The 1,026,635-nt window shown below is 38.6% G+C and overlaps 11 protein-coding genes across 26 annotated transcripts; 7 read left to right on the top strand and 4 right to left on the bottom strand.

Moving 5' to 3' along the window:
- Positions 1–22,842: 22,842 nt before the first annotated feature.
- Positions 22,843–28,834, top strand: LOC137253377 (dynein intermediate chain 3, ciliary). Of its 2 annotated transcripts, XM_067790172.1 has the most exons (3): positions 22,843–23,427; positions 23,488–24,429; positions 27,997–28,834. In XM_067790172.1, exons 1-3 carry the CDS (start codon positions 22,843–22,845, stop codon positions 28,531–28,533), a joined length of 2,064 nt encoding a protein of 687 aa, XP_067646273.1. In that variant the 3' UTR covers positions 28,534–28,834. The 2 variants fall into 2 exon arrangements, with proteins under 2 accessions (XP_067646273.1, XP_067646272.1); XM_067790171.1 differs by having other exon boundaries at positions 22,843–24,429.
- On the bottom strand, positions 28,553–45,175 carry hdm (hold'em). Its single transcript, XM_067790174.1, has 3 exons — positions 44,251–45,175; positions 29,124–29,277; positions 28,553–29,051 (listed from the first exon to the last, which is right to left on the bottom strand). The coding sequence occupies exons 1-3, from the start codon at positions 45,146–45,148 to the stop codon at positions 28,664–28,666; spliced, it is 1,440 nt and encodes a 479-aa protein (XP_067646275.1). The 5' UTR covers positions 45,149–45,175; the 3' UTR covers positions 28,553–28,663.
- Positions 44,924–48,932, top strand: Dnai2 (dynein, axonemal, intermediate chain 2). Its single transcript, XM_067790173.1, has 5 exons — positions 44,924–46,459; positions 46,510–46,688; positions 46,750–46,987; positions 48,346–48,565; positions 48,634–48,932. The coding sequence occupies exons 1-5, from the start codon at positions 45,389–45,391 to the stop codon at positions 48,681–48,683; spliced, it is 1,758 nt and encodes a 585-aa protein (XP_067646274.1). The 5' UTR covers positions 44,924–45,388; the 3' UTR covers positions 48,684–48,932.
- A 4,472-nt stretch (positions 48,933–53,404) lies between these two features.
- On the bottom strand, positions 53,405–58,392 carry LOC137253382 (uncharacterized). 2 transcript variants are annotated; one of them, XM_067790177.1, is made up of 6 exons: positions 57,763–58,392; positions 57,390–57,466; positions 57,137–57,319; positions 56,794–57,084; positions 55,023–55,165; positions 53,405–54,356 (listed from the first exon to the last, which is right to left on the bottom strand). In XM_067790177.1, the coding sequence occupies exons 5-6, from the start codon at positions 55,087–55,089 to the stop codon at positions 54,106–54,108; spliced, it is 318 nt and encodes a 105-aa protein (XP_067646278.1). In that variant the 5' UTR covers positions 55,090–55,165; positions 56,794–57,084; positions 57,137–57,319; positions 57,390–57,466; positions 57,763–58,392; the 3' UTR covers positions 53,405–54,105. The 2 variants fall into 2 exon arrangements, with proteins under 2 accessions (XP_067646278.1, XP_067646279.1); XM_067790178.1 differs by lacking the exons at positions 53,405–54,356; positions 55,023–55,165 and having other exon boundaries at positions 56,716–57,084; positions 57,763–58,376.
- Positions 53,620–62,509, top strand: LOC137253381 (WD repeat domain phosphoinositide-interacting protein 2-like). 2 transcript variants are annotated; one of them, XM_067790175.1, is made up of 5 exons: positions 53,620–53,805; positions 59,698–59,924; positions 59,981–60,197; positions 60,332–60,736; positions 60,796–62,509. In XM_067790175.1, exons 4-5 carry the CDS (start codon positions 60,472–60,474, stop codon positions 60,960–60,962), a joined length of 432 nt encoding a protein of 143 aa, XP_067646276.1. In that variant the 5' UTR covers positions 53,620–53,805; positions 59,698–59,924; positions 59,981–60,197; positions 60,332–60,471; the 3' UTR covers positions 60,963–62,509. The 2 variants fall into 2 exon arrangements, with proteins under 2 accessions (XP_067646276.1, XP_067646277.1); XM_067790176.1 differs by lacking the exons at positions 59,698–59,924; positions 59,981–60,197 and having other exon boundaries at positions 53,625–53,805.
- A 19,334-nt stretch (positions 62,510–81,843) lies between these two features.
- On the top strand, positions 81,844–92,719 carry Dph1 (diphthamide biosynthesis 1). Of its 2 annotated transcripts, XM_067789111.1 has the most exons (3): positions 81,844–82,938; positions 86,340–86,444; positions 90,864–92,719. In XM_067789111.1, the coding sequence occupies exon 3, from the start codon at positions 90,868–90,870 to the stop codon at positions 92,263–92,265; it is 1,398 nt and encodes a 465-aa protein (XP_067645212.1). In that variant the 5' UTR covers positions 81,844–82,938; positions 86,340–86,444; positions 90,864–90,867; the 3' UTR covers positions 92,266–92,719. The 2 variants fall into 2 exon arrangements, with proteins under 2 accessions (XP_067645212.1, XP_067645211.1); XM_067789110.1 differs by lacking the exon at positions 86,340–86,444 and having other exon boundaries at positions 81,848–82,938.
- Positions 92,720–97,853: 5,134 nt separating this feature from the next.
- On the top strand, positions 97,854–126,079 carry Pldn (Pallidin). The gene is made up of 6 exons (XM_067791896.1): positions 97,854–98,020; positions 98,223–98,334; positions 100,022–100,197; positions 100,253–100,337; positions 118,823–118,909; positions 123,817–126,079. The coding sequence occupies exons 1-6, from the start codon at positions 97,995–97,997 to the stop codon at positions 123,940–123,942; spliced, it is 612 nt and encodes a 203-aa protein (XP_067647997.1). The 5' UTR covers positions 97,854–97,994; the 3' UTR covers positions 123,943–126,079.
- Sugb (Sugar baby) lies at positions 124,009–178,471 on the bottom strand. Of its 5 annotated transcripts, none has more exons than XM_067786883.1 (8): positions 178,270–178,471; positions 177,472–177,654; positions 172,127–172,306; positions 159,741–159,879; positions 151,430–152,279; positions 149,703–150,170; positions 149,442–149,634; positions 124,009–131,293 (listed from the first exon to the last, which is right to left on the bottom strand). In XM_067786883.1, the coding sequence occupies exons 3-8, from the start codon at positions 172,188–172,190 to the stop codon at positions 131,220–131,222; spliced, it is 1,788 nt and encodes a 595-aa protein (XP_067642984.1). In that variant the 5' UTR covers positions 172,191–172,306; positions 177,472–177,654; positions 178,270–178,471; the 3' UTR covers positions 124,009–131,219. The 5 variants fall into 5 exon arrangements, with proteins under 5 accessions (XP_067642984.1, XP_067642983.1, XP_067642981.1 ...); XM_067786882.1 differs by lacking the exon at positions 124,009–131,293 and adding an exon at positions 137,896–138,209; XM_067786880.1 differs by lacking the exons at positions 124,009–131,293; positions 178,270–178,471 and adding exons at positions 177,831–177,929; positions 178,003–178,113 and having other exon boundaries at positions 147,889–149,634.
- An 8,909-nt stretch (positions 178,472–187,380) lies between these two features.
- TfIIEalpha (transcription factor IIEalpha) lies at positions 187,381–192,505 on the bottom strand. 2 transcript variants are annotated; one of them, XM_067792430.1, is made up of 4 exons: positions 192,279–192,505; positions 188,496–189,166; positions 187,998–188,434; positions 187,381–187,915 (listed from the first exon to the last, which is right to left on the bottom strand). In XM_067792430.1, exons 2-4 carry the CDS (start codon positions 189,149–189,151, stop codon positions 187,722–187,724), a joined length of 1,287 nt encoding a protein of 428 aa, XP_067648531.1. In that variant the 5' UTR covers positions 189,152–189,166; positions 192,279–192,505; the 3' UTR covers positions 187,381–187,721. The 2 variants fall into 2 exon arrangements, with proteins under 2 accessions (XP_067648531.1, XP_067648530.1); XM_067792429.1 differs by having other exon boundaries at positions 187,384–187,915; positions 188,496–189,194.
- Positions 192,506–279,878: 87,373 nt separating this feature from the next.
- On the top strand, positions 279,879–981,133 carry LOC137252177 (F-box/LRR-repeat protein 16). Of its 7 annotated transcripts, none has more exons than XM_067787530.1 (7): positions 290,915–291,076; positions 302,735–302,847; positions 325,109–327,075; positions 401,308–401,481; positions 401,626–401,743; positions 941,810–942,005; positions 980,439–981,133. In XM_067787530.1, exons 3-7 carry the CDS (start codon positions 325,660–325,662, stop codon positions 980,734–980,736), a joined length of 2,202 nt encoding a protein of 733 aa, XP_067643631.1. In that variant the 5' UTR covers positions 290,915–291,076; positions 302,735–302,847; positions 325,109–325,659; the 3' UTR covers positions 980,737–981,133. The 7 variants fall into 7 exon arrangements, with proteins under 7 accessions (XP_067643632.1, XP_067643631.1, XP_067643627.1 ...); XM_067787526.1 differs by having other exon boundaries at positions 290,915–291,550; XM_067787531.1 differs by lacking the exons at positions 290,915–291,076; positions 302,735–302,847 and adding an exon at positions 279,879–279,955.
- On the top strand, positions 868,776–870,132 carry LOC137252729 (uncharacterized). Its single transcript, XM_067788797.1, has 3 exons — positions 868,776–869,155; positions 869,397–869,753; positions 870,001–870,132. Exons 1-3 carry the CDS (start codon positions 869,090–869,092, stop codon positions 870,130–870,132), a joined length of 555 nt encoding a protein of 184 aa, XP_067644898.1. The 5' UTR covers positions 868,776–869,089.
- Positions 981,134–1,026,635: the final 45,502 nt, after the last annotated feature.

Here is a 1,026,635-nt window from a genome sequence, read left to right as displayed (position 1 = left end):
CCACGAATCCGAAAGCGGAAATTGAAAATTTTATTTCTTTCGAGAGATATTTGCAAACCGTGACATCTCATTCACCACAAATCTGAGACGAACTCTGCACCTTTATTTGTTCAATCTATCGCATCTATTGTATGCCGATGTTATCATCGCATTCCTTGACAAAGACTAGCCGGACAATGGCACCACTGCCCTCAATGGACCGGAAGTGAATGACCTCTGATCATTGGGGTTAAAACTTTTGTCATGGCCAGCGTCAAAAGTGGCAGTAGCCGGGGCTCTTGTGGTTGTTTGGTTGGTTGCCTAATATACTCTGTGGGTGTTTTACTCAAACCGTTTGGTTTGCTGATGTCCTTTATGGAGCATTTTGATTCCGCCCTTTAACCGGGTTCCCTGTCATTGAAGGGCCAAGTTTCCTTCGTGTGCCGTTTCTGCTTCAGAAATGTTTAACGAAACATCGGCCTTCAATAGTCCATCCACCTTTTCATTGCCGTCAAATGTTCCTGTGACCCAGTGAGTGTAATAGCTGCAATTTTTCTGCTGTGGGTACCGCCCTCTTACATCTATCACCGCTTATATGATTCTCTAATAGGAAATTACATGCACTCTAAGCCAAGTAGCTTTACTTTTGTTGTTATTTGTATGTGTCGGGTCCACGCCCAGTACATTGTACCTTTGTATAGTGATCCGATTGATTTATAAGTCAGCCGCCCATGGAGGTATTTTCTACGTGAATGACGATCAGAGGATTTTCCACTTTTGTGGAGAGAGTGGTATGACCTATAAAGATCAGCTTGCTAATATCAAATCGTTCCCGAGATGGTCGTGCTAGTACTTTAATGGTACTAGATACCTAAACGTACCGGAACTACATCCTGCAAAGGATAGTATTCCCCAAAACCCTCGGGGAATGTCTTTATCATCAAAACAACAACAACTTTCGCTATATAATGTAGACGTAATGCTAGTTTTAACAACGCTTCTCCTATAATTTGCGTTGTACTCATATTTGATGTTTCCTACAAATTGGCAGGACGGCACTTTCAATGTTTGTGGCAGAAATACTCTCGGAGTGTTTGTTAAATCACTGCCCCGTTTAGCAAAACTTTTCTAATTGAAAAAAACTTGTTTCCAATGTTTTCCCAGGATCTCCGGTGTGGTAAGCGGAGTAAGCTACCACCACACCACCGCGGCCGCCATTGTAGCAGCTCCCTTGATATCTTTACTTTCAGCGAAAGCTAGATGTGTGGACCGGTGACCGATGCTCCCCTTAGATTCAGACTCCCTGCCTACAGTTGGCCTTTGCTTCGAACTTGAGAGTGGATGACAAACAATAGATATTCCGAGTCATCTCAGGTTAAGGGGTCAAATCCAGAACATCAGTATCCCATCAGTTTTATAGACCTGTTGCCTTTTTAATTCTACTGTTATGTGTGGTTTTATTTTGTTCACCCAAAATGTAATATAACAAAAATTACCTTTTGTATGATTGGTTTCATTAATACTGCAGGAGAAGAGTTCTAAAATACGTGTAAAAATATTGGAGATAGGATGAATTTAAGTACTATTTTAAAAATGGGGCCCTCTTTTATGCCCCCATTCTCTTGTAATTCCAAAATACAACCTGGAGCTCACTGGAGGCGGTCGACATGATAGCTGCCAAAACTTCCGCCACCTTTATGGTGGAATCACCAGGTGAAGTAAATAAAAAAAGACAGAAGATGTACGCTATCTGAGACGGTAGTGATGTATTTTCGACGGTCAGAAGAGGGTACAATTTTTACCCGCTTTGAAGAAATAGGAGTAGAAAAATATATACCTTGCTACGAAAGCCATTACAGAAATTGCTGTTTTCAGCATATCAGTGCAAATTGCATACAAAGGACCAGTGCGAGTTAACATTACTTTTAGGATCGAATAAAAATAAAAAAATCAATTTGGCCACTTTAACTGATCTCAATTTCAACTGCAGTTGAAACTTTCATTGAAAACCGGACATAAAAGAAACATGTGTTATTCATATAAATTACATGCATATGTACGTCAGTTATTTAGTTGTACTTTTCTGCCTTTGGCGGAAATGAAATGGGTTTCGGGTTCGATGTGATCGTGATAGTCTTAAATGTGTTTCCGTCCTTTAAAATTCATTGACATGTTCATCTGCTTTATTGATTTCTCGTTGAGAGTGGGGATTAAAAAATATGATCTTCTAATATATAACAACAAACTTAATCAGAAGATCCCCCAAGCATTCATGATGTATTACTACGCTGAAAGAAAAAGACTGGTAAAATCAACCGAAATACGAGTCATCTCAACCGAAATGTCTGTCAATTTGTATCCATCGCAACAAGATGTTGAATCAACTGCGCACAAATCGTTGATTCGTAACTGACCGTTTTAGTAGTCGAATGAACAAAAAAAGTTGTTGCGACAGCTTTGTACGAAAGTACCTAGTTGCGGCATTTGCAAGGCAGATGAGTTTTCACTGAGATCTTTTCATGGCAGAAATACACTCGGAGCGCTTGCCGAACAGTGCCGAGGCGCGATCCCGCTTAGGAAAATTGTCTTCTAATTGAAAAACCCTTTTTCTAATATTTTTATGTTGCTTTGTCCGGGGTGTGAACCCAGGGTCTTCTGTGCGGTAGGCGGAGCACGCTACCATCACACCACGGCGGCCGCCATATACATACGTAAATATTTGCATACATATAGTACGCAGCATACATAAGTACAAAGTAGAGAGCGCAGTGAGCGTAAAATTCTCTTTGAAATTTGCTCATGTATTGACTGTTGATCGCAGTTGAAATGACCAGTGAGATCAGTTGTGTTAACAAAAAAATCAGTTAGATTGATTAGGAATCTGTCAATTTTGTTAAATTAAGAGCGAAAATTTATCTTCTGTTGAAATTACTAAACTAATTTGTTCGCTTGACAAAGAAATCAAGAACAACAGAACCGATTTGTTGATTTTACTAGCACAATTTCTTTCAGTGTAATGTTACCAAGTTATTCAACCATATTCTTGAATCCATCGTATGTCCGATTTTCGTAGATTCTACGAAAGTCCGTTCACTGAATCCATCGTAAGTTCGAAATTCGTAGAAAGCCTTCACTGAACTCACTCGAACTGACAAATCGTAGAGTTTCGTACAAATTTTCTACGACGCGTATCAGCTTGCGGAAAAAAGTGAAATTATCTCAAATTCAGAATAAAAAGGAATATTAAACAAATAAAATGTAAGTATATTATTAAAAGTGATATTTATACTAATTAAATTGCAATATATTGTTATAATAGGTCCAAAATTGTCACAACTCGCCAACAATGTTCCCGCTTACTTAACCTATTGCAGCAGCACCCTGAAATGGTGCTAGGCTTTACAAAGTGCCCAAAGGAGGAGGTTAACAAAATTTGGGAAAACATTGCAAATAGTATTGCGCCACCAACCAAAGATGCAACTACCTAGAAAAAAGTAATGGTTTCGTAATATGTATGCATATCGGCAACAGAGCTTCACAGATTTGGAAGAAAGCTTAAAAGAATTAAATTAAAATTAAATTACTAAAATATTTATTTAAATTTTTAAGGGTCTTATAATAATGACAATTATTACAAAAACTATAAAACATGATTACACATTGAAATCTATATTTTTCGTAGAAATCCCTTTTTACGCTACGTTTCTCTTCGTTGGTCATATCTAAGTGTATCAGTTGTGGACATAGCCGCGTTTGGAAAATTAGTAAGGCATCTTTCAAAACTTTGGAAAATGTGGTCTGACACATCGGAGAATCAAAATCTTTTCCAACTCCGTGCTGATAGCTACCTTCCGCAAAAAAACACGTAATACCGATGCTACGCGTATTATAGGAGTATTTGAAGATGACCCACCGAACGGTGTACTTCCTTCATTTATAACACCGAGCACGTAGGTAAACGCAGCCTTGTTTAGGTGGAAAGTTTTTATAAAACACAATTTTTTAAAACCTTTATAAGTTCATTAAAACACGGATCCTTTCACATACATAGCCTCTTCTAATTTCAAGACTCCTCGCAATTTTTAAATCACGCCTTTCTTGCTCATTTTCTTCTAACAAAGCTGCAAATGATATGGAATCCATTTTAAGCACTAAACTTTTAATTTTAAATGATATAATGCAATTTTAAACTAAAATTTAAGTTGAAATTTTTTATTTACAATCGCTCAGCTGACTTCGAATAACCAAAATTTGACATTTTATGTTGGCAGCACTTTTTTCGGTTTCACATGAGTTCAGTGATAGCAAATTCTTCGTATTCGTAGCGGAGGGTTGTATTCGTAGATTTTCTACGATGGATTCAAGAATAGGGCTGATTATTTACCAAAATATATCACGGGATAGACTAGCCCGGTGGCATTCGGCCTAGAACGATAAGATGCTGATCCAAAGCGAGCTGGATTCATATATTCTAAATTACAATCCTTAAGTGTAACATTCCTGTTGTTGTTGCGGCAGTCCTTCCTCTCATCTAAGCGTTCTGATTTTTAGGGCCAAACAGCAACAGTGAGTTACAATTTTTTGTATATTTAGAATACCACGGTTTAGCCGAAGTTTTTTCAAAATAAGGTATAATACTACAATTTTGGGTTTCTTGTAGGAATGAGAAAAACATTCTTTCTTCGAAAGTCTTCACTAGTACTGTACAGGGGAAAATCCTTGGTTGAATATGACGTGAATGCAAATAGTTTGTTTTAACAAAGTCCTTTTTAAATTTTTTTGGGAACAAATTAAACATATGTATATAATGATAATATCAAAAATATGGAAGTATTAGTTTAGCACGGCCTTACTTATGGAAGAGAACACCAAGGATACCCTAGCTGATGAATTTCTGTAATTAAATCTATTAAAGGCCCATCGATATTCACCTAATAGTTTGTGTGAAAAAAGTACTAAAAGTGGCATATTTTACTCCTGAAAAATGCAAAAAGCAACACTTTTCGGGGACAACATTGGTGAAAAATTTTCAGATAGCCGAATGACAGAACAAAGAAGAATTTAGAGCGAGACAATTGACGGCTTACTTAGGTGACTGACCCATGGTGGAATAACCAGGTGAAGTAAGCCGTCAATTGTCTCGCTCTAAATTCTTCTTTGTTCTGTCATTCGGCTATCTGAAAATTGTTCACTAATGTTGTCCCCGAAAAAGTGTTGTTTTTTGCATTTTTCAGGAGTAAAATATGACAGTTTTAGTACGTTTTTCACATAAACAGTAGGTGAATATCGATGGACCTTTTCCGGATTTAGTTACAGAGATTCATATTTGGGTATCTTTGATGTTGGCTTCCATAAGTAAGGTCTTGCTTAACTATTACTTTCATATTATTGATGTTTCCATTATATAAGTATGTTTAATTTGTTCCAAAAAAATTTTAACAGGTCTTTGTTTTAAACAAACTCTTTGAATTCACGTCATATCCAACAAGGATTTTCGCCTGTGCAGCGCTACTGAAGACTTTCGAGAAATGTGCAAGAACACCAAAACTGTCGTATTACACCTTATTTATGTAAACACTTCGCTAAAACAATGGATTTCTTATTACAGTTACAAATAATTGTTACTCACTGTTGTTATTTTGGCCTAAAAATTATACTACTAAGATAAAAGTAATGTACAGTTATGGATTGTAATTTAGAATATATGAATCCGGCTCCATCGGATTAGCACCTTCTGGTTCTAGGCCGACTCCTATTATATCCCCTGACATATTTTAGTAAATAGTAACTTGGGAACATTAGTAATACATCATGAATTAAACTGTCAAGAGCTTTTGGGAGATCTTCTGATCAAGTTTGTATGATATATGTGTTAGAAGGTCATATTCTAACGAATTTACTGCAATTCCCCTTATTTGCAATCTTCTGCCAACGTTCGTATCACTAAACTGTTGAATAAATAACTTCAATATTGAATAATGAAAAAATGGCCTTTATTAAAGTACTTCACAATAACACTTATACTTTGCAACGAATAGCTTGCTTAATAACCAAACTGATTGATAGCTCAAATGAAACTGATCTCTCGCCTCCACTGTTGTCGCCTTTTTATACTGTCCGACCTCCTCGTTGCATATTTCTAGGCTTTTCTAATTCCAGAACTTACTAGTTAGTTATAAATTTCTCAGCTACAACTACAGATGTATAATTATACTCAGTTGAGCAGAGCTCACAGAGTATATTAAGTTTGATTGGATAACGGTTGGTTGTACATATATAAAGGAATCGAGATAGATATAGACTTCCATATATCAAAATAATCAGGATCGAAAAAAAATTTGATTGAGCCATGTCCGTCCGTCCGTCCGTCCGTCCGTCCGTTAACACGATAACTTGAGTAAATTTTGAGGTATCTTGATGAAATTTGGTATGTAGGTTCTTGAGCGCTCATCTCAGATCGGTATTTAAAATGAACGATATCGGACTATAACCACGCCCACTTTTTCGATATCGAAAATTTCGAAAAACCGAAAAAGTGCGATAATTCATTACAAAAGACAGATAAAGCGACGAAACTTGGTAGATGGGTTGAGGTTATGACGCAGAATAAAAAATTAGTAAGATTTTGGACAATGGGCGTGGCACCGCCCACTTTAACAAGAAGGTAATTTAAAAGTTTTGCAAGCTGTAATTTGGCAGTCGTTGAAGATATCATGATCAAATTTGGCAGGAACGTTACTACTATTACTATATTTGTGTTAAATAAAAATTAGCAAAATTGGATGAAGAACACGCCCACTTTTTAAAAAAAAATTTTTTTTAATTCAAATTTTAACAAAAAATTTAATATCTTTACTGTATATAAGTAAATTAAGTCAAAATTCAACTCCAGTAATGATATGATGCAACAAAATATAAAAATAAAAGAAAATTTCAAAATGGGCGTGGCTACGCCCATTTTCATTTAGTTTGTCTAGAATACTTTTATTGCCATAAGTCGAACAAAAATTTACCAATCCTTCTCAAATTTGGTAGGAGCATAGATTCTATGACGGTAACTGTTCTCTGTAAAAATGGGCGAAATCGGTAGAAGCCACGCCCAGTTTTTATACACAGTCCACCGTCTGTCCTTCCGCTCAACCCTTAACACAATAACTTGAGCAAAATCCGATATATCTTTACTAAACTTAGCCCACGTACTTATCTGAACTCACTTTATCTTGGTATAAAAAATGGCCGAAATCCGACCATAACCACGCCCACTTTATCGATATCGAAAATTACGAAAAATGAAAAAATGCCATAATTCTATACCAAATACGAAAAAAGGGATGAAGCATGGTAACTGGATTGGTTTATTGACGCAAAATATAACTTTGGAAAAAACTTTGTAAAATGGGTGTAACACCTACCATATTAAGTAGAAGAAAATGAAAAAGTTCTACAAGGCGAAATCAACAGCCCTTGGACCCTTGGCAGGAATACTGTTAGTGGTATTGCATATATAAATAAATTAACAGTACCCGACAGATGTATTTCTGGATCACCTGGTCAAAATTTGGTCGATATCGCGAGAACGCCTTCACATATACATCTAAGGGCCACTCGCTTTTAAAACCCTCATTAATACCTTTAATTTGATATCCATATCGTACAAACACATACTAGAGTCACCCCTGTCCCACCCTATTGGCGATATCTCGAAAAGGCGTCCACCTATAGACCTAATGCCCACTCCCTCTTAAAATGCTCAGTAACACCTTTCGTTTGATACCCATATCGTACAAACATTCTAGAGTCACCCCTGGCCCACCCTAATGGCGATATCTCGAAAAGGCGTCCACCTATAGACCTAATGTCCACTCCCTCTTAAAATGCTCAGTAACACCTTTCGTTTGATACCCATATCGTACAAACATTCTAGAGTCACCCCTGGCCCACCCTAATGGCGATATCTCGAAAAGGCGTCCACCTATAGACCTAATGCCCACTCCCTCTTAAAATGCTCAGTAACACCTTTCGTTTGATACCCATATCGTACAAACATTCTAGAGTCACACCTGGCCCATCCTAATGGCGATATCTCGAAAAGGCGTCCACCTATAGACCTAATTCCGACTCCCTCTTAAAATGCTCAGTAATACCTTTCGTTTGATACCCATATCGTACAAACATTCTAGAGTCACCCTTGGTCCACCTTTATGGCGATATCTCGAAAAGGCGTCCACCTATAGAACTAAGGATTACCCCTTTTAAAATACTCATTACCACCTTTCATTTGATACCCATATCGTACAAACACATTCTAGAGTCACCCTGGCCCACCCTACTGGCGATATCTCGAAAAGGCGTCCACCTATACACCTAATGCCCACTCCCTCTTAAAATGCTCAGTAACACCTTTCGTTTGATACCCATATCGTACAAACATTCTAGAGTCACCCTTGGTCCACCTTTATGGCGATATCTCGAAAAGGCGTCCACCTATAGAACTAAGGATTACTCCCTTTTAAAATACTCCTTACCACCTTTCATTTGATACCCATATCGTACAAACACATTCTAGAGTCACCCTGGCCCACCCTAATGGCGATATCTCGAAAAGGCGTCCACCTATAGACCTAATGCCCACTCCCTCTTAAAATGCTCAGTAACACCTTTCGTTTGATACCCATATCGTACAAACATTCTAGAGTCACCCCTGGCCCACCCTAATGGCGATATCTCGAAAGGGCGTCCACCTATAGACCTAATGCCCACTCCCTCTTAAAATGCTCAGTAACACCTTTCGTTTGATGCCCATATCGTACAAACACATTCTAGAGTCACCCCTGGCCCACCCTAATGACGATATCTCGAAAAGGCGTCCACCTATAGACCTCATGCCCACTCCCTCTTAAAATTCTCAGTAACACCCTTCGTTTGATACCCATATCGTACAAACATTCTAGAGTGTCCCTTGGTCCACCTTTATGGCGATATCTCGAAAAGCGTCCACCTATAGAACTAAGGATTACTCCCTTTTAAAATACTCATTACCATCTTTCATTTGATACCCATATCATACAAACACATTCTAGAGTCACCCCTGGCCCACCCTAATAGCGACATTTCGAAAAGGCGTCCACCTATAGACCTAATGCCCACTCCCTCTTAAAATGCTCAGTAACACTTTTCGTTTGATACCCATATCGTACAAACATTCCAGAGTCACCCCTGGCCCACCCTAATGGCGATATCTCGAAAAGGCGTCCACCTATAGACCTAATGCCCACTCTAAAATGCTCAGCAACACCTTTCATTTGATTCCCATATCGTACAAACACATTCTAGAAACACCCCTGGTCCACCTTTATGGCGATATCTCGAAACGGCGTCCACCTATGGAGCTAAGGATCACTCCTTTTCAAAATACTCATTAACAGCTTTCATTTGATACCCATATCTTACAAACATATTCTAGAGTCACCCCTGGTCCACCTTTATGGCGATTTCTCGAAAAGGTGTTCACCTATAGGACTAAAGCCCATTCCCTTTTAAAATACTCATTACCACCTTTCATTTGATACCCATATCGTACAAACACATTATAGAGTCACCCCTGGTCCACCTTAATGGGGACATCTCGAAAAGGCGTCCACCGATAGACCTAAGGCCCACTCCCTCTTAAAATGCTCAGTAGCACCTTTCATTTGATACCCATATCGTACAAACAAATTATAGAGTCAGCCCTGGTCCACCTTTATGGCGATATCCCTAAATGGCGTCCATACATAGAACTATGGCCTACTCTCTCTTAAAATACTCTTTAATACCTTTCATTTGATACACATGTCATACAACCACATTCCAGGGTTACCCCAGGTTCATTTTCCTTATTTTGTCTCCATAGCTCTCAACTGAGTATGTAATGTTCGGTTACACCCGAACTTAGCCTTCCTTACTTGTTTTTATATGGCAAACTCAATATGAAACCCACACATTGGTAGCATTTTCTTACACATACAAAAACTGCTAAGTTTTATGTTTCCATTCCATACCATTTGCACCAACACCAATACACAGATTTTGACAATTTGAACAGACATCCCTTCAAAAAACGCGAGTACTCCATAAATAATGTAAGGAATACTCCTTTGGGAGTATAGGAGTAATCCAAAACTAATCTGTATTCATACAAAAAATGTGCTCCAATTAACATTGCGATGTACTAGGAGAGGAGTAGGTGATCCCACTCTCGTTTTGTTTGTGAGTATTCCATAGAGTACATACGTGAGAGTACTTTCCAAAGTACTTTCACTGTAGTACTCCATGGAGCACCCACAGAGAATCATATGCCAAAGTACTAAAGAGGAATTGTGTCGGAAATAAATATCGGAGTGAATTTAATTTAAAATGAAGGTAAATGAAGAAAGCAATACAACTTTTATATTTTTACTACGAATATTCTTATGTTATTTAGCATTTGCGTGAATTAAGAAACTAATATTTCTCTATACTATAGTATTGTAACGAATTTCCTGCAAATCCTCTTATTTGCCCTTTTGCTAGGATCGTATCGCTAAACTGTCGAATAAATAACTCCAATATTGAATAATGGAAAAATGGCCTTTATTAAAATACTCCACAATAACACTCAAACTGTGCAACGAATAGCTTAATAACCAAACTGATAGCTTAAAGAAACTGACTTTCAAAATAATAGTGCTATTGCTCGCTAGATATCGTCTTACTCGTAACTGCTTGACAATTCAAATCAAACTGAATTACTTCTTACTCGCCTTTGCTGATGTCACTCATAATCTTTGTTCGTTGCCTTATCAGATCATGTATTCCTCTTAGCTCTTCTTCCAAATCACTAGTGGATTTCCTGACATTTCTCTCCGCATTGGCATCTATCCCAAACTTCAAATCAGCTGGCAGTCTAAGGTCATTGCCAAAAATTAATTTTGCAGGGGTTTGGCCCGTTGTCTCATGCACTGCCGATCGGTAAGCCATCAAGAATAATGGTATGCGGGTATCCCATTCTTTATGGTACTTGTCTACTACTTTTTTTAAGTGCTCCTCCAATGTTCTATTGAATCGTTCTACCATACCATCGGATTGAGGATGCAATGCAGTTGTCCGTGTTTTTCGAATGCCCAATGACTTACACATTTCCTGGAACACAGCTGATTCGAAATTCCTGCCTTGATCTGAATGTAACTCCATTGGTACACCATACCTTGCAACCCATTCGTTTTTAACCACTTCTGCTACTGTTTCTGCTTCTTGGTTTGGGATTGGGTATACCTCTGGCCATTTACTGAAATAATCCATAACCACCAGTACGTATTTGTTTCCGCGGTTACTGGTAGGAAATGGACCTGCGACATCCATGGCGATCCTTTCAAATGGCGCACCTGAGTTATATTGCTTCATCTGGCCATGACTTCGTGTTCTGGGCCCTTTCGCTCTGCTGCAAACCTCGCAGTTCGCAATCCACTCAGTGACCGACTGACGGCAACCAACCCAATAGAATCTCTGTTTAATCTTCTCGAGCGTCTTCGTGATTCCAAGATGACCTCCGCTTGGACCATTATGCAGCTCGCTGAGCACGTCAGGAATCCTTTTTCTGGGAACAACTATCAGTTTATTCTTGTATTTACCATCCTCACTCTCCCATACTCGATGAAGGCAACCGGATATCAATTCTAAACTGTTCCACTGTGCCCAATATGACTTCGCAATGGGACACTCTGCTGACATCTCTTCTCTGTTTGGTCTTTCATTTCGTTCGAGCCCTTGCATAACACGTGACAGATCTGCATCTTCTAGCTGGCACTTTCTTAGCTGTTCCTTGTCCCATTCATCTGTACATGTTATATTCATTAGCCGGACATCTATAATGTCTTCTTTAGCCTCGGCTTTTGAACAGTGCTTGCATTCCAAACTACATGGTCTTCGTGACATTGCATCAGCATTTCCATGGGTACTACCTTTTCGATGCTCAATGGAAAAGTCGTAGCTTTGTAGTCGCTCGATCCACCGTGCCAATTGTCCTTCCGGATTACGGAACTGCAGAAGCCATTTCAACGCTGCGTGATCTGTCCTGACACGGAATCGCTGGCCGCAGAGGTATTTGTGAAAATGTTTAATGCAGTCTACCAATGCCAACAGCTCTCTCCGCGTAACACAGTAGTTTCTCTCTGGTTTTCCAATCGAACGGCTGTAATATGCAACTACCTTCTCCTCTCCATCGACCAGTTGTGATAAAACGCCTCCTATAGCATATCCACTTGCATCTGTATCTAGAATAAATGTTGCTCCTGGAATCGGATATGCTAACATTGGGGCAGTGCACAAACGCTCCTTCAATGTTTGGAAAGCCACTTCTTGCTCCTTCTTCCATTCAAAAGCTTTATTTTTTCTTGTAAGCTCATGGAGGCTATGGGCTACGCTGGAAAAATTTTGTACAAATCGGCGTGCACAGCCCAAGGAAACTTCTTAATTCATGTAGGTTCTGTGGTCTTGGCCAATCCTTTACAGCCTCTATCTTTTCGTTCGCAGTGCAGATGCCCTCTGTCGTTACCTTGTGACCCAAATAATTTACTTCCTTTTTAAACAGCGCACACTTTTTGGGACTTAACTTCAGACCAGCGCCAGCTATTCTTTGGAAAACTTCCTCCAAGTTCTTAAGATGTTCATCGAAATTCTTGCCCAATACGATGATGTCGTCTAGGTACACCAAGCATGTTTTCCAATGTAGTCCTTTCAATACCTGATCCATGAGTCTCTCGAAAGTAGCTGGTGCATTACATAGTCCAAAGGGCATTACTGTAAATTGCCAAAGACCATCTCCGACGCTGAAGGCTGTTTTCTCTTTGTCTTCCTCCTTTACCTCCACTTGCCAGTAGCCGCTTTTCAAGTCCAGTGTGGAAAACCATTTCGTACCAGAGAGCGAGTCCAGAGTGTCGTCAATTCTTGGCAATGGGTAGCTATCCTTTTTCGTAACGTCATTCAACTTCCGGTAGTCCACGCAAAACCTCATTTTTCCATCCTTCTTCTTTACAAGTACTACCGGTGAGCTCCAGGGACTAGCTGATGGTTCGATGACGCCGATGTCGCTCATTTATTGTATAATTTGACTCACAACTTCCCGCTTCGCCAGTGGAACACTACGGGGAGCTTGACGGATCGGCCTCGCATCTCCAGTGTCAATTTGATGTTTCACAACGTTGGTGCGGCCTGGTTTAGAACCATCCTGGTCAAATATGTTCGCGTACTTTAGGAGCAGTTGTTTTGCCTTACTCTGATATGCTTCCCCTAGCCCCTGCGTCCATGCCGTGATGTCATTTGAAAGATTAGTATTACTAGCTGAAACGTGTTCCTGGAGCTGTTCACAGTTAATAACTACTTCAGCCTCTTGGCATCTTCCCAAAATAGCTCCTTTTGTCAGTTTGAGTGGTGAATTGAACTCATTGAGTACTCTTACCGGAACACGTCCATCTTGTTTTGTCATAGCCAGGGTTTTTCCTACAAGTATGTTCAGTGCTGATTTGTTTGCTGCTTCGACAACCCACAATTTGTTTGTCCCACAATCTCCATCAACCTTTGCCCAGATGACTGCTTCGGATTTTGGTGGTATTCGCTGACTCTCTTCCACCAGCACTCGTTTACTGCTGTAGCCTCTCTCGTAGCCGAAATTAAGTGGTACATCCATGTTCTTATATCGCATCGTCTTGCTTTGCATGTCGATCTTGATGCCCTGGTCGATTAAGAAGTCCACTCCAATTATGATTTCATCAACAATCTCTGCCACTATAAAATTGTGTACTACCGTGACGTTCCCAATTGCGACTTCACATGATACTTCTCCTAGAACCGTGCTGTCTTCTCCAGTGGCTGTACGCAATCTTGCTCCATGCAATGGTGTTATCTTCTTGTTGACTAAATCCGCTCGAATGATGGAATGAGATGCACCCGTATCTACAGTCAGTAAACGTTCCTTTCCATCCACATGTCCTCCGACAGTAAGATTGTTTGACCTTCTTCCAATTTGTGAGATAGAGATTATGGGGCATTCAATTGAGGGAGCCAGCTGTCGCCCCTTGCGGCTGACTCGCTTTAGTTTAACGATTGAGTGGACTTGGAGATTTGCTCATCTCCTTCAGCTCTGCGTTTACGGCCACCCACATTGTTGGAGCTATTGGGACCGGTGCTGCAATATCGTGCAATATGACCTGGGTTGCCGCACTTGAAACATTTAATAACTCCGGCATTTTTCTGTTGTGATCCCTTCAGTGCTTCCAAAATTGTGTCTACCCATTCTGGTCTGTCCACTTCCACACGATGAGCTTTGTATGCTGGTTTACTCAATAGTGAGGCCGTTTCCTGAGTCAATGCATGTGATATCGTTTCAGCAAATGTCAGCTTTGGGTTTGCGTATGTAGCTCGCTTCGTTTCCACGTCCCGTATGCCATTTATGAAACTCTGGATTTTTACCCTTTCAGTGTATTCCACGGGTGCGTCGGCATTTGCAAGATGAGCCAATCTTTCAATATCTGAAGCAAACTCCTGCAATGTCTCATTTGCTTTTTGGTAGCGGTTTTGCAACTCAATTTGGAATATCTGTTTTCTATGCTCGCTTCCATAACGTCTCTCGACAGCGGCCATCAATGCTTCATAGTTGTTCCGCTCTCCTTCGGGAATCGTCTGTAGGATTTCGGCTGCTGGCCCTTTCAATGCCACGAACAGAGCTGCAACTTTATCTTCAGCATTCCAGTTGTTAGCTGCCGACGTCTTCTCAAATTGTAGCTTAAAGACCTGGAAAGGAACAGAACCGTCAAAGGATGGTGTTTTTACCTTTGGATTGCTTGCTGAAACAGCTGGGCGGTTTAATTGCAACTCTTGTATACGACCTCTCAAAGCATCCACCTCGGCTTCGATTTTTTCCTCAAACTGCGTTATTTTCTCGTCCATACGTGCTTCGAGTTTTGATGATATACGCGCCTCTTGCGCTTCGAGTTGTACTGTTATGCGTGCCTCTTGTTCTTTCAGTTGTGTCTCCATCTTTGATGTAATCTGTGTCGACATTTCTACCATACGCGTTTCTTGTGCTTCAATCTTCGATGTAATCTGTGTCGACATTTCTGACATACGTGTTTCTTGTGCTTCTAGTTGGGATGATATATGTGACGACATTGATGATACTGTCGATGTTTGAGCAGCTATTGCAGCCAATATCATGTTCAAGTCTGTGCTCGTAACTGTCTGCGATGTTTCATTTTTCTCTTCAATTTTTGTTGTTGTCTCGTCCCCATCAGGATAAAAGGCATACTCGTCCACATCAATTCCTTGCGACTCCATTACCTCTCGTAGCCGTGCTTGAAGTTCGATCTTATTGCCGGTTGTATTTAATCCACGGTTCTCCAACTCCTTTTTCAGTTGCTGGATCTTCAATTCACTGAACTTTGCCATGTCCAAGTTGTATTCCCAATCTTCGGAATTTATTCAACAATTCCTCTTCTGACACCAATTGTAACGAATTTCCTGCAAATCCTCTTATTTCCCTTTTGCTAGGATCGTATCGCTAAACTGTTGAATAAATAACTCCAATATTGAAAATGGAAAAATGGCCTTTATTAAAATACTTCACAATAACACTCAAACTGTGCAACGAATAGCTTAATAACCAAACTGATAGCTTAAAGGAAACTGACTTTCAAAATAATAGTGCTATTGCTCGCTAGATATCGTCTTACTCGTAACTGCTTGACAATTCAAATCAAACTGAATTACTTCTTACTCGCCTGCACTGCTTTTATAGTTTACGCTGCATACTTCTAGGCTCTTCGATTTCCAGAAGTTACTAGTTGTTTCGGCTACAAAATCGCCAGCCACAACTACGTGCACAAATTATTGCCCTCTCTTGTGACCACTGAGATAAGATATATGCATGTGTTTGTGCATTGCCGCTCCGCTGCTCGTATACGTACATATGTGTAGATGCAATTATTTATTCGTTTATGTAAACACATAAAGTTTGAATTATTGATGTGAATGTTTGTAGTTTACAGTCTCTCGCGCGCACATAGCCGTATAAGTAAATGCATCTGTGTGTGACATCTCTCTGGGCTGCCTTATATATGTGTATACTTGATTTGATTATTAACGTAAATACTGCTTGGCATGGCCTTAGCATCGCCTTAGTGATGGGATAACTTAGGGGTGGTAATATCCGTGACAATATTAACGAGAAACCGAAAAATTACCCCGGGTCTCTCCGAAACCGGCGGTGTTATTTATATTTTTTGTGCTGAGCGCCTTTCTCCGTTCTGCGGTCCACCAACGGGCTTGGATCAAAACTAAATCCGTGCAAATCCCTTTGTACACAAAATATTTTCTTATGTACAATATTACAACAGCCACATGAAAATGTCTATTTCCTTTGCAAATATATCCGCATATAAGCTAAATTTTAATATTCGCGATCCTATGTCCAAAACGCAATGATAATTCCACTTCTAAATCTTGGGAAGCCAGCTAATAAAGGTGAGTCATATCGACCGATATCACTCCTTTCGCCAGTTGCGAAGACAGGGGAACCCGTCCTTCTTCCTCATTTTACTGCGAATCTTCGCTTAGCCCCCCATCAGCATGGCTTCCGCAAAATGCATAGCATTACCGCCGCGCAAAATGCCATAAACACCCAGATAAATAACGAACTGAACTAGAACTAACCCCATCAACTACGGCACGTCACTCCAAGACATAGAATGTTCACTCCATCCCCTTTGTCTTAAAAATGGACCGCAAATTATCTGAATGGTCAACAAGCGGCGGTCAATTACGCGATACACAACCGCAGTAAAATCCTCAAATCGCTTACCGGCGGCACTCGGGAAAGAGAGAAAGAAACATTGCTAACCAGTAAAAAGCGATCGTGTGCTACGCGTTTGGCAGCCTGGTCCTAAAAACACACACTGGGAAAGGATGCAGACCTGTCAAAATGATGTACTCATAACTGCCCCAGCATAAAGAAATGCGGACACTTTTTGCTTAGTTGTCACAAACCTGGACACCCTAGCAAACAACTGCTTGATCTATCCCCGCCTGAAATAGGCTTAAGGGAACATGTTCATAGCACTATGATGAGATCCGGCACCTGCCAACACAGTCGTTTGATCCAGACGAGCATAAGCAGGCAAAACCACACAGAATTGGTAAACTCTTTTGCCAGGATGCGCCCGGCGAACCACGTTATCAATATACACTATCCTACCCTTTCAGAAGAAGAGAGCAGCAGAGAGATGTGCCGAATCAGGCACCACCAGCACGAAGGCTTTGAAAAATGAATTATTAAATGTTCATCAGCTTATTAAAATCGGGACGAGACTTTTGCCCCCTAAATACAGGCCAAGCGTGGCGGCGAAGTATCTTACCACAAATCTGACATAAAGACTGCGTTTTTCAATTGAATGGCGATGGTGTGAAAACATTTACCAACCATGTTGTGGCACCATTCGCGATAATGGTCCGGATATTTTAAGTGTATGACCTCAAATCGTATGCCTTAAAATGATATACTCGGTCAGCACCAAAAAGAGTGGCATTATCCCAGGCTTTGTTTCATTTCAATGTCGTTTTATGAGCCATCATAAGCCCAGTACGGGGAATTCTAAGTTGAAAGTATTAAGCGGAAAGAAAGATTAGACGCACGGTCCCAACCTCGTGTCATCTGTTGGCCTATAGAATATACCCGACCACGGAAGCGCTACTTAGGAGTGACTACCGGATTGTAATTTAATACATGCGCTATATAAAGTAGCACACGCATTATTATGGTCGTCAAATGCTATTCACCCGCAGGACGATGTCCCGGTCAATCTAATGAGAAATTGAAGCAGCTAGTTTCATATCTTCACAATAAGCGAAAGCTTGGTTAGATGTGTGTGTCCGAAGCTATTTTTGACTTTGGGCCCCTGCCCACAGTTGGCCTATAAGCATATTGATTGGAGGATAAACATAGGCTCATTCCATTTCAAGACACCCGGTCCGCGCAGGACATGATTTTTGATTTCGATGAAATTTCAATATGTTGTTCTTTGGTCAAAATAATGAAACACCTGTATTTTTTTTGCTTCAAAAAAAATTTTTTTCGGATTTATCGGCAATTGAATTCCATAAAATGCAGTCGGTATTTTATTCACCTATTTTTTCAACTGTCAATAACTTTGTCAAAAATTAACCGATTCTCATGATTTTTTCTATGAAATGTTCGTTATTATATTTACTTTTATATAACTTTATAAACAATAGCATATAGTTTAAGAAAAATTTTTGTTTAGTGTTTAGTAAAAATTTATGACTTTATTCAAAAATAAATTTCTCAAAAAACCTTATTTTTTTTTGTTTAAACTTTTTCTATATTGAGTGAACAGTTCATGTTTCAACTTGGCTAAATGCCTATTAGCCGAAACTTGTTGTTTTCGAGATATGAATTTTTGAATATTAAAATTTTTTTCCCCCCATTTATTGATACAATGCATTACAGCATACAATAACTTTGTCGAAAATTAACCGATTTTCATGATTTTTTCTTTGAAATGTTTGTTATTTTAATTTCATATAAATTTATAAACAATTGCATATAGTTACAAAAAAATTATTTTTTTAGTATTTAGTAAAAATTTTTGAGTTTTTTTTCAAAAATTAATATTTCAAAAAAACGGTTATTGTTTTTTGTTTAAACTTTTTCTATATCGAGTGAGCGGTTTATATTTCAACTTGGGTAAATATCCATTGGCCAACGGTCGTTGTTTTCGGAATATGAATTTTTGAATATTAATCTTTTTTTCCAATATATTAATGCATTGCATATCAGCATACAAGGCGATCAATGCTTAAAATTAATTAAAATATCACATTTATTTTTGAAAACATTCATTTGTTGTTATTTTTCAGAATTACAGTGATTTTGTAACAGGACATGGCAAAGGCTCTTGTGACGGCATTGTAGGTTTAGTGAAATATTTTGCCATATTCTGAAAAATAACAACAAATGAATGTTTTCAAAAATAAATGTGATATCTTAATTAATTTTAAGCATTTTGCATTGATCGCCTTGTATGCTGATATGCAATGCATTAATATATGGGAAAAAATGTTTAATATTCAAAAATGCATATCTCAAAAACAACAAGTTTCGGCTAATAGACATTTAGCCAAGTTGAAATATGAACTGTTCACTCAATATAGAAAAAGTTTAAACAAAAAAAAAGTAACGTTTTTTGACAAATTTAGTTTTGAAAAAAGTCATAAATTGTTACTAAATACTAAACAAAAAAATTTTTTAAACTATATGCTATTGTTTATAAAGTTATATAAAAGTAAATATAATAACGAACATTTCATAAAAAAATTATGAGAATCGGTTAATTTTTGACAAAGTTATTGACAGTTGAAAAAATAGGTGAATAAAATACCGACTGCATTTTATGGAATTCAATTGCCGATAAATCCGAAAAAAATTTTTTTTTTAGGGAAAAAATACACGTGTTTCATTATTTTGACCAAAGACCAACATATTAAAATTTCATCGAAATCAAAAATCATGTCCTGCGCGGACCGGGTGTCTTGAATTGGAATGAGCCCATACAGAATTTCGCATAATCATAAATTAGCGGGACCTGCACGCTGTATGCCAACTCCCAAATACCCTCAAAGCATTTATTAAACCATTGCGTCGTTAAGTAAAAATTTGTTTCTAAAGTACTTTGAACTAGCTGCAAAATTATTTCCTTATGGTTAACTAGCACATTACCTAAATACAGCGGCGGTCACTTTAACCTTTATCCACTTCTTATTTTTGCAAACAAATTACAAAATATAATTTTCGCTACTATTTTGAATTAAGTGCTTTGCTAAAAAAAAGTGATAGATTTAATACTATTTCAGAAAACGGCCTCTTCTGTTCTTCCCCTTTCTCTTATCATTCGCTTTGTATGGGAGTCTTCAAAATGAGCTGTCACTACATATACCACATTGTCTTTATTACATCATGACCTGGTTATTCCACCATGGCCATGATTCAATTACTACAGGTTTGTTCTCCAACGATGACAGAGCTTTGACACTCCCAGCTTTGAAAATCTGGACGGGTTGCTTTTACGAAGTATGGAAAACGGGGAGCAATTCAACCCCCCTCAGCGAAAATTGTAGTAGAAAAGTACCTTTAGTAGTATATTAATAGTGATAATAAATTTGTAAATGCCAACAGATTTTGAAGGAAATAATTCATTTTCTACTAAATATTTCGTGAATAGATATATAGTTACGTTGGTTTCCTCATTATTTCAGAATTTGTTTGAAGAATGCTATCTCATAATTTGTTTTAAAAACTCCCTATCTGAGCATAAGTTCAATGCATTTTGACATAAGAGGGATTAAGGAAAAGCATTCTGCCATAAGGCGTTCTTCAACCTAATTATGATATAGGGCGTTTTTGTGACAAATCCTGAAATGGGAAATTTTTGAAAAGTATTTTTAGATAGGACGATTTAGAATTGGCAGTCGGCATGGGCTGATACTGAACTGACAAAAAAATAAATTCAAGAAAATGGCTTATTTTCTTAGAACTTTATATTCCAGCCTTGAGTTTGGTAGAAGAGGTAAGCTTTTGTGCGGTCCTGCTACACAGGTAGTATTTACATTTTAATTAGGAAATTTCCGTTTAAGTATTAATGGGAGGGTTCCGGATATACCGTTAATTTAGAATATTCGAAACAAGTTCGCTTGACACTACCTCACGAGGTCCGCATATATACATAATATTCCAAATCTATAACGACTCCCCAAATTCTTAAATGCAGACGAATGTTCGGGACATACGGAATGAATAAGTTAACATGCTCAATGAGCACATTTCGTTATGGCAACTCCATTATTTACTAATTACATTTTTACGTGAATCGATTTACCAGTTAGGTTTATGAGAGTGCACGATTTCTTCGTGTCCTCACTTTTCATAAAATTACATATGTTCAGCCACACTAATAGATCATGGTATGGTTAATAAACTAATCATAAAATTAAAAAAATTTTTCCAAGGGATTAAGTAGTTCAGTACTTATCGGGTATTTGTAAACTGATTGCTTTCTATTTCTACTACTAATATTTTTCGAAAATTCACAAAGAAACAACACAGTTAACAGATGTCAATGCGATTTGGGAGCAAAATGGCTGCAATTGTCAAAAAATGTGTCAGCCGAGCAAACCTCTTGTGCCCTACAAGAACACTTACTATCATATGACTATCATCTGATTGTCAGCAATGTCAACCTAACGATCAGCGCCTCATACAAACTTTCTATCACAAACTTAAGGGGACTTGCGCCAATGTGATGTAAACAACTGTGTACGTGTGAGTTTTTGTCTCCTTCTTATACACCAACATGGCCTACTGATTAAGTATATAGCCGTACTGCTCACTCTCATTCCTTTTCCTGGATCAGTGCTGACACTCTAACTATCAAAAATTGTCATAAATGATAGTTTAGTGTAGATATCAGGTTTGACCGTTATACTATCATAAATGACCATTGTTATATTCCACCAAAAATGAAACAATGCTTTTTGCTTTTTATTTACTTTATTTCATTACGTTTTTAATTTTGTACGTGATAAAAGCATACGTGTTTCTTATTTCTTTAAAATAAATAGTTTTATAAGAATTCGAGTTCAAAATGTTCAATTTAAATTCAGAAAATAATAAAACAACAGAAGAGCGCTTTCCTCATGCGGAAACACATTTAAAAAGGAATCACCACTAACCACTATTATTTTTCGCGTATCAATTTTTTGAGTGCGCCCCATACATTCTGCCAGCTTTTGGTATTTTTTAATATTATTTTCGATTTTTTTTCTTTTAGCATGGAGCTTTGAAATGCTCTCTTTTTCATTTTTTAAACTTATTTTTTATATGGTTTTCGTCGGTTGAAAATGGCGGAATTTAAAAAATAACAAAACAACCGTGATAATCATTTGATTGTCATATGACAGTCAGTAGTGACAACATGATTAAATCGGATAATCTGTTCTCGCATACATACAATTCCGTTGAGAATTATGTATCTGTCTCACATGCATTATGGTATCTGCTGTATGTTCTTTTGTTCTGTACCAGGTGTCCGAAGCCTTCCCAGTTTCAGTCCTTTTTCATGATTATATGCTGTCGTTGGGAAAATGCGGACATGCGTGAGCGAACAAAGGAACATACATAAATTTGAGTATCAATGTTTACGTCATCACAGGATCAGCATTGTCAATTACAAGTGTGAGTGTATTAGTAAAACTATCAGCGTTTCTTGTAGGGTGATTGAATCATGCACCATGGCCACCTTCCACCACCATGGCCACCCATGGTTCAATTATATGGTTGGCTCATCTCATCAGCTGATTTTATTTATTTCATTGCATGGTCGATGGGATTGTCAAAAGGAGATGGCAAACTCAAAACGAAACCAACACATTGGCAACATTTTCTTACACATACAGAAACTGCCAAGTTTAAGTTTCCATTCCATACCATTCGCACCAACACCAATACACAGATTATGACAATTTGAACAGACCTAATTTGTTGGTTTACCATGATGGCCACCTTTCATGATTGAATCATGGCCACCATCTATCATTACATTATGCACATATATACGCATATCTATTTCAAAATTTTGTTCTCTTTATGGAATGTCAGAAATGGAAGTTCAAACAAAATTTTTCCAACTGCCAACCGTTATATATTTTTTTATATAAAAATCGTTATATCTGATTTCGCTCTTGTATTCTATAACATCCAAGTTATCTTCTTGACCTGTGCTAATGTATCATAATCAATATATCTATTCACGCGAGCGTCGTCGCTTTGGGCGACAGCCTTTGCTTAGTGATCGCACACAGCTAATGCTCAGTATACAGCCAAGTCAACGTATTCGACAATCGTACATCTTGCGTAATCCGATGGATCGCACTACACAATTAAGCGATCAAATGGCCTATAGTTGGGTAGAAACAGACAATGTGACCTACGCCGAACACGGTATGTACCATTACGAAGGCGGTTGGCCACGTGAAGTCAACATAAACGATGAAGAATCAACGTTGCGTTACCGCAAGAAGATCGAACGTGAAGATAATTGGGGTGTACAAGTTATGCATTTAATACACACTTCAATGGATGTGACCGCACAAAATAGTGCTGTAAATATTTATCAAGAATTCTTTATTGATCTTCCACCAGAACTGGGTAAAGATATACGTATGCCATTGGAAGCGCGCCAATGTAACATTTTCCATGATTCGCAAAAACCTGTACGTCCGGTCATAGTCATCGACTGGATGCCGAGTGAGCAAAGAAAGTTTTTATCACAACCCACAAATTTTCATAAGGGCCCACCTTTGCAACCAGTCATGGAACCTACAACACATTTCTCAGCATTCGATATAGAAGGTCTACAAGCAAAAGAGACAGATCGAAGTAAACTTGATTTAAATCCAAATGCATTTTATATTTGGAATCAAAGGAATGCCTTGAAACCGGAAGTAATATTTGATTCCACAGAGCCCGTACGTCGTGTACATTTTTGTCCACGCGATGATAACTTTATAGCTGCCGGCTTGCAATCGGGCATGGTTGGTTTATGGGATTCACGCACAGGAGGTAAAGCATTGAAAACGTCACCTTTAGAAGTGGCACATCGTGAAGCCGCAGCAGCATTGTGTTGGGTACATTCCAAATCCAATTCTGAATTTTATAGCGGCTCCTTTGATGGTTCCGTTAAATATTGGGATGGACGCGATCTCGATACGCCCATACAGGAGATTCTAATCGATCCTGAACCAACGGATGATCAGAAACGTGAACGTGCTCATGGTGTCACCGTGTTAGAGTTTGAATATACAATACCAGTGCGTTACATTATTGCCAGCGATCAGGGTTTTGTATTTATTGGTAATCGTAAAGGTATGGTGCCCACCGAAGTGTTACTCTCTAACTATCGTCTTTTCGCGGGTCCTATACGTACCATTGAACGTAATCCGTTTTTTGTTAAAAACTTTCTTATCGCTGCTGATTGGTGTGTTAAAATTTGGGCTGAAGAATGTAAAGGTGCACCCACAACACTATTAATGAAGAAGAAGAATGAAATGTTATGTGGCACCTGGAGTCCCGCACGTTGTTCGTTATTCGTTACGGGCGATGCTCGTGGTGAAGTTGATTTTTGGGATATTCTATTACACCAGCGGAAACCGATTTTTACCTTGAAATTGAGACGTGCCATTAAATACGTAAAATTTCGCCCGGATGGAAAATATTTAGCTGTGGCACTCGAAAATGGTGACGTACAGCTTTTTGAGCTCGATCCTGCTTTGAGGCAAAGTGCTGCAAAGGATAAAACTCTACTAATGGCGGTGAGTAAATAGTCCGATTACGGGAGATTTAGGCAACAGCACTAACCCAAACAACAATACTTTGGACTAACAAGGCAAATAAAAAGCAAAGTCCGATCTAGGCAAACAAAAATCATGCTGTACAAGTCACTTATCGTACTCGTTCTGATATATAGCGCAGTAGCATGAACACTAACAACATCTGTTGAGGCGGTTCTGGGAGTTTTTGAGAGAACAGTTCTTCGGAAGATTTACACGTAGGCTACAGCGAAATATGATGCTCTAGCTAAGAGTTTTTATCGGAACCTCTCTATGAAAGCGGAGGAAGAGGGCAGCCCTCACTCCACTGGAAGAACCAGGTGGATAAAATTTGAATGCCCTTGGTGCTTCCGCTTGGCGCCAGTAAGCTTAGCGAAGAAGCGACGGGCGCGACTTGTTGAGCGGCCAAACCCGTTTAAACAGTTATGCCCGAATTGAGTAAGATTTATTGATATCAAGCCCTTGATAAATATCCAAGTCAATTAAATGAGATATAAGAAATATTTAGTTTTTGTAAAATTAGTTCTCCCTGCTTAATGAGCACCACAGTTCGGAGAATTCCCAATCCTCTAACGGAAGTTGTAAGAAATCGGTAACTAAATTGATTATGCAGCAAAAATGGGAGATAGGTCCGCAAAGCACCGGTTTCGCTATACAGGTTTAATGACCACCTAAAAACTGGTGTTAGCCGAATATAGAGCGGGACAGTTGGTAGCTACACTTTCTCAATAGCGCTTAAGTCTGAGCTATATGAATTTCACTGAATGAACTACTCAAAAACGCATTCAAAAGGTCTGCAAAGGGGGACAGCTGCCATTTTGTAGGACATCACAATGGTTGAAGTTAGAATTAGTTTTGAACTATTGCGATTCGCGGCAGGGTAGCTTCACATCACAATTAAACAGTTCTGTAGGGAGCTAGTGGGTACACTCCGCCAGACCTGTTAAATAATGCTTAACAATTTTAATGATTATTAATTATAATGAGTTTACCTCAGCCAATTGTTTAATGATTAAGTGCCAGTAGGTATGCCCTTTTAATGATTATTAATTAATTATTTTCATAAAAAATTTTAATTAATTAATTAATTATTTTTAATTGCATAATTAATACAAACAATGTTGATTATTTTTAATTATTTTTTCGTTTGTCTTATGGAATGATAAACATAATTATTTGATTGTTTTAATTATTTTTGATTATTTTAATTACATAATTAGTATAATTATTTGATTAATGTCAATTAATTTTGATTGTTTAAATTACATAATTAATACAATTAAATGATTATTTTTGATTAATTTTTATTATTTCTGTGTTTTTCACGCATCGCAATATATTCAACAACGTAAAGAAAATATTACAAGGATATTTATCTCTGAACCTACAGCATAGTAACGTAAAAGAAATACATAGATACATAAGAATAACAAACAAGGGAAAAAGTACATTGTTTTATTAAATACCAACTAATTACACAATATTACACGACATATTGGTTCTATTTTTTTATTATTAGGTACAAGGAAGGGGATTACATATACACAAACAAGTAAAGCTTATATAAGCGTGTTAAAAAAGATTAAGTGCTGTTTGCATTTGCTTTAAATAAAACGAGTTTTTCAAATGAAAAATCCATCAAAGATTAACGCCTTGGAGAATTTATAATGCCTGCGAAATGGAATGGAATTATTTCGATCGCGATGACGTTTGGTTAGTGTTCGTATCGTCGACTTCAAATGAAAGTTTGCCCTGTTGATCATACAAGCATATGGTTGATACAACTCTTTCGTATATAAAATCTTCGAGCAAATCACTGTTTATCTTCTGCAACACCAGTTGACTTTAACATCTGGTGTTAAAACAGAAGCAGATATTGCAATAGTTGCTTCGGGAGCTAAAGAAAAGGAAATATTGAAACGTTGCCTTAACTGCTCTCCTAATTTTTGCGAGCTTAAAAATTTATCGTTTCTTCCACTAAGTTTCTTTAGTTTGTTGCTTAGTGTCATGCGCACTGGAAGCAAATATCCGTACACAACGTTTCCTTCCCCTTGCAAAAAATTAAGAGCTTCTGCTATGGACTGCATTATACAGATATATAATTGTGAATACCCGAATATCAAATTACAGGAAGATTTGCTTGAAGATGATGCGGAGCTTTCGAGCTTGCTTTTTCTTTTGATCCGTTTTGGTAAATAAGTTGGATCACGAACAACGTCGTCCGCAGAGAGATCCGCCATATTTTCTTCTCCAACCATGTTTTCGAGATAATTTTTTTCTGCAATAATTCATAATGTGTAGGCTTATTGAATGGTCAACAAATTTATACAGATATATACTTACGTCTGTGGTGTAATAAGCCAAAATGTACGCTCTCTAATTTGGTTTTTAAAAGTTTTCACAAAAAGCAGCGACACTTGACAATATCAGTAAGAATACATATTTATCTTATATTTCTTGAGTTAGCACAAGTATGTACATACAATACATTTGGTTTCAGCCACTTATTTCTTACTTCAAACATTTTCTTTTTCATGTTAATAATTCAAAATAATCATATAATTAGAAATAATTAGATAATTAAAAATAATTAAGTAATTGGAATTAATCAAATAATTAAATTTAATTATTAGTTTGATTATTTTAATTTTTTGATTACTTTTAATTGTTTGATTATTTTTAATTACTTAATTGTTCTTAATCATATGATTGTCTTTAATTTAAAACAATGCGTACATTTTTTAATTATTTTTGATTATTTTTCTAATGGCAAATAATCAATGGCCAATTATTTTTAATTATTTTTTTAATTAATTAATTATTATGGTGCTGTGGAAAAAATTAATTAATCATTAAAATTAAAAAGGGAAACGAAAAACAGGCCTGCACTCCACATGCAGGACATACATTTGGTATGACTAGCTTTAGTCTAGCTAGATAAAAATCTATTGTAATCATATATATGATTGTAATACCGAGGTCGGTTTAGGGACAAAGTACCGCCCGCTATGATTTTACTGAATTTAAATTGACGGTCCGCTGGTGTTTTCGCGGATCGAGCAAATGTTGTTGTTGTAGCGATAAGTACACTCCCCGAAGGTCTTTGGGAGTGTTATAGATGTTGATGGTCCTTTGCAGATCCGGTACGTTCCGGTAGCAAGCACCACTAAGGTACTAGTGCGACCATCTCGAGAACGATTTTGTATGACCACATGAAACCTCCTAGGCCATACCGCCCACCCACCCCTAGATCCATCAGGAGTTCGGGGTCGCCAGAGCTTCGTCTGTTAATGAAACAGCATTCGCCACCGGTAGGTGATGTTGACAATTGGGTTGGAGAAGCTATATATTGCGCTGGCCACCCCTTGAGAGGGTTGCGCTACACAACCCCTTGAATCAATTTGATATTTAGTAGCATTCATTTCACGCAAGCGTAGGGTAAAATCATCCAATCTATCGGGCTCACGGGAAGAATTTCCACAAAATAAATACAACAACAACTACAATTATTTTGGAGTTTAGTTGAAGTTTTTTGTTAATCATTTTCAGCTCTTCGAGCGTGAACTATCTCGTTGTAAATTATTGGAAGGACGCGTGGAGGAAACTAAATTGAGACGCAAAACATCTATGATGGAAGCTGATGCAAGGAGACAGCGCGAAGCTGCTGCGTCGATGATAGCACATCTGGATCCTGATGATCCCGATCAATTTTTGCAAATAATTGAGAGTGATACAGAATATAAGGATATGTTAAAAATATTCAAGGATATCACCTTTAATATTGATAAGAAACGGCAGGAACGTCAATTTGTTATGGAACGTACTGACTTTGAGAAACTTGAAGGTGAACTGACTGAAGCTGATTTGGAGGGGCTTACACCATCACAGATAGCCACATTACAAGCTGGTGGTAATCTTGGTGGCTCAGCACTCCCGGAAGGAGTTGCAGATGCAGGTGGAACTGGTGGTAAAAGTGGTGATGCTGCAGATGGTGGTGCTGGCGCATCTGATGCTGACCAAAAAGACGCCGCCCCTGGCGATAAACGCATTAAAGTCTTGAAGCGTATGGCGGATAAAGACAAATAACATGTAGGTACTTCGCATGTCCATATGTATGTATATTTTTTTAAGTAAGCCAGCTTTACGGTATATTTCTATTTTGAATACTTACATACAAACATAAATAAATGTATTTCTTTTATACTTGTATCAACTCCTAAAAAACGCACATCTTTGCTGCCAATTCGGGTATTTCCACAGGCTTCATATCCACCACAATTACGCTCATTTGTCGCCTCACAGCATTTGCTTTACGCACAAGCAGCTTCACTTCGAAATGATCCATCAAAAATTTCCATTTATATTTTTCCTTTTCATCATCATTCAAAATGCGATACTCCTGTGGCGTTACGGCGAGTATACGTTCGGCTACAGCACCGCAGAGTCGTGACTCCAATAATGTGCCCGTATGATCGCTAAACTGCATATTGATATTGAAGAAATACTCGAATTTTTCACCATCGTGATTAATCGAAAATGCCAATAGGCATGAAGCTGAATCGCAACTGGTTTGATGACGTGTAAGTAAGGCTTGACAGGATTTGCTGAATAAAGGAAGAGCGCAATAAATTAAAGTAGACTTGGCATGCAGTACGAATTTACTTTTCATATCTTACCATTTGCGGCTAACAACTTGCCCGGTGCCATCGAAATCGAAAAAGGTTAACATGGCGTAGAGAACAGCGGTAAAATGCTCTGCATCATCTTTCAGGTGACCCTCGGCGCGTGCGTACAGCTGCTTTACCGTCATTTGTGTTGTGATTAAATTGGCTGAAATGGTGAACAGCAAAACAATAATAAACAAGTAAAGGTGTCTAAGTTCGGGTGTAACAGAACATTATATACTCAGCGTGAGCTTCAATTGTAGATTTCATTTCAGATAAATTAATTTTCTACATGACAGTGGCGCCACCCGTTAAAAAAAAATGTCTCGCCATATCCTCTTACAATAAAACTTGATAAGTGAAATATCATTGATTTAAAACTATTTTTTGCTAAGTTGTAGCTTATTATTCTAGTCTACGACCCTTTTAAACTTGTTTTATATCTAAGTTGCCGTGGCCTTTAACCGATCCCGTCCATTTTTTATTATAAATATTTTCTGCTATAAGGAAATCATGTGTACACAATTTCATTACGATATGTTAATTTTTCTTCGAGTTATGGCTCCCGAAACACAGAAAATTGCTTAGTCAAAAAAAGGGCGGTGCCACCCCATTTTCAAAAATTTTAGTGTTTTCCAATTTAATGTTATAATTCAATTTAGAAAGAAAAATTCTATTGATACAAAGCTCTTTTTCGCTAAGATATAGCTTATTATTTTCGTCTACGACCCTTTAACCGATCTCGTTCATTTTTTCTAGAAATATTTCCTGCTATGGGGAAAATTTTATTACGATCCGTTAATTTTTCTTCGAGATATGGCTTCCGAAACATAGAAAATTGCTTAATCATAAAAGGGGCGGTGCCACGCCCATTTTTTAAATTTGATGTTTTTCCTATTTACTGTTATAAATACACTTGGGAACGGAAATACCGTTGATATAAAGCTCTTCTTTGCTAAGATATAGCTTATTTTATTCGTCCAGGACCCTTTTAAAAATCTTTTATATAAAAGTGGGCGTGGTCCTTAACCCATTTCGTAAATTTTTCTTCAAAGCATTCCTTATGGCAAAGGCAACCTCTCTGCCGAATTTTGTTACGATAGGTTTAACGATTTTTGATTTATGATTAATAATATTTGTAAAATTGATTTTATCACAAGTGGGCGGTGCCACGCCAATTTTAAAATATTTTTTCAAATTTTTATCGAGAGTTTCAATATCAGTGCACACGTCAAATTTCAACATTCTAGGTGTATTATTTACTAAATAATCAGGTTTTTTGTGTTTTCCAAAATGTTATATATATAAAAAGTGGGCGTGGTTATCATCCGATTTCGCTCATTTTCAATACCAATATATTCTGGGTCCATGTAAGCTCATGTGCCAAATTTGGTGAAGATACTGACGATTTTGATATATGGAAGTCTATATCTATCTCGATTCCTTTGTACCTGTACAACCAACCGTTATCCAATCAAAGTTAATATACTCTGTGTGCACTCTGAGTATAAAAATACATACATACTAGAGTACCCGGCAGACTATGTCCGGCCGAAATTTGGTTTGCTAACATTTAAAATTTGGGCCTCACTTCACCTCTTCACTATCTATCCCATTCTCTTCTACTCTATCGTTCAATTTTCTTATTATTCTTGCCCATCCCTTATTCCATTCTCCATGTTTGATGACTGTTTCTCCTCCATATCTTTCCCCTTTTACATTCTCGATTTTCACTTTATTTTCTCTCCCTCCCCTTCATCACCTTCCTTTTAAATGCTTCTTCTCCATCCCATCTTCACCACGCACTTTCTTAATTTTTATCTCATTTTCCTACATACACTTTCTTTCTTCCCCTCACCCTCCCTTCACTTTCCTCACCACCAATTCCCACTCCCATATCTTATTTTACTTTTTCGAACAAAACATTTCAAACAAATCGCGCCATAAATAAGATTTTTCGGAATAGGTTAGTCCCTGGAAAGAAAGTTTTCCAAATTTTAGGTTTTATGAAGAGGAACCCCTCAGTTATTTTTGGAATGGGGTGATCCCTGGTCCACTTCCAGAAAGAAATGTTTCTCATATAAAGAGCTAGTTGCGGAAGTACCACTATACCAAATTTCAAACAAGTATCACCATACACTATTTTATTTAAAAAAGGTCTGCCCCTGGTCCACTTCTGGGAATGAAAAGTTTCTCAAATAACACCTTTGTCAAAGAGGTACCCAGTTCCGAATTTTCAGCGAATCGCACCATAAATAAGATTTTTTGGAATAGGTCAGCCCTGGCCCACTTTCCGGACCTCATTGTAAATCTGAAGCATTCGCAAAACCTCTTGAACACGCATACAAAATGTCATCAAAATCGGTCCAGTCGTTCATGGTGAGTTCAATCACAAGCACATGTACAGAAGAAATATATACATACACAAAGCCTCAAACTCACTGAGATATGGGTACACGTCGAACGATTAGACCCGGAGTTAGATCCTCGATAACATTTTCAAATATAATAAAGACGTATCTCTAAATTCAGAAAGTTATTAAGCAGCGCAAAGCCTCAAAACCATTAACCTTCGCAGAATCTCGCGACTGCCTAGCCCCAAGTGTATTGGTTTCCCCACGAGGAGCGTTTGCCGACTTTTAACATTTCTGTATTATGACAACAGTCGAACGTGGTAAAATATGGACAGATTTTTCGTTACATACGTGGATGGCGCGATGTCGGTGCCCAAGAACTGCCAAACACCCCCTAATGACAGGGTACTGTGCGAACCGTACCTATTAAATTATATTCACTGTATTTGAACCTTACCGATACCGGGCCATCCCGAGAAACGAACATTATTACCACAGCAATGGCCGCTGGTATGGCTTTTGATACTTGTACACATGTTTAACATTAGACTGCTGAGCTCGCCGCATCGGGTAGGTGGTCATACGACTAAGATTAGCTCAAGCAGTATCCGCGGGTCGCGTTGCCAAGCCGATGCTTAAAAATCTTGGCAATGAGGGATCCATATACCTGGCTCTTGTCTTCAATCTGTCTCTCCCCACTTTCGTCATCCTTGAACAATGGAAAAGGGCGAAAGTGGCGCCGCTACTTAAGCCTCGGAAAGCACCTAACGTAGGAGACTCATGTCATCCGATGTCTCTCCTATCGCCAGTAGCCAAGACACTTGAAGCCGTTCTGCCGCCTTATTTCACTGCAAACCTGCGACTTGCAAACCATCTTTCGAAAATTCCTTAGCACTTCCACCGCCACAAACGCCATCACTACACAAATTAATTGCAGACTGAACCAAGAACCCCACCACAAAACAGTACCCGTAGCAATAGACTTGTCTAAAGCTTTTAACACGGATAATCAAAGCACGTTTCTGCAAGACTTGGAAGGGTCTACTCTTACTTCTAGTCTCAATATGTGGACTACAAATTATCTGTATGGTCGCTAGGCATCGGTATAGTTCAGGAACGTAACTTCAAGAATTAAACAAGGGCGGCTGCAGGGGATGTGCCCTATCCCCACTTTTGTTCAACTGGAAATTTCGAAGCTCCCTACCAAACCAGAAAGAGTTTAGAAGCTCCCTTTCCAACCAGAAAGAGTTACCATTGTGTTCTACTCCGATCACTCTCCCATCTTCGTAATCTTTCCAGTTTTCTCTGAGCTAAGGAAAACACACTGAAAGAAACGGCAGGCCTTTCAAAACACCACGCTTAGAACTGCATCGGGATGTCTTCATATGTCACCTTCATGTTTTACGACGACTCCGAACTGAGAGGCTTTCAGTGGCAGAAACGTACTCGAAGTGCTTGCCAAATCCCTACCGAGGGGCGACCCGGCTTAAAGAAACTTTTTTCTTATTAAAAAACGTGTTACTCAATTTTTCATTATGCTTTGCCCGACGGTTGTACACAGGATTTGTAGGAAAAATTAAAAAGAGCACGATGCAAATTGAAAGAGAAGAGCGGCCTTATGTATATCTCATCAGAAATTATCGCGTTGCATTTATTTATTTATTTTAAGGGTGCTTATGCCTTGACTTCGTTTGTCTCCGAAAAGATGAAAGAAGTGACGAAGCAGTGCCCAAATGCGGTACTAATAGATTGCAACAACCCTCATGGGCAGATGCCGAAATGTGAGCCAGAATCGTACAATGGCGCTAAATTGATGACATGTAGCAATAACGCGACCGTAGAATAGCTGGAGGACTTGTTCCAGATATTCAAAGAAAATGCCCAGGCGCACGACTTAAGGTGGTGTATAGAGCACTCATCCTCACGATACCAAACGCCACGTATGGTAAAGGCGGAGGACGCGCTGAACCTCTTGCAACATTAGAACCCTTATATACTGACACTGGATTGGAAGAAACCGAGAAATATGTTTTAACTTGGGAGAATTTCCCGGACGCGGATATGTATATGCACCTTACAAAGCGAAGTACCAAGAGCAAAAACCGTAATACGTTAAAAGCAGGGCAGGTAGAGAATGACTGCAAGCCTGATAGTAGCGGCAAAAAATCATGGCGTACGCGCAGTGGTGCAGGTATTGGAGGGGTACAAACAGCTAAATTGTGCTGCAAGTTTAAATGGTAAACAACCAACACAGTGAAGTGGCATCGAGCGAGCTCCTCTTAACTCTTGCGGACGGTTCGTTCAATGTGGTGCTGAAAATGGAGTCAACTCTCACCTGGTGGTGGGGTTTTTTAGCTCAGCCCGTGCGGGTTCGGCGTTTATTACGTGTGCAGTGTTACAGCTGCAGTCATGATAATAAAACATCTTTGTTCGGGTATGCTACTTAAATTGAGCACTAAGCATTATAGCGGGTAAAAGAACAGTCCTTCATCCTGGTGTCGTACAACATGGCTCGCAATAGGGAAGTCAACTGAAAAGACTGCGAGGGAACGATATAAACGATAGAGGTGAGTTTTTGAATAAGATGAGTAGTCTGAATAAGATAGTAGGGGTAGTATTCCCACATATGTTGGGCCAACGTCAAATAAATACACAGCAACAGAAATCCGAGATATTCAGCCCAATTCTAAACAAAAATTCCGTGCGAGGTTTTCCCTTCTGCCGTTCCTCGTATCTATATATATATAAAATGAAATGATGTTCGTTCCTGTCCATGTTTTGGGGCCGATACAAGGCCAATTTTATTCGTCCTCTTTTCATATTATAGGGATCAAATAGAGGAAGGTTTTTAGCACAAAAAAAATTTTAAGAATTTCTAGGGTCTTGAGATATAGGTCAAAATGTGGACCCGGATAACCCTACGATGTGTTTATATAACATGGGTATCAAATGGAAGCTTCTGATGAGTACTTTAATATGGGGTACTTTTCGTACCCCTATGTGACAAGGGTCTCGAGATATAGGCCAAAGTGTGGACCCGGGTACCCCAATAATGTGTTTATATAATATGGATATCAAATGAAAGCTGTTGATGAGTGCTTTAGTACATGATAATTTTTCGTACCCCTGGGTGTCTAGGGTCTCGAGATATAGGCCAAAACGTGGACCCAGATAACCCCTAGAATGTGTTTATACAATATGGATGTCAAATCAAAGCTGTTGATGAGTTCTTTAGCAGAGGGCAATTTTCATACATCTGGGTGACTAGGGTCTCGAGATATTGCCAAAAATATTATCGGTATCGATATCGAGATCGTTATCGCTATCGAAATCGATATCAAAATCGTTGTCGACATTATTACCCGTACCCATCCATACCCTACATTTTACATTTTACATCTTACATTTAACATCTTACATTTCACATCTTACATCTTACATCTTACATCTGACATCATACATCTTACATCCTATATCTTACGCCCCCCATATCATATCAATACCATCCTCCATATACATACCCATACCCACCCATACCTTACATCGTACATCTTACATCTTACGTCTTACACCTTACACTTACATTTTACATATCACATTCAAAATTCCCCCATACAGTGAGCAAATATGTTTACACATCAAAAATATTCACATATGATAATAATCTCACAAATGTGATTTTTTTTAATTCAGGCGCAGAAAAGAAAAAAAAAGTTAGCGCTATGAATTATTATTCATATCGATTAATGATTCGTGAAAATGAAGAATCTCACATTATTAAATGCAGAAGATTAGTCCACCAATTTGTCGTGGATATGTATGCAAAAATTTTGACCGAGCGCTTAAACTATATCAAATTCAACCAGACTAAGTTACGCCTCGCCTTCGCTATGACAATTAATAAGGCGCAAGGACAGTCGCTACAAATGTGCGGTATTAATTTAGAATACACAATTTTTTCTCATGGACAATTGTATGTAGCTTGCTCACGAGTAGGCAAACCATCGTCATTATTCATTTACGCGAAAGATGGAAAAACCCAAAACGTTGTCTACCAAGTGTTACAATAAAGTTCGAATGAAATTGTAGTTATCAAAGAATTTGCTTTGTTTCGTATTAATTTTTTTCTCTTTCAGCAAATCATTGAACTTATCGCCCAGCGAAGCGGGCGAGGGCACGTTAGTTCTAAATAAAAATTCCTTGTGAGTTTTTTTACTTTTCCCTTTCCTCCTATTCTGAACGATGTTCGAAAAAGCGGAAACCGGTTATGGGAGAAAAGTAGGTATTATGAATGTGAGTGAGAGGGAGATTTCTCTGTCATTTCTTAGGAGCTTTTTCACTTTGGAGAAACTTTTTCTTATTAAAAAACGTGTTACTCAATTTTTCATGTTGCTTTGCCCGACGGTTGTACACAGGATTTGTAGGAAAAATTAAAAAGAGCACGCTGCAAATTGAAAGAGAAAAGCGGCCTTATGTATATCTCATCAGAAATTATCGCGTTGCATTTATTTATTTATTTTAAGGGTGCTTATGCCTTGACTTCGTTAGTCTCCGAAAAGATGAACGAAGTGACGAAGCAGTGCCCAAATGCGGTACTAATATATTTCAACAACCCTCATGGGCAGATGCCGAAATGTGAGCCAGAATCGTACAATGGCGCTAAATTGATGACATGTAGCAATAACGCGACCGTAGAATGGCTGAAGGACTTGTTCCAGATCTTCAAAGAAAAAGCCCAGGCGCACGACTTAAGGTGGTGTATAGAGCACTCATCCTCACGATACCAAACGCCACGTATGGTAAAGGCGGAGGATGCGCTGAACCTCTTGCAACATTAGAACCCATATATACTGACACTGGATTGGAAGAAACCGCGAAATATGTATTAACTTGGGAGAATTTCCTGGACGCGGATATGTATATGCGCCTTACAAAGCAAAGTACCAAGAGCAACAACCATAATACTGTAACGAATGTTAGCAGCACTAAGCGATGCTATCGTCTCTAAGCCGATGCTAAGCAGTGACGTGAATTCACATCCATAGATCAATCATTATGTATCTACATAAACGAAACAATAATTGCGTCTACACATATGTACCATGTACGTATACGAGCAGCGGAGAGTCAATGCACAAACGCATGCATATATCTGAGATACTCCTATAAGTATGCAATGAGAAAAACTATAAAATTGTGCAATTGTAGTTACAGCTGAGAAGTTTGAGAGCTGCTGGACTAGTAGATTCTGGAAGCGCCTAGAAGATGCGAAGGTTGAAATCAAAGAGTATAAAAGGCGGCAATTGTGGAGACGCTGGAATTCAGTTTGATTTGAGTTGTCAAGCAGTTTCGACTAAGAAGCTATCTAGCGAGCAAGAGCAGTATTATTTTGAATAGAAGAGTTTCATTTGAGCTATCAATCAGTTTGGTTATTAAGCAAGCTATTCGTTGCACAGTTTGAGTGTAAACAACCAACACAGTGAATTGGCTGTAGGGTCTTTATTAAGTTGTTTATTTTATTTATATTAATACTTTTACTCGTTTCTTACTTGTGATTTTTCAATTGTTTTAAAATAATAAGTTACCTTTTTTTAAATGAAAATTTTTGAAGTTATCAAAATAAGAAAATTTTGGAGTTTATAAAATTTTGTTAAACAAACTGATTTTTAAATAATTAAATAAAAATATTTATATTAAAATAGTTTATTTTAAATACTAGCTACATATATATGGCTATCCTTCCATCGAACCAAAGGAATTGTATAAAAACTATCCTCGAACCTTTTAGTGTACTGCGTATTTTCATTAATATATTTAAAACTTGTGTGCGATAACAATGCATCCATCTTATACTACAAGTTGATTGCTCGCTGTTCGTCATATTTAAATACCCTATAAACTATAAATGACGATCTTCGAACCTTTTAATATAGTACGTAACTAATGAACATGTACCAATGGCGAACAAAAGTGAATATATAAAATACCAAGCAAAATAGTAGGGGGACTCATGATAGCATATAAACTTATAAGGTGTAAAATTATATCCATTTACACACTCGGTTATATGAACGCACCTAGTAATACTCTTGATAAACTTGATTGTTTTTCAACTGTATTATTTCCAAAAAATTTTTTTTGATTGTTATACAAATTAAAAAATACCAAGATTAAGTGAAAAATCAAAACTAAAAGGCCTTTACTTGCTGATGTTGGAGATTTTTGATGAAAATTCCATCTGTAATGTCTGCAAGGTTGCATTCCTTTCAGTTTACCGCGTTTACACAATGAAATGTGCGCGTAAATTTATACAAATTGTGTAAATGATTTTTCATACAAAATTTGACAGCTCGTGCGTAAACTAGATAAATTTATACGTTTACACACTTTATAAGGCATTTATACGGTTACATGAGTCCCCCTAGTGTAAAATGTAAAAATAAATCGACGTCCAAGCAACTCATTCGTTACAACAAAACAAAACTAAGCAGACATTTTAAACTTTTTATCTAACAATTAAATATATTGTTATTTACAACATTTAATACAATATGCTGTTTAAGTTAGTTCAGTTATGAGAAGCAGAAATCACCGGTCCTAAATAATTTAATTAAATAAATATTAAATCAATTATCTTCCAATTGAAACAAATGAAAATTAAAGTGTATAGTCCATTTGAAAAATATTTGCCAAAATTAATTCATCTATACATGGGAACAAACTAACCTATCCTGATTTACTGCAAAAATAAGAGTTAATACATATTAAACAGTTTCAAAGGTCTCATCTTCAAGTAATATTACGTCACTCTCAAGTACTTCCTACCTATAAACGACTCTTTTATTCGTTTATTTATTATTTTTATTGCTGTTACAACATATGCTTCCTTTTGTTTTTATTAATTAATTACGCATAATATCGACGTCTAATTTTGATCTAAATGCGGATGATCTCATACAGCAGTTCTTTGAACGAAAATTACAATGAACTTTTTATAAATGAAAGCCATTGCAATACCAACAATTTAAATATAAATAATTTATAAATATCACTGTATGTAAGTACGAATATAAATATATATTGTTATATGAATAAAAATTTTTAATCAAAATTAAATAATATTAAATTTATATATATATATATATATATATATATATATTTATATTTATTTATAAACAAATTATTTTAATTTATTATAAAATTTTATTATTTTTTTTTTGTTTTGTTTTTAACTTTACTTCACGTTAAGTATTAGTTTTTCTCTTGTTAACTTCCTTTCCAGGGAACAATTGCATTTTTAGATTTTAATGGTTTTACGTTCACCAATTAAAACTCGTTCTTTTACATCTTCAGAGAATTTAAATAATAACTCGAATAACGCAATGTCTTTAAATCAAACACAAAATACAAACATTAATACTACTCCAGACACACATTCAGACAATTCTACACAAGGAGATAGCTTTAGATTCCATTCAAATAAATCCCTTAAATTACCTCAATTTTGGTCAGATTGTCCTGAAACATGGTTTTTACTTATTGAAGGACAATTTGAAATAAATAACATTATTGATGATAATATCAAATTTCAAAATGTTCTTATTTCACTTCAACAAGAAACAATATCCAAAATTGTTGATGTTATCAATCCTCCTCCCTCTATTAATAAATATGATACAATTAAAAAAATTCTTTGTGAAAGATTTTCTCTAAGTGAAGAAAAAAGACTTGAAAAATTATTTTCAAATACTGAATTGGGAGATCGATCTCCATCTGAACTTTTTAGATATATGAAATCACTAACAAGTTCATCATTTATTTTTAGTCAGGACTTACTTTTCAAATTATGGATCAGAAAATTACCACAAGATATTCAAATACATTTAACTTCAAGTAATATTAAAAATATTACTGATATAATTTCACTTGCAGATAAACTTTTTGATTTAATTAATAAACCACATTCTTCTAAAATTTCTTCAATAGCTAGTATTGAAAACAATGTTCGTACATAATGTGTAAAAAATTTAACTGATTTAACTACTACAGTTTTTCAAAATTTAAATCAAATTACTACCGATATCAATGAATTAAAAATTCGATCTAGATCAAGAGAAAGAAATCAATCTAACTTCAGAAATTTTTCTAGATCTAGAAGTTTTAATAATGATAATAATATATGTTGGTATCATCGAAAATTTAAACATAATGCTTACAAATGTATTAAACCCTGTAATTTCAATGTAAATAAAAATAATCTAAATTCAAAATCAAATTCTTTAAACTAAAAAAATCCGTTATGACTGTGGGTAATAATGGAGTTAATAATCAATCGTCCCACCGTCTATTCATATTTGATAAATTCAATAAATTAAATTTTTTAATTGATACAGGTGCTATAGTTTCAGTTATTCCTTCTTCAAAATTTAAAACTTATAAACGTTTTTCTGACCTTAAACTTTCGGCAGCTAATGGATCTAGCATAGAAACTGTTGGAACAAAACTTTTAAAAATTGATTTAGGCCTTAGAAGAGATTTTGAATTCCCTTTCATTCTTGCAGATATTTCTACTCCCATTATCGGTGCAAATTTTTTAGAAATAGATATTAAAAATAAAGAAATTACAGATTTGAAAACAAAATTAAAAGTTTCTGGATCTTCTGGTTTTTGCGATATATTTTTCCTTAAGATTCCTATTTCAGAAAATAAATTTACAAATATTTTAAATGAATTTCCTCTTATTACGTGTGAACCTAATTATACTGAAAAAGTACAACACAAAACAGTTCACCGAATAGAAATAAAAGGAGTATCTCCTTTTTCTAAACCTCGTCGCGTAGATCCTATTAAATTAAAAATAGCAAAAACTGAATTTGAATCTTTAGTCAAAACTGGTATATGTAGACCTTCTAACTCTCACATCGCTTCTCCACTCGATCTGACGAGCATATTAGTAGCTAGTAACAATGAGGAAGAACATATAGAACATTTAAAAACAGTTTTTAAAAGACTTGAGAAATATAATTTAAATATTAAACCTACAAAATGTATTTTCGGAGTTTAAAAATTAGACTTTCTAAGTTATGAAATTTCTAGTGAAGGAATCAGGCCTTTTTTTGAACGAGTTGAAATAATTTCTAATTTTGAAAAACCTCTCTCAATTAATAAATTACAAAAATTTTTAGGTATGGTGAATTATTACCATAGATATATTAAAATGTTAGCAAAAGAACTTAGTCCACTACATGAAATGCTAAATGTTGCTATCAAAAATAAACTTAAAGAATTTAATTGGACAGAAAAAACTATTTCAGCTTTTGAAAATGTTAAGAAACTTTTTACACAAAAAACACTACTCACTCACTTTGATAAAAATGGTCAACTATCACTTGCTGTAGATGCATCAAATGTTGCAATTGGAGCAGTTCTACAACAAATAAGTAACAACTCCTTAGAACCACTTGCATATTTTTCAAGAAAATTAACTCAAACTGAAATAAATTATTCTACTTTTGATAGAGAACTTCTAGCAATATACAACTCTATTAAACACTTTAGACATTTTCTTGAAGGAAGAACATTTACTATATACACTGATCATAAACCTTTAACACATGTTTTAAATTCAAAAACAGACAGATCACCTCGTCAAACTCGTCATCTTGAATACATTGCACAATTCACCAATGACATTCAATACATTTCTGGCAAAAATAATACAGTAGCTGATACTCTCTCACGGATTCCAGATATTAATACAATTTTAACAAAAGATATTAATTTTCAAACATTATATGATGAACAACAAAAAGATAAAATTCTTAAAAAATTAATTTCAGATCTTAGTTCCAAAAATAATTTAAAAGAAATTAATATTCCTCTTCTAAATCTCAATATTTGGTGTGACATTACTCAAAAACCTTTTAGACCATATGTTCCTAATTCAATGAGAAAAATTATATTTGACAAAATTCATTGTTTATCTCACCCAAGTGTTCGAACAACTAGACGTCTCATACAATCTAAATATTTTTGGCCAGAAATGCGTAAGGAAATTAATAATTGGGCTATTAGTTGTATCAATTGTCAAAAATGTAAAATTTTTAAATATACGAAAAGTCCTATTCAAAAAATTGATATTCCTTCAGGACGATTTGAACATATACATATGGATCTAGTTGGTCCACTACCTATATCTAAAGAAAATCGGTATATATTGACTATTATCGATAGACATACACCTTGGCCAGAAGCATATCCATTAAAAGATATTTCAGCAAAAACAGTATCAACTACATTTGTTCAAAATTATGTTCCTCGTTTCGGTATTCCACTCAAAATTACAGTAGATCAAGGTTCACAATTTACATCTAAATTATTCACTGAATTAACTGTTTTATTAGGGGCTAATAAAATTCACACTTCTCCATATCACCCACAGTCAAATGGAATGATTGAAAGATTTCATAGAACTTTAAAAACTGCAATTACAGCTTCGGACGACTCCACACATTGGTCAGAGATTTTACCTTGGATACTTTTAGGTTTACGAACTTCTATTAAAGAAAATTTGAAATGCTCTTCCGCTGAACTTGTATATGGACAAACAATTAGACTTCCTGGTGAATTAGTTGTTTCTAATTATAATAATGAAATTGATAACACAAATGAAACTCTTACTAAACTTAGAAAACATTTCTCAATTGTTCGATCAAAAATAACTCATCATATCAAAGAAAATGATTTTATTCCCAAAAATTTAGACACTTGTGAATACGTATTTCTTAAAGTTATTCATAAGTCTAATTTACAACCACCTTACGAGGGACCATTTAAAGTTATTTCCAGACAAAATAAAACATTCAAAATTCAACATGGTAATACTATTAAAACTTTCCATAGATTTACTTAAACCTGCACATACAATTATGACTAATACACGAAACAAAAATACACTACACTCCACAAAAAAAATTTCATTTAACATTAATTAATATTTAATTTTATTGATTGTTTCACTGGAGGGGGAGTAAATGTAGGGTCTTTATTAAGTTGTTTATTTTATTTATATTAATACTTTTACCCGTTTCTTACTTGTGATTTTTCAATTGTTTTAAAATAATTAAGTTACCTTTTTTTAAATGAAAATTTTTGAAGTTATCAAAATAAGAAAATTTTGGAGTTTATAAAATTTTGTTAAACAAACTGACTTTTAAATAATTAAATGAAAATATTTATATTAAAATAGTTTATTTTAAATACTAGCTATAGTGGCATCGAGCGAGCTCCTCTTAACTCTCGCGGACGGTTCGTTCAATGTGGCGCTGAAAATAGAGTCAAGGCTCTCACCTGGTGGTAGGGTTTTTTAGCTCAGCGCGTGCGGGATCGGCGTTTATTACGCGTGCAGTGTTACAGCTGCAGTCATGATAATAAAAAATCTATGTTCAGGTATGCTACTTAAATTGAGCACTAAGCATTATAGCGGGTAAAAGAACAGTCCTTCATCCTGGTGTCGTACAACATGGCTCGCAATAGGGAAGTCAACTAATAAGACTGCGAGGGAACGATGTAAACGATAGAGGTGAGTATTTATTTTGTTATATACTCGAGAGTAGTCTGAATTAGATAGTAGGGGTAGTGTTCCCACATATGTTGGGCCAACGTCAAATAAATACACAGCAACAGAAATCCGAGATATTCAGCCCAATTCTAAACAAAAATTCCGTGCGATTTTTTCCTTCTGTCATTCCTCGTATTCTAAATAAAAATTCCGAGTTGTTTCACTTCTCCCTTTCCTCCTATTCTGAACGATGTTCGAAAAAGCGGAAACCGGTTATGGGAGAAAAGTAGGTATTATGAATGTGAGTGAGAGGGAGATTTCTCTGTAATTTCTTAGGAGTTTTTTCACTTGTTAAATTAAAGGGAATGCATCAAAATAATCAAAGGAATTGGTTCTTTTAAGAAAGAACACTTTTTTTGTATAAATGTGTGCTAAAGTATGTACATTCTATCACAATATTCTTTATTTTAAGTCGAAAAGTATGTCATAAGCAACGGAAGAGCTCTTGGTATATTTGGTGCAGCCATGCAGAAATTGCGCAAGGATTTTTTAAGGCTTTAATAGATTTTGGAGTCATAAGCCACCTTTTCATAGGCCTGATCACATATGACGAAAGACGAATTCAACTCGACTTGGCCACCACAAAATTGCTTTGCTGAATGGAAGCAGTTAACTCCGGCGGATTTGTGTTCCTCTGTTGATGCTGCTGTGGCAGCAATTCATTCCTCATTTCAGTGAATACCACATGAAATGCAACACTGTGCATTGTACATATTTATTTCTTAATTTCAAACAAATTTGCAACAATAAACTTTTAAATTTTTTAAACAAAATAAGAAATGCGCAACGAACTTTCAATTGACAAAGCAGCTGACTTCGAAAATTCGAAATTCCTGTTCCCCAATTATTGTTCTCCCTAGGAGAAATGTATTGAAGGAATTTTTCCGCGGGAATAAAAAAAAATCCGCGAGAACAAAATTCCGAGGGAATATTTAGAATACGGCTGATTACGTTTTTAAATTCATACCTACGTACCATTACTTCAATGCTGTCAAAATTTGGAATTGAGAATGTAATGTGCCTTGATTGTAAACTTAAAGACCCTTTCCTGAAAAACTAGCTATCGACTAACGACAGAAAAATTGATGGTTTTACAAAAATGAAACTATTGATACTATGGATAGTTTTGCAGCTCTACTTTGTTGTTGTTCAAATTTTATCTTACCATCTTGCATGTTATTCATCGTAAATGCTAACGAATCCCATGATTTATTTGCCGTAGTTTCAGCAAACTGCATGATCGCATCCACCTCTGGACCTATTGGATTTTCATAAGCCAATGTGCGCCCCGTAAATGACAAAATTATGGACTTGTAAAACTCGGAATATCCAAGCTTAACTTCTATTAAATGTATAACAGTACGCATTGCCTCCCAGTAATGCTGTGCGCGGTGTATCCAATCTGGTTGCCAAATTGTGAGCACAATTCCATCAGCATAACTACTATCGATAACAATTAACTCTAGACAGCTAAGAGATTCGCCATTACGTTTACTGCGCAATTCCTTAACAGGACGTTGAGCAGCCACTAAAACCAATAGATCCACAAATTGTTCTTTTTTATTATTCTCTGAGCTTATACTGCGCACATCTTGCAATTTCAATGAACTACACAAAGGTTTATGTGATACGCGACGTAGATTATGTAATTCACAAAAGGCATCCATATCACGATAGTGGTGTTTATCCAATCGCCCTTGCCCTTCATTCAACACCAATGAAAATGGCACTGTGGGCAAGGGTTGAAAACGCGAATAATTTCCGAAGCTTGATTGATCATGCACCAAAGTAGGAACAATGCTAGGCGCAATAATATCGATTATGTCGTAAATCTTCACTTGGCTATTGTAGCTAGAAACTTGTTCTTTGGTACCCCAAACTTTACAATTTATTATGTGCCGCTTTGAGTCGCGTAGCGTAAAACTCATAACGCTGCGATATTCGTTGGACTCACGCGAAAGAAAATGATTTGGTGTAGTTTTAGTCAGTACTATGGCTGTAATTAAGGCATTTGTAATTTCTGCGGTGAGTTCAGATATTTTTTTAGGTAAAGCGCCGGCCATTATCGGGAAAAAAACTTCACAAAAGCACTTGCCTAATTATCACTGAATAACTAACGGATACGGAAAAAGTACGTATTAGCCGTTAGCAACAGATTAGTGCAGCCAGGTTTGCTATAGTGCAGCATGTTGCCAAGCTGCAAATTTTGATATCGATTTATTAATTTCTAATGCTATAGTGATAATACTGTTGGTAACACCGAAATATAAACACTTGTGGAAATAAAAGAACATTATAAAAAAATGGAGTATATATTCAAGAAAGAACGGCGTACATTTGGCGGCCATGTTACTTTCAGCGACAAAGATGAAATTCTTTTTTCCGAAAACTCATCACAAGAAATCGCCAAGAGCTATATACTCAAAAATCCAGTAGATCGTGCAACACATTTCAGCCGTCAAATGGCGCTTAGTGAAGCCAATACTGAACGCGCCACGTATAAGCATGTAGGCATTACACATAATGAAGGTGGCTGGCCAAAGGATATAAATATGTCCGATTCCGAGCAAACGGTGCGTTATAAACGTAAAATTGAAAAAGAAGAAAATTATATAACACAAGTAAAGAATCTCACTAAACCAATGGAACATTATATACATCAAAATAATGCTGTTAATATTTATGAAAATTATTTTGAAGATCTGGAACCTGCACCCTTGCCTGAACCATGTCGTTCACGTACGGTTAATGTTTATCGTGACCCTAATCCCATTAAGGTGCCTGTTACACACCTTTCTTGGTCACCGGATGGTGGCATAAAAATGGCCGTTAGTCACTGTGATATGAAATTTCAGGGTGATAAAACAGGTCAACGTTTCAATTCGTATATTTGGGAAATAGAAAACCCTAATGAGCCTTTTCTCACACTCGAGCCAAAAGTTGGATGTGTGTGTTTAGAATATAATCAAAAAGATCCTACAAGTTTGGTAAGTGGTATGTATAACGGCCAAGTGGCCGCATGGGATACCCGGCATGGTAAATATCCCGTTATGATAACTGAACGTGAAATATGCCATCGTGATCCGGTAAACTCAATCAAGTGGAACAATTCTAAGAGTGGTACGGAATTCTTCTCAGGTGGTTCAGATGGGCAAGTGCTGTGGTGGGATACGCGAAAATTAAGTGAACCTCTGGATAAGCTATTAATGGATCCAGTTCGTACCGATGAACAAGATTTGAGTAGATATTTTGGAGTTTCTGTGTTAGAGTACGAAACTACTATACCAACACGTTTTATGGCTGGCACCGAAATGGGTATGTTGTTCTCGTGCAATCGCAAGGGTAAAACGCCGATGGAAAAAATACAAATAAGGGTACTAACTCTTAATAGCAGGAGTTCTTTTCTGATGCTTTATATTTTTAGATGATGTGTCATTCGGGTCCAATCTACGCTATAACACGAAATCCTGCTTTCGTGAAGAACTTTTTAACCGTAGGAGATTGGTGTGCACGCATATGGTCTGAAGATTGTCGTGAGAGCTCCATAATGTGGACCAATAATAGTGATGCCATGTTGACGGATGGCGCTTGGAGTTATACTAAGTAGAATGATTTAAAGACTATTTTACCCAGTGACAACATCTCAATTATTAATCCTTTACAGAGTATCACAATTCTTTATTACTCGTATGGATGGTGTCCTGGATACATGGGATTTATTGCAACAACAAAATCAGCCAGTGCTAACTGTTAAAGTATGCGATGAACCACTTCACTGCGTGCGCACAAATGAAAATGGTAAATTCGTTAGCTGTGGCAGTGAACTAGGCGCTACTTTCCTTATTGAAGTATCAGATAATATGGTAATGTCAGCAAAGAATGATAAAGCTTTACTTACAGCGGTGAGTACATTATTTCAAATACATTAAGTTGAAATAATCGAAATAGGTTTGAGTGATAGCCCATTATAAAATATTTCCCAAAGCTGCAACTAACTTACGTACCTAATTAACTTTTATCTATGAATACCCCACGCATAACCGATATTTTTATATTTTAATCTTGATTAATTGGAAATAGTTCTTAAGCTTTTGATCACATGGAGGTTTTCGTTTATATATGAGGTGTTCCTTCCCATTTCGACCAAATTTGAACCCGACCCCTTTAGAATTGGCTGAAAGTTTTTCTTCTTTTTCTAGCTTACGAAAGACGTTTTTCAGAATTTTTTCAAATTTATTCATCCAACTCAAAAAAAGTTATGAATTTTTAAAAAAACACCGTTTTTGTTTTCAAAATGTTACAACTTTTTCAAAAATTGACCGTTTGGGATCTTTTTTTTTATATTTGTTTTTAAATCTACTTTTCGGAAAAAATACAAAAAAATTTTTAAAGTTTTTTTTTTTAATTTTTCAGTTTTTCGAGATTTTTCGAATTTCGCCATTTTTTTTTCTCATAAAAAACTTCAATCAATTCTGCAATCATCCCCACTAATCCCGGAGTGGGCCAATTTTTTTTTATTTAATTGAAAAAAAAAATATAAAAAAAAAATTTTTTTATCAATTTTATTTATATAACCAAAAAATGTAAGAAAATGATTTTTAAGTATTCTTTTCTTTATATATTATGGTAATCTACGATTAAAATGACTCGCTTTCGCTGTCCAGTAACCGCATTAGGCCGGTATACACATACACTCGTATTCAATACTTATATACGTTACTTAAAAATCATTTTCTTACATTTTTTTGTTATATAAATAAAATTGATAAAACAAATTTTTATTTTTGAAAATTTTTTTTTTCAATTAAAAAAATTTAAAAAAAATCGGCCCACTCCGGGATTAGTGGGGATGATTGCAGAATTGATTGAAGTTTTTTATGAGAAAAAAAATGGCGAAATTCGAAAAATCTCGAAAAACTGAAAAATTAAAAAAAAACTTTAAACATTTTTTTTGTATTTTTTCCGAAAAGTACATTTAAAAACAAATTAAAAAAAAAAAGATCCCAAACGGTCAATTTTTGAAAAAGTTATAGCATTTTGAAAACAAAAACGGTGTTTTTTTGTTAAATTCATAACTTTTTTTGAGTGGAATGAAAAAATTTGGAAAAATTCTGAAAAACGTCTTTCGTAAGCTAGAAAAAGAATAAAAACATTCAGCCAATTCTAAATTAAAAATTGGTCGAAATGGGATGGAATACCCCATATGTATGTAGCTTTACAAAAAATATACTTACATTTGTATATACATGTTAACTTCTAGATGTTTGAACGTGAAAATAGACGAGAAAAAATATTGGAAGCGAAATCTCGTGAAATCAAATTAAAGGTGAAGTCTAATCAGGGCCAGGATCAAGGAGATTTAACAATGCTCAATGGCCGCATAAATTTTGCACCATTTAAAGACGCATGTGAACAGGCGGCTGCAGAATATTTTGCTGCTGTAGAACAGGAACGGCTGAGACGCATCCATGGTAACAAGCGTATGTAACCAATTTTAGATTTTAATTTGTATAGTAAGAAATTTATTAAATTTTTTTTTGTTTGACAGAGGATGCGGAAGAGGCTGAAGTATGTGAAATCGATAGTGCAAGGACGTAAAACTCGGAAAACAAATTACGGAATCGAAAGTTCGATAAAACTATCATGATTATCTGATCTAAGTACACATCGTACGATTTGTTTCTTACAGTTCTAGTACGCATTTTGAGTTCTTGCATTCAATTAATTAATTAAGGCTCAATTGCTGAATTTAAATAGAGCGCTTCATCCAGTACATCACATTGACAAATGATTTCAATGCATACTTTAGGTGCGGTCTATAGTGAGGTTGTGGACATGAAGCGCGGCAAAAAGTTCAGACAGTTTTTAACTTACCAAGATAGCAATGGCAACCCTGACGGGAAATCAATTTCTTTCGATCAAGATTTCTGGTTCTGAACTAGACCTAAAGTACCAAATAAGTTCGAATGGGACTAGATTTTCTCTAGTACAAAAGTCGACATTTTGAGTTTTCATAACTAACATTTATCTGATAAGTAGATAATCTACAAAAAATATATCCTTTTATAGCTTTAAGGAGCTTTGACAACGAGTATGTCTTCCTTCCCTACACCTTAACATGTGAATAGAAAAGTATATAACCTTAAAAAGACAACGACATTATTTTAGCTAAATTCGACTTTATTCATCAAGACAGTCTCCTTCGAGAGTGATGCAATCAGTTCAATACTTCTTTAATATTTCAATACCTTGTCTGTCAAGGCCTTCTTCTGACAGGCACTCGCTTAAGTTAGCATAACGGGAAAATTTAGGCTGCCATTATTGTTTCGTGTAGGGACGTAAAAGATTGAAATAGGATTTATGTAGTCACAAAAGTGTTGCTCCTGTTTTATATCAATGGGAAAATTGTTGAGTTCAGAGTTATTGATTTTCATTAAAAATTAAATGTATTACATGAGGTTACTCCTCTAAGTGTAAAAAGCATAGAAAACGTACAGTTTTTCAAATTATTGTGAAAAACTTTTTAAACACGGCAACAAAGTATATCGGTGAAATATTTTCTAGGATTTCTGAATTTCTGTACCCAAGTTCATTATATTTGTGTAATACAAGAATCTGGGAACAGCTTTTTTAAATGAAAAAACAACAATGTTAAACGTGTGGCGCTTTATATTCTGTTAAGTTTCTCTAGACTTTTTTTACTCCAATTTAAATAAATTTTGATTTCCGTATGTTTCCGCATTGTTGAAGGTTACAAGTCTTCTATTATTTATATTTCCGTAGAAATATATGTAACTATTTCATCTGTAAATACTACAGTTTTATTAAACTATCAAATGCAACTCAGCTTAAAGTACTCTTAAGTACCAAGAATGCAACTCTAGACCTGAGATTTGTATCAGGTGAGCGAGGCTGTTTGTAATTTGGACATTTATCGCTTAGTTGACACACTTGGTATTGTACACAATCGATAACAGTGAGGCAGTAAAGGCTCCATTACTGATACTTAGCATAGACTTGACTTGACTTCGGAACTGTCACTTACAGTTCTGTTAAATGAACATTGCATGTTACTGATTACTGAAAACTTGGCAACACTTAACTTGACTTAGAAGTCTGTTGAATTTTGATTTTCTATGTAAGTTCTAAGTGACGTTTACATTTTGAGATGCCATTTGTTTGTTTCCATTTCATTTTGACATTTTGTCATACAAATTGACATTTATTTAAAAATAAATTTCAACGCTGATTATGATGCCAGATTGTATGTGCCAAGTGGAGTATAATCGTGGCTAAGTTGCCAAGTTTACGCCAAGGCAAGTCAAGTCTGTGCTAAGTATCAGTAATGGGGGCTTAATTCGAATTCAGTTCCGACAATTTTCCCATTACTATGACCCACTTTTAGGATTCAAATATTTCATCAAGATTAAAATATCTTCTTCCAGTTTATATTAATGCATGATGAAATGAATATTCAGGTGTTCTCATCCCTTTGACGTTTTCTCTTATTCTAACAAGTTCGGCATGCATAATTTAGAGGGTTGTCTGTCATATATAGCTGCCTTTGAATTCTACTACGATCGGAGTAGATTTTACTATACGTTTAGAAATATAATAACTATATAAGCAGCCAGAATTTTTTAGACATAAACATAAACGTAACTTTGTATTCCCCAAAAGATTATAGACAAAATTTTGCAGAAAACTTAATTTTTTGAGGAAATTTGTACGAAAAATGTAGGTAGCAATAAAAATTTATTACTTTTGTAGTACAAGTAAATACTAGCAAATAGAGCTGCCGAAAAAGTGAGGTTATGTTTTTGACATCACCTTTATTATTTCATCATGATATTAACAGGGAGGATAGATATAAATTGGCGGCCACCGTCGTGTGATTGTAGCGTGCTCCGCCTACCACACCGTATGCCCTGGGTTCACACCCCGGGCAAGGCAACATCAAAATTTTAGAAATAAGGTTTTTCAATTAGAAGGAAATTTTTCTAAGCGAGGTCGCCCCTCGGCAGTGTTTGGCAAGCGCTCCGGGTGTATTTCTGCCATGAAAAGCTCTCAGTGAAAACTCATCTAGCTTGCAGATGCCGTTCGGAGTCGGCATAAAACATGTAGGTCCCGTCCGGCCAACTTGTTGGGAAAATCAAGATGAGCACGACGCAAATTGGAAGAGAAGCTCGGCCTTAGATCTCTTCGGAGGTTATCGCGCCTTACATTTATTTTTTTATTTATTTTTATAGATATAATAAGAGACGCCATTTCAATTTTTATTTGTAATGTACCTGATTGGCAGGTATTAGGAAATTGCCTTCTACACATTTTTAAGAAGTTTATATTAATATATATTTTTGATTGTTGGAAAGAGGATGAATTGCTTAATTAATACGATCCTTTAAAACAATCAAAATTACCTCATAAAAATGTGTAGAAGCTATTTAAAATTACCCCACAAATGGGACATACAAATAAATTTCGCAAAAAGTATGAAATGACGTCTCTTATTATATCTATCCTCTCTGATATTAATAAATAATAAAATATTCATTTTTTAACATAAATTCAAAAACGATCATTCACAAAGAAATTTTAAATTAACAAGTATAAAAGAACAAAGTTTAAATTCACTCCACACTTGTGACACGGACAAGCATTAGTGTGAAATATAATGCACACGTTATTTTGATATCTTTGTTATGTCAGCATCTCACTCAAATTCTTTTTAAAATCATTTCGAACAGTTTTCCGAATTTTTTTGTATGTTTCCTGGAGTAACTGCTTCATTTGGACGCCAAGAGCGTCGTACATCAACGGTGTCTGTACGACCGCATTTAAATTCAGAATACCAATAACAAATGCTTGGTTTTGGTAGAGCCGAGTTCCCGCAACAGTTTTCAAGCCATTGCTGAGCTTGAACGGTATTTTTCCCCAGCAATGATAAATTAACACAGGAATTTGCTTTCAATCCATGTTTTCAAAAATAACAAATATTGCTTCACTTAAACCACTGTGACTTGTAAACAAGTGAAGGAAATGCACAAATCACACACAGAAGATCGCGCATTCACGAGTTAAAAATTGCTTCGTTCTGCGCAACTACGTCAGACTTGACTGCTTGGGCGAATGAAAGAAATCCCTACAAGAATACTGACTATCATATGACTATCATCTGATTGTCAGCAATGTCAACCTAACGATCAGCGCCTCATACAAACTTTCTATCACAAACTTAAGGGGACTTGCGCAAATGTGATGTAAACAACTGTGTACGTGTGAGTTTTTGTCTCCTTCTTATACACCAACATGGCCTACTGATTAAGTATATAGCCGTACTGCTCACTCTCATTCCTTTTGCTGGATCAGTGCTGACACTCTAACTATCAAAAAGTGTCATAAATGATAGTTTACTGTAGATATCAGGTTTGACTGTTATACTATCATAAATGACCATGTTTATATTCCGCCAAAAATGAGACAATGCTTTTTGCTTTTTATTTACTTTATTTCATTACGTTTTTAATTTTGTACGTGATAAAAGCATACGTGTTTCTTATTTGTTTAAAATAAATAGTTTTATAAGAATTCGAGTTCAGAATGTTCAATTTAAATTCAGAAAATAACAAAACAACAGAAGAGCGCTTTCCTGATGCGGAAACACATTTAAAAATGAATCACCACTAACCACTATTATTTTTCGCGTATAAATTTTTTGAGTGCGCCCCATATATTCCTACAGTTTTTGGTATTTTTTAATATTATTTTCGATTTTTTTTTCTTTTAGCATGGAGCTTTGAAATGCTCTCTTTTTCATTTTTTAAACTTATTTTTTATATGGTTTTCGTCGGTTGAAAATGGCAGTCATATGACAGTCAGTAGTGACAACATGATAAAATCGGATAAACTGTTCTCGCATACATAAAATTCCGTTGAGAATTATGTATCTGTCTCACATGCAAAATGGTATCTGCTGTATGTTCTTTTGTTCTGTACCAGGTGTCCGAAGCTTTCCCAGTTTGAGTCCTTTTTCATGGTTATAGGCTGTCGTTGGGAACATGCGGACATGCGTGAGGGAACAAAGGAACATACATAAATTTGAGTATCTATGTTTACGTCATCGCAGGATCAGCATTGTCAATTACAAGTGTGAGTGTATTAGTAAAACTATCAGCGTTTCTTGTAGGGAAAGGGAGAAAAAACAAGAGCTAAAGGAAAATGACGTAAATTGCCCATAAAAAACAGCTGCTCTTTTGTTAACATGCGCAATGCGCAATCTTGTTTGTGATTTGTGAAGGAAATAGCTATCATCCGGTGGCAAAATCCAGAGCCAGATAAATAATTTTGCATGTAAACCCTGCAAAAATCGTGTGACCAAAAACGCACACATTCACTTGATTTTTTTGACAGTCACAAACACACCCAGTGTACGTGTGAGAATTCGGAACATAGAATTCAGAAAATGAAATAGCATGATGAAATATTTATTTTATATTTATTATCTCACTCTTTTTCTCACATTATATGCATATAGATGGTGAAATTTGAAAATTGTCAGCCGTAGTTACGCGCCATTTTATTTCTTCGACTTTATTTCTTCTAATTCCAATTTTGATTTCAAGTGCGCATCAGCTCAGCGGTGGGAAAATTTACAAATTAATTAAAAAAATTCTGCGGAGGGACCCAGTGAAGAAGTACCACTTAAAAATCAAATATTCCGGTAAGTAAACAGTTTTAGAATACACGGATGCCATGAAAATTTTGCCAAATGCCTCCAGTGCAGAAAATATTCTCCGCATGTTTTTGGTTAGGCGTACATATACCTGACTGGTCAGCATAGTGCATGTCTTAGCCAAATCGTGAACTGCCGCTGTCGAGCTGTTATCAATCGTTGTTGTCGCTGCCGCTGAACTGACTTGGCGCTCGACAATGCTGGAGGCATCATCACTCGGAGCTTGTGTAGCACTATCAGCGGTTGTGCTGCCGCCCTGCATTGTGGACACTTTCTTCCATAGTGCAATTATTGAGAGCCAGTGTCTGGTGTTGCAACATGCATCGAACTGCTGGCTAAACGTGATTTCATTTGATTGTCTACTTGTGATTGTGCAGGGACAGCTACTGCCCGATTTCTGTTCGATAAATTATTATGTTGTAACAACACATTTGACGTGCTACTACCGCGACGCGGACTCATATTAGGACTGCATCGCTCTGTGGTATTTTGTTTCATCAAAAATGGATTACGCATCTTTGGTGAATTGAGTTTATTATCTAAAACAATTTCAATATCAATAACACGAATTATTATAAATAACAATGACCCCAGCGGGTCAAGGGGAGAAACCTTATCGCTACAACAACAACACCAAACTAAATTTGTGGACATCATTTAATTTTTATTTGAAGTACTCAAATTGGACCACCAATGTGCAAGATGAAGCTTGGGAGAGTGTTTCCAGCCACTTCGACATAATATAAGAGAGTACGGGTTTTGAGGAGTATTACCGATGTTTATGGGGTTGTGCCCGATATACATACAGCACGTTTTGGTAACAAGTAACATTAACGTAAAAGCCCGACCAACTCGGGAAGGATTTATTAATAGGATCACATTGAAACTTCTGAGCCATAAAGTGGTATCTTGATTGCGAGTCATACCAAGGATTAGAAACCACTTCTTCAAACAGAGAACATGCTGAGGTATTGTAAAACCATTTCCTCCCCTTAGTGCTACTAAGAGCCAACGGTAATAACGAAAGAGAAACGTATATTTGTTGGTACAGGCCAAAATCGTCTAAACTGTTCAGTGCCAATTAAAAAAAAATATCAGCTAAATTAAAAATTATACAACACGAGTTAATGAAAATTATTTTATACATGGAAGCAAAATTAACACACAATACTACAATTGAAAAAGGATTATTTTTTTACACTTACCTAAATCGGCCAGCGGTCTAGTCATCTCTCTTATTTCTGCGTCTTGCCGCTCTAAGCGGAAACCCATTTCAGCCAGTGTTAATGCAAGCTCTACTTTTTCCTGCCTGAACTGTTCTTGCTTTTTAGCTTCATTATTGGATTGACTGAGGAATAATAAAAAGATATAATTTTTATTATTTTCTCTCGTTTATCGGGATTCAAATATCAGCACTACAGCGCCTATCACAAATATAATCGCCTCTCCAAGCAAACTAGCTCCTAGCTCTATTGCCATGGCCTCATTCAGTGGGGGAACTGTGACTGGTTTACCTAAATTTAACGCCCACATTTTCGTCTTCACTTCAACCCAATTGTAAACTGTAAAGTCAAGAATCGTTAGTGCAGTTCCAACTAGAGATGATATTTCATTAATTCTAATCTCAAGCTGTACCGGGTGTTAAATAATATCTTGCCTAAGAAAATGGTAATTTCATACATTATTTTCTTATAACTATAAAGTGATGTCATTTCCAATTTGCTAACTCTGCTCCTCGCGCCCAGTTTCACTTAATTTATGTGTTAATATATTGAGTATACGGTAATAGTCTAGTTGAGGGGTCGACTGCTAATACGCTACCAAAAATATCGAGAGGGTGTCGCGTATTAATCTCGAGAACAATAATCCGAAGGCGGAAAAGAAAAATTTCATCTCTGTCCGGTTATTTGCAGTTGAAGTTGGCGATTTTCATGTGGTTGTTGTTGTGTTGTACCCACAAAAAAAATTGTGCATCACCGTGGCGGTAGCCACGGTTATACCACACACTCGGACTTGGCATGGCGTAGCCCAGGGTTATTTTTTATAAGCGCGACCGAAGGCCGCCAACGCAGAAAGGTGTTCTGCGCAGAAATACTATGGATCCCACCCCCGGTTTCGGAGGTACCCGTGGGTCTTTTTTCGGTTTTTCGTTAATATCTTTTGAACGAGTTAAAATTTTAATTTTCCGCCTTCGGATTATTAATACTGATGTCAAGACGCGTCGTTTCGAAAACGTCCTATCGCAGAAATGTTGTATAACGCCCAATTTCAAATTTCAATTCAATTTCTGATGTTTTCGAAACGGCAACCGAGATAGGGTGATATTCCATTCCACTGATTTGATATAACCTTTTCCAACTTTGCACTGAGTAGGTGATTGCATGTAAAGTCCTCTTTTGACAAACCAAGATCGTCCTCTGCAAGTCGCTTATCGTTCCCGTCCTGTTATATGGTGTAAAAGTATGTACATTGACAACATCATATGAGGAGGCTCTGGGTCACCAAGCGGGTTAGGGCTTCAGAATATACCCGCGGTAAGTATGCCTGTCGTAAGAGGCGACTAAAATACCGGATTCAAGGGGCTGTGTAGTGCAACCCTTCAGGTTGCCAGCGCAATATACAGCTTCTCCAAACCCAATTGTAAACCTCACCTATCCGTGACGAAACCTGTTTCATTAACAGACGGGGCTCTGGCGACCCCAAGCTCCTCATGGAACTTGGGGGGAGGAGGGAGGGATATTCTGAAGGTTTAATGTGGCCATATAAATGTTACCGGAGCGTACCGGATCTGTATCCGGCAAAAGACCATCACATCGATAACACTCCCCAAAGCCTTCGGGGAGCAAACTTATCGCTACAACAACAACAGCAACATAAATAACAATGAAAAACCTAAAATTTTCCAAATATTTATCTTTAATTTTGAAATTGCCAATTTAGAAAAAAGAAAAATTATTGACATTTGAGTGAAATCACCTTTGTTTTTATGTGTTTTAGAATTTTACAATTGTGTATTAATTGCGTTGACGGTGACACGTTGTGCCACAACGGCGGGGCATACATCCGGGCTCATTAAAGTTTCTGGTACTGGTACCATTTTAGAGGCAGCGGCCAAAGGTCCAACAACGTTGGTAGGCATATTTGCATAATTCTGATTTGTAAATGAAAGTTATTTTGAATTTTGTGGGTATGTTAACACTTTCGTGTACGTTAAGCACTACAACGAGTTGCAATAATAGACAGGCAAATATTTTCAAAATTAACAATCTGACAAAAAAAACATATATATTATAATGAATGCGAAAAGCTAATCCCTTACCATTATAAGGATTTGGTGTTATCGTGCGAGGCGTTGACTCATGTGCGTTGTTCGAACGTGTATTAGTGTTACTACAGCCGCTGGTTGATGAACCTTCCGAAGTTTGTGACAATAGCATGGCATCATATTTGATATTCTCTAACAAAGACGTAGGTGCTGCATGATTATTAACACAAATTGGTGCTAAAAATATAAGAAATGATAATGAACTTGAAGACGATATATTGCAAAAACTTCACTTTTAGCAATTTACATGTTTTAAGAAATGTGAACGTAGTAACTTTTCCGTTGCAAAATACTCGAAGCACTGATTGCATTGAAATTCATGCGCTGTAAATAAAACCAATGTGAAATGTTTGGTGACCCATACATATCTGTGGCAATCCATAAACGGCTAGTCTTCATAACTTAGCACATTTCTATGAACCCATGTGCTCTAGGATATGAAAAACAGTATTGGCGGACTTTGAACAGATCTTAGTTAATGAGCTTAAATATCACATTCATGTTATGTGTAGCTAGTTTCCTCTTCTGCAAACATCAAAAGGTTGCCACAGATATACATAATTTCGTTAGGAACATTGTATGGTACACTCCCAGTAAACTTTATATGTATATAAACTTACTATTATTTTCCGGTTGTCTACGTAGGTGATCAAACAGTGTAGTTTTAGTACGGAAAATTTCACCACAATTGTGGCATGCCACAAACTTTCTGTTTGAATGTGTCTGAATGTGCTCAACCAACCTACGACATGTACTCCAATTGCATTGTACTTTTGGTCTGGTATCATTTGGTGATTTTTGAATTTCATACTCAAATGAGGCATTCACATAAAAAATTATTCTTTAGATCGGGCAGTTTGTCTATTAGCGTAGGTAGCGCACTACATTTAGGTATACTAGGATTTTGTTCACATTCATATTTTCCTCTTATTAGAAGCGCAGTATAGTATCCATGATAATATACATACATGTCTTCTGATTTCCACAGAATTATTTGTTTCAAAGTTTCCGATGATCACCGAATAATGCGCTACATTCTTTCTGATGACAAGGTACGGGCGGAAGCATCAATTTAATCTTTTTTTTAGAAGCCATTTCAACTTTTTTTTTTAATTTTCAGCTTGCTTTTCTTGCTTTTCAACTGTATTGCAATATAATATAATATAAAGCAGCTGACTTCGAACTTTGATTATATGAAAATGTCAAATTGAAAGTTCAATTATTTTAGGTCCGTTCCCCAACAGTGTGAGTTTCATCAGTTATCAGAACATTGTACCCTACAAGCATTGAGTTATATGCACATTTGTTCAACTATCGCATTAGCAAAAATTTCTGACAATTAAATCACTAGTGATATGAAAACTATATGTTTTTGTAGCAGTGCTTCGCCCCATTCAATAGGTGCGACCAGTCACAAATTGTCATCAATATCCTCTAACAGGAGTCCAAGGAAACTTGCCGTTTCAACACGGGTGGACCATAATGTGAGGGGTGTTAGAGGCGTTGGTTCCACATTACAATTAAAGAAATGGTTGGTGCCATGTGGGGACACATTGCAAGCGGGGCATACATTTTGTATGTCGGGGTTGATTGTGGATAGGTAAGAGTTTAACCTGTTACAGCATCCAGAACGAAGTTGAGCAAGAGTGACACGCGTTTCCCTGAGGAGTATGCGTTCCTCTTCCGCGAGTTTGGGATAATTTTCTTTAAGTACTGGATTCCCCGGGCAATTCCCGGCATAAAGGTCCGACGCCTGTTTATGGAGTTCGCTGAGGACCTGCTTGTGTTTTTTGGCTTCATACGGCTGAGTTCTCATTATGTAGATGGTGTTCTGGGGACATAAGAAGACAGCCCGTGGCGATTCTGAGAGCAGTATTTTGGCAGGCCTGTAGTTTCTTCCAGTGGGTAATTTTTAGGCTTGGCGACCATATGGGTGACGCGTAGCACGTAATCGGCTGGCCAACTGCTTTGTAAGTAGTAATGAGCGTTTCTTTATCTTTTCCCCAAGTCCTGCCAGCAAAAGATTTGAGGATTGTATTACGGCTCTGGATTTTCGGTACAATTGCGGCTGCAAGGTCACCAAAATATAGATCCTGATCAAGCGTCACACCCAAGATTTTGGGGTGTAGGACAGTCGGTAGCGTAGTGCCATCGACGTGGATGTTCAAAATGGTCAACATTTGTGACGTCCATGTTGTAAATAAGGCCGCAGAGGATTTATTTGGTGATAATGCAAGGTTTCGCGAGGCGAAAAAACTGGAGAGATCAGGGAGGTAGCCGTTTATTCTGTTGCAGCTCATCGATCTGCGGGCCTGTGGCCATTATTGTACAGTCATCGGCGTAGGAGACGATAGTAACTCTTTCTGGTGGCGAAGGTAGCTTTGATATGTAGAAGTTAAAAAAAAAAGTAATGAACCTTATAGTAAATTGACTCTTTTAAAGCTAATACTTACTTTCCCATAGTTCAACGTGATCTAGGCATACACATTTTTTTCAATCTTTTTCTTTTAACGACAATTTGAAATAATTGTCTTCTGTTCCCTTTTTCTTTTTAGTATCTCTTTCGTTATTGGTGACATATAGGAATCATTTATAATTCAAAATATACAACTGGTTAGTAAACGGAAATATACAATATGAAGCGTTCAGTTTATAATGAAGTGAGCAAACAAAAGAAAGAGTGTGAGCAAAGCGCGGAAAATTATAAGCGTTTATGTTCATTTGCTGAGATGGAAAGTGAAAAGACTGTCAGCACTAAAAGTTGTGAACGTTGCTTTATTCGGTAATGCATACAATATCTTTGGCAAGGAGATATTTATTTTAAATCGTGTTTTGCAGAAATTTTTAAGTTACAGGGCAGGATAAAGTTTGAGGACGACCTCCGAAAATACGTAATCCAAAGTCACAACAGATGTAAACAGAGGCGTTACCTACAAAAAAAAAAATAGTAAAACGTAAAACACACAGAACTGCGAAAACCGCACCAGCCATCACAAAACCTACGAGGTGTCTATCGCTAATCCAAATTTAAAGTTATCTGCTGCAACAATCTATGGTATTTATCATTCACTCACCAGGACAAAGCCGCTGAGACTTTGCCATACTTTAACATACAATACTTTACCCCTTTTTAGCACAACTATTATTTTTGATTTTATTAAATTTTATAAATTGTTTCTTCCTCTACAGTTCAATTTCCGTATTGGATGGTAAAGATGACTTTCGCATTTTGTCCATCAATAACTGTGACAAGGTGGAAGATATCTATGCGCGTAAATCGCAACATATTATCTTGGTCGAGCGTTTCTTCAATAGCTCCCTAAGGGGTGATGGTGACAGCAGAGAAACCCAACTGTTTACAAATGTTACACTTCAAAAAGAATCAAAATATCTGCCATTGCGTCTACGGCTCAAATATACACAGTATACGAATGAATCGAACGAGCCTAACGGATAGTTTACATATTCATGATATACGAGACTTGAAAATGTTACATCAAATCGAAAATAATGCACCAAACGAACTGGGTCTGAATACTGAAACAGTACACATATTCAAAATCGATGAGAAGGCTGTGATGATAGCATTAGACGGTGAGTTATTGAATAACATACGAAAACCATTTTAACCCATTTATTTATTTGCATTACAGCTTTAGCTTTACAAGTAGCAAAAATTGCTTCCGCCAGGCAATTGGAAAAGGCAGAGAAGCATTCATCACACTTTGCGGATGATGCAAAGTCAGAAACTGCTGTTGTAACTGCTGCCACCGACACAACGGTCATCTCTACTTCGCCGAGTAGCGGCTGTTCCGTCTAACTATCGAAGACAGTATCATCATATCTTTTGCCAACACAGGTCAGCGATGTGCTTACGCAGGACCGTGCCTTCGCTACTTTATGATGAATGTCAATTCCCACCAATGGCTATTGCGGCGCGCAATTGACCAACAAGACGACGGCGCAGTATAGATAAAGAACGTTTGACTGCCGCAGCGAGAGCTTAAACAATTTTTTATTGAACATGAAAAAGGATTATGTATTTTTTTACTGGTTTAGTGTAGGCTGTTGCGGCTGCGTTTGAAGTGTGAAATTTATTAAAATTTTAATTTGGCAGTAAATTTAAAACAAAAAACGCTTAAGCTTTATGAGCATTGAATTATTATGAATATAATATAATGTAATATAACAATATTTTGCTACAGTGCTGGCCACTTAGACGACGCTGCAGCAATATAGCTCAAAGCAACTAATATATATTTTATGTTATTATTAAAGTACATACTTACTTCGTTTTTATATGAACTGTATTAATTTAAGTTACAATTTCATGTAAATATATAATAAGGTATGTCGTGATCCGATTGCTGTTGGAATTGAATGATAAGATTTAGTACAATAATAAGACTCAATCACTAGTCCTACATTTTTAAGTTCATACTTTACTTTATTACCTTCAAATTCAATTACGACAGCAATCGGATTCCACGACACCTTTGAATATTCTCGATCTGAAAAAAAGAGTAAATCTTATCTGAATTTCTACTTAGCTTTAAGTTTTAAATTGATTCAAATAATTGGATTTTTTTCTAAAGCTTAAAATTATTTTCTGTTCGCTTGGAAAAGATTTCAATTGGAAAACAAAAACCAATAATGCGAGTTTATTTGTTATTAAAATAATTACTTTTCTTTATATCAACTTATTAATTTAAGTTACAATTTCATGTAAATATATAATAAGGTATGTCGTGATCCGATTGCTGTTGGAATTGAATGATAAGATTTAGAACAATAATAAGACTCAATCACTAGTCCTACATTTTTAAGTTCATACTTTACTTTATTACTTTCAAATTGAATTACGACAGCAATCGGATTCCACGACACCTTTGAATATTCTCGATCTGAAAAAAAGAGTAAATCTTATCTGAATTTCTACTTAGCTTTAAGTTTTAAATTGATTCAAATAATTGGATTTTTTTCTAAAGCTTAAAATTATTTTCTGTTCGCTTGGAAAAGATTTCAATTGGAAAACAAAAACCAATAATGCGAGTTTATTTGTTATTAAAATAATTACTTTTCTTTATATCAACTTATTAATTTAAGTTACAATTTCATGTAAATATATAATAAGGTATGTCGTGATCCGATTGCTGTTGGAATTGAATGATAAGATTTAGAACAATAATAAGACTCAATCACTAGTCCTACAGTTTTAAGTTCATACTTTACTTTATTACTTTCAAATTCAATTACGACAGCAATCGGATTCCACGACACCTTGAATATTCTTGATCTGAAAAAAAAATAAACCTAATCTGAATTTCTACTAAGCTTTAAGTTGTAGATTATTCAAATAATTGGAGTTTTTTCTAAAGCTTAAAGTTATTTTCAGAAAAGAATTCAATTGGAAAACAAAAACCAATTAAGCGAGTTTATTTATTATTAACGTACTTACTTCTTTTTTATATCAACTGTATTAATATAAGTTCCAATTTCATGTACATATATAATAATATTGAAAATAATATTGAAAATTCAATTTTTTTGGTTCATATTTTAATCATATGGTCGCTCCAGGTAAAGTAAATCTGCAGGTAAAATTCATGTTATATGGCGGTTATATAAATGGTAAAACCGCAGTAAAATTGATTGTCAAATGACTCGAAAATGTAGAGTGAAATGACGGAAAAATGACCGCCATTTGACGAGCATTGTGACGTGTGTGAGCAGCACAGTGCTATGCTCACATCCTATAAGTGGGAGCGGAATGCACGATCACATTAATAGGAACGAAACGGAAAATTTGGTCACAAAAGTTAATCACGCCCATGCAAACGTGACTATGAATATAACCGCTGCAGAAAGTCACAATGACCGTAAAATGACTAGTAAAATGACGTGGAGCATTTTTGCAGGGAATGCAACAACAACGATTTGAGCCAGATAAATCCAGATAGAAGTCTGGTTCAATTTGTGAGCCAGATAATTTGTTAATTACTTCTTTTTAGGTTGGCAACGCGGCCTTAAATATACCTACTTTTTCAAAAATAGATGTCGCTGTTTAGCCTTTCGCCGTATGAGTTAAATGAAAAACAGCGGCGACATCTGCCTATCACATTTCACGTGTGCGAAAATTTCACGACATCTGCTTCTCAAGTCTCTCAATGATCCAGAGCATTCCCGTGAGAATTGAGCGTGAGCCGGAGCTGTAAAACTCACTGAAAGACGGCAAATAACATGAATTTCAACAGCTGTGACGTTTAGTGGCCACAACACAACGAAACTACTCAAGCACATGAGTTTTGATTCAAAAGCGAACATTGTCACCATTGTAAATTTTACCAAGTAGCGCAACTAACAGCTGATCGGTGAAAATTCGAACATTCACACGCACAGTTCTCGACTCAGTTTCAAAAAAAAATTTAGATTATTTAACTCAAATTTTAAAGTGAGATAATCCTTACGAATTTATGTATATAGAATATATAAGGCGTTTTTGTTGTTATTAAAACAATAGTTTTATTTATATTAAAGCTTTTATCATTTTTGTTTAAAACATTGAAAAATCTCCGAACACCATTCCTTCATTATATGACATTCGACTGCCTAGTCCACTGCCTTCCACTCTATTCGCAACATAACCTCTGTTTAAGCTGCCAAACTATATAGTAAACAATGATTGTCACAATCGCACAAGATATTGCGTTTGTAAATATTAAAGAACTTCAGACTTAGCTGATTCGGCTTGCACATTAGCATAATAAAAATTAGCGAATCACTGTTATAAACATTCTCAATATACAAGAAAAAATAGTAATATTGCCAATATATTTTGTCTGCTATAAATTTGTTGAAATTCAGTTTTTAATTGTGAAAAATGTTAGAAAGGTACCAAGGAGTGGGAAAAATAATTGCACTTGCAAAGTCTAAAAGCACTCTTAGCCAAAACAAATATGAAATTCTTTTGCTTTACTTGCAACTGCTTGGCTGCTTTTACACTTCAAATGGCTGTGGTTATGCTCTATTTGTCGCTCGTTATACAAATACATGCAATATACTCATCTGTCAGCGCACGATGTTGCATCAGAAATTGTTTCTGACGGGGCCTTAAAGGTGCATACTTTCTAAAAATAATAAATAGGGTGTTTCCACGAGCCATCAACTCCATTGTGGAATAGACGTCAAAATTACAAATAGAATGGATCACCTGATTTTTAATTGACTATCGCTGTCTCATTTTGTACCTCTTTATATCAACCGCTGAAGATAGCTGTCCCTATGCGCCGCCATATTGAACACCCTGTCAAAACGCTTCCAAAATCCTTGTACAGGTTTACAAGTATGATATGTTTCAGAAGGAAACAATTCCTTTCTTTTTCTAACACACTGCCGTTAGCATTGTAAATTTTACCAAGTAGCGCAACTAACAGCTGATCGGTGAAAATTCGCACATTCACACGCACAGTTCTCGACTCACTTTCAAAAACAAACTTTAGATTATTTAACTCAAATTTTAACGTGAGACAATCCTTACGAATTTATGTATATAGAATATATAAGGCGTTTTTGTTGTTATTAAAACGATAGTTTTATTTTTATTAAAGCTTTTTATGATTTTTTTTTTAACTTTGAAAAGACTCCGAACACCATTCTTTCATTATATGACATTCGACTGCCTAGTCCACTGCCTTCCACTCTCTTCGCAACAAAACGTCTATTTAAGTTGCCAAACTATATAGTAAACAATGGTCGTTAGACACTTCGGTCAGTGTCAAACTAGCGTGGAACCTGCGTGGAACATGAGTTTGACACTGAACGAAGTGTCAAAATTGCCGGGGTTGCTTCGTCGAAAGCGACGCAGGAAAACAAAAAAAGGAGCGGAATATCAGATATGGGTTGCTGTGATGGTAAATTTTTTGAACGAATTTAGTAAGAAAATGTAAAGTGCACCTATATGGGTCGTACAATAAATTATACAAAAGTTTTCAATTGGGGTATCTGAGGACGCGTAGTTATTCCAGCATTAAGAATACAATCACGGGTGCTAAGTTTTTCTACCCGTTCAAAAGTTCTCCGCGAAAAACAGTTTGAAGCCGTGTTCGACTGCAATAACCCGTCCATAAATGTGGAAAGAGATATCAAAAACGCGTTTTGTTCTGGTATCAATAATCCAAAGGCGAAAAAGTCATCGAATTATTGGAAGCAAGGCAAAAACGCGTCTAATAATACCTACCCTGACGGTTTTGGTCGTGTTTTAAGCGCCAAATACACGACACGAACATTTCCGCGAACATTCCGTAATCTTGTTCGCAGCTTTGGCCGTACACCATACGAACTTTTGGCCGAACAATAGTTCTCTTTCAGACAGCGATGAATACGGACAACAATTGTGCTGCAGCAATATTGCTCGCTGTGGCAATTAAGCGTAAAAAAAGAGAGAAGATCGCAAAAAAAGCATTTGGTGCAAAGAATGGTTTAAAAAACGAGCAGTTCTTGGACAAAGTGAGCTTATTAAAAACTGGAATTCACGTCACAAAATGATTTTAAAAATTACGTTCGTATGAGCAAGGCAACATTTGACCAACTTTTACAAAAAATTTTGCCACTCATAACGAAACGGGATACAATAATGAGAGAAGCGATTCCCCCTCATCACCGCCTTGCTTTATTCATCCTCAGCACCACCATCAGACTTCAAACTATCTCTCTTTTTTTTTTTGATTCACGCCGGTATTGCGCCCGCAAACTACTTATTTTTTTTTATAACTGTATCCTTTGTGGCATCAGGATCTAATTCTTTTAATTTTTCGATTAAAGTCGCATAATCATTGTTCTTTTTAATTCTATTACAATAATCTTTGCTTTTTACTTGCCACAATGATGGCAAAGATTTATACATTTCAATAAATTCACTCAGAAATTTTTTATTGTCCATTTTACTTTTCTGCGCACGTATGTTCCGTTCAGAAATTACTACGATTATGAGCTATTTCGCCATACACGCACGAACAGTTCGCGCAAATGTTTTTGGCGAACATTTGCGCGAACTGGCAAACACCACCATACACGACAGAAAAGGTCGCAGAAACATGACATAACGGGAATGTTCGCGGAAATGTTCGTGTCGTGTATTTGGCGCTTTAGAATGTTGTTGTTGTTGTAGCAGTGATTCGCCCCACCTAACAGACGCGACCGATCACAAACTGTCATCAATATCCTCTAACGGGAGTCCAAGGAAACTTGCTGTTTCAACAGGGGTGGACCATAGGGAAAGGGGTGTTAGAGGCGTTGGTTCCACATTACAATCAAAGAGATAGTTGGTGTCATGTGGGGACACATTGCAAGCGGGGCATACGTTTTGTGTGTCGGGGTTGATTCTGGATAGGTAAGAATTTAACCTGTTACAGTATCCAGAACGAAGTTGAGCCAGAGTGACACGCGTTTCCCTGGGGAGTATGCGTTCCTCTTCCGCAAGTTTTGGAAACTTTACTTTGAGTACTGGATTCACCGGGCAATTCCCGGCATAAAGGTCCGACGCCTGTTTGTGAAGTTCACCAAGGACCTGCTTGTGTTTTTTCGCTTCATACGCCTTGCGGAAGGCACGCTCCCCTTGGCGGGCATCAGTCGGGATAGGGAGGGCAGCAAAGAGGTTGTCTGTAAAAGATTTATATTCTTCCCACTTTCCTTTTTTAAAGTTTATGAAAGTGCGTTTTTCGGTGACAATGAAGTCGGCGGTACGCTCGAGCGAAATAAGTATAGGCAGATGGTCGGATGCCAATGAAACCATCGGCTGCCAGTTTACGAGCACTGCGCTCACGATTGAGATATCTGGCGAACTGTGACAGCTTCCTACCATACGTGTGGGGGCGTCTCCGTTTATTGTGCAGAACGTCGTTTCTTCTATTTGATCCGCCAACATCTCACCCCTACTGTCCGCCCGCAAATTTGAATGCCATATTTCCGAATGAGAGCGGAACAACTATGAAGCATTGATGGCTGCTGTCGAGAGACGTTATTGAAGCGAGCATAGAAAACAGATATACCAAATTGAGTTGCAAAACCGTCACCAAAGAACGAATGAGACTTTGCAAGAGTTTGCCTCGGATGTTGAAAGATTGGCTCATCTCGCAAATGCGGACGCACCCGTGGAATACACCGAGAGGGTAAAAATCCAGAGTTTTATAAATGGCATACGGGACATGGAAACGAAGCGAGCTACAAACGCAAACCCAAAGCTTACATTTGCTGAAACGGTATCACATGAATGGACTCAGGAAACTTCCTCCCTATTCAGTAAACCAGCATATAAGGCTCATCGTGTGGAAATAGAAAGACCAGAGTGGGTAGACACAATTTTGGAAGCATTGAAAGGTACACAGCAGATGAATAATGATGCAGTCAAATGCTCTAAGTGTGGAAAGCCAGGGCGCATTGCGCGTTATTGCAACACCAACGCTAACAATTCCAACAATGTGGGTGGTCGTAAACGCAGAGCTGAAAAAGATGAGCAGATCCCCAAGACCAATCAATCGTTAAACTAAAGCGAGTCAGCCGCAAGGGGCGACATCTGGCTCCCTCAATTGAATGCCCCATAATCTCTATCTCACAAATTGGAAGAAGGTCAAACAATCTTACTGTCGGAGGAGACGTGGATGGAAAGGAACGTTTACTGACTGTAGATACGGGTGCATCTCATTACATCATTCGAGTGGATTTCGTCAACAAGAAAATAAGACCATTGCATGGAGCAAGATTGCGTACAGCCACTGGAGAAGACAGCACGGTTCTAGGAGAAGTAGCATGTGAGGTCGAAATTAGGAACGTCAGGGTAGTACACAATTTTATAGTGGCAGAGATTGTTGATGAAATCATAATTGGAGTGGACTTCTTAATCGACCAGGGCATCAAGATCGACATACAAAGCAACACGATGCGATATAATAACATGGATGTACCACTTAATTTCGCTAAGAGAGAGGCTACAGCAGTAAACGAGTACTGGTGGAAGAGAGTCAGCAAATACCACCAAAATCAGAAGCAGGCATCTGGGCAAAGGTTGATGGAGATTGTGGGACAAACAAATTGTGGGTTGTCGAAGCAGCAAACAAATCAGCATCGAACATACTTGTAGGAGAAACCCTGGCTATGACAAAACAAGATGGACGTATTCCGCAAAGAGTACTCAATGAGTTCAAGTCACCACTCAAACTGACCAAAGGAGCTATTTTCGGAAGATGCCAAGAGGCTGAAGTAGAAATTAACTGTGAACAGCTCCAGGAACACGTTTCATCTAGTAATACTGATATTTCAAATGACATCACGGCATGGAGAGAGGGGCTAGAGGAAGATTATCAGAGTAAGGCAAAGCAACTGCTCCTAAAGTACGCAAACATATTTGACCATGTTATGGATTCGCATCGTTGATGGAGCAGTAAGGAAGGCAGTCGGCCTGATCTGGGGGTGCTCTGTGGCTAGTCATGTCGGCTGGGCGGGGTCCTTGCCAACCTTACTGTTCCTGCGCCATAACAAAAAAAGTTCCTATCATGCCTTTTAAATGGTCACACAGCGCAGAACTAATTCAAAACGCTGGAAATTCAAATTAAAACAACATCCCGCCGAACCGGCTGTCACGGACAGACCGTTACAACATTCAAAATTTAAAATTCAAAAAAAAAACAGAAATTCAAAAAAACTTAAATAAATAAAAAAAAATAAATGTAAGGCGCGATAACCTCCGAAGAGATCTAAGGCCGAGCTTCTCTTCCAATTTGCGTCGTGCTCCTCTTGATTTTTCCCTACAAATTTGCCGGACGGGACCTACATGTTTTATGCCGACTCCGAACGGCATCTGCAAGGCAGATGAGTTTTCACTGAGAGCTTTTCATGGCAGAAATACAATCGGAGCGCTTGCCAGACACTGCCGAGGGGCGACCCCGCTTAGAAAAATTTCTTCTAATTGAAAAATCTTATTTCTAAAATTTTGATGTTGCTTTGCCCGGGAGTTGAACCCAGGGCATACGGTGTGATAGGCGGAGCACGCTACCATCACACCACGGTGGCCGCCAAAAAAAAAAAAACTTAACCGAACCGGAAATGACCGGTTACTACTACTGGAAATCAAAAAATAAACTGAAAATTATAAAAGGGGGATAAAAAAAGGCCGAATATATTTAGGGGGCGCCGCGGGTGTTCTTGCGACGCCCGGTGCTTGTCCCACCCTCAAAACCATGGCCACCGACGCACCTAAATTTCGGTGGCCCCTTACCTGGATTACCCTAGTGCCTTCGAAATAAAAAGGACTGCCAGCATTCCCATTTATAACTCAAATTTATTGACAATTCATTTCCTTAATTTTTTAAGTAAAAAAAAATGTTATGGCTAATAAAATTAAATTTTTTTTTTAGAACTTTTTAGTACTTATACCGCACCTCAAATATGGAGCATATTTATAGCATGCGCTAAGACTTAATTTGACAATACAAAAATTTTAGAACAAATTTAGTACAAAATATATTTTTTTTGAACTTTTTGAAAATCAGAGAATTTACTCGTATTCAAATAGCACGCGCTAAAAATAAGTTTGTTAATAAAATTTTGTTAGAACAAACTTAGTACTGAAGCTGAGCTGGGCATTATTCGTGTAAATTTGTATACATATTTCCTTTAATCTATACTCAAATACATGTAGTTCTTGTTTTTTTGGTTTCTGTTGCTTCATTGTTTCGTTTTACGTGATCTGAACACGATATTTATGTAACTTAAAAAAAAAAATATATTCAATTTATTTTTCCAGGTGGGTCTATTGACAATATCTCTAGTAACGTTACGGACATTCGCTTTATCTAAGAAAAATGTATATAAAGAAGTATATATTAATAGATCCTGGATTTAATCTAGATTTGTTTTCTTGCTTATAGGCTATATTGTCGTGCATCATGTTATTATTATTTTTTTTATATAACAATGACAATGAGATTTTAAAATGATCCTGCACATTTTCTTAAAATATTGTAACGAATTTACTTGCAAATCCTCTTATTTGCCCTTTTGCTAAGTTGGTATCACTAAACTGTTGAATAAATAACTCCAATATTGAATAATGGAAAAATGGCCTTTATTAAAGTACTTCACAATAACACTTATACTTTGCAACTAGCTGGCTTAATAACCAAACTGATAGCTTAAATGAAACTGACTTTCAAAATAATACTGTTATTGCTCGCTAGATAGCGTCTTAATCGAAACTGCCCATAGCGCCTCTACCGCTGATGCTTTTATACTTTGTGATTTCCTCGTGGCATCTTCTAGGCGCTTCCAGAATTTTACTTAGTTAGTTATAAATTTCTCAGCTACAACTACAGATGTGAGTAATACTAGCACAAATTATTGCCCTCTCTTGTGACAACTCAGATTAGATAAATGCATGTGTTTGTGTGCAGTCGGGTGGCTTCGTGACACACGTATTTGTTGTCGGCTACACGTTGATGAAAATCAAAAATTTTTGATTTTTTCATTTGACGCTAGCTTATTTGATAGTCGCGGGGTGTGATTGACAAAACGCAGTGTTGTATTTAGTTTGTGCCGACATTCAAAATGAACAAGTGCGCGGAAGAAAAGCAATTCATATTAAAATTTATTGAAAATTATCAATATTTACCAGATTTATGGAATGTTAAGCTTTTATTATTATTTAATAAAATTTGTATTAATTTTTTTATTATTTAATAAAACTGCTGTAGTTGCAAGTAAAAAAAAGTCATCATCCGATGACGACATATTCACGTCCGAACGCTACGGTTTCTCAATGCAAATGTTGATTGATGGCTTTCTATTTGATAGTCGCGGGGCAAGTGTCAAATACCCGACACGCACACATACAAGAATTCAGTCAATCTGGTTGTAAATCGCGGAAGGCTTTTAGCGGCGCCAATAATCGATTGCATTGATTCTCATAAGGTTGGTCGAATTAGCTGTTATAAGGTTACCGATAAAGCACCAATGTCTCAAGCTTAATGATTGAATTATTGATGTGCATACAAATCACTGTTTAGCATCGGCTTAGAGATGGCAATACCCTTAGTGTTGCTAATATTCGTAACAATATAATTACATGTTTTTGGTGTTTGCGACTTTGAAAATTAATTTTCTTCACTCTTAATTACTACATATTAAATGGCTAGGTATCTACACGCATAACTTACAGCACAATTCAACAATTGATACCTTTTTCAATAACCAAATTTTACATTAAGTTTCAGCGCAAGTTAACGTACACTTCCGAGTTAAAAATTAGCACCAACGATTATCTGCAGATTCAAATGCATTTTCTTCCTCTTTTTTTTTTATTAAGAAAAACTTGGATGAATTGTATACCAGCTTCTAAATAATTTTTGGGAAAAAATTCGAAATTTTACTTCAGAACCTTATTTAAATGTTTGAGTATGCAGCTTTTTGTAATTCACTAATTTTTTAGGCTGGCATTACAAGGTTGTAGTCTAACCGAATTCCCGATGATTTTTGACAATTACAATCGAAACTTTAGCTTACGATTGGAAAATTATTTCTATATGGAAGAAAATGTTAAAATGCGTACTCGCAAAGTTTGCAGATATTCTAAGTGTCTACTTAAGATTTTCCAATCTCTTGCCAAAACATTTTTGACTTTCGTTTACGTAGCTTTCGTTAAACATTTGTTTAACGTGTTACAGAAGAGAATAACTAGCAATATGTGTTAATACCTTTTGCAGCTGTGAATTTACTTGCAGGTGTACATATGTACATCGGACCGTATCGGAAAAAACAAAAGCAGCAAATTTCGAGAAGGAAAAAAATTTCAATCCCCCCTTTTTCTTTAAGGCTTACGGCCGCATTAAGTACCCACAAAAAGGAACTAATACTAAAGATATAGTATTCCTAACTAGTCCGCGTCACGGAACGCACTCACCCTGTTTCCGGTCGTTGTTGGCGTATGTAGTGTTGCAGCAGGCCTATGTTCGGGGCCCTGCTGTTGTTCTTGTTATAGCTGGTGTTTCAGAACCACTCTGCTGTTGATAGTTAGGTTGTTTAGGAGCATACGCACCGTTAGCATTACCTCCCGCTTGATAATTTAATGGATTGCTACGTTGTTGACGTGGTGGTTGGCCTTGTTGTTGCCTACGACAATTATTGTTACCATGACCATTCGCTGCTTAACATTATGATGATGATTGCAATGAAGTAAGGTCGTATTGGTATTGACCCCTAAACGAGATTACGACGAAAGTAAGATCTTCAGTAGGCGCAGAAATCGCGGAAGTTGTCTCCTCGTGCCGAATAACACATTGTATATATATTAATATTTGAACGATTGTTTTACCGTGGTGGTGCTTGTGTACGAGGCTTTAAAAGGGATGGAGGCTCGTCATTATAATCGGGTTTACCCTTTTATCCGGAAATTAAAGCAATTCCAAGCACGTCATTGTTATTGAGCTAACTTAATATATTTGGCAATGGTTTATTATTCAAACATTGCCAATTACAATTTCTTCACGCTTGCGGAAAACGGAACATCAAGAGCAACGCCAAAAGGGAAAACGATATGCTTCTTCGATTGGGGTTTTTTTTGCTTTTTCTGCGGCTCCAGTTTTATGTTATTTTTTTTCACAATTACTAGCTAACGCGTTTGCCAATTGGTTTTTCGTTTATGTGGCAATGCTTTTTTCCCGAAATTTTAGGTAAATTTAAGGAATATTTAATTTTTCCTTGCCGCGATTTTTCCTGCCTGCTGGCGCTGCCAATTTTTTTCTTCCATCTCTGGAAACAGCGTGTTTTCTTTAGCGATCATCATTTTCGCGGCCGTGGCGACCTCTAGTGTCCATTTTCGATTAAAATTGCCATGGGTCCTTTTCTTTGCCATCACTAGCCACTAGGTACGTTCCAAAGGTGACTATCCCAAGCGGACCATAACAACCAGGATGGTTCCAAACCAGGCCGCACCAATGTTGTGAAACATCAAATTGACACTGGAGACGCGAGGCCGATACGTCAAGCTCCTCGTAGTGTTCCACTGGCGAAACGGGAAGTTGTGAGTCAAATCGTACAAGAAATGAGCAACAGCAGCGTCATTGAACCATCAGCTAGTCCATGGAGCTCACTTGTGGTACTTGTGAAGAAGAAGGATGGGAAATGAGGTTTTGCGTGGACTACCGCAAGTTGAACGACGTCAGGAAAAAGGATAGCTACCCATTGCTAAGAATTGACGACACTCTGGACTCGCTCTCTGGTACGAAATGACTTTCCACACTGGACTTGTTGTTCTCTATTAGGATTAATACAAGGCGGTGGCGGCTCAACATAAATTTGAATAAACATACAATTACATTGCTTTTGTAATTTACTGAATATTTTACAATTTAATATATTAAAAGAGAACAGAACACGCTTATTTATCCAAATAAAGTGATGCTGGCAAATATTTGGAATTTTCATTTTTATTTAGACGCAGTCTTTTGTCATCTTCTCTTCCATTTCCTTCTCTTCCCTTTAATCTTCTCTCCTCTTCTCTTCCCTTCTGTTTTCTTCTCTCCACCCTTTCTTTCTCTTCATTTCCCCTTCCTTTCCTTCTCTCCTCTTCTCTTCTCCTATCTTCTTTTCTATTCTCTTCCCTGCCCCTCTCTTAAATCGTGCGATTTTTTATTCCAAATTTTCACCTACGACGCTTTTTTCGTTCAATGAAAAAATCTCTTTGATTCTTTTCATTTCGCATCATAAAATATAAATCTTCGCATGTACGGTTTGTTTAAGTTTAATGAATAGATTTTCGGCTGCGGCGCTTTGCTTCGATAATTTAAAAACTTATCTCATTAAATATGTATATTAAATTGCAAATTCTTCAACAAAAGCAAAACCTTAGAGTATGGATGTTTATCTGAATTTATGTCGCCACCTTGCATTGTTCCGACTAGAGAAAAGCATAAGTAATTTCTATTGTTGCTGAGCTGGCATCACAATTCACCTCCATTCATGTGTGTTCATGTGTTTAACTGCAACAAAGAAATAGGCGAGGTTTTTGATATTTGGGTTTCCTTAATAAGAATAATTGGCGGCCACCGTGGTGTGATGGTAGCGTGCTCCGCCTATCACACCGTATGCCCTGGGTTCAACTCCCGGGCAAAGCAACATCAAAATTTTAGAAATAAGATTTTTCAATTAGAAGAAAATTTTTCTAAGCGGGGTCGCCCCTCGGCAGTGTTTGGCATGCACTCCGGGTGTATTTCTGCCATGAAAAGCTCTCAGTGAAAACTCATCTGCTTTGCAGACGCCGCTCGGAGTCGGCATAAAACATGTAGGTCCCGTCCGGCCAATTTGTAGGGAAAAATCAAGAGGAGCACGACGCAAATTGGAAGAGAAGCTCGGCCTTAGATCTCTTCGGAGGTTATCGCGCCTTAAATTTTTTTTTTTTTTTAATAAGAATAAATAAGTGAAATTCAAAGTTATTTTTTTAATAATTCGTGTATATCAAATTGCATTAATATACCAAATATCGGAATTGAGTTGATTGATGTGCCTACAGTAACGTAATTGTGCCGGAACAAAACGTGTATAATGGAACAGTTTTTCGCGGATAACTTTTAAACCGGTAAAAAAGTTAACTTCGGCTTGGATTCTTGATCTAGACAACACGTCTTTTGATACCTCACTCGAAAAAAAGGCCCAATTTTAGGGAGGGGACCTAAACTGCACAATTACCCTTTTTTCGACTTGCTGTGAAGGAAATTTCGCAAAGCACGGCTATTTTCCCACTATACAAGAAAAATACTTGCTAATATATTGCGACGAATATTAGTGACACTAAGTGATACTCACATCACTAGTTTGATGCTAAGTAAATGAAGCCACAACATCAATAAAGCAGGCAGTCACTTGTATCTACATAAACGAATCAATCATTATGTCTACATATATGTACGTACACACAGCGGAGAGAGATGCACAAACACGTGCATATATCTTACCTGAGATTCTCCCAAAAGTAGGAAATTATCTGTGGAAGTATCACTCACATATACACGCGCATATGAGAAGCTACAACGTCATCTACATCTGTAGTTATGTTATAGCTGCTAGTAAATTTTAGAAATAGAAGCGTCTAGAAGTATGCGAACGAGAAATCACAGAGTATAAAAGGAGGTAAAGCTGAGATTCAATATTCAGTTTGATTTAAGCACGCTATCCGTCGAGAAGTAGTAGTGTTATTTTGAAAGTAGTCTAATAAAGACCAATTCGAATTATCTCCCCAAAAAAGGCTCAATGTTATGCACTTCAACGCACGCAGCTTGAACTCTGAAAAAATGGAAGTCGTGAGAAAAACATTTGAATATTCATCTGTGGATATAATTTGTGTGTCGGAAACCTGGTTTCATTGTGATATGAGTGACTCGCTTTTTGATATTAATAGCTACACGCTCTATCGTAATGATAGAAAGAATAGAAAGGGTGGCGGTGTTGGTGTTGGTGTGTATTGCAAACAATATTTAAAAACTAAAGTAGTTTTTCGTTCATCCGGTACCAATTTTGAATTCTTGCTCATTGAACTGCCTTGCCCTACATATAAAACACTTGTATCCTGTGTTTATAGCCCCAGTAAATATTGCAATATTAGTGAATTGTTTAATGTCCTGTCCTCTTATGCTGTTGACTATGGTCATATTATTGTTTGTGGTGATTTCAATGTCAATTTGCTATGTAGTAACTTATGTACTTCGCGTCTTTTGGAGGAAGTCTCTAGTGTTGGTATATCGTTTGTAAATGCTAATGTTCCGACGAGGTATGGGAAAAACTATTGTCCAAGCCCTATTGATTATTTTATGGTATCTGACCGTAGTATTGTCTTAAAATTTGACAAATTGTCTTTTGTATCTGACCATGACATGCTTTTCTGCTGTTTCGATATCCACCCTGACCATAATGTAGTGAATCGTCCGTGCAGTTTCTTTGACTATAGCATGTTGAATGTTGACTGGCTGGTAGATGATATTTCCCAAATTAACCGGGCTGCATGTTGGGGTCTTTGCTCGGTTAATGAGAAGCTTATTTTTCTTAATGATAACATACTACAAACTTTTATAGCTCACGTTCCGATGCGCACGAGTGTCCGCAAGGCCCTTCTTCCCCATGGTTTAATAAAGTAGTCTTGAACGCAATCAGAAAGTGCAACAAATTGTATTCTGCCTGGAAGAGAGTACGCACGGTAGAGAAATTGAGGTTATTTAAAGCAGCCAGAAATGAATCCACTCTCGTCATCAAGCAGGCAAAACGTAAATATTTTTCAAAAAAGGTGGACCCTGCACTTCCATGCAGTGTTTTGTGGCGAAAGCTTAAGATACATGCTAGTCGCAATATTGAGTGCTCGCTTGAACCCGCCCTTATGAATGACGCATTTGTTAGCCGTGCCTCTCCCTCTCGCTCTCCCACCCCTCATCCGAGCTATTCGTGTCGTGTTAACTATGCTGGGCAAATGTTTGAGTTTAGTGCTGTGTCTGAATTGGATGTTGCTAAATCTGTGTTTAAAATACAATCTAATGCAGTTGGGGTGGATGGAATTCCTATTAAATTTATTAAAATTATTCTGCCTACTATCCTACCAACACTCACACATGTTATAAATCACATCTTTACCACATCCTGCTTTCCTGATGTGTGGAAAATTGCGACGGTGATTCCTGTTGCTAAATCTGTCTCTGCGTGCAGTTCTAATGATTTCCGTCCTATCAGTATTTTGCCCGCATTGTCCAAAGTAGTTGAGTCCATAATGTCTGAACAAATTTATAGCCGTTTAAATAACTCAAACTTGCTATCTCCATTTCAATCTGGCTTTAGAGCCAAACATAGTTGTGCTACCGCCATGGTTAAGATACTTGATGACATCCGCATACCATTTTACAGGAACCACCTTACTCTGCTTTGTCTACTTGACCTCTCTAAGGCATTCGATTCGGTAAACCATGCACTGCTGTGCGCTAAGCTTGTGAGATTCTATGGTTTTAGTGAATCCGCGGTACGTTTAACGAAGAGTTATCTGGAAGGGAAATCTCAGTGTGTGAAAGTAAGCTCGGTGACTTCTGATCTGCGTCCTCTTTCGGTTGGTGTTCCACAAGGCTCTATATTGGGTCCACTTTTGTTTAGTATGTTCGTCAACGATGTGTTCTCCGCGTGTTGCCATGTTCAAATGCATGCTTATGCAGATGATATACAATTGTACATGTCGCGGCCTCTTGATAAGATGGATGGACTGTGTGCTGATTTCAACGAAGACCTGTCATCTATCGAAGCATGGGCTTCGCATAATGGTCTTCGTCTGAACTGCGCCAAATCATATGTGCTTCCAATATGTAATAGACGACTGGACTACTCAGCCATTCCACCACTGTTTATAGGTCATGAGAGTGTTCGTTTTGTATCAAAAGTGACAAATCTTGGCTTTATCATAAATTCCGGCCTAACATGCACTGATCACGTACGTTCTGTTATACGTAAAGTTTATTATGTCTTGAGGAACTTGCGATATTCTTCTCCTACACTCCGGTTACTATTAGAAGAAAGCTAGCCATACAACTTATCATGCCGATTATCTGCTACCCGGAACTCATATATAGCAAGTGGATTCCCTATCTGCCAATAAAATTGAAGTGGTATTCAATAATGTCACATGATATGTATATGGCTTGTCAAGATATGAACACATCTCCGACTGGAAGTCTCGCCTCCTAGGATGCGAAATACTAGAGTATTTAAAAGCTAGAAATTGTATATTTCTTTTTCGTCTTATAACTGTGAAGCAGCCTAGTTACCTGTAAGAAAAACTAATTTTTCCTGGATCTTCCCACATAAAGGACCTTATTGTTCCTACCTAGTCTCTTCTTTCCTCTGCAAGACTATTTTTCGTCAATGCTATTCGAATTTGGAACTCTATTTCGGCATCTATTCGGACAAATCTAAACAAAGGCAACTTTAAGAAAATGTTATATTCGCATTTTCGTTGATTTTGTTTTTTAATTATTACTATTATAATTTTTCCGAAAGATTTGCTCTCTAATCTTATATGTACTACATTAAGTTATTATATTATAAGACAGTTAATTTACTGAATTTATATAACAATCTTACATGTATTATGCATTTCGTTTGATAGTTCTAAGAATCTGTGCATGATTTACCTGACAAATGTTAATACTTAGTTTTAAGCTCTTAATGAAACTTATACAATTCTGTCTATACCAAACTATTGTGCTATAAAAGATCATTTTTTCGATCTTGTTGCACTAATACACTGTTCTTTAAATAAATTGAATTGAATTGAATTGAGTTGAATTTATTCAACAGTTCGAACGTTAGCAGAAGGTTGCAAATAAGAGGAATTTCAGTAAATTCGTTACAAAATAATATCTCCTATTAATTTGTTAGAATCAAGTTTTTATAACCAAAACAAATATCAAATGCTTCTTAAGAGCCCATTACTAATACTTAAGCCCCCCATTACTGATACTTAGCATAGACTTGACTTGACTTGGCGTAAACTTGGCAACTTAGCCACGATTATACTCCACTTGGCGCATAAAATCTGTCATCATAATCAGCGTTGAAATTTATTTTTAAATAAATGTCAATTTGTATGACAAAATGTCAAAATGAAATGGAAACAAACAAATGGCATCTCAAAATGTAAACGTCACTTAGAACTTACATAGAAAATCAAAATTCAACAGACTTCTAAAGGCTCCATTACTGATACTTAGCATAGACTTGACTTGGCTTGCGAACTGTCACTTACAGTTCTGTTAAATGAACATTGCATGTTACTGATTACTCAAAACTTAGCAACACTTAACTTGACTTAGAAGTCTGTTGAATTTTGATTTTCTATGTAAGTTCTAAGTGACGTTTACATTTTGAGATGCCATTTGTTTGTTTCCATTTCATTTTGACATTTTGTCATACAAATTAACATTTATTTAAAAGTAAATTTCAACGCTGATTATGATGCCAGGTTGTATGCGCCAAGTGGAGTATAATCGTGGCTAAGTTGCCAAGTTTACGCCAAGTCAAGTCAAGTCTATGCTAAGTATCAGTAATGGGAGCTTTAGTCAAGTTAAGTTTTGAGTAATCAGTAACATGCAATGTTCATTTAACAGAACTGTAAGTGACAGTTCGCAAGCCAAGTCAAGTATATGCTAAGTATCAGTAATGGAGCCTTTAGTATAGACTTGACTTGACTTGGCGTAAACTTGGCAACTTAGCCGCGATTATTCTCCACTTAGTGCATACAATCTGGCATCATAATCAGCGTTGAAATTTATTTTTAAATACCCTGCAAAAATCGCGAGTACTCAATGCATGCATGTATGGAGTACTCGCTATGGACCAACCGAGTGCTCCAAAATTAACCACAATTCATACAAAAAATATGGTCCAATTAACATTGCGATGTCCTAGGGCTGGACCATATACTCCAGCTCCGCATTACATCAGAGTAATCCATGGAGTACTCACAGTCCAATAAACATCGTGTATTGATTACAATCGTTAAAAACGAGCAATGATCGGCTTACAATATCCCTGCAAAAATAGTTGGATCATGTGGTCCACTGGAGTACTTACCAGTATACTCCACTGTAATGCAGCAATGGACCAACTCATGTTTCTACACGAACATACACAGGACAGCGGAGACACAACCCTCTGATTGTCGTAGGGTATAACATATAGCTAAATCAGTTCCGATGAATTGTGGACACACATAGAATACATAGAATTAGTGTAGAGGGTGAAACAAAAACACATATTTCAGTTACATCTGAGTATAATGCGTATTGAAATTTAGTAGTACACATTTTATGCGCAGCAATTTCAGAGGTGTATTTAAAGTTTGACGCTTAGCAGTCCGTATAAAGTTTAAGCGTATATACGTTTACGTGTAAAAAAAACACAGCTATTATATTAGTTTCTTTATTCACTTATGCGTATGCGTATTATATTAGTTTCTTTATTCACGCAAATGCTAAATAACATAAGAATATTCGTAGTAAAAAATATATCATTTACTTTCATTTTAAATTAAATTCACTTCGATAATTCTTTCCGACACGATTCCTCTATAGTACTTTGGCATATGATCCTCTGTGGGTGCTCCATGGAGTACTACAGTGAAAGTACTTTGGAAAGTACTCACACGTATGTACTCTATGGAATACTCACAAGCAAAGCGAATGTGGGATCACCTACTCCTCTCCTAGGACTTCGCAATGTTAATTGGAGCACATTTTTTTTATGAATACAGATTAGTTTTGGAACACTCCTATACTCCTAAAGGAGTATTCCTTATATTATTTATGGAGTACTCGCGTTTTAAGTAAAGTACTTTCACTGTAGTACTGCATGGAGCACCCACAGAGGATCATATGCCAAAGTACGCCTACGCGAGCTTTAAATATCTGTAATTTTGGTGGTTGGTTTTTTAACTATATGTATGTCTGTCTTCGGGTGTAGGTAGGTGGTAGGTTTTGTTATAGTATTGTAACGAATTTACTTGCAAATCCTCTTATTTGCAATCCTCCGCTAAGTTCGAATCACTGAACAATGGAAAAATGGCCTTTATTAAAGTACTTCACTTATACTTTGCTACTCGCTGGCTTAATAACCAAACTGATTGATAACTCAAATGAAACTCTACTATTGGCCGCCAGATCGCGTGCTTAATCAAACTGATTGATAGCTCAACTCAAACTGAATTCCAGCGCCTCTACATTTGTTGCCTTTTATACTCTCAGATTTCAACGTTCGCATCTTCTAGGCGCTTCCAGAATCTACTAGTCCATCAGCTCTCAAACTTCTCAGCTGTAACTACAATTGCACGATTTATAGCTTCTCCCATTGCATACTTTCAGGAGTATCTCAGATATATGCATGTATTTATGCATTGATTCTCCGCTGCTCGTATACGTACATGGCACATATGTGTAGACGCAATTATTGATTCGTTTATGTAGATACATAATGATTGAATTATTGATGTGAATTCACGTCACTGCTTAGCATCGGCCTAGAGATGGCAGCGCCCCTTAGTTTTGCTAATATTCGTAACAGTATTATATTTTTGATTTTAGCTGTGTTGATCGGAGACCAATACATTCCGACAGCTTAAAATACAAATATAATTGAAAAATATAAGTTCCAAATTTTGTTGCCTTAAGCTGGGAGCCCTGGAGGATTGGAAACGCGTCCTTTCCAACCTTCCTTAAATGACTGGCTCCCAGACTCGTCCGTTTGTTACGCCAGTAAATATGCTGATCGGAATCACATGGCATTCCAAAAGCATATTCAATAGAAATAAATGATATAATAATGAATTGTACTTAGTAGTTTAAGTTTTAGGCCTAAACAGCCGTAATAATAAATAAGTTAAATTAAATTAAATTAAATGTCGTATATATGTTTAATAGTAACCGTGCAAAATGGGAATTAAAACGATTTGGTTTTCAAATGGAATATTTCTCTATAGTATGTATACATAAAACCAGTTGCGCGATTGCATTTTATCAGAGTTACCCTAGTAAATTTTATTATCAGTTATTTGTATGCAATATTTTACTTTTGGAAACTCTGTTCGATCGTCATCGTGTCGTGATCACGGTCGGTTAAACACGAGCAATGATCGGCTGATGGTGGTCTGCAAACGCATTGCAAAGGAGTATTGTTAGAGTACTCCAACATGAAAAAAAAGGAACACGTAATCCAACAATTTTTGCAGGGAATCTTTCATGTTGGGCTTATCATGCTGCTGGGTATAGTGGTTTTTCGATTCCCTATGCAGCACTGATATCTTCTTATCAGCGACAGTTTGTTTTGACAAGTCATTTCGCCAGTAATCTGCTTCCCAAAAAAAATTTTTACGTATTTTAATTATCTCAAAATATTTTATTGAAAGTTGATAGAAAATCAAAGCATAATTAGTTTGCTGCGTATTTTCATGAATATGTTTGTGTAGTGCATTAATACATACATCCATCTGATGTTACAAGTTGATTGCTCGCTGTTCAACACATTCAGGTGCCTACGTGACTCGTGAACATGTGCCAATGGTGGACAAACCTCAATTTGCAACAACACCAGGCAACATAGCAATAACAAAAGAAAACACAACGAAGGTAAACAATCAAAAATACACCACCAAAACCAGCCAAAGAAAAATAAAACGACGTACAACCAAAATCAATCGCAACAGCAAAGCAAACCTAACCAGACGGTTTAATTTTATATCTAGCAATTAAAGAAATTTTTATATACGTTTGCTGGTGAAGGTTGAATGGATTTGAGTTATTTTTATTAAAATGTCATAAAAGAATTGTTAACACTTTTTTTGAAATACAAGCAATCTGCTGTTTAAGTTGGTTCAGTTGTGAGAAGCAGCAATCAACGGCTCGCGAATGTTATTTTAATTAAATAAATATTAAATCAATCATTTAACGGTTTAAACAAACGAAAATTAAGTAAAGTGTATCGTCCATTTGAGAAATGTTTGCATTTATGCATAAAACCAAAGTCCACAAAATCGTATAGAGGTCAAGAAGAGTTCACTACAAAATAGCTTGTTGCGAAAATTGCATCAGAAATAAATACATATATATGCAGAGAAATATATATTTATTTCTATGTGCATAGAAATTAACTTAAAAACAGACTAGCCTATCGTGATTTACTGCAAGCCAAACAAGAGCTTGTACCTACATATTAAGCAGCACAAAGGCCCCATCTTCCAGGTAAGTTTTTCTCCAAAAAATGCTTGACATAATTTTAACTAAAACAACATTTTTACAAACATTTATAAGTAGGTATGCATGCGTGTACATAAATAAATATATGTATACTTATTTATTTCTTTCAAACTTCATGTCTCACCACTCACTTGAAAAATTATTTAGTAATAGTGCAGTTTACGGTACCCACCGAAATTTGGGACAAAATTTTTGAGTGAGGTATCAAAAGGCGCGTATTCACGTCTAGATCAAGAATCCGAAAGCGGAAGTTAACTTTTTTTGGTAATAGTGCCGTTTACGGTACTCACCGAAATTTGGGCCAAAATTTTCGAGTGGGGTATCAAAAGACGCGTATTCACGTCTAGATCAAGAATCCGAGAGCGGAAGTTAACTTTTCACATTCAAAAGATGTTAACGAAAAACCGAAAAAAGACCCGCGGGTCCCTCCGAAACCGGGGGTGGGATCCATATTATTTTTGCGCAGAACACCTTTCTGCGTTGGCGGCCTTCGGCCGCGCTTATAAAAAATAACCCTGGGCTACGCCATGCCAAGTCCGGGTGTGTGGTATAACCGTGGCTACCGCCATGTTGATGCACAATTTTTTTTGTGGGTACAAACACAACAACAACCACATGAAAATCGCCAACTTCAACTGCAAATATCTTCGGACAGAGATAACATTTTTCTTTTCCGCCTTCGGATTATTGTTCTCGAGATCACAACTCGTCTTTTGATACCTCACTCGAAAATCTTGGCCCAACTTTAGGGTGGGTACCGTAAACTGCACTACTACCAATTATTTATATTTTGAAGGCTGTAATATAACTTAAAAATATTTATGGGTGTACGAGTTGAATATCCTAATGTATGTAAGCCGAGCCCCTTTTTTATTAAACTGTGCCGGCTGATTTACATTTTGAGTAGTTACTTACAGATGCGCTGTATACATTAATGTTATTGTCAGTTTTGTACCTGCAGTTTAAGTCTGGATATATATGTACCTACTTCTTTGTCATGTATTTAGAAGTTTAGTATACTATCATCACGTAGGCCACATGGTTCCTGAGCATTTTCCACCGAGGGTATTGTGTTGGGTATGCACTTTGTGTTGGGTATGCCCTTTGTACATATCGAGTCCTTCCCGCAATTTAAGTGTAACCAAAAAAAGTAAATTTTACAGTAGAAGGCTTTTTGTAATTATCTTCTGACAAAAAATAGCTACTATCATGAAATTTGGTATGTGTATAAAATATTTCTTTAGCCTACAATTAAGACTTCGGTTTTTGACCACACTGTACCGAAAGTCCTGTTATCTGTACTTGCGTGGTTTTTTGCTGTCATGCTGGCTCACTTTCCAAACACTCTTTTGCTGGTTACCTTAAATTTTAAGTTATTCAATTATATTTTTGAGATTACATAGGGGCACATTAAAGGCGTATTTATTGTAATTTTTTAGTACATACATACATTTGAAATTAAGGGAAACTTATACAATTCCAAATTTGAAGCACAATATATTAAACATTATTGTTGTAAACAAAATAATTCAGTCATCTCCGTCTGTCTCAGGCAATGTATATTTTATTTTTTCCAGTATGGGATAAGCTAATATATTCATAGTAAAATTGTTTTGGTATGAAATTCTTTTCGCAAAGAGCTTTTAGGTCGTTATATTTGCAAGATAAAATGTGTAAGAAGTGATTAAAGTAACAGGACCCTTACTAAGTATGAGAGAATTTCGTCTTGACCGCACAATTGTACTGAGATCGTATACCTTTTTTCGCTGTCGTCAAAATAACCATAGTGTAGTTTAACCAATGGAGAATTTTTTTTCGAAAATAGCGCAGCGCTAAGACGTAAATGATATTTTAACTAAAGCTGGAATCAAAGCTTGAGAAAAGTGTTCCAATCTTTAAAATCCGAAATATGAATTGAAAGCACGTATAATTTTCTGGTATAGTTCTTGCGTTCGAAATAATTGTATACGATTCACTTCGAGCCCGAACATTTCTATCGTGAATAAAAGACTCAATAGTGATATGTATGGAGTCCACGGGCATCATGGTATGCCCAGGCAACAGGTAAGTTAATTTAATGTGTTTTATGTTAGCAGCCTTCTCTAAGAAATATATTATCATTGCATAGCTCTGTTCCTGTTCTGCCCAACACAACTCTCACAACTACGTTTTCCATCCGATTCACCCCATAAAAAGCAATAACCGTTTCTTGTACCATTTTCGTAAACGCTTTCATTATAAAAAGCACATTTTCTTGAATAGAAAAGGTTTATGCCTTTTCCGTGTGGTGTATTCAATACTTTCTGAAAGTCGAAGCTGGCGCAGATATATGTCCCATTCTCTTTGCTTTTTCTTTGGTCCTGTGCATTTTATGTTCCTCAGTTTGTTGTAAAAGGTTTTGTGCTTCTCTGTCCGAATTCTTATACTTTGCAAAAATAATACATGTGTCCTTTTTTGGCAAATGGAAGCCTATATGGTATTCATTTTTGAAAATGGTACGAAAAACTCTTAGGGATAACTTAGCTTTCTCCTGATTTGTATTTATCTAGTGCTGCGTGTAACACCTATACAAAGTTGGCACGTTTCGAAAGTACTGTGGAAGATATAACTTAGTACTATTGTTCCTACAATAGTGGGAAGGAACTGCTGGTAGGTGTTCAATGAATGATTTCAAAGGAGCCACATTTATTTCGCCAGACTAATTATGGGGAGGAGGTCTTTTTTGGTTAGGCAGGAGGTATTTGAAGAGTTATGTTTTTTTCTAACACATATTAACGTGGTTTGGGAAATATTAAGTGTTTTCAGTAAAAACTGCTGACAAACTTTAAAACGCTTTTCGTTATAGGTAATGAAATATGCATAACTCCACTGTTTTTAGGCTATCTGATGTTTTTTTTGAACGCATTTCCTGGTCATGCACGATAGAAGCCAATCTCTTTGTCGTATCTTGTTTCTAAGCCCCAAAAGTGTTCATTTAGCACCAACCGATCTTGCTCACTAAGCATTTCACAACACTTGTTTCCACACTTTTTACCTCGGCAGGGACTTGATTTCACTTCATACAGCTTTCGTTTTTTACACCGAAGTCTTTTAGGAAGTTTTCGTTTCTTCTTGTACCCTCTTGTTCCAACGCATATCTCGTTTTCCAATTCCCCAGAATATGTCTTTTCAGACTCAGTATCGCTATATGGCACCAGTGAGTTATTCTTGATCCTTCATTGGTATAAAAACCCATTTTTGTTATTTTATTTTAAAGATAATATAAAATAATTTATCACCTTATTTTTAAAAGGTCCATATTAAAATAATAAAACAATTTTATTGGATTTCACGACCTTAAGCAGAAATGATTTGTATCAAACTAAAATATATATTTTCGTTTTCAGCCATATTTTTTTATTTTTGCAAAATGGTTTGGGAACAATATAAATATACGCGATAAAAGTGAAAATATACATTACTCGTAAGATAGCACAGGGAACACTTTTGAGGTAAGTAGCAATTTGCGGTCACAAAAAAAGTAAACAAACCTCAAAATTCACTTACACTAAAATTACTTTTTGATTTAGCTTGATAACGGTACTATTCTCTATTATAACAATTAGTGAGATGATTCAAAACATACAAAACTATCGGTTTTCAGCAAAAAACTAATATCTGTATTTTTGTTGGTTACACTTAAATTGCGGAAAGGGCTCGATATGTATGCACATACGTGCTGCCAGCAGTGACAACCGAAAAAGCAATTTATGAATTTGTTTTTTATAGGCACTTAACATTAGGATGCCTTCTAAAAATTTACAAGTTTTCAATAATCTTTGTACAGTGGAAAACGAAACTAGAGCACTAAAATTTCCTTCAGAAAATTTTTTTCAAAGCACTCGGAGAACATACACCTACAAGTTGTTTAAATTTTCAAATAATAAAAACAGAATGTTGTTCTTGTAGCGATAAGGTTGCTCCCCGAAGGCTTTGGGGAGTGTTATCGAAGTGATGGTCCTTTGCCGGATACAGATCCGGTACGCTCCGGTAACACAGCACCATTAATGTGATAGCCCGACCATCTCGGGAACGATTTATGTGGCAGCATTAAACCTTCAGGCCACCTCTCCCTCCCCACCCAAGCTCCAAGAGGAGCTTGACGTCGCCAGAGCCTCGCCTGTAAGTGAAACAGGTTCCGCCGCGGATACGTGATGTTGAAAATTGGGTTTGGAGAAGCTATATATTGCGCTGGCAACCTGAAGGATTGCGCTACACAGCACCTTGAATGTGGTATTTTAGTCACCTCTTACGACAGGCATACCTACCGCTGTTATATTCTGACACCTGAGAGCATCAAAGTCACTTGTACTACTAAAAATAGGGGACAGTAGGCTCATGATGGGTATTAAGACAGGGTACTGCCTTCTGGCGTCACATGATTTTAAATTAGGCCTCGTCAATGATAGCAGTGTGCTCGTGTCCAACGCTCGTCAGACTACGACTTCAGTTATTAGATTTAGAAGCAGCAAGTAGTATAGGTGCTAGAATACTTCTAGTTTCTAGGGTATTTCAATTGAATCGAAAACAAACTTCTAGTTACACTTGGCACACATTCAGGCTACTTTAGGTTCTCAGGGACGGTCCAGCTCAACCTTACCTAAGATTAAAAGGCATAAATTCACTTTCTAAAAAATTAAAATTAGAAAAAATGTCTCACCATAGTGACAGCACTTTATTATATGCAAAATTCAAAAAAAAAAAAATCGAGAAAACTTAGAGTTGGGAAGAACATTAACAATCCCGAATGAAACGTCAAGATTACCAAATAGTATACCTGAATCTATGAGCTGTGTACTTTATAAAGTAAAGGGGAAAGTAAGGAATACATTTTATTTTGAACCAAACGACACAATTTTTTTGTGATTTCTAATTCGGTTTTTGGATTTTAAAATAAATTCTGGTTAACAGCCCTGTTGTTTAGCAGGTACATGTCAAAAAATGGAGAGCTAATAAAATTACCTAACATCTAAAGCTTATAAAAATAGAAAGGATAGAAAGGCGGAAAATCATTGTTATAAGGCTCCAAGTGCATTTAATGACTATTCTATGTATTAAAGCTTTTATATGTATGAACTTACTAAACGGAAGCTTACTTTGGCATTGGCCACCGTGGTGTGATGGTAGCGTGCTCCGCCTACCACACCGTATGCCCTGGGTTCACACCCCGGGCAAAGCAACATCAAAATTTTAGAAATAAGGTTTTTCAATTAGAAGAAAATTTTTTTAACGGGGTCGCCCCTCGGCAGTGTTTGGCAAGCGCTCCGGGTGTATTTCTGCCATGAAAAGCTCTCAGTGAAAACTCATCTGCCTTGCAGATGCCGTTCGGAGTCGGCATAAAACATGTAGGTCCCGTCCGGACAATTTGTAGGGAAAAGCAAGAGGAGCACGACGCAAATTGGAAGAGAAGCTCGGCCTTAGATCTCTTCGGAGGTTATCGCGCCTTACATTTATTTTATTTTTTTATACCAATATCATATAGAACAAGGCACACAAATTAATATGATCCAATCCACTCATTAGGCGGTCTCAATATACGTTTTGTTAGTATGGTTCCAAATTAGAGCGCACCTACATATGTACTTACACGTTGTTTCATATGATTCATATACTGTGGTTATCTTTTCCAGTAAGCTGATTACAATAAAACATACATAAAACCAGTTTTCTGCAACTACGCAAGCGCCTTTGAATGTCCATCATATTTACAAATTTAAGAAGGCGCGCATACCTACCTATCAAAGTTATTGCGAAACTTCTAAGAACACTAGGCTATATAATAATTAAAGAAAATAGCAATTGCTTTTTCTAAACATTTTTTCTTCGCATGTAAAATTTCTGAAATCTTAAGAACCTATTTTTTTTTAACTCAATGTTTATTAAATTGTAAATATTAATAAACAAACCACTAAGATTTCATACAGTTATAGTACGAAGATGTTTTTTAAAACGGATTTTCAAAAATAAATCCCACCTTAGAACAGTAGTTAAGCGATAGACTTATCAAAAGCTTTTGATACAGCAATTCACGGCACCTTACTGCAAGCCTTGGAAGGATCCACCCTTCCTTCCGGATTCAAAATATGGACTGTAAGTTATCTGCCTAGATGGCAGGCATTCCCCCCGCGTTAGTAGGCTTAGAATATACCCGCGAAAGGTATACATGTCGTAAGAGGCGACTAAAATACCAAATTGTGTAGCGCAACCCTTTCAATGTGTGGCCAGCGGAAAATAGTGGGAGGGTGGTATGGCTTTGAAGATTTCATGTGGTCAAACTAAACCGTTCGCGAGATGTTCGGGTTGGTGCCTTAATGGTGCTTGTTACTGGAACGTACCATATCTGCAACAACAACAGGCAGGCATCGGTGCAATTCAGGAACGTGACACCTAATCCCATAATAATAAAACAAGGACTGCCATAGGATGGTGTTCTGGCTCCGCTTTTGTTTAACCTCTATATGCCAAAGCTACTTTCGCCATCTGCAGGAGCTACCTTTGTATTCTGCGTCGATGCCTCGACTATCTACCTAGTCTCTCCAGTTTCTTCGCCTCGTGAAACCTGACATTGTCACCGACCAGATCCTCGGTGAACTTATTTACAACGTGGCCAGCACATATTTCGACCATATTGAGCATCAGCGGGTTAGGGGATCAGAATATACCCGCGGTAGGTATGCCTGTCGTAAGAGGCGACTAAAATACCAGATTCAAAGGGCGCTTCTCCAAACCCAATTGTCAACCTCACCTATCCGCGGCGAATCCTGTTTCACTAACAGACGAGGCTCTGGCGACCCCAAGCTCCTCATGGAACTTGGGGGTATGGAGGGAGGGAATGGCCTGAAGGTTCAATGTGGCCACATAAATCGTTCCCGAGATGGTCGGGCTAGCACCTTAATGGTGCTATGGTACCGGAGCGTACCGGATTTGTATCCGGCAAAGGACCATCACATCGATAACACTCCCCAAAGCCTTCGGGGAGCAACCTTATCGCTACAACAACAACAACAACAACCATATTGAGCATCCTCGTCGATAGCATTACGCTACCGACTGTCTTGCATCTAAAAATACTGAGTGTTACGTTCGATCAGGATCTACATTTTGGCGAGCATGCATTTGCCATTTTACGATAAAATTCAGACGCGTAAACAAATTCTCAAATCGCTTTCCGGCAGCATTTGTGGGAAAGATAAAGAAAAGCTCATTACCACCAGAGATGGGGCTGGTACATTAATGTACCAGCCTTGATTGGAAATCAAAAAATATCTATATCCGGCAAAGAACCATCAACATTGATACACTCCTCAAAGCCTTCGGGGAGGGTCTTTAAGCCGTATGAAGCCAAAAAACACAAGCAGGTCCTCAGTGAACTCCACAAACAGGCGTCGGACCTTTATGCCAGGAATTGCCCGGTGAATCCAGTACTCAAAGAACAGTACCCAAAACTAGCGGAAGAGGAACGCATACTCCCCACGGAAACATGTATTTGTATTTGTATTTGCATTTTTTACATGAGTCACTCTAGCTCAACTTCGATCTGGATATTGTAACATGTTAAACTCTTACCTACCCAGAATCAACCCCGACATACAAAATGTATGCCCCGATTGCAATGTGTCCCCACATGACACCAACCATATCGGTTATTAACCGGATCTTCATGAATCCGGATATCCGGATAGTTTCACAACGGAATATTAACCGGATATCCATGCCGTCCGAATTGTATCCGTGTCAACGGATATCCGTATGGATATCCAGATATTCGAATATGTGGATAGTCCCAGCCCTACTACATACTTCATACATAAATATATATTTATTGGAAGCCTATTAACAATATATATTCGTTTGTTTTTTCTTCTTTTCAGCCCAATGTTGGACGTAATACAACCTGTCAACATGGACTTAGCTTCCAAAGCTCCGGCCTCTAACGCACTAACAACCAACAATGAAATTGTTGTGATACGTGCCAAACCAAAGAAAGTGTTCAAGCCAAAAGCTCGCATTAATCGTATCCCACAATCATTACTTGATGATCCGGTGCTGCAGAAAGCAATCGATCGTCTACCTTCCAACTATAATTTTGAGCTGCACAAAACCATTTGGCGTATACGCGATATGAAAGCCAAACGTGTAGCTTTACAACTACCTGAAGGTTTACTTATGTACTCTATGATAATTAGCGATATAATTGAACGTTTCACCGATGCCGATACTGTGATTATGGGTGATGTTACTTACGGTGCTTGCTGTGTGGATGATTATACAGCAAAGGCTTTGGGTGCCGATCTCTTAGTGCATTATGGACACAGCTGTCTCATACCAGTTGATCAAACGAGCGATATTAAAGTATTATATATTTTCGTTGATATCAAAATCGATCCACTGCATTTTATTGATTCGGTAAAATTAAATTTCAAACCAACTGAAGGCCAAATAGCGCTAGTGAGTACAATACAATTTGTGACCACTTTACAAGCAGCATCGTCAGAGCTGAAGGCAGCTGGATATGATGTTATTGTACCACAAGCAAAGCCACTGAGTCCCGGAGAGATACTAGGTTGCACATCGCCCGAGTTGCCAGCTACAACAAAAACATTAATTTATCTCGGCGATGGACGATTTCACTTGGAATCTGCCATGATTGCAAATCCGAAATTGAAAGCGTATAAATACGACCCATATGATAAGAAATTCACCATAGAAGAGTATGATCATCGCGCAATGCAGTCCATACGATATCGCGAAATCGAACGTGCCCGAGCAGCGAAGAAATTTGGTATTATTGTTGGTACGTTGGGTCGTCAAGGTAGTAGTCGGGTACATCGTTTCCTTGAAAAACGTTTACAATTCAAAGGTTATGCCACAACGACGATTTTGCTCTCAGAGATCTTTCCACAAAAATTGGCTCTCTTCAAAGATATCGACGCATTCGTGCAGATCGCATGTCCCCGCCTTTCCATCGATTGGGGTTCAGCATTTGACAAGCCCTTATTGAATCCATATGAATTGTCGGTTGTTTTGGATGATGTCGAGTTTACACCACACAATAATCCACCCAAAAATACTGCATATCCAATGGATTTCTATGCCAATGGAAGTCTTGGACCATGGACGCCTAACTTCAAACCACCAGCTGTAGGTGAATGCGATAATAAACCATCGGAAGCGTGTTGTGGTCGTTGTGTGCGCGCTGAATTGGAAAAAGATGATAGTGATGCTGCGCTCTTGGCAACAATAGAAGATATTTTAGATTTCAAAAAGGGATAAACTAATTAACAAATATGGTATCTTACTTATAAAAGATAAATATTAGACTTAGTTTTAGTTAGTTTTTTAGCAGAGTGTTGTATGAGATTAAAGGCACATGTGTTTATAGTTTCCTTTAAATTTTAAGGGATGCGAAGATGAATAAAATGTCGTTGATTAAAATTTAACTTAACTTAATTGCATACAAATACTTCTTTTGTAAGTTATTTTAATTTATAGATTGCATTAATTACATAATATTTGCATTTGCCTAAATACTAGAACATTCAAGTTTGTAATCAGCGGTAATACTTGTGTGCATATGTAAATATCGTTTTATTTAGTTTGATTCATTTATTTAATGATTGGTTATTTTTTTACATTTAAAAAAATATGAAATAAAATTATTTATAACGAAAAAATTATATACCCAACGTAATATCATGCCGAATAAAAAAATTTAATTTAAAATTTATTTGCATTGCTTTAATTCTCTTTAGAATAGTAATTGAAGACCCTGGCAAAGTGCATATAGTTGTTGTTGTTGTAGCAGTGCATAGCCCCTTCCAATAGGTGCAGCCGATCACAAATTGTCAGCAATATGCTGTAACAGGGGTGGACCAGAGTGAGAGGGGGTTTAGGGGCGTTGATACCACTTTGCAATTGAAGAGATGGCTGACAAAGAGGGATTTAAATATCTACCGATTGTCTTCAACTTGTCCTTGTCCACCCCGAAAAATGGAAAATGGAAAGGGTGGATCCGCTAATAAAACCTGGGAAACCAGCTAACGTAGGAGATTCTTATCGTCCGATATCTCTCCTATCGCCAATAGCTAAGACAATTGAAGCCATTCTGCTTCCCTATTTCAGTGCTTTGTAATAAAATAAACGAGCTGTCTCCCTGATCTCTTCGGTTTGTTCGCCTCGCGCAACCTGACATTGACACCGATCAAATTATTCGATACTTTATTTACAACATGAACAAGACAAATGTCAACCATATTGGGCATCCACGTCGATGGCATTACGCTACCGACTGTCTTACACTCAAAAATACTGGGTGTGACGTTCGATGAAGATCTACATTTAGGAGAGCATACACCCGCAATTGTACCTAAAATTCAGAGCAGTAATAAAGTCCTCAAATCTCTTGCACAGTGGAGTAAAGACAAAGAAACGCTGATTACCATTTACAAAGCAATTGGCAGGCCGACTGCATGCTACGCGTCCCCTATATGGTCGCCAAGCCTAAAGGTTACTCACTGGAAGAAAATACAGGTCTGCCTAAAATACCACTCTCAGAACCGCGACGGGTTGTCTTATGTCCCAAGAACAGCACCTACAGGAGTCATCTCAGTAAACATTATGAGGAAATGCGGCACCTGAGAACTCAGCCGTATGAATCAAAAAAGCACAAGCAGGTCCTCAGTGAACTCCACAAATAGGCGTCGGACCTTTATGCCAGGAATTGCCCGGTGAATCCAGTACTCAAAGAACAGTAGCCAAAACTTGCAGAAGAGGAACGCATACTCCCCAGGGAAACGCGAGTCACTCTAGCTCAACTTCGTTCTGGTTACTGAACAGGCTAAACTCTTACCTATCCAGAACCAACCCCGACATACAAAATGTATGCACCGCTTGCAATATCTCCCCACATGACACCAACCATCGCTTTAACGGAACCAACGTCTCTAACACCCCTTTCATTATGGTCCACCCCTGTTGAAACAGCAAGTTTGCTTGGACTCCCGTTAGAGGATATTAATGGGAATTTGTGATCGGTCGCACCTATTAGGTGGGACGAAGCACTGCTACAACAACAACAACAACCACCTACAGAGGGCGAGAGTACTCCCCATTAGGCAGGGAAATGAAAGGCTCAATAAACAGTTTCTGCTGAATACCCGGAAAGCTGGGAATTCTACCAGGCATCTGATTGAAGAGGCTCTTATATCATCTCCGCAAGCATTATGATGTGCCGTGTACCTGAGAACACAGCCGTATGATGCAAAAAAAAAAAAAACAAACAGGTCCGCAGTGATATCCACTAATAGGCGTCGGACCTCTTTGTCAAGAATTGTTCTCTATACTTCGATGAAAGCTTTTCTTGGCAGAAATGCACTCAGAGGACCTGCCAAGTCACTAGTGATGTAAGTTGTCTCTTGAGTTTGGGACCTTTGTTAAATTTTGCGAACACACTACCTGTTACCCGGCACCACTATTTAGTTTAGTTTATTCGGTCTATGATCAGCGATCTTACAGACTAGGTACAAATATATTAAGATTAAATATTTAAAACAAGTAGAAAGTAAAATAAATTAAAAATAAAATGTAAAAATTTCAAAAAGTAGTTATATGAATGGATGACTTGAAGGCATCTCTCGACATGGAGTAATCAATATTTTGACTCTTATAGTACTTACTTCCTTATTTAATTGGCGCTTAGCCGTCTAAACGGTTATGGCCGTCCAACAAGGCGCGCCAGTTGTTCCTTCGCTCCGCCAACCGGCGCCAATTGGTCACACCAAGGGAGTTTAAATCGTCCTTCCAACGGAGTGGGGGCCGCCATCTACCTCTGCTTCCATAGGCGGGTTCCGATAGAAACACTTTCTTGGCCGGAGCATCATCTTTCATTCGCATAACATGGCCTAGCCAGCGCAGCCGCTGCGCTTTAATTCGCTGGACTATGTTGATGTCTGCGTATAGCTCGTACAGCTCATCATTAAATCTTCTTCGGTACTCGCCATCGCCAACGCGTAGAGGTCCATAAATCTTTCGAAGAACTTTTCTCTCGAACACTCCCAAAGCCGCTTCATCTGCTGATGTCATGGTCCATGCTTCTGCCCCATATAGCAGGACGGGTACGATAAGTGACTTGTAGAGTATGATTTTCGTTCGCCGAGAGAGGACTTTACTTTTCAATTGCCTACCTAGTCCAAAGTAGCATTTATTGACAAGATTGATTCTTCCCTGGATTTCAGTGCTGATGTTGTTGCTAGTGTTGATGCTGGTTCCCAAATAAACGAAGTCTTTTACTATTTCAAAAATATGGCTGCCAACAGTAGCGTGGTTGCCAAGGAGCGTATGCGCTGACTCTTTGCTCGATGACAGCAGGTACTTCGTTTTGTCCTCATTCACCAGCAAACCCATCTTTACCGCTTCTTTCTCCAGTTTGGAGTAAGCAGAGCTAAAACCGCGGGTGTTTAGGCCGATGATATCAATGTCATCAGCATATGCCAGTAATTGCACTGCGGTGGAGCCGTGTGTAGAAGTCCACGAAAGTGGGGAAAGCTTCTGACCGCCATTCACCTGGGAATGGCCAGAGCGATTCTTTTGCATGCGGTTCAAGCAGCTCACTACTGCCGGTCGCTTGCGGCCAAGTATCCCCTGGGTAGCCGCTAAACATCCGTTTAGCGGTAAGCTAATGTGAGAAGGCGACAACCTGGCTAGGCCACTCTGACATAATCGGTTTAAGGGCTAGCTAGAGGAAATCTCATCGGCAGCGTCTGTACACCTCTAGGTGCGGCTGCAAGCGGGCGTCTGTCTTGGAGCAAGCGGCTCGCTATATAAACGTGTAAGTAATATTTTCACCCCCGCTGAGCGGGTTGTGCGCTTGACTTGGGACCCGCCACTTAAAACCATACTCCAATGAAATATAACAACAAGCCTCGGATAAATACACTCTCTATTGACTCTTATAGAGCTTATTAAATTCAGACAGAGCACGGAAAATAGGTTTAAATTGGAGATAATTGGCTCTACAAGCACGTAAATAAAAAGGTAAAAAGGAGCGAAGGGATCTACTAGGTACGTTACACGATATCGTTTCAAGGAGAGGTGGACAGGCAAGAGAGTCAGCGATAAGGTCATAAACAAACATGAGCAATTTGAGAACCCTCCTTGTTTCGAGTGGTTGCAGATTGATAAGTTTACACTGAGCGAGATAAGAGGGAATCGAATCAGCAAAATTGAGGGAACTTAGGCCAAGCGGACAAACTTTCTTTGAGCCCTTTCTATTCTCGCTGAGTGACAGCTATATAAAGGATTCCAAATGATACAGGCATACTCTAATTTTGAGCGTATTAAAGAGATATATAGAGATTTTCTGGTAAAAGGATCCAAAAAAGTCTTTTGCACACCTGCGAAGGAAAGCAAGATTACTATAAGCCCTTGGAAGCACATAACATATGGTGCGTATGCGAGAAGCTGGTATCGAAAACAACCCCTAAATCAACATACTGATTAACTGAGACCAAATGGCAGCCTAAAATATCGTAGAAAGGTGAAAGAGAGCTAGCGGACTTAGAAAAAGTCATAAAGCAGCATTTTTTAACATTTAGAAATAGGTTATTTGGCATGAAACCAATCAGCAAGATTATTAAGGTCGTTCTGCAGAAGCGCGAATTCAGATGGGATATTAATTTTGCGAAAAAGCTTAAGGTCATCAGCGTACAGAAGAAAACTAGAATACTTAACGCAGGAACCTATATCATTTATGAACAGATCAAACAGGAGAGGGCCAAGAATACTACCTTGAGGAACCATTGATGTGGCTATAAACGGACGAGATTTACAGATTTCGATTTCGACACACAGGAGTCTATTCGTCAAATAAGATTTCAACCAACAAAAAAAAAAAAAAAAAACAGAGTGGATCATTGTGCTCAAGTTTATGTATTAAGATATGATAAAACGTCCAGCGACGAAGCCATGTTGGTGGGGCTCTACAAGGCTCTTGGTCACAAACGTAAATTTTTCTTTTACGGTTTTTTCGAAAAGCTTCGAATAAACTGAAAGTCTAGTAACAGGCTTATAGTTAGCGACATTATTTTTGTTACCAGATTGGTAAATCGGCGTGATCGTGTCTGCCTTCCATTTATCAATAAGAACCCCAAAGGACAGAGATAAGTTAAATATGTGATATAGAGGTCAACATAAAGATAAGCAACAATGCTTTAAAACGAAGGCACAAATACCATCACTGTCACCCTTTAGTGAAGGCTTTAGTGTGAGCATGGCATTCCTTACGTCAAACTCGGCGATTGTGAGGGCTCCAAAATCTAATCCTCCGGGTACACATGGTCGCGAGTGCGGGACTTCAGAGCCAACTTCATAATTAGATTTGAAAAAATCAGCGAAAAAGTTCAACCGTGTCATTTATATCCTTTGAACGTTTACCATTCAAATTCATGCATTCCGGAATATTAGAACAACCTCGTTAGATCGAACAAAATTCCAAAAAGCCTTTGGATTTTCCTTGAGTTCTGATTCAAGCGTTCTCATGTATTGATTATAAAGAACCTGATCCAGTATATTAAATTGCTTAACACTATATAAATATTGGTCTTTTAGTCTTGGATCCATTGTATCTGCATTATATAGCTTATTGAATTTGTTACGCTTATTTTTCAAGTTTTTATTGTACCAGGGGAGTTTATGAGGCCTGGCTCCACACAGGGGCACCTTACCATAAAATATCTCAGCCAACTTTGTTAAGAAAGTTATAAATTACGGATTTGAAAACTTATTTCCGTTTTCCTAAAAAAATGTCTACCAAGGCATTTTCACCACACTACTCTCCAAAAATCACATGTTTTCGGTTATCTGGCATCGCTTGTCATATGTTTCTTGTTTACATTTTTTCCTTTCTATCTTTCTTAATCATTGTTAAAATTTTAATTAAGTTTAAAACCGTAGTTTTGCTAATTAAGTAAGTCCCAAAGTGTTGAGAATAAGCCACGTTTTTGAAAATGCTGAAAAGTAGCAATTTAGAAAGGTAAGTTAGGCAATTAAGTTCAAAATATTTTGCGTAAGCAGAACGAAAGATGGACTGGCCAGCCGTCATTGCTACCCAGATAACGAGCAACAACAACAAACGAAAGCATACAAATGTGTCAAGGCAGATAGCGATAACTCCACCAAGATAAATCAAATACGAGTATTTTTGTTTAACTATTTGAATTAAAATTTACCTGCAGTATTATAAATGCAGTTGATGCGGAAGGCCAACAATCATTACCAGATGATTTGCCACAGTTGGAATTTGTTTTGTGTAACGACATACTAGACATTGGTTCGACTACGACTTACGTATTTTAAACATGCTAACCTTTAGCCAGGTAAGCAAATTAAAAAAAAAACGCAATATGTAGGCTACACGAGAACGGAGACGTCGAGTAACCAAAACAAATGCGTTAAACAAATTCGTACACGTTATTTATCAATTTAACTCTAGAATTAAAGGATATACAACGAGAAACAACGTTTGACAACTTTTAAACAGTTTTAATAACTATCTCAAAAATTATCGCTCTGATGCAAACAACTGATGAGTTATCTACTTAAATTTGATGAACAAAACGACTTACGTATTTTAAACATGCTAACCTTTAGCCAGGTAAGCAAATTAAAAAAAAAACGCAATATGTAGGCTACACGAGAACGGAGACGTCGAGTAACCAAAACAAATGCGTTAAACAAATTCGTACACGTTATTTATCAATTTAACTCTAGAATTAAAGGATATACAACGAGAAACAACGTTTGACAACCTTTAAACAATTTTAATAACTATCTCAAAAATTGTCGCTCTGATGCAAACAACTGCTGAGTTATCTACTCAAATTTGTTGAACAAAACGACTTACGTATTTTAAACATGCTAACCTTTAGCCCGGTAAGCAAATTAAAAAAAAAACGCAATATGTAGGCTACACGAGAACGGAGACGTCGAGTAACCAAAACAAATGCGTTAAACAAATTCGTACACGTTATTTATCAATTTAACTCTAGAATTAAAGGATATACAACGAGAAACAACGTTTGACAACCTTTAAACAGTTTTAATAACTATCTCAAAAATTATCGCTCTGATGCAAACAACTGATGAGTTATCTACTTAAATATGATGAACAAAACGACTTACGTATTTTAAACATGCTAACCTTTAGCCAGGTAAGCAAATTAAAAAAAAACGCAATATGTAGGCTACACGAGAACGGAGACGTCGAGTAACCAAAACAAATGCGTTAAACAAATTCGTACACGTTATTTATCAATTTAACTCTAGAATTAAAGGATATACAACGAGAAACAACGTTTGACAACCTTTAAACAGTTTTAATAACTATCTCAAAAATTATCGCTCTGATGCAAACAACTGATGAGTTATCTACTTAAATTTGATGAACAAAACGACTTACGTATTTTAAACATGCTAACCTTTAGCCAGGTAAGCAAATTAAAAAAAAAACGCAATATGTAGGCTACACGAGAACGGAGACGTCGAGTAACCAAAACAAATGCGTTAAACAAATTCGTACACGTTATTTATCAATTTAACTCTAGAATTAAAGGATATACAACGAGAAACAACGTTTGACAACCTTTAACTATCTCAAAAATTATCGCTCTGATGCAAACAACTGATGAGTTATCTACTTAAATATGATGAACAAAACGACTTACGTATTTTAAACATGCTAACCTTTAGCCCGGTAAGCAAATTAAAAAAAAAACGCAATATGTAGGCTACACGAGAACGGAGACGTCGAGTAACCAAAACAAATGCGTTAAACAAATTCGTACACGTTATTTATCAATTTAACTCTAGAATTAAAGGATATACAACGAGAAACAACGTTTGACAACCTTTAAACAATTTTAATAACTATCTCAAATATTATCGCTCTGATGCAAACAACTGATGAGTTATCTACTTAAATTTGATGAACAAAACGACTTACGTATTTTAAACATGCTAACCTTTAGCCAGGTAAGCAACAAATGTGTTCGCAAAAAATAATAACGATTCCAATAAAGCCTCTCAAGTACAAGTAATTTACGCGAACAACCAAACGACTGATTCATTGGCCACCAAACAGTTGACAGAAGGTTTGCTTCAAATTTTTGAGCCACCGCTAGATAAAGCACGTGGTCAGCTGAAAGAACTCATGTAAGTTTCATTGAATAAAAATGTATTCAAATCATTAATATTTGCTTTCTTAAAGTGGCAAACAGAATAAAATCTACATTGATTTATCGGAGGAGAAATACAAATTAGATAATGCTGAAACGGCGAAGCTGCAGGAAATGGTGAGTTCTTGGTTACAAACAGCGATTTACTTAGAAGACCAATAGATTGTACGCACTTATGCGTGTTACTGCATAAATTAAGGTGATATCCGTCACGTTAATCTTTGTACGTGATTATGTAGAAAATCCATCGGCTTGATAGATAGTTCGAGAAACGAAACTAACAGCCTCCTATAGTCTGATTAAAGAGATTAACGAAGTGTGTTTGGAGGTTAATGAGGACAAGACTGCGTATTTGCTGTTTTTTTTTTTTTTTGTTCAAACAGTACTAAAGTACTCATTGAAATTTAAGTTTACGGCTAACACCCAAGTTATTCATATACGCCAGAAAATAAGACGGCCCTGCTTTTAAGCAAAGCTTTCTTCTTTTTAAGACTAACAAAAACGACTACGAGCTGCTATGGCTATCAGCTCAGGGTGATTACCTAGAAGGTTGAAACTGACCATATCTCATAGTTTCTGTGATAATTAGGCTGTTATGTTAATGTCTCTTTAATCCTGTTTCATTAACAGCCGAGGCTATGGCGACCCCGAGAGGGGTGGGAGAGCGGGAGGGCCTAGAAGGTTGTTGTTGTTGTAGCGATAAGGTTTCTCCCCGAAGGCTTTGTGGAGTGTTATCGATGTTGATGGTCCTTTTCCGGATGCAGATCTGTTACGTTCCGGTAACAAACACCATTAAGGTGCTAGCCCCTAGATCCATGTGGAACTTGGAGTCGCCAGAGCCTCGACTGTTAAAGAAACAGGCTTCGCAACGGGTAGTCGAGGTTGACAATTGGATTGGAGAGGCGATATATTGCGCTTGCAACCCCTTTAAAGGGTTGCGCTACAAAACCCCTTTAATCAATGGTATTTTAGTCGCCTCTTTCCATAGGCATACCTACCGTAGGTATATTCCAATCCCCCTGTTGTTGCTGTAGCGATAAGGTTGATCCCCGAAGGCTTTGGGGAGTGTATGTATGTATGTATGTATGTATGTATAATTTATTCAGTCTATGATTAAACAATCTTACAGACTAGAATACAAAAGCAAATTAAATACTTAAATAATTAATCAACTGAAACCACAACGAATAACGTAAGTAACATGACTAATGAAAACAAAAAATAAAAAGATAATGCAAGTAAAGATATAGGCACTCTTGCAAAGTTGACTTGAAGATGCTTCTCGACAAAGAAAAATCAATAAAAAACCTCCTTGAGAGTCTATTAAATTCATTTAGTGCCCGAAAAATTGGGTCAAAATTACAATAATTAGCCCTGCAAGCACTCATGTAAAATGGAAAAAATGTTCGAAGACTCCGATTAGGTACATTAAATGACACCTTCGCTAAGAGAACTGGGCAATCAAGAGAGCCAACTATTAGACCATAGACGAACATTAGCAGATGTTCTATCCTTCTGGATTCGAGAGGTTGGAGATTTATGAGTAAGCAGCGCGAGTGATAGGATGGAATTGGGTCGTCAAAGTTGAGTGAAAATAGACAAAAACGAGTAAATTTTCTTTGAACCCTTTTAATTCTGGCAGCATAGCAGCTATAGATAGGATTCCAAACAATTGAGGCGTATTCTAGTTTTGAACGAACTAGAGAGGTATAAAGAACCTTCCTTGTATAAGGATCCTTAAAGTGTTTTGCATATCTACGAAGAAAGGCAAGGTTTCTGTAAGCCTTGGGAAGCATTTAAGAGATATGATTGACAAAAGAGAAAGAGGAATCAAAAACAACACCTAAGTCAATAAATTCATTAACCGAAACCAGTCGAGCACCTGCGATATCGTAGAGTGTGGAATATAAGTTAGATGATTTAGTAAAAGGCGTGTGGAAACATTTATTCACATTGAGGAAGAGATTATTGGCATTACACCATTCAATAAGATTATTTAGGTCATTTTGTAGGAGTAGGGAATCCGACTCGCCATTAACTCTATGAAATAACTTTAAATCATCTGCATATAGAAGGAAAGAGGACGAAAAAAAACAGGAACCAATATCATTTATAAAAAGCACAAACAACAAAGGCCCGAGAATGCTACCCTGAGGAACTCCAGACGTTGCATAAAAAGGTAGGGACTTGCAGCCCTCGATTTCAAAACATAGAGACCGGTTCGATAGATACGATTTTAACCAAGATAAGAATACAGAGTGAAATCCAATATACTCAAGTTTAGATAGTAAGATTTGATGTGAAACTTTATCAAAAGCCTTTGAGAAGTCGGTATATATGGTATCAACCTGGCAGCCATCCTTAAATGCAGAGATACAGAAATCAGAAAACGACCCTAGATTAGTGACAGTAGAGCGACCAGCAACAAACCCATGTTGACGCGGGTCAATCACCCTTTTAATGATAAAAGACAACTTCTCCTTTATGATTTTTTCGAAAAGCTTTGAGCATACTGTGAGTTTGGCAATCGGCCTATAGTTAGAGATGTCATTTTTATTGCCAGATTTAAAAATAGGACAAATTGAGCTCCTTTTCCATCTATCGATAAAAGTTCCAGAGGACAGAGATGAATTGGAGATATGGCAAATGGGAGCGCAGAGAGTTAAACTACAGTGCTTCAGTACAAAGGGGCAAAGACCATCAGTGTCACAACTTAGCGAGGGTTTAAGGGAAAGCATAGCATTGCGAACATCATCCTCTGAGATAATGAGGGAGCCAAAATCAATCTTATAACAAAGTCCCGAGCGCGAATGAGAGCCAGCCAAACCTACATCGGCATCATCAAAGTTAGATTTAAAGAATTCTGCAAAAAGCTCAACTGTTTCAGTTAGCGACTGGGAGCTTACCCCATTAAAGGTCATACAGATCGGAATATTCGTTGAACCAATTTTGGAGCGGATAAAGTTCCAAAAGGCTATTGGATTTTCTTTAAGCTCATCTTCGAGCCTACGCATGTAGCGATTATAAAGAAATTTATCGAGAACATTAAACTGCCGCACACTATTAATGTACTGTTCCCTAAGATAAATTGCGGTTTGAATCAATACCCCCACCATAGAACAGTACTCGTAGCGCTAGACCTATCAAAAGTTTTTGATACGGTCAACCATGGCTCGCTACTGCAAGACCTGGAAGGGTCTACCCTTCCCCCATGTCTTAAAAGGTGGACCGCAAATTATCTGGGTGGTCGGCAGGCATCGGTGCAATTCAGAAACGAAACATCAAAACCAAGGAGAATTAAACAAGGGGTGCCACAGGGTGGTGTCCTATCCCCACTTTTGTTTAATTTCTACATATCTAAGCTACCTTCACCACCGGAAGGAGTCACAATCGTTTCCTACGCCGATGACTGCACCATAATGGCCACAGGCCCAGGCCCAGAGATCGATGAGCTATGCAATAAAATAAACGGCTATCTCCCTGATCTCTCCAGTTTTTTCGCCTCGCGAAACCTGGCATTGTCACCGACTCAATCTTCCGCGACCTTATTTACAACATGGACGCCCCAAATGTCGACCATATTGAACATCCACGTCGATGGCACTACGCTACCGACTGTCCTACACCCCAAAATCTTGGGTGTTACGTTTGATCAGGATCTACATTTTGGTGCGCACGCAACCGCAATTGTTCCGAGAATTCAGAGCCGTAATAAAATCCTCAAATCCCTTGCTGGCAGTACCTGGGGAAAAGATAAAGAAACGCTCATGACCACATACAAAGCAATTAGCCAGCCGATTACGTGCTACGCGTCACCCATATGGTCGCCAAGCCTAAAAACTACCCACTGGAAGAAACTACAGGCCTGCCAAAATACTGCTCTCAGAATCGCCACGGGCTGTCTTCTTATGTCCCCAGAACACCATCTGCATAATGAGGCGAGAATACTCCCCATCAGGGAGAGAAATGAGATGCTGACCAAACAGTTTCTGTTGAATACCCAGAAACCTGGGCATCCCAACAGACATCTGATTGACGAACCAGCACCGCCTAGGGGCCTAAGGAGTCATCTCCGTAAGCATTTTGAGGAAATACGGCACCTGAGAACCCAGCCGTATGAAGCGAAAAAACACAAGCAGGTCCTTGGTGTACTCCATAGACAGGCGTCGGACCTTTATGTCGGGAATTGCCCGGTGAATCCAGTACTTGAAGAAAAGTATCCAGAACTCGCGGAAGAGGAACGCATACTCCCCAGGGAAACGCGTGTCACTCTTGCTCAACTTCGTTTTGGATACTGTAACAGGTTAAACTCTTACCTATCCAGAATCAACCCCGACATACAAAATGTATGCCCCGCTTGCAATGTGTCCCCACATGACACCAACCATCTCTTTAATTGTAATGTGGAACCAACGCCTCTAACACCCCTTTCCTTATGGTCCACCCCTGTTGAAACGGCAAGTTTCCTTGGACTCCCGTTAGAGGATATTGATGACAATTTTTGATCGGTCGCGGCTATTAGGTGGGGCGAGCATTGCTACAACAACAACAACAACAACAGAAATGTTATCCCTATTTACCTTATATAATTTATTGAATTTTTTACGCTTGTTTTTCAACCTCTTAAGCGTTATATTATACCAAGGTAATTTATGCAACCTAGGCCTAAAACGAGGCACGGTACTATGAAATATCTCAGACAACTTCGATAAGAAAAGGTCATAACACATGCTGACGTCATTAGAGAGAAATATATTTGCCCAGTTAAGAGCAAGTAAGACATTGTTCAACTCACTGAAATCAGTAAGTCGAAAGTTAAAAGGAGAGTTATCCAATGGCGTCAGCGTAGGGATAGCAGCAAAGGTATTTAATTGAATGACAAGCGGTAAGTGATATCTATCGGATGGACACACAGGAAGAGTACTCTCAGAGAGATCAAATATTACATTCTCATCGACAAACACTAGATCAAGCAAACTCGAAAGAGTATTAAATAAATTATTGATTTGAATCAAATTGCAACTTAAAATATTATCTATAAGATTGATTTCATAAGAACGGGTGACATTCGTAGGAGTTAGAATACCATTACATTGAAAGTCTGTCCAAACAATATTAGGCAGATTGAAATCACCAAGTATGCAAAAACTCGCGTCAGGGTGGCTTTCGCATAGATTTACGATGTTCTCGACATGAGATGAGTATAAGGAATCACCACTGTTCGGCGGTATGCACGAGCAACATATGAAAGTTGAACTAGAGGAACTGGAAATACAGACGCACAGCTGATCTAGTAATGAATCATGATGTAGAAGTTTAAACCTCGATGAATGCAGGTTTCTGTTAACTGCAATCAACACTCCACCCCCTTTCTTTTGACCAGTTTACACGGAGTCTCGATCTTTCCGGAAGGTTAGGAATAACTTAGAGTCAAAGTATTCTTCATCAAAGAAGTCTTCATTGAGCCACGTTTCCACAATGACATAAACGTCATAGTCCATACGAGACGAAGACAAAAGAAAATCATTAGATTTGGTGCGCATGCCGCCGACATTTTGAAAGTAGACTCTCAAACGTGCATTCGATGAGCAAGTGTGGATATTATGATTGTTGTTGAGTTGATCATTACGTAAACCTACGATACCGATGGGTTTTCTCCGATTTTTGGAAAAAACCGAAATGGCTTGATAGTGACATTAGAGGGCCACAGAGCAGGATCAAATAGCTTATTATAATCTGCTGAGCGCACACGAACTTTAAACGAAACTCTCACCAGAGAGTTGATGTCAGCATCCCTCCTTACTAACTTAAAACAAGCCAACGCAGATGTATCAATTTTGATATGCTCGGATATATATTTAAAAATTTTTTCCTCTGTGACCGAGGGTCTGAAAGATGAAATATGGATCCATTTATATGGTACAAAAATATCCAGCTCAGCAATGTTATTATTGCCATTAACATTTAATTCGTTTGGAGCACGTGCGCTTCGAATAACTGTGGTAGGAGCCTTAGGTGATTTGCTAGTAGGGCAAGCAGTGACAGTGGCATATGATAGAGTATTTACTGACTCACTATTAGTAGCAATTGTCGAATAATTAGAATGAGTAATAACAAATCCGCTCTGTATGGAATCGCCCGCTGGGGGTGCAGAACCTTTCGATCTCACCTTATTTTTTGTTGACGTATTTGAAGAATTGATTATGTTAGATGTCAGAGCATTTGACAATGATGATTGTGTAATAGTTGCAGGTGAAGAAGTAAATGCATTATTAATGTTGGTTGTAAGAACATTTGACAATGTTGACTGAGGATTAATTGTAGGTGAGGTTGCCAATGTATTTGACAATAATGATTGTGTGATAGTTGCAGGTGTAGAAGTAGATGAATTGTTAATGTTAGTTGTCAGAGCATTTGACAATGATGATTGTGTATTAGTTGCGACTGTAGAAGTAGATGAGGCTGCCAATGTATAAGTGGATTCAGGAACAATTATAAGCCAGAGCAAACGAAGATTGTGTTTGTTTATTTGCAAATGTAGATGTGAAAGAAGTTGGATGTTGAGAAGAGGCAAATGTAGACAGAGCGCGAAAATTATTAGAATAGGAACCGTTTGATGGCTGCATAGAAATTGTTAGTGGACTATGAACATTAGAGTTGACATTATTTCTAATGTTCAGATCCGGAGAATATGCAGGAACACTCAAATTATTGTTGGACGAATGCAAAGAATTGATTAGTTCTTCCTTTAGCGAGTCAAATTGTTTAGAAAACTAGGAATTTATTATCAATAGCACTTGTGATTAGCTCAAAACCAAGCTTTTGAGCGGTGAGCACAGAATCAAGAGCTTTACAGAGCTTATCCGGCATATCTACACACTCTTCACACACGTACAACAAATGACGATTAGATTTAATTAGTCTAATATCATATTCAGAGATATTTTTGCAACAAGCACTTTGCACAGAAATCATCCATGACAAAAAATACAAACAATGAAAGTAAAATTGAGAGAGCGGTAAACAAAAACACGACCGCACACAACTAACATGAACTTCCAAGTGTTATCGATGTGATGGTCCTTTGCCAGATACAGATCCGGTACGCTCAGGTACCACAGCACCATTAAGGTGCTAGCCCTACCATCTCGGGAACGTTTTATGTGGCCACATTAAACCTTCAGGCCATTCCCTCCCTCCCCACCCCCAAGTTCCATGAGGAGCTCGGGGTCGCCAGAGCCTCGCCTGTTAGTGAAACGGTTTGTGACAGTTTAGCAAAAATTCTCTGTTCAGCAATTTACTAATGTTGAGCTCTTTGGCCTCAGGTGTCATAAGGAGACATCCCGTGGCATTTCTGATTGCAGAATTGTGACAGGCCTGCACCCCTTTCCCTTCCTTTCAGGTGACCAAACTATTGACGGTAGCAAATGAGCGGCCGGTTAATTGCTTTTCCCCAAGTGCTGCCGGCAAGCGACTTGAGGATTTTGTTGCGACTTTGCATTTAGATATAATTTCGGTGGCATGCGCTTTGAATGTGAAAGTATTATCGAACGTTACCGTTAAGATCTTTGGGTGACTAACAGTCGGTAACATCGACGTGAACGTCCAATATTTGTGTCATCTATTCCTTTCACGTTGTAAACAGAGTTGCCCTGAAGAAACTAGAAAGACCGGTGAAGTAGCTGTTTATTCCGTTACTCGTCGGCATAGGAAATGAACCGACGGTTGCCGTCCATTTAGATAATTTGCAGTCCATCCTATTTAACAAGGGGGAAGGGGTGAGCCTTCTATGTCTTCGATGGGGGGTCCTGTGATGGGGGTTATCCTGATTTACTCCGAAATTTATCTGAGTGTTTATGGTGTTAACCGCGTTGGTAGTGCTATACATTTTGCTGAAGCCATGTTCATGAGTAGCCCACCCCGTGGTTCCATGAGAATTCGTACCGTGTGAGTGGATTCGGCTAATATCAATATATGACCATATGAATATAGGTACTTGCTGACATCAAAGTCAATGTTGTCGTAAGTAAATTCGACAAGCACTTCATCCATTTAGGAACAAAATGGAGCAGAGAATCCCTTGGTGCTACCAATCTTCATTATCGTGTGGTAAAAGCCGTTGAACGCCAATAAATCATGATAAGATTAGTCAAAGAGGCAACGAGTGCTTAAAGAATATTAAGTCCAGTATTAGTCAAGGTAGTCAGTCGCCCCTTCGTTGTTTATTCTTTATTGTCGAGGCACAAGGTGGTCATAGTCAAATACAATCAAACAGTTTGCGGCACTAAGTTATCATAATTTTTTTTGAACATAATTAGCCTGCAAATAAAATAAAGATGCAAGACTTTTAGATTGTTGTGACATTGTGAAAAGTCTTGCTCGCGTTCAGCGCAGAAATGTTTGCTCTTGTGTGATCCCCGCTTAAAAACTTAAATAAAATAGACAACATTGGTGTTAATTCGTTGTTGTTATATAAATAGAATAAAGCAACAACCCCAGCGGGTTAGGGGGTCAGAATATACCCGCGGTAGGTATGCCTGTCGTAAGAGGCGACTAAAATACCACATTCAAAGGGCTGTGTAGCGCAACCCTTCAGGTTGTCAGCGCAATATATAACTTCTCAATTGTCAACCTCACCTATCAGCGGCGAATCCTGTTTCACTAACAGACGAGGCTCTGGCGAGGGAGGGGATGGCCTGAAGGTTTAATGTGGCCACATAAATCGTTTCCAAGATGGTCGGGCTAGCACCTTTATGGTGCTGTGGTACCGGAGCGTACCGGATCTGTATCCGGCAAACCAGGGTCTTAGAGAGAAAATCCGGGCCCGGGACTAAACAATTTACGGGCCCCCTATAAAAAATCCACTAATACATTTGATTAACTTGAATTAATGACGGTCTCATTCATGAATCATTATTGATGGATTACATAAAAAAAAATTTTCCCCCATCAACTAAATGATTTTTGGACTAAGAGCTGACAATAAAATTAACACAGAATGTTGTTGTTGTTGTAGCAATGCTCGCCCCACCTAATAGCCGCGACCGATCACAAATTGTCATCAATATCCTCTAACGGGAGTCCAAGGAAACTTGCCGTTTCAACAGGGGTGGACCATAAGGAAAGGGGTGTTAGAGGCGTTGGTTCCACATTACAATTAAAGAGATGGTTGGTGTCATGTGGGACACATTGCAAGCGGGGCATACATTTTGTATGTCGGAGTTGATTCTGGAGAGGTAAGAGTTTAACCTGTTACAATATCCAGAACGAAGTTGAGCAAGAGTTACACGCGTTTCCCTGGGGAGTATGCGTTCCTCTTCCGCGAGTTCTGGATATTTTTCTTCAAGTACTGGATTCACCGGGCAATTCCCGACATAAATGTCCGACGCCTGTCTATGGAGTTCACCAAGGACCTGCTTGTGTTTTTTCGCTTCATACGGCTGGGTTCTCAGGTGCCGTATTTCCTCAAAATGCTTACGGAGATGACTCCTTAGGCCCCTAGGCGGTGCTGGTTCGTCAATCAGATGTCTGTTGGGATGCCCAGGTTTCTGGGTATTCAACAGAAACTGTTTGGTCAGCATCTCATTTCTCTCCCTGATGGGGAGTATTCTCGCCTCATTATGCAGATGGTGTTCTGGGGACATGAGAAGACAGCCCGTGGCGATTCTGAGAGCAGTATTTTGGCAGGCCTGTAGTTTCTTCCAGTGGGTAGTTTTTAGGCTTGGCGACCATATGGGTGACGCGTAGCACGTAATCGGCTGGCTAATTGCTTTGTATGTGGTCATGAGCGTTTCTTTATCTTTTCCCCAGGTACTGCCAGCAAGGGATTTGAGGATTTTATTATGGCTCTGAATTCTCGGAACAATTGCGGTTGCGTGCGCACCAAAATGTAGATCCTGATCAAACGTCACACCCAAGATTTTGGGGTGTAGGACAGTCGGTAGCGTAGTGCCATCGACGTGGATGTTCAATATGGTCGACATTTGGGGCGTCCATGTTATAAATAAGGTCGCGGAAGATTTAGTCGGTGACAATGCCAGGTTTCGCGAGGCGAAAAAACTGGAGAGATCAGGGAGATAGCCGTTTATTTTATTGCATAGCTCATCGATCTCTGGGCCTGGGCCTGTGGCCATTATTGTGCAGTAATCGGCGTAGGAAACGATTGTGACTCCTTTCGGTGGTGAAGGTAGCTTAGATATGTAGAAATTAAACAAAAGTGGGGATAGGACACCACCCTGTGGCACCCCTTGTTTAATTCTCCTTGGTTTTGATGTTTCGTTTCTGAATTGTACCGATGCCTGCCGACCACCCAGATAATTTGCGGTCCACCTTTTAAGACATGGGGGAAGGGTAGACCCTTCCAGGTCTTGCAGTAATGAGCCATGGTTGACCGTATCAAAGGCTTTTGATAGGTCTGGCGCTACGAGTACTGTTCTATGGTGGGGGTATTGATTCAAACCGCAATTTATCTGGGTGCTAATGACATTTAGCGCGGAGGTAGTGCTATAGAGTTTTCTGAAGCCATGCTGATGCGGGGCTTGGAAATAAGGGAGCAAAATGGCTTCAAGCGTCTTTGCCACTGGCGATAGGAGAGATATCGGACGATATGACTCACCTACGCTAGCTGGTTTCCCAGGCTTTAGTAGCGGGACCACCTTGGCCATTTTCCATTTCTCGGGTATGGCAAAGGTGGAGAGAGACAGGTTGAAGACATGCGCTAGATATTTGAAACCCTCTTTCCCTGGGTTTTTAAGCATCGGCATGGCTATGCCGTCTGGGCCCTCTGCTTTGGATGGTTTAGCGCGACCAATGGCGTCCTCAACCTCTCTAGCGGTGATGGTGATTGGTGACGCGCTGAATTTGTGTTTATGTGCGTGTCTATTGGCTCTCCGTCTATCTTTGTCGACCGTAGGATGCATTATATATTGTCGGCGGAAAGCACTCGCGCATTTTTCCGCATCCGACAGCACCTTATCGCCAAAGGCGATGGAAACTTTGTCTTTGTGCTTAGTCGGATTCGATAGAGACTTTACGGTGGACCAAAGTTTACCTACACCGGTAGAGAGGTTACAACCTCTTAGGTGCTCTTCCCATTTCGCCCGCTTGTGTTCGTCCACAAGCAATCTGATGCGTTGGTTTATATCCTTTATTTGGGGGTCGCCTGGATCAAGCTGTCTTATAAGGCGCGTTCCCTCGCTAAGCTCGCGGCCTCCGCCGGGAAGTGGGGCCGGATTTCGGGAATTCTCCCGGCGGGAATGAAATGTGCTGAGGCGGATTCAATGACCTTACGGAAGGCACGCTCCCCTTGGCGGGCATCAGTCGGGATAGGGAGGGCAGCAAAGCTGCTGTCTGTTGCAGATTTATATTCTTCCCACTTTCCTTTTTTGAAGTTTATGAAAGTGCGTTTTTCGGTGACGATGAAGTCGGCGGTACGCTCGAACGAAATAAGTATGGGCAGGTGGTCGGATGCCAATGTTACCATCGGCTGCCAGTTGACGCAGTTTACGAGTTCTGCGCTCACGATTGAGATATCTGGCGAGCTATGACAGCTTCCTACCATACGTGTGGGGGCGTCTCCGTTTATTGTGCAGAACGTCGTTTCTTCTATTTGATCCGCCAACATCTCACCCCTACTGTCCGCCCGCAAGTTTGAATGCCATAGGTCGTGATGGGCATTGAAATCGCCTAAGATAATGCGATTGTTGCCAGTGAGTAAGGCCTCGATTTTAGGGCGGTATCCACTGGGGCAACTGGTGACAGGAGGGATGTAGATGTTGATGATTTCTAGATTTGCATCGCCTGACCGGACAGATAGGCCTTGACGTTCTAAGACATTGTCCCTGCGGTCGATGCCAGGATCAAATATATGATATTGCACAGAGTGGTGTATAATAAACGCGAGGCCGCCTCCATTTCCGCTCTCGCGGTCCTCCTGTGGACATTATACCCAGAGCAGGTCTGCAATGCAGATCTTGCTGTGAGTTTAGTCTCTTGAATCGCAGCAATGCGGATGTTGTGCCGCTTCATGAAATCGACTATCTCCGTAATCTTCCCAGTTACTTACTTACTTAATTGGTGCCTAACCGTCTAAACTTCCCAGTTAGTCCATTACAGTTTAACTGCAGAATTCTGAAGTGCATGAGGGGTGACGCCGCCACTCTAGGGGTAAATGACGGGTGACTACGCCTAGGTTGTGGAAGGCCAGGACGCAATTGCTGTTGTGGCCTTGGGACTGGGCGCCCTTGGGCAAGCATAGGGGTACCCGGATGATTTGGGTTTGCGACCTGGCAACATGGCGCGATGAAACCCGTCGAGGGGTTGCCGTCGCGGAGACCAGAACATCTAGGAAAGTGGCCACACCCAAGGCAGGAGCTGCATTGAGCGGATGTCGCAAACCTATATATTCTGTGCTGGCAGACGGTGCAAACGGAGGTAGGGACTAAGAGTATGTTTCCCTGAGCTGCACGATTGCTGCCAGAAAAGAGGGGGGAGAAGAAGACGGGGGCAGGGGCTGATGCTCAGCATTGCTACCAGCTCTACTACGAAGGTAGTAGTTATGAGTGGTATCAGCTGTTTGAGTTGTTAGCGCCGTGGGGCGCGAGCAGCAGCGGGTACTTGTTGTGGCTTGCTGAGCAGCGAGGCTGCTGGAAGGTAGTGGAGGGGCGCTTAGGCGTAGACTACGGGACGCCCTTGGGCGTGAGCAGCAAGGAGCCACAAAAGATTTATAAAAGTTACGTGGACGTCGGGTTTTGGGATCAAGCCCAGAACAACCTGTCCGATGCAACCATCCCTTGCACGAGACACACTGAACAGAGTGTGAGAGAAAAGATTCTTTTCTGGCAAATGCAGCAAAACCATTTCTCAGGACCGGGGTCAGGAGACGGACCCGGATTGGGTTCGATACCTTCCCGGAGTAAGAGAATATGTAGCAGACCTGCTGCAAGGAGCTGCTGGGAGGATGACAATTTGTGGGAGGGACGAAACAAATTAAATGGGGTCACACTGAAATGACAGTCCTTGGTCGGGAAAAATCCCGAGTCGCTCCGGTACATAGAACCGACTGCCTTGGGAAGCGATTAACACAGAATATTTATTATTTATACTATTTTATTGCAACGTAGAAATAAAATTCTCTTTTAACAGCCATATATTATTTTAAATAATCTGTTCTAGTTATTTGATAACATTTTAATACATTTCTGTTTAATTTAATGATGATTATAAATTTTAATTATTCGATATAGAAAGTTCGGATATCAAAGAGTGGCTTTACTTGCTTTTTCCGCTGCAAAATTTTTATAATAATATCAAAATTTAACTGTCTTTCCAAAACGGATTCAACACCAAGCGTGGCAAGTCCTGAAACTCGCTCTTGAGATGAACACGATCTATGAAAGTTTTTGATTCTTGAAAGGACGCGGAAGGAACATTCTGCACTAGCTACAGTGACAGGTATAGTGCAAAAGATACGTAAAGAAACACAAATGTTGGGGAAAATCGTATACAGATTTTGAACATATGTAGATGGCATTTAGCAATTCCAATGGTGACAGACCTTTATCAAAATTTGCTTCGTAAATGTGTTTCAAGTGAATTATATCGCATACTAAGCTTTGAGAAATGCCCGACTTGTATTTTTCGACAATTTTTCCTGCACTCGCCCGAACCGTAGTTTATACATGTCTTCAAATTGCCACAAAAAGGAAAACGTCTCGTTCAAATTTCTCATAGCTGCAAATCGTTCAGTAGTGTCAGCGATTATCGAATCGACGATCACCAAGAATGTATTGTTTTTAAAATCAGACTCTGGATCATCCGTAATCATCTCATTTCCATTATCTTCAAAACGTCTTTTGGGTTTTCTATTTCGAATGTTCGGAAATTTTGGCGAGATGTTCAATTGAATAGCAACTGTTCTGCATTCGTTTAAAATTTTTTCCCATTGGTTCCTGATCAACTTCAAATCAGATAATAAGGCATCAACATGTCGGACCTCAACATCTATGGTGGCGTCTCTAGCTTGGAGGACCACGTTTTTTCATTAATGGTAGTCAGTATTTTGAACCAAATTGAGGACAGCAAGATACATTCGAACTTATTGATGTACTTGAGAATGCCGGTAACATCTCCGTATGCTTGCGCAGTCAAATTTGGCTTTTGGCTGAAAGACTATGAAGAGAGCTCGGTAGATTTTTTTGAGGATGTCCCATCGTTGTGGAGTGCTGCTGAAAATAGTAAAACATTTTTGTAAAACTCCGAAGAAAGTAATTGCAGCCGTACAACATTCATAAATTGAGACTGTGGGTTGCACAAGGCGAGTAATCAGCATTCGAGTTTTTGTAGAGAATGTGACATAGTGCTCCGTTGTAAGCTCATTTCATATTGGCGCCGTTATCGTACCCTTGTGCACGACAATCTTTTAGAGTATGGCAAATTAGATCAGCGATTTTCTGATCAGTTTTTTCGTTACAATTCACGTAAGCCAAAAACCGTTCTTGAATTTTAAAATTTGTTGCTTTCAAATTGAAATGGAGTTAGCGAAAAATGAACGTAGTCAACGTGACTAGCATCAGGCATAGCATCAACGATAATAGCAAAATACTTGGCTTTCGTGCCTTGATCTAATATTGTTTCCCTCAAGTGCTTTGCACAAATTTCTATAAACTCGTTCTGAATGTCTGGGGAAAGATAGTGAACTTGTAAACGTTTGTGCTGCTGTTGTGAAATCCTAATTTTCGCCAAATGATCTCTAAGTATCGGATCATAATGGCTTATGTGATCTTAGATTCCCCAAAAATGTCCATTGTTTCGTTCACCAAGATATATACCTTCACCTTGAAAGCTAGACATCTTTCACGCAAAAATAAAATAGTGTCCAAAATTCTATAGAAAATTTATCGTATAGCTTCTTCCATACCTGGAATTTCGAATATCCGCACGACAAATTTTAGGTCGATTTAAAGTATTGGTGCTTAACAGACGACATGGTATGCAATAAAAAGCATTGCTAGTCACGCTCCACATTCCCTCCATTTGGCAAGATTCTGTTTAAAAACGAGGTAGGAAATGTCTCGTCATGACAATCACGTGGAAAAATAACAACATTTTTGATAACCTCGACGAATTATTTCGTTGACTTTTTCGGATCGCAAAAACTCATTATTCACAGTACCGATATCGAAGTCGTTTAAATAATCTGGACTTTGATACAGAGTTGGTGGTATTGTTGGAAGACTTTTTGAAGATGAAACTTCATCAGTGTCACCACGAAAACTTTACGATTTCGGATTCATGTAAACATACATTTTTGTTTGATGTTTTTATTGTCTCCTCAGGCCCAGGGAAAAAATCATTATCAATAGTCGTTGCTTTTGAAATTCGGCTTAAAATTTGCACATGGAACAACTAAAGACTCTCCTGAATTAAAAAAAAAAATGTCTTAGTACCTCTAATTCGCGGGCCCCCTGAGACACCCCGGGCCCGGGGAGAATCCCCCCATTCGTCCCCCTCTCGTCGGGCCTGACAACCACGCATACCTTTGAATACCACTATAGATTATTTAATTCGTTCAGTCTAAAAGTACATGCTTTCTTACAGACTAGTTAAAAATAGAAAACAATTCAAGCTTAAACTTATATAAGCTGTTATTAAAATTAAGAACACTACTGAATCGATTTGCTAGATGTATAGTCCTAGTTATAGGTTCATTCATAGCATAATTCGTTTTATGAGTTATTTCGATAAATAATCTGTTATGCAGAAGATCACGCAGTGGAATATATGGAATGGACATTATTACATTACAGGCAAACATGAGTGAGATTCAAGTTCTTCTGTCGTGCAAAGCCTAAAGACCAAGCAATTTGCGCCTGCTGGTATATGATGGGAGGCCGTCTGGACAGTGAAACATCCGTAAAGCAATTTTCGTAAAAATTTTTTGAACTCTCAATTTTATAGGAGTTAGATTCATAGAAAGGATTCCATATTATTGAACAATATTCAAGGTGACTTCTGACCAAGGAGATATAAAGTGCCTTCAACGTCATAGGGTCCTTAAAGTTTCGTCTAATGAACCCAACCATTGCAAAGGACTTTGCAACAATGAAGTCAATATGACTGGAAAAAGAGAGTTTCGAGTAAAAAATGACACCAAAATCTTTAATCTCTTGACAACGATTAAGAGATTTTGCATTTAGTGTGTAGTTAAAATATGCCGCAGTTGTTTTTTTGGCATAAGACACAACGCAGTATTTGTTTGTATTTAAAAATAAATTATTGTCTGCGCATCAACCGGCAAAAGAGTCCAGATCAGATTGCAAGTTAGTTCAGTCAGAGCTATTACGGATCGTCAGAAATAGTTTGACATCGTCCGCAAGCATCAAACGTTTTCCGAATTTGAATTGCTGGGGCAAAACATTAATGAAAATTAAGAATAATAGAGGGCCACAATGGGTACCCTGCGGAATATCTGACCATGTGTTAATATGTAGAGATGACTTGTCGGCTCCAATTGCCACATAGAGCTTTCTATTCGAAAGAAAACTCGTGAAGAATTTCAACAAGTTTCCATTGATTCCATACTTGGCTAACTTGCGTACTAGAATAGTATGATGAACCTTGTCAAATGCTTTCGAGAAGTCAGTGCATATGACGTCGAGTTACTCAGAGTTCTCTAAAGCACCCACAACTGGATTAGTAACTAAAGCTAAATTTGTTCAAGTAGACCTACCTGGGAAAAATCCATGCTGGCACTCCTATAGCCTTTCCTTCGTAATCGAACAATTTACGTTGAAGTACGTGGTCGAATATTTTTGCCAGAGTACTCTGTTTAACAATTGGTCTGTAGTTGCAAATGTCATTGCGGTTATCAAACTTAAATATGGGATTTATGGAGCATAATTTCCACGAGTCCAAAAAATTCCGCTGTTCAAGCAATTTTGAAAGAGATGAGCTAAGGGTTCTGCAATGGAGTTTGCGCATATTTTGAAAAAATATCGGAGAAAACCCCTCAGTATCTGATTTTGCTTTACTTGTCAATTTAGAGATTGATAGAAGAACATCATCTGCGGTAACACGAAATTAGAAATTTGGCATTGAAACCTAGAGGGAAATATAGGAGTAGGTGAAGAGGTAAACTTTAAGTAAACTTTTTGGAATGATTTAGCAAATAAGTTGCAGGCATCCTGTGGATTACTGGACTATTCGCCATCATATTCCATGGTCGTTGGAAAATCATTGGTTTTTCTTTTGTAGTTAATAACCGACATAGGAGGCCTCCGGGTTTCCGGAGAAGTTAAGAAAGGTCCAATCAGTAGCTAAGAAGAACTCGTTTATCACCACACGATCGGCCGTGAAATAATTATATTCGAATGTACATTCGGCTGGTTTTTTGTAAGAATCTTAAAAATCAAAATTTATAGCCAAAGCGCTATGGTGAAAACTATTTTCCAAAATTGGAAATGGACACTCAAGGCAGCAGATCCAAAAACTAGATCTAGGAACCTGCCATTCTTATTCGATTGAGAGTTATATTGCTTCAGACCGTATGAAAATAAGGTGCTAACAACTAGCACATCGATGTCGGATTTAATATTTGAAGGTAAAGTATTACAATCATTAGACCAAGATATATTACTTAAATTGAAATCGCCTAAATATATAATTTCATCAGACGGATTAGCATTATTGACAACTCGACTTAAATTACCTATATGCTTCTGATACATTATCCTATTAAAATAAATAAATGTAAGGCGCGATAACCTCCGAAGAGATTTAAGGCCGAGCTTTTCTTCCAATTTGCATCGTGCCTTTTTTTATTTTTCCTACAAATTGGCGGGACGTGACTTACTTGTTTTTATGCCGACTCCGAACGGCATCTGCAGATGAGTTTTCACTGAGGAACTTTTTAATGGCAGAAATACACTCCGAATGCTTGCCAAACACTGCTGAAGGGCGACCCCGCTTCGAAAAAATTTCACCTAATTGGAAAGACTTGTTTCTAAAATTTTGATGTAGTTTTGTCCGGGGTGCAAACACAGGATCTTCTGTGTGGTAGGCGGAGCACGCTACCATCACCACGGCGGTCGCCAATGTATATTATAATTCTATTAGTATCTCCATGTCACATTCAAACTTCATTTATCCTCTTTGCCTTTATATGATAATTGGTGTTATTAGCTGTGTTTTTTTTTTTTTACATCTATAGACGCTTACGTTTAAACTTTATATGGACTGCTAAGGGTCCATCTTTAAATACACCTCTGAAATTGCTGCGCATAAGATTTGTCCTAAATTTCAATACGCATTATACTCAGATGTAACTGAAATATGTGTCTATGTTTTACCTCAACACTAATTCTATGTATCACCTCTTAACATGGGCGTGTCCACTATTCATCGCAATTGATTCAGCTATATGTTATACATTATGGCCACCAAAGGTTTGTGTCTCCGATTTTAGGTACACCCTAGCTAGTATTTAACCACTGCGGCTAGATGGGTCTCCTAAGCATTATCTAAGCGAGGATAAGTGTTTTTTTACGCGCAGACGTAAAAAACACAGATATTAACATGAATATTTGCTTTTTCTTCTATTTTAGATGAACAACGTTAAAACTTATCGTGAAAAATTGGTAAAGATTAAAAAGCAAATGCAGAATATTTATCAGCGCACCAAAGTTTTGAAGGTAAATATTAGGTACTAGCCTTTATCCCCGGCTTCGTCCGATAAAAGTATTGCGATATAGCCCCTATATGAAAATAGTTTTAAAACTGTCCAAATACTAATCTTCAAACATAAATCTAAACTAATTAGAAGATAAATCGAAATCTGCAAATAATACCAAAAGGAATCTGGAGTAGTACTGAAATCCCGAAATAGTTCCGAAACGACTCCATAAATAGCCGCCACATAGTTCCGATATGAGATCAAAATTGGCTCGAAATGATCCGGAAGAGAACACAAAAGAGCTCGAAATATAAAAAGAAGTCCTGAAAAGGTTCAGTGCATAGAAAGTGCAAAAATCATACCGAAAAGATGCCAAAAAATACCGAAATTATCCATAAAAAATGGTATACTTTTTCAAAATTCTCTTTGAAGCATGAATTATATATTATTTATCTGAAAGTTAGGAACCTTAGACATCGGGAGATTTGCTTCATACTGCAGCGATAAAAAAAATCCCCGAATGTTTTGCAGAGCTTAATCGATGTAGATTGGCCAAATATATATGAGCTACGCTCCGTAAAATAGCATTATTGAGGTAATAGCCCTGGGAAACGATTTGATATGACCACATTAAACCTTCTATGTCATCCAATCCTCCTTTAGTGAGAAGCTTGAAATGGCTCCGAAAACAGTCCCCGTGCGTGATGTTGTTGTATTTGTTGTAGCAATGTTTCGCCCCACCTAATAGCCGCGACCGATCACAAATTGCCATCAATATCCTCTAACGGGAGTCCAAGGAAACTTGCTGTTTCGACAGGGGTGGACCATAATGAAAGGGGTGTTAGAGGCGTTGGTTCCACATTACAATTAAAGAGATGGTTGGTGTCATGTGGGGACACATTGCAAGCGGGCATACATTTTGTATGTCGGGGTTGATTCTGGATATGTAAGAGTTTAACCTGTTACAGTATCCAGAACGAAGTTGAGCCAGAGTGACTCGCGTTTCCCTGGGGAGTATGCGTTCCTCTTCCGCAAGTTTTGGTTACTGTTCCCTGAGTACTGGATTCACCGGGGAATTCCTGGCATAAAGGTCCGACGCCTGTTTGTGGAGTTCACTGAGGACCTGCTTGTGCTTTTTGCGTTCTCAGGTGCCGTATTTCCTCATAATGCTTACGGAGATGACTCGTGTAGGCGCTGTTCTGGGGACATAAGACAGCCCGTGGCGGTTCTGAGCGCAGTATATTAGCAGGCCTGTAACTTCTTCCAGTGGGTAGTTTTTAGGCTTGGCGACCATATAGGGGACGCGTAGCACGCAAACGGCTGGCCAATTGCTTTGTATGTGGTAATGAGTACTGTTCTATGGTGGGGGTTTTGATTTAAACCGCAATTTATCTGGGTGTTGATGGCATTTAACGTGGTGGTGGTGCTATGGAGTTTTCTGAAGCCATGCTGATGGCAGGCTAGCTGCAAATTTGCTTTGAAGTAGGGGAGCAAAATGGCTTCAAGCGTCTTGGCTACTGGCGATAGGAGAGATATCGGGCGATATGACTCTCTATGTTAGCTGGTTTCCCAGGCTTTAGTAGCGGGACCACCTTGGCCATTTTCCATTTTACGGGTATGACAAAGGTGGAAAGAGACAGGTTAAAGACATGTGCTAAATATTTGAAACCCTCTTTCCCTAGGCTTTTAAGCATCGGCATGGCTATGCCGTCTGGGCCCACTGCTTTGGATGGTTTAGCATGACCGATGGCATCCTCAACCTCTTTGGCGGTGATGGTAATTGTTGACGCGCTGAACTTATGTTTATGTGCGTGTCTGTTGGCCCTCCGTCAATCTTTGTCGACCGTAGAATGCATTATATATTGTCGGCAGAAAGCGCTCGCACATTTTTTCGCATCCGACAGCACTTTGTCGCCAAAGGCGATGGAAACTTTGTCATTGTGCCTAGACGGATTCGATAGGGACTTTACAGTTGGCCAAAGTTTACCTACACCGGCAGAGAGGTGACAACCGCTTAGGTGCTCTTCCCATTTCGCCCGCTTGTGTTCATCCACAAGCAATCTGATGCGTTGGTTTATATCCCTTATTTGAGGGTCGCCGGGATTGAGCTGTCTTATAAGGTCACGTTCTCTCGCTAAACTTGCGGCCTCTGCCGGGAAGTGGGGCCGCATTTCGGGAATTCTACCGGCGGGAATGAAACGAGCCGAGGCGGATTCAATGACCTTGCGGAAAGCACGCTCCCCTTGCCGGGCATCAGTTGGGATAGGGAGGGCAGCAAAGCGGTTGTCTGTAGAGGATTTGTATTCGTCCCACTTTCCTTTTTTAAAGTAATTGAAAGTGCGTTTTTCTGCGACGATGAAGTCGGCGGAACGCTCGAGCGAAATAAGTATAGGCAGGTGGTCGGATGCCAATGTTACCATCGGCTGCCAGTTGATGCAGTTTACGATCTGATTCTGCGCTCACGATTGAAATATCCGGCGAACTGTGACAGCTTCCTACCATACGTGTGGGGGCGTCTCCGTTTATTGTGCAGAACGTCTTTTCTTTATTCTAAAGGCCAGAACGCGATTGCTGTTGTGGTCCTGGGACTAGAGTCCTTGGGTAAGCATTGGGGTACCCGGTGTATTTGGGTATGCGGCCTGGCAACATGGCGCAATGAAACCCGTCGGGGCGTTGCGGTCGCGGAGACCACAACATCTAGGAAAGTGGCACCGTCTATGGAAGGAGCTGCATTGGGCGGATGCCGCAAAGGTATATATTCTGTGCTGGCAAACGGTGCAAAGGGAGGTAGGGACTAAGAGTATGTTTCCCTGACCTACACAATTGCTGCCGGAAAAGAGGGGTAAGAAGACGGGGCAGGGGCTGATGCTCGGCATTGCTCCCGACTCTGCTACGGAGATTGAAGGTATGAGTGGGAGCAGCCGTGTGAGTTGGTGGCGCCGTGGGGCGCGAGCAACAGCGGGTACTTGTTGTGGCTTGCTTAGCAGCGGGGCTGCTTGAAGGCAGCGGGGGTGGGGGGCGCTAAGGCGCAGACTACGGGACATCCCAGGGCGTGAACAGCAAGGAGCCACAAACGATTTATAGAAGTTACGTGGACGTCTGGTTTTGGGGTCTAGCCCAGAACAACCTGTCCGATGCAACCATCCCTTACACAAGACACACTGACAAGAGTATGACCGTCCTAAAAAGATTCTTTTCCGGCAGATGCAGCAAAACCATTTCTCAGGACCGGGGTCAGGAGACGGACCCGGATTGGGTTCGATACCTTCCCGGAGCAAGAGAATATGGAGCAGTCCCGCTGAAAGGAACTGCTGGGAGGATGAAAATTTGTGGGAGGGACGCAACAAATTAAATGGGGTCATATTGAAATGGCAGTCCTTGGTCGGCAAAAATCCCGAGCCGCTCCGTTACATAGAACCGACAGCCTGGGGAAGTGCCTGTGCGTGATCTTTCCAGTTAACCCTTTACAGTTTAACTGCAGTATTCTAAAGTGCAACGGGGTGGATGTTGTCACTCTAGAGATAGGAGACAGGTAATTGCGCCTAGGCTGTATAAGGCTGGGATGCATGTGCTGCTCAGGCGCCGGAGTACCCGATGTTGTTGGGTGTGCGGTTTGATAGCACGGTGTGACAAATGCACCCGTCGGAGATTTCCTTCGCTGCGCCCAGAATATCTAGGAAAATAGCATTGTCCAAGACGGAGCTCCTGGAAGGTAGATGGGGGGGGGGGGGGGGGGCGCTAAGGCGTAGACGACGGGACGCCATAGGGCGTGAACAGCAAGGAGCCACACAAGTTTTGAAAAAATTCGGAGGTGGGCGGATGTTGGGATCCAGCCCAGAACGCACCGTTCGATACAAACATCCCTTGCACACTGACATTAGTGTGACCGTCCTAAAGACTACGGGCTAGGGGGCTAAGATTATACCCGCGTCAGGTATGCATATCGTAAGAGGCGACTTAAATACCTAAGTGCCTGTGCGTGATCTTTCCAGTTAACCCTTTACAGTTTAACTGCAGTATTCTAAAGTGCAACGGGGTGGATGTTGTCACTCTAGAGATAGGAGACAGGTAATTGCGCCTAGGCTGTATAAGGCTGGGATGCATGTGCTGCTCAGGCGCCGGAGTACCCGATGTTGTTGGGTGTGCGGTTTGATAGCACGGTGTGACAAATGCACCCGTCGGAGATTTCCTTCGCTGCGCCCAGAATATCTAGGAAAATAGCATTGTCCAAGACGGAGCTCCTGGAAGGTAGATGGGGGGGGGGGGGGGGGCGCTAAGGCGTAGACGACGGGACGCCATAGGGCGTGAACAGCAAGGAGCCACACAAGTTTTGAAAAAATTCGGAGGTGGGCGGATGTTGGGATCCAGCCCAGAACGCACCGTTCGATACAAACATCCCTTGCACACTGACATTAGTGTGACCGTCCTAAAGACTACGGGCTAGGGGGCTAAGATTATACCCGCGTCAGGTATGCATATCGTAAGAGGCGACTTAAATACCTAAGTGATTTAAGAAAATGTGTAGCGCAACCCTTTCAAGGGGTTGGTAGCGCAATTTATAGCTTATCCAACCCAATTGTCCAACTTAGCAACCCGTGGCGAATCCTGTTTCTTTTCAGTCGAGGCTCTGGCCCCATGAAACTTTGGGGTGGGGGAGGAACGGCCTAGAAGGTTCAATGTTGTCATACTAAATCGTTCCCGAGATGGGCGGGCTTGTATCTTAATGGAGGTTGTTACCGGAACGTAACGAACACTGCCCGAAACCTTCGGGGAGTGTCTTAATCGCTACAACAACAACAGAGAAGATGAGATGGTTCTTGGAGTGTTCGAGAGAAAAGTTCTCCGGAAGATTTATTATATAATCAAAAATAAAAAAGAAGAGTTTAATTGAAGAAAGTTGATAAAATTATTTTTTTCGTCAACCAGAAACGCGCTGTCAACGTGCAGTCATCTAAGCAGAAGGAGCTGCAACGTAAATTGCATAAGCAACAACAAGAGGAGGCGCTAATTGGTAAGCAACAGCAACAAACTCAACAAGAAGCATCGCTATAGGCTGGATAACTAACAAATGTGAGACCGGTATGACTAACGGAAATTTTACATGCAGTAGAAAAATATATACACATACATATAAATATATAAATATAAAGACTTGCATATTGTATTTAGTTGAATTTTATATGAAATATACAAATTATAAAAACAATTTAAAGAAAATAATGCCCTTTTAACGCCTTAATTAGAAATAAATATATAAAAGTATATATGTAGGAGGTGTATACTATAAATATGTGCTTATATAGTATGCTAGATGTAAAACTAATACATGTATAATAATTTTAATATCTTAAAAAATATGCATATTTAGTTCTTAGAACAACACATTTATTTGAAAACACAATAAGATGCTTTGGTTTTGTAAATTCGTAAAAGCAGAAGGTATTAAAGTGAGCTTATATTTCTATGTAACTTGAACTTAATTGTAAATATTTGTTAAAATTGCATATCCGTTCTCTTAATTCGCCCAGAATTAAAATAATTGAAGAGATATTAGAAACAAATTGCAAAAACTGAAGCTTCCCTAATTTATCAGCTGACAAGCTTTTATGAATATTGCAGAAACCCTAAAAGATAGAAACGTTTAGCGGGGCTTACTGTAAAGGGAAATGTTTATTTCAAACGAACAATAACACAAGTACTTGATACGCGTAATTTAGGCTAAAATTATTCGTGTAGGGTAATCAAAATTTTGTGGCAAAGTTACCAGTTCACATCTTCATCTTCATACCACATAATAGACTATTTGTTAGCACACTATTTGTAATCATCTCTTCAATTGCAACGTGGAACCCACGCCTCTAACACCACTCTCACTGTGGTCCGCCCCTGTTGAAATTGAAAGTTTCTTTGGACTTCCGTTAGAGGATATTGATGAAAATTTGTGATCGGCCACGCCTATTGGATGGGCGAAGCACTGCTACAAAAACAACAACAACAACCCTTTAATTAATAACAATATTCTTAATTTGCGCTTAGTTAAAATTTCAACCAGTGTTCTCAATATTCTGCTTGCCTACCCAAGGTATCTTAGCTGATGCGAACTGGCAACTCTCACTCGTTTCTTCGACAGCAATAAACAAAGTTAGCATAGTGACAAATCTTTATAACTTATGTCACACCTTTGGCTGACCTAAAAAGGGAGAAATAAAATGGGGCAAAGCCTTTGAAAGGAACAGGTTAGCCCTGGGCCAAACTACTGAGACGATTGCAATTTTGGCAAAAGTATTACATATATACATTAAAAAACTCACATATTATTGTTGAAGTGCTTCGCCCTATCCAATGGGCGTTGTCATCAATATCCTGTAGAGGGAGTCCGAGGAAACTTGCAGATTCAACAGATTTGGCTCAAAGAGATATGGGTGTTAGAGGCGTTGGTTCCACATTGGAATTGAAAATATGGTCGGTATTGATGTGGGGATATGTTGCAAGGGTACATTCATTGGATATGTCGTGGTTGATTCTGTATAAGTAAGAGTTTAAGCTGTTACCTATAATCTTCCCGATCGAAGTTGAGCTATAGTGACGAGCGTATATCATGTACGTGGCATAGTAATTTGACGACTTTTTTTGAATGGCTCTGAGGGCCTTTTTGTGCTTCTTTTCTTCACACGGCTGAATGTTTGAGTGCCGAATTTCTTTATAACTCATGTACTATTCATTTTTAATAGAGCGTTACCCAAATGAAACACTATCAATATTTAGGCTCTAAAAATTATTTAGTTCGAACTTATGCCTTGAGCTCGATTCGAACCCGCGGTCTTACGAATCAGTAGGCCGATAAAGCAACAAAAACTGTTACAACTTAACATTACAAGCATAGTATCAATCAAGAAGGCAAAAACTGGTTTGCCAGCAATGAATCATATTTTTGGTGAGTTATCAACTTAACCGTAATCTGACCGTATAACAACGTTTTTTGGATTTTAAAACTCCAATATTTGAATATTGTTAACAAATATATTATTTTACTTATTATAGGCGTTGATAAACTATTATAATTTCAATAAAATAGAAAAGTTAACTGTGATCCTTTTTGTTTCATTTTATATCTTAAAATTGAAATCTCGAGAAAATGTTCATGCTTATTTTATGTGTTACTTTAACTTAACTAAAAATACATATAAAAGGTCTCTGGAATAGAAATTATGCATTTAAAGAGAGAATCATGTTTCTTTAAAAGCCAAGGCTCTGGCGACCCCAAGTTCCCCATGGAACTAGGAGGTGGAGAGCGAAATGGTCAGTGTGGTCATATTAAATCGTTCCCGAGATGGTTGTTGGTTAATGGTGTTTGTTACCGGAACGTACTGTATCTATATCCGCCAAAGGACCATCAACAACGATAACACTCTCCGAAGCTTTCGGGGAGTGTCTTTTTCCGCTAAAAAACTAAAATTAAGTCTTTGTGCATGTGCGATATGCATATAGTAAGTTTACTGCGTTCTCTCAACAATCCGTTTTTACAACTTATCTGCACTACTATGCACAAGCGGAGCCATCCGCACAACACCAACGGTGGTGTAATACTGAACCTACAACCCGTAGATATAGTAGGCATAAAATATGCAGCACGTGCAGCTATTAGGCTGAGGAAATTGACCACTTGATCTCACTGCAACCATACTGTAATTCTCGACAGATTCTGCTTACCAGAATGGATGGAATTCTGCAAACCACATACAAACTTTAACAAATGATACGAGATATTAATCCCTGAGAGGGAACAGTGAGTAAATGACGCATATTGGCCCACTGACAACATTCAGATCTACACAAATGGATCTAAACTGGATAACAGGGTCGGAGGTGGTGTCTATTCGGAACGATTGGACATAAAAAGATCGTTTCGCCTTCCGGATCACTGTAGCGTTTTTCAGGCCGAGCTTGTGGCCATACAAGACGCTGTGGACTGCCTTTGGCAGAAGGCAGTCTCTCAGAAGCACACTTATATTTTTTAAAACAGTCAAGCAGCACTGAAAGCCCTTGACTCTGTACAACTAGTTCTGAAACTGTAGTAGGCTATCGCAGATTACTTAACGTGGTGGCTGAACAGTTTACTCTGCATCTGGTATGGGTTCCGAGACATAAGGTCATACCAGGTAATGCGATGGCGAATGAGCTTGCAAGAGAGGGTACCTCCCTTCCACTTTCGCCATCCTGGAACAGGTTGGGTATGCGCCGCTCTCCACCTGCAAGCTCAAGATAAAGAAGGCTTTACTGATGGAAGCGGGAGCTAGGTGGAAGCATCATGATAGATGCCACACGACAAAACTCACATGGCCGGATTGGAATGACAAGAGATCGCGAGAGCTTCTCACCTTCCGTAAGAGAGATCTTTCCTTAGTTATAGGTCTTCTCACTGGTCATGTTTGCATTGGACCGCATGCGGAAAGGATTGGCGCTCCATTTAATGATTATTGTAAAAGCTGCGGCAGCGAAGAAGAGCCTGAAATTGTTAGGAATCTACTTTGTGAATGTCCAGCGCTCGGTAGAAGAAGGCATCGTTTTATGGGCACGATGTTTCTCGTAGATCTGACTGATATAGCTGAGGTTAATACACGACGCTTAATTAGTTTCACAAACTCAACGAAGTGGTTTGATTAAGAGAGTAGGAACAAATCCGTGTGGTTTCACAATGGGCTTATAAAGGCCTGAGTGTGCCGCTCCAATGCGGACGGCAGCCACTTGAACCTAACCTAACCTACAACTTATCGCTCTTAAGATCTAGCTGACCGATACATAAGTGGCTAAAAGAGACTTTCTAGCTAGTTTCGTTTGATTTTTACCTTATAACCATTACCATTAAAAAATTATTGTAAACATAAAGGCGCATAATCATAGTCAAAATAAAATAGGTTTTAAATTTCGTATTCTATGCGCTATGTGCTATCTGTCAAAAAAGCTGCAACTAAATTTAAAACCTATTTTATTTCGACTATGAATATGCGCCAAAAAAAAAACAAGCCAACTTAATTTTTGATCGTAGATTATCGTACCGATTCTTCAGTCTGGGCAGTGCAGTTGTGTTGTCCAGTCAGTTGTTCTACGGTGAAGTAAAATCCTGTTAATAAAGTATGTGCCCATTTTTTTCGAAGACTGGTCATTTACAGTAAAATAGTTAATTTCAAAAAAAAAAAAAAAAAAAAAAAACAGCATATGTCGGAAAGTTACAATCAATATGTCAGTTTTAGTAAAAACGTAGATGCCCACCATGATTCAATTACTAGAGGTTTGTTCTCCAATGATGACAGACCTTTGACACTACCAAGTTGAAAAATCTGGACGGGTTGCTTTTACGAAGTAAGGAAAACGGGGAATAATTCAATACCCTTCAGTGAAAATTGTAGCAGAAAAGTATCTTTGGTAGTATATTAGTAGTGATAATAAATTTGTAAATGCCAAAATTTATTGGGGAAATAATTCATTATCTACTAAATATTTCGTGAATTGATAAAGAGCTATTTTGGTTTAGAATTTTATTCAAAAATACACTATATCAAAACTTGTTTCAAAAACTCCCTATATGAGCATAAGTTCAATGCATTTTGACATAAGAGGGAGTTAATGAAAAGCATTCTGAGATGAAGCGTTCTTCAATCTAACTCTAATATAGGGCGGTTTTGTGACAAATCCTGAATTGGGAAATTTTTGAAAAATATTTTGAGATAGCACGATTTTGAACAGGCAGCCGACATGGGGTGATACGCTACTCAGCAGCCGCAATGAACTCACAAAAACAAAAATAAAAGAAAATGGCTTATTGTCTTAGAACTTTATATTCCTACCTTGATTTTGACAGTAGAGTTAAGCTTTTGTGAGGTCCTGCCACACAACTAGAATTCACCTTTGTATTCTGAAATTTCGGAAAGCTCTTTTCCCTTAAGTATTCATGGAAGCGTTCCGGATAAACCGTTAATTTAGAATATTCGGAATACGTCAATTTGATACTAGCTCACGAGGTCCGAATATATCAAATAAGTACATACATAATATTTCAAATATAAACCGATTCCCCAAATTCTTAAATGGAGACGAATGTTCGGAATATACGGAATTAATAGAACAGAAGGTCGATTTTTAATACGCGCCTAAAAATATCCAGAGAAGTGTCAAAAGACGCGTTTTGACCTCGATAACAATAATTCGAAGGCGGAAATAAAAATTTTAGCTCGTTCAAAAGATATTGACGAAAACCCGAAAAATTACCCCGAGTTGCGTTGGCGGCCTTCATCCGAGCTTATAAAAAATTACCCTGGCCGGTCCACCAATGAGGTGAGATCAAAATTAAATGCGTGCAAAATCCCTTTGTACACAAAATCTTTTTCAGTTCACAAAAACATTACAACAACCATATGAAAATTACCACCTTCAACTGCAAATATCTCCGGACAGAGATACAATTTTTCTTTTCCGCCTTCGGATTATTGTTGTCGAGTTCACCTCTCTCGATATTTTTAGACGCGTATTAGCAGTACACTCCTGTTCTAGAGTTTGACCTGAATAAGTTAACATTCCCAATGAGTACATTTCGTTATGGCATCTCCAATATTTACTAATGACATTTTTACGTGTATCAAGGTTTTGACGTTGAACGATGAATTTTGAGTTGGTTTAGGTGTGGTATATTCATAGGTTTACGAGAGTGCACGATTTCTTGGTGTCCTCAATTTTCACAAAATTACTATGTCTTCTTTTTCTTACCAAAATTAAATTGTACGACGTTAGTTAAGTTAAATAGATTGTCAATAGTTGTGCGGCCTATGCGAAAGCCAGATTGGAACTTGTAATGATCCTATTATGGTCGATCCAGACATTGATGCGACTCAACAACCAAAGATGACTGAACAACAACCGAGTAAATATTTTATACAACGTGTCCAGCAGGAATATGCTCTTTTAGTTAGAAGTCACAAAGGAGTCGCTCTTCTCGAAATGAGTAATAATTGCCGCCTTGCGAAAAAAGGTAGTTTCTGTTTTGCGAAAAATAGAATTATATAGTGATGTCATTCATTAGATGTTTGGCGAAGTCTCGCACAACCTCGAGCATCTAGTCTACCAACAAAAAATAAGTCGACGTGTGTAGCATCCGTTTTAAATCGAATTTACATAACCACTTTTGACGTGTTGCTTTGCTTGGAAGCTTTAAAAGTGCCATAAGATAACCATGAAAAGCCTTGCCGTTTTGCAGCGACCTTAGCGCTTACGTAAACCCGCCTTTAGTGTTCCTGCAATGTTGGTACCGAATGTACCCAACTGCTTAAATGACGCAAGAATTTGGGCATGCTTATACATTTACAAATGACACTATGTAAACAAAAGATGTAACTAAATACACTACTTATATATAAATAAACATATCATTGATTAAATGTAGAAAGGTCCTAAGTATTTTCAAATTTCGAGTAGATCCAAAAACACATTCAGCCCAATTCTAAATAAGTAATTTTTCGCAGAGTTTTTCCTCTTTCTCATACTCAAATAGTTGAAAAAAAATCGCCAAGCCATATTTAGAATTTGCCTGATTATATTAATTTACTAAAAAATCGGAGGAAAACTCATTTGGAAAGGCATGTCAGCGCTATAAAGTAACAATGAACCAAAGCGTTTATGTAACTCCGCCTTTAAGAGCCTAACAAAGTTGACTTAGTGGCCTAAGTTTTTCAGTTCGAGTTGAAACTATAGTTAAAGTTGACTAGACTTGAACCTTGTCACTTTGGTCGATAACATTCCATTTCACTGATCATCTCAGCTTAGCGATCGAAGTAGTGGGGTTAAACTCTAGTCGACTTAAACTGGAGTTTAAACTCGCACTGAAAAACCGGACCTTAGTCATAATGCCCATTTGTTGGCTATGGTTGTGGCTTTAGCGTTATGGTATGGCACCATTAATCGATTACATTGATTTCCATAAGGTTGGTTATATCAGCTGTTTTATCTGGTTATGGTTTAGTCACCATCAACTGGCCCTTAAGGCATTATGACTACGTGAACTTTGCCAGGGTCTTTAGCAACTTCAACATTTTGTCAACGATATGTACTTATTACAATATACTACGTTAAAAATACTATGTAAGTCCTAGACATTTTACATATAATAAAAATTATTATATTGAAAGCAAGAGAAGGCAACCATCACATACTTAAAATTATGCACCACAGCCGACTGGACTCATGTCATAGCAAACCCAAAGATATTACGTTGGCAGAATAGTCCAGTTGAATGTATTCTTTCTTTGTTTTGCTTAGCTCATTAAATCTAAATGTCTTACTTAAGCTACAATACTGTATTCTTGTTCGTTGAGCATATGCATCGCATCGTTGGGTGTCAAATATTTCACAGCGCCTGTAATTGTGTGAAATTTAAGTAAGAAATACAAGTAGAAGAAATAGCAGACGAAACAATAAAGATAAGTTTAACATTTAAATAAATTTAAATAAACAACAAAGACTACTGCGTTATATACATACATATATAAATGCATACATAGTGAATCAAAATAAGATGTTATAAAGTGAACAAACTCTATATACGTTCATGGATACGCCATCTTGTTTCCCTGTATTGGGTTTTAGAATAGATGATTGTCGTATTTCGCTTTAAAAAGGTTATCCACTTCTATGCACTCTTCAGGACTGCTATCGCTTCCATTTATTAATCTAGTCAACCCAGCACTAAGATATATTTTTCACAAAAGACGTCCGACGACATATACCGGTTCATGGCCCATCTTTATAATGCTATAAGATACTTTATATTATTGTTGCTGACCACACACATAATAGATGAGGCGGCTACCCATCTCATGTAAGAACCACGTCAGATTACTGCCTTGCCACAGCTATGGAAATACTTAGGCCTGGTTTTTCAGTTCGAGTTTAAACTACCCTGCAGAGAAAGTGGGAGACAGTCCCACAAAGCGATAACTTCCTACTACAGCTTGATGGCTATCTACGAACTGGTGCATCGGATGCAGAGCGGGACAGTTCGTACACCGAAAGAAAGGAAGTTAGTAAAATCAAAAAACCAGGCTTGTTGTTCTTGAATTAATAGATATACAGTAAAATTGATGGAACTAACCGAGTTTTAACTGATTTCAGTTCAGAGAACTGATTGCTCATTTCAACAGCAAACAACCGTAAATAATTTGCAAATGCATGACATTAATAACTGTTAGTTAACAGAGCAGAGCTAGACGGCCACCGTGGAGTGATGGTAGCGTGCTACGCCTATCACACCGAAAATTTTAGGTTAGAGCTCTGGAAAAAGCAACACCAAAATCATTAGAAAACGTTTTTTATATTTATTGACTTGGGAAACAAGAAGCATAACATTATAATTTCCGAGGATATAGAGAAGGCTTTTGACAGAATCATATACACGCACGTCATAAAAGAGTAAGAACAATAGGCCTGCCAAAATACCGCCCTCAGAACCGCCACGGGTTGTCTTCTTATGTCCCCAGAACACCATCTACATAATGGGACGAGAATACCCCCCCTTAGGGAGAGAAATGAAATGCTAACCAAACAGTTTCTGTTGAATACCCAGAAACCTGGGCATCCCAACAGACATTTGATTGATGAGCCAACACCGCCTAGGAGCTTAAGGAGTCATCTCCGTAAGCATTATGAGGAAATACGGCACCTGAAAATTCAGCCGTATGAAGCCAAAAAACACAAGCAGGTCCTCAGCGAACTCCACAGACAGGCGTCGGACCTCTATGCCAGGAATTGTCCGGTGAATCCTGTACTCAAAGAACAATACCCAAAACTAGCACAAGAGGAACGCACTCTCCCTAGAGAAACGCGAGTCACTCTAGCTCAACTTCGATCTGGATACTGTAACAGGTTAAACTCTTACATATCCAGAATCAACCCCGACATACAAAATGTATGTCCTGCTTGCAATGTGTCCCCACATGACACCAACCATCTCTTTAACTGTATTGTGGAACCAACGCCTCTAACACCCTTCTCATTATGGAACACCCCTGTTGAAACAGCAAGATGATAATTTGTGATCTGTCGCACCTATTTGGTGGGGCGAAGCACTGCTACAACATTAACAACAACAACAGAGTTAGAGCTCTGTGGCGTTCCCCAAAGGCTATTAAAGTTAATTCATTTATAACTTCACATAGACAGATCACCGTCCAAGTAGACGAGTAGACGGATGCTTTTCACGCTCCTTTACTCAACAATTGTATCCCACAAGGGTCACCTCTGTCAGTATTTCTCTTCAGCGCATACACAAACACACTTGCCAAACTACTTAACAGCACTCCCGGCGTAAGCTTCGTTGGTATACATACATATATGCACTAGCTTCATGAACCGAAGCGGAAGTATAGCAAAACTTAACTACTTTGGGCGGAAAGATACAAAATTGGGTAAACATGACTGGGGCAATCATCCCGCCTAAAAAGGTAGAGACCCTGCATATATGTAGAAAAAGAAACTGTCATGCAAACAATATCACAATTAGTAACACCACGATACCATTAAAAACAAATATGAGAATTTTAGGTTTCACTTTCACAAGAAAGGGCCTATGGAATGACCACGTCAACAAACTTATCAAAGTCTATAACGTACTGAAGATAATATGCACAAGGAAAGAAGGTCCGCACACAGATACAGCACTCGCAATATGCCGATCATTAGCCGAAGAAGCAGTTCAACATTGTGTGACCCTCTATGGATGGACATCCGAGGCAAATAAGAAGAGAATAAACACAGCCATGAATAACTGCTTTAGAACCGAAGCTCGACTGCTAGTACCAACACCGATAGACGTCACCAGAGTAGATTTCGACTGGCTACGAAATGCTATGTCCATAAATATGGCGGCGTAAGCTCTCACATCCGTTACGGTAAACGTCCCTATCCGTTTGGGAAAAATCAAGATGACAAAGGAGTTGCATATGTTCCATCAAGCAGGAAAGGCGTGAAGCGCGGGACTGCAAAAGTTCTTACTTACATATGCAAGGATGCGCATTTCTCCAAAGAAAGAAGATATAAGTCACACGATGGGCATACCAACTGGACACTGCCTTCTGGCGTCACATGTTTATATGTATTTAGGCCTCGTCAGCAACAGCAGATGCAGGAAATATGAGCTGCAGAAAGAAACGGTTGATCACGCTTTGTATTCGTGTCCTACACTAGCCAGGCAAGGCTTAAAAAATAAAACTTTGCACTGCACAATTGCAGCACTCTTATCAGCTTGGGTATAAGCAAAAAAAACTATCAATTAGTTAGAATTGTTACAATACTGCCTACACACCCTGTTTTTAATGATAATGTTCGTTCCTGACATAGAATCCGCCCTTTTTTCAATTCGATTTTTTTTTTCAATTAGTGAAATAGGCTGTTGCTTGAATTGATGTCACCAGGTTTTTGTCGAATAATCAGCGGAAGTCGTGAAAATCCATTGACATTTAACTTTTCTATAGAACTAAGATCTATATATATATTTTGACGGTGGAAATGTTTCTACATATGTCACTGTTACAAAAGGCATCCCTCCAATTGTTATTAAGCCCAAAGTGAAACAAGCCATTGAGAAAACAAAAACGGATTTAAACAAAATAGATCCATCCCATTTAAATATAGGAAGGGTACAAAACAAAAATAATGGCACCATAATTATAAGCGCTAATACAGCAGGCGACAAGGACAAAATTAGAGATACGCTAACAGAAAAGTTGGATAAAAATGTGTATAATATAGCTGAGCCAAAAGTGTATTTTCCTAGAGTTGTGGTAGCTAATATTAGTGCAGAGCATACCGAGAGCGAAATAGTTAGCCGGATCCTTGCGCAGAATGATACACTGAGGGAAGCTAAAATTGAATGTATTACAATTAAACGCGCTAAAAAAGAAAATAGAGGACAACATATTAATGCAGTTATAGAAATAGAGCATAAATATTATGAGGCTATCCTGAGACATAGGAAAATTAATGTTGGATGGGATCGCTGCCCAGTTTATGACGGTCAAACTGTAAAAAGGTGCTACAAATGTTTAGGGTTTAACCACATAGCTGCCAATTGCACCCTGAAACAGAGGTGTAGTAAATGTCTTGGAGAACATGGGGCAGAAAACTGCAAGGAGAGCATGCCCATTAATAAATGTGGTAATTGCGTAGATGCCAATAATCAGTTAGGTTTTAAGCTCAATATAGACCATAACATAATGAGCCATGACTGCCCAGTTTATCAAAGGAAACTTAAACTGGAAAAACAACGAGTTGGTTTTTAGCAACCAAGACGTACAAGCCCAGTAATAAATGTTTTCGATTTGAAATGTGGCTACTTGAATATTTGTAGTTTGTTAGCAAATAAAGCAGAGCTCGAAAAAATGATAGAAGAAGTGGATCCGGACATTGTTTTATGTTCAGAAACACGCATAACTTCAGATATTCTTGATTCTGAAATTAATATTGCACCGTATACATTAATTCGCTGCGACTCTCATAGTAGACATACGGGAGGGGTCGTTTTATTACTGAAAAAGGAAATCAAGTACAAAGTTAGATTTAATCGATCAATTGATAGAAATGTATGGTGTGCTATAGTAAAATTAAAGCAAGTGGACATTAAGTGGCAAATAGGTGTGTTGTACCATTCCCCAAGTTCTAGTGACAGTGAATTTTTAAATCACGTAGAGAGTATTTTATCAGAAGTATTAGAATCAGGTACGAATTCACTTCTAGTTGGAGATTTCAATGTAAACTTAAATATCAACTCTACGAGTAGCTACAAACTGAATGAAATTTGTACTCGTTGCGCAAGAAACAAAAAATAAATTTCAATACAAGAGTCGCGGAAACTTCTCAAACAAAAATAGATTTAGTATATGCAAACGCTGATATACTGTCTTGTGTAAATCTTGAAGACCACAGAATATCCGATCACGAAACTATTTCATTTTCTATAAAAGTAAGTAATTCAAACCCGTTACGAGGAGTCATTTCATCAACACCTTGGCAGAATTATTCTGCCGATAACTTGACGGCTCTACTGAGGAATTGTGAAGATGTGTGAATGAATGTCAACGACATGGTCAACTATATAAATACTTGTTTACTAGATTGTATGGGAGTACTAACGTTTGAAAAAAACAGTACGGTAAAGTTAAGAAATAAATGGTATTACCAAGAATTGACAGAATTGAATAAACTAAAATACCGGTTGCACTCACAAGCTAGAGCAACGGGTGACTATCGAATATAACATGGTCGCGAAGTACTACAAAAAACTAATCAAATTTAAAAAGATTAAATACATGGAGAATAATATTGATATCAATTGTTCAGATAGCAGGCTAATGTGGAAGTATCTTAAGCATGCTGTAAACTTAACGGGGCCAAAAGAAAAGATATTGAGGGTGATCGTAAAAGGTGTGACATATGATACACCCCGCGATATTGCTGAAGCATTGAACTCCTTCTTTATAGATAGCATTCTTGATATAAACAGGGAAATTGAAGTTGTTCAGAGTCAGAACGACTTCCAATTTACAACTAGGTCATGTTTAAAATTCGAAGAAATTACGGTTGAGGATGTTATACGTATAGCAAAAAGGTTCAAAAATAAAACTGGGGGGAAATATTTACTTTCAGAAGGCGTAATTAAAGGTTCGGTATCGTACATGGGTTTCTTCTATGCAACCGCTATAAACAAATCCATGACTACTGGAATAGTGCCAGACATGTGGAAAATTTCGACAATAGTACCAATTAGGAAAGTAAAATATTCAATAATGGCAGAGGAACTAAGGCCGATAAATACATTGCCGAACATAGAAAAAATTCTGGAAATTGTAATAAAAAATCAACTGCTTAATTACTTAGAAAATAATAAAATCAATATAAAGGAACAATCCGGTTTCCGAGAAAGGACTCTTGCGAGACGGCGTTAAATTACGTCATATCTAGCTGGAAGGAAGAGCTGAGCCTAAAAAAACATATAGTAGCAGTTTTCATTGACCTGAAAAGAGCGTTCGAAACAATTGATAGGAATATAATGCTCGATATACTACAAAAAATTGGTATTAGGGAAAATGAATTGCAGTGGTTTAGAAGCTTCTTATCAGACCGGAAACAAAGAACAACCATCGAGTCAGTAGTCTCATCCGAGGCACAAGTGGACATAGGTTTACCACAAGGGTCGGTACTAGCACCAATCCTATTCAACATTTACATAAACGACATATCATCAGCACTGAAATATAGTAAAGTCAGGTTGTTTGCAGATGATGCGCTACTTGAAGTAAATGAAACGGACATTTCAATAGCAAGGAGCAAAATGCAAGAAGATTTGGACTCATTGTATAGATGGCTTTGCACTAATAAACTCAAGCTTAACGTTAACAAAACTAAGTTCATGGTTTTATCTAGGACGACCAATAGAGAATCACTTAATTTTGATCTAAAAATAATGAATACGAGCATTGAGGATGTCAAAATATTTAAGTACTTAGGGATCCTGATTGACAATACACTGAGGTTTACAGATCATATTGATTATATTGTTGCCAAAATGGGCAAAAAAATTAGATTTTGGAAGAGATGGTGTAAACTTATTAGTAAGAAATATAAGTTGAAAATTTATAGATCCATCATAGAACCACACTTCTTATATTGCCCTACAATATTATTTATTGCCAATGAAACACAAGTAGACAGGTTACAAATTATGCAAAACAAAGCTATGAGATTTATATTGAAAGTGAGGTACGAAACTTCCATAAAGAGTATGCTTGATGCACTAAACTGGTTGAGTGTGAAACAGTTCATATTTTACCATAGTATGAAATTTTTATTTTATATCAAGCATGGTAAATTACCAGCCTACCTAAGTGAAAAACTTGTTTATGTGAATGAAACCCATTCTTACATAATCAGGGAAAAAAATAATTTTAGATTACCTCTTCTCAAAACAGAAATGGACAAGCAAAATATATTTTACAAAGGCCTGAAATGTTTTAATGAACTACCTAATCATGTTAAAAATTGTGAAAACTTAAACACCTTCAAAAAAAGTTTATTAGAATATTGCAAAACCATTCCAATAAGATAAAATATTTTGTATCTGTATTTCATGTTACTGATCCTTGAGCGTACATGGCAATCCAAATAGACACAGAGGAACCTTATGCATCAGGGCAAATACATATATCGCTCGCAATCAAATTGGGAAAGAATTCCTGAAAATATCGTCCCAGACAAACAGTTCATGTGAATCACGTATACTCCTACAACAATGATATATTATAATTAATTAAAAAGCTGGTACAGGGAGGATTGGAAGCACGTCGTTTCCAACCGTCCGATAAGAGTGGCTCATTCTGCTGAGCTGCTGGCTTTTGGGTTGACCGGAATCAAATGCATTCCGACAGCACACATAATAAAACTGTAATCATATGTCTTGGAGTAGGGCAGGATTGTGAACATGTCCTTCCAACCTCCCAATGAGATGACTCCAAGACTCGCCCGTTGGGACCACCAGTTCCCGTGCTGATCGGAATCTCATGCATTCCGACACCCCAAACGCTAGAAATACTATTATAATTAAAATGTATTTATAATTTGTAATAATCTAAGTTTTAGGCTTAAAACGCCGTAATAATAAATAATAATAATAATAAAAAATGACAGTGCAAGGCAAATGTAAAGAATTTTTGGGGAGTTATTCGCACTGCCATGGAGAGTAAAGCCTCAAACCCATGGCGGAACGATACAAGGTGGCAGCATGGTGACATACCTACAAACATAAATAAAAATTCCATGTACTTTGTTTTTGTAAATTCGATGGACAAATGTCAAAATCGCACTGCGCCGTAAGTTGATGTATCAAATCAAATAAAAAAGTTTGTAAGTCAGCTGCCCCATGCTGCCACCTTGTATCGTTCGCCATGCTCAAACCTATGTACGTGTCAAATTAAATAATAAAAAAAAACATTTTTAGGTAAACGGTTTTATTGAAAACAATACTTACATTAAGTAATAATAATACTGTTACGAATGTTGGCGGCAGTAAGGGGTACTGCCATCTCTAAGCCGTGCTAAGCAGTGACGTGAATTCACATCAATAATTCAATCATTATGTCTACACATACGCGTGCACGCGGCGGAGAAGCAACGCACAAGCACATGCAGATATCTTATCTGAAATGCTCCTAAAGGTATGCAATTGTGATTGTGGTAGTGTCGCTCACACATACAAGCGCATGGGGTATGAGAAAAGCTATAAAAATTATACATCTGTAGTTGTAGCTGAGAAATTTATAACTAACTAGTAAGTTCTGGAATTAGAAAAGCCTAGAAATATGCAACGAGGAGGTCGGACAGTACAAAAGGGCGACAACAGTGGAGGCGAGTTTCATTTGAGCTATCAATCAGTTTGGTTATTAAGCAAGCTATTCGTTGCAAAGTATAAGTGTTATTGTGAAGTACTTTAATAAAGGCCATTTTTCCATTATTCAATATTGGAGTTATTTATTTAACAGTTCAGTGATTCGAACTTAGAAGAGGGTTACAAATAAGAGGATTTGCAGTAAATTTGTTACAATACTAAAAGCTAGAAAATAATTAGGTAGGTCCTAGGTACTAGTCATTACACACTCCTCATCAATCTAGGGCGTTGATCAGACAATTAAATAAAAGCGTTGGGCGCGTCAAATTTCTATTTATAGCCATAAGTAAGACCAAATTAACCTTAATCAGGTTATGGTACGCCTCACTTTGTAGAAATTTCATGAGCACAACGCTTTTATTTAATTGTCTGATCAACGCCTTAGATTGATGAGGAGTGTGATGACTAGTACATAGGACCTACCTAATTATATTCTAGCTTTTAGTTTTATTATTACTTAATGTAAGTATTTTTTACAATAAAACCGTTTGACATACATTTTTTTTTTTATTATTTTATTTTCAAGTTTTTAGTCTTTATTTATTTGCCTATTATTTCTCATTCTATTTAGTTCATTTAGTGACTCATTGTTACAAGGACTCTTTCCTGACAATTTGTTACATTCTAAGTCCTCGAGCTCCAAAGTATGTCACTTCTACCGGACTGTATGTAATATTTGTTCCAAATATGAGCCAAAACGGACCGCAAACACGAGTATTTTTAATACCTCGATCCTTGCCGCACCTAGCGGAATTTTTTTTCCTAAAGCGATTTCTATTTCTGTATGTAATATGTGTTCCAAATATGGGTCAAATAGGATCACAAATACGATTTTTTGAAATTCGATCCATGCGCCACCTATCGGAGTTTTTTTCTTATTATTGCATTGTCATCGGGTTCTGAACTATATTCCAAGTTTGAAGCTTGTAGCTTATAGGGAAGTAACTCAAATTTTAATTACAAAATTCGTGCCGCCCGGCCTGTCAAGTCAAGCTAAATAAAGCCGTTTAACAAGAAAAGAAGATAGCTACGAAGGTAACATGCGCATAACTTAAAAGCTATTTTTTCAACAATATAAAAACTTTTGAACAACATTAAACTACAATATGAGTGGCATGCAAATATTCTTTATTAGTTAATGTAAACTTTCAATTACCTGGAGAGAAGTAATGTGAAGCATGACAGACGAATATCCTTTCTGAGACAATACAATTTTCAAGAGTAAAAAATTACCAAAAGTAGTAATTTTTTTGACGTTCAAGTATATGGGTTATTTTTTTTACTGGGAATGGCAAGACTACTTTTCGAATTACCCACTAAACTCCTAGAAGAAATTGTGAAATTAATTGAAAAACTACAAGTTGAGTCGTGCATAAAAACTTACTCCGGTTGATGTGGGCGAATTTTTTATCAGGTTTTTCTTGTGAGTGGTAACTAAAGACATTTGACTGCACAAAGAATATAAAATCATTATCCTCTTCATTTTCCTAGCTAAGTAAGGGCATCCTCTTTCCTCCTCTGTCAAAGACGGGTTGCTGCAGGGATGCAGCACACTAACATTTTTATGAAAACTACATAGCACTACCACCATAATAAACGCCATCAACACACAGATAAATTGCGGGTCAAATCGAACACCCCACCCCAGAACAGTACTCGTAGCACTAAAGTTATCAAAAGCTTTTGATACAATAAATCACGGGGTGTTACTGCAAGACTTGGAAGGGTCCCCCTTCCTCCTAGTCTCAGAAGGTGGACTGCAAATTAAATTTCTGGTAGGCAAGCATCAGTGCAATTAATGAACGTAACATCTGAACTCAGAAGAAATGAACAAGGGGTGTCGCATGGTGGTTTTATATCCCCGCTTTTGTTTAAATTCTATATATCGAAGCTGGCTTTGCCATCTGAAGGAACCACTATTGTATCACACGCCGATTACAGCACGATAATGGCAACAGATGCAATAAATAAACGACTGTCTCTATAATCTCTCCAGTTTCTTCGCCTCGCAAAACCTGACATTGTCACCAACCAAATCCTCGACAACCTTATTTACAACGTGAACGTATTACGCCACCGACTGTCTTACATCCAAAAATACATTTTAGCGCCCATGCATCCGCAAATGTAATTACAATCCAGAGCCGTAACAAAATCTTCGAGTTTAAGCGTAGTTAAACTGACAAAAAGGGCGCATCCCTTGAAGTTTGCGCCGTAGACGTCCCAATTAGACTGGGCGAGATTAAGCGAAGGCGAGAGGTGCACATGTCGACCAAGCAGGAAAGGCGTGGGTTCGAGCGAGGGGCTGCAAAGTGTCGAAGATTATGTGTAGGTCTTACAACCTAGACTAACAAAGTTCCTTCTATCATTAAAAGGAGAAGACTATATACTCATGACGGGTATTCTGACTGGACACTGCCTTCTGGCGTCACATGCCTTTAAATTACGCTTGGTCAGTGATAGCAGATGTAGCAAGTGCGGGCTGGAGAAGGAAACGATCGAGCACGTCTGTGCTCGTGCCCTGCGCTTGCCAGGCTAAGACACCAGCTATTAGGAGTGATACAGCTGTCAGATATAGAAGCAGCACGTGGCTTAAGTCCTAGGAAGCTTCTAGTATTTGCCAAAAGGACGGATGTTTTTTATAACAAGGGTCCTGGTTTTTGATAGGGTTTTTCAATTTGGTCGTTAAAACAAACTTCTGGTAACACTACGGACTCATTCAATCTATGTGAGGTCCTCATGGACCGGCCAGTTCAACCTAACATAAACTGACAAACTGAGTTGAACTTGTACTGAAAAAGCGGACTTAAGTGCTAGTTAGAGGGAATAATAATAATTACCTGCAATAACTACAAAAATATTTTTTATACTAAGAATTTTTGAATTATTTGGCAATTTCTTTAAGGAATGGGAAACACCTTATTACTCTTGGCATATCTTGTAATGTAATTGAAAAAATTTAAATTCCTTTCGAATTTAGGCAGAAGCCACATTTGCGAAAACGATTTATTTCATGTTTTTCAATTACATAAAAAAACTTTGTTGTATTCCAGCCCCGAAAAAACGAAAATACTTTTGGTATTTTTGAGCAATTGAGATGTAATCAATTCTTTTGCTGTTGAGTAAAGGAATTGATTACTTTTCCCAAGTACTTGTTTTGGGGAATTGGCTGTAATTTAATTCCTAAAGTAATGTTGTTGTTGTTGTTGTAGCAGTGCTTCGCCCCACCTAACAGACGCGACCGATCACAAACTGTCATCAATATCCTCTAACGGGAGTCCAAGGAAACTTGCTGTTTCAACAGGGGTGGACCATAGGGAAAGGGGTGTTAGAGGCGTTGGTTCCACATTACAATTAAAGAGATGGTTGGTGTCATGTGGTGACACATTGCAAGCGGGGCATACATTTTGTATGTCGGGGTTGATTCTGGATAGGTAAGAGTTTAACCTGTTACAGTATCCAGAACGAAGTTGAGCCAGAGTGACACGCGTTTCCCTGGGGAGTATGCGTTCCTCTTCCGCAAGTTTTGGATACTTTACTTTGAGTACTGGGTTCACCGGGCAATTCCCGGCATAAAGGTCCGACGCCTGTTTGTGGAGTTCACCAAGGACCTGCTTGTGTTTTTTCGCTTCATACGGCTGTGTTCTCAGATGCCGTATTTCCTCAAAATGCTTACGGAGATGACTCCTTAAGCCCCTAGGCGGTGCTGGCTCGTCAATCAGATGTCTGTTGGGATGCCCAGGTTTCTGGGTATTCAACAGGAACTGTTTGGTCAGCATCTCGTTTCTTTCCCTGATGGGGAGTATTCTCGCCTCATTATGTAGATGGTGTTCTGGGGACATAAGAAGACAGCCCGTGGCAATTCTGAGAGCAGTATTTTGGCAGGCCTGTAGCTTCTTCCAGTGGGTAATTTTTAGGCTTGGCGACCATATGGGTGACGCGTAGCACGTAATCGGCTGGCTAATTGCTTTGTATGTAGTCATGAGCGTTTCTTTATCTTTTCCCCAGGTACTGCCAGCAAGGGATTTGAGGATTTTGTTACGGCTCTGAATTCTCGGAACAATTGCGGCTGCGTGCTCACCAAAATGTAGATCCTGATCAAACGTCACACCCAAGATTTTGGGGTGTAGGACAGTCGGTAGCGTAGAGCCATCGACGTGGATGTTCAAAATGGTCGACATTTGGGACGTCCATGTTGTAAATAAGGTCGCGGAAGATTTAGTCGGTGATAATGCCAGGTTTCGCGAGGCGAAAAAACTGGAGAGATCAGGGAGGTAGCCGTTTATTTTATTGCATAGCTCATCGATCTGTGGGCCTGGGCCTGTGACCATTACTGTGCAGTCATCGGCGTAGGAAACGATTGTGACTCCTTCCGGTGGTGAAGGTAGCTTAGATATGTAGAAATTAAACAAAAGTGGGGATAGGACACCACCCTGTGGCACCCCTTGTTTAATTCTCCTTGGCTTTGATGTTTCGTTTCTAAATAGCACCGATGCCTGCCGACCACCCAGATAATTTGAGGTCCACCTTTTAAGACATGGGGGAAGGGTAGACCCTTCCAGGTCTTGTAGTAACGAGCCATGGTTGACCGTATCAAAAGCTTTTGATAGGTCTAGCGCTACGAGTACTGTTCTATGGTGGGGGTTTTGATTTAAACCGCAATTTATCTGGGTGCCAATGGCATTTAGCGCGGAGGTAGTGCTATGGAGTTTTCTGAAGCCATGCTGATGGGAGGCTAGTTGCAATTTGCTTGGAAATAAGGGAGCAAAATGGCTTCGAGCGTCTTTGCTACTGGCGATAGGAGAGATATCGGACGATACGACTCTCCTATGTTAGCTGGCTTACCAGGCTTTAGTAGCGGGACCACCTTGGCCATTTTCCATTTCTCGGGTATGACAAAGGTGGAAAGAGACAGGTTGAAGACCTGCGCTAAATATTTGAAACCCTCTTTCCCTAGGCTTTTAAGCATCGGCATGGCTATGCCGTCTGGGCCCACTGCTTTGGATGGTTTAGCGCGACCAATGGCGTCCTCAACCTCTTTAGCGGTGATGGTGATTGGTGACGCGCTGAATTTGTGTTTATGCGCGTGTCTGTTGGCCCTCCGTCAATCTTTGTCGAACGTAGAATGCATTATAAATTGTCGGCAGAAAGCGCTCGCGCATTTTTTCGCATCCGACAGCACTTTGTCGCCGAAGGCAATGGAAACTTTGTATTTGTGCTTAGTCGGATTCGATAGGGACTTTACGGTGGACCAAAGTTTACCCACACCGGTAGAGAGGTTACAACCTCTTAGGTGCTCCTCCCATTTCGCCCGCTTGTGTTCATCCACAAGCAATCTGATGCGTTGGTTTATATCCCTTATTTGGGGGTCGCCTGGATCAAGCTGCCTTATAAGGTCACGTTCTCTCGCTAAGTTTGCGGCCTCCGCCGGGAAGTGGGGCCGGATTTCGGGAATTCTCCCGGCGGGAATGAAACGTGCCGAGGCGGATTCAATGACCTTGCGGAAGGCACGCTCCCCTTGGCGGGCATCAGTCGGGATAGGGAGGGCAGCAAAGAGGTTTTCTGTAAAGGATTTATATTCTTCCCACTTTCCTTTTTTAAAGTTTACGAAAGTGCGTTTTTCGGTGACGATGAAGTCGGCGGTACGCTCGAGCGAAACAAGTATAGGCAGGTGGTCGGATGCCAATGATACCATCGGCTGCCAGTTGACGCAGTTTACGAGTTCTGCGCTCACGATTGAGATATCTGGCGAACTGTGACAGCTTCCTACCATACGTGTGGGGGCGTCTCCGTTTATTGTGCAGAACGTCGTTTCTTCTATTTGATCCGCCAACATCTCGCCCCTACTGTCCGCCCGCAAATTTGAATGCCACAGATCATGATGGGCATTGAAGTCGCCTAAAATAATGCGATTGTTTCCAGTGAGTAAGGCTCTGATATTAGGGCGGTATCCACCGGGGCAACAGGTGGCAGGGGGGATGTAGATGTTGATGATTTCTAGGTTTGCATCGCCTGACCGGACAGATAGGGCTTGACGTTCTAAGACGTTGTCCCTGCGGTCGATGCCAGGATCAAATATGTGATATTGCACAGAGTGGTGTATTATAAACGCGAGGCCGCCTCCATTTCCGCTCTCGCGATCTTTTCTGTGGACATTATACCCAGAGCAGGTCTGCAATGCAGATCGTGCTGTGAGTTTAGTCTCTTGAATCGCAGCAATGCGGATGTTGTGCCGCTTCATGAAATTGACTATCTCCGTAATCTTCCCAGTTAGTCCATTACAGTTTAACTGCAGAATTCTGAAGTGCATGAGGGGAGACGTCGCCACTCTGGGGGTAAGTGACGGGTGACTACGCCTGGGTTGAGGAAGGCCAGGACGCAATTGCTGTTGTGGCCCTGGGACTGGGCGTCCTTGGGCAAGTATTGGGGTACCCGGATGATTTGGGTTTGCGACCTGGCAACATGGCGCGATGAAACCCGTCGAGGGGTTGCCGTCGCGGAGACCAGAACATCTAGGAAAGTGGCACCACCCAAGGCAGGAGCTGCATTGGGCGGATGTGGCAAACATATATATTCTGTGCTGGCAGACGGTGCAAACGGAGGTAGGGACTAAGAGTCTGTTTCCCTGACCTACACGATTGCTGCCGGAAAGAGGGGGAGAGAAGACGGGGGCAGGGGGTGTTGCTCAGCATTGCTTCCGACTCTACTACGAAGATTGTAGTTATGAGTGGTAGCAGCTGTTTGAGTTGTTGGCGCCGTGGGGCGCGAGCAGCAGCGGGTACTTGTTGTGGCATGCTGAGCAGCGGGGCTGCTGGAAGGTAATGGGGGGGGGGGGGGGGGCGCTTAGACGTAGACTACGTGGCGCCCTTGGGCGTGAACAGCAAGGAGCCACAAAAGATTTATGAAAGTTACGTGGACGTCGGGTTTTGGGATCAAGCCCAGAACAACCTGTCCGATGCAACCATCCCTTACACGAGACACACTGAACAGAGTATGACCGTCCTAAAAAGATTCTTTTCCGGCAGATGCAGCAAAACCATTTCTCAGGACCGGGGTCAGGAGACGGACCCGGATTGGATTCGATACCTTCCCGGAGCAAGAGAATATGGAGCAGTCCTGCTGCAAGGAGCTGCTGGGAGGATGACAATTTGTGGGAGGGACGAAACAAATTAAATGGGGTTACACTGAAATGACAGTCCTTGGTCGGGAAAAATCCCGAGTCGCTCCGGTACATAGAACCGACTGCCTTGGGAAGCGCCAAAGTAATCATACTACCCAGCTCTGCTTACGAATAAATGTTCTTCTGGATTAAAAAAAATTTCAGTATTTATTTCAAACAAATTTTTTTCCATACGATGTATAAAATAAAAAAACTTACTCAAAAGAATACCAATGATGACATAAGCCGTTTTTCTTGAGAGTGACATAAGACCACTTTTTTGTTTTGAAATTGTCTTAATACTCATTTTGGTAGGTGGAATAACTGATTGCATAAAATTTGCACCAGATTTTCACTATAAAAAACCGCTCATATCATACAAATTTAAATTTGTATATAAACAATTATAAATTGGTTTTTTGAAATATTTTAAAAACTATGATTATAAAAAAAGGAACATTAACTTTGTGCACTTTTTTTGTTGATTTCAACATAATTGTTTTAATTGAAAAAATACTCAATAAGCATTCTTTGAAAGGATAAAAAAGTGCCAAGTTGACGGCTCACAGCCGAACGGATAAAAATTCTAGGTGGACAAAAGTTATCTATCTCTCGCGTCTAGTTAGTCCAAATTCCATTCCACCAAAACTCAAGCCACTTTCGTAAGGAGTTTGGAATAATTGTAGGTAGGACTGAGACTGGTCTTCGAACTTCGAATTTGGGACTTTTGTCGACCTAGAATGCTCATTAGTCCTACTGAGTGGCTTCAAAAGCTATGGTATTTTTTATGGCTACGAATGTTTACTCGATACAAACTTTAGAACCTGCTTATCAAAATCTACTTTTAACGGTTTTTTTTTTGTTTCCGTTTAAGTTTCAAACTACATTGTACTACAAAAAATAATCAAATGAAAAGAGGTGGCGCTACTTTTCCTGTCATAGTGCATAAATCAAATGAGAAATTTTTTAAACGCCACAAAATATTGAGTTTGATTTTAGTTTTAGCAATATCATTACAAAAGCAGCTCATAAATCATTTTAATGAGAAAAAATAACTAAAGATATTCACATTATGTGACTTTACATAGTACAATTCTAACGAATTGTGATTGCTTTATAATTTTTTATTGCGAGTTCCCTATTTCGATACTAATTTAAAACGACTAGACCTAAAAGAAAAGTAACACCACCTTTCGGGCCAACCTAATAAAAAAGCACGACTTTTTCTTTGTTCCAACCAAATTAAGCATGCGTTGCGACAATGGACGCTTTCAGCGAACACAAGTCTTGATCAATCGTGATCATTTTTTGTAGTTTTGATCCACTCAACGGCTGCGATTATAAGTCAAATCACTGATCATTTTTATATATGAGTGTTTATTTAATTAATGAAATAAGTTAATTGTTACATTTTAAAGTTAATGCTTCAAAGTATATCAATTGAAAGATAAAAAAGTAATAAAAAAAAGATAAAGAATGTTCTGGCAACACAGTTGCCAGATGTATATATAAATAATTTATTGTCGTGGCGCTGCCATCTCGTTTCATACATAACATTTTTCCCTTCTCTGAAAGGGCTAAGGTGAGTATCCGACAGGTGCCCTTCTCTGTCTGGTTGATCGCCGTGGAATTTGAGGTATCCTACTTGTTTCGGGTGTTGTATGCGGTGTCGATGTAGGATTTTGCTCTATTATACTATTGGCCGAAGCAAAGCCTTCAAAATCTTCCGATCGCCACGATTCGTTTTGCGCCGTTTCAGTAACCACCGGTTGCGTTATTGCTTCAGTGTCATAGCTTCGAGAATCATAGCGTACTCAGCAAAAGAGGAAATTTTATATAAAGCAAAAAATGCTATTACTTAAGTTGAAAAAATTTAATTCCCAACTTGTGGTTCTCTAACTGGACTCAAATGTAAGATTCCATATGGAGAATGAAGTTGGATATCAACTCAAGAACTATTTGGTTTAAGAATAATTAAATAATGATGTTGGATATCACTTGCGGAACTAGATATATATTTCGCTGGAGAATTTTGTTCCATGTTTGTTGGGTAAACAAAATCCAGCTCTTGCCGTATCTACAAATTATCTAGATAATAAAAAAACTAATGTTGCCGCACAAAAAAGCATACCCCAAAGGCGGCCTTAAACTGTGACTGAAAAACTGCTCAGTAGTTTGACTTGTGTTTAAATTTGACTAAAGTTTAAGCAAACTTAGTTTAAGCTTAGCAGAACTAACTACTGAAAAACCTGGCCTAACTAACAGTTCTTCGACATTTTAAAATGTTGGTTATGAATACAATTTTCCTCGTAATATTATGGTGAAGTGTGAAGAAATAATTTAGAAATCCTTTTCCTCAAAATTAAAAAATAATTATTTCATTTGGCAGATGGCTCAACTCGCCGTTCAGGGAACCAATTTTCTATCACTCAACTGACGGAAACATGTTTGCAACGTATAAACAAAAATAGTGTTCGCTAAAAGTGCCCAATATGAGGCACGTTTGCAAATGTTAACAAAACTTGAAAATTTAGTTAGCTTTTTACGCTAGTAAATTACAATTGTATGGGCATGAGACCATTTTGACAGAAAACTGCCGCAGTACGTTTTTATTATGTTGGCCTGTTTTTTAGTGTAACACAGTGTAATAGGTTGTTATTCAGTATGAGCCTCTAAAAAAATACTATTTTTTTTTATATTTCAAATTAAGGCATGCCCTTCTTAAGTACTAAATATGTGTGAATATGATTGTGACTCAAAAAAAAAAAAAAAAAAAAAAACAAAAAAATCAGCTTAAATCCACATCTTTAAATTCTGTCTTAATACCATTCGGTGTTGTTGTCCATAATTTACCATTTTCAGGTGGTAAATTCTGTACTTCGTTTCTAATATTACTAGACTCCTTTTGCTTACCATTTGGATCAACGTCATATTGTCCACTACGTTGCAAATATAATTGCACAAGCACGTGCACTATGAACGCAACAAATGCAAAAACACCGAAAATTAAAAATGTACCGCTACCGCTGACAGCAGCAAAGAGATAGCCAGAAATAAGACTGCCCATTGAAACGCCAACACCTTCGAAAATTGCGCCAACTAAACCCTATATAACAAGAAAAGAAAAAATTGAAAATATTGTGATGCCGTAAATACCATTTGCCCTTTACTCACTTGCATAGTTGCATCTGTGCCTGATGGTGCTACTATACTCGCGTATGATGCCATTGTCGCGTAAAAGATACCAAAAGTAAGACCATTCAATAGCTCTATGGGCAGCACATACCATGGATTCACCAACTGCGAATATAGCACTAAGCGTAGACCGAATGCAAAAAGTACTAAACTCATTGCGTTCACATGACCGATTCTTTTCAAAATCCAACCAGATAAAAAGAAGAATGGTAGCTCGCCACCAAAACATTGTATACCCATAGCTATGCCTTCTAGTGTTTTCATTGAGTTCTGACATCCTTCGAGCTTTTCACCTAGCGCATCTAAATGCATAAAGAGAAAATTCCAAATAAGCGCCGTGCAGAGCCCAATTGAAATGCACCAAATAAAGAATATCACACAAGGAACGGAGAGAAACATTTTTCCAATGTCTTTGATAATATTAGTTGATAAGTGAGTCTGTGTGTGCTGGGAAAGAAAAGAAGGAAACAATATTTGAGAAAACAATGCATCATACCTAACGGTTATAGCTTAATAACTTCATCGCAGGATAAAAAAACTAACCTTCCGAGAGGTGGAGATTTTGCTACTGAGGGAGTTTTAGCAGAATATTCAATCTATCAAGTCTCAATACCGAGGCTCTCGGCTCCACTCCGTCTGAAGCACTTAATACAATGCTACACCTTCCAACTCTTGACCCGGTGGCGAAGGAAATAGCGGTCATCGCCGCTCTACGCATAAGGGAAACAGGTCTCTGGTCAAATGGATCTAGTGGACACGCAACAATCCTGAGCACGAACGCCCCAGTCGCTATACCGGTACGCACTGACTACTGCACGCCAAAGAACGTTTTCGTTAAAAACTATAGTATATACATATATACAATCGCGACAAGACTAGAATACCAGACAACATACGGTGCCGGGCGCCATCAACATATTCACGGATGGTTCTAAGCTTGACGGGAAGGTGGGAGCAGGCCTCTTTTCACCGGATCTGGATCTAGAGGTCTCTTTTCGCCTACCTGATCACTGTAGTGTTTACCAAGCGGAAATGCTGGCAATACACAGGGCTGTGAATCATCTCGGGTCTATGCCTAAGGATGGTAAAGGGTTGGTTATTTTTTCAGACAGCTAGGCCGCTTTAAAGGCCCTGGACTCATTCGTCGACAACGCAAAGTCGGTCACTGAATGCCGCAGATCTCAGCAGATATGGGTAGTAGGCGTAGGTTGGCCATCCTTGGTAAACCTTCTCTACATGACCTTGGTGAGGTCTCTAGTTATGAAGTCAAGGCTCTGGCAAAATATATAAATCCCAGGAAGTGGTTCGACCCGCTTTAGGCAGGGTAGGGGTCCTCTTTGAGACTATATAGGGTATTAAAATGGGCCCATTGGCGGCCTAAGTAGTGAGCTGTTACCATAGTGTTCAGCTCAGCCCTCGCAACCTAACCTAAGTCTCAATACAAATTTTTGGCTATTTGAGGTTTCTACAAATTCACTGATTTTAAATAGTTTTTTTTTGTTTTGTTTTTAAGCGATTTACCATCATCTTAGTTTTGGCTCGGATATAAAAGTTTCCCGTTTTGTACAATACTAGGGCTGGAGAAGCATAGCTTATCTAAATCACACAACTTAAAAGATAAAATAACGCTAACTTTTAGTCGATGCTTGAGGCTAGTGTCATCAGTCTAGCGGATTTGTGTTTTCTGTTTTGTCTTACGTACATACCTTCAATTTAGTTGATGCAAATAAATCAAAAGCCATTATCATGAGCGTCATCCAAAACGCAATTGTATAGTCTTTGCTCGCACCGTCACCAGACATTTTATCTACCAAAACACCGGCCACAATGGAGGATACCCCAAAACCAATAGAGCCATACAAACGTTGTTTACCGTACAAATGATGACGCTCGCCCAATATTGTAAAGCATATGGCATCTCCGATGCTCACCACCACTGCCATGCCAATCCAGCTGACAATCAACATTAAAAAAAAGTACCAAAATTGATACATATTTGTAACATCGCCGTTTTGAATTGGTTTATATTGCATTAGTTGATTATTTAAGTATGCATCAGTACATTCCATTTGGCATGTTGTATTAAATTGCTGTTGTGCACCTGGACAATTTAACGTTACATTTTGATCATTTATTTGTCCACGATCATGGGGTATGACAAAGAATAAATAGTGGCCCATTATTTCCATGTTATTTATATTGACGAAGGTTGTGAAATTTAATTGCGAGCTACTACGATTTGGACATGTTGCATTGCTTGTATTGCTGCCAGTACTGTTATTATGTATCCAGTTATTGCAAACAAAATCTAGTTTTGAAGGATCAGCTTCGCAATAGAGATTGCATGATACATCGTCATTGCCATAATATGTTTTGAGACTATTTTCTATACATTTATCAAAATCAGAATGATATTTTATATCAGATGCGCCACCATGGCAATGAAATTCTACTGTGGGCAGTGGTTGAGGAATGCTAGGTGTAAATTGTATGAGGAAAAAGGCCACTCCGGTGAGTATTTCGCCGATGAGGAAAAGTGTGCGATGCCGTCGATAACTAAAAAAGAAAATTCGAGTTCTTAATATTCTTAAACATGTGTATAAACAGAAATCTTATATAGAACGTTTTGAGAATGTCAGTGCTTTTCTCCGTCTCCAAGCTATATTGAGTAACAACAAGTAGGGGTGTCTAAGTTCGAGAGTAACCGAACATTATATACTCAGCGTGAGCTTCAATTGTACATTTCATTTCAGATAAATAACTTACGTGGCACCGCCCGTTAAAAAAAAAAAATATCTCCCCATGTCCTCTTACAGTAACACTTGATAAGTGAAATATTATTGATTCAAAACTATTTTTTGCTAAGTTATAGCTCATTATTCTAGTACGACCCTTTTAAACTTGTTTTATATCTAAGTTGCCGTGGTCTTTAACCCATATCGTCCATTTTTTCTAGAAATATTTCATGCTATAGGGAAAATTTGTGTACCCAATTTCATTACGATATGTTAATTTTTCTTCGAGTTATGGCTCCCGAAACATAGAAAATTGCTTAGTCATAAAAGGGGCGGTGCCACACCCATTTTCAAAAATTTTAGTGTTTTCCAATTTATTGTTATAACTCAATTTAGAAAGTAAAATTCTATTGATACAAAGCTCTTTTCCGCTAAGATATAGCTTATTATTTTCGTCTACGACCCTTTTAAAAATCTTTTATATAAAAGTGGGCGTGGTCTTTAACCGAGTTCGTCCTTTTTCTAGAAATATTTCCTGCTATAGGGAAAATTTGTGTACCCAATTTTATTACGATCCGTCAATTTTTCTTCGTGTTATGGCTCCCGAAACAGAAAATTGCTTAGTCATAAAAGGGGCGGTGCCACGCCCATTTTTTAAAATTCGAAGTTTTTCCTATTTACTGTTATAAATCCACTTGGGAAATGAAATACCATTGATATGAAGCTCTTTTTTGTAAAGATATAGCTTATTTTATTTGTCCACGACCCTTTTAAAAATCTTTTATATAAAAGTGGGCGTGGTCCTTAACCGATTTCATTAATTTTTCTTCAAAGCATTCCTTATAGTAAAGGCAACCTCTCTGCCGAGTTTTGTTATGATAGGTTTATGATTAATAGTATTTATAAAATTGATTGTATCACAAGTGGGCGGTGCCACGCCCATTTTTAAACAATTTTCCAAATTTTTATCAAGAGTCCTAATATCAGTCCACATGTCAAATTTCAACATTCTAGGTGTATTATTTACTAAATTATCAGGTTTTTGTGTTTTCCAAAATGTTATATATATAAAAAGTGGGCGTGGTTATTATCCGATTTCGCTAATTTTCAATACCAATCTATTCTGGGTCCAGATAAGTTAGTGTACCAAATTTGGGAAGATATCTCAATATTTACTCAAGTTATCGTGCCAACAGACGGACGGACGGACATGGCTCAATCAAATTTTTTTTTCGATACTGATGATTTTGATAGATGGAAGTCTATATCTATCTCGATTCCTTTATACCTGTACAACCCACCGTTATCCAATCAAAGTTAATATACTCTGTGTGCAAAGCACGCTGAGTATAAAAATCTTACATATAACGCATGAGTCGCTTTAAATGGTGATCTATATATCTAATAATATGATCTCATATCTTTATAGCAACCCATCCTTTGCATATGCCTGTACGCGTGAACAGGCAATCTTCTGTGTACTCGAAATAACATTGAATTTCACAATTATCTGCTCTCTAATCTCTACCACACAAATTCGGTATTACTGCAAGTATAAAGCCTTCATATTAATCAGCTATGCTAATGTTTAAATATGTATGGTAGTTCTGTGAAGTTTTCAAAACTGTATTTATATATTTAGCATCACAAGCGCCAAATTGATTGGGCAACCCGCTATCATTTAGAATCACAAGAGTCGTACTATATGTATGCATTTGATCCCTTTTCTAGTCCAGCCCAAAACGGTTACTCTGGGAACACTTATGATCAGCTCGCTAACTCAGAAATGTCGGATTGGTAATTCTATACGACAGCATGACACTGCTAATACGCGTCCGAAACCGGAAAAAAAATTGTATCTCTGTCCGGAGATATTTGCAGTTGAAGTTGGCGATTTTCATGTGGTTGTTGTAATGTTGGTGTACCCACAAAAAAAAAATTGTGAACATAAGTGTTTTGCGCGGATATAGTTTTGGTCTCCAAACCGGTGTTGGACCCACCCAGGGTAATTTTTTATAAGCGCGGCCGAAGGCCGCCAATGCAGAATCGTGTTCTGCGCAAAAATACTGTGGATCCTACCCCCGGTTTCGGAGGGACCGGGAGTTACTTGGGTGGTAGAGCGCAACGAGTGAAGGTGGGATCGCAAGTCTCTAGTCTTAAGATGTTATCTAATGGACACCAAGGTATTAATGTATTATGTATGCTCAAATGCATGCTTATGCAGATGATATACAACTTTATATGTCTGGAACACATGCGCACTAGGGCGGGTCGATTTAAAAATCAGGGATATCAGATTTCGTTTTAGAGGTATGGTTCCTTCGGCAAAGTTTCTTATTTTGATCCCTAGAATATGATTTTCACGCAGCAATGGGCGATTTTTTTGTCTCCCCACAAATCGACCCGCCCCAATGCGCACGTTTCTGAACTTTGTGCCAAGTTTAATAGTGATTTGTCAGCTACTTCGTCTTGGGCGCAAAAAAATTATGTTTCCCTTAATAGTGAAAAGGCAAATTAAACAGTTCAAATCTACCAGCTTTATACATCAATAATAAGTGCCTTAAGTACCTGTCTAAAGTAAAGAATCTGGGGGTTGTTATTAACTCTAGTCTGTCTTGTGATGATCATATTAACGCTGTTATCAGTAACGTTTACTACACTCTACGTAATCTACGAATGTCTGCCCTCTTCACCCCACTTGGAATAAGGAAGCGGCTTGCTATACAACTAATACTACCAATTATCTGCTATTCGGAATCTATATACAGCAAATTATATTCAAAATCGGAACATACGATTGATGTCGCATTTAATCATGTCACGCGGTATGTCTTCGGGTTGGCTAAGTATGATCACATATCTGCGTGGCGAACGAGTCTCTTGGGTTGTGAAATATTTGAGTATCTTAAGACAAGAAACTGTATATTTCTGTGTCGTGTGATTGCTGATAAAATGCCTACTTGTTTATATAACAAGCTAACATTCTCTAGATCTGCTTGAATAAATGATTTGATCGTGCCCAGCTACAATTATCTAAACTCTGCAAGGCTTTCCTTTGTCAATGCTATCCGCATTTGGAACTCTATCCCCAACTCGGTTAGCAATAGCTTAAGTAGAAGCAACTTTAAGAATGTTATATTTTCTTTATTTGGTGAGGTATATACAAATTAGAATCTGAGATTAGCCACTTATAGCCTAGTCAATCATTGTTGCTAAATGTCCTTGTCACAATTCTTGTTAAACTTATATATTACCAATGTTATTACTTTATTCTTACATGCTTACATGTTTTTTAAAACTGTACATGGAATAATATATACATTCTTAAGTTTGAAGTTTTAAAAATTATAACCATTGCTATTTCAACTGTTTTTTCTTTGTAATTTACAAACATATCTCTACCATTTCTATATTCTTATACTAGTTTCTTTTCACCTTTCTATAAAAAATGACTTGCATTTTCAAAAACTGTCAGGTAAAAAGCGAATCCGAACGTTTTCTCTCTTGTTGGCTTTGCGATGGGCTCGCCCATGGAAAGTGCGTGGGACTGACGGCTAGAGTTGTTGACACTGTCAATGATGGGGAGAAGGGAGTACGTTGGTCATGCATTAAATGCAGATCAACTGAGGTTGACCTATTTAAACACGAAATGCGTTTTCTGATATTGCTAAAGAGTTTTCCATAATCACGGAAAAGTTCAATCAATACGATAGCTTGTTCAAATCCTTCAAGTGCTTGGATGAGTTACCGCATTGTTTAAATAGAAATAAAGACAACCGCGATAATAATCAAAAACACTCTGAAGACTCACCTAACGCTTTGAATCTTAATCCTGCTCAGAAGATTAATCTTCCGCAAGTGGAGCTCATAGACTTGGCTTCCCCTAATCCGCAATCTGTGGTTCCATCCACTTCTAAGGCCGCGGAAAAAACCTTAGAGCCTCAAACTGTAACTTCTGAAACTGTAACTTCTCAATCTGTGACTTCTTATTCAGTAGCACCGGCTAAGAAGCTGGTTGTAGTCCCGCTCAAAAAATCGATTTTTGTATCTCGCTTCGACAAAGACACTTCCGTTGAGGATATCAAGTCTTATGTCACTTCGAAAATTAAAGCTGAAGGCATGACTTTAAGAAAATTTAAATTTAATTACGAAAGAAACATTTATTCATTTAGAATTGATGTCTACTCGGAAGATTTTGATAAACTTCTTACTAGACCGGGGTCATATTTACTTAGCCGTTTGCTATATTCCACCGTCTTCTGATCTATCAGTGTATATGCACCATATTTCACTGTTACAATCAGTCAATTCGATGATAAAGTCCACGGACTCAATGATTGTTTTAGGCGACTTTAACCTGCCACATATATCTTGGAATACCGTTGATCACAATATTGTCCCCGTATCATCCAAGACGCATAACAATGACTTTTTGGATGGAATTACTGATCTTTGCCTTAATCAGATCAACTTCTTTCCAAATAAGTATGGAAAATTCTTAGACTTAGCATTTGTTGACGACATATCTAAATTCTCTATAAATCGGTGTGAACCTCTTGTTTTGCCAGAAGACGCTTACCATCCTTCTCTTGAAATAACTTACGAAATCATAAGCAACGAAGTCGGCTGCACTAACAAAACACGTGTCTCTACTAGATGCTTTGATTTTTCCAAAACTAATTTCAACAATTTAAATAAAGAGCTTTCTGAGATAACTTGGCCTCGATATAATGAGGATGTAGAGGAAAACGTTTTACATTTTAATAAAACCATTTATACTTTATTTGAAAAACATGTGCCCCAACGCAAATGCTCGTACATTGAACCAGTGCAAGCCTGGTTTACTAAAGATTTAAAAGCTTTAAAAAATAAGAAATCACGTTTATTCAAATTATATAAGAGAACCGGTTTACATTCTCATTATGCACAGTACGCTATTTTCCGTCATAAGTATTTTGAACTTAATAAAAAGTGTTATAAAGCTTACATATGTAAAATTAAAAGAAACATTATTTGCCACCCGAAGTCTTTTTATGATTTCGTTAATTCTAAACGCAGAACTAACGGATTTCCTTCTGCCATGAAGTTTAGAAATAGCATTTCCAGCGACGATCAAGAGATTGCAAACTTCTTCGCTCAATTCTTTCACTCTAATTACTCTGCTGTGGTTGATTCATCACCTACAAATTATCCGTATGAGCTCCATTCTAGTAACTCAATATATGCCCCACATTTGCTGCCTGAAGATGTTCTACTACATCTAAAGACCCTAAAAGAATCCTTCAAATACGGTCCCGATTTGATCCCAACATGTTTTCTTAAAAAATGTGCGGAATACACTTACCAGCCCCTTACTGATCTGTTTAACCTCTCTTTGAAAATGGCATTTTCCCGACGGCTTGGAAGGAATCTTTTCTTATCCCACTCCATAAAAAAGGAAGCAAGTCGTCTATTGAAAACTATCGTGGAATAGCAAAGCTCTCCGCTATCCCTAAGCTTTTCGAAGCAATCGTTACTAATCACCTTACATTTTCGATTTCTACATTGATAGATAGTTCTCAGCATGGCTTCTGTAGAGCCAAATCAACCACAACCAATTTGCTTGAATTTACAACTCACGTCTTTAATGGGTTTAGAAACAATCATCATACCGACGTTATATACACTGATTTCAGCAAAGCATTCGACAAAGTACGCCACTCATTACTTGTTTATAAATTCGAATTGCTTGGTTTTCAACCTGGCCTAACTCGCTGGATCTCCTCCTATCTTTGCGGTAGAACTCAAAGAGTCATTTTTAAAAAAAATTGTTCGAATGTCATCGATGTTCCCTCTGGTGTGCCTCAGGGCAGCCATCTCGGTCCTATTCTGTTTTTGATCTTTATAAACGATGTTTCCACAACTATAAAATATTCTAAAATTTTAATGTATGCCGACGACGTAAAACTTTTTAAGTCATACGCGTCGGTTGAAGAACGTTCTGTACTCCAGGCGGATTTAAATCGTTTAGTTACTTGGTGTTATGCGAATTTTATGCCTCTCAACATAGAAAAATGTAAATCCATGTGTTTTTCACGTGGGAACATACAGCCAGCTTCCTACACAATTAATGGCCAAACTCTGGGAAGCGTTGATGTTTTTGTCGACTTGGGAGTTACAATGAATTGCAAACTTAGTTTCAACCCTTATATTAATGCCACAGTCAATAAAGCGAGAGGAGTTTTAGCATTTGTATAAAGATGGGCAAAGGAGTTTAGTGATCCTTACGTTACAAAAACCCTCTTTACATCATTGGTGAGGCCGATATTAGAATATGGATCGATAATTTGGAATCCGCGTTATCAAGTTCATGGGGATAGACTAGAATCAATTCAAAAACAGTTTTTACTGTTCGCCTTTAGAAATCTTCAATGGGACGCTCCGTATAATCTTCCTCCTTACACTAATCGATTAAAACTAATAAATATTCCTACCCTTGCAAGTCGTAGAGAAATGCTAGGTGTACTATTTATGGCTAGACTTTTAAATGGATCGATTTCAAGCCCATTTCTATTGAACGAAGTAAACTTGAATGTTCCATGCCGAGTTTCAAGGCATTATAAACCTATAATTCTTAAACAATGCAGAAGCAATTTCCAACTACACGAACCTTTTCTATGTTTGTGTGAAGATTATAACTCTCACTCGAGAATAATTGATGTTTCGGACTCGCTCTTTGCCATAAAAAATGAATTACAAAAAAAAAACAAAAAAAAAAACCAGGATTAGCCTGGTTTCATCGGGCCACTTGAGGGCAGTGCGCTGCCACAACGTCCGAGAAAAAAAAAAAAACAAATATGTAACCATTGTTGCACTATAAAAGATCATACAAGATCTTATTGTGCTAATACTGTCAATAAATAAATGAAATGAAAAACTACAATAAAAGTGACAACTCGGCCAATTCGCCTTATATCGAATAAATCCTCAATGTCATTGGGGCGCTTCACCCAAATATCATTTCGTGCCTTTCCACTATAGCAAAATATTGTCTCTTCTATAGGTTCAATATGAGTGAGCCCGACCGGCCCAGTATGCTTCCAACTGTTCTTGTTGTTGTAGTAACAGTACTTCGTCCCGTTCAATAGATACTACCATTCGGAATGAGCGTTGGTGTCATATTACAGCAGTTTCCTACTCTTTTTATGCATTTTGTAGAAGGCTATTTCTGAAGAAATCCTGTTTGACCACACCTCACCTTCATGTTACTCAATTAGAACTTCTTTCCAAGCCATGTACTTACCGATCCGCAATAAAGCCAAAAAATGGCTTCGCCAACATACCAATAATTGGTAAAATGGTATACATAGTACCCACAACAACTGTAGAGAAGCCTAATTGACGTGCCAATGTAGGCATGAAAGGCATTACGGGTGCCGTACCTAAAAAAAAGGTATTAATTTTTATTATCAAAAAGATGCGGTTATTATGAGCGTTAAAAAAACTTATTATAAAAAGATATTGAGATCTTTAATTATTTTCCACGGATTGAGAGTTAAACAATAACTGAACACAACTTTTCTTGTTGATCGTTGTATCGGAAGTTCTCCATTTTTTTTTTAGTCTTCTACTTCATATTTCCTAGCCCCAGAACACTTTGTAATTTGCAGTCGCGAGACGTAATCTTGTAGAGTATTCAAGGCATCGGAGGCATGTTCGCGTATAGAAGTTAAATTTCCTTCAGCATGAAGACATAATTTAGTTTATAAATGTTCTGTAAACTCATCTACAACTACCTAGCTCAGACAAATCCTATATTCCGAGTATGACCAATATTCCGTTTACATAAGAAGTCGCTGAATTCTAATTAAAATATCAAATGTAGAAAAAACAAGTAAGGAAGGCTAAGTTCGGGTGTAACCGAACATTACATACACAGCTGACAGCTTTGGAGGCAAAATAAGGGAAAATCACCATCAAAATGAACCTAGGGTAATCCTGGAATGTGGTTGTATGACATGGGTATCAAATAGAAGGTATTAAAGAGTATTTCAAAAAGGGAGTGGGCCTTAGCTCTATAGGTGGACGCCTTTTCGAGATATCGCCATAAAGGTGGACCACGGGTGACTCTAGAATGTGTTTGTACGATATGGGTATCAAATTAAAGGTATTAATGAGGGTTTTAAAAGGGAGTGAACCTTAGTTGTATATGTGAAGGCGTTTCGAGATATCGGACCAGGGTGACTAAGAACATCATCTGTCGGGTACCGCTAATTTATTTATATATGTAACTAGCGGTACCCCGGTGTGTTTCGCTTCACGAATAGAAATATTGGAAAAAGAATAAAATATTATAGAATTTTTTTAATCTTTATTTCAATGCGTAATCCACAACATTTGGATACACTACATTTTTCGTTTTTCCATCTGGGATATGAATAAACAAACAATTTGGAATACCTACTCTGGAACAGGCAACGTATAGCTGTCCGTGCGAAAAGCACGGTTCCTCCAAATTCAATCCGCATACTCGAAGCGTTTGTCCTTGCGCCTTGTTGAATGACATAGCAAATGACAGGCGCACTGGAAATTGCAAACGCTTGAATTCAAATGGCATGTCTGTTCGTATCAGTGGGATTCGCGGTATAAGCACAATTTCACCTTTCGCTTTTCCGGCCAGTATTGTTGCTTCAATTAAATTCGTCGTCAACTTTTTTACATTCAGTCTTGTTTCATTACACAATTTTGGTGCATTTAAATTCCGTAATAAAATAACTGATGAGCCGACCTTCAAATTTAAACAATGCGGTGGCATACCAGACGATTCCAATGAATGTTTGTCGAAAGTAACCTGACAATAAAATTAAAGCACCACCAAAAAGCCTTCGGTTTCCACGAAAATCTTGCATCATTCGATTTAATGCTTCCAATGATTTTTTGTTTGCCATTGTACACTCATCCCATAGAATTACCGCTGCTTGTTGCAAAACTTTTGCCATCGCTGAATTTTTGGATATGTTACAGGTTGGAGTTTAAATCACCTGTATATTCAATGGCAATGTTAAAGCTGAATGAGCTGTTCGTCCTTCATCCAATAAAGTTGCCGCAATTCCAGAAGAAGCGAGTGCCAAAGCAAATTTCTGTTGCGATCGAATAGTTGCTAAAATCAATGAAATCACAAATGTTTTTCCGGTGCCGCCAGGTGCATCCAAAAAATATTATCCACCAGTGTTATCAGAAACAGCTTGCATGATTTTGTCATATATATAATACAAGTGCTACAATCTCAGTGGAGAGACGTGTTTTTATTCGCTCCGAGTATCGGTTGTTTTTTCTCAGTTTAACTTATTTTTATACAACACAAATTGCTTACAGTGCAACTGAAGACATATTATTGTTTCCCTTCTTACATATTTGCAAGCATAACGAAGAACTTGGTGTATAATTTACAATTTAATCAATTTATCAATTCTTTTATCTGTGCGCTTAATACTTCATACATACAAAAATATAAACATACGTTTTTTCTGTTGAAATGTTGGCTACCGCTCAACGCACTCTTAAGCGTCGCGCCAGCAGAGAGTCACCATTCGCGAAAGCCGCTAAATTTGATGAAAGCAGTGCTGTCTTGGCCGCTGTTAAAGATTAAAGCCGGAGTCATTGGTGCCGTATGTCGTATCGCTGTATCCGTATCCCTAACGTAATCAGCTGTTTATCGTTACGACGGTAAACCAAAATCCAATTGGTTGGCTACGATACGGTTACGACCTTAGCGGCACCAATAATCGATTGCATTGATTCTCATAAGATTGGTCGAATCAGCTGTTATAAGGTTACCGATACGGTTACCGATAAAGCAACAATGTCTCCAGCTTAAGAAGATAAAATTTCAGCTGTGACAGAGCAGCTTAACACCCTCTTCGGTAATCTCTCTTCTAAGCTAACTGAATTAGAGAAGCAGCTGGTGAAGCGGATTGACAAAGAAATTTCTGTGTGTGTGTGCAAAATTGACGAGTCCGCGATGAAGATTAGAGTGCTTGAAGATGAAGCTAAAAAACGTGATGGTGAGATTGCAGAGCTGCGGAGGCTTGTTGAAAACACGCTGTCCTCAAAAAGTAATTCTGTGGAGTTTCCAGCTGATGCTGTTGCGTTCGGGGTACCGTTAGTGGAGGGGGAAAATTTAAGGCATTTTTAACCAGATTTGCCTGTCGATTGATTTTATGGTGCCGAAAATAAGTGACATTTTCCGCAAAAAAAATTCTTCTGGTCAGCCTAATAATGCAATTATCATTAAATTTTACTCTCCGCATGATCGAAATAAAACTCTTCGTGCTTTCTCTGCCTTCCGTAGGAACAACAACTCGACCATCCCGCTTAGTTCCGTAGGATTTGACGGAAATTTAATTTTATATGAGAGCCTCCCTAAGTTTAATCGTAAATTGATGCAAGAGGCCACCAAATTAAGGCGAGATGGCAGGGTGCGGGGAGTATTTACTGTTAATGGAGTTGTTTATGTGCGATATGAAATTGGTTCTCCCCCTATCAAGATTTGCTGTGAAGATGAATTGGTGCGATTTCGCTGACATTGTACATATCTTTATATTTATGTTATTCTTTTTACGTATGGTCTCCTTCATTTTAATTTCTCCTATGGCTGTAAAGTTGGCCCTTCTCTTTAGTGCCTTTAAAACATTATTTGCAGTATTGGTTGCTTTTGTTTACTTCTCCCATGGTACTAAACGATAGGTACAATAGTGCTGACGAATTTGGTCCTGCTAAGCTTAATGTTTTATGCAGTCAACAAAGTGGTTTAAATATTGTGCATTTTAACGCTCGTAGCCTGAATGGGGAAAAATTAGATTATGCTAGATCTGTATTTGAGAACTCACTGATAGATATTATTTGTGTCAGAAGCTTGGTTTGATGCTAGGCTAAGTGAGGTCCTAACTAGTATAAAGAAGAGGTGGAGGGGTTGCAATATATTGCAGATGTGATTTGCATATGAAACGGTTGCACAAGTCTACTGGAAGCGGCACTGAGTTTCTTTTTGCTGAAATATCAGGAGAAAACTTTAAAAACCTTGTGTCTTGTGTATATACCCCCATAAATACATTAATTTGAACCCGATTTTTGATGTTGTGTCCTCGTTCCTAGGTGAATATGGCAATATTATTATATGCGGAGATTTTAATGTCAATATTCTTGTACGTTGTCAATACGACTGTGCCAACAAGATACGCTACGAACTGCTCTCCTAGTCTTCTCGACTATTATATTGTTTGTGATTTGTCCAGTGTTATCAAGTTTGATAAAATATCCTTTGTAACTGACCATGATCTAATTTTTTGCTGCTTAGAAATAAACAGAGATCTTAGTCATCTAAGCCGGTCCTTTACCTATCGTGACTTCCGCAACGTAAACGAAACTGGCCTTTTTTCTGATCTTAGTATTATTGACTGGTGCTTATGCTGGATTCTTGAACTATTGGCGAAAACCTTGATTTTCTTGTAAGTGTCCTTAAATGTGTTTTTGACAAATATGTGCCTGTACGTGAAGTCTCTGTTAAGTGCTCGTCTTGCCCCTGGTTTACGAAGAATGTTCAAATTGCTATCAAAGAGAGTAATAGGTTGCATTCTACGTGGAGAAGAAGACCTACGCAGGAAAATTGGCAAGCCCTCAAATTTTCTAGAAATAGGGCTCGGCTTGGGCCACGAGAAATTATTTGTGCCTTAATAGTGATAAGTCTTACATCACCCCGATATCTAAAAAAGCTATAGCTTTCTCAAATATCCTCAGTCCTCAGTCACAAGACGAACAGACTACATGATTCCCTACCTGCACTTTGAGGGAGATCTTAAGGCCACAATAGAGGTGGACGGTTGGCGCAAGGGTGCGCAAATGGCGGACGAGGCGATACATGTGTACACCGATGGTTCCAAAATAGTGGAAGGAGTAGGGTCTGCGGTATACTGCGCTGATCCGGAATTAAGCAGATCCTACAGGCTGCCGGATTACTGTAGCGTTTTCCAAGCGGAAATATTAGCCGTAACCAAAGCAGTAGAAACCCTGGAAGAGAATAGCTTAAGCTGCAACCGTGTTAACTTTTATATTGACAGTCAAGCAGCAATTAAGGCAATAATCTCGCATAGCACAGCATCTAAATGCGTGTTAGAGTGTAAGCAGTCTCTGGAGAGAATCGGGACAGGGAGAAGCATACATCTATATTGGGTCCCAGGGCATATGGGAATAGATGGGAATGAAAAAGCGGACGAATTAGCTAAAAAGGGCGCATCCCTTGAAGCTTGCTCCGTAGACGTCCCAATTAGATTGGGCGAGATTAAGCGAAGGCGAGAGGTGGACATGATCGACCAAGCAGAAAAGGCGTGGGTTCAAGCGCGGGGCTGTAAAGTGTCGAAGATTATGTGTAGGTCTTACAACCTTAGACTAACACAGTTGCTTCTATCATTAAAAAGAGAGGACTGAAGGCTCATGACGGGTATTCTGACTGGACACTGCCTTCTGGCGTCACATGCCTTTAAATTAGGCTTGGTCAGTGATAGCAGGTGTAGGAAGTGCGGGTTGGAGGAGGAAACGATCGAGCACGTTCTGTGCTCGTGCCCTGCACTTGCCAGCTCCAGCTATTAGGAGTGATACAGCTGTCAGATCTAGAAGCAGCAAGTGGCTTAAGTCCTAGGAAGCTTCTAGTATTTGCCAAGAGGACGGAGTTATTTTATAACATAGGTCCTGGTTTTTGATAGGGTTTTTCAGTTTGGTCGTTAAAACAAACTTCTGGTAACACTACGGACTCAATCAGTCTATGTGAGGTCCTCATGGACCGGCCAGTTCAACCTACCTACCTTTCTCAAATATTCATCATTTATATTTTGGTGGTAATGTTCTAAAACTGGTGCCAAAAGTGACCAATCTTGGCTTTGTCATCAACAGTAGCTTGACATGCGATGATCATGTAAACTCTATTGTCTGCAAAGTATACTATATATTAAGGAACTTTCGAAAGTCAGCGGCATTTACTCCTCCCCATGTTAGGAGAAAGCTTGCAATACAGCTAATTTTGCCGGCTATATGCTATCCCGAACTGGTATGCAGTAAGCTGAGCTCGCATTCTGCCCATAAGATCGATGTAGCTTTCAACCACGTTACACGCTATGTGTTCGGGTTAGACAAATTTGACCATATTCCGAATTGGAGAACACGATTACTAGGGTGCGATATAGCTGCTTACTGAAGGCCAGAAATTGTATTTTTCTCTGCAGACTTATTATATGTAAGGAACCTAGATATCTTTATGATAAGCTAATTTTTCCCAGGTCCTCACGGACGCATGATCTGATTGTACCAAGCTATAACTACCTTACCTCCTCGCGGCTATTCTTTGTCAATGCCATTCGTACTTGGAACTCGATACCAATGTCCATTCGAAGTAGTATTACTAAAAGCAACTTTAGGGAAGTTTTATATGCTTATTACCGGTAAAATACATTAATACTCTCTAGTTGATTTGTTCACAAGTTTCGCTATCTAAATAATAATTTGTATGTGATTAATGACTTCATGCTTTACTTTTCTATATCTGTATTTGTTTTTTTTCTTGTGTTGTGATCTTGCCTAGATTTAGGAATTATCTGTATTTTTGCTGTTCCATATACTGTTGTACTATAAGAGATCATAGATCTCATTGTACTAATGTAACCTATCAATAAATAAAAAAATGAAATGAAATATATAACAAGGCTAGAGAAACGCAAGTATTATGGTTCCAAGCTGAATACAACACTCCCTACTAGCGTCCTGTGGCGCAATATTAAAAAGTTACAAGTTTATAGCAAGGAAAAGGTAGAGTGTGCTTACTCCCCTGATGTGGTAAACAATACCTTCCTTTCAAGTAGCACATCATGCGTTGCAATTCCTCCGCTTGTACCCAGTGAAGCTAGTTGTTTCCGAGGACCGCAGTTTGAATTTTCCACAGTCTCTGAATATGATGTGGGAGGGTGTGTATTCAAAATACACTCCAATGTCGTAGGTGAGGATGGGCTGCCGATCAGGTTCATTAAACTGGTTTTACCATATATTGTTGGAACCCTTACCCACATCATCAATCATGCCATTACCACCTCTTGCTTTCCTAGTCTGTGGAAAGTGGCAACTGTTTTACCTGTAGCTAAAAAAAGTGGTGCTAGATCTCCATCTGATTTTCGTCCTGTTAGTGTCCTGCCAGCTCTTTCGAAGGCTTTTGAAACAATAATGCATGATCAGGTTTCTAGACATATTAATGAGCATAATCTACTTTCCCCCCTCCAGTCAGGCTTTAGAAAAAATCATAGCTGTGCAAATGCAATGCTTAAGATCTTGGATGATCTGAGAACTCCTTTTGACGATAATCATTTAACGTTGTTATGTCTGGTTGATTTCTCCAAGGCATTTGATTCGGTCAATCATACGCTCTATCCAGGAAGCTGAAATTTTACTTTGGGTTTAGTAATCATGCTCTGAGCTTAATGAATAGCTACTTAACATTCAGATACCAGCGTGTTCGAATTGGTTCTGAGATGTCACAACTGAAAGAGCTGACTATGGGAGTACCCCAGGGATCCATTCTTGGCCCTCCGATTTTCAGCCTCTTTCTTAATGATATTTTTGGAGTGTGTCAATATGTGAGACTTCATGCGTATGCGGATGATATCCAGCCCTATTTATCTGACTCGTTCAAGCAAGTTGACCGTCCTTCTGTCACATCAATGATGACTTGTCAATGATATACAAATGGGCGACTGAAAATGGTTTGTTACTAAATTGTGATAAGTCCTTTGTGCTACCTATCAGTAAAAATCTTGGGTCACTTGACATACGAGTACACATAAATAATGTGAACCTGCAAGTTGTTGATAAAATCAAGAACCTAGGATTTATAATAAATTCTAAGCATTCGTGCAAAGACCATATAAATTCGGTTGTCAGCAAGGTGTATCTAACCCTACGCAATCTGCGGCAGTCTAGTCTATATACCCCTACTAGCACAAGGCGTCAACTTGCTTTGCAACACCTTTTGCCTATAATAACGTCTTCTGAGCTGATATATAGTAAGCTGGATTCTCCTGTTTAATAACATCACGCGTTATGTATATGGTGTGCCAAGGTTCGATCATAGTTCCCCTGGAGACACCGTCTCCTTGGTTGTGGCATCTTAGATTATTTGAAGGCAAGGAATTGCATATTTTTACTTAAACTCATGATGTCGGCCACGCCGAACTATTTGCATACAAAATTAGTTTTTACTAGGTCAGCTCGTCTAAGTGACTTAATTGTACCACAATTTAATTCGGTAACATCAGCAAGACTTTTTTTCGTCAACACTATTCGTCTTTGGAACTCATTTCCGTCAAGTATAAGGAATAAGGTAAACAAAAGCAACTTTAAACAAACGCTTTATGCATATTTCAGTAGCCTTACTCCAGGAACATAGCAGAATGGCTAGCTATCTATTTTTGTTGAAACCCTCGCTAGTAGTTTAAAATTTTATTTTATTACTATTCATTATTTTAACTCTAACTCTTACTTTTTAATTTTTATAAATCGCAAGCTTTATTTTAATGTGAATTTGTTTATGAATGCTGTTGTGCTATAAAAGATTTAAAAATCTTATTGTACTGATATATATTGAAAGAAATGCAATACAATACAATATATCCTTTTGTTGTTTGTTCAATTTGGTGATGTTGGATTTAAAAAATGTACGTAAATCGTCACAATCGAATTGTTGTTCATGCTGCAACTCTCGATCACATAAATCATGCATGGACGATTTGGTGAAATCAAAGCTTACTGCCCCAATGCTTTATTGGCAATCGCAAGACACATACCTTCAATTATTATCAAAGCTTCATTGTACATTTCCAATGTAATCAGCAAATCAGGATCCATTGCTCTACGACGCATCCGAATTAAAATATCTTCAGTCATGTAATCTTTATATTTGCATGCATGTTGATATTATAATCGAAAATAGCATTCGTATTTGCTGTGGATGAGATGAAATCGATGCATCATGAAGTGTTGCGTCCCAATGAGTGCCATTTTCTAACAAATGCAAGAGCTCACGTGCTTCGCGATATGTCTGACAAAAATGACCGTGAACTGTTCTTAAATGCCGAAATGATTTTGGTCCTCGAACGTTTACCAAACATTCGCAAATAGAAACATTCAGCATTGTTGGGATGTACCGAATACATCCTGCCCAAAGCATCTGTTTGGAAAATACCTGGATGACCATCAACTGGTGTTCCTTGTTTACGCCGTTGAAATTTTTTCGATAAAGCATTCCAGGTGTCATATTGCGGTATATCAACATAAATCAAATTTCTGGCAAATGTGTCGATTTCACAGAATTGAAAAAAAGCAGTTAAAGTAGTTGCTGGTGGTTGTGTTGCTCTCTGCTGTACATTCTCAGTAGTGAAATAAATTCGTTGACCATTCTCCAGATGAACTGCCAAATGGACAACAACAGGATGTCTTTCGTGCGAAGGAAACGAAAAGATACGCCAAACTGCTTCATTACTATTTATGTATCGCCCCATTTGATATTGAGTGATTTCATCATTTCTATTTTCAATATCTACTCTAAAAACAGCCATATCACTTCCTTTATTCACATATTTACAAATGTATTTGATACACTTTACTGAGTTACAGTACTCAACATTTATGTGAGCCTGAAAAACTTTTGACAGTATCGGTGAATATGGCACGACCCAGCGATTGTCAACTTGGATGTCTTGATTGCGCACTCTTATTATCGCCCTTTTACCATTATTTTCAAATGATCGACGTCGATAAATAAATAAAATAAAAATAAATAATAAATAAAAAAATACAATGGATATCCGTCATTGCCTGTTGTGGTATCGGAAATTAATGCTCTCGGATACCGCTTTGAACATTTCCCATCGATCATACATGGTGAATTCATATTTATTCCACCGCATGGACTGTTAATAATGTTTTTTGTTACTACTTCGAATAATTATGGATCGATGGTTTGATTTGGTATTTCGGCTGATATGACGCTATCAATCTCGTCCGGTGTTATTTTACGTACCAGCCATATCAATATGTGTGTGTGTGGCAAACCTCTTTTTTGCCATTCAGTCGAGTACATCCAACATTGTACCTTGCCAAAAACGCTTTATTTCACAATTAAATCCATCAGTGCCTTCAAATTTTGCCGGAATACACGTGCTGTAACATCGTGTCTGTTGGTGACTGACCGTCGAAAAAATTATTTTTTATATCGTTCCACATCGGATTACACGTAAACGTGATGAAAAGATCTGGTCGGCCGTATTTTCGGACATATGACATAGTATCTTGTGCATATTCGTCCATGTGGCGTGGACTACCAATATAAGAAGCTGGCAATATCGTCAGACGTCCGATATCATTCACATTTGCATCATTCGCTATTGCATCTTGCAAATGTATGTACTCTTCAGATGCAATTTGGCTTGATTGAATCGGATGAAATTGAGACGTTCATTTTCAATTTTTGCATACATGTCTTCAATGTATTGGTGAAAAAGTTTACCATATATCAGAATGTAATTTTGTTCTTGTGCACGAATCATCAATCGATAAGAATAATAATTCATCGCACGAACTTTCTTTTGAACATCTGGACCTGTAAAAAATATGTTCATTCGATTTTAAATTTTAGTTTTTATTTAATATCTGATTAATATAATTAGTATATTATATACCGGTTCTTGGATCTATCATTGGTATATTAATGTGATAACCATCATCACCTTTCCAATGTAGAATTGGATATTGTAATGCGTCGTAACTGCGATGAAGCTCCGAAACACGCTGTAATTGTTCATTTCTACAATGAAGTACAATATCGCGGGATTGAAACTGATCGCAAACAATTACAATTGCCACTTCATCAATCGTCGGTACATTAAATCTTCTGGCATGCTCACCAAAAGGCGTTTTATCCGCTCTGATTATGATTTTGTGATTATCAGATGGCATACAATCGAGAGCGGTTTTGAACAATTTCACCTAATTCATTGTTCTGATGAAAAAATCTTTGGAGATCGCAAATAATCGCTCGTTTTGTATGTGGGCCAATTGTGCCACGTTCATCCAACTCAAATTTTCTTCTCCAATAAAATATATTTGCAAAAATTGATGGTTAGCGTCAGGAAATGGTAACAATGTACCCACTCGATGATAAATATGACCTTGAATATGTAATATGTATGCAATGCAATTTGATGTTGGATTAGAATCCTTAAAAACATTGTAGAAACTGTTACTTAGATCTACAGAACAATTAGATATTCCACATGAAGTAATCACCTTAAATGTCGGCATAAAATTGTCTTATAATTTTTGTAGCACCAAAAGATGTCATTTGAAATGATGAATTGTATTCTTGTATATGATTCATAAAATGCTTCGACATTGGTGATCCTCCAAAAACCAATGGGTGCAATGGATCAGGTGGAGTTTTAAATGTCGGCAATTTCATTTTGCCATTAGCACAACACATGCCAGCCGTTTCACCCAGAAACTTAGGTGCTTCACAATGTGGACATATCGCACTCATTAATTCAATATATCCATGCATACTGTAATCAATTTTTGAATCGTAATTAAAAGCAGCACGATACATATTTTCTAGAACACGACGTCGTATTTGTCTTGGTCGTGCTGGATTTCTTTGCCGCTGTGGTTCTGCATATCTATTTCGTGCATATCGTTATAAGTACTTTCAATTGACGGAAACATGTTTGCAACGTATCAACAAAAATAGTGTTCTCTGAGAGCGCCCATTGTCCCAAAACTTAACTAAAACTAAAAATTCCGATTCCGGCTACGGCACATAAACTTACGCAACATCCCTAGTCTGTACGACTCTAATCAAAACCAATTGGTATTCTTAACTCTCAATTTTTAGGTACATTAGTGAATTCTTTTTAGTTGGTAGCACTTTTTATTTATCGTTTTATAATATTTGTACCATGAAGGCTTATGTATAATTATTTAGCATACAAAAAAAAAAAAAAAAAAAATATAGTCCAATGTTTGCACAGTTGGGTGTAATTGCACAGTATTATACTTTACGTGGTGATAGCAAAACTAATTTTGGAGTCAACGCTATTGCTCGCTGTATTGAGTAATGGCAGATGTGAACAGCAAGCCGCTCTGGTATGGTGGTAGCTCCTCCACCTTTCACCCCGAACGTCCTGGGGTTAAGTCCCGACCGAAGCAGCAATCACACTATTTTAATATTAATAAAATTTAAATTCTATTTTTTAGAATAGCACTTCTTGGGGATGAAATTCACACTATTTTGGTTTTTCTATAAAACAACACCACAAAGTGTGTTTTTGTGTGTAGATCAAAAATAAGACATTTTCATTTTGGTCGCAAGAATCAAAGTTAAAACTGCTCTATGGAGATTTAAAAATTGATATATGAAGACTCCACAATCATTTTTTATCGGGACCAAAATTTATGTGATACCGCACCTATAGTTTTTGTCGTATGCAATAGGGACAGGCATACCTGTCGCGGGTATATTATAAGCCTCCAACCCACTGGAGTATAAGGACCAACCTAATGTAGAAATATATATGAAAGGTACTGCCTAAATTTTATTCATACCTGCATTAAAGAAAAAGTAGTGCGCCTTCATTGGCAGCAGCTCTTTGTCAACTTGTGGAGCCATTCCTGCACGTTGTTGGTATTCGTCTTAAAGGCGCAAAACTCCAGTCAAATAATCGTTGCAATTTGTATATTATCGCACTTTAATGGATTGATTTAAATAATCCAAAACAGCAACACCTGTTGAGAAAACAAATTTGTTTAAAATCTTCACAAAATTTCTAATATAAAAGTAAATAGGGTATTCAGAAACTTGCTAGGTTTGGTTAGGTGGTAGCTGCCCTGATAAGGATAGCTCACTTGGACAAAACGAAGGTCCATTGTGATACCGCATACACCAAAAATAACGGTGACTTAGATCTAGCTACTTAGAGAATCGTTGAGTAGCAACGATAAAGCTCCGAATGATACCGATCTCAACTTTGGATAAATCCTCGGGAGATCCAAGTGAGTCGCGACCGAAGTACGTTCGCCTAGTTCTGGCAAAAGCTGGGCAATCAAGCATAGTGATTTGGTGATTTCACCTCATCGTCCTCCATACAGCTGCAGCAGGATGGAGTTTCCAGTATATTGAGACGTACCGCATGGATACGTATCGGACAGTGCCCTGTCAAAACCCCAATGACCATTGATAGGTGAGCCTTAGTGAACCCAACTATTTCAGCAGACCTCCTGCCATCCAATTTCGGTCAGAAAGATCTTGCTACCCTGCAAGACGTGGTGTTCACCCAACGTTTGCTGAGCTGACTCGAGACCCAGCTATGGAGGAGCAATCCACAGGTGGCCAGCGGAATCCCGAAATCCCTACAGCCATCTTCCGGTTCAGTTGTACCGATGCGGGCTAAGAGATCCGCTTGACAGTTACCCGGGCTATCACTATGGCCCGGGACCCAGATAATCTTAATTGTAAAATAATTCGATGCAATCGCAAGCGAGGTCAGGCACTCCAAGACCACCCTCGTTCGCACTGTAGTTGAGCTCAAGGCCTTGATAGCCGCTTGGCTATCAGAGTAGATGTTAAATTCCCTAACCGTAGTTGCACTGGATAGCATTCCATCCACCGCATCCTTAATCGCAGCAACTTCCGCTTGGAATACACTGCAGTGATCAGCCAACTGAAACTTGCGGCTTAAATTTAGCTCTTGACAAAAGACCCTCCTGCCAACCTTTCCGTCCAAATTCGACCCATCCGTGAACAAGTTAACCGGTCCCATGCCCCAGATAATTCCTCTTTCCCACTCCTCCCTCAGGGGAACGACTGGGGTGAAGGTTGCATAGGGAGCGGTCATCGGCATACAATAGTCCGTCCTGTCCGGGATAAAGTCGAAATTAGTAAGAAGTCTAGAGTGTCCGAAGTCAGAAAGCCCATAACCCATATCACGAAGCCTGACCAACGACCGGGCCGCGCCTGTCTTTCCCGCAATATCTACTGGATGTTTGTTTCAGCATGACATTCAGTGCCAAGGTAGGTGTTGTTCTCAGAGCGCCACTGATACCAATAAGCGCCGTCCGTTGCACTGACACTAACATTTGGAAGGTGCTCGCCGTGTCCAGTACTTTCCACCAGACCAGCACCCCTTATAGCGGTTTGACCACCATCTCATAAAGCTAGTGTACTACTCCTGGCGAGAGTCCCCATCTCTTTCCGATAGCCCCTCTGCAGCAGTACAAGGCAACGGCCTTCCTTGCCCGATCTTCCACATTGGGTCTCCAGGACAGTTTCTTGTCCAAAACAATCCCCAAATATTTACCCCTATCAGAAAGTACCAACGGTACCCCCCAATCGAGGGAGTTCTGAAATCTGACCTTGTAAAAAGAACCAATTCCGTTTTTCCCGGGTTGACCGCCAATCCACATGATTCAGCCCACCTAGCCACATTAACCAAGTAGCCCTGCAGAACATCGCCCAGGGTGGCCAGAAATTGGCCTCTGACTAGGATAGCGAGGTCATCTGCATAGGCAACCACCCGACAACGATTGGTCTCCAGCTCCACAAGAAGCTCGTTGACTACCACAACCCAGAGCAGATAGAGATAGATCACCCCCTGTGGCGTGCCCCTGCACACCTTCCTCTTAATTATGGCCCCTCCCCATTTCGCTGCGATAATTCTGCCGTATAGAAGTTTGTTAATAAATTCAACCAGAGCGCCTCGACTCCTAAGCTCACCAGAGCTCTTTCGATTGCCCCCGGTAAGACATTGTTAAAAGCCCCCTCGATGTCTAGAAAGGCACCCAGAGCATACTCTTTGTGTTCTAGGGACCCCTCTATTTGCTTTACAATCGAATGGAGAGCCGTTTCCGTCGATCTGCCCTTGCAGTACGCATGCTATGAAGCCGACAGTAACCCCGAGGTATCCTTTCCCGTAGGTACAGGTCAATCAATCGCTCAAACGTCTTAAGAAGAAACGAAGAGAGACTGATTGGCCTGAAATCCTTAGGTGATACATGAGAGCTTCTGCCGTCCTTCGGAATGAAAATTACCCTAACCGTGTGCCAAGACTTCGGGATATAGTTAAGCCTGAGGCAGTTAGTGTCGATGATGGCCAACCAGCGGCAGGAAGCCCCCACAGACTTTTGAAGTTGCGCAGGAATGTTTCCAATCGGGCCCGGAGACTTATAGGGCTTGAACGACCCTATAGCCCAGGTTATTTATTTGACTTTCCCGTATTGGAATGGCAGGCACTTCTGCATGGCCAACGCCCGCCGACCATGCAGGCGAAGATCCCCGCGCAATTGGGACATCGGGAAAATGATTATACAGTAAAAGGCCTAGGGACTCCTCGCTTTTCATCGACCAGTCCCCACCATCATCTCTCAGACACCCCATAGGAGCGGGATTCCTATAGAGTATTTTTCTAAACCTCGCCGATTCATTGCAGCCTTCTACGTTTTCGCAAAAGCTTCGCCATGAATCTCGCTTGGCTATCCTTATTTCATATTTATAAATCCCCAGACTCACCTCTAGAGCTCCCAGTCCGGGGGTAGTTTACTCCTCCTGGCTCTGTTGAAGAGTCGCCGACTGGACGCTCTTAGGTCGTCAAGAGAATCCGACCACCAGGGCGGCTTGCCCTTCCCCCTGTAAGTTTTCAATGGACAGGACAGTTGAAAGGCGCTATTGCTTGCCGAGGTGAAGCTTTCCACCAGAACGTCTATCTCAGATTCGGACAGGTCCGAACTAACGGTAGGCGCCGCAGGCAACAGCTCTCCCAGCTTCCTACAATACAAGTCCCACTTAGTACTTTTAGGGTTTCTAAAAGATATTTTACCGGGACGTTCTTCGTTCAGCGAGAACTGAATATATCGGTGATCAGAGAAAGAGTGCTCGTTGAGAACCCTCCAGCCAGATATCCGACCTTCCAGCTCTCTACTAACCAGGGTGCGGTCCAGGACCTCCTCCCTTACCGTAGTAATAAAAGTCGGGTCATTCCCCCTATTACATATACAAAGCCCCTCATATACAATAAAAGTAAATAAAGACTCGCCTCTAGTGTTGGTATCCGAGCTTCCCCAGATGCTATGATGGGCATTAGCATCGGCACCGATGATCACGTCAACAAAGTCCCCCCTCAAGGCCGCTATCCGGGGCCGATTGTGTAGTCGCCCTTCAACGATCTCGTGGTTATCTATGCTACGCAGGGAGGCCACGCGAGGATTGATACAGTACCTTATGGGTAATGCGTTCAGAGCCAGACCGGACGCAAAGCGGGAAATTTTTCAACCGCACCTACACCACCAACTTAACGGCGACGGAGCCGGAATGTACCTTGAGGCCCGCCACGGTTTTAACGGGACGTGGGCAGGTGAAGCATTAGCCTACCAGCCATTTCACTAAGGTTTCACCCCGACCTACTGAGGTGGCAGAATACCGCACCTACTTGCTAACAAATCAAGCATTATATTCAAGGTTTTAAGTACAACAATATTATTTTAAAATTTTGTCTAATTTAAATAAGGTCGTCTTCTTCTTCTAGCGATAAAAGACACCCTCTCGAGATTGTACTTTGCTGGATATAAATCGGGAACATTCCGGTAACAAGCACCAAGCACCTCGGGAGCGATTTAATATGACCACGTTGAACCCTATAGGCCATCCCGCCCGACCCCTTAGTTCCACGAGGAACTTGGGGTCGCCAGAGCCCGTCTGGTAAACACATATGTGTATGATAGATTCATATTTGTAACACGATTCCCTTCGGGTAGATGAGGTTGACAATTTGGTTGCGGAAGCTGTGAAGCTATGAAGCTTTGTATTGGGTGAGGCAGGAAAACTTGACCTTTCTTGGAGCTCCCAACTGACGTCAGCTATCGCGAAACATTGATCAATAATTTTACGGAACAGACAAAAAAGCTTAAGCGGTTATGCGCCAGTTAACATTGAACATTTTCGTCAACACCCAACAAACATCGGAAAAATATTTCTCCAGACTTTGAGAAATACATATATATTTCTCAAGTTGATATTATATAACCTAACAAAATTTTTAGAAATGCATAATTAAGAGCAGGCGGCAGAAGTTATTATTCATTCGATTGCAGACTGACATTGTCTTCGTTGTTAATTCTGGTTCCCAGATATACGAAGTATTTTGTTTATTGAAATTACATATATCTGACAACAGTGACGTGAATGCTAATGTCTAGTAAATAAGCCGGTAATAGTCTAGTTGAGGGGTCGACTGCTAATACGCTACCAAAACAATCGAGAGAGGTGTCAAACGACGCGTCTTGACATCAGTATTTATAATCCGATGGCGGAAAATAAAAATTTTAACGCGTTCAAAAGATATTGACGAAAACCCGAAAAAAGACCCACGGGTACCTCCGAAACCGGGGGTCGGATCCATAGTATTTTTGCGCAGAACACCTTTCTGCGTTGGCGGCCTTGGGCCCCGCTTATAAAAAATAACCCTGGGCTACGCCATGCCAAGTCCGGGTGTGTGGTATAACCGTGGCTACCGCCACGGTGATGCACAATTTTTTTTGTGGGTATGAACACAACAACAACCACATGGAAATCGGCAACTTCAACTGCAAATATCTCCGGACAGGGAGCGTATTAGCAGTCGACCCCTCAACTAGACTATTACCAATAAGACACGCGAACTAATCTGAAAGCTTGACAGGATAAAATAAATAGTTCCCGCGACTGTGTGGCTCGATGGTGCGTACTAGCAGCGAGCACCGGATTCACTACACGGTAACACTAAACTTCTAAAACAACGACATTGATGGTGTATAGATATTACATATTTACATTATTCATAATATACCTAAATACTAAATACTAAATCATTCCGCCCACCAAAATTGTTGCACAGTATTAGTTTGAAATTAAATTAACTCACCGTTGATAATACAGAATCTTCTAATGGATTTTATAATGATTAGTGCGTAGATAAACGTAGTTAGATTTTACTGGCTTTGTTTAAATTGCTATCGCTTTAGACATTCCAATGCTATATTCATATAATTTTGTAGATATGTTGTTATTGTTATTTGCGTTGTGCTACGACTACTCCAACGACTTTCTGTAAATAGACACCAATCTTTTTTTGCTGAGTAGATAAGAATTTTTTTATTAAGCCACTTTAAAGATATTAACATGTACATATTGTATGCATAAGTATGTATGTACGTATGCAGTTTAGTATTCAAATTACTTATCTGTACTGTCAGATGGGCACATTTTTGGAGCTTTTTATACCTGTTTATATGTTTATGCTGGCCTGTTTTTCGTAAACAATCTAAAAGTGATTAGCAGGCGGAAATTCGCCACATGTGGCGTAATCATATGCACTTTGAGCTTTGTTGAAAGATTTGTGAAATCAAATTTTAGTTACGTCTTTTATAACAATAAATATAATAAAATAATGTACCTAATGTAAAGAGGTATAACAAAGTCGCTGGTAATCGCAAAATTATTAAATTAACTAGACCCGCTACGATATACTACTTTATGTACTTATATGCCACCTTTAAAAATGCAACTGAGATAGGTAATTTCATATGAAATGTGCCGACTGTCATATTCTTTATCTTACATAGGCTACAAACAATTAATTACAGACGCTATAGCACACTTTAGTGTGATAATTACACTTATCCATCCCTAGGAAGTGCAATGTAAAGTAATGCACACTCACACATACGCACGCTTCCTTTTAATAGCCGTTTCCTGTTTGTATTAATATTTAAAGAGCACTTTGTGACATCATTTCACTATTTAAGTGTTTTATGCAAAAACAAAATACGTATATCAAAAGTGACATGAAGTAAATAAACTTTAATTTACTCCGATATTTCCACATCTCATGATTTTACAAAATGCAATAACGAAAGTGAATAATTAAAAATCGCCGAAATGTCAATTTCAGGAATGAAATGTCATTGAATCAGATGCTTCGTGTTGCTAGAGTGCGTGGTGAGTAAAAAGATTGCTGAGCACCAAGCAACATGCTGCTGTGACAAAGCTCAACACGAAATTACAGTAACGGCAGCAGTGGAGGGTTCAGATGAATTGACTTTTGTGGACGAGCAATAACGGGCGTTTGATTTACCGGCAGCTGCGTGAAGTGGCACAGACCTGGACACCCTAGCCACCAACAGCTTGATCTAATCCCGCTACCAAACGTGATAAGGAAACATCTCGATGATCACTATCACGAGATTCGGCACCTAGCTACACATCCATTAGAACCAGTTAAGCATAAGGAGGTCCTAAGCAAAATCAAAACAGAATCGGTAATTACCTTTGCTAGGTCGCGCTCGGTCAATTCCGTTATCATGATATACTATCCTACCATTTCAGTATAAGAAATCAGACTACCAAGGGAGACACGAGTCTCCCTGGCCAAAATCTTTCTGGATATTGCAACGGGTTAAACTTTTACTTGTTCAGGATCAACCCCGACATACGCAATGAAAGTCCTGCTTGCAATGTGTCCCCACATGACACCAACCATTTTTCCAATTGGAAGGTGGAACGTACGACTCTAGCAGCAGCTTCCCCATGTATAGTTAAGATAATAACTATTTTTTAAAATATTATTTTATTTGTTGAAAATCAATCTCACAAAAATTACTTATTTTCACATTTTAAAAATTCTGAAATAACTAACTTATAAATTTTCATTTTGAAAGAATATTAAAAGTAAAGTAAATTAAAAATAATTTACAAAAATACAGTATATTTAATTTAAGTTGATAACCCTACATTTACTCCTCCTCCAGTGAAACGAAAAATTTATTTTTTTATTTGAATTTTGTGTTAGTTGTGTTAAAAGTTTATGTTGGTATTGATGTAATTACTCAATTTTTTGATTATTTGATTTACTTTATATTTTGTTTTTAGTTGTTGTTATTGTTTACTTATTGCGTTAATATTTTATATATATTAATATTTGGTTGTGTTATTGCTATGTTGTTTGTGAAATATTTTTATTTATCATGATGTAATAGAAGAATCTAGAATTAGGTTGAGTAATAGTAGATGGCAACTTTGTGTGCACAATTACTCAAAAATTAAAAACTTGTATTATGCAGAATGTGTTCAATATATAATTGTACTCTGTATAATGTATGTCCAAGTTGTTGATAAGGAATGAAAAGTTGAATATTTTATTCGTTCATGGGTTATATGAATTTATCATTAATTGAGTCATGTTAATAGGTATATTGTTGAGTTTTTAATATGATTTACATTTCAATGTGAAATATTGATATTTAGGAAAACATGTTAAAATTTATTTTAAAAAATCTTTAGATATTTTTTTAAAATTGTAGAAATTTGTTTTTCTGTTTTTTTTAGTGTTTTGTGTTATTTTCGAATTGAAAATGAGGTTATTGTTTAAATATTAATTTATTCGTTTTGCGGAGTTTGTATATCTCTTGTTGTAAAATTTCGTGTACGAATGGATGATCGATACATTTTAAAACAAATTGGAGAAGGGGTGTACAAAAGTAAAAACAAATTTGAAAATATTTAATTGAATGAATAAAAATCCAACTCAATAAAAAGGTAATCAAGACAAAATATTTTTTTTAAAAAAAGTTAAATATTGATAAAATATTAAAGTAAATAAAAAATATGATTAAATAACTTGTTGTGAATTTCAATTAAAATTTTTATAATTGATTGTTGTTGCTGTCAAGGAATCTTCAAAGATGTTGCAATGGTTTTAAGTCTGATTATTGATTGTTGTTGTTGTCGAGAAATTTTCAAAAATGTTGCAATGGCGTTAAATTGGTTATTATTATTGCATACGAAAATCGTTTGGCGTAAACTGTTCCAATATGATTTGGTGTTGCACTTAAGTTAATTATTATTGCATGTATTTTGACTCAAAAAATACCAACGGAAATTTCGGAAAGTTGTAAAGTTTGATGAAAAAATTTAATTTCGTGAAAGTGATACTAATGATTTTGCTGTTGCATATAATGGTAGTTGTAGTAGCTGAAGTTGCATTAAAATTTGAATGATATGTTCCTCTATGAGTTACTTTTTATATTTTCTGCGTTATTTTGTCATTTAGATCAGATACATGTATAGATTTATTTGTCTATGAATGTAAAATATTGCATCTCACAGATAAATATTATAAATTCGCGTGAAATTATTCAGCATCTTTTGAAAAACAATTTAAGCACGGTTCGCCAATATATTTGGTGGTTAACCAAATATTTAAATATTTATTTTTAAAAAATATTATGTTATTTATTTGAAGTATAAAATATTATTTTTGTTTATTTTTGAGTTTTGATATTTTCCAACTAATTAGAATTTTCTTTTTTTTGAAGTTATTCAAAATTTTAAGTTAACACGAAAACTCAATTAAAATTATTTTAAAAATTAAAGTAAAGAGTACAAAGTAGTTAACACTATACCATGATCCACCCCTGACAAAACTGATAGTTTCCTTGGACTCCTATTAGAGGACTTTGATGGAAATTTGTGAGTGATCGCACCCACTGACTTGGGGCGAAACACTGTTAACACAACAACAACATCGCTTGATTTTTTAAGAAAATATCTTGGTCTCATCCTCTGCCATTTTCTATAACCCCCTGAATATAGCCGGCCGTGTGCACCGCCATATTGAACATCCTGTCAAAAATTCTGCTAAAATGAAAACTCTTGGGTATTCTCCAAGTTAGTGTTACGGATAAGATATCACACTTTTTTTGTACACAATCGAGTTGAATGTTAGTGCTACTACTTAAGGTCCTGGGAGACTTAACCTTTTTCAGGCGGGAGCACTTAATTCCTATTTAGATTATTATGCACGCAAATTTTCGTTTGAGGGCAGCATCAACACAACCCTTCCAAGTAGGAATTATTTGAAAGGGGGTAAGGTTATAGCTAATAACGGCATTCAAGTGCCCACCGACGGTTCAAATTACGGTTCGAATTATTTAAAGATTTCTACGTCATCCAAACTGCCACCACATTGCAGTTTGTTTCAAGCAGGAGTCCTTTCGATTTGGCAAGCCAGCAAACCACGTCGATATCCGGAACATAACTGGAACGGTAGGGAGATACAAACCCCATTTTACCTGCATTACTCAACTCTCTGGAAATATTCATTATATGGGTGCTATGTCGTAAGCGAATCGGATCCAATGATATGGTTGATGAGCTGGCACGGAATTATAATAGGGAATAACTAGCACAACCCTAGGCCAGAGCAAAGAAATCCATTCCATTTAAAAAAATTATTTCTTTGATTGCACTTGAGAAGATTGCAATACTTTGTCTTTATTCCCGAAAAAAATTTAAGTCAGCTTACCGGAGTAGCTATTGCCTTCTTTTTATTCACTGGACTGCATTCCTTGGATTGCAATATTGGAAATAATACACTTCGCAATTCTTTTCAAGATTATAACTACACTAATATGTGTCTTCTTCAATGCTGAAATAACATTTAATTCGAACAACTACTGTAGTTCGTTGCTGTATACTAATGGATACATTTAAACATAGTTTTTTTTTAAATACTGCTCACTAACTACGCAAGACCGTTATAATTTGATACAACTTACATATATTCCAAATATATAATATTATTATTATATTATATTAATATACATATATATTAATAATATTAATATAATATTATTATTATATTATATTAATATACATATATATTAATAATATTAATATAATAATAATATATATTAATAATATATATATAATATTACATATATGATATATTCGTGGCGCGGCAAAAATTCTTTCCATATGTTGTAAAAATCAAGGCTCGAACTTTCCTTCAGTTTCAACCAGATATGCACACTGTTATTTCTTTTATTATAAAATTCCTTCAGAAAAAATTGTTTCCGGACATTTAGTTTTTTAGTCCGAAAGAAATGATAAAATCTAGACTTTTATTTTCTAAAGCGGGAGTCATTGGTGCCGTATGTCGTATCGCTGTAGTCGTATCCCTAACGTAATCAGCTGTTTTTCGTTACGACGGTAAACCAAACACCAATTGGTTGGCTACGATACGGTTACGACCTTAGCGGCACCAATAATCGATTGCATTGATTCCCATAAGGTTGGTCGAATCAGCTGTCATAAGGTTACCGATACGGTTACCGATAAAGCACCAATGTCTGCAGCTTAAGTCCGAAAATCAAAGCTGAATCCGAACTTTTATTTTTTAAGGACTGAATAAAAGTCTGGCCATAGAACTATGTAACGGGGTTGACCGCCATCGCGGAGAAGACGGATATGGACTTGCTTACTAAGAGGTCCCAAATTGGACCAGGCCTAAGCTACGAGGAGTGACCCTGCAGGAGAAAACTCTCACAAAATATCTAGAAATCATTTTACGCAGTGAGTTTTCGTGGAAGGTCAACGTGGAGGAGAGAATGCAGAAGGCCTCGACGGCACTTAATGCATATAAAGGATGCATCAAACTCAAAATGCTTTGTATTTTTGATACTTTTCCATTTCTGTTTGTTTTGGTATTATTATTTAATCAATTACGTCAGTGCATTTTCTTGCGTGAATTTGTATTGCAGCAAAGGGTAAAGGCTTGGTTTCCTCGGAAAACGGTGCGGCTATATTACGACCGCTAAAGCGGGAGTCATTGGTGCCATATGTCGTATCCCTTACGTAATCAGCTGTTTATCGTTACGACGGTAAACCAAAAACTAATTGGTTGGCTACGATGCGGTTCTAAGCGACACCAATAATCGATTGCATTGATTCCCATAAGTTTGGTAACCTTATAACAGGGTTACCGATAAAGCACCAATGTCTGCAGCTTAATTAACGGTTGCTATACTCATCGTAATTAGCGGCACCGCTTTTTTGTAAAGCTGGAAGAGCTTATCCAGCCGATTCCATCGATGATATTTTGACTAAATTGATCCCTTTTCCCGTTTTTTTGCTTGTTTTCTTTTTTTATTTGTAAATATGTATTCGATAATAAATTTGAAGTCTGAATATTTGTTTATTTTTGAGATATTTGACAAAACTTTCACCGCTTTCAGAACAGCGGTGGTGAAAGACGTTGATGAACGAGTTTCTACCGTCATGACGGCCGTAATATTTTATGCCCTACCGCTATATTACGTTACGGTGAGCTGCGCCGTCTTCTTAGTTCCTACGTAATTACTTTTATATTGCAGCATTTTTGGAAACGTACTCTTCCACTATGTAGCGGCCGGTATATAGCGGCACCGCTTTCGAGGAAACCAAGCCTTAAGCGAAATGCGAACGAGGCCAATGTAACCGCTTTCAAATATCTCTTTTAGAAGTACGCATTTGAGACCAGTGTAAATATAGTATAACTCCTGAGGAAGTCCCTATTTTCATTATAGTTATATTGCTAATAGAAAATGCTCGCAATGAGTTTTGAATTCGAATAAAACAAGACAGCAATACACAATTTTTATAATTGTAGTAACGTAATGCCTGGTTTTCCAGTGCGAATTTAAACTCTAGTTAAAGTGGACTAGAGTTTAACCTTGCTCCTTTGTTCCATAACATAAAATTTTGCTGCTGATCTCAGCTTAAGCGGCCGAAGTGGCAGGGTTAAACTCTAATCAGCTTTAACTTTAGTTTAAACACGCACTAATGCCCGGTCTTTCAGTGCGAGTTTAAACTTCAGTTAAAGTTGACTAGAGTTTAACCTTGCCACTTTGTTCGATAACATAAAATGTTGTTGCTCATCTCAGCTTAAGCGGCCAAAGTGGCAAGGTTAAATTCTATTCAACATTAACTGTAGTTTAAACTCGCACTGATAAACCGGGCCTAAGTGTTTTGAGAAAATATATATGTGTACCTAATACTGTTTTCACACAGAAACTTAATGATCTCATTTCACCTGCTAATGAAATCGTAAATTTTTTGCTTTCACACAGAAGTAACTGCTCGATTAGTATGAAGGATGAGACAGGCAATCATGGCGGAACGATACAAGGTGGGAGCATGGTGACATACTTACAAACAAACACCCCTATTCTGCATTTCGATTACGTTCCCGTTCTACGCTCCGCTTCAATCGAAGTTTGGTATTCTGCATTACGACGGAATCGTAAAGAGAAGAGGAAGAAGAGCAAATGATTTTTCGAAATCAGCTGTTGGTACGGAATGTGTGAACATTGGAACAAAATAAATTAAAGAAAATTTCTAAAAAAAACACTGAAAAACGGTAATATTTTATTATCCACGCCATTTTGTACAAAAAAAAGCAATAGAATATATTGCCGCAGTGTTATATTTTTTTGAGTGAAGTGCTTTCATAATTGTAAGTGTGTTTTTGTCGTTCTTTTGGCCAATTCCCTGCCGTGGCCACCAAGTTTTGTTAAAACGGATTCCTGCACGAATATAGTTGACATTTTTTGAATTTTAAGGATGCTAATTTCATTGCACTGGCCTAAAATACTTTTTAAAGGTTTATTTATTCTTTCCGTAAGGATTGTTTATGTTTTCGCTACACCTTCCTCTACGCCGGCAGCTTGCTTTGGCATATAACTGGACCCAACGAACAGACACAAATTATAGCTATTATAATGGAATCAATAGCCGCGGTATTTTTTGTGGAGTTGGAAAGCAACGCATACGAAAATGGCCAGGAGAGAATGGAAAGGCAAATATTGCGAGATTTGTGTAATCCATTTGAGATGAGTGACGAATTGTAAGAAATTGAACTTAAAAGTGGTAAAGTTTAATGACTTATTTTCTTATTTAGGTTCAAAAAAAAACTTTCGACTTAACAAGGATGCTTTCAAGTATGTGTTAGATACTTTTGCGGGGTAAATACGTCCAAGGACTTTGACATCGACATGTTGTTTTTGACCTGGAAACATATAAAAAACAATCATCATCAAGCCTTCTACGTTTCTTAACAAGTTTTACTTACATTTTTGTTTAAATTCTGTTATAAATTAATAAAAAAATAAAAAGAAAATATTTTTCCTCCAACTAATTTGCAACTTAGAAAATTCGGAACTACGATCGAAATGCAGAATACACAAAATCGAACGATTCGAAGTTGGATCGAAAGAGATTGGAACACAGAATACCAAAATTGCCAAATCGAAAAAATTCCAATCCAAGTCGAAATGCAGAATAGGGCTGAAAAAAAAATTCCATGTACTTGTAAATTCGATGGACAAATGTCAAAATCGTACTGCGCCGGTAGTTGATGTATCAAATCAAATAAAAAAGGTTATAATCAGCTGTTCGATGCGGCCACCTTGTATCGTTCCGCCATGCTTTGAAAACTAAGAAACGGAAGCGGAACGCTGCCAACAGAGTTGCATTGTGCTTTTGACTTCATTAGGCATTCGATTAGCTACTAATGAAATAATAATAGATTCGAATTTTGTAGGGAAGATTGAGCTCAATAAGCGTCTTAATGTAGAAAACTGCCTTTATTATTCAATAAGCCGTCTGTGTGAAAACAGTATAAGCGTGTAGAAGCAATATACATATCCATATATTATCTGTCAATTACGACGCTCTTGGCAAATCGTTCTTTGTAAACCGGAAACATGAAAATTGTTAAATTTTAATATGAAATTACATCTCAATTTACCGTTTCGACATTTTTTCAGTGGAATGTCCAATTATTGGATATCACTTGCAATGTTTTTCCACTAGGCAAAGCATCATTCATGATGGATTTTAAAACATTTGTAATGTTACCTCTTCTGAAGCGATTTTTGACTTCACATTGGGTTTAATTGCTTCCAGTAAATCTTAACTTTTTTCTTATGTTATTTTGCCAATTACCTCAATTATTTCTCGTTTCTGACCCTCGTTTGCACTTTTCAATAATATTCGACATTGCCATTTTTATTATTTCATGGCAAACTTAAAACCAGAGATGCAAACTAAACTAATAATATCAGAACAAAAGTGATGAAACAAAACCATCGTTTGTGTTTAAAACTAAATAAATAACTGTGTTTGTTGATGCTGTTGAAGCCCATCATCATTTATATGGCTTTGTGCTTGTCTGAGACTGGTGGGTTTTCAAGTTAATCATACATCAACCACACATTACTGCTCGTGTCTTCAAAATTAACGACTGGACTTTGTTTATGTTGAAAAAGAAATGATATTTCGTCATATGTATTTAATTAGCGAGCTTTTCTCATATTGCTTTATACAATGGTTTTAGAGACCAATTGTAAAAACCATTGTATAAAGCAATATGAGCAAAGCTCGCTAATTAAATACATATGATCATATTGATATAATAGTAACAGCGGAAGTATTAAAAACAAATACTGTAAAAAATCCGAACAAATGTTACTAAGCTTTCAAAAAGCTCGCCTAAAAATCATATCCACACCATTAGGAATAAACTACATACAGAGTGTATGTGCCTACATGGTGATCAAAAGGAATATAAACAAAAAGGCAACTCTTAGAGACCAATTGTACAGCGAACAACGGGACATTCATATGGCTCAGCAGCTAAAGGCATCAGCCTTTGCACTGATGTGAATGTTGGAGATTCGAGTTCAACGCTCAGCTCCCGAAAAGCTAGCTGATGAAGAAGTGAAATTCAGAAGCATGTCCTAGTAACCATCGCCGTTTGTAAACTTACAATTTTTCTCTAATATCAATTACAGAAATGATATTTCGTTCATTACCTAAACAATGAGTCGTAATCGTTTCAATAGAAACGATTGATTTTTTTGGTACACGTTAAAATTAACGTAACGATGTAGTAAACTCTGAAGCAATCGAGCTAGCTAGACAAACTATCCGTCTACCTAAATATTAGCCTAGTACTTCTTTTTTCTTTTTAATTAACTACTATTTATACTTATTTTTTCTTATCCCGGATTCATTATTTTATTTCTAATATCTTATCTTGTACAATTATAACAGTTAGTTTATTTCTTTTAAATATACATACCTCTTAATTTCACTTTTTTTTTATTTTGAAATGAGTTTCCATTCTTCCTCTATCATTATAAAATACAAATTTATGATCCTCTAACAGCTAATAAAACAAAATGAAATAAATTGCAATAAAAGCATGTAATTGAAATAAGATTTAACTAGTAAAAAATATAATGTAAAAAAACCTACGACCCAAATACATGCCACATCTAAAAAAAGTAAATTTTAATCGTAAATATGGCTGTAGTGCTGTTGGTAAACGTGTATATAGTTTTCCTTTTCTTGTTGCGTCATCTGTGCTATAAGCTCATCGTTGATTTGATCAATTGGATGTGGACGCCCGGAAACATGTACTGTAGGGACATCATCATCCTCCTCCTCGGATTCAGAGTTTATGAAGTTATTGTAATCAACTTTAGCTAGAAAAGGAAAAAAAAAACAATACATTTATTAAAATTGCCTTTAAAATATTCGCCACCAATTTTTTTCTGTTTCACTTACGTATTTTTATATTATCGATGTCGTTATCATCATCACTCGAGTCAGTGGAGTTTGCATTCGAAGATCCATATTTAAGACTTTTTGTTTGGACATCTTTTTGATTTGTTTGCTTCTCGTGTTGCAACAATACCGACATAATATCTTCACTTTCCTTTTTACTACGATTATTTGTTGCACCACCAACACTTATCGTATGTTGTGTTGACGATTGAGCAGCTTCGTTTAAGATGGCATCCGTATCATCATGATTATATTCCGATATGACTGTACTTTCGGTCATCCAAACTGGACGGGCCTTACGTTCGGTATTAGCTTCTGGCAGCTCGCCACCTATACTAATATCGACACGGGCCTCTTCCACAGCGAATCCTTGATTACGTGTCGCTTCACCCGACCACTGCTGGCCATCAGGCCTTTGAGCGAGTGGTTTAGTAATACTGAAAAAGGAAATTATGAATTATTATAGGACCTACGTAACATGGTCATATCCGCACATACCCTCGTATAGTATCTATGTCCACGGGCTCGGGTTCGAGAATCTCTGGTGCTAGCTTAATGCCCTCCACTTCACGTAACAGATCGTAAAGTGGTTGAAGCTGTTCATTGAAACGTGCCAGCATTAAACGAGAGTCTTTCTTTGGCATTGCGGAGCTATCCTCCTCTACAGGGCTACCACAATAGGTACAGCGGAATTCGCCGGTAGTAAAATCAAACAATTGATCAGCTTCGAGATCAGTAAATGTCTTATCGCAGTTTATACATTTGAAGCTGGCACGACTGGTTGCATCACGTTCCTCTGTTTCCATACGTTTACGCATAAGATCTAATTTATATTTTACAACATTCACAAATGTCTTATAATTAATGAAGTAATAGTTGACTTTCTGTGCTTTGCCATCGGGGCCGGTTTCCATTTTCAAACGTATCTGTATAAATTTATCGTTGCGCAAAGTTGAGATGCGTGCCCGCATTTGTTTTTTTTCGAAACGTAATAACTCTGCTATGTCGTCTTCCTTCATACATGGATTGCGCACCAACATATCAATAATGAGCGCATCTTCGATGGAATAGAAACCACGAACAACTAGACGAGCTAATTGTTTCAGACTGCTCGGTACTTCGGTTACATATTTGGTTTCGGTGGAATTGGCCATTCTGGTTTCGGAGGGCTATGAAGTAAATGCTTCCTGATTTAGGCTGAAAATTTGTTAATAATTGTATGCATATTTTATATTGCTCTGTCTGTCCATATTGATCTTAGTTTTGTTTAATAACAGCTTTTGCTAAGGGTCTAGTTTGCCGCTATTTTATTCACCACTATCCTGTCCGTCTCTCATTAAATAACAAAAACTATACCTTTATTTTGAGGCGTGGCACCACTAGCTTGTACTGCCGTCTATAACAGAAAGGCAGCCAAATACAAAAAGTGAAATCAGAGAAATATGAAGGGCGAGTTACATTTGTTTCAACTAAACAAATGGTTTTATTGAGTACATGGGGAGTCACTACCATGTGATTCTGGCGATAGTAGAATTAACAAACGTAAAAGTCTAGAACAGGGGACGACTGCTAATACGCATCCAAAAATATCGAGCGAGTTATCAAAAGACCGCGAAAAATAATCCGAAGGCGGAAAAGAAAAATTTTATTTTTTTAATATTAAAATTTTAATTTGTAAAAATGTTCTTCATATTCAGTTTGAATAAAATCTGCTATTCCCGATTTAAATTAGTATGGACGCTTCTCTCTGCTATAATCATCTCCGTAATGATCAGCATTTTAACAATGTATTTCGTGCTTTTTGTAACCTGTATGTATTTAATTAGATCTGACGTCGGTATGCCCTACTTTTAATGGTTTTCTTCAAAATTATTGTTTCCCAACTAGTACTGAGGATATGATTCTTCATTTTAATGCCATGCGTCCAAAATCCGCCCTGATCTGGCCAATCCCAATCCCTTTTAGAAACAAATATGGTGGAAAAAAGCTTTTGTCGGAGGGGGTATTTAAAGATGCCATGATTTACATTGCTCACTTCTACAAAGATATAATAAATGAATCAATAAACAGTAGCATTGTTCCAAATTGCTGGAAAGTATCAACTATAGTACCTGCGGAAAAAGTCAAAAATACAGTAAGGCCAGAGGAACTGCGCCCAATTAATACGCTACCCGCAGATGAAAAAATTATGGAAACGGTGGTTAAAAATCAATTAGTGGCATATCTAGATAAATACCAAATTATTATACCTGAACAATCTGGGTTTAGGAAAAGCCATTCTTGCGAAACCGCACTGAATATGGTTATTGCGGAATGGAAAGAGGATATAACTGATAAGAAAGTTGTGATCTCAGTCTTTTTAGACTTAGAACGTGCTTTTGAAACTGTGGATAGAGAGGAACTGCTGAATGTTATGTTTAATAATGGGATAAGAGGAAAATCCTTGGAATGGTTCAGAAGCTATTTGAGTAATAGAAAACAGAAGACGATAATTGGAAGTGCAGTTTCGCCGGTTGCTGATGTACATATTGGGCTACCGCAAGGTTCAGTATTGGCACCGCTATTGTTTACAATATATATTAACGATATTAAAGAATGCTTGAAATATTGCAATATTCGACTATTTGCGGATGATGCATTGATAACCATTAGTGAAAGAAGTGCGGGCTTTGCGGTATCGAAAATGCAAGAAGACTTAGACTCCCTCTACAAATGGCTATGCCATAGAAAGTTGAAAGTGAACGTGGATAAAACCAAAAGTATGATATTTTGCAAAAATCAAAGCATTATGGGTGCCAATAACCTTAGCAATATTACTCTGAAGATAAGAAATGTTGAAATTCAGCAAGTAGACAAGATCAAATACCTAGGAGTCTGGATCGACAAAAACCTTAGATTTGGAGAACACATAAGTTATTTAGAAAACAAAATTGGAAAAAAAATTGGTTTTATGTACAGAACTTGTAAATATATTAGTCAACGACACAAATTATTAGTGTATCGATCAATTATTGAACCGCACTTTATCTATTGTCCAACAATCCTGCTATTAGCAAATGACACACAAATAAAAAAACTGCAGATACAACAAAACAAGGCAATGCGATTAATTTTAAAATGTTCGCTTAGAACACCAAAAACTACAATGCTAAATATGTTAAACTGGCTCAGTGTAAAACAGTCGATATATTATTTCACATTGAAATTTATACATCATATGAAATTAGGAATAACACCGAATTATCTCAACGGGAGAATACATTTTAATCATGAAATACATAACTATGGAACTAGAAGCAGCGGAAATATAAGACTGCCTAGAGTAAGAACGGAGTTCGCGAAGAAGACTTTAGAATATATAGGTTATAAAATGTACAATGAATTACCAAATGCGATAAAAGACTGTGAAAATATTAATAAGTTTAAAGCAAAATTATTTTTATACTGTAAGTCATTAAGCATGTAATGTATACAATTTATTTATATATATATATATATTTTTTTTTTACCTTGAACTAGGTCTTAAAGACCGTAAATAAATAAATTATTATTATTATTATATTATAAAGCACATAAATGACTCCGAAAAGAGTCATATAAGAAAATAATCAATTTCTGAGCGTAATGGGAGGGTGATCAGACTCCTCTTTAAGCTCACATATTGTATGAAAAAGGCTCATATCAGGAGACCATGGCAAGAGGAAAATACACTCATTCCGGACACATAATTAGCGTAAATGGCCTGAATTAGGACGTCTTTCTGACTTTTTTTTGACTACGAAGGTTTGCTGGGACATAAATACGGTTTAGAAGTAATGTTGTTTAACGAATGATTCAGTCAGCTAAAATCTAAAAAAAGATTTGCGCGAAAAGCCATTTAGTCAAACAAGGAAAGTTCTATCGCTAGAACAAACTTAAGTAAGAATAAAACTGTATGCTAAATTAAAGGAAAAATCATTATCTAGTCAGACACAAAACCAATATCTTTTAACTGCCTTAGTATTTCCGTTTAATTTTTGGTTTTAGTTCTGTGCTCACATGGGGATACAATACCCCTTGGATGACCCCACGAATGCTTGTGATACTGTTGTTAGAAACATGTTTTCTGCGTCTGCGCGCGAAATTCACCAAAATATCCAGATGTTGCGGAAACATTTGTTTTCAACACAGCAATTACTTTCCCACCGCTTTGCAACATGACAGGGAGGTGGAATCCGAACAAAATTTTAGTTCTGTGACGCGCGCATTCGGGTGAAAACAAAGAAAATTCGTGAAACTTACCTCGCTCGTCGATCTTCCGAAAATGTGCCGTAAAATTTTCGCCTTCAGAAAACACACTTTAAGCTGGTTTATTCAATGAATTTCATGAAATCGTTGTAATACAATACATTGTGTTTTCAGATGTCCTTAATTTGTGTAGATCGGTGGATTAAATCTCAAAAAAAATTTAATTAAAATTGCAGCACGAAACGCTAGTACGCCGTCGTCGAAAACAGGGTATCATAGGGGCATGGAGCTGTCAATGCGAATGTGCTATTTTTGGATGGTTCGCATTTGACATTTGGCAGTGTTCACTGCGATTTGCTGTTGAAAGCACAGGGGGTTGGTATATGATTAACCCAGTGGCCGAGCCACAATCCTCGTGTTCCAATGGTACATGAACCAGATACGGATAGAGATTTAACATTAGAGTTGTGCTTTTTCGTTCATTTCAGAGATTCGAATCTTTTGTTCTTTTTCTGATGAACGAACAAGTTGTTCTTTTTGTTCATCTGTTCTTTTTTTTTTTCAAGCAAATTTGTTCAATGCTTTGTGTAGGTATATTTAAATGTGTTATGAATAAATAAGGGTAATAGTCTAGTTGAGGGGTCGACTGCTAATACGCTACCAAAAATATCGAGAGAGGTGTCAAACGACGCGTATTAATCTCGAGAACAATAATCCGATGGCGGAAAAGAAAAATTTTATCTCTGTCCGGAGATATTTCCATTTGAAGTTGGCGATTTCCATGTGGTTGTTGTTGTGTTTGTACCCCCAAAAAAAATTGTGCATCACCGTGGCGGTAGCCACGGTTATACCACACACCCGGACTTGGCATGGCGTAGCCCAGGGTTATTTTTTATAATCGCGACCGAAGGCCGCCAACGCAGAAAGGTGTTCTGCGCAAAAATACTATGGATCCGACCCCCGGTTTCGGAGGTACCCGCGGGTCTTTTTTCGGTTTTTCGTTAATATCTTTTGAACGCGTTAAACTTTTTATTTTCCGCCTTCGGATTATTAATACTGATGTCAAGACGCGTCGTTTGACACCTCTCTCGATATTTTTGGTAGCGTATTAGCAGTCGACCCCTCAACTAGACTATTACCTAAATAAGTTAATATATATGTATAATTAACTTCAAAAAAAGTTACACATTTCGGAAGATCCAGGAAATTGAAAGAGTACAGACACATATTGTAAATAAGAACTTTTCAAGTTTAATAAATGTGTTTGCGTCGACTTTAAATAAATAAATAAAATAAAAATAAAAAAAAAAATTAGTTTCTTACAAAACATGTTTTTCATAAATAGTACATACATATATTGTTGTGGCAGTGCCACACACAAAGTGACCACACATAGATAGATAGATAGATAGATTGATATTTATTATTAATATGTTTACATATTTTTTGATTTCACAATAAATTTTAAATATCACAAATTCATTTTCAATTCACAGACGTGTATGATATATATATATATTAAGTAATAAAAAGTAAAAAGTAATAAAAAGTATTTTAGCCTCGAATAAGATCTATACATAGCCGTTTAAAATTCATAATATTATTCTCTCGTTTGATATAATCAGGTAACGAGTTAAATATGTTAAGGCCCTTATATAATAATGTGTTTTGGGCTGCAGTAGTCCGCTGTAATCCTAGTCGAAAGTCATTCGCATTCCGCACAGCATATTGGTGTGTATCTCTAACATACTGAATGCAACTTGTTAAATACATCGGCGCCCTGTTCTGTTTAATTTTAAAAATCATTATTAGTGTATTGAGCATCAGTTTTTGCTCAATATTTAGCCATTTCAATGTTTCAAGCATGTGACTTATTGGGGTGTATTTGTGGCATTTTATTATTGATCTCATACATTTGTTTTGTAATTTCTGTATCCTTCCTATTTGTGATTGGTTACAAGATGTGTACAGAATTGTGGAACAGTATTCAAAATGTGGCTTTATGATTGTATTGTATATTTTTATTGCTGTTAAAGTGTCTAATTTATTTCGTATTCTTCTAAAGAAGTAAATCTTTTTTGCAGCTTTTTTACACAAATAGTCCACGTGATTGTTAAATTTGAGCTCATTGTCTATTATTACACCTAAGTATTTCATATTGGTTACTTGCTCAATACTAGTGTTATTTATCTCTAAATTTATTTCGCTATTTGTATTTATCACCATTACTTTTGTTTTCTGTTCATTTAATTTGACCCTATTCATTTTAAGCCATTTCATAATTTCATCTATATCACATTCTAACCTTCGTTTACATTCTTCCACTGTTTCTGCTTCTGTATATACCAATGTATCGTCTGCATACATTACCAATTTGGATTTTGATATCACTTTTTCTATATCATTTATGTAAATTATAAACAGAATTGCTCCCAGAAGAGATCCTTGGGGCACCCCTGTATTCACATATGAAAAACTTGATTTTGTGGATTTTATTTTCGTTTGCTGTCTACGATTTGTAAGGTAGTCCTTAAACCAAAGTAGCTCTTTTCCTCTTATTCCATACATATACAGCTTTTTTATTAGAATACCTCTGTCTATTGTTTCAAATGCTCTTTTAAAATCAAGAAATAGAGCTGCTATTATTGTTTTTCGTGGACGCTTCTTCCACTCACTTACGACGAAGTTTATTGCACTTTCACATGAATGATTCTTACGAAATCTGGACTGGTTTAGAGACAGTATATTATTAGTTTCTAGGTACGTTTGTAGTTGATTTTTCACAACACTTTCCATTATTTTTTCAAATATCTTAAGAGTATCATATCTTTAGTGTAAGTGGCATCATCGACATTCGTGCTCACTGTGAATTTCTGCGTATGGATGTATGAATTTACAATGTTCGCGAACGAGAAGAGAGAGAGAATAACATTAGATAAAACGAACTAAAAGAACAAATGAACTAAAAGAACAAATAGAACCGAAATCGAAGATCTAGTTCACTTGTTCAGTTGATAGACCCGGTCAATTGAACAAGTTCAGAACGAAACGACCCAACTCTATTTAACATGCAAATGCAACAATAGGGCCGATCACATTCAACACGGCGTCTACAGACCACAACCACAATAAAGCAAAGCTTGACGACAACCGTAGCCAAGCATTGGCTTCTTGATTACTTTGAAAGCGGCAGCTACCAATATAAATTACAGCAAACAGTAGCGAAAAATTTAGAAAAAAATATTAATTATGTTTAAAAAATGTCCAAAAGAATGATTTTAGCTTTTATTATCTGTTATTTACTTCTATTCTAGTTTTTATTGACAAAATAAGGACGCCACTCACTGTCGCTGCCATCAGCACCCAGATAAATTGCGGTTTAAATCAAAACCCCCACCATAGAACAGTACTCGTAGCGCTAGACCTATCAAAAGATTTTGATACGGTCAACCATGGCACGTTACTGCAAGACCTGGAAGGGTCTACCCTTCCCCCATGTCTTAAAAGGTGGACCGCAAATTATCTGGGTGGTCGGCAGGCATCGGTGCAATTCAGAAACGAAACATCAAAACCAAGAAGAATTAAACAAGGGGTCCCACAGGGTGGTGTCCTATCCCCACTTTTGTTTAATTTCTACATATCTAAGCTACCTTCACCACCAGAAGGAGTCACTATCGTTTCATACGCCGATGACTGCACAATAATGGCCACAGGCCCAGGCCTACAGATCGATGAGCTCTGCAACATAATAAACGGCCACCTCCCTGATCTCTCCAGTTTTTTCGCCTCGAGAATACCTGGCATTATCACCGTCTACATCTTCCGCGACCTTATTTACAACATGGACGTCCCAAATGTCGACCATTTTCAACATCCACGTCGATGGCACTACGCTACCGACTGTTCTACACCCTAAAATCTTGGGTGTGACGTTTGATCAGGATCTACATTTTGGTGAGCACGCAGCCGCAATTGTTCCGAGAATTCAGAGCCGTAACAAAATTCTCAAATCCCTCGCTGGCAGTACTTGGGGAAAAGATAAAGAAACGCTCATGACTACATACAAAGCAATTAGCCAGCCGATTACGTGCTACGCGTCACCCATATGGTCGCCAAGCCTAAGAATCACCCACTGGAAGAAACTACAGGCCTGCCAAAATACTGCTCTCAGAATCGCCACGGGCTGTCTTCTTATGTCCACATAAGATTTTGGGGTGTAGGACAGTCGGTAGCGTAGTGCCATCGACGTCGATGTTCAAAATGGTCGACATTTGGGGCGTCCATGTTGTAAATAAGGTCGCGGAAGATTTAGTCGGTGATAATGCCAGGTTTCGCGAGGCGAAAAAACTGGAGAGATCAGGGAGGTAGCCGTTTATTTTATTGCATAGCGCATCGATCTTTGGGCCTGGGCCTGTGGCCATTATTGTGCAGTCATCGGCGTAGGAAACGATTGTGACTCCTTCCGGTGGTGAAGGTAGCTTAGATATGTAGAAATTAAATAAAAGTGGGGATAGGACACCACCCTGTGGCACCCCTTGTTTAATTCTCCTTGGTTTTGATGTTTCGTTTCTAAATTGCACCGATGCCTGCCGACCACCCAGATAATTTGCGGTCCACCTTTTAAGACATGGGGGAAGGGTAGACCCTTCCAGGTCCTGCAGTAACGAGCCATGGTTGGCCGTATCAAAAGTTTTTGATAGGTCTAGCGCTACGAGTACTGTTCTATGGTGGGGGTATTGATTTAAACCGCAAATTTATCTGGGTGCTAATGGAATTTAGCGCGGTGGTAGTGCTATGGAGTTTTCTGAAGCCATGCTGATGAGGGGCTAGCTGCAAATTTGCTTGGAAATAAGGGAGCAAAATGGCTTCAAGCGTCTTTGCCACTGGCGATAGGAGAGATATCGGACGATACGACTCACCTATGTTAGCTGGTTTCCCAGGCTTTAGTAGCGGGACCACCTTGGCCATTTTCCATTTCTCAGGTATGACAAAGGTGGAAAGAGACAGATTGAAGACATGCGCTAAATATTTGAAACCCTCTTTCCCTAGACTTTTAAACATCGGCATGGCTATGCCGTCTGGGCCCACTGCTTTGGATGGTTTAGCACGACCAATAGCGTCCTCAACCTCTTTAGCGGTGATGGTGATTGGTGAAGCGCTGAATTTGTGTTTATGTGCGTGTCAATTGGCTCTCCGTCTATCTTTGTCGACCGTAGGATGCATTATATATTGTCGGCAGAAAGCGCTCGCGCATTTTTTCGCGTCCGACATCACTTTGTCGCCGAAGGCGATGGAAACTTTGTCTTTGTGGTTAGTCGGATTCGATACGGACTTTACGATGGACCAAAGTTTACCCACACCGGTTGAGAGGTTACAACCTCTTAGGTGCTCCTCCCATTTCGCCCGCTTGCGTTCATCCACAAGCAATCTGATGCGTTGGTTTATATCCCTTATTTGGGGGTCGCCTGGATCAAGCTGTCTTATAAGGTCACGTTCTCTCGCTAAGTTAGCGGCCTCAGCCGGGAAGTGGGGCCGGATTTCGGGAATTCTCCCGGCGGGAATGAAATGTGCCGAGGCGGATTTAATGACCTTACGGAAGGCACGCTCCCCTTGGCGGGCATCAGTCGGGATAGGGAGGGCAGCTAGGCGGCTGTCTGTAAAGGATTTATATTCTTCCCACTTTCCTTTTTTGAAGTTTATGAAAGTGCGTTTTTCAGTGACGATGAAGTCGGCGGTACGCTCAAGCGAAATAAGTATGGGCAGGTGGTCGGGTGCCAGTGTTACTATCGGCTGCCAGGTGACGCAGTTTACGAGTTCTGCGTTCACGATTGAGATATCTGGCGAGCTGTGACAGCTTCCTACCATACGTGTGGGGGCGTCTCCGTTTATTGTGCAGAACGTCGTTTCTTCGATTTGATCCGCCAACATCTCACCCCTACTGTCCGCCCGCAAGTTTGAATGCCATATATCATGATGGGCATTGAAATCGCCTAAGATAATGCGATTGTTGCCGTGAGTAAGGCCCTGATATTAGGGCGGTATCCACTGGGGCAACAGGTGGCAGGAGGTATGTAGATGTTGATGATTTCTAGGTTTGCATCGCCTGACCGGACAGATAGGCCTTGACGTTCTAAGACATTGTCCCTGCGGTCGATGCCAGGATCAAATATGTATATAATATTGCACAGAGTGGTATATGATAAACGCGAGACCGCCTCCATTTCCGCTCTCGCGGTCTTTCCTGTGGACATTATACCCAGAGCAGGTCTGCTGTGAGTTTAGTCTCTTGAATCGCAGCAATGCGGATGTTGTGCCGCTTCATGAAATCGACTATCTCCGTAATCTTCCCAGTTAGTCCATTACAGTTTAACTGCAGAATTCTGAAGTGCATAAGGGGAGACATCGCCACTCTGGGGGTAAGTGACGGGTGACTACGCCTGGGTTGTGGAAGGCCAGGACGCAATTGCTGTTGTGGCCCTGGGACTGGGCGTCCTTGGGCAAGCATTGGGGTACCCGGATGATTTGGGTTTGCGACCTGTCAACATGGCGCGATGACACCCGTCGGGGGGTTGCCGTCGCGGAGACCAGAACATCTAGGAAAGTGGCACCACACAAGGCAGGAGCTGCATTGGGCGGATGTCGCAAACCTATATATTCTGTGCTGGCAGACGGTGCAAACGGAGGTAGGGACTAAGAGTCTGTTTCCATGACCTGCACGATCGCTGCCGGAAAAGAGGGGGGAGAAGACGGGGGCAGGGGCTGATGCTCAGCATTGCTACCAACTCTACTACGAAGGTAGTAGTTATGAGTGGTATCAGCTGTTTGAGTTGTTGGCGCCGTGGGGCGCGAGCAGCAGCGGGTACTTGTTGTGGCTTGCTGAGGAGTGGGGCTGCTGGAAGGTAGTGGGGGGGGGGGGGCGCTTAGGCGTAGACTACGGGACGCTCTTGGGCGTGAACAGCAAGGAGCCACAAAAGATCTATAAAAGTTACGTGGACGTCGGGTTTTGGGATCAAGCCCAGAACAACCTGTCCGATGCAACCATCCCTTGCACGAGACGCACTGAACAGAGTATGACCGTCCTAAAAAGATTCTTTTCCGGCAGATGCAGCAAAACCATTTCTCAGGACCGGGGTCAGGAGACGGACCAGGATTGGATTCGATGCCTTCCCAGAGTAAGAGAATATTGAGCAGTCCTGCTGCAAGGAGCTGCTGGGAGGATGACAATTTGTGGTAGGGTCGAAACAAATTAGATGGGGTCACACTGAAATGACAGTCCTTGGTCGGGAAAAATCCCGAGTCGCTCCGGTACATAGAACCGACTGCCTTGGGAAGCGAGAATAAGCCACTCTTATCGGACGGTTGGAAAGGACGTGTTTCCAATCCTCCCTGTACCAGCCCCTATGTAAACACAATTAATTACAATACATCATTGTTTCAGGAATATACGTGATTCATATGAACACTCCAACTGGTTGTCTGGGACGATATTTTCAGGAATTCTTTCCTAATTTGATTGCGAGCAATATATGTATTTGACCTGATGCATAAGGTTCCTCTGTGTCTATTTGGATTGCCGTGTACGCTCAAGGATCAGTAACATGAAATACAGATACAAAATATTTTATCTTATTGGAATGGTTTTGCAATATTCTAATAAACTTTTTTTGAAGGTGTTTAAGTTTTCACAATTTTTAACATGATTAGGTAGTTCATTAAAACATTTCAGGCCTTTGTAAAATATATTTTGCTTGTCCATTTCTGTTTTGAGAAGAGGTAATCTAAAATTATTATTTTCCCTGATTATGTAAGAATGGGTTTCATTCACATAAACAAGTTTTTCACTTAGGTAGGCTGGTAATTTACCATGCTTGATATAAAATACAAATTTCATACTATGGTAAAATATCAACTGTTTCACGCTCAGCCAGTTTAGTGCATCAAGCATACTCTTTATGGAAGTGTCGTACCTCACTTTCAATATAAATCTCATAGCTTTGTTTTGCATAATTTGTAACCTGTCTACTTGTGTTTCATTGGCAGTAAAGAATATTGTAGGGCAATATAAGAAGTGCGGTTCTATGATGGATCTATAAACTTTCAACTTATATTTCTTACTAATAAGTTTACACGATCTCTTCCAAAATCCAATTTTTTTGTCCATTTTGGCAACAATATAATCAATATGATCTGTAAACCTCAGTGTATTGTCAATCAGGATCCCTAAGTACTTAAATATTTTGACATCCTCAATGCTCGTATTCATTATTTTTAGATCAAAATTAAGTGATTCTCTCTTGGTCGTCCTAGATAAAACCATGAACTTAGTTTTGTTAACGTTAAGCTTGAATTTATTAGTGCAAAGCCATCTATACAATGAGTCCAAATCTTCTTGCATTTTGCTCCTTGCTATTGAAATGTCCGTTTCATTTACTTCAAGTAGCGCATCATCTGCAAACAACCTGACTTTACTATATTTCAGTGCTGATGATATGTCGTTTATGTAAATGTTGAATAAGATTGGTGCTAGTACCGACCCTTGTGGAAAACCTATGTCCACTTGTGCCTCGGATGAGACTACTGACTGATAAGAAGCTTCTAAACCACTGCAATTCATTTTCCCTAATACCAATTTCTTGTAGTATATCGAGCATTATATTCCTATCAATTGTTTTGAACGCTCTTTTCAGGTCAATGAAAACTGCTACTATATGTTTTTTTAGGCTCAGCTCTTCCTTCCAGCTAGATATGACGTAATTTAACGCCGTCTCGCAAGAGTGCCTTTCTCGGAAACCGGATTGTTCCTTTATAAGGATTTTATTATTTTCTAAGTAATTAAGCAGTTGATTTTTTATTACAATTTCCAGAATTTTTTCTATGTTCGGCAATGTATTTATCGGCCTTAGTTCCTCTGCCATTATTGAATCTTTTACTTTCCTAATTGGTACTATTGTCGAAATTTTCCACATGTCTGGCACTATTCCAGTAGTCATGGATTTGTTTATAGCGGTTGCATAGAAGAAACCCATGTACGATACCGAATCTTTAATTACGCCTTCTGAAAGTAAATTTTTCCCCCCAGTTTTATTTTTGAACCTTTTTGCTATACGTATAACATCCTCAACCGTAATTTCTTCAAATTTTAAACATGACCTAGTTGTAAATTGGAAGGCGTTCTGACTCTGAACAACTTCAATTTCCCTGTTTATGTCAAGAATGCTATCTATAAAGAAGGAGTTCAATGCTTCAGCAATATCGCGGGGTGTATCATATGTCACACCTTTTACGATCACCGTCAATATCTTTTGTTTTGGCCCCGTTAAGTTTACAGCATGCTTAAGATACTTCCACATTAGCCTGCTATCTGAACAATTGATATCAATATTATTCTCCATGTATTTAATCTTTTTAAATTTGATTAGTTTTTTGTAGTACTTCGCGACCATGTTATATTCGATAGTCACCCGTTGCTCTAGCTTGTGAGTGCAACCGGTATTTTAGTTTATTCAATTATGTCAATTCTTGGTCATACCATTTATTTCTTAACTTTACCGTACTGTTTTTTTCAAACGTTAGTACTCCCATACAATCTAATAAACAAGTATTTATATAGTTGACCATGTCGTTGACATTCATGCTTCTTATTAAACTGAGATCGCAATTCCTCAGTAGAGTCGTCAAGTTATCGGCCGAATAATTCTCCCAGGATGTTGATGAAATGACTTTTCGTAACGGGTTTGAATTACTTACTTTTATAGCAAATGAAATAGTTTCGTGATCGGATATTCTGTGGTCTTCAAGATTTACACAAGACAGTATATCAGCGTTTGCATATAATAAATCTATTTTTGTTTGAGAAGTTTGCGCGACTCTTGTATTGAAATTTATTTTTTGTTTCATTGCGCTACGTGCACAAATTTCATTCAGTTTGTAGCTACTCGAAGAGTTAATATTTAAGTTTATATTGAAATCTCCAACTAGAAGGGAATTCGTACCTGATTCTAATACTTCTGATAAAATACTCTCTACGTGATTTAAAAATTCACTGTCTCTAGAACTTGGGGAATGGTACAACACACCTATTTGCCACTCTATGTCCACTTGCTTTAATTTTACAATAGCAGAAATGAGATGCTAACCAAACAGTTCCTGTTGAATACCCATAAACCTGGGCATCCAAACAGACATCTGATTGATGAGCCAACACCGCCTAGGGGCTTAATGAGTCATCTCCGTAAGCATTTTGAGGAAATACGGCTCCTGAGAACCCAGCCGTATGAAGCAAAAAACACACGCAGTTCCTTGGTGAACTCCACAAACAGGCGTCTGACCTTTATGTCAGGAATTGCCCGGTGAATCCAGTACTCAAAGAAAAGTACCCAAAACTTGTGGAAGAGGAACGCATACTCCCCAGGGAAACGCGTTTCACTCTTGCTCAACTTCGTTCTGGATACTGTAACAGGTTAAACTCTTACCTATCCAGAATCAACCCCGACATACAAAATGTATGCCCCGCTTGCAATGTGTCCCCACATGACACCAACCATCTCTTTAATTGTAATGTGGAACCAACGCCTCTAACACCCCTTTCATTATGGTCCACCCCCGTTGAAAAAGCAAGTTTCCTTGGACTCCCGTTAGAGGATATTGATGACAATTTGTGATCGGTCGCGGCTGTTAGGTGGGGCGAAGCACTGCTACAACAACAACAACAACTACTCACTGGTAGAAGCTACAGACCATCTAAATAATGAGGCGAGAATACTCCGGATTAGGGAGAGAAACGAAATGCTATCCAAACAGTTCCTGTTGAATACCCAGAAGCCTGTGCATCCCAACAGACATCTGATTGATGATCCAACACCGCGCAGGGGCTTAAAGAGTCATCTCAATAAGCATTATGAGGAAATACGGCAACTGAGAACACAGCCGTATGAAGCCAAAAAACACAAACTACAACAACAACAACAACAAGCAGTGAACTCCAAAAACAGGCGTCGGACCTCTATGCCGTGAATAGCCCGGTGAATCCTGTACTCAAAGAACAAGCTTGCAGAAGAGGGACGCACACTCCCTAGGGAAACGCGAGTTACTCTAGCTGAACTTCAATCTCGATACTGTAACAGGTTTAACTCTTACGTATACTATCAACCCCGACATACAAAATGTATTCCCCGCTTGCAATGTGTCCCCACATGACACCAACCATCTCTTTAATTGTAATGTGGAACCAACGCCCCTAACACCCCTTTCATCACGGTCTACCCCTGTTGAAACAGCAAGTTTCCTTGGACTCCCGTTAGAGGATATTGATCACAATTTGTGATAGGTCCACCTATTGGATGGGATACAGCACTGCTACAACAACAACAGCAACAACGTTCTGGGCCATCCCCAAAAAGACGCGTATTGACCTCTACAACAATAATCCGAAGGCGGGAAAGAAAAATTTTAGCTCGTTCAAAAGATATTAACGAAACATCGAAAAGTGAGCTCTGAGTTGTCTATGGCACCTCTACCGATATTTTTTGACACGTATTAGCAGTCGACCCCAGTTATACAATATATATATATATTCATTCAGTATTTACCATATATATTCATTTTAAAATCATGCTTTAACAAAAATATTAAATGGTTGTAATTGTTTACTTATTTTCGTTTTAGGAAAATACTGTTGCAGGTTTCAGTTATACGCAGACCAGCTCCTATATGGAAGAATATGACGATAAAGCTATACTCCAAATGTTAGAGCTATTAAAAAACATCGGTTCTAGCAGTGCATTCCCATAAGCCCGTAGAAAGTTCGTTCTACGTCTGACATCGCTCCGACATGGCTTGAAGCTAAGGACACGTAGCGGTACTACACTTTGCTCACTTTTTAACATATTTGATGAACTTTGTCGCTCATTTTCGCGCCACGCTGGGAGGGAATTGCTTCATAGGAACGTATTCAAAGGATTTTTTGTAGAGTAGCTTAAAAGTACTCAAAACGGCCGTTCGGGGAACGCAACTATTAATCAACCGCTTATGCAACTTATGGCGCTGTCACAGCAGTATGCAAATCCGGATTAGTAATAACCCTGAAAGTTTTCTGAATGCATCGTTTAGTATTTATGATACATCCAAGTTTGAATTTTACCTCGAATTACTGAGAAAAAAACATTAACACTCGAAGGGATTTGAACGGCTTTGTGCAAATATTAAAAATGAAAGACCAGCGATGAAAAACATATTTATTATGAATAAAAGCAAAACACATGTGCAAAAGTGTTGAAAAACTGGCTGTAGAAACAGGACCTATATTTTTTCCCCCTAAAATACCGACACTTTGATATACAATAAAACGGGGACACCTTGGTTTTTCCATTAGAAGGCATACGACATCTTTCATTTAAATGTGGACACATCATGCTATGCAATTAAGCGGGAGGGGGGTGTGCTCGTGCATTTCAGCTAATATTGGATCGAAATCCGACAATCCCTTCCGCTTAGGCAAATATGGCACAGATGGGCAGAATTATAAAGAATACACAGATAATCTTTTTGCTGCCCTCCCAGTCCCGACTGTTGTCCGACAAGGGGATCATGCTTTCCACAAAGTCATTGAATCCGCATCGGCTCATTTCATTCCCGCTGGAAGAATGCTTGAAATCCGGCCACATCTTCCAACGGAGGCCGCAACTTTAGCAAGAGAACGTGACCTTGTAAAACAGCAAGACCCTGGCAACTCTCAATTCAGGCACATAAACCTGCGCATCAGACAGCTTGTAGACAAACACAAACGGGAGAAACGCCTAAGGACCCGCAACTTTTCTGCCAGTGTAGGTAAACTTTGGTCAGCCATTAAGTTCTTCTCACAACCGACTAAGCACAATGACAAAATATCCATCGCAAGTGGCCAAGACCCTTGAAGTCGTCCTATTTTCTTATTTCACAGCAAACTTGCGACTTGCCAATCAGCATCGCATCCAGAAATTACATAGCGCCACCACCGCGCTAAACACCAGCAGCACACAGACAAATTGTGAACTGAATCAAGAGCTCATACCGCTAGACCTATCAAGAGCCATTGATACAGACAACTATTGCCCGTAACTGCAAGACTTGGAAGGGCCCACCCTTCCTCCCAGTCTCTAAAGGTGGACGCAAATCATATATGTATGTTGTCGGCAGGCATAGGTGCATTTCAGGAAATTAACATCTAAACTCAGAAGAACTATCTACTAGTCTTTACAAGGGTCCGTATTACGTTTAACGATCAGTGACTGAAACCATTCTCACTCAAACGATAACTATGCAACTGTCAAGCTATGTATTTAAAAAAGTATAATAAGTACTTTGTGTGACTGGTTCACGTATGTATGTCATTAATCCGATCCACCATTTTAGAGCTATTGTGATTTAAAAAATGAGTTTCGATCACGGATTGTAAAACGTAATATGGGCCAAGTATTTTTCGCCTCGCGTAATCTGACGTTGTCACCGGCCAAATCTTTGGCGACCTTATTTACAACGTGGACATGGCAAATATCAACCACATTGGACATCCACGTGTATGCCATTACGCTACTGACTGTCCAATATCATCCAATAATACTGGGTGTGACGTTCGATCGGGATCTACATTTTGGCGAACAACTGCCGCAATTGTACCTAAAGTCCAGACCCGCAACAAAGTCTTCAAGTAGTTTTCCGGCAGCACTTGGTTCAAAGATGAAGAAATGCTAATAACCATCTAAAAAGCAATTGGTCGGTCGCTTGTATGCTACGCGTCCCCAATATGGTCGCTAAACCTAAAAGAAACGGATGAAACTGCAGGCCTGTCAAAATACCGCACTCAGAACTGCCACGGGATGTCTTCTTATATCCCCAGAACATTACCTTGAGATATAAATGAAATGCTGAACAAACAGTTTTGAAACTAGCAGAAAGCGTAGGCCCTTGTAATTCTTGCAGTAACGTGATGTGATTGACTTTTATTGTTGTTGTTGTTGTAGCACTGCTTCGCCCCGTTCAATAGGTGATTGACTGTGTAAAACGTTTTTGATAAGTCTAGCGATGCAAGTACTGCTCTAAGGCGGGGGTCGGTATCATTCGCTTTGCCAAGCTCGACCTTAATTCTGCTTTCTGCGAGCTGTATAAAGAAGCGAAACAGGTGGGTCTCAATTGTTTGGGGATATAAACTAGAATAGGATCCAAATAATTTGCTGCCTCGAAAGCTTCACAGGCACTAAATTTACTTTATGGCCATCCTGTGGTGGACTTTTTCAACTAAATATATTTACAAGCGAGCGCTTTTTGCCGACAATATGTAATGCATTCTACGGTTGACAAAGTTACACGGCGGGCCAACAGACGGCCACACAAGCATAAATACATTTCGTCCCCAACTACCATCACCGCCAAACAGGTTGAAGATGCCATCGTTCAGGCTAAACCATCTAAAGTAGTAGGCCCAGACGGCATAGCCATACCGATGCTTAAAAAACTATGCAAAGGGGGATTTAGTTATCTAGCGCATGTCTTCAACTTGTTCCGAAAATTACATAGCACTACCACCGCGCTAAATGCCATTAGCACACAGATAAATTGCGAATTAAATCAAAACCCTCAATTTACCTTCACCACCAGAAGAAGTCACTACCGTTTCCTACGCCGATGAGTGAACAATAATGGCCATAGGCCAAAGATGACAGGCAACCTGAAAGGGTTGCGCTACACAGCCCCTTGAAGTTGGTATTATAGTCGCCTCTTACGACAGGCATACCTACCGCGGGTATATTCTGACCCCTTAACCCTCTGGGGGAGTTCTGGTAACAAGCACCGATAAGGTACAAGCCCGACCATCCCGATAACGTTCTAATTTGACTAAGTTTAACGTTCTAGGCCATCCCGCCTCCACCCCCTACTTCTATGAGCATCTTGGGATCGCCAGAGCCTCGGCTGCTAAATAAACGGGATTCGCCACGTGAAGGTGAGGTAGACAATAGAGAAGCTATAAATTGCATTGGCAACCCCTCGAAGGGGATGCGCTACACAACAGCTTGAATCATTTGGGTATTTTAGTCATTATAAATTTTACCAAGTAGCGCAACTAACAGCTGATCGGTGAAAATTCGCACATTCACACGCACAGTTCTCGACTCAGTTTCAAAACAAAACTTTAGATTATTTAATTAAAATTTTAAAGTGAGATAATCCTTACAAATTTATGTATTATAATTCCGGTTTATTTGTAATAATAATGCCAAGGTTGGGTTTTTTTATGTATATCCGTTCGCATTCAGTGCTCTATTCTCAATCAATCTTCTTTCTTTTTTTTTTCGTGTCTACATCATTGCCATATTTTCACACTTTTTTTTAAACATCTTTCTTATAATATGTTACCGATGTTTTCCTACAGAGGGCTGCGTCAGCTAAGCAAGAATCAAAGCGAGCACCTGATTGGCTGATCGCCAGATTCTTGCCTAAAAGACAGCGCTGCCATACTTATATTTTTCACATTACACCTTCTGCTCGTGCAACCGATCTGACTGTTAGATGGCGTTGGCTGCAATCCATCCAGTGACTATTAGGGCTGGCCCACAATTATTACTAACGACGAGTGTCAGTACCTTCATTTCTGATGGATTACAGCTTCGGCCAATCTGACACTATAATCTACCACGATTATTAAGTCACTTATTTCTATTTGTAACTATAAGCTAAATTGTTCTTACTTAAAATAAACACAATATACTTGAAATACATGGAGTGTCGCCTAAACGGCAGTTGAGAGGCATTCAGATGCATCGGCAGACCACATTCTAATGCGCGATGCTTCTATAATACCATCATAGGGTAACTGGGTTAACTGGCAATTTTCTATGTCTCTTATTACGTATCGGTCATGTGGTAATACCTTATGAATTACGTATGGGGCTCTATATTATGGTATAAACTTTTTATTAGAACCGGCCGATGTATCTACATTACGTGTGACAACAAAGTCACCGACACTGTATGTCTCAGGAGGCTTGGAGCGATTGGAAAAGTATTTTGAGTTATATTCTTGTGACTTTTCTATAGCAGCTAAGGCAGACGCACGGGTAGCCTCAAGGTCACGAGACGCACTGTAGTGGTTTTTATCCTCTAGGTGTTCTGTCAATTCATCGATTGTCGCTCCTCTCTGTTCCACACCGAACAGCAACATACTTGGTGCGTAACCAGTGGTGGAGTGTATGGTATTATTAAGACCGTATTCTACTTGACCTAACTTGGCTGACCAGTTGGCATGGTTAATCGGATCGGAGATTTTATTCAACATGGCCTTGATTATTCTATTCACCCTTTCTACTTGTCCGTTTGCTTGTGGGGAAGCTGTGGCTACTTTCACGTGACATATGTTGTTTTTTAACAAATACGCGTCGAATTCGAGAGAAGTGAAACAAGAGCCGCGGTCAGATATCAGCCTCTTGGGTCTGCTGTAATAACTGAAGTATTTGTCTAGGGAAGCTATGACTTCTTTCGTACTCGTTGAATTTACTGGATACAAACGAACGAACTTCGTGAATGCATCAACAACCACTAAAATATATTTGCGCTTCGAGTTAATGGAGGGCAGAGGGCCAAAGTGATCGACATGTATGGTGTCGAATGGTATCGGTATTTTAGCAATGCTATGCATATTTCGCTTGTTCACGCGGGCTGGGGCTGAGTACATGATGCATTTAATGCAATTTCGAACGAAAGTTTTCTACTTTATCTTTCATCTTGGGTAGCCAATAGTGTTTCTTTAGTTGATCGCACGTCTTATCGATGCCTAAGTGACCAATTTTCTCATGAACCAGTCTAATAATGTTATTCTCCATCTCATTCGGGACGTACAACTGTAGCCTCCCCTCCCCCTCTTTCCTAAAGACGAGACCGTCTACTAATTCAAAGTTCGGCACGGGACCTGTCTCTAGCTTTTCTCGTAATTGTTTTATGTTATTGTCGCGGTATTGTGTCGCTTGGATGTGAAAATCTGCTTCGTCAGCTTCCGCGGCGAAGACCATTTCGCAAAGTTTTGTTATTCCCGCAGGCTTCTTGTCGATAGTAGCGACGATTGATTCGGATTCATCGACAGTTCCGGCTTCAGGGCAGCGGCTAAGCGCATCAACGTGTCCCATGTTAACTCCACCTCTGTGTTGAATTGTATAGTTATAATTTTCAAGCTCTAGAGCCCATCTGGCTATCCGCGGGTTAAGTTGTTTTTTACTTAAAGTCATCGTAAGGGAGTTGCAATCTGTGACTATCTTGAACGGAATTCCTTCCAAATAAACTCTAAACCGGCGTAGAGCGTATATGACGGACAGGGTTTCCAGTTCGAAGCTGTGGTATCTTGCTTCCGCGGGTGAGGTGGCTTTTGAAAAGTACATAATCGGGTGCAAACGACAATCCGTTTGTCTTTGGAGTATGACCGAACCGAAACCTGCTGAACTTGCATCGCAGTGCAACTCAGTTTGTTTCTTCGGATCGTATATTGCAAGCACTGGGGCGGACGACAGTTTTATTTTAAGTTCCTTAAAGGCTCGTAAACAGTCTTCTGACAGTTCGAATTTAACACCATCTCGTGTCAGTTTTTGTAATGGTCCAGCTATTTTAGCAAAATTCGGAATAAACCTTCTGAAGTATGAGAAGAGGCCTAAGCAGGTCTTAAGTTCTTTACAATTTTTCGGGAGCCTATATTTTTTGATTGCTTCTATGTGCGCATCGCTGGGGCGAATGCCATCCGAACTGACTGAATAGCCTAAATATTCGAGAGTATTAAACCCGAACATACATTTATTTAGCCTAAGTTCTAAATTCGTTTCCTTCATTATTCTAAGTACTTTGCGGAGGATCTTAACGTGGGTTTGGAATTCTACCGTGGCTACAATTAAATCATCCATATATATCATTATCGATCCATCGTCAACCAAATCTTTGAAAATGTTGTGGACATATCGCTGGAATACAGCGGGGGCGTTTTTTAACCCAAACGGCATACGCATATATTCAAATTGACCGTAAGGCGTTACAAAAGATGTATATTTAATGGAATCTGGGGCCATTTTAACATGGAAGAACCCGTTTTTTAGGTCTAGTGTTGAGAAACATTTTTTTCCGCCTAGATAGTCGAGGCAGTCTTCGATCAAGGGGAGCGGGAAATTGTCCCGAACTGTTAATTTATTCAGCGGTCGGTAATCAATACATTTACGAATTTCGCCATTCTTTTTTTTTACTAATACAACCGCAGAGGCATATGGTGAATCGCTTGGCCTAATGATACTATTTTCCAATAATTCATCCGTTATCTTTCTAAGTTCAGCTTTTTCATAATGAGAAAGTCGCCTTGACAACGCATGGAATGGTTTATCCTCAACTAACCTTATTTTCATCTCGTAATCATACGGTATAGATTCGATATTTCTTTGCCTCAAATAGTTATCTTCTAAGGTCTTTCTCAATACATCAGTACTATTTTCTTCTAATTCTTGATTTATATTAATTTCAGATATGCAGGCGGCCTGTTTATTAAAAATATTCTCACTAAAATTTTGATCAAGTGGGCATAACCCATCGCTGCAAGCCTCATGAGACACTACGTTTATTTCTTCGAGCTCAACATCTTCTACCCGTATACTGCTATTTGGTACAGAGATTTGTAATTCTGAATGCCTCTTTTCACCCTTAAGACTAGGTATATTATTCAAGTTAAGCGCACAGAAATAAGAAGTGTTATCTGGCACATCATTATTTTCTTGTTTTGTATGTTTAATTGTCGCATCACCTAATAACCATAAGCAAATATGAAATCTTTTTAAAAAAATCTCTGCCTAAAATTAGAGGAATCTCCATAGTGTCATCAGGCACCACATTTAAAACAAATTCATCTTATTTTATTTTTAAATTTTATTTCGCATTTAATTTTTCCAAAAATCATTAATTTGTTATTTCCCAATCCTCGATATTTTGACTGCTTGGCGACTCCGCTCACATCAAATGGCACGGCCGACTTGCGAACAAAGCTAGTTGGGCTGCCAGTATCAAAGAGAGATAAACAATCCATAAATCTTTTGCACTTAACTTGTTTTGTTACATAGGCGACACTTACCATATTCATAGATCCTAACATTCGGTAGCAACGTTCTTCATCCCCATCTTCAGTGTCGGTCCCGACTGCAGCAACGGTTTTCTTCAAGTTTAGTACCTTTTTTGAGTTAGTACAACTGCGGTGGTCATGGCCCATCTTCCAGCAACGGAAACAACTTCCCACCGGCCTTTTTTCGTATGGGCATTTGCTCTGAAAGTGTCCCATTTGGGTGCAATTGAAGCAGCGTATTTCTGCTGCATCAGTTTCATCGTTCTTTGGCGTATTTGATTTTGATGGTTTCGGTTTTTGAACGTTGTCGTATATAGATGGGCGAGATGAGCGACGACGCTCGTATAGGTCAAGCGATTGTTTGAATTCTTTCATCGTCCTTGGGTTTATTAGGATATATATTTCCGGGGACCTGTCTTGGAGGCCATCAACTATAAAGTTGATCAGTTCAAATTCGTCGACATAGTCACAACGAGCAGCGATGTTTTCCATTTCCAACACATATCGGCGAATGCTCGCTTCCCAAGGCAGTCGGTTCTATGTACCGGAGCGACTCGGGATTTTTCCCGACCAAGGACTGTCATTTCAGTGTGACCCCATTTAATTTGTTTCGTCCCTCCCACAAATTGTCATCCTCCCAGCAGCTCCTTGCAGCAGGACTGCTACATATTCTCTTACTCCGGGAAGGTATCGAACCCAATCCGGGTCCGTCTCCTGACCCCGGTCATGAGAAATGGTTTTCCTGCATTTGCCAGAAAAGAATCTTTTTAGGACGGTCATACTCTGTTCAGTGTGTCTCGTGCAAGGGATGGTTGCATCGGACAGGTTGTTCTGGGCTTGATCCCAAAACCCGACGTCCACGTAACTTTTATAAATCTTTTGTGGCTCCTTGCTGCTCACGCCCAAGGGCGTCCCGTAGTCTACGCCTAAGCGTATCCCCACTACCTTCCAGCAGCTTCGCTGCTCAGCAAGCCACAACAAGTACCCGCTGCTGCTCGCGCCCCACGGCGCCAACAACTCAAACAGCTGATACCACTCATAACTACTACCTTCGTAGTAGAGCTGGTTGCAATGCTGAGCATCAGCCCCTGCCCCCGTCTTCTTCTACCCCCCTCTTTTCTGGCAGCAATCGTGCAGGTCAGGGAAACAGACTCTTAGTCCCTGCCTCCGTTTGCACCGTCTGCCAGCACAGAATATATAGGTTTGCGACATCCGCTCAATGCAGCTCCTGCCTTGGGTGGTGCCACTTTCCTAGATGTTCTGGTCTCCGCGACGGCAACCCCCCGACGGGTTTCATCGCGCCATGTTGCCAGGTCGCAAACCCAAATCATCCGGGTACCCCAATGCTTGCCCAAGGGCGCCCAGTCCCAAGGCCACAGCAGCAATTGCGTCCTGGCCTTCCACAACCTAGGCGTAGTCACCCCTCACTTACCCCTAGAGTGGCGGCGTCACCCCTCATGCACTTCAGAATTCTGCAGTTCAACTGTAATGGACTAACTGGGAAGATTACGGAGATAGTCGATTTCATGAAGCGGCACAACATCCGCATTGCTGCGATTCAAGAGACTAAACTCACAGCAAGATCTGCATTGCAGACCTGCTCTGGTTATAATGTCCACAGGAAAGACCGCGAGAGCGGAAATGGAGGCGGCCTCGCGTTTATTATACACCACTCTGTGCAATATCATATATTTGATCCTGGCATCGACCGCAGTGACAATGTCTTAGAACGTCAAGGCCTATCTGTCCGGTCAGGCGATGCAAATCTAGAAATCATCAACATCTACATCCCTCCTGTCACCTGTTGCCCCAGTGGATACCGCCCTAATATCGAGGCCTTACTCACTGGCAACAATCGCATTATCTTAGGCGATTTCAATGCCCATCACGACCTATGGCATTCAAACTTGCGGGCGGACAGTAGGGGTGAGATGTTGGCGGATCAAATAGACGAAACGACGTTCTGCAAAATAGACGGAGACGCCCCCACACGTATGGTAGGAAGCTGTCATAGCTCGCCAGATATCTCAATCGTGAGCGCAGAACTCGTAAACTGCGTCAACTGGCAGCCGATGGTAACATTGGCATCCGACCACCTGCCCATACTTATTTCGTTCGAGCGTACCGCCGACTTCATCATCACCGAAAAACGCACTTTCATAAACTTCAAAAAAGGAAAGTGGGAAGAATATAAATCTGCAACAGACGGCAGCTTTGCTGCCCTCCCTGTCCCGACTGGTGCCCGCCAAGGGGAGCGTGCCTTCCGTGGGGTCATTGAATCCGCCTCGGCACATTTCATTCCCGCCGGGAGGGTTCCCGGGGTCCGGCCCCACTTCCCGGCGGAGCCCGCTGGCTTGGCGAGGGAGCGCGACCTTGTAAGACAGCTTGATCCAGGCGACCCCCAGATAAGGGATGTGAACCAGCGCATCGGATTGCTTGTGGACGAGCACGGCGGGCGGGGTGGGGGGGGGCGCCTAGGAGGTTGTAGCCTCTCTACCGGTGTGGGTGAACTTTGGTCCACCGTGGGGTCCCTATCGAGTCCGACTGGGCACAAAGACAAGGTTTCCGTCGCCTTTGGCGGTGGGGTGCTGTCGGATGCGAAAAGGTGCGCGGGCGCTTTCTGCCGACGGTGTGTAGTGCATCCTACGGTCGACAAAGATGGACGGAGAGCCGGTAGACGCGCACATAAACACAGACTCGGCGCGTCACCAATTACCGTCACCGCTGGAGAGGTTGGGGACGCCATTGGTCGCGCTAAGCCATCCAAAGCAGTGGGCCCGGACGGCGTGGCCATGCCGATGCTTAGGAGCCTGGGGAGGGAGGGTTTCAAGTGTTTGGCGCATGTCTTCGCCTGTCTCTTTCCACCTTTGTCATTCCCGAGAGGTGGAGGGTGGCCGGGGTGGTCCCGCTGCTGAAGCCTGGGAAGCCAGCTAGCGTGGGTGAGTCGTGTCGTCCGGTGTCTCTCCTGTCGCCAGTGGCAGGGACGCTTGAAGCCATTTTGCTCCCTTGTTTCCGGGCGCATTTGCGGCTGGCCCCTCATCGGCGTGGCTTCGGAGGGCTCCGTAGCACTGCCTCCGCGCTAAATGTCGTTGGCACCCGGATAGGTTGCGGTTTGAATCGGTATCCCCGCCATGGAGCAGTGCTCGTGGCGTTGGACCTATCAAGGGCTTTTGATGCGGTCAACCATGGCTCGTTGCTGCGGGACCTGGGGGGTCCACCCTTCCCCCATGTCTTGGAAGGTGGACCGCGGATTATCTGGGTGGTCGGCGGGCATCGGTGCGGTTCGGAAGCGGAACGTCAGGGCAAGGGGAATTGGACAGGGGGTGCCGCAGGGTGGTGTCCTGTCCCCGCTTTTGTTTGATTTCTGTATATCTGGGCTGCCTTCACCACCGGAGGGAGTCGCAATCGTTTCCTGCGCCGATGACTGCACAGTGGTGGCCACAGGCCCGGGCCCGGGGATCGATGGGCTGTGCAATGGAATAAACGGCTATCTCCCTGATCTCTCCGGTTTTTTCGCCTCGCGAAACCTGGCATTGTCACCGACTAAATCTTCCGCGACCTTATTTGCAACATGGACGCCCCAAATGTCGACCATATTGAACATCCGCGTCGATGGCACTACGCTACCGACTGTCCTACACCCCAAAATCTTGGGTGTGACGTTTGATCAGGGTCTACATTTTGGTGCGCACGCAACCGCAATTGTTCCAAAAATTCAGGGGCGAAGTAGAGTCCTCGAGTCCCTTGCTGGCAGTGCCTGGGGGGGGGGGGGATGAGGAAGCGCTCTTGACCACATACAAAGCGATTGGCCAGCCGATTACGTGCTGCGCGTCACCCATATGGTCGCCGGGCCTGGAAGCCACCCACTGGAGGAGGCTGCAGGCCTGCCAAAATACTGCTCTCAGAGTCGCCACGGGCTGTCTTCTTATGTCCCCAGAACACCATCTGCATAATGAGGCGAGAATACTCCCCATCAGGGAGAGAAATGAGATGCTGACCAAACAGTTTCTGTTGAGTGCCCAGAGGCCTGGGCATCCCAACAGACATCTGATTGACGAGCCGGCACCGCCTGGGGGCCTAGGGAGTCATCTCCGTAGGCATTTTGAGGAAGTACGGCACCTGGGAGCCCAGCCGTATGAAGCGGAAGAACACAAGCGGGTCCTTGATGAACTCCATAGACAGGCGTCGGACCTTTATGTCGGGAATTGCCCGGTGAATCCAGTGCTTGAAGAGAAGTATCCAGAACTCGCAGAAGAGGAACGCGTGCTCCCCAGGGAAACGCGTGTCACTCTTGCTCAACTTCGTTCTGGATACTGTAGCAGGTTGAACTCTTACCTATCCAGAATCAGCCCCGACATACAGAATGTGTGCCCTGCTTGCAATGTGTCCCCACATGACACCAACCATCTCTTTAGTTGTAATGTGGAACCAACGCCTCTAACACCCCTTTCCTTATGGTCCACCCCTGCTGAAACGGCAAGTTTCCTTGGACTCCCGTTAGAGGATATTGATGACAATTTGTGATTGGTCGCGACTATTAGGTGGGGCGAGCATTGCTACAACAACAACAACAACATCGGCGAATGCTGCTTTTTTTATCCCATTTATGAGTGGCCAACGCTTTGTATACTTCGTGACGGCTCACCACCCGACCAAATTCTCTAACCAAAAGCGATTTTAAATCTTCGTAATTTAGAACGTCTCTATACAGTAAAAGTTTAGCGTCACCGTAAAGAGAATTGCACAAGCAAGTGTACATAAAAATGTCGTCTGCATTTACCATCTGCATGACTATCAAAATTGCGAAGAAAGTCGTGCACGCTATATGCTTTATTTTCACCGTCAAATTTTGTGATGGTATGTTCGATGTCCCGAAAAGTTAAACCATTTGGGATTTGTAGCCTACCGTTACCAATGGGGGTGTCGTTTCGTGCGTTTTGGAATTCACGTTTTAAGTCCGCAACGGATTTTTCCAACGTCAGGATTTCTTTTTCCTTTCTTAGGATTTCTATCCTTTTGTTCAGTTCATCTTTTATATGTTGTGGACTTTTAGGCATTTCCCCGTATAATATGCCTGCAGCTTCTTCAGTGAACTCGGTTGTGGTATTGGCTATAGTGGCAGCGGTGGTGATGGCGTCGGTAGTGGCAGTGGCAGCGGTGGTAATAATGGCGGCGGTTTCATCGTCGGGAATGGCGATGACAGCGGCGGTGGTGATGGCGTCTGTAGTGACAGGGACATCGGTGACAGCGGCATCGGTTACGGCAGCATCAGCAGTGCCGGAAGCACCAGAAATGATAACATCATTGGTAATGTTTTGGTTATCCGCGGCAAATGAATCATTTGTATTAATAGCTGAAGGAACGCGTATTGCAATATTGGTGGAAGGGATTTGGCCAGTCCCAACCACGTTTTTAACAATTTCCGCAACTGCGTTGTTGTAGCTGTTTGTGGAAATTCCACCCCAGCATCAGCCAAGATATTGGCCATTTCCTCACGAATGTTCATTTTTCAATTGTTTTTGTGGTACGTAAGTTCTTTTTTTCACACCTGAGCTATAATTCCGGTTTATTTGTAATAATAATGCCAAGGTTGGGTTTTTTTATGTATATCCGTTCGCATTCAGTGCTCTATTCTCAATCAATCTTCTTTCTTTTTTTTCGTGTCTACATCATTGCGATATTTTCACACTTTTTTTTTAAACATCTTATAATAAGTTACTGATGTTTTCCTACAGAGGGCTGCGTCAGCTAAGCAAGAATCAAAGCGAGCACCTGATTGGCTGATCGCCAGATTCTTGCCTAAAAGACAGCGCTGCTATACTTATATTTTTCACATTACACCTTCTGCTCGTGCAACCGATCTGTCTGTTAGATGGCCCCTACAAGAATACTGACTATCATATGACTATCATCTGATTGTCAGCAATGTCAACCTAACGATCAGCGCCTCATACAAACTTTCTATCACAAACTTAAGGGGACTTGCGCAAATGTGATGTAAACAACTGTGTACGTGTGAGTTTTTGTCTCCTTCTTATACACCAACATCGCCTACTGATTAAGTATATAGCCGTACTGCTCACTCTTATTCCTTTTCCTGGATCAGTGCTGACACTCTAACTATCAAAAAGTGTCATAAATGATAGTTTACTGTAGATATCAGGTTTGACTGTTATACTATCATAAATGACCATTGTTATATTCCGCCAAAAATGAAACAATGCTTTTTGCTTTTTATTTACTTTATTTCATTACGTTTTTAATTTTGTACGTGATAAAAGCATACGTGTTTCTTATTTGTTTAAAATAAATAGTTTTATAAGAATTCGAGTTCAGAATGTTCAATTTAAATTCAGAAAATTACAAAACAACAGAAGAGCGCTTTCCTCATGCGGAAACACATTTAAAAATGAATCACCACTAACCACTATTATTTTTCGCGTATCAATTTTTTGAGTGCGCCCCATACATTCCGCCAGCTTTTGGTATTTTTTAATATTATTTTCGATTTTTTTTTCTTTTAGCATGGAGCTTTGAAATGCTCTCTTTTTCATTTTTTAAACTTATTTTTTATATGGTTTTCGTCGGTTGAAAATGGCGGAATTTAAAAAATAACAAAACAACCGGAATAATCATTTGATTGTCATATGACAGTCAGTAGTGACAACATGATTAAATCGGATAATCTGTTCTCGCATACATAAAATTCCGTTGAGAATTATGTATCTCACATTGTCAGTTTTATTTCATATAAAATAAGATTTACTGGAGCACTTACATAAATGAAATGTTAGATTTCATTGTTTGATTTACTTACATTAACTTTTTCTAAATATGTACATTTTAAGAGCTTGAATCAGCCAAGGAAAACCTTCCGTGCTTTTTGGTCTGCAAATATGAAAATTGCCTATTCCAAACTAATGCTGCGAGCAAGGCTGGACTCCAACGCCAATGTTCCAAGGCTTGTCAAGCGATTTTGGCTCATAGTAGAACGTAAAAAATTTTTCACGCGGGACAATAGACTAAAACAACGCTCCCCTTTCAGCCACGCTGACTGGAAGTGTGCAAAATATTCTTAATGCTATGCAGATGTTCGAAATAATACCTCCATCTTCAAGTCATGACATTTGTTCAGAAGTTGATATGGTAGCAGCGAATCACACCTCAAATTTGCTAAGTGGATGGCTTTGAAATGAATGATTTCATCTATTAGATCCGTAGAAATATCGATACCATAAATCGTGCAGAATGCCGCTGCCTTTTCTCTGAGCTCTTCTTCCGTCAGATCTTCATACTTCCACAAAAAGTAAATTAAATCGCAATATCATTTACGGCTTCGAAACGTCTTGTCATGTTACCAATCAAGCAGTCCAAAAGAAGGTAAAAAACTTGCTATTTGAATTAAGTTTCGGAATCACACTCCGGTGATTCGCCAGGTAATTCATCGAACTGGCGCTTTCTTATCTTCCTTCTTTTCTCTGCGAAGGTATTCACAACTCCTATACTCCCTGCCAGAACCTTACATTCTTAAAGTATGATAGACCATTGATCCCTGAACTTCTTCAACTCATCAATCAGGCTACGTATATTTTCTGTTTCCACGTCCAGTGTGGCATTTCCAGCTTTCAGTACCAGATTGCGATGGTTGATTACCATCAACACTTTGAGCCAAATGTAGGCTAAGAGGATACACTCAAATTTCCCCACATATGCTTCAATACCTTTCAAATCCGTTACTGTTTCTGAATTCAGATTCAAAAGCTTGATTTCATCAATAGCTTTCAATATTTGGGCAATGTGAGTTGCGAAAGGTTTCACACTATCCACACGAGCAGACCATCGTGTTTGTGACATGCTTGAGAATTTCCCATCTCTGAGGGCTTGCGCTAAGATATAAAATGTCAGCCTAATACCGAAAATTGTGATGACTTCTGCACAACATTCAGCAGCTTGCACCACATAAACTTAAACTATGACAATCACAAGGTGCAAATATTGCCAGGGAGTTATCACTCAGGATATGACTCTGCGCTCCTTTGTAATGACCGCTCATATTACTGCCATTATCATACCCTTGCCCACGCAGTCATCCAGTGGAATTTTGTGCTTTTTTAGAGTGCTACGAATCAGCTCAGCGATAGATTCTTCTTTTTTTGTGTTACAATCCACAAACTCTAAGAAGCGTTCTTGGATTTTCCATTTTCCGGAGTCCTGTCTAATAAAACATAACGCAATATAAAAACAGTCTGCTCAATATGCGCCGAATCAGGGGTTGCATCCACTATTACTGTGTAATACTTGACGGAATTTCTATCGCTTTCTATCTTTCTAATTACTTAACTTGCACAGATTTCTATGAACTTATTTTGTATTCCATCAGACAAATAATGTGCTTAGAGACTTTTCTTTTTCGTTTGAGATTCCCTCACCTTCTACAAATGTTCATAAAATAGGGGGTCGTAACTACTGATCAGTTCCAAAATACCAAGAAAGTTTCAATTTTTTGGATTTCCAATCAATAAATTATCCCCTCTAAATGCCAATCCTTTTTCTCCAAGAAATAAAACAACATCAAGAATTCTGCGAAGTATCTCTCTCCTGCCAGCTGCTTCATTTTTAAGGGTTTCCGCTAAGAGAAAATCCACTGAACTTGCATTTCGAATTCTCATTTCATATTGGCGCCACTCTATAAAGCAAGTTTTATGATTTTGACATGTTCAGGAATTCTGTCGTGTAACCTCTTCCAACCTTTTTCTTTAGAATGAGCTGAAGACTTTGTCAAATCTGATCGGGTATTTTCGGAAATTTTGCTGAAAAGCCGGCATGGAAAACAAAAAGCGCTTCTTTTGTTGCACTCCAAACGAGCCAATTACGCTTTACTTTTTCTCCGTTTTTTTAGAGTAGTATGATTTGAAGAAATGGCGACCACTTAAATCGTTGGGAAGTCGAAATAAAATGTGTTTTTAAGTTAGTTTAGGCATGTTTGAGAGATAGCGCTTATAAAATTGTGTCAAAAACGTTTATATATATTAAAATCACATTTTATGTCGACTACGACTATGCCCCATAGTATTTGATCGGATGCTTATGATTTTAGTTAAGTGCTTTTCAATTTTAAAACAAATTTTTTGTAGCAACAAAATATGTATGTATCTATGAAATCCTAGTTGGAGTACTGTCAATACTGCTTTGCCTTGCCGGGCCCCCAAAAACCTTCCGGGCCCAGGGCAATTGCCCTGGCTGCCACCCCTCTCCGTGGCCCTGCAGCCAACCAATTGGTTTTTGGTTTCTCGCCATATCCATAACCTAAAAATATTTGAGTTGGTGAATTTAATAACTTTTTGTAGATTTTATTCATTGTTTTGAATACGTTATGACTAAGAGACTTATTTTTTTTGGAATATGTTTGTAATTTTTTGCGTTTTCTTCATTTTTGTGAAATTTTCACGATTTTTAGGTTAAGACACCATTAATCGATCACATTGGAGATGGTTATGGATATGGGTATGGTTACGACTATGACGTTAGGGTTAAGGAAGTTTAATTGGCCCTTTAAGATGGTTCTAAATTTAGAAAAAAAATCGGCACCTCTAAAATTTGGTGATAATTACCGATTATCGACGTGAACAATTCAAATGGACATAACTAGACTGTAATTACCAACTAAAAGTTAAGTACGAAAATGTAGATAATCTCGTTATATGTAAACTAGGCCTTAGGTTATCATGAAAGGTTAAACCCATACAATTTTGACCAATTTTAAAATTGATTGTAAGTTAAAAAGTACTGCAGTGATAGCATACAAGAGCAGTCGACTGCTAGGTTAGATAAGATTGAACTGGTTGGTCAATAAATACCTCTTATAGACTGAGTGTCTCCAAAGTGTCGCCAGAACTGATTTACGGATCCAATGGAAAAACCCCAATTTGGTATTAGGACTTATGCTATATAATAACTCCGGCAGCTGAAGCCTTCACATCGGGAGCGCAAGACACGAACACAGAACGTGCTTAACCGTTTCTTCCTGTAGCTCGCCCTTCCTACATCAACGGTTACTGACGAGGCCTTAGTTATAAGCATGTGGGGCCCCAGGGCAGTGTCCAGCTAGTGTGCTCATGGTGAGTCTTCCATTTTGTTAGATGTGTGCAACTGTTGTTGCTGTATTATGGATGATGTATCGGATATACATCCGGCATGTTCCGGTAACAAATCACCATTAAGGTACTAGCCCGACCATCTCGGGAACAAATAATATGGCCAAATTAAACCTTCCAGGCAATACCACCCTCCCCACCCCTAGTTCCATGAGGAACTTGGGTTCGGCAGAGCCACGCCTGCTAAATATGTGCATGATAAATTTATATTTGTAACAGGATGCCCCTCGCGTAGGTGACGTTGGCAATTCGGTTGCTGAAGCTTTGAAGCAATAAAGCTTTATATTGCGCTTATCAACCCCTTGAACCCCAATATGAGCAACTGTGTGAGTCTTGTCGTAGGATTTACACATGCTCTTAGAAATTTTCCAGCCCCGTGAAGCTCAGTCCGGGGACCATGCAGTCGACCTATATTTAATGGCGCTATACTTCTTTGGCCATACGGCCTGCACTCAATCAGCCCCGTGGCCTTGCTACATTTGCAAGCGGTATATTTTTGGTCACTAGGTCTTCAGAATGGCATGCAATGCTGCTGTCGGGATAATTTTCAGGGCTATCGTGATGCTAATAATTTATAATCTGCATACTCCTCAATTTTTTTGACATACTTATGTTTTTGTGTCGCTGTCCATGAAACTAGGACCTAAGTAAAGTATGGACTTGACAATTACCGTAAATTCTGAATGAGAGGGGTGATAGGCTCCAATCCACTGAGTATTCCTTCGCTTCTACTTACACTCGCTGTCCATCAAACTAGGACCTAAGTAAAGTATGGGCTTGACAATTACGGTAAATTCCCAATGAGAAGGGTGATAGGCTCCAATCCACTGAGTATTTCTTCGCTTCTTCTTACACACGGAGTTTCCACGGCAACTCGCTATCAGGTATAATTCCTAGATATTTCGTGCCGTACTCTTCTTGTTAGGTTATGCCTCCCAGCTTAGGCTCAATCCAAATAGGATCCCTATACTTCCTAGTAAATAATACTTCATCGGTTTTTTCTGCGTCGGCTGGTAACCCGACTACAGACGCACATCCATCCATCAGAGAGCTGATTGTTGGTAGACATCTGCCGCTTATGACGACTTTAACGTAATCTGCGTACGCCGTAACTTTAACGGGTCTCCCATAAAACCACCTGAGCTATTGGTTAATTATCAGCGTCCCACCCCACCTTGTGACGTTTCTCTGTTTACAGATTTTATGGCCTCGCTACCCCATTGCGACGTGATCATTCTGCAGCTAAACATGGAGCCGATCAAATTTGTTAAGACCGAATGTACTTTAATCGAGTTGAGATTGTCGATGATTGCTCGGGCTGAAAGCTCCGTCAATGTCAAGAAAAATACCTAAGGTATATTCCTGATGTTCCATGGCTTTCTGCATATTCATAACCACGCTATGCAATGCAGTATAGACTGGTCCCGGGACTGATATGGGCAAACTATGTGTAGCGCAACGAGTAATTTTTTTTAGTTGAACCAAAATTCGTATGATATAAGAGCAAACATTCACTCTAGTCAGTGATAGTTAACATGAGCGCCTTTGTGGTTCCATGTGGTCATGCTAAGTCGTTCCCAGGATGGTCGCGCTGGTACCTTAATGGTGCTTGTTACTGGAACGTACCGGATCTATATCCGACAAAGGACCGTCAACATTGGTAACACTTCCTTCCGAAGCCTTCGGGGAGTGCCTTCCAGAGCTGCCTCATTTGATGTTGTCAGCGTAACACATTTTTACACCACTTAGCAGGATGTATACGGTTAATGACTTGTAGAGCGTGATTTTCGTTTGCAGAAAAACTTTTCTGTTGCCTCCTCAGTCCAAAGATGGATTTGTTTGCTTGTGATAATACTGATCCCAGATAAACTAGGCCCTTTACTATTTTGAAATTATTTAACGGCGATTTTCCAATCGTTTTGAAATAAGCCACTATGATTTTAAAATAATAATCTATTTATGAAATGTGTTTTACTAAGAGAGCAGGTGTCAAGCCGAGCTGCGAAATCATTGGCATTCTATTGCGACACAAGAACAAACTGTTTGCTGGTCTTTTAATCGGTGGACATGGTGAATCCATTTTTATTTAAGGTAGATATGATCTTGTTCCGGTTACCGATAAAGTCGATCAACCTCAATCCATTACGTGACTATTCAGCGTAGAGGCTCAACTTTCAACTGTTGAACCAAAAATACGTTATTTGCCCACCCTGGTATCGAAGTCTCCAAACACGACTTTTATATTGTAGATCGTATAGCGCATCCTTCCCTCGTTTCTCAATGGGTAAACTAAGCCACTGAGATGTCAAAGGATTCAGACAAATAACCCTTTCTTCTCTTAATCCAAAAACACAGAAGTTACTTATTGATCTGCTTATATGTTATGGACAACGCTAACTTTCGAAACGATCGGCAGTAGTAGGTTACGCACACAACTTAATTACCCTGAGCACTGATGAATTTCGGCATTTCACGGGGGACTGGATGTTATGGATACGCATTTACAGTGGAAGCAGTAAGGAAGGCGGTCGGCATGATGTGGTGGTGCACAGTAGGTAGTCATTGTCGGCTGGGGCGGGTCCTTGCCAACCTTACTGTTCCTGCGCCATAAACAGAAAAAAGTTCCTATCATGCCTATCAAAACTAGCAGCTGTCAAATTCAAAAACAAACTGACAGAAGCGCAGAGACCGACTCAAAACGCTTAAAATTCAATTTAAGACAACATCCGGTTGAACCGGATGCCACGGACAGACCTTTAAACATTCAAAATTTAAATTCAAATTCAAAAAAAAAACTACCGAACCGGACATGGCCGGTTACCAACCATGAAAATCAAATTCAAAAAAAACTGTTGAAAAATAAAATTGCAAAAAAAAAAAATAAAGAAGAAAAGGGCCGAATATACATAGGTGGCGCCGCGGGTGTTGTTGCGACGTCCGGTGCTTTGTCCCACCCTCAAAATCCATGGCCACCGACGCACCTAAAATTTCGGTGGCCCCTTACCTGTATGCCCTAAGTGCCTTCTAAAAGAATAGGGTAGTCAACATTCCCATTTTAATTACAATATTTATTCACAATTCATTATAGAAAAAAAAATATATATAAAGTTCTAGCTAGTTTTGGTTATCATCGTAGGGGGTTGGTGATTGTGTTGGTGTTGTTGGTTGCGAGTGTATATAAGTTACATACATACATACTTGATCTATGCACATACTATTTTAGTGTTGTATGGTTTAGCCCCTTACTCATTTTGCCCTTACATTAGTACGTTGTTACAATAATCACTTATTATATGCTTTGTGGTAAAACTTATTTTTTTGAGGGTACTTAAATATCAATTTGGTATAATGCGCATATTATAAGGATAATAATAATATGTAATATGTACTAAGAAAATTTGTTACAAAAGCAATAAAGATAAATTTTATATAGCACTATGCAGTATATGCACGTATATTACCTTCTTCTGGTTGTTCGAACAATATTGTTAGCAATAGTAATTCATATGTGTAGATATATATATACATATATATATATATATAATGTACTTGAATGATATAAGAAAAGAAAGTTTAAATCTTCTAGCCGATTCGTGCATAAAATTTCCTTTTTTTTTCTAACATTTTATGGGTGAGCTCCAAAATGAATCGCTAAGACGTTTCACGTGATAGCGCCGGCTTATTATTCATAAAATGTATAGCGCTAAATTTAGACATCTTAAGGTGACAAAATATATTCTAAAAATGATCAAAAAAAAATGTATGTTTTTCTTTTTATGTAAAGCTAAGGCTTAGGTAGGCATTAGGTAAATGGAATTATTCTCGTAAGTTGCTGAATACAACCTTGGTTATATCTAAAGAGTTTGGTTCCATATAATGTAAAAAAAGGTGCATTCACAAATAAACGGCGTATGTCGGAATTAGTGTTAAGCGTTCTAACAGGCAGGTGCTACTTGACCTGACTGAGATAAAACTGCCTGTTTCTTTGTGAACAAACCTTTAAAATGGGTAAATACACTAAACTGTGGTTACATTCTTTAATATCTTGTTAAGTTGCAAACATGAGTGTTCATGTGGTAATTCTTTTGGTTAGATAAATCTTACAAGCCAAATTTAAATAGTGGCAATCATTTATATTTCTTCTATAGTACGTTAAACTATCTGTTCATCTTGTATGTTTATAATTCAAAAAAAAGGAATGTCGTAATTTTGACCAAAAAAAAAATCGATCCTTGTCGAATGGTTTACCCGGGCTATATGAAACCCTCTAAGTACCACGCCGTTTGACCCGTTACTATACAGTCATAGGTTATGTTCTTAGTCACATTTGCATGGCGTGGGTAAGTTTCATGAGCAGAATTTTTTGTAGGGTAATTACATCTAAATTAATACCGTGCTGGTACTTACATGGCCGACAGAGTACGTACCATGGGTCTCTGCCGGCGTGTTGTCGCTGGTGAAGCCGACCTTGCCGGTGAAGTTGACACTGATGTTGGTTGTGGTGCGCGGTCTTGGGCGCGCTGTACTGGTACTGTTGGTGGCTGCTGCGCTCTGGTCCGAAGTGATCGATTGAACCTGGTGGCAATGAAACCTCTGGATGATCTGGCGCTACTTCCGGCTTTCGTTGTATTATGCTGCAGCGTACTGCTGGCCCTGGAGGCGGAGGTGGTGTTGGATGTTTTTCCAAAGGTGATATTGTACTTCGTGAACGTAGAGAAAGGGGTGTATCTTCGGATACCAATGGTTCTCATCACATTTAGCTCAGTGCCGTCCGAATCCGTATCGGAATCACTAACACTTTCCTCACTGCGGGTGGCTGTGAAACGCCGACCTACTTCACTAGATATTATTTACGTTGCGCTTGTGTCAACACGACACCACCGTGAAAAGGTCTATTCCCACTTGTTCGTACTTCTAGTAGTTGGGCCTGCAATTCCTCGTTACAGCCTTTTGGTTCTTCCACAATGCTCGTTGAATATGCGCACAGCACGGCGAGGGTGTTTTGCGAGGAGTTGAATATAGTCGGGGATGTGCAGTTGATGTAAGCAATAGCGAAAATGACGCAGGACTAATTCTTGCGTTTTTTTTTTGTTTTTTTTCCCCGGCCGGACAATCGTAGACCGTAGCAGCAGACCGTAACAAACCTGCTTCGCTTTGAAGACCTGACGATGAAGCGAACAGGAAACCGGATCATCTGTGGGAAGCTACTGCCAGGAATCTTCGACGACAAGCAACGTGGGGCACGACTCACCCCTGAGATAAGAGTCTCAAAGTCCTACTACGAAGCTAGCCGGGCAACATAGGTCTATCAAAAAAAAATTAAGTCAAGTTGGGAATAATTTCTGTTTCCTAGTTATAAGGGATTTGCGGCAATTAGACATATGTTATGGAGAACTCGTCAAAACTCCGAAAGATGATTCCTAGTGGTTATCGCTCCCACCGGAATGCAAAACAAAACAAAAGGTGTAGACATTTTGATCAGGAGAACTCGTCCAAACTCCGAAAGGCTAGTCCGACCTAAGCGTGGACTGCCAGGGTGTTCACGGTCCTCGGTGAGTACGCGTGTGAACATCCTATGAGGTCAGTGCTCGGGGAGAATACTGGGCGAGATGTCCCCGACCGCCAAAACGCCCAGACAAAAAAAAAAGGTCCAATTGGTGGGTATAGAAAAAAAAATCAAATTGTAAATTGGCAAAAGAAACGCCCTTGTTGGTTCATTGCGGACGAATATCCGAAGCATGGAAGCGACCTATCAATTTCCCGTTTAGGTCTTCGAGATCGTACAGTGCATTGCCTATTTTTCGAAGCACGCGACACTTCAGGTATTTGGGTAGGAATTTGGCGTTAATGCCCTGTTTAAAATTACTTAAGGCAAAGTTTTTTTCGGAAAACTTCCTGACCTTCCTTGTAGTTGACCTGTCTAGAGCGCTTGTTATAGGTGGTTACTCCCCTATCCTTGGCCTGATCTAAATTTCTACGGATCTGCTCGCGAATATTAGTCAACTTGTCAGCTCGGCTTACTACCGTAACTTGGTCTTCCCGAAGGCTGCCGAGTTTCCATAAAATGTTGTACGTTGAGGCATGTTGGACCATATTTTGGCCATATAATGCAAAGTATGGAGAACACTGAATCGCCGTATGAAAATCACTTCTCAAAACTGATAAAATCTCGGGTATATGCTTATCCTAATTGGTGTGGTCAGGCCTATTCTTCAGGAAAATCCTAATCTTAGAAACAATTTCTCTATTGACGCGTTCGGATGCGTTTGCTTGGGGAGAATATAGCCCCGTCCTCACGTGCGTCACCCCGCAATTTACTAAAAATTGGTTCATTTCCTTCGAGATAAATTCAGGAACCCCTACAGTCGGAAAAATTTCGGAGGCGAAGTAATTTACAACGTTAACAGTGGTGGCTCTTTGCATGGGCTTTAGCCAAACGTATTTTGAAAAATGGTCTAGTACTATGAAAAGAGATTGATTTTGCCGTTTAGATCTCGGATACGGCCCTAGAAAGTCGCAATATAACCGCTGAAATGGCCTTTCGGATTCAAAGGTACTCCCTATAGGTGGTCTCGACTGCTGATTGGTGGGTTTCACCGTTTTGCAGGTGTCACAACGATGGACGTAGTCCCTGACGTCCTTAGCCTGTTGCGACCAGAAGTACTTCTGCCTAACACGTTCTAAGGTTTTCTGCCATCCGCCATGGTAACTCCGGTTAGCGTCATGTGCTAATCTCACTGCTTCCTCGGTCAACCCTTTTGGCAACCATAAACGCCACAGCGAGTCTTCTTCCCCTTCCATCCCCTTACGAAACTTAACTCTTTTGAAAATTACACCGTCCACAACTCGTAAATCCGGAAGTGATTCCTCGTTTTCGGTGACGGTCCGAATTAAGTCTAAATACTCGTTGCTGCTAAATTCGGGAGAGACTAAATCTATTTCTCCGGGTGTGGTAGTGAAAGACAACTCATCGGCATCAAAACGCGACAGCGCGTCTGCTACTACATTCAGGGTGCCTTTACGATGCTCCATTCTAAAGTCGTATCTTTGCAGTAAGAGTGACCATCTCGCTAACCTCCCGCTTAAGTCTTTCTGTGTCATCAACCACTTCAGACTGGAGTGGTCCGTAATAATCCGAAAAGGTAATCCTTCGACATAGGGTCGGAAGCGCTTCACGCTGATTATGGCTGCAAGACATTCCAGCTTGGTTACTGTATAATTGCGTTGAGCATTATTCAGCTTTTTCGACACGAATGCGGTTGGATGCTTCGCGCCCTCATCATCGACCTGGAACAACACTTCGCCAACACCTACTTTGGAAGCGTCGCATTGTATTACGAATTCCCTTGAAAAGTCTGGTTGGGCCAAAACAGGGGCGGAACTCAAGGCTACTTTTAGCTTTTCGAAGGCCTCTATAGCTTCAGAGGTAAGCTTGAACGGGCCTGCTGACTTACGACGACAGTCGGTCAAGGGACCTGCCAAGTCAGCAAAATTGGTAATAAACGCCCTGTACCAATTCGCCATGCCCACAAACCTACGCACTTGCCGAGGGGATTTAGGGATCGGGAAGTTTTGCATTGCTTCTATTTTTCCCGGATCCACTTTTAGACACCCGCTGCCTATCAAGTATCCTAAGTAGCGTATTTCCTTCTGAAAAAATATACTTTTTTCCACGTTTATTGTCAGACCTGCGTCTCTCAAACATTGGGCCACTTCCGCTAGCAATTCCAGGTGATCCTCAAAATTAGTGCTACATACCATCAGATCGTCCAGGTAGACAAAGACGTTCTCTCGCAGGCGCGAAGGGATTGCCTTGTCCATCAGCCTACTCATAGTCTGCGGTCCATTGCATAGACCAAATGGCATTACTTTGAAGTGGTACAGAGGCCTCCCCGGAACTGCGAATGCTGTTTTTTCCTTAGAGGACTCTGTCAATTTGATCTGGAAGAACGCGCCCTTCAGATCAATGCCACTAATAAAATGCGTATCCTTCAGTCTGTTCAATAAGCCGTTGATATGAGGCAGGGGGTACGAGTCTTTCTTAGTAACCGCGTTGACCTTCCTGGAATCTATGCACAGCCTAACTTTACCTGGTTTCCGGACCAGTACTACAGGACTACACCACGGGGAGTTGGATTCTTCTATAACTCCTAATTCGAGTAACCTGTCTAGTTCTCTAAAAGCTTCGGCTTGCCTCGGTGGCGAAAGAGGGAAATGTTTGCTTTTTATAGGTACAGCATCACCGGTGTCTATGTGATGCTCCACTAATTCCGTTTGTCCTAGGCCTAACTTCTCGTACGAAGGGAACGTCTCGATGACCTTTTGCAATTCTGATTTTCGTTCTGGTGACAATTCGTGCAGGTTAAGTTCTTCTTCCTTCTCAAGTCTAACCTCTAAACACTCTACGCTTGGGAATATTTCGGGAGCTAACGCAAATGCTCTCCAAAAATCTACCCCAAAGTATGCTTCTTGGAGAAGTGAGGGGACAAGGTAAAAACGAATAACCTTTGTGATATTTTTAAAGGTGACCGGTAGAGATACTGAGCCTAAAATTTTTTGCTTGTTGCCGCCCGCGGTATATACGAACGCATGTAAGGGCTGATATTCAAAGCCGTTATCCTCTAGGAATTCTACTCCGTTTTTCCCTAAGATGGAGACGTTGGCTCCCGAGTCCAACAGCCCTACAAGGAAACTATCCTTAATTCTAGCCTTTACTAAAGGCCTTTCATCCTCGGTAAGCGTTAACGTGGTGGCTTGCAGCAGTCTACGCTCCTGTACTCTCCTGTGGTATCTCTTCCTACACTTCAAAATATTTTCCGATACCGGATATTGTTCAACAATAGTATGTCTTATTTGTTTATACCTATGTTCCCTTTCTTCTAGGTTTGGTGAAAGTTGCGTTTGGCAAGCGACATCCCTATGCTGGTGTCGCAGAATTCTAATGGGCTCGCTCATCGCGGATGAGGACGTTTGACTCTCGGATTCAGAACTATTCGAATTGTCAGTACTGTCAGGGAAGGTTATTATCACGTTTGAGGGCTCTTCTGCCAGGGTACTACTGCACCTCGGAAGCTCACCACCTCCATGCCTCTGGTTCAGCGCACGGGACGACGCCTCGAGCACTGGCTGATGTGGGAGCTATGAAGCCGAACGAGGTTCCCCCGCCTTCTCGCTCGAGTACTGGTTTCCCTGCCTGCGATTGTCCTTAGGGCATTTAGGAGTGAATACACCCTTGTACCCACATTTAAAACAAAAAGGATTTTTTATGGGTTCCTCACAATATATATAGGAGTGCCCCATTCCCTGGCAATTCCAGCATTGGATTCCCGAGTAGTCCGGTCTTCTGCTGCGTCGATATTCCAGCGCCTCTATCTGCGGATCCATTTCGCCGTCCTCGTTTTCCTTCCTCATGTCCGGGGTTGTCACGCGTGCTTCGCTTACATGCCGTCCTGGGTAAGTAGCTCCCAACAGCTTGCTTTCTTTCAGCACTTGTTCACCTCTGCGTGCTACATCCGTAAATCATGAAGGTTCCTTACATCTGCGTTGAAAAGCATCAGCTTAAGGCTACTGTTGACGTTTCTTTTTATTATGTCAATCAGTAAAAGCTCCGACATTGGCTCCCTTAAGCGCGCGTTCAAGGAGATTATGTCCGCGTGAAACACGTCATAACACTCACTTGCTTTTTGCTTCCGCATGGAGATCTCCATCATGATCTCGTGGTCCGTCTTCAAAGTGCCAAATTCCCTTTTCAGTGAGTAGCACAAAAAGGCATATGTCGTATATGTATGGGTTTTGTTTTGTGAACAGCCAGTACCATTCTTCGGCTCGTCCAGAAAGGAACAAGTGGAAACTAGCCATTATCTGTTCGTCAGGGCATTGTGTGCGCTCACACAAGGTGTTCAGTTTGAAAAGGAAATCGGCTACGCTCCCAGTGCCGTCGAATGAGATTTTCCACTCCTGCGGTTTTACTGCTGTGCTGCTTGGAGTCGGGTACATTGTGGTACTCCCTTGGAAATGGATTACGGTCCAACCTACTTGCGTTCCTGTTTTGCTGATTTGCTTGCTGCGCGGATTCGAGATCAGCGTTGAGCTGGGCCATATTGGCTCTAATTGAGCCCATCTCTCTCCGCATTTCCTCCTGCGAAGCCTGGAACAGTTGGTGTAGCACGTCCACCCACGAGCCTCAACGAGTAGCTTCGTTCTGGATCCCTGGAGTATTCGTCCGGTCACTTGCAGCTTCTCTTATATTCCCCATTCCATAATTAGGCGGTAAAGCACCAGCTCCTTCGGGTGCATAGATCGATGCATTGGTTATTAGCCCCGAGATATCATGCGCGTTTAATAGGGGCGCGTTCAATTGACTGTTGCTTCCCGGTCTGCCCAATTTTTCGCGAGGGTCAGTCAGGTCCGGGCCCATATTCGGCCCCGCGGGATCTACATAGGGTCCACCTACTGGGGTGTGCACCACCAAGGGACGCCTAGCCTTGGGGAAAGCCCCCCTATTACTACCGCCCCGGTTCTGGCTCCCACGGAAGCTTCCCGCACTCCCAAACGGAGTAGTTCGGCCCGGTTGGCCGAAAGCCTGGTCGCGCGACATATTAAAAAAAAATGGTCAAGTCGTAGGTCAAAAAAAAAACTTTTGCCACGTAAGGCAGTTAGGAATTCAAACAAAAAGGTTTTTGTATATAAATTTATACGCAAAAAAAAATAAATAAAACTTTCAAAAGTTGAAAAAAAACAGAAGCGATTAAGCAATTTAAATGTATCGTGCAATCAATGGGAATGCTGACATTCCCTTCCCGAAGGCACTCGGGCTACAGGCGAAAAAAGAAAGAAAAATTACATAAACTCATTCATACTTGTCCCTAGTGCTCCCAACCGCAGTGCGAGGGGGTCTTAAGGCCCCCCTCCGAGACTGGTTGGGGTCACTAGGGTCACTTCAGGCACACACGGGTTGGTCTCAACACGCCCAGCCGCAACGCAGGGGCAGTCTCCAGGGCTCGCCCCTGGGACTGGTTGGGGGTGTTGAGGCCTCCCGTCCATTCTTACTGGACACCCCCCCTGCCTCCGCCGCAATGGGTGGAGCGGTTTCGGAACCGCTCCCCCAGTCTGGTGGGACAGGAAGGAGTGCCACTCTGGATCCCAGCTCACCCCGTCACAATCCAGGTGGCACTATGGGTTGCCACCTGAGACGTGGGATGAGCTGGGGTCCTATCAACACATACACACACTCCAGACAACACAAAACAAAACAAATTCGGCAGGTAAAAGAAAAAAAAAAAAATTTTACATTACAAAAAAAAACCCAATTAGCGGACATACTATCACCAAACCGACTAACGGACAACATTCCGGAAACAAAAAAAAACCCAATTACAAAGAAAAATTAAGTGCGTGCAGCACTGCCTCATCGGGTGAAATAAAAAAAAGTTCCGTATAACTTGACGTTAAGTCGCGTGGATCCCTCAGCTACCGGAGACGATGATCACTTCGGACACCCTGATCCGTCGAACCATCCCACCGCAACGCAGGTGGCTGCTCCTGCGGCTGCTCACCCCGGACTGGCGGGATGGTCAACTTCACAAGTTGACCTGGAGTGACCCTCGCACCCAGCGCCTCAGGAACCACGTTGGGCGCCATCTGTTATGGATACGCATTTACAGTGGAAGCAGTAAGGAAGGCGGTCGGCATGATGTGGTGGTGCACAGTGGCTAGTCATTGTCGGCTGGGGCGGGTCCTTGCCAACCTTACTGTTCCTGCGCCATAAACAGAAAAAAGTTCCTATCATGCCTATCAAAACTAGCAGCTGTCAAATTCAAAAACAAACTGACAGAAGCGCAGAGACCGACTCAAAACGCTTAAAATTCAATTTAAGACAACATTCGGTTGAACCGGATGCCACGGACAGACATTCAAAATTTAAATTCAAATTCAAAAAAAAACTACCGAACCGGACATGGCCGGTTACTAACCATGAAAATCAAATTCAAAAAAAAACTGTTGAAAAATAAAATTGCAAAAAAAAAAAAAAATAAAAAAGAAAAGGGCCGAATATACATAGGTGGCGCCGCGGGTGTTGTTGCGACGTCCGGTGCTTTGTCCCACCCTCAAAATCCATGGCCACCGACGCACCTAAAATTTCGGTGGCCCCTTACCTGTATGCCCTAAGTGCCTTCTAAAAGAATAGGGTAGTCAACATTCCCATTTTAATTACAATATTTATTCACAATTCATTATAGAAAAAAAAAATATATATAAAGTTCTAGCTAGTTTTGGTTATCATCGTAGGGGGTTGGTGATTGTGTTGGTGTTGTTGGTTGCGAGTGTATATAAGTTACATACATACATACTTGATCTATGCACATACTATTTTAGTGTTATATGGTTTAGCCCCTTACTCATTTTGCCCTTACATTAGTACGTTGTTACAATAATCACTTATTATATGCTTTGTGGTAAAACTTATTTTTTTGAGGGTACTTAAATATCAATTTGGTATAATGCGCATATTATAAGGATAATAATAATATGTAATATGTACTAAGAAAATTTGTTACAAAAGCAATAAAGATAAATTTTATATAGCACTATGCAGTATATGCACGTATATTACCTTCTTCTGGTTGGTCGAACAATATTGCTAGCAATAGTAAATCATATGTGTAGATATATATATATATATATATATATATATATTGTACTTGAATGGTATAAGAAAAGAAAGTTTAAATCTTCTAGCCGATTCGTGCATAAAATTTCCTTTTTTTTTCTAACATTTTATGGGTGAGCTCCAAAATGAATCGCTAAGACGTTTCACGTGATAGCGCCGGCTTATTATTCATAAAATGTATAGCGCTAAATTTAGACATCTTAAGGTGACAAAATATATTCTAAAAATGATCAAAAAAAAATGTATGTTTTTCTTTTTATGTAAAGCTAAGGCTTAGGTAGGTATTAGGTAAATGGAATTATTCTCGTAAGTTGCTGAATACAACCTTGGTTATATCTAAAGAGTTTGGTTCCATATAATGTAAAAAAAGGTGCATTCACAAATAAACGGCGTATGTCGGAATTAGTGTTAAGCGTTCTAACAGGCAGGTGCTACTTGACCTGACTGAGATAAAACTGCATGTTTCTTTGTGAACAAACCTTTAAAATGGGTAAATATACTAAACTGTGGTTACATTCTTTAATATCTTGTTAAGTTGCAAACATGAGTGTTCATGTGGTAATTCTTTTGGTTAGATAAATCTTACAAGCCAAATTTAAATAGTGGCAATCATTTATATGTAACTTTTCTTCTATAGTACGTTAAACTATCTGTTCATCTTGTATGTTTATAATTCAAAAAAAAAGGAATGTCGTAATTTTGACCAAAAAAAAAAATCGATCCTTGTCGAATGGTTTACCCGGGCTATATGAAACCCTCTAAGTACCACTTGGAAGTTCGTTTAACTACCCTGCAAAAATGCTCTAGTCATTCCACGCCGTTTGACCCGTTACTATACAGTCATAGGTTATGTTCTTAGTCACATTTGCATGGCGTGGGTAAGTTTCATGACCAGAATTTTTTGTAGGGTAATTACATCTAAATTTATACCGTGCTGGTACTTACATGGCCGACAGAGTACGTATCATGGGTCTCTGCCGGCGTGTTGCCGCTGGTGAAGCCGACCTTGCCGGTGAAGTTGACACTGATGTTGGTTGTGGTGCGCGGTCTTGGGCGCGCTGTACTGGTACTGCTGGTGGCTGCTGCGCTCTGGTCCGAGGTGATCGATTGAACCTGGTGGCAATGAAACCTCTGGATGATCTGGCGCTACTTCCGGCTTTCGTTGTATTATGCTGCAGCGTACTGCTGGCCCTGGAGGCGGAGGTGGTGTTGGATGTTTTTCCAAAGGTGATATTGTACTTCGTGAACGTAGAGAAAGGGGTGTATCTTCGGATACCAATGGTTCTCATCACATTTAGCTCAGTGCCGTCCGAATCCGTATCGGAATCACTAACACTTTCCTCACTGCGGGTGGCTGTGAAACGCCGACCTACTTCACTAGATATTATTTACGTTGCGCTTGTGTTAACACGACACCACCGTGATAAGGTCTATTCCCCCTTGTTCGTACCTCTAGTAGTTGGGCCTGCAATTCCTCGTTGCAGCCTTTTGGTTCTTCCACAATGCTCGTTGAATATGCGCACAGCACGGCGAGGGTGTTTTGCGAGGAGTTGAATATAGTCGGGGATGTGCAGTTGGTGTAAGCAATAGCGAAAATGACGCAGGACTAATTCTTGCGTTTTTTTTTTTGTTTTTTTCCCCGGCCGGACAATCGTGGCCTTTTCCTTTTAAGTTTTTTTTCCAAAATTTTCTGTCTTTATGGGTGTGTATACGACCGGAAACTCAATGCTTGCTTTTTTTCGCTGGTGATGGCAGGTCTGTCTTTTTCCGGTTTTCGATATTTTTTTATCGCCACTTTCACCACATCGCTAGGTGTGTTCGCTTGAACACGCTCCCAAGTGGATCATGGCCGTAGACCGTAGCAGCAGACCGTAACAAGGACTTAGCAAATCATATCCTATTGTTAGGAATACCAGCTGCTTATGTGAAAAAATATATACATATATACATATTTGGTTGACTAGTTTGGCATTTTTACTATTTGTAAAGTTGTTTTCAACTACATTGTTGTTGCAGCATGCTTACATATGTACATATTAAGATGAATATGAATATATGTGTTGCGTGCTACACTCGTACTGGTGGTCATGATGTCATTTTTTACTACTGCTAAAACACCAAAGCAGCAACAACATCAACAAAAACGTGGCTTATGTTAAATAGTACTACCTGGCTCGAAAATAGCTAAGGCTTTACCAAATAGAAAAATCTTACGAAGTGCTTAAAAGAAAGTCGGAAATCGAGTTGTCGGCTCTGGGCAACTTCAGAGTAGAGTGAGTACTACAGCAAAGACGAATTCTGTACCAGGTGTTGTTATCCCAACAGCTGATTGCTTCTTGTTGATTATTTTCCATACAGTATCAAGGTGGTGCGAAAGCCAATTCAACCAATTCGCCGTGCAGAATAATGTCAAGTTAAAAGAAAATTTTCATTCATTTCGATTAACTGACATATTGTTGTACAATGAAAATTATAACGAAGAGAAATCAGCTGTTGGGATAACAACATCTGGTACTGAATTCGCCTTGTATGTCATTCAATCCAAGGCGAATTCAGTAGAGGTGGTGTTATCCCAACAGCTGATTGCTTCTTCTTGATAATTTTCCATACAAAGCCTTGTACAACAAAATGTCAGTTAATCGAAATCTATGAAAATTTTCTTTTGACTTGACATTCGCCTGCACGGCGAATTGATTCAATTCGCTTTGCCACCACCTGGTATAGATTCGCCTTGATTCAATCTAAATCAATAAAAATTTTCTTTAGCCCTGACATTCTTCTGTACTGCGAATCGGTTAAATTAGCTCAAGGCGAATATATGCAAGGTGATGGCAAAGCGAGGTCAACCGATTCGCCGTGCAAAAGAATGTCAAGTCAAAAGAAAACTTTCTTTAATTTCGATTAATTGACACATTGTTGTACAAGGCGTTGTATGGAAAATAATGAAGTAGACGTAATCAGCTGTTCGAATAACAATACCTGGTACTGAATTCGCCTTGAATTAGCTTATCACCTTGCATGGATTCGCCTTGCCTACAGCGGTGCACAACGCAAGCAGAGCTTCGAGTACAAATGCAACTTTCTTGTAGTTGTGTGCGTATGCAAGGACAATGTTTAAGTATAAAATTCACGCATGAGAAAATTTGTCATCAAACTCTATTTTACTCTAACTAAAAACAAAATAACGTCAGTGGAGATACCGAATGGGCCAGATCCTTCTCTACTACCTTTTTCACAGCTCAATTTATACTGCCAACCGACGCCGTCGTAAAACTCAGCTTTAAATAAACATACATATAGATATATAGATCTAAATCCTTCAAGGAATAATCTAGAATACCCCAAGGCTCATTTTTGTGGAATATCATCATCGTTCGTAAATTCGTAGACATGATAAAAGAATTATGGATGTGATTATGATTCTGATCTTCGAACGGGGATTTTATACTCAATATACTGAAAGTAGCACTTGTGATTTTTCGTCGCATTGTTTCACTGACATCATTTTTGGCATAAAGAATGGTTTCTACACTGAAAGAAATGGTGCTAGTAAAATCAACAAATCGGTTCTGTTGTTCTTGACTTAACGGAGATTCGGTGAAATTGATCGAATTATGGTTAATTCGACCGAGTTCTTTGTCAAGCGAACAAATTAGTTTAGTCATTTCAACAGAAGAGAAATGGTCGCTCTTAAGTTAACAAAATTTTGTAAAATTGACAGATTCCTAATAATTCTTCTGTTAACACAACTGATCTCACTGGTCATTTCAACAGCGATCTACAGTCAATACATGAGCAAATTTTAAAGAGAATTTTACGCTCACTGCGCTCTCTACTTTGTACTTATGACGATGGTGCCACTTGTTAAAAAAACACCAAAATAAGAAAACCACCAAATCGAAAAAACACACAAAATGGGAAAACAACAAAAAACTAGTTTTTCAGTTATCAATAAAAAACGAAAAACCCTTTTTTGAATTTACTGTGCAAAAAATTATGATATACCGGGACATCTATTTATCGGGTACAATTTTTCAACTTCTCCCCCAAGCGAAATGCGAAATTGCGCCCTCTTGTTGCAAAAGTTTTGTTTGAACGAACAGGATTTTTCCAAAGTTAGTAACATTTTGTTAAAGTTTTTACGTATTTTCACTCACGCGAACGTATCTAATAAGATAATAAAAAACATCCTTTTTTAATGTTGATGTTTCTGACAACATAAAAGTTTGAGTTGTTTTGGAATCGTTTCAACTTAAAGTGTTACGAAAATTAAACTTCGAATTACATGTAAAGTTACTCCAGTGGTGAATTACCTTCCTGCGATTTGATTTTTTACTTTTCTATAACTTACAAGCTCTCTATTTAAAATGTTATGTCAAACATTTATACTACAAGTTTTGTTCGAAACAATCATGTGTGGCAAGTACATGCGATTGAAGAAATTGAGAATGAGCTGTGCTGCAACTGAAAGAATTGAGAATCAGTTTTGTGACTACTATTTTCATTTCTATTTGCAAAGCGATGTTCAAAACTATAAATTAAATAAATAATAAAATATAAAATTTGGTGAAAGTGCGTTTAATAAAACAAAATAATAAAGCGTATAATGTTTAATGTGTGCCAGTATATTTGATGTAAGCCCAATTGAAGTTCGGTTAGTAAGTGTGTACATGTGTATGGATATGTAGCAAGCATGTGTATTGCTGTATTCACATATTTACGTATGTATGTATATGGCCACCGTGGTGTGATGGTAGCGTGCTCCGCCTGCCACACAGTATGCCCTGCGTTCGCACCCCGGGAAAAGCAACATAAAAATTTTAGAAATAAGGTTTTTCAACTAGAAGAAAATTTTTCTAATCGCGGTCGCCCGTCGGCAGTGTTTGGCAAGCGCTCCGAGTGTATTTCTGCCATGAAAAGCTCTCAGTGAAAACTCATCTACCTTGCAGATGCCGTTCGGAGTCGGCATAAAACATGTAGGTCCCGTCCGGCCAATTTGTGGGGAAAATCAAGAGGAGCAAGACGCAAATTGGAAGAGAAGCTCGGCCTTAGATCTCGGAGGTTATCACGCCTTACATTTATTTATTTACTTATATGGCAACATAGGTACTTTCATACAAAGCTGTCGCAACAACTTTTTTTGTTCATTTGACTACTAAAACGGTCAATTACGAATCCACGATTTGTGCGCAGTTGATTCAACATCTTGTTGCGATGGATAAAAATTAACAGAAATTTCGGTTGAATTGACCCGTATTTCGGTTGATTTTACCAGTATTTTTCTTTCAGTGTATCTGGTTTTAAATTTGTGGCGTTCTTCGCTGGTCGTAGTTTTCGCCAGATCGATTTATCGGGTTCTTTATGATTTCCAGAAAAGCTAATGATGAACCTCTAGCGGGTTTGGGGCTTGGAATATACCGGCGTCAGGTATGACCGTCGTAAGAGGCGACTAAAATACTCAAATGATTAAACGGGTTGCCAGCGCAATTTACAGCTTCGTAATTGTCAACGACACCTACTCGTGGCGAATCCTGTTTTTTTAGCTGGCGAGCCCAAGCTCTTCATAGAACTAGAGGGTGGGGGTGGGATGGCCTAGACCGTGGTCTTATTAAATCATTCCCGAGATGGTCGGTCTTGGGACTAGTGTCCGAAATGTACTTGGTCTGTATTCGGTAAAAGACAATCAACATCGATCTTTATCGCTACAACAACAACGACATATACTTATTTATCTTCAGCAAACAGCAATGGTTAATATACTTCCTGAGGGTTTAGCGGAGTGTTACCAACACAGGCCGTTCCTCAGGTTTTCTTACCCTGATATTTGTTCTTTAAAAAAATTTGAGAGTTAATGGTGATAGAAGCTTCTGTCCCACTCAGCATTTAGGTGATTCAAATTGGGATTTCCCTACATATCAGTACAATTTGATTACTCTTTCTGACTAAATAATGAGTTATCATACAAGTGAACAAAAGAACAATAAAATGTGAATACTTTTGATGATCAAAAACTGAATACAGTTCTTCAATCACATTTTAGAATCATATTTGAATCAAATGTGTTTACTTTAGGTGATCAAACATTTTTAATCATTTTTCAATCAGCTTTCAGAATCTTTTCCGACTATCTTTGTTGACTGAACAATAAATTTTATACTTGCTAAAATTTAAATTTTCATTGAAGATCTTATTTTTTCACGTGTGCACATTTTTCAATCATGAAGTTAGAAAAAATATATAATTTTTTTTTATTTATACAAAAGATATAAATGCTGCTTGTAACCGATGATGCCCCCAATCATTTCTTCACCTTCGGCTGCCAAGAAAATACATAATGGTTGGACAATACAAAGTTTGTGAGCTATTTTAACCCCAGGTAAGTGCAAATCTCTTGACATACCTGAATATGCTTTCAACATCCCGTACCTTATCGTTTTTTAAGATATTGACGATCATAACTGATGTTGTATTCGCAGGTGTATATCCGTCAAGTTTATTTGCGAATTACCTTTGCTTCAAATAGCTCACTTCCGCATGCCTTCTTCCCCTGATGAAATATAATTATCATGTAGTATCTTATTTTGTATGAGATATGAAGAATAAATCATGATAATCGTATTCAAAAATGATTCAAAAATCTCAACCAAAACGATTGAAATATGTTCACGAATATGACCGTGAAAAGCAGTCAAATCTCTAAACTACTCTATCTCTAAATACTCTAAAACAATTAAAGTTCAATTTTACAATGATATCAAATATGAATAAAAAGTGTTTCGAAACATGAATCAAAAATGATTATTCAAGAATAATCACATTTGTGGTACATTTTTCTCTCGGCGATACATTAATTTTCGAATAGAAAATACCTTTAAATTTGAACGTTTTTAATCATCTTGGAGTATGATATTTCAATATTTTATGATCAAAATTTACAAAAAATTCCTGGCTGGGGTATTTAACAAAATAAAATTAATAAAGGCTCGCTCTTTCAATTCAGGGAATTCAATTTCTTTGGCGCAAGTCTAATAAATTATCCAAATCAAGTATTTACATCTCTATTTGGTCTATTAAAATTGGTCACAATCGGTATAAATACCATACTCATACCGTCTGCTATTCCTGCATTTGTGTTTTAATTTATAAATCCCTTTCAGGAGCTTCAAGCTGCTCCCATTCTCTTGTTATATATAGACAACTTCATATTGATGTTTTTATTGTTGTTCTCAGCTGTGAGCTCTGTGTGTCATATTATTCCATTTCATTGTTTGAAATATTGATTTTCCTGAGGCAATTTCTAACAGCGGCACTAATACAGGAACATTATGACGCACTATGACTATGTACATATATGTGCATTAGGCCGTTTTGGAAAATAACATTTTTCTTTTCTTCTTTCATGAAAACATATAAACATATTCAAGTACAAAGCTGAGCTATTCTAGTCTAAAAGCGGTAAGAATATTTATCAAGTATCTTGATATAAATGAACATCTCGTTTTCTTGTAAACAGTTTGTCGAAACGCTCGGTTTATGATATCTATAGGGTATGATCAAATCAGTGCTGTGATTGAAAGACAGGTAAATACATAGGATGATGAACCTTATACAGCTTGGTATTCATAAAGCTCACTCGACTGCAATCTATTACAACACTGCCGCAAATGTGACGATAGGTCAAGTAACCGATTTGTATATCCATGCCGTATTTTATGACCGCCAATAATGCCAAATGACGTCGAGAAAAACCACCACCTCCCCAAGGATTCGGAGGGAACTCTCCGAGCCATTGGAAACCACACGAGGATTCTAACGAAACGGCTTCCTATCGAACACTGGTACAATCTATTATAGTAGCGTACAATTAATGGTGTATGCTGATGAGATGATATATATGGCCGTAAGTTCTGCTTTCTCTGGATTGAATAAAGAGACAAAAAAGTTGGCCTTGCGATGATTGAGGACAAGACGAAATAATAACTGGCGCATTCCTATCTTGGCGGGTATACATTCGAGATTGTAGAGGGCTCAAACTGAATGAAAGATGACGCTCTGGCTAAAAAGTGTTTTTATTGGTATCCGCCTATTGAAGCAGTGGAAGAGGGCGACCCCACTCCACTGGAAGGACTAGGTGGAAAACGATTTAAACTCCCTTGGTGTGACCAATTGGCGCCGGTTGGCGGAGCGAAGTAGCGACTGGTGTACCTTGTTGGACGGTCATAACCGTAATTGGCTCTCCGTCTATCTTTGTCGACCGTAGGATGCATTATATATTGTCGGCAGAAAGCGCTCGCGCATCTTTTCGCGTCCGACAGCACTTTGTCGCCGAAGGCGATGGAAACTTTGTCTTTGTGCTTAGTCGGATTCGATAGGAACTTTACGATGGACCAAAGTTTACCCACACCGGTTGAGAGGTTACAACCTCTTAGGTGGTCCTCCCATTTCGCCCGCTTGTGTTCATCCACAAGCAATCTGATGCGTTGGTTTATATCCCTTATTTGGGGGTCGCCTGGATCAAGCTGTCTTATAAGGTCACGTTCTCTCGCTAAGTTTGCGGCCTCCGCCGGGAAGTGGGCCGGATTTCGGGAATTCTCCCGGCGGGAAGGCACGCTCCCCTTGGCGGGCATCAGTCGGGATAGGGAGGGCAGCTAGGCGGCTGTCTGTAAAGGATTTATATTCTTCCCACTTTCCTTTTTTGAAGTTTATGAAAGTGCGTTTTTCAGTGACGATGAAGTCGGCGGTACGCTCAAGCGAAATAAGTATGGGCAGGTGGTCGGATGCCAGTGTTACTATCGGCTGCCAGTTGACGCAGTTTACGAGTTCTGCGCTCACGATTGAGATATCTGGCGAGCTGTGACAGCTTCCTACCATACGTGTGGGGGCGTCTCCGTTTATTGTGCAGAACGCCGTTTCTTCTATTTGATCCGCCAACATCTCACCCCTGCTGTCCGCCCGCAAGTTTGAATGCCATATATCATGATGGGCATTGAAATCGCCTAAGATAATGCGATTGTTGCCAGTGAGTAAGGCCCTGATATTAGGGCGGTATCCACTGGGGCAACAGGTGGCAGCAGGTATGTAGATGTTGATGATTTCTAGGTTTGCATCGCCTGACCGGACAGATAGGCCTTGACGTTCTAAGACATTGTCCTTGCGGTCGATGCCAGGATCAAATATGTATATAATATTGCACAGAGTGATGTATGATAAACGCGAGACCGCCTCCATTTCCGCTCTCGCGGTCTTTCCTGTGGCCATTATACCCAGAGCAGGTCTGCTGTGAGTTTAGTCTCTTGAATCGCAGCAATGCGGATGTTGTGCCGCTTCATGAAATCGACTATCTCCGCAATCTTCCCAGTTAGTCTATTACAGTTTAACTGCAGAATTCTGAAGTGCATAAGGGGAGACGTCGCCACTCTGGGGGTAAGTGACGGGTGACTACGCCTGGGTTGTGGAAGGCCAGGACGCAATTGCTGTTGTGGCCCTGGGACTGGGCGTCCTTGGGCAAGCATTGGGGTACCCGGATGATTTGGGTTTGCGACCTGACAACATGGCGCGATGAAACCCGTCGGGGGGTTGCTGTCGCGGGCGCTGGCAGACGGTGCAAACGGAGGTAGGGACTAAGAGTCTGTTTCCATGACCTGCACGATCGCTGCCGGAAAAGAGGGGGGAGAAGACGGGGGCAGGGGCTGATGCTCAGCATTGCTACCAACTCTACTACGAAGGTAGTAGTTATGAGTGGTATCAGCTGTTTGAGTTGTTGGCGCCGTGGGGCGCGAGCAGCAGCGGGTACTTGTTGTGGCTTGCTGAGCAGTGGGGCTGCTGGAAGGTAGTGGGGGGGGGCGCTTAGGCGTAGACTACGGGACGCCCTTGGGCGTGAACAGTAAGGAGCCACAAAAATTTATAAAAGTTACGTGGACGTCGGGTTTTGGGATCAAGCCCAGAACAACCTGTCCGATGCAACCCCTGCACGAGACACACTGAACAGAGTATGACCGTCCTAAAAAGATTCTTTTCCGGCAGATGCAGCAAAACCATTTCTCAGGACCGGGGTCAGGAGACGGACCCGGATTGGATTCGATGCCTTCCCAGAGTAAGAGAATATTGAGCAGTCCTGCTGCAAGGAGCTGCTGGGAGGATGACAATTTGTGGGAGGGACGAAACAAATTAGATGGGGTCACACTGAAATGACAGTCCTTGGTCGGGAAAAATCCCGAGTCGCTCCGGTACATAAAACCGACTGCCTTGGGAAGCGAGAATAAGCCACTCTTATCGGACGATTGGAAAGGACGTGTTTCCAATCCTCCCTGTACCAGCCCCTATGTAAACACAATTAATTACAATACATCATTGTTGCAGGAATATACGTGATTCACATGAACACTCCAACTGGTTGTCTGGGACGATATTTTCAGGAATTCTTTCCCAATTTGATTGCGAGCGATATATGTATTTGCCCTGATGCATAAGGTTCCTCTGTGTCTATTTGGATTGCCATGTACGCTCAAGGATCAGTAACATGAAATACAGATACAAAATGTTTTATCTTATTGCAATGGTTTTGCAATATTCTAATATACTTTTTTTGAAGGTGTTTAAGTTTTCACAATTTTTAACATGATTAGGTAGTTCATTAAAACATTTCAGGCCTTTGTAAAATATATTTTGCTTGTCCATTTCTGTTTTGAGAAGAGGTAATCTAAAATTATTATTTTCCCTGATTATGTAAGAATGGGGTTCATTCACATAAACAAGTTTTTCACTTAAGTAGGCTGGTAATTTACCATGCTTGATATAAAATACAAATTTCATACTATGGTAAAATATCAACTGTTTCACGCTCAGCCAGTTTAGTGCATCAAGCATACTCTTTATGGAAGTGTCGTACCTCACTTTCAATATAAATCTCATAGCTTTGTTTTGCATAATTTGTAACCTGTCTACTTGTGTTTCATTGGCAATAAAGAATATTGTAGGGCAATATAAGAAGTGCGGTTCTATGATGGATCTATAAACTTTCAACTTATGTTTCTTACTAATAAGTTTACACGATCTCTTCCAAAATCCAATTTTTTTGTCCATTTTGGCAACAATATAATCAATATGATCTGTAAACCTCAGTGTATTGTCAATCAGGATCCCTAAGTACTTAAATATTTTGACATCCTCAATGCTCGTATTCATTATTTTTAGATCAAAATTAAGTGATTCTCTATTGGTCGTCCTAGATAAAACCATGAACTTAGTTTTGTTAACGTTAAGCTTGAGTTTATTAGTGCAAAGTCATCTATACAATGAGTCCAAATCTTCTTGCATTTTGCTCCTTGCTACTGAAATGTCCGTTTCATTTACTTCAAGTAGCGCATCATCTGCAAACAACCTGACTTTACTATATTTCAGTGCTGATGATATGGCGTTTATGTAAATGTTGAATAGGATTGGTGCTAGTACCGACCCTTGTGGTAAACCTATGTCCACTTGTGCCTCGGATGAGACTACTGACTCGATGGTTGTTCTTTGTTTCCGGTCTGATAAGAAGCTTCTAAACCACTGCAATTCATTTTCCCTAATACCAATTTTTTGTAGTATATCGAGCATTATATTCCTATCAATTGATTCGAACGCTCTTTTCAGGTCAATGAAAACTGCTACTATATGTTTTTTTAGGCTCAGCTCTTCCTTCCAGCTAGATATGACGTAATTTAACGCCGTCTCGCAAGAGTGCCTTTCTCGGAAACCGGATTGTTCCTTTATAAGGATTTTATTATTTTCTAAGTAATAAAGCAGTTGATTTTTTATTACAATTTCCAGAATTTTTTCTATGTTCGGCAATGTATTTATCGGTCTTAGTTCCTCTGCCATTATTGAATCTTTTACTTTCCTAATTGGTACTATTGTCGACATTTTCCACATGTCTGGCACTATTCCAGTAGTCATGGATTTGTTTATAGCGGTTGCATAGAAGAAACCCATGTACGATACCGAATCTTAAATTACGCCTTCTGAAAGTAAATATTTCTCCCCAGTTTTATTTTTGAACCTTTTTGCTATACGTATAACATCCTCAACCGTAATTTCTTCGAATTTTAAACATGACCTAGTTGTAAATTGGTAGTCGTTCTGACTCTGAACAACTTCAATTTCCCTGTTTATATCAAGAATGCTATCTATAAAGGAGTTCAATGCATCAGCAATATCGCGGGGTGTATCATATGTCACACCTTTTACGATCACCGTCAATATCTTTTCTTTTGGCCCCGTTAAGTTTACAGCATGCTTAAGATACTTCCACATTAGCCTGCTATCTGAACAATTGATATCAATATTATTCTCCATGTATTTAATCTTTTTAAATTTGATTAGTTTTTTGTAGTACTTCGCGACCATGTTATATTCGATAGTCACCCGTTGCTCTAGCTTGTGAGTGCAACCGGTATTTTAGTTTATTCAATTCTGTCAACTCTTGGTCATACCATTTACTTTACCGTACTGTTTTTTTCAAACGTTAGTACTACCATACAATCTAATAAACAAGTATTTATATAGTTGACCATGTCGTTGACATTCATGCTTCTTATTAAACTGAGATCGCAATTCCTCAGTAGAGTCGTCAAGTTATCGGCCGAATAATTCTCCCAGGATGTTGATGAAATGACTTTTCGTAACGGGTTTGAATTACTTACTTTTATAGCAAATGAAATAGTTTCGTGATCGGATATTCTGTGGTCTTCAAGATTTACACAAGACAGTATATCAGCGTTTGCATATAATAAATCTATTTTTGTTTGAGAAGTTTGCGCGACTCTTGTATTGAAATTTATTTTTTGTTTCATTGCGCTACGTGCACAAATTTCATTCAGTTTGTAGCTACTCGAAGAGTTAATATTTAAGTTTATATTGAAATCTCCAACTAGAAGGGAATTCGTACCTGATTCTAATACTTCTGATAAAATACTCTCTACGTGATTTAAAAATTCACTGTCTCTAGAACTTGGGGAATGGTACAACACACCTATTTGCCACTTAATGTCCACTTGCTTTAATTTTACAATAGCAGAAATGAGATGCTAACCAAACAGTTCCTGTTGAATACCCATAAACCTGGGCATCCAAACAGACATCTGATTGATGAGCCAATACCGCCTAGGGGCTTAATGAGTCATCTCCGTAAGCATTTTGAGGAAATACGGCTCCTGAGAACCCAGCCGTATGAAGCAAAAAACACACGCAGTTCCTTGGTGAACTCCACAAACAGGCGTCTGACCTTTATGTCAGGAATTGCCCGGTGAATCCAGTACTCAAAGAAAAGTACCCAAAACTTGTGGAAGAGGAACGCATACTCCCCAGGGAAACGCGTTTCACTCTTGCTCAACTTCGTTCTGGATACTGTAACAGGTTAAACTCTTACCTATCCAGAATCAACCCCGACATACAAAATGTATGCCCCGCTTGCAATGTGTCCCCACATGACACCAACCATCTCTTTAATTGTAATGTGGAACCAACGCCTCTAACACCCCTTTCATTATGGTCCACCCCCGTTGAAAAAGCAAGTTTCCTTGGACTCCCGTTAGAGGATATTGATGACAATTTGTGATCGGTCGCGGCTGTTAGGTGGGGCGAAGCACTGCTACAACAACAACAACAACTACTCACTGGTAGAAGCTACAGACCATCTAAATAATGAGGCGAGAATACTCCGGATTAGGGAGAGAAACGAAATGCTATCCAAACAGTTCCTGTTGAATACCCAGAAGCCTGTGCATCCCAACAGACATCTGATTGATGATCCAACACCGCGCAGGGGCTTAAAGAGTCATCTCAATAAGCATTATGAGGAAATACGGCAACTGAGAACACAGCCGTATGAAGCCAAAAAACACAAACTACAACAACAACAACAACAAGCAGTGAACTCCAAAAACAGGCGTCGGACCTCTATGCCGTGAATAGCCCGGTGAATCCTGTACTCAAAGAACAAGCTTGCAGAAGAGGGACGCACACTCCCTAGGGAAACGCGAGTTACTCTAGCTGAACTTCAATCTCGATACTGTAACAGGTTTAACTCTTACGTATACTATCAACCCCGACATACAAAATGTATTCCCCGCTTGCAATGTGTCCCCACATGACACCAACCATCTCTTTAATTGTAATGTGGAACCAACGCCCCTAACACCCCTTTCATCACGGTCTACCCCTGTTGAAACAGCAAGTTTCCTTGGACTCCCGTTAGAGGATATTGATCACAATTTGTGATAGGTCCACCTATTGGATGGGATACAGCACTGCTACAACAACAACAGCAACAACGTTCTGGGCCATCCCCAAAAAGACGCGTATTGACCTCTACAACAATAATCCGAAGGCGGGAAAGAAAAATTTTAGCTCGTTCAAAAGATATTAACGAAACATCGAAAAGTGAGCTCTGAGTTGTCTATGGCACCTCTACCGATATTTTTTGACACGTATTAGCAGTCGACCCCAGTTATACAATATATATATATTCATTCAGTATTTACCATATATATTCATTTTAAAATCATGTTTTAACAAAAATATTAAATGGTTGTAATTGTTTACTTATTTTCGTTTTAGGAAAATACTGTTGCAGGTTTCAGTTATACGCAGACCACCTCCTATATGGAAGAATATGACGATAAAGCTATACTCCAAATGTTAGAGCTATTAAAAAACAACGGTTCTAGCAGTGCATTCCCATAAGCCCGTAGAAAGTTCGTTCTACGTCTGACTTCGCTCCGACATGGCTTGAAGCTAAGGACACGTAGCGGTACTACACTTTGCTCACTTTTTAACATATTTGATGAACTTTGTCGCTCATTTTCGCGCCACGCTGGGAGGGAATTGCTTCATAGGAATGTATTCAAAGGATTTTTTGTAGAGTAGCTTAAAAGTACTCAAAACGGCCGTTCGGGGAACGCAACTATTAATCAACCGCTTATGCAACTTATGGCGCTGTCACATGAAAGACCAGCGATGAAAAACATATTCATTATGAATAAAAGCAAAACACATCTGCAAAAGTGTTGAAAAACTGGCTGTAGAAACGGGTCCTATATTTTTTTCCCCCTAAAATACCGACACTTTGATATACAATAAAACGGGGACACCTTGGTTTTTCCGTTAGAAGGCATACGACATCTTTCATTTAAATGTGGACACATCATGCTGTGCAATTAAGCGGGAGGGGGGTGTGCTCGTGCATATCAGCTAATATGGATCGAAATCCGACAATCCCTTCCGCTTAGGCAAATATGGCACAGATGGGCAGAATTATAAAGAATACACAGATAATCTTTTTGCTGCCCTCCCAGTCCCGACTGTTGTCCGACAAGGGGATCATGCTTTCCACAAAGTCATTGAATCCGCATCGGCTCATTTCATTCCCGCTGGAAGAATGCTTGAAATCCGGCCACATGTTCCAACGGAGGCCGCAACTTTAGCAAGAGAACGTGACCTTGTAAAACAGCAAGACCCTGGCAACTCTCAATTCAGGCACATAAACCTGCGCATCAGACAGCTTTTAGACAAACACAAACGGGAGAAACGCCTAAGGACCCGCAACTTTTCTGCCAGTGTAGGTAAACTTTGGTCAGCCATTAAGTTCTTCTCACAACCGACTAAGCACAATGACAAAATATCCATCGCAAGTGGCCAAGATACTTGAAGGCGTCCTATTTTCTTATTTCACAGCAAACCTGCGACTTGCCAATCAGGATGGCATTCAGAAATTACATAGCACCACCACCGCGCTAAACACCAGCAGCACACAGACATATTGTGAACTGAATCAAGAGCTCGTACCGCTAGACCTATCAAGAGCCATTGATACAGACAACTATGGCCCGTAACTGCAAGACTTGGAAGGGCCCACCCTTCCTCCCAGTCTCTAAAGGTGGACGCAAATCATATATGTATGTTGTCGGCAGGCATAGGTGCATTTCAATTAACATCTAAACTCAGACGAACTATCTACTAGTCTTTACAAGGGTCCGTATTACGTTTAACGATCAGTGACTGAAACCATTCTCACTCAAACGATAACTATGAAACTGTCAAACTATGTATTTAAAAAAGTATAATAAGTACTTTGTGTGACTGGTTCACGTATGTATGTCATTAATCCGATCCACCATTTTAGAGCTATTGTGATTTAAAAAATGAGTTTCGATCACGGATTGTAAAACGTAATATGGGCCAAGTATTTTTCGCCTCGCGTAATCTGACGTTGTCACCGGCCAAATCTTTGGCGACCTTATTTACAACGTGGACATGGCAAATATCAACCACATTGGACATCCACGTGTATGCCATTACGCTACCGACTGTCCAATATCATCCAATAATACTGGGTGTGACGTTCGATCGGGATCTACATTTTGGGGAACAACTGCCGCAATTGTACCTAAAGTCCAGACCCGCAACAAAGTCTTCAAGTATTTTTCCGGCAGCACTTGGTTCAAAGATGAAGAAAAGCTAATAACCATCTAAAAAGCAATTGGTCGGTCGCTTGTATGCTACGCGTCCCCAATATGGTCGCTGAACCTAAAAGAAACGGAGGAAACTGCAGGCCTGTCAAAATACCGCACTCAGAACTGCCACGGGATGTCTTCTTATATCCCCAGAACATTACCTTGAGATATAAATGAAATGCTGAACAAACAGTTTTGAAACTAGCAGAAAGCGTAGGCCCTTGTAATTCTTGCAGTAACGTGATGTGATTGACTTTTGTTGTTGTTGTTGTTTTTGTTGTAGCACTGCTTCGCCCCGTTCAATAGGTGATTGACTGTGTAAAACGTTTTTGATAAGTCTAGCGATGCAAGTACTGCTCTAAGGCGGGGGTCGGTATCATTCGCCTTGCCAAGCTCGACCTTAATTCTGCTTTCTGCGAGCTGTATAAAGAAGCGAAACAGGTGGGTCTCGATTGTTTGGGGATATAAACTAGAATAGGATCCAAATAATTTGCTGCCTCGAAAGCTCAACAGGCACTAAATTTACTTTATGGCCATCCTGTGGTGGTCTTTTTCAACTAAATATATTTACAAGCGAGCGCTTTTTGCCGACAATATGTAATGCATTCTACGGTTGACAAAGTTACACGGCGGGCCAACAGACGGCCACACAAGCATAAATACATTTCGTCCCTAACTACCATCACCGCCAAACAGGTTGAAGATGCCATCGTTCAGGCTAAACCATCTAAAGTAGTAGGCCCAGACGGCATAGCCATACCGATGCTTAAAAAACTATGCAAAGGGAGATTTAGTTATCTAGCGCATGTCTTCAACTTGTTCCGAAAATTACATAGCACTACCACCGCGCTAAATGCCATTAGCACACAGATAAATTGCGGATTAAATCAAAACCCTCAATTTACCTTCACCACCAGAAGAAGTCACTACCGTTTCCTACGCCGATGAACAATAATGGCCATAGGCCAAGGATCACACATCGATAAGCTTTGTAATATAATAAACAGCTATCTCCCTGATCTTTCCAGTTTCTTCGCCTCGCGAAACCTCATCGGCGACCTTATTTAAAACATGGACGCTCCAAATGTTGACCATATTGAACATCGACGTCGATGGTATTACGCTGCCGACTGTCAAAATACTGCCCTCAGAACCGCCACGGGCTGTCTTCTTATGTCCCCAGAACCCCCCATTAGGCAGAGAAATAAAATGCTGAACAAACAGTTTCTGTTGAATACCTAGAAACCTGGGCATCCCTACAGACATCTGATTGATGAGGCTGTACCTCCCAGGGGTTTAAGGGGTCATCTCCGTAAGCATTATGAGGAAATTCGGCACCTGAGAACACAGCCGTATCAAGCAAAAAAAAACACAACAGGTCCTCAGTAATATCCATATGGAGGCGTCGGACCTCTATGCCGGGAATTGGCTGGCGAATCCAGTACTTAAAGAAAAATACCCAGAACTAGCCGAAAGGGAACGCACTCTCCCAAGGGAAACGCGCGTGTCTCTAGTTAAACTCCGATATGGGCACTGTAACAGGTTAAACTCTTACCTATCCAGAATCAACCCCGACATACAAAATGTATGCCCTGCTTGCAATGTGTCCCCACATGACACCAACCATCTCTTCCATTGTAATGTGGAACCAACGCCTCTAACTCCCCTCTCACTATGGTCCACCCATGTTGAAACAGCAATATTACTGTGACTCCCGTTAGTGGATATTGATGACAATTTGTGATCGGTCACACCTATTGGATGAGGCGAAGCACTGCGACAACAACAACCGTTCTTGAGTTATAGTGTAACTAACACCACTTTCTTTTATATATATAGATTTTTCACGGGCAAATGCAACGGTGAAAAAATATTCGTTAAATGAAAAAAATTTGACAATAAATATCACTTTTTTTTTAAACTGAATCGCATATCAGATGAAATGGTGAAAAATGCTTTTGCTAACTTCAGGCCATCCGTCCCTCCCCACCTCCTAGTTCCATGTTGAGCTTGGGGTCGCCAGAGCCTCGTCTGTTAGAGAAACAGGATACGCCACGGGTAGGTGAGGTTGGCAATTGGGTCTGGAGAAGCAATATATTGCGCTGGCAACCTGAAAGGGTTGCGCTACACAGCCCTTTGAAGTTGCTATTATAGTCGCCTCTTACGACAGGCATACCTACCGCGGGTATATTCTGACCCCCTAACCCTCTGGGGGAGTTCTGGTAACAAGCACCGTTAAGGTACAAGCCCGACCATCCCGATAACGTTCTAATTTGACTAAGTTTAACGTTCTAGGCCATCCCGCCTCCAGCCCCTACTTCTATGAGCATCTTGGGATCGCCAGAGCCTCGGCTGCTAAATAAACGGGATTCGCCACGTGAAGGTGAGGTAGACAATAGAGAAGCTATAAATTGCATTGGCAACTTCTCGAAGGGGATGCGCTACACAACAGCTTGAATCATTTGGGTATTTTAGTCATTGTAAATTTTACCAAGTAGCGCAACTAACAGCTGATCGGTGAAAATTCGCACATTCACACGCACAGTTCTCGACTCAGTTTCAAAACAAAACTTTAGATTATTTAATTAAAATTTTAAAGTGAGATAATCCTTACAAATTTATGTATTATAATTCCGGTTTATTTGTAATAATAATGCCAAGGTTGGGTTTTTTTATGTATATCCGTTCGCATTCAGTTCTCTATTCTCAATCAATCTTCTTTCTTTTTTTTTCGTGTCTACATCATTGCCATATTTTCACACTTTTTTTTAAACATCTTTCTTATAATAAGTTACCGATGTTTTCCTACAGAGGGCTGCGTCAGCTAAGCAAGAATCAAAGCGAGCACCTGATTGGCTGATCGCCAGATTCTTGCCTAAAAGACAGCGCTGCCATACTTATATTTTTCGCATTACACCTTCTGCTCGTGCAACCGATCTGACTGTTAGATGGCGTTGGCTGCAGTCCATCCAGTGACTATTAGGGCTGGCACACAATTATTACTAACGACGAGTGTCAGTACTTTCATTTCTGATGGATTACAGCTTCGCCCAATCTGACACTATAATCGACCACGATTATTAAGTCACTTATTTCTATTTGTAACTATAAGCTAAATTGTTCTTACTTAAAATAAACACAATATACTTGAAATACATGGAGTGTCGCCTAAACGGGAGTTGAGTGGCATTCAGATGCATCGGCAGACCACATTCTAATGCGCGATGCTTCTGCAATACCATCATAGGGTAACTGGGTTAACTGGAAATTTTCTATGTCTCTTATTACGTATCGGTCATGTGGTAATACCTTATGAATTACGTATGGGCCTCTATATTTTGGTGTAAATTTTTTATTAGAACCGGCCGATGTATCTACATTACGTATGACAACAAAGTCACCGACACTGTATGTCTCAGGAGGCTTGGAGCGATTGGAAAAGTATTTTGAGTTATATTCTTGTGACTTTTCTATAGCAGCTAAGGCATACGCACGGGTAGCCTCAAGGTCACGAGACGCACTGTAGTGGTTTTTATCCTCTAGGTGTTCTGTCAATTCATCGATTGTCGCTCCTCTCTGTTCCACACCGAACAGCAACATACTTGGTGCGTAACCAGTGGTGGAGTGTATGGTATTATTAAGACCGTATTCTACTTGACCTAACTTGGCTGACCAGTTGGCATGGTTAATCGGCTCGGAGATTTTACTCAACATGGCCTTGATTATTCTATTCACCCTTTCTACCTGTCCGTTTGCTTGTGGGGAAGCTGTGGCTACTTTCACGTGACATATGTTGTTTTTTAACAAATACGCGTCGAATTCGAGAGAAGTGAAACAAGAGCCGCGGTCAGATATCAGCCTCTTGGGTCTGCTGTAATAACTGAAGTATTTGTCTAGGGAAGCTATGACTTCTTTCGTACTCGTTGAATTTACTGGATACAAAGGAACGAACTTCGTGAATGCATCAACAACCACTAAAATATATTTGCGCTTCGAGTTAATGGAGGGCAGAGGGCCAAAGTGATCGACATGTATAGTGTCGAATGGTATCGGTATTTTAGCAATGCTATGCATATTTCGCTTGTTCACGCGGGCTGGGGCTGAGTACATGATGCATTTAATGCAATTTCGAACAAAGTTTTCTACTTTATCTTTCATCTTGGGTAGCCAATAGTGTTTCTTTAGTTGATCGCACGTCTTATCGATGCCTAAGTGACCAATTTTCTCATGAACCAGTCTAATAATGTTATTCTCCATCTCATTCGGGACGTACAACTGTAGCCTCCCCTCCCCCTCTTTCCTAAAGACGAGACCGTCTACTAATTCAAAGTTCGGCACGGGACCTGTCTCTAGCTTTTCTCGTAATTGTTTTATGTTATTGTCGCGGTATTGTGTAACTTGGATGTGAAAATCTGCTTCGTCAGCTTCCGCGGCGAAGACCATTTCGCAAAGTTTTGTTATTCCCGCAGGCTTCTTGTCGATAGTAGCGACGATTGATTCGGATTCATCGATAGTTCCGGCTTCAGGGCAGCGGCTAAGCGCATCAACGTGTCCCACGTTAACTCCACCTCAGTGTTGAATTGTATAGTTAAAATTTTCAAGATCTAGAGCCCATCTGGCTATCCGCGGGTTAAGTTGTTTTTTACTTAAAGTCATCGTAAGGGAGTTGCAATCTGTGACTATCTTGAACGGAATTCCTTCCAAATAAACTCTAAACCGGCGTAGAGCGTATATGATGGACAGGGTTTCCAGTTCGAAGCTGTGGTATCTTGCTTCCGCGGGTGAGGTGGCTTTTGAAAAGTACATAATCGGGTGCAAACGACAATCCGTTTGTCTTTGGAGTATGACCGAACCGAAACCTGCTGAACTTGCATCGCATTGCAACTCAGTTTGTTTCTTCGGATCGTATATTGCAAGCACTGGGGCGGACGACAGTTTTATTTTAAGTTCCTTAAAGGCTCGTAAACAGTCTTCTGACAGTTCGAATTTAACACCATCTCGTGTCAGTTTTTGTAATGGTCCAGCTATTTTAGCAAAATTCGGAATAAACCTTCTGAAGTATGAGAAGAGGCCTAAGCAGGTCTTAAGTTCTTTACAATTTTTCGGGAGCCCAAAATTTTTGATTGCTTCTATGTGCGCATCGCTAAGGCGAATGCCATCCGAACTGACTGAATAGCCTAAATATTCGAGAGTATTAAACCCGAACATACATTTATTTAGCCTAAGTTCTAAATTCGTTTCCTTCATTCTTCTAAGTACTTTGCGGAGGATCTTAACGTGGGTTTGGAATTCTACCGTGGCTACAATTAAATCATCCATATATATCATTATCGATCCATCGTCAACCAAATCTTTGAAAATGTTGTGGACATATCGCTGGAATACAGCGGGGGCGTTTTTTAACCCAAACGGCATACGCATATATTCAAATTGGCCGTAAGGCGTTACAAAAGATGTATATTTAATGGAATCTGGGGCCATTTTAACATGGAAGAACCCGTTTTTTAGGTCTAGTGTTGAGAAAGATTTTTTTCCGCCTAGATAGTCGAGGCAGTCTTCGATCAAGGGGAGCGGGAAATTGTCCCAAACTGTTAATTTATTCAGCGGTCGGTAATCAATACATTTACGAATTTCGCCATTCTTTTTTTTTACTAATACAACCGCAGAGGCATATGGTGAATCGCTTGGCCTAATGATACTCTTTTCCAATAATTCATCCGTTATCTTTCTAAGTTCAGCTTTTTCATAATGAGAAAGTCGCCTTGGCAACGCATGGAATGGTTTATCCTCAACTAACCTTATTTTCATCTCGTAATCATACGGTTTAGATTCGATATTTCTTGGCCTCAAATAGTTATCTTCTAAGGTCTTTCTCAATACATCAGTACTATTTTCTTCTAATTCTTGATTTATATTAATTTCAGATATGCAGCCGGCCTGTTTATTAAAAATATTCTCACCAAAAATTTTGATCAAGTGGGCATAACCCATCGCTGCAAGCCTCATGAGACACTACGTTTATTTCTTCGAGCTCAACATCTTCTACCCGTATACTGCTATTTGGTACAGAGATTTGTAATTCTGAATGCCTCTTTTCACCCTTAAGACTAGGTATATTATTCAAGTTAAGCGCACAGAAATAAGAAGTGTTATCTGGCACATCATTATTTTCTTGTTTTGTATGTTTAATTGTCGCATCATCTAATAACCATAAGAAAATATGAAATCTTTTTAAAAAATCTCTGCCTAAAATTAGAGGAATCTCCATAGTGTCATCAGGCACCACATTTAAAACAAATTCATCTTATTTTATTTTTAAATTTTCTTTCGCATTTAATTTTTCCAAAAATCATTAATTTGTTATTTCCCAATCCTCGATATTTTGACTGCTTGGCGACTCCGCTCACATCAAATGGCACGGCCGACTTGCGAACAAAGCTAGTTGGACTGCCAGTATCAAAGAGAGATAAACAATCCATAAATCTTTTGCACTTAACTTGTTTTGTTACATAGGCGACACTTACCATATTCATAGATCCTAACATTCGGTAGCAACGTTCTTCATCCCCATCTTCAGTGTCGGTCCCGACTGCAGCAACGGTTTTCTTCAAGTTTAGTACCTTTTTTGAGTTAGTACAACTGCGGTGGTCATGGCCCATCTTTCAGCAACGGAAACAACTTCCCACCGGCCTTTTTTCGTATGGACATTTGCTCTGAAAGTGTCCCATATGGGTGCAATTGAAGCAGCGTATTTCTGCTGCATCAGTTTCATCGTTCTTTGGCGTATTTGATTTTGATGGTTTCGGTTTTTGAACGTTGTCGTATATAGATGAGCGAGATGAGCGACGACGCTCGTATAGGTCAAGCGATTGTTTGAATTCTTTCATCGTCCTTGCGTTTATTAGGATATATATTTCCGGGGAACTGTCTTGGAGGCCATCAACTATAAAGCTGATCAGTCCAAATTCGTCGACATAGTCACAACGAGCAGCGATGTTTTCCATTTCCAACACATATCGGCGAATGCTGCTTTTTTTATCCCATTTATGAGTGGCCAACGCTTTGTATACTTCGTGACGGCTCACCACCCGACCAAATTCTCTAACCAAAAGCGATTTTAAATCTTCGTAATTTAGAACGTCTCTATACAGTAAAAGTTTAGCGTCACCGCAAAGAGAATTGCACAAGCAAGTGTACATAAAAATGTCGTCTGCATTTACCATCTGCATGACTCTATCAAAATTGCGAAGAAAGTCGTGCACGCTATATGCTTTATTTTCACCGTTAAATTTTGTGATGGTATGTTCGATGTTCCGAAAAGTTAAACGATTTGGGATTTGTAGCCTACCGTTACCAATGGGGGTGTCGTTTCGTGCGTTTTGGAATTCACGTTTTAAGTCCGCAACGGATTTTTCCAACGTCAGGATTTCTTTTTCCTTTCTTAGGATTTCTATCCTTTTGTTCAGTTCATCTTTTATATGTTGTGGACTGTTAGGCATTTCCCCGTATAATTTGCCTGCAGCTTCTTCAGTGAACTCGGTTGTGGTATTGGCCATAGTGGCAGCGGTGGTGATGGCGTCGGTAGTGGCAGTGGCAGCGGTGGTAATAATGGCGGCGGTTTCAGCGTCGGGAATGGCGATGACAGCGGCGGTGGTGATGGCGTCTGTAGTGACAGGGACATCGCTGACAGTGGCATCGGTTACGGCAGCATCAGCAGTGCCGGAAGCACCAGAAATGATAACATCATTGGTAATGTTTTGGTTATCCGCGGCAAATGAATCATTTGTATTAATAGCTGAAGGAACGCGTACTGCAATATTGGTGGAAGGGATTTGGCCAGTCCCAACCACGTTTTTTAACAATTTCCGCAATTGTTTTTGTGGTACGTAAGTTCTTTTTTCACACCTGAGCTAAAATTCCGGTTTATTTGTAATAATAATGCCAAGGTTGGGTTTTTTATGTATATCCGTTCGCATTCAGTGCTCTATTCTCAATCAATCTTCTTTCTTTTTTTTTTGTGTCTACATCATTGACATATTTTCACACTTTTTTTTTTTAAACATCTTTCTTATAATAAGTTACCGATGTTTTCCTACAGAGGGCTGCGTCAGCTAAGCAAGAATCAAAGCGAGCACCTGATTGGCTGATCGCCAGATTCTTGCCTAAAAGACAGCGCTGCCATACTTATATTTTTCACATTACACCTTCTGCTCGTGCAACCGATCTGACTGTTAGATGGCGTTGGCTGCAATCCATCCAGTGACTATTAGGGCTGGCACACAATTATTACTACGACGAGTGTCAGTACCTTCATTTCTGATGGATTACAGTATACAGAATATATATGGGGTTTTTGTTGTTATTAAAACAATAGTTTTATTTATAATAAAACCTCCGAACACCATTCCTTCATTATATGACATTCGACTGCCTAGTCCACTGCCTTCCACTCTATTCGCAACATAACCTCTACCATGGCGAAACGATACAAGGTGGCAGCATGGTTACATACCTACAAACATATATTAAAATTCTATGTACTTTATTTTTGTAAATTCGTTGGTCAAATGTCAAAATCGTACTGCGCCGGAAGTTGATGTATCAAATCAAATAAAAAAAGTTTATAATCAGCTGTCCCATGCTGCCACCTTGTATCGTTCCGCCATGACCTCTACTTAGGCTGCCAGACTATATAGTAAACAATGATTTTAGTCGCCTCTTGCGACTGGCATACCTACCTGCCGCGCGTATATTCTGCCAAAATCAGTTGTAAAAAGATAAATTTTGCTTAAAAACTGCGTCAGGTTTGTGCCAAACAGCTAATAAGAGGTAAGAAGCGTAGAACAGAAAACGAAATAGTTACTGCAAAGTAAATGGAACATAATATAAAAGCCGAGTGCAGTGAAGTCAAACTGGAAATGAAAAAATTGCACGAGGAAATCGGAAAATTTTAACTGGTAGATTGGCTGCCTGTTAATCGTGTGGCAGCGCTCCTTTTGTAATCCATTCAAAGTAACACAAGTTGACATTTACAGTTAACACATGTCAAATATAATTAATTTCGAAATACTACTCTACGAAAAATGTCTGCGCAAGTTTTGTTGCGCTTCAGTGAAAACACAATTTACTCACCACCATAAGCATTGTTTACTATATAGTTTGGCAGCTTAAGTAGAGGTTATGTTGCGAATAGAGTGGAAGGCAGTGGACTAGGCAGTCGAATGTCATATAATGAAGGAATGGTGTTCGGAGTTTTTTCAATGTTAAAAAAAAAATGATAAAAGCTTTAATATAAATAAAACTATTGTTTTAATAACAACAAACACGCCATATGTATTCTGGATACATAAATTTATATGGATTATCTCACTTTAAAATTTGAATTAAATAATCTAAAGTTTTTTTTGAAAGTGAGTCGAGAACTGTGCGTGTGAATGTGCAAATTTTCACCGATCAGCTGTTAGTTGCGTTACTTGGTAAAATTTACAATGACCATAAGTGAGTACCTCAAGAAAAAAAAAGAGCAATGAAAACTTATTTTAACATCCGCCCCCACACACGCATTACTTTCCATGCGCAGGGTTGCTCTTTCGCAAAAATTCCAATAACAAACACCTGTGAAAGACACATTCGTGTACAATTTGAAAATAACAACAAATGCATTGCGCATGTCTGAAAATTTTAATTTTTATTTCTTTTAGAAAAATTCAGATTTTCTGCTGCTCACTTTACTCTTTCGAACATAATGTTGTTCGGTTACTTGAATTTCGAAATTGTGTCTTTTAAGTTAACAAAGCATTTTCTGAATGCAGTTAGAGGTCGTGCACCAAGATATTCGGGTTTAGTCAATTCTGCGATAAGTGAAAGTGACAAAAATTAAGTAATAAAATAAAATAAGAGAAAAAGAAGCATTTTTGTAGAACAAATTATTTAAAGCAAAAAGAAAAATTATTGGCAACGCAACGTTTTGAGCAAAAACGGTAAACGGAAAATGCCATAAGCTAGAAAATAGTAGTATCTTTTTAACTGAAACATAGGTACCTACATATATAGGCTAACAAAAAAGTTGTAATAAAGAAATGCAACTGCAAGTGTGGCCTTTTGTGCTGTGTCAGATGCGTTAATATAACCAACCAAATATTTTTTGGGGTGGTAAGGCCTGTGGTTGTGTTTGTGTGTGTATATGTGTACGTAGAGTGGCGCAGAGGCAAACATTTATTCGTTTTAAAGAATTTTTTTATTATTCTGCTCAATGTAAACAACTTAAAACGGAAAATGCATAATAATTAAAACTTCGTTTGTGCAATAAAAAATAATTTTTTTATAAATTATGCTTACCATGGCGTATGAGTAACGATTGTGCATCAGATGAAACCAGCGACGCCGACGTTTATAGCAGCTACCTGCATAGATAGTAATAGACACGCTTTTTGACAAGTCGGTACTTGAAAGTATGTTGAAAATCTACCCCTTTTCCTAATATTCGTCTTACAGTACATACATAGAAGTGTGTCTCATAACTACAGCGCACATTTTTTTTTAAAGAAATCTTGCTGCTGGGCATGCTTTATGTCGTACTTTAGTACAGGGGCGGAAACTATTATTCCTTTTATAATATAATTCCTTGCAAAACTATTAATTTTGGACTTTTAATATATTCGGATCAAGATAAAAATTATTTTCCGATTTTTATTACCTGAGTTCGATAGAACTAGATAAAAGCGGACTTTTAAAAATAAAAGTCCGGAAATAAAAAATAAAATCGGACTTTTATTTTTTAAGGCCAAAATAAAAGTCCGGCTTGATAACAAAGAAACGGCTTATCCGAATTAAAAAAATTTTTATTAGAAAATTATTAAAAAATTTAATATTAAAAATACAGATTTTACTTTTATATGTGGACTTTTATGGAAAAAGTTCGAAAAATAAAAAGGATGCATGGTTCGATATGATATTGCTATAGGGATACCTGAGACCTCAAACATTTTCACCTAGGACAATTTTTGACCCGGACTTTTTCGACTCCGAAAAAAAAATAATTATTATTTTCCGTCCCTGCTTTAGAAACCTAAAAAAAGGCATGGAAGTACAAATTTTTATTGTCTAATTTTAGCAATTTTTTATAATTCATCTCTGCTGTTAATACCTATATGACACTGCCGGGCTCCTGGGACAGTTCGCGTTTACGGCCCCCCTAAAAAAAAAACTTAATCCAGTAAAAAAATAACATAACATACATAAATTTTTCAATTCACATTGTCAGTTTTATTTCATATAAAATAAGATTTACTGGAGCACTTACATAAATGAAATGTTAGATTTCATTGTTTGATTTACTTACATTAACTTTTTCTAAATATGTACATTTTAAGAGCTTGAATCAGCCAAGGAAAACCTTCCGTGCTTTTTGGTCTGCAAATATGAAAATTGCCTATTCCAAACTAATGATGCGAGCAAGGCTGGACTCCAACGCCAATGTTCCAAGGCTTGTCAAGCGATTTTGGCTCATAGTAGAACGTAAAAAATTTTTCACGCGGGACAATAGACTAAAACAACGCTCCCCTTTCAGCCACGCTGACTGGAAGTGTGCACAATATTCTTAATGCTATGCAGATGTTCGAAATAATACTTCCATCTTCAAGTCATGACATTTGTTCAGAAGTTGATATGGTAGCAGCGAATCACACCCCAAATTTGCTAAGTGGATGGCTTTGAAATGAAGGATTTCATCTATTAGATCCGTAGAAATATCGATACCATAAATCGTGCAGAATGCCGCTGCCTTTTCTCTGAGCTCTTCTTCCGTCAGATCCTCATACTTCCACAAAAAGTAAATTTAATCGCAATATCATTTACGGCTTCGAAACGTCTTGTCATGTTACCAATCAAGCAGTCCAAAAGAAGGGAAAAAACTTGCTATTTGAATTAAGTTTCGGAATCACACTCAGGTGATTCGCCAGGTAATTCATCGAAAAAGTTCGAAAAATAAAAAGGATGCATGGTTCGATATGATATTGCTATAGGGATACCTGAGACCTCGAACATTTTCACCTAGGACAATTTTTGCCCCGGACTTTTTCGACTCCGAAAAAAAAATAATTATTATTTCCCGTCCCTGCTTTAGAAACCTAAAAAAAGGCATGGAAGTACAAATTTTTATTGTCTAATTTTAGCAATTTTTTTATAATTCATCTCTGCTGTTAATACCTATATGACACTACCTTAATTTGTCTTGAATTCCAAGGTAGAAACACAGACGAAATTTTATCGAAACATAAAAATACAAAAACAATTTCCAAAAGGAGAAAGCGAGAGCAGTATTCCCTAGAAATAAGTGAGTTTGACAAAATCACTGTTTATATTTGAAATTTTATTTTTCACAAACTTTTATTCACAATAGAAACAATGAAAACAACACGGAAAAAATATTTCGCGAGCTCTTGATTCACTTATTTCATAAAAATGTTGAATATAATACAGCTGATCGAACCTACCTTATGGAAATCAACGTAATCGATTAATGGCGCCATACCATAACGCTAACGCCATAACCATACCATAGCCAACCAGAGCCGCAGAGAGCCGAGCCGGGCTCCTGGGACAGTTCGCGTTTACGGGCCCCCCTAAAAAAAACTCAATCCAGTAAAAAAATAACATAACATACATAAATTTTTCAATTCACATTGTCAGTTTTATTTCATATAAAATAAGATTTACTGGAGCACTTACATAAATGAAATGTTAGATTTCATTGTTTGTTTACTTACATTAACTTTTTCTAAATATGTACATTTTAAGAGCTTGAATCAGCCAAGGAAAACCTTCCGTGCTTTTTGGTCTGCAAATATGAAAATTGCCTATTCCAAACTAATGCTGCGAGCAAGGCTGGACTCCAACGCCAATGTTCCAAGGCTTGTCAAGCGATTTTGGCTCATAGTAGAACGTAAAAAATTTTTCACGCGGGACAATAGACTAAAACAACGCTCCCCTTTCAGCCACGCTGACTGGAAGTGTGCAAAATATTCTTAATGCTATGCAGATGTTCGAAATAATACTTCCATCTTCAAGTCATGACATTTGTTCAGAAGTTGATATGGTAGCAGCGAATCACACCTCAAATTTGCTAAGTGGATGGCTTTGAAATGAATGATTTCATCTATTAGATCCGTAGAAATATCGATACCATAAATCGTGCAGAATGCCGCTGCCTTTTCTCTGAGCTCTTCTTCCGTCAGATCCTCATACTTCCACAAAAAGTAAATTTAATCGCAATATCATTTACGGCTTCGAAACGTCTTGTCATGTTACCAATCAAGCAGTCCAAAAGAAGGTAAAAAACTTGCTATTTGAATTAAGTTTCGGAATCACACTCAGGTGATTCGCCAGGTAATTCATCGAACTGGCGCTTTTTTATCTTCCTTCTTTTCTCTGCGAAGGTATTCACAACTCCTATACTCCCTGCCAGAACCTTACATTCTTAAAGTATGATCGACCATTGATCCCTGAACTTCTTCAACTCATCAATCAGGCTACGTATATTTTCTGTTTCCACGTCCAGTGTTGCATTTCCAGCTTTCAGTACCAGATTGCGATGGTTGATTACCATAAACACTTTGAGCCAAATGTAGGCTAAGAGGATACACTCATATTTCCCCACATATGCTTCAATACCTTTCAAATCCGTTACTGTTTCTGAATTCAGATTCAAAAGCTTGATTTCATCAATAGCTTTCAATATTTGGGGAATGTGAGTTGCGAAAGGTTTCACACTATCCACACGAGCAGACCATCGTGTTTGTGACATGCTTGAGAATTTCCCATCTCTGAGGGCTTGCGCTAAGATATAAAATGTCAGCCTAATACCGAAAATTGTGATGACTTCTGCACAACATTCAGCAGCTTGCACCACATAAACTTAAACTATGACAATCACAAGGTGCAAATATTGCCAGGGAGTTATCTCTCAGGATATGACTCTGCGCTCCTTTGTAATGACCGCTCACATTACTGCCATTATCATACCCTTGCCCACGCAGTCATCCAGTGGAATTTTGTGCTTTTTTAGAGTGCTACGAATCAGCTCAGCGATAGATTCTTCTTCTTTTGTGTTACAATCCACAAACTCTAAGAAGCGTTCTTGGATTTTCCATTTTCCGAAGTCCTGTCTAATAAAACATAACGCAATATAAAAACAGTCTGCTCAATATGCGCCGAATCAGGGGTTGCATCCACTATTACTGTGTAATACTTGACGGAATTTCTATCGCTTTCTATCTTTCTAATTACTTAACTTGCACAGATTTCTATGAACTTATTTTGTATTCCATCAGACAAATAATGTGCTTAGAGACTTTTCTTTTTCGTTTGAGATTCCCTCACCTTCTACAAATGTTCATAAAATAGGGGGTCATAACTACTGATCAGTTCCAAAATACCAAGAAAGTTTCAATTTTTTGGATTTCCAATCAATGAATCCCCTCTAAATGCCAATCCTTTTTCTCCAAGAAATAAAACAACATCAAGAATTCTGCGAAGTATCTCTATCCTGCCAGCTGCTTCATTTTTAAGGGTTTTAAGGGTATATAGCAAGTTTTATGATTTTGACATGTTCAGGAATTCTGTCGTGTAACCTCTTCCAACCTTTTTCTTTAGAATGAGCTGAAGACTTTGTCAAATCTGATCGGGTATTTTCGGAAATTTTGCTGAAAAGCCGGCATGGAAAACAAAAAGCGCTTCTTTTGTTGCACTCCAAACGAGCCAATTACGCTTTACTTTTTCTCCGTTTTTTTTAGAGTAGTATGATTTGAAGAAATGGCGACCACTAAAATCGTTGGGAAGTCGAAATAAAATGTGTTTTTAAGTTAGTTTAAGCATGTTTGAGAGATAGCGCTTATAAAATTGTGTCAAAAACTTTTATATATATTAAAATCACATTTTATGTCGACTATGACTATGCCCCATAGTATTTGATCGGATGCTTATGATTTTAGTTAAGTGATTTTCAATTTTAAAACAAATTTTTTGTAGCAACAAAATATGTATGTATCTATGAAATCCTAGTTGGAGTACTGTCAATACTGCTTTGCCTTGCCGGGCCCCCAAAAACCTTCCGGGCCCAGGGCAATTGCCCTGGCTGCCACCCCGCTCCGTGGCCCTGCAGCCAACCAATTGGTTTTTGGTTTCTCGCCATATCCATAACCTAAAAATATTTGAGTTGGTGAATTTAATAACTTTTTGTAGATTTTATTCTTTGTTTTGAATACGTTATGACTAAGAGACTTATTTTTTTTGGAATATGTTTGTAATTTTTTGCGTTTTCTTCATTTTTGTGAAATTTTCACGATTTTTAGGTTAAGGCACCATTAATCGATCACATTGGAGATGGTTATGGATATGGTTACGACTATGACGTTAGGGTTAAGGAAGTTTAATTGGCCCTTTAAGATGGTTCTAAATTTAGAAAAAAAATCGGCACCTCTAAAATTTGGTGATAATTACCGATTATCGACGTGAACAATTCAAATGGACATAACTAGACTGTAATTACCAACTAAAAGTTAAGTACGAAAATGTAGATAATCTCGTTATATGTAAACTAGGCCTTAGGTTATCATGAAAGGTTAAACCCATACAATTTTGACCAATTTTAAAATTGATTGTAAGTTAAAAAGTACTGCAGTGATAGCATACAAGAGCAGTCGACTGCTAGGTTAGATAAGATTGAACTGGTTGGTCAATAAATACCTCTTATAGACTGAGTGTCTCCAAAGTGTCGCCAGAACTGATTTACGGATCCAATGGAAAAACCACAATTTGGTATTAGGACTTATGCTATATAATAACTCCGGCAGCTGAAGCCTTCACATCGGGAGCGCAAGACACGAACACGTGCTTAACCGTTTCTTCCTGTAGCTCGCCCTTCCTACATCAACGGTTACTGACGAGGCCTTAGTTATAAACATGTGGGGCCCCAAGGCAGTGTCCAGCTATTGTGCTCATGGTGAGTCTTCCATTTTGTTAGATATGTGCAACTGTTGTTGCTGTATTATGGAGGATGTATCGGATATACATCCGGCATGTTCCGGTAACAAATCACCATTAAGGTACTAGCCCGACCATCTCGGGAACAAATAATATGGCCAAATTAAACCTTCCAGGCAATACCACCCTCCCCACCCCTAGTTCCATGAGGAACTTGGGTTAGGCAGAGCCACGCCTGCTAAATATGTGTATGATAAATTTATATTTGTAACAGGATGCCCCTCGCGTAGGTGACGTTGGCAATTGGGTTGCTGAAGCTTTGAAGCAATAAAGCTTTATATTGCGCTTATCAACCCCTTGAACCCCAATATGAGCAACTGTGTGAGTCTTATGTCGTAGGATTTACACATGCTCTTAGAAATTTTCCAGCCCCGTGAAGCTCAGTCCGGGGACCATGCAGTCGACCTATATTTAATGGCGCTATACTTCTTTGGCCATACGGCCTGCACTCAAGCAGCCCCGTGGCCTTGCTACATTTGCAAGCGGTATATTTTTGGTCACTAGGTCTTCAGAATGGCATGCAATGCTGCTGTCGGGATAATTTTCAGGGCTATCGTGATGCTAATAATTTATAATCTGCATACTCCTCAATTTTTTTGACATACTTATGTTTTTGTGTCGCTGTCCATGAAACTAGGACCTAAGTAAAGTATGGACTTGACAATTACCGTAAATTCTGAATGAGAGGGGTGATAGGCTCCAATCCACTGAGTATTCCTTCGCTTCTACTTACACTCGCTGTCCATCAAACTAGGACCTAAGTAAAGTATGGGCTTGACAATTACGCTAATTCCCAATGAGAAGGGTGATAGGCTCCAATCCACTGAGTATTTCTTCGCTTCTTCTTACACACGGAGTTTCCACGGCAACTCGCTATCAGGTATAATTCCTAGATATTTCGTGCCCTACTCTTCTTGTTAGGTTATGCCTCCCAGCTTAGGCTCAATCCAAATAGGATCCCTATACTTCCTAGTAAATAATACTTCATCGTTTTTTTCTGCGTCGGCTGGTAACCCGACTACAGACGCACATCCATCCATCAGAGAGCTGATTGTTGGTAGACATCTGCCGCTTATGACGACTGTAACGTAATCTGCGTACGCCGTAACTTTAACGGGTCTCCCATAAAACCACCTGAGCTATTGGTTAATTATCAGCGTCCCACCCCACCTTGTGACGTTTCTCTGTTTACAGATTTTATGGCCTCGCTACCCCATTGCGACGTGATCATTCTGCAGCTAAACATGGAGCCGATCAAATTTGTTAAGACCGAATGTACTTTAATCGAGTTGAGATTGTCGATGATTGCTCGGGCTGAAAGCTCCGTCAATGTCAAGAAAAATACCTAAGGTATATTCCTGATGTTCCATGGCTTTCTGTATATTCATAACCACGCTATGCAATGCGGTATAGACTGGTCCCGGGACTGATATGGGCAAACTATGTGTAGCGCAACGAGTAATTTTTTTTAGTTGAACCAAAATTCGTATGATATAAGAGCAAACATTCACTCTAGTCAGTGATAGTTAACCTGAGCGCCTTTGTGGTTCCATGTGGTCATGCTAAGTCGTTCCCAGGATGGTCGCGCTGGTACCTTAATGGTGCTTGTTACTGGAACGTACCGGATCTATATCCGACAAAGGACCGTCAACATTGGTAACACTTCCTTCCGAAGCCTTCGGGGAGTGCCTTCCAGAGCTGCCTCATTTGATGTTGTCAGCGTAACACATTTTTACACCACTTAGCAGGATGTATACGGTTAATGACTTGTAGAGCGTGATTTTCGTTTGCAGAAAAACTTTTCTGTTGCCTCCTCAGTCCAAAGATGGATTTGTTTGCTTGTGATAATGCTGATCCCAGATAAACTAGGCCCTTTACTATTTTGAAATTATTTAACGGCGATTTTCCAATCGTTTTGAAATAAGCCACTATGATTTTAAAATAATAATCTATTTATGAAATGTGTTTTACTAAGAGAGCAGGTGGCAGAGCCGAGCTGCGAAATCATTGGCATTCTATTGCGACACAAGAACAAACTGTTTGCTGGTCTTTTAATCGGTGGACATGGTGAATCCATTTTTATTTAAGGTAGATATGATCTTGTTCCGGTTACCGATAAAGTCGATCAACCTCAATCCATTACGTGACTATTCAGCGTAGAGGCTCAACTTTCAACTGTTGAACCAAAAATACGTTATTTGCCCACCCTGGTATCCAAGTCTCCAAACACGACTTTTATATTGTAGATCGTATAGCGCATCCTTCCCTCGTTTCTCAATGGGTAAGCTAAGCCACTGAGATGTCAAAGGATTCAGACAAATAACCCTTTCTTCTTTTAATCCAAAAACACAGGAGATACTTATTGATCTGCTTATATGTTATGGACAACGCTAACTTTCGAAACGATCGGCAGTAGTAGGTTACGCACACAACTTAATTACTCTGAGCACTGATGAATTTCGGCATTTCACGGGGGACAGGAGTTAGCAAATCATATCCTATTGTTAGGAATACCAGCTGCTTATGTGAAAAAATATATACATATATACTGTCACGGATATTAGCATCACTAAATTATACCATCACTAAGGCGATGCTATGGCAATGCCAAGCAGTATTTACGTTAATAATCAAATCAAGTATACACATATATAAGGCAGCCCAGAGAGATGTCACACACAGATGCATTTACTTATATGCCTATGTGCGCGCGAGAGACTGTAAACTACAAACATTCACATCAATAATTCAATCTTTATGTATCTACATAAACGAATAAATAATTGCGTCTACACATATGTACGTATACGAGCAGCGGAGCGGCAATGCACAAACACATGCATATATCTTATCTGAGTTGTCACAAGAGAGAGCAATAATTTGTGCACGTAGTTGTGGCTGGCGATTTTGTAGCCGAAACAACTAGTAAGTTCTGGAAATCGAAGAGCCTAGAAGTATGCAGCGTAAACTATAAAAGCGGGGCAAGCGAGTAAGAAGGAATTCAGTTTGAGTTGAGCTATCAATCAGTTTGATTAAGCACGCGATCTGGCGGCCAATAGTAGAGTTTCATTTGAGTTATCAATCAGTTTGGTTATTAAGCCAGCGAGTAGCAAAGTATAAGTGTTATTGTGAAGTACTTAATAAATGCCATTTTTCCATCATTCAATATTGGAGTTATTTATTCAACAGTTTAGTGATTCGAACTTAGCAGAGGATTGCAAATAAGAGGATTTGCAGTAAATTCGTAACAATTGGTGTCAGAAGAGGAATTGTTGAATAAATTCCGAAGATTGGGAATACAACTTGGACATGGCAAAGTTCAGTGAATTGAAGATCCAGCAACTGAAAAAGGAGTTGGAAAACCGTGGATTAAATACAATACGAGAGGTAATGGAGTCGCAAGGAATTGATGTGGACGAGTTTGTCTTTTATCCTGATGGGGACGAAACAACAACAAAAATTGAAGAGAAAAACGAAACATCGCAGACTGTTACGAGCACAGACTTGACCATGATATTGGCTGCAATAACTTCTCAAACATCGACAGTGGCATCTCAGCTGGAATCGCAGGAGACACGTTTAACATCCAAGATGGAAGAACAGAAAACGTATATGTCATCTCAACTAGAAGAACAGAAAACGTATATGTCATCTCAACTAGAAGAACAGAAAACGTATATGTCATCACAGATGAAATCCCAAGAGACACGTATAACATCAAAGATTGAAGCACAAGAAACGCGTATTTCGGAAATGTCAGCACAAATTTCAGCACAGATATCATCTCAGATCTCCACACAACTAGAAGAGCAGGAAGCCCGTATATCATCTAAACTGGAAGCGCATATGGAAGAAAAACTAACTCAGTTTCATGAAGGCTTCAGTGGTCGACAGGATAAAATCGAGGCCGAGGTGGATGCTTTGAGAGGACGTATCGAGCAGTTACAACTAAATCGTCCAGCAGTTTCAGCGAGTAATCCAAAGGTAAAAACACCATCCTTTGACGGTTCTGTTCCTTTCCAGGTCTTTAAGCTACAGTTTGAGAAGACCGCAGCAGTGAACAACTAGAATGTGGAAGATAAAGTTGCAGCTCTGTTCGTGGCATTGAAAGGGCCAGCAGCCGAAATCCTACAGACGATTCCCGAAGGAGAGCGGAACAACTATGAAGCATTGATGGCTGCTGTAGAACGACGTTATGGAAGCGAGCATAGAAAACAGATACTCCAAATTGAGTTGCAAAACCGCTACCAAAAAGCAAATGAGACATTGCAGGAGTTTGCTTCAGATGTTGAAAGGTTGGCTCATCTCGCAAATGCGGACGCACCCGTGGAATACACCGAGAGGGTAAAAATCCAGAGTTTTATAAATGGCATACGAGACGTGGAAACGAAGCGAGCTACATACGCGAACCCAAAACTGACATTTGCTGAAACGGTATCACATGCATTGACTCAGGAAACTGCCGCCCTATTGAGTAAACCAGCATATAAGGCTCATCGTGTAGAAGTAGAAAGGCCAGAATGGGTAGACACAATTTTGGAAGCACTGAAGGGATCACAACAGAAAAATGCCGGAGTTATTAAATGTTTCAAGTGCGGCAACCCAGGTCATATTGCACGACATTGCAGCATCGGTCCCAATAGCTCCAACAATGTGGGTGGCCGTAAACGCAGAGCTGAAGGAGATGAGGAAATCTCCAAGTCCACTCAATCGTTAAACTAAAGCGAGTCAGCCGCAAGGGGCGACAGCTGGCTCCCTCAATTGAATGCCCCATAATCTCTATCTCACAAATTGGAAGAAGGTCAAACAATCTTACTGTCGGAGGATATGTGGATGGAAAGGAACGTTTACTGACTGTAAATACGGGTGCATCTCATTCCATCATTCGAGCGGATTTAGTCAACAAGAAGATAACACCATTGCATGGAGCAAGATTGCGTACAGCCACTGGAGAAGACAGCACGGTTCTAGGAGAAGTATCATGTGAAATCGCAATTGGGAACGTCACGGTAGTACACAATTTTATAGTGGCAGAGATTGTTGATGAAATCATAATTGGAGTGGACTTCTTAATCGACCAGGGTATCAAGATCGACATGCAAAGCAAGACGATGCGATATAAGAACATGGATGTACCACTTAATTTCGGCTACGAGAGAGGCTACAGCAGTAAACGAGTGCTGGTGGAAGAGAGTCAGCGAATACCACCAAAATCCGAAGCAGTCATCTGGGAAAAGGTTGATGGAGATTGTGGGACAAACAAATTGTGGGTTGTCGAAGCAGCAAACAAATCAGCACTGAACATACTTGTAGGAAAAACCCTGGCTATGACAAAACAAGATGGACGTATTCCGGTAAGAGTACTCAATGAGTTCAATTCACCACTCAAACTGACTAAAGGAGCTATTTTGGGAAGATGCCAAGAGGCTGAAGTAGTTATTAACTGTGAACAGCTCCAGGAACACGTTTCAGCTAGTAATACTAATCTTTCAAATGACATCACGGCATGGACGCAAGGGCTAGGGGAAGCATATCAGAGTAAGGCAAAGCAACTGCTCCTAAAGTACGCGAACATATTTGACCAGGATGGTTCTAAACCAGGCCGCACCAACGTTGTGAAACATCAAATTGACACTGGAGATGCGAGGTCGATCCGTCAAGCTCCACGTAGTGTTCCACTGGCGAAGCGGGAAGTTGTGAGTCAAATTATACAAGAAATGAGCGACAGCGGCGTCATCGAACCATCAGCTAGTCCCTGGAGCTCACCGGTAGTACTTGTAAAGAAGAAGGATGGAAAAATGAGGTTTTGCGTGGACTACCGGAAGTTGAATGACGTTACGAAAAAGGATAGCTACCCATTGCCAAGAATTGACGACACTCTGGACTCGCTCTCTGGTACGAAATGGTTTTCCACACTGGACTTGAAAAGCGGCTACTGGCAAGTGGAGGTAAAGGAGGAAGACAAAGAGAAAACAGCCTTCAGCGTCGGAGATGGTCTTTGGCAATTTATAGTAATGCCCTTTGGACTATGTAATGCACCAGCTACTTTCGAGAGACTCATGGATCAGGTATTGAAAGGACTACATTGGAAAACATGCTTGGTGTACCTGGACGACATCATCGTATTGGGCAAGAATTTCGATGAACATCTTAAGAACTTGGAGGAAGTTTTCCAAAGAATAGCTGGCGCTGGTCTGAAGTTAAGTCCCAAAAAGTGTGCGCTGTTTAAAAAGGAAGTAAATTATTTGGGTCACAAGGTAACGACAGAGGGCATCTGCACTGCGAACGAAAAGATAGAGGCTGTAAAGGATTGGCCAAGACCACAGAACCTACATGAATTAAGAAGTTTCCTTGGGCTGTGCACATATTACCGCCGATTTGTACAAAATTTTTCCAGCGTAGCCCATAGCCTTCATGAGCTTACAAGAAAAAATAAAGCTTTTGAATGGAAGAAGGAGCAAGAAGTGGCTTTCCAAACATTGAAGGAGCGTTTGTGCACTGCCCCAATGTTAGCATATCCGATTCCAGGAGCAACATTTATTCTAGATACAGATGCGAGTGGATATGCTATAGGAGGCGTTTTATCACATCTGGTCGATGGACAGGAGAAAGTAGTTGCATATTACAGCCGTTCGATTGGAAAACCAGAGAGGAACTACTGCGTTACGCGGAGAGAGCTGTTGGCATTGGTAGAGTGCGTTAAACATTTTCACAAATACCTCTACGGCCAGCGATTCCGTGTCAGGACAGATCACGCAGCTTTAAAATGGCTACTGCAGTTCCGTAATCCGGAAGGACAATTGGCACGGTGGATCGAGCGACTACAAAGCTATAACTTTTCCATTGAGCATCGAAAAGGTAGTACCCATGGAAATGCCGATGCAATGTCACGAAGACCATGTAGTTTGGAATGCAAGCACTGTTCAAAAGCCGAGGCTAAAGAAGACATTATAGACGTCCGGCTGATGACTATAACATGTACAGATGAATGGGACAAGGAACAGCTAAGAAAGTGCCAGCTAGAAGATGCAGATCTGTCACGTGTTATGCAAGGGCTCGAACGAAATGAAAGACCAAACAGAGAAGAGATGTCAGCAGAGAGTCCCATTGCGAAGTCATATTGGGCACAGTGGAACAGTTTAGAATTGATATCCGGTTGCCTTCATCGAGTATGGGAGAGTGAGGATGGTAAATACAAGAATAAACTGATAGTTGTTCCCAGAAAGAGGATTCCTGATGTGCTCAGAGAGCTGCATAATGGTCCAAGCGGAGGTCATCTTGGAATCACGAAGACGCTCGAGAAGATTAAACAGAGATTCTTTTGGGTTGGTTGCCGTCAGTCGGTCACTGAGTGGATTGCGAACTGCGAGGTTTGCAGCAGAGCGAAAGGGCCCAGAACACGAAGTCATTGCCAGATGAAGCAATATAACTCAGGTGCGCCATTTGAAAGGATCGCTATGGATGTCGCCGGTCCATTTCCTACTAGCAACGGCGGAAACAAATATGTACTGGTAGTTATGGATTATTTCAGCAAATGGCCAGAGGTATACCCAATCCCAAATCAAGAAGCGGAAACGGTAGCAGAAGTGTTTATAAACAATTGGATTGCAAGGTATGGTGTACCAATGGAGTTACATTCTGACCAAGGCAGGAATTTCGAATCAGCTGTGTTCCAGGAAATGTGCAAGTCATTGGGCATTCGAAAAACACGGACAACTGCATTGCATCCTCAATCCGATGGTATGGTATACCGATTCAATAGAACATTGGAGGAGCACTTAAGGAAAGTAGTGGACAAGTACCATAAAGAATGGGATACCCGCATACCATTATTCTTGATGGCTTACCGATCAGCAGTGCATGAGACAACGGGCCAAACCTCTGCAAAAGTAATTTTTGGCAATTACCTTAGACTGCCAGCTGATTTGAAGTTTGGGATAGATGCCAATGCGGAGAGAAATGTCAGGAAATCCACTAGTGATTTGGAAGAAGAGCTAAGAGAAATACATGATCTGATAAGGCAACGAACAAAGATTATGAGTGACAAGATGAAAGCCAGATATGATAAAGCAATTAATTCAGAAGGTTTTCAGGAAGGAGATTTGGTGCTGTTATACAACCCACAACGTAAAAAAGGTTTGTCCCCGAAATTGCAGTGTAATTGGGAAGGCCCATACAAAGCTGTAAAACGGATCAACGATGTAGTGTACCGCATACAAACCATCGGTAAACCACGAACCAAAATGAAGGTGGTCCATTTGGAAAGGCTAGCAACGTCCCGATCAGACTTAGGTGGAGGGCAGTGTCACGGATATTAGCATCACTAAATTATCCCATCACTAAGGCGATGCTAAGGCCATGCCAAGCAGTATTTACGTTAATAATCAAATCAAGTATACACATATATAAGGCAGCCCAGAGAGATGTCACACACAGATGCATTTACTTATATGCCTATGTGTGCGCGAGAGACTGTAAACTACAAACATTCACATCAATAATTCAATCTTTATGTATCTACATAAACGAATAAATAATTGCGTCTACACATATGTACGTATACGAGCAGCGGAGCGGCAATGCACAAACACATGCATATATCTTATCTGAGTTGTCACAAGAGAGAGCAATAATTTGTGCACGTAGTTGTGGCTGGCGATTTTGTAGCCGAAACAACTAGTAAGTTCTGGAAATCGAAGAGCCTAGAAGTATGCAGCGTAAACTATAAAAGCGGGGCAAGCGAGTAAGAAGGAATTCAGTTTGAGTTGAGCTATCAATCAGTTTGATTAAGCACGCGATCTGGCGGCCAATAGTAGAGTTTCATTTGAGTTATCAATCAGTTTGGTTATTAAGCCAGCGAGTAGCAAAGTATAAGTGTTATTGTGAAGTACTTAATAAAGGCCATTTTTCCATCATTCAATATTGGAGTTATTTATTCAACAGTTTAGTGATTCGAACTTAGCAGAGGATTGCAAATAAGAGGATTTGCAGTAAATTCGTAATAATACATATTTGGTTGACTAGTTAGTTTGGCATTTTTACTATTTGTAAAGTTGTTTCCAACTACATTGTTGTTGCAGCATGCTTACATATGTACATATTAAGATGAATATGAATATATGTGTTGCGTGCTACACTCGTACTGGTGGTCAAGATGTCATTTTTTACTACTGCTAAAACACCAAAGCAGCAACAACATCAACAAAAACGTGGCTTATGTTAAATAGTACTACCTGGCTCGAAAATAGCTAAGGCTTTACCAAATAGAAAAATCTTACGAAGTGCTTAAAAGAAAGTCGGAAATCGAGTTGTCGGCTCTGGGCAACTTCAGAGTAGAGTGAGTACTACAGCAAAGACGAATTCTGTACCAGGTGTTGTTATCCCAACAGCTGATTGCTTCTTGTTGATTATTTTCCATACAGTACCAAGGTGGTGCGAAAGCCAATTCAACCAATTCGCCGTGCAGAATAATGTCAAGTTAAAAGAAAATTTTCATTCATTTCGATTAAGGCAAGGTGCACACGAGGCTACGCGTCATAGACGCGTACAATATATTTCATATAGCTACAATTTCTCTACGCCTCAAGATCTGCACACGAAACTACTTTCGAGCGTCGCTACAAAAAAGCAAACAATTATTGAAAAAAATAAAAAATTTAATTTCTTCAGCTGTATCCGTCCCCGAAACCAAAGGAAAATAGGTATTAAACGCTGTTTGCATCCCCGTGCCTTTGTAAATTATAAAAGGCAATTTTAAACCACCGCGGACTAGAGAAAAGGGTGATTTCTAGTTTACAACACTTTTTAGCCTTTTAAACGCTTCAACAATGTCTAACCAAGCTGTTGAGGTGTTTAATACTCTTTTTCGCTTTGTTAATATACCTTTCACGCACTTTTATTAACTAAAGTAACATTTTTTAACTAATTACACAAATTTGTAGACAAAAAAATGTAAACAAATATTTTGTTCTTCCTTTTTTTCAAGCGTACGTACGCTCATCGACCAACATTGCTGTACGCTTAGCTACACGAAAATTTCATGCTTTGTCGCTTTCATGCAGCTGACGCCTCGTATGCAGCTCTCCATTCAAATACATGTGTTCGGCATCAAAGCGTACAAATTTCGCCTGCAGCGTCTATGACGCGTAGCCTCGTGCATAGTACAGGTCTACAAGTAGGATATGTAGCAGCGCGCACATACACAGCCACGCTCACCTGATAAAATGCTTGTTCTTGTTAGTTTTTTGTGTGGATGCTATTTGGCACTGTTGTACTTCTTAGGTCCAAGAAAAGTGTAGTAGCTGCTAACGAAAACTGTGTAAAATTTTTATTGCAAAATTACAAAGAAATATCCTTATTTATTTTCAAAGGAGCACTTAATTACATCTCTCTTTAAAATCCATATGTTTTGGATAATTATAATTAACAAATTGTGATACTTTATTACCGGGGACGATTGCCAAAACACGACCAAAACCGTCGGGGAGGTATTAATAGACGCATTTTTGCTTCGCTTCCAATAATTCGAATACTTTACCGCCTTTGGACTATTGATAACAGGACAAAACGCGTCTTTTAATTTTTCTTTCCGCTTTTTTGGACGGGTTATTGCAGTCGACCTCGGTTTCAAACTGTTTTTCGCGGAGAACTTTTGAACGGGTAGAAAAACTTAACTCCCGTGTTTCTATTCTTAATACTGGAATAACTACGCGTCCTTAGATACCCCAATTGAAGACTTTTTTTATAATTTTCTGAAGGACCCATATGGGTGCACTTAAAATTTCCTACTAAATTCGTTCAAAAAAATTGACCATAACAGCAACTCATATCTGATATTCCGATCCCTTTTTTGCTTCCCTGTGTCGCTTTCGACGAAGCAACACCGGTAATTTTGACACTTCGTTCAGTGTCAAAACTCATGTTCCACGCTAGTTTGACACTGACCGAAATGTCAAACTGCCGTGTGTTAGAAAGGGAAAGAAATTATTTCCCTCTCATACATATCATACTTGTAAACCTGTACAATGGCCTCGTGTGCACCTCGCCTAACTGACATATTGTTGTACAAGGCGTGGTATGAAAATTATAACGAAGAGAAATCAGGTGTTGGGATAACAACATCTGGTACTGAATTCGCCTTGTATGTCATTCAATCCAAGGCGAATTCAGTAGAGGTGGTGTTATCCCAACAGCTGATTGCTTCTTCTTGATAATTTTCCATACAAAGCCTTGTACAACAAAATGTCAGTTAATCGAAATCTATGAAAATTTTCTTTTGACCTGACATTCGCCTGCATGACGAATTGATTGAATTCGCTTTGCCAGCACCTGGTATAGATTCGCCTTGATTCAATCTAAATCAATAAAAATTTTCTTTAGCCCTGACATTCTTCTGTACTGCGAATCGGTTAAATTAGCTCAAGGCGAATATATGCAAGGTGATGGCAAAGCGAAGTCAACCGATTCGCCGTGCAAAAGAATGTCAAGTCAAAAGAAAACTTTCTTTGATTTCGATTAATTGACACATTGTTGTACAAGGCGTTGTATGGAAAATAATGAAGTAGACGTAATCAGCTGTTCGAATAACAATACCTGGTACTGAATTCGCCTTGAATTAGCTTATCACCTTGCATGGATTCGCCTTGCCTACAGCGGTGCACAACGCAAGCAGAGCTTCGAGTACAAATGCAACTTTCTTGTAGTTGTGTGCGTATGCAAGGACAATGTTTAAGTATAAAATTCACGCATGAGAAAATTTGTCATCAAACTCTATTTTACTCTAACTAAAAACAAAATAACGTCAGTGGAGATACCGAATAGGCCAGATCCTTCTCTACTACCTTTTTCACAGCTCAATTTATACTGCCAACCGACGCGGTCGTAAAACTCAGCATTAAATAAACATACATATAGATATATAGATCTAAATCCTTCAAGGAATAATCTAGAATACCCCAAGGCTCATTTTTGTCGAATATCATCATCGTTCGTAAATTTGTAGACATGATAAAAGAATTATGGATGTGATTATGATTCTGATCTTCGAACGGGGATTTTATACTCAATATACTGAAAGTAGCACTTGTGATTTTTCGTCGCATTGTTTCACTGACATCATTTTTGGCATAAAGACTGGTTTCTACACTGAAAGAAATGGTGCTAGTAAAATCAACAAATCGGTTCTGTTGTTCTTGACTTAACGGAGATTCGGTGAAATTGATCGAATTATGGTTAATTCGACCGAGTTCTTTGTCAAGCGAACAAATTAGTTTAGTCATTTCAACAGAAGAGAAATGGTCGCTCTTAAGTTAACAAAATTTTGTAAAAGTGACAGATTCCTAATAATTCTTCTGTTAACACAACTGATCTCACTGGTCATTTCAACAGCGATCTACAGTCAATACATGAGCAAATTTCAAAGAGAATTTTACGCTCACTGCGCTCTCTACTTTGTACTTATGACGATGGTGCCACTTGTTAAAAAAAACACCAAAATAAGAAAACCACCAAATCGAAAAAACACACAAAATGGGAAAACAACAAAAAACTAGTTTTTCGGTTATCAATAAAAAACGAAAAACCCTTTTTTGAATTTACTGTGCAAAAAATTATGATATACCGGGACATCTATTTATCGGGTACAATTTTTCAACTTCTCCCCCAAGCGAAATGCGAAATTGCGCCCTCTTGTTGCAAAAGTTTTGTTTGAACGAACATGATTTTTCCAAAGTTAGTAACATTTTGTTAAAGTTTTTACGTATTTTCACTCACGCGAACGTATCTAATAAGATAATAAAAAACATCCTTTTTTAATGTTGATGTTTCCGGCAACATAAAAGTTTGAGTTGTTTTGGAATCGTTTCAACTTAAAGTGTTACGAAAATTAAATTTCGAATTACATGTAAAGTTACTCCAGTGGTGAATTACCTTCCTGCGATTTGATTTTTTACTTTTCTATAACTTACAAGCTCTCTATTTAAAATGTTATGTCAAACATTTATACTACAAGTTTTGTTCGAAACAATCATGTGTGGCAACTACATGCGATTGAAGAAATTGAGAGTGAGCTGTGCTGCAACTGAAAGAATTGAGAATCAGTTTTGTGACTACTATTTTCATTTCTATTTGCAAAGCGATGTTCAAAACTATAAATTAAATAAATTATAAAATATAAAATTTGGTGAAAGTGCGTTTAATAAAACAAAATAATAAAGTGTATAATGTTTAATGTGTGCCAGCATATTTGATGTAAGCCCAATTGAAGTTCGGTTAGTAAGTGTGTACATGTGTATGGATATGTAGCAAGCATGTGTATTTATGTATTCACATATTTACGTATGTATGTATATGGCCACCGTGGTGTGATGGTAGCGTGCTCCGCCTGCCACACAGTATGCCCTGCGTTCGCACCCCGGGAAAAGCAACATAAAAATTTTAGAAATAAGGTTTTTCAACTAGAAGAAAATTTCTCTAATCGCGGTCGCCCGTCGGCAGTGTTTGGCAAGCGCTCCGAGTGTATTTCTCCATGAAAACCTCTCAGTGAAAACTCATCTGCCTTGCAGATGCCGTTCGGAGTCGGCATAAAACATGTAGGTCCCGTCCGGCCAATTTTTGGGGAAAATCAAGAGGAGCAAGACGCAAATTGGAAGAGAAGCTCGGCCTTAGATCTCGGAGGTTATCACGCCTTACATTTATTTATTTACTTATATGGCAACATAGGTACTTTCGTACAAAGCTGTCGCAACAACTTTTTTTGTTCATTTGACTACTAAAACGGTCAATTACGAATCCACGATTTGTGCGCAGTTGATTCAACATCTTGTTGCGATGGATAAAAATTAACAGAAATTTCGGTTGAATTCACCCGTATTTCGGTTGATTTTACCAGTATTTTTCTTTCAGTGTATCTGGTTTTAAATTTGTGGCGTTCTTCGCTGGTCGTAGTTTTCGCCAGATCGATTTATCGGGTTCTTTATGATTTCCAGAAAAGCTAATGATGAACCTCTAGCGGGTTTGGGGCTTGGAATATACTGGCGTCAGGTATGACTGTCGTAAGAGGCGACTAAAATACTCAAATGATTAAACGGGTTGCCAGCGCAATTTACAGCTTCGTAATTGTCAACGACACCTACTCGTGGCGAATCCTGTTTTTTTAGCTGGCGAGCCCAAGCTCCTCATAGAACTAGAGGGTGGGGGTGGGATGGCCTAGACCGTGGTCTTATTAAATCATTCCCGAGATGGTCGGTCTTGGGACTAGTGTCCGGAATGTACTTGGTCTGTATTCGGTAAAAGACAATCAACATCGATCTTTATCGCTACAACAACAACGACATATACTTATTTATCTTCAGCAAACAGCAATGGTTAATATACTTCCTGAGGGTTTAGCGGAGTGTTACCAACACAGGCCGTTCCTCAGGTTTTCTTACCCTGATATTTGTTCTTTAAAAAAATTTGAGAGTTAATGGTGATAGAAGCTTCTGTCCCACTCAGCATTTAGGTGATTCAAATTCGGATTTCCCTACATATCAGTACAATTTGATTACTCTTTCTGACTAAATAATGAGTTATCATACAAGTGAACAAAAGAAATAATCAAATGTGAATACTTTTGATGATCAAAAACTGAAAATCAGTTTTCGATCACTTTTTGGAATCATTTTTGAAGTCCTTTGTGGTTCCATTAGATTTTAATATTTCATAAAAATCAACAAAAAGAATAATCAAATATGAATACTTTTGATGATCAAAAACTGAATACAGTTCTTCAATCACATTTTAGAATCATATTTGAATCAAATGTGTTTACTTTAGGTGATCAAACATTTTTAATCATTTTTCAATCAGCTTTCAGAATCTTTTCCGACTATCTTTGTTGACTGAACAATAAATTTTATACTTGTTAAAATTTAAATTTTCATTGAAAATCTTATTTTTTCACGTGTACACATTTTTCAATCATGAAGTTAGAAAAAATATATAATTTTTTTTTATTTATACAAAAGATATAAATGCTGCTTTAACCGATGATGCCCCCAATCATTTCTTCACCTTCGGCTGCCAAGAAAATACATAATGGTTGGACAATACAAAGTTTGTGAGCTATTTTAACCCCAGGTAAGTGCAACTCTCTTGACATACCTGAATATGCTTTCAACATCCCGTACCTTATCGTTTTTAAGATATTGACGATCATAACTGATGTTGTAGTCGCAGGTGTATATTCGTCAAGTTTATTTGCGAATTACCTTTGGTTCAAATAGCTCACTTCCGCATGCCTTCTTCCCCTGATGAAATATAATTATCATGTAGTATCTTATTTTGTATGAGATATGAAGAATAAATCATGATAATCGTATTCAAAAATGATTCAAAAATCTCAACCAAAACGATTGAAATATGTTCACGAATATGACCGTGAAAAGCAGTCAAATCTCTAAACTACTCTATCTCTAAATACTCTAAAACAATTAAAGTTCAATTTTACAATGATATCAAATATGAATAAAAAGTGTTTCGAAACATGAATCAAAAATGATTATTCAAGAATAATCACATTTGTGGTACATTTTTCTCTCGGCGATACATTAATTTTTAATTAATTAATTCGAATAGAAAATACCTTTAAATTTGAACGTTTTTAATCATCTTGGAGTATGATATTTCAATATTTTATGATCAAAATTTACAAAAAATTCCTGGCTGGGGTATTTAACAAAATAAAATTAATAAAGGCTCGCTCTTTCAATTCAGGGAATTCAATTTCTTTGGCGCAAGTCTAATAAATTATCCAAATCAAGTATTTACATCTCTATTTGGTCTATTAAAATTGGTCACAATCGGTATAAATACCATACTCATACCGTCTGCTATTCCTGCATTTGTGTTTTAATTTATAAATCCCTTTCAGGAGCTTCAAGCTGCGCCCATTCTCTTGTTATATATAGACAACTTCATATTGATGTTTTTATTGTTGTTCTCAGCTGTGAGCTCTGTGTGTCATATTATTCCATTTCATTGTTTGAAATATTGATTTTCCTGAGGCAATTTCTAACAGCGGCACTAATACAGGAACATTATGACGCACTATGACTATGTACATATATGTGCATTAGGCCGTTTTGGAAAATAACATTTTTCTTTTCTTCTTTCATGAAAACATATAAACATATTCAAGTACAAAGCTGAGCTATTCTAGTCTAAAAGCGGTAAGAATATTTCTCAAGTATCTTGATATAAATGAACATCTCGTTTTCTTGTAAACAGTTTGTCGAAACGCTCGGTTTATGATATCTATAGGGTATGATCAAATCAGTGCTGTGATTGAAAGACAGGTAAATACATAGGATGATGAACCTTACACAGCTTGGTATTCATAAAGCTCACTCGACTGCAATCTATTACAACACTGCCGCAAATGTGACGATAGGTCAAGTAACCGATTTGTATATCCATGCCGTATTTTATGACCGCCAATAATGCCAAATGAGTCGAGAAAAACCACCACCTCCCCAAGGATTCGGAGGGAACTCTCCGAGCCATTGGAAACCACACGAGGATTCTAACGAAACGGCTTCCTATCGAACACTGGTACAATCTATTATAGTAGCGTACAATTAATGGTGTATGCTGATGAGATGATATATATGGCCGTAAGTTCTGCTTTCTCTGGATTGAATAAAGAGACAAAAAAGTTGGCCTTGCGATGATTGAGGACAAGACGAAATAATAACTGGCGCATTCCTATCTTGGCGGGTATACATTCGAGATTGTAGAGGGCTCAACCTGAATGAAAGATGACGCTCTGGCTAAAAAGTGTTTTTATTGGTATCGCCTATTGAAGCAGTGGAAGAGGGCGACCCCACTCCACTGGAAGGACTAGGTGGAAAACGATTTAAACTCCCTTGGTGTGACCAATTGGCGCCGGTTGGCGGAGCGAAGTAGCGACTGGTGTACCTTGTTGGACGGCCATAACCGTAATTGGCTCTCCGTCTATCTTTGTCGACCGTAGGATGCATTATACTATATTGTCGGCAGAAAGCGCTCGCGCATTTTTTCGCGTCCGACAGCACTTTGTCGCCGAAGGCGATGGAAACTTTGTCTTTGTGCTTAGTCGGATTCGATAGGTACTTTACGATGGACCAAAGTTTACCCACACCGGTTGAGAGGTTACAACCTCTTAGGTGCTCCTCCCATTTCGCCCGCTTGTGTTCATCCACAAGCAATCTGATGCGTTGGTTTATATCCCTTATTTGGGGGTCGCCTGGATCAAGCTGTCTTATAAGGTCACGTTCTCTCGCTAAGTTTGCGGCCTCCGCCGGGAAGTGGGCCGGATTTCGGGAATTCTCCCGGCGGGAAGGCACGCTCCCCTTGGCGGGCATCAGTCGGAATAGGGAGGGCAGCTAGGCGGCTGTCTGTAAAGGATTTATATTCTTCCCACTTTCCTTTTTTGAAGTTTATGAAAGTGCGTTTTTCAGTGACGATGAAGTCGGCGGTACGCTCAAGCGAAATAAGTATGGGCAGGTGGTCGGATGCCAGTGTTACTATCGGCTGCCAGTTGACGCAGTTTACGAGTTCTGCGCTCACGATTGAGATATCTGGCGAGCTGTGACAGCTTCCTACCATACGTGTGGGGGCGTCTCCGTTTATTGTGCAGAACGTCGTTTCTTCTATTTGATCCGCCAACATCTCACCCCTGCTGTCCGCCCGCAAGTTTGAATGCCATATATCATGATGGGCATTGAAATCGCCTAAGATAATGCGATTGTTGCCAGTGAGTAAGGCCCTGATATTAGGGCGGTATCCACTGGGGCAACAGGTGGCAGCAGGTATGTAGATGTTGATGATTTCTAGGTTTGCATCGCCTGACCGGACAGATAGGCCTTGACGTTCTAAGACATTGTCCTTGCGGTCGATGCCAGGAACAAATATGTATATAATATTGCACAGAGTGATGTATGATAAACGCGAGACCGCCTCCATTTCCGCTCTCGCGGTCTTTCCTGTGGACATTATACCCAGAGCAGGTCTGCTGTGAGTTTAGTCTCTTGAATCGCAGCAATGCGGATGTTGTGCCGCTTCATGAAATCGACTATCTCCGCAATCTTCCCAGTTAGTCTATTACAGTTTAACTGCAGAATTCTGAAGTGCATAAGGGGAGAAGTCGCCACTCTGGGGGTAAGTGACGGGTTACTACGCCTGGGTTGTGGAAGGCCAGGACGCAATTGCTGTTGTGGCCCTGGGACTGGGCGTCCTTGGGCAAGCATTGGGGTACCCGGATGATTTGGGTTTGCGACCTGACAACATGGCGCGATGAAACCCGTCGGGGGGTTGCCGTCGCGGACGCTGGCAGACGGTGCAAACGGAGGTAGGGACTAAGAGTCTGTTTCCATGACCTGCACGATCGCTGCCGGAAAAGAGGGGGGAGAAGACGGGGGCAGGGGCTGATGCTCAGCATTGCTACCAACTCTACTACGAAGGTAGTAGTTATGAGTGGTATCAGCTGTTTGAGTTGTTGGCGCCGTGGGGCGCGAGCAGCAGCGGGTACTTGTTGTGGCTTGCTGAGCAGTGGGGCTGCTGGAAGGTAGTGGGGGGGGGCGCTTAGGCGTAGACTACGGGACGCCCTTGGGCGTGAACAGCAAGGAGCCACAAAAATTTATAAAAGTTACGTGGACGTCGGGTTTTGGGATCAAGCCCAGAACAACCTGTCCGATGCAACCATCCCTTGCACGAGACACACTGAACAGAGTATGACCGTCCTAAAAAGATTCTTTTCCGGCAGATGCAGCAAAACCATTTCTCAGGACCGGGGTCAGGAGACGGACCCGGATTGGATTCGATGCTTTCCCAGAGTAAGAGAATATTGAGCAGTCCTGCTGCAAGGAGATGGGGTCACACTGAAATGACAGTCCTTGGTCGGGAAAAATCCCGATTCGCTCCGGTACATAGAACCGACTGCCTTGGGAAGCGAGAATAAGCCACTCTTATCGGACGGTTGGAAAGGACGTGTTTCCAATCCTCCCTGTACCAGCCCCTATGTAAACACAATTAATTACAATACATCATTGTTGCAGGAATATACGTGATTCACATGAACACTCCAACTGGTTGTCTGGGACGATATTTTCAGGAATTCTTTCCCAATTTGATTGCGAGCGATATATGTATTTGCCCTGATGCATAAGGTTCCTCTGTGTCTATTTGGATTGCCATGTACGCTCAAGGATCAGTAACATGAAATACAGATACAAAAAATTTTATCTTATTGCAATGGTTTTGCAATATTCTAATATACTTTTTTTGAAGGTGTTTAAGTTTTCACAATTTTTAACATGATTAGGTAGTTCATTAAAACATTTCAGGCCTTTGTAAAATATATTTTGCTTGTCCATTTCTGTTTTGAGAAGAGGTAATCTAAAATTATTATTTTCCCTGATTATGTAAGAATGGGGTTCATTCACATAAACAAGTTTTTCACTTAGGTAGGCTGGTAATTTACCATGCTTGATATAAAATACAAATTTCATACTATGGTAAAATATCAACTGTTTCACGCTCAGCCAGTTTAGTGCATCAAGCATACTCTTTATGGAAGTGTCGTACCTCACTTTCAATATAAATCTCACAGCTTTGTTTTGCATAATTTGTAACCTGTCTACTTGTGTTTCATTGGCAATAAAGAATATTGTAGGGCAATATAAGAAGTGTGGTTCTATGATGGATCTATAAACTTTCAACTTATATTTCTTACTAATAAGTTTACACCATCTCTTCCAAAATCCAATTTTTTTGCTCATTTTTGCAACAATATAATCAATATGATCCGTAAACCTCAGTTTAATGTCAATCAGGATCCCTAAGTACTTAAATATTTTGACATCCTCAATGCTCGTATTCATTATTTTTAGATCAAAATTAAGTGATTCTCTATTGGTCGTCCTAGATAAAACCATGAACTTAGTTTTGTTAACGTTAAGCTTGAGTTTATTAATGCAAAGCCATCTATACAATGAGTCCAAATCTTCTTGCATTTTGCTCCTTGCTATTGAAATGTCCGTTTAATTTACTTCAAGTGGCGCATCATCTGCAAACAACCTGATTTTACTATATTTCAGTGCTGATGATATATCGTTTATGTAAATGTTGAATAGGATTGGTGCTAGTACCGACGCTTGTGGTAAACCTATGTCCACTTGTGCCTCGGATGAGACTACTGACTCGATGGTTGTTCTTTGTTTCCGGTCTGATAAGAAGCTTCTAAACCACTGCAATTCATTTTCCCTAATACCAATTTTTTGTAGTATATCGAGCATTATATTCCTATCAATTGTTTCAAACGCTCTTTTCAGGTCAATGAAAACTGCTACTATATGTTTTTTTAGGCTCAGCTCTTCCTTCCAGCTAGATATGACGTAATTTAACGCCGTCTCGCAAGAGTGCCTTTCTCGGAAACCGGATTGTTCCTTTATAAGGATTTTAATATTTTCTAAGTAATTAAGCAGTCGATTTTTTATTACAATTTCCAGAATTTTTTCTATGTTCGGCAATGTATTTATCGGCCTTAGTTCCTCTGCCATTATTGAATCTTTTACTTTCCTAATTGGTACTATTGTCGAAATTTTCCACATGTCTGGCACTATTCCAGTAGTCATGGATTTGTTTAAAGCGGTTGCATAGAAGAAACCCATGTACGATACCGAACCTTTAATTACGCCTTCTGAAAGTAAATATTTCCCCCCAGTTTTATTTTTGAACCTTTTTGCTATACGTATAACATCCTCAACCGTAATTTCTTCAAATTTTAAACATGACCTAGTTGTAAATTGGAAGTCGTTCTGACTCTGAACAACTTCAATTTCCCTGTTTATATCAAGAATGCTATCTATAAAGAAGGAGTTCAATGCTTCAGCAATATCGCGGGGTGTATCATATGTCACACCTTTTACGATCACCGTCAATATCTTTTGTTTTGGCCCCGTTAAGTTTACAGCATGCTTAAGATACTTCCACATTAGCCTGCTATCTGAACAATTGATATCAATATTATTCTCCATGTATTTAATCTTTTTAAATTTGATTAGTTTTTTGTAGTACTTCGCGACCATGTTATATTCGATAGTCACCCGTTGCTCTAGCTTGTGAGTGCAACCGGTATTTTAGTTTATTCAATTCTGTCAATTCTTGGTCATACCATTTATTTCTTAACTTTACCGTACTGTTTTTTTCAAACGTTAGTACTCCCATACAATCTAATAAACAAGTATTTATATAGTTGACCATGTCGTTGACATTCATGCTTCTTATTAAACTGAGATCGCAATTCCTCAGTAGAGTCGTCAAGTTATCGGCCGAATAATTCTCCCAGGATGTTGATGAAATGACTCTTCGTAACGGGTTTGAATTACTTACTTTTATAGCAAATGAAATAGTTTCGTGATCGGATATTCTGTGGTCTTCAAGATTTACACAAGACAGTATATCAGCGCTTGCATATAATAAATCTATTTTTGTTTGAGAAGTTTGCGCGACTCTTGTATTGAAATTTATTTTTTGTTTCATTGCGCTACGTGCACAAATTTCATTCAGTTTGTAGCTACTCGAAGAGTTAATATTTAAGTTTATATTGAAATCTCCAACTAGAAGGGAATTCGTACCTGATTCTAATACTTCTGATAAAATACTCTCTACGTGATTTAAAAATTCACTGTCTCTAGAACTTGGGGAATGGTACAACACACCTATTTGCCACTTAATGTCCACTTGCTTTAATTTTACAATAGCAGAAATGAGATGCTAACCAAACAGTTCCTGTTGCATACCCATAAACCTGGGCATCCAAACAGACATCTGATTGATGAGCCAACACCGCCTAGGGGCTTAATGAGTTATCTCCGTAAGCATTTTGAGGAAATACGGCTCCTGAGAACCCAGCCGTATGAAGCAAAAAACACACGCAGTTCCTTGGTGAACTCCACAAAGAGGCGTCGGACCTTTATGTCAGGAATTGCCCGGTGAATCCAGTACTCAAAGAAAAGTACCCAAAACTTGTGGAAGAGGAACGCATACTCCCCAGGGAAACGCGTGTCACTCTTGCTCAACTTCGTTCTGGATATTGTAACAGGTTAAACTCTTACCTATCCAGAATCAACCCCGACATACAAAATGTATGCCCCGCTTGCAATGTGTCCCCACATGACAACAATCATCTCTTTAATTGTAATGTGGAACCAACGCCTCTAACACCCCTTTCATTATGGTCCACCCCCGTTGAAACAGCAAGTTTCCTTGGACTCCCGTTAGAGGATATTGATGACACCTGAGCTATAATTCCGGTTTATTTGTAATAATAATGCCAAGGTTGGGTTTTTTTTATGTATATCCGTTCGCATTCAGTGCTCTATTCTCAATCAATCTTCTTTCTTTTTTTTTCGTGTCTACATCATTGCCATATTTTCACACTTTTTTTTTAAACATCTTTCTTATAATAAGTTACCGATGTTTTCCTACAGAGGGCTGCGTCAGCTAAGCAAGAATCAAAGCGAGCACCTGATTGGCTGATCGCCAGATTCTTGCCTAAAAGACAGCGCTGCCATACTTATATTTTTCACATTACACCTTCTGCTCGTGCAACCGATCTGACTGTTAGATGGCGTTGGCTGCAATCCATCCAGTGACTATTAGGGCTGTCACACAATTATTACTACGACGAGTGTCAGTACCTTCATTTCTGATGGATTATAGTATACAGAATATATATGGGGTTTTTGTTGTTATTAAAACAATAGTTTTATATATAATAAAATCTCCGAACACCATTCCTTCATTATATGACATTCGACTGCCTAGTCCACTGCCTTCCACTCTATTCGCAACATAACCTCTACCATGGCGAAACGATACAAGGTGGCAGCATGGTTACATACCTACAAACATATATTAAAATTCTATGTACTTTATTTTTGTAAATTCGTTGGTCAAATGTCAAAATCGTACTGCGCCGGTAGTTGATGTATCAAATCAAATAAAAAAGTTTATAATCAGCTGTCCCATGCTGCCACCTTGTATCGTTCCGGCATGACCTCTACTTAAGCTGCCAGACTATATAGTAAACAATGATTTTAGTCGCCTCTTACGACTGGCATACCTACCTGCCGCGCGTATATTCTGCCAAAATCAGTTGTAAAAAGATAAATTTTGCTTAAAAACTGCGTCAGGTTTGTGCCAAACAGCTAATAAGAGGTAAGAAGCGTAGAACAGAAAACGAAATAGTTACTGCAAAGTAAATGGTACATAATATAAAAGCCGGGTGCAGTGAAGTCAAACTGGAAATGAAAAAATTGCACGAGGAAATCGGCAAATTTTAACTGGTAGATTGGCTGCCTGTTAATCGTGTGGCAGCGCTCCTTTTGCAATCCATTCAAAGTAACACAAGTTGACATTTACAGTTAACACATGTCAAATATAATTAATTTCGAAATACTCTCTACGAAAAATGTCTGCGCAAGTTTTGTTGCGCTTCAGTGAAAACACAATTTACTCACCACCATAAGCATTGTTTACTATATAGTTTGGCAGCTTAAGTAGAGGTTATGTTGCGAATAGAGTGGAAGGCAGTGGACTAGGCATTCGAATGTCATATAATGAAGGAATGGTGTTCGGAGTTTTTTCAATGTTAAAAAAAAAAATGATAAAAGCTTTAATATAAATAAAACTATTGTTTTAATAACAACAAACACGCCATATGTATTCTGGATACATAAATTTATATGGATTATCTCACTTTAAAATTTGAATTAAATAATCTAAAGTTTTTTTTTGAAAGTGAGTCGAGAACTGTGCGTGTGAATGTGCAAATTTTCACCGATCAGCTGTTAGTTGCGCTACTTGGTAAAATTTACAATGACCATAAGTGAGTACCTCAAGAAAAAAAAGAGCAATGAAAACTTATTTTAACATCCCCCCCCACACACGCATTACTTTCCATGCGCAGGGTTGCTCTTTCGCAAAAATTCCAATAACAAACACCTGTGAAAGACACATTCGTGTACAATTTGAAAATAACAACAAATGCATTGCGCATGTCTGAAAATTTTGATTTTTATTTCTTTTAGAAAAATTCAGATTTTCTGCTGCTCACTTTACTCTTTCGAACATAATGTTGTTCGGTTACTTGAATTTCGAAATTGTGTCTTTTAAGTTAACAAAGCATTTTCTGAATGCAGTTAGAAGTCGTGCACCAAGATATTCGGGTTTAGTCAATTCTGCGATAAGTGAAAGTGACAAAAATTAAGTAATAAAATAAAATAAGAGAAAAAGAAGCATTTTTGTAGAACAAATTATTTAAAGCAAAAAGAAAAATTATTGGCAACGCAACGTTTTGAGCAAAAACGGTAAACGGAAAATGCCATAAGCTAGAAAATAGTAGTATCTTTTTAACTGAAACATAGGTACCTACATATATAGGCTAACAAAAAAGTTGTAATAAAGAAATGCAACTGCAAGTGTGGCCTTTTGTGCTGTGTCAGATGCGTTAATATAACCAACCAAATATTTTTTGGGGTGGTAAGGCCTGTGGTTGTGTTTGTGTGTGTATATATGTACGTAGAGTGGCGCAGAGGCAAACATTTATTCGTTTTAAAGAATTTTTTTATTATTCTGCTCAATGTAAACAACTTAAAACGGAAAATGCATAATAATTAAAACTTCGTTTGTGCAATAAAAAATAATTTTTTTATAAATTATGCTTACCATGGCGTATGAGTAACGATTGTGCATCAGATGAAACCAGCGACGCCGACGTTTATAGCAGCTACCTGCATAGATAGTAATAGACACGCTTTTTGACAAGTCGGAGTTACTTGAAAGTATGTTGAAAATCTACCCCTTTTCCTAATATTCGTCTTACAGTACATACATAGAAGTGTGTCTCATAACTACAGCGCACATTTTTTTTTTAAAGAAATCTTGCTGCTGGGCATGCTTTATGTCGTACTTTAGTACAGGGGCGGAAACTATTATTCCTTTTATAATATAATTCCTTGCAAAACTATTAATTTTGGACTTTTAATATATTCGGATCAAGATAAAAATTATTTTCCGATTTTTATTACCTGAGTTCGATAGAACTAGATAAAAGCGGACTTTTAAAAATAAAAGTCCGGAAATAAAAAATAAAATCGGACTTTTATTTTTTAAGGCCAAAATAAAAGTCCGGCTTGATAACAAAGAAACGGCTTATCCGAATTAAAAAAAATTTTTATTAGAAAATTATTAAAAAATTTAATATTAAAAATACAGATTTTACTTTTATATGTGGACTTTTATGGAAAAAGTTCGAAAAATAAAAAGGATGCATGGTTCGATATGATATTGCTATAGGGATACCTGAGACCTCAAACATTTTCACCTAGGACAATTTTTGACCCGGACTTTTTCGACTCCGAAAAAAAAATAATTATTATTTTCCGTCCCTGCTTTAGAAACCTAAAAAAAGGCATGGAAGTACAAATTTTTATTGTCTAATTTTAGCAATTTTTTATAATTCATCTCTGCTGTTAATACCTATATGACACTGCCGGGCTCCTGGGACAGTTCGCGTTTACGGCCCCCCTAAAAAAAAAACTTAATCCAGTAAAAAAATAACATAACATACATAAATTTTTCAATTCACATTGTCAGTTTTATTTCATATAAAATAAGATTTACTGGAGCACTTACATAAATGAAATGTTAGATTTCATTGTTTGATTTACTTACATTAACTTTTTCTAAATATGTACATTTTAAGAGCTTGAATCAGCCAAGGAAAACCTTCCGTGCTTTTTGGTCTGCAAATATGAAAATTGCCTATTCCAAACTAATGATGCGAGCAAGGCTGGACTCCAACGCCAATGTTCCAAGGCTTGTCAAGCGATTTTGGCTCATAGTAGAACGTAAAAAATTTTTCACGCGGGACAATAGACTAAAACAACGCTCCCCTTTCAGCCACGCTGACTGGAAGTGTGCACAATATTCTTAATGCTATGCAGATGTTCGAAATAATACTTCCATCTTCAAGTCATGACATTTGTTCAGAAGTTGATATGGTAGCAGCGAATCACACCCCAAATTTGCTAAGTGGATGGCTTTGAAATGAAGGATTTCATCTATTAGATCCGTAGAAATATCGATACCATAAATCGTGCAGAATGCCGCTGCCTTTTCTCTGAGCTCTTCTTCCGTCAGATCCTCATACTTCCACAAAAAGTAAATTTAATCGCAATATCATTTACGGCTTCGAAACGTCTTGTCATGTTACCAATCAAGCAGTCCAAAAGAAGGTAAAAAACTTGCTATTTGAATTAAGTTTCGGAATCACACTCAGGTGATTCGCCAGGTAATTCATTGAACTGGCGCTTTCTTATCTTCCTTCTTTTTTCTGCGAAGGTATTCACAACTCCTATACTCCCTGCCAGAACCTTACATTCTTAAAGTATGACCGACCATTTATCCCTGAGCTTCTTCAACTCATCAATCAGGCTACGTATATTTTCTGTTTCCACGTCCAGTGTGGCATTTCCAGCTTTCAGTACCAGATTGCGATGGTTGATTACCATCAACACTTTGAGCCAAATGTAGGCTAAGAGGATACACTCAAATTTCCCCACATATGCTTCAATACCTTTCAAATCCGTTACTGTTTCTGAATTCAGATTCAAAAGCTTGATTTCATCAATAGCTTTCAATATTTGGGGAATGTGAGTTGCGAAAGGTTTCACACTATCCACACGAGCAGACCATCGTGTTTGTGACATGCTTGAGAATTTCCCATCTCTAATACCGAAAATTGTGATGATTTCTGCACAACATTCAGCAGCTTGCACCACATAAACTTAAACTATGACAAGCACAAGGTGCAAATATTGCCAGGGAGTTATCTCTCAGGATATGACTCTGCGCTCCTTTGTAATGACCGCTCATATTACTGCCATTATCATACCCTTGCCCACGCAGTCATCCAGTGGAATTTTGTGCTTTTTTAGAGTGCTGCGAATCAGCTCAGCGATAGCTTCTTCTTTTTTTGTGTTACAATCCACAAACTCTAAGAAGCGTTCTTGGATTTTCCATTTTCCGGAGTCCTGTCTAATAAAACATAACGCAATATAAAAACAGTCTGCTCAATATGCGCCGAATCAGTGGTTGCATCCACTATTACTGTGTAATACTTGACGGAATTTCTCTCGCTTTCTATCTTTCTAATTACTTAACTTGCACAGATTTCTATGAACTTATTTTGTATTCCATCAGACAAATAATGTGCTTAGAGACTTTTCTTTTTCGTTTGAGATTCCCTCACCTTCTACAAATGTTCATAAAATAGGGGGTCATAACTACTGATCAGTTCCAAAATACCAAGAAAGTTTAAATTTTTTGGATTCCCAATCAATGAATTATCCCCTCTAAATGCCAATCCTTTTTCTCCAAGAAATAAAACAACATCAAGAATTCTGCGAAGTATCTCTCTCCTGCGAGCTGCTTCATTTTTAAGGGTTTCCGCTAAGAGAAAATCCACTGAACTTGCATTTCGAATTCTCATTTCATATTGGCGCCACTCTATATAGCAAGTTTTATGATTTTGACATGTTCAGGAATTCTGTCGTGTAACCTCTTCCATCCTTTTTCTTTAGAATGAGCTGAAGACTTTGTCAAATCTGATCGGGTATTTTCGGAAATTTTGCTGAAAAGCCGGCATGGAAACCAAAAAGCGCTTCTTCTGTTGCACTCCAAACGAGCCAATTACGCTTTACTTTTTCTCCGTTTTTTTTTAGAGTAGTATGATTTGAAGAAATGGCGACCACTTAAATCGTTGGGAAGTCGAAATAAAATGTGTTTTTAAGTTAGTTTAAGCATGTTTGAGAGATAGCGCTTATAAAATTGTGTCAAAAACGTTTATATATATTAAAATCACATTTTTTGTCGACTATGACTATGTCCCATAGTATTTGATCGGATGCTTATGATTTTAGTTAAGTGATTTTCAATTTTAAAACAAATTTTTTGTAGCAACAAAATATGTATGTATCTATGAAATCCTAGTTGGAGTACTGTCAATACTGCTTTGCCTTGCCGGGCCCCCAAAAACCTTCCGGGCCCAGGGCAATTGCCCTGGCTACCACCCCTCTCCGTGGCCCTGCAGCCAACCAATTGGTTTTTGGTTTCTCGCCATATCCATAACCTAAAAATATTTGAGTTGGTGAATTTAATAACTTTTTGTAGATTTTATTCATTGTTTTGAATACGTTATGACTAAGAGACTTATTTTTTTTGGAATATGTTTGTAATTTTTTGCGTTTTCTTCATTTTTGTGAAATTTTCACGATTTTTAGGTTAAGGCACCATTAATCGATCACATTGGAGATGGTTATGGATATGGGTATGGTTACGACTATGACGTTAGGGTTAAGGAAGTTTAATTGGCCCTTTAAGATGGTTTTAAATTTAGAAAAAAAATCGGCACCTCTAAAATTTGGTGATAATTACCGATTATCGACGTGAACAATTCAAATGGACATAACTAGACTGTAATTACCAACTAAAAGTTAAGTACGAAAATGTAGATAATCTCGTTATATGTAAACTAGGCGTTAGGTTATCATGAAAGGTTAAACCCATACAATTTTGACCAATTTTAAAATTGATTGTAAGTTAAAAAGTACTGCAGTGATAGCATACAAGAGCAGTCGACTGCTAGGTTAGATAAGATTGAACTGGTTGGTCAATAAATACCTCTTATAGACTGAGTGTCTCCAAAGTGTCGCCAGAAATGATTTACGGATCCAATGGAAAAACCCCAATTTGGTATTAGGACTTATGCTATATAATAACTCCGGCAGCTGAAGCCTTCACATCGGGAGCGCAAGACACGAACACAGAACGTGCTTAACCGTTTCTTCCTGTAGCTCGCCCTTCCTACATCAACGGTTACTGACGAGGCCTTAGTTATAAACATGTGGGGCCCCAGGGCAGTGTCCAGCTAGTGTGCTCATGGTGAGTCTTCCATTTTGTTAGATATGTGCAACTGTTGTTGCTGTATTATAGAGGATGTATCGGATATACATCCGGCATGTTCCGGTAACAAATCACCATTAAGGTACTAGCCCGACCATCTCGGGAACAAATAATATGGCCAAATTAAACCTTCCAGGCAATACCACTATCCCCACCCCTAGTTCCATGAGGAACTTGGGTTAGGCAGAGCCACGCCTGCTAAATATGTGTATGATAAATTTATATTTGTAACAGCATGCCCCTCGCGTAGGTGACGTTGGCAATTGGGTTGCTGAAGCTTTGAAGCAATAAAGCTTTATATTGCGCTTATCAACCCCTTGAACCCCAATATGAGCAACTGTGTGAGTCTTATGTCGTAGGATTTACACATGCTCTTAGAAATTTTCCAGCCCCTTGAAGCTCAGTCCGGGGACCATGCAGTCGACCTATATTTAATGGCGCTATACTTCTTTGGCCATACGGCCTGCACTCAAGCAGCCCCGTGGCCTTGCTACATTTGCAAGCGGTATATTTTTTGTCACTAGGTCTTCAGAATGGCATGCAATGCTGCTGTCGGGATAATTTTCAGGGCTATCGTGATGCTAATAATTTATAATCTGCATACTCCTCAATTTTTTTGACATACTTATGTTTTTGTGTCGCTATCCATGAAACTAGGACCTAAGTAAGGTATGGACTTGACAATTACCGTAAATGCTGAATGAGAGGGGTGATAGGCTCCAATCCACTGAGTATTCCTTCGCTTCTACTTACACTCGCTGTCCATCAAACTAGGACCTAAGTAAAGTATGGGCTTGACAATTACGGTAAATTCCCAATGAGAAGGGTGATAGGCTCCAATCCACTGAGTATATCTTCGCTTCTTCTTACACACGGAGTTTCCACGGCAACTCGCTATCAGGTATAATTCCTAGATATTTCGTGCCGTACTCTTCTTGTTAGGTTATGCCTCCTAGCTTAGGCTCAATCCAAATAGGATCCCTATACTTCCTAGTAAATAATACTTCATCGTTTTTTTCTGCGTCGGCTGGTAACCCGACTACAGACGCACATCCATCCATCAGAGAGCTGATTGTTGTAACGTAATCTGCGTACGCCGTAACTTTAACGGGTCTCCCATAAAACCACCTGAGCTATTGGTTAATTATCAGCGTCCCACCCCACCTTGTGACGTTTCTCTGTTTACAGATTTTATGGCCTCGCTACCCCATTGCGACGTGATCATTCTGCAGCTAAACATGGAGCCGATCAAATTTGTTAAGACCGAATGTACTTTAATCGAGTTGAGATTGTCGATGATTGCTCGGGCTGAAAGCTCCGTCAATGTCAAGAAAAATACCTAAGGTATATTCTTGATGTTCCATGGCTTTCTGTATATTCATAACCACGCTATGTAATGCGGTATAGACTGGTCCCGGGACTGATATGGGCAAACTATGTGTAGCGCAACGAGTAATTTTTTTTAGTTGAACCAAAATTCGTATGATATAAGAGCAAACATTCACTCTAGTCAGTGATAGTTAACCTGAGCGCCTTTGTGGTTCCATGTGGTCATGCTAAGTCGTTCCCAGGATGGTCGCGCTGGTACCTTAATGGTGCTTGTTACTGGAACGTACCGGATCTATATCCGACAAAGGACCGTCAACATTGGTAACACTTCCTTCCGAAGCCTTCGGGGAGTGCCTTCCAGAGCTGCCTCATTTGATGTTGTCAGCGTAACACATTTTTACACCACTTAGCAGGATGTATACGGTTAATGACTTGTAGAGCGTGATTTTCGTTTGCAGAAAAACTTTTCTGTTGCCTCCTCAGTCCAAAGATGGATTTGTTTGCTTGTGATAATGCTGATCCCAGATAAACTAGGCCCTTTACTATTTTGAAATTATTTAACGGTGATTTTCCAATCGTTTTGAAATAAGCCACTATGATTTTAAAATAATAATCTATTTATGAAATGTGTTTTACTAAGAGAGCAGGTGGCAGAGCCGAGCTGCGAAATCATTGGCATTCTATTGCGACACAAGAACAAACTGTTTGCTGGTCTTTTAATCGGTGGACATGGTGAATCCATTTTTATTTAAGGTAGATATGATCTTGTTCCGGTTACCGATAAAGTCGATCAACCTCAATCCATTACGTGACTATTCAGCGTAGAGGCTCAACTTTCAACTGTTGAACCAAAAATACGTTATTTGCCCACCCTGGTATCGAAGTCTCCAAACACGACTTTTATATTGTAGATCGTATAGCGCATCCTTCCCTCGTTTCTCAATGGGTAAACTAAGCCACTGAGATGTCAAAGGATTCAGACAAATAACCCTTTCTTCTTTTAATCCAAAAACACAGGAGATACTTATTGATCTGCTTATATGTTATGGACAACGCTAACTTTCGAAACGATCGGCAGTAGTAGGTTACGCACACAACTTAATTACTCTGAGCACTGATGAATTTCGGCATTTCACGGGGGACAGGAGTTAGCAAATCATATCCTATTGTTAGGAATACCAGCTGCTTATGTGAAAAAATATATACATATATACATATTTGGTTGACTAGTTAGTTTGGCATTTTTACTATTTGTAAAGTTGTTTCCAACTACATTGTTGTTGCAGCATGCTTACATATGTACATATTAAGATGAATATGAATATATGTGTTGCGTGCTACACTCGTACTGGTGGTCATGATGTCATTTTTTACTACTGCTAAAACACCAAAGCAGCAACAACATCAACAAAAACGTGGCTTATGTTAAATACTACTACCTGGCTCGAAAATAGCTAAGGCTTTACCAAATAGAAAAATCTTACGAAGTGCTTAAAAGAAAGTCGGAAATCGAGTTGTCGGCTCTGGGCAACTTCAGAGTAGAGTGAGTACTACAGCAAAGACGAATTCTGTACCAGGTGTTGTTATCCCAACAGCTGATTGCTTCTTGTTGATTATTTTCCATACAGTACCAAGGTGGTGCGAAAGCCAATTCAACCGATTCGCCGTGCAGAATAATGTCAAGTTAAAAGAAAATTTTCATTCATTTCGATTAACTGACATATTGTTGTACAAGGCGTGGTATGAAAATTATAACGAAGAGAAATCAGCTGTTGGGATAACAACATCTGGTACTGAATTCGCCTTGTATGTCATTCAATCCAAGGCGAATTCAGTAGAGGTGGTGTTATCCCAACAGCTGATTGCTTCTTCTTGATAATTTTCCATAAAAAGCCTTGTACAACGAAATGTCAGTTAATCGAAATCTATGAAAATTTTCTTTTGTCTTGACATTCGCCTGCACGGCGAATTGATTGAATTCGCTTTTCCACCACCTGGTATAAATTCGCCTTGATTCAATCTAAATCAATAAACATTTTCTTTAGCCCTGACATTCTTCTGTACTGCGAATCGGTTAAATTAGATCAAGGCGAATATATGCAAGGTGATGGCAAAGCGAGGTCAACCGATTCGCCGTGCAAAAGAATGTCAAGTCAAAAGAAAACTTTCTTTGATTTCGATTAATTGACACATTGTTGTACAAGGCGTTGTATGGAAAATAATGAAGTAGACGTAATCAGCTGTTCGAATAACAATACCTGGTACTGAATTCGCCTTGAATTAGCTTATCACCTTGCATGGATTCGCCTTGCCTACAGCGGTGCACAACGCAAGCAGAGCTTCGAGTACAAATGCAACTTTCTTGTAGTTGTGTGCGTATGCAAGGACAATGTTTAAGTATAAAATTCACGCATGAGAAAATTTGTCATCAAACTCTATTTTACTCTAACTAAAAACAAAATAACGTCAGTGGAGATACCGAATAGGCCAGATCCTTCTCTACTACCTTTTTAACAGCTCAATTTATACTGCCAACCGACCGGTCGTAAAACTCAGCATTAAATAAACATACATATAGATATATAGATCTAAATCCTTCAAGGAATAATCTAGAATACCCCAAGGCTCATTTTTGTCGAATATCATCATCGTTCGTAAATTTGTAGACATGATAAAAGAATTATGGATGTGATTATGATTCTGATCTTCGAACGGGGATTTTATACTCAATATACTGAAAGTAGCACTTGTGATTTTTCGTCGCATTGTTTCACTGACATCATTTTTGGCATAAAGACTGGTTTCTACACTGAAAGAAATGGTGCTAGTAAAATCAACAAATCGGTTCTGTTGTTCTTGACTTAACGGAGATTCGGTGAAATTGATCGAATTATGGTTAATTCGACCGAGTTCTTTGTCAAGCGAACAAATTAGTTTAGTCATTTCAACAGAAGAGAAATGGTCGCTCTTAAGTTAACAAAATTTTGTAAAATTGACAGATTCCTAATAATTCTTCTGTTAACACAACTGATCTCACTGGTCATTTCAACAGCGATCTACAGTCAATACATGAGCAAATTTCAAAGAGAATTTTACGCTCACTGCGCTCTCTACTTTGTACTTATGACGATGGTGCCACTTGTTAAAAAAAACACCAAAATAAGAAAACCACCAAATCGAAAAAACACACAAAATGGGAAAACAACAAAAAACTAGTTTTTCAGTTATCAATAAAAAACGAAAAACCCTTTTTTGAATTTACTGTGCAAAAAATTATGATATACCGGGACATCTATTTATCGGGTACAATTTTTCAACTTCTCCCCCAAGCGAAATGCGAAATTGCGCCCTCTTGTTGCAAAAGTTTTGTTTGAACGAACAGGATTTTTCCAAAGTTAGTAACATTTTGTTAAAGTTTTTACGTATTTTCACTCACGCGAACGTATCTAATAAGATAATAAAAAACATCCTTTTTTAATGTTGATGTTTCCGACAACATAAAAGTTTGAGTTGTTTTGGAATCGTTTCAACTTAAAGTGTTACGAAAATTAAACTTCGAATTACATGTAAAGTTACTCCAGTGGTGAATTACCTTCCTGCGATTTGATTTTTTACTTTTCTATAACTTACAAGCTCTCTATTTAAAATGTTATGTCAAACATTTATACTACAAGTTTTGTTCGAAACAATCATGTGTGGCAACTACATGCGATTGAAGAAATTGAGAATGAGCTGTGCTGCAACTGAAAGAATTGAGAATCAGTTTTGTGACTACTATTTTCATTTCTATTTGCAAAGCGATGTTCAAAACTATAAATTAAATAAATTATAAAATATAAAATTTGGTGAAAGTGCGTTTAATAAAACAAAATAATAAAGCGTATAATGTTTAATGTGTGCCAGTATATTTGATGTAAGCCCAATTGGAGTTCGGTTAGTAAGTGTGTACATGTGTATGGATATGTAGCAAGCATGTGTATTGCTGTATTCACATATTTACGTATGTATGTATATGGCCACCGTGGTGTGATGGTAGCGTGCTCCGCCTGCCACACAGTATGCCCTGCGTTCGCACCCCGGGAAAAGCAACATAAAAATTTTAGAAATAAGGTTTTTCAACTAGAAGAAAATTTTTCTAATCGCGGTCGCCCGTCGGCAGTGTTTGGCAAGCGCTCCGAGTGTATTTCTGCCATGAAAAGCTCTCAGTGAAAACTCATCTGCCTTGCAGATGCCGTTCGGAGTCGGCATAAAACATGTAGGTCCCGTCCGGCCAATTTGTGGGGAAAATCAATAGGAGCAAGACGCAAATTGGAAGAGAAGCTCGGCCTTAGATCTCGGAGGTTATCACGCCTTACATTTATTTATTTACTTATATGGCAACATAGGTACTTTCGTACAAAGCTGTCGCAACAACTTTTTTTGTTCATTTGACTACTAAAACGGTCAATTACGAATCCACGATTTGTGCGCAGTTGATTCAACATCTTGTTGCGATGGATAAAAATTAACAGAAATTTCGGTTGAATTGACCCGTATTTCGGTTGATTTTACCAGTATTTTTCTTTCAGTGTATCTGGTTTTAAATTTGTGGCGTTCTTCGCTGGTCGTAGTTTTCGCCAGATCGATTTATCGGGTTCTTTATGATTTCCAGAAAAGCTAATGATGAACCTCTAGCGGGTTTGGGGCTTGGAATATACCGGCGTCAGGTATGACCGTCGTAAGAGGCGACTAAAATACTCAAATGATTAAACGGGTTGCCAGCGCAATTTACAGCTTCGTAATTGTCAACGACACCTACTCGTGGCGAATCCTGTTTTTTTAGCTGGCGAGCCCAAGCTCCTCATAGAACTAGAGGGTGGGGGTGGGATGGCCTAGACCGTGGTCTTATTAAATCATTCCCGAGATGGTCGGTCTTGGTACTAGTGTCCGGAATGTACTTGGTCTGTATTCGGTAAAAGACAATCAACATCGATCTTTATCGCTACAACAACAACGACATATACTTATTTATCTTCAGCAAACAGCAATGGTTAATATACTTCCTGAGGGTTTAGCGGAGTGTTACCAACACAGGCCGTTCCTCAGGTTTTCTTACCCTGATATTTGTTCTTTAAAAAAATTTGAGAGTTAATGGTGATAGAAGCTTCTGTCCCACTCAGCATTTAGGTGATTCAAATTGGGATTTCCCTACATATCAGTACAATTTGATTACTCTTTCTGACTAAATAATGAGTTATCATACAAGTGAACAAAAGAAATAATCAAATATGAATACTTTTGATGATCAAAAACTGAAAATCATTTTTCGATCACTTTTTGGAATCATTTTTGAAGTCCTTTGTTGTTCCACGTAGATTTTAATATTTCATAAAAATCAACAAAAAGAATAATCAAATATGAATACTTTTGATGATCAAAAACTGAATACAATTCTTCAATCACATTTTAGAATCATATTTGAATCAAATGTGTTTACTTTAGGTGATCAAACATTTTTAATCATTTTTCAATCAGCTTTCTGAATCTTTTCCGACTATCTTTGTTGACTGAACAATAAATTTTATACTTGTTAAAATTTAAATTTTCATTGAAAATCTTATTTTTTCACGTGTACACATTTTTCAATCATGAAGTTAAAAAAAATATATAATTTTTTTTTATTTATACAAAAGATATAAATGCTGCTTGTAACCGATGATGCCCCCGATCATTTCTTCACCTTCGGCTGCCAAGAAAATACATAATGGTTGGACAATACAAAGTTTGTGAGCTATTTTAACCCCAGGTAAGTGCAACTCTCTTGACATACCTGAATATGCTTTCAACATCCCGTACCTTATCGTTTTTAAGATATTGACGATCATAACTGATGTTGTAGTCGCAGGTGTATATCCGTCAAGTTTATTTGCGAATTACCTTTGCTTCAAATAGCTCACTTCCGCATGCCTTCTTCCCCTGATGAAATATAATTATCATGTAGTATCTTATTTTGTATGAGATATGAAGAATAAATCATGATAATCGTATTCAAAAATGATTCAAAAATCTCAACCAAAACGATTGAAATATGTTCACGAATATGACCGTGAAAAGCAGTCAAATCTCTAAACTACTCTATCTCTAAATACTCTAAAACAATTAAAGTTCAATTTTACAATGATATCAAATATGAATAAAAAGTGTTTCGAAACATGAATCAAAAATGATTATTCAAGAATAATCACATTTGTGGTACATTTTTCTCTCGGCGATACATTAATTTTCGAATAGAAAATACCTTTAAATTTGAACGTTTTTAATCATCTTGGAGTATGATATTTGAATATTTTATGATCAAAATTTACAAAAAATTCCTGGCTGGGGTATTTAACAAAATAAAATTAATAAAGGCTCGCTCTTTCAATTCAGGGAATTCAATTTCTTTGGCGCAAGTCTAATAAATTATCCAAATCAAGTATTTACATCTCTATTTGGTCTATTAAAATTGGTCACAATCGGTATAAATACCATACTCATACCGTCTGCTATTCCTGCATTTGTGTTTTAATTTATAAATCCCTTTCAGGAGCTTCAAGCTGCGCCCATTCTCTTGTTATATATAGACAACTTCATATTGATGTTTTTATTGTTGTTCTCAGCTGTGAGCTCTGTGTGTCATATTATTCCATTTCATTGTTTGAAATATTGATTTTCCTGAGGCAATTTCTAACAGCGGCACTAATACAGGAACATTATGACGCACTATGACTATGTACATATATGTGCATTAGGCCGTTTTGGAAAATAACATTTTTCTTTTCTTCTTTCATGAAAACATATAAACATATTCAAGTACAAAGCTGAGCTATTCTAGTCTAAAAGCGGTAAGAATATTTCTCAAGTATCTTGATATAAATGAACATCTCGTTTTCTTGTAAACAGTTTGTCGAAACGCTCGGTTTATGATATCTATAGGGTATGATCAAATCAGTGCTGTGATTGAAAGACAGGTAAATACATAGGATGATGAACCTTACACAGCTTGGTATTCATAAAGCTCACTCGACTGCAATCTATTACAACACTGCCGCAAATGTGACGATAGGTCAAGTAACCGATTTGTATATCCATGCCGTATTTTATGACCGCCAATAATGCCAAATGACGTCGAGAAAAACCACCACCTCCCCAAGGATTCGGAGGGAACTCTCCGAGCCATTGGAAACCACACGAGGATTCTAACGAAACGGCTTCCTATCGAACAATGGTACAATCTATTATAGTACCGTACAATTAATGGTGTATGCTGATCAGATGATATATATGGCCGTAAGTTCTGTTTTCTCTGGATTGAATAAAGAGACAAAAAAGTTGGCCTTGCGATGATTGAGGACAAGACGAAGTAATAACTGGCGCATTCCTATCTTGGCGGGTATACATTCGAGATTGTAGAGGGCTCAACCTGAATGAAAGATGACGCTCTGGCTAAAAAAGTGTTTTTATTGGTATCCGCCTATTGAAGCAGTGGAAGAGGGCGACCCCACTCGACTGGAAGGACTAGGTGGAAAACGATTTAAACTCCCTTGGTGTGACCAATTGGCGCCGGTTGGCGGAGCGAAGTAGCGACTGGTGTACCTTGTTGGACGGCCATAACCGTTTAGACGGTTAAGCGCTAATTAAGTAAGTAAGTGAGTGTAAATTGCTAAATAGTTATTGGTTTTTGAAAAAAATTGTATCGCCTTTTTGCGCTGGTTTGGCATTTCTAGGAATTCATTAATATTTTAACGAATTTTGAGAAATTCCTGATTGTTATGCACCGTCTGCTAACGTTTGAATAGCTGAACTGTCGAATAAATAACTCAAATATTCAGTATGGCAAAATGTTCTTTATTTACAGCACTACTGTGGCAGTAGTACATACACAATCACAATACTCGCGTTTTTCACTTAAAGTGTGCTTAAATTTTAAACTTTAAAATCAAATTGATTCATTATTCTTCAGCTTGCTTTTATACTCTACGTTGTTTCGTTTGCATATTTCTCCTAAGGTCTAGACTTTTCGCGAACAGTTGCTTATTTATTTCTCCTTTATGTATGTATCTAAAATTCAAGTTTGTCTTCTATTTATATGCATGTGTGTGTGCGAGTTATAAAGGGCCAGTCAAATTTCCTTCACAGTAACGCCATAGTCGTAACCATACCCATATCCATAACAATCTCCATTGTGATCGATTAATGGTGCCTTAACCTAAAAATCGTGAAAATTTCATAAAAATGAGGAAAACAAAAAAAAATTACAAATATATTCCACAAACAATAAATCTCTTAGTCAAAACGTATCCAAAACAATAAATGAAATCTAAAAAAAGTTATTAAATTCACCAACTCAAATATTTTTAGGTTATGGACATGACAAGAAACCAAAAACCAATTGGCTGGATATGGTATGGTTATGGCGTTAGCGTTATGGTGTGGCACCATTAATCGATTACATAGATTTCCATAAATAAGTTCGATCAACTATTTTATCTGGTTATGGTTATAAGTCACCATTAATTGGCCCATTAATCGATTACATTGATTTCCATAAGGTAGGTTCGATCAGCTGTTTTATCTGGCTATGGATAAAATAAAATAAATAAATAAATGTAAGGCGCGATAACCTCCGAAGAGATTTTAGGCCGAGCTTCTCATCCAATTTGCGTCGTGCTCCTTTTAATTTATCCTACAAATTGGCGGGACGGGACCTTTATGCCCACTCCGAACGGCATCTGCAAGGCAGATGGGTTTTCACTGAGAGCTTTTCATGGCAGAAATATACTCGGAGTGCCTGCCAAACACTGCCGAGTGGCAACCCCTCTTAGAAAAATTTTCTTCTAATGGAAAAACCTTCTTTCTAAAATTTTTGATATTGCTTTGCCCGGGGCGCGAACCCAGGATCCTCGGTGTGGTAGGCGGAGCAGGCTACCATCACACCACGGTGGCGGTTATGGATAAGTCACCATTAATTAGCCCTTAACTGCTGCTCTTAGCTGCAGACTATACGTATGTATGTGAAATATTCTTTTAACTGTCAACTTCGCTGTTTACATGTATGTGTGCCTGCTGGCTTTACTCTTGTTTTGCATTTATTTAGTAGCAGCATAGTGATGCATCGAAATGCTAATATTCGCCACAATATATTCTAACCTGTTAAGCTGGTGCACTGAAAAGGAATAAATATTAGGACTGGTTTATGTATTGGGTAGTCGACTCCTCATTACTTTTACCAACGGTGGTAAAATGGGTAACTTCTCTGGGTATGTCATGTTCCTCTCTGCTACTCTAAGAGTTTGGAGAAAGTGAAGTGGTAGCCGATACATTTAACCTCGTATTCATTGTATGAGAAATGTTTCCCTCGGCAGTGATTTGACAGACTCTCCGAGTGAATTTCTGCCATGAAAAGCTTCTCAGGAGAATCTCGACCTAAATCTCTTCGGAGGTATATCGCGCCTTTTATGTTTTTTTTTGGGAATAGAGAGGCACTTTGAACTTAAAAATTTGCTGGTCATATGTAAGTGGTGTGGCGAATACTAGCAAGCTCGGCACATATCTATGAAACTAGTTAATGAATGCTGCACAACAGCATTAGAACGTACATGTTAAAGCTCGGTCTCAACATTTCTGTGTTCCGTACTATAAGCAAGTGCTCCTTCCGATCTGAAGCAGCGCAGTATGTTGGACGTTGGACAACACATTTAGCTCCATTACGGTTGGTAAGGAGCTGCTTGAGATCGAGCAAGGTTTTAAACAAGGTGGCTTCGTATCATGTGCTTTCCTGTACCTCATTTTGGGAAGATAGTCTTAGAAGAATATATTAGCGATTAACGGCAAAACAAAGTTGCATGACGGTCGACAGTCTCTCTTATGGTTTCGGAGCCTTGGATAGCTTTTGTCATGGTGTAGACTACAGTCGCAAACAATTTGTAATTTTTTCCTATGCAATCAATTGAGTTACCGCCGTGGTGTGATGATAGCGTGCTCACCTACCAAATCAAATGTCTGGGGTTCAAGTCCCGTGTAGGATAACGAACAAAATTTGACAGTGAAAAAAATTACATAAAACCATGGTATAAATTAGAAGCACATCCTAAATCTCCTCGGAAGTAAATCACGCCAACTATTTTTTGTACGTTTAATCAATCTGGTATTATCTGAACTACTTTGTTTCTCAGTTATTCATGGTTGCTCTTATGTGTTCCTTGCTGAGCCCACAGAAGAGCATTGAAGGCAGTATGGTGACATCTTATTGGTATTAATTTCTTCTAGTTTGGCCCAAAGATACCAGATTTTGATCCGTCGGTTAAGCAAACCCACAATTCAGGCACAGTATGTGGGGCACCACTTCATTACGTGGTTGAAATGTAATACGACGTATGAATTTATCTTCATACCGACGTGCCATACCACAACTAACATCTTAACATTTTTGTACTTGGATATTTCGAAGTACCTCTTTTTCATATTTTCATTATCATTACACTATATTTGAAAAATTTCAGTGCACACTATTGTGCACTTTTCCAGTTTAGTGATAGTGCTCAATTTCTTCATTACGACTAAAAAATTGCAGTCACTTTATTTTTTCACTCCCACTCAGCTGAGTCAAAAAATTCAAGTTTTGGAAGCCTTCTCCCCCGAAGGTCATCTCCAGTGCCAAGCCTGGTATTTTGCTTCCATTGAAAATCAGAGATGGTTCCAACATGGATTGATTATTTTGGGGTAAACGTCATCAGCGTAGCCAGCAAGCGTACAAAAATCATGGACTGGTGCGGGGTGAGCAACCGGTGGAATTCGAAGTAGATTGATGACTTGCGAATGCCTTGAACTTGCACTTCCAATTGGCGTTCGTTCTTGAATTCCAGGGATGACTGACACCGTTAAAACCGTCAGGCGGTGACTTTTCTTCCAAAAAGGGGTTTCAGGAAATAACAGAATGTAAATTTAACATTATGTTATCGTTAGGGTGGTCTGCAAACAATTGTTACTATGTCCGTAAAGTAAATTTTTGGAGTCATGCATGGACCATTTTGAAACCATAGCTGCACTGTTGGGATATTTCCGGGATTATTTTGAAATCATGTAGGTACTGTTTTAGGTACTATTACGAGATCTTTTTGGGATGGTGTTTGGGAACATTGTTTGCACGACTCTTTGGGGTTCACTTGGGGGCTATTGCGGGATTATGTCGGGGTTACTTCGAGATAATTTGAAGATTATGCCACGACTGCTTTGGGATAATTTCGCTACTATTTTGGAATCATCTAGCAGGGTTCGGAAAAATTAATTTATGAATATGCTGTTATTAAGTACGGACCAGTTGTAAGTAATTTATTTGTGAAGTACTACTACCATAGTTGTGTTATAAATAAAGAACATTTTGCTATATTGAATATTTGGTTTATTTTCGACAGTTAACGAATAACAGAATGTGCAGAATAATCAAGAATTTCCCGAAATTCGCTACAATATGAATACATGTTTGAGAACAAATGGATATTTATTCTATAAAATATACATAACTTTTCAATACAGAATCGATACTTTTTCACTTTTCGACAACAAATGAAAAGTCATCGCTAAGATTAACAAACTGACAGCATATGGATAGCAAACCGAAAACTTATCCAAAATAAATGTAAAACACGGCCATAAATCGTCACTAGCAACCCGATGATTTGCCAATAACGATTGACATGCTTTCCTTTCTTTTCCTTACCTTTCCTTTCTTTAACTTTTCACTCCCTTTTTTCGTCTCCTTTCCTTTCCTTACTTTCCCTTCACGTTACTGTGCCTTCTTCTGCCTTTTTTCTTCTCCTTTCGTTTCATTTAATTTTCTTTTCCTACCTTTCTTTTTTAATACTATTCTTCATGCATAAAAAAATCGTGGCGTGTATGCACAAATACATAAATAACGCACAGGTACATTACTCATATATATACATAGTAGGAAATATGAGATGCAGAGGTATAATAAAAGCAAATAAGGAACTAATCGAGAAGGCTGAATGCGTTAAATGAAGACCCTGGGAGAAATAGGCGAACGAGGCAACTAAAAGTATAAGGGGAGAGCAAGCTAAGGCAGTTTTATTTTATCATGCTATAAGTGAAGTAAGCGAATATATTATTGTGAAAATCTCCTATCATAGTAGTGCTGTTAATAAAGAGCATTTTATATACAGAACATTTGTGTTTATTTTTTTGACAATTCAGTGATTCGAACGATAACAAGAGGCGCGGTTTAAGAGGGTTGATAAGCACGTTTCACAGCTTCCACAACCCAATTATCGACCTCACTTTCGCGAGGTAAAACATGTTACAGAAGAGGTTGGGGCGGGTTGTCCTAGAAGGTGTTAACACCAAATCGTTCCCGAGATGGCCACGGGTCATTAAGGTTTTGTAAATAGTGTTTGTTACCGGAACGTACCGGATCTATATTCGTCAAAGAACCATGAACTTCGGTACCACTTCCCAAAACCTTTGAGGAGTATCTTTATCGCTATAACAACAACAACAACAACATAACAAAAGACGCATAACTATCGAGAATTTCCTAAAATTTTCTAAAATATATTACTCGTTTGCAGAAGCTTTGAGAGCTTACATGCATGTATCATTTAACAGAATATGATTATATTTTTTTGGCAATCGTTTGTTCTTGTCCACTGAAAATTCCCTTTACATATTCTTGCAAAACGACCGTACTCTGTGAGAAATCGAAACAAGGAATATATCAGTTTAACAGTTATTAAAAGAGTGGTCATAAAATAACTTTTTTGATTGAAAATACTGATTTTGGAAGCTGTTATTTGGGATCTCTACCTGCGTTAAAAGTTATTAGGGTCATTAGTCAGCTTACTCAACATGCTTCTAGTTAAGTATACGATTTGCTTTTGCACTCAATTATTATTATTGGTTTTAGCACTTCCATTTCTTTTTTTGTTGGCCAAAATAGGTATTTAATAACTCATCTAATTAAGACTATCAATCATTTCATTAATTCATTAAAAGTCGAAGAATATCTTTTTCGATATATTTTCATTATATACATACAAACATATACCATCTACTTGATAACCAATCTCATGTTATTATTCTTTCTGCTTTAACTTGGTTATCCACCATATACTTAAAAAGCTTCATCTCAGTTGATAAATGAAGCCCTTTTGCTTTTTGCATCTGTGTCTTAGTATTTTCGTGTAATGATAATATTTCAATTTGGTTAAGTGGTAACATGGCAGGTTGTAATGGACGAGCCCATACAAAATGCACAAATATAGCTCTGTGGGAGGCACGGCGGAGGCATATCACTTCATTCTATTAACAGCGGCACAGAGGTTACTCATACCACACGTCGTCCACACGGCAGCAGTGCAATGCACTTTATGAAGGAAACATTTTACGTATTATTTATTTATATTTAGTTTTCAATACCTATCATATTTGCACTGAACTCATATTCCTACCTTTTGCCGTTAGTGAATGCTTTGACTTTGGGCTACAAGACAAAAGTGGGGGAGTGGAATGCGAAATTATGTAATACAAAGAGGTACTTCAGCGGCGCCACTATTGACATTTTAAAAATAGGTCTGCGGCTTTTGGTGGCTTTTTGCTTTTGAAAAATTTCCCTTCAACCAATCAGGCCGGCTATTGACCAGCTCTTGGTATGTAGGTTGCTTGCCACTTAGCCAGGGCAATTAAAATGATGAATGCCGGTTACTTGCATCGAAGTATAAATGAAGTGGTTTTATCGCACACTTCGTTCATTTTTTTTTACAATTCTAGCTTTCGTTCTTTTGAAGTTTAGTGTTATTGAGATAAGCTTTGTTTTTATTTTAAATACGCCGTATTTGGTGTTTGGTAAACCCAAAATTTTTATTATGACGTAAGCGAGTGAGTGGATAGCGCCTAGGACGTACAAAATATATGCTCGAACTCAAAAGATAGCCTTCTTGCTTATGGAAGGTTGAATTTTATTCAAACTTTGCTAGTGTTGCTGCAAATTACGTAACTGGATCCAAAAGATGCTTTCATACAAGCTCCAAAGTTTGGGAACATAAGCGCAAACACACATCACATCTTCGTTAATCTTAAAGCCACCTTCGACAGTACGAAAGGGAGCTGTCCATATACCACCATGTCTGAATTTGGTTAAAAACTTATACGGCTGCGTAAAATGACGTCGAGCAACACCATCAGCTTGGTCAGAATTGGGAAGCTTCTCCAAGCCGTTCAAAACTAAAAGAGGTTTCAGATAGGGTGACCTCCTATCGTGCAAACTCGCCACTTTGATGCTGGGAAAAATTTGATCAACTCTGGAGCAATATTCTATAAGAGCATGCAATTACTGGTGTATGCTGATGCCTTAAGCTCTGCTGACTTCAAACTAGAAAAATAAGCTGAAAAATGGGTTTGATGGTGACTGAGGACAAAACGAGGTACCTGCTGCCATTAAGCAAGGATAAAGCGCTAACCACGCCACACTGGCAGCCATTACTTGAAACAGTGAAAGACTTCGTTTTTATGGAAGCTAGAGTTAACAAAAACAAGTAAGTCAATCTAGAAATCCAGCGAAGAATCACTACTTTTAACTTAGTATGCAATTGTGCAAAAGTATAGTCCTCTCGGAAAACGGGGATAATGCTCTATAAATCACTGCTTTATGGTGCAGATGCAAACAGCATCAGATGAGGTGGCTCTGAAAGCAGTCGAGAGATACTTTACGGACCTCGGATGATTAGCTGTACGAATAAAAGATGATTATCCGGCTAAGGAAATATTTTTTTATCAGAACCCAACTATGGAAGCAGATGGCTGCCTTAACTACGTTGAAGCGCCCAATTGGAAAATGATTTAAATACCATTTATGAGACCAATTGGCACCAGTTAACTCAAAGAAGAAGCGACTGGTGCACCTTGTTTGACCGTTTAAACGATTGAGCGCCAATAAATTAAGTAACTAATATCATTTTGATTTATCTTTATCTTCATTAGTTTATGCCGTTACGCCATTATGCGTACAAAATCATTATACTCTGTAAGCTTTGAACAGCTGGGCATAAAAATATGCAATTTTTCTTGAGTTTTGTTTGGTTTGTAGCTGTGCCCCGGATACCAAAAGTCCGCGCCCAAGTAGCACACAGAGCGTTTTTTGATGCACATTTCTTTTGGAACCAATTGCTGCTGATTTAGTATGGCTAGTCGGTACTCCGTTTGAACCATATGGTGCGGACAATGAATCTGCTGATATCCTTTACAGAGCATTTAGCTCCTTCTTTAAGTTCCAGCAGGATAAAGCTAGTTAGAAATATAGCGGTAAGCATTTACATGGGTAGTGTGCGACTGTTTCTTTGCTGCCTTCCTCACAGCAGCTCCGCTAAATGCTGTAAAAAGAAGTCCCCATTCCCTCAGTGTGTAGCCCAACCGGCCAGTGGCTTCTGATTGTGTTAGTGATCAAATAGATTTCTTTCATTGACCTATTTAGTAGGTCCTCTGCTCTCTTACTATCGTAATTCGGCCAGGCTTAAAGGTGTGCGAGGAATACCAGCTGAAAACTGCTAAACTTCTCCTTGAATCTGCTTTGTATGTTTCTTTTGATTGATGTGAGTGAACGGCGCATCTCGATCGCCTCCACAGCCTCTATCAGTACCTCTGCCGTCTGTCTTCTCTTTGCCAAGTACCCATATAAGTGTTATGCTTGCAAAGTTAGCTGCGGCTCGACGCGATCTCTTGCAGCTACTGACGGTCTTAGACGAAGTGATGGGGGAGCTAAGCGACATGAGCGTTGCTTGGCTGTATGATAAATGTACATCTCGCGCCTCCCAATCGAGTCTTCCTACAGGAGCGTAACACGCCCTCTCCTTATACAGAAGTCCGCTTGAGTAATACTAGCAAAATTAGGTAAGCGGACTGATAGCGAAGACACTCACTTTCATACCGCTGTTCATTTTGGAATCGTCAGTGTAGAGTGAAATTGCGTCTGTTCCTTGATCCCTGTCGCCCCTCCAGTCCCTTCTTGTAGGAAAATTAACCTTTAGAGGTATGTAAGCGCATTATTTTCTTACACCTTTGCCTAGGTCACATACATACATACCCAGTTTGTTCCAATTATAACTTTATGCCAATGCACTTGAGTGAACAATTTGTGAAGTTGTTCAAGACATTTTATGGCGCTACAAAAGTTACTTTTATAAGACCATTCGCGTGACCATTCTTTTGTTCACTTACCCCTTTCTTGGCCCCGTAAAAGTTGGACAGTAATTTGATGATATACTTCATACACATGCACACATATACATACATACGAATATATGTACTATATAAAAAAAAATATAATTAAGAAAAAAATATGTATCTAATTCTCACCCGTTACTGACATTAAGTGCGGCCACAAATACTTCATTCCTTCTTTTGCTTACACAAAGAAAATAATTTATTTCCATTGTTCTTTCATGGGCTTCTTGCTTTTTTGGTCACGAAGAATCTGAATTGCCCTCTTACCTTTATATCTATATGTGAGGATATAAAACAAACACAAAAGTCCCTCCGCACGGTCCATAATTGCCACTTGCTATAATTTCCGTTAAAGTTTATTATTTCCATTACTTGACTGCAAAAGCAATTGCTAACCGCGCAAAACTAATTAGAAGTAGAACGAAATAAAAAGAAGATACACAATTTTTAAATACTTCCTTTGTATGAATGGACCAAAAGCAACGAAAAATTTCTCTTCAAACAAAGCCATAATCTTGTTGAACTTTCATATAAAATTTTTTTTTAGGAAGGGAAATATAAAGATGGAACTTAGGTGAAGATTTTATCGTAGGTCTTTGTATTTTAACTTACTCATATAGCGGTCGCAAGATTCCAAATATTGTAAATAAAGTTTCTATATACCTTAATGCCTCGATCGTTGTCTAACATAGAAAACTATTATCCTAAATTTCATAACCTAATGGAGTCCAAACCTTCGTTCAAAGTTCCTTAAAAAACAGAAGCAAAATTTCCAGGTTCGGATAGTTTTTTTTGAATTTTCACGTTTCCTGAACCGCCAGAAAAAAATTTGCTTCCTTAATGATGCATTGTCATGGGGTTCTAAAGAATTGTGGCGAATGTTGACATCACTAAGCTGTTAGTTAATAATCACGCAACAACAAAAACATGAAGCAGCCACTCTTATGTACATGTACACATTAAAGCTAGCCACACTTATGTACATGGCAACGAAGAGATACCTCACACACACAGATGTAGTGATCAGCCGAACTGGTTACTCACACATACACACGCATATGGCTATGGGAGTGGCGTGGACTACAGATATACATGTATATAGATCTAACCAAGCATGAGCGACAACAGTTCCCGAAATTACTAGACTTTAGGAGAAATTGGTGAACGAGGAGACCGAGAGTATAAAAGCAGCGCAAGTTGAGTAGTAAGGAATCAGTTTGATTAACACACGGTATTGTGAAGTACGTGATATTGAAGTATAATTGTACTACTCCCAAAGTAATCTAAATAAAGACCAGTTTGCAATACTGAATATTGGAGTGATTTGCTCAACAGTTTAGCGATTCGAACGTGAGCAGAAGTGTTGAAATAAGCGGAATTTCCCAAAATTCGTTACAGTATGTTCTTAGTTTCAAGAATCTACCTCTCCGGGAAATTACCTTAACAGTACTATAAATGAACTTTCTATATATCTCTTAATATATCGATTCCTGTCTTATCGATAAAACTATTCTATCCTAAATATTTCAACGCAATAAAGCCAAAAACTATGTTCAAAGTTTCAGATCTCTGGGTTATCGGAAGAAACCTCAATACACGAAAGCAATATTTCCAAGTCCTACGTTTTTTAGAATTCTCACGATCCCTGGGCCACCTAGAAAAGTTTTTTCACACATGTTAAATTATCACCGTGTTCCGATTTGTGTTTCAAGTTTCGGGAGTCTAACTTTCCGGGATGTTATTCAAAAATGGATTGCAAGATTTTCAAATTTTATATGGAAATTGGCGGAAAAACATCAAACGAAACTAAAATAAAGGAAGTTAAAAAGAAAGCATAATAATGAGAGAACAATGAAGGGAAAATGAGAAATGGTGGTTAGTATCAATAAAATATAGCGAAAGCGAACAAACAAATGAAAGGGAGAGAAACAATTTTTTGTTTTGATCTTCTATTTGATCGGAACTAGAAAAATGTGGAAGAATAAATTTTTAAATTTGATTTTTTGATGAAAACCAAAAGGAATAGATAAAAGCATGGTTCAACTATATGGTTGGCTCATCTCTACAGCAACAACATACATTTTCTCAGATTTTCAAAATCTACGTCATGGTGTTAAGCGAACGGAATGGAATGAAAACATAAAACCTTGCTCTTCTTGTGTGTTGTAAGAAACTATTGCCAATGTGTTGGTTGCATTTTGCGTTTGCCATCTCCTTTTGACAATTCCAACTCCAGTGATATGAAAAAAATAAAATCAGCTGATGAGATGAGCCAACCATATAGTTGAGTCATGGAGAAATGTTTACTTTTATTATAAAAGTCAAAAATGTTGTTAAAATTTGGCTTTAATTATAAGAGAAAAATTAATAGTTAAAATAAGTTTTTTTTTTTTATGTCAAAAGTCAAAACTAGCTTTAAAATTTTTAGATTAGTGATTTTTTTCACTGCCAAAATAGTGTATCAAAAGGGATTTATGTCGCTTTGAAAAAAGAAAGAACTTGGAATTTTGACAACTATGTGGCATTGTTTTCGAGCTCCTTTCGCTATAATCAATATTGTGACGAATATGAGTGACACCAGGTGATACTCACATCCCTAGTCTGATGCTAAGTAAATGAAGTCACAAAAACAATAAAGCAGACAGTCACTTGTATCTACATAAACGAATAAAACATTATGTCTACACATATGTACGTACACGCAGCAGAGAAGAGATGCTCCCAAAAGTATGCAATTGTAATTGTTGAAGTGTCGCTCACAAATACACGCATATGAGAAGCTATATACGTGCATCTGTAGTTATAATTATATGGCGGCAACTAAGTAAATTCTGGAAGCGCCTAGAAGATGCCACGAGGAAATCAAAGAGTATAAAAGCACCAGCGGTAGAGGCGCTATAGTCAGTTTCGATTAAGACGATATCTAGCGAGCAATAGCAGTATTATTTTGAAAGTCAGTTTCATTTAAGCTATCAGTTTGGTTATTAAGCCAGCTAATTGCAAAGTATAAGTGTTATTGTGAAGTAATTTAATAAAGGCCATTTTTCCATTATTCAATATTGGAGTTATTTATTCAACAGTTTAGTTATACGAACTTAGCAAAAAGGCAAATAAGAGGATTTGCAAGCAAATTCGTTACAATTGGTGTCAGAAGAGGAATTGTTGAATAAATTCCAGAGGACAACAAGGACATGGCAAAGTTAAGTGAGTTGAAGATCCCGCAACTGAAGAAGGAGTTGGAGAACCGTGGATTGAATACAACCGGCATTAAACTCGAACTTCAGGCACGACTACGAGAGGCAATGGAATTAGAAGGAATTGATGTGGAAGAGTATGTCTTTCATCTTGATGGCGAGGAGACAACAAAAATTGAAGAGAAAAACGAAACATCGCAGACAATTACCAGCACAGACTTGAACATGATATTGGCTGCAATAACTGCTCAAACATCGACAGTAACATCCAAGATGGAAGGGCAAGAGGCACGTATAACAGAAATGTCATCACAAATATCCACAAATATGGCATCTCAGCTGGAATCGCAGGAGAACCGTATAACAGCGAAGATTGAAGCACAGGAGGCACGTATTTCAGAAATGTCATCGCAAATGTCATCTCAACTGGAAGAGCAGAAGACATATATGGCATCCCAGCTGGAATCACATGAGACACGTATTTCGGAAATGTCGACACATATTACATCAAAGATGGAAACACAACTGAAAGAGCAAGAGGCGCGTATATCATCAAAACTCGAAGCGCGTATGGACGAGAAAATAACGCAGTTTGAAGAAAAATTCTAGGCAGAGGTGGATGCGTTGAGAGGTCGTATACAGGAATTGCAACTTAATCGGTCGGCTGCTTCAGCGAGTAATACGAAGGTAAAAACTCCATCTTTTGACGGTTCTGTTCCTTTCCAGGTCTTCAAGCTACAGTTTGAGAAGACCGTAGCAGTGAACAACTGGAATGCGGAAGATAAAGTTGCTGCACTGTTCGTGGCATTGAAGGGGCCAGCAGCGGAAATCCTATAGACGATTCCCGAAGGAGAGCGGAACAATTATGAAGCATTGATGGCTGCTGTAGAACGACGTTATGAAAGCGAGCATAGAAAACAGATATTCCAAATTGAGTTGCAAAACCGTTACCAAAAAGCAAATGAGACATTGCAGGAGTTTGCTTCAGATATTGAAAGATTGGCTCATCTTGCAAATGCGGACGCACCCGTGGAATACACTGAAAGGGTAAAAATCCAGAGTTTCATAAATGGCATACGAGATGTGGAAACGAAGCGGGCTACATATGCGAATCCAAAACTAACATTTGCTGAAACGGTATTGCATGAACTGACTCAGGAAACAGCCTCACTTTTGAGTAAGCCAGGGTACAAAGCTCATCGCGTGGATGTGGAAAGGCCAGACTGGGTAGACGCAATTTTGGAAGCATTGGAGGGTACGCAGCAGAAGAATAATGATGCAGTCAAATGCTTTAAGTGTGGGAAGCCAGGGCATATTGCGCGTTATTGCAACACCAACCCTAACAGTTCCAACAATGTGGGTGGTCGTAAGCGCAGAGCAGAAGGTGATGAGCAAATCTCCAAGACCACTCAATCGTTAAACTAAATCGAGTCAGCCGCAAGGGGCGACAGCTGGCTCCCGCAATTGAATGCCCCATAATCTCTATCTCGCAGATTGGAAGAAGATCGAGCAATCTTACTGTTGGAGGACATGTGTACGGAAAGGAACGTTTAATGACTGTAGATACGGGTGCATCTCATTCCATCATTCGAGCGGATTTAGTCAACAAAAAGATAAGACCATTGCTTGGAGCAAGATTACGTACAGCTACGGGAGAGGACACCCAGGTAATTGGAGAAGTATAATGTGAAGTAGCAATTGGGAACGTCACGGTACTACACAATTTTATAGTGGCAGATATTATTGATGAAATCATAATTGGAGTGGACTTCTTAATCAACCAAGACATGAAGATCGACATGCAAAGCAAGACGATGCGATATAAGAACATGTATGTACCACTTAATTTCGGCTACGAGAGAGGTTACAGCAGTAAACGAGTGCTGGTGGAATGGAGTCAGCAAATACCACCAAAATCCGAAGCAGTCATCTGGGCAAAGGTTGATGGAGATTGTGGGACAAACAAATTGTGGGTTGTCGAAGCAGCAAACAAATCAACACCGAACATACTTGTAAGAAAAACCCTGGCTATGACAAAACAAGATGGACGCATTCCGGTAAGAGTACTCAATGAGTTAAAGTCACCACTCAAACTGACCAAAGGAGCTATTTTGGGAAGATGCCAAGAGGCTGAAGTAATTATTAACTGTGAACAGTTCCAGGAACACGTTTCATCTACTAACACTGATCTTTCAAATGACATCACGGAATGGACGGAGGGGCTACAGGAAGATTATCGGAGTAAGGCAAAGCAACTGCTCCTAAAGTACGCAAACATATTTGACCAGGATGGTTCCAAACCAGGCCGCACCAGTGTTGTGAAACATCAAATTGACACTGGAGACGCGAGGCCGATACGTCAAGCTCCACGTAGTGTTCCACTGGCGAAGCGGGGAGTGGTGAGTCAAATTATACAAGAAATGAGCGACAGCGGCGTCATCGAACCATCAGCTAGTCCCTGGAGCTCACCGGTAGTACTTGTAAAGAAGAAGGATGGAAAAATGAGGTTTTGCGTGGACTACCGGAAGTTGAATGACGTTACGAAAAAGGATAGCTACCCATTGCCAAGAATTGACGACACTCTGGACTCGCTCTCTGGTACGAAATGGTTTTCCACACTGGACTTGAAAAGCGGCTACTGTCAAGTGGTGGTGAAGGAGGAAGACAAAGAGAAAACAGTCTTCAGCATCGGAGATGGTCTTTGGCAATTTACAGTAATGCCCTTTGGACTATGTAATGCACCAGCTACTTTCGAGAGACTCATGGATCAAGTATTGAAAGGACTACATTGGAAAACATGCTTGGTGTACCTCGACGACATCATCGTATTGGGCAAGAACTTTGATGAACATCTTAAAAACTTAGATGAAGTTTTCCAGAGAATAGCTGGCGCTGGTCTGAAGTTAAGTCCCAAAAAGTGTGCGCTGTTTAAAAAGAAAGTAAATTATTTAGGTCACAAGGTAACGACAGAAGGTATCCGTACAGCGAATGAAAAGATAGAGGCAGTAAAGGATGGGCCAAGACCACAGAATCTGCATGAATTGAGAAGTTTCCTTGGGTTGTGCACATATTACCGCCGATTTGTACCAAATTTTGCCAGCGTAGCCCATAGTCTCCACGAGCTAACAAGAAAAAATTAAACTTTTGAATGGAAGAAGGAGCAAGAAGTAGCTTTCCAAACATTGAAAGAGCGTTTGTGCACTGCCCCAATGTTGGCATATCCAATTCCAGGAGCAACGTTTATTCTAGATACAGATGCGAGCGGATATGCTATAGGAGGCGTTTTATCACAACTGGTCGATGGACAGGAGAAGGTAGTTGCATATTAGAGCCGTTCGATTGGAAAATCAGATAGGAACTACTGCGTTACGCGGAGAGAGCTGTTGGCATTGGTAGAGTGCATTAAACATTTTCACAAATTCCTGTACGGCCAGCGATTCCGTGTCAGGACAGATCACGCAGCTTTAAAATGGCTTCTGCAGTTCCATAATCCGGAAGGACAATTGGCACGGTGGATCGAGCGACTACAAAGCTATGACTTTTCCATTGAGCATCGAAAACGTAGTACCCATGGAAATGCCGATGTAATATCACGAAGACCATGTAGTTTGGAATGCAAGCACTGTTCAAAAGCCGAGTCTAAAGAAGACATTATAGATGTCCGGCTAATAACTATAACATGTGCAGATGAATGGGACAAGGAACAGCTAAGAAAGTGTCAGCTAAAAGATACAGATCTGTCACGTGTTATGCAAGGGCTCGAACGAAACGAAAGACCAATCAGAGAAGAGATGTCAGCAGAGAGTCCCATTGCGAAGTCATATTGGGCACAGTGGAACAGTTTAGAATTGATATCCGGTTGCCTTCATCAAGAGTTAGGATGGTAAATGCAAGAAGAAACTGATAGTTGTTCCCAGAAAGAGGATTCCTGACGTGCTCAGCGAGCTGCATAATGGTCCAAGCGGAGGTCATCTTGGAACCACGAAGACGCCCGAGAAGATTAAACAGAGATTCTATTGGGTTGGTTGCCATCAATCGGTCACTGAGTGGATTGCGAACTGCGAGGTTTGCAGCAGAGCAAAAGGACCCAGAACCCGAAGTCATGGCCAGATGAAGCAATATAACTCAGGTGCGCCATTTGAAAGGATCGCAATGGATGTCTCCGGTCCATTTCCTACTAGCAACGGCGGAAACATATATGTACTGGTAGTTATGGATTATTTCAGCAAATGGCCTGAGGTATACCCAATCCCAAATCAAGAAGCGGAAACGGTAGAAGAAGTGTTTATAAACAATTGGGTTGCAAGGTATGGAGTACCAATGGAGTTACATTCTGATCAAGGCAAGAATTTCGAATCAGCTGTATTCCAGGAAATGTGTAAATCATTGGGCATTCGAAAACACGGACAACTGCATTGCATCCTCCATCCGATGGTATGGTAGAACGATTCAATAGAACATTGGAGGAGCACTTAAGGAAAGTAGTAGACAAGTACCATAAAGAGTGGGATACCCGCATACCATTATTCTTGATGGCTTACCGATCAGCCGTGCATGAGACAACGGGCCAAACCCCTGCAAAAGGCATTTTTTGGCAATGACCTTAGACTGCCACCTGATTTGAAGTTTGGGATAGATGCCAATGCGGAGAGAAATGTTAAGAAATCCACTAATGATTTGGAAGAAGAGCTGAGAGAGATACACGATCTTGTAAGGCAACGATCAAAAATTATGAGTGACAAGATGAAAGCGAGGTACGATAAAGCAATTAATTCGGAAGGGTTTCAGGAAGGAGATTTGGTGCTGTTATACAACCCACAACGAAAAAAAGGTTTGTCCCCGAAATTGCAGTGTAATTGGGAAGGCCCATATAAAGTTGTAAAAGGGATCAACGATGTAGTGTACCGCATACAAACCATTGGCAAACAACGAACCAAAATGAAAGTGGTTCATTCGGAAAGGCTGGCAGCGTTAGGTCGAGAGATTTGTTTGATCGGGACGATCAGACTTAGGTGGAGGGTAGTGTGACGAATATGAGTGACACCAGGTGATACTCACATCCCTAGTCTGATGCTAAGTAAATGAAGTCACAACAACAATAAAGCAGACAGTCACTTGTATCTACATAAACGAATAAAACATTATGTCTACACATATGTACGTACACGCAGCAGAGAAGAGATGCTCCCAAAAGTATGCAATTGTAATTGTTGAAGTGTCGCTCACAAATACACGCATATGAGAAGCTATATACGTGCATCTGTAGTTATAATTATATGGCGGCAACTAAGTAAATTCTGGAAGCGCCTAGAAGATGCCACGAGAAAATCAAAGAGTATAAAAGCACCAGCGGTAGAGGCGCTATAGTCAGTTTCGATTAAGACGATATCTAGCGAGCAATAGCAGTATTATTTTGAAAGTCAGTTTCATTTAAGCTATGAGTTTGGTTATTAAGCCAGCTAATTGCAAAGTATAAGTGTTATTGTGAAGTACTTTAATAAAGGCCATGTTTCCATTATTCAATATTGGAGTTATTTATTCAACAGTTTAGTGATACGAACTTAGCAAAAAGGCAAATAAGAGGATTTGCCAGCAAATTCGTTACAATATCATAATCTTGGCACTGCTTCAGGGTAGTTTCGGGACGGGAATACTTCAAAATCAATTCGCGTTAATTTCGGAATTGTACGGCGATGGTTACTAGGACATGTTTCACGTCTCACCTTTACCTAATTTTTCGTGTTCTGAGCTTTGAACTCGAGTATGTCTGCGTTCATACTGTTATTAAGGCAAAAGTTAAAACGAATTGAAAAGCGTTCCGTCGGACATTCAAATGGCTGATAAGATAGAGGCGTCTGCCTTAACACCAGTATTAATGCAGATGTACTCGAGTCCGAAGCTCAGCACCCGAAAAGCTAGCTGGTGAGGAAGTGGAATGTGGAAACATGCCCTAGGAACCATTGCCGTGTGCCAGCTTTGTCTATAAAATCAATAACAAGGCAAGCAAGTCGATAATGCATTGCATAGGCTGGTTATGAGTATAGAGAAGGCCCTGGACCATCAGGAATATGCCCTAGGTATTTTTCTGGACATTGCCGGAGCTTTCAAGAATTTTTCGAAAAGAGGAACCATGGACAGTCTCAGTTCGGTTGAAGTCCATCTAGCTTTAATAAACTGGATCGGCTCCATGTAAAGTTGCAGAATGATCACATCGTAATGTGGTCTATACGAGGCAACGAAATCTGTAAACAGAGGAACACCGCCGGGTGGGGTTTTATCTCCAATGGACGGTGGTTATAACCCAATTGCTTAGGCGGTTCGACGGAGGACCAGCCAAACTTACGGCATATGCAGATGACGTTTCAGTCACCATAAGCGGCAGATGCTTAACAACAATCAGCTCTCTGATGGATCAGGCACTTCGGGATGTTCATGCCTGGGCATTTGGAGTTGGGTTAACCGCCAACGCGGAAAAAACCGATTTAGTATTATTTACTAGAAAGTGTAAGGTCTCTAATTGGACTAAGCCTACGCTTGGAGGGGTAACCCTGCAAGAAAAATATTGCACAAAGTATCTAGGAGTTATACCAGATATTAAGTTGTCGTGGAAACTCCATGTGGAAGAGCGAGCGAAGAAAGCCTCCGCGGCACTGTATGCATGCAAGAGGATGCTAGGATACACGTGGGGCCTATCACCCAAACTCTCTCATTAGGTACTTTCGGCAATTGTCAAACCCATACTTTACTATGGGGTTCTTGTTTGGTGGACAGCCACACCAAAAAGTACGTATACAAAAAAACTTGAGAGGCTATGCAGACTATCAATGATTAGCATAACGTGAGCCTTAAAAACTAACCCGACAGCAGCGTACCCCGACAAGGCTTAAGGCCTGCGATGGGCTGGCAAAGGAGGGTTCAACACTCGACGAGTCGACGAAGGACCTCCCAATCCGTTTGGGAGAAATCTAAAGCAGACAGGAGTTGCATATGATCCATAAAGCCGGAAAGGCGTGGAAAAAAAGTGCGGGGCTATACAATTTCTAAGATCTTGTGCAAAGCCTACGATATTAGACTCACAAAGTGGCTCATATCTCTGAAGAGAGAAGGTTTAAGGCTCAAGATGGGCATACTGAATGGACGTTGCCTTTCGTCCTCACATGCTTATAAGTTAGGCTTCGTTAGTAACAGCAAGTGCAGGAAGTGTGAGCTGCAGGAAGAAACGGTTGAGCACGTTCTGTGTTCGCATCCGGCGTTCACCACGTCAAGGCTCCATCTATTAGGTGCGGCAGAGTTTACAGATATCAAGGCAGCAATGAAGCTAGGTCCTAGAAAACTGCTAGTATATTCCAAGAGGATGGAGTTATTCTATAACATATATCCTGGCACCTGACTCGGGTTCTTCCGTTTGATCGTCAAACTAATTCTGGTAATACTATGGACACATTCAGTCGATGTGAAGCCTTTATTGACCGGCAAGTTCAACCTAACCTAACCTCTCCTGCCTTTTGATGTTACGTTTATGAAGTGCACCAATGCCTACCGCCCACAAAGATAATTTGCAGTCCATCTCTTGATACTGGGACGAAGTGCACACCTTTTCAAGCCTTGCAGCAACGTGCTATGGTGATTAATTGAATGAACGGCTTTTTATAAGTCTACCGCTACGAGTACTGTTCTATGATGGGGTTTTTGATGCAGTCCACAATTTATCCGTGTGTTGATGGCGTTTAGCGCGGCCGTAATGCAGGTTTGCGGCGAAACAAGGAGGCAGGAAAGCTTCAAGTGTCTTGCCTAATGGCGATAGAAGAGATATTAGATGATATGAGTCTCCTAAGTTAGCTGTTTTACCAGGATTTCATTTTTCAAGGATGAAAAAAATTGATCAAAGGCAGGTTGAAGACGAGCGCTAGATATTTTAATCCTTCATGAGAAAGGTGTTTAAGCACCAGCATGGCAATCCCGTCCGGGTTCACTGCATTAGAGGGTTTAGCAGGTTCTATGGCTTCTTTAACCACTTTAGCGATGATGGTAATCGGGGACACGCAAAGTTTAAGCTTTTGTGCGCGTTTGTTCCCCTGCCATCTAAATTAGTCGACCAAGAAATGAATTATATACTACCGGAAAAAGGCGCTTGCACATTTTTCGCCAGCTCATTGACAGGGTTGTACACAAACGAGAATTCAAACGGGATTTCCGCGCCATGAGCCCTGCTCTAGAAAGTGCGATCTCTGCGGATCTCCCCTCAACTGAAGAAACTTATCAAAAAGTTTCCCTATGTGAAAGACTACTAAGTGCTTTTGGGTATATTGTGATGGCTTTTAGCCGAGCTTCCACGCGTTTGCATGCTACAGCAAACTAAAATTTATTACAAACGTTGCTCTATTTTATTTGGTATTTAATACCATTTTTTGTGTCTGTTTCCAAGGTAACGACAGTAAATTTTTACAATTGTACATTTTGTTTGTAAGAACTAACTATGAAGTAAAAAGCAAACTTTCTCAGAGTTTATGTAATACTAACACACTTATGCCCATCTTATTTACTTACGTTCTTTAACATTGAGTTTCTAATAGATTTTTTTTCTTTTCTATTTATTTCAAGGACACTCAAACAAATTGGAAGTAAAAGCGGTACACGTGGAATACAAAAAAACCCTACATCTTACTTTTGGTTGTTGGGACAAGAACTTAACCCAAGGGGTGTGTAAAAAAAAACAGATCCGAAAAAAGTAATTCGAAGACGCGTGTGTTGCATGAAAAAGTTTAAAAATTAAAAAAAAGGAAAAGAATTTTTTTACGTGCAAGTTGCGAAGATGAGAGGTTCTACAAAAATACCTGATGGTGTATGAAACTAAATTACAAGTGGTCAGTTCAATGCTGTTAGGGATAGCAGTAAAAACGTAGAGAGTGTTTATGTAATATTAAAGACCGGAAAAAACCAAATAAAAATCATCAAAACAAAGCATGAACGATTGAAGAGCTCAGGCTCTCCTTAGTTGTAACTGCATGTGACGGTGAAGGAACTAAACACTAACAAAATTTTGAATAATAGAAAACGTTTTTAACCGATTTCAGTAACCATCGCGTGTATCTGTAACTTCCTCGTGGTCCGTGAAAAGCGCGCGCCTCAAAGTGCATTTATTTCAGCATACCATGTCCTCGATATCGGCGCAGGGCGTGGTCGAACGTGCATCCGCTGAACTATCGAAACGTATTAATGGCCTCGGCTTGCGTTCCAAACATCATCATGGTAGCGGTACAAATACGTCCTCGTCCTCCACTGCACAAACGACAACGTCATCTGGTGGTAACAACAGCGGCGGTGGCAGTAGCGGAAAAACGTCAGTAATGGAACGCGTCACAAATGCGCTCTGTGGTGGTAGCAGCAGCAGCGGCAGCAGCAACAATAGTAATAACAACAGCAATCCTAACAACACTTTAAGCAGCAATCCAGCCGCTGCAACTACGACCATTGCCGTTACGCCGGACAAACCTACACGCAATGGTAGCATCAGCGGCAGTGCCAGCGGCACACATACACCAACAAGCGTCCTCTCAGCGCCCGCTAGCCCCACAATGCCACATAACGTAGCAATCGGCGCTAGCGCTAATATGCAGTTACTGCAGCAACAGCAGTCGGCGCCACAAGCAGCACAGCAAGCGGCGCCACATCCGCACCAACACTCGCAACAGCAGCAGCTGTCGCCGTCGGCAACGCCGTCACTATCCTCGCAACTTCCTATGCAAACACAAATTGCCAGCTCAACTTTAGTTAATTCAAATTCCAATTTAATAAGTGGCGTCACACCGCCAGTGCTAAGCCATCCATTAGGCGCACCACCAGCACCCACAGTTAACTCAATAGCTAAACAAATGAACATTACCATACCTGGGCAGCCACAATTTACAACAATGGGCTTGGCAGCGGCTCAGAAGTCGGTAGCAAATCAATCGGTAAGCGGTGTGGGTACACCTTTACAGTTACGCAAACAATTACCAAATCCACATCTACATCATCCATATGCGGGTGGTGGTGGCGGTGCCGTTGTTGACGGCGGCGGTGGAGGTGTTGCAGGCGTTTTGTCGACAAGTGGCACTGCTGTTGGTGGCACTACAAATGCTTCACAATTGGCCGCTGCCGTTACACAGTCTGCGTTGATTTTGCACAAACACCCACCACCCATAACAAGCATTGATGCGTTGCTACTTGACGATCGGTTTTTGAATCGTTTCCTCCTTTATTTTTCGTCGTATGAACGTCGTACGTTAGCGCAGGTATGCATTAAATGGCGTGATATTCTCTATCGTAGTCCGCGTTATTGGTCGGGATTGTTGCCGACTTTGCAATGTCGCGAATTACGTCAAATACAAAGCTGTGATCGTGTGAAATTGTATAACTCGTTAATACGTCGCGGTTTTCATGCACTCGCGTTGGTTGGTGCTTCCGATGAGGATGCCTTGGATGTGGTGCACTCATTTCCGTTAGCCTCGAAGCACATACATTCGTTAAGTTTACGCTGCTCGTCAATCAGTGATCGGGGATTGGAAGCTTTGCTGGATCATCTGCAGGTAGGAGAAAACAATTTTTTATGAGTTATTCAAGCTCTTTATATTTGACGAGTTTTCTTCCTTAAAATTTTCCAATGGAAACAAGCATATTTCAATAAGTTGATCATTTAAGTAAAAGAGACAAAATATGATTATATTTTCGAAACTTAAAGTTTAAAGGCGTCTCTATTAAACCGTTAAGAAACTTCAAACCAATGCATACCCAAGTGTGTTACAGGCGTATGAGTACGCCAAAACTGATATCCCGGCTTTTTTGATAGCTCGAACTTTTGGAAATGTTCGGAAAATAACTTACGCCGATTCATGTCCTTCTTGACGAGGGCTGAAAGAAAATATCATTACTTTCAGGTATGTTTTTTTGGGCTGATGATTTTAGCCGGCTAATGGAACTGGGTTTCCCAGTGGCTGGTACCCGGCTCTCAGGGTAATTCCAAGGCGCCAGGAATATGTTTGAAGTTGAGTTCTTAGGCGGCGAAGCTCAAGTTTTTGTTGAGAGTGACATTTGGAAGGCAATTGAAATGGACTTTCCGATCAAAGGCCAAACCAAACCGATTAAAGGCCAAACCAACACTCCGCGACACTTTTGCTTATTCGCTCTTTGTCGCTTCGCGTAGCGCAGCTGGCGTTAGGGTGAATTGCTCGATAAGAATACATGCAATGAACAATTTGCCGCTAGGTGGCCTGAATTCGGAACGGAAATAGGAAACTGTAAAAGATGCATGCAACAGCGGCATCTAGTGCTCAGAAGCAGTAAGCAACTGCTGCAATTTGCTATTTCCTATGCGCTTTTAATTTTTTTTTGGAGAGGAGGTATATTCGTTACCATATCGGAAGCGGCTCCGGCGATTCGAATGAAATACGGGCCATAGATAGTGCATCAGATTCTAACACTTACTGTCTACGTGTTGCCACTGAAAGTATTTTCACAATATTGCCACCTATCTTTTTTTATGTCTTGGTAAGAAAGCCTAGACAGTGGTAGGGGCATGACATACAAAGACGGTTCGAAAATGGAAAAGGGAATTGGATCTGTAATTTACTCAAAGCATATGCAGGTTAAGCAATCGTGTCAACTTCCTGACTTATGAAATGTCTTCCTGGAGGAGATCGGTGCCATAGAGAAAGCCGTCAGTCTGCTCCAGCGTAGTACAGTCCCAGATATTAATGTAACGACCTTTGCCGATAGCAACTTCGCCTTAAAGGCATTAGAATTCAACGTTATAAAGTCGGATATCATGCAGAGGGGATAGTGACTAAAGTCTGTATTTCAAAATGATTTTGGGTCAAAATTCTGGCAAAAACTAAACAAAAATCTGAACGACTTAATAATTTCGAATCAAAATTCTGTATCCAAAAATTCTGGATGGACATAATGACGAAGGGTCATAATCCTGGAAAGTAAAATTCTGGTTTCCAAATAATTTTAGACAAAAATTCTGGTTGTTTTTATTGTTGGAAATAGGGCACGCATATTCTGATTTTTAAGAATCAAATATGTAATTCAAAAACAATTTACTTTATAGGTAATATATGTATGTATGTATGTATGTATGTATGCATGTAGAAAAGAAGTTATTGAACAATTAAATTTTTAGCAATTCTTTTTAGGAAACAAAGTGAACTTAAATCACATCGTTTCTTCGTTATTCTTCTAATTTTTTTATTTGCTTTTAATGTTTTCAAATTTGTTTTTATGTTTTGGCCATTTTGAACTCTGGCAATCTGCGCTTTTGCATAAATCATCTCTCCTTTTAAATCATTTATGAGTTTATACAGCCCACAATTTCGTTTCCCAACAATAAACTTCAGGCGACGATGCCAAGCTTCAACATTGTTTTGTGTTCTTGGAAAATGCATGCCTGTAGAGTCGTCTTGCACTGACCAAAATTTGGGTGAATATTTCGGTTGCGATTTGGCTCCGTATATATAATTTCTTTCGAACCATGAGCAAATATTCCTCATATCCGTGTCATCAACAGTATTATACAAATGATTATAGTACTCAGAGACTTCGCCGTGGGGGACAAAAGCCAGGCTCTTTAACATTCTAATTTGTAATGAAAAACACGTATCAATACCATATTTCTGAACCAATATGTAAAACAAAATTTTAGGTTGTAAGTAGATAGTTGCGCTATTTTAAAAATTTATACTAAGGTTATTATTTATATCTCTCTTTTTGTATTTTCTCCAAATTATTTGGTTAAAATGAAAGAAGCATCCCTGTAATCTCGCTTCTGGGAAAAATTTGTTTGCCGCCGATATTATACCCAATTCAAAATCACTTATAATACGTTCTGGATGTAATTGTATTCGATATCCTTCAGCTATCTCTATAAGCTCATAAAAGAGCATTTCGTAGCTAAAAAGCGATTTTTGGTTCATAATACAGAAAAAAAGGGGAACTATATGCCCTTCAACACGTCCATGTATCGAGAAAAGTTGTCGCATTATATAAGGCACCACGTCGAAAGTTCCATCCATAATCCAACCGTCACTTTTATCAAGTAACTAGCCTTTACCCGCGGCCCCGTAAGCAAGGAGAAAATGAAATATATGGGCTATTCACGTTAGCCTGCTTATCAAGTTATCTGTTTAAAATTTTTTTTCTGTCTAATGCATTATATTTTTGTAATTGAGTAAAAAAAAGAACTAAATGAGGTGATCACCTGATAGGATCCCCAAAGGATCCCAAAATGATCCCCTAATAGTCCCGAATTGACCCTGACTGGATCCCGAAAACCATCCAGAAATGATACCGAAAGGGTTCACTAATGATCCCGTATTAGTCGAGAAAAAGTACCGAAATGACTTCGACGGGATTCTTGACCGATCCCGAAATCCATACAGAAATTATGCCGGAAAGGTCCCTAAACGATACCGAAATAGTCCCGAAAAGGTCCCGAAATAACCCCGACGGGATCCCGGACGGATCCCGAAAACTATCCAGACATGATGCCGGAAAGGTCCCCAAATGATCCCGAAATAGTCCCGAAAAAGTCCCGAAAAGACCCTGACGGGATCCCGGACGGATCCCGAAAACCATACAGAAGTGATGCCGGAAAATACCCCAAATAATCCCGAAATAGTCCCGAAAAAGTCCCGATATGACCCCGACGGGATCCCGGACGGATCCCGAAAAGCATCTAGAAATGATGCCGGAACATACCCCAAATGATCCCGAAATAGTCCCGAAATGACCCCGACGGGGTCCCGGACCGATCCCGAAAACCATCCAGAAATTATGCCGGAAAGGTCCCTAAATGATCCCGAAATAGTCCCGAAAGGACCCCGACTGGATCCCGGACGGATCCCGAAAACCATACAGAAGTGATGCCGGAAAATACCCCAAATGATCCCGAAATAGTCCCGAAATGACCCCGACGGAATGCCGGACGGATCCCGAAACCCATCCAGAAAATATGGCGGAAGGGTCCCCAAATGATCTCGAAAACTATCCAGAAATGATGCCGGAAAGGTCCCCAAATGATCCCCTAATAGTCCCGAATTGACCTTGACTGGATCCCGAAAACCATTTAGAAATGATGCCGGAAAGGTCCCCAAATGATCCCGAAATAGTCCCGAAAAAGTACCGGAATGACCCCGACGCGGTCCCGGACGGATCCCCAAAACTATCCCCAAATGATCCCCTAATAGTCCCGAAATTACCCTGATGGGATCCCGGACGGGTCCCGTAAACCATCCAGAAATAATCCAGCCAAGTCCCCAAATGATCCCGAAATAGTCCCGAAAAAGCCCCGAAAAACCCCCCACGGGATCCCGGACGGATACCGAAAACCATACAGAAGTGATGCCGGAAAATACCCCAAATGATCCCGAAAAAGTCCCGACATGACCCCGACGGGATCCCGGACGGATCCCGAAAACCATCTAGAAATGATGCCGAAACATACTCCGAATGATACCGAAATAGTCCCGAAATGACCCCGACGGGATCCCGGACCGATCCCGAAAACCATCCAGAAATTATGCCGGAAAATGCCCCAAATGATCCCGAAATAGTCCCGGAATGACCCCGACGGGATCCCGGGCAGATCCCGACAACTATCAAGAAATGATGCCGGAAGGTACTCCAAATGATCCCGAAATGACCCCGACGGGATGCCGGACGGATCCCGGAACCCATCCAGAAAAGATGCCGGAAGGGTCCCCAAAACCATACAGAAATGATGCCGAAAGGGTTCCCAAATGATCCCGTATTAGTCGAGAAAAAGTCCCGAAATGACCCCGACGGGATGCCGTACGGATCCCGAAACCCATCCAGAAAAGATGCCGGAGGGGTCCCCAAATGATCGCAAAATAGTCCCGAAATGATCCCGGAGTAGTCCAGAAATAGTCCCGAAATGACCTCGACGGGATGCCGGACGGATCCCAAAACCCATCCAGAAAAGATGCCGGAAGGGTCCCCAAATGATCGCGAAATAGTCGCGAAATGGTCCCGGAATAGTCCCGAAAATGTCCCAAAATAACCCCGATGGGATCCCGGACGGATCCCGAAAAACGTCTAGAAATGATCCCGGAAAGGTCTCGATATGACCGTCGGGATTACAAATAAGGCGAAGCTAATTATAAAATCATATTAATAAGGCAGCAGGCGCGTTGGAGCGAGTTAAGAGTTACAAAGAAACATACAGGTAAGGCTAATAAAAGCGTGCTAATAAAAACAATTGAAGGAGGGCGGATGGCGGGAGGAGAAGGTGAGGACCAATGATCGTTTTTCCAAGTTGTTTGGATCTCGATCTGTATGTGGCAGATACCAAAAACTATTGATTTAGGAGAAAATTTATATTGAGTTATAACAATTTATAAATTGTACACAAGGGGGTAGAGAAAGGGGGGAGGACAGAGGGTGTCATTGCTCAATTTGTAAGCCCTTGACTTATTTGACCCATTGAGTTTGTAATATTGGTGACAAGTTATAATGTGTAAAAATTGTTAAAAAGTAATTAATCGAATGGGTCATGTGAGCCGCCCCCGCCCTCCCCCCCTTCCATATTCGAAAAAAATTTCGCCAGTAGACTATTGTCTCTGTCCCAAATTTCATCAAAATCCGTGTAGCCGTTCTGGCGTGATTCAGTCACAAAGACGAAAAAATACAATAATTAAATTATAACTGTTCCTAGCGGGCGGGGAGCTCCCCCCTTTTGAAATATATATAGCTGGTAGATCCTTCTGGACTATTGGCTATATGCATGCCAAATTACATACAAATCCGTCCAGCCGTTCTTGCGTGATTGAGTCACAAAGACAAACGTCTGGACAAACATACAAACATACAAACATCCAAACTTTCCCATTTATAATATTGTTAGGAATATTAGCAACACTAAGGGGTACTGCCATCTCTAAGCCGATGCTGGGCAGTGACGTGAATTCACATCAATAATTCAATCATTGTGTCTACACATACACGTACACGCAGCGGAGAGGCAACGCAACAGACAGCTTTGGCCATACACCATACGAACTTTTGGCCGAACATTAGTTCTCTTTCACTTTTTTTTTTACTTTTCCGCGCACGTCTGTTCCGTTCAGAAATTACTACGATTATGAGCTATTTCGCCATACACGCACGAACAGTTCGCGCAAATGTTCGCCAAAAATTAAAATATTTTGATTTTTGGCGAACATTTGCGCGAACTGGCCAACACCACCATACACGACAGAAAAGGTCGCAGAAACATGACATAACGGGAATGTTCGCAGAAATGTTCGTGTCGTGTATTTGGCGCTTTATCTGAGGTGCTCCTAAAGGTATGCAATTGTAATTGTGGAAGTGTCGCTCACACATACAAGCGCATGTGGTATGAGAGAAGCTATAAAAATTATACATCTGTAGTTGTAGCTGAGAAATTTATAACTAACTAGTAAGTTCTGAAATTAGAAAAGCCTAGAAATATGCAACAAGGAAATCGGACAGTATAAAAGGGCGACAACAGTAGAAGCGAGAAGTCAGTTTCGTTTTAACTATCAATCAGTTTTTGATTAAGCACGCAATCTGTCGGGCAATAGTAGAGTTTCATTTGAGCTATCAATCAGTTTGGTTATTAAGCAAGCTATTAGTTGCAAAGTATAAGTGTTATTGTGAAGTACTTTAATAAAGGTAATTTTTTCCATTATTCAATATTGGAGTTATTTATTCAACAGTTTAGTGATACGAACTTAGCAAAAGGGTAAATAAGAGGATTTGCAAGTAAATTCGTTACAATATATATTAGATTAGATTAGATTCTTTTGATGATTTAGTGAAAAGTTCGTTTTCCAAACATACCAACTCAATGGTATAGCTGAAGGGTGGAGCCGTGTGTAGAAGTCCACGAAAGTTGGGAAAGCTTCTGACTGCCATTCACCTGGGAATGGCCAGAGCGACTCTTTTGCATGCGGTTCAAGCAGCTCACTACTGTCGGTCGCTTGCGGCCAAGTATCCTCTGGGTAGCCGCTAAACGGATGTTTAGCGGTGAGCTAATGTGAGAAGGCGACAACCTGGCTAGGCCACTCTGATATAATCGGTTTAAGGGCTAGCCGGGGGAGATCTTATCGGCAGAGTCTGTACACCTCTAGGTGCGGCTGCAAGCGGGCGTCTGTCTTGGAGCAAGCGGCTCGCTATATAAACGTGCAAGTAATATTTTTACCCCCGCTTAGCGGGTTGTGCGCTGGGCTTGGGACCCGCCACGTAAAACCATACTCCAATGAAATATAACAACAAGCCTCGGATAAATACACTCTCTATTGATGACGACCATGGCAAACGTTTGCAGGACAATGAATTGAGGGCATGCACCTGGAACGTCCGCTCCCTGAATGGGATTGGTGCCGATGCCCGGCTGGTTGATGTCCTCGTCAAAGCAAAATCTGACATCACCGCCATCAAAGAAATGCGTTGGACGAAGTAAGGAAGAAAGAAGATCAAAAATTGTGACATCCATTGGAGTGGCCATACGAATAAGAACAGTTTCGGCGTCGGATTCGTGGTGGGAGAGAGACTTTGTCGCCAAGTACTGGCGTTCACGCCTGTGGTCGAACATCTCGCCGCTATCCGAATAAAAGCAAAATTTTTTAATATATCATTCATCTGCGCCCAAGCGCCGACAGAGGAGAAAGACGATGAGGTGAGAGACACTTTTTATGAACAATTAGAACGCACATACGAGCGCTGCCCCCGTCATGATATAAAAGTCGTGCTTGACGACTTTAACGCCAGGGTGGGCAAAGGTGGGTATTTTTGGCCCTACAGTCGGAAAGTTCAGCCTACACAATGAAACTTCTCCTAACGGACTGAGGCTGATTGACTTTGCCGGTGCTCGAAACATGGTTATATCCAGCACGAGGTTCATGCATAAAAAGATACATCAAGCTACATGGCTGTCTCCTCATCGAAATACTCGCAATCAGATCGATCACGTTGTGATAGACGGACGGCATGCCTCCATTGTTTTAAATGTGCGCACGATCTGAGGACCTAACATCGACTCGGACCATTATATCGTTGCAGCCAAAATACGCACCCGCCTCAGCGCGGCTAAAACCAAGGAACAAAAAACTTAAGGAAAGCTAGACGTCGAAAAGCTTCAACCACAACAGACTGCCAATGATTTCGCAACTCGACTCTCGCACCTGCTCTCTGAGAGCACAACTTATTCTGAAGGAAAACAGGAGCAGTGGGAGCATATCTCCAAAGCACTTCGTACTGCCGCCGAGGAAAAAATTAGTTACCGGCGGCCACGAAAAAACAACTAGTACGATGAAGAATGTCGCGTTGCAATCGAAAGAAAAGATGCTGCCTACAGGTCTACGCTAATAGCGAGCTCGTCAAGAGGAGTGTGTGAACGCTATCGTGAGTTGAAAAGGGACGCGAGACGCCTTCTCAGGAAGAAAAAAGCAGAAGCAGAAAGGCGTGAGCGCGAGGAGCTTGAGCTGCTAGCCACCAGGAATAACGCCCGACGCCGCGACAGACGGAATGTTTTAAGACCGGGGCTAACTCCTGTAGGGCCACCGTGGTGTGGTGGTAGCGTGCTCCGCCTATCACACCGTATGCCCTGGGTTCAACTCCCGGGCAAAGCAACATCAAAATTTTAGAAATAAGATTTTTCAATTAGAAGAAAATTTTTCTAAGCGGGGTCGCCCTCGGCAGTGTCTGGCAAGCGCTCCGATTGTATTTCTGCCATGAAAAGCTCTCAGTGAAAACTCATCTGCCATGCAGATGCCGTTCGGAGTCGGCATAAAACATGTAGGTCCCGTCCGGCCAATTTGTAGGGAAAAATCAAGAGGAGCACGACGCAAATTGGAAGAGAAGCTCGGCCTTAGATCTCTTCGGAGGTTATCGCGCCTTACATTTATTTATTTTTTAACTCCTGTAGGAACGAAAACGGCGACCTTGTAACTGATGTCCAGAGAGTGCTTAGATTATGGAGGGAATACTTCTCTGCTCTCCTAAATGGAGGCAGCAATTCACCGCGCAGAGATGAAGAACCCGATCCCGCAATCGATGATGATGGAATATATGTCCCCCCGCCCGATTATGACGAAGTTAGAATGGCAATAACCAGATAGAAAAACAACAAGGCCGTGGTCGCTGATGGACTGCCTGCGGAGCTATTCAAGTACGGCGGCAAGGAGTTGGTAAGGCGCATGCAGCATCTTCTTAGCAAAATATGGGCGGACGAATGCAAAATGCACCAATTATCGTGGAATCAGCCTTCTTAATATCGAATATAAGGTCCTTTCAAGTGTATTGTGCGAAAGATTGAAGCCCACCGTGAACGGGCTGATTGGACCTTATCAGTGCGGATTCAGACCTGGTAAATCTACCATCGACCAGATTTTCACAATGCGCCAAATGTTGAAAAAAACCAGTGAAAAGAGAATCGACACACATCACCTCTTCGTCGACTTTAAAGCCGCCTTCGACAGCACGAAAAGGAGCTGCCTATATGCCGCTATGTCTAAATTTGTTTTCCCCGCAAAACTTATACGGCTGTGCAAAATGACGTTGAGCAACACCATCAGCTCAGTCAGAATTGGGAAGGACCTCCCCGAGCCGTTCGAAACTAAACGAGGTTTCAGACAGGGTGACCCCCTATCGTGCGATTTCTTTAATTTGATGCTGGAGAAAATTAGTGCGCACTTTTTTTATCCATATGCTTTTCCGATTTTACAATACAGCATTTTGAAAAAAAGAATTTTGACTGTACAGAATTTTTTTTATACAGAATTATGAAAAATAGAATATTGACAACGGCATTTTAACATACAGTATTTTGTAACTCAGAATTTTGAATGCAGAATTTTGGAAACAGAATTGTTGAGCCTAAATGAATCCTTTTGCCGGGTTCCGGTACACAGCGATATTGGAGGGATGGAATTTGTAGATGAGATGCCCAAGAGAGGTTCCGAAGTTAACATAAGCGAGAGGTATAGCTCCGTGTGGCCAACGCGGTGATATTTCCTGAGGAAATTCGAGGAACATGAGATTGGTGCAACGCAAAACATCTGCAGTGCGAGAACTTACGGCTTTATTTATCGCTTTCTCCGCCAATGTCCAATACTGCAAGCAAGGCGACTCAGATTTCTGCTTAGGTTCATCATAGAAAGTAGGTGGTTCGTTGAGTACCACTAGGCAGTAGTCTCGTTGGACAAATGTGCCGCCTCCCGGAACTTACAATGGATAAAAACATTCATACGTGCAAGTTTTGGGAAATTCCCACGCATGCCCTTTTAACCTTACCTAGCTTTATTTATCCCGCTATGCATATCAAATTTTTATTGCCTTTTTGTTTCACTTAGCACGTGAAAAAGTTTCCAAAAGTATGTGCTTATTAAAACTAATTGTATGTGAGTGCTTGTCGTACAGATCTAAATTGTTGTGTGAAGAAAAGCGTAGTCGTAGTTAGTAGTCGTAGTGCTTTGACCTTTTGAGTACGAAGCATGGGGATATTTTACATAATAAATACATATACACGTTAAACACGAACTTTATTTCACAAATATTCCTACCCAAGCCCTAATACATCCCTTCTGAAGGTTAATTACTTAGTTATAGGCAAAAACTTTGTTTGCTTCTGCAACGGCCGTCATTGTATGTACGAGGATCGAGCTATTAGCTTAAAATATTTCATTGCGAGTCAATTATGTACATATGTACACACTCCTGATAGCTTACTTGTGTATGCAAAGAATACACGATGTATGAAAGAGCTTCTAAGTATATAGCGAGCTTCATGGGCACATCGCACAGTGTATTGAGTGCGGGCACAGCACCAAGACTTGAGCTGGAAATTTAAAAAACAGTTGATGCCAATAAAAAAATTCTGATAGCCGTAGCCAATTCGAAACACTAAGGGAGGCCAAGCCTTCCTTCAGATAAATCGTGAAGGTTTCCCGGTTCCTTTGCTTCCAAACATGCCTGCGTGTTTGAGCAGCTCGAAAGCTAATCCGTCGTTTCCAGCACTTTATTAAATTTATGGTTGCGGAAGGAACATATAATCAATCATCAGACACTGGGATACCGGCTTTGTCATCTGCCCCGCTTTTTAGCAATGAAGGAAAGTGCTTCCAAGATGTTAGTTTCTAATCGGGCTCAGCGCCTTAACAATAACTGTTTGACATTATTATTGTTATGATATTACATGATGCAATGAAACCAGACCGGTGAAGTCAGTACAACAAAATGGAGTCATTTTTGACAGTACTCACCCTCGTAATCCACAATGTTGCTTCTTTTTTCGGCAACATTGATTTTTTTCGGTCTGCATTTCCTTTTGTGAACGGGAGTTATTTCCTTTTTATACTCAGTTGAGCAGAGCTCACAGAGTATATTAACTTTGATTGGATAACGGTTGGTTGTACAGGTATAAAGGAATCGAGATAGATATAGACTTCCATATATCAAAATCATCAGTATCGAAAAAAAATTCGATTGAGCCATGTCCGTCCGTCCGTCCGTCCGTCTGTCCCTTAAAACGATAACTTGAGTAAATTTTGAGGTATCTTGATGAAATTTGGTACGTAGGTTCCTGGGCACTCATCTCAGATCGCTATTTGAAATGAACGATATCGGACAATAACCACGCCCACTTTTTCGATATCGAAAATTTCGAAAAATTGAAAAAGTGCGATAATTCCTTACCAAATACGGATAAAGCGATTAAACTTGGTAGGTGAGTTGAACAAATGACGCAGAATAGAAAACTTCTAAAATTTTGGACAATGGGCGTGGCACCGCCCACTTTTAAAATAAGGTAATTTAGAAGTTTTGCAAGCTGTAATTTGGCAGTCGTTGAAGATATCATAATGAAATTTGGCTGGAACGTTACAATTATTACTATATGCCTGCTTAATAAAAACTAGCAAAATCGGAGAACGACCACGCCCACTTTTTAAAAAAAATTTTTTTTAATTCAAATTTTAAAAGAAAGGTTAATATCTTTACAGTATATAAGTAAATTAAGTCAACATTCAACTCCAGTAATGATATGGTGCAACAAAATACAAAAATAAAAGAAAATTTCAAAATGGGCGTGGCTGCGCCCTTTTTCATTTAATTTGTCTAGGATACTTTTAATGCCATAAGTCGAACAAAAATTTACCAATCCTTGTGAAATTTGGTAGAGGCTTAGATTCTAGGACGATAACTGTTTTCTGTGAATACGGGCGAAATCGGTTGAAGCCACGCCCAGTTTTTATACACAGTCGACCGTCTGTCCTTCCACTCGGCCGTTAACACGATAACTTGAGCAAAAATCGATATATCTTTACTAAACTCAGTTGACGTACTTGTCTGAACTCACTTTGTATTGGTGTAAAAAATGGCCGAAATCCGACTATGACCACGCCCACTTTTTCGATATCGAAAATTACGAAAAATGAAAAAAATGCCATAATTATATACCAAATACGAAAAAAGGGATGAAACATGGTAATTGTATTGGTCTATTGACGCAAAATATAACTTCAGAAAAAAACTTGGTAAAATGGGTGTGACACCTACCATATTAAGTAGAAGAAAATGAAAAAGTTTTGCAGGGCGAAATCAAAAGCCCTTGGAATCTTGGAAGGAATGCTGTTCGTGGATCACCCTGGTCAACATTTTGGTCGATATCTCGAAAACGCCTACACATATACAACTAAGGGCCACTCCCTTTTAAAACCCTCATTAATACCTTTAATTTGATACCCATATCGTACAAACGCATTCTAGAGTCACCCCTGGTCCACGTTTACGGCGATATCTCGAAAAGGCGTCCACATATAGAACAAAGGCCCACTCCTTTTTAAAATACTCATTAACACCTTTCATTTGATACCCATATCGTACAAACAAATTCTAGAGTCACCCCTGGTCTACGTTTATGGCGATATCTCGAAAAGGCGTCCACATATAGAACTAAGGACCACTCCTTTTTAAAATACTCATTAACACCTTTCATTTGATACCCATATCGTACAAACAAATTTTAGAGTCACCCCTGGTCCTCGTTTATGGCGATATCTCGAAAAGGCATTCACCTATAGAACTAAGGCCCACGCCCTTTTAAAATACTCATTAACACCTTTCATTTGATACCCATATAGTACAAACAAATTCTAGAGTCACCCCTGGTCCACGTTTATGGCGATATCTCGAAAAGGCGTCCACATATAGAACTAAGGCCCACTCCTTTTTAAAATACTCATTAACACCTTTCATTTGATACCCATATCGTACAAACAAATTCTAGAGTCACCCCTGGTCCACCTTTATGGCGATATCTCGAAAAGGCGTCCACCTATAGAACTAAGGCCCATGCCCTTTTAAAATTCTCATTAACAACTTTCATTTGATACCCATATTATACAAACGCATTCTAGAGTCACCCCTGGTCCACTTTTATAACGATATTCCGAAAAGGCGTCCACCTATAGAACTAAGGCCCACTCCCTTTTAAAACACTTATTAACACCTTTCGTTTGATACCCATATTGTACAAACGCATTCTAGAGTCAACCCTGGTCCACTTTTATAACGATATTCCGAAAAGGCGTCCACGCATAGAACTAAGGCCCACTCCCTTTCAAAATACTCATTAACACCTTTCATTTGATACCCATATCGTACAAAATAAATTCTAGAGTCACCCCTGGTCCACCTTTATGGGGATATCTCGAAAAGGCGTCCACCTGTAGAACTAAGGACCACGCCCTTTTAAAATACTCATTAACACCTTTCATTTGATACCCATATCGTACAAACAAACTCTAGAGTCACCCCTGGTCCACCTTTATGGCGATATTTCGAAAAGGCGTCCACCTATAGAACTAAGGACCACGCCCTTTTAAAATACTCATTAACACCTTTCATTTGATACCCATATCGTACAAACAAATTCTAGAGTCACCCCTGGTCCACCTTTATGGCGATATCTCGAAAAGGCGCCCTGCTATAGAACTAAGGCCCACGCCCTTTTAAAATACACATTAAAACCTTTCATTTGACACCCATATTGTACAAACGCATTCTAAAGTCAACCCTGGTCCACTTTTATAACGATATTCCGAAAAGGCGTCCACCTATAGAACTAAGGCCTACTCCCTTTCAAAATACTCATTAACACCTTTCATTTGATACCCATATCGTACAAACAAACTCTAGAGTCACCCCTGGTCCACCTTTATGGCGATATTTCGAAAAGGCGTCCTCCTATAGAACTAAGGACCACGCCCTTTTAAAATACTCATTAACACCTTTCATTTGATACCCATATCGTACAAACAAATTGTAGAGTCACCCCTGGTCCACCTTTATGGCGATATCTCGAAACGGCGTCCATCTATAGAACTTAGGTCCACGCCCTTTTAAAATACTCATTAATACCTTTCATTTGATACCCATATCGTACAAAATAAATTCTAGAGTCACCCCTGGTCCACCTTTATGGCGATATCTCGAAACGGCGTCCATCTATAGAACTTAGGTCCACGCCCTTTTAAAATACTCATTAATACCTTTCATTTGATACCCATATCGTACAAAATAAATTCTAGAGTCACCCCTGGTCCACCTTTATGGCGATATCTCGAAAAGGCGTCCACCTATAGAACTTAGGCCCACTCCCTTTTAAAATTATCATTAACACATTTCATTTGATACCCATATCGTACAAACAAATTCTAGAGTCAGGCCTGGTCCACCTTTATGGCGATATCTCGAAAAGGCGTCCACCTATAGAACTAAGGCCCACGCCCTTTGAATATACTCATTAGCACCTTTCATTTTATACCTATATCGTACAAACAAATTCCAGAGTCAGCCCTGGTCCACCTTTATGGCAATATCCCTAAATGGCGTCCATCTATAGAACTATGGTCCACTTCCTCTTAAAATACTATTTAATACCTTCCATTTGATACACATGTCATACAAACATATTCCAGGGTTACCCTAGGTTCTTTTTACAATATGGTGATTTTCCCTTACTTTTTCTCCACAGCTCTCAACTGAGTATGTAATGTTCGGTTACACCCGAACTTAGCCTTCCTTACTTGCTGTATATGAAATAAGGTTCCTAGCATTACTGCCATTTCCAGGCTTTGATACAGCGAGCCTTAATTCATTGCACTGGGACTAAGGAGCTCATGACAGAAAATTACAAAGTTTTATGGAATATGGAAATCTTCTGAGATCTCCCCCTAGTCTTCCTGTTCTCGATCTTATCTAAGTCTAACTCTCCCTACTACATGCATACATACTCGGCGCAATTTACCTCCGGGAGATTAAGCAGGGCCTCTCTTCAAATTTGCATCGTGCTCGCTTAATTTTTCCTACAAATTGGTGAGATGGGACCTAGATGTTTTATGCCGACTCCGAACGGCATATGCAAGGCAGATGAATTTTCACTGAGAAGTTTTTAATGACAGAAATACACTATAAGGGTTTGCCAAATCACTATCGCAGCTCGACAGCTCGCTTGGAAAAACTTATTTCTAATTAAACTTTGAAAAAACTTGTCTCTTAAATTACGATGTACATAGCTCTGACCGGAACTTGAATCCAGGACCGTTGTGAAGGGCGGACCACGCTACCATTACACTACGGCGTTCGTGGTTGGAAAATTTACATCAAAGAGGGCCTTAAGGGATCCTTTACTACTACGTGCTGACTCATAGCTCTCCCTCCTTTTCATTTCCAGGACTATATCACCCCTGTACAAGACTTTTCTTAAGCTCGCCGTTTCTTTAGAGCATTTTTCCACCGCAATGCTTCTTACACGAAGTTACTGCTTTGATTTATTGGGAAGAAGGATCTTCGCATACTACGTCTACTACTAGTTATGGTCAAATGGTATGCGCTCAAGCTGACCCGAAGCACTGATCCTCATCAAGCCGGAATTGAGAATAAGTTAGCAAGAAACTGCTTGTTTAACAGGTCTAATTAACGAACTAAACTAGTCCCATATAAGCTAGTTCAAAAATTGGTAGGTGTGAGCGCAGCATATAGATAATTGCAACATGCCTCTTTACATGTATGTGTAGTACGTTATGTGTATGTTTGCGCGGTTTTCTACTTTGCTGTTTTACATATAATTTAATGGGTCAACATGTTTTGTCGGCCTGTCGGGTGCTGCTCTGACCGCGAGATCCTGCGGTCGACAGTCAAATTCTAGATTCACACACAAAAATATGTATTTATGTGCATATACACGAAAACATACACACTTCGCAAACAAGGAGCAATGGCGGAAAAAGGGTTGCTTGGTAAATATTTGCATATGAAATGGTTTGATCTCATACACAATAAAATTACCGCATTTCACATTAAAATTTTGCTTTGACTCCATGCACAAATACAAACACAACACACCGGAAAACACGTTAAGCTCTGCAACAATAACAAGTAAGGAAGGCTAAGTTCGGGTGTAACCGAACATTACATACTCAGCTGAGAGCTTTGGAGACAAAATAAGGGAAAATCACCATTCAGCAAAATGAGCCTAGGGTAACCCTGGAATGTGTTTGTATGACATGTGTATCAAATGAAAGGTATTAATGATTATTTAAAACGTAGTGGGCCTTAGTTCTATAGGTGGACGCCTTTTCGATATATCGCCATAAAGGTGGACCAGGGGTGACTCTAGAATGTGTTTGTACGATATGGGTATCAAATTAAAAGTATTAATGAGGGTTTTAAAAGGGAGTAGCCCTTAGTTGTATATGTGAAGGCGTTTTCGAGATATCGACCAAAATGTGTACCAGGGTGACCCAGAACATCTTCTGTCGGGTACCGCTAATTTATTTATATATGTCATACCACGAACAGTATTCCTGCCAAGATTCCAAGGGCTTTTGATTTCGCCCTGCAGAACTTTTTCATTTTCTTCTACTTAATATGGTAGGTGTCACACCCATTTTACAAAGTTTTTTCCAAAGTTATATTTTGCTTCGATAAACCAATCCAATTACCATGTTTCATCTCTTTTTTCATATTTGGTACAGAATTATGGCATTTTTTTCATTTTTCGTAATTTTCGATATCGGAAAAGTGGGCGTGGTCATAGTCGGATTTCGGCCATATTTTATACCAAGATAAAGTGACTTTAGATAAGTACGTGAACTAAGTTTAGTAAAGATATATCGATTTTTGTTCAAGTTATCGTGTTAACGGCCGAGCGCAAGGACAGACGGTCGACTGTGTATAAAAACTGGGCATGGCTTCAAACGATTTCGCCCATTTTCACAGAAAACAGTTATCGTCATAGAATCTATGTCCTTACCAAATTTCACAAGGATTGGTACATTTTTGTTCGACTTATGGCATTAAAAGTGTTCTAGACGAATTAAATGAAAAAGGGCGGAGTTACGCCCATTTTAAAATTGTCTTTTATCTTTGTATTTTGTTGCACCATATCATTAATGGAGTCGAATGTTGGCATAGTTTACTTTTATTCTGTAAAGATATTAAATTTTTTGTTAAAATTTGACTTTAAAAAAATTTTTTTTTTAAAAGTGGACGTGTTCGTAACATGTCTACCAAATTTCATCAACGACTGCCAAATTGCAGCTTTCAAAACTTCTAAATTACCTTCTTTTAAAAGTGGGCGTTGCCACGCCCATTGTTCAAAATTTTTCTAATTTTCTATTTTTCGTCATAAGGTCAACGCGCCTACCAAGTTTCATCGCTTTATCCGTCTTTGGTAATGAATTATCGCACTTTTTCGGTTTTTCGAAATTTTCGATATCGAAAAAGTTGGCGTGGTTGTAGTCCGATTTCGTTCATTTTAAATAGCGATCTGAGATGAGTGCCGCGGAACCTACATACCAAATTTCATCAAGATACCTCAAAATTTACTAGAGTTAAGGTGTTTACAGGCGGACGGACAGACGGACGGACATGGCGAAATGAATTTCTTTTTTCACCCAGATCATTGTGATATATAGAAGTCTATGTCTATCTCGATTAGTTTATGCCCTTACAGATTACCGTTATGCGAACAAAGTTAATATACTCTGTGAGCTCTGCTCAGTTGAGTATAAAAATAACCGAGAAAGCTGCCAAAGAGCAGTCAGTAAAGAAGTACAATATCAGTGTGGTCTCCCCTTTGCAAAGCAAATTGCCGAGGATTAGTAGCAATGATCAAGTGAAGGCCGGTGTTTCCGGACGCCAAACATTTTTCAGTTCCCTAATTGTTTAATAGAGCAGCCTCGTAGTTTTGTTTTACATTTATTGTATGTAAAATGCACATTTTTTGTTGTAATATACTGCAATATGTCATGAACCGTCGAGTGTATGTAAATTTTTTTTGGGAAATTTTATCATTCTCATTTGGCCTTTCAATACTACACACATACAGAAAATTGTATACAGAGCTATTTTCTTGTAATTTTTCGTAACTCGTTTCATTTGTTAATGGATCATAAATCGTCTTAACGATTTTGAAAATAGCACATTGTCGTATCTTCATCGACATAACCGACTGTACTTGGAAACTCCAAAGAAAGTTCAGTTTTTCTCTGTTTGGTTCCATGTTTTCCGCATAACATTAAGCAATATGGCTACCTCGCGCTTAAAACAATAAGAAACAAGCAAGGATGGGACTGTCTTCGGCTGTGCCGAAGACTTAATACCTTTAATGAATGAGGCTGAACAATAATTTTATTCCATTCATAATATCCAAATAATCGGCCATATAAGATAAGAAATATATAGTGAACAGATGTACATACCTCAGCGAGTTTTAAGATAATATAGAATAAAATAAAGTAATTAAAAAAAAAAATTAAGTTAAACGGTTTTATTGAAAAAGATACTTACATGAAGTAATAATAACACTGAAAGCTAGAAAATAATTAGGTAGGTCCTAGGTACTAGTCGTCACACTCCTCATAAATCTAGAGCGTTGATCAGACAATTAAATAAAAGCGTTGGGCGCGTCAAATTTCCAAAAATGTGAGGCGTAGCATAACCTGATTAAGGTTCAGTTGGTCTTACTTATGACTATCAATAGAAATTTGACGCGTCAAACGCTTTTATTTAATTGTCTGATCAGGAGGAGTGATGAGGAGTGTGATGTCTTGTACCTAAGACCTACATAATTAATTTCTAGCTTTTAGTATTATTATTACTTCATGTAAGTATCTTTTTCAATAAAACAGTTTAACTTAAAATTTTTTTCTTTATTTCTTCATTTTCAAGTTTTTAATCTTTGTTTAATGGCCTATTATTTCTCATTCCATTTAGTTCATTTACTGACTCATTATTACAAGGACACTTTCCTGACAATTTGTTACAATCTAATTCCTCAATACATAATCCTTCCAAAGACTTCACTCGACTCTGCGCCACGTATGCTGGTCACCCCTCGAACTCCAAAATATCATGATGTCACTTCTACCGGACTATATGTAATATTTGTTCCAAATATGAGCCAAATCGGACATCATAGGTCGCTTTCTATTCATGTATGTATTATATTGTAACGCATTTAGGGAAACTCCGCTTATTTTATACCTTCTACTAACGTTCGAATCGCTAAACAGTTGAATAAATAACTCTAATATTCAATAATGCAATGTGGTCTTTATCAGACTACTTTGATAGTACTTCACAATAACAGTTATACTTCACAACCAATAGTGTGCTTAAATCAAACTGATTAAAGATTACTCAGCTTTCGCTGCTTTTATACTCTGTGCCCAAATGTCTAGACGTTTCTTCTGCTAGAATTTTCTACTTGGTTACCAGCTATACGCTATCAGCTATAAACTGCAGATACACTTTTATAGCCTCTCGCATAGCCAAATGCGCGTATATATGTGAGTAATACATCCACCGATGACTACATCTGTATGTGAGTTATCTCTTCGTTGTCTTGTATGTATGTGGGTAAATGATGATTAATGTCTTTATGTAGCTTGCTTAATGTTTCTGTTGTTGTGCGTTTATTTAATAACCTATGAGGTCGTAATATTCGTCACAATATGTTCCAAATATGGACCAAATCGGACCACAAATACGATTTTTTTGAATATCTCGATCCTTGCGCCACCTAGCGGCGATTTTTTCACAGGCAGCTTTCTATTCATGTATGTATTATGTGTTCTGAATATGAGCCAAATCGGATCACAAATACGTTTTTTTTTAATATCTCTATCCTTGCGCCACCTAGCGCCGATTTTTTTCATAGGTCTCTTTCTATTCTTGTATGTATTATGTGTTCCAAATATGAGCCAAATCGGACCACAAATACGATTTCTTTGAATACCTCGATTCTTGCGACACCAAGCGGCGATTTTTGCATATCTCGCTTTCTATTTCCAAATATGAACCAAATCGGACCACAAATATGATTTTTTGAAATATTTCGACCCATGCGCCACCAGCATCGTCATCGGGTTCTGAACTATATTCATTGTTTCAGGCTTGTAGCTTATCGGGAAGTTACTTAAATTTTAATTACAAAATTCGTGCTGGCCAGGTAGTTTGTGTGACGATGCAAAGTTTTACGTTTTTTGTGGTCTGCATGAAATAGCTATGACCATGAATCACTTATCTCAACAATATATGACGTCAACGTGAATATTTGATGAAATTTGAAGCTTCTAGCCGTTAAAAAGGGGGCAGAAATGACAGTTTGTATGCGGTATATAATACATACATATGCCACCGATCTCTATGATTTTTTCAGAAAACAATATATGCTATATACGCAAGCATTTGATGAAATTTGAAGCTTCCAGCTGTTCAAAGGGTGTAGAAATTGCGTTTCTTGTCTGAACAATCGGTTGTATGAGATATATAGTATATACCACCGATCTGTATAATTTTTTCAGAAAACAATGAATGCTCTATACGTAAGCATCCGGTGAAATTTCATATATGCTATATATTCGACCGATCTCATCCATTTTTTTAGACAGCAATATGTGCAATATACGAAAGCATATAGAGAAGTTTGAAGCTTCAATCCGATAAATTGAGGAAGATATGACTAAAATCCTCTTTTTCTGAAAAATAGGTTTTATGGAGGATATATGCTATAGTTGTCCGATTTTAGCCTTCCCTTCCCTTCCAATTTGCGTCCCGCTTCTTTTACGTAGACTCCGAACAGCATCTGCAAGGCAGATAGTTTAACTGAGAAGGTGATGATAGGCTCAAGAGTTTTCTTCTATGCCTTGTACGACTCCGACTTAGTCTCAGGCATGCTAAGAGCGTGTGCGGCTGGCCGTCGCCTAATGTGACATATATTTCGCCCCTGCACAACAACAACAGCAAAGCAAGCAGCTGAAATAGAAAACAGCTACACATACATACATGTAATAAATAGCAGGCAAGAGCGCAGAGAATATTTCATTTCATTTATTTGCCGTCAATGGAATAAATCCTTACAGACTAAATATATTAAATAGTTCTTTAATACAATGTAGAGCTAAAAGTATGAAACTTATATATGTACATATATGGACCGGAGAACTTAAAAGGCAGAGTTTAAAATAATTAAAAATGTAAACCTTGTAGTGAAAAATCCAATGAAACCGTAACGCTCAGTGAGTTAAACTCACATATAGCACGGGCAATAGGAGCATTACAGGCATAATTAGTTCTAAGATTATCACCATAAAAGGGATCGAAATTTCGGAGAGAACGTTGAGGGACATTAAATCGAAACCGCTCCAGCAAGTACGGACAGTCAATAAACCCATTAATAATGTTATAAGCGAAACTTAAGCAGATAATAGATCTACGATCCAACAAGGTCTTAAGGTTTAATAGCAAGAGACGAACAGAATAAGGAGGCATCGGTTCAGAGAAGTTTAAAGGTCGAAGAGCACATTTAAGAAAGATCTTCTGTATACGCTCTATTCTATTTACGGCTGTCTGCTGGCTTGGCCTCCAAATAAAAACTGCATATTCCAAACGCGACCTAACAAAGGCCGTGAATAATAACTTGATCGTATAGGGATCTGAGAATTTTATAGTATTACGCCTAACGAAACCAAGCATAGATTTAGCAGTTATATAGTTTACGTGATTGTTAAACGAGAACTTACTATCAAAGATAATACCAAGATCTTTAATCTCATTAACACACTGAAGCTTACCCATACATGCATACAGTAACAAAGAGCGCAGATGACATGCACCACAAATATACATGTATAGAGCCAAATACCATATGAGATACGGAAAAGAGAAATAAATAGGCAACTATTTATAAAGGCTGTTCGCAGAACAAATAGGCTGAAGACGCAACAGAGAGTATAACAGCAGTCAAGCTAAGGAATAGTCACTCAATTCGATTTTAATACGCTATAAGTGAAGTACGCGAATGCACTAAGTTGTGAAGATCCACTTCTATAGTAGTGCTTTTAATGAAGAGTATTTTATATACAGAACATTTGAGTGTATTTATTTGAGAGTTCAGTGAGTCGAACGATAGCAGAGGGCGCAAATTAATCGAGAGTTCTTAAGATTCTCTACACCATAAATAAACTTACATACTTAAAAGATTGTAGCAGCCTTTCTAAACCTTCTGGTCTTGGTGCATTATAAACTTTTTATAATGTTGTAACAGATTTTGAACATCGAGAGCTCTTTGCAAAAACTAAGCTAGATATTAAAATTGGCCTTATCGTAGTGTAAAAATCTGCTTATATATAAAATTATGTAACCAAATTTGGTCTATTGGCTGCGTTTGCGTTAAAATAGTTGTAACTACCATACTTATTTATGTTATGTAAATATATGTATATAGACATATTCGTTCAAGCTTATAACATTTTGTATATTATTATTATTATTATTATTAAGACACAAGTAAGACAGAGTCTTTTAACGTGCCACATTTCATTTGATACAATACTTTCTTAAGATTAAGGATTAGGGATAAATGACTTAAATATACAAGTTATTTGAACTTTACAATAAATTTCAAGATACATAGATCAATAGCCAAATAAACATAAAAGGAATAAAGGAGAACATAGAGAAAGAAGGAAAGAAAGAAAGGGTGTATTCAATATTATTAGGTACACATGCAGAACTTCAGTGATATCATAAGTTGAGTTTTGAATAATAATAATATATCTATAGGCTCCAATATTATTTTATATCCGGTCTGCAGGCGAAATGTGTAATCACGCAATTTGTCAAACTTTTATTCGTTTTGCGAGAATCCACATATTAATACAATTTATACATATGTACATCAAGGACATCCAGATATGTTTATGCATATATGCTATAGTAACTTCATCATAAAAAGTCGTTTTCAGCTCATTTGTGTTCTAAAGGTCACATGACAATACAAAATACGTTCTGGTGTTTGCATATACATAGATTAGGGCGGGCCAAAATAAATTGAAGGTTGTGTTTTTTGAATGGTCCACAGAAAAACTTTGGAAATACTTACCACCTCAAGAAGATGCTCCTCAAATATATTCTCAAATATGAGTTTTGAGAGGCACCCGTGTTAATCTTGTCTCAATCAGTCCATTCCGTTGCGTGTAAATGCATGACAAGCTCCCCAGGCAATCCCGGATCTCAGTGAGAGTGTCGAAAAATGATTTTGCAAGAAAATTAGACAGCTGGACTCATAAGCCGTCTTGAATCGCCAGATTCATCGTTTGCTGGACAGCAAAAATCTCGAATTAAAACATGTTAGGTGGAGTTCGTCAGTCAACCCTGGGTCGAGAAGGCTCCTATTTCTTTATTAAATGAATAAACGTTACTTTGTTGGTGGTATTTGCATCAAACGCGCCCACGCACCATGGCAGAGGACTGTATCCAGTTCTAATATTAGAGGGAACTATTACCAATCGCAAATTGTCGGAAGGGTTGACAGCGTAGGATCGAAAGAAAGTATCCGGCTGCCGGCGGAATCGGTGTATCGGTTAACGGACAGCTTATGGTTGCTGGTGGAACCATTGATCGGGTTTCCGTGAACGGTGTATCAGTTAAGGCTGAGTTGGTTTGCAGCGGATTCATGCCTTATCAATCAGAAGGGGGGGGGGGGGGGGGGTTTGATGGCTGGATAGGCAGTCGGTGGCGGCGATGACGAATCGGTGGATCGACTCCCATGAAACCGGTGGTTGGTGAAAGCGATACCAGGCGAATTGTAGATGACGAATCGGTAGATTGATGGATGCCGGTGGATCGGTGTTGATGAATCTGTATATCGACTTCCAAACAACCTATGGTTGGTGGAATCGATACCCGGCGAATCGAAGACGAAAGATCGATGGATTGGAAAAGTCGGTGGATATGACTGGTAAATTGGCGATGGGCAGGGGATAAACCGGTTGATCGAGTAACCAAGTGCCTGTGCTTTGTGAAATCGATGTACGGCGAGTTGCAGTCTACGAATCGGTGGATAGGAAATGGTGGCTCTTCAATACGCAGATATGGAACCGATTGATCGATTTCTAATCCAACGGTGGTTGGTGCTTTTGATGTCCGACGCGTCGCAGATGACGAACCGCTGGGTCGGTGGATAGGATTGCTGACACAGCGATGCGCAGATGCTGAATCGGTTGATGTATTACCAAGCAACCCGTGATTGGTGTTTTCGCTGACCGGCGAGTAGCAGCTGACAAATCGGTGGATAGGATTGGGGAAACCGATCGTACCCAGGTGATTTACACCAGTGTATGGGATAAGGAGGGGGTGGGAGCTAGGTTTCCTTTACGCCCAATTTTCGGACACACCAAATGTTAGGGGTCGGCCGAGTTCACTTACTGATCAAAAGTGGGGGACCTATGCAAGATAAGAGAATTACGTTTGTTCACTTAAAGTGTTTGTGGTACAGACTTTCCTCATCGTAGGTCGCGCCTTCAATGACCAGTCAAAAGTAAATAGTTTCTATTTAAATATAGGTCATCATAAAAAATTTTGCACTTGTGGTTATACGACTGTCGAGCGAATGAAAGCGTTTACTTACATTTTGTCGGTGCATTCTCATTCGCTTCTTGATCGTTGCTACAGTGTGGCCGTATATAGTGGTAACTTTATGAATGTGGGATGGTGATGGTGCTAATACTTGTGATGCTACTGGAAGCGGCATGATATGAATGTGACCGGTAGCGTTGCAAAGAAACTTACTCCCACTGTTCTGAAATGTCAAATCTCTGAGGACCCCTACGGCTTTGCAATTTCTTCTTTCTGGAAAGAGTAAACTGTTGTTGATATCGAAGAACATCATTTGACATATATAAGTATGATTCAGGAGTTATTGATTGACATTGACCAAGATATGACCGTGCCCATATGTATGCAATTTCCAAAAACCTCACTCCTAAAGGCCTAGCGCAAAATTGGGTGCCATTTCCTTGATAAAGAAATCGCTGGGTTGCACAAAGCATACCACGTTGAAAGGCACTGAAGGACAAGATCTAATCTTTTCCGTGATTGCTCACAAATAATGCAATTGCAACATCGACTGCCCACCATGTCACGAGTGCTCCGTATGCTAGGATTTGTAGAATAATCGCCCTGTAAATACCGTGAGTACTGGCGTCAATCCCCACTTTTTCCCTATCATTATTTCGCAAGCACACAGACCCATTCGATGCTCTGTGTTGCATATTCTGTGTTTTGCCAACAATCAAGCAATTCAGTTTACAGGCCCACCCTATTGCACATACTATAAGAGTAAGCAGGTATGTCAAATATCCTGCGTAGTTAGCTCATCATTTCCTCAGTCAGTTAATATTTCTATTGTTTATTTGTACTCAAAGTGAATATTGACTGAATAATAGAGCGTTAGTGACGAGATTTTGAGTGTGAGTTATGACATATGTAAGTATGTATGTATAATAGCGATAGATGTGCGAGGTCTTGCATGTAGTATAGGATGAAGAGACATACATATATGAATATAAATTGTGATTAGGGTTTCAAGGTAAGCTTTTGAAAAGGGATTTATAGCGTATAACAAAAACTATTTATATTATTCCTGCTGGAAATTCAGGGTTCTTATTGCAAACTATGTAAGTTCACTCAAATCAGTTTTGTAGTTCAAGTCTTTTTAAAAAGTGTACCCGTGGTCTCATATTTTGGGGTTAGGTCAAGAGGGCGTGCGTGAGAATTTCCCAAACTTTCACTGGGAGACACGTAAGTGCTCTTAGCGAGTGCCGGGTGGCGGTGCTTTCGTCGAACCAGATTACCTCCTAATGGGCATCAACGAACCACTAGCTTTCTCTGATTAACTTAAGTAGCAGTCAGAGATCCATCGTCCCAACGTCTCCCAGACCGTACGCCCAGAAATCTGAGTCATCTTGTTAGCAGTTTTGAAAATCGGCAGAGAAAGCGGTGAATCGACTTCTCCTCCTTCTCATCCTGACAGCTTCTGCAGAGCGAGAAATGCGTAACTGTCGGAGAATCGTAAATCGGCAGAGAAAGTGGTGAATCGAATTCTCTTCCTTCTCATCCTGACAGCTTCTGTAGAGCGATGTATGCGTAACTGTCGGAGAATCGGCGCAAAAGTGCAATGGCCTGTGACGGCACTCTGCAGACTTGCTTAGATTGAGAATGAAGTTAGTTCCGCTGCCTAAATATCATATTCTTCGATTTTCCTCACGAGATAACGCAGTGCTGGTTGTACGGAGCTGTCTGACTCGATTATGTCCATTTCGATTCATTCTCTTAAACATTTCTGTGGTCCGGGACCTAGGGAGATATTTAGGTGACTAATGAACACCAGCGAGGCTCGACACCTCCGCACAATATTCTAATTTATCACGTTGGATTATATTGGCTTTAAGAGAGCCTGACGGACGACAAAGGTCGTTACATTGACGTCTGGAGCTGAACTATCTTGGAGCCCTTAGGCTGCTCTCTCTAAGCCATAGAGCTACGATTCATTTACCTGTAGATGTTTCGAGTAAATTCCAACTTCAGTTCCCTTCAGCCTTCCTTCTGTGTAGATTGTCATGCCCCTACCACAGTGTAGGCCTTCCTCCCATTCCTCCCTTGAAGGATGTTTTGCACATGGAAATCGAAACCTCCATAATATGGTTAATGTAGGACTTTAGGTCAGTTCTGATTCCGTTAAATCATCCCCTTATCATGTCAATTAATATCGTCGCGTGTCTGTGTTCCGTTGTGTGCAGATGTTGGATTCTCGCAGTCGTAGAGCCCCTTACGCGGCTATTCTCTGCACGAACACTTGTGGAGGCACCAAGTGAAAAATAACGTTTAACCCTTCCTCAGGTGCGCTTCTCATTGCGCCAGGCATGCTTGCTTTTCACAGTGTGCCTGAAGCAAGTTTATTTGAAGGGTCAAAGCACAACCGATTTTCTCGTGGATTCTTATTTTATGGACCAAATTAAGTCAGAATGCAAAATTTAAGCTTTTTCTATCGAGCCGTTTTTGAGAAAATTCGATTTAAATTTTGAAAATAGCAAAAAATCAGTACTAACTTTTTGATCTTTTTTGATTTGTGGTCCGCTTTGGCTCCTATTTGGAACACATTATACTATACATACATGAGTAGAAAACAGCCTGCGAAGAAAATTGCCGCTAGGTGGCGCAAAGATCCAGATATTCAAAAACTTTCGATACGATTTTTGTGAACGACGGGCGAACGTCTTGGAATATTTATTGCGGTTTTGTACTTTAATAATAAGCCTTGAAAGTAAGACTTTGTATGACTGAAAGTCGATAGGGAGAGTTGAAAGTTTCCACGTCGTCTGATTCTAAGTACGGAGTAACAAGGGGGTTTACCGAACCAAGGCTGCCATTGGATGTTTTACGTCCCTTTTCATAGGTGGAAATGTATACCGGGCTGTTTAACGACGCTAGATTCACTTTTTAAAGGAAATTGATATTGTGATAGTATGATAATATGATCCCAGCTATGAGGGACTTATTCTCGTCGAAGGACTTATCCTATCGTCTGTCTTATCCTGCATTTTATGATTAAACGTTTATTAACTGGAAGCCACGTCAACTTATATAATGTTTCATCTCAATCACAGACAGTAGAAGTTGATTTTAGAGGTTTGCGGAATGTTTTCGATGCTGAGTGTCCTTTATGGGATATTGTTGAACGTTCTTAGTTATAACTCGCATCCATTCCTTTCATGAAGAATATGAGGTGGCCAGAGTATCGCCTGCCAAATATGTATTCGCCTCGTTTATGTACGATTGACGATTGACGATTGAGTTGGATTAACTACGCTGCTTAGCTCTTTGACTCTCCACAGCGTAACGGTGTCAACTTAGAATCACAGTGACAGTGCTATCAATTTCGAGGATTTAGGTCTTTTCAATGACACAAATTTACTTTTCAGTTCCATAAAACGATCTAAAATTGAATGCTTAGAAAATATGGCTAAGACTCTGAAAACTTTAAGCCCACTACAAATGAAATATTTTCGTTAAATAGGAATGACAAGCGAAATAAAATCAATATGTAAACATTCCTAAGCTTGCGTGTGTATAAGTTTATGTGAGTTTACTAAGTTTAGGCATCATCCTAGTTTCACTACAACGAACAAGATAAATAGACAAGTTAAAGCCCTACCGGCTGCTCATGCACGTTCAAGATAATACACAAATATAGAAAAAATTTGAGGACAACTAAATAGCGAAGTGGCGACATCCAATATTAGGGGGTGTAACGAAATGTGAACTTTTTAGCAACCTTCCTTATCTATAAATATTTTGAGTTTCACGATGAAATCGATATGCATTTGAGAAATTTCAAAATGATTCGATTAGACTGACTACTTTTGCACAGATGGTCTAAACAAACCAGGGCTGATTCCAAAATAAGGATATTGGACTATTTCTTAGCGCACCCACAAATAAATTACACTCTAATTGTACGCGTCCTTATCCACGTTTCTCACTGAAGATAAATCGAAAAGAGTTGACTAAGTTGTGTTGGTCGATATAAGAGTTATTATCAGGCATGTAGCTTCCTACGGATATCATATGGCTGTATTTAAAGAGTCTTTGATAGGTAATTGGATACGAGAAAGGCTTAGGCACGTTGGGAGCAGATGAAATGTTATCCAATGAGCAGAATTTAGTAGCGCTTCAAAGAATATCTCGAATAGAAAAAAAAGAAAAGCGAAGAAAAGAAAAGAAAAGAAGAGAAAAGTAAAGAACGGGAAAAGAAGGGAAAACAAAAGAAAGGAAAATAAAATAAAATAAAAAGAAGGGGAAATGAAAAGGAGGGGTGGAGGGAAAAGTCAAATCCAAAGCTAAAATCTAGGTCGGCATCGAAACAGCAAGGCGTGTATTCAATTTGTTGTGGTTGCGTTAACCTTTTTAATCTATGAGCTAACGGTTCGTACCTGAAGGGTGATGGGTTTGTTACAGAACAATTATCGAAAAAATATCCTTTATCTTTTGGAAAGTTATTGGGCAAACAGTTATCGATTTGTTATCGAAAAGTTATGGATTCCTTAGCGGAAAGTTATAGCTTTTTTCGAAAAGTTGTCGAACTGTTATCGGATTGTTACCAATTTGTTATAGACGTGCTATCGAAAGTTTTGGATTTTTCATCGGGATTTCACCGATATATTATAGGAATGTTATCGATTTGCTATTGATTTGATTTCTAAAAGTTATCAATTTTACATGCTACCAATAAAGTGCTACCAATTTGTTATCGGTTTGTTATGTCCGACTCATCGGTTTGTTATGAAACATATACCGAGGGCCGATGCAACTCTTTTCAAAAAAGCAGATATTATTTTTTACTGGTAATGTTACCTCTGTTTTGGTTTGTGTTGTGACTAATAGCTTCACAACAGTACGAAATGTGCAGTATACCATTTTGAGAGATATCCCCAATGTTTTGTCATAGAGTCGATTACAGGCGCAGAAAGGGGTGTATAATATAAAGGGAGACATTCACAATGTCGAAAATCAAGACCCAGACACACCAAAATACAGACAAAATCCAAAATTTCCGACAAGTCAAAATACAGACAAACCAAAATTAAGACAAATCGAAAATCAGACACATCAAATTGCAGACAAATCTTAATTTAGACGAATCAAAATACAGACGAATGTAAATTCAGAAAAATCAAAATATAGACTAATCATAATACGGAAATTCCTAGACTCTCCGTTCAAAAATAAATGTGATTTCTTGAATAAGTACATACATTAAAGGGTCATTCTTCACGACAGCATGACACTGTTAATACTCTGAAAAAAAATATCGAGAGAGGTGTCAAAAGGCGCGTATTAATCTCGAGAACAATAATCCGAAGGCGAAAAAGAAAATTGTGAACGCAGGACATCACCGTGGCGGTAGCCACTGTTATACAACACAACCGGACTTGGCATGGCGTAGCCCAGGGTTATTTTTTATAAGCGCGGCCGAAGGCCGCCAACGCAAAAAGGTGTTCTGCGCAAAAATACTATGGATACCACCCCCAGTTTCGGAGGTACCCGCTGGTCTTTTTTCGGTTTTTCTTTAATATCTTTTGAACCAATTAAAATTTTTATTTTCCGCCTTCGGATTATTAATACTGATGTCAAGACGCGTCGTTTGATAACTCTTTCGATATTTTTGGACGCGCATTAGCAGTGTCATGCTGTCGTAAAGAATTACCCATTAAAGGACTATGGATTTTTATTTCAATTAATATTTTGTATCTTCATAAATGAAGATATACCTATGTATGTTTAAATATGCTCAGCGAGGGGATCGCGTAGCCGGTGTTGGATCGGCTAAGGGTTATTTTTTTGAAGCGCGGCCGAAGGCCTCCTACGCGGAAAGGTCTTCTGGGTAGAAATACTGCGGATCGCGTAGCCGCCTACGCAGAAAGGTGTTCTTAATGGAAAAATCTAATTTTGGAACCAACAAGATACCATTTTTTGGTTTGTCTGTATTTTGTCTGTATTTATCTGTATTTTGATTTGTCTGCATTTGGATCTGTCCGTATTTAGATTTGTCTGAATTTTGGTTTGTCTGTATTTTGATTTGTCTGCATTTTTATTTGTTTGTATTTTAAATTATCTCTATTTTGATTTTTCCGCATTTCGATTTGTCTATATTTTGATTTGTCTGCATTTTGAATGTCGACATTTTGAATTTCGGGATTTTGATTTTCTGTATTATGTTATACACCCTAATATAATACAGAAAGTCAAAATCCCGAAATTCAAAATGTTGACATTCAAAATGCAGACAAATCAAAATACAGACAAACAAAAATGCAGACAAATCTAAATACAGATAAATCCATATGCAGACAAATCAAAAAATGGTATCTTGTTGGTACCAAAATCTGATTCTGCCATCAAGAGCACCTTTCTGCGAAGGCGGCCTTCGACCGCGCTTCAAAAAATAAGCCTTAGCCGATCCAACACCGGCTACGCGATCCTCAGTATTTCTGCCCAGAACACCTTTCCGTGTAGGCGGCCTTCGGCCGCGCTTCAAAAACATAACCCTTAGCCGATCCAACAACGGCTACGCGATCCACAGTATTTCTGCCCAGAATACCTTTCCGCGTAGGCGGCTTTCGGCCGCGCTTCAAAAAAATAACCCTTAGCCCATCCAACACCGACTACGCGATCCACTGTATTCCTGCCTAGAACACCTTTCCGCGTAGGCGGCATTCGGCCGCGTTACAAAAAAATAACCCTTAGCCGATCCAACACCGGCTACGCGATCCACAGTATTTCTACCCAGAATACCTTTTCGCGTAGGCAACGTCTTGTGCATACCCTTGTGTGTGAAATTTGTTTTATATCAGTAACTGAATGAAGTCATCTGTGTCAGGGTGCACAAGAGAGGAGAGATTACACCATCCTAGTGGGGGCCACAATTCACTTAGTTACTCCTGCTAGTTCAAGACTGATTCTTTTCCCTTTAGCATACATAGCACCTATATTTTGTTATCGAAAGCCATTGAAAGGATAAAGCGCTATATTTTTGTACTACAAAACCATTTAACTTTTTACTGTGATGCTAAAAATAACCGTGTCTGAGGATACGTTTCTTTCCTTTCCTTTCCTTTCCTTTCCCTTCCTTTCCTTTCCTTTCCTTTCCTTTCCTTTCCTTTCCTTTCCTTTCCTTTTCTCTCCCTTCATTTCCTTTCCTCTCCTCTCCTCTCCTTTCCTTTCCTCTTCTCTCCTCTCCTTTCCTTTCAATTTCTTTCTTTTCCTTTCCTTTCCTTTCCTTTCATTTCCTTTCCTTTCCTTTCCTTCCCTTTCCTTTTCTTTCCATTCCTTTCCTTTCTTTCCTTTCCTTTCCGTTCCTTTCCCTTCCTTTCCTTTCCTTTCCTTTCCATTTCCCTCCTTTCCTTTCCTTTCTTTTCCTTTCATTTTTTCCTCCTTTCCTTTCCTTTCCTTTCCTTTCTTTTCCTTTTCTTTCCATTCCTTCCCTTTTCTTTCCCTTCCCCTCTTTTCTTTTCCTTTACTTTCCTTTCCTTTCCCTTCCTTTCCTTTCATTTCATTTCCCTTCCTTTCCTCTCCTTTGCTTTCTTTTCCTTTCCTTTCCTTTTCTTTTCTTTTCTTTCCTTTCCTTTCCCCTCCTTTCCTTTACTTTATTTTCCTTTCCCTTCATTTCCTTTCCTTTCCTTTCCTTACCTTTCCTTTCCTTCCTTTCTTTCCCTTTCTTTCCTTTCATTTCTCTCCCTTATTTTATTTTACTCTATTTTATTTTATTTTAATTTATTATATTTTATTTTATTTTTTATTTTTGTTAACTAACCAAGTAGTAAACGAAATTGTTGCAATCAGTAAAACGAATAAATACTCTAACTTGAATATTACCGTTTGATTTTGTAAACACTTTGAATATTAGCAAAGAAAATTACACATTTACTCAAACTCAGTTACTATGTACACATTGTTCATTGATTTGCTCGCGAAATCGATTCTGAGCTCGTTGGCATGCGGCCCGTTGGCTTTCTTAAAGCTGCAAGTATGCACCGACGTGCGTCGTACGTACGGACTTTTGTCGTACGAAACACATTTGACCGAACCCTCAAACCCCTAGGAATCAATGTGTGCGTCTGTGTATATGCACATAACATATTTGTGTGTGGATTGTTTACAGCAAAGCACTGTTGCCATTGCCAGTTTGCATGCATGCTTATGCAAACATCAACCTTTGGAATTACAATTTTTCATGGTGCAAATGGCATAAACAAATACTGAATATGAATTTCTAGTTCATTTATTTGTAACCTCCAAATTTAGGTAATAACTAGCAGACCCGGCAGACGTTGTTCTGCCCTAAATTTGGTCTATCCGCATATATTTTAATAAGCTTTTCCGTAAAACTGTGCCCTCGCCTCTCTACACTTTTTCCTAATCTTTGTATTCACTCCTCCCTCCGTATTTTTCGCTTCATCTATCTCCATCTTCGTCTCTTTCTATATCTTTCTCAGTCTCCTTCTCTTTTTTCTCTTCTCTCAAGTTTTTCTCATTCTTCTTCTTATCTTATTGCCAGTCCCAAAGGGTGGTATGTATTTTGTTCCAGCTCCATTCCGAGTCTCAGTCTCAGTCCCTCTCCGAGTCTCAGTCTCAGTCCCAGTCCTAGTCCTAATCCCAGTCCGAACTCGTCTCTGGTCTTGTTCTCGGAATAAAGCATCGTAAATACTAATATAGGCAAATTTATATACCAAAATTCAGGCAAATCGAATAGGACGTATGTAAATACATAGGTATGTGGGTATTATTAATTCATGTCTTTATTTCCGCTTCGCAAGCATATTTATCAGTTTTGCCAGGTCGATGCGACTAAATCGAATATCACAATGAAAATTACTTTAAAGCTCTCAACAACAGCTTTCATTTGATATCCATAATAGACACACATTCTAGGGGTATCCGGGTCCATGTTTTGGCCTATATCTTGAGCCTCTAGTCACCCAGGGGTATGAAAATTACCCTCTACTAAAGCACTCATCAACAGCTTTCATTTGTTATCCATATTCTATAAAAACATTCCAGGGGTACCCGGGTCCACGTTTTGGCCTATATCTCGAGACCCTGTAGGTCGATTTTCTTTGCTATAAACCTCACGGAGCCCGAGACCTTTCCAAATCCGACTTATTTTTATACTCAGTTGAGCAGAGCTCACAGAGTATATTAACTTTGATTGAATAACGGTTGGTTGTACAGGTATAAAGGAATCGAGATAGATATAGACTTCCATACATCAAAATCATCAGTATCGAAAAAAAATTCGATTGAGCCATGTCCGTCCGTCCGTCTGTCCGTTAACACGATAATTTGAGTAAATTTTGAGGTATCTTGATGAAATTTGGTATGTAGGTTCCTGGGCACTCATCTCAGATCGCTATTTAAAATGAACGATATCGGACAATAACCACGCCCACTTTTTCGATATTGAAAATTTCGAAAAATCGAAAAAGTGCGATAATTCCTTACCAAATACGGATAAAGCGATGAAACTTGGTAGGTGGGTTGAACTTATGACGCAGAATAGAAAACTAGTAAAATTTTGGACAATGGGCGTGGCACCGCCCCCTTTTAAAAGAAGGTAATTTAGAAGTTTTGCAAGCTGTAATTTGGCAGTCGTTGAAGATATCATGATGAAATTTGGCAGGAACGTTACACTTATTACTATATGCCTGTTTAATAAAAATAGCAAAATCGGAGAACGACCACGCCCACTTTTTAAAAAAATTTTTTTTTTAATTCAAATTTTAAAAGAAAAGTTAATATCTTTACAGTATATAAGTAAATTATGTTAACATTCAACTCCAGTAATAATATGGTGCAACAAAATACAAAAATAAAAGAAAATTTCAAAATGGGCGTGGCTCCGCCCTTTTTCATTTAATTTGTCTAGGATACTTTTAATGCCATAAGTCGAACAAAAATTTACCAATCCTTGTGAAATTTGGTAGAGGCTTAGATTCTAGGACGATAACTGTTTTCTGTGAAAAAGGGCGAAATCGGTTGAAGCCACGCCCAGTTTTTATACACAGTCGCCCGTCTGTCCTTCCGCTCGGCCGTTAACACGATAACTAGAGCAAAAATCGATATATCTTTACTAAACTCAGTTGACGTACTTATCTGAACTCACTTTGTATTGGTGTAAAAAATGGCCGAAATCCGACTATGACCACGCCCACTTTTTCGATATCGAAAATTACGAAAAATGAAAAAAATGCCATAATTATATACCAAATACGAAAAAAGGGATGAAATATGGTAATTGTATTGGTCTATTGACGCAAAATATAACTTTAGAAAAAAATTTGGTAAAATGGGTGTGACACCTACCATATTAAGTAGAAGAAAATGAAAAAGTTTTGCAGGGCGAAATCAAAAGCCCTTGGAATCTTGGAAGGAATACTGTTCGTGGTATTACATATATAAATAAATTAGTGGTACCCGACAGATGATGTTCTGGATCACCCTGGTCCACATTTTGGTCGATATCTCGAAAACGCCTTCACATATACAACTAAGGGCCACTCCTTTTTAAAATACTCATTAACAACTTTCATTTGATCCCCATATCGTACAAACAAATTCTAGAGTCGCCCCTGGTCTACCTTTATGGCGATATTTCGAAAAGGCGTCCACCTTAAGAACTAAGGCCCACGTCCTTTTAAAATACTCATTAACACCTTTCATTTGATACCCATATCGTACAAACAAATTATAGAGTCACCCCTGGTCCACGTTTATGGCGATATCTCGAAAAGGCATCCACCTATAGAACTAAGGCCCACGCCCTTTTAAAATACTCATTAACACCTTTCATTTGATACCCATATAGTACAAACAAATTCTAGAGTCACCCCTGGTCCACGTTTATGGCGATATCTCGAAAAGGCGTCCACGTATAGAACTAAGGTCCACTCCTTTTTAAAATACTCATTAACACCTTTCATTTGATACCCATATCGTACAAACAAATTCTAGAGTCACCCCTGGTCCACCTTTATGGCGATATTTCCAAAAGGCGTCCACCTATAGAACTAAGGCGCACGCCCTTTTAAAATACTCATTAGCACCTTTCATTTGATACCCATATTATACAAACGCATTCTAGAGTCACCCCTGGTCCACTTTTATAACGATATTCCGAAAAGGCGTCCACCTATAGAACTAAGGCCCACTCTCTTTTAAAACACTTATTAACACCTTTCGTTTGATACCCATATTGTACAAACGCATTCTAGAGTCAACCCTGGTCCACTTTTATAACGATATTCCGAAAAGGCGTCCACCTATAAAACTAAGGCCCACTCCCTTTCAAAATACTCATTAACACCTTTCATTTGATACACATATAGTACAAACAAATTCTAGAGTCACCCCTGGTCCACATTTATGGTGATATCTCGAAAAGGCGTCCACCTATAGAACTAAGGCCCACACCCTTTTAAAATACACATTAACACCTTTCATTTGATACCCATATTGTACAAACGCATTCTAAAGTCAATCCTGGTCCACCTTTATGGCGATATCTCGAAAAGGCGTCCACCTATAGAGCTTAGGCCCACTCCCTTTTAAAATTATCATTAACACATTTCATTTGATACCCATATCGTACAAACAAATTCTAGAGTCAGGCCTGGTCCACCTTTATGGCGATATCCCTAAATGGCGTCCATCTATAGAACTATGGTCTACTTCCTCTTAAAATACTCTTTAATATCTTCCATTTGATACACATGTCATACAAACACATTCCAGGGTTACCCTAGGTTCTTTTTACAACATGGTGATTTTCCCTTACTTTGTCTCCACAGCTCTCAACTGAGTATGTAATGTTCGGTTACACCCGAACTTAGCCTTCCTTACTTGTTATATTATAGATTTTAGGATATTTCAACAAAATTTTAAACAATCTTTAGGCCTTTTTGTATAATAACTGCAAACGTTCAAAAATTAGCGCACAAAGTTTACTAGGCAACTCTGTCTAGTGAGAGAGCGATCAGCTGACACGTTCTTATGGAAAAAATCAAAATTGATTTGATTTCTACGTTCCGAGCTAAGTACGTACGTGCGTTGAACGTCGGTGAGTTTTCGTTTACATTGCACACACATAAGTTAGGTCGTGTCAGCTGACGCGTTTTTTCTACGCACGTTCGTGGGTAACTGACGCTTAACACAACAACATCAAATACACGTAGCGTCTGTACTGTGAGTGTAAACATTCTCAAAGTTGAAATGTGTATTTCATATTTGTAGTGGTGCCATTTTTAAAGCGAGCATTATCCCCGGGCCCGGGGTTTCTGAAGGGGCCCGCGATTTCGATGTACTAAGATATTTTTTTTTATTTCAGGCGAGTTTTTAGTTGTTCCATGTGACATTTTTAAGCCGAATTTCAAAAGGAAAGAATATCTGCATTTCGTTTTAATATTATAGTGAAGTGTGAAAAATAAAAATCTATATATATAAAAAGAAAGGCTAAAATGTGTGTTAGTTGGTCGCCGGTGTTTGAAGAAATGCGTCGGTCGATTAGTATTAGTATTTACGATCCTTTTTTCCGGGAAGTAGACCAGAAATGGACTGGGACTGAGATTAGGACTAGGACTGGAACTGAGAATCGGAGTGAGACTGAGACTGGGACTGGAACAAAATACATACTGCCCTCTGGGACAGGCAATAAAGGTTGAAGAAGAATGAGAAGAACTTGAGAGAAGAGAGAAGGAGACTGAGAAAGTGATAGAATGAGACGAAGATGGAGATAGATGAAGCGAAAAAGACGGAGGGAGGAGTGAATGAAAGGGTTAGGAAAAAGTGAGGAGGGCAAAGTTAGATGGAAAAAGCTTTTTAAAATGTATGCAGATAGGCCAAATTTAGGGCAGAACAACGTCTGTCGGGTCTGCTAGTAAGTATATATAATATAATGGTAGTAACAAAAATTAAACACTCTAATAGGAATTTGTTAAAAAATTACGAAGAAAGTGATTTCAGATCAAAGAATTTTGCAGTTTCTCTTCATGTTCTCTACGGGATAGAGTTTATTCTGCGGCAAATACTACTTTGGTTTGTGAGCGCATAATATGTGGTATTTGCTTCAACATTCAACTTAATTTAAATTTTTTATTTTTTTCCTAAGCGTATGCCACGCACAACACGTTCTTCTTTAAATTTTGGTATATCCGGCGGCAAAAAATTCAAACGTGCCACGAAGTAGCGGAAAAATATATATAACATTGTTGTTGTTTCTTATGTTACCAACTAATTTGATTTTTTACGCAAGCTTTAAAAAAGAATCGATTTCGGTTTTTTGTCAGGTTCGTCGCCTAAAGTTTTTCCGCATTTCTTTTAAAAGTGGGCGGTGCTACGCCCATTGTCCAAAATTTTACTAGTTTTCTATTCTGCGTCATAAGTTCAACTCACCTACCAAGTTTCATCGCTTTATTGGTATTTGGTAAGGAATTATCGCACTTTTTCGATTTTTAGAAATTTTCGATATCGAAAAAGTGGGCGTGGTTATTGTCCGATATCGTTGATTTTAAATAGCGATCTGAGATGAGTGCCCATGAACCTACATACCAAATTTCGTCAAGATACCTCAAAATTTACTCAAGTTATCGTGTTAACGGACGGACGGACGGACATGGCTCAATCGAATTTTTTTTCGATTCTGATGATTTTGATATATAGAAGTCTATATCTATCTCGATTCCTTTATACCTGTACAACCAACCGTTATCCAATCAAAGTTAATATACTCTGTGAGCTCTGCTCAACTGAGTATAAAAACTGCTCAGTAGTTTAACTGGAGTTTAAATTCGACTGGAGTTTAAGCAAACTTAGTTTAAGCTTAACCAACTTAGCCAACTACTGAAAAACCGGGCCATAGTGTCACCTCTACACTAATTCTATGTATTACCTCTACAAATGGTGTGTGTCCACTATTCATCGCAATCGATTCAGCTATACAAAACAAAGGTTTGTGTGTCCGCTTTTCGGTACAACATGTTCTGTAGCTAGTTGCCGCTAGATGGGTCTCTTAAGTAGCTATTTGCGGCTAGATTTTCCAGCATTATAAGCATTTTTTACTCGCAAACGTAAATGTATACGCGTGCAAAAAAAAACACGGCTATTATTACTATACCTAAAGTAGACAGATTTTTGTTGCCCACCCTAGTATGTATGTTTGTACATCCGTATGTATGTTTATAAATTATTTTAGCTACGCAAAACGGTGTAGAAAATGAAATGAATTAAAATTTTTGAAATGTAATTTCACTAGCGAAAACACAATGCACTCACAACACACATCACGTTGTCACATTTCATTTTGAGTCATTACAACCAAAAATTATAAAAAAAAGTATTTTTAATTTGTTTGAGATTTCATTATTGTTCTTATGCAAACCTCACCATTTGTGCTTTGTGTGGGTTCAGGTGAGATTCTTTTGCATCTCATCTCATTTTTGTTAGATGTTTTTTTTGTTGATAAAATTTTGTTTTTGTGCTATTTTTACCGTCAAAAAAATATATTTTTATATCCAAAAATACTAACAATTGTACATGTAAATATACTTAATGATTTTTTGATATACTAATAAAAAAGTTTATAAATATGTATGTAAAATGCGTTATTTTCGTTTTTGATTTTGTGTGCCGAATTCGATATTTTTTATTTACTTAATTTATTATTTGGTATACTGGCTTATCTGGACCCCGAATAGGTTGGTCTGAAAATGGGCGAAATCGAACTAAGGTCACGCCCACTTTTTCGATATCGAAAATTTCGAAAAAATTGAAAACATACTTCGGTTGGGGGCTCTTTACAAAATATGGTATACTGGCTTATCTGGACCCTGAATAGGTTGGTCTAAAAATTGGCGAAATTGAATTACAACCACGCATCCTTTTTCGATATCGAAAATTTCGAAAAAATTAAAACAGACTTTGACTGAGCCATGCCTGTCCGTCCGTCCGCTAACATGATAACTTGAGTAAAAATTTAGATAGCTTTACCAAATTTGGTAAACTGACTTATCTGGACCCAAATTTGATTGGTCTGACAATTAGTGAAATGGAACTTTTTCCATATCGAACTTTTTCGATATCGAAAATTTCGAAAAATGAAAAAATACGATAGTATGACGAAACTTTATACACATATGTTTTGTCTTAATTATGAGAAATAGAAATTTGGAATAATTTTGGAAAATGGGGATGGGACCGACCACATTTAGAAGAAGTAAATTTAAAAGTTTCTCAACTTAAGCAAAAATTTATAGCAAAAGATGTGGTAAAATTTTCTAAATTTGGCGTTGAATCTTCCAAAGTTAGAAGAAGAGAAAATTAACGTTCTTAAGCCGTAAGTCCCCAGGCTTGTATTCCTTCGACGATACTATGGAATCTAACGGCAAACTCGTCTTTAAGTTATTCAAGGTGAGGAAGCGGAACTTTTGTGGCATATGCTGATGTCCTAGCTTTTGCTTACAGCTGCAAGTTCCCCCAAAGTTTATGCGACTTGATGGAGGTTGCATTGCGAGAGGTTCCGCTATAGGTCTCCCGATGCGGGCTCAGAGTTAATTCCAATAAAGTTGAGGTTGCCTTATTTACAAAACCGTACAGAATAGCACCGTTGAACTTAACGGAACCAAATGGTGTGCGCCTAAATCGGACAGACAATAACTAGGTGTAGCTCTGGACAAAAATATGAAATGGAAGAACAATGTCATCAATTTCAACTCCAAAAGAAAGCGCACGTTGTATTATATATGTGTAAAGGAGCCATTAGAAAAAAACAGAGACGCACCCCTAATATATGAAAATGCATTTATGCCGCGATAGTCGTATGGTGACCTGCCTTGATCAAGGTCAAACCCAAACTTGCTGGGTAAAGTCCGCAGATATAATAAGATCAGCATAAGTGGAGCCCAGCGAAGCTCTTCAGAGCATTCTTAACATTTTACAATTGGATCTAGCTGCCTACCGTATTACTGCTATACGAATAGCATGCGTTTATCGGACGGTGTCCGATGAAGCGATCCATGTTTTATCCAGGAAAATGCCAATAGATCTACTCTCTGGCGAAATGACCGATCTGTATGGCATTGGAATCAGCTGACCATCTGAAGATGCTAAGAAAAGTGCAACGTTACGAACAATAGTTAGCAAGAACGATGGGAGGAAGCGTGAAAAGGGCGCTGGATCTTCATGCTAGTTCGGAATATAGTGGAATGGTGCTAGCGAAAACACGTCGAACTAAATTACCACCTCACACAGGTATTGAGCGGCCACGGCGGCTTCAAAGAATATCTACATAAGCGTGGGATAGAGGAGGATCCTTTCTGTCCACACTGTCGCTCCGAATTGGAAAGCGCAGAACAGGTAATGCTTTACTGTCCTCGTTTTCTCATGCGCATGCGAAGTAGTGGAGAATAAATCGGCACAAATACAGCTTTCTTCTTCCGCTATGCTACCAAAACAGTTGCTGAAAACAAATTTGTGGCGAATATTCTCAGCAGAGATGATTGAGCTGAGTCAGCTACATGGCTTGATGTTGACGGCAGCAGATCCATAAACTTACGCAGACGGTTATAAGATAAACGGCAGAATTGGATGTGGAGATATTCAAGGGACATAGACCTGAAACTCTCCTTTAGACTGCCCGATCACTATATTGTCTTCCAGGCGGCAACATCAGGCATCATGGAAGCCGCAGTTAGGATACGAACACACAATATCGGCAAGAAATCTTTACATACTATCAAACTATTTTTGAACTAACACGACAATGATGACGGTCTCCTCAAGAGATAGCCCAAAAGAACCGTGTTCCCCTCACATGGGTCCCAGGGCGCAGGGATACCGAGATAATCTACATTGTAGATGAACTCGTTAGGCAGAGTACGACCAGGCAGATTTTTTCTGAACAAGAACCTTTAGGTAAGCCCCTAGACATGCAAGCTAATGCTAAACAAGCACTTTCATGTCACGTGTACGTACCAAGTAGGGATAAAATTTCCGCACTATTAGACGTGATCACTGGGCTCTGTGCCTTATATGTAGGCATCCAGAAAAGTTAAGAGCGCGTTATCATCGTTGCTGCAGGAGTTGTTAAGAGGATGAAGAGGAGGGAACTGTGGTCCACATCATATGTAACTGCGCGGCGTTAAATGCACAAAGCTGCGCTTCCTGGGAGCTCACTTTCTTTATAATATATTTGTTAGTCTTTATCAGGTTCTCAACGGGCCTAATGTTATTGGCCTAGGTGGCCCCTCGGGCAGCCGTTTGAACCTAAGCTTACTCAAGCCGTAAAGCAAAAGCCATGAAGATATCATATTGAATTTTGGCATGGAGGTTGTGCTTGATAACATACAAAAAAAAAAAAAGCAAGGCGCGATAACCTCCGAAGATATTTTGGGCCGAGCTACTCTTCCAATTTGCGTCGTGCTACTTTTTAATTTTTCACACAAATTGGCGGGACGGGATCTACATGTTTTATGCCGACTCCGAGCGGCATCTGCAAGGCAGATAAATTTTCACTGAGAAGCTTTTCATGGCAGAAATACACTCGGAGTGTTTGCCAAATTACTGCCGAGGGGCGACCCCACTTAGAAAAACTTTATTGGCCAGTTTTTACGAAAACTAGGCGAAAGTATTTTGGTCGCGACTCACTTGGATATCCGGAGGATTTTGCCAAGGTTGAGATCGGTCTCTTTAGCATCCAACCGTTATTTTACGTGGTATCACAACGAACCTTCATGCTGTCCAAATGAGCTCCCCTACCAGGGCAGCTACCACCTCTGTAGAGAAATATAAGTTAAGATATCTATCTCTCTAGGCGCTCATATAGCTCAGCATTTACAGCAGTACGTCTCACGGGAAGGAAGAAAATACGTCATATGTACTGATAGCAGGTCGGCAATAGAAGGAGTTTTAAATGCGAATAACAATACCCCGATGGTGAACCAGCTACGCGATGCACTCCTCGATTACACAGATATCATCAAAATCATGTGGGTACTTGGACATGTCGGCATCCCTGGTAATGAAGCTGCTGTCAGAAGAGCAAAAGAGGCCAGCACAGAACCACTCCATCTATTCGGATACATATTTGATAAAGATATTCGTAGGCATTGTAAAAAACATATGCACGAAAGCTGGATTTCGGATTGGAGCAATTACCAGCACAACTATAAAACATATAACCCCGATGGAAAAGGCTCTAAATGCCCTCCAGATACGTCTTGTAGTCAAAAACTTTATACGACTTAGGGTAGGTCACACCATAAATGCCTACACTCACTTACTAAAAGGCGTAAACAAACAACCATGCCCCTTTTTGGCACACAGGATTGCACCCCAATACACCTCATAGACGATTGCCGAGAACTTAGCAATATCCGTACATCAATATATGTCAATTCAAAGCCTTCTGATCACCTAAAAGATATTAAGATAACTAACCTGAATACCATATTTAAACTTGCTACAAATTAAGTTAATATATGAACTCACATATATAATGTATAAGATAAAGGGCGTATTCATAGTCGAGGTTGGCTGGATACTGGACTTTGGTCGCAGCTTCCTGACAGTTATGTTCAAGAGGCTGTGGCTAGGTTTAGCTATCTACTTTTTCTGCTATGAATATGCCCTATGGTGTTTGACTCTACTTTTATCCTTAAACTATCTGTAAATATATATATATATATTTAGACGAATACTAGCAACACTAAGGTGTACTATCATCTCTAAGCCGATACTGAGCAGTGACTTGTATGCACATAATCAATTTAATTATTATGTCTACACATATGCCCATACAAGCAGCGGAGAGCAACGCACAAACACATGCATATATCTGAGATACTCCCAAAAGTATGCAATCATTTGTGCAAGTATCACTCACATATACACGCGCATGGGCTATGAGAGAAGCTATAAAATCGTGCATCTGTAGTTATAGCTGAGAAATTTATAGATGATAACTAACTAGTAAATTCTAGAAATAGAAGCGCCTAGAAATATGTCAACGAGGAAACAAAACAGTGTTAAAAGCAGCAACAGTTGAGGCACGACAATCAGTTTAATTTAAGCAAGCTATCAGTTGCGAAGTATAAGTGTTATTGTGAAGTACTTTAATAAAGGCCATTTTGCATTATTGAATAGTGGAGTTATTTATTCAACAGTTTAGTGATTCGAACGTTAGTAGAAGGTTGCAAATAAGAGGAATTGCAGTAAATTCGTTACAATATGTTTCATTATCTATTTATCAAATATAAATGAAGCCGAAGGCCCAGGCAGCCAGCGCTTCCATTAGCATAAGTGCAACAATTATTTTTAATTGTTTCTCTGGTAAATAAATAAAAAAAAAACTAAATAAAAATTTTAACAAAATTTTTGATTTGGCAATTTTTCATATAACCCATAAATATTACATACATACATACATACATTTCACCACATCCACAAACATAACTAAAGCATAACAATGAGCCAATAAGGTCACTGCGTTTGAGTTCATTTGTTTATGTTGTGGATTTTTTTCATTATCTTCGAGATAAGTAGAGCGCACTGTCCTGCTTAACGCACAATTAAGCTGATTCGAGCAGAGAAAATTGCAATAAATAAAAATATGGTTAAGTAGAAAATGAAAACAAGTGTACAGTAGAGCAATAAAAGTTTAGATTTGATAAAAGCAATTTTATTTAATAATTGCATTCATTTATTTATTGCGAAAGCTTTTCGCTGTCTAGTCGATGTTTGCGGTCGACAAAGAAGCTCTGCTACACCTTCCTGCGTGGCTATAAAATAATTAGCGCCAATTAGGACCACCAAGACAGCGTGTTCAAGTCCTTCAACTAAGAAGAGATCTCCGCTACGACCATACGTGACGAAGTGTCAACCCTGCATAAGGTGCACCATGCTTCCATTTATCGAATATTGCGGATCTAGAGAGGACAACTCGATTAATCCCGTACTTCTGAATGTTATCCAAACCATGCTCATGGGATGATGGGATTATTACGATGGCCTGCATATACCTGACGCCCTCTGGTTGTAAATATTCTTACTGCGATATTAGGGGCTATGTCCCAGCTAACCTACTTTCCACTCTAATGGAGGTGCTACTCGCCTCTCTAAGCAGACCTGATCATCCTAGCTTACCTGTGGAGCATTATCTACTATGTGGTGTCTGTTCCTAGGCGCATAAGTGACTTCCGTCTACAGTATCAGGTATCACGAAGCCAGAGGACTAAGAGCTAAAGAAACTTGTGGTTGAGTGAGCAGATAGTGGTCAACTAAAAGAGGACGCTCGAATAGCGCATCTCTACCAGACAGATAACGTAAAAAACGTGGTGCTGCCCACAGCTGGCATTACACAAATATTTCCGAGTTCTGGAAAGTTGTGCATCGAATACTGAGGCATCCATGCCTTTCCATTGAAATGCAAACGTTGAGCAGTCGGGTTCTATTAGGGATGTCCTCAGTGGGGTTCGGCTGGGCATAATCCCGCTTGACTATCCAGCTACGGTTTGGTCTTCGGAAGAACTGAGAACCATACACACTTTAAAAAATTTTGAACGAGTATGGAAGGCTAAGTTCGGGTGTAACCGAACATTACATACTCAGCTGAGAGCTTTGGAGATAAAAGAAGGGACCCAGTAGGAAAATGAACCTAGGATAACCCTGAAATGATTTTCTATGACACGGGTATCAAATGAAAGGAGTTAATGAGTATTTTAAAAGGGGTGGGCCTTAGTTCTATAGGTGGACGCCTTTTCGAGATATCGCCATAAAGGTGGGCATGGGGTGACTCTATAATGTGTTTATACGATATGGGTATCAAATTAAAGGTATTAATTAGGGTTTTAAAAGGGAGTGGCCCTTAGTTGAATAGGTGAAAGCGTTTTCGAGATATCGACCAAAATGTTGACCAGCGTGACCCAGGACATCATCTGTCGGGTAATGCTAATTTATTTATATATGTAATACCACGAACAGTATTCCTGCCATGATTCCAAGGGCTTTTGCTCTCGCCCTGCACAACTTTTTTCACGGTAGGTGTCACACCCATTTTACAAAGGTTTTTCTAAAGTTATATTTTGGGTCAAACAACCAATCCAATCACAATTTTTCATCCCTTTTCGTATTTGGTATAGAATTATGGAATTTTTTTAATTTTTCGAAATTTTCGATATCGAAAAAGTGGGGGGGTCATGGCCGGATTTCGCACATTTTTAATACAAAGATAAAGTGGGTTCAGATAAGTACGTGAACTAAGTTTAGTAAAGATATATCGATTTTTTCTCAAGTTATCGTGTTAACGGCCGAGGGGAAGGACAGACAGTCGACTGTGTATAAAAACTGGGCGTGGCTTCAACCGATTTCGCCCATTTTCACAGAAAACAGTTACCGTCATAGAAGCTATGCTCTTACCAAATTTCACAAGGATTTACTTATCTTGTTTGGTTGATTTTCCAACAGGGTGGATAAATGATGTATATTGGAACGATTTTCCGTCATCCCTTGTCAAATTTGGTTTTGAGACAAACCGGTTTCGGCGTTGTGCCATCATCAGTGTCGATTTTCGTTCGAACGATCATCGTTCCAATATACATCACAAGGATTGGTAAATTTTTGTTCGACTTATGGCATTAAATGTATTCTAGACAAATTAAATGAAAAAGGGCGGAACCACGCCCATTTTGAAATTTTCTTTTATTTTTGTATTTTGTTGTTGAATGTTGACATAATTTCTTATATACTGTAAAGATGTTCAATTTTTTGTTAAAATGTGACTTAAATTTCTTTTTAAAAGTGGGCGTCTTCGTCATCCGATTTTACTAATTTTTATTTAGCACACATATAGTAATAGGAGTAAAGTTCCTGCCAAATTTCATCATGATATCTTCAACAACTGCCAAATTACAGCTTGCAAAACTTTTAAATTACCTTATTTTAAAAGGGGGCGGTGCCACGCCCATTGTCCAAATACTAAGTTTGATCGCTTTATCCGTCTTTAGTAATGAATATCGCACCTTTTCGGTTTTTCGAAATTTTCCATATCAAAAAAGTGGGCGTGGCTATAATCCGATTTCGTTTATTTTAAATAGCGATACGAGATGAGTACCCAGGAATCTACAAACTAAATTTCATCAAGATACCTCAAAATTTACTCAACTTGTCGTGTTTACGGACAGACGGCCGGACGGACATGGTTAAATGAATTTGTTTTTTCGTCCAAATCATTTTGATATATAGAATATAGTCTATATATATCTCAATTAGTTTTTGCCGTTACGAGGTACCGTTATGCGAACAAAATTAATATACTCTGTTCAGTTGAGTATAAGGATTATTGTTAGGCCTTGAACTCGATTGGAACCCGCGATCTTACAAATCAGTACGCCGATATAACAACATAAATTATGAAAAAAAAAAAAATGTTTATGCCAAAGCTCTTTCGGATTGGGGGATTTTGTACGACTTATGGTATTTAAAGTATTTTGGAAAGAGGAACAAAAAGGGGCGGATCACCCCCATTTTAAAAAGTTTGTTCTTAGCTCAAGTGGTATAGTTGAGGTATAATATCAGTCAAATACTATAGAATTATTGCAAACTTTAACTCTTTTAATTATCTTCATTCAGTCTATAAAATTTGGCAAGGATAGTGTCTTTGCCAAATTTCAATGTAATATCTTTAAAGACTTTTGATTTACGTCTTGTTAAACTTCCAAGTTTTCTTGATGTGATTTGGGGCCACGCCCATATTACAAAATTTGTTGGAATTAATATTTTGCATCATAAATTTAATTCACCTACCAAATTTTATCAGCTTAGCGGTAATAATTTTTGAATTATTTCATGTTTTCCATTATATTACATATCGATTGATTAAGCCATGCCCGTCTGTCCGTCCTTCAGTTCATCCGTTAACACGATAACTTGAGGAAATATTGAGATATCTTCAATATTTGCTCAAGTTATCGTGTTAACGGATGAACTGAAGGACGGATGGACGGACAGACGGGCATGGCTTAATCAAATTTTTTTCTATACTAACGATTTTTATATGTATAAGTCTATATCTATCTCGAACCTTTAGACTTGTACAACCAAACGTTATTCAATCAAAGTTATATTTCCATGTGTACAAGTACAGCTGGGTATAAAAAACATAAAAATTCTCAGATCATTAATTTAAAAAGTATACGTACTATATACTCTTCTCTGTTTTATTTTCAAAACCTCTTTGAATGTGATCAATATTTATTTCTGCTTTAATGAGGCGTGAGTCTTTGGCAAATGCACAAATGAAACGGCGAAATGACGTACGGATCGTTAATTTTGTAGGTGGTGGCATAGCGAGTGCTTAAGAATTTCATTGCTGATTAGTTAAGAATTATCGCTTGAATTGTGACAAAATTAGATGTTAATGATCTTAAAAATCTAGCGATGAAAAGTGTGCCAAAAAAATGCACATAAATACATATCTAAATATAAATACATTCATAGAAAATACAAGTAAACAAATGCGAACTCTTACGAGTACTCATACGATTGTGTAATTGTAAATTAATTTTTTTTCTTCCGTCTTTGCACCTGAACTTGCACATACAGAACGAAGGTCGCCGTAAATAAAATCAACGTAGCAATTTACTGTATACAATTTTAATTGTGTAGGCAAATTTTCCTGTATTCAATGGTAGTTTGAAAGAGATAAAAAAACGTCGTCGTAAATTTATCCTTTATAATCATCATTTATTAATTACCTATACGATTATTAATCACAAATACTTTAAGCGCCATTTCAACTTCTTCCAACACCGTCCATAATTTCGGGCCATACACCAGAATCGGTATATTGTGTAAGGAAGAGAGGACTTAACTATTGATTAAATGTAAGGCGCGACAACCTCCGAAGAGATTTTAGGCCGAGCTTCTCTTCTCTGCCAATTTGCGTTGTGCTTCTTTTAGTTTTTCTTACAAATTGGCGGGATTGGACCTACTTGTTTAATGCCGACTCCGAACGGCACCTGCAAGGCAGATGAGTTTTCACAGAGAAGGTTTTCATAGCAGAAATACACCAGGAGTGTTTGCAAAACTTAGCCTTTGATTACTCAGTTCAAACTAGCTCTCGTTGACCTACTTGTTTGTCTCCGTATATCGAATCCAGAGAAAGCAGGACTTGCACCGTGTTTTTAAGGCAAATGATATCGTGCTATTGCTTCGATGTGATGACGCCTGTTATAACTCTCACTGCATAATTTGTTTAAATTGAGAATAAAGCTCGTTCCTTTTCTTTTCGTAAGCATATGTAGGCCTCACAACGATCCCGGTTGGTCTGCTAATAGTATATTCCTTGGTCCTCCTCAAGAGATTAACCAGACGTGTTATAAGAGTTACGAGTTTATTAAGTTAGATTCTTTGAGGCAGCATGCTTGTCAAATAATATCGTTGTCTTAATTTTTGAGACTGTACAGCCCTGGATTAGACTAGCTGCTCACCCTGTAGCATAGAGTTCTGCTTGGAGGACGCCGCAAGTGTAAGGAAGTCGGTACGACTGAATGATATACAGATGATCCGAGAGCAACCCGGCTCTAAATTACTTTTCTAGTTTTCAGCCGCATATATTCAGCCGAATGACACCATACAAAGACGAGTCGGTAAAAACGGCACTGCGTATGGTGGTTGTAAACCTATAGAAAGCATATTAGGAGTACACCTTAGACGTCTTCTTAGACGTTGTTGTGGCTGTCAGAGAAGACGGATATGTTATTGTTTACTAAGAGGTATAAGGTCCCAAATTGAACTCGGTCTTAGCTGGGTGAGATTAGTCTGCAGAAGAAACCTTGTACAAAATATCTAGGGATCATTCCAGACAAGACGTTGTCGTGGAAACTCAACGTGGATGTGCGAGTAAAAAAGGCCTCTAGGGCACTTTATGCGTGTAATAGAATGCTGAGGTGTGTGTGGGGTATATTGTTCTCTTTCGCTTATTGGATATTAAAAGCGCTTGTAAAGCCTATACTCCACTATAAAGTCCTTGTTTGGTTGACAGCCACGCGAAAAATAACCTACATACAAAACTTAGAGAAGGTATGAAGGAAAACAAACCCGATGCCTGCAGTGTATGCCATTCTACACATTTCACCTGAAGACGGGATGGCAAAGAACATAGCGTTAACAACTTCGGGACAGATTGGGCGCAGACCATATGGCCATAGTAGTATAGCGTCATCAATTACTGGACGAGCAGTCCTTGCACTTCGAATAAACTCTTAGAGTCACAGTAGAGATTGATAGCTGGAGCGCGTGTGTCCCAAAGCAGACGGGGCGCCCCATGACGACACCGTGGTTCCAAAGTAATGGAATTATTAGAGTCTGTGGTATTATGTGCTGATCCGGAAATGAACAGATCCCACAAGCTGTTAGAACAGTGTAGTGTTCTTAACCAGAAGTTATACGTGTAACCAAAGTAGCAGAAACACTGGCAAAAAATAGCTTGATTTGCAGCTGCATCAAGTTTTATATTGCCAGCTAAGCAGTTAGTAAGGCAATACTATCGCATAGAAAAACATCTAAATGTATGTCATAATGTAGCAATCTTCGGAAAGAATCGGAATAGGGGAAGCACACATTTTTATTTGGTGGTCCCAGGATATATGGGAAAAGATGGGGTAGAAAAAGTTGATGAGCAAGCTAAGCAGGTTGCATCCCCCGAAGCTTGTACCGTAAATTAGGAGATTAGGAGAATGCGAGAGTTGCACATGGTCGACCAAGTAGGAAAAGCGTGGACTCATTCGAGGTCTTAGAACCTCAGACTAACAAAGTTACTCTTATCATTAAAATTATTATTAAAAACGGATAACTGCAGGCTCAATACGGGTATTCTGACAGGACACTACCTTTTGACGTCACATGCTTTCAAATTAGACCTGGATAGTTATAGCAGTTGTATTAAGACTACAGCTTTTAGGAGAGATACAGATATCAGATAGAGAAGCAGAAAGTGACGTAAAAAAATAAATGTAAGGCGCGATAACCCCCGAACAGATTTAAGGCCGAGCTTCTCCTCCAATTCGCGTCATGCTCTCTTTTAATTTTTCCCACAAATTGGCGGGACGGGATCTACATGTTTTATGCCGACTCCGAACGGCATCTGCAAGGCAGATGACTTTTCACTGAGAGGCTTTTCATGACGGAAATACTCTCGGAGTGTTTGCCAAACACTGCCCGCGACCCCGCTTAGAAAAAATGTCTTCTAATTGAAAAAATGTGTTTCTAAAATATTTGGTGTTGCTTTTCACGGGGCGTGAACTCAGGAACTTCGATGCGGATGGCGTAGTACGCTACCATCACACCACGGCGGCAGCGTTTTTTATAGGGGTTTTTAGTCTGGTCCTTAAACAAACTTATGATAACACTATGCAATCACTCAGTTTATGTGAGGTCATAACAGATCAGTCACTTCCTCCTAGCCTCACCTACTCATTGTTACGGCTGAAGTTATCGGTTAATTTTTGTTATTACAGTTTTCTTTGCTTTTTTGTGCACCTGTGCTCCTCAGACGCTTATTTACTGTTTAAATTTTTCCCTCCCCATCCTACGATTTGTTTAGTTGATTTGTACCTCTGCTTTCCTACTCCTACCATTTATTTGGTTGCTCATATTGCACACGTGTAAGTAATAATTAGTTGAATAGTTTGAATAACGGATACGCCGTTGTGTACGCACTCATTAACAACAAACACCAAACGGTTGGGGGTCAGAGAGATGAAGCAGCAATAGAATTGTACAGATATGTATGTGCATGGCATACTCACATATACGGTTCGCACACCATGTTTTCATTTGGGACCAAAATTCATCGAAAAAAAGGACCAACTCTCAGAAAAAAGGACCAAATTTTTGTTTTATTTCATTGTGATACAAGCAATTTACAAACGTGTCGTAGTCGTTGTTAAATATAAAATTTCAGGATGTTTCCATGGTTTCCTATATAAAACTAGAAAACCCGGCATACGTTGCCCTGCCCTAAATTTGGCTTATCTGCATACATTTTAATAAGCCTTTTCCGTCTGACTCTGCCCTCCCTCCCCCCTCCTCATCTTTTCCTAATCCTTTTATTCACTCCTCCCTCCGCCTTTTTCGCTTCATATATCTCCATCTTCGTCTCGTTCTATCTCTTTCTCAATCTCCTTCTCCTTCTCTCTTTTCTCTTCTCTCAATTTCTTCTCACTCTTCTGCATCTCTTATTGCCTATCCCAGAGAGTGGCATGTATTTTATTCCAGTTCTAGTCCCAGTCCCACTCCGAGTCTCAGTCCCAGTCCTAGTCCTAACCCCAGTCCCAGTCCGTCTGTTGATAATATATTACACTGTACTAAAGCACTCATCATCATGATATCCATATTCTGTAAACACATTCTAGGGGTACTCGGATCCACCTTTCGGCCTATATCTCGAGACCCTGTACGTCGATCGCAACCAAACCTATGTACTAACCACCGCGTGAGGTTTACGCAACTTGTGTGAAAGTTTGAACAAAATCGACCCACGCATCTCTTCAAACACCGGCGACCAACTAACACACATTTTAGCCTTTCTTTTTATACTCAGCTGAGCAGAGCTCACAGAGTATACTAACTTTGTTTGCATAACGGTAACCCGTAACGGCATAAACTAATCGAGATAGATATAGACTTCTACATAGCAAAATGATCTGGGTGAAAAAAGAAATTCATTTAGCCATGTCCGTCCGTCCGTCTGTCCGTCCGTCTGTAAACACGATAACTTGAGTTTTCTGTGAAAATGGGCGAAATCGGTTGAAGCCACGCCCAGTTTTTATACAGTTTTGTCCTTCCGCTCGGCCGTTAACACGATAACTTGCGCAAAAAACGATATATCTTAACTAAACTTAGTTCACGTACTTATCTGAAGTAACTTTATCTCGGTATAAAATATGGCCGAAATCCGACTATGACCACGCTCACTTTTCCGATATCGAAAATTACGAAAAATTAAAAAATGCCATAATTCTGTACCAAATATGAAAAAAGAGATGAAACATGGTAATTGGATTGGTTTTTTGACGCAGAATATAACTTTAGAAAAAACTTTGTAAGATGGGTGTGACACCTACCATATTAAGTAGAAGAAAATGAAAAAGTTCTGCAGGGCGAAATCAAAAGCCCTTGCAATCTTGGCAGGAATACTGTTCGTGGTATGACATAAATAAATAAATTAATGGTACCCGACAGAAGGTGTTCTGGGTCACCCTGGTCCACATTTTGGTCGATATCTCGAAAACGCCTTCACATATACAACTAAGGGCTACTCCCTTTTAAAACCCTCATTAATACTTTTAATTTGATACCCATATCGTACAAACACATTCTAGAGTCACCCCTGGTCCACCCTTATTGCGATATCTCGAAACGGCGTCCACCTATAGAACTAAGGCCCACCATGTTTTAAATAATCATTAACATCTTTCATTTGATACACATGTCATACAAACACATTCCAGGGTTACCCTAGGTTCATTTTGCTAAATGGTGATTTTGATTTTCCCTTATTTTGTCTCCAAAGCTCTCAGTTGAGTATGTAATGTTCGGTTACACCCGAACTTAGCTTTCATTACTTGTTATATATATAGATTTTTATTTTTGACACTTCACTATAATATTAAAACGAAATCCAGATTTTCGTCGCTTTTGAAATTCGGCTTATAAATTGCACATGGAGCAACTAAAGACTCTCCTGAATTAAAAAAATGTCATAGTACCTCTAAATCGCGGGCCCCCTTAGAACGAAGAGGAGACTTAATTCAAATTGCACAAACAAAAACACTACTTTTAGGTATTATATTTTCAAATTTCTAGGATAAGTCTGTGCCTTTACTAACTATACGTTTTGAATGTAGCTTTGCTGACAAAGCTCGTACTTCCAACATTATGCTGTTAATTGGAAAGAAATAAAATGTAAGGCGTAGTTAGGTTTTAGTATGAAAATGCTGAAAAATTTGCGTTTTGGTGTAGCCAAACTATGAGCAAACTGAGTAAATCATAAATGATGCTTACTTTTTCCCCTGAACGTTGAAATTTCATACCAAAGCCTAGATTTAGTAAGTGTGATTTTTGGAATCTAACCCCAGGCTTCAGATTAAAAATCAAACGTCTTAAAAGTTTCAACTGTGCAATAACGGAAGCTGATTACATTTAAGTAGGTACTAGAAATTAGTTAACAGCGTTGTTATTAAAGTTTATGGGGTTCTGTACCGACGAGAATAAAACACAAACCACTTCTTTCGAAATCAAATCTTTTTAACTCAGTTGAGCAGAGCTCACAGAGTATACTAACTTTGATTGGATAACGGTTGGTTGTACAGGTCAAATCATCAGTATCGAAAAAAAATTTGATTAAGCCATGTCCGTCCGTCCGTCCGTCTGTCCGTTAACACGATAACTTGAGTAAATTTTGAGATATCTTGACGAAATTTGGTATGTAGATTCCTGGGCGCTCATCTCAGATCGCTATTTCAAATGAACGATATCGGACTATAACCACGCCCACTTTTTCGATATGGAAAATTTCGAAAAATCGAAAAAGTGCGATAATTCATTACCAAAGAGGGATAAAGCGATGAAACTTGGTAGGTGGGTTGACGTTATGACGCGGAATAGAAAATAAGTAAAATATTTGGACAATGCGCGTGGCAACGCCCACTTTTAAAAGAAGGTAATTTAGAAGTTTTGCAAGCTATAATTTGGCAGTCGTTAAAGATATCATGATGAAATTTGGCAGGAACGTTACTCCTATTACTACATGTATGCTTAATAAAAATTAGCAAAATCGGAGAACGACCACGCCCACTTTTAAACAAATTTTTTTTTAAGTGAAATTTTTACAAAAAATTTAATATCTTTACAGTATATAAGTAAATTATGTCAACATTCAACTCCAGTAATGATATGGTGCAACAAAATACAAAAATAAAAGAAAATTTCAGAATGAGCGTGGCTCCGCCCTTTTTCATTTGATTTGTCTAGGATACATTTAATGCCATAAGTCGAACAAAAATTTACCAATCCTTGTGAAATTTGGTAACGGCTTAGACTCTAGGACGGTAACTGTTTTCTGTGAAAAACGACGAAATCGGTTGAAGTCACGCCCAGTTTTTATACACATTCGACCGTTTGTCCTTCCGCTCGGCCATTAACACGATAACTTCAGCAAAAATCGATATATCCTTACTAAACTCAGTTCACATAATTATCTGAACTCACTTTCTATTGGTATAAAAAATAGCCGAAATCTGACTATGACCATGCCCACTTTTGCAATATCGAAAATTACGAAAAATGAAAAAAGTGCCATAATTCTATACCAAATACGAAAAAAGGGTTGAAACATGGTAATTGGATTGGTTTATTGACGCAAAATATAACTTTAGAAAAAAACTTTGTAAAATAGGTGTGACATCTACCATATTAAGTAGAAGAAAATGAAAAAGTTCTGCAGGGCGAAATCAAAAGCCCTTGGAATCATGGCAGGAATACTTTTCGTGGTATTACATATATAAATAAATTAGCGGTACCCGACAGATGATGTTCTGGGTCACCCTGGTCCACATTTTGGTCGATATCTCGAAAACGCCTTCACATATACAACTACCACCACTCCCTTTTAAAATTCTTATTAATACCTTTAATTTGACACCCATATTGTACAAACACATTCTAGAGTCATCCCTGGTCCACCTTTATGACGATATATCGAAAAGGCGTCCACCTATAGAACTAAGGCCCACTCACTTTTAAAATACTCATTATCACCTTTCGTTTGATACCCATAATGTACAAACGCATTCTAGAGTCAACCCTGGTCCACCTTTATATCGAAACCTGGAAAGGCGTCCACCCATAGAACTAAGGCCCAATCTCTTTTAAAATACTCATTAACACCTTTCGTTTGATACCCATATTGTCCAACGCATTCTAGAGTCATCCCTGGTCCACCTTTATGGCGATATATCGAAAAGGCGTCCACCTATAGAACTAAGGCCCACTCCCTTTTAAAATACTCGTTAACACCTTTCATTTGATACACATATCGTAAAAAAATTCTAAAGTCACCCCTGGTCCACCTTTATGGCGATATCTCGAAAAGGCGTCCACCTATAGAACTAAGGCCCACTCCCTTTTAAAATACTCATTAGCACCTTTCATTTGATACCCATATCGTAAAAACAAATTCTAGAGTCACCCCTGGTCTACCTTTATATCGATATCTCGAAAAGGCGTCCACCCATAGAACTAAGGCCCAATCCCTTTTAAAATACTCATTAACACCTTTCGTTTGATACCCATATTGTACAAACGCATTCTAGAGTCATCCCTGGTCCACCTTTATGGCGATATATCGAAAAGGCGTCCACCCATAGAACTAAGGCCCACCCACTTTTAAAATACTCATTAACACCTTTCGTTTTATACCCATATCGTACAAATTAATTCTAGAGTCACCCCTGGTCCACCTTTATGGCAATATGTCGAAAAGGCGTCCACCCATAGAACTAAGGCCCACTCCGTTTTAAAATACTCATTAACACCTTTTATTTGGTACCCATATCGTACAAACTAATTCTAGAGTCACCCCTGGTCGACCTTTATAACGATATCCCGAAAAGGCGTCCACCTATAGAACTAAGGCCCACTCCCTTTTAAAATACTCATTAACACCTTTCATTTGATACCCATATTGTACAAACAAAATCTAGAGTCAGCCCTGGTCCACCTTTATGGCGATATCTCGAAAAGGTGTCCACTTATAGAACTATGGCCCACTGCCTCTTAAAATACTCTTTAATACCTGCCATTTGATACGCATGTCATACAAACACATTCCAGGGTTACCCTAGGTTCATTTTCCTACATGGTGATTTTCCCCTATTTTGTCTCCGTAGCTCTCAACTGAGTATGTAAGGTTCGGTTACACCCGAACTTAGCCTTCCTTACTTGTTTACATTTGCTTCAAAATCTAAATATAAAAGTTAAATTTTTCAATCGCGATTCGTTATTCATTTATAAAATTACAAGAAGTATTTCTGCCTTATTTACGGTTAAAATATTTCTTATGCCAAGCTACTTAATTTTCAAGAATTCGGCGTACTTTAACACCACAATACTCCTGCAATTTTTACATAGGATTTTTTTGTAAAAAATTCTGAAGGTGTTACCAAACATAAAACCAATTAGTTTCATTATTTTACTTAGTTTTCAATTCAAATTTTAACTCGACGGCCATCGTAATGGCCCTATCAGTGGAAAGCCCTGCCAAATTTCTTAGAGGCACACGTGCATTTGAGAAAAATTTTCCTAGCTCAACTAGTGAAAAAATCTATCACGAAAAGTGTTTGATAACCGATCGAAATATCTGGATACTAAAACAAGAATTTTTATACTCAGTTGAGCAGAGCTCACAGAGTATATTAACTTTGATTGGATAACGGTTGGTTGTACAGGTATAAAGGAATCGAGATAGATATAGACTTCCATATATCAAAATCATCAGTATCGAAAAAAAATTTGATTGAGCCATGTCCGTCCGTCCGTCCGTCCGTCTGTTAACACGATAACTTGAGTAAATTTTGATGTATCTTGACGAAATTTGGTATGTAGGTTCCTGGGCACTCATCTCAGATCGCTATTTAAAATGAACGATATCGGACTATAACCACGCCCACTTTTTCGATATCGAAAATTTCGAAAAATCGAAAAAGTTCGATAATTCATTACTAAAGACGGATAAAGCGATGAAACTTTGTAGGTGGGTTGAACTTATGACGCAGAATAGAAAATAGGTAAAATTTTGGAAAATGGGCGTGGCACCGCCCACTTTTAAATGAAGGTAATTTAGAAGTTTTGCAAGCTGTAATTTGGCAGTCGTTGAAGATATCATGATGAAATTTGGCAGGAACGTTACTTGTATTACTATATGTATGCTTTATAAAAATTAGCAAAATCGGAGAACGGCCACGCCCACTTAAAAAAAAAAATTTTTTTTAGAGTGAAATTTTTACAAAAAATTTAATATCTTTACAGTATATAAGTAAATTATGTCAACATTCAACTCCAGTAATGATATGGTGCAACAAAATACAAAAACAAAAGAAAATTTCAAAATGGGCGTGGCTCCGCCCTTTTTCATTTGATTTGTCTAGGATACATTTAATGCCTAAGTCGAACAAATATTTACCAATCCTTGTGAAATTTGATACGCGCTTAGATTCTAGGACGATAACTGTTTTCTGTGAAAAAGGGCGAAAACGGTTGAAGCCACGCCCAGTTTTAATACACAGTAGGTCGTCTGTCCTTCCGCTCGGCCGTTAACTAACTTAACGTCAACTTGAGCAAAAATCGATATATCTTTACTAAACTCAGTTCACATAATTATCTGAACACACTTTGTATTGGTATAAAAAATGGCCGAAATCCGACTATGACCACGCCCACTTTTTTGATTTCGAAAATTACGAAAAATGAAAAAATGCCATAATTCTATACCAAATACGAAAAAAGGGATGAAACATGGTAATTTCATTGGTTTATTGACGAAAAATATAACTTTAGAAAAAAACTTTGTAAAATGGGTGTGACACCTACCATTATTAAGTAGAAGAAAATGAAAAAGTCCTGCAGGGCGAAAACGAAAGCCCTTGGAATCATGGCAGGAATAATGTTCGTGGTATTACATATATAAATAAATTAGCGGTACCCGATAGATGATGTTCTGGGTCACCCTGGTCCACATTTTGGTCGAAATCTCGAAAACGCTTTCACGTATACAACTACCACCATACCCTTTTAAAATTTTTATTAATACCTTTAATTTGACACCCATATTGTACAAACACATTATAGAGTCACCACTGGTCCACCTTTATGGCGATATATCGAAAAGGCGTCCACCTGTAGAACTAAGGTTCACTCCCTTTTAAAATACTCATTATCACCGTTCGTTTGATACTCATAATGTACAAACGCATTCTAGAGTCGACCCTGGTCCACCTTTATAACGATATCCCGAAAAGGCGTCCACCTATAGAACTAAGGCCCACTCCCTTTTAAAATACTCATTAACACCTTTCATTAGATACCCATATCGTACAAACAAATTCTAGAGTCACCCCTGGTCCACCTTTATATCGATATTTCGAAAAGGCGTCCACCCATATAACTAAGGCCCACTCCCTTTTAAAATACTCATTAACACCTTTCATTTGATACCCATATCGTACAAACAAATTCTAGAGTCACCCCTGGTCCACCTTTTTATCGATATTTCGAAAAGGCGTCCACCCATAGAACAAAGGCCCACTCCCTTTTAAAATACTCATTAACACCTTTCGTTTGATACACATATTGTATAAACGCATTCTAGAGTCATCCCTGGTCCACCTTTATGGAGATATTTCGAAAAGGCGTCCACCTATAAAACTAAGGCCTACTCCCTTTTAAAATACTCATTAACACCTTTCATTTGATACCCATATCGTACAAACAAATTCTAGAGTCACCCCTGGTCCACCTTTATATCGATATTTCGAAAAGGCGTCCACCCATAGAACTAAGGCCCACTCCCTTTTAAAATACTCATTAACACCTTTCGTTTGATACCCATATTGTATAAACACATTTTAGAGTCATCCCTGGTCCACCTCTATGGCGATATCCCGAAAAGGTGTCCACCTATAGAACTAAGGCCCACTCCCTTTTAAAATACTCATTAACACCTTTCATTTTATACCAATATCGTACAAACAAATTCTAGAGTCACCCCTGGTTCACCTTTATATCGATATTTCGAAAAGGCGTCCACCCATAGAACTAAGGCCCACTCCCTTTTAAAATTCTCATTAACACCTTTCATTTGATACCCATATCGTAAACAAATTCTAAAGTCACCCCTGGTCCACCTTTATGGCGATATCTCGAAAAGGCGTCCACCTATAGAACTAAGGCCCACTCCCTTTTAAAATTCTCATTAACACCTTTCATTTGATACCCATATCGTACAAACAAATTCTAGAGTCACCCCTGGTCCACCTTTATGGCGATATTTCGAAAAGGCGTTCACCCATAGAACTAAGGCCCACTCCCTTTTAAAATACTCATTAACACCTTTCATTTGATACCCATATCGTACAAACAAATTCTAGAGTCACCCCTGGTCCACCTTTATGGCGATATCCCGAAAAGGCGTCCACCTATAAAACTAAGGCCCACTCCCTTTTAAAATACTCATTAACACCTTTCATTTGATACCCATATCGTACAAACAAATTCTAGAGTCACCCCTGGTCCACCTTTATGGCGATATCTCGAAAAGGCGTCCACCTATAAAACTAAGGCCCACTCCCTTTTAAAATACTCATTAACACCTTTCACCTGATACCCATATCGTACAAACAAATTCTAGAGTCACCCCTGGTCCACCTTTATGGCGATATCTCGAAAAGGCGTCCACCTATAAAACTAAGGCCCACTCCCTTTTAAAATACTCATTAACACCTTTCATCTTATACCCATATCGTACAAACAAATTCTAGAGTCACCCCTGGTCCACCTTTATGCGTCCACCCATAGAACTAAGGCCCAATTCCTTTTAAAATACTCATTACCACCTTTCATTTGATACTCATATCGTACAAACAAATTCTAGAGTCACCCCTGGTCAACCTTTATGGCGATATCTCGAAAAGGCGTCCACCTATAAAACTAAGGCCCACTCCCTTTTAAAATACTCATTAACACCTTTCATTTGATACCCATATCGTACAAACAAATTCTAGAGTCACCCCTGGTCCACCTTTATATAGATATTTCGAAAAGGCGTCCACCCATAGAACTAAGGCCCACTCCCTTTTAAAATACTCATTAACACCTTTCGTTTGATACCCATATTTTATAAACGCATTCTAGAGGCATCCCTGGTCCACCTTTAATGCGATATCTCGAAAAGGCGTCCACCTATAAAACTAAGGCCCACTCCCTTTTAAAATACTCATTAACACCTTTCATTTGATACCCATATCGTACAAACAAATTCTAGAGTCACCCTTGGTCCACCTTTATGGCGATATCTCGAAAAGGCGTCCACCCATAGAACTAAGGCCGACTCCCTTTTAAAATTCTCATTAACACCTTTCATTTGATACCCATATCGTACAAACAATTTCTAGAGTCACCCCTGGTCCACCTTTATGGCAATATCTCGAAAAGGCGTCCACCCATAGAACTAAGGCCCACTCCCTTTTAAAATACTCATTAACACCTTTCGTTTGACACCCATATTGTACAAACGCATTCTAGAGTCACCCCTGGTCCACCTTTATAGCGATATCCCGAAAAGGCGTCCACCTATAGAGCTAAGGCCCATTGCCTTTTAAAATACTCATTAACACCTTTCATTTGATACCCATGTCGTACAAACAAATTCTAGTGTGACCCCTGGTCCACCTTTATGGCGATATCTCGAAAAGGCGTCCACCTATAGAACTAAGGCCCACTCCCTTTTAAAATACTCATTAACACCTTTCTTTTGATACCCATATCGTACAAACAAATTCTAGAGTCACCCCTGGTCCACCTTTATGGCGATATCTCGAAAAGGCGTCCACCTATAGAACTGAGGCCCACTCCCTTTTAAAATACTCATTAACACCTTTCTTTTGATACCCATATCGTACAAACAAATTCTAGAGTCACCCCTGGTCCACCTTTATGGCGATATCTCGAAAAGGCGTCCACCTATAGAACTAAGGCCCACTCCCTTTTAAAATACTCATTAACACCTTTCATTTGATACCCATATCGTACAAACAAATTCTAGAGTCACCCCTGGTCCACCTTTATGGCGATATCTCGAAAAGCCGTCCGCCTATAGAACTAAGGCCCACTCCCTTTTAAAATACTCATTAACACCTTTCATTTGATATCCATATCGTACAAACAAATTCTAGAGTCACCCCTGGTCCACATTTATGGCGATATCTCGAAAAGCCGTCCGCCTATAGAACTAAGGCCCACTCCCTTTTAAAATACTCATTAACACCTTTCATTTGATACCCATAACGTACAAACAAATTCTAGTGTGACCCCTGGTCCACCTTTATGGCGATATCTCGAAAAGGCGTCCACCTATAGAACTGAGGTCAACGCCCTTTTAAAAAACTCATTAACACCTTTCTTTTGATACCCATATCGTACAAACAAATTCTAGAGTCACCCCTGGTCCACCTTTATGGCGATATCTCGAAAAGGCGTCCACCTATAGAACTAAGGCCCACGCCCTTTTAAAATATTCATTAACACCTTTCATTTGATACCCATATCGTACAAAGAACACATTCCAGGATTACCCTAAGTTCGTTTTGCTAAATTGTGATTTTCCCTTATTTTGTCTCCATAGCTCTCAACTGAGTATGTAATGTTCGGTTACACCCGAACTTAGCCTTCCTTACTTGTTTCTGATAAGGCCGTGTAATGTGTTTGCCCTTAGATCCATCACTTTTCTTATTAATACCTCGCGTAAAATATCTCCTATGAAATGTCATTGGTCTGCTACATTTGATTGACAGCAATTTTTGTGGTAAGATTTCCATATCCATAAGTAAATCGAAAATTATATGTGGGTTAATGAAAGTGTGCCAAATGTTGTGAGCAGGGTTGTGAATTTTAACCTCAGTGAAAAAGGAAGAAAAGTACAAAAATCGCGGCTAATGCCTAAAAAGGACCAAAATTGAAAAAAGGGACCAGCGTACCAAAAAGGGTTGGAAGGGACCATTTTTGGTCCAAATGGACCAAAAGTGGCAACCGTGCTTACATAGTTCAATCGTTGCAATGACATACATAAGTATATATTTATATATATCCCACACAGCATTTAGGTGATTCAATTTTGAATTTCCCTACATATCAATACAATTTGATTACTCTTTCTGACTAAATAATGAGTTATCATACAATTGAACAAAAGAAATATTCAAATATGAATACTTTTGATGATCAAAAACTGAAAAGCATTTTTCGATCACTTTTCGGAATCATTTTTGAAGTCCTTTAATGACTAAGTTTTAATATTTCATAAAAACCAACAAAAAGAATAATCAAATATGCTTACCTTTGATGATCAAAAACCGAATATAGCTTTTCAATCACATTTTGGAATCATATTTTAATCAAATGTGTTTACCTTAGGTGATCAAAAATTTATAATCATTTTTCATTCAGCTTTCTGAATATTTTAAGAATATATATCTTGACTGAATAATGAATTTTATACTTGTTGAAATTTTACTTTTCATTAAAAATTGTATTTTTTCACATACACATATTTTTTCAATCATGAAGCTAAGAAAAAATATATAAAAATTTTATTATTTATGCAAAAGATATTCTTCAAGACAAAAATAATGTAATGCTATTCGTGAACGAATATTTCCCCAACCATTTCTCCCCTTCAGCTTCCCAGAAAATACATAATGATTGGTCAATACATATGTATGTAGGTTGTGAGCTATTTGAACCCCAGGTAAGTGAAACTATCTTGACATACCTGGATACGGCTCCAACATCCCGTATCGTATCCGTATTTTAAGACGCAGACGATAATGCTGATGTTGGATGTTGTAGTCGCAGGTGTATATCGGTCAAGTTTGATTGCGAGTTAGCTGTGGTTCGAATAGCTCACTTTCGCATGCTTTCTTCCCCTGGTGAAATAAGATTATTATGTAGTATCCCATTTTGAATGAGATATGAAGAATAAATGCATTATAATGGCATTCAAAAATGATTCAAAAATCTCAACCAAAACGATCGAAATATATGCACGAATATGATCAGAAAATGACTGTGAAAAGCAGTCAAATAATACTCTAAAACTATTAAAGCTCAATTTTAAAATAATATCAAATATGAATAAAAAGCGTTTCGAAATAGGAATCATAAATGATTATTCAAGAATAATCACATTTATGGTACATTTTTCTCCCGACGATACGTTAATTTTCGAACAGAAAATGCTTTTAAATTTGAACGTTTTTAATCATCTTGGGGTATGATATTTCAATATTTTTTGTTCAAAATTTTCAAAAAATGCTGGCTGGGATGTATGTATATTAGGGTGGGTCGATTTGTATGGACGAAAGTTAAACGGCATCGCGCCATCGATTTTTCGATAGGATTTGAGCTCAGGAAAAAAAGTTCCACTACGGATACCCAAAAAATTAATTTTCGAGTCTGCGAAATTTCATTATTTTGACTTTTTTTCGACTTTGATTTTTAAGGTTTTTTTCATGACGTATTAAAAAAATTTTCATATGTATACCCTGTCCGACCCAAAAATGTCCGCTAAAAACGTTGTCGATAACAGTTTTTTTGAAAAAAAAAATATATGTATCTGTTTTATTTATTATATTTATACATGAAAGTAGGTCATGAAAAAAACCTTATATATCAAAGTCGAAAGAAGTAAAAAAAAAAAAATGAAATTTCGCAGGCTCGATAATTATTTTTTTGGGTATGCGTAGTGGATTTTTTTTTCCTGAATCGATGGCGCGATATCGGTTAATAAATCGACCTAGTCTAATGTATATGTATATCTATATAGATATGTACATATGGTAAATGCAACTACTGTTAGTTTTAGTATAGGAAAAGTTTCTCTGCCTTGCCGTGCTGTTAAAATAGGTTAAGGCTGACTTTTATTGAAATTTATTTTTAAACTTAGCTGCTTTGTTGATTTTTCCATTTTGACTGTTAGTTTTTTGCAAGTTTAGTTTATTTGTATTTATATCAATCCATCTTTTTGCGCTCATAGATAATGGTAATGCTGTACAGAATATTTTAAAATAAAATGAATTGGAAGTTTGTATTAGCGGTTGGCTATAGTAACGAATGCAAGGATTGTATTTAGTGATGCTGTTAAATGGGTTTTATCTTTCCACGCTGCAGATAGGAAAATTCCGACAAAAATAATTAAAAACAGAATAATCGTCGGATGTACCCAAGGACTTACTTGGTGTTAAGGATCTCCAAAATGTGCACCGGCTACAAGGGGATAAAAATGTGTAGCCGTCTCCTAATCCCGCTCTCAGTTTATACACTAGGCGTGGGAACTGCAAATTATAAACTTTTTTCAATGATAACGAGTAAGGACGTGACTGTCCTCGGCTGTGCCGAAGACTTCATACCTTTCATGAATGGGGCTGAATAATAATCTTATTCGTAATTCGTAAATGGCAAAAAACCCCCTTATCTGAACGATCGGTTGTATGGAATATATATTATATATAGCTCCGATCGAAATGATTTTTACAGGAAATCTTCTATGATATTGTAACGAATTTACTGCAAATCCTCTTATTTGCAACCTTCTGCTAAGTTCGAATCACTAAACTGCTGAATAAATAACTCCAATATTTAATAATGCAAAATGGCCTTTATTCAAGTACTTCACAATAAATAACTCTACTATTGCCCGACAGATAGCGTGCTTAATCGAAACTGATTGCAGCGCCTCTACCGTGGTTGCCTTTTATACTCTTTGATTTCCTCGTTGCATCTTCTAGGCGCTTCCATTTCTAGAATTTACTAGTTGGTTATCTGTTATAATTATAACTACAGATGCCATGTATAGCTATTATATGCGCGTGTGTTTGTGAGCAACACTTCCACAATTATATTGCATATCTCAGATAAGATATATGCATGTGTTTGTGCGTTGTTTCTCCCTGCATATACGTACATATGTGTAGTCATAATGATTGAATTACTGATGTGACTTGAATCACTGCTTAGCATCGGCTTAGAGATGATAGAATCCCCTAGTACTGCTAATATTCGTTACACTGCCCTCCACCTAAGTCTGATCGTCCAGATCAGACAAATCTCTCGATCTAAACGCTGCCAGCCTTTCCAGATGAACCACTTTCATTTTTTGCCAATGGTTATGTATGCGGAACACTACATCGTTGATCCATTTTACAACTTTGTATGGGCCTTACCAATTACACTGCAATTTCGGGGAGAAACCTTTTTTTCGTTGTGGGTTGTATAACAGCACCAAATCTCCTTCCTGAAACCCTTCCGAGTTAATTGCTTTATCGTACCTCGCTTTCATCTTGTCACTCATAATCTTTGCTCGTTGCCTTACCAGATCGTGTATCTCTCTCAGCTCTTCTTCCAAGACACCAGTGGATTTCTTGACATTTCTCTCCGCATCGGTATCTATCCCATACTTCAAATCAGCTGGCAGTCGAAGGTCATTGCCAAAAATTACCTTTGCGGGAGTTTGGCCCGTTGTCTCATGTACTGCCGATCGATAGGCCATTAAGAATAATGATATGTGTATATCCCAGTCCTTATGGTACTTGTCTATTACTTTCCTTAAATGCTCCTCCAATGTTCTACTGAAGCGTTCCACCATACCATCGGACTGAAGATGCAATGCAATTGTCCGTGTTTTCCCAATGCCCAACTTCTTGCACATTTCTTGGAACACAGCTGATTCAAAAGTCCTGCTTTGGTCAGAATGTAACTTCATTAGTACCACATACCTAGCAACCCAATCGCTTGTAACCACTTCTGCTACTGTTTCTGTTTCTTGGTTTGGGATTGGGTATACTTCTGTTTCCGCGGTTGCTAGTAGGAAATGGTCCTGCGACATCCATGGCGATCCTTTCAAATGGTGCACCTGAAATATACTGCTTCATCTGGCCATGACTTCGTGTTTTGGGCCCTTTCGCTCTATTGCAAACCTCGCAGCTGGCAATCCACTCGGTGACCGACGGACGGGAACCAACCCAATAGAATCTCTGCTCAATTTTCTCGAGCGTCTTCGTTATTCCAAGATGACCTCCACTTGGACTATTATGCAGCTCGCTGAGCACGTCAGGAATCCTCCTTCTGGGAACAACTATCAGTTTCTTCTTGCATTTACCATCCTCACTCTCCCATACTCAATGAAGGCAACCGGATATCAATTCTAAAATGTTCCACTGTGCCCAATATGACTTCGCAAGGGGACTCTCTGCAGACATCTCTTCTCTGTTTGGTCTTTCGTTTCGTTCGAGCCCTTGCATAACACGTGACAGATCTTTATCTTCTAGCTGACACTTTCTTAGCTGTTCCTTGTCCCTTTCATCTGTACATGTTATAGTCATTAGCCGGACATCTATAATGTCTTCTTTAGCCTCGGCCTTTGAATAGTGCTTGCATTCCAAACTACATGGTCTTCGTTACATTGCATCAGCATTTCCATGGGTACTACCTTTTCGATGCTCAATAGAAAAGTCATAGCTTTGTAGTCGCTCGATCCACCGTGCCTATTGTCCTTCCAGATTACGGAACTGCAGAAGCCATTTCAACGCTGCGTGATCTGTTCTGACGCGGAATCGCTGGCCGTAGAGGTATTTGTGGAAATGTTTAATGCACTCTACCAATGCCAACAGCTCTCTCCGTGTAACGCAATAGTTCCTCTCTGGTTTTCCAATTGAACGGCTGTAATATGCAACTACCTTCTCCTGTCCATCGACCAGTGGTGATAGATAAAACGCCTCCTATAGCATATCCACTAGCATCTGTATCTAGAATAAAGGTTGCTCCTGGAATCGGATATGCCAACATTGGGGCAGTGCACAAATGTTCCTTCAATGTTTGGAAAGCCACCTCTTGCTCCTTTTTCCATTCAAAAGCTCTATTTTTTCTTGTTAGCTCGTGGAGACTATGGGCTACGCTGGCAAAATTTGGTACAAATCGGCGGTAATATATGCACAGCCCAAGTAAACTTCTCAATTCATGCAGATTCTGTGGTCTTGGCCAATCCTTTACTGCCTCTATCTTTTCATTCGCTGTACAGATACCTTCTGTCGTTACCTTGTGACCCAAATAATTTACTTCCTTTTTAAACAGCGCACACTTTTTGGGACTTAGTTTCAGATCAGCGCCAGCTATTCTCTGGAAAACTTCCTCCAAGTTTTTAAGATGTTCATCGAAGTTCTTGCCCAATACGATGATGTCGTCCAAGTATTCCAAGCATGTTTTCCAATGCCTTTCAATACCTGATCCATGAGTCTCTCAAAAGTAGCTGGTGCATTACAAAGTCCAAAAGGCATTACTGTAAATTGCTAAAGACCATCTCCGACGCTAAAGGCTGCTTTTCTTTGTCTTCCTCCTCCACCTCCACTTGCCAGTAGCCACTTTTCGAGTCCAGTGTGGAAAACCATTTCATACCAGAGAGCGAGTCTAGAGTGTCGTCAATTCTTGATAATGGGTAGCATTCCTTTTTCGTGACGTCGTTCAACTTGCGGTAGTCCACGCAAAATCTCATTTCTCATTCGTCCTCGCGTTTCCAGTGTCAATTTGATGTTTCACATCATTGGTGCGGCCTGGTTTGGAACCATCCTGGTCAAATATGTTTGCATACTTTAGTAGCAGTTGCTTCGCCTTTCTCTGATAATCTTGATCTAGCCCCTCCGTCCATGCCGTGATGTCATTTGAAAGATCAGTCTTGCTAGTTGAAACGTGTTCCTGGAGCTGTTCACAGTTAATAACTACTTCAGCCTCTTGGCATCTTCCCAATATAGCTTCCTTTGTCAGTTTGAGTGGTGACTTGAACTCATTGAGTACTCTTACCGGAATACGTCCATCTTGTTTTGTCATAGCCAGGGGTTTTCCTACAAGTATGTTCGGTGCTGATTTGTTTGATGCTTCGACAACCCACAATTTGTATATCCTACAATCTCCATCAACCTTTGCCCAGATGACTGCTTCTGATTTTGTTGGTATTTGCTGACTCTCTTCCACCAGCACTAGTTTACTGCTGTAGCCTCTCTCGTAGCCGAAATTAAGTGACACCTCCATGTTCTTATATCTCATCGTCTTGCTTTGCATGTCGATCTTAATGCCTTGGTCGATTAAGAAGTCCACGCCAATTATGATTTCATCAACAATCTCTACCACTATAAAATTGTGTACTACCGTGACGTTCCCAATTGCGACTTCACATTATACTTCTCCTGGAACCGTGGTGTCTTCTCCAGTGGCTGTATGCAATCTTGCTCCATGCAGTGGTCTTATTATCTTGTTGACTAAATCCGCTCGAATGATGGAATGAGATGCACCCGTATCTACAGTCAGTAAACGTTCCTTTCCATCCACATGTCCTCCGACAGTCAGATTGTTTGACCTTCTTCCAATTTGTGAGATAGAGATTATGGGACATTAAATTGAGGGAGCCAGCTGTGGCCCCTTTCGGCTGACTCGCTTTAGTTTAACGATTGAGTGAACTTGGAGATTTGCTCATCTCCTTCAGCTCTGCGATTACGGCCACCCACATTGTTGGAGCTATTGGGACCGGTGCTGCAATGTCGTGCAATATGACCTGTGTTGCCGCACTTGAAACATTTAGTAACTCCGGCATTTTTCTGTTGTGATCCCTTCAGTGCTTCCAAAATTGTGTCACCCAATCTGGTCTTTCCACTTCCACACGATGAGCTTTGTATGCTGGTTTACTCAATAGTGAGGCAGTTTCCTGAGTCAATGAATGTGATACCGTTTCTGCAAATGTTGGCTTTGGGTTTGCTTATGTGGCTCGCTTCGTTTCGACGTCCCGTATGCCATTCATAAAGCTCTGAATTTTCACCCTTTCGGTGTATTCCACGGGTTCGTCGGCATTCGCCAAATGTGCAAGCCTTTCGACATCTGACGCAAACTCCTGCAAAATCTCATTAGCTTTTTGGTAGCGGTTTTGCAACTCTATTTGGTGTATCTGCTTCCTGTGTTCGCTTCCGTATCGCCTCTCTAGAGCGCTCATCAATGTTTCGTAGTTGTTCTGCTCTCCCTCGGGAATAGTTTGGAGGATTTCAGCAGCAGATCCTTTCAATGCCACAAATAGTGCAGCAACTTTATCTTCAACACTCCAGTTGTTCACTGCTGCGGTCTTCTCAAACTGAATCTTAAACACCTGGAAAGGAACAGAGCCGCCATAAGATGGAGTTTTTACCTTCGTGTTGCTTGTTGAAACATCTGAGTGATTTAGTGCAACTCCTGTATACGACCTCTCAGAGCATCCACCTCGGCCTCGATTTTTTCCTCAAACTGCGTTATTTTCTCGTCCATGCGCGCTTCGAGTTTTGATGATATACGCGCCTCTTGCGGGTTGTATTGTTATGCGTGTCTCTTGTTCTGTCAGTTGTGCTTCCATCTTTGATGTAATCTGTGTCGACATTTCTGTAATACGCGTTTCTTGTGCTTCAGTCTTCGTTGTTATTTCAGATGACATTGCTGCAATACGTGTCTCCTGTAATTCCATTTTGGAAGCCATATATGTCTTCTGTTCTTCCATCTTGGATGTAATACGGTTCTCCTGGGATTCTAGTTGAGATGCCATATATGTCTTCTGTTCTTCCAGTTGAGATGACATTTGCGACGACATTGATGTTACTGTCGATGTTTGTGCAGATATTGCAGCCCATATCATGTTCAAGTCTGTGCTCGTAACTGTCTGCGATGTTTCATTTTTCTCTTAAATTTTTGTTGTCACCTCGCCATCAAGAGGAAAGAAATACTCTTCCACGTTAATTCCTTCTGCTTCCATTGCCTCTCGTAGTCGTGCCTGAAGTTCGAGTTTAATGCCGCTTGTATTCAATCCACGGCTCTCCAACTCCTTCTTCAGTTGCTGGATGTTCAATTCACCGAACTTTGCCATGTCCAAGTTGTATTCAAAATATTCGGAATTTATTCAACAATTCCTCTTCTGACACCAATTGTAACGAATTTACTGCAAAGTTCGAATCACTAAACTGTTGAATAAATAACTCCAATATTTAATAACGCAAAATGGCCTTTATTCACGTACTTCACAATAAATAACTCTACTATTGCCCGACAGATAGCGTGCATAATCGAAACTGATTGCAGCGCCTCTACCGTGGTTTTATACTCTTTGATTTCCTCGTTGCATCTTCTAGGCGCTTCCATTTCTAAAAGTTACTGGTTGGTTATCTGTTATAATTATAACTACAGATGTCGTGTATAGCTATCATATGCGCGTGTGTTTGTGAGCGACACTTCCACAATTATATTGCATATCTCAGATAAGATATCTGCATGTGTTTGTGCGTTGTTTCTCCCTGCGTATTCGTACATATGTGTAGACATAATGATTGAATTATTGATGTGACTTGAATCACTGCTTAGCATCGGCTTAGAGATGATAGAATCCCTTAGTGCCGCTTATTCGTTACAATATATTAGAATATATATCACCAAGTTTCACGTTTTTATATTGGAAACTAAGAGACAAACGACCAAAAATCTTTCTATCTGAACGATCGGTTGTATGGGATATAACTATATATAGCTCCGATCAAAGTGATTTTTTCAGGATATATTCTATGATATATTAGAATATATATCACCGAATTTCACGTTTATACTTTCTAAATTGCGACAGGAATGACCAAAATCGTCTTATCTGAACGATCGGTCGTATGGGAGATATATGTTATAGTGGTCCGATCCTACCAGATCCGACAAATAATATAACATAATACAAAGATACATCCTTGTGCCAAATTTCATTGAGATATCTCAAAATGTGAGGGACTAGTTTGCGTTCAAACAGACGGACAGACGGACATGGCTATATCAACTCAGTTCGTCGCCCTGATCAATTCGGTATACTTAATGTGAGTCTATCTTCTATATTTCTCAACGTTACAAACATCGGACCAAAGTTAATATACCATTTCATGTTCATGAAAGGTATAAAAACCAAAAAGCGGAGGATGATAGCTAGTTTTTTATGTATTAAGGGGATATCGTGCGGGGGTATATAGTTTTTCTGGCGTCAATAAGGCACGTCAACGTGTCCTGTTGCTTCATCCAAGGGTAAAGAAACATTGAAGGGATTTTGAAAATAAGTTGGCCAAGAACATACGCGAGGCGGACAGCTCCCTACGACCACCGCTGGGTTAACTCCTGACGAAAATCGAGAAATACGAGATTACGGCAATAGACTCCCTGTCGACCAACCGGGATGATTGCGAGGTATCGAGTTGCTTATGGCCATGTTTGGATGGGAAAGAAATTATCTGCCCTCTAAAGCTAAACAAATCCGCAATGAAGTACTTTACTGATGTCATCACATATCATTGCGCTAGTGTACCAATGCTCTGTTGGTGGCGGATACCAACAAGCTCCCTCTGCAGAAGTTTTAAAGATGAGAAAGAAGAGGAGTCGATTCATCAATTTATCTGCCAATAGCTAGCACTGGAAATAAGACCACTTAGATTTGTGGGTGCACTCTTTTTGGACAGTCTCGCGGAGGCTGGGGAGGTGGATCTTTCGCTCCTACTTAAGTTCATTGCATAACGCAAATGGTTCGTTGAGGACCTCTAGGAAGCAATCTGGTTCTATGACTATGCCGCCAGCTAGCACTCACAGAGTACAATCACAAGGGACAAAAATGTCTCTGAGTAAAAGTGTTGGATATTCCCACGCACGCCCTCTAAATCTAACTAAGTACTAAAATTGATTTTAAGACATGCCCTCGATTAGTTGGGCCTTTGGGCAAAGGAAGAATCACCGCCATACACGAAACATTATTGATGGGGATAGTTGAGAGGAAAATAGGGTTTCGGGGATACCTACCCACCTCCTAGTTCCATGGAATTTGGAGTCGCCAGAGCATCGAATGCTAAAGAAACAGAACAGAAGCACGGGTAGGAGAGATTGGTTGGATTGATATGCTTGCTGATGTCCTTTGTGGAGAAATTGGACACCTCCCCTAGGTCGGAGGATTGGAAAAGTTCCTAAAGTTTGTGAACTTATGTTCGCTAGGACTGGGCACTCGCCAAGGAAATGAGTAGATGCCTCCTTACAACTGCCCTTACTACAGCTGCCACACCTGTTTTTGAAGGGAAATCCCCTTCATTCCGCGTGTAGTCCAGTGTCCTGTTATTGCGGATATGATCGTGAATATCTTGTTCCTATATATATTTAGTAGAAACTCTGCTTCTTCTGGTTGTAGTCAGGCAAAGTTCGCTTGGCGATTTTACAGGTGTCCGTGGAATACCAATACTGAGCAGTGTTTTTTGAGATTGGTAAGACAACCACTCTTTAGGAATGAAAGTAGCCGGGGTCACCGTGAATGCATCAATGATTTCCAACGATGCACAGTCCCAGCTAGTTTATCCGCTTTTTATTCTCGTCATTATTTCTGCGAGATAAAGTCTTCGACGGCTTGAGAGAACATACATGGTGAATCTTGCGCTTTGAGCGCCGCTTGGCTGCTTGAGTATATACATATTTAGCCGCTGCTTACGTGATTCTTAACAGAAACTTTGAGGACCTCCCTATACCTAATACATAGCTCGGCTTGGAAGACACTAGTTGAGTTTAGAAGACGGATGGAGATTGCAGCTGACGTTTTTCGGTGAAAACCTCCGCACCAGCAAGGCAGCCCATTTTGAATCCGTTCTTGAGGGAAGCCTCACCTTGAAACTCTTCACAAAGTTTATTGTGGGTGCAAAATAATATGTTGTCGAAGCCACGTTGGGATGCGGTCTTAGGACTGGGGTCATATAGCTTTTCGTTCCAGCATATACGAGGATTCCCTTAGTTTGATGGTTAAGCTCTTAGCTATTGGGTGATGGTCAAAAGGCAGCTAATTAGTGATAACATTTAACACATTCGTTGGGCACGATCTAATTGCTCGTGTTACCTCTGCCCGCTGTCACTTGGTCATTTTTTCATGCTGTAGTGCTTTTCCAATGCTTGACACCACATTCATGCCTATTTCGATACCAAGGTAGTTGGCTCTTGTTGAGAAAGGTAGTTCAGTGCCATTTAGTGAAGGCAGTCGAGGTAGTTTGTTTCTATTACTGAAGAGTATCAGCTTGTTTAGGGTTGGGTTGATATTGAGTCCGCTTACTGCAGCCTAGGTGCGTAACTTACTAAGCGAACCATTTAGTATGTCCCTTAACACTCTAGGGAAAGACACCGAAACTGCGATGACTACGTCACCTGCATATGCCATTAGGGTTTCCTAATACCATGTTTCAAGTCACTGACACTATGCCCATGTCAGCTTAAATAATTCTGTTTTTTATTTTTTTTTTGAAAGGTCTACCACAGTAATTAAAATAAGAATGGAAGAGTGGTTTTGTGGGAAAGTGACGTTCGTGTTAACAAAAACCTCTCCCCGATCTACATTAAACCAAAACTTTTAAATACACGAAGGACCTTCCTGAGCCTATCTACCATAAAATGACCATGCAACGCGGACAAGGCTTCTTTTTCAACCCTTTCAAGGGGGATGCCAGCGCAATTTATAACTTTGCTATCCAATTATCAACCTTACCTACCGGTGGCGAATCCTGTTGCTTTAGCATCCGAAGTTCTGGCGACCCCGAGTTCCTCATGGAACTAGGCCATGTGGGGCAGGATGGCTTAGACGGTTCAATTTGTTCATATTTACTCGTATACGCGATGTTAGGGCAAATACCCAACCTTTGGGGAATGTCTTAATCACAATAACAACAAAAACAACAACAGGCCAAATATCGACGTGGACCCATACCAAGAAAGTCATATTTCTCTATGCAGCACGAAAAGTGAAAGGAATGGCAACCGGAAAGTTTGAAAGCGTGTCTTTGCTCACTAGATGCAGCTGCTGCAGTTTCAACGAGCCCGACAGAACAACTAAAAAAAAAATGTATATAAAAACGCTGTTAGAACAAATTATTTATTAATCTTTTCTTGTTTTTGGAAAATTTCAGAGCCTTTTCGAACTTGAGCTAGCTGGATGCAATGAAGTCACAGAAGCTGGTCTCTGGGCTTGCTTAACACCGCGTATTGTCTCTCTCTCGTTAGCTGATTGTATTAATATTGCAGATGAGGCAGTGGGGGCGGTGGCGCAACTGTTGCCATCGTTATATGAATTTTCACTGCAGGTGAGTGTTTTTATTCTTAGTAATTTATGTATTTGTTGATTAATTAGTACCAGTCAGACTAAGCTTGAGATCTACAGATAATTTGGGATTAATATCTTTATAATTAATTTTCTAATCGTCTGCTTTTCATTTGACATTTGGCAGGCTTATCATGTTACAGACGCTGCTCTGGGTTATTTCTCGCCAAAGCAAAGCCATAGTCTGAGCATATTACGACTACAGTCGTGTTGGGAATTAACCAATCACGGCATTGTTAATATCGGTAAGTTGAAGCTTCATACATATATATATATATATATATTTCTATAATTAAAGGAGAAAAGCAAATACTAAGCTGGGAGATGCACAGTAGATAAACCTGTGGTGTGAAAAAAGGCGAGGTTAACTAAACGGCAGGATTCCTGACGTGAAATTGGGTTAAAAGCTCCACCCTAACTTAAATATAAAAACTCAATCTAATCAGGGGTGGCATAGGGTTAGCAGGAATAACAGCAATTGACATTATGACCACTTGAAATAGCCACAAAGTCAATTTAAATTATGAACAAAGAAATGATTATAATGTAAACGATATTGACAATATGACCATTCTGCTTTTCGAAATGGTCTACTCTTTTTTTCCAAGTGGACATAAGGTCAACCACCTTGCTTCGCACCTCCTCGCATTAAAATACTAACAACTGTAGAATTATATTTACTTTTTATTTTATTCGCTATATTTTTGCTCAGACATGAAGGTGGACAGTTTTTTCATTCAAACAAGTGTACCCGACTTGGTCCTTCCCGAAAATTGGTTTGCCTACATATGAAAAGGGAGCTTCGCTTCACCTCTTCTCTCTCTATGCTATTCACGTCTACTCCACTACTATCCTCCAGTTTTATACTCAGCTGAGCAGAGCTCACACAGTGTATTAATTTTGTTCGCATAACGGTACCCCGTAACGGCATAAACTAATCGAGATAGATATAGACTTTTATATATCAAATTGCTCTGGGCGAAAAAAGAAATTCATTATTTAGCAATGCCCGCCCGTCCGCCCGTCTGCCCGTTAACACGATAACATGACAAAATTTTGAGGTATCTTAATGAAATTTGGTATGTAAGTTCATGTGTACTTATCTCAGATCGCTATTTAAAATGAACAAAAATCGAACTATAACCACGCCCACTTTTTCGATATCGAAAATTTGGAAAAACGGAAAAAGTGTGATAATTCATCATCAAAGATGGATAAAGCGATGAAGCTTTGTAGGTGGGTTGACCTTATGACGCAGAATAGAAAATTAGTAAAATGTTGGGCAATGGGCGTGGCACCGCCCACTTTTAAAAGAAGGTAATTTAAAAGTTTTGCAAGCTCTAATTTGGCAGTCGTTGAAGATATCATAATGAAGTTTGGCAGGAACGTTACTACTATTACCATATGTATGCTTAATAAAAATTAGCAAAATAGGAGAACGACCACGCCCACTTTAAAACAAAAATTTTTTTTAAGTCAAATTTTGACAAAAAATCGAATATCTTTACAGTATATAACAACAACTCTAGTAATGATATGGTGCAACAAAATACAAAAATAAAAGAAAATTTCAAAATGGGCGTGGCTCCGCCCTTTTTTATTTAATTTGTCTAGAATACTTTTAATGCCATAAGTCGAACAAAAAGTTACCAATTCTTGTGAAATTTGGTAAGGGCATAGCTTCTATGACGACAACTGTTTTATGGGCGAAATCGGTTGAAGCCACGCCCAGTTTTTATACACAGTCGACCGTCTTTTCTTCCGCTCGGCCGTTCACACGATAACTTGAGCAAACATCGATATATCTTTACTAAACTTAGTTTACGCACTTATCTGAACTCACTTTATCTTGCTATTAAAAATGGGTGAAATCCGACTATGACCACGACCACTTCTTCGATATCGAAAATTTCGAAAAATGAGAAAAAATGCCATACTTTTATACCAAATACGAAAAAAGGGATGAAATATGGTGATGGGATTCGTTTTTTGACGCAAAATATAACTTTAGAAAAAACTTTGTAAAATGCGTTTGACACCTACCATATTAAGTAGAAGAAAATGAAAAAGATCTTCAGGGCGAAATCAAAAGCCCTTGGAATCATGGCAGGAATACTGTTCGTGGTATTATATGTTTAATACATTAGCGGTACCCAACAGGTGATGTTCTGGGTCACCCTGGTCCGCATTTTGGTCGATATCTCGAAGACGCCTTCACATATACAACTAAGAGCCACTCCCTTTTAAAGTACTCTTTAATACCTTTAATCTGATACCCATACCGTACAAACACATTCTAGAGTCACCCCTGGGCCACCTTTATGGCGATATATCGAAAAGGCGCCCACCTTTAGAACTAAGGCCCACTCCCTTTTAAAATACTCTTTAATACTTTTCATTTGATACCCATGCCATACAAACACATTCCAGGGTTACCCTAGGTTCATTTTCTACATGGTGATTTTCCCTTATTTGACAAAGGATGGAGCAATATCGTTCACCCTTGGTCTACAATATGGTCGATATTTCCCAAACGTATGTGGTATGGAATTAAAACCACTTATAAACCAATCTACGAAACCGTACGAAACCGACGCAGCTAAGCTCTCAGCTGAGTATGTAATGTTCGGTTACACCCGAACTTAGCCTTCCTTACTTGTTATTCTAGTTATTGTTATTCTTACTTCTTCATAATCGGGTGGGGGAACATTAATTCCAACATCGTCGTTAAAGGGGTCGATCTTCATCGTGCCAGTTGTTGTTTCTTGGTCGCCGGTAACCAATTTTTACCTCGGCGGGGTACGAAATGCTTTACAAATATGCTCCCACGACTTCTTAATTCCGTCAGGTTGACGAGTGCTCTCAGAGCGCAGGTGTGAGAGTCAAGTTACGAAATCATTGGCAGTATGTTGCGATTGCAGTCTTTCGACGTCCAACTTTCCTGCCGTGGAGCCAAAAACACGTCTAACTCTCCTTGTGTTTTTTGTTGCTTGCGTTTCGCCTCGCTTGACTTCGACTTGGAAGTGATCCGAGAGAATGTAAGGTTATCGGTTCGTGCGCACATATAAGACACTGGAGGCATGACGTCCGTCTATAATAACGTTGTCGATCTGATTGCGTATATTTTCATCGGTGGACAGCCGTGTAGCTTGATTTATATCTTTTGCATGACCATGCTTAGACCATCGACGAAGCCTATCAGCATTAGTCCATAAGCAGAGGTTTCATTGTTGAGGTTGAACTTTCCGGCCGTGTGCCCACCCTAACGTTAGAGTCGCTAAGCACGATTTTTATATCATAGCGGTGGCATCGCTCGTATATGCATTCTAAGTGTTCATAGAAAGCGTATTTCACCTCTTTTCACTTTTATCCGAATAGTGGTGAGACGTTCGTCCACGGGTGTGAACGTCAGTACATGGCGACAAAGTCTCTTCCACCACACATCCTACGCCATAGCTGCGCTTACTTGTATGACCACTCCAGTAAATGACAAAATTTTTGATTTTCTCTCTTCCCGTCACATTTCATCACATTTCTTGGATGGCGGTGATGTATTCCTTTCCTTACACTAGGACATCAACCGGCCGGGCATCTGCACCAATCCCATTAGAGGATGTACGTTCCAGGTGCATGTACAGGTTTCAGGGGTCCTCATCAGTAAAGGGTTGTCTTCTTATTCGATGCCTTGTATTCCTATTCATTAAAATAAATAAATTTAAGGCGCGATAACCTCCCAAGAGATTTTAGGCCGAGCTTCTCTTCCAATTTGCGTCGTGCAAAGGAGCAATTTTTCCTACAAATTGGCGGGACGGGAGCTACTTGTTTTATGCCGACTCCGAACGGCATCTGCGAGGCAGATGAGTTTTCATTGCGAGCTTTTCATGGCAGAAATACACTCCGAATTCTTGCCAAACCGCCTACCGAGGGGCGACCCCGCTTAGAAAAATTTTCTTTTAATGGAAAAACCTTATTTTTAAAATTTTTAGGTTGCTTTGCCCGGGGTGTGAACCCAGGCCATTCAGTGTGGTAGGCGGAGCACGCTACCATCACACCACGGTGGCCGCCAATTCCTATTCATTGGAGTGTGGTTTTATGTGGCGGGGCCCAAGCCCAGCGCACAACCTGTTCAGAGGGGCACGTTTATAATGCGAGCCTCTTGATCAAAGACAGACGCCTGCTTGCAGCCGCATCTTATGGTGATCAGACGCTGATAATGAAGTCCCTCAGATAGCATTTAAATCGTTTATGAAGGAGTGGCCTAGGTGGGTTGTCGCCTTCTCACATGAGCTCACCACCCTACTGATGTTCAGTTTCTACTTAGAGGATACTTGGCAGCAAGAGACCGGAAGTAGTGAGCTGCTTGAACCGCATGCAAAATAGGTCCCTAGTTTATGGCGATCATAAGCTTTTTCCACTTACGTGGTCTTTTACACACGGCTTCACCCTCCCTTTTAACGTATTTCTTTTGCGAACTTTTTGCCAAATCGATGGAGTAATATTATAGGAGGGAGTCTGACTTAGATTTCCTTTTGGATCGAACGCTGGATTTTCTTAGTTAGAAACTCAAGAAGAACTACTATTGCACACTCTTTTAGAAAATCTAATATATATTATAAATGGCAAAGTTTGGATGTTTGGATGTTTAGATTTTTGGATGTTTGGATGTTTGTCCAGACGTTTGTCTTTGTGACTCAATCACGCAAGAACGGCTGGACCGATTTGGATGAAATTTTGCACGCATATAGCCAGTAGTATAGAAGGCCCTTCCGGGATCATTTTTGGATGATTTTCGGGATCCGTCCGGGATCCCGCCGGGGTAATTTCGGGACTTTTTCGGTACTATTTCGGGATAATTTTGGGACCCTTCCAGGATCATTTCTGTATAGTTTTCGGGATCCCGTCGGGGTTATTTTGGGATATTTTCGGGACTATTCCGGGATCATTTCGGGACTATTTCACAATCATTTAGGGACCTTTCCGGCATCGTTTCTGTTTGGGTTTCGGGATCCGTTCGGCATCTCTTCAGGGTATTTTCGGGATCATTTGCGTACCTTTGAGAGCTAAATTCTTGATGGTTTCCGGGATCATTACGGGACTTTTTCGGGATCATTTTGTGTCCCTTCCGCCATCATTTCTGGATGGTTTTCGGGATCCGTCCGGGATAATTTCGGGACTATTAGGGGATCATTTGAAGACCTTTCCGGCATCATTTCTGCATAGTTTCCGGGATCCGTCGGGGATCTCGACGGGGTCATTTCTGGACTTTTTCTCGACTAATGCGGTATCATTTGGGACACCCTTTCGGCATCATTTCTGAATGGTTTTCGGGATCCGTACGGGATCCTGTCAGGGTGTTTTCGGGACTTTTTCTCGACTAATACGGGATTATTTGGGGACGCTTTCGGCACCATTTCTGGATGGTTTTCGGTATCCGTCCGGGATCATTTCGGGACTATTAGGGGATCATTTGAAGACCTTTCCGGCATCATTTCTGCATAGTTTCCGGGATCCGTCGGGGACCTCGACGGGTTCATTTCGGGACTATTTCGGGATCATTTCTGCATAGTTTCCGGGGTTCGTCCGGGATCCCGTCGGAGTCATTTTGGGACTTTTTCTCGACAAATACGGGATCATTTGGGACACCCTTTCGACATCATTTCTGGATGGTCTTCGGGATACGTACGGGATCCCGTCAGGGTAATTTCGGGACTTTTTCTCGACTAATAGGGGATTATTTTGGGACCATTTCGGCACCATTTCTGGATGGTTTTCGGGATCCGTCCGGGATCGTTTCGGGACTATTAGGGGATCATTTGAAGACCTTTCCGGCATCATTTCTGCATAGTTTCCGAGATCCGTCGGGGATCTCGACGGGATCATTTCGGGACTATTTCGGGATCATTTGGGGTACCTACCGGGATCACATCTGAATGGGTTTCGGTATCCGTCCGGGATCCCGTCGGGATCATTTCGGAACTTTTCGGGATCATTTGGGGTCCCTTCCGGCTTCATTTCTGGATGGTTTTCGGGATCCGTCCGGGATCCCGTCGGGGTCATTTCGGAACTTTTTCTCTACTAATACGGGATTATTTGGGGACCCTTTCGGCATCATTTCTGGATGATTTGCGGGATCCGTCCGCAATCATTTCGGGACTATTAGGGGATCATTCGAAGACCTTTCCGGCATCGTTTCTGTATAATTTCCGGGATCCGTCGGGGATCTCGACGGGGAAATTTCGGGATCATTTGGGGTACCTACCGGGATCACATCTGGATGGTTTTCGGTATCCTTCCGGGATCCCGTTGGGATCATTTCGGGACTTTTTCGGGATCATTTGGGGTCCCTTCCGGCATCATTTCTGAATGGTTTTCGGGATCCATTTGGGAACCCGTCGGGGCATTTCGGGACTTTTTCGGGACTAATACGGGATCGTTTAGCGACCCTTCCGGCATCATTTCTGGATGGATTTCGGGATCTGTACGGGAACCCATCAGGGTAATTTCGCGACTTTTCCGGGATCATTTGGGGACCCTTTAGGGGTCATTTCGTGACTTTTTTTGTATTATTACGGGTACATATGGGGACGGAACCCATCAGGGTAATTTCGCGACTTTTCCGGGATCATTTGGGGACCCTTTAGGGATCATTTCGTGAATTTTTTTGTATTATTACGGGTACATATGGGGACCCTCTCGACATCATTTCTGGATGGGTTTCAGTCCAGGATCCCATCAGGGTTATTTCGCGACTTTTCGGGAATATTTCGGGACCATTTTGGGACTATTTCGGGATAATTTGTGGATGGGTTTCGGGATCCGTCCGGGATCCCGTCGGAGTTTTTTCGGGACTATTTCGGGATAATTTTGGGACGATTTTGGGATAATTTCTGAATGATTTTCAGGATTCGTCCGGAATTCCGTCAGGGTAATTTCGGGACTTTTTCTGGACTATTTTGGGATAATTTGCGGCCCCTTTAGAGATCAATTCTCGATGGTTTTCGGGATCCTTCCGGGATCCCGTCAGTGTCATTTCGGGACCTTTTCTGGACTATTTCGGAATCATTTTGGGACCCCTCCTTGATAATTTCTGCATGATTTTCGGGATTCGTCCGGGATCCCGTCGGGGTCATTTCGAGACTTTTTCTCGACTAATACGGAATCATTTGGGGACCCTTTCGGCATCATTTCTGGATGGTTTTCGGGATCCATCCGGGATCCCGTCAGGGTCATTTCGGGACTATTAGGGGATCAATTGAGGATCTTTCCGGCATCCTATCTGGATGGTTTTCGGTATCCGTCCGGAATTCCGTCGGGGTCATTTCGGGACTTTTTCTGGTTCACTTGGGGTCCCTTCCGGATCATTTCTGGATGGTTTTCGGGATACTTTCGGGATCCCAGCGGGGTAATTTCGGGAATATTAGGGAATCATTTGGGGACCTTTCCGGCATCATTTCTGGATAGTTTTCGCGATCCGTTCGGGATCCCGTCGGGGCCATTTCGGGACTTTTTCTCGACTAATACGGGATCATTTGGGGACCCTTTCGGCATCATTTCTGGATGGCTTTCGGAATCTATCCGGGATCCCGTCAGGGTCATTTCGGGACTATTAGGGGATCAATTGAGGATCTTTCCGGCATCCTATCTGGATGGTTTTCGGTATCCGTTAGGAATCCCGTCGGGGTCATTTCGAGACTTTTTCGGTATCACTTGGGTTCCCTTCCGGCATCCTATCTGGATGGTTTTCGGTATCCGTTAGGAATCCCGTCGGGGTCATTTTGGGACTTTTTCGGGTTCACTTGGGGTCCCTTCCGGATCTTTTCTGGATGGTTTTCGGGATCCATTTGGGAACCCGTCGGGGCATTTCGGGACTTTTTCGGGACTAATACGGGATCGGTTAGCGACCCTTCCGGCATCATTTCTGGATGGATTTCGGGATCTGTACGGGAACCCATCAGGGTAATTTCGCGACTTTTCCGGGATCATTTGGGGACCCTTTAGGGGTCATTTCGTGACTTTTTTTGTATTATTACGGGTACATATGGGGACGGAACCCATCAGGGTAATTTCGCGACTTTTCCGGGATCATTTGGGGACCCTTTAGGGGTAATTTCGTTACTTTTTTGTATTATTACGGGTACATATGGGGACCCTCTCGACATCATTTCTGGATGGGTTTCGGGATCCGTCTGGGATCCCATTAGGGTTATTTCGCGACTTTTCGGGAATATTTCGGGATCATTTTGGGACCATTTCGGGATAATTTGTGGATGGGTTTCGGGATCCGTCCGGGATCCTGTCGGAGCTTTTTCGAGACTTTTTCGGGACTATTTCGGGATCATTTTGGGACCATTTCGGGGTAATTTCTGAATGATTTTCGGGATTCGTCCGGAATTCCGTCGGAGTTTTTTGGGACTTTTTCTGGACTATTTTGGGATACTTTGCGGCCCCTTTAGAGATCAATTCTCAATGGTTTTCGGGATCCGTCCGACATCCCGTCAGTGTCATTTCGGGACTTTTTCGGGACTATTTCGGAATCATTTTGGGACCCCTCCTTGATAATTTCTGCATGATTTTCGGGATCTATCCGGGATCCCGTCGGAGTTATTTCGCGACTTTTTCGGGACTATTTCGGGATCGTTTGTAGACCCTTTAGGGGTTATTTCGTGACTTTTTCTGAATTATTTCGGGATCATTTGGTTACCCTCTCGGCATCGTTTCTGGATGGGTTTCGGGATCCGTCCGGGATCCCGTCAGGGTAATTTCGGGACTTTTTCGGGACTATTTCGGAATCATTTTCCGACCCTTCAAAGATCAATTCTGGATGGTTTTCGGGATCCCGTCAGGGTCATTTCAGGAATTTTTCGGGACTATTTCGGAATCATTTTGGGACCCCTCCTGGTTAATTTCGGGATCTGTACGGAAATTTTAGTATCATCTTGGGACACTTCCGGGATCATTTTAGGTCTCCTCGCAACCGGTAGTTCAGCACACATGCCTTTTTAAATTATGAGCTTTTATGGCCGGGGATTTGCTGCTAATTATTCGTAAATAAAATTCGTTGTGTTTTATCTTCAATCTAACAGAGGGTTTTGTTCTATTTTTGAGTTTTTTAAATGAATCGTGTAACGAACTGTTATAACTATAATTACACTTTTTGTAATATTTTAACCAACCAAATACTAGAGTTGTCACGAATATTCGGCAACTATTCGGTATTCGGCCTATTCGACAACTTTTTTTGGTATTCGGTATTCGACCGAATAATACTTACTATTCGGCCGAATACCGAATACCATATCATGTAAAAAAGACACGCTATATTACTCAAAATTATGTACTTATTTCCAAATTACAACACTTTAGTATTTAAAATTGATCAGTGGTAAGTTATGTTAGACAAAAATAAGCTTTCATCATTTTTGGGTAGTAAACGATTATGCTTTTCATCGTAAATGTTACCAGCATCAGAAAATAAGGTCTCACTATACACGCTACTTCCAGGAGAAGAAAGATAAACTTTAGCAAACTTTTAAACTTTGCCACAGCATTCTTCTCCACGTTCTCCTCATCATTAGCATTTCGCATATTATCTGTAGCGACTTCCTCAAAGCAGTTCCAGAAACTGTCGTGTATTTCAGTACTCCTATCATTTTCATTCAGGCTTCTTTTCTTACAAATTGGAGAAGAATCGTCATCGGTACTATTTTCAGAGCTTCTAGAAGAAATTTTTGTCTTGCTCTTTCTACTTGAACCAATCTTAGGAAACACGGTTTGAAGCGAGGATCCAGAAAAGCAGCAACCAGATATTTGTTTTTTTCATCGAAGCTGAATCGCTTTTCAAACTCGCCTTGCAGTGAAGATCTCATTGTTACTAAATTTGGTACTTTCTCAGCTGTCTCTGCTTTTCCCAGATATTTTAATAAATTTACTGCATGTGGAATCACTTCAGAGATGCAACAGATACCTGAGCTCGTTATTTTTGTAATCTCTTCGAATGGTTTGAGGAGTTTGATACATTGTTCCAATAGTTCCCATTGTCAGATTTATTAAAGTTTCATGATCTGTTATGCACAAGCAGGAAAACAGGTGTCCACTTGTCTTAATCCAGCTAACGCGCCCAGACAAGCATGTATTTCGTGCCGAATATTCGGCGGCCGAATATCGGCGCTTCGGCCGACAGCGTTGCCGAATATTCGGTATTTGGTATTCGGCCAATTCACTATTCGTGGCATCTCTACTAAATACCCGAAAAAGCAACACTATTTTCATCTAAAAAATTCTCTTTGGTTTTAGCTAATTGTAGTTTCACTCCTTTGTTCTATGAGTAGCAATTCTTTCACCCCTCTCATATCAGTTAATTTAATTTAAAAACAAAATGTATTTTTTTTTTTAATTCAAGAAAACTGTATTGTACTATTCACGAAAGCGGACCTCTCAGCTTATTTTCTCATTTAGTTCTTTTTTTTACTAAATTACAAAAATAAAATACATTAGACAAAAATAATTTTTAAACAGATAACTTGATAAGCAGGCTAACGTGAATAGCACATATATTTTATTTTCTCCTTGCGGACTGGGATGCCGGCGAGGTAATTTCGGGATCATTTGGGATACCTACCGGCATCATTTCTGGATGGTTTTTGGGATTAGTCCGGGATCCCGTCGGGGTCATTTCGGGACTTTTTCTCGACTAATACGGGATCATTTGCGGACCCTTTCGGCATCATTTCTGCATAGTTGTCGGGATCTGTTCGGGATCCCGTCGGGGTCATTCCGGGAGTTTTTCTCGACTAATACGGGATCATTTGGGGACCCTTTCGGCATCATTTCTGGATAGTTTTCGGGATCCGTCCGGGATCCGGACGCGTGCATTTCGGGACTATTTCGGGATCATTTGGGGACCCTTTCGGCAACATTTCTGGATGGTTTTCGGGATCCGTCCGGGATCCGGTCGGGGTCATTTCGGGACTTCTTCTGGACTAATACGGGATCATTTGGGAACCCTTCCGGCATCATTTCTGGATGGTTTTCGGGATCCGTCCGGGATCCCGTCGGCATCATTTCGGGACTTTTTCGGGATAATTTGGGTTCCCTTCCGGCATCATTTCTGGATGGTTTTCGAGATTCGTCCGGGATCCCGTCGGGGTCATTTCAGGACTTTTTCGCCACTAATACGGGATCGTTTGGGGGCCCTTTCGCCATCATTTCTGGATGGTTTTCGGGATCGGTCCGGGATCCCGTCATGGTCATTTCGGCACTATTTGGGGATCATTTGAGAACCTTTCCGGCATCATTTCTGGATAGTTTCCGGGATCCGTCGGGGATCCCTTCAGGGTCATTTCGGGACTATTAAGGGATCATTTGAGGACCTTTCCGACATCATTTCTGGATTGTTTTCGGTATACGATCGGGATCCCGTCGGGGTCATTTCGGGAGTTTTTTGGGATCATTTGGGTTCCCTTTCGGCATCATTTCTGGACGGTTTTCGAAATTCGTCCGGGATCCCGTCGGGGTCATTTCAGGACTTTTTCGCCACTAATACGGGATCATTTGGGGGCCCTTTCGCCATCATTTCTGGATGGTTTTCGGGATCCGTCCGGGATCTCGTCATGGTCATTTCGGCACTATTTGGGGATCATTTGGGAACCTTTCCGGCATAATTTCAGGATAGTTTCCGGGATCCGTCGGGGTTTCCTTCAGGGTAATTTCGGGACTATTAAGAGATCATTTGAGGAACTTTCCGGCATCATTTCTGGATAGCTTTCGGGATCAGTGCGGGATCCCGTCGGGGTCATTCCGGGACTTTTTCTCGACCAATACGGGATCATTTGAGGACCTTTCCCGCATCATTTCTAGATGGTTTTTGGGATCCGTCCGGGATCCCGTCGGGGTCATTGCGGGACTTTTTCTCGACTAATACGGGATGATTTTGGGGACTTTTCGGCATCATTTCTGGATGGTTTTCGGGATCCGTCCGGGATCCCGTCAGAGTCATTTCGGGACTATGAGGTGATCATTTAGGACGTTTCCGGCATCATTTCTGGATGGTTTTCGGTATCCGTTAGGAATCCCGTCGGGGTCATTTCGAGACTTTTTCGGTATCACTTGGGTTCCCTTCCGGCAGCATTTCTGGATGGTTTTCGGGATTCGTCCGGGATCCCGTCGGATTCATTTTAAGACTTTTTCGGTATCATTTGGGGTACCTTCCGGCATCATTTCTAGATGGTTTTCTGTATCAGTCCGAGATCCCATCGAGGTTATTTCGAGACTTTTTCGCCACTAATACGGGATCATTTGCGGACCCTTTCGCCTTCATTTCTGGATGGTTTTCGGGATCCGTCCGGGATCCCGTCAGGGTCATTTCGGCACTATTTGGGGATCATTTGGGAACCTTTCCGGCGTCATTTCTGGATAGTTTCCCGGATCCGTCGGGGATCCCTTCAGGGTGATTTCGGGACTATTAAGGGATCATTTGAGGACCTTTCCGGCATCTTTTCTGGATAATTTTCGGGATCAGTCCGGGATCCCGTCGGGGTCATTTCGGAACTATTTCGGGATCATTTGGTGTTCCGTTCGGCATCAATTCTGGATGGTTTGAGGACCTTTCCGGCATCAGTTCTGAATAGTTTCCGGGATCCCGACGGGGTCATTTCGGAACAATTTCGGGATCATTTGGGGTACCTACCGACATCATTTCTGGATGGTTTTCGGGATCCGTACGGGATCCCGTCAGGGTCATTTCAGGACTCTTTCGGGATCATTTGGTGTACCTTTCTGCATCATTTCTGGATGGTTTTCGGGATCCGTCCGGAATCCGGTCGGGGTTATTCCAGGACTTTTTCGGAATCATTTTGGGTACCTTCCTTCATCATTTCTAGATAGTTTTGGGGATCCGTCCGAGATCCCGTCGGGGTCATTTCGGGACTTTTTCGGGATCATTTAAGCATGGTTTTCAGGATTCGTTCGGGATCCCGTCAGGGTAATTTGTGGACTTTTCCGAAACTATTTCGGAATCATGTTGGGCCAAAATGATTCCTGGATGGATTTCGGGATCTGTCCGGGATCCCGGCGGGGTCAGTTAGGGGGCCGTTTGAGATCCCGTCAGGGACATTTCGGGACTTCTTCGGGACTATTTCGAGATCATTTCTGGATGGTTTCCGGGATCCGTCCGGAATTCCGTCGGGGTTATTTCACGACTTTTTCGGAATCATTTTGAGTACCTTCCTTCATTATTTCTAGATAGTTTTGGGATCCGTCCGGGATCCCGTCGGGGTCATTTAGGGACTTTTTCGGGGACAATACGGGATCATTTTTGGACCCTTCCGGCATCACTTCTGGATGGATTTTGGGATCTGTACGGGAACCCGTCAGGGTAATTTCGGGACTTTTTCGGGACTATTTCGGGATCATTTGGGGACCACTTAGGAGTCATTCCATGACTTTATCTGTATTATTTCGGGATCATTTGAAGACCCTTCCGGCATCAATTCTTGATCGTTTGCCGGATCCATCAGGGTCATTTCGGGACCATGTTGGGATCATTTCTGGATACGTCCAGGATGCCGTAAGATTCATTTTGAGATTGGTTTTGTTACTTTTTCGGGATAGTTTTGACACCCTTCCGGGATCACATTTGGATCCGTGCGGGATTCCATCGGGGTCATTTTCGGCCTATTTCGGAATCATTTGGGGTACCTACCGGCATCATTTCTGGATGGTTTTCGGTATCCATCCGGGATCTCGTCGGGGTTATTTGGGGACCTTTCGGGATCATTTGAGGGCTCTTCCGGCATCATTTCTGGATGGTTTTCGGAATCCGTCCGGGATCCCGTCGGGGTCATTTCGGGACTTTTTCGCGACTAATACGGGATAATTTGGGGACCCTTTCGGCATCATTTCTGGATGGTTTTCGGGATCCGTCCGGGATCCGGTCGGGGTCATTTCGGGACTTCTTCTGGACTAGTACGGGATCATTTGGGAACCCTTCCGGCATCATTTCTGGATGGTTTTCGGGATCCGTCCGGGATCCCGTCGGCGTCATTTCGGGACTTTTTCGGGATAATTTAGGTTCCCTTCCGGCATCATTTCTGGATGGTTTTCGAGATTCGTCCGGGATCCCGTCGTGGTAATTTCGGGACTTTTTCTCGACTAATACGGGATCATTTGGGGGCTCTTCCGGCATCATTTCTGGATGGTTTTCGGGATCCGTCCGGGATGCGGACGGCGTCATTTCGGGACTATTTCGGAATCATTTGGGGTACCTACCGGCATCATTTCTGGATGGTTTTCGGTATCCGTCCGGGATCTCGTCGGGGTCATTTGGGGACCTTTTCGGGATCATTTGGGGGCTCTTCCGGCATCATTTCTGGATGGTTTTCGGGATTCGTCCGGGATCCCGTCGGGGTCATTTCAGGAATTTTTCGGAATCATTTTGGGTACCTTCCTTCATTATTTCTAGATAGTTTTGGGGATCCGTCCGGGATCCCGTCGGGGTCATTTAGGGACTTTTTCGGGGACAATACAGGATCATTTTTGGACCCTTCCGGCATCACTTCTGGATGGACTTTGGAATCTGTACAGGAACCCGTCAGGGTAATTTCGGGACTATTTCGGGATCATTTGGGGACCACTTAGGGGTCATTCCATGACTTTATCTGTATTATTTCGGGATCATTTGAAGACCCTTCCGGCATCAATTCTTTATCGTTTGCCGGATCCATCAGGATCATTTCGGGACCATGTTGGGATCATTTCTGGATCCGTCCAGGATGCCGTAAGATTCGTTTTGAAATTTTTTTTGTTACTTTTTCGGGATAGTTTTGAAACCCTTCCGGGATCACATTTGGATCCGTGCGGGATTCCATCGGGGTCATTTTCGGCCTATTTCGGAATCATTTTGGGACCCTTCTGGAATCATTTCTTTATGGTTTTCGCTATCCGTTGTGGATCCCTCGGGGTCATTTCGGAACTTTTTCGGAGCTTTTTCTGGACTATGTCGGGATAATTTAGGAACCCTTCCTGGATGGTTTTTGAGATCCGTCCGGGAGCCCGTCAGGGTAATTTCGGAACTATTTCGGGTCTATTTCGGGATCAATTTGGTACCCTTCAGGAATCATTTCTGTGTGGTTCTCTGGATAAGTCTAGAATCGTGTCGTTGTCATTTCGGGTTTTTTTGGGACTACTTCGGGAACTTTTGGAAACACTTCCGGGGCGTTTCTGGATGGTTTTCGGGATCCGTCCGCGATAGCGTCGGGGTAATTTCGTGGCTTTTTCTGGATAATTTCTGGAATTTTCGATATCATTTATCTGTATTATTTCGGGATCATTTGAAGACCCTTCCGGCATCAATTCTTTATCGTTTGCCGGATCCATCAGGATCATTTCGGGACCATGTTGGGATCATTTCTGGATCCGTCCAGGATGCCGTAAGATTCGTTTTGAAATTTTTTTTGTTACTTTTTCGGGATAGTTTTGAAACCCTTCCGGGATCACATTTGGATCCGTGCGGGATTCCATCGGGGTCATTTTCGGCCTATTTCGGAATCATTTTGGGACCCTTCTGGAATCATTTCTTTATGGTTTTCGCTATCCGTTGTGGATCCCTCGGGGTCATTTCGGAACTTTTTCGGAGCTTTTTCTGGACTATGTCGGGATAATTTAGGAACCCTTCCTGGATGGTTTTTGAGATCCGTCCGGGAGCCCGTCAGGGTAATTTCGGAACTTTTTCGGGTCTATTTCGGGATCAATTTGGTACCCTTCAGGAATCATTTCTGTGTGGTTCTCTGGATAAGTCTAGAATCGTGTCGTTGTCATTTCGGGTTTTTTTGGGACTACTTCGGGAACTTTTGGAAACACTTCCGGGGCGTTTCTGGATGGTTTTCGGGATCCGTCCGCGATAGCGTCGGGGTAATTTCGTGGCTTTTTCTGGATAATTTCGTTATCATTTTGGGATCCTATCAGGTTATCAGCTCATAAAGTTCTTTTTTTTACTCAATTACAAAAATAAAATGCATTAGACAGAAAAAAAATTTTAAACAGATAACTTTATAAGCAGGCTAACGTGAATAGCCCACATATTTCATTTTCTCCTTGCGGACGGGGCCGCGGGTAAAGGCTAGCATCTAATATATCTAATCTAATCTAATATTATATATTATAAATGGCAAAGTTTGGATGTGAAGATGTTTGGATGTTTGGATGTTTGGATGCTTGTCCAGACGTTTATCTTTGTGACTCAATAACGCAAGAACGGCTGGACCGATTTGGATGAAATTTTGCACACATATAGCCAATAGTCTAGAAGGATCTACTAGCTATATATTTTTCAAAAGGGGCGTGGTCCCCGCCCCCTAGGAACAGTTATAATTTAATTATTATATTTTTTCGTCTTTGCGACTGAATCACGCCAGAACGGCTATACGGATTTTGATGAAATTTGGGACACAGACAGTAGTCTACTAGCGAAATTTTTTTCGAACATGGAAAGAGGGGTGGGGGTCCCACGACCCTTCGAGAAATTATTTTTCATAATTTTTACACATTATAACTTTACGTATACTGGCCTTCACCAATATCACAGACTCAAGGGGTCAAATAAGTCGAGGGCTTACAAAGTAAGCAGTGACACCCTCCGCCCGCCCCCTTTATCTCCCCCTCTGGTGTAAAATCCATAAATTGTTATAACTCAATCTAAATTTTCTCCTAAATCAATAGTTTTTGGTATCTGGTACATACAGAACGAGATCTAGACAATTTTGGAGGAACGATCAGTGGTCCTCTCCTCTACTCCCGCCATCCGCCCTCCATCAATTGTTTTTATTAGCACGCTTTTATTAGCTTTACCTGTATGTTTCTATCTAACTATTTATTCCCTCCAATGCGCCTGCTGCCTTATTAACATGGTTTTATAATTAGCTTCACCTTATTGGTAATCCCGTAAGGGTCATATCGAGACCCTTCCGGGATCATTTCTGGATGGTTTTCGGGATCGGTCCGGGATTACGCCGGGGTAATTTCGGGACTTTTTCGGGACTATTTCGGGATCATTTTGGGACCCTTCCGGGATCATTTCTGTATAGTTTACGGGATCCGTCCGGGATCCCGTCGGGGTTATTTTGGAACATTTTCGGGACTATTCCGGAATCATTTCGGGACTATTTCGCGATCATTTGGGGACCCTTCCGGCATCATTTCTGGATGGTTTTCGGGATCCGTGCGGGATCTCGTCGGGGTCATATGGGGACTTTTTCGGGATCATTTGGGGGCTCTTCCGGCATCATTTCTGGATGGTTTTCGGGATCCGTCCGGGTTATCGTCGGGGTCATTTGGGGACTTTTTCGGGATCATTTGGGGGCTCTTCCGGCATCATTTCTGGATGGTTTTCGGGATCCGTCCGGGATCTCGTCGGGGTCATTTGGGGGCTTTTTCGGGATCATTTTGGGGCTCATCCGGCATCATTTCTGGATAATTTTCGGGATCCGTCCGGGATCCCGTCGGGGTCATTTCGGGACTTTTTCGCGACTAATACGGGATCATTTGGGAACCCTTTCGGCATCATTTCTGGATGGTTTTCGGTATCCGTCCGGGATCCCGTCGGGGTCATTTCGGGACTTTTTCGCGACTAATACGGGATCATTTGGGAACCCTATCGGCATCATTTCTGAATGGTTTTCGGGATCCGTCCGGGATCCCATTAGGGTAATTTTGGGACTATTAGGGGATCATTTGGGAACCTTTCCGGCATCATTTCTGGATAATTTTCGGGATCCGTCCTGGATGCCGACGAGGTCATTTCGGGACTATTTCGGGATCATTTGGGATACCTACCGGCATCATTTCTGGATGGTTTTTGGGATTCGTCCGGGATCCCGTCGTGGTCCTTTCGGGACTTTTTTTCGACTAATACGGGATCATTTGCGGACCCTTTCGGCATCATTTCTGGATAGTTGTCGGGATCCCGTCACGGTATTTTCGGGGCTATTAGGGGATCATTTGAGGACCTTTCCGGCATCATTTCTGTATTGTTTTCGGAATCCTTTCGAGATCCCGTCAGGGTCATTTTGGGACTTTTTTGGGGCTAATACGGGATCCTTTGGGGATCCTCTAGGGGTCGTTTCGTGACTTTTTCTGTATTATTTCGGTATCATTTGGGGACCCTTCCGGCAGAATTTCTTGATGGTTTGCCGGATCCATCAGGGTCATTTCGGGATGCCGTAGGAGCCATTTCGGGATTTTTTGTTACTTTTCCGGGATATTTTTTGGACCCTTCTGGGATCATTTCTGGATCTGTGCGGGATCCCATCTGGGTCATTTCCGGACTATTTCGGGATCATTTTGGGATCCTTCCGGAATCATTTCTGTATGGTTTTCGCGATCCGTCGTTGATTCCCTCGGAGCCATTTCGGAACCTTTTCTGGAGTATGTCGGGGTCATTTGGGGACTTTTTCGGGATCATTTGGGGCTCTTCCGGCATCATTTCTGGATGGTTTTCGGGATCCGTGCGGGATCTCGTTGGGGTCATTTGGGGACTTTTTCGGGATCATTTGGGGACTTTTCCGGCATTATTTCTGGATGGTTTTCGGGATCCGTCCGGGATATCGTCGGGGTCATTTGGGGACTTTTTCGGGATCATTTGGGGCCTCTTCCGGCATCATTTCTGGATGGTTTTCGGGATCCGTCCGGGATCCCATCAGGGTAATTTCGGGACTATTAGGGGATCATTTGCGGGCCCTTTCGGTATCATTTCTGGATAGTTGTCGGGATCCGTTCGGGTTCCCGTCAGGGTCTTTTCGGAACTATTGGGAGATCATTTGAGGACCTTTCCGGCATTATTTCTGGTTAGTTTTCGGGATCCTTTCCGGGTCCCATCAGGGTCATTTCGGGACTTTTTCGGCATCATTTAAGATTGGTTTTCAGGATTCGTCCGGTATCCGTCAGGGTAATTTCTGGACTTTTCCCAGACTATTTCGGGATAATTTTGGGACCCTCCCAAAATCATTTCTGGATGGATTTCGGGATCTGTCCGGGATGCCGTCAGGGTCATTTTGGGACGATTAGGTGATTATTTGAGGACCTTTTCGGCATCACTTGTGGATGGTTATCGGTATCCGATCAGGATCCCCTCGGAATATTGCGGGACTTTTTCGGGATCATTTGGGGTCCCTCCCAAGATCATTTCTGGATGGATTTCGGGATCTGTGCGGGATCCCGTCAGGATCATTTAGGGGTGCCTTCGAGATCCCGTCAGGGTCATTTCGGGACTTCTTCGGGAATATATCGGGATCATTTCTGGATGGTTTATGGGATCCGTCCATGACCCCTTAAGGGTCATTTCGGGACTATTAGGTGATCATTTGAGGACCTTTCCGGCGTCACTTCTGGATGATTTTCGGTATCCGTTCAAGATCCCGTCGGAATCAATGCGGGACTTTTACGGAATCATTTGGGATTCCTTCCGGCATCATTTCTGGATGGTTTTAGGGATTTGTCCGGGATCCCGTCGGGGTTATTTCGGGACCTTTTCGGGGCTAATACGGGATCATTTGGGGATCCTCTAGGGGTCGTTTCGTGACTTTTCCTGTATTATTTCGGGATCATTTTGGGACCCTTTCGGCATAATTTCTTGATGGTTTGCCGGATCCATCAGGGTCATTTCGGGACCATTTTGGGATCATTTGGGGACCCTTCCGAGATCATTTCTGGATCCGTCCGGGATGCCGTAGGAGCCATTTTGGGATTTTTTGTTAGTTTTCCGGGATAGTTTTTGCACCCTTCCGGGATCATTTCTGGATCTGTGCGGGATCCCATCTGGGTCAATTCCGGACTATTTCGGGATCATTTTGGAATCCTTCCGGAATCATTTCTGTATGGTTTTCGCGATCCATCGTGGATCCCCTCGGAGCCATTTCGGAACTTTTTCTGGAGTTAGTCGGGATAATTTAGGGACCCTTCCTGGATATTTTCTGGATGGTTTCTGAGATCCGTCCGGGAGCCCGTCAGGGTAATTTCGGAACTTTTTCGGGACTATTTCGGGATCAATTTGGTACCCTTCAGGCATCATTTCTGTGTGGTTATCTGGATAAGTCTAGAATCGTGTCGTTGTCATTTCGGGTTTTTTTGGGACTACTTCGGGAACTTTTGGAAACACTTCCGGGCCGTTTCTGGATGGTTTTCGCGATCCGTCCGCGATAGCGTCGGGGTCATTTCGTGGCTTTTTCTGGATAATTTCGTTATCATTTTGGGATCCTATCAGGTTATCAGCTAATAAAGTTCTTTTTTTTACTCAATTACAAAAATAAAATGCATTAGACAGAAAAAAAATTTTAAACAGATAACTTTATAACGTGAACAGCCCACATATTTCATTTTCTCCTTGCGGACGGGGCCGCGGGAAAAGGCTAGTATATATTATAAATGGCAAAGTTTGGATGTGAAGATGTTTGGATGTTTGGATGTTTGGATGTTTGGATGCTTGTCCAGACGTTTGTCTTTGTGACTCAATAACGCAAGAACGGCTGGACCGATTTGGATAAAATTTTGCACACATATAGCCAATAGTTTAGAAGGATCTACTAGCTATATATTTTTCAAAAGGGGCGTGGTCCCCGCCCCCTAGGAACAGTTATAATTTAATTACTATATTTTTTCGTCTTTGCGACTGAATAACGCCAGAAATGGCATTATAACTTTACGTATACTGGCCTTCACCAATATCACAGACTCAAGGGGTCAAATAAGTCGAGGGATTACAAAGTAAGCAGTGACACCCTCCGCCCGCCCCCTTTATCTCCCCCTCTGGTGTAAAATCTATAAATTGTTATAACTCAATATAAATTTTCTCCTAAATCAATAGTTTTTGGTATCTGGTACATACAGAACGAGATCTAGACAATTTTGGAGGAACGATCAGTGGTCCTCTCCTCTACTCCCGCCATCCGCCCTCCATCAATTGTTTTTATTAGCACGCTTTTATTAGCTTTACCTGTATGTTTCTATGTAACCTTTTATTCGCCCCAATGCGCCTGCTGCCTTATTAACATGGTTTTATAATTAGCTTCACCTTATTTGTAATCCCGTAAGGGTCATATCGAGACCCTTATGGGATCATTTCTGGATGGTTTTCGGGATCGGTCCGGGATTACGTCGGGGTAATTTCGGGACTTTTTCGGGACTATTTCGGGATCATTTTGGGACCCTTCCGGGATCATTTCTGTATAGTTTTCGGGATCCGTCCGGGATCCCGTCGGGGTTATTTTGGGACATTTTCGGGACTATTCCGGAATCATTTCGGGACTATTTCGCGATCATTTGGGGACCCTTCCGGCATCATTTCTGGATGATTTTCGGGATCCGTCCGGGATCCCGTCGGGGTACTTTCGGGATCATTTGCGTACCTTCGAGAGATAAGTTCTTGATTGTTGCCGGGATCATTACGGGACTTTTTCGGGGTTATTTTGGGTCCCTTTAGGCATCATTTCTGGATGGTCTTCGGGATTCGTCCGGCATCCCGTCGGGGTCATTTCGGTTCTTTTTCGCGACTAATACGGGATCATTTGGGGACCCTTTTGGCATCATTTCTGGATGGTTTTCGGGATCCGTCCGAGATCCCATTAGGGTAATTTTGGGACTATTAGGGGATCATTTGGGAACTTTTCCGGCATTATTTCTGGATGGTTTTCGGGATCCGTCCGGGATATCGTCGGGGTCATTTGGGGACTTTTTCGGGATCATTTGGGGGCTCTTCCGGCATCATTTCTAGATGGTTTTGGGTATCCGTCCGGGATCCCGTCGGGGGCATTTCGGAACATTTTCGCGACTAATACGGGATCATTTGGGGACCCTTACGCCATCATTTCTGGATAGTTTTCGGGGTATTTCCGGGATCCCGACGGGGTAATTTCGGGACTATTTCGGGATCATTTGGGGTACCTACCGACATCATTTCTGGTTGGTTTTTTGGGATCCGTTCGGGATCCCGTCGTGGTCATTTCCGGATAATTTGTGGTACCTACCGGCATCATTTCTGGATGGTTTTCGGGATCCGTACGGGATCCCGTCAGGTTCGTTTCGGGACTTTTTCGGGATCATTTAAGCATGGTTTTCAGGATCCGTCCGAGATCCCATCAGGGTAATTTCTGGACTTTTCCGAGACTATTTCAGGATCATTTTGGGACCCTTCCAAGATATTTCCTGGATTGATTTCAGGATCTATGCGTGATCCCGTCAGGGTCATTTAGGGATCTGTTCGAGATCCCGCCAGTATCATTTCTGGACTTCTTCGGGACTATTTCGGGATCATTTTTGGATGGTTTTCGGGATCCGTCCGGGAGCCCGTCTGGGTCATTTCGGAACTTTTTCAGGGCTAATATGGGATCATTTGGGGATCCTTCCGGCATCACTTCTGGATGGATTTCGGGATATGTACGGGAACCCATCCGGGTAATTTCGAGACTTTTTCTGGACTATTTCGGGATCATTTGGAGACCCTTTAGGCGTCATTTCATTTTTCTGTATTATTTCGGGATCATTTGGGGACCCTTCCGGGATCACTTCTGGATCCGTCCGGAATGCCATAGGAGTAATTTCGAAACTTTTTGTTACTTTTTCGGGATAGTGTTGGGACCTTCCGGGATCATTTCTGGATCCGTGCGGGATCCCATCACGGTTATTTCCGGACTATTTTGGGATCATTTTGGGACCCTTCTGGAATCATTTCTGTATGGTTTTCGCGATACGTCGTGGGTCCCCTCGGGGTCATTTCGGAACTTTTTCTGCACTATGTCGGGATAATTTATTAACTCTTCTTGGATATTTTCTGGATGGTTTTTGAGATCCTTCCGGGAGACCGACAGGGTCTTTTCGGAACTTTTTCGGGACTATTTCGGGATCATTTTGATACCCTTCAGGGATAATTTCTCTGTGGTTCTCTGGATAAGTCTAGAATCGTGTCGTTGTCATTTTAAGTTTTTTTGGGTCTATTTCGGGAACTTTTGAAGACCCTTTGGGGCCATTTCTGGATGGTTTTAAGAATCCGTCCGCGATAGCGTCGGGGTCATTTCATTGCTTCTTATGGATAATTTCGGGATCATTTTGGGATTCTATAAGATTATCAGCTCATTTAGTTCTTTTTTAAACAATTACAAATATAAAATGCATTACACAGAAACAAAATTTTAAACAGATAACTTGATAAGCAGGCTAACGTGAATAACCCATATATTTTATTTTCTCCTTGCGGACGGGGCCGCGGGTAAAGGCTAGTATCTAATATTTCTAATTTTCTAATATCTAATATATATTATAAATGGCAAAGTTTGGATGTGAAGATGTTTGGATGTTTGGATGTTTGGATGTTTGGATGCTTGTCCAGACGTTTGTCTTTGTGACTCAATAACGCAAGAACGGCTGGACCGATTTGGATAAAATTTTGCACACATATAGCCAATAGTTTAGAAGGATCTACTAGCTATATATTTTTCAAAAGGGGCGTGGTCCCCGCCCCCTAGGAACAGTTATAATTTAATTACTATATTTTTTCGCCTTTGCGACTGAATAACGCCAGAAATGGCATTATAACTTTACGTATACTGGCCTTCACCAATATCACAGACTCAAGGGGTCAAATAAGTCGAGGGATTACAAAGTAAGCAGTGACACCCTCCGCCCGCCCCCTTTATCTCCCCCTCTGGTGTAAAATCTATAAATTGTTATAACTCAATATAAATTTTCTCCTAAATCAATAGTTTTTGGTATCTGGTACATACAGAACGAGATCTAGACAATTTTGGAGGAACGATCAGTGGTCCTCTCCTCTACTCCCGCCATCCGCCCTCCATCAATTGTTTTTATTAGCACGCTTTTATTAGCTTTACCTGTATGTTTCTATGTAACCTTTTATTCGCCCCAATGCGCCTGCTGCCTTATTAACATGGTTTTATAATTAGCTTCACCTTATTTGTAATCCCGTAAGGGTCATATCGAGACCCTTATGGGATCATTTCTGGATGGTTTTCGGGATCGGTCCGGGATTACGTCGGGGTAATTTCGGGACTTTTTCGGGACTATTTCGGGATCATTTTGGGACCCTTCCGGGATCATTTCTGTATAGTTTTCGGGATCCGTCCGGGATCCCGTCGGGGTTATTTTGGGACATTTTCGGGACTATTCCGGAATCATTTCGGGACTATTTCGCGATCATTTGGGGACCCTTCCGGCATCATTTCTGGATGATTTTCGGGATCCGTCCGGGATCCCGTCGGGGTACTTTCGGGATCATTTGCGTACCTTCGAGAGATAAGTTCTTGATTGTTGCCGGGATCATTACGGGACTTTTTCGGGGTTATTTTGGGTCCCTTTAGGCATCATTTCTGGATGGTCTTCGGGATTCGTCCGGCATCCCGTCGGGGTCATTTCGGGACTTTTTCGCGACTAATACGGGATCATTTGGGGACCCTTTTGGCATCATTTCTGGATGGTTTTCGGGATCCGTCCGAGATCTCGTCGGGGTAATTTGGGGACTTTTTCGGGATCATTTGGGGGCTCTTCCGGCATCATTTCTTGATGGTTTTCGGTATCCGTCCGGGATCTCGTCGGGGTCATTTTGGGAATTTTCGGGGTCATTTGGGGGCTCTTCCGGCATCATTTCTGGATGGTTTTCGGGATCCGTCCGGGATCCCGTCGGGGTCATTTCGGGACTTTTTCGCGACTAATACGGGATCATTTGGGAACCCTTTCGGCATCATTTCTGGATGGTTTTCGGGATCCGTCCCGTATCTCGTCGGTGTCATTTGGGGACTTTTTCGGGATCATTTGGGGGCTCTTACGGCATCATTTCTGGATGGTTTTCGGGATCCGTCCGGGATCTCGTCGGGGTCATTTGGGGACTTTTTCGGGATCATTTGGGGGCTCTTCCGGCATCATTTCTGGATGGTTTTCGGGATCCGTCCGGGATCCCGTCGGGGTCATTCCGGGACTTTTTCGCGACTAATACGGGATCAATTGGGAACCCTTTCGGTATCATTTCTGGATGGATCATTTCCGTCCGGGATCCCATCACGGTCATTTCGGGACTATTAGGGGATCATTTGAGGACCTTCCGGAATCATTTCTGGATAGTTTTCGGGATCCTTTCGGGGTCCCGTCAGGGTCATTTCGAGACTTTTTCGGGATCATTTAAGGATGGCTTTCAGGATTCGTCCGGGAACCCGACAGGGTAATTCCTGGACTTTTCCGAGACTATTTCGGTATCATTTTGGGGCCTTCCCAAGATCATTTCTGGATGGATTTCGGGATCTGTCCGGGATGCCGTCAGGGTCATTTTGGGACTATTAGGTGATCATTTGAGGACCTTTCCGGCATCACTTCTGGATGGTTTTCGGTATCTTTTCAGGATCCCGTCGGAATAATTGCGGGACTTTTTCGGGATCATTTGGGGTCCCTTCCGGCATCATTTCTGGATGGTTCTTGGGATTCGTCCGGCATCCCGTCGGGGTCATTTCGGGACTTTTTCTCGACTAATACGGGATCATTTGCGGGCCCTTTTGGTATCATTTCTGGATAGTTGTCGGGATACGTTCGGGATCCCGTCAGGGTCTTTTCGGAACTATTAGGAGACCATTTGAGGACCTTTCTGGCATCATTTCTGGATAGTTTTCGGGATCCTTTCGGGATCCCGTCAGGGTCATTTCGGGACTTTTCCGGGATCATTTAAGGATGGCTTTCAGGATTCGTCCGGGATCCCGTCAGGGTAATTTCTGGACTTTTCTGCGACTATTTCGGGATCATTTTGGTACCTTCCCAAGATCATTTCTGGATGGATTTCGGGATCAGTCCGGGATGCCATCAGGATCATTTTGGGACTATTAGGTGATCATTTGTGGACCTTTCCGGCATCACTTCGGGATGGTTTTCGGTATCCGTTCAGGATCCCGTCGGAATCATTACGGGACTTTTTCGGGATCATTTGGGGTCCCTCCCAAGGTCATTTCTGGATGGATTTCGGGATCTGTCCGGGATCCCGTCAGGGTCATTTAGGGATGCTTTCGAGATCCCTCAGGGTCATTTCAGGACTTCTTCGGGACTATATCGGGATCATTTCTGGATGGTTTACGGGATCCGTCCAGGATCCCTTAAGGGTCATTTCGGGACTATTAGGTGATCATTTGAGGACCTTTCCGGGATCACTTCTGGATGATTTTCGGTATCCGTTCGGGATCCCGTCGGGGTCATTCCGGGAATTTTTCTCGACTAATACGGGATCATTTGGGGACCCTTTCGGCATCATTTCTGGATAGTTTTCGGGATCCGTCCGGGATCCCGTCGGGGTCATTTTAGGACTTTTTCGGGATCATTTAGGGTACCTTCCGGCATCATTTCTAGATGGTTTTCTGGATCAGTCCGGGATCCGGTAGGGGTCATTTCGGGACTTTTTCTCGACTAATACGGGATCATTTGGGGACCCTTTCGGCATCATTTCTGGATGGTTTTCGGGATCCGTCCGGGATCCCGTCGGGGTAATTTCGGGACTTTTTCTCGACTAATACGGGATCATTTGGGGGCTCTTCCGGCATCATTTCTGGATGGTTTTCGGGATTCGTCCGGGATCCCATCGGGGTCATTTCGGGACTTTTTCGGGATCATTTGGGGTCCCTTCCAACATCATTTCTGGAAGGTTTTCGGGATCCGTCCAGGATCCCGTCGGGGTCATTTCAGGACTTTTTCGGGATCATTTGGGGTAACTTCCGGCTTCATTTCTAGATGGTTTTGGGTATCCGTCCGGGATCCCGTCGGGGTCATTTCGGGACTTCTTCGCAACTAATACGGGATCATTTGGGGACCCTTTCGCCATCATTTCTGGATGGTTTTCGGGATCCGTCTGGGATTCCGTCATTGTAATTTCGGGACTATTTGGGGATCATTTGGGGTCCTCTACGGCATCATTTCTGGAAGGTTTTCGGAATCCGTTAGGGATCCCATCTGGGTCATTCCGGGACTTTTTCGGGATCATTTGGGGTCCCTTCCGGCATCATTTCTAGATGGTTTTGGGTAACCGTCCGGGATCCCGTCGGGGGCATTTCGGAACATTTTCGCGGCTAATACGGGATCATTTGGGGACCCTTACGCCATCATTTCTGGATAGTTTTCGGGGTATTTCCGGGATCCCGACGGGGTAATTTCGGGACTATTTCGGGATCATTTGGGGTACCTACCGACATCATTTCTGGTTGGTTTTTTGGGATCCGTTCGGGATCCCGTCGTGGTCATTTCCGGATAATTTGTGGTACCTACCGGCATCATTTCTGGATGGTTTTCGGGATCCGTACGGGATCCCGTCAGGTTCGTTTCGGGACTTTTTCGGGATCATTTAAGCATGGTTTTCAGGATCCGTCCGAGATCCCATCAGGGTAATTTCTGGACTTTTCCGAGACTATTTCAGGATCATTTTGGGACCCTTCCAAGATATTTCCTGGATTGATTTCAGGATCTATGCGTGATCCCGTCAGGGTCATTTAGGGATCTGTTCGAGATCCCGCCAGTATCATTTCTGGACTTCTTCGGGACTATTTCGGGATCATTTTTGGATGGTTTTCGGGATCCGTCCGGGAGCCCGTCTGGGTCATTTCGGAACTTTTTCAGGGCTAATATGGGATCATTTGGGGATCCTTCCGGCATCACTTCTGGATGGATTTCGGGATATGTACGGGAACCAATCCGGGTAATTTCGAGACTTTTTCTGGACTATTTCGGGATCATTTGGAGACCCTTTAGGCGTCATTTCATTTTTCTGTATTATTTCGGGATCATTTGGGGACCCTTCCGGGATCACTTCTGGATCCGTCCGGAATGCCATAGGAGTAATTTCGAAACTTTTTGTTACTTTTTCGGGATAGTGTTGGGACCTTCCGGGATCATTTCTGGATCCGTGCGGGATCCCATCACGGTTATTTCCGGACTATTTTGGGATCATTTTGGGACCCTTCTGGAATCATTTCTGTATGGTTTTCGCGATACGTCGTGGGTCCCCTCGGGGTCATTTCGGAACTTTTTCTGCACTATGTCGGGATAATTTATTAACTCTTCTTGGATATTTTCTGGATGGTTTTTGAGATCCTTCCGGGAGACCGACAGGGTCTTTTCGGAACTTTTTCGGGACTATTTCGGGATCATTTTGGTACCCTTCAGGGATAATTTCTCTGTGGTTCTCTGGATAAGTCTAGAATCGTGTCGTTGTCATTTTAAGTTTTTTTGGGTCTATTTCGGGAACTTTTGAAGACCCTTTGGGGCCATTTCTGGATGGTTTTAAGAATCCGTCCGCGATAGCGTCGGGGTCATTTCATTGCTTCTTATGGATAATTTCGGGATCATTTTGGGATTCTATAAGATTATCAGCTCATTTAGTTCTTTTTTAAACAATTACAAATATAAAATGCATTACACAGAAACAAAATTTTAAACAGATAACTTGATAAGCAGGCTAACGTGAATAACCCATATATTTTATTTTCTCCTTGCGGACGGGGCCGCGGGTAAAGGCTAGTATCTAATATTTCTAATTTTCTAATATCTAATATATATTATAAATGGCAAAGTTTGGATGTGAAGATGTTTGGATGTTTGGATGTTTGGATGTTTGGATGCTTGTCCAGACGTTTGTCTTTGTGACTCAATAACGCAAGAACGGCTGGACCGATTTGGATAAAATTTTGCACACATATAGCCAATAGTTTAGAAGGATCTACTAGCTATATATTTTTCAAAAGGGGCGTGGTCCCCGCCCCCTAGGAACAGTTATAATTTAATTACTATATTTTTTCGTCTTTGCGACTGAATAACGCCAGAAATGGCATTATAACTTTACGTATACTGGCCTTCACCAATATCACAGACTCAAGGGGTCAAATAAGTCGAGGGATTACAAAGTAAGCAGTGACACCCTCCGCCCGCCCCCTTTATCTCCCCCTCTGGTGTAAAATCTATAAATTGTTATAACTCAATATAAATTTTCTCCTAAATCAATAGTTTTTGGTATCTGGTACATACAGAACGAGATCTAGACAATTTTGGAGGAACGATCAGTGGTCCTCTCCTCTACTCCCGCCATCCGCCCTCCATCAATTGTTTTTATTAGCACGCTTTTATTAGCTTTACCTGTATGTTTCTATGTAACCTTTTATTCGCCCCAATGCGCCTGCTGCCTTATCAACATGGTTTTATAATTAGCTTCACCTTATTTGTAATCCCGTAAGGGTCATATCGAGACCCTTATGGGATCATTTCTGGATGGTTTTCGGGATCGGTCCGGGATTACGTCGGGGCAATTTCGGGACTTTTTCGGGACTATTTCGGGATCATTTTGGGACCCTTCCGGGATCATTTCTGTATAGTTTTCGGGATCCGTCCGGGATCCCGTCGGGGTTATTTTGGGACATTTTCGGGACTATTCCGGAATCATTTCGGGACTATTTCGCGATCATTTGGGAACCCTTCCGGCATCATTTCTGGATGATTTTCGGGATCCGTCCGGGATCCCGTCGGGGTACTTTCGGGATCATTTGCGTACCTTCGAGAGATAAGTTCTTGATTGTTGCCGCGATCATTACGGGACTTTTTCGGGGTTATTTTGGGTCCCTTTAGGCATCATTTCTGGATGGTCTTCGGGATTCGTCCGGCATCCCGTCGGGGTCATTTCGGGACTTTTTCGCGACTAATACGGGATCATTTGGGGACCCTTTTGGCATCATTTCTGGATGGTTTTCGGGATCCGTCCGAGATCTCGTCGGGGTAATTTGGGGACTTTTTCGGGATCATTTGGGGGCTCTTCCGGCATCATTTCTTGATGGTTTTCGGTATCCGTCCGGGATCTCGTCGGGGTCATTTTGGGACTTTTTCGGGGTCATTTGGGGGCTCTTCCGGCATCATTTCTGGATGGTTTTCGGGATCCGTCCGGGATCCCGTCGGGGTCATTTCGGGACTTTTTCGCGACTAATACGGGATCATTTGGGAACCCTTTCGGCATCATTTCTGGATGGTTTTCGGTATCCGTCCCGGATCTCGTCGGTGTCATTTGGGGACTTTTTCGGGATCATTTGGGGGCTCTTACGGCATCATTTCTGGATGGTTTTCGGGATCCGTCCCGGATCTCGTCGGTGTCATTTGGGGACTTTTTCGGGATCATTTGGGGGCTCTTACGGCATCATTTCTGGATGGTTTTCGGGATCCGTCCGGGATCTCGTCGGGGTCATTTGGGGACTTTTTCGGGATCATTTGGGGGCTCTTCCGGCATCATTTCTGGATGGTTTTCGGGATCCGTCCGGGATCCCGTCGGGGTCATTTCGGGACTTTTTCGCGACTAATACGGGATCATTTGGAACCCTTTCGGCATCATTTCTGGCTGGTTTTCGGAATCCGTCCGGGATCCCGTCGGGGTCATTTCGGGACTTTTTCGCGACTAATACGGGATCATTTGGGAACCCTTTCGGCATCATTTCTCGATGGTTTTCGGGATCCGTCCGGGATCCCATCAGGGTAATTTCGGGACTATTAGGGGATCAATTGGGGACCTTTCCGGCATCATTTCTGGATAATTTTCGGGATCCGTCCGGGATGCCGATGAGGTCATTTCGGGACTATTTCGGGATCATTTGGGATACCTACCGGCATCATTTCTGGATGGTTTTTGGGATTCGTCCGGGATCCCGTCGTGGTAATTTCGGGACTTTTTCTCGACTAATACGGGATCATTTGCGGACCCTTTCGGCATCATTTCTGCATAGTTGTCGGGATCCGTCCGGGATTCCGTCACGGTCATTTCGGGACTATTAGGGGATTATTTGAGGACCTTTCCGGCATCATTCCTGGATAGTTTTCGGAATCCTTTCGGGATCCCGTCAGGGTCACTTCGGGACTTTTTCGAGATCATTTAAGGATGGCTTTCAGGATTTGTCCGGGAACCCGTCAGGGTAATTTCTGGACTTTTCCGAGACTATTTCGGGATCATTTTGGGACCTTCCCAAGATCATTTCTGGATGGATTTCGGGATCTGTCCGGGATGCCGTCAGGGTCATTTTGGGACTATTAGGTTATCGTTTGAGGACCTTTCCGGCATCACTTCTGCATGGTATTCGGTATCCGTTCAGGATCCCGTCGGAATAATTGCGGGACTTTTTCGGGATCATTTGGGGTCCCTTCCGGCATCATTTCTGGATGGTTTTTGGGATTCGTCCGGCATCCCGTCGGGGTCATTTCGGGACTTTTTGTCGACTAATACGGGATCATTTGCGGGCCCTTTCGGCATCATTTCTAGATAGTTGTCGGGACCCGTTCGGGATCCCGTCAGAGTATTTTCGGAACTATTAGGAGATCATTCGAGGACCTTTCCGGCATCATTTCTGGATAGTTTTCGGGATCCTTTCGGGGTTCCGTCAGGGTCATTTCGGAACTTTTTCGTGATCATTTAAGGATGGTTTTCAGGATTTGTCCGGGAACCCGTCAGGGTAATTTCCGGACTTTTCCGAGACTATTTCGGGATCATTTTGGTACCTTCCCAAGATCATTTCTGGATGGATTTCGGGTACAGTCCGGGATGCCGTCAGGGTCATTTTGGGACTATTAGGTGATCATTTGAGGACCTTTCCGGCATCACTTCTGGATGGTTTTCGGTATCCGTTCAGGATCCCGTCGGAATAATTGCGGGACTTTTTCGGAATCATTTGGGGTCGCTCCCAAGATCATTTCTGGATGGATTTCGGCATCTGTCCGGGATCCCGTCAGGGTCATTTAGGGATGCGTTCGAGATTCCGACGCTTCACAAGGCAGTCGGTTCTATGTACCGGAGCGACTCGGGATTTTTCCCGACCAAGGACTGTCATTTCAGTGTGACCCCATTTAATTTGTTTCGTCCCTCCCACAAATTGTCATCCTCCCAGCAGCTCCTTGCAGCAGGACTGCTACATATTCTCTTACTCCGGGAAGGTATCGAACCCAATCCGGGTCCGTCTCCTCACCCCGGTCCTGAGAAATGGTTTTGCTGCATTTGCCAGAAAAGAATCTTTTTAGGACGGTCATACTCTGTTCAGTGTGTCTCGTGCAAGGGATGGTTGCATCGGACAGGTTGTTCTGGGCTTGATCCCAAAACCCGACGTCCACGTAACTTTTATAAATCTTTTGTGGCTCCTTGCTGCTCACGCCCAAGGGCGTCCCGTAGTCTACGCCTAAGCGTATCCCCACTACCTTCCAGCAGTTTCGCTGCTCAGCAAGCCACAACAAGTACCCGCTGCTGCTCGCGCCCCACGGCGCCAACAACTCAAACAGCTGATACCACTCAAAACTACTACCTTCGTAGTAGAGCTGGTAGCAATGCTGAGCATCAGCCCCTGCCCCCGTCTTCTTCTCCTCCCCTCTTGTCTGGCAGCAATCGTGCAGGTCAGGGAAACAGACTCTTAGTCCCTGCCTCCGTTTGCACCGTCTGCCAGCACAGAATATATAGGTTTGCGACATCCGCTCAATGCAGCTCCTGCCTTGGGTGGTGCCACTTTCCTATATGTTCTGGTCTCCGCGACGGCAACCCCTCGACGGGTTTCATCGCGCCATGTTGCCAGGTCGCAAACCCAAATCATCCGGGTACCCCAATGCTTGCCCAAGGGCGCCCAGTCCCAAGGCCACAAGAGCAATTGCGTCCTGGCCTTCCACAACCTAGGCGTAGTCACCCCTCACTTACCCCTAGAGTGGCGGCGTCACCCCTCATGCACTTCAGAATTCTGCAGTTCAACTGTAATGGACTAACTGGGAAGATTACGGAGATAGTCGATTTCATGAAGCGGCACAACATCCGCATTGCTGCGATTCAAGAGACTAAACTCACAGCAAGATCTGCATTGCAGACCTGCTCTGGTTATAATGTCCACAGGAAAGACCGCGAGAGCGGAAATGGAGGCGGCCTCGCGTTTATTATACACCACTCTATGCAATATCATATATTTGATCCTGGCATCGACCGCAGTGACAATGTCTTAGAACGTCAAGGCCTATCTGTCCGGTCAGGCGATGCAAATCTAGAAATCATCAACATCTACATCCCTCCTGTCACCTGTTGCCCCAGTGGATACCGCCCTAATATCGAGGCCTTACTCACTGGCAACAATCGCATTATCTTAGGCGATTTCAATGCCCATCACGACCTATGGCATTCAAACTTGCGGGCGGACAGTAGGGGTGAGATGTTGGCGGATCAAATAGACGAAACGACGTTCTGCACAATTAACGGAGACGCCCCCACACGTATGGTAGGAAGCTGTCATAGCTCGCCAGATATCTCAATCGTGAGCGCAGAACTCGTAAACTGCGTCAACTGGCAGCCGATGGTAACATTGGCATCCGACCACCTGCCCATACTTATTTCGTTCGAGCGTACCGCCGACTTCATCGTCACCGAAAAACGCACTTTCATAAACTTCAAAAAAGGAAAGTGGGAAGAATATAAATCTGCAACAGACAGCAGCTTTGCTGCCCTCCCTATCCCGACTGATGCCCGCTAAGGGGAGCGTGCCTTCCGCAAGTTCATTGAATCCGCCTCGGCACATTTCATTCCCGCCGGGAGAATTCCCGAAATCCGGCCCTACTTCCCGGCGGAGGCCGCGAGCTTAGCGAGGGAACGCAACCTTATAAGACAGCTTGATCCAGGCGACCCCAAATAAGGGATATAAACCAACGCATCAGATTGCTTGTGGACGAACACAAGCGGGCGAAATGGGAAGAGCACCTAAGAGGTTGTAACCTCTCTACCGGTGTAGGTAAACTTTGGTCCACCGTAAAGTCCCTATCGAATCCGACTAAGCACAAAGACAAAGTTTCCATCGCCTTTGGCGATAAGGTGCTGTCGGATGCGAAAAAATGCGCGAGCGCTTTCTGCCGACAATATATAATGCATCCTACGGTCGACAAAGATAGACGGAGAGCCAATAGACGTGCACATAAACACAAACTCAGCGCGTCACCAATTACCATCACCGCTAGAGAGGTTGAGGACGCCATTGGTCGCGCTAAACCATCCAAAGCAGTGGGCCCAGACGGCATAGCCATGCCGATGCTTAAAAACCTAGGGAAAGAGGGTTTCAAATATTTAGCGCATGTCTTCAACCTGTCTCTTTCCACCTTTGTCATACCCGAGAAATGGAAAATGGCCAAGGTGGTCCCGCTACTAAAGCCTGGGAAACCAGCTAACGTAGGTGAGTCATATCGTCCGATATCTCTCCTATCGCCAGTGGCAAAGACGCTTGAAGCCATTTTGCTCCCTCATTTCCAAGCACATTTGCAGCTAGCCCCTCATCAGCATGGCTTCAGAAAACTCCATAGCACTACCTCCGCGCTAAATGTCATTAGCACCCAGATAAATTGCGGTTTGAATCAATATCCCCACCATAGAACAGTACTCGTAGCGTTAGACCTATCAAAAGCTTTTGATACGGTCAACCATGGCTCGTTACTGGAAGACCTGGAAGGGTCTACCCTTCCCCCATGTCTTAAAAGGTGGACCGCAAATTACCTGGGTGGTCGGCAGGCATCGGTGCAATTCAGAAACGAAACATCAAAACAAAGGAGAATTAAACAAGGGGTGCCACAGGGTGGTGTCCTATCCCCGCTTTTGTTTAATTTCTACATATCTAAGCTACCTTCACCACCGGAAGGAGTCACAATCGTTTCCTACGCCGATGACTGCACAATAATGGCCACAGGCCCAGGCCCAAAGATCGATGAGCTATGCAATCAAATAAACGGCTATCTCCCTGATCTCTCCAGTTTTTTCGCCTCGCGAAACCTGTCATTGTCACCGACTAAATCTTCCGCGACCTTATTTACAACATGGACGCCCCAAATGTCGACCATATTGAACATCCACGTCGATGGCACTACGCTACCGACTGTCCTACACCCCAAAATCTTGGGTGTGACGTTTGATCAGGATCTACATTTTGGTGCGCACGCAACCGCAATTGTTCCAAGAATTCAGAGCCGTAATAAAATCCTCAAATCCCTTGCTGGCAGTACCTGGGGAAAAGATAAAGAAACGCTCTTGACCACATACAAAGCAATTAGCCAGCCGATTACGTGCTACCCGTCACCCATATGGTCGCCAAGCCTAAAAACCACCCACTGGAAGAAACTACAGGCCTGCCAAAATACTGCTCTCAGAATCGCCACGGGATGTCTTCTTATGTCCCCAGAACACCATCTGCATAATGAGGCGAGAATACTCCCCATCAGGGAGAGAAATGAGATGCTGACCAAACAGTTTCTGTTGAATACCCAGAAACCTGGGCATCCCAACAGACATCTGATTGACGAACCAGCACCGCCTAGGGGCCTAAGGAGTCATCTCCGTAAGCATTTTGAGGAAATACGACACCTGAGAACCCAGCCGTATGAAGCGGAAAAACACAAGCAGGTCCTTGGTGAACTCCATAGACAGGCGTCGGACCTTTATGTCGGGAATTGCCCGGTGAATCCAGTACTTGAAGAAAAATATCCAGAACTCGCAGAAGAGGAACGCATACTCCCCAGGGAAACGCGTGTCACTCTTGCTCAACTTCGTTCTGGATACTGTAACAGGTTAAACTCTTACCTATCCAGAATCAACAAAATGTATGCCCTGCTTGCAATGTGTCCCCACATGACACCAACCATCTCTTTAATTGTAATGTGGAACCAACGCCTCTAACACCCCTTTCCTTATGGTCCACCCCTGTTGAAACGGCAAGTTTCCTTGGACTCCCGTTATAGGATATTGATGACAATTTGTGATCGGTCGCGGCTATTAGGTGGGGCGAGCATTGCTACAACAACAACAACAGATCCCGTTAGGGTCATTTCCGGACTTCTTCGGGACTATATCGGGATCATTTCTGGATGGTTTACGGGATCCGTCTAGGATCCCTTAAGGGTCATTTCGGGACTATTAGGTGATCATTTGAGGACCTTTCCGGCATCACTTCTGGATGATTTTCGGTATCCTTTCGGGATCCCGTCGGAATCATTCCGGAACTTTTTCGGAATCATTTGGGATCCTTCCGGCATCATTTCTGGATGGTTTTCGGGATTTGTCCGGGATCCCGTCGGGGTTATTTCGCGACCTTTTCGGGGCTAATATGGGATCATTTGGGGATCCTCTAGGGGTCGTTTCGTGACTTTTTCTGTATTATTTCGGGATCATTTGGGGACCCTTCCGGCATAATTTCTTGATGGTTTGCCGGATCCATCAGGGTCATTTCGGAACCATTTTGGGATCATTTGGGGACCCTTACGAGATCATTTCTGGATCCGTCCGGGATGCCGTAGGAGCTATTTCGGGATTTTTTGTTACTTTTCCGGGATAGTTTTTGGACCCTTCCGGGATCATTTCTGGATCTGTGCTGGATCCCATCTGGGTCATTTCCGGACTATTTCGGGATCATTTTGGGATCCTTCCGGAATCATTTCTGTATGGTTTTCGCGATCCGTCGTGGATCCCCTCGGAGCAATTTCGGAACTTTCTCTGGAGTATGTCGGGGTTATCTGAGGACTTTTTTGGGATCATTTGGGGGCTCTTCCGGCATAATTTCTGGATGGTTTTCGGGATCCGTCCGGGATCCTGTCGTGGTCATTCCGGGACTTTTTCTCGACTAATACGGGATCATTTGGGGACCCTTTCGGCATCATTTCTGGATAGTTTTCGGGATCCGGACGGGGTCATTTCGGGACTATTTCGGGATCATTTGGGGTACCTACCGGCATCATTTCTGGATGGTTTTTGGTATCCGTCCGGGATCTCGTCGGGGTCATTTGGGGACCTTTTCGGGATCATTTGGGGGCTCTTCCGGCATCATTTCTGGATGGTTTTCGGGATCCGTCCGGGATCCCGTCGGGTTCATTTCGGGAATTTTTCGCGACTAATACGGGCTCATTTGGGAACCATTTCGGCATCATTTCCGGATGGTTTTCGGGATCCGTCCGGGATCCCATCAGGGTAATTGCGGGACTTTTAGGGGACCATTTGGGGACCTTTCCGGCATCATTTCTGGATAATTTTCGGTATCCGTCCGGGATGCCGACGAGGACATTTCGGGACTATTTCGGGATCATTTGGGATACCTACCGGCATCATTTCTGGATGGTTTTTGGGATTCGTCCGGGATCCCGTCGGCGTCATTTCGGGACTTTTGCTCGACTAATACGGGATCATTTGGGGCCTCTTCCGGCATAATTTCTGGATGGTTTTCGGGATCCGTTCGGGATCCCGTCGGGGTCATTCCGGGAATTTTTCTCGACTAATACGGGATCATTTGGGGACCCTTTCGGCATCATTTCTGGATAGTTTTCGGGATCCGTCCGGGATCCGGACGGGGTAATTTCGGGACTATTTCGGGATCATTTGGGGTACCTACCGGCATCATTTCTGGATGGTTTTCGGGATTCGTCCGGGATCACGTCGGGGTCATTTCAAGACTTTTTCGGGATCATTTAGAGTACCTTCCGGCTTCATTTCTAGATGGTTTTCTGGATCAGTCCGGGATCCGGTCGGGGTCATTTCGGGACTTTTTCTCGACTAATACGGGATCATTTGGGGACCCTTTCGGCATCATTTCTGGATGGTTTTCAGGATCCGTCCGGGATCCGGTCGGGGTCATTTCGGGACTTTTTCTGGACTAATACGGGATCATTTGGGAACCCTTCCGGCATCATTTCTGGATGGTTTTCGGGATCCGTCCGGGATCCGGTCGGGGTCATTTCGGGACTTTTTCTGGACTAATACGGGATCATTTGGGAACCCTTCCGGCATCATTTCTGGATGGTTTTCGGGATCCGTCCGGGATCCCGTCGGCGTCATTTCAGGACTTTTTCGCCATTAATACGGGATCATTTGGGGCCCTTTCGCCATCATTTCTGGATGGTTTTCGGGATCCGTACGCGATCCGACAGGGTCATTTCAGGACTCTTTCGGGATCATTTGGGTCCCTTCCGGCATCATTTCTGCATGGTTTTCGGGATCCGTAAGGGATCCCGTCGGGATCATTTCGGGATCATTTGGTGTACCTTTCGGCATCATTTCTGGGTGGTTTTCGAGATCCGTCCGGAATCCGGTCGGGGTTATTCCAGGACTTTTTCGGAATCATTTTGGGTACCTTCCTTCATCATTTCTAGATAGTTTAGGGATCCGTCCGAGATCCCGTCGGAGTCATTTCGGGACTTTTTCGGGATCATTTACGCATGGTTTTCAGGATTCGTCCGGAATCCCGTCAGGGTAATTTGTGGACTTTTCCGAAACTATTTCGGAATCATTTTGGGCCAAAATGATTCCCGGATGGATTTCGGGATCTGTCCAGGATCCCGGCGGGGTCAGTTAGGGGGCCGTTTGAGATCCCGTCAGTGACATTTCGGGACTTCTTCGGGACTATTTCGGGATCATTTCTGGATGGTTTTCGGGATCCGTCCGGAATTCCGTCGGGGTTATTTCACGACTTTTTCGGAATCATTTTGGGTACCTTCTTTCATTATTTCTAGATAGTTTTGGGGATCCGTCCGGGATACCGTCGGGTCATTGAGGGACTTTTTCGGGGACAATACGGGATCATTTTTGGACCCTTCCGGCATCACTTCTGGATGGATTTCGGGATCTGTACGGGAACCCATCAGGGTAATTTCGGGACTTTTTCGGGACTATTTCGGGATCATTTGGGGACCACTTAGGGGTCATTCCATGAATTTATCTGTATTATTTCGGGATCATTTGATCGTTTGCCGGATCCATCAGGGTCATTTCGGGACCATGTTGGGATCATTTCTGGATACGTCCAGGATGCCGTAAGATTCATTTTGAGATTTTTTTTTGTTACTTTTTCGGGGTAGTTTTGAAACCCTTCCGGAATCACATTTGGATCCGTGCGGGATTCCATCGGGGTCATTTTCGGCCTATTTCGGAATCATTTTGGGACCCTTCCGGAATAATTTCTTTATGGTTTTCGCTATCCGTTGTGGATCCCTCGGGGTCATTTCGGAACTTTTTCGGAGCTTTTTCTGGACTATGTCGGGATAATTTAGGAACCCTTCCTGGATGGTTTTTGAGATCCGTCCGGGAGCCCGTCAGGGTAATGTTGGAACTTTTCGGGACTATTTCGGGATCAATTTGGTACCCTTCAGGCATCATTTCTGTGTGGTTCTCTGGATAAATCTAGAATCGGGTCGTTGTCATTTCGGGTTTTTTGGGACTACTTCGGGAACTTTTGGAAACACTTCCGGGGCGTTTCTGGATGGTTTTCGGGATCCGTCCGCGATAGCGTCGGGGTCATTTCGTGGCTTTTTCTGGATAATTTCGTTATCATCTTGGGATCCTATCAGGTTATCACCTCATAAAGTTCTTTTTTTTACTCAATTACAAAAATAAAATGCATTAGACAGAAAAAAAATTGTATAGCAGGCTAACGTGAATAGCCCACATATTTCATTTTCTCCTTGCGGACGGGGCCGCGGGTAAAGGCTAGTATCTAATATATATTATAAATCGGAAAGTTTGGATGTTTGGATGTTTGTCCAGACGTTTGTCTTTGTGACTCAATAACGCAAGAACGGCTGGACCGATTTGGATGAAATTTTGCACACATATAGCCAATAGTCTAGAAGGATCTCCTAGCTATATATTTTTCAAAAGGGGGGAGGTCCCCGCCCCTAGGAACAGTTATAATTTAATTATTATATTTTTTAGTCTTTGCGACTGAATCACGCCAGCCCGGCTACACGGATTTTGATGAAATTTGGGACACAGACAGTAGTCTACTAGCGAAATTTTTTTCGCACATGGAAAGATGTGTGGGGGTCCCACGACCCCTTCGAGCAATTACTTTTTAATAATTTTTACACATTATAACTTTACGTATACTGGCCTTCACCAATATCACAGACTCAATAAGTCAAATAAGTCGAGGGCTTACATAGTCTCCCTCCCCCCTTCTCTCCACCTCTGGTGTAAAATCTATAAATTGTTATAACTCAAAATAAATTTTCTCCAAAATCAAGAGTTTTTGGTATGTGGCACATACAGATCGAGATCTAAACAATTTTGGAAAAACGATCAGTCGTCCTCTCCCTCTCCTCCCGCCATCCGCCCTCCTTCAGTTGTTTTTATTAGCACGCTTTTATTAGCTTTACCTGTATGTTTCAATGTAACTCTTCATTCGCTCCATCGCGCCTGCTGCCTTATTAACATGGTTTTATAATTAGCTTCACCTTATTTGTAATCCCGTAAGGGTCATATGGAGACCCTTCCGGGATAATTTCTGGATGGTTTTCGGGATCGGTCCGGGATCCCGCCGGGGTAATTTCGGAACTTTTTCGGGACTATTTTGGGATCATTTTGGGACCCTTCCGGGATAATTTCTGTATAGTTTTCGGGATCCGTCCGGGATCCAGTCGGGGTTATTTTGGAACATTTTCGGGACTATTCCGGAATCATTTCGGGATTATTTCGCGATCATTTGGGGACCCTTCCCGCATCATTTCTGGATGGTTTTCGGGATTCGTCCGGGATCCCGTCGGGGTACTTTCGGGATCATTTGCGTACCTTCGAGAGATAAATTCTTGATGGTTGCCGGGATTATTACGGAACTTTTCGGAGTTATTTTGGGTCCCTTTAGGCATTATTTCTGGATGGTCTTCGGGATTCGTCCGCCATCCCGTCGGGGTAATTTCGGGAATTTTTAGCGACTCAGGGTAATTTCTTGACTTTTTCGGGATCATTTAAGGATAGCTTTCAGGATTCGTCCGGGAACCCGTCAGGGTAATTTCTGGACTTTTCCAAGACTATTTCGGGATCATTTTGGGACCTTCCCAAGATCATATCTGGATGGATTTCGGGATCTGTCCGGGATGCCGTCAGGGTCATTTTGGGACTATTAGGTGATCATTTGAGGACCTTTCCGGCATCACTTCTGGATGGTTTTCTGTATCCGTTCAGGATCCCGTCCGAATAATTGCGGGACTTTTTCGGGATCATTTGGGGTCCCTTCCGGCATCATTTCTGGATGGTTTTTGGGATTCGTCCGGCATCCCGTCGGGGTCATTTCGGGACTTTTTCTCGACTAATACGGGATAATTTGCGGGCCCTTTCGGTATCATTTCTGGATAGTGGTCGGGATCCGTTCGGGATCCCGTCACGGTCATTTCGGGACTATTAGGGGATCATTTGAGGACCTTTCCGGCATCATTTCTGGATAGTTTTCGGAATCCTTTCGGGATCCCGTCAGGGTAATTTCGGGACTTTTTCGGCAACATTTAAGATTGGTTTTCAGGATTCGTCCGGGATCCCGTCAGGGTAATTTCTGGACTTTTCCGAGACTATTTCGGGATCATTTTGGGACCCTCCCAAGATCATTTCTGGGTGGATTTCGGGATCTGTCCGGGATGCCGTCAGGGTCATTTGGGGACTTTTTCGGGATCATTTGGGGGCTATTCCGGCATCATTTCCGGATGGTTTTCGAGATCCGTACGGGATCTCGTCGGGGTCATTTGGGGACTTTTTCGGGATCATTTCTGGATGGTTTTCGGGATCCCGTCGGGGTCATTTCGGGACTTTTTCGCGACTAATATGGGATCATTTGGGAACCCTTTCGGTATCATTTCTGGATGGTTTTCGGGATCCGTCCGGGATCCCGTCGTGGTAATTTCGGGACTTTTTCGCGACTAATACGGGATCATTTGGGAACCCATTCGCCATCATTTCTGGATTGTTTTCGGGGTCCATCCGGGATCCCATCAGGGTAATTTCGGGACTATTAGGGGATCATTTGGGGACCTTTCCGGCATCATTTCTGGATAATTTTCGGGATCCGTCCGGGATGCCGACGAGGTCATTTCGGAACTATTTCGGGATCATTTGGGATACCTACCGGCATCATTTCTGGATGGTTTCTGGGATTCGTCCGGGATCCCGTCGATGTCATTTCGGAGCTTTTTCTCGACTAATACGGGATCATTTGCGGCCCCTTTCGGCATCATTTCTGGATATTTGTCGGGATTCGTCCGGGAACCCGTCAGGGTAATTTCTGGACTTTTCCAAGACTATTTCGGGATCATTTTGGGACCTTCCCAAGATCATTTCTGGATGGATTTCGGGATCTGTCCGGGATGCCGTCAGGGTCATTTGGGGACTTTTTCGGGATCATTTGGGGGCTCTTCCGGCATCATTTCCGGATGGTTTTCGAGATCCGTACGGGATCTCGTCGGGGTCATTTGGGGACTTTTTCGGGATCATTTCTGGATGGTTTTCGGGATCCGTCCGGGATCCCGTCGGGGTCATTTCGGGACTTTTTCGCGACTAATATGGGATCATTTGGGAACCCTTTCGGTATCATTTCTGGATGGTTTTCGGGATCCGTCCGGGATCCCGTCGTGGTAATTTCGGGACTTTTTCGCGACTAATACGGAATAATTTGGGAACCCATTCGGCATCATTTCTGGATTGTTTTCGGGGTCCATCCGGGATCCCATCAGGGTAATTTCGGGACTATTAGGGGATCATTTGGGGACCTTTCCGGCATCATTTCTGGATAATTTTCGGGATCCGTCCGGGATGCCGACGAGGTCATTTCGGGACTATTTCGGGATCATTTGGGATACCTACCGGCATCATTTCTGGATGGTTTCTGGGATTCGTCCGGGATCCCGTCGATGTCATTTCGGAGCTTTTTCTCGACTAATACGGGATCATTTGCGGCCCCTTTCGGCATCATTTCTGGATATTTGTCGGGATTCGTCCGGGAACCCGTCAGGGTAATTTCTGGACTTTTCCAAGACTATTTCGGGATCATTTTGGGACCTTCCCAAGATCATTTCTGGATGGATTTCGGGATCTGTCCGGGATGCCGTCAGGGTCGTTTCGGGATCCCGTCAGGGTCTTTTCGGAACTATTAGGAGATCATTTGAGGGCCTTTCCGGCATCATTTCTGGATAGTTTTCGGGATCCTTTCGGGGTCCCATCAGGGTCATTTCGGGACTTTTTCGGCAACATTTAAGATTGGTTTTCAGGATTCGTCCGGGATCCCGTCAGGGTAATTTCTGGACTTTTCCGAGACTATTTCGGGATCATTTTGGGACCCTCCCAATATCATTTCTGGATGGATTTCGGGATGAGTTCGGGATGCCGTTAGGGTCATTTTGGGACTATTAGGTGATCATTTGAGGACCTTTCCGGCATCACCTCTGGATGGTTTTCGGTATCCGTTCAGGATCCCGTAGGAATCATTGCGGGACTTTTTCGGGATAATTTGAGGTCCCTCCCAAGATCATTTCTGGATGGATTTCGGGATCTGTCCGGGATCCCGTCAGGGTCATTAAGGGATGAGTTCGAGATCCCGTCAGGGTCATTTCGGGACTTCTTCGGGACTATATCGGGATCATTTCTGGATGGTTTACGGGATCCGTCCAGGATCCCTTAAGGGTCATTTCCGGACTATTAGGTGATCATTTGAGGACCTTTCCGGCATCACTTCTGGATGATTTTCGGTATCCGTTCGGGATCCCGTCGGAATCATTGCGGGACTTTTTCGGAATCATTTGGGATCCCTTCCGGCATTATTTCTGGATGGTTTTCGGGATTTGTCCGGGATCCCGTCGGGGTTATTTCGGGACCTTTTCGGGGCTAATACGGGATCATTTGGGGATCCTCTAGGGGTCGTTTCGTGACTTTTTCTGTTTTATTTCGGGATCATTTGGGGACCCTTCCGGCATAATTTCTTGATGGTTTGTCGGATCCATCTGGGTCATTTCGGGACCATTTCCGAGATCATTTCTGGATCCGTCCGGGATGCCGTAGGAGCCATTTCGGGATTTTTTGTTACTTTTCCGGGATAGTTTTTGGACCCTTCTGGATCTGTGCGGGATCCCATCTGGGTCATTTCCGGACTATTTCGGGATAATTTTAGGACCCTTCCGGAATCATTTCTGTATGGTTTTCGCGATCCGTCGTGGATCCCCTCGGAGCCATTTCGGAACTTTTTCTGGAGTATGTCGGGATAATTTAGGGACCCTTCCTGGATATTTTCTGGATGGTTTTTGAGATCCTTCCGGGAGCCCGTCAGGGTCATTTCGGAACCTTTTCGGGATCATTTTGGAACACCTTCAGGGATCATTTCTGTGTGGTTCTCTGGATACGTCTAGAATCGTGTCGTTTTCATTTCGGGTTTTTTGGGACTATTCCGGGAACTTTTGGAGACCCTTTCGGGGCATTTCTGGATGGTTTTCGGGATCCGTCCGCGATAGCGTTGGGGTAATTTCGTAGCTTTTTCTGGATAATTTCGGGATCATTTGGGATCCTATCAGGTTATCAGCTCATTTAGTTCTTTTTTACTCAATTACAAAAATAAAATGCATTAGACAGAAAACAAAATTTTAAACAGATAACTTGATAAGCAGGCTTACGCGAATAGCCCATATATTTAAATTTCTCAGTGCGGACGGGGCCGCGGGTAAAGGCTAGTATATTATAAGTGGCAAAGTTTGGATGTTTGGATGTTTCTCCAGACGTTTGTCTTTGTGACTCAATCACGCAAGAACGGCTGGACCGATTTGGATGAAATTTTGCACACATATAGCCAATAGTCTAGAAGGATCTACTAGCCATATATCTTTCAAAAGGGGCGTGGTCCCCGCCCCCTAGGAACAGTTATAATTTAATTATTATATTTTTTCGTCTTTGCGACTGAATCACGCCAGAATGGCTACACGGATTTTAATGAAATTTGGGACACAGACAACAGTCTACTAGCGAAATTTTTTTCGAACATGGAAAGAGGGGTGGGGGTCCCACGACCCCTTCGAGCAATTCCTTTTTAATAATTTTTACACATTATAACTTTACGTATACTGGCCTTCACCAATATCACAGACTCAAGGGGTCAAATAAGTCGAGGGCTTACAAAGTAAGCAGCGACACCCTCCGCCCCCACCCCTCCCCTTTATCCCCCTCTGGTGTAAAATCTATAAATTGTTATAACTCAATATAAATTTTCTCCTAAATCAATAGTTTTTGGTATCTGGCACATACAGATCGAGATCTAGACAATTTTGGAGGAACGATCAGTGGTCCTCTCCTTCTACTCCCGCCATCCGCCCTCCATCAATTGTTTTTATTGGCACGCTTTTATTAGCTTTACCTGTATGTTTCTATGTAACTTTTCATTCGCTCCAATGCGACTGCTGCCTTATTAACATAGTTTTATAATTAGCTTCACCTTATTTGTAATCCCGTAAGGGTCATATCGAGACCCTTCCGAAATCATTTGTGGATGGTTTTCGGGATCGGTCCGGGATCTCGCCGGGGTAATTTTGGGACTTTTTCGGGATTATTTCAGGATCATTTTGGGACCCTTCCGGGATCATTTCTGTATAGTTTTCCGGATCCGTCCGGGATCCCGTCGGGGTTATTTTGGGACATTTTTGGGACTATTCCGGCATCATTTCGGGACTATTTCGCCATCATTTGGGGACCCTTCCGGCATCATTTCTGGATGGTTTTCGGGATCCCGTCGGGGTACTTTCGGGATCATTTGCGTACCTTCGAGAGATAAATTCTTGATGGTTTCCGGGATCATTACGGGACTTTTTCGGGGTTATTTTGGGTCCCTTTAGGCATCATTTCTGGATGGTCTTTGGGATTCGTCCGGCATCCCGTAGGGGTCATTTCGGGACTTTTTCGCGACTAATACGGGACTATTTGGGGATCCTTTCGGCATCATTTCTGGATGGTTTTCGGGATCCGTCCGGGATCTAGTCGGGGTAATTTGGGGACTTTTTCGGGATCATTTGGGGCTCTTCCGGCATCATTTCTGGATGGTTTTCGGGATCCGTCCGGGATCTCGTCGGGCTCATTTGGGGACTTTTTCGGGATCATTTGGGGGCTCTTCCGGCATCATTTCTGGATAGTTTTCGGAATCCTTTCGGGATCCCGTCAGGGTCATTTCGGGTTCATTTAAGGATGGCTTTCAGGATTCGTCCGTGAACCCGTCAGGGTAATTTCTGGACTTTTCCGAGACTATTTCGGGATCATTTGGGACCTTCCCAAGATCATTTCTGGATGGATTTCGGGATCTGTCCGGGATGCCGTCAAGGTCATTTTGGGACTTTTTCGGGATCATTTAAGGATGGCTTTCAGGATTCGTCCGGGAACCCGTCAGGATAATTTCTGGACTTTTCTGAGACTATTTCGGGATCATTTGGGACCTTCCCAAGATGATTTCTGGATGGATTTCGGGATTTGTCCGGGATGCCGTCAAGGTCATTTTGGGACTATTAGGTGATCGTTTGAGGACCTTTCCGACATCATTTCTGGATAGTTTTCGGAATCCTTTCGGGATCCCGTCAGGGTCATTTCGGGACTTTTTCGGGATCATTTAAAGATGGCTTTCCGGATTCGTCCGGGAACCCGTCATGGTAATTTCTGGACTTTTCCGAGACTATTTCGGGATCATTTGGGACCTTCCCAAGATCATTTCTGGATGGATTTCGGGATCTGTCCGGGATGCCGTCAGGGTCATTTTGGGACTATTAGGTGATCGTTTGAGGACCTCTTTGGGATTCGTCCGGCATCCCGTCGGGGTCATTTCGGGACTTTTTCTCGACTAATACGGGATCATTTGCGGGCCCTTTCGCCATCATTTCTAGATAGTTGTCGGGATCCGTTCGGGATCCCGTCAGGGTCTTTTCGGAACTATTAGGAGATCATTTGAGGACCTTTCTGACATCATTTCTGGATAGTTTTCGGGATCCTTTCGGGGTCCTGTCAGGGTCATTTCGGGATCATTTAAGGATGGCTTTCAGGATTCGTCCGGGAACCCGTCAGGGTAATTTCTGGACTTTTGCGAGACTATTTCGGGATCATTTTGGGACCTTCCCAAGATCATTTCTGGATGGATTTCGGGATCAGTCCGGGATGCCGTTAGGGTTATTTTGGTATTAGGTGATAATTTGAGGACCTTTCCGGCAACACTTCTGCATGGTTTTCGGTATCCGTTCAGGATCCCGTCGGAATCATTGCAGGACTTTTTCGGGATCATTTGAGGTCCCTCCCAATATCATTTCTGGATGGATTTCGGGATCTGTCCGGGATCCCGTCAGGGTCATTTAGGGATGCGTTCGAGATCCCGTCAGCGTTATTTCGGGACTTCTTCGGGACTATATCGGGATCATTTCTGGATGGTTTACGGGATCCGTTCAGGACCCCTTAAGTGTCATTTCGGGGCTATTAGGTGATCATTTGAATACCTTTCCGGCATCACTTCTGGATAATTTTCGGTATCCGTTCGGGATCCCGTCGGAATCATTGCGGGACTATTCCGGAATCATTTGGGATCCCTTCCGGCATCATTTCTCGATGGTTTTCGGGATTTATCCGGGATCCCGTCGGGGTTATTTCGGGACCTTTTCGGGGCTATATCGGGATCATTTGGGGATCCTCTAGGGGTCGTTTCGTGACTTTTTCTGTATTATTTCGGGATCATTTGGGGACCCTTCCTGCATAATTTCTTGATGGTTTGCCTGATCCATCAGGGTCATTTCGTAACCATTTTGGGATCATTTGGGGACCCTTCCGAGATCATTTCTGGATCCGTCCGGGATGCCGTAGGAGCCATTTCGGGATTTTTTGTTACTTTTCCGGGATAGTTTTTGGACCTTTCCGGGATCATTTCTGGATCTGTGCGGGATCACATCTGGTTCATTTCCGGACTATTTCGGGATCATTTCCATATCCTTCCGGAATCATTTCTGTATGGTTTTCGCGATTCGTCTTGGATCACCTCGGAGCCATTTCGGAACTTTTTCTGGAGTATGTCGGGATAATTTAGGGACCCTTTCTGGATATTTTCTGGATGGTTTTTGAGATCCGCTCGAGAGCCTGTCAGGGTCATTTCGGAACCTTTTCGGGATCATATTGGAACACCTTCAGGGATCATTTCTGTGTGGTTCTCTGGATACGTCTAGAATCGTGTTGTTTCATTTCGGGTTTTTTGGGACTATTCCGGGAACTTTTGGAGACCCTTCCGGGGCATTTCTGGATGGTTTTCGGGATCCGTCCGCGATAGCTTGCCGCGGGTAAAAGCTAATTATGTACATAAATGGTTTACAGTTGCCAGGCGACCCATGGCGGCGCCCATTTTAAAAGATTCTTAAGAATTGTAACTTCGAACGTGCGTACAAAAGTCCACACAGATTTTTTTATTGCTGTTGTAGGTATGCATACAGATATATCCTATGAAATGGAGCCAGGTACTTTCAAAATGATTTAAAAAAGAAGTCTCGGCAAGCGGTGAATTTATATTTTTTTATAAATGACATAAAATGGAGCCTGTTGCAATTTATTAAGTTTTTCAGATAAGTGATTCATGGTCATAGCTTTCTCATGCGGACCACAAAAAACGTGAAACTTTGTTTCCTTTAAAAAAGTACCGATATATTTATACTCAGTTGAGCAGAGCTCACAGAGTATATTAACTTTGATTGGATAGCGGTTGGTTGTACAGGTATAAAGGAATCGAGATAGATATAGACTTCCATATATCAAAATCATCAGTATCCGAAAAAAAATTCGATTGAGCCATGTCCGTCCGTCCGTCCGTCTGCCCGTTAACACGATAACTTGAGTAAATTTTGAGGTATCTGGATGAAATTTGGTATGTGGGTTCCTGGGCACTCATCTCAGATCGCTATTTAAAATGAGAGATATCGGACAATAACCACGCCCACTTTTTCGATATCGAAAATTTCGAAAAATCGAAAAAGTGTGATAATTCATTACCAAATATGGATTAAGCGATCAAACTTGGTAGGTGAGTTGAACTTATGACGCAGAATAGAAAAGTAGTAAAATTTTGGACAAGGGGCGTGGCACCGCCCACTTTTAAAAGAAGGTAATTTAGAAGTTTTGCAAGCTGTAATTTGGCAGTCGTTGAAGATATCATGATGAAATTTGGCACGAGCGTTACTCTTATTACTATATATCTGCTTAATAAAAATTAGCAAAATCATAGAACGACCACGCCCACTTTAAAAAATTTTTTTTTTTAATTCAAATTTTAAAAGAAAAGTTAATATCTTTACAGTATATAAGTAAATTATGTCAACATTGAACTCCAGTAATGATATGATGCAACAAAATACAAAAATAAAAGAAAATTTCAAAATGGGTGTGGCTCCGCCCTTTTTCATTTAATTTGTCTAGGATACTTTTAATGCCATAAGTCGAACAAAAATTTACCAATCCTTGTGAAATTTGGTAGAGGCTTAGATTCTAGGACGGTAACTGTTTTCTGTGAAAAAGGGCGAAATCGGTTGAAGCCGCGCCCAGTTTTTATACACAGTCGACCGTCTGTCCTTCCGCCCGGCCTTTAACACGATAACTTGAGCCCAAATCGATATATCTTTACTAAGCTCAGTTCACGTACTTATCTGAACTCACTTTGTATTAGTGTTAAAAATGGCCGAAATCCGACTATGACCACGCCCACTTTTTCGATATCGAAAATTACGAAAAATGAAAAAAATGCCATAATTATATACCAAATACGAAAAAAGGGATGAAACATGGTAATTGTATTGGTCTATTGACGCAAAATATAACTTTAGAAAAAACTTGGTAAAATGGGTGTGACACCTACCATATTAAGTAGAAGAAAATGAAAAAGTTTTGCAGGGCGAAATCAAAAGCCCTTGGAATCTTGGAAGGAATACTGTTCGTGGTATTACATATATAAATAAATTAGCGGTACCCGACAGATGATGTTCTGGATCACCCTGGTTCACATTTTTGTCGATATCTCGAAAACGCCTTCACATATACAACTAAGGGCCATTCCCTTTTAAAACCCTCATTAATACCTTTAATTTGATACCCATATCGTACAAACACATTCTAGAGTCACCCCTGGTCCACGTTTATGGCGATATCTCGAAAAGGCGTCCACATATAGAACTAAGGCCCACTCCTTTTTAAAATGCTCATTAACACCTTTCATTTGATACCCATATCGTACAAAAAAATTCTAGAGTCACCCCTGGCCCATATTTATGGCGATATCTCGAAAAAGCATCCACCTATAGAACTAAGGCCCACTCCATTTTAAAATACTCATTAACACCTTTCATTTGATACCGTACAAACAAATTCTAGAGCCACCCCTGGTCCACCTTTATGGCGATATCTCGAAAAGGCGTCCACCTATAGAACTAAAGCCCTCTCTAGAATTTGTTTGTACGATATGGGTATCAAATGAAAGGTGTTAATGAGTCTTTTAAAAGGGCGTACTCTAGAATTTTTTTGTACGATATGGGTATCAAATGAAAGGTGTTAATGAGTCTTTTAAAAGGGCGTAAAATACTCATTAACACCTTTCATTTGATACCCATATCGTACAAACAAATTCTAGAGTCACCCCTGGTCCACCTTTATGGTGATATCTCGAAAAGGCGTCCACCTATAGAACTAAGGCCCATGCCCTTTTAAAATACTCATTAACACCTTTCATTTGATACCCATATTGTACAAACACATTCTAGAGTCACCCCTGTTCCACGTTTATGGCGATATCCCGAAAAGGCGTCCACCCATAGAACTAAGGCCCACTCCCTTTTAAAACACTTATTAACACCTTTCATTTGATACCCATATAGTACAAAAAAATTCTAGAGTCACCCCTGGTCCACCTTTATGGCGATATCTCGAAAAGGCGTCCACATATAGAACTAAGGCCCACGCCCTCTTAAAAAACTCATTAACACCTTTCATTTGATACCCATATTGTACAAACGCATTCTAGAGTCACCCCTGTTCCACGTTTATGGCGATATCCCGAAAAGGCGTCCACCCATAGAACTAAGGCCCACTCCCTTTTAAACCACTTATTAACACCTTTCGTTTGATACCCATATTGTACAAACGCATTCTAGAGTCAACCCTGGTCCACTTTTATAACGATATTCCGAAAAGGCGTCCACCTATAGAACTAAGGCCCACTCCCTTTTAAAATACTCATTAACACCTTTCATTTGATACCCATATCGTACAAACAAATTCTAGAGTCACCCCTGGTCCATCTTTATGGCGATATCTCGAAAAGGCGTCCATCTATAAAACTTAGGCCCACGCCCTTTTAAAATACTCATTAATACCTTTCATTTGATAACCATATCGTACAAAATAAATTCTAGAGTCACCCCTGGTACACCTTTATGGCGATATCTCGAAAAGGCGTCCATCTATAGAACTTGGGGACACGCCCTTTTAAAATACTCATTAATACCTTTCATTTGATACCCATATCGTACAAAATAAATTCTAGAGTCACCCCTGGTCCACCTTTATGGCGATATCCCTAAATGGCGTCCATCTATAGAACTATGGCCCACTTCCTCTTAAAATACTCTTTAATACCTTCCATTTGATACACATGTCATACAAACACATTCCAGGGTTACCCTAGGTTCTTTTTACAACATGGTGATTTTCCCTTACTTTGTCTCCACAGCTCTCAACTGAGTATGTAATGTTCGGTTACACCCGAACTTAGCCTTCCTTACTTGTTTTAGTTTATATTTATCGAAAATGTCGCTGTCGTTGGTATATATTTTCTCCATATATAATATACGAGCATTTACCCGCGGCCCCGTCTGCAAGTAGAAAATGAAATATATGGGCTGTTCACGTTAGCCTGCTAATGAAGTTATCTGTTTAAAAAAATTTGTCTGTCTAATATATTTTATTATTTTAATACAGTAAAAATATAACTAAATTAGCTGATAACCTGATAGGGTCCCCAAATGATTCCGAAAGGATCCCGAAAACCATCCAGAAATACTCCCGGAAGGGTCTGCAAAAAGTCCAAAAATAGTCCAAAAAAAGTGCCGAAATGGCAGCGACGCGATTCTAGACTGATCCAGAAAACCACTCAGAAATGATCCCTGACATTACCATGACGGGCTCCCGGACGGATCCCAAGGACCGCCCAGAAAATATCCCCTAAGGGTCCCTAAATTATCCCGACATAGTCCAGAAAAAGTCCCGATATGACCCCGGCGGGATCCCGGATGGATCCCGAAAACCATCCAGAAATGATTCGGGAAGGTCCCCAAATGATCCCGAAAAAGTCCCGAAATTACCCTGACGGAATCCCGGACGGATGCCGAAAATCAGCCAGAAATAACGCCGGAAGGGTCCCCAAATCATCCCGAAATAGTCCCGAAATTACCCTGACGGGATCACGAAAACCATACAGAAATGATTCCGGAAGGGTCCCCAAACGATCCCGAAAAAGTGCCGAAACTACCCTAACGAGATCCCGAACGGATCCCAAACCATCCAGAAATGATTTCGGAGGGTTCCCCAAATGATTCCGAAAAAATCCCGAAATTACACTTACGGAATCCCTGACGGATCCGGAAAACCATCCAGAAATGTCTTAGTCTTTATTTATTTATTTATTTATTTATTTATTTATTTATTCTGAAGAAAAACAATCATAAATGATTATTCTACTTATAAACTAAAAAGCACTGGCTACCAAGGCCTTCGGCTTTACTTAAATTTAATTGTACGTAAATTAATAGGAGGTTGTAAAAAAATATCTAAGCACTCGATAGTTGATTTATATACTTAAATTACATTTCGAACAAAAATCAAATATGATATTTATATTTCTTTCATCTGTCGATTTAAGGAGATCCGATGGTGTGTTAGTGTTGAAAATAGAAGCTCTTGTTTGGTTTAGTCCCACGCATTCGTCGAGTAGATGTGTTACTGTGAGTTCATTACTGTTGCAATACAGGCATTGAGGCATGGCTGAGCCGTTGAGCAAGTGTGAGTGGGTTGTTACTGTGTGGCCAATTCTTAGGCGAGCGAATGTTTTTACCTTGTGGCATGATATGTTTGGCGGATATAGAGGTTTAATTCTGTTGGGGTTGAAGTTTTTATAGTGATGTTGATACATGCTCCAAGAGATTGAGGTATGGTCTTCCATCTCTTTTTTTGCTAGTAGTTTAAGATCGCTTTTGGAGACATGAGAGGATGTGTGTAATGGTTCTCTCCCGGCCGTTTTAGCCCTTGCATCTGCATGTTCGTTGCCAGCTATTCCGACGTGTCCAGGTGTCCACATTATTTTTATGGTGTTTTGGTGGCGAAATAGAATGTGACGTATGTTAGATATTATATTAGAATCGTTGTCACTGTTGAATAAGGCTGCTATAGTGGACTTGCTGTCTGTGCAGATGACAGTTTTTTTTATTATTTTGAGAAACATATAGTACCGCTTCTAGCAATGCAGTTGCCTCGGCTGTATATACTGAGCAGTACAAGGGCAGGCTGCCGACGGCTATAGTGGCACCTTGCTCATTTGTTACAGCGAAAGATGTGCTGGTGTCAAATTTCGAACCGTCTGTAAATATAAATTCCCAGTCTCTCTTTAAAGGCTCTACCGTTGCGTGAAAATATTGCCTGAATTCCTGTGCGTTAGTATTATGTTTCGGGTGCTTGAGCAGATCGTCTATAAGGATAGAGTGTGGCAAGAAAGAGTATGGCAGGAGGCTCGTTGTCATAAGGGCTGGTACAGAGATTATCTCGAGCTCTTTGACGTAGTTTAACATGCGTAAAATTGTGGATGGTTTCATATTTTCCTTTTGCGTTTTTTGGCAGGCCTTTACGAAATTGAGTAGGTATTCGTTCCTGCAGTGTATGATTTTGTGGATCGACATCATTGTATTGTACTTTACTCGATCAGTAATGTCCGGTAAACCTGCTTCCGCCAATACAGCTTTGGTTGGTGACGTGGGGAATGCACGAATGCTTCTTCTAGCTGCAGCATGGTATGGTGCTTGTATGCGTTTGATATGTTTGTTTGCGCAGTGTCCGTAAATTGCGAGTCCAAAGTCAATTTTTCCCAACATTAGTGCTTTAGTAACCTGAACAAGTGTAGTTGTGTTAACCAACGAGTGCTTAGATGATAGATATTTGATAATGTTTATTCTAGACATTAAGCTTGTTCTTACATATTCGCAATGTTGCTTAAACGTAAATTTTTTATCAAATATTACACCTAGTATTTTGAGGGAGACAGTATTTGGGATTGAGTGGTTAGAAAGTGAAAGGTTGGGGGGAGGCATTTGTGTTTCCTACAAATATGAAACAATTTGCTTTTGCTGGGTGAAAGTTTGGCGCCAGATATTTGGGACCATTCAGTTAGATCGTTTAGGATTCTGGAAAATATGGCTTTTATATGTTTTACTTGTGGGTATGAGGATATAATAGAACTAACTTTTTGGAACGCAATGGAGAATAAAGTGACGGAGAGCGGGGATCCTTGTGGGATGCCGTTATGAAGAGGATAAGTTTTAGATAATTTGCCGTTTGCAAGGACGAGGAATTTTCTGTTGCAGATGAATGACTTGACGACGCTATAAATTTTGTCTCCTAATTCCATGCGTTTGAGTTCTGACATAATAACGTGCAAACCTATACGATCGTAAGCTTTTTCAAAATCTAAACTTAGGGCTGACACATGGTTTCTGGACGCAAGTGCATTTGAGGCAAAGTATTCAAAGATTAATAGGGGGTCTGTTACACTTAAGCCTTTTTTAAATGCAAACTGGTGCGAATTGTTGTGGTTTTTCGTTTCAATGTACCAAACGAGTCGTCTGGAAATGATTTTTTCTAGTACCTTGGATATGCACGGGAGAAGGGAAATCGGTCGGTAGTTTATAATATTTGTGTTATTTTTGTTGGGCTTCAGGATGGGTATGACTTCAGCTGTTTTCCATTCTTGGGGATAGATACCTTTCTCAAGAATGGCATTATATAGATTGACTATCCTGAGTCTGACGTCGTAGTGGAGGTTTTACAGTAGGTCGTAAGGTATTTTGTCTGCTCCCGGGCTCTTACCCTTCATCGAAGATATTGTTACGTCAAATTCGGCGATCGTGATAGGGGAGTCCACAATCTTTGCTTCGGGAGAAGGTAGGGGGTTGTGATAGTGTTCTGACTTAGCCTGATCGTTATGTTTGTTGAAGTCAGGGTGGAAGCTTGAATTATGTGATTCTTGTGACCAAGTGGAGGCAAATTGTTCGCATATAGACTGTGCATCGTAGATTGGCCCTTCTGCGGAATGGACAAAGGAGATATGGGTTTGGGGGGGGGGGGGGGGGGGGGGGGGGGTTAACGGTTAGCCTTTTTATGTCTGACCAAATCTTTTTTGCACTGGATAATGGAGTGATGTTAGATGTCAGCCTTTGAAAAGACTGCCGTTTGGCCGATTTGAGTTCTCTTCTAAATAGAGAGTTGGCTCTTTTATAACTTAGAAGGTTTTCATCTGACATATTTCTTTTGTACTTTTTCCAGGCTGACTGCTTGTTATTCCTGAGAGTAGTTAAAAGGTTTGACCAGTAGGGCAGTTTCGTTGAGAATGTTTTGGTGCTGCTATGCGGTATTGTCAGGTGAGCTGCAGAACGAATTATACGCTTGACTGTGGCAGCCTCGGCATTAATGTTGCTTCTGCACACATATTGCTCAGAGATATTAGCTGAGATTGTGCAGAAATTTAACCAATCGGCTTTCTTTAACATGAATTTGGGACGGGGTTTGACCTGGTAGGACTTTGGTGTGTGGAGGGTGGTGGTGATCGGGAAGTGGTCGCTGTTGTGCAGGTCCTCCAAAGTTTTGCATGTTAGGTTTGCAGCTATAGAAGCAGACGAGCATGTAACATCAGGATTGGTAAAGGTTTTGTGGGTTGAAAAGTGCGTAGGGAGGCCGTCGTTTAGTACTATAAGATCTCGAGACAGAATTATGTCTTCGAATATCTCTCCTCTCTTATTGGAGGTTGCTGATCCCCAGAGGGGACTCCAGGCATTAACGTCTCCTAGGAAGATTATGGGCGATGGGACACAGTTTAGTAGGTTGTGTATGTCTGTACTTGAAATCACTTGTTCTGGAGGAATGTAGCAAGAGATAATTGTCAACTTGAAGCCTATGTCTATTTCTATTACCAGTGTTTGAATTTTTGATGTCACAGGGATAAGTTTATGTTGTATGGATTTTTTAATAAAGACCGCAATACCTTGCTTGCTCGAGGTATTGGCTTGATCATTGTAGAAGTAACTAGCGTATTTTTTTAGTGCGAAGGTAGATTTTTTTGCTGGAATATGAGTCTCTTGAAGAGAAATTATGTCTGGATTAATTTCTTTGGTTAAAATATTAAGATGGGGATAGTTATTTAGGAGGCCATGAATATTCCATTGAAGTAATATCATAGTTGCATATCATCAGTATCGGATGGGATGTTATTGAGTGGTTGGAGGGGGGGGGGGGGGGGGTAAACTTGGGGTAAGGAGAGATGGTATGTGGGGGACGTAGTCCGAAGGGATATACTGAAGTTGGGAAATAAAATTAGAAACAAAGGAGTTGCTTGATGATGAGTCATCGACTAAGTTTATTGTTTGCATATTATTTGCTGCATTTGTTTCGTTAGAAATGTTTGTTTTTGTTACTTTACTTGTGTTATTTTGTGATTCTTTTTCGTTGTTAACGGTGGAGTTCTCTAAGCGAGAGCCTTCAGTGTTGATTTGTTGTTGTTTGAGATCATTTTTTGTTCTGTCGGCAGAGGACAGAGAGTATACATTGCTTTGCAATTGTTTTAAGTTTTCATTTGTATTTATGGCATAGGAAAATGGGAATGGGACGTTTTGTGTTTGATTTGTATTTTCTTTTGCTTTATCGGCAAAGGAGATTGGGATTATGTTAGTTTCAGTATTTTTTATGTTTTCTTTAGTTTTGTCTGCAAAAAAAGTTGAGTTTGCATTGATTTTTTGAGGGATTTGTTGTTTGTAGAGGTTAATGGCTTCACGAATGGAGCACCTGTTATCAGTTTTAAATTAATACTTCTTTCATCTGTGCAAATTTCGGGCAAGTTTTGCTTGATGCGGTGTGAGCGCCAGAGCAGTTTGCGCATAATATACGCGTGCATGGTTCTGGGGAGTGCGGAGGGAGGTAGCACGATTCACACATGGTAGTTTTAGTACACCGTTTTAATGTATGACCAAGTTTTTGGCAGTTTTTGCATCTCATAGGAGAGGGGTAATACGGTCTTACTTTTGCTGTGTACCATGAAATTTCTAAATTTTCTGGTAGGTAGTACCGATCAAAAGTTAAGAGTAAGACTCCGCTTGGGAAGTGCTTGCCGTCAACGTGTTTCGTAAATTTATAAACAGCTGTAACACCCTGTTCTTTTAAATTGTCGACAATTTCGCTCTCAGAAACATTGTTAAGGCATGGGGCGTATACTGTGCCCTTGACAGAGTTAAGGTTATCGTGTAAATCAATTTTTACATCACAAACACCAGGTAGTTGCTTACTAGCTAGAAACTTCTTTGCTACGTCATCACTTTTCACAAGTAGCAATAGCGAACCATCTCTTAATTCGGATATGTTGGTTATTTCTGAGCTGATATGTTTCAAAGCTTTATGCACAGCAAAACAAGAGTACTTGTTTATTGGTTTGTTAGGATCTAAAGAGTTTGCCACTAGAAATTTTGGATTGTCTTTTTTACCCGTGGGTAGAGGTCGGAATTTTTCCCTCGTTAATGGTGGAGCCTTTTTCCGCTTACGAGTTGGGCTTTCCACTAATATGGAGAACCTATTATCCCCCAGAGGGGACCCCTTTTGGGGCATTTTTGCTTATTTTACACTGCCTTTTATTAGAAGGTTAAACAAGCACCTCTATATAAGAAAAAAAAAAATCGCACAAAATAACAAAAGCAATATGATCACAAGGTGACACTTTACTGAGAAATAATAGTGAGCACAGAGGAGAGTAAAACACAACCGAATGCTACGAGTATTAGTCGATGACTGAGTCTTTATTTAATTGCCTATTATATCTCATTCTATTTAGTTCATTTAGTGACTCATTATTACGCGCACTCTTTCCTGACAATTTGTTACAATCTAATTCCTCAATACATAATCCTTCCAAAGACTTTACTCGACTCTGCGCCACGTAGGCGAACTCCAAAATATTTTGATGTCACTTCTACCGGACTGTATGTAATATTTCTTCTAAATATGAGCCAAATGGGACATCATGGGTCGCTTTCTATTCAGGTATGTGTTATGTTTGGAACACATGACCACAATCGGACCACAAATACGATTTTTTAATATCTCGTGCAGCTGTGCGGCCGGCCTGTCAAGTCAAGCTGAATAAAGCCATTTAAAAATAAGAACCCGAGCTGTCGATTTTATAGCTGAATTTTTTTTTACCGATGCGGCGGCTGCAAAAAAAAACTTAAAAAAAAATTACATATAGTTGTGTGGACACAAATGTAAATACGTATCAATTCTTTTAAATATTAAATTCAATTCATTACAGGTATATAAAAATTTGTAGGAGCTTGGAAAATTAAGGTTCCTGTATCAGAGAAGAGTATTCAGAGAAAACAGTATTATCTTTCCAAAACCGAAAAATAACCATGCACCCCTCCGAAACCGGGGATGGGATCTAGAACACCTTTCTGCATTAGCGGTTTTTGTGCGAACTTATAAAAAATTACACTGGGTTGGATAAACAAATCAAGGATAAGGATCAAATTAAATCTTAGCAAATTACCTCGTATCAAGAATCCGAAGGCTGAAAAAACTTTATGTATCAAAAAATTTTCACGAAAAACCGGCAAATGACCCCGGACCACTCCGAAGGGGGGGGGGGGGGGGGGGGGGGGGGGGGGGGGTGTGGAGTCCAAAGTATTTTTGCGCAGAACATATTTCTGCATTAGCGGACTTCTGCCGGGCTTATAAAAAATACACTTGCCGGTCAAACACCATTTTAGGATTTAAATTTAATAAGTGCAAAACCTTTTTCTACGAAAATTTTCTTTCTATGTGCAACAACCGCATGAAAACTGTTAAATTGAACTATACAAATATTTCCAACCCAAGCTAACATCTTGGTGTCAAGACGCGTCGTTTGATACCCATCCCTATATTATCGGACGCGTATTAGCAGAGCCAGTCCAGCTTTTGATGCAGATGCTTCTTTTCCGATCATTTTTCTCTTTTGAGGCCGAGTACAAAGCGCATAGCTGGAGATGATCCCGTAAATTGCTTGTGTTGCCGCTTAATTTGAACTCCTTTTTGCAATAGCAACAAATCGCCGTGGTTTTATTTTTATTCGATTTAGAAAAATGATTCCAATATGATAGCAGACATCTTTACATTCTTCTTGGGAGACACGCTATCCATTTTGTTCAGAATGTGCGAAGGTTATGAGTATAACAATGTAAAAACTCGTTCCAATCTATACGCATGTTTTACAGACTTCTATCGCTTCTAAAATGTCCGCTTTGTAAAAGTCAAAATAAGTGCTACCAACATGCCAGCATAACATGAGTTACCAATGCGTTTTTATATTATATATGTATAAACTTACAATTCCTCAATACAATACTTTAAACGATAGTATCGATAGTCATAAAACATCGATAGTACCATCGATAGGTAAAAACTCTTATCTCCTTATTCTATCTGACTCCCTATGCAATGCAGTATCGACTGACTTGCCTTTCATGTGACCAAGTTCCTCATTCATTTTTGATTTTATGTACACATCTATTAATCTCTCTGAAGTCTTTCGGGTGCAGTTGACTTGCTTTTCCCGATTTCGGTATGAAGACTACTCGAGCCGTTCTCCAAGATTGCGGGACGTGGTTCATTTATATGCAACACAAAGATTATTCTCAGCTATTCTATAATCGTTTCACTGGTCATATGCAGCATACTGGGAATATCCCATCTGGAACCGGCAATTTGAACTTGTCTAAAGTTTTTATTGCCCATTCAAATTTGGTTTTGTCACCAAACCCATTAGCTCTCGCTCCGTGTTAGGACTTTAGACGTGGTTAAATAACTCTTCCGCATCATCTCCAGATGGGAAGTATGTGTTAAGTTGTGCCTCAAGGGACTCCTCACTACTGTGTGACCATTCCCTGTCGTCCGTCTTTATCAGTCCCTGAACTGCATCTCCCTCAGATAGCACTTTCCTCACCCCCTCCCTTTTTAAGCATTCTACGTTCGCACAGAAATTATTTCATGAAACCTTTTGTGGACCTGTTGTTTTCGGTTTTATTGATCCTTAACAGAAGTCGATATTCGCCCAAGGACTCCTCGCTTTCCTCAACTTTTGCCAACTTAAAAATCTCCTTTATCTGCCTTCTAAAAAGACTCAGCTGATTACTCCACAATGGCGGCTTTGCTTCTGCCCGAACATTCTCAGAGGACAAGCTCTATTGTACGCAGTTTTCAGCTCTTTTCATAAGAAGTTGTTGCAATCCTCCAAATCCTCTACGTGGTAATCTTTTTAGGGAGCTCGAGTTTTCCTGATATAGATTCCTGAAATTTGTACCAGTCCGTTGACAGTTTCTAAAAGTTTTCCCCTACCCACTTTAGGGGGATACAGAAGCTGACACATATGTACAAGATCTGAAAAGTATGGACACTACATTTAGTCACCAATAGGTATGAAAACTACCATGTACCAAAGCACTCATCAGCAGATTTCATTTGATATCCATATTGTATAAACACATTCTAGTGGCGCCCGGGTCCACTTTTTGTCCTATTTCTCGGGACCCTAGTTACCAATAGGTATGAAAACTACCCTGTACTAAAGCACTCATCAACAGCTTTCATTTGATATCCATATTGTATAAACACATTCTAGGGGTGCCCGGGTCCACGTTCTGGCCTATATCCCGAGACCCTACTCACCGATAGGTATTAAAACTACCCTGTACTAAAGCACTCATCAACATTTTTCATTTGATATCCATATTGTATAAAAACATTCTAGGGGTGCCCGGATCCACGTTTTGGCCTATATCTCGGGACCCTAGTCACTAATAGGTATGAAAACTACTATGTACTAAAGCACTCATCAGCAGCTTTCATTTGATATCCATATTGTATTAACACATTCTAGGGGCGCCCGGGTCCACTTTTTGTTCTATTTCTCGAGACCCTAGTCACCAATATGTATCCTGGTCCACTTCCCGGAAGAAAAATTATCCGAAATTTTATTCTAGATATAACACTACCTACATACCAAATTTCAGGCAAATCGAGCTATATATACGACAGTTTAGAATAAATCGGTCCCTGGTCCACTTCCCGAAAAAAAACTTTCACAAACACTCTCCGGGTTCCTATTAAGTTATCCTAAAAATTTCATGGCAATCTTTCTATCCGTTCTCGAGTTATGGAATGACAATCAAAATGTACAGTTCTTTTTATATATATACTAGCAGACCCGTCAGACGTTGTTCTGCCCTAAATTTGGTCTATCTACATAAATTTTAATAAGCTTTTTCCATCTAACTCTGCCTACCCCATATCAAAGTACTCATAAACAGCTTCCATTTGATACCCATATTGTATAAACATATAGCAGGATTACCCAGGTCCACGTTTTGATGTCAAGACCCTAGCCAGAACGGGATAAAAATTATCCTGTGTCTGTCTCCTGGTTCTAAGCTACCCCTCCACCAATTTTCAGCCAAATATGTTCATCCGTTCCTTCCTCTTCAATCACTCTTTATCTATTAAAAAAGAGCGCATCAAAATCCGTTGGATATTTTCATATTTCATATTTCATATTTTTATTTTCAGTCATCGACTATCTCTCGTGGTGAACGGTATTCTTTTCTCTCGCGAGCTCTGTCTTTGTTTTTTCTTTTTTCACTTTCTGTTTACGTGACCAAGTGACTATTCAACTTAATTCATACTTATAATCGAAATTCTTAAAAAAGAATATAGAAAGTGACTAGAAGTGTTGAAATATGGGTTCCGACCCGCCTGATAGACCTAACAGGTCTAATAGGTTTGAACTATTAGCTGATATGGACGATTTACCTACCAAAAAACAAAAAACTTGTGCATTTCCATCATTACCCAGCAAAATAAACAACTTAAACTGCCCCAAATTCGTCATAATTTCTTCAACCGATACAAACAAACCATTTACCAAAATGAGCCCTTTCGCTGTAAAATAAGGTCTAGAATCTATTTCCACCGAGATTGATTCTACAAAGTTGCTTCGCGACGGTAACCTGCTCATACAGGCACGCTCGATTCGAGTGGCCGAAAAATTCCTTAAAGCAAATACACTATCAAACACGTGCTCAATTAGTTGCAAGCTTCATGATACATTAAATTCGGTGAAGGGCACTATTTATGCACCTTGTCTAAACTGTGTCGACGAAAAGGAGATTATCAATGAACTAAGACTTCAAGGCGTAACAGCGGTATATAAATTCACCCGCCCCTCCGAAAATGGCCCTATCCCCACCGGAAGAATCGTATTGACATTTGACATGCTTAACTTGCCAGCTAAAGTCGACGTAGCATGGTATAAAGCCAAAGTCTCACCATATATCCCCAATCCCATGCGCTGCAGAAATTGCCAGAAGCTGGGCCACACCGCAACGAGATGCAGAAGTGGCACCACATGTGCTACTTGCAATCTCTCCCCTCATAACCCCAACCCATGTTCAAGAATCATGTGCGTCAATTCTTCTGGTAGCCACACTTCAGATGACAGAAACTGTCCCAATTACCAACAACTCAAAGATATTTTAAAAATCTCTGTCACTGAGAAATGTAACATTGGCGAAGCACGGCGCCTTTACAACACACGCAATCTTTCTCATATTTCATCACCCTCTTCATATGCAGAGACCACCAAAAATAATAAAACCAACAAAAAATTCTCGGCACATAACTCTCCCAACAATCAAAAATCAACTCAACAAAAAGATCTCAGCACCTTACCCCCTCATCCGCCTCAAACTGCTCGTGTAGAGCACTCAGTCGAAAACTTAACAACAACCAGCAAATCGAATCTAAGAGAATCGCCTCATATCCCTCTACCATCAGCTCCCACACTTTTACCAAACTCTAACCACATGGACACAACAGAAGATAATCAATCAATCCCCTCTTCCAACACTCAACTAAATAATGAAACTGCAACTAACTCTCCCGAACTTCTACAAATTTTATTGAATTCAATTTCATCCACTCCGCCTGATTTTGTTACAACAGGTAACGCAAACTTCAATAACTCTCCTCCCTTTTAAAAAATCATATCTCTTTCGATCTCCCTTAACTAGCGTATTTATAAATTTATCCCGTAAAACAAGTTTACTAAATACAAAGTATTTTATTTTCTCTTCAATTATCATGGTCTTTAGAATATTACAATGGAATATTAAAGGTTTCATGAATAATATTGATGAGCTAACTGTACTTATTAATGAGCACAACCCAAGTGTAATTGCAGTGCAAGAAACACATTGCCCATCATACTTTAACCCTTACCCACCGCGAGGCTATACTGGCCTTTTTTATAATTCAGCCAATAACTCCTCTTGCAAACAAGGGGTAGGAATATTTATAAAAGAAAATATATCATATAAACAAATCAGTATAAATTACCCTATACAGGCGATTGCCGTAGAACTGCAAATGCAAACAAAAATTAAAATTATCTCCTTATATTTACCTCCTCAAGACGCTATTGACGAAAAAAATCTCACTGACTTGCTAGTTTCCATGGGAAGCGAAACGATTCTATTAGGTGACGTCAATAGTTGGAACACGAAATGAGGATCTTTAAGAACTAACAAACGAGGAAAAATAATAGAAAACGCACTAAACTTATCTGACCTCTCTATCTTAAACCAAAACAAACCAACTCACTTTTCAACACATTCCACATTCACTAGCATAGATATCACATGTTGTTCTGTATCCCTACTTCCATACGCCTCTTGGGAGATAATCGATGACTTACATATTAGCGACCACTATCCTATTTAGCCAATTTTTCAACCTTTTGCGACCAAACGCGGCGGAAACCTCCTAAAATATTTCTTCTTGACGAGCCAATTGGCCTAACTTCTCGAAACAGGTAGATTTAGAAATCTGCAACCGTCCTTTTTCAGGCAACAGCAATGCAGATGCGGCCACTTTCACAAAAGCTTTACGTGCTGCGGCTAATTTGCATATCCCACAAAACTTTCCAACAAAAAGAAAAAGCGTTCCATGGTGGAACGATAAGCTAACAACTCTGAGAAGTTTAAAAATGACACTCTGGCAAAAGTTTAAGAAATATGCTTCACAAGATAATGTGATTGCATACAAAAAAGCGAACTCTGATTTCCGGAGATAAGTAAAGAGTAGCAAATCTAACAGCTTCGAAAAATTCACTAAAACTATAAATAAAGACGCATCGACTTCTTATATCTGGCAAAGAATTAACGCTCTCTCGGGCAAGCTTAAAAAAATGGAAATCTCTTATATTAAACCAAATGACGAAATCTTGTCGGATCCCTATAGAACCTCAGATCATTTCGCAGAAGCCTGGTCCAACTATTCCGACAATTCAAATTTTTCAGATACGTACAAGCAAGAAAAATCTCAGATTCAATCAATCGAAGTAGCGTGAGCTTCCAACCGTCAAGCCATATTAATAGAAGATAAGATTTCGCAATCAGAGTTACTCTCAAACCTGAATAAAGTCAAAGGCAAAACCCCAGGTTCAGATAGAATTTCATACAAAATGTTAAAAGCTCTATCTCCCATCGGAAGACTCTGCCTACTTTCATTATACAATACTGTGTTTGGATCAGGAATAATTCCTCAATCTTGGAAAATTTCCACAGTCATCCCTATTCCAAAAAATAACTGTAATATCCAAGAAATAAAATCGTATCGCCCAATTTCGCTAATATCATGCCTATCCCAACTTATGGAGAAAATTAATGCCACGCGTTTAGCTTGGTTCTGCGAATCACGAAACCTCATTCTACCAAACCAAGTAGGATTCAAATGCGGTAGGGGATGCACAGACGCACTCCTACATAAAGATTTTATTGCCTCCAAAGCTATCTCTTCACGAAACCACATCTCGATTCTCTCCATAGACTTTGAGAAAGCCTTTGACCGTATAGGTCCACATATTATTCTGAACTGCCTGAAGGAATAGGGCGTAGGCCCTAAAATCTTTAAATATATAAAATCATTCCTATCAAATAGAAAGTGTAGAGTAAAAATCGGTAATATTTACTCAAACATCCATTCCCTGCACAATGGCATACCCCAAGGGTCACCACTCTCGGTAGTCCTCTTTCAAATCGCTTTTAATGAAATAAGTAAGATAATATTAAAACATAAGCACATAGAACATTGCCTGTACGCAGATGACGTTTATATTATTAGTAAAAGACATTGCGATTTGGAAAACGACACCGCTTTAAAAAATGTGTTGAACGATATACTTGCATGGACCGACAGCTCCGGTGCAAGAATATCATTAGAAAAAACGAAGAAATTACATATATGTCGTAAACAAAAATGCAAAGCATCGGAGTCTATCCTTACTGTTAGTAACCATTGTATTGAAAATGTAAAAAATTTAAAGATCCTAGGTATAACATTCTCAAATAGATATTATTGGGTTGAACATTGTAATTTGTTGAAAAAATCATTAAGTAAAAAGCTAAATCTCATACAATACATTGCTCGAAAAAGTCATGTTCATATCAACGCACTTATATACTTAACTAAAACCTTAATTTTAAGCAAAATCGATTACGGCTTATGGCTCTATGGCCATAGTGCAAAATCGGTATTAAACATAATTCGCACACAATATCATGCTGCCACAAGAGCAAGTCCTTATGCCATAAGAACCACCCCAATATCAAACATCCTTGCTCAAGGCGGGTTTCCTAGTATTAAAGATAGAGTAACCGAATCGGAACGTAAACTATGCACAAAGTTACTTTTTCTCAACAACTCAGTTATCGATGGGCACATCAAAACTACTATGAAAAGCAACAAAACATGCGATACGGAACTCTCTCGTTACAAAAAAGACACCACATCAGATACTATATACAAACAACTATTTCTCGAAAAATGGTGCACAGCGAAACAAAATATTTGGCAGTTGATGTACACAGATGCTTCGAAAATGGGAAACGATAACATAGCATATGCTGTGGTTAGCGACGAAGGAAATACCTTACTCAATAAACGTCTGGTCAGTTATTCCACAATAATTACCGCCGAAGCTTTAGCCATTTACAATGCCTCTTTAATTGCCCTGAAAATAAAAAATAAAGTACTAATATTTACAGATAGCCTGTCGGTTATAAAAGCGGTAGCAAATCCCTCAACATCCGCATGGCAAACAATAAACAAAGTTAAAGACTTATTGATAGAAAACAAAAATCGGCTAAAACTTTTGTGGATACCAGGACACTGTTCCATCAAAGGCAATAATCATGCCGATGCAGCAGCGAAATTCGCTTGCCAAGCCCCAATAGTTACGGATCCTACCATTGAAAAAATTGACTTTCGTAACCTTATCAAACAGTTGAACAAGAATACAACAATGAGCAACTGGTCGCAATACCAGCATCGACACTACAGAAATATCATGGCTAACTTCAATCCGCCTGCTTTCCCCTCCAATGTAAGCAAAAATAAAATAAAAACTTTTGTTAGGCTTCGTCTTGGACATACACTTGCTACACACAATCACCGAAAGCCCACCAACATATACCAGATACCAACAAACACTTTCATTTGATCATATAGTATATACCAGCTGCCCATCAATAGCAGGTATTAAAAGAAAACATTTTGGAAACGAACCTATGATACAAATATTGATAACACCTTCAGAAGACAACATTGAAAAAATCTTCGAATTCATCAATACTGTAAAAATCACCGTTTAGGACAGCAATAGTCATTATACATATGTAAAAGCATACTCACACAGATATATAAATAAAATTCTTACTTATTTTTATTCTCTCATACATACATAGGTTTGCACGCTATAGAAACCCGCTGCACAACCAATTTTATCTTAAGTAGACAATTCCTATTATAAATACGTAGAGCTGATAGCCTTGTAGCTTTGCTCAATAATAATGTTAAACTTTTAATTAATTGTAAGTTTAATAAAATAATAATAATAATATTTTTATTTAAAGGGTTAAGCATTCAAAGGGACATAGGGACAGAAAAAGCGACATTGTTTTATAGTATAAAATTTATATATACCTTTAAACCTACGCCCGAAGTTAAATAACGCAGCGAATGCTGTATATGTACGTATATATGTGTCGCATCGTCCTCACTCAAATGCAATTAGCGCGCCACAGCTCACAGCGAACATCCACACAAACATATTTTTTGGTAAAAATGTTACTTTTGTTTAAACACTTTGGTTGATATAAGAAAGAAATCAAGTATTTTTTTGATGCAGATCGAAGGTAAATATTTCAAAGTTTTACTGAAAAGTAGAATTTTTTAAATCCATCCATCCGTTTATGAGTTATAGCTGTGTAAACAAAAATTTTATGATTTTTTACTACATTTTGGAATTTGCCACGCCCCTATAATATATACATATCTTCAAGTTATATTAACTGTACCATCTCACGTAGCTAAGCTTTCAAATGCAAAAAACCGTTTTAAAATCGGAGCATTCTGTGTGAAGTTATGTGCATACATTGCATTTAGCGACTTTATTTTATAAGATTTATAGATATAGATTATTATTTATATTTATTTATTTATATTTATAGATAGATATTAAGATAATTAAAGGAGAAAAGCAAATACTAAGCTGGGAGATGCACAGTAGATAAACCTGTGGTGTGAAAAAAGGCGAGGTTAACTAAAAGGCAGGATTCCTGACTTGAAATTGAGTTAAAAGCTCCACCCTGACTTAAATATAAAAACTCAATCTAATCAAGGGTGGCATAGGGTCAGCAGTAGTAACAGCAATTGACATTATGACCACTTGAAATAGCCACAAAGTCAATTTAAATTATGAACAAAGAAATGATTATAATGTAAACGATATTGACAATATGACCATTCTGCTTTTCGAAATGGTCTACTCTTTTTTTCCAAGTGGACATAAGGTCAACCACCTTGCTTCGCACCTCCACGCATTAAAATATTAACAACTGTTGAATCATATTTACTTTTTATTGTATTCGCTATATTTTTGCTCAGACATGAAGATGGACAGTTTTTTCATTCAAACAAGTGTACCCGAAATTGTCCTTCCCAAAAACGGGCTTGCCTACATACGAAAATTGAGATTCGCTTCACCTCTTCTCTCTTTATGCTGTTCACGTCTACTTTATCCTCCAGTTTTATACTCAGCTGAGCAGAGCTCACACAGTATATTAATTTTGTTCGCATAACGGTACCCCGTAACGGCATAAACTTATTGAGATAGATATATACTTCTATATATCAAACTGCTCTGGGCGAAAAAAGAAATTCATTATTTAGCAATGCCTGTCCGTCCGCCCGTCTACCCGTTATCACGATACCATGACAAAATTTTCAGGTATCTTAATGAAATTTCGTATGTAACTTCATATGCACTCATATCAAATCGCTATTTAAAATGAAAAAAAAAAAAATCGGACTATAACCACGCCCACTTTTTCGATATCGAAAATTTCGAAAAACCGAAAAAGTGCGATAATTCCGTATCAAAGATGGATAAAGTGATGAAGCTTCGTAAGTGGGTTCACCTTACGACGCTGAATAGAAAATTAGTAAAATGTTGGACAATAGGCGTGGCACCGCCCACTTTTAAAAGAAGGTAATTTAAACGTTTTGCAAGCTGTAATTTGGCAGTCGTTGAAGATATCATGATGAAATTTGGCAGGAACCTTACTCCTATTCTTATTTGTATTATATTATTATTGTATTTATATCATTCTCTGCTTAATAAAAATTAGCAAAATCTGACAACGACCATGCCCTCTTAAAAAAAAGAATTTAAGTAAAATTTTAACAAAAAATTTAATATCTATACAGTATATAAGGAAATTATGTCAACATTCGACTCCGGTAATGATATGGTGCAATAAAATACAAAAGTAAAAGAAAATTTCAAAATGGGAATGGCTCCGGCCTTTTTCATTTAATTTGTCTAGAATACTTTTAATGCCATAGGTCGAAGAAAAATTTACCAATCCTTGTGATATTTGGTAGGGGCTTAGATTCTAGGACGGTAACTGTTTTCTGTGAAAAATGGCGAAATCGGTTGAAGCCACACCCAGTTTTTATACACAGTCGACCGTCTTTTCTTCCGCTCGGCCGTTAACACGATAACTTAAGCAAAAATCGATATATCTTTACTAAACTCAGTTCACGCACTTATCTGAACTCACTTTATCTTGGTATTAAAAATGGGTGAAATCCGACTATGACCACGACCACTTCTTCGGTATCGAAAATTTCGAAAAATGAGAAAAAATGCCATACTTTTATACCAAATACGAAAAAAGGGATGAAACATGGTGATGGGATTCGTTTTTTGACGCAAAATATAACTTTAGAAAAAACTTTGTAAAATGCGTTTGACACCTACCATATTAAGTAGAAGAAAATGAAAAAGTTCTGAAGGGCGAAATCAAAAGCCCTTGGAATCATGGCAGGAATACTGTTCGTGGTATTATATATTTTATACATTAGCGGTACCCGACAGATGATGTTCTGGGTCACCCTGCTCCGCATTTTGGTCGATGTCTCGTAGACGCCGTCACATATACAACGTATGTGATGTGGAATTAAAACCACTTATAAACCATCTACGAAACCCTACGAAACCAACGCAGCTAAGCTCTCAGCTGAGTATGTAATGTTCGGTTACACCCGAACTTAGCCTTCCTTACTTGTTATTCTAGTTATTGTTATTCTCACTTCTTCATAATCGTGTGGGGGAACATTATCTCCATCATCGTCGTTGTTGTTTCTTGGTCACCGGTAACCAATTTTTACCTCGGTGGGGTACGAAATGCTTTACAGATATGCTCCCACGACTTCTGAATTCCGCCAGGTTGACGTGTGCTCTCAGAGCGCAGGTGTGAGAGTCAAGTTACGAAATCATTGGCAGTCTGTTGCGATTGCAGTCTTTCGAAGTCCAACTTTCCTACCGTGGCACAGTGGCGAATTTGGCTTCGCTAGCGGCATTTTATTCATAGCTTCCAAAGTAAAGAAGTTATCTTCAAAATTTTTTTTTTCTCAATTCAGAAAAAAATCAAAAAATTTTTGGAAAAAAAATTAAATTTTTTTTTTTTAATTTTTAATTTTTAATTTTTTTTTAATTTTTTAATTTGTTTTTAATTCAATAAACATTTTCCACCATATATTCATATATAAAATAAGAAAAAATTGTCAACTCAAAGAGAAACCATATTATAAAAGAAATATTAATCTGATTCTTCAGTATCTGATTCAGAGAAATCATCTTCAAAATGATGCATTATAAGCAAGCTTTTAACTTCCTTATCGAAACTAATATTTCTGGAATAGGAAATTGATGAGCCGTTGGACAATGAAGATATTAACGGATCGGAAGAAACAAAAAGAGCGTTAATTATATCTTCCATTGTATTTTTTCTGCAATTTTTTCTGGTATTATTTTCACGGATGTTCCGATAATCTTTATTTCTGGCTTCAAGCGCTTCCTCGGACATCATACCAATTGGAAGCGAAAAATGATTGATTATGTCTGCTCCATGAATTAAAATTCTGTGAACAGACGAGGGCATGTAAAACCAAGGGTATATAGTAACAAAACTTTCGGCAGTTTCCATTGCGTAAAGTCTGAATGCCTCCGTGTTTATATCGTATCCACATGCAAGTGCTCGTAAGACGACGCTGAATCGATATATTAAATTTTCGTTCACCCCAGTTATACGAGCGGCTAAATCTGGTTGTTGAAAGAACCTTCTTGCCGTATTTCCGTTGTTGGTATTTCCAGTAACAGCCATTGGTATGTCGACCAACAAATACATTTCTTCTCGTAGCTTCTGCTGTATATTTGTTTTATTTTGTCCAACAATATCCTTGTCAGCACCACGAGTTTGCCACTTTTTTATTGGTATTCTATAGGATATGTGCAAAATACATTCAAAAAAACTTATCCAGGCGTGGAGACTGGATAGCCCATATTGAAAGAGGTTCACTTTAATTGGAAAGCTCTTCACCAAATTTAAGTCATTCATATTTTTCGGTGTTGCCTTGCAGATTCCGCATATTTGCGAAGAAGATTCTGAAATGACGCTGAAAGTTTTACCATCAAGCATGGTCATGTGAAATTGGTGATCAATAATCAATGAGTTTACATATGTTGGTACAATATTTAATATTTGGCTCTTAATATTTTCAATTTCCCTGCGACTCAGGTCCGCCGTTTCCTTGTCGCAAAGTATTTTGATTGGTCGACAGTATCGTGTAGAAGAAGGTCGATTGTTTTTCCATAAAACTGTCGGTCTGTTCTGCACTTGCAGTGGTACAATACAAATTGAAAATAAATATTGGTCTCTCATGTTTCCTTCGCAGTCGATAAATTTTTGCCTATATGTGGAATGGGCCCTGCTGCCGTCACAACCCCATTTGTAGACAGCAGTTAAATGGGTGTTATTATTACTTCTAGATGGGATTTCAAAACTTTCAGAGTGTGCTTCCATGATCCTGTTTATTGTATGGTCCACAAGACTTTGTAGTGGCACTTCAGCATAATAATCAGTGGCTGTAATGTCACTAGGATAGCACTTTTTTTTGGCGAAGCGTAATTTTTCGTAGCATGGATATATATCGGCGTTTTGGTTTTTTGCTGCTTTCTTATTCAAGTTCCAAGTGTATCTGGTATGTCCAAGATCTACAAATAGCGCAAGCGCTTTATCGTCTGAAAATTTGGATGGAAGGGGCTTTGGTTTGTTTATATTTTGTATTACCTTTTCGCTAAACTTCTCATCGCCATTTACCATTTCTACAACTTTGGAAGCACTGCGCTTTCCAGCTTTATATAAACTGCAGCTTGCAGCTACCAACAATCCTTCACATGACACTTCCTCTGTAAGCCCTGACATCTTATTGACTTGCGTTTTTCTGCAGCACTTGGAAAGCTCTTTTTCCGGCCGTCCAATATTTTCATTTGCTTTTTTTCCCAACAATACCAATGGTGTATCTAGCCATTCTTGGTTAATTTTTTCGAAAAACACCTTACTTCTGCCACAGGCCTTCCACTTTTGGATAAGCCTACTAACAAAATTGCGCAGTTTCTTTCCATTTTTGCACTGCTCCTTCTGAGTATAGGTAATTTTACTCAAAACGGTACCAAAAACATAATTTTCTACGGCGAGAAACTTCTTGGTGGGGATCGCTTCTTCATGCCATATTAAAAAAAGGGTGCGTTTTGACACAGACATTTTGCCTAAAAAGTACAATAAATTGAAGGCTCGCAGGTACTCGCAGTTCATTTTGGACATTTTGGACACACAATGGTTTACACGTATAGGAAAATTTAAAATTACACTGAATCTAGGTGAATTTTGAAAGTTCTACTCCACGAAAAACAGGTGTACGTTACAATGGGCGAGTTGCTAATACACTTAAACACGATTACGTTTTATAAATAACATAAGTATACACAGATCACAACCACAGTTTTTTTTATATAATACATACCTTGGCGTTAGTATATAACAAAACTTTTAATGAAAATAATAAAATTTGCAAGTTTAACACGAATACGAAAACGATGATCAAAAAGGCGGAAATATTTTGCACAACACTTGCAGAAGACTTTGACAGCTCACAGCTGTTCATCAGCTGTAAGCTGAGCTTTTAAAAATCGATACAAATCTAGTGAATGTATTTGTTATCGAAAATTTTAATTAAAGCCGCTGGCGAAGCCAAATTGGCCACTGTGCGTGGAGCCAAAAACACGTCTAACTCTCCTTGTGTTTTTTGTTGCTTGCGTTTCGCCTCGCTTGACTGCGACGAGGAAGTGATCCGAGTGAGTGTAAGGTTATCGGTTCGTGGGCACATCTAAGACACTGGAGGCATGACGTCCGTCTATAATAACGTTGTCGATCTGATTGCGTGTATTTTCATCGGTGGACAGCCATGTAGCTTGATTTATATTTTTTGCATGACCATGCTTAGACCATCGTCGAAGCCTATCAGCATTCTTCCATAAGCAGAGGTTTCATTGTTGAGGTTGAACTTTCCGGCCGTGTGCCCACCCTAACGTTAGAGTCGCTAAGCACGACTTTTATATCATAGCGGTGGCATCGCTCGTATGTGCATTCTAAGCGTTCATAGAAAGCGTATTTCTCCTCTTTTCACTTTTATCCGAATAGTGGTGAGACGTTCGTCCACGGGTGTGAAAGTCAGTACATGGCGACAAAGTCTCTCTCACCACACATCCTACGCCATAGCTGCGCTTACTTGTATGACCACTCCAGTAAATGAAAAAATTTTTGATTTTCTTTCTTCCCCGCACATTTCATCACATTTCTTGGATGGCGGTGATGTATTCCTTTGCTTACCACAGGACATCAACCGGCCGGACATCTGCACCAATCCCATTAGAGGATGTACGTTCCAGGTGCATGTAAAGGTTTCAGGGGTCCTCATCAGTAAAATTTTCTTCTAATAGAAAAACCTTATTTGTAAAATTTTGAGGTTGCTTTGCCCGGGGTGTGAACCCAGGCCATTCAGTGTGGTAGGCGGAGCACGCTACCATCACACCACGGTGGCCGCCAATTCCTATTCATTGGAGTGTGGTTTTATGTGGCGGGGCCCAAGCCCAGCGCACAACCTGTTCAGAGGGGATGAAGCTAGCACGTTTATATAGCGAGCCTCTTGATCAAAGACAGACGCCTGCTTGCAGCCGCATCTTATGGTGATCAGACGCTGATGATGAAGTCCCTCAGATAGCATTTAAATCGTTTATGACGGAGTGGCCTAGGTGGGTTGTCGCCTTCTCACATGAGCTCACCACCCAACTGATGTTCAGTGTCTACTCAGAGGATACTTGGCAGCAAGAGACCGGAAGTAGTGAGCTGCTTGAACCGCATGCAAAATAGATCCCTAGTTTATGGCGATCATAAGCTTTTTCCACTTACGTGGTCTTTTACACACGGCTTCACCCTCCCTTTTAACGTATTTCTTTTGCGAACTTTTTGCCGAATCGATGGAGTAATATTATAGGAGGGAGTCTGAGACTTCCTTTTGGATCGAACGCTGGATTTTCTTAGTTAGAAACTCAAGAAGAACTACTATTCCACACTCTTTTAGTAAATTGTGTACATAAATGGTTTACAGCTGCCAGGCGACCCATGGAGGCGCCCATTTTAAAAGATTCTTAAGAATTGTAACTTCGAACGTGCGTACAAAAGTCCACACAGACTTTTTTTATTGCTGTTGTAGGTATGCATACAGATATATCCTATGAAATGGAGCCAGGTACTTTCAAAATGATTTAAAAAAGAAGTCTCGGCAAGCGGTGAATTTATATTTTTTTATAAATCACATAAAATGGAGCCTGTTGCAATTTATTAAGTTTTTCAGATAAGTGATTCATGGTCATAGCTTTCTCATGCGGACCACAAAAAACGTGAAACTTTGTTTCCTTTAAAAAAGTACCGATATATTTATACTCAGTTGAGCAGAGCTCACAGAGTATATTAACTTTGATTGGATAACGGTTGGTTGTACAGGTATAAAGGAATCTAGATAGATATAGACTTCCATATATTAAAATCATCAGTATCGAAAAAAAATTCGATTGAGCCATGTCCGTCCGTCAGTCCGTCCTTCCGTCTGTCCGTTAACACGATAACTTGAGTAAATTTTGAGGTATCTTGATGAAATTTGGTAGGTAGGTTCCTGGGCACTCATCTCAGATCGCTGTTTAAAATGAACAATATCGGACAATAACCACGCCCACTTTTTCGATATCGAAAATTTCGAAAAAACGAAAAAGTGCGATAATTCATTACCAAATACGGATTAAGCGATGAAACTTGGTAGGTGAGTTGAACTTATGACGCAGAACTGAAAACTAAAAAATTTTGGACAATGGGCGTGGCACCGCCCACTTTTAAAAGAAGGTAATTTTGAAGTTTTGCAAGCTGTAGATTGGCAGTCGTTGAAGATATCATGATGAAATTTGGCAGAAACGTTACTTGTATTACTACATGTCTGCTTAATAAAAATTAGCAAAATCGGAGAACGACCACGCCCACTTTAAAAAAAAAAAAATTTTTAAATTCAAATTTTAAAATAAAAGTTAATATCTTTACAGTATATAAGTAAATTATGTCAACATTCAACTCCAGTAATGATATGGTGCAACAAAATACAAAAATAAAAGAAAATTTCAAAATGGGCGTGGCTCCGCCCTTTTTCAATTAATTTTTCTAGGATACTTTTAATGCCATAAGTCGAAAAAAATTTACCAATCCTTGTGAAATTTGGTTAGATCATAGCTTCTATGGCGATAACTCTTTTCTGTGAAAATGGGCGAAATCGGTTGAAGCCACGCCCAGTTTTTATACAAAGTCGACCGTCTGTCCTCCCGCTCGGCCGTTAACACGATAACTTGAGCAAAAATCGATATATCTTTACTAAACTCAGTTCACGTACTTATCTGAACTCACTTTGTATTGGTGTAAAAAATGGTCGGAATCCGACTAAGACCACGCCTACTTTTTCGATATCGAAAATTACGAAAAATGAAAAAAAGTCCATAATTATATACCAAATACGAAAAAAGGGATGAAACATGGTAATTGTATTGGTCTATTGACGCAAATATAACTTTAGAAAAAAACTTGGTAAAATGGGTGTGACACCTACCATATTAAGTAAAAGAAAATGAAAAAGTTTTGCAGGGCGAAATCAAAATCCCTTTGAATCTTGGAAGGAATACTGTTCGTGGTATTACATATATAAATAAATTAGCGGTACCCGACAGATGATGTTCTGGATCACCCTGGTCCCCATTTTGGTCGATATCTCGAAAACGCCCTCACATATACAACTATGGGCCACTCCCTTTTAAAACCCTCATTAATACCTTTAATTTGATACCCATATCGTACAAACACATTCTAGCGTCACCCCTGGTCCACGTTTATGGCGATATCTCGAAAAGGCGTCCAGCCATAGAACTAAGGTCCACTCCCTTTTAAAACACTTATTAACACCTTTCGTTTGATACCCATATTGTACAAACGCATTCTAGGGTCACCCCTGGTCCACGTTTATGGCGATATCTCGAAAAGGCGTCCACATATAGAACTAAGGCCCACGCCCTTTTAAAATACTCATTAACACCTTTCATTTGATACCCATATCGTACAAACAAATTCTAGAGTCACCCCTGGTCCACCTTTATGGCGATATCTCGAAAAGGCGTCCACCTATAGAACTAAAGCCCACGGCATTTTAAAATACTCATTAACACCTTTAATATGATACCCACATCGTACAAACACATTCTAGAGTCACCTCTGGTCCACGTTTATGGCGATATCTCGAAAAGGCGTCCACATATAGAACTAAGGCCCACTCCATTTTAAAATACTCATTAACACCTTTCATTTGATACCCATATCGTACAAAAAAATTCTAGAGTCACCCCTGGCCCACCTTTATGGCGATATCTCGAAAAGGCATCCACCTATAAAACTAAGGTCCACTCCCTTTTAAAATACTCATTGAGACCTTGCATTTGATACCCATATCGTACAAACAAATTCTAGAGTCACCGCTGGTCCACCTTTATGGCGATATTTCGAAAAGGCGTCCACCTATAGAACTAAGGCCCACTCCCTTTTAAAATACTCATTAACACCTATCATTGGATACCCATATTGTACAAACGCATTCTAGAGTCACCCCTGGTCCACGTTTATGGCGATATCCTGAAAAGGCCTCCACCCATAGAACTAAGCCCCACTCCTTTTTAAAATACTCATTAACACCTTTCTTTTGATACCCATATCGTACAAACAAATTCTAGAGTCACCCCTGGTCCAACTTTATGACGATATCTCGAAAAGGCGTCCACCTATAGAACTAAGGCCCACGCCCTTTTAAAAGACTCATTAACACCTTTCATTTGATACCCATATCGTACAAGCAAATTCTAGAGTCACCCCTGGTCCACCTTTATGGCGATATCTCGAAAAGGCGTCCACCTATAGAACTAAGGCCCACGCCATTTTAAAATACTCATTAACACCTTTAATTTGATACCCATATCGTACAAACACATTCTAGAGTCACCCCTGGTCCACGTTTATGGCGATATCTCGAAAAGGTGTCTACATATAGAACTAAGGCCCACTCCATTTTAAAATGCTCATTAACACCTTTCGTTTGATACCCATATCGTACAAAAAATTCTAGAGTCACCCCTGGCCCACCTTTGTGGCGATATCTCGAAAAGGCATCCACCTATAGAACTAAGGCCCACTCCCTTTTAAAACACTCATTAACACCTTTCATTTGGTACCCATATCGTACAAACAAATTCTAGAGTCACCCCTGGTCCACCTTTATGGCGATATCTCGAAAAGGCGTCCACCTATAGAACTAAGGCCCACGCCCTTTTAAAATACTCATTAACACCTTTCATTGGATACCCATATTGTACAAACGCATTCTAGAGTCACCCTGGTCCACGTTTATGGCGATATCCCGAAAAGGCGTCCACCCATAGGACTAAGGCCCACTCCCTTTTAAAACACTTATTAACACCTTTCGTTTGATTCTCATATCGCACAAACACATTCTAGAGTCACCCCTGGTCCACGTTTATGGCGATATCTCGAAAAGGCGTCCACATATAGAACTAAGGCCCACTCCTTTTTAAAATACTCATTAACACCTTTCATTTGATACCCATATCGTACAAACAAATTCTAGAGTCAGGCCTGGTCCACCTTTATGGCGATATCCCTAAATGGCGTCCATCTATACAACTATGGCCCACTTCCTCTTAAAATACTCTTTTAATACCTTCCATTTAATACACATGTCATACAAACACATTCCAGGCTTACCCTAGGTTCTTTTTACAACATGGTGATTTTCCCTTACTTTGTCTCCACAGCTCTCAACTGAGTATGTAATGTTCGGTTACACCCGAACTTAGCCTTCCTTACTTGTTTTATTTTATATTTATCGAAAATGTCGCTTAAGTTGGTATATATGTTCTCCATATATAATATACTAGCATTTACCCGCGGCCCCGTCTGCAAGGAGAAAATGAAATATATGGGCGGTTCACGTTAGCCTGCTAATGAAGTTATCTGTTTAAAAAATAATATATTTTATTATTTTAATACAGTAAAAATATAACTAAATTAGCTGATAACCTGATAGGGTCCCCGCATGATTCCGAAATTATCCAGAAAAAGCCACGAAATAATCCCGACGGTATCGCGAAAGGATCCCGAAAACCATCCATAAATACTCCCGGAAGGGTCTGCAAAAAGTCCAAAAATAGTCCAAAAAGTGTGCCGAAATGGCAGCGACGCGATTCTAGACTGATCCAGAAAACCACTCAGAAATGATCCCTGATATTACACTGACGGGCTCCCGGACCGATCCCAAGGACCGCCCAGAAAATATCCCTTAAGGGTCCCTAAATTATCCCGTCCAGAAAAAGTCCCGATATGACCCCGGCGGGATCCCGGATGGATCCCGAAAACCATCCAGAAATGATTCGGGAATGGGGACCGAAAAAGTCCCGAAATTACCCTGACGGAATCCCGGACGGATGCCGAAAATCAGCCAGAAATGATGCCGGAAGGGTCCCCAAATGATCCCGAAATAGTCCCGAAATTACCCTGACGGGATCACGAAAACCATACAAAAATGATTCCGGAAGGGTCCCCAAACGATCCCGAAAAAGTCCCGAAACTACCCTATCGAAATCCCGGACGGATCCCGAAACCATCCAGAAATTATTCCGGAAGGTCCCCAAATGATCCTGAAAAAGTCCCGAAATGACTCTGACGGGATCCCGGACGGATCCCGAGGACTATACAGAAATGATCCCAGAAGGGTCCTAAAATGATCCCGAAAAATTTCCGAAACTACCCTAACGGAATCCCGGACGGATCCCGAACATCATTCAGAAATGATGGCGGAAGGGTTCCAAAATGATACCGTAATAGTCCCGAAAAAGTCCAGAAATTACCCTGACATGATCCTGGATGGAAATTACCCTGACGGGATCGCGAAAATCATCCAGAAATGATTCCGGAGGGTTCCCCAAATTTTTCCGAAAAAATCCCGAAATTACGCTGACGGAATCCCTGACGGATCCGGAAAACCATCCAGAAATGATGCCCGAAGGGTCCCCAAATGATCCCGTAATAGTCCCGAGAAAGTCCCCAGAAAGTCCCGAAATTACCCCGACGGGATCCCGGACGGATTACGAAAACCATCCAGAAATGATTCCGCAAGGTCCCGAAATTAGCCTGACGGATCCGGAAAACCATTCAGAAATGATTCCGGAAGGGTCCCCAAATGATCCCGAAAAAGTCCAGAAATTAGCCTGACGGAATCCCAAACGGATCCGGAAAACCATCCAGAAATGGATGCCGGAAGGGTCCCCAAATGATCTCGTAATAGTCCCGAGAAAGTCCCGAGAAACTCACGAAATTACCCTGACTGGATCCCGGATGGATTACGAAAATCATTCAGAAATAATTCCGGAGGCGTCCCTAAATGATCCCGTAATAGTCCCGAAATGACCCTAACGGAATAGCGTACGGATCCCGAAAAACATCCAGAAGTAATTCCGGAAGGTCCAAAAATGTTCCCGAAAAAGTCTCGAAATTGCCTTGACAGGATACCGGACGGATCCCGAAAACCATCCAGAAATGATTCCGGAAGGTTCCCGAAATTATCCTGACGGAATCCCGTACGGATCCGAAAAACCATCAAGAAATAATGCCGGAAGGGTCCCCAAATGATTCCGAAAAAGTTTCGAAATTAACCTGACGGGATCCCGGACAAATCCCGAAATGACCCTGACGGGATCTCGGACAAATCCCGAAAATCGCCCAGAAATTATCCCGGAAGGATCCCGCAATAACCCCGACTTGATTACAAATAAGATGAAGCTAATTATAAAAGCATGTTAATAAGGCAGCAGGCGCGTTGAAGCCAATGAAGAGTTACAAACTAACATAAAGGTAAAGCTAATAAAAGCGTGTTAATAAAAACAATTGATGGAGGGAGGATGGCGAGAGGAGACGGAGGGCACCACTGATCGCTTTTCCAAAATTGTTTAGATCTCGATCTGTATGAGCCAGATACCAACTTAACCAGATAAAACTCTCACATTTATAATATTAATAAGACTAAGATTAAGATTTTATGTAGCCGATTACTCGGATATCTCCAGGCTCGATATATATATATAGGTAAGGCGCGATAAGCTCCGAAGAGATCTAAGGCCGAGCTTCTCTTCTAATTTGCGTCGTGCTGCTCTTGATTTTCCCTACAAATTGGCCGGACGGGACCTACATGTTTTATGCCGACTCCGAACGGCATCTGCAAGGCAGATGAGTTTTCACTGAGAGCTTTTCATTGCAGAAATCTTGCCAAACACTGCCGAGGGGCGACCCCGCATAGAGAAATTTTCTTCTAATTAAAAACCCTTATTTCTAAAATTTTGATGTTGTTTTGCCCGGGGTGTGAACCCGGCGGAGCACGCTACCATCACACCACGGTGGCTCGATATTAGTTAAATTTATTAATTCCACAAAGTGAACCACAGTAGCTGATAGAGCAAGGGTTGCTTAGACCATTTCTAGGGCATCACAATGGGCCCATTGGTGGCCTAAGTGTTGGGGTGGGAAGCAGTCTTCTTGGCCCGGTCTTTTTAACCTAACCTAACCTACTCGAATATTACGAATAGTATAAGATTATTGCTCGGCTACATTCATGAAAGGGATGAAGTCTTCCGAACAGCCGGAGACAGTCCCAGCCTTTCTTCTTCTTTTTTTTTAGTGCAAATGTAGACTTTTCTGACCTAAAATAGAAACCCAGTTCTGCGCACCTTTTTTTCCACGAAAATTGGTGCAATCTAAGTTTTAAACCAAATTTTCTTTGGTCGCAAACGCCGTACAAAAAGGTAAAAGATTTGGCTCAAACTTTTAACCGTGTATTTAAATTAGCTTCATTAAATACAAATGAGTCTGTTATTTTTCTGTTTCTTGTTTATTAAAACACAAATCGTATGATAGAACATACTGTTTCAACTTTATTGAAAATATTTAATCAGCGCTTTATTTTATAAAGAATAAAAGAAATTGAAAATTATTTAAAGGTTAAATACAATTTTTTGTATACATATATCCACTGTTTTATAAGATAAATTTTTCTCGCTCAAAAGTTCACTTTCTCATGGAACCTCCCCTCAGTATTTTATTCCATAACGCTCTATATCAGTTTATTTTCAATATATGTGACCCGGCCTATGAAAAGGCGGCTTATGACTCAAAAAAACGAAACGACTACTAAGAAGCTGAAGAAATGCATTGTTTATCTTTAACAGCTGTTTCTCGCAATTTCTTTTTTGATTCATAAGCCACCTTTTCATATGTCGGGTCACATATTTTGACATGAGCTGAAAACGTGTATGAAATAAATCTGAAATGGAGCGTTCAGCCGAGATAGAGTAATAATTCACTTAGCATTTAATGTGTGTTTATCAATACAATTTTTTATGAAAGCGTAAACATGTGGATTATTTACTTTTACATACAATCTCGGATGTTCACAAAACACACGCGGATGTACTCCCACCGCACAAAGTTTTCCACGCATGACGCCCGGTGTTCCAACAATTCCATCAGTTCGATCATTATTCCCATTGCCACCTTCGACACAATACATATAATCTCCTTCGGGAAAATTCTTACATTTATCTGCTGCTAATATAGTTACGTCTTGTTTTTCGAAATTCTTTACTGCGTCTTCCAAATGAGCAACCTTTTTCCTAATTTGCATCTTCATGCCCACCGCAAGTGCATTATCGCAAAGTGGTATTGTCGTCATTCCTTCTTCCCTGCTAAAGGCTTTCTCCAGTTTAACTGCAACTACTTCTTGATTGGGTTCGTCGTCTGGAAAAATTACATCCTCCACTTTGTGCCATGTTCGGGGATAACCTACTGCATTACCTGCAACCTCCATAAGCTGTTTTTTATTAGCAAGCTTCCACGGTTTTTTAGCTGTGATTACTATTTGCAGAGTGACTAGTGAACCAGCGCAAACATAACAGTTTTTATAAAATATTTGTACTAAATACTCGCCAGTTTGCGAATTTATATGGGGTAAAAGACCGCTAAGTACGACAACCAGTATCACGAAATTCATTTTAGTTTCTGATTCTTTTCGATGCTTGCGAAGTATAAAGTAACTAAAGCAAGACAAGTTTTGTGGGTGCTATTTATATACAGTGGTGAATCTGATGAACTTTTAGTGTGCAAGTGCACGGTGAGAAATCTGAGCCTAAATTTTTAACCTTTCATCGGTTTAAACACTTTTTGAAACATTTTTCTACTAAATTGGAAACCTCTCAATTTAATATTTTCCTTTTTTAATTTTATTCAATTTAGTCTTTATTTAATTGCCTATTATTTCTCATTCTATTTAGTTCATTTAGTGACTCATTATTACACGCACTCTTTCCTGACAATTTGTTACAATCTAATTCCTCAATACATAATCCTTCCAAAGACTTTACTCGACTCTGCGCCACGTATGCGAACTCCAAAATATTTTGATGTCACTTCTACCGGACTGTATGTAATATTTCTTCTAAATATGAGCCAAATGGGACATCATAGGTCGCTTTCTATTCAGGTATGTATTATGTTTGGAACACATGACCACAATCGGACAAATACGATTTTTTAATATTTCGTGCAGCTGTGTGGCCGGCCTGTCAAGTCAAGCTGAATAAAACCGTTTAAAAATAAGAACCCAAGCTGTCGATTTTATAGCTGAATAAAACCTTTTTTTTACCGAACTTGTACTTATTTGGCAATTTAGGTCTAGTTCCGAACCAGAAATGTGTATCATTATTTACTAACTGAAAGGATTTCATGGAAGCGCCCACTATTTTTATTTTTGACATAACTTTAAGTTTACACTTCTCCAGTTTCAAATTGAAACCCAGTTAAATGCACTCACTTTCAGGAAGACCGTTATAATCTATATTTAGTTTGATCACATGTCTCAAACTTTTTACCTAAACAAATCTCAAACCACTTATTAATAAAAGGTGGCGCGCCGTGTTATGGTGAGAGCGTGCGTGCTTCGCATAGTAATGAGTTCAAGTGCCGGCCAAAGCAACATTAAAAATTTGGAACAAGTTTTTAAATTGAAAAAAAAAAAAACAAAAAAAACAAGTAAGGAAGGCTAAGTTTGGGTGTAACCGAACATTACATATTCAGTTGAGAGCTGTGGAGACAAAATGAGTGAAAATCACCATGTAGTAAAAAGAACCTAAGGTAACCCTGGAATGTGTTTGTATGATATGTGTATCAAATGGAAAGTATTAAAGAGTATTTTAAGAGGGAGTGGGCCATAGTTCTATAGATGGACGCCATTTAGGGATATCGCCATAAAGGTGGACCAGGCCTGGCTCTAGAATTTGTTTGTACGATATGGGTATCAAATGAAAGGCGTTAATGAGTATTTTAAAAGGGAGTGGGCCTTAATTCTATAGGTGGACGCCTTTTCGAGATATTGCCATAACGGTGGGCCAGGGTGACTCTAGAATTTTTTTGTACGATAAGGGTATCAAATGAAAGGTGCTAATGAGTATTTTAAAAGGGCGTGGGCCTTAGTTCTATAGGTGGACGCCTTTTCGAGATATCGCCATAAAGGTGGGCCAGGGGTGACTCTAGAATTTTTTTGTACGATATGGGTATCAAATGAAAGGTGCTAATGAGTATTTTAGAAGGGAGTGGGCCTTAGTTCTATATGTGGGCGCCTTTTCGAGATATCGCCATAAACGTGGACCAGGGGTGACTATAGAATGTGTTTGTACGATATGGGTATTAAATTAAAGGTATTAAGGAGGGTTTTAAAAGGCAGTGGTGGTAGTTGTATATGTGAAGGCGTTTTCCAGATATCGACCAAAATGTGGACCAGGGTGACCCAGAACATCATACATTATATATATAATACCACGAACAGTATTCCTTCCAAGATTCCAAGGGCTTTTGATTTCGCCCTGCAAAACTTTTTCATTTTCTTCTACTTAATATGGTAGGTGTCACACCCATTTGACCAAGTTTTGCGTCAATAGACCAATACAACTACCATGTTTCATCCCTTTTTTCGTATTTGGTATATAATTATGGCATTTTTTTCATTTTTCGTAATTTTCGATATCAAAAAAGTGGGCGTGGTCATAGTCGGATTTCGGCCATTTTTTACACCAATACAAAGTGAGTTCAGATAAGTACGTGAACTGAGTTTAGTAAAGATATATCGCGTTTTGCTCAAGTTATCGTGTTAACGGCCGAGCGGAAGGACAGACGGTGGTCTGTGTATAAAAACTGGGCGTGGCTTCAACCGATTTCAGCCTTTTTCACAGAAAACAGTTACCGTCCTAGAATCTAAGCCTCTACCAAATTTCACAAGGATTGGTAAATTTTTGTTCGACTTATGGCATTAAAAGTATCCTAGACAAACTAAATGAAAAAGGGCGGAGCCACGCCCATTTTGAAATTTTCTTTTATTTTTATATTTTGTTGCTCCATATCATTACTCGAGTTGAATGTTGGCATAATTTACTTATATACTATAAAGATATTAACTTTTCTTTTAAATTTTGACTTAAAAATTTTTTTTTTAAAAAGTGGGCGTGGTCGTTCTCCGATTTTGCTAATTTTGATTAAGTATACATATAGTAATAATAATAACGTTCCTGCTAAATTTCATCATGATATCTTCAACGACTGCCAAATTGCAGCTCGCAAAACTTCTAAATTACCTTCTTTTAAAAGTGGGCGGTGCCACGCCCATTGTCCAAAATTTTACTAGTTTTCTATTCTGCGTCATATGTTCAACTCACCTACCAAGTTTCATCGCTTAATCCGTATTTGGTAATGAATTATCGCACTTTTTCGATTTTTCGAAATTTTCGATACCGAAAAAGTGGGCGTGGTTATAGTCCGATATAGTTCATTTTAAATAGCGATCTGGGATGAGTGCCCAGGAACCAACATACCAAATTTCATCAAGATACCTCAAAATTTACCCAAGTTATCGTGTTAACGGACAGACGGACGGACGGACGGACATGACTCAATCGAATTTTTTTTCGATACTGATGATTTTGATATATGGAAGTCTATATCTATCTCGATTCCTTTATACCTGTACAACCAACCGTTATCCAATCAAAGTTAATATACTCTGTGAGCTCTGCTCAACTGAGTATAAAAACATGTCCAAGCGCGGCCGCCCCTCGGCAGTGATTTGGCATACACTCCAAGCGTATTGCTACTATGAAATGCTTTTCAGTGGAAATAGGTCTTCCTTGCATCAGCATCCGTTTGGAATGGGCATAAAACATGTAAGTCGCGTCTGCCAATTTGTAGGAGAAATCAAAGGGGAGCAAGACGCAAATTCGAAGAGAAGTTCTGCTTAAATCTTCTCGGAGATAAATCGCGCCAAGCATTAATTAAGTTGCTTTTCTTTTTAATTTTTTATGGTTAATGCGTCAAGCGTTATATAAATTCTAAATCAGTTAAACAAACAGCTTTTGTTATACTACAATAACAAATTCAAGGTTCCTATGTTTATTTCAGCGAAATGAAATTAACGCGCAGTTGGTAAAATATTTTGCTATTCTTTTTCAAAGGAACTGTATTTAATTACTCGTTTCTATATTTGTACAGCTGAATTGTGGTATTAAGTTATACGTGTACGTTAAATGATACGTTTACAATATGACCATATTTTTAACCCTTTACCGCATATGGGACGCCGGTGTCCCAAAATATTTCCTTGTATAGCAAGAAGCCTAGCAATATTTTACTGGTTTTTTCATTACAAGTTACTTAATCTTATCAGAATGCATCACCCGAGCCGATTTTCATTCAAAGTGTTTATTATAATAAAACGAAAGCAATTTATAACAAATATCAAGGAAAATCCCGGACGGATCCCGAACATCGTTCAGAAATGATGGCGGAAGGGTTCCAAAATGATACCGTAATACACCTGTATGAATAGAACATAAGATAGAAAGGACCCTGGTAGGGGACCAATAGTTCAACAATGCTGCGAGTTTTATGGCGTTTTCTTTTCTGAAATTAATGTAACCTCGTTGGTTCTTCTCTGCTCTCTCGTAAGATTGTGTATTCCTTTCACAAAATATTCCTTTGAATGAAAAAATGGCCACAACAACCTACAAATTCACCCATTTTACAGGGCGCAAGCTGGTCTAGTTCAAAAGATAAAATGTTTGAATGCAACATGAGGGTAACATTTTTTTTTACAAAAGAAAGCGCCATTAAAAACAACCACACGGCGCTACGAGCAGGGGTGGAGGAAACGGACTCCAAGAGCTGAAATCAGCGACAAAAATCTATTGCGTGAGCGCAGGGTCGGGGATATTGGAGAGAGATAAACAGTTCAATAGCGCTGCAAGCCTTACAGATAAATATCTTATACAGTAAAGTGGCGTCGAGTGAGCTTCTCTTGACGTTGTGTTTTTTGTTCCTTCTTTTTAGCTGCACAGAGGCGGGTGCAAAGATATAGTGATCCGAGGTTAGGTTCTCGAATGCTATGTATATCTACAACACTGGAGACGTGCCAGCCGTTTATCACCACGTGGTCGGCAGGGGACTGCCATGTAGCTTGATGTATGTATATCTTAAATTTGATGCTGGCTATGACCATGTTTGGAGCATTTAGGAGGGGTTTTGTTGTGGGGGCTGAACTTTCCGACCGCGCTGCCAAAACACCTTTGCCCACCTTGGCGTTAATGTCGCTAAGCACGACTTTTTTATCATGAAGGAGCAGCGCTCGTATGTGCGTAATAACAAATTGATGTCTCGCTTAAACTTAACACATGATATTGATTATATCAGTTTGGCTTATTTCGAGTGGTGCTGTTGCTCAAAATTTAGTGCACAATTTGAAAACAAATAAAGATTAATAAGTCGACTTTTTGTACTTTTTTGTATTAATTAATCAAAATACTATCACGGCATTGATACCATAATTCAGTTGTTCAAATTTACTTACTTAATTGGTATATAACTGTTTAAATAGTTCAAACAATTATTATTAATTTTATTTCGCTGGAATATACATATTTATTTTGAATTTGTTATTTTGGTAGAGCAAAAGCTGCTGGTGTGGTGGTAGCGCTTCCCGCCTACCACACCGAGGGCAAATTAACATCAAAATTTAGAAAATTAGAAAAAACAATTTTCTTATCAGGACCGCGAAAATCCTTTGGCAAATACTCCGAGTGTATTTCTGCCATGAAGAGCTTTCAGTGAAAAATCATCTGCCTTGCAGATGCCGTTCGGAGTCGGCAAAGAAAAAGGTAGGTCCCGTCCTTCCGGCTTGTATGAAAAATTGAAAGAGAAGGGCGGCCTAAAATCTCTTCGTAAGTATTTCGCGCTTTGTATATATGTATGCTTTATTTAAAAGCTGTTTGCTCACTTGATTTTGAAATTTCTTAGTAGGGAACTTATATTTTCTAGTAAATAATACTAGACCAGCTTTTTCCGCGGTGGCAGCTAACCCGATTCCAGATGCCCAGGCATGTACATTCCGAAGTGCCTGATCCATCAGATATCTGATGGTTGTTTGGCAGCTGCCTCTTATGATGACTGAAACGTCAACGTCATTTGCCGTTGACTGGTCGTCCGTCGAACCGCCTAAGCAATTGGTTGATAACCAGCGTTCACAGCATTAGCGTGCCTCTGTTTATAGATTTAGACAGTGTCTATAGTACAGTAGAGGTGGAAAACTATCGATAGTCCGGACTATCGATATACGCCGATAGTATCGAAGGGCATTATCGATATATCGATACTATCGAGAAATTTTCGTAGCGACAGAGAATCTCTTATGGAGCACACCTGAGTGCTACAAAAATACAAAAGTGAAGATATTTTGGAACTGGTGCTATTTTTTTTTTAAATCATCAAGTAAAATAAGAATTCTAATTTTCAAAACAATTTCAAAGTTTTTTAGTTACCTGTTAAAATAGGTTTTTATATTAAAAAATATTGACGACAAGCGATGCGGCGGCTGCAAAAAAAAACTTAAAAACAATGACGTATAGTTGTGTGGACACAAATGTAATTACGTATCAATTTTTTTAAATATTAAATTCAATTCATTACAGGTATGTATATAAAGATTTTGGAGGAGTTTGGAAAATTAAGGTTCCTGTTCTAGTCGATGATACCTTCAGAGAAAACAGTACCATCTTTTCAAAACCGAAAAATAACCATGCACCCCTCCGAAACCGGGGATGGGATCCAGAACACCTTTCTGCAATAGCGGTTTTTGTGCGAACTTATAAAAAATTACACTGGGTTGGATAAACAAATCAAAGATCAAATTAAATCTTAGCAAATTACCTCGGTATCAAGAATCCGAAGGCTGAAAAAACTTTATGTATCAAAAAATTTTCACGAAAAACCGGAAAATGAGCCCGGACCACTCAGAAAGGGGTGGGGGGTGGGGAAGGAATCCAAAGTATTTTTGCGCAGAACATCTGTCTGCATTAGCGGCCTTCTGCCGGGCTTATAAAAAATACACTTGCCGGTCAAACACCATTTTGGGATTTAAATTAAATATGTGCAAAACCTTTTTCTACGCCAATTTTCTTTCTATGTGCAACAACCACATGAAAACTGTTAAATTGAACTATACAAATATTTCCACACAGAGCTAACATCTTGGTGTCAAGACGCGTCGTTTGATACCCATCCCAATATTATCGGACGCTTATTAGCAGTCGGCCGCTGTTCTAGATTTTTACGAAATTTTTTTAGATGCGTTTTAGCACACTTTTGAGAAGCCAGTCCAGCTTTTGAGGCAGATGTTGCTTTTCCGCCATCATTTTTCTCCTTTGAGGCCTAGTAAAAAGCGCAAAACTGGAGATGATACCACAAATTGCTTGTGTTGCCGCTTAATTTGAACTGCTTTTTGCAATAGCAACAAATCGCCATGGTTTTATTTTTATTCGATTTGGAAAAATGATTTCAACATGATAGCAGACATCTTTACATTCTTCTTGGGGGAGACGCTATCCATTTTGTTCAGAATGTGCGAAAGTTATGAGTATAAAAATGCAAAAACTCGTTCCAATCTATACGCATGTTTTACAGACTTCTATCGCCTCTAAAATGTCCGCTCATTTGTCAAAGTCAAAATAAGAGCTACCAACATGCCAGCATAACATGAGTTACCAATGCGTTTTTATATTATATATGTATAAACTTACAATTCCTCAATACAATACTTTAAACGATAGTATCGATAGTCATAAAACATCGATAGTACCATCGATAGGTAAAAACTATCGATACGTCGATACTATCGTCGATAGTTTTCTATCTCTAATATACACCATTGCGACGTGATCATTCTGTAGCTTAACATGAAGCCGATCCAATTTGTTAAAGCTGGATGAACTTCAATCGAGTTGAGATTGTCCATGATTGCTTTTTTCGAGACATTGTTGAAGGCGCCGGCTATGTTCAGAAAAACACCTAGGACATATTCCTGGTTGGCTAGGGCTATCTCCTTATTCTATATGACTCCCTATGCAATGCAGTATCGACTGACTTGCCTTTGCTGTGAGCAAGTTCAGCTGAATAGAACAACTCCTCTTTCATTTTTGATTTTATGTACACATCTATTAATCTCTCTGAGGTCTTTCGGGTGCAGTTGACTTGCTTTTCCCGATTTCGATATGAAGACTACTCGAGCCGTTCTCCAAGATTGCGGGACGTGGTTCATTTATATGCAACACAAAGATTATTCTTAGCCATTCTATAATCGTTTCACCGGTCATATGCAGCATACTGGAAATATCCCATCTGGAACCGGCAATTTGAACTTGGCTATAGTTGTTATTGCCCATTCAAATTTAGTTTGTCACCAAGCCCTTTAGCTCTCGCTCTGTGTTAGGACTTTAGACGTGGTTAAATAACTCTTCCGCGTCATCTCCAGATGGGAAGTGTGTGTTAACTTGTGCCTCAAGGGACTCCTCACTACTGTGCGATCATTCCCTGTCGTCCGTTTCTATCAGTCCCTGAACTGCATCTCCCTCAAATAGCACTTTCCTCACCCCCTCCCTTTTTAAGCATTCTATGTTCGTACAGAAATTATTTCATGAAACCTTTTGTGGACCTGTTGTTTTCAGTTTTATCTATCCTTAACAGAACTCGATATTCGCCAAAGCACTCCTCGCTTTCCTCAACTTTTGCCAACTTAAAAATCTCTTTTATCTGCCTTCTAAAAAGACTCAGCTGATTACTCCACAATGGCGGCTTTGCTTCTGCTCGAATATTCTCAAAGGACAAGCTCTATTGTACGCAGTTTTCAGCTCTTTTCATAAGAAGTTGTTGCAATCCTCCAACTCCTCTACATGGTAATCTTTTTAGGCTGCTCGAGTTTTCCTGATATAGATTCCTGAAATTTGTACCAGTCCGTTGACAGTTTATAAAAGTTTTCCCCTACCCACTTTAGGGGGATACAGAAGCTGACACATACAAGATATGAGAAGTATAGACTGTCAAGAACACTACATTTATACGCCGATAGATAATGTCAGTGCTTGACGTTGTTCCAACATCTGTAGGAACACTACCCCTGTTAGCCACCTGTAGACTGCCCTGTAGTATAGAACAAGAAAGGGACTCACCTCCGTCGTTGATATTGTTTTCGCATCCGCGCCTATAATAAGCCATTCGGTACACCCTTCAGAGCCAGCCTTTTTAACTCTTCTTCGCTTCCACGTTATGGGCCATGTAGCAGGATGCCAGGATAAGGGACGTTTCACTTTCCCCCACAGTTCTTGCCATTCTGGCTAGTCTGCCTCCTGGTCATGGGGCTGGGGCATTTACTCTACCTCTTCTGCCTCTTAGAAGCAGGTTTGTGAGGTTCAGCCGATCGCTGCCTCTTGCCTCTCGGGCCTTCTTCCTCTTCGATGCGGTTGCGAAGTTGAGGATTGCTAGTAGCAAAGTTTTTATCAGGGAACTGTCTTCGACATTCATTCACTGGGCCAGACCTATGTCAAGCGATTGCTCTCGTCATTGGTTGGGCTAACCACTGGACCGAAGGCAAGGAACGTTGTTCCCGTTCTAAAGTTAGATCTTTGGCCGTACTGGTAGACCGCTCCTTTACCGATTGAACTGACTGCGTGCTATCATAACAATCTATAACAACTTATCGTCTCCACTTTGCACAGTATGTAACTTGCAGGAGCCAGAAGACGTTTTTCACTTTATTGCCACATGTCCGATATACAACAACATTCGTTCCCTTTACTTTGGTGAAAGAACATTAGATAAGGCCAAGGTGGTTGCCAGTTTAAATGGATTTAGCGAGCCTTTGGCAGAGTTTCTTGCGGATAGCTTTAAAATTAGGGACTTAATATTAAATGAATTTTCGTAGCTCATTAGTATTTTATTTAACACGTGGTACGACACACAAAATACTCTGTTATTGTCACTAGTATCTACTTTAATTTATTTATTTAAGTGTTTCGATGTACGCAAAAGCACACGTCATACTCTGTATCTAATTTTTTGGAAAAAAAAATATATACCAGTACTACAACTACTACTACTACTACTGAATGTTATTATCCTCTTCCGCATCATCACTGAGAGCGATTTCTTCCTCCCCCGGATTACCTTTGCCTTGTTATCGTTTTTGAGTTCATCTTGGTCGTACGACCACCTGCCCGAAAAAGCGGACTCTCCGGTCTAGTGTAAAAAATGTAAAAAAAAAACACCCCTTGCTGTCGTAAGGCCAACATTATTTAGCGAGGCGGCCCGGTATCGATAAGGCTCCGTTCAAACCCAGCCAAAAATACCTCCTGGCTGCCATTCACCCAATAAGCACGGATTGGGAAGGCGGCACAAAGGAAGTGAACCAGTGACCGACCGATTTGAAAACATCTTATTTATGGAGCGATTTGCTTGAAATTTAGCCTAATGATGGAGACCCTTTCTTTGCGGGAAGTGAGCTACGATAGTGGGACTTCATATAAAATTGAAACAACACCTTTTAGTCGCTTAAATTGTTTTATTTATAACAATACAATTGTTTCGACACGCGCGTGGTGTCATCATCAGTTGCTAGTTTTCAACTAACCATTGTCAACAGAAATAAACAAGTAAGCCTAACAAAATCACTCAGTGAAGCATTAAAATAAAAACAAAAAAAAACTGATACAATGCAAATACAATGTAAAGAGAAATGAAACAAAGATAAAAAAAAAAAAAAATTAATATGCAATAACAAAATTAATATGTACTAACAAGACACGGAACTAGCGAAGTTTACTGCAACGCTGTGAAGAGACTAGAATACAGTGGACCAGTATCACGATTTACTGAGACATTTTTGTTTACATAAATATGTAACGATTCTAAAATATTCAATCTATTTACATTAGATTCAGATTTAATTAATTTGCAATCGTCAAAACTTATCGAGTGCTGATTCGATAAAGCGTGTTCAGCGATTCCACTTTTCGGTTCAATATTTTTTATGTATTTCAAGTGTTCGTTGAACCTGGTCCGAACAGTGCGTGTCGATTGGCCAATGTATTTTGCACCACATTCTTTCCCATCGTCATCTTTGTATGAGCAAGTGATGGAGTAAATTCCCGGTTTGTCCAGACTTTCACACTTATCTTTGGCTGAATTCAGTAAGGATTTCAGTTCGCTGTCCTAGAATTCGCTAGTATCTACTTTAATTTATTTATTTAAGTGTTTCGATGTACGCAAAAGAACACGTCATACTCTGTATCTAATTTTTTGGAAAAAAAAATATATACCAGTACTACAACTTCTACTACTACTACTGAATGCTATTATCCTCTTCCGCATCATCACTGAGAGCGATTTCTTCCTCCCCCGGATTACCTTTGCCTTGTTATCGTTTTTGAGTTCATCTTGGTCGTACGACCACCTGCCCGAAAAGGCGGACTCTCCGGTCTAGTGTAAAAAATGTAAAAAAAACACCCCTTGCTGTCGTAAGGCCAACATTATTTAGCGAGGCGGCCCGGTATCGATAAGGCTCCGTTCAAACCCAGCCAAAAATACCTCCTGGCTGCCATTCACCCAATAAGCACGGATTGGGAAGGCGGCACAAAGGAAGTGAACCAGTGACCGACCGATTTGAAAACATCTTATTTATGGAGCGATTTGCTTGAAATTTAGCCTAATGATGGAGACCCTTTCTTTGCGGGAAGTGAGCTGCCTTCATTAGTACTACCTTTTCAAACCAAAAGTTCGCAATTTATTGCCTTCTACGACTATAAAAAATACCTGCTAAGGAAAACAAACGCTCTACTGGGTCGGAGGAAGCTGAGGGCGTATTCATTTCTAGTGATAAGTCTTTCATAAGAGGATAACTCGAAAGCATATTGAAATCTATTGATGTATCTTTAAAAACCTGTAAAACTCTTCTTCAAACATTTTGTCAAAGTTAGGTGATCGTAAGGGTGCTCGTTGGTCCGCTTCAAAACCGTTCTACTTATCAAAGTACTTCGAAATTACTTACAAGTACTTCACCAATTCAAGTACAAGTATTCCGATACTTATACTTGTACTCATTTTTCGAAGTACTGAGGTACTGATATTTGTACTTGTACTGGTACTTTTTCTTTACAGGTCTGGTACAAACACACAGCATATTAGCAATTCGTACCATTTGGGCAATTTATTACGCAATTTATCATGTAATAAATTGTAAGAATAAATTGCCAATTTAAACAAATAAGAAAGTCTAAGTTCGGGTGAAACCGAACATTACATACCCAGCTGTACACTTGAAATGCTGTTGTTGTTTGTTTTGTGTGCTAATAGTGTTACATACAAGGCTGCGCAATAATACATATACATATGGTTCTATTCTGAACTAATTTTCGTTTAAAAGAATCAAAAAGGATACAGAGGCTAACACCAATGACCTCGATCGGGTAATAATCGCTTCCCAAGGCAGTCGGTTCTATGTACCGGAGCGACTCGGGATTTTTCCCGACCAAGGACTGTCATTTCAGTGTGACCCCATTTAATTTGTTTCGTCCGTCCCACAAATTGTCATCCTCCCAGCAGCTCCTTGCAGCAGGACTGCTACATATTCTCTTACTCCGGGAAGGTATCGACCCCAATCCGGGTCCGTCTCCTGACCCCGGTCATGAGAAATGGTTTTGCTGCATTTGCCAGAAAAGAATCTTTTTAGGACGGTCATACTCTGTTCAGTGTGTCTCGTGCAAGGGATGGTTGCATCGGACAGGTTGTTCTGGGCTTGATCCCAAAACCCGACGTCCACGTAACTTTTATAAATCTTTTGTGGCTCCTTGCTGCTCACGCCCAAGGGCGTCCCGTAGTCTACGCCTAAGCGTATCCCCACTACCTTCCAGCAGCTTCGCTGCTCAGCAAGCCACAACAAGTACCCGCTGCTGCTCGCGCCCCACGGCGCCAACAACTCAAACAGCTGATACCACTCATGACTACTACCTTCGTAGTAGAGCTGGTAGCAATGCTGAGCATCAGCCCCTGCCCCCGTCTTCTTCTCCCCCCCCCCCCCCCCCCACCCCCCCCCTCTTTTCTGGCAGCAATCGTGTAGGTCAGGGAAACAGACTCTTAGTCCCTGCCTCCGTTTGCACCGTCTGCCAGCACAGAATATATAGGTTTGCGACATCCGCTCAATGCAGCTCCTGCCTTGGGTGGTGCCACTCTCCTAGATGTTCTGGTCTCCGCGACGGCAACCCCCCGACGGGTTTCATCGCGCCATGTTGCCAGGTCGCAAACCCAAATCATCCGGGTACCCCAATGCTTGCCCAAGGGCGCCCAGTCCCAAGGCCACAACAGCAATTGCGTCCTGGCCTTCCACAACCTAGGCGTAGTCACCCCTCACTTACCCCTAGAGTGGCGGCGTCACCCCTCATGCACTTCAGAATTCTGCAGTTCAACTGTAATGGACTAACTGGGAAGATTACGGAGATAGTCGATTTCATGAAGCGGCACAACATCCGCATTGCTGCGCTCCAAGAGACTAAACTCACAGCAAGATCTGCATTGCAGACCTGCTCTGGTTATAATGTCCACAGGAAAGACCGCGAGAGCGGAAATGGAAGCGGCCTCGCGTTTATTATACACCACTCTGTGCAATATCATATATTTGATCCTGGCATCGACCGCAGTGACAATGTCTTAGAACGTCAAGGCCTATCTGTCCGGTCAGGCGATGCAAATCTAGAAATCATCAACATCTACATCCCTCCTGTCACCTGTTGCCCCAGTGGATACCGCCTCGAGGCCTTACTCACTGGCAACAATCGCATTATCTTAGGCGATTTCAATGCCCATCACGACCTATGGCATTCAAACTTGCGGGCGGACAGTAGGGGTGAGATGTTGGCGGATCAAATAGACGAAACGACGTTCTGCACAATAAACGGAGACGCCCCCACACGTATGGTAGGAAGCTGTCATAGCTCGCCAGATATCTCAATCGTGAGCGCAGAACTCGTAAACTGCGTCAACTGGCAGCCGATGGTAACATTGGCATCCGACCACCTGCCCATACTTATTTCGTTCGAGCGTACTGCCGACTTCATCGTCACCGAAAAACGCACTTTCATAAACTTCAAAAAAGGAAAGTGGGAAGAATATAAATCTGCAACAGACAGCAGCTTTGCTGCCCTCCCTATCCCGACTGATGCCCCCCAAGGGGAGCGTGCCTTCCGTAAGGTCATTGAATCCGCCTCGGCACATTTCATTCCCGCCGGGAGAATTCCCGAAATCCGGCCCCACTTCCCGGCGGAGGCCGCGAGCTTAGCGAGGGAACGCGACCTTATAAGACAGCTTGATCCAGGCGACCCCCAAATAAGGGATATAAACCAACGCATCAGATTGCTTGTGGACGAACACAAGCGGGCGAAATGGGAAGAGCACCTAAGAGGTTGCAACCTCTCTACCGGTGTAGGTAAACTTTGGTCCACCGTAAAGTCCCTATCGAATCCGACTAAGCACAAAGACAAAGTTTCCATCGCCTTTGGCGATAAGGTGCTGTCGGATGCGAAAAAATGCGCGAGCGCTTTCTGCCGACAATATATAATGCATCCTACGGTCGACAAAGATAGACGGAGAGCCAATAGACACGCACATAAACACAAACTCAGCGCGTCACCAATTATCATCACCGCTAGAGAGGTTGAGGACGCCATTGGTCGCGCTAAACCATCCAAAGCAGTGGGCCCAGACGGCATAGCCATGCCGATGCTTAAAAACCTAGGGAAAGAGGGTTTCAAGTACTTAGCGCATGTCTTCAACCTGTCTCTTTCCACCTTTGTCATACCCGAGAAATGGAAAATGGCCAAGGTGGTCCCGCTACTAAAGCCTGGGAAACCAGCTAACGTAGGTGAGTCATATCGTCCGATATCTCTCCTATCACCAGTGGCAAAGACGCTTGAAGCCATTTTGCTCCCTTATTTCCAAGCACATTTGCAGCTAGCCCCTCATCAGCATGGCTTCAGAAAACTCCATAGCACTACCTCCGCGCTAAATGTCATTAGCACCCAGATAAATTGCGGTTTGAATCAATATCCCCACCATAGAACAGTACTCGTAGCGTTAGACCTATCAAAAGCTTTTGATACGGTCAACCATGGCTCGTTACTGGAAGACCTGGAAGGGTCCACCCTTCCCCCATGTCTTAAAAGGTGGACCGCAAATTATCTGGGTGGTCGGCAGGCATCGGTGCAATTCAGAAACGAAACATCAAAACAAAGGAGAATTAAACAAGGGGTGCCACAGGGTGGTGTCCTATCCCCGCTTTTGTTTAATTTCTACATATCTAAGCTACCTTCACCACCGGAAGGAGTCACAATCGTTTCCTACGCCGATGACTGCACAATAATGGCCACAGGCCCAGGCCCAAAGATCGATGAGCTATGCAATAAAATAAACGACTATCTCCCTGATCTCTCCAGTTTTTTCGCCTCGCGAAACCTGGCATTGTCACCGACTAAATCTTCCGCGACCTTATTTACAACATGGACGCCCCAAATGTCGACCATATTGAACATCCACGTCGATGGCACTACGCTACCGACTGTCCTACACCCCAAAATCTTGGGTGTGACGTTTGATCAGGATCTACATTTTGGTGCGCACGCAACCGCAATTGTTCCAAGAATTCAGAGCCGTAATAAAATCCTCAAATCCCTTGCTGGCAGTACCTGGGGAAAAGATAAAGAAACGCTCTTGACCACATACAAAGCAATTAGCCAGCCGATTACGTGCTACGCGTCACCCATATGGTCGCCAAGCCTAAAAACCACCCACTGGAAGAAACTACAGGCCTGCCAAAATACTGCTCTCAGAATCGCCACGGGCTGTCTTCTTATGTCCCCAGAACACCATCTGCATAATGAGGCGAGAATACTCCCCATCAGGGAGAGAAATGAGATGCTGACTAAACAGTTTCTGTTGAATACCCAGAAACCTGGGCATCCCAACAGACATCTGATTGACGAACCAGCACCGCCTAGGGGCCTAAGGAGTCATCTCCGTAAGCATTTTGAGGAAATACGGCACCTGAGAACCCAGCCGTATGAAGCGGAAAAACACAAGCAGGTCCTTGGTGAACTCCATAGACAGGCGTCGGACCTTTATGTCGGGAATTGCCCGGTGAATCCAGTACTTGAAGAAAAATATCCAGAACTCGCAGAAGAGGAACGCATACTCCCCAGGGAAACGCGTGTCACTCTTGCTCAACTTCGTTCTGGATACTGTAACAGGTTAAACTCTTACCTATCCAGAATCAACCCCGACATACAAAATGTATGCCCTGCTTGCAATGTGTCCCCACATGACACCAACCATCTCTTTAATTGTAATGTGGAACCAACGCCTCTAACACCCCTTTCCTTATGGTCCACCCCTGTTGAAACGGCAAGTTTCCTTGGACTCCCGTTAGAGGATATTGATGACAATTTGTGATCGGTCGCGCCTATTGGGTGGGGCGAGCATTGCTACAACAACAACAACAACATCGGGTAATAATGCAGTTTTCCTTCAGATATGGGGATATGCCTACTGTTTATTTTAAAATAAAGATATAACAGATCAATAAAAATACGATTGGTACAAAACTGTTTTTCGCTAAAATTTACCGTATTATTTTCGTCTACGAGCCTTTTAAAAATCTTTTATATAAAAGTGGGCGTGGTGTTTAACCGATCTTGTCCATTTTTTCTAGAAATGTTTCCTGTCATAGAGAAAATTTGCTTACCCAATTTTATTCCGATCCGTAAATTTTTCTTCGAGTTATGGCTCCCGAAACATAGAAAATTGCTTAGTCATAAAAGGGGCGGTACCACACCCATTTTTTAAAATTTGAAGTTTTTCCTATTCATTGTTATAAATCCACTTGGGAAATGAAATACCATTGATATAAAGCTCTTTTTGCAAAGATGTAGCTTATTGTTTTCGCCCGCGACCTTTTTAAAAATCTTTTATATAAAAGTGGGCGTGGTCCCTAACCGATTTCGTTAATTTTTATTCAAAGCATTCCTTATAGTAAAGGCAACCTCTCTGCCGAATTTTGTTCCGGAAGGTTTAAAGATTTTTGATTTATGATTAATAATATTTGTAAAATTGATTGTATCACAAGTGGGCGGTGCCACGCCCATTTAAATTTTTTTCTATAGTCTTAATATCAGCCCAGACATCAAATTTCAACATTCTAGGATTATTATATAGTAAATAATAAGGATTTTGTGTTTTCCAAAATGGTATATATATAAAAAGTGGGCGTGTTTATCATCCGATTTCGCTCAGATAAGCTCGTGTACCAAATTTGGTGAAAATATCTCAATATTTACTCAAGTTATCGTATTAACGGACAGACGGACGGACGATCGGACGGACGAACGGACATGGCTCAATTAAAATTTTTTCGATACTGATGATTTTGATATATGGAACTCTAAATCTATCTCGATTCCTTTATACCTGTACAACCAACCGTTATCCAATCAAAGTTATAATACTCCGTGTACACGTACAGCTGGTTATAAAAATAAAAACTTTGTCTTTGTCTGCTTTTACTATCTACTACCGAAACCTTGGAAGAACGAGAGTCCCAAAAATGAAACAAATCATAACAAATTAACGTCTCACTTATACTTAAAACAGAATATTTATTATGTTAGTCCACCTAATTTCGAGCAGTGTTGTTGCTCAAAATTTAGTGCACTGCTTCCAATTCTGTGCCCAAAGCGTGTTATACGATCACGAATGAAAAACCCATTTCACTCAAATTATAAATATAAATCTGTGAAATTATTTATAAAAATTATTATAAATTATGGATCTAATGTGTCCCCATTTCACCAAGCGCAAATATCTCACTAATCCGGATCACTATTTTAGGGCTATTAAGGTTTCGATCACGGATTATAAAAACATCATACGGCCAATGGTTTTATGCATTATACTATAGATCATATCGCACACCTCGATAAAAAAAATAAAATTTAGAGGTTATCGGTACCTCCGAGCTCCCCAATTTGATACCCATCGAAATGTATATTCGATTTACTAATAACTCTACTAACCCGTGAGAAGAGACTTTGCAAAAAATAAAAATTGCATTGGAGCATATGGAACATTGCTATTTTTTGAGTTGCTCACTGTTTTGATTTGGGCGTGCCATATTAACAGTTTGGAAACAAATAGAGCTTAAAAAGTGGAGCCTTTGTACTTTTCTGTATCTAATGTTTATAAAAATAAAATAAAAGAATTTTAAGCTCCTTTATATAAATGGACAAAAATCAGCGAAAAATTTCTCCTTATATAAAGAAATATTCTTGCTAAACTTTGATTTTTAAGTTTTGACATAGAAATTGCAAAAATATATATGAGAAATAAATATTGGTGTGTTGGTAGCGTGCTCCGCCTATCACACCGAAGATCCTGGGTTGACGCCTCGGGCAAAGCAACATCAAAATTTTAGAAACAAGGTTTTTCAATTAGAGGAACATTTTTCTAAGCGGGATCGCCTCTCGGCAGTGTTTGGCAAGCGCTCCGAGGGTATTTCTGCCATGAACAGCTCTCACTGAACACTCATCTGCCTTGCAGATGCAGTTCGGAGTCGGCATAAAACAAGTAGGTCCCGTCACGCCAGGGAAAATTTAAAGGAGCATGTAGCAAATTGGAAGAGAGCCCAGTCTAAAGTCTCTTCGGAGGTTATTGCGCTTTGCCATATTCTTTTTAGTCAACTAGGGTCCTATCTATGCGCAAACGTTTAATTTATGTAGCGATTTTTAAAATACGCCTTCATTAACTTTTCGCATGCCTTTTCCTTGGATGCGGAAGGCTATAAAATTGTATATGGGAAACGAGAGGAAAAAGCGAGATAAAGAGACTGAGAAAGAGATTTAGTTATAGGAAGGTAGATGGAGCGCGGGAGGTAGAAAAAGATGGAGTTAGAGATATGTAAACGGAGAGGTAGATAGGAGGAGTAAGAGATAAAAACGTCTTTAAAGTTATGCAGATAAACGTAAGTTTGTCCAGAACAATGTCTGCTAGTATGTATATTGTGAAAAGAATTAGCAACACTAAGGGATACTATTATTTCTAAGCTGATACTAAACATCCATTTGAAGGTACATAAACAAATCAATCATTATGTCTATACATATGTACATACAAGCAGCGGGAGATATGCACAAACACATTCATATATCTGAGATACTCACAAAAGTATGCAATCATCGGTGGAAGTATTACCCACATATACACGCGCATATGGCTATGCGAGAGGCTATAAAGGTGCATCTGTAGTTTATAGCTAGTAAGTTTATAGCTGGTAACTAAGTAGTAAATTCTAGAAGAGGAAACGCCTAGAAGTATGCGAACGAGACAGCAGAGAGTATAAAAGGAGCGAAAGCTGAGTAACCACGAATCAGTTTGATTTAAGCACGCTATCAATTACGAAGTATAAGTGTTATTGTGAAGTATTTTCAAAGTAGTCTAATAAAGACCATTTTGCATTATTGAATATTGGAGTTATTTATTCAACAGTTTAGCGATACGAACGTTAGTAGAAGGTCGCAACTAAGCGGAATTGTACAAAATTCGTTACAATATATATGCATATAAATGAAGAACCAAAAAAAACTCAGACACTTAAAACTTTGCCAGCACTAACTGTTGCGATAAAAGCTGGTGTATAGCTGCAAGTGAACGACTAACTGAAGTTGAAAGTTATATTTCCTACGTATTGCTGCACTTTTCTGCAATTCCTACCTTAGCATGACAGTTGTGTACAATTTGGAATTCGTTTACGCTTATAATGTTTGAGGTTTTTTCTTTTTTTGTGAACAGTTGTAAGTTATTCTTCTGGATTACATTGCTTATTTAATTTCATTGAATTTGTTCCGCTTTTAAGACCAACAAAAATTCTGCTCTCTTAAATGTGTATACCTTTCATGAAAATGAAATGGTATATTAAGTTTGCCACGAATCTCAATGATCAGCATGAAGAGCTGAGTTGATTTAGCCATGTCCGTCTGTCTGTCTGTATGTATGCAAACTAGTACCTCAATTTGTGAGATATTGTAGCAGCCGCCTTATGATCTCACCCTGTTTTCCACTTGGTGCAACCCTGTTGTCTATTTTGAATGGACAACAGGTGTTGGAAGAAGTTGTAAACGGGGAGGTCGGCTCGAAAAAATCGAGCGGCTATTACAATTTTGGCTGAAGGTCGCGGCGGACTCAAGCCATTATAGTGTACCATAATTAAATAAAACTATATAAAAATGAAAGTGGTGTTGTTATTTATTTGTTGCAATACAAAAGACACCTAGTTATCAAGCGCAGGCATCTTATTAGCTACCACACGTATTACAGAGACAAGAGTTTGGAGCCGGCGCCCTCCAAAAACGACAGCTGGATACAGGCAACGTGCTGGGACCGTGGCAGAGGTAAGACATAACCTCACCAAGATAACTCCGGTAACATCTCGGAGTTCACATGGCGACCGTGACTGTGGAAAAAACTATAAAACAGAAACAAGCGCTAATAAAACTAAATATGAGAACTAAGAATCTACAACTAAAAATACATATGCAATTCCAATTCAACTAAAAATACATATACAGCTCCAATGCAACTAAAAATACATACATATACAGTTCTAAAGCAACTAAAACAAAATTGCATTACTTTACAAACTGAATGAACTCAAACAGGAAACTAAACTAAGGCGTGCTACTACGCGCATTTCTGGGTGCACATTCCAGTTTGCACTCCATGTAAAACACTACAAAAAAATATAAAATACAAAAAACTACAAAAAAAAATATAAAATACAAAAACCTACAAAAAAAATTTAAAACGAAAAAATTTACAAAAATTTATATAAAAAATATAAAACCCTAAAAATATATAAAACTATATAATATATAAATGGTCATTTTGAAAACCGACCTAGGCCAATTCCTGTGAATAAAAGTTTATCACGTTGTAGGGAAGAATTAATTAAATGTTTTACAAAACTCAACTTCACAGTTAAAGTACCAACGAACTACAGCGACTTAGTCCAAGATAACATTTTTATATCAGATACTGATCGGGAAGAAAAAGAATCCTTCGACGCATACAAAATCGAATCTGAGGAAGAAGAGGAACTCTCTGACTCATCAAAGCCGGAAACACTCGACAGTCGTATCGGTGAACAAAGTTGTTCTTTACCTCATACTGAAAATATTTCATTACAAGAAAACGTCTGTGGTTTCGATAACCCAGTCGTTACATCAAACAATTCTTTAGGGCTTTTAACAACTTTCTCAAATTCCAACCAATATCGTATTAATTTTCTAGAACCAACAATAATGGCTACACCAGAGGAAAAGAGACAGTTTATTGGGTCGTGGGCGCCCTTATTTAGGGAAAACTATAACGGTGACCCCTAGCGCTAGACTCCTTCATAGATAAAATTGAACTAGTAGAAGACTCTATAGATCTTATGCCAACTTTCATTTCACTTGTTAAATCGAAGCTCGAAGGGAAAGCAAGAGAAGCAATTCCGACAAATATAACATCTATTCAAGAAATTAAAGATGCCCTTAAAAGTCAAATAAAGCCAGACAATTCAAAAGTCGTTGCAGGGAAAATAGCTTCACTAAAAGTTACGAACAATAATTTAACCGAGTTTGCTAAACGAGTAGAGGAATTATCTGATGCTTTAGAGAGGTCTCTAATTATCGAGGGCATATCAAAAGTCAAAGCGCACGAGATGGCAGTCGAACAGTCAATAAACGTTTGTAGGCTAAATACGCGCTCAGACTTAGTCAAATGAATTCTCTCATCAACCTCTTTTAGTGACGCAAAAGACGTCGTAGCAAAAATGATAGTCGAACAAAACAATCAGGCTACAGAAAGACAGGTATTAGCTTTTCGATCAAGGTTTAACAATCAAACAAACTTTCGCAATAACAATAGAGGAAATAACTATTACAACAACAATAATAGATACAACAACAATAGTAATTTCAACAGGTTCAATAACAATAATAATTTCAATAGGTACAACAACAATAATAACGGTAGATACAATAATAACAATCAAAATAGGCAAAACAACAACTATAGGCAAAACAATGACAATCGAAGCAATAGTAACTCGCGTAACACTAGCAACAGTCAAAATAGGCTAGAAAACAGAACCAATACTAACGCCGGAAGTTCAAATACGCGAAATAATGCAAACGTTCGCTCTTTAAACTTGGTCGCCCCTTAGCAGCGAACACTGAGGGACGAGGAGATAAACGAATAAATACTAAAAATGATTTCTGTCTGAATTTAAATTACTCGGATTTTCTCGAAATTTATATAACCGGATCTAACAAATTATGCACATTTTTACTAGATATTTCTTTGATCAAAATTTCAAGCTTAAATAAGCAAATTCCCATTAACTATGACGAAAGAGTTAATATCACTGGGGTTACATCAGATTCTGTTCCTACTTTGGGTAAAATAAACATAGACCTAAATTTTTCTAATAATCTAGTGGAACATAGCTTACATGTGGTAAACGATGACTTCAATATCCCATCAGACGGTATACTGGATAAAGATTTTCTTCATTATAACAAATGTGTATAAATTATTCAAATAGTAGCATCTCATTCTGGGCAAATAAAGAAAAAGTCATTATGCCAATCCTACATGGAACAGAAAGAGATATGTGTATTATACCACCAAGATGCGAAATTTTTCGAATTTTCGACTTAGGTCACTCAACAACTCCACTTTTCGTTGAATCTCAAGAAATACGAAAAGGCGTATTTACCGCCAGATGCATTACAAATTCCAATAATCCAGTCATAAAATTAATTAATACCACAAGTGATGTACAATTCGTACAAAAAAATTATATTAAAGCAGAAAACTTATCAAGTTATCACGTCTATGTAATCGACAAAACTAAGTCAGATGAGAAGCGAATTAACGAAATAACTTCGATTTTAAAAGATCAAATTCCAAAAGATGCACCATCTGAACTTTTAGACCTATGCATACAATATGCTCACATATTCGCGCTTGACAACGATAAAATGACTTAAATAATTTTTATGAGCAGAAATTGCGGTTAACTGACAACGAACCAGTGTATATAAAGAACTATCGTCTACCCTATTCGCAGCGGGAAGAAATTAGCAGACAGGGTACAAAATTACTAGAAAATGATTTAATAGAAGAAAGCTATTCTAACTACAACAGTCCTCTTATCCTAGTTCCTAAAAAGAAAATAAATGGCAAAAAAGCATACCGAATGTGTGTTGACTTTCGCGCAGTTAACAAGAAGCTAATAGCAGACAAATTTCCATTAGCACGAATCGATGATATTTTAGACAATCTTGGCAGAGCCAAATTTTTCTCAACCTTATACCTTTTTTCTGGATTTCACCAAATACCATTACACGTAGATTCACGCGACATAACCTTATTTTCTACTGATCGCGGAGCGTATCGATGGAAGGTATTGCCATTTGGTTTGAACATTGCACCAAATTCGTTTTCTAGGATGATGACCATCGCATTTTCAGGAATACCACCTAACGTAGCTTTTCTTTATGTAAATGGCATTATAGTCATCGGCCGTAGCGAATCCCATCACATTAAAAATTTGTCTAAAGTATTCAATACTTGTAGATCATTCAACCTTAATCTCAATCCAAACAAATGTAATTTTCTAAGACCAGAAGTAACATTCCTAGGACACAAATGGCAGCTGAAGGTCTGTCACCAGACGAATCTAAAATAGACGCATTTCGTAACTATACTAAGCCAACAGACAAGGACGCTGTAAGAAGGTTTGTAGCTTTTGCCAACTACTACAGATGCCTTATTCCAAACTTTGCATCTCTGGCAGCACCTCTGAATAGACTGAATAGAAAAAGAGTAGAATTTAACTGGGACGAAGCATGCGATAAAGCTTTTGAGGCACTAAGAGCATCCCTAATGTCACCAAAGATATTACAATACCCAGATTTTTCCAAACAGTTTACCATTACAGTAGACGCTTCTAAGACGGGATGTGGAGCAATACTGAGCCAAGAATATCAAGGCAGTGATTTACCCATATCTTATGCGTCAAAATCTTTTAATGAGGCAGAACAAAAAAAAGCCATCATTGAGTTGGAATTATTAGCCATTTATTTAGCCATTAAACAATTCAGACCATACGTTTATGGAAATAGCTTTATTGTAAAATCAGATCACAAGCCCTTAGTCTATCTATTCACTAAGACCCATCTTCAAAACTTTCTAGAATTAGACTCGAGTTGGCAGAATACAATTTCACAATAGAGTACATAAAGGGAAAATAAAATGTAGGAGCTGATGCACTCGTATAACCATTGGCGAAATAAAAGAAGCAACCAAAAATATATTTGCAGTTCAGACTAGGGCTATGAGTAAGAAAACGGATAAATGTAGTTCTATCGGAAATATAACTTCTGTGAAAATATACAAACATTAAACGTGTATGATAAATTCACTCATAACTTTTCAAAAAAATTCCTCGTATTAGATCAGAAATATTTCATGATAAAAACAATAAACAATTTTTAAGAATATGCGCGCATATAAAGCATAAAAGAACAATTTTACTTGATTTTGAATTTTCTAACGAAATAAAGAATTTCGATACTTTACTTTCGAGGCTAGAAAAAGAAGCCGTAAAACTTAATATTAAGGAAATAGAATGGCCAAAAAACGATTTATTTTTCAAATACATTACAATTACAAATTTTAAAGAAAGAGGAAAATAAGCTTTTACAATTTTTAAAAATTATTTTAATGGATCCAATTGAAGCTATCACTGATCAGGAACAAAAATCAAAATTATTAGCAATTTATCACAATGATCCCATCACTGGAAGTTACTGTGGAACGAAAAAATTATACGCCAAATTACGAAACAAATTTTACTGGAAAAACATGACAAAGGACATAGCTAGTTATGTTAGGAAATGCGAAAAATGTCTTTTGAACAAAGTCAAAATAGGAAGTAAAGAAGAACTCGTTCTAACTCCTACTCCGAATAAACCTTTTGACATTGTTGTAATTGATACCATAGGCCCATTGCCAGAATCGAGATATGGTAATAAGTTCGCACTTACCATAATCTGCGATCTGAAAAAATACTTAGTTAGAATATCAATACCTGATAAAAGTGCAAAAACCATCGCGTCAGCACTATTCAAAGGCTTCATTTTAATATACGGTGCTATGAAATCCATTAAATCAGGTTTAGGCACTGAATTCAAAAATGAAATTTTTGCAAATTTAACCAGTTTATTAAATATTGATCACAACTTTTCTACACCATATCACCATGAAACCGTAGGAACTGTCGAAAGAAACCATAGAGTTTTCAATGAGTACCTACGTGCGTACTTAAGTGATTCCTTTGATGATTGGGATACATATTTGAAATATTTTAGTTTTGGCATAACACAACGCAAAATACGGTATTCGATAATAAACTTACTCCCTTTGAACTAATTTTTGGCAAAAAGGTCATTGTGTCATCTGAATTGAAGAACGAAACAATAGAACCCATTTATAATATCGAAAATTATTCAAAAGAAGTTAAGTACCGAATGCAAAAATGCGACGCCTTGGCTAAAGAGTTAGTAGAGAAACACAAAATAAGAAATAAAGATGCATACGACAAAAATGCACAACCAATAGTAGTAAACATAAACGATATGGTTTTAGTTCAAAAAGAACCACGTGAAAAACATAAAAACATATATCAGGGCCCATATTTAGTAACAAATATAGACGGTGTAAATGTAACCATTTTTGATAATGAAAACAAAAAATACAAAACGGTACATAAAAACCGCATAAGGGGAGCACTTAGATAAATAAAATCGGATGTACCCAATTTCAATTTGAGATAGTCAAAATAAATTTTTTTAATCATTTTATTACACTAAATTTAAGCAAATGGAAAAAAATGTATCATACTTTAAAACAATACTTAATTTAAGTAAAATACACAAAAAGAAACCCACAAAAATGAAATTTTTAATTACAAAAAAAAAAAAAAAAAGAAACAACAAAAAAAAACAACAACAAAAATACATATAAACTACTAATATTAATATATGTACATAAGTAGGCCTCAGGTACAAATAAATGTAAGTAACTAAATTAACTAAGATAACTTACAAAAAAAACCCAAGCAAAAATATTTAAACTACTAATATTAAGATAAGTAAATATGTAGGTTAAAATACAAATAAACGTAATTAGTTAAATTAGCCATTTAGCCTAGGTATATCTAACGCAAAAGTTCAAAATTTTTCTCATTTTTCTTCCATTAGGGATGAATGTAAAATAAACCCCAAAAAATGTTGAGGCCGACAAACCTGATCAACTTGTCGACTTCAACCTTTTCTTCGAAAAGGGGGATGGTGTAACAGCAACCTTATGATCTCACCCTGTTTCCCACTTGGTGCAACCCTGTTGTCTATTGTGAATGGACAACAGGTGTTGGAACAAGTTGGAAACGGGGAGGTCGGCTCGAAAAAATCGAGCGGCTATTACAATTTTGGCTGAACGTCGCGGCGGACTCAATTTTATTATTAAAACCCCACAAGCCATTATAGTGTACCATAATTAAATAAAACTATATAAAACTGAAAGTGGTATTGTTATTTATTTGTTGCAATACAAAAGACACCTAGTTATCAAGTGCAGGCACCATAATAGCTACCACACGTATTACAGAGACAAGAGTATGGAGGCAGCACCCTCCAAAAACGACAGCTGGTTGCAGGCAACGTGCTGGGACCGTGGCAGAGGTAAGACATAACCTCACCAAGATAACTCCGGTAACATCTCGGAGTTTACAATATCTTGAAAAAATTTGATGAGCGGGTATATTTATGTGTCCGATTAGACATTTGTCGGAACGGGCCGGACCGCACCTATATAGCATATATCCCCCATACAACCGCTATTTCAAAAAAGAGGAGTTTTATAATATCTTCCTCTATTTATCAGATTGAAGTTTGACTTCACCATAAGCTTTCGTATATTGCACATATTGTTATCTGAAAAAATGAATGAGATGGGTCGTATATATAGCATACATCCCCCACAACCGATTGTTCAGATAAGAAACTTTTCGTAATTTCTGCCCCATTTTAACAGCTAGAAGCTTCAAATTTCACCAAATGCTTACGCATATATTGCTGTCTGGAAAAATCATAGAGATAGATGGTATATATATTATATACCCCATATAAACTGTCATTTTTGGCCCCCTTTTTATGCCCCCTTTTTTATGGCTAGAATTTCATCAATATTTCATCAAATACTTACGCTTAGGTCATATATTGTTGAAATAAGCTATTCATAGTCATAGTTTTTACATGCAGACCACAAAAAACGTGAAACTTTGCATCCTTACAAAAACTACGTACCTATTTTTATTATATTTTATATTTATCTTAAAAATCGCTTACCCATATACCTCATATCTTATACAGCCGATTATTTGGATATTACTGTTCAGCCCCATTCATGAAAGGTATGAAGCCTTCGGCACAGCCGAAGACAGTCCCGTCCTTACTTGTTTAAATTTGTTGAAAACTTGCCGCAACTTAACCCTGCTTTTGCGATAAACTAAAGAAACACTAAAGTGACGAACTTTGTATAGAACAAGTAAGGAAGTGAGATTGTGCACCCAGCGACGGAAATATTCGCTAAAGGAATCCTGTGGTGTTGTCAGTTCGACAGTTTTTTCCATGTTAACAGCTTAAAGTAAGATTTAAAAATTTATTTAAAAATGTTGCCCATGAGAAAAGCAAGCAGAACCTACACAAGTGCATCCCTGTTGAAAGTTCGCTGTTACATCTTATATATTTATTGTTAAGGAAACGTAGAGAGATATGGCTAGGCATCAACCCTAACAAGGCTGCTATTGAATGCTTTACCAGGAGAATAATAATAATAATGCTTTGAAAAAACATGAAAACTAAATTTAAATAAAATTTAACATAGAAAACTTTCAACGTTCGAACAAAAAATCGATTTTAACACCAAAGGCGATGGAAATAGCTGGTCATGCAGCACTTGAATAGACTGCGGCGTGTGCATTCACTGTAAAGTCTGGCGAGCTACGAACAACTGCAGATGCAAAGTGCATTAAACCTGCACTTAAAGAGGCGTAATCAATTTAATTACTCACGCAGCCTTTTAAGTTGCGACAATAGTCATGATTCATGAATAGATATGTAAATACGTTAGGGTCCAGCGGAAGCGACAGCAGCAATATGAGTACTAAAGTGACGAGATGGGGAAATTAACGGAGGGGGCGGGGGTGCAAAATTGAAACAAAGCAACTACAATGCGGAAAAAAACGGTGAATTATTAAACTGTGACTACAAAAAGTATTTTGTTCGAGGGATAAACAAGTGCAATGCCTGCCTTATCTAAAAAAGCGTTTAGAAGAGTAGAAATAAAGTGCGGAAAATCGAATCTGCATATAACGGTATGAGTGCCAGTGTGAACATGTTATAAGCATAAAAACTTATCGCTGTTACTATTGTTGTTTTATGTTAATTGCATTTACGTGACTGATTATTGTTTACTCACTGCGCAAAGGAGCCACATCAAAATCGTTGCGCTGAGAAGCATACACACAGGGGTTATCATAAGTACAGCGACTTCATCTCTGACTTCACCACACGTGGTATCCATACCTTGGCCTTTGGTATCGTGGGGATCAGTCCTCTATCTGTCACCTTCAACCTTGCACCTTTTTGTCTTTGAGGGTCTGAAACAGCTATTCTAATGTAATGTTATTGAACTCTACAGCTGTTTCGAGGGCTGGTGGCGATTTTTTTGGTGCGTTATACAGCATTTTGATCATGATTTTGATCATGATACCAATCAGTTCCCCTTTCTATGGATCTCCATCCATCGATAGACATTCGCCTATTGAGCTTGTTGCAATCTATAAGTATCTCAATCAGGGACTGCCTAAAACTCTCTGTGCATCTTGCCTCTCGAAGCTTCTTCCTCCATGCGGTTGTAAAATTAAGGACTGCTCGTAGCAAAGCCTTTGTCAGTGAACTGTCTTCGATATTCTTTCACTAATTAAAAGGCACATACCAAACGATCGCTTTCGCGTTCGATTGGGTCGACCATTGCAACCAGGCGTTGCATAATACTTGGTGCTACCTGGTATTTTGAGGGGATTTTCCTAAACACCCTTTTTTGTTGGGTTGGCAGACCGCTTCTTTGGCGAGCGCACTGACTGCACACTATTATCGCTATTCAGTTTCGAATCAGCGCGCTCGGCGGTCTAATGGTAAATAATGGTATAAAAAACCGTCCGCCACAGCAGCGTCCCTTGCTGTGGTAAGGCCATCATTACCTCCAAAAGCGGTAGGGCATCGGGAAAGTTTCGTTAAAATACAGCCGACAATATCCCCTGGGCGCTTATCAGGTGGTTGACAGTTGTTGGTTACCGAAATCCCGCCGCCCTCTATGAAGCGAAACCGGGTAGATGCAGGCCCTAAGCTGCTCCGCCCCTTGTTGTTGTGGTTGTTGTAGCAGTGCTTCGCCCCATCCAATAGGTGCGACCAATGATAAATTGTTATCAATATCCTCTAACTGGAGTCCAAGGAAACTTGCTGTTTCAACAGGGGTAGACAATAATGAGAGGGATGTTAGAGGCGTTGGTTCCACATTACAATTGAAGAGATGGTTGGTGTCGTGCGGGAAGACATTGCAAGCAGGACATACATTTTGTATGGCGGTATTGGTTCCACATTGCAATTGAAGAGATGGTTGGTGTCGTGCGGGAACACATTGCAAGCAGGACATACATTTTGTATGGCGGTATTGATTCTGGATAGGTAAGAGTTTAACCCGTTAAAGTATCCAAATCGAAGTTAAGCTACAGTAACGCGCGTTTCCGTAAGGAGAGGGAGAGGCCGTTCCTCTTCAGCTAATTCTGGGTATCGCTCCGCCCCTTAGCTGGCTGCTATAGAGTTCGGCTAAGCCCTCGCACCAACTTCAAGGTACCTGCTGTAGTGAGCCTCGGTGAGTATTCGAAAGAGAAATTCTTCAAAAGATATACGGACCTCGACACTTTGGCAACGTCGAGCACCGAAGAAGAGTTGATGGTGAGTTGTACCACCTTTATACAACACAGCCCATCGAATAGAAACACAGCGGCTACTCTTGCTTCGTCATGCGAATGAAGATGGTGCTTCGTTTAAAAGGAAAATAAATCTTGAAGCACCTCAGAGTTTAAGTTTAAGTTTTGTGGCAAATCATTTTTTGAACTCGAGGTGTTGTCATTTTAAATTTATAATGCTTCAACAATAAATCGATTACTCGTCTATATGTCGTCAATAAAACACACATCACACCCAAAAAGAGTTAAGCAAGCGGTGCCAAAGGTGGTGTCTTATCCCACTTTTGTTTAACTTTCATATCGAAGACCCTTTCCCCACCAGCTCTAGTTACCATTGTGTCTCATGCCGATTACTGCACGATAATGGCTATAGGTGCCGGCCCATCCAACGATAAGCTATGCCATAAAATCAATGACTATCTCCTTAGTCTCCTCAGTTTCTTCGACTCGCGAAACCTGACCTTATCACCGACCAAATCCTCGGCAACCTTATATATATCAGTGCAAATATCGATCATGTTGGATATCTCCATGAATGGCACTATATCCAAAATACTGGGTGTGACGTTCGATTACGATCTACATTTTGGCAAACATGAAGCCCTTGGGGAAAAACAAAGATTAATATTTTGTCGCCGAGCATAAAAGAAACACACTGGAGGAAACTGTATGCCCATGAAAACACCGCGCTCAGCACTGCCTCGGAATGTCTTCGTATGTCTTCAGAGGAATACTCCTCATAAAGGAGAGAAATGAAATGCTGAGTAAAAAGTTTCTGCTGAAATACTGGGCATTTCAGCAGACATCTGATTGAATATATCCCGCTTGAGAAGTCATCTCCGTAAGTATTATGAAGAAATCCGATACTTAAGAACTTAGCCGCATGAAGAAAAAGAGCATGGAAACGCCCTCAAAGACATCCACAAATAGAAGTCAACCTACTTTGCCAGTGGTTGCCAGGCGAGAGCCGTTCTCAAAAACTCGCAGTTGACGAAAGCAACCTATCCAGGGAGACGCGAGTCACTACAGCTCAACTTCGATTTGAATATTGAAATATTGTCGCGAATGTTAGCATCACTATGCTGTTAGTAAATAATCACAACAACAAAATCAGCACGCAGCTACACTTATGTACATGTACACATTAGAGCAAGCAGCCACACTTATGTACAAGGCAACGAAGAATATACCACACACATAACCCGTAGCTCGAAGTGAGGAGATATCTCCAATACATACACACATGTAGTCTTCAGCTAAGAGCAGAAGTTGTTACTCACACATACACCCGCATATATGTAAATAACCAGGTATGCGATACAACTGTTCCACGTTCGTGAAAAGTCTAGACTTTAGGATAAATATGCGAACGAGGTAACAGAGAGTATAAAAGCAGCGCAATAATCAGTTTGATTTAAACACGCTTTTGTGAAGTACGTGATAGTGAAGTATAATTGTACTACGCCCAAAGTAGTCTAAATAAAGACCACTTTGCAATACTGAATATTGGAGTCAACTGTTCAGCGATTCGAACATTAGCATAATTATCAGGATCTCCCCGAAATTCGTTACAATATGTTAAACTCTTACTTATCCAGAGTCAACTCCGATATACCCAATGGATGTCCTGCTTGTCATGTTATATGTCCTTACATGTTGCCAACCATCTTTTCAATTGCAATGTGAAGCCTCTAACACTCTCATATCTATGGCTCAACCCTGTTGAAAAAGCAAGTTTCCTCGGATTTCTGTTAGAGGATTTTGATGAAAATTTGTTAGTGGTCAACAACAACTCTAAATGCTAATACTGTACTTACTTAAAACTACTATGGACTTGGTATTCATACTAGTTGAGGAGTACCCTGAACTAAGAAGTAATTATGTAAATACTTTCATATCTAAATACTTCTGTTAAGATGCATTAAATGAGTTATGAGCTAAAACGCCCTGCAATTGCATATGTTTAAGTGCATATTTATATACGTACATGAGTCAGTAAAAAATGCAATCAAACGATTTACTCAAGTGCAAGTAAATCGAGAAAAATATGGAAGACTCTTAAGTAACCGTATTTAGTTTTCGTAATACTGCGTACACATGTACTTAGTTATTATTGGAATCATCAGGGAAAACAGCTTGCAAGCTAAAATACCAACTCATATGTTGAGCGAGTAGAAGTGAAGGTGCTTTGCTCACTTTTGCCTTAGTTAAGATGCAATTGAACACGCAAAACAAGCATGCGCACTTACTTATGTATATTTTACAAAACCTTTCTTGTCGATATGGTGGCAAAACATGCCACGACTCAGCAAAAAGCTTTATAAGTACATATATATACAGCTAACCTTGCATCATGAAGTTATTAAAGTTGCATACTCACACAACCAAACCTGTGAACTTGTAAGTAAGGACAAGTTCTTCTCATTTCCATTTATTTTTACACCCACTTTCTCTTTTTGGCTTTCCTACCTTAATTTCTAACATTAAGTAAGCGCGCCTTAAACAACCATTGCCCGCTATTTGTGACTACAGACTCATGCCATTTATGATTCTGACTACTAAACTCATTTGCCTTCAATGGAATGCACGTCAACTGCAGGCCTTACACACACACGCTCACGCCTGCAACTCATGCAAACTTATGTACATACAAGTTAACACGCGCTTTGTTAATTTTCACCCAACAATAGCTGATTTAACACATGCACCGATTTTGACCAAAGTCAATAATCGTCGCATCAACAGTAATAGCCAAAATCTAGTAAACAAGAAATGATTGCAAAGCACTTTAACTATTGCGTCTGCTACATGAAATAAAAAACATTCTTAAATGAACAATTTAATATTAAGTATTTTTGTTGAATGAGCAATTTATAACTATAAAAACCAATTACTTGTAATCACTAGTTTTAAGTTTATACTGGACTTCAATAAATGCGGACATGCTGTCCCACTAAAAATATATTTTTTTTGTTCCCTTAATCCGAAGGAACGTAACTAGCGCCCGAGCCAAAAATCGCGGAAAAAATCCTGAAAACGAACAAGTAAGGATTCGCGTCGTCGAAAAAAAAAGTCCCATAAAAATAAGGACTCGCGGTAGTGATACTCGCGATTATAGTGACGGTCCCCCAGTAGTGCAACACGAACCGGTGGTACCACGTACCAGCCCGAGCTATAAAAAAAAAAACAAAATATTAAAAAGTGTCAGTGATAGTGATCAATTTAGTAAAGAAATAATAAATACCTCCCTAAAACAAGGGAAGCAACAGCTCTGAAATATTCACGATAGCACCGCTAGTGAACGGCCAAACGCAAAGTAACATACCCAGAGCGGCATTAAAGAAGTTCATACCTTACGATAGCACCGCTAGTGAACGGCCAAACTCAAAGCAACATATCCAGAGCGGCATAGGAGAAGTGGAATAAAATCCGTGCTCAGGACAGCAACACATTTGGGATTGCTAAAATTATTCGCAACAACCACAACATCTTCATACCCTCATCAGTTTCGGCATTTGCGATATTTACGAGCAAAGGTGAGCAAGGAACATTTGAGATTGCTAAAATTATTCGCAACAACAACAACATCTTAATAACCTCATCGGTTTCGACATCTGCAACATTTACGAGCAAAGGTGAGCAAGGAACATTTGAGATTGCTAAAATTATTCGCAACAACAACAACATCTTCATACCCTCATCAGTTTCGACATTTGCAACATTTACGAGCAAAGGTGAGCAAGGAAAGCATAATTTTTTTACTATACCTAAAACTTAGAATAAGCTTATACAGCTAGTTTTATATAATAATAGGAAAGAAGAACATATTTAACTAGAAAGAAGGATATAAATAAAAAGTAGTGGTAATCATTAATATCGAAATGGCAAACCCTAATAACTTAATCCGTCCTCAAGTCCTTTCCCAAAATCCTACCGCCCCTCAGGCATCAAATGATAGACAACAATTAAGCATAGAAGACCTAAGGGTCCTAATAACTAATATTGCAACAGATGTTTTGCAACAACAAGGACCGAGTGTAGTACAGGCCACTCTCAATCCCAACGCATTTCTCAGTTCGGCAATAGACCAAACAATTGAAGATAGGCATCGGGGTAACTTGGGAGATTTAGATAAAATTCCGGACGTGGTTAAGTGCCTAAAAGATTTTTCCGGTCGTCCTGGTGAGTTAAATTCATGGAAAAAAAAGTGTAGATCGGATATTAAGTATTTACGAACCGCTAAAGGAAACTCTGAAGTATTTCGGAATCCTTAGCGTGATTAGGAATAAAATAACGGGAAATGCTGATACGGCACTGGAATCGTATAATACGCCATTGGATTGGTCGGCAATTACCAAATGCCTAACAATGCATTATGCAGACAAGAGAGATATCTCCACTTTGGAATATCAATTAACCACTCTAGTGCAGGGTAACAGGAGCATTGCCGACTTCTACCAACAGGTTTACAAATACCTTTCGTTAATTCTCAATAAATTAGGATGTATGGAAATGAGTGGCGAATCTCTGCGCATGATGACGCAATCATATAGGGATAAGGCACTTGACACTTTCATTAGGGGTCTAAATGGGGACTTACCACGATTACTGGGCATTCGAGAACCCGCTGACCTTCCACAGGCCCTTCACCTATGTATGAAATTAGACAATCAAAACTACAGAACAAATCATGCACAAAATGTTAAAAAAGGATATCCAAATTCGGGAAAGTATCCCTCCCAACATCAGTCTTTCTATCCACAATTAGCTCACGAGCCACAAACCAATCAACCAAGATGGAAGGACAAACCACAGTTCTCCAACCAAATTCAGGCTACGAGTACTCCTCCAAGGCCACCGAAACCTCAACCAAAACCGGAGCCAATGGAAGTAGACCAGAGTATACATTCACGGCGCATTAATTATATGAACAAACCACCTCAGAATCAGTTTCAGGGTAAAAGACCTCCACAATCGGTCAACAACCAGCCACCCACCAAAAACCAAAGAACGTTTCATATAGATACGGCAAGTGAAGATAACCAATACAAAGACGAGGTCGAAGATGAAGACGCTGAATACAATAATGTCCATTTTTTAGGATAATTAGCTCTTCGCTTCCATACATTGAAGTAAAGACGGAGAGCGGAAGTATCCTAAAATTCCTGCTGGACACAGGCTCCAGCAAAAATTACGTAAAACCGAATTTAGCAAAGAAGCGAATTCAAAACAAAAAACCTTTCCATGCAAAATCAATTGCAGGAGATGTTAAGATAACGGAACACACTTATGTGAACCTCTTTAACACAGAGGAAAAAATTATATTCTACCTATTGTCCTTATTAAAATCATTCGATGCCATTTTGGGAAACGACACACTTAGGTCACTAGGAGCAGTAATATATACCGCAGAAAACAAAATGGTTTTAAAAAATGGCCGTATGGTCAGACTTAAGCAGCAGGCTTCGCACAACGTCAACGCAATAAATATAAAAGAGGAGGGCTTATCTCCCAAACAAATAAATAGTATGAAGGATATTGTGAATACATATCCCAATCTTTTCTCCGAACCCGACGAAAAGCTTACTTACACTACGAAGGTTATGGGACAGATCAGAACACAAACTGACTCCCCTGTATATTCAAAATTCTATCCGTACCCAGCATCGCTAAAAGGCGAGATAGAATCACAAGTAAAGAAATTACTGAATGATGGTATCATAAGGCCATCCCGATCCCCATATAATCACCCGTACCTAAAAAACCAGACTCAGAAGGTAATAAACAGTATCGCATGGTCATAGACTATAGAAAATTGAATTCAGTTACAATGGCTGATAAATACCCTATACCCGAAATATCGGAAGTAATTTCAAACCTTGGAGAAAGTAAATTTTTCTCCGTTTTAGACTTGAAAAGCGGATTTCACCAGATTCCTCTAAAGGAATCTGACATCGAAAAAACCGCATTCTCAATAAAAGGTGGCAAATACGAATTTATTCGTTTGCCGTTCGGGCTTAAAAACGCTCCCGCTATTTTCCAACGAGCCTTAGACGACATACTTCGCGAGCATATAGCAAAGTACTGCTACGTCTATATGAATGACATAATCATTTTCAGTAAAACTGAGGATGAACACCTCAATCACATTAGGAAAATATTTGCAGCCCTAGAAGAGGCCAATATGAAAGTCCAGTTGGACAAGTGTAATTTTTTTAAGAAAGAAGTTGAGTTCCTGGGATATGTTATATCTCCAAACGGTATTAGAACAAATCCCGCGAAGGTCGAAGCAATTGCAAATTTTCCGCAACCCACAACTTTAAAAGAGCTTCGAAGTTTCCTTGGCATGTCAGGATATTATCGTAGATTCATAAAAGACTACGCAAAGTTAGCAAAACCCCTAACATCCCTTCTAAGAGGGGAAGAAGGCAGAATATCCAAAAATAAATCTTCGAAAGTCAATATAAGTTTGAATGAAGACGCCATAAGAGCCTTCAACAATATAAAACTCTCGCTTACCTCCGAGGATATCGTACTTGCATATCCCGATTACAATAAAAGCTTTCAGCTAGTAACAGACGCCTCCAAATTTGCTCTTGGAGCCATTCTATCCCAAGATTCTAAGCCATTGGCTTTCATTTCAAGAACCTTAAGTAAGGCGGAGGAACATTACGCAGCTAACGAGAAAGAAATGTTAGCCATAATCTGGGCCTTAAACTCATTTAGAAATTTTTTGTATGGATCGGCCAAGGTGGACATTTTTACCGACCACCAGCCGCTCACATATGCACTTAGCAATAAAAATAACAACTCAAAAATGAAAAGATGGAAGGCAGCTCTCGAGGAATACTCTTACGAGCTATTTTATAAGCCAGGCAAACAAAATGTAGTGGCCGACGCCCTATCAAGAATACCCCATAATGAAACACGGGTTAACACTTTGTCTATGGCAACAAATTCAGATGACAGTTCATCTCATAATCTGATATATAGTGTCGAAGTACCTATTAACGCTTTCAAAAATCAAATATTTCTTAAAAATGACGAAGTTTCCTCTTACCAATTTAAAATAATATTCCCAACATACCATCAGCATATAATTAAAGAACCAGAATTCTCCCATCAAACGCTCATCTCAATCCTCAAGAGATACCTCAACCCATCAGTAATAAACTGCAATAAAACGCAGGAACCCATAATGGGAAAAATACAGGAATTATACCCAATACATTTCAGCAAATATCGCATCAGGTTTACACAGGTAGAGGTTCAGAACGTAACAGATGAAAAAGAGCAGGAGGAAATTATTATTAGAACACATAATAGAGCCCACAGGAATAGTAAAGAAAATAAAACACAAATTCTGGAAAGGTATTACTTTCCTGGAATGACAAATAAAATTAAAAAAACTATCAAATCGTGCGTTACATGCAAAGAAAATAAATACGAGCGTAATCCACCAAAACCTCAAATACAAGCTACACCTATTCCACAATTTCCAGGCCAAATAGTCCATATGGACATATTAATAATGGGTAAACAACTAATTCTAACAGCTGTGGATAAATTTTCCAAATATGCAGTAGCAAAGGTTATTCGATCCAAAGCAGCCGAAGACATAAGGCAACCAATAAGGGATATCCTCTTTGCCTTAGTACCAGAAACAATAGTAATGGACAATGAGAGATCCTTCAACTCAGAATCTATAAACTTCATGATTAACAACGAATTCGGTACAGAAATATATCGAACACCTCCATATACTAGTTGTTCGAACGGGCAAGTCGAACGCTTTCACTCCACCCTACAGGAAATAATGCGCTGTCTACAAGTGAAGAAAAGCCACCGATCCTTCAGTGAATTATTAGAAAAATCCGTTAAAGAGTATAATTACTCGGTGCATTCTACGTTAGGAAAAAAACCAATTGAAATATTTTTTGGGAGAAGAATTAGTAGCGACCCCGACCTCCTAGAGAAAGATAGGCAGGAAATCAAAGAGAAACTACAGAAAAAACAACAGCAGAATCTTTGCTATCACAATAAAGATAGACAAACCCCGAAAACCTTTTCAGAAGGAGACGTTATATTCGTAAAAATAAATAGGAGATTAGGAAATAAGTTATCAGCCAGGTATAAGAAAGAAATTGTAGCCGAGAACCTTAACACAACCATTAAAACAAAGTCAGGCAGGATAGTTCACAAGAAAAACATTAGACAATGCTAAACCAATTACCCTAACTTCCACAGAAAAATGCTACTAACGACAATCTTCCTCTGGACACTCGTGTTTGGTGTCAAAAGCCAACAAATTAGTGTGCAGGACTTAACGAACAACAACGGATATTTACAAATCAAGACAGGAGAACTAAAGACTATTAACCATTACGACAAGGTACTACATTTTATCAACTTAACCACATACGAGAACACGATGTTACGTATTACGGACAACATAAAAATTCTAAAGACAACTTCCTTTGAAGACACGCAAGTCTTGGAGTCCATCAACGAAAATTTTGTCCTACTAAGAGCAAAAATAGATAGGTTGCGCCCACACACAAAAACCAAGCGAGGACTAATTAACGTACTGGGTAAAGGCTTGAAATTCATAGCAGGTTCTATGGACAGTGACGACGAACGAGAGATCAAAAACGCGCTAGATCAGGTACACAATAATGAACGGACAATCACGGACAATGGAATCAATCTAACGCGGTTTAACAATTTCTTGACACAACAGATAGACAATATTACAACCCATATAAATAGGCAACAAGCTCTTATAAGCGACTACATAGGTACATTTCGGCATTCCACGTTAAACAAAATACAAACATTAGAAGACGAAGTTCAGTTCATCGAACATACGTACAGGATTAACAATGACATAACACTCTTAAGAAATCACATAAACGATATAGAACAGATCATATTTTCTAGTAAACTAGGTATAGTCCCTACCGACATACTGACTCAAATTGAACTGGCCCTAAACAAGGACTACGACAGTTATAGGAATATCAAGGTCGCTGTCATCTTTTAAGAGAATATTATTATACTCACCCTACTCATCCCGCAATTTTCCACAAACATCCTATCCAAAATAAGATTCGAACCCCTTCCCAACGCCTCAAACAAGTCAATTGTACTAAATGAGTATGAAGTACTCGTGGATGATAAAAATTATATATACAGTTCAGATGTAAAAAATAACTTTGAGAAAAATTTGATCAAAAAAAATGACGAATGTCTTATTAACATTTTAGAATTCAGGGAAGCTCAATGTAAATTGAAAAATTTAACGAAACCCGGAGTTGTAGAAATTGAACCAGGAATATTAATACCAAAACACTTTAATGGAAATATATCTCACGATTGCAATAAACTAAAATTCATGCAAAAAGGCACATTCCTAATAAAATTTGAAAACTGTAAAATTGTAATATATAACATAACCTACAGCAATCTAAGCCTAAGAAGTTACGATACATTTGTTCTACCGAACTTAATAACCAATATCAAAGATAGTAACGAAACAAATCTAAATCTAAAACTTGAGACTTTATATGTAAGCCATCTAGAGCATAAAAGCGACATTCAGTTGCTAGTAAAAGATAATATAACAAAACATGTAATTAGCATAAGTACCAACATAATAATTATTACCATTATCGTTATGGGCACTCTAATTTTCTACAATAAAAATAAAAAAAGTTCCACGTAACTACGGAACGTGTAGCAGACGTATCTAAAAACCCATATTTGCAAGTTACTATATGATTTTTATTTTATTTTATTTTTTTTTCTCTTTGTAAAATTTGTGCCGATTGAGGGCAATCGACTTAAGAGGGGAAGAGTTAACACGAGCTTTGTTAATTTTCACCCAACAATAGCTGACTTGAGACTTGTACCGATTTTTGACTAAAGTCAATAATCGCCACATCAACAATAGCTAAACTAATAAACAGGAAATCGCGTTCCAATTAGTTAACACGAGCTTTATTAATTTTCACCCAACAATAGCTGACTTGAGACTTGTACCGATTTTTGACTAAAGTCAATAATCGCCACATCAACAATAGCTAAACTAATAAACAGGAAATCGCGTTCCAATTAGTTAACACGAGCTTTATTAATTTTTACGCAATAATTGCTGATTTAACACATGCACCGATTTTGACCAAAGTCAATAATCGTCGCATCAACAGTAATAGCCAAAATCTAGTAAACAAGAAATGATTGCAAAGCACTTTAACTATTGCGTCTGCTACTTGAAATAAAAAACATTCTTAAATGAACAATTTAATATTAAGTATTTTTGTTGAATGAGCAATTTATAACTATAAAAACCAATTACTTGTAATCACTAGTTTTAAGTTTATACTGGACTTCAATAAATGCGGACATGCTGTCCCACTAAAAATATATTTTTTTTGTTCCCTTAATCCGAAGGAACGTAACTTACATATATACAACGATATTTCGTGTCGAAAATTTTTCATTGCTCTCCTTTCACCATTCGCTGACTTTTTATACTCAGTTGAGCAGAGCTCACAGAGTATATTAACTTTGATTGCATAACGGTTGGTTGTACAGGTATAAAGGAGTCGAGATAGATATAGACTTCCATATATCAAAATCATCAGTATCGAAAAAAATTCCATTGAGCCATGTCCGTCCGTCCGTCCGTCCGTCCATCCGTCTGTCCGTTAACACGATAACTTGAGTAAATTTTGAGGTATCTTGATGAAATTTGCTATGTAGATTCCTGGGCACTCATCTCAGATCGCTATTTAAAATGAACGATATCGGACAATAACCACGCCCACTTTTTCGATATCGAAAATTTCGAAAAATCGAAAAAGTGCGATAATTCATTACCAAATACGGATTAAGCGATGAAACTTGGTAGGTGAGTTGAGCTTATGACGCAGAATAGAAAAGTAGTAAAATTTTGGACAATGGGCGTGGCACTGCCCACTTTTAAATGAAGGTAATTTAGAAGTTTTGCAAGCTGTACTTTGGCAGTCGTTGAAGATATCATGAAGAAATTTGGCAGGAACGTTACTCTTATTACTTTATATCAGCTAAATAAAAATTAGCAAAATCGGAGAACGACCACGCCCACTTTTTAAAAAATTTTTTTTTAAATTCAAATTTTAAAAGAAAAGTTAATATATTTACAGCATATAAGTAAATTATGCCAACATTCAACTCCAGTAATGATATGGTGCAACAAAATACAAAAATAAAAGAAAATTTCGAAATGGGCGTGGCTCCGCCCTTTTTCATTTAATTTGTCTAGGATGCTTTTAATGCCATAAGTCGAACAAAAATTAACCAATCCTTGTGAAATTCGGTAGAGGCTTAGCTCCTAGGACGATAACTGTTTTCTGTGAAAAAGGGCGAAATCGGTTGAAGCCATGCCCAGTTTTTATACACAGTCGACCGTATGTCCTTCCGCTCGGCCGTTAACCCGATAACTTGAGCAAAAATCGATATATCTTTACTAAACTCAATTCACGTACTTATCTGAACTCACCTTGTATTGGTGTAGAAAATGGCCGAAATCCGACTATGACCACGCCCACTTTTTCGATATCGAAAGTTACGAAAAATGAAAAAAATGCCATAATTATTTACCAAATACGAAAAAAGGAATGAAACATGGTAATTGTATTGGTCTATTGACGTAAAATATAACTTTAGAAAAAAACTTGGTAAAATGGGTGTGACACCTACTATATTAAGTAGAAGAAAATGAAAAAGTTTTGCAGGGCGAAATCAAAAGTCCTTGGAATCTTGGAAGGAATACTGTACGTGGTATTACATATATAAATAAATTAGCGGTACCCGACAGATGATGTTCTGGATCACCCTGGTCCACATTTTGGTAGATATCTCGAAAACGCCTTCACATATACAACTAAGGGCCACTCCCTTTTAAAACCCTCATTAATACCTTTAATTTGATACCCATATCGTACAAACACATTCTAGAGTCACCCCTGGTCCACCTTTATGGAGATATCTCGAAAGGCGTCCACATTTAGAACTAAGGCCCACTCCTTTTTAAAATACTCATTACCACCTTTCATTTGATACCCATATCGTACAAACAAATTCTAGAGTCACCCCTGCTCCACCTTTATGTCGATATCTCGAAAAGGCGTCCACCTATAGAACTAAGGCCCATGCCCTTTTAAAATACTCATTAACACCTTTCATTTGATACCCATATCGTACAAAAAAATTCTAGAGTCACCCCTGGCCCACCTTTATGGCGATATCTCGAAAAGGCATCCACCTATAGAACTAAGGCCCACTCCCTTTTAAAATACTCATTAACACCTTTCATTTGATACCCATATCGTATAAACAAATTCTAGAGTCACCCCTGGTCCACCTTTATGTCGATATCTCGAAAAGGCGTCCACCTATAGAACTAAGGCCCACGCCCTTTTAAAATACTCATTAACACCTTTCATTTGATACCCATATCGTACAAACAAATTCTAGAGTCACCCCTGGTCCACCTTCATGTCGATATCTCGAATAGGCGTCCACCTATAGAACTAAGGCCCACACCCTTTTAAAATACTCATTAACACCTTTCATTTGATACGCATATCGTACACAAAAATTCTAGAGTCACGCCTGGCCCACCTTTATGGCGATATCTCGAAAGGGCAACCACCTGTAGAACTAAGGCCCACTCCCTTTTAAAATACTCATTAACACCTTTCATTTGATACCCATATCGTACAAACAAATTCTAGAGTCACCCCTGGTCTACCTTTATGGAGATATCTCGAAAAGGCGTCCACCTATAGAACAAAGGCCCACTCCCTTTTAAAATTATCACTAACACATTTCATTTGATACCCATATCGTACAAACAAATTCTCGAGTCAGGCCTGGTCCACCTTTATGGCGATATCCCTAAATGGCGTCCATCTATAGATCTATGGCCCACTTCCTCTTAAAATACTCTTTAATACCTTCCATTTGATACACATGTCATACAAACACATTCCAGGGTTACCTTAGGTTCCTTTTACAACATGGTGATTTCCCTTACTTTGTCTCCACAGCTCTCAACTGAGTATGTAATGTTCGGTTACACCCGAACTTAGCCTTCCTTACTTGTTGTAATTTACTTTTCAGCTAAAAAGTATGCAAGGTTAGCCATATACAAGTACAACATAATGTTTGTTGTTATTGCCTCGCTAGTACCGGTATTGTAAACATTGTATATTGCTGCTGTCGATGTTGATGGTGGTGATGACATCACAACAGCCATCAGGGCTGCAATGACCAGTCATGCAAGTGTAAATAATCGCATGTACCTAAGGTAGAGTGGGAGGCGGCGAGTTTTAGCTTCGTTAGAGAAATTTCCAGTTAGTGGTCGTTGTTTTGGGCTACTAAAACTTTGTGTGGTAAGGTTTAGCTCATATTTATTGAGTTTGTGTAAATATAATAAATGTATTGGTTTGAAAGGAAGAAATTCTTGTTTAGCATCAGTGTTGCCAGAACTCTTTCAGAAAAAAGGGCTAGATTGACAACAATAAAAGCTAAAAAAGGCTAAGTAAAAATTTTTAAGGCTAAGAAAAAAAGCTAAATTTTTAAGGTAACTTTCTATGCGTTTTATTAATTTGTTTCATAATTTTAGTAATATGTTTGAGGTAAATGGTTTTTAATCGGTTTTATTTTGCTTCACTCTATGTAGGGGCCTGCCAGCAGGTCGGTCGGCCGTAGTGAACGAATTTTGTAATTTAAATTTAAGTAACTGGCCGATAAGCTACAAGCTTGAAACTTGGAATATAGTTCAGAACCCGATGACAATGTAATAACAAGAAAAAAACTCCGATAGGTGGCGCATGGATCGAAATATTGTGGGCCGATTTGGCTCATATTTGGAACACACATTACATAAATACAGAAATAGAAATCGCTTTTTAAAAAAAAAATCCCGCTAGGTGCGCCAAGGATCAAGATATTAACAAGTAAGGAAGGCTAAGTTCGGGTGTAACCGAACATTACATACTCAGCTTAGATCTATGGACACAAAATAAGCGAAAATCACCATGTAGGAAAATGAACCTAGGGTAACCCTGGAATGTGTTTGTATAACATGTGTATCAAATGGAAGGTATTAAAGAGTATTTTAACAGGGAGTGGGCCTGAGTTCTATAGGTGGACGCCATTTAGGGATATCGCCATAAAGGTGGACCAGGGCTGACTCTGGAATTTGTTTGTACGATATAGGTATAAAATGAAAGGTGCTAATGAGTATATTCAAAGGGCGTGGGCCTTAGTTCTATAGGTGGACGCCTTTTCGAGATATCGCCATAAAGGTGGACCAGGGGCGACTCTAGAATTTGTTTGTACGATATGGATATCAAATGAAAGGTGTTAATGAGTATTTTAAAATGGAGTGGACCTTCGTTCTATAGGTGGACGCCTTTTCGATATATCGCCATAAAGTTGGACCAGGGGTGACTCTAGAATTTTTTGTATGATATTGGGTATCAAACGAAAGGTGTTAATGAGTATTTTAAAAGGGCGTGGGCTTAGTTCTATAGGTGGACGCCTTTTCGAGATATCGCCATAAAGGTGGACCAGGGGTGACTCTAGAATTTGTTTGTACGATATGGGTATCAAATGAAAGGTGATAATGAGTATTTTAAAAGGGAGTGGGCCTTAGTGCTATAGGTGGACGCCTTTTCGAGATATCGCCATAAAAGTGGACCAGGGGTGACTCTATAATGTGTTTGAACGATATGGGTTCCAATTTAACGGTATTAATGAGGGGTTTAAATGGGAGTGGTGGTAGTTGTATATGTGAAGGCGTTTTCGAGATATCGACCAAAATGTGGACCAGGGTGACCCAGAACATCATCTGTCGGGTACCGCTAATTTATTTATATATGTAATACCACGAACAGTATTCCTGCCAAAATTCCAAGGGCTTTTGATTTCGCCCCGCAGAACTTTTTCATTTTCTTCTATTTAATATGGTAGATGTCACACCCGTTTTACAAAGTTTTTTTCTAAAGTTATATTTTGCGTCAACAAACCAATCCAATTACCACGTTTCATCCCTTTTTTCGTATTTGGTATAGAATTATGGCATTTTTTTCATTTTTCGTAATTTTCGATATCGAAAAAGTGGGCGTGGTCATAGTCGGATTTCGGCCATTTTTTATACCAATATAAAGCGAGTTCAGATAAGCACGTGAACTGAGTTTAGTAAAGATATATCGATTTTTGCTCAAGTTATCGTGTTAACAGCAGAGCGCAAGGACAGACGGTCGACTGTGTATAAAAACTGGTCGTGGCTTCATCCGATTTCGCCCTTTTTCACAGAAAACAGTTACCGTCCTAGAATCTAAGCCACTACCAAATTTCACAAAGATTGGTAAATTTTTGTTCGTCTTATGGCATAAAAAGGCATCCTAGACAAATTAAATGAAAAAGGGCGGAGCCACGCCCATTTTGAAATTTCCTTTTATTTTTGTATTTTATTGCACCATATCATTACTGGAGTTGAATGTTGACATAATTTACTTATATAGTGTAAAGATTTAAATTTTTTGTTAAAATTTTGCTTAAAAATGTGTTTTTTTAAAGTGGGCGTGGTCGTTCTCCGATTTTGCTAATTTTTATTAAGCATATATACAGTAACAGGGGTAACCTTCCTGCCAGATTTCATCATGATACCTTCAACGACTGCCAAATTACAGCTGGCAAAACTTTTAAATTACATACTTTTAAAAAGTGGGCGGTGCTACGCCCATTGTCCAAAATTTTACTAATTTTCAATTCTGCGTTATAAGTTCAACGCACGTTTCATCGCTTTATCCGTTTTTGGTAATGAATTATCGCACTTTTTCAGTTTTTCGAAATTTCTATATCGAAAAAGTGGGCGCGGTTATAGTCCGATATCGTTCATTTTTAATAGCGACCTGAGATGAGTGCCCAGGAACCTACATACCAAATTTCATCAAGAGACCTCAAAATTTGCTCAAGTTATCGTATTAACGGACAGACGGGCGGATGGACATGGCTCAATCAAATTTTTTTTCGATACTGATGATTTTCATACATGGAAGTCTATATCCATCTCGATTCCTTGGTACCTGTACAACCAACCGTTACCCAATCAAAGGAGGACTTACATTGTAACGAATTGTCAGTAAAGTGTCCTTGTAAGTAATAATGAGTCACTAAATGAACTAAATAGAATGAGAAATAATAGACAATTAGATAAAGACTAAAAACTTGAAAATAAAATAATTAAAAAAAATGTTTGAGTTAAACTTTTTTATTGAAAACAATACTTACATGAAGTAATAATAACACTAAAAGCTAGAAAATAATTAGGTAGGTCCTAGGCACTAGTCATCACACTACTCATCAATCTAGGGCGTTGACCAGACAATTAAATAAAAGCGTTGGGCGCGTGAAATTTCAAAAATATTAGGCGTAGCATAACCTGATTAAGGTTCATTTGGTCTTACTTATTACTATTAACAGAAATAATTATTTTCTAGCTTTTAGTATTATTATTACTTAAGGTCATAAGGTGCATCCTCAAAATTAAAACAAAGGCTATGGGAGTGGATGAAATCCCTATCAAATTTTTGAAAATTATTCTTCCGTTCGTAATAGGGACAATAATTCATATCATCAATCACTCTATTACAACCTCATGCTTTCCGGATGTATGGAAAGTGGCCAAGGTTCTACCTCATCCTAAAAATAGGAAAGCAAACTCTCCGGGAGACTTTAGACCTATAAGCATTTTACCAATTTTGTCTAAAGCATTCGAAGGTTTACTAGCGGAGCAAATTGGCACACACATACTTAAACATAACTTATTATCTCCGTGTCAGTCCGGATTCAGAGCTGGACATAGCTGCTCAACTGCCCTAATAAAAATTTTGGTTGACATACGTGTGCCCTTTGACAAAGGCCAACTAACGCTTCTATGCTTACTCGACTTTTCCAAGGCATTCGACTCTGTTAACCACTCATTGTTATGTTACAAGTTGCAACGATACTTTAGATTCGGTAACAACGCTCACAACTTGATAAAAAGTTACCTATTCGGCCGGTCACAATTCGTGAGCAACGGTGCTGATGTATCGCAGCCAAAGGAGTTAACAGCTGGTGTTCCTCAAGGGTCTATACTTGGTCCTTTGCTATTTAGTCTCTTTATAAACGATGTGTTTAATGTGTGTAAATTTGTTAATGTGCATGCGTACGCTGACGATATTCAGTTGTATTTGTCTAGTGAGTTTACTGATATATGTGACTTATGTTGTCGAGTAAATAGGGATTTGTCATCCATATTATGTTGGGCGAATGACAATGGCCTATGTCTCAATGTTTCAAAATCATACATGTTACCTATTGCTAAGAAAAACATATCGAGCCTTCAAATACCTGCAATAATTGTTGGCAACTCTAACGTCAAGACCGTCAATAAAGTAAAGAATCTTGGTATAGTGATTAATTCCAGTCTTAATGGCAGCGACCATATTAACGCCGTGATGGGTAAAGTTTATGGCACTTTGCGTAATCTGAGGCAGTCCGCACCCTACACTCCCTTTCAAATTAGGAGAAAGCTAGCCACACAGCTCATTATGCCAATCATAACATACTCAGAGTTGGTATACAATGCATTAGACTCGAGCTCTGCCCATAAAATGGAGGTTGCTTTCAACCACGTCACTCGGTATGTGTATGGCTTGCACAAATTTGACCATGTATCTGCATGGAGATCTCGTCTATTAGGTTGCCACATAACTGAGTATCAAAGGGCAAGGAGTTGCATATTTTTATTCAGACTAATCTTAACGAAGTCTCCCCCATACTTGTATGACAAACTTGCGTTTAATAGGTCCACCAGGTCATGTACTCTGAATATACCCAGTTTTAATTATGTGGCATCGGCTAGGCTGTTCTTCGTCAACACCATACGTCTATGGAACTCAATACCGTCTACTGTAAGAAACTCTTTAAACCAAAACAACTATAGACGTGTTCTTTATAGTTTTTTTTCTAATAAACCATAAACCAACTATCAGCATAATGCTCTACTGACTTCTTACCTTCCTTTTTCTATGCTTTTTATACTTAAGCTATTTATTCTGTTTAAAATTTGTTAAATTAATTATATGTATGTATATTTATAAATGAATACGATTCACTTGACTTGTAATAATTTTGTGTTGTACGATAAAAGGTTATGTTATCTTACTGTACTAATAACGAACTCTTAAATAAATGATGATGATGATGATGTAAATATTGTTTTCAATAAAACCGTTTAGTTTAAACATTTTTTTTCAATTATTTTATTTATTTGCAAAATAAGAATGCCGATAAGACTATAAGGAAATCAACTTTTTTTACTTTTAAAGGACCCATGAAAGATGTAAGCTCTGATGTCTGAGAACCTCTCTTTCAAGTAAGCTTTATTTTTGTTGGTCCATAAGCCTTATAATAAAGTTGTTATATTCTACCTTATGGCTTATAATAATTCCCTACGTAAGTTTTACTTTATATGAGCTATTAGCCTTATACTGTTTTCACACAGACGGCTTATTGAAGAATAAAGGCAGTTTTCTACATTAAGACGCTTATTGAGCTCAATCTTCCCTACAAAATTCGAATCTATTATTATTTCATTAGTAGCTAATCGAATGCCTAATGAAGTCAAAAGCACAATGCAACTCTGTTGGTAGCGTTCCGCTTCCGTTTCCGCTTCTTAGTTTTCAAAGCAAATGTCATTGTCTGCATGGCGGAACGATACAAGGTGGCCGCATCGAACAGCTGATTATAACCTTTTTTATTTGATTTGATACATCAACTACCGGCGCAGTACGATTTTGACATTTGTCCATCGAATTTACAAGTACATTGAATTTTTTTTGTTTGTAGGTACGTCACCATGCTCCCACCTTGTATCGTTCCGCCATGATTGTCTGTCTCATCCTTCATACTAATCGAGCAGTTACTTCTGTGTGAAAGCAAAAAATTTACGATTTCATTAGCAGGTGAAATGAGATCATTAAGTTTCTGTGTGAAAACAGTATTATACACAATGGTATCTTTCAAATAAATACTATTCCTGTTGACATAAGGTTGATGTTGGCTTAATAAAGTTACTGCGCCTCGATTGTTGCTACCATAATGCCAACATTATCTGTTCCTTAGCCCCACAAATTTTTTAAATCTAGCCCAAATTCATTCAATGATCTTAAAATTGAATCTACATAAAACTATTTATCTATATTTTAAAAAATTTGAAAACAGCTAAAGAGCTAAAAAATTTCTAAAAAAGCTTAAATCTAAATCGCAATTTTTCAAACTAAACGGAAAAAACTTAATTGGCAACACTGGCAACCAAGTAAAGAATGAGAGTGAGAGTACTTCGGTTCCCTTGTATGTGGTTATAAAAGTTAATTGCATAATTATAGGCGCACAAGCCAGTGAGTGCATTTGCATGCCATAATACAATACAATGGTGTGCAAAAAAGTCTGATTATGGAAGTTTCGGAGATCGATATATAACCGCATGTTAGATATGTTTTAATTTTCCATATTTTGCTTAATATAAGATTTATATAAACTAAAATACTGCTCCAGATGAAAGAATGAAAAATAGGAAACAATACCTTTCATCCCCAAACAGAAATTCGTAGGTACGTGATGCAGAATAGAGATAGAGAGCTTGTCTTCCAATTTGTGTCGTGCTTCTTTAATATTTTCTACAAATTGACCTTACGCGGCCTACATATATAATGCCAACTCTGAACAGCATCTGCATGGCAGATGAGTTAACACTTAAAAGTCTTTTATGGCAGAAATACACTTGGAGGGGTTTGCTAAATCACTGGCGTGGGATGACCCGGCTTGGAATCCTTTTTTTTTTAACTGAAAAACTTGTTTCTAAATTCTTGATGTTGATTTGCACGCAAATTGAACCCAGGATCTTTGGTGTGGTAGGGGAGTACGCTACCACCACACCACGGCGGCCGCCGTATCTTTTCTCCTTCATTTTACTAATTGGAATAAAATTATCAGTGTACAGTGCAGATAGGACTGCAATCAAACATGAAGAGACTCACTCTGGAAATTTAGGCAATGAAAACATGTAAAAGTACCAAAGCTCACTAAACAGAGCGAAATTCTGTTTAAGTTTCACATATGCAAGCTTTCTTTCTCACACAAAAAAGTTTATATTATTTCCTACGCTACTGACTGCACGTCCATGACAGTAGGTCCTGGCTCTTCTATGCAGTAAAGTTAATAAATATCTCTCTATTCTTTCCAGCTTTTTGTGCTCGCCAAATTCGGCACAATCATCTACCAAGTCTTTAGGACTGTATTTTCTTCCAGTGAGTAACCTTTAGGCTTGCCGACCATGTCGCGGACGTGCAGCATGCAAATAAAATGCAGAAAAACATTTTTTGTTGAATACGCAGAAACCTGGACATCCGAGCAAATTGAAGCGATCGCACCTCCTAGGAGCTTTAGAAGGCATCTATGCAAGAATTATGAGGAAATACGGCACCTGAAAACACAACCATATGTAGAAGAAACCACAATAAAGTCCTCAGTGATATCCACAAAAAGGAGTCGGGCGGGCCTCTATGCCAGGAATTGCCCTCCGAACCCCTTTCTCAAAGATAAATAATCGCGGAGGAGGAAAACAATCTCACTAGGGCGATGCGCGTCACTCTAGCTCTACTTCGATCTGGATACTGTAACAGATCAAACCCTTGCCTATACAGAATCAACCCCTGCATACATAATCTATGTCCTGCATGCCATGTGTCCCCACATGACACCAACCATTTCTTTAGTTGCAATTTGAAACCTTCGCCTCTAACACGCCTCTCACTCTGGTCCATCCCTGTGAAACTGCAAGTTTCCTCGGACTCCCGTTGGAGGATATTGATGATAATTTTTGACTGGTCGCACCTATTGGGGCGAAGCACCGCAATTTGCCAGTCGCTTGTTTGCTACGCGTCTCCGATATGAAAGAGGTACTTAAAAAAATACACTACAGAAAACTGCACGCGTGATGTCTTCTTATGTCATCAGAACATCATGCACACAGTAAGGCGGAAGTACTCAACATAAAGAAGAAAATCGAAATGCTTAACAAACGGCTTCTGTTGAAAACTCAGAATTATACCAGGAACATGAGAAGTCATCTCCGCAGGCACAACAAAGAATTCAGCCAAAAGAGCTTAAAAAAGCCATCAGAATCATCCATAAAGAATTCACAGGGTTCGAGGGAAAGATTATGAGAAGAACAAGGAAGAGAAGAAGGATAAGGGAAAGAGAGGTAACAAAGAAAAGAAAAGAGGTTGCAAAAGGTAAAGGAATGAGAAAGGAAGGAAATGGCGAATTGAAAATTAATGGAAAGCTGTAGGGAAATAAAAAGAAAGAATTAAGGAAGGCCAAGTTCGGGTGTAATCGAACATTACATACTCAGCTGCCAAATTACAGCTTGCAAAACTTTTAAATTACCTTCTTTTAAAAGTGGGCGGTGCCACGCCCATTGTCCAAAATTTTACTAATTTTCTATTCTGCGCCATAAGGTCAACCCACCTACCAAGTTTCATAGCTTTATCTTCTGTTAATGAATTATCGCACTTTTTCGGTTTTTCGATATCGAAAAAGTGGGCGTGGTTGTAGTCCGATTTCGTCCATTTTAAATAGCGATCTGAGATGAGCGCCCAGGAATCTACATACCAAATTACATCAAGATACCTCAAAATTTACTCAAGTTATCGTGTTTAGAGACGGACGGACGGACGGACATGGCTAATTGAATTTCTTTTTTAGCCCAGATTATTTTGATATATAGAAGTCTATATCTATCTCGATTAGTTTATGCCGGGGTACCGTTATGCGAACAAAATTAATATACTCTGTGAGCTCTGCTCAGCTGAGTATAAAAAGCAGAAGGCAGGGGAGAACTAGTGGGCTAGGAATCTGATCGGCGAAAAGAAGGAGCGAGATATGGACAGGGCGGTTGCGAGCGAGGAAAAGCTTGTTTCACATTGGGCTAGGTGAGCTACAAGGAGTGGTGAAATATGGGGATAATATTAAATTTATCTGCAAGTCAACCAATTTTCTGGGAAAAACGCTGACGTTATCGATTCTTTGATATTTCTTTATAAGTACTAATAAAGGGGAGCAAACGCAGGTAGTAAAGCTCTTTGCTTAGAGAGCACTGTTGAGCAAATAAATTTACGTGTTTATACTGTCTAGATTTTAGATTTGCAAAATTCAAGTATTTGCATTTACCTTTCCCTCCGCACCATACAATCACTTTTCAGGGAGTTCAGGTATAGGCTACAGAATGGTATGGTAATTGTATGTATTGGTATTTACTTTGTAATTGAAACGGAAATAAAAAAGTAGTTCAAATGAACAAGAAAATTCAGTTCAAGGATCTTTGCAAAGAGGAACCCTAACAAATAGATTGACATTTGAAGGGCTATTGTGTTATTTCCATTCATACATTTTGTTGTATTATTTCACAAATTGCTTATGTAAATGCTACGAGAAAAATTAATACCAATAATTTGCATTGAATGAAATATATTTTTAATTACTTATCTAAAGAAATATCTTACTTTGGAAAGTACTAAGGTCAAGGTATTTATTTAGTACCTTGTATGTAGGTATGCATTTAACTGCTTCCCGTTTGCTTAAATGTTTTGGGTGTTCACGTCGGGCCGACCATCAGGCTATCTGGCCAGAAAAACTTCACTATTTTGTATAAATTAGTAGATATATTTGAGATTACACTAACGCACAATACAAAAACAGTAATATATTTATAGAACCCATAACGAATAGCTAAAATTTAAAATTTTTTTGTTTTTGTTTGTGATGGGGCTAAAGCAACTTAAGATTTGGATACCGCACGTCGAAATACTTGTCGAGTTGGTAAAAAAAAATGCATGGTGTACTGGCATAAAAATTTATATATTATAAAATTTAGATATAGATCTACCTAGCGACATATTTTTTTTGGCGCGAAGGGCCTGAACTTCAGTTCGCTTATAAGCCATAAAGCTCGAGTAAACTGTATGATGAGTCGCACCTCGCCGTTACCTCAACAGAAGTTAAAAAAGCCATTGAAAAGGCCATGCCTTCTATATCAATAGTCCCAGACGAAATACCTATGCCAACGCCAAAACACTTTGGCCATGAGGGCAGCAGCAGACTATCACATGTTTTCTACCTGCCGTTAAAAGGCTTTGCCATTTCAGAATAAGGGAGAATGGCAAGTAAAAACCCAAAGACCGGAAAACCATCTAGTATCTACCGATATTATCCCTTTAGTTAGTAACGAAAACGTTTAAAGCCGTTATGATTCCCTCATTTAAACGAAATTCTTCGGTTATCCAGTCATCAGCATGACTTCCGTAAAGTGCGTATCACTCCCACCATTCTCAACTCCATTAAAACTCATCATAGGACGGTGCTCGTGCAGCTTGGCCTGTTTTGACATAGTCAACCACGATTGGCTCGTTTTTAAACCCTTTTTTAATTTCACACTTCCAACCTAGCGGGTTAGGGGTCTTAGAATATACCCGCGGTAAGTATGCCTGTCGTAAGAGGTGACTAAAATACCAAATTGATGCAAGGGTTTGTGTAGCGCAACCCTCTCAAGGGTTTTTCAGCGCAATATATAGCTTCTCAAACCCAATTGTCAACCTCACCTACCCGTGCCGAATACTGTTCCATTAACAGCCGAGGCTCTGGCAACACCGAACTCCTGATGGATCTAGGGGGTGGAAGGGCGGTATAGCCTAGACGTCATACCAAATCGTTCCCGAGATGGGTATTTGTTACCGGAACTTACAGGATCTGCATCCGGCAAAGGACCATCAACATCGGTAACACCCAAGGCCTTCGGGGAGTGTCCTTATCGCTAAAATAATAACAAAAACAACAACTGGTTAGTTCCTTCTCCGTTGGTTTAGAAGATTAACCGCAACCTTTGTAATCTCTAATTATAAATTTCTGAATTTTCTTCAATTTAAAAATCTGAATTTCAAAATTGAACTTTCATCAGTTGCAGTTTTCTGAGCTTAAATTTATAATTCTGAACTTCAACTGCAACTTTCTCAATTAAAACTAGAGAAAGTGTGAATATTCAGTTGCATAAGTACGATAAAGTTCAATGTTTTGAAATAAATTTGAGTTTATTAGCAAATATTGAATTATAATTTTCAAAAGGAATGTAAACAAAAGGGCAACTCTTAGAGACCAATTGTACAGCGAACAACGGGATATTCATATGGCTTAGCAGCTAAAGGCTTGCACTGATATGAATGTTGGAGATTCGAGTTCAACGCTCAGCTCCCGTAAAGCTAGCTGATGAAGAAGTGAAATTCAGAAACATGTCCTAGTAACCATCGCCGTTTGTAAACTTACAATTTTTCTCTAATATCAATTATAATTTTTTAGTTTTTATATATAAGTAATTTTAATTGTGGCAAAACGCCCATCTCAAATTCACCATTTGTAATCGATCAAAATTTGTACACTTTCGATTAATTTATCGTCTTTTGCGCACTCTCTTATTGTGGTTTCACATCACTGTCGAATCATAGTGTCGTGAAATGTAACTGAGGAAGGGCGCAAAATGCGGTAAGTAATTTACATCTGATATAACTTTGTAATGTATTAAAAATTGCTAATTTCCTTTAACAGAAATAATAATAGAATAGAATAGTTTGCAACAAGATATCCGGCTCTATCTGTTTCAACGTCCCTGACAGGATCACGGCACTACATTAATTTACATTATTTCCTAAGCTTATATATTTTGAAGTGATACCTATACATAAATACTTTTACAACTGAATTAAATTAATCAAAAATGCATTTTTGACAAGAAAAAAATCAAATTTACATAGGTACATTCGATTATTGAATACAAAAACAAAAACATATAAATAGCAATAAATCGCTAGTTTTAGCTAATTATCGATTTTCGAGTAATTTTTCAACCCGACTAGGACTAGTATACCTATTAACTAGTAGGATGCTGATGCATAGACTGAGTAGTATGCCAACTGGTATGTTGATGTTGAATACACTATTTTGGTATAATATTGGTATAATACTGATGCAGAGACCAAAATACCAGTTGCTAACATGGAAAAATTACAGAGCTCATACTAGTTGGGATTTTTGGCAAACAAGTATCCTTCTAGTATACAACTAGTTGGTTTGATTGCAGGGCGTTTTCAGCCTCTATAAGATCCATTAGAAAATACCTTTCTGGTTCAGGGATATGAAGTGTAGATTTTTATATATAAACTTACTAAAAATTTCGGCAGTCGTGATGTGGTGGTGCCGTGCTCGCTTCAACACCGAGAGTCCTGGATTCAAGGTCCTGTTTTCAATGTTGTTTATTTTTGTAAAGTATAAAGAATTACCTCAGGCTATTATGTTTCTTCATTCAAAAACTTGGAGTCTAAGCATGGGCCGGGGTTAGACGGGTTTCTACTCGCATTATTTATTCCTAGCAGGACATTAAAGCCATAGTAAGTAAGTGATTTATAAAGAGCCTATCTGCAAACGAAAAAGTGTCTGAAAGAATTTCTCATTTAAAATTGACGCTGTCATGTTTCCAAATGAGACTTTTTTATTTAAAGCTGACTATTGCCATATTTCATATGGCGCTCTCTTATTTAGACTTGATTATTCTCATTTACAAATGATGCTTTCACATTTTTGTTCTATGTTTTCTTATTTACAATTGACTGTTATCATATGGAATTAACACATTTGCATTTACAATTGCCTGTTCTCATTTCCATGTTACGCTTTCCCATTTCCAATTGACTACTCGCCATTACAACTGAGCACTCTCAATTGCAATTGAAGCTTTCTCATTTTCACTTGATGCTCTTTCATCTACAATTGACTATTTTTGAATCGGAATGATGCTTTCGAAACTACAGTTGACTATTTTCATTTTTATTTGAAGGTTTAGCATTTTTGTACATCTGACCAATTTTTATTTACAAACAAATTTTCATGTAATAATTGTCCCTTGTTCTTTTTCCCCTGAATGTGTGGCTGCATCGCTGGCATTGGAATGAGTTCGGCAACGTAAACAATAGTAGCCGAAAAAATATCCACGAAAGTTTAGCGGATTGTTGCGTATGAGGGCGGTTCTTTGCTGGATATGAATCCGGTATTATCTGATACAAGTCCGACGTTTTCAGTTGACACTTTTTCGAGTTTTCTTTTGTCGGTTACTAATCTGATACGTTCTGATAATAGCACCTTCTGATTCTAGCCCGAATGCACCGAGAACGATTTTTGCCCCTTCGGCCTTAGAATTGTGAATATTAGTCGCCTTTACCACTGTAGTTTTTTAAGTCGCTCGGGTTTATTCAATAAAGTCCATATAGGCATGGCCCTATGTGTGCATTAGACCTTCGTCAGGCTGTTAAGCTTCATTTAATGATGATGATGATGGCATATGGGGGTTTCACATCAGCCTATTGATAACATTCTACCTTCTTAAAATTATTATTTTTTCTTTTATTTTGTTTTTGCAAACTAACTTAAAATTTAATTAACATTAATGGAAACAAACCTTGTTAAGTTATACCCTTTAACTTAAATTTATATGTGTCAATGATGAAATATTATTTGCCGGCCCATTGGAAAATGTCATAAGTTCTAAGATTTTATAACACTCACCTGTCATATTGGATTTGCCCTTGTCAAAAGTTTGTCATCATAAGTACTGTTTAGCAGCTCAACCAGCTGTAGTGATTGTGTGCAGCCGCATTTGAACATGAGTACAATAAACAAGTAAGAAAATCTAAGTTCGGTTGAAACGGCACATTACATACCCAGCTGTGCACTTGAAACGCTGTTGTTGTTTGCTTTGTATGGTTAATAGTGTTATAAGGCTGCGCAATAATACATATATGGGTCTATTCTGAACTCGTTTTCAAAATTTGTTTATGGTTTTTTCTTAGCTCAACCATACCACCATTGAATGTTATCAGTAAATACCATATAGTTATTGCAAACAAAAAGTTCTTCGAAAGATTTATGGACCTCTACGCGTTGGCGATGGCGAGTACCGAAGAAGATTTAATGATGAGCTGTACGAGCTATACGCAGACATCAACATAGTCCAGCGAATTAAAACGCAGCGGCTGCGCTGGCTAGGCCATGTTATGCGAATGAAAGATGATGCTCCGGCCAAGAAAGTGTTTCTATCGGAACCCGCCTATGGAAGCAGAGGTAGAGGGCGGCCCCCACTCCGTTGGAAGGACCAGGTGGAAAACGATTTAAACTCCCTTGGTGTGACCAATTGGCGCCGGTTGGCGGAGCGAAGGAGCGACTGGCGCGCCTTGTTGGACGGCCATAACCGTTTAGACGGTTAAGCGCCAATTAAGTAAGTAAGTAAGTAAGTATTGCAAATTTTGTTAAGGTTAGGTTAGGTTGAACTGTCCGATCCATGAGGACCTCACATAGACTGACTGAGTCCGTAGTTTTGCCAGAAGATTGTTTTAACGACCAAACTGAAAAACCATATCAAAAACCAGGACCTATGTTATAAAATAACTCCGTCCTCTTGGCAAATACTAGAAGCTTCATAGGACTTAAGCCACTTGCTGCTTCTAGATGCGATAGCTGTATCACTCCTAATAGCTGGAGTCTTAGCCTGGAAAGTGCAGGGCACGAGCACAGATACCTTTAGGAAAATTGGGCCTGATCTTTAACTGATTTTGATTATCTTCATTCAGTCTATATAATTTGGCACGAATAGTGTTTCTGCCAAATTTCAATGTAATATCTTTAAGGGCTTTTGATTACGATTTGTTAAACTTCTAAATTTTCTAAATGTGGGTGGTGCCACGCCTATATTCCAAAATTTTTTGAAGTTTTTGTTTTGCGTCATAAAATCAGTCCGCCTATCAAATGCCACGCCCATACTCCAAAATTTTTTGGAATTTATGTTTTGCATCATAAAACCAGTCCACCTATCAAATTTCTTTAGCTTAGCGGTATTCGGTTTTGAATTATCAAAATGGTTCCACTTTTCAAAATTTTCGATATCGAAAAAGTGGGCGAGGTTTTCGCGCATTTCGTAATACCAGTCTATTTCGGGTCCAGATAAGCCCGAATATCGAATTTGGTGAAATATCTCAATATTTGCTCAAGTTATCGTGTTAACGAACGGACAGACAGACGGACGGACGGCTTAATCAATTTTTTTGATATTTTTGATTTTGATGTATGGAAATCTTTATCTAACTTGATTTCTTTATTCCTGTACAACCAACCGTTATCCAATCAAAGTTGTAATACCCTGTGTACAAGTACAGCTGGGTATAAAAAGACCTAACTTGAAGAATCATTGTTTGTTTTGTTTAAAGCGCAGTAAAAATGCACAACATTATGCTTTGTTAGAAAATCAAAACGCACGAGCTGCGTGACAACAGCAACATACCTACATATATATCTACATACCCATCGCACTAAAGCATTCATTCACCCAACCACTCAGTCAGTGAGCCAGTCAGTTAGCGAGTCAGTCTGGCAGCTCAGTTGAGCTGATGTGTCAACCCAAAATCACGTGCAACAGTCACGCCAATTCGTTTGCTTTTTTACAATGTATAAAAAAAACGGTAGTTTCTTGGATTATGTCACAAATAAAAGTAAATAAAATGCCATTCCTTGAATTTGGTTGTGCAAACGTGAAGAGAAAACAAGTAAGGACGGGACTGTCTTCGGTTGTGCCGAAGGCTTCATACCTTTCATGAATGTGGCTGAATATGATAATCTTATCCCATTCGTAATCTCCAAATAATGCGCTGTATAAGATAAGAAATATATAGTGACAGATGTACATACCGAACGATTTTAAGGTAAATATAAAAAAATGGCAAAAAAACCCTTTATCTGAAGATCGTTTGTATGGGATATATATTATATATAGCTCCGATCGAAATGATTTTTACAGGAAATCTTCTATGATATATTAGAATATATATCACCAAGTTTCACGCTTTATATAAGGGAGAAATGGCCAAAAATCTTTCTATCTAAACGATCGGTTGAATATTAGCAACCTTCTTATTATTTGCAACCTTCTGCAGACGTTCGAATCACTAAACTGTTGAATAAATAACTCCAATATTCAATAATGCAAAATGGTCTTTATTAGACTACTTTCACAATAACACTTCTACCTCTCAACAGATAGCGTGCTTAAATCAAACTAATTCCAGGATTGCTCAGCTGCGCTCTTTTATTGTCTTCGATTTCCTCGTTCACATACTTCTGGGTGTTTCTAGAATTTAACTTAGTTACCAGCTATAAAATTACCAGCTATAACTACAGATGCACGTTATAGCTTCTCTTGTGCGAGTGTATATGTGAGTGATACTTGCACACATCATTGCCTACTTTTGTGAGCATCGCATGCATGTGTTTTTGTGTTTCTCTCCGCTGCGTATACTTACATATGTGTAGACATAATGATTGATTCGTTTATGTAGATACAAATGACTGTTTGCCTTATTGTTGTTTTGGCTTTATTTACTTAGTATCAGATTAGTGATGTGAGTATCACTTAGTGTAACTAATATTCGTCACACTGCCCTCCTCCTAAGTCTGATCGTACCAATCAGAGAAATCTCTCGATCTAACCGCTGCTAGCCTCTCCAAATGAACCACCCTTCTATTTCGTGGTTTCCCAATTGTTTGTATGCGGTAGATGACATCACTGATCCTCTTCACAACTCTGCACGGGCCTTCCCAACTGCATCAAAATTCGGATGGAATACCTTTCCGCCGGTGAGGGTTGTATAGCAGTACCAAATCTCCATCCAAGAAACCTTCCGAATTATTGTTCTTGTCGTACCTGAGTTTCATCCTACTACTAATTATCCTGGACCGTTCCCTCACACTCTGTTGTTTGGTCAATGAACTCTTTCGCAGAACTTGATCTTGACAGATTGGCTTTGCATAATCAATATCGTGTTGACGTGTCACAACAGTAGTGCGCGCTGGCTTGAAACCACCCTTGCATTCTTTCTGGAAAATTCTTTCGTTCGTTTTAGTGCGCCCATTAGGGTTTGTCAATGCCAGTGTTTTTCTCGCAGGTACCTTCGGTTTTGATTTGTTTGGCCCATTCATTCCATCAACCTTTGCCTGCTTTACTTTCCTTGACTTTTGTGGTCTCTGTTGAATCTCCTCCACCAGCACTCGTTTACTGCTGAACCGTTTCTCCAAACTGAAGTTAAGTGGTATATCCTGGTTCTTATAGCGCATAATCCTTCTCGGCATATCGATCCTGATATCATGGTCAACTAAGAAGTCCACCCCTAATATGACTTCATCAACAATCTCTGCCACAACGAATTTGTGTAGAATCGTGATCTTTCCAATTAAGACCTCTCCTTGGACTTGGTTATGCTCGCCAGTGACCGTACTCAACCTTGCTCTAGGTAATCGCTTTACTTTCCTGTTGACCAAATCAGATCGGAATAAGGAATGAGATGCGCCCGTATCTAAAGTCAGTAAACGCTCCTTGCCATCCACATTTCCTCTCACGGCAAGACTGCTCGATTTTCTTCCAATTTACGAGATAGATATCACAGGTCATTCAATAGCTGGGGCAAGTTTTCGATCTTTACATCTGAATCGCTCTTGCTTATCTCCTCCACCTTTGCGTTTACGACCAGCCAAGTTGGAACTACCAGGACCGGTGCAAACACCTGCAGAGTCTCATTCGCTTTTTGGTAGCGGTTTTGCAACTCAATTTGATATATGTGCTTTCTAGGCTAGCTTCCATAACGTCTCTCGACAGCGGCCATCAATGCTTCATAACTGTTCCGTTCGTACTCTGGAATCGTCTGTAATATTTCCGCTGCAGGCCCCTTCAATTCCACGAACAGATCTGCAAATTTATCTTCAGCATTCCAGTTGTTCACTGCTGCGGTCTTCTCAAACTGCAGCTTAAAGACCTGGAAAGGACCATAACGACCAAAATATGGAGTTTTTACCTTCGTATTACTCGCTGAAGCAGCCGGACGATTAAGTTGGAACTCCTGGATACGTCCTCTCAAAGCATCCACCTCGGCCTCGATTTTTTCCTCAAACTGCATTATTTTCTCGTCCATACGCACTTCCAGTTATGCGGAGATCTGCGATAACACCTGTGCTGAAATTTGTGCCGACAATTCGGATATTCGTGCGTCTTATGCTTCAATTTTAAATGTTATTTCTGACGAAATCTCTAAGATACGTGTCTCCTGTGATTCCAGTTGTGATGCCATATACGGCTTTTGCTCTTCCAGTTGGGATCCATATATGTCTTCTGCTCTTCCAGTTGTGATGACATATTTGTGGATATTTGTGACGACATTTCTGAAATGCGTGCCTCCTGTGCTTTCATCTTGGATGTTAAACGTGTCTCCTGCGATTCCAGCTGAGATGCCACTGTCGATGTTTGAGCAGTTATTGCAGCCAATATCATATTCAAGTCAGTCGCTGTTATCTCTTTGACGAAGGCAGACGTGTGTTTTTCTTTTCCTGAGCCTAAGCAAAACTAAACACAACAGTGAAACGAAAAAACTTCAACCAAATTGAAGACGAAATGTCTTCAAGTAAATTAAGCAAGCTTAGGAGGAAAATGAACCGAGGGAAACCCTGGAATGTGTTTGTATGACATGTGTATCAAATGAAAGGTATTAAAGAGTATTTTAAGAGCGAGTGGGCCATAGTTCTATAGGGGGACGCCATTTAGGGATATCGGTGGACCAGGGGTGACTCTAGAATGCGTTTGTACAATATGGATATCAAACGAAAGGTGTTAATGAGTATTTTAAAAGGGCGTGGGGCTTAGTTCTATAGGTGGACGCCTTTTCGAGATATCGCCATAAAGGTGGACCAGGGGTGACTCTAGAATGTGTTTGTACGATATGGGTATCAAATTAAAGGTATTAATGAGGGTTTTAAAAGGTTGTGGTGGTAGTTGTATAGGTGGTCGCCTTTTCGAGATATCGGCATAAAGGTGGACCAGGGGTGACTCTAGAATGCGTTTGTACAATATGGATATCAAACGAAAGGTGTTAATGAGTATTTTAAAAGGGCGTGGGGCTTAGTTCTATAGGTGGGCGCCTTTTCGAGATATCGCCATAAAGGTGGACCAGGGGTGACTCTAGAATGTGTTTGTACGATATGGGTATCAAATTAAAGGTGTTAATGAGTATTTTGAAAGGGCGTGGGGTGGGGCTTAGTTCTATAGTTGGGCGCCTTTTCGAGATATCGCCATAAAGGTGGACCAGGGGTGACTCTAGAATGTGTTTGTACGATATGGGTATCAAATTAAAGGTATTAATGAGGCTTTTAAAAGGTAGTGGTGGTAGTTGTATATGTGAAGGCGTTTTCCAGATATCGACCAAAATGTGGACCAGGGTGTCCCAGAACATCATCTGTTGGATACCGCTAATTTATTTATATATGTAATACCACGAACAGTATTCCTGCCAAGATTTCAAGGGTTTTTTATTTCGCCACGCAGAACTTTTTCATTTTCTTCTGCTTAATATGGTAGGTGTCACACCCATTTTACAAAGTTTTTTTCTAAAGTTATATTTTGCGTCAATAAACTAATCCAAATACCATGTTTCATCCCTTTTATCGTATTTGGTATAGAATTATGGCATTTTTTCGTTTTTAATAATTTTCGATATCGAAAAAGTGGGCGTGGTCATAGTCCGATTTCGGTCATTTTTTATACCAATACAAAGTAAGTTCAGATAAGTACGTGAACTTCTATTCTGCGTCATAAGTTCAACTCACCTACCAAGTTTCATCGCTTTATTCGTCTTTGGTAATGAATTATCGCACTTTTTCGGTTTTTCGAAATTTTCGATATCGAAAAAGTGGGCGTGGTTATAGTCCGATATTGTTCATTTTAAATAGCGATCTGAGATGAGTGCTCAGGAACCTACATACCAAATTTCATCAAGATACCTCAAAATTCACTCAAGTTATCGTTTTAACGGACAGACTGATGGACGGACGGACGGACGGACGGACATGGCTCAATCAAATTTTTTTTCGATCCTGATGATTTTGATATATGGAAGTCTATATCTATCTCGATTCCTTTATACCTGTACAACCAACCGTTATCCAGTCAAAGTTAATATACTCTGTGAGCTCTGCTCAACTGAGTATAAAAACAGAATAGTACAATGTCGAAACTGTCAAATGTATGGGCATGGTGAACGTGGATGTTTTGTGAGACCAAAATGCTCAAATTGTGCTGGAAAACACAAAACTTCTTAATGTTTCAATGCGAATATAGTGCGATGCGCAAACTGCAATAACGACCATAAAGCACGAAAGCAACCGACGCACAGTGGCGCCTTTTGAGTTTTTTCTTTGCAAAAATCATTACTTTTGAACCAATGAAGAAATTTAAAAAAATTAAAATGCAAATGAAAGCTAATTATTTGAGTTTTATTGTGTGAAAGCTCAGAATGTCACAGATACAGGGTGCTTCAAAAAAATTCGTAAAATTTTTAGAAAAATGCAAAAACAAAATGTTTTTAGTAAAAAATAAAAAAAATGAAACGTGATTTGTTTTATAATGACGTATTTAAGCATTAAATAAGATAAACTAATGATTTTGATAAAATAGCGTGGCACTGCCCACTTATGATAAAAAGTTGTATCTAAGTAGTCACGTAATCAATAACTACCAAAATCGATAGACGTATTGTTTCTTTTAAATGGCAATAATCTTATAAAACTCAAATGTCCGTTTTTGATGCCACAATAACAAGGTGCTTCAAAATTCATCGTAAAATTTTACATGTTTTTTTTTTTTTTAATTTACAAGCCAAATATGTATTTTATTAATAACTAAAAGTTATTGAAAGTGGTTCAGTGAAATTTTATTTGAGCTAAAGATTAAAAGCCAAAGACATTTGGAAAAGTGGAGTGGCACTGCCCATTTATGCTAAAAAGTTTGATCTTAGTAACCGCTTTACCTTTTTGTACCAAACTCGATAGACGTAATGATTTCTATAAAAATTTAATACTCGTTTGAAGGCGAAATGCCTAAGCTTTAAAATAAATTTGATAAACTTTAGAGAAATGCAATAACGAAAAGTATATATTTATATAAATTACTAAATTAATTAATTCTTTTATTTGAAATAAAAAATTAACTTGTACATAGATATCTTATTTTTCAATAAAGTAACAAAATTGATTAGTAAATCTCTTTTTCATTGTTGTGGCAAGAAGTGAGAAACTTATTTTATCTTAACATAGTCATCGTCACTGGAGCATATATCTAACAAAGCAACCAGTTCTGAGCTAGACGCATCTGTAAGATCTTTTTGTGTTCTTACATACCTCATAGATGATATGTCTGGATCAGAAGAGATAGCTAACATGTTGAAAAGGTCTTCGTTTTGTCTAACTCGTGATACATTGCAGGTGTTCATACATCTATATCTTTTGTAGTCCTTGTTCTTAGATTCTTGAGCTTCTTCAGACAATTTTCCTAATGGTAAGCACTGGTACTCTATTAAATCTTTTCCATGTGCTAAAATTTTATGTACCGTTGGTGTAAGTTTCTTCTCAGGATACTTTTGATGCATCAACTATGTAGTTTTAGATGCATATTCTCCAAAATTGGGTCCATTAACTGGTTCATGGCAGTTTAAAATATTTAAAATTACTCCCAATCTTTTCACAATATCTCATCAACTCCTGTTATGCGAGCAGTCACTTCATCGTTTTCGAAAAATCTTCTTGAGGAGTTACCATCATTTGTATTTCCGTATCCATACTTTGGACAGTCAACTCTAAGGCCGATCTCTTTATAGAATACATCCTGAATTATTTTTTTTCTCCTGTTTTGTTTCTCCTTACATGTTGTATTGTCGTCGAAAACTTCTCCTTGTTGTGGCAGTGTATAAGCCAGCTCCAAAACAAATTCCATACATCTTATCCTAGCATGCAAAGGAGATATTCCATACTCATAATTTAGTTCGTCAGTTATTGAATTATCAAGATTTTCAAAGTCGTTTTGGCTCTTCTTACAAATTGGACATTTCTTTGTAGATGTCGTAGTTGTTATTAAGTTCAAACTTTTTCTTCGCCCATTGTTAGAAGAAAATCATGCTTTATTGTAATGACGTTCCCCTCTTCAATTTCAATTATTGTTGGTTCTAATTTGGCAATTTGATTTTTTATATCACTCACTGCAGCTTTTATGAGTTCCGAAGACTCCTTCTCGTATTTATATAATATCGGGCGGCACAATATAGTTGATGACGGACGTGGATTTTTCCAATATTCTGAAGCTTCATCTTTTAGTCGTAATGGAACAATAGAAGCCACAAACATATTTCTATCTGTAATTGTTCATCGCCTACATTTATTCTTTGTTTATATGCGCTTTCTCCTGATGATCCATCACAGCCCCACTTAGTAACAATGCTAGCTCCTTTGGCAGTGATTTCAGCTTTTCTTCAGTAAAACTTTGAAGGAGTCGTGTAGTTTTGTAGCTCAATTTCAGCTGATACTTCGGTTATTTTGGGACTTAGAGGAACTGCTTCTTTCTTGGCTTGAGTAATTTTTTTGTATCCAGGTAAAATATCGGCATTACGTTGCAATAATGACTTACGCAATATAATATATTTTTTCTTCGTTAAACCGAGATCTATAAACAGCGCCAAAGCTTCTTCGGGAGTGTATTTCCTAGGTAGCGCATTTGGTGGTGTGGGAATGCTGTTTTTGATCCTCATCAATCGCACTGGACTTGCTACCGCAACTGCTACTGTTATATAAGACTTTACGTTTTCTTCCTCTTTTTTATATTTAATAGCCAGTGCTTCTGAAAGATGACTCGTGGCCATAGCTTTTGTGGTATCAGACAGCTTCTTTTTCCTTGTGTAGGTAGAACACTCTTCTATGGGTTTTGTTGGTCTCCCTCTAGTTGGATTGGTTGACGTGCTAGGCATTTCTTCGTCCAAAAAGTTTTGTCAGCTAGCAACTTTTCATGCTTACTTAGAAATTTTGAATTGTTATGATAGCCGTCCTTCCATTTTCTTTCTATCATAATGTATTGTAAACCAATTTTTTCTTACAGGCCTTCCTTTTCTTTAATGCTTGTTTCACTCGTTAATTCTCTCATAATAGCCTCAACGAAGTCCCGTCTTGACTTTGTAGATTTAAACACCGCAAATAGTTTCGATTTTTCTAGATACATATTAGAATTGGCTTCGAGTGTATCTGACTAAATATTAAACTGTGAACTATATTTCAAAATACTATTCACTTTATTTAAGTAAACAGAATTTTGGCGCATAATCATAGACAAAATAAAATAGGTTTTAAATTTAGTTGCAGCTTTTTGACATAATTTTCTATGAGCTATCTGTCAAAAAAGCTGCAACTAAATTTAAAACCTATTTTATTTCGACTATGAATATGCGCCATTAACTTTTCTTTTAAAATTTGACTTAAAATTTTTTTTTTAAAAGTGGGCGTGGTCGTTCTCCGATTTTGCTAATTTTTATTAGGCGTACATAATGTAATAGGAGTAACGTTCCTGCCAAATTTTATCATGATATCTTCCAAATTACAGCTTGCAAAACTTCTAAATTGCCTTCTTTTAAAAGTGGGCGGTGCCACGCCCATTGTCCAACATTTTACTAGTTTTCTATTCTGCGTCATAAGTTAAACTCACCTACCAACTTTCACCGCTTTATCCGTATTTGGTAATAAATTATCGCACTTTTTCGATTTTTCGAAATTTTCGATATCGAAAAAGTGGGCGTGGTTATAGTCCGATATCGTTCAGTTTAAATAGTGATCTGAGATGAGTGACCAGGAACCTACATACCAAATTTCATCAAGATATCTCAAACTTTACTCAAGTTATCGTGTTAACGGACGGACGGACGGACGGACATGGCTCAATCGAATTTTTTTTCGATACTGATGATTTTGATATATGGAAGTCTATATCTATCTCGATTCCTTTATACCTGTACAACCAACCGTTATCCAATCAAAGTTAATATACTCTGTGAGCTCTGCTCAACTGGGTATAAAAATGTATGTTGTTAACAATTTCCAATAACAAAAATATATACCTGCTCAGGCGCGTATTTATGCCCAAGGTTGTTTAACTTTATTTCATGTAAAAAGTGAAGTTGCAGCTGGACGCAGGTAGACTTTATGAATTTAGATAATTGAATATTTCACAAATAACTACTGTTGATTTGACGGAGCACATATTTTAACATTTTTTTTTTCATCAAAGTTTTAAAAAGGGCCTAAAAATAGGCATTTCGAAAAACAGGTATATCCGCCAACTTTAAACAAACAAAAAAACATTTTTTTTTTGGTTTCAATCCTAAATTAAATTATCTTTAATTGCCATACAAGAAAGCGACAACCGGCCGCCTTATTTACTCACAAAACCATTTTAAATACAACGAAAAAGAAGAAAAATTAAAAATTTTTCCCAATGTTGAAAATTGGTAAACTTTGAGCGGCTCTACCTGCTAAACTATAATTTTCTGTGAAAAAACAGTTGTACATTCTAGAAACATGTATTAGATTTAGCGAACGCTTTCATGGTTTTTTTGATTTTTGCCATGCTTTAAGGGCAGAGGCGACGTTACGTGTCCGAATCGAAAAATGTACATACAAATTAAAGATAAATATAATCGCCCTCCTGCACTAACACACATTTCGCTGCATAAGAGAAGGAATCAAACAAATTTTGAATTTTCGGATTCACAATTCCCACCTATCTCTGCAAAAGAGCCGATACCCGCAATAAATACAACAACTAAGCCACAGGCATGGTGCTCTCCTGATGGTGTTGCAGCAGAAACAGCTTGTAACAGCAACTTGTTTACAGAAAATGAAATTACAGAAGTTACTTTTGAGCTTATATTAAAACTAAAAGAATGTAAAACAAAACATGAGCAATTTAATGTAATAGCAAAATTAGCGATTAAGTTTGTGTACTCTAATTCTAAATGATAGGTACAACAAAACTAAAGGTAATATTTTGGAACTGTCGTAGTATACGAAATAAATTTATGAAACTTTTTGATTATCTCGTTAAAAATGATATTGATATTTGCTTGCTCTCTGAGACGTGGCTTATATACACAGACAAATTGTATATCCCAAACTATGTTTGTGTACGTAAAGACAGAGAAGCACGTAAAGAGCGAATAGCTGAGGTAACATACCAAAAGAGTTCACCACATTCTTTCCCATAACAATATCGCATACAAACCAGCCAACGTATATACCAACATCTAATACCTTTGCCCCCTCAAATTTAGATTTAGTACTCTCAAATATTCCCATGCATTTAACTCAAAGTATTTCTGAATGAATTTAACTTAGACCATTTGCTTGTAAAATTTTTTACTGAATTTAAATTTTTCCTACTGTGAAAACCTTCAAATGGATTACAGAGTAAAACAAATTGGAGTATTTATCGTCGATCAATCAAAAATGCACTGTACAGCTTACCAACAAATGTCAATGATATTGTCTTAACTGAAGAGGTTGACAAAACTATAGAAGTCTTCTATGGTAGTATAAATGTTGCTGTGAGACGTGCTGTTCCGCTTAAAGTGCCAAAAACAAATTTTTTAAAACTCCCTTATTTTATTATCAATATAAAAGGGTCAGAAATTAACATCGCCGACAGTGGAGTCGATATAGGCAAAAGTCAGACTATGAGCATGTAAAATACTATTCTGCAAAAATTCAAAGTGAGATTGAAATGAATATAGAAATGAATCGTGGAAAAAGAAGCTTAGCTCGCTCGAAAAAAGGAGCGAACCTTTTTGGAATATTTGCAAATTGCTATGAAAAAAGCAAGTACAAATACCACCGTTGCATGACCATGATAAAATCGTTTTCCCCGATGATGAAAAGGCAAACCTTCTTGCTTACAAATTTCTCAATAATCATAAAGTATCTGTTAACTTAGGTACGTCACAGATAGAAGATTTAGTAGCCCAATCAGTAAGTCAAATTGATTCACAGTTTTTAGACACTTCCGAGTCAGAATACGTAACAGAAGAGTATGTTCAAGACCTTATATAATACCAGGCGCCATTACGATGATGTCAAAAATATTATGTTAAGGTATCTGCCTAGGGAAGCAGTGCTGTATTTCACGTATATTATATATTCTTGCCTTAAATTGCAATATTTTCCCAAGACCTGGAAAACAGCAAAAATTATACCTATTTGGAAGCCGGGTAAACCAAACAATATTGCTGAAAGTTATAGACCTGTAAGCCTCCTAAGTTCCCTATCTAAAATTTTTGAAAAAGTCATAAAACACAAATTATTTCTATTTGTTGACTTATACCAAATTTTTCCAAATGAGCATCGGATTTAGGGAGTATCACAGTACAACGCATCAGGTAAAACGCATATCCAATTATGTAAAAACTAGTTTTGGTGACAGGAAGTCTACTGGTATAATATTACTTGACATTGAAAAGTACTTGGCCCCCTGTTATATATTATTTACTGTTCAAAATTTCCACAAGTTGAAAATTGCCAATATGATATGTACGCTGGCGATATTATTATATTCTACTCGCAAATCGGCGATGAAGTTGTAGCAAAACTGGAGCGTGCGGTGCGTATTTCTGGCTATATGCATAATTGGAAAATTAAGCTGAATGCTGGAAAAATACAAGCCATCTTTTTCACCAGAAAAAATGTCGTTGTTATCTACCTAGCACCAGGTTAGGGCTAGGCACTCATCAAATATCATGGGAGAAATCTGTTAAGTACCTCGGATTAATTTTTGATAAAAAACTCACTTACAGCGATCAAGTTAAATATATAACAGAAAAAGTTAAAGCAGCTATCAAAATGCTATACCCTCTTATTAACAAGAACTCCAATTTGAGCAAAGAAAATAAATTAGTAATCTACAATTCCATTTTCCTATCTATAATATTATATGCTTGCCCAGCATGGGGCATAATTGCAAACTCGCATATTAAAAAATTGCAAATATGCCAAAACATAGTTCCCAAAATGATGCTAGGGCTACATTGGGATTTTTCCACTAGAAGACTTCGTAGCGAGTCGAATGTAAATATGATAAATGGAAAATTCAAAACAATGACTGAACGGTTTAAAATACGCTGTAGTATGTGTGACAATACTCAAATCTCAAATCTTTATAATTAAGGTAGAGTATTTTATGTAAAAATAATCAAACTAGCTTCTAAGATTTATAGCGGCGGTTTTTTCATAATAGTTTTTTTCCTCCGAAATAGCTACCTATAAAAGTACCGAAAATCTGTGGTAACAAAAAACATGTTGTAAAATTAAGGTTTAGTTACCATATTCTGTAAGTTTTTGCTAAAATTATAGATGTAAGATTTTTGTCTACTTAATAAACACAATAGATTGATTGATTGATCATTTTCAAGTCTGTGCTGGTAACTGTCTGCGATGTTTCGTTTTTCTCTTCAATTTTTGTTGTTGATTCTTCCACATCAGGGTAAAAGACATACTCGTCCACATCAATTCCTTCCAATTCCATTGCCTCTCGGAGTCGTGCCTGAGGTTCGAGTTTATTGCCGGTTGTATTCAATCCACGGCTCTCCAACTCCTCCTTCAGTTGCTGGATCTTCAATTCACTCCACTTTGCCATGTCCTTGTTGTATTCGAAATCTTCGGAATTTATTCAACAATTCCTCTTCTGACACCAATTGTAACAAATTTAGTGCAATTCCGGATATTTGCAACCTTCTGCTAACGTTCGAATCACTAAACTGTTGAATAAATAACTCCAATATTCAATAATGCAAAATGGTCTTTATTAGACTACTTTCACAATAACACTTTTACCTCTCAACAGATGGCGTGCTTAAACAAACTGATTCCATGATTGCTCAGCTGCGCTCTTTTATACTCTTCGATTTCCTCGTTCGCATACTTCTAGGCGTTTCTAGAATTTAACTTAGTTACCAGCTATAAAATTACCAGCTATAACTACAGATCAACGTTATAGCTTCTCATATGCGCATGAGTGATACTTGCACAAATGATTGCCTACTTTTGTGAGCATCTCAGATGACATATATGCATGTGTTTGTGTGTTTCTCTCCGCTGCGTGTACGTACATATGTGTAGACATAATGATTGATTCGTTTATGTATATACAAGTGACTGATTGCTTTATTGTTGTTGTGGCTTTATTTACTTAGTATGAGATTAGTGATGTGAGATATTCGTCACAATACCATAGAGTTATCGCAAATTTTGTTAAGGTTAGACTTTTAGGATTTTGATTCACTCAGTCTATATAATTTGGCAAGGATAGTGTCTCAGCAAAATTTCAATGTAATATTTTTAACAGCTTTTGATTTACGGCTTGTTAATCTTCAAAATTTTCTTCTTCTAAATGTGGGTGATGGCACGACCATATTCCAAAATTTTTTGAAATTTATGATTTGCGGCATAAAACTAATCCACTTACCAAATTTCATTAGTTTAGCGGTATTCGTTTTTGAATTATTTAATTTTTTCTATTTTTCCACGTTTTCGATATCGAAAAAATGGGCGTGGTTATAATCCGATTTCGCTCATTTCCCATACCAATCTATTGTGGGTCCAGGTAAACGCGTATACCGAATTTCAACATTTGCTTAAGTTATCGTGTGCACGGGCGGACAGACGGACGGAATCAAAGTTATGATAGCCTATGCACAAGTATAACTGGGTATAAATATTACTCATGTATGAATCAAGTGTGGTTAAAAATTTCTAAGATTCAGGGAAATTTTAAATCGCTCAAAAACTGTTGTTATAGAATTGAATGACATACAAAACAATTTTTCGTTATATTGTTTAAAAATACTTACTGAAGCATTTCAAAAAATATGCAATTTTTTAAAGATACGAAAAATAATCCAAACGTCTTGTTGAAGCTAAAACGAAGTTATTTACATAGTACCTCACTCACAAATACAAAAAAAAAAATATACAAAACTTAGTTAGCTTATCATTTTAAAAAACCAGCCCCAGGTCTGCGTAATATTTACTGTAATAAAAAATCTCGTAAACCCCTATTTATATTCAGCGTGCTTTGCACACAGAGTATATTAACTTTGATTGGATAACGGTTGGTTGTACAGGTATAAAGGAATCGAGATAGATATAGACTTCCATATATAAAAATCATCAGTATCGAAAAAAAATTTGATTGAGCCATGTCCGTCCGTCCGTCTGTCCGTTAACACGATAACGTGAGTAAATATTGAGATATCTTCACCAAATTTGGTACACGAGCTTATCTGTACCCAGAATAAATTGGTATTGAAAATCGGAATGATAACCACGCCCATCGTTTATATATATAACATTTTGGAAAACACAAAAAACCTGATTATTTAATAAATAGTACACCTATAATGTTGAAATTTGACGTGTGGACTAACCTGAGTAGAGCTCACAGAGTATAAACTAATCGAGATAGATATAGACTTCTATATATCAAAATGATCTGGGCGAAAAAAGAAATTCATTTAGCCATGTCCGTCCCTCCGTCCGTCCGTATGTCCGTGAACACGAAAAGTTGAGTAAATTTTGAGGTATCTTAATGAAATTTGGTATGTAGGTTCCTGGGCATCCATATCAGATCGCTATTTAAAAGGAACGAAGTCGGACAACAACCACGCCCACTTTTTAGATATCGAAAATATCGACAAACCGAAAAAGTGCGATACTTCATTAACAAAAACGGATAAAGCGATGAAACTTGGTACGTGGGTTTACCTTATGACTAAATACAAAGTTAGTAAAATTTTGTGCAAAGGGTGTGGCACCGCCCACTTTTAAAAGGAGTCGTAATTTGGCAGTCGTTGAAGATATCATGACAAAATTTGTCAGGAACGTTACTCCCATTACTATATGTGTGCTAAATAAAAATTAGCAAAATCGGATGACGAACACGCCCACTTAAAAAAAATTTTTTTTTAAGTCAAATTTTAACAAAAAATTTAATATCTTTACAGTATATAAGTAAGTTATGTCAACATTCAAATCCAGTAATGATATGGTACAACAAATTACAAAAATAAAAGAAAGTTTCAAAATGGGCATGGCTCGACCTTTTTCATTTAATTTATCTAGACTACTTTTAATGCCATAAGTTGAACAAAAATTTACCAATCCTTGTGAAGTTTCGCAGGGCATAGATTCTATGACGATAACTGTTTTCTCTGATGGGCGAAATCGGTTGAAGCCACGCCCAGTTTTTATACACAGTCGACCGTCTGTCCTTCCGCTCGGCCGTTAACACGATAACTTGAGCAAAAAACGATATACCTTTACTAAACTCAGTTCACGTACTTATTTGAACTCACTTTATCTTGGTATAAAAAATGGCCGAAACCCGAATAAGACCACGCCCACATTTTCGATATCGAAAATTACGAAAAATGAAAAGAAAAAAATGGCATAATTCTATACCAAATACGAAAAAAGGGATGAAACATGGTAATGGGATTAGTTTATTGACACAAACTATAACTTTAGAGAAAACTTTGTAAAATGGGTGTGACACCTACCATATTAAGTAGAACAAAATGAAAAGTTTTTGCAGGGCGAAATCAAAAGCCCTTGGGATCTTGGCAGGGATACTGTTCGTGGTATTACATACATAAATAAATTAGCGGTACCCGACAGATGGTGTTCTGGGTCACCCTGGTCCACATTTTGGTTGACATCTTGAAAAAGCCTTCACATATACAACTAAGGGCCACTCCCTTTTAAACCCTCATCAATACCTTTAAATCAAACCCATATCGTACAAACGCATTCTAGAGTCACCCCAGGTCCACCTTTATGGCGATATCTCGAAAAGGCGTCAACCTATAGAACTATGGCCCACTCCCTTTTAAAATACTCTTTAATACCTTCCATTTGATACCCACGTCATACAAACACATGTCAGCGTTACCCTAGGTTCATTTTCCTACATAGTGATTTTCTCTTATTTTGTCTCCAAAGCGCTCTATGTAATGTTCGGTTCACCCGAACTTAGCCTTCCTTACTTCTTAATAGTTATTTCTAGTAACGTTTACAACTTCCAGCGTGTGTGCCTATATTGTAACGAATTTTGGGATATTCCGGTCATTTTTTACCTTCTGCTAATGTTCCAATCGGTGAACTGTCGAACAAATAACACTGACATTCAGTATTGGAAAATGGTCTATATTTAGATTACTTTGGAAGAAGTACTTCGCAATAACAATTATACTTCACTAATAGCGTATTAAATCACGCGGATTCTGATTCCTCAGCTTGCGCTGCTTTTATACACTCGGTTAACTCGTTCGCCCATTTCTCCTAAGGTCCAAATGCTTCAAGAACATGCCTTCTAGAACAGTTGTATCTCATGCTTGGTTATTTAGCTATATACATGTATATATGTACTTAATTTATGTTTTCTTCTAGCCATATGTGTATGAGTGACAACTTCTGCTCTTAGCTGTCGATATGTATGTGAAATAATCTCTCTGCTTCAAGCTGCTGGTTATGTGTATGCAATATTACTCGTTGCATTGTATATAAGTGCGGCTGCTTGCTTTAATGTGCCCATGTACATAAGTGTGGCTGCTTGCTCTTTTTGTTGTTGTGATTATTTGCTAACATCATAGTGATGCTAATATTCGCCACAATATGATTTTCTTCTCAAGAAACTCGTACTCGGCAAAAGGGCATACAGCTCTATTAAATGTTTGCGCCTCATTGGCATCTCTATATGTAATCATATCAAACGTCAATTAGTGGCATTGACAGCACCGACTGTCAGCTGTCAATGGCTACTTCCGTTTAGCTTAAAGTAATTAAACAAAGAAAAACAAGTGGAAGTGCTTTTTTATAATCAACCTAACATTTTGGTCCATCGACCCGGTTCGCGCAATATTTCCGCAAAATACAGTCCACATAGCTTTAATTTTATAAGTTTCATAAAAACCCGCAAATAAAAAATGTCTTCGTTGAAAGTTCGCGATTCTGCTTTAAATGCATTAAAGCGGCATTTGCAATCGAGCAAAGCCGATACGCTTGCGGTCGATGCAGAGGCTGCAACCACATATTTGCAATTGCTAGAGGAGCAGTGGGAACGTTTCTGCAAAGCACAATAAGAAGTGGAGGTTTCGTGTGGCGACGAAAACACAGCAGTAGAAGAGCAGGCACGAATTCAAGGTGAGGAGTGGTATTTGATCGCTAAATCAAATTTTAAGTGCATTCTTGCGCCACAAAAGCAACCAACCCCTACGGTAACTCCGACTGCACCTGCACGCATGCCGCTACCGAAGCTGCAGTTACCATCCTTTAGTGGCGATCCAACAAAATGGATCACTTTTCATGACGCATTCTGTTCACTAGTGAATTCCAATGCAAGTTTGTCGGACGGACAGAAGTTGCAATACTTGCGCAATTTTTTAAATGGTGAAGCATTGGAATTAGTTAGTAGTTTTGCTGTAAGCGACAGCAACTACAGTGAAGCTTGGGATATGCTGACAGCACGCTATAAAGTTATGCGTATCATAGTGGACAGCCATATAAAAGCATTATCATCGATCGAAAAGGCATAGAAAGACTCCGCAAAAGCAATTAAATACGTTTTAAATTTAACATTGCAGCACGTTGGTGCGCTACGTGCCCTCAAACGCCCGGTTGAATTTTGGGACGACTGGCTTGTCCATTTAACTGTTTCGAAATTAGCCTATGAAACGCGAAAACAGTGGGAATTATCGCTTGTAGCCGACGATGTGCCATCGTTTACATCGCTTCGTGATTTTTTGGAAACGCGAGCCCGTTCTTTGGAGATGGTGCCCTTTGCCGCAAACGCACGTACAACTGCAAAGAACGCTTTGCATACAACATGCAACCAATTAGTACCAAAAAATCATCCATCATCAAAAACCGCTAAAACCACATCGTGTACATACTGCAAAGGTGAGCATCGAATATACACTTGCGAAAAATTCAACCAACTCGACGCGAGAGCAAAGCTATCCACAATCAAATCAGAGGGTGCATGTCTAAACTGCCTTAGTAAAGGACATGTCTTCGCTAACTGCCGCAGCTCGTCATCGTGCCGCATATGCCAACGCCGCCGCCACACGCTTCTTCATGCTGGTCTCAATACAAACGAGGCAGCTCCTGCTATGCAAAATGCCGTCCAAAACAACATAACGTCGCACTACGCCGATGCTGAACGCGTAATATTACTAGCTACTGCTGACATTTTATTGCAAGATAACTCCGGCCGCTGGCAGCCAGCCAGGGCACTGTTCGACAACGGCTCACATGCTTCGTTCATCACGGAGCCCTGCGTTCAACGACTTCGTTTACCACGAAATACGTCATCAGCTTGCGTCACGGGTATTGGATCCGTACAAGGAGGTCACACAAAGGGTGAGGTCAAGTTATCCATAGCGCCAAAGTCACTAAACTCAAAATTTCACGTGAGTACGCTTATTTTATCTAAAATTACTAACAACCTACCAACAAACGCCTTGTCCGAATCACGGTGGCCGCATGTCAGTGGCTTACCGCTTGCTGACCCTAACTATTTCAAACCTGGTCCGATAGATGTCTTGATTGGCATGGACGAAATGGACAAGTTTTTACTCGACGGCCTAAAAAAAGGGTGAAAATGGCACTCCGATGGCACAGAACACCGTGTTCGGGGAGGGGGGGGGGGTGCTGTTTGGGAACGCTACTCCCTCTCAAATAAAACCCCGGGTAATCTGAACGCATTATTGTAATACGCAACTAACTGACCTCCTCGCTAAGTTTTGGGAGCTGGAAGAGCTACCACCTAGAAAGTTTTACACGCCCGAAGAGTTATATTGTGAGAAGTTATTCGACGATACAACACAGCGCGCAACTGACGGCCTATTTATTGTACGTTTACCGCTGAAATCCGAGGTGTTGATTGGTGAGTCACGTAATGCAGCCGTTCGGGCATTGTTGCGAATGGAAAGCAGGTTCGCCACCAACAAAGACCTTCACGAAGAGTACTGCAAATTTATGAAGGAGCTTCTTGACTTGGGTCATATGGAGCTAGCTACTCCAACAACGCAAACCGCATACTATATGCCACATCACGCAGTGGTAAAAGAAACAAGTTCCACTACTAAGCTTAGGGTCGTATTCAACGCGTCAATGAAGACGTCGTCAGGGCACTCGTTAAACGACGCGCTAATGGTTGGTCCTCAGCTCCAACAAGATCTCTTCCCGATTTTAGTCCGCTTCCGCACCCATCGCTATGGTAGAATTGCGGACATCGAGAAAATGTATCGACAGGTCTACGTCGGTAAACGGGACGTCGACTATCAACGCATTGTATGGCGTGAGCATTCATCCCAGCCAATACGCGACTATCGTCTATTAAGGGTTACCTATGGGGTAGCATCCGCTTCCCATCTCGCTGTCAAATCGTTGCATCGCGCGGCACAACAAGCTGGCGCGTTATATCAAAATATCGCAAATATAGTTACGTCAGATTTTTACATGGATGACTTGCTCTCCGGCTCCGACTCTTTCCAAGAACTGACAGCGCTTCAACGTAAATTCTCACACGTCTTATCTCAGTGTGGATTCGAGCTCCGGAATTGGGCAACAAATTGCAAGCCATTGAGACAACAGATGCCGCATGCGTCTACACAGGTGTCCCATCTCTTGTCTGATGGAAGCGATATCCGAACTCTAGGATGTATTTGGCACACGGATACCGACTCTCTTGCGATAGCCTTCAACATAGAGCCACTCCAGTGCGAATTAACAAAACGCATTTTTCTCTCCGATACCAGCAAGATTTTCGACCCTCTCGGCCTCATATCTCCATGCACCATTCGCTCAAAAATTTGGTTGCAAAGAATTTGGCGTTGTAATGTCGATTGGGATGAGTTAGTTCCGCCTGAGATAGCTACAGATTGGTTAACGCATAGAAAAGAGCTGGCCATGCTTTCATCGCTGAAGCTAAATCGCTGGCTTGGTACTAGTCCGAACGCCGACACAGAGTTCCATGTTTTCACTGACGCATCAGAGGCTGCCTATGCAGCCGCTATCTACTGCCGCTCTCAGTCATTGGACAACGAGATAAACGTCGTGCTCATTACTGCGAAAACCAAAGTAGCTCCGCTAAAAACAACTTCGTTACCTCGTCTGAAACTCTGCGCAGCCCATCTAGGCGCTAAACTCGTCCGCCTAATTCAACAAAGTTTTGGTTACAAACTTGAAAAGCTGTACACGTGGTCAGACTCAACGATAACGTTGGCATGGCTGCAATCAAATCCAAATCGTTGGGCAACGTTCTTTGCAAATCGTGTAGCCGATGTACAAGAAGTCTTGCCGTCATCGCATTGGAGACAAGTCATATCAGAGCATAACCCTGCAGATTGCGCTTCTCGGGGTCTTACACCTGCACAGCTCCTCGATCACCGCTTATGGTGGCAGGGGCCACACTGGTTATCCGAAACCGATCGTTTTTGGACGCAGCACATAACGAAACATACTAATTTGGAACTGAAATCAATCAAAGCTAGTTCTCATGTAACGCAAACGCACGAAGATTGGGATTTACTAACGAAATTTCACTCTTACAACAAACTCAAACGAGTGACCGCACATATACTTCGCTTCATAAATAACGCTCGCATATCTGCTCAGAAGTCGAGTGCACACGAACGGCTGTCCGGACCGTTAACATGCTCTGAAATCCGCAAAGCCGAATTATCTTTGGTAAGGTATTCCCAAGCTAACGTTTTCCAACATGAAATTTCTAATTGCAGGTCAGTGAAGCCAATACCGATACGAAGTAGCCTCGTTCGTCATCAGCCGTTTTTAGACGACGCAGGCATTTTACGAGTAGGAGGTCGAATTAAGAACGCATCGTGTACGAACGACATAAAACATCCGATTATTTTGCCTAAAAATTCACCGCTCGCTAAAGCAATAGCCGCTGAAACTCACATCGGTATGTTGCACGCTGGCCCGCAAATGATGCAAGCTGCTATACAACATAAATTTTGGATCCCTGGCATTCGCAATTTAGTTCGGAGTACATACCGCCATTGCGTACGATGCAAACGCTTGAACCGCAAACCGCTACAGCAGCAGATGTCCGATCTACTACCTAGTCGCGTTACGAGTACGCGATGCTTCCTTCAAAGTGCGGTCGATTTTGCCGGCCCATATAACGTAAAATTTACTCATGGCGTACATATGGTCATTTATATGTATGAGCACAGGCGCCATGCACCTAGAATTGGCCGGAGACCTCACGTCTGCAAGCTTTATCGCCGCATTCAACCGTTTCACCAACCGCGTTTGAAAGGTGCGTTAACGACGACAAGTTGGCATCATACTTCGCCAACACCCAAGTCACCTGGCATTTTAATCTTCCAAGCGCTCCACACATGGGCGGCTTTTGGGAGGCTGGAATTAAGCGCATAAAGCATCATTTAAAAGCGTACTAGACTCCGCGTTACTATCTTACGAAGAGTTTTCAACAGTCCTAACCGAGGTGGAAGCATGCGTCAATTCTCGCCCACTCTGCTGGATACCTTCTAACATACAAGACTTCGAAGTGCTAACACCTGGGCACTTTATGATCGGCGAAGCAATAAGGGGTTACCGGAGGTTGACACAGAACCTTTCAAGGGCAACCTTCATCAGCGGTGGCAAGCAATCACGATCTTCAGCAACGATCGAAGTGGGTTCGTCCAACGCAAAACCTACAACGAGATGATGTCGTAGTTATACACGACAACAACGCTCCGCCCACTAAATGGAAACTTGGTCGAGTTCTCGACAGCTATACCGGCTCAGATGATCGCGTACGAATTGTCAACCTACGAACATCCGAAGGAGAGCTGCTAAGACCTATTGCGAAGCTATCATTATTATCAACAAAAACAGACATTTTTTCACATTGAATTTTATTGATGTAAACTTTAAATACTTTGTACCTTTTTCTAATTTTGAACGGTCGTTCACGGCGGCCGGCATGTTTGCGCCTAATTGGCATCTCTATATGTAATCATATCAAACGTCAATTAGTGGCATTGGCAGCACCGACTGTCAGCTGTCAATGGCTACTTCCGTTTAGCTTAAACTAATTAAACAAAGAAAAACAAGTGGAAGTATTTTTTTATAATCGGCTATAATCCTCGCGTAAGTAAACCTTACAACCCGCAACCCGCATTTTAACGCTAACAATTAAAATATATCAATAAATTGGCGCAATATACCTACGCTTATATCACCCATTTACTTCAATAGCGTCATAACTCAAAAAACACAATTTTCCAGGAGAGTCATTCAAAGATTTTAACTGCCATATGTTGCGCATATAAAGGCATATTTTCATTTTTATAACACGTGCTAAATTTTTAACTGATCGCGAAGATTTTTTTAAACAACATAGATCATGATATCGGGTACGTTTATGTGTTATTAACTCAAAAGTTCTGTTTTTTGAGTAATGGCGACGTTGCAGCAAATGAGCGATATGTAGTTAAAGCTCTTTTAAATTTTTTGTGAAGCTACTTCTTCCTACCGATTGGCGGGGCTAAACGTGCGTGTTATACGCCAACTGCAAACGGGGACCTTGCTTTTTATAAAGTATAGCACCTCCCGGGAATTGAACCCACCGCCGACGTAATATTCGAACTTTTAAGACTATATGCAATATAAAAATATATGACCACGATTCCTTTTTCTGGGTAAATATTTCTTGCGCCTGTCTTTAGGCAAACACTTACGCACGCCATTGCGTATAAGTTTGTGTTAAGCCGCTGGCTTTTTCCACCTCACATTCTAAGTCTTTCCCAGCTACTTACTCATATTCTACCTATTTGGTTACCAGGGGCTTGTCCTTTATGGCAGCTCAAATGTAAACGCTTTGATATTTAGCACGAAATGTGGATTTTTAGGTTAATTAAAAAGAAAAAGTTCGTTGACAGTCCACCTGCTGCATACATACATATACACAAATTTGTATGAATTATATGTAAACAGCTAAGAAAAGTAGGTACAGAAATACGAGATAACACATAAACTCATATGGTTGGGTTTGAGTTGCGTGCCTAATTAAACTGACAGTATGATTCGCATCAAGGTGTCTTTCACCTCTGTGCTTCAGTAGGCTTAATGATATATATCTTGAAAAATTCTAACTATGCTACAAAATAATATGACAAAAATGTAAGGAGATGTAGTTCCTTCTAATCTAAATAGCATTCATCAAAAAAAGAGTTTGATTTAGATCAAGTATAGTTATAGCTTATCATGATAATATACTCAATATAATTATTTCAGATTATTTATTAGATATGACTTCATCGCATAGCAAGTTATGTCCTTTATTAAAATTTGTGTGATAAAATATAAAAAAAATCGCCCAGGAACTTACATACCAAATTTCATTAAGATACCTTAAAATTTACTCAACTTTTCGTGTTCACGGACATACGGACGGACGGAGGGACGGACATGGCTAAATGAATTCTTTTTTCGCCCAGATCATTGAGATATATGGAAGTCTATATCTATCTCGATTAGGTTATGCCGTTACGGGGTACCGTTATGCGAACAAAATTAATATACTCTGTGAGCTCTACTCAGCTGAGTATAATAAAATAAAAACTAGGCGTCATATGCCTCGAAGGAGAATAAGGCCTAGCTTGTCTTCCAATTCCGTGCTCCTTCAAAATTTTTCCGACAAATTTGCGACATGGGACATAAATATTAGAAAGAAATTTTGATGATGCTTTTACCGGCCCTTGAATCCAGGACATTCAGCGCGTTAGGCGTAGCACCAATTACGATTACCAATAGAGATCACGTCTACCCACCTTATTTTTGCCAACTTTGTGGGGGTGCACTGCTTTTCCTTGCCGTTAGAGCTATCTAGCCAGCAAAGAATTTTAGCTTTTTTCACACCACTATGTTCCTACCTTAATTATGCTTGTACACCTCGGAAAAAAACTTCGTTCGATACAGATCATTGGCAAAATGGCTTAATGAGCTGAATCTTGCCATGCCCATATCATGTTAACCAGGGAGCCATTTTAATAATTAATATTTTTTTACTCGAAAAAGTTCGGGTCAAAATCATTGTCTTAGGCGGATGTTTATGACATCCAGAGTATACCCGTAGCATTTTCATTACGTATTATGCATCCTTTTTATTTCACAGACTTTTTTTTCAGAAAAGACCAAAAATAAAAATAAAATCCAGACTTTTATTTTTTTAGTACGAATAAAAGGCCGGCCCTATAACTATTGAACGGTTCATCCTAATGAAATGCTTTTCTACCAATCGATTTTCTCAAATATCTGAATTTGAAACTGTAGGGACACTTCAAAATTTTTGTTTCAAACAATAGAAATTCGACATCGAAAAACCATAACCAACTCTCATACTTATACTTTTCCATTGTAAATTTGCACCAGTGTTTTGGCCTAAACTGCCCGACGGTTGGAATCTAAGTCCACAAGAAGGGGGATACTGCAAAATGCACCAACTATCGTGGAATCAGCCTTCTTAATATCGCATATAAGGTCCTTTCAAGTGTATTGTGCGAAAGGTTGAAGCCCACCGTGAACCGGCTGATTGGACCTTATCAGTGTGGCTTCAGACGTGGTAAATCTACCATCGACCAGATTTTCACAATGCGCCAAATCTTGGAAAAAACCCGTGAAAAGGGAATCGATACACATCACCTCTTCGTCGACTTTAAAGCCGCCTTCGACAGCACGAAAAGGAGCTGCCTATATGCCGCTATGTCTGAATTTGGTTTCCCCGCAAAACTTATACGGCTGTGCAAAATGACGTTGAGCAACACCATCAGCTCAGTCAGAATTGGGAAGGACCTCTCCGAGCCTTTCGAAACTAAACGAGGTTTCAGACAGGGTGACCCTCCATCGTGCGATTTCTTTAATTTGATGCTGGAGAAAATTATACTAGCTGCAGAACTTAACCGCATTGGAACAATATACTATAAAAGCGTGCAATTACTGGCATATGCTGATGTCATTGATATCATCGGCCTAAACACCCGCGCTGTTAGTTCTGCTTACTCCAAGCTGAAAAAAGAAGCGGTAAAGATGGGTTTGATGGTGAATGAGGACAAAACGAAGTACCTGCTGTCATCGAGCAAAGAGTCAGCGCATATGCCCCTTGGCAACCACGCTACTGTTGGCAGCCATAATTTCGAAATAGAAAAAGACTTCGTTTATTTGGGAACCAGCATCAACACTAGCAACAACATCAGCACTGAAATCCAGCGAAGAATCAATCTTGCCAATAAATGCTACTTTGGACTAGGTAGGCAATTGAAAAGTAAAGTCCTCTCTCGGCGAACGAAAATCATACTCTACAAGTCACTTATCGTACCCGTCCTGCTATATGGGGCAGAAGCATGGACCATGACAACAGCAGATGAACCGGCTTTGGGAGTGTTCGAGATAAAAGTTCTTCGAAAGATTTATGGACCTCTACGCGTTGGCGATGGCGAGTACCGAAGAAGATTTAATGATGAGCTGTACGAGCTATACGCAGACATCAACATAGTCCAGCGAATTAAAACGCCGCGGCTGCGCTGGCTAGGCCATGTTATGCGAATGAAAGATGATGCTCCGGCCAAGAAAGTGTTTCTATCGGAACCCGCCTATGGAAGCAGAGGTAGAGGGCGGCCCCCACTCCGTTGGAAGGACCAGGTGGAAAACGATTTAAACTCCCTTGGTGTGACCAATTGGCGCCGGTTGGCGGAGCGAAGGAGCGACTGGCGCGCCTTGTTGGACGGCCATTACCGTTTAGAAGGTTAAGCGCCAATTAAGTAAGTAAGTAGTTTTGGCCTAAAGTTTGATCTAATTGAGATATTGCGTTGAAACCGCTTTCTTGACAAACAAGAAAGATTCTGTATGAAGAAAATTCATTTCATTTGGATGCGCCATTCCATAGTTATAGGGCCGGACTTCTGTTCTGCCCTTAAATAAAATAATTAAAAAAATGTTTTTAAGTTAAACGGTTTCATTGAAAACAATACCTTCATTAAAAAAAATAAATAAATGTAAGGCGCGATAACCTCCGAAGAGATCTAAGGCCGAGCTTCTCTTCCAATTTGCGTCGTGCTCCTCTTGATTTTTCCCTACAAATTGGCCGGACGGGACCTACATGTTTTATGCCGACTCCGAACGGCATCTGCAAGGCAGATGAGTTTTCACTGAGAGCTTTTCATGGCAGAAATACAATCGGAGCGCTTGCCAGACACTGCCGAGGGGCGACCCCGCATAGAAAAATTTTCTTCTAATTGAAAAATCTTATTTCTAAAATTTTGATGTTGCTTTGCCCGGGAGTTGAACCAAGGGCATACGGTGTGATAGGCGGAGCACGCTACCATCACACCACGGTGGCCGCCTACCTTCATTAACTAATAACAATACTGAAAGCTAGAAAATAATTAAGTCGATCCTAGCTACTAGTCATTACACTCCTCATTAATCTAAAGTAGTTATTATTTCAGGGAGGAAGCTAAAAAGCACCTATTATTTCAAAAAAATAAACCAAACGTTGACAAGAAAATATTATTGAAAAAAAATTGTCTTTCGTTTTATAAATTTTACAAAGCAAAGTGATGAATAAATTTTGAAATTCGGCAAAGTGTTCAATGTATAAATTTCAAATAATAGTTTTTTTTATTCTGAAGCTTCATGCAGTCAAGACAAAAAATACAACATGTCAAAATAGAAATTTTTCATGAAATTCAAAGGAATAAACGCCGCTTAGCTAAGCACCTTAAATTATAGGTGCTTAGAATTTCACTCGCTTGTAAAATTTTTTGTTTGCTTTTCCCCTACAAATATTTCTATTCATTGAAAATACTGAAAATTCTTTTGTTTAAATTGAAAATATGAGTTAAGTTGTATTTTATATAGTCAAGTTGAAGGATATTACGTTTCTACATTATTTTCATTACTTTTATGTTGTAAGGACTCCAGGGCATTTTTTAAGTAATACGAACGTGGCCAAATGGCCACGTAGTAGTCCGCCGTGGCCACGTAGTAATCATAATCTGGCCACAACTAAATTTCGAAAATGCGTGAACAACACCTAACTGAAATAATGTCAGAAATTTTCTGAACATACATGATTTCCCCAAAATGTCAAAAAATATATAACTTGCTAATTCTAATGAAGTTTTTGGTGCTAATCGAAGAAATTTATCAACGAATGAATGATAGTTAGAGATGGGAAAGGGGTAAATACCCAAATGGTAAATACACGGTAAATTGGTTATACATGGTAAAAATGGGTAAAGTCCCAAATATTTACCCAAAATAAATACCCACGACGGCCACCGTGGTGTGATGGTAGCGTGCTGCGCCTACCACACCGGATGCCCTGGGTTCAAACCTCGGGCAAAGCAACATCAAACATTTTAGAAATAAGGTTTTTCAATTAGAAGAAAATTTCTCTAAGCGGGGTCGCCCCTCGGCAGTGTTTGGCAAGCGCTCCGGGTGTATTTCTGCCATGAAAAGCTCTCAGTGAAAACTCATCTGCCTTGCAGATGACGTTCGGAGTCGGCATAAAATCATGTAGGTCCCGTCCGGCCAATTTGTAGGGAAAATCAAGAGGAGCACGACGCAAATTGGAAGAGAAGCTCGGCCTTAGATCTCTTCGGAGGTTATCGCGGCTTACATTTATTTATTTATTTTTAAGGGTAAAAATAATCTTTTGGAAAATATGGGAAACCAACACACAAATTCTTTCCAAAATGTATCCAATTTGTCCTATATTGGTGGGTAGTTATCCATTATGCTATCGGTTGAATTAGTTTTAATCTGTAATCCAGCGTTTTTCAAAAATATTTAGCCAATAATGCATGCCGTTGCAAATATTTAAGTTTACCCAGTAAACATTTTGAGTCGAAAAAGAGTCGGAAAAATATCTAAATTGGAGCCTTTACAGCCGGTATGTGCTCATTTGGAGGCCGAAACCAATGTATTTCCTTCTTGCAATGGTCGTCCTATATGAGCCTATTAACGTAAATCATTTGAGCCTAAAAAAGATGCTTATACAATAGGGCGGGTCGATTTAAAAATCGCTCATTGCTCTGTGAAAATCGTATTCTAGGGATCAAAATAAGGAACTTTGACGAAGGAACCATACCTCTAAAACGAATTCTGATGTCCCCCCCCCTTTGGGTCGAACTTTTGGGTAGGGGAAATTTTAATTCTACCTGCTGTGTCTTGTGGTGGCTTAAAAAAAAACAACACAAGTAATTTTACGATCTGCAATTGTGTCACAGTGATACCTTCATTTTTTAAAACGGTTGAATAAAAAACCCACACAACTATGTTTACGACATGCAAATGCATCACAGTGATGCCTTGCTTTTAAAAGGGGGTTGTAAAAACGCTAATTTCTAATAATTTTTTTAATTTCTTTTCTATTACTAAGTTAAATTCATTTTTTCATTTACATGTGTTCTGACTAAATAAATTTCTAAAGAGAAAAATAAACTCCAAAAAGAAAAAAACATAGGCATTTCAAAGTGGGATTTTTCAAAATTTGCAAGTTCGACCCAAAGGGGGGGACATCAGAATTCGTTTTAGAGGTATGGTTCCTTCGGAAAAGTTTCTTATTTTGATCCCTAGAATATGATTTTCACAGATCAATGGGCGATTTTTTTGCCTCCCCATAAATCGACCCGGCCTATTATACAATAAAAGAATAGGAAGGGTAAAAATAATGTACAAATGTAATTCATTTTGTATTAAAATGAACAGTGATCGTAACAAAGTTTCAAAATTTGTTCCAAACTCGCTGTGACGAACATAAATAGTTGATAAATGATAATTTTTGCATGCAAGATTAGGAGCTTTTAGGCCGTTAAATAAAAGGCAAAAATTAAATTTTCTTTTACCCTCCTACGCGTTTCGACGCTTTTCTGATTCCTATATTGCCCACTTATTTTGGATTCGTTTCGGATTCTTAAATTATGTGCGCCGTGAGCCTGTTTGTTTGGGTAAATATGTGTCCCTTATAAATATTCTCTTACAGTTCTGGAGTTTAATATGGTTTAAAAGCTTCAAAAATGCTATCACCTTAGAGTCTTTTATGACTCCGATTTGATGAAATTATAAACAAACGAAAAATATTAGAATTAGTAAACTAGGCAGCTCCGGAAAAAAACTCTGAAATTTTTCTGCGACAATTTATTCTAAATAAATAATTAACTCAACTAATACTTATTTCATTTCTATCTTATCCTCATGTGAGTTTTATCACATTCTCCCCTATGTTTTCCGCTTCGGATAAATGTCAAAAATTCTTCCTAAAAGCCCTGAAGTAGTGTCATTAAAAGGCCCAAAATTAGCAGTATATGACGCCAATAAGGCTCATATATGATATCGGAAGAAGGTCTGTATAAGACTTATGTTAGAGGCAAAATATAAGCATATAGCATTCGCTTCAGGTTCCTAAATGAGTTCATAACGAGTGCAAACGATCCAAAGTTTGGACTCCTTTCAGACTAATTATTGACTCCGAGTGTTTGCTGGGTTGTTTGTTTAAAATAAAAATTTTTTTAATTTCAAATGGTGTATAAATTTAATTGCTGAATTGTAATTCCAAGCAGCCTCGATTCAAACGATTTTTAAATACCCAAAAAAAGAATATTCCGTGTATTTTCCCGGTATTTACCCATAAAAATGGTAAATACCCGGTAGAATCCCAACTCTAATGATAGTTCATCAAATATACTATCAATGAGGATTTATATGAAAAAGAACATAGGTACTCACGACTTCCGTGACATATAAATTCTACAAATTCTGCACGTGCTCGAGGGTTTTTTGTCAGCAAATAATAAAAAAATTTTGGTCAAGTATGTAATAAGTTGGATATGAAAAATAACTATTCCTGGGATTACTTGTTTTATTGCAAATGTTTTGGTATGAGTGAGTCACAACCACGGTTGCCACAGCATGTTTTTTTTTTTTTGACCAAAAATGGCAATATTCAAAAGCTGACCGGTATGGTCAGTCATGTCGAGGAGATATTTTTCTTTTGGCCACCTAGTGAAAAATCCTTAAAAAATGCCCTGAAGGACTCGATTTGGATTTTTATTTTTACCTTAAACATTAAAGTAGCTCGCTCTCGAAATTGTACGAATCAGAGTTGAGATAGTATATAAGCAACGCCGGGAGTTGAGACATTATGAAAAGACGCGATTGAGTTGAGATAGTTTACATCGCAGCGTTCGAGATGAGATGAAACGAACGTAACTCACGAGTTAGTACAGTATGAAATGGATAACGCGAGTTGAGACAGTTTACTGAACTGAGCGCGAGATAAGATAAAACAAAACGTTCGCAACGAGTTGGTACAAAGCTGCTCGGGGCCATCGATATGTTTGAAAGAAAAAAGTTTTAATAAAAACATGATATTTTTAAATAATTGGATGTAATTGGTTCAGTTTTGAGCGAAAGTATTGTAAATACTGAAATAAATTAGTCTATATTTATGTATAAATAAATATTTTTATTTGATTAAATCACAATTATATTTTTATTTGAATTTTTTAAGCCTTTTTATTTGATATCAGTATCATAGCTAAATTTTTAAGGCCCATAGAAACCTCCCGCCAAATCTGGAATCATAATACTCAAGGATATCTAAGATCAAAACTATAAATATAAAATATACTTAAATTTTGATTATTCAACTGTCATTGGCGCCTTCAGTAAGCTTTGTAATTTTATTAGCAAATTCATTCAAATTCAATTAAATTTTAAAGGTTGAAACTTTTTCCCAACATCGTCAGATTAAATTTTTTACTACTACAACAAATTTCTGCTTACGATTTATTATTAGGTTTTGTTTAAGCACTTTTCTGTTTATTTTATAAGTAAACGTAATGAGTCTCGATATTTTTATAATAATTAAATGAGCTGTCCCTGCTCTTATTAGCAAACATAATATATTGTGGCGAATGTTGACATCACTAAGCTGTTAGTAAATACTAAACAAAAACAAATACAGTAAGCAGCCAAACTTATATACATGCACACATAACCAGCAGCTCGACGTGAAGAGATATCTCACACACATACATGTAGTCATCAGCCGAAGTAGTTACTCATATATACACACGCATATGGCTATAAACTACAATTATTATTATATAGTTGGTAACCAAGCATGAGCTACAACTGTTCGCGAAATTACTAGACTTTAGGAGAAATGGGTGAACGAGGAAACAGAGATTATCAAAGCAGCGTAAGCTGAGTAATAACTAATCAGTTTGATTTAAGCATGCTATTGGTTGTGAAGTATAATTGTGAAATACTACTCCCAAAGTAATCTAAATAAAGACCAGTTTGCAATACGGAATATTGGAGTAATTTATTCAACAGTTTAGCCATTCGAACGTTAGCTGAAGGTTTCAAATAAGCGGAGTATCCCTAAATTCCTTACAATATTCTAACATGTACAAAAGATGTGAGTACACTTGTAGTAATTGTAAACTAATTATACAAATGTAGAGTTTTTAATTAATGACACTACAACATGCGCCGAAGGGGATGGAAATATCTATTGAATTTGCTTTCATAACATATTTATTATTTTATTATCTGCTTTACATACTTTTTGTTTTATATTATTTAAACACGGTTTTTCTGCAATAAAATCAGATTAAACAACCAAGCAAATAACACAGTGCAACAACTTGAGGGTCATTGTATGGGTGTAGCGCGATAGAAACGCTAGATGAAAGACTTAGACTTATATAAAAGAAAAAACTCAAAACCAATTTACATTCTATGGTCCAATATCTTTACCATTGCCATTTCAAATTAGCAATATTTTGCTTGGTGCATTAATAATACACTGAAAGAAAACAGCCGGTAAAATGAACAGAATCAGAGGTCAACTCAACCGTTATTTCTGTAAAGCTTAATCATCGCAAATAGCTGTTCATGCAACTTCGCCAAGTTGTTGATTCGGAATTGAGTGTCAACAGTCAAATAAAAAAAAAAAAAAAAGTTCATCAACTTCCAGCAAAAGCTCTGTTAAAAAAATTTTATTCTGAAAAATTTGCAGGCGTTATTCCTGTAGCTCAAGCTCCTCGCACTCAAGCCTTTCTGCCTCTGAATTTTTCTTGCTTCCCTTTTCAACACGCAGTAGCGTTAACACACTCTTCTTGTTGCGCTCGCTTTTAAGCGTCTTCATCGTACCCGCTGTTTTTCCATGGTCACCACAAACCAAACTCTCTGATAGTAAAAAGTACTGTTTTTGAAATGGCCACAGAAAAATCAGTTAGATTGATGGAGAAGTTCTTATTTGATAGAATTATGTCAACTTGAGGTCATTAGTTTTTTCTCTGTTGAAATAACTAAACATAATTGTTTTCTGGACAAAAAGTTTTGTTAAGAAAACCACTTCCAGTTGGTTAAGGAACAACAAACCGGATTTATTGAAATTATAGAGCTTAACAAAAACACAGCAAGTGCGAACACTTTCGAGGAAACTTTTTTAAAGAATTTTTGATGTTTGTTTTTTGCCCCTCTTATTCATTCGGAGACGTTTGATTAGCTAGGCCAGTACACAAAACCAAAGAATTTAAATGTGGCCCAGTCGAAAAATGAACAAATACTGAATTCATGATGTTAGTTAGTTATTTCTACTGATTTCTATTGTTCTATCTATCAGTTAAAATTTTCGCATTTAAATTAGTATAACATCCATTTTTTTTCAAAGCTGCTGCAGTTATTTATCATACATAATCTTTATGAATATTTTACTGTCATTCACTCAAACAAATCTGCATTGCACTAACACATTAACATATATGGCTATGGGTATTGGCCAAATTCCAAAATATTCTCCTTGCTACGAGCTCTGTCACGTAATTTGGCAGCGGACTATTGGATACGAGAGGCACTCACTAATCAACTAACTAAACTCTGGTGTTCGATAGTTGCAAATAAAACGGGAATAGGGAAAATTTAAATAAATAAACAAAGCAAAATAATAGAAACTAAAGTAAAATCACTGCAAATTGGCAGTTGGCAGCGCCAAAAATTTAACGCCCCTTACAAGTAAAACAATTTTTTAGTGATCAATTCATTTTCTCTGATTTAAATCTGACCCATTTTTTCACTCGTATGCCTTTTATTTATAGTTTTAGGTGAAATTTGTTCAAGCGAAATGATTGCTTTCCAACATTTCACAGCCAACATTTATTAATTTTGTTAATAAAAAGTTGTTGGCACAGTTAAATCGAAAAATGTATGACATTTTTCCAATGCAGATGTTGAATCTAATGTTACGAAATGTACAATGAAACAGCTTCGCTATAAGTTTTTAAGTGAAAAAATCAAATTAACGTCATTTATTGTTTTTCCTATTTTGTACTCTCAAAAAACCTTCATGGAATGATTTTTCGCCTTTACTTTTACCTTTACCTTTACTTTTACCTTTACCTTTACCTTTACCTTTACCTTTACCTTTACCTTTACCTTTACCTTTACCTTTACCTATACCTTTACCTTTACCTTTACCTTTACCTTTACCTTTACCTTTACCTTTACCTTTACCTTTACCTTTACCTTTACCTTTACCCTTACATTTACCTTTACCTTTACCTTTACCTTTACCTTTACCTTTACCTTTACCTTTACCTTTACCTTTACCTTTACCTTTACCTTTACCTTTACCTTTACCTTTACCTTTACCTTTACCTTTACCTTTACCTTTACCTTTACCTTTACCTTTACCTTCACCTTTACCTTTACCTTTACCTTTACCTTTACCTTTACCTTTACCTTTACCTTTACCTTTACCTTTACCTTTACCTTTACCTTTACCTTTACCTTTACCTTTACCTTTACCTTTACCTTTACCTTTACTTTTACCTTTACCTTTACCTTTACCCTTACATTTACGTTTACATTTACCTTTACCTTTACCTTTACCTTTACTTTTAGCTTTACCTTTACCTTTACCTTTACCTTTACCCTTACATTTACCTTTACCTTTACCTTTACCTTTACCTTTAGCTTTACCTTTACCTTTACCGTTACCCTTACATTTACCTTTACCTTTACCTTTACCTTTACCTTTACCTTTACCTTTACCTTTACCTTTACCCTTACATTTACCTTTACCTTTACCTTTACCTTTACCTTTACCTTTACCTTTACCTTTACCTTTACCTTTACCTTTACCGTTACCCTTACATTTACCTTTACCTTTACCTTTACCTTTACCTTTACCTTTACCTTTACCTTTACCTTTACCTTTACCCTTACATTTACCTTTACCTTTACCTTTACCTTTACCTTTACCTTTACCTTTACCTTTACCTTTACCTTTACCTTTACCTTTACCTTTACCTTTACCTTTACCTTTACCTTTACTTTTACCTTTACTTTTAACTTTACCTTTACCTTTACCTTTACCTTTACCTTTACCTTTACCTTTACCTTTACCTTTACCTTTATCTTTACCTTTACCTTAACTCACTATACAAAAAAGCGTACGCCCACATAACCTACTGCATCCGGCAGATCGACAAACAATTAATTATGGTATGGTGATGCAACAAACATAAATCGATATAATATCAACAACCAATACAACTTTCATTTTTACTGATGGAAGCAAGCTGGAAACCGAAGAATGTGCTTCGCTTTTGTTGTTTTTCAACCAAACGGCACCCACTATAAGGAGACATTAGATAACGTTTGTACTGTCTTTCAAGCCGAGGCCTTAGCTATAGATTCAGCTCTAGCATGGTCCAAAACTTATCTTGCGTCTACCAGGCTACACATCTTAAGTGATAGCCAGTCATGCCTTGACGCTATTAAAGATCGGAGCAACACGAATTCATTGATTGCATCCACACACGAAAGATTATACCAATTACGTCAAAACTATTCGGTTGAGTTCTCATGGGTGAAAGCTTATATCGGTATCATGGGCAATGAGCTTGCAGATGAAGCGGCTAAAGAAGCAGCGGCGCTAACAACAACTCCCTCGTATAACGCATGTCCACTTAGCTACTCTAAGCGTCATGAACATCAAAAGATTGCTGAAACGTGGCATAGTGAGTTTATAAACGAACCAACCGGAAGCGGCACTAAACTATTCTTTCAATCTCCTGCGGAAGCGGAAAGTTATAGTCAAATGCTGGGTATATCCTTCGAAATGACTCAAATCCTAACAGGTCACAGCTATTGCAAGGCGTATTTAAAACGTTTTAAAATCATCAAAGAAGATACATGTCCATGTGACTCGACAACATCACAAACAATCAACCATCTTTTGATTGACTGTCCAGCCTATGAAAGAGCCCGAAGACCTCATACAATACTATGTGAAGAGCTCGGCGTACGGCCATTCAACATTATGGAAGTCGTTAGACACAAGCAATTAATCAAATCACTTAATAAATTCGTTTATACTATTATTAGTACTTTAAAAACTTTTAACGCATAGATTGTTATTTGATAAATTTTCAATGATTGCTATTAAATTTTAAATTGTAATATATTTTTGCTTTTATCCATTCGCAAGCAGTATTATTTTAATACTATTTATAACTAATCTGGATACATACATACCGGTATTATAAAGAGTTATCATACAGTAACATAAGATTGTAATCACAAAGTTAAAATAATACATTCCTCGAAGCGGGGTTAGCGTGTAGAGACAAAGGCAAAAAAAAAAACCTTTACCTTTACCTTTACCTTTACTTTTACATTTACCTTTACCTTTACCTTTGCCTCTACCTTTACCTTTACCTTTACCTTTACCTTTACCTTTACCTTTACCTTTACCTTTACCTTTACCTTTACCTTTACCTTTACCTTTACTTTTACCTTTACTTTTAACTTTACCTTTACCTTTACCTTTATCTTTACCTTTACCTTTACCTTTACCTTTACCTTTACCTTTACATTTACCTTTACCTTTACCTTTACCTTTACCTTTACCTTTACCTTTACCTTTACCTTTACCTTTACCTTTACCTTTACCTTTACCTTTACCTTTACCTTTAGCTCTACCTTTATCTTTACCTTTACCTTTACCTTTACCTCTACCTTTACCTTTACCTTTACCTTTACTTTTACCTTTACTTTTAACTTTACCTTTACCTTTACCTTTACCTTTACCTTTACTTTTACCTTTACCTTTACCTTTACCTTTACCTTACCTTTACCTTTACATTTACCTTTACCTTTACTTTTACCTTTATCTTTACCTTTACCTTTACCTTTACCTTTACCTTTACCTTTACCTTTAGCTTTACCTTTACCTTTACCTTTACCTTTACCTTTACCTTTACCTTTACCTTTACCTTTAGCTTTACCTTTATCTTTGCCTTTACCTTTACATTTACCTTTACCTTTACCTTTACCTTTAACTTTACCTTTACCTTTACCTTTACCATTACCTTTACCTTTACCTTTACCTTCACCTTTACCTTTACCTTTACCTTTACCTTTACCTTTACCTTTACCTTTACCTTTACCTTTACCTTTACCTTTACCTTTACCTTTACCTTTAACTTTTAACGCATAGATTGTTATTTGATAAATTTTCAATGCTTGCTATTAAATTTTAAATTGTAATATATTTTTGCTTGTATCCATTCGCAAGCAGTATTATTTTAATACTATTTGTAACTAATCAGGATACATACATACCGGTATTATAAAGAGTTATCATACAGTAACATAAGATTGTAATCACAAAGTTAAAATAATACATTCCTCGAAGCGGGGTTAGCGTGTAGAGACAAAGGCAAAAAAAACCTTTACCTTTACTTTTACCTTTACCTTTACCTTTACCTTTACCTTTACCTTTACCTTTACCTTTACCTTTACCTTTACCTTTACCTTTACCTTTACCTTTACCTTTACCTTTACTTTTACCTTTACTTTTAACTTTACCTTTACCTTAACCTTTACCTTTACCTTTATCTTTACCTTTACCTTTACCTTTACCCTTACCTTTACCTTTACCTTTACATTTACCTTTACCTTTACCTTTACCTTTACCTTTACCTTTACCTTTACCTTTAGCTATACCTTTATCTTTACCTTTACCTTTACCTTTACCTCTACCTTTACCTTTACCTTTACTTTTACCTTTACTTTTACCTTTACTTTTAACTTTACCTTTACCTTTACCTTTACCTTTACCTTTACCTTTGCCTTTACCTTTACCTTTACTTTTACCTTTACCTTTACGTTTACCTTTACCTTACCTTTACCTTTACCTTTACTTTTACTTTTACCTTTATCTTTACCTTTACCTTTACCTTTACCTTTACCTTTACCTTTAGCTTTAGCTTTACCTTTACCTTTACCTTTACCTTTACCTTTACCTTTACCTTTAGCTTTACCTTTATCTTTGCCTTTACCTTTACATTTACCTTTACTTTACCTTTACCTTTACCTTTACCTTTACCTTTAACTTTACCTTTACCTTTACCATTACCTTTACCTTTACCTTTACCTTTACCTTTACCTTTACCTTTACCTTTACCTTTACCTTTACCTTTACCTTTACCTTTACCTTTACCTTTACCTTTAGTTTTACCTTTATCTTTGCCTTTACCTTTACATTTACCTTTACCTTTACCTTTAGCTTTACCTTTACCTTTACCTTTACCATTACCTTTACCTTTACCTTTACCTTTACGTCTACCTTTACCTTTATCGCTACCTTTACCTTCACCTTTACCTTTGCCTTTATCGCTACCTTTACCTTTGCCTTTACCTTTCCATTTACCTTTACATTTACATATATCTATACCTTTTTGAATAAAGCATGTCAAAAGTCAATGCGAGTCTTGAGCATAGTTTCAGTTATTAAATTCATAGAGGTTTATTCTTTAAATATCGAAAACAAAAAACAAAAGAACTCAACTGAAAATTTCGTTAAAAATTGTCGCAAATGCGCTGACTCTTTGCTCGATGGCAGAAGGTACTTCGTTTTGTCCTCATTCACCATCAAACCCATATTTTCCTTGCCCTAACCATGATAAAAGTATAGAGATGTACTTCCACCTCTTCTTCTTCTCCGCCATTGCCGGCATTTGACACAAACTGTATTTTGACGTTCCCTTTTTGAACAGCGCTACAATATCCTTTGAAAAGAAACGCCCCAAACATTATTTTTGTTTCGAATTCTACTTGTCTCTTTCTTTAAATTTTTTTGGTCCATATTTTCCTGTTCCAGACAGGTATTGAACGCAACACCTGCCCCAGAACATACAAGAACTGCATTTTCCAGCAAATACGTATCTTATTCGTTCGTTTTCGGTTGAATAAACGGCTGCTCCGAACTTGACCCCACCACAAATATGCATCAGGTTCTTTTCCACTATTGGGTCCTAAGCCATTGCTAGGACATGCGCGGCTATGAGAGCTTAGACGAACTCCACAGCGACCTACTGTGTAGCTGAGTGGCTTAGGCGTTTGCCCGAGTGAATTGCGCTATACTCTTACCCGCTTCCCTGCTATGAGCCGCCTTGCAAAGTAACGGTGGTTTTGTCGTAACAAAGAGCGCTGCTGCTACAAAATGAATAATATACTAAAGTGTGGTCAAACAGAAGCTGCAGGTTAACTTAGAGATTCTAAAGAAATCTGCTGCGACGCCGGTTGTGCATAAGAAGAACGTAGCGAAGATGCTGGTCCTGACTGTAACGCGGTGCGTTAAGTTAATAAGACTGAATAGGATTAACACCTTAAATTATATAAAGGGAGCTCTTTCATACTTCCAAAGGCAAAAATCCCATTGATAGTGTGTTAGAGTGTAAGCAATCCCTGAAAAGGATCGGGTTAGGGAGAAACATAAATCTATAATGGGTTCCAAGGTATATGGGAATATAAGGGAAGGAAAAAGCGCATGAACTAGCTCAACAGGGCGCATCACCCGAAGCTTGTACCGTAGGCGTTCCAATCAGATTGGGTGAGACTAAAAGAAGGCTAAAGCTGCAGGCTAGATGATAGGCCAAACAGGAAAGACGTGGAAGCCAGTACGGGGATGCAAACTGTCGAAGATAACGTGCAGGTCTCACAAGCTTAGATTTATCATTGAAAACAGGCGACTAAAGGCTCATGGTGTGTATTCTGACTGGACACTGTCTTCTGGCGTCACATGCCTTGTCAGTGATAGCACGTTTTGTACTCGTGCCTCGCGCTCCCAAGGCTAAGACTCCAACTATAAGAACTGGCACAGCTATCTAGAAGGAGCAAGTAGCATAGGTCCTAGAAAGCTTCTAGTATTTGCCAAGAGGACGGAGTTATTTTATAAAATAGTACTTGGTTTCTGATACAGTTTTTTAGTTTGTTTTAAATAAAAACGAGCCGGACCCGTGCGCAAAAAGTATAAAAGTCTCATATCAAATATCAACAGAAATCAGCTTTTCTATCAATCAAACATCTATAAACATACATGCGCTTGCGCTGCCATCTGGCGAATGTTAGCATGACTAGCACTGTTAAATAATTTGTCAAAATTGTTGTGATAGGAACGAATTTTCAAATAAAATACAAATACAAATAGCAACTGCCGGTAATGTTAGTTCTAACCAAACATTCACAATAGTGCCATATGGGTTCACAATCGGTTTTAACAAATTATTTTAATAAAATATAGCTAAACAAAAGCACTACGACTAATAATGCCCAAAGCTCGCACGAATCCCCATCTTTACAACCAAACCCTCATTTATAGATTTGAATTTTTTTATCGGCCTATTGATAAATGATTCAATGTTCGAAACGAGCTCAAGGCTTAGCACCGTTCGAAATGGATCTATCTGCGCAGCTATGGCAGGTTGTCTGAAAAATTTTCTACTTACTATTCCAAAAACAAAATACAATTTTTCAATTATAGAAAAATTTAAAAAACAATAATCATTACAAAAAATTATTGTTCTCGCCTTGAGCTCGTTTTGAACCTTGAATCGATTTGAATTCCAAATAACGAAAAAGGGACCTGTACATAAAACAGCAAATGGAAATAATATATAAGATTAATTATTAATATTTACTCACTAAAAGACCCGCTCATCAAACAAAAATTACATGAATTAATGTCGAGTACATTTTTGATAATTATGAATTTTTTTGTTTGAAATTTCTTAATATTTTCACGTATAAATAAAACAACAAAAATGTATATCATAATCAAAGAAGAAAGCTAAATGAAAGAAATGCCAAAGCAAATAAACAAAGGAATATGCAAAATGAGAAACACTTAGCAATGGAATGTATGAATTAATTAATATTTATCATGACACATCAAGGAAGTGGAGACCAGCGCAATGTGACAGCCTGCCTGTCTACAGCGAGGAATAGCGAAATGAGGAAGAAAAACTTTTAACATAAAAATAAATTATCTGCTAATAATGAGAAATTTTTAATGATTCGATGAATTATTTCATTGTTTTGTGCCGAATTTGGCAATGCTGCTAATTAAATCATCATATAATCTTTTTGTTGCTGTTTTTGCAGGTGAAATAGCGCGTGAATTTTTAAACGCAGCGTGTACTGATACACAAAGGTATCATAACTTTGATTAGATAACGGTAGTACGCCATAAAGTAATCGAGATAGATGTAGACTTTAAAAATAACCAGCAAAGAAAAAAAAATTTTGTTGAGCCATGTTCGTCTAGATACTTGGTACAATATTTACATCTGAGGAGAATACGGTAACGACCACGTCCATTAAATGGAGTTACACTGAAACGGCATCCCGTGTCACTCCGGAACATAAAACCGGCTGCCTTGGGAAGGGAGATTTTCGCCTCGTGAAACCTGTCATTGACAACGACCAAATCATCAGCGACCTTACTAACAACAAACACAAAAAAATGTCGATCATATTGGACATCCACGTCGATGGCATTACGCTACCGACTGTCTTACATCCTAAAATACTGGGTGTGATGTTCCATCAAGATCTACAATTTGGCGTGCATACATCCGCAATTGTAGCAAAAATCCAGAGCCGTAATAAAATCCTCAAATAACTTGGGATAAAGAGAAAGAAATTGGTCGGCCGCGTCCCCGATATGTTCGCCGAGCCTAAATTTTAATTAGTTAAATTGCACATATCTCTAAAGAGCGAAGACTTTATTTTGTTGGACGTTGGGGCAGCGCACTGCTCTCAAGTGGCCCAACGTTAGTGTCCACTGCCTCGCATGCGAATTTCTCTGCGCTCCCCTTCCAGCATGTATCAATCTCGTCAAAACTAGAAAGGCCATCTTGCTCACAGTAGTTCAACAATCTATTTATTTATTTATTTATTGTTTAAGCCTTTGGATTACAATCCTTACAGACTAGAATATAAAATTTACTTAAAAATATTAAGAACAATCTACTTATGGTTCCGTATGAATCCAGCTACTTTAGAACTGAATACAATATTGTCAAAAAATTAGCTTTAGGGAGCGACAAGTCCAAAGCGACAGTGCTACTCAGGGAGTTAAACTCACGAATAGCGCGATTTATACGGGCATTATTAGCATAGTTGGTTGTAAAGTTATCACCATAGAAAGGATACAAATTCCGGAGAGTGCATTGCGGGACATTGAAATGAATCTTTTCCAACAAATATGGACAGTCAATGAACCCGTTAATAATGTCATCCATGAAGGATAAGCAAAGTGTGGATCTACGACTTTCAAGAGACTTCAAACTTAAGAGCATAAGACGATCCGAATAAGAAGGGATGGGTTCTGAGCAGTTTAACGGCCGAAGGGCGTATTTCAGAAAAACTTTCTGTATTCTCTCAATTCTGTTTATAGCTGTAAGATTGCTTGGTCTCCAAATAAAAGCAGCATATTCTAAACGAGACCTGATAAAAGAAGTATAGAGCAGTTTGATAGTATAGGGATCAGAAAATTTCGCTTTGCTATTGCGTCTAACAAAACCAAGCATGGAGTATGACTTGGAAGTTATGTAATTTATATGGTTGGTAAAAGAAAAATTAGTATCAAAGATAACGCCAAGGTCCTTAATCTCACTAACGGATTGAAGATCACAATTAGATATACTATATCTTGTATTCAAAATTTTAACGGACTTAGAAAAGGTCATTTGAAAACATTTAGACATGTTCAAAGACAGACGATATTTCTCGCACCACAGATGTAGCTTATTGATGTCGTTTTGTAACATCATGGCATCCTCTGGTGCCCTAATTATTGAAAATAACTTTAAATCATCAGCATACAGTAAACACTTAGCAAATGAAAAACAACTAACAATATCATTAATAAATAAAACGAATAGTAAGGGACTTAAATACTTCCCTGGGGAACACCAGATGTCGCTGTAAAGGGACTGGAGGATACGCCGTCAATAGTAACAACACAATGCCTGTTGCATAAGTAGGAACTTATCCACAGCAGAAAAGAAGAATGAAACCCGATATGGCGCAATTTGTTAATTAAAACACTATGAGACACCCTATCGAAAGCTTTTGAAAAATCTGTGTAAATGCAATCCACCTGGGAACCTGCTGAAAAGGAGTCAATGCAGTATTCACTAAATACAGCTAGATTAGAAACTGTTGACCTATCAGCGATGAATCCATGCTGATAGGGAGAAATGAGAAACTTAACAGCAAAGCTCAACTTTGCATTGACCGCATGTTCAAAAAGTTTTGAAATCGTAGATAGCTTGGATATAGGTCTATAGTTTCGGACATCATTCTTGTTACCGCTCTTGAAATCGGGCGTTATGGACGTGAGCTTCCATTCATCAATGAAAGTCCCAGATATAAGAGACTTATTGAATATCTGTCTCAATGGATTAATCAAAGCCGGACAATTTTTTAGCAAGACGGGTGAAAACCCGTCGACATCTGTTTGAGAGGAGAATTTAAGTTTATCAATGGCTTTACTTATATCCTCAGAAGAAAAGCAGAGAGCTCCAAAATTAAGGGAAGTGTCCTGATTGATTGAAAAATCATGCGGTTGATTGTTAACATCCAGAGTAAAATTTGATTGGAAAAATCTGCAAATAAATTGGCTACATCACTTGGGGTTTGTGCAGAATTGCCATCAAGGAAAACCCCTTTGGGCACGCTGGAACAAGATTTTTTAGACTTTATAAAGTTCCAAAAAGATTTGGGGTTAGATTTTATGTTAACCTCAATATTGCGAATATAATTATTGTAGAGAGATCTATTCAAATTATTAAAAGTCCTTAAATAGTGCCTATATTTAGCAAATAATGTGTGATTCTTGGTACATTTAAATATTCATTAATTTGACATAAATTAAGACTAAATACATTATCGATAAAGTACAATTCATGATTTGAAACAAGATTATTAGAAGTGAGACCATAGTTAGAAGAATTGTTCGACCAGTGAATATTTCAAAGGTTAAAGTCACCTAGCACGCAGAGATGATTATCGTTCAAGTTGTTTAGGGCCAAATATACAATATTATCGGCATGTGCCTTGTAAAGCTCAAATGTACTGCCGGGCGGCACGTACGACGCCAAAAGATATAGAGAGCCTTGCGTAGTAGACCCATTTATACAGATGCAAATCTGATCAAGCAAAGAGTCCCCATTATTGAGTGGGACTAAGAATGCATGCAATTGATACTTGACGGAAATTAGAATGCCATCGCCCCGGCGGCGACCAGTTTTTTCTGGGTCTCGATCTTTACGAAATACGTTAAATATATGCCAGTCAAAGAACTCACTATCAAAAGCCACGTCTCGACGAAAACAAAGATGTTATAATCCATATGCGTACTGAAATTGTGCACAATATCAGACTTGGTTCTCATGCCGGATAAGTTTCGGAAATAAATTTTTAGTCCACTTTTATTGTTTGCAGGCTGGAGAGTACTCCTTGCTACGCTTTTTGTGGTTTTTGTTGAGCCTTCTGAAAAAACTGGAAGGAGACATTTCTCTTTACAAGCTTAGAGCATGATAAGGAGGATCTATCTAAATTAATTTGTTTAGCCACATAATCTCTGATATCATCTTCAGATACGGTCGGAGAAAAAGAAGCTAAATGTAGCCATTTATATTGTGCCGCAACAACAAGGTCGGTGCAAGAATTTGTACCCCTTACACGTATTTGTTTCTTTTTATTCCCAGTATTATTATTATTAAGCCGTTTTTCTGGCTCCTTCGCCCACTGTCTATTATCAGCATTAACAACAGGCGCAGCTAAAACAGAAGAATATGTAGTGCCGGCAATAGCATTTGCTTTACGGGCATCATTTGTCTGCACATTTGGAGAACTATATTCCTTACGGAAGGTTCCCCTCTTTAATTACTGCTTACAGAGAGTCCTTCACTGAGGAAACGAGAACAATGAAGCATTACCTGTTATGCTTTTTCCAATTTGGTGGGACAGTGTGGACAGAAGGGGTCGTCCTGTATTCTAAACTTCGCCGTGCTTCAATTCATACCATGCCTCTATATCCCGAACTAACATGAAGGACCAACGCCTTTTCCTAGATTCTTCCCACCGTTATTGTCACCTAGCTATTGATCGTGATCTTGCGCTTTTTCTAGCAACTTCAGATGGTCGCCCGGTTCCAATGTCATACAAATCGGACATTTCTCTTGACATCAAATCTACTGGAATTTTTTAAGATAAAACTAGGATCGGGTCTTCGGACAGCGTCCTATAAGCACATGCTATTCGTATAGCAGTAATACGGTAGGCTGCTAGTATATCTTTTTGGTAGGTCATGCGTATAATACTATGGAGCTGATTACGTTAGATGAAAGCTGACGGGTAGCTTTGCCTGGACCACAGATGTTGGGCATTATTCGCGTTAAGGCCCCAATAACTCTAGAAACTTTCTCTCTCACCGCTCTGAAGTGCTCCTTAAAAGTTAGTTTTGAGTCAATGTTTACTACTAAATAAGGTAAGGACAAATTTTGAGGTAACCAAAACCATTCCTGTCTTACTGCTAGCCATCTTCAGCCCTATGTTCGTCAGCCATTCGTTTATTCTTCCTAAGACGTCATTACATAATGCTTGAAGCAGATCCAGGTCCTTCGCAACTGCTACTACGACAATATCATCTGCATAGCGGACAATTTGCGTGCTTTCGGGAAAGTCGATTTGTAGCACAACGTCATACATCGCATTCCATAGCGTTGGCCCTAGATCACTGAGGAAAGCCACCGGTGATGTTGTGCTCTCTTGGTGCCTCGTCCATATCAAAGAGGAGTACTCTGCCGCTAAAACAGCTACTAAATAATGTGCGCAGGTAAAAAGGTGTACCAAAGTTTAGTAGCGCCGAAATTTGCATTGAGCTTGCAGTATTAAAGGCATTTCTAATATCAGTGCACAGAGCTTTATTTTACTTTGACCTTCCTTTTACTTCAGCTTCACGGGCTATATTGACAACTGTTTGTATTGCAAGCCACCTGGGCTTTGCAGGGTCTGCTGCAGACGCTCACTAATAAAACGTTCCAGAATCTTTCCTATTGAATCCAATATACAAAGTGGCCTGTGTGAGGATTGCTGGTCCGGTATCTTACCAGGTTTTGGCAAAAGCAGCGTGTCTTTGATTTTCCGTGAGCAGGGGTTGATGCCTTCTGGGATACAGGTGGTGAAGAGATCTGTAAATACTGCTATATTTGGCTCTCCGTCCGGTCCTGGGGACTTTTTTCCACAATTCTTTGTGTTGCATCCAGTATCTCGAGGTTCTCGCTTTGATAGGTCCAGTGATCTTGTGTCGGAAAAAGATCTTGTACGATTGTTCTCATTAGTGTCGGTAATGTAGGCTGCTCTGCCCTTTAGTTTAAGCGAACACCGTTCTGTAAGCCAATCCCCAAGGATCAAGATTGCCACTCTCCTTGAAGCTCGCTATCTTGCCCTTTTTTATAGAATGTTTAAGCACTACTTTTTGGGCTTTGTATGTTCTGTGAAGCTCATCAAATCGTGGCGATGAGCGTTGCCTCTGTGCTCATTCTACCAATATACAGGAGCACGATTTACTTTTGCGCGACTTCTGGGCATATTAGGATCACACAACATACCTAATGACTTAGATATTTGAGCCAACAGGTCTACCGTATGTGTTCTTCTTACTTAAGGCTTATGATGGGCATTAGACTGGGTTGGCCCCATACAAAAAACAAAAGTTGCTAATTTCCGCCCTAAATTTAAAGATTATGTTGAGAGGGTTTCGGAAAAAAAATCTGTGGGGGCCCGCGATTTAGAGGTACTATGCCATTTTTTTTTAATACAGGAGAGTCTTTAGTTGTTCCATGTGAAATTTTTAAGCCGAATTTCAAAAGCAACGAAAATCTGCATTTCGTTTTAATATTATAGTGAAGTGTGCAAAATAAAAATCTATATATATATAAAGAAATGCTAAAATGTGTGTTAGTTGGTCGCCGGTGTTTGAAGAGATGCGTCGGTCGATTTTGTTCAAACCTCACGCGGTGGTTACTACAGGTACAGGGTCTCGAGATATAGGCCAAAACGTGGGCTAGTGAAAGCCTAGACAGTGTTTATACAATATGGATATCAAATGAAAGCTGTTGATGAGTGCTTTGGTACAGAGTAATATATTATCCAGAGACGGACTGTGACTGGAATTAGGACTAGGACTGGGACTGAGACTCGGAGTGGGACTGGGACTGGAATAAAATACATACCACCCTCTGGGGCAGGCAATAAGGGATGCAGAAGAATGAGATGGAATTGAGAGAAGAGAGAAGGAGAAGGAGATTGAGAAAGAGATAGAATGAGACGAAGATGGAGATAGATGAAGCGAAAAAGACGGAGGGAGGAGTGAATAAAAGGATTAGGAAAAAGTGAAGAGGGGGAAGGGCAGAGTCAGACGGGAAAAGCTAATTAAAATGTATGCAGATAGGCTAAATTTAGGGCAGGGCAACGTCTGCCGGGTCTTCTAGTATGCTTATAAATTAGGCCTCGTGAGTAACAGCAGATGTATGAAGTGCGGACGGCAACAGGAAATGGTTGAGCACTACACTCGCAAGGTCAAGGCTCCAGCTACAAAGCAGAGCAGATTTGCCAGATATCAGGACAGCAAAAAAGCTATGTCCTAAAAAATGTTTAGTATTCGCCAAGAGGATGGAGTTATTCGACAGCATAAGTCCTGGTAGCTTGTTGGGGGCTTTTTGTTTGCTCGTTAAACAAATTCTGCTAACACTACTGTCATATTTAGTTTATGTAAGTCCTTCTAGACTACACATGAAATTCGAACAGATATTTGAAAAATTCTTAATTCATCACGTAAAGCTAATAAAGTAAATCAAGTAACGAACCATTAAAATATCGCTTTAGAAATCGAATCAATTGTGTATATCGGCTTACTTACATAAATACGTATGTATGTAGTACATTAGTTCAAGGGCAAATGACGTGTTAATAACAAAAACGTATCTTGCGAGGTTATGTTTGTTTGTGTCTTGATGCTGTCAGCTTTCAATCTAATGGTAAGTTGTGAATTGCATACAAAACAAAAGCAGCACACAAACAAATATTAAGTACCGTTGTGGGGATGTGGGGTATATCCCAATGAGCATTTAGACGATTGAATTTTGAATTTCGCTACATATCAATACAATTTGATTACTCTTTCTGACTAAATAATGAGTTATCATACAATTGAACAAAAGAAATAATCATATACATATGAATACTTTTGACGGTCAAAAACTGAAAAGTATTTTTCGATCACTTTTTGGAACCATTTTTGAAGTCCTTTGATGATTATATTTTAATATTTCATAAATATTGTAACGAATTTAGGGAAATCCCGCTTATTTTAAACCTTCTTCGAACGTTCGAATCGCAAAGCTATTGAATAAGTCGTGCCAATATTCTGTATTGCAAAATGGTCTTTATTAGACTACTTTGGGAGTGATACAACTATACTTCACAATTATACTTCACTTCGCAACTGATAGCGTGTTTAAATCAAACTGAATAGTTATTACTCAGCTTGCGCTGCGTTTATACTCTCGGTTTCCTCGTTCACCCATTTCTCCTAAGGTCTAGTAATTTCGCGAACAGTTGTAGCTCATGTTTGGCTAGTTACCAGCTATATATGTACATGTATATTGGTAGCCTACGCCTCTTTCATAGCCATATACGTGTGTATGGTAACTAGTTCGGCTTACGGCTACATATTTGTATGTGTGAGATATCTCTTCGTCGCCTTCTACATAAGAGTGATGGAATCACCAAACACCAAATCACCTTATGCTTGATTGCCCAGCTTTTGCCAGAACTAGGCGAAAGCACTTCGGTCGCGACTCACTTGGATCTCCCGAGGATTTATCCAAAGTTGTAATCGGTATCATTCGGAGCTTTATCGTTGGTAAAAAACGATTCTCTAAGTAGCTAGATCTAAGTCACCATTATTTTTGGTGTATGTGGTATCACAACGGACCTTCATGTTGTCCAAGTGAGCTATCCTTATCAGGGCAGCTACCACCTAACCTAACCTAGTGATGCTAATATTCGTCACAATATCAACAAAACGAATAATCAAATATGCTTACATTTGATGATCAAAAACTGAATATAGTTTTTTAGTCACATTTTGCAATCATATTTGAATAATCCTTTTTAATTCAGCTTTCTGAATCTTTTCTGACTATATTTGTTGACTGAATAATGAATTTTATACTTGTTAAAATTTTACTTTTCATTAAAATAAAATTTTTTTCACACACACATATTTTTTCAATCATGAAGCTCAGAAAAAATATATAAAAATTGTATTCATAATACAGGTTTACAAGTATGATATGTATGAGAAGGAAACAATTCCTTTCTCTTTCTAACATACTGCCGTTTGACACTTCGGTCAGTGTCAAACTATTGTGCAACTCAGTGGAACATGCGTTTGACGAAATGCTAAAATTACCGGGGTTGTTGTCGTGGAAAGCAACGCAGGGAAACAAAAAATGGAGCGGACTATCAGATATGGGTTGTTGTGATGGTAAATTTTTTTGAACGAATTTAGTATGAAAATGCAGAGCACCTATATGGGTCCTACAGAAAATTATACAAAAGTCTTGAATTGGGGTATCTGAGGACGCGTAGTTATTCCAGTATTAAGAACACAAACACGGGTACCAAGTTTTTCGACCCGTCCCAAAGTTCTCCGCGAAAAACAGTTTGAAACCGAGGTCGACTGGTTATTGCAAAAATGTAGAAAGATAAATGAAAAGACGCGTTTTGTCCTGTTATCAATAGTCCAAAGGCGAAAAAGTATTCGAATTATTGGAAGCGAGGCAAAAAACGCGTCTATTAATACCTCCCCCGACGGTTTTGGTCGTGTTTTAGCAATCGTACCCGGTAATAAAGTATCACAATTTGTTAATTAAACTTGTCCAAAACATATGGATTTTAAAGAGAGATGTAATTAAGTGCTCATTTGAAAGTAAATAAGGATGTTTCTTTGTTATTTTACAATAAAAATTTTACGCATTTTTCGTTAGCAGCTACTACAGTAACTACACTTTTCTTGGACCTCATGATTTTATTATTTATAAAAAAGATATTCTTCAAAACGAGAAATAATGTTGTTAAATCACGAGCTGATTTATATTTTAAATTCAATGATTGCAATTTATTAACAAACTTTGGCCTTAGTCTAACAAAATTAATTTAAAGTTACGTATTCACTTTCAGTAGTTTATCAAATTATTCAATTATTTACAAAATTAAATTGCTATGTAATTCTTTAAAGCAATTCCAAATAAAACTTTAATTTATGCAAAATAAAGGGATTTAATAGAATTATGTTGAATACTTATGTGTGTTGATTGTAGTTGAGTAGGATCCCGTGTCGTTACGGGAGATGCTCCGTCTTGTGGATTGGTGATGAAAAAAGAGAAGGAAGTGGCAAAGCGCCCAGCGCTTATATAATCTTTTGGACATTGGAAGCCCGTTCCAATGAGTTGTCAAATAGTGACGAGTGCATGCAGGGATGCATTAAGCACATATGTGTGACTGATGTGGGAAAAACTGCGGGAACGTGAGTCACCACAGTAATCGTAGACTCTTCACATGAGCGTGAGTCATAGAAGAGTGGGCTTTGCGGCCGGTGTAAGAGCGTATGGTGTGGCTCGTGACAAACTTTGCATGTTTCCGGCGACGAGCACTGGCGTACGTTGTCATGGTTGCGCGCCATACGATTTGGGCAATACTTGTGTTGCCGTACACATACGATGCGCTCATTAGTGGACATATCCCGAAATTTGGGACAATAACGCAAGGCGTGATATCGCTGACAAAGCTGACACATGTGAAGTTGTGGGTTTCGTGGCGCCCGAATCGGTGACGGAAGTTGTGGGGATCGTCTGTAAGTAAAGATGATATTAGTCACAATTCAATAAAGCGATAAGTTGGAATATGTGTGTTGTGTGAGATTGTGAAGTTAGTGTAGATAAAATTAGGGAGTTGAGGGAGTTGGCGCATTGAAATAAATTGGTAGGGGACATAGTTTTACGATTGGTCTAGTGAAACGACCATGCTGTGTTCGAACAGCCGCAACTCTGACACTATTATCCGCTCCAAGGTAGACCTTCTCAATTCGGCCTAAGCGCTATTCTTGAGGGGGAAGTAAGTCATTTTTGACGACCACAAAGTCACCTACGGAAATATCTTTCTGAGGGTGTTTCCATTTATAACGCCGATGTAACTCCTTAAGATATTCGTCCTTCCATCTCTGGCTGAATTGTTGGTGAAGAATCTTTAGTTTTTCCCATCGATTCTGAAGTGAAAGATTATCTATTCGGGGTTCTGGGGGAGCCAGCAATGGCGCACCGCGCAGAAAATGTCCTGGTGTCAAGGCTAGTAATTCGTCGGGATTGTCCGACATAGGCGATAGTGGACGGGAATTGAGCACCGCTTCGATACGCGCGAGCAAAGTAGCTAATTCTTCAAAGGTGAAGTGATGGCTTCCAGCGACACGTTTAAAATGCAATTTGAAGCTTTTGACAGCTGCCTCCCACAGGCCACCCATGTGAGGTGCATTCGGTGGTAAGAACTGCCATTCGAACCCATGTATGCCATGTCTTGCTTGAATATCGACGGAATTGGATTTAAGGAACCGGTCGAAATCCCTTTGAAAGGCTCGGTTTGCGCCGACAAAGTTTTTCCCGTTGTCAGAATATACGCATTTTGGTAGCCCACGCCTTCCAATGAATCGCAGAAACGCTGCTTCGAAGGCTTTGCTGGAAAGGTCAGAACAAGGCTCTAAATGAATTGCTTTTGTTGAAAAACATACAAAAACGCAGACATAACCCTTTATTATGGACGATTTTCGGAGAGCTGACGACCTGAGATCTAAGGGACCTGCGAAGTCCAACCCGGTAAATGTGAATGGTAAGGAGAAGTTGGAGCGTTCTGGTGGTAATGCTGCCATGATTTGGGATTGAGTATTCTTCTTAAACATGGTGCACGTTTTGCGACTGCGAATACATAGTTTTATTTTCGACGTCAGTCGAGGAATGAAATATTCTTGCCTGACCGTCCGGATCATGAGTTGATGCTCAGCATGCATTAATACATTGTGTACAAATTGGAGAAAAAGATGGCAAAACCGTGAAGATTCAGGGATGATAATAGGGTGCTTTTCATTGTGTGGGAGATTGGAGTTGGCTAATCCACCATTTACTCGAAGAAGGCCGTTTTCATCTAGAGAAGGATTCAAAGGCGAAAGTTTACTTTTGTTGGAAATTGGTAGTTGGTTCGAAAGTTTGGCATATTCATTATGGTAATATCTTTCCTGAGTGAGCCCAATCAGGCGTGCTTTGACCCAGTGAATTTCTGCTTGGGAGATAACTAGGGATTCATATTTTATTGATGGAGTGGACTGTATGGGCTTGGTTCGATGTATAAAACGAAACATGTAAGTTAATACCCGGAGAGCTCTCGGCCATGATGAGAAGCGATCAAGTATATCAGGTTCACTATCCAAAGTAAGTAGAGCTTGGACTTTTCGTTCTTCTGGAGGGACTATCTTTTCTCTGGACGAAATGGGCCATTGATCGGAAGGTTTTAGCAGCCAGTCAGGGCCTTTCCACCAAAGTTGTAGTTGGATTAAATCTTGAGGCCTACACCCTCGAGTACCGAGATCAGCAGGGTTGTGGTTTGTGGATACGTGGCGCCATTTGATGCTTCCAACATTTTGTATGATCTGGGATGTGCGATTTGCCACGTAGACTTTCCATATGCATGGCGGTTTTTCAAGCCATGACAACACGATCGATGAATCTGACCATAAAAAGAGTTCGATATTTCTTAAGGGAAGTTGATTGATGACATTTTTGATGCATTTGGACAGTAAGACTGCTCCACACAGCTCCAGGCGCGGAAGGCTCACTGTTTGTAATGGCGCAACCTTAGTTTTAGAGAAAAGTAAATGAGACGAGACTTTGCTGTTTGACTGTGAACGAAGGTAAACGGCCGCACAATACGCTTTCTCTGATGCATCACAAAATCCGTGTACTTGTATTTTATTATTAGGGGAAAATTCAGTCCATCTCGGTATACGAATTTGCTCTATCATTGGGAAGTCTGCTAAAAACTGTAGCCATTTTTGGAGAGATAATGGTTTGACACATTCGTCCCAATCCGTGCCTTCCAGCCATATTTGTTGCAACAATATTTTCGCCTGAATAAGAATTGGCGCTAACCACCCTGCGGGGTCAAAAAGTTTCGACACCGACGATAAAATCTGCCTCTTGGTTGCACTAGTAGGGGGCTGGGTTGGCTCAATGGTATATGAAAAGTCATCGCTTAAAGCATTCCATCGGATGCCAAGAGTTTTAGTAGAACTGGAACAATCGAATTTCAGAAAATCTGAATCGAGCAAGTCTTCTGCTGAGATGTGACTAAGGAAATCAGTATGATTAGCAGTGATCTTTTTAAGGGGAAAACCTGCAAACATTAAACAACTAATTGTTTGGGATTGGGTCTGGATACAAGATGGGATGTCATGTCCACCGGACAGTATGTCATCGACGTAGGTTTCCTCTGTTAAAATTCGCTTTGCTAAGGGATAAGTGACTCTCGAATCATTCGCCAACTGATGTAAGGTGCGTATGGCTAAGTACGGCGCGCAGTTTACTCCAAACGTGACAGTATTGAGGGCAAAATCGGTAAGCTTTGTTTCGTTGCTCATGCGGAAAAGAATCCTTTGAAATTGTTGATCCTCCTCGTGTAATAGTATTTGGCGGTACATCTTCTGGATATCTCCATTGAATACGAATTTGTAAAGACGCCAATTTAAAATTACTAACATTAGATCAGACTGCAGAGTAGGACCAATGTGGAGAATATCATTCAGAGATTTGCCAGATGAGGTTGATTTGGAAGCATTGAAAACTACTCGCACCTTAGTATATTTACTATCTGGCTTAACTACTGAATGGTGGGGAAGGTAATTCGAGAAATAATTACCGTTTTCCTGAATTTCCTTGGGATCGATGGGTTTCATGTGATTCAGCATGAGATATTCTTCTAAGACACGCTCGTACTCGTCCTTGAGATCTGGATTCTTAGTGAGCATGTGCTCCATTCGAATGGCTTGCGCCCGAGAGGGACCAAGGGCGAGATTAGAGGGAAATTCCGATTTAAATGGTAGATGTACCACGTACCGCCCATCACGGTGTCTGTAGGTGGTTTCCTTGTAAAACGATTCGCAGATTACGTCGTCATCTGATGGTTGATGTGATTCTTGCACTTCTTCTCTCTCCCAGAAGCGTTTCAGTTGCATGTTGAGATTTTCATCGGAAATCCCGGTAGCGTATGTATGAAAAGTGGAACAATAAGTTGAAGATAGAGGTCCACTAAGGTACCAACCAAATATGGTATTTTGCGCGAGTAAGCTGCCAAGAACCTGATGTTTGATGCCTTGGAGCAGAATTTGAGGAATGAGGTCACTGCCTATAACAAGATCTATTTGACCGGGAGTGTAAAAATAGGGATCAGCGAGATCTAAATCTTTAATTTGGGAAACGTCTGGTTTAGGGATTTGGAAGGATGGAAGAAAACTCGTTAGCTTTTTCAAAACGATCGCATTGGTGTTGATGCGTGTGTTGTAGCGCTGGGAAACTAGCGTAAGTTGACAAACTCGGTTTGCATTTTCGACAATTTTTCCACCCATTCCTGAGACTGAAAAATTGTCTTTAGATGTAGGGAGTTGTAAACGAGTCTGAGCCTTTTGGGATATAAAGGTTTTTTGCGAACCTTGGTCAATTAAGGCTCTTAAGGTATAAAGCGAACCCAGGTGTTCAATTTGGGCGGTGGGAAGAAGCGTTTTCTCATTATTGGTGGAGAAATTCGCTTGGACCTTTGACTCACTACCTGGACTAGTCTTGGACGATGAAGGGGATTCCTGCCAATTGCCCTTGGTTAGGTCAAATATCGGATGCCTGGACTTCTGGTTTGACTCAGTGTGAAGTAAGGCTGGATTTTGAGAGGATGTAGTAGAGGAAGTTCTACCGTTTGATTTTGGGTTAGGCTTATTAGTGACTTGGGGTGCAGCATTGTATGGTGATTTTTCTTACAATGTGCACATCGGAATGTACTGGAACATTTAGAAAGTGCATAATTGTAGGCGAAACAGTTACTACAATACTGGTTTCGCTCTACGAACTGCGTGCGTTCGGCGACAGTTAGCTTACGAAATTCAGGACACGATTTCAGTGGATGATGATTAGTGTATAACTTGCATTTCGGAGTTAAATTTCCATGCGAATGATATGTTTGGATTTTGGGAGGAGATTTAGTGGTAACTGAGTTCCGGGATTTGGTACTTTTATACCCATGTAGGCGTTCAACTACTTCATATCTACTAGTTAAGAACTGGTTAATTTGGGACCAGTTGGGGAGCTCTTTTCCGGATTCTAAGGATTGCTCCCATAAAGAAAGGGTTTCTTCGGGAAGCTTGGTGGAACACACATAAATCAGAATAGGATCCCAATCGGACACAGACACCCCTTGGGATTTGAGAATAATTAAACAATCGTTAATGGTATTTTGTACTTTTTGGATTCCCTCGCTATTTTCCAACGTGACTGGAGTAATATTAAAAAGCGTCTTAAGTTGCATATCAATGAGAATCCGTTTATTATCGAATCGTGTTCTTAGTGCTTCCCAGGCCAATTGAAAATTCCCATCAACCAATGGATACTGCTTCACGATTGCTCCTGCTTTTCCTTTGGTTTTGTTTCGTAGGTGCTACAATTTCTGGGCAAGGGTTAATTTGGGATGATTGATATACACCGCCGTGAACATGTCGCAGAATGACGGCCAATCTTCGTAGCTACCGTAAAATATTTCGGTATCGCAAGGGGGTACTTTGATACAAGGGACTGAATTGGGGTTGACATATGTGGAGAGAGATTGACGGGATTGGTTGTTTGTTTCGCCCGATGCGCCTTGGAGAAGCTTAAGCTGATCCAAAATTTGGGACTGACAGATATAAAAACTATCAGTACAAAGTTCAAATTCCTTAGCTGCTTCCTCTTTGTAGTCCGTTGAAATACATTGGACATCTCCAAGACCTACAGTGCGATACGAGGCCTGCAAGGTTTCCCAGCGTGTGGTGAGGTCTTGGAGTTTCACTTCTAACAAAGTGTCGGTATTAACCCCGGGACCTTCCTTTTCAAAATGTGAACAAAAACTGATCAAATTGTTAGAGTCGAAAATGAAAGCGGACATTGCTGCTGCGCCCGTTGCCATGGTTTAATTTTAAACGTAATATGAGATTTCGAGCTTGATTTTAAGGAAAATTTAAAATGGAGAGAAAGTGAATGTGGAGGTGATATTTGGGGATTTGTATGTATACAGCGGAATTTTTTAGCGAATCTACAATTTTATAAACGTGTCTGTGTTCAACCGTTTATTTTTTATTGCACGCTACTGTAGTTAGATATTTTCCGCTATCGACTCAATTTGGTTCAATTCCCCAAATGTTTTAACTTTTACGTCTACGTATATATCTTCTATGGTCACTTCTTCCAAGCTACGTTATGTTGTCGCTAATCGCAGCTTAAAATGTGCATGTGTACAAAAAATGTATGCTTGACGCCGGCAGCGAGTCGGTAAATAACCCAAGAACACCAAAATTCACAAGTATTCCAATTGCAATTAGGTTTTGCGAAATCAATTAACATATAGAATAACTGCTACGTTCCAAACCTCTTGGATTATTAATGTGTAGTTTTATGGTAGGTATTTGAAAAAGGTAGAAGGGACTAAGAATAGTTATATATTTTCTTACGGGACTTGCAAATTGATAGGATTTTAAAAGAACGCAATAATGGCTGTGATATCACAATTTGGAGTGATTTTAGGGATTAAATTCTTGAAAGTGGGACTTTGATTGAAAATTATAATCTGAAACTCTCAAGTCGATATGATGCGCAACTGTTTGCTGGTATATGATGTCTTTTTGTATGCACAAATGCTCGAACGAAAAATTTACAACAACAAAGACTCGACCGTATATTTTATGCCCATGTATGTTAAATGAAAATTAAGAATTTTAACGCCAAATGAAAGAGAATTTGCTTTAAAAATTATGTATGCATGTTTGTGGGAGTTTACATGGGAATAATTTATCTATTATGAGAATGAGGGTATTTAGCACTGGTTGCAAATCTAACCTCAAATGTATGTATATGTATATATCAGTCGCCTTGGGGATTTTCGATATTTCTTGAACGAGTACTTTTACTTGGCGATGTACATATATATACATATGAACCGTTTGCCGGTAACAGTAAATGTGCCGTTTGAATAAAAATTGGACCAAATATTGGGACTCACCTGGACATACTTGTATTTATATATTTTGTCAATGCGCTTTCTGGGATAGTTTTCGGAACTATTGTTGTGATGTGGTGCTCCCTCGTTGAGCCAGCAATAGGCTTTCGGCGACACAAATTCGGCGACGGATGTTAACAAAATATTAAGTAAATCCCACGGTGGGCAGCGGGACTTGTTTTATTAAACCACTTTTTTATTTCCACCACGTTTGTATTTACTTTAAACTATTTGATTTTAATTATTACTTTTTTTTTTGCTGTCGAAAAATTTGCCGTATGCCGAAAATGAAGTATGAGAGCGTGTTCAGCGAGTGATCGCTGTCTTTGCGTTAGAGATTAGGGGAAATATTTGCGTTGCCAATTTGCTGATCCAAATTTGGCTCGCAAGGACCAATGTTAAATCACGAGCTGATTTATATTTTAAATTCAATGATTGCAATTTATTCACAAACTTTGGCCTTAATCTAACAAAATTAATTTAAAGTTACGTATTCACTTTCAGTAGTTTATCAAATTATTCAATTATTTACAAAATTAAATTGCTATGTAATTCTTTAAAGCAATTCCAAATAAAACTTTAATTTACGCAAAATAAAGGGATTTAATAGAATTATGTTGAATACTTATGTGTGTTGATTGTAGTTGTTGCTGAGTAGGATCCCGTGTCGTTACGGGAGATGCTCCGTCTTGTGGATTGGTGATGAAAAAAGAGAAGGAAGTGGCAAAGCGCCCAGCGCTTATATAACCTTTTGGACATTGGAAGCCCGTTCCAATGAGTTGTCAAATAGTGACGAGTGCATGCAGGGATGCATTATGCATATATGTGTGACTGATGTGGGGAAAACTGCGGGAACGTGAGTCACCACAGTACTCGTAGACTCTTCACATGAGCGTGAGTCATAGAAGAGTGGTTTAAGTGGAGAAACTCACTTAAACAAATGTAAATGCTACTCGTGACCGAAGTCACGACCTTCGGCTGCCCAGAAAATCATAATGGTTGGGCAATACAAAGGTTGTGAACTATTGGAACCCCAGGTAAGTGAAACTCTCTTGACACATCTGGATACGGCTTCAACATCCCGTACCGTATCGTATTTTTTGTTGACGATAATATCTGATGTTAAATGTTGTAGTCGCAGGTGTATATATATCGATCAAGTTTGTTTGCGAGTTAGCTGTGGTTCAAATAGTTCACTTCCGCGTTCTTTCTTCCCCTAATGAAATAAGATAAGGCGCAAAAACAACATCCAAGACAGACTCGTAAGAGCCCTGAGGTGCCCCGGGAACGTGAGAGTGAATAGAATAGTAGACGGCTCCCACGGTACTGCTGGCACCCTAATACCGGACATCGTCATACGGGACGTAGTAAGCTGACTCATCACCCTGATCGACGTGGCTATTCCGTTCGAAAATAGAGGTGATGCTTTCAAGGAGGCTGGGCAGCAAAAGCTACAGAAATACCAGCCTCTTGCTGACCAGCTGTCGACTCTTGGCTACGAAGTCAGAGTGGAGGCGTTTATAGTTGGAGCACTGGGCGAATGGGACCCGGCAAACGAACGAGTCATAAATCTTCTGAACATCACGCGCTATTACGCAAGCCTGATGAGGAGGCTCATGATAAGCGATTCCATCCACTGGTCTCGGGACATCTATGTGGAGCACGTAAGTGGCACCAGGCAATACCACGACACACCAACATGAAATTGACACAACCATCAAGTTACAGCCAATAAATGTTTTGTTGAAAAATTATAAATTATTAATTGTTATTATCTGTTATATGTGATGCTTAGTTATCATTCAACGTCCTCGTGATTGAAATATATTTTTTGTCAGCAATATGTCAACCTTTACTAGCTGTAAGCAAGTTTAAAAATTTTAAAAATATCTTATTTTGAATCAGGTATGAGGAATAAATGCACGATAAACGCATTCAAAAATTATTCAAAAATCTCAACCAAAACGATTGAAATATATTCACGAATATGATCAGAAAATGACTGTGAAAAGCAGTCAAATATTACTCTAAAACTATTAAATAAATTTTAAAATGATATCAAATATGTATAAAAAGCGTTTCGAAATATGAATCATAAATGATTATTCAAGAATAATCAAATTTAGGGTACATATTTTCCCGACGATACATTAATTTTCAAACAGAATTTGCTTTTAAATTTGAACGTTTTTAATCATCTTGGGGTATGATATTTAAATATTTTTTGATCAAAATTAAAAAAATGCTGCCTGGGATAGTGCCGCAGAAGCACACAAACAAATGCAAATATACCTTTGTACCACTAATAGCCAAACTAATGGTGTTTGTTGTTGCTGTGTTTTTGTGTAGTGCAGTGTCCTATTGAGTGAGATTATTTGCTTTTGTTGGCGTTCATAAAGAAATAAAATATTTTTGCTTAATTGCAAATTGTTAATGATACAACCAAAATGATGTGAAAAAAGTAAAAATAAAAAATACATAGATACAAGAGAAAATAGCTTTTCAGATGTATAAATAAGTCATCGCGCGCACGTCTGTCTACCAGCCAACGTAGGATCTTAATCGGTCAAGCAACAGCATTATGAGTAAAATGTCTTTCGGTTGATGCATTCAAGTATGCGCTAATGATAGAACCTTTAAATGTATTTGTATTATTCATTGTTAAAACCCTGCACAAAATCTGATTAGTCTAGGATGAGTTGCAAAGAAGTATGCGAGTCACTTTTGATCTCTTTGTATGCATAGAACTGTTCCCTTTTGTTTGAGCATGTCTTATGAAGAGACTAATTGTACCCATTTATACCCGAACGGGAACAATAGGACCTTTGTACCCTTAGTGCTAATTTTCGTATGGTACGAGGTTATGTACATTTTAAACGCTATATTAAAACTTGCGAAAAATTGTAAGATACATCTATGTAAAAAAATTATTAAGTCGCCAACTCATTCCAAGGGATATGGATAGACGATAATGGAACATATGGTCCAAGTCATTTGGGTTCTGTATAGGGCTCGGCATATTTCTTACATTTCCTACAAATTGGTGCATATTTCATTCAAATCGATCAAACGGTGCGTTCGAAAAAGGAGTTGAAAAATTTACTTGTGGCATTTTTATAAACACTGCCCTCTTTCTCAGAAGCATGAATATTAATTTTTTAAACGGTTTTATTTAGCTTGATTTGACAGGTCGGACGACACGAATTTTGTAATTGGAATTTAAGTAACTTTCATATAAGCTACAAGCTTGAAACTTGGAACATAGTTCATAACCCGATCATAATGTAATAATAAGAAAAAATCTCCGATTGGTAGCGCATGGAACGAAATGTTTCAAAAAATCGTATTTGTGGCCCGATTTGGCACATTTTTGGAACACATATTACATATATGAATAGAAAGCGATCTACGAAGAAAGTCGCAGCTAGTTGGCGCAAGGATCGAGATATTCCAAAAAAATCGTATTTGTGCTCCGATTTGGCTCATATTTGGAACAAATATTACTTACAGTCCGGTAGAAGTGACATAAAAATATTTTTGAGTTCAAGGAGGGACAAGCATATGTGGCGCTGAGTCGAGTAAAGTGTTTGGAATGATTATGTATTGAGGACTTAGATTGTACCAAATTGTCAGGAAAGAGTCCTTGTAATAATGAGTCACTAAATGAACTAAATAGAATAAGAAATAATAGGCAATTAAATAAAGACTAAAAACTTGAAAATAAAATAATAAAAAAAAAAAAATTTGTAAGTTAAACGGTTTTATTGAAAACAACACTTACATGAAGTAATAATAATACTAAAAGCTAGAAATTAATAAGGTAGGTCTTAGGTACTAGCCATCACACTCCTCATCAATCTAGGGCGTTAATCAGACAATTAAATAACAGCGTTGGACGCGTCCAATTTCTATTGATAGTCATGTATAAGACCAAATGAATCTTAATAAGGTTATGCTACGCCTCACATTTTCAGAAATTTCACGCGCCCAACGCTTTTATTTAATTGTCTTATCAACGCCCTAGGTTAGTGAGGAGTGTGGTGACTAGTAGCTAGGACCTACCTCTTTATTTTCTAGCTTTTAGTATTATTATTACTTCATGTAAGTATTGTTTTCAATAAAACCGTTTAAATTAAAAACATTTTTTAAATTATTTTATTTCGATTTTCAGTTATGGGGTTCACTGAGTTAACTTTGGAGTTTCTATAATATAACGAAATACCGAGTACCAAGCTTAAATGAAGATCAAGCTTTTTTAGGGTCTAAATAAGGTAAATGTGAAACAGTACCTGGATTTGTCAAAAGCAAGCAACTTTAAAGATTGATTTCTCAACATGAATTTTATAGTATTCATATTTTTGGTAAGAAATCCTGCATCTAATATTATGGATTAAAAAAAAATACAAATAGTGAAAACTGATATTTTTCTTAGCTCTTTTATACTACACAGACCCCATATGATTAGTGTTGTTCTGATACGAGTACCGATCAGTTTTATACTCGGCGTACTTTGCGCACAGAGTATATTAACTTTGATTGGATAACGGTTGGTGGTACAGGTATAAAGGTATCGAGATAGATATAGACTTCCATATATCAAAATCATCAGTATCGAAAAAAATTTGATTGAGCCATGTCCGTCCGTCCGTTCGTCTGTCCGTTAAAATGATAACTTGAGTAAATATTGAGATATCTTCAGCAAATTTGGTACACGGGGTTATCTGGACTCAGAATAGATTGTTATAGAAAATGAGCGAAATCGGATGATAACCACGCCCACTTTTTATATACAAAACATTTTGGGATTGATTATTTAGTAAATAATACACATAGAATGTTGAAATTTGACGTATGTACTGATATTGAGACTCTTGATAAAAATTTGAAAAAAATTTAAATTGGGCGTAGCAACGCCCACTTGTGATGAAATCAATTTTACAAATATTATTAATCATAAATCAAAAATCGTTAAACCTATAGCAACAAAATTCGGCAGAGAGGATGCCTTTACTATAAGGAATGCTTTGAAGAAAATTTACGAAATCGGTTAAGGACCACGCCCACTTGTCTATACAAATTTTTAAAAGGGTCGTGGACGAAAATAATAAGCTATATCTTAGCCAAAAAGAGCTTTGTATTAATAGAATTTTACTTTTTAAACTGAATTATAACTTTAAATTGGAAAACACTAAAATTTTTGAAAATGGGTGTGGCACCGCCCCTTTATGACCAAGCAATTTTTTATGTTTCGGGAGCCATAACTCGAAGAAAAATTGACGGATCGTAATAAAATTAGGCACACAAATTTTCCCTATGGTAGAAAATATTTCTAGTAAAAATGGACGGGATCGGTTAAAGACCACGGCAACTTAGATACAAAACAAGTTTAAAAGGGTCGTAGACTAGAATAATAAGCTATAGCTTAGCAAAAAATAGGTTTGAATCAATGATATTTCACTTATCTAGTTTTACTGTAAGAGGAAATGGGGAGACATTTTTCTTTTAAACGGGCGGTGCCACGTGTTATGTAGAAAAGTAATTTATCTGAAATGAAATGTACAAAAGAAGATCACGCTGAGTATATAATGTTCGGCTACACCCGAACTTAGACAACTTTACTAGTTTTAATTCGATTAGCTCTTAACTTTTCAGGTATCGAGTACGTGGGCATAGAATCGGGTATCGATTACTCATGTTGACCCCTTCTGTGTTTTTGGAAAAGTTCTTCTGACAACTCCCGCCAAATTTTATTTTACAATGTGCTATATTGAGCTGCCATACAAAAATGAAAAAAAAAAATTGAGAAAACAGTCAGCATTTGTGAATTTTTAGTTTTCATAAAGAAATTATCGTCATTAATTAACACTTAGTTGTCCAAGCGATTCTGGCCGTTGCGTAAAAAGATAAACCTAAATAGTCTCATTTCAAATACAGGTGCCGATAGGAATATTTTCTGAGCAGGAACGTCTTCAACCGGTCGTCTAACATGGCAAAGCTTTATTGGTTTTGTAAATAACTTAAATTCAGACAAATCATTATACAAGCAACTCCTTTTCGCGGCTATCGTAAGCTACTTTGCAATCGACAAAAATATAGTTCGTGTCTCTTTTCTCTTGCCGTTGGTTTTGACAGATTCTGACGTATCGAAAGATCTGGTCGAATGTAGATTAATTGCACTGAGGCGGACTGATAAGTTCCAATCAGTTCGTTGGCTTTGGGCTGATGAAATGCTACTTAAAACCGTTCGCCTTGTCGTATGAGTAACCTTTTCTCAAATACAAGCAACTGTTTTCATACCCAGCTCGTACTTGTACCCAAGGGTATTATTAGTTTCATTGGATAACAGTTGTAAGTAATTGCAGGAAGGAATCGAAAAAGATACAGAATTAGTTTGTTTTGTTGATTTTCCGGCAGGGTGGATAAATGATGTATACTGGAACGATTTTTCGTCATCCCTTGTCAAATTTGGTTTCGCGTCGATTTTCGTTCCGATCTGTAGTTGCCGTTTGTCTTGTATTTATAGTTCGTAGATACATGAGCAGGTATTGTCAAAATGGATGTTTATGTATGTTTATGTGTATGTACTGTGTGTTTATTGCGAACCGAGGGTAGTTTTCACTGATCGATTTGTGTGGCTGACAGAGGCAGGTAAAAATCATTAATTCTAGTCGTTTGACCTTCTTTGTGATTACTTTGTTTCTTGTAGACAAGTTTCAAAGGCTCAAACTTTACGTCAAAACTATTTTCAATTCAACAATAAAATATATAGACAAAGAAACGGTCTTGAAATTGGAAGCTCCACATCAGCCATGCTTATGGAAGTGTTCATGCAAAATCTGGAGGAAAAGTACATACAGGAAAAGTACATACATCCAAATTAGTGGATGACATAATATGCGTCTTAACTGGCAATAACGAAGGGCTATATTCTTTCCATTTTTCTAAATTTTCGATATCGAAAAATTGGGCATTATCGACCGATTTCGCTCATTTTCAATAACAATCTATGCTGGATCCAGATAAGACCCTATACCGAATTCGGTAAATATAAAATTTTTATCGATACTAATGATTTTGATATATGGCAGTCGATGTCTATCCCGATTCCGTTATACCTGTACAACCAACCGTTATCCAATGCTGGATATAAACATATTTTCATAGCAATATATCGAAGGCCATGTTAATCAATGTTTCAAGCACAGATCTGCAAACCTTGGCCTTCATTTTGGAAACTATATCCAGGGTTTCATTAAATTGTAGCACAAAGCAACTCAACACTCAATGCAAAATTAAAATATGAGTCGTCGAAGATTACACATGTGAGTTACGCAATGATGTCCACTCCGACAGATTATGATTTTGAGGGTGATATCCGTAGCCGAATAGCTATTCACTGACGTTTTAAGCTGTTCCCTACGTGATTCGCTTGACTTTTGTAGTTAGGTAGCATGGTGCGACAAAAACATCCGTCAAGGGATCTACTTAGCTACACCCATAGCATCTAGGAAAGTGACCCCGACGCAGACATGAAGTTGACGCTGCAGTCCTATAAGTACTGTGCTGGCATACGATGGACAGGGTTTGAAAGGCCAGGATCTTATGATCTTGTCTCACACGAATGCTTCTGGCGTCAAGAGGGAAGAGGTGCAGCAGAGACTGCAGTTCGGTACTGCTCCCGTTCGAAGTTCGGACATTGTAGCTCTATAAGGCGACAGCAACAACAAATTGCTGGACAGTATTGGTGCTAGTTGTTAAAGCTGTGCAACTAGAGTCATAACTATGAATGGACGTTGGAAGAGCGGAGCTGCTCCTATGTAAACGCGGCCATAATTTGACGTTGAGCGTAAACAGGAAGGAGCCACAAATGTTCTGCAGAAGTCAAGTTGACGACGGCTATTAGGGCTTGGCTCAGAGCATCTCCTGCCGTTTTTTTTCGGTAAACGCAGCTGTATTCTCTAGGCCTGAGGCTCGGTTTTACGCCTCCTTAAGTGGATGAGGAACAGTCCCTCCGTGAAAAAAGTACACCTTTCATAACAATTTTAACTTTATATGAGAAATAAAGCATTGTTATATTATAGTTGGTACTTCGTACTGGAAAAACACGAGTCACTCCAGTACATAGAACCGGCTGCCGTGTGAGGTCGGAAATGCCCAAAACGTCGATTTTTCAAATACATATAAGCAAAAACTTTTCTGAATTCTAGTTTTTTAAGTAAGACAAGCAAATTATTTATGGCCGGCGTACGCCTTAGGACGGCGGCGACGTATGCGCCGATAAAGTGATCGGCCTAAATCTCTATCGGAAAGACATACAACTTTTTGCAGTTTCTGAACATTGAGATTTTTGGAGTTCGCTGTTTTGATTTAGGTTTGCGGTATGTAATTGACGTTGTATCGTTTAAGCTTACAGTCAAATATTTTGCTTCTGGCATTTGGTTTATCTACTAACTTTTTTATTTTTATACTAATTTGAAACTTAAATAGCACAATCTCTTCTAAAGATATATCCCTTTCAGTATATTCTGAGTATTCACCTGCACCAACTTTTCCCCCCACTGTTCTTTAGTGCATTTAATATAAAAAATTCAACCACGTTCAACAAATGGCCTATTCACTAACATCAGCTTACAATCAAAGTACCTATAACTATTTGCCCACTTACATTTCATTGGATATACGAAATAAAACGCATATTCAACTATTGCACTATTCACGCCTTTCTTTCGACATAAATAAAAATAAATGTAAGGCGCGAAAACTCCGAAGAGATGTTGGGCCGAGCTTCTCTTAGAATTTTCGTCGTGCTCCTTTTAGTTTTGCCTACAAATTGGCGGGAAGGCACCTACTTGTTTTATGACGACTCCGAACGGCATCTGAAAGGCAGATGAGTTTTCACTGAGAAGCTCTTCATGGCAGAAATAAATTCCGAGTGCTTGCCAAACACTGCCGAGGGGCGACCCTGCTTAGAAAAATGTTCTTCTATGTAATTGAAAAAACTTGTTTCAAAAATTTTGATGTTGCTCTGCCTGGGGCGTGAACTGAGGATTTTCGGTGTGGTAGGCGGAGCACTCTGACATCACTCCACTGCGGCCGTCTTTCTACAACGCCGTGGAATTTGAATGGTTTGTTAGTAGCAGTCCATACTAAGTCCTTGTAAAAGTTATTGTATTTGTATATGTGCAGTTCTGTTTGTAAAACTTTGGTTTGTTGAATTATGTTAGTAGATCTGGGCATTGCGAACACACACTTTTCTTCTAGAATGGCGTCATAGTTACTAAGGCAACAACTACAATTTCGAGTTCTTATGTGCATGCAATCAATTTCATTTAGTTTCACTCTTTTGTTCATTTCGTATATGCAGCAATCAAATATGTCGATAATTTCTTTCCTTTCTTTTCTTTCGTTTATATTGGCTTTTGGTATCCTTTTCTTTGCACTCTTTGGAATTTGTTCTGCACTAAAATGAAAGACTTTTACATAACTCACAACTAGTTAGATTTCAATACCAAGTAACCAGGTAATTTTAAGCATGATGTTGTTGTTGTAGCGATAAAGACACACCCCGAAGGGTTTTGGGCAGTGTTATCAATGTTGATGGTCCTTTCACCTATATATGTGACCCGGCCTAAGAAAAAGTGGCTTATGACTCAAAAAAATGTTTCCACTTTTTTCTGGTTTCGATAGTTTTTTATCTTTAACAGCTGTTTCTTGCAATTTCTTTTTTGAGTCATAAGCCATCTTTTCATAGGCCGGGTCACATATACATATCCGGTACGTTTTGGTAACAAGCACCATTAAAGTGTACAAGCCCAATCATGACGGCAACGATTTGATATGACCACACTGAACCTTCTTTGCCATTTTGGGGGACAGAATTGAGTAACTTGGGGTCGTCATAACCTCGCGTGCTACAGAAACAGGATTCGTGAAGTTGAAAATTAGGCTGGAGCAGCTACAAATTTCGCCGACAATCCCTTGAATGATTGCGCTACACAACCTCCAAATCATTTGGGTATTTTAGTCAGGCATACCTGTTGCGGGTATATTCTAAGCCCCCCTAACCTGCTGAGGACTTTCAAGCGTCGAACACAGTGTTCGCGAATTACGAATTAAATATCCATCCAATGCTAATGGCAAGAGCAAGGGCCAAATCGTAACATCCGTGATCGTATAACTCGTCACGTAAAATCATGATTTTCGGATTATGACATACGTGAACGTACTACTTTGATCGTAATTTTGAATCGCAACATAAATGACGAGCGACACGTTACGAAAATGTAAGAAAATTGTCAAAATAGATAAATAAATAAAATGTAATAACAAATCTAAAACTCTTATTATTAACAAAGGTAACTAAAGGAAAGTAACTAAAAGCTTCTTAAGTTAAGTGAAATCTCTTCCAGAAACTGCAATAATTTTTGCTACAAAGAAATAATACATAAATAAATGATATGTTTACGCTTTGTTCGATAAATCCCAAGGGTTACTGCACGCTCTTAACCGCCTTCGGACTATCTTTTCATCGCCTTCGCTATTATTGGAGCTAAAAAATCTTTTATCCTATCCTTATGTAGATACACCTTCAAACCATTGTGCCCATTGAATATCTGCGTGTGATGGTAGTTTAGTTCACTGTGCTTCCATTCCTACCATTCTGCTATATTCCGAATTAACCGTACGGTCCAGCGTCTTTTTTTTTGATTCTTCTCACCTTATTCTTGACCTTGCGATTTTCTTGGCATCTTCAAATGGCCGGCCAATTCCAGTGCCATACAGATGGGTTATTTTACTTGACAGTAGACCTACTGGGATTCTTCGAGATAAAACAAGGATCGCGTCATCGGACACCCTTCGATAAGCACATGCTATTCGTATAGCACTTAAATGTAAGTCGACTAGTATTTTTTTTTTGGTGGGTCATCTTAGATCCGTGCAATACTGGTGACGCATATAATATTATCACCGCTCTGAATTGCTCCTGGAAAGTTAGTTATCAGTCAATGTTTACTTCTCAATATTTCAAGCAAAGCCTTGACTTTATTTGATAATATCCAATGGTTAGAAGCTCACCAAATCCCCTTCAGCACAATGCTCTTCAACCATTCCTTTATTCGGCCTACGGCTTCATTACATAATGCTTGGAGTAGACCCAGACCAAGTCCCTGTCCATCTCACTCTCCTACTCCCGTTCTAGCCCCAACTTGTATTTTAAGCTAGTATAATTCGTTTCCTAACAGTCTCATGCAAGTTCTAGTTTTAAACTGTTTAGTACTTTTCAGATTTCTTTAATTTGTCACTACATGATTAGTAGATATATCTACATATCTATGTATGCATCTGCATGTCCACACATACACACATACTTATACTGCTCATTCATACATGACGTGCAATTTTCTACTAGAATTTTCTTTTATCCTCCCAAAGGCAATCAAGGCATACCTAAAATCTTATTGTGTTTGTTGAAATTATGTTCTTTGAATCTTTTTTTATGCATTTGGTTACCTTTGTTGACGTAGATAGGGTTTTTATTTTATATACATCAAACGGTTTTCTCTTGCGCGCTGTTATTATCAGCAATTTACTGAGCGTCAATGAATTTCACAGAATTTCTTTTGTTAGCGACAAAATAGCGATTTTTATATTTATATTTCTAAATATGGCATACCAAATAAAACAATCAATTCAATACAAATAGGACTAAATATTATGTAGGTACCCAACATCGACTAACGTAGTGCTATTCATCCCACGAGCTCGGTGTGGATAGAACTCGAGGATAAGGATTTTATCGCGTTGTCCTCTTTAGATCCATCATACCATCATAAAGAAAATATGTGGCGACTTTTGCAGTATGTTACTCTTCGTCACGTATTTATGGTTGGTCTTGGGCTAAATAATAGCGCTTGCTCCATGAGAAGGAGGAAAGGCCCTGAATGAAAGAGGAAAGGGGTACCGATTGGAGCTAGAAGAAGAAGGTAAATCGGATTTAGGGGTAGAAAAAGGGGGCCACCCGAACTCGCCGCCGAAATATTGGTGGGCTCCACCCCGAAATGGGGGCCGTTCTGGGATAACGGCGGTGTGTGCAAGTTGAGATATCCCCATCAAGGTCATCTTTAAGCTCGTTTAAAGTAACCATACAGAGAGTGTATTTTACAAGTTATATCAATCAGCGTATCGGCTACCCTTTCGTTCTGAGAACTGTAAAATATGCTGGCCAAGTTTTATATGTGATAATTTCGACCCCCTGGCATTACCGTTTGAGGGGATGAAACTTGAAAAGACCTACATTCGTTATATAAGAAACACGCTAATGCGCATATCCCAAAGACCTTAACCACAGAAAAATTAAAATTTTTTTTTTTAACACTCACAACATGAAAATATGACCTATTAAATGTGGAAAATTCTCTTTATCTTGGTGCCAACACAAATATATTCTTACAATGAAAGATTGGCTCCCCTTGCTGGTGGAGGCGAGTTGGCAAATACCACCAAGGCTGCATGCAGTAGATTGGGCAAAGATTGGTAGAGAGTATGGGAGAAACAAATCAAAGCCGAATATACCTGCAGGAAAAACACTGCTATTAGCAAAACAAAATGAAGGCATCACAAGGAAGAAGGAATCTCCCCAAAAGAGCTCACATGGCTGATTCCAAGCAAGTTCGCACTACCGTTGTGTAACATCAAAAGCACACTGGTAACGCAAGGTCTATTTGTCAAACTCTTTTTCCATTGGCCAAACGGCAGAGAGTGAGACAACGCACCAGAATCATGAATAATGCAACGAAAAACATGTTCGACAAGGGCAAACATTCGGATGGTTTCCTGGATGGAGATATGGTATATAAAGTTGTAAAACGGGTAGGCCACGTCGTCTACCGAATACGAAAAATTGGGAAACCACGAAATAGAAGAAGAGTGGTTCGCCTAGATCAGACTTAGGTAGAGGGCAGTGTGGCGAATATTCGCAATTTCGATACATCACTATGCCCCTAGTAAAATAAATGCAGCACAGCTGCAACAGCATTGTAAGAAGACAGGACAATAAACAGCTACAAACACATGTACACAGCAGCAAAGAGCGCACCCCACATTACTATCACAAATACACTGCAACAAAGAGCGCATACGAGATTTACATAAACTCTACACATATGCAGAAGACGAAGGTTTTTCGTGAATTTTCAAGACTCGCTACAAATAATAACTAAAATTACGAAAAAGGCGGGTCCGAAAAATTTGTTCGTTTGGAAATTCATGAATTAAACAAAAATATTAATAAAATAAAAATTAAATAATAAAATTCCGTGTGGTAGGCGGAGCACGCTACCATCACACCACGGCGGCCGTCAAGTATGAATTAAGCTAACGATATGTATTTCAAAAAGTATCTAGATTTCATCTTGCATAAGGTTGCGTCAGCGAATTTCAAAAAGGGTTTGTTTGCATATAAACATCTTTGTAACTGTCACAAATACATCTGTAGAAATGAATCTTCAACTAAGTCTACAATATTTGCACGTACTCAAACCCCAAATGCCGCAATAAAAGTTCCCTATTTTTTTTTTATACTCAGCGTGCTTTCCACACAGAGTATATTAACTTTAACATTAACAGAACGGTTGGTGGTAACGACATAAGCGATTCGAAAAAATATAGACGTCCATATATCAAAATGGTCAGAATGAAAAAAGGAATTGATTTAGCAATGTCCGTCCATCTGTCGGTGATCACGACAACTTGAGTAAATATTGAGAAATCTTATTGAAATTTAGTATATACGAGCCGGACCCGTGCGCATCTTGCGCAACAAATTGTCATATCAAATATCAACAAAAATCAGCTGTTCTATCAATCAAACATCTATAAACTTACACACATGTGCTTGCGCTGCCATCTGGTGAATGTTAGCAACTGCCGGTAATGCAGTGTTAGTTCTAATCAGATATTCACAATAGTGCCATAGTACAAATAGATTTCTTTGTGTGCTCACAATCTTTTATTTTTAACAAATTTTTTTAATAAAATATAGCAAAACAAAATTATACGACTAATAATGCCCAAAGCTCGCTAATAGCACAAATCCCAAACTTTGCAACCAAAACTTTATTTATCGATTTGTATTCCAAATAAGAGCGAAAAAGGGACCAGTACATAAAACCAGCAATTAGAAATAATATATAAGATGTTTCTTGGCACTCATCTCCCATCGCCATTTAAAATGAGCGAAATTGGATGATAATCACGCCAACTTTTTATATATATAACTTTTTATGACATAACAAACAACACAAAAAACCTGATTATTTAGTAAATAATACACATATGCTATTGAAGTTATATGTTTGAGCTGATATTGGGAATCTTTGAGAGAAATTAGAAAAACATTTTGTGATAAAATCAATTTTACAAATGTTATTAATCAAAAACCGTTAAAACTATCATAACAAAATTCGGCAGAGTGGTTGCCTTTACTATAAGAAATGCTTCGAGGAAAAATTTACGAAATCAGTTAAGGACCACGCCCACTTTTTTATATAAGAAATAAAGACGCCTACGACAAAAATGCACAACCCATAATAATAAACATAAACGATATTGTTTTAGTTCAAAAAGAACCGCGAGAAAAACATATATCAGGGCCCCTATTTAGTAACAAATATAGACGGTGTAAATGTAACCATTTTTGATAATGAAAGCAAAAAATACAAAACGGTACATAAAAACCGCAGAAGAGTAGTACCTAGATAAATATAATCAATTGTACCCAATTTCATTTTGAGACTGCCAAAAATTAAACTTTTAGCAAACTTAATCAAAAATACATCATACCGTAAAACCATACTTAATTTAAGTAAATGAAACAAACAGAAAATGTATGTATAAGCTAGTATACAAAATTTAAAATACATCTTAGCGAAAAATAGTTTTGTATTAATGATATTTCACTTACCAAGTTTCACTCTCTAGGAATTCAAGGGCCCACGTTTTGGCCTATATCTCGAGATCCTAGTCACCCAGGGGTATGAAAATTACTCTCTACTAAAGCACTCAGCAACAGCTTACATTTGATATCCATATTGTATAAACACTCTCTAGGAATTGACGGGCCCACGTTTTGGCCTATATCTCGAGATCCTAGTCACCCAGGAGTATGAAAATTACTCTCTACTAAAGCACTCATCAACAGCTTGCATTTGATATCCATATTGTATAAACACTCTCTAGGCATTCACGGGCCCACGTTTTGGCCGATATCTTGAGATCCTAGTCACAGAGGGTTATGAAAATTATCCTCTACTAAAGTACTCACCAAGAGCTTCCATTTGTTATCCATATTCTCTAAACAGATTCTAGGGATAGCCGGGTCCACGTTTCGGCCTATATCTCGTGACCCTGTACGTCGATCGCAACCAAACCTATGTAATAACCACCTAGTGAGGTATACGCAACTTGTGTGAAAGTTTGAACAAAATCAGCCGACGCATTTCTTCAAACGCCGGCGACCAACTAACACATTTTAGCCTTTCTTTTTATATACATAGATTTTTATTTTTCACACTTCACTATAATATTAAAACGAAATGCAGATATTCGTTGCTTTTGAAATTCGGCTTAAAAATTGCACATGGAACAACTGAAGACTGTCTTGAATTAAAAAAATGTCTTAGTACCTTTAAATCGCGGGCCCCCTCAGAAATCCCGGGCCCGGGGTTGATCCCCCAATTACCCCCCCTCTCGTCGGGCCTGGTGACGTGCTATACTTGTTCGCTATAATATTTTTTATTGATAAGCACGTTGTTTAATTAATCACCAACCAATTACACGGCAGTATATCCCACCTGGAAATATTAGTGCCGGTGCATATACGTAACATTTTATTATTACGTATAAACATATAAAATAATTTGCAATAAATAATTATTGCGACTATAAACTGAGATATAACCTATCCTATATTTCAAATTAGATCAAACTACACACGGGATGTAAAACAAATTCACAATCGGTTCAGTAGTTTAGGAGTCTATCGCAGACAAACTATGTGACACGTGATTTTTATATATAAAGATAATATTAAAGATTTTGCCATATTATTTCTCCTCGTTTGGATTATGTGTGAGGTTGTTAAAATATTCATGGTGCATAGGTTATCTTAGTAACTCATCATATCCTTATACTTAGGAGTTGAAATGGGAGTACATTTTTGTATAATGGTGTTACTTTTATTTTGTTGAAGTTCCTTGGTCTTCCCCGACAAGGTAATCAAGTATTTTGAACTCTTTTTCCACTCCAACAGATTCTTCATAAAACATTTTATAGGGTTCACTTTTTATTGATATTAGAGAAAACAGAAACATGTCCTAGTAGCCATCGCCGTTTGTAAACTTTGCAATTTTTTTCTAATACCAATAACAAAAATCATTATATAAAGCAATATGAGCATGTCTCGCCAATTAAATACATATGGTTAAATTTTTGTAAATCGAATCCTACATATCCTTAGCCAATTTACAGGTTGGCCACTAGTGTTTTTTAATCTTTTATGAATTGCTTCTTACAGAGGTTTTGTAGAAAAAAAATCTTCACGTTTAAATAATAAATTTAAAATAAATATTAAATAATAAATTTTAATTCAGTGGACTTAAACCGGGTTCAAAATATTTTTTTTGGATTTTGTTAGCTAACTATTTTTCAAGTCCCCAAAATCATAGCGATTTTAATGATACTAGACTGAAATTGTTTATAAAAAAAAAATATTATATAGGATTGTGATTATTGTTATCATAAACTCCTTTGTTTTTTAAATGGAGTTAAACCATTTTCAAAATAAATGACTCATATGTTGTATGTTTGCACTTATTACCCTCGCTAGTAGGTAGGTATACACTACATTAAGGAGGTGGCCCGCGATGAGCCCACCTACTAAATTTTCTAATAAAAGGATTAGATTTTTATTATATCCGCTTACAGAAGACTTCGAGTTTAAAGAAAAAACTTATTTCGCTGATTTTTGTCTTTTCTATGATGATTAAAAGGATACGGTGTTGCTGTTTCATTGTTTAAATAAATAGAAAACGTTCTATACGGCACACTTAAATGTAGTACTATATAACTAAACATTTGTACGTAGTCAAGTTTGATAACAAAAACATGAATTAACTATATGAATGGTCATTTAAATATATATTTATATGACCGAAATTAATTGTATATTCTTACGTATACAATGACTTTCAGCTGGCTTTATTTTATTTTGTTTTAATTTATTTATTCAATAATAATGAGAATAATGCACTGCTAATTTCTCTCAAAAATTGGAATCCCCACAAAAAAAAGCATACAACACCAAAAATGATTCGTTGCTTTTGAAAATGCACTACTGCCTTCGAGGTGTATCTCGATGTTAGTGTGGTGAAGAAATAATGCAGTGCATGTCGATTGAGAGTGTAGCATTGGCAGCGAATACTGGAATCTGATTCACATACGAAACATTCGGCGCTGTTCTCTGGTATGTACATGGACTCTATGTAGGCCCTGAGAAGAGCCACAAATTTATTTACCACAGGAAAACAATTTATGCAGCAAGGCTATTGAAAACGAAAGTGAAACTGAGTGCGAGCAAAAATGCGAAAGTGCAACGTAGCCTTTAACCTAAAAACGAAAGTAGCGAAGCATAAATATTCTAGGGGTTGTAAGTAGAGCACAAAAGCATACATACACACACATATGCATTCACAGAAACATTAACTCAGGCAACCAAATACTTATATGTGCAAGAAGGTTTGGAAAATGCGTATTAACTACCAATGCTTTAAATTAAATCTGCCTCAAAAATAGCTAACTTATTTAGTACAGTAACTGCTTGGGTAGAAGGTAGAATCTAAAGCCATACGTATTGTATTAGCTGTGTTCCGTGTGAACATATGTGTTAATATTCTTCCGTTGGACTTACATACATGCCAACGTAATAAAAACGCACTGCGGTTTTTCGACGCACGCCCCTAAACGGCTTTTTTTGCCCCAACCGAAATAAGCATGCGTTGCGACAATGTAAAACATGTATGCAATTTGAAGTTTGTCATTTGATTGTAAAATTTTCATGTATACCCTGTCCCACCCACAAATGTCCGCTAAAAACGTTGTCGATAACAGTTTTTTGAAAAAAAAAAAAAAATATTTTTGACACGTTTTTAGCGGACATTTTTGGGTCGGACAGGGTATACATGAAAATTTTACAATCAAATGAAAATTTTTTTAGTAGGTCGTGAAAAAAACCTTAAAAATTAAAGTCGAAAAAAAGTCAAAAAAATGATATTTCGCAAGCTCGAAAATTATTTTTTTGGGTATGCGTAGTGGAACTTTTTTTCCTGAGCCCAAATCCTATCGAAAAATCGATAGCGCGATATCGGTTAACTTTCGTCCATACAAATCCACCCAGTCTAATGTCCATAGTGTTATCAAAATTTGTTTAACAATCAAAAGGATAAACCCAAATTATGTACCAGGACTTAAATAAAATAACTCCGTTCTCTTGTCAAATATTAGAACCTAAATTAATTGCTGCCACGAGATCTCGTAATTCTATCGCCCCTGTAGCTGGTGCCTTGACCTCGCGAGTATAGGACACGAACGCAAAACATGCTCAATCGTTTTTAATGCAGCTCGTACTCGCTATATCTGCTGTTACTAACATGGGTTAACTTATAAGCATGTGCGTCTTTCAAGCAGTGCCCAGCTAATATGTTCATCATGAGCGTTAAGCCTTCTCTCATTAGAGATATGAGCAGCTTTGTGAATCTTAGGACGTAGAATTTGCGCATGATATAAGACATTTTGCAGCCCCGCGCTTCTGTTTGATGGGTAATATGCAATTCCCGTCTCATTTTAGTTTCTATCAAACGAATTGGGACGTCTATCGTCGATTCATCGAGTGCTACATCCTCCTTCGCTAACTCATCAGCCTTTTCGTTACCTTTAATCCTTTTATGACCGGGAACCTAGTTATATGGCCTGGGCTGAACGAAATCTCTCTCTCTTATGGAATTCCAGCGCACTTTTGGTGACGTACTGTGTGAGATTATTGCTTTGATCGCCACCTGACTATTAATATTGATGTATATTGACGGAACTGCAGCTTACTCACGCTTCCTCCAGAGTTTCTGCTGCTTTCTTCATGACTATAATTTTTGTCTGAAAGACGCCGAAGAGGCCTGGCAGCCTACATTATCGGATTGACATAGGGGCCGTGTAGTCCGTTCGCCCTTTATTTAATGCCCCAAGGCCTTCAGCCTGGCTGCAGTTGCTGGTGCAGGTGGGATATGCCGAATGCCGTGCAACGCTGCTGTCGGAGTAGTTTTCAGGGCTTGCGTTATGCAAATCATTGATAACAAAGTGGTACAAAAAAGACAAAAGTGAAAAAATGTGGGAAGTTATATAATTTTTGCAGTAGATCTTGTAGATCTAAGATTGAATGTATACAAGCTTTTGACCGGGCACCAAAAATTGTGAGTTACGGGAAATAAACCGGTTTTTCGTACCTTCGAACACTTGCGAGCGACTTCGACCTTTTTAACAATATATGTGACCCGGTCTATGAAAAGGTGGCTTATGACTCAAAAAAGAAATTGCGAGAAACAGCTGTTAAAGATAAACAATGCATATCTTCAGGACGTTTGTGCTCTTCTTTTTTTTTTAGTCATAAGCCACCTTTTCATAGACCGGGTCACATATGTTTATAAATATCATATCCCAGCAAGGTGCCTTAGCAGTATTCTATGGGACAGAACACTTCTGTAGACTCATAAATGCAGACACCAGGAAAAACCAAGTAACTGGGAAACAAGGCAGCTCATAGAATACTGAAATGCATGTCCTGGGCAAAGGCAGGCTAAATTGTATATACTCCCAGCAAGAAAAGTATCAGCCAAGCTTATTTATCTAAGCAGAAAGGGCCTTTAAGCTTTTACAGAATACTATACGGGACACTGTAGTATACGAGATCACCTAAGTAAGTTGAATTTCTCCGATACACAAATCTGTCGCTTTTGTCAGCTGAGGTATGAAATTCTGGTACACCTTATTTGCTAATGCGTCTCTGTGACAAGGTAGAGACTCACCCATCTAGGTGACGTGACTCTTAAACCCTTCGCGATATAGAGTACAAAGCCTGAAGAGGTATCTAAATACATTAAAAGCCTCCACATACAGGCTACATTCCAGCCTGGTCAAGCACAATAGATCTAAATGAAGGTGTCAGTGCATCGAGGCCTAATAATAATAACATTGTATTAGTTTAACTTCCTTTAATATAGTGGCAATTGATGACATCACTAAACTGTTAATAAATAATCGCGACAACAAAATACAGCAAGCAGCGACACTTATGTACAAAGCAACGAAGTGATATCTCGCACACACACATGTAGTCATCAGTCGAAGTAGTTTCTCACACATACACACGCATATGGCTAGTAGAAAAGCAATAAATATACATATATATATATAGCTGGTAACTAAGCATGAGATACAACTGTTCGCGAAATTACTAGACCTTAGGAGAAATAGGTGAACGAGGCAACAGCGAGTATAAAAGCAGCGCAAGCTGAGGAACGACTAATCAGTTTGATTTAAAAACGCTATTGTGAAGTGAAGTATAATTGTACTACCCCCAAAGTAGTCTAATAAAGACCATTTGCAATAATGAATATTGGAGTTATTTATTCGGCAGTTCAGCGATACGAACGTTAGCAGAAGGTGTATAATAACCAGGATTTCCCTAAATTCGTTACAATATGATTAAATAATTTTTTTATGTTTTGGGTTTGAGCAAATTTTTTTAAGTAAAGTGTTTACTTAGGTAGGACCTCACATTAGGGTGGGTCGATTTGTATGGACGAAAGTTCTTCGGACGTAAGTTTTTCCGACTTTGATTTTTAAGGTTTTTTCATGAACTACTAAAAAAATTTTCATATGTAAAAAAATATATATTTTTTTTTTTTCAAAAAACTGTTATCGACAATGTTTTTAGCGGACATTTTTGGGTCGGAGAGGGTACACCGTGGTGTGATGGTAGCGTGCTCCGCCTATCACACCGTATGCCCTGGGTTCAACTCCCGGGAAAAGCAACATCAAAATTTTAGAAATAAGGTTTTTCAATTAGAAGAAAATTTTTCTAAGCGGGATCGCCCCTCGGCAGTGACTGGCAAGCGCTCCGGGTGTATTTCTGCCATGAAAAGCTCTCAGTGAAAACTCATCTGTCTTGCAGATGCCGTTCGGAGTCGGCATAAAACATGTAGGCCCCGTCCGGCCAATTTGTAGGTAAAAGCAGGAGGAGCACGACGCAAATTGGAAGAGAAGCTCGGCCTTAGATCTCTTCGGAGGTTATCGCGCCTTACATTTATTTATTTATTTATTTATTTATTTAGAGGGTATACATGAAAAAAAGTCAAACATTTTTTTGAGTATGCGTCGTGGAACTTTTTTTTCCTAAGCCCAAATCCTATCGAAGAATCGATGGAGCAATATCGGTTAATAAATTGACCCAGTCTACCTCACATAGACTGAATGAGTTCATAGTGTTATTCACATACACCCACATCACCATTTCAATTGTTTAAACTTTAAGCACTATTCCGCCAGTATCCGTAAGTTCCATTAACTTAGCAATGCCATTTCATGCATTCATTCATCCTTTCATTCGACAATCTGTTAACGTATTCCCGACACACTAGTTAGCGCAATTTGTGACGGAAACGGATGTAAATTCAACAAAACTCTTGTCGTACATACGGAAGTGTGCACATGTAGTCTGGAGCGTAGAGATGGCAAATTATCGATAGTAGAGACAGTCGAAAGCGGACGACATTTTTTCTGTAATTAATGATAGCACAAATTAATATTTTACGTAGGAAGACTTTCCTGTCCTAGCGCATGGCAAAGAAGCATGGACGCTGACAACATCAGATAAGGCGCTTTACGATAGATTTAATGACGAGAAAGGAAGAAGAAGGAATGCGTGAGCTTTGTGCAGAGCAACATAAATAATGGAAGATACTTCCTATGGACACCCCTTTGATGCGAAAAACGATTTAAGTTCCTATTGTCACGAAGTACTGCAACGAATAAGGAACTAAAACAACCCTAGCAAAGATTCATAAAAAATTATACTGATTCACAAAAGCTTTCTCTTAGCACGGTTGTCCGTCGAGTATTAACCGAACATAAGGTTCTCAACAAAAAATGTCTGCCGCCACAACTGGAGTAAATAGCAAAGCTGAGAGCTTCTTTCGTGTAGATACCCGGCAGACGTTGTTCTGTCCTAACTTTGGTCTATCTCCATAACTTTCCTTTCCTAAGCCTTTTATTCACTCCTCCCCTGCCTTTCTTATTCTCTCCTCCGGCTTTTCACTCATTTCTTTTCCACTCCATCTATCCCTATCTCTCTATCTTCATTTAACTCTATCTCTTTATCACTCTCTTCGTCCTTTCCTTTTTTCTCTTTTATCTAGATGACGGCTGTTACTTTTTATTTTTTATATGATTTGAATTTTCAATTTCTTTGCAAGTACGATTTTAACATCAGGCCATCGAAATACAAAATCAAAATATATGGGTTTGTGTGTTTGTTTGTAGGTATGTCGCCCTGCCACCACCTTGTCCTTGTACAACCTCTCCATGAGTAGACTTAAGCAGAAAATTATTTGAATTTCCTTGGTGTTGCCAAATGCCTTTTTGTGACATTAAACTGACAAATTTAGTCCAATCACTGTAAAAAGAAGTCTGGCCTTTTATATCACACGCATATAAGTAAGTTAAATCTTTTTGGATACAGAAAGTGCGGGCTGCCGCACTGTATTTTCAAAATTAAGACTCCACTCTTGGCAACAACCCAGCTATCAACTTTAAAAGCAGCAAGTAAGCTTGGTTTTACATAGAAAATCCTAATACTTATTCGGGGTTTTTTGCTTCGGTTGCAAAGAAATTCCGCGAGGCTCTGACGACCCCAAGTTCCTCATGGAATTAAGGGGTGTGCGGCGATATGGCCTAGAAGATTTTATATGGCCATATTAATAGTTCGCGAGATGGTCGGGCTAGTACCTCAATATTGCTTGTTACTGTAACTTGCGGATCTATATCCGGCAAAGGGCCATCAATATCGATAAAAATCCACAAAACTTTCGGGGAGTGTTTTTATCGTTAATACAACAAGAATAACAACAACAAGTTCGTTAGTTCGCTATAATTATGAAACATATCGATAATATTGATAGTTTATGTGATAACGACGTTAGTGTAATCAAACGTTTTACTTCACTACCTGAAAACAGCAATGTAATTAAACTTAACAGATACAGATACATGCACATTCATATGTTAACGTGCATGCCTGAGAATACATGAAATATATAACTACTAAAATAATAATTCTAGTGAATGCCTATTCATGTGTACATGTCTAAAGCGTTTTGCTCATATTGAATTCCTCTTAGGAATCGCTGGTGCCTTAAACATACTTAAAGGACGGTTTCCCTTAGCCTACTGTCGTAAAAAGGTGGAAGGAATGATATTCTCTTGAGGCTTTTGGTTGTGAAGTTCCAAACAAAAACCAAAAAATTGAATCGCAACAACTTTCTGGTTAAATGAAAAAAGTGACCAATCTTAAATGAAACAAGTAAGGAAGGCTAATTTCGGGTGTAACCGAACAGAGGAAGTGGGCCATAGTTCTATAAATGGACGCCATTTAGGGATATCGCCATAAAGGTGGACCAGGCCTGACTCTAGAATTTGTTTGTACGATATGGGTATCAAATGAAATGTGTTAATGATAATTTTAAAAGGGATTGGGCCTAAGTTCTATAGGTGGACGCCTTTTCGAGATATCGCCATAAAGATGGACCAGGGGTGACCCTAGAATTTGTTTGTACGATATGAGTATCAAATGAAAGGTGTTAATGAGTATTTTAAGAGGGCGTGGGCCTTAGTTCTATATGTGGACGCCTTTTCGAGATATCGCCATAAAGGTGGACCAGGGGTGACTCTAGAATTTGTTTGTACTATATGGGTATCAAATGAAAGGTCTTAATGAGTATTTTAAAAGAGAGTGGGCCTTAGTTCTATAGGTGGACGCCTTTTCAAGATATCGCCATAAAGGTGGACCAGGGGTGACTCTAGAATTTGTTTGTAAGATATGGGTATCAAATGAAAGGTGTTAATGAGTATTTTAAAAGGGCGTGGGCCTTAGTTCTATATGTGGACGCCTTTTCGAGATATCGCCATAAAGGTGGACCAGGGGTGACTCTAGAATTTGTTTGTACTATATGGGTATCAAATGAAAGGTCTTAATGAGTATTTTAAAAGAGAGTGGGCCTTAGTTCTATAGGTGGACGCCTTTTCAAGATATCGCCATAAAGGTGGACCAGGGGTGACTCTAGAATTTGTTTGTACTATATGGGTATCAAATGAAAGGTGTTAATGAGTATTTTAAAAGGGCGTGGGCCTTAGTTCTATAGGTGGACGCCTTTTCAAGATATCGCCATAAAGGTGGACCAGGGATGACTCTAGAATTTGTTTGTACGATATGGGTATCAAATGAAAGGTGTTAATGAGTATTTTAAAAGGGAGTGGGCCTTAGTTCTACAGGTGGATGCCTTTTCGAGATATCGCCATAAAGGTGGGGCAGGGGTGACTCTAGAATTTTTTTGTACGATATGGGTATGAAATGAAAGGTGTTAATGGTTATTTTAAAAAGGAGTGGGCCTTAGTTCTATATGTGGACGCCTTTTCGAGATATCGCCATAAACGTGGACCAGGGGTGACTCTAAAATGTGTTTGTACGATATGGGTATCAAGTTAAAAGTATTAATGAGGGTTTTAAAAGTGAGTGGCCCTTAGTTGTATATGTGAAGGCATTTTCGAGATATCGACCAAAATGTGGACCAGGGTGATCCAGAACATCATCTGTCGGGTACCGCTAATTTATTTATATATGTAATACCACGAACAGTTATCGTTCTAAGATTCCAAGGGCTTTTGATTTCGCCCTGCAAAACTTTTTCATTTCCTTCTACTTAATATGGTAGGTGTCACACCCATTTTACCAAGTTTTTTTCTAAAGTTATATTTTGCGTCAATAGACCAATACAATTAGCATGTTTCATCTCTTTTTCCGTATTTTGTATATAATTATGGCATTTTTTTCATTTTTCGTAATTTTCTATATCGAAAAAGTGGGCGTGGTCATAGTCGGATTTCGGCCATTTTTTACACCTATACAAAGTGAGTTCAGATAAGTACGTGAACTGAGTTTAGTAAAGATATATCAACTGGGCGTGTCTACAACCGATTTCGCCCTTTTTCACAGAAAACAGTTATCGTCCTAAAATCTAAGCCTCTACCAAATTTCACAAGGATTGGTAAATTTTTGTTCGACTTATGGCATTAAAAGTAGTCTAGACAAATTAAATGAAGAAGGGCGGAGCCACGCCCATTTTGAAATTTTCTTTTATTTTTGTATTTTGTTGCAACATAGCATTACTGGAGTTGAATGTTGACATAATTTACTTATATACTGTAAAGATATTAACTTTTCTTTTAAAATTTGAATTTAAAAAAATTTTTTTTTAAAAACTGGGCGTGGTCATTCTCCGATTTTGCGAATTTTTATTAGGCAGACATATAGTAATAGGACTAACGTTCCTGCCAAATTTCATCATGATATCTTCAACGACTGCCAAATTACAGCTTGCAAAACTTCTAAATTACCTTCTTTTAAAAGTGGGTGGTGCCACGCCCATTGTCCAAAATTTTACTAGTTTTCTATTCTGCGTCATAAGTTCAACTCACCTACCAAGTTTCATCGCTTAATCCGTATTTGGTAATGAATTATCGCACTTTTTCGATTTTTCGAAATTTTCGATATCGAAAAAGTGGGCGTGGTTATTGTCCGATATCGTTCATTTTAAATAGCGATCTGAGATGAGTGCCCAGGAACCTACATACCAAATTTCATCAAGATACCTCAAAATTTACTCAAGTTATCGTGTTAACGGACAGAAGGACGGACGGACGGACGGACGGACATGGCTCAATCGAATTTTTTTTTCGATACTGATATCTATATCTATCTCGATTCCTTTATACCTGTACAACCAACCGTTATCCAATCAAAGTTAATATACTCTGTGAGCTCTGCTCAACCGAGTATAAAAATTGCCCAATCTTTATTCAAGGTATACTTATGACATAACAGCAGTTATGAATAACGCCACATACATACAAAAAAATCAATTACATTTGACGTTGAGACAGATACTCGTTCGGAAATCCTATGTTTTTGGCTAGAGCAGCAACTTCAAGTTGAATATATCAATAATTGAAAGAAAGAAAGAAAAAATTCGTTAAATTGTTCTTTTGGTTTTCAATAAATTTAACCTTAACTGTCAAACGGAAAAAATTACGTTTTATTAAATACCAAAATAAAATCATTGAAAAAAATTTCATTTCATGAGTTGTTAGTGAAGGCCAATTTTATCTTTCCCAGTGAAGCTTGCCAATTTATGTGCAAATTGTGTGAGTTCAAAGTGTCAAATGCTCATCTTTATCATCTATATATTAATGCGCTAACAAAATTTTCATACAAATAATTGACAGGCGGTTTCGCATAGTTAGCATACGTAAGAGCATATAAAAGTGATATGAATCGATTCATATAGATCAGCCGCAGTGCATAGGCCTATTTTTGTTAACAAATATTACTCTATTTGTTTATAATTAATAGACAAAGTTTTTTGTAAATTCGAACAATTCATACAAATATCGTAATTCATTTTCGTGCACAAGCGCGCCATCTTTGGGAACAATTATCTAAGTGTTCTAATGCTAGTTTCAAAGGCCTAAACCTTTATGCACAAGCGCGCCGTCTTTGGGAACAATTATCTAAGTGTTCTAATGTGAATTTCAAATTTTATGTATCCCCGCTAAATCCGAAAGCACAAATGTTTCACCTACATACAAATATGGTTTGCCATTGTTGCCACTTACCTATAATAGCCTCTACCAAAATTCTAAAAAATTGTTCCAAAATAATTTGTAGTGTACCAAAAAATCTTAAATAGAATTAATTTTTGACCGGCCCATTTTTTGTGGCAAATTTCACTTACACGTAAATACATAAGTCTTTATTTAACAGATTCTTTGTTTTTTATTTTAGTTGCTTTCAAAAAACATGAAATCACAAATAATGAGTTAACTTTTGTTGAAAATAATTTATTTATAACAATTAATGCCAAATTTGTGCGAAAATGCTTTTGCATTTGCAGATTTAATTCTCATTTTAGATAAAGTACGTCTTATACTGAACAAAAAAAAAAGTTACAAAAATATAACATTACATTTTTTATATTTGCCGTCTTCCAGTGAGTTTTACAGCTCCGGCTCACGCTCAATTCTCACGGGAATGCTCTGGATCATTGAGATATTTGAGAAGCAGATGTCGTGAAATCTTCGCACACGTGAAATGTTATAGGCAGATGTCGCCGCTGTTTTTCATTTAACTCATACGGCGAAAGGTTAATCAGCAAGCAGCGACATCTATTTTTGAAAAATTAGGTTTATTAAGGGCAGCGTTGCCAAACTAAATTATCTGGCTCTCAAATTGAACCACACTTCTTTCTGGATTTATCTGGCTCAAATCGTTGTTGTTGCATTTACATGCAAAATTATATATCTGCCTCAGGATTTTGCCACCGGATGATGGCAATTGCCTTTTATGCTAATTACGAAACAAAAACACATCCCAAAAACGTTTTTGATTTTAGGTCAAAGCGGCAACCGGCATCATAGCGGCCGTATTGCATAGGCAGTATATTACCCACTATATTTATTATTAGGCTAACTTTGTTGGATTATATATCCATTAATCGGATGCTTAGATCCCATAACCCTAATTTGTTTATGTCGCTTAAAGTTATGAAATCAATTTTATTTTAGTAAATATGTTTGGGTGAATAATTTCAATATTTTTGTTTGTTTTTCTTTTCTTCCTAATTTATTCTGATTTGTTATATCTTAGTATTATATTGTTCACAGACGATATTTTATGGTAGATATGGTCATATATATTAACAAGTAAGGAAGGTTATGTTCGGGTGCAACCGAACATTGCATACTCAGATGAGAGCTATGGAGACAACATAAGGGAAAATAACCAGGTAGGAAAATGAACCGAGGGAAACCCTGGAATGTGTTTGTATGACATATGTATCTAATGAAAGGCATTAAAGAGTATTTTATGAGGGATTGGGCCATAGTTCTATAGGTGGACGCCATTTAGGGATATCGCCATAAAGGTGGATCAGGGTTGACTATAGAATTTGTTTGCACGATATGGGTATCAAATGAAAGGTGTTAATGAGTATTTTAAAAGGGAGTAATCCTTAGTTCCATAGGTGGACGCCGTTTCGAGATATCGCCATAAAGGTGGACCAGGGTGGCCCTAGAATTTGTTAGTACAATATGGGTATCAAAAGAAAGGTATTAATGAGGTTTTAAAAGGGAGTGGTGGTAGTTGTATAGGTGGTCGCCTTTTCGAGATATCGCCATAAAGGTGGACCAGGGGTGACTCTAGAATGCGTTTGTACAATATGGGTATCAAACGAAAGGTGTTAATGAGAATTTTAAAAGGGAGTGGGCCTTAGTTCTATAGGTGGACGCCTTTTCGAGGTATCGCAATAGAGGTGGACCAGGGATGAATCTAGACTTTGTTTGTACGATATGGGTATCAAATGAAAGGTGTTAATGAGTATTTTAAAAGGGCGTGGGGCTTAGTTCTATAGGTGGATGCCTTTTCGAGATATCGCCATAAAGGTGGCCCAGGGGTGACTCTAAAATGCGTTTGTACAATATGGGTATCAAACGAAAGGTGTTAATGGGTATTTTAAAAGGGAGTGGGCCTTAGTTCTATAGGTGGACGCCTTTTCGAGGTATCGCAATAGAGGTGGACCAGGGATGAATCTAGACTTTGTTTGTACGATATGGGTATCAAATGAAAGGTGTTAATGAGTATTTTAAAAGGGCGTGGGGCTTAGTTCTATAGGTGGATGCCTTTTCGAGATATCGCCATAAAGGTGGCCCAGGGGTGACTCTAGAATGTGTTTGTACGATATGGGTATCAAATTAAAGGTATTAATGAGAGTTTTAAAAGAGAGTGGTGGTAGTTGTATATGTGAAGGCGTTTTCCAGATATCGACCAAAATGTGGACCAGGGTGACCCAGAACATCATCTGTTGGATACCGCTAATTTATTTATATATGTAATACCTGCCAAGATTTCAAGTGTTTTTTATTTCGCCCTGCAGAACCTTTTCATTTTCTTCAACTTAATATGGTAGGTGTCACAACCATTTTACAAAGTTTTTTCTAAAGTTATATTTCGCGTCAATAAACCAATCCAATTATCATATTTCATCCCTTTTTCGTATTTGGTATAGAATTATGCCATTTTTTTCATTTTTCGTAATTTTCGATGTCGAAAAAGTGGGCGTGGTCATAGTCGGATTTCGTTAATTTTTTATACCAAGATAAAGTGAGTTCAGATAAGCACGTGAACTAAGTTCAGTAAAGATATGTCGATTTTTGTTCAAGTTATCGTGTTAACGGCCATGCGGAAGGACAGACGGACGACTGTGTATAAAAACTGGGCGTGGCTTCAACCGATTTCGCCAATTTTTACAGACAACAGTTATCGTCCTAAAATCTAAGCCTCTACCAAATTTCAAAAGGATTGGTAAATTTTTGTTCGACTTATGGCATTAAAAGTATCCTAGACAAATTAAATGAAAAAGGGCGGAGCCACGCCCATTTTGAAATTTTATTTTATTTTTGTATTTGGTTGCACCATATCATTCTGGAGTTGAATTTTGACATAATTTACTTATATACTGTAAAGATATTAAATTTTTTGTTAAAATTTTACTTTAAAAAAATTTTTTTTAAAGGGGGCGTGGTCCTTCTCCGATTTTGCTAATTTTTATTAAGCGTACATATAGCAATAGGAGTAACGTTCCTGCCAAACTTCATCATGTTATCTTCAACGACTGCCAAATTACAGCTTGCAAAACTTCTAAATTACCTTCTTTTAAAAGTGGGCGGTGCCACGCCCATTGTCCAAAATTTTACTAATTTTCTATTCCGCGTCATAAGTTCAACTCACCTACCAAGTTTCATCGCTTTATCTGTCTTTGGTAATGAATTATCGCACTTTTTCGGTTTTTCGAAATTTTCGATATCGAAAAAGTGGGCGTGGTTATAGTCCGATATCGTTCATTTTAAATAGCGATATGAGATGAGCACCTAAGAACCTACGTACCAAATTTCATCAAGATACCTCAAAATTTACTCAAGGTATCGTGTTAACGGACGGACGGACGGACGGACGGACATGGCTCAATCAATTTTTTTTTTCGATCCTGATGATTTTGATATATGGAAGTCTATATCTATCTCGATTCCTTTATACCTGTAAAACCAACCGTTATCCAATCAAACTTAATATACTCTGTGAGCTCTGCTCAACTGAGTATAATGAAATGGAGTGTTTACAAATTTAATACAAATTAATTACGTACATAGATCTCAATGGGAAACCCAACATTAAATATCCGAACATTAGAGTCTTCATATTTCCACAATAATCACATTAAAACCCGGAAAAAAGTCTAAGTGCACTTATTGCGTTTTTATATGGAGCTGTTTGTTCACTTCACTTAATTTTTTCGCAATTTAAGTACTTTATTTTTATACCTTTCATGAAAATGAAATGGTATATTAATTCCGTCACGAAACCGAAAATTGTAAGTCCTTAAAGGAAAATAGATAGACCCACCATGAAGTATACCGAAATAATCAGGTTGAAGAGCTGAGTTGATTTAGCCATGTCCGTCTGTCTGTTTGTATGCAAACTAGTCCCTCAATTTTTGAGATATCTTGATAAAATTTGGTGAGCGGGTGTATTTGGGTGTCCGATTAGACATTTGTCGGAACCGACCGGATCGGACCACTATAACATATATCCTCCATACAACCGATTTTTCAGAAAAAGAGGATTTTTGTAATATCTTACCCAATTTAACAGATTGAAGCTTCAAACTTCACCATATACTTTCGTATATTGCACATATTGTTGCCTGAAAAAATTTATGAGATCGGTCGTATATATAGTATATATCCCCCACAACCGATTGTTCAGATAAGGAACTTTTCGTAATTACTGCCCTATTTTAAGAGCTAGAGGCTTCAAATTTCAACGAATGCTAGTTATATATACATGTTTATATTATTAAGTTCGTTGTTTAAGTCTTCTGTTTTGTATTGTTCTTTTATTATTTATGTACTAGTTTCCTATAAACTTTAATTGTTTCAATAATTTTAATTTTGAACACATACGTTGGGAAGATAGAAAAAATATGATTTGAAAATGTCATTGAAATTAGTTTAGTTTTTAAGAAACTTGAATACATGAAGGCGGATATAAATTAAAGAAAATGAAATAAAGAAATACATTGGAGAAGGATATATTTATTATTAAGGAAGGACTCTTAATTAATAAAAGTGGCGACGAGGATGGGATATGTTCGATAAACGAGCATACATTTGAGATAAAAAAAAATAATATATGGTACATATAAAAAAAAATAATAAAACAAAAAGGAGTTCGTTTAATATTGACGGTATATCTTTATTGGAAGATTAAGACAGAGGAAACCACTAGAAAATATATGTGCAGTTTATTTGGTGTTACTGTTGGTGTATATAACAATATACTTCCCAAAGCCTGAAAAAAAAAAAAAACAAAGACTAAGTGAAAATCGTGCTCGTAAAATACATAATTTTCTAAAGCGACTCATTTTTAATTTGGACAAAATTAAATATTTAAAAAATAGACAGTTTTGGAAATATATTTCATAATCCGTGTTATTAAATATACGGATAAGATTATATACATATGTATATAAATTTATAAAATCAAATACTAAAACAAAATATATCCACAAAAAAAAAATGGCATTAACATTAGCTGAATGCTTGAGGGAAGCACGAAGTATTCCTGTATTCAATGGAGAGAGTGAGTATAGTCTAAATAACTTTTTGAGAGATGTAGCGACTGTGCTATCGTTAACACCCGAGGAGCATATAAGAACTATTCAATGTGTACTGGCAAATCGTCTTCAGGGTAAAGCATTACGTGCAGTTGAATGTTTGGTAAATCCAACGTGGGAACAAACGCTTCAAAGGCTACGTGAGGAATTTGGAGTTAAGAAATCTTTTATACATCTTCGAAATGAAGCGATGAATGTGAATGCTTCAAATATTGAAGAGCTGCATGTTGGATTAAGGAAAATTTTACATTTGATGAATTCGAAGTTTTATTTAGAGGGAAATATTGATATTTTGTATACTCCTATAAATAATGAAAGAATAATTTTTGATGTATATATAACTTTTCTTCCAATATTTATTAAAACCCTTCTATTACAAAATAATATACAGAATATTGATCAGGCATATAGCTATTATGTAGAGAATAATTTAATTAAAGAAAACAATATTAATATTAAATCTTATAATCCTGAACAATCTAACATGAGGAAATTTCAAGGAAATTGTTATGTAGAAAAAAATAAACAATTTAATGCTAACAGTTTAAATAATTCAAATTCCCCTAAATTTCAGCAGTTTAATAACAATCAAAATCCTAACAGAAATTATTTTAGACAGAATGGTCGTTATGAAAATTATAATAGTGGATATAGAAAATTTAATGGCCAAAATTATTTAGAGCCAATGGAAGTTGATTCTCTGGACACTGTATCAAATTTTCGTTTACGGCCTCAAGAACGTCCAAATTACCAGTAGTTGTTTTGACGATAAATAATATCAAAGTAAGATGTTTAATTGACAGTGGTGCATCAACAACTTTAGGAGATTTCAGAATATTTAATAAATTCCGGAGTAGGAGAAAATTACAAAAGCTTTTAATGCTTAATACATTGTTAGGGTCAAGTTTAATAACTGAGGAAGTTGTTACGAAAGTGCCGTTGGAATTTAACAAATTAAATGAAACAATGTCAATAAAATTAGTAAATATTAATAATAAAAAATTTGACTGTGTTTTGGGAATAAATGTTTTAAGTCCAATTGGAGCTCAAATAAATTTTTTGGAAAATAAGCTTGTTGTTAATAATTCAGAAATTTCTCTTTATGATGATGAATTAGACGGTTTAGAATTCAGTGACGTATATTTTATAGAAAAAAATGATTTAAATATAAATGGCTTAATAGGTGAAGATTTAAATGAGAATGAAAAGAATAAAATAAAGACTTTTTTAGAACAAAATAAAAATTTATTTTATCAGGAAGGTCAAAAATTATCAGCGACTAATTATGTTAATCATGACATCATTACAATTCCCCATAAGCCAATATATTGTAAAAATTATAGGTATCCATATGCAATAGAAAAAGAATTACTTGCTATCGTTTGGTCAGTTAAATATTTTAGGCCTTATTTATATGGTAGAAAATTTCTTGTTCAAACTGACCACCAACCATTGAAATGGTTGTTTTCTTTAAAAGAACCAAACTCACGTATAATAAGATGGAAAATATTGTTGAGTGAATACGAATTCGAAATTGAATATTTAAAAGGTAGAGAAAATAAGGTGGCTGATTTTTTAAGTCGTATACCACAGAAAAATAACATTGAGGATAATAAAGATTTCGGAATAGAATCTTTATTTGAAAACTCTTTAGAAATAACTGATGATTTAAATGAACAATTTTTAATTTCGGATTCTATTATTAATAAGTATTTAATGCAAATACGAATTGTAAAAAAAAAACAAAAGATTTTGAAACAATTTTTGGAAAATATAAAATTATTTATATTTCTCAGCAGGATATACACAAAACACATTTTTTGAATGATTTGCTTCGGCGTTATTTGAAACAAGGAACAGTAGGCATATATTCTGAGTTAGATGATTGTGAGTACAGCGTTATAAAGGAAATGTTAATTAAATTATTTTCCAGAAAAAAAAATTTAATTCACAAAGTGTAATAAATTGGCAATCGATGTTTGTAATAAGGAAGATATTTTTGAAATAATAGAACGTATCCATAATGAAAGCAATCATAGGGGAATTTCTGAAAATTTTGAGGAAATTAAATTAAAATATTTCAATCCAAATTTAAAAAAAATTATTAATAAATATATTAATAGTTGTATTATTTGTTTTGAAAATAAATACGACCGTCAACCTTTCAAAAAAAATTTAATCATACATTGACTCCAAATGGCCCAAACGAAATTGTACATATAGATATTTTTCAAGTTTGTAAAACGTTTTTTTTAACTTCAATCGATAGATTTTCGAAATTAGCTTCAGTTCATAAACTTTTTGATAAGAATATGTGTACGGTTAAGATTAAATTAGAGGAAAGAATAGCAATACTAGGCACTCCAAAACTTTTAATAATGGATAACCAATTTAATAACGCCTTAATTAAAATGTTTTGTGGAGAAAAACAGATTGAAGTGCATTTTACTACCCCAAATTCGCATACAGGTAATTCAGATGTTGAAAGATTTCATTCAACTCTGCTAGAGCATATTAGGATTTTGAGAAATTCAGACGATATTGAAGATATTGAAGAAATAATAATTAAGGGAGTTGGATTTTATAACAATACGATTCATAGTACAACTAAAATAAAACCAATCGATTTTTTTAATAGATCTGATATTGATTACAATAAAATCGCTTATGAAATGAGCCAAAAAAAAAATATGTTATAAACAAAATTAATAAAAAGACGAGAGAATATACCAAATTTTGATACAAGCAATATTTATATTAGAAATCCGAAGGCAACCAGACAAAAAATAGCAAAAAAATTTGTCAAACACAAAAATTTTAATAAAATAGATTTTTCTCAGATTAAAAGACCTTTGACTAGAATTATATGAGGATGGCGAGTTATATATACATGTTTATATTATTAAGTTCGTTGTTTAAGTCTTCTGTTTTGTATTGTTCTTTTATTATTTATGTACTGGTTTCCTATAAACTTTAATTGTTTCAATAATTTTAATTTTGAACACATACGTTGGGAAGATAGAAAAAATATGATTTGAAAATGTCATTGAAATTAGTTTAGTTTTTAAGAAACTTGAATACATGAAGGCGGATATAAATTAAAGAAAATAAAATAAAGAAATACATTGGAGAAGGATATATTTATTATTAAGGAAGGACTCTTAATTAAATAAAAGATCATAAAGATCGGTGGTATATATAGTATATATATGGTGGTATATATATATATTTTCGCAATTTTAGCCCCATTTTAACAGCTAGAAGCTTCAAATTTCACCGAATGCTTACGTATATGGCATATATTGTTGTCTAAAAAAATCATAGAGATCGGTTGTATATATAGTATATATCTCATACAACCGATTGTTCAGTAAGAAACTTTTCGCAATTTCTACCCCATTTTAACAGCTATAAGCTTCAAATTTCACCGATTGCTTACGTATATAGTATATATTGTTGTGTCAAAAAATCTTAGAGATCGGTGATATATATAAGATATATATGATGGTATATATAGTATGATGGTATATATAGTATATATATATTTTTTTTTTGCGATTTCGGCTCCATTTTAACATCTAGAAGCTTCAAATTTCACCAAATGCTTACGTGTATAGCATATATTGTTGTCTGAAAAAATCACTGAGATCGGTGGTATATATATTATATACTTCATATAAACTGTCATTTTGACCCCTTTTTACGGCTAGACGCTTCAAAATTCATCAAATTTCATCAAATAGTTACGTTTACGTCATATATTTTTGAAATACGTGATCCGTAGTCATAGTTTTTACATGCAGACCACAAAAAACGTGAAGCTTTGCATCCTCACACAGATTACCTACCTATTTTTTATTTTATATTTATCTTAAAAATCGTTTAGATATGTTCAAATTTCACCAAATGCTTACGTGTATAGCATATATTGTTGTCTGAAAAAATCATTGAGATCGGTGGTATATATATTATATACCCCATATAAACTCTAATTTTTGCCCCCTTTTTACTGCTAGAAGCTTCAAAATTCATCAAATTTCATCAAATAGTTACGTTTACGTCATATATTGTTGAAATACGTGATTCGTAGTCATAGTTTTTACACGCAGACCACAAAAAACCTGAAACTTTGCATCCTCACACAGATTACCTACCTGTTTTTATACTCAGTTGAGCAGAGCTCAACTGGTTGTACATATATAAAGGAATCGAGATAGATATAGACTTCCATATATCAAAATAATCAGGATCGAAAAAAAATTTGATTGAGCCATGTCCGTCCGTCCGTTAACACGATAACTTGAGTAAATTTTGAGGTATCTTGATGAAATTTGGTATGTAGGTTCCTGAGCACTCATCTCAGATCGCTATTTAAAATGAACGATATCGCACTATAACCACGCCCACTTTTTCGATATCGAAAATTTCGAAAAACCGAAAAAGTGCGATAATTCATTACAAAAGACCGATAAAGCGACGAAACTTGGTAGATGAGTTGAACTTATGACGCAAAATAGAAAATTAGTAAAATTTTGGACAATGGGCGTGGCACCACCCACTTTTAAAAGAAGGTAATTTAAAATTTTTGCCAGCTGTAATTTGGCAGTCGTTGAAGATATCATGATGAAATTTGGCAGGAACGTTATTCTTATTACTATATGTACGCTTAATAAAAATTAGCAAAATCGGAGAAGGACCACGCCCACTTTTAAAAAAAAAATTTTTTTAAAGTAAAATTTTAACAAAAAATTTAATATCTTTACAGTATATAAATAAATTATGTCAAGATTCAACTCCAGTAATGATATGGTGCAACAAAATACAAAAATAAAAGAAAATTTAAAAATGGGCGTGGCTCCGCCCTTTTTCATTTAATTTGTCTAGGATACTTTTAACGCCATAAGTCGAACAAAAATTAACCAATCCTTTTGAGATTTGGTAGGGGCATAGATTTTATAGCGTTAACTGTTTTCTGTGAAAATGGGTGAAATCGGTTAATGCCACGCCCAGTTTTTATACACAGTCGTCCGTCTGTCCTTCCGCATGGCCGTTAACACGATAACTTGAGCAAAAATCGATATATCTTTACTAAACTCAGTTCACGTACTTATCTGAACTCACTTTATCTTGGTATGAAAAATGAACGAAATCCGACTATGACCACGCCCACTTTTTCCACATCGAAAATTACGAAAAATGAAAAAAATGCCATAATTCTATACCAAATACGAAAAAAGGGATGAAATATGGTAAGGTAATTGGATTGTTTTATTGACGCGAAATATAACTTTAGAAAAAACTTTATAAAATGGTTGTGACACCTACCATATTAAGTAGAAGAAAATGAAAAGTTCTGCAGGGCGAAATAAAAAACCCTTAAAATCTTGGCAGGTATTACATATATAAATAAATTAGCGGTATCCAACAGATGATGTTCTGGGTCACCCTGGTCCACATTTTGGTCGATATCTGGAAAACGCCTTCACATATACAACTACCACCACTCCCTTTTAAAACTCTCATTAATACCTTTAATTTGATACCCATATCGTACAAACTCATTCTAGAGTCACCCCTGGTCCACCTTTATGGCGATATTTCGAAAAGGCGAACACCTATAGAACGAAGGCCCACTCCCTTTTAAAAATACTCATTAACACCTTTCATTTGATACCCATATCGTACAAACAAAGTCTAGAGTCACCCCTGGTCCAGAAAGGCCCACTCCCTCTTAAAGTTCTCATTAACTCCTTTGGTTTGATACCCATATTGCACAAACGAATTCTAGAGTCACCCCTGGCCCACCTTTATGGCGATATCTCGAAACGGCGTCCACCTATGGAACTAAGGATTACTCCCTTTTAAAATACTCATTAACACCTTTCATTTGATACCCATATCGTACAAACGAATTCTAGAGTCACCCCTGGCCCACCTTTATGGCGATATCTCGAAACGGCGTCCACCTATAGAACTAAGGCCCACTCCCTTTTAAAATACTCATTAACACCTTTCGTTTGATGCCCATATTGTGCAAACAAATTCTAGGGCCACCCCTGGTCCACCTTTATGGCGATATCTCGAAACGGCGTCTACCTATGGTACTAAGGATTACTCCCTTTTAAAATACTCATTAACAAAAATTAAATAATAAATTAAAATATTGGCAACTCTGTTCGTGTGAAGTATTGTTTTAAAGTGAGCGCGCAAATAATTCAAAAATTTTATCATATCTGTCGAGAATTTAAGATAAGGTTAGGTTAGGTTGGGTGGTAGCTTCCCTGATGAGAGGAAGCTCACTTGGACAACATGACGGTCCGTTGTGATACCACATATAATAAACTAAACTAACAGTGACGTAGATATAACTACTTAGAGAATCGTTGGGTAGCAACGATAAAGTTCCGAATGATCCCGATCTCAACCTTGGATAGCTCCTCGGGAGATCCAAGTGAGTCACGACCAAAATACTTTCGCCTAGTTCTGGCAAAAGCTGGGAAGTCAAGCATAAAGTGATTTGGTGATTCCACCTCATCATCCTCCATACAGCTGCAGCAGGATGGAGTTTCCAATATATTGAGACGTACCGCATGGATACCCGTGGGACAGTGCCCTGTCAAAACCCCAATGACCATTGATAGGTGAGCCTTAGTGAACCCAATTATTTCAGCAGACCTCCTGCCATCCACTTTCGGCCAGAAAGATCTTGATATCCTACAAGACGTAGTGTCCGCCCAACGTTTGCTGAGCTGACTCGAGGCCCAGCTATGGAAGAGCAATCCACAGGTGACTAGCGGAATCCCGAAATCCCTACAGCCATCTTCATCCGGTTCAGTTGTACCGATTCGGGCTAAGAGATCCGCTTCACAGTTACCCGGAATATCACTATGGCCCGGGACCCAGATAATCTTAATTGTAAAATAATTCGATGCAATCGCAAGTGTGGTCAGGCACTCCCAGACCACCCTCGATCGCACTGTAGTTGAGCTCAAGGCCTTTATAGCCGCTTGGCTATCAGAGTAGATGTTAAATTCCCTAACCGTAGTAGCGCTGGATAGCATTTCATCCACCGCATCCTTAATCGCAGCAACTTCCGCTTGGAATACACTGCAGTGATCAGCCAACTTAAACTTGCGGCTTACATTTAGCTCTTGACAAAAGACCCCCCGCCAACCTTTCCGTCCAACGTCGACCCATCCGTGAACAAGTTAACCGGTCCCATGCCCCAGATAATTCCTCTTCTCCACTCCTCCCTCGGGGGAATGACTGGGGTGAAGGTTGTATAGGGAGCGGCCACCGGCATGCAATAGTTCGTCCTGTCCGGGATAAAGTCGAAACTAGTAAGAAGGCTAGAGTGTCCGAAATCAGAAAGCATATAACCCATATCACGAAGCCTGACCAACGACCGGGCCGCGGCTGCCTTTCCCGCAATATCTACTGGATGTATATTCAGCATGACATTCAGTGCCAAGGTAGGTGTTGTTCTCATAGCGCCACTGATGCCGATAAGCGCCGTCCGTTGCACTGACACTAGCATTTTGGAGGTGCTCGCCGTGTCCAGTGCTTTCCACCAGACCAGCACCCCATATAGCAGAATCGGTTTGACCACCATCTCATAAAGCCAGTGTACTACTCCTGGCGAGAGCCCCCATCTCTTTCCGATAGCCCCCCTGCAGCAGTGCAAGGCAACCGCGGCCTTCCTGGCCCTATCTTCCACATTGGGCCTCCAGGACAGCTTCTTGTCCAGAACAATTCCCAAATATTTAACCCTGTCAGTAAGTACCAACGGTACCCCTCCAATCGAAAGAGTTCTGAAGTCGGGTATCTTATATCTCCTTGTAAAAAGAACCAATTCTGTTTTTCCCGGGTTGACCGCCACTCCACATGATTTAGCCCACCTAGCCACAGTATCCAGGTATCCCTGCAGAACATCGCGCAGGGTGCCCAGAAATTTGCCCCTGACTAGGATAGCGAGGTCATCTGCATAGGCAACCACCCGACAGCCATTGGCTTCCAGCTCCACAAGAAGCTCGTTGACTACCACAACCCAGGGCAGAGGAGATAGGACACCTCCCTGTGGCGTGCCCCTGCACACCTTCCTCCTTATTATGGCTCCTCCCCACTCCGCTGCGACAATTCTGCCGCATAGAAGATAAACTTTCAAAAGTATCAAAATCTCTAGCAACTCCCAAAGTGTGGAGCACGGAGTGCAGCTGAAACTCATCATTTGTAGTGAATTTAATGAGAATCACAATTGTCATAATGCAATAACAACAGTGGTACAACAAAGAAAGTTTGATAATATACATAACTACCAACAACTGAAAATCTCCCGCCAATTCCTGTGCAGAAAGCTTTCAGTAATTCAATAATCGCATTCGCGCCATCTGTCGGTTGATAGCCTAAAATAAATTATACCATCTAAGCCTGTGCTGCCACCTGGTTCCAACTCATCTATTTTTTGGAATATTTTTTTGGAACACTCTGTCTCAAAATTCTGGAAAGCGTCGTGGCGAGACCTTGGGCAATGAAGCTGAAACAATTAAAAAGGCTCCTCGTCTAAGCGATACATCTCCTAACCTCATCCGTACAATCGACCAACGACTCATAAAGTACAATGACTCGTTGTCCAATAAAATAATGGAAGCAGAAAAGCGTATGATGGAGTTTACATGCAGAAAACTGGAAGATAAATTTGAAGGCCTGAAGAAGGAGTTAAACGAGTTAAGTGGTAGAATTAATCGCATGGAGGGTATGTTTGAGAGGATTGGGCATCTCGAAAATGAAATAGCCACACTAAAACAGAGAGTATGTAAGCAGGAAAACTTTATATCTAAGCAAGAACTCCAAATTGCTGCATGCGACGTCCGAGTTCATGGGATTCCCTTCGAGGAAGGGGAAAACTTACAAAAGATTTTCCACCACCTCTGCTTCACGCTAAACTTACAGCCACCCCCCCCCCCCCCTAAAAAGTGTTTTTCGGCCGAAACGCAAACTACCCCACGGTACGGTTGATCTCGCCGTTATCATAAAATTTTACACACCCGCGGACCGAAATACGCTGTTGAAAACGATTGCGAGCTTCAGGCACCACAACAACACCAAAGGGCTGCGACTCGTGCATGTGGGAATAAATTCCAATGAGCCTATCTTTGTTAATGCATCGCTGACCAAAAACAACTATGAGATCTTCAAGGCTGCGATCCATCTAAAGAAGAGGAAAAAGGTTTCATCGGTGTTCACAACGCGGGGTGTGGTGCATATAAAGCGAAAATTCGGCGACCGACCCGAAGCAGTCCCCAGCCTGAGTTTTCTCGAGAGTCTCGACCCGGAAAACAATACTTCCTTTCGTGAAGACGTCACGCCGGTTGCGAACAACGCCCTGGAGGGCCACCAAAGGCTTATCTAACAGCCCCCTGCTAATAAATATTTCTCTTTGCTCTCTTCTAATCTATTCCTTCTCTGTCTTTTTCTCCTCCTACAACATCACAAAATCATTAATTACGTTGTTAGCCAAATTCAGTGTAAATCATTCACTTAATTATTTCTATAATGTTGGTCTCCGATAATGAGTTCCCGAGTTCCAAAGACTGTCTATCTAATTTGTTGCGCATAGTCAGCAAAAAAGCCAATGGGCTGAAAGTTATTCATATCAATGCGCAAAGCCTTTATAAAAAGCTTGACGAGTTGAGGTTTCTGTCAGAAGGCTCCGATATTGATGTCATATGTGTTTCAGAAACATGGTTTTCTTCGTTTCATAGAAATGATATGGTGAAGATAAATGGCTACCAACTTTTCAGAGTTGATAGAAGTGGTCATGGTGGTGGTGTTGCGATATATGTAAAAAGTAGTATGTCCTGTAAATTGTGTTGTTGTTCTAGTCCAGGTGATCCTGTGGAATATGTGTTTGTTCATATGTTTTCTGATAATAATAGTAGGCTTCTTATCGTCTGTGCATATATACCGAATCGACTAGTAGATTTTTCCGCGTTTATTGAATTTCTTCAATCGTTACTATTAGACTATGACAATATTATCATCGCTGGAGATTTTAATAGTAACCTACTGGTGGATGCCACTTTAAAACAAAGCATGGAATCTCTGGGACTTTTTCCCACAAACTGTGCTATACCAACGCATTTCACAAATACTAACTCTTCTCTATTAGATTTATTTTTTGTCAATGATCTTCATAAAATGATTCACTACACGCAACTATCCGCCTCCTGCTTCTCAAAACACGACCTCATATTCCTAAACTACAACTTCCAAACATCATGTAGGCCAAGTTCGTTCGCGTATCGCGATTACAGAAGTATAGATTATTATTCCCTTGCTGTGTCCCTTGAGTCGGTTGAATGGAGCTTGATTCGTACGTTAACATCGGTTGATGACCAGACAAAGTTTCTGCAGGATAATATAAATAAGTTATTCGATGATCACGTTCCACTAAAAATAAAAACACCTAAATACAAGAATAGCCCTTGGTTCAATGCTACATTAAAACACCTTATCCACCTTCGTAACCAAACCAAATCACGGTGAAAAAGGTACAAAACAGTCGAAGCGCATAGCTGCTTTAAAACAGCTCGGCTTATTGCAAACAAAGCCATAAGGCTGGCCAAGGCAAATTATTTTAAGTATAAGTTTAGTTCTGCTTTGAATACAAAAGAAAAGTGGAACAAAATCAAACAAATAGGAATTGGTAAGCCCAAAAGTGACCTGTCTCATCCCCCTGATGTCGACATCAACGAAATAAATAATACTTTTGTAAGACTACCAAACTCAGCCGACAATGTGTGTATTGATAACTACTCCGTGCGTGTTAATGTTGACACTAGCCCTTTCGAGTTTGTTTGTGTCGATAATTGTGATGTTGTCCAAGCCATACTTTCTGTGAAGTCTGACGCAATGGGGCTTGATGGTATATGTTCAAAGTTTTTAAAAGTCATTCTTCCCAAAATCCTTCCCCACATTACTTATTTGGTCAACTCAATTTTGACGACCGGTGTCTTCCCAATATACTGGAAAGCTGCAAAATTTATTCCAATCCGAAAACAAAATAATGAGTATCGACCAATAGCCATACTCCCTTTCCTCTCTAAGGTCGTTGAACGTATTATACATGGGCAAATCGTATCATATGTACATGAATACAAGCTCCTGTCAGATAGTCAGTCCGGTTTCAGGTCAAAGCGGAGCTGTACAACGGCACTATTATCTGTGACAGAAGAAATTCGTGAGCGAGTGGATGAAAGTTACATTGCCTTCTTAACACTTCTTGACCACTCCAAAGCTTTCGATTCTGTAGACCACACTCTGCTCTGTAGGAAGCTGGAAAACCTATTTAACTTCTCTGGTCATGCAGTTGCCCTTATAAGATCATATCTTGGCGATAGGACTCAAGCAGTATGTATAGATGGTGAAAAGTCTGACTTCCTTCATGTCTTAAGAGGCGTCCCTCAAGGCTCTATCCTGGGTCCTCTGTTATTTGTTCTGTACATCAATGACTTACCCGATGTCCTTAAGTATTGTAATGTTCATATCTACGCTGATGATGTGCAGTTATTTACGTGTTGTCCTCGTGATCAAACTAGCTTGTGCATAAGTAACTTAAACCACGATTTGAATAAAATATTTTCATGGGCTACTATGAATGGCTTATGTATAAACCCGAATAAGTCAAAATGTATTGTTATTCATAGAAGGTCTTTTCCCACTAATGATTTAGAGAATGTAGTGTTCGACAATTCCGTTATAGAATACGTAGATACGGCGAAAAACTTAGGTGTAATTTTTAACAAAACATTGACATGGAAAGACCATATTTTTAGAACGGTTGGGAAAGTGTATGGAATACTTCGTACACTATGGTTAACACAGTATTTCACGCCTTTGCAGATAAGACTACTTCTAGCTAAAGCGTACTTAATACCTACGCTACTCCATGGTTGTGTGATTTACTCAAACTGTGACTATCTATGCAAGAGCAAACTAAATGTTGTTTACAACAACATTGCTAGATATGTTTATGGGTTGAAAAGATTTGACCACGTATCTCAACATGCTGAAAGGTTGCTAAACATTTCTTTCGAAAATCTTTTAAAAGTCAAAACACTGTCCTTCCTCCATAAATTGATACACACGAAGGAACCTGACTATCTATATCGTAAGCTTATTTTTCTGCAATCATCAAGATCGGTGCTTCTTCTTAAGCACATCAGATACCGCTCGCTAACCTCTGAGCGCCAATTCTTTGTTACTGCAATACGTCTTTGGAACTCGCTACCTACTAGTCTTCGACTCTTAAGTAGTGCTCTGCACTTCAGAAAAGAGCTAACATCATTTTTTAACGACTCTTAAACTGGATCTCAAATTGTTGTTGTTAAAATCTTCATTTCTAAGTCCTTTTCCTTTCTCTGTGTCTTCTTTCTTTATTTGTTAATTACTATTCAATCTATAACCAGCCAAAGGTTGTCATCACTACTGCTGTCTTTTAATATTTATTAACTACTTTTCTTTAGTTTTAAGATTTACATTTACATACATAAATATTTCACTATTGTCCGTTATATTTAATTTAATTTGATTAATCTAATTTATTATTATAAATGTTCAATTTTTATAGCTCATGCTATTCATGACTAGCACTGTTAAATAATTTGTCAAAATTGTTGTGCTAGGAACAAATTTTCAAATAAATACATACATACATACTAACACCTTTCATTTGATACCCATATCGTACAAACGCATTCTAGAGTCACACCTGGTCCATCTTTATGGCGATATCTCGAAAAGGCGTCCACCTATAGAACTAAGGCCCACTCCCTCTTAAAATACTCATTAACTCCTTTCGTTTGATACCCATATTGCACAAACGAATTCTAGAGTCACCCCTGGCCCACCTTTATGGCGATATCTCGAAACGGCGTCCACCTATAGAACTAAGGCCCACTCCCTTTTAAAATACTCATTATTACCTTTAATTTGATACCCATATCGTACAAACGCATTCTAGAATCACCCCTGGTCCATCTTTACGGCGATATCTCGAAAAGGCGTCCATCTATAGTACTTGGGTCCACGCCCTTTTAAAATACTCATTAATACCTTTCATTTGATACCCATATCGTACAAACGCATTCTAGAGTCAACCCTGATCCACCTTTATGGCTATATCCCTAAATGGCGTCCACCTATAGAACTATGGCCCACTCCCTCATAAAATACTCTTTAATGCCTTTCATTTGATACACATGTTATACAAACACATTCCAGGGTTTCCCTCGGTTCATTTTCCTACATGGTTATTTTCCCTTATGTTGTCACCATAGCTCTCAACTGAGTATATAATGTTCGGTTACACCCGAACTTAACCTTCCTTACTTGTTTATTTTATATTTATCTTAAAAATCGTTAAGGTATGTAGATCTGTTCACTATATATTTCTTATCTTATACATCCGATTATTCGGAGATTACGAACGGGATAAGATTATTGTTCAGCCCCATTCATGAAAGGTATGAAGTCTTCGGCACAGCCGAAGACAGTCCCGTTCTTACTTGTTTATATTTTTATTTTATTTTTTATGAAGGTATGACGTAAGATTTTGGACAATGGGCGTGGCACCGCCCACTTTTACAAGAAGGTAATTTACAAGTTTTGCAAGCTGTAATTTGGCAGTCGTTGAAGATATCATGATGAAATTTGGCAGGAACGTTACTACTATTACTATATATGTGCTAAATAAAAATTATCAAAATTGAATGAAGAACACGCCCACTTTTTAAAAAAAATTTTTTTTCAGTTCAAATTTTAACAAAAAATTTAATATCTTTACTGTATATAAGTAAACTAAGTCAAAATTCAACTCCAGTAATGATATGATGCAACAAAATACAAAAATAAAAGAAAATTTCAAAATGGGGGTGGCTCCGCCCATTTTCATTTAGTTTGTCTAGAATATTTTTAATGCCATAAGTCGAACAAAAATTTACCAATCCTTCTCAAATTTGGTAGGGGCATAGATTCTATGACGGTAACTGTTCTCTGTGAAAATGGGCGAAATCGGTGGAAGCCACGCCCAGGTTTTTAATCACAGTCCACCGTCTGTCCTTCCGCTCGGCCGTTAACACAATAACTTGAGCAAAAACCGATATATCTTTACTAAACTTAGCCCACGTACTTATCTGAACACATTTTATCTTGGTATAAATAATAGCCGAAATCCGACTATAACCACGCCCACTTTACCGATATCGGAAATTACGAAAAATGAAAAAAATGCCATAATTCTATACCAAATACGAAAAGAGGGATGAAACATGGTAACTGGATTGCTTTATTGACGCAAAATATAACTTTGGAAAAAACTTTGTAAAATGGGTGTGACACCTACCATATTAAGTAGAAGAAAATGAAAAAGTTCTACAAGGCGAAATCAACAGCCCTTGGAATCTTGGCAGGAATACTGTTAGTGGTATTGCATATATAAATAAATTAGCAGTACCCGACAGATGATTTTCTGGATCACCTGGTCCACATTTTGGTATCGCGAGAACGCCTTCACATATACATCTAAGGGCCACTCGCTTTTAAAACCCTCATTAATACCTTTAATTTGACATCCATATCGTACAAACACATTCTAGAGTCACCCCTGGCCCACCCTAATGGCGATATCTCGAAAACGCGTCCACCTATAGGCCTAAAGCCCACTCCCTCTTAAAATGCTCAGTAACATCTTTCGTTTGATACCCATATCGTACAAACATTCTAGAGTCACCCTTGGTCCACCTTTATGGCGATATCTCGAAAAGGCGTCCACCTATAGAACTAAGGATTACTCTCTTTTAAAATACTCATTACCACCTTTCATTTGATACCCATATCGTACAAACACTTTCTAGAGTCACCCCTGGCCCACCCTAATGGCGATATCTCGAAAAGGCGTCCACCTATAGACCTAATGCCCACTCCCTCTTAAAATGCTCAGTAACACCTTTCGTTTGATACCCATATCGTACAAACATTCTATAGTCACCCCTGGCCCACCCTAATGGCGATATCTCGAAAAGGCGTCCACCTATAGACCTAATGCCCACTCCCTCTTAAAATGCTCAGTAACACCTTTCGTTTGATACCCATATCGTACAAACATTCTAGAGTCACCCTTGGTCCACCTTTATGGCGATATCTCGAAAAGGCGTCCACCTATAGAACTAAGGATTACTCCCTTTTAAAATACTCATTACCATCTTTAATTCGATACCCATATCATACAAACACATTCTAGAGTCACCCCTGGCCCACCCTAATGGCGACATTTCGAAAAGGCGTCCACCTATAGACCTAATGCCCACTCCCTCTTAAAATGCTCAGTAACACCTTTCATTTGATACCCATATCGTACAAACATTCTAGAGTCACCCCTGGCCCACCCTAATGACGATATCTCGAAAAGGCGTCCACCTATAGACCTCATGCCCACTCCCTCTTAAAATGCTCAGTAACACCTTTCGTTTGATACCCATATCGTACAAACATTCTAGAGTCACCCATGGTCCACTTTTATGGCGATATCTCGAAAAGGCGTCCACCTATAGAACTAAGGATTACTCCCTTTTAAAATACTCATTACCATCTTTCATTCGATACCCATATCATACAAACACATTCTAGAGTCACCCCTGGCCCACCCTAATGGCGACATTTCGAAAAGGCGTCCACCTATAGACCTAAGGCCCACTCACTCTTAAAATGCTCAGTAACACCTTTCATTTGATACCCATATCGTACAAACAAATTCTAGAGTCAGCCCTGGTCCACCTTTATGGCGATATCCCTAAATGGCGTCCATCCATAGAACTATGGCCTACTCTCTCTTAAAATACTTTTTGATACACATGTCATACAACCACATTCCAGGGTTACCCTAGGTTCATTTTCCTACATGGTGATTTTCCTTATTTTGTCTCCATAGCTCTCAACTGAGTATGTAATGTTCGGTTACACCCGAACTTAGCCTTCCTTACTTGTTTATTTTATATTTATCTTAAAAATCGTTTAGGTATGTAGATCTGTTCATTATATATTTCTTATCTTATACATCCGATTATTCGGAGATTACGAACGGCATAAGATTATTGTTCAGCCCCATTAATGAAAGGTATGAAGTCTTCGGCACAGCTGAAGACAGTCCCGTACTTACTTGTTTATATTTTTATTTTATTTTTTATGAAGGTATGCTCTATTCTACTCGAAATTTTGGTTTTTTGTCACACTTACATATTAGATAAGTTTTTATACAAAATTAAACGGGTGGCGTGAAATAGGCTAAATTCCTTTAGCAAATTTCTTCGTTTTTAAGTAAAAGTTCATGTTTTTTTGAATTATGACACTATTGAAGTAAATGGGCGATAAATGTATATGGGTGATATAGGCCTACTGGGGAACCGAGCTCCCAAAACTAACTTCGGTAGCGCGCCAACGGGAACCTTCCGGGTGTGGAAAGACCTATTTTTCAATTCAATATTTCACCATAATTCTATGTCAATTTCATTTGATTTTACATAATTTTATATTTTGGTTTAAGGAGCTCCATACCAAAACGTTATAATTACGTGTGAAAAGTTTGTAGAAAATTTAAGAAAATACAATCAAAAAGTACAAAGTCTTAGATCAAATTCAAAATTTTAAAGAAAAAGTTAAGTAAGTTAGACCAGTTTGCTATATTTCCAACACTTGATGCATAGACTGAGTTGAAAAAAATACACGTTGGTCGAATTTCGACCACAGGCGATACTAGTTATCTTTATTATAGGTACGCTTAACAGCCTAGTTGTATTCAGCCGTTCAGTATAAGTCACACAAGCTTTCCCTATTTCGCAACAAATTACGCCAATTACAATCGCCAAGGGAGATCAATTTTAACCCCACCTACTTCGCTCAGTAGAGGTCCCGCACTTCCTCTGCTTCCAAAACGGATGGCGTTGGAAATACTTTATTGGTCGAAACGTTTTCGTCCATTCGCTTAACATGATCTTAGAGCTTTTCTTCGGTGCCCAATCTTCATGTCCGAGTAAAGTTTATACAAACAAGTAAAGGTGTCTAAGTTCGGGTCTAAATTCGGGTGAACATTATATACTCAGCGTGAGCTTCAATTGTACATTTCATTTCAGATAAATTACTTTTCTACATAAAACGTAGCATCGCCCGTTTATAAAAAAATGTCTCCCCATTTCCTCTTACCATGATATAAAAAATAAGGTAGTTCCACTCAAATTTTTTTGACGTATTTGGGAATTTTTGAAGTTTCATAATGTTTGTTGTTTTGCTAGAAGCGTTGCCATACCGTTACTGTTTTAAGGCGAAATTGTGGTTTTTCGTAATGAAAATTTCCTTCGGGATGAAAACGCAATGGTCATCTGAGACAATAATATGCTTTAGCACGATTTATGTGTCTTCATATCGATTGAGAATACAGAGAACTCTCATATACAATAAATAAAAAATGTGGACCTGTAGCCAATTTATCATCATTCAATTTCATAAAAATGCGTTACTCTTAAGAAATTGTGGTGTCGGTTTATAAGGACCTCTTTTGAACATGTAATTGTCAAACATGTATCTTTTGTGAACATGTTCTGAGCAAACGTACGTACACTTACGAAGGCTATATTCCCTTGCTTTGTATACTTCGATCCATGTTTCTTCAGCCAAAGCAATTTTCGAAAAACTTATTAAAATCCTCTTTTTCTAGGCTGATATTTGGTATTAAAATATTTCTAACGCATGCGGCTCATTTTTTTTTTTTTTTTTATACTCAGTTGATCAGAGTATATTAAGTTTGATTGGATAACGGTTGGTTGTACATATATAAAGGAATCGAGATAGATATAGACTTCCATATATCAAAATAATCAGGATCGAAAAAAAATTTGATTGAGCCATGTCCGTCCGTCCGTCCGTCCGTCCGTCCGTTAACACGATAACTTGAGTAAATTTTAAGGTATCTTGATGAAATTAGGTATGTAGGTTCCTGAGCACTCATCTCAGATCGCTATTTAAAATGAACGATATCGGACTATAACAACGCCCACTTTTTCGATATCGAAAATTTCGAAAAACCGAAAAAGTGCGATAATTCATTACAAAAGACAGATAAAGCGACGAAACTTGGTAGATGGGTTGAACTTATGACGCAGAATAAAAAATTAGTAAAATTTTGGACAATGGGCGTGGCACCGCCTACTTTTAAAAGAAGGTAGTTTAAAACTTTTGCAAGCTGTAATTTGGCAGTCGTTGAAGATATCGTGATGAAATTTGGCAGGAACGTTACTCCTATTACTATATGTACGCTTAATAAAAATTAGCAATATCGGAGAAGGACCACGCCCACTTTTAAAAAAAAATTTTTTTAAAGTAAAATTTTAACAAAAAATTTAATATCTCTACAGTATATAAGTAAATTATGTCAACATTCAACTCCAGTAATGATATGGTGCAACAAAATAGAAAAATAAAAGAAAATTTCAAAATGGGCGTGGCTCCGCCCTTTTTCATTTAATTTGTCTAGGATACTTTTAACGCCATAAGTCGAACAAAAATTAACCAATACTTTTGAGATTTGGTGGGGGCTAGATTTTATGACGTTAAATGTTTTCTGTGAAAATGGGCGAAATCGGTTGATGCCACGCCCAGTTTTTATACACAGTCGTTCGTCTGTCCTTCCGCATGGCCGTTAACACGATAACTTGAGCAAAAATCGACATATCTTTAATGAACTTAGTTCACGTGCTTACTTGAACTCACTTTATCTTGGGATGAAAAATGAACGAAATCCGACTATGACCACGCCCACTTTTTCGATATCGAAAATTACGAAAAATGAAAAAATGCCATAATTCTATACCAAATACGAAAAAAAGGATGAAACATGGTAAGGTGATTGGATTGTTTTATTGACGCGAAATATAACTTTAGAAAAAACTTTATAAAATGGTTGTAACACCTACCATATTAAGTAGAAGAAAATGAAAAAGTTCTGCAGGGTGAAATAAAAAACCCTTAAAATCAGGCATGCTTAACCAACGAAACGATATCATTTCGTTACGATAATCAACGTTAATAAACGAAACGAAGTCATTTCGTTTCGTTTATTAACGTTAAGATCGTCAAATTAACGAAATGATTTCGTTTCGTTTTCTGCCATATCAAAACGAAATCAAATCGTTTATGTTGATTATTAATTTCAAACTATGCTGGCAAAGCTGATTGATGGCGGAGTCATTAAAGGTGAAAGCATTATCCAAGCTGATTGCAACTTTTCTCATGAATTTTGACAGTACGAACATTTCTCAGAGTATTTTTGACATTACCACCAACGAATTACACAAACAAATTACATAGAGTTTGTGTGTGTATGTGCGCTCGTTGTTGCCACCTTACGGCTTCACCATAGCTATAGCATTGCCAGCACAATTCAAACATAAAGTATCACGTTTTCGTTAACGTTTTTAACGTTAACGAAAGCTTTTCGTTTCGGTTAAAAATGAGATACAACTTATCTTGATAATTTCTTTATCGATAATATTTCGAAGTGTTTCAACGGAAACGGTGGAAATTTTTTGATAAACGATTAGCTTAACGTTAAGGTGCATCCCTGCTTAAAATCTTGACAGATATTACATATATAAATAAATTAGCAGTATCCAACAGATGATGTTCTGGGTCACCCTGGTCCACATTTTGGTCGATATCTGGAAAACGCCTTCACATATACAACTACCACCACTCCCTTTTAAAACTCTCATTAACACCTTTAATTTGATACCCATATCGTACAAACATATTCTAAAGTCACCCCTGGTCCAACTTTATGCCGATATCTCGAAAAGGCGAACACCTATAGAACGAAGGCCCACTCCCTTTTAAAAATACTCATTAGCACCTTTCATTTGATACCCATATCATACAAACAAAGTCTAGAGTCACCCCTGGTCCACCTTTATTGCGATACCCCGAAATGGCGTCCACCTATAGAACTAAGGCCCACTCCCTTTTAAAATACTTATTAACACCTTTCGTTTGATACCCATATTGTACAAACAAATTCTAGGGTCACCCCTGGTCCACCTTTGTGGCAATATCTCGAAACGGCGTCCACCTATGGAACTAAGGATTACTCCCTTTTAAAATACTCATTAACACTTTTCATTTGATACCCATATCGTACAAACGCATTCTAGAGTCAACCCTGATCCACCTTTACGGCTATATCCCTAAATGGCGTCCACCTATAGAACTATGGCCCACTCCTTCATAAAATACTCTTTAATACCTTTCATTTGATACACATGTCATATAAACACATTCCAGGGTTTCCCTCGGTTCATTTTCCTACATGGTTATTTTCCCTTGTGTTGTCACCATAGCTCTCAACTGAGTATGTAATGTTCGGTTACACCCGAACTTAACCTTCCTTACTTGTTTTATTTAAAATAACTATGAAAGTAATTTAGTCGTATCCGTTAATATGAAATCCATAAAAATTAGAAAAATTCGTAACATTTTTCAATCTGGTAGCTTGTTTTTGGTGACTTTGTCATTGTCCCCGCAAATGTCAAGTGGCTAATATCACACCAAATGGAACTACCTTCATTTTTTCTATCATGCCTCTTACAATAAAACTTGGTAAGTGAAATATCATTGATTCAAAACAATTTTTGGTTAAGTTATAGCTTATTATTCTAGTCTACGACCCTATTAAACTTGTTATACTCAGTTGAGCAGAGCTCACAGAGTATATTAACTTTGATTGGATAACGGTTGGTTGTACAGGTATAAAGGAATCGAGATAGATATAGACTTCCATATATCAAAATCATCAGTATCGAAAAAAAATTCGATTGAGCCATGTCCGTCCGTCCGTCCGTCTATCCGTCTGTCCGTTAACACGATAACTTGAGTAAATTTTGAGGTATATTGATGAAATTTGGTATGTAGCTTCCTGGGCACTCATCTCAGATCGCTATTTAAAATGAACGATATCGGACAATAACCACGCCCACTTTTTCAATATCTAAAATTTCGAAAAATCGAAAAAGTGCGATAATTCATTACCAAATAGCGATTAAGCGATGAAACTTGGTAGGTGAGTTGAACTTATGACGCAGAATAGAAAACTAGTAAAATTTTGGCACCGCCCACTTTTAAAAGAAGCTAATTTAGAAGTTTTGCAAGCTGTAATTTGGCAGTCGTTACTATATGTCTGCTTAATAAAAATTAGCGAAATCGGAAAACGACCACGCCCACTTTTTAAAAAAATATTTTTTTAATTCAAGTTTTAAAAGAAAAGTTAATATCTTTACCGTATATAAGCAAATTATGTCAACATTCAACTCCAGTAATGATATGGTGCAACAAAACACAAAAATAAAAGAAAATTTCAAAATGGGCGTGGCTCCGCCCTTTTTCATTTAATTTGTCCAGGATACTTTTAATGCCATAATTCGAACAAAAATTTACCAATCCTTGTGAAACTTGGTAGAGGCTTAGATTCTACGACAATAACTGTTTTTTGTGAAAAAGGGCGAAATCGGTTGAAGCCACGCCCATTTTTTATACACAGTCCGCCTTCCGCCCGGCCGTTAACACGAAAACTTGAGCAAAAATCGATATATCTTTACTAAACTCAGTTCACGTACTTATCTGAACTCACTTTGTATTAATGTGAAAAATGGCCGAAATCCGACTATGACCACGCCCACTTTTTCGATATCGAAAATTACGAAAAATGAAAAAATGCCATAATTATATACCAACTACGAAAAAAGGGATGAAACATGGTAATTGTATTGGTCTATTGACGCAAAATATAACTTTAGAAAAAAACTTGGTAAAATGAGTGTGACACCTACCATATTAAGTAGAAGAAAATGAAAAAGTTTTGCAGGGCGAAATCAAAAGCCCTTGGAATCTTGGAAGGAATACTGTTCGTGGTATTACATATATAAATAAATTAGCGGTACCCGACCGATGACGGTCTGGATCACCCTGGTCCACATTTTGGTCGATATCTCGAAAACACCTTCACATATACAACTAAGGGCCACTCCCTTTTAAAACCCTCATTAATACCTTTAATTTGATACCCATATCGTACAAACACATTCTAGAGTCACCCCTGGTCCACGTTTATGGCGATATCTCGAAAAGGCGTCCACATATAGAACTAAGGCCCACTCCCTTTTAAAATACTCATTAACACCTTTCATTTGATACCCATATCGTACAAAAAAATGCTAGAGTCACCCCTGGCCCACCCCTATGGCGATATCTCGAAAAGGCATCCACCTATAGAACTAAGGCCCACTCCCTTTTACAATACTCATTAACACCTTTCATTTGATACCCATATCGTACAAACAAATTCTAGAGTCACTCCTGGTCCACCTTTATGGCGATATCTCGAAAAGGCGTCCACCTATAGAACTAAGGCACACGCCCTTTTAAAATACTCATTAACACCTTTCACTTGATACCCATATCGTACAAACAAATTCTAGAGTCACCCCTGGTCCACCTTTATGGCGATATCTCGAAAGGGCGTCCACCTATAGAACTAAACTTTTAAAATACTCATTAACACCTTTCATTTGATACCCATATTGTAAAAACTTATTCTAGAGTCGCCCTTGGTCCACGTTTTTGGCGATATCCCGAAAAGGCGTCCACCCATAGAACTAAGGCCCACTCCCTTTTAAAAGACTTATTAACACCTTTCGTTTGATACCCATATTGTACAAGCGCATTCTAGAGTCAACCCTGGTCCACTTTTATAACGATATTCCGAAAAGGCGTCCACCTATAGAACTAAGGCCCACTCCCTTTTAAAATACTCATTAACACCTTTCATTTGATACCCATATAGTACAAACAAATTCTAGAGTCACCTCTGGTCCACTTTTATGGCGATATCTTGAAAAGGCGTCCACATATAGAACTAAGGCCCACACCCTCTTAAAATACTCATTAACACCTTTCACTTGATACTCATATCGTAAAACTAATTCTAGAGTCACCCCTGGTCCACGTTTATGGCGATATCCCGAAAAGGCGTCCACCCATAGAATTAAGGCACACTCCCTTTTAAAACACTTATTAACACCTTTCGTTTGATACCCATATTGTACAAGCGCATTCTAGAGTCAACCCTGGTCCACTTTATAACGATATTCCGAAAAGCCGTCCACCTAGAGAACTAAGGCCCACTCCCTTTTAAAAAACTCATTAACACCTTTCACTTGATACCCATATAGTACAAACAAATTCTAGAGTCGCCCCTGGTCCACGTTTATGGCGATATCCCGAAAAGGCGTCCACCCATAGAACTAAGGGCCACTCCCTTTTAAAACACTTATTAACACCTTTCGTTTGATACCCATATTGTACAAGCGCATTCTAGAGTCAACCCTGGTCCACTTTTATAACGATATTCCGAAAAGGAGTCCACCTATAGAACTAAGGCCCACTCCCTTTTAAAATACCCATTAACACCTTTCATTTGATACCCATATAGTACAAACAAATTCTAGAATCACCTCTGGTGCACCTTTATGGCGATATCTCGAAAAGGCGTCCACATATAGAACTAAGGCCCACGCCCTCTTAAAATACTCATTAACACCTTTCACTTGATACTCATATCGTACAAACAAATTCTAGAGTCAGGCCTGGTCCACCTTTATGGCGATATCCCTTAATGGCGTCCATCTATAGAACTATGGCCCACTTCCTCTTAAAATACTCTTTAATACCTTCCATTTGATACACATGTCATACAAACACATTCCAGGGTTACCCTAGGTTCTGTTTACAACATGGTGATTTTCCCTTACTTTGTCTCCACAGCTGAGTATGTAATGTTCGGTTACACCCGAACTTAGCCTTCCTTACTTGTTTTATATCTAAGTTGCCGTGGTCTTTAACCGATCCCGTCCATTTTTTTCTAGAAATATTTGCTATTATAGGGAAAATTTGTGTACCCAATTTTTTTACGATGCCTTAATTTTTCTTCGAGATATGGCTCCCGAAACATAGAAAATTGCTTGGTCATAAAAGAGGCGGTGCCACACCCATTTTCAAAAATTTTAGTGGTTTCCAATTTAATGTTATAATTCAATTTAAAAGTAAAATTCTATTATACAAAGCTCTTTTTCGCTAAGATATAGCTTATTATTTTCGTCTACGACCCTTTTAAAAATCTTGTATATAAAAGTGGGCGTGTTCTTTAACCGATCTCGTCCATTTTTCCTAGAAATATTTCCTGCTATAGGGAACATCTGTGTATGCAATTTTATTACGATCCGTTAATTTTTCTTCGAGTTATGGCTCCCGAAACATAGAAAATTGCTTAGTCATAAAAGGGGCGGTGCCACGCCCGTTTTTTTTTTTTTATTTGAAGTTTTTCCTATTTATTGTTATAAATCCACTTAGGAAATGAATTACCATTGATATAAAGCTCTTTTTTTGCAAAGATATAGCTTATTCGTCCACGACCCTTTTAAAAATCTTTTATATAAAAGTGGGCGTGGTCGTTAACCGATTTCGTTAATTTTTCTTCAAAGCATTCCTGCCGAATTTTGTTACTATAAGATTAACGATTTTTGATTTATGAATAATAATATTTGTAAAATTTATTTTATCACAAGTGGGCGGTGCCACGCCCATTTTAAATTTTATTTTTTATCAAGAGTCTCAATATCAGTGCACACGTCAAATTTCGACATTCTAGATGTATTATTTACTAAATAATCAGGTTTTTTGTGTTTTACAAAATGTTATATATATAAAAAGTGGGCGTGGTTATCACCCGATTTCGCTCATTTTCATTACCAATCTATTCTGGGTCCAGATAAGCTCGTGTACAAAATTTGGTGAAGATATCTCAATATTGGTCTTAACGGACAGACGAACGGACGGACGGACGGACATGGCTCAATCAATTTTTTTTTTCGATACTGATGATTTTGATATATGGAATCTATATCTATCTCGATTCCTTTATACCTGTACCACCAACCGTTATCCAATCAAAGTTAATATACTCTATGTACAAAGCACACTGAGTATAATTAACAATTTACACATATGATTGTTGCTTATCGACTAATTTTGAAGTTAAACAATATAAGAAGCACCTAAGACAATATGAGGACAATATGCCCGGTGAATCCAGTACTCAAAGAACAGTACCCTCAACTTGCGGAAGAGGAACGCATACTCCCCAGGGAAACGCGAGTCACTCTAGCTCAACTTCGTTCTGGATACTGTAACAGGCTAAACTCCTACCTATCCCTACATACAAAATGTATGCACCGCTTGCAATGTGTCCCAACATGACACCAACCATCTCTTTAATTGTAATGTGGAACCAACGCCTCTAACACCCATTTCATTATGGTTCACCCCTGTTGAAACAGCAAGTTTCCTTGGACTCCTTGGACAATTTGTGATTGGTCACACTTATTAGGTGGGCGAAGCACTGCTACAACAACAATATGAAATAATTAAAGAACAGTAATGGTAAACAAAATTTAACAATAACAATCATATATGAACTAATAAACTGAAAGCAACGGTCAAAACATATTTATCACCAACAGGTTAGTTGTTGTTGTATGGCGAGAGAACATACAAAGGTGGTAGGACAGAACATGAACAAATTAGACTCAGCATTGCTTGTAGCTATTTTTTTGAGTTGTATGTAGGCTTGTGCACAGTGGTCCGCATCATTCTTAAAATTCATACGTATGTACATATATCCGTAGGAGTATTTATAATGTGCAACATTTCCAGAATGAAGCGCTTATTATAATGCTTTTCTTTTTCTAATATCGCTATATTTTCTAAATCTGAATAGTGTCCAGTGGTCCTACAATGTTGTGTTAAGGCCGTTTTGTTCTTATTAGGGTGGTCGCGATTTTTATACTCAGTTGAGCAGAGCTCACAGAGTATATTAACTTTGATTGGATAACGGTTGGTTGTACAGGTATAAAGGAATCGAGATAGATATAGACTTCCATATATCAAAATCATCAGTATCGAAAAAAAATTCGATTGAGCCATGTCCGTCCGTCCGTCCGTCCGTCCGTCTGCCCGTTAACACGATAACTTGAGTAAATTTTGAGGTATCTTGATGAAATTTGGTATGTAGGTTCCTGGGCACTCATCTCAGATCGCTATTTAAAATGAACGATATCGGACAATAACCACGCCCACTTTTTCGATATCGAAAATTTCGAAAAATCGAAAATGTGCGATAATTCATTACCAAATACGGATTAAGCGATGAAACTTGGTAGGTGAGTTGAACTTATGACGCAGAATAGAAAACTAGTAAAATTTTGGACAATGGGCGTGGCACCGCCCACTTTTAAAAGAAGGTAATTTAGAAGTTTTGCAAGCTGTAATTTGGCAGTCGTTGAAGATATCATGATGAAATTTGGCAGGAACGTTACTCTTATTACTATATATCTGCTTAATAAAAATTAGCAAACTCGGAGAACAAACACGCCCACTTTTTAAAAAAAAAATTTTTTTAATTCAAATTTTAAAAGAAAAGTTAATATCTATACCGTATATAAGTAAATTATGTCAACATTCAACCCCAGTAATGATATGGTGCAACAAAACACAAAAATAAAAGAAAATTTCAAAATGGGCGTGGCTCCGCCCTTTTTCATTTAATTTGTCTAGGATACTTTTAATGCCATAAGTAGAACAAAAATTTACCAATCCTTGTGAAATTTGGTAGAGGCTTAGACTCTAGGACAATAACTGTTTTCTGCGAAAAAGGGCGAAATCGGTTGAAGCCACGCTCAGTTTTTATACACAGTCGACCGTCTGTCCTTCCGCCCGGCCGTTAACACGAAAACTTGAGCAAAAATCGATATATCTTTACTAAACTCAGTTCACGTACTTATCTGAACTCACTTTGTATTAATGTAAAAAATGACCGAAATCCGACTATGACCACGCCCACTTTTTCGATATCGAAAATTACGAAAAATGAAAAAATGCCATAATTATATACCAACTACGAATAAAGGGATGAAACATGGTAATTGTATTGGTCTATTGACGCAAAATATAACTTTAGAAAAAAACTTGGTAAAATGAGTGTGACACCTACCATATTAAGTAGAAAAAAATGAAAAAGTTTTGCAGGGCGAAATCAAAAGCCCTTGGAATCTTGGAAGGAATACTGTTCGTGGTATTACATATATAAATAAATTAGCGGTACCCGACCGATGACGGTCTGGATCACCCTGGTCCACATTTTGGTCGATATCTCGAAAACGCCTTCACATATACAACTAAGGGCCACTCCCTTTTAAAAGACTTATTAACACCTTTCGTTTGATACCCATATTGTACAAGCGCATTCTAGAGTCAACCCTGGTCCACTTTTATAACGATATTCCGAAAAGGCGTCCACCTATAGAACTAAGGCCACCTCCCTTTTAAAATACTCATTAACACCTTTCATTTGATACCCATATAGTACAAAAAATTCTAGAGTCACCTCTGGTCCACCTTTATGGCGATATCTCGAAAACGCGTCCACATATAGAACTAAGGCCCACACCCTCTTAAAATACTCATTAACACCTTTCACTTGATACTCATATCGTAAAACCAATTCTAGAGACACCCCTGGTCCACGTTTATGGCGATATCCCGAAAAGGCGTCCACCCATAGAATTAAGGCCCACTCCCTTTTAAAACACTTATTAACACCTTTCGTTTGATACCCATATTGTACAAGCGCATTCTAGAGTCAACCCTGGTCCACTTTTACAACGATATTCCGAAAAGGCGTCCACCTAGAGAACTAAGGCCCACTCCCTTTTAAAATACTCATTAACACCTTTCATTTGATACCCATATAGTACAAACAAATTCTAGAGTCGCCCCTGGTCCACGTTTATGGCGATATCCCGAAAAGGCGTCCACCAATAGAACTAAGGGCCACTCCCTTTTAAAACACTTATTAACACCTTTCGTTTGATACCCATATTGTACAAGCGCATTCTAGAGTCAACCCTGGTCCACTTTTATAACGATATTCCGAAAAGGCGTCCACCTATAGAACTAAGGCCCACTCCCTTTTAAAATACTCATTAACACCTTTCATTTGATACCCATATAGAACAAACAAATTCTAGAGTCACCTCTGGTGCACCTTTATGGCGATATCTCGAAAAGTCGTCCACATATAGAACTAAGGCTCACGCGCTCTTAAAATACTCATTAACACCTTTCACTTGATACTCATATCGTACAAACAAATTCTATAGTCAGGCCTGGTCCACCTTTATGGCGATATCCCTTAATGACGTCCATCTATAGAACTATGGCCCACTTCCTCTTAAAATATTCTTTAATACCTTCCATTTGATACACATGTCATACAAACACATTCCAGGGTTACCCTAGGTTCTGTTTACAACATGGTGATTTTCCCTTACTTTGTCTCCACAGCTCTCAACTGAGTATGTAATGTTCGGTTACACCCGAACTTAGCCTTCCTTACTTGTTTAAATTCGATTACTGAGCGGAAACCCTTGTCTTTAATTTTGACTTAGTTGTCCCCACATACACCTTATTGCAAACGTCGGACCCGTCATCACTGCATTTGATTTTATAAACTACGTCGGATTTCTCGTATTTTTCGATTGTTGATATATGCTTCATTCTGCTTGACAAGCCTGGGGCAAAGGTGACTGTCTTATATATTGTATTTGCCTACTTTTTATTATTTTCAATTTTAGTGAAGTGTTCGCTTAATGATTTCTATATTTTTCATATGATATATCTCATCACTGATTGAAAGTACTCGTTTTATAAAATTTTGGCAGTGTTTATAATAATTGGACCAAAATTCTCTTTGAAAATAACAAAAAAAAAGACTTCCCCTTATTTAAATTGATAGCAAAGAGCAACAGGAAATCGAGAGAAATAACTTGTCTTTCCTAATACGTGACCATTTCAATAAAGCAAATATTGATATAGGAGATCAATTTGTTTTATACACCCTACAGTCGGCTAAGAAGCTCTTAAAAACTATAAGGAACTATTAGTCCTGAACGCTGACAAGGGAAACGTAACAGTTTTGATGGAAAAATCTGATTACGATAAGAAATTGCAGGAAGTGGTAAAAGATTTTTCCTCATATAAGGTTTTGTTACGCGACCCTACAAACAAGTTACAGGACAAGAATAATGAAATTGTAGGAAAACTTTTTAAAAATAAAATGATAAATATAAAAGAAAAATATAATATCCTCAGCAAAACTGCAAATGCACCTAGGTTGTATGGTTTTCCGAAAATCCATAAAGATGGAGTTCCACTTAAACCCATATGTTCGTCCGTTAATTCGCCGTCGTGTAATTTATGTAAATATGTTGTTCAGGTTTTCAAAAATATCACTAAAACCTCTAGATACAATGTCAGAGACGCGATTGAGTTTATAAACACTGCCAAGCATTTTATAAAACGAGTACTTTCAATGAGTGGTGAGATATATCACAGGAAAAATATAGAAATCATTAAGCGGACACTTGAGGATAATGACTTTTCAACCCATCTTATAAACAAATACATACAAGATCAGCTATAAGACAGTCACAGCAAAATGAAGCATTCTAATATGTATGACAACGAAAAAGTTAGAAAAGCGTTTAAATATGACAATACTCTGCAAAGATATATAGCAACACAAAAACTAAAATCGAAAAATACAAGAAATCCGACGTCGTATATAAAATCAAATGCAATGGCGACGGGTCCCACGTATGCAATAAAGTATATGTTGGGAAAACTAAATCAAAATTAAAGAAAGGAGTTCCGCTCACAAATCGAATTTAAAAAACTGTGACCACCCTAATGACAACAAAACGGCTTTAACACAACATTGTAGGACCACGGGATACTATCCAAATTTAGAATATATAGCGATATTAGAAAAAGAAAAGCATTATAATAAGCGGCTTTACTCTGGAAATATTGTACATTATAAATACTCCAATGGATATACGTATGAGTTTTAGGAGTGATACGGACCACTGTGCACAAGCCTACAGACAACTCATCAAAAATAGCTACAAGCAATGCTGAGTCTCATATGTTCGTGTTCTGTCCTACCACCTTTGTATGTTCTCTTACCATAAGCGCCAAATACACGACACGAACATTTCCGCGAACATTCCCGTTATGTCATTTTTCTGCGACCTTTTCTGTCGTGTATGGTGGTGTTTGCCAGTTCGCGCAAATGTTCGCCAAAAATCAAAATATTTTAATTTTTGGCGAACATTTGCGCGAACTGTTCGTGCGTGTATGGCGAAATAGCCCATAATCGTAGTAATTTCTGAACGGAACAGACGTGCGCGGAAAAGTAAAATGGACAATAAAAAATGTCTGAGTGTATTTGGCGCTTTACAACAACTAACCTGTTGCTGATAAATATGTTTTGAGCGTTGCTTAAGCGCCAAATACACGACACGAACATTTCCGCGAACATTCCGCAATCTTGTTCGCAGCTTTGGCCATACACCATACGAACTTTTGGCCGAACATTAGTTCTCTTTCAGACAACGATGAATACGGACAACAATTGTGCTGCAGCAATATTGCTCGCTGTGGCAATTAAGCGTAAAAAAAAAGACAGAAGATCGCAAAAAAAGAATTTGGTGCAAAGAATGGTTTAAAAAACGAGCAGTTCTTGGACAAAGTGAGCTTATTAATTGCGCCCGCAAACTACTTATTTTTTTTATAACTGTATCCTTTGTGGCATCAGGATCTACTTCTTTTAATTTTTCGATTAAAGTCGCATAATCATTATTCTTTTTAATTCTATTACAATAATCTTTGCTTTTTCCTTGCCACAATGATGGCAAAGATTTATAAATTTCAATAAATTCACTCAGAAATTTTTTATTGTCCATTTTACTTTTCCGCGCACGTCTGTTCCGTTCAGAAATTACTACGATTATGAGCTATTTCGCCATACACGCACGAACAGTTCGCGCAAATGTTCGCCAAAAATTAAAATATTGTAACGAATTTACTTGCAAATCCTCTTATTTGCAATCCTCTGCTAAGTTCGAATCACTAAACTGTTGAATAAATAACTCCAATATTGAATAATGGAAAAAATGGCCTTTATTAAAGTACTTCACAATAACACTTATACTTTGCTACTCGCTGGCTTAATAACCAAACTGATTGATAACTCAAATTAAACTCTACTATTGGCCGCCAGATCGCGTGCTTAATCAATAACTGATTGATTGCTCAACTCAAACTGAATTACAGCGCCTCTACATCTGTCGCCTTTTATACTCTTTCGTTTCCTCGTTCGCATTTTTCTAGAATCTACTAGCATTATCCATGAGCTCTCAAACTTCTCAGCTATAACTAAAATTGCACAATTTTATACATCTTTTAGGCGCTTCCAGAATCTACTAGTCCAGTAGCTCTCAACTTCTCAGATATATGCATGTGTTAGTGCATTGACTCTCCGCTGCTCGTATACGTACATGGTACATATATGTAGACGCAGTTATTGTTTCGTTTATGTAGATACATAATGATTGAATTATTGATGTGCATGTTTGTAGTTTACAGTCTCTCGCGCACACATAGGCGTATAAGTAAATGTATCTATGTGTGACATCTCTCGGCTGCCTTATATATGTGTATACATGATTTGATTATTGACGTAAATATCGCTTAGCATGCCTTAGCATCGCTTTAGTGATGGTATAGCTTAGTGATGCTAATATCCGTGACAATATTTTGATTTTTGCGAACATTTGCGCGAACTGGCAAACACCACCATACACGACAGAAAAGGTCGCAGAAACATGACATAACGGGAATGTTCGCGGAAATGTTCGTGTCGTATATTTGGCGCTTAATTAATTTTGTTTACCATTACTGTTCTTTAATTGTTTACATGTTGTCTTAGGTGCTTCTTATATTGTTTTACTTCATGTTTAGAATTAGTCGATAAGCAACAATCATATGTGCAAGTTGTTAATTTTTATGTGCATTTAATGTTTTTAGTGTAGATAATATTTATTTTAATTTCCAGTCCTGAAGATGACTTCAAACTGGGTCGAAATATCGACAACAATAAATATTGTATATGCAAATTCAAAATCGGTTTTTGAAATTTTGATATATCTATATATTTGTGCGGCCTAGAGCTCGAATAAAAGTTTTTAATAAGCAACAACACTTAGCCCGGTATTAACTACAAAAGAAGCATTCTCAAAATGTTTATTGAAATTAAGAACTAACTAAATATTTACTTGTTGATTAAAATGTTTAATTAAGATACATAAGTATACACATGTCGTTTCAATTTGCAAAATTCCTCGAAGATTAATTTGTTACATTTATATAAAAACAAGAAAAAGTCTTGTGCATACTAAATAAAAATTAGTGTAATAAAATTAATTGTGCATTCGTAATATGTCGACGGATCCATTAATTCAAATTTTGTACTCAACTCTTTTTGGGTTGAACGACTTTGTATTGTATTTTTGGCACGTTCAATTTAGATATGTATCCGCCTATATAGGATGTGTAATTTTTATTGAAAAACAATTTTTTTTTTGGTTTATTGTTTGCTATTCTTTCATCTCTTCTGTACACAAGTTGCCAAACGAGCATCGAGAAAATAATTACATTTCGTGTGAGCCCAGCGACAGATATTCAGTACAGCAAACCGCCAATCAATGTACTTCATTCATGACTTTTATGCACAAACATTCTACAACTCAAAGCTCTGCCGGTATTTTTCATCGGGTTTGACAAATAAGTTGCATTATTAGCATCTACATACCAAATTTTGGAAATCTAGGTGAAGTTATTGCTGAGATGTTGCGATCAACTTTTTAAGCCGCTCTATTCTGAAAGGCAAGTATCACAACAGACGGGAGCTTAAATGTAGACAAAGCACACCACATGTTTTGTTTAAAGGTATTTTATTGATATAATCGCTATTTTGCAATTGTCGGGATACCTTTTTTCTTTTTTCATCATCCCTCTTGGAACTGACGCATTACGAAATACTATCAGGTCTATGGAACATTTAGGAATTCGCACAGCATTTGATCTCTTTTCTTACTAAGAAACTATTAATATATAAAAATCAAATTCTGTGTGTGTGTGTTCCCTACGGAAGCTTCAATCATCACCAAATTTTGGCTATAGGTTCATTCGATCAAGACAAAGGATTTTCATATTTCAGAACTAATAATTTTAAATAAAATTTTTTTCAATTTCACGTGCGTCACTGGGTGGTGCGACAAATTTTGTATGTCAGCAAAAGTTACTCGTACGCCATGTACGTACTTAAGTGCAGAACTTTTTTTTGGTCATAGCATTGAATTCACAAAAAGTTAAAGCGTTTGCATTGAGTGATTTCAAAGTTTTTATTAAGTTTAAGCATTCCATTGTAAAAATAGCTGTCTATATAAGATGATAGACAAAAATTGTGCAGCTAAAATATTTTGATTAGGTTATGAGATTTTGAGTATGAATTGTGTGTGACAAAAAAAAAATTTGAAAAATAAAGCAAAGAATGATAAATTAGAGGTATGAGCAATCTAAGGAAAAAGACGGAAAGAGAGGAAGAGGGTGTAAAACAAGAAAAGGGAGAGATAAAGAAATTATAAAGGGTAAGAATGAGAAAAATTTGGAGATACATTTTGAAAAAGATCAATAAAATCTTATATACTGAGTGCTTGACTCTGAGTAAGAGGAAGGAATGCGCTAAAATACACCTTATTTAGATTAGTTGTCAGGGGTTGATGTTCCCCGCGTTGGGCGTACCTTGGCCCGCTCGAGTGGTAGAGACCTCCCATGTCGTTGGCAAAGTTACCTAGAAAGGCAAAATAAAAGTATGCAAAAGTAATAAGTCTTATACACATGTTTATAAATCCTATATAAATCCCGTAAATTCAGCATCGTAGTAGCTCCAACACATGCTCCGCTACGCCTCAAGGTTGGAACCGTAAAAAAAGTTATGGGCGGGCGTCCTCCCCTGATGAAATTGTCCATGTTTCCAAGCTCTGTGTCTCTTATTTGCCGCGTGTGAACCTAAAGAGGTTTGCAAAATGGGTCGCCCAGATACTAGCCTGAAAATAAAATATTTGCAGAGCATAATAAAACATGTTGCTTTAAGAGAAATCGTTGCCAAAGTATTGTACACTTACCGGCACGGGAGTTGCCTACATATGGTGTCACATTGATCTTGGTGAACGGACGGAGTAAGTGGTGCCACGTCTTTTGCGTGTGAAAAAAAAAGATTCGGCATGGCGTTTAAAGGAACATAACATTGAGATTTTTAATATCTCGGTCATTAACAACAGCACGCCGATGGGGCCTCTCACTATATACAATACATACACTGTGGCTTTTGGCGAGTATGTAAATCAATAACAAATCATCAAACAAGCCGAACGACACCATAGGTAGCACGCGTTTGCAATTTGCATCTCATTGCCACTAATTTAGTTTTAATTTAGCACTGATTTAAGAATTTATTTCTAAATTCAAAAAACACTACACCACAATTTATATGAATCACGGCACAATATTTGTAAACAAACCCGAGAAATGTCAAACGGGGAAATTCCCCAGAGGGAAATTTATAAAAGCTTTTAAGGGAGGTTGCCGGACTGCGGCGAATGGTACGATGAAGGACAATAGGAACGGTCGACGAAAATGATGGATATATGGTAAAGAAAGTGCTATTAGGTTGGAAATGAGAACAATAGGAAACGGTATATAGAACCGGTGTTGCTGTTGGATTCTGCTAGTATATATATAGGGCATAACTGTGACAGCAGAAAAGAAGAATTTTAACTGTGAGCATATGCACGTCGTGAGTGCGCTGTGAATATTTGGTAATAATCGGTGTATTTAATTTTTAAAATTTGTTTCCCTGCGCGCGTAAAGTCCACTAAGGACCAAAGCCGTAGTATTCAAAATCTTTGTATGTGCTGTGGGGCAAGATGCCCATAAACCGACATTAAGCGCGCGTACAACAAAAAAACAACCTAAAATCAGGACTGCCAGCAAATTTTCATAAATTAATTGGCGATAAGTCATCGAAGCTAATGTGGTAAGTCAATCAAAAACCAAAACTCTATTTTGGCCCATTCCAATTTTTTTTGCTTCGCGCATTTTTGGTGATTCACGCCAAACCAATTTTCTAATTTTATCATTAAATTCTAATTGAAGTTCTGACCCAGCTCATCGCGTTTGAGCGGGTGTAGATTTCTGCTAAAAGTAAATTTCGATTCACTTCCTTATTTTTATAAAATAAAGTCTTTCTAATTTTTGAATTTTTATAATTTCTCTTTGTAAATTTTCATATCGCGTTCACGCTTTCCAGTTGAGTTTAAAATCGATTGCTAGTCCGAGATACTAGGTACTAATTGATAAGTGTAATTGGTGGCCGTTCAGATTTGGTAATTCAGAGGTAGGTGGTTTGTACTTCCTTGTGAAGAGCAGTAGTTCTGTATTCTCAGGGTTCAGAAAAAAAATCGTTCTAAAACGAACCAAACATGTTCAAAACAAGTAAAGGTGTCTAAGTTCGGATGTAACCGAACATTTTATACTCAGCGTGAGCTTCAATTGTACATTTCATTTCAGATAAATTACATTTCTACATAACACGTGGCACCGTCCGCTTAAAAAAAAATGTCTCCCCATTTCCTCTTACAATAAAACTTGCTAAGGGAAATACCATTGATTCAAAACTAGTTTTTGCTAAGTTATAGCTTATTATTATAGTCTACGACCCTTTTAAACTTGTTTTATATCTAAGTTGCCCTGGTCTTTAACCGATCCCGTCCATTTTTACTAGAAATATTTTCTGCTATAAGGAAAATATATGTACACAATTTTGTTACGATCCGTTAATTTTTCTTCGAGTTATGGATTCCGAAACATAGAAAATTGCTTAGTCATAGAAGGGGCGGTGCCACGCCCATTTAAAAAAAGGGAAGTTTTTTCCTATTTACTGTTATAAATCCACTTGGGAAATAAAATACCACTGATATAAAGCTCTTTTTTGCAAAGATATAGCTATTTTTATTCGTCCACGACCCTTTTAAAAATCTTTTATATAAAAGTGGGCGTGGCCCTTAACGGATTTCGTTAATTTTTTTTCAAAGTATTCCTTATAGTAAAGGCAACCTCTCTGCCGAATTTTGTACTGATAAGTTTAACGATTTTTGATTAATGATTAATAATATTTGTAAAATTGATTTTATCACATTTTAAAAAAATTTTACCAAGAGTCTCAATATCAGTCCACACGTCAAATTTCAACATTGTAAGTGTATTATTTACTGAATAATCAGGTTTTTTGTGTTTTCCAAGATGTTATATATATAAAAAGTAAGCGTGGTTATCATCCGATTTCGCTCATTTTCAATACAAATCTATTCTCGGTCCAGATAAGCTCGTGCCATAAATTTGGTGAAGATATCTCAATATTTACTCAAGTTATCGTGTTAACGGACAGACGGACGGACGAACGGACTGACATGGCTAAATCAAATTTTTTTTCGACACTGATGATTTTGATATATGGAAGTCTATATCCATCTCGATTCCTGTATACCTGTACAACCAACCGTTATCCAATCAAATTTAATATACTCTGTGTGCAAAGCACGCTGAGTATAATTAAGAACAGTCGTTGACAAAAGTCTGTTAAGTACGTTTTTTCTTAATTCGTGACGGATGGACTTGTTTTAAGAACAGTTTTTACAAACACACACATTTCAAGCACTACTTGGGCTTGATTTAAGATTTTTCGATCTTACGCTTCGAGAACGATTTGTGGTCGATTTAACAGTTTTCGGTCTCAATTCAAGAACGGTTTGCGCTTGATCATTGGTGAGAGTGGGAAGGTACCCTTTATTTATTTATTTTATTAGTAAACATTTTTTTTTCATTAATAAAAAATATTAATAACAAAAAAATTATTATTAAATTACAAAAGATTAGAAAAAAATGCATAATATGAATTTTTTCATATATTTCTATTATTGAGAAATTCTTCTTATTGTTGATGCAATCTGAATATATATTTAAAACATTTCATAACAAGTTTGGGAATTACCTGTGCATATGTGAATGGAATTGGACGAAAAATAAGAGTTAAAAAAATAAAACATACAAAAATTGTTTTAAAAAACTTCAACTTTGACGGTGATCGAACTCGCGCCACACGATCGCAACCACAACATCATAGCCGCTGAGCCACTACAACAGCTTGATGGCTTGTGCCAAATGTTCTATTTAACATTGCAGTGCACACGAATTATACCGTTTCTTTTTTCTTGAACTTAATTTAAGAACATTGTTCTTTTAAATAGAACATTTGTTCATATTTTAAGACCAGCCGTTCTCTTTTCAAGAAAATGGTTGTCTGTTCAAGAACAAGGTTGTTGTATTGAGAACAGGTCGCTCGTTTTTCAAGAACAAAAAAGTAAGAACATGAAAAGCTTGAATTGAGTCCGGTGGTGCTGGATTTTAGAACGACGTTTTTCTCTGAGTGTAGTCGAAATTCCACATAGAAAGCCCAGCATCTAGGAGTCGCTGTACCACCAAAGAGAGCTATTTTTAAATTGTGTAAAATTGTGTGCTCATATTGAGTGATTTTAATGTTTGGGTTTTCGGTGTTGGCAAAAATTCTTGGAATATTTTTCGAAATTAATAACATTAATATATGTATGTATTTATCGATATTTTACCAAATTAAAATGTTATATTGAAGTGGGAAAACAAATTTCAAAATATGTGGTAAATTATAGAGTGGGGAGGGGAAGACGAATCAAGGGCACGTAGGTTGGAACTTATTGGAGGAAAGGTAAAGTAAGGGGACCTGCGTAGTAAAGCGAGCTGTTCAAGGAAGGGTGGGATTCTTGAGAAGTGATGTGGGAGAGAGAAATGATTAAAATTATTGTAACATCCGCCCTGCATCAAGGTGGGAAGAAGGGTTCAGAACCGCGACCCCATATACTGGGGGCGGATTCATAAAGGTATGTGTACGTGACATAGTATCTGCTCAACACGAGCAATGCCGGGTACCCTGCTAGTTAGCCTATAAATCTTACAAAAAAAAGTGTTCCAAACGATCTTAATGGTATCTCATCAGCGCCATGAATCAGGTAGACTTAATAAGATACCTAATATCCAAAGTATCGCTGGTTGGCAAAAATTATTTTCGGTGCTCACGCAAAAAATTTTTTACTCTGAAGCGTAAGTGGTAGAATTAATACGGGCGAAATCAATCAGCAAATTAGTTAATGGAAGTTAACGATAGAAAAAAAAAGGTGGTTATAAGGAAAACAAGTAAATGTATAGAAGACGAAGCAGAAGAAGAGGGGAAAGAAATAGAACAGCATGTATCCGATAATGATGTGGATCATAATAGCGATGCTCGTCACAGTTGCGAAAAAACGGCAAGGCAAGAAAAGATAAGGAAAGAAACAGAAGGGAAAGAAAAGTAAAAGTGAAAAAGGCAAGAAGAAACAAAAAACTAGAAGTCTAAACTGAAGCCAGTACCGCAGCTAGAACTGAGGCCGGACGGAGTGTTATCAGTTCGTTATCGAATTGTTAACAATTTGCTCTCGATGAGCCATTAGTTTGTTATCTACGGTATATGGGAATCTTATCCATTTCGTATCAAGGTATCATGAGTTTGTTATAGGCGTATAATCGACAAGGTATAGACGAGTGAGCGATTTGTTATTCCAGTATTATAAACATGCTATAGATAATAAAGGTTAACAATGATACCTTTTTTATCGACGACTTATCGGTGTGTTATCGATATGGAATCAAAAAGTGGCCGATTTCTTATCAAAAAGTTATTGATTTGTTATTACAGTATAGTCACTAATGGTATTGGGTATATCGTGGCAAATTATATTTATATCCCCCATAACTGTCCTACTTCAAGTGACGGTACTAGGTTTGCGATATGTTTCATTATGCAGATGCATTAGCTTTTCGGGCATACGACAATGATTCCATCAACATCGAATTGAAGCCTTGCTTGCACAATTTCTTCTTTTTTTAACGGCTTGTGTAAAGATATCTTGTTCTAAATATCAATAAGATTTATAACGAAAGCCGGTAGTAGGCGGGCACGAATCTAAATCGGACAATATCGAAGCTCTGTATATTCGTTTTCCTTTTAAACCAAATTTGTTTTCATGTAGTTTTGTTGGGCCAAGGAAAAATTATATTTTTATTGCAATTTTTGGAGCTTTTCGGCCGGTTGATTTAAATAAAACAGGGATTTATTAGATCCTTATAGGCAGGAAAAAAAGTTATAGGTTTAGGCTAAAACATTTGTATATACGCTTTATGGTAGAATTCACTTACATACGTTCATCTATAATAATTAAATTTAATAAATTTTTTCTTGATTTTATTTGCAGGTATGTACTCAATTATGGAATAAAATGTGGATATTTATTTTTGCGATTGCAGAGTAAGTCCAATGTCAAATGAATAATGGCGTTTTATATATTAAGATATTTACACTCGAATTTCACTGATGCAATGTTGTACTAAACGTCTCCATAGAAACGGATCAAATCAGTCAAGCAAAGGCATATATGTAATACGCCTATATTATTAATAGAAAATGCTCGCAATGTGTTTTGAATTCGAAATGAAAACAAGACAGCCTAGAAAATTTTTGTGATTGTAGCAGCATAAGTGTGACAAGAAAAAATTTTAATTTAGGTACATGCGATTCGGCACTCTGATGTTTGGGAATGTACCAAACATCAGAGTGCCGAATCGAATGTACCTAACCTTTTGTAGCAATATAGGAGTATTACATATATGAGCAAAGGTACATTTATAATCTGAGAAAGCGGGGTGAGAGGGGAGTGGAAGTGAGATTGGGAGTTGAAATGAGAGTTGAAGTGGTAGTGAGTGAGAGTAAGAGTCAGCGTGGGAGTGGTAGTGAGTTTGGGGATGAGATTGGGAGTTGGAGTGGGAATGGGGAAGAGAGTGCCAGTGAGACTTGGAGTGGAAGTGGGAGAGGACAAATAGAATAAAGGATGGTCAAGGATAAGACGAACAAGTAAGGAAGGCTAAGTTCGGGTGTAACCGAACATTGCATACTCAGCTGAGAGCTTTGGAGACAAAATAAGGGAAAATCACCATTTAGCAAAATGAACCTAGGGTAACCCTGGAATGTGTTTGTACGACATGTGTATCAAATTAAAGGTGTTAATGATTATTTAATGCGTAGTGGTCCTTAGTTCTATGGGCGGACGCCTTTTCGAGATATCGCAATAAGGGTGGACCAGGGGTGACTCTAGAATGTGTTTGTACGATATGGGTATCAAATTAGAAGTATTAATGAGGGTTTTAAAAGGGAGTAGCCCTTAGTTGTATATGTGAAGGCGTTTTCGAGATATCGACCAAAATGTGGACCAGGGTGACCCAGAACATCTTCTGTCGGGTACCGCTAATTTATTTATATATGTCATACCACGAAAAGTATTCCTGCCAAGATTCCAAGGCCTTTTGATTTCGCCCTGCAGAACTTTTTCATTTTCTTCTACTTAATATGGTAGGTGTCACACCCATTTTACAAAGTTTTTTCTAAAGTTATATTTTGCGTCAAAAAACCAATCCAATTACCATGTTTCATCTCTTTTTTCATATTTGGTACAGAATTATGGCATTTTTTTCATTTTTCGTAATTTTTGATATCGGAAAAGTGGGCGTGGTCATAGTCGGATTTCTGCCATTTTTTATACCAAGATAAAGTGAGTTCAGGTAAGTACGTGAACTAAGTTTAGTAAAGATAAATCGAGTTTTATTCAAGTTATCGTGTTAATGACCGAGCGGAAGGACAGACGGTCGACTGTGTGTAAAAACTGGGCTTGGCTTCAACTGATTTCGCTCATTTTCACAGAAAACATTTATCGTCATAGAGTCTATAACCCTACCAAATTTCACAAGGATTGGTAAATTTTTGTTCGACTTATGGCATTAAAAGTATTCTAGACGAATTAAATGAAAAAGGGCGGAGTTACGCCCATTTTGAAATTTTCTTTTATCTTTGTATTTTGTTGCATCATATCATTACTGGAGTTGAATGTTGACATAATTTACTTTTGTACTGTAAAGATATTAAATTTTTTGTTAAAATTTGACTTAAAAAAAATTTTTTTTTAAAAGTGGGCGTGTTCGTCATCAGATTTCGCTAATTTTTATTTATCACACATATAGTAATAGGAGTACCGAGCCGACCAAATTTCATCATGATATCTTCAACGACTGCCAAATTACAGCTTGCAAAACTTTTAAATTACCTTCTTTTAAGCGTGGGCGGTGCCACGCCCATTATCCAAAATTTTTCTAATTTTCTATTTTGCTTCATAAAGTCAACGCACCTACCTTTATCCGTCTTTGTTAATGAATTATCGCACTTTTTCGGTTTTTCGAAAAGTGGGCGAGGTTGTAGTCCGATTTCGTTCATTTTAAATAGCGATCTGAGATGAACGCCCAGGAACTTACATTCCAAATTTCATCAAGATACCTCAAAATTTACTCAAGTTATCGTGTTTACAGACGGACGGACGGACGGACGGACGGACATGGCTAAATGAATTTCTTTTTTCACCCAGATCATTTTGATATATAGAAGTCTATATCTATCTCGATTAGTTTATGCCGTTACGAACAAAGTTAATATACTCTGTGAGCTCTGCTCAGCTGAGTATAAAAATTGGGGATAAAGTATACGAGAATGGTATGAAGCGAGAACGAAGGCAAGCCAATTTTTGGGGCAGGATAAATTCTGCCGGGTGTACTAGTATATGTATATGTATAAATTATTGAAAGGTAAACAAATTTTTTATTTCCTTTTTTCAAACCAAAAAAAAAACAAGTAAGGAAGGCTAAGTTCGGGTGTAACCCAACATTACATACTCAGTTGAGAGCTGTGGAGACAAAGTAAGGGAAAATCACCATGTTGTAAACAGAACCTATGGTAACCCTGGAATGTGTTTGTATGACATGTGTATCAAATGGAAGGTATTAAAGAGTATTTTAAGAGGAAGTGGGCCATAGTTCTATAGATGGACGCCATTAAGGGATATCGCCATAAAGATGGACCAGGCCTGACTCTAGAATGCGCTTGTACAATATGTGTATCAAACGAAAGGTGTTAATAAGTGTTTTAAAAGGGAGTGGGCCTTAGTTCTATGGGTGGACGCCTTTTCGGGATATCGCCATAAACGTGGACCAGGGGCGACTCTAGAATTTGTTTGTACTATATGGGTATCAAATGAAAGGTGTTAATGAGTATTTTAAAAGGGAGCGGGCCTTAGTTCTATAGGTGGACGCCTTTTCGGAATATCGTTATAAAAGTGGACCAGGGTTGACTCTAGAATGCGCTTGTACAATATGGGTATCAAACGAAAGGTGTTAATAAGTGTTTTTAGATGGAGTGGGCCTTAATTCTATCGGTGGACGCCTTTTCGGGATATCGCCATAAACGTGGACCAGGGGTGACTCTAGAATTGGTTTTACGATATGAGTATCAAGTGAAATGTGTTAATGAGTATTTTAAGAGGGTGTGGGCCTTAGTTCTATATGTGGACGCCTTTTCGAGATATCGCCATAAAGGTGGACCAGAGGTGACTCTAGAATTTGTTTGTACGATATGGGTATCAAATGAAAGGTGTTAATGAGTATTTTAAAAGGGAGTGGGCCTTAGTTCTATAGGTGGACGCCTTTTCGGAATATCGTTATAAAAGTGGACCAGGGTTGACTCTAGAATGCGCTTGTACAATATGGGTATCAAACGAAAGGTTTTAATAAGTATTTTGAAAGGGAGTGGGCCTTAGTTCTATGGGTGGACGCCTTTTCGGGATATCGCCATAAACGTGGACCAGGGGCGACTCTAGAATGCGTTTGTACAATATGGGTATCAAGTGAAAGGTGTTAATGAGTATTTTATAAGGGCGTATGCCTTAGTTCTATAGGTGGACGCCTTTTCGAGATATCGCCATAGAGGTGGGCCAGGGGTGACTCTAGAATTTTTTTGTACGATATGTGTATCAAATGAAAGGTGTTAATGAGTATTTTAAAAGGGAGTGGGCCTTAGTTCTATATGTGGACGCCTTTTCGAGATATCGCCATAAACGTGGACCAGGGGTGACTCTAGAATGTGTTTGTACGATATGGGTATCAAATTAAAGGTATTAATGAGGGTTTTAAGAGGGAGTGGCCCTTAGTTGTATATGTGAAGGCGTTTTCGAGATATCGACCAAAATGTGGACCAGAGTGATCCAGACCGTCATCGGTCGGGTACCGCTAATTTATTTATATATGTAATACCACGAACAGTATTCCTTCCAAGATTCCAAGGGCTTTTGATTTCGCCCTGCAAAACTTTTTCATTTTCTTCTACTTAATATGGTAGGTGTCACACTCATTTTAGCAAGTTTTTTTCTAAAGTTATATTTTGCGTCAATAGACCAATACAATTACCATGTTTCATCCCTTTATTCGTAGTTGGTATATAATTATGGCATTTTTTCATTTTTCGTAATTTTCGATATCGAAAAAGTGGGCGTGGTCATAGTCGGATTTCGGCCATTTTTTACATTAATACAAAGTGAGTTCAGATAAGTACGTGAACTGAGTTTAGTAAAGATATATCGATTTTTGCTCAAGTTTTCGTGTTAACGGCCGGGCGGAAGGACAGACGGTCTACTGTGTATAAAAACTGGGCGTGGCTTCAACCGATTTCGCCCTTTTTCACAGAAACCAGTTATTCTCCTAGAATCTAAGCCTCTACCAAATTTCACAAGGATTGGTAAATTTTTGTTCGACTTATGGCATTAAAAGTATCTTAGACAAATTAAATGAAAAAGGGCGGAGCCACGCCCATTTTGAAATTTTCTTTCATTTTTGTGTTTTGTTGCACCATATCATTACTGGAGTTGAATGCTGACATAATTTACTTATATACGGTAAAGATGTTAACTTTTCTTTTAAAATTTGAATTAAAAAATTTTTTTTTTTAAAAGTGGGCGTGGTCGTTCTCCGATTTTGCTTATTTTTATTAAGCAGATATATAGTAATAAGAGTAACGTTCCTGCGAAATTTGATCATGATATCTTCAACGACTGCCAAATTACAGCTTGCAAAACTTCTAAATTACCTTCTTTTAAAAGTGGGCGGTGCCACGCCCATTGTCCAAAATTTTACTAGTTCTCTATTCTGCGTCATAAGCTCAACTCACCTACCAAGTTTCATCGCTTAATCCGTATTTGGTAATGAATTATCGCACTTTTTCGATTTTTTCGAAATTTTCGATATCGAAAAAGTGGGCGTGGTTATTGTCCGATATCGTTCATTTTAAATAGCGATCTGAGATGAGTGCCCGGGAACCTACATACCAAATTTCATCAAGATACCACAAAATTTACTCAAGTTATCGTGTTAACGGACAGACGGACGGACGGATGGACGGACATGGCTCAATCGAATTTTTTTCGATACTGATGATTTTGATATATGGAAGTCTATATCTATCTCGATTCCTTTATACCTGTACAACCAACCGTTATCCAATCAAAATTAATATACTCTGTGAGCTCTGCTCAACTGAGTATAAAAAAGTAGCATAAAAAACAAATTTATAGTTTTCCGATGAAAAGTTGTTTGTTAGACCACGTCTACACGGTACACGATTTCGGTATATATGAGCACACATATTTTTTTAGTAGGTCATGAAAAAAACCTTAAAAATCAAAGTCAAAAAAATGAAGTACTATCGAACATTGTGAATTCATACAAGTGGCGAATGTTTAATAAAAACTTTCACAATAGTAAACAGCCTCTATCACCTGTTCAATCGCTGTTCGATTACTTAAATCATTTCCGCAATAGTGTTTTTCAAACATTTTTGTAGACGACTGGTATATTGCATTATTTACATATTTTAAAATGTTTGCTTAACTGACTGATCAAAGCTAATTTATTAACTAGATTTTAGAAATGAATATTAATATGTAGTCTGATTTTCTGTATTCACATTTAAAAGAAAAACTGATTTGAAACACAAATGGGCAATTCATGGCACTTCAATTTAATAACCGTGAGCAAAAAACAAACTTTTCTTCCATTCTCTGGCCATTCGCGGCAGCCGTTCTCCCTGTCAGCGATTATTTGACAGGTAGGTATGGCAATGGAGGAATAGAAAGATTTTTCACTTGTATGAATTCACAATGACTATCGAAAAATCGATGGCGCGATATCGGTTAATAACCCGACCCAGTCTAATGTATATACATACTTAATGCCAGGTGTTTAAAGAGAGTAAATAAAGCAACGCAGCGCCTTGCATTGAACTGAAGCTTGTATGTAAACCTTTTATAGTGCATCGAAGCGAAAGCTTAGTGAATAGATACGAAGAGAGAACAATGAAAACAAAACATGAAACGTTAGTTCACTATGGCTGATCCCATTTATAGTTATGCATCTGCGTCAGCTGTTAAGACTCGATTATGTTTAGCTTACAACCTGAACACGAATTCAAAAGTAAAATATTGAATGCGCCACTTCATCCTCAAGTTGAAAATAAAGTTCGTTAGCTGAGCATGTGCACTTTTGTCGCATACAAATGGGCGCTCCAAAAATTTTTAATTTTTAAAGCTTTATATTATAAGCCGCTTTATTATGAACCTTAAACAAGTAAGGAAGGCTAAGTTCGGGTGTAACCGAACATTACATACTCAGTTGAGAGCTATGGAGACAAAATAAGGAAAATCACCATGTAGGAAAATGAACCTAGGGTAACCCTGGAATGTGGTTATATGACATGTGTATCAAATGGAAGGTATTAAAGAGTATTTTAAGAGAGAGTAGGCCATAGTTCTATGGATGGACGCCATTTAGGGATATCGCCATAAAGGTGGACCAGGGCTGACTCTAGAATTTGTTTGTACGATATGGGTATCAAATGAAAGGTGTTACTGAGCATTTTAAGAGGGAGTGGGCCTTAGGTCTATCGGTGGACGCCTTTTCGAGATATCGCCATTAAGGTGGACCAGGGGTGACTCTAGAATGTGTTTGTACGATATGGGTATCAAATGAAAGGTGGTAATGAGTATTTTAAAAGGGAATGGGCTTTAGTTCTATAGGTGAACGCCTTTTCGAGAAATCGTCATAAAGGTGGACCAGGGGTGACTCTAGAATATGTTTGTACGATATGGGTATCAAATGAAAGCTGTTAATGAGTATTTTGAAAAGGAGTGATCCTTAGTTCCATAGGTGGACGCCGTTTCGAGATATCGCCATAAAGGTGGACCAGGGGTGTCTCTAGAATGTGTTTGTACGATATGGGAATCAAATGAAAGGTGTTACTGAGCATTTTAAGAGGGAGTGGGCATTAGGTCTATAGGTGGACGCCTATTCGAGATATTGCCATTAGGGTGGGCCAGGGGTGACTCTAGAATGTTTGTACGATATGGGTATCAAACGAAAGGTGTTATTGAGCATTTTAAGAGGGAGTGGGCATTAGGTCTATAAGTGGACGCCTTTTCGAGATATCGTCATTAGGGTGGGCCAGGGGTGACTCTAGAATGTGTTTGTACGATATGGGTATCAAACGAAAGGTGTTACTGAGCATTTTAAGAGGGAGTGGGCATTAGGTCTATAGGTGGACGTCTTTTCGAGATATCGCCATTAGTGTGGGCCAGGGGTGACTCTATAATGTTTGTACGATATGGGTATCAAACGAAAGGTGTTACTGAGCATTTTAAGAGGGAGTGGGCATTAGGTCTATAGGTGGACGCCTTTTCGAGATATCGCCATTAGGGTGGGCCAGGGGTGACTCTAGAATGTGTTTGTACGATATGGGTATCAAATGAAAGGTGGTAATGAGTATTTTAAAAGGGAGTAATCCTTAGTTCTATAGGCCTTTTCGAGATATCGCCATTAGGGTGGGCCAGGGTGACGCTAGAATGTGTTTGTACGATATGGGTATCAAACGAAAGGTGTTACTGAGCATTTTAAGAGGGAGTGGGCATTAGGTCTATAGGTGGACGCCTTTTCGAGATATCGCCATTAGGGTGGGCCAGGGGTGACTCTAGAATGTGTTTGTACGATATGGGTATCAAAAGAAAGGTGGTAATGAGTATTTTAAAAGGGAGTAATCCTTAGTTCTATAGGTGGACGTCTTTTCGAAATATCGCCATAAAGGTGGACCAAGGGTGACTCTAGAATGTTTTTACGATATGGGTGAGTAAGGGAGTAATCCTTAGTTCTATAGGCCTTTTCGAGATATCGCCATTAGGGTGGGCCAGGGTGACGCTAGAATGTGTTTGTACGATATGGGTATCAAACGAAAGGTGTTACTGAGCATTTTAAGAGGGAGTGGGCATTAGGTCGAGATATCGTCATTAGGGTCGGCCAGGGATGACTCTAGAATGTTTGTACGATATGGGTATCAAACGACATGTGTTACTGAGCATTTTAAGAGGGAGTGGGCATTAGGTCTATAGGTGGACGCCTTTTCGAGATATCGCCATTAGGGTGGGTCAGGGGTGACTCTAGAATGTGTTTGTACGATATGGATATCAAATTAAAGGTATTAATGAGGCTTTTAAAAGCGAGTGGCCCTTAGATGTATATGTGAAGGTGTTCTCGCGATATCGACCAAAATGTGGACCAGGTGATCCAGAAAATCATCTGTCGGGTACTGCTAATTTATTTATATATGCAATACCACTAACAGTAATCCTGCCAAGATTCCAAGGGCTGTTGATTTCGCCTTGTAGAACTTTTTCATTTTCTTCTACTTAATATGGTAGGTGTCACACCCATTTTACAAAGTTTTTTCCAAAGTTATATTTTGCGTCAATAAACCAATCCAGTTACCATGTTTCATCCCTTTTTTCGTATTTGGTATAGAATTATGGCATTTTTTCATTTTTCGTAATTTTCGATATCGATAAAGTGGGCGTGGTTATGGTCGGATTTCGGCCATTTTTTATACCATGATAAAGTGAGTTCAGATAAGTAGGTGGGCTAAGTTTAGTAAAGATATATCGGTTTTTGCTCAAGTTATTGTGTTAACGGCCGAGCGGAAGGACAGACGGTGGACTGTGTATAAAAACTGGGCGTGGCTTCCACCGATTTCGTCCATTTTCACAGAGAACAGTTACCGTCATAGAGTCTATGTCCGTACCAAATTTGAGAAGGATTGGTAAATTTTTGTTCGACTTATGGCATTAAAAGTATTCTAGACAAACTAAATGAAAATGGGCGGAGCCACGCCCATTTTGAAATTTTCTTTTATTTTTGTATTTTGTTGCATCATATCATTACAGGAGTTGAATTTTGACTTAATTTACTTATATACAGTAAAGATATTAAATTTTTTGTTAAAATTTGAATTAAAAAAAAATTTTTTTTAAAAAGTGGGCGTGTTCTTCATCCAATTTTGATAATTTTTATTTGGCACATATATAGTAATAGTAGTAGCGTTCCTGCCAAATTTCATCATGATATCTTCAACGACTGCCAAATTACAGCTTGCAAAACTTTTAAATTACCTTCTTGTAAAAGTGGGCGGTGCCACGCCCATTGTCCAAAATCTTACCAATTTTCTATTCTGCGTCATAACTTCAACCCATCTGCCAAGTTTCATCGCTTTAACCGCCTTTGGCAATGAATTATCGCATTTTTTCGGTTTTTCGAAATTTTCGATATCGAAAAAGTGGGCGTGGTTATAGTCCGATATCGTTCATTTTAAATAGCGATCTGAGATGAGTGCCCAGAAATCCACGTACCAAATTTCATCAAGATACCTCAAAATTTACTCAAGTTATCGTGTTAACGGACGGACGGACGGACGGACGGACATGGCTCAATCAAATTTTTTTTCGATCCTGATTATTTTGATATATGGAAGTCTATATCTATCTCGATTCCTTTATATATGTACAACCAACCGTTATCCAATCAAACTTAATATACTCTGTGAGCTCTGCTCAACTGAGTATAAAAAGATAACACCAACTACTAAACACTACTATAGTTAATGATTTCGAGATCTCAAGGTCGCTATGACCGTTTTTGGATAGAAAAGGAACTTGTTTCCTTCTCAAGCTAAACAATTCCTCCTACTTTCGTCTGTCATCACAGGTCATTGCGCTGTTGCACTAATGCTCCCACGGTGGCGCATACCAACAAGCTCCATTTGCAGAAGCTGTAGGGATGAGAAGAAAGACGAATCGATTCATCACTTTCTCGGACGATATCAAGGACTTCAAACAGGACGACTAAGCGAAGATGGATCTTTCACTTCTACTCAAGATCGTAAGAGGAAGAAAGTTGGGGAGCACTAGGAAGTTATCTGATTGGACGAACGTGCTGCCACCCGGCACTAACTGATGGCACTCACAAATTACAAAAATGTATCTGAGTAGAACTGTGGTGATTTTCCATTCACGCCCTTTCACCTAACCTAACCTACTAAAAAAATTTCGTATACATATATGAAATTAGCAATTTTCTCATTCTCACCCCTTCAAATGATAATACCAAGGCAAAAAATATTACAGAAAAATTTTGGCTCTTTTGAACAAGTACATCGGATATAAAAGAAAAAGGAAAGGAAAGGTACGGATAGGAATGGCAAGGAAAAAAGAAAATAGGTGAGAGGAAAGGAATGATGAGAACCCAAATCACGTTTTATCGAAGTTTTAACAGGTTGCTTTCGATAACAACGGTTATCGATTAGTAAAAGGTTTATTTTAATTCCGTTTTTTTTTGTCGGCGTGGAATCGCCGACGTATAGATGACTTTTCGATTTGTTATCGAAGAGTTACAAATTACTATCGATAACAAACGTTGGTCTGTAATCGAGAAATTATTGCTTTGTTTTCGAGAAGTTATTGATTTGTTATCGAAAAAATATGCATATGCTCTCAATTTTTTATCGGTTTATTTTGGACTTGATATCAATTACACTTGCTAACACTTTCTTAAAAAAACGATAATAAATCAATAATTTTTCCATAACAAATCCATAACTTTCGATAGTAAATCGATGGCTTTCTGATGACAAACCTATTACTTTTCGATATTTTTTCGATAAATAGATATCCGTTTGGTAACCCTTCGATAATAGTTGTTATCGATAACAAGCTGATACCAAGTCGATAACAAACCAATAAAAATTCGATATTAATAGCTTTTCGTATCCAAAAATGAGTTTTCCGAATCCTGCAAAAATTATTCCGAAATAGTATCGTAATAATCATGAAGTAGTCACTAATAGAATACCGAAATTACCCCGAAACGGCTCCGAAATCTTTCCATGACGATTTCATAATAAGCTCAAAATAATCCCGAAATAAGCTCAATATAGTCCCGAAGTAAATTATATGGAAATAGTATGTAAAATAAACCCAAACCAAGGTCAAAATAATCCCGAAATGACTTGGAAATAGTGCCGCAATAATTTCCACATTTCTACAAAATATTCTCAAAATAATCACAAAATAATTCCAAAACAGTCCAGAAATGATCTCGTAGCTCATTTCGGTTCACTGAAACTGACTTTTCATATTTTTGATAACTTTAAAATGCTCTTTTAGCGTCTTCTAAGTGACAGAAACATGTCGGAGCATTGCGGAAACAGCCTCAAAATTCTGGCTAGATAAACACACATTTTCATATGAGCACATACACAATTTAAGCCTCAAGGGTTTCCAAACCGTGAAGTAAAATGAAATTCTAATTAACCTTCATACCAACCAAACTGTCCTTCATTTTAATGCGTAATTAATTTGTCTATTTCAAAATCTTATCACCAAGCCATTTAGTTCCATCATTTTAATTTACCTTAACGCATAGATTCCCTCTAAGCACACAACCGCAGCTGCAACCAAATCGCAAATAGTGTGATGTTCATTAGTAGTTTCTTAACGTCTTGCTTAAATGCAGTTATGATAATACATGCTAACATAATGATGTAATGGACGAGAGAATATATGTATGTACCAGAGATCTGCTTTGAGTACTAATAAAATTAGTGCACTTAGTCATGAGCCAAAAAATTTTGTCTAAATGTGTACAGTACAGGCAAATACTATGAGTGATCAGTACATAAAATAGAACATGCATACGAGTTCCCCGTAACACATACATATGTCTCATACATATATGATATTGTTGAGTATAAACTGGTGTAATAGTCTCTTTAAAGCTGGAGATTTTGGTGCTTTATCGGTAACCGTATCGGTAACCTTATAACAGCTGATTCGACCAACCTTATGAGAATCAATGCAATCGATTATTGGTGCCGCTAAGGTCGTAACCGTATCGTAGCCAACCAATTGGGTTTTGGTTTACCGTCGTAACGATAAACAGCTGATTACGTTAGGGATACGGATACAGCGAAACGACATACGGCACCAATGACTCCGGCTTAACTCAGTAGCATAATGATTTCGTGTGTAATACACTGTATACACTTCGTTTATCATCGGTGTTACTTTGGCGCTGTATTCAGTTTAGTTTCGTGTACATCGTTATGTTGCTAGCTTCAGAAGACTGATATGACTTTATTCATTTTATTGCACTTTTCGTTAGTCTTACTTATTCCAAGTGTTTTCGTATAACACAGTTAACTTTCTTGCTCAATAAGACGATAGAGTACTGAACTGCTTCGTGGCTTATGAGCGGTTATTCATTTTACGAAGCATGATTATGTAAATGTGTGTTAGTGGATATAAGTGCTTGATATTCTTTGTTTGCATACGCACTAATACTCATTTTTTGGTTAGTCCACTAATAAATTTAAAAGATGAATAATTGCAGCTCACTGGTATGTACATAAGAATAGGAATGCACAGCCGTCAAATACAGCTAAAGCGACAGTTACCCACGAACGTACTTACAAAAAACGTGTCAGCTGACACGACCTATCGTATGAGTGTGCAATGTAAACGAAAACTCACCGACGTGCAACGCCCGTACGTACGTAGCCCGGAACTTAGAAATCAAAAGAATTTTGATTTTTTCCGTAAGAACGTGTCAGCTGATCGCTCTCTCACTAGACAGAGTTGCCTAGTAAACTTTTGTGCGCTAATTTTTGACCGTTTGCAGTTTTGTGCAAAAACACCTAATTAAAGTTTAAAAAATTGTGAAAATAATTCGAAATAATTTTGTAAAAGTGCAGATTATAAATATGTAATCTATTTATTATACTCAGTTGAGCAGAGCTCACAGAGTATATTAAGTTTGATTGGATAACGGTTGGTTGTACATATATAAAGGAATCGAGATAGATATAGACTTCCATATATCAAAATAATCAGGATCAAAAAAAAATTTGATTGAGCCATGTCCGTCCGTCCGTCCGTCCGTCCGTCCGTTAACACGATAACTTGAGTAAATTTTGAGGTATCTTGATGAAATTTGGTATGTAGGTTCCTGAGCACTCATCTCAGATCGCTATTTAAAATGAACGATATCGGACTATAACCACGCCCACTTTTTCGATATCGAAAATTTCGAAAAATCGAAAAAGTGCGATAATTCATTACAAAAGACAGATAAAGCGACGAAACTTGGTAGATGAGTTGAACTTATGACGCAAAATATAAAATTAGTAAAATTTTGGACAATGGGCGTGGCACCGCCCACTTTTTAAAGAAGGTAATTTAAAACTTTTGCAAGCTGTAATTTGGCAGTCGTTGAAGATATCATGATGTAATTTGGCAGGAACGTTACCCTTATTACTGTATGTACGCTTAATAAAAATTAGCAAAATCGGAGAAGGACCACGCCCACTTTTAAAAAAAATTTTTTTTTAAAGTAAAATTTTAACAAAAAATTTAATATCTTTACAGTATATAAGTAAATTATGTCAAGATTCAACTCCAGTAATGATATGGTGCAACAAAATACAAAAATAAAAGTAAATTTAAAAATGGGCGTGGCTCCGCCCTTTTTCATTTAATTTGTCTAGGATACTTTTAATGCCATAAATCGAACAAAAATTAACCAATCCTTTTGAAATTTGGTAGGGGCATAGATTTTATGGCTTTAACTGTTTTCTGTGAAAATGGGCGAAATCGGTTGATGCCACGCCCAGTTTTTATACACAGTCGCCCGTCTGTCCTTCCGCATGGCCGTTAACACGATAACTTGAGCAAAAATCGATATATCTTTACTAAACTCAGTTAATGTACTTATCTGAACCCACTTTACCTTGGTATGAAAAATGAACGATATCGGACTATGACCACGCCCACTTTTTCGATATCGAAAATTGCGAAAAATGAAAAAAATGCCATAATTCTATACCAAATACGAAAAAAGGGGTGAAACATGGTAAGGTAATTGGATTGTTTTATTGACGCGAAATATAACTTTAGAAAAAACTTTATAAAATGGTTGTGACACCTACCATATTAAGTAGAAGAAAATGAAAAAGTTCTGCAGGGCGAAATAAAACACCCTTAAAATCTTGCCAGGTATTACATATATAAATAAATTAGCGGTATCCAACCGATAATGTTCTGGGTCACCCTAGTCCACATTTTGGTCGATATCTGGAAAACGCCTTCACATATACAACTACCACCACTCCCTTTTAAAACTCTCATTAATACCTTTATTTGATACCCATATCGTACAAACTCATTCTAGAGTCACCCCTGGTCCACCTTTATGGCGATATCTCGAAAAGGCGTCCACCTATAGAACTATGCCCTACACCCTTTTAAAATACTCATTAACACCTTTCTTTTGATACCCATATTGTACAAACAAATTCTAGGGTCACCCCTGCTCCACCTTTATGGCGATATCTCGAAACGGCGTCCACCTATGGAACTAAGGAATACTCCCTTTTAAAATACTCATTATCACCTTTCTTTTGATGCCCATATTGTACAAACAAATTCTAGGGTCACCCCTGGTCCACCTTTATGGCGATATCTCGAAAATGCGACCACCTATACAACAACCACCACTCCCTTTAAAAACCCTCATTAATACCTTTAATTTGATACCCATATCGTACAAACACATTCTAGAGTCACCCCTGGTCCACCTTTGTGGCGATATTCCGAAAAGGTGTCCACCTATAGAACTAAGCCCCACACCCTTTTAAAATACTCATTAACACCTTTCTTTTGATACCCATATTGTACAAACAAATTCTAGGGTCACCCCTGGTCCACCTTTATGGCGATATCTCGAAACGGCGTCCACCTATGGAACTAAGGATTACTCCCTTTTAAAATACTCATTAACACCTTTCTTTTGATACCCATATTGTACAAACAAATTCTAGGGTCACCCCTGGTCTACCTTTATGGCGATATCTCGAAACGGCGTCCACCTATGGAACTAAGGATTACTCCCTTTTAAAATACTCATTAATACCTTTAATTTGATATCCATATCGTACAAACGCATTCTAGAGTCACCCCTGGTCCACCTTTATGGCGATATTTCGAAAAGGCGACCACCTATACAACAACCACCACTCCCTTTTAAAATCCTCATTAATACCTTTAATTTGATATCCATATCGTACAAACACATTCTAGAGTCACCCCTGGTCCACTTTTATGGCGATATTTCGAAACGGCATCCACCTATAGAACTAAGGCCCACTCCCTTTTAAAATACTCATTAACACCTTTCTTTTGATACCCATATTGTACAAACAAATTCTAGGGTCACCCCTGGTCCACCTTTATGGCGATATCTCGAAACGGCGTCCACCTATGGAAATAAGGATTACTCCCTTTTAAAATACTCATTAACACCTTTCATTTGATACCCATATCATACAAACGCATTCTAGAGTCACCCCTGGTCCACCTTTATGACGATATCTCGAAACGGCGTCCACCTATAGAACTACGGCCCACTCCCTTTTAAAATACTCATTAACACCTTTCGTTTGATGCCCATATTGTGCAAACGCATTCTAGAGTCACCCCTGGTCCATCTTTACGGCGATATCTCGAAAAGGCGTCCATCTATAGAACTTAGGTCCACGCCATTTTAAAATACTCATTAATACCTTTCATTTGATACCCATATCGTACAAACGCATTCTAGAGTCAACCCTGATCCACCTTTATGGCTATATCCCTAAATGGCGTCCACCTATAGAACTATGGTGCACTCCCTCATAAAATACTCTTTAATGCCTTTCATTTGATACACATGTCATACAAACACATTCCAGGGTTTCCCTCGGTTCATTTTCCTACATGGTTATTTTCCCTTATGTTGTCACCATAGCTCTCAACTGAGTATGTAATGTTCGGTTACACCCGAACTTAACCTTCCTTACTTGTATTTATTTAATATTAGTTCCAGCCTTTTACAACATCAAAAATTAAATTGGAAAAAGTTGATGTTTCCATAAGCATGCATGCAAACTGGTCAATGGCAACAGTGCTTATCTGTAAACAATACACACACAAATATATTATGTACATGTACACAGACGCACACATTGATTCCTACGGGCTTGAGGGTTCGGTTAAACGTGTTTCGTACGACAAACGTCCGTACGTACGGCACACGTCTGTGGGTAATTGCCGCTTAACTTGATATACTCGCGCTTGCATAATTGCTTTCACTTAAAGAATTAGCACATTTCCTTAAAGCGCGTTTCGTACTTAGTTCATCCCGAATGCAGATTTTACTCCCCTGCCCCTATGCTACAACAGCTTTTGAAATGTATACAATTGTTTATGGTTTTGATAAACAATTCAGTGGTGTTTTAAGAGGTGAGCACGTGTGGCCATATTGACCCGGGCGCATTCACAAAGAGGGGCCAAATGTTTCGCAAAACAAACAATTGTTGGAAAACTTGAATTTTTATTATAATTGATTTCTGGAAAATGTACTTAAAATTTAGTGCCAGTGAATCATCAATCGATTGCTGAGTGGAATATTATCTCATCTCGCCTGCCAGGTAAAAAATTTCTCTATCTCAGAATATTTTTCAAAACTGCTCCAACCCAGAAATCAGCTCTGTTCACAATCAAACGGGCCAATAAAGTTCCTTCTTCAAATTTACGAACATTTTATATACTGTGCTGCTCATACTCCCTTCTAGTTTCATTGTAAATGTTTTATTGTTGCTTTGCAAAATTTTCCTGACGGAAGGTAAAAAGGAAAAAGCAATGCCCCATGTGCAAGATAAGCTCACTACGCCATTACAACTAGTCGGCCGACCCCAGCGGGTTTGGGGACTTAGCAAAAATTATGCTTTGTATTGAATTTTATCTTACCTGTCCAGTATTTCTATAGACAACCCCATTTGGTGGGCCGACCCCAGCGGGTTTGGGGACTTAGCAAAAATTATGCTTTGTATTGAATTTTATCTTACCTGTCCAGTATTTCTATAGACAACCCCATTTGGTGGAAAAGAAAAGGGAAGGCTTCCACAGAGTTGGGAAGAAGGTAGAGAAAGACTATCTCGTTTGTTGCTCTTAATTGTAACCAGTTATCGCACGGCTGGTATGACTGGCGAAACATGCTATGAAACGTCAAAATCTCAGAAGCGGCTAAGCACCAACTAATGAATGAAACAAATACATAGCTCAGGGGTCACAAAAAAAATTATATTCTACCAATAACAATGAAGTTGGTTGCATTCCACCATCAAGATCCATGTTCCGAATTTGCTCATTTTTCTTTTTTCACATTTGAAAGGTATTCATTGATTCAGTTATTCCGGGTAAGGTCGTTTTTTGATAAATAAATAATTCATATTGTAACGAATTTAGTGAAACTCCGCTTATTTTACATCTTCTACTAACGTTCGTATCGCTAAATTGTTGAATAAATAACTCCAATATTCAAATATGCAAAATGGTCTTTATTAGACTACTTTGAAAGTATAATAACACTTATACTTCGCAACCAATAGCGTGCTTAAATCAAACTGATTCTGAATACTCAGCTTTAACTCCTTTTATACTCTGTGATATCTCGTTCGCATACTTGTAGGCGTTTCTAGAATTCAACTTAGTTACCGCTATAAAATTACCAGCTATAACTACAGATGCACGTTATAGCTTCTTATATGCGCTTGTATATGTGAGTGATATTTGCACAAATGATTGGCAACTTTTGTGAGCATCTCAGATAAGATACATGCATGTGTTTGTACGTTTCTCTCCGCTGCTTGTATGGATATATGTGTAGACATAATGATTAATTTGTTTACGTACATACAAGTGTGGCAACTTGCTTTATTGTTGTTGTGGCTTTATTTACTTAGTCAGATTAGTGATGTGAGTATCACTAAGTGTCACTAATATTCGTCACAATATTATTGGCAATGTAATAAAATTATTAAGTATTTTAGATTTAAGAAATTAATTGTATGCAACTCGTTAACTTTATTCTAATCGACTGCGTTGAGAATAGAAATCATTCAATTTCTATGCATGTATGTATGCTTGTTATATAAATTTGTAAATTAATCTGGATTTATATATAATACTAGAAGACCCGGCAGACGTTGTGCTGCCCTAAATTTGGCCTATTTGCATACATTTTAATAAGTTTTTCCGTCTGACTCTGCCCTCCCCCCCTCTTCACTTTTTCCTATTCCTTTTATTCACTCCTCCCTCCGTCTTTTTCGCTTCACCTATCTCCATCTTCATCTCATTCTATCTCTTTCTCAATCTCCTTCTCTATTTTCTCTTCTCTCAATTCCCTCTCACTCTTCTGCATCCCTTATTGCTTGTCCCAGAGGGTGGTATGTATTTTATTCCAGTCCCAGTCCCACTCCGAGTCTCAGTCCCAGTCCTAGTCCTAATCCCAGTCCCAGTCTCAGTACGTCTCTGGATAATATATTGCTCTGTACTAAAGCACTCATCAACAGCTTTCATTTGATATCCATATTGTATAAACACTGTCTAGGCATTCACTGGCCCACGTTTTGGCCTATATCTCGAGACCCTAGTCACCCAGGGTATGAAAATTACACTCCACTAAAGCACTCATCAACAGTTTTCATTTGTTATCCAAATTCTATAAATACATTCTAGGGGTACTCGGGTCCACGCTTCGGCCTATATCACGAGACCCTGTACGTCGATCGCAACCAAACCTATGTAGTAACCACCGCGTGAGGTTTACGCAATCTGCGTGAAAGTTTGAACAAAATCGACCGGCGCATCTCTTCAAACACCGGCGACCAACTAACACACATTTTAGCCTTTCTTTTTATATATATAGATTTTTATTTTTCACACTTCACTATAATATTAAAACGAAATGCAGATTTTCGTTGCTTTTGAATTTCGGCTTAAAAATTGCACATGGAACAACTAAAGACTCTCTTGAATTAAAAAAAAAATGTCATAGTACCTCTAAATCGTGGGCCCCCTCAGAAACCCTCCCCTCACCCTCTCGACGGGCCTGGTGATGTGGTATAACTACTTGATATCGTTCGCTATAATATTTTTTTCATAAGCACGTTGTTTAATTAAACACCAACCAATTATACTTAAGTATATCCGCACCCCTGAAAATGTGAGTGCCACTGCGTATACGTAACATTTTATTATTACGTATAAACAAATAAAAAAATGTGCAATAAAATAATATTGCGACTATAAACTGAGATATAACCTATCCTATATTTCAAGCTAGATCAAACTGCACACGGGGTGCAAAACAAATTCAAAATCGGTTCAGTAGTTTAGGAGTCCATTGGCCCCAAACATAGTGACACGTGTTTTTTATATATTAAGGAGTGTTAGGTATGCAGTTTATGAACTCCGAAACCACTCCGTCCATTTTATTAAAACTTGCAGGATAGCTTTACAGCAACCCGGAGAGTTGTACTGTGAAGTTTCCTTCCGAGAAGTGGTACAGGGACCGATCTACTCGAAAAAGTTCTATTCATGGTTCCATTTGTCTGAAATTTGGTGTATTGGTTGCCCTTTGCGTAGATTAGTATGAACGGTACTTTTTTGTTCAGGAAGTGGATTAGGGATCGGTCCATTCGAACGAGTTCAATTTGCCTGAAAATGGTTTTATTCTAGCCATGGGCAATGTTATTCTTGTACCTCAAGTGAAGGTGGACCAATGATATTATAGTTGTCATGTTTATACCATGTTTCAATTCCGCGGACGTTTCTGGAGCAGTTTTTAATGCACTCAGTTGACGATATTCCTATCAACGCGTTCGGTGGCAAGGCATGGCAATTCTAAGAAACACTACATTCAATATGGAGAAATAAACGTTTCCAAATGGTTTCTAAAACCACTACTCTGCCGCCAGTTTGTCATCGAGATTGGTGCTACGCAGGGGAAAATGAATGAATAAAGCAATGAATAGATACTATGTATGCCAATGTCGAATACAATCAAAAAATTTCGATCCAGCTGTCACCGTCAATGCTAAAATAACAAACTCGCTCACTTATGTCATCGTTATCGACGTTGGTGGGCTTAAAGGCGCCTAGTCTATTGTTTATCCAATGGCGCCAAGGCCACAATGATACGAATAATATCCCTAAAATTTATAAGCACACGAACATTATTTATGTAATAATAAAGCAAATAAAAGTAATACCTAAACAAAAAACGATATAATTTAAATAATGTGAATAATGTTAAATTTACTGTTACTAGAGCACATACATATTTGGATGTATGTGGTATCATTTGTTTTTATACAAATGTAAGTGGTTCATAAGAAGATTACATATGCATATATTTAGGCATCTTAATAAGTTAAAAATTGTGTTGCCCCTTAGCTTGGGATTTGTTGCTGATGAGATTGTGACTAGCGAATAAGCGAACCACAGTTAAACAGGTTTTTCTAGAAGATTTCCTTGATTTATCGCATTTTATTTACTTACTGGGATTCTTAAGTATGACCATAGGCATAAGTAAAACACGTGCACAAACGTAGCTAGTGCGACTGAGTTGTTGTTGTTTTTGTTGTGGCGATAAAAGCTCTCTCCGAGGGTTTTAAGATGTGTTATCGATGTTGATGGCATTTTTTCGGATATATGTAGATCAGGTACGTTCTGATAACAGGCACCATTAAGGTGCAAGCCCGACCATTTCGGGAACGATTTAGTATGGCCACATTGACCGTTATAGGCCATCCTGCCACGCCTCCCCCTAGTTCCATGAGGGACTACCTTAAAGGGCTTCGAGTGTAAGTATGCTTCCTTTCCTTTGGCTAACATGGTCCAAATTGGCAAGCACGTTGCTCAGGTTTGATGTGAACATAGTGTAACGAATATTAGCAGCATAGTGATTAGTTAGTAAGTGATCACAACAACAAATACAGTAAGCAGCCAAACTTATTTACATACATGTACACACATAACTAGCAGCTCGAAGTGAAGAGATATCTCACACACACACATGTAGTCATTAGCCGAAGTTGTTACTCACACATACACACGCATATAGCTCAATTTCCAAGTAGGAGATACAACAGTTCTAGAAGGCGAAACGTCTAGACTTTAGTAGAAATATGCGGACGAGGTAACAGAGAGTATAAAAGCAGCGCAAGCTGAGGAATGATGAATCAGTTTGAATTAAACACGCTATTAGTTGCGAAGTAAAGTATAATTGTACTACTCCAAAAGCAGTCTAATAAAGACCATTTTGCAATACAGAATATTGAAGTTATTTGTTCGACAGTTCAGCGATACGAACGTTAGCAGAAGGTGCATAAATTTCAGGAATTACACAAAATTCGTTACAATAGTATTCTAGAACCTCCAAAAGCTTTATGCGGCGTTTGATTTTTACCTTCTTTTCTTTATAGTAGTAGTAGTGATTTATTTATTTTCTTTCAACTAGTAATTACAAAAGTAAAGCAAAATAAATTAAACTATAAATATATAAAAATAAATAAAGATTCCATACAATAACAATAAATGTTGTGTGTCTTAATATCACTTATAACTAAACAACTCATTTATGAAAATTCGTTGACAATAAGTTCTCTATACTTAATGCAATTTCTTATATAAACAAAGAGTGAATTATAGTTATAACCCTTAAGGATATGTACTACCTTCTGCAGATCTAAAACTTTCTCACCAAAACAATTAAAGCGTATGTCTTTATATATAGGACATATCCAGTGAAGTGATAGATGTCTTCAGCTACACATAAATTGCACATAGAACAGTTTTTGGAAAAAACATTTTTAAAACATCGAGCATTAAGATTTAGCAAACCACCCCTTCTTTATATTTCTGCCTAAAATATAAATTTTTACACCAGTTTGGAACTGGAATGTAGTATAAACAAGCTGACTAGATCTATATAAACTCTTTTTCAATTAGTTGGGCACTCTCGAAAAAGTGCCAAAAAATCAACTATGTAGCTCTAGAGCTGAAATTTGTATCTAGTTCGGAACTAAAGAAAACAATTTATTTACAATTTCCACTGCCTAAGACATCGTCATGTTAAATTCGTCAGTTGAAAGCATGTACAAATTATAGAAAGCGAACTAGTAGTGGTTCCGAATGCATTAGAGGCGCGCCACTTTTGAGTTAAAAAAATTTCTGATTTTTGATTAAACGTTCTAATTAAAGTTTACGACTTCTTCTCGAACATAAGCGAGACCTGGAAAATCGAGAAATATGCTTCTTGTGAGATTCTCGTATCACGAGCTGCAACCGTGTTAACTTTTATATTGACAGTCAAGCAGCAATTAAGGCAATAATCTCGCATAGCACCTAAATGCTTGTTAGAGTGTAAGCAGTCTCTGGAGAGAATCGGGACAGGGAGAAGCACACATCTATATTGGGTCCCAGGGCATATGGGAATAGATGGGAATGAAAAAGCGGACGAACTAGCTAAAAAGGGCGCATCCCTTGAAGCTTGCTCCGTAGATGTCCCAATTAGATTGGGCGAGATTAAGCGAAGGCGAGAGGTGCACAAGATCGACCAAGCGGGAAAGGCGTGGGTTCAAGCGCGGGCCTGTAAAGTGTCGAAGATTATGTGTAGGTATTACAACCTTAGACTAACACAGTTGCTTATATCATTAAAAAGAGAGGACTATAGACTCATGACGGGTATTCTGACTGGACACTGCTTTCTGGCATCACATGCCTTTAAATTAGGCTTGGTCAGTGATAGCAGATGTAGGAAATGCGGGTTGGAGGAGGAAACGATCGAGCACGTTCTGTGCTCGTGCCCTGCACTTGCCAGGCTAAGACTCCAGCTATTAGGAGTGATACAGCTGTCATATCTAGAAGCAGCAAGTGGCTTAAGTCCTAGGAAGCTTCTAGTATTTGCCAAGAGGACGGAGTTATTTTATAACATAGGTCCTGGTTTTTGATAGGGTTTTTCAGTTTGGTCGTTAAAACAAACTTCTGGTAACACTACGGATTCAATCAGTCTATGTGAGGTCCCCATGGACCGGCCAGTTCAACCTACATACCTACCTCGTATCACAAAATGCTCTTAATGCTCGCAAGCTTCTGGACATTCCATTTAGTCTTGGGAAGTATTATATGCATTTCGGTGTGTTTTTACTTGTGGTGTTGTGGAAATTTTCGCTTGTGCTCCAGAAGAAATCGTAAGCTCTATATAAATGAATCGGTTAAATTGAATGCCGAGAACCACGAGCTTTACGTGTATTTTGAGAATCTTGCGAGAAGCCGAGATTTGCGAGAAATCTCTTCTCGAACAAGTTCTCGTAAGTTCTAGTTCTAATAGTCAAATCAACAAAGAAAAAAGTTCATCAAATGTAAGCCACAGCTCTGTAAAAAATAAAAAGTTTTTCTATAGGCTTTAATCCCAGAATTTTTGGTGGGGTTGACGTAGCATGCTAACATCACAATACGGTGGCCGCTCAGCTCTGGTGAGTTAACTATTAATTTTTAATGTCACCTGAAAAATCATAATGAAAACTGTTAAAATACAACTATGGCGGTTGGTATTACAGAGATTTCTTTTTCAACAGAAAACAAGTTTGATTGAATCTGCCAACAGAATATTGTTAACTTGAGACCAAAAATTTGTATTCTGTTATTTTATTTGATTTTATTGTTTTTTGTAATTTTTTTATTTTACTTTATTTTATTTTATAATATAATATTTTATTTTAATTTATTTAATTAAACACTCCAATTCTCAGAATATTGTTAACCTGAGACCAACAATTTATAGTCTGTTATTTTATTTGATTTTATTGTTTTTTGTCATTTTTTTATTTTACTTATTTTATTTTATAATATAATATTTTATTTTAATTTATTTAATTAAATACTCCAACTTAAATATTTTCAACTATTAGATACACACTCTTCGTTATTTGCTCGCAAAATCAAATATGGGCTCCACTCATATATGTAATACTCCTATATTGCTAATAGAAAGTGCTCGCAATGTGTTTTGAATACGAAATCAAAACAAGATATCCTATAAAATTTTTGTGATTGTAGCAGCATAAGTGTGACAAGAAAAAATTTAAATTGATGTACATTCGATTATTGAATACAAAAACAAAAACGTTTAAACGGCAATATATCGGCGCTCTGATGTTTGGGATGGGCCTGGCCTTTTGTAGCAATATAGGAAGGAGTATTACATATATGGCTCCATTGCATGGCGGAACCATACAATGTGCCAGGCAGCACGGTGACATACCTACAAACATAAATTAAAGTTCCATGTACTTTGTTTTTGTAAATCGATGGACTAATGTCAAAATCATACTGCGCCAGAAGTTGATGTATCAAATCATATTAAAAAATTACAAATGAGCTCTCACCGTGCTGCCACCTTGTAAGCTTTCAATGAGCCAATAATCAAGTAAAATAATAAACCTCTACCAATTGCGCATTGTTAAATAAAACTAAAAGTTTATAAAACTAACTACTTACAGTAACCCTCACTTACCGAGTCGGAATTCCTATCACACTTTCGTGATTCATTCGCCTTAAAGCTAGAGCTATAGAGCCGTCTAACATAGAGAAAAACACAACACAGTTGTGGGCATTGTTTGAAATACATAGAATGGTATTAGAATAGATTTTATATAGAATATTCACCTACATACATACATATGTATATAAAATGCACTTACACTGAAAGAAAAAGACTGGTAAAATGAACCGAAATACAGGTCAATTCAAACGAAATTTCTGTAAATTTTTATCCATCGCAACAAGATGTTGAATAAACTGCGCACAAATCGTTGATTCGAAATTGACCGTTTTAGTAGTCAAATGAACAAAAAAAGTTGTTGCCACAGCTTTGTACGAAAGTACCTATGTTGCGGCATTTGCAAGGCAGATGAGTTTTCACTGAGATCTTTTCATGGCAGAAATACACTCGGAGTGCTTGGCGAACAGTGTCGAGGGGCGTCCTCGCTTAGTAAAATTTTCTTCAAATTGAAAAAACTTATTTCTAAAATGTTTACGTTGCTTTGCCCGAGGTGTGAACCAAGGGTCTTCGATGTGGTAGGCGGAGCACGCTACCATCACACCACGGCGGCCGCCATATACATACGTAAACATGTGCATACATATAGTACAAAGTAGAGAGCGCAGTGAGCGTAAAATTCTCTTTCAAATTTGCTCATGTATTGACTGTTGACCTGCCAATTTTACAGAATTTTGTTAACTTAAGAGCGACAAATTCTCTTCTGTTGAAATTACTAACAAAGAACTCGGTCGAATTAACCATAATGCAATCAATTTCACCGAATCTCCGTTAAGTCAAGAACAACAGATTTGATTTGTTGATTTTACTAGCACCATTTCTTTCAGTGTACGAATAATCAAATGCAAAACAAAAGCAAACACATAAAAAAAGCATTGCATTACTTAAATTTAACACTTCAGTGCGCGCCGAATAAGCAATTTTCAGCAACTTTTCGCTTGTACGATTTTTATTCTTTCTATTTTATTATTACTCTTACCATTTAACGATTTTCTGAATCAAATTTGCATATACATATATGGGCAAATCCCGCGTCATTAGCATTTTGCAACTCGATAAAACGTTCCCTTTCGTGTTATTAATTTTCAAAAATGATGGACCCTGTGTGTTATGGGCTAAGAATGTGCCCCTGGTGGGTATGCCTGTCGTAAAAGGTAAATGAAATAAAAATCCTGTTCCTGGATTGCGCGCTAGGCTTCGCTTTCCAATGAAACAACGTAACAAGCCCCGGATGAGAAGTCTTTTTTCAGATGACAACCACGGCAAATGGTTAGAACCATGGATTTTAAAGCCCATGATTTCGCTATTTGGCTGTCTTTTGGTCGAAAAACACGAAACGAAATCGATCACGTCCTGACCAATGGCTAGCATAGTTCCAGTGTCTTAGTTGTACGCACTCTCCAAAAGTCAAATAATGGAATTGGACCACTACCTTGTGGCAGCTAAGATAGGTATGTACATGCCTCTGCGCAACAAGGGAAGTGTGCGCAGTTACACAAGGAAAGTTTGCCGACGAAATACTTGCTAAGCAGACAGCTGATGATTTATCTACTTGGTTCCCACATTTGCTCACTGAGAGCAAGCTTCCACCTGACATCGTAGCCGGGAAGTTGGAGCATATTTTTTACACACTACGTACCGCCGCCCAGCCAGCGCGCAAAAGTAACTGGTACGATGAGGCATGTCGCGGTGCTTCGAAAGAAAGGATCTCATTTAGGGCCACGCTGCATACGGTTTGCTGCAATGCGGTTTGCAAAGGCATTGAATATACCCAACAAGCATTTGGGCTCTAGTACCATTTGAGATAAAGAGCATACTTATAAAATCTCAAGAGTAATTTCGACGCTTTGGCTCAGCTTGAGAATCAGCAGGAAAGATAAGTTTTTATAAAAAATGTTTTTTTTTTTAGGTTGGAAAAAAAAAATATTCCAACTTGTACTCAAGTGTGATTCTCTAATTGGACTCAAAAATAACATTCCAGTAATACAGTATTCTCATGAAAATAAAATTTAGTGCTACCAACCAGTTTTTTATTTCTCTTATTTCTCACAATAAACAGTTGTTGGCTTTGGTGGGTGGTACCACTTTGGAGAAGATTTTTTTAAACTCCATCTCAACTCAAGTCAACTTAACTGGAGAAATGTGCTGGATATTCATTTGAGAAATGTACCTTTGTCAATATCTCTCAAAGGCTTGAGATTATTTGCAGAAGGATGCTGGATATTAACACGAGAACTATAAATTTAACAAAATTTCCGAAAGGTTGGATAGTGATTGGAAAATGATGTTGGATATTAACTCGAAAACAAGATTTATATTTTTCTAAGGGTGAATAAATATTTTTTTCAAATTTGCTGGGTAAGCAAAATCCAGCTGTTGCAGTATTTACAAATTATCTAAGTTGTGTTCCAATGAAACCTGATCCAGATAGCATTAAAAATTTAGCATGCAAATGCAACAACAACGCTGTGATCCTGATATATATTTGGATCAATTTCGGATCAATAGAGCCACGCAGATTTTTTATATTGGTGCCGTCTTAACGCCCATCATTCCTTGCAGAAGTACCTTATATATTATTTCTAATTGCTGTTTTTATGTACAGGTCCCTTTTTCGCTCTTATTTGGAATACAAATCTATAAATAAAGTTTTGGTTGTAAAGATTGGGATTCGTGCTATTAGCCAGCTTTGGGTATTATTAGTCGTAGTGCTTTTGTTTAGCTACATTTTATTAAAATAATTTGTTAAAAATAAAAGATTGTGAGGACACAAAGAAATCTATTTGTACAATGTACTATTGTGAATATTTGATTAGAACTAACACTGCATTACCGACAGTTGTTAACATTCGCCAAATGGCAGCGCAAGCGCATGTAAGTTTATATAGCAGCGAAGTTAATAGATGTCTTCATGTAAGAGGGGAACTGGTATCAAAAAGTTTCATAAATTTTGTTTTATTTTTATAAAAGCGGCATTCATGTATAAATTGCTGTGCATCGTGAAATGCCAAAATTAAGTATTGAAAATTTTAATATTTGTTTTCTTTGGATATTTCATTTTTGTTCTGTAAAGTATTTGAAAAATAAAATTTCGACGTTGAATAAGATTGGTGTACCATAGTATAACCTTATTATACGTTTTATTGCACATATAAAATTGCTTTGACTTATAATAAGACACCATCTGACTTCAAATTCCTTTATTCATATTCATAATAACCTATTTCAAAACTTTATTTAACCGGGGTCGCTCATCGGCAGTGGTTCGGCCAGCCCAGGAAGTGTCATGAAAAAATACTGCCTTCAAAAATCCATTTGCAAGAGTTAGAGAGAAGTTAGACTCGGGTATAATGTTTGGATTCCGTATTTTTTGTTGTAATCTCTAATATGTTCTCTGAACCTCGTTCTTATTTTCCGTCCTGTTTGTCCTATGTAACTATGTTGGCATCCGCAGGTAAGCTTGTATACGCCGTGGTTGCTAAACGGATCCTCTGAGTTAGTGTCAGTTCTTAGTTTTCGCCCTAGATTGTTCGATGTTTTGAATGCTGTGTCAATGTTGTATTTTTTAAAGAAGTTTGCCAATTTATATGTTGCTTTTCCAGTATATGTCATAGTCGTCCAGGCGTTATTATTTTCCTTTTCATTATTTCTTTTTGGTTCTCCATTTGTCCTTCTGAGCTTATCTACTAGTGCTTTCTTATATCCGTTGTTTTATCAAGAACTTGAAAAAGAGGTTCTCAGACAGTGTGGAGTGTAGAGTTTACTTCTTTAATGTGTTCTTTAAAAGCACAAAAAGTAGATTTCCTCATTGAAAATAGTTTTATCGGCGTTATTATCATTACTATTATTTTTTATTTATTTTTTGAGGGACGTTGTGGCAGTGAGCTGTCCTCAAGTGGCCCAATCATCCTGTTTCCGCGATCGATTTATATACTATATAAATACTTTTTTTTTTGCTTATGTTTGTTTTTTGCCAAGTCTTTGCTGGGCAACGGTTTGTCAAGCGTCGAGATCTGAGACTGCTCAGCTACAGAAGAGTTATCATCAGCTAAGCGTAATACTTAAAGAGAATAGCAAACATATTATACTTTAATTATTATTGGCATAAAAATCGAAAATATAAATTTAGTTCGAAATTCGTTCTACATTGTTTCAGCAGAAGAGGTTTGAAGTTTCCCGAAATCCGAGAGGAAACACAAAAACTCACTTCGTTCAGAAGGAATGGGCTTGCAATTGATCCGTTTAAAAGTTTTGTCATAAATATTACTCCAAGCATTTCCCTTCGACTAGCAAGAGTGGGAACATTGATAAGCTTTAATCGATTAGTATAAAGTGGAAGATTATAAAAAGTCTCATTGAAAATTTCTTAAGGCAAATAGTAAAAATTGTTTTTTTATTGAATCGAGACTGTCTGCCTTTGTAGAAAGTGATTTAGTTACGTAAAGGTCAGTAAATTTTTTTTCCACCGTTTAACAAATGCAAAAACACTTTTGCCTTTATTCACTGTAGCATTAATATGAAGTTTGAAACTAAGTTTGGAATCCATTATAACTCCCAAGTGAACAAACTTATTTACAATTTCTAGACTATAGTTGTTAATTTTATATGAAGTTGGTGACGAAATTCTCCGAGAAAAACACATAACTTTATATAATTCCATCCATCTATCATGTATCCCTTTTAAATTAAAATACAGATTGCATCTGCTGCTTTTTTTATATTTTATGAAATTGGAGTAAAAATTAATTTAAGTTTTTTATTCTGTTATGTCTTTTATGAAAAAAATTAATAAAACTTGTAGAAAGTTGCCTTAAACTTTTACCTTTTTTTCTTAGACTTAAAAATTTTTATTTAACCTTTTTTAGCTTTTTATTTTTGCCAATCTACCCTTTTTCCCGAAAAAGTTCTGGCAACACTGGCTGAAGCAATCATTTTTCGAGTAAGCAAGCTACATACATACTCACTTGTAGCAATCCAAGCTTGGCATATACATATGAACAATTTTCAAGTAGCTTAGAAATTAATGTAGCTTCACGTATTTCTCTTAATTTTAAAAAGATACACAAATCCTAAAGTGAGACTCCGAAGCCCATATAGAGAAAAGTGCTTAAAACATTGTTATGGAAATTTATTTTTTATGTACAGATGAAGTAACGAATTCCAAAATGTTTCCAATCATATTTATTTAATTTTAAACAATTTTTTAAATGCATAGCATTAAAAAAATTTTGTTTATAAAGTAATTAAGGATAAATTATTCATTACAAAACAACTGCATAAACCTTTCCTTCGAGGATATTCGTTGATCTAAATTTAGATAAAGGTGGTGGAGATTTGTTCCAAATAGTAGAATTTTTCCAACGTAGAAGTTGGCTTCATTGTCTTCCATATCTGCATTGTCATTTTCATCCGAAATCTCATCTTCTTCTTCAGATGCTTCAGTCATCTGGTCCACTTCGGAATCATTATAATCATCATCATTTTTGTCACTGACTTCACCATCAGACTCATCTTCCACTTCCAATGTTCCAAAATTTCATCAAACACCAAATCATTCAACCGTTTTTTAGCCATCGTAAAATAAAATTTTGCCACAGTTATATAACTACGTATTTATACAAATGAAAAGTAACAGACTACAAGTATACACGTGAGCACAATCAGCAAAACTGTAAAGAATTTGAATATGTATATTTCTTCATCTGTTCAAAAATACAGTGGCTACTACGAGTTTTTGCATTCAATGGATTCAAATTTTGCAACAGTTCAAAAATGCAGTGCAGTGCCTACTATAACTTTCTGTATTTTACGAATTCAAATTTTTATGCTATTTAAAAACAAGTAAGGAAGGCTAAGTTCGGGTGTAACCGAACATTACATACTCAGTTGAGAGCTGTGGAGACAAAGTAAGGGAAAATCACCATGTTGTAAAAAGAACCTAGGGTAACCCTGGAATGTGTTTGTATGACATGGGAAGGTATTAAAGAGTATTTTAAGAGGAAGTGGGCCATAGTTCTATAAATGGACGCCATTTAGGGATATCGCCATAAAGGTGGACCAGGCCTGACTCTAGAATTTGTTTGTACGTTATGGGTATCAAATGAAATGCGTTATTGATAATTTTAAAATGGAGTGGGCCTAAGTTCTATAGGTGGACGCCTTTTCCAGATATCGCCATAAAGGTGGACCAGGGGTGACTCTAGAATTTATTTTGTACGATGTGGGTATCAAATGAAAGGTATTAATGAGTATTTTAAAAGGGCGTGGGCCTAAGTTCTATAGATGGACGCCTTTTCGAGATATTGCCATAAAGATGGACCAGGGGTGACTCTAGAAATTGTTTGTACGATATGAGTTTCAAATGAAAGGTGTTAATGAGTATTTTAAAAGGGAGTGGGCCTTAGTTCAATAGGTGGACGCCTTTTCGAGATATCGCCATAAAGGTGGGCCAGGGATGACTCTAGAATTTTTTTGTACGATATGGGTATCAAATGAAAGGTGTTAATGAGTATTTTAAAAAGAGTGGGCCTTAGTTCTATATGTGGACGCCTTTTCGAGATATCGCCATAAACGTGGACCAGGGGTGACTCTAGAATTTGTTTGTACGATATGAGTATCAAATGAAAGGTGTTAATGACTATTTTAAAAGGGAGTGGGCCTTAGTTCTATAGGTGGACGCCTTTTCGAGATATCGCCTTAAAGGTGGGCCAGGGGTGTGGAGTATCCCACAAACACGAACTGTTACTCTTATGTTCACACGAACTGTTACTCGTATGTTCTCTTTAATAGATGTAAGCGATTCACTCTGTGACTTATGTATAACAATGAATTGAATTAATAAACCAGTCTTGAATTAGAACTTGTGTACATAACATGGTGGCAGCGGTCGGTTTTAACTTACGCAAATACAAAAACGCGGTTTAACTAGCAAAATTCAAGTCCAGTGGAACACTAAATTACAAAGTATTTTATCATGACGGGTCCCGCTGAATCCCACACAGCACCAGCAATGGGAAACAGCAGCTTTACAGTGCGTTCTCCAGACCCTTTTACATTTAGTAATCCGGCGGAATGGCCCAGATGGCAGCGACGGTTTGAGAGATTTAGAATCGCCTCTAAACTCGAGAAAGCTTCAGAAAAGGAGCAAATAAACACGCTAATATATTTAATGGGGGACCAGGCGGATAATATTTTCTTATCCTTTCCCTTATCGCAAGCAAATAAGGAAAAATATGCGGAGGTAATGAAAGCCTTCACAAATCATTTTGTCGTCAAAACGAATGTCATATATGAGCGGGCAAAATTTAACCTTCGGAGCCAACTGGAAGGCGAACTTATCGAAGACTTCATCACGGATTTATACATACTTTCCGAAAACTGTAACTATGGTACATTGCGCGATGAAATGATTAGAGACAAAATTGTTGTTGGGGTACGCGACCGCCGATTGTCCGAAAAATTACAACTAGTGACCGATTTGACATTGGAAAAAGCAATCACCGAAGTAAGGCAGCATCAAGCAGTAAGAAAGCAGCAGGTAGATCTCACCAACTCTTCTATACATAAAATCAGCGCAGAGGCAAACACACAAAAAAACAGAAGCACAGGCAAGAACATGGGTGGTAAAAAGGGGCAAAGCAAATGCATTTGGTGCGGTTCTCAGTATGTACACGTGAATCAGAACAATTGTCCAGCGAAGGGTAAGAGGTGCAACAAATGTAAAAAAATGAATCACTTTGCAAGCGTATGCAAATCAAGCGAAGCAAAAAGTAAGCCGAGAGTCAACCAACTAAACACCTCACTTCACGAGTCACCTTCAGGAAAAACGGAATTTTTAGGAATGCTCTCAGTAAATAACATAAACGAATGCCACTCTTGGCAAGTAGAAATATACGTAAACCAAGGTAATATTAATTTTATGATAGACACCGGGTCGCCGATTGATGCGATTTCATACGAAACGTATGGAAATACTTTTTCAAATACAAAGCTATACAAATCTGACAAAGCTATTTCGGGACCGGACGGAAAATCATTAGTAGTAAAGGGAATGTTTCAGGCAGATATGAAATTTCAGCAAAATGAAATAAAAAGCAACATTTATGTAATCGAAGGTCTGCAGAAACATTTGCTTAGCTTGAGTACGAGTATGAGGTTAGGGTTGATTACAAAAAATACCATATCATACATAGGCGGCGAAGATCGTACGCAAATAAAAACACAAAAATCATCAGTTGACATCATTAAAGAATTTCCATCACTTTTCAATGCGCTTGGTTGCTTAAAAGACTTCCAATGTAACATCAAATTGAAAAATGATGCTAAGCCCTTTCAAATATTTACGGCACGGAGAGTACCGGTAGCCTTACGCAATGTTTTGAAGTCCAAGCTAGACGAAATGGTTAAGATGGGGGTAATAAAAGAAGTGGACGAGCCCACACCCTGGTGTTCCCCTATGGTAATTACTACAAAAAGTAATGGTGATATTCGCCTATGCGTTGATTTAACTAAGCTAAACGCATCCGTTGAAAGGGAAATACACCCGATGCCGGTGGCCGATCACACTCTGGCACAATTAGCAGGAGCAAAACTTTTCTCAAAATTAGACGCTAATTCGGGATTTTGGCAAGTAAAGTTAAACGAGGCATCCCAATTATTGACAACATTTTTAACACCGTTTGGTAGGTACTGTTTTTTGAGAATGCCTTTTGGTATTACCTCGGCACCCGAGATTTATCAAAAGCGGATGCAGTATATACTGCGCGACATTAAGGGGGCAGTCTGCCAAATGGACGACATATTGGTGTTTGGCTCGGATGCCAAATCACATGATGATATTCTACGTAAAGTTCTAAGAAAATTACAAGAGAATGGCGCTACATTAAACAGGGACAAGTGCGAAATTGGTACTAGTTCCCTAAAGTTTCTAGGTCACGTTGTCGATGCCAGCGGAATCCGGCCAAACAGTTCACGAATAGCGGCCATCGAAAACTATCCAACCCCCACCACAGTAACAGAATTGAAAAGGTTTTTGGGAATGGTAAACTTCCTTGGTAAGTTCATTCCATTATTGTCAGACTGGACACAAGCGCTTAATGAGTTACTTCGAAGTACAACAGAATTCCGATGGGGTCACAGCCAAGAAACATCTTTTCGGCAGTTGAAAAAGATGCTCACCAAATCACCGGTGCTCAAGCTTTACGATCCAACACACAAAACCATTCTTTCAACAGATGCGTCGTCATACGGCCTAGGTGCGGTTTTGCTACAAATAGACGAAGGGGACGTTATGCGTCCGGTAGCGTACGCGTCAAGGTCGCTCTCGCCGGCAGAACGAGGCTATGCACAGATAGAGAAAGAGGCGTTGGCGATCACCTGGGCTGCAGTCGTAAAGTTTCCAGAACTACTCACTGGAATACAGTTCAGCATAGAGACCGACCACAAGCCGTTGATACCGATTTTTACTTCGAAAAATCTGGACGAACTTACACCAAGACTACAAAGATTCAGAATGCGGATGATGAAATACCAATATGAAATCTATTACACTGCAGGGAAATTCCTAGTTGCGGCGGATGCACTGTCACGTCATCCAGTCGAAGAAGAGATAGCAGCAGACGAGGGCTGTCTTGAAGAAGACGCAAGGACATATGTCAACAATGTTGTTGCCAGTTTGCCCATGACCCAAGGCAAATTAAATATTTATGAATACTCTCAAAAGGAAGATGCTGTTTTACAAAAAGTAGTGAAGTATTGTTTAGAGGGTTGGCCGGACCGATACCGAATTGAATCACAGGTCCGTCCATATTATAACGAGAAACAAAGTTTATCACTGAATAATAATCTGCTTATGCATGGCTGTCGCGTGGTAGTTCCGGCGGGGCTTCGTCAGGAAGTCTTAGAAAAGATACACGCGAGCCACTTGGGAATCGTAAAATGTAAGACAAGAGCCCAACAATCGGTGTGGTGGCCAGGCTGTGGAAAAGATATCGAAAACCACATAAAGAAATGCTCTATCTGCATACAAAATACCATACCGCGACATGAAAGCTTGATGGGCACCGCAACACCGGAGCGTCCTTGGCAAATGGTAGGGACTGATTTATTTTTTCACAATTCTAACAGCTATTTAATAGTCAGTGACTATTTCTCGCGATACCCAGAAATAGCCAAACTTGAGAATCAAACCACAAGCTGCGTCATAAATCATCTTAAATCAATTTTTTGTAGACATGGCATACCAGAGATAGTCCGATCCGATAACGGACCACAGTTCCAGCATATTAATCAATCAGCTTTTACGATGTTTGCCAAACAATGGGGATTTCAACATATAACTTCGTCACCACGATATCCGCAAAGCAACGGCTTCATAGAGTCTTCGGTGAAAACCGTAAAGTCACTGTTGAAGAAGAATAAGGACCCATATTTAGCGCTGATGGAATATCGAGCAACGCCATTAGCAAACGGCTTTTCACCGGCAGAGATGTTAATGGGTAGGAAAATTCGCACCACTTTACCCATTATTCAGCAACAATTGGTGCCAAACTATAACCTTGACAAGCAGATAAAAAATGAGAGGGAGCTAAAGAGCAAGCAAGCTAATAACTATGACAAAAGACACACTGTTACCCAGCGAGAACAATTTGAAGTGGGAGATGTAGTGTGGATTCGTGATTTATGCTCGTGGGGTCGCATTAAACAGTGTGCAGGAACACCTCGCTCATACATCGTTAGCACAAGCAACGGAGACTTTCGCAGAAACTCGTTCCATCTTGTGTCCGCTAGACGCAAAGACGTTCCATATGAACCTGGGGAGGTAAGAGAGATTCCAATGAAAAGTACCAAGAGTGCTGCTGAAGTTTCGGAAACCGAAAATCTCAGCTCCAATGAATCAGATGCACCTACGACGACATCTCCACGCACCATACCGAGATATGTAACTACTACGAAATCTGGTCGCATAATTAAGCATCCCGACAGATATCAGATCTAAGCAAATATATTATGATAATAACTTTAATTGAATTAATAACGTAATATGTAAGCAGAGATAGCCAAAGCTTTATCCATCCATAATCAAATATTTTAAACGATGTGCACTATTTTATATTGTAATATTTCAGGTGTTTTTCCTTAAAGGGGGAGATGTGGAGTATCCCACAAACACGAACTGTTACTCTTATGTTCACACGAACTGTTACTCGTATGTTCTCTTTAATAGATGTAAGCGATTCACTCTGTGACTTATGTATAACAATGAATTGAATTAATAAACCAGTCTTGAATTAGAACTTGTGTACATAACAAGGGGTGACTCTAGAATTTTTTTGTACGATATGGGTATCAAACGAAAGGTGTTAATGAGTATTTTAAAAAGGAGTGGGCCTTAGTTCTATATGTGGACGCCTTTTCGAGATATCGCCATAAACGTGGACCAGGGGTGACTCTAGAATGTGTTTGTACGATATGGGTATCAAATTAAAGGTATTAATGAGGGTTTTAAAAGGGAGTGGCCCTTAGTTGTAAATGTGAAGGCGATTTCGAGATATCGACCAAAATGTGGACCAGGGTGATCCAGAACATCATCTGTCGGGTACCGCTAATTTATTTATATAAGTAATACCACGAACAATATTCCTTCCAAGATTCCAAGGGCTTTTGATTTCGCCCTGCAAAACTGTTTCATTTTCTTCTACTTAATTTGGTAGGTGTCACACCCATTTTACTAAGTTTTTTTCTAAAGTTATATTTTGCGTCAATAGACCAATACAATTACCATGTTACATCCCTTTTTTCGTATTTGGTATATAATTATGGCATTTTTTTCATTTTCGTAATTTTCGATATCGAAAAAGTGGGCGTGGTCATAGTCGGATTTCGGCCATTTTTTACACCAATACAAAGTGAGTTTAGATAAGTACGTGAACTGAGTTTAGTAAAGATATATCGATTTCGGTCGACTGTGTATAAAAACTGGGCGTGGCTTCAACCGATTTCGCCCTTTTTCACAGAAAACAGTTATCGTACTAGAATCTCTACCAAAGGATTGGTAAATTTTTGTTCGACTTATGGCATTAAAAGTATCCTAGACAAATTAAATGAAAAAGGGCGGAGCCACGCCCATTTTGAAATTTTCTTTTATTTTTGTATTTTATTGCAACATATCATTACTGGAGTTGAATGTTGACATAATTTAATTATATACTGTAAAGATATTACTAGATATTATTATTTTCTTTTAAAATTTGAATTAAAAAAATTTTTTGTTAAAAAGTGGGCGTGGTCGTTCTCCGATTTTGCTGATTTTTATTAAGCAGACATATAGTAATAAGTGTAACGTTCCTGCCAAATTTCATCATGATATCTTCAAGGACTGCCAAATTACAGCTTGCAAAACTTCTAAATTACCTTCTTTTAAAAGCGGGCGGTGCCACGCCCATTGTCCAAAATTTTACTAGTTTTCTATTTTGCGTCATAAGTTCAACTCACCTACCAAGTTTCATCGCTTAATCCGTATTTGGTAATGAATTATCGCACTTTTACGATTTTTCGAAATTTTCGATATCGAAAAAGTGGGCGTGGTTATAGTCCGATATCGTTCATTTTAAATAGCGATCTGAGATGAGTGCCCAGGAACCTACATACCAAATTTCATCAAGATACCTCAAAATTTACTCAAGTTATCGTGTTAACGGACAGACGGACGGACGGACGGACATGGCTCAATCGAATTTTTTTTCGATACTAATGATTTTGATATATGGAAGTCTATATCTATCTCGATTCCTTTATACCTCTACAACCAACCGTTATCCAATCAAAGTTAATATACTCTGTGAGCTCTGCTCAAATGAGTATAATGATAGACCTACTATGCGAAGAGTGAGTCCCTCAGGCTCACTTTAGGATTAACGTTACAATTGCAAAAAATGGTAAAAATACGTACATAATCCAAAAAATAATAAATACGTCATAATAATTATAATCAGTTGGATGAGTACCCAAAATTTCACATCAAAATATTATTTGGTTCGGGAATAATCAATACTTAAATTTCAAAGTGAGACTGAAAGACTAGGTCTATACTAAATGAATAAAGGTAAGTTTTTCACCTCGTAATAAAAAAGGTAGTACCACCTATGACTAAAAAGTAGAAAATAAAAAAAATTTTAAGCACTTCCTTTATATCAATGGATAAAAATCAGCGAAAAATGTATGCTTGCTGAACTTTGAATTTAAAATTATGACATAGAAATTGTAAAAATATTTATGAGAAATAAAAATGTAATTAATTGACTGTAAATTGATAAGTTGATTCCTTTCCTGCCAGCTATCCAATCCAAGTAATTTGCGCTCCACTTTAATATTTGTATCTCTCATAAACATTTGTATAATTTCTATGTCAAAATATAAAAATCAAAGTTCAGCAAGAATATTTCTCTGTATAAGGACAAATTTTTCGCTGATTTTTATCCATTTATATAAAAGAAGTGCTAGAAATTTGTTTATTTTCTTTTTATTTTTTCTTGTTTTTGATCTCAGTAATACGGAGTTAAGTATTTCACCGCACTTTTGGATTACCCTTTATATAGCACATGGCATTAATTTTAAATCCATCTTATAAATCGCAAGAATGCAGACAGTCTTCACGAATACATATTTGAGTGATAAGGAACTAAATGTGTCGCGGGGAGGGGCACTAACGAGTAACATGCTTCTTTATTTTAACACGGAGGCCAAGAGTTGGTTAAGAGCATAGGAGGCGATCCCGCAAACCGCACCAATAACCGTAGAATAAGCCTGCTTAATATCGCGTATATGCTCCTATCAGAATACGTTCCTAAAGAATCAATGGTCGCCATCCTTTTTTCGACTTAAAATCAGTCTCAGACAGTGCGAAAGAAGTTGTTTGTATACTGCTATGTCCAAATTCAAGTTCCTTGCAAAGTTGATACGGCTCCGCCGAATGACATTGAGGAACACTACCAGCGCCGTAAGGATTAGGAAAGACCTCTTCGAGCCATTCAAAACTTAACGATGCTTTAGACAAGTCGACTCCTTCATAATGACCTTATGACAAAGCACTTGCGATATTCTGTGGGTATAAAAATTTGGAAAAACTTGGCTCGCCTAATTGCAAAATTTTCATACTCTCGATATTAGAACCTAAGTGTTCAATATTCATTTATGGTGAAACTTCTCATCGGGTATAACATAAATCCCTTGCCGTTGTGATATTTAAGTCCGAGTAGATTTCGACCGAGGTTTTTCTTAAATTAACGTCGTGCTGCTTTTATTTTTTCCCACAAAACGGAGCAACGTAACCTCTTGTTTTATGCTGACTCCGGAATGTTTGCAAAACAAAACTTGCGCAACCCAAATTTTAACCATACTTACTTGAGGGGAATTCTGTTACAAATACGAATGCATCATGCGTATATTTAGCAGGTTAAACGTGGTCATATTAAGCCGTTCCCGAGGAAGTCAGTCTTGGGCCTTAATGATGCTTGTTACCGGTTCTATATACCCCCAGCGGGTAAGGGGGTAAGAATATACCCGCGGTAGGTATGCCTGTCGTAAGAGGCGACTAAAATACCAGATTCAAGGGGTGTGTAGCGCAACCCTTCAGGTTGCCAGCGCAATATATAGCTTCTCCAAACCTATTTGTCAACCTCACCTATCCGCAGCGAATCCTGTTTCACTAACAGACGAGGCTCTGGCGACCCCAAGCTCCTCATGGAACTTGGGGGTGGGGAGGGAGGGGATGGCCTGAAGGTTTAATATGGCCACATAAATCGTTCCCGAGATGGTCGGGCTAGCACCTAATGGTGCTGTGGTACCGGAGCGTACCGGATATGTATCCGGCAAAGGACCATCACATCGATAACACTCCCCAATACCTTCGGGGAGCAACCTTATCGCTACAACAACAACAACAACAACCGGATCTATATCTGGCAAAGTACCAGCAATATCGATAATTTTCCTCACAACCTTAGGAGGGTGGTTTTGTTGAGACAACAACAACAACGGGGACTCCGCTTAGAAAGTTGTGTTCTCAAATGCTTTGATTTTGCATTTGCGAAGAACGTACGGAGTGGAGGGGAGTACATGCCTCCACACCTCGACAGCCGCCTTCCTTAATATGGCAGCAAACCACCGTATGTACCATTTATACTGATCAATTCGTTTTGACTTCGAAGTATTTGTAAACAAGCGAAATTCTCCTATATCATGCCCACGTAATGGAGTTTTACCACTGGTTTCAGTCTCTGGAGGCTCGTTTCACTCATTCCTGCTCGTAGCGTCTTATGGTTATTTTCAAGACTCGCAGGATTGTTGATCTGCCACTACCAGCGTCCTAAAGTAAATATTCCACAATTTGCTTTTTAACTCATGTTCTATTCATACGTGGAAACTTTAAAGTTACTATTAAAGTTCGGTCTCACAACCGAGGCTTTTGCATGCGTCACAATTAAAATGCATACAACCAAAAAGTATATCGCTGTCATAAATTTGTACTTGTAGATAACACCAGAACAAATTTTGCTCTTTCGACTGCTGAGCAAAATACCACTCCATTCCAGCTGCGGTTTCGAACACGTCCTTTCTCGATATCTGTTGCATAAAACCCCTATATCATAATTTGTTTATAGAAAAAAATTGGAAATGGAACGTTGAGCCCAGATAGGGTGACATTCCACTCAGCAGTCGAAAGTTATAAAAATGCCATTCAATTAACATTGCATCAATTTGTTTATGAACCTTCTAACTTTTACATAAATTACATTTGTGTATATTGGAGCGAATGTTGACATCACTAGGCTGTTAGTAAATAATCACGCAACAACAAAAACATAAAGCAAGCCACACTTGTGTACATGAATATATAGGACCAATCCCCTTTTTTACCCATATGGGAACATAAGAAGACTAGTCCTCTTTCGGTCCTATAAGAACCTTATTCAATCGAAGGGTTTGCCAAGCCACAAAATCTATTTGATGTAAGTTGTTCCGCCCGATTTTCAAAATGGAATAAAAAGTATTCTCCGAAAATTTAACCCTAACTCCAGTGTAGTCGTTAAGTCATCGTAATTTGGGTTCGGTATAGGGCTACGCATTTTTCTTAAATAATACGATTCAATCACCTGTAATCTTTTTATTTTACTCATTCCCGTTGCCGCTTTTTTAATATTTCTTAAAATGGGCTACATAGATATCAAACTGACTAATGCCAACTGTACCCGAAAGGGACTACAAGGGATCAATTATGCCCAAATGTAGATTAGTGATTTCGCGAAAATCTGTTCGAGAACAATGGTATCTCCTGCTTGGTTAACAGCTATATACATGTATGTCTGTAGTCCATGCCTCTCCCATAGCCATATGCGTGTGTATTTGTGAGTAACTACTTCGTCTGATGACCATATGTGTGTGTGGAGAAATGGATGAACGAGAAAACCGAGAGTTAAAAGCAGCGCCATCTGAGCAATAACTAGTCAGTTTTGGTTTAAATACGCTACTGGTTATGAAGTATAATAGTGAAGTACTACTCCAAAAGTAATATAAATAAAGACCAGTTTGGAATACTAAATATTGGAGTGATTTATTGAACAGTTTAGCGATTCGAACGTTATCAGAAGGTGCATAAATATCAGAAATCCCCAGAAGTCGTTACAATATAGTCATATATATGTAGCTTCCACAATGTATCCCACCACCGCACAAAGTTGCGCATTCGCAACGTCGGGTGTTCCAGAATCTCCCTTATACGCATCACCTCCAGCCAACGCAGCATAGATTTTGCTAAGATTTGGAGGTTCCGACTTACAACGGGTCGCACAATTCGACTTGGGTATTATAGGCACGACAGTGGTTCGGAGTATTTGCTTAGTTCTAGTAGTTCTATCACTTGTTGCACCCCATCCACTAACTCGCATTTGTGTTCCCGGTTTTATTTCAGTACTGCAAAGTGTAATATATTGTGGCGAAAATTAGCAGTTCTATATATCACTATGCTGCTACTAAATAAATCCACAACAACAATAAAGCAAGCAGCCACACTTATGTACATGTATGTATACATTAAAGCAAGCAGCCGCACATTTTTACATGTAATCTTCAAAGCTGACAGCGAAGAGAATATTTCACATACCAGAGGTTTACGCCGATCACTTTATCGACGGCGGCGGCGTACGCCGGTGTTCTTACTTTAAAAAGCTTGATTTTTCTATTTAAAAATATAATGTTTAGGAAAGGTTTTGTTTGTGTGTATTTAAGGAAAACAACGTGTTGGCCATTTCGGAAAGATCTTGGGTTTTTGCCTCAAGATCTCGCAGACCGTTCAAAAATTTTCAGGAGCAGCTCCTTGCGGAGGGATTGCCCCTCTTTCACTTGGAATTGGTAATGCTGCGCCTGCTGATAAGAAATAGATACATAAATAAAATAATAAAAAAAATGTTCAGTTGAACGGTTTTATTGAAAACAATACTTACATTAAGTAGTAATAATACTTAAAGAGAGAAAATAATTAGGTAGGTCCTAGGTACTAGTCATCACACTCCTCATCAATCTAGGGCGTTGTCAGACAATTAAATAAAAGCGTTGGGCGCGTGAAATTTCTAAAAATGTGAGGCGTATCACAACCTGATTAAGGTTCAGTTGGTCTTACTTATGACTATCAATAGAAATTTGACGCGTCCCACGCTTTTATTTAGTTGTCTGATCAACGCCCTAGATTGATGAGGAGTGTGATGACTGGTACCTAATTATTTTCTATCTTTTAGTATTATTACTACTTAATGTAATACTAATTTCACACAGACGGCTTATTGAATAATAAAGGCAATATTCTACATTAAGACGCTTATTGAGCTCAATCTTCCCTACAAAATTCGAATCTATTATTATTTCATTAGTAGCTAATCGAATGCCTAATGAAGTCAAAAGCACAATGCAACTCTGTTGGCAGCGTTCCGCTTCCGTTTCCGCTTCTTAGTTTTCAAAGCAAATGTCATTGTCTGCATGGCGGAACGATACAAGGTGGCCGCATCGAACAGCTGATTATAACCTTTTTTATTTGATTTGATACATCAACTGCCGGCGTAGTACGATTTTGACATTTGTCCATCGAATTTACAAGTACATGAAATTTTTTTTGCTTGTAGGTATGTCACCATGCTCCCACCTTGTATCGTTCCGCCATGATTGTCTGTCTCATGCTTCATACTAATCGAGCAGTTACTTCTGTGTGAAAGCAAAAAATTTACGATTTCATTAGCAGGTGAAATGAGATCATTAAGTTTCTGTGTGAAAACAGTATAAGTATTGTTTTCAATAAAACCGTTTAACTTAAAAAAAAATTTTTTTATTTATTTTTTTTACTAAATACGATTTTTGTGAATATCTCGATCCTTGCGCCACCTAGCGGCGATTTTTTCTTCATAGGTCACTTTCTATTATTGTATGTATTATGTGTTCCAAATATGAGCCAAATCGGACCACAAATACGATTTTTGTGAATATCTAGATCCTTGCGCCACACAGCGGTGATTTTTTTCTTATTATTGCATTGTCATCGGGTTCCGAACTATATTCCAAGTTTCAAGGTTGTAGCTTATCGGGAAGTTACTTAAATTTTAATTACAAAATTCGCGCTGGCCATGCAGCCTGTCAAGTCAACCTAAATAAAATCGTTTAAATAGTCACACTTTTGTCTGTATATCTCGTGCAAAGCGTAGTTTCACCTAGGGTTAACTCCCATTAATCGTCGCGAACACAATTTCTTTAAATCATTTGTGGCTCCTTGGCTTATAGGCTAAACTTTCAAAATTGGGTGCACGAACAGCTTTAAAATAAAAGATAAATAAATATAAGGCGCGAAATAGATTTTAGGCCGAGCTTCTCTTCCAATTTGTATGGTGTTCCTTTTAATTTTCCCTAGAAGCCGGCAGGACGGGACCTACACTTTCTTTCCCGACTCCGAACGGTATCTGCAAGGCAGCTTCACTGACAGATTTTCATGGCAGAGCTACACTCGGAGTGCTTGCCAAAGGATTTCCGGGGACGACCCCGATAAAAAAATTTTTTCTAATTGAAAAAACATTTTCAAAATTTTGATGTTACTTTGCCCGAACTCAGGAGCCTTGGTGTGAGGGGAGCGCTACCACCATACCAGCCGCTTTTGCTCTACGAAAATAACAAATTCAAGATAAATTTTATTCCAGATTCCAAAATTCTGTATTAAGATATAATGTTAACAATGTTAAATAGGTCACCGCCACGGTGATGTCCTTCTGCGTAGTATACCCTTCTGCGTACCTTAGCCGATCCAACACCGGCTACGCCATGCCATGATTCCGGAATTTTGACTTCCAGATTAAACATGCAGAATTTTGAAAAAGCAGAATTTTAGAAAGCAGAATTTTAGAAAGCAGAATTTTAAAAAGCAGAATTTTAAAAAAGCAGAATTTTGTTCAAGCAGAATTTTTTTGCAATTTACAGAATTTTGTCACCCAGAATTTTGTAATACAGAATAATGACGCGCTCCCGTTTGAACAGTTATATACCAGTTAAGTAAGTAAATTTCAACAGTTGAATTATGGTATCAATACCGTGATAATATTTTTATTAATTAATACAAAAAAGTACAAAAGCTTTTTTAAGTTGTATCTGTTTGCAAACTGTGCACTAAATTTTGAGCAACAACACGCCTCGCCATAAGCTAAACTTAATTTGTTATGATTTGTTTCATATTCATGTCTCTCGTTCTCCCAAAGTTACGTTAGAAGATAGTAAAGGCGACAAAGACTAAATTTGGCTCAAGACTGGGGTTTGGTTATTTTAAAAGGAAGTTTGGTTGAAGATTTCAGTGGGGAACTTACATTTTGCGGTGGAGTTGGTGATTGGCATACCGGGTATGATTTATAGGCTTAACGTAGGCTCAAAATCCTTCTCGAATCAAACGGTCGCTCGTGAAATATCGACGCCGTCGTACCTGTGTTCCCTTCCACACTTTCATGGTAACCGCAAATCGCGAGTAAGTAAACGAAGGATATTTCTAAGTACCTATAATCACAAAAAAAATTAGAGCGACGGCACGGAACGGTATGCTTGTTCCATTAATTTATTTTATTTTACTTTATTTTATTTTATTTTATTTTACTTTATTTTAATTTATTTTATTTTATTTTGTGTAAATTTATTTGATTTTATTTTGGTTTATTTTATCTAATTCTATTTTTTAATTTTATTTTCTAAAATTTACATAATAATTTCAAAAAAAGCACCCCAATAATTTTACAAGCAACAAAAACCTAAATACATGAACCTGAATACTTAATCACTTGCTTTGTTGTTTTATTTGTTATTTGCGCATTTGATCAGGGTTTCTGTCTTTATATATCCAGCATAAGAGCATGATCTCTACATGCTCATGCCTGTGCTCAAATGCTTAAAGTTATCTGTTTGTTTTTGTGCTTACTACAAAAGCAAAACCCTCACCATTGTAAATTTTACCAAGTAGCGCAACTAACAGCTGATCGGCGAAAATTCGCACATTCACACGCACAGTTCTCCGACTCAGTTTCAAAACAAAACTTTAGATTATTTAATTCAAATTTTAAAGTGAGATAATCCTTACAAATTTATGTATACAGAATATATATGGCGTTTTTGTTGTTATTAAAACAATAGTTTTATTTATATTAAACTTTTATCATTTTTTTTTTTTAACTTTGAAAAATCTCCGAACACCATTCCTTCATTATATGACATTCGACTGCCTAGTCCACTGCCTTCCACTCTATTCGCAACATAACCTCTACTTAAGCTGCCAAACTATATAGTAAACAATGACCCTCACCTCTTACTGAGAAAATACTACTTTTTTATGCATACAACAAAGGTGTTGCTTTTGAGCTTATACACATAGCGTCACGATATAGTCGCGTGTATAGCATTCGTCTTGAATTTACTATATTGGCCACGCTAATAAGCGTTTTGTCGCCAAATACTGACGTTCACGACGAACGGACGAACATCTAGCCGCTATCCGCATGAAATCAACTTTTTTAATATTTCATTCATCTGCCCCATGCACCGATAGAGGGGAAGAGGATGAGGTAAAGGGTGCATTCTAGGACGCACATATGAGCGCTGCCCCCTCCATGATAAAAATGTCGTGCTTGGCGACATTAACGCCAAGGTGGGCAAATGAGGTGTTTTTTGCAGCGCGGTCGGAAAGTTCAGTCTCCACATCCAGCTACATGGCAGTCTCCTGATCGAAATACGTGTAACCAGATCGACCACGTGGTGATAAACGGTTGGCACGCCTCCAGTGTTTGAGATGTACATAGGATTCAAGGAGCTAACATCGACTCCTCCTCCTCGGATCACTATATCTTTGCACCCGCCTCTATGCAGCTAAAAATAAGGAACAAAAAACACAAAGTCAGGAGAAGCTCGCTCGACGCCACTTTACTGTATAAGATGTTTATCTGTAAGACTCGCAGAGCTTTTATGCTGTTTGCCTCTCTCAAAAATCTCCGACACTGCGCTTACGCAATAGATTTTTGCCACTGATTTCAGGTTCTGGGTCTCCGTTTCCCCCCTCCCCTACTCGCCGTATGATTATTTTTAATGGCGTTTTATTTTCTGAAAAAATGTTCTCTCATGTTGCACTCAAAAATTCTATTTTTTGAACTAGATCAGAACCAACGAGGTTACATTAACTTCAGAAAAGAAAACGCCAGAAAACTCACAGCATTGTTGAACTATTTTACCACTAGCAGGGTCCTTAAGTAATTTTTCCGCAATTTGCTTTTTATCTTATGTTCTATTCATGCAGGTGGAACCTTTAAAGCTATGATTATAGTTTGTCCTCCCAACCTAAGGCATTTGCATGCGTCAGACTTTAATTGCATTAAACCAAAAATGAAATTGTAATCATAAATATTTATTTAAAGATAATCCAAAAACAAATTTCGACTGCTAAGCAAAATATCACTCTATCTCAACCGAGATTCCGAAAATGCCCTTTATCGGTATTTGTGTTATAAACGCCATATTTCAGAATTTGTTTAAAGAAAGCAATTTTGAAATGCGGTGTTGAGCCGAGATACGGTGATATTCCAGTCAGCAGTCGACAGTTACAATCACACCATCCCATTAACAGTCCATCCAGGCTTTTATGAAGCTTTGAACAATTGCATTATTTACATTTGCATATGTAGTCGGATGTGTGAATCTCCCGTCAGGTACCACGGCACAAAGTTGTTCATTCACAACGCCCGGTGATCCGGAATATCCAGTACATGCACCAATTCCAACATGTCCAACACAAATCATTAATCCTGTGAAAGTTTGATCTAGCATATCATAAGGATCCGCACAAATACCCGATGATAGCACAGACACGTCAGTTGTTCGGAGTATAGTGTTATCACTTGTCACACCCCATCCACTAATTCGCATTTTTGTACCATGTTTTAAGTTAGAATTGCAAAGTTTTATTGTTTTAACTGTAGGCCCTTCAGTAAAGGGTTCAATCACTTTCACAGCACCTATATCCATAGTTTTGGTTCCGGTATGTATATTAGGTTGAACAAATTTCTCCTCCACATAGAGACGTTGCCCAGCCTCGCGTAGATCGGTTACACCAGCTATAACGGTCATGCATTTCTCTTCTCTCTCTCTCAGACAATGTGCAACTGTAATCACTAGTTGGAAATATGTTTGTCTTCATAATATATTGATACTATGTATGGGCTCGAATTGGCATAGGTTAACAGACAGCTCAGCACAATAAGCAGGAGCCCGAAATGATTTCCGAAATTCATTATTGTTTAAGACTTTTTACGCTGCTGGTTAAATATGAAGAACTAAAAGCCAGAATACTCTTGTGGGCGATATTTATAAACGAAATAAAATCAAATATGTATAACTATAAGATCTTGAGGATTTTTTTTTTACTGAAAGTACAGGCTAAAATTTCAAAATCTGTTTACTTGAACAGCTTTTGTTCTACCAATTAACAAATCCAATATAAATATGTATATTACTTACTTACTTACTTAATTGGCGCTTAACCGCCTAAACGGTTATGGCCGTCAAACAAGGTACACCAGTCGCTCCTTCGCTCCGCCAACCGGCGCCAATTGGTCACACCAAGGGAGTTTAAATCGTTTTCCACCTGGTCCTTCCAACGGAGTGGCGGCCGCCCTCTACCTCTGCTTCCATAGGCGGGTTCGATAGAAACACTTTCTTGGCCGGAGCATCATCTTTCATTCGCATAACATGGCCTAGCCAGCGCAGCCGCTGCGTGGAGACGTGTGTAGAAGTCCACGAAAGTGGGGAAAGCTTCTGACCGCCATTCACCTGGGAATGGCCAGAGCGATTCTTTTGCATGCGGTTCAAGCAGCTCACTACTGCCGGTCGCTTGCGGCCAAGTATCCGTCTAGCGGTGAGCTAATGTGAGGCGGTCACCGTGCTGCTTGGGTTCGCACCCCGGGCAAAGCAACATCAAACATTTTAGAAATAAGGTTTTTCAATTAGAAGAAAATTTGTCTAAGCGGGGTCGCCCCTCGGCAGTGTTTGGCAAGCGCTCCGGGTGTATTTCTGCCATGAAAAGCTCTCAGTGAAAACTCATCTGCCTTGCAGATGCCGTTCGGAGTCGGCATAAAACATGTAGGTCCCGTCCGGCCAATTTGTATGGAAAATCAAGAGGAGCACGACGCAAATTGGAAGAGAAGCTCGGCCTTAGATCTCTTCGGAGGTTATCGCGCCTTACATTTATTTATTTATTTTAATGTGAGAAGGCGAAAACCTGTTTAGGCCACTCTGACATAATCGGTTTAAGGGCTAGCCGAAGAGATCTCAACGGCAGCGTCTGTACACCTATAGGTGCGGCTGCAAGCGGGCGTCTGTCTTGGAGCAAGCGGCTCGATATATAAACGTGCAATTAATATTTTCAACCCCGCTGAGTGGGCTGGGGATCCGCAACGTGAAACAATACTCCAATGAAATATAACAACAAACCTCGGATAAATACACTCTCTATTGATGACGACCATGGCAAACGTTTGAAAGACAATGAATTGATGGCATGCACCTGGAACGTCCGCTCCCTGAATGGGATTGGTGCAGATGTCCGACTGGTTGATGTCCTCGTCAAAGCAAAATCTGACATCACCGCCATCCAAGAAATATGTTGGACGAAGCAAGGAAGAAAGAAGATCAAAAACTGTGACATCTATTGTAGTGCAGTTTCGGCGTCGGATTCGTGGTGGGAGAGAGACTTTGTCGCCAAGTGCTGTCGTTCACGCCTGTGGACGAGCGTCTCGCCGCTACGCAGTGTTTCGTGTAGAACAAGCTAGCTGGACAAAATTATTTTATGAGATTTTCCGTTTCATATGCAGTCATTTATTACAACTACGTCATTTTTTTCAGCCATATGTTCTTTTTTTTATTTTTTTCCAAAATTTTACTTCATATGCATACATTTGCTTATTTCATATACAGTAACTCATGTGAATAAGTGACATAGATCCAAAAAAATTTAAAGGACTTAAGAATATTACTTTATTGTACTTAAATTGAATGGACTACAAATCTCAATACTCTAAAAAATTCCGAAAAAAAAATTAAAATTTTTTATGAAAATTCGTCGAATTTTCCAAACATTTTTTAAATATAATTTAGTTTTTGTTATAGATCGTGACAAATTTTCTTATGGGAAATTAGTTAAAATAAATTTGCGAAAGCGATAATTGTAAGAATTGTCCAAAAAGGGGTGTCTACTTTTTTATGTGAGTGACTGTACATATGTACATACATATTTTGTATTTATTTGAGTATTTATCCAGGCAATACAATTTTTACAAAATTATTTTATAGTACCAGTCAGGAATGTAAAAGTGAATTAAAATAATAATAATAACAATGTAAATAATTAAATTAATTATGTAAAAATTACTTATTACAAAAACTTAAAAGTAAAGTATCATACAAAGTAGAAAAGACAATAGATTTAAATTAAATAAAACCTGATCCAACAAAAAGTTATAGGGTAGGTTATCTTTTATAATTATGTTATTATTCGCTATCATCACTTCCATTCGATGAGTCACTTGTGGAATAGTCATGAGCATCAGCAACACTACTGTGAAAGCTTGACTCCTCAACATTATCGGGGGACAGTAAATTTAAGACTTCTGAAGTCAGACTTTTAAATTTTTTCTTAGGTATCTCCCTAAAACTGTTAACTAAAGGATCCGATGTTATAAGCAACATATTCATAAGATCTCTATTCGTGGCTTCATGCGACTGCTTTTGTGTGTTGTCATCCCTGAATCGTCTCAAGTCTTTGTCACTGGCTTCCTGTGCTTCCTCAGAAAGTGGACCAGTAGGTTAAATTTCTGATTGTACATTATCAGTACTATGCACTAAGATTTTACGAACTGTAACAGGCATATTAAACCATGGATAGAGATCTATGTATAGTTTTTTAGTCTCGACCGCAAATTTTTCAAATCTTTGGATATTTATATTGTACCCAGATGCTAATGCGGGAAGTAGAGTGTCGAATCTTTTGATGAGCGTTACATCCAATCCCGTAATCTCAGCACTAGCCTCAGAATTTTCGAAAAACCTACGAGCAGTGTTGCCGTCATTGGTATTGCCGAAACCTGGTTTGGGTTTATCTACTATCAATCCAAGAACACTTTTAAATTTATTATGGATTTCGTTGGAACGTAGCTTTATACTCTCTTTATCTACCTTATTCCTAAGCTACCATTTTCTTACTTCGGGGCGATAACTTGTGTGAAGCAAGCATTCAAAACATCTTATCCAAGCATGGAGAGTAGACAAACCAAAACCAAGACTATCTCGGTTAGGCGTAAAGTCCCGTAACTCATTATTCATATCTTTTGAGGTGGCACCACAAATATACCACTTCTGTGCGGAAGAAGTTTCAGTTAAAGCATTGCAAACTTTTCCGGCAATCATTGTTAGAAGCATATTGTGATTTACGGAAACTTCGTATTCTTCGAGCATGAACTTTGTTGGCAACAACGCATTTATCTCCTCTAAAACTTTCAAAAACAATAAAAGCTTTTGTTTCTTTAGAAAAAATAAATTTAATTGGACGAAAATAAATGGTAGAAGAAGGCCGAGGATTCTGCCAAACAATGTTACCTTTTTCATCCTGTAATTGAAGAGGAACGAAAGAAAATATAAATAAAACTCATCAGTGTCAGAACTGCATGTAAACTTTTGCTTATATGTGCTATGGCCAGAGCTTCTGTCGCAACCCCACTTGCTGATTAAAGTATACGTCAAGTTTGTAGGTAACAAACTAACAAAAACTTCTTGGTTTGCTAAAACTAAACGCTCAACAGTTTTATCTAATACGGACTGGACTTTAATTTCCGCATTTGAATAGCATTCTGCCTTAGCTTTTCTTAGACTACAAAATGATGGAGAAACTTTATGGCCTACCTTGATGCTCCACTTCCGAGTCGTTTTGTACCCATGAGTCGTCGACTTGCTATATACGTAGTATACTAAAGCTTCTACATTGCTCAAGCATCTTGCATCTGGCTCACATGTCATCTTTTTAGCCGGATATTTGAGTGGTTTCCTGTGATTTTTTTATAATTTTAGCAGCATTTCTGTTGCCGGACATACGCGTTGATACTTCGACTTCGAGATTGCAAGAGGTCACCCACTCGTCGCCGTTTGGTTTTTTCACTGCAGCTAACAAAGTCCTTCTTTCGTCTTCCGGGGCCGGGGTTACCTGAAGAAGTGGTTGGTTGGTCTGATGGCAACTTTGAATCCACCGTTATTGTAAATGTGAAGTCTGGACCCGAAAGCTACTCCTAGTTTTTATTCAAAAATCGCTTCTTATGTCTTCCAGAAGTGTTCCACTTTCGAATCGACGAATATGCCGATATTTGTAAGCTTAAACTTTTTATCGAATACTCGGCTGCTTCGCTTAAATCGTACTTAAGTAAATCAAACTCAATAATTCTTTATATCTGATTTCCTTCGAATGTTGAACCCAAATGTCAAAAAACTCCGTTCTTGGTACGGTTATAACTAAACTGCTTTGTGTTGTTGATTTTCCGACAGGGTGAATAGTTGATGATTGTTGTGCTGCCATCTTAAGTGTCGTTGATCGTTCTGATTTGTTATCAGTTGTGCAGTATTTATATTACATTCAGGTATTGGCGTAGATGCTACCAAATGGGGTTGTTTTATGCAGCGTTCCTGTGTGGTTATACCTGCATTAGGATTGCTTTGTATGTACCTGTTTTTATGCCTTGGTGACTGGTGCGGTAGGTTGTAGCAGGTTGAAGTCAGTGATCTTCGCCTTTTTGCTTTTGGTGTGCTCTTGTTGACCTTGCGCGTTTAGTTTTGTGTGTTTTATAGCTACGTGTTTGTTCCCTGTACCTGGGAATTGGTTTTGCCGTGTGTAGATCAGCTTTAAAGGTTCAAATATCTCGTCGGACCTGATACGTACATACATCCTATTTTATATGTAGAGATAACTAAATCTGCAAAAAAAAAATAATTAAAAATATATGTGCAAAGAATTCGCAATGGTTTTTTCTTTCGACTATTAGATAATACTTGCGACTATAACATATGTAAAATTTAGTCCGGATGCCCGCGGATGTATGTAACTTTTTTGTCCCTAAATTAAAAAATATAGAGAAAAAATACCTTTTCTTCTTAATAACGGAATTTTAAATACATTGAAAATACTCTAGTTGCGAAAGAATTATTGTTAAAAAATTTTACTTACCTTCGAGCTTAGAATCTATCAAAAAAATTATATAAAAGTGTTCACTTAAAAGAAATATGAAGCTTAATATTCAAGAAGAATTTTGCAAATTAATCAATGCATTTTACGGCCACTCCTGCCTTCTTACTTCAATTACTCAATACATATGAGCAAAAATATCAAAAAAAAAGCAAAAATCCCGTTATTTTATTTGTTTTCTTTCATTTCTCATTACACTTTTCTTGGAATAAGAACTTTGTTTTTGTCCAGCTAGCTTGTTCTACACGAAGCACTGTGCGCTATCCGAATAAAAGCAAATATGTGTATTCCAGCGAAATAAAATTATTACTAATTGTTTGAACTATTTAAACGGTAGTGCGCCAATTAAGTAAGTAAATTTGAACAGCTGAAATATGGTATAAATACCCTGATCGTATTTTTAATGATTAGATACAGAAAGGTACAAATACTCCACTTTTTAAGTTCTATTTGTTTGCAAACTGTTAATATGGCACCCCTAGATCAAAACTCAATCGCCATGTTCGGAAAACAAAAAGTCCTGTCTAACGCTTCCATATGCACCAATGCATTTTGTATTTTTTACAAAGCCTTTTCTCGCTGGTTAGTAGAGTTATTAGTAGACCGAGTATACAGTTCGATCGGAATCAAATTGGGGAGCTCGGAGGTACCCATAACCTCTAAATTTTAGATTTTTGAGTTAACTCCCTATTGATCTAGGTGTGCGATATGATCTATAGTATACTGCTTAAAACCAGGTGCCGTATGGTGTTTTATGATCCGTGATCGAAACCTCAATAGCCCTAAAATGGTGATCCGGATTAGTAAGATATTTGCACTAGGTGAAATGTGAGATGTGTACCCAACATCAGATCCGCGTGCTTTGCACACAGAGTATATTAACTTTGATTGGACAACGGTTGGTTGTACAGGTATAAAGGAATCGAGATAGATATAGACTTCAATATATCAAAATCATCAGTGTCGAAAAAAAAATTGATTAAGACATGTCCATCCGTCCGTCTGCCTGTCCTTGTGATAAAATCAATTTTACAAAATTATTAATCATAAATCAAAAATCGTTAAACCTATCGTAACAAAATTCGGCAGAGAGGTTGCCTTTACTATAAGGAATGCTTTGGAGAAAAATTAACGAAATCGGTTAAAGACCACGCCCACTTTTATATAAAACATTTTTAAAAGAAACCAACGAGGTTACATTAACTTCAGAAAAGAAAACGCCAGAAAACTCACAGCATTGTTGAACTATTTTACCACTAGCAGGGTCCTTAAGTAATTTTTCCGCAATTTGCTTTTTATCTTATGTTCTATTCATGCAGGTGGAACCTTTAAAGCTATGATTATAGTTTGTCCTCCCAACCTAAGGCATTTGCATGCGTCAGACTTTAATTGCATTAAACCAAAAATGAAATTGTAATCATAAATATTTATTTAAAGATAATCCAAAAACAAATTTCGACTGCTAAGCAAAATATCACTCTATCTCAACCGAGATTCCGAAAATGCCCTTTATCGGTATTTGTGTTATAAACGCCATATTTCAGAATTTGTTTAAAGAAAGCAATTTTGAAATGCGGTGTTGAGCCGAGATACGGTGATATTCCAGTCAGCAGTCGACAGTTACAATCACACCATCCCATTAACAGTCCATCCAGGCTTTTATGAAGCTTTGAACAATTGCATTATTTACATTTGCATATGTAGTCGGATGTGTGAATCTCCCGTCAGGTACCACGGCACAAAGTTGTTCATTCACAACGCCCGGTGATCCGGAATATCCAGTACATGCACCAATTCCAACATGTCCAACACAAATCATTAATCCTGTGAAAGTTTGATCTAGCATATCATAAGGATCCGCACAAATACCCGATGATAGCACAGAAACGTCAGTTGTTCGGAGTATAGTGTTATCACTTGTTACACCCCATCCACTAATTCGCATTTTTGTACCATGTTTTAAGTTAGAATTGCAAAGTTTTATTGTTTTAACTGTAGGCCCTTCAGTAAAGGGTTCAATCACTTTCACAGCACCATAGTTTTGGTTCCGGTATGTATATTAGGTTGAACAAATTTCTCCTCCACATAGAGACGTTGCCCAGCCTCGCGTAGATCGGTTACACCAGTTATAACGGTCATGCATTTCTCTTCTCTCTCTCTCAGACAATGTGCAACTGTAATCACTAGTTGGAAATATGTTTGTCTTCATAATATATTGATACTATGTATGGGCTCGAATTGGCATAGGTTAACAGACAGCTCAGCACAATAAGCAGGAGCCCGAAATGATTTCCGAAATTCATTATTGTTTAAGACTTTTTACGCTGCTGGTTAAATATGAAGAACTAAAAGCCAGAATACTCTTGTGGGCGATACTTATAAACGAAATAAAATCAAATATGTATAACTATAAGATCTTGAGGATTTTTTTTTACTCAAAGTACAGGCTAAAATTTCAAAATCTGTTTACTTGAACAGCTTTTGTTCTACCAATTAACAAATCCAATATAAATATGTATATTACTTACTTAATTGGCGCTTAACCGCCTAAACGGTTATGGCCGTCCAACAAGGTACACCAGTCGCTCCTTCGCTCCGCCAACCGGCGCCAATTGGTCACACCAAGGGAGTTTAAATCGTTTTCCACCTGGTCCTTCCAACGGAGTGGCGGCCGCCCTCTACCTCTGCTTCCATAGGCGGGTGCCGATAGAAACATTTCATTCTTTCATTCGCATCACATGGCCTAGCCAGCGCAGCCGCTGCGTGGAGACGTGTGTAGAAGTCCACGAAAGTGGGGAAAGCTTCTGACCGCCATTCACCTGGGAATGGTCAGAGCGATTCTTTTGCATGCGGTTCAAGCAGCTCACTACTGCCGGTCGCTTGCGGCCAAGTATCCGTCTAGCGGTGAGCTAATGTGAGGCGGTCACCGTGCTGCTTGGGTTCGAACCCCGGGCAAAGCAACATCAAACATTTTAGAAATAAGGTTTTTCAATTAGAAGAAAATTTGTCTAAGCGGGGTCGCCCCTCGGCAGTGTTTGGCAAGCGCTCCGGGTGTATTTCTGCCATGAAAAGCTCTCAGTGAAAACTCATCTGCCTTGCAGATGCCGTTCGGAGTCGGCATAAAACATGTAGGTCCCGTCCGGCCAATTTGTATGGAAAATCAAGAGGAGCACGACACAAATTGGAAGAGAAGCTCGGCCTTAGATCTCTTCGGAGGTTATCGCGCCTTACATTTATTTATTTATTTTAATGTGAGAAGGCGAAAACCTGTTTAGGCCACTCTGACATAATCGGTTTAAGGGCTAGCCGGGGGAGATCTCCATGGCAGCGTCTGTACACCTATAGGTGCGGCTGCAAGCGGGCGTCTGTCTTGGAGCAAGCGGCTCGCTATATAAACGTGCAATTAATATTTTCAACCCCGCTGAGTGGGCTGGGGATCCGCAACGTGAAACAATAATCCAATGAAATATAACAACAAACCTCGGATAAATACACTCTCTATTGATGACGACCATGGCAAACGTTTGAAGGACAATGAATTGATGGCATGCACCTGGAACGTCCGCTCCCTGAATGGGATTGGTGCAGATGTCCGACTGGTTGATGTCCTCGTCAAAGCAAAATCTGACATCACCGCCATCCAAGAAATATGTTGGACGAAGCAAGGAAGAAAGAAGATCAAAAACTGTGACATCTATTGTAGTGCAGTTTCGGCGTCGGATTCGTGGTGGGAGAGAGACTTTGTCGCCAAGTGCTGTCGTTCACGCCTGTGGACGAGCGTCTCGCCGCTACGCAGTGTTTCGTGTAGAACAAGCTAGCTGGACAAAATTATTTTATGAGATTTTCCGTTTCATATGCAGTCATTTATTACAACTACGTCATTTTTTTCAGCCATATGTTCTTTTTTTTATTTTTTTCCAAAATTTTACTTCATATGCATACATTTGCTTATTTCATATACAGTAACTCATGTGAATAAGTGACATAGATCCAAAAAAATTTAAAGGACTTAAGAATATTACTTTATTGTACTTAAATTGAATGGACTACAAATCTCAATACTCTAAAAAATTCCGAAAAAAAAATTAAAATTTTTTATGAAAATTCGTCGAATTTTCCAAACATTTTTTAAATATAATTTAGTTTTTGTTATAGATCGTGACAAATTTTCTTATGGGAAATTAGTTAAAATAAATTTGCGAAAGCGGTAATTGTAAGAATTGTCCAAAAAGGGGTGTCTACTTTTTTATGTGAGTGACTGTACATATGTACATACATATTTTGTATTTATTTGAGTATTTATCCAGGCAATACAATTTTTACAAAATTATTTTATAGTACCAGTCAGGAATGTAAAAGTGAATTAAAATAATAATAATAACAATGTAAATAATTAAATTAATTATGTAAAAATTACTTATTACAAAAACTTAAAAGTAAAGTATCATACAAAGTAGAAAAGACAATAGATTTAAATTAAATAAAACCTGATCCAACAAAAAATTATAGGGTAGGTTATCTTTTATAATTATGTTATTATTCGCTATCATCACTTCCATTCGATGAGTCACTTGTGGAATAGTCATGAGCATCAGCAACACTACTGTGAAAGCTTTACTCCTCAACATTATCGGGGGACAGTAAATTTAAGACTTCTGAAGTCAGACTTTTAAATTTTTTCTTAGGTATCTCCCTAAAACTGTTAACTAAAGGATCCGATGTTATAAGCAACATATTCATAAGATCTCTATTCGTGGCTTCATGCGACTGCTTTTGTGTGTTGTCATCCCTGAACCGTCTCAAGTCTTTGTCACTGGCTTCCTGTGCTTCCTCAGAAAGTTGACCAGTAGGTTAAATTTCTGATTGTACATTATCAGTACTATGCACTAAGATTTTACGAACTGTAACAGGCATATTAAACCATGGATAGAGATCTATGTATAGTTTTTTAGTCTCGACCGCAAATTTTTCAAATCTTTGGATATTTATATTGTACCCAGATGCTAATGCGGGAAGTAGAGTGTCGAATCTTTTGATGAGCGTTACATCCAATCCCGTAATCTAAGCACTAGCCTCAGAATTTTCGAAAAACCTACGAGCAGTGTTGCCGTCATTGGTATTGCCGAAACCTGGTTTGGGTTTATCTACTATCAATCCAAGAACACTTTTAAATTTATTATGGATTTCGTTGGAACGTAGCTTTATACTCTCTTTATCTACCTTATTCCTAAGCTGCCATTTTCTTACTTCGGGGCGATAACTTGTGTGAAGCAAGCATTCAAAACATCTTATCCAAGCATGGAGAGTAGACAAACCAAAACCAAGACTATCTCGGTTAGGCGTAAAGTCCCGTAACTCATTATTCATATCTTTTGGAGTGGCGCCACAAATATACCACTTCTGTGCGGAAAAAGTTTCAGTCAAAGCATTGCAAACTTTTCCGTCAATCATTGTTAGAAGCATATTGTGATTTACGGAAACTTCGTATTCTTCGAGCATGAACTTTGTTGGCAACAACGCATTTATCTCCTCTAAAACTTTCAAAAACAATAAAAGCTTTTGTTTCTTTAGAAAAAATAAATTTAATTGGACGAAAATACATGGTAGAAGAAGGCCGAGGATTCTGCCAAACAATGTTACCTTTTTCATCCTGTAATTGAAGAGGAACGAAAGAAAATATAAATAAAACTCATCAGTGTCAGAACTGCATGTAAACTTTTGCTTATATGTGCTATGGCCAGAGCTTCCGTCGCAACCCCACTTGCTGATTAAAGTATACCTCAAGTTTCTAGGTAATAAACTAACAAAAACTTCTTGGTTTGCTAAAACTAAACGCTCAACAGTTTTATCTAATACGGACTGGACTTTAATTTCCGCATTTGAATAGCATTCTGCCTTAGCTTTTCTTAGACTACAAAATGATGGATAAACTTTATGGCCTACCTTGATGCTCCACTTCCGAGTCGTTTTGTACCCATGAGTCGTCGACTTGCTATATACGTAGTATACTAAAGCTTCTACATTGCTCAAGCATCTTGCATCTGGCTCACATGTCATCTTTTTAGCCGGATATTTGAGTGGTTTCCCGTGATTTTTTTATAATTTTAGCAGCATTTCTGTTGCCGGACATACGCGTTGATACTTCTGCCGCATAAAGTAACTCACCAGGACTTCGAGATTGCAAGAGGTCACCCACTCGTCGCCGTTTGGTTTTTTCACTGCAGCTAACAAAGTCCTTCTTTCGTCTTCCGGGGCCGGGGTTACCTGAAGAAGTGGTTGGTTGGTCTGATGGCAACTTTGAATCCACCGTTATTGTAAATGTGAAGTCTGGACCCGAAAGCCACTCCTAGTTTTTATTCAAAAATCGCTTCTTATGTCTTCCAGAAGTGTTCCACTTTTGATTCGACGAATATGCCGATATTTGTAAGCTTAAACTTTTTATCGAATACTCGGCTGCTTCGCTTAAATCGTACTTAAGTAAATCAAATTCAATAATTCTTTATATCTGGTTTCCTTCGAATGTTGAACCCAAATGTCAAAAAACTCCGTTCTTGGTACGGTTATAACTAAACTGCTTTGTGTTGTTGATTTTCCGACAGGGTGAATAGTTGATGATTGTTGTGCTGCCATCTTAAGTGTCGTTGATCGTTCTGATTTGTTATCAGTTGTGCAGTATTTATATTACATTCAGGTATTGGCGTAGATACTACCAAATGGGGTTGTTTTATGCAGCGTTCCTGTGTGGTTATACCTGCATTAGGATTGCTTTGTATGTACCTGTTTTTATGCCTTGGTGACTGGTGCGGTAGGTTGTGGCAGGTTGAAGTCAGTGATCTTCGCCTTTTTGCTTTTGGTGTGCTCTTGTTGACCTTGCGCGTTTAGTTTTGTGTGTTTTATGGCTACGTGTTTGTTCCCTGTACCTGGGAATTGGTTTTGCCGTGAGTAGATCAGCTTTAAAGGTTCAAATATCTCGTCGGACCTGATACGTACATACATCCTATTTTATATGTAGAGATAACTAAATCTGAAAAAAAAAAAATTAAAAATATATGTGCAAAGAATTCGCAATGGTTTTTTCTTTCGACTATTAGATAATACTTGCGACTATAACATATGTAAAATTTAGTCCGGATGCCCGCGGATGTATGTAACTTTTTTGTCCCTAAATTTAAAAATATAGAGAAAAAATACCTTTTCTTCTTAATAACGGAATTTTAAATACATTGAAAATACTCTAGTTGCGAAAGAATTATTGTTAAAAAATTTTACTTACCTTCGAGCTTAGAATCTATCAAAAAAATTATATAAAAGTGTTCACTTAAAAGAAATATGAAGCTTAATATTCAAGAAGAATTTTGCAAATTAATCAATGCATTTTACGGCCACTCCTGCCTTCTTACTTCAATTACTCAATACATATGAGCAAAAATATCAAAAAAAAGCAAAAATCCCGTTATTTTGTTTGTTTTCTTTCATTTCTCATTACACTTTTCTTGGAATAAGAACTTTGTTTTTGTCCAGCTAGCTTGTTCTACACGAAACACTGTGCGCTATCCGAATAAAAGCAAATATGTGTATTCCAGCGAAATAAAATTATTACTAATTGTTTGAACTATTTAAACGGTAGTGCGCCAATTAAGTAAGTAAATTTGAACAGCTGAAATATGGTATAAATACCCTGATCGTATTTTTAATGATTAGATACAGAAAGGTACAAATACTCCACTTTTTAAGTTCTATTTGTTTGCAAACTGTTAATATGGCACCCCTAGATCAAAACTCAATCGCCATGTTCGGAAAACAAAAAGTTCTGTCTAACGCTTCCATATGCACCAATGCATTTTGTATTTTTTACAAAGCCTTTTCTCGCTGGTTAGTAGAGTTATTAGTAGACCGAGTATACAGTTCGATTGGAATCAAATTGGGGAGCTCGGAGGTACCCATAACCTCTAAATTTTAGATTTTTGAGTTAACTCCCTATTGATCTAGGTGTGCGGTATGATCTATAGTATACTGCCTAAAACCAGGTGCCGTATGGTGTTTTATGATCCGTGATCGAAACCTCAATAGCCCTAAAATGGTGATCCGGATTAGTAAGATATTTGCACTAGGTGAAATGTGAGATGTGTACCCAACATCAGATCCGCGTGCTTTGCACACAGAGTATATTAACTTTGATTGGACAACGGTTGGTTGTACAGGTATAAAGGAATCGAGATAGATATAGACTTCAATATATCAAAATCATCAGTGTCGAAAAAAAATTGATTAAGCCATGTCCATCCGTCCGTCTGCCTGTCCTTGTGATAAAATCAATTTTACAAAATTATTAATCATAAATCAAAAATCGTTAAACCTATCGTAACAAAATTCGGCAGAGAGGTTGCCTTTACTATAAGGAATGCTTTGAAGAAAAATTAACGAAATCGGTTAAGGACCACGCCCACTTTTATATAAAACATTTTTAAAAGGGTCGTGGACGAATAAAATAAGCTATATATTTACAAAAAAGAGCTTTATATCAGTGGTATTTCATTTCCGAAGTGGATTTATAACAATAAATAGGAATAACTTCAAATTTTAAAATACTCAAAAACTACTAAAAGAGTAACGACAACAAGGCAAAGGCAATCCGGGGAGGAAAAAATCGCTATCAGTGATGATGCGGAAGAGGATAATAGCATTCAGTAGTAGTAGCAGTAGTAGTAGTTGTAGTAGTGGTATATATTTTTTTTCCAAAAAATTAGATACAGAGTATGACGTGTGCTTTTGCGTACATCGAAACACTTAAATAAATAAATTAAAGTAGATACTAGCGACAATAACAGAGTATGTTGTGTGTGGTACCACGTGTTAAATTAAATACTAACGAGCTACGAAAATTCATTTAATATTAAGTCCCTAATTTTAAAGCTATCCGCAACTAACTTTGCCAAAGGCTCGTTAAATCCATTTAAACTGGCAGCCACCTTGGCCCTATCTAAAGTTCTTTCACCAAAGTAAAGGGAACGAATGTTGTTGTATATCGGACATGTGGCAATAAAGTGGAGACGATAAGTTGTTATAGATTCTTATGATAGCACGCAGTCAGTTCACTCGGTAAAGGAGCGGTCTACCAGTACGGCCAAGGATCTAACTTTAGAACGGCAACAACGTTCCTTGCTTTGGGTCCAGTGGTTAGCCCAACCAACGACGAGAGCGATCGCTTGACATGGGTCTGGCCCAGTGAATGAATGTCGAAGACAGTTCCCTGATAAAAACTTTGCTACTAGCAATCCTCAACTTCGCAACCGCATCGACGTGGAAGAAGGCCCGAGAAGCAAGAGGCAGCGATCGGCTGAACCTCACAAGCCTGCTTCTAAGGGGCAGAAGGGGTAGAGCAAATGCCCCAGCCCCAGGACCAGGAGGCAGGCTAGCCGGAATGACAAGAACTGTGGGGGAAAGAGAAACGTCCCTTATCCTGGCATCCTGCTACATGGCCCATAACGTGGAAGCGAAGAAAAGTTAAAAAGGATGGTTCTGAAGGGTGTAGAGAATGGCTTATTATAGGCGCGGATGCGAAGACAATATCAACGATGGAGGTGAGTCCCTTTCTTGTTCTATACTACAGGGTAGTCTACAGGTGGCTACAGGAGTTCCTGCAGAAGTTGGACCAACGTCAAGCAATGTGCTTGATATCACATTTAGCTCTGAGCATGATATATCGGGGTGTAAATGTAGTGTGCTTAACATTCCATCCTTCTCAGACAATGTATGTATCAGCTTTTGTATCCCCCTAAAGTGGGTAGGGGAAAACTTTTAGAAACTCTAGGACAACGGATTGGTACACATCTCAAGAGAAAATATCAGGAAAGCTCGAGCATCCTAAAAAGATTACCACGTAGATGAGTTGGAGGAATACAACAACTTCTTATCAAACGAGCTGAAAACTGCGTACAATAGAGCTTGTTCTCTGAGAATATTCGGGAAGAAGCAAAGCCGCCATGGTGGAATAATGAGCTGAGTCTTTTTAGAAGGCAGATAAAAGAGATTTTTAAGTTGGCAAAAGTTGAGAAAATCAAGGAGTGCTTGGGCGAATATAGAGATCTGTTAAGGATCGATAAAGGAGAAATCAACAGGTTCACAAAAGGTTTCATGAAATAATTTCTTTGCGAACTTAGAATGCTTAAAAAGGGAGGGGGTGAGGAAAGTCCTATGTGAGGGACTGAGAAAAACGGACGAAAAGGAATGGTCACCCAGTAGGGAGGAGCCCCTTGACGCACAACTTAACACACACTTCCCATCTGGAGATGATGCGGAAGAATTATTTAACCACGTTTAAAGTCCTAACACGGAGCGAGAGCTACCAGGATTGGTGACAAAACCAAATTTGAATGGGCAGTAAGAACTTCAGCCAAGTTCAAGTTGCAGGTTCCATATGGAATATTTCCTGCTATGCTGCATATGACCGGTGGAACGATTATAGAATGACTAAGTATAATCTTTGTGTTGCATATAAATGGACCAAGTCCCGCAGTCTTGGAGAACGGCTCGAGTAGTCTTTGTATATATGTATATGCCAAATACTTACGAGGAGATTTTAGGCCGACCTTCTCTTTCAATTTTCCCTACAAGCTGGCAGGACAGGACTTACGTTTTCTTTGCCGACTCCGAACGGCATGTGCAAGCAGATGAGTTTTCACCGCGATCTTGCCAAAGGATTTCCGAGGGCGACCCCGATAAGACATTTTTTTTATAATTGAAAAACCTAAATTTTGATTTTACTTTGCCCGAACCCAGCACCCTCGATGTGGTAGGCGTTGAATTATGGTATCAATACCGTGACAGTATTTTACTTCCTTTATATTAGGTCGGTTGAATGTTTGTCCGCTTTTCATACAAATCTTGCAAATCTTGAGCTACAAACGTGAAACTTTACACATATGTTAGAACACCGTGAGTATGCAACAAAAGGAAAAAAATCGGTTAGGTGGCACACGAATCGAAATAATTAGATAAGAATTTGAAAATTTTCAAAGCAGCTTTTAAGTAACTCCTCGATGAGCTAGATACTTGAAATTTCAATCTTAATTCAGAAGTCGACGACAGCCGAGGACACGATACAAAAAGATGCGCTAGGGGGCGCACGGGATGGGATATTTAGAAAAATCTTTGAAAACAGAGGGAATTTTGGGATTGATTTTTATGTAAGTTCTCATTAAGCTACAACTGTAAAACTTCACACATAGGATAAGACGACGAGAAAATTTAAGAAAAGGAGAAGAAAATTCTGTTGGCATTTTTAAGATCGATTTTAGAGTAACTTCTCATTGAGCTACATACATGAAACCTCAGAGATAAGTTAAGACATCATGACAAAGGAATAAAAGGAGAAAAAGATTCCGTTAGGTTGGCCACGGATGGAAAAAATTAGATAATAATTTTGAAATTTGAAACCGGGTTTTAAGTAACTTCTCGATGATCTGGAGGCTAAAAAGTTAGAGCTTAATTCAAAAGTCGGTGACACAATACAAAAAGTTTCGCTAGGTGGCGCACGGACTGAGATATTTAGAAAAATCAAACGGAACGGAGGGAATTTTGGGATTGAATTGTATGTAAGTTCTCATTGAGCTACAAGCGTAAAACTTAGAGATAGGTTAAGACACCGACAAAATGTAAGAAAAGGAGAAAAAAATTCCGTTAGGTGGCGCACGGATCGAAATACTTAGATAACAATTTGGAAATTTGGAGTTTTGAGATCGACTTTTAAGTAACTTCTCATTGAGCTACAAACATGAAACTTCACAGATAGGTTTAGACTCCGGAACAAAGGAACAAAAGGAGAAAATAAAAATAAAATAAAAAAATTTTAAGCACTTCCTTTATACAAATGGACAAAAATCAGAGAAAAGTGTCTCCTTATATAAAGATATATTCTTGCTAAACTTTGATTTTTAAATTTTGACATAGAAATTGCAAAAATATTTATGAGAAGTAAAAATATAAAGGTAGAGCGCAATTGATTGACTAATAATGTCTCCTTTCCTACCAACTTTCCAATCCAAGTAATGTGCCCCAATTACCAACCGTAGGGGACAAAAACTCCAAGATATTGTGCTTTCACAGAACCTAGCGGTACTTAATGATGGTGCACTAATTCACTTCTCTACACATCAAACCTTTTCACATACAGATATAATTTTCTCATCGATATCTATAGCCCCAAGAATATCATCTAAAACTCTTAACGACCTTCACAACAGTGACCATTTCCCCATAATTATTAGCCTTAGCACCCTCAGTACTTATAGCATCAAGCCGAGAGCCCAATTTATCCATGAGAAAGCAGACTGGAATAAATTCCATTCTGAAATCATTTCACTTGAAAAAAAGCCCCATCCACTGCGCAAAATTAAAGAAGCGGCCACTATAAAAAAAATGATTCGGTCAGCCGCACATATCTCAATCCCGCAAACTTGCACCAAACAGTTTTCAGCACGGCTCCACTACTGGTCGAATCTCCTTTCTGTTCTTAGAAAAACAAAACAATAGGCGTGGTCCTACTACAAACACAACATGTTCGAGCAAAACCTTATTAGATATAAGAAGGCAAATGCTGCTTTTAGACGAGAACTAAAAACCGCAAAAAGAGAATCATTCCATGCTCTGACTGCCAGTATTCTTCCCACATCTAGTCCACAAAAGATTTGGTCGGATATAAAAACATTGGTTGGTTCCCATCAAAGCAATAAAGTCCCTTTCATACACACTCCAAATGGCGCCGTATACGAGCCATTTGATATTGCCGAAAAATTTGCGTTGGGCTAACTACTCGCATCAGTCAAACTTTCATTCAAAGTTTAACAATCTTAGACACGAAGTCTTCCAAGATGATTATCTTAACCCCTCTCCCTGCCCCGAAGCTATAATCATCGACTCCTAGGTTAGGTTAGGTTAAAGTGGCTGCCTCCGCTGTCCCAGCGGAGACTCACGTAGGCCGTTGTGGCCCGTTGTGCTACCACGCGGGCCCTTATTCTTGTTACCCTACTTTCGAAGAAGAAGAGAGTTTAGACCCCAGTGAGGCTAAATCAGCGCGTTTGCCTAATGAAACGCAAGACGTCGTTTGGGTTTATAGATTCAAGCTCCTCAAGGCACCCAAAGGAGTGTCTGTGGAGGCATTGGTACCTGGTTTTTGAGAGTGCGGGACAGTGGCACAGATAGTGCTCTACGCTTTCTATCTCCTCCTCGTCCCTACAGCTGCGGCAGAAGTCATTTGTCTGCAGGCCCATATAGGCAACGTGAGTGCCCATGAGACAGTGACCTGTAAGAAGGCCCACTAGTGGGCTTATAGAGATACGGTTTAACAATATCACCGATTGCGATCTCTTTTCATCCAGCTTAGGCCAGATTTGCTTGGATATATTACATGTAGGTTCCCTGGCCCATCTGGCGTTTGCCTGATCCGTGAAAAGAGATCGCAGGCAGTGTTTGCAAGTGTTTAGAGGAGGGCTGGGCCAACCCGCGGAGGTTATTGTTTGCAGGTTGCTGCCTTCCCTAGCTAGCTCATCCGCAGCGCAGTTTCCTGAGATGTCACAGTGGCCAGGAACCCATATTATGCTTAGGTTGCAATTTTCAGCTAGTTAGTTGAGGGTTCCTCTGCACTTCAATGCCACTAGTGACGAGGTGTTACTGCATTGCAGGGATTTTATGGCAGCTTGGCTGTCAGAGAAAATTGAAATAGAATTGGTCACCTGCATGTTAGAAAGATAGAGGGCTGCTTCCCAGATAGCTATGAGTTCAGCCTGAAAAACACTGCAGTGGTCGGGTAAGCGAAAGCTCTCGCTTAGATTGAGCTTCTCCGAGAATATTCCGCTGCCGACTCTGTTGTTTAGTTTAGAGCCATCTGTAAAACTGGAGATTTCGTGAGATCCCGGCTCTACGCCGTTTGCCCACTCGTTCCTCTCTGGGATTCTTGTGGAAAATTTGTTGCCCCAGCAAGGGGACGATGTTGTATGGTCCAATTTCAAGAAGGTTTCGGGGACCTGCTTCAGGATCCGGGTGTGACCAAACCTGCAGTCCCTCCATGGTTCGATAGCGTTGAGCCTTGCCACGTTACAGGAGGCACAGTATCTACCATATAGATTAGTTGGGAGAAGGAATAATATGGTTTCAAGAGCTTTGGTGAGAGTGGAGGGAAGGGCACCGCTGTTAAGCATTGCCGCCATCCTCTGCACTCTCGTTACTTTGCTCTTGTTAGATTCGATATCGAGTGCCGTCCACCATACGGTGACGGCGTAGAAGAGTATGGGTCTCACCACTGCCGTGTAGATCCAATGGACTATGCGTAGCTGGAGACCCCACCTTTTTCCGATTGCCGACTTACAAGCGTAGAGAGCCATTGTGACTTTCCTAGATCGTTCCTCCACATTTCGCTTCAGTCAAGCTTCCTGTCTAGAATAATTCCGAGATATTTAACCTCGGTAGAGAGTTTGATTTCCCTCCCATTTAGGGACGGGAGGGTAAATCCCGGTACAATGCGTTTGCGGGTAAAAAGCACCATCTCAGTTTTTTCACTGCTGATGCTGAGTCCGCATTCCCTAGACCAAGTATTTGTTAGATTGAGAGCATTTTGCAAGAGTTCGCCAAGCACCGGAAGGTGTTTGCCGGTAACTGTCAAGGCTATGTCGTCGGCATATGCAATGACTTGGCATCCGGTGGGCTGTAATATAGATAACAGAGCGTTCACCGTCAGGTTCCATAGTAGAGGAGAAAGAACGCCCCCTGGGGGGTTCCTCTGTTGGCATACCTTATTAACGATGAGCTGCCCAGCTCAGAGATAATTCTTCTCTTGTTTAGAAGGAGCTCTACGAATTTCACAAGAAGCTCTTCCACCTCTAGTGAACGTAGAGATTTTGTGACCGCTGCTGGGAGAACGTTGTTGAAGGCTCCTTCTATGTCGAAAAAGATACCCAGCGTAAATTCTTCAAAGGCAAGACCCTTCTCTATCTTAGTAGTGATAGCATGTAGAGCTGTCTCTACGGATTTTTCCCTTAGAGTAGGCGTGTTGGTTGTTGGAGATTAGTGCCTTATTTGCCGATCGTCTAATATAGGCGTCCAGCAATCGTTCTAGAACTTTTAGGAGGAAGGAGGTCAGACTTATTGGTCTGAAATCCTTTGGACTGTTGCCCGATATCCTGCCTCCTTTGGGTATGAAAACTACCTTTGCCTTGGCCCATTCCGTGGGGATATAGACCAGGTTGAGGCAAGCCTTGTAGATGTTAGCTAGCAGAGGGCTTATAAGATCGCTTGCAGCTTGCTACTCAGCGGGAAATATTCCATCCATTCCCGGAGATTTGAAGGGTTTAAAGGACTTGATTTCCCATATAACTCCTTTTCGCTAACTATGTGGTCCAGGGGTCGAAACGGCCCTGGGTTAGATTGCGTGTTTAAGAGGTATGGTTAAGAGGTGCAGCCTGGAAAGTGAGTGCTGACTAGGGTATCTAGAATTTCCGTTCTAGAATTGGGCCATTCTCCGTTCGCTGTGCGAATGCAGCTGGGAGGTATGGGGTTTTTGGAGAGGACCTTTCGTAGGCGATAGGTCTTTGAGCCTTCTTCGATGTCATTGGTGAAGTTCTTCCAGGAGTCCCTTTTGGCCTTCTGGATTGACTTCTTGAAAGATTTTAAGGCGTCCTTATAAAGGGACCAGATTCCAGTGCGCTTAGCCTCGTTAAACAGTTTTCTGCTGTTTTTCTTCTGCTCGGAGATTTCTTGGTTCACCAATAGGGTTTCTTTTTGCCCCTTACCTTAATCTCCGGGCAGGCTGTTGTGAAGGCAGCGTTACAAGATTTGGTGATAAGATCTACTGCTTCTTCTATTTTGGACGATGAGTCTAGCTCACCGAGAGAAGCAAATGTTGTATCTAAAGGAGGCGCTTCATCAGTCCTTAGCGGTAGGCTCGACCTACCGTGAGAAGCGTTTCTTAGGAGAGTAGAGCACAGGACTTTTTATAAAGGTTCCAGTCCGTACGTCTCCTATTCCTGTAAGCCACCCTAGGCGGTGTACGCAAAATCATAGCAAATGTGATATACATATGAGCAGAGTAGGAGTTTTCGTTGGAAGCTCTCCAATTTTTGACAAGGTCAGAGAATGGCCCTGATACTAGAGTAATATCTAGAACCTCCTTTCTATTTGAGGTGAAAAAAGTTTGTTTGTCTCCAGAGTTGCATATGCTTAGATTGTTGTTAATAATAGAATCAACAAGTAAGGAAGGCTAAGTTCGGGTGTAACCGAACATTACATACTCAGTTGAGAGATATGGAGACAAAATAAGGGAAAATCCTCTCGTAGTAAAATGAACCTAGGGTAACCCTGAAATGTGTTTTTATGACATGTGTATCAAATGGAAGGTATTAAAGAGTATTTTAAGAGGGAGTGGGCCATAGTTCTATAGGTGGACGCCATTTAGGGATATCGCCATAAAGGTGGATCAGGGTTGACTCTAGAATTTGTTTGTACGATATGGGTATCAAATGAAAGTGTTAATGAGTATTTTAAAAGGTAGTGGGCCTAAGTTCTATAGGTGGACGCCATTTAGGGATATCGCCATAAAGGTGGATCAGGGTTGACTTTAGAATTTGTTTGTACGATATGGGTATCGAATGAAAAGTGTTAATGAGTATTTTAAAAGGGAGTGGGCCTTAGTTCTATAGGTGGACGCCTTTTCGGAATATCGTTATAAAGGTGGACCAGGGGTGACTCTAGAATACTTTTGTACAACATGGGTTTCAAACGAAAGGTGTTAATAAGTATTTTAAAAGGGAATGGGCCTTACTTTTATGGGTGGACGCCTTTTCGGGATACCAACATAAACGTGGACCAGGGGTGACTCTAGAATTTGTTTGTACGATATGGGTATCAAATGAAAGTGTTAATGAGTATTTTAAAAGGGAGTGGGCCTAAGTTCTATAGGTGGACGCCATTTAGGGATATCGCCATAAAGGTGGATCAGGGTTGACTTTAGAATTTGTTTGTACGATATGGGTATCGAATGAAAGGTGTTAATGAGTATTTTAAAAGAGCGTGGGCCTTAGTTCTATAGATGGACGCCTTTTCGGAATATCGTTATAAAGGTGGACCAGGGGTGACTCTAGAATACTTTTGTACAACATGGGTTTCAAACGAAAGGTGTTAATAAGTATTTTAAAAGGGAATGGCCTTAGTTCTATGGGTGGACGCCTTTTCGGGATATCAACATAAACGTGGACCAGGGGTGACTCTAGAATTCGTTTGTACAATATGGATATCAAATGAAAAGTGTTAATGAGTATTTTAAAAGGGAGTGGGCCTTAGTTCTATAGCTGGACGCCTTTTCGAGATATCGCCATAAAGATGGACCAGGAGTGACTCTAGAATTTTTTTGTACGATATGGGTATCAAATGAAAGGTGTTAATGAGTATTTTAAAAGGGAGTGGGCCTTAAATCTATAAGTCGACGCCTTTTCGAGATATCGCCATAAACGTGGACCAGGGGTGACTCTAGAATTTGTTTGTACGATATGGGTATCAAAAAGGTGCTAATGAGTATATAGTTCTATGGGTGGACGCCTTTTCGAGATATCGCCATAAAGGTGGACCAGGGGTGACTCTAGAATTTGTTTGTACGATATGGGTATCAAATGAAAAGTGTTAATGAGTATTTTAAAAGGGAGTGGGCCTTAGTTCTATAGGTGGACGCCTTTTCGAGATATCGCCATAAAGGTGGACCAGGGGTGACTCTAGAATACTTTTGTACAACATGGGTTTCAAACGAAAGGTGTTAATAAGTATTTTAAAAGGGAATGGCCTTAGTTCTATGGGTGGACGCCTTTTCGAGATATCGCCATAAAGGTGGACCAGGGGTGGCTGTAGAATGCGTTTGTACGATATCGCTATCAAATGAAAGGTGTTAATGAGTATTTTAAAAGGGAGTGGGTCTTAGTTCTATAGGTGGACGCCTTTTCGAGATATCGCCATAAAGGTGGACCAGGGGTGACTCTAGAATTTGTTTGTACGATATGGGTATCAAATGAAAAGTGTTAATGAGTATTTTAAAAGGGAGTGGGCCTTAGTTCTATAGGTGGACGCCTTTTCGAGATATCGCCATAAAGGTGGAACAGGGGTGACTCTAGAATTTGTTTGTACGATATGGGTATCAAATGAAAAGTGTTAATGAGTATTTTAAAAGGGAGTGGGCCTTAGTTCTATAGGTGGACGCCTTTTCGAGATATCGCCATAAAGGTGGATCAGGGTTGACTCTAGAATTTGTTTGTACGATATGGGTATCAAATGAAAAGTGTTAATGAGTATTTTAAAAGGGAGTGGGCCTTAGTTCTATAGGTGGACGCCTTTTCGAGATATCGCCATAAAGGTGGACCAGGGGTGACTCTAGAATTTGTTTGTACGATATGGGTATCAAATGAAAGGTGTTAATGAGTATTTTAAAAGAGCGTGGGCCTTAGTTCTATAGGTGGACGCCTTTTCGAGATATCGCCATAAAGGTGGACCAGGGGTGACTCTAGAATTTGTTTGTACGATATGGGTATCAAATTAAAGGTATTAATGAGGGTTTTAAAAAGGAGTGGTGGTAGTTGTATATGTGAAGGCGTTTTCGAGATATCGACCAAAATGTGGACCAGAGTGGCCCAGAACATCATCTGTCGGGTACCGCTAATTTATTTATATATGTAATACCACGAACAGTTATCCTTCCAAGATTCCAAGGGCTTTTGATTTCGCCCCGCAAAACTTTTTCATTTTCTTCTAGTTAATATGGTAGGTGTCACACCCATTTTACAAAGTTTTTTTCTAAAGTTATATTTTGCGTCAATGCACTAATCCAATTACCATGTATCATACCTTTTTTCGTATTTGGTATATTATTATGGCATTTTTTTCATTTTTAGTAGTTTTCGATATCGAAAAAGTGGGCGTGGTCCTAGTCGGATTTCGGCAATTTTTTACACAAATATAAAGTGAGTTCAGATAAGTACGTGAACTGAATTTAGTAAAGATATATCGATTTTTGATGAAGATATCGTGTTAACGGCCGAGCGGAAGGACAGACGGACGACTGTGTATAAAAACTGCGCGTGGCTTCAACCGATTTCGCCCTTTTTCACAGAAAATAGTTATCGTCCTAGAATGTAAGCCTTTACCAAATTTCACAAGGATTGGTAATGTTTTGTTAGATATATGGCATTAAAAGTATCCTAGACAAATAAAATGAAAAAGGGCGGAGCCACGCCCATTTTGAAAATTTCTTTTATATTTGTATTTTGTTGCACCATATCATTACTGGAGTTGAATGTTGACATAATTTACTTACTGGGCGTGGTCGTTCTTCGATTTTGCTAATTTTTATTAAGCGTACATATAGTAATAAGAGTAACGTTCCTGCCAAATATCATCATGATATCTTCATCGACTGCCAAATTACAGCTTGTAATGAATTATCGCACTTTTTCGATTTTTCGAAATTTTCGATATCGAAAAAGTGGGCGTGGTTATATTCCGATATCGTTCATTTTAAATAGCGATCTGAGATGAGTGCCCAGGAACCTACATACCAAATTTCATCAAGATACCTCAAAATTTAGTCAAGTTATCGTGTTAACGGACGGACGGACGCACATGGCTCAATCGAATTTTTTTTCGATACTGATGATTTTGATATATGGAAGTCTATATCTATCTTGATTCCTTTATACCTGTACAACCAACCGTTATCCAATCAAAGTTAATATACTCTGTGAGCTCTGCTCAACTGAGTATAAAAATAGACTCACCCCTAGTGTTAATGTCGGTAGAACCCCAAGCGGTGTGATGTGCATTGGCATCGGCTCCGATTATTATCGGGAACCCTTTACTGTGGGCCTCCCGTACCGGTTTGCAGAGCCGGTCCTGCACAGAAGTTGGGCGATCGTGCGCCAGATAGGCGGACATCAGCCAGAGCGTTCGGTCCTGTAGCTCGATGCTAATGCAGGTAAAGTCCTCGTCGCTAAAAAGAGATAGCAGAATAATACTAGAGTTTTCTTTATTAGAATACAAGATCTGATTCTACCTGTTACGGGCGGTGTCACCAGCTGGTAGTCCTTAGAATGGAGCCCACAGACCTTGCTGCCAACGACCCAATGTTCCTGGACTAGAACCACGTCCTCATCTGTTGTGCTGAGGCGTAACATTAGGGCAGCCGAGGCTGCCTTAGAGTGGTGCATGTTTATTTGAAGTACCTGCGCGCCCGTTAAAGGTCGGCTTCAGCATCGACGTCCATCCTCTTCTGATCCGCAACATCGGATGCCTCCTCTACGATAGTATCGTCGAATTCGGCATCCGACGGGTCGGATTCCAGCAGAAGCTGCTCGCCCATGCCAGTAAAGAACTGGCCCGCAAACTCAAATGCCGAGAGTGTATCGCTCTCGGCATCCGGAGTGCTGCGTGCCATTTCTATATCGGCCCCATGTTCACTCAAGGTGTTGTATGGATCCCCGGAATTCGTTGTGGCGGTTGCGGATTCGCTCGAGGCGGTATGCCCACCCACCAGATCTTCCAGCGCGGAGGTGGTTCCTTCATCAGGGCCAGGGGCAGCAAATCCACTCGGGGTGTTACCGTCTAACCTGAGGTACAGGCTCACCTTCTTCCGGTGCTTCTTCTTTAGTACCATCCCTTCGAATCTTCAACGTAATGGAGTAGAAGCCGTAGCTTAAAACTCCACCACATTCGTCAAGCCAAGTGAGAGAAGCCTCGTTTATAATCAAACCAACATAACGCTGCTTCGCCCTTGTCTCGCCGACCCGGGCTACCCTCCAATCACTCGAAGGTAGAACCTTATTTTATTCTGCGATGGTTTCTAAAATCCCGCCAGGATCCGCTATGCCGTCTGGGACCCGGGCCCAAGCTCTCGGTCTGTTCGGAATTTCTTCCAAACCGACCGCATCCAAGATGGCCCCAGTCCACAGCTGTCCTAGTGAAGCTATGGCGAGTTTGTAGAGCTTGCACGAGCGCTCATGGGCGCAGGAAACAAGCTTGGTGCCAGCCGGCACCACGAATAGTGGGAGCCGGCCCCGGATACTTGGTCGTGATGTCCTTAAAGATGTTGACAAGGCAATTCAGGACATCCTTCCAGTTATCCGGGGCCATGTTCTCATCGCGGTGACCGCGGTTCAAAACCGCCAGCGTAAAGTTGGCCTTTGCCGCCTCGCTGAAGGTTTTGGTCAGGGAAGGGGGAGTAGTGGCCGAAGGCTTGTGCCTTTTGGGAACGCTCGAGGCATTTCCCAAAGACCTTTGTCTTTTAAAGGCCGGCATCTTCGGGTCAGAAGATTGTTTGGTGGCAGAAGAGGTAACCGCAGCACCTTGGGGGATGGGGTTGTTATTGCTGCTCTTTTTGGCAGCAATAATCTTCCTGGCCCAGGCCAGATAACTTTTTTGCTCTGCCGTCAACTTGTCGCTGGGAGAGTTGCCAAATCTCTCAACGATTTTGGCGACGTTTCGGATGTTCCGCTAGTTGCGGAGCGAAATCGGGATTCGCTTATTTGCCTTGGAACCCTCAAGGGGTTCAGCCGGCTTTCCAGATAGCTTTGCAGCGGTAGAGGCAGTACTTTTGTCCGTGTAGGACTTAGTGCTGTTTCCACCCTGCTGGCGAGAGGTGCCCGGTACGGACATGGGACGGGCCTCCTGTGCTTTCTCAGTCGGACGCTGCTTTCCCTCCTTGGGGCTAGCTTTGCCGGCTGCCGTGGGATTGGACTTGCCCTTAAGGGGTTTAGTACTTCCACTAGCTTGCAGAGATGGCCGAAAAGTATTTTGAGGTCTTGGAGGCCTGGCTGTTGTTGTTGTAGCAGTGCTTCGCCCCACCTAACAGACGCGACCAATCACAAACTGTCATCAATATCCTCTAACGGGAGTCCAAGAAAACTTGCTGTTTCAACAGGGGTGGACAATAAGGAAAGGGGTGTTAGAGGCGTTGGTTCCACATTACAATTAAAGAGATGGTTGGTGTCATGTGGGGACACATTGCAAGCGGGGAATACATTTTGTATGTCGGGGTTGATTCTGGATAGGTAAGAGTTTAACCTGTTACAGTATCCCGAACGAAGTTGAGCAAGAGTGACACGCGTTTCCCTGGGGAGTATGCGTTCCTCTTCCGCGAGTTCTGGATACTTTTCTTTGATTACTGGATTCACCGGGAAATTCCCGGCATAAAGGTCCGACGCCTGTTTGTGAAGTTCACAAAGGACCTGCTTGTGTTTTTTCGCTTCATACGGCTGGGTTCTCAGGTGCCGTATTTCCTCAAAATGCTTACGGAGATGACTCCTTAAGCCCCTAGGCGGTGCTGGTTCATCAATCAGATGTCTGTTGGGATGCTCAGGTTTCTGGGTATTCAACAGGAACTGTTTGGTCAGCATCTCATTTCTCTCCCTGATGGGGAGTATTCTCGCCTCATTATGCAGATGGAGTTCTGGGGACATAAGCAGACAGCCCGTGGCAATTCTGAGAGCAGTATTTTGGCAGGCCTGTAGCTTCTTCCAGTGGCTAATTTTTAGGGTTGGCGACCATATGGGTGACGCGTAGCATGTAATCGGCTGGCTAATTGCTTTGTATGTAGTCATGAGCGTTTCTTTATCTTTTCCCCAGGTACTGTCAGCGAGTGATTTGAGGATTTTGTTACGGCTCTGAATTCTCGGAACAATTGTGGCCGCGTGCTCACCAAAATGTAGATCCTGATCAAACGTCACACCCAAGATTTTGGGGTGTAGGACAGTCGGTAGCGTAGTGCCATCGACGTGGATGTTCAAAATGGTCGACATTTGGGACGTCCATGTTGTAAATAGGTTCGCGGAAGATTTAGTCGGTGATAATGCCAGGTTTCGCGAGGCGAAAAAACTGGAGAGATCAGGGAGGTAGCCGTTTATTCTATTGCATAGCTCATCGATCTGTGGCCATTATTGTGCAGTCATCGCCGTAGGAAACTATTGTGACTCCTTCCGGTGGTGAAGGTAGCTTAGATATGTAGAAGTTAAACAAAAGTGGAGATAGGACACCACCCTGTGGCACCCCTTGTTTAATTTTCCTTGGTTTTGATGTTTCGTTTCTAAATTGCACCGATGCCTGCCGACCACCCAGATAATTTGCGGTCCACCTTTTAAGACATGGGGGAAGGGTAGACCCTTCCAGGTCCTGCAGTAACGAGCCGTGGTTGACGGTATCAAAAGCTTTTGATAGGTCTAGCGCTACGAGTACTGTTCTATGGTGGGGGTTTTGATTTAAACTGGGTGTTAATGGCATTTAGCGCGGTGGTAGTGCTATGGAGTTTTCTGAAGCCATGCTGATGAGAGGCTAGCTGCAAATTTGCTTGGAAATAAGGAGCAAAGTGGCTTCAAGCGTCTTTGCGTCTAGCTTAGATATGTAGAAGTTAAACAAAAGTGGAGATAGGACACCACCCTGAGCCGTGGTTGACGGTATCAAAAGCTTTTGATAGGTCTAGCGCTACGAGTACTGTTCTATGGTGGGGGTTTTGATTTATCTGGGTGCTAATGGCATTTAGCGCGGTGGTAGTGCTATGGAGTTTTCTGAAGCCATGCTGATGAGAGGCTAGCTGCAAATTTGCTTGGAAATAAGGAGCAAAGTGGCTTCAAGCGTCTTTGCTACTGGCGATAGGAGAGATATCGTTCGATACGACTCTCCTATGTTAGCTGGTTTACCAGGCTTTAGTAGCGGGACCACCTTGGCCATTTTCCATTTCTCGGGTATGACAAAGGCGGAAAGAGACAGGTTGAAGACATGCGCTAAATATTTGAAACCCTCTTTCCCTAGGCTTTTAGCATTGGCATGGCTATGCAATCTGGGCCCACTGCTTTGGATGGTTTAGCGCGACCAATGGCGTCTTCAACCTCTTTAGCGGTGATGGTGATTGGTGACGCGCTGAATTTGTGTTTATGTGCGTGTCTGTTGGCCCTCCGTCTATCTTTGTCGACCGTAGAATGCATTATATATTGTCGGCAGAAAGTGCTCGCGCATTTTTTCGCATCCGACAGCACTTTGTCGCCAAAGGCGATGGAAACTTTGTCTTTGTGCTTAGTCGGATTCGATAGGGACTTTACGGTGGACCAAAGTTTACCCACACCGGCAGAGAGGTTACAACCTCTTTGGTGCTTCTCCCATTTCGCCCGCTTGTGTTCATCCACAAGCAATCTGATGCGTTGGTTTATGTCCCTTATTTGGGGGTCTCCTGGGTAGAGCTGTCTTATAAGGTCACGTTCTCTCGCTAAATTTACGACCTCCGCCGGGAAGTGGCGCCGAATTTCGGGAATTCTCCCGGCGGAAATGAAACGCGCCGAGGAGGATTCAATGACCTTACGGAAAGCACGCTCCCCTTGGCGGGAATCAGTCGGGATAGGGAGGGCAGCAAAGAGGTTGTCTGTAAAAGATTTGTATTCTTCCCACTTTCCTTTTTTGAAGTTTATGAAAGTGCGTTTTTCGGTGACGATGAAGTCGGCGGTACGCTCGAGCGAAATAAGTATAGGCAGGTGGTCGGATGCCAATGTTACCATCGGCTGCTAGTTGACGCAGTTTACGAGTTCTGCGCTCACGATTGAGATATCTGGCGAACTGTGATAGCTTCCTACCATACGTGTGGGGGCGTCTCCGTTTATTGTGCAGAACGTCGTTTCTTCTATTTGATCCGCCAACATCTCACCCCTACTGTGCGCCCGCAAATTTGAATGCCAAAGATCGTTATGGGCATTGAAATCGCCTAAGATAATGCGATTGTTGCCAGTGAGTAAGGCTCTGATATTAGGGCGGTATCCACTGGGGAAACAGGTGGCAGGATGGATGTAGATGTTGATGATTTCTAGGTTTGCATCGCTTGACCGGACAGATATTCCTTGACGTTCTAAGACATTGTCCCTGCGGTCGTTGCCAGGATCAAATATATAATATTGCACAGAGTGGCGTATGATAAACGATAGGCCGCCTCCATTTCCGCTCTCGTGATCTTTTCTGTGGACATTATACCCAGAGCAGGTCTGCAATGCAGATCTTGCTGTGAGTTTAGTCTTTTGAATCGCAGCAATGCGGATGTTGTGCCGCTTCATGAAATCGACTATCTCCGTAATCTTCGCAGTTAGTCCATTACAGTTTAACTGGAGAATTCTGAAGTGCATAGGGGGAGACGTCGCCATTATGGGGGTAAGTGACGGGTGACTACGCCTGGACTGAGGAAGGCCAAGACGCAATTGCTGTTGTCCTTGGGCAAGCATTGTGGTACCCGGATGATTTGGGTTTGCGACCTGGCAACATGGCGCTATGAAACCGGTCGGGGGGTTGCCGTCGCGGAGACCAGAACATCTAGGAAAGTGGCACCACCCAAGGCAGGAGCTGCATTGGCGTAGCCTAGGCGACGCCCTTGGGCGTGAACAGCAAAGAGCCACAAAAGATTTATAAAAGTTACGTGGACGTCGGGTTTTGGGATCAAGCCCAGAACAACCTGTCCGATGCAACCGTCCCTTACACGAGACACACTGAACAGAGTATGACCGTCCTAAAAAGATTCTTTTCCGGCAGATGCAGCAAAACCATTTCTCAGGACCGGGTCAGGAGACGGACCCGGATTGGATTCGATACCTTCTCGGAGCAAGAGAATATGGAGCAGTCCTGCTGCAAGGAGCTGCTGGGAGGATAACAATTTGTGGGAGGGACGCAACAAATTAAATGGGGTTACACTGAAATGACAGTCCTTGGTCGGGAAAAATCGCTAGTCGCTCCGGTACATATAACCGACTGCCTTGGGAAGCGTGGAGGCCTGGTCGGCGCGGTCTGTGCGGTTCCCGACGGATTGGTTACTTTTTTAATGCCTAGTCCAAGGGCGGCATCTTTACCCGTGCAAGTATGCGAGACTTGGTTTTTTTGTCTGTTCATAGTAACTGGTTCGTCGGCTGTCTACTAAGATGAGGCCGTTCGGCAGCCTGAAAAAAGGGAAAGGGGAACAATACGGTCGACTGCGGTAGAGCCCCATGCCGCAGCAAGACGCCGTTACTCCTGGAGGTGGACGGTATCCGGGAGGCTCCGAAAAAATACAGTCGGATACCCCTGACTGCAAACCATCCAATGGACACGGCAACGCATAACACCCTGAATGAGGGGTGGACCACCTTTTCAACTGGGCGTAGTCTGGTTCCCACCCTGAGGCCACGTTTAAAAACCATTTCCATATGCCTGAGCTATTAAGGAGCTGTGGCACAGATGGAAATGATTCCCAAACTTAGCTAGAACTCCCCTGGAAGAGGAAACTGTTGTGCTATTACCAGCCGGCACCCTCTGGGAGGGTTCAGCCCAAGGATTTTCGCCAGCCCACTATAACAATAGAAGAATTAAATTTGGCCCTCTCATCAATGTCTGGAAAAACACCAAGCGCAGACAAAATATCATATCCACTTCTTAGAAACGTTCCTTTCGTACTTAAAGCAAGGCTATTTAATCTATATAACTCCATTTTAAATGAAGGAACTTTCCCACAAGAATGGAAAATTGCGGCAGTGATGCCCATTCCTAAACCCGGAAAAAATGATAATCAAATCGCCAGTTACAGACCCATATCCTTAATTCCATGTATATCTAAAATCTTCGAAAAAATTATCGCAAAAAGATCTCGTGGTTTGCAAAATGCAGAGGCTTCGTCAGCGCAAATCAGTTCGCATTCCAGAAAGGCTTAAGTGTCATCGATCCCCTGCTGCTCTTTGAACGTATAGCCTCTTCTACACTCAAATCAAAGAAGGTCCTCTCTGTGCTTACATAGACTGAGAAAGCTTTCGATCGCATAGGCGCGCATATTGCCTTACGAGAGCTAAAACGGTGGGAAATCGGAAAAAAAAATATTTAATATTGTAAAAATTTTTCTCCTTAACCGTAAATTTTTCACTAGCGTCAATAACCACAAATCCAATCTCCATCAGCTCTTCAACGGCATCCCACAAGGCTCGCCCTTATGGGTGATTTTATTCACCATTGCATTTAATGAACTAAGCTCCATTATATCATCATTCTCCCCTGTCAATCATTTCATCTACGCAGATGACGTCTTTATATTTTCCGATCTAAATATTTCTAGTTGAGGTGAGTCCTCAGGCGGCAAAATATCAATAAGCAAATCCTCAACCTTTCATATTTGTAGAAAGCATAAGTGTTCCTTTCCCAGTCTCCCTTTCCTTAATACCCCCCTCCCCATTCCAAAACCCTTAGAATCTTAGGCATAACCTTTGATAAAAAACTTAATTTTAAGCAACATTGTAATAACCTTAGACTTAACTTAATGTCTGGACTGAATATTATCAAATATTTAACTTCCAAAAACTAACTAAAGCACTTATGATATCCAAAATCGATTTCGGGCTTCCCGTATATGGACACTGCGCCAAAACAAACCTAAAGGTCATCTATCCTCCATATCATATAGCTGCCATAAGAAGCTAACGTGCCTTCTCCACCTCTCCCACTAGAGAAGGAACTCTAACCAGCACCGTTAGACTAATACCAAGACTATTCTTTTGTAAAAATAAGCTCATCTTACAACTGGTCAATGAAAGTTTATAAGACCTTAGCCGCTATGAAGTTAAGTCAACAATCGGACGTTGTTTAGCATTAGCAAAGGAACTGGGCATCATTAATCCATCAACACCGATTTCAATTGACAACATCCCCGACTGGCACATACCGAGAAACTCTTTCATAAACAGGCTGCTTTCATACAACAAAAGCTCAACTAGTAACAGCGAATACCTCCAACTTTTCCATGAAACAACCGATCCGTATAAAACTGAATGGGTGTTCCAATATACTGCCGGCTCGAAATCTAGCACCAGCAATACATTTGCAGTTGCAAGCAAACTTGGTGACACAGTTATTATCGGTGCCCTCCCTACATACTGCTCTGTATTCACTGCCGAAGCCGCAGCATTGCACGAAGCCAGTCAACGATCAAGGCTCTGTTAAACGGGAACAACGACGACGTGCTGATTAAAAAAATTAGAAACTTAATCTACGAAAATACTGGAAACCTAAAAAAAATGTGGATAACAGGTCACGCTGGCATTAAAGGTAACGAAATAGCGGATGGTAAAGCGAAGCTATCTGCTAAACAACCACTGCACCTCTTCGATCACGTAACGGCCCTAGACCTTCTTAAAGCGGGGAACGCCTATACCCGCACGAAATTTGCAAATGAATGGACAAATTTCCAACATCGCTACAAACACTTTAACCCAACTGGCACTAAACCTATTAATCCGATTGCTCCTGTTACAAACTAAAACTTTATGTATGCCTTAGAATAGGCCATACTACTACACAATCATTTTCTCAAGGGCACTGCTGAACCACCATGCACCTTTTGCAACGCTCCATCCGTAACTATTGCGCATATAATCGACGACTGTCCTGGACTGGCTTCTCATAGAAGAATTGTCTTTAGAGATACTAAACCACCAAACTACCTTAAATCGATCACTTTGGATAACATCTGTGCAATTTTCAAATTTTTCCAAATAGCCAACATTAAAGATATTTAAATTAAGTATACATATCCAACAAAGTACCAATATTAATTTAGCAAAACTCATGTACAATAGATTAGTTTAAAACAGAGCCGATGGCCCAGGCAGCCAGTGCTTTACACAGTGTAATAACTTTTAATAGTTGTTTCTCTTTAAATAAATAAAAAAATAAAAATATTTCTCATAAACATTTTTGCAATTTCTATGTCAAAACTTAAAAATCAAAGTTTAGCAAGAATATGCCTTTATACAAGGAGACACTTTTCGCTGATTTTTGTCCATTTATATAAAGGAAGTGCTTAAAAATTTTGTTTTTTATTTTTTTACTATTTTTTTTTATGCATACAAGAAAGGTATTGCTTTTGAACTTATATACACAGCGTCACGATATACATTCACATGCAGTGGCGGATTTACGGGGGGTTTTCGGGTTCAAACCCCCCCGTGGAGATGTTTATAGAAAGTACCAAAGTTAAAATGACGGTGTTACCGGTAAAACTTAAATAAATTAACATATGCACTTTTATTAAGAATATCTGCACTGACCGATTTTTTATCTTATTTACATGTTCGAAAGCATTTGGATCCACCATCTGGAAAAATAAGATATATAGGAAATATAGCATACAAATTTTGAGGTAGTCATCAAAATTGTACCCATCTGGTTTGATGTGGTCATAACAAAACGTTTCCCGAGATGGCCGGGCTGGTACCTTTATTGTGATCGTACCGGATCTGCATCCGGCAAAGGACCATCAACAACGATAACACTACAAGGCCTTCGGGGAGTGTCCTTATCACTGCAACAACAACATATACGTTTGGAATTGCACGCTCGAAATAGCAGCCGGAAACTGAGAAGCTTGTGCTGAAGTTTTGTCGTTTTTCCCTTTGCTATCTTTTCAAAGGCTTCGAATATTGCTGACTGAAGTTCAATGTAAGTGGATACCGCTTCATGACATTGGCCCATCTTGTTGGGCAGACGCTTTGCAATGTTTGGCTTCAACTTTTTTTTTATACTCACCTGTACTTGTACACAGGGTATTACAACTTTAATTGGATAACGGTTGGTTGTACAGGTATTAAGGAATCGAGATAGATATAGACTTCCATATATCAAAATCATCAGTATCGTTAACCGTTAACACCGTTAACCGTTAACACGAATACTTGCGTAAATATTGAGATATCTTCACCAAATTTGGTATACGAGCTTATCTGGACCCAGAATATATTGGTAATAAAAATGAGCGAAATCCGATGATAACCACGCCCACTTTTTATATATATAACATTTTGGAAAACACAAAAACCTGATTATTTAGTAAATAATACACCTAGAATGTTGAAATTTGACGTGTGGACTGATATTGAGACTCTTGATAAAAATTAAAAAAAAAATTTTTTAATGGGCGTGGCACAGCCCACTTGTGATAAAATCAATTTTACAAATATTATTAATCATAAATCAAAAATCGTTAAACCTATCGCAACAAAATTCGAAGATTTTTAAAAGGGTCGTGGGAGAATAAAATAAGCCATATCTTTGCAAACAAGAGCTTTATATCAATGGTATTTCATTTCCCAAGTGGATTTATAACAATAAATAAGAAAAACATCAAATTTAAAAAAATGTGCCTGGCACCGCCCCTTTTATGAATAAGCAATTTTCTATGTTTCGGGAGCCATAACTCGCAGAAAAATTAGTTCAGAAAAGAACCATATGTATATATATTATTGCGCAGCCTTGTAACACTATTAAGCCCACAAAACAAACAACAACAGCATTTCATGTGTACAGCTGGGTATGTAATGTTCGGTTTTACCCGAAATTAGACTTCCTTACTTGTTACATAATGGAAATTTTTTTCTATATTTTTATATTCGTTTTGCCGGCTCGAGGTCAATTAAAAAATAAACACAAGTTTTCTTTAAAACTCCGATATATTTCGGTTACTCCGCGGTAACCGTCCTCAGGGATATAAACTGCAAAATCTATACAAACAAATAACATTATATAAACAAAATATTGATGAAACAGACACAACGAATGACATACATTAATCTACACGTCCTTTTGCTTAGGCGTGGACTTTATTTGTAATTAAATGTCTGTAAATATGCGCGACGTTGTCCGTATCAGTCTTGTAGTTAAGTCGTATATTTTGCGGAGTGTTTATAATGTGTAACATTTCAAGTGAAAAACGCTTGGAATAATTTGCTTCTTGCTGTAAGACGGATGCTTTAGCGAAATTGGGAGAGTGTCCGCTCGAAGCACAGTATGCCATTAGCGCAGTTTTATGTGTAAAAGAATTTTGGCATTGTTTGGTGTCTGATTTGTGCTGTGCCAATCGCGTTTTTATACTCAGTTGAGCAGAGCTCACAGAGTATATTAACTTTGATTGGATAACGGTTGGTTGTACAGGTATAAAGGAATCGAGATAGATATAGACTTCCATATATCAAAATCATCAGTATCGAAAAAAAATTCGATTGAGCCATTTCCGTCCGTCCGTCCGTCCGTCCGTCTGTCCGTTAACACGATAACTTGAGTAAATTTTGAGGTATCTTGATGAAATTTGGTATGTAGGTTCCTGGGCACTCATCTCAGATCGCTATTTAAAATGAACGATATCGGGCAATAACCACGCCCACTTTTTCGATATCAAAAATTTCGAAAAATCGAAAAAGTGCGATAATTCCTTACCAAATACGGATAAAGCGATGAAACTTGGTAGGTGAGTTGAACTTATGACGCAGAATAGAAAACTAGTAAAATTTTGGACAATGGGCGTGGCACCGCCCACTTTTAAAAGAAGGTAATTTAGAAGTTTTGCAAGCTGTAATTTGGCAGTCGTTGAAGATATCATGATGAAATTTGGCAGGAACGTTACTCTTATTACTATATGTCTGCTCAATAAAAATTAGCAAAATCGGAGAACGACCACGCCCACTTTTAAAAAAAAATTTTTTTTTAATTCAAATTTTAAAAGAAAAGTTAATATCTTTACAGTATATAAGTAAATTATGTCAACATTCAACTCCAGTAATGATATGGTGCAACAAAATACAAAAATAAAAGAAAATATCAAAATGGGCGTTGCTCCGCCCTTTTTCATTTAATTTGTCTAGGATACTTTTAATGCCATAAGTCGAACAAAAATTTGTAGAAATTTGGTAGAGGCTTAGATCCTAGGACGATAACTGTTTCCTGTGAAAAAGGGCGAAATCGGTTGAAGCCACGCCCAGTTTTTATACACAGTCGACCGTCTGTCCTTCCGCTCGGCCGTTAACACGATAACTTGAGCAAAAATCGATATATCTTTACTAAACTCAGTTGACGTACTTATCTGAACTCACTTTGTATTGGTGTAAAAAATGGCCGAAATCCGACTATGACCACGCCCACTTTTTCGATATCGAAAATTACGAAAAATTAAAAAAATGCCATAATTATATACCAAATACGAAAAAAGGGATGAAACATGGTAATTGTATTGGTCTATTGACGCAAAATATAACTTTAGAAAAAAACTTAGTAAAATGGGTGTGACACCTACCATATTAAGTAGAAGAAAATGAAAAAGTTTTGCAGGGCGAAATCAAAAGCCCTTGGAATCTTGGAAGGAATACTGTTCGTGGTATTACATATATAAATAAATTAGCGGTACCCGACAGATGATGTTCTGGATCACCCTGCTCCACATTTTGGTCGATATCTCGAAAACGCCTTCACATATAAAACTAAGGGCCACTCCCTTTTAAAACCCTCATTAATACCTTTAATTTGATACCCATATCGTACAAACACATTCTAGAGTCACCCCTGGTCCACGTTTATGGCGATACCTCGAAAAGGCGTCCACATATTGAACTAAGGCCCACTCCTTTTTAAAATACTCATTAACAACTTTCATTTGATACCCATATCGTACAAACAAATTCTAGAGTCGCCGCTGGTCCACCTTTATGGCGATATTTCGAAAAGGCGTCCACCTTAAGAACTAAGGCCCACGCCCTTTTAAAATACTCATTAACACCTTTCATTTGATACCCATATCGTACAAACAAATTCTAGAGTCACCCCTGGCCCACGTTTATGGCGATATCTCGAAAAGGCGTCCACCTATAGAACTAAGGCCTACTCCCTTTCAAAATACTCATTAACACCTTTCATTTGATACCCATATAGTACAAACAAATTCTAAAGTCAGGCCTGGTCCACCTTTATGGCGATATCCCTAAATGGCGTCCATCTATAGAACTATGGTCCACTTCCTCTTAAAATACTCTTTAATACCTTCCATTTGATACACATGTCATACAAACACATTCCAGGGTTACCCTAGGTTCTTTTTACAACATGGTGATTTTCCCTTACTTTGTCTCCACAGCTCTCAACTGAGTATGTAATGTTCGGTTACACCCGAACTTAGCCTTCCTTACTTGTTAATTTTGATTTGGTTGTACCAACGTATACCTTGTTGCACAGCTCTTTCTTGTTTCCATTACATGGGATTTTATAAATGACATTACTTTTGTCCATTTCCGGTATTTTTGACTTAGTTCTGTTAAATATGTTTTTAAGGGTACTTGTAGGCTTGTGAGATATTTTTATTTTCTCTTTGTCGTAGCAATCTGACATCATTAAGCGTTCAGATAAATGGGGTACGTAAGTTACCGATTTGAATATTTTGGGTTTGTCTTGAATTTGATGCTGAATACTGTATTTTGATCTTTTAATTAGGGAGTTTATAATGTTGTCTGGGAAGTCATTTCGTTTTAATAAATATTTTATTTCGTCCGTAATCTCCTTGTGGTAAGTTTTGTCAGATATATTTAACATGTGTCGTATACAGCCCATTGCTGTATTCATGATCATCGTTTTAGGATGTTTAGAGTTAAAATTGATGATTCGTCCAGACGCTGTTTGTTTCTCATATCACCTTAATTTTAGCTGGTTACCTTCTTTTATTATAATGGAGTCCAGATAAGGTAATTTGCCCCCGTGTTCTAAATCTACAGTAAACTTGATATTCTTGTGAAAGGAATTAAGCGTATTCAGCGTATTTTGAATCTCGTTTTCTTGTATGATTGCAAAAAGGTCATCAACATGTCAAGTACGGGTTAGTCAGTCGTGTTATTTCGTAGCGAGCGGACGTGCAAACCATACCAGCGTGTGTATGCCGTATTAATAAATCATATTCATTTTCATATTCATTCATGTTTTACTTTTAATTACTTTTATAATTCATATTCAATAAATACATATTCAATTATATGTAATAATCAACATTAAATTGGTATCAAGTCATCCTTGACAACAATCAGAAGGGGATCGCGAACAAATTTCACAAGAATCAACGTGAAATTGCAGATGCAGCAACAAATCACGCCAATTTTAAAATTGAACGAGCCGTTGCAAGTACATATATTTTTTTCATAGAAAATCAGCAACAACAAAATCAATTGCGCAGCGGCAGAGCAATTCCGCTAGCATACGAACAGACAGTCGCAGTGGCGCCTGTAAGTAAGAAAAAATAAAACCATCACCAAAAGGCATTGAAATTCTGCTATTTGCTACACAGTTTTTGTAGCAACCGAGAGCAGCCGTGAATAGTGAGAGGGACTGAGCGATAGACGCTCACAGTATTCATCCCAGTTAAAGAAACATACGTATGTATGTATGTGAATGCTTTGTGTTGGGAATTGAAGTGTGACTTCACAACACAACCGAGCACGTTGGTAATTTTGTGCTAGTATCATATGGCACATTTCCAGCAACATATACTACAGATCAAGCGACATTCACGTCGGTAGTCGGAACAGGCAACAAGGTGCCTGCAAGTTACAATGTAATGACAGCAATACAGTAACCGTCGAATTTAGAGTGGGGAGGAGTTACGGTGGGCTCATCCACCCCACACACTGGCCAGTTGAGTCATGAACTAGGGCATTCTATACCAGCAAGGCAGTATAGTAATACGATTAGGTACACGATGAGGGAAATTATAAGCATATTACCCGAGTTCAATCCACTTAAGGGTTATTTAACAGCAAATCAGTTTATCGCAAAAATTGAAAAATTGCGTGCGATATATCAGTGGACAGAAGACGAAATATTATTTGCAACACAGCCAAAACTAAAGGGTGTCGCAGCTGATTGGGCAGATTCTCAACCCCCTTTCAGTTCATGGCGACTTTTTGTTGAAGCCTTGACTAATGATTTTCCAAGTGAAATCAACGTAGCGGATGTACACCGTGAAATGGACAGACGCAAAAGAAAGCAAGGTGAGTCTATGAAAGACTATTATTACTCCATGCTTAATATGGGTCGTAGAGCAGAAATGGACCAAGCATCAATTAATTCGTATATCATCGGGGGGCTCAACGATCCGCATTTGTCGCGGACGTTGTTAGCCATAAAATTTAAGACATGTAACGATCTGTTGAAAGCAATTGAAAATTTATCAGCAACGTCCGTTGGAGTTAAACCAGCATTCAACATACAGTAACAGCATCAACAGAAAGAAATCGAAACAAGTACAGGACAGGTGAGAAAGTCCATTAGGTGTTTTAATTGCAACGATACTGGACATTTAGCAGCGAAGTGTCCTCAACCATCACGTAAACCCAGATGAAGCAAATGTAATAAGATTGGGCACGAGTCGAAGTCGTGTAACGTAGGTAAGAGTACCGTAGCAAGTTTGGGTGCACCATGCGTAACACCCCCACCATTTATGAAACAAGTTATGGTCTGGGGCAAGATAGTGTCAGCATTTGTAGATACCGGTAGCGACTATTCACTGGTGTCAGCGACCGAGATTCCTAGTGAAGTAGAACGTGAGCACGAAACTCATCAGCTCACAGGCTTCGGAGGTGGAGTCGTCGAGACAAAGGAAAAGGTAAAAGTAAATGCAATGGTTGACGATCGTTTAGTAGAATTGTCGTTGTTGGTAGCACCGGATCGATTGATGCCATATCAAATGTTATTAGGTCGTGATATTATGCATGACACAAAGGTAGTTATTGAATCAGGTGTGCTAAAGCTAGAAGCATCTGATAGTAAGTCGTCAGTGAACGTATTAGGTGAAAGCGTAGAGCATTATGGGGTGAAGCGTTTGTTGAACAAGTATTACGATTGTTTCTCTGAAGATCTAAGGGGTATAGGTCGGTGTAAAACAACCGAAATGGAAATCAAAGTTACAACCGAAGAACCAGTTGTGGGTAAAAGATATCAAGTTCCGTTGTCACATAGGCCGATATTGTCGTCGATAGTGAAAGAGTTGTTAAGTTGTGACGTTATCCAGCCAAGTTCTTCTCCGCATGCAGCACCAGTAGTTTTGGTGAAGAAGGCGAACGGCGAGGATAGAATGTGCGTCGACTTCAGGGCCTTAAATGCAGTGACCGTAAAAAAACAGTTCCCTATGCCAATTGTGGAAGAACAACTGGCACGATTAGGAGGTAATCAATGGTTTACAACGCTGGATATGACTGCCGGGTACTACCAGATACCACTAAAAGAAGCTAGTCGGTCATATACGGCATTTTTGACTCCGGATGGTCTCTTCGAACACAAAGTCATGCCGTTTGGGTTAGTTAATGCCCGCATGGTGTTCCAAGAGATGGTAGTCAACCTGGTAAGAGATTTGAATCACCGGGATAAAATTATCAATTACGTTGACGAAGTAATCATTGCCACGGCAACCGAACATGAAGGATTCGAGGTATTAGAAGAATTTCTAATGGCAGTACGAAGGGCCGGGTTAACATTACGCCCATCCAAGTGTGCGTTCATGGCGAAGCAGGTAACCTTCTTAGGACACAGTGTGAGTGGCGAAGGCATACGGCCAGGACGTGACAAAATTCAGTGCGTGGAGGAATTCCCTACACCAACTACAGCGACAAATATACGTCAGTTCCTTGGATTAACAGGATTCTTCAGAAGATTCATCCCAGGGTACAGTAACATATCGAGACCATTAACCAAATTACTCAAGAAGGACGAGGTGTTCACGTGGACACAGGAGCAGGAAAAAGCGTTCGGCGAATTGAAGATGGCATTGACACGTGATCCAGTATTGGCGATGTTTGACAATACCAAAGAACATGAAGTGCACACAGATGCTAGTAGCCATGGTTTGTCTGGTGTATTTCTACAGCGGGAAACAGAGGGATTAAAGCCAATTCAATACTTCAGTCGTCAATGCAGTGCAGCTGAATCCAAGTACGCCAGCCATGAGTTAGAAGTGTTGGCCATCGTCGAAACTCTTGAGCGATTGAGAGAGTATCTTTTGGGTAGGCCATTTATAGTGGTAACCGATTGTCATGCCGTAGTAGCAACTAAAGTAACAACGCTTCTTCAACCACGAATAGCCAGATGGTGGCTAATTCTCCAAGAGTTTGACTTCAAGTGTGTGCATCGTGTAGGGGCGCAAATGGCTCATGTAGACGGGCTAAGCAGAGCGCCAGTACAACCCAAAACGGTGGTGACTACAGTTGCAGAGATGGTGATGAGAGTTACACCGGTTGATGACAGTTCTGATTGGTTATACGCAATGCAAATTCAGGACGACAAAGTGCGAAAGATTGCGAATGTGTTGCGGAGTGGTCGTCCACCCGACAACGATGAAGAAAAGCAGATACAGACAGACTATCATCTGCAAGATGGCCGAGTATATCGACGCTTCAACCAGAAGTTAAAATTGGTACTTCCACAGGCAATGAGGTGGCGTATTACTAAAGCGTGCCACGTTGATGTTGGCCATTTTGCACTTGAGAAAACGATTGATCGAATCGGGAGACATTTCTGGTTTCCTCGGATTCGAAGGTATGTAAAAACTTATATTAATGCGTGCGAAGAATGTTGTCTCTTTAAGGTAAAGGGAGGTAAACCGGAGGGTCAACTACAGCTTGGTGAGGTCTTGCTTATTCCGTTCCGTAGCATCCACATCGATCATTTTGGTCCGTTCCCCAAGAGAAAGCGGGGCAATGTTCATGTTTTGGTGATCGTGTGTAGCTTCAGTAAATACATCATTTTGAAACCAACGCGCAATACCAAATCCGAACCCGTGGTGAAAGCTCTGGAAGATGCAATGGCAATTTTTGGAAAACCGTTACGTATTGTGTCCGACCGGGGCACTGCATTCACATCCAAGATACTCCAAGACTTCATTGGCAAATATGGCATTCAACATGTGAAAACTGCTGTGAGAACTCCTCGGGCCAATGGACAGGCAGAGCGGGTCAACAAGACGATACTTAGTGCCATAAAATGCAGTACCAAGACAGAGAAGGATTGGGACTTGACCTTACCTACTATTCAATGGTCAGTCAACTCTCAATGTCATAGCATAACGAAATTTTGTCCAAATGAACTGATTTTCAACTTCAACCCGAGAGATGTTTCCCAGAATCGGGTGATACAAGCAATACATGACAACAATCGAATGTAATGACATCAGTGTAGAAGAAAAACGTTCGGAAGCAGTAGTGAACATCAACAAAGAGCGTAATCGGTGGAAACAGAGGTACGACGATAAACATACAAAACCGCGTGAATACAATGTGGGAGATTTGGTGTATCTGGACTACGTACCCACAGCAACGGGTGTGCCCCACAAGCTTGATCCGTCATTCAAGGGTCCTTATGTCATAACGAAGGTTTTGAACTCTGACCGATATGTGGTGGAAGATTTGCCAGATAATACAGTAACTCAGCGAAAATATTGCAACGTGGTGAGCAGCGATCATATGACGCCATGGCGCATACATCAAGTTACATGGTAGTTCCCTGATCGAAATACGTGTAACCAGATCGACCACGTGGTTATAAACGGCTGGAGCGCCTCCATTGTTTTAGGTGTGCATAGGATTTGAGGACCAAACATCAACTCGGATCACTATATCTTAAACAAGGAACAAAAACACAATATCAGGAGAAGCGAGCTCGACGCCACTTTACTGTATAAGATGTTTATCTGTAAGACTCGCAGCGCTATTGAACTGTTTGTCTCTCTCCAAAATCTCCGACCCTGCGCTCACGCAATAGATTTTTGCCGCTGATTGCAGGCTCTGGGGGTCCGTTTCCCCGACCCTTGCTCGTAGCGCCGTATGGTTATTTTTAATGGCGTTTTCTGTTCTGAAAAAAATGTTACCCGCGTGTTGCACTCAAGAATTCTATCTTTTGAATTAGATCAGCTTGCGCTCTGCAAAATGGGTGAATTTGTAGGTAATTGTGGCCATTTTGCCATTCAAAGGAAAATATTTTGTGAAAGGAATACACAAACTTACGAGACAGCAGAGAAGAACCAACGAGGTTACATTAATTTCAGAATAGAAAACGCCATAAAACTCGCAGCATTGTTGAACTATTTGTCCCCTAGCAGGTTCCTTTTTATCTTAAGTTCTATTCGTACAGGTGTAACCTTTAAAGCTACGATTATAGTTTGTCCTCCCAACCTAAGGCATTTGCATGCGTCACACTTTAATTGCATTAAACCAAAAATGAAATTGTGGTCATAAATATTTATTTAAAGATAATCCAAAAACAAATTTCGACTGCTGAGTAAAATATCAGTCTATCTCAGCTGCGATTACCAAAACGCCCTTTATCGGTATTTGTTTCATAAACGCCATATTTGAAAATTTGTTTCAAGAAAACAATTTTGAAATGGGCTGTTGGGCCGAGATAGGGTGATATTCCACTCAGCAGTCGACAGTTACAATCACATCATCCAATTAACAGTTCATCCAGGTTTCTATGTAGCTTCGAACAATTGCATTATTTACATTTGCATATGTAGTCGGATATATAGAGCTCCCGCCAGGTACCACCGCACAAAGTCGTTCATTCACAACGGCCGGTGATCCTGAGTATCCCGTACACGCATCACTTCCACCAGATCCAACACAAATCATTAATCCTGTGAAAGTTTGATCTATCAAATTGTAAGGATCCATACAAATACCCGATGAGAGTACAGACACGTCAGTTGTTCGGAGTATATTCTCAGTATATCCATAAATTCGCATTTCTGTACCATGTTTTAAGTTATAATTGCAAAGTTTTATTGTTTTAACTGTAGGCCTTTCAATAAAATGTCCAATCACTTTCACAGCAGCTACACCCATATTTAACCTAGGTTGATAAAATGCACCCGCAATATTGAGACGTTGTCCAGCATCGCTTAGATTGGTTACACCAGCTATAACGGTCATTAAATTATGTTCTTTATTTCTCAGGCAATGTTTAACTGTAATCACTAGTTTGAAAGTGACTAATGAACCTACGCAAATATGTTTGTTATCATATTGTATTGATACTATGTATGGGCTATCCGTTATGCTCGAATTCCCATAGGTTAACAAACAGCTGAGCAGGATCCCGAAATGTTTTCCGAAATTCATTTTTGTCTAAGATTTTTTACGCCGCTGGTTAAATATGAAGAACTAAAAGCAAGACTACTTTTGAGACCGATATTTATAAACGAAATAAATTCAAATATGTATAAATATTAGAGCTTGAGGAAATTTTTTTTACTGAAAGTATAGGCTAAAATGTCAAAATCAAGTAAACAAACAGCTTTTGTTCTACCAAATTAACAAATCCAATATGCATATGTATATTCCAGCGAAATAAAATTATTAATGATTGTTTGAACTATTTAAACAGTAATACACCAACTAAGTAAGTAAATTTGAACAGTTGAAATGTGGTATAAATACCGTGATCAAATTTTTACTTCCTTTATATTAGGTCGGTTGAATGTTTGTCCGCTTTTCATACAAATCTTGCAATCGCCTTTTGAAAAACTTCTCGTTGAGTTACAAACGTGAAACTTTACACACAGGTTAGAACACCATGGCAATGCAACGAAATGAAAAACAATCCGTTAAGTGGCGCACGGATCGAAATAATTAGATAAGAATTTGAAAATTTTTAAACCAGCTTTTAAATAACTTCTCGGTGAGCTAGAGACTTCTAACTTAATTCGATGACACAATACAAAAAGTTTCGCCAGGGGGCGCACGGACTGAGATATTTAGAAAAATCAAACGGAACGGAGGGAATTTTGGGATTGATTTTTATGTAAGTTCTCATTGAGCTACAAGCGTAAAACTTAACAGATAGGTTAAGACACCGACAAAATGTAAGAAAAGGAGAAAAAATTCCGTTAGGTGGAGCACGGATCGAAATATTTATATAAGAATTTGGAAATTTGGAGTTTTGAGATCGATTTTTAAGTAACTTCTCATTAAGCTACAAACATGAAACTTCACAGATAGGTTAAGACGCCGTGACAAAGGAACAAAGGAGAAAATAAAAATAAAATAAAACAAGTAAGTAAGGCTAAGTTCGGGTGTAACCGAACATTACATACTCAGCTGAGAGCTTCGGAGACAAAATAAGGTGAAATCACCATGTAGGAAAATGAACCTAGGGTAACCCTGGAATGTGTTTGTATGACATGGGTATCAAATGGAAGGTATTAAAGAGTATTTTAAAAGGGAGTGATCCTTAGTTCTATAGGTGGACGCCTTTTCGAGATATCGACATATAGGTGGACCAGGGGTGACTCTAGAGTGTGTTTGTACGATATGGGTGTAAAATGAAAGGTGATAATGAGTATTTTAAAAGGAGTGGCCCTTAGTTCTATAGGTGGCCGCCTTTTCGTGATATCGCCATAAAGGTGGACCAGGGCTGACTCTAGAATGTGTTTATACGATATGGGAATTAAACGAAAGGTGTTAATGAGTATTTTAAAAGGGAGTGGGCTTCAGTTCTATTGGTGGACGCCTTTTCGAGATATCGCCATAAAGGTGCACCAGGGGTGACTCTAGAATGTGTTTGTACGATATGGGTGTCAAATGAAAGGTGTTAATGAGTATTTTAAAAGGGAGTGGCCCTTAGTTCTATAGGTGGCCGCCTTTTCGAGATATCGCCATAAAGGTGGACCAGGGCTGGCTCTAGAATGTGTTTATACGATATGGGAATTAAATAAAAGGTGTTAATGAGTATTTTAAGAGGGAGTGTGCCTTAGTTCTAAGTTCTATAGGTGTTCGCCTTTTCGATATATCGACGTAAAAGTAGACCATGGGTGACTCTAGAATGTGTTTGTACGATATGGGTGTCAAATGAAAGGTGATAATGAGTATTTTAAAAGGGAGTGGCCCTTAGTTCTATAGGTGGCCGCCTTTTCGTGATATCGCCATAAAGGTGGACCAGGGGTGACTCTATAACGTCTTTGTACGATATGGGTATCAAAATAAAGGTACTAATGAGGGTTTTAAAAGGGAGTGGCCCTTAGTTGTATATGTTAATGCGATTTCGAGATATCGACCAAAATGTGGACCGGGGTGACCCAGAACATCATCTGTCGGGTACCGCTAATTTATATATATATGTAATACCACGATACTGTTCCTGCCAAGATTCCAAAGGCTTTTGGTTTCGCCCTGCAGAACTTTTTCATTTTCTTCTACTTAATATGGTAGTGTCACACCCATTTTACAAAGTTTTTTCCAAATTATGGTTTGCGTCAATAAACCAATACATTTACATATATGTAAAACTCCTATATTGCTACAAAAGGCTGCGTACATTCCCAAACATCAGAGTGCCGATATATTGCTGTTTAAACGTTTTTGTTTCTGTATTCAATAATCGAATATACCTATATTTAAATTTTTTTCTTGTCACGCTTATGCTGCTACAATCACAAAAATGTTATAGGCTGTCTTCTTTTGATTTCGAATTCAAAACACATTGCGAACATTTTCTATTAGCAATATAGGAGTATAACATATATGTCCATTTACCATGTTGCATCCCTTTTTTCATATTTCGTATAGAATTATGGGATTTTTTAATTTTTCGTAATTTTCGATATCGAACAAGTAAGGAAGGTTAAGTTCGGGTTTAACCGAACATTACATACTCAGTTGAGAGCTATGGTGACAACATAAGGGAAAATAACCATGTAGGAAAATGAACCGAGGGAAACCCTGGAATGTGTTTGTATGACATGTGTATCAAATGAAAGGCATTAAAGAGTATTTTATGAGGGAGTGGGCCATAGTTCTATAGGTGGACGCCATTTAGGGATATAGCCATAAAGGTGGATCAGGGTTGACTCTAGAATGCGTTTGTACGATATGGGTATCAAATTAAAGGTGTTAATGAGTATTTTAAAAGGGAGTAATCCTTAGTTCCATAGGTGGACGCCGTTTCGAGATATCGCCACAAAGGTGGAACAGGGGTGACCCTAGAATTTGTTTGTACAATATGGGCATCAAACGAATGGTGTTAATGAGTATTTTAAAAGGGAGTGAGCCTTAGTTCTATAGGTGGATGCCGTTTCGAAATATCGCCATAAAGGTGGTCCAGGATTGACTCTAGAATGTGTATGTACGATATGGGTATCAAATTAAAGGTATTAATGAGGGTTTTAAAAGGGAGTGGTGGTTGAATGATGTATATTGGTGGTTGTTGTATACGTGGTCGCCTTTTCGAGATATCGCCATAAAGGTGGACCAGGGGTGATTCTAGAATGCGTTTGTACGATATGGGTATCAAATGAAAGGTGTTAATGAGTATTTTAAAAGGGAGTAATCCTTAGTTCCATAGGTGGACGTCGTTTCGAGATATCGCCATAAAGGTGGACCAGGGGTGACCCTAGAATTTGTTTGTTCAATATGGGTATCAAAAGAAAGGTGTTAATAACTATTTTAAAAGGGAGTAATCCTTAGTCCCATAGGTGGACGCCGTTTCGAGATATCGCCATAAAGGTGGACCAGGGGTGACCCTAGAATTTGTTCGTACAATATGGGCATCAAACGAAAGGTGTTAATGAGTATTTTAAAATGGAGTGGGCCTTAGTTCTATAGGTGGACGCCGTTTCGAAATATCGCCATAAAGGTGGACCAGGGGGACTCTAGAATGTGTTTGTACGATATGGGTATCAAATTAAAGGTATTAATGAGGGTTTTAAAAGGGAGTGGTGGTTGTTGTATAGGTGGTCGCATTTTCGAAATATCGCCATAAAGGTGGACCAGGGGTGACTCTAGAATTTGTTTGCACAATATGGGTATCAAAAGAAAGGTGTTAATGAATATTTTAAAAGGGAGTAATCCTTAGTTCCATAGGTGGACGCCGTTTCGAGATATCGTTATAAAGGTGGGCCAGGGGTGACTCTAGAATTCGTTTGTGCAATATGGGTATTAAACGAAAGGAGTTAATGAGTACTTTAAAAGGGAGTGGGCCTTAGTTCTATAGGTGGAGGCCTTTTCGAGGTATCGCAATAAAGGCGGACCAGGGGTGACTCTAGACTTTGTTGGTACGATATGGGTATCAAATGAAAGATGTTAATGAGTATTTTTAAAAGGGAGTGGGCCTTCGTTAATAGGTGTTCGCCTTTTCGAGATACCGCCATAAAGGTGGACCAGGGGTGACTTTAGAATATGTTTGTACGATATGGGTATCAAATAAAAGGTGTTAATGAGTATTTTAAAAGGGGGTGGGCCTTAGTTCTATAGGTGGACGCCGTTTCGAAATATCGCCATAAAGGTGGCCAGGGGTGACTTTAGAATATGTTTGTACGATATGGGTATCAAATAAAAGGTGTTAATGAGTATTTTAAAAGGGAGTGGGCCTTAGTTCTATAGGTGGACGCCGTTTCGAAATATCGCCATAAAGGTGGACCAGGGGTGACTCTAGAATTTGTTTGTACAATATGGGTATCAAAAGAAAGGTGTTAATGAGTATTTTAAAAGGGAGTAATCCTTAGTTACATAGGTGGACGCCGTTTCGAGATATCGCCACAAAGGTGAAACAGGGGTGACCCTAGAATTTGTTTGTACAATATGGGCATCAAACGAATGGTGTTAATGAGTATTTTAAAAGGGAGTGGGCTTTAGTTCTATAGGTGGACGCCGTTTCGAGATATCGCCATAAAGGTGGGCCAGGTGTGACTCTAGAATTTTTTTGTACAATATGGGTATAAAAAGAAAGGTGTTAATGAGTATTTTAAAAGGGAGTAATCCTTAGTTCTATAGGTGGACGCCGTTTCGAGATATCGTCATAAAGGTGGGCCAGGGGTAACTCTAGAATTCGTTTGTGCAATATAGGTATCAAACGAAAGGAGTTAATGAGTATTTTAAAAGGGAGTGGGCCTTAGTTCTATAGGTGGACGCCGTTTCGAGATATCGCCATAAAGGTGGGCCAGCTTTGACTCTAGAATTCGTTTGTGCAATATGGGTATCAAAGGAAAGGAGTTAATGAGTATTTTAAAAGGGAGTGGGCCTTAGTTCTATAGGTGGACGCCTTTTCGAAGTATCGCAATAAAGGCGGACCAGGGGTGACTCTAGATTTTGTTAGTACGATATGGGTATCAAATGAAAGATTTTAATGAGTATTTTTAAAAGGGAGTGGGCCTTCGTTAATAGGTGTTCGCCTTTTCGAGATACCGTCATAAAGGTGGACCAGGGGTGACTTTATAATATGTTTGTACGATATGGGTATCAAATAAAAGGTGTTAATGAGTATTTTAAAAGGGAGTGGGCCTTAGTTCTATAGGTGGACGCCGTTTCGAAATATCGCCATAAAGGTGGACCAGGGGTGACTCTAGAATGTGTTTGTACGATATGGGTATCAAATTAAAGGTATTAATGAGGGTTTTAAAAGGGAGTGGTGGTTGTTGTATAGGTGGTCGCATTTTCGAAATATCGCCATAAAGGTGGACCAGGAGTGACTCTAGAATTTGTTTGTACAATATGGGTATCAAAAGAAAGGTGTTAATGAGTATTTTAAAAGGGAGTAATCCTTAGTTCTATAGGTGGACGCCGTTTCGAGATATCGTCATAAAGGTGGGCCAGGGGTGACTCTAGAATTCGTTTGTGCAATATGGGTATCAAACGAAAGGAGTTAATGAGTATTTTAAAAGGGAGTGGGCCTTAGTTCTATAGGTGGACGCCGTTTCAAAATATCGCCTTAAAGGTGGACCAGGGGTGGACTCTAGAATTTGTTTGTACAATATGGGTATCAAAAGAAAGGTGTTAATGAGTATTTTAAAAGGGAGTAATCCTTAGTTCCATAGGTGGACGCCGTTTTGAGATATCGCCATAAAGGTGGGCCAGGTGTGACTCTAGAATTCGTTTGTGCAATATGGGTATCAAACGAAAGGAGTTAATGAGTATTTTAAAAGGGAGTGGGGCTTAGTTCTATAGGTGGACGCCTTTTCGAGGTATCGCAATAAAGGTGGACCAGGGGTGACTCTAGAATGAGTTTGTACGATATGGGTATCAAATTAAAGGTATTAATGAGAGTTTTAAAAGGGAGTGGTGGTAGTTGTATATGTGAAGGCGTTTTCCAGATATCGACCAAAATGTGGACCAGGGTGACCCAGAACTTCATATGTTGGATACCGCTAATTTATTTATATATGTAATACCTGCCAAGATTTTAAGGGTTTTTTATTTCGCCCTGCAGAACCTTTTCAGTTTCTTCTACTTAATATGGTAGGTGTCACAACCATTTTATAAAGTTTTTTCTAAAGTTATATTCGCTTCAATAAAACAAACCAATTACCTTACCATGTTTCATCCCTTTTTTCGTATTTGGTATAGAATTATGGCATTTTTTTCATTTTTCGTAATTTTCGATATCGAAAAAGTGGGCGTGGTCATAGTCGGATTTCGTTCATTTTTCATACCAAGATAAAGTGAGTTCAAGTAAGCACGTGAACTAAGTTCATTAAAGATATGTCGATTTTTGTTCAAGTTATCGTGTTAACGGCTATGCGGAAGGACAGACGGACGACTGTGTATAAAAACTGGGCGTGGCATCAACCGATTTCGCCCATTTTCACAGAAAAGAGTTATCGTCATAAAATCTATGCCCCTGTCAAATTTCAAAAGGATTGGTTAATTTTTGTTCGACTTATGGCGTTAAAAGTATCCTAGACAAATTAAATGAAAAAGGGCGGAGCCACGCCCATTTTGAAATTTTCTTTTATTTTTGTATTTTCTTGCACTATATCATAACTGGAGTTGAATGTTGACATAATTTACTTATATACTGTAAAGATATCAAATTTTTTGTTAAAATTTTACTTTAAAAAAAATTTTTGTTTTTAAAGTGGGCGTGGTCCTTCTCCGATTTTGCTAATTTTTATTAAGCGTACATATAGTAATAGGAGTAACGTTCCTGCCAAATTTCATCATGATATCTGCAACGACTGCCACGTCCGTTGTCCCAAATTTTATTAATTTTCTATTCTGCGTCATAAGGTCAACCCGTCTACCAAGTTTCATCGCTCTAGCCGTCTATGGTAATGAATTATCGCACTTTTTCAGTTGTTCGAAATTTTCGATATCGAAACAGTGGGCGTGGTTATGGTCCGATTTCGTTCATTTTAAATAGCGATCTGAGACGAGTACCCAGGAATCTACATACCAAATTTCATCAAGATACCTCAAAATTTACCCAAGTTATCGTGTTTACGGACGGACGGACGGACATGGCTAAATGAATTTCTTTTTTCGCCCAGATCATTTTGATATATAGAAGTCTATATCTATCTCGATTAGTTTATTCCGTTACGGATTACGGTTATACGAACAAAATTAATATACTCTGTGAGCTCTGCTCAGCTGAGTATAAACATTTTTAAGCACTACCTTTATATAAATAGACAAAACTCAGCGAAATATATTTCATTATATAAAGACATTGTTTTTGTTTTTATCGGCCTATTGATAAATCATTCAAGGTTCGAATCGAGCTCAAGGCCAGAACAATAATTTTTTTCTAATGATAATTATTGTTATTTTTTAATTTTTCTAAATTATAAAAATTGTATTTTTTAAGCTCGTTCGATCTAAATGGGTTGAGTGCAAATAAAACGAGTTATTTCACCTTACGGCCCAACGTTTCGCCAACTTTCCTTGGCATCTTCAGGGGCGGATCTATATTTTTAACAATAAAACATACCAAACAACAACAGTTAATGATTTAAAATAATCCATAGAAGAACATAGTTTCATACACCAATAAATTGAAAACATTCACTTAAATTGAAGTTTAAACATTGAAGCTAAAATACGAATTTAGACATTGATTGTTGTCATTAAACTAAAAAACTGATTTTTACAATTAAAAACGATACCATCTAATGTGGTAAACTTGTCATACTAAAACTAACTAAATAATATTAAAACTCATAAGCATAATAGGCAGCTAGCCGCGATACCGTCTGTGTCCTCTTTCTTGTTCATCTTTTTATCTCTGTTTTGCAAAATCCGTAAGCTCTCTAATGTGTATCGTGTTTTTTCTTTGGCTTCCTTGTCTATAATTTTCGTATTTGCAAAATCAATCATATGCTTGTGTGTTGTTGCGTGCTGCGAGAGAGCTGTGTTTTGTTTTTGCTTCCTAATATCAGCTTCATGTTCGGCTATTCGCGTGCCCAATGCGCGCTTAGTTGTGCCTATGTAAATTTTATTGCAATTTTCATCGTTGTTTCCTTTGCATTCTATTTTATAAACCACGTTGTTTTGTTGTTCTATGTTGAGTGGGGTTTTTGTTTTTGTGAAGCATCTCGATAACGTGTAGTTAGATCGGCAGGCTATTGTGATATTTTGCTGTTTAATTATGTCTTGTGCTAGATTTTCTGTTAGCCTGGGAATGTGAGTGACACTATGGTATTGTTTTGTTTCTTTATTGGTTGTTGTTGGTGATTGATTTGGGGTCTGTAGCATTTCATGTAATTTGCATTGTGTTAGGTCCGATATGAGATGGTTTGGGTAATTATTTCTTTTCAGCGTCATTCTTATTTTCTGTATATTAGCGTCATGAAATTGGCTATGGCTTATTGTCAAAACTTTGTTTATACAATTTTTGGCAGTATTAATTTTATATTTTCGTGGTTGCGCTGATAGGAAATTGATTAGGCGCCCAGAAGCTGATGGTTTGGAGTACCAATCAAATATGAGGCCTTTATTAACTTTATGTATGCGTGCATCTAGGAAAGGAATGCTATTGTTTTCTTCCATTTCCATAGTGAATTGAAGTCTGCCGTGGTATTGGTTTAGTGTGTTTAGTATTGCAGTGCGTCGTTTCTTTTGATAATGGCAAGTATATCGTCCACATACTTCACCAAGATGTTTGCTGAGCTCCGAGTATGTATTATTTAGAAGATCGTCTATTATAATGTCTGCGATCGTTGGGGAAAGGGGGTTGGTTACCCATAGGCATTCCGAAGGATTGTGAATATACTTTGTTATTGCATATAAAATAATTATTATCTTTTAAGCAAAATTCTAAAATATTTTGAAATCTGCTCCTAGGTATGCTTGTGTGATGCTGGAATTTATCCCATTTTTTATACTCAGTTGAGCAGAGCTCACAGAGTATATTAACTTTGATTGGATAACGGTTGGTTGTACAGATATAAAGGAATCAAGATAGATATAGACTTCCATATATCAAAATCATCAGTATCGAAAAAAGTTCGATTCAGCCATGTCCGTCCGTCCGTCCGTCTGTCCGTTAACACGATAACTTGAGTAAATTTTGAGGTATCTTGATGAAATTTGGTATGTAGGTTCCTGGGCACTCATCTCATCTATTGACGCAAAATATAACTTTAGAAAAAAACTTGGTAAAATGAGTGTGACACCTACCATATTAAGTAGAAGAAAATGAAAAAGTTTTGCAGGGCGAAATCAAAAGCCCTTGGAATCTTGGAAGGAATACTGTTCGTGGTATTACATATATAAATAAATTAGCGGTACCCGACCGATGACGGTCTGGATCACCCTGGTCCACATTTTGGTCGATATCTCGAAAACGCCTTCACATATACAACTAAGGGCCACTCCCTCTTAAAACCCTCATTAATACCTTTAATTTGATGCCCATATCGCACAAACACATTCTAGAGTCAACCCTGGTCCACTTTTATAACGATATTCCGAAAAGGCGTCCACCTATAGAACTAAGGCCCACTCCCTTTTAAAATACTCATTAACACCTTTCATTTGATACCCATATAGTACAAACAATTTCTAGAGTCACCTCTGGTCCACCTTTATGGCGATATCTCGAAAAGGCGTCCACATATAGAACTAAGGCCCACACCCTCTTAAAATACTCATTAACACCTTTCACTTGATACTCATATCGTAAAACCAATTCTAGAGTCACCCCTGGTCCACGTTTATGGCGATATCCCGAAAAGGCGTCCACCCATAGAATTAAGGCCCACTCCCTTTTAAAACACTTATTAACACCTTTCGTTTGATACCCATATTGTACAAGCGCATTCTAGAGTCAACCCTGGTCCACTTTTATAACGATATTCCGAAAAGGCGTCCACCTAGAGAACTAAAGCCCACTCCCTTTTAAAATACCCATTAACACCTTTCATTTGATACCCATATAGTACAAACAAATTCTAGAGTCGCCCCTGGTCCACGTTTATGGCGATATCCCGAAAAGGCGTCTACCCATAGAACTAAGGGCCACTCCCTTTTAAAACACTTATTAACACCTTTCGTTTGATACCCATATTGTACAAGCGCGTTCTAGAGTCAACCCTGGTCCACTTTTATAACGATATTCCGAAAAGGCGTCCACCTATAGAACTAAGGCCCACTCCCTTTTAAAATACTCATTAACACCTTTCATTTGATACCCATATAGTACAAACAAATTCTAGAGTCACCTCTGGTGCACCTTTATGGCGATATCTCGAAAAGGCGTCCACATATGGAACTAAGGTCCACGCCCTCTTAAAATACTCATTAACACCTTTCACTTGATACTCATATCGTACAAACAAATTCTAGTCCTGGTCCACCTTTATGGCGATATCCCTTAATGGCGTCCATCTATAGAACTATGGCCCACTTCCTCTTAAAATACTCTTTAATACCTTCCATTTGATACACATGTCATACAAACACATTCCAGGGTTACCCTAGGTTCTGTCTACAACATGGTGATTTTCCCTTACTTTGTCTCCACAGCTCTCAACTGAGTATGTAATGTTCGGTTACACCCGAACTTAGCCTTCCTTACTTGTTCATTATAATTTTAATGGCAAGGGCAGTCGGTATGTTAGTAAAAAGTGAGACAACATCAAAAGATACTAATACATCTTCTTCGCTTACATTCATATCTTTTGTTCTTTCTTTTAACTCAAATACGTTTTTTATGTTGTAATCTTCTGAAATTAATGTTTTTAGAATTTTTCCTATGTGCTTGGCTAATTGGTAGCACGGGACGCTAACTGAGCACGCAATGGGACGTAAGGGGAAGTCTGGCTTATGAGTTTTTGTTAGCCCATACAGTCTAGGGGCGGTTGCCGCTGAGCTAGTAAGTTGGTACTTCTCTTTTAGAGTTATGTATTTTCCTTTGTAAAGCTCGTCCACGATATTGTTGTTTCTTCTTTGTAGTGTATTTGTTGGGTCGGCTCTAATCACTTTATACGTGTTCTTGTCGCCTAGTAACTGTTCAATCTTTTCATCATAGTCTCTTTTGTATAAGACTACGGTTCTGTTTCCTTTGTCCGCGTCTGTCACAATCACGTCTTCTTCGTGTAGTTTTAAAAATGCTTTAGTTTTGTTGTACGTTTCTGTTATAAATTTCTCGGCCGAATTGTGTTTTATGTGTCTCTTAAATTGAAGTATTTTGTTGCTTAATTTGGTTCGGGCTATTTCTTTGTCGTTCTCGTTGTCCAGACCTTGAATTATTTGTTCTACTTCGGCTATCAAATGTATGGGTGAGAAGTTTTTCCTCGTAGCTGGTAGCGTAAATTTTTTGCCCAGTGAGAGAAGCCACATTACTTCTTCGGGAAACTTTATATTCGTTTTGTTGACGAACCAATCTCTATTGATGTCGATACCAAGTTTACGTATTTGTTCGTGTTTTAGGTTTTCTATTTTTGAGTTAATCGTTGTCTCTTTCGTTCTCCCTATTTTTTGGCTTAAAAAGTTTGTTTACCGACGAATGCATTGAGCTCTTCTTCGCTCAGTGTACGTTTTAGTTTTTGTTGTGCGTGAAAAATTGCATCTTTGGACGTTTTAATATTTATGTTTGTTTGTGTTATTTCTATGCTCAGTATTTTTAATAGGAAAATGTGTTTGGTTTTATCGATTTGCTTCCTTATTTTATCAGATGTTGTATTTATAGTTACGTTTGGGGCCGGGGTTTGGCTTCTCTCACTGGGCAAAAAATTTACGCTACCAGCTACGAGGAAAAACTTCTCACCCATACATTTGATAGCCGAAGTAGAACAAATAATTCGAGCTCTGGACAACGAGAACGACAAAGAAATAGCCCGAACCAAATTAAGCAACAAAATACTTCAATTTAAGAGACACATAAAACACAATTCGGTCGAGAAATTTATAACAGAAACGTACAACAAAACTAAAGCATTTTTAAAACTACACGACGAAGACGTGATTGTGACAGACGCGGACAAAGGAAACAGAACCGTCGTCTTATACAAAAGAGTCTATGATGAAAAGATTGAACAGTTACTAGGCGACAAGAACACGTATACAGTGATTAAAGCCGACCCAACAAATACACTACAAAGAAGAAACAACAATATCGTGGACGAGCTTTACAAAGGAAAATACATAACAAAAGAGAAATATGGGCTACCAAAAACTCATAAGCCAGACTGCCCCTTACGTCCCATTGCGTGCTCAGTTAGCGTCCCGTGCTACCAATTAGCCAATTGTATTTTGTTTTTGGAATAGTAAGTCGAAAATTTTTCAGACAACCTGCCATAGCTGCGCAGATATATCCATTTCGAAGGGTGCTAAGCCTTCATCATCAGTACGTTTTAGGCATGCTGCGCTAACCATTTAGCTATACAGCGGTGGTTTGTTTGCCTGGCAAATTTTCTACTTCTATTCCTTTTTACCAACTATATTTATTCAGTGTTGTGCCATCTGGTGCAAATCACTGATAATGCTGGATTTTTGTTTATTGTCAATTACTTTGTTTGACATTCCCAAGTGCTCATGGTTTATTAACAATTGTTTTTGTTTTTATCGGCCTATTGATAAATCATTCAAGGTTCGAATCGAGCTCAAGGCCAGAACAATAATTTTTTCTAATGATAATTATTGTTATTTTTTAATTTTTCTAAATTAGAAAAATTGTATTTTGTTTTTGGAATGAATATATAAAGACATATTTTTGCTAAACTTTGATTTTTAAATTTTGACATAGAAATTGCAAAAATATTTATGAGAAGTAAAAATATAAAGGTGGAGCGCAATTGATTGAATAATATTATCTCCTTTCCTACCAACTTTCCAATCCAAGTAATGTGCGCTACACTTTTATATTTTTAAAATAAATAAAAGTAAGGCGCGATAACCTCCGGAGAGATTTAAGGCCGAGCTTTCCTTCCAATTTGCGTCGTGCTCCTTTTAATTTTTCATACAAACTGGCGTGACGGGATCTACTTGTTTTATGCCGACTCCGAACGGCATCTGCAAGGCAGATGAGTTTTCACTGAGAGCTGTTAATGGCAGAAATACCCTCGGAGTGCTTGCCAAACACTGCCGAGAGGCGATCCCGCTTAGAAAAATGTTCTTCTAATTGAAAACCCTTGTTTCTAAAATTTTGATGTTGCTTTGCCCGGGGCGTCAACCCAGGATCTTCGGTGTGATAGGCGGAGCACGCTACCAACACACCAATATTTATTTCTCATATATATTTTTGCAATTTCTATGTCAAAACTTAAAAATCAAAGTTTAGCAAGAATATGTCTTTATATAAGGAGAAATTTTTCGCTGATTTTTGTCCATTTATATAAAGGAAGTGCTTATAATTCTTTTATTTTATTTTTATAATCATTAGAAACAGAAAAGTACAAATTTGATTGGATAACGGTTGGTTGTACAGGTATAAAGAAATCGAGATAGATATAGACTTCCATATATCAAAATCATCAGTATCGAAAAAAAATTTAATTGAGCCATGTCCGTTCGTCCGTCCGTCTGTCCGTTAACACGATAACTTGAGTAAATATTGAGATATTTTCACCAAATTTGGTACACGAGCTTATCTGAGCGAAATCAGATGATAAACACGCCCACTTTTTATATATATAACATTTTGGAAAACTACTAATTTACTAAATAATAATCCTAGAATGTTGAAATTTGAGGTGTGGGCTGATATTAAGCTCTAGAAAAAAATTTAAAATGGGCGTGGCACCGCCCACTTGTGGTACAATCAATTTTACAAATATAATTAATCATAAATCAAAAATCGTTAAACCTTCCGGAACAAAATTCGCCAGAGAGGTTGCCTTTACTATAAGGAATGCTTTGAAGAAAAATTAACTAAATCGTTTAGGGACCACGCCCACTTTTATATAAAAGATTTTTAAAAGGGTGGTGGACGAATAAATAAGCTACATCTTTGCAAAAAAGAGATTTATATCAATGGTATTTCATTTCCCAAGTGGATTTATAACAATAAATAAGAAAAACTTCAAATTTAAAAAAATGGGCCTGGCACCGCCCCTTTTATGACTAAGCAATTTTCTATGTTTCGGGAGCCATAACTCGAAGAAAAATTACGAATCGGAATAAAATTGGGTAAGCAAATTTTCTCTATGGCAGGAAACATTTCTAGAAAAAATGGACAATATCGGTTAAAGACCACGCCCACTTTTATATAAAAGATTTCTAAAGGCTCGTAGACGAATATAATACGTTAGATCTTAGCGAAAAACAGTTTTGTACCAATCGTATTTTTATTGATCTTTTCTATCTTTATTTTAAAATAAACAGTAGACATATCCCCATATCTGAAGGAAAACTGCATTATTACCCGAGCAAGGTCATTGGTGTTAGCCTCTGTACCCTTTTTGCTTCTTTTAAACGAAAATTAGTTCAAAATAGGACCATATGTATATGTATTATTGCGCAGCCTTGTATGTAACACTATTAGCACACAAAACAAACAACAACAGCATTTCAAGTGTACAGCTGGGTATGTAATGTTCGGTTTCACCCGAACTTAGACTTCCTTATTTGTTTAAATTGGCAATTTATTCTTACAATTTATTACATGATAAATTGCGTAATAAATTGCCCAAATGGTACGAATTGCTAATATGGTGTGTGTTTGTACCAGACCTGTAAAGAAAAAGTACCAGTACAAGTACAAATATCAGTACCTCAGTACTTCGAAAAATGAGTACAAGTATAAGTATCGGTATACTTGTACTTGAATTGTTGAAGTGCTTGTAAGAACTTTCGAAGTACTTTGATAAGTACTGAACGGTTTTGAAGCGGAGCAACGAGCACCCTTACGATCACCTAACTTTGACAAAATGTTTGAAGAAGAGTTTTACAGGTATTTTAAAGGTACATCAACAGATTTCAATATGCTTTGGAGTTATGCTCTTATGAAAGACTTATCACTAGAAATAAATACGCCCTCAGCTTCCTCCGACCCAGTAGATCGTTTATTTTCCTTAGCAGGCATTTTTTATAGTCGTAGAAGGCAACCAATTGCGAACTTTTGTCTTGAAAAGGTAGTACTAATAAGGCAAACATAAAACTACTTTAATATTGTTAGCTGTTGTACAATTTATACTTATTTAATATGTTGTTTTACTTCTTGTTGCTTTCTAATATGAATTTTACTCATATTTTGATTTTCCATTTATGAATCAAACTGACACATTTTATCAGAAAAAGTACTTTCGTGTACTTGCAAGTATTTCGTAAGTATATCTACTTGTACTTTCGGATTTGAAGTACAACTACTGTAGCACTTATACTTCGTACTTCGATTTGAAGTACTTGATTACTTGTACTTATTTGGTACTAGTACAAGTACGTACTCAGTACTTTACAGGTCTGGTTTGTACATAGTATAACCTGTTCCAAAGGCCGCCTAAATAATTTATTTCAAACAAGTCCCAATCGTAGCTCACTTCCCGCAAAGAAAGGGTATCCACCATTAGGCAAAATTTTAAGAAAATCGCTCCATAAATAAGATGTTTTCAAATAGGTCCACTGGTTCACTTCCTTTGTGCCGGCCTCCCAATCCGTGCCTATTGGGTGAATGGCAGCCAGGAAGTATTTTTGGCTGGGTTTGAACGGAGCCTTATGGATGCCGGGCCGCCTCGCTAAATAATGTTGGCCTTACAACAGCAAGGGGTGTTTTTTTTTTTTACATTTTTCACACTTTTCGGGCAGGTGGTCGTACGACCAAGATGAACTCAAAAACTACTAAAAGAGTAACGATAACAAGGCAAAGGCAATCCGGGGGAGGAAGAAATCGCTATCAGGGATGATGCGGAAGAGGATAATAGCATTCAGTAGTAGTAGTAGTAGTAGTAGTTGTAGAAGTGGTATATATTTATTTTTTCTAAAAAATTAGATACAGAGTATGACGTGTGCTTTTGCGTACATCGAAACACTTAAATAAATAAATTAAAGTAGATACTAGCGACAATAACAGAGTATGTTGTATGCCGTACTACGTGTTAAATAAAATGCTAACGAGCTACGAAAATTCATTTAATATTAAGTCCCTAATATTAAAGCTATCCGCAAGAAACTTTGCCAAAGGCTCGTTAAATCCATTTAAACTGGCAACCACCTTGGCCTTATCTAAAGTTCTTTCACCAAATTAAAGGGAACGAATGTTGTTGTATATCGGACACGTGGCAATAAAGTGAAAAACGTCTTCTGGCTCCTACAAGTTACATACTGTGCAAAGTGGAGACGATAAGTTGTTATAGATTCTTATATTCTCGGTAAAGGAGCGGTCTACCAGTACGGCCGAAGATCTAACTTTAGAACGGGAACAACGTTCCTTGCCTTGGGTCTAGTGGTTAGCCCAACCAATGACGAGAGCGATCACTTGACATGGGTCTGGCCCAGTGAATGAATGTCGAAGACAGTTCCCTGATAAAAACTTTGCTACTAGCAATCCTCAACTTCGCAACCGCATCGAAGAGGAAGAAGGGGGGGGGGGGAGGGGGGGGGGGGGGGGGGGGGGGGGTAGTTGATCTCATGGGCGCCTTACTAGGACGCTATTATATTCGGATGAAAACGAGGAAGAGGACGCTAAATATATTTTATCATCTTATAGATATGGCAATGGTAAGTGCATACCTGCTCTATCGTCGAATTACCGCAAATCAACAGCTTACAAATGTGAAACTCCCGGATTTTCGAGTTAAAGTACAAAGTAGCTCTCAAAAACTTTTAAGGAGACCAGTGGTGCGACCAGCTAGTACTTCTCCAAGTGACCAATGGAAGCCGAATAAAAAAACCAACGCACCACCGATTGATATTCTTTACGATGGCATTGATCATATACCTGATTCTTTGGATCGGAGCAATAAAGGGTGTGCAAAATGCCTGGTTGTAAATCAGAAACTCAAATATTTTGCACAAAATATAATCTTACGTATGCTTATCAGCTAAAAAATAAATGTTTCCAATTATTCCATAAACAATAATTCAATACTCTTTTAACGTTTTTTGTTAATAAAAATACATAAGAAAATTCTTTCTCGTTCATTTCAAGTACCCGTAAACAGGCAGGTCCGCCTAAAGGCGGGGTGGCGTTTTTGAGCCCTGGGGGGAAAATTATTAACTGTTTTGGTAATCTGACTTCAAATTCGAGTTTATCGCACTAGAATTGAGTTTTTTCATTGAAAACAAAAATTGGCCGGTTAGAGGGTTAAGCTACAGAATGATCACGTCGCAATGTTGTATATTAGAGATGGAAAACTATCGACGATAGTATCGATAGTTTTTACCTATCGATGGTACTATCGATGTTTTATGACTATCGATACTATCGTTTAAAGTATTGTATTGTGGAATTGTAAGTTTATACATATATAATATAAAAACGCATTGGTAACACATGTTATGCTGGCATGTTGGTAGCACTTATTTTGACTTTTACAAATGAGCGGACATTTTAGAAGCGATAGAAGTCTGTAAAACATGCGTTTAGATTGGAACGAGTTTTTGCATTGTTATACTCATAACCTTCGCACATTCTGAACAAAATGGATAGCGTGTCCCCCAAGAAGAATGTATAGATGTCTGCTATCATGCTGGAATCATTTTTCCAAATCGAATAAAAATAAAGCCACGGCGATTTGTTCCTATTGCAAAAAGGAGTTCAAATTAAGCGGCAACACAAGCAATTTGTGGGATCATCTCCAGCTTTGCGCTTTGTACTCGGCCTCAAAAGAGAAAAATGATGGCGGAAAAGAAACATCTGCCTCAAAAGCAGGACTGGCTTCGCAAGTGTGCTAATACACATCCAAAAAAATTCGTAAAAATCTAGAACAGCGGCCAACTGCTAATACGCGTTCGATAATATCTGGATGGGTATCAAACGACGCGTCTTGACACCAAGATGTTAGCTCTGTGTGGAAATATTTGTATAGTTCAATTTAACAGTTTTGATGTGGTTGTTGCACATAGAAAGAAAATTGGCGTAGAAAAAGGTTTTGCACTTATTTAATTTAAATCCCAAAATGGTGTTTGACCGGCAAGTGTATTTTTTATAAGCCCGGCAGAAGGCCGCTAATGCAGAAAGATGTTCTGCGCAGAAATACTTTGGACTCCACCCTCCGGTTCCGGTTTTTCGTGAAAATTGTTTGATACATAAAGTTTTTTCAGCCTTCGGATTCTTGATACCGAGGTAATTTGCTAAGATTTAATTTGATCTTTGATTTGTTAATCCAACCCAGTGTAATTTTATATAAGTTCACACAAAACCGCTAATGCAGAAAGGTGTTCTGGATCCCATCCCCGGTTTCGGAGGGGGGCATGGTTATTTTTCGTTTTTGGAAAGATGATACTGTTTTCTATGAAGGTATCGTCGACTAGAACAGGAACCTTAATTTTCCAAACTCCTCCAAAATCTTTATATATCTGTAATGACTTGAATTTAATATTTAAAAGAATTGATACGTATTTACATTTGTGTCCACACAACTATACGTCATTTTTTTTAAGTTTTTTTTTGCAGCCGCCGCATCGCTTGTCGTCAATATTTTTTTATATAAAAACCTATTTTAACAGGTAACTCAAAACTTTGGAATTGTTTTGAAAATTAGAATTCTTGTTTTACTTGATGATACAAAAAACAGCACCACTTCCAAAATATCTTCACTTTTGTATTTTTGTAGCACCTAGGTGTGCTCCATAAGAGATTCTCTGCCGCTACGAAAACTTCTCGATAGTAGCGATATATCGATATTGCCCTTCGATACTATCGGCGTATATCGATAGTCCGGATAGTTTTCCACCTCTACTGCACTATGGACACTGTCTAAATATGTAAACAGAGGGACGCCAATGCTGTGAACGCTGGTTATCAACCAATTGCTTAGGCGGTTCGACGGAGGACCAGTCAACGGCAAATGACGTTGAAGTTTCAGTCATCATAAGGGGCAGCTGCTAAACAACCATCAGATATCTGACGGATCAGGCACTTCGGGATGTACATGCCTGGGCATCTGGAATCTGGTTAGCTGCCACCACGGAAAACGCCGGTCTAGTATTATAGTATAGTATATAAGTAGGCGGGAAGCGCTACCACCATACCAGCCGCTTTTGCTCTACGAAAATAACAAATTCAAGATAAATTTTATTCCAGCGAAATAAAATTAATAATAATTGTTTGAACTATTTAAACAGTTATATACCAATTAAGTAAGTAAATTTGAACAACTGAATTATGATATCAATGCCGTGATAGTATTTTGATTAATTAATACAAAAAAGTATAAAAAGTCGACTTATTAAGCTTTATTTGTTTTCAAATTTTGCACTAAATTTTGAGCAACAACACTACTCGAAATAAGCCAAACTGATATAATCAATATCATGTGTTAATTATAAGCTAGACATCAATTTGTTATTACGCACATACGAGCGCTGCTCCTTCATGATAAAAAAGTCGTGCTTGGCGACATTAACGCCAAGGTGGGCAAAGAAGGTGTTTTTGGCAGCGCGGTCGGAAAGTTCAGCCCCATAACAAAACCCCTCCTAAATGCTCCAAACATGGTCATAGCCAGCATCAAGTTTAAGATATACATACATCAAGCTACATGGCAGTCCCCTGCCGACCACGTGGTGATAAACGGCTGGCACGTCTCCAGTGTTGTAGATATGCATAGCATTCGAGGGCCTAACCTCGGATCACAATATCTTTGCACCCGCCTCTGTGCAGCTAAACAGAAGCAACAAAAAACACAACGTCAGGAGAAGCTCACTCGACGGCACTTTACTGTATAAGATGTTTATCTGTAAGACTCGCAGCGCTATTGAACTGTTTATCTCTCTCCATTATCCCCGACCCTGCGCTCACGCAATTGATTTTTGTCGCTGATTTCAGCTCTTGGAGTCCGTTTCCCCCACCTCTGCTCGTAGCGCCCTGTGGTTATTTTTAATTGCGCTTTCTTTTCTAAAAAAAATGTTACCCTCATATTGCATTCAAACATTTTATCTTTTGAACTAGACCAGCTTGCGCTCTGTAAAATGGGTGAATTTGTAGGTTATTGTGGCCATTTTTTCATTCAAAGCAAAATGTTTTGTGAAAGGAATACACAAACATACGAAGCAACAGAGAAGAACCAACGAGGTTACATTAATTTCAGAATAGAAAACGCCATAAAACTCGCAGCATCGTTGAACTATTTGTCCACTAGCAGGTTCCTTAAGTAATTTTTCTTTTTATCTTATGTTCTATTCGTTCAAGTGGAACCTTTAAAGCTACGATTATAGTTTGTCCTCCCAACCTAAGGCATTTGCATGCGTCACAATTTAATTGCATTAAACCAAAAATGAAATTGTGGTCATAAATATTTATTTAAAGATAATCCAAAAACAAATTTCGACTGCTTAGTAAAATATCACTCTATCTCAGCTATGATTCCGGAAACGCCTTTTATCGGTATTTGTTTCGTAAACGCCATATTTGAAAATTTGTTTCAAAAAAAAAATGTTGAAATGGGATGTTGAACCGAGATAGGGTGATATTCCACCCAGCAGTCGAAAATTACAATCACATCATCCAATTAACATTTCATCCATTTTTCTATTAAGCTTCGAACAATGTCATTATTTACATTTCTATATATAGTCGGATATATGGGGCTCCCGCCAGGTACCACCGCACAAAGTTGTTCATTCACAACGCCCGATGATCCTGAATATCCAGTACACGCATCAATTCCAACATGTCCAACACAAATAAAATCTCCTGTGAAAGTTTGACCTAGTATATTATCCGGATCCGTACAAATATACGATGATAGTACAGATCCGTCAATTGTTTGGAGTATAGTGTTATCACTTACATCCCATCCACTAATTCGCATATGTGTACCATGTTTTAAGTTAGAACTGCAAAGCTTTATTGTTTTAACTGTAGGCCCTTCAGTAAAGGGGTCAGTCACTTTCACAGCACCTATATCCATATCTCTGGTACTGATATGTGTACTAGGTTGAATAAATGACCTCGCCACATTGAGACGTTGTCCAGCCTCGCGTAGATCAGTTACACCAGCTATAACGGTCATCAAATCCATTTTTTTCTTTCTCAGGCAACTTGCAGCTGTAGTCACTAATTGAAAAGTGACTAATGAACCTACGCAAAAGCTAGCTGATGAAGAAGTGAAATTTAGAAACATGTTCTAGTAACCATCGCCGTTTGTAAACTTACAATTTTTCTCTAATATCAATTACAAGAAACCATTGTATAAAGCAATATGAGCAAAGCTCGCTAATTAAATACATACGCAAATATATTTGTCATTTTCTTGTACTGATATTATGTATGGGCTATCCGTTATGCTCGAATTCCCATAGGTTAAAATACAGCTGAGCAGAATAAGCAGAAGCCCGAAATGATTTATGAAATTCATTATTGTTTAAGACTTTTTACGCCGCTGGTTAAATATAAAGAACTAAAAGCAAGAATACTCTTGTGGGCGATATTTATAAATGAAATAAATTCAAATATGTATAACTATAAGAGTTTGAGGAAATTTTTTTACTGAAAGTACAGGCTAAAATTTCAAAATCATGTAAACATCCAGATTTTGTTCTACCAAATTAACAAATCCAATATAAATATGTATATTCCAGCGAAATAAAATTATTAATAATTGTTTGGACTATTTAAACGGTAATGCGCCAATTAAGTAAGTAAATTTGAACAGTTGTAATATGGTAAAATAGCGTGATCGTATTTTTAATGATTAGATACAGAAAGGTACAAAGACTCCACTTTTTAAGTTCTATTTGTTTCCAAACTGTTAATATGGCACGCCTAGATCAAAACAGCGAACTACTCAAAAAGTCGCAATGTTCGGAAAACGAAAAACCTGACTAACTCTCCCATATAACCAATGCAATTTTTATTTTTTACAAAGCCTTTTCTCGCTGGTTAGTAGAGTTATTAGTAAATCGAGTATACAGTTCGATAGGTATCAAATTGGGGAGCTTGGAGGTACCCATAACCTCTAAGTTTTAGATTTTTGAGTTAGCTCCCTATTGATCTAGGTGTGCGATATGATCTATAGTATAGTGCATAAAACCAGGGGCCGTATAGTGTTTTACGATCCGTTATCGAAACCTCAATAGCCCTAAAATTGTGATCCCGATTAGTGAGATATTTGCGCTAAGTGAAATGTGTACACATCAGATCCATAATTTATAATAATTTTTATAAATAGTTTCACAGATTTATATTTGAGTGAAATGGGTTTTTCATTCGTGATCGTATAACACGCTTTGGGCACTGAATTGGAAGCAGTGCACTAAATTTTGAGCAACAACACTGCTCGAAATTAGGTGGGCTAGCATAATAAATATCTTGTTTTTGTATAAGTGAGAAGTTAATTTGTTATGGTTTGTTTCATTTTCGGAACTCTCGTTCTTCCAAAGTTTCGGTAGAAGATAGTAAAAGCAGACACAGACTAAATTTGTATTTATTTTTTTTATTCATTTAGAGCCTGGCGTATACTATTTAAGAATATTATTGCATTACTTAACAATAAGTGGAATCATTTAAGTAGATATACGTTAAATATTAAACGAGGAAATATGTAATTTTAGAATTAAATATATAAATTAGGAATATGTATCACAAACCAGCTCAGATCTTAATATTAAATTTATTCTCATAGATTTGATGTAATCGTATAACCTTTTTTAAACACGTTATTAGCACAATTTTTAATGTGTTCAGGTAATTTATTGAAGCTTTTATCCCTTTATAAAAAACGCCATTATGTTCATATTCCTTTTTATAATTAGGTAATTTGTACGACTGAATGAGTCCGTAGTGTTCCAATTTAAACTAAGTAGCATATCTTTTATTGGGGTATCATAACGTTTGTTTAAGATGAATCGCCTAGCTTTATATTATGGATTTTTTTGCAATTTATCGATTTGGGAATCTTTCATAACAAATAAAACTGTAGAGCAATTTGAAAAGTGAGGTTCAACAATAGATCGATATACTTCAATTTTATAGTAATTATTTAGGTTTTTCAGGTTAGTTGCTATTTTATTTGTTATGTAAGCGATATGGGCGTCGATTTTTAATTTACAATCCATAACGATACCAAGGTCTTTAATAATATTGTAACGAATTCGTTCGAGTCGCTGAACTGTCGAATATATAACTCCAATATTCAGTATTGCAAAATGGTCTTTATTTAGACTACTTTGTAAGTAGTAATTCACAATTATACTTCACAACTAATAGCGTGTTTAAATCCAAAATCATTAGTTATTCCTCAGCTTGCGCTGCTTTTATACTCTCTGTTGCCTCGTTCGCATATTTCTTCTAAGGTGTAGACTTTTCACGAACATGGAACAGTTGTATCGCATACTTGGTTATTTAGCTATAGGCGTGTGTATGTGTGAGTAACCACAACTGCTCTTAGCTGATGACTACATGTGTGTATGTGATATATGTCTTCACTTTGAGCTGTTGGTTATGTGTGTGGAATATTTTTCGTTGCCTTGTACATAAGTGTGGCTGCTTGCTGTTTTTGTTGTTGTGATTATTTACTAACAGCATAGTGATGCCAACATTCGCCACAGTATCTACGTTCTCAATTTCTGAATTGGTAATTTTAAGTGTTCTAAAATCACAAACATTCTTTCTAGTTATTAAAATGTGTTTAGTTTTTCCGATTTTAATTTTAAATCTATTAGCACACAACCAATTATAAAGGGCATTTAAATCAGTGTGTAATTTATTTCTTAAATAATTTTCGTTTGTAACACTTATCGAAATTAGTGCATCGTTAGCAAACAATTTTATTGAACTAAATTTCAAAATTAATATCATTAATGTATATGTTGAATATAATTGGAGCGAAAACGAAGGCTTGGGGAAGCCCAATCTTAACCTCCATTTCATATGAAAATGATGAGCCAATGGTTATTGTTTGCTTACGGTTGCTTAAAAAACTTTTGAAGCAATCTAGTTCTAAATTTTGACTGCCTATATCCGATAATTTTTCTACTCCTTAACCTCCATTTCATCTGACAATGATGAGCCAATGATTATTCTTTGCTTACGGTTGCATAAAAAACTTTTGAAGCAATCTAGTTCTAAATTTTGAATGCCTATGTCTGATAATTTTTCTACTTCTTAATCTCCATTTCATCTAAAAATGATGAGCCAATGGTTATTGTTTGCTTACGGTTGCTTAAAAAACTTTTGAAGCAATCTAGTTCTAAATTTTGAATGCCAATGTCTGATAATTTTTCTACTAATATGCTGTTTCACAGGAATATTTTTTTCTAAAGCCTTCTTGTTGAGATATAAATATCTTATTTCTTCTAAAATACTTCAATTGGATAAAAATACGCGTGCTTTGCACACAGAGTATACTAACTTTGGTAACATAACGGTTGGTTGTACAGGTAACAAGAAATCGGGATAGATATAGACTTCCATATATCAAAATCATCTGTATCGAAAAAAAATTTGATTTAGTCATGTCCGCCCGTCCGTTAACACGATAACTTGAGTAAATATTAAGATAACTTCACCAAATTCGGTGTATAGGCTTATCCGGACCCAGAATAGACTGGTATTGGAAATGAGCGCCCACTTTTTGATATCGAGAATTTAGAAAAATGAAAAAATGAGATAATTCAAAAACGAATACGGTTAAGGTAATTAAATTTTGGTGGTAGATTGGTTTTATCACGCAAACAATAATTTCATAAACTTTGGGAATATGGACGTGGCACCACCCACTTGTTGTAAAATCAATTTTACAAATATTACTAATCATAAATCAAAAACCGTTAAACCTATCATAGCCTTATTGGCAGAGATATATATATTAAAGGTTTTTAAAGTGGTCGTGGACGAATGAAGTAAGATAAATCTTTTACAAAAAAGAGCTTTATATCAATTATATATCTTTTCGCGAGTGGAATTATAACAAAAAATGGGAAAAAGTTCATATTTTCGAAAATGGGCGTGGCACCGCCTCTTTTATGACTTAGCAATTTTCTATGTAAAATTGGATCGACATATTGTAACGAATTTACTGCAATTCCCCTTATTTGCACCCTTCTGCTAACGTTCAAATCACTAAACTCTTAAATAAATAACACCACTATTCAATAATGCAAAATGGCCTTTATTAAAGTACTTTCAAAATAACACTGCTACTGCTCGACAGATGGAATGCTTAAATCAAACTGATTGTCGCGCCTCTACTGTTGCTGCCTTTTATACTGTCTGGTTTCCTCATTGCATCTTCTAGGCGCTTCCATTTCCAGAACTTACTAGTTAGTTATCAACTAAAAAATTACTCAGCTGTAACTACAGATGCACGATTTTATAGCTTCTATCATTGCATACTTTCGGGAGTATCTCAGATATATGTATGCATGTGGTTTTGCGTTGCTTCTCCGCTGCGTGTGATTGAATTATTGATGTGCATACAAGTCACTGCTTAGCATCGGCTTAGAGATGATAGTATCCCTTAGTGCTGCTAATATTCGTTACAATATTTTCCTTATATCTGGAAATATTTCTAGTAAAAATGGAAGGGATCGGTTAAAGACCTCTGATACTTTTATATAAAATATATTTAAAACGGTCATAGACTACAATACAAAGCTATATCGTAGCGAAAAATAGTTTCGTATCAATGATATTTGACTTACCAAGTTTTGTTGTAAGAGGAAATTGGGAGACATTTTTTTTTAAATGGGCGGTGCCACGTGTTATGTAGAAAAGTTATTTATCTGAAATGAACTGTACAATTGAAGCTCACGCTGAGTATATAATGTTCGGTTACACTCGTACTTAGACACCCTTACTTGTTATTTATAATTTTAAATTTGGCTCAAGACTAGGGTAAGGTTATTTTAAACGGAATTTTGAATGAGGATTTGAGGGGTGAACTTACTTTTTGCGGTGGAGTTGGTGATTGATTATGCTAACTGCTCTTTTGGCATACCAGGTATGATTTATGAGTTTAACGTAGGATCAAAATACTTCTCAAATGCCAATTGCTATTATACTCAACGGTCCTGCGGGTAATATCAACGCCGTCGTACCTGCGTTCCCTTCCACGCTTTCACGGTAACTAGGGCCGATGAAATCCCATTTTCGCAAGCACTATAAATCTAGTTTAATTAAATATACCCTACATATTTCAACTAAACCGAGAAAAAACACTAAAACTGAATGCGCTGTAAACTGAACAAGTAAGGAAGGCTAAGTTGGGTGTAACCGAACATTACATACTCAGCTGAGAGCTTTGTAGATAAAATAAGGGAAAATCACCATTTAGCAAAGTGAACCTAGGGTAACCCTGGAATGTGTTTGTATGACATGTGTATCAAATGAAAGGTGTTAATGATTATTTAAAACGTAGTGGGCCTTAGTTCTATAGGTGGACGCCTTTTCGAGATATCGCAATAAGGGTGGACCAGGGTGACTCTAGAATGTGTTTGTACGATGTGGGTATCAAATTAAAAGTATTAATGAGGGTTTTAAAAGGCAGTAGCCCTTAGTTGTATATGTGAAAGCGTTTTCGAGATATCGACCAAAATGTGGACCAGGGTGACCCAGAACATCTTCTGTCGGGTACCGCTAATTTATTTAAATATGTAATACCACGATACTGTTCCTGTCAAGATTCAATGGCTTTTGATTTCGCCCTACAGAACTTTTTCATTTCATTCTACTTAATATGGTAGGTGTCACACCCATTTTAAAAAGTTTTTTCTAAAGTTATATTTTGCGTCAATAAACCAATCCAATTTCCATGTTTCATCTCTTTTTTCATATTTGGTACAGAATTGTGGCATTTTTTCATTTTTCGTAATTTTCGATATCGGAAAAGTGGGCGTGGTCATAATCGGATTTCGGCCATATTTTATACCAAGATAAAGTGACTTCAGATAAGTACGTGAACTAAGTTTAGTTAAGATATACCGTTTTTTGCGCAAGTTATCGTGCTAACGGCCGAGCGGAAGGACAGATGGTCGCCTGTGTATAAAAACTGGGCGTGGCTTCAACCGATTTCGCCCATTTTCATATCGTTATAGAATCTATGTCCCTACCAAATTTCACAAGGATTGGTAAATTTTTGTTCGACTTATGGCATCAAAAGTATTCTAGACGAATTAAATAAAGAAGGGCGGAGTTACGCCCATTTTGAAATTTTCTTTTATCTTTGTATTTTGTTGCACCATATCATTACTGGAGTCGAATGTTGACATAAGTTACTTTTATACTGTAAAGATATTAAATTTTTTGTTAAAATGTGTTAAAATGTGACTTTAAAAAATTTTTTTTTAAAAGTGGCCGTGTTCGTAATTCGATTTAGCTAATTTTTATTTAGCACATATATAGTAATAGGAGTAACGTGCCTACCAAATTTCATCATGATATCTTCAACGACTGCCAAATTACAGCTTGCCAAACTTTTTAATTACTATCGTGTTTACGGACGGACGGACAGATGGACGGACGGACGGAGAGACATGGCCAAATGAATTTTTTTTTCACCCAGATCATTTTGATATATAGACGTCTATATCTATCTCGATTAGTTTATGCCGTTACGGATTACCGTTATGCGAACAAAGTTAATATACTATGTGAGCTCTGCTCAGCTGAGTATAAAAAGCTTGGGAGTATCTGATTTTTTTAACAATAAATTTTGAAATTTAAAAAAGGGCGCTGGCTAGTCACTCGAATCGGTCCGTGGTCGAACGTGTGAGTGAGCTGGCAACAGCGCTGCTTGCCGCGCACAATGAAACACATCAACGACGTTCGGGGAATCCCCGGTATTTAAATTTTATAAAGTTTATATACTTTGTTGTCGTGCTTTATTTATTTGTGTTATCTCCCTTAGTGATTGTGTTCTTTTAAGACGATGAGCAGTAACGAGAGTAGTTCGATAGTAAAAACCAAGTGGAGCAGAATACAGAAAAAAAGCAAAAGAAAAGGAAAAGAAGATAGAAAACATTTTAAAACATACTCGTAAACTAGAAACATTTTTTACGAGCACTGCAGAATGGAACGAAACGGTGACGAATACTGCACTATAGCCAAAATTTTCTTTCCCTGGTCCCTCTACCGCAGTTTGTTCATGCTCCGTTTCTCCGTCTAACAATAGCCCTATAGTAGCGACGCCAACGATCTACAACGAAGACGAAATTGTAATCAATGAAAAGCCGTGTATTCCGTCAAGTGACCCTGCACTGTGGCAAGTAAACGATGAATTACGAGATTATTTTGTTAATAAAGGATTGCAACAAAACGAAGAATTAGATTTTTCTAGATCGGAAAGACAGTATAAAAATCAAAAAAGATTTCTGTGTAAAAATATGTTTGAGGTAAAGCTTTTTAATGGCGAAATTATGAAGAGAAGCTGGTTAGTATACTCAGAATCCACAGGTCGTGTGTTTTCTGGTGCTTGCAAGTTATATGGAGGAACATCCGTATTTGCCAAAAGTGGACTTAATGACTGGAAAAATTCTAACTTAATAACTGATCACGACAATTCTCCGGATCATCGTAAATGTTTGGGACAATATGTATGTAGGGGAAAACTTTTACAACGATTGGATACGCAAATAGTCAAACAATATAATGAAGAAATAACTTATGGGCGAAATGAATTAGTACGTGTAAAGAAACAATTAAGTTTTTAGCATCTCGTGGGCTTCCATTTCACTGTCAAAATGAAATTATTGGATCTGCACTAAACGGAAAATTTTTGGGTGTATTGAGCTTATATCTAAATTTAATCCTGTCATGGTTGAACATTTGGTGAGATTTGGACAAAAAGGCAGAGGTTCTCCATCGTACTTGTCATCCTCTATAACCGATGAGTTGGAAGGGAGGCGACCTTTCATCATTGATAATTATTATGCAGCGATTGATTGTCTTAAAGTGCACTTACAAAACCGGCAAATTATTTATAATTCAGTAAACACAAAGTATGGTTTCTTATGGAAATTGCATGAACTAGATGAAAGTGAATTTATTAGAAGCAAAGCAAATGAGTTAAAACAACTATATGCCACTGATTTAGAAAAAAACTTTTGCAGAAGAATGCGTCCATTTGTCGCAGTTATTAAAATCTGAAATCGAGGCTAAGCATTCTATTTCTGCGAGAACACTCAAGGGTTTGTTTCAGTTAATAAATTTTTTTAATATTTCATGCATGTTGCCGAATGTGCAGATAATATTAAGAATTTTTTTGGGAATGAGTGTTACCAATTGCAGCGACGAAAGGAAAGAGTAAAAAATTACTTGCGCTCCACCCTACGTCAGCAAAAACTTACTGCGCTCTCGCTAATCTACATAGAAAGCGATTTTGTACAAACTATTAAATTTGAAAAAATTTTAGAAAAATATGCAAACGCAAAAACGTTTCACATGTGTGATGCCTGCCTCTCGTCTTTTTTTACATGATGGGGGCGCGTCCTGATTATTAGCCTAGGGCGGTCAGAACTCTTGATCAGGCGCTGACGGTAACCGCAAATTGCGAGTAGGTAAAAGAAGGCTATTTCTAAGTAGCTACAATTACCTAAAAAATTAGAGCGCCGGCAAAAACCAACAAAGGCATTTGTAGTTTTGCGACGAAATGTTCTTGTTATGATGGTCCTTGCACATACCCGTGTAACAAGTCAATGAAAGCGGAATATTGAACATGTTAGCAATATGTTCCTTATTCCTCGAAAAAAAAAAAAAATACCTTATGGAAATCAATGTAATCGATTAATGGTGCCATACCATAACGCCAACGCCATAACCATACCATAGCCAACCAATTGGTTTTTGGTTTCTCGCCATATCCATAACCTAAAAATATTTGAGTTGGTGAATTTAATAACTTTTTGTAAATTTTATTCATTGTTTTGGATACGTTATGACGAAGAGACGTATTTTTTGTGGAATATGTTTGTAATTTTTAGGGTTTTCTTCATTTTTATGAAATTTTCACGATTTTTAGGTTAAGGCACCATTAATCGATCACATAGGAGATAGTTATGGATATGGGTACGGTTACGACTATGGTGTTAGGGTTAAGGAAGTTTAATTGGCCCTTAATACCTAATATGTATTTGTACACAAGGGTATTATAACTTTAATTGGATAACGGTAGTACATAAGGGCATAAAGAAATGGAGTTAGATATAGATTTATTTATGTAAAAGTTATCAGCATCGAAAAACATATAGACTAAGCATTGAACATGCGAAATCAAGCGACTGCCATGCAATATCAAAAATTTTAAAAATGCTTGCGAAAGATATATAAGGTGCTGAACTTATGTTGGTTGACGTTATGACTTTAAATAGAAATTTTGGAAAATGGGCATGGCACTGTTAAAGATAATTATTTTAAACTTGACATGGATGTTGTCGTAACTATTATATATGTATATTCTTTGTGAAAATAAAAAGAACCGCTTGGCGGCCACGCCCACAAAAATGTATATTGCAATTTTGAAAAATAGAAAAAATGCGAAAATTCGTTGCCAAAGCTTGATATGTTGATTGACTTAATAAAAACAAGTAAGGAAGGTTAAGTTCGGGTGTAACCGAACATTACATACTCAGTTGAGAGCTATGGTGACAACATAAGGGAAAATAACCATGTAGGAAAATGAACCGAGGGAAACCCTGGAATGTGTTTGTATGACATGTGTATCAAATGAAACGCATTAAAGAGTATTTTATGAGGGAGTGGGCCATAGTTCTATAGGTGGACGCCATTTAGGGATATAGCCATAAAGTGGATCAGGGTTGACTCTAGAATGCGTTTGTACGATATGGGTATCAAATGAAAGGTATTAATGAGTATTTTAAAAGGGCGTGGACCTAAGTACTATAGATGGACGCCTTTTCGAGATATCGCCGTAAACATGGACCAGGGGTGACTCTAGAATGCGTTTGTACGATATGGGTATCAAATGAAAGGTGTTAATGAGCATTTTAAAAGGGAGTAATCCTTAGTTCCATAGGTGGACGCCGTTTCGAGATATCGCCATAAAGGTGGACCAGGGGTGACCCTAGAATTTGTTTGCACAATATGGGCATCAAACGAAAGGTGTTAATGAGTATTTTAAAAGGGAGTGGGCCTTAGTTCTATAGGTGGACGCCGTTTCGAGATATCGCCATAAAGGTGGGCCAGGGGTGACTCTAGAATTCGTTTGTGCAATATGGGTATCAAACGAAAGGAGTTAATGAGTATTTTAAGAGGGAGTGGGCCTTAGTTCTATAGGTGGACGCATTGTCGAGGTATCGCAATAAAGGTGGACCAGGGGTGACTCTAGACTTTGTTTGTACGATATGGGTATCAAATGAAAGGTGTTAATGAGTATTTTTAAAAGGGAGTGGGCCTTCGTTTTATAGGTGTTCGCCTTTTCGAGATATCGTCATAAAGGTGGACCAGGGGTGACTTTAGAATTTGTTTGTATGATATGGGTATAAAATGAAAGGTGTTAATGATTATTTTAAAAGGGCGTGGGGCTTAGTTCTATAGGTGAACCCTTTTCGAGATATCGCCATAAAGGTGGACCAGGGGTGACTCTAGAATTCGTTTGTGCAATATGGGTATCAAACGAAAGGAGTTAATGAGTCTTTTAAGAGGGAGTGGGCCTTAGTTCTATAGGCTGACGCCTTTTCGAGATATCGCCATAAAGATGGACCAGGTGTGACTCTAGAATGCGTTTGTACGATATGGGTATCAAATGAAAGGTGTTAATGAGTATTTTAAAAGGGAGTAATCCTTAGTTCCATAGGTGGACGCCGTTTCGAGATATCGCCATAAAGGTGGACCAGGGGTGACCCTAGAATTCGTTTGTGCAATATGGGTATCAAACGAAAGGAGTTAATGAGTATTTTAAGAGGAAGTGGGCCTTTCTGGACCAGGGGTGACTCTAGACTTTGTTTGTACGATATGGGTATCAAATGAAAGGTGTTAATGAGTATTTTTAAAAGGGAGTGGGCCTTCGTTCTATAGGTGTTCGCCTTTTCGAAATATCGCCATAAAGGTGGACCAGGGGCGACTCTAGAATGAGTTTGTACGATATGGGTATCAAATTAAAGGTATTAATGAGAGTTTTAAAAGGGAGTGGTGGTAGTTGTATATGTGAAGGCGTTTTCCAGATATCGACCAAAATGTGGACCAGGGTGACCCAGAACATCATCTGTTGGATACCGCTAATTGATTTATATATGTAATACCTGCCAAGATTTTAAGGGTTTTTTATTTCGCCCTGCAGAACTTTTTCATTTTCTTCTACTTAATATGGTAGGTGTCACAATCATTTTATAAAGTTTTTTCTAAAGTTATATTTCGCGTCAATAAAACAATCCAATTACCTTACCATATTTCATCCCTTTTTTCGTATTTGGTATAGAATTATGGCATTTTTTTCATTTTTCGTAATTTTCGATATGGAAAAAGTGGGCGTGGTCATAGTCGGATTTCGTTCATTTTTCATACCAAGATAAAGTGAGTTCAGATAAGTACGTGAACTGAGTTTAGTAAAGATATATCGATTTTTGCTCAAGTTATCGTGTTAACGGCCATGCGGAAGGACAGACGGACGACTGTGTATAAAAACTGGGCGTGGCATCAACCGATTTTGCCCATTTTCACAGAAAACAGTTAACGCCATAAAATCTATGCCTCTACCAAATTTCAAAAGGATTGGTTAATTTTTGTTCGACTTATGGCGTTAAAAGTATCCTAGAGAAATTAAATGAAAAAGGGCGGAGCCACGCCCATTTTTAAATTTTCTTTTATTTTTGTATTTTGTTGCACCATATCATTACTGGAGTTGAATCTTGACATAATTTACTTATATACTGTAAAGATATTAAATTTTTTGTTAAAATTTTACTTTTAAAAAAATTTTTTTTTAAAAGTGGGCGTGGTCCTTGTCCGATTTTGCTAATTTTTATTAAGCGTACATATAGTAATAAGAGTAAAGTTCCTGCCAAATTTCATCATGATATCTTGAACGACTGCCAAATTACAGCTTGCAAAAGTTTTAAATTACCTTCTTTTAAAAGTGGGCGGTGCCACGCCCATTGTCCAAAATTTTACTAATTTTCTATTTTGCGTCATAAGTTCAACTCATCTACCAAGTTTCGTCGCTTTATCGGTCTTTTGTAATGAATTATCGCACTTTTTCGGTTTTTCGAAATTTTCGATATCGAAAAAGTGGGCGTGGTTATAGTCCGATATCGTTCATTTTAAATAGCGATCTGAGATGAGTGCTCAGGAACCTACATACCAAATTTCATCAAGATACCTCAAAATTTACTCAAGTTATCGTGTTAACGGACGGACGTACGGACGGACGGACGGACGGACGGACGGACATGGCTCAATCAAATTTTTTTTCGATCCTGATTATTTTGATATATGGAAGTCTATATCTATCTCGATTCCTTTATATATGTACAACCAACCGTTATCCAATCAAACTTAATATACTCTGTGAGCTCTGCTCAACTGAGTATAAAAAAACTATAAATTTAGTAAAATCGTAGAAAATGGGCATGGTACCGCCCACATTTAAAAGAAGAAAATGTAAAGATTTTGCAATGGAGGTTTTCCTTGATATTATATATAAACCTTGTTGAATTTAATAAATTACCAACATATATATTCGATTTTATATAAAAGATTACCCTATTCGAAAGGCCGCCTAAATAATGAATTTCAAACAAGTCTCACCATCGTGGCTCACTTTCCGCAAAGAAAGGGTCTCTAACATTAGGCTAAATTTCAATAAAGACGTTTTCACATAGGTCGGCCACTGGCCCACTTCCCGCAATGAAAATTTTCTCAAACGTCTGTGTCTAATTTTAAGTGAGTCGCATAATAAGTTAGATTTTTGGACGAGGTCTTGGTACAAGATAAGAAAGAAAATGGACCCTATTGTGAATCTAAAGTATCCTCAGGTCCCCTTGTGCCGGCCTTTCAATCCAGGGTGTTATGCTGGCCGTGCCTATTGGGTGAACTGCAGCCAGGGGGATTTTGGCTGTGTTTGAACGGAGCCTTATCGATACCGGGCCGCCTCACTAAATAATGATAACCTTAAGACAGCAACGGGCGTCTTTTTTACATTTTTTACACTAGACCGCGGAGACCGCCTTTTCGGGTAGGTGGTCGTACGACCAAGATGAACTCAAAAACTACTAAGAGAGTAACGATGACAAGGAAAAGGCAATCCGGGGGAGGAAGAAATCGCTACAGTGGTGATGCGGAAGAGAATAGTAGCATGTATTCAGCAGTAGTAGTAGCAGCACACATTTATTTTTTTCCAAAAAACTAGATACAGATTATGACGTGTGATTTTGCGTACATCGAAACACTTTAATAAATAAATTAAAGTAGATACTAGAGACAATAGGGGGATTCATGCAACCGTATAAATGCCTTATAAAGTGTGTAAACGTATAAATGTATCTAGTGCGTAAACGAACTGTCAAATTTTGTATGAAAAATCATTTACACAATTTGTATAAATTTACGCGCACATTTCATTGTGTAAACGCAGTAAACTCAAAGGAATGCAACCTTGCAGACATTACAGCAGACATTTTCATCAGAAATCTCCAACATCAGGAAGTCATTTACAGGAATATCTTAGTAAAGACGTTTTAGTTTTGATTTTTCACTTAATCTTGGAATTTTTTAATTTGTATAACAATCAAAAAATGTTTGTTTGGCAATAATACAGCTGATAAACAATCAAGTTTATCAAGAGTATTTCTAGGTGCGTTCATGTAACAGCGTGTGTAAATGGATATAATTTTACACCTTATAAGTTTATATGCTTTCATGAGTCCCCCTAATAACAGAGTATGTTGTGTGTCGCACCACGTGTTAAATAAAATACTAACGAGCTACGAAAATTCATATATATTTATTTATTTTTCCAAGAAATGAGATACATAATATGGCGTCTGCTTTTGCGTACACTTAAATAAATAAATTAACATTAGGGGGACTCATGAAAGCATGCCTGAATGAAAGCATATAAACTTATAAGGTGTAAAATTATATCCATTTACACACGCTGTTATATGAACGCACCTAGAAATGCTCTTGATAAACTTGATTGTTTATCAGCTGTATTATTGCCAAACAAACATTTTTTGATTGTTATACAAATTAAAAAATTCCAAGATTAAGTGAAAAATCAAAACTAAAACGTCTTTACTAAGATATTCTAGTAAATGACTTGCTGATGTTGGAGATTTCTGATGAAAATGCCTGCTGTAATGTCTGCAAGGTTGCATTCCTTTGAGTTTACCGCGTTTACACAATGAAATGTGCGCGTAAATTTATACAAATTGTGTAAATGATTTTTCATACAAAATTTGACAGTTCGTTTACGCACTAGATAAATTTATACGTTTACACACTTTATAAGGCATTTATACGGTTACATGAGTCCCCCTATTGTAAAGTTCTACAAGCAGCGTTGCCATATATTTTTTTCCAAGTCGTCAGACGCCGCCGAAAAAATCGTCATAACTATGGCAACAACCAAAGTTGAGGAAACCAAAATGAAAATGAGATCGCCGGATTTCATTCAGCAATATTAACTTTAAAAGCGCTATTCAGAAAATTGTCTTTGATTGTTATTTTTTGTTGCCACATACAACATATAAAATCGTTTTAATAAATAACAAAAATTTAAAAGATAAATTTTGTATACATACAAAACGTGCTTGTTTTCAGTCATTTTAAAAATTATTTTTCTTCTGTTTTCTGTGAGCTCGAATCGAACCTCGCATAAACTCGTATATCATTTTAGTTTCTTATTTATACATTTTCGCCTTCATTTTTTTTTTAGCATATTTGTTTGCGGTTCAATATTATGACAGGAAAAGTTATTCAATTTTAAATAATCTTGGGCTAGCAATATTCCTTTTACTGTATCAGTTTCCAGACGGTTTCGGATTTTTGTTTTGTTTAAATTTATTTTATAAAAAATTCTTTCTACATTCGCTGAAGAGTGTGGCAAGCATATTAGATCTGCAACGAAAGCAGATAAATTAGAAAAAGCGTATGTAGAGTCAGCTGTTTTGATAGTATAAATAGTTTTCCCCAAAACTTCTGGAGGAAGAAATATCTTCAAAATATGTCTTAAACTCTAAAAACTTTAATTCCCTATACTCGCTATCAATATCCTGTATAATTTTCTGATCGATTGTGTGCGAAAAATGTTGCAAGACCATATGCAAAGAATCAATTTGTTTTCAACAACTACTTTGGGATCCATGAAACTTAAGTTTTGTAGAACAACATTGTTAAAAAAAAAAACAAAACACTTTCTAATTATATTAGTTGGGCCAATTTATAAATATTTGGTTTGCTACATTTAGCATTTGTGACCATAAATTAAACAAGGGAATATTTGTTGTTCCCGACGCGGTTGGACGTTCACCTTACGTCTGCTTCTTTGGGGATCTACTTAATGTTAAGTATATAAAATTAGTCATGGTGGCCACCGTGGTGTGATCGTAGCGTGCTCCGTCTACCACACCGTGTGCCCTTCACACCCCGGGCAAAGCAACATCAAAATTTTAGAAATAAGGTTTTTCAATTAGTAGAAAATTTTTCTAAGCGGGGTCGCCCCTCGGCAGTGTTTGGCAAGCGCTCCGGGTGTATTTCTGCCATGAAAAGCTCTCAGTGAAAACTCATCTGCTTTGCAAATACCGTTCGGAGTCAGCATAAAACATGTAGGTCCCATCCGGCCAATTTGTAGGGAAAAGCAAGAGGAGCGCAGCGCAAATTGGAAGAGAAGCTCGGCCTTAGATCTAATATAATAAAATTAAATACATTAAAAAATTATTTTGGCATATCTAACAATAAACATAACACTGACACATCATTTAACACTTATTTTGCTACTTACATTAATATTAACATAAATAATTATTTAGATCAGGTACCAATACAAATTTTGGACAACGTTTTTCACGTCAATTAAAATGACATTTGTTAATTTTTTTAATTTTATTTTTTTACATACTCTTGCATATCTGTATAACAGCTGAGTAGACGCTGCTTATATTACCTTTGTTCGCGTATTTTTCCAACAGAAACTTACAAACATAGCGGAACGATACAAGGTGGCAGCGTGGTGACATACCTACCAACATAAATACAAATTTCATGTACTTTGTTTTTGTAAATTCAATGGACAAATGTCAAAATCGTACTGCGCCGTAATTTGATGTATCAAATCAAATAAAAAAAGCTTAAAATCAGCTGTCCCATGCTGCCACCTTGTATCGTTGCGCCATGCTTACAAACAGCCAAAATCCTCTCTACTATCAGCTGTTTCCTCTCATTGAGAAAAATATGTAAAAAAGTACGCGAACAGAAATCCATCAAAAACTATCACGACTTGCGAACATCTGATGAATTATTTGACGGTACAAAAAATTATAAAAAGTTGAAAAAATGGAAAGCTCCATCTTGTTCCGCGAGAGTCACCCATTCATCCAGATGTTCGCCCTCATTCTTTCCATTAACACACACCTTTTCCATGCATCATTTTCCGGCTGCAATACTTGAATTAAATTTCGCAATTTGCGTAAATTACAACCAGCAGTTTATCGAGCAGCTGGTTTTCTGTTTGTAAATCGCTGTTGGCAAAAATTTTACCAACAGAAAATTGTAGCTCTCAGCAAAATGAAATGTCATTTTACTCTCTCTTTTTCTTCATTTTTTGTTGGAGAGCCGGGTACGCGAACAGACAAACCTGCAAAATTTGCAAAATCAACAGAAAACTGGAATACCCGAGCGAAGATATTATCAAAATCTTCTTTGAAGTTCATCGCGTTTTGTAGTTGTTTCTAATTTGATCAACAGTTCAATATAAAAAATTATACAATCTTGTTTAAATTTGAGTTCTTCTTGCTCGGAAATATTAGAGGCGATAAGCTTATTCATCGCATAAACTCCTATATAAATCTGATCACTTCGCAATATATTTGAAATGTTTTTATAATTTATAATTTTCATGTTGTCTAATGTAATACATTCCGGCTTTACAAAATTATATTCCTGAATACATATTATGTACTTGAAGCCCCTCACTCTGGAAAATTTTATTTACTTTATTAATATTTTGACGGATATACTTCAGGATGGAGATATACATTTCATTCATATCATTCAAGTTATCAAGAATAGTTTTTGCACTGTCTATTTTTAATGGCTCATAAAATTCTAATAATCTGTATACTACTTCCTCTAGGATAGCCAGCGAGTTTGACATGGATGTAGCATCTTTTTTGGCTGCAAGTTAACAGTACACTTCTCACAGTGCCCTTATGGCAATTATAAACAAATATTCCATTTCTCAAGCCACTGGGATTTCATTAAATAATTATAAACAAATTAGTACACTCCATGTAATTTTGTTTTTGCAAAATTTTGTTTACATTTACGATGCTTTGAAATATTGTTTATATTTTTGTATGATTATTTGTCTCCAACATTCTTAATTTTCGCACATATGGTTAGTCTGTATAACATACTCAATTGTGTAAGTGGTATTTGTTTTATGGTTGATTTTTGAAAATGTTATAATTTTTGTTTTTGTTTTGTTTTGTTTCACAGTCCTGATGATGACTTCAGACTGAAGTCGAAATATCGAATATAAAATAAAAATACAAATATAAAATATTTATACTGCGTTTTTTATTTGGATAAGGCCTCGAGCTTATAAAATAGTTTAATAAATTTCAAATTAATCAAATATTATATTTCTTAAGCCACTGGCATTTCATTAAATGTTTATAAACAAATTAAACAAATATTATATTTCTCAAGCCACTGGCATTTCATTAAATAAATATTCCATTTCTCACGCATCGGTTTTCATTAGCAAATCCAATGCAATGCTTATATTGTAAATATTAAATTAAGGTATAAATAAGGCCAATTGTGGAAACTAAAGTTTGGTGTCAATGTTACATTCTGTAACTAACCATACCAAATTCTTATTATTTTTTAAAAACCCCTCCTAAAGTAGGAGGTCGATAATTGGCGCCCAGCGTGTGGGGCACGCGTTGTAAAAATAAGTATCGTCACGGGACGAGAAAGAACAAAAAAACACAAAAGTAAAACAACAAAAAATTGTTTTCAAAACTTTAACTAACTACTATTGTGAATTCATACAATTGGTTTGAAAAAAAACGTTCTCAATAGTAAACAGCATCAATCACCTGTTGAATTGCTGTTCGATTACTTAAATCATTTAATGCGAAGTTGCGTGACAAGGAAAAAATCGAAAACACATACATTATTTAGAGGATGTAGTTAGAGAGAGCAAAAAACAAAGAAAAAATGCAAGTCAGCAGCTAACAGCGAAATAAGTTTATGGAGAAATAAAATTAATAAGGTATGTAAAAACAAAAACAAATTTAAACACCTAATTCTTAAACTACTCGTATCACAGCAACAACAAAACAAACATACAACCATAATATTAAATAAGAGGAAGAAGTAAATGAGAGGAGAAGAGCAGTTCAAAAAAGAGCAGAGGAAAAAATGAAGCTGTATATAAATTTAGTGTTACGGGACCAGTGAGAGCAGCAGTACGGCAGTAAATTAAGATTAATTTTTATGCTATTTAGTGACTAAAAATTCATTTTTGTACTTACGCTTAAAAACAATTACTAAAAATATTTAAGTGTGGATTTGTTAATACAAGTATTTAGAAGTATGTCGTTAGAAAGTGAAAATGAAGCCCTAGTGGCTAGGTTAATAGCCGTGACTAACGCTTCTTTAAAATTAGAGGTATCGGAGTTGCGTAGGCAAATCGAGGGGATGACTCAGGCGGCTACCATTACGTAGTACAAGCCTTAGATTATCAAGCAGCAAATAAAATGCGACGAGTCTTTAGAGATAATAAAGCCGTTGCTCGAATTCACGGGAAAGCAAAGCAAATATGTTAGTTGGAGGGAATCCGCTTATAACACGATGAGTTTATACGTTAGAGGCAGCCGTAGGTATTTTGCTGCACTAACGATATTGAGAAATAAGATCACCCAGGAAGCCAATGATTTGTTATTAAATCATGGGACAGTCCTTAATTTTTATGCCATTTTGGCACGATTAGATTTTGCATACGCCGACAAGACGCCAGCCCACATCATTGAACAAGAGATGAGCATCTTGGAGCAGGGCTCTAATTCAATAATTGATTATTATAATAAGGTTAACGAGAAATTAACGTTGTTAATAAATAAAACGATCATGACCTACGGTACTGACAGTTCAGTCACTAGGGAACTTAATGCCAAGAATAGGTGAGATGCTTTACGCATATTTATAACCCGACTGAATGGGAATTTATCAAATATCCTGTTTTGATTGTCGCCAAGTGATTTGCCGAACGCTTTGGCAAAGGCCCAGAAATTGGAATCTAATAATATGCGAGCAAATTTTGCTTTACTGTTCGGTAGGCCGACCCATTTTTCGCCTTCAGCAAATAATGGGACAAAATAACTATAACCATAGAAGAAACTTAAATAATAACCTGAGGTTTGCACAAGAACCGCCTCAAAGAAATGTTAACCAAAGAATTGAAAGAGTGCAACCCCGACCTACCCCAATGGATGTTAATTCCAGCATCAGGGTACAAAATCGGCCACAGCTAAAACCTGCTTATCATTACGAAAATAATAACAATAAAAGTGGTAGTATAGAAAAGAGACCACGTGGAAGCACGCAGCAGACCGTGCAACCGCCCATATAACATTACGTGTTAATAATATAAATGAGGATCATTTTTTAGACCAAAATTAGCTTTGCCATACATTTTCTTGTATGACAGGACAATAGGTAAAAATTATAAAATCTTAATTGACACAGGAGCAACTAGCTGCTATATAAAGTCAGGTATTTACAAGAAAGAGTTAAAACAATTAATGGCTATTCAATAATACGTTACTATCATTTTATAACGTTGTTCGGTAAAAAGCAAATTTTTTACGAAATTGAAAATTTAGAAGCAGATTTATTAATCGGATATAAGTTTTTGAGAGATATAAAAGCGGTAGTTAATCTTGAAAAGAAGAGGTTGATAATAAGTAATGATAAAGAAGAAGAAATATTTAGCTTGGGAAGTGAATCCGAGCGACAGGAAACTTTAGAAAATGAAAATACTTTGGGAGCAAGGACTTCTAAAGTGCCAGCCGATGGTAGTACCGGCAAAAGAAAGGAAGATAAAAAGGAAAACACTCGGGACAAAGAAATCTTGAGACGCCAGCCGAAGGGAATTCCGAAAAGTTTCAAAATAAAACACGTTAATAAAATGAATTTGAATACAAAAATTTCGGGAGAAGATCCTGAAAAGCCAGTCGTTGAATTATCCGACAAGATAAATAGTGGAAAAGGAACGTTGAATACAATTACTTTGGAGGAATAATCATTTGAAGCACCAGCCGATGTATGTTCCGGCAATGCAGCAAATAATTACAAACCTTGTAGTAAGAAAGGGTCAAATAAATTTATTGTTATGGAAAAGGAAATAATAGCGGAAATTAAGAAAATTTATTCTGGAATAGATATGAATTTACCGTTTAGGACAGATGTTAGAGCAGAGATTCGTACTACGACTAATACTCCAGTTTGGAGTAAGCAGTATCAATATCCGCTAGCTACAAATAGCTTTGTTAATGAGGAGATCAGGGTTTTGTTACAAGATGTTGTGGTTCGTCCAAGTAAAAGTCCATACAATTCACCCATCTGGGTTGTACCAAAAAAAGGCATAAATGAAGATGGTACACAAAAGTTGAGGATGGTCGTGGACTTTGAAAAATTAAATGATGTAACAGTTTCGGATAAATATCCAATTTCAGACAGCAATGTCATACTGTCTAATTTGGAGGGTTCTAAATATTTTTCTACCATTGACCTTGAGTCGGGATTTCACCAAATTTTGGTGAGGGATAGTGATGTGGAAAAGACAGCATTTTCAGTTAATAACGGTAAGTATGAATTTCTAAGAATGCCTTGTGGACTGAAAAATGCACCTAGCATTTTATAAAGAGCTATGGATAACGATCTTAGGGATTACATTGGCAAATTTTGTCACGTATATATAGATGATATCATTGTGTTTTCCAAAACATTTACGGAGCGCACGGAGCATTTAAAGATGGTTGTTGATACCTTGAAGAAAGCAAATATGAAAATTTCATTGGAAAAATCGAAATTTTACAGAAAGGAAGTAGAACTTTAGGGTATATTGTAGCGAACAATATTATTAAAACTAATCCGGAAAAGATTCAAGCGATTTCAAGGTATCCATTACCTAAAACAGTGAGACAACTTCGTAGTTTTCTGGGAATGACAGGTTACTATAAAAAATTTATTATACGCAGCGTTAGCGAAACCATTGACGAAGCATTTATCAGGGAAAAATGGACATGTGTCACGGCATATGTCTAAAAAAAATCGAGGTTAGATTAGAACAAGACGCAATTATGGCTTTTGAAAGATTAAAGAAATTACTTGCAAACCAAGTCGAACTCAGCTGGATTTTACAAAAAAATTTATATTGGCAACAGATATCTCAAATGCCGCATTGGGAGGAGTATTAAGTCAGGAAGGAAAGCCCATTACTTTTATATCGAAAACATTAAATTCCACGGAAAGAAATTATGCGACAAACGAAAAGGAGCTTTATGCCATTGTTTGGGCATTAAAAACTTTAAGAAATTACCTTTATGGGGTATCAGATCTGGATATTCACACAGATCATCAGCCATTATCTTTTTTGGTTTCTCCAAGAAACCCTAATGTTAAAATGAAAAGATGGTACACTATAATCGAAGAATATGCTCCAAAAATAATGTATAAGCCAGGTAAAGTGAATATAGTAGCGGATGTGTTATCTAGGCAATATTTGAATCAGGTATCGGATGACTCATCACATCGTGCTAAGCAGCATTCTGCGGAAAGCTCAGAAAATGTGGAAATTCCGGAGACAAAAAAAAAAAAAAAAAAAAAAAAAAAAAAAAAAAAAAAAAACCGTTGAATCAGTTTAAACAGCAGATATTGCTAAGTAAAGGACGATTCACCATACATGAGTCAGTGATAAAGTTTGGTTCGACAAGACATCTTATTGAATATGATACGGTGGAAAATTTGATAACACTTTTAAAGGAATTTGTACAACCAAGTCTTGTGACTGCAATTCACTGCACACCAGAAGATCTCTATGAGATTAAAACTAAATTAAAGGAAACGTTTACAAATAAATTTTCGTATGCCAGGAATTTTCTTATAGATGTAACAAACAGGGAGGACCAAGGTGCGATAATAGAACAAACACATAACAGGGCACACAGAAGTTTTGAAGAAAATATAAAACAAATTTGTAAGATGTACTATTGGCCTGAAATGCATAAGCAATTCAGAGAATATATTAGAAACTGCGATATTTGTAATAGAAATAAATATGATAGACACCCGAACAAAATACCGATTGGAGAGGCTCCTATACCTAATGAGGAAGGAACACAGGTTCATATGGATATATTTTATGCTTATCTTTGAAATTTATTACATGTTTTGACGCATATTCAAAGTTTTTGGTTATTAAACGAATTGAGGATAAGATTGAGTTGGAAGATAAAGTATTAGAGATATTACAGGGTTTCCCTAAGGTTAAGATGATAACTCTAGATAATGAACCAAGATTTACTACTGTGCAATTTAAAACTTTGATGCAGAGACTACATATTGAGGTTTATTTTTGTAACCCAAATCACAGTACAACAAATGGACAGGTTGAGAGAGTTCATTCAACGATAATTGAGATTGCGAGATGTATGAAGCAGGAATATGATTTGATCAGTTTTTCTGAATCAGTATATAGAGCGGTTCATCAATATAATAAAACGATACACTCCGTAATTGAAAAAAAACCTTTTGAGGTTCCTTACAATAAGATTAAACATGATACTGTGCCACAAAAATTACTATTGGCGCAAGAAAAGATGTTAGATAGACACAACAAAAACAGAAAAATTAAAACTTATTCATGTGGCGAAGTTATATACGAGAAAATCATAAGAGAAAGAAATAAATTAAGACCTAAGTATAAGAAACAGATAGTAAAAGAGGATTTAGGCAATAGGGTTAAAATTAATCAAAGAAACAGAATAAAATCTTAATTATATATTTTTTAGATGATGCCAGTAATTTTACATTTTGATGAAATAAAAAATATAACCGAAAATGAGCACGGACGAATGTCTATATCAGATTTAATAGACTATCTACTTTTAAAATATTGCAAAATGAAGATGTAATAGTTATTTACATAAAATATCCAAAAATTATATTTGATTGTAAATTTTTTGAAGTAAGGCCAATTGATCCAATAGATGGTAAGCTATTAATTGCAAAATGTAACGACAAATACGTTAATGTTGAAAATTGTAAAAAAGAATTGATAAATACCTATTGTAAAATTAATAATACAAATAGTTGCTTGTCAGATATTTTAACTGGAAATAAAGCTAAATGTAAAAAAATTAAAGAAGGCAATAAACAAATAGATGAAATAAAACAAGGTGCTATATTAGTTTCAGGGAAGCATATTATTGATAATCAGGAAGTAGATGGAATTTAGTTAGTTACATTTGAAAATCAAACAAATATTGATAGTGTTACATATGAAAATATAGATTCAAAAATTTGACAGTATGTCAGGAATAGTAAAGTAAGTAATTTTGAAATTGTAGATTACATTGAGTCAAAAGACTATATTTGAAATTTGAAAACATTAATTTGATCAACTATGTAAGAAATTAAATACAAGCACACCCTCTATATTGGATTGTTATTGTATTAACATGTATTATAATTATAATATGTATATTTTTTAAGATCAACAAAGTGGTTGAGAAATGGAAAATATATAGACAGTCAATAAAACAAGAAGACATTTTTAATGAATTAACCGTTAAAATTAATCAACTTACAAACAAAAATTACAGGGGCGATTCTCTTAAAGAAAGGGGGGAGTTAACAGTACACTTCCCACAGTGCTCTTATGGCAATTATAAACAAATATTCCATTTCTGAAGCCACTGGCATTTCATTAAATAATTATTATAAACAAATTAATCAAATATTATATTTCTCAAGCCACTGGCATTTCATTAAATGTTTATAAACAAATTAAACAAATATTATATTTCACAAGCCACTGGCATTTCATTAAATAAATATTCCATTTCTCACGCATCGGTTTTCATTAGCAAATTCGATGCAATGCTTATATTGTAAATATTAAATTAAGGTATAAATAAGAGCAATTGTGGAAAATAAAGTCAGTTTGGTTTCTGATTTTGGTGTCAATGTTACATTCTGTAACTACTTAAACATACAAAATTGTTATTATTTTTTAAAAACCCCTCCTAAAGTAGGAGGTCGATAATTTGCAATCCAATAGCGCAATTATATTTTTCAATTGAGTACCTAAGTACTTCTCTGAGAACTATTGCAAACATAATTATACACATTGCGCACCAATGTTTCTACACTGCTGGGTAGCTTTAAGCAGGCATTCGAAGAGCAAAGTGCCAAAGAATGCGATATACATTTAAAAGTAATTAAGTTAGGAATTTTTTTTTCAAAAATTCGGGCGAACGAATGCTTCGAGCCGGTCATGTTTTGGCTCCGTCTGCAGCAAAAACTAGCATATTATAAGCTTTTATTTTCTTTCACTTGGCTGTTGTCTGTAATCAAATATTGCAAGTTAAATTTGATACACTTCCCGGTGTCCGATTGAGCTGAAATTTTGCACACATGTATAGCTCCCATGACAAAGCAATATTACTTTGCGAGAATTTGATAAATTAATCGATAACAGAGTTATCGGTAAAGATTTGTGTTCACAAGGGAATAAAAGCCTAAGTCCTCAAGAACGCAGGTAACTTCGCTTTGTTGTGTATGCAACAAACGTAGAAGTTGGGCTAAATGTTGCATACTTTTTGTTGCATACTTTTCTGCTTGATTCTGCTTTTCTACTTGATTTTGTTTTACATATTTTTGGCGATGCAACAGAGCAGAGATCTGCAATGAGTAGTTGTAAACTGAACGCGACATAGGCAAAGTCACAATAAAATATGATTTTAAGTTAGTTAACACTCGGATATAAGAACTTGACTGTTCAAAGTTGACTTCGAAAAAACCTTGTAATGTTAATGCATTAAAAGAAATGGATAGGATGAGAAACGTTACAAATAACTAAGTAAAGATTACATTACTAATTTAAACAATATTTTACCCTACTAAAAATGAAAAAAATTCATATTTAAATTAAATTTAAGAACAAAGCTTTTCTAAGAACAAACTTCTATTACTTGTTAATAAAACGAACTAAAAAGTAAAAAATAAAATTAAATAAAAACAATTTTTTTTTAAAAAAGCTTTTATTATTGGTTAATAATATTAACTAAAAATAAAAAATAAATAGACTGTAAGAAATATAACACTTTATAAGTTCATTGTAACCTTTAACAATAATTAGGCTTTTTCGTCTGCGACAAAAATTCCATATTGTAGATAATTATATATTTTTAACATTAAAACTTTACCCCTAAATTATTAAATCTTACAGTTTATATCACAGTCCTAATTGTTCTAATAAGAGCGTGTTACATTGTGTTAGCAAGAAAAGGAGGTCCTAAATGTTCTTAATTATACTATCAAACTTCAAAAGAGGTTAAAGGTTACAACGAACTTATAAAGTGTTATATTTCTTTACAGTCAATTTATTTTTTACTTTTTTTTCTTAACCAATAATAAAAGCTTATTTTTAAAAAAAAATTTTCTTTAATTTTATTTTTAGTATAAGGTATACAATGTTCAATAAAACTTGTATCTCAATTTTAAATATTTGTAATTTATTGGTGTTTAAATATTTAAAATAAATCGTACATAGAAGACAGGCTTAAATCGTCATTTTTCATTACAAAATCGTCCAAGCGTCATTCTAGTTGAAAATCGTCGAAATGACGACGACGTCGTCAATCTGTCAACGCTGTCTACAAGTAGGATATGTAGCAGTACGCACATATGCAGCCACGCTCACCTGATAAAATGCTTGTCCTTGTTCGTTTTTCTTGTGGATGCTATTTGGCACTGTTGTACTTCTTAGGTCCAAAAATAAAGTGTAGTAGCTGCTAACAAAACTGCGTAGAAATTTAATTGTAAAATTACAAAGAAATACCCTTTACTTTCAAACGAGCACTTAATTACATCTCTCTTTAAAATCCATATGTTTTGGACAATTTTAGTTATCAAATTGTGATACTTTATTAAAGGGGACGATTGCTAAAACACGACCAAAACCGTCAAGAGAGGGATTAATAGACGCGTTTTGGCCACGGTTTCCATAATCCCAACATGTTTTCGCCTTTGTATTTTTGATACCAGGACAAAACACGTCTTTTCATACCCATTTCCAAATTTTTGGTCGGGTTATTGGAGTCGCCCACGGTTTGAAAAGGTTTTTCGCGGATAACTTTTGAGCGGGTAGAAAAACTTAACACCCGTGTTTGTATTCTTAATGCTGGAATAACTATCAGATACCCCAATCGAAGATTTTGTATAATTTTCTGTAGGACACATGTAGGTGCACTTTACATTTTGATACTAAATTCGTTAAAAAAATTTACCATCACAGCAACCCATCTGATATTTCGGTCCTTTTTTGTTTCCCTGCGTCGCTTTCGACGAAGCAACCCCGATAATTTTGACACTTCGTTCAGTGTCCAGTTTGACACTGACCGAAGTGTCAAACTGCAGTGTGTTAGAAAGAGAAAAGAATTGTTTCCTTCTCATACATATCATACTTGTAAACCTGTACTACGGTAGATACTAGAGACAATAACAGAGTACGTTGTGTGTCGCACCACGTGTTAAATAATATAATATCGAGCTACGAAAATTCATATATATGTATTAATTTTCCAATAAATCAGATACAGAGTATGACGTGTGATTTTGGGTATATCGAAACACTTAAATAAATAAATTAAAGTAGATACTAGCGACAATAACAGTATTTTGTGTGTCGCACCACTTGTTAAATAAAATAATATCGAGCTACATAAATGAATATATATTGTAACAAGTTAACTTGCAAATCCTCTTATTTGCTATGTTTGATAAATTCGAATCACTAAACTGTTGAATAGATAACTCCAATATTTAATAATGCAAAATGGCCTTTATTAAAGTAATTCACAATAAATAACTCTACTATTTTCAAATAATACTGCTATTGCTCGCTAGATAGCGTCTTAATCGAAACTGATTCCAGCGCCTCTACATTTGCTGCCTTTTATACTCTCTGATTTCCTCGTTCGCATCTTCTAGGCGCTTCCATTTCCAGAATCTACTAGTTGGCCATCAGCTATCAAATTTCTCAGCTGTAACTACAGTTGCACGATTTTATAGCTTCTCTCATTGCATACTTTCGGGAGTATCTCAGATATGTTTATGTAGATACATAATGATTGATTTATGGATGTGCATACAAGGCGCTGCTTAGCATCGGCTTAGAGATGGCAGTACCCCTTAGTGTTGCTAATATTTGTAACGATATTGTAACGAATTTCGGGAAACTCCGCTTAATTTACACCTTCTACTAACGTTTGTATCGCTAAATTGTTGAATAAATAAATCTAATATTCAATAATGCAAAATTGTCTTTATTAGACGACTTTGATTATACTTCACAATAACACTTATACTTCGCAACCATTAGCGTGCTTAAATCAAACTGAATACTGATTACTCAGCTTTCGCTGCTTTTATACTTTCTGTTGTCTCGTCCACCCATTTCTCCTAAGGTCTAGTAACTTCTCGAAATTCATGCTTGGTTACCATCCATATATGAACATGTATTTGTAGTTTATAGCCTCTCGCATAGGCATATGTGTGTGTGTTTGTAGCTTATAGTCTCTCGCATAGGCATATGCGTGTGTGTATGTGAGTACTACTTCGGGTGATGATTACATTTGTTTTTGAGTATCTCTCCGTTGCCTTGTATGTATGTGTGTAGATGATGATTGATTTGTTTACGTACATAATGTTTAGTATCGGCTTAGTGATGGTAGTATCCCTTAGTGTTGCTAATATTCGTCACACTGTCCTCCTCTTAAGTCGCGTCGTCCCGATCAGACAAATTTCCTGATCTATATGCTGCCAGCCTTTCCAAATGAACCACTTTCATTTTGGTTCGTGGTTTGCCAATGTGTTTGTATGCGGTAAACTACATCATTGATCCGTTTTACAACTTTGTATGGGCCTTCCCAATTACAGTGAAATTTCGGGGACAACCCTTTTTTCCATTTTGGTTTGTATAACAGCACCAAATCTGCTTCCCGAAAACCTTCCGAATTAATTGCCTTATCGTATCTGGCTTTCATCTTGTCACTCATAATCTTCGTTCGTTACCTTACAAGATCGTGTGTTTCGCTCATCCCTTCTTCCAAGACACCAGTGGATTTCTTAGCATTTCTCCCCGCATCGGCATCTATGCCATACTTCAAATCAGCTAGCAGTCGAAGGTCATTGCCAAAAATTACCTTTGCGGGCGTTTGGCCACTTGTCTCATTCACTGCCGATCGGTAAGCCATCAATAATAATGGTATGCGTGTATCCCACTCCTGTGATAGATTTGGAGATTTGCTCATCTACTTCAGCTCTGCGTTTACGACCACCAAAATTTAAAACATTTGACTGCATCATTATTCTTCTGCTGCGTTCCCTTCAATTCTTCCAAAATTGCGTCTACCCACTCGGGTCTCTCCACTTCCACACGATGTGCTTTGTAAGCTGGTTTACTCAATAGTGAGGCAATTTCCTAAGTCAATGCATGTGATACCGTTTCTGCGAATGTTGGATTTGGGTTTGCGTATGTGGCGCGCTTTGTTTCGACGTCCCGTATGCCATTTATAAAGCTATGAATCTTTACCCTTTCGGTGTATTCCATGGATGCGTCCACATTTGCGAGATTAGCCAATCTTTCAACATCCGAGGCAAACTCCTGCAAAGTCTCTTTGGCTTTTTGGTAGCGGTTTTGCAACTCTATTTGGTATATCTGCTTTCTGTGTTTGCTTCCGTATCGCCTCTCTAGAGCGCTCATCAATGTTTTGTAGTTGTTCCGCTCTCCCTCGGGAATAGTCTGTAGGATTTCAGCAGCAGATCTTTTGCGTATCCGTTGATACCCCTTTCGACCATATCGGACCAATTATCGACATGAAAAATAAATGGCCTGGACAGTCTTAAATGAGTAGAAAACATAATAACGCGCCGAACGCCGCCGCGCCGATATTTTCGACAATCGGCGGCGGCGTTAGAAAAACGAGGAAAATCGGCGGCGGCGGAGGCGATTATCGACGGCGTATATCTCTAGTATCCATAACCTCTAAACTTTGGATTTTTGAGTTAGCTCCCTATTGATCTAGGTGTGCGGTATGATATATCGTATACTAACTAAAACCCGACTATGGTTGCACAGTGCACTATATTTTGAGTAACAATGCTAAACAGGGTTGGTCCACATACAAAGAAAAATTATGAAAGTCCGCCCCTAAATTTATGTTGAGCGGGTCTCGAAAAAATTTTAAAAATTTGTTTCGAAAAATATCCCTAAACCAATAAACAAAGGTGTTATAGCACTTTTAATGTTATTTATATCTACTAAGTAATTAGCCTGACTCTTATTGCATGCTATTTAGTATATGCGTATAAAAAACAATTAACATATTATGCATTGACACATGATTCAATTATTAGAGGTTTGTTCTCCAATGGTGACAAGAGCTTTGACACTACATTATTGGAAAATCCGGACGGGTTGCTTTTACGAAGTAAGGAAAACGGGGAATAATTCAATCACCTTCAGCGAAAATTGTAGTAGAAAAGTACCTTTATAAGCATATTAATAGTTATAGTAAATTTGTAAACGCTACCAGGTTTTGGCGGAAATAATTAATTTTCTACTAAATATTTCGTGAATTGATAAAGAGTTATATTGGTTTGGTCATTCAGAATTTGTTTGAAGAATGTCTTACGTAATAATTTTATTCAATAATACACTATCTCAACATGTGTTACAAAAACTCCCTATCTGAGCATAAGTTTAATGCATTTTGACATAAGAGGAGTTAATGAAAGGCATTCTGAGATACGGCGTTCTTCAACCTAATTCTGAAATAGGACGTTTTTGTACTAATCCTGCAATTGGAAATTTTTGAAAGATATTTTGAGATAGGGCGATTTCGAACTGGCAGCGGCCGCAATGAACTGACAAAAAAAATAAAATAAAAGTGGCTTATGGTCATAGAACTTTATATTCCAGCCTTAGCTTTGACAGAAGAGCTAACTTTTGTGCGGTCCTGCTTACCTTTTTATTTATTGCGGAAAGCTCTTTTCCATTTAAGTGTTCGTGGAAGTGAACGATGCATTTTAAATTGGTTTAGTTATCGCAAAATTACTTATGTTCAGCTTTAAATTGGCCGGTGATAGCAGATATAGGAAGTGCGGGATGGAGGAGAAAACCAAGGAACACGTTTTGTGCTAATGTCCTGCGCTTGTCAGGCTAGGACTACAGCTATTAGGAGTGATACAGCTGTCAGATCTAGAAGCAGCAATTGGCGTAGGTCCTAGAAAGCTTCTAGTATTTGCCAAGAGGACGGAGTTATTTTATAACATGGGTCCTGGTTTTTGATAGTGATTTTCAGTTTGGTTATGTGAGATCCTCATAGACTGCTCAGTTCTTAATAACCTTACCTATGTTCAGCCACACTAATAGATCATGGAATAGTTACCAAAGTCATAATAAAATTTAAAAAAATGTTCTAAGAAATTGTGCAGTTCAGTACTTATCGGGTATTTGTAAACTGATTGCCTCCTATTTCTACTACTTCTATTTTTCGAAAAATCGCTAAGAAACAAGACAGTTAACGGATGTCAGTTCGATTTGGGAGCAAAATGGCTGCAATTGTCAAAAAATTTGTCAGCCGAGCAAACCTCTTGTGATTGAATCATGGCATTGGCGTATCTTTCATATGTATAGACTCTCATGTATAAAACCTATTTTCCGCCTTAAGAAGTTCAAAAGTTTACTTAGTAAGCGATCTTCGTGTTGCGAGTGAGTCTGCAAATGCTGTCAGTGACGAGAAATGCATATCTCATTTTGTGGCAAACCTAGAAAGCGGCGAACAATAAAAAAAGACTTGATTCGCTTAAAAGTAAAAAAATACAAAACGCGTTTTAACTCCGAATAGATCTGGGCCAAGCTTTTCGTCCAATTTGTCTCGCGCTCCTTTTTAATTTTTTCAATTTGACGGGATGAGACTTTTCTCCATGAATCTTTGCATGGCAGAAATACATTCGCCAAACCACTGCCCATGGACGACCCTGCTTAAACAAACTTTCCCTTAACTGATAAAACTTTTTCAAAATTTTGCATCTTGTTTTACCTGGGACTTGAACACCGGACCCCCAGTGTGGTAGGCGAAGCACGCTACCACCACACCACGTCATCAAGACTTATCCCAACAGTTTTATGTTGAAGATCCCCTGCTTGTTGCATTCAGTAATTTTTAATTTATCTCGAACACACGAAAAAATTCCGTTAATTCATGGTGATATTTTTTCCTCTTTTTTCCTATTTATTGAATATCTCCAAAAACCTTGGGGTGTACAAAGTAAATATATCCCATTTACGGATACTGCAAGTCAAAAAATATTTCTCTAGGTGAATCTAGCGTGATATACAAACACCTTTTTATATGTATCTGCATATATTTTCCCAGAAGGGTGGAGCTGTGTGTGGAAGTCAACGAAAGTGGGGAAGGCTTCTGATTTCATGCGATTCAATCAGCTCTCTACTTACATAATATCGCTTGCTGCCGAGTATCCTCTGGGTAGCCACTGAACATCCGTTTGTTGGTAAGCTTATGCGAGAAGGCTAAAACCCAGCTAGGCCACTCTTTCATAATCGGTTTAAGGGCTAGCTGGGATACTTCATAAGCAGGGTCTGATAACTATAAGTTCTGGCTGCAAGCTGGTGTCTGTCTTGGATCAAGTGGATCGCTATATAAATGTGTATCATAAATACCTCATCCCGCTGAGCAGGTTATGCGCTGGACTTGGGACGCCCACGTAAACTCAGACCAAAAATAAAAAGTCCAAGTAAGCGTCAGATAAATAAAAAACCCTGTTTTAAAAACGGCCTCGGAAAACGTTTCAAGGTTTACAATTTAAGGGCATGCGCCTGATATGTCCGTTCCCTTAATGGGACTGGGGCCGATACCCGCCTGGGTGATGTCCTCGTGAAAGTAAAAGCCGACATTACCACAATCCGAGAATGAAGGATCATAGCCAGCACCAAGTTTAAGAATAAAGATATACATCAAGTTACATGGCAGTCTCCTGATCGAAATACATGTAACCAGATCTACCAGGTGGTGATAAACGGCTGGCATGCCTCCAGTTTTTTAGAAGTATATAGGAGGACCTAACCTCGACTCATATCACTATATTTTTGCACCCGCCTCTGTGTAGCTAAAAACAAGGAACAAAAACACAAGGTCAGGAGAAGCTCGCTCGACTCTCTCCAAAATCTCCGACACTGCGCTCATGCAGCAGATTTTTGCCGCTGATTTCAAGCTCTGGGGGTCCATTTCCTCGTCCCCTGCTCGTAGCATGGCTATTTTTAATGGCGTTTTCTTTTCTGAAAAAATTTTACCCGCGTGTTGCACTCAAGAATTCTATCTTCTGAACTATGTCAGCTTGCGCGCTGCAAAATGTGTGAATTTGTAGGTAATTGTGGCCATTTTCTCATTTAAAGGAAAATATTTTATGAAAGGAATACACAAACTTACTAGACAGCAGAGAATAACCAATGAGGTTGCAATCATTTCAGAAAATAAAACGCCATAAAGCTCACAGCATTGTTGAACTATTTTTCGACTAGCAGGATCCTTAAGTAATTTTTTCGCAATTTGCTGTTTATCTTATGTTCTATTCGTGCAGGTGAACCTTTAAAGCTACGATTGTAGTTTGTCCTCCCAACCTAAGGCATTTGCATGCGTCACACTTTAATTGCATTAAATCAAAAATGAAATTGTAATCATAAATATTTATTTAAAGATAATCCAAAAACAAATTTCGACTGCTGAGTAAAATATCACTCTATCTCAGCTGTAAATCCGAAGACGTCCTCTCTCGGAATTTGTTTCATAAACACCATATTTCAAAATTTGTTTAAAGAAAAAATTGTTGAAATGACATCAAAACACTCAGCAGTCGACAGTTACAATCACACCATCTAATTAAAGGCGCTTCCAATCTTGTATTATGCCTTGAATAAATCCACAATTTACATTTGTATATAAAGTGGGATATATGAGTTCCCCGCCGCTAGGTACCACCCCACAAAGTTGTTCATTCACAACGGCCGGTGATCCTGAATATCCCTTACCATGCGGGTTTCCATTAAGTCCAACACAAATTGCTGATGCTACGGAAGTTTGATTTAGTCGGTTTGAAGTATCCCCACAAACACCGAATGATACTACAGACACGTCAGTTGTTCGGAGAGTGTTATCCCTTTTTACATCCCATCCACTAATTCGCATTTTTGTGCCATGTTTTAAGTTAGAATTGCAAAGTTGTATTGTTTTAACTGTAGGCCCTTCTTTAAAGGCTTCAATCACTTTCACAGCACCTATATTCGCATTTCTGACTAAGCGATGTGTACTAATTTGAAAGAATTTATCTACTACCGGAAGACGTTGTCCAGCTTCGCATAGATCGGTTGCACCAGCCAAAACGGTTATTAAACTGTTGATTTCCATATCTCTCAGGCACTGTCCAACTGTAATCACTAGTTGAAAAGTGACTAATGAACCTACGCACATATATTCGTTATTATAATGTAGTGATACTATGTATGGGCTCGGATTCCCAACGGTTAAAAGACCGGTCAGCACAATAAGCAGGAACCCGAAATAATTTCCGAAATTCATTTTTTTTGAAGACTTTTTACACCGCTGGTTAAATATGATGAACTAAAAGCAAGACTACTCTTGTGGGCGATATTTATAAACGAAATAAATTCATATAAAGTTCATTTAAAAAAGAGCGTGATGAAATTTTTTTACTGAAAGTACATTATAAAATTTCAAAATCAAGTAAACAAACAGCTTTTGTTCTACCAAATTGACAAATCCAATATAAATATGTATATTCCAGAGAAATTAAATCATTAATAATTGTTTGAACTATTTAAACGGTAATGCGCCAATTAAGTAAGTAAATTTTAACAGCTGAAGTATGGTATAAATGCCGTTATCGTATTTTTAATGATTAGATACAGAAAGGTACAAAGACTCCACATTTTAACTTCTATTTGTTTCCAAACTGTTAATATCGCACGCCCAGATCAAAACAGCGAGCAACTCAAAAAATCGCGATCGTTTTAAATATTAAATAATTGTGTTTTCTTGTTTGAAATAAAGATAATTACTCCCTGAAGAGGGCACAATATCGTGTCGAAACGCGTCGGATTTAGAAAAGAAAAATTGAGTTTTTTGCTTTAAACTCAACGGCCAATACAGCTCTAAATTTTTATACTCAGTTGAGCAGAGCTCACAGAGTATATTAACTGTGATTGGATAACGGTTGGTTGTACAGGTATAAAGGAATCGAGATAGATATAGACTTCCATATATCAAAATCATCAGTATCAAAAAAAAATTCGATTGAGCCATGTCCGTCCGTCCGTCCGTCTGTCTGTTACCACGATAACTTGAGTAAATTTTGAGGTATCTTGATGAAATTTGGTATGTAGGTTCCTGGGCACTCATCTCAGATCGCTATTTAAAATGAACGATATCGGACAATAACCACGCCCCCTTTTTCGATATCGAAAATTTCGAAAAATCGAAAAAGTGCGATAATTCATTACCAAATACGGATGAAGCGATGAAACTTGGTAGGTGAGTTGAACTTATGACGCAGAATAGAAAACTAGTAAAATTTTGGACAATGGTCGTGGCACCGCCCACTTTTAAAAGAAGGTAATTTAGAAGTTTTGCATGCTGTAATTTGGCAGTCGTTGAAGATATCATGATGAAATTTTACAGGAACGTTACTCTTATACTATATATCTGCTTAATAAAAATTAGCAAAATCGAAGAACGACCACGCCCACTTTTTAAAAAAAAAATTTTTTTTTATTCAAATTTTAAAAGAAAAGTTAATATCTTTACAGTATATAAGTAAAGTATGTCAACATTCAACTCCAGTAATGATATGGTGCAACAAAATACAAAAATAAAAGAAAATTTCAAAATGGGCGTGGCTCCGCCCTTTTTCATTTAATTTGTCTAGGATACTTTTAATGCCATAAGTCGAACCAAAATTTACCAATCCTTGTGAAATTTGGTAGAGGCTTAGATTCTAGGACGATAACTGTTTCCTGTGAAAAAGGGCGAAATCGGTTGAAGCCACGCCCAGCTTTTATACACACTCGACCGTCTGTCCTTCTGCTCGGCCGTTAACACGATAACTTGAGCAAAAATCGATATATCTTTACTAAACTCAGTTCACGTACTTATCTGAGCTCACTTTGTATTGGTGTAAAAAATGGCCGAAATCCGACTATGACCACGCCCACTTTTTCGATATCCAAAATTACGAAAAATGAAAAAATGCCATAATTATATACCAACTACGAAAAAAGGGATGAAACATGGTAATTGTATTGGTCTATTGACGCAAAATATAACTTTAGAAAAAAACTTGGAAAAATGGGTGTGACACCTACCATATTAAGTAGAAGAAAATGAAAAAGTTTTGCAGGGCGAAATCAAAAGCCCTTGGAATCTTGGAAGGAATACTCTTCGTGATATTACATATATAAATAAATTAGCGGTACCCGACCGATGACGGTCTGGATCACCCTGATCCACATTTTGGTCGATATCTCGAAAACGCCTTCACATATACAACTAAGGGCCATTCCCTTTTAAAACCCTCATTAATACCTTTAATTTGATACCCATATCGTACAAACAAATTCTAGGGTCACCCCTGGTCCACCTTATGGCGATATCTCGAAAAGGCGTCCACCTATAGAACTAAGGTTCATTCCCTTTTAAAATACTCATTAACACCTTTCATTTGATACCCATATCGTACAAACAAATTCTAGAGTCACCCCTGGTCCACCTTTATGGCGATATCTCGGAAAGGCGTCCACCTATAGAACTAAGGCCCACGCCCTTTTAAAATACTCATTAGCGCCTTTCATTTGATACCCATATCGTACAAACAAATTCTAGAGTCGCCGCTGGTCCACCTTTATGGCGATATCTCGAAAAGGCGTCCACCTATAGAACTAAGGCCCACGCCCTTTTAAAATACTCATTAACACCTTTCATTTGATACCCATATTGTACAAACGCATTCTAGAGTCACCCCTGGTCCATGTTTATGGCGATATCCCGAAAAGGCGTCCACCCATAGAACTAAGGCCCACTCCCTTTTAAAACACTTATTAGCACCTTTCGTTTGATACCCATATTGTACAAGCGCATTCTAGAGTCAACCCTGGTCCACTTTTATAACGATATTCCGAAAAGGCGTGCACCTACACGGAAAAAATAGAAAAAAAATTTCTTATTCTCAAATTAGTAAATTATTGGAGAAATAGTCGAAATTGACTTGATTTTCACTGAAATTAATAAAACACGTTTACTTTAAATAAGAAAATGTTTTTCCTAATAAAAAACAGAAACAAAAACCACGAAGAAAAAATGCTAAAAAAAAGTGTTAAATAAACAGGAAAATATTTTCTTCAATTTACTTAAACTGAGAAAAGATCTTTGCTTATGCTGAGAAAAAAATAAGAAAATAATTGTCTGATTGGCAAAAAACAATAAAATCTATGGAGGAGGAACCGTTGGAAAATTTGAGAATTGTCAAAAAAATATTTTCTTCAAATTTTTTAGTTTATATTCGGGAATAATCGCCAGGAACAATAACAAATTGCAACAGAAGCTTGAAAATAATTAAGAAAATATTTTCTTTAATTAAGTCAAATATTTCTTGCTGTATTCGCAGCGCCTATTATGTTTCCTCGTCTCTCATTGGATATTCAAGCCGATGGAACTAGTCATAGTAACGGGATTTTTCAAGAACTAAATAATATTTCCACCAAATATTAATACAATTATCTTAATTTTTTTGGAATTCCCAATTAAGATTGATGCCGTGCGTGCGATGAGCGAGGATTTGTATTTGTACATATGGGCACTTCCATCGTAACTCCTATCATAAATTTTAACAGCCTGTGCTGATTGAATTTTTAGCATTAAGTTTTATTTTTATTTATTTATTTATTCAAAAGCTAAAATTATAATATGAAATTATAATATAGTTATAAAGCCATAGCAGCAAGGGCCTTAGGCTAACCATTAAGTTTTAGTTGCCCGTATGAAGCATTAGGGTCAACTACAATTTCCCGCTTATATGCACCCCGCTTTTAAGAATTATGAAACAAAAATTTAAATTTCCCCCATACAAATGTACACAACAAAGTTTATATTAAAAATTTAAGTTTTTCGCTACTTAATTGGAAATTAAAATTGTAGAAAAATCTCTACAATTCACCACATGGGTTTGGGTCTAGAAAATGTAGAAAGCGTAAAAAATGTTTTTTATGTGTATTTTGTTGTAGCAAGTAGAAAACTTTTGACAGTAATGTGGCGCCTTACTAGGACGCTATTATATTCGGATGAAAACGAGGAAGAGGACGCTAAATATATTTTATCATCTTATAGATATGGCAATGGTAAGTGCATACCTGCTCTATCGTCGAATTACCGCAAATCAACAGCTTACAAATGTGAAACTCCCGGATTTTCGAGTTAAAGTACAAAGTAGCTCTCAAAAACTTTTAAGGAGACCAGTGGTGCGACCAGCTAGTACTTCTCCAAGTGACCAATGGAAGCCGAATAAAAAAACCAACGCACCACCGATTGATATTCTTTACGATGGCATTGATCATATACCTGATTCTTTGGATCGGAGCAATAAAGGGTGTGCAAAATGCCTGGTTGTAAATCAGAAACTCAAATATTTTGCACAAAATATAATCTTACGTATGCTTATCAGCTAAAAAATAAATGTTTCCAATTATTCCATAAACAATAATTCAATACTCTTTTAACGTTTTTTGTTAATAAAAATACATAAGAAAATTCTTTCTCGTTCATTTCAAGTACCCGTAAACAGGCAGGTCCGCCTAAAGGCGGGGTGGCGTTTTTGAGCCCTGGGGGGAAAATTATTAACTGTTTTGGTAATCTGACTTCAAATTCGAGTTTATCGCACTAGAATTGAGTTTTTTCATTGAAAACAAAAATTGGCCGGTTAGAGGGTTAAGCTACAGAATGATCACGTCGCAATGTTGTATATTAGAGATGGAAAACTATCGACGATAGTATCGATAGTTTTTACCTATCGATGGTACTATCGATGTTTTATGACTATCGATACTATCGTTTAAAGTATTGTATTGTGGAATTGTAAGTTTATACATATATAATATAAAAACGCATTGGTAACACATGTTATGCTGGCATGTTGGTAGCACTTATTTTGACTTTTACAAATGAGCGGACATTTTAGAAGCGATAGAAGTCTGTAAAACATGCGTTTAGATTGGAACGAGTTTTTGCATTGTTATACTCATAACCTTCGCACATTCTGAACAAAATGGATAGCGTGTCCCCCAAGAAGAATGTATAGATGTCTGCTATCATGCTGGAATCATTTTTCCAAATCGAATAAAAATAAAGCCACGGCGATTTGTTCCTATTGCAAAAAGGAGTTCAAATTAAGCGGCAACACAAGCAATTTGTGGGATCATCTCCAGCTTTGCGCTTTGTACTCGGCCTCAAAAGAGAAAAATGATGGCGGAAAAGAAACATCTGCCTCAAAAGCAGGACTGGCTTCGCAAAAGTGTGCTAATACACATCCAAAAAAATTCGTAAAAATCTAGAACAGCGGCCGACTGCTAATACGCGTTCGATAATATCTGGATGGGTATCAAACGACGCGTCTTGACACCAAGATGTTAGCTCTGTGTGGAAATATTTGTATAGTTCAATTTAACAGTTTTGATGTGGTTGTTGCACATAGAAAGAAAATTGGCGTAGAAAAAGGTTTTGCACTTATTTAATTTAAATCCCAAAATGGTGTTTGACCGGCAAGTGTATTTTTTATAAGCCCGGCAGAAGGCCGCTAATGCAGAAAGATGTTCTGCGCAGAAATACTTTGGACTCCACCCTCCGGTTCCGGTTTTTCGTGAAAATTGTTTGATACATAAAGTTTTTTCAGCCTTCGGATTCTTGATACCGAGGTAATTTGCTAAGATTTAATTTGATCTTTGATTTGTTAATCCAACCCAGTGTAATTTTATATAAGTTCACACAAAACCGCTAATGCAGAAAGGTGTTCTGGATCCCATCCCCGGTTTCGGAGGGGGGCATGGTTATTTTTCGTTTTTGGAAAGATGATACTGTTTTCTATGAAGGTATCGTCGACTAGAACAGGAACCTTAATTTTCCAAACTCCTCCAAAATCTTTATATATCTGTAATGACTTGAATTTAATATTTAAAAGAATTGATACGTATTTACATTTGTGTCCACACAACTATACGTCATTTTTTTAAGTTTTTTTTTGCAGCCGCCGCATCGCTTGTCGTCAATATTTTTTTATATAAAAACCTATTTTAACAGGTAACTCAAAACTTTGGAATTGTTTTGAAAATTAGAATTCTTGTTTTACTTGATGATACAAAAAACAGCACCACTTCCAAAATATCTTCACTTTTGTATTTTTGTAGCACCTAGGTGTGCTCCATAAGAGATTCTCTGCCGCTACGAAAACTTCTCGATAGTAGCGATATATCGATATTGCCCTTCGATACTATCGGCGTATATCGATAGTCCGGACTATCGATAGTTTTCCACCTCTACTGCACTATGGACACTGTCTAAATATGTAAACAGAGGGACGCCAATGCTGTGAACGCTGGTTATCAACCAATTGCTTAGGCGGTTCGACGGAGGACCAGTCAACGGCAAATGACGTTGAAGTTTCAGTCATCATAAGGGGCAGCTGCTAAACAACCATCAGATATCTGACGGATCAGGCACTTCGGGATGTACATGCCTGGGCATCTGGAATCTGGTTAGCTGCCACCACGGAAAACGCCGGTCTAGTATTATAGTATAGTATATAAGTAGGCGGGAAGCGCTACCACCATACCAGCCGCTTTTGCTCTACGAAAATAACAAATTCAAGATAAATTTTATTCCAGCGAAATAAAATTAATAATAATTGTTTGAACTATTTAAACAGTTATATACCAATTAAGTAAGTAAATTTGAACAACTGAATTATGATATCAATGCCGTGATAGTATTTTGATTAATTAATACAAAAAAGTATAAAAAGTCGACTTATTAAGCTTTATTTGTTTTCAAATTTTGCACTAAATTTTGAGCAACAACACTACTCGAAATAAGCCAAACTGATATAATCAATATCATGTGTTAATTATAAGCTAGACATCAATTTGTTATTACGCACATACGAGCGCTGCTCCTTCATGATAAAAAAGTCGTGCTTGGCGACATTAACGCCAAGGTGGGCAAAGAAGGTGTTTTTGGCAGCGCGGTCGGAAAGTTCAGCCCCATAACAAAACCCCTCCTAAATGCTCCAAACATGGTCATAGCCAGCATCAAGTTTAAGATATACATACATCAAGCTACATGGCAGTCCCCTGCCGACCACGTGGTGATAAACGGCTGGCACGTCTCCAGTGTTGTAGATATGCATAGCATTCGAGGGCCTAACCTCGGATCACAATATCTTTGCACCCGCCTCTGTGCAGCTAAACAGAAGCAACAAAAAACACAACGTCAGGAGAAGCTCACTCGACGGCACTTTACTGTATAAGATGTTTATCTGTAAGACTCGCAGCGCTATTGAACTGTTTATCTCTCTCCATTATCCCCGACCCTGCGCTCACGCAATTGATTTTTGTCGCTGATTTCAGCTCTTGGAGTCCGTTTCCCCCACCTCTGCTCGTAGCGCCCTGTGGTTATTTTTAATTGCGCTTTCTTTTCTAAAAAAAATGTTACCCTCATATTGCATTCAAACATTTTATCTTTTGAACTAGACCAGCTTGCGCTCTGTAAAATGGGTGAATTTGTAGGTTATTGTGTCCATTTTTTCATTCAAAGCAAAATATTTTGTGAAAGGAATACACAAACATACGAAACAACAGAGAAGAACCAACGAGGTTACATTAATTTCAGAATAGAAAACGCCATAAAACTCGCAGCATCGTTGAACTATTTGTCCACTAGCAGGTTCCTTAAGTAATTTTTCTTTTTATCTTATGTTCTATTCGTTCAAGTGGAACCTTTAAAGCTACGATTATAGTTTGTCCTCCCAACCTAAGGCATTTGCATGCGTCACAATTTAATTGCATTAAACCAAAAATGAAATTGTAATCATAAATATTTATTTAAAGATAATCCAAAAACAAATTTCGACTGCTTAGTAAAATATCACTCTATCTCAGCTATGATTCCGGAAACGCCTTTTATCGGTATTTGTTTCGTAAACGCCATATTTGAAAATTTGTTTCAAAAAAAAAATGTTGAAATGGGATGTTGAACCGAGATAGGGTGATATTCCACCCAGCAGTCGAAAATTACAATCACATCATCCAATTAACATTTCATCCATTTTTCTATTAAGCTTCGAACAATGTCATTATTTACATTTCTATATATAGTCGGATATATGGGGCTCCCGCCAGGTACCACCGCACAAAGTTGTTCATTCACAACGCCCGATGATCCTGAATATCCAGTACACGCATCAATTCCAACATGTCCAACACAAATAAAATCTCCTGTGAAAGTTTGACCTAGTATATTATCCGGATCCGTACAAATATACGATGATAGTACAGATCCGTCAATTGTTTGGAGTATAGTGTTATCACTTACATCCCATCCACTAATTCGCATATGTGTACCATGTTTTAAGTTAGAACTGCAAAGCTTTATTGTTTTAACTGTAGGCCCTTCAGTAAAGGGGTCAGTCACTTTCACAGCACCTATATCCATATCTCTGGTACTGATATGTGTACTAGGTTGAATAAATGACCTCGCCACATTGAGACGTTGTCCAGCCTCGCGTAGATCAGTTACACCAGCTATAACGGTCATCAAATCCATTTTTTTCTTTCTCAGGCAACTTGCAGCTGTAGTCACTAATTGAAAAGTGACTAATGAACCTACGCAAAAGCTAGCTGATGAAGAAGTGAAATTTAGAAACATGTTCTAGTAACCATCGCCGTTTGTAAACTTACAATTTTTCTCTAATATCAATTACAAGAAACCATTGTATAAAGCAATATGAGCAAAGCTCGCTAATTAAATACATACGCAAATATATTTGTCATTTTCTTGTACTGATATTATGTATGGGCTATCCGTTATGCTCGAATTCCCATAGGTTAAAATACAGCTGAGCAGAATAAGCAGAAGCCCGAAATGATTTATGAAATTCATTATTGTTTAAGACTTTTTACGCCGCTGGTTAAATATAAAGAACTAAAAGCAAGAATACTCTTGTGGGCGATATTTATAAATGAAATAAATTCAAATATGTATAACTATAAGAGTTTGAGGAAATTTTTTTACTGAAAGTACAGGCTAAAATTTCAAAATCATGTAAACATCCAGATTTTGTTCTACCAAATTAACAAATCCAATATAAATATGTATATTCCAGCGAAATAAAATTATTAATAATTGTTTGGACTATTTAAACGGTAATGCGCCAATTAAGTAAGTAAATTTGAACAGTTGTAATATGGTAAAATAGCGTGATCGTATTTTTAATGATTAGATACAGAAAGGTACAAAGACTCCACTTTTTAAGTTCTATTTGTTTCCAAACTGTTAATATGGCACGCCTAGATCAAAACAGCGAACTACTCAAAAAGTCGCAATGTTCGGAAAACGAAAAACCTGACTAACTCTCCCATATAACCAATGCAATTTTTATTTTTTACAAAGCCTTTTCTCGCTGGTTAGTAGAGTTATTAGTAAATCGAGTATACAGTTCGATAGGTATCAAATTGGGGAGCTTGGAGGTACCCATAACCTCTAAGTTTTAGATTTTTGAGTTAGCTCCCTATTGATCTAGGTGTGCGATATGATCTATAGTATAGTGCATAAAACCAGGGGCCGTATAGTGTTTTACGATCCGTTATCGAAACCTCAATAGCCCTAAAATTGTGATCCCGATTAGTGAGATATTTGCGCTAAGTGAAATGTGTACACATCAGATCCATAATTTATAATAATTTTTATAAATAGTTTCACAGATTTATATTTGAGTGAAATGGGTTTTTCATTCGTGATCGTATAACACGCTTTGGGCACTGAATTGGAAGCAGTGCACTAAATTTTGAGCAACAACACTGCTCGAAATTAGGTGGGCTAGCATAATAAATATCTTGTTTTTGTATAAGTGAGAAGTTAATTTGTTATGGTTTGTTTCATTTTCGGAACTCTCGTTCTTCCAAAGTTTCGGTAGAAGATAGTAAAAGCAGACACAGACTAAATTTGTATTTATTTTTTTTATTCATTTAGAGCCTGGCGTATACTATTTAAGAATATTATTGCATTACTTAACAATAAGTGGAATCATTTAAGTAGATATACGTTAAATATTAAACGAGGAAATATGTAATTTTAGAATTAAATATATAAATTAGGAATATGTATCACAAACCAGCTCAGGTCTTAATATTAAATTTATTCTCATAGATTTGATGTAATCGTATAACCTTTTTTAAACACGTTATTAGCACAATTTTTAATGTGTTCAGGTAATTTATTGAAGCTTTTATCCCTTTATAAAAAACGCCATTATGTTCATATTCCTTTTTATAATTAGGTAATTTGTACGACTGAATGAGTCCGTAGTGTTCCAATTTAAACTAAGTAGCATATCTTTTATTGGGGTATCATAACGTTTGTTTAAGATGAATCGCCTAGCTTTATATTATGGATTTTTTTGCAATTTATCGATTTGGGAATCTTTCATAACAAATAAAACTGTAGAGCAATTTGAAAAGTGAGGTTCAACAATAGATCGATATACTTCAATTTTATAGTAATTATTTAGGTTTTTCAGGTTAGTTGCTATTTTATTTGTTATGTAAGCGATATGGGCGTCGATTTTTAATTTACAATCCATAACGATACCAAGGTCTTTAATAATATTGTAACGAATTCGTTCGAGTCGCTGAACTGTCGAATATATAACTCCAATATTCAGTATTGCAAAATGGTCTTTATTTAGACTACTTTGTAAGTAGTAATTCACAATTATACTTCACAACTAATAGCGTGTTTAAATCCAAAATCATTAGTTATTCCTCAGCTTGCGCTGCTTTTATACTCTCTGTTGCCTCGTTCGCATATTTCTTCTAAGGTGTAGACTTTTCACGAACATGGAACAGTTGTATCGCATACTTGGTTATTTAGCTATAGGCGTGTGTATGTGTGAGTAACCACAACTGCTCTTAGCTGATGACTACATGTGTGTATGTGATATATGTCTTCACTTTGAGCTGTTGGTTATGTGTGTGGAATATTTTTCGTTGCCTTGTACATAAGTGTGGCTGCTTGCTGTTTTTGTTGTTGTGATTATTTACTAACAGCATAGTGATGCCAACATTCGCCACAGTATCTACGTTCTCAATTTCTGAATTGGTAATTTTAAGTGTTCTAAAATCACAAACATTCTTTCTAGTTATTAAAATGTGTTTAGTTTTTCCGATTTTAATTTTAAATCTATTAGCACACAACCAATTATAAAGGGCATTTAAATCAGTGTGTAATTTATTTCTTAAATAATTTTCGTTTGTAACACTTATCGAAATTAGTGCATCGTTAGCAAACAATTTTATTGAACTAAATTTCAAAATTAATATCATTAATGTATATGTTGAATATAATTGGAGCGAAAACGAAGGCTTGGGGAAGCCCAATCTTAACCTCCATTTCATATGAAAATGATGAGCCAATGGTTATTGTTTGCTTACGGTTGCTTAAAAAACTTTTGAAGCAATCTAGTTCTAAATTTTGACTGCCTATATCCGATAATTTTTCTACTCCTTAACCTCCATTTCATCTGACAATGATGAGCCAATGATTATTCTTTGCTTACGGTTGCATAAAAAACTTTTGAAGCAATCTAGTTCTAAATTTTGAATGCCTATGTCTGATAATTTTTCTACTTCTTAACCTCCATTTCATCTAAAAATGATGAGCCAATGGTTATTGTTTGCTTACGGTTGCTTAAAAAACTTTTGAAGCAATCTAGTTCTAAATTTTGAATGCCAATGTCTGATAATTTTTCTACTAATATGCTGTTTCACAGGAATATTTTTTTCTAAAGCCTTCTTGTTGAGATATAAATATCTTATTTCTTCTAAAATACTTCAATTGGATAAAAATACGCGTGCTTTGCACACAGAGTATACTAACTTTGGTAACATAACGGTTGGTTGTACAGGTAACAAGAAATCGGGATAGATATAGACTTCCATATATCAAAATCATCTGTATCGAAAAAAAATTTGATTTAGTCATGTCCGCCCGTCCGTTAACACGATAACTTGAGTAAATATTAAGATAACTTCACCAAATTCGGTGTATAGGCTTATCCGGACCCAGAATAGACTGGTATTGGAAATGAGCGCCCACTTTTTGATATCGAGAATTTAGAAAAATGAAAAAATGAGATAATTCAAAAACGAATACGGTTAAGGTAATTAAATTTTGGTGGTAGATTGGTTTTATCACGCAAACAATAATTTCATAAACTTTGGGAATATGGACGTGGCACCACCCACTTGTTGTAAAATCAATTTTACAAATATTACTAATCATAAATCAAAAACCGTTAAACCTATCATAGCCTTATTGGCAGAGATATATATATTAAAGGTTTTTAAAGTGGTCGTGGACGAATGAAGTAAGATAAATCTTTTACAAAAAAGAGCTTTATATCAATTATATATCTTTTCGCGAGTGGAATTATAACAAAAAATGGGAAAAAGTTCATATTTTCGAAAATGGGCGTGGCACCGCCTCTTTTATGACTTAGCAATTTTCTATGTAAAATTGGATCGACATATTGTAACGAATTTACTGCAATTCCCCTTATTTGCACCCTTCTGCTAACGTTCAAATCACTAAACTCTTAAATAAATAACACCACTATTCAATAATGCAAAATGGCCTTTATTAAAGTACTTTCAAAATAACACTGCTACTGCTCGACAGATGGAATGCTTAAATCAAACTGATTGTCGCGCCTCTACTGTTGCTGCCTTTTATACTGTCTGGTTTCCTCATTGCATCTTCTAGGCGCTTCCATTTCCAGAACTTACTAGTTAGTTATCAACTAAAAAATTACTCAGCTGTAACTACAGATGCACGATTTTATAGCTTCTATCATTGCATACTTTCGGGAGTATCTCAGATATATGTATGCATGTGGTTTTGCGTTGCTTCTCCGCTGCGTGTGATTGAATTATTGATGTGCATACAAGTCACTGCTTAGCATCGGCTTAGAGATGATAGTATCCCTTAGTGCTGCTAATATTCGTTACAATATTTTCCTTATATCTGGAAATATTTCTAGTAAAAATGGAAGGGATCGGTTAAAGACCTCTGATACTTTTATATAAAATATATTTAAAACGGTCATAGACTACAATACAAAGCTATATCGTAGCGAAAAATAGTTTCGTATCAATGATATTTGACTTACCAAGTTTTGTTGTAAGAGGAAATTGGGAGACATTTTTTTTTAAATGGGCGGTGCCACGTGTTATGTAGAAAAGTTATTTATCTGAAATGAACTGTACAATTGAAGCTCACGCTGAGTATATAATGTTCGGTTACACTCGTACTTAGACACCCTTACTTGTTATTTATAATTTTAAATTTGGCTCAAGACTAGGGTAAGGTTATTTTAAACGGAATTTTGAATGAGGATTTGAGGGGTGAACTTACTTTTTGCGGTGGAGTTGGTGATTGATTATGCTAACTGCTCTTTTGGCATACCAGGTATGATTTATGAGTTTAACGTAGGATCAAAATACTTCTCAAATGCCAATTGCTATTATACTCAACGGTCCTGCGGGTAATATCAACGCCGTCGTACCTGCGTTCCCTTCCACGCTTTCACGGTAACTAGGGCCGATGAAATCCCATTTTCGCAAGCACTATAAATCTAGTTTAATTAAATATACCCTACATATTTCAACTAAACCGAGAAAAAACACTAAAACTGAATGCGCTGTAAACTGAACAAGTAAGGAAGGCTAAGTTGGGTGTAACCGAACATTACATACTCAGCTGAGAGCTTTGGAGATAAAATAAGGGAAAATCACCATTTAGCAAAGTGAACCTAGGGTAACCCTGGAATGTGTTTGTATGACATGTGTATCAAATGAAAGGTGTTAATGATTATTTAAAACGTAGTGGGCCTTAGTTCTATAGGTGGACGCCTTTTCGAGATATCGCAATAAGGGTGGACCAGGGTGACTCTAGAATGTGTTTGTACGATGTGGGTATCAAATTAAAAGTATTAATGAGGGTTTTAAAAGGCAGTAGCCCTTAGTTGTATATGTGAAAGCGTTTTCGAGATATCGACCAAAATGTGGACCAGGGTGACCCAGAACATCTTCTGTCGGGTACCGCTAATTTATTTAAATATGTAATACCACGATACTGTTCCTGTCAAGATTCAATGGCTTTTGATTTCGCCCTACAGAACTTTTTCATTTCATTCTACTTAATATGGTAGGTGTCACACCCATTTTAAAAAGTTTTTTCTAAAGTTATATTTTGCGTCAATAAACCAATCCAATTTCCATGTTTCATCTCTTTTTTCATATTTGGTACAGAATTGTGGCATTTTTTCATTTTTCGTAATTTTCGATATCGGAAAAGTGGGCGTGGTCATAATCGGATTTCGGCCATATTTTATACCAAGATAAAGTGACTTCAGATAAGTACGTGAACTAAGTTTAGTTAAGATATACCGTTTTTTGCGCAAGTTATCGTGCTAACGGCCGAGCGGAAGGACAGATGGTCGCCTGTGTATAAAAACTGGGCGTGGCTTCAACCGATTTCGCCCATTTTCATATCGTTATAGAATCTATGTCCCTACCAAATTTCACAAGGATTGGTAAATTTTTGTTCGACTTATGGCATCAAAAGTATTCTAGACGAATTAAATAAAGAAGGGCGGAGTTACGCCCATTTTGAAATTTTCTTTTATCTTTGTATTTTGTTGCACCATATCATTACTGGAGTCGAATGTTGACATAAGTTACTTTTATACTGTAAAGATATTAAATTTTTTGTTAAAATGTGTTAAAATGTGACTTTAAAAAATTTTTTTTTAAAAGTGGCCGTGTTCGTAATTCGATTTAGCTAATTTTTATTTAGCACATATATAGTAATAGGAGTAACGTGCCTACCAAATTTCATCATGATATCTTCAACGACTGCCAAATTACAGCTTGCCAAACTTTTTAATTACTATCGTGTTTACGGACGGACGGACAGATGGACGGACGGACGGAGAGACATGGCCAAATGAATTTTTTTTTCACCCAGATCATTTTGATATATAGACGTCTATATCTATCTCGATTAGTTTATGCCGTTACGGATTACCGTTATGCGAACAAAGTTAATATACTATGTGAGCTCTGCTCAGCTGAGTATAAAAAGCTTGGGAGTATCTGATTTTTTTAACAATAAATTTTGAAATTTAAAAAAGGGCGCTGGCTAGTCACTCGAATCGGTCCGTGGTCGAACGTGTGAGTGAGCTGGCAACAGCGCTGCTTGCCGCGCACAATGAAACACATCAACGACGTTCGGGGAATCCCCGGTATTTAAATTTTATAAAGTTTATATACTTTGTTGTCGTGCTTTATTTATTTGTGTTATCTCCCTTAGTGATTGTGTTCTTTTAAGACGATGAGCAGTAACGAGAGTAGTTCGATAGTAAAAACCAAGTGGAGCAGAATACAGAAAAAAAGCAAAAGAAAAGGAAAAGAAGATAGAAAACATTTTAAAACATACTCGTAAACTAGAAACATTTTTTACGGGCACTGCAGAATGGAACGAAACGGTGACGAATACTGCACTATAGCCAAAATTTTCTTTCCCTGGTCCCTCTACCGCAGTTTGTTCATGCTCCGTTTCTCCGTCTAACAATAGCCCTATAGTAGCGACGCCAACGATCTACAACGAAGACGAAATTGTAATCAATGAAAAGCCGTGTATTCCGTCAAGTGACCCTGCACTGTGGCAAGTAAACGATGAATTACGAGATTATTTTGTTAATAAAGGATTGCAACAAAACGAAGAATTAGATTTTTCTAGATCGGAAAGACAGTATAAAAATCAAAAAAGATTTCTGTGTAAAAATATGTTTGAGGTAAAGCTTTTTAATGGCGAAATTATGAAGAGAAGCTGGTTAGTATACTCAGAATCCACAGGTCGTGTGTTTTCTGGTGCTTGCAAGTTATATGGAGGAACATCCGTATTTGCCAAAAGTGGACTTAATGACTGGAAAAATTCTAACTTAATAACTGATCACGACAATTCTCCGGATCATCGTAAATGTTTGGGACAATATGTATGTAGGGGAAAACTTTTACAACGATTGGATACGCAAATAGTCAAACAATATAATGAAGAAATAACTTATGGGCGAAATGAATTAGTACGTGTAAAGAAACAATTAAGTTTTTAGCATCTCGTGGGCTTCCATTTCACTGTCAAAATGAAATTATTGGATCTGCACTAAACGGAAAATTTTTGGGTGTATTGAGCTTATATCTAAATTTAATCCTGTCATGGTTGAACATTTGGTGAGATTTGGACAAAAAGGCAGAGGTTCTCCATCGTACTTGTCATCCTCTATAACCGATGAGTTGGAAGGGAGGCGACCTTTCATCATTGATAATTATTATGCAGCGATTGATTGTCTTAAAGTGCACTTACAAAACCGGCAAATTATTTATAATTCAGTAAACACAAAGTATGGTTTCTTATGGAAATTGCATGAACTAGATGAAAGTGAATTTATTAGAAGAAAAGCAAATGAGTTAAAACAACTATATGCCACTGATTTAGAAAAAAACTTTTGCAGAAGAATGCGTCCATTTGTCGCAGTTATTAAAATCTGAAATCGAGTCTAAGCATTCTATTTCTGCGAGAACACTCAAGGGTTTGTTTCAGTTAATAAATTTTTTTAATATTTCATGCATGTTGCCGAATGTGCAGATAATATTAAGAATTTTTTTGGGAATGAGTGTTACCAATTGCAGCGACGAAAGGAAAGAGTAAAAAATTACTTGCGCTCCACCCTACGTCAGCAAAAACTTACTGCGCTCTCGCTAATCTACATAGAAAGCGATTTTGTACAAACTATTAAATTTGAAAAAATTTTAGAAAAATATGCAAACGCAAAAACGTTTCACATGTGTGATGCCTGCCTCTCGTCTTTTTTTACATGATGGGGGCGCGTCCTGATTATTAGCCTAGGGCGGTCAGAACTCTTGATCAGGCGCTGACGGTAACCGCAAATTGCGAGTAGGTAAAAGAAGGCTATTTCTAAGTAGCTACAATTACCTAAAAAATTAGAGCGCCGGCAAAAACCAACAAAGGCATTTGTAGTTTTGCGACGAAATGTTCTTGTTATGATGGTCCTTGCACATACCCGCGTAACAAGTCAATGAAAGCGGAATATTGAACATGTTAGCAATATGTTCCTTATTCCTCGAAAAAAAAAAAAATACCTTATGGAAATCAATGTAATCGATTAATGGTGCCATACCATAACGCCAACGCCATAACCATACCATAGCCAACCAATTGGTTTTTGGTTTCTCGCCATATCCATAACCTAAAAATATTTGAGTTGGTGAATTTAATAACTTTTTGTAAATTTTATTCATTGTTTTGGATACGTTATGACGAAGAGACGTATTTTTTGTGGAATATGTTTGTAATTTTTAGGGTTTTCTTCATTTTTATGAAATTTTCACGATTTTTAGGTTAAGGCACCATTAATCGATCACATAGGAGATAGTTATGGATATGGGTACGGTTACGACTATGGTGTTAGGGTTAAGGAAGTTTAATTGGCCCTTAATACCTAATATGTATTTGTACACAAGGGTATTATAACTTTAATTGGATAACGGTAGTACATAAGGGCATAAAGAAATGGAGTTAGATATAGATTTATTTATGTAAAAGTTATCAGCATCGAAAAACATATAGACTAAGCATTGAACATGCGAAATCAAGCGACTGCCATGCAATATCAAAAATTTTAAAAATGCTTGCGAAAGATATATAAGGTGCTGAACTTATGTTGGTTGACGTTATGACTTTAAATAGAAATTTTGGAAAATGGGCATGGCACTGTTAAAGATAATTATTTTAAACTTGACATGGATGTTGTCGTAACTATTATATATGTATATTCTTTGTGAAAATAAAAAGAACCGCTTGGCGGCCACGCCCACAAAAATGTATATTGCAATTTTGAAAAATAGAAAAAATGCGAAAATTCGTTGCCAAAGCTTGATATGTTGATTGACTTAATAAAAACAAGTAAGGAAGGTTAAGTTCGGGTGTAACCGAACATTACATACTCAGTTGAGAGCTATGGTGACAACATAAGGGAAAATAACCATGTAGGAAAATGAACCGAGGGAAACCCTGGAATGTGTTTGTATGACATGTGTATCAAATGAAACGCATTAAAGAGTATTTTATGAGGGAGTGGGCCATAGTTCTATAGGTGGACGCCATTTAGGGATATAGCCATAAAGGTGGATCAGGGTTGACTCTAGAATGCGTTTGTACGATATGGGTATCAAATGAAAGGTATTAATGAGTATTTTAAAAGGGCGTGGACCTAAGTACTATAGATGGACGCCTTTTCGAGATATCGCCGTAAACATGGACCAGGGGTGACTCTAGAATGCGTTTGTACGATATGGGTATCAAATGAAAGGTGTTAATGAGCATTTTAAAAGGGAGTAATCCTTAGTTCCATAGGTGGACGCCGTTTCGAGATATCGCCATAAAGGTGGACCAGGGGTGACCCTAGAATTTGTTTGCACAATATGGGCATCAAACGAAAGGTGTTAATGAGTATTTTAAAAGGGAGTGGGCCTTAGTTCTATAGGTGGACGCCGTTTCGAGATATCGCCATAAAGGTGGGCCAGGGGTGACTCTAGAATTCGTTTGTGCAATATGGGTATCAAACGAAAGGAGTTAATGAGTATTTTAAGAGGGAGTGGGCCTTAGTTCTATAGGTGGACGCATTGTCGAGGTATCGCAATAAAGGTGGACCAGGGGTGACTCTAGACTTTGTTTGTACGATATGGGTATCAAATGAAAGGTGTTAATGAGTATTTTTAAAAGGGAGTGGGCCTTCGTTTTATAGGTGTTCGCCTTTTCGAGATATCGTCATAAAGGTGGACCAGGGGTGACTTTAGAATTTGTTTGTATGATATGGGTATAAAATGAAAGGTGTTAATGATTATTTTAAAAGGGCGTGGGGCTTAGTTCTATAGGTGAACCCTTTTCGAGATATCGCCATAAAGGTGGACCAGGGGTGACTCTAGAATTCGTTTGTGCAATATGGGTATCAAACGAAAGGAGTTAATGAGTCTTTTAAGAGGGAGTGGGCCTTAGTTCTATAGGCTGACGCCTTTTCGAGATATCGCCATAAAGATGGACCAGGTGTGACTCTAGAATGCGTTTGTACGATATGGGTATCAAATGAAAGGTGTTAATGAGTATTTTAAAAGGGAGTAATCCTTAGTTCCATAGGTGGACGCCGTTTCGAGATATCGCCATAAAGGTGGACCAGGGGTGACCCTAGAATTCGTTTGTGCAATATGGGTATCAAACGAAAGGAGTTAATGAGTATTTTAAGAGGAAGTGGGCCTTTCTGGACCAGGGGTGACTCTAGACTTTGTTTGTACGATATGGGTATCAAATGAAAGGTGTTAATGAGTATTTTTAAAAGGGAGTGGGCCTTCGTTCTATAGGTGTTCGCCTTTTCGAAATATCGCCATAAAGGTGGACCAGGGGCGACTCTAGAATGAGTTTGTACGATATGGGTATCAAATTAAAGGTATTAATGAGAGTTTTAAAAGGGAGTGGTGGTAGTTGTATATGTGAAGGCGTTTTCCAGATATCGACCAAAATGTGGACCAGGGTGACCCAGAACATCATCTGTTGGATACCGCTAATTGATTTATATATGTAATACCTGCCAAGATTTTAAGGGTTTTTTATTTCGCCCTGCAGAACTTTTTCATTTTCTTCTACTTAATATGGTAGGTGTCACAATCATTTTATAAAGTTTTTTCTAAAGTTATATTTCGCGTCAATAAAACAATCCAATTACCTTACCATATTTCATCCCTTTTTTCGTATTTGGTATAGAATTATGGCATTTTTTTCATTTTTCGTAATTTTCGATATGGAAAAAGTGGGCGTGGTCATAGTCGGATTTCGTTCATTTTTCATACCAAGATAAAGTGAGTTCAGATAAGTACGTGAACTGAGTTTAGTAAAGATATATCGATTTTTGCTCAAGTTATCGTGTTAACGGCCATGCGGAAGGACAGACGGACGACTGTGTATAAAAACTGGGCGTGGCATCAACCGATTTTGCCCATTTTCACAGAAAACAGTTAACGCCATAAAATCTATGCCTCTACCAAATTTCAAAAGGATTGGTTAATTTTTGTTCGACTTATGGCGTTAAAAGTATCCTAGAGAAATTAAATGAAAAAGGGCGGAGCCACGCCCATTTTTAAATTTTCTTTTATTTTTGTATTTTGTTGCACCATATCATTACTGGAGTTGAATCTTGACATAATTTACTTATATACTGTAAAGATATTAAATTTTTTGTTAAAATTTTACTTTTAAAAAAATTTTTTTTTAAAAGTGGGCGTGGTCCTTGTCCGATTTTGCTAATTTTTATTAAGCGTACATATAGTAATAAGAGTAAAGTTCCTGCCAAATTTCATCATGATATCTTGAACGACTGCCAAATTACAGCTTGCAAAAGTTTTAAATTACCTTCTTTTAAAAGTGGGCGGTGCCACGCCCATTGTCCAAAATTTTACTAATTTTCTATTTTGCGTCATAAGTTCAACTCATCTACCAAGTTTCGTCGCTTTATCGGTCTTTTGTAATGAATTATCGCACTTTTTCGGTTTTTCGAAATTTTCGATATCGAAAAAGTGGGCGTGGTTATAGTCCGATATCGTTCTTTTTAAATAGCGATCTGAGATGAGTGCTCAGGAACCTACATACCAAATTTCATCAAGATACCTCAAAATTTACTCAAGTTATCGTGTTAACGGACGGACGTACGGACGGACGGACGGACGGACGGACGGACGGACGGACGGACATGGCTCAATCAAATTTTTTTTCGATCCTGATTATTTTGATATATGGAAGTCTATATCTATCTCGATTCCTTTATATATGTACAACCAACCGTTATCCAATCAAACTTAATATACTCTGTGAGCTCTGCTCAACTGAGTATAAAAAAACTATAAATTTAGTAAAATCGTAGAAAATGGGCATGGTACCGCCCACATTTAAAAGAAGAAAATGTAAAGATTTTGCAATGGAGGTTTTCCTTGATATTATATATAAACCTTGTTGAATTTAATAAATTACCAACATATATATTCGATTTTATATAAAAGATTACCCTATTCGAAAGGCCGCCTAAATAATGAATTTCAAACAAGTCTCACCATCGTGGCTCACTTTCCGCAAAGAAAGGGTCTCTAACATTAGGCTAAATTTCAATAAAGACGTTTTCACATAGGTCGGCCACTGGCCCACTTCCCGCAATGAAAATTTTCTCAAACGTCTGTGTCTAATTTTAAGTGAGTCGCATAATAAGTTAGATTTTTGGACGAGGTCTTGGTACAAGATAAGAAAGAAAATGGACCCTATTGTGAATCTAAAGTATCCTCAGGTCCCCTTGTGCCGGCCTTTCAATCCAGGGTGTTATGCTGGCCGTGCCTATTGGGTGAACTGCAGCCAGGGGGATTTTGGCTGTGTTTGAACGGAGCCTTATCGATACCGGGCCGCCTCACTAAATAATGATAACCTTAAGACAGCAACGGGCGTCTTTTTTACATTTTTTACACTAGACCGCGGAGACCGCCTTTTCGGGTAGGTGGTCGTACGACCAAGATGAACTCAAAAACTACTAAGAGAGTAACGATGACAAGGAAAAGGCAATCCGGGGGAGGAAGAAATCGCTACAGTGGTGATGCGGAAGAGAATAGTAGCATGTATTCAGCAGTAGTAGTAGCAGCACACATTTATTTTTTTCCAAAAAACTAGATACAGATTATGACGTGTGATTTTGCGTACATCGAAACACTTTAATAAATAAATTAAAGTAGATACTAGAGACAATAGGGGGATTCATGTAACCGTATAAATGCCTTATAAAGTGTGTAAACGTATAAATGTATCTAGTGCGTAAACGAACTGTCAAATTTTGTATGAAAAATCATTTACACAATTTGTATAAATTTACGCGCACATTTCATTGTGTAAACGCAGTAAACTCAAAGGAATGCAACCTTGCAGACATTACAGCAGACATTTTCATCAGAAATCTCCAACATCAGGAAGTCATTTACAGGAATATCTTAGTAAAGACGTTTTAGTTTTGATTTTTCACTTAATCTTGGAATTTTTTAATTTGTATAACAATCAAAAAATGTTTGTTTGGCAATAATACAGCTGATAAACAATCAAGTTTATCAAGAGTATTTCTAGGTGCGTTCATGTAACAGCGTGTGTAAATGGATATAATTTTACACCTTATAAGTTTATATGCTTTCATGAGTCCCCCTAATAACAGAGTATGTTGTGTGTCGCACCACGTGTTAAATAAAATACTAACGAGCTACGAAAATTCATATATATTTATTTATTTTTCCAAGAAATGAGATACATAATATGGCGTCTGCTTTTGCGTACACTTAAATAAATAAATTAACATTAGGGGGACTCATGAAAGCATGCCTGAATGAAAGCATATAAACTTATAAGGTGTAAAATTATATCCATTTACACACGCTGTTATATGAACGCACCTAGAAATGCTCTTGATAAACTTGATTGTTTATCAGCTGTATTATTGCCAAACAAACATTTTTTGATTGTTATACAAATTAAAAAATTCCAAGATTAAGTGAAAAATCAAAACTAAAACGTCTTTACTAAGATATTCTAGTAAATGACTTGCTGATGTTGGAGATTTCTGATGAAAATGCCTGCTGTAATGTCTGCAAGGTTGCATTCCTTTGAGTTTACCGCGTTTACACAATGAAATGTGCGCGTAAATTTATACAAATTGTGTAAATGATTTTTCATACAAAATTTGACAGTTCGTTTACGCACTAGATAAATTTATACGTTTACACACTTTATAAGGCATTTATACGGTTACATGAGTCCCCCTATTGTAAAGTTCTACAAGCAGCGTTGCCATATATTTTTTTCCAAGTCGTCAGACGCCGCCGAAAAAATCGTCATAACTATGGCAACAACCAAAGTTGAGGAAACCAAAATGAAAATGAGATCGCCGGATTTCATTCAGCAATATTAACTTTAAAAGCGCTATTCAGAAAATTGTCTTTGATTGTTATTTTTTGTTGCCACATACAACATATAAAATCGTTTTAATAAATAACAAAAATTTAAAAGATAAATTTTGTATACATACAAAACGTGCTTGTTTTCAGTCATTTTAAAAATTATTTTTCTTCTGTTTTCTGTGAGCTCGAATCGAACCTCGCATAAACTCGTATATCATTTTAGTTTCTTATTTATACATTTTCGCCTTCATTTTTTTTTTAGCATATTTGTTTGCGGTTCAATATTATGACAGGAAAAGTTATTCAATTTTAAATAATCTTGGGCTAGCAATATTCCTTTTACTGTATCAGTTTCCAGACGGTTTCGGATTTTTGTTTTGTTTAAATTTATTTTATAAAAAATTCTTTCTACATTCGCTGAAGAGTGTGGCAAGCATATTAGATCTGCAACGAAAGCAGATAAATTAGAAAAAGCGTATGTAGAGTCAGCTGTTTTGATAGTATAAATAGTTTTCCCCAAAACTTCTGGAGGAAGAAATATCTTCAAAATATGTCTTAAACTCTAAAAACTTTAATTCCCTATACTCGCTATCAATATCCTGTATAATTTTCTGATCGATTGTGTGCGAAAAATGTTGCAAGACCATATGCAAAGAATCAATTTGTTTTCAACAACTACTTTGGGATCCATGAAACTTAAGTTTTGTAGAACAACATTGTTAAAAAAAAAAACAAAACACTTTCTAATTATATTAGTTGGGCCAATTTATAAATATTTGGTTTGCTACATTTAGCATTTGTGACCATAAATTAAACAAGGGAATATTTGTTGTTCCCGACGCGGTTGGACGTTCACCTTACGTCTGCTTCTTTGGGGATCTACTTAATGTTAAGTATATAAAATTAGTCATGGTGGCCACCGTGGTGTGATCGTAGCGTGCTCCGTCTACCACACCGTGTGCCCTTCACACCCCGGGCAAAGCAACATCAAAATTTTAGAAATAAGGTTTTTCAATTAGTAGAAAATTTTTCTAAGCGGGGTCGCCCCTCGGCAGTGTTTGGCAAGCGCTCCGGGTGTATTTCTGCCATGAAAAGCTCTCAGTGAAAACTCATCTGCTTTGCAAATACCGTTCGGAGTCAGCATAAAACATGTAGGTCCCATCCGGCCAATTTGTAGGGAAAAGCAAGAGGAGCGCAGCGCAAATTGGAAGAGAAGCTCGGCCTTAGATCTAATATAATAAAATTAAATACATTAAAAAATTATTTTGGCATATCTAACAATAAACATAACACTGACACATCATTTAACACTTATTTTGCTACTTACATTAATATTAACATAAATAATTATTTAGATCAGGTACCAATACAAATTTTGGACAACGTTTTTCACGTCAATTAAAATGACATTTGTTAATTTTTTTAATTTTATTTTTTTACATACTCTTGCATATCTGTATAACAGCTGAGTAGACGCTGCTTATATTACCTTTGTTCGCGTATTTTTCCAACAGAAACTTACAAACATAGCGGAACGATACAAGGTGGCAGCGTGGTGACATACCTACCAACATAAATACAAATTTCATGTACTTTGTTTTTGTAAATTCAATGGACAAATGTCAAAATCGTACTGCGCCGTAATTTGATGTATCAAATCAAATAAAAAAAGCTTAAAATCAGCTGTCCCATGCTGCCACCTTGTATCGTTGCGCCATGCTTACAAACAGCCAAAATCCTCTCTACTATCAGCTGTTTCCTCTCATTGAGAAAAATATGTAAAAAAGTACGCGAACAGAAATCCATCAAAAACTATCACGACTTGCGAACATCTGATGAATTATTTGACGGTACAAAAAATTATAAAAAGTTGAAAAAATGGAAAGCTCCATCTTGTTCCGCGAGAGTCACCCATTCATCCAGATGTTCGCCCTCATTCTTTCCATTAACACACACCTTTTCCATGCATCATTTTCCGGCTGCAATACTTGAATTAAATTTCGCAATTTGCGTAAATTACAACCAGCAGTTTATCGAGCAGCTGGTTTTCTGTTTGTAAATCGCTGTTGGCAAAAATTTTACCAACAGAAAATTGTAGCTCTCAGCAAAATGAAATGTCATTTTACTCTCTCTTTTTCTTCATTTTTTGTTGGAGAGCCGGGTACGCGAACAGACAAACCTGCAAAATTTGCAAAATCAACAGAAAACTGGAATACCCGAGCGAAGATATTATCAAAATCTTCTTTGAAGTTCATCGCGTTTTGTAGTTGTTTCTAATTTGATCAACAGTTCAATATAAAAAATTATACAATCTTGTTTAAATTTGAGTTCTTCTTGCTCGGAAATATTAGAGGCGATAAGCTTATTCATCGCATAAACTCCTATATAAATCTGATCACTTCGCAATATATTTGAAATGTTTTTATAATTTATAATTTTCATGTTGTCTAATGTAATACATTCCGGCTTTACAAAATTATATTCCTGAATACATATTATGTACTTGAAGCCCCTCACTCTGGAAAATTTTATTTACTTTATTAATATTTTTACGGATATACTTCAGGATGGAGATATACATTTCATTCATATCATTCAAGTTATCAAGAATAGTTTTTGCACTGTCTATTTTTAATGGCTCATAAAATTCTAATAATCTGTATACTACTTCCTCTAGGATAGCCAGCGAGTTTGACATGGATGTAGCATCTTTTTTGGCTGCAAGTTAACAGTACACTTCTCACAGTGCCCTTATGGCAATTATAAACAAATATTCCATTTCTCAAGCCACTGGGATTTCATTAAATAATTATAAACAAATTAGTACACTCCATGTAATTTTGTTTTTGCAAAATTTTGTTTACATTTACGATGCTTTGAAATATTGTTTATATTTTTGTATGATTATTTGTCTCCAACATTCTTAATTTTCGCACATATGGTTAGTCTGTATAACATACTCAATTGTGTAAGTGGTATTTGTTTTATGGTTGATTTTTGAAAATGTTATAATTTTTGTTTTTGTTTTGTTTTGTTTCACAGTCCTGATGATGACTTCAGACTGAAGTCGAAATATCGAATATAAAATAAAAATACAAATATAAAATATTTATACTGCGTTTTTTATTTGGATAAGGCCTCGAGCTTATAAAATAGTTTAATAAATTTCAAATTAATCAAATATTATATTTCTTAAGCCACTGGCATTTCATTAAATGTTTATAAACAAATTAAACAAATATTATATTTCTCAAGCCACTGGCATTTCATTAAATAAATATTCCATTTCTCACGCATCGGTTTTCATTAGCAAATCCAATGCAATGCTTATATTGTAAATATTAAATTAAGGTATAAATAAGGCCAATTGTGGAAACTAAAGTTTGGTGTCAATGTTACATTCTGTAACTAACCATACCAAATTCTTATTATTTTTTAAAAACCCCTCCTAAAGTAGGAGGTCGATAATTGGCGCCCAGCGTGTGGGGCACGCGTTGTAAAAATAAGTATCGTCACGGGACGAGAAAGAACAAAAAAACACAAAAGTAAAACAACAAAAAATTGTTTTCAAAACTTTAACTAACTACTATTGTGAATTCATACAATTGGTTTGAAAAAAAACGTTCTCAATAGTAAACAGCATCAATCACCTGTTGAATTGCTGTTCGATTACTTAAATCATTTAATGCGAAGTTGCGTGACAAGGAAAAAATCGAAAACACATACATTATTTAGAGGATGTAGTTAGAGAGAGCAAAAAACAAAGAAAAAATGCAAGTCAGCAGCTAACAGCGAAATAAGTTTATGGAGAAATAAAATTAATAAGGTATGTAAAAACAAAAACAAATTTAAACACCTAATTCTTAAACTACTCGTATCACAGCAACAACAAAACAAACATACAACCATAATATTAAATAAGAGGAAGAAGTAAATGAGAGGAGAAGAGCAGTTCAAAAAAGAGCAGAGGAAAAAAGGAAGCTGTATATAAATTTAGTGTTACGGGACCAGTGAGAGCAGCAGTACGGCAGTAAATTAAGATTAATTTTTATGCTATTTAGTGACTAAAAATTCATTTTTGTACTTACGCTTAAAAACAATTACTAAAAATATTTAAGTGTGGATTTGTTAATACAAGTATTTAGAAGTATGTCGTTAGAAAGTGAAAATGAAGCCCTAGTGGCTAGGTTAATAGCCGTGACTAACGCTTCTTTAAAATTAGAGGTATCGGAGTTGCGTAGGCAAATCGAGGGGATGACTCAGGCGGCTACCATTACGTAGTACAAGCCTCAGATTATCAAGCAGCAAATAAAATGCGACGAGTCTTTAGAGATAATAAAGCCGTTGCTCGAATTCACGGGAAAGCAAAGCAAATATGTTAGTTGGAGGGAATCCGCTTATAACACGATGAGTTTATACGTTAGAGGCAGCCGTAGGTATTTTGCTGCACTAACGATATTGAGAAATAAGATCACCCAGGAAGCCAATGATTTGTTATTAAATCATGGGACAGTCCTTAATTTTTATGCCATTTTGGCACGATTAGATTTTGCATACGCCGACAAGACGCCAGCCCACATCATTGAACAAGAGATGAGCATCTTGGAGCAGGGCTCTAATTCAATAATTGATTATTATAATAAGGTTAACGAGAAATTAACGTTGTTAATAAATAAAACGATCATGACCTACGGTACTGACAGTTCAGTCACTAGGGAACTTAATGCCAAGAATAGGTGAGATGCTTTACGCATATTTATAACCCGACTGAATGGGAATCTATCAAATATCCTGTTTTGATTGTCGCCAAGTGATTTGCCGAACGCTTTGGCAAAGGCCCAGAAATTGGAATCTAATAATATGCGAGCAAATTTTGCTTTACTGTTCGGTAGGCCGACCCATTTTTCGCCTTCAGCAAATAATGGGACAAAATAACTATAACCATAGAAGAAACTTAAATAATAACCTGAGGTTTGCACAAGAACCGCCTCAAAGAAATGTTAACCAAAGAATTGAAAGAGTGCAACCCCGACCTACCCCAATGGATGTTAATTCCAGCATCAGGGTACAAAATCGGCCACAGCTAAAACCTGCTTATCATTACGAAAATAATAACAATAAAAGTGGTAGTATGGAAAAGAGACCACGTGGAAGCACGCAGCAGACCGTGCAACCGCCCATATAACATTACGTGTTAATAATATAAATGAGGATCATTTTTTAGACCAAAATTAGCTTTGCCATACATTTTCTTGTATGACAGGACAATAGGTAAAAATTATAAAATCTTAATTGACACAGGAGCAACTAGCTGCTATATAAAGTCAGGTATTTACAAGAAAGAGTTAAAACAATTAATGGCTATTCAATAATACGTTACTATCATTTTATAACGTTGTTCGGTAAAAAGCAAATTTTTTATGAAATTGAAAATTTAGAAGCAGATTTATTAATCGGATATAAGTTTTTGAGAGATATAAAAGCGGTAGTTAATCTTGAAAAGAAGAGGTTGATAATAAGTAATGATAAAGAAGAAGAAATATTTAGCTTGGGAAGTGAATCCGAGCGACAGGAAACTTTAGAAAATGAAAATACTTTGGGAGCAAGGACTTCTAAAGTGCCAGCCGATGGTAGTACCGGCAAAAGAAAGGAAGATAAAAAGGAAAACACTCGGGACAAAGAAATCTTGAGACGCCAGCCGAAGGGAATTCCGACAAGTTTTAAAATAAAACACGTTAATAAAATGAATTTGAATACAAAAATTTCGGGAGAAGATCCTGAAAAGCCAGTCGTTGAATTATCCGACAAGATAAATAGTGGAAAAGGAACGTTGAATACAATTACTTTGGAGGAATAATCATTTGAAGCACCAGCCGATGTATGTTCCGGCAATGCAGCAAATAATTACAAACCTTGTAGTAAGAAAGGGTCAAATAAATTTATTGTTATGGAAAAGGAAATAATAGCGGAAATTAAGAAAATTTATTCTGGAATAGATATGAATTTACCGTTTAGGACAGATGTTAGAGCAGAGATTCGTACTACGACTAATACTCCAGTTTGGATTAAGCAGTATCAATATCCGCTAGCTACAAATAGCTTTGTTAATGAGGAGATCAGGGTTTTGTTACAAGATGTTGTGGTTCGTCCAAGTAAAAGTCCATACAATTCACCCATCTGGGTTGTACCAAAAAAAGGCATAAATGAAGATGGTACACAAAAGTTGAGGATGGTCGTGGACTTTGAAAAATTAAATGATGTAACAGTTTCGGATAAATATCCAATTTCAGACAGCAATGTCATACTGTCTAATTTGGAGGGTTCTAAATATTTTTCTACCATTGACCTTGAGTCGGGATTTCACCAAATTTTGGTGAGGGATAGTGATGTGGAAAAGACAGCATTTTCAGTTAATAACGGTAAGTATGAATTTCTAAGAATGCCTTGTGGACTGAAAAACGCACCTAGCATTTTATAAAGAGCTATGGATAACGATCTTAGGGATTACATTGGCAAATTTTGTCACGTATATATAGATGATATCATTGTGTTTTCCAAAACATTTACGGAGCGCACGGAGCATTTAAAGATGGTTGTTGATACCTTGAAGAAAGCAAATATGAAAATTTCATTGGAAAAATCGAAATTTTACAGAAAGGAAGTAGAACTTTAGGGTATATTGTAGCGAACAATATTATTAAAACTAATCCGGAAAAGATTCAAGCGATTTCAAGGTATCCATTACCTAAAACAGTGAGACAACTTCGTAGTTTTCTGGGAATGACAGGTTACTATAAAAAATTTATTATACGCAGCGTTAGCGAAACCATTGACGAAGCATTTATCAGGGAAAAATGGACATGTGTCACGGCATATGTCTAAAAAAAATCGAGGTTAGATTAGAACAAGACGCAATTATGGCTTTTGAAAGATTAAAGAAATTACTTGCAAACCAAGTCGAACTCAGCTGGATTTTACAAAAAAATTTATATTGGCAACAGATATCTCAAATGCCGCATTGGGAGGAGTATTAAGTCAGGAAGGAAAGCCCATTACTTTTATATCGAAAACATTAAATTCCACGGAAAGAAATTATGCGACAAACGAAAAGGAGCTTTATGCCATTGTTTGGGCATTAAAAACTTTAAGAAATTACCTTTATGGGGTATCAGATCTGGATATTCACACAGATCATCAGCCATTATCTTTTTTGGTTTCTCCAAGAAACCCTAATGTTAAAATGAAAAGATGGTACACTATAATCGAAGAATATGCTCCAAAAATAATGTATAAGCCAGGTAAAGTGAATATAGTAGCGGATGTGTTATCTAGGCAATATTTGAATCAGGTATCGGATGACTCATCACATCGTGCTAAGCAGCATTCTGCGGAAAGCTCAGAAAATGTGGAAATTCCGGAGACAAAAAAACCGTTGAATCAGTTTAAACAGCAGATATTGCTAAGTAAAGGACGATTCACCATACATGAGTCAGTGATAAAGTTTGGTTCGACAAGACATCTTATTGAATACGATACGGTGGAAAATTTGATAACACTTTTAAAGGAATTTGTACAACCAAGTCTTGTGACTGCAATTCACTGCACACCAGAAGATCTCTATGAGATTAAAACTAAATTAAAGGAAACGTTTACAAATAAATTTTCGTATGCCAGGAATTTTCTTATAGATGTAACAAACAGGGAGGACCAAGGTGCGATAATAGAACAAACACATAACAGGGCACACAGAAGTTTTGAAGAAAATATAAAACAAATTTGTAAGATGTACTATTGGCCTGAAATGCATAAGCAATTCAGAGAATATATTAGAAACTGCGATATTTGTAATAGAAATAAATATGATAGACACCCGAACAAAATACCGATTGGAGAGGCTCCTATACCTAATGAGGAAGGAACACAGGTTCATATGGATATATTTTATGCTTATCTTTGAAATTTATTACATGTTTTGACGCATATTCAAAGTTTTTGGTTATTAAACGAATTGAGGATAAGATTGAGTTGGAAGATAAAGTATTAGAGATATTACAGGGTTTCCCTAAGGTTAAGATGATAACTCTAGATAATGAACCAAGATTTACTACTGTGCAATTTAAAACTTTGATGCAGAGACTACATATTGAGGTTTATTTTTGTAACCCAAATCACAGTACAACAAATGGACAGGTTGAGAGAGTTCATTCAACGATAATTGAGATTGCGAGATGTATGAAGCAGGAATATGATTTGATCAGTTTTTCTGAATCAGTATATAGAGCGGTTCATCAATATAATAAAACGATACACTCCGTAATTGAAAAAAAACCTTTTGAGGTTCCTTACAATAAGATTAAACATGATACTGTGCCACAAAAATTACTATTGGCGCAAGAAAAGATGTTAGATAGACACAACAAAAACAGAAAAATTAAAACTTATTCATGTGGCGAAGTTATATACGAGAAAATCATAAGAGAAAGAAATAAATTAAGACCTAAGTATAAGAAACAGATAGTAAAAGAGGATTTAGGCAATAGGGTTAAAATTAATCAAAGAAACAGAATAAAATCTTAATTATATATTTTTTAGATGATGCCAGTAATTTTACATTTTGATGAAATAAAAAATATAACCGAAAATGAGCACGGACGAATGTCTATATCAGATTTAATAGACTATCTACTTTTAAAATATTGCAAAATGAAGATGTAATAGTTATTTACATAAAATATCCAAAAATTATATTTGATTGTAAATTTTTTGAAGTAAGGCCAATTGATCCAATAGATGGTAAGCTATTAATTGCAAAATGTAACGACAAATACGTTAATGTTGAAAATTGTAAAAAAGAATTGATAAATACCTATTGTAAAATTAATAATACAAATAGTTGCTTGTCAGATATTTTAACTGGAAATAAAGCTAAATGTAAAAAAATTAAAGAAGGCAATAAACAAATAGATGAAATAAAACAAGGTGCTATATTAGTTTCAGGGAAGCATATTATTGATAATCAGGAAGTAGATGGAATTTAGTTAGTTACATTTGAAAATCAAACAAATATTGATAGTGTTACATATGAAAATATAGATTCAAAAATTTGACAGTATGTCAGGAATAGTAAAGTAAGTAATTTTGAAATTGTAGATTACATTGAGTCAAAAGACTATATTTGAAATTTGAAAACATTAATTTGATCAACTATGTAAGAAATTAAATACAAGCACACCCTCTATATTGGATTGTTATTGTATTAACATGTATTATAATTATAATATGTATATTTTTTAAGATCAACAAAGTGGTTGAGAAATGGAAAATATATAGACAGTCAATAAAACAAGAAGACATTTTTAATGAATTAACCGTTAAAATTAATCAACTTACAAACAAAAATTACAGGGGCGATTCTCTTAAAGAAAGGGGGGAGTTAACAGTACACTTCCCACAGTGCTCTTATGGCAATTATAAACAAATATTCCATTTCTGAAGCCACTGGCATTTCATTAAATAATTATTATAAACAAATTAATCAAATATTATATTTCTCAAGCCACTGGCATTTCATTAAATGTTTATAAACAAATTAAACAAATATTATATTTCACAAGCCACTGGCATTTCATTAAATAAATATTCCATTTCTCACGCATCGGTTTTCATTAGCAAATTCGATGCAATGCTTATATTGTAAATATTAAATTAAGGTATAAATAAGAGCAATTGTGGAAAATAAAGTCAGTTTGGTTTCTGATTTTGGTGTCAATGTTACATTCTGTAACTACTTAAACATACAAAATTGTTATTATTTTTTAAAAACCCCTCCTAAAGTAGGAGGTCGATAATTTGCAATCCAATAGCGCAATTATATTTTTCAATTGAGTACCTAAGTACTTCTCTGAGAACTATTGCAAACATAATTATACACATTGCGCACCAATGTTTCTACACTGCTGGGTAGCTTTAAGCAGGCATTCGAAGAGCAAAGTGCCAAAGAATGCGATATACATTTAAAAGTAATTAAGTTAGGAATTTTTTTTTCAAAAATTCGGGCGAACGAATGCTTCGAGCCGGTCATGTTTTGGCTCCGTCTGCAGCAAAAACTAGCATATTATAAGCTTTTATTTTCTTTCACTTGGCTGTTGTCTGTAATCAAATATTGCAAGTTAAATTTGATACACTTCCCGGTGTCCGATTGAGCTGAAATTTTGCACACATGTATAGCTCCCATGACAAAGCAATATTACTTTGCGAGAATTTGATAAATTAATCGATAACAGAGTTATCGGTAAAGATTTGTGTTCACAAGGGAATAAAAGCCTAAGTCCTCAAGAACGCAGGTAACTTCGCTTTGTTGTGTATGCAACAAACGTAGAAGTTGGGCTAAATGTTGCATACTTTTTGTTGCATACTTTTCTGCTTGATTCTGCTTTTCTACTTGATTTTGTTTTACATATTTTTGGCGATGCAACAGAGCAGAGATCTGCAATGAGTAGTTGTAAACTGAACGCGACATAGGCAAAGTCACAATAAAATATGATTTTAAGTTAGTTAACACTCGGATATAAGAACTTGACTGTTCAAAGTTGACTTCGAAAAAACCTTGTAATGTTAATGCATTAAAAGAAATGGATAGGATGAGAAACGTTACAAATAACTAAGTAAAGATTACATTACTAATTTAAACAATATTTTACCCTACTAAAAATGAAAAAAATTCATATTTAAATTAAATTTAAGAACAAAGCTTTTCTAAGAACAAACTTCTATTACTTGTTAATAAAACGAACTAAAAAGTAAAAAATAAAATTAAATAAAAACAATTTTTTTTTAAAAAAGCTTTTATTATTGGTTAATAATATTAACTAAAAATAAAAAATAAATAGACTGTAAGAAATATAACACTTTATAAGTTCATTGTAACCTTTAACAATAATTAGGCTTTTTCGTCTGCGACAAAAATTCCATATTGTAGATAATTATATATTTTTAACATTAAAACTTTACCCCTAAATTATTAAATCTTACAGTTTATATCACAGTCCTAATTGTTCTAATAAGAGCGTGTTACATTGTGTTAGCAAGAAAAGGAGGTCCTAAATGTTCTTAATTATACTATCAAACTTCAAAAGAGGTTAAAGGTTACAACGAACTTATAAAGTGTTATATTTCTTTACAGTCAATTTATTTTTTACTTTTTTTTCTTAACCAATAATAAAAGCTTATTTTTAAAAAAAAAATTTCTTTAATTTTATTTTTAGTATAAGGTATACAATGTTCAATAAAACTTGTATCTCAATTTTAAATATTTGTAATTTATTGGTGTTTAAATATTTAAAATAAATCGTACATAGAAGACAGGCTTAAATCGTCATTTTTCATTACAAAATCGTCCAAGCGTCATTCTAGTTGAAAATCGTCGAAATGACGACGACGTCGTCAATCTGTCACGCTGTCTACAAGTAGGATATGTAGCAGTACGTACATATGCAGCCACGCTCACCTGATAAAATGCTTGTCCTTGTTCGTTTTTCTTGTGGATGCTATTTGGCACTGTTGTACTTCTTAGGTCCAAAAATAAAGTGTAGTAGCTGCTAACAAAACTGCGTAGAAATTTAATTGTAAAATTACAAAGAAATACCCTTTACTTTCAAACGAGCACTTAATTACATCTCTCTTTAAAATCCATATATTTTGGACAATTTTAGTTATCAAATTGTGATACTTTATTAAAGGGGACGATTGCTAAAACACGACCAAAACCGTCAAGAGAGGGATTAATAGACGCGTTTTGGCCACGGTTTCCATAATCCCAACATGTTTTCGCCTTTGTATTTTTGATACCAGGACAAAACACGTCTTTTCATACCCATTTCCAAATTTTTGGTCGGGTTATTGGAGTCGCCCACGGTTTGAAAAGGTTTTTCGCGGATAACTTTTGAGCGGGTAGAAAAACTTAACACCCGTGTTTGTATTCTTAATGCTGGAATAACTATCAGATACCCCAATCGAAGATTTTGTATAATTTTCTGTAGGACACATGTAGGTGCACTTTACATTTTGATACTAAATTCGTTAAAAAAATTTACCATCACAGCAACCCATCTGATATTTCGGTCCTTTTTTGTTTCCCTGCGTCGCTTTCGACGAAGCAACCCCGATAATTTTGACACTTCGTTCAGTGTCCAGTTTGACACTGACCGAAGTGTCAAACTGCAGTGTGTTAGAAAGAGAAAAGAATTGTTTCCTTCTCATACATATCATACTTGTAAACCTGTACTACGGTAGATACTAGAGACAATAACAGAGTACGTTGTGTGTCGCACCACGTGTTAAATAATATAATATCGAGCTACGAAAATTCATATATATGTATTAATTTTCCAATAAATCAGATACAGAGTATGACGTGTGATTTTGGGTATATCGAAACACTTAAATAAATAAATTAAAGTAGATACTAGCGACAATAACAGTATTTTGTGTGTCGCACCACTTGTTAAATAAAATAATATCGAGCTACATAAATGAATATATATTGTAACAAGTTAACTTGCAAATCCTCTTATTTGCTATGTTTGATAAATTCGAATCACTAAACTGTTGAATAGATAACTCCAATATTTAATAATGCAAAATGGCCTTTATTAAAGTAATTCACAATAAATAACTCTACTATTTTCAAATAATACTGCTATTGCTCGCTAGATAGCGTCTTAATCGAAACTGATTCCAGCGCCTCTACATTTGCTGCCTTTTATACTCTCTGATTTCCTCGTTCGCATCTTCTAGGCGCTTCCATTTCCAGAATCTACTAGTTGGCCATCAGCTATCAAATTTCTCAGCTGTAACTACAGTTGCACGATTTTATAGCTTCTCTCATTGCATACTTTCGGGAGTATCTCAGATATATGCATGTGGTTGTGCGTTGCTTCTCAGCTGATTCGTTTATGTAGATACATAATGATTGATTTATGGATGTGCATACAAGGCGCTGCTTAGCATCGGCTTAGAGATGGCAGTACCCCTTAGTGTTGCTAATATTTGTAACGATATTGTAACGAATTTCGGGAAACTCCGCTTAATTTACACCTTCTACTAACGTTTGTATCGCTAAATTGTTGAATAAATAAATCTAATATTCAATAATGCAAAATTGTCTTTATTAGACGACTTTGATTATACTTCACAATAACACTTATACTTCGCAACCATTAGCGTGCTTAAATCAAACTGAATACTGATTACTCAGCTTTCGCTGCTTTTATACTTTCTGTTGTCTCGTCCACCCATTTCTCCTAAGGTCTAGTAACTTCTCGAAATTCATGCTTGGTTACCATCCATATATGAACATGTATTTGTAGTTTATAGCCTCTCGCATAGGCATATGTGTGTGTGTTTGTAGCTTATAGTCTCTCGCATAGGCATATGCGTGTGTGTATGTGAGTACTACTTCGGGTGATGATTACATTTGTTTTTGAGTATCTCTCCGTTGCCTTGTATGTATGTGTGTAGATGATGATTGATTTGTTTACGTACATAATGTTTAGTATCGGCTTAGTGATGGTAGTATCCCTTAGTGTTGCTAATATTCGTCACACTGTCCTCCTCTTAAGTCGCGTCGTCCCGATCAGACAAATTTCCTGATCTATATGCTGCCAGCCTTTCCAAATGAACCACTTTCATTTTGGTTCGTGGTTTGCCAATGTGTTTGTATGCGGTAAACTACATCATTGATCCGTTTTACAACTTTGTATGGGCCTTCCCAATTACAGTGAAATTTCGGGGACAACCCTTTTTTCCATTTTGGTTTGTATAACAGCACCAAATCTGCTTCCCGAAAACCTTCCGAATTAATTGCCTTATCGTATCTGGCTTTCATCTTGTCACTCATAATCTTCGTTCGTTACCTTACAAGATCGTGTGTTTCGCTCATCCCTTCTTCCAAGACACCAGTGGATTTCTTAGCATTTCTCCCCGCATCGGCATCTATGCCATACTTCAAATCAGCTAGCAGTCGAAGGTCATTGCCAAAAATTACCTTTGCGGGCGTTTGGCCACTTGTCTCATTCACTGCCGATCGGTAAGCCATCAATAATAATGGTATGCGTGTATCCCACTCCTGTGATAGATTTGGAGATTTGCTCATCTACTTCAGCTCTGCGTTTACGACCACCAAAATTTAAAACATTTGACTGCATCATTATTCTTCTGCTGCGTTCCCTTCAATTCTTCCAAAATTGCGTCTACCCACTCGGGTCTCTCCACTTCCACACGATGTGCTTTGTAAGCTGGTTTACTCAATAGTGAGGCAATTTCCTAAGTCAATGCATGTGATACCGTTTCTGCGAATGTTGGATTTGGGTTTGCGTATGTGGCGCGCTTTGTTTCGACGTCCCGTATGCCATTTATAAAGCTATGAATCTTTACCCTTTCGGTGTATTCCATGGATGCGTCCACATTTGCGAGATTAGCCAATCTTTCAACATCCGAGGCAAACTCCTGCAAAGTCTCTTTGGCTTTTTGGTAGCGGTTTTGCAACTCTATTTGGTATATCTGCTTTCTGTGTTTGCTTCCGTATCGCCTCTCTAGAGCGCTCATCAATGTTTTGTAGTTGTTCCGCTCTCCCTCGGGAATAGTCTGTAGGATTTCAGCAGCAGATCTTTTGCGTATCCGTTGATACCCCTTTCGACCATATCGGACCAATTATCGACATGAAAAATAAATGGCCTGGACAGTCTTAAATGAGTAGAAAACATAATAACGCGCCGAACGCCGCCGCGCCGATATTTTCGACAATCGGCGGCGGCGTTAGAAAAACGAGGAAAATCGGCGGCGGCGGAGGCGATTATCGACGGCGTATATCTCTAGTATCCATAACCTCTAAACTTTGGATTTTTGAGTTAGCTCCCTATTGATCTAGGTGTGCGGTATGATATATCGTATACTAACTAAAACCCGACTATGGTTGCACAGTGCACTATATTTTGAGTAACAATGCTAAACAGGGTTGGTCCACATACAAAGAAAAATTATGAAAGTCCGCCCCTAAATTTATGTTGAGCGGGTCTCGAAAAAATTTTAAAAATTTGTTTCGAAAAATATCCCTAAACCAATAAACAAAGGTGTTATAGCACTTTTAATGTTATTTATATCTACTAAGTAATTAGCCTGACTCTTATTGCATGCTATTTAGTATATGCGTATAAAAAACAATTAACATATTATGCATTGACACATGATTCAATTATTAGAGGTTTGTTCTCCAATGGTGACAAGAGCTTTGACACTACATTATTGGAAAATCCGGACGGGTTGCTTTTACGAAGTAAGGAAAACGGGGAATAATTCAATCACCTTCAGCGAAAATTGTAGTAGAAAAGTACCTTTATAAGCATATTAATAGTTATAGTAAATTTGTAAACGCTACCAGGTTTTGGCGGAAATAATTAATTTTCTACTAAATATTTCGTGAATTGATAAAGAGTTATATTGGTTTGGTCATTCAGAATTTGTTTGAAGAATGTCTTACGTAATAATTTTATTCAATAATACACTATCTCAACATGTGTTACAAAAACTCCCTATCTGAGCATAAGTTTAATGCATTTTGACATAAGAGGAGTTAATGAAAGGCATTCTGAGATACGGCGTTCTTCAACCTAATTCTGAAATAGGACGTTTTTGTACTAATCCTGCAATTGGAAATTTTTGAAAGATATTTTGAGATAGGGCGATTTCGAACTGGCAGCGGCCGCAATGAACTGACAAAAAAAATAAAATAAAAGTGGCTTATGGTCATAGAACTTTATATTCCAGCCTTAGCTTTGACAGAAGAGCTAACTTTTGTGCGGTCCTGCTTACCTTTTTATTTATTGCGGAAAGCTCTTTTCCATTTAAGTGTTCGTGGAAGTGAACGATGCATTTTAAATTGGTTTAGTTATCGCAAAATTACTTATGTTCAGCTTTAAATTGGCCGGTGATAGCAGATATAGGAAGTGCGGGATGGAGGAGAAAACCAAGGAACACGTTTTGTGCTAATGTCCTGCGCTTGTCAGGCTAGGACTACAGCTATTAGGAGTGATACAGCTGTCAGATCTAGAAGCAGCAATTGGCGTAGGTCCTAGAAAGCTTCTAGTATTTGCCAAGAGGACGGAGTTATTTTATAACATGGGTCCTGGTTTTTGATAGTGATTTTCAGTTTGGTTATGTGAGATCCTCATAGACTGCTCAGTTCTTAATAACCTTACCTATGTTCAGCCACACTAATAGATCATGGAATAGTTACCAAAGTCATAATAAAATTTAAAAAAATGTTCTAAGAAATTGTGCAGTTCAGTACTTATCGGGTATTTGTAAACTGATTGCCTCCTATTTCTACTACTTCTATTTTTCGAAAAATCGCAAAGAAACAAGACAGTTAACGGATGTCAGTTCGATTTGGGAGCAAAATGGCTGCAATTGTCAAAAAATTTGTCAGCCGAGCAAACCTCTTGTGATTGAATCATGGCATTGGCGTATCTTTCATATGTATAGACTCTCATGTATAAAACCTATTTTCCGCCTTAAGAAGTTCAAAAGTTTACTTAGTAAGCGATCTTCGTGTTGCGAGTGAGTCTGCAAATGCTGTCAGTGACGAGAAATGCATATCTCATTTTGTGGCAAACCTAGAAAGCGGCGAACAATAAAAAAAGACTTGATTCGCTTAAAAGTAAAAAAATACAAAACGCGTTTTAACTCCGAATAGATCTGGGCCAAGCTTTTCGTCCAATTTGCCTCGCGCTCCTTTTTAATTTTTTCAATTTGACGGGATGAGACTTTTCTCCATGAATCTTTGCATGGCAGAAATACATTCGCCAAACCACTGCCCATGGACGACCCTGCTTAAACAAACTTTCCCTTAACTGATAAAACTTTTTCAAAATTTTGCATCTTGTTTTACCTGGGACTTGAACACCGGACCCCCAGTGTGGTAGGCGAAGCACGCTACCACCACACCACGTCATCAAGACTTATCCCAACAGTTTTATGTTGAAGATCCCCTGCTTGTTGCATTCAGTAATTTTTAATTTATCTCGAACACACGAAAAAATTCCGTTAATTCATGGTGATATTTTTTCCTCTTTTTTCCTATTTATTGAATATCTCCAAAAACCTTGGGGTGTACAAAGTAAATATATCCCATTTACGGATACTGCAAGTCAAAAAATATTTCTCTAGGTGAATCTAGCGTGATATACAAACACCTTTTTATATGTATCTGCATATATTTTCCCAGAAGGGTGGAGCTGTGTGTGGAAGTCAACGAAAGTGGGGAAGGCTTCTGATTTCATGCGATTCAATCAGCTCTCTACTTACATAATATCGCTTGCTGCCGAGTATCCTCTGGGTAGCCACTGAACATCCGTTTGTTGGTAAGCTTATGCGAGAAGGCTAAAACCCAGCTAGGCCACTCTTTCATAATCGGTTTAAGGGCTAGCTGGGATACTTCATAAGCAGGGTCTGATAACTATAAGTTCTGGCTGCAAGCTGGTGTCTGTCTTGGATCAAGTGGATCGCTATATAAATGTGTATCATAAATACCTCATCCCGCTGAGCAGGTTATGCGCTGGACTTGGGACGCCCACGTAAACTCAGACCAAAAATAAAAAGTCCAAGTAAGCGTCAGATAAATAAAAAACCCTGTTTTAAAAACGGCCTCGGAAAACGTTTCAAGGTTTACAATTTAAGGGCATGCGCCTGATATGTCCGTTCCCTTAATGGGACTGGGGCCGATACCCGCCTGGGTGATGTCCTCGTGAAAGTAAAAGCCGACATTACCACAATCCGAGAATGAAGGATCATAGCCAGCACCAAGTTTAAGAATAAAGATATACATCAAGTTACATGGCAGTCTCCTGATCGAAATACATGTAACCAGATCTACCAGGTGGTGATAAACGGCTGGCATGCCTCCAGTTTTTTAGAAGTATATAGGAGGACCTAACCTCGACTCATATCACTATATTTTTGCACCCGCCTCTGTGTAGCTAAAAACAAGGAACAAAAACACAAGGTCAGGGGAAGCTCGCTCGACTCTCTCCAAAATCTCCGACACTGCGCTCATGCAGCAGATTTTTGCCGCTGATTTCAAGCTCTGGGGGTCCATTTCCTCGTCCCCTGCTCGTAGCATGGCTATTTTTAATGGCGTTTTCTTTTCTGAAAAAATTTTACCCGCGTGTTGCACTCAAGAATTCTATCTTCTGAACTATGTCAGCTTGCGCGCTGCAAAATGTGTGAATTTGTAGGTAATTGTGGCCATTTTCTCATTTAAAGGAAAATATTTTATGAAAGGAATACACAAACTTACTAGACAGCAGAGAATAACCAATGAGGTTGCAATCATTTCAGAAAATAAAACGCCATAAAGCTCACAGCATTGTTGAACTATTTTTCGACTAGCAGGATCCTTAAGTAATTTTTTCGCAATTTGCTGTTTATCTTATGTTCTATTCGTGCAGGTGAACCTTTAAAGCTACGATTGTAGTTTGTCCTCCCAACCTAAGGCATTTGCATGCGTCACACTTTAATTGCATTAAATCAAAAATGAAATTGTAATCATAAATATTTATTTAAAGATAATCCAAAAACAAATTTCGACTGCTGAGTAAAATATCACTCTATCTCAGCTGTAAATCCGAAGACGTCCTCTCTCGGAATTTGTTTCATAAACACCATATTTCAAAATTTGTTTAAAGAAAAAATTGTTGAAATGACATCAAAACACTCAGCAGTCGACAGTTACAATCACACCATCTAATTAAAGGCGCTTCCAATCTTGTATTATGCCTTGAATAAATCCACAATTTACATTTGTATATAAAGTGGGATATATGAGTTCCCCGCCGCTAGGTACCACCGCACAAAGTTGTTCATTCACAACGGCCGGTGATCCTGAATATCCCTTACCATGCGGGTTTCCATTAAGTCCAACACAAATTGCTGATGCTACGGAAGTTTGATTTAGTCGGTTTGAAGTATCCCCACAAACACCGAATGATACTACAGACACGTCAGTTGTTCGGAGAGTGTTATCCCTTTTTACATCCCATCCACTAATTCGCATTTTTGTGCCATGTTTTAAGTTAGAATTGCAAAGTTGTATTGTTTTAACTGTAGGCCCTTCTTTAAAGGCTTCAATCACTTTCACAGCACCTATATTCGCATTTCTGACTAAGCGATGTGTACTAATTTGAAAGAATTTATCTACTACCGGAAGACGTTGTCCAGCTTCGCATAGATCGGTTGCACCAGCCAAAACGGTTATTAAACTGTTGATTTCCATATCTCTCAGGCACTGTCCAACTGTAATCACTAGTTGAAAAGTGACTAATGAACCTACGCACATATATTCGTTATTATAATGTAGTGATACTATGTATGGGCTCGGATTCCCAACGGTTAAAAGACCGGTCAGCACAATAAGCAGGAACCCGAAATAATTTCCGAAATTCATTTTTGTTGAAGACTTTTTACACCGCTGGTTAAATATGATGAACTAAAAGCAAGACTACTCTTGTGGGCGATATTTATAAACGAAATAAATTCATATAAAGTTCATTTAAAAAAGAGCGTGATGAAATTTTTTTACTGAAAGTACATTATAAAATTTCAAAATCAAGTAAACAAACAGCTTTTGTTCTACCAAATTGACAAATCCAATATAAATATGTATATTCCAGAGAAATTAAATCATTAATAATTGTTTGAACTATTTAAACGGTAATGCGCCAATTAAGTAAGTAAATTTTAACAGCTGAAGTATGGTATAAATGCCGTTATCGTATTTTTAATGATTAGATACAGAAAGGTACAAAGACTCCACATTTTAACTTCTATTTGTTTCCAAACTGTTAATATCGCACGCCCAGATCAAAACAGCGAGCAACTCAAAAAATCGCGATCGTTTTAAATATTAAATAATTGTGTTTTCTTGTTTGAAATAAAGATAATTACTCCCTGAAGAGGGCACAATATCGTGTCGAAACGCGTCGGATTTAGAAAAGAAAAATTGAGTTTTTTGCTTTAAACTCAACGGCCAATACAGCTCTAAATTTTTATACTCAGTTGAGCAGAGCTCACAGAGTATATTAACTGTGATTGGATAACGGTTGGTTGTACAGGTATAAAGGAATCGAGATAGATATAGACTTCCATATATCAAAATCATCAGTATCAAAAAAAAATTCGATTGAGCCATGTCCGTCCGTCCGTCCGTCTGTCTGTTACCACGATAACTTGAGTAAATTTTGAGGTATCTTGATGAAATTTGGTATGTAGGTTCCTGGGCACTCATCTCAGATCGCTATTTAAAATGAACGATATCGGACAATAACCACGCCCCCTTTTTCGATATCGAAAATTTCGAAAAATCGAAAAAGTGCGATAATTCATTACCAAATACGGATGAAGCGATGAAACTTGGTAGGTGAGTTGAACTTATGACGCAGAATAGAAAACTAGTAAAATTTTGGACAATGGTCGGGGCACCGCCCACTTTTAAAAGAAGGTAATTTAGAAGTTTTGCATGCTGTAATTTGGCAGTCGTTGAAGATATCATGATGAAATTTTACAGGAACGTTACTCTTATACTATATATCTGCTTAATAAAAATTAGCAAAATCGAAGAACGACCACGCCCACTTTTTAAAAAAAAAATTTTTTTTTATTCAAATTTTAAAAGAAAAGTTAATATCTTTACAGTATATAAGTAAAGTATGTCAACATTCAACTCCAGTAATGATATGGTGCAACAAAATACAAAAATAAAAGAAAATTTCAAAATGGGCGTGGCTCCGCCCTTTTTCATTTAATTTGTCTAGGATACTTTTAATGCCATAAGTCGAACCAAAATTTACCAATCCTTGTGAAATTTGGTAGAGGCTTAGATTCTAGGACGATAACTGTTTCCTGTGAAAAAGGGCGAAATCGGTTGAAGCCACGCCCATCTTTTATACACACTCGACCGTCTGTCCTTCTGCTCGGCCGTTAACACGATAACTTGAGCAAAAATCGATATATCTTTACTAAACTCAGTTCACGTACTTATCTGAGCTCACTTTGTATTGGTGTAAAAAATGGCCGAAATCCGACTATGACCACGCCCACTTTTTCGATATCCAAAATTACGAAAAATGAAAAAATGCCATAATTATATACCAACTACGAAAAAAGGGATGAAACATGGTAATTGTATTGGTCTATTGACGCAAAATATAACTTTAGAAAAAAACTTGGAAAAATGGGTGTGACACCTACCATATTAAGTAGAAGAAAATGAAAAAGTTTTGCAGGGCGAAATCAAAAGCCCTTGGAATCTTGGAAGGAATACTCTTCGTGATATTACATATATAAATAAATTAGCGGTACCCGACCGATGACGGTCTGGATCACCCTGATCCACATTTTGGTCGATATCTCGAAAACGCCTTCACATATACAACTAAGGGCCATTCCCTTTTAAAACCCTCATTAATACCTTTAATTTGATACCCATATCGTACAAACAAATTCTAGGGTCACCCCTGGTCCACCTTATGGCGATATCTCGAAAAGGCGTCCACCTATAGAACTAAGGTTCATTCCCTTTTAAAATACTCATTAACACCTTTCATTTGATACCCATATCGTACAAACAAATTCTAGAGTCACCCCTGGTCCACCTTTATGGCGATATCTCGGAAAGGCGTCCACCTATAGAACTAAGGCCCACGCCCTTTTAAAATACTCATTAGCGCCTTTCATTTGATACCCATATCGTACAAACAAATTCTAGAGTCGCCGCTGGTCCACCTTTATGGCGATATCTCGAAAAGGCGTCCACCTATAGAACTAAGGCCCACGCCCTTTTAAAATACTCATTAACACCTTTCATTTGATACCCATATTGTACAAACGCATTCTAGAGTCACCCCTGGTCCATGTTTATGGCGATATCCCGAAAAGGCGTCCACCCATAGAACTAAGGCCCACTCCCTTTTAAAACACTTATTAGCACCTTTCGTTTGATACCCATATTGTACAAGCGCATTCTAGAGTCAACCCTGGTCCACTTTTATAACGATATTCCGAAAAGGCGTGCACCTACACGGAAAAAATAGAAAAAAAAATTTCTTATTCTCAAATTAGTAAATTATTGGAGAAATAGTCGAAATTGACTTGATTTTCACTGAAATTAATAAAACACGTTTACTTTAAATAAGAAAATGTTTTTCCTAATAAAAAACAGAAACAAAAACCACAAAGAAAAAATGCTAAAAAAAAGTGTTAAATAAACAGGAAAATATTTTCTTCAATTTACTTAAACTGAGAAAAGATCTTTGCTTATGCTGAGAAAAAAATAAGAAAATAATTGTCTGATTGGCAAAAAACAATAAAATCTATGGAGGAGGAACCGTTGGAAAATTTGAGAATTGTCAAAAAAATATTTTCTTCAAATTTTTTAGTTTATATTCGGGAATAATCGCCAGGAACAATAACAAATTGCAACAGAAGCTTGAAAATAATTAAGAAAATATTTTCTTTAATTAAGTCAAATATTTCTTGCTGTATTCGCAGCGCCTATTATGTTTCCTCGTCTCTCATTGGATATTCAAGCCGATGGAACTAGTCATAGTAACGGGATTTTTCAAGAACTAAATAATATTTCCACCAAATATTAATACAATTATCTTAATTTTTTTGGAATTCCCAATTAAGATTGATGCCGTGCGTGCGATGAGCGAGGATTTGTATTTGTACATATGGGCACTTCCATCGTAACTCCTATCATAAATTTTAACAGCCTGTGCTGATTGAATTTTTAGCATTAAGTTTTATTTTTATTTATTTATTTATTCAAAAGCTAAAATTATAATATGAAATTATAATATAGTTATAAAGCCATAGCAGCAAGGGCCTTAGGCTAACCATTAAGTTTTAGTTGCCCGTATGAAGCATTAGGGTCAACTACAATTTCCCGCTTATATGCACCCCGCTTTTAAGAATTATGAAACAAAAATTTAAATTTCCCCCATACAAATGTACACAACAAAGTTTATATTAAAAATTTAAGTTTTTCGCTACTTAATTGGAAATTAAAATTGTAGAAAAATCTCTACAATTCACCACATGGGTTTGGGTCTAGAAAATGTAGAAAGCGTAAAAAATGTTTTTTATGTGTATTTTGTTGTAGCAAGTAGAAAACTTTTGACAGTAATGTGGAAACTACGCTTTCTACCAAAAATTAAATTCAGAGAATTACCTAATTGCATACACAACTTTCTTCTAGGCTGTAATTTCTGAGCAATCGTTTAACCATTACAGTTTTTTTTTACGAAAAAATAAAAAAATAAATATAACTTATATACATAAATATACATATTTTGCATTTTGTAAGGCAGAATTTAAAAGCCGTACGTTTTTTTTTCAATTATTTTTAATTGACGTAATTCTCTGTTTTATTAGAAAAAATAAGCTTTCACCGAAGAAAATCGTAAGATAAATACGAAAGTTATAAACGATGAAATAAATATATCCACATTTCGTTATGTATGAACAGGGCATCATTCTGTATTGCAAACCAAAAACCAGACGCTTTCATTTCCACTCCGCAGCCTGGATACCAAAATTACAAGCAATGATAGATTTTTCTCCCTACGTTCTTTAATTATTGGCAACTCTATCAAACGATAAACTTCAGTTACTGTTTGATTTTTAGTTTGTGAAGACGTTTTTCAGACCAACAAGTGCATAATTAATAGAAATAAAAGTAATGTCTGATGTTTTGCTTAAAACGCTTAGTGAGTGGAAATTGGAAAATGTTTATGAACATTTAAATTGTAAGTTATTTAACTAAAATTACGGCCTTCCCCAAAATTGCATTAATATTAAGACAACAATTTATTGCAGAAACAAATATGTACTCCTCGCAATGCTAAAGGAACTTGCTGTTTGTGTATGTTTGAAAATTTCAGAAATGCAAAAAATTGGTGAATGCATACTGAGCTCCACAGAATAATATTAATGCATTTTTGGAAAGAGCCGGTGCTTTGCATATTCTCTTGATCACTATTTCAATAACTTATTGTTTTTTTACAAAGCTTTTGGAATTGCAGACTATGAAACGTTTTTGTATTTGACTGAAAGCAACGTAGAAAAAATCTTCAAGGACGACTTTGCTACAAAATTAAAATTTCAGTCGAAGCTTAAGCCATTACAGAGACAAAATGTAAAATCTTGAAACCTTAGTATTTCCGAAGATTACATAATTAAATATTTTAAGAAACTTGTGAGATAAAAAATATCCTGCACGCATAGAAAGCCAGCTTCAAAAGTTTTTGCATTCTACCACAACACCGGTTTCTAAGGAATTCCCTTTAGGGGCGGCTGCGGACTTTGTAAGTATAGAATTTAAAAAAATATATCTGCTTATGAATTATATTGTTACGAATATTAGCAAAACTGAGGAGCTGCCATCTCCAGGCCGATGCTAAGCAGTGACGTGAATTCACATCAATAATTCAATCATTATGTATCTACATAATCGAATCAATAATTGCGTCTACACATATGTACACATTCCGACGAGCAACATTTACATACAAGGCAGCGAGAGATGAGATGTCACACACAGATGAATTTACTTATACGCTTATGTGTGTGCGGGAGACTGTAAACTACAACCTCACATATGTACATCTGAGAAGCGCTAAAAAGTAGACAATTGTAAACAAGTAGAAACTATATCAGAACTATACACACACGAATATAGTTGGTTAGTTCTGGAAATGGAAGAGCCTAGAAGTATGCAGCGTAAACTATAAAAGCGGGGCAGGCGAGTAAGAAGGAATTCAGTTTGAGTTGAGCAATCAATCAGTTATTGATTAAGCACGCGATCTGGCGGCCAATAGTAGAGTTCAATTTGAGTTATCAATCAGTTTGGTTATTAAGCCAGCGAGTAGCAAAGTATAAGTGTCATTGTGAAGTACTTTAATAAAGGCCATTTTTCCATTATTCAATATTGGAGTTATTTATTCAACAGTTTAGTGATTCGAACTTAGAAGAGGATTGCAAATGAGAGGATTTGCGGCAGATTCGTTACAATTGGTGTCAGAAGAGGAATTGTTGAATAAATTCCAGAGGACAGACAACAAGGACATGGCAAAGTTCAGTGAATTGAAGATCCAGCAACTAAAGAAGGAGTTGGAGAGCCGTGGATTGAATACAAGCGGCGTTAAACTTGAACTTCAGGCACGGCTACGAGAGGCAATGGAAGCAGAAGGAATCGATGTGGAAGAGTATGACTTTCATCTTGATGGCGAGGAAATAACAAAAATGGAAGAAACACCGCAGACAATGGCGAACACAGACCTGAACATGATATTGGCTGCAATATCTGCTCAAACATCGACAATGACATCAAAGATGGAAGCACAAGAAACGCGTATAACATCAAAGATTGAAGCACAAGAAACGCGTATGTCAGAAATGTCGACACAGATTACATCGAAGATGGAAGAACAAGAAACGCGTATATCCGAAATGTCGTCGCAAATGTCATCTCAGCTGGAATCGCAGGAGAACCGTATAACAGCGAAGATTGAAGCACAAGAGGCACGGATATCCGAAATGTCGGCTCAAATTTCAGCACAGATATCATCGCAGATCTCTGCTCAACTGGAAGAGCAAGAAGGACGTATTTCCTCGAAGTTGGAGGCGCAAGATACAAAAATTCTACAGTTTGAAGAAAAAATCGAGGCCGAGGTGGATGCTTTGAGAGGACGTATCGAGCAGTTGCAACTGAATCGCCCAGCAGTTTCAACTAGTAATTCAAAGGTAAAAACACCATCCTTTGACGGTTCTGTTCCTTTCCAGTCTTTAAGCTACAGTTTGAGAAGACCGCAGCAGTGAACAACTGGAATGTGGAAGATAAAGTTGCCGCACTCTTCGTAGCATTGAAAGGACCAGCTGCCGAAATCTTACAGAGTATTCCAGAGTACGAACGGAACAGTTATGACGCATTGATGGCTGCTGTAGAACGGCGATACGGAAGCGAACACAGGAAACAGATATTTCAAATAGAATTGCAAAACCGCTACCAAAAAGCTAACGAGACTTTGCAGGAGTTTGCTTCGGACATTGAAAGATTGGCTCATCGTGCAAATGTGGATGCACCTGTGGAATACACGGAAAGAGTGAAGATTCAGAGCTTTATAAATGGCATAAGGGACGTCGAAACGAAGCGAGCCACATACGCGAACCCAAAGCAAACATTTTCTGAAACGGTATCCCATGCATTGACTCAGGAAACGGCGTCATTATTGAGTAAACTAGCATACAAAGCTCATCGTGTGGAAGTAGAAAGGCCAGAGTGGGTAGATACAATTTTGGAAGCTCTGCAGAGATCACAACAGAAAAATGCCGAAGTTATGAAATGTTTCAAGTGCGGTAACCCAGGTCACATTGCACGTCATTGCAGTAGCAATTCCAATAGTTCCAACAATGTGGGTGGCCGTAAACGCAAAGCTGAAGGAGATGAGCAAGAGCGAGTAAGAGATAAAGAACGAAAACTTGCCCCGGCTATTGAATGTCCTGTGATATCTGTGTCGCAAATTGGAAGGAAATCAAGCAGTCTTACCGTCAGAGGGAATGTGGATGGCAAGGAGCGTGTACTGACTGTAGATACGGGCGCATCTCATTCCTTGATTCGATCTGATTTGGTCTACAAGAGAGTAAAGTCATTACCTGGAGCGAGGTTGCGTACGGTCACAGGCGAATATAACCAAGTCCAGGGAGAAGTAATATGTGAAGTCCTAATTGGGAAGGTCATGGTTCTACACAAATTCGTTGTGGCGGAGATCGTTGATGAAGTTATATTGGGAGTGGATTTCTTGGTTGACCATGACATCAAGATCGATATGCAGAGAAGGGTGATGCATTATGAGAACCAAGATGTGCCACTTAACTTCAGTTTGGAAAAAGGGTTCAGCAGTAAGCGAGTGCTGGTGGAGGAGATTCGACAGAGACCACGAAAGTCAAGTAGATAGAGCAAAGGTTGATGGATCGAATGTGCCAAATAAAGCGAAATTAAAAGTACCTCCGAGGAGAAGACCGGCATCAACAAACCCTAATAAACGCACTAAAATGACTGAAAGAATTTTTCAGAAAGAATGCAAGGATGGTTTCAAGTCAGCGCGCACTTTTGTTGGGAAACGTCGGAACGATACTGAGTATGTGAAGCCAATCCGTCAAGAACAAGCTCTACAAAGTAGTTCTTCATTGGCCAAGCAACAGAGTGAGAGAGAACGATTCAGAATAATGAGTAGTAAGATGGAACACAGGTACGACAGGGAAAATAATTCGGAAGGTTTCCGGAATGGAGATTTGGTACTGTTAAACAACCCTCACCGGCGGAAAGGTGTTCCAGCCCAATTTCGGTGCAGTTGGGAAGGCCTGTACAAAGTTGTGAAGAAGATCAGTGATACCATCTACCGCATACAAACCACTGGGAAACCACGGATTAGAAGGGTGGTACATTTGGAGATGCTAGCGGCGTTTAGATTGAGAGATTTGTCTGATCGGGACGATCAGACTTAGGTGGAGGGCAGTGTTACGAATATTAGCAAAACTGAGGAGTGCTGCCATCTCCAGGCCGATGCTAAGCAGTGACGTGAATTCACATCAATAATTCAATCATTATGTATCTACATAATCGAATCAATAATTGCGTCTACACATATGTACACATTCCGACGAGCACCATTTACATACAAGGCAGCGAGAGATGAGATGTCACACACAGATGAATTTACTTATACGCTTAAGTGTGTGCGGGAGACTGTAAACTACAAACTCACATATGTACATCTGAGAAACGCTAAAAAGTAGACAATTGTAAGCAAGTAGAAACTATATGAGAACTATACACACACGAATATAGTTGGTAAGTTCTGGAAATGGAAGAGCCTAGAAGTATGCAGCGTAAACTATAAAAGCGGGGCAGGCGAGTAAGAAGGAATTCAGTTTGAGTTGAGCAATCAATCAGTTATTGATTAAGCACGCGATCTGGCGGCCAATAGTAGAGTTCAATTTGAATTATCAATCAGTTTGGTTATTAAGCCAGCGAGTAGCAAAGTATAAGTGTCATTGTGAAGTACTTTAATAAAGGCCATTTTTCCATTATTCAATATTGGAGTTATTTATTCAACAGTTTAGTGATTCGAACTTATCAGAGGATTGCAAATAAGAGGATTTGCGGCAGATTCGTTACAATATTTTCACCTTTAATTTCTCAGGATTTAGAAAAATATTTATCAACGAAGACTGAAAGTTTGTTAAAACACTTCATTGTGGAAACGAATCCATCGATTTTAACACAAAAGGGGCCGATCAAATATTATTCAAAATGCAGTAGAATTTTATACATCACGATCTAAATTAATGCGAGAAAAAGATTTTTTGTGCGTTGCAAATCAGATTTGTGCCAAATTTCCTGGAGAAAAAGTGGTAAGCTGACTAGTAAATTTATAAAGATTATGAAGATATTGTGAATATTGCTAAAGCCGATATGACACTATGTTTTTTTCATGTATTTTTGGGGTATTTTTCCGTTTTTTGTACGAAGGGTATGGTCTTATACAATACCCGAAAAATACATGAAGAAACGTAGTGTCATACCGGCATAATATATTAGTTCCTTGTTATCCTTTTGAAACCAATTTGAAGTTAAATTTTAAAACAATTGCAGGAGGTTTATTACAACAAGAGCAGCAAATATCCAAGTGGAAAATTGTACCATTTCTATAAAAATTCAGTTGCACGCTTGCGCAAGGAAAGTTTGTTACCTGCAAAAAGGACTGCATTTCAATCGCAATTCGATTATTTGCCCGAAGATATCGAAGAGATTCCAAGTTCTTCAGCGACTGTCTTCGAAGATCACAAAGAGTGGCTCCGACATTTTTGTGAACCTTGGAAGGAGGTACAAAGACGTTGGGTGGAAACCATTGATTATCGCAGAATTAGCATATCAAACAGTAAAGACAAAACAATAAACGAAATACTTCTTGAGTGGCCTTCCTACAAGAAAAGCTTTGGAAAAACTTTGGTGAGTGCAAAGCTCAGCTTTCAGATGCATACGTACATATTTGTTTAATGCAGTAATATTCGACTATAAAAGTAAAATATTTTATACTGAGTTTGCTAGGAGCAAAGTTAATTTATAAGTATTTTCCATTTGCATTAGCTTTGAATAATGAATGCATTAAACATCATTTCGAATTTGTATTAACCAACCAATTCTAAATAACAACTGACAACTAAATTTTTATTTTAACTCACTTATGAAATTGCAGATAGACATAGACTTCGACAAAATAAGCTACGGTAATTGCTATGGGCTCCATGTTAAATGGGAATCATTTATTGAAGTGTTTATGTGCAAAGCTCAGAGTTTTATCAAGGACAAGCACAACTTTGTGATATAACTAACAAAGGTGGTTCCATAATAGTATATTTTAGTTAATTTTAATAATTTTTTTCTTTACTAAGATTTACGTGATGTTGCAATATTTGATCTTATGTCAGCTGTATTGCCTCCGACAGGGCTTATTAAATCGAAAAATAAACAATTTTGGAAGCCGTCAATCAGTGACTCTCAGCAACAATTTTTGCTAAGGGGGAACAGTCCCAACGATCTACAAACATCTTTAGAAAGAAAGTCTTTCTTTTGCATTTAAAGGAATATGGACTACAATTACAGCCGCTAGTAGTATTAATTTGTAATGAAGATACGGCTAATTTGCAGATAGTTGGAGTATTTGACGATATAAAATACTCATAGGCATCTGTTATTGAGGCAGTGTCCAATATTTTCAAACTGCATTATATTTTTAATCTTCAATATCAAAAGCAACGTGTTCACGTTTGGCAATTTATACAAAAATGTTTTTTTGAGATAGATTCAAACAGTATTTAGGCTTGCGTAAATTTAACAATTCCAGCGTTTTCATAATGTTTATTTGCTTTGTATGTAAAGACTGCCTAAAAACTGTAAATGATTTAATCATACATTTAAAATATGTTCACCGCAAAAAACCATATGGACTATTTAAGTGTCAACAAGATAAATGTATACAATCGTTCTCAAGTATAAAAACCCTGAAAAGGCATTTAAATCATATTCACAGAAGCTCTGAAAATACCAACATATCCGAAACTAAACTTGTAAATATAAAACTTCCCGAAATTTTAACAGCTCAAACGGAATTCTAAATATAAACATTTTTTTTAATGAACCTCAATCTTTAGATATTCAAAATACAAACGCAGCAAAAAACTATGTCATAGATAGTATTTTTTAGTTGATTCGTTGAAGCAAAAACTTTTACAATTCATTTCCTATATGTATGCTCAAAGCGACTTGACTGCAAAACATGTACAAGAAATTATCTGTAAAGTGACCAATCTTTTGGAGATTGAACTTAATCCTCTACTAAATATTTCCAAAACTATTTCTGACCAGGAGGTTAGGGAAAGCGTGGAAAGTTTTATACATAATTTTTTGAATATGATTACCTTGTTTAAAAGTGAATACCAATTAACGAATTATTTACTACAAAATGAGTTCTTACAAAATCCAACACAATTCAATTTTGACTCCGTAGTAACAGAAATAGTTTCAAAGGGGGTTGCATCAGTTGGTAGTAAAACGTTTGGGGGAACAATTCTTCCTCTACGTTTTCAGCTAAAAAAGTTTTTTGAGCTACCTAATATGTTGACTAAGACTTTAGAGAGAATTGAAGTGCTTAGTCAGGATAATCTCTGCCATATCAATAGCTACTTTCAAGGCGAGTTATGGAAGGAAAAAGTATTGAAGTTTCCGAACAAGAAAGTGATTCCTTTTTTCTTGTACTATGATGACTTCGAAACGAATGACCCAATAGGAAGTCACACCGGAACTCAAAGTATATCGGCATTTTCGGCCTCAAAACTGTCAGCAATATTTCCAGCTATGTTTGTTAAAGCGAAATATTTAAAAGAATTTGACATTACTGTATTAAGTCCGCTAGTTGAAGAACTAAAATTTCTGGAAGAACACGAACTACCAATTAAAGTTAACTCAACATATGAAACTATTCATTATACTCAGTTGAGCAGAGCTCACAGAGTATATTAAGTTTGATTGGATAACGGTTGGTTGTACATATATAAAGGAATCGAGATAGATATAGACTTCCATATATCAAAATAATCAGGATCGAAAAAAAATTCGATTGAGCCATGTCCGTCCGTCCGTCCGTTAACACATTAACTTGAGTAAATTTTGAGGTATCTTGATGAAATTTGGTATGTAGGTTCCTGAGAACTCATCTCAGATCGCTATTTAAAATGAACGATATCGGACTATAACCACGCCCACTTTTTCGATATCGAAAATTTCGAAAAACCGAGAAAGTGCAATAATTCATTACAAAAGACAGATAAAGCGACGAAACTTGGTAGATGAGTTGAACTTATGATGCAGAATAGAAAATTAGTAAACTTTTGGACAATAGGCGTGGCACCGCCCACTTTAAAAGAAGGTAATTTAAAAGTTTTGCAAGCTGTAATTTGGCAGTCGTTGAAGATATCATGATGAAATTTGGCACGAACGTTACTCCTATTACTATATGTACGCTTAATAAAAATTAGCAAAATCGCAGACGGACCACGCCCACTTTTAAAAAAAAATTTTTTTAAAGTAAAATTTTAACAAAAAATTTAATATCTTTACAGTATATAAGTAAATTATGTCAACATTCAACTCCAGTAATGATATGGTGCAACAAAATACAAAAATAAAAGAAAATTTCAAAACGGGCGTGGCTCCGCCCTTTTTTTTTTAATTTGTCTAGGATACTTTTAACGCCATAAGTCGAACAAAAATTAACCAATCCTTTTGAAATTTGGTAGGGGCATAGATTTTGTGACGTTAGCTGTTTTCTGTGAAAATGGGCGAAATCGGTTGATGCCACGCCCAGTTTTTATACACAGTCGTCCGTCTGTCCTTCCGCATGGCCGTTAACACGATAACTTGAGCAAAAATCGACATATCTTTAATGAACTTAGTTCACGTGCTTACTTGAACTCACTTTATCTTGGTATGAAAAATGAACGAAATCCGACTATGACCACGCCCCCTTTTTCGATATCGAAAATTATGAAAAATGAAAAAAATGCCATAATTCTATACCAAATACGAAAAAAGGGATGAAACATGATGGTAAGGTAATTGGATTGTTTTATTGACGCGAAATATAACTTTAGAAAAAACTTTATAAAATGGTTGTGACACCTACCATATTAAGTAGAAGAAAATGAAAAAGTTCTGCAGGGCGATATAAAAAACCCTTAAAATCTTGGCAGGTATTACATATATAAATAAATTAGCGGTATCCAACAGATGATGTTCTGGGTCACCCTGGTCCACATTTTGGTCGATATCTGGAAAACGCCTTCACATATACAACTACCACCACCCCCTTTTAAAACACTCATTAATACCTTTAATTTGATACCCATATCGTATAAACTCATTCTAGAGTCACCCCTGGTCCACCTTTATGGCGATATGTCGAAAAGGCGTCCACCTATAGAACTAAGCCCCACGCCCTTTTAAAATACTCATTAACACCTTTCATTTGATACCCATATCGTACAAACATATTCTAAAGTCACCCCTGGCCCACCTTTATGGCGATATCTCGAAACGGCGTCATCTATGGAACTAAGGATTACTCCCTTTTAAAATACTCATTAACACCTTTCTTTTGATACCCATATTTTACAAACAAATTCTAGGGTCACCCCTGCTCCACCTTTATGGCGATATCTCGAAACGGCTTCCACCTATGGAACTAAGGATTACTCCCTTTTAAAATACTTATTAACACCTTTCTTTTGATACCCATATTGTACAAACAAATTCTAGGGTCACCCCTGGTCCACCTTTATGGCGATATCTCGAAAATGCGACCACCTATATAACAACCACCAGTCCCTTTTAAACCCCTCATTAATACCTTTAATTTGATACCCATATCGTACAAACACATTCTAGAGTCACCCCTGGTCCACCTTTATGACGATATTTCGAAACGGCGTCCACCTATAGAACTAAGGCCCACTCCTTTTTAAAATACTCATTAGCACCTTTCGTTTGATGCCCATATTGTACAATCAAATTCTAGGGTCACCCCTGGTCCACCTTTATGGCGATATCTCGAAACGGCGTCCACCTATGGAACTAAGGATTACTCCCTTTTAAAATACTCATTAACACCTTTCTTTTGATACCCATATTGTACAAACAAATTCTAGGGTCCCCCCTGGTCCACCTTTATGGCGATATCTCGAAACGGCGTCCACGTATGGAACTAAGGTATACTCCCTTTTAAAATACTCATTAACACCTTTCATTTGATACCCATATCGTACAAACGCATTCTAGAGTCACCCCTGGTCCACTTTTATGGCGATATCTCGAAAAGGCGACCACCTATACAACAACCACCACTCCCTTTTAAAGCCCTCATTAATGCCTTTAATTTGATACCCATATCGTACATACACATTCTAGAGTCACAACTGGTCCACATTTATGGCGATATTTCGAAACGGCAGCCACCTATAGAACTAAGGCCCACTCCCTCTTAAAATACTCATTAACACCATTCGTTTGATGCCCATATTGTACAAACAAATTCTAGGGTCACCCCTGGTCCACCTTTGTGGCGATATCTCGAAACGGCGTCCACCTATGGAACTAAGGATTACTCCCTTTTAAAATACTCATTAACACCATTCATTTGATACCCATATCGTACAAACGCATTCTAGAGTCAACCCTGATCCACCTTTATGGATATATCCCTAAATGGCGTCCACCTATAGAACTATTGCCCACTCCCTCATAAAATACTCTTTAATGCCTTTCATTTGATACACATGTCATACAAACACATTCCAGGGTTTCCCTCGGTTCATTTTCCTACATGGTTATTTTTCCTTATGTTGTCACCATAGCTCTAAACTGAGTATGTAATGTTCGGTTACACCCGAACTTAACCTTCCTTACTTGTTTTGTACTAGGTTTAATTATTGGGGACAACTTAGCTTTGAATACGCTACTTGGATTTTCTCCGTCTTTTTCACATACCTTTTTCTGTCGGTTTGTACAATGCCAAAGGCTGATACAAAAATTTCAATTATTGAAAACTTTTTATTATTGCCTTTAGGAACTGACTTTGATCGAGATTTGACTGGCGACTCGTACAGCGAAACAGGAATAAAATTTGATTCGGTTTTTAACAAATTACTTTCATTTCACGCAGTCGATAACTTTTCTGTTGATATAATGCACGATGTTTTTGAAGGTGTAATCAAATATGGATTAATTAATGCTATTAAGTATTTTGTGTTTAATGATTTTTTTTCTTTACAAGATCTTAATAACCGCTCCATTTTTTTTATTATGGAAATATGGCTGGAAAAAATAAGGCAAAGGAAATTTCTCCACAAAACTTCAAAAATGGAAAATTAAACATGACTGCCCGTGAATCACTATTGTATTTAACATATTTTACTTGATTCATAGGTGACTTAGTTCCAGTAGGGAATAATGTATGGAAATATGTTTGTACACTTGAAGAAATGGTTCGTTTAATTTTATCCAATAAATTCACTGTTCAATATATAAGAACACTTAAGACATAATAAAGCTGCACCACAGTCAATATACTAATGTGTTCAATGGTTCTTTAAAATCCAAACACCATATATTGATTCACTATCCGTCTATTGTAAGAAAATGTGGTCCCTTGAAAAATCTGTGGTGTATGCGGTTTGAGTCTAAAAACAAAGAAGTTGTTAACTATGCACATACTATTAGTTCTAGAAAAAATTTGTCATTTTCTTTAGTAAAAAAATGTTGCTTTAAGTTACAAATGTTATTTTAAACTATACAACTGAACCTACATTTACATTTACTTTGTCTAAAAACTCAAGTAAACCCTTGTATAAATTCGAGGAAATGTTTCAGGAAATTGTAGGATTTCCAGAATATGGTGAAAGTATTGTATTTAAAAATACCTTGTATAGGCTGAATGATCATTTATACTACGACGACGATCTCTACAATATAGCCGATATTGTTAAAATAAGTGAATGTGTATACTTTATATTACAAAAAATAGAAATATCTGCAAGGGATCACCATTACATGCCTTATTATATAAATAAATATACCACTTTTTATGAAAAAATAAACATTGCAAACCTAGAATGTAAGCCGCTACAAAAATTTCGTTTGCCAAGTGGTAAAACGGCATTCAAGCCTAATATGTTGTAATATCATTGATATTTCCACAGAAATAATATTCACATAAGTGAGCATACTTTTACTATAACATTTTTTTTTATTTAGTTGTTAATATTAATAAAAAAAAATGAATTTGCAACTAAATTAAAAAAAAAAAGTGTGCTAGAACTGCTGAGTATAAAATATTTCGGTGTTTTATTAAGAAAAGGTTCACTAAGTTTAGGAAAATAATTGCTAGAGTATTCTAGTCCATATTAAGCAAATATTTACTTATTTAAAGAAGTAAAATTTTTACTTACTACAAGAAAATTATTTCTTAATTATTCTGCGTCTGCCAAGAAAAAAAAGCTTAATAAAAGAAAAACATTTCTTAAATTTTGCGGCTAACGCAAGAAAAAACTGGAGTAATTTTAGTAAAAAAAAGTCTTGATTATTTTAGTACAAATCAAGACGGAAATAAGAAAATCTTTGCTTATTTATTTAAAAGTAAGAGGTACAGTTATTTTCTAAGATTTTCTTAATAATAAGAAAATATTTTCCAAGTTCAAATACAAACCTCGATTTTCTTGTTTGTGCTTTGATTTTAGTAAAAAATTCTTTCCGTGTATAGAACTAAGGCCCACTCCCTTTTAAAATACTCATTAACACCTTTCATTTGATGCCCATATCGTACAAACAAATTCTAGAGTCACCCCTGGTCCATCTTTATGGCGATATCTCGAAAAGGCGTCCATCTATAGAACTTAGGTCCACGCCCTTTTAAAATACTCATTAATACCTTTCATTTGATACCCATATCGTACAAAATAAATTCTAGAGTCAGGCCTGGTCCACCCTTATTGCGATATCTCGAAAAGGCGTCCACCTATAGAACTGAGGCCCGCTCCCTTTTAAAATTATCGTTAACACATTTCATTTGATACCCATATCGTACAAACAAATTCTAGATTCAGGCCTGGTCCACCTTTATGGCGATATCCCTAAATGGCGTCCACCTATAGAACTATGACCCACTCCCTCATAAAATACTCTTTAAATTCATTTGATACACATGTCATACAAACACATTCCAGGGTTACCCTAGGTTCTTTTTACAACATGGTGATTTTCCCTTACTTTGTCTCCACAGCTCTCAACTGAGTATGTAATGTTCGGTTACGCCCGAACTTAGCCTTCTTTACTTGTTATACCTTTCATGAAAATGAAATGGTATATTAATTTCGTCACGAAACCGAAAATTGTAAGTCCTTAAAGGAAAATAGATAGACCCACCATTAAGTATACCGAAATAATCAGGTTGAAGAGCTGAGTTGATTTAGCCATGTCCGTCTGTCCGTCTGTCTGTTTGTATGCAAACTAGTCCCTCAATTTTTGAGATATCTTGATAAAATTTGGTGAGCGGGTGTATTTGGGTGTCCGATTAGACATTTGTCGGAACCGACCGGATCGGACCACTATAGCATATATCCTCCATACAACCGATTTTTCATAAAAAGAGGATTTTTGTAATATCTTACCCAATTTAACAGATTGAAGCTTCAAACTTCACCATATACTTTCGTATATTGCACATATTGTTGCCTGAAAAAATTTATGAGATCGGTCGTATATATAGTATATATCCCCCACAACCGATTGTTCAGATAAGGAACTTTTCGTAATTACTGCCCTATTTTAAGAGCTAGAGGCTTCAAATTTCAACGAATGCTTACGTATATAGCATATATTGTTGTCTGAAAAAATCATAAAGATCGGTGGTATATATAGTATATATATGGTGGTATATATAGTATATATATATAGTATATATATATATATTTTCGCAAATTTTAGCCCCATTTTAACAGCCAGAAGCTTCAAATTTCACCGAATATTTACGTATATAGCATATATTGTTGTCTGAAAAAATCATAGAGATCGGTTGTATATATAGTATATATCTCATACAACCGATTGTTCAGATAAGAAACTTTTCGCAATTTCTACCCCATTTTAACAGCTATAAGCTTCAAATTTCACTGATTGCTTACGTATATAGCATATATTGTTGTCTGAAAAAATCATAGAGATCGGTTGTATATATAGTATATATCTCATACAACCGATTGTTCAGATAAGAAACTTTTCGCAATTTCTACCCCATTTTAACAGTTATAAGCTTCAAATTTCACCGATTGCTTACGTATACAGTATGTATTGTTGTGTCAAAAAATCATAGAGATCGGTGATATATATAATATATATATGATGGTATATATAGTATATATATATAGTATATATATATTTTTTTTCGATTTCGGCCCCATTTTAACTGCTAGAAGCTTCAAATTTCACCAAATGCTTACGTGTATAGCATATATTGTTGTCTGAGAAAATCATAGATACCGGTGGTATATATAGTATATATCTCATACAACCGATTGTTCAGTTAAGAAACTTTGCGCAATTTCTGCCCCTAGACGCTTCAAATTTCACTATATGCTTACGTATACAGCATATTTTGTTGTCTAAAAAAATCAAAGAGATCGGTGGTATATATATTATATACCCCATATAAACTCTAATTTTTGCCCCCTTTTTACGGCTAGAAGCTTCAAAATTCATCAAATTTCATCAAATAGTTACGTTTACGTCATATATTGTTGAAATACGTGATTCGTAGTCATAGTTTTTACACGCAGACCACAAAAAACCTGAAACTTTGCATCCTCACACAAAGTACCTACCTGCTTTTTATTTTATATTTATCGTAAAAATCGTTAAGGTATTTATGTAGATCTGTTCACTATATATTTCTTATCTTATACATCCGATTATTCGGAGATTACGAACGGGATAAGATTATTGTTCAGCCCCATTCATGAAAGGTATGAAGTCTTCGGCACAGCCGAAGACAGTCCCGTTCTTACTTGTTTTTATTTGTTATTACGATTCTAAGAGCATAGCTTTTACAATTGAAGAATATTATTGCATTAACAATAAGAACAATCATTTAAGTATATTATATAGTAAACGAAGAAATATGTATCACAAACCAGCTTGTGTATCACAATACCGGGCCGCCTCGCTATATAATGATGACCTTAAGGCAGCAAGGGGCGCTTTTTTACATTTTTACACTATACCGCGGACTTGGCCTTTTCGGGCATGTGGTCGTATGACCAAAATGAACTCAAAAACTACTAAAAAGAGTAACGATGACAAAGAAAAGCAGGCATGCTTAACGAACGAAACGATATCATTTCGTTACGATAATCAACGTTAATAAACGAAACGAAGTCACTTCGTTTCGTTTATTAACGTTAAGATCGTCAAATTAACGTTAATTTGGCGTTCTTAACGTTAATAAACGAAACGAAATGACTTCGTTTCGTTTATTAACGTGGATTATCGTAACGAAATGATATCGTTTCGTTCGTTAAGCATGCCTGAAGAAAAGGCAATCCGGGGGAGGAAGAAATCGCTATCAGTGATGATGCGGAGGAGGATAATAGCATTCAGTAGTAGTAGTAGTAGTAGTAGTAATAGTAGTAGTGGTATATATTTATTTTTTCCAAAAAATTAGATACAGATGTCCTTTTGCGTACATCGAAACACTTAAATAAATAAATTAAAGTAGATACTAGAGACAATAACAGAGTATGTTGTGTGTCGTACCACGTGTTAAATAAAATACTAACGAGCTACAAAAATTCATTTAATATTAAGTTCCTAATTTTAAAGCTATCCGCAAGAAACTTTGCCAAAGGCTCGTTAAATCCATTTAAACTGGCAACCACCTTGGCCTTATCTAATGTTCCTTCATCAAAGTAAAGGGAACAAATGTTGTTGTATATCGGACATGTGGCAATAAAGTGAAAAACGTCTTCTGGCTCCTGCAAGTTACATACTGTACAAAGTGGAGACGATAATTTGTTATAAAATCTTATGATAGCACGCAGTCAGTTCACTCGGTAAAGGAACGGTCTACCAGTACGGCCAAAGATCTAACTTTAGAACGGGAACAACGTTCCTTGCCTTGGGTACAGGGGTTAAGCCCAACCAAGGACGAGAGCGATCGCTTGACATGGGTCTGGCCCAGTGAATGAATGTCAAAGACAGTTCCCTGACAAAAAATTTGCTTCTAACAATCCTCATTTTCGCAACCGCAACGAAGAGGAAGAAGCCCCGAGATGCAAGTGGCACCGATCGGCTAAACCTGACAAGCATGCTTCTAAGAGGCAGAAGGAATAGAGCGAATGCCCCAGCCCCAGAACCAGGATGCGGACTAGCCGGAATGACAAGAACTAGACCTCAAAACCTCTAAAGTGGATAGAGGAGGGAGGTATTGGAAAACCATGTACCTCAAAATCTGTAACACAGGAAGAGGAAATAAGAAATAAAGACGTAAATGCTAATAAGCTAAAAGGAGGTAACCATAAGACTCCAGCTCCAGAAGATGAACGGAGCTTTGAAGCAACCCTTAACAGTGTCACAACTCGATTGGCCAGATGTCTACCGAAATTTGGAGCCCTTTAAAGGCATGAAGGAACCTTTTTATCCACACGACACCAAAGGCAAAGGTTTGGACACCATATATGGTGAAACCAATGTGAATCCTCGAATATACCAACACGGAATTGAGAGATACTTAATGTATCTCGACCAGCGAAAGGGGGCAGCACTACATCTTCCAAATTAATAAGTATGTGCTGCAATCACAGCTTGGGTAAATGTCCTGGGGCGCATGTAACATTTATATGCACCTTAAAAATAGGAGTCCGCAAGACAATAACCCCAAAACGCTTAAAGCAGGGGAGGTGGAAAAGGGGCTTGAGAACCTGAAAGTAGCAGCAAATGACGGGGTCATAAGCGCAGGGCCAGAGGTGTACAAACAGATCAATGGTGCTGAGGATTTCAAGAACAACCACAATATTCTAACAGCACGAGATGTCGGAAAGGACCTCGATTACCTGGAAGTAGCGCGAAAAGACAGACGTATTGGTATAAAGGTGGAGGTGTTGTAAGCGGGCAAACAGCTAAATGATGCTGCGAGTCTAACAAAGACGCTTTGTTCAGGGGAGGGAGAAACGGGCCTCCAGACCCCGGAGACAGCGGAAAACTGCATTGCGTGAGCGCAGTGGCAGAGAGTTTGAAGAGAGACAGACAGCTGAATAGCACTGCGAGTCTTACAGATAAATCTCCAACACTGTAAAGTTGCGTTGAGCGAGCTCCTTCTGGCTCTTGATTCGTTTGATGTGGCGCTGACACAGAAGCCATGGCTCTCATCTCATGGAAAGGTTTTTGGATTCAGTGTTTATTCCGTTACGGTGGAAAGCAGGGTTAGAGCTGCAATTACGGTTAGAAAACACCTATGCTCGTGTCTGCTATCTTACTTCAACATTAAAGACCTAGCGGTGGTCGGAATAGAGGGGAAAAGAGAACCGCCCTTATCCTGGCATCCTGCTACATGGTCCATAATGTGGAAGTCCCAGCAGAAAAGTTCAAAAGGCTGGTGCAGAAGGGTGCTGAGAACGGCTTATTATAGGCGCGGATGCGAAGACAATATCAACGATAGGGGTGAGTCCCTTTTTTGTTCTATACTACAGAGTAGTGTTCAGGTGGCTAACAGGAGTAGCGTTCCTACAGATGTTGGACCAACGTCAAGCAATGTGCTTGATGTCACATTTAGCTCTGGGCATGATATATCGGGGTATAAATGTAGTTTTCTTGACAGTCAATACTTCTCAGACCATGCATGTATCAGCTTCTGTATCCCCCTAAAGTGGGTAGGGGAAATCCTTTAGAAACTCTAGGGCAACGAACTGGGACAAATTTCTGGAATCTATATCAGGAAAGCTCGAGCATTCTAAAAAGATTACCACGTAGAGGAATTGGAGGAATGCAACAACTTCTTATCAAACGAGTTGGAAAATATTCGAAAATATTCGAGCAGAAGCAAAGCCGCCATGGTGGAGTAATGAACTGGGTCTTTTTAGAAGGCAGATAAAAGAGGTTTTTAAGTTGGCAAAAGTTGAGCAAAGCGAGGAGTGCTTGGACGAATACCGAGATCTGTTAAAGATCGATAAAAGTGAAATCAACAGGTCCAACAGGTTTTATGAAATAATTTCTGTGCAAATATAGAATGCTTAAAAAGGGAAGTGTGTGTTAAGTTTTGCCTCAAAGGACTCCACACTACTGTGTGACCATCCCCTGTCGTCCGCTTTTAGCGTTCACAGCATTTGTGATAGAACCCCACCCTGCGGCGTCCCTCTGTTTCCTTGCCTAGCATAGACCCCATTGCGATGTGATCATTCTGCAGCTTAACATGGAGCAGCTCCAATTTGTTGAAGCTGGATGAACTTCAATCGAGTTGAGACGGTCCATGATTGCTTTTTTCGAGACATTGTTGAAAGCTCCGGCTATGTTCGGAAAAACACCTAGGACATATTCCTGGCTTTCCAGGGCTTATTCTATCTATCTCCCCATACAATGCAGTACTGCAGACTGACTTGACTTTGCTGTGAGAAAGTTGAGCTGAACAGAATAACTCCTCATTCATTTTTGATTTTATGTACACATCTATTAATCTCTCTGAAGTCTTTCGGGTGCAGTTGACTTGCTTTTTCCGCTTTCGGTATGAAGACTACTCGAGCCGTTCTCCAAGATTGCGGGACGTGGTTCATTTATATGCAACACAAAGATTATTCTTAGCTTTCCTATAATCGTTCTACCGGCCATATGTAGCATAGCAGGGAATATCCCCTCTAGAATCGGCAACTTGACATTGGCTCGGTCCATGAGGACCTCACATAGACTGATTGAGTCAGTAGTGTTACCAGAAGTTGGTTTTAACGACCAAACTGAAAACCCCTATCAAAAACCAGCATATATGTTATAAAATAACTCCGTCCTCTTGACAAATACTAGAAGCTTCCTAGGACTTAAGCCACTTGCTGCTTCTAGATCTGACAGCTGTATCACTCCTAATAGCTGGAGTCTTAGCCTGGCAAGTGCAGGGCACGAGCACAGAACGTACTCGATCGTTTCCTCCTCCAACCCCCACTTCCTACATCTGCTATCACTGACCATGGCTAATTTAAAGGCATGTGACGCCCGAAGGCAGTGTCCAGTCAGAATATCTTGTGTTAATTTGTTATGATTTGATTCATGTTCGTGACCCTCGTTCTCCCAAAGTTACGTTAGAAGACTGAGGTGTGGATATTTTAAATGGAAGGGTTAATTGCTGTTTTGGCATACCGGGTATGATTTATGGACCTAGGTTAGGTTAGAGTGGCCAGCGGTGCGAGCACCAGTAGTACGCTTAGGCTTAAAAAGGTCCGATTGTGATAACACGTGCATTTCTTCCCTACTCAATTCAGCAAATATCAGGAATTTCTTAGGTTCTAATTTAGCCAGATCACAAAGATCGTCAAAGAAGGGAGATCCCAGAGATTTCTTCCTCTTGCTGCAATCGCACAGAAAATGTTTGACTGTTTCTATCTCCTCTTCGTCTCTGCATCTCCTGCAGTAATAATTATAAGGAGCATCCAGCCGTTGTGCATGCTTCCCGATTGCTATGTGGCTGGTTATAATTGCAACCACCAGAGATATTCCCCGCCTTCCAAGAAGAAGGAGACTTCTTGTACGTCTCGAGTCCCGTTCAGGCCACATGAGCTTAGTGTGGTAGCAGAATTCGAGATTGCTCCACCTCATACCCGCTTCCCTAAGGAAAATTCCTTTCAAAGTGAGCTTACATGTAACGAGCGGCATGCTCAATCCCTTTCAGGACGACGGAAGCGGAACGGATGTGCCATCTCTTGCAAGTTCATCAGCCATTTCATTTCTCGGTATATCCGAGTGTCTAGGCACCCATACCAGACTGAGGGAAGTTTGCTCAGCGATCTAGTTAAGAGATTTGCGGCTGTTCTACTGTCCTGGACTTACATGTGACCGATCCAAGCGCTTTTAGTGCAGCCTAGCTGTAAAGAGTAAATACAAATTTTATTATAGCCGTGAACAGCATTTCTCAGGTGATCAGCGGCCTCTTTTATAGCAGCCACCTCCACCTGAAAGACGCTGCAATGATCGGGTAGGCTAAAGGATAGAGTATACCCTAGTTGAGGTGCAAATATATATATCCAGCCTATGGCTCAGGTCCGGCGGCTCCTTCGACCAATAATCCCTATCCGGGATAACGACCTCGTACTTCATATCCAAAAATACAGTCGGAGCGCAATATTTCGACAAAGGCGAATTCAGATTCTTAAGGATGGCTGCATGGCCAACCATATTGTCTCTCCAGCCGGATAACTCTCGCAGCCGTAGAGCAGAAAAGGCCGCACATACTTTGCCACCTGGGAAATATCCTTATGAACTGCATTAGACCCTAAAAGAATCTTTTACATACGGCCCTGATTTAATTCCCACATGCTTTCTTAAAAAATGTGCAGAATTCATCTATAAACCTTTCACTGATCTCTTTAACCTATCTTTGAAGTATGGAACTTTCCCGACGGCATGGAAGGAATCCTTTCTCATCCCTCTCCATAAAAGTGACATTAAGTCGTCCATTGAAAACTATCGTGGCATAGCTAGAATGTCCGCTATTCCAAAGTTGTTCGAAGCAATCGTTACAAATCACCTAACATTTTCGATTTCAACAATAATTGCAAGTTCTCAGCATAGGTTTTGTAAAGGCAAATCAACCATAACTAATTTACTTGAGTTCACAACTCATATTTCGAACGGGTTCAGAGAAAATCTTCACACCGACGTTATATACACCGATTTTAGTAAAGTATTCGATAAAGTATGCCACTCATTTCTTGTATATACAGACCAATTCTAAATATTCTCGCGGAATTTTGTTCTCGCGGATTTTTTTATTCCCACGGAAAAATTCCTCCAATTCTGTTCTCCTAGGGAGAACAATAATTGGGGAATAGGAATTTCGAATTTTCGAGGTCAGCTGTTTTGTCAATTGACATTTCGTTGCACATTTCTTCTTTTGTTTAAAAAATTTAAAAGTTTAATTATTGTTACGAATTGGTTTGAAATTAAGAAATAAGGTATAAACAATGCACATTATTGCATTTCATGTGGTATTCACTGAAATGAGTAATGAATTGGTGCCACAGCAACATCAACAGCGGAACATAAGAAGAAGACGGCCGCATAACACAAATCTCCCGGAGTTGCCTGCTTTCATTCAGCAAAGCAATTTTCTGCGGCCAAGTTGAGTTGAATTCGTCCTTCGTCATATGCCAAAATCTATTTAAGCCTTATTAAAAAATCCTTGCGCAATTTCTGGATGGCTGCATCAAATATGTATACCAAGAGCTCTACCGTTGCTTATGATATACTTTTCGACTTAAAATAAAGAATATTGTGGTTGTAGTTGTTGTTGTAATAACAGTGAGAATATTGTGGTGGAATGTATATACATATTTTAGCACAAATTTGTACAAATAAGTGTTCTTTCTTAAAAGAACCAATTTCCTTTAACTATTTTGATGCATTCCCTTTAATTTAAAAAGTGAAAAAACTCCTATGAAATGGCAGAGAAATCTCCTTATCCCTCACATTCATAATACCTACTTTTCTCCCATAACCGGTTTCCGCTTTTTCGAACATTGTTCAAAATAGGAGGAAAGGGAGAAGTGAAAAAACTCACAAGGATTTTTTATTTAGAATACGAGGAATGGGAGAAGGGAAAAAACTCGCACGAAATTTTGGTTTAGAATTGGGCTGATATACTCGACATGTTTGGGTTTCAACCTAATCTCACTCGCTGGATTTCCTCCTATCTCTGTGGCAGAACACAAAGAGTAATCTTTAAAAATATATTTTCGAGTATCATTAGTGTCACCTCTGGTATTCCTCAGGGCAGCCATTTTGGCCCGATTCTGTTTTTGCTATTTATAAACGATATCTCGACAACTATAAAATATTCTAAAATCTTGATGTATGCTGATGATGTAAAACTTTTTAAGACTTACGCCTCGATTGAAGAACGTTTTTTACTTCAGACGGATTTAAATTGCTTAGCTGCTTGGTGCAATGTGAACCACATGCCGCTTAATCTTGAGAAATGTAAATTTATGTGTTTTTCGCGCAGGAGTTTACAACCAGCTTCTTACACAATTAACAACCAAAACCTTGAAAGTGTTAATGTTTTTGTAGACTTGGGAGTTACAACGAACTGCAAACTTAGCTTCAACACTCATATAAGTGTCACTGTCAATAGAGCTAAAGGTGTCTTAGCATTTGTGAAAGGGTGGTCAAAAGAGTTTAGCCCCCTACGTTATGAAAACCCTCTTCACAACATTGGTTAGACCGATATTAGAGTATGGCTCAATAGTCTGGAGTCTGCGTTTTCAAGTCCAGACTGACAGGCTCGAATCAATACAAAAACAGTTTTTACTATTTCTTAAGGAATTTTCAATGGGACTCTTCAGTTAATCTTCCACCTAATACTAATCGATTAAAACTTATCAATCTTCCAACTCTTGCTAGTCGTAAAGAAATGCTTGGCGTAATATTTATGACAAAACTACTGAATGGATCGATTTCAAGCCCATTTCTTCTGAACGAAGTGAACTTTAGTGTTCCCTGTCGCACTACGAGACACTACAAGTCTCTTTTTTAAAACAATGTAGAACGAATTTCGAACTTAACGAACCTTTCCCGTGTTTGTGCCAAGATTATGACTCTCAGTCAAACACATTTGATATGTCGGACTCCCTTTTTTCTATAAAAAAAAGACTGTCCTTATCTATCTTAATTATTAATGCTGTATATGTTTGTTTCTATATTATATTAATTTAAGTTTTACCCTCAGCTGATGATATTTCTTCTGTAGCTGAGCAGTTTTCGATCTCGACGCTTGAAAACCCACTGCCCATCAATGACTCGGCCGAAAAAAAAAAATTTATAAAATTAATAAATAAAAAAAAAATATTGAACAGGATTAGCCTGATGTCATTGGGCCACTTGAGGGCAGTGCGCTGCCACAACGTCCAATTATTATTATTATTATTATTATTCTTGGCCATTAAATCTATTGGCAACACATTAAAAAGAGTATCCAGCGCCTCCGCAGGGGTGGTGCGCAGGGCACCCCCACGCAGACTAGAGCACTTATTTGTAGCTTCTGGAATACTCGTGGGTTCGATTTAGTATCTAAGCTCGCCCACCAGACCAATGCCACATATAGAAGGATTGGTCTAACCACACAGCAGTGTAGAGCCACAGCGTAATATCCGGCGATAGTCCCATCTTCGCGCAACAGCTCCCCTACAGCTGTACAGTGCCACAGTTGCTTTCCTCAGACGCTCCTGAACGTTTTTCCTCCAGGATAGTTTCCTATCCGAAATTACTCCTAGGTATTTGGCACAAGGAAAGCTAGACGTCGAAAAGCTTCAATCACAGTAGACTGCCAATGATTTCGCAACTCGACTCTCACACCTCCTCTCTGAGAGCACAACTCATCCTGAAGGAATGCAGGAGCAGTGGGAGCATATCTCCAAAGCACTTCGTACTGCCGCCGAGGAAAAAATTGGTTACCGGCGGACACGAAAAAACAACTGGTACGATGAAGAATGCCGCGTTGCAACCGAAAGAAAAGACGCTGCCTACAGGGCTACGTTAAAAGCGAGTGCGACAAGAGGAGTGTGTGAACGCTATCGTGAGTTGAAAAGGGAAGCGGGACGCCTTTTCAGGAAGAAAAAAGCAGAAGCAGAAAGGCGTGAGTGCGAGGAGCTTGAGCTGCTAGCCACCAGGAATAACGCCCGAAAATTTTACCAAAAAATACGGCGACAGACGGGAGGTTTTAAGACCGGGGCAAACTCCTGTAGGAACGGAAACGGCGACCTTGTAACTGATGTCCAGAGAGTGCTTTGATTATATAGGGAACACTTCTCTGCTCTCCTAAATGGAGGCAGCAATTCACCGCGCATAGATGAAGAACCCGATCCCGTAATCGATGATGATGGAATATATGTCCCCCCGCACGATTATGACGAAGTTATAATAGCAATAACCAGATTGCAAACCAAGAAGGCCGTGGGCGCTGATGGATTGCCTGCGGAGCTATTCAAGTACGGCGGCGAGGAGTTGGTCAGGCCCATGCAGTAGCTTCTTAGCAAAATATGGGCGGACGAGTGCATGCCCGACGGTTGGAATCTAAGTGTTCTTTGCCCAGTCCACAAGAAGTGGGATACTACAAAATGCGCCAACTATCGTGGAATCAGCCTTCTTAATATCGCATATAAGGTCCTTTCAAGTGTATTGTGCGAAAGATTGAAGCCCACCGTGAACCGGCTGATTGGACCTTATCAGTGCGGCTTCAGACCTGGTAAATCTACCATCGACCAGATTTTGGCAATCCGCCAAATCTTGGAAAAAACCCGTGAAAAGAGAATCGACACATATCCCCTCTTCGTCGACTGTAAAGCCGCCTTCGACAGCACGAAAAGGAGCTGCCCGCAAAACTTATACGGCTGCGCAAAATGACGTTGAGCAACACAATTAGCTCAGTCAGAATTGGGAAGGACCTCTCCGAGCCGTTCGAAACCAAACGAGATTTCAGACAGGGTGACCCCTTATCGTGCGATTTCTTTAATTTGATGCTGGAGAAAATTATACTAGCCGCACTGGAACAATATTCTATAAAAGCGTGCAATTACTGGCATATGCTGATGACATTGATATCATCGGATTAAACACCCGCGCTGTTAGTTTTGCTTACTCCAGACTAGAAAAAGAAGCGGTAAAGATGGTTTTGATGGTGAATGAGGACAAAACGAAGTACTTGCTGTCATCGAGCAAAGAGTCAGCGCATACGCGCCTTAGCAACCACGCTACTGTTGGCAGCCATAATTTCGAAAAAGTAAAAGACTTCGTTTATTTGGGAACTAGCATCACCAATAGCAACAACATCAGCACTGAAATCCAGCGAAGAAGCAATCTTGCCAATAAATGCTACTTTGGACTAGGTAGGCAATTGAAAAGCAAAGTCCTCTCTCGGCGAACGAAAATCATACTCTACAAGTCACTTATCGTACCCATCCTGCTATATGGGGCAAAAGCATGGACCATGACAACAACAGATGAAGCGGCTTTGGGAGTGTTCGAGAGAAAAGTTCTTCGAAAGATTTATGGACCTCTACGCGTTGGCGAAGGCGAGTACCGCTGTTGAGCTGTACGAGCTATACGCAGACATCAACATAGGCCAGCGAATTAAAGCGCAGCGGCTGCGCTGTCTAGGCCATGTTATGCGAATGAAAGATGATGCTCCGGCCAAGAAAGTGTTTCTATCGGAACCCGCCTATGGAAGCAGAGGTAGAGGGTGGCCCCCACTCCGTTGGAAGGACCAGGTGGAAAACGATTTAAACTCCCTTGGTGTGACCAATTGGCGCCGGTTGGCGGAGCGAAGGAGCGAGTGGCACGCCTTGTTGGACGGTCATAACCGTTTAGACGGTTAAGCGCCAATTAAGTAAGTAAGTAAGTACTTGGCAGAGTCCCTCAGCATCAGGAGCGTACCCGCTAGCACCGGCAGATGCAACATAGGTAACTTATATTTCCTAGTGAACAGAATCAGTTCAGTTTTGGCCGAATTGACGGATAGACCTCTACTGCTGGTCCAGTTCTCCACCAATCTCAGATTAGATTGCATTAGATCGCATAGTGTCTGCGGAAACTTCCCGATAACTAACAGCGCGAGGTCATCTGCATATGCGATTACCTTGCTGCATCCGTCCTTCTCAAGAAGAACCAAGAGCTCATTAAGTGCGGCAACACATAGAAGTGGAGAAATCAGCCCACCCTGCGGGGTGCCTCTCCGTATGTGTTTGACCACCATTGAACCTGCCATGTCAGCATGAACCTTCGCAACAGTAACTGCTGAACAAGTTTCACTAGCCCCGAATCGGCCCAAGCCGATTAGTGCATCAGTTATCGCAGAGGGCGTAACATTGTTGAAAGCTCCGTCAATGTCGAGGAAGCTATGAGTTTGAATCCTTGTACGACAAGAATTTCTCGATCTGGGAGACAACTGCATGCAAGGCCGTCTCAGTGGACTTCCCTTTCATATACGCATGCTAAGATAAATATCCCTCCAAGGACTCCCTTAATGTAGAGTCAGGATGTCAGATTAATCGGTCTGAAGTCCTTAGGGGTCACGTGACCAGTCCTTTCAGTTTTTGTATAAAGGTGATCGTTCCAACCACGTGGAATATGGTTAAGAGCACAAACTCTTTTGAAGATGTTATACAACCACAAAGAACTCAACTCGATTGTTTGCTGGAGCAGTACCGGAGCCAAACCATCCGGCCCTGGTGCTTTGATGGGCTTGAACGACATTATAGCCCATTTAACTTTACTCATAGTAATGAAATTCGCCTCAAACGGTTCGCCAGTATGCGTTTCTCTCCAGTTCATTTCCTCATCACTAGCGCCCGGAAAGTGCGTACTCAGGAGCAGGCGAAGGGTACTCTCTGCCGAATCCGTCCATGTCCAATCAGATCCTTGCAGGCATCCCGGGACACTTTGTGGAACACCAGAGAGCACCTTTCTGAACCTAGATCCCTCAGACACCGTCTCCATTTCGCTACAAAACTTCCGCCAGGAGGTTCTCTTCGTTTTTATCATGAATTCCCCGCTACCCGAGATCAGGGTGACGTCCAGAACCTCCTGTCTGTTCCTAGTCACAAACGTGGGTACCGAACCCATATTGCAAATCTTAAAGTTATGATAAATAACAAAATCAAAGAGTGACTCACCCCACTCGTTCGTGTCACCGCTGCCCCACGCTTCGTGGTGCGCATTAGCATTTCCCGCTAGTAGTTGTGGCTCCTTCTCCTCCCGAGCTATCTTGCAGACTAGCTCCGTCGTAGCCGATACCTCATGAGGGAAGTAAAAGGACGTCAGTGTAACATCCATACCACCGACGGTATATATACAATTTTTTCAGACAACAATGATTGCTCTCTAAGTAAGCAATTGGTGACATTTGAAGCTTCAATCTGATAAATTGAGGAAGATATGGCAAAAATTCTCTTTTCAGAAAAATTGGTTATATTGGGGATATATGCTATAGTGGTCCGATCCAGCCGGTTCCGATGAATGTTTAATCGGACACTTAAATATACTCGCTCACCAAATTTTATCAAGATATCTCAAAAATTGAGGGACTAGTTTGCATACAAACCGACAGACGGACATGGCTAAATCAACTTAGCTCTTCATCCTGATCATTTCGGTATACTTAATGACGAGTCTATCTATTTTCCTTTAAGTACTTACAATTTTGACATTCGTGAGTTTTTGAAATTGTTGTGAAAAGCTTTTTAAACGCAACAACAAAGTATATCGGTAAAATATTTTCTAGGATTTGTACATGTTCTATACCCATGTATGGTATATTTGTGTAATACAAGAATGTGGTAACAACATCTTTGAATCAAAAACAACAAACCCAGTAGCAAAAGGTAATAGGTAGGAAATGAGTTGGTAATAGTCAAAGTGAGGGTCCACTGCTGAATTCATCGCTGAATTTTAACACAGCGATGTCCTACGAAATTCATACCTGAACAACTAGCTTACCCGTGGATATTAACCAGTCAATTATATGAATTACCAACTCACATACTTGGGGAAATGAATTGATCAGCTCTTCACATTACCGACACACATACTTTGATTTAAATAATTTTGTTCAAAATAACAACAACGATTTTAAAACGAAATTTGTTTCTTCTCTCACCCCGCAACCTTTTACCAACTCGCTTACCTTTTTCAGTTCTGAATTCTTTTGCTACTGGGAAGTTATTGCAGAAAAAATTTATTTCACAATCAAACTTTTTTACATGCATATTTTTGCCTGCTCTTTTGGTTTATTTCCACACTCACGTCGCCGTTTATTTGCACTTTCACAGCGCCGTTAAGGCGGATTTAAATATACGCTTAAGTCTTGTTGCTTCGATCTGACGTTTGGCAGGTCCATAGTACGACTAGACTTCTACCTATTTTCTTCGCTTTGAAACGATCAAAATGTTGTAAATCCTCCTTTGACAATTTCTCAACTTTTTGTTTCCCTAACATTCGACAATGGATGAGTTCAATTTATGACCGCACCTATATAAATTGAATCATCTGTCTGGCGAAGCATCGCAACAAAAGGTGGATTTAGATAAACGTTTTGGTCGAGTGCCTACGATTTGACAGCGTTATACGAAAAACAATGCAACGCCTTGCCGTTATCTTCGCTTTGAAGCAGCGGTGGGCACCACTACATATACACGGTTACCAAATTGAGAATGTGTTAGTAGACACGAACGCGTAGCAAACACGAAAGCAAAATCAATTATATAATTAGTTTAATTTCAGCGCTAGATGAGCTGCTAGTTGGAAACAATTCCAAATAGACCGAGAGTCTGAACCTGGGTCCCAGATGAATAACCGGAGATTGGCAAGATTCTCGCGACCATCTCCCAATGTAACCAGGGACTACCTACAAGTGATTGGAGGACAGTCCGTGTCGGCGAGACCAGATAAGTAGATGCAACGTTATGTTAAAATAAAATAAATGTAAGGCGCGATAACCTCCGAAGAGATCTAAGGCCGAGCTTCTCTTCCAATTTGCGTCGTGCTCCTCTTGATTTTCTCTACAAATCGGCCGGACGGGACCTACATGTTTTATGCCGACTCCGAACGGCATCTGCAAGGCAGATGAGTTTTCACTGAGAGCTTTTCATGGCAGAAATACACCCGGAGTGCTTGCCAAACACTGCCGAGGGGCGACCCCGCTTAGAAAAATTTTCTTCTAATTGAAAAATCTTATTTCTAAAATTTTGATGTTGCTTTGCCCGGCAGTTGAACCCAGGGCATACGGTGTGATAGGCGGAGCACGCTACCATCACACCACGGTGGCCGCAACGTTATGTTGGTTTCGACATTAGGGAGGCGTCTCTCTCTTGGTTTGATGAATGTGGTGGAGTACTAAGCTACGGCTTCTACTCAATCTCCTTGAAAATTAGGATGGATGGCTCTCAGAGAGAGGAACCGGACCATGCGGAGCGAAGCTATTGCATGAGGCGGTCGATCCTGTCCAGGAGCCTTGGGCCTTTACCTGAGTTAGTCTCGAGCTATAGGATTACACTATCCTGGCTGATGTCCATATACTTGCGCATGATCACCTCATTTCAACGCAGGATCAGCTCAGCAAAGCGGTAAGGGAGGCCCAGCTCAAAGGGCTCCCAATAATTATTGAGCCCGGCGTCAAAGCGCACCACCTCGCATAGAGCTCAACCAATACAAACACAAGGATTGGGGCAAGCCAACCTCGAATAAAAAGGAAGTTTTTGATGTTACTCTGGTTTCAGGACTGTTCTCTCACTTTGTTTGGGAATGGAAAATTTTCATTGATAACTCCTACTCTGACCATATGTGCGTCACCTTAACTCTGCTTTTGCGACCCCAGCCCAGGGCGGCCTATAGGAATAGGAGACGTGCGGACTGATGACATAGCCCTGAAGGCTACTGGCAAACATCTTGCGATGCTTAGCGAAGTCTTGCAAAATGCACTGAATTGCTAAATGGGAGGGCAATCAAAATTTCCTCTGATGTAAAATATTTCGGCGTTATTTTCGACAAGAAGGTAGACTGGAGGCGAAATGTGGCAGAACGCTCCATAAAAGCCACATTGGCGAAAAATGGGGTATTCAGCCTCGCACTAAGACCACAAGCTTTTCCTAAATAAGAGAGCCATGGCGCCAGCACCACACCAAACGAACCCTCCTCAAGAGTCTAGAGAAGCTCGCTCGACGCCACTTTGGAGGTTTATTCGTTAGACTCGCAGCACTACTGAGCTGTTTATTTCTCTCAAAAATTTCCGACGCTGCGCTCACTCAATGTTTTTTTGCCTCTGATTTCAGTCTCTGGGTGTCCGTTTCCCCCTCCACTGCTCGTGGCATCTTACTGTTATTTTTAGAACTCGCAGCATCGTTCATCTGTTAAGCCAGTACCAGGGTCATTAAGCAATTATTCTGCGATTGCCTTTTTATCTCATGTTCTGTTCATACACGTAGAAATTTTAAAGTTATGATTAAAGTTTGGTCTTACAATCTAAGGCATTTGCATGCATCACATTTCAATTGCATACAAACAAATATTAAATAGCAATCATAAATATTTATTTGTAGATAATACCAGAACAAATTTCGCAATTTCGACTGCTGAGTAAAATATCAGTCTATCTGAGCTGCGATTTCGAAAACGTTCTTTCTCGGAACTCGTTTCATAGACGCCCTATCTCAGCCTAAATTCAACATGTTTTGATGTGAGCTGAAGCGTTCCTGGAAGTTTTAAAATGGGACATTTAACCGAGATAGGGTGACATTCCACTCAGCAGTCGGCAGTTGCAAGAACACCATCCAATTAACATCTCATCGATTCTATTATAAAGCTTAGAACATACGGGTTATTGATATTTGTATATATACCCGGATATATGTGGCTCCGACAATCCATCCCAATAATACAACCGCACAAAGTTCTCCATTCACAACGCCCGGTGCTCTAGAATCTCCCTCACATGAATTACTTCCAGCAAGTCCAGCACAAATCTTTGATTTTGTTAAAGTGTGATCTACCTCCTTATAACGATCCGCACAAATTGACGTTGCTACACTATAGGCACGACAGAAGTTTGGAGCATTTTCTCAGTTACAGTAGTTTTGTTACTTGTTGCACCCTATCCACTAATTCGCAATTGTGTGCATGGTTTTAATACCGCAGTACCGCAAAATGTTATTTTGTTAACTGTAGGACCAGGAGTGAAGGGTTTCCTCACTTTAATTACAGCAATATCGTAATTGGAACAACTGTACGCCGCACCTTACGACGTGTCCATCATTTCGTAAATCGGTTACACCAGTTATAATAATGATAAACTTTGTTTTTTTTTGTATTTGAGGCAATGCGCAGCTGTAACGACTATTTGCATAGAGATTAATGAACCAACGCAAATATATTTGCCTCAATAACACGGGTCAACACAAAATTTGACTTTGACTTCAAAGCATTAAATTTCAATTCTTTAGGCCGTAATTTGAAGAAAAAAAATATATGACATGAAAAAGTTTACTTTCCTATTTAGGAAACCGCTTGAACGATATTTTTTAAAAACCGTGGTTTTAATTTTTACTTGAAAATGAAATAATTTAAATAAATATTTTTACTACGTTTTAATATCGAAATAACTTACAAAAAAGTGGAAAATTGTTTAAAAGTGTACACTCTTCTTTTTCTTCTATGTTCATAGGCACCATCCCTCAATAAACGCCAAATATAGTCTCCCATCATGTTTTCATTATATTGGCCTTGATAACGTTGTTCGAAGCTCATAATGTCCTTATGCAAACGTTCTCCTTGCTCTTCTGAATATGCTCCCATATTGTTTTTGAATTTATCTAAATGAGCGTACAGCATATGCAGTGATGATAATCATGGTACATTTGTACTTTTTTTGGTACATTTCGATTCCCGAAAGTACGTTACTACTACGGTACTAAATTTACATATTTGGTACATTTTTGTAAAATACAGCACTACACTTCAAGTCCTTTGTAAATCAGCACCGAGTATACAAAAAAATTTAAAATTTTTCGAAGAAAACATATAAATTGTGAACAAATTTGGCATCAATAGAATTAAAGCACAGAAAATAATAACTCAAATAACAGGGCCAGAAAATTGTAAATCCATAATTGTATTTTGTCAGAAGATTTAATAATGATAAAACGTCTGATATATGTATCTCAAAAAATGTGGCAGTTTTGATTCTAATTTTTGATAAAAAGTGCATTGATAGATTTTTAGATTTTATACCTTTGACCGATAGTAGCGTGGAGGGTATTTTAATGCCATTATTAAATCTTTGAAAGGCCATTCAATACCACTTGAAAATATGATTGCTTTCACTGTGGACAATTGCTCGGATATGAGGGGAGCAAAAAGCGGAGTGCAAGCAAGGCTGAAGCAAGTTGTTCGAAATCTGCATGTTAATGGATGTGTTTGTCAAATTTTAAATTTAGATTCAATGGCCGCTTGTAATGCATTTCCCAACAAAATTGATAAATTTTTAAAAGAAGTAAACTATCATTTTTGTAACAGCCCCCTTAGGAGGGAAGACTTTCAGAGTTTTCAAGAACATTTCGGTACAGAAATGCATGTTATACTAAAGTACGCCCCCACAAGACAAGCAGTCATAGATAGAATTCTTGAGCAATGCGATGCGCTCAAGCATTGCTTTAATCTTTACGTATTTGAAAATAAAAGCAGTAATCAAAATACTAATCTTATATCTGAAATTTTTCAAACTCCTATTTATAAATTATATTTTACATTTCTTTCTCATATTTAAAATGAAATTAATAATGCGAATATAGAAATACAGTCTGAAGATATTCGCATACATTTACTTATTCCCAAATTAAAGAGTTTAGTTTATCAAATGGAGAGAAATTTAAAAAAAAAATCTTATTTAGACTCCAGTCCTATTTGGATGTTAAATATTGATTCAGACGAAAATCACTTAACCCCAGATGAAGTTTATTGCAGTGTTAATGTGTTTATTATTCTATCAAACAACCTTTTCGAAAAAGATGACGTACACATATTAAGAGCTGTGCTAAAGAATTTTATATATTATTTTGTAGTACTTTATTAAAGAAAGTAAATTTGAATGATAAAACGTTGTTGTTGGCTGCAAAGCTTTCACCAGAAAGTATTTTAAGCGTTGAAACAAATAGTATTGTGCCTTTAGTTATGGACTTGTTTCCGAAATATGAATTTGATAAAATAGAGAAAATTAGTTCTGAATTTAGAGCTTTAGCACAGCACGAGAGGCTTAAAAAATTCAAAAATTTAAATATATGCAGCCTTTGGGAAGAAATAAGATCAGTTAAAAATGAATAAATGCGCCAATATTTTCCAATATTTATAGAATAGTTCAAGGCATATTGTCGATTCCACATCCATCCACAAACGTAGAAAGCATATTTTCTATACAAAATTTAATTAAAACGAATTGTAGAAATAGACTTCAAATAAACACAGTTTCGAATTTAATAAAAACTAAAGACTTCATGAAATCAACTAACAGTAGTTGTCATAATATAGATACGAAAAAAAGCTTTTTGACAACTGAGGTATTTAAAGAACTCAAAGAAGAAGAACTGTTAATGTAGTGATTAACACATGAGTTATTAGTATAGATTTAGGCGACAATTTGTCAACTTTTATACCCGAATCTAAATCCTTTGTACTTAAAATATTTTTATGAAATGTTTTTGCATTGAATGCAGCTGTTATTTCTTTTTATACTCAGTTGAGCAGAGCTCACAGAGTATATTAACTTTGATTGGATAACGGTTGGTTGTACAGGTATAAAGGAATCGAGATAGATATAGACTTCCATATATCAAAATCATCAGTATCGAAAAAAAAATCGATTGAGCCATGTCCGTCCGTCCGTCCGTCCGTCTGTCCGTTAACACGATAACTTGAGTAAATTTTGAGATATCATGATGAAAGTTTGTATGTAGGTTCCTGGGCACTCGTCTCAGATCGCTATTTAAAATAAGCGATATCGGACTATAACCACGCCCACCTTTTCGATATCGAAAATTTCGAAAAACCGAAAAATTGCGATAATTCATTACCAAAGACAGATAAAGCGACGAAACTTGGTAGATGAGTTGAATTTATGACGCAGAATAGAAAATTAGTAAAATTTTGGACAATGGGCGTGGCACCGCCCACTTTTAAAAGAAGGTAATTTAAAATTTTTGCAAGCTGTAATTTGTCATTCGTTGAAGATATCATGATGAAATTTGGCAGGGGCGTTACTCCTATTACTATATGTACGCCTAATAAAAATTTGCAAAATCGGAGAATGACCACGCCCACTTTAAAAAAAATTTTTTTTTAAAGTAAAATTTTAACAAAAAATTTAATATCTTTACAGTATATAAGTAAATTATGTCAACATTCAACTCCAGTAATGATATGGTGCAACAAAATACAAAAAAAAAAGAAAATTTCAAAATGGGCGTGGCTCCGCCCTTTTTCATTTAATTCGTCTAGAATACTTTTAAGGCCATAAGTCGAACAAAAATATACCAATCCTTGTGAAATTTGGTAGGTGCATAGATTCTAGGACAATAACTGTTTTCTGTGGAAAAGGGCGACATCGGTTGATGCCACGCCCAGTTTGTATACACAGTCGTTCGTATGTCCTTCCGCATGGCCGTTAACACGATAACTTGAGCAAAAATCGACATATATTTAATGAACTTAGTTCACGTACTTACTTGAACTCACTTTATCTTGGTATGAAAAATGAACGAAATCCGTCAATGACCACGCCCGCTTTTTCGATATCGAAAATTACGAAAAATGAAAAAAATGCCATAATTCTACACCAAATACGAAAAAAGGGATGAAACATGGTGAGGTAATTGGATTGGTTTATTGACGCGAAATATAACTTTAGAAAAAACTTTATAAAATGGTTGTGACACCTACCATATTAAGTAAAAGAAAATGAAAAAGTTCTGCAGGGCGAAATAAAAAACCCTTAAAATCTTGGCAGGTATTACATATATAAATAAATTAGCGGTTTCCAACAGACGATGTTCTGAGTCACCCTGGTCCACATTTTCGTCGATATCTGGAAAACGCCTTCACATATACAACTACCACCACTCCCTTTTAAAACTCTCATTAATACCTTTAATTTGATACCCATATCGTACAAACACATTCTATAGTCACCCCTGGTCCACCTTTATGGCGATATTTCGAAACGGCGTCCACCTATAGAACTAAGGCCCATTCCCTTTTAAAATACTCATTAACACCTTTCGTTTGATGCCCATATTGTACACAAAAATTCTAGGGTCACCCCTGGTCCACCTTTATGGCGATATCTCGAAACGGCATCCACCTATGGAACTAAGGATTACTCCCTTTTAAAATACTCATTAACACCTTTCTTTTGATACCCATATTGTACAAACAAATTCTAGGGTCACCCCTGGTCCACCTTTATGGCGATATCTCGAAACGGCGTCCACCTATGGAACTAAAGATTACTCGCTTTTAAAATACTCATTAACACCTTTCATTTGATACCCATATCGTACAAACGCATTCTAGAGTCACCCCTGGTCCACCTTTATGGCGATATCTCGAAAAGGCGACCACCTATACAACAACCACCACTCCCTTTTAAAACCCTTATTAATACCTTTAATTTGATACCCGTATTGTACAAACACATTCTAGAGTCACCCCTTGTCCACCTTTATGGCGATATTTCGAAACGGCATCCACCTATAGAACTAAGGCCTACTCCCTTTTAAAATACTCATTAACACCATTCGTTTGATGCCCATAATGTACAAATAAATTCTAGGGTCACCCCTGGTCCACCTTTGTGGCGATATCTCGAAACGGTGTCCACCTATGGAACTAAGGATTACTCCCTTTTAAAATACTCATTAACACCTTTCATTTGATACCCATATCGTACAAACGCATTCTAGAGTCACCCCTGGTCCACCTTTATGGCGATATCTCGAAAAGGCGACCACCTATACAACTACCACCACGCCCTTTTAAAACCCTCATTAATACCTTTAATTTGATACCCATATCGTACAAACAAATTCTAGGGTCACACCTGGTCCACCTTTATGGCGATATCTCGAAACGGCGTCCACCTGTGGAACTAAGCATCACTCCCTTTTAAAATACTCATTAACACCTTTCTTTTGATACCCATATTGTACAAACAAATTCTAGGGTCATCCCTAGTCCACCTTTATGGCGATATCTCGAAACGGCGTCCACCTATAGAACTATGGCCCACTCCCTCATAAAATACTCTTTAACACCTTTCATTTGATACCCATATTGTACAAACAAATTCTAGAATCAACCCTGATCCACCTTTATGGCGATATCCCTAAATGGCGTCCACCTATAGAACTATGGCCCACTCCTTCATAAAATACTCTTTAATGCCTTTCATTTGATACACATGTCATACAAACACATTCCAGGGTTTCCCTCGGTTCATTTTCCTACATGGTTATTTTCCCTTATGTTGTCACCATAGCTCTCAACTGAGTATGTAATGTTCGGTTACACCCGAACTTAACCTTCCTTACTTGTTATATATATTTTATGTTCCTTACTGGTACTCAATAAAGAAATATATTTATATATGTTCTTACTTGTACGCTTTAATCGATAAACTTCTTTTATTATTTTTACTGGAAAAGTATTCCTTCATAAATCATATTTCCCTGTTATACTACCTTTAATTTGTGTTAGAAAACTTCCTGACTAAAAACAGTTTTTGAATAAAGAAGCAGAATATAACTCTAGTTTGGCTCAAATTCGCATCCGAAGACGTTTGGTACATTTTTTTCCTCGTTTGGTACAAAATGACAAAATCCATTTATCATCCCTGAGCATATGTACTTTTAATGACATCCTGCAGCCTTAAATTTTTTTGGCATATTTTCAACTATCTTTCCACTGCTTTAAGCGAGAGCCAAAAAAACTCTGCTTTACTTTTTAGTAATTTTAAAACTCTAGTCAAATCATTATAACCTTCAGTAGTGATGAAATGATGTCTTGGTTGTTCTGGTGTCGGTAAAAACTCCTTTTAGGCATTGCTTTTATAAGAGCAAAGAGATGAGCCAATTCTCTGCGATGAATTTTTCGGTGGGTCTGGTACTGGTCGTGTCAGATCGTGCGCGACTGGAGCGCAAGAAGATTCAATATCAGGATATTCGATAGGTTTGCATTGTTACCCCTACGTCTTTTTCTCGGATTCACAATGCAAAAGTAGCAGTCTTTAACGTGGTCTTTTGGTTCACGCCAAATGTTTGTATTGCAAATTTCATAAAACTTTTCTCACCTCGATACCAACCTAAAATATAGAAGGATAAATCAATATGTCTGCTTTACTATTTATATAAAATATGCTTACCTTCCAAACATATTTTACAATAACTACAAGCAATATATGGAGCCCATGTCTTGTCTTGATTGCAAACAGGACAGTCAAAATATGCTTCGTAGGCTTCACAGAGGACGAGGAGGTAAAGAAAAGCACCACAGTGCTTCGAAAAATTAGTGCAATTATAAGTATCGAAGTAGTTGTACTTGAATTGTTGAAGTACATGTAAAGTACTTGTAAGTACTTTCGAAATAATTTGATAAGTATTGAACGGGTTTGAAGCGGATCAATCAGCACCCTTACGATCACCTAACTTTGACAAAATGGTTGAAGAAGAATTGTACGGGTATTTTAATCATACATCAATAGATTTCAATATGCTTCAGAGTTATCCTCTTATGAAGGACCTATCACTCAAAATGAATACGCCCTTAGTTTCCTCCGAACCAATAGAGCGTTTATTTTTCTTAGCAGACATTGTTTATAGTCCTAGTAGGCTGCCCGCGAGAGGGGGGGGGGGGGGCAGCCAGGGCAATTGCCCTGAGGCCCGGAAGGTTTTGGCGGTCCGGCAAGGCAAATCAGTGTTGACAGTACTCTAACTAGGATTTCATAGATACATACATACTTTGTTGCTAAAAAAATTGTTTTAAAATTGAAAATCACTAAACTAAAATCAATCCAATCAAATACTCTGGGGCATAGTCATAGTCGCAATAAAATGTGATGTTAAGTTAGATAAACGTTTTCGACACAATTTTATAAGCGCTATCTGTCAAAAATGCTTCAACTAACTTAAAATCACATTTCATTTCGACTATAACTATGTCCCTATCGGTTTGGTCGTATTGCTTTTTCATTTTTGTAAAAGCCAGCGACATCTGTAAATACAGGCTGATAATAAACTAGAGCGTTAATTTGAAAAAATTAGTACACTTGACTTGTTTTGCGAGCGCAAATTTGTGCAAACATATGAGTATGCCGTGGATAAGCTTACATAGGTCATTGATGAGTTGAAGAAGTTCAGGGATCAATGGTCGATCATACTTCAAGAATGTAAGGTTCTCGCAGTATAGGAGTTGTGAATACCTTCGCAGAGAAAAGAAGGAAGATAAGAAAGCGCCAGTTCGATGATTACCTGGCGAATGACCTGAGTGTGATTCCGAAACTCAATTCAAACAGCAAGTTTTTTACGTTTTTTGGACTACTTGAATGGTAACATGATAAGATTTTTCGAAGCCGTAAATGACGTTGCGATTAAATTTAGTTTTTTGTGGAAGTATCAGGATCTGACGGAAGAAGAGCTCAGAGAAAAGGCAGCGGCATTCTGCACGATTTATGGCATCGATATTTCTACGTATCTGATAGAAGAAAACATTCATCTCAAAGCCATCCACTTAGCAAATTTGGGATGTGATTCGCTGCCACCATTTCAACTTCTGAACAAATTTCATGACTTGAAGATGGAAGTATTATTTCCTAACATCTGCATAGCATTAAGAATATTTTGCGCACTTCCAGTCAGTGTGGCTGTAGGGTGTTCTTTTAGTCTATTGTCTCGCATGAAAAATTTTTTACGTTCTACTATGAGCAAAAATCGCTTGACAAGCCTTGGAACATTGGCGTAGGAGTCCAGCCTTGCTCGCAGCATTAGTTTTGAATCTGTAATTTCCATATTCGTATATCAAAAAGCAAGGACGCTTTTCCTTGGCTGATTCAATCTCTAAAAATGTACATATTTAGAAAAAGTTAATGTAAGCAATCAAACAATGAAATCTAACATTTCATTTATGTGAGTGCTCCAGTAAATCTTATTTTATATGAAATAAAACTGAAAATGTGAATTGAAAAATGTATGTATGTTATGTTATTTTTTACTCGATTGAGTTTTTTTTTTAGGAGGCCCGTGAACACGAACTGTCCCAGGGGCCCGGCTCGGCTCTCTGCGGTCTGCTAGTAGGCAATCAATGTCGAACTTTTCATTTAATATTGTTAGCTGTTGTACAATTTATACTTATTTAATATGTTTTTTTACTTCTTGTTGCTTTCTAATATGAATTTTACTCATATCTTGGTTTTCCATTTATGAATTAAACTGACATATTTTATCAGAAAAAGTACTTTCGTGTACTTGCAAGTATTTCGTAAGTATATCTACTTATACTTTCGGATTCGAAGTACAATAACTGTAGTATTTATACTTTGTACTTAAATTTGAAGTACTTGAGTACTTGTACTTACTTGGTACTAGCACAAACATGTACTCAGTATTTTACAAGCCTGGGTGAGGGATATATTTAAAACAAAAAATGTAAGGCGCGATAACCTCCGAAGATATTTTAGGCCGAGCTTCTCTACCAATTTGCGTCGTGCTCCATTTTAATTTTTTATGCAAATTGGTGGAACAGGACCTACTTGTTTTGATGTTCCTTTGCCCGGGGCGTGAACCCAGGATAGTCGGTGTGGTAAGCGGAGCACGCTACCATCACACCACGGCGGTATTTCATTCATATTTTATATCTCGAACTTTAATGAATTGTCCACATATATAACAAAAAGCATCAGCTTCATATTTACACTCTCACAACGACATTTTATGTTATTCTAGATTTGTGCAAAACACCTGTTGTTTATCACTCTAGCGCCATGAGTATTGATGCTATAACTATTACGAAAACAAACTTTATTCCGAACAAGTAAGGAAGGCTAAGTTCGGGTGTAACCGAACATTACATACTCAGTTGAGAGCTGTGGAGACAAAGTAAGGGAAAATCACCATGTTGTAAACAGAACCTAGGGTAACCCTGGAATGTGTTTGTATGACATGTGTATCAAATGGAAGGTATTAAAGAATATTTTAAGAGGAAGTGGGCCATAGTTCTATAGATGGACGTCATTAAGGGATATCGCCATAAAGGTGGACCAGGCCTGACTTTAGAATTTGTTTGTACGATATGAGCTTCTCTACCAATTTGCGTCGTGCTCCATTTTAATTTTTTATGCAAATTGGTGGAACAGGACCTACTTGTTTTGATGTTCCTTTGCCCGGGGCGTGAACCCAGGATAGTCGGTGTGGTAAGCGGAGCACGCTACCATCACACCACGGCGGTATTTCATTCATATTTTATATCTCGAACTTTAATGAATTGTCCACATGTATAACAAAAAGCATCAGCTTCATATTTACACTCTCACAACGACATTTTATGTTATTCTAGATTTGTGCAAAACACCTGTTGTTTATCACTCTAGCGCCATGAGTATTGATGCTATAACTATTACGAAAACAAACTTTATTCCGAACAAGTAAGGAAGGCTAAGTTCGGGTGTAACCGAACATTACATACTCAGTTGAGAGCTGTGGAGACAAAGTAAGGGAAAATCACCATGTTGTAAACAGAACCTAGGGTAACCCTGGAATGTGTTTGTATGACATGTGTATCAAATGGAAGGTATTAAAGAATATTTTAAGAGGAAGTGGGCCATAGTTCTATAGATGGACGTCATTAAGGGATATCGCCATAAAGGTGGACCAGGCCTGACTTTAGAATTTGTTTGTACGATATGAGCTTCTCTACCAATTTGCGTCGTGCTCCATTTTAATTTTTTATGCAAATTGGTGGAACAGGACCTACTTGTTTTGATGTTCCTTTGCCCGGGGCGTGAACCCAGGATAGTCGGTGTGGTAAGCGGAGCACGCTACCATCACACCACGGCGGTATTTCATTCATATTTTATATCTCGAACTTTAATGAATTGTCCACATATATAACAAAAAGCATCAGCTTCATATTTACACTCTCACAACGACATTTTATGTTATTCTGGATTTGTGCAAAACACCTGTTGTTTATCACTCTAGCGCCATGAGTATTGATGCTATAACTATTACGAAAACAAACTTTATTCCGAACAAGTAAGGAAGGCTAAGTTCGGGTGTAACCGAACATTACATACTCAGTTGAGAGCTGTGGAGACAAAGTAAGGGAAAATCACCATGTTGTAAACAGAACCTAGGGTAACCCTGGAATGTGTTTGTATGACATGTGTATCAAATGGAAGGTATTAAAGAATATTTTAAGAGGAAGTGGGCCATAGTTCTATAGATGGACGTCATTAAGGGATATCGCCATAAAGGTGGACCAGGCCTGACTTTAGAATTTGTTTGTACGATATGAGTATCAAGTGAAAGGTGTTAATGAGTATTTTAAGAGGGCGTGGGCCTTAGTTCTATATGTGGACGCCTTTTCGAGATATCGCCATAAAGGTGCACCAGAGGTGACTCTAGAATTTGTTTGTACTGTATGGGTATCAAATGAAAGGTGTTAATGAGTATTTTGAAAGGGAGTGGACCTTAGTTCTATATGTGGACGCCTTTTCGGAATATCGTTATAAAAGTGGACCAGGGTTGACTCTAGAATGCGCTTGTACAATATGGGTATCAAACGAAAGGTGTTAATAAGTGTTTTAAAAGGGAGTGGACCTTAGTTCTATGGGTGGACGCCTTTTCGGGATATCGCCATAAACGTGGACCAGGGGCGACTCTAGAATTTGTTTGTACTATATGGGTATCAAATGAAAGGTGTTAATGAGTATTTTAAAAGGTAGTGGGCCTTAGTTCTCTAGGTGGACGCCTTTTCGAAATATCGTTATAAAAGTGGACCAGGGTTGACTCTAGAATGCGCTTGTACAATATGGGTATCAAACGAAAGGTGTTAATAAGTGTTTTAAAAGGGATTGGGCCTTAATTCTATGGCTGGACGCCTTTTCGGGATATCGCCATAAACGTGGACCAGGGGTGACTCTAGAATTGGTTTTACGATATGAGTATCAAGTGAAAGGTGTTAATGAGTATTTTAAGAGGGTGTGGGCCTTAGTTCTATATGTGGACGCCTTTTCGAGATATCGCCATAAAGGTGGACCAGAGGTGACTCTAGAATTTGTTTGTACTATATGGGTATCAAATGAAAGGTGTTAATAAGTATTTTAAAAGGGAGTGGGCCTTAGTTCTATAGGTGGACGCCTTTTCGGAATATCGTTATAAAAGTGGACCAGGATTGACTCTAGAATGCGCTTGTATAATATGGGTATCAAACGAAAGGTTTTAATAAGTCTTTTAAAAGGGAGTGGGCCTTAGTTCTATGGGTGGACGCCTTTTCGGGATATCGCCATAAACGTGGACCAGGGGCGACTCTAGAATGCGTTTGTACAATATGGGTATCAAATGAAAGGTTTTAATGAGTATTTTAAAAGGGCGTGGGCCTTAGTTCTATAGGTGGACGCCCTTTCGAGATATCGCCATAAAGGTGGATCAGGGTTGATTCTAGAATTTGTTTGTACAATATGGGTATCAAATGAAAGGTGTTAATGAGTATGTTAAAAGGCGTGTGCCTTAGTTCGAGATATCGCCATAAAGGTGGACCAGGGGTGACTCTAGAATTTGTTTGTACGATATGGGTATCAAATGAAAGGTGTTAATGAGTATGTTAAAAGGGCGTGTGCCTTAGTTCGAGATATCGCCATAAAGGTGGACCAGGGGTGACTCTAGAATGAGTTTGTACGATATGGGTATCAAATTGAAGGTATTAATGAGGGTTTTAAAAGGGAGTGGCCCTTAGTTGTATATGTGAAGGCGTTTTCGAGATATCGACCAAAATGTGGACCAGGGTGATCCAGACCGTCATCGGTCGGGTACCGCTAATTTATTTATATATGTAATACCACGAACAGTATTCCTTCCAAGATTCCAAGGGCTTTTGATTTCGCCCTGCAAAACTTTTTCATTTTCTTCTACTTAATATGGTAGGTGTCACACTCATTTTACCAAGTTTTTTTCTAAAGTTATATTTTGCGTCAATAGACCAATACAATTACCATGTTTCATCCCTTTTTTCGTAGTTGGTATATAATTATGGCATTTTTTCATTTTTCGTAATTTTCGATATCGAAAAAGTAGGCGTGGTCATAGTCGGATTTCGGCCATTTTTACATTAATACAAAGTGAGTTCAGATAAGTACGTGAACTGAGTTTAGTAAAGATATATCGATTTTTGCTCAAGTTTTCGTGTTAACGGCCGGGCGGAAGGACAGACGGTCGACTGTGTATAAAAACTGGGCGTGGCTTTAACCGATTTCGCCCTTTTTCACAGAAAACAGTTATTGTCCTAGAATTTAAGCCTCTACCAAATTTCACAAGTATTGGTAAATTTTTGTTCGATTTATGGCATTAAAAATATCCTAGACAAATTAAATGAAAAGGGCGGAGCCACGCCCATTTTGAAATTTTCTTTTATTTTTGTGTTTTGTTGCGCCATATCATTACTGGAGTGGAATGTTGACATAATTTACTTATATACGGTAAAGATATTAACTTTTCTTTTAAAATTTGAATTTAAAAAATTTTTTTTTAAAAAGTGGGCGTGGTCGTTCTCCGATTTTGCTAATTTTTATTAAGCAGATATATAGTAATAAGAGTAACGTTCCTGCCAAATTTCATCATGATATCTTCAACGACTGCCAAATTACAGCTTGCAAAACTTCTAAATTACCTTCTTTTAAAAGTGGGCGGTGCCACGCCCATTCCCCAAAATTTTACTAGTTTTCTATTCTGCGTCATAAGTTCAACTCACCTACCAAGTTTCATCGCTTAATCCATATTTGGTAATGAATTATCGCACTTTTTCGATTTTTCGAAATTTTCGATATCGAAAAAGTGGGCGTGGTTATTGTCCGATATCGTTCATTTTAAATAGCGATCTGAGATGAGTGCCCAAGAACCTACATACCAAATTTCATCAAGATACCTCAAAATTTAGTCAAGTTATCGTGTTAACGGACAGACGGACGGACGGACATGGCTCAATCGAATTTTTTTTCGATACTGATGATTTTGATATATGGAAGTCTATATCTATCTCGATTCCTTTATACCTGTACAACCAACCGTTATCCAATCAAAGTTAATATACTCTGTGAGCTCTGCTCAACTGAGTATAAAAAAGGTATTTTCTTTTCGTTTTTGTTTATAATGAAACAGAAAATCATGAAATAAACTTTAGGACAAAGAACACAAATTTTTTTGTAGAGCCGTGTAATGTATTGACACTATATATGGGCTGTCCGTTATATTCGAAGACTCGCCATTAAATATGCGAGTTGCGAATTCATATAGGTCATGGCGGAACTATACAAGGTGGGGCACAGCTGATTTGTACTTTTTTATTTGATTTGATACATCAACTTCCGGCGCAGTACGATTTTGAAATTAGTCCATCGAATTTACAAAAACAAAGTACATGGAACTTTTATTTATATTTGTAGGTATGTCACCGTGCTGCCACCTTGTGTGGTTCCGCCATGGCGGCAGCGCTTTGTTGGAAACTACAAAGAGATACGGCAGACGATTCGCAAAATTTAATTCTGCATTTTTGCGTGCAGTTTTAGTTTTTTTATAATTCTTGTAAATAAACGTACAAGAAAAAATTTTAATTCAATAATTTGGGAAAAATTTAAATAGCTATCGTGTTGTCCGTCCTGATGTCACGTTGTTTAAATTTTTCCTAAATTATTAAATAAATTATAAATTAAGCTTCAAATATTTGTTTTCATACTACATTTAAAAACAATGAGGGACGTCCCCGCTTAATTCTTACAAACAAATTTTAAATTTAAAAATGTTTTCTATTTTATAAATTATTTCAACTGTTTGACAAAATGTTCACCGCTTTGACAACAGCGGTGGGAACGAGTTTCTACCGTCATGACGGCCGTAATATTTTATGTCCTGTCGCTATATTACGTTACGTACCGTCTTCTTAGTTTCCACATAATTACTTTTACATAGTAAAATTTTTGCTTTGCACACAGAGTATACTAACTTTGATTGGATAACGGTTGGTTGTACAGGTATAAAGCAATCGAGATAGATATAGACTTCCATATACCAAAATCATTAGTGTCGGAAAAAAATTTGATTGAGCCATGTCCGTCCGTCCGTCCGTCTGTCCGTTAACACGATAACTTGAGTAACTTTTGAGGTATATTGAAGAAATTTGGTACGTAGGTTCCTGGGCACTCATCTCAGATCGCTATTTAAAATGAACGATATCGGACTATAACTACGCTCACTTTTTTGATATCGAAAATTTCGAAAAACCGAAAAAGTGCAATAATTCATTACCAAAGACGGATAAAGCGATGAAACTCGGTGGGTGGGTTGACCTTATGACGCAGAACAAAAAATTAGTAAAATTTTGGACAATGGGCGTGGCACCGCCCACTTTTAAAGAAGGTAATTTAAAAGTTTTGCAAGCTGTAATTTGGCAGTCCTTGAAGATATCATTATGAAATTTGGTAGGAACGTTATTCCTATTACTGTATGTGTGCTAAATAAAAATTAGCAAAATATGATGAAGAACACGCCCACTTTTCAAAAAAAAAAATGTTTTAAGTCAAATTTAAAAAAAAAAAAATTGAATATCTTTACAATATATAAGTAGATTATGTCAAAATTCAACTCCAGTAATGATATGGTGCAACAAAATACAAAAATTAAAGAAAATTGCAAAATGGGTGTGGCTCCGACCTTTTTCATTTAATTTGTCTAGAATACTTTTAATGCCATAAGTCGAACAAAAATTTACCAATCCTTGTGAAATTTGGTAATTGCATAGCTTCTATGACGGTAACTGTTTTCTGTAAAAATGGGCGAAATTTGTTGAAGCCACGCCCAGTTTTTATACACAGTCGACCGTCGGTCCTTCCGCTCGGCCGTTAACACGATAACTTGAGCAAAAATGGTATTAAAAATGGGCGAAATCCGACTATAACCACGCCCACTTTTTCGATATCTAAAATTTCGAAAAATGAGAAAAATGCCATAATTCTATACCAAATACGAAAAAAGGGATGAAACATGGTGTTTGGATTTGGTTTTTGACGCAAAATATAACTTTAGAAAAAACTTTGTAAAATGGGTTTGACACTTACCATATTAAGTAGAAGAAAATAAAAAAGTTCTGAAGGGCGAAATCAAAAGCCCTTGGAATCATGGCAGGGATACTGTTCGTGGTATTACATATATAAATAAATTAGCGGTACCCGACAGATGATGTTCTGGGTCACCCTGATCCACATTTTGGTCGATATCTCGAAATCGCCTTCACATATGCAACTAAGGGCCACTCCCTTTTAAAAACCTCATTAATACCTTTAATTTGATACCCATATCGTATAAACGCATTCCAGAGTTACCACTGGTCCACCTTTGTGACAATATCTCGAAAAGGCGTCCACCTATAGAACTAAGGTCCACTCCCTTTTAAAATACTCTTTAGTACCTTTCATTTGATATCCCCGTCATACAAGCACATTCCAGGGTTACCCTAGGTTCATTTTCTTACATGGTGACTTTTCCTTATTTGACAAAGGATGAAAGAAAATCATTCCAAATAAAATAATTAAAAACAAATTTTAAGTTAAACGGTTTTATTGAAAACAATACTTTCATGAAATAATAATAATACTAAAAGCTAGAAAATATTTAGGTAGGTCCTAGGTACTAGTCATCACACTCCTCATTAATCTAGGGCGTTGATCAGACAATTAATTAAAAGCGTTAGGCGCGTGAAATTTCTAAAAATGTAAGGCGTAACATAACCTGATTACGGTTCAGTTGGTCTTATATATGATTATCAATAGAAATTTGACGCGTCCCACGCTTTTATTTAATTGTCTGACCAACACCCTAGATTGATGAGGAGTGACTAGTACCTAGGACCTACCTAATTATTTTCTAGCTTTTAGTATTATTATTATTTCATGTAAATATTGTTTTCAATAAAACCGTTTAACTAAAATTTTTTTTTTTTAATTATTTTATTTTCAAGTTTTTAGTCTTTATTTAATTGCCTATTATTTCTCATTCTATTTATTTCATTTAGTGTCTCATTATTACAAGGACTCTTTCCTGACAATTTGTTACAATCTAAGTCCTCAATACATAATCCTTCCAAAGACTTTACTCGACTCTGCCCCACGTATGCTTGTCCCTCCTCCAAAATATTTTGCTGTCACTTCTACCGGACTGTATGTAATATTTGTTCGAAATATGAGCCAAATCGGACTAAAAGTACGATTTTTTCAAATATTTCGATCCATGCGCCATCTAGCGGATATTTTTTTCATAGGTCGCCGAGCCAAATTGGACCACAAATACGATTTTTGTGAATATATCGATCCTTGCGCCACCTAGCGGCGATTTTTTTCTTATTATTGCATTGTCATCGGGTTCTGAACTATATTCCAAGTTTCAAGCTTGTAACTTATCGGGAAGTTACTTAAATTTCAATTACAAAATTTGTTCACAACGGCCGTACATGCGGCCGTGCGGCCTGCCTGTCAAGTCAAGCTAAATAAAACCGTTTAAAAAAGTGGGCGTGGTCGTTCTCCAATTTTGCTAATTTTTATTAAGCAGATATATAGTAATAAGAGTAACGTTCCTGCCAAATTTCATCATGATATCTTCAACGACTGCCAAATTACAGCTTGCAAAACTTCTAAATTACCTTCTTTTAAAAGTGGGCGGTGCCACGCCCATTCCCCAAAATTTTACTAGTTTTCTATTCTGCGTCATAAGTTCAACTCACCTACCAAGTTTCATCGCTTAATCCATATTTGGTAATGAATTATCGCACTTTTTCGATTTTTCGAAATTTTCGATATCGAAAAAGTGGGCGTGGTTATTGTCCGATATCGTTCATTTTAAATAGCGATCTGAGATGAGTGCCCAAGAACCTACATACCAAATTTCATCAAGATACCTCAAAATTTAGTCAAGTTATCGTGTTAACGGACAGACGGACGGACGGACATGGCTCAATCGAATTTTTTTTCGATACTGATGATTTTGATATATGGAAGTCTATATCTATCTCGATTCCTTTATACCTGTACAACCAACCGTTATCCAATCAAAGTTAATATACTCTGTGAGCTCTGCTCAACTGAGTATAAAAAAGGTATTTTCTTTTCGTTTTTGTTTATAATGAAACAGAAAATCATGAAATAAACTTTAGGACAAAGAACACAAATTTTTTTGTAGAGCCGTGTAATGTATTGACACTATATATGGGCTGTCCGTTATATTCGAAGACTCGCCATTAAATATGCGAGTTGCGAATTCATATAGGTCATGGCGGAACTATACAAGGTGGGGCACAGCTGATTTGTACTTTTTTATTTGATTTGATACATCAACTTCCGGCGCAGTACGATTTTGAAATTAGTCCATCGAATTTACAAAAACAAAGTACATGGAACTTTTATTTATATTTGTAGGTATGTCACCGTGCTGCCACCTTGTGTGGTTCCGCCATGGCGGCAGCGCTTTGTTGGAAACTACAAAGAGATACGGCAGACGATTCGCAAAATTTAATTCTGCATTTTTGCGTGCAGTTTTAGTTTTTTTATAATTCTTGTAAATAAACGTACAAGAAAAAATTTTAATTCAATAATTTGGGAAAAATTTAAATAGCTATCGTGTTGTCCGTCCTGATGTCACGTTGTTTAAATTTTTCCTAAATTATTAAATAAATTATAAATTAAGCTTCAAATATTTGTTTTCATACTACATTTAAAAACAATGAGGGAAGTCCCCGCTTAATTCTTACAAACAAATTTTAAATTTAAAAATGTTTTCTATTTTATAAATTATTTCAACTGTTTGACAAAATGTTCACCACTTTGACAACAGCGGTGGGAACGAGTTTCTACCGTCATGACGGCCGTAATATTTTATGTCCTGTCGCTATATTACGTTACGTACCGTCTTCTTAGTTTCCACATAATTACTTTTACATAGTAAAATTTTTGCTTTGCACACAGAGTATACTAACTTTGATTGGATAACGGTTGGTTGTACAGGTATAAAGCAATCGAGATAGATATAGACTTCCATATACCAAAATCATTAGTGTCGGAAAAAAATTTGATTGAGCCATGTCCGTCCGTCCGTCCGTCTGTCCGTTAACACGATAACTTGAGTAACTTTTGAGGTATATTGAAGAAATTTGGTCAGATCGCTATTTAAAATGAACGATATCGGACTATAACTACGCTCACTTTTTTGATATCGAAAATTTCGAAAAACCGAAAAAGTGCAATAATTCATTACCAAAGACGGATAAAGCGATGAAACTCGGTGGGTGGGTTGACCTTATGACGCAGAACAAAAAATTAGTAAAATTTTGGACAATGGGCGTGGCACCGCCCACTTTTAAAGAAGGTAATTTAAAAGTTTTGCAAGCTGTAATTTGGCAGTCCTTGAAGATATCATTATGAAATTTGGTAGGAACGTTACTCCTATTACTGTATGTGTGCTAAATAAAAATTAGCAAAATATGATGAAGAACACGCCCACTTTTCAAAAAAAAAATGTTTTAAGTCAAATTTAAAAAAAAAAATTGAATATCTTTACAATATATAAGTAGATTATGTCAAAATTCAACTCCAGTAATGATATGGTGCAACAAAATACAAAAATTAAAGAAAATTGCAAAATGGGTGTGGCTCCGACCTTTTTCATTTAATTTGTCTAGAATACTTTTAATGCCATAAGTCGAACAAAAATTTACCAATCCTTGTGAAATTTGGTAATTGCATAGCTTCTATGACAGTAACTGTTTTCTGTAAAAATGGGCGAAATTTGTTGAAGCCACGCCCAGTTTTTATACACAGTCGACCGTCGGTCCTTCCGCTCGGCCGTTAACACGATAACTTGAGCAAAAATGGTATTAAAAATGGGCGAAATCCGACTATAACCACGCCCACTTTTTCGATATCTAAAATTTCGAAAAATGAAAAAAATGCCATAATTCTATACCAAATACGAAAAAAGGGATGAAACATGGTGTTTGGATTTGGTTTTTGACGCAAAATATAACTTTAGAAAAAACTTTGTAAAATGGGTTTGACACTTACCATATTAAGTAGAAGAAAATAAAAAAGTTCTGAAGGGCGAAATCAAAAGCCCTTGGAATCATGGCAGGGATACTGTTCGTGGTATTACATATATAAATAAATTAGCGGTACCCGACAGATGATGTTCTGGGTCACCCTGATCCACATTTTGGTCGATATCTCGAAATCGCCTTCACATATGCAACTAAGGGCCACTCCCTTTTAAAAACCTCATTAATACCTTTAATTTGATACCCATATCGTATAAACACATTCCAGAGTTACCCCTGGTCCACCTTTGTGACAATATCTCGAAAAGGCGTCCACCTATAGAACTAAGGTCCACTCCCTTTTAAAATACTCTTTAGTACCTTTCATTTGATATCCCCGTCATACAAGCACATTCCAGGGTTACCCTAGGTTCATTTTCTTACATGGTGACTTTTCCTTATTTGACAAAGGATGAAAGAAAATCATTCCAAATAAAATAATTAAAAACAAATTTTAAGTTAAACGGTTTTATTGAAAACAATACTTTCATGAAATAATAATAATACTAAAAGCTAGAAAATATTTAGGTAGGTCCTAGGTACTAGTCATCACACTCCTCATTAATCTAGGGCGTTGATCAGACAATTAATTAAAAGCGTTAGGCGCGTGAAATTTCTAAAAATGTAAGGCGTAACATAACCTGATTACGGTTCAGTTGGTCTTATATATGATTATCAATAGAAATTTGACGCGTCCCACGCTTTTATTTAATTGTCTGACCAACACCCTAGATTGATGAGGAGTGACTAGTACCTAGGACCTACCTAATTATTTTCTAGCTTTTAGTATTATTATTATTTCATGTAAATATTGTTTTCAATAAAACCGTTTAACTAAAATTTTTTTTTTTAATTATTTTATTTTCAAGTTTTTAGTCTTTATTTAATTGCCTATTATTTCTCATTCTATTTATTTCATTTAGTGTCTCATTATTACAAGGACTCTTTCCTGACAATTTGTTACAATCTAAGTCCTCAATACATAATCCTTCCAAAGACTTTACTCGACTCTGCCCCACGTATGCTTGTCCCTCCTCCAAAATATTTTGCTGTCACTTCTACCGGACTGTATGTAATATTTGTTCGAAATATGAGCCAAATCGGACTAAAAGTACGATTTTTTCAAATATTTCGATCCATGCGCCATCTAGCGGATATTTTTTTCATAGGTCGCCGAGCCAAATCGGACCACAAATACGATTTTTGTGAATATATCGATCCTTGCGCCACCTAGCGGCGATTTTTTTCTTATTATTGCATTGTCATCGGGTTCTGAACTATATTCCAAGTTTCAAGCTTGTAACTTATCGGGAAGTTACTTAAATTTCAATTACAAAATTTGTTCACAACGGCCGTACATGCGGCCGTGCGGCCTGCCTGTCAAGTCAAGCTAAATAAAACCGTTTAAAAAAGTCTACCTTGAAAACCATTTTTAACTTTTTAGTTCGATATGAACCGTGTTTTTTCTTAAGCGCATTACATCAAAATTTAAGGTTAAACTTTATCTACACCACTGAAATTGTTGCGCTGAAAATTAGTACTGCAAAATTTCAGTATGCATTAAAATCAGTTGCAACTGAAATGTGTCTCTCCATTTTATCTCTACACTATTCTCCACTAAATGTGTGTATCAACGATTTATCGCAATCGATCATTCAGCTACACACTGTTTCCACACCATGTTTTCATTTGGGACCAAAATTTCTTCGAAAAAAAGTTCCAAATCTCAAAGAAATATACCAAATTTTTGAAGTTTTAATTGGCTTACAAACAATTCGGCAATTCACGAATGAGCCGAATTCTTTGTAAAATCTTTAATGTCAGGTTGTGGTAAAGTAAAGTCACACACACTTTCAGTCTAACAAAAAGCCTTATATGAATCACTGTTTTAACGAAAAACCTTAGAGAAAAATCCGCGCCGCAAGCCCAACTAGTTCTGTTTAATTTACATAAAAATCTTATTTTTAAACTAAATTTCTCCAGAGCCCGGTTGTATCAATTTTATTATAAAATGAGTCTTAGAACTTAAAAAAAATTGTTTCCAATAGGTGGGTGGTCACAATTTTTTTTTTTAATTCTTTACTCTTCCGTTTACCAGTACGCCCTTATGCTTAAATTTTTTTCTTTATGGCCTAGATTCAGTAAGTGCGAGTTTTGAAATGTACATTTTTTCCATATAATTTGTGTTAGAGAAAAATGTACATTTCAAAACTCACATTGGTTGAATCTAGCCATAGTCTTCAGATTTACTAATGAAAAGTCTTTAAAGTTTGAACTGTGTAGCAATGGTCGAAATTCCATTTGAGAGAAAAATTTGTTATTATTAACAATATTATTATTAACGTTTCTGAGGTTCTGCTCTCCAATGGGAATAATTTGGCACAAAGCGTTTATATCAGATCTACGTTGAGCATTTGCTAAGTTATCGCTTTCGAAAAATATTCCTGCCTTACTTCCAATAAAAATATTCCTTACTTTAAGCTAAAATTACTGAAAAGGTGCTTCATATTGATGGAATAATATCAGCAGACTTTTCTGATTGAACTCTTTGGTGCAGGTCGAAAATAAACAGAAACTTTTAATTCTGTAACTGATATTGAATTTGACAGTTGTTATAGCAGAAATGCTATTAACCAAAATAAAAATTATAGCCGCATCGCAGTGTGAAGAACACAATGGCCTTGGAATTCCTAAACCTCATCAATTTGTTTTGTGCTGTGTGAGAAAAATTTAAAAATCGATATCCCAAACGAAGAGTAACACAAAATTTTTACATAAGATTTCTTTTTAAAAATTTTTGTAGGGGTCACTTTTTGTTTGGCATGTCGATATATTGTTTCACAAACTGTCATTATCTATCGATATGCTTGCACACATAATTTGAACATAAAACAGTGGTAAGTGCACTTAATATAAGACAAATTAGTCTCATTCTTTTATTTAGTTTTCAATACAAGAATGTCTTCATCAGTCCGTCAAATATCTGACCGTGCATTTGCAACAACTTTTTTTAAGTCAAACAGTGACAAAAATCTATCTCGATAAGTGTTTGATAACCGATCTAGATATCTAGCCACCAAAACGAGATTTTCTGATTGACCGCTTGTTTCATCAACAATTAACGAAAATTGTTTTGCTTCAAGATCCAACAATTTTCTAAACTATCTGCTAGGTGAAGTGCCATTGTTCTGTTACATATTGATGACAGCAATTTTTTGTAAGAAATCCATTGAGGTAAATTATAAATTATATAAGGGTTGATGAAGGTGTGGAAAATTTTGTGGGAGAAACAAACAATTTTGATTACAGTTTAAAAAGGACCAAAATTGGAAAAAAAGGGACCAGCGGGCCAAATGGGGTTGGAAAGAACCATTTTTGGTCCAAATGGACCGTGGTTATACACTATGGAAACACCAAATATTTTATAATTTTGATATAAAGATTACTGCAAGTGCTTTTAATCTGATTATACATGACTAGCAGTCCTGGCAGACGTTGCTCTGCCCTAAATTTGGTATATATGCATACATTTTAAGCTTAGGCTTTTTCCGTCTAACTCAGCCCACCCCTTTCTTCACTTTTTCCTAATCTTTTTATTCACTCCTGCCTTCGTCTTTTTCGCTTCATCTATCTCCATCTTCGTCTCGTTCTATTGCTGTCTCAGTCTCCTTCTCTCTTTTCTCTTCTCTCAAGTTCTTCTCATTCTTCTTCATGCCTTATTGCCAGTTCCAGAGGGTGGTATGTATTTTGTTCCAGTCCCATTCCAAGTCTCAGTCCCAGTCCCACTCCGAGTTTCAGTCTCAGTCTCAGTCCCAGTCCTATTCCTAATCCCAGTCCGTCTCTGGTCTATTTCCCGCAAAAAAGCATCGTAAATACTAATATAGGAAAATTTATATTTTAAATTTCAGGCAAATCGAATAGGACGTATGTAAATAGGTTTTTGGGTATTATTAATTCATGTCTTTATTTCGGCTTCGCATGCATATTTATCAATTTTGCTAGGTTGAAGCGACAAAATCGAATATCACAACCCCAGCGGGTTAGGGTTAGAATATACCCGCGGTAGGCCTGTCGTAAGAGGCGACTAAAATACCAGATCCAAGGCGTTGTGTAGCGCAACCCTTTCAGGTTGTCAGCGCAATATATATGTAGCTTCTCAAAACCAAATTGTCAACCTTACCTATCCGTGGCGAATCTTGTTTCATTAACAGCCGAGGCTCTGGTGACCCCGAACTCCTCATGGATCTAGGTGGTGGGAGGGCGGGATGGCCTAGAAGGTTATAACAAATCGTTTCCGAGATGGTCGGGCTTGATACCGGAACGTACCGGACCTGCATCCGGCAAAGGACCATGAACTCGATAAACAGCAGCGCACGCAACGTTTGGAGGAAAATATACAAATATACAAGAATTGCTCGTTTAAAGTTATAAGATAATATATGTATATATAAAAAAATTAGAGTTTGATTAATGATGACATGTAGAACAAAGTATGTTATTTAGTATACTCGAAGATTGCCGAGCAAAGCTCGGTCGCCCAGCTACTTATATTTGTCCTATTTGGGGGAACTACCTTCTTTTTTATACCATGATTCACAGTTACTTGAGATCGTTTGTTTGTGTTATTTTTTTGCATTGGTAATGCTGTTACTGTTAGATGCTGCTTTTATTGTTGATTTCATCACAATTCCATGGTTTGTGATCGCAAAAACGAGTAAATTACAAATTAGAAAATCGTAACATAAGAGGGCCATTCACTGATTTCTTTTTCCTTGTGAAATTTCAAGTAATTCGGTGAAAGTCCTCTCTGCACAACTTTTACCCGTTAGTGTCGGTCACAAAATGAAACTGTAACAGTTAATATTACAGCAGGTTGTCAAAAATTGTTTTGCATAACGGCGTTACAAGAATATCAATTATGTTATTTTATTTTTCAAAAATTAATTTCATCAAATTTTTTTGCACTTGCATTTAATACTTCTTTTTTCTTTTTTTTTCTTCACACTGCATATGCACGCTTAACTCGATCACATCTAAACACATTAAACAGTTTTTTTGTTGCTTCGCAGCATCGCAGCATTTGGGATCCGGCCTTTGCCGCGTCTGATAACAAAATGATTGCGATGCCAATTAGCCAACAGACTAATAAGAGCAAATAAGTTTGATTTTTTTTTTCTATAACTTTTATTTTTTATTTTTAGTTTATATTTATTTAATGCCGCTAATCTGATCTCAATCGATTGGGTGTCATAAATGGTATATTCAGAGTATTTGTAATTGTAGTGCATAGGCATTCGTACGTATGTTGGCATGCTGTTGTTGTTATTTTTTTGTGGTTGCTCCCATTACTCCCACCGTTGAAGGCTGCGGTTGCTATGTATTATGAATCACAAGCGTCTTAGCTACATATCATTTGTGGATGTGCAAAACCGAGTATCAAGCTCTTTAAGAACGACTTAAGAAGCATCTTTGAAAACCTAGAGATGATTTCATTATTATCATCCATAATTGGCGCTTAACCGCTTAAGTGATTTTAGTCATTTCGTGACGCCAGCTTTTCCTGTTTCGCGATAGCTGACTGTTGTATGATCTTTACGGCTTCGCTGACTTGATCATGTTTTGCGAATGGGCGAAGATGCTCAGGCCAAGAAAGTATATCGATCCACACCACAGGTTGGAAGCAGAGAGAGGGCGAGACCTTCACTGAGTTGGGGGAGGCAGTTGGAGGTAGACTTGGCATCCCTTAGTGCTCCCAATAATTGTAAGTTAACGCGAAATATGTATAGCTGGCGTGCCTTGATACGTAACGGCCAAAATCGCTTAGGCGGTTTAGCGCCGACTTATTTAATGAATCATAAACCCAAACAAAAGTGTGATTTCAATGAAAGGGCGTGGCACTGCACACTTACGGTGAAAAAAAAAAGTTGTATCTTAGTTGCCATGTTGTCAATCTGTTGATTTTTAAATTTTAGCATAACCACTGAAAAATATTTATGAGGAACACAAATATATAGGTGGAATGTAATGAGTAGGCTTTCGATATATTCTTCACCTTAGGCCGGATGTAATGGTAGCGACCGCCGTGCTGTGATGGTAGCGTGCACCGCCTACCACACCGAAGATCCTGGGTTCACGCCCCGGGGAAAGCTACATCAAAATTTTAGAAACAAGTTTTTTCAATTAGATTAAAATTTTTCTAAGCAGGGTCGCCCCTCTGCAGTATTTGGCAAGCACGCCGAGTGTATTTCTACCATGAAAAGCTCTCAGCGAAAACTCGTCTGCCTTGCAGATGCCGTTCGGAGTCGGCATAAAACAAGTTGGTCCGTTCCCGCCAATTTGTAGACAAATTTAAAAAAGGGGCACGACGCGAATTGGAAGAGAAGATTAGCCTCAAATCTCTGCGGAGGTTATCGCGCCTTACATTTGTTTATTTTTTAAGTCCGGATATGTGCACTCCACCTTATACTTTTGTTGCTCATAAAATTAAGAGCACCAAGTTAGGTCAAATACACATGACTCTGATCAGATATATGGAGCGTGATTTTGCTTGTCGAGAAAAGCCTTTACTTTTCAATTGCCTAGTCAGTCCAAAGTAGCAATGTTTAGCAAGGGCAATTCTCCGTTTGATTTCTAAGCTCACATTGTTTCCGCTGCTAAGGCTGGTTCCCAGATCCCCGTCCTCTATAGTCTCGAATTCATATCCGTCAACAATGACGTGGCTGCCAAGGCCGAGGCTGCACGTATTCTGTCTTGGTTGACAGCAAGTACTTCGTTGTGTCCTCATTTATGGCAAGACCCATTTTTCGCCTCTTATCTAATCCGGAGAAAGCAAAACTCATGGCGCAAACGCCAATAATATTAGTATCATCAGAGCGGTATAATTCTGCTGGTACAACTATCTTCTCCAGAATTAGGTAAATGAACTCGCCCGAAAAGAAGTTTTGTTTTGTTTTAAATGGTGCAGAGAGCCTTAGAAACTTTGCAAAGAACTTAAATTCAGACATTGTAGGATACAACAACTTCTTTTCGCGTTTTTGAAGGCCGATTTGGAGTCGACAACAACATTTTGAGTGTCGATTCTTTTATCGAGTGCCTTTTCCAGAATCTGGCCTGTTGGGAAGATCTGGCCGATTGTAAATTACCAGGTCTGGAACCGCACTGATAAGGTCGCATCAGTTGCACACCTAATTTCCAATCTGGGGGCATGCGCTCATCCGACCATACTTTACATAGGAGTTCATTCATGCTGTTTACCAACTCTTCCCTGCGAGATGATTTACTGTCATTAAATCTATGAAAGCTAAAAATAATCTTCACTCATTGCCTTCTAGAACTTTTGATATCAATCAATTTCTCCGATTATAATTTACACAATTAGCCAACAAATATTCATTTGAAATACACATTCAAAGATAAAATAAGGTTTCTTTGTAGTTTACTTGAAATATTTGGAATTTTCCACACAAACGTTCGTTTCTCTGTGATTTCACTTATTTTTAATACAACAAGTAGAATTCCGTGGCATTATTTCGTCGGCTGAGTTCAGGATAACCCTATCTTGGCAACCGATTAAAAACAGTCTTATCTCAGCCAACGGCTATAGAATGAAATACTTTTCTTTAGGTTTTTGGATGACTCATACAAGAATTTGTTTGAAGAAAACATCACATCTAATCTAAAAACATGTTAGAGCTTCCACCAAATCAGACCACTCTCAGCTATAAAATAACTTGTGATGTGATGTATGTTCACGTAAACCTTTAGTTTAAACCTTTTTTCATGTATTTGCATATTGTGAACACTCCTTGCCCAGTCCACAAAAGGGGAATCTGCAAACTGCGTCAACTATCGCGGAATCAGCTTTCTAAGTATCGTATATAAGCTCCTGTCATGCGTTCTGTACGAAAGATTGAAGCCCACCGTGAATCAGCTTATTGGACCTTATCAGTGCGGCTACAAAACATTATCAAGTGCGCAGAAAAGCATGCAAGGAATAACCAACTAAGACCTATGTAAAAGTAAAGCAGCTAGGCTATATTCCTCATTACCACACGGTACTAAATGTTGCTTTCTTTTCTGCGCACTTGATACTGTTTTATATATTTTTGGCGATGGAGTTTTAGCGTTAGCGAAGGTTGAAATACGAGGCAGGTTAATTATGGTTGCCAGACGGCCCCACTTTCGACGATTTGTCCCAGCGTCCCCGCTTGTACTCTAAATGTCCCCGCTTTTACGATAGCATTTTAGATATAATTTCACTTTACGATGATCTCCTAACAAAAGTGGATGAATGACAAAAATCGAATTTTATTCCATTAGCTGTAAGGACGAATTTGGCACAATTAAGAAAAGATGGAAGGGACCATGCTTGCGACGAATTTTTGGCAAAACCCGATATTGTTTATTGTGAAACATTAGAATATCTGAAACTTTCGACGTCAGCATTTTCGGAATTCAGGGTTTTCAAATGGTTGGATTTCAAAACAGATCAAGACTTGCAATATAGTGAAGTAGAACCATGCCTCTTTTATTTGCTTGAAAAAAAGTGACCATCAATGATTCTTTGTTACATGATCAAATAGTAAAGTTGAGAAAATTTTTGGAATCCAAAGCCGATGATCACGATTTTTTGCACAAAAATCTGCAAGCGCCAAAATGGCTGCATTTTTTCAGCTAATAAAGACCTCGAAGGATATTCGGAAGTGCTCAAAATTGCTCAATTTTTCTATTCGATACCATGTCACAATGCGAACTACAAAAGAATTTTCTCCTTAATGTGTTCGCAATCGACAAAAGAAAGAAATCGTTTGAGTATTGAAAATGTTGGGCATATCCTTCAAGTGAAGTTTAATTTTTCAGATTTTACATGTCCCGAATTCCAAAAAATTTTAACCCTTCCTGAGAATGCTGAACTTTTGAAAAAAATCAGCAATTCCCATAAATATATCGGGAAGTGCTGACAGAAAAAAAGCACCAGATTCTTGAAATTAGAAGTAAGAAAAAAGAATGTATGAATAATTATCTGCGAATAATTTGTGCGAATTGTTAAATTATTTACAATATTACCCTACCCTTTATAAATATTTTTTTGCAGTCTGGGTGCAATTGCTCGTCTTCGACTGCGTTTAGAAGGTTAAACTTGGTCAAAATTTTTACCATTGAAATTTGATGACCTTTTTTGTTGGAAGTGTCCCCGATTCATATCTCGGCTATCTGGTAGTCCTAAGGTTAATCTAACATCGATTTTTACTGTGCCCCAATCGACAAAACGAAGTACCTGCTGTCCTCGTGCAAAGATTCAGCACATTTACGCCTTGGCAACCACGCCACTGTTGACAGCCATAATTTCGAAAAATTTAAAGACTTCTATTGTTTGGGAACCATACAAACAACAAAATCAGCTTTGAAGTTATTATATATATATTAGAGCGGGTTAAATTGTATGGCTGAATTATGTTTTTTTTTTTGCTTATTACTTGAAAATATAGGTTTTTTTTTATTGAAAATTTTGTTCTACTAAAACGAATTCGAAAAAAGAAAAACTGTCTGAATGAAAGTCTTTGGAAATGTTCTGAACTTATTTTAGCTCTAAAGAAAAAAATTTTCGGTTAGAAATTTGTTAAAAATGATAATACAATAATTAAAAGTTTATTTTAGGCTAGTTTCTCATAATTTTTCTTAGAATCATCTGTGGATTAGGTTTTTGGTATACTCCTGATGGACAAAGAATTTGACCCGCTCTAATATATACATATGTGTAAATCGGGCGTGTGAACAGGATTAGCCTGGTTTCATTGACCCACTTGAATGCAGCGCAGAATGACTCTTGCTAATGAATGCTACTTTGGGCTTAGTAGGCCATTGAAAAGTAAAGCCTTCACTCAACGAAGATCATGCTTTACAAGTCACTTAACGTACGCGTCCTGCTATATGGTGCAGAAGCATAGACCATGACAATATCGGATGAGCTGGCTCTGGAGTAGCAAAATAGATTTAATGACGAGCTGTCCGAGCTTTTAAACACATTAGCTGTGCTGACAAGGTCATGTTATTGGAATGAAAGATAATACTCCGGCCAAAACGTATTCTTAGCGGAACTCACCTGTGGAAGCACAGGAATAGGGCGACCCCCATTCCCCTGGAAGGATAAGTTGGAAACCGATTTAAATTCCCTTGGTATTACCAATTAATGCCAGTTTGCCTAACGTTGTTCGACGGTCGTAACCGTATGAACGGTTAAGCGCCAACTAAGTTAGTTAATAAGTAGGTAATTCATAGCTCAGAAACCATAAAGCTTATTTCAAATAAGACGTTTAATACAGGGATCATACTTTAAAATGTTACTTTGAAAATTTATGCTTTTCAAACCGCAACGAGATGCAAAACTTAAACAAAAACAAGTAAGGAAAGCTAAGTTCGGGGGTGCTCAGTTGAGAGCTATGGAGACAAAATAAGGGAAATCACCATGTAGGAAAATGGACCTAGGGTAACCCTGGAATGTGGTTGTATGACATGTGTATCAAATGGAAGGTATTAAAGAGTATTTTAAGAGAGAGTAGGTCATAGTTCTATTGATGGACGCCATTTAGGGATATCGCCATAAAGGTGGACCAGGGCTGACTCTAGAATTTGTTTGTACGATATGGGTATCAAATGAAAGGTGTTACTGAGCATTTTAAGAGGGAGTGGGCCTTAGGTCTATCGGTGGACGCCTTTTCGAGATATCGCCATTAAGGTGGACTAGGGGTGACTCTAGAATGTGTTTGTACGATATGGGTATCAAATGAAAGGTGGTAATGAGTATTTTAAAAAGGAGTAATCCTTAGTTCAATAGGTGGACGCCTTTTCGAGATATCGCCATAAAGGTGGACCAAAGGTGACTCTAGAATGTTTGTACGATATGGGTATCAAACGAAAGGTGTTACTGAGCATTTCAAGAGAGAGTGGGCATTAGGTCTATAGGTGGACGTCTTTTCGAGATATCGCCATTAGGGTGGGCCAGGGGTGACTCTAGAATGTTTGTACGATATGGGTATCAAACGAAAGGTGTTACTGAGCATTTTAATAGGAAGTGGGCATTAGGTCTATAGGTGGACGCCTTTTCGAGATATCGCCATTAGGGTGGGCCAAGGGTGACTCTAGAATGTGTTTGTACGATATGGATATCAAATTAAAGGTATTAATGAGGGTTTTAAAAGCGAGTGGCCCTTAGATGTATATGTGAAGGCGTTCTCGGGATATCGACCAAAATGTGGACCAGGTGATCCAGAAAATCATCTGCCGGGTACTGCTAATTTATTTATATATGGAATACCACTAACAGTATTCCTGCCAAGATTCCAAGGGCTGTTGATTTCGCCTTGTAGAACTTTTTCATTTTCTTCTACTTAATATGGTAGGTGTCACACCCATTTTACAAAGTTTTTTCCAAAGTTATATTTTGCGTCAATAAACCAATCCAGTTACAATGTTTCATCCCTTTTTTCGTATTTGGTATAGAATTATGGCATTTTTTTATTTTTCGTAATTTTCGATATCGATAAAGTGGGCGTGGTTATGGTCGGATTTCGGCCATTTTTTATATCGAGATAAAGTGAGTTCAGATAAGTACGTGTGCTAAGTTTAGTAAAGATATATCGATTTTTGCTCAAGTTATTGTGTTAACGGCCGAGCGGAAGGACAGACGGTGGACTGTGTATAAAAACTGGGCGCGGCTTAAACCGATTTCGCCCTTTTTCACAGAAAACAGTTATCGTCCTAGGAGCCAAGCCTCTACCAAATTTCACAAGGATTGGTTAATTTTTGTTCGACTTATGGAATTAAAAGCATCCTAGACAAATTAAATGAAAAAGGGCGGAGCCACGCCCATTTTGAAATTTTCTTTTATTTTTGTAATTTGTTGCAGCACATCATTACTGGAGTTGAATGTTGGCATAATTTATTTATATGCTGTAAAGATATTAACTCTTCTTTTAAAATTTGGATTTAAAAAAATTTTTTTTTAAAAAGTGGGCGTGGTCGTTCTCCGATTTTGCTAATTTTTATTAAGCAGACATAAAGTAATAAGGGTAATGTTCCTGCCAAATTTCATCATGATATCTTTAACGACTGCCAAAGTACAGCTTGCAAAACTTCTAAATTACCTTCATTTAAAAGTGGGCGGTGCCACGCCCAATGGCCAAAATTTTACTAGTTTTCTATTCTGCGTCAAAAGCTCAACTCACCTACCAAGTTTCATCGCTTAATGCGTATTTGGTAATGAATTATCGCACTTTTTTGATTTTTCGAAATTTTCGATATCGAAAAATTGGGCGTGGTTATTGTCCGATATCGTTCATTTTAAATAGCGATCTGAGATGAGTGCCCAGGAACATATATACCAAATTTCATGAAGATACCTCAAAATTTACTCAAGTTATCGTGTTAACGGACAGACGGACGGACGGACGGACGACTGTGTATAAAAACTGGGCGTGGCATTAACCGATTTCGCCCATTTTCACAGAAAACAGTTAACGTCGTAAAATCTACTCCTCTACCAAATTTCAAAAGGATTGGTTAATTTTTGTTCGACTTATGGCGTTAAAAGTATCCTAGACAAATTAAATGAAAAAGGGCGGAGCCACGCCCATTTTGAAATTTTCTTTTATTTTTGTATTTTGTTGCACCATATCATTACTGGAGTTGAATGTTGACATAATTTACTTATATACTGTAAAGATATTAAATTTTTTGTAAAAATTTTACTTTAAAAAAAAATTTTTTTTAAAAGTGGGCGTGGTCCTTCCCCGATTTTGCTAATTTTTATTGAGCGTACATATAGTAATAGTAGTAACGTTCCTGACAAATTTCATCATGATATCTTCAACAACTGCCAAATTACATCTTGCAAAAGTTTTAAATTACCTTCTTTTAAAAGTGGGCGGTGCCACGCCCATTGTCCAAAATTTTACTAATTTTCTATTCTGCGTCATAAGTTCAACTCATCTGCCAAGTTTTGTCGCTTTATCGGTCTTTTGTAATGAATTATCGCACTTTTTCGGTTTTTCGAAATTTTCGATATCGAAAAAGTGGGCGTGGTTATAGTCCGATATCGTTCATTTTAAATAGCGATCTGAGATGAGTGCTCAGGAACCTACGTACCAAATTTCATCAAGATACCTCAAAATTTACTCAAGTTATCGTGTTAACGGACGGACGGACGGACGGACGGACGGACGGACATGGCTCAATCAAATTTTTTTTCGATCCTGATTATTTTGATATATGGAAGTCTATATCTATCTCGATTCCTTTATATATGTACAACCAACCGTTATCCAATCAAACTTAATATACTCTGTGAGCTCTGCTCAACTGAGTATAATAAGTTTTAGTTTGAAGTGAATGGATTTGCCGCAGAACGTCTTATGATATTCGAAAAATGAACAGAAAAATTAGGAGCCACCCTAATGTACATATAAGCATAATATATGTACATTAGACTGGGTCGATTTATTAGCCGATATCGCGCCATCGATTTTCCGATAGGATTTGGGCTCAGGAAAAGTTCCACTACGCAATTATTTTCGAGCCTGCGAAATTTAATTTTTTTTTTACTTTTTTCCGACTTTGATTTTTAAGGTTTTTTTCATGACCTACAAAAACAATTTCATTTGATTGTAAAATGTTCATGTATATCCTGTCCGACCCAAGAATGTCCACTAAAAACTTTGGCGATAACAGTTTTTTGAAAAACAAAATATATGTACATATGAAAATTTTTTTAGTAGGTCATGAAAAAAACCTTAAAAATCAAATACGAAAAAAAGTCAAAACAATTAAATTTCGCAGGCTCGAAAATCATTTTTTTGGGCATGCGAAGTGGAACTTTTTTTCCTGAGCCCAAATCCTATCGAAAAATCGATGGCGCGATATCGGTTAACTTTCGTCCTTACAAATCGGCCCACCCTAACGGTTATTAAAATGGGTTTCACTGTAAAAGCATCTCATATGTAGATAAGTACAATTTCACACACATCTTTATATTAGTTTGCAAGTGTAATATCTCGTAATGAATTAAGAATTTTAGTGCCAAAGTTTACACCAAAAGCTTGGCCACAATCATCTTTAAAATCAAACTTGCCGAAAGATTAAGAGTCGTCAAAGATTATCGCACTGAGCCTTCGTCTTGCAATTTTTAATTCAAAATTTTACTCACATTTTACTTTTATTTATTCCCTATTGCACATTTTTCACTGTTTACACTATTCTTTATACACCATAGTCGAGGTAACAAGAGGTGATTGCAAACTCGCTGCTTCCAATATTACCGGCAACCATAGGAACGCGCTTGTATAAAGCACAACTGGCCGCTGAACAGAAGTGCGGGCTTACGCGATAGGTCCCAGTATTTTCCACTGGTTCCGAATCTATACAACAACGTTTCGTTTCTGTTAAAAAAAACCGTTCTTGAAACCCCTTTTTTTAATTTTTAATTTCATTTTCAAAGTTACGGCTCTAAAACCCAAACCTAAGATCTTTCGATAGTAAGCCAAGCAACTACAATGCCCGGCGGTATTTACCTACATGACGTATTTGATAACGAAATATATGATCTAAGTGGATGATGCATCTCGACCGCCTCCGCTGCCTTCAGCAGTGCCCCTGCCCTTGCAAGTTCGTCTGTCTTCTCGTTACTAGCTGCTATCAGGGGCACACCTTACGCCCCCACCGAGCCTTCTGAAAAGAGCGTAAACGCTCTCTCTATACCCACAACTTTCGCTTCGAAGATACTAGCAAAATTGGGCTGCCAGACTAACAACGACAAAATAAGATATTCGCAGAAGACACCCGCTCCCACACTGCAGTCCATTTTGGACTGGTGGTGTAGAGTGAAATTGTGGCTTTCCTTTGCATCATGACGCCGCTCCAGTGACGGCTTGCGATAATCTGATGACGCAGCCACAACGGGAAGCTTTCTGAGGATACTGCTGTCATCTTATTCCCTCGAATTCCAAAAGTAAGACTCACACAGTTTTAATGCCGGCCAAGTTACATTTTGATGTATGGGATGGTCCAGAGGTAGTTGGTTTAGTAGTAAGTTTAGTTCGTCAAGTGGATAGGACTTTAGTACACCTGTTACCCCTCTGAGTGCTGCTCGCTTTACTCTATTCTTCTTAATATTGTACGGTTGAGCACGTTCTGTGTTCATGTCCTGCGGTCGCCAGGTCAACGCTCCGGCTATTAGGGGCGGCAGAGTTGCCAGATCTCGAGCAGCAATTAAGCTGGGTCCTATAAAACTGCTAGTATTTGCCAAGAGGACGAAGTTCTTCTATAACATATGTCCTGGCACCTGATTGGGGTTCTTACATTTGGCCGTCAAACAAATTTTGATAACACTATTGACAATTCATTCTATGTGAGGTCTTTATTAACCGGCCAGTTCAACCTAACCTAACCATGGCCGGCCACCATGCCATAACTCCATATGTTAGTATGGGTCTAATTACGGTCGTATGTAGCCACAGCAAAAGTTTGGATTTTATACCGCAGTTTCTGCTGACGATGCTTTTACACGAATAGGACGCTTTGTAAGCCTCTTCGACCCTACGTTCGTTATTCGATTTCCAGCTAAGCTTGGTGCCTATCTCGACGTCTAGACATTTGACTCTTGTGGACTTATTGTAAAATTGTTTTCAATTATGCGACTTGCTCAATTGCTCTGTGGCTCTATTCCCTTGCATTGTTCTACTTTAGTTAAAAAAAAAACAATTCAATGAACAATAAACAACATGTAGAACTGCAATTAAATTGGTAAAAGTTACAAAAGTATCTTGTAGCAAATACCGCAGTAATTTTATTCTAGGCTAATGTAGTTTCAATTGTATTACCTTGCCTACAAGATTCCACTGATCTCCCTCAGTTTTTGTAGTACAGAGACTAGTCATTGTTAAAACTATGCATAGACAATGAGACATATGTATTTATATATGTACATATGTATGCACTACATTGTAAATGACTGCATAGTGGCGCAAATAGCTTGTGAGGCTTCCATAAGCCACAAGTTGCACAAACGCCTTAAATTACAATAGTTTTAAGAAAAAGCAAAGTAGGTAATGTGGTTTGACAAATACTAGAAAGACATTAAATAAAAAAGAATTAAATGGAACATACTCACATTTATTTTTATTTTTTCAGAAATATGTACATATGTATGCGAAATGGAATGGGATGGGCAAATTCGAACAATTTATTTCAAAAGCTAGACTTTACCAATAATCACCGTTATCGCACTACATCTGTACTCCAGTTACCTGGTAACCAAGTCATTACCATTATCCTGCAGAAATCTGCCCCGGTCTTGCAACATTTCGTCATCTGCCATCTGAATAAATACTGCGAGCTGGAATATGTGACCCTGCTCGTGTGACATCGCAATATAAATTGGATAAGAGTTTTTATTTACATTTGAGCAGTACTAATTAAGGACTTTACGATTTCTCCACAACTTATTCTCATTTACATCTGTATATAAATATAACATAATTCTCAGCGAGCGCCGTGGTGTGATGGTAGTGTACTCCGCCTACCACGCCGAAGATCCTGGCTTCACGCCACGGGAAAAGCAACATCAAAATTTTAGCAACATGTTTTTTCAATTAGCAGAAAATTTGTCTAAGCGGAGTCACCGCTCGGCAGTGTTTGGCAAGCATACCGAGTGTATTTGTGCCATGAAAAGCTCTCAGTGAAAACTAATCTGCTTTGTAGATGCCGTTCGGAGTCGGCATGAAACAAGTAGGTCCCGTCCCACAAGTTTTTAGGAAAAATTAAATGGAGCACGATGCAAATTGGAAGAAAAGCTCGGCCTAAAATCTCTTCGAAGGATATCGCGCCTTGCTGTTATTTTTTTAAGTTTATTTTTTTCATTCATTTCATTTCATTCATTCTCTTCGTTTTTTTTTTTTTTTGAATAGGACTATATCCGGCCTGTTATGGGGTATACTTTTGTCTATAAGTATGGTGCAGTCCCAGAATAGTTTATATTCGCTACTTTCTAGCACTGCCGAGGGAGTATATTTATAATACGAGACTTTTTGTGTAAGCAGATTCGTACGGATTGCCAAGCGCTGGTGAACGATTTTCGCGACGTTGTTATGTCGTGCTTGATAGTCTGTGGCAGCTAGCATAACGCAAGCTCCTGTTATGTGCTGTATTGTTTCCGTCTGCTGTTGGCTTTTCCGGCATTTGCCACTGTCAATTTCAGCGCGTACAATGTACTTTAAGTAATTCTTTGTGGCGATGACTTGGTCCTGTATTGCTATCATGAGGCCCTCAGTTTCCATGAAGATTCCTGAATTCTTCAGTCATAGGTTTGAAGCAATGGGATCGATCCCTGATTGGTTTAATGAACGGGGGTGTCTGCCATGAAGTGTTTTCATTTTCCGTTCATCAGTGAATCATGCTGTAGGTATAGAATCGCTTTATTCATTCTGTATGTCGAGATTAAACAGGTTTAAAGGCGTATAGTTTTTATCCGCTCCGCATGCAGCTTGGTGTAGTCCTGTGTTCTGCCCTAAGAAATACTGGCTAAGGTTTGCGATCTGTATTTTACATAGATTTTGGATATCTATCAGGCCACGCCCTGCTAGCAGACTTCGGGTGATGTTCACCGTATTTTATCAGCAGTGTTCGAGTCGCTTTTAACACCTTCCAAATGCGTGTCAGACCATTTTAGTACTCCGAAATTATACGTTAGCACTGGTATCGCAAACGTGTTTATTGCCTTAAATAATTTATTTTATTTTATGTTATTATATTATATTTTATTTTATTTTATTTTATTTTATTTATTTTATTTTATTTTATTTTATTTTATTTTATTTTGTTTTATTTTATTTTATTTTATTTTATTTTATTTTATTTCACTTTATTTTATTTCACTTTATTTAATTTTATTTATTTTATTTTCTTTTATTTTATTTTATTTTATTTTATTTTATTTTATTTTATTTTATTTTACGTGATTCCATTTTATTTTATATTAATTTATTTTCACATTATTCTATTATATTTTATTTTTTTCTATTTTATTATCTTATTTTGTTTTATTTCACTTATTTTATGTGATTCCACTTTATTGTATTTTATTTTGTTTTATATTAATTTATTTTATTTTATGTTAATTTTATTTCGTTTTTTTTTTTTTTTTTGTAATTTCGTTTTATATTATTTTATTTTATTTTAGCTGTTGATTTTTAGTTGTTGTTAATAAGGTCGTTTCTCAGAAGACCGGTCAAAAAAGTGGTAACTGAGAAAAAATGTTTTCATTGTCAAAAAAGCATTAAGGGGTACTGCCATCTCTAGGCCGATGCTAAGCAGTGACGTGACATCAATAATTCAATCATTATGTATCTAAATAAACGAATCAATAATTGCGTCTACACATATGTACGTATACGAGTAGCGGAGAAGCAATTCACAAACACATGCATATATTTGAGATACTCCTGAAAGTATACAATGAGAGAAGCTATAAAATCGTGCAGTTGTAGTTACAGCTGAGAAATTTGAGAGCTGATGGCAACTAGTAGATTCTCGAAATGGAAGCGCCTAGAAGATGCGAACGTTGAAATCAGAGAGTATAAAAGGCAGCAAATGTAGAGGCGTTGGAATTCAGTTTGATTTGAGCTATCAAGCAGTTATTGATTAAGCACGCAATCTGTCGGGCAATAGTAGAATTTCATTTGAGCTATCAATCAGTTTGGTTGTTAAGCAAGCTAGTTGCAAAGTATAAGTGTTATTGTGAAGTACTTTAATAAAGGCCATTTTTCCATTATTCAATATTGGAGTTATTTATTCAACAGTTTAGTGATTCGAACTTAGCAGAAGGGCAAATAAGAGGATTTGCAAGTAAATTCGTTACAATATTTCCATTTACAATTCACAAAGGACATAAATTGCTAAACCAGAATATAGATTCATGTGTCTTCTCTGGTATAGATTAGCATTTTAAGTCGTTTACAAATTATGAAAAGAAATTCAACTAAATTTAATTCATCCCTTCAGTACAATTTTTTTATTTTTTAACCGGCCTTCTGAGATGCGACTTTATTAACGACTTCGCTCAGACACGGCCTTAATAACGCACTGTCTGAGGTAAGTCCTTCTTAACAAAACTTTCTAGTTACGATCTTTCTGTTAGAATAATAGGTGACATGATTGCCTTGAGTTGCTGGGTGATTTCGCTCATATCAACTATATCACATACCTTGCAGCCCTATTATAGTGTAGTGACTATACGCCTACGCCTATATATTCTCTGGTATTCCATACAGTACATATAACAATATTACATGACGCATGTGCTTATACATACTATAATACTTTTACTGTAGATATGTTAATATTACACCGTACGCCTTCATTTATCATATAGCATACCTCTTACAAAGACTTACGCTTACGCTAAAGCTGTTTACACATCAAAAATGTTGTAGATCTATCAGAATTGCGGTCAAGTGACTACGCTGACATCACTTCGACTATTCCTTATATATTCCCGTTTTTCATTACCTTCTTTTACTTAGACTTAGTACATTCAACATACCACCATTATACCTATTAAGTAGAGCTGCTTAAATATTCACACATACATATGCATACTCCTTTAGCTTAATGAATTCCAAATGTAATTTAATCTATTTTAAGCCGCTTTCTCAGCTTAACTGGCCACATTGTAGCAAATCGGAACATTATTTGGTATTCACTGTCACCTATTTGATTATGGTGTTGAGTTATTCAAACTTTTAAATATAAGAAAAATATGTGAAAAACACTTACGAACGATTTGAAAAAGAATCAAAAATGACGACCAGTTATTTCGCTATGTTCATTAGACTGGGTCGATATATTAACCGATATCGCGCCCTCGATTTTTCGATAGGATTTGGGGTCAGGAAAAAAAGTTCCACTACGCATACCCAAAAAAAATAATTTTCGAGCCTGCAAGAAAAATGACGAAAGGTAAATTTTTCGACCAAAACACTCCCCAAAACCGAAAAAAAATATTTTTTTCAAAAAACTGTTATCGCCAACGTTTTTACAACATTTTTTGAAGAAGAAAACAATTTTTTGGGGTTTTGGTCGTCATTTTTGGCAGGCTCGAAAATAATTTTTTTGGGTATGCGTAGTGGAAATTTTTTTTCCTGAGCCCAAATCCTATCGAAAAATCGAAGGCGCGATATCGGTTAACTTTCATCCATACAAATCGACCCAGGTTAATGTTCATACATAGAAGTATTTTGTTTAGTATTTTTATGTATCTACAAAATTTTTATTGATTCTCTTTTCTATCATTGACTTTAATGTTAACATTTCTAATAACTTATTTTCACATTCCTATTTTTAATATTAAATCTACATATGTACATACTTGTTATTTTTGCCCACATGCTTCTTAATTTTGCTTTGTGTTCTTCATATTGTAACGTTGCATCTTTTTTCTATTTTTATACTCAGTTGAGCAGAGCTCACAGAGTATATTAACTTTGATTGGATAACGGTTGGTTGTACAAGTATAAAGGAATCGAGATAGATATAGGTTTCCATATATCAAAATCATCAGGATGAAAAAAAAAATGATTGAGCCATGTCCGTCCGTCCGTCCGTTAACACGATAACTTGAGTAAATTTTGAGGTATCTTGATGAAATTTGGTATGTAGGTTCCTGAGCACTCATCTCAGATCGCTATTTAAAATGAACGATATCGGACTATAACCACGCCTACTTTTTCGATATCGAAAAACAGAAAAAGTGCGATAATTCATTACCAAAGACAAATAAAGCGATGAAACTTGGTAGGTGAGCTGAGCTTATGACGCAGAATAGAAAATTAGTAAAATTTTGGACAATGGGCGTGGCACCGCCCACTTTTAAAAGAAGGTAATTTAAAACGTTTGCAAGCTGTAATTTGGCAGTCGTTGAAGATATCATGATGAAATTTGGCAGAAACGTTACTCCTATTACTATTTGTACGCTTATTAAAAATTAGCAAAATCGGAGAACGACCACGCCCACTTAAAAAAAAAATTTTTTTAAATAAAATTTTAACAAAAAATTTAATATCCTCACAGTATATAAGTAAATTATGTCAAAATTCAACTCCAGTAATGATATGGTGCAACAAAATACAAAAATAAAAGAAAATTTCAAAATGGGCGTGGCTCCGCTCATTTTCATTTAATTTGTCTAGGATACTTTTAACGCCATAAGTCGAACAAAAATTAACCAATCCTTTTGAAATTTGGTAGGGGCATAGATTTTATTACGCTAACTGTTTTCTATGAAAATGGGCGAAATCGGTTGATGCCACGCCCAGTTTTTATACACGGTCGTCCGCCTGTCCTTCCGCATGGCCGTTAACACGATAACTTGAGCAAAAATCGACATATCTTTACTGAACTTAGTTCATGTACTTATCTGAACTCACTTTATCTTGGTATAAAAAATTTACGAAATCCGACTATGACCACGCCCACTTTTTCGATATCGAAAATTACGAAAAATGAAAAAAATGCCATAATTCTATACCAAATACGAAAAAAGGGATGAAACATGGTAAGGTAATTGGATTGGTTTATATATAACTTTAGAAAAAACTTTGTAAAATGGTTGTGACAACTACCATATTAAGTAGAAGAAAATGAAAATGTTCTGCAGGGCGAAATAAAAAACCCTTGAAATCTTGGCAGGTATTACATATATAAATAAATTAGCGGTATCCAACAGATGATGTTCTGGGTCACCCTGGTCCATATTTTGATCGATATCTGGAAAACCCCTTCACATATACAATTACCACCACTCCCTTTTAAAACTCTCATTAATACCTTTAATTTGATACCCATATCGTAAAAACACATTCTAGAGTCACCCCTGGTCCACCTTTATGGCGATATCTCGAAAAGGCGTTCACCTATAGAACTAATCCCCGAGCCCTTTTAAAATACTCATTAACACCTTTCATTTGATACCCATATCATACAAACATATTCTAGAGTCACCCCTGGTCCACTTTTATGGCGATATCTCGAAAAGGCCAACACCTATAGAACGACGGCCAACTCCCTTTTAAAAATACTCATTAACACCTTTCATTTGATACCCATATCGTACAAACAAAGTCTAGAGTCACCCCTGGTCCACCTTTATTGCGATACCTCGAAAAGGCGTCCACCTATAGAACTAAGGCCCACTCCCTTTTAAAATACTCCTTAACACCTTTCTTTTGATACCCATATTGTACAAACAAATTCTAGGGTCACCCCTGTTCCACCTTTATGGCGATATCTCGAAACGGCGTCCACCTATGGAACTATGGATTACTCCCTTTTAAAATACTCATTAACACCTTTCTTTTGATACCCATATGGTACAAACAAATTCTAGGGTCACCCCTGGTCCACCTTTATGGCGATATCTCGAAACGGCGCCCACCTATGGAACTAAGGATTACTCCCTTTTAAAATACTCATTAACACCTTTCTTTTGATACCCATATTGTACAAACAAATTCTAGAGTCACCCCTGGTCCACCTTTATGGCGATATCTGGAAAAGGCGACCACCTATACAACTACCACCACTCCCTTTTAAAACCTTCTTTAATACTTTTAATTTGATACCCATATCGTACAAACAAATCCTAGAGTCAACCCTGATCCACCTTTATGGCTATATCCCTAAATGGCGTCCACCTATAGAACTACGGCCCACTCCCTCATAAAATACTCTTTAATGCCTTTCATTTGATACACATATCATACAAACACATTCCAGGGTTTCCCTCGGTTCATTTTCCTACATGGTTATTTTCCCTTATGTTGTCGCCATAGCTCTCAACTGAGTATGTAGTGTTCGGTTACACCCGAACTTAACCTTCCTTACTTGTTTCTATTTGCCTATAAAAGTACAAATGTGTGTGCGTAGTGATTTGATTGCGACTCGAAATGTTTACATTATTGCAAATATCGTACGTACATTCATGCAGGCAAAAATCTAGATAATTGCTTATTTACATGCAACAAAATGATTGCGAGATTGACAACCAGACTATATTTCTTTTCCTTCCGATGCATGCTGCGCTAACGGTTGAGTTATGTTACTGCATAAAGTCTAAAAAACGAGTACACAATATACTGTTAACAGTAAAGCGAATACCCTGCAAAAATCGCGAGTACTCCATGCATGCATGTATGGAGTACTCGCTATGGACCAACCGAGTGCTCCAAAATTAACCACAATTCATACAAAAAATATGGTCCAATTAACATTGCGATGTCCTAGGATTGGACCATATACTCCAGCTCCGCATTACATCGGAGTAATCCATGGAGTACCCACAGTCCAATAAACATCGTGTAGTGATTACAATCGTTAAAAACGAGCAATGATCGGCTTACAATATGTTCGTGTAGAAACATGAGTTGGTCCATTGCTGCATTACAGTGGAGTATACTGGTAAGTACTCCAGTGGACCACATGATCCAACAATTTTTGCAGGGTATATGTCTATGACCTCTATGAGTGGGAGGTGCTTCCGATGCTGGTTATAGGAAAAATATCTGAAACCCGTACTAGAAAGTACGGCGGATGCCGATAGTAGCGATTTGCTATAAGAACAACCTTCTGAGGCCATTCCTAGCCAAAGGAGGCTGTAGACAAAGTGCCGGCTTATCATGTGATCTCGCTAATCTGGGAACGAGGCAATTCGGCGCATTGGCATCTTGGCAGCCACATTAGACTAGGTTTGTTCTTATACACTCAGAGAAAAACACCGTTCTAAGATCCAGCACCACCGGACTCAATTCAAGCTTTTCATGTTCTTGAAAAACGAACGACCTGTTCTTAAAATAACAACTTTGTTCTTTCTTGAAATGAGAACGGCTGGTCCTAAAATATTAACAAATATTCTATTAATGATAACAATGTTCTTAAATTAAGTTCAAGAAAAAAGAAACGGTATAATTCGTGTGCACTGCAATGTTAAATACAACATTTGGCACAAGCCACCAAGCAGATGTGGTGGCCCAGCGGCTATGATGTTGCAGTTGCGATCGTGTGGCGCGAGTTCGATCACCGTCAAAGTCTGAAGTTTTTTAAAGCAATTTTTTTATATTTTATTTTTTTAACTGTTATTTTTCGTGGAGTTCCATTCACATATGCACAGGTAATTCTCAATTTTGTTATGCAACGTTTTAAATATATATTCAGATTGCATCATCGAATAAGAAGAATATTTCAATAAGAGGAATTTTGAATTTTGAATTTTGAATTTTAATAAAAATTTCTCTTTGTTATTAATATTTCTTATTAAGGACAAAAAAGTTATTTATTAATAAAAAAAATAAATAAATGGTACCTTCCCACTCCCACCAATGCACAAACCATTCTTGAATTGAGACCGAAAACTGTTAAATCGACCACAAATCGTTCTCGAAGCGTGAGAACGAAAAATCTTGAATCAAGCCCAAGTAGTGCATGAAATGAGTACAGAATGTTCACACATTAAAACCAAAGTGGTCATAAAATACGAACGGTGTGCTTGGAAAACTGTTCTTAAAACAAGCCCATCGGTCACGAGTTAAGAAAAAACGTACTTAACAAACTCTTGTCACCGAATGTTCTTAATTTTAACTTGTTTCGTTCGTTTTAGAACGATTTTTTCTCTGAGTGTACGAACTATAAAAGTTGTAAGAGTTTGCGCCTTAATTGGAAGATTGCGTTGAGAGGGTTTCGGATTTTGTTCTATATGTGTAAACATCTTTGTTCAAGGTATGAGGGAATCCTGAACATAATCGTGTGGTATAAATGTAATCGTAATGGCATGCTACATATATGGGGAATATATGTAGAATGAAGGCGTCGTGTGTAATTTTGGTGTATGTGCTGTGTGGAGTGCAAGAGAATGTGTTAGCATAAGCGTAAAGTCTGGCATAATTACGCTGTATGGAGTGTCCGGTCAGAATACCCATCATGAGCCTTATTAGACATTACCGGGACCATAACAAGATGGATCGGCACGCCACAGGGTGCGGGGTTGTCACCGCTGCTGTGGACGCTGGTCATCAGCCAGCTGCTCAAGCGGTTTTATGAGGGACCTGTAAAACTTACGGCTTATGTAGATGGTGCTGCAATTGTCACGAGTGGAAAATGCCTTCCAACTATTAGCCCCTTGATTGATCGGGTGCTTCGGGATATACATACCCGGGAATCTAATGGTGGGTTGACGCTGACAAGATGGATATGATCTTGTTTACTAAGAGGTACAAGGTCCCAGATCGGACAGGCCTAGCTAGAAGGGATGACCCTATAGGAGAAACCTTGCACAAAATAGTTAGGAATCATTCTGCAGAGTAAGTTGTAGTGGAAGCTCAACGTGGGGGAGGCTTCGGCGGCACTTAATACGTGTAAAAGAATGGTGTGCTGTACGTGGGGTGTATCGTCCTCTTGCTCTCTCTAATTGTGTATTTACAGCGATTCTGAAACCTATCATGTACCATGAAGTCCTTGTTTGGTGGACGGTCACACGAAAAAGAAGAAGGGATGATATTCAGGCTATCAATACTTAGCATTACGGGAGCCCTGAAAACAACCTCGAAGACTGCACTGTATGCCATTCTGCAATAACCACCTATAGACCTGTAGGTAAAGAACATAGCATTACCAACTGCAAAGAGGCTCAGTACCTCGGGGCAGCTTGAACATACGGCCATAGTAGTATAGCGCTTTAAATTACAGGACAAACAGACTACCTGATTCCGTATATAAGCTTCGAAGGGGCTCTTAGAGCCAAAATAGCGGATAGCGCTGAATGGTTGGCGCAAGGAAGCCCAAACTCTTTGCAATAATAAGAGTAACTTTTTTAGTCTAAGGTTCTAAGACCTGCACATGGTCTTCGACACTTTGCAGCCTCGCGCTTGTTTCTCTTTTCTGATTTGCTTCGAGGGGCGTGCTTTGTTTAGCTAGCTCATCCGCTTTTTTAATTCTATCTATTCCCATATGCCCAGGGACCCAATAATGTGTATATTTCTCCATATCCAAATTCTTTTCGATATTGTGCTATGAAAGTTGACGCGGCTGCAGTTTAAGCTATTTTCTTTCAGTGTTTCAACTGCTTTAGTCACGCCTATTACTTCCTGAAAAACACTGTAGTGATCTGGCTCCTTGTAGGATGTGTTTATTTCCGAATTAACGCAATATATTGCAGACCCTACCCCTTGTATTGCTTGAAGCCATCGGTGTACACGTCTATCATGAGTGTTAAAGGATAACATAACATTTACATGAATACATTTCACAGAGACAAATATTTCACAAAACATAAATTATTGGTGTAGTCGCAACATAATACGATGGCGTATATTTTTCGCGGTTTCATAAATACGCTTAAGCAGTCAGCTATTCAAATTAGCTTTGCTCCTTCAAGTGGTCAACAGTCAACCACGCTGACGGTTTGGCCCTACTACAGCAGTATCACACAATTTCTAGCTTCGTCCTATTGTCATCCAATGTACTTTCGACCGCCTTTTTGCACAAAGTGAATTTTACTACTTTGCCGCCCTTTGGTTGTTTCGTCAGTTAACCACAACAAAGTATGTCATCTGCATTTACTTGGTTTTATTTGCCAAGCATTTATTCATTCATATTTTTCTTTTCTCTGTATACTTACAAATTTTTCTCTGCAGCGAGATTTGTTGGTTGATACGCCGCATTGACGTGATTGCAGTAACCACAGTTATGGTTTAGTGCAGCTAGTGTTGTTCCCATACCACTTTGTACTCGATACCTGTACTCATTGAAAAACATCCAGGAAAGTAATCGATAACAAAAAAATATCGAATAAAGGTACTCGATACCTACTCGTATCGCACTCTTTAAAAAGCTCAGTAAAACTTGTGGATATAAATCTGTTACTTCGGTTAGGTTGAATGGTAGACGCTCCGCCAAGGGAAGCTAACTTGGGCAAAATGAAGATCTGTTGTGATACTACATAAGATTGTAGCAACGTAAGCTATATTTATATACCAAACAACGATGAAGTTTCGAATAAGGCAGATGCTTTAATCTATGGTTGAATAGATAGAGGTGTCTATATATGGTATGGCTTTAACTCCAATATGAATGTAGGTGAACTCGATTTCAAAAATCAGCACCCGAAAGACTAGCTGATAAAGAAGTTAAATTCAGAAAAATGTCATAGTAACCAGGTCAGGTTGATGTTTTAAATTTAAAGCTTGAATGTTTTATTATTATCCTGTTATTTAATGTCTGTTGTACTATAAAAGATCATACATGATCTTATTGTGCTAATATATATTTCTTTTAATAAATGAAATGAAATGAAATGAAATGAAAAAAACCATCGCCAAGTGCAATTTTGGGAACTACGATATTGTTTATGTTAATTAAAATGGGTTATTTTGGTTTGTCTTTGTTTTATTGTAGCTAACTGAAAACGCGGCCTGCGTACGAAGTAATTCTTCGTATTCGCATAATATTCGCAGCACCTCTAGCTCAAGTACACTTATGTGTAAATACATATGTATGTTTTTATACTCGACATGTCTGACCTTTTCTACATATAATCAATCATACAGCCATACATATATATGTACATTAATTATATATGGCTATGTACATACATACATACATATCTGACTATTATACTATTTTCATAGTTTGTAAAATGTCTGACACTTATTCTTATTTTTCATAACGTTTATCTATTCTCATTGCAGTACACTCCTTACCCCATTTAACGGTGCTTAGTTTATCCGGTTGCAGTAAGCTCACAGATGATGGCGTTGAATTGATTGCCGAGAATCTACAAAAGTTACGTGCCCTCGATTTGTCTTGGTGTCCGCGCATCACAGACGCATCGTTGGAATATATAGCCTGTGATCTAAATCAGTTGGAAGAGCTAACATTAGATAGGTAAGTTGCATGATTTTTATACAGTAAAATAGTAAAGTACTTTGCATGAAAATATTGGCAGTAACTCGCAAAAATGGCCTAAATGACAATGAAAAAGCGTACCAGTATTCAAATTTTAATTATTGGAATAATTAAGAAATGTATCCGTGCTGACCAAAGTTTTATAGTCGTGTATTCTCCTCCCTTTATCTTACAGCTTTGGCTGCAGATGCATATACATTAGACTGGGTCCATTTATTAACCGATACCGCGCCATCGATTTTTCGATAGGATTTGAACTCAGGAAAAAAAGTTCCACTACGCATACCCAAAAAATAATAATTTTCGAGCCTGCGAAATTTAATTTTTTTAAAAAAGTCTAAAAAATCAAATTTCGCAGGCTTCAAAATTATTATTTTTGGGTATGCGTAGTGGAACTTTCTTTCCTGAGCCCAAATCCTATCGAAAAATCGATGGATATCGGTAAACTTTCGCCCTTACAAATCGACCTACCCAAATATACATACATACCTAGAAATAGGCTCTCAACTGACTGCAAAAATTAAACAGGGAATTTTTTAAGTACTAAATTTATCCCCTAAACTCATTAAATAAAAAAGGATGATAAATCGCTTATAATTGGAATTTTTTGTGGCTTTATAGAACTTGTTTATCGTAATATATAAAAAACACGTGTCACAACATTTTAGGCCGCGATGGACTCCTAAACTACTGAACCGATTTTGAATTTGTTTTGCACCCCGTTTCTGAGGGGGCCCGCGATTTAGAGGTACTATGACATTTTTTTTTTAATTCAGGAGAGTCTTTAGTTGTGTAGAGGGTAATTTTCATACCCCTGGGTGACTAGGCTCTCGAGATATAGGCCAAAACGTGGGCCAGTGAACGCCTAGACAGTGTTTATACAATATGGATATAAAATGAAATCTGTTGATGAGTGCTTTAGTACAGAGTAATATATTATCCAGAGACGGACTGGGACTGGGATTAGGACTAGGACTGGGACCGAGACTCGGAGTGGAACTGGGACTGAGACTCGGAGTGGGACTGGGACTGGGACTGGAATAAAATACATACCACCCTCTGGGACAGGCAATAAGGGATGCAGAAGAATGAGAAGAAATTGAGAGAAGAGAAACGAGAGAAGGAGAAGGAGATTGAGAAAGAGATAGAGATAGAATGAGACGAAGATGGAGATAGATGATGCGAAAAAGACGGAGGGTGGAGTGAATAAAAGGATTAGGAAAAAGTGAAGAGGGGGAGGGCAGAGTCACACGGAAAAAGCTTATTAAAATGTATGCAGATAGGCCAAATTTAGGGCAGGAAAACGTCTGCCGGGTCTTCTAGTTTATTTATAAATTTGTTGGTTAACCTTTTTGGCGATATTGCAACAGCACACTCTTTTTCTAGTGGATATATGTATATGTATAATAGGCGAAATTGTAACCCATCACGTTGCCATAGTTATGACGTTGTTTTATTATATACCATCCAATTATTGTAAAATCATAACCCAGCAAACATTCTGCTTCAATAAAAGGCACCTCATTTAGGAGCCCGAAATGAGATTGTTTCGCTTCTTGCAATGGTTGAGCCTTATTTCATACATTATATGAGTCTAAGTGGGAGTCCGATCAGACTCACATTACGCTCATAAGCAGCTCATAATTGGCTCTTTTCAAATAAGCGGATTTTAGATGGCTGACATTTAAAATATTTTTAATATTGGTGGGAAACAAGAATTTTGAAGGAACTCCATAAAAGTATGACATACTGTCGTGAGATCTAGTTAAAGACATAGAAGGCTCTATACACCAACAATCAGGCTCTATACACCAAAAATCATCTTTTATTTTAAATGTGTACAGAGAAAATCCGATTCTAATATTAAGCTAGTAAATAAAATTTGAGCAGCCAGTTATGCAAACATTTTAAAATATGTAAGTAATGCAATGTACCAGTCGTCTACAAAAATGTTTGAAAAACACTATTGAGCAAATGATTTAAGTAATCGAACAGCGATTGAACAGGTGATCGAGGCTGTTTACTATTGTGAACGTTTTTTCAAACATTCGCCACTTGTATGAATTCACAATGGTTGGACCTCTAGTAATTAAATCATGGACTTTAAGTATAAATAAGTTTTTTTTTTGATATTTCTTATATTTCACAATAATTTTTCAAATTTTCAATAAATAAAAAAAATGTTTAGAAAGAATTGATATAAAATGTCAAATTGTTTCTTAGAAAGAGTCGCCGTTTGTAAATGTGATACGCAACTTAAAAAGAAGTTGAAGTCGAAGCACAGGCACGCTGAATCCGAATCCGTCCTCATATTTGGCCCAAAACATCAGGATTTTGAGATATCCTATCCTAAAGGTGCGGAAAACGCTGTTTTTAGCAATATTAGAGTTTATTTTGTAATAACAGGAAATTTTTCTGTGCAAATCTGCTTACAGTATCTTTGAGAACAAATCTTCCCCCACAAAATCCATTTTCGAACGCCTCGATTCAATTTTTTTCCTATTATTAAAATGTAAACTCAAAAATTACTAAAAACAGCGTTTTTCGCACACTTAGGTTAGGATATCTCAAAGACCTGACGTGCTGGACCAAATCTGAGGACGGATTCGGACTGATGAATTTTAATTGAGTTGAGACTGTCCATGTTTACTCGTTTCGAGATATTGTCCAAAGCTGCAGAAAAACACCTAGGGCATATTCTTGGTGTTCTAGGGGCTTTCTCTATATTTATGACAACCCTATGCAATGCAGTATCGATTGAATTGCCTTTGGTGTAAATATGTTGTGTTGAAAAGATTAACTCAGCACAGAAATGTTTCCATGAAACCCTCTTCGACCTGTTGATTTCACGTTTAAAGATCCACAATAGATGTTGTTGTTGTTGTAGCAGTGCTTCGCCCCGTCCAATAGGTGTGTCATCAATTTCCTCTAACGGAAGTCCAAGGAAACTTATTGTTTCAACAGGGGTGAACCATAATGAGAGGGGTGATAGAGGCGTTGGTTCCAAAATACAGTTAAAGAGATGGTTGGTGTCATGTAGGGACACATTTCAAGCAGGACATATGTTTTGTATGTCGGGGTTGATTCTGATAGGTAAGACTTTAACCTGTTACAGTACCCAGATCGAAGTTGAGCTATAGTGACGCGCGTTTCCCTAGGGAGAGTGCGTTCCTCCTCTGCTAGTTTCGGGTATTGTTCTTTGAGTACAGGATTCACCGGGAAATTCCTGGCCGTATTTCCTCATAATGCTTATGGAGATGACCTCATAATCCCCTGGGAGGTGTGGCCTAATCAATCAGATGTCTGTTGGGATGCCCAGATTTCTGGGTATTCAACAGAAACTGTTTGTTCAGCATTTAATTTCTCTCTCTAATGGGGAGTACTCTCGCCTCGTTGTGTAGGTGGTGTTCTGGGCACATAAGAAAACAACCTGCAGCGATTCTGAGGGCACTATTTTGGCAGGCCTGTATTTTCTTCCAGTGAGTAGTATTTAGGCTTGGTGACCATATCGGTAAGTGGTAAGGAGCGGTTCTTTATATTTACTCCAAGTACTGCCAGCAAGATATTTGAGGATTTTATTGCGGCTCTGTACTTTCGGTACAATTGCGGCTGTATGCTCACCAAAATGTAGATCCTGATCGAACGTCACACCTAAAATTTTGGGGTGTAAGACAGTCGGTAGCGTAGTGCCATTGACGTGGATGTTCAAAATGGTCGACATTTAGGACACCCATGTTGTAATAAGGTCGCTGATGATTTAGTCGGTGACAATGTCAGGGTTCGCGAGGCGAAGAAAGGGAGATAGCCGTTTATTTTGTTGCAAAGCTCATCGATCTGTGAGCCTGGGCCTGTGGCCATTATTGTGCAGTCATCGGCGTAGGAAACGATAGTGACTCCTTCTGGTGGTGAAGGTAGCTTTGATATGTAGAAGTTAAACAGAAGTGGGAATAGGACACCACTCTGTGGCATCCCTTGTTGGATGTCGAATTGCACCAATGCCTTCCGACCGGCCAGATAATTTGCGCTCCACCTTTTAAGATTTGGGGAAGGGCAGACCCTTCCAGGTCTTGCAGTAACGTGCCATTGTTGACCGTATCAAAAGCTTTTGACAAGTCCAACGCAAGGGGTACTGTCGCAATTTATGTGAGTACTAATGGCATTTAGCGCGGTGGTTGTGCTATGTAGATTTCTGAAGCCATTATTATGATTGGCTAGTTGCAAATTTGATTTAAACTAGGGGAGCAGCAAGGCTGCAAGTGTCTTGGCTACTGCCGATAGGAGATATATCGGGCGCTAAGAATCTCCTATGTTAGCTGGTTTCCCAGGCTTATTAGCGGGACCACCTTGGCCAATTTCCATTTTTCGGGAATGACAAAGGTGGAAAGGGACAGGTTGAAGACATGTGCTAAATATTTGAATCCCCCTATACCTACGGTTTTAAGCTTCGGCATGGCTATGCCGTCTGGGCCCACTGCTTTAGATAGTTTAGCATGACCGATGGCATCCTCAACCTCTTTGACGGTGATGGTAAGTGTGGACGCGCTGAGTTTATGTTTATGTACGCATCTGTTGGCCTGCCGTCTAACTTTGTCCACCGTAGAATGCATTATATATTGTCGGCAAAAACCGCTCGCGCATTTTTTCGCATCCGACAGCACTTTATCGCCAAAGGCGATGGAAATTTTGTCATTGTGCTTTAGCGACTTTACGATGGACCAAAGCTTACCCACACCCGCAGAGAGGTTACAATCCCTTAAATGCTCCTCGCGTTTCGCCCGCTTGTGTTCATCCACAAGCAATCTGATGCCTTGGTTTATATCCGTTATTTGGGGGTCGCCGGGATCGAGCTGTCTTATAAGGTCACGTTCTCTCCCTAAATTTGCGGCCGGAAAATGAGGCCGGATTTCAGAAATAAAATGAGCCGAGGCGGATTCAGTTACCTTGCGGAAAGCACGTTCCCCTTGGCGAGCATCAGTCGGGATAGGGAGGGCAGCAAAGCGATTGTCTGTAAAGGATTTGTACGCATCCCATTTTCCTTTTTTTACTGAGCTGACCAGAGCAGAGTAGGGATGTAGATGTTGATGATTTCTAGGTTTACATCGCCTGACCGGACAGATAAGTCGTAACGTTCTAGGACACTGTCCCTGCGGCCGATGTCGGGATCAAATAAATTATATTTCACTGAGTGGTGTATGATAAACGCGAGACCGCCTCATTTTCCACTCCCGCGATCTTTTCTGTGGACATTATACCCAGAACAGGTCTGCAGAGCAGATATTGCTGTGACTTTAGTTTCGCAGCGATGCGGATGTTATGCCGCTTCATGAAATCGACCATCTCCGTGATCTTCCCAGTTAATCAATTAAAGTTTAACTGCAGAATTCTGAAGTGGAGCGGGGGAGACGTCGTCACTCCAGGGGTAAGTGACAGGTGATTACGCCTTAGTTGAAGGAGGCCAGGACGCAATTGCTATTGTGGCCCTGTGACTGGACGTCCCTGGGTAAGCATTGGGGTACCCGGTGTAGTTGGATTTGCGGCCGGTTGGGGCGCTAAGGCGTAGACTTTGATGCCCTTGGGCGTGAACAGCAAGGAGCCACAAAAGATTTATAAAAGTTACGAGGACGTCTGGTTTTGGGATCTAGCCCAGAGCAACCTGCCCGATGCAACCATCCCTTGCACGTGACACACTGACAAGAGTATGACCGTCCTAAAAATATTATTTTCCCGCAAACGCAGCAAAGCCATTTCTCAGGACCGTGGTCGGGAGAGGACACGGATTGGGTTCAATACCTTTAAGGGGCAGAAGAGTATGGCGGAGTCCCACTGCAAGGATCTGCTGTGAGGATGACAATTTGTGGGAGGGATGCAACAAATTGAATGGGCTTAAACTGAAATGATAGCCCTTAGTCGGGAAAAATCCCTAGTCGCTCCGGTACGTAGCACCAGCTGCCTTGGGAAGCGATATACATATATATAGCTTCTCCAACCCAATTCTCAACCTCACCTACAGTTGTCGCTCCGGTACATAGCACCAGCTGCCTTGGGAAGATTCTATATTCGTCCAAGCATTCCTTGTTTTCCGCAACTTCTGCCAACTTAAGAATCTCTTTTACTTGCCCTGTAAGAAGAATCAAATCCTTACTCCACCTTGGTGGCTTTACTTTTCCTTTGAATCTGCTCAGAGTTGTTGCAATCCTCCAATTCCTCAACGGTAGTAACCTCTTGTGGCTGCCCATGTCTTTCTGATACAGATTTCTGAAATTTGTACCAGTCGGTTGCAAAGAGTTTTAAGAGAAGAGTATTCATTTTTTTCAACTCATAATCAGTGAAATAGAAATAAATTTCTGAGTTTGGTTGAAGCCAGTAAAGAAAGTAACAACTTTATTTATTTATTTATTTATCACAAATTCAATGAGTATAACCAAAGCTTTTTATTGAATCGCAATTATCAACATTTCTTTCTAGATAATACCACAAAAATATCGCCATACTCCGATATTGCTACAACAATATGTTTAAGTAACAGAAATATATCAGCACTCTGATGTTTGCGAGTGTACCCTCTCTATACTATTTATTTAGAAGTATTACATGCTTTTAAGACAGATTCTATATATAATCGAGAAGGACTTCCATCAGATAAATCTGTATATAACGACGGTCGCGAATTACGGAAATTAGATCCTGCCACAGCACAAAGAGCTCCGTACACAACGGCGGGTGTTCCAGAATCCAATTCACGTTTTGACGTATGTCCATAAATCGTTGTTTTAACACGTTTCTCTTCCTCATAGAAATAACGGTCAATCCAGCTCCATTTTCCTATATATTCGAGAGTAGGTCCACTTCGTGAATACCGTTCCATAACATGTATTTGACTCCACTCATCTAATACAGTTTTGCAAAGTTCTATTGTTACTACTGTACGATCTCGGTCAAAGGGGGCTGACACTTTGATCATACCTATATCTATATCGTTGCATCCCGTGACTGTTTTATGAAAAGTATCAATCGCTATGCGAACTTGCCGTTGCGCCTTTTGAAGTTCACTGTTTGCACCAGCTATAACTCTAATCTCTTTCCCTTCTTCTATCCTTAGGCATTCTAAAGCTGTAACCACATATTCCCAAGTGATCAATGATCCAATGCAAGCAAATTTTTCGTTATGATATATTCCCACCACAAATGATTTATTCTCTGTATGCAAAGAACTGCTAAGTGGAGTGCGAAATTCCGCATTGGTGTAGGTGAAAGGGAAGCTAAGCGCGACCAACAGGATATAATTTCGTAAACACATTTTAAATTATAACTTTTTGAGATGCTTGTTAAATATTGAGTAAATCAAGATAAGTTTTGTGGGCGCTATTTATACATTAGTGGATTGTGTGAATTAAAAATAAGTAGCAACTTCTAGATTTCAGGAAATGGGCACAAATCAAATATTTGGCTGCTTTCAAAAGAAAATTTGCTTGTGATTTGTTTATATATTTACACAGTTTAATTGTGCTATTGAATTGAGGAATGCTATGTGATATAATGTTTGTATTTTTAATGAATAAACATGGTTTTATCTGTTTGTATTTTAATGAATAAACACAAATACTTTTATCTGTTTTCAAACTGCTAATTTGTCTATTTTATACAGTCACAAAACCACAGTTGGGAGCAGTGCACCAAGTTTTGAGCAGTAACAGTGCTCAAAGTTTAGTGGGCTGACATAATCAACATCATGTGTTAAGTGTTAATGAGGCGTTAATTGGTTGTGGACTAAAACGTCTGTTCAACCTTTCCATATTCGTAAAATTTAGTGATTTCTATACTATTTTCACAAAGATGGTTAATGAAATAATTAGGCCAGTTTCTACAGTAAAGCTCCTAATAAACCCAATGTTCCATACAAAATACAAATTCTTAACTAACTCATTATTGCTTGATTGAGTGCCTAATGGAGTCAAAAATCTAGATGGTTTTGAGGCGTATTTATACATTAGTGGATCGTGTGAATAAAAAATAAGTAGAAACTTCTAGATTTCACAGATTTGCACAGTTTAATTGTGCTATTGAATTGGGAAAGGCTATGTGATATATGTAGTGTTTGTATTTTTAATGAATAAACTGTAAAACTATCTATTTAAATATTTCAATTTTAGTTTCTTTATTCGCTCTTATTTCTTTGCGTCCACGTGCCAGGTCTCGTCGTTTTTCAATGTCCGTCTTGTCCTTTTTGGTGTTTCACTTGTTCAGTTCTCTTGTCTGTCTTGTTCATATTCGTTTTTTATGTCATTGCCAGTATTACATTCTATCACTTTATTGCAGGCGTCAAGCGTTGCCACATCAACTCATATGCTATAACTTCGGCCAATCCTGACAATAAATCACCTCGATTTATAAGTTTTGCTGGATAAAGCTTGCGTCTCTTCAACTCACTAATAATAATGATTAAAATTAATATCTAAGTGCTGCCTTTAGCGGAAACACGGGATTTATCAAATTCGGGGTCGTCTTCCTGTTGTACCCATCTTTTAATCCTCGCTGCCTCAACAACACCATCATAAGGCAATTAAGTCATCTGACAATTTTCAACATCCCTTACCAGATAGCGATAATGTGGCCAAGTCTGACGAGAGGAAGGGGGGAATGGGGGGATTCCCCCGGGCGCTAGGTTTCTCAGGGGGCCCGCGATTTAGAGGTACTAAGACTTTTTTTTTTAATTCAGGAGAGTCTTTAGTTGTTTCATGTGTAAATTTTAAGCCGAATTTCAAAAGCAACGAATATTGATAATGATTTTTTGCCTGGGCCTTCGAACAGCGAGGAGACAATAAAAACATCAAACAAAAGTGTATGTTTACATGAATCCGAAATCGTAAAGTTTTCGCGGTGACACTGATGAAGGCTCATCTTCAAAAAGTCTTCCAACCAAACCACCAACTCTGTATCAAAGTCCAGATTATTTAAATGACTTCGATATCGGTACCGTGAATAATGAGTTTTTGCGATCTGAGGAAGTCAACGAAATAATTCGTCGAGGTCATCAAAAGTGTCCGGTTATTTTTCCACGTGATTGTCATGACGAGGCATTTCCTACCTCATTGTTAAACAGAGGCCCCTATTATGAGCATCTTTCGATCTTCGATCTTCGTTGGCTATCGAACATCGAAAATCGAATTAGAAGTTGGTATTATGACACCTCATCTCTGTCGAAATTTTCGTTGTGTACCGAATTTTGTAGCGAATAGAAATTTGTTGTCGACGCTGTATCGAACAGAAAAAGAATTGTTTAAAATGTAAGTTTTTTGTATTTATGTTCTAATTTTTTACTACCTAGTAGTAATTTTAAAATATTTGAATTAATTTTATATAGGTCCAAGGTCGTGAGTACAAAACAACAGCTTGAAAGACTGGTTTCAATTATGGAAAAAAATTCCCATATAGCAAAATGAACTTGCACAAAGGTTCAGGTGACAAAAAAGTGGGATGATATAACAGTGGAGCTGAACTGTTTAGGACCACCAGTACGAACGACGGAAAAGTGGATTAAGGTGAACTAAAGAACCATAGAAGTCAATTCTGTATAATACAACTTTATTTTTGTCGTCTCAGGTGTGGGCTGACATGAAGTCAAAAACAAAAACAAAATTGTCGGAGAACATAGTGGAATACCGTGCAACTGGTGGTGGACCAAACAGGTTAAATATCTTTACGCATTCAGAAGAGTCTATAATGGGTTTGTTAAGTCTTCAGACCAGTGTAGATCCACCTGGACAAAAGCATGGCCTTAGTACTAATGCGAATGAAGAATGTGAAGATATGATTGTGGAGCGATTATATAGTGATAACTTAGAATCGGATAAGAATTTGGAAGTAAGTGGACAAAGTGGTGCACCTGATGAGGAGAGGCCACGAAAAGCAAATCGAAAAAGTGCAGCAAAAACGATAGGCTCAAACTATTGCAAGAGCAGACAGAAAATCAAAAAAATGTTTAAGAGATGCTGAAAACATTGGAAGAGATCAAAAAAAGTGCTCTTGAGACAGAAAAGTATGCAAAGAGAACGTATAGCTTGGAGTACTATTATAAACGCGATTTTTTGAAATTGAAACAGGAAAAGCTGGAGTTGTACAAAAGCCAAATGAAAAAATAAGGTCATCACAAATTTATGCTTTAAGTGCTGAACAATACTTGATTTTTTTTTTTTTTTAAACAAACATATGAAACTGAAGTGATATTTTTTATACCAAATTTATAATAAAATTTAAGACTGTATTATGAAAACTGAAAATCTTTAGCTTTTAAGAACCATAATGAATTTACCAAATATTTTTTTATATATATACATGTATATGAATTTTTTATTTCAATAAAATGAAGTATCTACAAAACTCGCAATATTTAGTTTCTGATTTCTTCTGCTTCCGAGTTGGTTGTGGATTCAATTTCGGTGAATGGGATATTATGGTCGTCCTCTTCATTAGATAACTCTTCTACAGAAATTTGTATTGTGCAAAGCCGCACACACGTTTATAATTTGTATTGCTTTTTCTGGTGTGTAGTGAAGGGCTCTTGCTGTTCCAAATGTGATTTCAAGGCCGGCATATTGAACACACAAGAATCATGTGTTGCTCCCGGATATTTTGCATTTATGTATCGTATAGTCATAGAATGGTCACAAACCTAAAAAATATTTGTATAAAGATGTAAACTTATGTATTTACAACCTGAAACTAATATCAAAATGGTATACTTACAATCATAGCATTAATGCTGTAGAATCCTTTTCTGTTGTAATATAAATTCTGTAATTCTTTTTTGGGAGCAACAATTTTAATGTGTGTGCCATCAACACAGCCAATAATCCCTGGAATTCTGCTAACATTATAGAAATGCAACTTTGATTGATGTAGCTCAGCCTCCTCATAATTGAATTTTATCCATCTTTCACAAATAAAATTTTCCAAGACATTCAACACCTCTGTTAGTACCACAGACACATTCGGCTGGGCAAGTACGAATGCATTTTCGTTTCCAATGCTCAGTTGGTAGGATCCCCGAGCACAAAATCGGAGAACTGTTGCATATTTTAGAATATTAGGAATATGATTGGCTCTTGTGCAGTGCTGAAGCAGTTCATCTGTGCTGGACAACAAGTCCATGAACGCTTCTTTGGGCAGTCTGAAGTTTTGAATAAATCTATAAACAAAACTTATAATTTCAACAATTTAACAACTTATTTAGAAAGCTACACTTATGTGGTGGCGTAAGCTTTTCTCTTCATCTGACGAATCATAAAACCACAATTCCGTCGTAGTCATACTTTTATTTTCAATATTTGCATTTAATAACTAGTTCTGCTTTTGTCTATTTATTTTATTTTATTTGACAGCTGAAGGAAATGTGCTATTGTGAACTTTTGAATTTATCGAAATTCACAATAATGCTTGCCTTCATCGAACGTGCGTCATAATACCGAATGAAAATTCGTTCGATCAGCTCTTTCGACCACAGTCGAAGATCGAAAGATGCTCATAATAGGGGCCAGAATCTTGCCAAATGGAGAGAAAGTGGCGTGCGACTGGTTAGTGTGGAGTGCCGGTAGCAATGCTTTTTATTGCCTACCATGTCGTCTGTTAAGCACCAATACTTTAAATCGACCTAAAATTTGTTGTGCGGATATTCTAAATTCCAGGTATGGAAGAAGCTATACGATAAACTGCAATCACACGAAAATACTCAAGATCACATTAAATGTTATATTCAATGACTATCTTTACAAAATCTAATTCAAAAGGAGGCTTCAATTGAACAGCTAATCACTGAAACTCAAAAGTGGAAAGAAATTTTATATAGAATTTTGGACACTATTTTATTTTTGGGTGAAAGAGGCCTAGCTTTCAAACGCGAAAGGATATATCATGGTGAACGAAACGATGGACATTTTTTGGGCATCTGAGATCTCATAAGCCATTATGATCCATGACATTCATAACGAGTTTATAGAAATTTGTGCAAAGCACGTGAGGGAAACTATATTAGATCGAGGCAAGAAAGTCAAGTATTTTGCTACTATCGTTGATGCTATGCCTGATGCTAGTCATGTTGACTACGTTCATTTTGCGCTAACTTCATTTCAATTCGAAAGAAACAAATTTTACAAATCAAGAACTGTTTTTGGCTTTCGTGAATTGTAACCAAAAACTGGTCAGAAGGTCGCTGATCTAATTTGCCATACTCTAGGTAAACACGAATACGACGCAAAATGAAAGGAGCTTACAACGGAGCACTACGTCACATTCTCGACAAAAACTCGAATGCTGATTGCACGCCTTGTGCAACCCACAGTCTCAATTTATGTGGTGTTGATGCTGCAGAATGTTGTACGGCTGCAATTACTTTCTTCGGAGTTGTACAAAAATGTTTTATTTTCAGCAGCACTCCACAAAGATGGCTCATTCTCAAAACAAATGTACCAAATTTGATTGTGCAATAATACGGCGATGTTACCGGCATTCTCAAGTACTTCAACAAGTTCGAATGTATCTTGCTGACTACCATTAATGAAAGAAACGTGGTCATCCAAGCTAGAAACGCCACCATAGATATTGAGGTCCGATATCTAGATGCCTTATTAGCTGATTTTAAGTTGATAAGCAACCAATGGGAAACAATTTTAAACGAATGCAAAACAGTTGCTATTCAAATGAACATCACGTGAAGAATTCGAAAGAGAAAACCCAAAAGACGTTCCGAAGATAATTTAAATGAGATGATTACGGATGATTCACCGTCGGATTTTAAAAACAATACATTCCTGGTGATCGTTGATGCGGCAATCACTGGCATTACTGAACGATTTGCAGCTATGAGAAATTTGAGCGAGACGTTTTCCATTTTGTGGCAATTTGAAGACATGGATGAAACTACGATTCGGGCGACCGCAGCAAAATTTGTCGAAAAATACAAGTCGGTCATTTCTCAAAGCTTAGAATGCGAAATAATTCACTTAAAACACATTTACGAAGCAAGTTTTGATAAAGGTCTGTCACCATTGGAATTGCTAAATGCCATCTACATATGTTCAAAATCTGTATACAATTATCTTTTGCACCATACCTCCTGTCACTGTAGCTAGTGCAGAACGTTCTTTCAGCGTCGTTGCAAGAATCAAAAACTTCTATAGATCGTGTTCATCTCAAGAGCGAGTTTCAGTACTTGTCATGCTTTGTGTTGAATCCGTTTGATAGTAGTACAAAAAACTTTGCAGCGCAAAAAGCAAGAAAAGCCACTCATTGATATCCGAATTTTCTATATTGAATAACTAAAATTTATAATCATCATTAAATTTATCAGAAATGTATTAAAATGTCACCAAATAACTAGAAAAGATTATTTGAAACAATATGTGGCTGTTAGAATTTTATTTCTACGTTACAATAAAATAGTATAAATAGTAAATATTCTGTGTTAATTTTATCATCAGCTGTTAGCCCAAAATCATTTAGTTGATGTGGCAAACATTTTTTTTGATGTATTCCATCAATAATGATTCATATGAATGAGACGTCATTAATTCAAGTTAATCAAATGTATTTAGTGGATTTTTTATAGGCGCCCGTAAATTGTTTAGTTCCGGGCGCGGATTTACTCTCTACGGCCCTGTATACAATATATCACATAATTAGTTTGCGAACAAATAAAACTGAATTAGTGGGGTATGCATGCTTTTCCGCATTTAATCTGGTTTTATGGCAGTATAAAATAGATCACATAAGTAGTTTGGGAACAAATAAAACTGAATTAGTGGGGTATGTGTGCTTTTCCGTATTTAATCTGGTTTTATGGCAGTAAACAATAGATCACATAATTAGTTTGCGAACAAATATAACTTAATAAGTGGGGTATGTGTGCTTTTCGGTATTTAATCTGGTTTTATGGCAGTATAAAATAGATCACAAAATTAGTTTGCGAACAAATAAAACTTAATAAGTGGGATATGTGTGCTTTTCCGTATTTAATCTGGTTTTATGGCAGTAAACAATAGATCACATAATTAGTTTGCGAACAAATATAACTTAATAAGTGGGGTATGTGTGCTTTTCCGTATTTAATCTGGTTTTATGGCAGTATAAAATAGATCACATAAGTAGTTTGGGAACAAATAAAACTGAATTAGTGGGGTATGTGTGCTTTTCCGTATTTAATCTGGTTTTATGGCAGTAAACAGTAGATCACATAATTAGTTTGCGAACAAAAATAACTTAATAAGTGGGGTATGTGTGCTTTTCCGTATTTAATCTGGTTGTATGGCAGTATAAAATAGATCACATAAGTAGTTTGGGAACAAATAAAACTGAATTAGTGGGGTATGTGTGCTTTCCCGTATTTAATCTGGTTTTATGGCAGTATAAAATAGATCACATAAGTAGTTTGGGAACAAATAAAACTGAATTAGTGGGGTATGTGTGCTTTTCCGTATTTAATCTGGTCTTATGGCAGTATAAAATAGATCACATAAGTAGTTTGGGAACAAATAAAACTGAATTAGTGGGGTATGTGTGCTTTCCCGTATTTAATCTGGTTTTATGGCAGTATAAAATAGATCACATAAGTAGTTTGGGAACAAATAAAACTGAATTAGTGGGGTATGTGTGCTTTTCCGTATTTAATCTGGTTTTATGGCAGTAAACAATAGATCACATAATTAGTTTGCGAACAAAAATAACTTAATAAGTGGGGTATGTGTGCTTTTCCGTATTTAATCTGGTTGTATGGCAGTATAAAATAGATCACATAAGTAGTTTGGGAACAAATAAAACTGAATTAGTGGGGTATGTGTGCTTTCCCGTATTTAATCTGGTTTTATGGCAGTATAAAATAGATCACATAAGTAGTTTGGGAACAAATAAAACTGAATTAGTGGGGTATGTGTGCTTTCCCGTATTTAATCTGGTTTTATGGCAGTATAAAATAGATCACATAAGTAGTTTGGGAACAAATAAAACTGAATTAGTGGGGTATGTGTGCTTTTCCGTATTTAATCTGGTTTTATGGCAGTAAACAATAGATCACATAATTAGTTTGCGAACAAAAATAACTTAATAAGTGGGGTATGTGTGCTTTTCCGTATTTAATCTGGTTGTATGGCAGTATAAAATAGATCACATAAGTAGTTTGGGAACAAATAAAACTGAATTAGTGGGGTATGTGTGCTTTCCCGTATTTAATCTGGTTTTATGGCAGTATAAAATAGATCACATAAGTAGTTTGGGAACAAATAAAACTGAATTAGTGGGGTATGTGTGCTTTCCCGTATTTAATCTGGTTTTATGGCAGTATAAAATAGATCACATAAGTAGTTTGGGAACAAATAAAACTGAATTAGTGGGGTATGTGTGCTTTTCCGTATTTAATCTGGTTTTATGGCAGTAAACAATAGATCACATAATTAGTTTGCGAACAAAAATAACTTAATAAGTGGGGTATGTGTGCTTTTCCGTATTTAATCTGGTTGTATGGCAGTATAAAATAGATCACATAAGTAGTTTGGGAACAAATAAAACTGAATTAGTGGGGTATGTGTGCTTTCCCGTATTTAATCTGGTTTTATGGCAGTATAAAATAGATCACATAAGTAGTTTGGGAACAAATAAAACTGAATTAGTGGGGTATGTGTGCTTTCCCGTATTTAATCTGGTTTTATGGCAGTATAAAATAGATCACATAAGTAGTTTGGGAACAAATAAAACTGAATTAGTGGGGTATGTGTGCTTTCCCGTATTTAATCTGGTTTTATGGCAGTATAAAATAGATCACATAAGTAGTTTGCGAACAAATAAAACTGAATAAGTGGGGTATGTGTGCTTTTCCGTATTTAATCTGGTTGTATGGCAGTATAAAATAGATCACATAAGTAGTTTGGGAACAAATAAAACTGAATTAGTGGGGTATGTGTGCTTTCCCGTATTTAATCTGGTTTTATGGCAGTATAAAATAGATCACATAAGTAGTTTGCGAACAAATAAAACTGAATTAGTGGGGTATGTGTGCTTTCCCGTATTTAATCTGGTTTTATGGCAGTATAAAATAGATCACATAAGTAGTTTGGGAACAAATAAAACTGAATTAGTGGGGTATGTGTGCTTTCCCGTATTTAATCTGGTTTTATGGCAGTATAAAATAGATCACATAAGTAGTTTGGGAACAAATAAAACTGAATTAGTGGGGTATGTGTGCTTTCCCGTATTTAATCTGGTTTTATGGCAGTATAAAATAGATCACATAAGTAGTTTGGGAACAAATAAAACTGAATTAGTGGGGTATGTGTGCTTTCCCGTATTTAATCTGGTTTTATGGCAGTATAAAATAGATCACATAAGTAGTTTGCGAACAAATAAAACTGAATTAGTGGGGTATGTGTGCTTTCCCGTATTTAATCTGGTTGTATGGCAGTATAAAATAGATCACATAAGTAGTTTGGGAACAAATAAAACTGAATTAGTGGGGTATGTGTGCTTTTCCGTATTTAATCTGGTTTTATGGCAGTAAACAATAGATCACATAATTAGTTTGCGAACAAAAATAACTTAATAAGTGGGGTATGTGTGCTTTTCCGTATTTAATCTGGTTGTATGGCAGTATAAAATAGATCACATAAGTAGTTTGGAAACAAATAAAACTGAATTAGTGGGGTATGTGTGCTTTCCCGTATTTAATCTGGTTTTATGGCAGTATAAAATAGATCACATAAGTAGTTTGGGAACAAATAAAACTGAATTAGTGGGGTATGTGTGCTTTCCCGTATTTAATCTGGTTTTATGGCAGTATAAAATAGATCACATAAGTAGTTTGGGAACAAATAAAACTGAATTAGTGGGGTATGTGTGCTTTTCCGTATTTAATCTGGTTTTATGGCAGTAAACAATAGATCACATAATTAGTTTGCGAACAAAAATAACTTAATAAGTGGGGTATGTGTGCTTTTCCGTATTTAATCTGGTTGTATGGCAGTATAAAATAGATCACATAAGTAGTTTGGGAACAAATAAAACTGAATTAGTGGGGTATGTGTGCTTTCCCGTATTTAATCTGGTTTTATGGCAGTATAAAATAGATCACATAAGTAGTTTGGGAACAAATAAAACTGAATTAGTGGGGTATGTGTGCTTTCCCGTATTTAATCTGGTTTTATGGCAGTATAAAATAGATCACATAAGTAGTTTGGGAACAAATAAAACTGAATTAGTGGGGTATGTGTGCTTTCCCGTATTTAATCTGGTTTTATGGCAGTATAAAATAGATCACATAAGTAGTTTGCGAACAAATAAAACTGAATAAGTGGGGTATGTGTGCTTTTCCGTATTTAATCTGGTTTTATGGCAGTATAAAATAGATCACATAAGTAGTTTGGGAACAAATAAAACTGAATTAGTGGGGTATGTGTGCTTTTCCGTATTTAATCTGGTTTTATGGCAGTAAACAATAGATCACATAATTAGTTTGCGAACAAAAATAACTTAATAAGTGGGGTATGTGTGCTTTTCCGTATTTAATCTGGTTGTATGGCAGTATAAAATAGATCACATAAGTAGTTTGGGAACAAATAAAACTGAATTAGTGGGGTATGTGTGCTTTTCCGTATTTAATCTGGTTTTATGGCAGTAAACAATAGATCACATAATTAGTTTGCGAACAAAAATAACTTAATAAGTGGGGTATGTGTGCTTTTCCGTATTTAATCTGGTTGTATGGCAGTATAAAATAGATCACATAAGTAGTTTGGGAACAAATAAAACTGAATTAGTGGGGCATGTGTGCTTTCCCGTATTTAATCTGGTTTTATGGCAGTATAAAATAGATCACATAAGTAGTTTGGGAACCAATAAAACTGAATTAGTGGGGTATGTGTGCTTTTCCGTATTTAATCTGGTTTTATGGCAGTATAAAATAGATCACATAAGTAGTTTGGGAACAAATAAAACTGAATTAGTGGGGTATGTGTGCTTTTCCGTATTTAATCTGGTTTTATGGCAGTAAACAATAGATCACATAATTAGTTTGCGAACAAAAATAACTTAATAAGTGGGGTATGTGTGCTTTTCCGTATTTAATCTGGTTGTATGGCAGTATAAAATAGATCACATAAGTAGTTTGGGAACAAATAAAACTGAATTAGTGGGGTATGTGTGCTTTTCCGTATTTAATCTGGTTTTATGGCAGTAAACAATAGATCACATAATTAGTTTGCGAACAAAAATAACTTAATAAGTGGGGTATGTGTGCTTTTCCGTATTTAATCTGGTTGTATGGCAGTATCAAATAGATCACATAAGTAGTTTGGGAACAAATAAAACTGAATTAGTGGGGTATGTGTGCTTTTCCGTATTTAATCTGGTTTTATGGCAGTAAACAATAGATCACATAATTAGTTTGCGAACAAATATAACTTAAAAAGTTGGGTATGTGTGCTTTTCCGTATTTAATCTGGTTGTATGGCAGTATAAAATAGATCACATAAGTAGTTTGGGAACAAATAAAACTGAATTAGTGGGGTATGTGTGCTTTTCCGTATTTAATCTGGTTTTATGGCAGTAAACAATAGATCACATAATTAGTTTGCGAACAAAAATAACTTAATAAGTGGGGTATGTGTGCTTTTCCGTATTTAATCTGGTTGTATGGCAGTATAAAATAGATCACATAAGTAGTTTGGGAACAAATAAAACTGAATTAGTGGGGTATGTGTGCTTTTCCGTATTTAATCTGGTTTTATGGCAGTAAACAATAGATCACATAATTAGTTTGCGAACAAAAATAACTTAATAAGTGGGGTATGTGTGCTTTTCCGTATTTAATCTGGTTGTATGGCAGTATCAAATAGATCACATAAGTAGTTTGGGAACAAATAAAACTGAATTAGTGGGGTATGTGTGCTTTTCCGTATTTAATCTGGTTTTATGGCAGTAAACAATAGATCACATAATTAGTTTGCGAACAAAAATAACTTAATAAGTGGGGTATGTGTGCTTTTCCGTATTTAATCTGGTTGTATGGCAGTATCAAATAGATCACATAAGTAGTTTGGGAACAAATAAAACTGAATTAGTGGGGTATGTGTGCTTTTCCGTATTTAATCTGGTTTTATGGCAGTAAACAATAGATCACATAATTAGTTTGCGAACAAATATAACTTAAAAAGTTGGGTATGTGTGCTTTTCCGTATTTAATCTGGTTGTATGGCAGTATAAAATAGATCACATAAGTAGTTTGGGAACAAATAAAACTGAATTAGTGGGGTATGTGTGCTTTTCCGTATTTAATCTGGTTTTATGGCAGTAAACAATAGATCACATAATTAGTTTGCGAACAAAAATAACTTAATAAGTGGGGTATGTGTGCTTTTCCGTATTTAATCTGGTTGTATGGCAGTATAAAATAGATCACATAAGTAGTTTGGGAACAAATAAAACTGAATTAGTGGGGTATGTGTGCTTTTCCGTATTTAATCTGGTTTTATGGCAGTAAACAATAGATCACATAATTAGTTTGCGAACAAAAATAACTTAATAAGTGGGGTATGTGTGCTTTTCCGTATTTAATCTGGTTGTATGGCAGTATCAAATAGATCACATAAGTAGTTTGGGAACAAATAAAACTGAATTAGTGGGGTATGTGTGCTTTTCCGTATTTAATCTGGTTTTATGGCAGTAAACAATAGATCACATAATTAGTTTGCGAACAAAAATAACTTAATAAGTGGGGTATGTGTGCTTTTCCGTATTTAATCTGGTTGTATGGCAGTATAAAATAGATCACATAAGTAGTTTGGGAACAAATAAAACTGAATTAGTGGGGCATGTGTGCTTTCCCGTATTTAATCTGGTTTTATGGCAGTATAAAATAGATCACATAAGTAGTTTGGGAACCAATAAAACTGAATTAGTGGGGTATGTGTGCTTTTCCGTATTTAATCTGGTTTTATGGCAGTATAAAATAGATCACATAAGTAGTTTGGGAACAAATAAAACTGAATTAGTGGGGTATGTGTGCTTTTCCGTATTTAATCTGGTTTTATGGCAGTAAACAATAGATCACATAATTAGTTTGCGAACAAAAATAACTTAATAAGTGGGGTATGTGTGCTTTTCCGTATTTAATCTGGTTGTATGGCAGTATAAAATAGATCACATAAGTAGTTTGGGAACAAATAAAACTGAATTAGTGGGGTATGTGTGCTTTTCCGTATTTAATCTGGTTTTATGGCAGTAAACAATAGATCACATAATTAGTTTGCGAACAAAAATAACTTAATAAGTGGGGTATGTGTGCTTTTCCGTATTTAATCTGGTTGTATGGCAGTATCAAATAGATCACATAAGTAGTTTGGGAACAAATAAAACTGAATTAGTGGGGTATGTGTGCTTTTCCGTATTTAATCTGGTTTTATGGCAGTAAACAATAGATCACATAATTAGTTTGCGAACAAAAATAACTTAATAAGTGGGGTATGTGTGCTTTTCCGTATTTAATCTGGTTGTATGGCAGTATCAAATAGATCACATAAGTAGTTTGGGAACAAATAAAACTGAATTAGTGGGGTATGTGTGCTTTTCCGTATTTAATCTGGTTTTATGGCAGTAAACAATAGATCACATAATTAGTTTGCGAACAAATATAACTTAAAAAGTTGGGTATGTGTGCTTTTCCGTATTTAATCTGGTTTTATGGCAGTATAAAATAGATCACATAAGTAGTATGGGAACAAATAAAACTGAATTAGTGGGGTATGTGTGCTTTTCCGTATTTATTCTGGTCTTATGGCAGTAAACAATAGATCACATAATTAGTTTGCGAACAAATATAACTTAATAAGTGGGGTATGTGTGCTTTTCGGTATTTAATCTGGTTTTATGGCAGTATAAAATAGATCACATAATTAGTTTGCGAACAAATAAAACTTAATAAGTGGGGTATGTGTGCTTTTCCGTATTTAATCTGGTTTTATGGCAGTAAACAATAGATCACAAAATTAGTTTGCGAACAAATATAACTTAATAAGTGGGGTATGTGTGCTTTTCAGTATTTAATCTGGTTTTATGGCAGTAAACAATAGATCACATAATTAGTTTCCGAACAAATATATCTTAATAAGTGGGGTATGTGTGCTTTTCCGTATTTAATCTGGTTGTATGGCAGTATAAAATAGATCACATAAGTAGTTTGGGAACAAATAAAACTGAATTAGTGGGGTATGTGTGCTTTTCCGTATTTAATCTGGTCTTATGGCAGTAAAAAATAGATCACATAATTAGTTTGCGAACAAATATAACTTAATAAGTGGGGTATGTGTGCTTTTCGGCATTTAATCTGGTTTTATGACAGTATAAAATAGATCACATAATTAGTTTGCGAACAAATAAAACTTAATAAGTGGGGTATGTGTGCTTTTCTGTATTTAATCTGGTTTTATGGCAGTAAACAATAGATCAAAAAATTAGTTTCCGAACAAATATAACTTAATAAATGGCGTATGTGTGCTTTTCGGTATTTAATCTGGTCTTATGGCAGTATACAATAGATCACATAATTAGTTTGCGAAGAAATAAAACTGGATTAGTGGGGCATGTGTGCTTTTCCGTATTTAATCTGGTTATATGGCAGTAAAAAATAGATCACGTAAGTAGTCTGGGAGCAAATATAACTTAATAAGTGGGGTATGTGTGCTTTTCCGTATTTAATCTGGTTTTATGGCAGTACAAAATAGATCACATAAGTATTTTGGGACAAATAAAACTGAATTAGTGTGGTATGTGTGCTTTTCCGTATTTAATCTGGTTTTATGGCAGTAAACAAGAGATCACATAATTAGTTTGTGAACAAATATAAATTAATAAGTGGGGTATGTGTGCGTTTCCGTATTTAATCTGGTTTTATGGCAGTATAAAATAGATCACATAAGTAGTTTGGGACAAATAAAACTGAATTAGTGGGGTATGTGTGCTTTTCTGTATTTAATCTGGTTTTATGGCAGTAAACAATAGATCACATAATTAGTTTGCGAACAAATATAACTTAATAAGTGGGGTACGTGTGCTTTTCCGTATTTAATCTGGTTTTATGGCAGTATAAAATAGATCACATAAGTAGTTTGGGAACAAATAAAACTGATTTAGTGGCGTATGTGTACTTTTCCGTATTTAATCTGGTTTTATGGCAGTATAAATAGATCACATAATTAGTTTGCGAACAAATAAAACTTAATAAGGGGGTATATGTGCTTTTCCGTATTTAATCTGGTTTTATGGCAGTAAACAGTAGATCACATAATTAGTTTGCGAACAAATCTAACTTAATAAATGGGATATGTGTGCTTTTCGGTATTTAATCTGGTTTTATGGCAGTATACAATAGATCACATAATTAGTTTGCGAAGAAATAAAACTGGATTAGTGGGGTATGTGTGCTTTTCCGTATTTAGTCTGATTTTATGGCAGTATACAAAAGATCACATAATTAGTTTGCGAACAAATATAACTTAATAAGTGGGATATGTGTGCTTTTCCATATTTAATCTGGTTTTATGGCAGTCTACAATAGATCACATAAGTAGTTTAGGAACAAATATAACTTAATAAGTGGGGTATGTGTGCTTTTCCGTATTTAATCTGGTTTTATGGCAGTATACAATAGATCACATAATTAGTTTGCGAACAAATATAACTTAATAAGTGGGGTATGTGTGCTTTTCCGTATTTAATCTGGTTTTATGGCAATACACAATAGATCACATAAGTAGTTTAGGAACAAATAAAACTGAATTAGTGGGGTATGTGTGGTTTTCCGTATTTAATCTGGTTTTATGGCTGTAAAAAATAGATCACATAATTAGTTTGCGAACAAATATAACTTAATAAGTGGGGTATGTGTGCTTTTCCGTATTTAATCTGGTTTTATGGCAGTATACAATAGATCACATAATTAGTTTGCGAACAAATATAACTTAATAAGTGGGGTATGTGTGCTTTTCCGTATTTAATCTGGTTTTAAGGCAGTATACAATAGATCACATAAGTAGTTTGGGAACAAATAAAACTGAATTAGTGGGGTATGTCTGCTTTTCCGTATTTAATCTGGTTTTATGGCAGTAAACAATAGATCACATAAGTAGTTTGGGAACAAATATAACTTAATAAGTGGGGTATGTGTGCTTTCCGTATTTAATCTGGTTTTATGGCTATATACAATAGATCACATAATTAGTTTGCGAACAAATAAAACTGAATTAGTGGGGTTTGTGTGCTTTTCCGTATTTAATCTGGTTTTATGGCAGTAAACAATAGATCACATAAGTAGTTTGGGACAAATAAAACTGAATTAGTGGGGTATGTGTGCTTTTCCGTATTCAATCTGGTTTTACGGCAGTATACAATAGATCACATAATTAGTTTGCGAACAAATATAACTTAATAAGTGGGGTATGTGTGCTTTTCCGTATTTAATCTGGTTTTATGGCAGTAAACAATAGATCACATAAGTAGTTTAGGAACAAATAAAACTGAATTAGTAGTGTATGTGTGCTTTTACATATTTAGTCTGGTTTTATGGCAGTATACAAAAGATCACATAAATAGTTTGCGAACAAATATAACTTAATAAGTGGGCTATGTGTTCTTTTCCGTATTTAATCTGGTTTTATGGCAGTATACAATAGATCACATAAGTAGTTTAGGAACAAATAAAACTGAATTAGTGGGGTTTGTGTGCTTTTCCGTATTTAATCTGGTTTTATGGCAGTAAACAATAGATCACATAAGTAGTTTAGGAACAAATAAAACTGAATTAGTAGTGTATGTGTGCTTTTACGTATTTAGTCTGGTTTTATGGCAGTATACAAAAGATCACATAAATAGTTTGCGAACAAATATAACTTAATAAGTGGGCTATGTGTGCTTTTCCGTATTTAATCTGGTTTTATGGCAGTATACAATAGATCACATAAGTAGTTTAGGAACAAATAAAACTGAGCTAGTGGGGTATGTGTGCTTTTCCGTATTTAATCTGGTTTTATGGCTGTAAAAAATAGATCACATAATTAGTTTGCGAACAAATATAACTTAATAAATGGGATATGTGTGCTTTTCGGGTTTTAATCTGGTTTTATGGCAGTATACAATAGATCACATAATTAGTTTGCGAAGAAATAAAACTGGATTAGTGGGGTATGTGTGCTTTTCCGTATTTAATCTGGTTTTATGCCAGTAAAAAATACTTCACATAAGTAGTTTAGGAACAAATAAAACTAAATTAGTGGGGTATGTGTGCTTTTCCGTATTTAGTCTGGTTGTATGGCAGTATACAAAAGATCACATAATTAGTTTGCGAACAAATATAACTTAATAAGTGGGCTATGTGTGCTTTTCCGTATTTAATCTGGTTTTATGGCAGTATACAATAGATCACATAAGTAGTTTAGGAACAAATAAAACTGAATTAGTGGGGTATGTGTGCTTTTCCGTATTTAATCTGGTTTTATGGCTGTAAAAAATAGGTCACATAATTAGTTTGCGAACAAATATAACTTAATAAGTGGGGTATGTGTGCTTTTCCGTATTTAATCTGGTTTTATGCCAGTAAACAATAGATCACATAGGTAGCTTAGGAACAAATAAAACTAAATTAGTGGGGTATGTGTGCTTTTACGTATTTAGTCTGGTTTTATGGCAGTATACAAAAGATCACATAAATAGTTTGCGAACAAATATAACTTAATAAATGGGGTATGTGTGCTTTTCCGTATTTAATCTGGTTTTATGGCAGTATACAATATATCACATAAGTAGTTTAGGAACAAATATAACTTAATAAGTGGGGTATGTGTGCTTTTCCGTATTTAATCTGGTTTTATGGCAGTATACAATAGATCACATAATTAGTTTGCGAACAAATATAACTTAATAAGTGGGGTATGTGTGCTTTTCCGTATTTAATCTGGTTTTAAGGCAGTATACAATAGATCACATAAGTAGTTTAGGAACAAATAAAACTGAATTAGTGGGGTATGTGTGCTTTTCCGTATTTAATCTGGTTTTATGGCTGTAAAAAATAGATCACATAATTAGTTTGCGAACAAATATAACTTAATAAGTGGGGTATGTGTGCTTTTCCGTATTTAATCTGGTTTTATGGCAGTATACAATAGATCACATAAGTAGTTTAGGAACAAATAAAACTGAATTAGTGGGGTATGTGTGCTTTTCCGTATTTAATCTGGTTTTATGGCTGTAAAAAATAGATCACATAATTAGTTTGCGAACAAATATAACTTAATAAGTGGGGTATGTGTGCTTTTCCGTATTTAATCTGGTTTTATGGCAGTAAACAATAGATCACATAAGTGGTTTGCGAACAAATATAACTTAATAAGTGGGGTATGTGTGCTTTTCGGTATTTAATCTGGTTTTATGGCAGTATAAAATAGATCACATAATTAGTTTGCGAACAAATAAAACTTAATAAGTGGGGTATGTGTGCTTTTCCGTATTTAATCTGGTTTTATGGCTGTAAAAAATAGATCACATAATTAGTTTGCGAACAAATATAACTTAATAAGTGGGGTATGTGTGCTTTTCCGTATTTAATCTGGTTTTATCGCAGTATACAATAGATCACATATGTAGTTTAGGAACAAATAAAACTGAATTAGTGGGGTATGTGTGCTTTTCCGTATTTAATCTGGTTTTATGGCTGTAAAAATAGATCACATTATTAGTTTGCGAACAAATATAACTTAATAAGTGGGGTATGTGTGCTTTTCCGTATTTAATCTGGTTTTATGGCAGTAAACAATAGATCACATAAGTAGTTTAGGAACAAATATAACTTAATAAGTGGGGTATGTGTGCTTTTCTGTATTTAATCTGGTTTTATGGCAGTATACAACAGATCACATAATTAGTTTGCGAACAAATATAACTTAATAAGTGGGGTATGTGTGTTTTTCCGTATTTAATCTGGTTTTATGGCAGTATACAATAGATCACATAAGTAGTTCAGGAACAAATAAAACTGAATTAGTGGGGTATGTGTGCTTTTCCGTATTTAATCTGGTTTTATGGCTGTAAAAAATAGATCACATAATTAGTTTGCGAACAAATATAACTTAATAAGTGGTATTTAATCTGGTTTTATGGCAGTATACAATAGATCACATAAGTAGTTTAGGAACAAATAAAACTGAATTAGTGGGGTATTGTGCTTTTCCGTATTTAATCTGGTTTTATGGCTGTAAAAAATAGATCACATAATTAGTTTGCGAACAAATATAACCTAATAAGTGGTATTTAATCTGGTTTTATGGCAGTATACAATAGATCACATGAGTAGTTTAGGAACAAATAAAACTAAATTTGTGGGGTATGTGTGCTTTTCCGTATTTAGTCTGGTTTTATGGCAGTATACAAAAGATCACATAATTAGTTTGCGAACAAATATAACTTAATAAGTGGGCTATGTGTGCTTTTCCGTATTTAATCTGGTTTTATGGCAGTATACAATAGATCACATAAGTAGTTTAGAAACAAATAAAACTGAATTAGTGGGGTATGTGTGCTTTTCCGTATTTAATCTGGTTTTATGGCTGTAAAAAATAGTTCACATAATTATTTTGCGAACAAATATAACTTAATAAGTGGGGTATGTGTGCTTTTCCGTATTTAGTCTGGTTTTATGGCAGTATACAAAAGATCACATAATTAGTTTGCGAACAAATATAACTTAATAAGTGGGCTATGTGTGCTTTTCCGTATTTAATCTGGTTTTATGGCAGTATACAATAGATCACATAAGTAGTTTAGAAACAAACAAAACTGAATTAGTGGGGTATGTGTGCTTTTCCGTATTTAATCTGGTTTTATGGCTGTAAAAAATAGTTCACATAATTAGTTTGCGAACAAATATAACTTAATAAGTGGGGTATGTGTGCTTTTCCGTATTTAATCTGGTTTTATGGCAGTAAACAATAGATCACATAAGTATTTTGGGAACAAATAAAACTGAATTAGTGGGGTATGTGTGCTTTTCCGTATTTAATCTGGTTTTATGGCAGTAAACAATAGATCACATACGTAGTTTGGGAACAAATATAACTTAATAAGTGGGGTATTTGTGCTTTTCCGTATTTAATCTGGTTTTATGGCTATATACAATAGATCACATAATTAGTTTGCGAACAAATAAAACTGAATTAGTGGGGTTTGTGTGCTTTTCCGTATTTAATCTGGTTTTATGGCAGTAAACAATAGATCACATAAGTAGTTTGGGAACAAATATAACTTAATAAGTGGGGTATGTGTGCTTTTCCGTATTTAATCTGGTTTTATGGCTATATACAATAGATCACATAATTAGTTTGCGAACAAATATAACTTAATGTTTGTGTGACTTTTATACTCAGTTGAGCAGAGGTCACAGAGTATATTAACTTTGATTGGATAACGGTTGGTTGTACAGGTATAAAGGAACGAGATAAATATAGACTTGCATATATCAAAATCATCAGTATCGAAAAAAAATTTGATTGAGCCATGTCCGTCCGTCCGTCCGTCCGTTAACATGATAACTTGAGTAAATTTTGAGGTATATTGATGAAATTTGGTATGTAGGTTCCTGGGCAGTCATCTCAGATCGCTATTTAAAATGAACGATAATGGAATATAACCACGCCCACTTTTTCGATATCGAAAATTTCGAAAAATCGAAAAAGTACGATAATTCATTACCAAAGACGGATAAAGGGATGAAACTTGGTAGGTGAGTTGAACTTATAAAGCAGAATAGAAAATTAGTAAAATTTTGAACAATGGGCGTTGCACCGCCTACTTTTAAAAGAAGGTAATTTAGAAGTTTTGCAAGCTGTAATTTGGCAGTTGTTGAAGATATCATGATGAAATTTGGCAGGAACATTACTCCTGTTACTGTATGTATGCCTAATAAAAATTAGCGAAATCGGAGAACGACCACGCCCACTTTTAAAAAAAAAATTTTTTAATCAAATTTTAAAAGAAAAGTTAATATCTTTACAGTATATAAGTAAATTATGTCAACATTCAACTCCAGTAATGATATGGTGCACAAAATACAAAAATAAAAGAAAATTTCAAAATGGGCGTGGCTCCGCCCTTTTTCATTTAATTCGTCTAGAATACTTTTAAGGCCATAAGTCGAACAAAAATTTATCAATCCTTGTGAGATTTGGTAGAGGCTTAGCCTCTAGGACGTTGACTGTTTTCTGTTAAAAAGGGCGAAATCGATTGAAGCCACGCCCAGTTTTTATACACAGTCGACCGTCTGTCCTTCCGCTCGACCGTTAACATGATAACTTGAGCAAAAATCGATAAATCTTTACTAAACTCAGTTCACTTACTTATGTGAACGCAGTTTGTATTGGTGTAAAAAATGGCCGAAATCTGACTATGAACACGCCCACTTTTTCGATATCGAAAATTACGAAAAATGAAAAAAATGCCATAATCATATACCAAATACGAAAAAAGGGATGAAACATGGTAATTGGATTAGTTTATTGACGCAAAATATAACTTTAGACAAAAACTTTGTAAAATGGGTGTGACGCCTACCATATTAAGTAGAAGAAAATGAAAAAGTTCTGCAGGGCGAAATCAAAAGCCCTTGGGATCTTGGCAGGAATACTGTTCGTGGTATTACATAAATAAATATCCCTGGTCCATCTTTATGGCGATATCTCGAGAAGGCGTCCACTTACCCACGCCCTTTTAAAATACTCATTAACACCTTTCATTTGATTCCCATATTGTACAAACGCATTCTAGAGTCACCCCTGGTCCATATTTAGGGCGATATCCCGAAAAGGCGTCCACCTATAGAACTAAGGCACACTCCCTTTTAAAATACTCATTAACACCTTTCATTTTATACCCATATCGTACAAACAAATTCTAGAGTCACCCCTGGTCCATCTTTATGGCGATATCTCGAAAAGGCGTTCACCTATAGAACTAAGGCCCACGCCCTTTTAAAATACTCATTAACACCTTTCATTTGATACCCATTTCGTACAAACAAAATTCTAGAGTCACCCCTGGGCCACCTTTATGGCGATATCTCGAAAAGGCGTCCACCTATAGAACTGAGCCCCACGCCCTTTTAAAATACTCATTAAGACCTTTCATTTCATACCCATATCGTACAACCAAATTCTAGAGTCACCCCTAGTCCACCTTTACGGCGATATCTCGAAAAGGCGTCCACCTATAGAACTAAGGCCCACTCCGTTTTAAGATACTCATTAACACCTTTCATTTGATACCCATATCGTACATACAAATTCTATAGTCAGCCCTGTTGTTGTTGTTGTAGCAGTGCTTCGCCCCACCTAACAGCCGCCACCGATCACAAATTGTCATCAATATCCTCTAACGGGAGTCCAAGGAAACTTGCTGTTTCAACAGGGGTGGACCATATTGAAAGGGGTGTTAGAGGCGTTGGTTCCACATTACAATTAAAGAGATGGTTGGTGTCATGTGGGGACACATTGCAAGCGGAGCATACATTTTGTATGTCGGGGTTGATTCTGGATAGGTGAGAGTTTAACCTGTTACAGTATCCAGAACGAAGTTGAGCAAGAGTGAGGGTATTTTTCTTTGAGTACTAGATTCACCGGGCAATTCCTGACATAAAGGTCCGACGCCTGTTTGCGGAGTTCACCAAGGACCTGCTTGTGTTTTTTTGCTTCATACGGCTGGGTTCTCAGGTGCCGTATTTCCTCAAAATGCTTACGGAGATGACTCCTTAAGCCCCTAGGCGGTGTTGGCTCATCAATCAGATGTCTGTTTGGATGCCCAGGTTTCTGGGTATTCAACAGGAACTGTTTGGTTAGCATCTCATTTCTCTCCCTGATGGGGAGTATTCTCGCCTCATTATGTAGATGGTGTTCTGAGGTCATAAGAATGCAGCCCATGACGATTCTGAGAACAGTATTTTGGCAGGCCTGTAGCTTCTTCCAGTGCGGAATTTTTAGGCTTGGCGACCATATGACGCGTAGCATGTAAACGGCTGGCCAATTGCTTTGTATGTATTAATGAGCGTTACTTTATCTTTTCCCCAGGTACTGCCAGCAAGGGATTTGAGGATTTTATTACGGCTCTGGATTTTCGGAACAATTGCGGCTGCGTGCTCACCAAAATGTAGATCCTGATCAAACGTCACACCCAAGATTTTGGGGTGTAGGACAGTCGGTAGCGTAGTGGATGTTTAAAATGGTCGACATTTGGGACGTCCATGTTGTAAATAAGGTCGCGGAAGATTTAGTCGGTGATAATGCCAGGTTTCGCGAGGCGAAAAAACTGGAGAGATCATGGAGGTAGCCGTTTATTCTGTTGCAGAGCTCATCGATCTGTGGGCCTGGGCCTGTGGCCATTATTGTGCAGTCATCGCCGTAGGAAACTATTGTGACTCCTTCCGGTGGTGAAGGTAGCTTAGATATGTAGAAGTTAAACAAAAGTGGAGATAGGACACCACCCTGTGGCACCCCTTGTTTAATTCTTCTTGGTTTTGATGTTTCGTTTCTAAATTGCACCGATGCCGACCACCCAGATAATTTGCGGTCCACCTTTTAAGACATGGGGGAAGGGTAGACCCTTCCAGGTCTTGCAGTAACGTGGCATGGTTGACCGTATCAAAAGCTTTTGATAGGTCTAGCGCTACGAGTACTGTTCTATGGTGGGGGTCTTGGTTTAAACCGCAATATATCTGGGTGCTGATGGCATTTAATGCGGTGGTGGTGCTATGGAGTTTTCTGAAGCCATGCTGATGAGAGGCTAGCTGCAAATTTGCTTGGAAGTAGGGGAGCAATATGGCTTCAAGCGTCTTTGCTACTGGCGATAGGAGAGATATCGGACGATACCACTCTCCTATGTTAGCTGGTTTCCCAGGCTTTAGTAGCGGGACCACCTTGGCCATTTTCCATTTTTCGGGTATGACAAAGGTGGAAACAGACAGGTTGAAGACATGTGCTAAGTATTTGAAACCCTCTTTCCCTAGGCCTTTAAGCATCGGCATGGCTATGCCGTCTGGGCCCACTGCTTTGGATGGTTTAGCGTGACCAATGGCATCTTCCTCTCTGGCGGTGATGGTAATTGGTGACGCGCTGAATTTATGTTTATGTGCGTGTCTGTTGGCCCTCCGTCTATTTTTGTCGACCGTAGAATGCATTACATATTGACGGCAGAAAGCGCTCGCGCATTTTTTCGAATCCGACGGCACTTTATCGCCGAAGGCGATGGAAACTTTGTCATTGTGCTTGACGGATTCGATAGGGACTTTACGGTGGACCAAAGTTTACCCACACCGGCAGAGAGGTTACAACCTCTTAGGTGCTCCTCCCATTTCGCCCGCTTGTGTTCATCCACAAGCAATCTGATGCGTTGGTTTATGTCCCTTATTTGGGGGTCTCCTGGGTCGAACTGTCTTATAAGGTCACGTTCTCTCGCTAAATTTGCGGCCTCCGCCGGGAAGTGGGGCCGAATTTCGGGAATTCTCCCGGCGGGAATGAAACGTGCCGAGGAGGATTCAATGACCTTGCGGAAAGCACGCTCCCCTTGGCGGGCATCAGTCGGGATAGGGAGGGCAGCAAAGAGGTTGTCTGTAAAAGGTTTGTATTCCTCCCACTTTCCTTTTTTAAAGTTTATGAAAGTGTGTTTTTCTGTAACGATGAAGTCGGCGGTACGCTCGAACGAAATTAGTATAGGCAGGTGATCGGATGCCAATGTTACCATCGGCTGCCAGTTGACGCAGTTTACGAGTTCTGCGCTCACGATTGAGATATCCGGCGAACTGTGACAGATTCCTACCATACGTGTGGGGGCGTCTCCGTTTATTTTGCAGAACGTCGTTTCTTCTATTTGATCCGCCAACATCTCACCCCTACTATCCGCCCGCAAGTTTGAATGCCATAGATCGTGATGGGCATTAAAGTCGCCTAAGATAATGCGATTGTTGCCAGTAAGTAAGGCGCTAATATTAGGGTGGTATCCACTGGGGCAACAGGTGGCAGGAGGGATGTAGATGTTGATGATTTCTAGGTTTGCATCGCCTGACCGGACAGATAGGACGTTCTAAAACATTGTCCCTGCGGTCGATGCCAGGATCAAATATATGATATTGCACAGAGTGGTGTATGATAAACGCGAGGCCGCCTCAATTTCCGCTCAAGCGATCTTTTTTGTGGGCATTATACCCAGAGCAGGTCTGCAGTGCAGATCTTGCTGTGAGTTTAGTTTCTTGAATCGCAGCAATGCGGATGTTGTGCCGCTTCATGAAATCGACTATCTCCGTGATCTTCCCAGTTAATCCATTACACTTTAACCGCAGAATTCTGAAGTGCATAGGGGGAGACGTCGCCACTCTGGAAGTAAAATACGGGTGACTACGCCTGGGTTGAGGAAGGCCAGAACGCAACTGCTGTTGTGACCCTGGGACTGGGCGTCCTTGGGCAAGCATTGGGTACCCGGTAGATTGGGGTTTGCGACCTGGCACCATGGTGCAATGAAACCCGTCGGGGGGTTGCCGTCGCGGAGACCAGAACTTCTAGAAAAGTGGCACCGGCCAAGGCAGGAGCTGCATTAGGCGGATGTCACAAACATATATAGTCTGTGCTGGCAAACGATGCAAACGGGGTTAGGGACTAAGAGTCTGTTTCCCTGACCTACACGATTGCTGCCGGAAGAGAGGAGGGGAGGAGAAGACGGGGGCAAGGGCTGATGCTCAACATTGCTACCGACTCTACTACGAAGATAGTAGTTATGAGTGGTAGCAGCTGTTTGAGTTGTTGGCGCCGCGGGGCGCGAGCAGCAGCGGGTACTAGTTGTGGCTTGCTGAGCAGCTGGGCTGCTGGAAGGTAGTGGGGAGGCGCTAAAGCGTAGACTACGGGACGCCCTTGGACGTGAACAGCAAGGAGCCACAAAAGATTTATAAAAGTTACGTGGTCGTCGGGTTTTGGGATCAAGCCCAGAACAACCCTGTCCGATGCAACCATCCCTTACACGAGACACACTGAACAGAGTATGACCGTCCTAAAAAGATTCTTTTCCGGCAGATGCAGCAAAACCATTTCTCAGGACCGGGGTCAGGAGACGGACCCGGATTGGATTCGATACCTTCCCGGAGCAAGAGAATATGGAGCAGTCCCGCTGCAAGGAGCTGCTGGGAGGATGACAATTTTTGGGAGGGACGCAACAAATTAAATGGGGTTACACTGAAATGACAGTCCTTGGTCGGGAAAAATCCCGAGTCGCTCCGGTACATAGAACCGACTGCCTTGGGAAGCGCTACAGTCAGCCCTGGTCCACCTTTATGGCGGTATCCCTAAATGGCGTCCACCTATATAACTATGTCCCACTCCCTCTTAAAATGCTCTTTAATACCTTCCATTTGATACACATGTCATACAAACACATTCCAGGGTTACCCTAGGTTCATTTTCCTACATGGTGATTTTCCCTTATTTTGTCACCATAGCTCTCAACTGAGTATGTAATGTTCGGTTACACCCGAACTTAGGCTTCCTTACTTGTCCGTATTTAATCTGGTTTTATGGCAGTATACAATAGGTCACATAATTAGTTTGCGAACAAATATAACTTAATGATTTAACTTAAAAACAAAATGTATGTTTGTTTGTTTAATGGTGTGTTCAACTTATACTTATTATTAAAAATTCATGAGCTAGCAATAATATAAATTATTAAGAATTTTTATTGAATATTCAATTATTATAAGCCGGTGTTAAGCTCATGAATTCTTAATAATAAGATAAAAAATTATAACAAAATGTATTTTTTTAATTCGAAAAAACTATATTGTACTATTAGCGTGCCTTTCAGGTTTTCAGCTCATTTAGTTATTTTTTTAACTTGATAAGCAGGATAACGTAAATAGCCCATATATTTTATTTTCTCCTAGCGGACGGGCCGCGGGTAAAAGCTAAATGGGAAAGTTTGGATGTTTGGATGTCCAGACCTTTGTCTTTGTGACTCAGTCACGCAAGAACGGCTGGGCGCACATATAGCCAATAGTCGAGAAGGATCTACTAGCTATATTTTTTTGTAAAGCGGGGAGGTCCGCGCCGCCTAGGAACAGTTATAATTTAATTATTGTATTTTTTCGTCTTTGTGACTGAATCACGCCAGAACGGTTACACGGATTTTGATGATTTGGGACACAGATGGACAATATTCTACTGGCGAAATTTTTTCGAAAATAGACAGGGGGCGGAGGCCCCACGACCCTTCGAACAATTACTTTTTAATAATTTTTACACATTATAACTTTACGTATACTGGCCTTGACCAATATAACAAACTCAATGGGTAAAATAAGTCGAGGGCTTACAAAGTGAGCAGTGACACCCTCCAACCCTCCCCCCTCCTCCTCCAACCTTTGATGCAAAATCTATAAATTGTTATAACTCAATATAAATTTTGGCTTAAATCAATATTCTTTGGTATCTGGCTCATACAGATCGAGATCTAAACAATTTTGGAAAAACGATCGGTGGTGCTCTCCGTCTCCTCCTGCCATCCTCCCTCCTTCAATTGTTTTTATTAGCACGCTTTTATTAGCTTTTTTGTTTGTAACTCTTCATTCGCTTCAACGCGCCTGCTGCCTTATTAACATGCTTTTATAATTAGCTTCACCTTATTTGCATTTCTGGTTGGTTTTCGGGATCCGTCCGGGATCCCGTGGCCGTGATTTCGGGACTATTTCGCGATCATTTTGGGACTCTTCCGGGATCACTTCTGTATAATTTTCGGGATACGTCCGGGATCCCGTCGGGATTATTTTGGGACTTTTTCGCGACTATTTCGGTATCATTTAGGACCCTTCCGGGATCATTTCTGGGTAGTTTTCGGGATCCGTCCGGAATCCCGTCGGGATTATTTCGGGACTATCTCGGGATCATTTTGGGACCCTTCCGGTATAATTTGTGAATGATTTTCGGGATACGTCCGGGATCTCATCGGAATTATTTCGGGACTTTTTCGGGACTATTCTGGGATCCTTCCGGTATCATTTCTGGATAATTTTCGGGATCCCGTCAGGGTCATTTCGGGACATTTCAGGACTATTTCGGGATAATTTAGGGATCCTTCCGTGATCATTTCTGGGTGGATTTCGGGTTCCCTTTATTGTAATTTCGGGACTATTTCGGGATGATTTTGGGACCCTTCCGTCATCATTTCTGGATGATTTTCGCGATCTGTACTGGATCCTTTAAAGGTAATTTCGAGACTTTTTCGCATCGGGGACATTTTAGGATCCCGTCAGGGTTTATTCGGGACTATTCCGGGATAATTTGGGGACCCTTCCGGCATCATTTGTGGATTGTTTTCGGGATCCCGTAAGGGTTATTTCCGGACTTTTTCGGGAGTATTCCGGTATCATATGGGGATTCTTCCGGGATTATTTCTGGATGGGTTTCGGTATCCCGTCGGGGTTAGTTCGGGATCATTCGGGGATTCTTCCGGTATAATTTCTGGATGATTTTCAGGATCCATCCGAGTACACGTCAGGGTCACTTCGGTACTTTTTCGGAAACTATTTCGGGATAATTTTTGGATAGTTTACATGATCCGTCCGGGATCCCGTGAGCGTTATTTCGGAACTTTTTCGGGAGTATTCCGGGATCATTTGGGGATCCTTCCGGGATAATTTCTGGATGGTTTTTGAGATCCCCTCAAGGTCATTTCGGGACTATTTCGGGATCATTTGGGGACCCTTCCGGCATCATTCTGAATGGTTTTAGGGATCTGTCCAGGATCCCCTCAGGTTCACTTCGAGACTTTTTCTGGACTATTTGGCGACCCTTCCGGCATCATTTCTTGATGGTTTTCGGGATTCGTCCGGGATCCCGTCAAGGCCATTTCGGGACTTTTTCGGGATCATATCGGGACCCTTCCGGCATCACATCTGGATGGTTTCGAGATTCATCCCTGATCCCGTCAGGGTATCATTTGGGGACTAAGTATCATTTGGGGACTCTTTAAGGATCATATCTGGATGGTTTCCGGGATCCTTCCGGAATCATTTCCGGATGGTTTTCGGAGTCCGTCCAGGATCCCGACAGGGTCATTTCAGGACTTTTTCTGGAATATTTGAAGATCATTTGGAGACCCTTCTGAGATAGTTTCAGGATCCGTCCAGGATCCCGTCAGGGCCATTTCGGTACATTTTTAGGACTATTCGGGGATCATTTGGGGATCATTCCGTCATCATTTCTCTATGGCTTACGGCGTCCCGTCAGCGTTATTTGGACATTTTTTCGGGATCATTTCGGATTCTTCCTCGATGGATTTCGGGTCATTTCGCGACTATTTCGGGATCATTTGGGGAACTATGGGATAATTTCGGGTTTTCGGAATTCGTGCGGGATCCCGACAGGGTCATTTCGGGACTTTTTCTGGAATATTTCAAGATCATTTGGAGAACATTCTGAGATCATTTCAGGATCCGTCCGGGAAGCCGTAAGGGTCATTTCGGTAAATATTTTGGACTATTCCGGGATCATTAGGGGATCCTTCCGGTATCATTTCTGTATGGCTTTTGGGATCCAGTCAGCGTTATTTGGGATATCGGGTTCATTTGGGGTTCTTCCGGCATCATTTCTGTATGGTTTTCGGGACACGCCCTGCATCCAGTCAGGGTCCTTTCGGAACTATTTTGGGATCATTTGGGGACCTTTACGGCATCTTTTTCGGAACTAGATCATTTCTGTATAGTTTTCGGGATCCCGTTGTGGTTATTTTGGGGATTTTTTCGGGACTATTTCTGGATCACTTTGGGACTTTCCTGGGATAATTTCTGGATGGTTTTCGGGATCCGTTCGGGATCCCATCGGGGTCCATTCGGGACTTTTTCGGGATCACTTTGGGACTCTTCCGGGATCATTTCTGTATAGTTTATGGGAGTCGTCCGGGACCCCGTCGAGGGTATTTTGGGACCTTTTCGGGACTGTTCCGGTATCATTTCTGGCTGGTTTTCGGGATCACGTCGGGGTCATTTCCGGACTTTTTCGGGATCATTTGTGAACCCTTCCGGCACCATTTCTGTGTGGTTTTCGGGATCCGTCCGGGGTCCTGTCTGTGTGATTTCGGGAATTTTTCTGTGCTATTTTGGGATCATTTGCTGACCCTTCAGAGATCAATTCTGAATGGTTTTAGGGATCCGTCCACGATAGCGGCTGGGTAATTTGTGGCTTTAGATCATTTGGGGACCCTATCAGGTTATGAGCTATTTTTTTTTTACTATTACAAAAATAAAATACATTAGACAAAAATAATGTTTAAACAGATAACTTGATACGCAGGCTAACGTGAATAGCCCATGTATTTTATTTTCTCGTTGTGGACGGGGCCGCGGGTAAATGCTAGGGTAATAATAAAGCTGATGTGAACGACATAACCTCACTTTTTCCGCATCTCTATTTTCCAGTATTTACTTGTATTACAAAAGTATTAAGTTTTGATTGCTTCATCTTTTGTACAAAATTCCCTAAAAAAATTTGTAATATTTCTAAACGTATAGTAAAGTCTACTCCTATCGTAGTAGGACCCAAAGGCAGTTCTGTATGATAGACAACCCACTAAAATATGCATGCCGAACTTGTCGGAATATGGGAAACGTCAACGGGCCCACCATATTTCGGGCAGAAATCCATGCAATAGAAGTCTGCGGTAGATAATGTCTGCGGAGAGGCTCATCCTCGAAGAGGATATGTTGGACAGCCAGGCGGCCGTGCGTGCCTTGCAATCCTACACAGTTACATCTAAGCTAGTGGATGACTGCATTGAAAATGACCTGAGAGTCAAAACCAAGGTTTGGTTGGTATAGGTTCCCGGACATCAGGGACATGAAGGTAATGAACATGCAGATTACCTATGTGGTATGGAGTAAAAAGCCTGAAGAGGTACTTAGATACATCAAAAGCCTCCACATATCAAATTAGGCTGAAAGATCAATCACAATATATCCGCACAAAGGTCGCAGTGCTTCCAGGCCTAATAGTAATAAATATAAAAATCTTCTGGTAGCACGACGGACTCATTCAGTCTTTGTGAGGTTCTCACGAGCCAGCTAGTTCAGCCTAACCTAACCTATTTTCACCTCTTATGTACCAAGCAATAAAAAAATGTAACGTATACGCACCGGTACCCATCTTGTTAGTTGGTATGAATATGTTTGCGTGTAATTGGTTGAATTTAGATTAAACAGCGTAAATAATTAGGGTCAATATACCTTCTTCATACATACTGAATATATTCGTGCCTTCCATAATTTAAGATTTGGTTGTAAATTTACTTACTAACTCAATTTTTTTTTTTCCTATCCAGATGTGTACACATCACCGATATCGGTGTCGGCTATATTTCAACAATGCTCTCGTTAACCGCTCTCTTTCTACGCTGGTGTTCACAAGTACGTGACTTTGGGCTACAACATTTATGCTCAATGCGTAATCTACAAGTACTTTCACTTGCCGGCTGTCCATTACTCACGTCCTCGGGGCTTTCAAGTCTAATACAACTACGTCATTTGCAAGAACTGGAATTGACCAATTGTCCAGGAGCATCACATGAGCTATTCGATTATTTGAAAGAACATTTGCCACGTTGTTTGATCATTGAATAATACGTTTATAAAAATATTCCCTTGGTAATACATACATTTAAGAAGCCAAAGCTGGCTATGAAGAATCGAAGTAATTTGATTGAAACAGAAAAGAGACCAGCAACTGTTCTGGAGCAATATGAACGTGCATTAATGAAAAAGGCGATACTGAGAATCCTGCTACAGTTAAATATATGTACAGGTATATTTTATGGAAAACGGCAAACAAAATGCTATGGCTGCTGTTGAAACCTATGAAGCCATTTATCAAGAAAAGGAAGCCATAAGGAGTTGCACTGAATATTTGTAATTTAAATAAAAAACTTTTTGTACAAGAAGGAAAATGTTCAATTTGTAAACTTTATGTAAAACTAATTTAATGTGAATGAAAAATTCGATTGCATAAATTGCTTCTAAATGTATGTATGTATGTATACTATATTCTTACACTGTCTAAAACAAACCGTTGCAAAAGTCCGCTCCTAATTTTGAAGCTTATGTTGAGAGCATCTCGGAATTTTTTTTTTTTGTGCTCCTTGTAGAAATACGGGAATTGCCCCTTTGTTGTAACTTGGTTATTTAACACGTTTCTGTTGTTGTTGTAACGATAAGGACACTGCCCGAAGGCCTTGGGGAGTGATATCGATGTCCGGTACGTTTCTGTAACAAGCACCATTAAGGTACTAGCCCGACCAATTCGAGAAAAATTGTGTATGACCACATGAAACCTTCTAGAACCTTCTAGGCCATACCACCTTCCCACCCGCTAGTTCCATAAGGAACTAGTGGTCGCCAGAGCACCAGCACGAGTAGATGAAATTGACAATTAGGTTGGAGAGGCTATATATTGCGCTGGCAACCCCTTGAGCGTGTTGCGCTACACAACCCCTTGAATCAATTTGGTATCTTAGTCGCCTTTTACTACCGGCATACCTGCCGCGTGTATATTCCAAGCCCCTAATCCGCCTGGGGTGGTTATTTGACATCTTAGCTCGTAATTTCATATGTCATTATATTCGTCTTGAGAATCTCTACATATAATTCCTTCTAATTTCCTTTTGAACTCTGTAGTCGTTTTCTTTTAGTTTTGTCTGATAAACCAGTTTTAACATCTTAAAATATGACGAAGAGAACCCTCACGTGGAATGTTCATCTATACGCTTCCTTAAACAAAGTGCTTTCTTCGCCTCCACCCCACTCTATGGCAAAACATGGGGGCTATCTATACCAAAATGGTGTACACTGGACATTTATTACTGTTGTGAAGACAAAATTCACCTTTGCTTCCTTAGTTTGGTAGCCGTAGACTACGCACAGAACAGTAATGACAAAATTAAACATACTGCATCGGCTTGTTTGTATTGGCACAATGGGTGCGGTGAGAACGTCCCAGCTGATTTTGTTGTTGTTGTTATAGCAGTCCCTGCTGATCCCTTAGCGCCTTAGTGAGAATACCTGCTTTCCCTATACTAAAAGAGAAAGAGGCAACACCCTCTGCACTAAGACTTTAAAATATCTTTGAGCTATAGAGCGGAAACATGCCAGGCATATGAAAGTGAAAGGAATATTTATAGAAAATTCCGCATTGTAATTAAGTAATCTCACAGAATTTCGAGGTGTCTATTGTGGACAGAACACTTTGAGAAATAGGGAGTTCTTAACTCAAAGGTCTGGATTGATCAGAATTTAATGACAAAAACGGATGCTGGCATCTCTGGCATGAACGTCAAGAAATCGATACCCTACAATTTTTCAAGCAGAAATCCACACAACAGAAGTTCGCGGTAGAGAATGTCTACGAATAGGCTTATCCTCGAGGAGTATCCTCATTATGACAGACAGTTAGATAGCTTTACGTGGCTTGCAGTCTTGTACAACTAACTTTAAGCTAGTGCATTGGATCCCTAAATAATCTGGGAGCCAAAAACAAGGTTGTTTTAGGATCGGTGCCTGAGCATCAGGGACATGAAGGTAATGAACAGGCACACTACGCAGCCAAGCAGGGTGCTTTAGCAGCTTTCTGTAGTCCAGAGGCCTTCTGTGGACTCACAATTGCACACACTAAGGAAACTATAAATAATAAAAATAAATATAGAAGGCGCGATAACCTTTTAATTTTTCTACAAATTGGCCAGACGGGACCTACATATTTTATGCCGACTCCGAACGGCATCTGCAAGGCAGATGAATTTTCTTTGAGAAGCTGTTCATGGCAGAAATACACTCGGTGTGTTTGCCAAATCCCTGCCGAGGGGCGACCTCGCTTAGAAAAACTTGTTTCTAATTGCAAAAACAACTTTTTTCTAAATCTTCCATGTTGCTTTGGCCGGGAGTTGAACCCACGATCTCCGAAGTGGTAGGCGGAGTACGGTAGCACCACACCACGGCGGCCGCCATAAATATCTGGGATATAAAATAATTCAGGCTACACTGGATTGAATTCGGACCCATGTGTAGGCCAAACTCTTTATACTTCCAAGAATGAGAGATATCAGCCAAACTCATTTATCTAAGGACCTCCGAACTTTCACTGAGTACTCTAGGGGACACTTAAGTCTACGATATCACCTAAGTAAGTTTAATCTTTCCGATACACAAATATATCGTTTTTGTGAGCTGGAGGAATTAACGCCGGTTAACATTCCCTGCGAATACGCCGCTCTGGCAAGGCAGAGACTCTCCCATCTAGGTGGAGTTACTCTTAATACCTGATACGGAGAAAAAGCCTGAAGGGTACTTACATACATTAAAAGCCTCCACATGCAATAATAGGCAGAAAGTGTATGCACAATATTTTAAAAAAATGTCGCAGTGTATCGAAGCCTAACAAATTATGAAATAACGAGTATGTGCAAACGACTGCAAACCTCTAAAATAAACAATTTCAACTGTACTTGCGAGTAAAAAAAATTCCGAGACTCTCTCAATATAAACTTCGAGTTAGGGATCGGACTTTTGCAACTACTTTATTTCTTATGGGAATCAACTCAGTCTGATGTATAGTGCCGCACTTATGAAGAGGTTCAAAATTTCGTGTTGTTTAAATGTGTGGGGTATTCACTTCAGTTCCAATTATCTCCCAAACTTATTTGTCTCCAGTGTTATTCGTTTTTAAAACGGGCACAAATTATAACCACATAGGAAACTAAGCTAATCAGCAAAGTCACGTGGATAGTCACTCCAAAAATGTAAGTTCCACGTACACCTTTTCAGACTGCATAACTGTTTGCGGATACACAGAACCCCTAAATACATAATAACGTCTCGACCAAACCTCGACCCCATATAACCCCGACGAGGCACATACTTGTAATCCAAATATATGACCCCCTTCATTACCGGGTCGGCTATAAAACGTGTACATAATTTTCTCATGCAGGCCTCCTAATTACGACTGATGTCCGTCAACATAATTTTCGTAAGGTCTTTGATTTGCTAACGGCTCCTACTGAAAGAATTTCTCAAATACCGCAAAATTGTACAACAGATGTAGCAGTCTTGTCGATAGAAGACTCTGAAGACCCTCAAATCGGGGACATAAACATGCACATAAGATAGGTTGTCGAAAAACATAAGCGGGCGAAATGGGAAAACCATTTAAAAACAGCAATCTTTCTATCGGTGTTGTTAGGTTATATTAAACCGTGAAGTCCCTTTCAAACATAAATACGAAGCGCAATGACTTTACGGCTTTTTGTGATAAAATGGCGTCGGATCAGATGAAACGCACGAGCGGGTACTTACTTACTTAATTGGCGCTTAACCATTTAAACGGTTAAGACGTCCAACAGGGCGCGCCAGTCGTTTCTTCCCTAACTGGGAGCCAAATGGCGCCAATTGATAACACCAAGGAATTTATATCATTTTCCAAGTCCTTCGAGCGGAGTGGGTGCCGCCCCTTCCTCTGCTTCCCTTGTCATTCGCAAAACATTACCTAGCGAGCGTAGTCGCTGTGTTTTAATTCGCCGCACTATGTTGGTGTAGGGTTATCTACTTTGTAAAATATACTTTAATTTTGTAAATTATTTTTATGTTATATTACTATAATGGAACTATTATTAAACCTACTCGTCGCCTATTCATATTTGATAAATTCAATAAAGTTAATTTTCTTATCGATACCGGAGCAGTTGTATCAGTAATTCCTTTTTCTAAATTTAAAATTTATAAAAGAAATTCGGATCTTACTTTGACTGCAGCAAACGGCTCTTCAATTGAAACTTTCGATACAAAACTACTTAAAATTGATTTAGGTTTAAGAAGATTTTGAATTTCCATTCATTATTGCGAACATTGATACACCCATTTTAGGAGCAACCTTTTTAGAAAAATTCGGGATTATTGTCAATATTAAAAATAAAGAAATAATGGATTCTACTACAAAAATTAAAGTTGCTGGATCTTCTGGATTTTCTGATATTTTCTCACTCAAAATTCCTATTGTTGAAAATAAGTTTTCAAAATTACTTAATAAATTTCCGTCTATTACCTGTGAACCAGATTATACTAAAAAAGTTAAACACCATACGGTTCACGGGATAGAAACAAAAGGTATTTTACCATTTTCGAAACCCAGACGTCTTGATCCAATCAAACTTAAAATTGCTAAAGCTGAATTTGAATTTTTAGTTAAAACAGGTTTATGCAGACTCTCAAATTCTCTTATTGCATCTCCACTTCATCTCGTTCCTCAAAAGAACCAAATGATTGCAGACCTTGCGGAGACTATCGAAGACTTAATTTTATTACTGCAGCAGATCGATATCTTTTACCACATATCCCCGATTTAACAATTGATTTAAAAAACAAACAATTTTTTCCCAAAATTGATCTTGTGCGTGCCTACCACCAAATTCCAATGGCAGAAGAAGACATACATAAAACTGCAATAACTACCCCTTTTGGAATTTTGAATTCGTAAGAATGCCTTTCGGTTTACAAAACAGTGCTTAAACTTGCCAATGCTTTATTAATGAAGTATTTTCTGATTTCGATTTTGTATTTACATAAATTGATGATATTCTTATTGCCAGTGATAACGAAGATCAACATATAAATCATTTAAAATCAGTTTTCAAAAGACTTGAAGAATATAATTTAAATATCAAACCTTCAAAATGTACTCTAGGTGTAAATAAATTAAATTTTTTAAGTTACGAAATTCCAGGCGAAGGAATTGAAATCATAAAAAATTTTGGAAAACCAATTTCTATAAATAAATTACAAAAATTTTTAGGTGTGATAAATTATCTACTATCACAGATATATTAAAATGTTAGCAACAGAACTGAGTCCTCTGCATGAAATGTTAACACATCCAAATAAAAACAAACCCAGACAATTAAATTGGACAAATGAAACCACAACAGCTTTCGAAAATGTTAAAAAACTTTTTGCTAAAAATACTTTACTTTCACATTTCGACAAAAATGGTACTTTATCATTAACAGTAGATGCATTAAATGTTGCTATTGGAGCAGTTCTTCAACAAACTAGCAATAATATACTAGAACCCTTAGCTTATTTTTCAAGAAAATTAACTACAACAGAAACTAAATATTCAACATTTGATCGTGAACTTTTGGCAATTTATAATTCAATTAAACATTTTAAACATTTTCTTGAAGATAGCACTTTTACAATTTATACTGATCATAAACCTTTAATTCATGTTCTAAATTCTAAAGTAGATAGATCTCCTCGTCAACTACGTCATCTTGAATATATTGCTCAATTTACAAATGATATTCAATATATACGTGGAAAAGACAACATAGTTGCCGACACACTTTCTTGTATTCCAGAAATAAATGCAATTTCAACTCAAGATATAAATTTAGAAACTTTATATAAAGAACAACAAACTGATACATTTTTACAAAAACCCATTTCTGATCAAAATTCTAAAAATAATTTAAAAGAAATTCATATTCCAGTTATTAAATTAAATATATGGTGTGATGTTTCTCTACAACCTTTTAGACCTTATGTTCCTCATTCTATGAGAAGAATTATATTTGACAAAATTCACTCATTATCTCATCCAAGTATAAGAACAACTAGAAAATTAATTCAAAATAAATATTATTGGCCTAACATGCGTAAAGAAATTAACGATTGGACTTCATCTTGTATCAATTGTCAAATACCATCAGGTCGTTTTGAACATATTCATATGGATATTGTTGGACCTCTTCCAGTTTCAAATGAAAATTGTTATATTTTAACTTTTATTGACAGATTTTCACGTTGGCCTGAAGCTTATCCACTTAAAGATATTTCAACAAATACTATAGTAAAAACTTTTATTCAAAAGTATATACCACGATTTGGTATACCATTGAATATTACAGTAGATCAAGGTTCACAATTCACCTCAACATTTTTTACGGAATTAACTAAACTTTGAGGTTCTCATAAAATGCATACATCTCCTTACCATCCCCAAGCAAATGGCATGATAGAGAGATTTCATCGAACTTTAAAAGCAGCAATTATAGCATCAAACGATTCGGTTCATTGGTCTGACATTTTACCATTCATTCTTCTTGGCTTACGAACTTGGATTAAAGAAGATTTAAAATGTTCATCTGCTGAACTTGTTTATGGCCAAACACTTAGAATACCTGGTGAATTAATTGTTTCAAATAGTAATAAAGTACATGATTTTTCTAATGACGCTCTTCACAAAATAAGAGAATATTTTTCGCTTGTTCGTTCTAAAGTTTTTCATCATAACAAAGAAAACTTTTTCGTTCCTAAAAAATTAGAAAATAATTTTAATTTTTTAAAAAATACTCACAGTATGTTTTTGTTAAAGTTAAGTTCTTCATAGATCTAATTTAGAATCAGCTTATGAAGGACCTTTTAAAGTTATCTCTAAGAAACATAAAACATTTACAATTCAATATAAAAATACTATTAAAAATTTTTCGATTGAGTTATTTAAACCAGCAAATATACTTATTAACACTAATTTAAATACAAATACATTAAACAACAAAAAGCAAAAAAAGTTACATTTAAAGTTAATTAATTATTTATTGGTTTTTAATTTTCTTGGGGGAGGAGTAAATACAGTGTTTATTATTTGTTATTAAATTATTCACTTTGTATTTTATACTTTGAATTTTAAATATTTTGTTATCAAATTAGTTTTTGGTAAATGAAAATTTTTGAATACTTCAAAAAAGAGAATGTTTGATAATAATATTTTAAATATCAAATAAATAATATAATATTTAAAAAATAATAATATTTGGTTAACCACTTAAATTGGTGTGAATAAAGCTCGTACAGCTCATCATTAAATCTTTTTCGGTACTCGCCGTCGTTATAGAGCTCCATAAATCTTTCGAAGAAAGCTTCTCCATAGCTTGCTTCCGGCAATATGTCATAATATGTCTTGGTCGTACATTAGCATATGTCTTGGTCGTACATTAGCTTAAACACAGTGGCACATAGTCATAATCAAAATAAAATAGGTTTTAAATTAAGTTACAGCTTTTTGACATACTTTTCTATGAGCTATCTGTCAGAAAGCTGCAACTAAATGAAAAACCAATTTTATTTTGACTATGACTGGGCCAGTGTATCGAGAATGCACAACCTTTATAAAGCAATAGATCCGGACTTGTCAATGCAAAGCCACATTTTCGATGGGGGACTAAAGTTATCCGGCACATATTATAAAATAGTTTTGGTTCACCTTTATATAAATAAATAAATAAATAAATATAAGGCGTGATACCCTCCGAAGAGATAAAATTGCCAATTTCTTTTCCAATTTGCGTCTTGCTCCTTTTAATGTTTCCTACAAATTGGCGGCACGGGACCTACATTTTTATGCCGACTCCGAACGCCATCTATGTGGCAGATGAGATCTCACTGAGATCCGTTTTTTCATGGCAGAAATACACTCGGAATATTTTCCAAATCATGCCGCAGGGCGACCCCGCTTAGATAAACTTTTTTATAATTGAAAAGGCTTGTTTCTAAATTTTCGATGTTGTTTTGCCCGGGAATTGAACCCAGGATCTTCGGCGTGGTAGGTGGAGTACGCTAACACCACACCACGGCGGCCATGAAAGTAACTTTCGTTGATGTAGTATGTTAATGGTTATTACTTCCGTTTGGGAGACGGCGCAGTAGGTCGTATTCTGAATTGAACTACACTTTAAACTACAAAATTACTTCTACATGTTCAAATGTGGGCTAGTATCTGTAAATTACATTGAGCTAAAAATTAAACAACAAAAATACATTCAAAATTGAAGTCCAATAATAAATTTCGCACTTCAAACAAATTTTCCAGAAACATGAAATAGAATCAAAATAATATTTTTATAAACTTATTAATTATACTAACTTCAAAAAAAAAGTACAAAATACTGCTAAATAATACCAATGTTCCTCAAGCTACAAAATAAAATATAAATATGTATGTATTTAGTATATTTAAAAGTGTTTTCAAAACAGAAATTTGCCACCCAATTAATGAAGTTCGTAATTTTATCGACTTTAGTATTGTTAATATATTTTAACAAAATAAGGTTAGGTAGCAGTTTTATACTGTTTTCACACAGAAACTTAATGATCTCATTTCACCTTCTAATGAAATCGTAAAATGTTTGCTTTCAGACAGAAGTAACTGCTCGATTAGTATGAAGGATGAAATATCAAGCGAATAAAATGACAATGCTATATGACAGACAATCATCGCTTCCCAAGGCAGTCGGTTCTATGTACCGGAGCGACTCGAGATTTTTCCCGACCAAGGAGTGTCATTTCAGTGTAACCCCATTTAATTTGTTGCGTCCCTCCCACAAATTGTCATCCTCACAGCAGCTCCTTGCAGCAGGACTGCTCCATATTCTCTTTCTCCAGAAAATAATCTTTTTAGGACGGTCATACTCTGTTCAGTGTGTCTCGTGTAAGGGATGGTTGCATCGGACAGGTTGTTCTGGGCTTGATCCCAAAACCCGACGTCCACGTAACTTTTATACATTTTTGTGGCTCCTTGCTGTTCACACCCAAGGGTGTCCCGTAGTCTACGCCTAAGCGCCCCCCCCCCCACTACCTTCCAGCAGCCCCGCTGCTCAGCAAGCCACAACAAGTACCCGCTGCTGCTCGCGCCCCACGTAGCCAACAACTCAAACAGCTGCTACCACTCATAACTACTATCTTCGTAGTAGAGTCGGCAGCAATGCTGAGCATCAGCCCCTGCCCGTCTTCTCCCCTCCTCTCTTCCGGCAGCAATCGTGTAGGTAAGGGAAACAGACTCTTAGTCCCTACCTCCGTTTGCACCGTTTGCCAGCACAGAATATATATGTTTGCGACATCCGCCCAATGCAGCTCCTGCCTTGGGTGGTGCCACTTTCCTAGATGTTCTGGTCTCCGCGACGGCAACCCCCCGACGGGTTTCATCGCGCCATGTTGCCAGGTCGCAAACCCAAATCATCCGGGTACCCCAATGCTTGCCCTAGGACGCCCAGTCCCAGGGCCACAGCAGCAATTGCCTCCTGGCCTTCCTCAACCCAGGCGTAGTCGCCCGTCACTTACCCCCAGAGTGGTGACGTCTCCCCCTATGCACTTCAGAATTCTGCAGTTAAACTGTAATGGACTAATTGGGAAGATTACGGAGATAGTCGATTTCATGAAGCGGCACAACATCCGCATTGCTGCGATTCAAGAGACTAAACTCACAGCAAGATCTGCACTGCAGACCTGCTCTGGGTATAACGTCCATAGAAAATATCGCGAGAGCGGAAATGGAGGCGGCCTCGCGTTTATCGTACACCACTCTGTGCAATATCATATATTTGATCCTGGCATCGACCGCAGGGACAATGTCTTAGAACGTCAGAGCCTATCTGTCCGGTTAGGCGATGCAAACCTAGAAATCATCAACATCTACATCCCTCTTGCCACCTGTTGCCCCAGTGGATACCGCCCTAATATCAGAGCCTTACTCACTGGCAACAATCGCATTATCTTAGGCGATTTCAATACCCAGCACGATCTATGGCATTCAAATTTGCGGGCGGACAGTAGAGGTGAGATGTTGGCGGATGAAATAGAAGAAACGACTTTCTGCACAATAAACGGAGATGCCCCCACTCATATGGTAGGAAGCTGTCACAGTTCGCCGGATATATCTATCGTGAGCGCAGGACTCGTAAACTGCGTCAACTGGCAGCCGATGGTAACATTGGCATCCGATCACCTGCCTATACTTATTTCGCTCGAGCGTACCGCCGACTTCATCGTCACCGAAAAACGCACTTTCATAAACTTTAAAAAAGGAAAGGGGGAAGAATATAAATCTTTTACAGACAACCTCTTTGCTGCCCTCCCTATCCCGACTGATGCCCGCCAAGTGGAGCGTGCCTTCCGCAAGGTCATTGAATCCGCCTCGGCACGTTTCATTCCCGCCGGGAGAATTCCTGAAATTCGGCCCCACTTCCCGGCGGAGGCCGCAAACTTAGCGAGAGAACGTGACCTCATAAGACAGATTGATCCAGGCGACCCCCAAATAAGGGATATAAACCAACGCATCAGATTGCTTGTGGATGAACACAAGCGGGCGAAATGGGAGGAGCACCTAAGAGGTTGTAACCTCTCTACCGGTGTGGGTAAACTTTGGTCCACCGTAAAGTCCCTATCGAATCCGACTAAGCACACAGACAAAGTTTCCGTCGCCTTTGGCGACAAAGAGCTGTCGTATGCGAAAAAATGCGCAAGCGCTTTCTGCCGACAATATATAATGCATTATACGGTCGATAAAGATAGACGGAGAGCCAACAGACACGCACATAAACACAAATTCAGCGCGTCACCAATCACCATCACCGCTAAAGAGGTTGAGTACGCCATTGGTCGCGCTAAACCATTCAAAGCAGTGGGCCCAGACGGCATAGCCATGCCGATGCTAAAAAGTCTAGGGAAAGAGGGTTTCAAATATTTAGCGCAGGTCTTCAACCTGTCTCTTTCCACCTTTGTTATACCCGAGCTTTGGAAAATGGCCAAGGTGGTCCCGCTACTAAAGCCTGGTAAACCAGCTAACATAGGAGAGTCGTATCGTCCGATATCTCTCCTATCGCCAGTAGCAAAGACGCTTGAAGCCATTTTGCTCCCTTATTTCCAAGCAAATTTGCAGCTAGCCTCTCATCAGCATGGCTTCAGAAAACTCCATAGCACTACCACCGCGCTAAATCAGGCATGCTTAACGAACGAAACGATATCATTTCGTTACGATAATCAACGTTAATAAACGAAACGAAGTCACTTCGTTTCGTTTATTAACGTTAAGATCGTCAAATTAACGTTAATTTGGCGTTCTTAACGTTAATAAACGAAACGAATGACTTCGTTTCGTTTATTAACGTTGATTATCGTAACGAAATGATATCGTTTCGTTCGTTAAGCATGCCTGCGCTAAATGCCATTAGCACCCAGATAAATAGCGGTTTAAATCAAAACCCCCACCATAGAACAGTACTCGTAGCGCTAGACCTATCAAAAGCTTTTGATACGGTCAACCATGGCTCGTTACTGCAAGACCTGGAAGGGTCTACCCTTCTCCCATGTCTTAAAAGGTGGACCGCAAATTATCTGGGTGGTCGGCAGGCATCGGTGCAATTTAGAAACGAAACATCAAAACCAAGGAGAATTAAACAAGGGGTGCCACAGGGTGTTTAATTTCTACATTTATAAGCTACCTTCACCACCGGAAGGAGTCACAATCATTTCCTACGCCGATGACTGCACAGTAATGGCCACAGGCCCAGGCCCACAGATCGATGAGTTATGCAATCAAATAAACGGCTACCTCCCTGATCTCTCCAGTTTTTTCGCCTCGCGAAACCTGGCATTATCACCGACTAAATCTTCCGCGACCTTATTTACAACATGGACGTCCCAAATGGCGACCATTTTGAACATCTACGTCGATGGCACTACGCTACCGACTGTCCTACACCCCAAAATCTTGGGTGTGACGTTTGATCAGGATCTACATTTTGGTGAGCACGCAGCTGCAATTGTTCCGAGAATTCAGAGCCGTAACAAAATCCTCAAATCCCTCGCTGGCAGTACCTGGGGAAAAGATAAAGAAACGCTCATGACTATATACAAAGCAATTAGCCAGCGGATTACGTGCTACGCGTCACCCATATGGCCGCCAAGCCTAAAAATTACCCACTGGAAGAAGCTACAGGCCTGCCAAAATACTGCTCTTAGAATTGCCACGGGCTGCCTTCTTATGTCCCCAGAACACCATCTGCATAATGAGGCGAGAATACTCCCCATCAAGGAGAGAAATGAGATGCTGACCAAACAGTTCCTGTTGAATACCCAGAAACCTGATTGATTGAAACATCTGATTGATGAACCAGCACCGCCTAGGGGCTTAAGGAGTCATCTCCGTAAGCATTTTGAGGAAATACGGCACCTGAGAACCCAGCCGTATGAAGCGAAAAAACACAAGCAGGTCCTTGGTGAACTCCACAAACAGGCGTCGGACCTTTGTGCCGGGAATTGCCCGGTGAATCCAGTACTCAAAGAAAAGTTTCCAAAACTCGCGGAAGAGGAACGCATACTCCCCAGGGAAACGCGTGTCACTCTTGCTCAACTTCGTTCTGGATACTATAACAGGTTAAACTCTTACCTATCCAGAATCAACCCCGACATACAAAATGTATGCCCGCTTGCATTGTGTCCCCACATGACACCAACCATCTCTTTAATTGTAAAATGGAACCAACGCCTCTAACACCCCTTTCCTTATGGTCCGCCCCTGTTGAAACAGCAAATTTCCTTGGACTCCCGCTAGAGGATATTGATCACAATTTGTGATCGGTCGCGGCTGTTAGGTGGGGCGAAGCACTGCTACAACAACAACAACAACAGCAGACAATCATGGCGGACCGATACAAGGTGGCAGCATGGTGACATACCTACATACATAAATAAGAATTCCATGTACTTTGTTTTTGTAAATTCGATGGACAAATGTCAAAATCGTACTGCGCCGGAAGTTGATGTATCAAATCAAATAAAAAAAGGTTATAATCAGCTATTCGATGCGGCCACCTTGTATCGTTCCGCCATGCAGACAATGACATTTACTTTGACAAATGACATTTTTAAGCACTGAACACACCAAAATAAGAAACTGAACGCTCCCAACAGAGTTGCATTGTGCTTTTGACTTCATTAGGCATTCGATTAGCTACTGATGAAATAATTATAGATTCGAATTTTGTAGGGAAGATTGAGCTCAATAAGCGTCTTAATGTAGAAAACTGCCTTTATTATTCAATAAGCCGTCTGTGTGAAAACAGTATTAAATTCCTAAAATAAAATAACTAGCGCTTAAGCGTAGAAAAACCATTTCATCCCTAATATTTAAATGGCGATACTTAACTAACGTCAATAAGGGCGTTTATACTAATACGAATCTACTCGGCTTTCTGCTTAGAGAATAAAGGGCCCATTACTGATACTTAGCATAGACTTGACTTGACTTGGCGTAAACTTGGCAACTTAGCCACGATTATACTCCACTTAGCGCATACAATCTGGCATCATAATCAATAAATGTCAATTTGTATGACAAAATGTCAAAATGCAATTGAAACAAACAAATGGCATCTCAAAATGTAAACGTCACTTAGACCTTACATAGAAAATCAAAATTCAACAGATTTCTAAGTCAAGTTAAGTGTTGCTAAGTTTTGATAATCAGTAACAAGCAATGTTCATTTAACAGAACTGTAAGTGACAGTTCTCAAGTCAAGTCAAGTCTATGTATCAGTATCAAGTATCAGTAATGGGCCCTTAACAATATTGGCCAAGTCAAAAAGACATAAAAGTTAGCAACCCTACAGAAAAACAGTCCTGCTACGCTATTTACTAATTTTTTAACAACATTAGAGATTGGTAAATTAGCTTAAAAATAATTTGACAATGCTGCTATTAACTAGCTTTTGTCAACCCTAAACTCGATAAAATAAACCCATCTGCTATCATTGTCGATTTGACAATTGGCAATATACCGTGGTCTTTGTTATTGTGGTAAAGCTACCGAGCATTGTGGATAAAACACCGTTAGCTTCCTGACAAGATGTTCAAGATGGCCACTCTTTAGCGTTTTGGCAGCATGCAGCATTTTGACAGGATGTTCAATATGGCGGCTATCTTCAGCGGGTGATAGAAAGAGATACAGAATGAGACTACGATAGTCACTTAAAAATCATGTGATCAGTTCTATTTGTAATTTGACGTCTATGCAGAAGGTATCACATTTGTCTCATTCACAATACCACCGAGAAAATTGGTAAAATTTATTTGCTGACTTAAATCCTAAATTATTATTATTTTTAAGAGTAATTTGTAATTTTTTTCAAGATTGGATTTTGAGGCGCATAGCGCATAGTTTGTAGCGGAACGCAACTGCAAATAATGCAAGAGTTGTGGACCTAGCTGCTGCCTTGCTGGTGGGCGACATTCTGAAAAAAAAAAAATATAGAAAAAGGCAGTGAAAGTTTAAGTCATAATCAGAGACGTAAATTTTTTTTTTTTTTTGTATTTGGGATTAATGGCAGGGTTCTATGACCATAGCGCCAGGTACAAAATCAAAATGGTCTTTCTAGATTGTCATTTCATTTCACATGTTCCGCCGTTATTCACAATAGCTCCGTTGTTTAATAATCAGCCCGATTCTGCATTTCGACTTGGATTGGAATTTTTTCGATTTGGCAATTTTGGTATTCTGTGTTCCAATCTCTTTCGATCCAACTTCGAATCGTTCGATTTTTTGTATTCTGCATTTCGATCGTAGTTCCGTTTTTCTAAGTTGCAAATTTGTTGGCGGAAAAATATTTTCTTTTTATTTTTTTTTTAATTTATAACAGAATTTTAACAAAAATGTAAGTAAAACTTGTTAAGAAACGTAGAAGGCTTGATGATGATTGTTTTTTATATGTTTCCAGGTCAACAACAACATGTCGATGTCGAAGTCCTTGGACGTATTTGCCCCGCAAAAGTATCTAACACATACTTTAAAGCATCCTTGTTAAGTCGAACTTTTTTTTTATAACCTAAATAAGAAAATAAGTCATTAAACTTTACCAATTTTAAGTTCAATTTCTTACAATTCGTCACTCATCTCAAATGTATTACACAAATCTCGCAATATTTGCCTTTCCATTCTCGCCTGGCAATTTTCGTATGCGTTGCTTTCCAACTCCATAAGTAATACCGCGGCTATTGATTCCATTATAATAGACAGCTATAATTTGTGTCTGTTCGTTGGGTCCAGTTATATGCCAAAGCAAGCTGCCGGCGTAGAGGAAGGTGAAGCGAAAACGTAAACAATCCTTGCGGAAAGAATAAATAAACCTTTATAAAGTATTTTAGGCCAGTGCAATGAAATTAGCATCCTTAAAATTCAGAAAATGTCAACTATATTCGTGCAGGAATCCGTTTTAACAAAACTTGGTGGCCACGGCAGGGAATTGGCCAAAAGAACGACAAAACACACTTACAATTATGAAAGCACTTCACTCAAAAAAATATAACACTACGGCAATATATTCTATTGCTTTTTTTTGTACAAAATGGCGTGGATAATAAAATGTAAACGTTTTTCAATGTTTTTTACAAATTTTCTTTAATTTATTTTGTTCCAATGTTCACACATTCCGTACCAACAGCTGATTTCGAAAAATCATTTGCTCTTCCTCTTCTCTTTACGATTCCGTCGTAATGCAGAATACCAAACTTCGATTGAAGCGGAGCGTAGAACGGGAACGTAATCGAAATGCAGAATAGGGGTGAATATCTAAATTCTGTTATTTCTCGAAATATTAATTTTTCGGTTTTTAAATGGCACCACGCTAGGCACAAAATAAGCAATATTTATGTACATGTTGGGAGGACAAACGCTATCCTTAAGACAGGCCCAAGGATGCTCTGCCCATCCCAATATCACACGTTCACAAACAGGGGAGTCTCAAGCCATCCCTCTAGCCTGTTTTTTGTTTCCAGCTCAACCAAACCAAGCCTAAAAATATTTTTAGTTGAGCTGTAGATAGCTGACCCATCCCAGTTGAAACCCAAAATCGAACTGAGACGTAAATTTATTATTTATTAGTTACACGTTCTCTGTCATAATGTTTTTTCTCAATGCCACTTTTTCTCAAATTGCATAAATACCTAACAAGTGTTGATAAAAGTGAATCCCTCAATCGACAATGCCACCAATGATTGGCTACGGTAAAAACCTTGATTTTAGAAACGACAAAAGTTAGTGAATCGCTCTACTGAATTTCGTTTTATATCCTTTTTCCATAGTTCGCTTATTGAATTTTGTAGTAAGTGGCCACTTTATCCAAAATTATCCTAATGACCTATTCTAATTTACAGACAATCCTTTTAAAGTTTTTTCAATCATGATTTTTTGCAAATGCATAGTTTTGGTATTAAAACCTAACAAACGTTGTCAGCTCAACAGAAGTTAGGGCTAACAAACATTTTGAGAACCTTTTGGCATTAGAAAGTTTTGGATCTAGGTTTGGCATTTTTTTTAATTTGTCTTTATCTTATTTAGAGTGTAGGTATACTAAGAGTTATAATACATAAGTATTTATTTGTAAGCATTAAGTTTTATAATTAAGTTAAATCATATGTGAAAGTTTCAGTTCCGTATCGTATCATGTCAATAGATACTCCCAATTTTTTATATATAAGCACATGCTCATAGAGTTAATAATGCAATTATCTTAAGCCAGTGAGGATGTCAAAATAATGTTATGCCATTTATGATATCTCTCTAATAGATTCCGGGATATTTTTCTTTTTTTATCATGTATCAACATTTTTTTGACATTGACTGATAATATCAACGTATATTACGCTTTATCTCAGATTGTCACCCGGAACCAGGCATGCTTAACGAACGAAACGATATCATTTCGTTACGATAATCAACGCTAATAAACAAAACGAAGTCACTTCGTTTCGTTTATTAACGTTAAGATCGTCAAATTAACGTTAATTTGACTATCTTAACGTTAATTTGACGTTCTTAACGTTAATAAACGAAACGAAATGACTTCGTTTCGTTTATTAACGTTGATTATCGTAACGAAATGATATCGTTTCGTTCGTTAAGCATGCCTGCCCGGAACAATATAGTAATGCAAATATAATAACATCGAGATGGTAATGCAGTCATAGTACCTGAAGGAAGTATCAGAAACTTTAAAATTAACTTTTGCGAGATATACAAACTTGTTACGGTTTTCAAATAACAATTTCGACTAGATTTCGAATTCACATCTCATGATTGGTTTTTAACTGTTCTAGTAACCGTATTGAAATTTTTCCGTTACCAAGACCCAGAATATATACTGTAACGAATTTAGTGCAATTCCGCTTATCTGCAACCTTCTGCTAACGTTAGAATCACTAAACTGTTAAATAAATAACTCCAATATTCAATAATGCAAAATGGTCTTTATTAGACTACTTTCACAATAACACTTCTACTTCTCAACATATAGGGTGTTTAAATCAAACTGATTGCCAAGCCTCAGCTGGCGCTGCTTTTATACTCTTCGGTTTCCTCGTTTACATATTTCTAGGCGTTTCTAGAATTTACTATTTGTTTACCAGGTATAAACACACCAGCTATAACTACAGATGCACTATTATAGCTTCTCGCATAGCCATATGCGCGTGTATATGTGAGTGATACTTCTATCGATGATTGCCTACTTTTGGGAGTATCTCAGATATATGCATGTGTTTGTGCGTTTCTCTCCGCTGCTTGTAAGGACATAATGATTGATTTGTTTATGTGCATACAAGTCACTGCTCAGTATCGGCTTAGAGATGATAGTATCCCTTAGTGTTGCTAATATTCGTCACAATACGGATCGTATTATACACTCATGGATCGCAGAACCATTTTCTCTCAAACCATAAGCATACAACATAAAAAAATAATAATAATAATACTAGCAATAAAAGAAAGGGAGCTGGCATTTGTAATACGAGTTCCCCAAAAGTAACGATTTCAAAGTTAGCATGACACTTTTGATGCTATTTCACGTTAATATTTCTAGCGCATCTCTAAAGCGGATTTTCATAAACACTTTGGTCGCTTCTTAGCAAAGCCGATGTTGTTGTTGTTGTATTAACAATAAAGACTCTCCCGAAGGTTTTACTAGTCCTACTATCTCGGGAACGATTAATATGACTGCATTAAATCTTCTGGGTCATACCGCCCCACGCCCTAGTTCCATGAGGAGCTTGGGGTCGACAGAGCCTCACCTGCTCAATATGTGTATGATACATTCATATTTGTAACAGGATTCCCCTCGCCTAGATGAGGTTGACAATTGGTTGCGTAAGCTTTGAATCTATAAAGCTTTGTATTGCGTTTATCAATCCATTGAATCTCTTAACGTCAACGTCAAAACGTCAAAGCGAAGCAAAGCTACCAAAGCCTTTATACAAATCCGCTTTAAAAAATTTATGAGTGCATTGATTTTCGAAGAAATTCGTTTCTTGTGTCTACCGTTAGCGACCTAATAGAGGTAGACGTGAGACATTTTGATACCCTCGGGACACACATGTCTAATTTTAAGATGACCAGGACAAAGCCTTGTACTGTTTGCATGTAGTGATAGCTCTGATTTTCTAAATACAATTGAATTTTACTTATATTTTCCACACTATATCTCTGAGCGAAGTGGGGTCGCATCGCGGTCTGGTTTGGCAAACACTCCTATTGTTTTTCTGCTCAGTGAAAATTTTTCGAAGTAGATTTTAAGGCGATGAATAACTGTAACGTATTGAAGTTTCCTTTATTTTGCTTAATTTGCTCAACTTCACTAAGTTCCTTGTTATTGTGCATAGTCCAAACATAAATTTCTTTGCAAATATTAAAAAAGTTAAGCAAAACCAAGCATATTTCTGTGCTCAATCATCTCGCAAAATAATACTTTCGGACTCTTATTTATGGAAACTTTATTTCTCAGTGGCGCTCCCTGTTAAACCAGCTTTGGCAAGACATAAGCTACAGTCTCTCTCGCTGTCGAGTTCTTTCTCAGCGTCGATTTCATATCTAAATGCCAATTCGCTTTGAACGAACCGTTCCTCCAGAAAGCTGATCAGAGTTTGGAACAACGGCGATATCTCCGGCGATCATTTCTTCAGTCGTATCGACTTAGGCCCACTTGCGGAACGGCAAGTTAACTTTTTAACTCATAGTTGACCTGACATGAGGGGTTAAACTCATATTCTTTTGACAAATATTTTGAATTATCTCTGAGCTAAAAAAAAACTATATACCTAGTATTTTCAAAAAATATAATATGTTCCATTGTGTAACCCGAAAAACACTTTAGTAGAGGTAATATTGTTATTAGACACATGTGTACACTTTTTTGACACTAACTGTACATAGATATAACGTAGATCCAAATTAAATAAGTACGAGCCGGACCCGTGCGCATCTTGTGCAACCAATATAAAAGTCTGTTATCAAAAATCAGCTGTTCTATCGATCAATTAATACTTACAGCAGCTTGCGCTGCCATCTAGCGTATGATAGGAACTGCCAGTAATGCAGTGCAAATATGCACAATAGTGCCATAGTACAAATAGATTCTTTGTGTGCTCACAATCGTTTATTTTTAACAAATTATTTTAATAAATGATGAAAAAGCAGACGAACTAGCTAAAAATGGCGCATCCCTTGAAGCTTGCTCCGTAGACGTCCCAATTAGACTGGGCGAGATTAAGCGAAGGCGAGAGGTGCACATGATCGGCCAAGCGTGAAAGGCGTGGGTTCAAGCGCGGGGCTGTAAAGTGTCGAATATTATGTGTAGGTCTTACAACCTAAGACTAACAAATTCGAATCTATTATTAAAAAGAGAGGACTGTGGACTCATGACGGGTATCCTGACTGGACAATGACTTCAGGTGTCACATGCCTTTAAATTAGGCTTGGTCAGTGATAGCAGATGTAGGTAGTGCGGGTTGGAGGAGGAAACGATCGAGCACGTTCTGTGTTCGTGCCCTGCACTTGCCAGGCTAAGACTCCAGCTATTAGGAGTGATACAGCTGTCAAATCTAGAAGCAGCAAGTGGCTTAAGTCCTAGGAAGCTTCTAGTATTTGCCAAGAGGACGGAGCTATTTTATAACATAGGTCCTGGTTTTTGATAGGGTTTTTCAGTTTGGTCGTTAAAACAAACTTCTGGTAACACTAAGCACTCAATCAGTCTATGTGAGGTCCTCGGCCAGTTCAACCTAACCTTACCTAGCTAAACAAAAGTTCTACGCCCAAAATTACCCAAAGCTCGCTAATAGGCCGAATCTCCATCTTTACAACCAAAACTTTATTTATAGATTTGGATTCCAAATAAGAGCGAAAACGGGACCCGTACATAAAAACAGCAATTAGAAATACTATATATGATGATATTGGATGAAAAATTAACGGTTTTACGCTTTCTCAACCATAAATATTGCTCTCATAAAGCTTTTGAATTAGCCTTGAAACTTTAGTCCGTTCGCTGAATATTTTAGCGATAAACTTACAAAATCAAAATCTAGAAATAGATTAAGAGTCAGAAGTTTTGTAACTAATGAAATAAGTACTTCGAAAGCATCAATCAACAAACTCTACATCAAATTTACGGCAAAACACACATTAAAGTAGATGTAGCTTTGTAACTGTGGAAAGAACTTTTAAACTAAAAAAAAAGGTAACGTTTTACAAGACGGTGCACCACCTAGTTTTTATCGAAAATTATCAAAGGTGGTATCAAAAGACGAGTCTCGACCTCCGTTTTAAGAATCCGAAAGCCGATCCATAGTTTTTTTGCATAGAACACCTTTCAGCGTTGGCGGCCTTCGGCCGCGCTTATAAAAAATTGCCCTGGGTGGGTCCTACACCGGTTTGGGGATCAAAACTAAATGCGCGCAGAACACCTTTCTGCATTAGTAAGTGTGTGTACAACAAATCTGCCAAAAAAACAACAACCACATGAAAATTTGAACCGATTTTTTGCTTATATCTTTTGACAGAAATAAAAATTTAAATTGTCGCTTTCGAATTCTAAAAACAGAGGTCAAGACGCGTATTTTGATAACACCTTTGATAATTTTCGATATAAATTAGGTGGTGCCCCGTCTTGTAAAACGTTACCAAAAAAAATAGGAATTAGGCCCTATGCATACATAAATCTAGTGAACACAAATTGCAAATAGCAATCACTTCAAAATTGCTTTGAAATTTCAAATGCTTGCTGTTGAAAAGATTGTTCAATGCTTTTATTCATAAGCGCCATTATCTATGATGCGATACAAAAACATGATTCAAAAACTTATGTTGAATAATAAATATGGTATCTAGTATGAAGTAACAAACAAGCCTAACCCCTTATTGCAAATGTAAGATACGTTTTGATATCGTTGTTCCAAATGTACCAAATCTCCCAACAAAATCAACTTTATTGCAAGGAAAATTAAAATTACGTTAATACTTACATACATATACATAAGTATAACATAGAAATATAGGAGATAAAGAAAAATAGTTAAAAAAAAAAGCTTTAATTCTTTACCATATTTCACCGATTAAGAACCAAATTCTCTCCATAATTAAGCCTAAAGTAATAAGCGGAAAGTACATATGTACACGAAAATGCACAGCTGTCAAATTAACATGAGTATACGAATAATAGAAATTTTTATTTAACTCATGTATGTATGTATTTACCTATGCAGAGAACATAAAGGAAGTAGAGTTACGGGAATGCGGTTGAAGGGCCTGACAAACTTGTCATATTCATATACATATAAAACAGCTGAACCAACCAACCTTATGGTAATCATTAGGCGATTTCAGCGACACGTCTGTTGAACAGTTGTCGAGTGAAAACTTTCTCAAAGCTTCATTTAGGCCCGGTTTTTTCAGTAATTGACTGAGTTTCTTAAACTCTAGTCAAATTTAAACTCCGGTCAAACTACTGAGCAGTTTTTCAGTAACATTTTAAGGCCACCTTTGGGGTATGCTTTTTTGTGCGACAACATTGGTTTTTTTATTATCTAGATAATGTGATACGGCAACAGCCGGATTTTGTTTACCCAACAAACATTGAAAAAAAATTCTCCAGCGAAATATATATGTATCTAGTTCCGGAAGTGATATCCAACATCATTATTTAGTTCTCGAGTTGATATCCAACTTCATTCTCCAAACACTATCCAACTTTTGAGAAGTTTTGTAAAATTAAGTGCTTTTGAGTTGAACTCCTACGTCATTAATATTTTGCAATTATTATCCAACTTTCGAGAGATTTTGAGAAATGTACAGTTCTTAAATGAATATTCAACACATTTCTCTATCGTAGCCTGAATATCGAGTTGAGGTGGAGTTGAAAAAAATATCCAAGGTGATACCACTAAAACCACCCGCTGTTTATTTTGAGAAATAAAAACCTGGTTGATAGCAGTAATGAAGCGTATTAATCAAAAATAAATTACTTACTTACTTAATTGGCGCTTAACCGTCTAAACGGTTATGGCCGTCCAACAAGGCGCGCCAGTCGCTCCTTCGCTCCGCCAACCGGCGCCAATTGGTCACACCAAGGGAGTTTAAATCGTTTTCCACCTGATCCTTCCAACGGAGTGGGGGCCGCCCTCTACCTCTGCTTCAATAGGCGGGTTCCGATAGGAACACTTTCTTGGCCGGAGCATCATCTTTCATTCGCATAACATGGCCTAGCCAGCGCAGCCGCTGCGTTTTAATTCGCTGGACTATGTTGATGTCTGCGTATAGCTCGTACAGCTCATCATTAAATCTTCTTCGGTACTCGCCATCGCCAACGCGTAGAGGTCCATAAATCTTTCGAAGAACTTTTCTCTCGAACACTCCCAAAGCCGCTTCATCTGCTGTTGTCATGGTCCATGCTTCTGCCCCAAATAGCAGGACGGGTACGATAAGTGACTTGTAGAGTATGATTTTCGTTCGCCGAGAGAGGACTTTATTTTCAATTGCCTACCTAGTCCAAAGTAGCATTTATTGGCAAGATTGATTCTTCGCTGGATTTCAGTGCTGATGTTGTTGCTAGTGTGGATACTGGTTCCCAAATATATTTTATTTTATTTTCGTGAAAATAATGTTGCATGGAATTTTGCATTTGAGTCTAGTTAGAGAATCACAATTTGTTAATTAAATTTTTCCAACTTAAGCAATAGCATTTTTTGCTTTATAAAAAAATCCCTCTTTAACTGAGAATGATATGATTCTCAAGTTGAGCCACTGTTTCGAAACAACTCTTGAGATTTTAGAAGTACGTCTAGTTATCAACATGAGATCTAATGGTACTCAAGCCCAAATGCTTGTTGGGTATATTCGACGCTGTTTCGAATGAACGCAAGTCAGCGATAGGTTAACTAGAGTTTAAACCAGGCAGATTGGCCGCTTAAGCTCAGCTTAAACTTCAGTTAAAATAGACTGAAAACTGCAGTATAAGTTTAAGCGTAGTTTAACTGACAAACTAAGTTGAACTAGTACTGAAAAACCGGGCCTTAGTATTTTTTGATCCACTCAACAGTTGAAATTTTAAATAATATAAATAAAAAAATAATAGTAATTTTTTCAAATTACTGAGCAAAAATTTGTTTCACTACATTCGCTCAACGTGAGTTATTACACAAACAGTAGCACCAAATAAACTGCACATATATTTTCTAGCGGCTTTCTCTGTATTAATCTTCCAACAAGGATATACCGTCAATTTTAAATGAACTCCTTTTTTTTAATTTTTTTTTTTGTGTTATATGGGGAAATCCACCAAACTTTGGTTTTTTGGTGAAAAAATTTTTTTCCAACATGGTAGCACGCAAATATCTTTTTGTTAGGAACATTGAGGGGTAAAATGGGACTATAGTGCATCGCCGTTACTCGTCTTACATAACGCCTCAAAAAGATATAGTCAAAAGAACGAGCAAAATATATATAAATTGAGGTCGCAATGTTAAATATACATTTATTTCAACACTTCTGTACCGATTATATCGAAATTTTAACAAAATATGGAGATATATGCAACTGTTAGTTATGGAAAATTTTTTTGATACACGAGACCCGGTTTTGTAGATATCGGTAAAAATATAAAACCGAATAACCGCCAAATATTTTTTACTGCAAAGTTTGCAACACATTTATTTTAACACGTTTCTACCGATTCTTTTGGAACTTTAAAAACATATATATATATATATATATATGAACGAAGTATGTTCAGGTAAAAAAGTTTTAATACCCGAGATCCGGTTTTGGAGATATTATTAAAAATATAAACCCGGAAAACCTTAATTTTTTTTACTTATTTAAACACTTCTTAACCGATTGTGTTGAAATTTTATCAGGATGTACATATCTATGTGGGGTATATTTAGGTGAAATTTTGTTGATATCCGAAACCCGATTTTAGAGATATCGGCAAAAATATGAAAGCGGGTAACCGTCAAATATTTTTTTACCTGTAATATGCATATCAAATAAAAGGTATTTTAAAGACATTTAACTTACTGTAGTTGTCATATCGATATTCCCATCTTAAGGCTATTACATGAAAAAAGTTATGTAAGCACAGAACTTCATTAAAACATTAATATTGTACACAAAGCAAAGTTAATTGATGTTTTTTTAACTTTTGTACCAAACTTGTGTTTCTTTTCATTTATTTTTAAATAAAACCTGGTTTCTTTTCTGCCTCTACCTTCAAAAAAATTCAAAATTTGAAGCCCTAGGTATTTTAAATCCCTGATAGGCTATTATCGTGCATAATCCAAATTTCAATACTCAGTTGCCTCAAAAAGCTACATATAAGCAAAAAACTGTCAATATTGAAAACGACAAAAAAAAGAATGGCTATTTTGATTGATGATAGTTTTGAGTATTGGAGGGGCACATTAATTTTACTCATACTTTTAGAATCTCCGTCTCAAAAACAACATTCAGTTTAAATTTCATAGCGTTTCAGCGGTGCCTCAAAATTTTATCGAAAAGATTAAACAAAAAAAAATCAAGTGTATCGCTTGAAAAAGTGTAAAAATCGACGTTTTTTACGTTTCGAAGTTCTGCAAAAACTTACTATCAGGTCAAGCTTAATGTCCTTGTACTTTTTTCTGGACTTAAGTTATTTGCCCGTGCGTAAAACCCGAGTATCCAAAAAAGTAAAAGTTTTTGGGATTTGCCCATATGTCTCATATATTATTTTGTATCTCAAATGTATGCTCGTTTATCGAACATATCCCATCCTCGTCGCCACTTTTACAATTAGGAGTCCTTTATTTAATAAGAATTACACTCTTCTCCGAAATATTCAATTTAAGTTTCTTTATTTAATTTCCGCATTGAATTGAAGTTTCTTAAAAAACTAATAAATTTCAATCACATTTTTCATTTCATATTTTTTCTATCCTCCCAACGTATGTGTTCAAAATTAAAATTATTGAAACAATTAAAGTTTATAGGAAACCAGTACATAATACAAAAGAACAATACAAAACAGAAAACTTAAACAACGAAATTAATGATATAAACATGTATATATAACTCGTGTACATATATTCGGCTATCTGACAGTTCTGTGACACATTAAAGGGTTGGTTATGAATACAAATTTTCCTCTTCATATTATAGTCAAGTATGAACAATAATAGGGGGACTCATGTAACCGTACAAATGCCTTATAAAGTGTGTAAACGTATAAATTTATCTAGTGCGTAAACGAGCTGTCAAATTTTGTATGGAAAATCATTTACACAATTTGTATAAATTTACGCGCACATTTCATTGTGTAAATGCGGTAAACTCAAAGGAATGCAACCTTACAGACATTACAGCAGGCATTTTCATCAGAAATCTCCAACATCAGCAAGTAAGGGCGTTTTAGTTTTGATTTTTCACTTAATCTTGGCATTTTTTAATTTGTATAACAATCAAAAAAATTTTGTTTGGCAATAATACAGCTGATAAATAATCAAGTTTATCAAGAGTATTACTAGGTGCGTTCATATAACAGCGTGTGTAAATGGATATAATTTTACACCTTATAAGTTTATATGCTTTCATGAGTCCCCCTAATAAGAAGTTTATTTCTTAAAATTTAAAGAAAATTATTTCGTTTTGCAACTTGGCGTTCATAGAACAAATTTTCGATCACTCAACTGACGGAAATATATTTGCAACGTATAAACAAAAATAGTGTTTGCTGAAAGCGCCCAATGTAATTGGTCAATAATGACATACCATAACGCCCTGGCCATAACCATACAATATCCAGCCAATTGGTTTTTGGTTTTCGCCATATCTATAATCTATATCTAACCTATAAATAACCTATAATTGAGTTAGAGAATTAATAACTTTTTGTAAATTTTATTTTTGGCTTTGGATAATTCTTGACTCAGTAACTTATTAGTTGTGGAATTTGATATACATTTGTAGCGTTTTCTTATGTTTTTCAAAATTATCACATTTCGATATGGTTAAGTAAAAATATGGTTATGACTAAGGCATCATGACTATGTCAGCTCTATCACAATCTGGAAACGAGATTTACAAATCCCAAAAAATACAAACAAATTTCTCCTTAATAATTTTACTTAAAATCATGAAAGACAGAGAACAAGATAAAAGATAAATGAAAATAAAATATTTTAAGACATAAATCTAAGACAATTTTGCAAAAACTGAAAGATCTTGCTTTTAGTAATGAATACAAAAATAGCCAAAAATTGCAGCAAATTAAATGCTTATTCAAAATATAGAAATTAGGCTGTAAAAATTACATCTGCAATACTGGATACACTGGATCACACATTCCAAATTTTTTCTGCACCAGAGAGCCATTATGAAATTCCTATGTAAAATCACCCCCTGATTCCGAAAATCAAGGTTATTTTAAATTCTATGATAACGTTTTTAAGATATTTACGAATAACCGTTTTTACAAAAAAAAAAAAATTGGGACCACTTCATATATATCTCAAGAACGAATTGAGCAATTCCAAAACGGTTTGAAGCTTTTAAAAGGCGATAAAATTTGCTATAAATTGTGCATACAATACTTTTTGCTAGACCCTGCAGATTCAAAGATAACAAACAATCATTACGGATTTTTTCAATTTTTTTTTTGTAATAATATAAACAAATTTGTACTTTGCGAGGAAGGATCTCGAAAACTTTTTATTTTTTTGCAGATTTCTTTTTTCTCTCTAAGCTCTGGTTTATTACAAAAAAAAAATAAGCTTTCATTCAACAAAATGGATGGACTAGTACAAAAGTTATAAGCATTCAAGTAATTATATCCATTTAATACTTAAGTACCCTACTGGTACATATGTGTTAGTATTCGCTAACTAACTGATATACGAAATCTGCAAAAAAAAATAAAAAGTTTTCGATATCCTTCCTCGCAAAATACATTTTTTTTTATATTGTTACAAAAAAAATTGAAAAAATCGTTAATGATTGTTCGTTATCTTTGAATCTGCAGGGCCTATTACCTTTTAAAAGCTTCAAACCCTTTTGGAATTGCTCAATTCGTTCTTGAGATATATATGATTTAGTGGACCAACATTTTTTTTTTTTTTTTGTAAAAACGGCTATTCGTAAATATCTCAAAAACGTTATCATAGAATTAAAAATAACCTTGATTTTCGGAATCAGGGGGTGATTTTACATAGGAATTTCATAATGGCGTCTCTGGTGTATTTTGGCTGTAAACCAGTGGCTAAGATATTAAGAATATAAGTTTCATACTAAAACAAAACTTTTATTAATTACAAAACAAGTTGTGCAATATATGTATATTGGTATACCTAAAAAAATTTTAAGTTAGCGCAAAATTTTTTTTTTTTTTAGATACAAAAGAATATTGTTTAAACTCAATATTTATTAGTGTGAATAACTTATTTTTTACTTAACGTTTTGTAATTATAGATGTATTAAAATTAAAATAAAATTAAATATTTTTTTATATTTATTTAACAAAAAAACCCTTTCAAAATATAAACTCAAGTCCAGCTGCAGAATTAATATGAAAAAGGCCATACATTGAATTACAAAAATAAAATGGAATCAGTGTTATTACAGAAAACAACACAACTCTTAATTTATTATTAACAAAATTAAAGCAGATAAACGAAAATAAGAGATATGTATGTCCCTACAAGAAAAAGAAGATTCCATACCATTATAAAATGAAAAAAAGCCATTAGAAACAAAAAAGCAAAAGAAGTCTAAACCAAAAATTGGGTTTTTATATTAAGTGATAACGTTAAATGTGAAAATACTTGAATAAGATGTTAAAATATAAGTCATCTAAAAAATAATAAAAATTATGCAACTAACAAAAATGATATGCAAATTCAAAAATAAAATATCAAAAAGAAAGTAACTGTAATTAAAAACTGTTTTTATTTGAGGCAGACAGTGGTTTGTAAAATTTGCTAAGGCTGCGATTTTGCCAAAGTGACTGCAAGGTAACAGTAAATCCCAGCGAAAGCTTGGAAGAAACCACCGACATCCGACCAGCTACCATACTACTCTCGCTTGAGCGATCAGCCGAATTATACCTGATTACATTCACGTCGGCGGCTACAAAGCGACATCTATCAAATAATGTATACACATGTTCTTATGAGAGTCAATATTTTCGACGTTGCAGATTAAACCTAATCATATTTTATTGGTAGCGCTAGTGAGTTGGAGTCCATTCAATTTTGTCAATAAAAATTAAGTGGAAGTAAATAACAGATAATAAAAGCTAAAATCATTCTCTTGTTATATTTGTCGCTGTCATATTCAAAGTAATCAAGCAGCCAGTGCTTGGCTACGGTTGTCGTCAAGCTTTGCTTTATTGTGGTTGTGGTCTGTAGACGCCGTGTTGAATTGAATCAGCCCTATTTATCATATCTGAAAACATGACCTTTTTATCAGCTTTAAAAAAGGAAAGTGGGACGAGTATAAATCATACACTGATAATCTTTTCGCTGACCTCCCAATCCCGACTGACATCCACCAATGGGAACGTGCTTTACGCAAGGTCATTAAATCTGCGTAGGTTCGCTTTATTCCCGATGAAAGAAATCCGGAAATGCGACCAAGCTTTCCAAAGGAGGACCCCACTTCAGCGAGATAGCGTGACCTTGTAAGACAGGAAGACTTTTGCCAACCCCAGATTAGGGACATAAACGTGCGCATTAGACGGCTTGTGGACAAACACAAGCGAGCGGAATGGGAGGAACATCTAAAAAGCTTTAATCTCTCTGGCGGTTAGGGTAAGTTATGGTCAACGTGAAGTCGCTCTCAAAGCCGACCACGCACCATGACAAAATATCCATCGCTTTGGGCGATACAGTGCCAAACGTCATTAACACACAAATACATTGGGGACCCCACCATAGAACAGTACTCGTAGCGCTAAGCTCATCAAAAGGCTTTAACACAGTCAATCACAGCACGGTACTGCAAGACTTGGAGTAGTCCACTCTTCCTCCCAGTCTCAAAAGATGGACTGCAAATTATCTATGTAGTCGGCATGCAACGGTGCAATTCAGCAACGAAACATCAAAACCCAGAATAATTAAACAAGAGGTGCCGCAGGGCACATATCGAAGCTCCCTACCTCGCCATACGGAGTTACCATTGTGCTGCACGCCGATTAACGACTATCTCTCTTGTCTTACCGGCAATATTGGACATCCACGTAGATGGCATTGCGCTACCAACTCTCTTAAACCCAAAAATACTGCGTGGGACGTTCGATCAGTACCGACATTTTGGCGAGCAGGCAGCCGCAATCGTACCTTAAGTTCAGAGTCGTAATAAAATCTTCAAGTCCGTTAGCGGCAGCAGTTGGGGAAACGCTCATAGCAATATATAGAGCAGTTGACCGGTTGCTTGCAGGGTACCCATCTCCAATATGGTTGCCGAGCCTAAAAGAAATAGACTGGAGAAAACTGCAGGTCTGTCAAAATACCGCTATCAGAACTGCTGCGGGTTGTTGTTGTTGTTGTTGTTGTAGCAATGCTCGCCCCACCTAATAGCCGCGACCGATCACAAATTGTCATCAATATCCTCTAACGGGAGTCCAAGGAAACTTGCCGTTTCAACAGGGGTGGACCATAAGGAAAGGGGTGTTAGAGGCGTTGGTTCCACATTACAATTAAAGAGATGGTTGGTGTCATGTGGGGACACATTGCAAGCAGGGCATACATTTTGTATGTCGGGGTTGATTCTGGATAGGTAAGAGTTTAACCTGTTACAGTATCCAGAACGAAGTTGAGCAAGAGTGACACGCGTTTCCCTGGGGAGTATGCGTTCCTCTTCTGCGAGTTCTGGATATTTTTCTTCAAGTACTGGATTCACCGGGCAATTCCCGACATAAAGGTCCGACGCCTGTCTATGGAGTTCACCAAGGACCTGCTTGTCTTTTTCCGCTTCATACGGCTGGGTTCTCAGGTGCCGTATTTCCTCAAAATGCTTACGGAGATGACTCCTTAGGCCCCTAGGCGGTGCTGGTTCGTCAATCAGATGTCTGTTGGGATGCCCAGGTTTCTGGGTATTCAACAGAAACTGTTTGGTCAGCATCTCATTTCTCTCCCTGATGGGGAGTATTCTCGCCTCATTATGCAGATGGTGTTCTGGGGACATAAGAAGACAGCCCGTGGCGATTCTGAGAGCAGTATTTTGGCAGGCCTGTAGTTTCTTCCAGTGGGTGGTTTTTAGGCTTGGCGACCATATGGGTGACGCGTAGCACGTAATCGGCTGGGTGATTGCTTTGTATGTGGTCAAGAGCGTTTCTTTATCTTTTCCCCAGGTACTGCCAGCAAGGGATTTGAGGATTTTATTACGGCTCTGAATTCTTGGAACAATTGCGGTTGCGTGCGCACCAAAATGTAGATCCTGATCAAACGTCACACCCAAGATTTTGGGGTGTAGGACAGTCGGTAGCGTAGTGCCATCGACGTGGATGTTCAATATGGTCGACATTTGGGGCGTCCATGTTGTAAATAAGGTCAGGTTTCGCGAGGCGAAAAAACTGTAGAGATCAGGGAGATAGCCGTTTATTTTATTGCATAGCTCATCGATCTTTGGGCCTGGGCCTGTGGCCATTATTGTGCAGTCATCGGCGTAGGAAACGATTGTGACTCCTTCCGGTGGTGAAGGTAGCTTAGATATGTAGAAATTAAACAAAAGCGGGGATAGGACACCACCCTGTGGCACCCCTTGTTTAATTCTCCTTTGTTTTGATGTTTCGTTTCTGAATTGCACCGATGCCTGCCGACCACCCAGATAATTTGCGGTCCACCTTTTAAGACATGGGGGAAGGGTGGACCCTTCCAGGTCTTGCAGTAACGAGCCATGGTTGACCGTATCAAAAGCTTTTGATAGGTCTAACGCTACGAGTACTGTTCTATGGTGGGGATATTGATTCAAACCGCAATTTATCTGGGTGCTAATGACATTTAGCGCGGAGGTAGTGCTATGGAGTTTTCTGAAGCCATGCTGATGAGGGGCTAGCTGCAAATGTGCTTGGAAATAAGGGAGCAAAATGGCTTCAAGCGTCTTTGCCACTGGCGATAGGAGAGATATCGGACGATATGACTCACCTACGTTAGCTGGTTTCCCAGGCTTTAGTAGCGGGACCACCTTGGCCATTTTCCATTTCTCGGGTATGACAAAGGTGGAAAGAGACAGGTTGAAGACATGCGCTAAGTATTTGAAACCCTCTTTCCCTAGGTTTTTAAGCATCGGCATGGCTATGCCGTCTGGGCCCACTGCTTTGGATGGTTTAGCGCGACCAACGGCGTCCTCAACCTCTCTAGCGGTGATGGTAATTGGTGACGCGCTGAGTTTGTGTTTATGTGCGTGTCTATTGGCTCTCCGTCTATCTTTGTCGACCGTAGGATGCATTATATATTGTCGGCAGAAAGCGCTCGCGCATTTTTTCACATCCGACAGCACCTTATCGCCAAAGGCGATGGAAACTTTGTCTTTGTGCTTAGTCGGATTCGATAGGGACTTTACGGTGGACCAAAGTTTACCTACACCGGTAGAGAGGTTACAACCTCTTAGGTGCTCTTCCCATTTCGCCCGCTTGTGTTCGTCCACAAGCAATCTGATGCGTTGGTTTATATCCCTTATTTGGGGGTCGCCTGGATCAAGCTGTCTTATAAGGTCGCGTTCCCTCGCTAAGCTCGCGGCCTCCGCCGGGAAGTGGGGCCGGATTTCGGGAATTCTCCCGGCGGGAATGAAATGTGCCGAGGCGGATTCAATGACCTTACGGAAGGCATGCTCCCCTTGGCGGGCATCAGTCGGGATAGGGAGGGCAGCAAAGCTGCTGTCTGTTGCAGATTTATATTCTTCCCACTTTCCCTTTTTGAAGTTTATGAAAGTGCGTTTTTCGGTGACGATGAAGTCGGCGGTACGCTCGAACGAAATAAGTATGGGCAGGTGGTCGGATGCCAATGTTACCATCGGCTGCCAGTTGACGCAGTTTACGAGTTCTGCGCTCACGATTGAGATATCTGGCGAGCTATGACAGCTTCCTACCATACGTGTGGGGGCGTCTCCGTTTATTGTGCAGAACGTCGTTTCTTCTATTTGATCCGCCAACATCTCACCCCTACTGTCCGCCCGCATGCTTGAATGCCATAGGTCGTGATGGGCATTGAAATCGCCTAAGATAATGCGATTGTTGCCAGTGAGTAAGGCCTCGATATTAGGGCGGTATCCACTGGGGCAACAGGTGACAGGAGGGATGTAGATGTTGATGATTTCTAGATTTGCATCGCCTGACCGGACAGATAGGCCTTGACGTTCTAAGACATTGTCACTGCGGTCGATGCCAGGATCAAATATATGATATTGCACAGAGTGGTGTATAATAAACGCCAGGCCGCCTCCATTTCCGCTCTCGCGGTCTTTCCTGTGGACATTATAACCAGAGCAGGTCTGCAATGCAGATCTTGCCGTGAGTTTAGTCTCTTGAATCGCAGCAATGCGGATGTTGTGCCGCTTCATGAAATCGACTATCTCCGTAATCTTCCCAGTTAGTCCAGTACAGTTGAACTGCAGAATTCTGAAGTGCATGAGGGGTGACGCCGCCACTCTAGGGGTAAGTGAGGGGTGACTACGCCTAGGTTGTGGAAGGCCAGGATGCAATTGCTGTTGTGGCCTTGGGACTGGGCGCCCTTGGGCAAGCATTGGGGTACCCGGATGATTTGGGTTTGCGACCTGGCAACATGGCGCGATGAAACCCGTCGGGGGGTTGCCGTCGCGGAGACCAGAACATCTAGGAAAGTGGCACCACCCAAGGCAAGAGCTGCATTGGGCGGATGTCGCAAACCTATATATTCTGTGCTGGCAGACGGTGCAAACGGAGGCAGGGACTAAGAGTCTGTTTCCCTGACCTGCACGATTGCTGCCAGAAAAGAGGGGGGGGAGAAGAAGACGGGGGCAGGGGCTGATGCTCAGCATTGCTACCAGCTCTACTACGAAGGTAGTAGTTATGAGTGGTATCAGCTGTTTGAGTTGTTGGCGCCGTGGGGCGCGAGCAGCAGCGGGTACTTGTTGTGGCTTGCTGAGCAGCGAAGCTGCTGGAAGGTAGTGGGGATACGCTTAGGCGTAGACTACGGGACGCCCTTGGGCGTGAGCAGCAAGGAGCCACAAAAGATTTATAAAAGTTACGTGGACGTCGGGTTTTGGGATCAAGCCCAGAACAACCTGTCCGATGCAACCATCCCTTGCACGAGACACACTGGACAGAGTATGACCGTCCTAAAAAGATTCTTTTCTGGCAAATGCAGCAAAACCATTTCTCATGACCGGGGTCAGGAGACGGACCCGGATTGGGTTCGATACCTTCCCGGAGTAAGAGAATATGTAGCAGTCCTGCTGCAAGGAGCTGCTGGGAGGATGACAATTTGTGGGAGGGACGAAACAAATTAAATGGGGTCACACTGAAATGACAGTCCTTGGTCGGGAAAAATCCCGAGTCGCTCCGGTACATAGAACCGACTGCCTTGGGAAGCGAACTGCTGCGGGTTATCTTCTTTTGTCCCCAGAACACCATCTACACAGCGAGGCAGGAGTATACCCTATACTGCTACCATAACAACAACAGAGTACTGTCCAGAAGGGAGAGAAAGGAAATGATGAACAAACAGTTTATGTTAAATACCCAGAAACCTGGGCATCCCAACAGACATTTGATTGAAGATGCGCCGCCTCTAAGGGAAGAAAGGTACAAAAAGGTCCTCAGTTATGTCCACAAAAGTCGGACCTCTATGGCAGGTATTGCCCAGCGAACCCTGTACCTAAGGCCAAAGACCATAAATTTGCAGTAGAAGAACAAAACCTTCTCGGGGAGACAAGCGTCACTCTAGCTCAGATTCTATCTGGATACTGTAATAGGTTAAACCCTTACCTATCCAGAATCGACCCCGACATACATACGTAATGTATGTTTTGCTTGTAACGTGTCCCCACATGACACCAACCATCTTTTCAATTGCAATGTGAAACCAACGCCTATACAACTCATTTCTATCCGATCTAACCCTGTTGAAACTAACTCCCATTAGGGGATATTGATGGGAATTTGTGAGTGGTCGCACTTATTGGATGGGGCCAAGCACTGCTACAAAAAAAAAAAAAACATTAGCTGCCCGCTGTTGCTCGCGCCAAACTGCCCCTAAAGCTTAAAGGGCTGGTGTTGTTGTTGTTGTAGCGATAAGGACACTACCCGAAGGCTTTGGGGAGTTATATCAATGTTGATGGGCCTTTGGCCCATTAAGTTACTAGCCCGACCTTCGCGGCAACGATTTAATAAGACGACATTAAACCTTCTGGGCTTTAATGCCTGTCACCTCTAGAATTCCCTCTGGCCATCAGTCAGCAATGAAAAGCAATTAACACAATAAACAAATAAATTTCAGCACAGAAAATTGTGATACCCACATATGAATAGTGAAAATTGTCACAGATCGCAAGCCGATGCTTAGCTTAGGTGATTCAAGGTTTTGAAAAATGCAATACAAAGTTTTATAGCTTCAAAACTTCCTCAAATCAATTGTCAACCTCACCTAACCGAGGGGATTCCTGTCACAAATATGAATGTATCATACACATATTAAGCAGGCGAGGCTCTGGCGACCCCAAGTTCCGCATGGAACTATGGGTGCGGGGCGGGATGGCCTAAAAGGTTTAATGTGGTCAAATTAATCGTGTTCGAGATGGTCAGGCTAGTACCTTAATGATGCTTTGTTACCGAATGGTACCGGATCTATATCCTTCAAAAAGACCATCAACATCGATAACACTCTCCAAAACCTTCGGGGAGTGTCTTTATCGTTAACGCAACAACAACATGCTTACATTAGCCTCTGACCACCTGTCCATACTTCTCTCATACAACGACCAGCAAATTTTAATTGATTAAATTCTTAAAATGAAAATGGGAAGAATTCACGACATTCTTCCTCCTTTGCTGTTCTCCCATCCCGACTGAAGTCAGATAAGGCGACCGCGCTTTGCACGGTCACTGCTTCAGCTTCCTTCAAAGGACGTAGAAAGCACGCGGTAAATACTGGATGTCATCAAAGAATCAGCGCATTGATGGCCACATCACTGCTAAAGAGATTGCTTCAAACTGTGAAGTAGATTGTTTATTGGGGAACTAGCATTAAAATCGAAAACAACGTCAACGCAGAGATCCAACGGATTATCTTTAATGCTGGCAAGTACTGCGTTAGGCTAATATGGCAGTTCAAAACAAAAAGACTTTTTCCGATGAGCAAAAACCTATAAGTCTTTCATCCCTATCCTGATGAATGGTTCCACAATACAGTTAAGTAGATGGTTGGTGTCATGTGGGGAGACATTACAAGCAGGACATATGTTTTTTATGTCGGGGTTGATTCTGGATAATTAAGAGTTTAACCTGTTACAGTATCCAGATCGAGTGACTCGCGTTTCCCTGGGGAGTGTGCTTTCCTCTTCTGCGAGTTTTGGGTATTATTTTTTGAGTATAGGATTTACCGGGCAATTCCTGGCATAGAGATCCGACGCTTCTTTGTGGATTTCACTGAGGACCTGCTTGTGTCTTTTAGCTTCGTACGGCTGTGTTCTCAGGTGCCGTATTTCCTCATAATTCTTACGGAGATGACTCCTTAAGCCCCTGGGCGGTGTACACTCATCAATCAGATCTGTCTGTTGGGATACTCAGGTTTCTGCGTATTCAACAGAAACTGTTCGGTTAGCATTTCATTTCTCTCCCTAATGGGGAGTATTCTTTTCTCATTTTGTAGATGATGTTCTGGGGACATAAGAAGACAGCCCGTGACGGTTCTGAGGGTGGTATTTTGGAAGGCCTGCAGCTTCTTCCAATGAGTAGTCTTTAGGCTTGGCGACCATATCGGGGACGCGTAGCATGCAATCGGCTGGCCAATTACTTTGTAATTGGTAATGAGCGTTTCTTTACCTTTACCCCAAGTGCTGACAGCAAGAGATTTGAGGATTTTATTGCGGCTCTGTATTTTCGGTAGAATTGCGGCTGCATGCTCACCAAAACGTAGATCCTGATAGAACGTCACACGCAAGATTTTGGGGTATAAGACAGTCGGTAGCGTAGTGCCATTGACGTGGATGTTCAAAATGGTCGACATTTGGGTCGTTCATGTTGTGAATAAGGTCGTCGATTATTCAGTCGGTGATAATGTCAAGTTTCGCGAGACGAAGAAACCGGAGAGATCAGGGAGATAGCCGTTTATTTTGTTGCAGAGCTCATCGATCTGTGGGTCCTATGGCTATTATTGTGCAATCATCGGCGTAGGAAACGATAGTAACCCCTTCTGGTGGCGAAGGTAGCTTTGATATGTAGAAGTTTAACAAACGTGGGGATAGGACACCACCCTGTGGCACACCTTGTTTAATTTTTCTTGGTTTTGATGTTTCGTTTCTAAACTGCACCGATGCCTGCCAACCACCCAGATAATTTGCGGTCCACCTTTTAAGACATGGGCAAGGGTACACCCTTCCAGGTCTTGCAGTAACGTGCCATGGTTGACCGTATCAAAAGCTTTTTATAGGTCTAGCGCAACGAGTACTGTTCTATGGTGGGGGTTTTGATTTAAACCGCAATTTATCTGGGTGCTAATGGCATTCAGCACGGTGGTGGTGCTGTGGAGTTTTCCAAAGCCATGCTGATGGCAGGCTAGCTGCAAATTTGATTTGAAGTAGGGGAGCAGAATGGCTTCAAATGTCTTGACTACTGGCGATAGGAGAGATATCGGGCGATAAGAATCTCCTATGTTAGCTGGTTTCCCAGGCTTTAGTAGCGGGACCACCTTGGCCATTTTCCATTTTTCCGGGATGACATAGGTGCAAAAGGACAGGTTGAAGGCATGTGCTAAATATTTGAATCCCTCTTTACCTAGGGTTTTAAGCATCGGCATGGCTATGCCATCTGGGCCCACTGCTTTAGATGGTTTAGCATAACCGATGGTGGCATCCTCAACCTCTTTGGCGATGATGGTAATTGGGGACGCGCTGTATGTATGTTTATGTGCGCGTCTGTTGGCCTGCCGTATAACTTTGGCAACCGTAGAATGCATTATATATCTATTGTCGGTAAAAAGAGCTCGCGCATTTTTTCGCATCCGACAGCACTTTATCGCCAAAGGCGATGGAAATTTTGTCATTGTGCTTAGACGGATTCGATATGGACTTTACAGTGGACTAAAGCTTACCCACACCGCTAGAGAGGTTACAATCCCCTAAATGCACCTCCCATTTCGCCCGCTTGTGTTCATCCACAAGCAATCTGATGCGTTGGTTTATATCCCTTATTTGGGGGTCGCCGGGATCGAGTTGTCTTACAAGGTCACGTTCTCTCGCTAAATTTGCGGCTTCCGCCGGAAAATGAGCCCGGATTTCGGGAATTCTTCCAACGGAAATAAAACGAGCCGAGGCGGATTCAATGACCTTGCGAAAAGCACATTCCCCCTGGCGAGCATCAGTCGGGATAGGGAGCGCACCAAAGCGATTGTCTGTAAAGGATCTGAACTCATCCCACTTTTCTCTTTTAAAGTTTATGAAAATGCGGTTTTCAGTGACGATGAAGTCGGCGGTTCGCTCAAGCGAAATAAGTATATCCAGATGGTCAGATGCCAATGTTACCATCGGCTGCCAGTTGACGCAGTTTACCAGACCTGCGCTCGCGATGGACAGATTTGGCGAACTGTGACAGCTTCCTACCATATGAGTGGGGGCATCTCCGTTTATTGTGCAGAAAGTCGTTTCTTCTATTTCATCCGCCAACATCTCACCTCTGCTATCTCCCTGCAGGTTTGAATACCATAGATGTTGGTGTTGTTGTAGCAATGCTTCGCCCCACCTAATAGCTGCGACCGATCACAAATTGTCATCAATATCCTCTAACGGGAGTCCAAGGAAACATGCTGTTTCAACAGGGGTGGACCATAATGAAAGGGGTGTTAGAGGTGTTGGTTCCACATTACAATTAAAGAGATGGTTGGTGACATGTGGGGGCACATTGCAAGCGGGGTTTACATTTTGTATGTCGGGGTTGATTCTGGATATGTAAGAGTTTAACCTGCTACAATATCCAGAACGAAGTTGAGCCAAAGTGACTCGCGTTTCCCTGGGGAGTATGCGTTCCTCTTCCGCAAGTTTTGGGTACTGTTCTTTGAGTACTGGATTCACCGGACAATTCCTGGCATAAAGATCTGACGCCTGTTTGTGAAGTTCACCAAGGACCTGCTTGTGTTTTTTTGCTTCATACGGCTGAGTTCTCAGGTGCCGTATTTCCTCAAAATGCCTACGGAGATTACTCCTTAAGTCCCTAGGCGGTGTTGGCTCATCAATCAGATCTGTCTGTTAGGAGGCGAGAGTACGCTCTGTGACATAATACAAAGAGCATTGAACATTACAAGGGAATGGTGCGCCAATGTGGGTCTTAACATCAACCCATCTAAGACAACCATCATCCCCTTCACCAGAAGAAGGGTCCTACCAGCCCTGAGAGCAATAACAATAGATGGCGTGGAACTATAATATGGAACCGCATTGAAATACTTGGGGATCACTTTTGACACCACGCTCTTATGGAAACAACACTTCGACTCCATGAAGACTAGGGCCACGAGGTCCATCATGGTATGCAAACGTCTAGCAGGCAAATCATGGGGCTGTAGCTCACACGTGCTAAGATGGATGTATACCATGATAGTAAAACCTATGATAACATATGGCTCAATAGCCTGGGCATCGAGAACAACTCGGGCGACGGCGAGGCAAGCACTGTCAAAACTTCAGCGACTGGCATGTGTTTGCATCACGGGAGCCATGCGCACATGCCCCACAACAGCGCTGGAAGCTATCCTCGATCTAACCCCGCTGCATATATCGATAGAGCAGGCAGCCAAGCGAGCCCTCCTTAATATCGTCAAGGAGGGCTCGGGCAAAGGTAAAGTCATATCGTCCCGGAACATGGAGGAATTGAGAGAGAAGATCCCAATCTCTCAACTCCCGATGGATGACATCCTCAGGCAGATAGTATTTGAGAAAAGATATAAAGTAGAACTGGGAGACAAGGGTACGTGGGAAGAAAACAGAATTGAGAGCATTCAGCAGCTAAACAGTATAGTATGGTATACCGATGGCTCGAAGACTCCAGAGGGGATTGGATCTGGAGTCGTTGGACCCAGAGCCAAGATATCAATACCCCTGGGAGCATACCCGAGCATTTTTCAAGCGGAGGTATTCGCCATAAGCCAGTGCGCGGACCTAAACCTTCAGCGGAAATACTCCAATGAGAAAATTGCCATACTCAGTGACAGCCAGGCCGCCCTCAAGGCCATCTCGGTATTTGAAATAAAATCAGTACTAGTCCTTGAGTGTGTGGAAAACTGAATCAACTAGGAGCACATAACGAACTACTGTTGGCCTGGGTTCCTGGCCACAGGGGAGTCGAGGGAAACGAGCAGGTGGGCATCCTGGCCAGAGAAGCAGCAACGATACGACCTATTTGTCCTGAGCCATTCCTGCCAGTAGGCCCGCAGGAAATTAGGGGGCATCTATTAGCAGAAGAAACGGAAAAGAGGGAAGAACACTGGCGTAATATGCCAGGCCTGAGACAATCTAAGCTACTGTTAGGGGGTTACTGCACAACTCGATACAGGGCATTTATAGGACTCTCGAAAAATAACCTAAGAATTGTAACAGCTATTCTTACAGGACACTGTAGACTGAACAGCCACATGCAAAAGCTGGGTATAATATCGAACAACACATACCGATTTTGTGATCGATCAGCGGAGACGGCGGACCATATCCTCCTGGAGTGTGATGCAATCTCAAGACGTAGAGCTAAGTTTATGGGCTCACCATGGCCAGAGCTTTCTCACATCAAATCCCTCAAGCCAGGTGAACTGCTAGGGTTCATCAGAGATGTCGGCTTGGATGAGGTGTTGTGAAGCAGATGAGGGCACAATAGAGCAATGGTCGCAGTGCGATCCTCAATTAATTATCTATCTATCTATCTAGGATGCCCAGGTTTCTGGGTATTCAACAGGAACTGTTTGGTTAGCATATCATTTCTCTCCCTGATGGGGAGTATTCTCGCCTCATTATGTAGATTTTGTTCTGGGGACATAAGAAGACAGCCCGTGGCAGTTCTGAGAGCAGTGTTTGGCAGGCCTGTAGCTTATTCCAGTAGGTAATTTTTAAGCTTGGCGACCATATAGGGGACGCGTAGCATGCAATCGGCTGGCCAATTGCTTTGTATGTGGTAATGAGCGTTTCTTTGTCTTTTCCCCAAGTACTGCCAGCAAGGGATTTGAGGATTTTATTACGGCTCATAGATCGTGATGGGCCATTGAAGTCGCCTAAAATAATGCGATTATCGCCAGTGAGTAGTTCTCTGATATTAAGGCGGTATCCACTGAGGCAACAGGTGGCGGCAGCTATGTAGATGTTGATGATTTCTAGGTTTACATCGCCTGACCGGACAGATAAGCCGTGACTTTCTAGGATACTGTCCCTGCGGCAGATGTCGGAATCAAATATATTATATTGCACTGAGTGGTATATTATAAACGCGAGACCGCCTCCATTTCCACTTACTTATGTAGACATTATACCCAGAACAGGTCTGCAGAGCAAATCTGGCTGTGAGTTTAGTCTCTTGAATCGCAGCGATGCGGATGTTGTTGTTGTTGTTGTAGCAGTACTTCGCCCCATCCAATAGGTGCGGCCGATCACAAATTGTCATCAATATCCTCTAACGGGAGTCCAACGAAACTTGCTGTTTCAACAGGGTTGGACCATAATGAGAGGGATGTTAGAGGCGTTGGTTCCTCATTACAATTAAAGAGATGGTTGGTGTCATATGGGGACACATTGCAAGTGGGGCATACATTTTGTATGTCGGGGTTGATTCTGGATAGGTAAGGGTTTAACCTGTTACAGTATCCAGATCGAAGTTAAGCTTGAGTGACTCGTGTTTCCCTGGGTAGTGTGCGTTCCTCTTCGGCAAGTTTTGTGTACTGTTCTTTGAGTACTGAATTCACCGGGAAATTCCCGGCATAGAGGTTCGACGCCTCTTTGTGGAGTTCACTGAGGACCTGCTTGTGTTTTTGGCTTCATACGGCTGAGTTCTCAGGTGCCGTATTTCCTCATAATGCTTACGGAGATGACTCCTTAAGCCCCTAGGCGGTGTTGGCTCATCAATCAGATACCTGTTGGGATGCCCAGGTTTCTGGGTATTCAACAGGAACTGTTTGGTTAGCATCTCATTTCTCTCCCTGATGGGGAGTTTTCGCGCCTCATTATATAGATGGTGCTCTGGGGACAAAGAAGACATCCAGTTGCAATTCTGAGAGCAGTATTTTGGCAGGCCTGTAACTTCTTCCAGTGAGTAGTTTTAAGGCTTGACGACCATATAGGGGACGCGTAGCATGCAATCGGCTGGCCAATTGCTTTGTAAGTAGTAATGAGCGTTTCTTTATCTTTTCCCCAAGTACTGCCAGCAAGAGATTTGAGGATTTTATTACGGCTCTGGATTTTCGGTACAATTGCGGCTGCATGCTCACCAAAATGTAGCTCCTGATCAAACGTCATACCCAAGATTTTGGGGTGTAGGACAGTCGGTAGCGTAGTGCCGTCGACGTGAATGTTCAAAATGGTCGACATTTGGGACGTCGAAGTTGTAAATAAGGTCGCGGATGATTTAGTCGGTGATAATGCCAGGTTTCGCGATGCGAAAAAACTGGAGATATCAGGGAGGTAGCCGTTTATTCTGTTGCAAAGCTCATCGATCTGCGGGCCCGGGCCTGTGGCCCTTATTGTGCAGTCATCGGCGTAAGAAACGATAGTAACTCCTTCCGGTGGCGAAGGTAGTTTTGATATGTAGAAATTAAACAAAAGTGGAGATAGGACACCACCCTCTGGCACCCTTGTTTAATTCTTCTTGGCTTTGATATTTCGTTTCTGAATTGCACCGATGCCTGCCGACCACCCAGATAATTTGCGGCCCACCTTTTAAGACATGGGGGAAGGGTAGAGCCTTCCAAGTCTTGCAGTAACGTGCCATGGTTGACCGTATCAAAAGCTTTTTATAGGTCTAGCGCAACGAGTACTGTTCTATGGTGGGGCTTCTGATTTAAACCACAATTTGTCTGGGTGCCAATGGCATTTAGCGCGGTGGTGGTGCTATGGAGTTTTCTAAAGCGATGCTGATGACAGGTTAGCTGCAAATTTGCTTTGAAGTAGGGGAGCAAAATAGCTTCAAGCGTCTTGGCTACTGGCGATAGGAAAGATATCGGGCGATATGACTCTCCTATGTTAGCTGGTTTCCACGCTTTAGTAGCGGGACCACCTTGGCCATTTTGCATTTTTCGGGAATGACAAAGGTGGAAAGAGGCAGGTTGAAGACATGCGCTAAATATTTGAAACCCTCTTTCCCTAGGCTTTTAAGCATCGGCATGACTATGCCGTCTGGGCCCACTGCTTTGGATGGTTTAGCATGACCGATGGCATCCTCAACCTCTTTGGCGGTGATGGTAATCGGAGACGCGCTGAATTTATGCCTATGTTCGTGTCTGTTGGCCCTCCGTCTATCTTTGTCGATCGTAGAATGCATTATATATTGTCGGCAGAAAGCGCTCGCACATTTTTTCGCATCCGACAGCACTTTGTCGCCAAAGGCGATGGAAATTTTGTCATTGTGCTTAGACGGATTCGATAGGGACTTTACGGTGGACCAAAGTTTACCTACACCGGCAGAGAGGTTACAACCGCTTAGCTGCTCCTCCCATTTCGCCCGCTTGTGTTCATCCACTAGTAATCTGATGCGTTGGTTTATATCCCTTATTTGGGGGTCGCCGGGATCGAGCTGTCTTATAAGGTCACGTTCTCTCGCTAAAGTTGCGGCCTCCGCCGGAAAGTGAGGCTGAATTTCGTGAATTCTACCGGTGGGAATGAAGCGATCCGAGGCGGTTTCAATGACCTTGCGGAAAACACGCTCCCCTTGGCGAGCATCAGTCGGGATTGGGAGGGCAGCAAATCCGTTGTCTGTAAAGGATTTGTATTCGTCCCACTTTCCTTTTTTAAAGTTTATGAAAGTGCGTTTTTCTGTGACAATGAAGTCGGCGGTACGTTCGAACGAAATAAGTATAGGCAGGTGGTCGGATGCCAATGTTACCATCGGCTGCCAGTTGACGCATTTTACGAGTTCTGCGCTCACGATAGATATATCCGGCGAACTGTGACAGCTTCCTACCATACGTGTGGGGCATCTCCGTTTATTGTGCACAACGTCGGTTCTTCTATTTGATCCGCCAACATCTCACCCCTACTGTCTGACTGCAAGTTTGAATGCCATTGATCGTGATGGGCATTGAAGTCGCCTAAAATAATGCGATTATTGCCAGTGATTAAGGCGCTGCTGTTAGGGCGGTATCCACTGGGGCAACAGGTGGCAGGACGGATGTAGATGTTGATGATTTCTAGGTTTGCATCGCCTGACCGGACAGATAAGCCTTGACGTTCTAAGACACTGTCCCTGCGACCGATGTCGGGATCAAATAAATGATATTGCACTGATTGGTGTAAGGTAAACGCGAGGCCGCCTCCATTTGTGCTCTCACGATCTTTTTTGTGGAGATTATACCCAGAACAAGTCTGCAGAGCAGATCTAGCTGTGAGTTTAGTCTCTTGAATCGCGGCGATGCGGATGTTGTGCCGCTTCATCGACTATCTCCGTGATCTTCCCAGTTAATCCATTACAGTTTACCTGCAGAATTCTGAAGTGCAACGCGGGAGGCGTCGTCACTCTAGGAGTAAGATATGGGTGACTACGCCTGGGTTGTGAAAGGCTAGGACGCAACTGCTGGTTTGGCCCTGGGACTGGACGTCCTTGGGTAAGCATTGGGGTACCCGGTGTAATTGGGTTAGCGACCTAACAACATGGCGCAATGAAACCCGTCGGGGGGTTGCCGTCGGGGAGACCAGGACATCTAGGAAAGTGGCACCGCCCAAGGCAGGACCTGCATTGGGCGGATGTCGCAAACATATATATTCTGTGCTGGCAAACGGTGCAAACGGGGTAGGGACTAAGAGTCTGTTTCCCTGACCTACACGATTGCTGCCGGAAAAGAGGGAAGAAGACGACGAATGCGGGGCTCCCCCAGCGGGTTAGGGGGTCAGAATATGCCCGCGGTAGGTATGCCTGTCGTAAGAGGTGACTAAAATACCAGATTCAAGGGGCTGTGTAGCGCAACCCTTCAGGTTGCCAGCGCAATATATAGCTTCTCCAAACCCAATTGTCAACCTCACCTATCCGCGGCGAATCCTGTTTCACTAACAGACGAGGCTCTGGCGACCCCAAGCTCCTCATGGCATTGCTACCCACTATACTACGGAGATTGTAGCTATTAGTGGGAGCGGCCGTATGAGCTGGTGACGCGAGCAGAGCTGCTGGAAAGTTGTTGTTGTTGTAGCAGTGCTTCGCTACATCCAATAGGTGCGACCGATCACAAATTGTCATCAATATCCTCTAACGGGAGTCCAAGGAAACTTGCTGTTTCAACAGGGGTGACCCTAATGAGAGGGGTGTTAGAGACGTTGGTTCCACAATACAGTTGAAGTGATGATTGGTGTGATGTGGGGACACGTTACAAGCTGGACATATGTTTTGTATGTCGGGGTTGATTCTGGATAGGTAAGAGTTTAACCTGTTACAGTATCCAGATCGAAGTAGGGAGTGCCTCGCGTTTCCCTAGGGAGGGTGCGTTCCACTGCTGCTGGAAGAGAGTGGGGGCGCTGATGCGTAGACTACGGGACGCTGAGGCGTAGACTACGGGACGCCCTTGGGCGTGAACAGCAAGGAACCACAAAAGATTTATAAAAGTTACGAGGACGTCGGGTTTTGGGATCTAGCCCAAAGCAACCTCTCCGATGCAACCATCCCTTGCACGTGACACACTGACAAGAGTATGACCGTCCTGAAAAGATTCTTTTCCGGGGAACGCAGCAAAACCATTTCTCAGAACCGGGGTCGGGAGAACGACCCGGATTTGATCCGATCCCTCCCCGGAACAGGAGAGTATGGCGCAGTCCCGCTGCAAGAATGTGCTGGGAGGATAACAATTTGTGGGAGGGACGCAACAAATTAAATGGTATTACACTGAAATGACAGCCCTTGGTCGGGAAAAATCCCGAGTCGATCCAGTACATAGAACCGGCTGCCTTGGGAAGCGAAACATATGTATATAGCTTCTCCAACCCAATTGTCAAC

This window comes from Eurosta solidaginis, chromosome 5 (genome assembly GCF_040869045.1).
Source record: "Eurosta solidaginis isolate ZX-2024a chromosome 5, ASM4086904v1, whole genome shotgun sequence".
NCBI lineage: Eukaryota > Metazoa > Arthropoda > Insecta > Diptera > Tephritidae > Eurosta > Eurosta solidaginis.
The sequence above is the reverse complement of the archived record's forward strand: the minus strand, read 5'-3'. Positions and strand labels throughout refer to the sequence as shown.

What these genes read in the sequence shown, in the direction of transcription:
- LOC137253377 (XM_067790171.1), top strand. Translation starts at nt 22,843, where the DNA reads ATGTATCATAATCAATATATCTATTCACGCGAGCGTCGTCGCTTTGGG. An exon ending in ATAAAACTCTACTAATGGCG is followed by an intron (nt 24,430 to 27,996) that starts GTGAGTAAATAG and finishes AATCATTTTCAG; the next exon opens with CTCTTCGAGCGTGAACTATC.
- hdm (XM_067790174.1), bottom strand. Translation starts at nt 45,148, where the DNA reads ATGGCCGGCGCTTTACCTAAAAAAATATCTGAACTCACCGCAGAAATT. An exon ending in GATGAATAACATGCAAGATG is followed by an intron (nt 29,278 to 44,250) that starts GTAAGATAAAAT and finishes TCACCATTTCAG; the next exon opens with CCAATTTAATCACAACACAA. An exon ending in CAAGTTGTTAGCCGCAAATG is followed by an intron (nt 29,052 to 29,123) that starts GTAAGATATGAA and finishes TCCTTTATTCAG; the next exon opens with CAAATCCTGTCAAGCCTTAC.
- Dnai2 (XM_067790173.1), top strand. Translation starts at nt 45,389, where the DNA reads ATGGAGTATATATTCAAGAAAGAACGGCGTACATTTGGCGGCCATGTT. An exon ending in TGGAAAAAATACAAATAAGG is followed by an intron (nt 46,460 to 46,509) that starts GTACTAACTCTT and finishes TTATATTTTTAG; the next exon opens with ATGATGTGTCATTCGGGTCC. An exon ending in ATAAAGCTTTACTTACAGCG is followed by an intron (nt 46,988 to 48,345) that starts GTGAGTACATTA and finishes GTTAACTTCTAG; the next exon opens with ATGTTTGAACGTGAAAATAG.
- LOC137253382 (XM_067790177.1), bottom strand. Translation starts at nt 55,089, where the DNA reads ATGGGTTTCCGCTTAGAGCGGCAAGACGCAGAAATAAGAGAGATGACT. An exon ending in TAGACCGCTGGCCGATTTAG is followed by an intron (nt 54,357 to 55,022) that starts GTAAGTGTAAAA and finishes AAATTGTTTTAG; the next exon opens with ATAATAAACTCAATTCACCA.
- LOC137253381 (XM_067790175.1), top strand. Translation starts at nt 60,472, where the DNA reads ATGGTGACAGCAGAGAAACCCAACTGTTTACAAATGTTACACTTCAAA. An exon ending in TGTGATGATAGCATTAGACG is followed by an intron (nt 60,737 to 60,795) that starts GTGAGTTATTGA and finishes TTTGCATTACAG; the next exon opens with CTTTAGCTTTACAAGTAGCA.
- Dph1 (XM_067789111.1), top strand. Translation starts at nt 90,868, where the DNA reads ATGTTGGACGTAATACAACCTGTCAACATGGACTTAGCTTCCAAAGCT.
- Pldn (XM_067791896.1), top strand. Translation starts at nt 97,995, where the DNA reads ATGCTGAAAAGTAGCAATTTAGAAAG. An exon ending in AAAAGTAGCAATTTAGAAAG is followed by an intron (nt 98,021 to 98,222) that starts GTAAGTTAGGCA and finishes ATTTACCTGCAG; the next exon opens with TATTATAAATGCAGTTGATG. An exon ending in TTGGTTCGACTACGACTTAC is followed by an intron (nt 98,335 to 100,021) that starts GTATTTTAAACA and finishes TTAGCCAGGTAA; the next exon opens with GCAACAAATGTGTTCGCAAA.
- Sugb (XM_067786879.1), bottom strand. Translation starts at nt 172,190, where the DNA reads ATGGCTCCACAAGTTGACAAAGAGCTGCTGCCAATGAAGGCGCACTAC. An exon ending in TTTGGCTTTATTGCGGATCG is followed by an intron (nt 152,280 to 159,740) that starts GTAAGTACATGG and finishes TTTCTTTTTTAG; the next exon opens with TTATCGACGGCATCGCACAC. An exon ending in GCACAGATGCAACTATGCAA is followed by an intron (nt 149,635 to 149,702) that starts GTGAGTAAAGGG and finishes CTTGTTATATAG; the next exon opens with GGTTTAGTTGGCGCAATTTT.
- TfIIEalpha (XM_067792430.1), bottom strand. Translation starts at nt 189,151, where the DNA reads ATGGCCAATTCCACCGAAACCAAATATGTAACCGAAGTACCGAGCAGT. An exon ending in GACATAGATACTATACGAGG is followed by an intron (nt 188,435 to 188,495) that starts GTATGTGCGGAT and finishes TTCCTTTTTCAG; the next exon opens with TATTACTAAACCACTCGCTC. An exon ending in CATCGATAATATAAAAATAC is followed by an intron (nt 187,916 to 187,997) that starts GTAAGTGAAACA and finishes TTCCTTTTCTAG; the next exon opens with CTAAAGTTGATTACAATAAC.
- LOC137252177 (XM_067787531.1), top strand. Translation starts at nt 325,660, where the DNA reads ATGTCCTCGATATCGGCGCAGGGCGTGGTCGAACGTGCATCCGCTGAA. An exon ending in TCACGGCATTGTTAATATCG is followed by an intron (nt 401,744 to 941,809) that starts GTAAGTTGAAGC and finishes TTCTCATTGCAG; the next exon opens with TACACTCCTTACCCCATTTA. An exon ending in GAAGAGCTAACATTAGATAG is followed by an intron (nt 942,006 to 980,438) that starts GTAAGTTGCATG and finishes TTTCCTATCCAG; the next exon opens with ATGTGTACACATCACCGATA.
- LOC137252729 (XM_067788797.1), top strand. Translation starts at nt 869,090, where the DNA reads ATGCGAGAAAAAGATTTTTTGTGCGTTGCAAATCAGATTTGTGCCAAA. An exon ending in AATTTCCTGGAGAAAAAGTG is followed by an intron (nt 869,156 to 869,396) that starts GTAAGCTGACTA and finishes AAACAATTGCAG; the next exon opens with GAGGTTTATTACAACAAGAG. An exon ending in AAAGCTTTGGAAAAACTTTG is followed by an intron (nt 869,754 to 870,000) that starts GTGAGTGCAAAG and finishes ATGAAATTGCAG; the next exon opens with ATAGACATAGACTTCGACAA.